The 1,049,967-nt window shown below is 40.5% G+C and overlaps 5 protein-coding genes and 3 long non-coding RNA genes across 38 annotated transcripts; 6 read left to right on the forward strand and 2 right to left on the reverse strand.

Annotated features, from left to right (window-relative positions):
• The first annotated feature begins 120,100 nt into the window (after window positions 1-120,100).
• LOC137446733 (uncharacterized) lies at window positions 120,101-129,105 on the forward strand. The gene is made up of 3 exons (XR_010988702.1): window positions 120,101-120,200; window positions 122,174-122,277; window positions 128,555-129,105. It is a non-coding gene; the product is annotated as an uncharacterized lncRNA (long non-coding RNA).
• A 1,085-nt stretch (window positions 129,106-130,190) lies between these two features.
• LOC137446734 (uncharacterized) lies at window positions 130,191-148,474 on the forward strand. Its single transcript, XR_010988703.1, has 5 exons — window positions 130,191-130,243; window positions 130,989-131,111; window positions 136,174-136,298; window positions 144,209-144,277; window positions 145,340-148,474. It is a non-coding gene; the product is annotated as an uncharacterized lncRNA (long non-coding RNA).
• A 16,981-nt stretch (window positions 148,475-165,455) lies between these two features.
• Window positions 165,456-359,970, forward strand: SLIT2 (slit guidance ligand 2). 12 transcript variants are annotated; one of them, XM_068149272.1, is made up of 41 exons: window positions 165,456-167,075; window positions 168,897-168,968; window positions 170,159-170,230; window positions 181,354-181,425; window positions 278,384-278,455; window positions 284,670-284,741; window positions 288,750-288,821; window positions 291,432-291,595; window positions 293,755-293,893; window positions 304,981-305,052; window positions 305,676-305,747; window positions 306,629-306,700; window positions 307,849-307,992; window positions 308,122-308,285; window positions 309,046-309,069; window positions 311,384-311,401; window positions 312,507-312,657; window positions 316,480-316,554; window positions 319,889-320,032; window positions 321,445-321,588; window positions 322,523-322,689; window positions 323,542-323,674; window positions 325,548-325,616; window positions 327,960-328,031; window positions 328,268-328,339; window positions 328,749-328,820; window positions 331,144-331,307; window positions 333,484-333,516; window positions 334,135-334,259; window positions 334,394-334,491; window positions 335,834-335,973; window positions 338,445-338,471; window positions 345,155-345,248; window positions 347,004-347,141; window positions 347,236-347,476; window positions 347,808-347,938; window positions 351,533-351,687; window positions 353,035-353,323; window positions 356,708-356,919; window positions 357,327-357,415; window positions 358,073-358,251. In XM_068149272.1, exons 1-41 carry the CDS (start codon window positions 166,900-166,902, stop codon window positions 358,163-358,165), a joined length of 4,605 nt encoding a protein of 1,534 aa, XP_068005373.1. In that variant the 5' UTR covers window positions 165,456-166,899; the 3' UTR covers window positions 358,166-358,251. The 12 variants fall into 12 exon arrangements, with proteins under 12 accessions (XP_068005373.1, XP_068005366.1, XP_068005368.1 ...); XM_068149265.1 differs by lacking the exon at window positions 357,327-357,415 and having other exon boundaries at window positions 358,073-359,970; XM_068149267.1 differs by lacking the exons at window positions 338,445-338,471; window positions 357,327-357,415 and having other exon boundaries at window positions 358,073-359,970.
• Window positions 359,971-365,919: 5,949 nt separating this feature from the next.
• On the forward strand, window positions 365,920-372,277 carry LOC137446735 (uncharacterized). The gene is made up of 3 exons (XR_010988704.1): window positions 365,920-366,090; window positions 370,946-371,093; window positions 372,182-372,277. It is a non-coding gene; the product is annotated as an uncharacterized lncRNA (long non-coding RNA).
• Window positions 372,278-377,369: 5,092 nt separating this feature from the next.
• On the forward strand, window positions 377,370-387,039 carry PACRGL (parkin coregulated like). Of its 9 annotated transcripts, none has more exons than XM_068149292.1 (9): window positions 377,506-377,594; window positions 378,594-378,657; window positions 379,163-379,362; window positions 380,175-380,242; window positions 381,743-381,833; window positions 383,027-383,161; window positions 383,727-383,834; window positions 384,843-384,923; window positions 385,468-387,039. In XM_068149292.1, the coding sequence occupies exons 3-9, from the start codon at window positions 379,222-379,224 to the stop codon at window positions 385,522-385,524; spliced, it is 681 nt and encodes a 226-aa protein (XP_068005393.1). In that variant the 5' UTR covers window positions 377,506-377,594; window positions 378,594-378,657; window positions 379,163-379,221; the 3' UTR covers window positions 385,525-387,039. The 9 variants fall into 9 exon arrangements, with proteins under 9 accessions (XP_068005398.1, XP_068005393.1, XP_068005397.1 ...); XM_068149296.1 differs by having other exon boundaries at window positions 379,199-379,362; XM_068149290.1 differs by having other exon boundaries at window positions 378,594-378,646.
• Window positions 387,040-387,117: 78 nt separating this feature from the next.
• KCNIP4 (potassium voltage-gated channel interacting protein 4) lies at window positions 387,118-674,811 on the reverse strand. Of its 10 annotated transcripts, none has more exons than XM_068149278.1 (9): window positions 661,083-661,236; window positions 418,671-418,772; window positions 413,801-413,925; window positions 394,062-394,131; window positions 392,315-392,385; window positions 390,216-390,323; window positions 388,881-388,985; window positions 388,487-388,549; window positions 387,118-388,377 (listed from the first exon to the last, which is right to left on the reverse strand). In XM_068149278.1, the coding sequence occupies exons 1-9, from the start codon at window positions 661,141-661,143 to the stop codon at window positions 388,330-388,332; spliced, it is 753 nt and encodes a 250-aa protein (XP_068005379.1). In that variant the 5' UTR covers window positions 661,144-661,236; the 3' UTR covers window positions 387,118-388,329. The 10 variants fall into 10 exon arrangements, with proteins under 10 accessions (XP_068005379.1, XP_068005380.1, XP_068005386.1 ...); XM_068149279.1 differs by lacking the exons at window positions 418,671-418,772; window positions 661,083-661,236 and adding exons at window positions 632,277-632,425; window positions 632,803-632,908; XM_068149285.1 differs by lacking the exons at window positions 418,671-418,772; window positions 661,083-661,236 and adding exons at window positions 453,402-453,491; window positions 467,036-467,096.
• A 37,959-nt stretch (window positions 674,812-712,770) lies between these two features.
• Window positions 712,771-757,541, reverse strand: ADGRA3 (adhesion G protein-coupled receptor A3). Of its 3 annotated transcripts, none has more exons than XM_068149299.1 (19): window positions 757,049-757,541; window positions 743,344-743,415; window positions 741,135-741,206; window positions 739,730-739,801; window positions 738,815-738,886; window positions 737,075-737,235; window positions 736,078-736,291; window positions 734,989-735,153; window positions 729,183-729,384; window positions 728,201-728,350; window positions 725,361-725,522; window positions 724,871-725,074; window positions 723,572-723,785; window positions 722,659-722,867; window positions 717,973-718,097; window positions 717,308-717,431; window positions 715,988-716,133; window positions 714,510-714,605; window positions 712,771-714,338 (listed from the first exon to the last, which is right to left on the reverse strand). In XM_068149299.1, exons 1-19 carry the CDS (start codon window positions 757,318-757,320, stop codon window positions 713,096-713,098), a joined length of 3,975 nt encoding a protein of 1,324 aa, XP_068005400.1. In that variant the 5' UTR covers window positions 757,321-757,541; the 3' UTR covers window positions 712,771-713,095. The 3 variants fall into 3 exon arrangements, with proteins under 3 accessions (XP_068005400.1, XP_068005401.1, XP_068005402.1); XM_068149300.1 differs by lacking the exon at window positions 757,049-757,541 and adding an exon at window positions 749,557-750,250; XM_068149301.1 differs by lacking the exon at window positions 757,049-757,541 and adding an exon at window positions 743,748-743,773.
• A 25,996-nt stretch (window positions 757,542-783,537) lies between these two features.
• LOC137446772 (cytosolic beta-glucosidase-like) lies at window positions 783,538-794,039 on the forward strand. Its single transcript, XM_068149730.1, is given in 7 exon segments — window positions 783,538-783,621; window positions 784,492-784,564; window positions 788,637-788,864; window positions 789,448-789,470; window positions 789,894-789,933; window positions 793,820-793,876; window positions 793,879-794,039. Coding segments are annotated over 7 exon segments (666 nt in total).
• Window positions 794,040-1,049,967: the final 255,928 nt, after the last annotated feature.

Raw genomic sequence — 1,049,967 nt, forward strand, 5'->3', positions numbered from 1 at the left:
CCCATGAGTGTCTGGGAAAATTTCTCCATGGTAATGTGTTTTCTCCTCAGCAACTCCAGGACCTTTAGCCTCTGTAGGCCATTGCCATGAACAAAGGAGAACAATAAGCTTTCTATTTGAATGATTCTAGTCTCAGAATTATTTCTACAAATAGCTCACCTCAAACATACTGAGCTACTTTACTGTATAACTAAGCTTGCTTTCTGGTTAGCTTTTCTTGTGTTCGCATCTTAAGTGGGGAATGCATCTTTTATGTTTAACTCAAGCTGATTCAGCTGACGTGTGGGAAAGGTACCTCAGCCTGATCTAGCATGTGTTTCCACCTCTGTGTAAAGCTGTTTCTAATGGGATGGTAAGAATATAACAGTACTGCATGAACACAGAGAAAGCTCTTCACTGACTCTTCATGGAAGACTAAACAATTTTTTTTCCTCTAGATGCACACTTTAGACATCATATTTGTTGGCAAGAGCTTAGATGTAGGGAGAAGGATTGCATGCACCACAGTGTTTAGTGGAAGAATACAGGCCTGTACTACTTACCTTTTCAGATTGCCATGTTTCATCTTTCTCTCCCCATCTTTTGCTTCTTCAGTATTAAATCTGCATATTGTGTTTCATCTTCACAGGTAATTGCTTCTGTGGAAGAAATAAATTCACTCAGAAGACGTGCAACCAGCAGCACCGGGATCACGTGCTCTGCTGAAGAGCCATATCAAATTAATCAGCTATACAAAATTGTGTCATTAGTCCAAAGATTGAAACTAACCCAGTGTGAGTAGACAGAATACATAAAATGTCTCTGCCCTTAGGATACAAGTCAAACTCATGAGCATCTTCAACCTCTTAGTCTAGATATTGCACAGAATTCTTCCAAGCAGACTAGGACAATAACATCTCAAACTGAAATACAGTTCAGGAATGAAGGGGGAGGGAGAGGGGCAGAGTGGGCTTTCAAATTGTTCTACTTTGGTTTAATGTCTATTAATATATACATTATTTTTATTTTCTGCCTCGCTGGCAATATGAACTTTAAGGTTTTAAAGCACCCATATGAATCTCAACTTAGCAGTGGTAAGATACACAGAAAAACATGCAACTCTTCTGTGAAGGCAAAAGCTGGATTTTCCCTTGCACACAGTACAGCACACTGTCAATATACACCACGCTTAGCAACACTACCAACACAGTAGCAACATGTCCTAGGTAGACAGAAGAGCTGTACTGTCTTTATTTGTAGTGGAGGAACTGGGGAAAAGTGTTTTCTTCAGAACTTAGTGAACTCTGTAGAAGTGAGAAACTGCATTTGTTCAATTGGTATCCAAAACCCTTGGCTGGGGACTAATCCCAAATCACAAGTCTCCACTTAGGACTACAGGTGAATGGTGAATCATGCACACATGACATAAACAAATGTTGCTCATTACAAAGGCTGTCAAGCATCATTTGCATCATAGACCCAATCTAGCACGCTGCAAAAGTTTGCAGGCTAAGACAGACAGTTTGCTGTTTATTCATTTTTCCTCATTTTAAAGATGTTATTTCTAAGATTGTGTGAGGAAAGCACAGCTATTGCCTCGTGAGTTCTTTTTTTCCCCCCTCATTTGTGGGTGTTGAATTACTCCAAAGTGTTTTGTCAGAATTCCAGATACTACATCACGCATTTGTGATAATGAAATGATATCGGTATGGAACTAGGCACTAACTTCCATGTGTCCTGTTGTTTTGACTGGTCTCTGCATGTTGTTCAGTTACACATCTCCTCTAGAGTACAGAAAATCTTAGACCTTTACACTGCTTCTTGGAACTTGCTACAAATGTTATGCTGTCTTGGAGTTTCTTCCCACTCTTGGCTGCAACCAAGATAAAAGACAGTCAGTTTCCAGCATTTAACCTGGAAAACAAGTCAAAATTCCTTTGTTTAGCCATCCACAAGGTTAAAAAACAATAAAAACCAGAGTCAGTGTTGAAAAAAAGGTGGCAAGCTGTCTCAACTTCTCTTTGGCTGCAGAAGGACTATGACAGCAGATGGATGTTGTCTGCATGTAATTCATTTTATATTTCCTTGCTTCCTAGCATTTGCTTACTTAAGTAGAAATTTCCTCTTGGATGGTCAGGCTTTCCAGCATTTAAAATGTGAGGGCTGTGGGGTTTGGTTTGATCTGTGCTGCAGCACCCTGTTGAGGCATTTCCCCAAAAGGGTAGATTCTTGTCTGCTAAGAATTGTTTCTTTTTGTGAGTGAAGCTAGGTAAAGCAGCAGCATTCTGACACAGTATGGAACACCTGGCTATGCCCTTATTAGCAGGGCCACCTTACAAAATGATGTTGCTAGACAGGCGAGTCACACGCCCATGAATAAGCTTTTCTCCTGAAAAACTTTATTTCCTCTGATGTTTTTCATCTGATGGAACTGCCTTACAACTGTCACTCCATAAACTGCTGCTAGATCATGCAGAGGAGCTTGCAGACAGGTTTACTGCAAATTTGGCTCAACAACTAGCCCTGTAAGAGTTTTTATGAAAAAGAGAGGATAAACCATGTTTTGTGCATGCTAATGATGTCAAACTGGAAAAGAAAAGAATGAGTTGTAGAAGACATGTCACAGAATGAGAGAGTTCAGAGTGCTGTACTACACTGAAACATTCATGCTGGATTCTTGTTTTGAAACTGACTCCAAGACTGAGAGCAGAGGGATTCTTCCTGCCTGTTTCAGTGGGTCTTGGTTTTGTCACAGTCAGGATCTTCATACGTACCTGGTCCTGTGTCTCAAATATCTTCTGGTCCTGTATCTCAAACACCTTCTGGTCCTGGTGCTTTTTGATGGTGTTGTCTTAAGCATTTTTCCTAACATGATTAATAGCAATTGAAACAGAAACATCAGGCCTCTCCTGGGGGGAAAAAAAACCTAACAACAAAACTCACATGAGAAAAACTATTAAAATGAAGATTGTAGTGACAGACATTTCAGTTAGAAATTGGCATACGTGCAAGAGTCACAAAGCATCACTGAGATTTTTGCAACTGGCTGAGAATATTATCACTAACCTTTGAAATTATAAGCACTGGCCTTGAGCTAGCCTGCTGCTGAATTCTTTGATGTTCATCATGGACTGTCATTCTCAAACCTGACCTGCTCCTGCCAACAGCCACTTGAGAAATGAAGGGAAGAACATCCCCAGTGCATTGCTGCCAGTTTTAGCTTATACATGGTTTTTTTCTTATTATATTTGACAATATTTTTCATTACTTGCAGGTGGAAAACGGTATGGCATTTGAAGATGAAGTACAGTTATTGAACAGCTTCCTGAGAATATTCTGTGAGGATTCACTTATACACTCACACACAGCATAAATTAATCCCAGACTAGATGAGGAGACTTGGATGAAGCAACAGCAAGACAAGGGATGCTTCTTCTGGCACCTCCAGAATCTTGCCTGTCAACACAGTTTACAAGCTGCTACTATTATTTATAGTCTTTTGGGCTTCTTAGTACTTTTCATAGAGACTTTCCTTGTTTCTCTGTAAACTGACTAATTGCACCTGGACTGACAGGCACTCTAAGTCTCCACAGCACAGACAGGACAAGCAAAGCAGGAATTTAAGTAGACACTGCTGATATTACAGGATGGGAGCCACCGAGTCTGTAACTATAACCTAAATATAACACAGAGAACTTCTGGATGGAGATTTTTGTTACTGGAGAGAAAACAGTACTAGAGTTACAATAAAAGGAGAAATTAATTGAAAGTTTTTGGCAAAATGGGATGAAAAAAACATTCTAATTTGATGTATGCGTGCTAAAGGAATAAGGACTCTCCTTGTGCTCCAGAGTCTGTACAGCTCTGCAAGACAGGAGGGATGCTTTGTTCTCCAGGCAGTGGATGTCTAGGGCTGTCGATATTCCTTCCCCAGCACTGGGGCACAGAGCAGTTCCAAATCGCGTTGCAAAGGGTAAAAGAGAGTGAAGCCTTGCTGGGTACCGCTCTGGTAGTCCTAACAAGCTTGACATAACATGTAAACTCCTATCTTCTTTGGCCAGTGCTTCATTGCCAGCAGGAAGGACAGTAAGGTACATCTTGTTCCAGGCATTCTACAAGTTTTTTAGTGTTTTTTTTTTTTTTCACATTCATTTTTTTCCAGCAAATTTGTTCCAGTCTAATGATTCATTTATGGTAGTTGCTCACCAGCAAAAGCAATATTCTGTCAAGAGAAGCCTTGCATGTGTCTTCCAAATATGTCAGGTGTTAAAATAATTGCATTGCTTTCACTCCAGTACTTGGCTTCCACCCATACACTGCAGGAAGTAACTATTCCAACTTTTCTTAAGCCTGTAATTCTTATTAATGACAGAACTAAGCTGTGCTGATTTCGTGTGCAGTCCAACACCCTTCACTTTGGTTTCTCAGAAGACACAGAAAACAGGCAAAGCTTATATACAGATCAAGATGAATAATGGATACAGTCAAAGTTAAACACACCCTGAGCGTGCTGGCCATACTCTGAATACAACATAAAGATGGTTTCTTTATGTGGAAACATCACAACTGCTGCTCTCAGATTTGGTATGCTGGTAGATCACTATCTGTGCAGCGACTTTTCTTTGAAAATAAGAAACAATATTGCAGAAAATAGTAGACCAAATCACAGAAGTGGCAGAAAGAGTTTCCTGCTCACAATACGGTGAGAGGAACTTACATCTTTCATCTTTTACCACAGAAGAAAGTCAGGACTGGAATTTAATGTTTGGCAATACAAAATCAGTGATTTCAAGGCATCTCTTATCTCTCCCAAGTGCCTTGCTTCTTTTCTTGATAGTAGGTGAATCTGGATTTTCTTGTTCTTGTATCAAAATCTGGGTAGAGCTCAAATGACCGTGTTACCTGATCCAGAATAACAAATACAGAGCCCAGTGGACTTCTGAGCATGTCCAGTGGAATAGTCACACTTATAATTTCCATCCAAATGTGTAACAGGTTAGTGATTGGGTACTACTTTCAAAAACTTCTTAGTATAGCTAGAAGGGAATAAGATTTTGTATTCAAAAGTAAAATGATGGAGCCTTACAAGTCTTACCTGGGTCACACTTGCTCTCTCTGGGTTTGAATCAGGCAAGAAATGTAAGATTCTATTATGCTTATGCCAGAAAAAGTGCAAATATAAATCTCCCTGCATCTACACAGTCAATGAAATCTACACTGGAGCCTTTCTTGCCTTCCCCGCCCCCCCCTAGTATTCTTAGTTCTCTAATAGGAAAATAGACCAAAGCTTTCCATTTCAGAAAATGTGTTTAGCTGCTAGAGGTAACAGTATTGCAACTGCCATTTTAGTCAGCCTAGAAGTTACTTTTGCTGCATACTCAAGGGCTGAGGGATATTTAATATAACAGACACAAGAAAAATGAGATTATTGATTGAAAATACGAGAACTGCATTGTAGCTTCCTTTTTCCCCCTTTGGTTCTTCTATACATTTTTATATCAGACTTGCTTAGGGAAAAAAAATTGTATGGTATTAGTGTCAAGTCATGATCAAGACCCTTACGTGATCCCTTTTCAAACAGAGAGAAAAGGAGACCACTGCTGTCACATCTACTAGTGTAGCTTCAAGTGGAAGCTTCCAAAGTCAAAACTTACTCCTCTCCACAGAAATGTAACTGATTCACACCTTAATAGGCACAAAGGGAGAATAAATTACCCATTGAGAGATTGTAAGCGTTTAAGTATAAAGGTTAAAGCTGACTTCAGTGAAATCAATAGTAAAATCCATTTACTTCAGGGTCAGTGGTGAACCACCACAAGTTTCCCATGCAATGACTCACTGTTCAAACTATTATTTGGAATAAGAGAGTAGAAAGTCTCTGATCCCACATAAAATAATAATAATAATAATAATAATAATAATAATAATAATAATAATAATAATAATAATAATAATAATAATAATAATAATACCAAATAAACAGCAAAACCACAAGCAAAAGCAAATTAAGCCCAAATCACTAGCCACAATGTCTCAGTTGCTCATGTAAAAAATACTAAGCATCCACTATATTCTGCACCTAAACATAGCCAGATTAAAATAGCAAAACTGAAACCCAGCAATGTCCAGATAAGTGAAAGTTTCAGTGTAAAATATGAAATGGAAGGGTAGGAGAGAAAGGCAAGGCAAGGTTGCAGTAAAAGCAATAGTGAGATACTTGCAGCTGCACTTAAAAAGAAGCCTAGTGAGCAGGCGCTCTGCCATCTTGCAACTGCAGAAAGATAGAAGTGGGAATTCCTGGTAAAAGAGTTATAGAGAGAGAAGGGTTAAGAAAGAGTTTGCAGATCTTTATACTGCTTTTCTCCCACCAAGAAGATGTACTTTACTATCTGCTTATCCTGTGTATTTTCTTTCCAAAATCTGTTTTCAGCTTTTGACAACCATTTATCCCCCCACATACTCTTCCGCTTCTGCTTCAACGTTTCCAGCATTAAGAACCCCATTTCTTCCGCAACATCCATACATCACTAAAGTTTGAGAGAGTATTCTGCCATTGGTGCTGAGACGCTGGAGCTCCTGTGTCATTTTCATGTCTCCATTAAGCTATTATTTTTTTTCTTTCAGATTCCACTGATATTTCATCTTTAAACATCAACAAAGCCTTCCTGTGTTTGGAAGTTGCAATCTACTCCATGCTGTTCCAAGATAATCAAATCTCTGATTATTAATGGGGAGGATGTTAGCCATATATGCCAGGCCTGTTTTTCCCCTTAGGCAGAGCATGCCCTTGATTTAGAGACAGGATAACTGTGAGCAATCAAAAGTCAAATTTAACAGGAGACTTTTACAGTTCTCTATAAAAATTGCTAGAACTGAAGTGTTCACCAAATGCTGTCTGTAAGCTGACAACAGCTGAACTATTGTTACGAACCTGTGCTTTTGCACCTCTTACCAGACCAGATCTCTACCTGCAAGCTGGTCACACAGACTGCCTCAGCCAAGAAAGTGTGAACAAACCACAAGGCTATGCCTGTGTGAGCCCATTTCTCCCTCTTCATTCCCCAGGTGAGTTTTAAAGACAGATTGTGTTTTATTATGTGCTTATGTAATGATTTGTTTTACTATATGCCCATTATATTATTATGTGTTCAAACAAGGGTGAGTTGATACGGTTAGGCTTCTTAGGAATCATTATTATAACTAGTATTCATTAGCCTTTATAATCATATATGTACAAGCACTTCCAATTAAGCACAGTACTTAGGGCTCTGCATCCCCATAAATGCAAAGACTTCTCTAGATGTGTCTCTGAATGGATGTAGCATGCTCAGGATGTATTATGCCTAACAGCATGTATCATGCTGTTGTCTGTGGTGCTGTAAATTACTGACATGTCATTAAAGCACTGCTGTCACTTCCTAAAGACACGGTCTTCAGGGCCTGTCTGACTATGTGTGTGTGTGTAAGAGCAGTGGCTAGCACGTTGTGGGTGTCACTGGAATACAAATGACTGTGATTCTATTGTGTGTTGCACTTCTTTTGCTCAGCAACTCAAAACGTTGCATTTATCATTATGATTAAGACTACAGATGTTCTCCATAGCTGGTATCATGTAGTGGGAAGCCATACTGAGAAAGTCTAGCAGCTATCTAACATCTTGTTGTCAGCTGATCGTAGAGGACTTTCCAGGGTTACAAATACCACAAGACTCAGAGTGCAGATGGGGAAATTGAGGCAAAGAAAGATGCAGAGTCTTGCTTGCTAGGCTAATGTTGAAAGCATCAGGAGAAAAAGAAAAACAGGAAGCTGATAAAGATTTGCTTTAATTTAAATGTTTTCAATGCCCGTATACATACTTCATCATCTGCTTTTATTAGGCCACCTCTACTAACAAGCTGCAATAAATGTGCTGCTTGTTTTGGGTGCAAATTATAGCCCTTTATAAAACATGTATTGTAAATGTATCTTCCTTAACTGACTTCTCAAACTGACCTCCTGCTCCTTGTGCAAACTTGCTTGCTGCTCACTTTAGAAAACAGACATCTCTTTATTCCCAAAGTCATATTAATTTGAAGGACTCTCAAGGGGCAGAACAGAACAAATGTGCTCTCATGCTAGCTCTCCTCAATGTACATTTTGCCTTTCTTTTCTTTTTCTGAAAGACTGTTCTGCCTGTGACAGCTATCCCTCTTGCTGCCCCTAGTTCAGCAAGGACATTGCATTCAAACCTATGCCTCAGTGACCATGGATACTTCAAATACATTCATTCCTAGCTTGAAGCATATGTGTGAGTGGGTTTATAGAATATACAATATTGCTGCTGTAGGGTTGGGGCTTATAGGCAGAGTAGCTTTCTGCCCTGGAAATAATCATCTCATCCCCACTTCCCACTTTCAAATTCTTCCTTTAAACATATTCCAGCAGTGAAACTATCAATTTTTACTATCCTTGCAGACTCAAGTTGTGTCTGTGAATACCTTTACAGTTTTTTTTCCTAAAGAATTACTGTGTCTAGAGTCTGCTGGCTTTCAGACATGTGGAATTTAAATTTGTGGTATCATAAAAGCTTGGCCATCTGATAGAAATTAAATTAGCAACATTTTCTTTCTACTTTTGCTATCCTCTATATGTTAATGCTCATTGTGCCATTTCCTATGCACTTTCCTTATATACATTTTAACTTTATCTTTTCTTCTGGACTGTTTTGTGCTTCTATGTTTTTTTCCTCCCCCTCACAAGTAATATTCTCATTAAATATTAATTTTAAGCCACCATCACAATGTCTTCTGCTTTACTCTTTCGAATGAAACAATCTACTTAATACAAAGCATTATCTTAAAGACTCCTGGTTGAACTTTCCATGATGAAGACATTGCACAAATGAGATTGGGTGATAGACTGTGGCAGGAGAACAGAATTTGTTGCTTATTTTGTCTTTTACTTTGGGAAAAAAACCCCACAACCTGGTGATTGTAATTGTCATATTTCTTACAGATATAAGTTATATTGATGGGGCTATCATTGATGACCTAATCCAAAGCCCATTAGAAACCTGTAGGAGTCTGTCCAGTAACTTTAATGGCTATTGATTAAACCTCGAATAGACTATTTTGCAGTCCTATTTCTGTCTGGTATTCTGAAAATATCTCTCTTATTACACTCCCCCCAGATTGTTTCTTTCTTGGGGAATAGCGTGTGATTGGCACATTCAAGATTGCAATTTGAATTACACTTTAGTGTGGTTAAAGGCTGCAGAGAAATGGGTAAGATTTTGACATGCAGGTTGCTCTGCTGCTGCATAATGTGGATATTCTTACACTAATTGCCATGAGCCACCACATCTCCTTTCACCTGCAAAATTCAGTGCAGAAAAAATGACCTTGAAGTAAACAGTAACTTCCAAGCTCTAAGTGAGCATCAAAAATGGTATCTGCATGCATGTGTGTAGGAACATGCACACACAAGTACATACCACGAGTTGGAGCCACATGAGCATCAGCATTTGAGCTTACAGACTTTGGAATAGTTAAATGGAGCTCTGCCAATCAGCATAGTGATTAAGAACTAAAGCATTAGATGAACTGGAAGCACATGTGATAGTATTCAATCAATTTATCATATACCTTTAACTAAATTAACTTTTCTGTGAGCACTACATCTGATAAGAATTTTAATATGCCAATTCCTTAACCATTGCTAAATACATTTCTAACAATTGACACTCCAAAGAAATTTTTCTTCCCTCTTTCTAAAGCCACAACTTTTACCACAGCATGACAGTTGCTGATGGCTTGAAGACAGCCATACACATACGTGTTCGTTTGGACACACAAAATCCTTGCTTCAGAGTTGAAAAGTGTGAAAGGTTGGCATGCTAGCAGGAAAAAAGAGAATTATTTCTGTGGGAAACACCAACTTAGAATATTTCTCTATGTGAACTAGGAGTCTATTTTACTTTCAAACAGGTCCAGGACATCATTGTTTTAGATGACAACATTAATAAGCTCAATAACTTTAGTTTGGGATAATTTAGGAGATCTTTCATGGCACAAAGCATGTTTACTCTTGTGCTGTTGGCCTCACTCAAATGAGAGGATGTGGCTTTGCAGGCAGAAGTGCACATTAAACAATTCCTATACTTTTCAAAGACTCTTTCAAACAGTCTAAGACAGCTTTTCTGAAGCATATGTAGCACATTCTGTAGCCTTACTGATGAGCTGTGAAATTAAAGTTGTGAGCAGAATGGGCTCTTTCTGAAATGCATTTTGAAACAGAAAGAAGTCCATCTTTGTGTTAGATGTCCTGTGCACCAAAGGTCATGTTGGCATTGGCATTAGCAAGGTACCACAAATGCCAAAGAGTTATGCCAGCTGTGCTTGACCTTGTCCATGAATCCTGCTCTGAAGGCCCCTGCCCTGCCCTCTTCCTTACAAAATGCAACTGCCCAGAGTCCCTTGCTGAGGACCAAATCCACAGATGAGGGCAAACACCTTGTTTCACATTTTTTGTGGTTTGGATTTTAGAGCATCATCTGTTTTCTCCTTACTAAGAATAGCATTATTTTTGCCAGCAGCATGACCACGATAGCTTTTACACTAATTCCTGTGTGAATCTCATTGCTGCTTAAGCACTTTGCTGCTGCTGCTAATAGTTGCAGACCCCTGCTTTCTGAAACGTGCCAGCAGTACAGTGGGCCATATCTCTAACTAAAATGCATGGAAAGGATTCTGCATGAGTTATGTGTACTACGTTGCTCTGTGTACCTTCCCAAATCCTTTTTATAGTATAGAACAATTCCATAAGGAAGCGTAGGTCTAAATCTCCATTATTATAGTTTAAATGAAAAGAAAACTCTTTCTGAGGACCAAACAGTCAGACAATTCCCATCCCAAAATAACTGACCCAGAAACAACTCCAAAACCACCAGTATAGCAGCATCTGGAGATCTGTGAAGAACCAGATGCTGCTGCAAAAATATCTTCCACAGTCTGACATTTGGTGCTGTGACTGAAGTCCAAAATACATTTGTAAATATAATGGTACATACCACCTCCCTACTGCTACTCCTTTTTTCAATAGAGAAAAACACTGTGTAACAGGATTTAAGACTTCCAAGTAGTTTGGGAGTGGGGAAATGACAAGGAAACAAACAAACAAAAGCAATAATATTAAAGTCTCTTGCTCTATATTTGAGTTCTGATTATTTTCACATAGCTGAACTCCCATAGTAACTCTCAATCTGACCCAAAGACCTTGAATTAATTCTCAGGTTTCCTCCAAAATATCTCATCTTAGGATTTCAAAATACGTTTGTCAAATGTCAGAATACCTTGGACAAAGGACATTGCTTATTTCTGTATGCTTTTTGGACCTGGAAGTTTACTTTTAGTGAAAGTCAATTATTAAAATAGATTTTTGTCTTACCTGAGAATATTTATCACTGGTAATAATTTTGAAGCCATTCAAGTATCCATTTTTGCCATGTTCTCTTGGAAATCCTGGCCTTCCCTAACCCAGCAGATCTCTTGATGAGGTATACTCTCTGATCTACCTCAGTTTCACCCATCCTGTATGCTTTCTTCATTTTATATGAGACTTTTCTTCTCTTTCTGCTGAGGACAGGCTGAAGGTCACTGAAACCATTCATCCAGCAGAGAAGAGAAAGAGACTGACCTTGGTCATACATTGCAAAGGGTGGTTTAGGTAGAAGAGGCTCAGAGTGAGATGAGAAAAAGCAGAATGGGATGAGTAGGATGAGATAAGTAAGTTATCAGATGATGTTTATCAGTTGAAAATAATGAGCATGTCTAAAAGGCATATGGACCCAACATTTGCTGAAATAATGTGAACTGAGTGTTCCAAATTCATTATTAATTTTCCATCTTCTAATTGTCCTGCATTAAGTAGCCTCAGAAGCCTGTGTGTTTATTCTCTCAGCCAACAACCACTATGAAGCAATTAACATTAATTTACCTCAGGAAACAGCAAAACATCACATTGTCATATTGTCCTACCTCCACTGCAGGCAGAAACAGGCAGGTCTGACGGCACGCTCAAAGTGCTGGCACCGGGCATGCCACAATCCACTGTGCAAGGGTGGAAGCACTCAGGGCAGCTTGTGTGTGCTTGTAGGGAGAGGGAAATGGAGATGGAGCCAGTCCTGAGCGTAGGCAGATCATGAAATCACACCAGCACATTCTTCACTTTCTATTAATCTCTGGTTTCTCTAAACCATTTCAGCCTTGAGCATGTGCTTCACTCATTCTGAGTAGTTTCCTGAATAGTTAGAGACCACTCTGGATTAGGAAGAGGAGCATGGCAATTTTCTCTGTTTCTATGTGGCAATGGCTGCTCCGTTGTGCTGAGACTGTACTTGACCACATCAGGCTTACTTGTCTTGCTGTTGCTTTGTATTTTCCCCATCTGTTAATAGCCACCTGCTATATCCCATGCTGATTCCTGATTAGGGCCTCTAGACACTGCTGCAATAAAAAATAAATAGCAGTCAGAATAATAGCACTGACTTTGTCAGGATGCAGTGAATAAGTGCATTGCTCCTGCAATCATTCTGTGAGAAAAAGCAAACCAAACCAAACCACAGATTTAAGAGAATCTGTGGGGTTTTTGCTTCAGTTTTTTCCCCCCACAGACCAACAAGTGTTGCCTGCCTTACATGTTGATTCCTCAGAGATAATTGCATTTGGTTAAAACAGAGCTAAGATCTTAAAAACTGGCTCATGGTTTTTGGTTTCCCAGTTGAAATCCTATAGCAAGAAGCAGACAAGCTCTGTAAAACAGGGGGAAAGGACTCTGCAGGAACTTGTGTCTGAATTCACTAGCCATCTTTGGATCAATCCTGGCCAAAGAAAACTCTCCAAGTAGCAATACAGCTGAAGTAAATGGTTTAGTGTTTAGCAAAGTCCAAATGTTTCCAGGGATGAAATGAAAAACATGATGTTCTCAGGCATTCCTGGGATGCAGAGATATGAGGGGAAAATGGAATTGACCTCATAAACCCAGCATATGTGGTTGCTTTAATCCAGGACTGAAGCTGAAGAAATGGCTCACCTCTGCACCCTCTACAGCATGCTGTGACTTAAATGCACAGATGATGTATGTTTCCCAACCAAGTTCTCAGAAAACAACACAAAGGTGCCAAGAACAACTCCCTGTCTCCTGTCTGAACCACAGAACCACACTGAAAGTTTTTTGTTTGTTTGTTTGCTTCTATTTTGGCATTTCCTTTCCTTTCCTTTTCTTTGTTCTTTTCTTTTGTTCTCTTCTTTTTTTTTTTTCTTTGTCAATAATTGGTTCAGATTTTGCCTATAAATTAGTTTATGCTTATTTTTTGTCATTTCCTTCAGACAGAAGGAAGCACACTAAAATACAACAGAACCACCACAAACGTTCTTATAAGCACAGCAAATGCACTCTGTGACTCTTTCCTGTCTGTAACTTGGAAACTTCCAAGTGGTGCTAAAGGAGGAGAGTGCCTGGGTTGAAGATGTGATGGGAATTGGATCACCTCAAGTTTACTTAGTACAATGGTCAGCGTGGCTAACTGGGAGGTGGAAACAGTGGTAACTGAGGCTGCTGTTACAGGAGCATCCAGGATGGTTCAAGACCTAAATAAAAAGGATTGTTTGGTGAGTGTGCTGCAGATGCAGCTTTAGAAATGGGCAGTGAAAAGCAGGAATCTTCTCTCTCAGCTGATGGTCACCAGCCAGCCAGTGAGGACAGGGCTCCACAGGTGCTCCATTGATTTGTCCCCACCTGGTAGCTTTCATAGCTCTTTGGATATTCCCTTTGCATACCCTTGTGCATACACTTCCCTGTAACCAGAATTTGCAAGTAAGGCCATCTGCCCTGACTCAGGGTGTGGTTTGGAAAAGAAATTCTTCTGGAAAATTGGAAGCATCAGTCATGGCAGATGATGACAAATATCTAGTCAAGACCTTCTCTCCCAATTGCACCGGAGGTTTTTGCTCATGTGGGCAGAAAGCAGAGTGTGTGCAAGGACCCACTGATTCCTTTCCAGTCTCTGCATTTACAAATTGAAATTTACTTTGGCAACAAATCTATTGCACCGAGCACCAAAACCCCTGTCATCCCAAGCACATCTTATGAAAGCAGCATGATTAAAGTCCTCATTCCATCTTAATATGGAGGAGAAAAAGCACATTGCCTTTGTTGCTGAGCATGGTGTCACAATGCTAATATGTTAGGGGAAAGCCAAGACTGTAGTTTATCATCCTGTCCCCTGTTGCCCATGTGTAGTTCATAAAGCATCATCATACTTACCATTTATTTATTCATGTATCTGCAAGAGAGCTGCAGGATGGAAGAGTTATTGTTCCCCTATATATTCCTGCCCAACTGTGGCATCCAAAGCATCTATCTCCATATCACTTTGCACAGCCAGGTTCAAATGGGTAAATAACCACCTATATCTCACATCATCCAGACTTGTCATGTCATCTTTTCTAGTCTCTTACTGTAACGAGAAACAAACTGCAATACTAGCTACACAGGGCAGTGGAATCTGAGAAATTCAGTCAGTGCTGCATCATTCATCAGACCCATTTGCAGATTAGAACAGTCACGCAAAATCTATTCGAACTTAGCCAAACCTATTTGGCTTGAAAAACAGACTGCCAGAACTGTGGAAACCAACGTATTTTGTGGTATTTCTGACACAGTCCCTGCCAAAACCTTGTAGTCCATGACAATTGACAAAAAATCCTGAACTTGAGGAAAGGTTCATTTCCCATTCTATCCAGATGGGATTACCACTCCTTAGTCACCAGCAGTGAAGAATAAAAGCGCAGGATAGCGAGATGAGTATAAATGAAGAGCTGTGTGTTTGGGGAGCCAGATTTTCAGTGCCTCATGGAGGATTAGCTGAGTTTCATAGAAAAAGATTGTAAAATTTGACCTTCCAATGAAGCTCTGAGTCCCTGTTAAGTAAGCTTGAGAGGATTTTCTTGGAAGTTAGACTGGGCTGTGAGGTCCTGTTTGCCCATCCCCAGGCAGACAATTTCTTGGAAGACGTTCCAATTACCTACGGGTTTGATTTCCAGTCTTTATATTTGCATGAACATGGTAGCTTAATTTCTGTGGTTTCAAAGGTTTGGAGGTTGAGTCCTCTCTAAGTTATTAAATCAGCCTTAATCTTATCATATGAAGAGACTTCTGCTTCACCATCATCATCCTGACTACTTGTTTTCATTCTGGAGGTATCTAACTTTTCTTACATTGTTGAACAAACCTGCTATTTGCACTGAGTGCCGACAGAACTCTCATTAGCCCCCACCTTCCCTTCCCTTCCCATAACTGATTGCTGGCAATGTCTCTGAGAAGGCCAGATAGTATTTTTTGTATCATTATTAGAAAGAACTGTGTGAGTTAAGTCTTCTATACCAGCATTAAAATGTGCAAAGCTAGAAGTAAAACAGTGCCAAACTCCAAGAGGAATGTAGGTACCCTTACCAGATAGCTCCACATTGAGCAAGAATTCCCTTAGTTTAATGCTGCAAGCCACTCTACTGTATGGAAAGCCTTGCTCTCACACATCTTTTGGTACTAATCCACTGCATTCTTGGACATTTTTATGCTGCATACTCTCTTTAGGGCATGAAATTTATAAATGAGTGACTTTGCTACTACAAGTGAACAGAACTATGATATAACAAATGATATTGGTGAAACGACACACAGTGAACTGTTGCAGCAAGCTGTCAGGACTCCTTAACAACCATCTGAAAGTCCTGAGCCTTGCTTTGCTCTCAAAATACTCTGACCATGTGCTGTCTGGAAAGGTGAAAATTTCACTTCATTGCACGAGCCTCTGAAAAATGGCACTAAGATGAATAACGTATTCACTGGCAAGTTTTGCTTCCTAATGAGGTACTTGCGAAGGAAAATTATTCTTTAGAAGAAAACTTAGAGACCACCAAGAGATCTATAAAACCTGCAAAAGGAAAGCTATTTCTTTCCAATGAGCTCTTCTGAGGAAATAAAAAATACAGTGAATAATTAGACTAAGTAGTTGCCATGTTTTCTCTTCTTTCTTCACTTGCTCTTGCTTCTTCTTTACCTGTTACTTTTTTTTTGTTCAGCTTATATTTTTTCCATTATTTCTTTTCCTTTCTTTTCCTTTTTCTCCTTTTCCTTTTTATATTTTGTCTGTTTTCTTTTTTCTTGTTTCAACTCTTTTCTTTTTAGCTGGGTTTTCAAACAGGAATTCATGTTTTACCATTATGCTGGGGTAATCCATCTCATTTTTTCTGCATTCTACTTTAGCTTTTTGCTATAAATACCTAAATCATTACCATGTCACTATGAATCAGTTGAAGTCCAGAAAGGCTGGACTGAAAATTGCTGCACCACTATACAAGATCATACACTTTCAGCATGGATAGCATGAGAAGGGTTAGATTATGGCTATATTAGATTATAGCTATATTATATGTGCTGTAGACTATCAAATAAGAATACAGACATGCATTTGCTTCATGTTCTAAGTTATGTAAATGACCTCATTGACCTTGAGGTCAAAATCTGGTTTACTCATTCATCATTCTCTAGTTTTATTTTCCTCATAAACAGAAATTTTGAGTTTTCATGAAGTTTGTTTGAAATGAATCATGAATTGTCTGTAAAATAAATTTGTTTTGAATGAGTCCCCACAGATGTGGCTTTCTGTACAGTCAGCTTCAGTTTGTGTTTTCTCTACAGCATGCCATAAATGAATGAAATGGCTACAGCATGACTTTGCCAGGCGTGGCTACGTAAACCTGTTAGCATAAGCATCCTTATTTTTAGTAGTTTCTGTATTGATAATTTCAATTACAAACCTGTGCATGACAGCCAAAGGTGCAACTGTGGCTTGTGTGGTTCTTGAGGTAGGAACTTTGGACAGGAATAACACAACCATCACCATTATGCCAGAAGAGAGCTGAGCAGAGTCAGCAAATCCCTGCAGGATGAATATAGAGCTTGATGAGTGTACTTTGTCCATTACTAATCAAACCAGGGGAAAGGTAATACAGAGATTGTACCTGAGTTTCAGAAACACCCATGCTGTGGACCACACAGATGTATCCTTAAAAAGAGGATAAAATGTTAATGCTGTCAGTGAGAATGGGTGCCTGCTCTGCAGAAGTTTTTCTAACTGCAGCACCTCTAATAGCCACTGAGGATTTAGTCCTTTATATCAGTGTTGCCAAATCTTCTGATTGTTGTTGCACATACAGGAAATTAAAAAGATAAACCCGAAGCTAATAATGAGAGCAATGTATGACCATCATCCATGAACAATATGTGCAGTACTGTTGTTCACTGGCCAGCAGTGGGTAAGTATTATTTTGATGAGATCTGGGCAGCAGGGATTGAAGATCTTCATTTCCAACTAAAATAAAATGCGTGGGAAAATGCTTTAAAACATCTCATTTGAGGATAGAACTGTCAGACCCTCACTGATCACAACTAGAGTCCTCTAAATCGGGATTAAAGCACATCTTAACACAATCTCTGGAAGTTTATTGTTTTGGGGTTCTTGTTTGGATTTTCCCACCAAGGGAGTCCAGACATACCGAGTCATACTGAGTCTGAACTGAGTAAGCCATGCAAAACACTGTAGGTGGATGTTGCCTGCTCTGTATGTTTTAGTTCTACTTAGCAAAGAGCATGTTCAGCAGGTTCACAAACTTCGTATCTATTATGGGAGATGAGAGTTTGTGCTAAACTTTGTTGCTAAAGTTCAGGCTCACCACAGACTGGTTGGTTGTGATTCCTGGGATGAAACTGCTCCTTTCTATTTCTAGCAGTATGAGTGCTAAGGGCTAGAACTGCTTCAAACTAGTCTCTGCAAAAGTGCTTACTAATATTTTCCCAGCATTTGTCAGAATAAACTAGGTTAGTCAGATATGTTTTTATTGTTGCTATTTTAGGTAGCTTTCACCCCCAGTTCAATTTCTCAGTGGCTGTTACTGCATAATTTATGTTTACAGCCGCAGGAATTAGGTAGCAACATTCCAAGAGCCTAGAAGAACAGATTCCTGTGAAGATGGTCCATAAACTTCAGATGTTGCTGGCTCAGAGTCTGAGCACAGGCTGATTTAGAGGAACAAGAGACTATTCACCACAAGAACAAGGAAACATTCCTGTGTTTGTCATTCCACCCTTGCTCTATTGTTTTGCCATAACTAAATGTAAGAGCAAACACTTGTTTTGCAGGCAAGCTAGTTGGGACAAAATCTGGGTTTCTAAATGTAAATTCTCCCGCATGGGTCAAGTCAAATGGATTTATTGCTCCACAATAATTAATTGCCCTAGATGTACAGGAAGAAAGCTAAGATTCAAGGCATGACTTTAAGACATAACATTACTAGTTTAATTATTATGAACACAAGCAGTAATACTCTATACAGTACAGACCATAATTTCTTCCTTAAGCTGCTGGGCTTACATCAGACCCTGTCACTACACAAGTGGACCTCCCAAACCTCCTGCTTGTTTCTCTAGTTCTTCCTCACCATTCCTGTGTGGCTTGAAGCCACAAGGAAAAGGGTTTTATTCTTATTCTATGCACCAGGAGCCCCAGGCTCACTCCCTCTATTATTTAGGAGCTGTTTTCAGCTGAGCAGATTGTCCAGGGAAAAGACATGCAGCAAGTACAGATTCCATACTTGTCACTTTCAAAACAGCAACTCTTGCAGCTGGATCCCCTGACAGTAACATCCTGCTCAGGTAGCTACAAAGAAGGCTGCCCAGTGCTGTGGGAAGATAGGCCCTTCCTCCTGCCAGGCAGGGGTGATCAGGGAAGTCCAGAAGATGCCCAAAGACCCTGTGGAATGGAGGAGCAGAGCGTGTGAAAGAGCATGAAGCTGGAAGGAGATGGCTCCTGCATGCTCCCTCCCAGGTAGGTGCATCTGTGGTTTACCATCTGCTTCCTGTTAGCCTGTTTCCATTTGGCTCCTCTATGCTGACTCCATTCAGAGAAATAAGTTTCCTTCTTTCTTTCTTTCTTTCTTTCTTTTCTTTCTTTCTTTCTTCCTTTCTTTCTTTTCTTTCTTTCTTTCTTTCTTTCTTTCTTTCTTTCTTTCTTTCTTTCTTTCTTTCTTTCTTTCTTTCTTTCTTTCTTTCTTTCTTTCTTTCTTTCTTTCTTTCTTTCTTTCTTTCTTTCTTTCTTTCTTTCTTTCTTTCTTTCTTTCTTTCTTTCTTTCTTTCTTTCTTTCTCTCTTTCTCTCTTTCTCTCTTTCTCTCTTTCTCTCTTTCTCTCTTTCTCTCTTTCTCTCTTTCTCTCTTTCTCTCTTTCTCTCTCTCTCTCTCTCTCTTTCTCTCTCTCTTTCTCTCTCTCTTTCTTTCTTTTCTTTCTTTTTTCACCTGAGTCTGTCAGTTTGTTTGCATAAGCAATATTTATTGGTGGAATTAGGACTCATCTCGATATCCTAAGAATCTATCAAATATACACTAACACTCCCAGGGGAGGATAATGAAAGTGTCTGCAGCCTTCAGTTATTCCAGATGAACAGATCACTTCATGCACTGTGCATGTGGCTTCCCGTTGTTCTCACAATTATTTTGAGATTTTTACATTTATGTCATAATTGCCATCAACAAGTTTTGGATGGAGTAATTACAGCAATTAAATTATAGACTACAGGCATTAGTGCCTTTGAAACTCAGGAAGCAACAAAACTATTATTCTGTAGAAGACACAAATGATTCTGTGCCTAAAGTTTGCTGATGTTATGAGGATCAGGATAGCGGTAGCTGAGGGAATGGGCTGTGGTTTAGGCAACATTCAGATGATTTAGATATCCCTCTCATCTTAAGCATTGTGAAACTCTGCTGCTGCCTAGACCTTTAAGGATAGATGTATTTTGATTTACAAGTCTAGGATACCTTTTCTGATGAGACTTTGGAACTGCCTGTTTGCAGTGGTGTCAGTCTTTCTCAGGCAATCTGCATTTACATTTTTGTTGAGCACCCCAGGCCGTGTTTGTTATTTAATGTGCCTAATGTCAGAAGGAAGCAGAGTTCTATGAAGCCATGTGGTGATGAATAACACTCCTAATGGAGTTATAAATTGAGACTAATTGGTTTGCGTGATTGTTATTAAGTCCCATTTCAGCTGGTTAATGGAATTTTGTTTGACAGAGGAACAGAGCTAATGTTATCAGATAATTTTCTTTTGGAAATGGCTTAAATTTCAGTCTTCCACATCCACAGGTTCTAAATAACTCAGGGCCATTCCCCTTAAAAAAACCCCAAGAAAAACCTCACAAAGTAGCAGCAGAGGAAAATGATGATGTTATCACTAAAGTGGCTTTAATGTTTCGGTGCATTTTCACACCTTATCACCGTGTCTTATGTTGCCTCCAAAAATGGCCAAAATATTCCAATCAGTGAAACATTTCAGCGGAGACTTTAATCCCATCTCACAATTGCTTGAATGGTTTCAAATGTCACATAATGAACAAATAAATTGACTTTCATGAAAACCAGATCTGGCAGGAATGCATGAGTGCCTAGTTAAATAAGCAAGCTGGGACTTAGGCTACTTCTACACAATTTGTTGTTTTTCAAGTGTAATAGTTCCTAAATTAGTCTCAAAACATGAACTGGTTTGAAACTTGAAATCAATATCCTCACGTGATTGGAAAGCTGATGGCTTGCCTCATGATATCAAGGTTCTGAGTATTTTGTTTGTTTGTAATTGTCAGTACAATCCAATGATGCAAAAATACATTGCCAAGTATAATATCCATACAGCAATTTGTCTGCATCAGTTGCTGCTGCTTCCTTTGACCCTTGTTGGTAAGACAAAGAACACCACGTTCAGGATTATGTAGAGCACAAGGTTCACAGAATCACAGTATCACCACTCAAAGATCTTCAAGTCCAAGCTGTCACCACAGACCTCATGACTAAACCATGGCACCAATGCCATGTCCAATCCCCTCTTGAACACCTCCAGGGACGGTGTATCCACCACCTCACTGGGCAGCACATGCTAATGGTGAACGACTCTCTCCATGAAGAACTTTCTCCTCACCTCCAGCCTAAACTTCCCCTGGCACAGCTTGAGCCTGTGTCCTCTTGTTCTGGTGCTGGTTGCTTGAGAAGAGACCAACTCCCTCCCGGCTACAACCACCCTTCAGGTAGTTGTAGAGAGCAATGAGGTCTCCCCTGAGCCTCCTCTTCTCCAGGCTAAGCAACCCCAGCTCCCTCAGCCTCTCCTCACAGGGCTGTGCTCAAGGCCTCTCAGCAGCCTCATTGCCCTTCTCTGGACACCTTCAAGTGTCTCAATGTCCTTCTTAAACTGAGAGGCCCAGAACTGGACACAGTACTCAAGGTGTGGACTAACCAGTGCAGAGTACAGGAGCACAATGACTTCCCTGCTGGCCACACTATTCTTGATGTTCATGGAGACTGACACTACTAACCTAAGTTTCCCTATCTATAAGCCTTATTAAATTTATACTTCAGCATAGTATAATGCCAACACCACTGTGGGCATAGTTTAAGAATCACAGATATTTTCTTTGTAGGATAGAATCATAAATAAATGCATAAGATTAAATTATTCTTAAGAGCACAAGCAAGAATTAGAACTTGCAGTACTAAAATTGGGTACTTGCAGAAATAAAGCTTTCCCCAAATCATCTGGGCAGGCAGTGGTTAGGGAACCTAGAATGGTTTGGGTCAGAAGGACCTCTAAAGGTCATCTGATCCAACCCCTCCTGCAGTAACACCATTATGGTTGTACCTGTATAAAAAGGAAGTGTTTCAACATATGTGTGGTTCCTGCTAAAGGACACTGCGTGCAACTATGTCCACAAAGAGAGGCACCTGTCCTTAATTGTGACAGCAGTGCAATGGGAGAGTGAAGGTTTTCAGTCACTACATACTCAAACCAAGAAGCTATTTATAGACAATGGAAACATCTTGAAAGTGAATCTGGAGCCAGTGAAGTTTAATATTCTCTCTATAGCTATCATCACCAAGCAACCTGGCCTCTGCATAGCACACCAGCTGTAGCTTCTGAGCAGCCTTAAACTGTAATCCCTCGTTGAACGAATTACAGTAACAGAATCTGGAGGTTACAAAGACAAAGATAACTTTGGAAGAGTGTGCACTAGAAAGCTAATTATATCCACCACAACAAATGCAAATGCAGGATGGTGATTTTACCCACAATGGCATCAGGGAAGGATAGGAGGAAGGAGGGCTCAAAGGGGAATACTAGAAAGATGACAGGTACTGGCAAACCTGATGAATGCCACTGGCCTTGGAAGAAGCTCTAATTTCTCTCACTTTGATATGATGAAAATTTCAGCATCAATTCAGAATAACCTTAAGCAACATATTAACAGCAGAGCCAAACACTTTTTTGATTGCATTTGTCTCTTTTTCAAAGCCTGTTTGTCAGTAAGTGAGCCTTTATCCATGTAACAGGGATTCCTCTAGTCACCCTTTGTAAGTGCGTAAGGACCAAGCACAACTTCTCAGCGCTCAGGATAACATCAAAACTCCTATCAGGAAAACCCACGGAGGATATGCACGAGGCAAAGAGAAAAAGAGATGAGTCAGAAAACAAACACAGCTCACAAAGGAGGGAGATTCTTTTAAAAGTAGTCACTTATTTGGAAGAGGGAGGAGACAGGAAAGGAAGAGCAAACCAATAATTTCCACTGAGTCTTTAGGAAGTCTTCTTGGACTTTCTCCCTGATGTCTCTTTTACAAAAATATGAAAGAAAACAAAACAAACCCAAACAAAACCCAACCCCAAAACTGAGGAGGACTTTGACAGTGTCTTGTAGTACCTCTTGGCTTTCATAGGTAGACTTTTGTACTAACAAGTCCCAGGCAACTTTAGGGCACCTGTTAAGATCCTAATCATTCCTGGAAGTTCAGCTGCCACAGCTCTTTCGTCAGAAGCTGTCCATTTGCATTGAGAGGGTTGCACCTCATTTTTTAATAGACAATGTGTGTCTTGGACACTCTGTAACTAGCTTGTAATATGTTTTACATGCCATGGCTTCTTGATGTCATTTGAAAGCTGCAAGTTGTATTTCCCATCATCTCTACTGAGCAAATTCACCTGCTCTGCTCATGTTTCCAGTTACAGTTTAGAGTGATGATTTTAAATTTCACAGACACAGTGCTTCTACAACCTGCTTGTGTTGGGGATTGTGTTTCTTTTTACAGGCTTCTGCACTCCTGTTGGAGGAGGCCAGAAGAGGAAATTCCTTTTGATGTCCTTTTCCTGGTTTGAATTAGAAAAGGACTAATTCTGTCTGGTAAACAGGAGATCCTGGGTTCAAGTCCCAGCATAAGGTATCCCATTCCATATCTGTCATGTCCAGTTTAAAGAGAAATTTATTGTTGCCTACTATTTGTCCTCCCTTCCTTGAATCCTGTGCTGAAGGATATTTTGTATTTCATGTCTGTGCTTCTGGACTTGTATTGTTTTTGCAGTAAGGATGTTGTCATCGACTCATTTGTCATTTATCCACACTAAAACTGTGAATCTAGATGAGAAAAAGTCCTGTTGGATTACCACATTAAAATAAATAATGCTTTACGTCCTGCATTTCTTTCCGTTTATAAGATGGAGTAAGACAAAGGCAAAGTAAGCATGAGTTAGCAAGTGGGAGTCCTTATCTCCTGGGTTTTCTTTTCATTTCCATTTATTGTGTGCAATGTTTTGGAAGAACAACCTCTCATTGCTTGGAATTCAGCCACCATCCGTTGCCATTTCTTCTTTCTTTGGTTATCTCAGACAGCTCTGATTCCCTTATGGTCTCCTCCTTGTACTCCACCCAGGAGTGAGTGCTCAGCTTTCAGCTGTGATCTGAGGTTGACAGTGGCACATGCTTCCTCTCCAGTGCAGGGCTGCTGCCTGCCAAAGGCTTTCTCGTTGCATTCTTTGGTGGTGGTTGAAAAGTCTCCAAACAGCCAACTATGAAGTTGCATCAAAAGATTTCAGCTATGGTGCAGGTGAATATGGAGCAGAGAGGTGGGTGAAAGTCAGTGCTTCCTGGCAAAGAAAATATCCTTATCTGAAACTATGTTGTCTATGTGATTATTTCAAGTAAGTCCATCACCACAGGATGTGGGAGCTGTCTAAAATATTAGTTGAAGGCACAGCTAACTCATAAACACCGCAGCACTGCTGCGATTGTCTTGTTTTAATTGTTCCTGCTATTGTTTCTACAGAGAATTCTGTATTGAAACAAAATTAGTGAAACAGAATGCTTTCTCCTCTTGCTCCACATTGTTGTGCCAGATTGGTGGGAGTGCCTGAGTTCTGGCTAGGAAGTGCTCTGAACTGCCTGGTAAGAAACCATACAGCTACAGCAGTTGTACTGCTCAAACAGATCACATCTTTAATCTGCCTTGCATGGGCACCTTGCTGTTACCAGTGCTTGCCCCTAAGTGGAACCAAGTAGCAACACTTTGACCCTACGTATGTTGACTCCTTCTACATCAGATATAATTCTGGCATGGTACTATGAGGCAGTAATATCAAACAGATTAGGAGTGCATGTTTAGGAAAAGCTGGGTCAGGCTGACTCAGCACTGAAAAGCTCAGGCTCCGTTTGGGTATTTAGGAATGTGTGGGAAATAGGATGAATTCTGGAACAAAGTAGGAAACTTTGTGGAGTGACCAACATGTCAGCAGCAGAAACACTGCCAGTAAGCCACATCCATGTCTGTTTTAAGGTATTTAAAATACTCTGAAACTTCTCTTTTCTTTAACCTCAACAAGAATAGCCAAAACAGGGTTTCTGCAGTCTTTATAATGCTGAAGGGCAAGAACATTCTCTAGTAAGTTCACTGCATCTTACCAACACCATCAGCCTCGAGAAAGTGAAAGGTTGGGGGGTAGTTAATGGATCAGACAGTCCATGATCCCAACTGACAAGTGCAACTTAAAGTTTAAAATATGAAGACCAAACAAACCCAGACTAAGCACAGTGGTGACTTGCCTGTTCCCATACTCCCCTGCTGTTGTGGTTTTACATGTTACACCATGGCAGCCATGCAAATCAATTACAACTGGAAATGACGACTCCTCCAGTAATGCGTGTCACCATTGTTTGAATGATGCAAAGAGTATTCCTCAAGTAACAGGAAATCTCTTGCTTCATCACTGCAGTCTCCACAGATAAAGTAAAAACAAAAGGCATTTCTACTATGCACATGATTAAACCCATGAGAACCAAACCTGAGCGCTCATGGTACAGCATTTCAAAACGTTAACCATACTGCATGAGTCACATGGCAGTTTGTATGGTACACAGAGAAACAACATGGAAGAGCAGAGCAGTGGGAGGTGTAACCTCTTGTTAATAGGAGACATGAAATGCTCATTTTAATGTGGAATAGAATCCTTTCCAGCTGGGGAGGGAATAAATGCAGTTGCAAGTATAAATCTCATCCTAATCATAAGGCTGCATACAAGGCTCAGCTGTACATATGTGGAATGAAGGCTTTTGTAGAGAATCAATAGGTGATTGCTTTCCTTTTGGAATGTATAAAATGAACCACTAGGAGTAGTCTACTTCTTGTTCATGCTCTACTTCATGTCTGGTTTTCAGATCTCTTACACATAAGGCAATGGTAAAGCTGCACAGTATTTTCTTTACGAAGTTTGTCTTGCAAGGTGCACCACGCGATGCTCTTTGATTGGAAAGCTTGCTGAAGGTTATTACAGAGTTATTACTGTAGCATTAGGTATGTTGGGGAAGTTTCAGTCACCAAGGGGTTTTTGCCCCAGAACAGGGATTAGATTTGCTCAAAATTAATCTTGTTGAATCTGTATTCTCAAGAAATTAGAGGGCTGGTTTTGATCGACCTGCTGCATCACATAGGGAATATGTCAGGATAAACCCCAAAACCTCAAATTAAACAATTTTGGATTTCATGTCTATATTTTCTACGTTCCAGTTCTTACTTCCTCTTTCTAAGAAATGTTGCCTAATCATTTTCCCCTGGCCACTATAAGTGAAAGGATAGCAGGCTATGTGGATCTTTGATGTGACCTAATATAATACTTCTTTTACCCTCAAATCAGGGAGTTTATAGAACCTTCCTGTGATGGTAGATGACATGACACACTGCTGTCCTCAAAGAAGGCCTTGTCTACATTGTTTCCCCGTTCTAAAGCCAGAGAGCTGAAAGGGTTGCAGTTTTTCAGAGTGACAAGGTCAGTATATATAACTTACAATTTGCCTTTCCACTCCCACGGAAGAATCTCATGCCTGCCATGAACCCCTGGCATATATACATATTTTAAACAAATATGCTTCCCTCCATTTGGCATTTCTTCAAGCTTTGGTTCCCAGCCCAGCTATCCAGTATAAGCCATCATGTTTGAATAAATACATTGTGCTTCGCCACTGGTTTTCACCATGTGCTCTCAGAGGCACTTTCTGCTTATGATGACTGTTTATCAAACTCTCAGATCCAGAATCCAAAAGGTCAAGTACTCAAAACTATACTCCTCCATCTGCACAATAAACAGGAGGATTTCATCTGCTGACACTTCAGGTACCCCACAGCTCTATTTCTTTACCTACCCCAAAACAATAACTTCTTCTTCTTCTTGTGTGAAGTATCTGTGCCTGAGAATAAACAAACAAAAGTTTGCTCTGTCTGTTCCCCAAAACATAGCTGCAAAAAGGCTGAGGGTTACAAATCTGACTTCCTGTGTTTCACAGACTGTTACATTTCCCTTGCTTACCTCTATGTAGGGTGAGATTTTGGGTACACAAAAGCTATTTTAGGTCCTTGAAAGATTAGAAAAGTGTATTTCTCAGGCAAAACCAGGGTAGACCGATGTGCCATTAACTGCCATGGTAGTTCTCGTGCTAGGGGATTGATTAGGTGAGAGATGCCTGCTAGGATCATCTGGACAAGCCACTTTCAAGGCAGTAGAAGAAGGTTAACAATTCCAGCCTTGGAAAAAAAAGTTTTTATCAAAGTGAGCTTCACAGAAACAATCTCACAATCCTCATTAAGTGAGCACACGTAGAATGCTTCCTGTGTAGTGTTAAAGGACAGGCCTTCCTCTAAGTCAGTGATTCTCATATAAAGTCTTTGGTGCAGCTCCAAGTTACCATCTATTTATTTTCTGCTGTCCTACATGATGTTTTATAATATTTCATCATTTGTTTCCTGGGGTGGCTCTGTGATAAACAGAGACTGGATTTCAAGAGCAAATGGTCTGAAGGTTTTTTCCAAGCAAATACCTGTACAGAAGTTAGTTTTCTCCTAACTAGTCAATTTAATGACCATTCCTTCCTAGTCCTTCAGATTAGTTCCTGAAGAGTGTACCAAACAAGGTACCTGGCTAGCTTAAAAACATCAACCTTAGTTTCCAGAAGCAGTCTCCATGGCAGCCAAACACTGTAAGCTAGCTTTCCCACTCTCTTGTTCTTATTTTTCATCCCTTCTGAGTTTTCTGTTATTCATCTTTTAATAACAAAATAACTCCTGATTTTATAGCAGCGTTCCAGACAAGAGGCTTTCAGGTAGGAAACATGTCCCGTTCGCTCTACATGGTGGGAACAAAAAAAAGCCCTTACATTTTTATTCCAAGTCTGCTCTTGGGTTTAAGGAGCAAAATCCCTTTATTCAGCCAGTATTTTGTGAAGAACCTAAATCCCAAAGCATGAGATTAGCCAATATTTCTTGTAAAGCCATTAATATCCAAAGATCCTTTTTCTTTTCAAAATATTTGTGAGAACTGGGTAATTTCCACAGTAAATTATGCAAATGTGCTGTACAAGCTCTCCAGCACAGTTCAGCCAGTGCAAATCCTGACCTTCCAACACTCCTGCTGTTCCTGCCCTGAGCTTCTCCTCATCAGGCTGCCAATCATATGTTACAATGCCAAGTTTTGCAGGGTGGATAAGCGTCCACCAGAAACCAAGATAATATCAATGAGCTTATTTACACAAGAGGACTAAACACAGAGCCAAAGGCTCATATGCAGAAAGAAAAAGCTTCTGGACTGAATTAATCCAAAAGGAGCTGAAACTGGATTGCTAGATAAAAGCTGCAGTCGTGTTACACAAAATGTTAGACTGGGCAGCCCGTTGGGTAAGAAGAGACCATTGCAAATGATGAGCTGTATTAACTTCCTCAGCTCCTTATCACCTAGGACAACTAAGACAGAACCAAACCAACACAAACATTAAATTTTCACTTCAGCTACCACTAACACATCTGCAGAGGTTGTACCCAATACTGTAGTAGCTGAGATCAAGCTATCCATTAGATACAAAATATACATCTTCAGAATTAAAAGTATGTCTGGGTGGATCTGTGCTCCCCCGGGCAGACAACCAGAGGTGTTGCAATAGTTCAGTAAAAACAATAGCAGCTGCAGTAACAGCTGTCCTTCTGAGTAACACAGAGAAAGGAAGACATAGTAGCCAGAACCAAGGTAGTTTGCCCTGGAAATCTTTGTCAGCTCTACCATTCTGATGGGAATAATGAGAAGTCATGTCAGTTTCACCTGGCCAGATGACAGACAGACAGCAACTTTTTACAGTGCTGAGTTGAAATTTTCTAAAGAGCAATGTGTGAAACCCCTCCAAGATTAGAGCTATTGCTCTTTTTTCCCCATAAGAGGCCAGAGAAGGAGTCAGTGAAAACCTAGCAAAGAGTTTTCCATTCTATGTAAGGAAATTCTCTTCCCTTTTTAAAAGATTGTGCAGAAAAATACTTTGTCTCTTTACTTATTTATTGCTGAATTTACCTGACCCTAGTAGAAGTTAATCTGATGACTTTTTTTTCCTGGCTTCAGAGAGATCTTTGGAGTAGGATTCTTTTGCTATGACAGAAAGTGTGTTCTGCTGTCTACATGTGCAGATCACTGAGAGCAATGGAATTCACACTCTTCAACATCTTCTAACATAGGAACCTGCACAAAGAAACCTCTGTGCACCATGAGGCTATTTTACTTTAGGATACTGTAGCATATCAAGTAAAAGATATCTGAAAGGCTATTTGAGCCTTGGAGTGGTAATTGAATCTACTGTAGGGCTCTTTCCACAGTGCATGTGGAGATTTAATCAGTTCAGGAAAACAATCTAAAATATCAAGAAAGCAGGAGGGAAAGCTGCTGTTAAGCAATAGAGAAACACTGAGGAGTCAGGTGTATCTTAGATCTAATTCTCTATGGGATGTAGACGATGTGCTCAGGACTGTAGGAAAATACTTTTGTGCTCTAAACTCCTATCCAGTAATATTGCCTGCTCCACTACACAAGTATGATATTCCCAATGAAGGTGTCCACCAAATGGGCTCAAAGTGACTAGAGAAGAAAAATGTAACGGAGTAAGTGAAATTCAATGACCCCTGAAATGCTTTTCTACCTCTACTGATTGTGGAAATTTCCCCAGTGACTCCCAACTTCACCCAACTGTCCTCACATCGCAGATAAAGTGTCTGTATAGATTCGCTGGCGTTCTGTGGCTGGTGCAACACTGGATGCTGAAGCAGAGCAGTAAGACTGAAAGAAGTTACGATCCCTGGGTTGACACAACCATTTGTGCTTGCTTTCTAGAGCAGCTTACTCTAGGTGAATCCTATTGAACTTACTGAACTTCTCAAAAGAGGAAAATGAAGGAGGAATCAGAATCAGACCAGAACAATTAGGCAGTAAGATAAAGAGTGAGCTGCTTGCCTCTGACAAGACTGAGGAGCTTGGGAACTTTAACGCTGTAAAAAGAAAAACATAGAAGTCTACAGTTCCTGACTAAGATACTCAACTTCAGTGCAAGTCTGATTTTAGCCACTTGCCTTTTTTTAGACCTTTAAAAGCCCTAGACCTCATCAGAAAATCTTTCTTCTGTTGTAATGTGCTTTGATCATTACGTGCTTCTCAGAAGCAAAGAACTTATGTTAAGAAGGAAGAAAATAATCCATTTAATCACATCTTCTTTGTGTCTTTCATCTGACATGTTACAACATGCCAAGGACTCATTTCATTACTAAAAAAACCCCTCCAGAGATAGTAATCACTTTACTCACCTACTTTTCCGAACTGGCTATTTAAAGTGGCAGCATCTGCAGAGCACAACACAGAACTGGGAACAGCTCTCACCAGCTCAGTCTGTACCTTGGTATAAATCATCAGCTATGTGTTGGGTTTGTCTGCTTTGAGGCACAGTGCTTGCAAAAGGGAAGCAGGTTACCTTCCCATCACTTTCACAAACAGTAGTTTCATATCAAGTGAATTAGTAGTTTGCTCTTCAGTAGATTCTATTTTGAGTAATGTAATGTCTCGAAGAGGAAACTAAAAAGCAAGTGCAAGAGGCTTCCATTACTACTATGTAAAACAAATGAATTGTTTTAATTGTAACATGGAAAGGATATTTTTGTCTGTTTTAACTATAGGGAAAATACAGATGGTGATTGCTTCCACTCAGTTATCTTTCAGATTGTGCTTCCAAAACACTGGATTTAGCAAGCAATTGGAAGAATACTTTTCATTATATGCTTCAGCTAGACAGATAAACAGCTCCAGAGTTCAAAACTACCAAGAATGTTCAGAAAGCAGCACACTTTGTAACTGAACAGCTGTTCTGTGTGTTAGTGCTGCTGAAATTGTAAAAGGCAATAGCTCCCCTTAAAAAATGCCATGCCGTTTGTAGGAATGATAACTGTTCTGCTTGGGTCTTCTTTGCTTATGTTTGACATTTTGGAGCAGTTATAATTGGCATTATAACTGACTACCTGTCAAAATCAAATTGCATTTGGCGTTATTGATAGTATTCTCCATCACTGACTAACATTAACCTATGTTAATACCTGGTTGTATTGCCTTACGAGATCTGCCAAGCCCCAGGCACTGCTGTGCCACCATGATTTTACAGGTGGCTTCACACAAGGTTTTGGGAGCCATAATCCATATTCTGGTTTATCAGGCAATAAAAGATATGGATTACAGTAATCTCTGCATGAGAGCAAGCTGGAGTAAAATGCATTTTGCTACATTAAAACATTTTATATCAGCAATCTCTATGTTCTTTTTCCCTCCCCCCCTCTTTTTCCCCTCTGGGGCCAGGAATAACTGGCCAGGTCGTTAAGTTCAGCTTGACTTAAGGTTACAAAGTGAAGAGGTGAAGTTATTCCCTGAAGGGACAATATCTAAGGATTGCTAGAGCAGAGCCAAACTCATCCATTCATAAAAAGCATTTTCTAGCAGTCCCAGCATGTTTCCAGTGGTTTAGAGAACAAGTCGAGGGAAGCGAGAGCAAATCAGAGCAATGCTCAGGCTGCCACTTCAGCTGTGTTCTAGCCAACCTCTACAGCAACAACAAAGCAAAACCTAGCCTAGTTTTCTGGGAAGAAAAAAAAAGATTTCTTTGTGTAGTCTTCTCAGTTGAATTAAAGAATGTCATTCAACAGACTCTCATGAAAGGGCAGTAACCTCATAAAATAATTGGTCGGGGTTTTTTTACCTCTGTAGTATAAGGAGTAACACCAAAGTGGGGAGAGGAGTGATTTGTGGTTCTTAGCTGCCAGCTGAGTTAAACCATAACGTTCAAGAAGATAATCAGCAAGGAATTAAAGACTCCATTGGAAGTTAATGAAGACTTGAAGGACAAAATATACCAGTTCCTTTTTTGTTTTGTCTTTTTTTTTAGTCAATTCATTTAGTCATTTACTCCTCAATGTGCCATCCCTGGAACTGTTTTGATTATTCCAAATTAGATTATTTGCTGCATTTATGATGGAAATTGCCTGGAAAAATTTGCTGGGTTTTCTCTCTGCCCAGAAGACACACTGATTCTGGAGTACCAGTAAGATTTATCAACAGTGCAGAAACTACTGCAAATATGCTCCCAGTTGCCCACACTGATTATGAGAGCATCACAAAAGTCCTGACCTCACATCACTAGATACGACTGGACTTCCAGAACATCACAAGAGGAATACTTCAGAAAGGCATCTTCAACCTATAGGAAGCAACTAAATCCTGTGAGTTCATGAACTGCCTTAAAGAAACTTAAATAATTTTGAACTGTTAAATTTGAAGTAGCAAAAAATATCTGAAAAGACAAAGGAAAGTCCTCCAATGGAAACTTTTGCTGGAGGGATAGACAAAGACTGCGGGGGAAGCTGTCGCTACATGTCATCAGGCTACTGCTTGATGGACTACTGTGACCCAGGCATCACAGAAATAGTGAGGGGGAGGGAGGAAGAAAGAAAGACTGTAGTAGTTGGTGAAAAGATGCATGATATTCCCCTTTCTCCTTCCCACCCCTTTACTTTTCATCCCACTTCCCCATAAAGCCTGTTTTGCAAAATATTTTTAGTCTTCTTCCACTGCAGAGAGCCCAGAGTCTTTTTACAGCGCCAAGACTCATCTCACTTTTGGCCCAAATTCTCCTACACTCAGATTCTTCTTTGCCCAGGAGATTTTCTCTCCTCAGACTCTGACTTGTTGCAGCTATTAAAACTTTCTTCACCAGAGTATCTCTTCCTGATTTATCATCCACAGAAAAATACAGTTAAATTTGTATTAAAAGCATGAATGAAATGCTACATTGCTGGGCAGCTAGCATCCATGCAGATACTCTCACATGCTGTTACTGTTCCTTCCAATGTCTCTACATCACATTGCAGTCTGCCAGAGTAGACAATCCCTGAGTTTGATTAGAAATGGCTGACTCTGCAATTAATTTGCCCAGATGTTCCATTCTTTAGCTGCCTCTCTGCTTCTGCTGGAGCCGAGATATCTAGCTGTAGCTTGAAGATAAACTTCAGCTAGTTTAAAAACGCTTGAGTATCAACAGTAGTGTAGAGAGCAACGTCAGCTGAGCGTCGCAGGAAGCATGAGAATTAGATAGGGCTCTCAAAGCCAACAGTTCAGAGATGCCTGTCTGGGCTACAGGCTACCCTGACTAGGGTGATCAGCAGAACAGGTATATTCTTTGAAAGACTGAAATTCTTTTGGGCAGAGGTGATTTTTAGTCCAGGTGATAGCATACGCTCTCACAGAATTCAGCAGGTTTTCACCTTCTTCCCATTCCTCATTTCATTGTGGGAAGGAGCAGGCTACCTGTCTGATCAGCACCCTCCTGATTGTCTCGGATTATCTCCTTTTTGCGATGGAAGTTTGTCCAAAGTACAGTTGAAGAAAACCTGAAGAGCCTGCTGGGGTTTAATTTGTTGTTTTCTGGGCTCTTGCAGACACGCAAGAGTGCCAGGGGATGCATCTCAGCAGTGCTCAGTAAGTCTGGCTGAGTGGCTGAGAGGTTTGTACTAGAGTGGCAGGACACATTTTGTTTCTTTTTCTTAAGATACTTTAATTCTGTTGGAATTAAAATCCAATCTCCTTCAACTGCAGGGTTGTAGTGAAATCCATTACACTGAAAATCAAGACATTTAACTGCTGAGAATAGGTCTTTATGAGGCAGACATTTACTTACAAAGGTGTAGATTGTGATAACGTTGTAGCAGACAGCAAATAAAAAATGCTTAATGGATAAACTTGTTTCAAAATATATTGCAAATTATTGATTTCTTCCAAGTAGCAGGAAAGCAAACATGAAAGGAGAGCGAGTAATCATACACACCATGGCAAATGTACCCTCACTGGCAGCAGATATTTTACTTTAACATTTTCTATTAAAGGTGCATATTGTGGTGGTGCAGGGAGAGATCTGTACTGATTTATGTCCTTAATAAGCTATTGGCTTTTCCTGACACAAAAAGGGATAGTTGAAAAAATTATGTACTTTATTGATCAGTATTGATTCACATATTTAGAGCACATGGTGAAAGTATTCTTTCTTTCTTTCTTTTTGTTTTTTCTGCCTGGTGTTTTTGACATGTGTTAATTAAAAGTGTTTAACAAACCAGTTTTGTAAACATATTGGAGATGCATTGCTGGCACCAGCGAGTTAAGTCAGTGATTGAAGTGAATTTGTTTTTTATAATACTAGATGGTTGGCACACAGTCATTCCTTTTTTCCTCTTCTTTTTAATCACTGTTCTTTAGAGAAGAAAACACTGAAACACATCTCAGCTTTATGCACACGGCTAAGCCTGTCCCTTATTCTCCATTAGAACAGATTTAACACATCTTCTACCCACACTAAGTGTACAAACATACCATGTAGGACCTTGAACTTTACAAATGTCTTCTTAACTGCAAGCCTAAGACTATCATGCCATCACCACTTTTGTTAACCAGACTTCACTTACATCGGTTGTGAGCACTGGCGAGGAACCGAGCGAGAGCAAACAGATCCAGAATTCATTTATCAGTGCAGCACCTTGGCTGTTGCATCTCTTACAACTACTGTCATTAGGTATCCTACAGGACACCATTAGAAGGACTGAATTCCCCATCCCTTTAAGTACTCTTAAAGCACTTGTGCTGCAGATGGATAAAGAACACACATTTAACCTTTGAATCACAGGAAAATGTTATTGTCCCAAGCTTAGAAACTTCTCCTTATACCTTGATTATATTATCATAGGAGACACAGAGACAGCTGATAACAGAGTGTCTTGGGCTTGTAGAGTAATTATCTCAGTTTGTACAGATGTCAGGTAACTAATGTAATACCTCTTTGATTTGGGAAATCTGTAGCCTCTTGAGGAAATAATTCATGAGGAGTAACTCCTTGAATGCTTTCTTTGCACAAGAATACGTCTAGAAGAGGGAACAAAGCATTTCAGTGAAGTCTGAAACTTTAGGCAGTGAGATACCACTGAAAATCAGGCCCTGAGTCAGGAAAACAGGGGCAGGCTGTGGGACTGCTTTATCTTCATAATAAGCAGAAAAAAATCTTGAAGTGTTATGTTTTTCATGACATACATTGGGGGTTTACTTTTCTTTTTTTATAACACCAGTGCTTAAATCAATAACAACGTGAAGCAGTCCTTTGTCCCAGAGACGTGAGGTGACCCTTAAAACCTTGCAGATATAAATTATAAAGCTGAAATCATGCAAAATTAATTTTGTTCTTCTAAAAAGGGCTGAGAAGAGAATAACCTGTACACATCAAATACTCTCATGCCAGTGCTGTTCTGGTTACTGCCATTGGCTTCCTCATGTGTCATGCAGTTGGAAAAAGAAGGTGAATTGTTGATGGGATAGCTGATAAAATTCCTTTCACAGCATCAACATTAACCAACAATTTAAATGCATTACATCAAGAAGAAGTTAAAAGGTGTCTGTGAGATTATGTGCTACCTGAGATGCAGTGATAATAATGGAACATTATTTTCTGAGCTCTCAATTTCCAGCCATCTGCTGGAACTTTATACTTGTTAAATTTGTATGTATTTTAGACTTTTCACTTTCTGTCATAAGAAAGGGAGGAAGATCCCGAAAGTTAACAGCCATTGCCCAATGAAAGAACACTAAAGAGCTTGCTGGCTTCGTGAAGAGCTTTCAGCACAAAAGGAAGGTTGAAGTAAAGAGATTTTTTCAGTTTTGTTTAAAAAACACTTCAACAAAAAAAAAAAATAGAGAAAATATAAGTTCAGAGTTGCCAAATAAGAAAAGAAAATAATTGATATCTATTTATTGTATATATCCACTTCCTCCAGTGAGATTCCAGCATTGGATTTGTACTACCTGTACAAATCTTGAAAATACTAAAAAACCCCAAGTGTAATGCTATGCAAAGTGAGATAATTACTGGTAGATTTAGTTGAGCTGTGGAATTGTTAACCTACTCTTTAACTCAGTAGCAGGCCATGTGTCATGACATGATAGAATCATGATTAGAAGTAGTGGCCGTCGCTGGATTCCATCCACTGATTCTTTTTTCCTGCCATTTGGGATCCTGTATCTGTTTTGTATATCAAAAAGACAGCAGTATACAGTGAAATCCCTTAACAGATTTAAAAGGGTGAACATATGAAGGTCTTTAAAAGGACTGGTTCATGGTATTTGCTCTTCTGAAAGCACAGGCATCACTTAAGACGTTATGTGAGTAAGAATGACTCCATCCTGCTTTTCAAGGAACTGTTATCCTAAAACTACTGTTACAATTGGACTATAATCGTGGTTCAGGCACTCGAGTGCTAGTGAAGAAGTACTAGTAAGGAAGAATCACACTGAAGTTCTGTTTCATATGTTTGGCTGTCATTTTTCCTTGCACTCATTTAATTGTTCCTGGAGAAGATTTTATTTCATACTTTCAAAATCGTTTGTGTCCTCACAGCTGATCTGTATAATTAACTGAAGAATTGCTACGTAGTGCACCCAATGGAGGCACAAGCAAATGTAAAAGACTTTTGTTGAGGACATTTTTGCAGGTAGTAGAATGATCATAACCTACAGTATAACACTATGCTAGGAATGCTGAGCCAGAGGACCAGGGCAGAGAGATCTAAAGAACTGCAATTTATAAGCCCTTATCAGCAGACACACAATATGTGCGATATGGCAGTGTACCCCACTGCTTGATGAAAATAATGGGCCTCAACTGAAATGTAAAGTTCCTGGTGTTACAAGCAAGCTGTAACATTCAAAGGATCTCATGCAAGAAATGAATCTGTGGCAGCAGAAAATTATAGCTATCACAGATCCCATTTCACAGTAGAGAAATGTGTGGAAATTTATGGCATTCAGCAGTGAGGTATGTGAGCTCTAAAAACAATTTTACTGGGAAATGAGTACCATGAAGCTCCTCAGATTTGTGTTTTGTTTGGTTGGTTTTGTAAGATCTGTTAACACTGACTGATAATTCCAAGTTAACTCCTTCCAAAATAGAATAAAGAAGAAATTGGGCCCTCAGGCTCACAATGAGGGAGCCTGCAAAGGAGCCTATCTGCAGCTCCTGGAGAGTACAGAGTTTTTTACAGTCCTCTCTCCTACATGCACAGAACCTGGCTTCCAAGTTTTCTGAGTCTCTGTTTTGCACACTCTCATAGCGCTGAGATATACTGGGATGCATTCTGCTCAAACATGCACACACTTGGCCTTGCTGGGAAACTAGGAGTGCAGCATCATCACTATATTTACTACAGTGCAAATTTGACTATGCAAATATGAAGTCTCATTCGATCTGCAGGAAGAACTCCATGGCAATGAGTGGGCAAATGTCAGCACGTTCAGCCCATGTTGCAAAGAGCAGACAGCGTGCTTGATTGTTACCTACACAGCACACTCAGCAATGCTAAGGGCAGCAGCCTCTAAGAGCTACTCCAGCCCTCCTGCAACCGTCTCATGGAGAACTGGGATAGCAGAAGAGTTTTTTATTAGGCTATATAGGAGGTTATTTACATGTGTTTGCTATTGCTTTGCTTCAGCTGTTTGTACTGTAGATAAATGGAGTAAAGTAGAAAATAGTAAAAACAACTGTCTGGAGACATTTCCAAATCAAAACCGTGTCAGTGCAAGGGGCCAAACCCTTTTGTGGCAGGATATAGAGTATACCAAATCCTGGGATGTCTTTCAGAACATGTATGTATTGCAGCGTAGACTAAGCAGTCCTTAGGAAGATGAGATCTTTTCACTGAGTCTTCATCTTAGTATGTAATCATGGACTGGAAACAAAAAAATGTTATCCTTTGGAAGTAATATTATTGACAGGGTAATAATGGACATCACATTTACTGTTATCCTCTGCTTTGAGCTGTTTTTCTTTTTAATGTGTTCAGTTGAAATCTCCTTAGAAACGCCAACAGTGCTGTCTGCACTGATGTCAGTGGAGTTACACTGCTGTAAATGAGATCAGAATTAGGCTGTGACAGAGCAGCACTGCAGCAGAGCTCTCTGGCTGAGCAGTCATACAAAGTTTGAACTACATAGACTTTTCCTACAATCATGTGATCTGTGAGACAGTTCCAAACTGTGGCTTTTGATGATAATGGTTTTTCCCAAATAGGGATTAGGAAGAATGAATTAATTCCTATAACTTTTGATCCTATGGACTTAGGTCAGTGGTGTTTCTAAAGAGGGAACTCCAAAGCAATAAAAATCATTTTTTGAGTATATAGTACAGCTCATCACATTTTAACAACAACAAAGCTGCTAACTAGCTCTTATGAAGAAAAAATCTTGAGTTTTAACACCTAACAAGCACACAACAGAATGCTGAATATCCAGGATTTTTGCGATGAGACTACTCAGAGGCTTAAAATTAAGCAAGTGCTAAGAGCTTTACTGGACCATAGCCAAAATGCTCAGAAACCATGACTTTAAACAATTTTGAGAGATTTCCTATTATACTATCTTTCTCTGATGATTTTTCAGGGTACCAAAACCATTGTACTTAATACAAGAGCATGAGATTTTCCTCTATTGACTGTTTTCCATTCTGGAGAGTATTAATGTATTCTTAGTCTGCAGACTTGATTCTCCTCTTCATTTATCAGTTTTCTCCAAAGGAATTAAACTTAACAACTTTCTATTCCAAAGGATTGTGCACAAGGCTTTCTGGAAATCAAAATAAATGATGTTGACTTTAGCTTAGAGCCTCTGATCACTACTTTTAAGTATGGTTTTATCCCCATAGCAAATATATTGCCAACTATTTACTTGGTTGGTAAACAATCCTTGCTGTAAACTCTGTAATGCTGACATGCTCTGTGAGCAGTTAAAACTGTCTAAGTACAAGAACTAAAGCTAGGAAAAAAATAAACAACCAACAAAACAACCCAACCCCCCCCACCAAAACCTCAACTCCCACCTTCTCCCAAAACTGAAGTTAAAGTGGTAGCAGAGTAGGAATAGGTTAAAGCAAAATCAACATGTTTGATCATTAAAACTATCTGAGTAACTAGAAGTAACCAGGGCATCAAATTAGTAGCTTGATGCCAATTTGTCTTATCTTCAACAACAAAACAAAACAAAACCACCTACAGTCTTTAGTTTCTCATTTATAGTGGATGCCTGTGCTAGTGCCATTGCAATTATCCAACAACAGCCAAGAATAAAAAATGTTAGCTTTTTTTTCCCCCTTGGTAACCCTTAGCTTAGCAATTCAGAGCAATGTGCTCAGTCCAGTAAATATGAGAGTGACTGTTCTGATACTTATTATAAAAAGAAAAAAGTGTCTCTTTCTCACAAGGAAATGAACTACCAGGTGGAATTGTCATTTCTACCTTGTGTATGAAAAGAGTTGCAAAAGCTTTCAAAAGCTCAGTTTAAAAAGGACATTGAGACACTTGAAAGTGTCCAGAGAAGGGCAACAAGGCTGGGGAGAGGCCTTGAGCACAGCCCTGTGAGGAGAGGCTGAGGGAGCTGGGATTGCTTAGCCGGGAGAAGAGGAGGCTCAGGGGAGACCTCATTGCTCTCTACAGCTACCTGAAGGGAGGTTGTAGCCAGGAGGGAGTTGGTCTCTTCTCTCAGGCAACCAGCACCAGAACAAGAGGACACAGTCTCAAGCTGCACCAGGGGAAGTTTAGGCTGGAGGTGAGGAGAAAGTTCTTCACTGAGAGAGTCACTTGCCATTGGCATGTGCTGCCCAGGGAGGTGGTGGAGTCACCATCCCTGGAGGTGTTCAAGAGGGGATTGGATGTGGCACTTGGTGCCATGGTCTAGTCATGAGGCCTGTGGTAACAGGCTGGACTCGATGATCTTTGAGGTCTTCTCCAACCTTGGTGATACTGTGATGTAAACTGTCATAAGGAAATCTCTCAGAATGCAGCCAGACTTATTGGATCTGGATATCTGAAGCAGAATCTCAAGAGCTTGGGCTGTCTTTGGCGATTCTCCATATAGTGCTTGCCTTACAAAATTTGAGTTCCCATATTTGGAAGCAGGACATCACCAGCACAAAAAAAAAAATCCACACAAAATTCCATTGTTCAGGAGCCCAATGTGGAAAGAAAAAGTCAAAAGACAGATTGAAAGAGATTTGGGAATGTGTGTGGAAAAACTGAAAGTCTTGACAAAAAGATTCATATTGCCCAGCTGAGGAAGACTTGCTGACAATTTGCCTGAAGAGGTGGTGGTGATAAGTCCTCAAATGCATAGAAAATTAATTGATTTGAACATTTTAATGTAACTTAAAGATATAAAAAATTGGACAAACCTGTAGCCAAAGGGGAAATCAGGGAAAAGAGTATGGCTGGAGAGCAAAAAGATTGTTCACTGGGGATTATCCTGCAAGAGAAAATATCTGAGTAACAGTTTCAGTGTCTGATCTACAATCCCCTGAAGTCAGTGTGAATGCTTTAAAGAGATTTAAGGTCTGGGAGAACAAATAAAAAGCACAAGCCTGAAAGCAGAGGGTACTAGGGTCAAAGGGAGGCCCTTTGAGAAAGGTGGACAAGCAAGTGGCCCCCAAACGATGGGTACAAAACATGCAGGTGGATTTTCTCCAAGTTCTCCTGTACATGTTCGTGCAGAGGGACACAGGACTCCTCAGAAACCAGCCTCTCTGGTATTGCATCACAAGTGCTGGCTGCTCTGCAGAGATCTGCCGGTACTACATGGCAACTGTGACAGCTGCTGTCCCAGTTGTCATACAGGGGACCGGAACAGGAGCTCCAGCACTCGGAGCAAAACCTGCTGAAGCCTGCAATCAGGCTGTCTGGTACAGATTAGTACAGTCACATCCTGTGGAGAGCAAGCACAGATGGAGACCTGTAATACATGTTCACCAGTGAGTTACACAGACATGGACAGGATGTGGCTGACCTTATGCTCTTGAATTTGTCAAGAGCCACTAAAATTATTATCAGTGAGTTTGTGCATTGGAGTTGTGCCCTAAGACAGAGAATACCTCTGCTCTTCAATCACTAATTCACTATCACAAAGCCTATTCTTTAGTCCCATGAGAATTAATAGCCTGTGGGTTATTAACTATGTCCCTTAAGAGTTTGTGGGAATGGAATCTTCATAAATTTATCATCAGAGCAAAGTAACCTGTTCTGACAAGAACAAAACCAAAACATCCATAGTCACTTAAACACACAAAAGCATGACCGAAATTCAGTGCTGATAGCAGCACTGAAAGTGGCAACAAGCCTTATTGGTAACAAAACTGGATTTCCTGAGAAGTAGGAGATAGAAACTGACCAGAGAAAAGGCTAGAAATGAAAACTGGCAAATCAGTAGGACTCCTTCCCTCAGAATAAAACCTTGCATAACTGAATTTTGTCTGAAAGAAGCTCTAGCTTTCTAGCTAATTTCCACAGGAAGCATTTCTTGTACCACATTTTTTCTTCCTCGTGCTTAGCCTTGGAGTGGAAGTGTTGGCAAGGACAGTTTAATGCAGTGCTCTGCTAGGTGCATACTTCTAATTGCAATGTATTTTAATGCAATATATTTTAACATCTGCATACTTTAAACAGCAGTAAGGTAGCACTTATTTCATCCCAGGAAGGATGCTCTGAAAATCTAGTAATATTTGAATGTGTTGATATGAATGAGAAGAAAGCCATTATCTTGTTTACAACTGATGTGATACATATGTGAGAAAACTTGTTTAACTGATTTATTTAGCAACATGTAAACACACATAAAACCAGCCAAACATGAACAGGCTTGTGATTTTCCTGAGCACAGGAACCACACTGATGTGAGCAAGCTTGTAATTTTCCCAGGCAGTTCTGACTAGTGACACAGTTCACTAGTTTAATGTTGACCTGGTGTATACTGATGAGAGAAGAGTTGGCCTCCTGGAAGTAGGAGATCATCATATATTTGCAGTGCAGCAGCACAGACGGGCAGCTGCTGGTGGAAGCCAGGGGCTGTGCTGCACCTGACACCTCAGACAGTACTAAGATGCCCCTGTTCAAGCCTTCTTTGCATTTCAAGCAGCTGGACATCTCACACCTTGGAAAGGTCACAGCTAGGTGGTGGGTCGAGCTTATCTTCCTTCTGATAACGGTGGAAAACACCAGCCCTGGGCTGTGAAGAGGGCAGGTTTTATGTTCACTGGTAATAAGCTGACTTTCAGAAAAGTCTGCCCAGAATTTCCAAGCTAATTCTCACTGGGCACAGATATATATCACTATCTTGTTCCCATTTTTTCCTTCTGCTTCTAAAGCAAAACTTTTACGCAGCTTCAGTGCAGCTATAGCAGCATACATACCTATATATAAAGGATTATATATACATCTAATCCTTCCCTCTCCAAATTCAAACAGAATATCCTTTAAAGGAAACAGTGACAGGCCATTTATTAGTGAGATATTATTTAAAAAATGAGGTGTATTTCCACTTTTTGATGATCCTGAAAGATAGGGTGTCGCAAGGAACTATGTCTGCCTGACTAGCTGGAGTTTTGCCTGGCTGGTCACAAGAAAGAATTGCATGAGCTCATGTGTCCAAGACACAGGAAAGCATAAATGTCTCAGCTTCCCAAAACTCTGCCTACAAACATGAGACATTTCCAACTTTTAACTGATACATACATGTCTCATTTAAGACACACATATTTAGTTCAGATTTATTAACACAATTTGAACAGCTTAATCATGTTCAAAGCAGAAATGTTGCCTGCGGGAGTCGCATGCTTTCTGTGCTGAGCCAAACCTGACCTGTGTGTGTTCCAGATACCATAGGCTCACTGCTTTCTGGTGGGAATTCTTTGCAACATGCAGCTTCTATTAAGATTAGGAGTCATTGGATCAGATGTTGATGTAAATTCCCATCTTAAAAAAAATAATTAAGTATGCTATTTCTTTCAAAAACCCCCAAACCATTTCTGTTCCTGGAAACAGTTGTTTCTTATTTGAGCTGGTTTTGCTTTCACAGTGTTCTGCCTTCTGAAGTTTATTTTTTCAGTATTGATCATTGCAGCTTCCATTTTGAATTTTGTCTCTGGATTGCGTTGAGAATAACCTGCAATATCTTTGTTTTTATCAAAGTTATGGAATGTGAGAGAGCTTTCTAAAATCCATCAGCAGTGGCCTGTGTGGTTGAGGGACGCTGCATTTAATGTGCTTATCTCATAGGTGTTGAAAACCCTTGCAGTTTCCACCAGCATATCTTGGAATAAAAATTGAATCTCGGGGGTAATTCTTCTTACAATGGAGCTAAAAAGCAGATCTGGATTTGTCCAAAGCATTTAGATCTGACAGTTTGAGTCAAACTCATCTCTATTTAATGCTGAACTGCAATGTATTTCATATGACTTTCTTTTTGCCTTTCAAGCCTGGCAAAGTCCATGGAATCGAAATCATTACAAACAAACAAACTGAAACTGGAGACTTTGAAAATGAGTTACTTTCCAGATCCCACACAAGATGGTTCCAAAAGGCCATGTAGGTGAGGAGTGTTTCTCAATCAGTAGAATATGGGAGTAGGTGAAATCCAGAAAATACAGGTTACAAAAACTTATAAAATTCCATAAATACCACTGGAGTGACCACCAAAAGCATCAGCCACAAAGATGCTTTGGCAGAAGAAAATGCTCAGGCAGTTTATAAAAGTCATACGAAAACACTCATTAATACTTTCTGGACCCTCTGTCAAACTACAGGATCCCTGTGCTCCTATCAGCACAGATCTTCTCGTCTGCCACACAAAAAGCAAGCAGTGGAGTATGGTTTTTATCTCAGAGGAAAGACTACAGGTGAATGATGAGGCCTTACTCTCTTATTTATACAACACATTTTTCTTTTTGTAAGAATGATGGTGTTGATTTAAAAGTGTGGAGAGAAGGAGAAGTAGAAAACAGGAAAAGGGAAGTGGAGAATTTTTATCTTCTGCTCCCCCCAAAAAGGTAAGCTTGCTGTTCTCTTGTCATCTTTCAGGGAAAGTTGGAAAAGCACAGTTTGAACATTTACAGAACTTATGACTGGTACAGCAGGCAATATTTTGACTTTTTCCTAGCCTTCAGGCATGCAACCATCAAGATCTGCTATGCTATGCCTATAGTGGGATCTTTCTGAGCTCCTTATCCCTGCTGCTATAGACATGCTGTAGCTCAAGCGTGATAATTCCTAACCTCTACTTGTCCACGAGTGATCAGATTACAAAACACTTTGGTTCACACATCTTCCCAGCATACACTTCCAGTGTTCTGCAAGGAGACACTACTCCCCTTGGGCAATGGCTGGGCTTGGGTAAGGCAGTTTTTGAAATAAGCCCAAAGTGTGTTTCCTGAGTACTGGCTGAGTGTGGTTATGAGACAAAGCCAGAGCCTGCATCTATCTTGGATGTCCAGAGCAGGCATGTCTATCCAGGGAAGCATCTGAATAACAGTCTTAAAGCAAGCCACACATGATTGCTTTGCACTCAGAGAAAATATCGTAGTTACTCTCAGATTACCTAGCTTCTCTTTCACAGACTGTTAGAATGAAGGCCACAAGAATTTTGGCTACTTCAGAGCAGGTGCCCCCTCTGTCCAGTACTTTATTCTCCACTAACTAGAATCATTGAGCATTCAGCTTTGCAGTGCTGAAGCCATAGAAACCTCAGGAACACTTTCAGCTAAGAACCAGAAAGAAAGATCAAGGGAAAACTCATAGATAGACCTTCCTATAAAAAGAAAACTTTAAAGGAATAATATTATTTTATAGGCACTCTATTTTGATTATTGCTGCATACACTTTCCTTAAAAAACAATCCAATTGTAATTTATTAGGAAGTAAAAGCTGGGGAATAGTCAGAAATGATATAAAATCATACATTTCCCCTGAAATAACTTGTACCTACTCAGGTTCTAAGCAATCTAAGTATCTGCTGAATTCCATAGAGACCTGTGTAGTATCTGAGATACCTACAGCCTCCATTCCATAAAGTCAAGTCTCTGCACAGCTATATAACTCCATCTGCCAAACTTCTTCCTTAACAGGTTTCTGAGCACAGCTACTCTGCTTGAATGCATAGGTGGATATCCAACATGGCTCATTTACAAAACATTGACATTTATGTTAAATATGGTGTATTTTGGTTTAAGAAAACATCTGAGAAACATTTTTCTAGAGGAATCCACTCTCCTATCAAGAATCAAATACTCTAGAGATGTCCTACCAAAACTCACTATGTTGCTAAAACTGCATACTGTACTACTGTGATCGGTTCATTTGGAGACTGCAGCTCCAGCATGGAGAGAATAATTCTGAGATCCTGTTTCCACTTTTCTCTGTCCAAACTCTTGGGAAATATGCTTCGTTTGCAACTTTCAACCAACCTTTCATAGATGCCAGGAACCACAGCAGGATGTTTTTAGGGTGCATGTGAGGAAGGGCTGGTTGAATGTGAGGTCATGATATGAAATATGTAATCAACTCCTTTCCAACTCGAACTCTATCCATTTAAAACATAAAACCTGTGGTTCTTTCTATTGCTTTATTTTTTCTGTTATTTTAAATGCATCCTTTGCAGCAAAGCCAAGCTGGCTCTGTCTCCTACTAAAATACTCCCCCAGAACAAATGAGCTTTTTTGTTAAAGCATGTGGATAGTGGAAGAATTATGATTCTGTTGGATAAAATCTTTTTGGTTTAAATAGTTACCATTTTTTCCATGGAGAAATCAGACACCTTCTTGGTGTTTTCTTATAGTAAACATAAGGTCACTGAAAGGAAACAGGCTAGATGGAAGATCACTGTGGTATTAAATTGCTTCCATCTGCAGCACTGTAAATCGTGTAGACATAAAAAGAGAAGTTATGATAAGAACTCTGAAGTGTTGTGTATCTGGACTTTCCAATGTTCTTATGCTAAGGACTTTATTCTAGTGCCAAGAGTAAGAAACACGAAGTCATGACTCAGGAGCCGGGCCCTGCAAAGACATTCTGCTCTAGAAAAATACAATTGTCTCTTACATTTTCCTTCCCATTCTCTGTAAGAAAGATGACCGTAGACTATAGACTGTCCATTATGATTTCTTTGTACACATGTTCTTCATTCCTGGCTTGATGCTAGTTCAATGAAAGGCTGAAGCTGGGGAAAAGAATAGAAAAGTACAAGCTTATGCTTATTTTCTTTTTAGATTTGCTAATTGTTCCCAAGCAGACAGCAGATTTTCTTGTTTCTAATTCAAATGTGTCTCAGGCCATGGATTCAAACAAACTCTTTTCTATACACACAGTTCTGCAAGTGCTAAGTAATTGTACATGCAACTTTAAACACCTAAATCACTTTCTCCTTATACTGCTTACGTTAGAATCTTTGTTGTGGAGTTTCATCATAGCTCTTTTGATCACTCCTTTCACAATTTCTTGGTGGTCATATGACTTCTAAAACTATCTAAACCTTCAGAATTGTCCTGTAAAGACTTCTAATGGATCATCTCAGGCAAGTATGTGTTAGTCATGTCTCTCTCAAAAATTACATGACATACAAAAGTGTCATGGACATACAAACAGTTCGAAAACTGAATTCTTTTAGGTATTTCTGGTAACAGTGATACACAGATGAATAAACACATTTAGTCTCCATGTTTTGAGCATTGCCTTCTTTCCCTGTTGTAAAGAAAAATTCTTATCTCGGTTTGTTTGGTTTTTCCCCTTCTTTTTCTTCCTTTAGGAAAATTTCCTTGCAACTCTTGAAAGATGCATTTTTCTACAGCAGGATTAATGTGGTTTGTGCCTTTCTGTCAGCTTAGAACAGCGTGTTTGTTGTAGGTTGTTGCATGCACTGGGAAAAGTCGACATGTGAACTTAAGCTTTTTCTCAAGGAGGTCTTGCTTGCTTGCCTAACAAAATACACTTACAAATATAACAAAACCATATATGCTCAGACCACAGATATAAACATTTTACAAGGGTAACTCCTATTCCCCTCTGTCTTCTCCTTGTGTATCAAACAAATTACTGCAGTGTAACAAAGGAAAGGCTGTTCCTTGAGTTGCTTTTCAATTAGAGCCTTCTCTTTATCTGTGCACATAGAGAAAAAAATGTTTATTTATACATGTGGCTTTTTAGAATTGCTACTCAAAAAGTGCTGCATACAAACATCCAGGCTTTCTCCAGCAGAAGGAACAGAAATGCACACATTGAAGATAATGACTATAGGTGAAAGTTCCATTTGGCAGTGGTCCACACAGCCTGAAGATATTAACAAGGGGACTTTAGAGAAAGATGCCAGATTTCTCTTCAGCACTACCCAAAGCATTGTTACAGAGATGTTTGGCTCCAGGTTCAAGAATTTCTTTCCAGCTAAAAAGAACTCCAGGAGTTTTCTTTGATTCTGCCTTTGATGGGCCCCCAGTAGCCCTCCCAAGGAGATGATGATAAAGGACAGTGATGAAGAAAGTTAGAACTTTTTTATGGACAATCACCCTCTCCAAAGACCTTCAGTGTTGAGGACTAGGATAATAAAAGAGCAAACAAAAATGTAGACCGATGGGTCCCTGAAACTGGTGCTTCTGACTCTTCTGGAAGAGTGTCAGAATTGCACAGTAGGAACAGAACCATTCTTTTCTCTCAGACTCTTTCTCATTCAAATTCTGGCTACCTCTGGAAATATTTTAGCAACACAGAAAGTATCTCCTCTTTTCAGCTCAAACCATTTGACTCTAGCAAATTTTTCCCTACTTTGGTCCTCCCCATGGTTGATTGGCTAATAGTGAAAAAAAAAAAGATTTACAGAAGGGGATCATTGAATCTCAAGATTTCTGTGACATTCTAAATAACCAGAAACAAAGAAAGTTTGATTTACCCAGAATGGCCATCTGCTTAAGAGTGAGCCAATCCTTAACCTAGCACAGTCCAGCCCACTACCAAACCATGTCCCTAAGCACCAAGTCTATATGTCTTTTAAATACCTCCAGGGATAGTGAGACAACAACTCAGCTGGGCAGTCCATTCCAGTGCTTGACAACCCTTTCAGTGAAGAAAATTCCTAATGCCCACTCTAAACCTCCCCTGGTGCAGCTTGAGGCCATTTCCTCAAGTCTTATTGTTTATTCCTTGGAAGAAGAGACCAACTCCCATCTCTCTACAACATCCTATCAGGGAATCACAGAAAGCAATAAGGTCTCCCCCTCAGCACTGCCATCAGTACACTTGAGTGCATCCCATTGACTCCCATAAACTTTTATGCATCTAAATGATATATTAGGTTACTGAATATTTTGTCTTGGGTCATGAGGGTTTCATTTTGCTCCCTATCCCTGTTGTCTAGCTAACTAGAGAACAACTGGTGTTACTGTTAAAGATTGAGGCAAAGAAGGCATTCACTGCATCAGCTTTTCCCTGCCCCTCATGTCCAATAAAAATGGAGATTCTACTTAGTCCTCCTTCTGTTGCTAATGTATTTACAGAAACAATTCTTATTGCCTTTTATGGAGATAGCCAGATTAAGTTCTACTTGGGCTTTGGTGTCATAAATTTTCTCCCTGCATAACCTGATGAAATCCTTGTAGTCATTGGGAGTTGCCTGCCCCTTCTGCCAAAAGTCATAAACTCTTCTATCCAGAGCTTTCAGTAAAGTAACCTAAGAGTTAATAATTATTAAAGGAATCAGTTAATAACAAGTTATCAGCACCTTACAGAAACAATTCAGTATTTTATTTCTCCCTTACTCTCTTAGGTCCATGAATTCCATAGGGAAGGCATAGAAAGGCAATAAGAGTTTATTATTAATATATGCGGGTTAAAGGGGATTAGAAAGAAAAGGAATCAGAGACATGAAGTGTTTTCATTGTGCCTGCTCCAAGTCACTGCAGAATCTAATGTTCTGTCTTATTTATTAAGGAAAAGACAAATTACCTTGATGTCAAGGAAATACAGCAGGGAGAAAAATGAAACAAGCGGCCAGTGTCATGTTGTTCCCCTGCAGATATAGTTTTCTTTCAAGCTTTTCTTTCACATTTATTTAAAAATCAAAGAAAAAAAAAAAGGAAGAAAAAAAAAAAGGAAGAAAAAAAAAAAGAGTGGGGGGAAGCAGACTTTGTGGAGGTATTTTAGCAATTAAAATTCCTCTTTTTCCTGTCAGCTTTAACAATCAATGTTTTCAACAGCACTGACAGTTCAGACATATCACCCTTTCGGCAGCTTGTCCTTCCTGGTGTCAGAGAACTGCTGTAAGAGAGTGGATCATATTCTATTTCCCTCTTTTTTTGCCCATAGGTTCGCAGAGATTAGCACTGGTAGTCATGAAAAGATATCTTGTCAGACCTGCTTTGTATCATAAGCTACTTACATTTCACACAGTAACTTAGTTTTGAACCTTCTGGCTTCTCTGTACCTGCAGTTTAAGAGTGTGTTCATAAAGCATCTCACCCAGAAACCCGTCATGCCTTGATCTGAAGACAGTGAAGAAGTTCAGTCCAGAACCCTCTGTTTTCTTTTGATTATGGATTTTTCAGAAGGGCACTGAGGCCTGGGTTTGGCCTGGTTGGGCCAAAGGTTTTGGAAGGTTTTGGACTAGTGAGGATTTGGGGGAAAATCCCAGGTGGAGAACTGGGCCAAGGCCGAATATGAATTTGTGTGTTTGTGTCCGTTTGCATACATTTGTGAATAGTATTTCCATTTAAATGTCCAGTTCTGTGAGGGTGGGTTTAGTTTGCACTGTGGTGTGGGTGTGTATGAAAGATAATTCTGTCTGCTCAAACCAAGATTCCTGCTGTGACCTCAAGTGTACTCAGAATGAATACTCCTTAAGCCTTCAGGCAGGACTGCATCCTCATTCTTTGTTGGTTTTGTGTGTAGAACCCAAATGGTCCTTTGGTCCTTTTTCTTTATCATAGGTTTAGCGTTTTCATTCATCTGGTGTGAGCACACAGGTTCTGTCACACACTTCCACAGATCTCCTTTTCTGGACCATGTTCATGAGCATGCTTTTGTGCAACCATTCCAGCATCCAACCATCCAAACCTATTACAACCTGTTACATCCTAACCTATTACATCCAAACATATTACACAGAGAATGACACTTGTCTTTCAGCGGCCCCTGTCAGAACCAAGTGAAAACAGCTCTGATTTTCCTTTCCTGTCATGAAACAAGAAATGTTGCCAGCAACAATTTTTCTCTGCCAAAACATATTTTGTCTTTTCTGGAATGGCTGAACTGAAATAATCTCCCTGTATGACTAGGATGATGTTCCTTACATTTTCAAATCATATTTGGACTTCTTCCATAAAGATGTGATCTGATTTATGGCAGTACCTACTGTGATGTCTGTCAGGCACTGGCTTCCCACCTGACCATCACCAACAGCTGCAGAGGAGTAAGAAAACTGGCAGCCTAATTCCAGTGAGTGGGAGGTCAATGCAACATCTGTCTTACTTATCTTCTGCTTATTTGCACATGACTGGACTTTTTTCTCTTTTGCTGGTCAAAGAGACCCTCAAGTATTTCAGTAATGCTTGCTCCACTGCATGTTTTGTTAGGTTGTCAGATTTCTGTAACTCATTTGGAGCTTGGTTTATTTCAAACAGTGGGTAAAGTGGATGCAGATTTTTCAGCTTATGCATTTCCAGTGTATCTCCTGGAGTTTAGATTATGATAATCAGATTGGTAGGAAGAAGGTTTATGCAATTTATGAGTATGGAAAACAAAAGAAAAAGTAAATGTAGTTGAACCCTCTTCAGAGACAGGCCCTGGAAACTATGTCCAATACAAGAGCAACACTAAGAAGAGTATAGAAGTGTTCAGCTTCATTGGTACCTGTCTGGTATATCTTTTTCCCTAAAGCCTTATACTCTGTCAGTGCTATAAACTAATAAATTTATAATACTAATAAATTCAGAAAGAAACCATGAAATCAGAGGAAACTGAATAAGACCGTTCACATCTCACCATTAAATATAGAAGGAAGCCTAAGCACCCAGTGTCAGAGTAGGCAAAATCCTTCAGAGATGGATTCTCTGTGTTCATTGAAAATAAATTTGAAATTGCTGAAGTTTAAATAGTAACAACTTTAATTACCAGTGTAGGTGCTTTAAGGTGCAAAATACTCCTTCCTTTCTCTGCCTCTGTATTGGCTGCAAAGAGCAGCTGCAAGGATGTGGTTAGTGGCAGACTTGCCTCTCTATCTATGAAGCATTTGATGTCACTGCTTCCAGGCTGCTCCTCAGTGCAGACTGAGATATCGATACATTGGTGTACCACCCATCACATTCACAAGGCAGTTCAGAAGGCAGAATCAGGGGATGAGGTAAAGGACTTGCTCCTTTCAACAGAAAAACACCCTGTGCAACAGTCTGCATGAGAGAGGAAATGAAGGTGCAAACAATTCTTCCATTATTCACCGAAGCTGTAGAGCACAGACCAAGCACACTTTGGTCATCACATTTTTTTTCTCAAAGTCTGCATAAGACTGAGAGAAGTGAATGATGTGAATTTCTCTGTAATCTGCCCCCCAGAAACGTCAATGTTGAATTCTGTCGAAACCACATCCAACAAAGACTTGTGGAAACTAATCAACTGTGAGGAGAAGGTTGTAAGATTTTACCGAGATGTCAGGATAGAGCTTTGATTAATAGGATATTAAATAACACTCAGTAATTTGACTGGTCATGAATTAATCTCTTTTCTTCCTGTTGATAGATCTCATACCTCACTTATCACTATGTCAGACATTTGATATAAGGTATAAATCATTCTGAACATTTTTTAGATTACTCATTTATAAATCTTGTGACTGTTTTATCTCATACCATTTGTTTGATGACAGCACATTACATTCGAAAGTCTGGAGGAATCTAATGACGCAGTTCTAAGAATGTGGCAGTTAGCAGTAATTAGCATCAGCACCTGGCTGCAAAGGACAGAAAAACAGTCTCTTAGAGAAATGCCTCCATTACAGAATACCAGGTTTTGTTTCTGGTCAAGAAAGGGAAGTACAAACCCAGAGAGAGCGCTGAAAAAGGTGGAGAGCTCCGTTAGAAGAGAGATCGTATTTTATCCTGTAGAGCTTTCTTATGCTAAATCACAAATAGAAATGATAAAATGACAAAATATGTGTCCATGGAATTGCCAGAATGTGCCAGAGTGGATACATTTCCATTCGAGGACAAGCTCCACATAAAGGTGTTTGATGGAGAAGGGAAAAGTGCAGTGAACAAGCTGTTTTGCAAATAAAGCATACATTCATATTAGACAGGTTATGTATGTCAGTGGATACATCAATTTTTGAAGTGAGTAGGAAATTTTCAGCTGCATTAAGGTCCAAATAACTTCTATTCAGTTTGTGCGTGATTTTCTCAAGCACAGGTTAGAAATGCAGCCTCTAATCTTGCATTTTAATTGCCTTAAACTGACTAGTTTACCCTGATAGATCACCACTGAAATCAGCTAAGTCTGAAAATAATTCCGTAGAGTGAACTGAAGGACTGTGGCTTCTCTGCCCCAAGATGGAAGGCAGGACAGGGGGAAGAGAGGAGAACTGTGATAGGTCCTCATTACTTCTATGACACTGCACTGTTTCTGCAATCTAGTACTGCTCTCAGAAAGAGCAATCAGAGACCAGGACACCCACACTCATCCAGTTTTCCTGTGGGCCCAGGATCAAGATGTCATGGCAGTAATTGCCAGTAAAGAGAACAAAAATATGTAAGCATATAATTAAGTAGGGAAAGAAAAACTGTACTAGAAAATCTATAATAATAATAATAATGACTAAAGCAATTGACATCTGGCAGCGCTTTACACTTGTGTAGAGTAATTGAGCTGACTAATAGAACTGGTGTTTTTAATTCCCATAACAAGGCCTAGTATCTAAAGTTTAAGCAAAGGAGATTTTCTGAGAAGATGAAAATATCCAGAATTTATATTAGAATTTCCAGGTAGCACGGGAATGACTCTTGACCTTGGGAGCTTAATGCTCTCAAAACACATCATTCGACTAGACAGACAGCAAAATTCCAGGCCAAAACCATCCTTGATTTGATCTCTTTTACCATGCAAACTCACAAACTTCATTTAATTGTTTTCTCCTTTTTGCTCTCATGGGGCTGATTTTACTCAGTGCAAGTAAAACCAAAGGAAGGATCTCGGCCTGAGAAAATATTACCTTAGAGCACAGTCACCAAATTTTCTTTTCTTAAACAATGTCAACATAGAACTATGTTGTACTGTTTCAGAGGCAGGGTCTGATCTTGAGCTCTTGATGTCCAGCTGTTCTCCATTTCCTCTAGAGGAAAGTGGCAGTCCACTTTGAAATCATTCAACTCAACCACCACCACTATTATGATAATCAGAATCTGGAATTCCATGTTTAAAGTGTTAGGTTAGAAAAGGAGAAAATATTTTAATAGTGTATCACAAACACAGTGTTAAGCCAAGCCAAAGAGGAAATATACTGCAAACACCATTGTCAAAATTCAGCAGGCAGTGACTGACTCCATTCTGAGAAACCCAGAGCTAGTAACTCACACAGATATCTTCCTGAAGTATCTTCCATATATACAGCTTCATCTCTTGTAAGATAACTAGGTCAGCCTAGTAACTTTTATGATAAAACATTTATCTCCACATAAATAATGCTAAAAATACATCTACACAAGACCTGAGGCTCTTTAACATACAGTTAGCAATATAAAAAACACCCAGCAGCACTCAAACAAGGATTCAAAGAGATTCCACTCACCAGCCACCTGAAAACAAACAAATACAGTTCACTGCTCCCTGCAGACTTAATGGAAAAGTCCCTCTCCATTTCCAAGCTCACAGACAACACACATATTTTGTGCTATCCCCAGAAGAGTCCTTTAGTTGCAAGTTTAGTATCAAGTGGTTAAAACAAAGAGCAATAGAACAAAGTGTTTGGCAGGGTGGTAATCGTGAAGGGGGAGAATCATCTAAATGCCATGTGTTTCTTCCTGTTCCTCTCTTAGTGCTAGGAATCAGGGACCAAAACCTTGGCTTTATTATACAAGAATGAGAACAAGTAAACAAGATAAAAGGGGAAAAGGAAAGCAGAGAACTGCAAAGAATCTTGTTGGCATTGCAGTGAATGATATTAGAGTTTTATGACCCAGTCACGTTTGTTATTAATAAAGCACAGTTTTAAAGGATTATTTTAGATCTAAACACATCTGTTGCCTTAACAATGGATATCAGCTTTGACTTCTAGTTCACTCCACAAGAAACTTTCCTTAACTTCAGGGAAAGTATATTATGTCTACTCCTTCCTATACAAAGGTGAAGTTTACAATGAGTGTATTAATGCCATCTGTTTATAGTGTATTCTACTTAGTACTGCCAGCAGTTGGTTTATACTCGCAGCAGAATACTAAATACCGATAGAACTGTGGGCTTAACAGCTGTGCTTAATGGTGGTTATACCTTTTAATGTACTTGACTTTGCTATAGGTTATTAGGAAATGTTCTGTCACCTGGAAGGCATGGAACAGGTGAATCTTTGTGAACTACTAATACAATACAACAGATCAAATGTGGCTGCTATGAGACTGCCTGCAGCTGTGAAGGAACTGGGTTTGATACTGTGATGTAGCCTTCCATTTTCTGTTCCTCTCTTCATTATTCTGGTACACTAATATATATGAGACAGATTTACTGAAGTCTAATTCTGAGAGAACAAAGTAATTAATTTGTTGATGGAGAGCAGTACCTTTCCTGTTCAAGCCAATATAAATGAAAAATTAATTCAGTTAATCAGTTAAGTAAATATCATTTGGGGAATATGATCACATAACTTGCTTCATATTGTTTCTTCTGGTTCCATTTTTAAAAGTTGTCTGGTAGAACTCAACCATGAATTTATTGTTAGGGCCAGATTCCATCACACACTTTCCCAGAGCTGAAATATCCACAGAGGAGACAACTCCTTTCTACACAACAGCTACAACTACCTCCTAAGGTCCTTCTGACTACTAAATTCACTAGGAGGCACACTGATAGTGTTGTCTTAATTCACAGAGGGATTTTCACTGCTAAAAAATGTAACAGCATAAATTACTTCCTTGTCCTACTCCTACTGAATAGAATAGAATAAGCCAGGTTGGAAGAAACCTTCAAGATCATCATGTCCAATCTATCATCCAACACCACCTAATCAACTAAACTATGCAGCCAAGCACCCTATCAAGTCTCCTCCTGGACACCTCCAGTGATGGTGACTCCACCACCTCCCTGGGCAGCACATTCCAATGGCCAATCACTCGCTCTGTGTAGAACTTCTTCCTAGCATCCAACCTAAACCTCCCCAAATGAGCTCAATGGTTACAATAGGAGTGGATTTTCATTTGAAGATCATTCTATTGTTTATGGCTTTGACACTCATATGTTTTGACCTCTACTAAGCTGTTTTTTTTTTTGTTGTTGAATGGCTGTATCTATTTAAAAATAATATTACTATTAATATAGTTCTTCATTTAGTAAAGTAGCTTACTGTGGCTTATTTCAAAACTCTACTAGTTAAGCAACTTTTGGTTATTATTTGTTCACTTTATACAGGGCAATATTCTTTCTACACCCTGGAATTCAGCTTTGAGGTTCTTATTCCTCCCAAAGCTTTGATTTTACAACATCTCCTATGGTGAGTCTACTGAGTCTAATGCTTTACAGAAGACGAGCAAAGAAAGTATGCTTTGTCAACACAGAACAACATTAGCTTCATATTTTCCTTTGCTAATAATAATGCACATGTTTGAAAGGCTCCATGTAGAATAAATAGGCACAGGCATCATTCTAGACCTCCCAGGAATGCACCCAAGCTTGGTCAAAATTATTAGGCTAAATTCTGTGATACTTATTGTTTAGCATTGGCATATTTATTGGTTTATTGATTTGTTTAAACTGCATGGATGTAAAGTTTCTAAATAATCTCAGAATTTATCAGATTTTTATTAAAGCATTTTTAAAACGTCATAGTGTTTCTCCTTTTGGTGAATTTCATGTGTTTGGTTGGGAAGTTAATGGTGTAACATATGCTTCTGTCAGTGAGGTATCAACAGCCTGTATTTATACTGCGTAGTATGTTCTCCTACCCACCGCAGCTGAGGTCTGACTATGACTCTAGCCTCAAGTGACTGTAAACCAAACAATTATTTTGGAGACTAATGTGTACGCTTCCTAATGATTCACAGCATTAAACTTTCACTTGGCAAGACACTAAAAACTCTTTTTTTTGTTGTTTCTTTCTTTCTTTTTCTCTAGGCAAAAATTCCTGCAAAATATATATATATATTTAATGGGTGGGTGAGCAAAATGTGAGTTAAAACTTCAATGAGAGTTGCTGAGGGTTGCCTGCTTACTTGTAATTGTTTCCAGAATGTTTGTTTGGAAATTTGTTAGATTATGTATCACATGCAATAACTCCAGATGCCAAATTCACTGCTGCAATCCTTGGCACTGCAGTTGGTTATGCTTATTTCAGCACCACTTAATAGACCTGGTTCTCTACGTAAGCAAGAACAAAGTGATTTCAGCCTGTGGGTCCTTTTCCCCCATGCAATAGCATTAAATGCATTACAGGAGGACTTATTTCTGTCTGTATGGTTTGCAACTTGTTGTGGTCAGTTCTTCTCCTTGAGAAAAACCCTACAGCTCTTTCTCTTAGATTTTGCCTTCCTTTCTTGTTTTGTTTCTTTTTTCTTTCTTTATCACATAAGGTATTGACTATAAACAAGTTCTCATCCTTTATTGCCAGTTACACTGGTGCAAACTGTTTGCTTTTCAAAAACTGCCTACAAACAGAGCTCCATACATCCATAGATGATATTTATAGATGAATTGGTGCCTTCCTGTAAAAGCCTTCCCAGCTGACGATACTCACTTCTAATCTTGTATACAATTCAAAACACCAAATATACAAATTGAATAGAAATGACTTTGAATGCCTCCAAATAGGTTTAAATGTGATGCACCATTACAATTTTAATATATTTCTGCCTGAGCAGAGGGAAATAGAAACATATTTCAAATCTCGTGGTAGCTCCAGATGCTGCTTATCACTTGCTACGTTGTGTTTTCCAATGAGCTTGCACTTGCAGTTTTCTTTACAATGATTAGGTTCATTTCTCACTGAATATATGACCAAGCTTACAATTTTTGCTCTTGACTGTAAGTTCTGTATCTGAACTCTAGCTACTTCAAGGTGAATCAGCTATCAGGCAAATCATACTTTTCTTCAGAATAATGAAGAAATGCATTTGTACAATCCACCACACGACTATCAGTAACTGCATAACAAGCAATCAGTTCAAATGGTCAGCTTCTGAGGCTGTTGACACAAGATGTATGGATGTAAAATGCGAATATAGACTAGACTAGACTAGACTAGACTAGACTAGACTAGACTAGACTAGACTAGAATAGAATAGAATAGAATAGAATAGAATAGAATAGAATAGAATAGAATAGAATAGACCAGGTTGGAAGAGACCTTCAAGATCATTGCATCCAACCTATCACCCAACACCACCTAATCAACTAACCCATGGCACCAAGCACCCTGTCAAGTCTCCTCCTGAACACCTCCAGTGACGGCGACTCCACCACCTCCCCGGGCAGCCCATTCCAATGGGCAATCACTCTCTCTGTGTAAAACTTCCTCCTGACCTCCAGCCTGAACTTCCCCTGGCGCAGCCTGAGACTGTGTCCTCTTGTTCTGGTGCTGGCTGCCTGGGAGAAGAGACCAACCTCTGCCTGTTTACAACCCCCCTTCAGGTAGTTGTAGAGAGCAATAAGGTCACCCCTGAGCCTCCTCTTCTCCAGGCTAAGCAGCCCCAGCTCCCTCAGCCTCTCCTCACAGGGCTGTGCTCCAGACCCCTCCCCAGCTTTGTTGCCCATCTCTGGACTCGTTCCAGCAAGTCAACATATATACTCTATATATACTCTATGAGGAAGCTCTCTGTCACCCTGAGAAAAGCTTGAGAACTTTGAGAGTTACTTTAATACTTTTATTTCTTTAGATTTTTATGTGTGTGTATATATATATATACAGCTTCCAGTATATCAAAATACAAATATATGATGTGTGCTTTGTTTCATCAGCTGATTTGGGTGCTCTTTACCTGACCACACAGGAAACAGGTTTTGATTTAATACCGTTTTCTCTAAAGTAACACCTTCAATGTCTCTGGAATGGTGGCTTGCCTCTCCTCATTTGAGCTTTGGTTCCCATATCTCAATTTTCTTCTTTCCTAGCACAATATTAATAATTTGGAGGTGAGCCAGGAGTTTTGTCCTTGGTTTAATGAAGTAATCAGAATATTAAAAGCACCACACTGGAATAACAAGATGATCTGTGTGAATTATTCTAGTTCAGTTGTGCTTGGTTGCAAGAGGAAGGTATTTCAGTACAGGACATCAATCTTTTCCTGACCAGGAGAGTGAAAATCTTCAGAAAATTTTTAATCTCTCCATGTGATCAGTTCCTTGTGGGCTTCTGGTCTTAGAAAAATATTAGCACAAATCTTGGGAACAGTCTATTATCCCAAACTCAGGGAGCTCTGCACTTCTGCTAATTTCTTTTCTGCCTTTGGCTTCTTAATCTTTTTAGCCACCAAAAAAAATGTCCATATCCTGGCCTAAATTCAAAACTTCTGGTCAAGTTTACAAGTCCTTATATTCACCTGTGTCTCATTGAAAAGTCTTACTTGTGTAATGCTTCCTAAAGCTACCCCGCAGGGCAGGAGGAGTAGTGGGATGGAAAAGAAAACCATCAACAAAAGAAAGGAAGAGAGAAAGAAAATAGGCAAATTGTAATGCAAACAGCAGACAAAGCACAACTTTTTCTTTTCACTGAATGTTCTAATCAACGTGATAGTGATTGGTCTGAGGGCTCAGCACTGAGGAATCAGATTCAAACTCAGCCATAAAGTTTGAATCCCAAGCCCGTCTCTATCCCAAATGGAGACTTCAGTGGCCCTCCTGAGCTGAGAGCCACCACAGATCATCCCACGGAGTGCAAAAGCAAATTTTACTTTTCAGACCTGAGAAGCCTGCCAAAACCAGTGCAACGAATTACAGGGTAAACAGCTGTTGTGCTCCTAACCATGGCAAGCAGGAATGACATGCCTGCTGCCTTCCCCAAGGCACACTGCCACTCTGAATGATAAGTACTGGAAGCAGGGGGAGGAGGACTGCTCCAGCATGTCAGCAGGCTTTGCCCACTCAGCCCAACACAATATAAGCCACATCAGGGGAGTGAGACAACTCTGGTCTGTAAAACACATCTGTGTCTTTAATTACTAACTTGGAAGCAACAACAGTGACCATATTAGCATGCTGGCTGTGGAGACATAAATGTTCATTATAAGATGTTCAAATGTAATAGGAAAGAAGAAGAAATGGTTTGTGGTTAAAAGGCTTCCTCCAGGCTATTGAAAGCAAAGCGTAATAATTTACCTTGGTGAGATTAATTACTTTGTTCTCTCCCTTTACTGAAATGTTACTTATTAATTTATCAATTATTAATTTATTAATTTTAGGGTAATGGATGTTTAATGACTTTCCAAACAGTTCAGCGAGACCTAAACAGGATTTTGGTTTGCATTTCTGTTGTTTTCTCCACTAAGATCCTGAAACATGCTTTTGCAATTTTATTGTTATCATCAGCACTATTGTTTGTCGAGTGAATAATGACTCTAGCCCTGTCTGTTTGAAACAATGAATGTCTATAGCAAAAAATACAGACTTTGCCTCCAGAAGTTGTGTGGAATGAAAACAGAAATCAGAGAATCACAGAATTTTCAGGGCTGGAAGGAACCTCAAGGATCATCCAGTTTCAAACCCCCTGCCATGGGCAGGGACACCTCACACTAGATCAGGTTGCCCAGAGCCCCATCCAGCCTGGCCTTAAAAGCATTGAGAGATGAGGCTTCCACCACCTCCCTGGGCAACCTGTGCCAGTGTCTCACCACCCTCATGGTGAAGAACTTCTTCCAGTCTGAATCTACCCATTTCCAGTTTTGCTCCAAATGCTATCTTGCTGTATTGAAAGATAAGATAATTCCCTTCATCATGTCCCCATAATGCCTGTGCTATACAGCTAGGTGTAGGCATACATGTGTGTATACACAAGCACATACAGAAATATGTACATGCAAAAGTACATTTCACATCTCAGAAAACTCATGTTCCTCACCTCTAGTCCCTAGATAAGAGTTTGGGAGCCTTCTTTACTGTCAAGGCTGAGTACCTCTCATCTAGAATCATCACTGAACCCCAGTATGAGACAAAACCTCACTCACAGCATTTTATTACTCTACATAATTGTACCACATTATCTAAATCCTGTTATTATGGTTATGGATATTGGCATGTACATGTGTTAGCACACCTAGTGCCTTCTACCTTGGTGAGTGTACAACTGCCTGCTTCCTCTTCATAAGCACAATACACGTAGAAAAAATGCCTGTCTAATTTTACCATGGTGCCAGGAAAAGCTCATTGAAAACTGAAACACTGGCATGTTACTAATATTACCTGAAAGTTTCATTCATTCAGAGGAAAAAAGGGGAATCAATCCAGATGATTTTCCTATTTAAAATTGTTAAGGGGCAAAAGATTTAATTCAGTTTGGGCTTTATCTTGATCTGTAAATACATAAGTGAGAAAAAAAATCTAGTTCATGAGGTGCTCCAGGAAAGTCATATTGGCTTGTGTTTTAGCTGTCCAATTCACTGCCTGACCATGAACCTGTGCTTCCTTAAGATCAAGTTGTAGAGCATGTGATTTTGTTTCCAGTAATGGTGTACCACTTGCCAGCACCAAAGGAGAAGTTGTGCACAAAGCAGAAGAAGAGAAAAAAAGACCAAAGCTGAATCCTTGAGGTCCTTTTTTTTTTGAAGCTCTGTACTAAACCAGGAGTAATCCAGTGGAACAAGCCAATCTGCTTCCTCTTCATGGATACTTTAGCAATCAATTATTGATGTTCTTTTGCTCATCACTTTAGGAGTTTTAGGCAAGTGAAGGGTATGATCTACCTTGTCACATGCCATAGCCAGGTAAAACAGCAATATTGCAGTGTGTCCCACTGAGGGTGCTCCCAGAGACAAAATGAGAAATTAATATGTCTGCAATATATGCCAAGGTAGCATTTGCAGCAGTTAATAGAGGGAAGATTAAACTACAAAGAGCTGGAAAGACACCAGCTTTCACAGGTCCTGTTAATAATTCTTGCTTCATGTCACAACATTATTGCTCTGCAAGAATTCCAAGACATGACTGCACTAAGGTCTTCATCTTCCTGAAAGTATGGATTACACACAAAAACTTTTTCCACTCTATCTCTTTTTAACTAGCCCTAACTTGTACCAGCCTTATAAATATTGAAGGGACACTATTAAGCTTCAAATTAAATCTACCAACTTCATCTGGTTTGGAAGCGTGACACATTGCCCCTCTGCTCCCTCTATTTTGTTTCTGTGAGCATTGTGAATTGCAATCACTCCTCTTTTGAAACTCAGTGTCATGTCAACGTGGGTGCCAGCGTGATCTGCATATCTGAGGAACTTTAAAGGAAAACAGAGTGGACAAAGTGTCTTTTAGTCTTAATTTGGTACCATTTTCATCAGTCTGCTTTGGCTTTCCATCTTTGTCTTTTCTCTCAATCAGCACAACTTATTTACGAGGGGAAAACCTGTTGGGGGAATTCTTTTGTTTTGGAGGTTCTTTTGTTTGGGAGAGGAGTGGGACATAAGAGAGAAAACCATGTGGGCACCAAGGACTTGTCTTAGATGCCAAGGTCAACAGTACACCATGCAAATAATGGTGTTTATATCAGCAGCAATAAGTCTTCATTCTCACAAGGCATCCATGCCTCCTTTTCACCACCACTCTATAACATAAAACCCAAGGGACATCAGTTGCCCACTCTCCACAGATCCCTAGCAAACTCTACAATTTTGCTAACTCAGCATAGATACCTTACCCATTGATTTGTTTGGAAGGTATTGTTTGTTTATTTTAACAGAGCCACTATTAACCAACTTTGATGTGTGACTGACTTGTCCCCTTGACCTAAACAGTATGACTGGGATTTTGATGGGCATTAATACAGAAAGAGGCAATTCTGCGTGTGCATGCTACCAATTAATTGAATGACACGATCTTCTGTAATACCCCCCCCCCCCCCCCCCCCCCCCCCCCAGCCAAACAGTCCTTTTGTCAGGATTCCAGCTCTCTTCCTATGGTTTGGAAGGTGAAATCAAATAGCACACACACAGACAAAAAAAATCTGTTTCTGAAAGAAGAAGCTGCAGCTGTTTTATGGGAATCTTTAACCATAAACCACCTACTGAGCCCTGTAATTTACTTACACTGCTTACTGGGAAGATGGTATCCTAGGGAATTTAACCTGGCATCCCAAAGATTCCATGGCCTCTTAATTATTTCCAGAATATTGTCAAAAATACATGGGGAAGCAAATTGAACAGGAATGACAGATTGCCCCCCAAAAACATTAGTTTGCCAGAAGGACAAAGTCTGACTTTTTCTTCTTTCTCTTTTTTCTTTCATTCACTGCTTTACTCAATATGAATACAATCTATTGTCATAGAGTCATACAATCTACTTTCATTGGTTTCCTTCTTTTTTTCCCTTTTTCTCTAGAATATGGATTCCAAAGTTAAAGAAGTTGTTGTATATGAGAGATTCAGCATTCTTAGTCTAGGGTTTTTCCTGGCTATAACAAGAAAGTAAATACAAAGACAGGGCAGTCACAGATTTCTTCACTCACTTGTGAGAGCAATTTCTCTTTCCTATGCTGCAGATGACTGTTTGTTTCTTCCAATCTTTTTATGTTCTACTCACAACAAATTATGTCTATCCTCCTTTCAGTCTGAAAGTTCCTATGTTTCATTTAAAAACTCTCAGTCTTACTAATATTTGTTTAAAATAAAAATCACAGCTCATTTCCTCTGCAAACTCTGGGAAGTCATCAGCGCTCATGCTGCTTTTCCCAGGTGGTGTCCTGTGACCAGCTGTCAAGGAGGAGAGCTTGGTGCCCAACTCTACAGAGGACAATTTGGCTAATTTGTGTAAACAGATATAAATATCATGCAATATTTAAAAACACTTATAATAACAGTGGAACTAGAGAGAGAGATTCAAAGTCAATTGAATTGCCCTCTGGAGATGCCTATCTCTTTCAAGGAGCCTTGGATAACTGGAAGCAGCTCCAGCTGCCTCAGTTAAATGCTTAAGAGTTGAGTGGGATGAATCCTGTCCACATACTAAGTTTCCTACTGAAAGGTGCATGTTTTCCAAGCAGTCTTCAAAGGCAGCTCTATGATAAAGCCTTCCTCCCTTGCTCTTTGCTGGACAAAACACCATTATCAGGTTGGATAACAGGTTAGGGCAGCTGATTGACAGGGCACAATGAAGTCCCAAGACATCAATGGAAAATTTACATAACTGAAGATTGGTCTTTTGCCATTAGATGCTTCCTGGATTGATATTTCTCAAGAAAAAGTACAATCTATTGTGAATGTTTTCCTATTGATTCCTTTTTAGGGATGTGTAAAAGAAAAAAACCAAAACAAACACATTTTTGAAAACAATAAGATAATTATCTCTGAAACTCCTTACAAATTAAATCCATATTGTGCTGTATCTGAATTGTTTTGAAGAATAATAGAATACTGATTTTAAATCTTCTGTGTCTGGCAATCCAGGTTTTGGGGTTTTTTTGCAACTGATTCTGATGCTTCTGTCAGTAATCTGTAAGAAAATTCATTCTGGAGAGGTTTCTTATACACAGAAACTACACTGCAGGCTTATTCTGCATTCTAGACAAGGCTGCATGAATCACCTTTTTGTAAGATTTATTTCTTGCATCCTCTCTTTTGCTCTGGCTCTTCAAAAAGGTCTGCTTCCCTCACAGATTCACAGCCTGGGGACTCACATTCTGTACAGTAGCTCTGTTTTGTTCTGTATTAACTTTCATTGCTTCGATTGCCTTTGCACAAAAGTTTAGCAATACATAGTTATTAAGAACATGCTGCATAAGAAGACATTAGTACTAATGCTTCATTCAGAGCATTTGCTTCACTTTCACAGGGATGACTAGCAACTGAGTTTACCATAGACTAATTTAAATACATACAAATTATATGTTAATAAAGCCTTTGTGAGTTTCAAAGATGAGAGATATCCCTCAGCTGCCCTACTAGCAATTCTAGAGTTAAATTTCAGGTGCAGATAACAAGATCATACAACATTATTTTAGTTCCCCAAAGCTATGAATTGTTGAAAGATAATTCACTGCCTCTGAGGTAGCTGCACTCCACATTAGGGATTGGGGTTTTCTGGGGGGGGGGGGGGGGACAGATGGATTTTGCTATTGCAATTGTCTTGAACTGTAGGCTAAGACAACCAGAAAGCTCAGTTTGTGTTCCCATTTAAACAGAGACACAGTGAGTCACACTGACTATAAATGTTACCTAAAATCCTATTCAAAGCAGGGTTTTTCTCAAGAGGTAACTAAATCTCAAGCCTGAATTTGACACTGTTCTTGAGCCTTAATTAAAATTGAGCAAAACAAACAAACAAACAATTTTAGTTTCTGGCTGAGAGTGAAATTTTAGTGAGGCCTTAGTGCCCTCTGAAAGAACTTTGTTTGTATCAGTGAGGATTTGGAAGGTGCCCATTAGTGGAAGGGTTTCAGTCACATCATCTGCCCCTCCTCTCCACACTGTGCTGTGTGAGACATTAATTCTGAACTGGGGAACTTTCTGTGAAGCTCTGCTCACCCCAGCAAGAACCCGCTCAGTGCAAGAATGTGTTCAGCACAGGGGTGAGGTGTGCCTAGAAGAAACTCTAGTGGAAATTATTCTAAGAAAAGGGTGTTATTAGACCCTGCATTAGTAGAATGCTTATCAAAATGCATCATAACTTCAGGATCTTACAGTGTCATGATAGTAGGCTGCATTGTCACTCTAATTTCAAAATGAAAAGTTACTCTCCGCTGTTCTCCTCCACTCCTTCTTGTCCTGGTTTGGATATTCTGTTGGTGTGTAAGATCTCAAATCACTCATGTCATATTGCTCAAGGGAGGGTAAAGATTTTTGAAAACCTATGTAAGGCCTGGTGATGGTAAACATCCTTTCAGACTAGAAAAGAGTTGAACACTGTGTTGGACTCAAAGTTGAAATAATTGCAACCAAGGCTGACATCAACATGATGTGATTTGCAGAGCTGCATGTGAGAATGCCAGCCTTCTTTGTTCTCTAGTGTAGTTTGGTGACAGTGACCTTATGCAGTCTAGCAGCAGTGTCATGAATATTCTCAGGAGTAGGTGGGTGGCACATTTGTTGAGAGATGTACAGTGGATTGCATGCAAACCCAACAATATTTTCTTAATAATGTTACTAAACCCATAATAAATCTGCCACCACTTTACATACTTTAAGCTCATTTGTCTCCATTTGAATTTTAGCTATGCTAACCTATTGTTTTAGCCAAGGCAGCATTGTTTTCTTATCCAGAATCTCTGAATTTGTGACAGAAATGTATTTTAGGTTAATATTTAACCTGAAATAACATCCTTACTATATGAACAAGTGAAACAGCCACAATGAAGCATGGTTGATCTTAAATGTATTTTTCAAAGTAAGTGTCCTTTGGGTCAGTTATCAAGCTTAAATGCAACATACACAGGAACTCTGTAAATGCAGATTCCTTCTAAGATGACATGAATGAGCTGGCCAGTCTGCCAATCTATATAAAAACACTTAGCAAAGCCCAAATGATCCAGTTCAGGCTGGCTCTGTAATTTAAGATATTATAACCAGAAATCACTACAGTAGTGGTTTGGCAGATAATCATAAGGAAGAGATTTGTGGTTGAAACATATACATAGAACATGGGAAAAGTGTTTTCTGTGCTCGGTCTGGGCACTAACTTCTTTGGTAGCCATGGATGATTTACAGCTCCTGGCAGGTGAGTGCCGAGGGATCCTGGTGACGTCAACTGGCACGTGGTCACTCACCACTTCTGGGAAACAACCCCTTGCCCTCTCTATAATTGGGTTTTCCTGTTTATGAAAACATGTTTAGAGATGGTCAGTTTGAGGATGAGAGGAAGCTGAGCTCACTATTTCATCTCTTTTTAATAGTCCTCCCAGTGCACAGAGTAGCACAAAAAAGATGGACGTGCACCATAAGTAAATAAATCATTCACTGCTAATACAAAATGTGTTGCCGGCTTCCTCCTAAAAACTTTGGTGTTTTTCAACCAAGAGACACGGTACTGTATTTATGCCCTTTCAGCATTATATTTCAGCAATCAAGCTCTTGTCCCTGCTCCTCAGAATAGGAATTGTGAAGTGGTGGTTTGTAGGGCATTAGGGTTACACTTCTCCTCTAGTGAACATCGTTCGTGTCTCCGTTCTCTGGAACTGCCTTTTTTAAGCTAATACAGCAAGTCTTTGAGTTTGCAGTTTGCTTTCTTTTCAGTTTTCAGTTAGCATCCCACATTCCCACATACATACACTCTCAACCACACACATGCACATGGTGTAGGTGCATTTGGAGCTATATACAGATATAAAAAGACCTAATTTCACCTAATAATGAAAATTGGGAGGCCTCCAGAACACCTACTCTGGCTTACTTATCAATTTTACTACAGATATGGCTATTTCTGTTTAATAGGCTAGAAATCTATTTACTTTGCCTAGTAGTAGACTTCTCACATAGTAACCTATGACAAAAGATGAGTACCTTGTCAGTACCCAGAAATCTTTCTGTCTGAAGTTCCTTCTTCGAGACTCTCACCTGTATTTTCAGGTGCAAAGGTAAGATTATAAATGTAGAATATTTGGTCAGTTTTGAGATTTTAAAGCTTCCACATCACCCTCTCAAAGACTGTCACAGCTGTAGTTACCTTTACTAACAAAACCCTTCACATCTGAACTCTGAAAAATTGTGAAGCATTTACTGCCTAAACATAGTCTAAATCACTTCAGTGGTTGATTTAAGCCTCCCGAGAGGAAAAACATTATTAATAAGTGTAATTAATTTGGTGAGGCAATGTATACAAAGATACACAGCAGTGAATTCATTAATTTCTCTTGCAATAATGATTTGCCAATATTCCTCTCCTTCCCCAAGACATGTTAATGAATTGGAAAAAATGTTTATGTTGTACAATTGGCTGAAAAATGGCTACTGGCTCCTGCCTTCTAATACAGTGCCCCCTTTTTCTGACCTCGAGTAGAAATGCTAATTCAATTGCCTCTGAGTTAAGGCAATCCTTTAAAAACAGATAATTTACTACCTGGAATCTGAAGCTTTGAGTCAGCTTAAATCAGTAATAAATTTACATAGCAGTTATCAAATAGCTTAGAGTAGAAAAGAACACCTGTTAGAAAAATGTCATTTTAAAGTAGTAGCCTCATAGGTAAGGCTGCCCACAGCTAGTGCTCCAAAGGGTTAAACACTGAATTAAGGTTCAGTTTGTAATGTCTGCGATATATTGGTGTTCATTTCACAGAGGAAATCTTGTTGACTTGATAGGATCTGAAAAATACTTTTTTCCCCTGTAAAGTACAATGTAAATCTTGCATTGTTTCCATGGCTTTGCAGCTCAGGCTGTTTTCTGAGGACCTTTTACCTCTGTTCTCTAGAATTATCCTAAACGACTCTGTGAGTAGCATGCAATAGTTGAGAAAGGGTTCTCTTGACTGATGCTTCCTCTCAGAAGGTATCAAACTGCTGACTCCACAGAGAATTTCTGCGCAGATTGAAAATCTCAGCACTCTCAAATGTTGAGACCAACATTTCAAAAGCACATGAGTGTCTGTCTTTCCTGCATTTTTGCCTTCATGTTGCCACTCTTCTGGCATTTGCCCATATTAACCCATATTAATGGGTCTGATCAAGAGTCAGTTCAGCTGCCCAAATGCAGACATCTCAAGACATTTTTGCCCTCTGTGGTATCCAGCATATCTGCAAGGAGCTGGCAGGGCATGGCCCCCTCAGGATACCCGTGCCTTTCTGGGATGCCTAATGGAGGTCTGAGGACATCGCCTTAGAGGAAAATCCTAAACTAAGGAAGAAATACCACCCACGATTGCTTCCTCACAACATCTATTTTTGACTCTCCTACTGAAAATACACAGTGCCACAATGATGCTGGCTTGTTTGGGTTGGGTTTTGTTGTTGGGTCTTTTTGTTGGTGGTGTTCTGTTTTACAACATGTAATTGCATTTTTAAGGATCCTTGCTGATTCTTCAGATTTTAACCTTATTTAAGGAAATGCAACCCCTTTGGAAGTACCCAGACCACATTTAATGCTGATGTCAGCGATGACATGGACGCTAATGTGTGCAATAAAACTCGCAGGGAATTGCACTATAAAATGGATCCTTCCTAGTCTCTTCACAATCTTTCACCCTAACATTTTTCAGCATGATGAGATCATATAATCAGACAGTTCTATAGTCACAGAAATATTTATATTAGTGGAAAGAAAACAAGACACAAGAGAATTTGCAGATAGAGTATCACAAAGTCACTTGTCCATCAAGGCACTCAGTGACAGCGATAGAAGGTGGAAAACAAGAGGTCAGGGCATAATGAAAGTAAGCCACATTATTTTCCTTGAGTGTCAACACACGTGCTGTAAGTTTTATGAATTTTAAGCATTAATGGAATTCTGTGCTTGCCTAATTGGGGCTTCAGGTTGGCTATGAGCCAGTCAGGACTGTGGGGATTCAAAAGGCTAACACTACAGACCTGTCTGTATTCCGCAGTGCTCACTGTCCAGTTTCAGAAAACAATCAGAAAATTTGGTACAGCTATGGCCTGTTGAAATTTCCTCTTGACATTTGAACACAGATGCTATTTGTGACTTGGGATTGTGTCAATTAATTATTCCAATTCCAAAGCCTTTATTCTATGCACCAGAATTTGCAGTGGCCTTCAAACTTCCAAAAAGTCCTCTGAAAAAAATGTAGTGTTAGGCTGAAAACCCAAACCTGGCTTGAAGTTGGGAATAACTCTGAAAGTTGATAGAAGCTTTGACAGACATTTTGATATTGGGGTTTTAATAAAGATGATACATGAATCAAAACAAATACACACAGCTTCTTGGAGGTTGGTTGGTTTGTTTGTGTTGTGGGCTTTTTTTCCCCAAAAATAACAATAACTGAAGAACTACCAGAGTTAATAAATAGCAATATTGTGAGAATTTTAATTTGAATTGTCTTTGTCAGACCCTTGGATTTGCCTTAAGGCTGGTTTTGAGTGGAACAAATGAAATCCAGTTATCATCAAAATGGATACTCAGAATTAGCTGTCAAAAATACAGCTAGAAACAGTAAGCACTGCGATGAACTTTAACAGTTTGTAACGAGTGTTTCTGTGCACAGCAAAGCTAGCAAAGCCAAGCTTCCTGCGGCTTTCCATCGTGTGGATGGCTTATCTTTTGTCTCACAAGGTTTGAATGTTCACAGCAGTTTTCTCCCACACAGATTCTCTTGTGTCTGATAAACTGTTTGAATTCATTTGACACAGCATACTTTCATGAACTGAATCCTACAGACACATACACACAAACATGCGAGCAGCACAAATCTCATAACTGGCAATTCCTTAACAACTCAGTTTTGTTGCATACAATCAGACACATTTCTCCTCCAAATATCTGACTGATTTTAATTCATTGTACTGTTTTGTAATTATACCTTAATCTCTTTTGGGTCCTCCAAATCAGCCATGCAGCTGTATCTTGATTAGTAGTGTTCTTTAAAGAGCTAAAGCAATTCTGACTAATAGCAGGACTTTGTTCAGAGTTGAGATCATAGCAAGAAGTACTAAGAGAATGCAGGTTTTCTTTTTGGGTTTTTTCAGAAAAGCATATTCAAGTGAAAAATAAAATCCAAAAAAGTACAAATTGTGGAAAGAACCCCAGTGAAGGAGCAGCCAAGGCAATCTCCTGTGGCTCTCAGATGTACATTCAGTCCTGTGACTGAGGAACTTCATCTCATAAATCAGCAAGCAGTTCTTTCTTTTTCTAGCTGTGACTTATTTTGTCAGAAATGCTAATTGAGCTGTATTTTTGTAGTAACCTGGCTGGTTAGAGTAATGAATCATGGGCTACACACTCTGTATTGCAGAAGAGTTCAAATAGGAAAGCTAGAAGCCAAGAATAGTCCTGGAGGTAGAGCAAACAAGGAAGCATAACTATTACTTTATATATTAATGTAATTACACTGTGGATATTGTCTCTAATCCCCTTATCAAGGATATGGCTGTGTACCAGTAGGGGCAATGGTGATGAGTAAATCAGTATTACCACATATTCACTGCTGAGGCATTAATTTGGCATTAAGATACAGCAGGGGCAGGGTGAAGCACCATTTGGGAAATGATGCCTCAGCCAGCATACAATGACATTTTCAACCTTTCTGCCTGCTCCCTCCTGCCCTGAACTTCTCATTACACCACCCATTTAGCTCATTCAGATTGTATTACTGGTAATGCTAATATCTCCATATTTCCTCCAAAGCACATTTTAAAGCAATTATTAGAAATTAGCTTCCTATTTCACTTCTCCTATCAAAGTACAAAGTACATCATTTTAATATAATTAAAAAGCCCATTGGCAGTCAAGGCGTGCCGCAGATGGAACGCTAATCAGCTCATACTTTCCCGAGGAGAGCTGTGTTTCTGCTCAATTTTGACCCCAAGAAAGTAGAAAAATGGACAAAATAATTAACCCTCCCCTGCTTTCCATGAGGCTGGAAAGAAATGCAGTGACATAGGATGAACAGGAGTTAAGAGATGCAGACAGCACAATGGCTACTCTGTGCGTGGTGATGACAAAGAGCAAGATGACAGGATTAATTATATCCTCTCCACAGGAACTCATGAATCTTCTCACTCTGCAAACCTCAGGAATTGTAAATTTGATATCCAAATGTTCAGTGAATTTTTCTGGTCTTCCTGGTTTAGTTTGAAAAGGAAAGATAAATGGAAAATCCTTAAGCTATCACTGAAAGGTAGCACACAAAGTTGGTTAGGGTCTTCAAAAACAAAACAAACCGAAAAGTTTCTCTATATCTGTCTTGAAAAATCACTGTTGTTTTCATCTGTGGGAAAACAGGCAATCAGGGAGTAAGCAGTTAAACACTGAGTAAACTGATACCAGTAATAAATCTTGTGTATACAGAATGATTCTTAAGCCTAGGGTAAAACAGTAATACATTACCTGATCAGTTACAGAAACATTCAAGAAGGATGAAATGCAGGAAAGCAAATACTGGAAATACTAGGTGAAAAAGGTTATAAATTGAACCGTTTTCTTGAGTGTATTGGACCTCAGGACATCAGAGTTAGAGATGAAATGGATCAAGCTAAAGCATCCACCAGCACTGACATTCCTGCAGTCTCTGTGGGCAGATCAGGAAACTCAAAAGTGAGCCAAGCATAAAAAGAAAAAAGAACTATCTAGTCAATGTCATTAGCAATCAGGACTTCGCCAGGGGGGTCCCAGCTTCAGTCAGAAAGGTACAGGAAAATAAGCACACTTGAGGAGGAAAAAATGTCCTTTATTCTACTATTCATTCTCCCAACACAAATTCTACACGAGGGACAACTCTTGAATCGCTCCCTGAGCTACAACTCACAAGTGCAGTTTCCAGGAGAGGGCTCCACCGCAGCAGTAGTACTCCGGGGAAACTGCCCCGAACGTTGCTGTCCCACTCGAGGAACTAGTTAATATGTGATTGATTAAAGGGTTCCTGCCCTTCCAAACCGTACCTAAAAATTCAAGTATGTCTTACACTAAGAGAGAAAAACCAAGTCTATGAGCTAACATGGTGTGTAAGTGTAACTGAGGTGGAAACACTAAAAAGGAGAGAAAATGATAATAAATCCTTGGTAGGGTTGTTGGGGTTTCTTAGTGAAAAAAAAAAAAAACAGGAGAAAAGACAATGCATAACATGCATCCAAAAATAAGATAAATATTTAAACAATATAAATATATAAATGCTATTAATATTAATTGCTTACTACTGAGTAAGAAGACAATACCCCCATGTTTTCCTAAGCCTTACATTCCTGTGTAAACTGAAATTTAGCTCTTCCAGGGGAGCAGCAAACAGTTAGACTGAAGGCTACACTGCTCAACAACTGGAAAAAGGCTTTGAGGAGGAGCTCAGATATACACACAAGAGATCTGAAGAGTTTTTAACTAATGACCAAAGCAAAATAAAGGTTGAAGCAAACCTTTAAATGAGATACAGCTTTAACTGTGATTTACTTTCAAAGCCTTTAAAGTGCATCATCATTTCCCACTAATTCTACCACTAATAAGCTTGAGATTTGTTTCAGGGGTAGGGAGCGAATGGCATCAATTTATATTCAGAATATCCAGTTTCATCCAAACAAACAAGTTGTGAATTCAAATTTTCCTAAATGCTGAATGTTTTGATTCTTTGTTCCGTTTGGGCTCAACGTAAGATCAGAGTCGAGATGCACAAGGATTTAGGTTTGAGAGCAGGGTCTGGGGTTTGGCCCTGTCTCCAATTTATTGCGTAAAGCTAGTGCAGGGATTTTTAAAAGTCTCTGCTGAACACTGTGAAAGATGGATGAGGTGAAATTCTCAGGCACACAACAGAGAGAGGTGTAATATGTTACTGTATAATGTACTAAACTCAAAGACACAGCTTATTCCACTCAGACAGAGCCAAAAGAGCCACTGATGCCAAAAAACCATAAGGAAATATAAGGTTAGTTTTGAAATCTTTGGTCTGCTTCCAATTTTTTTCCATCTTCAGGCCCACAACTAGCCAAAGCCTATAAAAAGTGTGGAAACCTAAACATTCATCCTGCCATGCTGACCTCCCATTTCTAACACCCTGCATGCGATGGGAAAAGTTTCCTCATGCAGTCCCTGCAGCCTCTGGAGCTGCAGGGTCTGTCTGCTGGACTTCACATTGACTTCATTATGAGATTGTAGATAGCAGCTTGTAGAAGCAAGCCATGGGACCTGCTGTGAAAGCAAACTGGGACGCAGAGCATGCAGACCTGTCAGGCGTCGTCTGGGGCTGACTGCTCAGGGGTGCAAATTTACATCAGCTGATGCCTGCAGCAGGGAGAATGCAGAGTCTCTGACCTGGTCTCATGTCTTCAGGAACATTATTTCTCTCCCTCCCTGGAGACTGTTCTTGCCCACACACTTCTCTAATTTTGAGGAAAGTGCTATTTGGAGGCTTCATGACAGACTTTCAGGTGGCGTGTTTGGAGTGAGAGAATGCACTCTGATGCTTTGAAAATCCCTTGTAGTAACAACTACAACAGATGCTCTCCCAGACCTGCTGGTGAAGCATGTGCATCTTATTAATGCTTATCTCATGATTTACAATGCAATACAAAAAGCTGTGTTACTGGATGGGTGATCTACTAGTCAAAACACCAAATTCCAAAGAAAAGACACAGATGTTAGCATGACAAATCTGTATCTTTTGAAACCTGTTTCCCCGTTCTCAGGAATCCCAACCTCCACCACCATAGTCAAAGAAACCTAAAGCACATTTCTGGGCAAATGGCTATTTCTCTTCAGATACTTCCAGACTTAAAACCTGCCCCATTATAAAACAGTTTTGGACCATTCCAGTTTGTCTGGTGAACTGTCTAGAAGGGCTGAGTTAATCCATCTGAACCCTTTTGCTCATTCCAACTGCTGTTTACCATTTTGATCTGACAGTTTAATGCTGTTCCATCACAAAATATATGTTCCCACTGAAAACAAACATTTTTCATATTAGGAATAGAGACAACTTCAAGGGATGAGGTTATCATGAGGCAATTACACCCCAGAGGGATTACAGGCACTTATATCATGATAACCTTATCTTTAGTGTGCCTTATTAAATAATTACAAGACTGCCACAGCCAAGTATAAATACCCATAAGCTTCTCAACTCTGGGCTTATCACTAAATAAAGGTAAATGTTTATGTAAGCCTGGCAACCTCTACTGATTGTGCTGAGGCATTTTAACAAAACCCTGTTTTCCATTTAAACTATGACAAACAATTAATGTTGAACTAGTTTTGCTCAAGCAGGATGTTTGCCATTGGAGTGGAACTTGCACTGAAGAAAGAGCTCTTTCTCAAACTCTGTAGAACCTTTTAGACTGAGCGAGATCCCCGCAGGCTCGCTCACTGCACTGTGAATCCCTCTCAAAGTGCTCTGCAGCGCACAGGCTCGCACTGATAAAGTTTATATTAAGAATGGCTCTGACTCAGAAAATCATTGCTCAGAATTTTGTTTCCAGTGCTGTTTTCAGTATCTGCACTGTCAGATATTCACTCCAGTTTGGCAGAACTGTGCAATAGCTGCTCCTGGAAAAGTAGAAATCAGTACTTTCTATGCATATATACTCAGATTTGAAAGCCATTGAATTTGTCCATGGCCACAGACCCTTCCTCTTCCCTTCCCATTGAAGTGCTAGTGATGGAATTTACTGGCAAAAACAAATTTAAGCCTCAGAGATTCACCAAAAATGAATGAGCAATGAGATGTGGTAAATCCAGCCTGCACTGGTTGATTTTATGGCTGTGATTAAACAGGAAAATAAAACACTAAATCATCCTTAACACCGATTTGTTTTTAATGTGTCCAGCCATGTAGGTTTATTTCTCTCAGTTAAAAATGCTTCTTTCCTTATACTATACTAACAATACCAATAAGAGGTCATAGTAAGAAACTATAGTAAGAACAATGCCACTGGGTTACTCCAGTTCAGTTGTGAAATTCACATCCAACATATTTCCAAGCAGCTTACAGAAAGAGATAAATGTCATAAGCAAGTCACAAGAACTGGGAATAGTAAATCAATCTGAGAATAGCTGGCACCGAGAGCAGACAGTAAAGAGCTGTTTGTGGCAAAAGTTTCCCATGTTCCGTGATATACATAAACCAGCAGACTTTACAGACTGTACAATGAGAAGCAGATTAGAAGCAGAATTCCTTTAGTTATCCCACAGGCAGGAGCGGGGAGAAAGCTCTTCTCGTAAATGAAGAGCATGGAGAGGGAGAAATACTCCATATTCTCTTACAGAGCAGGAGAAAGGCAAAAGGCTCTGAAAGCAAGCATTTTCTTACACGGAGAAAGGCCTCAAAACTGTGTTTTCCTATCTTCAGTGATTTATAGTGTATCAGTAGATGTTAACACAACTAACAATGTGCCTCTGGTTAAAAAACGCATAGCAAGTGGTGGGAATTGCCCCAGTAAGCAATGAAAATTTAACCAAATTTAAATCAAGGTAAAGTATTTTGTCTCTTTTCGGTCCCTTATTGGTTTCCTGTTGACTGATCCCTGCCTTGTGGGCATGTGGGATGTATGAACTTTACAAGTGCTTGACCGTGTTGGTAGGCTTCTCACAACCAGCAGTCATTTCAGACCGAGTATAACCTGCTTCTCACCTTTGGACACAGATCCTACTTGTCAAAATGGCCACGAGTCTGAACCCACAATCCATTCTGCTTGCAAACAGAAGTGTTATTCCATTCTTAAGGGTAGAGCTGGTTAGGAGAGGGATATTTATGTACTGTATTTATTTTTCATAAATCCACAGTGCCCAGAGCTGATCAACATCCACTCTTCTAATTGCTTACAGACTGACAGCTACTGGGCTATTAATCACTCAGCTTGCTCACTACGACAATGCAATTTACAGGTTTGTGGTCCCCTGTGTCCTCTTGTTTTCCTTTCTGAAAATAACTCAGTGTAACAGCAATAATTTTATCTTCCCCCCCACCCCCCACCCCAAGTTCTTGACTAGACTACTGCAATGAAATCTCAGAAATAGTTGACTCCTTTGCCTGCACATTCAACATCACATAAAGTAATACAGCTTGAAAATCACAAGAGTTTCCTATTAACTCTTTTAAGCAATAATTCTGTTAAATTCCTAAACCTGGGTCAAACCTGAGAGCCTTCGTATCCTCTCTATGCATGCAGTAACTGTATTTCCCTATTCATACCATTCTGGAAAGCTAAATTAGACAGCTGAACTCCCTTGAGAGAGCAGGCAGAGAGTACACCTAGAACAGTCAAAATTCAATTTAACTTCAGCAGAGGAAAAGCAAAAATAGGAAGACTGGCAGAAATCTCTCTGGATCACAGAGAATGAAAAATGGGATTTGACTGTTCCTGATGTGTAAGTTACTCCAAGGGAGCATTTACTTTGTCCCATGCTCCAGGGACGTCTTCTCCCTTTTCAACTAGTTTTGCCCAGTTACAACAAAGACTTTGCTTTTGGGATAACCAGGGAGCATGAAATGAAAGTCAGCAGCATCATCAGCTTGACAAGCCCAGTCTGTATCATGATTCTTTTTTCCTCACCGTTACTACTTCCCCAGTGTCCTCTTGCTGGAACATTTTTCTTTACAGTCAGTTGCCCAGGGCTGGTCCCTGCACAACTGCACTGACAGCAGCGCTGGTACAAGGCAACAGAGGTGCACAGAAAAGAATAAGACTCCAGGAAGAGCACGTAGCCTTGCTGCAATGCATCAAGCCCCAGTAAACAGAACCCCAGACAAAGCCAGTCTGCAGAAACACTGTCAGAATTTCCTGGCAAGGCAAAGACATAGCACATGAGACTGCACTCGTGTTGAAAGTGTTTGAAAGAAGTGATATGGCATCCCATTATGGTCTCTAATGTGAACAGTGCAGCTTTTCAGGCGCTGGCCAGCCTGATCTAGTGTGGGGTGTCCCTGCCCATGGCAGGGGGGTTGGAACTAGATGATCCTTGTGGTCCCTTCCAACCCTGACTGATACTATGATACTATGAATCTGTTTTCCTCTGTACTATAGTTATTGTGGAAATAGAGTTGCCTGGGCCACTGATTCACCTTTCAAAGGGATGTCTATCTGGGGGCTATGGTATGCCCATGATGATTTTTGTACATTTTTTCTTGGACCATAGTTAACAACTTAGCAGGATGTTACCAGTCTTATAATGCCTATACTTACATTGAAATAATACTGAAACTGTGTTTCATAACTGAGTTAAAGTTTCAAATGGTAAAGTGGAGTTGGTAGGACTTAGGTATGCAATCCTCTAGGCACTATTGAATAATGTATTCCATGTTGTGGTGAGGAAATGATGAAGAGGAATGATGACTTCCTCGAGCCTTGAGATGTGTTGTAGGACAGGCAGCTTTTGCTGCTTTGCTACACTATAGACTGTGTGCCACAAGAGGCTCAGTGTTTTAACTTACATTCTCTGAACTGTATAAATACATGTCAAAAAATAGACAGAGAGAGCTATTGGTCAGTATTGATGTTGTCGGATAGTGACCAACAGGTTGGCTGCACAGGAAATTTAGGTAACAATTATAAAGCTGTTCTGTGTAATTTTACCAGCATGTCTTTGCATGAACTGTTCTACAGGTCAAACTGATCTAAACTCTCTTTTTTCCTCAATTCCTTTAGATTTCAGCTCTCTCCTCCTTTACCCTCAAGTACCATACATGTTCAGTAAACCCTGCACGCCCAGCTCACACTGAGTAGCTCATTTGTTATCTACACCTTTTTCCCTGAGTGCATGTTCAATAATGACATCAGTCATTCTATAAACAGTGTGCCCCACTACTCTGGAACTCCCCTCTTTCATACCAGGCTCTTGTCTTATTCTGCTTTCCATGTGGGAGAAAGGAGGCAGATCGCACCTCTTCTGAGATTGCTCAGGATTTTCACACCTTAAACAGTCGGTGGTCTCGAAGACTTACTTAGAAGACACCATTGGCAAAATAAGCATTGAGTTGCTTATTCCTCTGTGGAGTAGGTTCTGGCTAAAGCAAAAGAGCTGGTGGGACCAAACTCACTTCTTTTATTGACCTCAGCTTTTGTATTTTGTATTTCAAGAAATTTTCCCTCTGAGAGGGGCTGGCAAAGAATAATGACTCATAAGGCAGTTTTATGTTAAGTAAACTGTCTAGATAGGGGGAGAAAAAGTAAGGATAAGAGACAACAAAGTAATATTTTAAATTGTTAAGGATTTTATCTGATGGATCCTACCTCTATAATACTAGAAAACCATTCATTTACTCAATTTCTTTCCTACTGTCTAGATAATTTGCCCAGTTTCATCCCTTAAAGCACACACAATCAATAGAAATCAGCTCCAGCATCAGAGATTTGTGACGTTGCTCCCAAGTACAACAAAACAAAAGCTTATCTATCTGAATCTTTAATTCTGTGAAGAATTGTACCACATGGTTTGGGAGTCACAAATAAAGGCCTGACATCGAATTGTGTGGGGTAAGCATCTCAAACCACCGTGCCTGAAAGAGTTAGCAGGAAAGTTATTGCTCCATTTCATTACTTGGTTATCCCAGCAGGGGGTTCTGTTGACCAGTTGTCACTGATGTCAGGAAAGTACTGAGACCTTCAATCTTCTGGGCCATAACCTTTGCTGATCCAAACCTTCTATGTCTGCTGTATAATGTGGCAAAGAGTAATGGCTGCAAGTCTATGTATCTGGGGTAAAATCTGCAGGATTTGGCATCCTAGGGGGTCTAATATGGCTATTAATGGTTTGGATAAGCAGCACATGCACAAGTATGGCCCCATGATGTTATTTGTCAGTAAGAAACACTCTTTCTGCTTTCCATACAGGCACCAATAATTTTCTGATGGCTTTTAACAGTAATGTGTTCACCCCTTATGTTGGCTCAGCTAACTCTGGCTGGTTAAAGAAAGCCACAGTTCTGCCCAGCTATTTGACTGTCCACTCACCAGCTGTCTATCTGAGGGAAGAGTAGTGCCATCCACTTGCTTGGATGGGCTCTATGACTAATACTTCTAAACTCCTCAGGGTGCAAGGCAACTCAGATTGTATTCTTGCCCTATATATGCAGCCATTTTCTTCACAACAGCCTGCAGCAGTATTAGAAGGGCAATTAGCCTGGTTGGGGATTTCTTGGAGTACCTGTAGTGAAAAAACTCTCAAATAAATAGCAAGATGCAATTCAACCCACACACACATGAAAAAAAAGCAAATTGCATAGTTACCTAGCTGACAATGTCCATTTAATCACTAAACCTCCTAATGTATATTTTAAGAAACCAGCATTAAAGTAGGACAATTTATTTTGGAAGATGCATGATAAACACATTAAAGTTTCAGCAGAGTGCCTTTTACAATTCAGTCAAATATGGATTTTTCCCTGTGTTTGCTGCATATTTAGTTCTTTAAAGAGCATCCATTTTCAATGTGTTTCTGGTTTTGCGGTCACCAGGGACCTGTGTGAGGATCTGGAGTACATACATGAAACATTCAGAACCAAATGGACCAAAAAGATTACAGCACTAAGGAGGACACCTCAATTAAACATTTATTCAGCAATGATGTCATCTGGTACTTGTCAAACACACAAAAAGTTGATTCAGAAATAGAAAAGATGACATCCAGCCTCACAGACTCTCTTTGGAAATGAGGGCAGTGGAACAGTTTCAGGATAGTTATTAGCTAATAAGGTGTGCAGAGGCATCAGAAATTATTGCATGCATTTAGATATCTGTTTTGATTTCTGACACAGCTGCTTATGTTGGTAACTCTTCATCAGTGCGAATCAAACGTTTTCAACCTGCTTTTCAGATTCTGCTCATCACAGTCTGACAGCTAATGCAGTCACTCAAAAGGAGCTTTTGTGTGGAATTTATAACAAATCAGTGGTTTTGCAAACATCACCAGATGCTTGCCCCCAGTGCATATAGATGTGGGTTACCTGCAAGATAAATAACCCCTCTCGATTTCAGCAACGTGCAGCTCCAAGAGAGGTCACTTTGCAGTGTGGCTGAAGGGCAGATTAAAACATCTACAACAGACATAGTTGAGGGCAGATTTTTAGGATAACTGGTACCTAAAGTCATAAGCCTTTGCAAGAGCTAAACCGATTACCCGAGCTTTTAATGAGCACTGGGTCAGCTGAACTTTGAGCTTTGAAAGGGTGTGCTAAGAGTTTTTGATAATCAGGAAGCAGACCCAAGCAGCCTGGCTAATTTTGCACTTCCACACTGGAACAGTGCTGCCCAGGGTCCTGTGCCTGAGCTGAATCTATTGTCAATTTTTAAGACATTATTGATGTGATTTTAGCTTGTTTATTTGACTTCTCATGCTTCTTTACTTTAGGCCAGTAAAAGCTAGCTAAGATGGCAAACTTCTTTGCCAGGAACCCATCCTTAAGAACCTGGTTTTGTTGAATCATTTTCACTATGACAGGAAACCAAGTTTAGTGAAGAGCAGCAGCTTTCAAGGTTCAGTACGATGGATCCAAAGGATTCCAAACCACTTCACAGAGCTACAGTGACCTTTTCGGCCATTTTACAGATAGGTCTTAAACTAAAGGAAGCTAAAGATGGAGACTTGAATACCTACTTCAGCATCTACAGAGTGCACTACTCTGGAGGTAACCCCTTTAAGCAAGAAGTACAGAGAGAGGGAGAGAGAGAGATTCAGTTCCATTCTTTCAGAATACTGTCAGCCACTCCTGGATTCTGTACCACAGATTATATTGTCTTGTGGGGGGTTGTGTTTTTCCTTTGAATTTGCCAGAAATTTAGCCACTCTGCTAGGTGGTTGAGAAATACTTTTACAAAACAAGATGGCATTTATTAATCATTCAAAATATAGTATCTAAAATTAGACTAGAGAGAAGTAGAAAAGACTTTCCTGCATCTCCTGGAGGTGGAACAACCTATCTGCCCAAGGCTGAAACAGCAAGATTCTCATTCTGCTCACTGTGGGAACTTGCCAACATTTTCTGAGGTTTTGGTTCATACTGAACCTGGATACTTTAACACTTCACCCTTTAACTTTAAACCTTTGGGCAGAATTTGTTTAAGTATAATGTTTTATCATATCATCTGATAGCACAGATAGCAAGTGCTGTGATTAGTAAGTGATGGTTCACATTAGAGCAGTCATTGTTATCAATGTCAGTCTCTTCAGAAATAAAAGTAACACCTTTTGTATCTCAGTAGATTACCAGGTTTTTTTGAGAAAGGCACAGAGCTACTTTAGTCACATGTACTTCTCACAAACAAAACAAAGCAAAGCAAAACAACCCCCCCAAAACTCTCTGTGTACGGCCCGTGGCAGCCAGCAAAACCCACGCAGCTGTTTTGAATACCGAATCTGTGAGTGCAATCACCGGATCTCTCAGTACAAACACTACCACAAAAGACACCTCATTTATTTTCCCCTGCAAACTAAACCAGGGCTGTATCTGTACCCTCAAAAAGTAAACAGTAGATTAAAAATAGCCTTTATGTTTTTCATCTGCTTGTGGATCTTTTGCGTGTCGATGTGAAAGCAATGCATTGCAAACTCTGTTCTAGGAAGAAGAATCTGCCATTTAAATCCCATTTCTGTCATAAAAATAATGTTGAAGCAATTCCTTCATCTTCTACCGTTGGGTTAGCAACTTCACACTCATGCAATGTTGTTCAAGCCTTTTCATGCCTCACCTAGCAGTAGTAATTCAATTCAATGACTCTGTTGTACTCCACACTGCAGAATGTCAGAATGTGTTTCATGCAATGTCAGTCATGTGCTAATTTGACAAATTATTTCAGAATCAAATAGTGAGAATTCCTTTGAGTATATTTAAACCCAGAGCACAAAACACACATTTGCTTCCCAAAACTTGTGGTTTTTAACCCCAGAACTGGAATGAGCGATGCCAATTTCACTACAGATGTCAATCAAGTTATAAAGGGATTCTTGACCTCCCTTCCAGGAGGAAAATACACCCACAGCATATATACTGTATCCTAAAACACCAGGGGACAGTACTAGTTTTAGGACACTGGCAGATCTAAGCTTGGAAGGAATGCTGTCCCTTCATACTAAAATGTATGGTGTCTGAAAACACAGCCCTGAACTCCCTATAAAAGCTACCAGTAGGCAAGGATTTTAACTGAAGTCAAATATAGCACTTCTGCTTCTGAATGGAATGTGAATCATTTGACAATAAGGAAGAAGGGCTTTTTCTGTTACTCATTGCTGTGCTTGATTATGAAGGAATAAGTTTTTCATAGAATTGTTAGGGTTGAAAGGGACCTCAAGGATCACCCAGTTCCAATCCCCCTGCCATGGGCAGGGACACCTCACACTAGATCAGGTTGCCCAGAGCCCCATCCAGCCTGGCCTTAAAAACCTCCAGGGATGAGGCTTCCACCTCCTTCCTGGGCAACCTGTGCCAGTGTCTCACCACCCTCATGGGGAACAACTTCTTCCTCACAGCCAGCCTGAATCTACCCATTTCTATTTTCGTTTTTATTTTGCACATTGCATGGATCTAACTTATCTTCCACCAGTTACTGCCAGCTAAGAACAGCATCAATGTTTAAATACATCCAGAAAAAAAGCCTCAGACTTCCAAAAAATGTTAAACATCTCAAGCCACAGATGTTTTACCAAGGTAATGAAAACTTCCTATAATAATTTCCTTTCCTGGGGAAACAGAAGTATCTGAACCAGAGACAAACTGGATAGGAAATGGAACCTACTTGGCAACAGATAAAATAAAATCGAAAAATTGGTCAGTTTGTATTATAAGTAGGCTAAAAAAATCCCTTCAGGAGGCCAAAGCAGGAGGGTATATTCCAGTAACAGTACCTTTTATTCTTCCTTTCCCGTCCCTTGCCAGGCCCTTTATTCTTCCACAAGCCCTGTATTACATGACAGACACTGCTTTTCCTTGTGTAGCTGCTACAGAGCTCTCCCTCTCTCCCTTCCCCCTTTTTTTTTGTTGCCCTTCAGGTTTTCCTCATCTTGGGATGAAGCAGAAGGCTTATGCTGGATACACCTCGTCTACTGCTGTAGTGTTATAAACCTTTAGAGAGAAAAGTCTTGAGCTGAAAGGTTATAACTCTAACTCCTATTTCAAGAATGCAATCATTTATAAGAACTGCAGAAAGGTAATTTCCATAATAATAAATACATTTTAACATGCTTATAGCACCATGAATCACCTTTCAATCTTTGGCATTATGAGCAACAACTGTATAGCAAATAGCATTACCTCTTTCAGAGCCATTGATTCCATACACAGCATTTATATCATCCAACAGCCTGACCCTGAAACACGTGTCATGGGATTTATATCAGATGTTAACATGTAGGAAGTTTCACTGCATAATCAAAAATGGAGACCTGTAAAAGTAACCTTAAAGACCATTGACAGATCTGTTGTCTGTTGAGTTCACTCTCACCTCATGAAGCTAAGTACAATCACACATATTTAAAAAGGTCTTGTAAAGATGATAAACACCACATAAGTGTTAAAAGGCCCACTGGGGAGCCATCAATTTAAAGAAGGGAACTTAAGAGAAAGCACACATGTATATGTATAAAACAATCTCTGCTAGAGGGAGCATATGATATATATCTAGCATAATCTCCACAGATTTGGAAAAAAGCCTCACACATCACTCTGAAGGGAAGTTGGTTTTCTCTAGAAGACAGCACAGCTGGACATGCACAGTCTTAGAAGTTCTAACTCTCTGGCTGGAATGCATTCCATGATGGGAATTATTTGCTTGTCCATGATTTACATCTGATTAGATGTTAGCAATGACTCTGGGGGGAAGAAATCCTTTTCCTCCGTTTAAAGTTCATTTGCTAAAAAGCACTGTCTTCGAGGTTATTTCACAAGATAATGATGCAAAAAACTTTACTTTGAGAGAAGTTTTTGAAATGTCCTTTTCTGCTCATCACTATCCATCACATTTCTGAGGGTCATGTTGTGTCACATCTGACATAACGCAATGTGACATTACAGTTCACTCGGTACCACTGAGTGACACTGTCCAATGGGTGTTTGCTAGACCTATAGAGAGCAGTGCACAAAATAAGCGAGTTAGGTAATGAACAAAACCTTCAAAAGTCCTCATATGGTTGCTGCAATGTTCCCTGAGAGGACTTGGTTTTAATTTCTTGCCTGAAGAAAGAGGCAAAGAAAGGAGAAATTCAATATATTCAGAATCACAAAAGGGACAGATTGCCAGCCTCCATTCTGTCAGCAGTTGGGGTAACACTTTCCTAGCAGGGCATATGGCTTTTCTGATATGACTTTATTATTTGTGGAAGGCTTCAATGCAGTTTGGTCTTTTATGAAAAAGATTTGGTACTCTAAAGCCACAGATCATCCATGGCCTACCCCATGACCCTGCTGGCTTTTATGTGATTGATTAGCTGAAAAGATCCTACAAGACCCTGTCCAAGCCTTTGCACCTTCAGGACTTTCTTCAATAGAAGGACAGATTTCTACATGCAGTTAACTTGCACTGTGGCAAAGCAAAATGTCACTGAACCTACAGCACAGATGCCTGACGTGGTCCTGCTCTGTTACCTGGGTTTCCAGATTTGCACAGACTGCTGACAGGCAGCAGTGGGAAGAATGCAATACCGTGCTTGGATGATTCACCAGCCTAGACACAGAGACACTCATCCTTAAAATAAAAATTAACTTTTATAACATCTACAACAGGAGCAAAAGAAAACAAAATGATAGAATGCTCCAGTTAAACCTTAGGGAATAAGGAGGACTTAAGCAAACATTTCATTAACAGGGATTTCTGGTTCCCCACCTTTATTCTTTAGAGCAGTATCAAGCAAAAAATCCATGACATGAATGGCCAGAGTTATAGCTGGGCAGTGTTCATAGCTAAGTAGTATTTTTGAAGTACTGCAGCTGCAGTATCCAGTGGCTCCTTTTGCACCACCTAAAGCTACATGTCCCAAAGGTTATTTCAGTGTCTGCTGAGGCAGGCATTTCTGACCAGATAACCACTAATCTTGGTGTCTAATAGCTAACAAGGTATTTCTTAGTTTGCCTGGAGTCATACCAAGGCTGTCCCGTTGTAGGAACCTCAGTCATGTAGCATTTCTTTTGACAAAAAGCACTGCAGAAAAACATATTTTTTTTTTTCCTATGAGTTAAAAATGTTCAGTTCCTCAAGGCTGTGTATGCATATTTTGTTAAAGACAAAAAGCAAACAACCACCCTCCCCACAAAGCCAAACAAACAAAAAAAGCAAACCAGTTCTCTTGAAATGTCCTAGTCCAACCTCCCTGCTAAATCAGATTCAGCTACAGCAAGCTGCAGAGGAATACTTCCCATTGGGTTTGGAATATCACTGTTAAAGTAGCCCAAAAATACAACAACTGCAGTGAACCAGCAAACAACTCAGGAAAGAAATAGATCTCTTGCAGTCAAGCACGAGTGCATGCACACAAACCCCCAAAGGTTTGCATGGTGTCAGAGATTCACAGATTCATAGATTGTATTGGCTTGGGAGGGACCCTCCAAGGTCATCTGATCTGGCTCTGCTGTAGTCAGCAGGGACACCTCCAACTAGAGGTGTCACACAGCAGAGCTGTGCCCTGGCCTGCATTTAGGCTTGTGTCTACACCAGATGATTGCTAGTTTAAGAAAGGAATAATTCACCTACAATGACTACAGTCTAGTAGCCTAAAGGCAACTCAGAGCCAAGGGGCAGACCTTAAAAAGTCCATATCAAGATCCATGTATCCCATACAAGGTTTGCTTGGATCTGATATTAAGGCTGGGATCCATTTCCTCCCTCAACCTAGATACTAAACTGCTTTATTTGAGGTGAAGCAGACGTGAAGGCACGAGATCTCTTCCTTCAGACATACTGTGCTGTTGTATGGCTGAGCTGTTAAATTTTCATATGAAATGCAAACAGCATTGTGCTCCAGTCATAGCCTCCATGGGGAAAAGCACTACAACTGGATTCCTTTGCTAGCATTTGTTCCCTTTGAGGGGTTGGATTAAAATAAGGAAACAGGTAGGTGTCAAGTTTTCCCACATAAAATTCCCTAGACTGCGAGATTTAACAAGAAATACAGTGTAAGATGCTTCCCTTGCTGCCACTGGGTTAGGGATGTGTTGGAATGCTCAGAAAAAAGAAGAAAAAAGACAGTTTCTGTCTGCATGGCCATTTAAACACACTCTCCACGTTTTGACTGACCTTGCTTAAAACAGCTGGTGAAATCCCATGTGCCCAAGGGTCAGCAATGCCTGGTGAGATAATACAAATGTTCCCTATAGCTCCTCATAAACAAATTGTAAATTAAGAGAGGGAAAACAAGGAAATTAGTGGTGAGGGATGGATTTCTGGACTTGTTGCACAAAGTGAATTCTGCCCCGGATTGCAGTGCTTACAATTTCACACAACTAATTTTCACCAAAATAAGGTGCAATACATCACACTGCATACGAGTGGAGAAAGCAAACTTCAGTTGCTAGAAGTTTTGCTCCTCGTTTGTGCAGAAAGTAACCATTTTCCACAAAGAGCTCTGAAACCTCCGGTTACCTGTGGAGAAAGTGGGTGCAGCTTCCCTCTTTTATGGCATCCTGAGGGCGCTAGTTTGTATAATTCTTTATTATATGCAAACAATCACATGAAGAAGGAAGTAAAATGAAGGTTCTTACCCTTTTATACTAGAGAACAAGTCTTTTAAAGTCAAAGGTGGCATACCAGTGCTAAAATACCACAAGGAAATCTAGAATCAGTGATGTATTCTAATGAGGGGGGGTTAGGGGGAATAAGCACACAAGGCATTATGAGGATTAGGGCCATGAAGAAAGAGCATTCCAAGCAGATGTAGGATCATTAGGTTGAATATCACCATCCACACAGCACTGCTTTGGCAGCCTAAATCATGTAGGAATTTCTGGCTTTAAATCAAATTCTTTAAATGTAGGGAAAGTATCTATTAAAAACTTACATGTATGTATGCTCCTTCTCCTCCTCGATCTCTGCAGTTACACATCACTTCTGACAGTGCCCTCATTTCTGAAGTGCTTGCAGCTCCTGTTAAATTCAATCAAAACTGTCATTACTCAACTTGGTAGTTGATGATATTCAAACACATTTCTGTGCCAAAGAAAATTCAGCCAAAGAGAGTTTTGAATAAACAAACAAATAGCATATACATGGAGAAGGACAAGGGGCAGGTTCTACACTCTACCATGACTGACTCAAACCACAGTCTGACTGCTATACATCCAGCATCACATCTGACCTGCAGCGTTTTTAATCAGATGGCTATCTCCATAAAAGAGATGTGCAGAAGGCAGAGTGCTCAAACTTACAATAGAGTAAAACATTAGCATAAAGCACAAATCCAGAAACTCTCTTTCATGTAAAAGGTGACATCTATTTCCACCTTTAATTCAACTAAAACTTGTTAAGAATAAGAAATAATGCTTCAAATTATCTAAATTTTACTGTATGGCATCAGCAGGAACTAAAATTTATATCTGTTACAACTGCAACATGCAAACAGCTTTCTAGCATTTGCTAAGGAGGTAATTTGTGAGTATGAAGCTGAAACTGTGATCACAGAGGATGCATATTTTCTGTTTGAGTTTACTGGAACAGATTAATGGTTCCATCATTCCCATGTCTCAAGAATGTCATTTGTTGTACCTATGTAGTTTCTTTGCTACTGATAAGCAAACATTCAAATGCCATGGAACTTTTACATTGAAAAATCATCAAAGTTGTACACTGAAACTGAAAGTTACTCTTCTGAGCTTGGTATGAGCAGCAGCTTTTTACAGTCATTCATCATGCACCCCTTCACTGCAGACCTATTGATCAGGCAGATGTGTAAGAGAATAAAGAGAAGTGTAAGCCATTTCCAGTTGCAGGTAAATGGATTCATTAAATCTGTCAGAGTATTCAAAGGCATGACAAGGCTCTGCAGACACCTTTCAGCCCAGAATGGAGTGTTATTTATATTACATATTGTGCCAATTCAATTTGCTAAACTGTTTATTTGGCATTAAGACATAATGTAAGGAAGATTAAAAAGGCCAAATTCTGACATCCTTGCTCAGAATGAATAACGAGTTTTCTGGAGGCAGTGAGACAATCTACAGCACAGAATTAATAGGCATAGGAAAGCTGAGAAATACATTAAGGCAAAGCATGATAACAAACTGCAAATATTTTACATTTGTAATCACTGCAGAGTAAAAGAAATTATTAACTTTGATAAAATAGTGTGAGTGTATTCTGTAACCAAAAAGCATATAATTAGAGATAATGACAATAAATTAGAACATACCACAAAGAAACTGCTGACAATCATATTAATTATCTTAGAGGAAATTCTTCACACTGATTACTTATTACAGAACAATTTCAATCTAGATTGGGTAACACAAAAATAACAGCAGTAAACCTACAGTTCTGGTACTGGCAGTGAATTGGAGTCAATAATTGAATGTATTTTCTCCCATCCTTTCAGTAAAGGACATTTAAGGGAGGAATGAGGCATCAAAAGAGTTACCGTATTGAATTATCTTTTCATCGTGTTGCTCACTGAATAATTTATCATCTAAATGTATTGGGGGAAAAAGAGCAAACAACCAAAGACAAAACCACAAAACAACCAAAAACCAACATAACTTAGAAACTTCCTCTGCTGCTAAACCAAGCTGAATTCTTTAGCTGTGTCTTTCATGTGATTGTGTCAATAAAACTTAACAGCCTGAGAAAGACTTACAAATGAGACAGGATGGGAGAATAAAACATGGGAGTGGAAGAAATTGCTTTTGCTTACTTTTTACTGTCCTTATAGTGCAAAACAATTGAAAAGCAATCTGAGTTATGAATATGGATCAAATTTTCACTTCATAGGGGGCACGGGATGCACTGAAATAGAATCCTTTATTCAGCCACAGAACTAATATTACATGCTGTAAGATCAGACAACCCATAAAGGATAGAGGGACAGCATGGCTTTCTGGCTTTACAGGACTAGCCTGAAATTTCCTTGTGGTAGAATTCTATACCAACAATATTTACTGTGTAGAAAACTTATTCACCTGAATTATATGGCCAACAGGGGTCGGTAATACAGAGGATGCAAGGAAATCTGTAGTCAAAATAGTCACTGGATCTTGTGCCCTCAGGTTCCCTCCTGCTGCTAGCAGGGTCACTTCAACTTCCCTACAGTGGAGTTACTCCTTTCAAGTACTTCATAAGATGAAGAAAATCTGCAGGTGGTTATTTTCTTCTCTCTTCTGATACTTCTCTTGCTTTCACGGGAAAATCTAACAGATATCATGAAAAGCATGAAAAGGTCTGAATTCAAATCAGTCTGACTTCATCATCTCGAGAGCGTTTTGTGAAAGCTAGAGCTGCATTGGTTTGTATTCCAAAACACAGGTTTATGGCTGGCCAGGACCGAAGAGTAGGTGTAGCCGTGACTGCAGCTGAAAACCACACTCCCAGTGAGACAGCTGAACTCCTCCTCTGAGCAAATAGACGTTCAAGATGTGCAAGCCGGTGAAGCATAAACTGGTCCTTTGGGGCTTTGGATAGAAGGTTTAGATAAAAGTACATGCACATGTTACGTCTGTGCTTGCTGGCTGTGATGCAGGGATGGAGCCAGGCCATCTTCAAATTAGCCATCTGATACCAGAAGCTGGTTTGCTGAGGTAACACGGACTTCAAAACCAGATTCCCAGCCCACATGAGAAGCAGAATGAATTAGCCCACACTGAGTTCTTTGCTGTTTTGGCTAAACTGTTTCTTGTATCTTTCAGCTACTTTACAATCTGCTGAGCAGACACATCCACAAGCAAAACACGAATGACTCAATATTAAACCTTAAAGGTTAGAGGCAGAACTCTGTCTGAGAACAGGGGGAGGATGGTATTAGAGATAAATACACTCATGATATCTAATGGCCAATGGACAGGTGGACAACAGAAGATTCTTTTCTTCAGGCCTTCAGCTTTAGCCTGGAGAACTGAGCCAAATATATTCAGTTCTGCACTATAGTTTTGAAAATTAAATAATTGCTCACCTATATATCTCATAAACGTTTGAGGGAATTGTTGCAACATGTTAATGTCACAACAAACCCAAAATATGTCTGGAGGAGGAGACTGGTGAGGGCGGTGCAGGCAAGAGAGAAGGAGCATGAGAAGGTCCCAGACCTTTTCCCCAGTGAAAGACAAACCCAAGGTAGATGACAAAGAATTTTCTTCCATGAAATTTCAGATCACTTTAATGATTTCATTTGATACCTCCCTAGCTCTTGTAATGTAGGCCACAAGGAGCGATTCTTCCCTGCTCATTTCCTCCATGCCACTGATTATCAGCCAACACACTCCAATCAAGTTCTTGCAAACCAACCTGTGTACATGAATACCTTCAGCACTTCTCCAAGAGATAGAGACTCTCTTCCTTCCTTTCACCTTTCTAAACTATGTATTACATTTGGGTGAATCTTAATTTACTTTGTCATGAGTGAATCTCTGTTCAAAGGATGACTAAAGATGATATTCTTGCCTTGATTTGCCTTGCCTCACCTCTTTCACTCATGAACAGCTATGAAAAGTCCTGCTTGGTTATGAAAACATGGAGAGAAATGGCTGCTTTGAATAGAATGTCAAGAATAAATCTTACGTTATCAAGGGCAGCTGTCTCTTGTTTGTCTGTGAAAGTAATCTTCCTTCATATCCTGATATCTCAGACATAAGGAAATGATTCACCTTTGACAAGAGAAAAATGTGTTTGGTTCTGAGGCTGCATTTTTTTAATCCTGGGATGTAGGAGTGAATTGTAAGCACTGGTATTCACATAGCCATATGGGTCAAATAATAAAAGTAATTTTGTAGATTAACATAGCAAATATTTATCTAGCTCATTGCTTTTGTGAGTTACACAAGCACATATTCTGGTTTATTTCAAATTCCCCCTCTGCCAGGATCTAAAATAAAACAACAATCAAATATTTTCATAATAAAACTTGTCAGAGAAGTGGACTGAGATGTGGTTTCTGAAAAATAATACTGCTTAAAAAATGAATCAAAGCAGAGCTCTCTGGCAGCCCAATGGCAGTGTGCTGTCTTTGATACTATCCACTCCCATAATCACACTAAGACAGTCAGCTGAGTTTGATCTCTAAGTCAATAAGCTTTTGCGTTTGAGACATGAAAACGGAAAGAAAATTCATGTTGTAAATTGGTCTGTACAATAGTTCAGTTTTCTGTGCTCTTGCTATCAATTAATTTAGATAGAGAGAGATTTAGATATTACTTTAATGCCACTTCAGGGAGCATCCAAGATTGATGTGAAAAAGAATCCAATAATCAATGATTTTAAGGCAAACATTAAAAAATACATTTGTGGAGTGACTTGCAATAAAGAGAGAGGAACGTAAATTAAGCATCTGGAGTAAAGCCGGCTTTGTGTTCCAGACCAATCCCAGAATGCTTGATAAGTTGAAAAGAGCATCAAATGCAAACATCAGAGTTGATTCAATCAGTTATTCATCTTCTGTTCCATGTGAAGAATGTCTCGGGCTTACAGTGTCCACTTTAGCCAAAGAGTCCAGCGTGCTCTTCAGTGACATTTTTGGCTGGAGAAAGAATGCATTTAACTGAATGATAATGACATTTTAGTGACATTTCATAAGCATTAACCATAAGTCACCAATTAGATCAGAGAGAAAAGTAAATAATGAGAGAGGCAGAAAAATATTAACCCCAGGGACATTTTAATGAGGAGTGTGTATTAATAGTGTCATATAGCCAGTCATGGTACAGCAAGAAGCTTCTGGCTGCTGAGGATTTGCAGCCACATTTTGGCTACAGTCATGATGGGAGATTATTTTTTTGTCTCAGACAGGAGAAAGAAAGTGAGCATTTCACCAGCTTCCAAATTTAGGGTCATTGTCTGGGTTCCCAGCTGATGCTCCTGAACTGTTCATCCATAAAGAAGGATATTTGCACTTCCCATGTTGCTCTGCATTTCCATTAAAACTGGTAGGACTCGTACATTCGAGGTGTGAGGTTTTCTCTTTTGCCTGGCTTCACAAATCTGGATCTAGCTTTCGACAAGCAGAATGCCACCTTGTCTGAAACAATTGCTGATTAGGAAATGGTGTTCTTTCCCCTTTCTTCATCTCTGTAAATGAAGACCTGCATGAACAGAAACACAGTATCTGCGGATTTAATTATGATGGTCCTAATTAGTCACACTCCATCAGTGATTGCACTGCTATCAGTTGTATTCACACAGATACAACTCAGTGTTTCACCGCTGATGACAATGGCACTGCCAATGGCAGGTGAGGCCAGGAGAGGGAAAGAAAAAGAAGGGGAGGGAAGGGGCATCTTTACAGAATCATTAGAATCAAAAATACGTTGGGTCCCTAAGAAATGTGAAATCTGCTCCTTTGTAATCACTGTTACTTAACTGAGCTGATGGCCTTTCCACCAATCATGAATTGTTTCATAGAGTTTATTTCAAAAGATTTATATAGACATGTCATCATTCCTGATGATAATCAGATCACAGAATCACCTAATCATAGACTTAAACACACAAAAACCGTTGCCCTTAATCAGAACTCTGCCAAACCTTGTATTTATTTTCATTAAGCACTTTTGGAATACAATATTCAGCACAGGGACAGGCCAGAGATTCTGTGATTTCTTTTTGCTAAAATCAGACATTATTTAGAGAAGTCATTAATCTGGATAAATGATTAAAAAAAATAGATGAGGACAATAGCATTTATTGGATGTAGCCATCATAAAGCTTAGAGAATGGAAATTATATAGTTTGGTTTAGCTTTTTATTGTTGCCATAGTGCAGAATAGGCTGGAAAAAGAGAATTATTTTCCATGCCAAACAAGTCTCTCCACACTAAACTGTTATTTAGGTTTTGGGAGACATTTTGCCTCCAGTCACACTATTATTTGAATGACTTCACCCTCTCCATAGATGATTAGAGACTGGAACAAATTAACATCCAGCCAGCTTCATATTGTTCCTTGTCAGAATATTCAGCCTCTCTGGCCATCTTTCAGTCAAAGAGCTCACAGAGCTCAAAACTATACAATGATACAAGCATGTGTAAGATACCCTATATTCCCTAGCATGATATTAACTAATGATCATAGTGCTCCCTTTTAATGCCCATCTGGAGGGTCTCCTGGAGTCATTGGGTTGTATACTTTCCAAAAGGAATAAAGCTGAAGTGTTCATGCCCTAATTTATTACAGAATCCAGTCAATCTATCTCAGTTTCCACATTCCAAACAATAGCGCAGATTTCTTTGTTAATGAATACTTTCCAACTACAAGCACATCTTTTGTTGTTATTCTTTATGCCTTAACTTTTTAAGATCATGACCTTTAGAAGCAGAGGGATGCCACAGCTCCTTGCCTTCCAGCCATCACATCATTCCGTCTTTCAGAGCAGCCCACATTTCCCAGCAACTCACATACCAGCTCATATCAGTATCCCAATCTTCATTCATCTTTGCCTCAGCTTTTCAGCACCATCAGCCTAGATATGCCCTACCACTAGCAGGGAAAGGGAGAAAAAGAGGAAAAGCCAACATACGCATACCATGAGACCAGAATTTTTGTAGTGAAAGAAATGACTGTTCATATAAAGTGAATCTTGTTGCCACAGCATTTTATGGATTCCAGAAGAAGAAAAAGGATACAAGAGCAATTACAGAATTCCATTGAGATATGACATACTCAGAGTCTATCTGGTAAGCACAAAGTTAGTAGTTCCCCAGCTCTAACAGACACAGGTTGCCACAGCTTACACTGAAAGAAACACTGTACATTTTCTTTACACTATTCACCCTGCTCTTTAACTGTTTCTCTAAGTGTCTCCAACTAGCCATGATCTGAGATAGCATGTCACCCAGACACATAGGATAAATCCTTTTCTGTGGCTACTGAGGCCTCAAATAATGGAAATAAACCCATGTTTTTGATAGCTATTTATTGTAGGACTATTGAACACAATATTATCAGCTTGATTACTTAATAAAAACAATGCAATGGTACTGGGGATATACAAAAGTAAAAAAAAAAAACACTTAGAATGCATCATATAGGAGAATATGCTATAGCTGTATCATCACTTGAACTGAAGACTGAGAAAAACAGTTTGCTTCTCTTTGCTACCAATGCCAGAAAGTTTCAGAATTATATTGCTTTTTGTCAGGCTTGCATGGAAATGTTGAGAAATGTCTCTGTAACCCACAGATGAAAGGAGCCTAAAAACCTTTTCCAGCTATTAGAATTATTTTCTCAACTGCAGCTTTGGATTCTTTATGCATGACAAAAATGGAGATCCTACAGAAATACTTCCAAGGTGTAGTATTTAATGAGTAATCTTTGTAGGAATTTAAAACCAAGATCAAACACTGAAACGCTGAGTGCACTGAAATGTGTGTGGTAACTCTGTCATAGAAGGAAAACGTGACCAAAAACTATAGATGGTATTAGTAATTAGTATTTGGTATTAGTAGTTAGTGCAACTAACTACTAAAGCAAGGATATGTAATATCAAGGGAGCAAAATGTAAGCAGTTTCCATTCAGTATTGCGTATTATCATCCAAATAGCTCACTTCAAAGAGGGAAGAAAAGGAACAGTCCTGGTATCAAACAAAACTCTATGATAATTTCACCTCTCTCTCAACTGCACCTATCATTATATTATTAATTAGGGATGTGCTTGATCCCTGGGGGAAGTTAATGGAGACAGAACCTTTTAACATACAAATTGGAGTAGTTGATGTGTCTGAGAGGATTTAAAATTTTGTAGAAAGCAACAACCACCAAACAAACCAAATCGAACAACAATCATTGCTCAGACCATCAGATGTGCAGTTCCACTAGGTCTCCTAGTACACTCTTCACATACAAAGTCTGTGGCAATTGGTAACTAGAACAGTAACAGTGCTGCTTGGGGCTAAGTAGGATCTCTTCAATTAAATACATTCCCCATAAAGAGACCAGTCAATTAAACAAATCATAAAGATAACTTTTCCTCACAACTTTGCTCACAGAAGGTTTGTGGTATCTGTGGCAGAGTCTCTCATCAAAACCAGTTGCAAACAAACTACTGGTCAGTTCCTCCCACGTTTCCTGAGGAATAGGGATGTACCCTAGTGCTGCCTTCTCGAGCCATCCAGTAATCTCATGTGCTTGGAAAATCCAAGTGGTGCAAAAGGATATACTGAAAAAATATGTCATAATAGCTAAATCCAGAGTAGCTGGAATATATTCCTCCTCTATTTCCCCTACCATACACTTCCTCTGCACCCCAGCATAAAGCCTTACTGTAGATTTTATCAAGGTCAGAATTCAGACTGGCACAACTCCAACAAACAAATCTGTTAATCTGACACGAGTGAAGTGTCATTAATGATAACACATTCAAGATGCTCAAAAGTACTCTCCATGTTAAACCTTCCTTTGTGTTCCTCTTTTCTTCCTCCCTTAGCCACAGTCCCACTGTGTAAAAGTTCAAAGTGCAAACTCAGACTTGCATGCACTCAGTCTATTCTTCCAAAGAGCTTATGCTGTGCAGTTACCATTTCTCTACCAGTACAGTATTTGTGTGCACTTGCAATGCCTACCAATAGAGAGTGTGAAGAAAAACCCAAGCAGAGCTTCCTAGCTTTCCAACTTTGTTTTTTCACATTGGAAAAGTAGCAAAGGTCTTCTCTGCCCAGACAAAATCCTCTGAGTCATCAGTCTCAGGGAACAGAGATGAGTTCTGTATCATTCCTGTCTGTGTGAGCTGAGGAAAGTGTGCCCATTTTAAACCACCAGGAAAAAAAGGAGGAGAGGATATAAGCAAGGAGCGTGTCCTTAGAAAATCTGCAATGGATAGTGGAAAACAAAACCCATAACAGACAGAATATTTTACTACCATCCTGCTAAAATTCCCTCACTTGCAGTACAGCCTAAGATATTTCAATGCCTTGGTTTAGTTTCAAATAAAAATATAAAGACATAATAATGTTGTAAAATTTATTTTTACAAGAATTCTTGATTCCAGGGCAAAGTAGGAAGTTCACATCCCATGGGGATGATATCACTTTCTTATATAAATTCATTTTTATACATGCACCAGAGACAGTCCTTCCCCTGATTCACTGACCATATTTATTTAATAAAACACTTACATTTCATGAGAGATGGAGAAATGATTTCTTTCTGATAAAGAATGTAATACAACATGAGGAATCTCCCAAGCATTAGACTTGCACTCTGGGGTTTTTTGTTTAATTCCCTACAAAACTGGGGCTGAACAGGAAGGCAGCTGACTGGGAAAACACAGCAGCAGTAGTACCAGTCAGGATAAGATCTGAGAAAAGGAGAGAAAGAGAAGCTATTTATGAGGAAGACAAGAATAAGCACCAGATTCATGTCACAATGTGCAAGTGTCTAGCCTGGAGCCCGTGACACAGACATATAAGATATAAGGACCAAAATCAAAGATAATGAGCTAATTTGCATATGACCATTTGTTTAAGGTTATGATCAATACTCTCTCCAGCAGAACCACAACATTAGCAATAATTAAAGTGCATGCCCAACCATGCAAGGTCAATGGCAAAGTCAGTAGCTTGTGTCACATCAGGGAACTGTTTGAGTGAGAGACCAGGCAACATAAGGATGCTGAGGAGCAGATCACCTCACTATGAGTAGGTAAGGACTTGGAAATATACAGCAGGAAGCTACTAAAAGAGACTACTCATAAAAAGTGTGAGGCTCCTGTTGAAAGGGAAATGACATTACAGCAGCTAGGCTTGAGCCTGGTGCTTGGGCTAGTTGTTATCAGGGCAGAGGAAATGAAACATGAGGGAATGACAGAAACCTTCATCTTGTGCTGCTTCTGCTGTCCCTTAAGCCAGGCACAGCCATAACTTGGCTGCTCAAGTGTGCCACGAGCAGACATGTAAAGCAGAAGGAAACGGAGCCTGAGTTTCTGGATGCAAAAGAGAAGTGATTTAATAAGGCAACTGGAATGGTGATATAAAAGGGAAGAACTTGTCCTGCAAAGACAAGGGGAGAAAAAAGGGAGAGACAGGAACATGGCAGTAAATATGTATTCTCTCTTAAGAGCATGTTGCCTCTTAAGTGCAAAGAAAAACATGGGCAAAGGGGAAGGAATTGCATTGCCATAACGGCACACGTTCACCCCATATTATCAGAGCCAGAGGTGAATGAGTAGTTTTATTAGCCGCAGCAGAAGTCATCCAAAACATCAGGTTAAAAAATAAGCAGCCCACCAAACTGTGAAAAGGAAAATTGCAAAGACAGTGACTCACTGATAACTCATAGGCAGCAGCAAGGACTTTTAAATACAAGAATTGGAAACACCTATGAGGAGGAAGGGCCTCAAAAGGCAAGGAGTGGATAAAAACATCTAAATAGAAGACATTTTGGAGAGAGTGAAATGATCCTTGCTAAAAGAATGAGAAACTATAACAAACCAAAAATAAGGCATTTTTAGAAAGTAGACTTCAGCAACTTCATAGAACTTGTAAATGAGTAACCCTAGGAGAGAGAAAAGAAAGCAAAATGTCAGCTCTGTAAAGAAACAACATTAAGGTCACGAGTGCAAAGCATGCCATTACAGAGGGTAGATTAAAGGCGCAGTAAGTGATGGGCTTGTAGAAATCATGGGCTCTTTGAGAATTCCAGAGGAAAAGAACATGGGAACCAGGTCTGGTTACCAATGCCAAATATAAAAAGTAGAATGAGTGCAGAAGGGGAGAGTGAGGAGAAGAAGGTGCAACACAAACCTAAAAGTCATTAACTGGGAAGCCAAATTATAGCAAGAAATCTTTCCGTAAGAGGAAAGAATTGTTTGACTACATGTAGCAGGAGGCTTTTGTAGCCAGATCCAGGGAAAGCGAGCAGCTCAGTACTGTTTTACACATTATTACTGAAAATGTCATAGGGCTGTCATAATTAACACAAGTCACAGAGGGCAAGACTTCCTTCTCCAACAAGGAAGGAACAGGTCAAACAATAGCCAAATGTTAGGTATTCTCAAAACATTTGAAATGGTTGGTCTTCACTGCAGTGTAATTAAAAAGCTGGCTGATGAAATTGCAGTATTGTTAGCTGCTATCTCTGAGAAACTAGGAGGAACGGGGAGATAGGTAAATGTAGAGTTTGAAGAAAGAGGAGTGGGAAAAGGAGAAAATAACAAGCTAGCTTAGCATCCACTTCTAGAAAAATACTGGAAGAGCTATTAAAATTGTTTTTAAAAGCCTAGAAAGAAAGAGAAAAATGAGTAACAGCTGGCATGTTATCTACAAGAAACAATGCCAAATTGGTATAATTCCTCTCTCCCACAGGATAGCAAACTGCATGGATAGAGGAGAAACAGCTGATACATAGCTTGATTTCATCAGGTTATCAGCACTGCTAGCAAAATCTTCAGGAGAAAAACATGTCCTCAATGAAAATACCAGAAGATACAAAGCTAGTTGTGTCACATTCTGCAAGCAGTTGTAATGAGTCCCGTGTCAAAACAAAAGTAAGTCATTAGTGAAATTCTGCTGGAGCCTGGGCTCTGATTCTGTGTTCTCATTAGTTAGGTGCTATAGGTTTATGAAGTGTGTAGGTAGGATGGGTGGATGGGCAGACTGCCAGTATAGCTGAGGATACACTTAGAACTCAAAACAATCAAGAGAAATCGGAGGTGACGTCTGAAATAAAACCAAGGTGTGCAATAATGGCAAGTAAAAGGTATTAATTCAAGAGGGAAACACCAGCTAGGCAGGAACGGTAATTAGCTGTTTGTGGCCATTTGCAAATGTACAGAAGTTTGATGTAGGGTGCAGTAGGGTTGGCAGTATTCTGTGTTCACTTCAAATAGAAAAGGAGTTAATAAAAAAGGAGATTTAGACAGCTATGAATAGTAAAGTACTGAAACCGAACTTCTCTGAGAACTTTATATGTTCATATCAGCAACAACATCTTTAATCTTGACAAACGTCTGTGCTCACTGACCTGTACAATTTGGCCTTGGACAAAACTGTGGGCTGGATGATTTCTTAGCCTTGCTTTCCTACAATTCCATGATTCTGTATCTACTGAGATGCACCACCTTCAGCAGCTAAAAGGCAAATGCATACTACTTTCCTATGTGAGAATCCAGCTGAGATGCAGGAATGCATGAGAGGATCACCATATGCTCTGCTCTCTCACAGTAGTATTGACAACAGTTCCTTCCTGCCAGCTCTAAAGTATACTTCATCCCTTCTGTATAAACCATATGCACAGGGAGAGTGCTGATAAGGAGGCACCCTACAGCTAGTGCCAATAGTTTTCAGCAGACGATGCCTGGAGTATTGTGGACTTACCTTTGGAATTCTCTACCATATCTGCAAGTATCAAATGCAGGAGCCTGGCCAGGTAAGTTCACATAGGCACAAGGGTCCAGGCAAAAATTGAGGACAGAAGATTATAGCGACAAAAGAAAGAGCAAGTCTGATGCAAATGCAGAGCTCTTTCAATCAATCCACATACAGACAGAATGTTCCAATAGGCACAGCATGCATTCTCCTTGGCATTTCTGTATTCTTCAAAACACCTTTTAAAGTTATTAGAAGATTTGTAGCTATTAGCATCTGCAGTAACATGAGCGGGCACAAAAAAAGGAATGTATTTGCATTTCTTGTAAAAAACAGATTTGTATGCCAAATCTAACAGCAAAGACTCACTACTGCAAGAGACAGATCCTTCAAGAAGCATTCAAATAACTAAAAACTTATTTTCAAGACTTTTCTTTTTTTTCATAGCTCTCTTGTAGGCTACCATTTAGTGTGGGTACACTTCTAAGATCAAGTAATTAACAAGCCCTAGTATGCCTTTTTCTTACATCCCTCTGATATCTGAAAATTAATAACAGCCAGTCTTAATTTCCTGTGTGAAGAAAATAAACCTCTCTTTCCAAAGGTACTCTGATTTTGAGCTTTAATCTGTTGAAGAACATCTGAGCCCTTTTAAATGAAGAAACCTGAAAAACAACACTCAGTCTAGATAGCATCTCTCTACACGTGTTGTGATAATGGTAACTCATCCAGTGGAATATAAATTCACTGCCTGTGACTTTGTCGCAGATATAAAGATCTCCTGGAGAAGGTAGTACATCAAGCCTAAGAATATATGACATTTCTTCACCTCTGCAGGAATCAGTTCATCAGATAATCTGTTTAAGGAAATTCCAGCACTGTAATTTGCCATTTTACTTATAAGCAACAATGCAATAATGCAGAAGCCACGTTCAACGATTCAGGATGATTTAGTTTGCAGGAAGCCCATTAATTTAGCCATATTTTCCCATACTTTTCAGCACCATGTCCTGTCATCTGGAAATAATAGAAGCCCTAGTAGTAAATTGTGAAAGCTAAGAAAAAACAGGCAAGTGGAGTTCACGTGGTATTTGCTGGTATGTTAATGTTAGCCTAGCCTAACCAAAATTAGGGTTCCTTGGTAAACCTGGATTAGCTTTCTAGTGAAAAGGATACTGAAGTGACAATCAAAAGCAAATGTGTTGTAGTTCTATATTTATTTATATGACAGCATGACCATAAGCCATCCATCTTGAGTCAAAAGCACATAGTAACTGGGCCTTTTCTTTTTGCTGCAAAGATATGTAATATTAACTCTGAGTGCAGAATGGAAGTAAGAAGAAAGAAAAAAGGGAATTATATTTCAAGTATGACTGAATTTTCTTTAGCTCCAACTCCTAAAATTTGTTGCTCAGAGTTCTTTTAAATACATGTAATTGTGACATTTTTATTGTAAATTTGTCTTTTCTGTATTCTGAAAGGAAAATACTCCATAAAGTAGTTGGATCTGTCACTTGACTCTCAGCAAATTTAGTCTCCTCACAGCATCCTTCTGTCAGAGTATCAGCCTAAAATGAAGCAAGACACAGAACAAAGCTCACATGTTGGTTTCCACAGCTTAGTTAAAAGCAGTAAATATAGTTTTAGGTTTTGACCATGGGAATGTGTTTCAGATGGACTTAATGTTCTCTAAAGAAAATAAGAGAAAATCTTTGCAAACTTCATGTGCTTCCATTAGAAATCTTTGCAAACTTCCTGGGACAGTGCTGATGCCCTTCATTTAAGTGCAAATTAAGTGGCCTCTAGCATTCTCTGTATCTCTGCAAAAGTACATATATATACATTCACACACAGATTTTTGTCTGAGAATAGAAGCAGACAGACAGACAGATTATGTGGGTACCAGAGCCAGACACTCTGACAGCTCTGTTTTGAATAGAATATGCAACAAAGCCTAGGACAGGACATCTCAGAGGTGTCATAAAGGCCTGCATGCACCTTCCTTACTCATAGTCGATAAACCTTAATGGCCACTTTGGTCACAGAAGCGAATCATTAATATGCACTGGAAATTAATTACATTAGATCAGTCACAAGGTAGCTACATCATGAACTTGATCCTTATTTTGCTTTGAAGTAACAGGCTGGAAGGTTTTCCAGAGATACTCTGTCACGGAATGGGAAGACACAGTCAAATTAGAAACGGGGTCATGGCTTTTAAAACCAATTCTTTTCATTTTGCTCACCTGAAGTATGAAAGTGAGGACATTACAGGAATGTCTGCTGTGAATTACTTTGGTGTTTAGAATATAATTTTGCCAAATATCAACACCAATAATGGTTCTCTAGCAGGGAAAAATAATTTCTCATAATTATTAGCAGTCACCCACCTACATTTCACTCTCCCCCTCCCTTCACAAATAACAAGAAACTGAACTGTTCCCTAAGATCCACAAAATATTTGGTACCCAGTTCAAAGATGTAAGATGACAATGAGAATACCTGTGGTAGATGCAGAACTGCAGACTAACTGTGGTTTCTTTAACACTGCGCTTAAAGAAATGCTTTGCTTTTAAGAGGATAATCTAAAATGAAGCCTACCGAAACCAGAGGCATCAGATAAAATTTAACTGAAGTATATTTATTTGTGATCCATTATTTTAGAGAATTTTGATGCAAGATAAGAATTTGACTGCAGATATTTGTCTAAAAATGAGAGGAAAACGTGTTTTCCAAACAAATAGCGAGTTACGGTGTCTAAAGAATGTCGTAGATTAGTTTGAACAAAATCTAGTCTGGAAGGGAAAGAAGAGACTCTGGTCCTAGCCTTCATATGCCAAATATTTAAATTACATTTATATCTTTATTTCCTGTTCAGCAACAGGAACTTAGCTAAAGAATTGTTTTTAATCCTCACAGTCATCATGTGTCAGTCTGAGACTCCGAGACACTGGGATCATAGGATTACGTTCAGCTTCAGAGCTAATTACCAGGACTTTGAGCTGGAAGTACAGAAGCAGGCACTATGTGGTGCTTGTTGATTCACGTATGTACAAGATCTGCAGCTGTATTCCTGGGCAGCTCTCAGTAGCTACAATTCCCTATTTTCTTCCCCCCCTGAAGAACAGCTCTAACCAGCAAAGATATCAGAAAAGACACTTCTGTATGCAGAATGCAAAAGCATAGGCAAGCTCAGCAACTTACAGTAAAACCTGCAAATACTCCAAACAGCCTCTGAAGGCAGACGGCCACATGCAAATCCTTTGTCATATACAGTCTGTCATTAAATTTCATCCAGAATTTCTATATGTGCACTAGTATGCCTGGAATGTATCTCAGTCCTGATGCACAAAAGTGTTGTATCAGAAAACCTTTTGATCAAATCTTAGAAAACAGAGAGCAGGGAAGACAGGGGCCAGGTACGTTAAAGAGTTGCCTTGACACTTTGGCAGACTTCCTTTTAGCAGTCTGCATTTCCCCAGTGGATTTCTGTGTGGCCCAAGGAGGGGAACTACGCCCTGCATCAAGCAGTCCATGAGTGTGAGTGAATCCTCCAACCACACTTGCTTAACTGAGTGATTAAGATGTGCAGCTGATTATAGGTTTCAGCTTCTAACAGAATTTGCCTTCTTTCTATATCATCAGTAATTTCATTAGCTCGTATTGTTCAAACCTCTCATTATAAATGGCACTCTTATTAGCTAGGAATTTCTGCACTGCCTATTAGAAAAGACAATTTTGAAGGTATTGGATACAGGCCCCTCCCAGGACCAACATTCTGAAATGCAGAGCTCTGTAACTGTATTGTGACAAGAGAGCTGGTACCAGGGAAAAGGAGACTTTTCTCCCTCACAGGTTCACAGGGAAAAGTAGAAGGGATTGCATAGCTTGCTAGAGGAAGAATTTCTTACAGCATTTTGCAATGTTTACCAAACCAGCTGGCCTCCTTGAAACTCCAGAAAATAAGATGACTTCTGCCTGGACCCAGATCACAGGTTGATATAAAATAAGTGCTGCTGATCAGTATTACACATTACCACTGAAATACTATAAGTTTCTTTCAGGATAGGTTTAGCTCTTTAAAAGAGATACATGTGTGATTTCTAGAGAGGCATAGGGACCTTTTCATTCTTCTTGTGACCAGAATGAAGGCAAAAAGGCTTTTAGAAGGAGTATCAGCCCCAAAGCATATGGCACTGCACATTATATTTCAAATTAATCAGCCTGGCTAATATGATAATGCCTTCACTCTGTGTGTCAGACTGTCAAGGACAGGATTGTTTTCTGCTTACAGTCAATCTGATTTTCCCAGAGTCAAGAATGGTCACAATTCATCTGCAGGCAACTCAGGCCATCACTCTTTCACCCGTCTTTTCCGAGCTGTGATCGAGCTTTTATCTGGCAGCAACAAAGAGGAATCATTACAGGGATAATCAGCAGCAAAACGATGCACAATCAGTCTAATGAGAATGCTGGCAAGTACACATGAATCTGAAACACACATAACACTTCCCTGCCATAGTTGGAGTCAAGAGGTACAGAAATCTAAAGTGTAAGGGAAGAGCAGAGATCTAACCTGGGTAGCTTTAAGGGAATAACACTGGCAGAAAATGAGGTGAGAACTGACAATAAAATTAATATTTGATGCAGAAAATTTAATGAACACACTACAAAGGCTTCATAAGTGCCATGGCCTTGCAAATATAATTCCATTATTTTTTATGTGCGGCAATAAAGATTTTGACAGCTAGACAGAGTCACTGAAAAATATGTATTCAACCCTGAGGTAATTTATATTATTAGGGCACCGCTTCTGATAGACATTGAAGAGGTACGATGGGAGTCGCACGATTCAAGGTAAAATATTGCATCATTGCTGGGCTGTAATTGTGGAAAAACAACTTGAAGAGCTTCAAATAAAGGAAGCTCTGAAGTGCCTGTGATTACATGTATGTGTTATTATCATGTTCAGAAAATCTCATGATTGCTCTTCACCATTGCCATATGTCCCATCTCCCTATCTGTATACCAAGATACTGCTGATGTGTCTAGCAAAACACTTAGAAACCTATTATTACAGACAGCTGTTAATCTGGTTTGTGTTTTCAATTTAATTTAACTTCAAACTGAGGGCAAAAACACAGATTGTAGTCTTCCTGTTGAAAGATATGTTATCATTTTAATTAACAGAAGTAGTATAAATATACAACAAATATACATGAAATAGTATATTTATGCACCAATAATATCAGTGTAGTCCTTAAGAAGAGAAGGGGTCTATTTTGTTTTCTTGTACTTATCCTGGGACCTAACAGAAAGAGGGGTTCTGGTTAAGAATCATTTAACATAGGGAATATGAAAGGCTCATTGAAGTTCAATGAAATGGGAAAACCCAGGATTCAGTGAACAAGAAGAAAGCTATGTACTGGAGTAGGGCCTCAGGGGAGCAGAGGGTCAGAGCGGAACTCAGGTCCTAATGAACGGCTGCTCTTCTTCCAGCTTGGAACAGAGAGGGAGTCTGGATCCAGTTGGATCTTGCTTGCACAGGGATAATACGCAATGTTTTGATCAACTCAGTGAAAAAACCAGCATGATTTTTACTCAGAATATGCAACTGAATTTTATCACATATAACATGATGCCTCCTACCAGCTGCCTGGCCTACAGCAGAGGATGGCTTTGGTCTCGGGTAAAAATTTACATGGTATGACTTGTCTGCTTTCCAAAAATATCTATTCTATTTTCCAGATATATGCTCCTTCTCTGGAAAATGGCATATAATTGATGTAGTATTTTCCCTGACCCTTGGGTGTTCCAGCTGGATGCACTTGACAAGCTCCAGGAGTACAATCTATTTGCATGACCTTAGAACTTGATATGTCGAGTGTCTGAACTTCCCCATGATACCGACAATCATGTTTTGATGGATAGGACTAATGAAACATAATTCTGTAGTTATGAAGCCCCCTTGTGCTAATAGTTGGGTTAAATCTCTTTGAAGCTGGTAGGCATAATAGCTCCTCCTTAGAATAAATGTAAAGAGATACTGAGCCCTTTAATGGAAACAAATAGCTGAAACAATATGAGCCATGACCAAAACACGGCTAAAAGAGAAGACTGCCGTGGAAGCTTAACTGTCTGTCAAATGGTCAATAGATTGGGGAGATGGCTGGATGGAAAGAAATATAAGTTTGCCCAAGGACACTAGCAGAGAAGAACCCTTGAAACTATTCTGATTCTCAGGAAAAAACCTATTGCAGCCTTGTAAGTTAAGCCCTAACTTCAAAGAAAACCTTAAACACTGAGGAGAAGAGCACAGAATGATGAGCACAGAAAAGTTTCCTGCGGTTTTGTTCTTGAAAAAAGACACATAAGCAAGGTATTCCAATGGGGCTGATTCTATCTAATGGTCAGCTCAAATGAAAAAAACCATGACATCATAGCATTTCATACTTTTCACCTAGAACTACTCATAACTAAAAATGACCTCCAAAATAATTTCTGCATCACCGAATGAGATGAAAAACAAAAGTTACAAATGTTCAGCTATAAATAGCACCAACCCAACTGATCTGCTGCGATGCCAGCTGAGCTCAAAAGCTTGATTCCAGAGCAAAAAGAGAGAGAGAAAGAGATCACTGTTTATTTTACTTTCAATCCTCTCTTTATAGTTCGGTAACCTTCCAAGACTTCTCCTTTTAAACAAGCAGTAGGTAGCAAAAGATTTACTTCAGCTTACAGTTGCTTCACAAAATATTTGCTAAGGGTTTTTTTTTATTCTAATTTACCTAACCTGTTAAGCTTCAGTTATTGAGTTGCTATTCTGAATAAAAATGACACAGATTATTTCCTCTGCAGTTGTCTTTGAAATTCTTAAAAGATGAAAACAGCAAAGTCCACATTCATCCCTGCCACACAAGAATAGCTTAGCCAGAACAAGGCACCACCTACCTCAAGGTCACTTTATGTTTTGGGATTCTCTTTGCAAGGGTGTGGGGATAGATGTCTGCCATGAGTAAAGGGAGAACAAGAAATATTCTTGAAGAGTTCTCTGTTGCAGTTACAGGGAGTGGCACAGAATGGCTACAGTTCAGCGCTTTAAGTTTCTTTTGTCTTTGCTGGTAGTACATCCACTGGCAGTATTGATGGTTTTGCCCTTAGAGAGCTGAATTTAAATGCAGCATTTTGCTCATGTTTATTTTTCTTGTCATTCATTTCAAGTGCTAAATAAAATAGAAGCATAAGCTGAGCACTAGGCAATCAGCCCTGCTGAGGAAATGTCCAACATACTTGTTTCATTAAAAGCAGAGACTTGAATGTGTCCTTAGCATTTCCTGTAGTGATAAAACAAAAATCCCACAACTCACTTCACTTTGCATTGAATTTGTCCACAATAGTTTATTGTTGTGTTGGGTTTTCCCCTTGAGAATCTTGACTGATTCAAAACTAATTACAGTATCTTTTTCTGTCATGATTTTTGCAGTGCAGTGAACATGCCCCAACACAGAAGTGAGTTAGCATTCTGACCCAACTCTGATTTAAATACATGCATTAACTCACTAGGCTCTGAAGCCTAGATTTTGTGAAAGGAGTCACTGATATTAAGAAAAGTTTAAACTAAATTTAAAAAAAAATCATGATTAAGAATGTTGGATTAGCATCTCTGAATTTATGGCTGCTTCTGTTGAACTAAGAGCTCAGCTGGGACAGGAGTATATTGTAGGGACAGATGTGCATCTTGGTATGCTAAGCTCTGATCTAGCCTAGACAAAGTGGCCAAGAGGAGGTGGGTGCATTGTATCATCCTCACAGGAAGCTGAGATGTATGCAGCTATCACAAGCTGAGAAGAGCTTTTTGATCCCTCACTTTAGATACAAACTTAGTTTAATGATTAAAATGGTTATATAAAATGGAAGGGTCCATCACAGTTGAAAATACAAGAGAGGAAGTGTTCCACTCTGTGACAATGGGTCTTAAGTTCTTTTACCATAACCATGTAAAAGTTGAACAGGTCTGATCAGACAATGAGTAAAAGAAACCAAAGGGTTTATTTTTCTTTGGCAAGAGAAACTGAAGCACTGTGTTGAAATGGAGTAAAGGGAACAAATTTGAACTGTCCAATTGTGCAACACTTCTGAGCTGCAGTTTGTGAAGCCTGCAGTAATTTAACACATGTCATGGAGCACTTAGAAATGTAATAAAAATCCTGTTTATTACCAGTGCAGTTCTGGACCAAAGCATTCATGTGAGACTCATATGATACTTATAGTTGATGACCTTAGAATCTATCCCCATCAGGAAGAAGAAGATTTATTCTTCTAGGGATTTTTATACCCTGCAATACTTTCACAGGCAGATTTTATATAAATATGATTGTTTAGTAAAGCTTAGACTGCTCTGTGTGTCTCAAAATAGCCCTCTGGAGATCTAATATTCTTTTAGAAAAATAAGATTCCACTGCAAGCACAATTTCCCCCTCCTTTTTCCAGATGGTTACCCTCCTCCTGAGGAGCAGAGACAAAGAATGGATAGGGTTGGATGCTTTCATTCACAGATTTCAGCATAGAAAATTCAGCTGTCAGGTAGCACATCTCTTCCCCTTTGTTCTGAATCTCCTCTTAATTTGTCTTCACAAGAGGAAGATATCTAGCCAGTGCAACATGACTGAATACAAGGGAAAAGCCAGGCAAATAGAACGGCAGGGACCTCAGCATAAAGGACTCACAGACGAACACGCATTGAAGGATTTGCCATCTCTCCAGACTCCTTTGACTATAAGAGCTCCTATGTGGAGATAGAGAATTCTGATGCAGAATGTACCTGGAACCCTTATTTCAGCTTCCCATCCATTGCAGCACTCTGATCATGAGCTGTCCTGCCACATAATTCAGCGTCACAGTTCTGTCACTGTGGAGTTTAGCTCCTCATGCTTGTTTCCATGCTGCATGTGCTCATGGGCATACATTCAAACAGCTTCACCTTTCTGTTAAGCGTAACCCCAAATATAGCCTAGTACACCACTGAAGGCTGTTTCAGCATCTCTAGGGTAGCATTTTGTCTTAACATGCTATTTGGTTTCTTTGGTACTTCTTTCCTCCTGCCGATGGCTGTGGTCAGTGTGGCGCAGTAGCACCACAGCCGGACTGGCGCTTCAGCTGAGCCCCCGGGACAAGGCCTGCTGAGACCAGTTGGTGCTAGAGCTATTCAGCAGGGGGAAAAGATAAGGCCAAAGAAACAAACCTATAACTATGGAATTTATTGACCCTGAAATGATCTCTAGTAGTGGAACTGATGATTTTTAAAATCAGAAAACTCTTTTTTGGCCTCCTTGCCTGCCTAGCTTTAATGTAGGACCAGAGTCTGAAAGCTTTACCTCAGGGCTCTTCACAGAAGTTGCAGTGAGATCAAACTTCAAGCACACCACTTCCGAATTCCGCCATAGACCTCCTTGTGGGGAAGTTTCTGGAGCCCCTAAGGCACATTTTGCTCTACCTTGTGTCTTCTCTATTGTGCTTCCCAGGATAATTTCCCAAGAGAGCTGAAGATGGTGGCTGCAGCGCCCTCGTCACACCGGCACAGCTCTGGAAGCACGCCCGCAGGTGTTCCTGATTCTCCTGATTTTCCTCAGCTGCTGCAAGGGGAGCTCTGCACCAGGTGCATGGTGTTGGGGCAGTTATGATCAGCAAGGTGGTTCACCATGTTAGCTGATACAAGGATGTGTGAACACGTTGAGCTGTCACTCAAAGCTACCAGACAACGATGTTTTGTTACCTCCATGGGATGTGCCCTGTGCAACACAAAGGCGGATTTTGACCGGAGCAGCTGATGAGCATACAGTTAAACCTGACACACTCTGCAGAAAGCCTTGTGATCTATTAGGGATGAGAGAAGACTGAACTGGGACAGAAGAAAAGAATGGCAGAATATTTCAATCTTTATGACCAAAATGGGTAGAGAATAATCACTCTTTAAAGTCACAAAAATGTATGGCTTTACTTCTCTAACGAAATGCATTGTGTTGTTTAAAGAGAAGCTAGTATCATCAGCTTTTCTTGACAGACATAAGCCAGTTTTCTAGCAGCAGTGAAGGACAATCTCAGCTGAGAGAAATACGTCTTCAAAATCAGAAAACAATTAGCAGAATTTCACCTTGAAAGGTTATTATAGTGGCCTACATGTTCTAACACAGACTACTGTGTTCCTACGCAGAACACAGATAAAAATGAGATGAGTCTCATTCTACAAAGGCCCAAATAATACACCCCCCCCCCCCCCCCCCCAAGTTTCATGGTTTTAATAAGAGTGTACAAGTGCAAATACTAAAAGTTTTGAAATGAATCAGGTCAAACATCTAGCAATCTTATATCGCTTTCAAGAATTCATCTTTGAATCTGCTTTCATTCGTTCTTAGGTTTATAAACACATACAAACCCAAGGTCAAAATGACAGCTGAAAGATAATTTTCTTGAGAAGAAAAAGGAAATGGAGTCGCTGGTATACTGAGGAATGGATGGCAGTGATGAGGAGATAAAACAGCGCTTGGGCACTGTACCTGGGGTGTTTGTACTTGTACACTGACCTGCATCTTTCAGTCTCTCCTTGTGTTCTCCTTGCAGCCTTCTTTTATTTAGGTATGCCTCACTGGCTGAAGGAAATAAACTCTTAACCTTTTGAGTGAGGCAGAGGAGACTGTTCTGTAAGTTAATCACATACTTGTATTTCTATAGTGAAGCTGCAGAATTAAAGGAACACTTTGAAAAAGACAGAGCTGCACACTCCCTTAAAACAGTCTATTTTAGGAAAAGAACAACTTTCTTAAGGGATACCTACACCTCTTCAACCTATACTTGTTTGTTAACCTACAGTTTAACTCTTTTTTGTTCTTTCTTTCTTTCAGGAAATATCAAGCCTTGGCTCTGTCAGAATTCTAGTTGCACTCTATATCTAGAGAGAAAAAAGGATCCCTTCCTACACCTTCTCTATTCAACTGGTGAGGGGTTTTTTTCAAGCTATATGTTTAACATTTCTATATTAGGTTGTTCCTCTTCCTAAACCTGTATTTTTCAAACCTTAAGTACAGTACTTCTGCAAATGTCTATTTAAACTTTCAAGTTAATTGGTTTCTGTTGAGCTTTGCATATTGTTTTCAGGGAAGCATCTTAGGTATTGAATTTTGGAGTGTTTCTCTAAAGCTAACATTCAGTTCCTAATCTCTCTTGATTGTTAAATATTAATTTATTGACAGACCACACTCAGTGTGTCATAATACATCTGATATTTCCTGTGCCCAGAGGACTAGCAGAAACTCAGGTCTAGGAAGTAATGCATGCTGAGCCCTGCAGCTACTCTTTTTTTCTATATATGTGTGTGTGTTTATATAACTATTGTGCCTAGCCAGGTCAGGACCAATTACATTAAGTGCTATATAAATATTAGCATCCACTTCATCCTTCACAAGGTTCTTGACCACAAAGAAAGGTGTGAAAGATCATAAAAAGGGTAGATTAATTGAGGACCTTGAAGTGATGTCATCGTGGTGGCATGCACAATCTACAGACTAAGGGCAGCACAATGTATATATGGATAGGATCTAGTCTAAGGGGTGTCCAACTCTATTTCTCTCTCCTTTTTTTCGTTTGTTTAACCATTGTCCCTCATATCAACACTCATCTACATCAAGTGCTATAGCATCATGCTAAGTCATTTGTTTCTTTCTGCTGGGAATATTTTATTAGCTTCTACCATGAATTTGATTCACTTATTGCAATAAACTGTTTTTTTCCACCATCCAATTAAAACCAGCTCTAGTCTGAAAATAACAGTGTTCTTGCCAGGCAAAGCATATCTAAGCCTTTGCTATGTCTTCCAGATTTACAGGAATTCATAATGCTTAATTAAACTTGAGACACAAACATGAAGTGAACTAAAAAAAAAAGGCAAGGAAAAGTGAAGAGCCCAAATTGCTTTTTAATCTGAAAACTGAGGTAAATGCAAAAATTGTTACTTGTGCACTGTTTATTCTTATTATCTCACATTCCAACTATCCTATGTATTAACTGAAAGGTCACGTAGTTTCACTGCAGCTTTGAAAGTATGACTGCACTCTGCTGAAACTTCCTATAACAACACTCCTCAGTGAATGACAGCATTTTGCTCAGCTGCAGTAACCCAGGGAGACCACTTTCTGACTTTTCTTCAGACAGTGGAACAACATTTTCCTAAACAGCTGACTGAAGAAGAAAGCTACTTCTGACTGGAAACCACTGAAATTAATTACGCCTTGCACAGTGCTTTGAAAACTCCAGGCTGGGCAGTTTCCAGAACAGGTAGGTCTCTTCAGTAAAATTCAGGGGCAAAGGAGTCATTCTTAGGAGCCCGACCTTTATTTTTATTAACTCTCTTCTTTTCCTTTTCTCTTTCATTTTTTTTTAGTTTCAAAATGAATGAAGGTTCCTCAGCTTGCAGTGAAAATCACTGAATACATCAGTACATATAACATGCAGTATTTGAAGAAAGCAAAACGTGCTTTATTCAATGGCCAGAAGATTCCAACTTGAAAAAATGAAGGTTGTAAAGCATAAATGAACATATTCAAATCTCTTGTGAACTGGCTTAACCTTTAATCTTGACTTTGATGAAATTTAGTGCTCTCTCAATGAAGTGTTGCTAAAAGATCCCATTGTAAACCATCACTTTATTTTACCAGAGGAAATTTCCAGATTTTTTGCCAGTTTGATATATTCACATGACTGTTCATTGGGTAAAATAATGGATCTTCAGGTAAGTCTTAATAATCACTTTGTAGTGCTCCTTTTTCTGCTAGGCTGCTGCAGTGCCAACTGGAAGATACCACAGAAGGGGAGATCTGCTGGGCTACTCTTTTCCAGCCATATGGGCTTTTCAAAAGCCATTTGCCTCTACAAGCTGGCCTTCTCCTTGCACAAAAAGAGTGACTCTGTTACAGTGCTAGGATCCAAACCACACAGAACCACACCAAAAGATTTTTTCAACAGCATCTGCATGAAGACTATAGAGAAGTGCTGGTAGGATTACTAAGGGTGCCCTTCTTAATAATCCTCCTCGTCCACAAAAAGTAATATTACTAATATTTCTAGTAATGATGGATGGGAATGGTTGCTATGAAGCATTCTTCAACAAATCATGTATGGGGCAGAGCTGGTGTTGATTTCTGAGCGAGCTACTTATTCTGCTTGCTTGACTGGTTGCTATGGTTCAGAGAAAACAGCAGCTGTTCAAGAAATAGGAGGAGGAACCTCTAACAAAAGGACACAAAACCATTAGTCTAAAAAAAATTGATTAACTGTTAGCGTAGTGGTATCCTGGGTATATTCCCCTGGCAAAGTTGAGAGAAAACAGAAAAGATGGGGGGGAAATAAAGGGCAGAAGCATTTCATTCCATTCTGATACTAAAACTTCCATTAATGATATTATCTCTCTCTGAAGCTTATACGAATGATCAGGATGTGACAGTAGAGCAGTTTGTCTTTCTATGTCCATATTGCTGATAGGAGCTAAAAGTATTCCAGACAAAATTGCCAATTCCTGTTATAGCACTAAGAAAGATGTATGGCATTTTAGATGCTGCTGCATGGTCGCTGTAAGGAAATGCCATTTGCTTCACAGGAAAATATATCTCTTGTAAAGAAACTTATCCCTTCCCTTCCCCTTCCCCTTCCCCCTCCCCCTCCCCTTCCCCTTCCCCTTCCCCTTCCCCTTCCCCTTCCCCTTCCCCTTCCCCTTCCCCTTCCCCTTCATTCATACTTTTATCATAAAACAAGATCACTTTTTTTCTAAGTAACATCTCATTTACCTGAATTTTATTCAAACTGAATGAACTAAAATTTGTCTTACCCAAAGTATTGCTAAGATATTAGAAATATAAACAATAACTGTCAGTTCCAATATTGTAGAGACAATATTGTTCAGTTTTACCTCTCGGTCTTTCAAAATAATTTGTGATCTTTGATGGTCAACTTAAGACAGCTTCGATCACCTCAACTTCACAAAGAAGTCTGAATATTCATATCCTACCTACTTTGGAAGTAGCTTGAGTATATCAAAAGTCAGATGTCTAAATGTCTTTATTTTGGAAATCAAAAACTAACAAAAAAGTTGCAGTTCTTAAAGCACTGAGGAAAGTCAACTTGGCATTTTTCATTATTGTTTGTCCTTAACAAATATTTCACCAGATGATGTAGTTGTCAGAGTGGAGCAGCCAGCCGGCACTGCCCAGCACAAAGCTCGGCACTTTCAAAGTATTTCTTACAAACAAGCCTGGGATTGTCATCCTGTGCATCATGTTCATTCCCCCAAATAACATGATGTAACAGAAGTCGAAGATGATTTGCAGGCTGGCATACTTGCAACAAAATTAATTAGCAGCTTAATAATATCTTCTGTAGAAAAGGAATAAAGCACAGAAAATTAAGGCCTAGAGTTGTGTTTCTTCCCCTTTTGATTACCCACTCTTTTTTTTTTTCTTGTAATGATAATTTTCTTAATATATTTATTCAATTTTACAGTTATTCTTGCTGCATTATCTATCCATGCACATAGATGTTCTATCTACTCTTTCTTCTGGGATTCTGACACACATGCATCAGCTGGTAGAAAAGGTCTGAACATGTTTGAGGAAGATATTTTTCCTGAATTGTCTGTCAGAGAGTGGAGGGGAAGGGGAGAGAGATGGGGGAGGCTTGTTCCCTTCCACATATAGATCTGAACAAATGGGTCCAGCTGCAGCTGTAACATTTGCAAAGTATCATGAAAATTAGCAAATCCTTTGTCATTTTTCCAAGGACTCTCTGTGTGCTGTTCTTATTTCAGTGAAGATCAGCTTTCAGTAATCATTTTTCACCAGTTCTAATGGCACTGGCCAATGAAGCTATTTGACTAGATTATCATGACCTCATCCATCCTTGTAAAACCTTTGGCTATTTACAATTAAAATATTATTTGAGATATTTTACTTTATCTTAAGACCTCTATATTATGTGAAGAAAAAAAAAAAAGGAGTTCACATAACTTGATAGAAGAAGAAAATATTCATGTGTCCTTGCCCCACAACTTCCAATAAGCCTTCAGATTAGCTTGAATACTTTTGGGTATTGATCAGATGAGATGAAATCTGGGGGTTTTTAGGGGAGAAGCCCCTTGGGGTTGACAGTGAAGATGCTATTGAGCTTAATGATAATAAAATCAGTTCTTATAAATTCTTACGTTCTGGAAAAGAGAAACGAGATTTGAAGGAGTCTGACCACACTGTGAGGAAATCCTTTTTTCCACTGCTACTGCTCAGTTATCACTTTTCATTTCTGTGAGGACAGTTATCTAAAATGTCAAACCAATTGTGGAGGAGCTTTAGGTAATGGAAATTAGCATGCAGAAGGTAACAGCTGAATGGGAAAGATGTAGAAGATAAATATTTGGTTTGCCTTCTAAATTAAATGATTTATCAGGAAATATTTTTCTGAGCCATGTAATGCTTCAAATTGTTTTGACATTAACCTAAAGCATCTCATGAGAGGAGAAAACAATATTAAAGTATCTGGAGATATTAGAAATGTTATACTAAGATAAATATCTTGAATCTTCCCCTTTCTTCATAACAAGTGTACAGTACAGTGTTGCTGAGATATGATAGCTACCATGACACTATGGAAAAGGTTTGTGCAGAAATGGACCCTGAGAGGAAAAGAAGGCAAGGAATGCAGCTAAAAGTTGGGTGTTTCAGCAAAGCTTGGTAATTCACAGCTTCAGAAATGCTGAAGTTACTCTTCAGCTGCTACAGAATGGAAACTCCAGAAGGACCAGCAGCGTGCTCAGCAAGAGTGGTGAAAATGGACAAGCAAGTTTCAGCGTCTTTGAGAATCTGTCCAAACCAGAGCCATGAATCTAACTTTGAAGCATGCCCTGGTTTTAGTCAAAGAGAAAGGTTTGAACACTTTTATTTTTCCTTCCATTTTTTTTTAACCAGTTGTAGTGAAAACTGAGACTGCAGCAAGAGCATTTACCATTGCCCCTGGTTAAGAGATGAGAACCTTCTTTTTAACACCAGTAAAGACTGCCAAAATGACTTAGGACATATAAAAAGGAAATCAAAGATTGTTAAAGTCGAGTGGAGGCTCTGACTTGTGTGCTTGTAATTAGGCTCTGGGTTTGAAGCCTGCAGAAACTGTGTTTATAGAATTGCAGTCTCACAGAATGCTTTTGTTTGCTTTGTGACTCCACATGCTGCAACTGTGCAACCAGTTTCTGCAGATCTTGCCAGGGGTTTACATGGAACGAGGAAAGGACAAAAAGTTTCTGCCACTACACAATGATATTAACACAGAGAAGTTGGAGGAATGAGAGGTTGTGAAATGTGAAAAAAATAATCAAAAGGAAATACCACTTAACTGTTAAGGAAGATGATTGTCTGATGCATTAGCATTAGAACGATACCACTGTCACAGGAAACCAAACTGGTTATTAACTGCTGTTTTGTTCAAACACTGCTGCAGACACAGAAGTTCCTTAATCCCTTTAGAATGTCTCCTGTGCATTTTTTCACTCTTCAGCACAAGTATTTCAGCAAAGACAAACTCATCATTGCAGACAGTGATTTATCTCTAGACTTAAGTTGAAACTGCTTTCTCATATACAGTGAAAGTAGGGATTTTGAATCACTATTAAATGAACACACATTTTAAAATATCCTGTACAAATGCCAAATCAGTCCTTAATCATCTTTCTATCTGCTTACCACATTTAATACTGTGGCTGCCAAAAGATGTGCCAAAAAATGAGCCTTAGGGAGATTGGCACACTTGAGAGCTACATAAATTTAAATAAGCTCTTTATATCCCAAAATAAGTGGAAGTGGTATTCAGACCATTCAAGTGCAACTACAGTGAGCAAAGAAATTGGAGTGAACTGTGAGGGAGTCCCACATCAGGAAGGATTATTTTGATTAATCTGGCCTAGATAACTTTAAAATTCTGCAAAGCCATTTTATTAAATTCCAAATAATCTGGGAGAGAGAGGAGTTCTGCATGCCAGAGAGGAGTTCTGCATGCCGGCCCATGTTTAGTACAGCTTTTCAGTTTTCTAGCAAATTCAAAGAGGCAAGCTTAAACCTTGTGGCCTGAACCTAATCTGCATTTAATTAAAGTGGAACAAATATTTTTAAAGCATTAGAAAGCCTAAGCAACTATGGTTTTGATTTTTCTCTCCTGCCAAAGGCATCCACGTAGACTTCCTGCACTAAACAAACAGTCACTAGCTGAGGTGTTCAAGAATGAAAAACAAAAACAATAACAATAATAAAAACTCCTGCCAAGTTAATTGCAAACATCTGCAGTCTGATTTGTATTTCAACTCTTCAATAAGCTTTGACAAGAAAAAATACCCAGGGAACCAACACTTTGGGGCATCCTTTTGTTGCTGAAATTTGCATCTATGTAAGAGTCACAACAATTTCAAATATTATTTTCAAATTTTAAGCAAAATAAAACATTGAGAAGACCTGCAGCAATGTCAAAGTAGATCTTTTCACAATGTGACACTTTCTGAAGAGGCAAGGACATTCAGGCATTACAGACTTCGTGTCTTGCAAATACAAGATGGAGTAAAACCAGAGCGATGGACAGCGGACTCCACTCAGTGTAGCAGGCTGGAATCCACTCATCTTTCCATCCAGTGGAGTACTCTAATGAATACATTATACCATATCACTCTTATTCTTTTCCTGAATTAATATTTAGTTACATGAAGTAGACCCTCTTCCAAAGGAGACTGATATTTACTCATTCCAGAGTATCCTGAAAGCCAAGAGTTATCATACTCTCTTGAGATGTGGAAGAGCCAAGCTCAAATCTCTGCTCTAAATCAAGTGTAAAGAGTTTTGGTCCCAGCACTTCAACACAGCAGATAAGTGCTCCAGCAGCTTTACAGGCTGTGGGTGGAAGCAGTCACTGCCTCCTCCAACTTTTTTTATGAATGATAGTGAAACCTGCTGCCTCTTCCCATATTTCTTGGTATAAAATTGCTTATGAAGCACTATAGTTCACTTCATTCCACTAAGATCTTGATTCACTGGGAAAAGAATTGGACATCACCATAAAAGAGTTTTAAAACATACTGGCTCTGCTTATCGTTACACAGTTACACAGAACCATGAGTAAGTACTAACACTTGTAAGGAATTGTATGGACTGCCGGGTGAATGGTGCGTGAGTGAGGAGTGGCTGTTCCTGAATAATGCTACAGCTCAAGATCATCACCACAAGTTTAGCAGGTATAATACACTGTTAAATAAGCTGAATTTCTAACTATAATCAAGACAAGGTTTAGAGAAATTCAGTTAGCCTATCTTTTATTTTGAGTGAATTAAGCAGACATCTAAATTTGCTCATAAACACAGTAAACACTTTACAGATTGTTTTTCCTTCAGTTCTTTGAGAGAGGTGGGGTTGGGGTTGGACTAGATGATCTTTTGAAGTCCCCTCCAGCCCCTAACATTCTGTGATAATAAACAAACCACCCTAGCAATGAAGCGAGATTTCACTCGTTCTTGACCACTGCTCAGAGCTGTTTGAGAGCATGAGAAATGTTTGGCCTTTCAATTGTTAAGATTGTGTTTCTTTTTACTGCCAAGAGATCATGAATAACTATATGGAAAAAGAAAAACTTTTCACTGAAGAAGAAAGATTAGATGAGGCTTTAAAACAAAATAAACCAAAGCATTTAACAATGTTAGCACAGATTATATAGTTTGAGATGTTGGCTTTCTTGGTAACAGTTGCTATGCAAGGTAATCTGATTGGATGCCATCAACTATAATGAGTGAATATTTCAGGATTATTGCACTACATTAAAATCAAAGAACAACACAGAGACTCTAAACAAGTAAGTAGAATGAATTCCAAGGTTCATATGGGAAGAAATACAATGGTGAGTTCAAATTGCAGAAAGAGAAGCAAAAGAAAGATGGGTGAAAAAGCAAAGATATTATGCACTGATTGCACTTTGGGATGTATTTCAGCAAATTAGACTTCTAAACCATTATGAAATGATTGATACCAAACATAAGAAACAAAGCATGATTCTGTCTTCAAGTATTATTCCATTAACACACACACACACACAAAATTCACTGATCCTTTACTCACAGATTTCTTCTACAACATTTCATTGTTCATTAGCCCGTGGATATTAGACTAATGTTCTCTGCATGCAAGTTCATTAATAGTCTTTCAGTTCTCCAGCAGCCCTTTATGAATGTTCACCAGATACTGGCTTGATTTTTACAGCTTGCCTTCATTCATACTTACTGGTCTACCATTTCTATAGAGAACTGAAATGTAGTTACTTGTGATAAGGAGGCCATGATTCACCTGTGATTTTTGTCAGCTTTAAAATCAGCTTTTAACAATCTGTGTACATAGTGGAGAGAGGACATAGAAGACTCTCAGAACTGGTTGTCAGCCTTATTCACACCCAATATTACAACATTATAGATGAGCAATCTCTCATGAGCAAGCTTTCTTACAGGTCTGCGTCCATACCTTGGCTGTAATGTATAAAAAAGACACTACTTCAGACTGTCATTGGATTCTGCAGCTGATGATCCAGTGTTCCAGTCATGCAAAGATGTGAAACTAAAATATTGACTGAAAGAAAGGGGGGGGGGGGGGGGGGGGAAGAAAAAGGGGGGGGAAAGAAAGAAAGAAAGGGAAAAAAAAAGAGAGCTAAGCACATGCTCTGTATTTTTTCAGCTTGCTGCTGATACTCCTTGCCAGCTTGCTTTTTGAACCATGTCATTCACCTCTATGTGTTTTGTCAAATTACAATCTTTAAAGCATCTTACAAATTCTCAATACTTCAAATATTTGATTTTCTCGAGGAACCTTTTAGGATATCTCAAGTCTAATATTTCATCACCGTTGACCATTCACATACCAATAACTTATCTATATGACTCCTTTCTTTGAAGTAAACAAATAGAGCAGCGGTTCTCCCTGCCTGTTCAAGCAGTATGTGTTACAGTGACTCTCAAATTAGCCCCTTTCATGAACACTTTGTGGCCTTCATATTTTGAAATGTCAGAGTAATGGAGAGCCTTTGTTATGGGCATCATAGTCCTTGTACCTTGTGCTTTAGATTGTCATTCAGACCTACAAAGTCTTCAGAAGTTTCCTATAATTATTTTTTTGGCATTTCCATCTTTCATTTCAGTCCAAATGGCTTATGTTGGCAGGAAATTTGCAAATGTCATTCCTTCCTTCTTGTATTCTCCTTTTATATATATTATACCACATGCTCCAGTCCTCCTGAACCTCCCTTTTTAATAGGCTTTATACCTTTATATTTTAGGTATTTTTTTCTAAGCCAAAAGTAATTTCTATGTGATTCATCGTGTCTTGTTTATTAAAACAGAGGGAAAAAGAAAATCCCTTCATAGCCGTAGCTCAGCTCCTGTGTTCTCATGATACCTTCTTGTATCTGGAAAAAAAACCCAATATTTCAAAATGCTTTGGCTCCTTTTCTTTAGGAAACCAGCGTGATTTTCTTTCTTCTTGTTACTTTTTCCTCCTTACACAGTTCTGCTTCAACACCACTTACCTGCCATCAATTTCCTTCTGTCTCTTACTTCCTCATTCAGGTGCAGCTCCTACTCAATAGCTCTCAGCCTCTCCCTGTTACTGGCAGGAAAGCTCAAAGTACAGCCCTGCACCTTCTTCCCCACAGACTCAAGAGGAGATGTCTGAACCACACTTTCAAAAGCTTGAATCTCCACTCTTTGTCATTTATACCCACATATACATTAGCTGCTTTCCCTTGCCATCTAAATTATCTTATCACTGAGCTGTCTAGGACTCTCTTTAGTGTAACAATTTCATTTCACAGCGAGTACTGCACTTTCCCTGTCAGCTCTTTAATTACAATGTCAGGAAAATTGGTGGAGGTTGAGGAGGAAACTACTATTTCTCTTTTGCTTTGAGGGTGGAGGTTGTGTGTTGGGGGGTGGGGGGGAGTGGAATATAAAGGCACTGAATGTTAAAAAAATAAAAAATAAATAAAGCCTGTCTTCCATATATAGCTACAGAAAGGAGAAAACTTCTCTTTCCTAACAGGACAGCCTCAACAAGAGTCATTTGTGCTCTTCCCTGGACTTTGCAACTCTCAAACCCAGAAAAAAAGTCTGTCTCCAAAGCCATCCAGAGCATTGTTGACTACCCAGGTATTACCTGCTTTTTTCTTGATGCTTTTTAACTTGTCCTTGCAAAAACAAAAACAAGAAAAAAAACCAAACCCAAAACACTATAAATGGAAAAAAGAAAAGTGAAAAAAACCCCAAACTAACAAACAGCTTCTGGCTAATGTTAATAGCTCTTGAAAATCATTCAGTCTGGTCTTCCTTCTATCACACCTTTGATAAAATATTTCTAGATATCAATACTTCATTAATGTTTATGCCTAGAGATGCTTTTAATCTTTCCTCTGTTTTGCTTTCTTCAGATTATAGAAGGGACATAAAATAGACTATTTTGGAAGCCTAAGTTATAGACAGAGTGGATTTATGTACATCTAATTATATATCAACTAAGTATACTGAGTATAGAGTATATTGGTATATGCTGACCTGGTATCCTGAGGTCCAGCCACTTGAAGGTCTGCAGTTTGCCTATTCAATAAAGTCTGTCAGCAGCATATCAGACTATATTGGCAAGAATGCAGCCAGGGTGAAGGGGAGAGTGATTCCTCCTCCTCCATTTGGCACCCATGAGAAAGGACCTGAAGTCCTTTGTCCAGTTCCCCAGTACCAGTTGAACCATGCCATACTGTACCTCACAAGCAGGTGATGGCACTGGCACACCATGTACCAGGAGAGGCTAGGAGCACTTCATGCTCATAACAGAGCACATAGGGAAGGCAAAACCAGTCTCTCCTCAGAGATGTGCATTGGCAGGACATGAGGCAGCAGTTACAGGTTGCAAGATAGGGATTCTGGTTACATGTAGGTACACTGTGAGTGCAATCCAGTTTTGGGGAAAATTGTCCACAGAGGCTATGGAGACTGGAAATACTGAAATCTTGAACAGCCTTGGCCCTGTTGAGAACAGAAGCAATCTGATCTGTGCAGGCCCTGGTCGGGGCAGGAGGCTGGACTATGTGCCCTCTGGAGGGTGCTTTTCACTTTTTCTGTGGCTGGTTAAATCAATAGAGCAAGGGTTGAATCTGAGAGAAGGAAGAGCTCCTTCCTGATAGCACTAAGCTGTTTGCTTCAAGAAAGGAGAAAATTATTAAGCTTGTTCAAAGATTTATGCACTGTCTCAACAGCATACTAGGAAGTGAGATCATCAGCTGTCATTTAGTCCATAAAAGAGCTAGTATTTCCTTGGTTTACAGAGCAGTGTCCCATTCTGCTGGGGATAGATCCTCTAGATCTACTAGCCTCATACTAACTCATTCTAATAAATATATAAGTCTTAACAGGTTGTGAAAAATTGTTGAGCTCTACCATTAGCCAATTCTAGGGTCTTGTGGTAAGAATGTTTCTAAACTATAGCACTGCCTTAAAGGAATGGTTTAACACTCTTCCTCCCCTGCAGTTTTTTACCATTTTTCTAGAAAATAAAATATTTTACACCTCCAGTCTGATTCTTCAAGACTTTTCTGTCAGAAAACTAGAGAGTCTTACCCTTTCTAGTTGCAGGAAGTCCCTGCTGGCATCTATGTGTGGTTTTAAATATCATACTGTGTTGTGTCCTTCATGCTGTTTTCTCTAGTGTAGTACAGTTGACACAGAGTTTCCTTTGGTAAAGAAGTCCTCTCAAATATGCATGCTATTTAAAATCCTGAAAACAGCCCTGCTGGTGGAAGACCAAGATCAAATTGCATGGAAAAAGATCTCTCTGGTCAACCTCAGTACAATGCTTGGGGAAGAGAGAAAGCAATATTAATAGGCTGGTTATTGTTTTCATTACAATTCATATTATTGATTCCAGTAGCTTTCTTTAGCATCACAGCAAGCAATGCAATCTAAACAAAGAAAATCTTTGAAAACAAAAAGCATTGCTAATGCATATATAAGAAAATAACTGCCACAGGGATGTTTTCTTCCCATCCATGTTCATTGGATTCATAACACATCTACTTGATTTATAATTCATTCCTAACGGAGTTTATGCTGTCTTTTCTCACATTCCTCAGTTTTGGGAATCTCAGCTTGGAATACAACTGTAACTGACCAGAGCAGGCAGGCTGAGTGCACTGATGTCTGGATGCTGACACTTAGGTGATGGAATAGATGTTGGGTGAGTGCATGTGGAAATTTGATTTAAAATGTAAACCACTGCCACTGTATGCATGAATACCTGATGCTGGTTTGGGGGTTGGTTGGTTGGTTTGGGTTTTTGTGGTTTGTTTGGAGGGTGGTTTTTTTGGGGGGGTGGGGGGTTTGTTTGTTTTGGGGGTTTTATGTAAAAAAAATATTACTTAGGAATAAAAAAATAAGCTAAAATAATGTCAGAAAGAACATTGCATAAGAATAGCAACTGTGGTTGCCTTAAGGCTCTAGTTATCCCATCCCCCAAAGGGAATGACTGGAGTTGAGGCAACTATGCCAACAGGTAGCCATCTTCCACTTTGTTGGAGTTATTCCATGCTATCCTGAAAAATGCACTGCATCACTCAGAGTGGAATCTGTGAGTTAACTTAATGTGAGAATTACCACTACCTGTGAGGCAGCTGAGCTGTGAGCTGCAGAGAGACTTGCTGCACTCTGCAGCACCATCCAGACAGAAAATCCTCTGCCTGTGAATACGTCATTTTCTTCACTTAGTGCTGAATTGGTTTTGTCTCTTGTGGACTGAAACAAGAAGATGGCACGACATGCTTCTCTGACATATGTATGCATCACTAACTTCCTGCAGGAACAAGTACACTCCATGTCTGCACATGGGCAATGGATGGTTCTTAAAATGCACATACATATTTTATAGTCTCATTATAGCAGACTGGCTTTATATTTATCTTTTAAAGTCCTCTATTTTTAGTAGGGCATTGTCCCATTGTGACAGTCAATCTGACAAAATTATGATAACTGGATTTATCAACATATCATTTGTTGCCCACAGGGTGAAATTCACATGCTCTCTAATGAACTGATGAGATCTGAATGGATCACATATTTCTTACATGTGACAGACTCAAGTATTTTCCAGTGGCATAAGTATATACAGTGATAATTATTATACATTATTTTATCTGAAATGGGGGAAGAGTTCAAGCAGAGAAAGAAAATAACTCCATGTACCGCTACATTCTGAAATATGTAATTACAGCCTGAGAAAACCAGACTTAGTAAGCTGTGGCAACCTGAAGAGTGGAATTTATGAGTGGAGCACAGGATCAAAAAGGCTTTCTGGAAGATTTGTATCTGAATGTGCTGTCATAACATTGGCACTGCCATAGGTGCCTTAAATCATATGCCAAATGTAGAGCTTATAGATTCATAGAATAGTTTAGGTTGGAAGGTACCTTAAAGATCATTTAGTTCCAATAGGAATTACAAGAATGAGCTCACAAGAACTAGCTTGCTGCATTAAGGGACAGACTTCTGTGCTTTAACTGAGGTAATTTCATCCAAGCTGTGTCTGTCATAACTGATAAACAATGATGAAAGAAGAGGGTTAAAAATTGATTACCTCGTTGGTGATTTACAACACCTCTTCTAATTGATAAGGCAGTGAACATGATATGGTCCTCTAATGTGCTTTCTAAGTATAGATTTTTCAAGTATATCTTTAGACTTTTATCACAAGGCAAGCCAGAAGAAGATGTCAGGGAAAGAGAGGGGAAAGAAATGCTGATATGAAAAATGACATGGAAGTGGTAAGCCCTTTGTCCACATCAGATATTCCTTAATCAGAAGCAACTAACTGAGACTAACTGCACCCATTTTTAACCATGAAGTAAGTAATGAAACTGGTACAACTACTCAATATATTTGAGTGGTGTAGTTCCATTTTAATGACAAAAAGATAAAGCAATGTTTCTATCTTAAAACTGTTTCTTTGTGTTTCTCTGACACAGATAGCTTTGCTTGCAGATGTTCCCATCTGCAGGTATCATGAAATGCTTCATTTGTTCGGACTCTGAAGCTTGCCTTGTTTTTTTAGTAGTCTGGCTAACTGAATCCTATAGGGCATTAGGACTTAGAATTTTAGATTTTTAAGGTTTGTTTCTGTGTGGTAAATTCTTGATTATTGTACTGCATGCTTTCTTTAAACAAATTTTGTATCTTATTGCTCTTGCAGATTTGTTTTAAGCTAACTAATTTTGAACAGATTGAGTCCTTTGAGCAGGTTCTTTAAAACTTTGCTTGTCTAACTCAGGGTCCACAAAATTAGATTTCTTTCTCACAGTACTCCAAAATTCTGTCAGAGTTTCATTTCTGTGCATCTGACCATAATGGTCAAAAATGCCCTCCCTGAAAAAGTTGATGGCAGGGCTGGATACTAATGGCAAGATAGCTGCGCAGCTGCAAGCAGCCACATAAGGACTTAAGGATGACTGGTGTGATAAATCACAGCTATTGCCCCAGAGCTGTCATTCTAACTGCATTAAAGGAGCAGACAAGCACGCACTTCCTGCTGGAGCTGAGCTGACAAGCCTTATAAAGTGCCCCCTGTAAATAACTACGATACCTGACATTCCCTTACACTTGCTTTTAGAAAGAATAACAGAGCCTTTCATGAGAAGCTACTTCCCATTGTTGTTCTAATATCACAACACTTAAAAAGCGACCCTGAGTGTGGCTGTCCGGGATAAATTCTGCCCCTGGATAGGAGAATCCAATTGAGACTCAGGTCAGCATCTTCTGAGTTTTAAAAGCGATGACAAAGGAGTGTCTTATGAACCCTGAATTGAATCATCTCATAAAAAATGGATTATCAAAATCAGCATTTAGGAACACTAAAATCTTCTCTCGAGGAGTACTGGGACAAGCAATAGTCCAGCTTGCCAGCAAGTAATTGTTCAGGAAAGCTTGGTCGTTTAGTTTATTTCATTTCGGCATATAACTATCAGATGAACATTTGCCAAAAGGAAGTGCCAATGCATGGTATGAAAAAACCATTGCCTGGAGTACATTGGTTTGTATTTTAATAAGATGGGACACACAATGCAGTGCTGCTCAGTCTTAAAATACTCTAAGCATTAAAAATTCATCTAAAATCCAAAATCCTTATTCACTCCTCAAGAATAAAATCCTACTCCTGTGAAAACTTGATCTTCAACTGCTTCACTGGAAGAACAATGGGGAGTTGTTTTTTTTTCCTGGTTAATCTATACAGGGCAGACAAAACTTCAGCTTTAAAAACCTTGTTTTCATTAATATAAAAAAAAAAGAAAACACCAAACCCAACAAAAATAAAACAACCAAACTTTTGTTCAAAGCAAATCGGCAGCACAAGTCATGAGGCACTTTTCTCCTGCCCAAGTCTCTCTCACAGGTGAAGCTGCATGTGCATGGGTTAATGCATTCTAGTATTTTGAGCCTTTAGCTTAGTGCTGTGTATAAGTCAAGGGATGGATACAGGAGGGAGGCATTCTTATCTCTGTGATCCTTTCCATGTTGCAAGGAGTTTCTGATATATCCAAATGAAAGCTTTTTATTAAATGAGGCATTCTTAGTTATTTTTTGTAGAAATGTGGCAAGTGTTTCCATATCTTGGTAAGTTTATTTGTTTAAACTGCTCCCCTGCACAGATGAATGATTTGAAAGGAAATAGGAATGCTTGCTTGCATGATGGGATATGGTTGCTGAGTGATGTCTGTGGGGACTGCTTAGTGTTGATAAATAACTAAGGAATTTCTCTATCAATATTTTGCATAAATGCCAGTCACAGAACTTGTGGTTGAGTTGAGGCAGCCCTGAATGACAATGTATTTCTCACTTATGTGCGAGCATTAAAGGAGAACAGGGAAACAGAAAACTTATCTCAGAGCAGCATATGTTTTTTTTAAATGCAGGTGTCCTCCAAGCAGAGTATTCTCTAACTGCACTCTGTGAGAATTTGCAGAATCCAAATAAAACTCAAATGAACTTAGGCCTTTGTCAGGCTAGCAAAGTAATATGAATGTGTTTCACCCCCAAGATATTACATTTCAGAGAGTTCTTTACATTAAATCTGATATCAGATTTGTCAAGTCTGTTTGCTCTCAAAAAGGAGTCTGTGGTTTCAGAGAAATCTAGACAGAAAACACACTAACAGCCTTTTCTCAGTTTTACACTCACACAGGCAATTAGCAAGATGTAAGAATCCAAAATTCCCAGATACATCCACAGAGCTGAAACAGTAGCAAGAAATAAATGCTGTAGGGATGGAACAGATATTTTGACAGACTATATTTCCCCTCGTTTATCTATATGTGTATTAGAGGACTCTGAATCAACTCACCTAAAAAGCTCAGAGTGTAGCTCTGTTATGCTCCCAGTCCACCAAGCCCACTTTGGCTTAGCTCTGCCTCCAAAGCAGCTAGGAACAGGCATATGATGTTCACAAACAGGCCACAGTGAGTTGATAAAGCACAGCATGATATCATTTCAGATTAGGAGGGCCTAGAGAATTTCTTTAGTATTCATCTTCTCCCTAGTTAGTCAATTTAAAATAGCTTGGGATTGGTATGCCTAATAGCTTCATAGCACCCAACAATCTCTTTGCTTTTAAGATCCCTGGTCAGTGATACATATGGGCTTATCTCTTCTCTCTTTGAAAACGCTGTAAAGCAGGGATAACTGGAGGTCACTTCTTGGTTTACACAAATACAAGCAAGAACAGAACCAGGACCAAAGGTCTTGCAAGTATTGCCTGCCAGACTGCAAAGCAACAAAATGCAACATCACAGAAACTAGACCCTGCTGGGCCTGAGAAGCTTCAGGAAAGTGGGCTATGAATTCCTTCTTTCTTTTAAACTCTAAATGTCTCAGGACTCCTCTTCTCTAGGTGAGCCCTGGCACTGACAAATCGTCAGAAAATTAGCTATCTGTGACAGTTTGGTTCTAATACTCTGGATAAAACTGCACAACCTGCAAAAAGAGATGAGGACGACTTTTGTCAGCTTAGATTTTACTTTGGTTGTATTTATATATCCTAAAATCCCAATACAAATAAAGTTAAAGCTGTATCATGTGTTAAATAGGATGGAGGATAATAGCAGAGACGGTGACTCCAGGAAAACTAAATCCTGAAGGGACAGCAGTGATCTTATACCACAGGGCATCTTCCCTGTTGAGGCAATGGCTACTTAGCTCCCTGTTTGATCGTTGTAGGATGAGCTGGGCTTTACTGACTTCCCTGGAACTTCAGGGAACTCTGACAAAGGCAGGGTATTTATGGGGGAGGAATCCTGAAAAATTGCAATTAAAGCATTTCATACTAGTATATGGCAGATGTCATCAAAAAATGCTCTTCAGCTTCTACAAAACTTCAAACTGCAATGAAGAATCATATTTTATGAAATGTAGAGCTACAGTGGGATTGATAGAGACAATAGTACTCACAATACAGACTCAGATGCACCAACTCAATGCAGAGAACAAAATGATGCCTGTTTGCTTTTCCCTGAACTTCTGCAAGTGCTTTATTTTTATTATGTATCCCAACTTCAGTAGTTTTCAGCATCTCTGAACCACTTTGCTTCACTGGTTGTGATGGAACTATTGAATTGGATAGAACAATGAGACCTACAGAAAGCTTTCACTTTCATATGCATTATCTGAAGAACACCTTGGATAAGGCAGTGTTCAGTAGCAGTAATGACTCCTTGTACCCCAGAGTCAAACAGCTGCAAAAGGTAAACGTGTGCACAAACATGTACACTTGGATTTGGTATGCACATCTTAGGCTGTGGAAATTGTTTGTGGAGTAATCTGAAGCTTTTGGGAGCAAAGCAAAAATACAAAATTAATTACAATGGAAAGAATTGTTCCTTAGGCTCAGATGCGAAAACTTAAATAAATCAGAACCACAAGCACCCTGTTTTCTCTGGCTTCAGTACCGTGCAAAATAAGACAATAGCTTCAGGAGCTGCGTGTAGAACTAAGCACTTACTGAGACTGAGATTACTACTGATGCATCTTTCAAGAATAAGCAACAATGCCTTCTTATGTATATTTTAATATCTCTAGTAGAGAGATAAGCCCTGAGCCTGAAAATACTGAAAACACTTCGGTTACTCTGCTCCCTACTTAACACTGTTAGCATACTTAGTACTTTTCTATATTCCTGTCTCTCCTGAAACTCAAACAACATCAAAGATGAAACAGGAAACCTGTGGAAAAGAGCCTTACACCTCTTCTTGACAAAGTTTATGTTCAAGTTTGTAGCTTTTACAATACTGAGTCTTTCAGCTACAGCCAAAAACCCTCCTAAGGAAATGAGAAATCATATCTGTGGAATATAAATTACGATATTAGAATAGTTGAACTTAAAAGAATTCCCTGATACTTGTGACAGATTAACTGTACATGTGTATATATTATGCTATTTCATGTCACATATGCTTTCTCCCTTCTCCACTCTGTAGGTATATATCCCTACAAGGTTGAATCGAGATGACTTCTCCACTCTTATCAGATTAAGAATTCACATCATCTCAGTGGAAAATTGGCCAGGGAAGGAATTGTAATTTTCTTAAAACATTCCATCAATGATTAAACATGTCAGCTAAAACACTTCATCATAAATAGACTGCTATTTCAATTACATTTGCTTACCCTCAGTTATTTAATAATAATAATAATAAATAAATAAATAAACCAGGTTGGAAGAGACCTTCAAGATCATTGTGTCCAACCTATCACCCAACACCACCTAATCAACTAACCCATGGCACCAAGCACCCTGTCAAGTCTCCTCCTTAAAAAAATAATAAGTATTTTCTCCTTTTTCTTCAATATTCTTCCCTAGACACTGTGCATTGTTCATGTTTGTATTCCCTCTAGTTTTTATCCACTTTAGGTTTATGGAAAAAAGCCATTCTAAACTAAGAAAAATATATCTCTTCTGATCTGAAACTGCACAACATTGCTATTCCAGTTGCCATGTTCAATATCCAGAACCACGAAGCCAATGGAATGTAACTGGTGAGAGCCAGCTAACAAACACAACTCTCTTCAATTATTACATTTAGAGAGCTCTTATTGTATTACTTAACCTCGCAGTGAACTAGAAAATGAGTGTGGTCATTCCAAACTGGTTAAACCAGAAAGTATGTTTCATACAGATGTGTGTAATGCAGTTTTCTGACAGAGGAATGGGTAAAATTCTTAGCAATTATACAAACACAATTTTAAAATAGAGCACTGCTTTTAAATCTGTTCTTTTTTTCTGGCCTTTTTTTCCCCCCCATTTTTAGGCGATACTTATCATCTTTTTGTTTGTTTCCTTCTTTCTCTCCAAAGTCTTATTCTAGTATTAAAAAAAAAAAAAGGTATTTTGTTGAGAATTGGAGAATTTTTTTTCAATCTTTGTACTGATTCATTATGAATTTTTTTTCCATAAAGCCCCATGTGCTAAGTATTTTCTTCATTTTCCCATTGAAATCAGAGAGAAAATGCCTTTGATTTCCACATGACAATAGCCAGCACTGGAGCTATGTCTGCCTGCTCCCTCAGAAGTTATCCCTGTGAAGTGTCCCAGGCTGAACCAGCACAGCTGTGTGCCCATATCAAAACCTCAGAGCACCACTGGAGCCCTGTGGTTGCGTTCATCATTCAGAAGAAATGAGGTTTCCTTGTGGAGACAGCTAACCCACAATCTTCACATCAATTTTCACCTGGTATGGCCTTCAGCATGGGCTTTGTGTGGGGCTTGTCTGCAGCACACACTGCTCTTGACCCTGCATAAGGTCAGTGAGGAGAGGATGTGCTGTGAGGTGCAGCTGGGCTCCCCTGCATGCCTCCACAGCACTACTACAGCAGTATCCTGAGCAAAAATGTGTGGCCATTCATTATCATTATTGAAAATTGTCCATTAATATATCACCCTTAAACCTTCCCTGACGTGATCCTCTGTCTCTGGTGAAGCAGCACTGTATTTCAGATTTGTCATGTGGGGTCCTCCATGGCAGTGGTGAGGTGTTGGCACCCATAGCCTCTGTGACAAGAGACCTGCCCCATAGCCAGCACAGGCAGTGCCACCCAGCAAAAATCACCAGAGAGAGGAAGAAAGAGAAACAACAGCACAACCCCCCAAGATGATAGGAGGCTAGAAGGTACTATTGATACTATTTTGATGATACTATATTGATGATACCATTGTACATCATCCCATTGACAATGTAGACTGGGCAACAGTGATCTTAGAGCACCACCCTTGTCACTGAGGCTAGATTATCCTCTAATCAGGTGGAGTACTTCCAGGTACTTCCTAATTTAGCTTTCGTTACTCAAGATGGCTGGAAAGTACTGAACCAGCACAGTCTGGATACACATTATGCTGTCCTGGCAGTTTAGATGTTGCTGACAGAGGACTCACATAAAGAGACATGGTGCTTTGGGGGATCCTGTTTCCTGAAAAGGAACAAGCAATAGCCCTGATGGTTGTATTTAAATGACTTCAAGAGTGGGAGTGCTCGTTAGCTCAGTCACAGACCTCTTATTTGTCTGCCTACAGACTCCTGCCAAATTACACGTTTTATGAACATGAAGTGGAAAGGAGGCCTTTATGACTTCCTTTTATCATCTACTCTGCTGGCACCTTGGAATCTCACCTGCCCCAGTCCTGCCCTGCAGACAATTTTCCCATGAATTTATTACATTAGTTTCCTTTTTGAAAATAGATTGAATTTTCTGATGTATTTTTGTTGCTGTTGCCTACAGTATTCAGCCCTTGAATTCATGCTGAACTCAATCCTCAAGACTCTAGGAAAGAGAGTGAAAGCACTTGTAACTGTTTCTTATTTCAATTATCTTTTTGCTATATCAATTATATTTTGGTGCATTTTCATTGCTTTTCAGGTGCTGCAGCATCAGTCTACCTATTTACATATGAGGAGTATTCTATACTGGCTGATAACAGTGTGCCCTTAGGATATATCTGGATATCAAAGTCAATACCAGAGGCATGCTTGCTTGCTTGTGGTGAGCACTGATTTTTAAATATTATTATATTATTTAATTTAAATTCACTGATAGATGAGAGTGTGTTAGGATCAATACAGGCATGCTTTGATCTTAATCATTGATCCATTTTTCATAAATATGCAGATTTTTCAGCTGCCTGGTGCAAATGATAATGGGAAAGTGCAGGAATTTTTTTCCTATGGAAAAGGGGAATAAAATTATCCCACGTGTCTTCAAAGCATGATAAAACTGGCAGAGGTTTTATAGTTGCATCCCAAAAAATACATTAATGTATTCTTGAAAAAAATAATAAATATATGGTTCTAGCTGTTATTTGCTGTGAAGATGTCTATAGTGCCCCAAATGGTTCTAGCTGTTATTTGCCATGAAGATGTCTATAGTGCCCCAAATGGTTCTAGCTGTTATTTGCCATGAAGATGTCTATAGTGCCCCAAATGGTTCTAGCTGTTATTTGCCATGAAGATGTCTATAGTACCCCAAATGGTTCTAGCTGTTATTTGCTGTGAAGATGTCTATAGTGCCCCAAATGGTTCTAGCTGTTATTTGCCATGAAGATGTCTATAGTGCCCCAAATGGTTCTAGCTGTTATTTGCCATGAAGATGTCTATAGTGCCCCAAATGGTTCTAGCTGTTATTTGCCATGAAGATGTCTATAGTGCCCCAAATGGTTCTAGCTGTTATTTGCTATGAAGATGTCTATAGTGCCCCAAATGGTTCTAGCTGTTATTTGCCATGAAGATGTCTATAGTGCCCCAAATGGTTCTAGCTGTTATTTGCCATGAAGATGTCTATAGTGCCCCAAATGGTTCTAGCTGTTATTTGCCATGAAGATGTCTATAGTGCCCCAAATGGTTCTAGCTGTTATTTGCCATGAAGATGTCTATAGTGCCCCAAATCCTAGAGCAATACATTATTTAGGAATTAGTTTGTTTCCATAAGTAAGAAACCACATCAAAGACCTTGATGATGCTGTAAAGGAGATGAACTCCATTACAGGTAATGCAGTTTTACAGTGAAATATTTAGGCCCAGCTGAATGTTTTAGATCAAAGGAATCTGCCTACAGGTACAAAACAAGCACTGAAGTTAGTTAGAAAACAAATTTCTATGAGGTTTTATCTTGGAGACTTGGATGGAAATACCTGCAGTGGTGACAGGAGAGATCTGGTGGTAAAAAGCAGAGGAAATAACAAGGAACAAGCCTTGGATTTCACAGAGAGATGTGTTCAGCCAGGCTGTGAAGTTACCAGCAAAGTTTACTCCAGTGATGACTAACCCCTGAACTGCAATAATCTCCTATGGCTTTAAAATGAGATGTGTAACAGGGGTCCATGTGCAAGAAAATTTTCCTTGAAGAAAACTGAGGCAGTATCAAATTCTGAAAATAGTCACAGAATGAAACAGCAAAAAAGCAATCCTGAAACTATCAGACATGGAAACTACCAGATCTTGCTACCTACAGAGAAAAGCAGGAACCAGGCAGCACCTGTAATCCCTCAATCTCATCAAGTAGATTCAAGATCTGGGATTTTTTCCCAACTACTTGACATTTTCTCCTAATCTCTGTTTCCACTAGTGACTAGTCTCCTGTTGTCAGAGGCCTTCTCCCTCTTCTTAGTTTCTCATGCCATTCACAACCCTTTCCTTGCTCTCTGTCTTTTCCCCTCTCACTTCAATTCCAATAATTTCTTCGATGTTCTTTGCCCACTCTGAACACTCTAACCAAAACATTCAGTTTATAGTTTCACATCATAGATGCCATTAGCTCCCCAAAGTGTCAGTGGCTTTGATGGCTTCATTCATTTGGTTCTGTGGGGTTTATCCTGTGTTCTGGTCTTACTCTTCACACATCTTTTCTTTTCTTTATTAGCTATAATGCTATTTTTGTTACTTTTAAAAATATTTTAAATAACATTTCACATGAAACATTAATTAATTTATTCATTAATAATAAATAAAATATCCAAACCATTTAGATTAAAAATAAAACTAGTAGTACATTTATTTTTTTCTCAGTCCTGTAGTTTGGAGCAGAACAAACAGTGGAGGGTTTGCTGCAAGGAAAGGCAGTGTTCACAGTTTCTCACAGATTCCAAGGCTTGAGAAAACTTTGTTACGAGCCAGTCTGACATCATCCATGAATGTTTGACAAGAGCTGGAAGATTTTTTCTTTAATTAATTGATATTTCAACTGTATGCTTATTAGAGGGAAAAGCTTCAATCTGCTTTTCTGAATGTGTGGCTTGAATGCACACACATAAGATGTTCTAATTCTTAATTACTCTCAGTGCTATAAAAAAACCCGTGGTGGTGCTTTTTTCTAGACTGAACCTATCTATTTTAAACTATTAGAGATGGGGTTTTTTTAAGCATTTATCTGAGAAAGAACACTCTAATCAAATCCCTGTTAAGTATTTTTACACTGCTATCAGCTCACCTTGTCAACTTCTCTTTGATAAACCTCAGCTCCTGTACCATTCTTCTGTAAAGAAAAGATTCTCCTGTGCCCTTCCCTCCTAACTTTTTCCTTGCAAACCACTCAATTTTTCCATGGTCTAGATGATTGGATAGGGCTGGGTGATAGGTTGGACTGGATGATCTTGGAGGTCTCTTCCAACCTGGCTGATTCTAAGATTCTATGATTCCCTCAGTGTTTTTTCTACCCCTATTAGCATTTAAGCTCTTAAATAAATTAGTTGAATTTTCAATATCTTTGAGAGGTCAGTACAAGGTATGGAGACTTGGTTCTTTTCCAGATCAGGCCAGTTATTGTCACTAAGTTTGGCCCCAAAAATTTTGGAGAGAGAAGTTGTAGCTGTGTGTTGCACCTGCAGAAAGCCACGTTCTCTGCTGATTTCACCTGATTTGCATGGGGTTAATTAAGATTTTTCTTTTTTAAAGCAAAATCTAGCCATTGATCTAATCTCATTATAATGTCAATATTTGATTCACACAGGCTCTTATCTTCTCTCTTTCACTGTTCTTTCTGCATTGCTTTCATTTTCTCTAATGAGGAAACAACAGGTCCTGAATTACTTCCACAAAGTAGGAGAGAAATTGATATTAAAACTTTTTTCCCCCTAGGGTTGCTATTTTACCTCTAATTCACACGAAATGCAACATTCCAGTTCTAATCCTAGTGATGTCCTCTGGTCCTGCTTTCTTGAATCGGTTACTTCATTGACCAAAGCAAAACGCATAACTCTCCAGCACTAAATGCATAGGATTAGAACAAGTTTACTTTGTTTTGGTGTCAACTTGTATTTAGAAGCCAATCCTTGTGTCATCAAAGAAAAAAAATAAAGACAAAATATTTCATAACTCCTCTCAGTTAGCCTGGACAACTCCCAAACTTTCTCATTAATATGCTATATTGAAATTCTTTCTACTCAGATCTATAAGAGTTGGTATTATCTAATCTGTTATCTATGCAAGTCTCAAAATCTTATTCTACAGATCAACAAAATTGTGGGCATAATTAAAGCTAGAGAGAAACAAAAATGAGATACAGACATAGCAACCAAATCAAGAACTAATTAGAGCATAATTGCAACAGCTCAGCAATGGATTAGGGAGGAATGAATGCTAATCATCTCTTATGTATCACTGCAATTGTTTTCATGGAGTACTTCTCATCAAGTAGCTTACCAATATATTCAGGGCAAATGCCCAAGCAAATATCATTTTTCTGTACATATATATGGAGTCCCCATCCCTGGAGGTGTTCAAGAGGGGATTGGACATGGCACTTGGTGCCATGGTTTAGCCATGAGGTCTGTGGTGACAGGTTGGACTTGATGATCTTTGAGGTCCCTTCCAACCTTGGTGATTCTGTGATTCCATGATATCCAGTGGAGGATTGGCTGGATATAAGATACTGTGGTTGGATTGGTTTGTTACACTGACACAAGATCACAAAACAGTGACATTAAAACTTGACATAAATTGAAGTAGTTTCCAGGCTGTCCTGGTTCCAGGGCCTCTGGAATCAGGAATGCAAAAGTGACTTACAAGCACTTCTGGCCCTGATCCTCAAGTTCTGCATCGAGGGAGACTGATATGACTGAGAGCTGGTAACCTTGCCCTGAAGGCACCAAGCTCATGGGATGACTATTCACATCTGCATGCAGCTGGAGATTCATACACTGAGTGTTCTACAAGAGAACCACCAGTTCAGAAATACCTTTGTATCTTTTCTTTGTTGTGTGAGCTCTCCTCTCACACTGAAATCCGCAGATATTTCTCTTTCTTTTAATGATCTGAGCTATGAAATCCTTTTCTAAAATTCCTTCAACATAAAAGGAGAAAGAAAAACATTCTGGACGGCAAGCAGTCTTCACTCACTTCTTCACACCTTGTGTAGCTTTTATAGTTGTTTGCTTCTGAGGCCATTGGCTCTGTTCTACTGTTAATGTTCTTTTATCCAATATTTAGAGGAATCATCTGCAGATAGATAGAAAGTTCCTCTGACACATTACAGTGCCAGCATAAGGTCACCTCAGTAATGAACAGCATAAGCAATTTCTGACTCTTGTTGGGGTTGAAGTGAGGGGAGGAAAGTAATCAATCTGTACATTGTACACTGTTACTGACTAATATTTCTTAATTTTGGTTTCTTTCTGTGAATATTTCTAGAAATAAGAGAGCAAGGCAAACATCATGAAAATATCTGATAAAACTGTAAGGATGTGAGATTATTGTGCATTGCAATGGCAATCTGGCCAGCACTGACCACATCTACTCTGTGTTCTGGAGCCTTCCCCCTGTGTGCCAGAGTTCCCAATTTCCTTTTTACTAAACCCTTGGCTCTTTTGCCCACTCCTTCTAGAAGCTTATTTTACTCTGTGTTTCCCTCTGCCAGTTTCCATCTGTCACTTTCTCCCTCACATGCCTGTTCCAATAATGGAATCATACAAATCATCAAATCATACATAGATCTTTCCACATAAACCTTACAGATGTCCATACTTACAGTTATCCACATCTGGATTCCCTGCAGTCCTCTCTTTTTACTATTCCTTGCTTTCCTTTGACATCTTCCTCTCACTGTTTTCTCCTAGAAATAAATAATGTGGAGACTGCTGATCTGTGAAGTGTACAGGATAATGAATTGCAATAGCACATGCAATGCTGTTAAGCAACTGGACATTTACAATTAACAATTGATTAGCTGACAATTATGCAGGTAAGTGAAACAGATGGCTGTGCTAATCATGTGCAAGAGCTGAATACATTCTTCTTTTCCTTTTCATTTCTGTTTATACCAAAATTGACTCAATTTTCCCCCCACTGTCTAGAACATCCCCTGCAGCTTTAAAATTGATTAGCTAGTTTACAAAAGGCACCGCCCTACCTCAAGAGAAAAAACAAAGAAGTGGAGCTGAGCTTCATCTCATTTTGCCCTATCAGACAGGAAGGGTGAAAAGTCACATGTAAATGATTTGATTACATTTTGCCCTACACCTTGAGAAGAGGCAGCTCCTTCATCTGACATCAATGAGCATTGCATCTGTCCTTATGAAACATTAAATTAATGTATGTACCTCCCTAGCATGTGTCCCTGCTCCTGCAGAAGTTGGTAAAGAAACTTCTGCCAAGTTCAGGGGAAACAGTCTCAAGCCCTTGATATTATCCATTACAGTCATTGTTATTCCTGGTTCTGTATTGATTAACCTGTCTTTAAAAGGGAAAGAGAAAACAAAGTACAATGAGAACTGTTGCAAATGGAAAGTTACTGGTTCTAGACTCAGAAACGTGCCTGTGCTGTTGACCAAATCCTGACAAGAGCTAAGTAGCTGCAATGAAGTAAAATTCCCAGCATTAATACTTTCTTGGGGTTTGTTTGTCTGTTTAAGAACACAGTTGATTTAATTACAATACCTCAGAAACTAGCTGTCTGACCACTGTTCCTATATTAACACTATTCAAAACTATTCAAATAGTTGTTAGTCTGAGAAAGTGGTCTCTTAAGTTCTGCTTTTGTCATAATGTCGATGTGCTGGTTGGCAGAGTCAAGGCAAGCTCTTTCCCCTGAGCCAAGGGGTAACCTGGTCACACCGAGCGACAGGTCGGATTGACTTCTGTAATTCTTTTCTATTTTTTCTGTTGTACAACTAGGGAGGGAGGCAGGTGAGGAAAAAATGCCTTTGAAGAATAAAAAGGATAATGTGAGGAGAAAATTACTATGTTAGATTACTCAGTTCCAGATCTTTTTTTTTTTTTTCCTTTTCTTTTCTTTTTTGTCAAAATAATTTCTTGCAACAAAGGCTCCTCGTGCTGGCTGCGAAACAGCAGCATTCAACCTCCACTTTCCTTTCTAGCTCAACTCCATGGAAAAAACAAATATTCAATAAACCAAATTTCCTTTATGTTTATTTAATGACATATAACTCAAAAAGTTGTTGAAACTATTATGATGAAAACTTTGCTCAGGAAGATTTCCTTTCAGACATGCAGAAGCTACATTTTAGATCTGAATTTCCCCTGTACCTTGAAAACCTCCGTTTTGAATGGGAGTGATTACATAACTCTATTTTTCTGGTGAACACAATAGGGAGATGTCTCTCTGGAATGAAGAAAACAACAGCAGCACAAAAATTACTTCCACAGTGCCCTAGCATTTAAATGTTAGTATCTCAAGTAATGATTCCATTCAGATACTAGCCAAAAGTAAAAAATCTTCTTTTTTCCCCTGCAATAAATATTGAGTTTTCATAAGCTGCTTAAAATTGTTCTAAACTGTTTATATCTGTGATTTCTGTGCTTTAGAGAGGATAGCCTTGGATCACCTTGAACAAAAAGCCTGTGTTCTAGTATTCTCTTGTGCAGGCTGTACTCTCAGACAAGTGACCTGCACCTCCACCCAGGTCTTCTTCAAATAAATATAAACTTTCTTCTTGGATTTCATTTGCTGACAGATCAGATATTTGGAAGGCAGTTGTAATTTATGGATCAATGCAAGTTTATGCCAGTTGAACAACTGACCCTAATCCTCCATTCCTCAGTTTATCTGAAAGTAAAAGGCTTCTTTTCACACACCAGTTACGTCTGCTAAGTGTGACAACAGTCTATTTATCTAGCACATCATTTACAAAACCCAAGTGCTTAAGATTGAGGAAATGAAATGTTAAGGATGTCATAAATCTTAGTGTTTACAAGCAGTCTGAACCAACTTTTACTGAAGTCCTCATGAGTCTTTCCACTTATTTCAGTCAGAGCTGGCCTGGGTCCATAATAAACTGGTATTTTGTCATATGTAAGGTCAGGTACGCTACGAAGGGATGCTGATCTGTGCATATGAATGGCCTACCATGTGTGAAACAGTAGCAAAATGGTGGTGTGCTCTAGACATTTGTTGCAAATCCAGACTTTATGGAGAGCTCAGGAAAAATTGGTGTAGCCAAAAAGCACCAGTTCCCAAAGGCACCTATCAGCTATCTTTTCCTTCCATTCACAGTTTTACCCCAGTCACTTGGAGTAAAAAGTCTGAAACACAAGGGGGAAAGGCTGGCATTTGTTTCTTTTCATTCACCTCGAATCTTTATTATCAGAGGCATGAATGCTCTGTCACTTTTGACTACTTGTGTAATCTGTGCACTTCAAGGAAATAAGAACCTTTTTCACAGATTTGGGCTGATGCAGAAGCTTTTGTACACACAAAAATTGTACGTACAGAAGTAGTTCATCTTTTATTAAGTACTCAATTCACAGAACCATAGCATTCCTGTAAGAGCTTTCAAATTCATTCAAAACCATTCCAATTTAGCAATAATGAAGCATACATACTCTCTACACAGCTCACTAGCACACACACGAGCTTTGAGCTCTTACAGTAACTAGCCTGAACATTTTAAACATTGGCAGAAGCCTTTCATCTTTACTCATTCTGTTGCATGACAAACCCCCATCCACAACATGATTAAGGAAAAAAGATTTAAAGGACCCTGAGCTTACCTCTTCTAGAGGAGAATTACTCCACTCTCTTTTTTTCCTTTTTTTTTCCCCCCTCCAGGATTCTTTTTAAGATATCATTGACCTTTCTAAATTCAAACAACGAAGATGTGATTAAAACAAAGTACAAATGGTGAGTTAGGACTCAGATTCAGTTTGTTCTGTACATGGAGACTGCATTACCAGGGACACTCTTGAATGAAAACAAGAAATGGAAGTAGCACCTCTACAAACATCGTTAAAATGCAGCTGGTCTATACCTGTGGACCTGTCCAAAAGTAGATCAAAGAAACTTTCAGCAGCCATTGTTGTGGTGGAGTCTTCTTTGGAGGCATTAAAAACCATCCTGGGTGCAATCCTGGGCAATCTGCTCTTAATGAGCCTGCTTTAGGTAGCAGGTTGGACTAGATGATCCCCAGAGGTCCCATCCAACCCCTACCATTCAGTGATTTACAAAATTAGTCCACCATAACTCAAATTGCACAGACCTAAAGGCCCTGTTTTTCTACTGTCATTGTTCACAATATCACGGTCTGTTTCAAACTCATGTGGCTTCTTCTATGGAAACTGCTAAGAGGTTCAGTAGACTCAGTTTTCATGATTTCTCTTGGAGGAAAAGCTAATATTTAGGAAGGAAAATTACTGAATAAAATATTCTCCAGAAGTGTAGTAACAGTAATAATAGTATTGAATGATAGCAGAACTGATATTTTCAGTAGCACTCCAAGTGGTTATATTTATCCAGAGAAGCGGGGATGGCTTAAGGCTATGATCTTCAGCACTGAAGTAGCTGTATGCAGTAGAATAGCATTTCCTGTCACAATACACTGAAGAATTCTTATTTTTCTCATGCAAATGATAGAGATGTCAGACACAGCTTATAGCACAGGAAATCCAGGCATTTTCTTAAGAAATGAAACAAATTCGGTCACTGGAACTGCTTATAATCTGATTATAGTTTTGATGCAACTAGAGACAAGAAGAGAAGGTGGTGCAACACACACGCTCATTATACTCCCAGTTTACTTACCTCCCACCCATTTCCTGGCTTTATATATTCAGCATATTAACTCTGGCTCAGTACTAGACCTTTTCAAAGTACAGCTGGCTCCTTAAATCCCTGCACAATGTATACTATATTGTACATTTTGGTTGAATCAGAAAAACACTAGTTTTTTATCTGCTTGAACCCAAAGAATAATCTTGAAGCACTTGTTGGACATAAAGGCAGACCTTGGTGCATTGGCTTGGCTGGCTTTTGTCATGCATGTTAATGGTGAGAACATTGCATCTGTTCCTAACTGCCTTTCAGCTGTTAGTCTCTGCTGCATAGCTGATACCAGAAACAGATGGAGGAGAGTTCCTCTTTTTGTAATCAGGTATTGAACTCAGCTGGGACACCAGTTTGTGGAATTAATGGCAATGCTTCAGTATGCTTGACCTCAATCCCAAACTCAGCATCCCATAAAGAGTATCAGAGATGGCTCTGGTTGTCTGCACAGTTCTGTACTTGAGCTAATAAGCCTCAGTGGAGGTGGCATCGGTTTGCATAGTCAGTCCTTTTGTAGCAAATTCTGTACATATGGAGCAATTAATCTGCAATCCTGATACATTATCCATACTGACATGTGTGCATACCTGTGAGGGTCTAGATAACCTCATTTGCATGAGCACCAATACACAGCAGGCAAGATTGTTAGTATTGTTTATACTCAAGTTTTCTCAGTTTTTACTGGATCTGATTTGATTTTTCAGGTATTGTGATGAATGACACTCATTCTGCTTGTGCAGTCAGTTTTGTTCAGAGAGAGCACCTGGGAAGCAAAGAGGAGAGTTGTCTGTTGAATTTTTTTTAGTGTTGTACTTTATAACACTCTGGAGGATAGAACCCCCTGAAAGGAAGAGAAGGATTAGTCCTCTGCTGAGAGTAAAAGAGCACAGAAAATTACTTCTGGTAAAGAAATTTGCAAAGCTTAGTGTCATACAAGCTGGCAAAAGAAAAGATTGGGGATTACATAGTCACAACCTGAATATACAAACTTTTTCTAGGAGCCTAGAGAGGACTCTGTTTTGTTTTGCTTTGCTTTTTGAATTTTTATAGCCTAGATACCAGGGAAAAGGTTTCTGGAATGGTAGTGTGTCTTCTAGAAAGGCCATAGTAAGTAAACAAAGCCTTGGGTCTTCATTCTCAGGTTTATATTTTGTCTTCCAATTTTCTCTAAGTTCATTGTGCAGCCTATGCTCACACTACACCTAGCTTTAAAGTCCATTGCATAGTTTTTGTAAGAGAAAAGCTTATGCATCCTCTTCTAAAAGCACTGCTTGATAACACTTCCCTATTTTCAAATCACTAATGTAGCTCCATTGCTCTTCTGGTGCTGTGCTAGTCTCTAAATAAAAGTTATGCTAGTATCTGATCTGAATTTCTAAGGTTCAGTAACTGAGTTTTGCCCTTTTTTATATCAAAACTTTGCACATGTTCAGAGCTTGACTACCTCATTTTAGTAACAGCCCTTTAAGTAGTTCTAGGGCAGTCACTAGGCCACCATTACTTCTCTTGTAAGCAAGCCAAGCTTCCACAACCTCTCCTTTTAGCCCATGTGGTCTGAGACCCTAATGTCTTTGCAGGCATCTGCTGGACCCGCTCCAGTTTCCAGAAAACCTATGGAGCAGGGGCCTGGAGGGAAAACAGGCACATATTCCAGATGGAACTTCACCATTGCCAAATCAAATGTGGCCATAACTTTCTTCAATCTGCTGTCCACATGCCTTCCAATACAGCCCAGTATGGGACAGGCCTCACTTTCAACGGGAGTGTATCCTTGCCTTATGATACTCGGCCTGAAGGCCACTTTGTCCTCCAGGCCCTTTCCACTAAACCCTTTTTCAGCCATTCAGCTCTCAAACATGCACAGATGTGTGGGATTTCTTCTGCTCTAGTCGCCTGCAGCTTGTTAAACTTCAGGAGATTTCTGTAGGATGAGACCTCAGAGAGCTCAGAAGAGCTCTGGACTGAGGCTCTTGTAATTGACATGTTAAATTAAGATACTTCATAGGATGCATCTCTATGATCATCCAGGTAATTGATGAAAATGCTGGAAAACCCCAGTGTCAATCCTAAAGTAGCTGGCTGATAGTCCACCTGTGTTCATATTACTTCACTTGCCATAGGATTTATATATGATAACATTGTAAGTATCTTGTTTTTGGAGGATGTCAATTACATTTTTGTAGACATATGATTAGTAGTTCATGGATTTTGATTTGGTTTGCCTTTTAATGAATTTATTTCTTATTAGCCAAAGATGTTTTATTGCCAAAAATATGTTTTGTCTTCTCTTTCAGCCTGAAAGAGATTTCCTCTTCTATTGCAATTCTTCTTTGTACAAGCTTTACTCACTCCCTGACCTAAGCAGTGTCTTTGTGACTGGTCTTTAGGGCTTGGATAGCCTTGGGAAGAACAGACTCAGTGTCTGTGTTACTCTTACTCTCGTTCTGTTTAAACTATGTCTCTCAGAAGAACAGTTGGGCCATTTGCTCTGAGGGCTCCTTTCACAAGAGGACTTAAAGGGATTTATTAATGAACTTAAAACCAGCATTGTAAAGTTCAGTATTTATGTGAGCTTGCAGCTTCTTTACAACATAACTTACATTTTCATTAAAACCAAGAATTTCCCTTAGCTGCTACCTCAGGGCAAATCACGACAGGCTGAAAAGTCAGTCTGGTTTCTTTGCTTTTCATCCATTACTATTACCTGTGAAAACTTTGACACTTAGACAAGACCTCCTTCAGAGTGGATGCTCATTTGCAACTCTGTGGATTGAACAATCACATTATTATGCTGTTTATCCATTTCCTAGTAGCATGGGCTCTGATGCCCTAAAAACTGCTTACACTAAAGTTTGCACAGTGTATGCACATATTGGGAATTATCAACTGATTTCTCAACATCTTTGTAGGAAGTACAATGCCATTTCAATGTATGTCTGAATTTGTCCTGTGGCATACTCCTAAAAATAAACCTTTGGATTAACATCAGTCTGCTCTCCTCCAAATGGTGAGCTGTATTGGCCTTGGTTTAAAGAGTTTGTGTTTGAGTGGGATGTTATGTAAGTGATTATCAAGTACTTTGGGAATTTCTAGATGGGAATTACTGCTTGCTAGCTCTACTTTTGGATAATTGGTCATGTTATCCTTTACTGGCCTTTCCTGCAAGTTCACAATGTAATAGCTTCTGATGTATTTGCCTGACTGTTTTATACAACATTTGTAAGACTTGGCTTAGCCTGGTGGTTTGCCTAGACATGGAATAGATTTTGGTGGCTTTACCTGTGTCACGTTGATACACATGTGATTTATGTATGCTGTGAAAGTAGTGCAGTCCCTTCAGACTGTCACTTGTCATTCTGGTTCTTTCCATGCAGCAGCATTCAGGTTTGATTTAGGTAAACCACCCAAACCATTTCCCCCATTTTGTACAGTGCTTCACCCAGAAATTTTGTGTGAGCTTAGCAAGAGAGCACTTAGTCTAGAGCATGGCTCTTAGGTATAGTGAAAAAGAACAGAGTTTTCTGTGGGTTAGTGCATTAGCCTCAGGAAAATAATTGTGAAAATAATTTGAATCAGTTTTTATTTGATTGCCTACTACATTCTCTTTCCATTTCTAAGCTACTTCTTTATTTCAAGTCTCGAGAGGTTTGAAGGAGCAAACACTCTTTTTGCTACCTTACTTGGTAAACCTTCCCCTTCTGACAGAATTATGATGTTCTTTGGCTAGTGCAGCTGTTTGCCTAACAAAAGAATTCTCCTCCTTTCACCTGGCATCTGTTTACTGAGTGGCAAATTCTTTCTTTGGTAATAAGTTCCAATTTGTAATGAAGTCCCCTGGAGCTAAACCTGTAAAAGTGCATGGGACTGTGCACAGGTCAGCTGTATTTTTTAAGACTCTATTTTTTTTAAGACAGTTGCATGAAGAAACACAATGAAATATTCTCCAGAAAGAGCCTTTAGGTTCCCCTCCTTGAGCTAAGCTTTAAAAACAAGAATTCCTGAAAAACTTATTATTGCTGCCTTCTATTTGTACTACAGAGAAAATCAATGAATGTTTTTTAAACTCTGGTGGAACATGACATTGACTTTTGCAGGAAGGTTTGTGTCTGAAGAACACGAGGTCTTTCTTGAGTGTACAACAGAACTGCTGGATTAAAATGGAGGTATGTGATTTTATGTTGAATTGAAAAGTCATTTTTAGATCCTTTAACTCCTCTGCCTATGAGAAAGGAAGGAAAAAGGAACCCCAAACCCTCACGTGCTGTATCTGAGTGAGATTATGTTCTTGAGGCTTTTGGAATACAAAAGAAAATGAGGTCTGTGTGTCAGACAGTAGCTCAATGCTGTCAGTGCTTTGCAATTCGCTGCATTTCAAGGTCCTCCAAGGACCGGTAGTCCACTCTCAGGAGCACATCAGAAGAAAATCATAACTAGTGTCAAAATAAGACTCTACTCAGTGGAATGGTTATGCCCTGTACTTGGATAGACACAGCTGCTGATTACATGGCTTTTAAAGAAGGAATTTAAGATTGTTTGGATATTATCTAGCTTTCTCCCCCTTACTATTCACACTTCTATGGCTCTGGAGGGGTCAAAAATATGCAATGGTAATAAAATTGCAGAGGCATTTAAAATTCTAAGGTGGTTTGGGGAGAGAAACTACTTGTTACTAGGAACCTAATTTATAGGGTTTGCTCCATACATGCAATCTCCAACTCCTTTACTTCAGTTTTTAAATCATAAAATGAATATAGTCCTACAGTAGTAGTATTAGAATAACACAGTGCTTTGACAGAGATGAGCATCAGCAGCACAGGTAACAGAAGCTGTGCCTGTCTTTTCCAGTGATAATTCTGGCCTGTGAGCTTATGCAGGAGGATGTTGGTGGCTGATTATTTTTAATGAGCTTTGCTATTTGATTGACTGTATCTTCTGTGAGACTCCTGCCCCATCTGCAGGATGTGTCACTACAGAAAAAGTCAGTGTCCTGGTAGCAGAGGAGGGGCTGAGATCTTTGTCCAACTGAGTATAAGGGTCAGCTGTGCCTGAGCCAGGCAGCAGTGCCAGGAAGTCCAGTAAGAGATTCACAGTTGGGATGGGTGGAGTTGTCTGTCTGCCAACCTGACCCATTGTCTAGAGAGGTTTGCTGCTTGCTGGTGCCTCATATCTGAGATGTGGTGGACAGACTGTCAACACTGGTCTTAGCCCTCTATTACTCTTTGCAGTTCTTCAGCTTGGACACCATCAACATGTGAAGGGGAATGGCTCAAAGAGGACTGGCTAGATCGGTAACTGGTTATTGTTGCACAACTGGTGTCAGCAGCATGGATTTAGTTTTACCACATCTGAGGATCAAGAAGCAAATGCCCCTCAGTGGCAGCCAGTGAATGGAGAAGAGGCCAGGAGCACAAAAGCATAAAAAATTCCATTTCAAGGAAGAAAATGGGGTTTTTGAATTGTGAGGGGGACCAAAGACTGGAACATGCTGCCTGGAGGTGTTGTGGAGTATCTATCCTTTGAGCTATTCAAAACTTGACTGGACACCTTCCCAGGCTAACTGCTGTAAATGTCCCTGCTAGATCAGAGAACCTAGGCAATGTCCAGAAGTGTCTTTGACCATCTGCCACTTGGTGGCTTTGTGAGACCAATCTTTTGCAGAAAATGGCAAAATATGTCTTGACTTTCAGTTTATTTTACAAGCCCACGATCTGAAATAAATTTGCTGAAGATTATATTTGCTTCTCCAGAAAAACGCAGAAACACAAGCCAAAAGCCCAGCAAACTGGTTCAAATTAAAATCATGAAATGGAATATGAAATCTTTATTGGAAAAGCTGTGAATTCATAAAGCAAAATACAAAGTGTCAATTGCAGCTACGCAACAAATGTTAGCAGGCTTTAGTCTGTTTTCACCAAAGCATTATGTGGGTTACCATGAATGACTTCAGGCTGTGTCTCAAGATATAAATAAAGCAAGGATCTAGCTTTGTTTCACAACCAAAACATTTCTCATTCCTAGGAGACTGTGTGCAGGGATTAAGCACCTGCATAATTTAAAGGAGAAGTAGTTACATTCACTCATGTTGGTCTACTTAATTAAATTCATATTATGAATGTTCATAAACTAAAACTTCTTCAGAATCACAAGCATACCATCTTCACTTTCCACCTTGCTGCACACGATGACTGTATCTTTTCCCCCTGTCAGAACAGTATCTTGCTGATAATCATTCAAAAAGTCAACTCTAGATACTTGTTTTTAATAAATCATTCCACCCAGCACGTCTTCAAATATGCACCCCAATTTGAAACAAAATAAATCTGGATTCAAAATGTAGGCTTTCAGTGAAAACCCTGCCTCACTTAAGATTTACTTGGCATAGCTGATTATTTACCTTGTCTCCTTCTCCTCCATGTGTCATGTGCTCCACAATAAAATACTCTGTAGAGTTTCTAGCTCTATAGAATAGTAGAGCTCAAAATTACAGTAAGGAGGGTCCTGCTTTATGTTGAGAAGCAAATCACACACTAGTGGTGCAGACTCATACAATCACAATATGCTCTGTTGCTGACAAAATGGTTTTGCCCTATAAGCCAAGCTAAATTTCTACAAGCACCATATGTATTTTTCTAGATCTTTTTTCAGTGATGTCTAGCACCTAATTAAGCCTAGCAGCTAATCTTATGTAGTAGACTGTAAGGTATTAATAAGACCCTAAAAAGTATAACTAAACCAGAGAAAATATAGAAAAGTAGGAATAAAATAAGAATTACAAAACCCAAACAAACCAAAAGGACAGCAAACAAAAACCACCAAACAAGAAGTCTAAGCTAGCTTGCTCTGGATGAATAAAAACTAAAGACGCAATACATTGGATGGAAAATACTATGGGTGACACATTTCTGTACTGGTTTTTGTCACTCAAGCAGTGGTGAGCCTCACACGTCTGTATGTGTACGTTTGTATGTGCATGCATTTGCTTTAAACCAGTCAAAACAGCTTTGTCTGAAGAAGGGTGGGAGAACAGCTCCCCTTTCTGTGTTTCTCTTGCTCCAAAGTCACAGTTATGCAGAATGGCTCTCCTGAAAGCTCCTTGAGACCAGCTCTGGCACTAAATCTCTGACCTGAACTGACTAACTCTACACTTCCCAAGCACTGACCACTTGTGGTTAGTGGCTTTCAAGGTGAAATGTAGGCATTCTGAGTGCAAAGGCTTAGACAGTAACATGGATCTAATTTCACTGCCAGGTATGAGTTTTGTCACATCTGTGGTTCGCTGTTCTTTAGTTCAGATCTTTAAAAAGTGCATATTGAGTGGCCTGTCCTGTTTACTGATGCTTTCCTTGCAGCCAGCAGTTGTGCAACCCTGCTTTGCTCTTTGCGGCGACCCCTGCCAGAAATGTGAAGCCTGTGACCATGCCAGGAGAGTGGATTTTTGGAGCAGATGAACTGAAAAATCTCTCTCTCTGTTAAAAAGGAAATAATTGCAAATGATGAATTCTAAGGTTTTAAAACTGCTATAATGAGATCATTACTAGGATCAAGCAGCCTGGTTTTCTAAACCAATTAAGTGCAGGAAGTCTTTGTAAATCAAACCTTTTTGATAAAGAAAAACAAGTGGAACATTCATTTTAAGTCACCTCTTTTGTTTCCAAATCCTTGTGCAGGAGGCTGCTGGGATAAAAAGAAAGAGGTGGGGTTCCCAACCACTGAAGCCCACTTCCCTACAAAGATTCTTGGGTGACAACAGGTTGCTCAAGAGGAAAGGTATAAGGATAGTTTGCTTTGCACCAGGCAGTGTTGAACCAACAAGCATTGAACCCTATGTGCTTCTACCATCCTTGTTGAGCTAGACGAGATTCCTAGAAACCTTATGTCTAGCAGTAGGCATGACCATATGGCTCAGAGTGAGGTGCAAGAACTCAGTAATGCAGTGATGGAATAACCTGCTCGTATGAGACTCTTCCTCAGAGCATTTACAGGAGGATGTTCTTGGTACCAGTTCCTAGGTATTCTGTTAAATAATTTACCTTAGTGACATCATCTGGAAAAGGCTTCACAGATTACATGAAGTGGAAAAAAATCTGAGAACAAAAATCCTTTACAGAAAAGTATTACATCATGAGTGCAGCAAGAAACAAGAGAGGTTTCCTGAAAGGCCAAATGATGCTTTTATGTGTAAGAGGAAATGGGGGGAAAGAAAAAACACAAACAAAGTTGTGTAAAAGCAATAAACAATAAAGTCAGGAAGTATTCTTTTGTTTGTGGTTGGTCTCAGACAAACATAGCATAGTGCCTCTGTCATCATTCTACATGTGACTATTAAAATATTTATATAACCTATAATTAGATATGAGCATGTTTCTAAAGAAAGAAATGCAGTTTCACTTGGGGCATCTGAATCAAGCTGCAGTTAGTTTGTTCTAATGAGCATTCCTGTAGGAAGACCTCAAGAAGACAATTAGCTGATGGTTTAACTCATTGCTCTCTTAAAAGCCTCTTACTTGACCTGGCTGTTCTGACACGGTTCTCTGAATTTTATCAGACCTGTTATCCTTAACATTTTGGGAACCAAAGATGAAAACATTTTTGAGTAATGACATTTTCTGCATGGAATTAAAAAATAGCCTTTCACAACGAATCTTTTTCATTCAACTCTGCTCCAGTTCTTCAGTTAGCAAATTACTATAACCACGAGAACAACAGGAGGGGAAAAAAATCAACTCATTTGCTGGATCAGCCAGGGAACTTGGAAATGGCTTGTTTCACCATTGCACCCTGAGCCACTGCTACAACATTTGTGACTTTAGCTACTCAGCCTCAGTTTGAATGGCAAATGAGAGGATTGATTGGTTACAGTTACAAACTGCCTTGGAAAATTCACAACAATGAGGGAAAGTAAAATTAATTCTGTCATATATTCTTGTTCTCCTTTTGAACTAAAGCTCAGAAAAGATTGCAGTGTGGAACTCACTGTAACCTGGAGTACAGGTTACAGGCACTCCAGCAAAGCATTCAGGTTGCTGTCAAATGTCACATAAACCTTAATTAATCTCACATAACCCTAAGCATTTAAATCAAACACCTGAGATAAGAGACGATTCCAGCGTAGGAGTACTCCACTCCTACACTTCCTCTGTAGTCAATGAAGGGAGAAAGACATCACTGAAGCATGACTCAGGTATCAGATAGAGCCTCTCCCTCTGAAGAGAGGCCTCCAACTTTTTATTAACTGTTTAGAAACACCAGGCTTGTAAATTCTCTGTCTAAATTCAGATGAGAGAAATATCTTACTTAGAAATCTAGTCAGTCAGTGAAAAGAGCTGAGCATCTCCACAGGGTGATTCCTCCTACCCTAAGAGAGCTTTCTAAAATATGTTACAGAGAGATTTCTCTCTCTGCAGTAGTGAAATGAAAATATAGATGACTAGCTCAGGCTCTAGTAATACCATACTTTGAATAGGTAAAGTTAGTCTTTTCCTTTGGCTAATTTCTTACATATTTAGGAACATGTTCTTTACCATGAGGGTAGTGGACCACTGGAACAGTTTGCCTAGGGAGGTGGTTAGGGCCCCATTCCTGGAGATACTCAAGGTGAGGCTCAACAGGGCTCTGAGCAACCTGATCTAGTTGAGGATGCCCCTGCTTACTGCAGAGGGGGTTGGACTGCATGACCTTTGGAGGTCCCTTCCAACCCAAACCATTCTATGATCCTATGATTCTGTTTCACTGAAAAAGCTAAAGCTAAGGAGCATGAACCTCAAATACAATACCTGTGCTAGAGTGGAATTACTTGATTGGAATAGGTTTGTGTCTTAGTCTAAGATGTTTTTTCACAGCAACTGCTGATTTTCTGGGGGTCATGCATAGCCTTGCATTTTACTGAGTATTCAAATATGTCTGTGATGCTCACCAGAAAAATGAGAGGCTAAAAGCTGGACTGTTGAAAGTGTTCAGGCCTCTAAAAAAGATATCCTTGGTCACCTCTCTGCTGCCTTAAAAGCTTTACTACCTTTTAAGAAATGGTTCCACGTGGCCAGCTGATACCCTTGTACTTTTTCCTCTACTAACCACTTCCATTTTCTAACTTTTGAGCTGTAGCTGAGTTTCACTGACATGAATAAGCAGGTAGTTGAGAAAGAAAATCTCCTTTGTACAAAATCATAAAGTATCTTTTACTTGTTTCCTTACTGAAGGCAACATTCTCTCCCCTTCTCAGCAAAACAGAGTACATAACCTCCTAACACAGCACTGTGACAGGTGTAGGGCTTCTCTGTTGTCACTTGTAATCCTTCATATGTCACACCTTCAGTCACGCAATGGGCCATGCATTTTAAAGAGAAGTCTGTTTTCTAGTCTGTGGCAACAGAGTGCCAGGACATACACTGTACAACCATATGGGTGCCTCTTTGCAGGACATATGTTGTACATCCTTAGGCACTAAAGCAATTAACAAGCAACTGTAAAGTAAATGTGATCTCCTCTGCAAAGCTCCAGAGCAGCTTTCAGTTTTTAAAATCATATTGCTAATTTATGCCATGAAAGGATTCAAAATGTCAGAGGCAGGTACAGTATCACCAATAAAAGCAACATTAAGAAGTAGCTAGAGGTTTCTTTTCAGAAGCAATCACAGCACTTTTCACGCTACTAGAGCATTATGAAACTACAGGTGTTATAAAAAGTAGTAACATCCAAAGCACAATTAAGCAAAAGTAGCCAGAAAAGACAGCAGAAGCAGGATGCAATCAAGAGCAACATCATGTTTGACTTGTCAGGCAGTATCTATACAGAACACCATGGCAGAAAGCTAGTTTTATTTTGGATTTTCTACTGCCTTTGTGAGATCTACTGTTGAATCTGTGAGCAGCCTCTACGTCCCACGGCTCAGCAGAAGCAAGGCTGCACCGCTGCTTGTGCCCAGCTCCTGTCAGTAATGGGCTGCTTTGCATGTGCTTCACAAACACACAGATGGAAATGGGTCTTCCCATGGTAGCTGATTTAGACCTGAGACCTTACAGATAGACAGTCCCAAGACAGTTTCTCCAGTATCTGGCTTGGACCTCCTATTTCCTCCAGTAGCCCACTGTCAAACCTCTTCAGTATCCAGCTCAGTCTTGAGGCCACTCCAATACCAGGCTCTCAAGCTTCTTACCCTATTCCCTGCTGAGTCCAGCTCAGTATTCACCAGCCATTGCACATTGAGATACACACACAATGCACACACACTCCACTTTCTCTGCTTTTGCAGTCCCCAGTCCAGCTGCTGACACTTAGGCTTACACACACACACACATGCAGAAGGGATAAGCAGATCTTCCCCCAGAAAAACAGAGTTTAGAAAGAGGACAGGATGGCCAGCAGCCATCAGGCACAGAGCACACTGACCGGCAACCTGTTTGCACAGATGAAATAAGAGCATCATTTTGCCCCTAGGAAAAGCATGGTCTAGAAACCAGATCATCTGAAAGATGACAGATATGATCCAGTAGCTGGTATTGCTGCTTGGTGATAAAATTAATATTACTAACTGGCTTGCTCCACATGTTGCATGCTTAGAAAATGCTAGTTTTCAAGGCTGTGAGGAAAGAGAGATGCCTTTCATGCCCCAAATGTGCAGGAAGGACGTGTGAAATAGGCGCTGTCCTTTCATGTGTTTGAAGCTAACAAGATGGGAAGAGGCCATGACTAGCTTTTCTTGTTCTGATGATGAATTTCATTTCTGAATATTAACTTTTTTCTCCAGGACTTCTAATTTGTTCTACTCAACCACAGAGCATATGCAAAGCTCTGAAAGTTGATCCTAATGTTTGCTACAGCTGCAGCAGGAGAGATAGATGAGGAACAGTTTTCAAATGAAATAACTGCTCTTCTAAAGATGCTTGAGTAGTTTGAGAGAGCCCTGCTTTGCTTGCAGTGACTCCCCTGCCAACAGAGTGCCAATACATCTTCACTTTTTATTGGCTGTGGCTTTATAATTACGGAATCTGAAGGTCCACAGTCAGCAGGTTCACAACTCCCAGTGTTCAAACAAACAATGATCAGATTAATGGTTCCTGGAAAACTAAACCTTCCACATGAAGAGATTTCTGAGGCCTCACTTTCTAAGCCTCACTTGCTGAAACATCTATTTTTCTAAACTTTTCACATGTAACTTTGATTTTATCTAAGTGTAATTCATTTTTAATTGCTCAACCAAAATGCCTCACTTCCTCCCTATTTTGAGCTGTCTTATGCTGTTAAGAAAAGACTCCTGTATGTGAGAAAAAAAATATTTACTCAGAAATTAAAAGCATGTTTCCACATGGGTGTTCCAGGGGTCCTGAGGTCTGCCAGTTTTGACTGGGAATTATGCTGTGGCCTTCATGAGGTGCTGAAATTATGAAGATGGTTTTGTATTTAGTTTTAATTTAATTAATTTAATTTTGCTGGTGAAAAATTTACTACTAGAGAATTGTTTTATGGGAGAATTCTGTACTAGTGAAATGTTTCACATATACATGGATATGAACAACAGCTAGACATTAAGCTCTCTGATGAAATCCTATTCTCATGAAAGACACAGGAGTTTTACCACTGGCTTAAGTGAGGCCAGGAACTGAGCTTACATCCTTCTGTGTTACAACCTTTAAACATTCCTGCTATGCCAAGCAGATAAGAACTACATTTGATCATGAGAAACAAATATATTGTATAGTATTTACATGATGTTGTATAACAAAAGCTAAGAGTGGACTTGAGCACTTGCTGACACGGTTTTATGACTGGTTTGGTTGAAACCAGCAGGATGAAGTGTAACAGGCCAAAAGAGAGGTAATGGACATGAGCAGTCTGCTCAGGACACCTCCTGTAACTGCACAGCACTTGGTTCAGCTCTTTTCTCACCTCGTGCCAGCCAGCTCCTCAGATGAGCAGTCAGTTCCTATGATTTTTTTTCTCCTGGAAAGCCTGATTGGAAAAAAAATACAAACCACAATTGCCTGTCTTCTCTTCCAGCTACCTCCTGAGTCTCTTCCTTATCTTCCAGTTATTTAATTCTTATTTTTATTCTTCTGTCCTTCAAACATCATCCCCTGCTTATCAATCATGACAGCTGAGGACTTAATGTCATTGTTTTTGAAGCTACATCGAAAATGGATGATTTATGAGCAAAAGCCATTATGTGGTTTACACTATAGATCTTCTTTCACCTGACGTCTACTTACTTCTGTTCAGCAACTTGATGTGCTTATGCCCTTTCAGCTGTACCCAGTCCTCTGCCAGGACAGCTTGTAAAAGGAAAACAGGAGTGGATGAAGAGAGAAAGATGTAGATCACTTCTCCATAGGAATGAGATTTAGATGAGTACCAGAAACAGCATGTTGAAGTTTCTGGGAAAGAAGAAGAGCTGCCTTTATAAGGAGAAGTGAGCACTGACTTTATTTTTATATTACAAGTAGGGCTAGTGGTACCATCCATCATCACAAGGTCTTCTTTAGACTGCCTTATAAACTTTGCCAGATTCCAGCCATGAGACAAACTCTATGGGACCATTTTACACTGCATTTTCAGAGTAGTTTCAAAGTGATTCAGGACTTCAGGATTTGGAGTTATGGCTTTTTATTTGATGAAGGTGGCAGTAAGACTTGATCTCTTTTGAAAGGCTTTATCATTCCTGATTTCAAGAGTCTTGAATTTCAGTCTTGGTGGGAGTACGCTTTGTCAGAGGCATGCCAAGAATATATGTTCTCTTCTGTCTGAATCTGGATGGGAATCAGACATGATAAATCATGGAAAATATCTCTGAGACAGCATTGGATTGCTGCAAACCTTGCCCACTGAGACTCTGAATGTCTAAATGGAAAGAAGGGCTAATGCCTTGTGTGGGACTGCAACCAAGTACAGACAAGGTGGAGCACAAGTGTACAATACTAACAATTATAGTTATAGTTACATTCAGGGTTGGAAGGGACCACAAGGATCATCTAGTTCCAACCCCCCTGCCATGGGCAGGGACACCCCACACTAGATCAGGCTGGCCAGAGCCTCATCCAGCCTGCTCTTAAACACCCCCAGGGACGGGGCCTCGACCACCTCCCTGGAGGTGGAGGATTCAGGTCATAGGCATCTCAAGTTGGGTACCCAAGATTTAGTGAAGACTGCAGACCTTCATTTCTTTGTGCATATAGAATTGTGATTAAATACCAGCTTTTCATATAGTTGTAAGTATTTACTGAGTACATCAGATGTTAGAGCAGCCAGTGCAGCGCAAAAACTCAGGGAGAAATTCACCATTTTTTTTTCAGGATAAGATATGATTTGTGTACACACAAAACCAACAGAAGGGCTAAGAAAGATCCCTGACCACATGACAAACAATGTGGGAAAAGCAAAACACTGTTTAGCAACTTATTTGGTGTGCTGAATGAAGTGGAGCCCCGTGGAGAATGTGTTTGCTTTTATTATCACAACACATATAGCTCAAGGACTGAAGCAACAGAGGCACTGGAGATTCTGCCTATGCTTTGGCAAAAAAACAAAACCAAAGAAGTGATGATTCAGATACTACTGATTGCAAGTAGGTATTTTTTCCAGCTGTTAACCTCTGTACTGGTGATCTATAATTCATGGGTCCCACTGAGCTTTCCTGGGCTAGATAGAATATCAGAGTATTGCATTCAAATGGACTACAAAGTGCAGAATATTTTGTCTGTCTTCTGCTGGCTACTGACAGTGAATTTGTGTGTTCAGAAAGGCTTCTCTTTAAATCAACGCTCTTGTACAATAATATTGCCCCAATGAGGGACTTCAATAATACAAGAAACCAGCACGTTTAAATACATAAACCCCACAGTAGGCTGGAGAAACCACAACAACCCAGCAGGTCCCTGCAAGAGCAGCAGTTACTGTATTGAAAGGAGGATCAAGGTGAAGGCTGCCATATAAATTCAGCCTTTATTAGCTTGAGGAAATTATTTAGTATGGCTGAGGTTGCAAAATGAGAGTGAGAGAGGTGGTAAAGTGGAGTTTCCAAGCTGAAATAATACAGGACTCTTAGCAGTTTGAAAATAATTTCTTAAGTCTGTGCCACTCTTGTTCTAATAAGTGAAGTCCTGATCAAAGGAATTGGTTTTTTCAGATGTTGAAAGACTGGTTCTGGGGAAGGCAGCTTCCAGAGAAATGGTTAAAAATGGTAGTAGGGGGACCAAATACTTTGCAGTGTTCAATCCTTTTGTTTACACAGAGTAAAAGGTGTCTTGTGTTTCATACCATTTTCTTCCTGTTTCAAATGTAGCTGTGAAGTTCTTTTCATTCCTCATCATTGTGTTAATAGAGACATTTCTGTGATGTGGTTAAGAAGTATACTGCACTGATGCCACGGACAACGTGAATTTCTTTGCCAATAAACTGTGTGGTTAAGCTGCGCTTGCTTTTGACTGTACAATCTGTATGCACTGATCAAAATAAGCCTGGAGTATCTCTTTCCAAGTTGTTAAACTCCTCCTTTGTACTTTATGTTATGTTCATATTTGTTAGAAGGACAATTACAGAATATTTATGATTCTGTAGATGTTAGCAGGGGAGGCAGAAGCGAAGCCTCTTACTCTGTAATGGAGTGGAAGTGATCTGTTTCAGATGAGGCGCATTGTTTTGCATAACTGAATAGTACCTGTGGTGAATAGCACCCATGCCATCAGGACACTGTACAGTTTCAAATGCTGAGGAGAATTATTCAGTGAACTCTAATTCTAGGTGCCAGGAATCAGATCTCTCTTTTCAGAAACAAAATAAATCCTGCAGCTTTCAACAGAGAGATTGGCATGTGTGGAGGGAGCTGTGGAAGTACCTCACTCTTTGAATCGATGAGTAAAGCCTGTTTCAACCACCCCTTCTCACCTAAACCCCAGTAATAGAATGTTGCAGTTTCGAGTGAATGCAATAATCTTTGTTGTCTTCTCACAAGTTGCCAAAACTACTTGTAATCCACTTTGGCAAAATGTCAGTGTTCTTCAGGCACACCTGCAAGTTATGGCCAGAAGTAAGTTAGCATACAGAAATAGGCTGAGAATTTTGTTCAGCCAAGGAGCACAACATTGTTTTTTTTGTTCAAATGACCTTTTAAAATGCACCTTTGAATCTTACCTGCTTTTTTACCTTCACAGTGAATTGTGGTTCCATAACCATTCTGGTTCTTTTTCTAGCAGCCCATATTCTTATGTGTACCTAAATGTCTGGTTTCATCTCTTTGTTAACCTTTTCCCTCCGATCAAGCTTGTGCAAGCAGACACTGTGATCTTTTCCCGGCTGCATCTAGAATATATTCAGTTTCATTTTAGCCTCAGTGGAACACTAGCATCTTCTCTGTTCTTCATTTTTATTTGTATCAATATTTGGCTCTTAGTTGAGAATTAGAAAACATATTGAATTCTGACATCTTTGCTTTCATCTCAGTTTTATTTTCAGATGCTTGTTCATAAGTTTGGAACTGAAATCATTGTCCTTGCTCAGTTTTGCATCCTTGGAATACAGACCAAAATGAAGCTGTTGACTTAAAGCAATATCAAGCCTTTTAAAGGACTTAGAGTTCCTAGAACTCAAGCAGCTTCATGAACTAGTTTGCTGAATATATCAAATAATCATCTGCAATTGCTTTTGTTTCTCTTCATCTGGATTTAAAAGAATCAAGCACTCAGTCTGGTGTTACAGTCTATGACTATTTTTTTCCCTAGAAATATTTCATAAAACAGCAACGAAATCTAAGTCTAATCACTGCTCAGTGGTCCAGAAACTCTTAGATGATGAAATCTGCTGTCTGTCGCACTTGGGAATGTCTGGTTCTTCCCTGGTGGAAAACATTACTAGAATCACACAATTCTCAGTAGCAATCCTTCTTGTAATGCTGAATAGCTTTATCCACTTCTGACTTTCACCCTAGGTGACTGTAAACATGCTCTCCACATGAACTCAATGAAAACTTCTGTCTTTACATACTTACCCTAGGCATTACCCAAAGGTTCTGCTTCGGGAAGCCTCAGGAAACTCAGTTTGTTAACTTTAAATTCAGTAATTACACCAAAAGTGGAGGAGACATTTCACATGCAAATTTAGGTTAGTGTGAGGATTTTGCTTTCTGAGCCTTTTTTTATTAAATAATGATAATAATCATCAAAAATCCCCAGTCAGCCAATCATCATTTCAAATGAAAAATCAAAACATTTAGGTCTAGGCATGTCAAACTCAAATAAAGCATCACTTGTGATTTCAGTCAGCACTGCTTATAAAATCATCTTGAATTCCCAGGTATCATTTGTTGATCAGAAACGGCATTTTTCATCAAGTGAACTGTTCATCTGAAAAAAATTCCTTGTCTCTTTTCATCTTCACACTGCTCTGTTCCTTAAAATTAGTTTCACAATGCTTGCTACATCTGTGGAAAAAAATGTTGATAAGCAATATAGACAGACTAAATATCTTCCAACATGTATTGTTCTAAAGGTCTGCCGTGAAATTTGTGCTCCACATCCTTAACACATGCTGGAGATTTGGGTAGTGAAAAATGTTACAGTTCAGAAAGCAGTCTTTCTACCTTTCCCTGGGGAAAGAAAGGTATACATTTTGCCTTCTCCTCTGCAGACTTTGTTTTGTAGTGTCTTCACTTCTATATGGCAGGGAAAATAGAGGGGGAAAAGTAGGGAAGACAAACCCAACAGTCTTTGATCCTTTCTCTTACTTGCACATCATTATTTTTTTTTCAGACAAGATGAATGCCCGATTGGCAGATCCTCTTCTTGAGCATCTTACTGCTTACTGTCCTGCATCCTTTGCAGGGCATTTGAGTCTGCTTCATTCCATTTGAACACAACCTGTTCACTAATGCAAGTGTTAAAGGGCATGCATCCTAAGTATTACCTGGGTTTAAATAAATATGGGCAAGTCAACCTCCTGCTCTTTTTAGAGGATCCTTTCCTTTCCAGAACCCTTTGCTAATGGAACTGCTTCTGCAATGAAGTTTTCCCCATTGCTTGTGTGTTGTGTTCCCAAACAGAGCAGTGTCAGGTACACAAAAGCAATGGAAGGGTGAGAGAGAAAAATATTTTAGTGAAAACACTGAGTCACCAACATGACTTGGAGGAATGTATTTCATACTCCTGTTAAGCCATTGTTCTTCAAAGGTGGTAGCTAATGAGCCAAAATTTGTTTATGAATAGAATATACCCAGCAGAAACTACCTACCAGCCTTTACAGCTAAATGTTGTTTCTCTAGAAAATGTCTTCTCAGTTATCTATGAAAGAAACTATTTCCTTGCAGAAAAAAAGTGCTTTCAGATACTCATTTTGAAGCAGCAGTGGGAAAACAAGTATTCAGTAATGTTCTCTCTAGGACTGATACAGTTTCAATCTTAATGAGATACAATTGAAATGCATTATCCCACCCTATGCGGTGATAAAGAGACCAAAATAAGGAATGTATGCATAATGAAAATATCAGGTGCTAGAAAGTTTCTGCATGCTTAGACTGACATGGATTATAACACTTCTAAGAAAAACTGCCAGAAAAGTTTGAGACATCTCAGCGCTCTAAGTATCCTTATCAACTCAGATTTTTACACTCTCTCCTTCCTTTCTCCCCAAAACACCCAAACCCAACCTTCTTCTCATCTCTCACATGATCATGATATATATCACAGTATCACAGTATCACTTAGGTTGGAAAGGACCTCGAGGATCATCGAGTCCAACCTGACACCGCAGACCCCATGCTTAGACCATGGCACCAAGTGCCACGTCCAATCTCCCCTTGAATGCCTCCAGGGTCGATGACTCAACCACCTCCCTGGGCAACCCATTCCAATGCCGAATGACTCGCTCGGTGAAGAACTTCCTCCTCACCTCGAGTCTGAACCTCCCCTGGCGCAGCTTGAGACTGTGTCCCCTTGTTCTGGTGCTGGTTGCCTGGGAGAAGAGGCCAACTCCCTCCTGGCTACAACCACCCTTCAGGTAGTTGTAGAGGGCAATAAGGTCACCCCTGAGCCTCCTCTTCTCCAGGCTGAACAATCCCAGCTCCCTCAGCCTCTCCTCATAGGGCTTGTGTTCAAGGCCTCTCCCCAGCCTTGTTGCCCTTCTCTGGACACGCTCAAGTGTCTCAATGTCCTTCTTAAACTGAGGAGCCCAGAACACAATCCTCAAACAAATACAGAAATGGTCAGTGTGTATTAGTTTCTAGCAAGGCCAGTGGGCAGAATTATTTCAACTGCAGGATTTCAAACTAGGCTAATTATTATTATTATTAATTTATTTAATTAGAGTTTTCAGAGATATGACAGAAAGCAGTGCAGCTCTGGCTTGCTTGATAGAGAAGAGCTCACAGCGAACGGATTTTCTGTCACAGAGAGGCACAGAAGAACGACACAGACTGCCCATGTCACTCCATAATCCTTCCCCCTTTTTTATTTTAAAGAGAAACAGCCATCCCAATGTAAGATTGCAGAAAAAGTGCCCTTTGTACTAAAATCAAATTCATCCATTTGATATGCACCCTGAAAGGCAAGGAAAAACTACATGAAATCTAAACCCTGTATTTATAAGTCGTCAGTGATGTTAACAACCATGAGGTGAACCTGGGGAAATCGTTCCAATTACCTTGGGACAGATGTTTCTACAAAAGCCTGAAGAGAAGCTAAGACAGACTTGGAAGGTCATTAAGAAAAGATTAAAAAAAAAATCAGTTGTGGCTTATTCCCTCGTGCCAGGAGTAATTGTTCTACCTCTGCTGCTAGATGACAGCGAAAACAAGTTGTGAGCTGCATTGACGGAATAGGTAACAGTTAATCTCAAGAAGTAATGACATTTTATCCTCAGATTCAGTTACAACAGAGGAAGCCTGACAAATTGAAAGTTGCAAGGAAGTATATGTCCTCTATTTATAACTACATCAGGGTGGCAATCCCCAGGGAAGGAAAACAGCAATTTAACTTAAAGGCCAGACATTAACACTGAAACAAATGTAGCATGACTACACTTGCTGTGAAATTTAGGCTTGTGTGTGCAAACAGCCAAAATGAAACCCAAACCAAATTATTTAAAGATTGAGTTTTCCTTCTTCCTTTTGATAGTAAGAGACTAGGTCCCCCACCCTGCAAGGACGTGATTATCTCAGCACAAATGATCAGCCTTCACGCAGAAATATCAGCTTCGGCGGTCTGTCTCATGCAAAATGTCAGACTTGATAATTTGGATAATCCTTTTTACACTGAAGTGTAATGAATTCCTAAGAATTCACACACACTACATTGGGAGTCAGCATACTCAAATACAAATTACCAAAGTGGGGGTTTTATTTGAAATGAGAAAGTTCTTAAACTGCATGAGGCTGGGTGAGGTCCCTTGTGCCACCCCATGCCAGATAATGGAGTGGGTTCATTAATCTGTGTCACAGGAGTATTGAACAGCCAACAGCTATCAGATTTTCTGCATTTGATGGCACCTGAGATGTCATGGGTAAGGGTCAGAGACTGTTCTAGCACAAATTATGAGATTTTACTGGGAGATGAAGACAGACCACAATAAATACCGGCTCTAAACCACTTAAATCTGGGTTTCAGGAAAGCACTGAAATGAATTGATTTGCCTTTTGTGTGAGGACTTGGGGAAAGGATTGGCAATGTTAGAATAGTTTACCTTCTGTCAGTTTTCTCTGCTGAAGCACTTCTTGCATTCTCCCTTTAACTTTTAGTACATTGGCTACCTTGAGTTAATCCCATGCTGCCACATGAATTCCTAGTGTTAAGTGAACAAATAGAGCCTGAATAAAGTAGTGTGCATAGTCTGGATTGGGTGATATGTGTTTATCCAGCTGTGATGCTTCCTTTTCCTTCCTCCCCATATTTTCCTAGACCTAGCCACGAAGTATTGCAACTATTTTTCATAAAGGGGAAAATTCTAACGAGAATCTTGCAATACAGCAGACATGCATGGTGCACTTGAAGTTCTGCTTGTTGGATGAACTTGAATGAATCCACTCTATTCCATGGTAATGATAATGGAGTGATTCAAGGTTTTCTTTTTCAGCTCCTAAAAACCAGGGAATTTTTCAAGTAAATTTCCAAACACACATTATGGTAAAGCATTGGGAGACTCTAGACAGCTCCACAGGAGCCTAAGGGTTTGACATGTGTGAAATCTGTGACCCTAAAAATTTGATAGTGCTCCTTTGATATTGGATAAACCTCAGGGCACTCAGCTTTAGATTTAAGGATACATTTCTGAAATATTTACTACCAGCTGTAATGTTTATTATGGGTGCTGTTTCAGAGAAGTCAAGAAGTTTGATCCTTGGCTCCCTTGGAGAAGTTGTACAAACACAGACATAGTCCTATACCCCCTTCCTGCCAGCTCGAGTTTGCTTTAATGTTGCATTTTATATGGAGGCACTTCAGACCTGTTCTAAGCTTGTCCAGCTACCAAGTAGAGAGGATAGCCAGCAACTAAGTAAAACCTTCTCTGAGCTAAAATATCACGTAGACACACTTATGATTTCCAAGTTGATCTTTAGGCTGCAGCCCACTGTGAAATACCAACAAAACACAAGCTCTGATTCATCCAGTAACACTGTCACAAGCAGTAAATGTTCAGGAGGATTAAAAGCAGACTACTGTTTAAGTTACCACAGCTTTCAGTGGGTTGCATCTATTCCTTTGTCCCCCTCCATGATCCTCGAGGTCCTTTCCAACCTAAAGTATACTGTGATACTATGATACTGTTGCAATAGGTGCTTACAGAAAAGGGCTGACGGGTTTGTTTGGTTGGGTTGTTGCTTTTACCCCAGATAAATGCACTTTTTGCAAACTTTTTTTCATAGTTCATGTTTGTTACAACTTATATCCTTAGTTTTATCCCCTGGAGCCTCTCTGTTTTATTTACAGCATATTTGAGGAACGGCGTCCAAAGCTGAACTATTTATCTCACCCATAAAAGCTGATAAAAGCATTTATGAAGCCTTAGGAATTGGTAAGCATTGAAGAATGCTTACCTCCCTTATGTAATATATACCTCATCAGAATGATGTTTGCCTTTTTGTAATGGAATCTCCTTTATCATAAATTTAAGATGACGTGTTTTCATCTCCACATCATTCTCTGGGTTGCTGCTGCCCAGCTAGTCATTTTGCATTTATACATTTGAGTATCTTTTCTGAGTGTAATGATATGTTCACATATTTCTTATTATTTACTAATTCCATGTGGTTTCTCCAACTTAGCAACATAATTTTTAACTTTTGTTGTGGCTTTCAAACTCCTTACATCCCTTTCTATTCTGGTATCATCTGTTGCTAGTCATGCTTAATTTTCAGTCATTAATGGACTCTTTTGGTGGCATAATTGTCTTAACAGCTTTTTAAAAGTGTCTAGTTTCTTTACACTGCCAGACTGACCAGCAGCCATACTCTGAACACAGAGTTTGAGGGTTTTTAGTCAGTTAAGTGCCCGCATTCCCACAATTAGATTATGACTATATTTAACTAGATTGCTTAGAAGAATGGTAACGTGCATGGTGGCAAATGACCTGCTAATATTGCCATCTGTCGTACTTTCCCCTTAACTAAAAGCGAGCTACCTTGGCAAAGAAAGAAACTAGATTAGTTTATATTGTGGTGTTTTTTTTTCTTGATATACCTCTATTGATCATTTTTCTACCACCTCATTGGCCTTCAATTATTTACAAGTTGATGAGTCATTGGGTTCAGTATCTTTCAGGCATACTACCCTTATAAAGCTATAGTGAAGCCCACAGAGCTCTTGATGTTCACCAGGCTCACTCAGATGTGTCTACACAGCACTTAGCTTTGCACTTGGTTGTCGTCGTTGTTACCAGTCTCAGCTACAAGTAGCAGCTTTTTGCATTTTGATGTTCTGGATCCCGTTCTGAAGATGTTACCAATTTGATTTCCTTATACTCCTAGTTCTGATCTTCTTAGCTTTAACTCTCCAAAGGGTAGAAGGGCGTACAATGAAATCTGGGGAGTGGGAAACTGCTTTTAGCTGCTGTCAGTGTTTTCTGAAATGGCTGCAGCACACTCTTTGATCCTCCACTGATGAATGTTTCTAACTGCTTTGAACATATCTTATTGTTATAACTGTCCCCAGCTTCTTCCTCTACAGGACTATTTTCCCTGATAACTTTGGAAACGCCTTAGAATTAATTCTGCGGGCAAATGTAGCATCCACAGGGTACTCTGGCAGGGCAAGGTTCACACCCCAGCAGTGATACTATACTGTGTCTGACAGAAGGCCTCATCCTCAGCCAGCTTCAGACACAGAGAGCTCTCCCATTGAAGAGTTCAGATCACAAAGAGAGAGTTTCAATGTGCTGGCAGGCAAGACACCTCAGGAAAATCAATCTGAATGAATGAAAGGTATGCTTCAAAGGTGGGCATGTTAAAAATCAATGAGCCCCCCAAATAGGAATAAAAATTGATCTTGCTTCTACTTAGTATACTTCTCTTGGAAAAAAAAAACCAAACCAACAACAACAAAACACAAACCAAAACAAAAGTACATTAAGACCAGTTTAGATTTTGAATCAGCACATCAGAGAGTAGCTTTGCAGTGTTTAACACTTTCAGAATTGAATTATTTTTGAGAATCACTATATTACAAGCAATTATTCTATCTTCTCATTGTGTCTTCTGCAGCACATTGCCGATGCTTGAAACCAACAATGAGAAATATGGAATGGTTAACATTTGTATTTTCTGGTTTCTGTGTGCCTGGAGTCATAAGATAAAGGATTTTAGAAGACACATGAAAGCAGTATGTTAGATTAAGTTCTGTATTTTCTTTTCTCTTGCTTGTTAGAAACTTTCAAAATCCTTTCCAAATCCTTTTAAAAAACCTAAAACAATCAAATGAGAGAAAAGAGTGAAAAGTCTTTATACAAGGAAGCTTATGCACTCCTCTTACAATCACTGAATTCTCCTTGCTGCATCAACCTAAAAACCTGGAGTACCTCTATTTCTCCGTAAGACACAGGATGCCATTATCAGCATCTGAAAACAGTGCACCAATCATCCTCACAGACTAATCACTCCAAAAAGACAAGATTGTTGTAGGTCTGTGCATTTAAACATTTTTCATTTTGGCTCACATTCTGCATTACTAGAAGTCAGAAGTAACTTTGCTGGCTTCCATTTCCCCCAGCTAACTCAGGTCTAGAACAGTGTTTCTCCAAAGAGAATTTGTCCTCTTGGTAGGGGGCAAAAAGAGACAGCAAGCCTCTTGCAGGGACTGTGCAGCAGACACCCCAAGGGATGGAAAGACTCAGCTGGACTCAGCCATATGGAAGAAGATGGTTTCCCTTGAGCATTTCCAAACTACACCTTGCTGAAGGCTTAGTCATCGCTGCTGGGGGGTGTCATCTATGAAAGACAAATCACTTTCACCTATTCCTAAGGTCTCAAGAATTGTCGTAAATTGCATGAAACTGACTTTACAAGTGAGGAAACCCAAAATCAGTTAAAATTTAGTTAAGAACCCATTTAGTATTTTCCTAAGAATGATGAAGACACACTGACAATAAACACCAGGAAATCTATCCAGGCACGTTGTGTGTATTTAGAATGCAGTTTTTTGAAAGGGGAAGTGTTTCTGAAACGAGTGCACTAGCGCTCACGTTGCTACTCTACGTACTCTAACACAAAAATTACCACTTGCCCATTGTGTTTTATTTTCGAAAACAGCTTATGAGAGACTCTAGTGTATTTCATACTAACATTGCATCCAACGAAAATCCAAAGAAAATCCTCTTATTCCCTCTGTAGCGACTGCTGCACAGACCAGAAGAGCCCCTCGGAAAGATGTTTATATGTGCAGCAGGCGATGCTGCAGTCCCCTTCCTCTCCGGGCCGAGCACGGCAGAAGACCCCGGCCTTGCTCCCCCCTTTCATCCCTTTCTCGCGGGGCGCTTGACAACTCGCGGGTCGCAGCTGCGTGAGAAACTCCGCGCAACAACTCCGGGCTCCGTGAGGCGGAAGGATGGAGAGCGCAGTTCTGCCGCGCTCCCCGGGGGCGAGGAGGGAGCGACAAGAACCTGCCTCCCCAGCCGCCACCACGCTCCCCCAACTTTCATTCATTGTCGGCGTCGCCGCACAGCCCCCGCGCTGCCTCCCCGCCTCCTTCTCCCCACGCTGGCCGGGCCGGGGCCGGGCGGGGCGGGCTGCGGCGCAGCCAGTGAGCGCGGCGCGGGGCGCTGCGGGCGGGGGCCGGGGAGGCGCGGTCCCGCCGTCCCTATATAGAGCGGCGCGTGGGGCGCTCCCGGCTCCGTAGGAGCGGGGCGAAGCGGTCGCGTGTGCCGGGCTCTGCAGGTGTCGGTGAGGTGCCGGTTCGGCTGGCGGCCGCTTCTCGGGAAGCACTTTCCGCGGGCGACGGCAAGACACCTTGCAGCGGGGAGGAGAGCAGAGCCGGCCTGCGTGCGGCAGTACTATCCTATTGTTCAAGCGGAGAGACTTGGGGTGCGAGGGAAGGAGTCGGCCTGTCGCCTCCCTTCGCTCTCTTCTCCGCCCGCCCCCTTCACCTCCCCCTCTTCCCCCCCCACACTATTCCCCTTCTCAGACGTTTGCTCCAGCGCCGGAGGAGTGTCACCGCCGCCGGGGAGCCGAGGGCCGGGCTGTTCGGCACCAGCACCGACCGCCCAGGTGCACCGGCGGGACTGGGGAAAGGGGAGCAAGCCCTCCCCGAGGTGCTGTGCTTTCGCCAGCTCCGGGAAAGGAATAAAGTTGCTCCCTTTACTGCTGCAATCCCAGGAGCTGCTGAAGTGGCTTCACCTGGAAGGACTGAGCAGTTCCTACCTTTCTATCAGGTGCCTTTGCCGCAGCAAAGCCACGGTATCCGGGAGACCACGGGGAGTAGAATAAGGCACCCCCCACCCCTCACGCTTTTGCCGCACATCGCTCGTTATCTGGTCTGTTTCACCGTGCTCCCGGGATCACAGGAGGATCTATAGCTGTGATCTGTCACCGAGCAGAAGGAGGTCGTGGATGAACTCCCTTCCAGCAGGGCAACGAATCACTTCTCGACTGCTTATTATTATCGTGCTCTAGGACCAGCCCTTTCCTGCTAAACTTGGCTTGGGAGCTTACAGCAGGAGGGGGCGCGGGGGGTGGAAAGCCAAGCCCAACATCATCTCGTGTGTTTGACTTTTTTTTTTCTCTTCCCCTCCCTCCTCCTTCCGTGAGACAGTTTGATGAATGCCTGCGAGAGGGGTATGATTTGCTGAGGCGCCTCTGGCAGGGCGGTGTGTGCGCGGTGTCAGCCCCGCCGCCGCCCCCCGTGGGGCTGTGAGCGGCCCACGGCGGGGGACGCGCGTGGGAGCGGCTGCTGCGCTGCGCGGCCCGCCGCGGAGAAAGCGCGCTGGTTGGGCGGACGGGGCTCGCCCGTGAGTCACAGCTTTGAAAGGGGCGAGGAGGAAGATAAGGAGCTAGTCCAATTCTGCCACACTCTGAGAGACCGTGGGTTTGCTTCGCTTTCGCAGGGAGCACGACCCGAGTGCCGCTTCTCTCCTCCATCCGACGGGCTAGCGAAGGAGGGCCCGGGCCGGCCCCTCTCAGCGAAGTTGCCTTCAGCCGCAGATCGGTGCCATCCACCTCACTTTGCCGGGGTTGTTTTCTTGATTCGGCTTTGGATAGAGAGGACTCTGCTTTCTCCGCACCCTGAAAGTTGCCCGAACGTTCCCCGCGGCCAGGAGGAGGGCGGCGCGCCCCGCGCCTCCTCGGGGCCGAGGCCGGCGGGCCCCGGCCGGGCGGCAGCGGGCGGTGATGATGTGCGGCTGGGGGAAGTTCACCCTGTCCCTGGGGCTGTTGCTGGCGATGGCGGGCGAGGTGGCGCCGCAGCCGTGCCCAGCACAGTGCTCCTGCTCGGGGAGCACCGTGGACTGTCACGGGCTGGCGCTGCGCGGCGTCCCGAGGAACATCCCCCGCAACACCGAGAGGCTGTAAGTAACCCGGCCAGGGCGGTGGTGACCGCCCTGCGGCTTCCCCCAGGGCTCCCGCCGGCTGGCGTGGCAGAGGTGGTCTGCGGAGCCAGCCCGATTTGGGATCCCGACGCCCTTTGGGAGGGGGGGTTTCCCGTTTCCTCCCCTGCCGCCGGCGGTGCCCGTTCTACGGCGGTGCGCGGAGACCCCGGAGAGGTGGACGCAGCTCCCAGCCGCTGCCTTTCATCCTGGAGCGCCGCGGTGAAGAGCGCGGTTCCCGCCGCCGCGGGGAGCGGGGGCGGCGAGGTTGGCAGCACCGCGGCCCCGGGGGCACCCGGAGGCGGCAGCGGAGGGGCCTCTCCCCCAGCTGGTTCCAGTTTCCCGGCAAACTTCGTTATTACGGCTTGCTTTCCCCGAGCCGCCGGGGAAGAAGAGCAGGGCCGCGGCGCCCCGCCGCGTTCCGCGAGAGCAGGCAGGCCCCGGGGTGAGTGGTGGAGCTCCGCGGCCGCGCAGCGCTCATTTCTGCCCTGCCGGTTGCGGGTACCGCAGAGGCTCCGCTCCGGGTGGTGGGCGAGAACGCGCCACTGCCAGGGAATGAGGCTGGCGCCCGGCGGGGCTCTGCGGCTGTCGCTGGGAGAGGGCACGCTTGGGTCTTGTAGCCCTTTTCCCACTCCCACGGCTCTAAGTTATGCCTTAACCGATCCCTCCCCCCCATTCGCTTCCCGAGACCATTTAGGTGCCCTCCGGCCAGGGGGTTTTCTAGCCTTGAGAGAGCATGTAGTGGGGTATTTATCATACCAGTCTGCCTTTCAGCGGGGTCTAAGGAGTGAAAGAGGTTAGCGCATTATTTCTTTCTCTCTAATAAGTCATTTAAATACTGGTTTATGAACACACGCCTCGACTGGTCAGTTTCACCCAAGAAGACTCTCAGGGACACTTTTGTGAGGAGAGTAGTGCACTTTCCTTCGGGTGATATCTGGGCTGCATGGGATATAAGAACCAAACACATTACACACACACCCCCCAGCTACGTTGGGAATGAGCTGTAATTGGTAGGGTAGTTTCCATGTAATACCACTTCCTAATGGCTTACCTCAGGAATCGCCAATCTGGTTTTATTTGTGGTGATTGGACTTGAGGGAGAAACCTTTTAAGAAAAAAAGAACGTATAACTCCAGAAGAGAAACTAGTGCTGAAGTTTGAATTGAGATGTTAGGGCCTAAGTGGAGTGTGCTGTTGCTTCTGAGCGCGCTTTTTGTTCTGCAATGAGTATAGTTTCATGTGCAGCAAGTGAAAAGTTTAATTTTCATAAATTCGCATTTCCCATCACTTACCCTCCAAGAATCTTATCTTTGTTTGATTTGAAAGCTAGTGTTTGCTGTAGGAGGTTAAGCCCTATTCTGCCTCTGTAGCAATACAAAAAAGCTGGAAGTTGCTTAAAAATAGTGAAAAGTATCTTGATTTCAGTCACATAGGTTTGTGTGTGTGTCCGACAAACACTGTAGCATACATAGCAGTTTGAATGGTTTCCTAAATGCAGCTATAACCCCGTTCAGACAGGTTTTGACTCTTCTCTACTGATAAAGATAAATACAAGCTTTATAATGGTAGGCAGAACTGACTCTGTCTCTTCACACAAAGTTCGAAGCTACCACTTTCAAGATAAACTTTCATTCACTCACTTGGAAATCGGGAACTGACACAATGTTAGTTGTAGGAATGGTTTACTGGGTTCATTTGCATCTCCTAATTCCTGAAAATGATGTGCCCATGAATACAAAAGCATTTAAAGTAACTTCTCAATGTTATAACTTTACTGCTTATTAAATTTATTCTTCTTAGGGATCTTAATGGAAATAACATCACAAGAATCACCAAGACCGACTTTGCTGGTCTGAGGCACCTTCGAGTTCTGTAAGTTTCTTTCTGTCACTGATAGCTTTGAGAATTGATGCTCCAGTTTGTTTAAAACCGTTAGACTAGTTATCTATTACTCGATAAGATGGCTGGGTTATCACTTTTTAACTATTGTGCTACTGCACCTGAATTTGCACTCACTTCCCCATGTCTTATACACTCATATGAGTCACTTAACAGTTACCTTCATTTTGTTGGGTTTTTTTTTCCTTTTAAATTTCTTCTTAAGGTTCTGAGAACTTGGGGCTTTAATTTGGCATGTAGTTTACATGTGAGAGTCCTTGTCATAAGTTGAATAACTCTTAGAGTGATTTCATTTTAAGCTTAAAAATTTTACAACTTGCCCTGACAATGGGTGCTCTCAGCCTGAGGTATAAAGGAATTAATTCAGAAAAAAAGAGAGGTTATTCCTTTACTGAATTTAAAAGCCAGTCTCAGGTGGTGGTTATTGATTTTCTACAGCTTATGGTCAAAAAGAAACACTTTAACAGTCAGTTTGAGGAAGGAATTGTTTGTTTTGGTTTTGTTTGTTTGTTTTTAAATGCTTTTTTTTTCCCAAGCATTATAAAACTTTAAAAATTCTGTAGGGTTTTGCTTTTTTTGGGGAAAAAAATGTAACATGAAGTTTAAAATCATGTGGAATTTACTTATTTGTTAATGCCTTTTAATTTGATCAAGTAGCAATATAAAATACATTTCCATTTCTCTCTGAAACAGATTACTGTGGTGTAGTAATTTGCAGTTTATTACAAAACAAAACTACTGTTAGTTACAATCCCTGTTCCATCTTTCACCATTTGCTTTTTGCCAACACCACAGTCAGCATTTTTGTTGCTCTCATGTGAGACCAATGTGGCTTTCACACCGAACTGCAGTCTTACAACTTGCCGAGGAGCAAGGATGTATGTGTGCACACAGCATGTATGCATGTGTGTAACTTTCTAACTTGGGACTCTTAAAGTCAGTGAGCAAATGTAATCTTTATTCCTCTTTCTTTTACCAAGGATTATTTGTTACTTTTTGGCTACATGAGCCCATATAAAGTGTTGATGACAGGGATCCAGAAGGTTAAAGTGGATGTCACTCCAAACTAACTGTTGCACTGTGTTTGCCTGTAAATGACTACTGCTAATGCAACAAGTTCTCAGAGCTATTGAAATTTACATGTACAAATTTCTGTATTTCAGTCAGCTCATGGAGAACAAGATTAGTACTATTGAGAGAGGAGCATTCCAAGATTTAAAAGAACTGGAGAGGCTGTAAGTATTTTTAGCTCTAAATATATGAGAACTTTTTGTATCAGGTCAGCTGTGTGTTAAGGAACTCAAATCTGATTTCTAAATTTTCTTTCTTTTTTCTTTTTTTTTTTTTTTTAACTGTTATTTGCTAAACTTGAGCTATCCATCCCTGTTGTGACACAAGAGCAGTAGGAAATTCTCGAGCAGTATGTATGGGAGTTGGGGTGGGGGGGAGCTTCCATCAGCAGTCCAGGTTTGAAATGTAAACTGCAATTGTCCTGTAGAAAATAGGTTGAATACTATGAAATATTTTGCCCTTGAATACAAAAGGGCTTTCTCAAACATCAGTATACTTAATTAAAAAAAGAATCCAAACCCTGTTTTCTGAGCTAGTGCTGGATGTCAGTCTTGGAGATGCTGGACGTTTTATACAAGGTCTTCTTGGAAGTTCCTGCTAGTTGCCAAGTGTCTTGTTATGTAGTATGAAAGCAGTAATTGAATTCTGCTCTTGGTTTCATGGTTAAAGCTTTGGAAAAAATATGCACTGTTAACTTTCAAAAGTTAATGTGGTTTGGACTTGGAAAAAGAAAAAGAACACTGTGTGGCTTAGAGGATCTTCTCTGTTGAAGGGCAAACACCTGCTTGGTTACAGCAGGACATAGAAAATAAGTCATTCCCAAACTGTTTTAGCTCTGTATAATAGTTGCTTAGTTTCCTATGTGTACCTTCTTATTTTGTTGCTTTTCCTCAAATGAAAATATTCTTTTTAATGTACAAGTTAGGACATTAACACATTGAGGTCAAGATGCTGATTGTTGGCTATAGTTTGTCTGAAGCTAGGCAAGTCTAAGAATGTCATTGCATTATTGCATGTGCATAGAAAACTTGAGCGGTGTCTTCACTATTGGGCATCTTAGCTGCTGCATTGCCATTGTATCATTTAAGCATGCCTCTGAGGTCTTGTTTTGTTTCTCATTTGCTGCTGCTTTAAGCTTCAGAAAGTTTTTTCTGCTTCCCTTTACTGAAAAGCAATGCTGACCTCTTTGTCTTACTGTACTCTTTGTCTTACTGTAGTTGTACTCTGTATCCACAGCTGCTGTGTGTTTAAACAAACAAACAAAATTCCCAGCAAGCCACAAACCGTTATGTTTTGGCTGGTCCTATGGACAGTTATTCAAGAGACTTAGCAAATATAATTACACTGGGGGTTACTATCATGGTGGAAATATCAGAGACTTGAGATAATTACCACCTTTAAAAAAAAAAACCCAAAGCAACTTTCTGACCTAAAACCTGAAAGTGTTATTTTATAGTGCAACCTTTTTGGAATCAATTACTGAGGTTGATTTCTCTTAGCAATACTAACCTTAGGGGGTTTGGTTTCTCAGTGACGTTAGAGCTCTTAATGCCATACCTCTTTACTGTATGTTTTAAACTTGGTACAAAGTATAGGGGTTGAGTGCAGCCTGTCCTGCTGAGGGAGAGGTTTGGGTAATACGTACAGCTTTGTAAATTTGGTGTTCACAGGCCAGCTAATAATATTAAACAGTATTTTGTGGTGCCCAAGTATGTCCATGCACATGAAACATTAACAGACATTAAAGGATCCATGTTTCTAGTGTGAATGTGGTTTGACGCTGAGATACCAAATACTGAGTTTTGGTATATCATCATGTCATCAACTTTATTGCTGCATTGTCTTGAAGCAAAAATGTGCTGTCATGTATTTAACAATATTAAAATAAGCAGAATCACGTTTTGTGTCTTTTCCAAGACATTTAATGGGAAGATCTCTGAAGTACAGAACTGCAATGCTATAAAAAAACCAACCCAAACTTCTCTCTCTTCACGTTTCGCCATTACATTTTCTGGTTTGGTTTTTTTCCCCTCTCTTTTTTTTTTTTTTTCCTTTACTTGTTTCTCTCGTGATAAATCTGTAAAATATTTGGAAAACAATAGATGTTATTATTATTCCAGTTGATAAGATACTAGTTCTAAAGAGACATTCTGATATTTGTGGTTAGTTTTGTGGGGTTTGTTCACCCTTCATCAGGCAGACACGACATTTGAAAGTTTAGCTGTTTAAACATCCAAAGTTTGTTTTGTCTTCAGACTTATTTTGCATCTTAAGTACTTGTGAGTTTCTTTAATTTGCTGGAATTCAGTCAGTGTTAGGTGTGTGGGCGACTTGTAATTTGAATATATATGCAGGCTGTCTTTATCACCTCCCAGCTGTTGGCTAAGAGCAAATATTTCATATTTGTGAGGAAAAGCTGAGAAAATTCCTCTTGTTTACAATTGCCCAGTCCATCTGATGAAGGCACTTTGTTATCTGACAGCCAATTCATCTCCTTGGCTTTCTGAAATTCAAACAGATTTCTCAGGAAACTTTTGAATACTTCCTTCAAGTATTTTCTCCTAAGCATTCGATAGTAAGCACTTGAGAGTTTATTGTTTTTATTTCTTCAATGTGCACATGTGGGATGTTACATTTCCACTCTGAGTGTGATGTGCTGAGCTGCTGGTGAAGTATACCAATGCACTGCTTTTAGCATGCCAGGGGAGGCCATCAGCAGACCTTACTACAACTGAAATGAGCTCTGGTTTATAAGATTGTTTCCATCTCATGCTCCTTGTGTTGGAATATCTTGTGCTGCTGTATGCAGGCTGAATTTTACAATGTTTGTCTTTATTCAGTACTGTCTGTAATGTGAAGAACAGACGCTCACAGTAGTTTCCCTTTGGGAAATAAATCCATCTCTTTAGGTTAAGTGGTGCTTTAGGGTTTGGGTTTTGAACTGGAATTTTAGTTGCAAAGTCATTTCTTTGGAAATCAGAGTAACTGGTGTACAAGGAGCTGTGGTTGATCATTGGGTTATTTGTTGTGAGTACTCATTTATAGTTCTGATGATGCAAAATGCTGAATATCCTCAGCTCCCTCTAAGGGAAGTGAAGTCCTGAAGCACCTTGCAAAATGAATCTGAGAGAAGAAGCTCTCAACCTTACCTTCAGAAGAGCACTGCTTAAGATATAATTTGATTAAATTTGTATGTACCTCTGCCAGGTGCATAGAAATGGTTCTCCTATACTTTAGTAATGCAGCAACAAATCCCTAGTACAGTAGATAAATTTGGTAGTATGTACGTGAAACTATTTAGGTCTCCATAGCAGGAATTTGTCACACTGCTGCAGTTGTAGGAGTGCAATGGAATGAATACTGCTATGAAGAAGTGATTGTTACTAGAGTAGCCCTGCTGTGATTTTAAAGTAAAAATGTTTAATAACCAATAAATGCTGGTCTAGTAGTGTCTACTGTGTAAGAATTGAGAGGGGAAGCAAGCTGGAAGCTAGTAACTTACCTAATTAAGTTTTAGGTTTGTGGACACTAGTTGCTGGAGAGATGCTGGTGAAGCTGAAGGTGATTTTGATGTAAGCCTTGAAGTTGGATACTTCTCTGACTTTTCAGTGAAATAGATATGCTTATGCTGCAGTGTTCACCTAGTTATGAGTCCCAGTAGTTTTGTCTGAGGACTCAGCTGGTAAGGGCATAGTGGCTCTGGTCTAAACCAATTTGGGACAGCACAGCCTGATCTAGTAAGTCTGCCATGGCTAGAGCTTTCTTCACAGCCTCTTGAGCAGCTGAATCTCGTGGTCTGTTGTGTTGTGTATGTGCTCTTCCTTTGAGCAACAGTACATGTAGCCTATTTTTCAATCTATAGGATACCTCATACTTTTGTGTGCGTTGTGAAGCAGTGTCATAACCTCTTGGGCTAAGTATGATCCTGCCTGTCCTGCATTTAATGTCTGCAAGACTTTCTATATTGACTACTTAGCTGTATCATGAGCCCATGCTCCTATGAATAGAGCCTTTAACGGGTAGATGGCAGTTCAGTACATGGCAGGTCCCATAAAGAACTGGGATGTGAGCTATTACATTGCCTGAACCTCTCTTACATAGACCACAGTCCTGTATCAGGAGTGGGTCTCGGTATGCTTCATGACAGGAAGACACATTCCAGAGACCACTGCTTATTATGGGAGGCAAAACCTTTTGAAACTATTCCTTGGCAGAATATGGAATTAAGGACTCTTTTCATTTTAAAAGAAAAAAAATTATCTTAGGTGTGGTGTTTATAATGGTTTGACATAATCTCTTAGAAAAACAAGATGAGCTGAAAAGCTCCATTTCCTGAAGCTAACACTGTGGTTAGACACAGCTTTAAAAATTAACTTCTAAAACTGAGGTCAACTGTTATACCCAAGACCACCTCCTTCTGTGGTCTTGCAGTTACTGCTCAAAGCATCCCATCTGGAGGGAAATAAAAAATTGGTGGAAGACAGCTGCTATAGGGCTGTTGAATTTGTTCTGTTAGAAACTAAAGTCTAAAATTTCCTTCTAACTCTATCTATTCCAGAGATACAATGCAGTCAGGTTTTGAGTTCCTAAATGTGACCTTCGGTTGTTTATGTAGCAGAGCAGGTTAAAAGTCTTTTTTGTCTGATAGGAACATTGCTTTCATAATTTATCCTAATAATGTTTCTATGCCTAGTAGTTGAGATGCCAACAATGCTCATTCTAAAACTATGCTAAACATCCAAAAGATGTTAGGATAGGAAGAGTTTACAGTGGTCATTTGAAAACTACCCACACTTTTCTTCCTGCACTTGTGAATAATCCATTGAGGCAGCCTCAGCATGCCCCTAAAATGCTAATTTGGTGTCTGATTCTGCAGACATTTGCCATGTGAATCACTTGGTTTGCATGAGTAGTCCCACTGATTACAGTTGTGAGAAAAGTTGCTTGGGTAATTTGGCCAAAAATGTTTCCAGGCCAAACCCCTCCGCTTTTGATTCATGAATTAATAGAGATTTCCCAAAATGTCTCTTTATCTTAACAGTTCTGAAGAACTATCAGTGTGGATAAAAAAACCCCAAACAATCATCAAACAAAACACACCAACAAAACCACTGCAAACAGAACCCTCCCCAAATTATTTCTGCTCAAAACTAGTGTGAAGGCTCCAGTACAAGTGCAACTTCAGAGTTAGTATCTGACCTAAACATTTACCCATCCCCATGATGCCCCCAAAACAGTCCCCCTGAGCTACATGGTGCAAGTGAGCTGAACTCCTGAGTTCAAGAAAAGAATGCTCTAAGGCTTGAGCATCAAGTTGATACTTGAAATGGCTTTTAAACTGAAAGCTCTCTGTTGTATTTTTCACGCTGCTTACAGTCTATTACTGAATGATGGAGGAAGAAATATTAAACAAAAATCAAATGTTTTGTTAGAGTTCATGCATTCTTCTGAATTTTTACAGCACAACTCTAAAATAGCAAGCTGAGGAATTGTCTGTACTTGCATTTATTTGGCCTCCATCTCCACAAGTCGATGAAAACTTGAGGTGAAGAGAGCATTTACACAGGAGTGTACTCAGGAGTGTTTGAGTGGTACTGAAGATTGTTAAAGTTTTGGTCACATTGTGGATGAAGAAACCTCCAGATGTGTCACAGCACAGGAGGAGAAAGTCTATTTCAGCTATGTAGTTTCAAGGCAAAGTTTCTTTTAACTTAGTGAGCAAACTGAAGTGCTATTCTGATTCTTTTTCTGGATGTGAAACTTATGTTTGCAGCTTCTGCAACAAGGGCTGAATTACAACCTCAATTCATAGGAGTTAATCTTGTCAAAGATATTACATGGGCTTCTGTATAATAGCATGCTTTTGAGCTGCATTTCATATGTTGCAGGGTTAGAGTTATCCATTTGGGCTCTAACCTAGCCTGATAAATGTGGTAAACTATTAAGCTGTCTCAACAGGTCTTGAAATTACAAACCCAAACCCCCATGGTCTCTGAATGCATGGTGTTTTACAGAGCATCCCATCCTACAAAGGCATGGACTGAGAAAGAAAATAGTCTACCTAGGATAAAAACAAATACAGCTTGTTTTAGGCAGTATTACCTACAAAGCCTAGGAAACTCAGAGAACTAACAGTGATTTCAAAGTACATTAAGGTAAACTAGTAGTGTTCTTCCTGATTAGTGTAGGAAAGAGCCGCACTGTATTATGTGTATGTTCTTCCTTAGGGTGCAAACTTACTGTATAGCAGACAAAGTAAAACAAGCTTTCCAGAGACTGAAATAAACCTATAGGTTAACTTTTGGATGTGTGTCATGAGATTTCAGTTTTATTCCACTTATTTGAGTAGTTCTCTCCATAAAATGCACATTCAAAGTAGTAAAATGGTAACTTTTAAAAGCAAGAGTAAAGATTTTCTATGATTCTTTAGATGTGAGCTGTGTCAATAAATTAATCCTAGAATAATTAGTTTGGATCTGAACTTTTCCTTTCTGAGCTTTGAGTCTCTGATTGACTATAGCCCTTTCAGTTGCAGAGAAGAAATGTTAAGACCCCCAGATTTCACTTTTACAAAGTTACACGGTCAAAGTTTAGGAGCAGGGAGTTCTGGAAAAAATACCAAATGTTGTCTGTTCTTATGATGCAATTTTACAGTGGAATCTGATTTATTTTATTATTTCCCTCCCCTGTCCCCCCAGTTTAAAGAGCTGTACATGTGATGTCTAAAGGCTAATGTGGAATTTTAGGACCCCTGGTGAAAAAACGCTGCGTTAGCAGTGGGCTCACTCCTGCTGTTCAGGAATCATTTGTATCACTCTGGTAGAAAAAGAGCAGCCAATAAACAAGTGGTGTTTCGTCTCCTTGTGCTTGGCTAGATGGACTCTCAATGGAAGCAGCTTTTGGGAAGCTGTACTGAGTTCTCAGAATGAGTTCTTAACTCTTTAGCTAGATGTTAATCTCCCATTTCTTTTTTCTCACTGAATCCTGGTCATCTTGGTCTCCAAGTTCATTTATTGAAGCATGAGAATTATTTTTTTCATTCCAGGTACATTCTGAACAGTTTCTGACTGTTCTAGTCAGGAAGGTTTGAGTTGGAACTGCCTACAACCTGAGGTGCTAATGCATGTGCTTGTTGTGTAAAGCTGAGTGATGTTTTGGTTTTCCTCCCCTTAAACATTGATACTTAATTACTTGTTTGGCTTTAATCTGAATATACAAGCATTTGAAGGGTTAATACTTTCAGGTGTGTGATGAGTAGAAGAAGAAGAATGAGTTCAGGTAGAGAGTATATTTTTAAACAGCCCTGAAGGGGATGAACAGTTACTCCTTGTTAATCACGGATGTGAAAAATCCTTCTCTTAGCTAATCCTACATAGTTTAAGGGCAATGCATAGCTCATTCCTCATCTTAGAACAAGGAGGAAACCATGAAGCCTGCAATGCTAATCACTTACTGAAAGAATGTGAGCCCATCTTACATGTTTTGTGCTGGGACACCTGTATTTATAGTTTCATTACTGTAGCTTGTTAGTTTTGTGGTTGTGGGGTTCTTTGCTTCTGTTTAAAACTTGTGTTAGCACACTTTTGTCAAGTGTCTTCTCTGAAAATGTCTGTTGAAGCAGAAATAAGACAAAGGCTGCCTTTGAAGACAGCATTTACAAAGAAGTATTCTCATGGAGTCTTAAAAAAAATCAGATTATAGCTACATTTAGATTGAATAATACTACAAACTGCCTGATAAACCTGTAAGTCCCAGAGTGAGGTAGTTCTGTTAAAAGCCTTGTAAATGCTCGCTATTACTTTTAGGATATTTTATTCATCTGAGTGTCTTTTCTCATGGGACTCCTTTTATAGGTCTAGAAGTCAAATTGCAGTGAGAAGTCCTGTTTGCTCTTTGCAGACCTTTTTACGAATTCCAGGGCAGGAAGGCTGTTTATTTTTCCCACATCTGTTTTGTGCTCATCCTTTGTGACAGTGTTTGCTGGATGCTCTTCTTTCTTGCCTCCTCTGGAATGGGTACTTTGCACTGTTGCAAAATGTTGAAACCCAAACTGATTCTACAGAACTGTTTTCAAAGTTTTTGTTTCAAGTACTGTTTGGGAAGTTGTTCTAAATTGATGCTGTAGAGCACTGATATTAGACTTCAAGCTATTGATTTTAATTTTGCTCTGTAAAAATCATACTTACCTGTTGCAGAGCTAGTTATGTGTTGTGTTTTGTTTTCCAAAGGCAGATTCAGAGTTAGATATCCGTAGGTGAAAATGGAGCTGTCATTCCACTTACTAGATGCTCTTTGAAATGAGCTATAAGATGCTCTTTCTTCAAGCTGCAGAAGTCACAGTTCTATCTGGAATTTTGCATTTAAATTCCAAAATGTATGTATGAGGGATCTTGGCTGCATGGCTGCCACTTTGGTGACTCATGCTCTTATATTACCTCATTTACTCTGGGAAGAATCTGGTTGAACATTCTTCTGCAGCAGTGGTTTTCCTTTATAGTACACAGTGCATTATGCTGGCTTGTATTTAAGACGAGGCCAGACCAATAATCAAATGCAGCATGGCAAAGTCTCCCTCCCTTCACCTTGTCAGGACACACTAGCCTTTCTGACTTTAGTTTGGCAGGATTCCTCTATAAGTGCTACAGAAAAATGCTTGAGTGAAGACTTACTGTGGTAACTTGGTGCCAGAAAGATAGTTCAAGCCTATCTAGACTATCTGCAGGCCCTTCTTGCCCCTCTAACCTTTGATTAGGTCTCAAGTTATCTTTGAGGACTTCTGTTATATCTTGTGTCTGGAATTCCATCTACTGGATCTAAAATCCACTGGAAGATGATTTGTTGGGGGGAAAATAGCAGCATTTCAGTGCCTGGGGGGTGGGTATCAGAAAGCTCAATCCATGCTTGTTGCTGTGGTGAAACAAGCATAAATTGAAATGAGAGGTTATGACTAGACATAATGGGAAAACTTCCTCAGCATGAGGACAGTCAAGCCCTGGAAGGACTCAGCTGCCCAGAAAGGCTGTGCAGTCTCACACAGCTCCTCTGGCTGCATGGCATCAGAAGCATGTTACACTGAAACCTGCAACAACTCTGTGAAACAAATATAGTCCTGCTTGGGAGTTAAAATAGTTGCAGGTAATTATACTGCAAACAATGTTAAGTAAGATTATGGTTGTTTCTTTCCTCCCTTCCTCCTCAGTGCATGATTTGTATGGCTCATGCTTATTGTGGCTTGAAAACTCGAGAGAGACATTAGAGTGGCTCGGTGGCATGGCCAGGCTGCAGTGGGTTAGGGAACGTGTCACCCTGGGCGTAATGTGCTCTCCCTGCAGTTTACCTTTAACTCTGTCACCTGCTTATTTTCTGGCTGTGTGCAGGAGAAAAAACCCAGGTAGGCACCCATTGCTGCAGAGGTAACTGGTTCTCTAGACCCAGAAACTCAAAGCCAACTTTTTTGTTACTTCACAGTATAAGCTGTTACTTGTGCATCTACTTTTTATCTGCCTAATGGTACTGAGCTTCCTTTAAGGACTTTTTTCACCTGCCCATCTGTCAAAGATTTTCCTTCTTTGTCTTCAGGTCCTTCCATGAGTTCATTTTGCAGATGCTTTTCATGGCTCTGCTGTGTTTAGAAGATTGAGCTCTGGGAGCTCTAAGCTGAAGTATTTAGGATACTTTGTGTGCTTCAGGTAGCATGTGGGCTTTGCTTGAATTTGTCATGAAGAGCTCAAAATTCTTTATGTACCAGTCTCTCAGTTTTCCCAATCTCTTCTTAAATTGTGTTCAGTAACAGAAGAAAAGTTACGTACTTTACTTTCAAATGTGCTTCACTCTTGTTAAAGAATGACATGATGCTAGACCCCCAACCATTTATTTCTAGCCACTACCAAGGGACATTAAGGGCCAAAGTACTACCATGCTGGAAGAGATTCTGCATAACATTTTTGGTTGCTTTTGTCACTAACACTTCATCTCTTTTAAGCCCTCTGCCTGTGCTTGAGCAATGCAAATTTTCTAGGTCAGTTGGGAAGCTAAACAGTAGCAGTGTGGGCTATCTCACCACTGCTTCTTCAGTGCTTCACCTTGAACTTCTGCCACTTCTGGGAGAGCAGTTCAGTTGATGCAACTGAAATCTCACTTCTCACATTGTCCTAGGGGAAACTCTGCCTGCTAGCTAGCTGCAGTGAGGTCTGTGCCAACACACACTGAGAGGAAAAGTGCTGGAATGTTTCTGGTTGTGTTTACTTAGCAGTAACTGTAGTTCTTTGCAATCGACAGTTGCGAATTCTGTGATCCATCTGTGCTTACCTCACTACAGCTCCAGGGAGAAAGGGGATCATGCCTGTCTCACTCTTGTTCCATTATGTCTGTGTGTTCTGGATAGGTATTGCTATTTCAGACAGAATTAGGCATGACATCACCTGAAAAGTGGAAATATTGGAGAATCACATACGTTATTGAGCTGTTTTAAAATAGGAATGTGTTTTCTGGACTCCTTGTGAGGCTCTGTCTCAAAGATTGAAAACTCTGCATAGTGACTGTTGAACTGGAATCTGTCCCCTGCCGTGAGCCTAGTCTGTGTGTTCGAGGCTTGCCCTGCATCCTTTTTGTTCATATTCACTTGTGTCTGAATTCAGAGTCTTTAAAAATGGACCATCTCTTGCAGCCTTGAAAAATTTGTTTCAGTCAACTCCAGTTCATAAAAATCTCCTTGTAGGAAACTTCACAGCAAATGGAACCCTATGAAAGCATCTGTTACAACTTGTTAGACGGGAAGGGTAGCTGAAGACTCCTCCTAAAATACGACAAAGGACATCTTTCTAATCTTGCTAATTCTCCTAATGTTGATAGGAATAGGTGAGAAGGGAGGCTCAGATTTGGGGTAGAGAAATCTCAGTTCTATGAGAAACTTCAGTGAGTGAGATGAAATTATTCCAAGTAGGAGCTGCAAAATACAGGATTCATTAGAGATAAGTAATGTTTCTCACTTGTGTATTCCCTCAATTAGTGCTTGCTGAAAGAACAACTGTCTGGGATTGATTCACACTACAGAGACTCAGAATCTTTCATAAAAATAGGTAATGGGGTCTAGTGGGGCAACCAGAAAATGCAATTAGCCCATGGTAAATTTACTGCTGGACCATGTCTCCGCTAATGGACCAGCATTGCACAGCCTTTCTGGTCTTCCAAATCAGCTTGTTACAGCTCTGGGATGCCTGCTCAAAGGTTGCATTGCGTTGCTGTAGCACTTGTAACTTAACACAGCTTTGTCTTTTTCTTTCTAAAGGCGCTTGAACAGAAATAACCTCCAGTTGCTTTCTGAGCTGCTCTTCCTGGGGACGCCGAAGTTGTACAGGCTGTAAGTAGGCACCACCCACTAATTATTATGGAAAGTTTGGAACTGGTCTGACATTTCGGCTTGCAGTGGATTTTTATTTTCTATTTACCTTTTGCATCCAACAGGGCTAAAAAGGAAGTTTCATTTAAGCTGAGTATGCTCTTGGACAGCTTCTGAAAGACCTTGTGTTTTTTAAACCTAGATTAGATACTGATAGTTGTAGGAGACAAGATACTGCTTCATTCATTCCCACGTGGTGATGAAGTTTCACTGAAAGAATCCTCTGGCTTTCATTTTTCTCCTGTGGTTTTCTGTTTCTGCTTGTTGGGTTTTTTGATTGTTTTCTTTTGGGTTTGGTTTTTTATTTGGTTAGTTGATTTGGGCTTTTTTTGGTGGTTGGTTTTCTTCATTGATTGGTTTGGTGGGGGGTGGTGTCTTGTGAGTGTGTGGTTTGTTTGTTTGGTGGGTTGTTGTTGTTGTTTTAGTTTCCATGTCAACTAAAAAAATGCCTGTGGCGATCCTGACCCAGAGATGTGGCACTGTAGAAGTAGTTTGCTTTTGTGATGTTCTGTTTTTGTGGCTGTACACACTTGACAGAAAAATCAGTGTTGGCAAATGGCTGGTCTGTGGGGAATTCCCTCCTGTGTCCCCTCACAAAACCCTCAAAGATAGTACCTTAAGCTCTAGGATGAAAAAAATAAGGGATGTCTTACCTTAGATAGAAACAATACCAAATTGAGAAAGGAGCTTGTGGGTTGATTGTATTTGGTTTGATTATCTTTTACTGTTGGCAATATTTTAAAATTAATTGTCCCTTGTAAGCACTGCAAAAGAAATGAGTGGATAAAACCCCAGAATGAATTTCAGCTACTGACTTCTGCAGTCATCTACGTGGGCAGTTATTGTAATGAAAGTCGTTTAAAGATACCTTTAAGTTACAGTGTGTGGTATGGAAGGGACACAACAGCATGTGCTTAAGTAGGCTTTGGGAAGGTTGTACAAATTCAGCCCTGCTTTATCTAAAGTATATGACACATCTCTTCAGTCTTCAGGTGAGATTTCTGTGGTTGGAATTGATGATTTTATTGAGTTTTACCCCTTGTGTCTTTGGAAGAATTGAAGGTGGAGGCAGGTGAGGTTTCTTCAGTTCATTTCCACTTTAGTGTATGGAAATGTCCTTGAGAACAAAGGGTATTATGAAGCTTTTATTTTTAGGAGTTAATTTCTGTTTTAATATTGTAAAACAATAGCTCTTTTTGCCCCCTCTTACAGTGGTATGGGATGGTAGACTGGAAATGACTCTGTTACTAATGTAAATATCTAGTTGTGTGTAGTTTTGCTTCTTTCCTGTGCTTCAGATGTATGCTTTGTTTCCAGAACTACCCTGTAGATGCAGTGAGTTGTTAAATTACTAGACCAGAAAGCTCCTGAAGGCCTTTGTTCTGACAAATAAAAATGTTTTACTCTGCCATAATATTATAATATATTCATATGTGGTTTTATACATTAACAATTGAGTCTCCTGTAATTTCCATCATTCATGATAAAGATACTGCTTCCATCAGGAAGGAAAATGAGAGGGATTTGAGGCATTTTATTATTTGGCCTATAGTGTAATGGTTGTTATCTAAATTCATATAAGATAGAAATGAACTGTAATTCCCAGGCAAAAAATGGATTCACACTTCAGGCAAAATCATACTTGAATATTTGATAGATGCTAGTTTAAATGTAAAATGTCCTTTGACATAAAGCACACAACTGCTCATAGCATATACAATGGAAAGTAAGAGATCACTGGCTTCACAGTATTAAATTTCCTCTGCCTAAGGGTTATTGTTGATCAGACCATGAAAGTGAATGTCTGGTTATAATGTATGCATGTTTAAAAGAAAATATGAGGAATACTGAAGATCTGCAGTCACTTAACACTAAGTTTGCACTTAGACAATGTCAGCCAACAAAGGGATTGGTGCTGGTTAAATGCTCGTGGTCAGTTTTCAGCTTGTATGTAGCTTGATCACTACAGAGACTATGAAATGATTTGGGTTTTTAGATGCAGCACTGTATATGCTTACATGTAAATACCTCCAAATAAATATATTTCTAAGGAGAATGCTCAACAAAATGTATAACGTGCTTTGCTTGTAGTATTTGTTTGGCGTTTAGCAGCTAATCAAACAGTGTGTGTGCTGCGAGTTTCCAACATACTATTGAGCTTCTGTGAATAATAATTACCATTTGACCCTTGGCTGTAAATGAGATGCCAGGTGAAGAAGCACATATGCTTGTTGTGTAGCCTAAATGCAATATAAAAGAAAGAGGGTACACTCTATATGAATTATGATTAGACACAGTTGGTTGCCGCCAGCGGCTGGCTATGCTTTCCCTTTGCTGTCTGCTCCAATTTCTCTTTGGACGGGTTGAGAGAGCACTGCGTGTTCAGGTCAAGATGTTTGCCTAGAAATAGTAGTACAGTTGCAGCTGTGTTTGCTGGAGCAGGAGACTAGTTTAAATAGCATTACCATTTATCCAGTCCATTAACAGAACTCTGTAAAATAATACCAACTCTGCATAAACTACAGGACAGTGTAATAAAATTACAAGCACTTGTTGACAGATGGGAAGTGTAAGTAAAGGAAAGCGATAGGTTGAGAGTTTAAAAGAGACAGCGCATTACTTTCTGTGTCTAAAGACACTTGATTTTCAAAGGTAACTAAATTAATTACTTTTCAGGTTGCTTGCTTTCTAATTCAGCAGCCTTCCAAGAAATCTCATGGAAGTAGTTAAAAAGGATAATTATTGTCAAAGCAGAAACAGATTTTCCCATTAAGAGTTATCTGCAAAGGTGTTTTGACATAAATATTTCAGTTGGAAGTAGTTAATGCTAAAAATAGTACGAACAGCGCTGCAGGGTATATTAATCTTACCTTTGCAAGGTATCTTTCAAAGCACAGTGTACAGGAACCTCTGTTTTGATCCAGTACTGTTAAAATGAAGGTGCTGCTTTAAATCCGCTGGGGGATTGTAAATCCTTGTTCAACAAGTACTTTGCCTGCGAGGACTGGATGCGTTGTTTTCAGTGACCCATGCGCACTCCTGCTAACTTGCCCAGCACTGGTGATGGTACTGTAGTGTGGAGAACTCCTGCAGCCCAGGGAGTGCTTATCTGAGGCAAATAGATTTTGACTGCTTACTTTGGCTGCTTAGATCACAGTTCATTGATTGCTACTTGCTGCAGGACACCAAGTGCTGGGCCCAAAGCTGTTTGAAAATTCACTTTTAAAAGATACCTTTACAGTGGCATGTAAAGGTTATTGAATTCCATGCCCAAGGCTTGTCCCTTTTGATTTACATTTCTTGTGCTTGGAACGAGGTTAAGTTTCCTTACAGACCAATGTTTGCTATATAGGTTAGGCAATGTTGGCTTTGAAGAAAGAAAATAGTTCTAGTGGATGTGGTGTGATGTTAGATATTTTTTCTTCTAATCTATGCACGTGGAGGGGTGTACACTGGGAATAACAGGTTTGTTCCTCTAAAGGAAAACAAAACCTCAACGTAGTCTGAATAATGAACAGTTCTGAGATGTCTGTTAACAATTTGAAAAGATCTTAATGGTTAAATTAGAGGAGAAAAAAGACATTAAAAAATCCCCAACCAACCAACAATGAAAACCCCCCACACCACCTTAATCTTAGGCTTGAACAACAGCAGAAGCAACAACAACAAAATATGCTGCATGGGGGGCCCATGCAGAAATTCCTCCTGAATTAATTTCTGCCAGCTATGATTAAAGTGTGTGATACTAGATGTGTCAGACACCATAGTTCTCTGCTTCATTTTACTCTTGGCCTCTTTGGCCCCTGCCACAATAAATCCCACAATGGTTAGGCAGGAATTGCAGGTTACAGTTGCCAGGGTTACCGTTGTCCAGTCGGACCAACATCATTACTCATCCAGCCGCTCCCCTGAGCGCCGCTGCCTGCACCCAGCTCAGAGAAGGCTGCAGGCATCTGCTGCGGCAAAGGAACAGGCAGAAAGTTCTCTGGGCAGCTCTTGGGTTGAGATTTCAAGTCGCTGCAGGAGAATCTGTGATTTGCATCATTTGCTGTGCATTGTTTTTCACCTTTGCCAAGAGGGCAAAACAAACACACACAAAAAGACCCAAACAAAACACCCCATAGCCCAACATCAGACAGGGATAAAGAAAAAAGGTCGGGTATGGAAAACGCTAAACCAGTGGCTTCAGAAGTGTCGGTCACATTGTTAAGAGAGCTGCTTATGAGGCTTAATGTGTGGTTTTGTCACATCCCTTTTAACAGTAGTCATGTCAGCCATCATTTGTGTAGATATTTATCTTCATTTTGAATCCATTTTAACAACTCAATGGAGAAACAGCTCATTAGAAAATATGCTTATTTTCCCAAAGCCTCTGAAATCTTACTCCAGCTGCAAACAGGTGGCTCTGGATGCTAAACCCAATGAGGAGCAAGAGTGAGTTTCCCCTTTTCAAAAGGCAGTATCAATGAATCTCTCCTTTCGTGTGTGGACTGCCAAAGGAGCTGCTCTTGGATAAGTGTAATGGGTAGGTTTCCACTGTTAGGTGCTGCAGTAACCATTACAGTGTGCTCCACCTTACTGCAGTAGAGTGCTGGATGAGCAGCAATCAAACCGTTTTATTGGAACAGGAATTATGAAGCCACCTTGTTGCTACTTTCTTCCCAGGAAAGTATGTTGAGCTTTTTTAGTCATTTGTTTCAGTCTTGATGGCTTGTTATGGGGCATTCTAGCAGCCTGCATGTCGGGAAACTTTTGAGTCTTACCCTTTTATAAATGGAAACAGATAAGTCCTCCATACACTGTGTTCATCCTGCTAGTATTTTGACTTGGGTTCTTTTTAATGCAGTGGTTTCGCTCAGACAAGAATGTTCAAATTGCTTTATCTAAACAATTAACAGGGTTGTGAAGAGTAAAGCTGGTAAGAACATACCAGTTTCCATACTAGCTACTTTTTAAATGCAAGCATTGTTGTATTAGCATCACATTTGAACATTGACTGTAGTTCATAGAAAATAACTCTCTTTCAAACTTATTTAATTGAGAGACACTGTACATAGTGTAGGTATAAAAGGAGTAAACAGTTTGGGCTTTGTGGTATTTTAAGCCACTAGCTAAAATAAATATCTAGTTTAATGTACAATTAATTACTACTCTTGCAGTGTCAAAGCATCATCATCATAGGTTTGCTATGTTGGTGCACTGTGGCTAATTCGAGGTTTTATTGCCCCAGTCTGGGGAAAATAGGACTTATTTTTATGGTCAACTTTGGTCCACTACCAGTTACAGTTCTGAGTGTTTTATTTTTTTGCTAGAACTGCAATCTGTAGGTGCACATGACTGTAAAAATAAAAGAATCAATAGGTGTTTAAAACATGCTTATTAAAGTTCATTACCAGTAAGAAGAAACTGAAGTACCTGAACGATGTTGCTCCTGTGCTGGTGTTACAGTATCTCTTCTCTGGGATTCATTTCTGGTATGGAGGATCTAGGAGATGAACTTTTTGTAAGACTGATTGTTACTTCTGTCACCTGTTGGTTTTTGATGTACAGGCAAAAGGGAATTAGGACCTCAAATGCATTATGCAGCTTGGCTTGCATGTGGATCTTGTCTCTAGTCCTTCTGTCAGCTGATTCTGTGATTCTGCCTTCAGTTCCCATTCCCTGCTGCAATGTTTCAAAATTGAAAACTCTGTCATCCTTTACAACTTAGTCAGCAGAACAAAACTAACCACTGTAGCTTTGTTTCAGACAGAATCCTTATTTATGTAGGGGTAGAGATTTTGGAAATGCTGACAAAAAACTTGTACAATTCATCAGGTGATTTCCCCCTCCCCCCCGCCCGTGAGCACAGAGACAGGAATTATGTACATGTGTTTGGTGTACGACTTGAAGTAGTTATATCCTAGCAACAGCAAGCATTCAGCCTTAGATTTAGTTGAGTGCTAGTGTTGGTGGAACCAGAATGAACTTGTGAAGTGTACTAAGGAGAAAAAAAAAAGTATATTATCTCTGTGTAATTATTAGACTTCAAACTTCATTACTCTTCCTGCCCTTTGTTTTAGAATCACTTGGATCTGTAGGCTTTTCCTGAGCTATGGTTTCTTTTCTAGTTTCACAGCACCTGCCATGATGCTGTACAGGAAAAAAATGGTGTGACAAATACACAAAACTAAAATGAAATGCTGTTACCTGAAGTAGTACTGTGGGATTTTTCAAAGGGGAAAGAAGCTCTTTGTCTTGTGAAATGGGGCTCAAGTTGCATGTCGATGTGTTTCATTTTGAAGGTCGTTGGGGGGCATCTTTAAATCACAGGTAAATCTGCCTTTGTCTTTGATTATAACAACAATTTCAGGCATTTATTTACAAGCAATTATTACCTTTGCTATGGGATTAAAAGGCAAAATGGATGGACTTCTGGAGCTGTAAACTAATTCTGCTACTGGGCAGATCACTAATTCTGCATTACAAAGTGATATAGTTGACTAATTTCAGGGAACAGCGTCTGTGGGGTACTTATAACTATCGATTTTTCATTACAGTGAACACTCCAAAAGTGTCTATAGTTGCTTTTAACCCTAATTAGAAAGTCATGTTAAACACCAAGAAAACAAAAACATGGCTTAAGGCACTTCTTTTGCACCAACATAAATATCTGTGGTATTCAGAGTTTCTCACGTTGTTAGCTGTTGATGGTGCCTAATGCAGAAACATGACTCATATTAACAGTTACTGAAGCCATAGCTCTCTTGAAATAATGTAGTGGTATTCAGAGTAATTGAGAGGTCTACGTTAGCTATTATGGCTTTGTTACCTTGACCTATCTGCCCCCAGGCATAAATAATTATCTTCTGCATTTCTGTCGACATGATAGAGGTCAAAGCAGAGAACTAAGATAATTGCCTTTTAATATAAAAATTAAAGTAGTAGATTTTGGGTCACGTGTAACTATGTATTCATGTCCAGTCTGCAGCGGTCTCTGCTTGTTCCTGGAGGGTGAACCTTGAAAGCTTTGGTAAACTGTGACATAGGAAACCTTTTAGACAGGAGTTAAGTAGGAAACTGAATCTCAGTGAAGGAAGTAATGAAAAGTAAAAAGGCATGTCAGAGGAAATGCCGTTATTATGTGGTGCAGAAATATGGTGTGAAATGTTATAAGGAGGACATCTGCTTGCAAAGGGTGGACATTTAAGTGCAGCCATGCTATCTTGATTAAAAAAAAAACCCAAAACAACAAAGACCAGAGAAGAGGAATAAATAAGGCCAAGGGAAAATGTGCAAGTATAGAGGCTTGTCCTTATGATGGTAGGTTTCTTCTGCAAGTGGAAGATTAAAGCCTGAAGTAACTGAATAGCTGAGAAGTCCAAAGAAAGGTTGATTGCTTCCCCTTCAGCAGTTCCAATTGATTGAAAAAAAGCCTAATTTAAAGTTCTGTTTGTTCTATGTCTTAAACCATCAGAATTTTCTTTTAGAATGGAGGGAATGCTCTGGAAGAGAAAGAATCCGAGGATAAAAAGTCATTGCGGGCCAACAATTGTTCCTAATCCTCACAAAATGCTGGAGAAATTAAATTTATTCTTTATTGCTCCAAGTGTTACCTAGGTCACTGGGCGATGGGAAAATTGAACTGGAAGTCGAGTAGGCACAATCTTTGTTTTGTGTCTAGATGCTTAACCTTAGACACGACAAGGCATCTTAGTGTGTTGTGGGAACTTGGTTCAGAGTATTAGCACCAGGACGTTTATTACCCTGGATTTATAATAGGCTATGCTGTCAGTAGATGAAAATGTTGTGTTTACATTTCAGTGTTAAATGATCATTTAATTAACACCTAAGGAAAAAAAAAAACCCTACCACAACCAACTTGTGAAATTCTTAGCAGCTTTTATTGTTGGTTTCCTTGGAGGTTTTAATACCCAAGTTACGCTGCAGTTGTTTCTATAAGTACAACTGAAAAAAGACATTTATGAATGTAGTCGAGAAGGACTGACAGTTTAGCCCCTGTTGACCTTTCATCCTGAATGTTGATTTATATAGCATTTTAAATGCACTGAATGTGTTTGAAAGCTTCTCTGGAGTTACTCATACAGCATTCAAACACATGTATTTTTTTTTCCCTTTTAAAAATATTTCCCAACGTGCACACTCTGCAAAAGCAGAGCTTTTGCTGTTGGTGGTGTTGGCTTTTTCCTTACAGGATTGCTAATATATATATCTAGAACAAAAATTGTACTCTAGGTAGAAAAAAATAAAACTAAGACTGTTTTGCCTGTGTGTGTTCTTGATAAGAATATACAAGCTTTTATGAAGGGGAAAAAAACAAGTGGGCTTGAAACAGACAACATATCGTGCAGGGAGTGTAGGAGCTACTGTCTGAATGCTTCAAAAGGAATAGGAAATTGGCAAGGGAAACAACATTACTGCAAAAATGCATATCCACTTTAGCCAGCACAGATCTACTTTCACGTGTTTTGTTGTATCAAAGACAGTCAAGGCTGTCTAAAAGCTTTAATTTGCTCTCCATCCTTTGTAATGCTTTTTGTTGTAATGTTGATCTAAAATGCTTTTTGCAATCATGTTGCCCTACAAAGCATGCCTGAATATTTGGGTTTTTTTACATCTTAAAGCCAAAGTTGGATGAAGTGCTTTTTGTTAGAGAGCAGCTGCTCTTCACATGATGCATTTATGAACAGAAATTACAGCTAGGTTTAGAGATTCTGGAGATTATTTCTTTTGGTTGGCTTTTTTGGGTGTGTTTGTTTTGGTTGGAGTTTTTAGTAGTTGTTTGGGTTTTTTTTCTTGTTTGTTTATTTTAGGAGCATGTTTTTCCATCAGTCTCTGCTTAGGGGATAAAACTTCCAATGTTAAAGCATGTTGATAGATTAACATATCTATTAATATGTTAATAGATTAACACAAAAACCCCCTTCCCAGCTCAACTCATTTATTGATGACCCGCATATTTTTTGGTATACTTCTTGTTCTCCCTTATGATCATATCCTTTACACATGTCAATAACTGAGCTGGAAAACTTAGGAATCTGCTGATACAGTAAAAGTTTCTTTTCTCCACACAAGTGACATAAACCATCCAATACTTGATGAAATAGTACAGCTGCAGTGAGAGTTCTATCTACCAGTGGGATCTCAATATTTTTCTAGCTTCTCTGAATATATTTATTAAGGTGAAATTTAATATTCAGATAGAGACTTGTCAGAGGTATTTCCATTTGCTTTTGCCTGAAATATTTGGCTGTTCCCAGTTAAGGCACTGTATCACCATTTGAGTGCATTCATCAGTGGGTTTAACAGGAAAAAAATATCTGCATTATGCATTTCTTGAACCAACATGTCAGAGGAAGGCGGACTTAGGATATGCTTAGGACAGATAAAACTGGCTTACCCTGTACCACGCTTCATAACCTCTTTGCAATCCTGGCAGAGATTGTAGGTTTGCTGAACTGGTGAGAGAATAAGAGTGGTAGTGTTGAGGAAGGCATAGGCTAAACCTCCTACATGCAAACCGACAGACCTAGCTGAAACTGTGTTGACCTTTGTGGGACTCTGAGTTCTGGTGGGCAGTTCACATCAGTTCTCTAAGTACCAATTAAAGGGGCTCTCATTACAGTAAGCAGAAGTGCCAATACACAGAGTGGAATATTTGGTCTCAGAAGAACTGAGGCAAGGGCTGCAGCGATGAACTCAGACTGTTGTCCTGATCCTTGTAGCTCTTGTAAGGATGCTGGAGCTGGCAGTTTTATTTGGGAAAGGCTGCTTATGAATACCGAGCAGAGTTTATTCTCTCCCTCAGACACTTGAGGGGCCTGCTCTGCTAATGGCTGTTCAGATCCACCTCTTGGGGAATAAAGCTGGGACTTGCTGAACTCTTTTCATCTTTACAGCCAAGCCCAGGTGCAGGCCCTTCCCAGCTCAAGGGAATTTAAAGGACCATGTTCTGAAGGCTTCTTTCCATGGCCCTTAGTCTTTGGAGGAATGAAAAAAGGGGTTGAAATGGGGGGTGGGGGTGGTAAATCTTCTGGTCAAGTACTCCTTGAGGATCTGTGGGGTAATACGTACAAGAGACACAATCCTTGCCTCTTTCTTTTTGTTTCCCCTTCTGTTCAGACAGTTCAGTGGCATTTTTATTTTTGTTGTGAATGTGTAATCCACATAGTTGTAAGGAAAGGCACTTTATAGGGTAGCAAGTGCAAGGAGGGGCTTGAAGGTGGATGTTCAGTGCTTTTAGTAGTTCAATACAGGGGAAATAGAAGAAACATTAACCTTTCTCTTTTTCCCCTGTTCTGTAGTTTTCTTGTGGGAGTGGTGGAGAGCTAGAAGGGAACTGGCCAGTTGATTGACCTTGAAACTGATAAGGTTTCATCTCAAGTTTGATAAGGCCCACAGGGAAAGGTTGCAAAGATAGGATAACAGTTAATGTAATGAAGGGATAGTTGCAGTGGATGCTTCTCAGAGTATAAAGATGTGGAAGGAAAGCTAAATGGAGAGAAAAGTGTAAATGTGTCTTAATGTGGGAGGAGAAATTATCTGAAAAGCTTAGCAGAACTAGAGAGAGAGTTAGTTAGGTGAAGTGAAGAAAGACACGAACACAGGCCTGTGCTGCAGGAAAGCAGTAACAATTTCTGACACCAGAGAAAACTCCTGTTTGGTCCTTACTACTGCTGCATTAGTGTTAAATCTAGTCCATGACTGACTCTGTTGCATTCTGTTTTTTTGAGTTGAGCATTCCTTGTAAAAGGCAAGTGACTGACTTCCCGCCTTGATTTTAGTAATGTTTGTGTAAATTCGACAAATAACTGTGTGTAACTCTTCTATGCTGTAACTTACCAGCATTTTTGTCACTACAACATAAGAACACAGTCAAAGTACTACTCAGATTCTGAAAATGATGAAAACAGAAGTCCTACAAAGTGGAGAGTGTACTGAATCTTCAGAGGAGTGCCTTGCTGGTTGACCTCCAGTATGGCATTCATGTCAGAGGTGCAGAAGCCCAAACTTCCTATTGACACAGAGACAGTCATGACTGAGTTTTGGGCTTGTATGTAGGTTTGCCAGATGTCAAATTTAAATACCTAGGGGGAAAAAAAAAATATACCCTAACCCTAGTGTTGTTTTCCCTTTGGCTCACCAATGAGGGTAGCTAGACACATCCATGTTTGAGGATCTGACTGCCATAGCAGGTCACATTCATTGTTCCTGCTGACAACAGTGGCCTTTATCTGTGCAAAAGAGACTCTTTCACCATCTTATAAGACTCTTGGGCAATGAATAATCAGGAAATTGTACAAGTGGACCTAAAAAAAAAAGATTACTCTGAGTAAAACATGTACCATGCTGTGTTGAGAGGAAAGTTTTACAACATGTAATGTAGTGTCACGTGTGCTTGGAAATTTCACATGCAAAATCAGGTTTCAAGCCATTGGTGCCACATACTGTTGAAGATTTAGATAAGGCACTGGGGTGAATTATTTATGATTGGGTCCATTGCTTTGTAGTCTGTTCTTTACTGATGTAAACTGCAAAAAGGAAACAATACTGAGGTGTTTATTTAAACAACGTATGCCGGAATTGTTTGTCCTGTGGCTATGGTCTGGAGAATGTGCGAAATGCAAAACACCGACGGCAACTTGAAGATTGTGATCGCTGGGGAAAAACTATGGCCAGAGATTTAATGATAATAGCAGCCATAAATGTACAGTGCAGCATGGAACAATGGATCATGGAGTTTAATGTGTCCATATCAAATACGATGCAGGAAACGGGGAAGAGAATATTTTTACTTAGGCTGGGTAGCTTTGCAAAACCAAGGACAAGCAGGGCTCTTGTTGAGCTGATGCTGTGGGCCGGTCACTTCAAGTGCACTTTCTCCATTTTACTGTGACATGAAAACATTTCATTAATGTTTTGGCTAAAAAGGAATTTTTATTTTGTTTTTCTGTTCTTGTAATCAGGTTAAAAAAACCTCTTGTGGTTGACTCTTACTTTTTTGGGGGTGGGGGTGGTATTTTGTTGATGTTTGTTTTGTTTTTCCTTGATGGAATGCTGAACTGAATTTGAGTTGTAGGGAAGGCTTTAAAATAATTATGTGCTGTTAGGTTAGTTACATTAAGTCTGGAATAGTGAGAGAATGGCAGCATTGTGTGCATATATGTGGGGGAACAAAGAGCAAAACAGGGAGAAATGTAATTGAATTAGGAGGTTGATTGGTCAAGAAAAGATTTCTGTAGCAAGTTGCAGGTCTTTGAGATGGGTGACCTAAGAATGATCATTTGGCTTATATTCAGTACTCTAGTTAAAATAATAGCAATCCTTTCAGATATATGAATTCCTCTTAAAGAAATGCAACTCGATAGTCTGCTGGAATTGCAGATTCACAAGATTAGGAGTAATAGTGGATGTTGGGTTTCACTGTAGTAGCAGAAAAGCAAAGCTTTTTCTGTCACTTACTCACTGCTGGTCTCCTAACCACTCTGTTACAAGCTGTCTTTGTAGCAATTTTTATCCACACGGATGCCAAGTCTGTTGAACAGCCTAATTCCATTTTGCAGTGTGACAGCTTGCACTACTGTCTTTCATGTAATAGATTTGACTAAGATGGTGACTTGGAGTCAGACAAAGCAAGCATTGATGACAAGCGGTAGTTCTCATACCTAGCTAGGCCCTAGACAGTGACTTGGTAAGAGGGACAATACTCCGAAACATGAAAAAGGTAGCACTTAGCTGAACCTGCCAAGTACTGCATTAGGAATCTGCTGATTGCTGATTTATCTTATTGTCCAGAGAAGACTATTTGTCTTGCAAGAGCTGCAGATCACCATGATAGTTTATAATGTAAAATTCAGCTTAGAATGCCTTTCAGCACTGGCAGAAAAGTGTTGAAGTGTTGTCAACATATTTTTTCAGGTGCTTACTCTAAAGAAATTTAGATTAAGGTACGCAAGAATTGTTGCACACATTAGTAAACAGAAGTAGAAACTATTTTGTACTGAAAAAAATCATATCATTATGTGATTGCTGCTGTAAAAGACTTCAAAGTTTGTTTCCTGAAGTAAAGCAGTTTTGCTGAACCACTTAATTTTGCATGTTCCCCATAATAGGAATGGGAGTGTCGTAACTGTCATTCACTGAGCAAGGCCTGAGTGTGTGATACGTGAGCATGCAGATGCGTTAGCACTGGTAATTCTTTGGGCCTTCATTAGTGCTGTTCAAGATGTTAACATATTAAAACAAACAAAACTTATCAGAAAAGCACTCCCCCTCCCCCCAAATAAACACACAAACACTACAAAATCAATAAAAGCTCTGATCTTTCAGAAATAGTCAAAGGGAAAATGCATTAAAGGGGGAAATGCCTATCTTTGTCCAATATTAAGGAATTAAGGAAAAATGGCTGTTAAATGTTGCATTGTTATTTAACTAATTAGAGGAAAGGATTTGGAAGTTAATATCTCTAGGGTTCTAATTTCTATGGTTGCTTAGAAATGCATACCTATTTGACTGCTCTGAAAATGGAGTGATGCTGAAGCTAGACTCCTGTAACGGTGGTCAGTGCCTCTCGTTTTTGCAAGATCTAGCTATGGGTGGGATTGGTTTGTAAGAAGCTCTGCTGTTACTAATCTCTTTGTTCCCCTTACTTGCATCTCTCAGTTCTGGTTGTGTGACTGTATTTGGCCACTGTGTGTGATTTTGGGTTCTGAACTAGGGATGAGTTTTCAATTTGCTGCACGTGATTGCTGCAGAAAGTTGGGTGTTTTAATGGTGTAACCTCTCATTCTGCACAGTGATAGTGCATCTCCCATGTGGATTTGGCAATTGTATCGAGAAAAAGGGAGAGCAATTTTGCTATGCCCAAAGGAAGGTACAGACAGAAGATAATCAATGTGTCCCTACTGCAGAAATGTTTGCTCATCATCATTATCGTGCACCATCGTTAATGAATTTGCCTGGATCTGCTAGGAATCTCATTCATTTTAAATCAAAATATGGAAGACTCTGGGTGTATTTTCTGTGAATATAGATAGGACAAGAAACAGTGAAGAAACAAAAAGCTCTGAACAGTAATTAAAACACCAAGCTAACAACAACCCCAAAAGCACTCTGAAAATGTTCAGTTTAAGCTGGGTGGTCCAGAAGAATTGAGAAGATCCTCTGAATTTGGTTTAAGTTCCTCACCAGAGGAAAAATGTTACATAACCAGAAATCACATTTTAGTTGCTGCCTTCTTTGGCTTTATCCTTAATTACAATATCCTGCTGGGTGTAGTTTTATCAGCAGTGCTTCTCAGATGGGGCAATGTTTAGAGAGGACTAGGCTGGGTAACATTTTCCAAACATTTTTTTTCTTTAAAAAAAAAAGAGGAAATGTGGTGTGAATTAATGGGAGTTTTGAGAAGGAACTGGTGAGGATGGTGGGGTTTTTGACATGTATGATGAATGGGTTTTGTTCTGTGTTATGGTTGATTTATTTTTTCTTGGATGTCACTGTGGAGATGCGGATCTGCAGAAACCGCTCCAGAAGGCATAAACTGCAAAGGGATGTTAAAGGAAATGCCTAATTGTGCTGAAGTTTTACATAGCAGTGGTCCTCTGAAATAAACCTATGTGTTTGAACACATGGGAATTTCTTAAAATAAACACAGCCATGAAGGGAAAATGTGATAATGACTTGATGATGATGAGTGCCTGCTGTTACGGGTCCAGTGAGATGCAAGTGCCAACACCCCAGCTCTACACCATGATCCAAATTGTAATGAAGGTATTTGGCAGCTCTGATGCCTTTATGTGAATGTATTACCGTGGCTGTGAAGACAAATAGTTCCAAGTGGAAATTCTAACAAATAGTCATTTCCAAGCAGCTCAGAAGTGAAACTAGGCACGCAACGGGAGCCCAGCTCAATGGGAAATACATTGTCTGTGTGTATTCCATTCCTGTGTTCCTGGGCTGCTTTATCCTTCTAAAAATTACTGTTTAGACAGACTATATGTATTCTCTTTGTAAAGATCACATCCCCATTTCTTTCTGCTTCCTGTTCTCCCTCCCCTGTGACTTTTCTTTTACACAAACATCAGTCCTGATTAAAGCCTAAAACTTGCTGAGAATTCTCTGTGCTGAATGGTAGAGTGGTGGGCTGGCCGGTACCCATGAACTAACTGGAAGCCAAGAGTTCTGCTTTATCCTCAAGGGCAGGCTCCCTCTTGTGGGTGCTCAGTCACTTCCCAGCCTTTCGTCAGCTTCCTTGCACTGCACTGACTTACGCTATTTTCCACCCTGTTTATTTTGTTATTGTACTTTGTATCTATATATAATTCTGAGGTGTAACGGAACACAAAGGTCTTCACTTGTAGCTGTTCGTATTTTTGTTGCAAATCAGTCTGCTGCCTCTGGGTATAAACAATTCCCATACAAACTTGATATGTTTGCTTTTTCTAAACCTATTGCTTAGCCTCCCTGCTAAATAGGTTCGTGTCCTGTAGTGGATGTCTGCCATATGGTACTGATACCTGCGGTGAGTATCAGCCCCGGCAACTGGCAGATTATTTCTCCAGGTTCCCCTGCCAAAGGCTGAGGGCTGCTTTGCTTGGGTGGAATGAGGTGTCAGTTGTTTGCTTGATGCTGCAGACTTTTGCAGTGGAATCTGGGCCGTGGCAGGCATTAGCGTGTCAGAATTTCAAGGTGAGAATGTCAAACTGTGCTAAAGGTTTCTGTACTCCTCATTTGGCTGACTTTTCCTTGCAAGGTATTTAATGCAGCTCACTGAGTTGACTTATTTACTCGGGCTTATGAGGCTTTTCTCTCTGCTCGCTAGCCCAAGCTGAATGACTCATATGAGATCAAGCTGTTGACAGAGGAGATGCTTTTGGAGCTGCAGATGGCACTGCCAGCATCTTAATGAAATCTGGTGCCAAGGGAAGCATATGAAAAACGTAGGAAACAATACTGTAAATTACATGTGAATCTTGAAAAATAGTGGTGTGCCTGTAGATGAAAAATGACGTGCATTTTTCATGGTGATGAGCACATCCATCTTCCCCACTTTGCCACTTCCATCCGTGCCAGGTCTAGCCCTGAAGATTTCTTTATGGCTTTGCAATTAATTGGTCTGATGAATCAATCAGTGCAATATCCTAATATTTGGACATCGCCTCTGGAGTGAGTGACAGTCTGGTTGCAATGTGCTTGCTTGTTGAAATTCAGACTTCTTCTGGTTCTTCCAGATGATTTTTTTTGCCATCCCAGTACTAGCCAGTACTGTTGGAATGTGCATACTTGGGATCCTGGCTGGGGGAGCTAATTGTCTTCAGACTGGTCTCATCACCTAGGTCATTTTCATGCATTTCTCAATGTGAAACAGGTAAGATGACTCTGTAAGAAGGAAGCAGGAGACTGAACCGCCAAAGAGTACATTCTGAATTGCGAGCCAGCACCGAGAAACCTGGCAAACTATGTAACTCTCCTTGTTGTAAGTGATCACTTGGAAATGCAGATTATAGCTCTGGGGACTGTTGTTTAGATAACAGTCTGTAAAACATTCCCGAGATGAAGAATGCACCTTGCATGTTGGGATTATGAGAGGTCTTGCTTAAAGTCATCATCAGATTTCTATTTGGAGAAAACTGCAATGGTTTCTCCTGCTTTCATGGCCAGGTATTTTGTTTGGCCAGCTGTTAGAGTTGCAGGGGCAGGGGAATATTTCAGTACAGAAATTTGTATTTCCTCACCAGTACAAACCATGTGTTGCAATCCAACCCCTAATTTGAGAGTTTGCTGGGCAGTCTGGAATCCACTCATCAAATCATCAGTCAAATCCACTTCTAAATGCCATGGATTGATGAAAGGAAAAAATGTGTGCAAAGAAATGGAGGATCATTTAATGGGTAAGATAGCAGCAGTCATTTCCAATCACACTTGTTCTTCTTGTGCAACTTGCCCGAGCTCAGGGGGTATCATGTTTAGTCATACTTCTTCCATTTTTCAGTTATCAGCTTCATCAAATTCTTGGGCACAATGAAAGCTTTTTGTTTTCTCAGGTTCTTCAGCATAGTCTTTCTCATCCTGTCCTGAACCTTGGTGTGACCTCACTTGGTGACTTTCACTGTGAGCTCAGCTGATAGATGTTGTACTGTCTAGATTTGTCTTTTCTGGAGAAGATTCCCCCCCCACCAAAAATTCTAATCTAAATCCTTAGTGGTTACTCGACTTTTCTTTACCATGAACATTTCCAAGATGCTTTGGTTACAAATCGTATTTTCTTATTTATTGATGTTAAGTATGCAGTGGAGCAAACCCAATCACCTACTGACTGTGAAGGCACACATACTTCTGAATAGAACTTTCTTCTTCTTCTTCTTCTTCTTTTCTTTTAAACAAATGAAAATACTACCTGAAAAACAAATGTGTGCTTTAAATGAATAACTGTGGAAGGTTTTTACATGTAACTTTCCTAACTGCAGAAAGGTAACCATGACATTGCTTTTTGTTCCTTGTGCATTGCTTTTTGTTCCTTGTGCATGTTAGTGGATTTAATTTAGCTGATTTGCTAAATGTGTCTATCATTGTGTTAAAAATGTTAATTACTGGGGTTTGTGAAACTGCTTCCAAATACAAGGGGTATTTGTAGAAAGCTGGGTAGACTGACAGGTGATTGACAGGGTAAACAGTCCCACTGTGTTCTGATATCCCATGCTGCGGTGCAATGCTGCAGATACTCCATAAACCTCAGGAAGTAGCTGCAATCCAATTGTTATTAAATTCTCCCTGCCAGTGTGTCTCTGCACCGTTGCATGCAGGGCTGTTGCCTTTCTCTTGCTTGCTTTAGAAAGCTTACTGTTGTGTTGCCTTCTTATAGCACTGGTATGACATAACTGAATAGTGAGATGTTATCTGTATTAATAAAAGCAGGGCTGGCAAGAGGTGGTTCAGACATTTCTCTCTCCTATTTGTTTCTGATAATTTCATTCTCCTCTTATTATAATGTGAAAAATAAATCACGAAAGCCTTGCTTATTGTAGTAAGTGTAGAGTAACTCCTCTTGCACTAATCTGACTCCAAAACAAGGACTGTCTAGAACAGGACTGTCAACTCTTCCTAACTCTCAACTTTTCTGAACTGAGGCAGGCACAGTTTAGCCTTCATCTTGCCCTTTCCTCCCTTCCTTCCCTTCTCTGCCGTACATAAGAGAATGAAAAAGCCAGCATAAAAACCTGTCTGGCAACACATAGGTTCAGCTTTGAATGTCTTCACTTTGCAATATGAAAATGGAATTGGTAAGCTATAGGATCCAAGGATCATTGTGATATGCTTTGGTTTGCAGCCCAAGATGATTGTTGCCATTTGAGCAAAGAAAGGTAACCTGCATGTTTTGAAGGCTTTTCAGCTTTAATTTAGAACTTATATTAGTTCTAATGGGAGTGAGTTTGGGGGCAATGATGCAACTTAATCTTGCAGTGCCACATGTGGATCAGACAGACCTTTATCACATCAGTCACATCTGCAGTTAAGGGGGCAGCTGATGTTACCTTTCTCTATGTATTTGTGAGGTCTGACCTTCTTTGTTCTCGTGGATTCAGATGAAAAGGGCAAGGCTGGAAAGGTCATCATAAAAGCTTCTTTCTGAGTCTTTAATAGGTTTTAAGGAGATGGAAGGAGAGACAAATGGACTATCCCCTCCAGTGCATTACTTTCACTAAGCTGTCTTTGCCATCATCTATCTTTATTTTTAATGTTTAAATTTATTTTTAAAGTTAGTTTTGCAACTCAAACACTCAGTGAGTTTGGTAGCTGTGTGCTGCCAGCATTTGTGTATGTACACCTCTGCTTGCAGCTCACAATAGTGCAGTCAGGATGAGAATAAGGCTGCTGAGGACCTGTGTTGCTTCAATCACATGTGCAATAGTTGCAGATGGTAAAACACTTTTTTCCCCTCTGTTTAGTTTCATCCTGCTAAGCCATAAACTAGGCTGTAGAAAAACCCAATTTATTTATCCTATTGTGACTCCATTCCTCTTGCACTTGTTAATAATGTGAAAGAATGACAAAACTGTATTTCCTGATTGTTCAAGGGTCTTAACCAACCTTTTTCCCTCTCAGTGGAACTCTTTTCTTTGATCTGCATATAAGTTACAGCATCACTACATTAATTGCTCTGATGCATTTCAAGTATGCTATTGAATACATGAACTACTATTCTCTTCTAATTGACTTGGCAGGTGGAATATTTCTTTCATTGAATATAAATATGAAAAGCTATAGAATGGCTTTTGACTAAGTTAAAGGTTCCAGCAGCAATAGTGAAGTTAGGTGGCCTTACAAACCATTCATCAAGCTCCTGCTTTTGAAAGAGAAAGCATCCTTAAAGCAAATGGCATTTCTTCAGAGTGGTGTGGAAATGCAGACTTTCTACAGCACTTTAACAGTGGGTGAGTACTTCAAAAGAGGGGAAAAGTGGGAAAAAAGGCTTCACTATTAAAAAAAATTGCTGCCAATTTCTCCTGAAATTCCTCAGCTATTCCTTGAGTATGAGTGCAAGTGTCTGAATGTTAGGTGGTCTGGTACATAAATGCCCCTATCATATGGATTTTAAATGTGTGAAGGGCTAGGTTGCAGCTGAGCAGGAAATTTGAGACTATCAGTGACATCTGAGTATTTGGACCTGGAACTAATTCTGTGGATTTAGCTCTTGGTGTTTCTTATTAATTGATATTATTCCTTAAAGCCCAGCACCTGCAGGCTTTTTGTACCTGGGTATCTTCATTATTAGCATTAAAAGCTTTTGCAGTTGGTCATGTTTAAGCTTTAAATGGTTAACCTGTCTTAATGTATTCTAGCTGTAAGATACCCAGATTCCTGTCCTGTTCATGTCTGTTTATTGTGATGGAGTGGCATGGGTCTCTGTGGAGTTCATGACATGAAAGTGTTATCGTGTGTTCATCAGGTCTTGGAAGAAGAGATTTTAAAAGAAAAAAATGATCTAACAATTTAGTGCCAGATTTATTGTGCAGGAGAAAGGTTGCTCCCCCCTATTTAATAAGAGCTTTTCTCAAAGAAAACATCACATTTATTTGTAATAACATTTCACTCTCTTTCTATGCCACTAATAAAATGCTGGCATTTGACAGAGAGCTTTCAGGTGCTAGATTTATTAAGAGCCTTTTTTTTTCTCCTTTTTTGAAGGCCAGTTTTGGAAGAAGGCCATCCTGAATTTTATGAGGAGAAATTTGTTACAGTCAAGCCAAGATGTAATAGCTGTGGTGCAGTGTTAGTAACAGAGCCACTAGATAAAGTGTCTCACTGTGCTTTTCAGCAATAGAAGGGTTTGGGGTGTTTTTTCAAAACACATATTAGAAGTAACTGTAAGTATCTGTGATTTTGTGTGAAATTAAGTGTCTGAAGTTTTTTACAATGTCTGAGGACTTGCAGAAGAGCCTTCCCTAAGTTTCCTTCCCTTCATCCCCCACCTCGCAATGTTTTAGTACTTTTAAAATACCGTCAGTAAAAAAACCACAGGGACCAGTCCTGACACTTGGCTTGTGCATTTCACAGGTAGCCTAATCTGGAGGGGCTTCAGAAGCAGGCAGCAGCTCCCATACTCAGCACCAACTGTTCTCTCAGTATAGCTCTCCATTAAGGCTTGTGTCTAAGTTGCAGTTCCTTCTGCTTATGTGAGTGAGTTGGTCCCTATGAGTCTACCTTCATCTATAACAGCGCTCTCTATTAATCTAAGCAGTCCTACCCAATGCTGTATCAATCTACTTTTCCTTCCAAAATTGGAAATACCATTCTTATGACAAAGGATAATGTTTCTGAATGTAAGTGCTGTATCGTGTCTGGAATGTTTATGGCAGTGTGGGATGACTGCAGAGCCAGTTAATCCAGAAATGGGTTGACACTCACACGTTTCAAAGCAAATGATAGCTTTTATAGTGAACAGTTAATTATGCTACTACTGCTTTGGACTATGCTGTGCCTTTCATCCCAGGATTTTCAAGCATAGATGCAACATTAGCCTCACAGCATCCACGTCATTGATGTAGGTAACAGTAATAAATCACTCTGAGGCTCAGTTTACTCTTCTTGTAAAGTACAGAAATGTAACTGTCTGATCAAGAACTGCATACACTCCTGATTATTAGCTTCCACCTGTATAACTTCATGAAATACATCTTCTCAGAGAAAGATTTTTGGCACTTTCAGAGGCTGAGTTTATCTTCTTTTGTGCTTTCAAACTTTGGGTTATCTCTGCTTTTCAAGTGCTGAAGGTACAGCTTCTGGCACTTCAGCTTCCAGCAGTGGGAAAGCTGTGCTAGACTACGCCCAGGTGCATTGATTTTATCTACTTTTTTGTTACTGGAAGCATTTGTTAAAACCAGTAACCAATTTAAGTAAGCCAGTTGACAACTTGCCTGCTTAGACCACCAGAGTTGCCATTGTTAACAAGCAGTCCCAGTGGGTTCGTGCCTGGAAAATGGATACATCTCTTAGCAGGACTTGACAAATGGTGGCTTGTCATAATATTGATTCCCTGGACTGGTCTCACTAAAAAAGAGGCTTCCTGTGAATTTAGTGCTTGGTGGTTAGCACCACACCTGAAAATTCAGAAGTCATGTCTTTAGGTGATTTATTCAGGTTTCTAAGTTAGATTGTAGTGATTTGCAGTGTGCTGATCCAGATGCTCCTGGATATATTGCATTGGCTTGAACTGAATGTATTTTGTTATCTTAACAAGAATTATGAAGTGTTATGTAAATAATGTGGATCCTGCTCTTCTGCAGGCTGCAACAACTCCAACTGTCTCAGCCTGTCTTCATAGGAGAGGTCTTCCATCCCTCTTACCATTTTTGTCATCCTCCTCTGGACCTGGTCAGGCCCCAGAGATGAACACAGTACTCCAGGTGAGGTGTGAGCAGAGCAGAGGGGCACAGTTGCCTCCCTTGAGCTGCTGGTCACACTTCAAGTGGCCTAGGATATGGTTTGCTTCTGGGCTGCAAGTGCTGCCTCCTGTTCTGCTTTCTGCTAGTACCCCCAAGTCTATCTCTGTAGGGCTGCTCTCAGTCTCTTCATCCCCCAGCCTATACTGACATTGTGGATCGTCCCAGCTGAGGTGCAAGAGCTTGCACTGTGAGCAGAGCAGACTTGTATCCTGTGCACAAGCAGGTGCACTGGAAGATTGAGAGATGTGTAGTAATTACTGTGACTTTGAGATAAGGATCTTTCTCCTGGCCTGTGTGGCCAGCAGCCAGGTAATGTGTAGACTCAATTGTAATGCATAATTACTTGGAAGAGTCAGATGATTTTTCTTGCTAAGTTGAGAATTTAAGAGGAAATTACAGCCTCCACTGTATGACTAAAATCACTGTTGTAACCAAAATAATGCCTTCACAATTGTCTGGAGGGGTGTGTGTGTATCCACACCAGATTCACTAGATTCTGGGAAGCACACCATGTGTTTGTACAGGCCTCTCTCACACTAGAATCAGCTAATGTGTGGACAAAATTTTCAAGAGCACTAATGAATATATTGCCATAAGTAAATTTGTTTCCAGGTAGTATAGCGTAGAACTGGAGGAAACATACAAATAGGAAGGAGAGAGGTTATGCTGATGTGCTTCAAATTCAGAGGCTAAGCAGCTCAAAACAAATCAGAGGAAAAAAAAAAAGGATAAGAAGAAAAGGGGGGAGGGGGAAAGGTTAATTCTACTATGTGAATATGAAAAAAAAAAATCACAAATTTAATGCTCACATCAGCCTTATTATTCAGATATTCTAAGGAGTGCTGTAGAGACACTACTACATGAAGGAAGTCTGGTCTTTTAAGCAGATGAACAGAGGCATTTTCAGCAGATGCCTCCCACGTGAAGTCCAGAGGGTCTTTGATATGAAGTAGTAGGTGCCCAGGTAGAATGGTTTAGAGTTGGAGGAGTTTCAGCGTAAGCACAGAGGGATCTTTAAGATGTTAAGCTATTCATTTTACTTTGTGTGATGTCTTGAAGCAGTACATGGTGAAGATGCAACAAATGGACTCAATCCTAGCACAGAACAATGAAATGGACATCACTGAAAACAAAATGTGTGCAACTGCATGGACATTATTTGTGGAGCAATGATTCTCTTTATTGTTTTTGCATTACAAGATAAGCAATCTTGCTTTGTGATTAACTCATGTGCTTTAATTAAATGTTTGCATTCTTATCAAGCTAAACCACACTTCATTTGTGGCTTATCCAATGCTGTTATAAAGTGTGTTTGTAATAAATTTGCTTTATGAAGGAGAGTAACTGTTTCTTCGCCATCACTGTGTCGTGCTCTGAGTATCATTAGTTATTCAGACAAGGGCCTTATTTTAGCAATAATACTTTTGACCATTTTACTTGATACTTTGAGAAACTTCATATGCTGCTTAAAGATAAAAGAGCAAGACTGTGCAGTTATATTGAAGAGGAACAGTATAAAGGGGAACACCAATGAGGCGGGCAGTACTTGCACCCTCTGTCTCCTGCCATCAGTTCTAACTCATTCAGCTCATAGGGACAGGGTAGCAAAAGCCCAGGGATGGCTGAAGATCAGTTCACAAGCATCGTAAGTTAACTGGAGATGGGGGCTGGGGGGGAAATTATAGCAATTGCTGCTTGTTAATATGTTAGCTCTGCTAAACACAAATTAATTGTATTCTCTTATCTGTGAGGCATGCTTGTGTCTAAGTGTCCCTGAAAACCAAGTCCAGGTATTACTGATTTAGAGCCATGCTGCATTTCTGCTTCTCAGCTCCTGCTTACTGGAACACAGGCATCTTATAATTGTGTTTCCTTGTTACACTTCCGAGCTGCTTCCTTGCAAAAACTGCTGTGCAGCTCTGCAAGGACGAGAGGGTCTGTAATCAGAAAAATGAGGGTGTTAGGTCAATGCCAGTGACATATCTTGGCCTATTTGTGTGTACTGTGTATCAGATGTCAAAGTGGTCCACAGGGCAAAGAATTGATTACATGTCAGAAAAAATGCTTTTGGCTACTGCAACCAATTTGCTCTATACTCATCATCTTTTTTAGAAACCATAGTAAGAGTGAAAGGAAAAGAATACAATGCAGACCAAGCGTTTCATAGTGTTTGTCAAAACCCTACTGGCTCTTAAGAAATGGCACTTTTTTTTTCTTCAAAAACCAAATATTTTTAATGCCTTCCACATTCATGTTCCATGTTACCTAATTTTCAGTTGAAGTGCTAGAAAAAAGACTAATTTCTAGCCCATGAAATCCAAGCCAGGGATGGGAAGCCAAAAAAGATGGGGGAGGGAGGAAGAAAAATAGGTAATACTCAAATTTTACAATTCTTCTCACAGTGACTGCTTATCTCATCAGCAGGCAGCCAAACATGCAGTTTGTTTGGCCCATGTGGATGCAGTTTTAAGGAAATTTAGCTGCATGTGATCTTTCTGTGCAGTTTTGTTGCATTTTTTTCCTGGCTGATGAATTTTCAAAATCAGGGAACAGCTGAAGTATTTTGAGAAAGCATTGGAATATCACTACGGAATCCTTTTCACTGCCTTAAGGAAGTAAAACAAAACAAACAACAAACCCAAACAAAGACCCCCAAAGAAACAGACAAACAAAACCCCAGGTGGACAAAGGGGAAACTTTGTTATACACTTTGAAAGCACTGAGATAAAGGCCAGCTTTTGGACTGAGGGTGGGAGAAGATGACACCCTGTCAGACATGGGGAAGCTTTAGAAGCTTGTCTCTATTCTGACTTGCTGGAGTATATCAGTAGGGCGGGAGACAATGTGGGAAGATTAACTTCTTGTGCTTCCTCCTGTCTATTCTTCAGAGCATATAAAGTCTGAGATGCAAAATGTTACAGGAGGTACTAAGATCATCCTAATTTAAACTGTTTGGGAGCCGAAGTTGGCATAACGATCTCCTACCCCTGTTGAAATAAATTGCTCAATTTGCTGAACCGCTGTGAGTTCTCAGTAGTCAGTCGTGCAAAACCAACCTCTGCAAACTAACCAAATTCACTGAATTCATTAATTTAGTTTTTTTCTGTGCTAGGAAAATTGCTATTCCATGTGTGAACTTCATCACTGCCGCAGTCATAAAAAGCGTCATTTAAATAATGATACTCTTCTTAAAGTAAACACAGAAGACAAATGTCTTGAAGCCTGTTCTTGTTAACAGTTTAAAAACACTTCAGACAAACAGAACTTGTCTGCAGTAGTCTGCTTCAGCTATGATTGATGCAAACTCTTAGACTTGCACAAATTTTCAGTAGCTGATCCAATTTCAATTCAGCAAGAGAGAATTAAAACAAAAGCAAGTTATATTTAGAAACCTAAATTGTGGAAGTGTTGAATGATGCTTTCCTGTCTAGTTGGATCTTAGAGAAGCTTAGTGTGGTGCTTAAAATAAGCTGGCTAGTAATAGAAAATGATCTTCGCTGCTGGGGAAGGTTAGAATGTTTTCTGTGATTCAGCTAGTGTGTGCAATGATTGGCTTTGTGTTCAACCTAATACCAACTTATATTCCTTTCATTTCACAACAGCAGAACTCTCCACTGTGCCAAGTCCCTTGTCAGGAAAGTCAAACTCTTGTATTTGCAACTGGAAACGGTAATAAGCATTTCCATCCCTGCAAGAGTGCTTGGGAAGCTGAGCCAGGCTTTGTTATTTTCTGGTTTTGCACAAGACCACAAATTTGGTGGTGGAATCAGGGAGCATAGGAAGTGCTGAAGCAACCCAAAAGGATTCTGTTAATATTCTTAAACTTGAATTAATGAAGTTTGAGTCCTGAGCGGCCAGATAATTGGATATGTGTTGAGAAACCTCATATTCCACTGCCTTAAATAGGGAATTGCAGCATTTAGTGCCATTGAATATCAAGCACCGCAGGATGTAAAACCCCAGCTTGTTACAAGCATGTTTGATTCATCCAATCTTCCTTCCTAACTTCCAGATAATTAAAGTGGTTGTGCCTAGAATAAAAGAGAAGACAAGACTTCCTTTATACCATCTGATCACTTACAGTTGTCTGTTTAGTCCTTTTCTCCAGGTTTGCTGATCCTGTTAGGAGTTCATGATGAACTTTTTGGGGACGCTATTTGTTCATTTTCCTGTGTTCTGCATGGCTCTGAAAATGTGAGTCTGCATGAAAAGCATGTAGTGTTTGCCTTTTCTTACATCAGAAGCATTTTTTCTTTTGTCCATTTTATGCTTGTTTCCAAAGGCTTAAAATGCAAGCTTTGTTTCTACAATAATGGCTTAGTGTAGGCTTACATTGTTGATCCCCTCAGTAGATGCAATGTAATCCACTTTGGAAATGTGAATTTTTAAACAATCATCAGCCTTCCCTATTAACCCTTCTATACTAATGGTAATACCCTAGAGGAACTACAAAGGAATTTGGTGCTCGAGCTTAACACAAGACTTGAAGGACACTTAGTGGCATTTACATTCCTGAGTCTAGTCACAATGAATTGCAGAACTGATGTTGAACTTGATCGGTCCTGGTTCAGGATTAAATAGTTGATTGTGAGGTTGCTGCTGAAATAGAACTTTGCAGGGGATTTCTTCGGGAAAATATGAAAAATTCTTTGAAAGAGCCTCTGCATTTAAAGACTCCTTGAGGACTCCTCTGTCCCTTCGTTTTGTTTGCTAACTAGGTCCGAGACTACTTCTCCCAGAATTCTGTTTTTCCTTTCGACTAGACACAAGCACCTGCAGAAGAAGGATGTGCAAGAAGTACTCAGCCATGCTTTTGTCAAGCTACTTGGGCAATTTTTGTATAAAATAGGACAAATGCTTAAGGCAGGCTTCTTTCTTTTTATTAGTCCTGCTAGATCATGGTAGCAGATAAAAAACATTTCCTGGTGCCTAATCACTTTTTTAGTGCCCTTTCTCTCTCTCTTTCTCTCTCTTTTCTTTTAATTTTATTCTTACCTATTGACTCTTCTCCCTACCTGTCTCTCTTCTTGATTGAGAAAGCTGATTAACCAAGTAAAAACTGACTTGATTACAGGGTGCATGACATTTATTTTGGAAAGCACATGGATGATTGGATTTTGTGTAATAGCAATCAGAATGACTGCCCTGGGTATCAATAGTCCCCCTGCAAAGACCTATCAAAGTTAATCTGTGCTTACTGTTTCCCCTTGGGTGTATTTTGGGTGTCTCCTGTGATGCAGTAAAATGAAGAGCTCTCTTCTGTTTCAGTGCACTGTGCAAAAAACTTGCTGTCTGTTGAGACCTAGGTTTTATGAGGAACCACTGAAGGACTATTAACAGCGTCAGTAACTTAGCCAGCATCCTCGCTGCAACATCGGGAGCTCAGTTTTGTCACCTGAGCTGTCTCTGTCCTTGGAAATATTCACTACCTCACTAGACCCAGTCATAAGCAATCTGCTCTAGTTGATCCTGTTTTAGGTGAGTTGACTGAGATGATTTCCAGAGGTTACTTCTAACTTTAGCCTCAATCCTGTGCTCATAAACACAAATATGCCTTGTTCAATTGCCTTGTTAATTCCTAGACATGTTACTCTGCTAATTTGTCACCCCACACTACCAAAAGATTACCTAATAGTGATGATCTGGGGTTGCAAAATGGCAAAAACTATAGGAAGTTTTAAAAGAAAGGGATGATTGCTGTCTTAGAAGAGACCAGAGACCAAATCCAGGTGTAGAAGGTACTAAGTTTTGAACTGAACTCACATATGGAAGGGGTAAAGTAAGAAATAGAAACTGCTGTACTTTGGGAAATTAATCTCAGAGCATTAAGCAGAGAGTGAGATTTGATAGGAGTCTGAGAACCACAAAATTGCTCTGCTGCTTGATAAAGACCTCTCTTTCTTCTTCTGCCTGTGATTCTTCAGGAGACAAATTTATGTACAAAATGAACTCATTAAATTGAAACTATCAATAATGTTTGCAAATGGGGGAAAAGTACTGTGAAGAAATGCATTCCATAAAAAATGCTCTGTTTAAGAGTAAAATGTCAAATACACTTAGAATAAGCGATAATGGTGTATGCAGCAACAGTATCCAGGGTATTAGTGCACATTGAGCCAGGATGTTATTCACAAGTGCCACGCTTTTTGGGTTTTTTCTGTAAATTGCTTTTTAAGACTACAGTGTACAGTATGTGTGTTTCAGACACAGCCTGGACACAGGTGCCTGTTTATTCTGGCCAGGCTGATACTTGAGGGCTGTCAGTCAGAGTGCTGTAACCAGTTTCAGTGCATGTCTTGCAGAAAGATGTGGGTGAATTAAAAGACAACAAAATATTTGGAGGTTTAGTGAAAGCAGTGAACAAGATACATGTGAAAGAATTACTTCAGAGAAGAGAAGCTTCAATACAGCAGCTTTCAAGCAAGAAGTCTTGAGGGAAAACTGGTACTTTGATTCTGAGATGAAGTAGGAAGGGTATTTGAATTAAATATATGAGCAAATGCAGCTGATTGCTCAAATAAGCTGCTTATGAGGAGTGCCTGCTCAAGACTACTGAAGGTGGACTCCTCAGTAGAGCTGAGCTTAGAAGAGAAGGTAGGAAAACAGGAGTTCTCTGGAAAGGGTAAGATTTACCAGGATGCATTTGAGTGCTTTCCAACTCCTTTATTTGCATAGTTTTTCTTACTGTAACTTAAGAGTCATAAAGCAGCATGCTGTTAGAGTAATGATTTTGTGTTATGAATTGTAATTATATGAATACATATTATGTGCCTGTGTAGGAAAGAATGAATTTTAAAGATATTACACAGAGAGAATATAAAAGTTTGTAGAGAAAATTGGAAAGAGGCCCTCTTAGCTACCCCTGAAGAAGAATTATGGTATTAGAAACATTTGCAAAGCTCTCTGCTACAGAACATATGGATTCAACAGGCCTGGTGTTTTTCTGTCGGGGAGCTTGGCATGCTTGTTTTGAACTGTTCCTTCCCAAACGATCCAGAGGACCACAGATTGGTTGGAAGTGACTGCTGGTCTGTGGTGCCCTTTTTTACTAGATGAAGCGCTAGGAACAAGCACTCCAAGAAATGCTGTCACCTTGAGTTTAAAAGACTCTGAACCCCCATGATGTTGAATCTATTTGAGGGAATAGGAGTCATCAGGACAAGTAATAGGTTGGATGTTTCAGCCTTAGATTTTAGGACTTCCTCATTTATTTCCTCTTAAGCAGTTTGTTCTTTTTAGCTTTTTAATCTTTCTTCTCATTCTATTTTTGCTTCCATCTGACTACCATGAGATCCTATCTACTATTCCTCTGCTTCTTTTCAGCTTTCACTGGGGAGTACAGATGCTGCAAGTTTAGTTAAACGCTGTGTGTTCTCTAGTGCTCCTCTGTTCATTAAATGGGTATAGATTTTTTTCCTTCACAGGCTTTACAGATCAATGTTCCAGTAGAAAGGGTAGAGAACTGTAGTGTTCAAAATAGGTGCCCATCACAGAATGCCATTGATAGGAATTTAGCTTGCTTGAAAGTATTGATGTGCCACTGGTATTGCATAGTATAGCCACCCTCTTCATCTAAGTAACAAATGGACCAGATAAGATTGCATTAGTTTAAAAACCCCTAAGTATAAGTAACCCACATAGCTTACTCAATAAGGTGTTCTGTGCCAGAAGCTGGCAAGTTGCTGTTTTGCTTCACTTGCCATTCTTTATCTTGGGGTAGGTACAAGTGGCATGGAACAAATGTGAGGGGGACTTGTTAATTTTTGTTTAGGCATTATAGGGAGCAACTTCTGCTTCTGGTCATCCTTAGTCTAGGTTGGAGCAAGTGTCACTGCATTGAAAAGTGTCAGCTTCTCTGTGTGCTTGGCTTTTTTTTAATATATACATCATACAGACAAAGCTTAAAACAATATTTTTTCCCCTGTGTATTTCCTGTGCTAAAGTGCTGTGTGTTAGCAATATTAACACACTGAAACATGATAAATGTAATTGAGTTGGTAAAAAGAACTTCCTATACTTGTAAACCAGAAGCTTGTTAGGAAGGATAATCATCACTTCAGTTCATATTTTCTGAGTGAGAATCATCACAGCAAACTTCTGGTAAAGTTGAAAAGGTCTTTTTTTGTGACAGTGTGATAGAGTAGTACCTTCAGGAGGTATAAACCAAACACAGGAATATGGCATCATACTGATTTGTATTTTAATGCATTAAATTACTACCCTTACTTCTGGGTCAGTATGATTGCTTCCAGGAATGCCATGTGCATTCTCGTTTATTGGAAATGGAACAATTTTGGATGAGTCCCAGTTTGCCTGGTATTCATTTTGCATCCAACAGGAACAGTTTTTGATCACTTCTCTAATCTCTGTTCAAACCAAACCGGCTAATCTGAGAGAGAGAATCAGTGCAGCTGATGAAGCAGTGATCTAACACAGCAGAAACATAGAGTGATGAATGACCTTATCAGCACTTGTTATTCAGTGGATGAACACAGAAAAGAGAGTTAAGTCTTCACTAAGAAATACACCACTGTGATAAATTCTGTGTCAGGTTATGCACATTTATGATTTTCCTTAAAGAAGCAATAAATCCTACAAAATAGCAGTTTCTGCAGTTTCTCTTAGCATTCCCTGCTAATTAATCATTTTCATGTCAGATGTGTCAAGCACATTTTCTGGGCACACAAATGAGGAGAAGCCTTATCAGATGGGTGGCATATGCACCCAATACACAGCGAAGAGACTGGCACGAGCATCGCAGGCTTGTGGAGCTGACTTCCACGTTAATGTTTTTAAACAGAAATTTAACTCTGACTACCAAAGATGTTCCAGAAAAGCAGGGGATTAATCTCTTCAATGTGCACGAGTTCCTGTAGCTGCCCAGAGTGAGAGTTCATTTACAGGAGTAATTGTATTTGTGGGTCTGAAAAGGAATCATTATTTACCTAGGACATTTTGCTTGTTCATAAATCTCAAAGAACACTGATGATACATTGTGACTGGTTATTAGACAGCATAGACCCATAAGACAATAACTTATTTAGTGTGCTTTGTTCCTCTGATGCAGTGCTCTGCTCTGTTCATCACTACATAAATATGGGGTGATAGAAGTGCTTGATGTCAGGTTTTCATAATATACTTTCAGAACAATGCTGTGATAATTTAAACAATTTGCTGGGAAGGCAATACATATTTATATGATATGTGGAAGAATGTAAGCTATGAATTGCTGGACAGTGTGTATAATCTTTACTTTTAGATTCTACCTCAAAAAGTAGGAGTAAAACTGTAAAGCTAGTGACTTTTCACGCTAGCCAGCAAACTTCCCAAAGCAAGAGATTCATCTGTGACACCACAACTCTAATAGCTGGATGAGTTGGACACTGCCCAAAAATGTTGCTGTCTTAGTGACATACCAGAAGAGACTATGTGTTGGTGACTTGTATTTGCATGAGTGCTGCTTTGTCAGATGTAATTTAGCTGAAGATACTGGGAATAACTCTCCCTCCCATTGCAAGAATGCAACCCCTTTTTTTGCCCCCCCTCTTCTAAGCACAAGTCATTGCTATATCATTTGTATTATACCAGAGATACCAGGGAGTTTTCAGGGAAATCCACTTTTCTGAGCACTTGGCAACCCTACAGCGAGACAGCCCATGAGCTCAAGAGCATGCATTGATAACATGGGAAGTAAGAGCCCAGGGAAAGACGTTGATTTGTTCAGTGTCATGCTCATCCATGCCGGTCAGCAGTTCTTACGTTCTTCACAGTTTACTAGCCTGACAGGCTACTGTGTTGTCAGATTCTCTGACTGGAAAGAATTTATCTGAACTTAAATAATGCAGCTCTGTCTAACATGATGAAACTTAGGGGTCTGGGGAAGAAAGAAAGGGGGAGTGGCCCAGGGAATGGAAACAGTATCTGTGCATTTTTAATGTGTACACTTGGGAATGCTAAAGGACTGTATTCTCTTCAAGGAGAAGGTGCTGTGGAGGTGGGAATTCATCGTTTTTCAAGACACCTGGATGGTGTTGATCCAGTAGTTGAAACGATCTTCTAAGTTCTTGTTTCTACTCTCCATAAAGGCTAAAATGTTTTCTAAGGTTTTGGGGGGGTTGGTTGTTTTCTTTTGGTTATCATTTTAATCTTTCTTTGGAAAGGCAGCTTGGAATATCACTGTGTTTTGAGATTTTGGTCTCTATCCTTTGTGTTTCGATTTCTGTGAACCAATGGTGGCAGCCACATCTGCTGGAAGTGGTCTTTCTTGCACCTTGAAGAAAAGGCATTGACTTGTAGTGGGTTGGCCAAGTTGAGCTGATGTTTGTTAAAAACATCTTCAGGACCATGGCTCCAGGTAACGGTAATTAGAGTCTGGGGCTAGTGAGTCTGTAGGCTAAGGAAAAATAAGTAAAGGCAACCAATCAAACCCACCCAGCTCAGTGGGATTTTCTAGATGTTTGGCATGTTTGAGATCATTGCCTTCTAATCACATAATTTTACAGGAGCCTGATTTTAGGCTCCCACAGCTGATAAAATCTCAATGGCTGAGTTTGTGGAATGCGGATATTGTTAACATTAAGTAGTCTTAATGGATTTACTTTACTTTGTGATCACAGGGGGGCTTTTTATCCTAGCTGTACAGGTTGGGGACGTGCCTCCAAATCCTCAGCTCCATTAGTAGTTGTAATTTTTTTTATTCTGATTCACTGATATCTCTTTTTTGTCTTGTCTTTTTTTTTTTTTTTTCCTTTTCCTGTCTTTTATTTTATGATACATATTGGCCACCTACTCCTCCTTCTCTCTTTATTAGTGGTGATCTACTTCTCTCCTTCTTCTCTCTTTGTTAGTGGCCACCTACTCCTCCTTCTCTCTTTGTTAGTGCCCCTTTACTGGTATGGAGGAAAGGCACTACAGTTTTCTGTCTTCTTGCTGATTACCTTCTTGGTTCTATCTCCTTGCAAATTCATTCAGGAAATAATTTAACCTAATCTAATCTTCCACAAATGAAAAAATCTGCAGGATCTTCTGAGGAGCTCAGGAGCAGACCTGATTATACCAGCAGTCTTGTCAATGCAAGATAGAAAAAGCTAATCGAAAGCATCACTGGTTATTAGAATTACTGTAACACAGTGTGGCACTGAAGCAGTCATACTTTCCTGTCTGTCACTGAATGCATGTTAGCCTTTAATAACCAATTAAGGCTAATGTTCACATTGGCTATTACAGCAACCAAATGAACTTTCAATAAGCTTTTAGTGCTGTGGGTGGACTATATTACTGCCTTAGATTTGTTTTTATAGGTCTTGGGTATGTCAAAATTCCCTCAAGTTAAAATCAGTGAAGCAACCACCAGGGCACACAAAAAAAGAAGCAAGCTTGTGTAAAACTATGCTTTGGTTCTTAGAGCTGTAAGCATTTCAGCTGGGACAACTGAAAATGGTTTTGCACTAGTGTTTAATAATTTGATAACTCTGAAAGTGAAGACCTATCCTGAGTGTCTGTCTGTCCATCTCAAAAGACGATTTCTGAACCTTTCCACATACTACTCAGATGAAGGCTGCTGGCTACAGCTGAGCTTGGTGTCGAATTTTGAATGAAAGTGTTTGTGTATTCAGGTAATAGTTCTTCTAGCATATCCTCTTTCTTGGGGAAACATTCTTGAACTGTGTACCTCTTGGCAAGGCTTTTGTGTTTCGGGCATTTGTGGTAAGGTTTCATGAAAACAAATGGTTATAATCAGACTTTATTACCAGAAGGGAAAAGATGCTGGGAAAAAAGTGAAGGCATGCTTAGCAAGCAAACTTCAGTTGAAAGGCACTGCGTGGTGGAATTCACCCCCTTTCAAATCATCAGATTGAAGAAAATGTATAACTACCTTTTATAGTCATCTCTGTAATCAACAGTGTTCTGCTTAACAGCCATCTGAATGGTGAGGGATGCAAAATGTCTAGGAGGTGACAGTAACAGCAAGTGTGTCTCAGGACCCAAATTTAGTTAATTTTTTATTGAGCTACCCTCTGAAAGTTAATATCCAGAGACAGATTAAAAAAAAACTAGCACTGCTGTTTAAATTAGGGAAGTGCTAATAGTGATATTAGTGCTTTCTGGTTGCTCTTCTTTAAGGAGAAACAAATCAAACTATAAATATTTTGTCTTGTGAATGGACAGTAAGTGGCCAGAATGACCCTGCCAATGCTGTCTCCCTGCAGAACTACAGGGATTTGGAGACTCCCAGTAGCAGGTGTTAAATTTATAACTTTCCCTTTCTCACTCCTAGCCAAACTGTCAATTTTGTACCCAGCTGTTTTTACTTGTTTTGTTTTAACAACCTTCATTTGCACTCTTGGTTTATAAAATCACCTAGCTTGAAAGAAGGCTGAGGTTCCACCAGTGAAGTTAATATTGCTCTTGATTTGGTCTGAACTGCATTAGCTTTTCCTTTTTGATCAAATGTTCCTCATTGCTTCATGGGGTAGAACAGCTCTAAGGAAAAAAAGCTATGCTTGAATGTTTGGCTGATTAATCAGGGGTATTTTGCCTGTTCTCTTTTTGTTTGTTTTGTTTCAACCAAAGCATATTCTGGCTTGGAGCCCTGTATGGCAAATCAGAGGTGGTGGTGTGCAAGTCTTCTTGGTGTTGGCTGTGGGGCAAGGAATTAAATAAGGCACTCAGTCTGTTGGAATGCTGGTGTCTGTTTTCATGTTCCTCATCTTCATAGTCTATTGCTTGCAGAAGATGATGTGGAAAATGGACAAAACTATTATCTTACATGGCTGAGCCAGTAGTCTCTTGCATTGATCACTTACTCATCCTTTCAAACATTCATCAGCTTCTGGCAGTTCTACCTAGTAGCTCAACTTAGAGGACATCAGAGCTTTTTCTACAGGAAGAGCTTCCTGGGAATTTGCATGGCTTCTTGGTTCCAATGCATTTTCACCTTATGAAGATGACCTATGCCATTAAAATACAATTGCATCATAAAGGTGTAAAACTGTAATAAATAAACTATATGACTGTTGAGTGCTTGTCGTGATTCGGCAGCGTACAGGGGATGAACATAGCTGCCTTCTCCATCTCCCCCTGTTACTCTGAACGGTGTTGACTGCTTGCTTTCAGAAGTTCCTATTTCTGAAACTTTGGTTCAAACATTTTATGGATACCTTTTGAAAGGCTATCACCAACCAACTTATTTGACTTTTATAATGTTGTACTGCTGTGTTTTGGGTTTTTTTAACGTAGATGGACTTCAGTGCTGTATTTCATAGAACGTATGAAAAATGCATGCAGTGAAAGCTTCCTCTGTCAACGGTTTGTACTTGCATAGCAGGCATTTAAGGTTTGAGAAGAGTTGTACTTTAATACTAGCTCCTGTAGAGAAGTAGAGCACAAAGTAGATACCTACTGTCATTCTAGTTTGCCAAGTATAAATAAATATAAATGTTACCTATCTGTACCAGTATTTGGAAAGCATACATCCCTCTGAACTGTTCTTACCATCTCCCTGCAAATAACATTATATTTAAATGAATGTTATATTACATTTAATGCCATATTTGTAGTTGATACTTGTAAAGCAACACGTTAAAAATCTGGTTAATAAATGTCTCTGTGTTACAGTCCATGATCTTGCATCTTTTTGCCTACTTCCAAGTCTTCAACTCAGCCCTGCCCCCATCGATACCTTACCAGTTCAAATTCATTATTTACCTCCAGATTTAATACCGTGAACTCCTATCCAATTGATCACCTTGCTTTGTTTGGATTTCTTTGTATTTTAATATACTTCTTTGCATGAGCTGGGAGAGTAGGAAGCAGCCTCAGTATTTGTCATTCTTTGTTTAGCCAAGAATTAACTTCAGTGGAATAGCAAGTGGATAAAACGAGCTGTTTTCATCCAGCCGAAAGTTTAATCTAGCGGAACACTACTGATTGTATTAACTTGACAGGGTTAGTAATTACGCTTTGGGAAGGCATAGTCTTTCTTTCTGCCCTGCTGCCAGAAAGGGAAGTTTTGTTGATTATTGTTGCAAAAATTGGACTCTCTTGGTATTGTAATATTCTAAAAATAAAAGAGATTGCCCCAGTGGGATCTGATACTCTCTGGGCAGCTGTGACGGTCTCGAGCAGCTGATGTCACCCAGGTTGCTGAAATGATGTCCGTCTGTCCAGCCCCACAACTTCCAGACTCTCCCTTTTAATCAAAACCGACTGTGTCATTATTCTGTTCTCCCTCCCTCTTCCAGCCAATAGTTGGTTTCTCTTGCATGATTTATGAGTACCTGTTGTAATCTTTTTGTGTGGATAATGTTTATCCATCTGGGCCGTCTTAATTTTAGCCTAGCATAATGTGTCCTTTGGCTGGTTCTCTCTGAGCTGTCGGTCTCTGTTTCCTGAAATCAAAATGCACTAGGAATTTAGCACCTGTGAAGTGATTCCAGAAGGGAGTCACATCAGTGAATCCATTACTTACTTTTGTTGTTGTTGCAATAAAGTAATGCTTAAGATCATGAAAAAGCCCAGACCCAAGGATTTAGCAGTCAGTAGGAGTAATTTAAAAGAATCAGGATTCACATCTTGTTTAACATACCTGAAGAAACAAAGCCCTTTTCTTCTCGTGAAGTTGAAAACCTTTTCTCTGCACATTTTTGTATTTCCCTTTCTGTAGTCTGTGAGGAAGGATATTTACAGTGAAGGGTGTTTTTCTGTTCTGTGAAAGTTCTGCCTATTTCACTAGAAAATAGAAGACATTTATAAAAAGATGGAATGCACTCTAGATTACAAAAGAAGCTTTTCACACTGGGATGTGAATGCAGTGACACAAATTGCATTTAGAAGAAAATAGATTTATCTGTATCCCTTAATTTGCAAACTTGTCACGGGCTCAAAAATCATCAAGATGAAGCAGTCCTCGTTGTCTTTGAGTGCCATTGTGCCTCAGAAACAATCACTGACGATCTGGTGAAATGGTGGTGGCTAAATACCATCTGCAACTGCTTGCCAGAGCAGTGACAACTGCCTTTCCTCAGGGTCAGTATTGGGACTGGTGCTGTTTAACATCATTGGCAACATGGGCACTGAAACTGAGTGCACCTTCAGCAGTCTTGATGAAGACATCAAGCTGTGAGTTGGTCTAGGCAAACCTCTTGTTTCCTTTGTAATGAAAACTCATGTATCTGAGGGGAAAAAAACAACAACAAAGAAAAAAGTGCTTTCTGCCCTACCCAGAGTGTAAGGAATGCTCATCGAGTGTCAGAAGTGAATTTCAAGTAGTGCATACCACTTTGGAAGCAAAAGCAGATATGGAATGGGCAAGACTTAGTTGTTGTCTCTGAAATGAGAGCTATTTTTTTTTTCTCTGACTTTTACTGTGACTCTTACAAGCTTACAGATGTAAAGACTGGAGATGGAGGATTCCAGTTAAGGGAATAAAAGCTTAGATGACTATGTTAACATATTCTAAATAGGTATACAAGTTGGATGAAATTTTGCTAAATAGGTTGTCCTGGTTTTAACTCAGATGGCAGCTGAGCCCTGGCAGCCCACTTTCAACAGAGGGCTTTTCTGCTTTCCCCTGAGCCCCCTTCCCTCTGTGTGGGCAAGGAGGAAAGGAGACAGAGGCCCAGATGTTAGCTGAGATAAGGGTAATTTACTACTGTGTTGCAGGGATATCAGATTACACAAAGGGAAAACAAACCAAAACAGGAGAAAAGGTACCAGTGTACACAGCAGATGAAATAGTTGAAGGCCCTGCCACCAGGAGCCAACCAAAATTGAACAAAAGGAATAAACCCCAGCCCAGAAACCTGTGAAAACCTGAAAAAAAAACCAAACAGGAAACTTTCAAGCTGTAGAATGCATTGCAAGTCCCATAAACCCTGGCCCAACCCCTCTGCTGTCATGCAGTGAGTATGATGGTGTAGAATGCATGATCCAGCTTGCTCTGTGCCACTGTGGGGGTGGGTTAGCCCCATCCCCTGCCCCTTATCCCTCCTAGCTTAAACCAATGCATTGATGAATTAATCAGAAATAAGGATGCTGCACTGTCATTACAGGTAATCCATTGACACCTTGAGTCATCAACCCTTACATTTAACTAATCAGTTGGAACAATACAATGGTATCTAAATGAACAACCATGGAAATTAACTTGTTTTTCTTTCTTTGTATGTTTTTTTTAATGGAAGACTAGCACTAAACACAGGTAAACACTTCCAAGTGGTACACACAGCTGCAGATGCTGTTCAAGAGTGGGATGCAGCTGGTTTCCTGGTCTTGTCTGTGCTAGATAAGAAAGTGGTTTTCCTTGGAGAAGAGGCCTGGGGATGTATCTTCTAAAACAGAAGGGAAAACTAGATCCAGATTTCTTTCATATAGACAAAAAGAGCTTGCACTGGGTGTACAAAGAAAACCCCTCACTGCTCTGAAGTAAAAGCTATGAGCAAAGCTGTAATGCCATGTACTTTTATTCTTTGCCAGATTTCTGCTTGCTGATAAAAGCTGTGGTAAAGTTGCCATTATATTATTGTAGTTTTATTAAGACAATATGAGCTCTCTGTTACTTTAACATATATTTCTCTATGTCCCTTTGTCACAGTGATTTTATGAGTATGTCTGTGTTACAAAAGAATAAAAAGTTCAGAGTAAAGAATCTCTAATTTCTTCCAAACATGGCATGTAAGTTTAGAGTATCTGACAAAGGACACAATGCAATAGGTCTCTAGTGCAAAGAAGATGTTTATCCGTTGTAAAAACAATCCCAGGCATGTAGGATGAGTTTTCATTGGAGGATCCTCATTTGATTGCATGATCTCTTCCTCTGGGCCTGTGACAACAAATACACACTTATACAGCTAATAAATGTTAGTAGCTAGGTAGTTAGTAGTTAGGTTCCAACTTTGTTCCCAGTTTTGTACCTGATATGAAAAGTACTGTTGTGGGTGGGTTTTGGTGTTTGAGGAGGAAGGGAGAAAATGTTTAGCATTTTGCTTTCTATTGTGGTTTTTTTTCTATTTTCTTTTTTTCCTTTTCCTCTCCTTACAAATTTGTGGTCAGTGGATCCCAGCAAGGAGTCTCCTTTTCCTCCAGATGGTTGTGACATTTGAGTAAACCTTGGGGGATTAAAGGCACTCTAGTGAGCACTCACTGTAAACTCCTGACGTAACATGACAGTTCTAATCTGAGTTCTGGGCTGATTAGATGGTAAGAGCTCAAAGGGGGGAAAAATAATCCAACTGTCCAATAAGCATTTATGCTGATGGAAGACACTAAAACCTCCCCCCATATCTGAAGTGCAGACTAAAGATTCAATGTGTGCACTGATTTTTGCACGCTAAGTTTTTAAGTGCAATAACTTATAACTGCCTGAAGAATTACTTGAGGTTGTGTAAAGCTTTCCTGTGTGCCTGAATGAGCACAGCTTGGTGCAAATGTCTTTTCTGTATATTAAAGACAGTTTGCCAACAACCTAAATGGTTAAATGAAGGTAGAAAACACAGAAATTGATCTGAATGAGACTCTTAAATCTGATTATGCATCATCACCATCTGCTGTAATAGGATCATAGGAAGGCAAAGACGTTCTACATATAATATATGGTTTACGTTTGTTTTGCATGAAGAGCTTGTTTCATAACGAAAATCTCATCAGAAATTATTCTGTTTATTGCTCAATGTAGTTCTAAAGAGCTAAGACACAAATATTCAAGAAGTTATTTTGATTTGAGTAAAAATCACTTGATCCCCCCCCCCCCCCAAAATTTTGGAAGTAGTATATTGAGCTTTCAAAACCTTCTGTGGCAACAGGTGTAATTATGTAATATTACATGTCTTAATCTATTTGTTTTGGCTGAATGAATGTTAAACTGTAGTGCTCAACACCTCTCCTGCTGCAAGAACAGTGCTTCAACCATGGCTTGTAAATTGGTCTCACCTATCTGTAGATTACATTTACTGTGCAGCAGCTGAGTAATTTGTTCCTTTATGCTTTTATTGAGCTCTATCAGAGCATGACAGAGAGTCCACTATCCTATTTTCAAAGGAGAATCAGTGATATTTTTAGTTTTGAAGTCTCTACCTTCCCCAACTACTTTACCTGCTGAAAACAGGAAATGTAATTCATTATTTACTCTTGCAAATGTGCCTCCATTGACTTTGTAGGGAATAGACTACACTGCCTAATGCCAAATATGAACCTAAGAGTAGCACCAAACATGCTGTGAGTTTTCAGTCCCTTGTTTGGCACTAGAAGGTTCTGTGTTTCTGCAAAGCTCAGAAAATCCTTAATTATGGTTGGATATTTGCTGAAAAGGAAGCCACTTTCCTGGTCAGGTTAATTTATTTAATGAAATCTTCTAAATTATCTTTCTAGATGCCAAATTTCCTTTTCAAACATTTTGATGAAAGCATCAGGCTGCTTTCTAAAAACAAAGAAACAAGCTTTAAGGTTTGTGCAAATTGATCATAAACACTAAGGGTGGAAAATGGTAGGGTTTCACATCAGGTGGTCCTACATAACACAAATAACCTGGATGCAGTGTTTAAAAGGAAATGGTTTTTAGCAGTTTCATTAAATATGGCTGTAAGAAATAATAATAATAATGGGGGCAAAACCCAATAATCATCTATTCTGAGTTCCTCAACCTGTCTAAAAGCATTGAGCAGCTGTCTGGCATCCAAGCTGCATCTCTTCAGAACCACTTCCAAATCACTCAGAATGGGCTGGGTTTTGTAGATTTTGGGTAATCATCTGTAAAGATGAGAGAATAATGTGAAAAAGACCAAGGCCTATCTTAATGTCACAGCGAGGCTCTAAATTATAGCTGTAAGGGGCTGAACTAGTAATGCACTGTGAGACTGGCAATTTCACACCTAGTTATGTTTGCTGGATGTCAGGACTGTGCTTAGGCCAAATCTTCCAATGTGTTAGAAATATTACAGGACAAAGTTTGGTGCTTTAAGCAACATTTTAAATCTTTTCACTGTGTTCTGCAAGAGCTGGAGTTAAAACAATGCCAAAAATTGGTGGGTCTGCACAGCCCTCTGCTCAACCCATTCCCAGGTTTGTTCTTCTTTTATTTCTTATCCTGTTTAGCGTAGCTTGTATTTATAGCTGCTGCTGGTGGGAATACAATGGTGTTGCTGCAGGCTTCCCTTTAATGGATCCTTGCCAAAGATAGGCATTGTTCCCATTGCTTGAGGCTGCTCAACTGTGCAAGGTTGCTTGGAAACCCTCTACTGAGCAAAACCTTCCAGTCACTTTCCTTTACCTCCCAAGTCATAATAGTGGAGTGCTTAGGGATTCAGATGAGGATCACAGTCAGTGTGGTTGCTTTTTGTGACCTTTTTCATGCTAAACCAATGACCTCTTAAATGCAGCAGTGTAGCTGCATATTGTAGTGTGCAGGACTACCTAGCTAAAAAACAAACACTTGCACCAGCCAGCAGGTACCGTCATTGGGTACCCGCAAAGGCAGTGAGCTGATGATTTTAGAAGTCCTGGAAGATGGAAAAAGCCTAACCTAGAAGGTTCTGGCTTAGGTGGTACCTATGAGAAAAGCATCACTTTAAGTTGTGCTGTGGTGGTTTGTCTTTCACAGTAATTAATACCAAAGCAACATAGGCTGGTATAGTATTAGGATATATCCAGGTTTTCCCTAACATGCACTGCCTTTTATCATGCAGTTTCCCTTTCTCCTGCACACAGCATTATCTTGTGGAAGCTGGTCAACAGGACAAATCCAATCTTGTGCTGACTTACAATATTTAATGTGACCCAGCTTTCTAAATAAGTGATACTGTGATAATCTCACTTGCTCTTTGTCTGTTACATTAAACCAATGACTGCATTCTAGTATGCTAAATATTTTCAGTTGGTTTACAGCATGTTATTTATGTATGTGATAAATGCTGGGTCACACAGTCTGAGCATGGATGGCTTCTTGGTAGTAGATATGCCCTAAATACAAAGAATTCAAGCAGTCATTGCTATTATTATTGTTGTTGTTGGCTGAGACTGTATTTTCTTGCTGGGGAATTGAATGTTGCTGTCACTGCTCCCCAAAGCAGTATGAGCTAAAGATCTGTGGGAAAAAAAGATTGCTATTCCTACATGACAATTTAATCTGTTTTGTGTTCTAATGGTTTTCAGTTGTTTCTCTGATGCTGTTTTGAGTTAGTGATTTAGGTATTCAGTTACAAATATATGTTGTGTTGTGTATCAGGATGTCGCTGCTCACTTCGCTTCATAAGACTCCAGGATTTACTTCATGGACCTTGGGACATTTTGGCTTCTTCAGAATGTATTTGCCCTGTGCCTTTCTCTTCTTCTGGCACCAAACAATCTCCTTTCCTCTTAAAGCTAAACTTTTGCTGATCTAACTGGCAAATATGTATTTATTATGCATCCCTAGTCTTAATATTTTAGGAACACTTCAGGATGCTGTGCATTGAGTTGTGAAATTATAAAAAGATAAGTGACTAAGGCTTGAAGGATTGGAACTAAAGGATAAATAACACATATTGCCTCTACTCATCTGCACCCAAACTTTTTAATTAGTTCAAAGAAGCAAAGGGGTTGGGTGTTTTCTCAAAAGAAATTAAGTCTGGTTGTAAACATAAGATAGCAAGTTGGACTGAAATAGCAAAACTTCTCCAGGGTATAAAAGAAGAAAGAGCGGAGTGACTCAGCATAAAATGAAAGAAGTAACGAGACTTAGCGTATGCCTCTGTCTTTGTCAGCCCTAATAGAATAATGGGTGTGACTTGGGGTTACTGGCCCCTGAGTTTCCATCGTCACACTTGAAGTCTAGTCATATGTAAGCCAATAACTATATACCAGAGAAAATACGTTTTGAATATAATAATAGGAGCATAGCCAACTGTCACACTGCTAGAGCTCTGGCCACTTCATCCTGCAGCTCCTCATTGATGCGATGTAAGGAGATACAGGGGGGCCATAAGTGGAGCAAATTCAGTCTCGCTACGGAATGAGATGCACAGTTGTTGTATCAAATACCACTAGCTTCCCAAATCAAAAAGCTGTCTTATAAGAACATCTTTTGTGTCAGGAAGAATCCCAGAGTGATTTTGCTATCTACTGCCTGGGAGCTTGCCTGGAGCATAGCTGCAGGTTATGAGGATAACCAGCAGTTCCTGTAAATGTGTATGGATAAAATGCCACTTTTGTTTTTCTCTTCTTAATACTTTTTTTTTTAACAGTGTAGTGTAGTGCTATTAGTCCTTGTGTAGTAGAAGCTTAGTATTCTGTTTTGCTGTAGATAAAACTTAGAAAATGTTTATTCCGGTCCTTGAAGAACAGTTGTTCTTTCAGGCACTGTGAAAATAATAACTTACCCTTGCAGTGTAACAGACAACTTTATGAATAGAGCAGGTTGTGCCCAGCTGGGGAAAAAACCACAACTATGACACTGTAAAACTGGCATCTCTTTGCTCTTAAGGGGTGCAAGTTAGAGTCTAACAGGTCATCTATTTCTCTCTGCTTCTTTTCTGTATTTATAGGATGTAACCATGTTTATTTCAGTATCTGAATTAATTATAGGACCCAGAAACTGTTGTGGAGAAGCCAGCTAAATGGGCAAAAATCCACTCTTGTTACTTGCCTCATTTGGAATTTTGAGGGGTGGGGGGGAAAGGGAACTACACATGGAATGCAGACCCAATAGGGCTTAATAGGGGTGGAAAATAGGGGCTACAGGCATCTCGTGGAAGCTTCATTTGAGGTACATCTTATGCTGCTTTGTCTCTGCAGAGAAGAACTGTTGTGTCATTTTTTTTGTCACTCACTGTCAGGGTTCACTATTTATCTATATTTCTATTAGTTACCAAAAGGGTGTCTGAGAGCACTTGATAATGTAAGCAGCTCTGTCTTAATAAGTTTAGTACATGTCATGTTCATCCATAAGAGGGACAGAATGATGCACTGAAACCGAGGTCCAACTGAGAGAGGAACGGTGCAGGAGGACAGCTAACAATGTTTTCGTATATGAGGGTCTAGGAGAGCACAAGGAGAGAAATTTGGAACTCAGAAAGAATGGCAGTATGTGTAAGAGGGAGGATATTCATGAACTAGGGATTAGAAAAACGAGGTAACATAGCTGACCCCACAAGTGCCAGGGAGAGCAGTACTGTGTTGTGCTGGGACTTGAGTCACTCATGGCTTTCCAAAAAGGAAACTATGGTTTCCAGTGCCCAGGTTCACACTTTGAACATCAAACATTATTTGTCTTTATTGCTTTGTCTGCATATGTGTAAACACATAAGAATGAAAGCTGCATATCTGTGTAGAAGTGCGGGAGAATCTGTCTTCTTGCCCCACAGTGCGGCACAGGAATCAAGCCCTGGTTAGAAGATAAAGCAGTAGTTCAAGGTAGCCTTTTACAGTCATAACTTAGTCCTTACCCTAAAGTTATCTTGGTGTTGGGTGGTTGCTTTTAGTTATGATCTCATACACCCCAGGCCTTTTATTTTAAATACTTGCTTCAATAGTTCTCACAGTAATGTGTAATGTATTATATGATCATATAGATGTGTGTTCTGAGTTTCCATAAGAATTTCCTGTCATAAAGGTTCTTTAGCTCTCTGGTATGAGGTCTTAAATGACATACAGTCCCTAGATGAAGTTACTTTTATTGTCAAGTGCAACCTGTGAGCAGTACTGTGTGTATTTATACAAGCCAACTTCGTTTCTGATCATCTATCGAGACATAGTAGGAAAGGTTTAACGATGTGTGAGGAGGCCTCAATCACACTTTATTAACACTTGTGACATTCTCACGTGGGATGTGCTTCATGGTATCCACAGACAGGCTTGGAATCTAGCAGGAACAGGCACGTAATGCTTTTCAGTTAAAGTACAAGTCAAAATGAGTGGATTTCAGTCCTTAACTTCAGCAGACTGGAATGAGCATCAGGGTCATTGCCCTGAGCACAGACAGGTCTGCCAGTAGGAGTCTAACTTCTCAGTAAATGCCCTGTTGCACTGATGTTGCAAAAGGTCTTAGTCCATTGATTCCAATAGGATTACCTGAGCATGCCAAGGAATCACCAGAACAATAAAAAGCAGAATCTGGCAAGAGTGAAGACAGCAATATTTTGACCAAAACATTAATTCCTTCATTTCTTATGTAGAGGAAAACATCTACTGAAAAACAAGTTCAAGAAATGGAAGTGAAATCACTGATAGCTCTTTCTTTCTTTCTTTGGGGTGTTTTGTTGTTGTTTGAGGGGTTGTTTTGTTTGTTTGTGGGTTATTCTTTGTGGGGGAGGGGCTGTGTGTGTTTGCTTTTTTCAAGAAAAAAAAAAAGAGGCCCCTCATCTTTTGTGGGTTAAGAAGGAAAAGCTGGAATCTTGTAGCACTCAGAGAGAACTGTAGTTGATGCTGCTTTTTTTCGTTGCTGCTGTTCTTTCCCATCCACACATGTCCTTGGAAATACTTAACTGACAAGGAAAGGAGACTACCTCTGGTTTTTTTGCTCTTGAATTTGCTATTAAGCTTGACCTGCACAACTAGCTGGAATTCTAGATTGCATCTTACATCCTAGCAAGACAGAATGAGATCAGTATGAACCTGTGTGGGAAGAAATAACATAGAGAATCACCAAAGTATCACAAACAATCAATAAACAAATAATGTATGGATTTCATTACAGGGGGAAAAAAAAAACCAACCAAGTAGTCTAAACTGTAGGTTGTTCACTGAGTTTGAAATTTTAGTGTGAAAGAAATTAGTCACTGCACCTAAACCCAGAGTTTCTGGACTCTTAGAGTAGTTCAAAGCAAGGCAGTAATAACTCTCTATTGTTATGAATGAAGTTATGTTAAGGTCTGCTTTAAAATACGGGTGTAGTTATGTGCCAAATGAAAAGGTTAATTTTAAAGTGGAATGATTGATGTCAAAGGCCAGATCAAAGAATTGTTTTTACATGTAACTGTATGCAGAGACTAGCTTTTCATTAAGTGATTCCTGCATTAAACTGTATTTTGTACCCAGATAAAGCAGTAGAAATGGGCTAAGATAAGAGCTTTCAATTAGCCTCCTTGTCTTTTTGTCCAAAGGAAGAGAAAAGCCAGTGTGTGCTTTTAGGGCTGGGAAGTGGTAGTTAAATGTGCACCACCCCTTGAAACGATTTCTGCTCTCTAAGCCTCCATTGTCTGAAACAGTGGGAAGCAAGATTCTCAGCAGTGGAAAGATATAAGTGGGGGAAAAAATCTACAGTAATATGGATTCTAAGTAGCAGTGAATAAAAACTGAGCCATGGATTTTGCTCCTGGATTTAGCCTCCATTAGCTGGAACCCATTTGAATTTTTTAAATCTCATACTTGTGGTTTTATTGCCAGCTTTGGTACAGTAAGGAAGCTTTCTGATGGAGATTAATACAAGCAGTGCAGACTTGCTGGAAAGTATTTCTCTGAACGTGTGTGAATGTAAAGCAACGAGCAAATGGATAATGTGAGCACTGAAGTGAAAGTGTGGGTACCTGTTGCTCAGATGTCTTACATGAGTATGAAATGTTCCACTTAAAAAATAAAAGGAAATCTTTAGGATTAAGTTTTTTATTAAGTGAAAGAGAAATACTGGAGAACTATTAGCTGTACAGACTAAACAACCACCATACTATAAACCAGAATCCAATATGTGTGGTAATTTTTTTCTAATGTAAACCACTTGCATAATGTACAGCACACTCTGTAGGCCAGAAAAGAAAAAGTGTGTAATCAGCCAGTTTGCACAGCAAAACAAGGACAGGATTGGGGTGGTCATTGCTGTAGAGGGTATGATAGCAAAGAAAATAAACTTGGATCCACTTTTCTTAATTTTGTTTTGTTTTTCCCTTGAGTTTTAGTTGTGTCCCAGAATGATGAGTCAAATTGGGGCCACCTGTTTTCCACTGGGCCCTTTTTAGTTTCTGTAAGTTTGTAATGCAACATACAAGTGTTCCTATCGGTTCTTTGGGAAAGCTGTTGTGAGTTAGTACACGTTACGTCCATGAAATAACCACTATTCTTCCTAGGTGGCAAGGAAAACCCTTCCACAATGAGTGCCTGTTGGTGCCTCAGACATAAATGTGATTAGTGGCATACAGATGATTCAGGATGGTTTTCAAGTTGTATCAAATGATACTGTTTTACTGACCTGGGTTCTTTTGCTCTGATGTTGCCAAGGGTGTGATGTGAAGCTTACAATTTGCTTTACTTTCAGATGTGGCTTTGCATTTCTATTTCACAAAAGCTTCAGTTATGGTCAACATTTTAAAGATCTGGGGTTTATTGGTTCTTATGGTCACAGCCAGATTTGCTGACCATTTTAGTTCCAGTTTTACCTGCTTTCCTTTAATTGGACAGAAAGAGGTTTTGTTTCTATTTTTCCTTGAGGAGAAGAATTGGTCAACTAATGTTTTATTTGACAGAGTGATCTGTGGACTGCAAGAACTCTGGATAGCCTCGGTGAAGAGGGATTTCTAGTTTAGCTGCTCGCTACAGATGTGTCTGTGTAAGGCTGGTCACTAGGAATTCTTGAGTTTCTCCATGAAATACGGGCAGTTCCCAGAATTTTCCTCCTGTATTTCCTGGTAAATGGACAGAGGGTTTTAAGAGGGTGAAATCCAGTTTCCTGTGCTGTGCTATACTTAGACAATAAATTTGCAGTTAGGCAGTAAGTAATTATTTGTACTGAATTTTGTGCATGACAGGGGCTGTTGTACCTCCTGTAAAGGTATGCAGGGAAGTATCAGTTATATTGATAGATATTTATATCAACTGGAGTTGACTTTAAGCAAGAAATTATGTAGGACTATCTTCCTCTACTCCTGAAATCATCCAGCATTTTATGCTTAGATATTTGTGGCTTGGGTTTTCTTCAAATTGGAGACAAAAGCAAATACCTCTTGGGAGAGTTTTAGGACAACAGAACTCAAGCTCACAAAGTTAGTGGTCTTCAAGTGTGGTTCTACAAAGATGCATAATGCCAAAGTTCTGTTGAAATCAAATAAAAGTTCCATAACTGTTTCTGTACTTTGCAACTGAATTTAATTGCTGGATTGGGAGGGCAAGCTCCTGTGAAGCCTGTGGAATGGAGTTGTCCTCTGCAATAAGGACATGTGATTGAGAGCTATTCATTTATGCTCCGTTTAAGACAGGTAGGAGTAAAAGGAATCAGAGGTGTACATGAATGATGGACATAGTTTTTCTGATACTAAGAAAATGTGGAATTGTTTTATCATTTGCATCCTACAAATTTCACTTGCTCTCTGACTGCAAGGGAAACAGAGATTAATCACCTGGTAGAAGTCCATACTATGTATGCTGAAAGCACAGAGAAACACCTTTGCTCTCCCTTGTTTTCATGACTACACACCTGATTGAACTTAGATGTATTATTTCCCTCTGAAAATATTGGGTTTGTTTTTTGTTTGTTTGGGGGTTTTTGTTTGTTTGTTTTCGTATAAACTTGAATGTGTTTGTGATAAGCTTTTCTCTTTGGAATGCCTAGTGTGTGGACACTCAATAGTTCCGTGCTTTGCTTACTGAAGAGAATAAAAAACTCTGTTTGGGGGGAAAAAAAAAAGAAAAAGAAGGTTTTCAGATTAATCTGTATTGAGTGCTGAAAATTAGAGTCTGCCTGGGAAGGGAAAAAGAGGGATGATATGGAGTTGTTGATGTCATGGTAAAAATACCATCTAGTGTAGCACACACAAAGAGTTCACTGGAGCATTCAGGTATGAAGAACGAGTCTGAATGCCTGTTAGAGGACTAAGTACTGCTGCCTCTGGGATATTTAATACATGCCTTGCATTTTCTCATTTCAGCAGTTCATATGAGCTATATCTAACCCCTAGGGTTTAAAGAGAGGAGGTTCATTCTAACTATCAAGTTTGAAGATTAACAGCCTTTTGAATTAGTGGATATCCCAAATGCCTTTGCCTTTATACGAGGTGTTTTTATTGCTCTGTAGTTAAAGTTCCACTTGGTTGCATAAGTGATTAATTTACTTAATCAGCTCTTAGTTCTGTGCTCTATACATTGTGCCAACAAAATCGAGTTTTCTTTAACCCCAGTGTTGTTTCTGTTCCATTTCATGGCTGTTGTATGTTAAATTTCTTACTGGTATTTTCAGAAACTGTTTTGGTTTGGTTTTGTGTCCAAGGGATTCACACCTATTACCCAGCAAGCCCCTCTGCCAGCAGTTCTGGGTAGGGGGGAAGGTTTGGAAGTGATGACTGACTTTTTGTTACATCTTCCCCTAGTTATAATCAACCTACTCAACAGTGAGTAAGTCAGTGTGGATGACAAAGAGTTTACAGAGACTAGACACATTCATTCATGCTTTTGGTGCTTCTTAGCTCTGTATTGTGGCCATAAGTCTATTTCACGGGAGCTGGCTGTGCAAGGTTTTTTGGCTGCTTCTGCTTTTGAAGACTGATGTGCCTCCATCCTAGCTCCTTGAGAAGTCATCTTTCTGTCCTGGCACAACTTAACGCTCATGATTCATAGAGACCCAGAATAGAGTCAGCAAAAGAGAGAACAAGTGGCCTTCTAAATCTAAAATAACATGGAGTGTTTACAAGTCACATAGTTCAGAAATACATAGTCTTAAAAGTGTCATAATCTGTGCTTTAAACAGTTACAGGTCTTACTCAGTGGTTGCTACTACCTACCAAACCCTGACTGAGAACACCTTATGTTGTTCATTAAACACTCAAATATCAGTGATGATCACAACCTGGTTTTCCTTTCAGTGATAGCAGGAGGGTGGTAAACTACAGCTGCTAAAAACATGTATTTTTAATCTGCAAGCACAGATTACTTGCATCTAAGATTTTCAGTACTTGGCTAAGGAGCTCATGCAGTAGGTAAGCTAGTTTTCATAAGGATAAGTGGACTTGCACCTATAATCGAGATTATAAGTGGCATTTGTCCTTAGGATTGTGAAATTTGCAAGCAAATCCTGAGGATGGCGATGGAAAGGAGTGAGGGATGTGAGCTTTATACTCTGTGAGGCTGTGCTTCAGGGTCATAGAAAGAACACAGACAACTTGGGCTTTTTCAATAAAAGGCACTTAAACTAATTATGAACAGGAAAACTAGAAAGGATCTGATACCTGAAACTAACCTGCTAATAATTTGTGGATCTTTGTCCTATAGTCATCTCAAAGTCAATTTTAGTTAATTTATTTGGTAGTATTTCAAGGAATGCTTAATTGCCTGCGAGTTGTCTGGTCTTCACCTCTGTGTAAATCTGGCAGCCTTACAAAAGATTATAACAATGTGATGAAAAGTTCAGCGGAATAGATAAACTCTACCCCAAAAGTATAATTTGGAGTTAAAACCAATTTTGTGTCTGAAAGCCCTTTCACCACAGGAGGGGGGAAAAGAAAACGGCAAAAAAAGGCAAAGGAAAAACCTCCGCTCATTAGATTGACGTAGCTGCAGCAAAGTCTGAGATGAAGACAAATCTTCCCATAGGACCTGAGCTTCTTGACTGACCTGAGGAAAAAACCAAACACATTTTCAGCAGTGGAAATTTCATTATTTGCAATTCTCCTAGAGCAGCATCAGTTAAATTGTTTAAAACTAAATACAGATCCTTTCATCAAGCATCCTACTGCCTTTATGTTATCAGCAAACGGTATTGACAAAACATCCTCAAATCTAATAATGTGCAGAAGACTTCAGATAGCCAAGAGGCCTCTTCAGCCTCACAGTAACATGAGATGCAATTTGTTTTTTTCCTGCTGCATGTCATGTTTTAGCTCTTCTCAGATCTTAAACAGATCATTTATGTATTCCCAAATGCTGTGGAGCACTCTGAAACACCCATTAGCTCCTTCCTAAGTGGGCAGGGGAGATCTTAAGAAGAAATGAAGGGAAAAGTACCACAGTATTTTCTGTCACACTCCTTCATTACACCACTTCGACTTCTATGACAATTTTCAAACCTGTGGCATCATAATTTCAGTAAAGAGGGCAGAAGAAAAACAGAAGTGCTGAATCAAAAGACCTTGCACATTTATAATTCATGATGGGGGATATTTCTTATCTTCTGAAGGCATCACATGTGGTGTGCAGTCTGTCCTTCCTGGAGGTTCTTGAACTTCTACTAAGCGCTCCCTGCTAATGGCACTTTTCTCTCCAAGAATATAATCTCCGTTTGGTCTCCACAGAGAGCTCCTTTAGGTGCTGTCATTCGTGAGTCAGTCAGTAGGAGTCCCAGGCACTTAAGAGGCAGTTCCCAGTTTACACATAATTTATCTACATCCTTTACCAGGAGAAATTGCAAAAGGGAAGCATTTTGGGTTAGAAAATGGAAAATGTTATGAAAATGCTTGCTTCTAAATAGCATAATGCAACTTAATAGGGAAATGATTTCTAAACCAGATTTTATGTATCTTCTAGTTATTTATTTCTTGGAGCACTTAATTCTTGCTGCTGACAGAGGAATTTGCTGGTGCAATTGGAAAAACCCCCCAGGCCGCCTTTATGTAGGCAACTATAAATGTACTGATGGACATGTAAAATATCTTTTACTGCTATAACCTACATTTCCATATTAATAAAGGTAAAAGGTTAAGATAGTAAACCAGATTTTTGTGTGGCTTTTGAATTTGAGTCAGACAGCCAGTGTAATCATGGCTAAGACAAGTGAAGCATCACTAATTTATGGTAATGCATATAAACAAAACCCAGATTGTAATTATTAGACACTTTTGCCTAGTCACAGGAAGATTAATTCTTTTTGGTTTTGACATTTTTACCCCAAGTAGGTCATTTCATTACTGGCATCTTATTCCTCCTGTCACATCTTTGGCATTCATTGCACACACCCCCCACAACTCAGAGTCAGGTAGCATATAGGAAACCATTTATGTTTGCTGGTATCTCATTTTGACTGTCTCTAAGTGTAGTATAAACTCATTTGCATGGTTGTTTAATACCCCACCCCTGGGCATTTAATATAAGAAGGCCTCAGACTGCTGACTTCGCATGTTCTTTGTTGGGATCTCGCATTTTCAGAGTACCAGCTTGTAGAGAAAAGAGTCTTTGGGAGCAGAATCAATTGCCTGTTTTTTCCATTCAATATTTTGATTAAAAAAGCAGGCCCACGGAGCTTCTGCACATGCCAGTGTGTCACCAAGTCGCTCAGAGGATGCAGAAGGCAGAATTCTACGCTGTAAGCTGCTGGTCTCCAACATACTAATAGTTAAGTACAAATTGCTCTGAAGCTGCTGTTGACAGTGATGGAACTTGTTTGTTAGTTCAGCAGTGATCTCTTAAATTGGATGGAGATCTTACAACTATCTTTTGATTTACATTTCAAAAAACACTGGAAATGCAAAGGCTAGTAAATCCACTGGGCATATCTACCTTTTTTTTGCTCTAGCTTTCAAGTGGAGACTTGAAAAGACCATTTCCACTCGGATTAAATAAATAAAGAAATACAAATTATTTGTGGAGTGCACTATATTCCTGTTCCCTGGAGACTGAGCATTTGAACTCAGCCACCATTGTTATGATAGCTGTGTCCCTCATCTGATTTCCAAAGGTTAGTTTGTGTTATCTTTATCTCTGCGGAGATTTCCTAGGAAGGATCATGACATGGTTCAATGATCACAGTGGGGTTTTTCCTTCTACAATTTGTAATATTAAAAAATACCAGAAGATTACTGTATAGGCTTTATCTATGGCCTTTAGTATGTACAAAGAATAAGGCAATTGTGGTTGTGCATTGGTGTGCAGCGATATGAAACATGAGCGGGATTTGAAAAGGTAGCACTGCCACAAGGAATCTAAGAAAAAAATGGTGCCTGTGCATCAGATATAGACCTCTGGTAATGTCCTGTGGCACTAGTTTGCATCTGTGAATACAATGATTAATTAACAAATAACTGTGAAAAACTCCGTTAATAATTTAATTTTGCTTGTTCATTGTGCTAGGAACTCAACTCATTGGAATACAGTTTGTTAAATCCTTACTGAGGGAGGGTTGCATCTGAGGTCTGGATATTTCCATTGTACCTGCTGGGGAGTTTAGGTCTTTAAATGGCAAAAATTGCTAATGCTTGTTTCAACGTGTGGCCAAAAGCAGAGGAGTGAGTCTTGTGGCTCTTCCTAGCTCCCTTGTCTTTTGTGGTTGCTGTGTGCATTGAAAGCTTAGCTCTGGAGAAACTAAAGTACACACGGGCTGCAACGTCTCCTTGCTGTGGGGTTATTTTAGAGCTGGGGCTTCTTGACTAATTTATGATGTGTGTTTAAATGCTGCGGAACAGGAGCTTGCAATCCATGAGGCCTCCAGATTTTAAACATTTCTCAGGAAGATTGTAATTCTGTGTCTACAGAAAGTTTATTGATCTTTTTAAAGACTTCTGAAGAGGAGTACAGCTTGAACAGCAGATATGTTTGCACAGAAAATGTCCCTGAAAAAGTCATTAATGTGGAGAGGAGGGCTTCTGGGATTAGCGGGCACCAGCTTTTCGCTTCAAGCAAAGCAGCTGAGTTCTGATCTGGGTCAATGGTGACAGAAACACTTACTGGGATCTCACCCTGAGCCCATTAAAATCAATGTTGCTGTGTCACAATTTAATTGGTGTAAGGATGAGGCCTCTGATGCAGCACTCCCGTGCCTGGGTGGTGTTAGGTTCTGACAGCTCATCACGGTTTTCCTTTTTTCAGCTCTGCAAGAGCAGAACAGACTGCGCTTGCTGCAATACCTGTTATCAAGCCTAGCAGTTTTCTTATTTCAGTGAGATCCTCTCTGTATTTAGAAGTTTTTAATAACTGTTACCAGCCTTGTGTATTTCTGTATTCAAAATAGTTTGATAAGCCTTCATCTGGTATTGTGGATCTGTGTAGTGCGCTCTTGACATGAGTAGTTTCCCGAGTGCTCTGCGGTTGAGAGGCAGGGCAGTAGCAGCACGGACTTTGTGCTCATGTGTGCACTTTGTCAGGGCTCTGGGTGTGGACAGGGGTTAGAGCTGGGAGCAGCTCCCTTGAGAATAAGATGGTGTGCAAGAGAGAAAGTTTAAGAATTCCTGTGCAGTTTCTTAAGAGCAGTGGAAGTTGTTCTGCTCTTAGGGACCCTTGCCTGTGCCGCCTGCCTGCGTTAGAAATAGGACATGCTGGTTGTCTCTTCATCAGACCAGGCTGGGAGCCCATGATATTGCAGGTCACTGGATACCTGCTTGCTATTTGTTTGGTCTGGTTTTGATTATTTTGAACAGCTATGCACGTTCTGTGGCTACCTGATGGGGAGGGCTTGTTGTGACACCTCAGCTAGGTATGAAATATTAGACTGTGGATTTGTTTTCTACTCCACTGTTGAGAGGAACTGGTTTGGGTCATCTTTTCCACTTCAGTTTTTCCCTTTTTTGTTATTGCCATGGTTTTAAAAATCTCTGTGTGCCCTCTGTTTTCTCCTCTGGAGCAGATGCTTTGCTGTCTTTTGCTCTGTTATTGATTATTCCATAAAGTCCTTCCCATGAGTATACTGGCTTCAATCCAGACACTCAAGGGTCAAAGATAATGTGATTTAAATTCCACCCTCCCTAGCTTATTGATATTAACAGCTCACAGTCTACTTTCTAGGTACTGATGCAAAAAAACCACCTCAACTAAATTCTGTTAGAGCTTCTGACAGTAAGGCATAAGCAGGGTGAAAGCTGGATCAAGTTAGGCACTCCCAAGAGAATTAGGTCTGCTAGCATTGCCTGAATAATGTGCCTTACAGCTGATTTCAGAAAGGAAAGGATGGAAGTCTGTGTGGTCCTGAAGCACAGTGGATGATGTTGTTCTAATGCTTGGTTCTAGGAATAGCATTTCAGGGATAACATCACCAGCACATTAGGTGTTAGCACATCATTGTAGTTGATCCTGTTTGTGTGATTTACTAAACCATATTCCTGTGACCAGATGTTGGTATGCTGTTTGGTTCAGTTTTGCTGGGGATATAATTTCCCGTGGTGCTGGATCCTAAATAAAGGCATTTTGCTTCTAAAAGGTGCTGCCCCTCTCACTGCACAAGCACAGGACGTGGCAGGCACTGAGCTGGAGCCACAGACAGTCCAAAAGAAACCAAGAGTAGCTATTGTCTGGGTCAGCAGTCCGATCAGACTGACTGCATATTTGCTCCATCTGATGCAAGGAAGGTGGCTGTGTGTACCTGGGTGAAGGCTGCAGGGAGCAGCCCACAGTGAGACTGGATGAAGATAGCATCAAACTTTTCACTCTGGTATTAGACAAAAGCTGCAAACAACTAGATCCCAGTGTAACCACTGCTGTCTCTTAGCATTCTGTGTAGATGCAGGTGAGCTCTTTTTGCCATGCATGTGTCTGCTTCTGCAGTTTTGCATTGCTGATAGGAAACTTGAACTGATGGTGATTGTGGCTACCCACATGCACAACTGTACATATAGGCTGCATTCATCTTTGTATATATTCCTAACAGCTTGGGGTGAGAGTGGGACTTCAAGATTGATACTTAAAAGAATTGCATAGCTGTGACATTCTTCCAGTGCACAGGGCTCGAATAAGCCTGGCTTTTGAAGGACATAGATTCTGCTAGAGAAATAAGACTGAAATGGATCTTGGGGTCTTTTGTGCTCCCTGAACAGAGGCTGGTGTAATTCTGTCAGTACTATTTTGCATACTCCTGTTTTTATTGTAGATGTATGTGTACTTCTACAATATTTTGTGGTGTAATAGTGAAACACATAAATATTGAAAGGTTGTTTTCCAACAACTTGGTGGTTGTTTTACTGAGAATGTCTAATGTGCCTCTGATTTTTCAGACTGCCTAAAACACAAGGTCAGGGATGTTAGGCATTTGAAAGATGGTCCTAAGCCACTTTGAAATGGCTCTGAAATGTATCTTAGTGCTTTGTGTTTATAGGTATTCAGTTGATTTATTAGCAACAAAGGGCAAGTGGGATACATAGTTTTCTGCCTCCAGTTCTGCAGCATGTGTTTGAAGCCTGCACATGTGTGCTGCTTTTTGTGGGATCGGGGTGTTTTCTATTTGTTGTGGGTTGATTCCAGAGCATTTGTGGCACTGTGCACTGTAATGCTTAGACTAAATGGTTCCTTCTGGAAATGCTCATCAGGATTGGTGCTAAGCTGTAAGGTGGACAGGCTGCTAAAAATGAAGGAAAAAACAACCCTGTTCCTCTCCCTTTATGAATTGAAATTAATCACTAAAACTTCTGACTTAGTCCTACTGGGGTTTTTGTTAGTGTGGTTTGGTTGGTTGGTGTTTGGTTTGGTTTGGTTTGGTTGATGTTTTTTATCCTTTCTTTCCCCTAGACTAATGTATTTTCATACCTTAAGTTACTTAACTGTCCAGACTTGAATACAACTTTCAGTTTTGCATTTCTGCCTACACTTCCCTATCAGCCCAGGGAGTACTTTCTGCTCACCATGGTTAGATTCACTTTTTCTCCAGAAGAATTGCATTAGTCATGGTTTGCATTAGTTTTTTCCATTTTTCTGGGCCATGATGCTTTGTAAACCACAATGGTTGCACACAGATAAGATCACTGGGAGGAGGCTTAGTGGGGATTGTTTTTTGGTTATAATTACTCAGCCTGCTTCTGGAGCACACCCTCAAGGGCCTGAAATTATTATCTATCAAGAAATCATTGCTCTTACAATGACTATGGCCTCTAAACTGCCTTCTGGCTTTGCAGCTCTTGAGACCTGACTGCAGGAAAGAAAAATGTTGGTAGTGGAAAGTGGATTTGTGTCTGTGGTCGAAGTGGAGATTTCCCATATGTCAGCCATATAGGCTTGCACCAGCCCTCAGCCACTTTTCATGAAGCCTTTGTCACTAGTCTGAAATGACAACTTGTCTTCCAGTAGTAGAAGAAAACATTAATGAAGTTTGGCAAGAGGTAGAACTCACGTGGGCAATCGCCCAAAAGAACAGAAGGCATGGCTGGCAGGTGAATAGGATGGAGTGGCATTATTTGCAGTTATAGGTGGAGGCTTTATTCTCTGATGTGTAGGTTTTGTCTGTCTCCCTTGAAACTGCTTGATAGCAGTAGTTAAAACCTGTTGATGTGACATGTACTATTCATTTCAATCTGTACAGTTGTATGCCGTTCACCAAATGTGGTCCATTCATTCTGCACACATTAAGTAATAGATACAGCCAAATGTATTTGATTAAATTTCATTTCTATTAAAATGCAGAAAACTAGCTTTTAAAATTCCTGTGTATTAATGAGGAACTTCATACTGGCTCTACAAGGGAAAAGAAAAGTGACAATTAACACTTAAGAAGAAGTTTTATTCACAGTGATTTGGTGACTGAATACTTGTCCTGTCAGCTTTTAAAGCTAGTAACAGCTATCCTCTGGAATCTCCTATGTATGTAGCTTTGGCAGCACTTTCCAGTTGTTCAGCTTTAGCTGAGCTGATCATTGGAATAAATTACTTGAATGAATGGGACCTGCAAAGACATTTAGCACATAAGTGATAGCTGGATGCTGCAGCACCTTTGGATCCCAGGTGCTTACCCATAGTGCTCAACATTTACAATTGCAAGGGCAGACACACAGATGTTACAGTGTAGCTTCACTGAGAGCTGTTCCCTAAGAAATCCCAGGAGAAAATCTTTTCAGAAGCTGCCTGGCCTAGGTGCTGCTGCTTGCAGAGGTGCTCTCTTCTGTACCACAGGTTACAGCATTACCAAATGTACCCAGGCTTTCAGTTTCTTGAATCTCCAGAGGGCAAGCCACAAGAAGCTTTACAACCTGCGCTGTGGCATCATGGAGCTCTCCCCCACCCCCATTCTTGTCCAGATTGCAATCAAAGGGAGTGAGGTATCTGTGGTGTGAGATTTGATTGTTGGCTGTAACTGAATACTACAACCTATTACAAGTAGGTTGTAATAATTACTTTCTGTAACTTGACCAGTATCCAGTGACAGAGCATAGAGACCAAGGTTCCCTTTAATGTTTTAATGTCTGTAAATACATTTATTGGAAGCTCAGGTAACTACAAGAACTGAAGAATAAAACATTGATCCTTTTCTTGTAATTAAATAGGGATACACTTAAGCCTTAGTTAATAGTAACATTGTTCTTTCTTTATCTCTGTTGTAGCCTGTTTAGAGTAAGTACAAACTTTGTGCTTGGATTTGCCTGAAACTTCTTTTGGAGAATTCTCCCTAAGCACAGATTCTCCCTTTTCTTCCTTACATCTCAGGGCATCAGTTCAGAGGAAGCTCTAATTTGGCACTTGTACTGCTCCTCTCGTATGGTATGTAATGACCACAGGATTCAAATGACCAACAAGATTTCTTCTTTTAAAGCAAGGGCACTCAATTGCCATTTACTATGAAGACTACATAAGGTACAGGGAAGAAAATACCAAACTTTTTTTTCTCTTTAAGAAAAACAAACTGGAGAGCAGAGATAATCTTCCAGCTACTCATGGAAAAGCAAGTCAGGATTTTTCCTCTTTCTTTTTTCCATTTCTTGATAGGAAGAAAAGCCAACTAGAGTTAGAGAATCTCCTGTAATTGTATACACAAATACTCATGTCTGCTGGCACTTTTCTCAATATATTACATACCTGAAGTAATACTTAACTTAGTCAACCCCCCCACGGTGTGGAAGTACAAACCTGAAACAATTGTTCTAGCTGCAGGCACCAATTGTTTTAGAGTTAAAGCCAACTTCAAGGCCCTTTTGGAAAAAACATTATCATCAGACCAATAGGACCTGAGAAGCCTGCTTTTCAAACCCTTCTGATGAATGTAGTTATCTTTTGCCTATAAAGCTTCAGTTGGTGTGCACTGCTTGGTACATAAGCATAGTAAACCGCTGCACCCTTTCATTTGCAGTGCCACGAGCTGTGGGCTATGAATAAAGCAGCACCCAGACATAGGCACGCAAATGCAGACAGACCGAGCACACGGGAGGAATATTAGGATGCATGCAACGTGTTCTTTGATAACTGCTGGCACAGGGCTTCAGCACATCAATTTGAGTTCCTACAACCACCTGGTAGGTTGTGTTTAAAACCTTTTGAAAGATACATCAAAAAGTTGCTATGGCACTGCAGGGGATACTTAGGCATAGAATGAAAGAGCCAGGGGATGTTCTGTTCAGCAATCCTTCACCCACAAACGTTTCAGAGTATTTTGACACTTCTGTGCTAAAACACTACTCAGTATTAGTGCTTAGCATTTTGTCTAATTCTTTTAAGGTAAAATCAAAGTCAAACACTGGTAGGTTTCCTCCTTTGTGTTTCTGTGTCTTTAAAAATACCTTGTTAAACAATAAAAAGTTTTGGATAAGTGCACAGTTCCTTTCCTGAAAGGCAGTGTGGGTGCCTCTGCAAAGCAGTAATCTCCTGCATTCCTTTAATAGAATTCTGACTATATTGTAGGGAACAGGAAAAAGTACAAGTACATATAGGGAATCTAGGGAGAAGGGAGCTTTTATCAATGCCATATGCCAAAGCTGTCTAAAGATTGCACGGGACCTAATTACAGAGCTGTGTGTTTCTATCATTGGCTGCAGGTAGACTGTGTAAGTCCAATTTGAGATGAGGGTGAGACCTGTGACACCTGCCTGGGGCATATCCAGTGGCCCAGGTTATTTACACTGAAATCCTACAAATGGCATCAGTTGTTCCTCTGCCTTATTGACAGCTTCAGAAAGTATAGATGATGTTGAGATTTTGTACTGGGTTTTTGCATCTTCTCTGCTTCCGCTCTGACATGTGATTTTGTGGAGGTACTTTTGGCTAAATTTTTACTTCTGGCTCCCTTGCTGAAATTTCTTTTGTAAATGGAAATATAATGAACATCATCTAACAAAGGCAGGTACTTTCTGGATCGTGTTATGTTATGAAATCATATGTGTATCCCAAGCTGCTGTTTGTGTCCATATTTCAGTCTTCTCTGAAATTAAATGGGTACAGTGTTCATCCCAGAACCATCACAACATTGTTGATACAGGAAGTGGCTTGTGTGAGCAGTAGGAACGCTGTGTGATCTTGACATGCAGCAGACAGGAAAAAAGAGAAGGGCTAAGACCACCAAATGAAATCCTGCTAACCTCATTGCTCCCAAATTGAATGAGCATGGCAAATAATACATTTTGGCATAATGCTTCTATTTCTTTGAAGAAGTGGGTTCTGCTTTTCATTGTATGCCCACTGCTGTTATTTTTCTGTGCATGGCAGTTTTACTGGACATTTTAGATAAGGAGCATAAATGCTCATAATCAGCTAGCAGAATGTTCTTAAGTGGCTAAGTGGTTCTCAGCATGTTTTCGAAAGGGATGTTAAAACGAGAATTCTCTGAAAAGCGAAGCTGTGTTCCCGTAAAGGCTTTATGAAAAGCTGCTTTTACCCCACCAGGTTTTGCAATTTCTTGCTTTCTGTGGGCTCTCTATCTTCAGATTTGAAGTACAGGATCATCTTCTATTTTTTTCATATTTTTTGTTTAATAGTGTCAGTGTTCAATTAACCTTCAAAACGTCGGAGTGCTCAGTTTGAACATCAGAAGTATTGTCATGACAGAGCTGGTGGCTTTCTAGAGCTTGCTTCATTCTCTCTTCTCCATTTCTTTTTCAGCACAGTGTTTAAAAATGTTGGAGCCAGAAATAATGTATTTGCAGAAGAGTTTCTTTTATGCTCCAGGTCAAAGTGATATCACTGCCTGCGTTACACAGTTTACAGAAGTCTCTTGTGTTAATGCTGTTGTCTTTGTCAACTGATCTGACGAGTCTATCGGACCCAGAGAAGTCCATTGATTGGAAGCATTCACCATGTTTGCATTCTTTAGATGCAATTTCTCTGTACATTTTACTGAATTTGAAGTCCACAGTCAGGTGAAATTATGGTCATTGTTGAACAGTAGAGAATCCAGGACCTAAAGCTTTTTCTAATTAAGTAGCCAACATCCTATGATTATCTCATTATTTAGAGCAACTGTTGCTCAGTTTAACTGTCATTTAAAGTGATGCCAAATGCAATGGAATGATGCTCTGAAATGTGAGAGATGTTTTCAAACTATTGTTTGAGTAGTTCTCACACCAAGCTTTTGAGTGTGGAATCTATTGTAGATAGGAATGAAGCTATCATCTGACGTCCAGTGAGCTAATAATTGTTAATGGGCACACAAATGTGAGGACTGTAGGGCAATAATTAGTGCCCCAGCAGCTGTCATATGGAAGCATCATCAGTCTTAAAGGGCACTTGCGTGTTCTTACATAGTTTCTGGTGTCTCTCCTTCTCCATCATGTAAGAAAATTTAAGAGAATTAATAGTAAAGAAAACGTGTGGGTTTGTGTACTGAACTCTTTCGCTTGAAGAGAGGAACTGGTTCTATCAGGCTGAGCGTAATAGACATCAGCTTACTACAGTGTATGAAAAAAGATCAGCTGTCAGTATTTGTACTTGCAAACCAAGCCATCAGCTGATGTCAATTATCAGTATAACAAGCTATTAGCAAGAGCTTTCACACAAATTGCTTGTGTGTGGCACAAGTGGTATTCTCTCTGCTGCTTTGGTGGTGTCTGGAAAACTTTGGGACTGGGATTGCGAAATACATACAAGTATATTTGTATTACTCTCTGTTAATCCGTGGGAGACACTCTAGGTTTATGTTGTCAGTCCCACCTGGCAGGCTCACAGCTGACAGCTGAGCATGGTGTCTAGGAACATAAAAGAAATGGTTACAGCATGTAAGTTTAGCAGCTAAACTTGTAGTCTTCTGACCTGCTCATCATCTTGTGTGCAGTGTCACACCAGTCCTCCTTCTAGAGCATCCTACAAGGGGATTGAAGTCAGCATTTTTTTCTTCTTTGAAAGGTAGGTGTTCTAAACAGCTCTTCACAGAGACCAGGCTTTAATGGAACTGATCATTAGTGGGTTTTCCCATTGGGTTATCTTATTTTCTACTTCAGTTTTGTATCTGATAATGCTCTGATATCTTCTATAAGATGGTTTTACCATCAACAGTATTGCCATTAATACTCTTAAGTGCTGGTGCTGAGATTAAGGTGCACTATCTTCTTGTGATTGTTTGGACATTCACATATATTTGCTCTGTAGAAATGCTCTGATTATTTCAATATGCCACAAGTAAATAATAGCTATTAAAATGGTAATAAGCTAGTTAAGTAACCCAGAAACTCTAAAACAGGACTGATAAGCATAAACTCTACAGGACTGATAAACAGTGTTGCTTCTAGAGAGACAGTGCAAACTCTTCACTTAAACACTTCAGTGCAGGCTATAAATTTAAATTAAACCTATCCTTTAAGTCATAAATTTAAATGTAATAGTATTGAAGCAAGTTTTCTGTGACTAGAAATCCTAGCTTTAATCATTCTTTCAAAGGAAACAAGAATGCATTGTCTCATAACTAGACTGTATTACTGCTCTTGTTTCAATCCACGGGCCCAGAGAGTGCACGATCAGAGTTTCATGAAAAGGTAAAGCTTAAATTTTCTTCCTTCTCTCTCTTTTTAATGCTCCATGGGATTGAATCCATTAGGAGCCAAACAAAGCACATCTGTGTTGTTGTCCCTCTTGACTGTCAGCATACAGTACATTCAAATATTGCAGCCAGAAGGCATTTTACAAAACAGCTTTCAAGATGTGCTCTTGAAATGTGTTTGTCTGCTCATTATGCAGCGTGATCTTTTGTCAGTGGGGAGTTCTGTAAATAAAGCATCAAGGTCTAATATTGCAGTAGCTGATGGCAAGAAAGTAAACTAGGACTGAATGATCCTCCTTACGCAACTTCCTCGTTTACAACTCTGTGAAGAAGAACTCTACAAAATTAATTTTTGGTGGTTATTTCTGCAAAACCTTGGACTATCCAAAGTGTTTCTGCAGGAGGAAATGCAGTAGTTGGTTATAAACTTAACAGGATTGACAACAGTCTGCTACTCTACTACCTCCTGTTTGACCTGTTGGAGTGAAACAACTATTTTGCATTAATATATGCAGATGGCAGGAGTACAGCTGCCTGGAATTTATAGTCTTTTCTGTTCCCAAACTCAGAAGAATTGTTAGCTCCAGAGTCCTGCTGTGAGGTTGGTAAAAATGAGTTCTGTAATTCAGATTCTGTAGGTTAAGAGAACAAAATGGGTGCTTGAACATTTTGGGGATGTTCATCAGATAATAGGTGAATGTTTGGGGTTTAAACAGTCTGGGAGACCCTTTTGTTATTTTGAAGCATATTCTTCTGACAAAAGTAGTGCAATTTGTAACACTGGCACTGAGGTACGAAATTACATTCAAAATATAAAGGTCCTCTAAGTGCTGCTTTAAAAATGACTTTTCAATTCTGTCTGTTAGACGCCAGCGTGGTTGGGTGGCATTGGAAGACAAACCCACTCTTAATTATTTTTGCCACGTATTTGTAAAACAAAGCTCTGCAATAAGCACAGAATATGAACTGATACCAAGGCTTCAGAATGACAAAGTGGTTTACAACTTAAAAACCCAGCAGGTGCAGCACTGCACTGTGACTTTTCAGGGAAATGCTTGCTTAAAGGTACTTAATTCTTCAATAACTAATTTAAGAAGGAAACATTTTGATGAGATGAACTTCTTTTGTGTGTGGAGCGTTCATTAGGAATCTTACAAAGGTGGACTGCTTCTGCTGCATTCACATGAATGAGTCTAGCAATACAGGAATATCCCCCTGGCTTTTCAGTGCTGCTGCCCTACTTTTATCCCTGGTAAATGTGCTTTTGCTGAACCTAACAATAATATCTACTGGAGACTGCCTTACAACTGGGCATTGAACTTCACTTATTCAAAGCTTTGTTGGTGGGACACTGGTTTCTGGATTGCTATTCTGTTAACATGATGAACTAATTGACCTAGCAGGACTCCCTGTGGAATTGCAGCTTCTGCTTAGATCATCAGGAGTACAATTTGTTGTTTCATTTCCTTTTTGAGTCCCATCAGGGAAATTGAATTGTGAAAAGACTACCTACTGGGAGCATTCAGCCCTCATGACTGAATAAGTAACTTTATTTTTTTGGTACTGTCTTAATTAACAACAAAAAAGAGACTTTGTTACGAGGGAGTCTGCTGTGATTCTGATACAGATGACTAACTCCAGTTATAGGAGCACTTGATCCACATGGCCTCCTGGAGCCTGGGGGCCCTGTGCAGGTGCAAAGTTAACACAAAGCTTCAACAAGCTCTAAGTGCTGTATTCAGGATAATGTGTCAAGTGGTAGTGGACCAGCACCGAGACTGAAATCTTGCAGGTATTAACTGGCAAAAATACTCCAGGGTGAGAACTTTGGCTTGTCTAGACTTTTAATTAGTAACATTAATTAGTGTTAATTGCTTGGAGTGTTTGTGCTTGTCTGTGAAAAGATACAGCCCTTAGAGGTCTCTGTGCTCTGACATCATAAGACAGTGATGTGGTCAAGTTCACCTTTGTATACGAGTGGGAAAGAGTGATTCTTGTTCAGCCAAACAAAAAATTCCACCTCATGAAACAGGTGAATAAATTCTCCTATTTGACCAAGTCCCAGAGTAAAAGGATAGGAACAGTAATACTAAGAATGCTGTCCTGGTGTGGAGGCAGTTTCTTCAGCATATATGCTCTCTATTGTCAGTTGTGAAAATCAGCATTTGGAAGTAATAATAACTCTGAGGTAGAGAGAGCTGTAGAGCTCATGTGGGAAGCTGAAGGCTGAGGAAAGATGGTTCTTCCCTTCCATAAGTTTTGCTATTAACTTCTTTATGTTTGACTGGAAGTTACATCCAAAAAATGACATTTCTTTCACTTCCATGTGAGGAATAGGTGTTGCAGAAATTATGCATGTAGAAAATGATACAAATAAGTGCAATCCAGTGGGTTGCTTGTAGGGGGAAATTCACTTCAGTTTTGTAAAGAGTAGCAGGACTTTTCACTCTTGTAAATGGGTACCTTGTTACCATCTCCCCCCCATGCAGCTTCCAGACCCAGCTGGGCCCCTATTTGATTGACTCACTGAATGGCCTTTAAGATTTTAGTTTCAGGAAAGTTGAGCAAATATGGCTAGAAATGTATTAGATCTATCCTAGGCTGAGAATGCAATTAAACCAGAGAATTTCCCTTTTTTCATTTGGGCAATGTTGGCAATCTTCTCTTCCCAGGAAAATGTATGTGTGTGTGCATCCACATGCAGCTCAATGCACACAAACACATGTACAAACTAGACTTTTTGCCTGTGCCATGGTATTTGTCAGTTTCATAGAAACACTTCACTCTGTACGTTTTCTGTTGCCAGATGAAATGTTTCCAGGCAAGTAGATCAGCAATCCAAAATACCCCTTTGAGAGCTACAGATCCTCAGGCTCAGTCAGTGGCATCCATACATATTTCAAGGAGGAATGATGTCTTTAAAACATATTTAGGTGTCCTCATGATGGATGCTCAGAGGCGTGACTGGTCTTGGTAAAAGCTAGGGAAGTCGCTGTGTTCCTCAGCATTCTGTTGGCTGTGCTGCTGTCCCAAGCAGTCGTATTCCTAATACATCTGTCTCTGCGTGCTGGGAAGTCTTGAATGAGGCTGAGAACCTGGCTAGCCGTGCTGTGCTGATTCTTGCTGATCCACAGAGATGTTTTCCTTGTCAATAGTTAATTCAGACTGCATGCTGCATTCACTTCACAAACCAAACCCAAACTCCAGGAAACCTCCTTGTGTGGAGTTTTGAGAAGTATTAATATTCTTTGCATATATGATGGAATTTTCCAAATGCTCTCTTGCTGCTGCTGCTGTTGTTTTTTTGTGTTTCCTGGTTTGGTAGAAATCCACAGTTGAAATTTTGATGTACTTGTGCTTTAATTTATGCCAGTAATTAATTTTCAGGTGCCAGGATAAGAGGCTCTTAAAAAGTTACAGAGGAAAACTGAAGGCAAATGCTTGCTATTGTTTAAGAACAGACCCCACTGTAAATAGTGCTGTTGAGAAATCCAGAATGTTTATGCACACAGGAGCTGTTGCCAAAGAATTTCATATTCACTTCTCATTTTCTTTTTCACTTAAATCAGATACTTTGATCAAAGCAGGTGGCTTGCCAGATAGCTTTTTATCTTATAACACGGGGGGGAAGTAAAATATGAAGTAATTAGATTTGAAGCACCTCATAATGAGGTGAAAAACTGCATTCAAGAGGTGCTGCAAAGTGAATTAATTATTCCTGTTCATGGGATAATTGAATTGCCTTCTGTGGCAAATATTTGTGGTCCTGTGAGGTCAGTGTCTGTAATAGTAAAAGTTACTAGCTCTTCTTTTCTTCCAGATGCTTAATGTTTTCCTTCTCTATAACTGTGTTGTTGAGAGTTAAAAATGCTGCTGGTTTGAAAGAGAAGTCAAATGAGAGAGGATCCTCTAGAATGTGTATTAAAATGGCAGCTTCCTTCCTTATAAAATCTTTTAAATGTAATTTTGCCTTCCTCCCCGACTCATCTGCTCAGCAGGATTGCATGCCTGCAAAAAGAGAGCTATGTAACTTAAGAAAACCAAACAAATTCAAATGGTGTGAGTGGTAGCTTGTCTGAGAGGACTTTGAAGATGCTACATAAACATCTGTGCAGCGTAGCTTGTCAGGACTGGGCTCTGGGTTTTACACATCTCTGGAGGATGTTCTCTATTTGCATAGAGAACATTAATGGTAGCTCGCATCCTAATGCTGGAGATGATCCTAATGCTGAGGTGAGTCATCTGTATGCAGACCTAGCAGGGTTCATGTAATTGTTTCTTAGTGTATTTGATACAGCAGACAGGAGAATCTTTCAGACCAGGCAGATTCCCATAACATTGCCTTTCCCTTATTAATTACAAGTTATTTCCCTGATCAGAATTTCCTGCCCCCCTTTCACCTCATTCTTGTCTGTTTCTGTTTTCCCTGAACCTTCCCTCATGCCTTGCTGGCAAAAGAACATTAGCAACATTGTAATTAATTTATATATGATAAAGCAATTGGGTTTTGAAGTTGCAATGCCCACGAGAGTCATGAAGTCTTTTTACACTGGGCAGAACAGATGCACCACAGTCATGTTGTCCCCATTCACACAGAGTCCTTCTGGAGTGTGGCACAGTTATTTTCTTGAGCTGTTATCACTGATTCTGCTCAGAAAAACTTTGGACCCGTAGAAGCAGCCCCACACATAATCTGTGTTTTGTGCTTCTCTCATGTGTCAAACTGAGTGGCCACTTTTGAACCTCTCAGATGCCAATTTCTATTCCCTTTGGATCTGTTAATTTTTGTTCACTTCTATGAATATTTTAAGTATTTAGTCAAACCTTACATACTAAACCCCACAGTATTGTATTGCTTTGTATTAGTGATTAGATGCTTAAGGTATAGAAAATTTGGCTAAGCTTTCATAGTCAGATTAAACCAAAGAACCTAAATGTCATTACTGATGTAAAGAAAATGACAAAAGAGTTTCTTAGAGTCATTACTTTTACATATTTATCTGCTTATTTATTTATATTGATTTGACTTTTGGCAGGGTTGAAAAAGAATAGGTTTAGAAGAGGAGGAGAGAGGTACAAAAGCAGAGGGAGCTTCAATCCAAGCTTTGCTAAATTAGCAGCAGCTGTTGGTTTAAGTTGCATTGTTTGCAGTGGAAATAGAGAGTACAACTGGTATTAGTTGGAGTTTGTGGTACATGAGAAGGCATAGTGCTTAAGCAGGAAATACTCCTGAGTTCATGCAGACTTGCATGGAGAGGTGAAACTCCTGAAATGTCTTTAAACTTGTGACTTGGTGTGTGCACGTTCTCTTGTTTGAGACCTTTTTGGTTGTGATTTCCTTACATGTTTTTGCTTGAACTGAACATGTTTCTTTGCAGTCTTCCTTCAGCCTCCCTTAAACAACTCCCTTTTTCCTTTCGTGTCACAGCTATTCAGTGCTGAGAAGATCCTCCTTAGTTGATCTGATGTATTACATGTCATGTGCAGTATCCCCTGTAGCAAGATCAAGTTTCTGCAGATACATGCATCATTCATACTGAAATAGGTGGTGCCCACAGGTTGTTCTCTTTTCTGTACTTCTGGCAGGTTGTTCTGTGCTTCTAGAACAGTGCTATTACTTATTTCATTGATTAACTGATGCTTCAAGCTGATTGAGTAAGTCACTTAGATAAGCATTTTAACAAGATTTAATTTAAACTCCAAATTACATTTTCATACACCATTAAGTGCCTGTTGCTTTGTGAAATAATTCTATGCTGGAGATTAATTTGTTTTAAGAATGCATTTGAGGGAAGTATTACATGTGTAATGCAGTGAAGTATATCTGACATAGTGTGCTCCTCTTTCTGGAGTGTTACAATTTGGTTAGTTCCTCTGCATCTCCAGGTACAGCTTTGACACAAGACAATTGCATTTTGAACTTTGACTCTGTGGAGAGAGTCATCCTAGGTTGAAAGGAAAATTTTTGTACGTGGTGCTTCATGGGAGAGGCATGCACAAGGGCTGAGGGTCAAAGCTGTCTGCTAAGCAGTGGTAGCAGCATAAAAAATAGGGTTGAGTTCGTGACCATCTCTGAGACTTCTGGCACAAACAAGTTCAGTTTGCTTTGCTATTGTTTCCACTTTATCCCCCCCGCCCCCAATCTACCTGAACCACTTCATCACTATGCCTTCATTAAGTGCCTCCAGGCAGATCTGCCTTCCTTTCAGTTGTGACCTCCAGATACTGCTGAATTCAGGTGAAAAAATAGCATGTTGTTTACAAGTAGGAATACTTAGCTAAGTAGAAGCCAGCTACCTAAGAGCTACATTTGAAATACACAGTCTATACGTAGGTACATGAGGAATCAAGACCACCTGGTACAGCAGTTTTCAAATGGTACTGACTATCACTGGACCTCATTCAACTAAGGGAGGAGGAGTGTTAAGGCAGGGCAAAGGATTAGCAGGATACCAGTGCAGCCGAAGATGCATATTTGTTAAGTTGTAATTCAGTAGCCAAACTTGGTTTCTATCCATCCAGCCTCCCCTAACAGCAGAGGACTATAAACCATTAGCTCATATTTGTATTAATCCAATTCCAGGTGCACGCTGCATATTTTTGTAGCAATAAATATTAAATAGTATATATTTTAAAGAGCAGTGTGTGTCTTAGCATTCTTGGTAGGAAAAAGGAACTCATAAATTGTGGTCCCGGCATTGATGTTGATTCACAGCATTGCTATGGGCAAGTCACTTCACTTCTGTCTGTGTTTCTTTAGCCATAAAATAGAAATAACAGGAATCAAATGAAATTTTAACATTGGTGTAACTTTGCAGAGAATGTTAATTTAATGTCCATTTCAGCTTTTAGCTGTGTCCAAGATAAATGTAGCCAATGTGGGGCTTTTTTAGAGCTATTATTTACAGCATGCTTTTACAAATCTATTCTGTTTGATATCTGACACAAGTTACAGTCTTTTCATGGTAATGGAACGTGTTGCTTCCTGGTAAATAAATAAATAAATAAATAGAAGCTAATTAACTCAAGGGGAAAATGAACATATTCATATTCTATGACTTTTTTAATTAACAATTCCGGTTTTTGATGTGTTGCCTCTACTCCTGTAAATGATGGTTGTGTGATTTCTGAAGATGATGACCATACAGAGCATTATGTGTAGAAGAGAGAGCAACTACCCGTGCATTCAAGGAACTTCTTGTGAGTTGCTAATCTGACAATGGGTGAGAATGACATTCCTATTACTCATGCAGCTTTCCAAAGCATTGTGCAATGCTCACTTCTTTCCTAAAATATGTATTAATCATAAAGAGATTAATTCCACCTGGAGATGGAGAAAGGATCATGAGGAAGATTCTGGAAAGTTTGTGTGGGTTTTGGCACATGTGAATAGAGGAGCAGTTTGGGATCCACATATATACATAGAGGGGAAAGGAAAGTATCAGTAAGATGCCACAGATGGGGTTGGATTAGTAGAGTGACAAATTTGGCCCTAGAAATTATATTGGACAGGATGAGAGCTGCAAATGAAGTAACATGACAGGGTATGTTGAGCAAGCAAAGTTGTATCTTGAGTAGGAAGCCCTAAGTGTGACACCAGATGAGATTACCACAAATGTTGGCCTGAGAATAGCCTACCTGTGGTAAAATTAATAGCTTTATAATGGAAATAATACCTAGAGTCTGTACTGTGCAAGTCAGAACGTTCAGCAGTGCTGCCCACTGACAGGTAGGTGTAAGCATAAATTTAGTGAGGTGGTGTACAACAAATTAAAGTTAGTTTTTAGTTCTGCATGCTACTAAAATTTGAGCATGTGAGAATAAGAAGATGTGGATCTAGTAGCTGAGCACTGGCATTCCAAGGAATTGGCTATGAGAATAGTAACATTATAAGCTTATAAGATTTCAGGAAATACATTTTTTTGCAAATCATAAAGCATGAACTGAACAGCAGTCCCTGGAAAGACTGGAAATCACCTTTGTAAAAGAAATGCTTGCATTAAAAAGTTTACTAAGCTGAGCACGCTAGCAGATAGAGTTCTGCAAAGCAGTGGGTTCATCCTGGGGGAAGACAAAAGGTGGGGGGGAGAGAGGTAGTCAACATGAGTTGATGAAGAGAGCTCAGTTTCCCAGAAAGACAATTTATTCCATTAGAAAACGAAGCAGGGTGGGGGACAAGGAAGGGTATTGTGTGCTTATGTTTTGATTTTGTTTTTAGACCAGTTTCTTAGGACAGAAGGATTAGAAAATTTAAGTTAGGTTTCAACAAAGATGTAAACTTTCTTCTCTCAGCCTCTCCTGTAGTAGAGATTTGGTAAGTCCTGTCCCGTTGCACCTACACAAATCCAGTCACACGAGTGTGGCTGAAAACAATTTATTTCTGTGACTGGAACGAAAACTGCAACAAAATAAGGAAGCAAGGAAGGGGCTGCTTTCCCCCCCTCTCATTCTGTTGGAAGTTTGTAGAAGAACTTGCACTAACAGTACTAATGAGTATATTGTTCTTGCAAAGTTATATGAGTGGGCCTAAAATTAGCTGCTGTGATTAATCCAGTGTAGCTGCTGTGAATCAGAGGATGAAATCTTGATTCTATTGAATTCAGTAATAGAAGTCCTGTTGAGTGCATACAATTAACTACCTCCAGGGCTAGGACACTCAGAAAGTATTTAGAACATGTGTACATCTATCTGTAAGGTTTCATTTGATGACACACTTGCAGGATGTTAGAATTAGCCTGTATTTGAAAGTTTTACTGTACCAGGGTTTGCTTCATCTGCTGTAGCTTATTTTTGGCACAGCTAAGGCATTTAACCACTTTCTATAGCTCTGAGAGTTTCATGTGGAACTCACTGGCTTACTGGAGAAGGATACAGGATGATGGGGGTGAGTAAGAGCAAAAGAACAAACACTGTTGCTTAAAAAAAGGGGGTGGTTGGGCAAACAATGCTATAAATCAAATTGTGTGTGTCTGTCATCTAGCAAGCCTTTTTAAATGGTAGCAAGAAAAAACTGAGCTGACTTTCAGAGCACTAAGCACACACTGTGAACTCCTCCTGACTTCACAGAAAGCTGCAGGGCTCAGACTCTTGGTGAGTGGTTGACTGGGCAGCTGTATGTCCATAAACCTTGGTAACAGGTTGTATGTCCGTAAGCCTTCTTTACCATAAACCTTGGTAACAAAATCTAAATACAGATAAAAGTTTCTTTTTTTCACAGCACATTTATGTTTTTTTCCCACCCAGAAAAGAGACAAAGTCCTTTTAAACTGCTGAAGGTACTGGAGCTAAAACACTGCGCTCTCATGAACAAATAATTTCATATAGAACATCTGAAGTACTTAATTTCAATCCTAACTGGTGCCTGGACATTAGTGCTGAAACAATTCTGTTAAGAGAGGCTTTCTTCATTTGCCAAACTTAAATGCAAATGCATCTAAGTATCCCATGTTAAAACTGTCACTTTTCAGACTGGCCTGGCAGCAAGTAAGCAGATCAGGCCACCTCACCACTCTCTTCACCAGACTCACTGGAAATGCCTGGTTCTTCTCTTCCGCTCTTAAAACAATTTGTGTACTTTATAGTGCTGCACACAGGAAACATTTTCATCCAGTGCCAATCACCACTGAAGGTGGAAGGAGATAAATGTTTCTAATTTATCCTTGTCTGGCCTAACTGAAGTTGTGCAAAACGTTAATGTCGTTGAAAGTTAAATCCTGGTCACGGTCCAGGTGCGTGGGAGAAGTGCAGGATTGGGGGTGAGAGGCATCTGAAAATCTGCAAAATTTGCCAATTGTTGCTGAAAGTTCTTGGTGAAGTTCACAGCAAGTAATGGTGTCACAGATCAGTGGAAATAGACTGAAAGTCCTTGTGGGTCCCACCTGACTTCAGTTTTCCCTTGTTTCACAATGCTATGCGGCTCTGAGAAGTTAGTTCCATTCCAGTTTAACCATGATGAGTAACACTTAGAGGAAACAGTTTAAAAGCAAATCCCAAACCATACAAATCATGAGGCTTGAGCATTGCTGGCTGCTTCTTTTAATGAGATGATAGTAATTTCCAATTGGTAATAAGTAATTTGTAATTAAATAAGTTTAATTTATTTTCTGTTAATGTGTAAGCTGACTTCTGAGGAAGAGAAAGCTCACGTGTTGCTTTCACTGGTCACTTTAAAGTCAGTTCATCATAGTCATGAAATGGGACATAGCAAGAAAGTAAAAGAAAGGGGAAAGAGAGGAGGGAAATTCAAAATAGAGCTTATTCTGCAGCTTTTGTTTGTGGTCAAAATAAGCTGTATCAAGGCAAGTTTTGCATGTCCCAGGATTAAAGATTGTCTCTTAAGCCTGAGGTGAGAGAAAGGTGCATAGAAATGCTCTATCAGTCCTTTTCAGCTAACCTTTATAGTCTATCAGTGTGAATACTGTAAAATCAAACAAAAAATTAAACTCTATTTAAAGAGCATATTTTTTTTTCATTCTCATAAAAGAAAAAAGGAGAACAATTGCTCATAGATCTGTGATGAAATTTGGTTGTTCATGGTTACAGTACCACATATAAAAGACCCATGCAGAACATAATTTAAACTTGATTTTTATGGATGCAGGAAATTGGCCTTTGAAGTGATCTCCATAGAGATCCCGTTTGGCATTCATAATATCTTGGGGAATGGTTTCCTTAATGTCTTACTTATCTAGTGCCTAAAAGATGTGTAATTTGGATTTATTGAAATTCTGCTGGTGCCTTACCATCCATAGCCTTGTTTGAAACATTCTGCTTTATGACCATCCATAAAAGTTTATTAAAAATGAGTAATCAGTATTTTACTTTTCTTTAGATCAGTTTTTAAACTTTAAATTATTTAATTATGGAAGTAAAATCTGAGTGATGATGCAGATTTCCAGCCCTTTTGGAGGGTACTCACGCTGCCGTGCTTCTAGGGAATATTTTAAAGCTGTGCTTCAGTCAGCAGTCTTTTCAAATGTGTATTTCTGAATCCAAAAGCTGTGATGAGTTTAGGTCCCTTGTTAGAAAAAGACCACACCAGGGGGAACTGAATCTCCTTAGCTGAGAGAAGAGCAGGTGAAGGGAGACTTACTGCTATCTTCAACAACCTGATCAGAGAGTGCAGAGAGGATGGAGGTGCACAATGGTAGAACAAGAGTCAGTAGAGAAGTTGGATCTATGCAATTCTGATGCACATTGGGGGGCAAAAATTCCCTAAAAAGGATGGCTAAACACTGGAACAGATGCCCAGGCTGGTTGTGGTCAATCTGTGATAATAGAAGTGTAGCCTCCAAGCTTGCAGCAATGCTGTTTCCTACATGAGCTGACACTCATTATGTATTCAGTGCCTCAGCAAGGAGCAGTCTTTGGAATCTCTTTGAATGACCATGGTTTGAGAAGTGCAGTGCTTCAGTTTGTATCTTAGAAACTGATGAAGCTTGTAGCAAAAGGAACATAATCTGGTTAAAATCTGTCAAAATATGTACTGCTGGAATTGATATAATGAGGCTATAGCGTAGGAAATGAGAAGGAAATTTTGAAGCCAAAAGCAGTTTCTTTTATTCAATGCAGTAATTGGTATGGAAGCACAAAGACAATACACAGCCCAGGCATTAGAAAGTATTAAGAATTCTCTCTGTAGAAGTTGTTTACCTAATCTTTAACTAATCTTTTAGATGGATATGCTATTTCTAACTTCCAGTAAATGCTCACGTGGCCACTTGCAAAGCTAAATAACTTAATGAGCACGGCTGCAGTTATTCACATATGTGGATCGGTGATGTAAGTTTGCCGAGCCAGAGAAATAACTGCTGTAGCTTCCAGGGATTGGCAATGAAACACTTGCTTTGAATACTTGGCATAATACTATTTCCTGTTCTTTGAAGGCATAGCAATACTCATGGTAACTGTGGTAATGCAAACCTATTCTAATCTGAGGATTCTCAGCCTTCTAGTTTTTGGCACCCGTATTTGGATGATGAGCTCTCTGACTCTGAAGTGAAGGATGAAGGCTTCTGTTACAAAGCCTGACCAGAGCTACTGCTCAACCAAAGCCTTCCAAGTGCTTCATGAAATCATTTATGTCCAGTTTCCAAGAAGTGCAACGAATGCCAGATATAAGATAACCTCCTGGAGACAGACGTTTTTGGGGGATGATAGGTGTTTATTTCTTTTGGCATGTGCATTAGCAGAGATAAAGATGGGAACAAATTATAGCAGGCAACTTTAAATACTAAATTAAATAAAATCATCTGTCCTTTTTCTCAGGTGGCTGAAGGACTGAGGTCTTTAAAGCTACTTGGAAACCTTTTTTTATAAGTAATACATAAAATGTTTCACTAGGATTATCTAATGAGATGTAAATTCTGTCTTAACTCTTAGAAAAGGTATACAAATAGCATCTTAAAATCAAATTCCCACTTAGATCTCAAAAGATGTAAGTCATTGATGGCAAAGCTCCTTTGTGAGCTCACCGGTGTAATCATTCTGAGGCAGAGTTTTCTTCAGTCTTAAGAGGAGCATGAATCCTACCTCAGTTGGTATTTTAACTCCTGACAGTTCACATTTTTAAAAGATGTTATTATCTGTTCATCAAGTCAACATTTTCCAGTGGCTCCTACTCCTGTACATGTCCTATGAGGAGCAATGTGAATTTGAAATGTACTAATCATTTATAGAAAAGCCTTATTTATATGCTGGGGAAACTGTCATGCTTTTAATATTTAACCCCCTTTTCTAATCTATAGAACACTCATATAAATAGGCCATATATAATTAAACAATTTATGTAATCCCAAAGCATCTTCTCTGTCAAAAAGGGGGGGAGTTTATCATCCTGTTCAAGGTCTCCTTTGTTAGTCAGCCACTTGGTCCAAGTTCAGTGCCTTTCACACATAACATCTTTGTAAGAGGGGCAGAAGAGAACTTGCCCGTGTCTTCATAGCTGTAATTATAAATACCACTAACCTGCAGCTTTATAATCACATTGATTTGTCTTCCTCCTTTTGCCTTCTCTTTTGCTTTAAATTCAGCTAGAAATTCTCTGAAACAGCGGTCCTGTTCTTTTGCGTGGTAGTTGTTGTACAGTGTAACATAGCAGTAGCAGCTCTGGTGAGGGTAAGGACGGGTAAGAATGTGGTAAAGCTGTACAGTAGCTGTGGCATGGAAGTGCTTTCTGGCTGCATGCACAGTGCAGACATTTCAGTCTTCCATGGTGATTGTTGTGAATTTGCTAATGATGTTTTTTCTGCGTGATATTGATAGGGACTGTCTAGACAGCTACAATGCAGGAGTATGTGCCCAGAGAGCTCACATGAGGGAAAGAAAATCAACAGGAAAAATATTTCTAATGTAGTAGAGCTGCTGTGATGATAAATCATTAATGTTTTAAACACATTTGAGGATTATCAGATAAGGGTCACGATGTAAGTGTGAAGTAATGACATATGTATGTATATTCATAATGTGAAATACATTAGTGCAGTTCTGTTTCCATTAACTATCTTGTGTATGTTAAGCATTTTCCATGGGGAAATTAATCTTCATTTCCATTCTGCACTGGCATGAAATTTTTCAGTTTTATTTAAGTCAAGGCAGGATCTGATGAGTATTCTCTTCCTGAATGTAAAACTTTGCTTTTAAATAGTAAAGTAAAACCATGTGGTATATTATTTTTGGAGAATAACTGTGAAAATAGTTCATAATGGCCAGGATAGGACTTTAAAGGTCTTGCAGTTATTTTTAGGGTCAACTCTTTGTAATAGGGAAAATAATACTGAAAATGTTGTGTAATTTGGTATGGAAATTTATAGTTGGAGTCAGTAGGAATTTGTTATAGATTTCCTTGCTACCTGCTTTCATTCCCACTTTGATATACGAGAAGGCATTCTGACAGCTTGGAGACCGACCCTGACAGCTACACTTACATGATTTCCATGGAAAGGTTTGCAAGGGGATGCATGTGCTTTCCCCCATTTTCCTCTCCTTCCCATTTCAGCCTGGGGTAAGGGAGAAGGGAAATCTCAACAGCACAGTGAAATCCAGAATTGTGAAATTCTGGCTTGGGTTAGGGAATAATGTGACCTTTGCAAGGCTTCTTTCACTTAGAAGCTCCTCGGCCTTTTGAAGAGAGTGCTGAGGCCTTGTAGTTATCCTCCAAAGAGCTGTTACTTTTGGGGACCTGCTGTCCATGATCCTGCTGTTTTACATCTCTTGCCCAAGGTGTTCCTTGGAAGCTTAAAACCACAGTCCTGCTCAAAGACTCCTTTTTCTCTGTGTTTTGTGGTCCACAGCAGCCCTCCCAGGAAAAGTCTGTGCCTCTTTCTCCCTTGGACACGTTTTGTTTGTGATTTTTTCCCACGTGCTTCCCTTTTAGGTTCCTTTAAACAAATACAGGGAACATGAATTTACCTTTAGTCAATTCCTTGCAGTCAGGTACTTCCTGGAGATGTAATCTAGGCTTCAAGGAGAAAATACTGAAATATGTCATGCTTGCCCCTTCCTAGCAATGTTTGGGCTCTGGAGACAATGCCAATGGGTCCTGAATACTCTGCTGCAATGGCATTTTGATGGATGGCCTTGATTACCTCCTCATGAAAATAATGGAGTTGCATTGTTCCCTGAATGTTGGGATGCTAGTAGTCATCTAATGGTTTGATGCTTTGGGTAATTCCTACATATGTGTTGTTTGTGTTTCCCTGACAACTTCGGAATGATGACCTCTAAAAATTATGTTGAAATAAGAGAAATAACACTGTGGACATACATGCCAGAATTAGACCTTTTTTATTATGAAGCAGAATATTCCTGACAGTTGTTGAAGTTGTTAGCATGACTGTTGCTTTCTTCCCTCCCCCCCCGCCTTCTCTTTCCTATATAGTCAATCAACATGCCTCAGTATGGGGTTATGAAAGCAAGGTTCAAGGAATAAGATGTGTACACACAGTTGCCAGCCTCTGGGGATAGAGCTCTGGTCACAAGGCAGAGCTCAGTTTAAACCATCTTGTAGCTTCTGATACTGCATTTGAAATGTAAGGGCAATTAGTTTAACATTGTGCAGATACAAGGGATAATTATGCCTTGCAGTACTGCTGAAGTCTCCAAAGCGCTTTCATGCCAGCATCCCTGAAAAGTTGATTGCTAACATGTAATAAGTACCAAAACAATTATACATAGGAAAACAATAATTATTGGAAAAGCTTCCCTAAATTTTCTTAATGATATTTACTCATCACCTCTCTGTGAAATAACTTCCTCTTGCTGGTTGGAACAGGAAATTGGGCTGCCTTTGCTCTAAAAGGCTCTTGGTTACCCAGAAAGTATATTCACATGATTGTTGTAATATCTGTGGCATGAAACATAATCCTTGTGCAAGTGAGCATGAAGGCATGATTGGTGGAGAGCAGATTCTCAATCTTTGCTTAGGCACTTGTGTGACACTGTATGATTCTATCGACATGTGGATAAATAGGCTGAGCCTGCCTGCTGGTGAGCTGCATGAGGGGGAATTAGCATCCCCCCAATGGAGCTACCTGCTTCTAGTTGCCCTGATTTAAGTCTAAACCCAGGAAACAACACAGAGGGATAATGCATTAAAGAAGGTCTGTTCTTCCAGCTGTGTTTTCTCCTCTCATTCCAGGTTTGCTCATATTGGTAAATGATGGTGAATCATGTATGAATTCAAGAATTAGAGCATTTTTCATAGGTTCAGTAGGAATTATATTGGCACATTGGGAAAACAATGGAAATGTAGAATTTTAAGGAAACTGCCCAATGTTGACAGTCCTGTTGGTTTGTGGACATTTTGTTCATTATCTTTTTATTGAGCTTAATGCAGACTCTGCTTTCAAGGAGCCCTCTATGAGAGTGAGTAGATACAGCCAAAATAACTTAATAAAATGTAACACACTTGCTTTTGTGAAACAAAAAAACCAACCCATGTTTCAAAGTTTGTAAAATTAATTACATTTGTAATAACTCATCACCTTAGCATCATATGCAGGAAATATGTCATATCTGGCCTTGCATTACAAAGATCTGCTTTCCAAAGAAGGTATTTTCTTATTGCATCCTACATGTGACCTATGGTGTAATTGTGAAATGCTCTATTTCATTCCTTCAAGTGTGTTTACGACCTGGAATCCCTTTATCTTTGAGACTTCCCTTACAAAGTGAAAGTCTACATTTGGTTGAAAGATGGTATTTTGCTCGTCTGTGGCTCTCCCACTCTCATTACCAGTGGCAAAATGCTTTGAATTTTAAGTCAAGAGTTGTGGCCCATTTTTTCCAAGCTTAATTAAAATCCTTGTGTTATTTTTACAGAAGAAATTGTAATGGACTTGCCTGAAATACTGACAACTTTTCAGTCTAGAACGTCCTGCATTCTGAAGAATGGGCATCTCTCCCTTCAGGGGTGCCTGTGTGATAAAGCTGGGTAACCATGGAAGGCATGGGTTAAGAATTAGTCCAAAAACCATAATAGAAACAAACAGGAAAAAATACCCAAACAGGCAAGCCCAGGAAACCAACCAGATGCACCCCCTCGTATTTTGGTGACATTTCATCAGAAGAAAATGTTTCCTTAAGGCAACAGCTGTTGCAGTGCAAGGTAAATGATAGGTAACAGGTTCTCTTTATGAAGAAGCCTTTTTGGTCACCTTCATGTGAAAGTCTACATGGACAGTTAACAGCATTGTAATTTCTGAGTATTAGCAATTTCTCATGCAGGTAGAATTCATTTGCAGCCAAGGGAATGGTGTGGAGCCTGAAGTGGCAAGCAGCAGAAAGTGTTGCTTTATGTGTAAATTGATTTGTGTTCTTAAAGTGAAAGGGGTTTCTGCCTTTTTTTGTGTGTGTGTGTGAGAGGCTTTACATTGTAGGTTAAAAAAGCTGAAAGCATATGGTAGCAATTTTTTAACCTCTCTACATGAGGTGCTTGTCAACGGAGGTCCATACGTCCAAAGCTAGTTAATAACAGCTGCAGGCCAAAGTTCCTTTAAGAGCTATTGCCGTGTTCCAAGATTCTCAAAGACTTTGAACAAGTGAAGTTGGCCACAAGGGAAAGCAGCAGGTCTGCATTCTGCTTGTTAAGTGAACCCTGTTTGAACAGAAAAAAACTGTGGCAGAAAGTCAGAATTTTCATGCTATAAAACTTGACCATAAAATATCAGCTAGGATTGGCCGGTAGGCTGCTGCAGTTTAGCATAAACGAACCATTTGCTTTAGTCTAAACCTCTGTTCTGCTGATTGCTTCAGTGAACATATTAAAGATTTTTGCTGAAGAAAATTTGGAAGACTGATTATACCAAGTACTTCTTTAAAAAGGATTCAGAGAATCCTGAAGCATAAGAATATGGTGCTGTTTGTGTTTATGTGTTGGGTGTATAAAATATGAAGTAGAAAGGAAAGAATGCATGTGAAGAAATCAAAATTGAAATTCTCTTGACCTTGTGCTGCTGTCAGTCTTAGATTAATTTCCATTTTTGCCATGTTCTTTTCAAACCTATATTGAATTATAATTAAGAGAATTCCCTTCAGACAGCTTTCCATGCAGTTTGTAGTTGCTTCACAGTTTGGAAGAGGTCCAGAGTTAAAATGTGAAATCTCTCTCTGGGCAGATAGGGTCTATGTATTTTTGCCCATTGGTTGAAAACCTTCACGGTGTATTAAAGCCTTTATCAGGAAAAGCTCTTTAGAAGCATTTAGAAGGAACAATGCTGGCTGGTTGGTTATCTGCCAGTAATAAAGTATCAATAAACAATCCTCATCATTGTTGTTCAAGCAGAATACAAGGCAGGATGCTTGACAGAGAATATGTTTTGTGCTCTACACCAGAATGGTGCAGGATCGAAACTGGAGGTTTGTGATACATTTCTAGGACGCTGAGTGCCCCTAGGTGGTCACAACTAAAAGTACAGCAGGAACAGATTTCCCTTGGTGATGGACAGCTAACCTCTGCTGGGCGCTGGGCACTGCTCTCAGCCTCTGGGGCACAGTTTTGGGAGCTGTTATTATTGAAGGAGCACTTCTCTTCCTTTGATAGGTCTCTGCTTTACAGCAGAACATTTGCATGGGGTTAATTTCAGTCTGTAAATTGCTGACATACTGAAGTGGCAGTCTATCAGTACTCCCACTTAGGGCTCCAGTTCAGCCCTCGGCATTGCAGTTGTCTGTCACAGTTGGGGGTTAGATGGGTTTATGGCACTCGGAGTGGATGGTCAGTGGATCAGTACCACTTTTAATTCTTTTTATTATCAAGCCCTTTGATGTAGTTTTATTACTGTTTTTTATTTACATAAAATGTTTTGGGGATGAATTGCTTCTGGAAATGGTTTGGAGTTCTCTGCATTCCCTTTCTCTATTTGAAACAGTACCACTTCCAAAATACACATTTCTGAAGTCAGAGTCAGTTTTGAACGTGCTCATTTATAATGCATCGATCTTCAGAAAACATATGCAGTGTAAGACTTAGCCTTCCAACTTCTCCACAAATGTGTCATTCATTTGCCATTGTAAGAGAAGCAAATGTTGTACAAATAATGGAAATGTGATTTCCAAACATTGTAGAGCCAGTTTGAAATGCTAGGGTTTATAAACCGACTAATGGAATGCTAGGTAATACCGCAGTCTATTTGAATCTCCATCTGATGAACCACCTCTCAAATCTCTAAGGGCAGTATGTGAGAAAACAAACTTTGCTTGTTAGGTTAGGTTTTTCACTGACATGTTTCTGCAGGGAAGGAGAGGAGAGAAAGAGTGGGGGGAAAAAAAAAGGTAACTCTTTCTCTTGCTCTCTGAGAATTCTCATGAATTTGCTTCTATGGTAACCAATTAGCCAGAGCTTATTACTCATGTAAAACAGGAACTGTTTGCATTTTTAAAACCTTCATTTGCAAAACAGCATGTCTAAATGATAAAGTTAAATTTCTTTCCCAAGACCACAAGTTGTCTTTGTGGGTGGAAACAACTAAGTTTGCAGTTGAAAAAGAAAGGGGAAAGGGGCTCCTAGGCAGCAGCATCCATCCACGCTCTAAGCAAATATTTGTTTTTGGAGGAGAGAATGGCTGTCCCCGGAGCAGCCGGCTGAGCAAAAGCAGGAATGGAAGGGCAGAGCTCATCTTTTATGGAAGTCAGATAAATTTCATGCTCTTTAACATCAACTGTGACTGCAGGCTTTTTGCTGAAGCCTGGCTCCTTCCCCAGAGTGAACAAAATAGGGAAAGTGATTAAAGTTCACTCAGTACTGGACAGCAGGAGGCAACCGCTTCGGTGTCTTCAGCTGAGGGAGAGGGCGAGAGGGCTCTTTAATAAGACTTGTGAGGTTTCTTTGAAGAAAAGAAATAGGACTCGTAGGGCCTATAGATGCCTATGCTAACATCCATTCATTTCCTGCACTTCATATGGCTTCTTTGACACATTGTAATATTGTCATCCCCTTCATCAAAATGTTCATTATGAAAGGGCAAAGAGAGAAAATGTAACTCCTAACTGGAGTCAAGGGTCAGCAAGTTCTGCTGTGAGCAAAGGGCCCTGAGCTGCCTCAGATAATAGTGGCAGCTCTGGGGCAAATGTGACAGACAGACAGAAAGGAAATACAGACCTTACAAATTGTCCCGTTTAGTGTCCCATCCTATGATGGATGGGAGTCTTGAGTGTCCTGACAAGTCCCAAAAGTCTGAAGTGGTGAGCAGATCCTCCTGGATCCTGCCTTTTGGCTTTTCCCCTCTGTCTCTGTCTCTTTTTCTGTTTCTCCCTTTTTTAAGTTGTGCAATCAGTATTCACACATTCTTATAACTAATAGGATTAGAGGCGTTACAAAGGGATTTGAACAAGATAATTAGTTTACTGCTTAGCCCACAATATAACAGGCAAAACCCCTCTAAGAAAAGGCAGACAAAATGGGTCAGAAAATATGTGGGAAATGAGGTAAGGCCTCTTAAGCAGGGCCTCAATCAGCTATACCATTATGAAAGGGTCCTGGAGTATTCATTCATTACTGCAGACTGTTGACTTTTTTGGCTTGGCCACCAGTGGTGTCAAAGAAAGAGGCTGAGCCATACAGTGGGAGGTGTTGCTGGACACCAAGGAGTCCGCTTCAAGTGCTGAAATGCAGTTGCACGTTCCTTGCCACCACACCACATAGGGCAGTGCTGGAAAATTGAAACCCTCAAGCACTTCACAAGGCTGAGGCTGGCAAAGCAAAGCTTCTTGTAAACCTTGGGCTGCATCACATGCTTAGAGAGAGCCAGGCAACTGAAGCATTGAATCAGGAGACTTGTTTTATGTTTAATGTTATGTTCAAACTTCTAGCAGAGTTATTTAAAACATAAATTCCCTAGCAGTGGATTGAAGTGTTCCATTTAAATGTATATATATGTTTGTTTAAGATGTGTCATGCAGAAAAAGCCCCCAGATCCAGTCCCCCAACAATGATACCAGTATGGTAGGTGAACTACAAAGAGATGGGACTTGGTTTCCAAAAGAGCAGCAGGAAATACTTCAGAGCTCCTGCCCTTTGTTGTTTTGCCTGTGAATCTTCTATGAACCACTAGCTTGATCAAAGCTGCCAGAAGTTGTTAGGAGATGTGTCAGCCTGTGTATGGTAACTTAGATGTGCCTCCTCTTCAGTGGAAGGAACAGCAGGAGCTGCTCTAATGAACTGTCCAGCAGCTCCATCTTGCAGTGTGTATACAGCCAGAGGTGGGAAGAGGTTAATCCAAAGGGAAACTGGTTAAGAGAGCCAAGTGGAAAATACCAGGAAGTTGTATGACAAAAACTCAACTTGAAGTCAAAGATGGTTGCTGACATTTCCTATTTACTTTAATGAACCTCTCAATCTCTTGCTTTTTGTGTCAGCTTTTAAGTTTTTAATACTTCACCTGCTGTGCAGGAGCATGCCTCACCTACAATACAGAATGTCAGCTTACCTTCAGCAAGTTGACCTCCTCTTCACTTTAAATACCTGCACCTTTTCTCTGACGGGGATTAGATTCCTAATTTTAAGATTAGGCTCAATTGTATTTCCTCCTAGGGATTTATTACTGTAATCTTTAGCTGCTCATAAACATAAAGAAGACAAAGACACTCACCATTAGACATGTACTTGCCTGATAGTGATATGAAATCCTCATCATGTAATCCTAGCTGTTGTGATTTTCATCACTGAGTGCCTTTACCACAGTTTCATTGAAAAAAGTGAAAATCTGTCATTTTCCCTTTGCTATTTAAATGCTTTTCTTGCAGTTCCCTTTCCAACTGGCTCAGCTTGGGATCTCTGCTTTTTAAAGGCTCATTACTGTGTGTATGAGAAAGGCAATCATGAACACTGAAAATACTGTGGACAACAGACCCTGTGAGATATTTGGTGGTTCTTCAGGTCAGGCATTGTACCACCCATACCTTCACATACACCAACGGTCATTTTCCCCTGGAAGTGAAGTGTGTCTCTAATTACTAAAAGAGCAACAAAAAAGAACACACCCCACACACCCCCAGGCAGCAGTGGGCCTAGGTGTGCAGGAGCAGCCTGTGTAACACCCTTCTTCCTGTTCTGTATGAAACCAGATGTTAATCAGTGTTGTAACTAGCTTGTATATATTGTAAATTCTGCCTAGTATCTTTTCAGGGCTGTATTTCTGTATGATTGTTTATGTTTGCTTAAACTGTTTAATTAGTGCAACTCATCAAAACATTCCTGGGTATATTTTCCCTTCAGATATTTGTGCAATACATTATATCAGTGAGGAAAATTTGGCTTATTTTCATTATTTATAGACATGGATGGGGAGATGGTTAACAGAGGGCAAAAGAGATATGGGGAAAAAATATATTCTACAGCTCTGGGGCTTAATTAGATATTCTGTATCCCTGCTGAACGCTGAGCGCGATCGCTGCATTTCCACAGATTGCGGGACTTTCATGCTCACCCACGGTCTAGTTTAAACAGAGATACTAAAGGAAAATATTTGAGTGTTGTTATATCCTTATTTGGAGCAAATATTTGTAGACATATTCTCATGACTCCTTGGTTCCTGTAGTGGTTTTGGTGTATTTTCAGTTTGCTCATCTAAAGCGCTCAGTAGCGCTGCAGTCCAGCGCTCCGACGTGCTCAGTTTTAAGTCCGGGGTGAATCTTTCTGCAATTACTTCAATTTTTTTGGCGTACATTTTAACTATCTTTGATTCTTCCCAGAAGACCTACCACCTACCATACCTTGATAGCACAGTTTCTGTCTTATTCTGCAGAGGTGCAGCACTGACTCACAATTTTGAAGTACAGTATTGTATTGAGTTATCAGTCCTGCTGACATAGAATAGAATTAACCAGGTTGGAAGAGATCTTTGAGATCATCAAGTCCAGCCTACCACCCAACACCATCTAATCAACTAAACCATGGCACCAAGCACCTCATCCAGGCTCTTCCTAAACACCTCCAGTGATGGTGACTCCACCACTTCCCTGGGCAGCACATTGCAATGGCCAAGCTCTCTTTCTGGAAAGAATTTCTTTGTAACATCCAGTGTAAACCTCCCCTGGTGCAGCTTGAGACTGTGTCCTCTTGTTCTGTTGGTGGTTACCTGGGAGAGAACCCCCCACCTGGCTATAACCTCCCTTCAGGTAGTTGTAGACAGGAATAAGACCTTCTGCCCCAAAGCTTTCCTCTACCTGGCCAGGAGCTGGAGATTGCAATCTCTGCAAAAAATCCTTTAAACATTGTCACAAGGAGTGCCAGGGTGAAGCTTGTGAGGACTTTGTAACTTCAAAATGAAAAGCCTGGGTTTTTTTTCACAGGGAACAGAACTTGGCAAGATCCATCCCCACTCCCCAAAGAAAACCCAAAAAGCAGCAGCACCAAACTCCCAAGTTTTGTTAAATATAAAAGGTCATTCTGTTGAGGATTCATCCATAGTCCAGTCGTGTTCCTGTGCAGCCCAGTCTAGGAGAACCTGCTTTAGCTGGGGGTTGGACTAGAGGATTGCCAGAGGTCCATTCCCACCCCTACCACTCTGTGATTCTTTGATTTAAATACTGATAGTTTTTTTTGGTCACAATGATAGTTCATCATGGGGTGAGATCAAAATTCATAGTGTGATTATGGAAAACTATCTCCTGACATCTTATTCAGTGTCTCCACCTGAGGCAGATTTTATCTTTGTTTATCTATGCTTACATTAGGGAAAGCTATAATTAAAATGTATTCACTGCTGCCTTTCAGTAAGTAGTTTGTGCTTCAAAGATGGATCTGACCACATGTAACACTAAGCATGTGAGCAGTTACAATGAATTCAACAGGACTTAAGCATATACTTTAACTTGTACATGCTTCAGTGCTTTCCTGAATTGGGATGAGATTATTTGTATGTTTGCTGTTTAATCAGAGCTGTGTTTAGCTGAGGTAGTCTGATTTTCCATCTCTGAAGGTGCTGTACCATAACCTATATGCTTCAAGTTGTTGCAGTCCATCTTACAAGAGTGTAATACTTTTAGCTGATAATTAAGAGCTTTGAATAGTAATAAACTTCCTTTCAGAACTGGTGGGGATGAAGAGCATGCACTTATATATACTGCATCCCTACCAAAATTAAGGTGAAAAGAAAATCTAGAAATGATCATTAGGGTGCTTGGGTTTGGGTTTGGGTGGTTTTGCTTTGGGTTTGTTGGACGTCTCTGGGTAAAGGATTGGCTCAGGCACGTCTGAGGGTAGGGGAGATGATGTGCAATGAGTGGTTTTGCTCACACTTTTGGAACATGCATTCATTAAGAGCAGGTACTTGCTCTCTAAGGGGTGTAGCAGAAACTGCACACAAAATTTCCTGCCTGTTTTTAAGACAGGCACTTCCTATCTTGAAAAAGCTTCTCCAAAGGAGGCATAAATATTGGTAAATAGTAGATGGTATATAGCAGCTACTTCTCCTGTCCATCTCTATTCCAAATCACCATAAACATGTAGAACAGATAATTCAGCCAAAGTTGTGGCCTGAATTTACTATAAACATTGGGGTTTAAATCAGAAGAATGAAGTGGTGTACTTCTGTTGCTCTGGTTAAGAATTAAAGCAAGAAATCATGCTGACAAGTGAAGTGAATAGGAACAGGATACAGAGTTACTCTGTGATTTAATACATTGTCCTAAGTATGTCAGATGTATAACTCTACAGAAATGTTAGCTCTTTGCTGCCATAAAGCCATGACTTTCTCACATGATATATCTCCAATAATTCTGCAGTATTTTGATTCATAAAAGTTGAGTAGATTGGAAGGGGTTTAAAAAATGCATTTTAGCAGGCCTTTTGACAGATGTGATTTAAAAGCTTAGAGAAAGCCATGCACCTGTCACTTTTAATTGCAGAAAGCTTTCCATCTATTAAGTTTATTTTGCCAGAGTCTTCTAATGAAAAAGTTCCAGGATCTAATTTAATTTAATTTTCTTTGGGTTTGCCAGAAAAGCAATTAATTTTGAAAACTTCCAACTCTGAAGTTGTGCTTCAGAAAGCAGTCTCTCTCTCTCTCTTATATGCCATTAAGTTTTATCATATGCTTGTCATACCTTAGGAACATCTTGATATCCTTGAAGAATTGTGGCAGTGCAGTGTAGACATATTGTCTGTAGCAGTAGGTAGGGTTTACAAATACAAATGTTCTTATGATTGGGTTATTCCTATCCATCATTAGATCGCATCTCTCTGGAGCTGTAAGTACATCTGTGCCTGGCGGGCTTGTGTTATCACCAGTGCATATGGGGACCATGTGTCAGTCTCCCAACAAAGATATATAGCCTTGTGTAGAAGCAGGATTGGTTATGCTTGTATTTTAACCTCTAAATCAATTTCTGAGACCTTTGCTACAGATGTTGGAAGCCGCAGGTCTGTAAAGCGGTGCACTGTAATATGAACTGCAGCAGAAGAAAAAGCGTGAGAGGGAATGAACCATATGGCAGGAGATAGCAAGTGCAGTGGAGCCTGCATGGAGGCAAATCCTCACACCTTCTCAGCTATCTGTGTAAATATCCTTTGAATTCAATCACCTCAGAGCTCTGAGCTCGTCCTGTTCTCAGAGGAGATCTGTTCTTACTCAGCTAAAAGAGTGAGTGCAGATACATGTGCTTGCTGCTGTAAAGATGCATGTCCCAGGATCTTCTGAGCTGGCAAAGCTCTTACTGAATTCCTTACAAGTAGGAATGGATTTATACTGACTGCTTTGGCGGGAAGGTGGGTGGTGTAGTGCTGGGGTGTTCACTGGAACAGCTATTATTGATAGGAGTGCAATGTCATGTGTTCTTAAAGCCAGCCTCATTTCTTACATCCTGGGGTGCGGTTTTTGGTTTGTGTGTCTTTGTTTTTTTAAGGTATGCTTCAAACCAAATGCAACTGTTATAAGTCTTTAGATGTTTCATAGTATACTTCAGAATTAGTCCTTAAGCAATAGGGAAGCTTAACCATTGTCTGTTAAGCTTTTTAAGTGTTTTTAACAGCTCTCTCTTGCCATTATCATAACTGTCCTCAGTCACTTCATGGTTACTTAGACATCTCTGCCCTGCAGTCATCTGTTTACTCACACAGGAGTGGTGGAGTTTCTTGTGAAAGGGAGACATCAGTGTCACCCATATTAATCCTACGTATCCTGCACTCCCATTTGATTGCAATTACTTAACTGATGTCCATGCCATCTAACTGCCTTCCTACCCTCAGATAACAAAACAAAGCAATCCCCCTCTTACATTAAAAAGCCCTCATTCCACAGGAAGATCCCCTCACACCACACACACACAATCACTTTTTATCCTGATTATGGCAGCCTCTCAGTACACTTTTCTGAATGTTTACTTGAGCAGGAGCTCCACCAGCTACTTAGAAGAGTCTGGAAAATGATTGAAGGGAAAGAATTTTGCAAGGAAGTAATTTGGAAAAAAACCTTGAAAACCTACAGATGGGGGAGGGGGGGGGCAGAATCTGAAGGAAGGAGGAGAGATGAGGTTTTAAACTGCAATTATAAGCAGCTACTCTTTGATGGTGTCAGTGGAAAAGTGCAGTCCTGGAACAGAAAATCTGAGCTTTGTGGACTTAGAGGTTAAAAAATGTCTGAAAGAAAATTATTACTAGTACAAGCAGCTGAGGGGAAAAGAGAGAGAAATATGGCAGAAGTAGAAACACAGTGTAAGCTTTTCTTTGTATAATATTCAGCTTTGCGTGGACTACTTAATAGGTGAGTCTTCCTAGAACATACAAGTGTGATTTGTATACTGGTATTGCTGCAACAGCATGCAGCCAGGGCTGTATCATGCAATGGGATTTTCCATACTCTTACACTCTGATCCTGGGCTGTTCCTTTTAGATTGCTGTTAATGCAAAATTTGGTTGTGATCAGCTCATTCTGGAGTTACCAGTTTCCTTTTCATTGCTTATGTGTGTTTTTACCACGGTTTTGCATTCTAAATGGACCCTGTGTTCAGCTAGGGTACACTGTTCTTGTTTTATAGACCAACTGTAGTGTCTCAGCTCCTTTTACGACAGGAAGCCATCTCTTGAAATCCAGATTTTTTTTTGCATGGCATTGAGCAGAAAAATCAACACAGTGTAAAGTGAACCAAAGTGTTTCTGTGAAAAATATTGCAGTATGAGAAATGACAGATGGTTGTAAGCAGATGGGTGAAGCCCAGGAAAACAATGATATAATATTGGTCATCTTGATAAGTAGTAATTAGGATGGTAGCTTAGCTGTTGTCAGGTTTTTTTTTAATCATCCATGGTAATCCTTTTATAATTTGCTTTGGTTTCTTTTGCTGTTCTTAGCACACTTTTTGGCACTGAGAGGCAACAGCCTCAAAGCCTGAAGCATCAGTGCTTCGCATGTGTTATGTGACTATGCACACATTGTATGAGGCTAAGACTGTACCATAAACCTGTCTTGTTAGGCAGCCAGCCTGTCTCAAGGGACAGTCCCCAAATTACATCATTCTACTCAAGTGAAGGAAGAGTGAGCACAGTGCCATTCAACAGTAATCATCTGCACCATTATTTCTGGTTTACTCTCTAAGTTTTGGCTGTCCCTTGATGGGCTGTTCAGGGTTGGTTTTACTGTTAGGAAACACTTAGCATACTCAGTTTATCATTAAACTAAGGGTTTGGGCCTGTGCATGGTGAAAACTGTCTGTATCCAGAGGTAAAATTACTACTTGCCTGTACTGGAACAGCAGCTATGCAGAATGGGGTTGGATCAGGAATCCACTCTTCTCTGTTTTGAACAAGAGAAATTGCCATGGTTCGCTGAGTGGCATTTCAGAAGAGAGTATAGAGGGCTGGAGACTGTGAGTCAAACTAGACAACACACCAGACAACCTTTCAGTCAGTTCCTAAAAGGCCTTACAGTTTCAATTCTGAAGGAGGGGAAACAATATTACATGCTAAGGACACGTCGACAGCTGCAAAATCCTGTTAGAAAAGAAGTTTTGTTCCTGGGAGAAGTAGAGCAGGATTGTGTCATCTCCTCTTGAAGAGGTCTTTTGGAAAGTTAAGTATGCCATCTCATCTATTCTTAATGTGAGCAGATCCCCAAGCCAAATGGGTGTTTCAGCCATGCATATGCTGAGTGTCTAACGGACCAGAAGAAGTGAAAGTTACCTAGCAGCATCTTGCTTTATCCTTTTTTAAGTCCCTAACTGGTAGTGCCTTCCAAGTCTATCAGGTGTAACAGTTGATGAAGAATGAATTGCCAAATCAGCTGTCAGAGACTGCTGGAGTTAAAATAGCAGAATCCGCACTCTTTCCTTATAAAGGAATGGTATTTTATGACCTTGTGTGAAATAATGACATAAGCTGTTTTCCATTTTGCCTTCAATTCCAACCTGGCTAAATAAAAGGGATGGAAAAATGCAAGAACAGAAACCATATATGCTTTACAAGTTATTGGCTGGGCTAGATGATCACTTTTAGAAACAGTGCATGCAAGATGTACAGCCAGTAGCTAAAGTCTTCTCCCACTCTGCAGACACTAAGCAGGGCTGTAGGTCAGCAATACCCTCACACTTCACAGCTGTGCTGCTGCCTCAGGCACTGTTAGTGGTGCAGTACTGCCACAGAAATGCATGACAAGCAGCAGTCAATAACTCTCATTCCATCCCTTCCTTTGGCTTGGCCAATTTAAGACTCTGTGAGGATAAAGAACTGGTGGCTTTTCCTTTGGGGTGGGCAGAGGTATTCTAAAGAGCTGCAAGTTATTCTTTCAAGGATCCTTTTCTACCAAAGCCAAATTTGAAGCAGTATGGCAGTTCTCTCTCTTGGTGGGTGGTCCTCTCCTCTTCAGGAGCTACAGTGTGCAATTGTTTCTGGTATTTTGGTAGTCTCAAACAAAAGAGAATTACATATTCGTTTAGTGGAACAGACAAATAAAGGCTGCTTTCCTTTTCAAAAGTAATTTGTATGACTCCAGTAAAATGAATGTGTGGTCCTAATGCTCCTATTTTATTTCACAATTAACCTTTGCCACACTAGGACACGCTGGCACAATAGGGAATAAATGGCGAGTCTCCTTCAGCACTTAGTTTTCAAATGGTACCAGACTACATAAATTAAGTGCACTTCTGAAGACATCATAGAGTGGAATTGATTTTGGGGCCCATAGGTGGATTTTCATGCCAAGACTGAGACTGGAGGTTTTGGCTTACTGAGACACAAAATATGACCATATTAAAGCATAAGAAGGCCTGTGCTTGAACTCTGTGCAGTTCTCATTCTGCAGAAATTAACAATTGCTATTACTCAAAATGATAAGCAGGTCAATAGCATGTTATAATGGAGAAATACTGTAATGGAGAAATGGGAGGAAGCAGCCTGTTCCTCAGATTAAAAATAAAATCACTGATTTCCATCATCTAAATTTTTGATGATTTATCCTAAATGTCAGGGCTGAAGGTATTGGTAAACTCGGAGATTACCAAGATACCAGTGCTCCTATTGTGTGATGTGTCAGTTTTCCTGGGTTTGCTCTGTGTGTTCTATACTGTATGCTTAAATGATCTCCATCTATGCTTTAAGAAATAGATGAAATGGATAAAAATGTCTGCTGCTTAAATAATACAAATAATAATTGCCAAAAGCTGTAACCAGAGGTACATTGAATTCAATTACAGATTTATAACTGGATAATGTTTAGCAAACCTGAGGCATTAAGAATGAAAGAAACTTCCTTGGTACCATTAAAAGTGGTATCATTAAAAGGGGGGAAAAGTGAGCAGGGAGATAAAGTCTGAATCTTTTTAGATGAATGGAAGATTCATTCCTTACCAAAGGAATTGCTGTGCCTCCCAGAATTCTGTCCACGTCACAGTGATGGTTGTCCTGTATTGTGAACATAAAATTGTCACTAGGGTAATGTAGCACACCATGGCATAGGGAACAATTCTACCTTAGCATGAGACTAAATTATGTCTGCTAACCACAGCATCTGAATCTCTGGGGACTCAGCAGAGCAAATGGAAGTTAGTGATGCAGAGAATCTGTGTTTCTCTGATCTAAATTTTTCTCATCTTCTTTGTGCTCCTCAGCATGATACTGATACGTGCTATCACTGATATATGCTGGCTCGCTTCCTCCATCTGCTAAAAGAGGTTAAAAGTACTTTTCTTAGGCATGAAATTTTATCCCTGTGAAGATGTTGGAAAGATGATACAACCAATGATAATGATTTACAGAACTTAACCATTCATGTTTTAGGTCTTCACAAGGAGAAAATATATGTCTAGAGATGAATCAGCTGATAGTATTGGACTCCCTTTGTGTCTTTATTATGAAGAGGAATCACTGCATTGTGTGTTTTACTGAAGCACAGGGAAAAAAAGTCGTCAAAACTAATAGGAGGCTAAATTATTTGAGAGATCCATCAAAATGCAGCAAACCCTTCCTATGCCATTTCGTGCTGTCCCCTTTGTATTGGAAAGCCCACTGCTGCAGCAGCTTTGGCAAACAGAGGCGGCTGCCAGTTTGAATGATAACATGAAATAATCGCTTTCCATCCTTCTCTGGAGATGTATCAAGACAGTTGAAACTTGAAACCATGGCTCCCTTCTCTTATGCCATCATACCGCTGCGTGTTCTCGCCTTCTGGGAGCTTAGGTTTTACTGCTGGTGTCTTCAACGCCTCCCACTGAGGCAGAGTACTTCATTTTTCATAACGTCAAAGCCAGGGGCATAAATAACAGCTCTTGCAAAGCAGGGTCTTGCTCTGAGTTGGCTTCAAGGTTTTAGATGCCATGCCTCATTAAGGTGACGGTGGCTGGAGAAGTGTCTCAGGCCATGCAAGACCTCCTTGACATCTTAATGAAGTCCAGAATCCGGTGAGTAGCCTGTGCTGGAGCAAATTCCCAGGTTATGACTGCAGTGAGAAGCAGTGTCTGTCTTCTCCCTGCCACTTACATTTCTGGACTTTTTGAGGTATACTCAGATATATTGCAGGAACACTGAACAGTAGCGAGGAAAAAGCATTCAATGAATCCTGTGTGAATAAGAAGGAGCCGTTACATGTTCCCCTGGCATCATAGGGCCCTTCCAATTGGACTATCCTATCCTCTTCTAAACCAAGCTTATTTATTTATTTAACCACCTTTGTGTTCCAAGTGAAAAATCTCAGTATCCAGATTCATATGTTTGGTTTTTAAGTCAAACAATTTAAACAGATTCTCATTCTGGGTTGTTTTTTCTGAGTTAGTTTGTTTCCTCTGAGTATCTCATTATCTACAATAGTTTGCCACCTTGTATGGTCGTGGGAGATTTCAGGTATAGTATACTTAGCTAATGTCAAAGCTATTGATTTTTAGTAAGAGAGGACTCCTATGCAAGGCTTCTTTTATTCATGTCAGATATATTTAAATAATTATTAAGGGTGCTGATCATGGAATAGCCACCTGAGCCTTTTTTATGAACTAGCATAAATGAAGTGATAGGTATTCAATACGTAGTCTGGCCCAATAATTCTGCCTTTCCCTTTAAAAATCAGGGCACATTATTCATTCCCAGTACTCAGTGTTTTACAAACTTGAGAATGGCAGTATAGATTTATGATGTTGCTGGTCAGACACAGAGGGAGGTTAAACCATAGAGGAAAATAAAATTACAAGTAATTAAATTTACAAGCAGGTTTGCCATCTTCACAAGATTTATCGTTCCAGAACGAACAATGGTTTTAAGCCCCACAAGAAAGCTGTAATACAGCCTTAACAGGATATAATGTAGATATTATACATGGTGTCTCAATTTATAGAATTAAAAATTAAGCACTCCTTTTAAGGATAAATGGGATAGTCAACTGGGAACCATACATGGTGAGTAATAAAATAGCTGCAATGCAGTACTGTCTGCATTTTTTTAAGAGCTGAAGCACACTGTCAGGCTTATTAATATCAGGCTGTCTGAGGGCTTTATCAGATACAAAAAATCATATGGTTTTCTGTGGGAATAGGTTGTTGTATTCTGTTGGTCTTAATTTCATGTGTTAGCAGGATTCAGGGTATTTTTCCTGGTATACTTCTGTCTACTCCCCAGTAAATTTGATCAACAGAAATGTAGCATTTCCCTTCTGTTCGTAGGAGTGATTCAGTAGTAGCAAGGTTTTGGCAAGGTCTTTCTGCTATTTCCATAATGCATTGTGATTAATAATGTATGCTGAAGGAAAAATAAAGGAAACAAAAAATTACCTGGATACTTTAAATGAATGTGATTTGGGGAGAGAGAGTGTGGTGAGATTTGATTTGATTTGTCTTTTCTTTTGGCTGTTGTTATGAATATTTTTTTCCCTAGTTAATTGGTTTGTGAAATGCAGAAATCTAGATTCTTGCAGGCATAATCTAACTCTAGCTGGTTTTAATCAATTCTGCTGTTTGGAGGTATGCTGGATTTTGATGTAAAGTCTTGGGCTGCAATAGTAATGGAGAGTTATTTGTTCCAGTTAAAATGTTTCAGTAAGATTGTTGGTTTCAAATGTGAGAACAGGTTGCTTCCAGTAATAAAGATTTGGGGTTTAATAAGTGGGATGTTCTCTTGTTTAGTGGCTTAAATCGTACTGAAATGCTTAAGGTCTCTTTCCTTGTAGGGGTACCAAGTGCCATCACAAATTATACTCAGTGTTCGAATGCTGCCTCTTTTTGAAATGGGAGGTGAAGTTCACATAGTTATCAGTGCAGGAAAACAGTGACCATCAGGCTGTAAAGGAGGCTTGTACCTTTCCTCACTGCAGGATATAAGCTGCACAGTCAAACTGATGTAACATACTGGCCTGTAAAATTTCCTGGGTTTATCTACAAGATAGATTTTTTTTTTTGCCCCATTTGCTCACAAAGTTTCAGTGCACCCTGTGCCACTTGTGACAGGGATTTCTTGAGGAGTTAAAGAATTGCAGTGGAACAAGTTAAAGCATGATAAGAGAGGCCACACAGTAACTTCTTACTGAGTTCTAGGTCTGCAGCATGAAACTTAGGCGTAAATTATGCACAAAGTCAAATGTTTGTCTAAGCCCCTCAAGGTTTTTCTATGGAAACCTTTTCAGAACAAGCAGATGAAAACTTGAAGCAATCAATAAATAATGACTGAAAAGTTTCCTGCTATAAGTAGGCCTAATTTGTGTGTTGAAAGTCGATTGATTTTTTTTCTATGAGGTAGAATTTTGGAGTGCAGAAAGACTAAATAACTCAGACTTTTGTTCCATAAACAGTTCCAAGAAAGTTTTGCAAACCAGAAAAAAATAAATAACCAAAAAATCTCTTGGAAAATGACATTTGCCAGCCCTACTTGGCTCTCCATCTTTAGAGGGATGCCTTAAACTGTGCCTTGCACAGCAAGGTTGGGACACCTTTGCAATCAAATAGTTTACATTTCAAATGTGCTAAAAATAGCAGGGAACATTGTACTACACTCCACCTGAGCCTGTGCTACCTGGAAATGGTGTTGACTGTGTGGACCCAGCAGTAAATCTAGCAAGCAGTTAGTCTGCTCTGTTTTGCACACATGTACACACAGAGGTGCATATGCAAACTCAAGAGTGTTGCTTATGGTGGAACCTGACTCAATAGCTGATACTTGCAAGTCTTTGCACTTGTGCTAAGATTTGCCTTTGGTCAAGGGAAGAAAGATTTTGACCATTCAGATTTTTTTTATCAGATTTGGAAAAAATAATAATTTAGGGTATTGTCTCAATCTTTCCCATCTTCTGCTTTTAAAAATGACACAAAATGATGAATGGTGATACTCTGCTAACTGTCATGAGAAGCCTCATGCCCCATTACCTCCTGCAGTCTGTATTTACGAGGACAGCAGTGCTTTACATAGAAATGTAAATATATCTTTGTTCCAAACTGATCACAATACAAATCACTAGTGCTAACCTAACCACTTCACACACAGCTTTTAGATAGGCAAAATGTATTAGTCAATTAAACAGAAATGTAAATACAGCTATTTCCTGTTTAGACTTATAATGGAGGGTTTTTTTCCTAAAGGAAGCAGGCTGTTAAATCATATTACCATAACAAATGCTGAAGGCTGCTTTTTCATTCACTGCCATTGAATTTATTGTCAGAGCAGCGCAGTCATATCCCATTTCAAGATTACTTAGATGGCTTGAAAATTAAATCACAGTTCACAGATTCATTCTCTTTTTTCCCCCACCCACGGTTAACAGCAGTGAAATTCGGTCTGGTTTTGAGTATCCATCACAAGATACTGCAGTGCTGTAAGATGCACAAACTGTGAGAGATGTAGGAAATGGGAAGTGATGTGGGTGGAGCAAAGCATTGTCAATGGATGTAGGATTCTGATCAAAAAAGATGATGTAAATTTTGTAGAAGTTGGGAACTGTGAGGTTTAATAAAATCCTCAAATTGTTTTATTAAAGTTCATAAATCTGAAAGAGAGCTTCAGGAGCGATTACTAATGGCTGAGAATATGAGTTCATGCTAGATTACATTGTAGGGCAAGAGTATGTCGAATGCCTGACTGTTGGTGTCTAAAATACTAAATGATCCTTGCTTATTCGCATCATCTTGGACTAAACCTTTTATTTCCATGCATCATTTTGGAATGTTGCTCCTAAAAGCCCTTTCTGAAACGTCACTTAGATGTCTCTAAGAAACAAGATAGTTGTTTGCCATAGCCTCTTACTTTTCTTTTTGCAGGATTTCAGTCTGGCTGGCATAAAGCTGTCACAGGTTTGGATTGGGCTGAAAAATGAAATTGCTCAGTTAAAAAATCAATCAGTTTGTCTTTCATTGTTAAATTACTTAATGGTCCTGGTTTTTCTGTGGCATATGTATTGTTTGTAAAGGAGCTACTTAGTGCAACACTGATAAACTCCTTTGACTATTATTGCTGATTCTTCTTCAATTACAAATCAGTTAAGGTAATAAAATGAGCTTCATTGGGAACATTGACTGAAACATAATGACTGAAATTATTTTCTTGTGTGTTCTTTTTGTCATGCACAGAAAGAAATATAAGTGGCAGACTTTAAGTTCCATTTAATCTCTTTTTTCTTAGTGATCTTAGTGAAAATCAGATTCAAGCAATACCAAGGAAGGCATTCCGAGGAGCAGTAGACATAAAAAATCTGTAAGTATTTTTCTTGTGTTTTTTTCTGATTGTAATGCCTTGTCGCTACACTGTCCTTTTGTTGGATCAGGTATCATTCTCCTAAGGACTTCTATAGCTGCCTAAGGAAACTGTGTATAAATCCAACCCAATTTGTTTTGGCAATATATTTTAGCGTGTCTTGAGCATTCTAAAATTACCATAGATGAGATATAAAACAATAAATGGAGCCAAATACAGCAAGACATTATAACTATTTGGTTATGGTAACCTGAGTTTAATATCTGGAAGTTAGACTATTTTAAACATTTCACTGTTTCACACTGGGGGGGGGGGGGGGGGGGGGGGGGAAATGTTGTTTCTAAGAGTTTTCCTTTTATTTACTTATATAAAAGAAAGCAAGAAGAAAAATGCTGTTTTCTAGTTTTGCTAGCACAACTTGTGTGAGTGCTTTTCTCACATAGTTTTATTCTGTGGTAAAAGAAGTCTTTTCTAAAAGACTCACTTTCCTCTGGATAGTGACCCTGAAGTTCATGGACAGGTTTTGAATTCTCAGCACTTATAAACGTGGCAATGTGTGAGTTGCCAGACAAAGGGAAGCAGTCACTTTGTGACTTTCTGTTTCGAGTGGTAGATCAGTTTAGAGGACTGAAGGACCTGAAGATTGTGAGGATCTTGTATGGTAGGAAACGTAAGGTCATGCACTCAAAGGCTAAAAACCCTGCTGGAATCTGAAGACTCATCACTTAAAAGCAATCAGCAAATACAGGGGATCTCCATTAGTAGGTTCAGGAAAGACTATGGAGATGTCAGTGTGATGCAGCTGTGAAAACATAATTATGATCTTATGTGGCATCAATAAAATTAGGGAAGTGTGAGGACATTATATGCGATGAACTTTCCAGTTGTACTGCTTCAAAACCAGCGTGCTCTGTGATTACTACGGCGGCAATGTGTTGCTGCATCCTCAGTAGGAGGGAGCTGGACAGGAAACTTTTCATGTTTCTGTCTTCCTGTGATGGACTTCACTCTGCTGCTCGTAGCACTGCACACTAATTGATTAGGAGGATGGGGTTTTATTTCAAAGATGTGAAAGAATGCCCAAGAATTTGGCCTACTTGATCAGATATTTAGAGCTTCAGGAGGTTTTTCTATTTAACCATGTTTGTGATATGGCTCTTCCCTGCAGTGCAATCCTACCACATCCAATTGGAAAAACTCTTGTGTTCAGATTTATTTTGTTCCAAAACATGCAAGCCCTTCTCAAAGTGGCTTTGTTACTTTGCATAATAGATGTTTTATAAGTTTCTATTTGGAATTGGTGCCATCGTTATTCTAAGAGACTTGGCTACAAGGAGATGCCTGCATTTTTCTGCATGATATTTTACATTTGGAAATTGGCAAACAGCTACAGAAAGAAATGCTGCTGGTAGAAATAATAGCATCATTGATTGCATCCATTTCAATACAAATTACAGAGATGCTTCTTTTAAATGCAGTGATTGATAACCCTTCCATACCATAGCTCTCTTAAGATGTTTCCAAGCCAGGTAACAAATCTCACAGAACGTCTTCTGATTACATATTTATGTTCCTAAATGGAGACTCTCTGTTCTCTCACTCACCTGAAGTACTTCTCCATCTGCATCAGGAGTTGGGATAATTTGTAAGGCATCTTTTTGTATGTTCTTCTAGTCTTTGCAGAGAAAAGGGAGTTAGATAACTCAGATTATCTGAAGGAACTTGTTTCCTCCCTGGTTGATGATATCAATACAACCTTTTGATTGCTCAGAGGAAGCTGCCTAGCTTCCATTAAATGTGGACTTCATATTTCTCTTCAGGACATCTTCTTAATAACATTCACAGTATAGATTCTGTAGAAGAAACAAAGGCAAATTGGACATTGGTCATTTTGAGAGCTGACAATATGAGCAAGCTGCCACACCCTCAGAGTTAAAAGAATAATCATCAGGCCTCACGATCCTACTACCTCCTCCTTTTCCTGGCATTCTTGTGTTTCATTTTAACTTTTATTTCTGTGTTGCTCCTTGAAGAGCCAAGCAGAGTGATAGCCAATTTTGAGAGGATGGAGCAATTGAATGATAAATCTGTTCTCTCTTTCTCCTGGTTTATTCGGCCAGTATGCTTTACTTGGGAGTATTGCAATCTTTTTACTTTGGGGATAAAAGAAAAAGGTTAATAATTTGCTACATTATGTAAATTAGGAAAAAAGTATTAATTGAAATGTAGCAAAGAACAGAATGAAGTACATCAGCAAAATAAGCAGCAAGTGGAATAAAAGAACTTACAAATGAAAGAGTAATCACAATAAATAGTAATGGTCATGGGAAAAAAGCAGTTCCCTCAAGTTTGACAAAAAATTGTTACATCTTCCTGTTACATCTTCCTCAGCTAATGCCTCTAAAATTATTGATTCCTCTTGAAACTGAAATTGAGAAGGGAATTGCAAAATAGGAAACATAATTCAGTTATGTTGTAAAAAATATGAGGCATTAAAGGCAGTGCCTGTTTCCAAACATTGTGTTGCTGTGATGAATGTCAGGCACTCTGTTCTTTTCCCATGGAGAAGCTGTAATGGTATGAAATCCAGCTTACAATGTGCTAAAACCAGAAACGCTTTCTAAGTAGTTTGTGGAGGAGGAATTGCTGCAGGGATCTAGAAAGGCTTCTGACTTTTTCTGATGACTTAAACGATGTTTGCCGTTGAGTTGATACATGAAGAGAATGTAATTGTTTCTGAACAAAGAGGAGTATGTTGCATGGTGCCTCTCTTGCATGGGACCACAAAGTGTCCTCAAGCCATGAAGCACAGGAGGGTAAAGCAGACAAATTGATTGAAATTGTCCCAACTTTCAACACAGCCTCTAGGAATGAGTAATCAAGGTGTTTTTTTTTCTGTTGGAGTGAGATAACAGGTTTGGGGTTTTTTATTTATGAGGGTAGTAGCTTTCAAATGTATGAAACATCTTCTGGTAGTCATTAAATGCTCTTCTTGTGGTATAACAAGGCTTATTTTTAGATATTTATTTATCATTATCTGGTAGACAACATATGCTATAAGGGAAGAACATATAAATACAGTGTAAGCTGTATCAGCAACAGCAATAAAGAAAAGTTTACTGCAGACAGATTCTTATGAGTTGAACAGTTTTTATTTAGCTTTTACTGGCTCTTGTAAACTGAGCTGACATAAACACTAACATTTTAAAAAGCAGTAGATTAGTCATTATATGAAATACCTAGGCAATGCTGCAGATATGGGTGCAGAACTTAATTCTCTGTGACAGTGCAAAGATTTTGAATGTGGCAGCTGTTGTTTGGTGTTCTGTGAGCTTCACAGAAACAGCAGTGCCAAAGGCAATGAGCCGCTCTGTGGAAGCAGGGACGGAAATGAATAGTGACTTTCTAAAGGGATGGAAAGACCCAACGTGGAGATGGGGCAGGAGGAAAGATGGTGAAGAGGGAGACTCAGGAGAGAAAGGATGAGAATGGGACAGAGTTGCTGGTCCGATCAGCTTCTGTGGTTAGGGTGTTTTAATACTTTGAAAAGGAACTCTGGGGAAGCAGGAAAAAAACACCTTTGTATAGTGCAGTTAGATTTGTTGGTGTATGCCCCAGAATTTGTTGGTGTGAAAAGTCTCTATTGCAGACTTCTATGTGTGGCTTTGAAACTCATTACACTAAAGCAAAAATATAAATATGGCTTAGAGAAGTATGTTGTGGAGTGGGGGGGGTTGGTTGGTTGTTGGTTTTCCCTCTGGCATTCTTGCTGATGTCTTAAACCTTAGCTCTCACACAACTTTCTATCAGAAACTGGTCTTATCCAAAAAAATACAGGCTGCTTCAGTATATCTGTTAGAGACACATCTTAATTTGATGATATACTGGCTGCAAAATATTGCCTAGTTTTCTGTTTGGATTATATATGCAGTTGATGTCTTTATCTTAACACAAGCCCCACAAATTGCTATTCAAGCCAGGCACACAGGCTTCAAAGTCATGCTTACAAAAATATAAAACATGCCAATTGTTATTCATGGCTGTGTCTGATCGTTTTATATCATGGTCAGAACTGAAGGAAGATCATCTAAAACATAAGGACAGCAGAATCTTTTAAAGACAAGAATTTATAAGCGTAGGAAGTATTTTTCCTCTCACACCTGCAAAGTTCCCTTCCCCCAGACTGAGACCAATTAATTAGTTCAACGCAAAGTAAGTAATCTTTCTGGTAAGAAGATATGAATGAAAAGAACTCACCCTTCACTAAGGTAGTGGTCATGGTGACTCATTAAAGGAAGAAGTCCAAAAGTTTTCGGGTGCGCCACAACTGCTGCCAGTCTAGCGGAAGAAATCCGCCTTTCAGTTTGTGTAGGACAAGATTTGCTCAAGCACTTTCTCTACTGTTAAAAGATTTCCCTTTGTGTATAATATGGATGATTTAGTAGAAGCTGTGTCAGCACTGATTTATACATTGTCAGCTAAGGATAATAAGATATGGGCAAACATACAGCTCACCCTTTTACAGATTAACCTGCAGACTGCATTAGGCAAATTTGATGGCATTAAAAGATTTTTCCAATTTGTCTGGAAACAATTTCTCTTTTGTGTTGTGTCAAGGGTAACATTTCATGCCATTGTACTAATTTAAATAGCTTTGATGAATTGTTGGAGAGGTTAGAGAATTGTACTGTGTATATATTTTACCTCTTTAAAATAAAAAGGCTATTAACTTAATTGTTAAGTGAAATTCATTAGTAAAAATTGAAGGAGCCTGAGAAAGAAGGCTTAAACATTCCAAACACTGCAGAACTGGTGCTGTAACATTGCACCAAAGTAACTAAAGATCATACTCAGGAAATGATAGTTTGCATTTAGCTTCCATTTGGTACACCGAAAACAGACACTCTTGCAGTCATGACAGTATTTTATTCCAATGTAGTAGTAATTCAGACAAAGAAAACTAAAAACTTCACAGAAGTTGGTGCATTGCATTCAACAGTAGGTGTGATGATTTATTAATAAAGTCAAACATTGTCAGAAACTCAGAAGAATCACAGCAGATGCTTTGGTAAAAGTCTCATTAGCCCTCCTAGCTAATATATAATTGAAGGCAGAAGGGCAGAGTTCATTTATAGTTTGTTAATTTTCTTTGTATTGTTCAGACACATGTACTCAGGTATGTTATGACAAGGTACCAGCTTGGAGAAGAATCTTCTGCTTATTTAAAGAGAGGTTGTATCATCTTTGCTTTGCAAGTTGTGTCCTGAAATGTGGAGGCTGTGTTGCAGTATTTATAGCAAAAGCTTTTATCAGCAAAGAATCTGGGATTTTACATTTGCAGGGTTGGTAATTTGAGCAGACTTCTTTTAATTGAGCAGAATGTGCTGTATCAATGTTTTGAATTGAAAAGGTAATATTCTTCAGAGAAATGAATGTAAATTTTTCATAACTTCAAGATTAATAATGTATGGGAGGGATTGCCGAGTTTTATGTCGAGAATTCAAGTGCTCCATTCCAACATCCTATCTGCATATAGTTGCACCAAGTAGATAGAGAGCAGCACAGTGAAGGTTAGAGCAGAAGTACCGGTTTCCTTTGGAGCAGTATTAAAGGAGATAAGTAACCGAGTCTGAAAACCTTGGACATTATTCTGTCTACCTACAGAAATGCTCTTAAAGGTAATTATTCTAAATCCTGCCCCCCTCACCCCTGCACCTCCCACCTGGTCGAGGCACACAGAGAGACCCTGAAAAGGGGTGCCTCCGGCCGGTCCCCGCTGCGGCGGCTGGAATTAACATGCAGCTGGGCTGCTCTGATAAATGGATTCTGTTAGGTCACCGAGGGGATGCGTGTGACATTAAGTGATTTACCGTCCTTTACCTTAATGAAATTGTTTCAGCAAGATGATGCTGAGAGCTTTTAATGGATAGCTTTTCTTGATGTAATGAAATTGCATTCCTTTGGCATTTAATATAAGGTGCAGTTATTATTTACTGGAGCTTTCCCAGCGCCGCTGTTTTGCGCAGACAGTTGAGAACAGGACGGGATTTCTGTGGCAGCACCCAGGCCGGCGTGCTGTGTGACAGCCTCACACGTACCAGAGCGTTTCAGTGAGCATGGCCTAGCTCAGGCAGCCCCTCAGCAAGGCTTTCTCTGCACCTAACACTGCCAGCGCTCATCTCCCTTACAAATACCTTCCTAATCTGTTTAACAGGCAACTGGATTACAACCAGATCAGCTGCATTGAAGATGGGGCATTTAGGGCTCTGCGCGACCTGGAAGTGCTGTAAGTATCCCTTGTATCTCTTACTTGTAGCGAGAGCTCAGAGTCTGGGGAGTACTAATGTAAAAGCTTATCTGTGAGCTGCAGCCTGGTGTCAGGATGGTCTAGTGAAAAGATGTCTTAAAATAACCTGCTGCCATGTGCTGGGAAATGGTAAAAAGATGTGGAGAGGCAGAGATATTCCTTTAGTCTGTCAGACAGCCATTAAGCACAAGTGTAAAGGGGGAAAAAAGAATAAAAGCAGCAGATGGGACGTACTGTAAGAAAAGAATGTATTTCCCTTTAAAATGGGGAGGGAGGGCAGTATTACTGAATCCAATTAATTGTGTAAATTATCCTTCACTGTTGGAGTGCTGAACATCTTTAGCATTGCCTTTGTTGTGTCCTCTGACATCAATTTGATCTTTCAGACTCTGCCTAAGAAACAATATTCAATATCTGTTTGACTACCTGGAGGTTTTCTAACAGGCACTTTTCTGTCAAGCACCACTGGTTGTCTGTTAAGATGTTTAGTGTTTCCACAAGGGTTTGTCCTTAACGTTTTTAACATTTTTAACATTCACCATTCTGAGTTTTGTGTGTAAATATACCTATGTAGAAAAATGTCTTTGTCACTGAAGGCTGACCTTCCAATACTCTTTCACATACTTCTTCTCACTGTCTCAAAGTGGTCATCAGTGAGGCTAAAGGGAACAAAATTATAATCAGTGACCCCTGACCTCAGAAAAGATACTGTGATGAGCCAAGTGCCTCAGTTCCCAAAGAACCTGAGGCACAGGGCTTGTTCCTGAAATACTTGTTCTGCCAGTCAAAGTGTCACCTTTTTTCCTGGGCTTTCTCCATTAAGGGAAGTGAATGACTTTGTGTATCAGTGAGTTACTTCGTGTTAGGTTGAGTCACACTCAGTGAATGACAGCAACCTGAAGAAGAGGAGGAAGGGTTTGGTTTTTGGTTTTTTTTTTGCTGTGTTTTGTTTATCTTTTTTAAGATTCTGAAGTTCCTCTGGCAATAGGTAGTGTCTATATATCCAAGAAGCTAAAGAATATCTGAGCTGCTCGTGGGAAGGCTTTTTATTATTAAGCAATAGTTGGTCTTACTTATGAGTAAATGAATCTGACAGGTACCTTTGATTTTTGTACCTTGTAATCGTTGAATAACAAGCCTATTGTTAACTTTATGGCATGGAGCCATGTAAATTGTACTGTAGCTTCAAGATTGCATCTGATTGTGAAGTTGATGGATTGTTGATTGTCTGTCAGCAAACCTGATGCTCTGTGAGATTTTTATCATTGGAGCTCACACCTAGGAGAGAATAACTTTCCCAGTGATGGCTTAGTCTGGTGATTACCTTTTTTACGGCAAGCCTTTCTTTACAAGTGAAAGTGTTAAATGTCTATTTAAAATCGAAACTAGTGTTTTCTGTAGCTTTTAATGCTGGCCTTTCTTTTATGTTCCAAAAAATTCATCCTTGCCAGATGAAGTTGTAAAATTTTCACACTGGTTTCAATGAATGAGGAAAAAAAAAAGGGGGGGGGGGGAAGAAAACCTGTTAAAATACTACTCTGCTGAAAAAGTTGGTGGTTAGAATCTTGTAGTAGCATTATTCAGATACACAACTAAATGTTCGCTATCTTATGTGATTATGTGATAAGTAATGATGTGAAGATTAAGTTTTTAACAATTGAGGTGGGTGTTTCAAACAGTACTGAAGATTTTGTATCTAATACAGCTTCCTTTCCAGTACGGTTTAAAGATTGTAGATCAGGCCATGCTGAATGTGCACTGAGTAACAAAGAAGTCTACTTATTGTGTTTTCATTTGGCGTTAATAATTCAACCTCAGCACAGAGCGTGTGTATGCCTTCACGACTGCAAGTGGAACTTCAAGCTTCTAAATCAATTGTAATCATCTTCAGTGACTATTTGAAATGTTTGCCACTGTGATAGGTCTTAGATATTGGTTGAAGAGTTGCAGAATCTTAGTGGCTGTTGATGTTAAGATAGAAAATTACCCTGAATTCTGGACAATTCTGAAGTGCAAAAGCACATAATGTGAATAGCTAGGAAATTCAAATTTGCCTTTTTCTTTTCCTTTAATTTTTTTTTTAAGAGAAAACCTGCTGTAGTAGGGAGACAGACTATGGGGAAATATTTACTGCTGTCATATTTTAACAAGTATCTAAGAAAGTAAATAATTAGTCTTTCAGCCATCATAGTCCTTGTGGTAGTTCATAGCGCTCATATAAAAGTATTGAGTCAATTTTTTTACTTGTTTCTAATTCCATCCCTGTAATGAAATCAAACATTTGCATCTTTAGATAGAAATAGTTTTGGAAATTATTTAATTCCTTATGTATCCCTTATGTCTACTCCTGATACTTTTCAGTATCCTTTCAAAAATAAGTTCATAGCTCTTGCAAGGCAAGCACCAAAACTCTGAAATTGAAAACAAACCCAGTTGTGGGTACAGCTTTTTTAAACAGCTAAGGCCTGTGGGAATATGCACTGATTTCCAGCCACTTCACTGAAAAGATGCTATTTTAAAACCTTTTAAGAAGTTAAAAAGGAAGAACTAAGGTAAGTGTCATTTACCATGTGGACATGGTACAAAAATCCTGCCAAGATGTACTCACAGTCATTTATTCATTAGCACACCTTCTGTGGATAATTTCATTTGGCCGTTGTCTGTTGCTTCATTTTTATTGTGTTTTGGAACAGGCAGCGATTCCCTCTTTTTCTGTGGGTAATTTCCCTTTTTGTTTATGCAGCCCTAAGTGCACACAGGGAAGATCCTCTATGCATAGTGGAAAAAACGTTTAGGACGTGGAATGAGTAAGCACAGAAAGGAAAAATGCAGCACATTGCACCAGTTAATTAATTGCTTGGTTAATGTGGAGGTGTATAGCCTGATCCTACCCAGGGTGCTGTGAATTTACCTTCCTGTGTTTCGTGATCAGAGAGTACTTAAAAAATGTGTTCAAGATGAGCATAAATTAAACTTTGTGGATGTTTTCTGTTTGGTTGGTTGGGGTTTTTTTAAAGGAAAAAATAAGGAACAAATAAACCACTTCTTGTTTAAAAACAGAGAAATGGTTTGGTCAGTGGCATTTATTGTTTATTAGTGCCATAGTTATGTGTTTAAAACCCCACAGTATAGTCCCCATTCCACTAGAATTAATAACCTCTATGTCAAAACTGTACATTTAATCACTTGTTTGCTTGTTCTGGAGTCAAGCTTGTTTGCATTTTATTTACAGCCTAAGGACAATATTAAACTGCAGAATTGTTCATAAAGTTTCATTCTGATTGCAAACTCCACTTACTGAGTAGGGCAGGTCTGTGCTAGCCAGCAATTAGCAAAGATTTGTTCCTAGTTCTTATCTGGAGTTCCAGTTTCCTGCTTTGGCAGGGGGGTTGGACTAGATGGTCTTGTGAGGTCCCTTCTAGCCCCTGAAATTCTGTGATTCTGGAAACTATTACAATTCCTGACTTCTTCCATTGTATAGCACACAGCTCTGGATCATCTATAGCAACTCTGTTCCATGTAAAACCTAATTGCAGCCCAGAGTTAATATTTTTCTAACATTTTTTTTTGGGGGGAAAAAAAGAGGCAGATCTTGTACTTGTTTCCTCTGTCAAAAAATATGGCCTATCAGAAGCCAGAAAGAGAAACTGGAGTCCTAGAATCAAGGCATTTTCTTCAAGAATTCTTTTTTTTACATCAAGATAACCAGCTTATCTTGAAAACCTTGTATATTCTTAACATTAGTGGGAGCTTTGTTTGAGTGAGTAGGTTACTGGGACCTCAGATGATTTGGGGTTATTAATGGAATGGTCAAAACATTCAGGTTTGAACAGGGGAGACAAAATATATCTAAAAGCATGGGTTAATTTCCTTATACCCATCCTTAAAACAAGTACACTGTGTTCTTCGTTAGCTATGCCTTTTTTAGAAGTGTAGTAAATGTGGCATAACTCTGACATGTTAACGTGCCTCTTCTTGACTTTGCAGCACTCTCAACAACAACAACATCACACGACTCTCCGTGGCAAGTTTCAACCATATGCCCAAACTCAGAACATTGTAAGTAGTCCCACTGCAATGAGCTGCCATTTTATTGAGTCCAGCATGTCATTTATACCTCACTGTTCTATAAATACACAAGCAAAGAAAACATAAGCTCAATTTAAACCTATATTGAGGTGTGACCCCAAAACTGATACTTGGAGCTCAGGAGATAAAGGATCAGTTGCATCCTGCTCCATCAGATTTTATGGGATGTAGAATGAATCAGTCAATAATAATGGTTTCATGGCCTTTTTCCAACTGTGTTTTCCTTAGCACTCTGTTCAGCTGCAGGAAAGCCTCACCTTCTAACGAAAAAGATGAGGACAGGGGAGATTCTCCTTCATATGTTACAGCTGTAAAGAGAAAGAAATTGATGTTTGCTGAAAGTCAAAAATCTGTTTTACTTGGAGCTATTGAATGGGTCACGTTTAATTTAGGAACAAGGAAGAATCTTTGACTGGCTGTCAGATGTGATGAATGGGAAATCTGTATGCTTTTATTACTGTACTGCTAGCAGACCTAATTAAACTAAACTGGCTCTCCAGTGTTCTTTGTAACATAAAATTATAGCATCATCCGGTAGTGCTATTATAATTAAGATTGTGTCAGCATTTGCAGTGAGGTCCCCATTTTTAGAGGTTATGACTTTCACAGAACACTTAAGGCTTCTAAACCAAAATATTTTGGGCTTATTTCTTGGTATGCTCTGAACTATGAATAAACATATATATATGGTGTTGAGGGGCAAAACCAGAATATACCAAAGTTTAGTTCTGAGAGCCAAATTTTTCAGTGATGTTTGGGAATCAAAATGAATGGGATGTTTCTCTCAGAGTTCAAGAGTAGCCCTTTCTGTTAAAGAACTTTACAAAGAGCCTGTCTATTTTATTTCCCAAACACTGGGGTTGCACAGCTGTTTTGAAAGCAGCAGGGCTGTTGACCTGGGTTAGCATACCATTGGTAACTGCAGAAATTTCATGCAGGTGAGTAGTTCTGTTGATTTCATAATGGAATTGTAACTATTCTGCTGCAGACAAATACTGGAGTACTCCAATAATGCTGACCATGGGCTTTGGGTGGCCTCAGTTATATTTTGAGGATGGAATTTAATTCTGTTCTTTCAGGTCTATGACTTGAAGACATGGATGTCTGTACCTCTTGCAAACCTTCAAGTACAGTTCATATTCTGCACCACAAATTGCAGCGAATCAAATTAGCAACATTTGCACTTTTTTTGGACAAGGCATTTAATCTTTGGAAAGTTTATATTGGAACCAAACCAAAATGGGGGCATGGAGCCCTAGATTATAGCTGTAACATCCTTTTTGCAGTTGGAATATGCTTGTATAACCGTATTGATTTTGGTGGCATTAGTTCTGATTTGTGGTGGGGTTCTTGCCCTCAGCTGGCCACAGCCTATACTGAATGAGTGTGCTCTATTGTGAGCTATATTTGCAAAGCACCCAGTCATTTATGGGGGTGGAAAGTGAGTTAGTAAAAACCTTTTGTTTCTGTTAGTCCCACATTTCATGTTGCTCTACAGATTATTTTTTTCACACACTTAATCAAAATTGTCTGAATTCTGATTTTCTTGCACTTCCTTTCCGGTTAGTCAGTATTGAGTGCATCAGCTAAAAAGGACCCAAATGACATTACTCTGTTATGGATGATCCTGAGTAAGGATTTGATTAATAGCTGTGGACATCCTTTTCTGTAGTTTCAGAAAATGGAAGAGCCAGAGAAAAGTAATTTACCTAATTTAGCGAATACATTTGTCTGGAATTTTATCAATGGCAAAGTGCTTTTTGCCATTTGGCAAGGAGCCACGGTCTTGTGTCAGACCCTGCCAACAAAGAGGCAACTTATTCAATTCCATCGCTTGCTGCCATTTGGGCTTTTTAATTTCAGGCATTACTTAGAAAGTAGGTCCCTAGGAGCCAAAAGCAGTTAATCCCCCTTTCTGTGATTAAACAAAAAGAGAGGAAATCAGAAAGGGGATGTGAAAGAAGGTGTTTTATATTGAGTTATTACTCTATCTTGTTCAGCAGAAATGAATTTGACCTGTTAAAGGGATTTTGCAGGCTGTTTCTATAGAGACTAATAATGGCCAGACTTACAGATATATCTAATTGGAAATGAAATCTTCTGTTAACTCTATTTGATTTTAGTTTATTTTTCCCTCTTACAATATATTATCACTTTAGAGCAATTGACTTGAGACGTTTTTCTCTTATTCACTATTTGTGCAGCTCTGGAGTAGAGAGTCCTGCAGCAGCTTTCAAGCTGTTATTTATTTACTTCTTTCTTTTAGACAAGATAAGAGAAACAACAGATAGGTTACTTTATTAGGAAGTTTCCACTTTTTGTACCAATTAATTAGGCCACAAATACAAAGTAATTTTGCTGCTTGTGTAGCTTTATATATTAGCATTTAAATGCCAGACTTTCAAAGAAAGATAGGCAAAATTGATTCCTTAACAAATTATATGACACATTTCTATTATAACAAATCCTTGCATCAGTTTGTATAATGGCTTGCTGGAAGGGGGGCTGGGCAAATCGGTTGGTTGTTCTTCGGTTTGTTCGCCCTGATTTCAAGGTATTGATGTGTTTCCTTCCACGCAGTCGTCTTCACTCCAACAACCTCTACTGTGACTGCCACCTGGCCTGGCTCTCTGACTGGCTGCGGCAGCGGCCAAGGGTTGGCCTCTACACCCAGTGCATGGGGCCGGCTCACCTCCGGGGACACAACGTAGCTGAGGTCCAAAAACGAGAGTTCGTTTGCAGCGGTAAGGGAACTAGACTCACTCACCGAGTCCTGGTCCGAAACCTTTTTCCTAATCCAAGCATTCTGTTACAGCTTTAGCTTTTATCTGTATTTGTATGCCGTGAGGGAGTGCTTGACTAAACCTGTGCAAACCCTGCATTCACACAGGTCATATAGCATTCTAAAAGAGTATTTGAGGGGGGGAGGTGTAGAAAATGAAGTAAAAGATGCACTGATGGAGAACATAAGGCCTTTAGTCAAAAGGAATTACTCTCTCTGACATTTACAAGTTGTTGCTTTCTCTTGTTGTTATTTTCCACAATTTAAATAGTATTCTGATTAACCAAGTAACTTTCTGCATGTGACTGGTCTGCCTTAGCGCATCAGGTTATTTTCTAATGTGAAATAATGAAATGCCTAACAGTTTGTTACTAATCTCATTTTCTCTATTCGTTTTTCCCCCTTTATTCATATCTTCTAGATGAGGAAGAAGGCAAGTTTACCTTTCTTATTTAAATATTTTTAGACTCAGACTGAAAATTTTCTGTAAACTTGGTCTGCTGTTTCACAAGTTTCCTTGAAACCATTAAAAAACCCTAGCTGGAATATAGCTGTCTGTCTTTTCAGTGGTTCAGGAGGGTTGTTTCCACTGGATGATTTCCTATGGTTCTTCAGAAATCCATTGCAAAATATGTGAACAATTTGCAAAGTTCTATGGCTCTGAAAAAGAGCACAGTGTTTTGTCCCTATTAAATAGCCTCTGACATGGAAGTGCAGGGCACTGCCATCTTTGCATGGCAAATGCCAACAGTGTTCTTAACATGAATTCTGCCTTTATGTAGGCTTAAAAGGGCTCCTCATAAGATGGCTTCATATATCTTGGTTGCAAGTGATAAGGCTGCACAGCCTGTATCAACAAGAGTTTTCTAATTTGATTTTGAGGCAGGGGGATAAGCATGTTTTCTCCCTGAATTGCTGTATTTTGGATTAATTAGGGCAAGTGAAATATGCAAGCCTGTTAGTGTAAAAAGAATAGTATGTGGTATTAGTTTTGGCAGCTGTTTGTACTTCTGTAACACATACATAAACATGAAATAGAATCCTTAGATTGTAAACTGCTATCTCAAAAAGCCAAGCTTTTTGGTGATTTAAAACTGGAGCTGTTGTTATTTGAAGTTGCAAGTAGGAGCAGCAGTGGCTGCAATTACGCTGTCGATATAACTTTCCTATGTTAGCACATGGCATTAAATACAGTGAGAGAGATATTAGATTAAGTTGTGGTTTCATAACCCAGAATTTTTTGTTTCCCCTGGCAATTTCAAAATAGTCTCTAGCTCTTCTAGGAACAAAAAAAGGGCTTCCTGCCTTCCTCATCCCTTTGTGCCTTTCTGTATCGCTACAAAACAGCAATTCTCTGTCATTAAAACGATTGCACTAATATAATAAAGATGTGCAATCTGTCTGTTTGCAAAAAAGAAGTAAGCTGTTTATTTTCTAAGACATAAGTGATTATGTTTAAATGCAATTATAAATGCCAACTTCAACATACAGCACGAAAACCTGGGGGAAGGAGTTGTGTAAATCTGTCACATGAGTTTGTAAGACTGGTAGATTGTGGGAGGAAGAAGTCTGCTGACTAGCACAGGGAATGAGATATGAGCTGTGAAGTCAAAGCTTTTATTTAGATGTGTTACTGAACTAAAGTGTCGTAACTCCAAAACTGCATGTAAACAATACAGAACTGATAGTTATGTTCTGATCTGCAGATACTTATGTGAGTATCTAACAGGACACTTTCAGTTCATTCATCTCTGTTGGTATTTTAAGTGCCATGAAAAAACTCTGAAAGCTAAATAAATCAGTAATTACCTTTTAAAACCCTAGAATAAATAAAATACACTTATAAAGGGATCACTTGCACAAAAAAGTTTTTAAATGGGAGTTACTAAAGAAATTGAACGGTTAGGTGATGCTGGCACAGTAGCTGAGCATTTGTCTTTCATCTCTCAGCACTCTATCAACATGGTGTTGGGTATTTCAGTTAATGCTGCAATGTTTGTCTTAGAAGTTTTGCCTTAAATTTTTCAAGGAAGTGTAAAATGTGCTGGTTTACTGTTGAGGTAGACTGGCCCTACTGGTGGACAGTACCATGTAATCGTAGGAGAACCTTTTCCCTTACAGGTCACCAGTCCTTCATGGCCCCCTCCTGCAGCGTCCTGCACTGCCCCACGGCATGCACCTGTAGCAACAACATTGTGGACTGTCGCGGGAAAGGCCTTACTGAGATTCCAACCAACCTTCCAGAAACCATTACTGAAATGTGAGTAATCTTTTTTCCCAATTAACTTCCAGAAAACAGGTTTTTTTTCCCCTTTGTATTCATTTTTGGTATTCCCATAAATTCACACTCAGATATCAAATGAATATGCAGCTATATGAAAGACCTTTATGTTCTGAGTTAGTTTTGGAGGCACTACTCACAGTCCATAGATACAACAATGAGTTGGTTTGAAAGAGTTTGGGAATATTGGCTTTTCTTCAAGGGTGTGACTTTTCACTGCAGGCTATAAACCCAGCTGCCTTCAGGGTTGCTGGTTTTGGCTGGGATAAACATTTTCTTCACAGTAGCTGGTATCTATGCTTTGGATTGACTTTGTTTCAGTCTTCTCTGCTTTTGACTAACTTAGCAGAAAGATTGCAATGTTCCTATATTGTTATCATATAATAATTGGAAAGTGTTTTAGAGCTTCATTTTTTAAAGTGTGTTGCAACTGTTGCTTATAGCAACCCCTCGAGATTAGATTAGAAGGAATGAGTGTATTCCATAAAATAATTGGTTTTTCACTTATTGTTTGTGTGATAATGTTGTCAGCGTGCCAGGATGGTAGTTGACAGTAAACATTTGTAGAGATGAGACCATGCTGGCACAGCAGCATTGAGAATGCTGAGGAGCTGCTGAATGCAAGGCAGAAGGGTACAGTGAGCACTGTATTTCCACCACCATTATACAGTTCCCACACACATGGCTTTATTATCTTAATCACCATTTTGAGCACATGGTTTGGCAGGAGCTTCCCAGTTCCCAGGGAGAAAGGGAAAGAGAAATGAGCTGGTTCCCTGTTGCTTTCCGAAGGACATGCAGGCTTTGACAAATTATTATTACTTCACTGATTTTTATAATACCACCATCACCAGATCCTTGCATATGCCACAAGAAAATGGGCATTGTACTTCTATTTCACGTGTACTGGATGTTGTCCAGGATTTTCAGTACTTTTTTCTTTTCCCCCCAGGGAGCTGATAAATTAACCTGTGTCTAAATAGTGTCCTTTAAATGGAATATGGAATTTCTTGAGTGTTAAACATTGGCAGTTTCAGTGGAGTAAAATTTTATATGTTGAAACTCTGAGATAGCTCTTCTGGGAAAAATAAGAGGCTTTCTGTTTAGAAGCTAATACTGATGTCGTGATTTTGCATTGTCTTAATAGTTCTACTGGACAACTGTTTTGGGATGACATTTTAAGGCAGTAAGAGCTGTCTTTTCTGCAGATGGCCACTGCTTCTGTAGCAGAGCTTGCAGGGAGAATGTTTGCAGTGCACTGCTGCCTCACTGTCTCTGAGCTAGATGCAATAACCTAGACCACTGAGGAAATGATTTTGCACTGGAAGATGAAGTGGTTGAAGAATGGGCATGCATTTTGTGGTGGTGGGAGCAAGAGGAGGCAGAGGCAGTTGCTGCAATGCTATTTCATTCCAGTGCCGTTGGATTTACCAGCGAACATTAGGGTGTTGCTGTGAGGGTTTTATCATACAGCTCTGACTTCTCATTTGGTACAGAAGTCAGTTGGCTAAAGCCAGCAATTCCCGACGTGCGAATTCAATGCATTGTCTGCCAAGTGCCTCTTGGGAAGATGCCTTCACTAACAGGACTGCTTATCTCCAAGTAGCTGCCAGTGAAAATGGAAGGAGAATAAAGCCTGTGGTGTCCTCTCTTTTTCTCCTCTGGTGTGATAAAGCTCAGTGCAAAATTAAGTATTCAGCATCTCAGTCAATGTAATTCTTAATCTTTGTGGACTTAGTACAATTGTATCTCTACCAGTTACACTCTTAATGCAAAATTAATTCTCCTCTATTATCTAAATAAACTCTCACACAGATAAATAAGAATGTCTAAGCTTTACTTCTCAGAGTTTGTCCAATCAAAATGCTATTATTGGAGAAAGAAGTACTTCATATTCCATACATATTTTAACAACAGAATAATTGTTTGAGCACCAGGACTCCCCCAGTTTTAGTGCACCTAGTAATTCTGCAGGAAGCACAAGATTAAAAAGAAGCACAGGTACGCCTTTGCCTCTGGGACAAATGAAAACTTTTCATACCAAGAGTTACCTGGGAACTTAAAAACATTTCCCACAATCCTACTATTGTAACATCTGTATTGTAATTGTTGTGAGGCAAAATACATTGCCCCTAAGTGTTACGTGTTAGTAGTCTTCAAACTTCTGTTAGTGTGCCTTGCTTTAGCTTCTCTCTTGACATAAGCAAAGCATGATATATTCTTAGTTCATTGGAAACATCATCATTTGAGTTGGTTTAGATTTGTTGTTTAAACCTCTCGCCTTTTCCAGAGTGTTTTTATGGGATGCTCATTTGTTAGCACGTTCAGTCTATTGAGCTTCACCATCTCCAGTAGTCTAATGGACCCAATGCTTTCCTCTTTTGTCATACCGCTCATATATTAAAGGCATTAAAGGTCATTCTTAAGGTTCAAAACCATTACTTTAATTGGGTTTGGAAAGTATAGCCTTTCTAATGGCAATAGCATTTATCAACCTCTAGTCTGCCGCGTTTCAGTTTCTCAGCACCGTTAATCTCTTTTCACTTTGCTGCATTTTAGAATTCCCCTTCTGCGTGAAAATTCTTTCAATGATCAGCAGAAATAACTCTGATTCCCTTCAAGTAGAGACTTCTTGGCACGTGTTCAAACACGCCAGCAGAACCCTTACAAATAGCGACCCAGCCGCAATTCTATGAACTGTAGCAGTGCCTTCGCTCAGAGTGGTGTGAGTAAGTGACAGGCTTATTTCAAAAGAAGAGGTCAAAAAGCCATTAATGAGCTAGACTGCCTTCTGAAAATGCTGCTCTTACACTAGTCTAATTTTCTCTTCTGTGCCTTGAACTGCCAGTCAAAGTGCCTCTCAAAGCCCTTTCCTTACTGTAGCATTATGAATACAAGAAAATAAATACAATTGCCGTAAGCATCTCTAAGGATGGGAGGAATTACCTGCTCTGCTGCTCACAGCTTTGTTTAAGTGATTACTCAAGCAAAGAAACAAAATGATTTTTTTCTTAATTTTTGTTGATGTTGAAATGATTTAAGTAATCAAAAGACTCTATTAAATTCACTTCTTTTTTTTAGGACAGCAGTTGCTGCAGTGTTTTTTTGTGGGGAAAGAGGAAGGTTTGCTGGAGGGGAAGGCGGCAGAAGGGTTGCCACTGTTAACTAAGCAACAGTTGTGTAAACAATTCTAGTCTTTGTAAAGGCAGGAAAGACCCTTAACCACATAGTATTTGAAATGACAAAAATGTATCGGAGTCAGGAATTTTAACAGCTCACCTTCCTAATCCAGCATCGTGAAAAGTCACTGTCTCCCTAAATTGCTCTGGCCTTCAAGACAAGTTGTTCTTCCTTGTGAGTGGAGCTTTCTACTGTTTGCCCAAAATAGAAGCGCTAGGGTTGTTTCATGATAACTGTATTTACATTTCCCAGGAGTTTCCTAATTTGTCCCCTCAGTCTCGTCTCGTCTTACCTTCCTGATTCCTACTATTTTTCTTCAGGTTTTCATCTTCCTCCATCTCATGCTTCCTTCTGCTTTGTTTTCATAAGTCTGTTGATTAATGATGTTGTATTATGCTGAGCACTCAACTACATCTTTGTGAGCCATGTGATATTAAGCAGAATTCAAAGCTCCTGAGATTGCTTTTCACAGTAGCACTCAAATTATATTAAAGGAGAAGGGGAAAAAAAATGAGAGAAGGGGTCAAAAGAAGAAAGAAAAGAGGGGAGAGGAAATGAGATCTGACAGAACCAAATGTGACAGATAGACCTAACCAAGACAGAGTGACAAGTGACCTGATCACACTGGGGAAGTACTTTGTGTAAGTGTGGGACTTTATTTGATACAGCTGGGGGCTCCATCTATGTACCTTTGCCAGGCTAAGCTTGGAAAAGTTTCACCGTTTCTGTCTTTTAAAATTCATGCTTAGCTGAAAGTCTGAAGTACATCCTTAAATAAATAGCTGCAGAAGAGGTAGACTCTTACAATGAGATACAAGGGTGCTTTCAAGGATGACCCTTTACAGAGAATAATCACTTGGGAAAGGCTTAGGCACATTCATTGAAGACAGGTCAAAGACTGGTGTATCAGGAAAACTCTGAAACGTCAGAGATAAGGCAGGTTGCTCTATTTTTAGCAGCTCAAAGTGTGATTCAGCCATCTACAGTAGCCTGACAGAAATGAGAGCAAACCCTGCACCTTCACATCTTGAAAGGAATGTGTCCAAATGCTGAGGAGAGGATGTAATAACTTACAAGACATTAAATTGTTGTGGGTTGGGGTTTTATGTGTTGGTTTTTTTTCCCCCCAGTGTCTTTGTTTCTGCTTTCTAGTTTAAATTAAAACATTGCTCTTTTTAGGACTTACACAGAGTGTTAGTTCATCAATATAATTTACCTCTTAAATGGGTAAGCTGCCAACCAGCAGTCTTGCACATCCAGGGAAGTTCTGGAGTGGTTTTGCCAAGCTGATTTCTATATATATACATCAGTATATGTAGTCATTGGTCCTGTTTCCCTATGCAGTGATAAAATTTTTGCTAGGCTGCAAGAATCCTCTATAACCATATCTACTTCCAGAAAATGTTAACCTTCTCGTGCTACTCTAAATAGATAGATCCCTTTGGTCTCACTATAAAAGGTCTTGCAGCCATTAATCATTCTTATGGCTCTTTGGGAAGCTTTCCCAATAGATCGAATCTTTTCTTGATTCCTGACATAACCAATGTATAGAATTCTGCCAGTGTGTGCAGGTGCCAAGTGAAAAGATGATGCCTGCTTATGTGGAAAAAACCCAACCTAATTAAATAGTTAATATAGTGTCCAATCTCTTATGAATCCTGATACAGACTTGGAACAGTCAGAAGCCAAAAACCAAATGTTCTGGTTTTGTGAATTTTCAGCAGTCGCTGGGTTGAAATAATTACAGGAATAGATACAGAAGTAAGTAGCTTGTGGAGATGTTACCCTCTGCTAAATGCCCCTTGGACAAATTCATATGGTTTGACTAATATTTTCCCAGCTCTTAATCCAAAATTCCAAGCTTTTAACGAACTTTGTGTAGTTGCCTTGGTTTTAAAGTTAGCTTTTCTCATCTCTGTGTCTTTCTCTTCAGCTGTACTTCACTTGCACTTTTCAAATCTCCTCTGACATTCTTCTGTTTCCAAAGGTTTTTAAGATCAACATTTTTAAGAAAATTCCTGACCAATGTCTTGGACTTGCTATTCAATGTCTTGGACTTGCTATTCAATGTCTTGGACTTGCTATTCAATGTCTTGGACTTGCTATTCAATGTCTTTTACCAGTGGCACGGAGGGGAATTTGGATTTTTCAGTGAGATATAGAGCTTTGGCTCTCTTTGGCTTGACTTGCCACTGCCTGCCAGAAGGGACACTCAGTTTAGGCTGTTCATCAGCGGTGCAAATGCAGTTCTGTTCTTCGATAGTTCATTATGATAATAATTGATTATTATTTATTGGCAAAACAAATATGTCCAGTGCAGCCTAAACTAAAATGGTTTGTTTGATTTAGCAAAGATGCAGAAATTTGCAAACAGCTTAACCTCTTTCCTAAGAGGTGTGCATCTAAACACACAACAATTGCACGTGAATAATGAAGAATGCATTATCCTTGAAGCAATGTATTGAATAAATGTGAGCCAAATTAACATGGGTAAGGGAATCTCTTGAGGTATTAGCTTCTTTAACTAAATCTATTTAATTTACTGATGCAGATTTCACTAAGTCACATTTAGTTTATCTTTGGGATTCCTACTTCAATAGTTCTCAGGCTGACCAGGAAATATATTCCATTTGTCTGCCTCAAAAAGGGATGGTTTTATCAATTCAATAGCTAATCCTGTCTGCTTAACACAAAGAGAAATGATTTGTCATGCTCTTACTGAAGTATCTTCCTAACCTGAAGATTACTGGTAAATCAGCTGGGATTACGTGTTGGGGGTTTTTATTACTTTTATTAGCTTTCTGACTTTAGTCATCACACATTCTCAGAGGTACAATTGTTCATCTGCTCTTTATTAGCATGTGTTCTATTCTTCCATTGTTCACGTCATGAGCTTTCTTCATGCCCTTTTGTCCTATCCTAAAGCCTAATTACATTCAGAGGACAGTCAAGAGGATGTAGAGACACAGAACACCAGAAGAAACATGTGAAATCAGTGCTTATTTCCAGAGACAATGGTAAAGAAGTAGTGGCCACAAGGAACACTGTTCTGCCTGTGTGGGGCTCCTGCAAGTATCTGGTGCAGGTATCTGAAGGAGAAGAGGAACCTTGAGGGACCTCTATGTCTGCCAAGGGAAACAAAAATATCTCAAGCATGGGATAAATGAATATTTTATACAGCATGAGGAGAAGCTGGAGGAGGCCCATCTAGCTCTGCCAGAAAAACCCTCATAGAGCTGACAGCTGTGCCTCGCACCGAAGGTGGTGTTACTCAGATTTTATTTTCGTACGTGGCTCTTTACTACTGGGAAGTTTTCCTCCACGATGATGTGAGTGAAGTTACTGTCAAAGCAGCCAAGGATACTGACTTTTCACTGTTTTGTGTTTCATCATCAGTGGAATGCCTTCTTCTATTCACATGCTGCTAAATACATGATGCAGTCAGCAGCACCCACTCAGGAAAAGTATCCTCCATTACAAAACTTTGTTGAGGTTTTTGTGGCAGATTTCTGGTACAAGGCCCTGCATTGTTTAACAGGTAGTAAGGACTTCTGCCTCACGGTTGATCTCACACAAAGGTAGGATTCTCTCAAGTTGGTATTTCTGCTCAATGAAAACAGGTGACAAGTCACTGCTTGTGATGAGCCAAGAGCATGGCAGGACTCCATTTCTGTTTTGTGAACACAACACAGTTACTGTGTGCTGCTCAAGTAGGTTTTGTGGTATAACAACCCTCATCAAAAATAGGCTAATTAGGGAGGCTTTAACTTGACTCTAGGTTACTCAGGCTAATTGTGCTGGAGCCACACTGACAGATGCAAAAGTACTAAGCAAATAAGTCTTTAAGAAGTGGTGCATTTTGCCTGCAACCTGAATCTGTAACAATTAAGGAATGTAAAGCCTACCATCATTAATGGTCCTGTAGGGTTCAGAGCACAAGATGGCCCTTTCTGTGATGAAAAATTAAACAGATGCAGATTTGGGACTCGCTTTGGAGTAAAGGCAATAAATTGTTTAATAGCTTCAGAATGACAATTCTTGTTACTTTTTTTGATGTAATGCAGACTAAGGAGTCATCTGTCATTTACAGTTAGTCCCCTGAGGAAATACTTGATAGAACAATTAGACTTGATGTTAACAGTTTGGCAAGCTTTAGGGCAGCATTGACAGTGATTCTCTATATGCAAATATTTAGGAAAATGTCAACCAGATTTATTAATGCACAGAATAGGAGCCTCAAATTCTAAAGTGCAAGTAATGTAGGCATTCAAAATCCATCTCATGTTTTGTTAGGCATGGATGATATCACAGATTTCAACAGAATTCCTTTGCTGCTAATGTTAAAAGTGACACTTAGTAGGTATAAGCACTCTGGAGGTGCAGTTGTTGGGAAAGGGAATAAGGTACTTTTTTAATAGCCTCAAGGATTCCTGTAGGAATCCTTCCTGCAGGAAGATCATTAATGTTTCCTTATTTTAAAAACAAGCAAACAAAACACGCACACACACCCCAGCCCTGGCAGATGTTGTATGTGATGAGATATGAGTTGGCTCTGTAGTGCAGTTCTTCAGATTCAGGAGCTGCACTGAATCCCATCACTGAAGTCTATTTTCTGACAGCTGTTTTTGCCATTTACTTTCAAAGCAGATGGGGAAAATGCAAAGAAGAGCTGTCAATTTTATTACCATGTATAATCAGCATCTGTGCAATACATCAGACTCATTGCACAGCTTACACTTTCTTCTCTGCGGTAAAAATTCTTTTGGGATTTCTTGACAAGCTTCTTGCAGCATTTTTTTAAATGAGTAGATGCTGAAATTAAAAGTACAGATTAATTAACTGCTAAAGCCACTACTCACGAGCTTTGTTTTTTGAGATGCCATGTTCAGATTGTTTCATTATAAAGTATAGAGCTAATTTGCTGCTTCACATTGAAATTTGTGCTTTCTTAATATTATTCTGCTTTGCTGTTACTTTTTAAAGGGTATATCCTGATCCCTTAAATGGATTTGGGTGCAGCACATCTCTGTGTAGCATTTTTTATGTCTCACTCCTGAGAAGGCTTAGTACATTGTACCCCATCTGCAGGATGTAAAACAAAAATGAGTCTGAAGAGAAAATTGTGTTCTTCAGTTCCAGCCTGCCCTCTTTTCTGGTGCAGAAGTCTTTCATAGAAATTACTTTGTGTAGAGGGAAAATAAGCTAGTTTAAAAGTGTCAGTATAAATAAGCATGTTGTCTGTCTCTGTAAGTGTGGAAGTAGTAATCAGTAATGGTGTGCCGCAGGCTCATAGTAGAGAACAGCATCCTTCTGGAGAGTGTCAAGTGATTTACATGTCACAGGGCTCTCTGGGGACTGGGTAGGAGGAATCTCTCTGCTGGCTGGGGACTTACTTTAGTTTGATTTCATTAGGCTGGAAGTCACAACTGCAGAAGCACCTTTGTTTCTGAGAAGAGTAGGTGATTGTACATTACTGTGTCTGCAGTGATAAGCAGTGGGGAAACATTTAGAAAAAGAAATGTTCACAGTACATTGCCTAGATGGGAGAGGTTAGGGAATAGTCTTCAAAAAAGGTTTCAACCAGTTTGACAGTGTTAACAGACAGTGAAACACTTATGTCTTGATGCAGGACTTCTTTGAAGTGAAGCACTGAAAGGAGCAGGAGACTTAATACTAGGAGCATTAATTAGTGTTTATGTGGTGATGGGCAGAGGACTTCTTACACATGAGGCAGTGCAAGCTTTGATGAAGCATGTACTTAACTGTCTTCCTCCATTATCATATCTTATTAAATGTGCTACTGAAATTGACTGTGGCTTTTGAAAAAGAAACCACCAAGGCACTGTTTATGATACACAGATCATCATTTATATCAAAAAAGAATGACTTCTGGGATGACTTTGAGAGGAGATGTGCACAACCTGTCATGCAAGTTCCAGGGAAAAATACTGCCCTTAGCTTTTTGTTCTTTTGTGACGCAGTGGTGCTTCTGGCCATGCCATTTGTGAGCACTTAATAGCTGGCTTTTTTCAGTCATAGGTAACTGCAACCTATCCTGTGCCAGAATGAAAAAATGTTTCATTTAATAAGAGGAATTATTATAAAGGGGTTTTTAATTGCTATGGAGGTTCATCAGTAGAATGCAAATTTATTTTAGTTATTAGTTTATCTGTGCATTGTGGCCCCCAGAATATATCCAATTAGAGTTTCTCTGGAATAGTGAATGCAAATTTGTGCTCTGAAATTCAGCTGATTTTAGGAAGATACAGCAGAAGATTAGAGGATAACAAAGCTTGGAAATGTGAATTTGATTTACTTTCTTTACAGACAATGTGTATTTATGTAGTCTTATGTTTCTGTTCTTACACTGATCTCACTTTCTAAAATCTGATGTCTTTTAGCACGTGTACTTTGGCATGAGTTAAGAAAAGACATACTTGGATGATCCTACTATAACCAATCCTTTATCCAGAAAAGCTTGTAAATTTATCCCAATATGCAGTCTGTCTATTAGATTATAGATTCCTCACTAAAGGGAAATGTTAGGTGAAGTTGACATGGAGTTCATTTTTACATAGCCACCAGTGAATTGGTAGTTCACTCCATTAGACCTGCTAGAAAATTGGCTTTTAGAAATACACTGTAATAGGACTTCAGTAGGTTTGGGGCCCATATCATTTGTAGACAAATTGGACAGTGGTAAATCAAATCTGCTAGTCCATCTTCTAATAAAAAAGGGCATATATGTATCCTGTTAGGTACTTCACTTGATAAATCTAATGTATTTTTAAAGAGTAAACTGGAAAGTGCTTTCTCACTTTCATGCAATAAGTAGACACATGCCATGTCTAGTTAAGACTATTATATCTTTAAATATAGGTGAACATGACTGGAGCCCCCACAGCACGACATTACAAATCTCTACATCATGGGTTGATAAGAAGCATTTATAAACAAGGCTTGTGACAGCCTCATGTGGGAGCATTGCTACTGCAGTATCTGTCTTTTCCATATACACAGAGGGATTTTTCCCCAGTGTCTCCCTCTCCAGCAATTCAAGTCCTCATCTGTAATGTGGCCTATTCCCTCCCTGTCCTATTTACCCTCCCTCCACTTTCCAGCCCTCTGCATATGCCCTGCACATTTCCCTGTGCAAGATACTCTTTGGCTGGTTTTCAAAGCTAGACATCTGATAAATGTCTGGTCAGGCTGTCCCTGGTGACTAGGCACTTGGTTGCTGCCAAATAGAGTGTGTAACAGGACTGGATGGATGGCTGCCATTCCCTTCATGGCTGGGTTAATTTGGTTTCTCAACTTTTTCCCATTGCTAAAACAAGGAAATTTTTAGGCATTTATTATCTGAAGGTTTTACCTCTCTTTGACCTAGCCAGCTGAGTAGGAAGCTCTCTTAGATGATGGTTATACATAATCTTTATTTTATGGAGAAGCTAATCTAAAAATGTAGTGCAAGCAAATACTTGAGTTTGGTGTAACTTGGTGCTGACCTTTAACTTTATCAGGTTTTTTTACTTACTCAGATTATTTGCCTTCTGCATGCACTCAAGTACTCTGGAGAAGAGTGACCTTGCTCCTTTATAGCTTAGTCAGTACTGGAGGTCTGATGCATGTGTTTCATGGGTCCAAAAGGCTCAGGCAAGGTGAAAAAAGTCTATGAAAGACTATTGCATTTATGGAAAAAGTGAAGAGTCTTGTGCCATGGGATTCCCTGCAGTCTTCAAAATATACCTGAAAGTTGTAGCAAGATGCCAACAGTTTCCTAGTTAATGACTTTAAAACATGAACCCTACCTCTGCTGGTTTGTTATGGCTTTAGATTGCTGCTGGGCTTGGAGTTGTAAATTTTATATCATTGCTGTTCCTTTGCAGACGGTTAGAACAAAACTCAATCAAGGTCATACCTCCTGGAGCTTTCTCACCATACAAAAAACTTCGAAGAATGTATGTACCAAATAATTTGTATGAAGTTTTTCTTTTCAGATACGCATGCACACATAGAACTGGATAGCAAAAATAAGCCAAGGTCATACCAAAGAGCTGCAGCCAGTGTGTGAGCATTTGAGAATGTTTGACTGCTGCAAGATTAACTGATATGGCAACTGGATAATTAAGACATATGGCAACTTTGTCACATTAATAACTGATTTTTATGAGTGTTGAAATTAGGTAATATGCTTCTGCATAGCAGCTATATGTATCTGTAGTGAAGATTCTATAGAAAAAGAATATATTAGTGGGACAAGCCACTGTTGTTTTGTGATACCTTTGAGGCTGCCTAGTCCTATGGCCATAACAAGCACAAAATTCTTCATAATTAGGAAAAGCAAATCTGTTTGCCACTTTATTTTTTCCAGCATTTGAAAGGTCTAATTTGAAGGAAGTTATCATTTTGTTCCAGGGGACTGGCAATTTTCATTATTTTTTCCTTCATTTTTTGGCGGTGTCTCATACAAATGTTTTAATTCCTCTTTCCCTTCCATGCCTCATTCTAATTACATACTGTTGTAACATTTACTACTTTGGAAAGAGCTTGAATTAACTGAATCAAATTTCATGTATTTCAGTGACCTGAGCAATAACCAGATCTCTGAAGCAGCTCCAGATGCATTCCAGGGTTTACGTTCACTCAATTCACTGTAGGTATCTGCTTGAACTGTAAAACAAAAGAAGCTAATTTCTCATATTCTTACAGTGAATTTTCATACAAATCTGATCAATTCTGAAAGCTGTACAAATAATTTCAGAATATTAGAATGATAATTTAGTATTGTGTCACAGCTGGCCACAAAAACCCATTAAAATGTATGGGTATTTTTATAAGGGCATTCATGGCAGGGACTTGAACAAAATCAAACTATAGCTATTTAGCCTGGAGAAAAGGAGGCAGGAGGCTGAGGGGAGACATCATCACTCTACAATTGCCTGAAAGGAGATGGTAGTTAGACAGGTGTTAGTTTCATCTCCCAAGTAACAAGCAATAGGACAAGAGGAAATGGCATCAATTTGCACCAGGGAAAGTTTAGATTGGATATTAGGAGAAATTTCTTCCCCCAAAGGGCTGTCAAGCCCTGAAAGAGGCTGCACGGGGAACTGGTCAAGTCCCCATCCCTGGAGGTATTTATAAGACATGTAGCTGTGATGCTGAGGGACATGGTTTAGTGGTGGACTTGGTAGTGCTAGGTTTACAGCTGGACTCAATGATCTTAAAGATCTTTTCCAACCTGAACGATTCTATTTCCTTTGTTCCTCAGTTAGTCATTCTTGCAAACAGCAAATCTGCTTACCAAGGCCCCTTGGTAAGGATGTAAACAGTGAGGTGCTGATTCTGCTCAGAGCTGTTTGAGCAACATGTTCAATCCTGTTACCTCACAGGACCAGAAGCATCTTGTAACTATCAAATTGTTGCTGTCAAATACCCTCCAAGAAAATGAAGCATTCCGTGTTTTGGAAGTCAAAATCGCATTGTTTATGCCCTTCATGATGGCAGCTTCATTTGCTTTATTATTTCTTGATACAGTGTCCTCTATGGCAATAAAATTACAGAACTTCCAAAAGGCCTGTTTGAAGGACTCTTTTCTCTGCAATTGCTGTGAGTATGTTCTTAATATTTGTTTTATTTTGGGCTAGCTCAGAAGGGTAAACATGATGAGAGATTCATGCCTGGAGAAGGACTGGCAGGAAATCCTGTAGGTAAGGTCAGACCATAAGAAAACCAAATTAATGCTAAAGCTGAAGGAGGCAAGACAGTTGTAGGCCAGCTTGCCATTCATTCACAAATTTTGTCATATCTCAATTAATGGCTCAGCCTAAAATGATTAAAATTGAACTGTTCTCTTGTGTGGAATGTAAAAGAAAACTAGAGACCACTCTGAGTTTCTGTTTACTCTAGATTAAAAAGTAAAATATCTGCAGCATGATATATTTTGCATGGATAATACATTTCAGTCTAAGAAATGTTTACTTGTATAGTGAAACTTTTTATCAGAACATTAGTTTTCAAATCCACCCTTCCATTCTGTGTCTCTCTGGAAATCGTGAAGGCAAAAAAGAGAGAAAATTTGGTTACGAAAATGCATCCAGCTGAATGACATTTTGTTGTTTTGTTCTCTTCAAAAGCATGGAGGAGTTGATTTAGATTGGCTTGTTTGCTTCAACTTTAGAAGTCTGGGAGGTGCAGGGAAGAAAAGGTTCCCTTTCAAGATGGAAAGGAAAAAGGATCCAAGACAGATTTGGATGTATTCCATGCCACCGGTTTTTACTACAACTCTGTTAATGCGGCAGCATGCTGATTAGTAACATATAATTAAAAGTGCCACTGCACATCTCTTCCAGCTAATGAACACAGTGTTCAGTTCCTTTTTTGTTTGTTTATTTATCTGGCAAGAGGAACTAGTTTTCCTTGCAGATACTTTGATTTTTTATTTTAATGTGTAAAGCTTGTTTCTTTGCAGAGACAAATACCATGCACACGTCCTACCAGCCCTTGTAGGAAATGGGATTGCATCTAATTAAACTCACACATTTCAACTCCAACATTGCAAATACTTAGGAATGATTTCCAAACACCTAAGGTATTTCAATTCACTGAAATGCCTTGTGTCACTGCCAGTTAATATTTGTTACTGCATCTCTTCTTCTGGTTGCAAATGTACACAAAGGATTATCTGTGAAAACTGCTGAAGCTGCAGCAACACCAAACAGATTCTGTCAATTTTATCATTGTCTTCCATTGAACAGATTATTGAATGCCAACAAGATCAACTGCCTGCGAGTTGATGCTTTTCAAGATCTGCACAACCTGAATCTTCTTTCTCTGTATGACAACAAGCTCCAGACAATTGCAAAAGGCACCTTCTCACCCCTGCGTGCCATCCAGACCTTGTATGTATGCTCTTGTTTATGGGTGTCTGTAGTGTGATTTCTTATTCTGCAGTCTACTAAAAATAACAGGAACTGCTGAGACCAGAGGGAAATAATGTGTGAAATTATCATTCTTTTTCCTCATGAAAGGCATTTGGCTCAGAACCCGTTTATCTGTGACTGCCATCTGAAGTGGCTGGCGGATTATCTTCATACAAACCCCATTGAGACCAGCGGTGCCCGCTGCACCAGCCCCCGCCGTCTGGCAAACAAAAGGATTGGCCAGATCAAAAGCAAGAAATTCCGCTGCTCAGGTAATTTTCTTAGTTCAGCAGCTACCTTTCTTTTGTGGGCAAAACCAGTGGTTGTAGAAGTTCAAATGAAGGCAGCTGGCTTTCTGTGGAATTATTGAACATTGCAGAATCTTTTTGAGTTCTTTGACTGAAGAGGGGGAAGTCCTGGAAGTCATAGACTGTTGGATCAGGGAATATTACTATAGTTAAAACCTTTGGCTCTATTTTTGGATAGCATAACAAAAGAAATGCAATATATAATACTTCAGAATGAAATGCTTAAGTTACTCACTATGAGTATCACCCACATTAATTATTTTGTAATATTTCCACAAGGCTCTGGAGTACTTGAAAGACCTAAAAATTTCTAGCTCAATATAGAGACATGACACATTCATTTTACACAGGGACCTTACCTCATACTCAAATTTACTGGTTTCTTTTTGGTTTTTCCTAATCTTACTCCATTTCCTACTTACATTTCTCTAAATCCTAACTTCTGTCATATGGTATCCAGCTGTTCCAGGTGCATTTCACATTCTACAGTATATTCAGTCTCCAGTGCAAATACCAGATGAGAGCCGTTTGTAGCCCGTGTTCCGGATGCATTTATGACTACTCGTGCAGTTGTTTATCAGCTCTTGTTGTGAATACACATTTTTCCACTTAATTATCTGTAGTTAACTGTAGTCCATACTTAATCTAATAAAACTCATTCTTTGCTTGCTGACATTCAGGTGCATCTTCTATTTTTTTTCCCCCCCTTTTTCTCTTCATTTAGCTAAAGAACAGTATTTCATTCCAGGTAGGTTTGGCTCTGCAGTAAGACTGACTAACTGCATATACTCTCTCCTTTTCCCCTGAAAAGCAAAGTTTGTTATAGCTTCTAGGAACCCAATGCATGTACATTAACACTAGTCAATTTCTGTAGCTAGACATAGTTTTCCCTTGTAGATTACTAGTTCTGTTTTCTGAATATAAGAGCTTAGCATGCGGCTCCATTTCCTTTTTGTTTCACAAATTTGCACACAGCCTATGAGAATTATACCTCTTGAATTCTACCCTAAATTATTTAGAAGGTTGCACCTGCCAGTTCTTGTTTCAGTTGACACCTTTACTTACCTTGCACCTTGCCCTTCTGCTGCTACTGTTTTTAAAAGGTAGCTCCTGAGCTGCTTTTAAACACAGGAAACCACACTAACATCAAAGAGCTAGTAAAACTTTAACAAATGTTTTACAAATGAGTATTTTCTTGCCTTGCTTTCATGCTCTGTGCTAGCTGCTGCTGCTGCTTGCTGACCCTTCTTTGTGTTTACAAAATCACAGTGCAATGCTCGGAAAAGAAAGCTGATATTCTTCATTAAAGGCATTCACGGTCACATGCACACAATGACTCAGAAATGGTTTCCATGAAAGAAAACATGGCTTTAGAGTTGAGTGGGAAACAGCAGTTTATACACTGCTTTAAGCTACAAGAAGTCTGTGTTGTTTTCACCAAAGATTTGCTGGTGTTGGCCCTAGCTCTTTGAAATCTGTTTGTTTCTTTTATTATGCCTTGCTTGTCAAGTGTGTGCACTGATTTCTTAATAGACAAAAAAACCCATGATGCACTAATATTATCTTCCTAACAGATCATAAATGATTGATTGATTGGCAAAATAAACAGGAGAATGATGAATCTCTTGATGTATTGCAGTATGTAATTTGCAAACAGGGATTTCTACCATAGTTTAAGATGTAGAGAAACATCTACAGTAATTGTTTATGGCCCCGTGCACTTGTCCTCTCAAGTACTACAGGTATATTTTCACTCTGCAGTTGTCTTTTTCTTTTGTTTAACAGCTCTTTCAATGCTGGGTGATGTATCACTTAAATTTGCAGCAATCAGGAAATTCTTCATTCCCTCACACTGATATGTTGCTTTGAATATGAAGAAAAGACAAAACCAAATACAAAACAAGGCAGCAATTTATCAGCATTGGCAGCCACAAAAGTGCTTTTTAAAGCAGCATAAAACAGAGGGGGATTCAATTTCTCAAACCTGTAGTACCACTCGATTGCTTAATGAGTAGAACAGCTGTATTCCTGCCACAGAGTGACTTCTACTCAACCTTGCCAGCACAACTTTTGTCTCTTGGGTTAGAAATGTTTTTTTGCCAGCAAATATCTTCACAGCCTCTTTATAATATGGCCACACAGGCAGTTGGAAGTTTGTTTCTGTGCCCTTTAATAATGCTAGTCTGGAGGGGAAAAAAAGCAAAAAGGAAGGAAAAAAAGAAAACTAATTTAATCAAAAAGTGATACAGCCTTGCTTCCTGAAATACAGCTTCTGTGCTTGCTTTTTCTATCAGATTAGCAGGGAGATGCTGCATAAAGTTATTTTAATTGTTGTAGACCTTGTCCCTGAATATTTTAGTTGTTCAGAAAGCTAACAGGAAGAAGGGAAAAACAAATTATGCATAGCTCTCCTTATTGATGATTTCCTAGTTCTAAACCCACTTTTTAACAGCTCAGTAGATACAGTACAGTTATTAGCATTTCTTTAAAGTACAAAAATGTGTCTGAAGACACTAGGAATTCTTAGTAGAATATCAATGACTCCATTTGGGAGACTGAAGTTGTACAAGTACTAAATCATTCATTTGAAAAGATATGGTTTGTCTGCTAGATCACAGAAATAATCCATGTAGCTCTATCACCTGTATGACTTAACCATTTGCCAACGCTCGGTAACAACAGTATGTGACGACTGGTGGGATTTTAGTGTCCTCCCCAGAGGAATTTGCTATTCCTATTTCTTTTGTTTATTGAAGTTTTAAGTGGCATAACATATCTGTATGTTCAAAGGAGCAGCTTTGAAAGAATACATTCAAAATAGTGAAGAATAATGCATAGGAGGATTTCTCATCCTGTTTGAAATCTGTAATTAACCCAAATATTTTCTCACTTCAATGCCACTTAAAAAAATTCTTCATTCTCTCTGCTGAAGTTGGTACTCCTTAGCAATATCTTCTAATCAGACTAAAGTTGAGTAGAGAACATGAGAGCTTAGTTCATGTTTTGTCTTAATTGGGATTACTCTGTCTTTCTTTCCTTCTTGGCTATCTTTACTTTTGCAGGAGTTCACCATTTTGGCTGTAAGTAAAGTTCAGTGTCTGAGCTAAATCACAATGTACCTCCCAGCCCTGATGCACCTTCTGCTAGTCTCAGTCTTTTCACCTTTGTCCAAGAAGAACCCACCAGGTCCTTTCAGCTTCTCTTTGTTTTCTTTGTCACCCACCCCCAGTTCCTTACTGGATGTTTTCTCCTGATATGTTTAGGACGTTTTCTTTGACTGACTCTGGGAAATGGTGGAGGAAACTTTCAATGTGGTTCTTTTGTTTGGTTTTGTTTTGTTTTGCTTTTTATTTAATCTGTGACAGTAATACTGTTACTGTGACACTGGACATTCAGTAACAAGAATGCCATGTCATGTAAGCAAGTATTAAACTTCAGATGCTTTTGTAAGTTACACTACTCCTTCCTCTTTTCCCTTGCTCTTATCCTTGGCCTAGTGGATGCAGTTTTGATAACGTAGCGAGATTTTCTGTTGTGCTTGATCTAACCATGTGGTTGTGAGGTATGAGTAAAACATGGTTCTGTCAAGCACCATGGAACGTCACGCAGCTTTCTACAGCATGGCAAGCTGCTGAGGCTTAAGTCAGGATCACACAGATTTGAAATTCAAGCTGAAATCAGGGCTTTCAATCTTGTGTTTCAGATGATGTGGAGTATCAGGACTATTTAAAAAAAAAAAAAGCACAAAAAATCACAGAGGGGAATGAAGTCCAGTCAACAGTGCAAATTGTCAGCAAGAGAAAGGGTGGCTTTCAGGATCTGTTTATTCGTGATACAGAGAAAGAAAATAAATTTTCAAAGAATCAGTGGCACTTGTGTGATTAGCTGAAAACAAGGCTAGCTTGGCTGACAGCACAATCAGCAGAAAGTACAGCTGTGAAAAGCTCAAGTTAATGTATCCTGTTATGTGAAGTTGGTCACAGTTTCTTTTTCCAGCACATCTTAAGCCCCTATATTTAACCCTCTCTTGAAGCCCTTGTGTCTGTTCAGTATCACAAAGTTTATCATACATTACCCAAGTTGCCCACCCGTTATCTGCATTGCAGACATCTTTTCCACCTTCTCCCAAGAAGCTGATCTTATACTTTGACTCAGTATCTGCATTTTGACTTCACTCTTCCATAGGCACTGAAGATTACAGATCCAAATTAAGTGGAGACTGCTTTGCAGATTTGGCTTGCCCTGAGAAATGTCGCTGTGAAGGGACCACAGTGGACTGCTCCAATCAGAAACTCAACAAAATTCCTGATCACATCCCGCAGTACACAGCAGAGCTGTAAGTTGAACCCCATCATAACTCACTCTTTGCTTATGGAAAAGCTGATCAACATTTTCAAATGCAAAACCATAGCATTACTCTTTTGAACAATGAAATGTAAATTTCTGTCCTGCACTTCAAAGGACTGGGTATTGATGGAGATTAATTATGAATCGTGTCAGTATCGTGATGACTGAAATACTTATGCTAAACAGATAAAGGTTTTAGTTCTCCAGGACAGGGGCTACCCACTTTGATTGTTGTTTTTTTTTTTAAGACTGGGGTTTATTTTGCTTTTTATTTTACCCTCCAAAGCAAGCATGACATCCCATAACCAGAGGTCTGTCCCAGGAAGTGCTACCTACATGTATAGTAAAACAGAACTGATGCTTCTCAATGCAAAGCACGCATTATCTGTGTCAGGCAGGAGACCAGAGGAAGATAAAGCAGACAAACTAGACAGACTTGGCTTAAAAAGAGATAATAATATAATGAACAGAGATGAGCAGAAAAGAAGTCACAGATGATTACTTGCTTAATAAGTGCCATATGGGAATGATTTGTAGGCATTACAACTGAAGTGGTCTTCAAGGAGAGACTGAAAGATAAAATTCAGATGGCTTTACAAGGTTTTCCCATGTGCAAAGTATGGTATGAAAGGGAATGCAGAGATGCTTGAAGGATCAGCAAAAGGCAGGAGATAAAAGTGGCTGTCATGGATGGAGCAAAGGAAGGAGAGAACAGCTTTTTTTCCTAGGAGATTCAGTTTAAAGAACAAGGCAGAATGTTGAGGGACAAAAAAGAGGGACTTTGATTTGATGTAGTGAAGTAGGAACAGAGATGTGGAGACAAGAGTACTGTGATCAAGTTGTGACCCACAAAGGTGAGATGAGCAGAAGCAGGGCACATCTCTTAGAAGGTAATGGGTCTGCAGCTGGCATCAAAGCAACAGTGCAGCAGTGAAGGTCTGAAATTATGAGACCATGCTGAAGTGTTTTGAGTATGTGGACAAGAAAAGGAGCCTGAAACTGAAATACTGTGTAAATATGTCTGCCTCTGAGTTGTGTGAAGGAGTTGAACTTAGTGATGGTCAAATTACAGATATAAGTGGTAATTCCAGTTGAGCCCAGAATGATTCCTAGCAGGATTCATGTTTAATTCTGCCTGCTCCAAAGAAATAATAATGTAGTATTTAATTGTTGTATTTAATATTCATTTATTTACATGTGGAAGATAAACTGTCAAGTGCTTTCTTTGCCTAATTATGATTCATAGATATTAAATTCAGAAGAAACAATTAAATCATCAAGACTCATCTGCTGTGTATCCTAAACTCTGAAATTTCAGTCAGCAAAAAAAATTCTTTGATAAAGCCATAATTCCTGTTGGGCTATAGTACTTCTTTCTGAAAACCTCAGTCTTATTTTCAGGTATGAGTGGATTAAAAATCCACTGTTTCACCCAGAGTGTTACAGAAGTTAATCAGCCCCCTTTGCTTCTACAGAAATCTTTTACAATGTGATCTCCTGCTCCCAGATGGAATCTAGCTCTCTTCAACTTCCATCATTGCTTCTTTTATATTTTTAGTCATGAAAACCCCTTTTCTATCCAGCACTTTATCCAAGTAAGATGGTCTTTAACTGTAGCAAAGTCACTATTCAACCTTCTTCTTGATAAGAGGTACAGATTGTTCTTCAAGTCAACACCTTTGCAAGTATTCTAGAGGGCATAAAGGAACCATTTTTTTAATGTCCTCTAAAAATAGAATGTGTCTAGATAAACACACTCTTCTGGTGCTTGCCTCACTGCTGCACAAGTTACAGCTCTTTCTTTTGTTTCCTTCAGTTGTTCTCAGTCTTTGATGCACTTCCTTTGTTGCTCCTCTTGAGACTTTCCAGTCTAGTTCTAGGACCAGTCTGAATTCCAGTGCACAACACTTATTGACATATGCTGGAAGAACATCTAGTTAGCTTTCCTTTTCATCCAGCAAATCTGAGATGAAGGTACTTGTTAGAGTCGAATGACTCTGATGTTTTTATAACAGCTATGAGGCAGACTGGATTATTTTGTGCAGGGTGTCGTGTGGAGCTGATACACAGCTTTGAAAAGAGCATCCATTGTGTAGATTGCACCAGTAATAATATCCCACAAAAACACTGTTCCTTCAGAGTAGCTGTTTTTAAAAGTACTTAATTGTAAGAGGTGGAAAATTTCATGAATGAGCCAAGTGTTGTTCTGTTTCTGTTTTGGCACTTGCTCATAGCCTTCCACAGAACCAGTGAAAGATTTGTCTAATTTGCGATGGAGTTATTTGAGATCAAGTACAAGCTTGTAAATGCACACCAGAAAAAAATAACCAGGTAGCTTTCTAATACACAGAAAATTCAAGAAGCCATTTGATAAATCACTCAAATGATGAAAACTTTTATAATGATTTTGCAAGAGCTGATATGATACCAGCTCCTAACAAGGCAGTTTTACTGTGGTACTAGAGTGAAAGCTGCTTGGCCAAATATTGAGCAATTCTAAGATCAGTAATCCTCAGCCACAGAAATGCCAGTGATCCATTTGGTCATTCCTTTGGCCACAACCCGTGTACTGATGGATATATCCTTGGTGATAATGCAAGGTTTGTGATGTTCCTTGTTCTTAGTGTGGCGTGTACTTTGATGCTCCACGTGTATCAAAAAACCTCCTTCTGTCTTCTCTTAGTTTGGTTCCATGCTGAAACTATTGCATTGCAGTACTTTCAGATTTACAACCTTCATTTCCCTCCGGGCTGTCATTGAGAAAGAGCAGGAAGGAGAGATGAATGAGCAGCTTTCTTGAAGTTTCTAGGTTTTGTGGTGTTTTTCTTTTCTAATCTTGTTTTGCAGTACTGCAATTCTGAAAAGCATTCTGTGTTTGTTATGCCAAATTTCATTTCACAGTGATCTTGTCAAAGGTCTCTTTTCCTTCCAATTTAAGATCTCTAACTAAAAGTTGGGCAGATTCACTTCCATAATAAAATGACTTCATTAAACTATACAAAGAATCTAATATTAATGAGAGGAAATATGCAATACTGGACCAGTGGAGGGATTTTTTGAGTTCTAGACAGTCCCCTAACCTAGCAGTTCCTAAAGACATACTATGCTGGAGCAGCCTTGATACCTGAGGCAGGAAAGACCAGTATCCAGCTAATATTTGTTGCTCATTGTGTACCTTCTTGTAGTGTTGCAAGGCAGAATTTAATGCTTCCTTACACAATATATGTATTAGGAGTAGTGGGCTGAAGATAAACCATGGTCACAGAAGTGTTTTTAAATCCTTGGGAAGACCTCTGCAGTGTGTTTCTGTCCTATTCAGAAGGAGGAGGGTGCATAAAGCAATTATTTTATTCTTGTAAATCGTGTTGTGTGAGCACCTCCAGATGTCTGGCAGACCCCACCTGATAGCCTTTAAACAACAGGAAACTAATCTTCAGTGATTTATATGCATTTCTTAAGGATTTTTATGTTGAAGTTACCATGGAATCCTTCCTTAGTTATTTTACTGTTTTTCTTCCCTCCCCCCCAAAAAACCCAAACAAAAAGTCCTCTTTTTCTCTGCAGTTATAGTTGTGTGATGTTTTGTGATCTGCTTTTGAATCTGTACATCTTAGTTATGCACAAGTTTAATGAGAATGTTCGTCCTCAGGAGCTACCAGAATTAGAAATGTCACCATGTGTGAATTGTTCTGCAGCTGACAGTTAAACACCAGCTATGGAGTTAAACCAGTCTGAGCAGCTCACTGAGTGTGGAACTTTCTGTACCAAAGCCTGACTATTTTTTGTCTGCAATCGATGTCGTTTCTTGTAGGCGACTAAACAACAACGAGTTTTCAGTCCTGGAAGCTACTGGAATCTTCAAGAAACTTCCTCAGCTGCGTAAAATGTAAGTGCAGCTTCGGTGACCTTGTCTCTTCAGGTAGCACATTAACTACACCTTTCTTACTTCTTACCTATCAATGTTTCAGTATATTAATAGAAAAAAAATCAAGAATGGTTTTAAATCAATAACTGAGGTAGGTCAGAGCTGGCAGTTCTTCTCTTTGGACTGGGCACTGCCAGAAACAACTTCTCATGGAGTACAGCTTGGGCACCTTCACTGCTGTGTACGACCAGCTGGTTTGTTACGCAGCCACCACGGGGAGCTCACAGTATAAGCTGCTCAAAAAAAGGTTCCAGCAATCTTTTGCAACTTCCTGCACTACTCCCATACCAGACAATTTTGCCTCTTTCAGCACATTTGAGACATGACTTTGGTTTTGTGCTTCATTAAGCTGTCATTAGATGTGGGGAACATCAAAATTAAATGACTGAGAAAAAAATGGTTTGATAGCTTGATAGCTCATCCATGTAAGCCCATGTTCACAGTTCATGTTCTAGGAGGAGTTTATAGTCGTACCAGCTGCAGTTGTTACCAAAAATAAATCTATTAAAAACTTCTTTTCTTTCTCATGTAAAAGGCATATTTAAGGGTAGATCATTTAGTTAGACTTAGTGACTCTGTGCTGAATCTTTTGAGGATTAAATCCAAACATAGATGAAGTGAAGGAAAATGCAAGTAAAAATAGATAAGATTAATGAAAACGTTGCACTGCTTTGTAGTCACCAAGTTCCTACGATTTGTAAAGGATCAGTCTACAGTACCAATGAGCCAAACCTCAAGGGGAGAAGGAGTGTTGCTAAAACTATTGTTAGCCTTGCTCAGATCCTTGCTGGCAGCTGTCATGATCATAATTAGTTAAATAATTATCACTGATTTCTCCCCCCCTTTTTGTTAGTAAGCAAAGATTTAAAAACAAACCAAAAAGCAGCTTTGCTTTTGACCTGTCTACTTGAGTACACCTTGCCAGTTCTAACTGGGCTGAGATACTTCAAAACAGAAAGTAGGAGTTTCCTACACAACTGGGTTCTGGTGCTGTACAGTAGAGTTTTCTTTGTTCTTGAAGGATCTCAGCTTAGGTCTTCTGACATCTACAAGGTACTTTTGAAATAAATCAGATACTCCATGTGCCATCCTTCCACATGAACACACATATATCAGTTGTTCACATTTAAGGAAAGGAGAATATAATGTCAGTAATTGCATATTTTCAGGTTATAAAGACAGCTTAATAAACATTTCATGTCGTCCAAAGCTACTTTGCTGCTTTTCAGTTCAGAAGGTGTTCAAGACCAAAGAGAGGAAAAATATTAATCAGTCTCAGTGTAGCTGTCTGCTGGGACTCCCAAGAGCTTAGAAATCTGCATAATTGAGGAAAGGCAGAATTGAGAAAACATTAATGAAAAGCTAACATTTCTAATAATACTGCTCAGTAACTTCCTAATATAGTTATCAGTTATTACAACGTTTTTCAACTCAGAGAGTCAGAGTGACTGGAAAGCAGTGAGGCAGTGATGTTAGAGACACCAATACAAATGAATTCTATACTTTCTTGGAGCTCATAAATCTTCTGGAGGTTGAAATGGATGTTAAGGTATTTCTGCACAGATGACATTGAAAAACTGGAGCCTAAACGTTTAACTGATGTGATAGCTCATCAGTAAGAAAGCACATGTATGTGCTGTGTCATTGATTAGCCATGCAACATTAATCCTTAAAATGTTCCTGTGAAGTGGGTGAAGTAGTATCCATGTTACATGAGGAACAAATAATATTTTAGGAAACAAAGTATTTGACACACATAAGCCATCTGAGATGAAAAATAATAAGTTTCTTGTTTCCAGTCTTGTGCAACCCTTTACAGGAGACAGAGCAGCTCCTGTGAAACTAAATGGACATGATGATTGTGGATGTTCTCTGCCTAGACTGTAATAAAGCCTTGGATACTATTTCACACAGCATTCTCCTGGAGAAACTGGCTGCTCATTGCTTAAACTGGCAGAAGTTTTGCTGGGGTAAAAAATGACTGGATGGCCAGGCCCAAAGAGTGGTGGGGAAAGAAATTAAACCCAGTTGGCAGCCAGTGACAAGTGGCATTCCCCAGGGCTCCGTACTGGTGCCTGTTCTGTTTAGTATCTCTATCAGTGATCTGGACAACAGTATTAAAGGCACTTTCAGTACATCTGCAGACAACATCAATTTAGGCAGAAGTCTTGATCTGCTGGAGGCTAGTGAGCCTCTACAGAGGGATTCAAACAGGCTGGATCAATGTGCCAATGCCGCTGGGATGAGGTTCAAAAAGGCCAAATGTTGAGTCCTGCACTTGGGTCACAACAACTACTTGTTTTCTGTGTCTTGGATAATGACACCCATTCAATCTAGGAAGTGTATGAATTTTTGTTCTACAGATGATATCTTTTTTGATCTGACAATTTGAAATGCTGCTCTGAAAAATGCATCAAATAATGTTTGATTTTTCTTCCCAACACCATTACTTTCATCAAATAAAAAAAAAACCATTAGCTTTACTTCATTTAACATTGGCTCAGAGCACTAAGACCTTAAAAATCACTTGTGTATTGCAACGAGCTTTAATGTGTAGATGTGTACTTCTGTAATATGGTAAGCAGTTAGATGAAACAAAGGAAAAGAGGGCAAGAATCATGCTAAAAATCTTTAAGGAAATATTGAGTAGGGGTGCTTTGGGATATAGAGTACAGACACTACCCATTTGGGAGGTAATTTCCATATTTCCACTTAAAACCATAAATATTTCTGCAATATTTTAGGGCCTTTTCCCACATTGTGATTTACTTTGCATGCAAATTGCAGATAAATGAGCAATCTTGCTTATAAATCCCCCTTTTTAACTAATGTCACAAACTACTACATGTCATATAGTGTTTGTATTCACACATTGCCTTTACATATGGTGCTGTTCATGCTGTTTTCTTACATTTGTGTCTACCAAGATGAAATTGGAGTGGTTAGTTTTGCTGTTACTCATACTGTACCATTTCATTATATTAATTCAACTAATAATGGAGGCATGAAAAAAAATGTAGTTACTGACAAAGTTCAAAGTTGTGAAATGATGTTCCTGAGTGGTGGCAGCATGGACTGTGTAAATTCACAAACATCTTGCAAAGATTGCTTTAAAAATGTCTGCTTAGCAGGGCATTGGATTTGTTTTTTACTGGCTTGAAGTCGCACAATGCATTCTTTGCTGCTTTTACGCAACAGCTCAGTACCTTGAAATCTGTGTAGTCTGCAGCATTTGTTTAGGGTATTTAAAACAGAAAATGTTGTTTTTTTCCCTGTTTCTGTAAATGTGTAATAGAAACCTGAGCAATAATAAGATTACAGATATTGAGGAAGGCGCATTCGACGGAGCCTCTGGTGTAAATGAACTCTTGCTCACGAGCAACCGCTTGGAAAGTGTTCGACACAAAATGTTCAAAGGACTAGAAAGTCTCAAAACGCTGTAAGTGTCACGATTGGGATACTTTTATTCCTGGTTTCTGCCAGTTAACTTTTTTTAAGTAATATTCTATCTGTCCTAAAAAACAAATAAATAATATTTGGAAGGATTTGCTATGGATTATTCAAGGATATCTTAGTGTTTCTTCCTATGCACAAAAATGTTATCGTTCGTTACATGAATTCATTCATTACCAATTACAGACATAATGTAGCTGAAATTTTTGCTTGTGGTTACATAAATGATGAGTCTTATAAAACGATGAAGAAATTGAGAGTGGATAAACATCTCCTTCAGAAGTGGAAATGAGAATAATCATCTGCTTCAAAGTAACAGAATTTTGCATGGGAATTACAAATTTTACGTAATGGAGTTTGGTTCAATTCAGCTCAACAATTACTGGAAATATTGCCCAAGGAGAAAAAAAGTATTCTGGTGGATATTGAGATGTGGGAAATGATTCTCTCCTAAATAATGTTAATGTCATTTCAACAGTGAAGAGAGAAGTAAAAGCACTAAAGCTTCATTCTTTCCATGAAGCTCTTTCCACTGAAAAAAAAAAAAGGTTTATACAATCCACAGCTGCTTGGCATCTTTCAGTCAGTCTGTCCTGATCAGCAAAGCAGAGACAAGACTGAAGGGGGTTTAGGGCTTCGCCTATCCATACCACTAGGTATTTTTAATAAATCAGGCCAACCATTTCTAACTTTGCATTCAAAACTGCTAAAATTGTCAGAAACAGCTACCCTTAGACCAAGAGCATGGGGGGAACAAGTATTCATTTATTGATGGACAAGTTGAAGAACAGCAAACTTCAAAACTTGTATACAGAAATATGAGAGATTTTCCTGCTTAGTATTCTGAAAGTTACACTCAGTCTTAGAGTCCTGCTGAGCAGGAGGCAGGGTAGCCTGATTTCATTTAATTGAAATGCTTGAGAAGGTAGTAGAGGTGGTTTCTAGAAATTATCCAAAGCCAGTCTGAGTTGAAGGGGCCTCAGGAGGAGGTCAGCTGGTAGAACTTTCTGCTCTGTGGAAGCAGCAGTTCTGGAATCATTAAGCTATGCAACATGAAGCGGGGATTGCTGTGTATCTCTGGTTTGGAGAATTTCGCTCAGTGTTATTTATTGCCAGTTAACAAACTCAGAATTACTGATTCTGGTATTGAAAGGAAAAAAATATATGCTTAGGGGAAACATTTCTTCACTCTGTAAAAGCCACCTGCCCACCTTGCTGTGTCCTCGCCACACACACTGCACCCAGTGCCTTCAGTGAGGTGCCAGGCAATGCAGGATTCACTGTGCTCATGGTTCCTCCACTGGAGGAACTCCTCTTCAGAGTCACACTGCTTGGCCCCACTTCTGCTCTGGCCTCTGCTCAGGCAAAGCTACGAAATGCTGCTGCTTCCTTTCTCAGGATGCTGAGGAGCAACCGTGTGAGTTGTGTGGGGAACGACAGCTTCACAGGGCTGAGCTCAGTCCGCTTGCTCTCGCTGTACGACAATCAGATCACCACTGTGGCGCCTGGCTCCTTCGATACGCTGCATTCACTCTCTACCTTGTAAGTTTTGTTCATGTTTTACCTTACCCAAGAAAATTTATGTGCTGGATCATCTTGGACACATGAGGAGGATGTTTTCAGGGTGCCCTCTGATGGAGCCTTAGACTGGTTTCCAGAAGAGCCTGAGAAATTATTGACATCTGGTAGAATCATCATGTTGTCTGTCTTTGTGTCCAATTATTACCTTACATTTCTCCAGCCTACTGAGGATCCAGGCATGGTTTATAATGAAGATGCAGTCTCATTTTCTATTAAAAAAAAAAAAAAAGCTTCTTTTTTGTTTAAAGGTGATGTCATTTAAGGGAGGGGAAATTGGTGAGCACAGCTGCCAGTCAATTTACTGAAAAAATGCTTTTTTGTAGGTAGCATTATTCAGGAAAGTACTTAATCCCCTTTTTATTTAAAAAGTGACACTTTGCACCAGGTGACTAATTTGTGCATATTAAGGGTGACATGTTTATAAATAATGGGAATGTCAATAGGTTTGTGCTGAAGTAAGGAGATGCCAAAAGTACTGAGGCTTCTAGAAGTAAATTCATTTTTATAACTGGCATGTAATCAACTCAGCTGTCACTTTAGATAGGAAACTTATTCTCTGGAGCAAATAAAAGATGGAAATCTTGAGATGACAAATTAATGGAATGGCTGTTGTCAGGTTAAAGCTAATAATGTAAAGTAATCAGCCTTCATCTCTATATGAAATTATAGCATTATCAGTACAAAGTGGCTTGACAACAAGTCAGGACTTTGGCAGTTTTAAATTATTTCTAAATGAGCTGTATCAAGATTCACCACCCAGAGCCTAAATGACAGCTTTCACCTATAGTTTGTAGATAGCATTCTTTAAAAAAATTATATTTAAGCCTAGCTTTTTGAACATAGAGTGCCTAGGATGGAAAAAAATGGTGTCATCCAAAGTCAAATTTCTTCTCAGAAACCTCTTGGCCAATCCCTTCAACTGCAACTGCCATCTTGCATGGCTTGGAGACTGGCTAAGGAAGAAACGCATTGTGACAGGGAACCCTCGCTGCCAAAAGCCCTACTTCCTCAAAGAGATCCCCATCCAGGATGTGGCAATTCAGGATTTTACATGTGATGATGGTAAGAAAGTTAAATTCTGAACTTCTGATCATTTCTATTTTCTTGTGTATAGCTATGTGATTCCCACAGATCCCAAAGTGTTACACTTTAAATGACTCCATCTGCACTTCATAATCGGTTTCTACATCAGTTTAAAAATCCCCCACCCTCTTTTGGATGATCAGCAAGCACACAGCTATTGTGGATCTACTTTCTAAAGTTTGTCTTGCCTCTGTTCAGAATCTGTAAATCATAATTTAGAGAGACTATAAAAATTAAATTGATCACCTTGTAGTTCCAGTGATAAGCATCAGCATTTGAAAATATTAAATCAAGCACTTTTTGAAGTCCCTTGAACAAATGACAAGCCTTTCTGCTTAGGTTATCCCTTCCTCAACACTTAATAAAAATTAAGACTGCTATCCTGCATCTCTCACATGTGCTTCCATATCTTTTGTTATTAATTTGTCAGTGTTTCAAGGCTGGAACTTTCCTTTATGGTGTTTATTTTTACTAGTTTGTTAATTTTGGCAAACAGCACATATTTTGCTTTTGTACCCTTCATTTTAAGTTTTATTCTTTCATTAATAATAATACTTTTTTCCATATAATATTGCAGTAGTTTAACTCAACCTATGACAAATATGGGAATAATATCATTTTTACATAGAAAACCTGCACTGTGCTAAATGAAATGTCACCTGGAATATAAATTCCTGGAGCAGCGCTTTGCAGAGATGACAATATTTTCCCTACCTAGAGATATCATAACGCAGAACTATCATGTTTGCTTAGAGGAATTCCAGGTGGGATATTACTGATAACACTGTGCTGACATCTGTATAGCAGAATCTATTTGTTTGTATTAACCAGGAAATGATGACAATAGCTGCTCTCCACTGTCCCGCTGCCCTGCAGAATGTACTTGTCTAGACACCGTCGTTCGCTGCAGCAACAAAGGTCTAAAAGCTTTGCCTAAAGGCATCCCAAAAGATGTAACTGAACTGTAAGTAGCATGCTTCTCTCCCTTCTGTGAAGGCCATTGTCAGGTTTTAACTGTCGGGTTCAAGAATGAGCAGAGAAGAAAATGAAGAACGAGACTGAGACCACCAGATGAAATGTGTTCATGTACTGCTTTAGAAAGACTTGCAGAGCGTCTTGGGAAGTTTGAGGTTGAATTTAAATTAGCAATGCTCTGTAAATCTCAAAATGAACCGTGTCACTGGCAAGCTTTGAAAATATATATGTATAAAAATTGTAATCACTCTCAGAATTTACATCCCCAACATTGGACCACCATATACTGAACCTGGATATCGAGTTACAATGGGCTCAGATTCTGGGCAACAGTGAATCTGATCAGTCTGTGTCCAACTGTTTAAAGTACATAAAAAGGCAAAAAGAAAACAATACATTAATGTGTTCACAGACCTTCATAGTACACACAGGTTTGTCATTTCACAAAGAAGGACTTTAATGGAAAGAATTACTTGTCATATAGCCAATATTAGACAGTCTGCAAAATTTTATTAGTCTCATACATTTTTATAAGAGAAAAATGATCAAGATTTCATTTTATGAAAAGATGTCATTCTGATATGCAGATGGACAGTAGGAGCGTGCTACATTATATGTTGTTTGAAGGTGACTGAATAAGATACTCCTAAGATTAGATGGCCCAATGTTACTCATTTTTTAAGAGAAAAATATAAACTCAAAAACTGGGTTATTCATCTGTTCTGAATCTTGATCAGGTAAGTCAGAAGGTTGAAAGACACTGAAATTATTGACAAGAAAAACAGGGGTTTGTTACACATGGCAAGCACTCATGACTAAGGTTTCATAACAACTGCTTAATGTCATGCATTTCCAGAAGACATCCTAACTCTGCACTGTAAGGGACAAGCAGTTTTACTATTTTACCAGTTGGTATTATATAGAAGACATGTGTGCCGCTGGTTTAGTGCCTAATAGCAGCCAAAAGGCTTCAGGCATTAATGAAGAGCGATTATTAGGAACTTAAATTGGCACACAGCTATATAAACCTATAACTTCATTAGGTTGTGGTGGTGTTGTTTACTGTTTTGTTTTTTCCTTCTGTAGAAGATGACTTAATTAAATGTAGCTTGGTTTTATAAATGCAATGCAATAATGTAAGGGCATCAATACAATGTAAAACTATGCAGCTAAAGAGAGATACTTCTGGAATTGCAAGTGGAACCCTGACTGTGACTGAAGACTCATTTGTGTACAATTTTGTATGCTTTAATTAGTCTCTAAGCATGCAATTTAGCATATTTTTCAAAAGGATAATGGAGGTGGTTCCTGTTAGCAGTCGCATACTGAGTGATGCTTCTTGTTCATTAGCATGCATAACCCTTCCAAGATGTACTCTTCATGTGTTTTATAAAATATCTTAATAGTTGCTTCATTTGAACAAGGAGGGCTTTTTATCAGCCAAGTGGATACTTGTGTGCTTCAGTACTAATGAAGCTAAAGAATTTTCTCAGCATACTTACTCCTTCACAAAGTTTCAGTGTTGTTGGTTTCTTTTTAAATAGTTTATGAGCCCATGGTTCAGTCACCAGCATTTATGTAACGCCGTTAACACGGTGTATGTGTCTCAGTAAGTTTGATGCTTACGTTGGATTTGGCAAGCAGCCTTAAAGGAGGCATGCCTCATGGGGGAAAAAAAACCCATAATATAACCAAACAGAAGAACAAAGAAGTCAACATTTGTAAGCGAGGTTTCTTACAAAATGGGGATGGTATGTAGTATTTGTTACTAATTTTGACTGTTGGATTGGAAGATTAGTGGATGAAGATGCTACTGCTTTAAGGAAAAACTTAATGCTCTGTGTTTTAATTTTCTGTTTTAGTTATTTGGATGGAAATCAGTTTACCCTTGTTCCAAAGGAGCTTTCCAACTACAAGCATTTAACACTCATGTAAGTAGTCTTAGAGCAATTTTCTGTACTGGAATGAAAAACCAACCAACACAAACCAAAACACCCTACTCAGTTATACTTGGGTTTAGTTACAAGTTAGTTATATGAAAATAAACATAAAATCTATATTTTAGTAAGTATATCACCCAGCCACATTTTACAGTGAAGGATATTTTATTCTACTTAACACATCCTACACACAGTTTTTCGTAAGAGGTATTTCATTCCAGTGCTTACACAAAGTAAATAAGCAGAAATTATACTTAACCTGAGAAGAGATGGAACATCTTACAGAGTTAGGGTAATTGGGGCAAGGTGTTAGTGTAATACAGCATTTTGTTGTGCAGCTCCATAAAGGCACTAGAATTACTTCATTTACATAGGAAACTTTCTGTGACATGCTTCACTCCTTGGTATGTTTCACTTGCAGCTGTTGGAACGCTTGAATGTAACCCCTTCTGTTTCTCCCACAATATATATTGCTTAGTGACCCAGGAAGAGAGCTTGTCAGGAATACCTCACTCTCCACTTTATTGCTGACTCTCTCTGTGAGTTCAGGCAGATCACTAGCTGCTCTAAAATTTGTTACCTCTATTTCATGAATTATTTGATATGATTTCTGTATCTTGTAATAGTACAGTGAGAGAAACAGGAAGACTGTCCCCGTAAAGAGCTGTGATTGCATGGCCTTTGTTAGGACTATAAAAATTTATACCAGCTGAGGCTGAACTGTGCAACATTCTGAAAGCAGTTTGTGGTTTTGTTATAATCAGAGTAAACAGTGGAGAGGAATAATGAAATCCTCTACATTTCTTTTTGACTGAGTTTAGAGCTTCACTGCATAAATTGAAAATGGTTTGGCATTCGAAACCAAGCTCCTGATATCCTTTATTTTCCTCACTTGTTTAACACTAAAGTGGTCAAGATCACAAATTCTGGGGGGGGGTGTATTTTGCAAACAACATCTCAGAGGTATCCAGGGTAGAACATCTAGGAGAACTTTGTGGCTTGTTTACAGGAGTTTTACAAGATCTGACTTGCACCACAGAAGAGAGGAACTGTGGAGGCTCAGTACAAGAAGCAAATGTAAAGATTGGGCTGTGAGGTAGCACTATTAGGGCAGACTGCATCTGTGTCTAGAGATGAGTTTAATTAGAGGCACACTGGCAAGGCTTCCATCACAGAGACTAGATCATGGTTTATTTTTGACAGATACAGCCAGAAATCAGGTAACTTTATCTCCTAATCAGAAAATGCACAAAACCAAGTTAGCATACAAATAGACTACAACAAATTATAGATTAACAGTAAATAAAATGCCAATAAAATTAGCATTAACAGTCAGACCTGTGGGGCAAGTTGTTATAATCTCATCTGAATGTGTCCTCCTGCTGCTGTTGTGAAGTTGAGAATGTTCCGCAGCTGCATTTGGGAAACCAAACCACCATGTATAGTTCTTCTCTAACCAAACAAGGAATTACATACAAGTTTCCTGAGTTCCAGATTAACAAAGAAAGTTGTTTATTTTTAGCTTTTTCTCTCTCTTCTGACTAGATCACCCTGTTTACTATTATGAGTCAGTTGTCCTGAACACTTTCAGGGAAGTTGAAGCAGCATAGCTGTTCAACAGCACTCTGGTTAAAATCTCAAGGTCCTGTCAGAACCAAATGCTGTATTTCACCACAAAATATAGCAAACAATAGTGGGATAGTCATAAAGTGAAAGCTAAAGCACAATGGGAAAATAAAGCAAAAGCAGTATTGACATGTAATGCAGTTTCTTCAAAGCTGCTTTGAAGCTACCAGCATCCCACTCCAGCTTCCATCATACTTATGCTCAGATTTTATTAGAATATTGAACAAGAAGAAGGATGTTAAGGCTTTCTCTATAAATCTTGGATAGTGTTCTTTATAATAATAGCTCTGGGCTTTGATGTCTTCAGCATATAAGTGTTAAGTAGAGTATTATGATTTTGCTCAGGTGTCATTAGGGATGTGACTAGAAAGATTTCCAATTTAAAACATCACTTTCATTTCTGTACTTGGGCTCCTGTAGCACTGCGTTATTAACTCAGTAGCATGATGGACATTGCTGTTGTGCAAGAATGCATTGCGCTGCTTTTTCATCTGTGTTGAAATGAAAATGCTTTTCATTGATCAAGCTAAATGTCTGCTGGGCTTGTATATGGCATGTGAAAATAAAGGTATGTGCTGCTCTCCCTACCGATGCCCGTGATGGTAATGCTGCCACTAATGAAATAATGTGTCTGTCAGCTTAACTTGCAGCGTTGTAGCACTGGGGCAGTCACTTTGTGGTCTGAATTTCTACATTTATTTTTTATAGAGATTTAAGTAACAACAGAATCAGCACTCTTTCTAATCAGAGCTTCAGCAACATGACTCAGCTGCTCACCTTGTAAGTTCAAACATGTAATGGTGACTCTTTGGAAGCTTTATGGTGTGTTTTGGGGTTTGTTTTTTGGTCTTGGACACAAAGGCCATTTAGTTTACATTAAAGCTTGCTTGTTTTGGAGGCTGTAAAATAACTTGTTTGCTAACTAGCTATGTGGGCACAAGCTGGCTGTGGTCATGCTCTATGTTGGTCCTGAATGGCTGATGTACTTGCTGACTGTGTTCCATGTGTCTTTCCAGAATTCTTAGTTACAACCGCCTGAGGTGTATTCCTGCACGGACTTTTGATGGCTTGAAGTCACTTAGGCTGTTGTAAGTATTATTGTTTGAGCATTACTGTTTTCCAGGATTTTTCTTTCTGTACTGCAGATAGCAAATTGGTTACTAGATTTTTAAAACCTCTGACATACTGAAGTGATAATTACATAGCCCTAAAAATCTAAGCTGCTTCATTCTGGGGAAGTATACTCTGGAAACACTTCACAAGAAGTTATGTGACCCTGATGAACGTTGTATAAAAATGCATCAAATTATGAGTACACTTCCAGTTGCACCTTGAAAAAAAAGCCAACACCAAAAACACCCAAGCCCAGCTGGGAACGCTGAGCAACTGGAAGGGGAAAAGTAGGAAAAGCTGAAAACTTTGTACAGAAGATGAAATTTGCAAACCCTCCTTGCTGATTTGTATGCACTTGTGTTATTCTGTTCATTTGCTTTGAAGGTCTTTGCACGGCAATGATATTTCTGTTGTTCCTGAAGGAGCTTTTAATGATCTTTCAGCATTATCACACCTGTGAGTATTCAGATGGTAACTGTATTTTTTGTGTTACGTTTAGCTGAGCAAAGACAAAACGTAAAGGTGAGCTGAACATGTCTGCTGTGTGCCCTTTGGGCAATGAAGATGCTCTGGGCTGAGTTGGAAAGCGTGCAGCTAGGTGACTGAGGTTTCTTCCTTCTGCCTGACCCTGCTAAGGCCACATCTGGCACATTTGTTCAGTTTCTACAGTACAGAGCAGACATGTATGAACTAGAGCAAATCTAGGGTAGGGGCAAGCAAGATGGGGAGGTAGATGGATCATATGAGCTGTGGAAGAGAGGCTAAAGGAGGTGGACTTACCTAGTCTGGAGAAGAAGATGCCATGGAGGGACCTAATAGTCTTTAGGTCTCTAAGGGATTGCAACAATGATGCAGACAGTATTTTCTCAGATGTGCACAGTGAAGAGTAAGAGTCAGCAGTCACAAGCTGCCATAAGGGAAGTTTGAACATAATGAAAAATTCTTCGCTGTGAGGCTGTTCAGCTTTGGAAGAAGTTTTCCAAAGAAGGGAAGAATCTCCGTCCCTGGAGATTTTCAGTGCTTAGCTGGACACAACCCTGAGCAACCCTGCTCTGAATTTAAGCCCTGTTTTGTGCAGGAGGGTGAGACTAGATAACCTCCAAGAGTGCCCTAGATTATTCTGTGTTTCTGTGTCACTCTCTGGCAAGTTGACATTAAATAAAAGGCATCTGATGTCAAAATGTGAATTTTTTTTCAGTGGGATCAAGGTTTCTATCTGTAAAACTGATTGTGTCCATGCATAGTTGCTAGTTCTTTGTTTGCAGTTGAGCAGTGGGTTGCCTAGTGCCTTTAGATACATCTGAGGTTTATGTTTCTGAACAGCTGCAGTTAAAATTTCACTGTTTCTAGTTCAGTTTATATAATTTACCTTTAATTTGCCATCTCTTATAGAATTGATGGTACTGATTAAGCTTTAAGTCCTTGATAATTTATTCAAATGCCACTATTTAACTAGCTTATCTGCACGAAACATCTGTGAAACTTGCAGAGATTTGATTATTGCTGTTATTTTTTCCTTAATGACCAGTTATCCTTGCTAACATTCTGATTTTAGCATACCTCAGTTTAGGCTAATATTCAGTCCTGCAAATCCAGAGTGGACAAATTCTAGGTGTTTCTCCTTGCATGGGAAGTTCCTCATCACTATGTCTGATTTCTGTTATGGCTCTGCCTTAAGCTAGACTGAACAATATTTTCTTGTGTTTGGCTGCATGTAGCAATAATTAAGAGAAGGCTTCCTGGTCAATGTGGCAGAAAAGAACATTTCAGCAGTGGTGATTTCTACTGCTTCTGCTTGCTTGCCAAAGATTTCATTGTGTCTCTAGAAGATCCCCTGAGCCAAAGCTGTGGAACAACCTGAAAAAAAAAGTACTGAAACATCTGGTGAAGGAGGATGTTCTAATACTGCCATTTGATAGAGTGTGCACGTCAAGATTATCTGCTGAGGGGTTTCTGACGATTGTATTTCTTAAAAGGAATATGAGTACATCTTCATAGAATAGCACAATGCTGCTGTCTTCCACATTAACCACACAATATATCATTGTTCTCATGGTTTTAAGAGTATTTATAGTATCTAGTGCAGAAAATAGAAGCTTGAGCAGCCTTTACAGAACTCACTTCTGAAAATGTCTAGCTAGATTATTTTTTAATAGTTTTTATTCTTTTTATTTCAAGAAATAGTTTTGCTTTCAGAACAAGACAATTCTTATGTAACTACCACAAAGCCAGGATAATGTAGCTTTATTTACTTAGGCACGGGAGACCTCTTAAAGAATTCTGCACATAGCTGTGAGTTCAGTGGGAGAGCTCCAAGGAGGAAATAATTAAATCAAATTTGGAAGCTTAGAAACAGATGGTTTGTACCAGCCTGGGAGCCATAAACTGAAAAGGAAAAATATCAGGGTGGAACCTGCTGAGGTTGCCTTGGCTGCTTGGGAACAAACACTTTATTCTCACTAACTTAATTTCCCAGTATCGGTTTCACTCTGCTGGTGCAGCGAATTGGCCACTCCATACCAACAGCCAAACAGGCCTACTTAGTATTACCTCTCCAAAGTTCACACATAATGCAGCTAAGAATAGATACATTTCTGGACCAAGTTTGCTGCTAAAACTGTCACTTCAAGCTTTAGAACCCAATCCTGACACTTCATGCTCTTACAGTCAATTTGGTGGAGTTTGTGGTTTAGAATTTTGAACAAGCTGTTTTCTGGTTTCTCTTTCTAAAAGCAACCTCTCTTGACTTTATTCACTGTGTGTTCTCTATTTTCCACAGGGCTATCGGAGCAAATCCTCTTTATTGTGACTGTAACATGCAGTGGCTATCTGACTGGGTAAAATCAGAGTACAAAGAACCTGGTATTGCACGTTGTGCTGGTCCTGGAGAAATGGCAGATAAGCTGCTGCTCACAACTCCTTCTAAAAAATTTACTTGCCAAGGTACTGGTTTTGATTTCTCTCTTTGAAGTGTCAGGTTCTAATTTTTAGAGAGTTGAACTGTGAAATAAGAATCCCGTGTGCTCTAAATACATTTATAATTAGAGCATCTTCACTCAGCCTTGTCATCATTCCTCCATATACTTAGGGATGGACTCATTGGTTCCATTCAGGAACTAGCTTTATTTTAAAGACTTCAACACCTACTTCTTTGCAAACAGATGGAGGAAAAAGGCCTTTGAACTTGCAGTACAGTGTTCCTCAGTACACAGATGTACATAGATGCTTGTCACTGTCTCAGTCTTGAAATACAGCTTAAGCCTCTACATGTTTCCTTCAGACAGCTTGCAGTAAAACCCTAAATACATCCCTAATCCTTGCAGTCCACAATAAAATGCATCAATGCTTCCTCTGATTTTTCAGAAGAAAGTATGAAACTAAACAAAACCCCCAAACATGTAGATAAAGGGATGTGATTTCCTCTAGAGGGCTCATTCTAAAATGCTTCTCAGGTCTTGGACCAAGAGTATTTGTCTCCACGTTGGTACCAACGTTGCTGGCACTTACATCACAATTTGTATTATTGTCCATTCATTCCTAGGTCTATTTGCTGAACCTGGCTTTTTTTTGGTTAGAAAAGTATCTTTTTTACTCAAATGTAGAGAGAACTTGGTTTGTTTTACTGTTTAATCTTTCTCTACTCCATCCATTTCCTCCTTATAAAATATTTTGAAAGCACAGAAAGCTTCTGCTCTACCTTCATTTCTCATGGTTCTGATGTATAATCATTGAAAACCCCAAGTGAAAAAGAAGAAACCATCCATCTTTGTGTGTGCTTCTATTTGTAAGCCATTTCTAATCTTATGGTTTACCTGAGACATCAGATGAAGCTGATCTTACATTGAAGTTACTCATTCTCACAGTCTAGGCAATCTTTGATTTGACTTCATCTGTTAATGAGTCTTCAAAGGTGAGGTTCATCCCTTTGTAATTTCTTCCTTAAAAGAGCAATGGGACTTTGTCAGAGTTTCTCAGCTGAAGTTCTTCTTTACTTACTTACTTTATCCTATTTAGTCTTCTTTCCTGAAGCTTTCAGTCAAAAACTGCAATCCATTTTGTTGCTTGTGATGCCAGTGGCTTGTCCCTCCCTTTAAAAATCCTCCTTGCAATTTGTCAACAGCACATCTCCGAGGTCAGGCCACTGTTCGTTGCATATGGCACCATGTGTTGCAAAGTCTCCTAGTCTGCTTTCAGACAGGACATTTGTTGGCCAGTCTGATCATCTTCTCTGCAAGCTTCCACTGAACTTTATTGCAGATATCTTCTTAGGGCATACTGTTGTAGGGATATAAGTGGAAGAATATTTGCATGAACCTGTTTGATTACTTTCCAGTTCTGTCAGTTTGAAAACTGCATCACCCCTGCATTACCTCTTTGTTATGTTTCTATCAGACAATCCAGAAAGCATATCTTACTCCCTCTTACCCATCAGAAAACATATCCTTTATATTATCATGCAGGGTAAGAACTGTATTTGTTTCACTTCCAAGAGTGGAGATCTGGTATTATGGATACCTTTGAGAGAAAATTATTTCCCTGCCACTGTCCTAGGAAGATGCTCATAATTACAGACTGCAAATCAGCAGCTTTTCAGTAACATGATGGCCCTGTTAGACATTATGTGTCTGTTACTAAAAGATAAGTAATTTTATCTTTTGCTTAAAAAAGGACTGCTGAATAGAAATTAGGAGGATGCTACATTCCTATTAGGACCCAAATGTTAGGCTCTGATGAGTGAGAAGGCTGTATGCAGAGCAGCTTTTGAAGTTCTGCTACTGTATGTATTTACAGGAAGAGAGTAATGTGTAATTCCCTCTTACCGGTGCCTCTGGATTTGGCTGAAAGCAAAATGGATGCTTGAATTTTACTTACATAATGAACAGTTACCAGTGGAAAAGAGCATTTGAAAATGCAGTCTCATCTCAGTTGTAAACCCCCATAAAATCACTGTACTTTATGAATTTTTTCTTAATCCAAGAATCATTCCTTAGTATGTTTTGCTTTCAGTTCTCTTCCTACACTTATGGGTGGGTTGTTTTCTTTTTTTTTTCAATGTGGCCTCTAACAGATTCTCAATCTTTTACTTTTAACCCCTTTACCATCCATGCCCTGCTTCTAGAGATTCCAGGGCCTTGTGGTTTTCTGATACCAGGTAAGGTTATAAATGAATCTGGAACAGGTGATGTGATTAAGAATGGACCTTCTGACCTTCCTTTTGTGTCCCTCAAGCAAACTTTTCTCCTACGTCATGCATGTTTGCTGCTTGTTTTACCTTGTGGTGAATTTACAGCTCACTCTTCATTATATATCATTTGACAAATTGTATGGGTTGTGAGGTCTGCAAATTATCTAACTGGATGTGTTTAAAGGTTGTTTGGATGTGGTGCTTGGGGATATGGTTTAGGGGTGAACTTTGTAGAGTAGGGTTCTGGGTTGGACTTGGTGATTCTGAGGCTCTTTTCCAACCTGAATGTTTCTGTGATTCTGTAAAAGTGCCCTGTTATCTTGGATCAAAATCATACAGGTTTCAGATAATGTGATGTGGGAAGCACTTCAGGATCAGCTGTTTAGTGATAACTAAACCAAAAATCCAACCCCAAATTTATTTGGTCATGTCAGAAGAATTAAGGACAGTGAAGCATTCTGTTAATACAGAAAAACCATAGAGACTAAAATACAATTTTCATTTTCAAATTTAAAGCAGTAGGGCAGATACAGCCTGTCAAATATAAATGAAGGTGTTTCTGACTATCCAATTTGTGTTTTTAAGGCCCTGTGGATGTTAATATTCTTGCTAAGTGTAACCCCTGTTTATCAAATCCGTGTAAAAATGATGGCACCTGCAACAATGATCCCGTTGACTTCTACAGATGTACTTGCCCATATGGTTTCAAGGTAGGTACTAAAAATAGAGAGGAAAAAGCTTACTGAAATGTAAGCTTCTGTTTAAAAACTGTGAAGTTTCAGTTGGTTTTCTTCCAGTCGTGTTCCATTCTCTTCTGAAACTGCAATTGTTGTTCCCTGCGTAGGGTCAGGACTGCGATGTCCCCATTCACGCTTGCATTAGTAACCCGTGCCACAATGGCGGAACCTGTCACTTGAAAGAAGGAGAAAGAGATGGGTTCTGGTAGGTTGCTTTCAACTGTAATAAGAGGATGGAAAACTCTTTAGTTTTATATGCTGAAATAGTTTTGTTGTTAGTCTTTGGTGTCTCCGTGTTCGCTGGTGAATGCACCACAAAGGCAGATTGTCAGCGCTTCAGAAGTTTTCAGAACAAGCTGCTGTCCTTGGAAAGCTTTTAGCGCTTTGGAACTGTTAAAAACAATAATAAATGGCTGTGATTAGTTGAGGCATATCAGGTCAAGACAACATAGTATTGACTCCATTATGGTAATTAATAGCCAGCTAGATCCCTGCTGAAAAAAATCTCACAATTCATCTGTTGTCGTGTGTATTACTTCCACAGACAGCATGTAAATGATAAAATGTAAATCCCAGTGAAACAGAAAATTAATGATTCATTTGAAACTCACTATGGCAGCAGATAAACATGCTGTGAGCATTTTTAATCTTGAGTTATTTAATCACACAGTACAATTACTCCAGATGTACTTCATGAATTATGAAATAAAGTTCTTTAGCGTTCTTATGAGAAATTATTAGTCATTTAATAATCTACACCTCGAGCTTGTTAGAAATGACACTTCAGAAAGATACAATTCATTATCCTGCAATTCATTATGACATTATTCTCATTTTTTTTAATCCAAATTCTGCCCAGAGATTCAACAGTTTTCTATTAAAAATTAAGCACATACATCTTAATACTGTGCTGCGAGGATTTCAGGTGACAGAGTCATGTCTCAGAATGTGACACTGCTCATTTATTTGCTTAAACACTAGGTATTTTGAAAATCAAAGCAATCTCATAATGAAAGCTGCAGAAATTATAGCTGGTGCATGTTCCATGAGAATGTATGTGCAGTCAGGCTTGAGTGATCTTGTACCTTTACTCTCTGTTTTGATGTTAGTGTCTCGTACAAACAAAAGCAAAAGGAACTCCTGCTTTGAGGAGTTTATGCAGGCTTTGCTTTTATCTACCAGTGCAGGTATAGTGCAGGGAATGTCAGACAGAGCTTCACATTGGTGCATTTCACTGAATCATAAAGAAAAGGATCTTTTTCCTTAAGAAATCTACACTAATCTTACAAAGGTAGCACCCTTTTCAAAAGGCATGCTCAGCAATTTCCTTTGAGAAGATCCTTAAACTGAAGATGAAGGCACACATTTAAAACTGTTTGGAAGAGTATTTTGATAATGTTTATTATATATTTTTTCTTCCTACCTAATATAAATGTTTCTTTGTGGTATAGTCACTATAAATTATTGTACCTAATGGTTACAGAACTCTTTGTCTGGTCTCCCCAGCCAAAATGCCCGGGTGGTTAGTTTTCTTTTCTGTATTACAGGTGCGCTTGTGCAGATGGATTTGAAGGTGAAAACTGTGAAGTAAATGTTGATGACTGTGAAGACAATGACTGTGAAAATAATTCTACATGTGTGGATGGAATTAATAACTATACTTGCCTTTGTCCACCTGAATATACAGGTAGGAGTATAAGAGAAAGTGCAGGTAATTCAAGAAGTCCTAGCAAAACAGTAATATTTTCCAGTTGGTAGGTCAATGAGGAGTTACTTTACAATGCCCTTGTTGCTGCATTTTGATATTTACAGACTCATTCAAAATGTGTCCCTCCCTACTGTTGATCTTACAAAGACACCCCAGTGAAGAAGCTCTTTAGCTGCAGAAATTAGGAAATTATCCTACTTCAATCCTGTGTATTCCTCATGTTAATAACAGGGGCAGACGAGGATTTGTCTGTGCCGGTAGGAAACTGAAATGGGTGCCCCTGAATTCTGTCCTGCCCTTCATTATTAATCCAGAAATGAAGAGTGTGATGCTTTCTGTTCTAGCACACACACACAAACACACACACAAATCATTAGAGAGTATCTAATTATTGGTTTCTGTTAGCTGGCAGCCAGGCCAAAGCATTCCTCTCTCTTTGAGACAGAGGGTCTCTTGCTTGCTGTCATCACCTCTATGGAAATAGAGGATGGATAGAACAGCACCACAGAGAGAAAGTAAGATCTATTGTTTACATTGATCTTTTTATAGTTTTTCTAACTAGACAGAACTGTTTTTTTCCACCAGTTGACCACTAAGAGAATACAGATCTTAAATTCACAAACCCATTATTTCAAGTGTGTGAAAAGGAAATGTAAAATCCATCATAACATGGGAATTAACTCTACCCAGTCATCCCTTATCTTTACTTTAAGCAGTCAGCCAGATCTGAGCTCTGGAAAACTGAGAGGAATAATTAACTCCAGTGTTAATTTCATTTACTGAAAACACAGCTAACTTCTTTTTAATTCAAGGTAATTTGATCATTAGTTCTACAACCTGTGGAATTGCATGAGTGTTTTATACTATTCAGATTTAAAGTCAGTATCTAAACCTTGGAAGCCCTCACTGAGCAAGCATGAGGGAACACAAGTACAGGAAATACAGCTCCATAAATCTAATCTCTGTATCCATCAGGTACTTATGCTGGGCAAATGTTTGGTAGAAATTTCCCATACAGAATAAGCTACAATACCTACAGCAATACAGATTTACAGTAGCCATAATAAGGCATTTGACATAAGTGGATGATCCACATCTGGCAGAAGAGACCTATCTTTTGCTAAGTACTGGTACCTTCATGCCTGAGTGCAACTGACATTTCAGGCCTTAGAAACCAGTAACAGGTGACAGCATCAATAAATAGAGACGGGTGTTTGGTATTTCTCCTCTATCTCAGGTGGATGTGAGTCAAGTTTCAGCTCACCTGGCTATCTCCTGGCTATCTCCTGGCTGCTATCTCCTTTAAAAGTGGGATCAGATACTCGACTGTGTAGGCTGGAAGAAAGCAAACCACTCACATCAGTCCAATACTCCTGTCAGTGGCTTCATGCTAAGAGTTTCCATACATCTGTTAGACAGCAGACAATCCATTTGCAAGTGCATTCCTCCTCTGCAGCTTTGCAGGAGTTTCTACCTGTGTCATTCATTTTGATGCTGCTCTAGGTGCACTTCACTGCTAGAGTCAATAACTTGCTGTATTCACAGTTTGCCATGGGAAGGACTGCTTATAGACTTGTTCATATGTGCTTAAGCCCAAAACTTTGATTAAGTCTGCCTGCTGTATTTTATATCTGCAGCTGAAACAGCAGTTGTAGCATTTCTTTATACATCCACATTGTAAAGCAAAAAGGAGATCATTATTGGTAATTTGTGTAATACTACCAAAAACAAACAAACAAAGTCATAAAGAATATTGCAGTGCAAAACCAGTCACTTCTTGACTTCTCCAATAATGCCTTGAACAACCTCACCTCTCAAGCATGCAGTGTCGATTTAACAACACACCCAAAAAAGCTTGTTTTGTTGTTGCTTCAGAATTGGGAATCCAGACCCTTTGCCTGCTTTATAATTACCTCCACAGTTACAGGTGGAAAACCAAAGGATGGTAGTTGCACTATGCTATGAGCTTTCTTAAGACCACAGACTGTACCTGTGAAACAGCCGTCAGCAAACGGAGTCAGCAGACACTCAAGTGTCTGATGAAACCTTGAGAAATAAAACACTTTAAATACTTCACTATGTCCTGCACTCTTTAACCTTGCTATTCTCTTAACATTATCATTTCCTTTATTTTAATCTCAGTCTAGTAAACTTCAATCATTTTATGTGCATTCTATAGATTACAGATGATCATTTCTCTTGCTCATTATCATCAGTCATTAGATCACAGATCTAACTGATCCAGAAGTAAAACCTTTCTTATGCCATCAGTGGCATGTACTTTTTACCTTCTCTGTTTGTTTTGCTCTGCTGTAGGTGAGACTCTGAAGCTTGCTTCATTTTGCTATACCAACCTCTCTGCTGCTATAGTTGTGCATTAGCTTAATGTGCTATGCTGTTGTATTACAATGTAAAAAGTCTCTTGTCTCTTCTGTCTTTGTCACTGCAAGCTGCTAATCTGAATGAAGTGGAAAAAGGTCAGTTGTCTTTTAAGCCTATTTTCACTTACTTTAGTTTCTCACTTTCCTTTCCTTAAAGGTGCATGGATTTCAGTTCTTACAAATGATCAAATAAATTGTCGATAGATATAATTTAGAAAGCTCACTGCAAATCCTCACATTAGGCACGTGGCTCTTGCTGTGAATACATGTCAAAAGAATGTTGTTGAAGATGCAGACTAGCATGCAGGAATGCTTTAAATACTACCTTTACTGTCTTTTTTTTCCAGATGTATTAAAAACTTCTGCAGCCACTGATAGGTTTAACAAAAAAAAGTTTACATGGTCATCTTCTGAGGTCTTCAGTCTCACCACCTGAAAGCCATAGCTCGGTTCTCTTCTAATGTATTCTCTGGTTTATAGCAGTGTTTTTCTTTATTTTCTTTGTGAGATTACGGTACTGAAAAATATGATGGAGTATAAAATGGCAATCTTCTTGCTCATCATTTCTGTGGCTTTATTTGCTGTCAATGTCGAAAGAAACTGAAATGAACACATTAAGCCGAGGCTCTGGTACAAGAAAGGTAGTAGGGAAGGGATTTAAGACACTAACAGGCTGCTCTTGATTTTTACATTGGCTTTTAAGTTTCTGCCTGTCACCTTTCTCACTGAGAGAGAAACCACTTTCTGTGCAATCTGATCATCCATGCATTATGAGAGCTAAGATAAGCAGTGAGGACACATTTATGAAGGCACATATTTAGTTTTAACAGCAAATGAATCACCTCATAGCGTATTTGCCATTGATTTGATACAAATGTTGTGCAGTGTATAAAGCAGTATGATAGTACTTAGTAATAAAAATATATTCATTATCCATTAAATAACATGCTGAGCAAAGCTGCAATTATACCATTGATGCTGATTAATTTAGACATTTGCTGAATAATTCTTACAAATTCAACTCAGAGCACTGACATTTTCCAACAGTTCCTGCATTCTGTTGGGTATTTGAGTCAAAATTAATTAAACAGAGACCTCCAGTTAAAGACTCAGATAACAATACCTAACTGATAGACCACAAATGCTGCAGAAGTTGACTCACAGTGTATAGCAACCAAACTCAGGTGGTGGAATGGACATACAGGTACAAAGACACAGTCCTGCTGTTCCAGCCATTACCAGGAAGTCTATAATGTATTATTTTAGCGTTGGAACAGCAAATAAGTCTTCCAGCAAAACCCTCTTTTTGAGAATTAAAACTGATCATAATTTCTTTTGCATTCTATCTCTAGGTTTTATTCTAATTTCATAATAAACTTTGCTGTGATTTTGAGCCTGTTTCCTTAGTAAGCTTTCCTGGAACTGTGGATGTGCTATTATATTCAGAAGCCCACGTCCATTTCTATTCGAGCTCTTCTCTTCATTCAGAAGTATAGTGGCTGACATTGCTTTAGTTGACTGTATTTTGGATTTACTGCCCAATTATTCAAAATCAGAATCATGTAAAACCTTTTTCACCTCATTGCATTGTTCCTCATTATTTGTTGCACTACATGTCTCTTTATTATGGCAAATAAGAAGTTAAGAGTCTGTTCAGCCTTGAGAAAAGAAAGTTTAGGAGGTGACCTTATCGTCATGTTCCAATATTTAGAGGGTGGCTACAAAGGCTCCCTTTTTCACAAGGAGGTGACAGTGAATAATGAGTACAAGTTACTCCTGTGGAGATTCTGATTGGACACAAGAGGAAAAAATTTCATGAGGACCATCAGCCATTGGAATAATCTTCCAAGGGCAGTGGATTCCCCACCGGACATCTTTTAAGATTCAGCTGCTCAGGGTGCTGGGCCATCTTGTCTAGACTGTGCTTTTGCCAAGGGCAGTTGGACAAGGTCATCCTTTAGGTCACTTTCAGCCTGGGATTCTCACATAAGAGTGAGTTAACACACAGAAGAAATATAAACTGCTTGTGAAAGTAGCAAACATAACTTTGGTTAGCTACTCAAGGATTACACCCAGCTGGTCATCAGTACTTGATAGCAATTTCTTGCTGTTTAACTCTGAGTCACCCTCGATTGGCTGGCTGCAAAATCTCAGTAAGTATTCTGGTCTTGACCTTGGAGGATTGTGTTCATTTGAACTCTGTCGACCATGCAAAGTTCCACTGGTTGCAGTGTTACTCCATACCCGAGTCTAGACTCCCTGGATTAATTAAGCAAGATGTCTAACAAAGAGTTACTGCTGATTCTAATTAAACTTTGGAAGCTTTTCATAGGATTTCTGACACTTTATCCACTGCTTATTTTTAAACAACCTAGTCTGTTACTTATTTTCCTGCATACAGAAATGTTCCCTTTTTTTCAGAAACATAATTGCAGAACCAAGCTCTTACAAAAGCCTCAGCTACAATATTCTTAGATGAATAGGGGAATGCACACACACATTGGTGTCAGACTTCCTTCAATTGAGACATTTGTTCCACAATCATTTTCATTAGTTTGAAGTGGTTTTTTTTCCAAAGCATTACATTGTGCTATGCAGATCAGGGAAAGCCAAGGAGCCTAACTTGGTAAATCTGGTATTTCCTTCACCGAGTCTTTCACTTCCATCACTATAATTTCCTTTTAACAAAACTGCTTTCTCCCCTTCACCTTGACTCAGGTAATGCTGAATAGCACATTGGTTGTTCATTGCACTAAAAGAAGTGTTGCTTTGTCAGGAGACTATCCTTCAGTGGTTCAGACTCCATATTTTTACTTATCTTTTGTATTAATTTTTTTGCAGAGTTCTCTTTTTGTTATTGTAACCATCTATTCAGAATACAAACCTGTTAGCAGTACCACTGAGCACCTCCTACTTGGGATGTTCTGCCTTCCCCCCCCCCCCCCCGGTATTTATAGTTTCGTTCGGAAATTCAGTTTCTGAGGTACATATTTTGGATTCCATGTTTTGGATTTGTCTGGGTTTGCTTTTGCTGCTCCTGTGTGCCAGTCTATCATGAATGCTACTCCTTCTTTATAATGAAAGCTTGCACATTACATAAACCTGACATGTTTACATTGATACTTCACATCCATGGGCTGTCATGTTCACCATGTCCTTCCTGGATTCCCGCTTCTTTCCCCAGACTAGCTGCTCACACTCTTAAACTGCACTCCAGTGATATGGTTCTGACTTAACTTCCCAGTGCACACAGTCTGCAGATGCCAGGGGAAGCTTCCCTCGCTTTTATGCTGTTACAGCACAGAGCCCTGGCTTTTAAAGACAAGTTGGGTTCTTGAATCATTTCTCTTCTTTTTCAGTCTACACTTTTGTACTGAGTATTCAGATCAAAGTCCAGTCATAATCTCAAAAACCTGACGCTGGTTGCAAGCCTCTTGGCTGCAGCAGTTGGCCAGGCAGTCTAACAAGATTGGAAATGAACATTTTTCAGAATTGTAAGCTTGTTTTAAACTTAAGCTTCTGGTTTGAGGTTCAGCCCCTATGGGGCATTCACAGCTGTGACTTGGGAGTTAAGACTTTTCAAGTGCCCCTGTGATGATTTGCCTTTCAGCCTAGTTCAGAAGGTATCAGGGCCATCAAGCAATGGCCACTAAGATGCGGTGTACTCTAAGGCATCCTGTGTTTTATAAGTACCTGCAGGGAGGTATGTGTGGGGGATAATTAAAAACTAGACAGGCTGAGACACTCCTCAATAAATCCACCACACCAGAGATTTCAGAGGTGTGTGCCAATAATAATCTAAGCCATGGCCCAATTACTCTCCTGTAGCAAAATCAATACCAGTTCAGTAAAGTTGACAGCAGTGATGAGATTTACTTATTCCTATTATTCCAGTTCTAATTTGCCTTTTTCTAGGTATTTTGGAGGCTCTCCACTGAATCTTTGCTATCTAGAGACAGCAAACCTTTGGCCCTGCCCGCCCCGCCTGAATGATAGGCTCAATATGTCACCTTCAGAAAGTCTCTGGTATACTGTTAGAATTCATAATCCTGGGAGTGTTTAGAGGTGCTTTTGTCCAAGCCCTGGAAGTACTGATCAGCTATATTTTTAGTAGTTGTCATTGGGGTGCCATGTATTTTTCAGTTCAGCGTGTCATTTAATGTACAATCTGTGCTGCAGTAAGATATTTGTAGGTGTGTGTACATGTTTATGCATGCATGCACATGTATGTAGGCCCAGATATGCATTTCTAAACCATAAGAATGTTTGCAAACTAGGTTTAAAAACTGATTTTTGCTTATTCACTGTACATTCATGAAAACCTGAATTCTTTGTTCCCATATTTATATCTCACTCTTAAATTTTGCTGGCCTTCAAACTGATTTCAGCTATTACAACAAGTTCTGCAAATTGACTGGATGCTATGTGAGGAATGACTTCCTCTTGTATATATGTATTTGCTTTAACAAAGTCCTTTGAGGAGAGAGAAGGATCTGGCTTTTGTTTGATAAACCCTGGGATGCAAAGAATTCCTGGTATTTCAAGATTCTTTGTGCACTGACCTAGTCATAACAGTTACACATTTCCAGACTAGTAAGTCCATTGAGACTTTGCGGAGGCTTTGAGGATAGAATTAAAATCCTTTGTATTAGTCATCTTCAGTGGCCTGCATTTGATCTTCATTCAGTTTCCTACATATGTTAAGTAAGTCACATTGTTATTGGCAGTTTTCCTGAGGACTGTTAAGTAGCCTCTGCTTGAAGGCCATTTTTTTTGTGTTCACTCAAGGATTTACTTGATTTTGTAGGGAAAATGCATTACTTGCAGATTGGTAATGTACTATTAATCTACTTTTTATTTACCTTTGTGTAGAACCATTCTGGATCTTTTGGATGGCTGCAAAGTACTTGCCTAGATGGTTTTTGCCTTTTTCTTTTATTTTTGAAGACTTAGAGGTCCCATGTATTACCACATTTAGCATGCAAGTTTCAGGTGTGGTTTTGTCCAGCATAACCATTTTTTGGCTGTGGTTCAGCTTTGCCTCTTTCTCTGCCCTTGCTTCAACGTAGACTGTTTCTCAACTCTTAAAATTTTTCAGTTTTGATTAGGGGTTTTCTTGTTGGTGGTTTTTTGCTTGGGTTTTTATTGTTGTTCAGGTTTTTGGTTGGTTGGTTTTGGTGGTTTTGTTTGGTTGGGTTTGTTCCTTATGTGAAATAAGATCCTGTGGAGGATCTATTGAACCTGTTGGAAAAAATAACAAGAGCAAATTGACCTTGAACTGACCTGTTGTTTTTAATTTGTTGTGATGTGCACTGCTGTAATTCTTCAGAGAAGCCCAAGTAAGCAAGAAGATAGCTTGTGTGTGGTGCTAGGTGCTTGGCAAGGAGCAGTGAGAGATGTCCAAAACCTTAGTGCTTAATGACAGTAGTAGCTGAGGAACTGATACACACACATGTGTATGTAACGTGGAAGATATCTTCATTCATAGTCTGCCTCCAAAATCTCCATTACGATGTTGTTATCCTAATCTTTCTCACCTCTTCCAATGTCCCTGTTTGTGCTTGTGTCCCTTCTTTTCCATTACCATATTCACAGGGTGCTGCCCTCATCATCAGTACTGTGTTAACAGTTACAGGAAAGAGGTTGAAGTCATTTAATCTCAGGCTGCCCTCCAGCAGATACTTATTCTTCAGCTCACTACTCTGCAGGCCACTCAGATGAGTAATACTGAGGGCTGCCAAACACTGTGCTGCTTTGAAGGAAAGGCCAGCTTGAGTGGTGAAAGGATCTGCTAACCAGCCCACTGCTAACTTGTCCTCATTCCTTCCTGATCTTAGTGTGCAGCTCAGCAGCTCACATTCTGTTACTTAACAAATGTCAAGGGGTAACCCTACTCCTTCCACGGTCCTAGGGCCTGATAGACCTGTAAGTCTCTGAATTCATCAGGCACAGGCTTTATACCTGTTGATTATAAACAGATTCTTCATATGGATGCTGGATAGCAGATCTCTCTTACGTACCAGTGACAACCCTGCAAGTGCATTATCCGTGGGTCTTCTGATAGTCAGGGAACAAGACATTGTTGATCTTTTTGTACACCTGTGTTTCCTTGTCAGTGAATTGCAAATAAAATCATATTTTGGCCATATTGAAATACTCTATAGATTGTACAGCCCATTAGAGCACCAGAGCCAAACCCTCTAGCAGCCAGGAAGGGTAAACATTTGGCACAGGTATTTTTCTTTGTGAAACACACATTACAGATAACTGTGTAACGTTAACAAATGCAAGAAATTGGAGAGTCCTATTTGAAAAAAAAAAAGTAGAAAGTAAGTTTTTTCATTTGGAACTATATTGACATGCAGTGATATTAACATTTATTTTCAGGTAATAGATTGTTTACAGTGAACATCTGGATATTTCTGTGTGTAATGTGCTTAGAAATAAGTAAGAGAAAATCATATTGATGGCCTGTTTGCTGTAGTGAGAAGAGATTCAATCAGTGTTCTGCTACACAGCAAATGTGGAGTAAATGGTACAAATTATTTTAACAGACTCGTCACTTGTGTCCACGGACAGATGATTGACACTGAACTGTAGCTTTTCTAAAGGAGCTATGGGAGAGATTATTATTTATTGTTGTTACTTAGCAGTATGTGCTGTGAAAGTGTTGAGTATTAAGAAGTATGCAGTTTTCAGTGATGACAACAAAAAGTTGTAACAGCTGTTTTCAGCTCCCTGATCTGCTCACCCAATTGACAGCACACATTACATTGCAGGTGAGCTCTGTGAGGAGAAACTAGATTTCTGTGCTCAAAACCTGAATCCTTGCCAGCATGACTCAAAGTGTATCTTGACCCCTAAAGGATACAAGTAAGTCTAAAATGTTGTCAAAATCTAAATTTTTCTTCTTTTTGTTTGTGTGTCCTACTTCTTTTTGTTCCAGGGGAAGCAAGCTCTGGTCTGCAAATAACAACTTCAGTTGTTTTCAAGCCTTAGAGCAGAAGAGGCCATTCTTTTCATGTAGATCAACATTATAATATTCAATATCGTTTACTGAATTTTGCTGATCCTTTATAGTTCTAATCCAAATCAGATTCTAAATAGGAGCACAGGGTAGAGCAGTTGGTCTGTGTGACAAAACCCTTGCAGGAGCTTGGACAGTAGGAAAATAATTGCATTTAATTGAAGTGGAATAATTATACTGCTTTCTGAGAGGTAATTGTGAAAGAGATTATTAAGAAGGCACACTGGAAGGTATAAAATAAAGAAATCCATCCCCAGGAAACTAATCTTTAATTACACCATGTCTTTATCATAATTAATTAGTATGCACAATTTAAAGTGTTTTTAATAGGCTTTAGGTTAATAAAAACAGGAAACCTGCAGCTTTCAGTTGTTGTCCTGAGCACCTGTTTCATGCACAGTATGCTCTTGTGTTCAAATCAGATTATTTATCATTCCCACCACTCACAAACTGACATTTTATTTAAAACACAGAAAAATATTCCAATAGTTAAATATTCAAATTGACATGAAACTGAAGTGATTATTTCTTCATTGTGTCTTGCCTTTATTTTCTTCATGCCACTCTGGTAAACCTCGTTTGGCATCTCCTGCTTAGCTGCCTAGTCTGTTAATCTTCCATGTTACCTTCTGAGATTTTAAACCAGGAAATGGCATATGCAGGAGCTTCCAGGATGTATCTCCCTGTCAGCTGTTTAATAGCATGCTTTTCTCCCCCCATTCATGTGCATAGTTTTTTGCATAAAAATGGAGACATGCCTGATTGAAGAACTTAATTTAGAGTTACACAAGCAGCTATTTAAAAATCACCCTGACCCCTTCAGAGCGAAGTTTAGATACTAAAAGAAAAAAAACACCAAGTAGAGAACCACAGTCTCTGAAGAAGAGTCAGTAGCATTAACAATGAGAATTGCATGGGGGGGGGAAACCAACAAAACAAACAAAAAGCATTACATGCTGTCTTGAGGATGTGCTGTTTCTAGTTCAGTGGGGCCTGGCAGCAGGCAGAGGATGTATTGTCAGACCGCTTTTAGTTCACTCTCCATAGAGCTATTTATAGTAAATCAGCCTGGTGGAACTTCAAGGGGAAAAAAAAATCTGTATAGCCTCCAAACTGTATAAATGGATCATTGCTCTATTCATAGCTGTTCAGAAGACAAAGAAAATATCCATCAGTATAATACAAGCCTTGGATTATTCGTCTCAGTTTCAGCAACTAAGCATATTGATTTTGTTTTAATTGTTTAAATTGTTTCTTAGTGTTCACTGCCACTTACAACATCCTGCATCAGTCTGCATTACTCATAAATCCCAAGAACTGTCAGAATGATTCATGAGGGGTCTCTAGATTGAAACCACAATTCTTCAGTCTAATGGCAGATGAATAAGCATGTGTAACTAGCCAACCTGCACTCCTCACATATGTAGATTGCCCATAAAATAACATGATTAAGCTACATAACCTTTACATGCCGTGTCACAGTAAGGAACAGGGGGTTTTTTCCTTAATGTTTGAACAATTCAGTAGTTCCTTCACTTTGTCATAAGCACACTGTCTTGTTAAAGACACTGTGCTGTGCCACATGCTCTTCTGTTTCACAGATGTGACTGCACACCTGGATATGTAGGTGAGCACTGTGATATTGACTTTGATGATTGCCAGGACAACAAATGTAAAAACGGAGCCCAGTGCACTGATGCAGTGAATGGATATACATGTATCTGCCCAGAAGGATACAGGTGAGAAGTCTGCACAGAGTACCAGCATGTGTGTGTTCTACCAAAGTTGCTTTTATTCCAAAACACTCATTTGCTTGTTGTTCTGTGTTTTTAGTGGCTTGTTTTGTGAGTTTTCACCACCAATGGTTCTGCCTCGCACCAGCCCTTGTGATAATTATGAATGTCAAAATGGAGCCCAGTGTATCATAAAAGAAAATGAACCAATCTGTCAGTGCTTATCAGGCTACCAGGGTGAGAAATGTGAAAAGCTGATCAGTATAAACTTTGTCAACAAAGAATCCTACCTACAAATCCCTTCAGCTAAGATACGTCCCCAGACTAATATCACTTTACAGGTAAGATTGCTCGTGTAGTAGGTTTAGATTCGTATCTGGAAAAGGGTGTAAATTACTTCCATGGAGTGGAAAATTAGTCAAAGTTGTCATTGGTTCACTTCAAGAACTTCTCACAGCTTGAACTGAAAATCTAGCCACTGGAGTAACTCTATATTCGTATTGAAGTAGGTGGGCTTGCTTACAGGGAGAGAAAGAAATTTGTCAGGTAGTCTTCAAGGAAGAATTTTATAGTGAATGGACTGTGGCAGTAAATTCAGAGATCCACTCAATATGGTGTTTTGATTTAATATTTGGTTTTAGTTCTTTCTAAATGTTTCTTTCTTTTAACCAGATCGCCACCGATGAAGACAGTGGGATCCTGCTCTACAAAGGCGATAAAGACCACATAGCAGTAGAGCTGTACCGGGGTAGAGTGAGGGTCAGTTATGACACCGGATCTTACCCAGCCTCTGCTATTTACAGGTGAGCCCAGATTAAACACATTTCCAAATGAAGCAAAACATACATGAATTCCTTATATCAGAGCCAGAGCTTTTTAGTAGATGGTTAAAAGAACAGTACACAAGTGAACGGTTTTGATCGCAGGTTAAAAACCTATTGCCAAAGGACATGATTTGGCCTGGAAAAGAGCTGCAGTGCAGATATCTGACAGATAATATGTTATTGGATCCTTTAAAACTGAATAAGAATTAACTTGCAGCAGAATATACATTTGTGTGAAGCTCACATGTGGAAAAGGAGATTTTTTTTTCATGAGGATACTGCCAAATAATTTCCTAGAGTGCAGGGTAAAGTGCAGAACTACGTTGCCTGAGCAGTAATGAAATAGAAGTTTCTCTTCTCTTTTGTGTTAGGCAGTCATATAATGTGAGACTTTTCCCTGGCAAGTGAATAGAAAGCTGAAAACTTGATTTTGAAGAAGGCACTACCCTTCAAAAAGAAATAGTTTTGCTTCTGAAGTCATTAGGGGACAGACCCCACATCTGCTTCTGGAGCATAACTTTGCAGCTTCTCTTTTAAGGAAAACTTGTGTCCTGAAAATTATCACCTGAGTTTCCAGGGAACCTTTCTGTAACTGATCAAGAATTTACAGACAGACATTGCAAAAATGAGCAAAAAGACAACCTGCATCATTCCTTGGCTTTCCTTGCCCTATTGTTGCTACAAATCAAGTTAGAAGCAAAGGGGAAATGTTGAATTACTTCACCCGAAATCTTCTTTTTGGTCAGCTTACACATGATATGTTGTAAAATTACATCTAGTTTATATTTATTTGCTGGAGTTTGTAGAGCTGGCAGTGTTCTGCATTCTATTATGGACAGTTCATTGAAAAGAAATAATCTTTAGAAATGATTGCACTCAAAGGGCAGTATAAAATCAAAAGGTGATATAGTGGGGAAACAATGCTAAACTTTGTTAGGTAATAACAGCAAAGGAATTGGGATTTTAGTGGAGTAGTAAAAGCATTCCATAGGAAAAAAAATCCTATAAAATACAAGAGAAAGTTGTTTAGTAAAAACTTAGCTTTTTCCAGTAAGCATTCTTAAGTTGCTTTTATTTTCTGGTGCAGTATGTATTTCATGAGGTTTCTTTAAAGTGCCATGAAATGGTTTGACATGTGGGAATAGAATGTGTATTTTAATTGCCTACACTTTCATGTGTTAAAAATAGCATTTGATTATACAGGACACTGAAGTATTTAGTACACATTTCAAATTGCACGAAACATTCACTTTCCTCAATGACTGCAACTCCAAATATGAGGAAGACAAAAGAGCATTTAAATTCACAATACTGGAGAACAAGGTGGTTTAAGAATGATTTGCTAACAGGGTAAATAGCTTGCAAACTGAGATGGGAAGTTGCTTACAGTGAGAAGGGCAGAAAGACAACTAGAAAACTGAGGAGTTTGTCATTAAGGAAGTGAAGATTCATGACTAGTATAGGAAAAAGAATAAGAGAAGCCATACTCCACTGAACAATGATGAGATGCCTGAAACATGCCAAAAAACAGCCCACAGAGAGATTCAGTTGGAAGTTCTGTAACACAAATGGCAGTCAAGAAACAGTGCATTGAAAAGGAGTCAAATGGGAGCTGTAAAGACTACAGAGGTGCTTGCAGTAGCAGCAAAACAGAGCTACAAACAGATGAACTAATCATGATAAATATGGGGAATCAGCAATAACTGCAGTCTGGCTGTGCAGAGTGAATGAGAACTGCTTTAGCAATGGGAATTGACTGCAGAAAGAGCCATCATCCCAAAAGCACTCATCAGTCAATCTGAGTAACAAGATGAGATGATGGCAACGCCAAGATCAATGAGGAAAATTAATTCATTGGACCTGGGTTTTGGGCAGAGTTGATCCACCTGGGTTTTGTTCTGACTGGACATCCATTTTTAAGTGTTAAATGTCTTTTACAGAAAAACCACAACAACCTTTACCTTCTGTAAGCTAGTTTTCATCATATATTTATTGGAAATATGGGGATTTTCTTCCAAAATCATTATTCCTCTACAGAGTTCCAGAAGCTTTACATCAGTTTTTTCTTACAGCTTTTCATTAGGATCTATGTATTCAGCTCTCATTTCTCCAGTGGGAAATAGGATAGAAGCATTGGCAGGAAATATTGCACAGATAAGCTTTGTGTTTATTTCTTCTTTAATTTAAACCACCCTTACCTAGGAGGGCTCCTCTTTCTGCCATAAATCTTTACCAGTAAAGCAGTTTAAACTAGAAGCTTTTAATAATCATTCTTAACAGAGACACATTACCTTTACACACTGTATTTTACATATCCCTGGAATGACCTTTTGCTATAAAAATGTGTGTTCCCTGTACTCTCATCCTGTTAAATGCTATTGTATGAAAGGTTGATAAGCTCTACAGTAATATCTGTTTCCTTGGAACAAGAACATTTCAGGAGGGTTTCATGTTTACTGAAGTCAAGAAGTCATATGCATTTTGATTTCTCAAGACAAATTTTTTTCCTGGATTCATTGAAATGTGTTAAATTAATCCTGGCACTTTTCTTACCGCTTTGATCACAGCAAACAAACCTCTTAATACCTTGAATAGACTTTATTCTTTAGGAATTATGAACCCTGACCTTTTCCTTCCCCCCCTAGAACTTTGCAGTCCCCCCCCTCCTGCCACTCCTGAAAAGTGTTTATTCTGCCAGTGTCTGCTCTGTTGCATGTTTGCACTTTCACATAGAGCTGAGTTTGTGTAAAGTGTGCATGCTACCGTGCTGAGCTTTCATCCGTATTGAACTGAGCCTGGCTGCATAGCTGGAGCTGGGAGTAAATAGCTAAGAAGCTATTTAATATGTCACAGCTGTAAATGACCATGTGAGTGCTTCTGACCTGGTCCAGGACAAAAGCTGTTAGGTTAATTAAAACATTGCTAAGGATGTTATAAGGTAGTTTGCTTGATTTTTGCCTTGAGATTTAGGAAGCGAATCCCTCTCAGCTACCCTACATTCCTAATGAGAAGAGCTAACTGCCTGTATGACTGCTCAGTCCATCTCAGGCTGCCATAGAATTGGTTTGTTTAAATAACTTTTTGCAAAGGCTTAAGCTTACTTATTTGATGGTTCTCTGAAGCAAATAAAGGCTCTCATGGGAATGCTTATAGTGTCTGGTCTCTGGACTACAGCTCATTGTCATAACTTCCATGTAGACATATATTCAGCTCTTCATTCTCAAATGCAAAATGGGCTAGAAGTAATATATGTACAAAGATATATTCAGTCCAAGAATTGAGTAATAATACTTTTCTTCTCTGATTTACTTTGTGTTTGAGTACACAAAGTGCACTTAAACATTTGCTCTGCAGGTATTGAGGATGGTAAGCATAGGCAGATGTTTCTTGTATTAGCCCTTAAGCATACATGCATGTCCTTGCTGAAAATCTAGTTTTCAGGAGACCATTCTTGAAGAAGTTCTGTTCTGAAGCTGTATTAACTCTTAAAGAAAAACAAACTAACAAACAAACCCACCACCACCACCATTCTAATATACCCTCAACTGTTTAATATTAATGTTTATTTTTCAGTGTGGAAACTATTAATGATGGCAATTTCCACATTGTGGAGCTGCTAGCTGTGGATCAGATTCTATCTTTATCTATTGATGGAGGAAGCCCCAAGATCATTACCAATTTGTCCAAGCAATCCACTCTGAATTTTGATTCCCCGCTGTATGTAGGAGGTAAGAGGATCTTGCTGCTTCTTACTAAGGGTATTGTAGATAATTTGCTGTGGTGGCATGCCTTTCAAAAGCACATGGAAAGAGACTCACTCATTCAGAGGAAACTTCAGCAGTTAGTCTCCACAGTTTCAGTTTCACCAAATAGCATGTCCTCAAGTTGCACCTGTGGCTTTTATATCATAACAAGGTATTTGATGCCTACTGTAAGATTCTGTAACTTTCTACTGTTATACAGCTTTTTATTGTCCTGGAGAAACATATTTATAGCTTTTTATTGTACTTAAGAAGTGTGGCTAATGTAGTTTAGCTACCTGAAGATTCAGTAATACCTCTTCTGAAGTGTAGAATGGTTGCATTCTGTTCAGTCATGTCCCACATTTATTTTTCACTGGACAGGTACCTGCAGTTCCTTCTGTTTGTGTTCTTCCCATCCAGGCTCCAAGCAGACAAATATTTCCACTCTCACAGAAAACACTGACCCAAAACAGAATGAAAACTGTTGTTAGAAGTACATTATTACAAAATAAAGATAAAAGGCCCCAAACCATTGAGTTGCTGCTCATTTCTTATGCTTTTTATCTGTGTTTGTCTATTTATGAACTGTAAAATGCTTGAGACTGTTAGCTTTCACTCTTGTAACTTTTTATTGCCCATCTTTTGGAGATTCATTCATATTATTTTTTTCTTATCCAACTGTATCTAGAATTTTTAAAGAATTTGATCACACATTTCCATCAGTTAAGGACTCAAATTCTCACTAGGATTTTATGCAGTGTTTTGCCAAAGCCTTAGTTTGACACGTATATCATCATGTAGCTTTCACTTACTCTTATCACCTTTCTGCTCAAATGGCATTTCTGGTAAGAATCACCTCAGCTGGCAGGATGAAATCCAGACTTGACAGCAAGCCTCTCTCTCTTTCTCTCTCATTCTCTCTCTTTCTCTCTCATTCTCTCTCTCCTCCTCACTTTTGATATATTTTTTTTTCCCCAAACAAAGTTATTTTTGGATCACAATATTTGGGTTGGTTTGGAAGGGGTAATTGCACTAGGTCAGAACCAAGCCTGTCTCTGAACCTTTGCAGAGTTATGAGTTTCCTGCATGAAGTCCTATGGACACCTTTTTGTTTGAACCTAGAGACATACAGACTTGGAGCCAGTTGACATGCATGCTTGACAGTCAGGGCAATTGCCAAATAGGAGATCATTGCTCCTAGTTGTAAGGTGAATATCTAAGAATAATTAATTAGCAAGAAATATTTACAAAAATAAAATGAAAAATAGATAAAACAGTACAGAAACATATACCAAAGATTACTCTGATTATTTGCTGTTCCTAACTTTCTAGGCATGCCTGTGAAAAACAACATAGCAGCTTTGCGGCAGTCTCCGGGACAGAACGGCACCAGCTTCCACGGCTGCATCCGTAATCTCTATATCAACAGTGAGCTCCAGGACTTCAGAAATGTGCCACTGCAAGTGGGAATTCTGCCAGGCTGTGAGCCTTGTCATAAGAAAGTCTGTGTGCATGGAACATGCCATGCTACCAGCCAGTCTGGCTTTTCCTGTGAGTGCGAAGGAGGATGGACCGGACCCCTCTGTGATCAACAAACTAATGACCCGTGTCTTGGAAATAAGTATGTCCTGCCTCCAGACACACCAGTGCTATAGTGTGCTCATGTCTCTTGTCATGTTTTGTGCTGGTTTGGTGTGGGGGGTTTCCATAAAAGTTCACACTTTGTTCAGCAAGAAACAAAATATCCTGGGTGTGTAAAACGGGGTGCACATTACAAACTTCCCACAAATTGAACGAGAAGTGTCCCCAGTTTAGGGGAGCACACGTCTCAGTCAAGCTCTGCCTAAAGCATGGGAAGTGCTTAGGTACTTCTGCATGGGCTGCTTCTGTAAAGAGTTACACTGAGGCAAGTGTTGTTGAGACACTTGGCACAAAAGCCATTTGTGAAGGAGTTGCAAATGGAGGGAGACAAAACAATCCATTTGCTTATTTATGATTTTCTACAACGAGGAAATACTATCATCAGTCCCTAATGTGTCTTTAAAATTTGATACAATAGTTCAATCTACTACTGTTCTATTTTCACAGTACCCCAGGTTTGAGGAGAAAAATACTTTCCTACCTTCATGGTAAAATTCTGTTTAGGCCTTTGTGTGCTGATTTGACTAGAACCTTTAGGTTGGCTGTTTTATGTGTGCTTATAGACATGGTCATGTACATGTGTGCTAGAGGAGCATGGAAGATGTGTCTGTGTGTGTCCATGAGAGTACTGCTCTCTGCACATTCATAGTTTCAGTTTACTACAGAGATAGATTCACATTTTTCAGTATGGTCTCCCAGCACAAGAAGATCAGAAACTTCAGCAGTTCAGAGCTTATTGGCTGTGGGCAACCAGATCTCATTCTGCATGCCCTTACCACTGTCCAGCCTACAGTTTGGCATTTTCTTTTTTGGCATGGTGTTGTAAAGAAATCCTCTACCTCTTGACAGTAGTGGGCTTGTTTCAGCAGTATACAGTGCTGTGAGCTTTCAACAGCAAAAAAGCAAACCTTTTGTTTTTTCACTTGGAGTAAATGAAGGTTTTGTTGTTCTTTAGCTCTTGAGGATTTTAATTCTGTATTTCTTAATTCATCTCAAAGCCCTGTCCATGGAATTCTATCTATCTAATGCAGTATGAGTTCCCACTTAATCTGAGAAATGGGCTTGTCACTGTCATCTCTGTATACAATAATGTAGGGACCATTCAGGGCTCCCTACACGTCATAAAAAGGCTTAATGCTTAGATAGATTTTACCTAAATCTAGGTGCTTGACTAGGAACATAGTGACTCAAGTGTGCTCTGTACAGTCAGTAAAGCAACAAATTATTTCTAGGGAGTAAACTAGACTTCAAGTGGTCTAACTGAGCTTATGGCAATTACACATCAAACTGCAGTGCCTGACATGGGTACCTAAAATTAGATAAAATGAAACTGTGCCCAAGAGTTTGCACTTAGCTTGATGTTCCTTTCAGTACCATCTAAAGATGAAATTTAGGGCTTCAAAGAACAGGTGGAAGCCAAAGTATGAGAGTTGGCATTAGCTAAAATTGAATCATCTTTTAAGTCAAACAGAACTTTAGCAAAGATCCTGACATGGCTTTGATATCTAAACCAGCCTGCACAGAATGTGTCATGATGTCAGAGTCACCTGAGTAATTTCATAGATCAGATGTCCTAAAAGTGGTAGTTTTGTGAATGGTGAACAGATCAAACACTGAACATAATGAAAACTAAACAAAAGCTATTTGCCTTATGATAGTGCCTAAGCCTTCAATTTTCAGTTCCTTGATCTAAGAGTCTTGGTAGATCAGACTTGAGCCACAGGAACAATTTGGAATTTCTAGGGAACATAGCTGCTGCAAAAGTACAGACTCTTGTATCACAAGGAAGTTAAAGGTGCTTAAGCTGTTAGTAAAGTTTTATATTTGCAGTTTTTAATCCCAAAGTGGATATGTGAATGGAGGCTCTGTGCCTTCCATTTAAGTACCCTGTGAAGAGAATGGCTTCCCGTACTCTTTGTTCTATAAGTTACACCATATTGACATTAAGAGTACAGATGGAGAATTGTAATGCAGATTTCATTTATGAGTGGAGCGGTTTGAGGTTTATAAACTGAGACCCTGTAAAGTAGTTCCTGCAGGTTTGTCAAAGTTAAAAAGCATTATGCCTTCTTTTAGATTCTACCACATTTCTTACTTTACTGAAGGAGTAGGGTAGAAGGCAAAAGCTTCCCAGAAATACAGATTATTACCTAAAAATTTTCAGATTGAGATGTTGTTAATAATAGAATTCTTTCTGTAGGTGGCTGCCACAACCTGCCAAGGAGGTTGTGGGCTCAGGGATCTTGCAATACAGCAAGGAGAAACATTAGGGAGGGTGATGGTGACCCTAGACATCAAGATCACATTCCTCCTTGCAGAGGAATTTTCTCCCTGGGAATCGATATGTAGGTAAAAAACTTCTGTCTCAAGGCAAAAGTTAAGGAAAATCACGTAATTCTAGGAAGAAAGTTATTCACCCTGTGCTTCCAAATGAACAAAAGGGAAGTGATCTTACTCCAAATCACTGGTGACCTTTTTAGATGGTGAATCTTCCTAATCCTCAGCTTTTTACCTAGGAAGAAGTAATTAAACATCCTCCTGTTGGGAGACACCACCTCTCTCCCAAGAGGTGTAAAGTCAGCTATGTGTTCCATGACTGTACATCAGAACTTAGCAGTTGCAACTTAACGTGCAGCTGGTTTTGTCCAGCAACAAGATTTGAGCCTGCCACAAAGGTTTTACCAAAGCTCAACTGAGAGGGTGTAGCTAGTTTAATCACTTGGGTGAGACTTGATAATATACAACCTCAGCCAGTGTGAGTTTCTGTGTGAGTGCTAGATGAGTGCTGTTGGCTTTCAGCAAAGACCTGCCTGGTTCATTTTATTGCCACACGGCTGGCAGTGCAGACTACTATATTTGCATTCAGCTTTGTAATTGCCACTGCTTGGGTCAGAACATTTTCAGCTGGGAAGTGCCTGACCCGTCTCTGTGCTGGGAGCCCCATACTTCATGAGTGATATTGTGGTTGTCTTTAACTGATAGCAGGACCAGAATTTCAGGTGAGTAGCCTTTTTCTCTACTTATGTTCTAGTGGATGCCATTCGGGTTTGGTTTTGCTGTGTTCTTCTCACACTGAACATTTAGACAGATAGGAAGTGTTGGTGTTGGTAAATGTGGGCTGTGAAAGTCTTCCATAACACATCTACAGTGGCTCTTTTCTGGCGAGATAGAGTTCTGTACTGCAGCTGGCTTTGTGTAAACCTGCATACCAATTATAAACCACTTCACTGCATCTCACTGAAAAAGTCCATCAGAAACAAAAGCAATTTCTGACTACAGCCCAAAGTATTTGTAGTTAATGTTGCTTAGCCTGAACTTTGATGAATAATTTATTTTTATTCTCTTGGGCTTGTTTCCCCTGTAGATGTGTGCATGGTACCTGCTTGCCAATCAATGCGTTTTCATACAGTTGTAAATGCCTGCAGGGACATGGGGGAGTCCTCTGTGATGAAGAGGAAATGCTGTTTAACCCCTGCCAGTCCATCAGGTGTAAACATGGCAAATGCAGGCTTTCAGGACTGGGGAAAGCATATTGCGAGTGCAGCAGCGGATACACGGGGGACAGCTGTGATAAAGGTAAAAGCCAAACCAGGTTACAAATCATACCTTGTTGTCTTGCTCTTAGAAAAGAGGGGGTTTTGTTAAAACATGAACAGCCAAAAGCATTACCAACTTTTTTTTTTCCCCCACAATACACACATTCGTTGGTTTTTGGTGGTTTTTTTGTTTGGTGGTTGTTTGGTTTTTGGTTTTGTTTTTTTTTTTTTTAACCATAAAAGTTTATCTCAGTGAGAGGAAAAATCAAACTTTTCACATGAATTTATTTACATTTTGAGGATTTTTTTTTTTCATCAAATGTTTTGCTGTGAAAACATTTCTCTTTTTTTGCCTTTCTTCAGAAACACATTTTTAATATATTTAACTATTACCTTCTACCTGCTGTATCTTTCTGTATTGTTTCTCTGCCTTCTGCAACTGAGAAGCCAAATCCAATGATTCTGCTCCTAGTTTTATCACAAACTCTACTTTTGACCTCTCAGCTTCAACTGATTTATCACAGCGAATTATGCAGGTGAGATGGATGAAAACAGGATGACTTTCCCCCCTACCTTTTTCTTTTTCCTTTGTCTATCAAAGCTCTCCCTCTCCCCCTCTTTCCCTGAACCCAGATGGCATTTATTTTGCATTGTGCGTAGAAGTGAGTAGAATAAAAGACTACGGTTGTAGAACTTTTAACAGATGTCTCATTTTTAGCTGCTTTTATACCTCAGTAATTTATGAAGTTAGTGGAATGTAACCTGTATTAAATAACAGTTTGAATAATATTAAACTCCAGGTCTAATAAATTAAATTGCATGCTCTCTGAAACATTTCCCTATGGTAAATAGAACCAGCTGCAGGCAATGCAGGAACAGAAGATGTGTATTTCTGTGAAAGAGGAAAAGGTTTAAGCTTCCAATTTTCTTGTCATCCTAATAGCTCCCTATTTATGGTTTACATACACATAATGTAAGCTTAGCTGAAAATAGAAGATGTAGGAAACAAAACTCAAAATTAATGAGATTATCTTTGGCAGAACTGCCAGTTTCCAGTGCACGAGCTAAGTCAAACTTTAGATTATCGACACCCACCGCCATTAGAAAACGCAGCGCCTTCCCTAGCCGTGCCGGGCATTTCTGGCCCCCTGTCTCAACAGCCTGTGTCTTATCTCACCTGTTGCTTTCTACAGAAATCTCTTGTCGAGGGGAACGAATCCGAGATTACTACCAAAAGCAGCAAGGGTACGCTGCGTGTCAGACGACCAAGAAGGTATCGAGACTAGAATGTAAAGGAGGATGCTCAGCCGGGCAGTGCTGTGGGCCACTGAGGAGCAAGAGGCGGAAATACTCTTTCGAATGCACTGACGGGTCGTCGTTTGTGGACGAGGTGGAGAAAGTGGTGAAGTGTGGCTGTACAAATTGTCCCTCCTAAGCGTCCCTGTCACGCTTGTCTGTTGAAAATGTTGTATACTTATTGACCGTGTCGGACTAATTAATGCTTCATAGTGGAAATATTTGAAATATATTGTAAAATACAGAACAGACTTATTTTTATTATGGGAATAAAGACTTTTTCTTCATTTGAGAGAAAAAACAAAACAAAAAAAAAGATTCAAGTGCTTGAACTGAGACTTCTCATATCCAGGAGGAGCTTGGAAGAGAAAAACAAAGAAACAAAAGACCTGGTAACATTACAACAGAGATGGGAAACTTTAACTGCTTTTAACATGGATTCTTCTTTATAACATGCTGAGGATACACTGACACCACACACATGTGACTTCCAACCTGTAGCAGCTCAGAGCCGAAACCCTGACCAGAGCGGGAGGCTTTGCTTTTTCACTTTGCGTATTTTGTTATCTTGACAGACCGTACCAATCGCTTGCCTGTGGATGAGGAAGCAATTATGAGTGAGGAGAAAAGAATCAGGTTATGCAGAAATAACAATTGTATGGAATACATTCTGTCTTTTGGAATCATTAAGCATCTTGGAGAAGATGGGGTCCCATGAAATGGATGGGAAATGGGAGATATGAGAATATACTATAATGCTGAGAATCTCCTGGTGATGTATACTTTTATGTCAGCATGTTAGCAAAAGAAGCATAAAAAAAACCCACAAGTGTTTATCTGCCCTTTTTCAGTATTAATTTTTTTTGTAATATAAATGTTTGGGGGATGATAAAAATAGATTATTGATGGGTAAATTAGTAATAATATGGATTCCTGTTTCTATGAGGTCTAAACAACTCTATACAGTATTCGGTTCCATTGAGAAATATTTATTGTATCGAAGTACATTGTACTTTTAACTCTTTTAGGCCATCCCTTTGACTGTTTTTCAATGCTTTAATATATATTAATTTATATTTGTCCCAGTATTTTTGTATTTGTTTTTTTAAGGACTTAAAAAAAAAATCAGGATCTTTTGCAATAGAACTAACGTAGCATGTCGTCTTGGGGGTAAATGTTTGCAGTCTGTTTTCTCCCTCTCCTGCCCCTTCCCTCTTTCTTTTCCTTAGAATCTGACCACTTGGTGTCACTGAATCTGAAAGTGATGACAATCTGCAGTTCTCACGTGCAGCAGATATTCAGGACACCTCCCGAGAGCCTGTAATGTACGACAGAAATTGTCTTTACGCTAGGTAGAAATCGTACAGAAGTTGATTTTTCCCTGTATCCAGTACTTACCGAAAATAAGATGGCGTGTAGGAAACGGCGTTAGGAGGTAGATCTTTATAAATTAATATTCCCATGGAGCTCTTTTCCCCCCCAAAAAAACCCCAGAGGCTGTCCTGTCAGGAACTGTCACCTTCCCCAAATAATAAAACTACTTTGCTGCCCTGATGTTCCCCATGTTAACATGTTGCTGCTAAATTATAACGTAGAATTGGTAATCGATAGTGGGTTGTGTTCTTTCAGTCAAACCCAGGGTGCCCTGTAAAAATGCAGATGGTCTTCAATTTTATTTTATTATTTTTTTTACAGAAAAGTTAGATGTACATGTGTAATGCAGTGTGCTTTGTCTGATTTGGACTGATATCAGTAATGCTACTGATGTTTGTAAATTAAACAGATATTTACTTCATTAACAGCTTTTATTTGTGTTCTTCTGAGGAGTTTAAATTGTCTAACAGCCTTTAATTAAACATCTGGAGTTGCAAAGAATAGCTGGTAAAAAAAAAACCCAACGACACAAAACCACAGAGTAAAATCCAACCCCAGATCTAGTGCATTCATTGCTGAAAACCTGAGGAATGAATTAATCTGGGATTACCACTCCTGCAGGCAGTGACATCCCAAAGTGTCTCTTCATTATCAACACAGCTGAACTCATAGCAAAACCAACCACAGTCATGAATAAAGTGCACTGCATCAAAAGGGAAATCCAGGCTACCCTAATATCTCAATGGCCATACAGATGGCAATTTGACAGCTGTTTCAGCAGGCAATTTGATTCTTCAGGGGGATTCATTTTCAGTAGTCTTGGACTAAGTATTTTAAATTCAAGCAATTGGATGGGTTGGTCCTTGAAGCAGGGTTCTCTTCTGTGATGTGACTTCTGTCTCATAAATAGAGGATCTACTCAGCCTGCTTTAGAATTTGCCTAAATACCTTTGGCCTGAGGTCTTCCTTGCAGTTTCTATGACTTCTAAATAACCTGTAAATAGGAGTAGCTTCGAGGACAAAAAAAACCCATTCAAATATTTATGTAGCATTCTTGGAGAAACAAATGTGTATAGACCAAAATCTCTGTACCAGGTGCCTGGAGTTGGACTGCATTCTCTCCTCATACTGAGAGAGAACTTTGCACTGGTATTCAAGCAGTGCTAGCAGCTACTGGTGATCCTGAGGCCATCAACACAGAGACTTTTTTTCTGGTCTCTAAGCAGAACCAAACAAAAACTTGTGAATGAAACAAAGCAAACAAAACAACCAGCCCCTCTGGACTGAATATAAGGCACCTACATCAACAATTGACTCAGCTGACCTTAGTTAGCTGAGCAGCCCTGTATTCTCACCACTGAAAATCCTTAAGCATCAACAAGGTGTGCCACTGTGCAGGACAAAAGATAATTTTCTCAGCAGGATGAATCACCTTGACAGCTTCCTCATGTCTAAATCAAGTTTCTTGTAATGCTGCCGCAACAGACTGCCTTGGACCTGTATTCTCCAAAACGGAAATGAGGATCTGAGGCAACCACAGCTTTTAGGCACAGCTAATCCAGTGGAGAATTCAGTTCAGTGCAGAACACTCCAGACACACAGGGCTTCATCCAAACCATAAATTATGCAGCTTTTAAGACAGTGCTCAGGGATTAGTTTCCCCTCCTAGGGTCTGCTGCCTGCTATAGGAACCACTCTCATGCAGTCTGTTTTTAATGTATTGAATAAAATGCATAAGCAGCTCTGTATGAAGGATGTGACTCAGTACAAATGACCAAGTTCCTCAGTTTGAGTTAACACTGAGCACAATTCAAATTATTGTTTGGGTTTTTTTTCACTAGAAATGAAGAAAACTGAAACTTGCAGATTCCATCGTTTTCTGCCAGCATTCTTTTAAGCCTTAAAAGAGAAAGCGCATGAATACTGCTTAATTTGTACTGGCTTATGCACAGCTCCTACTGTCACCACACAGAGGAAAAAGATGTGAAAGAGCATGGAAAAGAAAAACAGGACCATTCTTCTGGCATGAAACAGTATCAGAAGTCATTGCTTTTTTGTTTAGCATGAAAGTCAGTTCAGAACTTAGAACCAGACTCTGCAGCCTGGATTAAAGTTTCCAGGAGAGATGGATATGTGAGTGATAGAAATACTGATTTAAGCAAACCAACAATGGGCTCTGAATAAGCTTTGGGAGACTCTTTCTTTTCTAAGCTCTACTGAAATAGCAACTTTGTCTTGTATCCAGAATACATTGATTGCCATAAGGGAGTACCATGAAACTCAGTGTTACAAGAATTGCTGCAATGTGACGACACTGTAAGTGCCAAGGTCAGTCTAATGTTTATGGGATGTTACAAAGGTGGGTGTCTGGAAACCCCAAAGTGCAGAGTTCTTGTTGAGAGCCACAAATCTGGCAGACCTGATGATCCACAGTGTGCTTTCAGGGACCAGCAGCAAGGCAACAGAGAAAAAAGTGGATGTCACCATGTTAGTTTTGGTGAGATAAGTAATGATAAAGAGATGAGGGGGAAGAGTGGTATGCTTTGGAAAGGAGCTGGCTGTTGAGAAGAAAATGCCCAGAAGTTTTGGAAAAGTGTCAAGAATGTTGGAGGCTGTTTGCATTGAAGCTCTGGATTTTGAGAGCTTTATCTGCAGTTGCCTGAATCCTGTGTATTTGAAAGAAACCTCCACAGTTCTGAAAAATGCACACTTGATCTTTCTCTCTTGAGTTAACTCTGTTGTTTGAGGGAAGGTTTATCTTTTCAAAGCGATTAAAATCCTGTTTTTTGGTTCCTTTTCTTCTCCTGTAGAAATGAGTGTTATTCCCACAGTAGCTCATTAGGCATGCAAGTGTCTGTGCTTCAGCTACCCCACCTTACAGAGATGGAGAGCCTGGCACAGGATTTCAGTTCCCACAAAGTGCAATTCCCCAGCTGAGCCATTCAGGATTCTTGGCTTTTAGAAGAAATATTTACACACTGAGCTGGTATCTTCAATCTATTTCAGATTCCTGGAGTGGGAATCAGAAAATCGTTGGTAGTTGTGGCTATCTAGGGGCTGTCAGGAGTACAGTAAAACTGGAGTGTTTTGCTGTGTGCCTGGAGCGCCTGGCTCATCCTGGAGCGCCTCCTGTTTCACTGTGTTCTTTATGAATTGTGTTCCTGGGAGAGCGGGAAGTTGTCGTGCTCATCCTTTCAGAAATGTCTGAGAGCAGAGGGATTTTGTGTCCTTTTGCAAATAAATTGTCTAGGCTGGAAATCATAGGCCTCCCTGGCCTTCAGCCAGGTTAAACTGTGTATGTATACCTTAACATCAACCATCATCTTGGACACCAACAGCTCTTGATGCTAAAGAAGCGAATAAATCTTGATCTCGGTTTAATAAAACACAGATGGGAAAAGCAAACCAAGCAGAGAGTTAACAGCTCTATTCACTAGTCTCCTGGGCTCCATGTGATTAAATCAGAGTTGGAGGGTATGTTCCTGCTGCTGCTGTTCTGGCCAGTGTCCGTAGGGGTGATGGCCAGCAAAGGAGAAGTATTCTGTCAGTGCTGCATGTCATCTGTCGAGCTGAGAAAAACCAGTCAGCCCACCGAACAGCAAGTGTTCTGGCTAGCCACAGCACCAGCAAACATGCTCCAGCCCTGCAGCATGACACCCATCTTGCAGGAATTTCGCTCAGCCATGGGAACAGACTTTAAAACTGCCTCCCAGATCACAGCTTAATTTCAGAACGTTGATCTCGGTAATGCTTCCTGGTCTTTACAACTCCGTCCTTTTATTTCATTCCAGTTCAGAGGTAAACTCCTTTAGTTCTAAACACCAAGCCGCAGGAATCTCAAGCGCTGCCCTCCACTACATACAGGAGATTAAGTCTTGCTTTTTGTTCCTTTTTTAGGTACTTGCTAACGTTTGCAGAGGGATCAGAAGACCTGCCCTAAAGAAGTGAAGAAGAGGCCGGTTCCACATCCAGCTACAGAGATCAGACTTTTTCATGTCCTTTATAATATGGAAAATATTACTTTGCCTCCTGCGGAACAGTCTGACGTCTATAGATCAATGTGAACGTACATATTGTAGAGGTTTATAGACTGCTACCTGGGTTTGTGTACTAGAATTACCTCCCCCCCCTTTTCATCCCTTTTAGGACACTTTCCATATGACAAGAGACAAGTAAAGACAGAATTCATGTGCCTGGGTTGCTTACTCTGTCATTAAAGTTCCTTAAAAAGATTCAGTAGCCTTGTTTCAGGAGGCTTTTTTTCTATCTCATAGTTGTTCACATTCTAGTTTCCAGTCTGTTGTTTCTGCATGAAACTTTGTCCACTTGATTTAATTTCCAGGGCAGATAGAATCCTTCTGAAGAGAGGGAAAGGATATATTTTTTTTTAACCCTGCAGCTGTGCCTAAAATCTCTGACAGCACATCTTTAGAAGCCTGTTTTCTTTCAAACTCCTCTGAGAACAGGTTAACTTGAGCTGTTTTTTTCTCCCAACTTGGTTTTTTGCTTCTGATTAGCTTTATTTATTTAATCACATTTCTGTGTTTCTGCTATGGTAGCAGCAATAAGAGTGGTACCAGCTGACCTGTGCTTTAGAAGGTGCTTGCTGTTGTGAAATAGCAAGTTTAAAGAGTTTGAAATTTGCCTGTTCTTTTTCCTGGGGGGGAACTGGATCTCCTTTCCATCCCTTCCCTGTCAGGTAACAGCTGTAAATAAGAATGACCAGAGAAGACACACAGACCTGCAAAACAAAGAAACAAACAAAAACCCACAAAGAATTGCTTCTAAACTCTCAGCAAAATCAGAAATGATTATTCCTTAGTTTTTACTCTTTTTTGTTGTTGTTGTTGAACAAACTGTTACATGATTAATGAAAAAAGCTATTAAGCAGCCTCCAAGTACCCCCCTAGAAATAATTAATGCAGTGTGTCCAGGAGGAGGAAAAAGGGACCTTATAGCTAATGCGAGTACACCTTGTGTGGAGAGGAAGGTTAAGGCATTTTTCTGTGTCTTGGTATCCACAGTGAGACCATATGGCACTGCATAGGCTCCACTGCAGAAGAAGATTAACCATTACCCTAAACGAAAAAAAAAAGAAAATAAGAAAAAGTTAAACCTTGCAAAGCAGATAAATATTCGAAACAAACTGTTTGTTCAGTCCCACTGGATCCAAACAGTGTGCAGCGTCCATTATCGCAAACCACAGACCAGCCTTTGGCATTCACCCCTTCCCTCCAGCTCCAGACACTCCAGATACTGCTTGCATCCCCCACTGCTTCCCCCCCACTGCTCCAGACCTGACCAGGCCTGCTATTCCCACAGCCCTCCCACAAGAGACACGTCTTCCTTCCCTTTGCTGTCACAGTAATCACCTTCCTGTGCATGCATTCATGAAGATAACTGGAGGCAGCTGGTGGGGACAAAACACCATGCTGGTGATGGAAAGAACACTCTCCACCTAATTAACAGTTGAGCAATTAAAAATCAAGTATTACTTATTAAACTGTTACAGTTGCTTGCACCAGTCAGCAGGAATGATGGCTGACAAAATGTTTATGTGATAAAACTCCCATTCTGTATGATACATAGTTTCATAGTTTCATTCAGGGTTGGAAGGGACCACAAGGATCATCTAGTTCCAACCCCCCTGCAAGTCTTCATTCTCACTCTGAATGTGTGCATCACTTCAGGTTAATTGGAAGGAAGGATAAAGAGAGCTAGTGCTAGGTGAAAATTCAAGAGCTGCAAAGAAAGATGCTCCGGCTTGGGTTGGTTGGTTTGTTTTTACTAAAAGAACAAACAGTCAAATAGGTGCCTGAGAAATAAGAATGCCCAAAAGGCACCAGTTCTGGCTCCAGCACGGTGCTGGGCAGTGAACAGACAAGGGAATTAACTGTTGCAATTGCTCTTGGGCAACAAATACAGCCACTCATTTTCCAAATGTTTAGAAAGGACACTCCGAGCACAGATAGTAGTGACAAGTCACACAGTAACCCTACTTCATGGTGACATGAAGAATCATTTGGTTAGACCCTCTCCTAGCAGAAGTGATCACAGTTCATTTGAATTTCACATGGCAATGAATAGGCTTGTAAAACACAGCAACCCAACAGTATTAGACCAGAATTACAGATTTAAGACATCCAGGGCTGTATTTACTCTAGGCTCAAGCTGCTTCATGCTGTTTCAGTGATACAAAGCAGACATAAACCCAACTTAGCTGACCTGGAGTGACTACTATCTGTTATAAAAAGGTGTTACTGGCTGCAGTGCATCAAACCTGGGTTTGGAAGTGGGGTCCATCCTCCAGTGTGTTGATTAAAGCAGGCATTGCTTGTGTTACTTTGGAAAACCCTTTGTGTCCCTCTCACTTAGCTCTGTTCCTCTTCCCCAGGTAAGCAAGGATCTGTGGGAAAGGAGCTCACTTGTCACCGCTGCTCTCTGGACTCCAGAGGAGCCAAGAGATTTGGCAATTCTTCTGCAGCAACAGCAGCCAAAACTGAAAGATGGGAGGCCTTCAACCAAAAACACCCAAAATGAAGTGAGTACTGTTGTAGTAAAATTGCTTCTAGTGAAGTCGTTTCTTGAACAGTCACTTTTAAAGACTCACTTAATTTTGGCTCCTTATGAAGAGCATTATGAGAAACAGATCCTTTCTCTAGTGTATGTGCACACATATACATACAGAAGTAGAAAGTATGTTTGGTTATTTTATCTTTCAGAATGTGAACTTCTTTATGCCTTTTGATTCCCCTAAGCAGCTCTGAACAGCAGCAGGTACAAGTAAGAATTCAAGGTAGCTGGTAGTGAGGAAGTTTGACCTAATCTATCTTGACTTTGCTCTGTGTGCATTTAAATGCAGCAGGACTGAGTAGCACACACTGCAGTCACTGGGGTACAGCATATCTCTCTTAGTCACATGGACACTGAAATAGCTGTGTGCACATGGAGATCACTTCTCTTTTTGTGTTTGCTTTTAGCCAAATTAGGGCATCAAAGCCACGTAAAACCTTTTGTAATGAAACTTGAAGCCACATGTAATGAAACCAGATAAGTTTTCCCTTTCTGATCTAAAGTCTTTCCTGTTTTCAGGCATTACTATAAACCTACATCTTGGTCCAGCCGCTAACTTGGTCCAGCTTGGATTAGCGTTGCAAACAGTTTGATGAATCTGGGATGATTTATAGTTTGAGGTAGAAAGAAAACAAACAACTGACTTTAAAGTTTGGCCTGCTTTAGGCTCAAAATCAAGCGTAACCTCCTACTGGCTCCTTTGGGATTTTTGTCTGAGTCCTAAATCCAGCATGAGTAAGATCCTGCAGTGGTAAATGTAAAAGTGAGTGTAACAAATAGTCTTTCCTTTTCTGGGAAATTTCCATTCAGACTTAAATGAAGAAATTGTACAGAGGAAGATGAGGGAAAATATTCCTTGCTTAGTAACAAAAGCTGAATGTACTGATCTTGTTCAGCAGACAAGAAGTGTATCCATCCAAGAGCACTTTATTCATGCCATCCACAAACTTGTTCATTCTCTTTTAATTCAGCTTAAAGAGAAGATAACAAACATCAGCAGGGAGCTGTTTAGCTAAAGGAAGTGTAACATCCAAAAAAATCAATACAGATTTGCAAAGAACATGGTTTAAACTCAGCATGAAAATAATGTGAGTTAGAGCTATTTCCTAGCTACTTTTAGTTATAGTGAATCTAGATACAAGATACATCCTCAGAGTGTAAGTGGATGTCTGTGAAAAACATCCTACACCTTCGTTTCACAAAGTGGATTCTTTAAAATAAATCTTTACTGGTTTAAAAGGAATCCATGGGGCCAAGTTTTAGTTCAGAAATCATGCTGGCTGGTGGTATTTGTGCCTGCTACAAATGCACATGCAGCAGGTGACCCTCTTATCTGGGCCAGGCCATCCTTGCTCAGAGCATCAGCAAGCAGAGGAGAAGAAACAATCCCACAAGAAACAGCTGTGCAAAATAGGCCTCAAGCAAAATCTGAGCGAGCAGATGCTTCGCTCCGTGGGACTGGTGTCGGTGGCATTCTGCCCCACTTAAGAGAGAAGCTCTAACAAGGAGCTGGCTCAAACTGTGTAGCCTAGCATTTGACCCGAAGGAGTACAGATTTCAGGACACCATAATTTCCACATAACTAGAAAATATTAGTATCAACAATTGCAGATCTCTGAGAACTTAATCCTGAAAGTATCTCTGATTCTTCTGATGAAACAGAAACACCACCACCACCAAAAAATGTTCTGTGCACACAAATAAGATTGTAGAAGTGTGTCCCTACAGGCCTGAAACCACAACTCTTTCCATTAGCAAAATTAAGTTCCTGGCCTAAAAGGATGTCAATCTGTATCACATTTCAATATATTCAGTATTTAATTTCTCTTTTTTATTTAAAGGCACCCTAAACAAGAGATCAGTGCTTGTGTTCCAACAGGTCATGTTTCCTGTTGTTATCAAAAGTGGGTCCTCTCAGAGGACAGATGCACAGCTGAAGCTCAGCAACCTACCCATGAAATCTATCCACACCTTCTGTAAGGTCAACCAGGCACAAACCCATTTAGCCACCCTTTAAAATGAACTCCTCTTCTTCTTTCTTTCTTTTTAACTCAATCTAGATCAAAATGCTGTTTTCCTCCATCTGAGGCATGAAAACGTATCTAACAGATTCAGAAAAATCCCACATAATTATCCTGCTTGGATGTGAAGTTTCCTTCAATCTTTGATCTATAATGTAGTAATGTGTCAGCTCAACCAAAGTAGTTTTATGTGCAGGAAATAAGACAAGCTGAGTAGCTTCATGGTTAATTGATTAAAAGGTTCTCAAGAAGGTGCAAGATCAAAGAGCAACTTAATGGTTTTATGTTACTCTAGAGAACTGTTGGTCCACTTGTCTGACAAGACTGACCTTGGGCAATGGAGTAACAGGCAATTAAAAAGAAATGGTAAAACTAAAACACAGATCATATTTATCTAGTTCAGCATCCTTATTCCCTTTAGCAGGTAATAGGTGGCACACCCTAGTGATATGAGTTGCCCTTTATTAGCTTTTTACTCCACACAGTCTAAATATTGAGTACACAAAATTGGCTGCTGATGCTTGCTTGCTTGCACTGAAAAGAAGTGGGGGGTTGGGGGGGGAGAAATAGGGTTCAGAAACTCAGAATCAGAGGGTGCCATGCAACTAGTTAAAAACCTATCAAAGTAAACAAATGACAAGCTCTCACTGAAGGTTAGTTTCCTGTAGAGTCCTTGGTCTTTGGAATCACTGCCCTCCCTCAGCCATCCTCACTGGCATTAGGAACTGAGGACATCTTGTAGCTTACATGACCAGCTCATCTTGGGCAGTATATTAGGAAATGGGAGCTGCTTTGAAGTAACACACAATAAACACACATTGATTCTTAAATAAAAACTTAATAAGGCCATTGTCTAAATGCCACTTTAAACCACCAATACTTTCTGGCTAGGCTGTCATCATGAGGCTGCTGAAGACTCTCATGAGCACAGTTTGCTTTATGGCTTCTGAATTTGAGCACTATACTTATACAGAGATAAAAGAGAAGTACTGGAAATATTAGGGAAAGGAAGGCAAGGACCTCACACAATACAATTTCCACAAGCTTCACCATGACTCAATGACATTTTTTTCTGAGTCCTGATCCACTGCGATATTTTGTGCCCACAAGTTCATAACATTTTGTTTTACCTGAACAATTTGGACCATGAGTTAAGGCACCAACATTAATAAGACTGGAGTGGGATTCAGCCTGGCACTTGATTCTACCAATAACTGAGTCTTCAGAGCTTGAGTTCCTGGAAAATGCCATTCCAGAGGCTTACAAGTGAGATTCAGTCTCCCCTTCATGCAGCAATGGCTTCAAAAGAAGCAGAGTTACTTTTTTCCTGTTCTGCATTAATCCTCACCAAACCCAAGGTCCTGTTATTGTTTTCCCTATGTGTTTTCTATGCTTTTATAGAGGCTCTTACCCCTCGCCAGTAAATTCTCACCTCATTACTGTGAAATAAGGTCCCTTCCTCAAGCAGTGCTGCCACTCTTTCCACCTTAGCAAACAAAAGAACTCTTTCTCTAAGCATTTATCTCCTTCCAATATCATCAGGGAGCCTTGACCATGTGACAAAAGATACCAAAAGTTGCTCATCACTTAGAGCAAAAATAAGAAAGCATTACAGTCTGGAAGCCTCTTCCCCTGAAGTAAAGATACTCTGTTAGTGGCATCTAGCAAATGACTTGAGCAGTCTGAGCTACTGCAAATAGAGCTAGATGGTCACAAAAAGCATCACAAGCCACGGCAGCTTGGGCAGACTCCCTACATCTATTGATTATAAATTAATTAACACATCTGACCAGTGTGTTAATGACACTGTAGTGTGCTCTACCATTAACGTCTTCTATTTACACCAACATGACTGTCAGGTCAAGGATGTAAAAGTTCCCTGTTGTTCTGTTTACCTAAAACAAACAAACCAAGCCCTACTCCTGCTCCTGCTGGCCTGCCTCCCTTCACGCAGAGCAGCCCGCTTGGGCTGACCAGCTGACAGCTCTGCCGAGTGCCTGATAAGCTGAGTGCCTGAGTCACTGCGGAGTGGGAACTTCTCAGCTGTGTAATGGGATTAGCTTTCCCACACCATTCCCGGAGAGCCCATTGTGGAAGAGGAATAGTTTTATTCATGGCAACAAGTCAAACACAAACCCTTGGCAAGTTAAACTGACCAAAAATAAACAAACAAACCGAGTTTTGGCAGAATCTGGGATTTGCCCTATTGGATATTTCTTTGTAAACTGATGGAGAAGTTGACTGATCTAGAATGGACCACTACATTTACAATGGAGCTAAAGAGTAACTCCTTAAAGGCTCCTCTTTTGTTTTGATAAAAGATCTTTCATTACCTCAAAGCCCTCAAAAAAACCCAGGAAAAAAAAACAAACCCCAATGGGTCCCACCCCAGCAGCACATCTTTGGGATGAGGAGGAACAAAAATACTTTTTGACGTTCTGAGGTGGAGTCTTGAATCAGCCATGTTATAGTTTCACAAGTCCAAAAGCCAGAGAGCTGTTGTGATTCAAGGATATAATCATTTTCATTGTGCAAATTCCCTTTATTGGAGCATAAATGGTGCCTCGAGGGCACATAAAAGCACTGAACTAGGCCTGGTAGAATTGGTTTTATTGTATTCTACTGTGCAGAAACAATTACTGTAGCACAAACTGTCATATGCCATTTTTCAGCCCGATCAAGTTCAGTCATGATTGTAAATTACTTTGTAGTCGAGAGGTATATCCAAACATCTGTGGTGAATGCTGTCTGGAACCTTTCTTTTCATAACCTAAAGGTTTTCTCCTGTTTGTTTTGTTCTAGCCATGGACACTTCTGTTCCCATGTAAAGTTTTACAGTCATACTTGCAGGCCGAGAATTTCTCACACGTCTTTGCTAACTCTCAATCCCATTCTCCAACTGCTTCTGCTTCAGTGCTTTACAGGACTTCAAAGACACCCACTGGAACTGGTACTTCTTTTTATGTTTTTTTTCCTAAATCTTTGTTGGATCTGGTGTTTCCAGTCTGCTATCAAGAGATTGTCACTGAGGATTTAATTGCCACCTCTGCTTTTTGGTGCTTCTGTTTTTCACAATGAACTTGTAGCCCCACATATAATTAACATACGTGTGCACGTGCAGCTGGACCTTAGGCTTCTCCAGCCTGCTGAACATCTCACAATTCAATCAGCAGATATGGTGTCTTCATTTAGCATCCTTTTATTTATTTATGCATCAATCAGGCACCTTGGGAAACAGTCAGAGTCTCACAAACTTCCATAAACTAAGCCCAACTGAGAGGTGGGGTGAATTGTGCTGGGACAGAGTCACATTAATGCAGATATAGTGCTGTAGGGATTAGCACAAAGCTCTCTGAAAGGAGCAGGTTATGCTGTGTAGATGTATTAGCTCAGCTGGAACTAATTTGGAAAACCCTCATCACTACACAGTGTGATTTTAACTCTGAAATATCTCAGGGTCTTGCAAAAATAAGGTTTTTCTCTTATTAAAATACCTATTGAGCTTTCAGATTGCAGAGAGGATTTCTCATGCCTGCAACCACTACACCAGGAACTGAAGAAATGTGGTGCTGAGCTGGAGTTAATAAACCCAGTCAGACCTTTATGAGAGCTAACACAATCCTTTTGGCTTCTCGCTGACTGTGGTGCCATGCAGTTTTCTTGCCATTCTTTTCCTTATCATTTTAGGTCCAGGGGTGCAGAGTTGCTGGCATGAGTGCATCAGCCTATTAACACCACAGCCCTTGCTCTGTGTGGCACAGGACACTGCTGCTGGACCCACACTGGCACTGGAGGCAGTACTACATACATTTGTACTTGCTCTGCGCCTACTTCCACAGGCTCCCAGGCACAGCTAATTAACGCTCCAGCTCCCAAGATTTGCTCTGTTTAGTGGTCAGGAAACTGCATTTGTACCTGTAAATCTGAAAGGAATAATAGAAGTACACACATCTAAAGCAGAATACCTAGATATGTTTGGATCTAACTACTGGATTCAGCTAAAGAGATCTGTCCCACCAATAAATATTCTGCTTACAGTCCCAAGCCTTGGAGCTCCATCTATTGCTGGAATCTGCTCGGCCCATGAGATTCACCACCCACCCAGAACCTGGGGAACTACTGATGCTGGCACCCCACAACAGCAGAGCAGCCTGCAGCTGGGTGCTGCAGTGAGGTACTCATTCCCCACCCTTACTCTCCTCCTCCTTTCCTTTTCCTTCCTCAAAAATTCATGTGCTTATAGTCTAGTATTTTGAATAAATAACACAGAAGTGTACTATCATGAGGAAGAGAGAAAAAGCTTCTCTTGTCTCACTCTTTCTGATTCATCATGTAGTTCTTCCTTCAAATCTTCCCCATACTCTAGTTTCTCTTTCCAGGTCTCATATCAGAAAGTAGAACTGGAAAAGCAGAACTATTATCCCTGAATAGAGAAAGTTTGAAAGTCATTGACTTGAAGTTTCTGCTGTGCTCTCTTTGCAGTTCCTCTCAGATACCCTAATTTTTAAACACACACACACCCCTGCACCCATTCATGCATCCTTCCTTACTGCTTTCACTTGGAATCCCAGTGCACCTCCTTTCTCCTCCCCTCCTATCAACTGTACTGGAAAGAGTTGGGTTTTTTTCCCTTTTTATTTCTGTAGAAATCCAGTAGAGCAAGTGACAGCTGGGCAGCCTTACTGCCCCAGCTGCTCCTCCTGTGTGGGCAGGGACTGAGGGGCTGTTGGCTGTTGCTACACCACTTTCTGAAAAGAGAAAAGATGAAGGAAAGTTATTACTACCAGCACCACCATCTTTGATTCTATCTATATCACTTAATCAGGACTATTACCACAGCTCCCATCCTCCCCACTATGACTACAGTAGCTCTCAGCCACCAATTTCAATTGAGTCCTAGGAAGCTTAAGTTTGTGCTTCAAACCTTCTCTGTATTATAAACAAAGAAATTGTTCCTACCAGGCCTGGACTTGTTATCTCAAGTGCCAGCTGTGCTCGGTGTGTGGAAGACATTAAATGCTTTTGTGAAGCAGTACCTCCGAGATGTGTGTGCCTTAGAGGACAGCCTGATGCTCTTACTGCAGCCCTCCCTTATGTCTGATCCAGTAAAGGGAACTCATGGACTCTGGAAAAATGCTGGAAGGTCTGGTTTCTGTTATGAAAGACATCGTTGTACCCAGCCATTGGGTTTGCTTAGCAGAGCAACACCACCTCTGCCCCAGCATGTTCACTGTAAACCAGGAAGGATGTATTCCTGTTGTTGTAAAGGAAAAAAAAAAACAAAAGACCCAACAAAAAAGGAAAACAAGGTGGGGGGAAAGGGAAAGTACAAATACTCTCCCCATGCCTTGTGAATCTGTGGACTTTCTTCCTGTTTATTATTATTTCCCTTGTTCTGTGCAAAGCTATAAAGTCCAAGGAACTTGCTCTTAATCACTATCTTTCTAAATCATCACTGATCTGTGCCCTACAGCGGGAAATTAATAATAAAAATAAAAATAATAATAACAATAATAATAAAAAAAAAAAATAATAATAATAATAATAATAATAATAGTAGTAGTAGTAGTAGTTTCCTAACAAAGAACCCGTCTCTGACAACTGAAATATGAAATACTTCCATTTCCATTTAAAATAAATAAAATCGTCATCTATTTTACTACCTTTGATATTTGAAGTAACAGAAAACTTTGTGTTTTTCCCTAGTTCCTTTCCCCAGGCCGAGACGCAGCAGCTCCTGGGAGAGGGCAGGAGTGGCTGCCCAGGCAGTGAGTGACTGCCACCAAGTGGGCAAACGCAGAACTGCAGCAGCTGCCGCTGATTTGGTTCTTGCCCTCTGCAACCCAGCTAGGAAAAACGTCCACTCGGTTCCCAGCGCAGCTGCGCTGAACTAATCATCTGATGCATCACTTGTCAATTACAGCACCAGGAGCACCTAAATCTTTGCAGAGGAACCTGCGGTCTGTTTTGTAGCTCTTTTATTGCCAAATCCTGTGAAATAACTTCTCTTTTACACAGCACTGTTTATAAAGCATGTAGAGTGGTTAAGGCAGGATGAAAGCTATGGGGAATGGTGTTTGATGACTATCTAAGAAAAATACTCCTGGAGATTTCAGTTTTACATGTGTACTTTTTGATAGACCAGGGAGAATTCCTAGCTCTTCAGAGAAACTGGAGAAATAAAAAGGATTACCAAGTATGTTGAGTTAAGGGAACGTGTTTTGCTCTTTTACTGTTCTTACTAATTGTAAGAGTTGCAAGCCCTCAGTTGGAGTCACAATTGTATTGGGGTTAGAAACCTCTAAAATAATAAAGGAAAAGATATTGGTTTGTATATTATTAGATGAATATTAAAGAATAAAATAAGATGTAAAAGGAATAAATGTTTCAGTCTGTGGCAATCGGTTTCTTGTGTTTAGCAAAATGTAGCAAACAAATCAGTATAAACCACCTACTGTCTGGCAAAAAGGCTGCTACAAAGAGAGGGGGAAGTGTTGACAATGACAATTAATGAAAGGAGGAGAGAAATTCAGATACCACCTCCTTTCCTTCCATATTCGAAAGTCTGCACTTGTGAAGAAATATTCTCCCCACCACTTCACAGCTGGCACTGGCACAGCCCAAGCCTAAACCACATCAAACGAATTAGAGTAGCAAAAGTATAAATATGCTCAGACAAGAAGATCTAACACGTGGCTGGTTTATGTGATGTTCTTTTAATTAGCCATATCCCAATAAGCCTCAGATTTAATTTCATAAGCTTCAGAATCCATTTCACTTTGGTGAACTCTCCTCCCTCTCAGTATTTAACTGTGACTAATTAAAAAAAAATCAAATTGCATATTGGATTTATCAGCAGTGATAATTAATTAATCATTGGCTCTATTTAAATTGGTTGAGCATTGCTATTTTGAAAATGGAAGTGATCAGTGCAGAGTAAGCTCTCAGTTTCAAATTCCTATATGCTCACCTAGCACACTCCTATGAGTGATGACATTTCTTTCAGGATGCAGGTAGTGATGTCTTGCATGGAGTGCCCCGGCATGGGGAAGGATGTGCTGGTGCTGCACCATGATGCAGAACCTCACGGCTCAAAGGTAATTCCTTGCACAAAGGTAATTCCTTCAGAGCCAGGTGCAGCAATTTCACCCAGTTCAGGAGATGAAACGCCCCAAGACATCAAGGGACACATATCTATCAGGCAATCACAATGCAGCAGGTATCTCTTAGACTGATTTCACGTACCCCATCTCACTGCACGGCGAGCAGTGCTGCCCGTGCACTCCCCATGCGAAGCGCAGCAGGACTGCCTGTCACACCACACACAGCACCACCCTGCAGCATTCTTTTATTGTGCATTTTTCAGGAAACTGACTGAACCCTGAACGAAGTCCTGCTCCTGCACAGGGACTGGAGTCTTGCTGGTCGTTTATAACCCAGTCATTTCTGTGCCTCGGGGAGCTCAGTGGGAGTGTGGAGCGCTGACTCCACAGATCTGCTGAGTGGTATTTTGTCTCATGCAACACAGCGATTCATACCCCCCACTGACTTAGGAATTGTGCTACTACTTTCTTCCATGTCTGAATGTAGCCGTGGCCTTCTCTGCACTCACAATGCAACCATAGCAGATCTATGTACAAAGTGATACTAAAACACCCATCTAAAAAGAAACTTTGCTCAGAAAAGAAGTTCTTTTGTTTTGGTTTGTGTTTTTTACCTTATTAAGGAGATGATCACGCTCTTTGCCTTTTGTGGTGTGATTTTCAAAGACCTGCATGGTCTGCTTTACAAATACTGGATTTTTCCCCACATCATTTACCAGCTTTTCAAATGTCTGGGTAAAAAGACATCCATTCCTCCACTGCCTTCAGAGATTTTGTGAAAGCACTGTAATGTCTGGCTTTGTTAAAAACACTCAGAAATAAAACAGGTATCTTCCCTTCTGCTTTAGCACATGGCTTGGACTAGATCATCTCAGGAGGACCCTTCCAACCCCTACCATTCTGGGATTATTTGTACTTTTATTCCCCTTCTGTGTTTCCAAAAAGTGTCTTCCACATCTAATGCATTTCAAAGGCATCCTGTTACTCAGCCCTGTATTTTAACACGTCAAATGGCCTCACCACTGCCCATCATGGGCAGATACAAACTGTTTATGTTAGATAAAACTAGTTATGAAATGCCAGCTTTAGCCCAAAACCTATGGCAAAAGGTAGTTTTCAAAGAGCTGACAACGACTTTTCAGCACCAGCAGTGCTTTGCTTTGGTTTGCTTTGGTTTTGTGGGTTTCTTTGTGGGTTTTGTCGTTGTTTGCTTGTTTTTGTGGGAAAATCAGCAGTACAGCTTCTCTTAGTAAATTGGGAAATGGTGGGAATGAATGCAGCAGTAGGAAGCTTGTATCCCACACAACGTAAGCAAACCATGACAACATCTTGCTTGGAGGTCTGTTGTTGATTGCATGAAGGAGTAAACATCTACCTTGAAGAAAGCACTCTCAGGATCAACAGGGTCCACAGAGGGAAAAAACCCCACAGCCTTTTGACACAAGGTCCTTTAGCATGTTCAGGTGTGATGGTGTTTGCATGCATGCTGTGACGGAGATGTCAGCATTGTACGAGTGGATCAGCTGGGGGGAAGGAAAAAAAATAGGATGGGGTGGCGCTAAAATTTAATTTCCCGTCATTTTATTCTGAACAAAAATAATTAGAAATAGGAATGTGGCCGTGGCCCTGCCCCTGAAAGCCAAACTTCCATCGCATAGACATAAAAGTATTCCCCAAACCCTGTCTCCCCTGGGAAGAAAAGTGCATAAACATGGGCGCCAGCGCCCCGGCCCCGTTACAACTATCTCATGTTTTTAGCCTTTAATCGTATTTTAGATCGTTCTTCAGCAAGCACTGAGCTCTGACTAGTTAAGTCCGTGCCTCAGCCCCTCGGCAGTTCCCAGCCTTGCTCGGCCGCCCCGGCGCCACAGCTGGCAGCACGACACAGCGATGCCCACCAGCCCCACGGCTCCGCTGCCCGGCGCCACAAGCTCACGCTGCCCGCAGCGCGCCTGGGACACTGAGGGACGCTGCCGCTCCGCCCACCTCCGCCGCCCCTCCCGGGGCTCGGCGTGCTGAGGAAGATTGGCCTCTCGGCGGCCCGTAGTTTCCCTGGTAACCGGCAGGAAGCGTCTCCGGGGCGCCGCTCGCCCGCTGGCGGGTGCGTTGTGGCCGGCCGGTAGCGCGGGGCCGGGCCCTGCATGTCGCCGCCGGGTCCCCTCCTGCATTCCTGCAGGGAGCCCCAGGGGCACTGAGCGGTCTCACCTCCCGACAGGCCTGGCGTCCACCGGCCTGGCGCTTCCCCCTGGCCACCTGCGTCTGGGCTTGCCCTGGAGCTGTGGGGAGGGAGAGGGCACTGAGGCGTGTCCCAGCTGCTCACCTCGCAGCGTCTCACGGGGTTCATGGAGGTAAGGCCGGTGGCTTTTTGGCAGCTTGCTAGAGCTTTGCAGTTTGAGCCTCTTGGCAGCTACGGTGCTTGGCGGCCCTAATCTGCACGCTGAGAGTTGAGGCGGGAAAGTCAACCTCGCCTTGAAAACAACGCCCTGAAAATCCTGCGTCTTTGATCCACCTTTCTTCAGCTTCTCCTGGGCCCCAAACTCCAGGCCATAGCTTTGCAAGATATCTTCTAGATGTCTTTTCTATTTCTGTTTAAGGAATCCTGGCCTTTGCTTGAAGTGTTTATCCTGTCAGCAGGATGGTTAACTTCTGTGTCAAACCTTGTAAGTCACTTGTTCGATTCACAACGACAGTTCTGCTCTCTGATCTCCCCACAAACCCGTGTGACTTTCCCAGCTCATGACTACACAAGAGCTTTCATCTTGCTTTGACGACTAAGACCTCCCCATGAAAACTCACTTCTCCACTCTGCTGCCTCCTCCTCCTCTGCCAATGCACTGCCATGTTATCTCATTTGTTCTCTCTCTCCTTTACTATCTTTACTTTTGCTGCAAAGGGCTAACTGTTTCCTGCCTGTGCTCACACCTTTTGTTGCTTCCATTCTTGGATGGGTACAACCAATGAGTTTTCAAATGCCTCTGGATGTTGTCATTAGTGAAAACCATAGCAAAGTCCTTGGCAGGTGCCTTGTTTACTCCTTGGAAAAGAATTTGAATGCCTCTAGATTACTTTTGAATACTTTTCTCAGAGAAGTACTTCCTGTTAGCAAGATGACTGCTCCCATTATGAGCAATTGTGCATTTCAGAGGTTGATGCTGATAGCACTGTTTTGTGCTATATAATGCCAATGTTAAAATCATAGCTGGTGGGGTTTCATTTTAGTATAAGTCTATTTTGATTCTCATTTTCCTGATAGTTAAGAATGTACTTTCTAACTCTGATGTGATTGCAGTGGCACTTACAAAATCAGTAGGTTTTCTTTGTATGTGTTTTTACTTTTTGTCTTTTAGGACTTCAAATGATTTCTGCTTTTGATTTGCATTTTACAAACAGAAGAGTTTGTGTAAGTGTCATGTAAGTTTTTGTCTGTTCTGAAGAGACAGAATTGTCTGTTTGGCTTTTTAAATGACTCACTGAAGATGGGCTGTATTCTGAAAGTTGTAGGGAAGGGTGGGGATGAACTGCTTTGAATCACTGCTTCTGATTAAATCATCAGTCTGGAAGTATTGATTTAAACATTCCATTTTAATTTTGCTTTGCACTTGTGTTGTAGCTAATTTGAGAGTGGTTATTATGTGTTTCTCAGCATTCAGTGAAACTGAGACACCACATTTCATTCTTTCTCTGAGTCATAATGACATGCCATATCTGCAGAAGTTTTGGGACCTTGTCACTTCTTACTAGAAGCAGAAATATTTATCCAGAACTAACATTTTCACACTTTCTAATTTTTAACATTTGAAAACCTGCCTTTTCTGAGGAATAAGGGTTTCTTTTCGAGTACGCTCATCCAGGTTTTCTTGATTGAATGTTCATCTCAGTCTTTGGGGATTCTAAGCCTTGCTATTCTCTCTTGCAGGAATGAAAATCACTTTAAGCTTATAATCTTCTTCAGTTGTAGGAAGAAATGTTCTAATAATGTCATCAGGCATCCAAATGAAACCAAAGGCTGCAGTGCAGAAAAGTAAGACGTCTTCTCCTTTAGCACATTCTCCAGAATCTGCAGTTAAACCACAGCCAAAGCCTAGTGACAAGCTGAATCCTAAAACTATTGATCCGGTATGTACTGGTGGGGAGTTTTCAGTCTGTTTGTTCCAAACAGATCTCTTGTTGGAAGGGATTTCCTTCCATTTCCATTTCCACATGCAGGATGTGCTTCTTTGGTCCTGTGTTGTAAATTTGAACTTCTGTTTTTAATGACACAGCCCCTAACTTCTAAACTCAAATGCCTGAGGTGTAATATGTTTATTACTTTATGAAAAGAGGAGCTTTGGTACAGTTATGGTTTGAATGGGAACTTTTATATTCCCTAGGTACTTAAAAAAACCCAAACACCTCTGTTCAGGCCTTCCTCTCATGAAGCTCTTAGTTTTCTAGATTCTCACACAGAATGAGCCTCCCTGCTGATTTACAGTACCCTTATATCATCTTCCCACCTTGTACTTCTGTCCTACTCAGTTCAAGACAGAACTGGAGTAAATCTGGTTTCTGTATGTTCCCATATGACAACAATATGAGCATCAGGAAAACAATAGGGCCTTAATCAGGTAAGGAGATAACTCCTATCTGGGTTTAGATTTACAAGAGAAAATAGAAAACTAAAGGCATTCCATCAGCAGAGCACTGGCTGTGCATTAGTTATTCATTGTCATGGCTTCCTAGCCAGATGGGTCTGAAAAGCAGCTGTCTGATAAAAAGAACTGCAGCTCTAGGGTGAAGAAGAGGTATGTGGTACACTTATCTGCTTAAGTTTAGAATCAATATGGCTAAGTTCATTTTTTGGCAAACTGCAGGTTTAACATGTTCCTATTAGTTATCCAGCATGCCTGCTCTCAATAAGTAATGCTCTTTGTTCCCTTCTGTCCTCACAGTTTGGTGGTTCTTCTCAACGCCGGTCTGCATTTGCTGCTGTATATGCCACAGGTGGCATCCCCTGCAGGTGTGTTGCCTTGGTTGCTTTTTTATGTAAATATATATCATGATTAGGTAGAATTAAACAGATGGAAATGTATTTATTCATGTTTCATTTTTCCATTAGGCTGTTTGTTTCCACTAATTGCTGAAAAGGTTTCTTATACTGAACTCTATTCAAAGCAGAGAGCAATTTTCCGTGCTTTTTCTTATCTTTAAAATAGTCTCCTGTTTTTTGGTTCCTTTTTTTTAATGCTGTGCTAATACTGAAGCCTCACTTTCAAACAATAGTTAGGTATTTGCAGATTTGATTTGCTAAACCTCCATCATGAAAGAAATTGATTTCCTGAGGTAATGGTGTTTACTTCTCCCTACTAACAAAGATAATGAAATTAGCATTTTGTTAAGTAGGCCTCTTGCAGTCTTTTTGTCTGAATGACAACGGTTTCTGGAGTATTTGAATCCTATAGCTGTCAGCAATATCAGATAGTAACAAATCTACTTGTCAGTAGATAATAATCCATGGTGTTTTAAGTTACTTTGTTCTGTTATGTACTTGCCTAGACAATAAGCACTTTAGTGTTGTGGCAAGTGGGTGCAGAGATACTTAACAAAAAATTATGTAATCATGAGGGCGATTTATGTAACCAGAAGGGCAGCGAGTCTTGTGAAGGGCCAGGAGCACATGACCTGTGAGGAGCACCTGAGTGAGCTGAGCTTCTTCAGACTGGAGAGGAGGCTGAGGAGAGGCCTCATCACCCTCTATGAATACCTGAGGGGAGGATGGAGCAAGGAGGGGGCAGCCTCTTCTTCTTGGTGACAAGCAACAGGACTAGAGGAAATGGTTTCAAGCTGTGCCAGTAGAGGTTTAGGCTGGGTATTGAGAAATACTTCTTCACTGAAGGGTTCTCAGACACTGGAATGGTCTGCCCAGGGCAGTGATGGAGTTGCTGTCTCTGGGGGTGTTCAAGTGGCATGTGGATCTGGTGCTTAGGGACGTGGTTTTGTGTTGACCCTGCAGTGCTGGGTCAAGGGTTGGGCTGGGTGAGCTTTGAGGTCTCTTCCAACCATACATATTGTGTGATTAATACATATATATAGACACATGTATAAAATGATCATTAATATGTAGCTTTTATCTGTGTCATAGTAGTAACTTAGGAATTCAGTATGATTTCCTTTCAGTTTTGACGGGTTTCGTTACCAGTTGTCATTTGAGGGAAATGTTTCTTGATACTTATCACAATAAGACACTTTGCAAAGGGAGCATCTTCTGTGTCAGTATGAGAGCCAGCTGTAATTTTAATAACTGTTGTTGCTGATTTCTGTGTGGTTTGGCTTTTGAAAACTGCTGTATTTGGGATTTATGATCATTGCACTGTTAAATAGCATTATGCACTTCACTAAGAGCAGTGTGCCTTGAAATGGTGTGTATGATGTTACAGTACTATTGCATAGCAAATGGTGATCTGAAGTGAAAATTATTCACAACAAATATTAATTTGCTAAAACTTTTTTCTTTGTGTAGGTTAGTGCATGGCTCAGTAAAGCACAAACTGCAGTGGGAATGCCTCCCTGAAACTCTTCCCTTTGATCCTCTTCTGCTAACACTGGCAGAGGTAAACCAAATTTTCTTGCCAAGTTAAGGACCCAGGACTTCTGAGTTGCAAATGGCATTTTCTAACAAGCTAAGCTACCTAACTTAGCCCTGCTAGGGAATTATACTCACACATTTGTTCTTTTCATCTTGTGTGAATGAAGATGGACAAGACCATTGCCATTTGGGATTGTTTGGTTAGAGCATTCTGAAAGTGCTAAGTAGAGCCATTTAATCTGTGAGTTACTGACCAAAGGCATGGCTTCATCTCGGATTCCCAGCTGTTGAATGCAGTACTTCAATCTATTTGTGGCCTTGCAGGTTCTTTTGTAAAGAAAGTTGTTTTTATTCTTTTGGAACATAAAGCCTGCCTACTGAAGTAAGAGTGCTCTCATGATAGATTGAACTCATACAGGAGAAATAGGGGCCTGTAAATAATGCATGCTATTGCTCGTCCACTGATGTTCAGGATTCTTTTTCTCAACATCATCTGTGACATTTATCACCAAACATGTTCCAGGAGTCTAAATAAATGTTGAACCTAGTGTGATAGATAGGATGAAGTAATGGGGGTTGGGGCATTTTTCTGGCTGCTTGTGCTGGCGGTGCTTGTTCAGGATTTATTTTTTTGGGTGAGATTAAACAAAGCTGTCAGTGCCTAAAGTAATTTGGAGCTCTTGTCATGGAAAGAAGAGAGACTTCAGACACAGGGCTTTAAGTCTTCAATCTCTTCTAGTCACTTCTTCATGAGAAGTGCTCGTTTGTACCATTTACAAGTTGTTAGTCTTGCAGGTGGTGGTGGGGGGGGGTGTCTTCTTCCACAGTGCACCTGCTTTGCTTTGCTTTTTTTTGCCTTCAAGGTGGAAAAACATTTACCAACAGCCTCTTCTTGTTCATGGTCTACTTGAAAAAATGACCTTGGGTAGTTAGATTAAAGGTCATGATGTCCAAATATTGATTGAATTGGCAGTATTCATAATGTGAGTTTTAACAGTCGCTGTTCCAAAAGCAAGATGAGTGTTGTGTGAGCAGAGTTGTGCTCACTGGCTCCACATGGGGGAGTTAGTGCATTTTATGTGTTGAACTGATGGGACAAAATCTGAGCATGATCCTGCTGCTGTGTGGCTCGTCTAAAATGCTTTGTGGTTTTATGTTGGTTGGTTGCTTGTTTCAAAGAAGGCTCACTCTTAAGCAAATGTTTTACACTTGCAACAGGGTCTACGAGAGACAAAACATCCCTACACATTTGTTTCAAAGGAGGGCTTTAAAGATTTACTTATGGTTGAAGGTGCTTGTGAAAAAGCAATTCCCTTGCTGCCTCGTCTAGTGCCAGTATTAAAGGCTGCACTGGTATGTCTTCTATGGCTTACTCTGCATGCAGAGATTTGAATGGGTTTTACTTGTATTTGGTTTGGTTTGGTTTTTTTCCCTTTTGTTCTGAGGGGGACTACATGCAAAATATTAACATGGTAAATCTGCTGCATGGGCTTTGGGTTTGCATTCCACAGGGATCACCCTGGATTCATTACACTTGTAACAAAAATGTTGTCTCTTATTTCAGTATACCTTCAGTTAGAAAGTTCTTTCTGATATGCTGGGAAGCAGTGAAATCATTGCTCCAGGAAACTCAGGTTCATCAATAACAGATTATTAGTTTCCTGGTCTCAGAAGAAATGCAAGTTGGTGGATACTTTTGTTTTCTACTTTAAAAGTATAGTTTGGTTTTTAAACGTTCCCTTCAGCTGCTAATACCCAGTCGTTCTGTAGCTGTATTTCTAAACCTGTACCAGTGTACAAAATAGCAGTAGCACAGGGGGTTTAATCTTAATGAACCATAATGCAGTGATTGCAGCTTGAAGAACCTGTGCTTTTGTACAAGTATTTATGACAGGGTTTTCTTTTTGCTCCTCTAAAGGCCCATTCAGATGATGAAGTATTCGGGAGGGGATTGGATGCTTTAGTTCAGCTGAGTGCTGTTGTTGGCCCATCCCTTAACGATCACCTTAAGCATCCTCTCTCAAATGTAAGTTTTAATGCTGTAGTAACAAATCATCTGGGGTTTTATGGTACTTTTGTTGAGGTATCTATAATAATCTCTGCACCAATTTAAGTGGAGAGCTCAGCAGTTCCACAAAAGCACTGCTTCCTATCTTCCTCTGTGTAAGTCTATCAATCTTCAGTAAAATGGTGACTTACAGGTTCTAGCAAGGCCCAAAACCTGTTGGCAACATAAATTGGAGAATAAGGGAAGTGCTGTCTCTGCTATTGAGAAAAATGCCAGATTCAAGCCTGAGGTGAACTAGATGCTATGTTTTGAACAGAAGTTTATGATTCTTGCCGAATGAAGGTTTGCATTTTACATGTGACTCTTTTAGAGCCTGTGTGAGAGTTTCAATAAATTAGCATAAGCAAATATTCCAACTTCCTTCAGGTGAGAATTCTGCACAAAGGTTTTGTTGATTAAACAGAGAGTGGGGTTATGGGAAGTATTTTTTTAATGCTTAGTCCTCCTGCAGTCATCCTTCCTCTGTCAGACAGGCTTCTTGTGGTTTTGTTTAGCCTGCTTCCAAAGTGCACTTTCACAGCAAAACAAGAGGACCTCTTCGCTATCTACAGCAGAGGAGACAGGTTGGGGCTGTGTGGGGATTTTCAAGTATTTCAATTACAATCAGTAGGTTTTGGTTCATGTGAAAAATGTATTCACTTTTCACATGGCCAGTGCTGTGAAGATAACTGGGTTCTTAGAGCTGATACCTCTCCACAGGTTTTTGCTAAAAGAAAAAAACATTAAATCAAGCAGTTTATTTTCTGTTTGCCTAACAGTTAGGCTTTCTCTGAACTCAAGTTTCTCATCAGTGGATAGCTTATTTTCTTTAGGTTGACTTTGACATCAGTTACAAGCTCTAAAGTGATGCCTTTTTGGCTTTAAGTTTCCCAACATAAAATGAAATAAGGCAGTAGAGTTATGTTAGCCTCTTTGCATATATTGTGCTATATCTTGCCACAAACTTTCATTCTACTTTTCCAATAGCTTTCAAGGAGATTAATGGACAAGAAATTTAAAGAAAAAATTACTACTGCTTTACAGAAGTTGGAGCAGTGTGGTGGAAAGGTGAGTCTGAATAATCTGCACATGTGAATGCAACTTTGCCAGAACAACTTCCATCTCTTGGAAGTTGCTTGGAACATTTTATTGTCCTCCTTGGGAGGCTTATGCAGACTTAGTGGTTAAATGAGAGTCTTCTTTCTTGACAATTCTCCATTTGTCTAAGGGCTCTAAACTTTTTTCTAGGGTTCAGACTGGTGTAACAAACAGGTTAGTTGCATGAAGCAAGATCCAGGATGCCTAATATAAATTCTTACTCCCATGTTAGGCATTGCAGCATTTAGAAACTAGATGCTTATGCTAAGTGAAGCATGTGAGCTTCTTGTACAGACCAGAGGGTAAGGTTGATGCCTGTGAAAAGTGAGTCAAGAATTCACCAAACGTCAACTAGTAAATAGCTTCTGGAGCATTGACACCTGACTCAATCTTGCCTCAATATGCCTAGGATACAGGCTTCATCTTCCTTTTTCTGAGCCTAAATACCTTTCTGTCTCTCTTGCAGTGCCAGTTCTCCTTGTTATGTTTAAATCTGTTATATTTTCACCACCAGGCAACTGTGGCTATCATCAAATCTAAAATTCCAACCTATTGTTCTGTCGCCTCTTGAAGAAGACAGCTGTAGTGATTCCTACTGCAAGGTGAAGTTTGGGAAGAAACTGCCTGTGAACGTCACTGACAGTTGGAGTGTGATAGAGCCTCTTAACATAATCACAGTTCTTTAGTACGATGGAAGGTGGGAAAAGCCCTAACAGTTTGTGACTATGTCATTGAGGGACAGTAATTCTGTCTGTAGTGGCTGCTGGTTGTGCATGCATTGCACTCACACTGACACGGACAAACTGGCTATTGCTTTGAAAGCACAGTAAATAGTCATTCTATTTGTTGTAAATTAGTGTTTCCTTTAATGTATTTGCAGCACTTCATCTGCTTTGTACATTTGTGTGATGCAAACTAGCCTGGCTGTAATTGTTTACATAGTAACTAGGGGTTAATTTGCATAGGTATGCCCACTTCTGAAACATAACTTACTTTGTGCCATGGGCACAGATGGATGCAGTTTGGGTTCATCAGCACTTACTGGATTACATGTAGAGCTGTGAGAACTCACCTAGACTTCCTGAGGGTCAGCCTTTAAAGGTGTGAAGCTGAACATACTGAACAGGTAGCATATGGTACAAAAGGAATTAATTTGCACAGTGCTTTCTCAGCACATTGTTTTGAGAAGCTGGACAGGCTCTGGAGAATGCAGTGCAGTGGCATCAGGTTCCTGCATAAAGCCTCATCCTAGGTTTTGATCAACTGATTAGTCCTCCTTAGTGAATTCAAGTCAGATGTAGAAGGCAACTTTGCAGTATTTGTATTGTGCTGCCACACATATTCTTGGGACTAGCTTATGAATTCTCAGCAGGACACCTGTGAAAAAAATACCAGTTGAAGACAATACAAAGATTGCAGAAGGAGCTTACCTGTCCCTCGAGCCGTGGAGGGTGCAGCATTTGTCTGTGACTGTGTTTGAACTTAATTGCAATATAATTTCTAACGGGTCTTGTAATAAATGTTGTTCAGGGTCCCTGTTGTTGGCATCTGAGCTACTCTGAGAGAACTGATTGAAGCAACAAAATTTACCACAGGATTTGTTTCCCCTGAGGAAAGTTGTTGGAAGGGTTGGGGTTTTGGTTGTCATCTGAAGATGCTGTTGCAGAGGATATTTGAAGAGTGTCATGTGACAGAAAGTTCACAGTGTTCAGGAAATGAAGCTTACTCCTGACTGTGCTAAGATTTCTGCTGGGATCAGAGCTGTGCTATGTCAAGATCTATGCACTTAAGCTTTAAAAACAACAAACCACACCATATTTGTTGCCAAATATGTATCTTCTATTTCTTCAGATGAACCAGCTCAGGAGAATGCAGCACACTGCTTGGTGTTCATCAGGTTTATTTTCATTTTTTTTACAAAATGTGCACATTTAGTTTACACAAACACACTACAGCAGATTTCAGGTGTACATGTATTGTACTACTCTTATCCTACACTGGTGATAGCAGAGCAGCCTTCAACATGCCTCTAACTTCCCATCTCTACACCAGAATAGATACCTGATAGTTTTTTTTCGACTCTCTTCCTGCTTCATGAATCCCCCGTCACGCTTTCTGCAGCACTCTCACACTGAAGATTGCCTATCTCTGGTAGCATTTCAGATGTTTTGGAGTATTGGCATCGACTCTGTGGACAATGGATCTTAGAAATTCCATGGGCACGTGGGAGGGGCCAGTGTTAGATTTTAGGTACATTCTCTTTTGTCTTTAGGAAAACCTCTCTAGGTTCAGAATTCAGGTAGCTCCAATCTTAATGAAGAAATGCTCCTAACAAATGAAATGCATTTATCACACATAGATGGCATTAGATAGCTGAAGTTTCCCATTATTTTTTTTCTGACTCTGTCTCATCATTAAAGATACTACAAAAAGCTGCAAGAGATGTTAGCCTGCCTAGCAGTCAGTATTAGTAGGTGTTACTACGTACTAGAGTCTCTCTGAGCACGGGAGTGGAATGGAAGCTTCCAAAGTTCATGCCTTTTTCTTCATCAAAGGCAGAAAGTGTTAGGATCCAGACAAGGTTTCTTCATGAAAAACTCAGAAGATCCTTAACTTTGCAGACACCTCCAGGAAGAATTAGAAACACAGGATGTAGGACTCCTGGTGTTCAAGTCACAATAATTGAAATGCAGACTTACTAGGTAAGTGTGGTCGATAGAAGCTTGCTCATATTTGCTAGGGAGCAAACCTACCCATAAGCAATTTCTTTTTTCTGTTCTATACATTCTTCCTTTCCAGTTGTCTATTTAAGTTAGGTTTGGGGGTTTCTTTTAAGAGAAGAGCAACGGTAAAAGGCAATTGCAGCAAGATGTGCATTGCACATTGATTAGAGCACTTTAACTCGAAGTATCATTCAAAAAACGAGGACTGCAACATGAAAAGAAAATATTTGGTAATGCCTCTGTAGAAATTAGAAGCTAAGATTTAAGAAACAAACACCTGGAGCTTAATCCAGTACCAATGAGTAGCAAAACATAAGAGTATTTATTTAATCTCCTTGTGAAATTATCTGTTTGATCTAGAAGTCGGAATGATAATACAGCTGCATAATGTCAGGGTTTATTTTGAGTCTGGAGTAAAAACCTCTCTTCAGAACAATCTTGGTAGCTAAGTAACCACTGTTGAAGTGCTGAATTGCATCATTTAGAAAGGGGGTTCTGTTGGGAAGAGTTTAGAATAAAAAATCTCTTTGCATAATACATGTCTCAGTGTAAAGCTGAGTAATTTTATTTATGATAAAGGGGGAAATCCATCTCTTAGATAATGTTGCAGAAGAGCTCATATTTGTCCATTAGTTGTAGACCTAATGCCTTCATTAAATCACATTTTCAAAGAGCTGCATGGATCTCATTATGTTCTCATCCTGCAAAAAAAGTAAAAACAAACCTCAAAATCATGCAGCATCAGATGTGTGGCTGGCCAATAGCATCAGCCAAGACACACAGCTCCAGTACTTATCACTGAGTGCTTACTTTCTGGCAGCTCTCAATGAATTCATCTATGGTGACTACTCCATCTTTGTTTTTGTCCATTTTCTGTTCAGGAAGAAGAAGAATGTATGTTTATCCTCCTATGTACAACAAGTCCTGTCATGTACACCAAGTTCATTTCAATTATATATCAGCCTACAAACACCGAGGCCAAAATGCTGTAAAGGCGTAGCAAGTGATACAACAGCACAAGCTTGAGAAGCTTACTGCTGAAACAGGAAGGTGTAATGATTAGATCTGAGAAAATTAGGATAGAACCACACAGAAGAAAAAGGATTACAAAATTGGTAGGATATGCAAAACTGTTACAAGAATGAAAACGTTTCCATACCTCCTAAGAGAGTGATTTTCTTGGCTCCTATGTTACCCAACCCACCTGGAAAAATGTTTCCACATGTTGTCGAGGTGCATCCTCCTTGAGAACAGGATAGGTGCATTTCCCCATCATATCATATATTGCTTTCATGATATCAAGCATTTCCTGAGGAGAAAAAAAGCCACATCTCTGTGATGTAGAGTGTGCTGTAGGCATTGCTTTAATTTGGGGCACAGGAGTGAGGATTAGGATTTACATTCTAGAATAGTATTTTGAGATCATGTCTGCTACACTGTGAGTGGACAGCTTCAAGAAGGTTCTGTGCTTCCAGAAATTCCAGCAGGGGAGCTCAGCTTTGCAGACAAAGCTGTTGAATAGAAGCATATGAATGATTTGAATTTTAAATGACTGAATATGTGCAAATTGGTGGATGGGGCTTTGAGTCTAGTGGAAGGTGTCCCTGTCTCTAGCAGGGATGTTGGAGCTAGATGATCTTTAGGGGCTTTGAATTTTGTTAATAGAGCAAAAACTGTAAGAATAGTTAACAAATAAATAATCAGATTCTATATCTATCACCCTCCTGTAATGATTGTGAAGTCTTTTTCTAACAGTGCAAAGTTCTAAGTGTAATATAGAACTACTTACATAAAGACCCAGCTTTGGAAAACACATCTGCTTTTAAGAAAACACTCATGTGGTCCCCTTGTCACTAAAGTAGGTGTTGGAATCTTTGCAGACTGAAACACACAGGAAGCTTTTTATACAAATTCTGTTTCAAGTAAAACTTTTTACAAGTGGATTCATAAACTGAGTAACAATGGTGGCCCACATACTCACTCCTTTTTCTCTCCAAATATCCTACTGAACTACTGCACTTTAGTGACTGCATGTGCAAATACACAGGCCTGTGGCTAAGGCAAACATTTCTGAGCCTGAGGAATTCTGACCTTTTACCATTTCTGTGAAGATTTCCCCTTTTCACTTTTTACATATGCCTTTAAAATGAGAAAATTACACAGAATCACACAGGGTCACAGGCTGTTAGGGACCTCTGGAGATCTGTGAGTCCAACCCCCCTGCCAGAGCAGGACCACAGAATCTAGAGCGGGTCACACAGGAACACATCCAGACAGGGCTGCATAGGCTCCAGAGAAGGAGACTCCACAACACCTCTGGGGAGTCTGTTCCAGTGCTCTGTGACCTTTACAGTGAAGTTTTCCTCATGTTGAGGTGGAAATTCCTGTACTGCACTTTACTTTTAGCATGTCTTGTTTTGTAACATGTGCTTTTGTGTTAAAATATCTAATATGGCAATGAAGCCTTTCTTTGAAAGTGGATCTTAGCTGCACAACACTTAGCTTTGATCCTGGGGTTACTGTAAAAAGCAGAGCTTACCTCTTTAGTTATATATCCATCCTTATTTATATCATACAAATTGAAAGCCCAGTTCAGTTTCTCCTGCACTGTCCCTCGCAGTAAGATGGAGAGCCCCATAACAAAATCCTGAATGGACAGAAGGTCTTGGTCAGTTTGGAAGCGAGCAGTTTTTTCACAAACACCCAGAAATCCAGAGTAATGGATTCATCAGAAGCAGGGAAGTCTGGAATGATGTGCTATTTCCAAGTCTTTTGCTTCAGAGTAAGTGATAAAGATGGTTAATTATTTAAATAAACAGCAATTTAGGCACTGTTTGCTACACTCATAATTAATAAGTAAATGGAGCAATTTTCTGTAAAATAAGCCATAATTTTCAGTTACTGGATTTATTCTCTGAAATGCCTCACATAAGCAGTTTCTGTTGAACTTAATAGCAGGCAAAAGCAATCCCCATGGGTTAATGGTCCAAAGGAAAGAAAAAAAAGCTTAAGTGGGAGTTAGATTAATCCAAGCACAGGAGACCAATTTCAGGAGAACATTCTACTAAGGAACATTAATTTCTTGTTAATTCGGTACCTTGTTGGAAGTGGTATATGTGTGGCTCTCAGACCTCTGAGATCTATCTGCTGCAGTCAACATTTGAAACTGCATGCTACACTACGCCTCAGTACTTAAACCTTTTATTGGAAATATGATGGGGAATAATACTTCTGCCTAAGGCATGTGGGACCCACCAATTCCCTGTTGCTGCAGAGCTGCTCCACTAGCATAAATCAGAAGACTTTTGAGATTATTTATACCTAGTATTTGATTACAGGTATTTGTTTCAAAAGTAATAAATACATCTTTCCAGATTGGAGATAATATCCAGTGGGATGTGTTATCACCTGGCTCCTTAGCAAGTTAACTTTGTTTAAATAATGGCTTTTCCTAACTGCCTCCCCATTCCATGTCATTTTTCTATTTGATAAGCAAGCAAACCCATAAATCTGTGAAATTATCTCCACAATAGGCTGAGCAGAATGTAGCTAAAGCTTATATTTAAATGTGCATTTCTACATCATTGACAAAGATGTACAGGGAAGCTTAGAGTAACATTAAAGCAGAGACAATGAAAGCTGAAAAATGTCTTAGCAGCAGCAGCAAAGTACATGCATTCCCTTAAAACAGGAACGCAGGGAGAGGCTGAACTGAGGTTAGACACAAATTACAAAGGTCTGATACGCCACAGCACCCCCAGCAGAGCGAGGCATGCACAGATTCATGGCCTCAGATGGTCTAAATAAGCACAGACCTCTCTTTTGACAGCTTCAGTATTTTTAGCCTCTCAAATGGCACGCTCTGGGTTTTCTTACTCTGTTACCAGTCTCTGTCTTATTAGTGTATGTGCCCTTTGAGGCATGTGCATACATGAATCTTGAAAAGGCTTTGCTCAACTTGTCTTGTCTACATCTCAGTGACTAATTGAAGGTCACAGGGTTACATCTCCAAGCAGCTCTTTAACAATGTACTGTTAAGTATTAAAATGTTCAAGAAATTTGGAACAGATTTGATCACATTACAGCATTAGCAATTAACCTTTTTCATTCAGAACCATGTCTCCCAATCTTCAGTGTGTTGTTTTACACCCTTGATGTAGCTTTTCCTGAAGCCCTCTGCAAAGGTCTCCAATAGCTTTTATTATATTTCAGAACTCTGCATTTATTTTCACAGTTTGGCAGCAGCATCATTTCAAACTCTCGTGCCTTTAAATACAATTGCTTTAAAGCCTTTTATTTGCAGAGCCTTCTGAAACTAACAGAGTGTGTGAGCAATCCTGTTTTGGCTGAGTCATCCCCATAACACTTTGCAGAGGCAGGGAGGAAAATAAGGATGGGTTTATGTAACTTGCACATGGATTGGATTGCCTTTTTAATGAACAGATTTATGAAGATACTGCCTAGCACGATGTGAGTCAGCATCTGGGGACACTCAACTCTAAAGCAGTGATAACGACTTCTGTTGACATCTTTAAACAGCTTGGAAAACTGCAGTCACATAAGCTAACTGGACTTAATTACAAGGAATGGCAAAATACTCAGTTGCAGAGAAAACAAAAAAGCAACAGCATCACTTACCTCAAAACTTACAGATCCATTGTGATCAGTGTCAAATGCATTGAACAGAAAATGTGCATAAGTTGTGGAATCTGCAGTTTAAAACAGCAAAAACAGTTCACAGTGAGCACGTCGTACTTCATGAAAAAACAGGTCCAAAAATATGCTTTGATAACAAAATTTGATAGCAAGCCTAAATTTTCAGTTCAGCTGCAACTTCTGTTTGTGGCAGGCAGGAGGGCTCGACTGTGAGTGCAGGGATGTGGGTAGTCACACTGTTAGAAACAGAAAACATGAAATTCTGGTCTAGAGATCTTCACTCATTTTCATTCCCATTTCTGCTAGTCACTGACGTGTGAATGAATAGCAGAGAAGTCATGGCATTGTAATCTGAAACAATCTGTGCTAATGGAATTGCTACTTTATCAGCTAAATGACTGTGACAGGGCATCCATTTCATATGTTAAAGAAGAAAAATGTGTTCATTCATTCCCTTTAAATGGGGGAAGCAGACACCACCATCTGTGCATCTGGACTACCCTGCCTCCTCTGAAGCCAGGCCTGTTATCCAGGTTGAAGTTGAGCTCCTGCTGCACTCAGCTCATGCTTACCCACAGGTGAGGTCAAATTCTGAAAGCTGGCTTGCTGCTTATTTCATAGCATCACATGATGTGCTTAAAAACCTTGGGAGAACTGGCCATGACTAACTGAAGTGGTCAATAAGGTGTGCTCTCTCTTCACCCATACACAGTTCAGAGTGTAACAAGAGGAAAGATGTAGCAAATCACATAGGGAGAATTATTTTCACTAGCCAAAAAAATATAATATCTGAAACTGCTTTAAAAGTTTAGATACAGAAATAATCAGTAGGCAGGTCAGCTCTTGTAGCTTTGTGTCCTGCCCCGTTGGGTGTGCCTGCTTGTTAAGGGTTTCAGCAGTGGTAATCCACACTGAATGCTGCTCTTTACCTTCTAGGCCTTTATTCAAAATAAAACTAATTGAGAGACATTTTGTTCCTATCAATTATTTGTGGGGTTTTGTTTGTTGTGGGTTTATTGGGTTTGGTTTGGTTTGGTTTTAACAGAAGTGAAAAGAAAAGGCTATGAACAGTCCCAAGGAAACGCGCAGATCTCAAGAGCTGTGGGAGAAGATGAAGAGGCAGGATTGAAGAGTTGTAGGCAAATATGAAGAGGGAGGACTGAACGGTAAAAGCAAGAGGGAGGAAAAAAAGAGGAAAACAATTCAGATCAAACTAAAATCTGAGGTTCAAGGCAAAAAAAAGGTCATACATTTGTGTGTTACATTCATTGCACTAAAAGCTAATGAAGATAAAGAAATTAATAAAACCCCTGGAAACTCATTAATTGAACTTAAGGTTAACAACAAATTCCCTCTAAGTAGAGAAAGCCCTACAGAAATCAAGGGAGCTTTGCCTGTAGTGCCTCCTACAGTTTTCATTCCTGCTGTGAAAGGTTTTGTGGAATAAAACAGAATGGGGAAAACTATGCAGACAGTTTAAAAAGAAACAACCTACTCAGAGAAACCTGGCTTTCAAAGGTGCCCAAACACAGCTAATAACTCCATAATACAAGACTGACTTCTGGTAGCTATCACTGCATTTCATTCAGAGCTAGATACTTTAAAATGAGCCCAGCCATGGAGGAAGTACACCATGAGTTCAGGCAGAGCTTGAGACTGCAATCTTGTAATTTGACCTGGGAAGTAAGGAACATAACTGCAGTACTAGGTATATCTGCCAGGTACTCACCTCCCTGGGGAAAGAACTGAGAGTAAATCTCTTTGAAGGTTTCTTCATTGACAACACCACTGGGACATTCCTGAAAAGAAGACAAGAAATTAAACCCATCCCATCTGACCCAGGCAGCTCATATGTTCAAGCGGCCATAAAGAGCATGTCTGTGATTCTGAGGGGTTAATATGTCTGAATTTGCACTTTCAACCAAATATTAATGCATGAAGCATCAGCTCTAAGTGTCTTCCCAAAGAGTTCCCATGGGACAAAACATTCTTTTGTGCCACAAATTTCAATTTCAACTTTGAGACCCGAGTGCCAGACATAAGCAGCAACCACGCTGCTGCAGTGTATGGAGCTGTCAGTGCTCCTGCAGGCCACGGGTGGTGAGTCCCGCAGCTGAAAGCAGTATTTGCATGCTATGGAAACCAACATGGTTGTAGAAGATCTTATTCAAAACCTGCAGATCCTTCTGGCTCTTTACATCTCTTTCACACAAACTGAAATATGCAAGAAAGAATAAGCAGAAAGTGTGAGAGCAGAGTGATTACAAAGAAAATGAAAGGAAGTGAGGGAGAGGAAAAAAGAGGATTAGAATGGTGACTTTACAAAAACCACTTCTGTGAAGAGGTAGGGCAAGCAGCAGGGGTACTGCATTGCTTACTAACTCCCACACAAACGTCAAAGATCTGACAGCTGACCTCTTGTCCTGAATTTGCCACACTTAGCAGCTACCTTTGGACAGTGAACTGAGTTCATTCTTGTCTTAATTCCTCCTTTAACAGAGAGAGTAAAAAAACCCTGGCAAGCTCTGTAGAAGGAAAATATTTCTAGAAACAAAGCTAAATAAGAGAAGACAAATGAAGAGTTAAAGTTCATACATATATTTTTGTCTATTGCTATGCTATTTGGACTGATGGCTCAAACTCACATGCTCCTAATCATAACTTGGGGAAAGAAAATAGCTTCAAATGAAGATAAAGAACAGTGTAACATCTTTTATCAGTATAGTAACAGCTTTGCCTGTGAGAATAAATGCTACTAGATCAAATAAGCAACTCTGAGATATTCATAGTTCTGACAGCTTCAGCCAAGAAACAAATACTGCAATCTTGCTAATTGAGAGATGAATGTACCACCTGTGAAACTCATGTCAGAACTCTACACCTAGGGCTATTTTGATTTATGTCACTTATCCTCAGCCAAAATGAGCTCCTCACCATCACTAAGCATGTGCAAACACATAGTACAAAACAATTCTGTTTGGCCAGAACAGACAAACAGAGGTCACAGAGACAGAAGTAAAAAATGACTTGTTCCTGGTCACAGAGGCTGTTGCCGATGAGGAGACAGAATTAGAGCACAGGTCTCTGTGAGACAAGATCTATGCTGACTGCTGGGTCATCCTGCCTTGCAAACCACAGCCTTTGGGGAATGGGAAGAACGGTGAAATGAATCCAGCATCCCTAAATGTATGTGTAGTCAACAGCATTTACCTCCAAGAGTGTTCTTTTCTTGCCTCATGAATCTGGCTGTCGTGTGTTTATCAGGAGAGTTCTCTAGTTCAGTGGAAGAGATTTAACATTGTCATTGTTAAGTATGCCTCGTGGCTTTATATCAAGTTACTGCTGACTTCTTCCATTGTACCAACTATAATTAATACTATAATTAAAAAAGTCTTTCTAACCTTTACTTAAACTTTTATAAAAGAGAGGAAAAGAATTAAATAGTTTGAAAGAAAAAAGTGAGCTTTATTTAAACCTTTTCCTGTATTCTTTTTCCTCCAGCTGGGTATCATTTATTTTGTTACAGAAAATTTCTGTTTGACAGGCTTTTAAAATTGCATTAATGGTGTATTCTATTTTCCTTCTGGAGAATAAAAAGGAGCAAAAATTGATTTAGAACTTTTTTTTTTCCTGAGTCCAGTGCTCCCTCCTTTAAAGAGAAAAAGAATACAAACCAACAGAAAGGAGAGACAGGGAATAAAAATTAGGTTTCTGCCTTTTGATGATCTCTTGTGCTCCCAGCTTTCCTTCTGGGAAATCACCCTTCCAGTACATGGTCATATGAACCACTCCAAAGCCTGTAAATTATTTACAAGCTTCAGCTGTCTCTTCTCATTTCTCAGAATGCTGCAACAGGTGGGTTTCTCTTTACTACCTAATCAACACTCCTTTTGGACAAGAGGCAAACTCCAAAAGGGCACACACACAAAAATAGGAGAAATGGTGAAATGTAAGAAAGGGAATGCAGGAGACAAACTCAGAGCTCACTTTTGTCTGCATAACAAGGAATGTTGTATGATGGATAAAACTGTCTTAGGAGCTTTGACAGTTTAAAATGTATTTTAATTAGAGGCTTTAGCATTATAGGTTCTATTCCTTGCTTTATCTGCTGGCAGGTTTTCTTCATTTTAGGTACATGTTCATGTCCACTAACTTAGTTGTTTCTACCTGATAATATTGTCTCTTCTAGCATTCACCTCTATTCTGCCTGAAGTTCAGATTTTCCATACACACAAAGCTTCATGGAAGAACATGCATTTCATTTTGAAACAGCATGCATATACCTTAAAACTAATACTACCCAAAAATCCCCAACTTAAACCCCCACTCCAGCTCCTGCTATCAGTAAGCTGCTGGGCCATTACAAACATATAATCTCTCATGTTTAGATGACAGAATTGGCTGAGAAGGAGTGGTAAAAATTATATTGCAGGAAGTTTAAAGTTGCAAAACAAAAACAAAACCTGGAAGTGGCAAAAAAGCCGAAGAGCAATGATGCCATGGCAAAGGCAGTTTCAGTGTCAAGGTTTCTGAGGCTTATAACTTTCCTTCCCACAGCTACAAATCCACAGCAGCTCACATCAAATGTCTCCTTTGAGTGCCTGCTGCTTAACATAATATCCCCAGCTGGCATCAACACACAGCAGCCCTGGGTCTTCTGCTCAGACTTCCCAATCCATTGGGTTTCTCCAGAGCTGTTTGGTCCTGCCAAAGGAGGAATTTTGTTCCTGGTCCTTTCTGCATTGCACTACAGTCTGCAGAAAGAGCTCTTCCCAGAGCCTATTCTCAGTGCCTCTATCTGCTGCCTTACTCCTGTTCCTTTTCTCTTCACCTTTGCAATAGGCTAATAAGGTAACTACTATTTCATGTAGTCTGTCTCATAGCTCTTGAAAGAACAGGTCTGTCACCCCCTTGCTTTGAATCCTCACATCTAAAAATCTTTTCCAGATCTTAATCTTTTCTTCCCTTTCTGAAGCTCTTTCACAGCTAAGTTTTAATCACGCTCTCACCAAATATTACCTCATTTGTCAGACATAGCAGTCTAAGATCAAACCAAAAAGACATCAGATAGATGCAAATTTCCAGTCAGACTGATCTGAAATCCCAGCTCACTTTTAAGCAATGGTAAATACTGTGAAAACCATGAAATAAGCTATTACTTAATATCCTTCTGCATTCTCACTTTGTGCCAGATTTTGCCCATGTTGTTTCTGTGGCATAAACCAGAAAAAGGATGTAGGGAGAGAATCCTTTCCTGGAAAAAGAGTAGGTACAGTTCAGGATTGCCAGCTTGAGTGAGGTGTTACTAACAGCATCATGTTACATTGATATGGTAAATTCTCCTGGCAAAGAGAAAAACCCAGTGCTCCTTCAGCAACTGCAGTGCTTGTGGACCACGAGAAAGCAGTGATCTTAATTTGGCAGGCAGAAGCAATACTGAAAAATGACCTACTTGGACATTAAAGAAAACCATTCGCAGATGATGTACAGCAAGTACTTGTGCCATTGACGAAAAGAAGCTCTAGATTAACTAGGGGTTTTATTTCATTACAAAGAGTGGACAATGTCCTGATGGGGACTTGCACATTAGGAGAAGTTCATACACCAAACTTGTCTGAAATCTCAGCATGCAGACATAGAAAGAAGAGAATTCAAAGACTGCTGCACCTTATTCCTCTAGAGCAGGAATTGACTTCTTACAGTTTTCCTATGCCTTATAGCTTTGAAATTCAAATAATATCCAGCTGACACATTATAAAATGATTTAGTCATGTCTGCAGACCACTGAATGTACTTCCAGCAGAGCAGAAAACAAACCCACAAGTTAATACACTTCTAAACTTGTTTATATTTTATTTATACCTAATAAAACTGTTTATCTTTTATAAGCATACTGCTTGTGGCCATGTGCTGGATTTCATTAGGTTGTGTGGCAAGAGCTTGTCTGCACACCCCCAGAGCAGCACAGAGAGATTGGAGGCTGAGGAGCCCAATACTCAAATGCTCCCAGGGCATCCCAGAAGCCCGAAGCCCATCAAAGGCTTAGCTCCACTAGCCCAGGGGAGCACAGAGGCATCAAGGTAAGCAGGAACCTAGGGAGGAAGGGACACACTGAGTGTGGGTCTCAAAGGCCACTGGGGACAAAGGGAGTCCTGGACAGCTTTGTGTGTGTGCACGAAATGGAAGGTACCAGCAACTGCCGTGGTCTTATGCCTGGGTGCCCACAGGCACCACTAGCTGCTAAGTTCAAGTCTGACCAACCTTTGAGCTCTATGCTGAGAATAAATGCTTGCAATTTACTGCAAGTTAGACAAATCAATTTTCTACCTTGTAACTCATTTCTCTGTAGTAAATATAAATCCAGCCATCCTTCATAAATTGCTCAGAAATAGAGTTCATTGCCTATTTATTTTGAAGCTGAGTGAGCACTAGTGTGATTACCTTTGTGTGCTGAAAGTACTCTTAGAATAGAGGGTTCACTTGTGGTATTGTTTGGGTTTTGTTGTTTTGGGTTTTTTCCCAGTTAAAAAAAGGGGGGGGGGGGGGGCCAAAAAAAAAGCAGAGCACATATCAGGAGGGATCTGTGTGAAAAGGGGCTGGATGGCATTGCTGGAGTCCAGATCACATTATTGGCCAAAGTAGGAGAAACACTAAAAGCAGAGGGGGAAAAAACCTGCAGCAGCAAATAAAAGTGAAATAATTTTAGCCAGACTTCAAAGTAGATGATCCAAACAAAATGAGGTTTCTGGGGGAAAGAAGGTTTTGATGTCATGAAAGGAAAATAAAATGCAGTCTGAAAAATATCTCAAAAGAGATGCTTAAAAGAGATGCCGTGCACTAGCCTGTGAAGCAGCCTCAAAAAGCTAATTCAGAGAAACCCTCTCTCTTGAAATGTTTGAAACAGGGCTGAACAAAGCACGTGAAAATGAGAGCAGGGAAGCTAACCTGGGAATAGTTGGAGACCTCAAAAGATCTTGTTCCTTAATCATTAATATAGGGTTTTTTTAAATCACAGTAAAAAAATGTACTTATGCTCTTTTATTTCTTTTGTTCTAAACAATGGTAGAAGAAGAAATAACAGAAGACCCGGGGAGAGGAGAGCTCATGATTTCCTGGCATGGTTAGATCCCTCCAAGAGGGCAATGAAATCGCAGCGATTGAGCTATAAGCAAGGCATTGTCCATCAGATGTTGGGAAAATTTCATGGGGTTGCTTCTCCTACAAAATAAAAGAGAAGACCCCATGCCTGTAATCTGTTAGAGACTTTCATCTCTCTGACCAGCTTCTTTGAACTGGCCTCTCACGGACTGCTGCATTGTCAGCATTTGGGCTCCTGCTCTTAACACCTCTTTTTGAAACTAGACGAATGACAGAAGCATTTAATTCCCTTTGTATAGATTTCTCCTTGAACAGCCCAACATGTCAGCTGGGAGCTTTGAGGAAGTTTTCAGGAAATCAGTGCATATATGAGAGAGTTGCAATGAGTACAGAAGAGATACCTGCTTTGGCTCTTTTGATCAGGCAATTATATTATTTTCCTGTCTGTGTCCCTCAAGCTTTGCTGTTTGACTACTATAAAAGGCAGTTTTTCAATGGACTGGGAGGATGACTGGCAAGTCAGTGTCTCAAACTGCTCACAAAGAATGAAAATTGGGTTTATTCTATCTTTACACTATCACTTTGAGGTCTGGCCAGGCTTATATAATAGAATGTGTCCAGATCTTACCTGTCTTCCACTGCAAAGCTGCTGAAGGAGCTGCTGGTAACTACCAAGAGATGTGTCAAGATGGGAGGATGAGCAGAGACAGGCTGAAGTGCAAGTGATGGGCAAGAGAAAGTTTAGAACACACAAGCATTGGATGCCTGATCATCAGCAGTGGCCACCAAACTGGCTCAGAGGAAGAGTTTGCTCTGGGGATGATTTGTACAGATGAAACCATAAAAGCAAGGCTTTGTAGCATCTCTGAACAAAGACATGCTCAGCAGAAATAAGGAGGTGCCACTGCCTTCCTTCTGCTAGACAGGGGAGCCCTCTTCAGTCTTACAACCTTCTATACTGGTTTAGCAGCTGGGTTACCAGCTAATGTTACAGGGTTGGCTTCTTCTACATGCCACTTACTCGTCAAGAGAATAGCAGTTAATTTTCTCAAACACCTCAGCAACATAAGCTTTACTCAGATCAGTTTTCATGTTCCCTTAAGTAACTTAAATACTTAGCTAACTCTTCCAACATTTTACAATGACATCCTGCATTTATTTAGTTAAATAATGAATGATTAATGTTGTACTGGTGAACACAAAACTTTCCAGCTAATATGGATCTAGGCATACCAGCAACATCAGCAGTGGACTAAGTCAGGGAACTTTTTGCTGTTGTTTGAGCATAATTCATGCTCCATAGTTATGCTATGTCTATTTAAAGTAGAACACACAAAGGGTATAGGACAAAGTGTACTTAACATGCAGTTAAAGCTGGAAGAATTTAATACCATTTTTTTTTCCCTTCTAAAACAGCTTCCTGGAGTAAAATGAAGATTAATTAGTGCATTAGTGAAGCCTTCCCTACTTTGTAGGAGAGCTGAGAGTCCCGGCACATTAACACGTGTAGGACACATGAAGATAATCAGTAAGTAGGAATTGTAAGAGCTCAGAGTGCAAGGTGCTGGGGAGCTTTTGCATTTTTATTTATTACACTGCTTGAAATGACTCTGGTGAAAGTTTTAATTTTAAGGACAATATTAATATTCTTTACCCCCGTGGGATGCTAACCCCACTATGTACAACAACACACATTACAGATAAGAATGTTTATAACGACCTATTTGGAGCTTGATGGATTTTCAGTCATTTTCTCTAATGGATGACCTGTGCTCAGTTCAATTACATTGAAAACTGCTGGGGGGAGGTTAATTTATTTATTTATTTTTTATTTCAACTACCACTTCTACTTTTTGTGTTCTCAGAGAAGGGACAGCTTCTAATTTGACTTCCTACCTGAATTAGTTCTTGGGGTTTTTTGTTTTCTCAGCAGTGGACTACAAAAAAGGGTTTTTAAGGCTTTTCCCTATGGAAACAGCCATTGCTTTGCATTAAAAAGAATAACCTCCCTGCTACCCTATAACCAAACAGTGCTGAATGATGAAATATGTTGACCAAAGTTATGTCTTAGATTAGTTTTATTCAAGAACTTGAAGAGGGACAGATTGTTTTCCTGAAAGAGCCTGCTACTGCTTTCAGTGAATGTAGATCAGAACACAAAAGAGCACGTTCCAGTCAGGTGTGCTTGAGTATGCTTGTGAGCTTTGAGGGCTACTAACAGAGGTGAAGAAACGCTTTTCTTAGTTATGGCAGAAGCTGCATGGGATGAAAGACATACAGAGGAATAAGTTTTTAAAGCAGGACGTAGAACACAGAAGGCATCCCCAAACAGAGTGCACTAATTACTGGGTCTAAAGGGACATCCTTCCTTTCTATCTGTCCTCCCTGATCCAGTACAATAAAATGACGTCAGCTGAAGGCCCGCAGAGGCAACACCTCATGTTGCATTACCACTGCTGTCACAGAAGCTGTAGCCTCATTTTCTAGCTCAGTACTGACAGTACACACTTCTAAGAACACTGTGGAAACCAGTGGACTTGATAGAGTCACTCTCCATTGCCCTCCGTTGGTGAAATGCATCTGAAAGCTCATTTAAGCCTTGTCTCATCAGGTAAAACACAAAACTTCTTGCTTCCATTTAGCCTTCTGCAGAAGAGCTATGATAATGCTCCCCAATGGCACAGTGAAGATGTACAAGATGCTGAGCCTCCTGCTAATGAGCAAAAGCCTATTCCCACCCCCTTCATGCTGTAGTGGTTTCAGAGGCAAACAAGCAGAAGTAACAGAACTGGCTCACATCCAGCATGTGTGGCTTCACACAGTAAATAACAATCAACACTTTGGCTGCTTCCACTGTGCAGCAGGCAAGGTGCCAGAAACACTTCTAATCAGCACTGTTCTTTGTTTAGCTATGCCCACAGACCAGTGTAATTTTTAGTTTCCTCTTATTAGCACTGGTAGTAAAACAACAGTAAACAACAGAACTAAAGCTCCAAACTTAAAAGCTCAGCCCAAAGCCTGACATACCAAACTTATGGAAGAGTCCCTGGCATCTGAAAGGTGCTTGCTGTTCGTGCCCTTGTTTGCCACTACAGGAGGGCATTTTACAATCCTGACTTCACAAAGAGGCAGGAGCTACAATTAAACTTAAAGTAACAGAACCCATGCCTCAGGTACCCAGAAAGGCAGGCAATAGTAAACACTCCAGTAAAGACCAGCTTCTCAGCCTCCCGGGAGAAGATGTACTTAGGAGAGCACTGCTGCTGTGACCTACCTCTCACACACTCCTGGGTGACTCTTTTTCATCAAGCCCCTTTAATTTGACTGAAGTTCTGGGTGAGAGGAGGGGGAATAGCTCCTTGCTGGCAAGTGCTGGTCACTCAGGTGCACTCCATTTGACCTGCTCAAGTGATTCACACCACCAGAATGAAGGACATCACCACTCCTAACAACAATTGTTGACTATAGGTCAAGTCTCTGCTTTAAAACCACAGAGGCCTTTATTTTGTTTTTCTTACTTGAGAGAGTCAGAATTTAGAAGCTTGGAGGGTGCTCTGGTTTTCCCTAGAAGCTACTTGTACCCTTAAGGAGAGGAAACTGTACTAATGACCTTCTGCTAACATTTAGCAGATCATTATGACTACTAAGGTTTTATAGCCATATCTGAAAATAAGAAAGCCTGAATTTAGCAAAAGGTACTTAAGAAGCAACCTCAGTGTGTCAGGGGTGAGGAAAAGGGAGAAAAAAAAAAGGCAAGCTATATTCTGGCTAAAAGGCTGATCTGATTTGCTGTGTATTTTTCAGCCAACAGGATGTTGACACTAAGTACTGACACCTAATCAAAGCCTCACTGTCACATCTGTGCTCATCCAACTTTCTAGCACACCACACCTGTATGTACCTTATTCTGCTGTCCAAAGGGCTCCCAGAGCATGGGTCCAAGATATGGAGAAGATGCCTGGCCACTTGAGCTCTACTATTTTTGGTGATCATGGAAGGGCCAGAATGACCCTCATTCTTTGGACCATGTATCTAAATGCTTCTTTTAAAGAGGAGTAAACAGTTGCATATGACAGGGAAGGATGTACTGTTGCTACTTACAAATGAGACATTGCTTCTAGAGTTCACTAAAAGGCATGACAAAAGCATCAGAGTGGAATTTGAAGTTTAGTCAGGAATATGAACTGATAACTTTCTTTAGCACAACAAACAAAATCAAAGTCAACAATACAAATATCACCTAGAAAGCTCTGAGGCTTTCCTTGTCTCATCTGTGGACACTCAACACAAGGCTTTTGGCAGCATATTTAAAGTTTGTAGCATAAGTCAAACGTTGGAGCTGAATAGTGGAATGAAGCTAAATAAATAATGATTTATATCTGCTATCATATTTCTGTGAAAATATGAACAGCAAGAAAAAAAAGAAACAAAACAGCAGCAGAAGGCAGCTCCCAGGGAGAGCAGAGAAGGAAGGAAGAAGATAACTAGAGAATCAGACACAGCTGAAAAAGAGTTCTCTCTCATACAGGGTAGGCCAAAGCAAGAGGTTTCATTTCTCACAGTTGTATCATTCTTTATGGAGATTCACTGAGGGCCAAATGGCTGAGCATAAAAACTTCTTGCAAGATCTGCTTAATTTTATGACACATAAAATTTGTCTCTGTTCCATAACTTCTGAGAAGAGAATAAGAGAATAAGGCTGCCACAGCTCGGGCTGCATTACAGGGGAGGGCACTGCATCTCTTGCTCAGTGAAGCAGATGCTGCTTGACTTATTTATTCTCAACACTCCTGCAAGTGCAGGGGATTGATTTTTGTTTAAACTAGATTCATTGTGGTTATTTGATGGAGTCTGAGGAATGGTGAGAGACCCAAATCTGGAGAATTGTACTACTTAAGAGATAAGAAAGAGAAAAAAAACCCAATTAATTCCTTTGCATAAGCTTCTAGGCTGTTAATAGAGTGTTTAGTGTTGAGGCAGTCACATTACTTGTGAAGGGATGGGCTTCAATCTTAGGATAATGATTAGTTCTTCATTGAGAAATGAAGCAGGAAACTTCTTTGAGTACCCTGAGATTTCTCAAAAGATTCTGCTCCCAAGAACTCTAAATGCAGAAAGCAAGGATTACATGAAGAAAGGAATAGAATAGAATAGAATAGAATAGAATAGAATAGAATAGAATAGACCAGACCAGACCAGATTGGAAAAGACCTTCAAGATCATCGCATCCAACCCATCAACCAATCCAACACCACCTAAACAACTAAGCCATGGCACCAAGCACCCCATCAAGTGTCCTCCTGAACACCTCCAATGATGGTGAGTCCACCACCTCCCCAGGCAGCCCATTCCAATGGGCAATCACTTTCTCTTATAGAACTTCTTCCTAACATCCAGCCTAAACCTCCCCTGGCACAGCTTGAGACTGTGTCCTCTTGTTCTGGTGCTGGCTGCCTGGGAGAAGAGCCCAACATCCATCTGTCTACAACCTCCCTTCAGGTAGTTGTAGAGAGCAATAAGGTCTCCCCTGAGCCTCCTTCTCTCCAGGCTAAACAACCCCAGCTCCCTCAGCCTCTCCTTATAGGGCTTGTTTCTCCTTGGCAGACCAAAATCTGCAACCTCCAGTTTCAGGTCCCTTGCTGAACTGAGAACTCCAAACCTCCCTGGCACGTTGCAGCTGAATGGCAGGAATACCTTGGCCCAGAGGCACACTTTTCATGGCTTATCAATATAACAGAAACATTTTATAAGTACTAAAATTCTGAAGCAATCAAAAAAAGGGATCAGGTTCTTGCAGCACAGGGCAACAGGGGCAAGCAGCAGCTTACCTACCAGCAACAAAATTGTAATTAGAGTACATTTTGGTATTGCCTCATGGGAATATCTTCCTCTGGGACTGGACTGGAAGTTTGTAGGGCCAGTTACCAGTAAATGACAGTTGTCTGACAGACTGAAAGAAGAGGATGTTCTTTTCACCACAGTTGATGTGGTGGGGGATGAACCAGCCCAACAAAATACAATTGTTAAGTTTCTATCTAGAGCTTTGGAAGCCTTAAGCAGGCATCCTTATAGAGAAGAACACATGAAGAGGGTCAAAAAATCTTCATGACATTTGGGCTTGTTCCATTAAAATCAATAACATTTTGGGATTGACTTGAAGAGAGGCAGGATTTTTAGCCTATGAATTCAAGAGCTAAAAGTTATAAGCATCTAGAGTGGGTGAATCTAAGAGATAGTTAAAAACTGATAACCAAACTTCCCATTACTTGCTGGTGTCAACTTGAATCTGACTTTGCATCTTCTCAGTTGGTTTATGTTGTGTCACTCTTCTCTCTCATCCCTCCTTGGAGGAAGGAAACAAACATTACCTGCTTTAAAGTTTTTCTAACGGTAACAAATCACGCACTGTGCTCTGATTTTTACATGGACTCAGTATTTAGGACATGGAGAGAACTGACAAAAAGTTTATGACCTAAAAACTGAGGAAAGAGGTGAAAAAAAGAGTGTGAGAAGAACTAGGTTATTCAGCAAGACAATACAGAAGCTGTTGAACCCAGATTTCTGGCCTGTTGATCCAGCTTTACTAGCCTGTGCAATACCCTTCCCGTGCACCCACACCCAGTGCTTAGTGCTGGCAATCACAAGCACAATCTTGGGTCTGCTGCTCTGCTACCTATGATGGTGCATGCCAGACAGTGTGCCAGAGGCAAGCACTGCCATGCCCAGCTACCAGGGGGTTACTTGTGAAAATATTCTTCACATTTCTTTTGGTGAGCCCATGGTGAGGTGGGTCACAGTGTCAGAGGTGCATAGATGGAACAGATAAATAATTGCTAGACATACCATACAGAGTGGTTCCCAGACCAGGGCTATTTTCAGGCATAGGGTTACTCTTATTTCCACTTGATGGATATGGAGCTTGGCCTTGGGGGGTAACAGTCTCACTCAAACATACTGCTCACAGAACACACATCTCGCTCTTAATGCTGAGGAATTCAGTGTTCATTTTTCTCTCCTGCAAGGATGAACTTTGCTATCTCCAGTTCCTGGGAAAGTTCAGTTTCCCACAACTACCAGCCCCCCTACTGGTGCTCCCCACTTTGTTCCCAGGGAGCATTTGAGGAGGCTTTGATCAAAGGCTGAGAAGCAATCTCTCAGATAGCCAAGGACACTCTAAAAGGTTTTGGTTGTCAGACCAGAGACATTAAATTAGGCAGTTGTCAATGCAGAGCCCATGCAGGCATTGGAGCACTAGTATAATGGTCTCTTGCAACCCAGAAGGCTTTTTAGTGTGATAGTTAAGGCTTTTAAAGGTGTGTGGCAGTTAATAAGCCAGCCTTAGAGCCAAAAGGCTAGAGTCTTTAGACTTCTAGTTTCATGCTGTGTTTACTGAATCATGCTGTCTTCTAAGTTATTTGCTTCTATTTCTTCTGCTATACTCACCATACCTAAGGTCCTTGAAGTATATTTCACACTGGAATTGATTGGGTTGAATAAATTCCCTGACTTGGAAGTTAACATGAGAATCATTCTCATAATGGGAGTTAAGAGCAGCTGTGCAAATGTCCAGCTGATCTAAAGAATATGGGCTCTGCTAGACACTGGATTTTATACTTTTCACTCAAAGGTAAACGCAGGTTGGCTCAAGCCTTGTAGTACATTTCCCTGACACTGAAATATCTGACCTGGAATCTTTGTCACTTGTGCTTTGCTGCTTTACTTAGAGATTTACAAGTGTTTATATTTTAGCACAGATACAAGGCTAAAGGCATTTCTCATTAGAAATTAATTCTATTGAAACCAAGAAAAGATTTTTGATGGTTTCACTGCTTTGTGATGAAACCTACAGGTCGCTGATTTTGGTTAAATTGATCAGGAATTAAAAACACAGTAATAAATTATACAGATCCAAAACTACTTGGAAATTCCTGGGCTCCAGAACATATCCCTGAGTCCAGCACAAAGAAGATTTTGTCTATAAAGTTTTGAAGTAGTCAGGACCCAAGCTGTCAAACTGCACTTTCCAGAAGTATCCCCAGAAGATAAAGAAAAAAGATGAAGAAAAGGGGACCAGTGAGAGAAAAGAAAGTGTCTAATCACTAGGGTTTTAAATAACATCACTGGTGGTGCATTGCACCAAACTTTACTTCTCTAATGTTTATGATTACCCAAGAAACCAAAATCCAGCAACTGCACAAAACTCAAGTGCCAAGCTTTGTAATTCTTAGTCAAGATGCAGCCAAAACCAAGTAACTGCCCTGAGCCGTGGCCAAAGAAGGTATTCTGCCGCTCATATTCCAGTTCATAAACATTTATATTCCTCAGATATTACATAATGATGCACATGAAAGCTCTGTGGTAGAAAACAGCTCCACCAGCAGAGTAGAGAGAGCAGCTGGAGAGCAGAGCAGAAGGTACACACTGTGCATCAAGTGTCAGCCTGGCATGACTGATGGCACATCTCACAACATCCCTGCTGGGACCATACCAGAGCACAGGCCAGAGCACTGGCAGTGCTAAACAGGATGGACTGGTAAACACACAGAGCAATACAATGCCACCAAAATATAACACTGATGTTTTTAGAGCAAAGAATTTTAGAGGTATTTGGTATTTTGCACCACTATTGATAATTGGTGCTTACAATCTCACTCTTCCTGCATGCCTCTTAATTAGTGATTTGGCATCTCCATTTCCCAGAGACAATTCAAAAGTAAGCAATCACTAATACAAAACCAGTCCTTGGCATGCTAGATGACAGTTTTTCCCTAGTGAACACAACATGAACTATCTCCACGAACAGCAGTAAGTCATGAGATGAATAGAAGTGTGGGGACTGAGTTCATTATTAACTCTCAAAAAGCAGATTTCAATCTGTGCTAGCAACTGCGAGACTAATTGAAATGAGAACCTCCACTGAATGCATTAAGGTCTGTAAATTAGTGAGGACTGACAACTATATGCTGAGCCTGTCAAACTGTACTGCCAGACCATTTTTACTCTCCTATCTGAAAAGTTTCAAGTTTCTCAACTAACTCCTGAATGAAAATCGGAATGGCTCTGTGAGCACTACTTATGGCTCAGTTTGTTGAAAGGTTTTAGCATAGCCTTGTTTGAAATATGGAGAAGCCCCTTCTAAGCCCAGGGCTTTTGAAAGAACTGCTGCCTTGCTGAGGTTTGGTGGGATTATTATTTGTTTTCAAAGGTTTTCTCCAGTCTTTGAAAGCTGAGAGAACAACAGACCTGAAGCACAACTTGTGAACAGTAACTCAGGTTTTAAAGCCAGAGGCTTGAGCTAAGTGCATTATGTATGTCTTCAGCAGCTCTCTCTAGACAGAAACAAGATGATTTGCAGAAGTCTCTCTACTGACAGCAGACATGGGATCCAGCTTCTAGGTTTGCTTGCTTGGAGAGTGTCATTATGCTGCTATTTGTTACCTTATGAAAGCTAACCAAGTCACAGGAGTTTTCTAAAATGAGATATACTCATTTTCAGTTTCATTTATTTATTATCTGATTTTCTAGTAAAATTCAGAACTTTTTATTTATCCCCCCCCCCTTTCCTATTGTGTTGGCACTTCAATGATACAAATTTAGCAGGTTTATAAGCACAAGGCACAGTCTGTTCAGATGCCATCACTGCAGCTGTTTGAAAAGAGGAGTTGTTGGTGCTTCATTGTGTAAGACATCCTCTTCATGCCCACAGCACTGCACAGAGCAGTCAGCACCTCTGTGAGATCTTTCAGCACAAGGGGGCATGTCCTGGAGATTAAATTACTTCTCTAATCTGAAAGTGGGCAGTTCACTCAGGGAACTGTTCACCAAAAGAGAGCTCTGGAGGCCACCCAGTCCAACTTATCAAAAGTATATTTTTACAGTTGGGTATGCAGATAGATCTCAGATAAATGCACATAACATGAGCCATATGTTTTTATTTCCTAGCCATTAGACTGGAAATATAATTAAATGGATAAAACAAGCACTTTCTCCTCATTATTATTTTTTCTGTGTGAGGCTAACAGCAGAATGAACAGAAGGGAAGGAATTTTCCAGAAAAGGACAGTAAGAATGGTTGTATTTTATTGTACAAACCTCAGATGCTCTAGACAACCAATAAATGAGCTTTATAACCTATAAAATGAGTTTTCATTAAACTCTGTGAGGCTTAGAAATGCAGCATACAGGAACACAATGCTTCCATCAAACCATAATTGAAATGGGGGGGAAAAAAAAATATCTTTGAATAAATTAGCCTGTTTTGAGTTATGCAGAAACATAGCCTTACACAGATGGGCAGTGTGATGGGGCAGCCTAGCTCTGAGCTGTACCATTATCACAGTTATTGTCTTACTGTCATGGCTTGCCTCATTTGCTTTAGGGAATAAATAATGGGGAAGAAATGTATCTTACAAATGTTGTTTTCCCATTGAAGGCTACTAGGAGAGTGATGCCTATCTGAAGCTACAGTAGGTATCCAGGGACTTTTTAATGTCTGCATGACTTCAATTTACACTTGCCCTGAGAAAAATCACTTTTGGTTAAAATCACTTTTCCAGGCAAGTCTAATAGTTTCCCAACAGAGAGATGGGCAGAATTTTTGATGAGAAACAAACAAACAAACTCAACCAAAATTAAAAGATCATTAACATTTAAGTTTAGCACAGGAGCATCTTTTGAGCAGCAGCAGCATTATCTAAGCATATTTCAAATGGAAATGTGCTGTAGCTCAGGGACATTTTTAAAACTGTGAGAAACCTATCAATGGACAAAAGAGAAAGACAGACCACATGTTGAGTGCATGCTTGATAGTCCTTGCAATTTATTGTGAAGTACCACTTGTACCAGGCCTGCCACAGAGCCATTGGTTTGAAAGGTTAATGACTGCAGCAATCACAATTTCAATTTACAAGAAATGGGATGACAGGAAGCCAAATACGAAATGGAGAGGTCCCACCGCGATGGCAGCTGAGCAACAATTCATCAACAAGAGTGCAGGATCACTGTAAAACCAGTGTGCTAGGCACACGCTTTTGAGCCTGGGCAGGCTGAGAAGGATAGTAAAGAAGCTTTAAAATGGCTAAACTACTGAATACAGGCATAAGCTCTCCCTCAGTGCTTTGCCTTCTAATAGTTGTTAGGTCATCTGAAGGCACTTATCCCACTTCCTTCTGTCTGCTCCAGCATGTCTCCTCTTGTATTTTAAATGTTGGCTTTGACCACTACCAAAATAGCCCTTACCAAGAAGGGCACTTCAATGCTCTCTGGGCCTTTCCTGCACTTAACCTCTACTTCTTGCTTCCTAAAGCATCAGTTGTACTACTACACTGTGATCTGAAGTTTGCAGGTGTGTACATACACACAGAGATGCTAAGATTCTATGATCCTTCTGCTTGAATTACTGTTTTCTGGATTTGGGGTATAATTTCCCAACACTGGAAAAATCAAACTGAAGAAAATGCATTTGGAAGTTTACCTTTTAAATTTTGTATGAGTGAAAACCAGATAATAAACCAAACCAACAATACAGAAATACAGGAGTGTTTGCTGCTTTCTCATCTCAAGTCAGTCAGAACTGTATGTAAGCAATTTAAAGTCACAAACAATAAAGAACTGGATGTAAGCTGTGAGAAGGTCTGGTCATGCCTGTCTCAGAACAGACATTCTTGTACTAGCCAGGATTCAGTGAAATCTTTGGGCTGGAGTGAGAATATATAGGCAAAATCTTTTCAGTTAGGACAAGAGACTAGGAAATGTGCATGTAAAACAGAATCTCTTGGAGAAGTAATGGTATTAGTTATTCATTTTCTCACAGTAGATATACTATAAATAACTGATTAAAATAAAAGGCAGCAGGATTGACACAGAAATGAATTCTTCTTCACAGAAGACATAATAATGTATGGAGCTAATTTCCCACAGGATGCTGTAGATGTCAAAAACACCCTGGTAGGTTCAAAAAGTAATTATCACAGTTTATGGAAGAAACTTTGGTTAAAGTATGGAAAATACAAAGATGCAGTTAAAACTTTCATTGGGGGAAGTACTCCAGAAGCAGAATGCAAGGTGAGAGAGAAGTATGTTAGGGGAATTATTATTCTAAATTCCCCTTATTCTTTTTTTTTTTTCCCTCCTGTATCTGGCCACTCTTCAAAACAGGCTACTGAGTGCATTTGGTTTGTGTGGCAAGGTTTTGATAATGGGATCACTAGAATCACCCCTTGTGTCCAACACAGCCAATGTCAGCCAGCTTCAAGGTGGGCCCACTGCTGGCCACAGCTGAGCTAATCAGCAACAGTGGTAGCACCTCTGGGATAATGTATTTAAGAAGAGGAAAAAGTTGTTGCTCAAGAGCAATGGCAGCTGGAGAGATGAGTTTCTGAAGTCTGATGCTTGGGCTAAAGACTACTGCTTTATCCTGATTTATTTTTCTGACCTTCACTAGCCCTAGGCACACCTGACAGTATTTTTGAAAGTACTTGATAATTTTGCACTTATGTTAAACACAAAACCTCAGAAGTTCATGCTCATTAGACCTAAGTAGTCACGATACATCTGCATGCATGTCCTGAATTATCATGTACTGATAAGGAAATGAAACACCTGAATAAAGATGTAGTACTATACATTGCCTCCAAAACTCCTTTGATGTAAGTAGGCCTTACAGCTTGGAACACAAAAGCAGAGGAAGAGCTGGAATTCCTCCTTTCAAAAAACCAGTAAAATGGTAATACCTCCTCAGAACCCAGTCTCTTTTCCATCCCTCATTTTACCCAGAGGATAATCGAGGTCTTTCATTTCTGAGACTCTAAAAATAATAATTCTTAGAGAAACAGACAGAAGGCTTATTATATCCACTATACTTTTTACCTTTTTGCCTTGGATAATTAGGGACATTAGTTCATGATTTGCAGTGCCTAGGGAATACTGCCATTAGCAGGGGAATGTTCTCTGGTACCCTGAGGAAATGAAAAGCTTTTAAGAGCAATCACTGTTAATCACTACTATGCCAACATTATATACCATCTGGAACTGAGGATGATATATAGACAGGACACTGTAAGTGACTGTATTCTACTTGCACTGTAAGCCCTCAATAAGAATGTACTTTAAAACATCTCTTTTTGTTCTGAATGCACGGCATCTAAGAATTCTGCAGGATTTATACCTCTTCTTGTACAAGCTTCTGAAGAGATTCTCTTTGATTCCATAGCTGAGCTTGCTTCAGTGTGGTCTCAGCATTATTATACTTCATTACCTAATTTCATTTGAGTAGCAAATGCCAAGGGCAGGAAGAAGGCCCTTCTGTAAGGGTGAAAGAAAAACCGAATCGAAAGGTGATAAATGCAATTAAATTTATCTTTACATTCAGCTCAGCAGGAGACTTAGCACCTCAGCAGTCACAGACTCACAGCTGTGTGTATAGAATAAAATTACACAGTGGTGATTTGCAAGCAATTGTTATTATTGATTATTTTTTTTTACACCAAGTAAGTTCTCTCCACTGTTAATTGCCTGTAATAACCTACAGTTTGTGGCTGATATAAAAGCAGAATAAAACAGGGAGAAAAGGACTATTCTATAAAGAAAATTGCTTTTAAAAAAATGGTATTAATAAAACCAAGGGAAGCTCTTGCTTTTGGTGTAGAGTCGGAATTTAATACCTGCTAAAATCTTACTGTATCTTATTTCTCTGCTGTACTAACCACAGACACCAACATCAAGGCCAGCACCACAGGACAGCAAGAACACACTGAAAAAGGAGGCAAACTGCACCCATATAGCAGGGTCCTCAGTGGTTAACTTTACCAACTTAAAGTATTGGGCCTGCCAACAGAGCACAAATATCAGCAAAACCCCCACAACTAATGACACCTAATGAAGGGATCTAACAAGTTTATAGATTTGTAGAACTAGAAAGAACTGAAGAAACCATCTGCTGCTGTTCAACAAACAAACACCCCAACACAACCCAAACCTTCTAGTGCAATTTATGGCAGTTACTTCTTGTGACAGCTGCTGTGAACACACACATCAAAATCTTTCCTCTTACTGACCAAATTATTTAGGACTTATGTTCTTCTCCCATTAGTATATCTTTAGATAAACAGCCTCAACATAATTTTCAATCTGTTCTTGAACAAAGTGCTGCTATATTGTTATCATTATTGCTTTCTGGATACTTTCTAATTTGTCTGCATTTTTGGTCATTAAACAGCCCAATTCTTGCAGAGTGATGTCTCCTCATCTTACCAGACATGCAGTATTTAGCTACTGAGTCCCTTGATCTCCTCTGCTGCTCATTCTTACACTGCTGGGACTGCACTGGCTCATCCTATAAAGGGATGGTAAAATAAAAAAGGAAGAGCTTACATTCTTGAAACCTCTGTATAAGATCTGAAGTTCCTTCTTTGTGAATTTACTCTGTGCTTCCAGCAGTTCAAGAGCTTCAGGTCTATGTCGTACTGTGGCCATTTCCATTTCATCTTCTACAGTGTCTGCAGAATACAAGAGACAGAGAAGCAAAGCTCAACAAGAAATGCAGGATGCAGAAATACCCAACCCTTGCAGAACAGCAGAGGAAAAAAAAGTTAAATGACATTCCTTAAAGAACAGCTCTTGCAGCTTTCAAGACAAATGACATTTTCATCTTGAACTCAGAGAGAAAGGGCATCTCTCTGCTTCTGTGGCTGGACAGAGCAGGGGACAGCAATGGTGATCCAGTGCTCTGGGTATTACCACATCAATACAAATAGCAATAAACCAGAAAGGCAACACTCAGCAAGGACATGGATGACACTCAGTATGACACTCAGTATGACTGTTCTGCATCTATGACCTTCTGATCAATGCAAAGAATTTTATTAAGCTTTACTGACTCCAGAATGCTGAAATTTTCCCCTCGGTTAATTAGTGGATGTTAATTCACTGTATCAGACAGGGATTTTCAATGTGAAATGGTGTCATGGAAACTGTGTGGGACTGATGTTACACATTCAACAGCAGACTGTACACCTTTGGTGTAACAAACTCTTCAGGGCAAATATGATTACCAATGGTGAGCAGCCTAAGGGAGGAACATGATGGTTTTAGTGACCTCATCATCAGCTGAAGAAGAATGTGGATATACACATTCAAGGCTTACAGCTGAGTGCAGCCCTAAAACAAGGAAAGACAGCAATTCTATCCCAGATAGAGTTTTAAATGTGAAAGTTCAATAAAATAGCTAAAGAAACATATGATTTGTAATTTTTATATAGGGTGCCAGCCACATACCTGATCAAAAATACGAATGTGTACATCCATTTTAAGTACTCCCAGCATTAAACATAGTTTAAGTAGTACTTGAGGCTGATTCAATCAAATCACTGCCTTATTGTGGTTTAAGAATTACATCAGCTATAGAAATGTGTAGAACACTTCCACAAAGCCAAAGATGTGTATTTTTCATTTCATCAGAGTGTGGGACTCTGCCTGTTTAAAATAAGCCCAATTCCCTTTTCATTACAGAGCAATAGTAGGTTACTCCATTAACACATTATTATGCTTATACCTTCACATATATTCTTTTTTTCTGCTGCAATGCAGTAAAAATAACCTTCAGCTACTTGGAAGAAATCTGGTATCAGGAGATACAGTTCAGCTAAACAAAATGTGAACACCCTTTAAATCCCTACAATCAGAATATAGAAACTGCTTGCAGAAATCTTCACAAACTTGTAGGACCTTGTCTTTTCTTCTGCCAAAGAGACACTGCCATGAGAACTCATCTCAGGAAGGTGGTCTCAGTGTCACCCAGTCTTAGAATGTCCACTGTCTCTTGGCTTATGGACAAACTATAATACATTTCTCTTTCATTTTTCTTTGTAGATAACTTCATATGACTTGTGGACCCCAAGCATCTTCATGAAAGCTCCCAAACTCAGCACTATTGACAAAACACCTGACACAACTTCATGCTAACCTGTGTTTGATAACAATTTTAAAGGGCTAGTGTCTGAACTCACAAGACAATAAAATTTCAAGTGGTCTCTTCCAAAAGACACGAAGAGGTGCCAAGAGGAAGTCCTGACAAACCTGCCTTTAGAGATGAAATGGAAATAAAGTAGTTCCAGAGTTAAGGAGCTGTCTTCTTAATCTATGGGAGGTGCAGCAAAGTTCCACTTTAATAGTAAGCACGTCCATGGTTTATTTTGCACAGTTTCTAAAGCCATCGTGTTCTGAGGGATTAATTTTTAATGTTCTCTTTACTGCCACTAGTGTCTCTCTAACGCTGTCATGCTGCGGATATGGGGCCAAACTTTTTGTTTTACCAACTGCAAGCCAGCTCTAGGTGCTTACACTAAATTGGCAACAGAATCAACCTGAGAACAAATATTGTTGAAAAGTCAGTTGCAGTTTATATTCCAAGAGTTCCATGGGATGTAAATAGACTGTTACTTAGACAGAAAGGAACTGGAAATGAGCTCTCTAAGCACCCATTTGTGAAACAGCTGGCTACCTAGAGACACATCTACAAGCTTTTCTAGGAGCTAAATGAATACACACAATAAATGTGAGGCTAGAGATAAAGCCCTGAGAATGTGATGCTGCGTGCAATGTTTGGTATATCCTTAGTGATAAACATTTTTATGGCCTTTTAATGATTCAGTAAAAATGCAGAAGACTGTAATGTGGTGATGATTGTGTTTGGCTGTTAAGGACGAGGTTCAGTTTAAACTATTCACACTCTACTTCCTTTGTCTCATACAGATCTAAAACAAGGAATAAGATCACAGTAAACTTCCTTATGAAGTGCCAACTAGTTTGATTAAAATACTAGAGCATTCCTGAGTCACTTGCAGGTCTGTATTTTGTTTCTTCACATTTATGGCTGCTGTTACCCAGGCTGGAAAAAAATAATCTGTATTTTAAAATATGCAGGCAAAGTGGGTGAGAACACATTTCTTTCCAGGCATTACTGATTTCTAGGGCATTAATGAAAAAAATAGCTATTTAAATTCTCTACTTTCCTCAGCCTAAGAAAATTAAAGTTTTGTGTTTTTTTTTTTTCACTAGAAGCTAACCCATCAAGTGAAAAACAGAAATAAGTTCATATTCACTCATGACTATATTAAATGAAATATTCTTAGTGGTTTTATTTACAAGGAGCTTTCTTCTAGCTATATAGCCAAGGTAGTTTTTTGTGTGTTTGCATAACAGCCATGCTTTCAACCTTGCATTCCTCATCAAAACCCCAAATGGTGAAAGCAATGCACCAGGCAGAGATACCCTTCAACAATGGCAGTTGCAGACTCATGTCCACAGCTAGGGCTCAGTTCATACCTGTGACAATTGAGCACTTACACCTTTCCAAAACCTTTCTCCACTCTAGTCCTATCTCTAGTACCTGCATGTAGATAAGGATGATGGATTCCAGTCTAAGCCTAGTAGGCTAAAGCACACAAATAGGAAAAAAGTATTCTTTGCCCTACTGTGCTCAGTGGGAATACTGACATAGGATTATATTTATTGTCAGGTAACATTTGTCTGCACAGAGTGCTAGAAGCTAAGTGCAGATGTGCAAATTCAGGCTAGGCATCTTGCAAAAAATCACTTGTTATCAAAATATTTCCCCTTACTATTTCCAGGGAATTCACATTACTATTGTAGGTAGTGCTGCCTTCATTCCTAGTACATGATAATGTTGCTTCTTTCATGCTACCTGAAATCAGACAGCCCATTCTATCAAACCTGGAAAACAACAGTGTGGCTACGCTGGTATGATGATTTAATACAATATTTTCATTTAATGTTAACATAGCATTTCATTAGTGATGAAAGCACAGAGAAAAATGCTCAATGCATCATTCTTTACTGCTTGGTTGTCAAATAGGAAGTATTTGAATTCTCTTCTGGTTTAGAAAAGACCTTCATCAAGAAAATGTAAGCTTTGTGTATTCAAAGTTATTGACATTGACTTCAAATGTTTTTGTGTTACTTGTGCAGACAAAAAGCTTGCAGAAAAACATGCAAGGAATAAGGATGTGTTGCTCTCCAACCAGCTTCAAACAAACAGATCAAATCTTCTATCTCTTCTATTTCCACTTTCTACTCTACACCCTGTCACTGGAAGGGTTGAAGGCCAGTTTGGATGGGGCTTTGAGGAACCTGATCTATTAAAAGATGTCTCTACCCATGGCAGAGGGGGTGGAGCTTGGTGGTTTTAAAGCTCTCCTCCAACCCAAGCTATTCTGTGGTTCCTTGTGTATTCTAAGGCTATGTTACTCAGGCCACACAGCTGAAAGCAGCTTCTACAGATTTAATTACTATCAGGTGTCACAACATTAACTAACCTGTTTAAGCCATCCTATTTTCAAGCACAACACATCAGCTGAAGCCACCCTGAAAAAAAACCATTGTGCATCTACATCTTCAGTCTTTTTCATCTTTGAGACATCAAGTGTTTAGAAAGGAACCCAAGTACTACAGCGATCTCGACAGAAAAGCATATGAAAAGCAGTGAAGTCTGACAGCAAAAAGAAAGCCTAGATTTGTGCTGCTGAAGTCTGGGTGCTTATTAGGGGCCTGTGTCTCGGTGTATATGTGTGTGTGTAGGGATGGACCTCTGGCTCTCTCTCCCCCTTTTAAAATCCTGTTAGCTACCCTGGAATGATTTTCTGTCCTCACAGCCCATCAAGACATTAAATGTAACGTCAGTGTGCTTTTCCTTTATCGTCACATTCACAGGTTTGATTTTGCTGTCTGTTTGTTTTGAATCTCATTATTGCTTTTTCTCTCAGACACAAACTTTAAGTTCTGTTGCCTATAATACTTTGATGCTTTCTAGTCAAAACCTGCAGGGCCAAGCCATTGCTCCCAGGCCAGTACTGCTGATACTATTCTGTGTGTTGGATAGCAAGCACACACAGGCATGTACATGAAAAGATACCACTTTTCAAACATATTCAGAGCAGGTATTTAAGCAGAGAATCACTTCCCAGCCAGCTTTCAGAGCAGAAGTGCCAACCCAGCAGTTCCTATGTGGCAGATCCTGGCACTGCTACCTTACCATCCTGCTCTCATGGACCAGTCTGCTACCAGCCCCCAAATCTGTTCGTCACTTGATTTTAAACCTCAGCAGAGCATATGATTACTCCAGCAGATATCTCGTTTCTCCAAGGAGCAGTTAATGAAAGTACAACTTTTGATGCATGCAATCCTAAGGGAAAAAAAAAAAAATCAAATGAGAAATAAAACTTGCTTTGAGTAACAGGAGAGGTCGTTTTGGCAGCCGAGCAGGGCAAGAGCTTCATAAGGCGCTCTTTAATGCTGCGTTTGGTACTGTTCTGAGCGTAGAGGAAACCTAAAAAATATATTATCAGGACTGTTAACATAGGCTTGAGAACAAATGCTGTACATGCTGCAGAGTTCATCATTAGAGCAGAAGCCTGATGGGAAAAGGCCAAGCAGATGGCAGCCAGCCCGAGCTGCAAAGGGCAACCAGAATTTCTGAAGAGGACAACAAAACTGGTTTGGCTTTGTATTTTTTTTCTCCAATAACAGGGATTTTTTTTGCATGTGTGTCTCTCTTGTAAAGTTCTTATAGCCCACTTAAGTTCTCATCACTCACTGTTAACATCTAACAGAGCAGTATCAGATTATGTATTTGAAACAACTCAAGGTAAGAGAGTTCATAAAAATTTTTATTCTAACATATTTGAAAGACTTTGAAGTGCCTTTGGCTTTGAAGTTTCACATGGAAAGCAAAACTAAATCAAACCCAGATAAGATCTCAGAGATCTCTTTTGTTGTCCTTTCTGGCAGTCTTCTAGTTCCACGGCTGAGTTTTCCCATGTAGTTCATTCAGCAGCTGTGATAACCAGTCTGGTACTTTTGCCTTTTCTGAATACTGAGGTATCAACCACGACGTGTAACCAGTCTCCCTTTTCTGTAACATTTGGCATTCTATATATGTGTATAAAAAATAAGTATCACTTATTTTAATCTTTAACTACTGACATGGGTGAATAGTTAATGTTCACGTGCCATAAAGCAGGTGAACAGCAGGACCCTTGTTTACTGTGAAGGAAACTGTCAGAGTAACTGCCTGAGAGGTCTAACTACCCATTTTATCCAAAGTGGGTGATATGAGCAAGCATCTCCTGGATGGATTTGGCTGAAAATGATAGACTCAACAGCTGCAAAATAGTTGAGTAAATAATTCATGTTCCTGAGGAAGGTAAAGCTCATTTTGGACACTATGCAACTCCTGCATTTTTCATCTCATCTGGACGTGCTCACACACAAACACTGCTCAGCAGCGGCTCTCACTGCAGCAGCAAGAATGCCAAACTGATGGGTCAAGAAATGAAAACACAACTGACAGTTCCTGTGCTAGTGACACAGTCACCAGCATAATCCTCAGACATCCCTAGCACTGCACTTGTGCTGAATACTGCTGTTAGTGACACGACGTAGAACAGCTTCCTCTCTGCCACCAGCCATCTCGAGGAAGTATGTACTTATAGTTGGGAACAGAAGGAGGGAGCAAGAAGGCTTTAAATATTTTAATCTGTGTAAATAAAAGAAAAATAATCCTTAGCCTGTATAAGAGGAAAACATTGAAGGAACTGGAATTAAAGAAATGGGGAAACTAGGAAGGACTGAACCACAGCCTTAGAAAATCAGCCATTACCAGGCAAATTCTGCCTCTGTGCAGCTTTGGTGAGTGCTCAAAACACTCCAGTTTCAGCACAAGGTCAGATGGACCTAAATGACCATCTCCAGAAATGTCAAAGCCATGCAATACAAATAATGAGGAATGCACTTCTTATCTGAAGGTCTTTGCTCACAGCTCAAGCCCAAAATCCTGCAGATAAATGCATAATCTAAAAGACAATCTATGATCCAATGGGCATCTCAAAGTCCATATTTTTAGTTTCAACACAAAACCTGAGCCTTTAAATGGATACCTTGTGGTCTCACTGGCAGTGTCTGCAGTATCACACTAATGCTTGCACTGCAGATATCTGAACACAAAGCAAATTTGTTTATTTAAAGACTTTTTTTTTGCCTTACTAGGAATTCTTCTAACACAGACACGATCCAGGAATATCTATTTCTGACTTGCTAATTTCAGTTAAGGTTTGTGATGTCCATGTATTACTTCAATAATTACACAGGCCCACAACCTGTGTTAATACTGAAGACGCATACAGTGCTTTGCAAAACCAAAGGAGATGTCCAAAGGGTTTGATACTCAAAGCCTTAAGCAAGCAAACTATTTGTCTGCTTTTATGCTTGCACAAAAGACCATGGAATTCAATGTGAACCATATGGCTTTGCAGTAGCATAGTCAAACTGAAAAATAAAGAGGGGGGAAGAGGGGAATGGATGGAGAAAGGAATACCAGAGGAGTAATTTAGGAGGTCAGTATAACTTCTGTCCTCGCTTTGGCAGCTCATGGCAGGGCAGAGGTGAGGGCATTTGTTTATCTTCTTACAGCATAAGGAAGCAGCACAGAAGCATTTTGCTCCCAGTGGCTACAGTTTGCTCTGCAGCAACAATTCACTGTCATGACCTCCTCATCAGTACAACAGCTTTCAATGTGATTTTTGATGTGTAAAGGACTGCTAATAGAACAAGTTGCACCTGAGTCTGTGCTGAGTCACTTTAACACATACTGAAACACTAAAGTGTTAATTAAGATGAAATAATGCAAAATTTCTCTGAATTCTGTAGCCATTTGCCCAGTTTGAAACAGGTTGAGGAAAAAGCTGTGACTATTAAGAAGTTAATTAACTTAAGAGATTAACATTTATTAAATAGGCAGAGATTCTCATCAAATTACTGATCTTCTGAAATGGTTGTTCATGAAAAGCTGAGGAGCCATGAAAACCAACAAACTGATAGTGAAGGACTGATACTGCTTCCTTCAAACTTCTCAACCAGAGTAAGAGCAACTCAGCCTGCAAAGAGATGTTCAGAAGAAGCTGAGTCTCCCAAACTCTTCTCGATTCTTTTCTTAGCAACTGGTTGAGTAGATATTGCATAGCTTATTATCCTTAACCTAATCACTCACAAACTTCTCTGGACTAAGTGTGAAGGTTCTTCAAATTTAGGTTAGTTAACTGGTGCCACTTCCTCTTGGGTTTGATAATCTGCTTCTCTGCAATGAAAATTAAAACTCTGAGACACACTTTCCCCCACAATTCACTGTGGGAGTGTCCTAGAACTCGTCTCCATATGACATCACCAGGAACTGTAGGCATTTGTCCCAAGGGGTGTGCACACTTCCCAAAACGCTCTGTAACTGGGGCATGGCTTATATATTCTCATTCCTAGGCAGGGCTGTACTGAGGTATGTGCAGCATACAGATAGTGGGCATACCATACCAGTGGGCATCCTTTAGGAGGGAGTGTCATTTAGTGTGATTTGTATCTGTAGGTGCAACTGGTAATGGCTTGAATCTTTCCTTCAGGAAGAGGGATAGTACAACGCTGAAAGCAAAGCTGAACAGATCATTTCCTAAATTCACAGGTTTTGGTAAGAATTTACAAAGATTCTAAAACCCAAAAGCATTTTAAAAAAATTAAAGAAGAAAAGCATGAAGTGTTTCTTGGCATAATGGTTTATGCTCAGTTTCAGCTCTATGATGGAATTCCTCCCAGGGCTTCAGGGTTGGCAGCCCCACTAAACTGTTAATGGTTCAGCACAGATGGAGAAGCAAGGGAAACAAAATGAAGTGCAGATTTCATATTCACAGTTCAGGACTTCTGGAAGTGAGCCAAATCACAGCAGTGCTCCTTCTATGTAGTGAGCCTGGCAATGAAATAAAATGATCTACAAGATAAATATTTATAACTCCCAGCCTCAGCTCTTTGGAAACACCTGCCAAGGAACCGTGCAACTCTTCAGTAGGCTACTCAACAGATCATCAGCATTTTTGCCAACCTAAGAAAACATTCTTGCTGATCTTATTTGTCTGCACATATGTGGGTTTAGTTAGTTTTCCTCTGCTGCCCCTAACTTTCTACTTTTCAAACAAATATACCTGTCAGACATAGGTACACTTTCAGTAAAATATCCCTATCAGTTTCATGGACTACTAAAGCTCCATAAACCACATCAGATCTGCTACAAGGAGAAGCCATGAAGGTATTGAGCTGAAAAAAATGATGACAGCATTTTAGGGACTACCTTGAAACACTCATTCAAGAGTTGGATTGCTCTCCTTCACATTAAATTCCCTTGTACACACCATCTTAAATCAGGCTCCCAATGGCAGACATAAATTAGGAGCTGGTAGCCACACTTCCCTACCAATAAATTTGAGGTTAGAGTCAGTTGGAAATTCTGGAGGCCAATAGTACTTGAAGATGGATTGAAAATCAAGGGCAAAGAACAAGTGATCTTGTCAGGACCAGTCACTAAAGTTAGGTATTTGCTGGGACGGGCAGATGGAAAAGCATGAAAGGAAAACTCCAGCATCAAGGGAGAGAAGAAATATACTGTGAGAGTATAACCACAAGAAATGGCCCTGCTTTTGTCCACATGCTCCTCATTAGATTTCCCAAATACAGCTTCATTATTCAGAGGATGACTTCCCCTGAAATCCATGCAGCTTTTCCACCTGAAAAACTGCTTACCTTATGAGCAGCTTCTATGCAAATGCTTAATGCAAACATTATCTAAAACTGTTAACAAACATCTCCAGGAGCACAAACACTGAAAACTGCAGAGTTTCCTCAGTGCAAAGCTTGAGAATGTATTTGTTTTTCAGCACCACTTCATTAATTTAATGTGACTTAACACACCTGCACACGCATTCCCATAGCATGTGGAACACTAGGCTGCTGCCCTGTGACAAAACAATGTATTCATACCACTTGTGTCTGCAGGAACGTGTCACACGCCGTGGGCCCTGTGAGCACGTGAGAGAATGCACTATGAACCGGATTTCTTGGGTTGCTTCTCTGAACTGTGCAGCTCCCTTCATCTTTTTCCCTTTCTGTTGTTTATATGAGGAGTATAGAAGTCCTGAAACCCAGCTGCTGGGGGGTGGAGTGTGATGTGAGTGGCTCAGCACTGGCAGCTGGAGTGGGGCCACAGGTTACAGCCCACGATGTGTCTGGTGCTGGCTGCTTTGGGGTGATGGTCTGTGACTTCCCCAAGTCTTGTGTGTGGGATGTGCAATAACTTTCCTTAATAAGCATGTCTGCATTTTGTAGAGAAAAGTCTTTTCATACTTGGAAGAGTTAGAGAAGCCCAGAAAAAGACACTTCTAATGAATAATTTGTGGAACATACATTCAAAGTGTTCACACTATTATCCAATTACTCTGAGTGGAAATAATTGACCTACAGTGCCCTAGGCTGCCACTGCAATGTGTTTTTAAATGCTTTATATGAATTTAGTTCTTAGGAGAGATGTCTCAGAGAGCTTTTGCAAAGTGGTGAAATGAAACCAGTTCACACTTTTCAATTCTGCTGAACTAGCCCCAGGTGAGTCAGTCCTGGCCTAGGTCATTCAGGAGTAGGTCACTTCCAAGCTTGCTGTCAAAGTCAACAGCAAATTTTTCACCTAGGGCAGTAGGATTGGCTGAAGCTTATATTTCATATGTCATGCTTGGATTGCTAACATTTTAGTGCAAATTTTGGTGATCTGAATAAAGCTGATTTTGATTTGGGGTGACAGGAACCTCCTATCACCCTTGTATAGAAAGCATCAAGCCTTTCTTAGACACTAATAGTTGTCAGTGCTCTGTGTTCCCTTGATGGGCTCTATCCTGCTTCCATAAAAATAACTTTTTTTGAACCCTAAGGACCAGTGTGTAATTTGTTACACAAACATGTGCAGAACACCTACTCAGTTTTCTAGTCCATCTTGAATACAGTTGCATTCTGAGACTATAATTACTCTCAGACTTCAGAATTAATGATCCAGAGAGCAGTGTTCAAATACTGTCCATTTCTCACTAGTGCTCTGAAAGTTATAATTAAAGAAGCTACTTTGAAGCAAGAAATTCTGCTTACAGTGGTGAATGTAAAACTATACTGATGAGAGTTCCATGTATTGTTTAGAGTCTTATTCAAATCAAGGAGTCACACATTTGCAAATACATGAAGCACTAGGATGCATTTGCACCGTGTTGAAATCATGTTCAAATAATTGACAAAGTACAAAAACTACAAAATTGCTTCTCCTTAGTAAAGCTAAGTCTGGGATTCGCTCCCAGAGCTAAGGATCCCTAACTAGTCCTCTCTTCCCTGACACTGGTTCCCATCACAGCATCACACTTCTGCAGGACAGGCCTTTCCTGTGCACACCTGGTTCTATTTCCTGAGGCAGCTGACAGCACCTCCCTGCAAATAAGCTTGTCTGCACGCCAGGGGCAGCGATGGGTTTTGGTGGGAGGAGAATGAATAGTTCACCTGGGAAAGTGGGAGTGATGCTGCTGCCAAAATTCACATAGTGCTGCACCATGATTTGATTTTTCTGCATCACAGACCTGGGAGAAAGGTGCAGAGCGTTAATCGGTATTGAGGGAAGACAAAGAATATTTCCCTGCTGCTCCTTGCAAAAGAGAAAAAGAAAACAAGTTGAGACTTTCCAAGTTGCTTTCTGAGATTAGAGATTGCCTTTACTGTCAGCTTTGCTCACGAGTGTCTTGAAAGGCATCTATTCTATTTCAGCTGAAGGATATCTTGTAATTGTTACTGTGAGATTATTAACTAACAGCAGCCTGGAAAATGTCAGATGATTATACACTGTCACAACAATGAGATTTATCTAACACATGCAATAGGTATGTGGGGGGGAGGAGGGGAGGAAACATCCCAAATCTATTCCTGTTAGGTTTTTTTCTATGAGTTACAGAATCTAAAAGGCTGGCTAATTTGCAGAGCATTGTGAGGACAATTGGAATAAAGTCCTCCTGCTTTCACCAGCCAAAAATCCTATTAAAATTAATTGCTTGACCAAGGAGATAAGAAATCTGCCTTACAAATAAGCTTTGAAAGCTTTGCACAAAAACCTCAGGAAAAAAATTCTACTCATCCCTGGCTTTCCAGACTGATGCTTTGCTAACAGCTGCAAAGGACTTAAGGAAGGAATACCATTGAAAGATAAAAGGTCACTTACTGAGTAAGCATTTTTAGATCTTCAGGAACTGTGTCTTTTTATCTAATATACTGCAGGGCTCATTATAGCTTCATAAAGGAAATTCCAACAACTGCTTAGTTAAAATTGCTGTTGTTGGAAAGTGTGTTTTAAAAGGCTCCATTCTTAAAGGACTTCTTTAAGAGAAGGTTCAAAGTGATAGTGCCCCAAAGCAATGCCAATGTACTCGAAACAACGATGTGAAAGAAAATAATCTGTCCAAGCTTAGCCTAGAGATCAGGATTATTCCTCTTGGGTGACATGTTTGAGACTTGTTACAGCAGAGACTTCTTAAACCAATCTTCTGAAATATAATGTTAAGAGTGTATGCTGCAATCTCATTAGGCTGCTAGAGCTGCTATTCCTTCCCAGCTTGCAGATTCAGGGTCAGATTTTTTGAGATATCTGGAAGGTTATCCTCCTCCCCCTCCTTTATTGATAGCTACTTGGAATACAAACTGTGTTGTGATGACAGAGACATTTCCTGTCTAGCCTCTTCCCTATGAAAGCTGCAGTCCAACACTCAAAACAGCCTGCAGCTGTGTTTTGTTCATAACCTACTGTTCAAAAAACCCATGGCAAGAAAACATTTTACTTTGGGTTTTTTTTCCCCCCTACTGTACTAAGTGCTACAGTCAAAAGCAAGAGAACAAAGCCCTGTATGCTATATGTGTGTATTTGAAGCACTGGACTGCCTAAATCTCAAAAGGCATGAACTCTTGGAAGATCTTCCATGACTACTTAAAACACAGCTTCTTTTTTTCCAGACAAGATATCAAATTAGCCTAAATTATTTCATTAGAAATGTCAGAGTGGGACTCTAATAGACTTTGAACCCTTGATAAACATTTTTACCTTTCAGACAGCTATGGGCTATTTTCCATTCAATTTCTTTCTGCACTCCAATAAGAGCCACACTAATGATCTGAAATAAAAATGTGCCCCAGGGAGCATTTGATTAAAATGTACAATATTGGGGAACAACGATTCATTGGTAATTATCAATTTATAATATTGATGGCAGATGAAATGGTTTCATTTTTCAGCAAGCAGCAGGCTCTTCAAGAACAAATGGATCTGAAGTCATTTGAAGTCATTCACTATCAGTGAAGTATCTAGACAGAAACTGTATGGAAGTGACCTTTAGTCTGCCCATCACATCCTATTATGCATATATGTTCATGGAAGCTAAGATTTCTTCACTGACTTAACAGATCAGCATTGCCTGGGTATGGTAACAGCATGCCACTGCTTGTGTAACACAAACAAGTGGAATCACTCATAGCAATTAGAAGATGCATACAAAAAAAATGTGAGATGAAGACAGAGGTTTATGTAATGGATTTTCAAGGACACACACCTGTAGAAGTGAGTTCCCAGCTGAGCATCAGGAATTAATAACACTCTAACACACACACACAGAGACAAAACCCCCAAACCAACAACTAGAAAAGCAAGGCTTTTGGACTAAGAAGGACAAGACTGGGAGGAAACAATACTGCACTTTTCACTCTGAGTAAGGCTGTCACAAAAGGGAAAAGAATCTTCTAATGTTTGTTGGGTAACAGGCAGTGAGGAATAAGCTCAAGTTTCAGAAAATATTTATACTGTTACTTGAGGGTTTGTTTCTTCAATAATCCTGATATAATCAGCCAGATTTTCTAGGCATGGTGTGGGCTTAACTCTGCTTTAGTTGTTTCAAAACAGTTGACAGAAATCACTGAAACCTTCAATTTAGGTGACAAATTAAATAGCCACCTGACAACCTTGGTAGCTTGGGGTTAATATTGCTATGAAAACTGACAAAGTCCTAAGGAGAACAAGTGACCTCTCATGAATTATAAACCTCTAAGTGCAGCCTGTTGAGGAGCTTCAGCCGTGACTTTGGGTTGTTAAACCTTTGGGGCAGGGATTGTGCAGCTACCTTCATCTGTGATATGTTGGCATAGCTGTTGATGGAAACTAAACAAATTGTACCAGTGCCCCTGGTTCTGAGGAGTGTGGTACGGTGCTGTGAGTGAGCTCCCAGCAAAACATGCACACAGGTTCCTGGGGAAGGCCTTCTGCCATCTTCTGCCCCTCTAGGTACCTGGCTAATGGGTGATCCTGACTCTCTAGTACTTTGGTGCATTAGTCATTAGTAAATGACTCCAAAAAAAAACCCCAACAAACAAAAGATGAATGTTGGTAGATAGATTTTTGTTTGGAAATCTGTATACTGTTTTCTCCAGTATATATTTCAGTGCCTCTGTGAAGAATAACCACTTAGGAACCAGAATTGTCTTTAAGTCTAATGAAACAAAAGCTCTGTACACGAGATCAAGAGCACATTCTCAATTATGAAAACAACATTCCTTCTGTAGGAAGCAACATTAGTGCTGCCTCCTCAGGGTAAGGGATGGAGCAAGCAGTTATTTACTGGTGCTTGAGTTCTGTAACGTTTCTCTTCAGCACTTAGAAAATCTAATTTCCTGTGAACGGGGCTCGAGTTATCATCCATCACAACCCTTTTGTGCTGGCTTCCCACTAATATTGCTCCTAGCAGCTTGGACTGATAAGATGACTGTGATCCTTTCCAACTACAGATGCTTGGATCCAAATCAAAACAGATAACTGGTCAAACAGTATCTGTTAGGGCAGTACCAGCAACACGCAGCCAGCTTGCTCTCCTCAGTTCTTCTCTATCTTCTTTATCTAATTCGTAGTGTTCCCAGAGTATAACCCTACTGCTGTCACCAGATTGTATTATTAGTAATTCAACAGCACTGAAAGCTGAATGAAAGCAGCTGTCAAGCAAATTCTAAAATTACAGCTATTTGATATTTTTGGTGCCATACAGTGGGAAGCCTACACCAGCAATTTTGTGTGTATAGTAGGCAGAGCCATTAGTTTCTCACATCTTTCTGTACATCTCTTGCAACTCAGAACCATCTATTTTAATACTGAGATCTGCCTTGAATGATTAGAAGCACACAGGCAAGACTTACAGAACATCTAACTATAAAATGTGTGCAAACCCAGCCCATTCTGAAAGATCAGCAGCAAGATAACTGCATCAGAAAGGTGTGCAAACAAACTTTCAGTACCAGTGTTCTTTCCTTATGAGTTGGCAGAACAATACACTGCTTCCAAAGATATGCAATTCTGCTTTTGCTTTGAGTCTTTGCTGTTGAGTTTTGTTGGGGGTTTTTCCCCCCCCAAAAAAAATTATTGAAGTTACAAAAAGGCTTTTTAAAACTGGTCAGATACAAAATGCATATTGTATCAGTAAAGAATTACTGATGGGAAATTTCAGCAAGAGTGGTTGGAAAATGAACAACTACCAGTTGTTGGCCAGAGGAAGTCTTTCAGGATCCTGGAATAAGATCTTCACACAGACAAGAGCCTTAAATCACAACTGAGACTGATTGTTTTGCTGAGTTGGTGTTTAGCTAGGGTCAGCAAGCTGAGCTCATCATGAGCTTACACAGTCCCTACTTTCAACACGACTAAGACAGAAAAAATTGTGGCAAGAGAGATACTTGTGGCTGGATAACCTGATGGGATCCTTGGTGTGTCAAGCTCACAGTCAGATCAGATGCAGCATTTTGTGAAGTGACACCCTAATGAACCTTTTAAGGACCTTAATGACCATATAGTACTAATGACAAAGTTATAAGCTGTGTTAAGCGTGAATGGCATGCTTTTATTCACATTCTAGTGGTATCTACACTAAATCAAGCCTCATTTTTTACCTTATTCTGCAGGAGAGATTATTCCCAACAATAAGTATCTGAGAATTAACAGAAGAAAGGTATCTGAGCTAACACCATCAGAAGTCACCCATCAAGATGAACATTTTCACAATGAGATAATCACTCTCTTAATAAACTCTTCCTAGTCAGTATAAGTGATAAATTTCTTGAATCAACATGTTCCTGCAAAACTTCAAGCTCTTCAGAGCCCTGAGATGATCACAACTCTCACTTCCTTTGGAAGGAACATTATTCCTCAAGAAAAGGAAAAAAACCCAACAAACCAATTTCACCCACAGCGTGGCCCTTGTGATCTAAGAAATGGTAAATCATCTGGCCAGCAATAATGTGGAAACCAAGCAAAACAAAATAAAGCAAAATACTGCAAACCAGCCTCTGTGTGAGCTACATGATGTGCATTCAAAGTTTACAATCAGTAATGACTCTTGGTGTGTTACACAAAATGGACACCCAAAGAAGTTAAGGCACTCAGAATTGAAGAGCACTAAAACCATCCACCTCGAAGCCTCTCCCTTCCTGCTTGCAAAGCAAATTACTAAGCAAGCTAAAAAAGCACAAGGTGTGAGCTATTTTCAGGCAGGGGTTATGTAAATTATTGTCATCCTCACTTTACAGTTTTGAGAACTAAACAATAGGAACTGTAAATCTGAGTTTTAAAGGAAAATGTAACTGAATGGGGAAAAAACCAAACAACAAAAACAACAGAAGAACAAAACACACAAAAAACACCAGAACAACCAAACCAACCTTGCATATTTCATGAGTTTCATACTATATCCAGTCCATGACCTCTCACAAGCTTTAAACAGCAGACAGACATTGTCCAGGCATAACCAGGTGCACTGAGATTTAGGTGGCAGCCCATGCATGCACTTCAAATACCAAATCAATTGCATGTTGTTTTTCCAGCAGGCTAGACAACAGGAATAACTTCAGTGCTAATGAAATAGCTACAGGTGCACAGATTTGATCAGCTAACAGGCCTAAGAAGTTCTTGCAGAAAACCACCTGCGGCAGGTTCATTAATGGCTGTTGCCATGGAGACACAAAAAAGACAAGGGAGCAAATTTGGGGGATGGAAAAGAAAGGATGAAAGCAGTATATGTGACTATCACTCTGTTGATCCTCTGGGTAGTTTGCAGTCAAGTTTACAACAACAACATGCCAGAGTATTTCTGAGATCTACAAGTGGAAGCAGCCCTCTCTTTCCTTGTTATTAAGGTTTCCCTTCCTGCCAGGCAGGAAAGATGAGCAGATGGGTTTTGCTGGAGCCTAGAAAGGTCATTCATGAAGAGAGCAGCTCAGTATGAGGCACTTGGCTTTTTCCTTCATTTTCTTTTTTTTATTTAATGTTATTATTGGCCATGTTAAGACACTTAACTAGTGAAAAAATCCTTCTGTACAGTGTATTTCCCTATAGTGCATTCGTCCAACACCTAGCTTACTCAGCCCTTTATGTTTCTGCAACTTTCTTCATACCTGGCAACTATCACAGCTTAACAGACAGAGCTATCAGAGATGTTGAGTTCTAGTTATTTCTTCTCTTCTCTCCTCATCAATAATTTTTTACTACAGTGATCATTTGACCTCTTTGAGCGGTCAAGTTTACCTGTTTCACAGATACTCACATCAGAACAGAATATTGGCACTAGTGCAAAGTAGAAAATGTTGTACCAAATGTTAAAAAAATAAGAAGTTCAGGCTTCCATTAAAGATTTTGGCACAACAAGCCAGGAGTGGGGTAAATGTTTTAGTAGTGGTAAAGGTGAACAAAGGATCTCCTCATTTGGAAATGGTAGATAAAGACCTGCGTGCATTATTTGGTCCTAAGTGGCCATCGACTACCAATCCAAAGTGGCCATGACAGAAGATGCCTAAAATGCTTCTAAAGGAATGTTTTCCATTACTGCCAGGAAGAATTGAGCCTTTAGCATGAGAAAGACACACTCAGTGAAGCCACTGAAAGGTCTGCTCAGTCACATCTGTGAAAGATGAACTGATGTTGGAAAAGATGAAGACAAAATTTCCCTGGATAATTTGGAGCTTGTTTAGCTTAGCGAATGCAATGCCAAGAAAAGAAATGGCTCTCGTGTGCAAACCAAAAATGCAAAGTGGAGAACTGCAATAATGCTGTTTTATCCAAAGAACAATATTGACACAAATGGGGAGGAAATTACTGCAAATACTGTTAAGCTGGACAATAATAGAAGATTTTCAGCTACCATGAACCTGGAGTCCTTCAACAGCACTAGGAGGGTCAAGAAATTACCTAGCTTAAAAGTGAGAGTTTGATTAAACAGCAGGAGAGATTATATGAATGTTATCTTTGAGTCTGTGGGATTCAGTGACAAAGAACATACCCATGTTTTTATTTCGCCTTCTATTTGGCTCAAGCAGCAAGGCTTTGGTAGTGGCAGGGGTGCTGCAGGCCCACCTCTGCAGTGTCGAGGGCCCCACACCAGAGCAGAAGGATGTTTCCTGAAGGAAACTGCAGCCTGCAGAAAAGACCAGGTTGGACCTGCAGATCATGGGGAGCACCCAAAATGGAGCAGAGGAAAAGTGTGAGAAGGAAGGAGGGACAAAAAGGACCTGTTCTGGACTGACTGCAATCATCCTGACGCAGACACAGCTACAGCTTTTTATCCTCAGCGTGAGTTCAGAAGATATACATAGGCATATTCCCTAAATCACCCTGCTAATTATTGTGACCTAGAACAAGTACCTTCATTTAAAAGTAATTTTAATTAAGAACACTGGTGAATTGTAGAGGTTTGAAAGAGAAACTGGAGCAGAGACTTGCCGTATCTCAGGTGGAATGCAGGTGCTCCTGAAGAGTTCTGGAAAAGAAGGTTCTGTGAGGATGTGTCATGACTGAAGTCCTCAGCAATTTAGCAGAGTATTAGAATTTAGATAAGCCCTCTGGATCTTTGCTCTTACAGTAGAAGGAAAAAATCCCTCCCCCCCAATAAATAAATAAATAAATCTCCCTATTATCTAAAGCCAGCAAAAAGCTAGAATGTTGCTAATCTGAGAGTAGACAGCAATGTTGGGATGAAGAAGGGAAATTGGAAATGACAACTCCTATTAGACCAAGACAGAACAAAAGTGAAGTGCATCACACATACAAAACAAAATGACTGTGATAATTTAAAGCAAGAGTCCAGACTTTTATGAAGAAATTAAAATACAGCTATTGAAGGTTTCTCAGCTGCCACAGATAAAGTCCTCATTAATACAACAACATGTGAGAAGGCTGTGAACCTGTAAAATTCTCCTCCACAAATACCAGAGGTCAAAGAAAGGACCAGTGGATTGAGTGATGTCAAGAAGACATTGGCACCTTCAAGTTGAAAAGAGATGACCTGAAGGAAGAATGAAGCCTTAGAAAAATACAGCATGAACATTTCATTACATTCTTTAACAGAAGGTATCATCTATGAGTTGGGCATCATTTCAGAACCAAGAATAGTATAATACCAACACACAATAATGCCATGGCCTAACTTGATTTTTACTGTGGCAGAGCAACTCTGACTCTTCATATCAACATCTTTTTAATGTGGTTTGTTGCAGACCCATAAATTCCCACAGCAATCCAGCCATTACCTCATCTCCAGCACAGCCAAGAGCTCAGAGGTCTGCAGGATTTATGTTTTTCAGCTCAGCAAGAGAATGCATGGTTTGCAGAGCAAAGGCTTCTGTGCATCCATGACAGAGCTGCAGGATTGATGTATCACTCAGTGATAACTGTTGGGAAAGGTTGACTTTATAGTGATGACTAATGCACATTTCTGGGTACACTGGGAGTAACACCAGACCTAGTTTAAATAAGAGGGGGGTTTAATCAATGTCTTGCAATCTTCCCCATTTCCCAGTTCCACAATGCAGTGACACCACGTGCTGAAGACTAGTACTCTGAGCTGTTGATTTTCACTAGTACTCACTTCGTGCCTGCCATCTCTATCACTGAGAGTTTTCAGGATAAACCCAAGACACAGCCTCTGCTCACTTGTGCCCTGTGATAGGACAAGAGGCAATGGAGGGAAACTACAACACAGTGATTTCCACCCCAACATGAGGAAGAACTTGAGTGTAAGGGTCATGGAGCACTGGAGCAGGCTCCCCAGAGAGGTTGTGGAGTCTCCTTCTCTGGAGACTTTCCAGCCCTGTCTGGATGTGTTCCTGTGTGACCTGGTCCTGCTCTTGGACTATGGTGCTAAGTAACCTGAAACTCTGCAAGGCTGAAAGTATTGGTGTCAGCCTCTAGGTTCCATCAGGAAGAGGCTAGCAAAACCAATTATCTTTGCTGAGCTATTTCTCTCTGCTAGCCCATGCCCAAGGAGAGATTAAAGGTTGCAGAAGAAGCCATGGGGTGAACTTACTACCAATGAATTGTCCAGAAAGGTAGATTTCTTCACAGCTATTGAACACTCAGTCACCGTGACACAGCAGTTTGCTTAAACCAAGGATGTCCTTCAGTTATTATATGGGTGTTAGTAAAAAAAAAAAAAACCAAAACAAGTTGAAAAACAAAACCTAAACCAAATGGCACTTAATATTTTACAGCAATTCATCTTCAGAATGCAATTTTGTGAATGGATCAATTTGTGCATCACCTGAAAAGGAGACTGAAAAGCCTTTGACATTTATGTTTATTTTTTTCTGCTCCTCACAAAGAAGCTGTTCATTATTAATAGGTCTTATTAAACTGACAGTAGCAAGCAGACAACTTCACTCTGTAAAAACCAGACAGGTAGAAGCTGACCTTTCTGCCTTTTGGAAAACAGTAATTTATTCATGCTATCTGAAGATTATCCTTTTGCTGATAACAATATGAAGAACTCATTCTGCATTTCTTATGCATTCAAAACTCCTGGTGGCTTGAACAATGAAAATTATCATCCAGAATTCTTCAAGGAGACATGGGAACTGTCAGAAAAAGCAGGACAGGCCCCAAGCAGCTATGCATTATGAATGCATATTGTGGACTACCACAACTGTGTTTTCTTGTTCAAAATAGGTCTTACACGAAATAGGTGTTCAGAAAAATAGCCAGTGTATGGTTCATTGCCTTCATTTGACTGAGATAAGTGAAACACCTCAGAGTGTATTAACCTAATCTAAAATACTCTTGCACAAGGAACCCAAATTTGTTTGGCTTGTACCAAGAACACTATTCCTAACAGTCTGCTCTCTGAAATTTGCTTAGGTGCTGAAGTGCTACCTGGCATTGCAAAAGAGGAGTCATCTGTCTCCAAAGCAATATATCACACACCCACCACTGGCATGGCTGTACTCTCACCTCACTGTTAGTGGCCTGGCCTCCTATCTGTCATGTGGAACCAATATTGCAATAAAGATTAATGTGTGGTCAGATGTAGCTTTAAATGGGGACAAAGAGGTCCTGTAGATGCAGCCAAGAAGATAGGCAGCAGAACTCTGTAGTACCCAATGCTTAAATAAATTAAATAAATAAATACAAATCTAATGCAATAAATATTGACAGAAGTTGTACCTTTTCAGTCAGCTTTGGCAGCGACCTTAGGTTGGCCTTGAATGTGTTTTACATAGAGGACAAGAAATAAACTATCACTAAGCTACTCAGAAGTTGTTCCCATCCTCCTTGCATTTGTGATTGACAAACGTCACTTCTGAGAAGCACAGGATTGCAGCTGCACTGATTGAAGGAAGATAGAACCTAAGCCTTTGCCTCTAATTTAAAGCAGCACTTTTAGAGAGGCTTTCTATCTTCCATCTAGTTGTTGTTGTCGAATGACAAATATCTGCTTGGTGTCAAACGTGAAGAACTAACAGATATTAAATGGCATTTAGTTACTGAGCATTTTGTGTCAGCTGATCTTCCTCAAAAGCTGAAGCAACTGATTGCTGGCTGAAGCTATCACCACAAACTAGCATTTTGGCAGGGGGTAGGAGGAATTCACAATTAAAATACAAAAATTATCTGTAGCAATAGTTATTTTCTCACAAATTCCAAACATCTGTTGCAAGAACATAAAGCTAGAACTATGGAAAGCAAACATGCAGTACCTCTGCATTCTTCACTAGTCATAGAATATGCTCCCCTTAGTTTTAACAAACTGCCACGTAGCATGATTAATTTCAAGTACCTGATGGATATTTACACATGTAAAGGCATGGTAATTCAAGGCAGAGTAATGATTTTGCCAAAGCATACAGTCAGGAGCTCATGCTAATTGTCACAAAATTACTTTACACACAAATTACTCAGGCTGCTCCCTGTTCTCATCATCAAGTGATGTCTCAGCAAAGGTAAGTTTATTTATTGGAGAAAAAAGCATGTGAGATGAGCCATACCCACACAGGGTTGTGACAAACCAGGGCACAGTCCAGGATTTCAGAAAAGAATGTGAAGTTCGGGTACTACAGATATCCACTTAAGGATTTGCTCTGTCTTAAACAGTTCTCTGGGGCTTAACTTCTGCACAAGCTTAGTATCATTATTTTCAAAGAGCTTTCCACCCTGCTACTATATGAAGGTAGAGAGGCATGGGTGAAAACTTCAGGAGAGGTGAGTTCTCACATAAATGATCTGTTAGGAACTGCCCACTATTGAGTTCTTCTGGAACCCAGCTCAAAGAGAGTTTAGTGCTTCTGTCTGCTTTTGAATCTTCCACAGTCTCATCTTGAAGAGTGCAGTTTAGGGTGTCTGGAGAATAAAATTAAATCAAAAGGAATACATTTGGGATAGGAACCTAGAGATTTGAAGTTAATTCCTTTAATTTCCTGCTTTTTTTCCCCCTTTTTCTGCTACTCTTGCAAGTTTTAGGAATTAAAAATATGACTTAAGTGTAAAATATTAACCAAATGTTAGACCAGATATTAAATAAGATAATCAGAAAATATGAGATCCGGTGAAACTTTACCATATCTTGTCAATTTACATTCCTACCACCCTCATGGAATTCTTGAGGGTTAGTTCTGTGAAAACTTTGCATTAACATAACCTTCCATCCTCCTCTTCATAATGAGCAAGAAAGACTTGCAGGAAAAATCCTCTGTATCACAGAATTCCAGCATGCTGGGGTGGGAAGGGACCTCTGGAGATCATCTAGCCCAACTCCCCTGCTAAGGCAAGGTCACCTAGAGCAGCCTGCAGGAACCAAGGTTTCAGCTCAAATAAATGCTTTTCAAGAAGACAACAACTGCAAACAAAGCAATAAAAGATATTAAATGAATCACTTCTCTTTAAGAATATCTAAGTAGGGATAACACAGCTTGCTTCGTTGTTTGGTTTTCCCCCACTAGTTTTCAGAACTAAACTCATACCCATTCTTGACTACATTCCAAAGCAGAAGCAATGCTCTAATTTATTAATGCAGTTATAGTAGGATTAAAGTAATAAAACTATTATTAAAGTTCATTTTTTTCACAGAAATGTGCAACTGTGTAGTACAGTAGTCATGCATTGTGAATCACTTGGTGTTAAATAACGCCTCTTGCTGCCTGCAGGGTGAGGCAAGTCTCTACTGAAATAAGCATGATGGAGATTATTCAAGAAACAAGTGAAGAAAAAGTGGTTTTCAGTGGGAAGTTGTTTAATGTGCTTTCCAGGCAGCTTCCTGGCCATCTGAGTCTGCTAAACTCCACACAACCCCCCCACAAAATCTGGATAAATTAAGTATCAGGGCTTGCTTTAGACTTGCCAGGATTCATCTCCCTGAAGAGATACATCATACAAATTAAAAGTCCCAAAACCCATCAAATAAGAAAAAAAAGGAAAAGGTTTTCCCCTGAGGATAAATAGCATACGAAGAACCACCAGTGCTTAAAGCCCATTTTCAGACAGTTGTCTAAAGTGGGTCACAAAGATCAATACCTAGGAATTGGAAGCAATGTGGCCTGATTCTCAGAAAAAAATCTCATAGTTCAACACTTAAAATCCCCCCAGAACATCTTTGTTCCTGTTCCTGCATTGCCAACCACAGGCTCCTTTGTTTGAAAACAGTTGGTTTTCAAATAGTCCCTCGTCATCCAGAGCAATAAATAACAATCTCTACACTTCTCTGGCAAAATGGCAACAACAGAAAATCCTACAGAGCTTAATTTATTTGGTGTTGCTCCCCCTGCTGCTGCCCTGTCATGCTCCTTCTGGTTTTTGTCTGTATGGCCACACATGTGTATGTGCATATACATATATTTACACACACACACACCTTTAGTAGAAGAGCAAAAATGAACAAGAGCTATAGCTTGCTTGCCCTGATCCTCCTCTTAATTGTCCTTCAATCCTATCTACTCTTAGAAAACCTTAACAAGTCTTTAGGAACTCCTGCTATGATTCCTTCCTTGCAGTTCCTTAGGTGTTTAACTCTCTTGATGAATTTACCCCCATGGGTTCTAAGCTCTCCTTAAAAACTGCATTCATAATGCACTTCCATTGCAATTCTTCTGGACCTGGTTGTGACATGTCACAGCTTAGCACACACTAAATCTCCACTTGTCTGTGTTGTTGCATGAAACAGTAGGAGGACATTTGCCAACTCCTAAACTCTGGAGAAGCAATGAAGACCTTCTCTGTCTTGCTTTCTATTCATGTAATCATTGCACCTCCTCTCTCCCACCCATGAGATGTTCCTAGTTAGGATGAATGCAGAGAGAAGAAAAGGTGAACTGCCACATGTGGCTATTTGTTGCTTCCCACCAATGGAGAACTAGGCATGAGATTGCTGCTGGCTGTCACCAGCCTTCTTCCCTCCTCTCTGGCTGTCTCCAAAGCAGTACAGAGTTGTGTACTTCTGCCTCCGAAGTGTGAAGCCTTTGGGCAGCAACTCATTCATTTTTTAAATAAGAACCAATCAGGCAGAAGCTGGCTCTGGCTGCAGCAATAAATATAACACTGCACAACTTAGCAAAATTCATAAAAGCAAGGATTTTCTACTAAGGATTTGACTGAATTATGACTTTCCAGACACCTCCATTCAAGCGTTCATCCATGAGAGACATGTTTAACCTGGCATGGCCGAAGGAGATCTGAATGAAAGCTTTTGATAATGCTATTTGCAGCAATTCTGTCTCCATTTGGAAAAAAAAGCTAGGAGCACAAATTCATGGTAATAGATGGCTACACAGAGAAGCATCCATTTATTGGCAGTACTCTGGGCTCCTCTACTTTTATCTAAACAGCCTCTACCTTTACGCTGATTGCTGCATTTGGAGTGTGCTATTTTGTGCACAGGATTCTGCTGAGGGAATGAAGTGATGCACACACATAGCCTCTGCTACTTGGGTAACCTCTGTCTACAGTACAAAGCATTGGACTTGCTCACCTGAGAATAGCAAGTACAAAAGTTCCAGTTTTCTGCTGCGCTTGAGGATCAGGGACTGAATCCAGTCCCAAAATGATTATTGCAAGTTAATTGATTGGAATCTATTTAATGACAGCACTAATGAGGATGAAAAATTGCCAGGAGGGAGACAGAACTGGAAACAAATTTAGTTTTTTTTCCCACCAATGTAAATCATCTTACTTCTGATTGAAACATAATAAAGAAATATCTCTTTTCAGTGCATTGCTATTGAAGTACAAGAAGAAAGAACAGGCTGCCCAGTGGGGTTGTGGAGTCTCCCTCTCCCCTAATTTCACTCTCTCACTGCAGTTTTACCTGCAAAGGAGGAAACCACATTTGGAAGCATCCTGAAAGAGTCACTGAGTTGTTGCACTGCATTTTGGTTTGAGCAATTTCAGTGCAATTTGATAAATCTCCCTCCTCCTAACTTTAGAAAGCCCTGCTCTCGGCACGATTATTTGTTTTGACATAACTCATCCTTTCCTAAGTGATTTCTGGAAGGCTGAAAATGGAGATAAAGTATGGGCTAGTTACTGGGTAGACACATTCAAGGTTTGTTCATCTATATACACATCCAAAATAAAATCAGGCCAACGGAATTATGAGATCCATCCATCTACTGACAAGCAATCAGTAACTAACTGATCTGCACGAGAGCCTTCAATTGGAATACAGAAATACAGACTACTCCTCAGTAACATTTTCATACACAAATAAGGAATTGCTCAGTAATGGCAATTCATTTTTTCTAGTATTTAAAGTGACTTAGATGCATCTATGTCAGACCTTCCTTTTAACAGTTGTTCCCTTGGCATACCTGCCCATTAAAAGTCAGCGTTGAAATTTGGTACCACAAAGTCCTAATTCGAGATTTTTTCCCCTCTCTTTAACAAATGCACATGCAGGGACTCAATCTGTTCCCAGGGTACTTCCAAAAGTTCATAGCCCACAGACCTTGGAAGGATATATTACATTTCTATAAATAGAACAGTCTGAATTGTGCTTCCTTGTACTGCTACAGGCACACGTAGCAGCTGCACAGCATGAAGTGTTCAGAGGAGACTACAGAAGCAGCTTTATGGCAGCTTTGGCCATTGTCTTCAGAAGTAACACCTCAAAAAAAGTTTATTATGAGCTAAAATGAATATTTGATAACAAAAACACAGTGTTTAAATAATGTTATTATGCTTGCATTAATACATGGAGGAGATTCAACTGCTTTGTAGCTTTTGATGTTATGCAAGCCTGCATGTAATCAGATACAGAAATCCCTCCAAAATTCACTGAATATCTCCAACTTCTCATTAAAATCAAAGGTCAAAGAATTCTGTTCAAAACCTGTGTCAAACGTGGAACAAATAATTGAAGAAGAGTTCAAAGGTGACTGCATTATTTCTACAGTGCACTATTATGGATTTTTTTTTTTCCACTCAGACATTCCCTCATTGTGCATATTTAATCTCCTTCTGTGAAGCCACTTTGGGCATTGACTATTTATGTCTTTGCACATATCACATTCTAACAGAAAAGCCTTCTAGATTCTCATCCCTCAAGTACATTAGTGATTAGGCAATGCTTTTCTCTCCTCACCTACACACAGCTGACCAAGTTTAGTTATTTTTTCAGAAGAGAACTTTGTCATACTGAATCTCTGTCATCTCTAAATGAATTATGTTTCATGGAGCTACATTTTGAAAGCAGCCTCAACTTTGAAGCACTGGCAGAGTGCAGAGGGGAAGTGCTCAAGCAGGAGCTCTGTAGGAAGCTCCTAGAATCCATGCTCTGGGGTGCCCACTGATTAGATGCAACCTTTACTAAAGGTATCAGAAATACCCTACCTATCTTTCTTTTGAGTGTTTTTAATCTCTATTCTGGGAGAAAGTGCCTCATTCTCTTTCAAAAAGAGATGTGATTTTGGTCAGCAGTGTCTGCTACGATTCAATACTGGATGCTTTCCGTGGGATCTTTCTTTCGTCTTCTTATTTCCTTTGTTGATAAAGAATTGATTTGCTTTAGTATTCTGTCATAGTCAGATGGAGAGTCAGCCATGGTCCATACATGGTGTGCATCCTGACAAAAATCTAGTCCTCTGCTTTCCTTCTCTAAGTGCTAATTCCAATATATGTTACACCTATTGCTTCCCAAATGTGTTTGCACTCACCAGGTATTCAGAATGTACTTGAAGAATGACAGCTCCTGAGAAAGGGCCATCTGAGCCAGTATGGAGGCAAAGTGGTAAAACCCCAGACATCTTTGGGTGAATGATGGGTGATGACAAGCACTCAATGTGTCTTGGAAGAGAGCTGCAACAATACCCCAAATTAACTACATCTGCAAAGATGACTAGAGGCAGAAGCTGCCCTACCTGCTTGCAAGCAGTCAACCCCTCAAGCTAAAATGACTATCACTAAGCATGTTTTCTTGAAAAAAAAATGAAATAAAATCAAGACTAGGAAGATAAAAACCCAAGTGAAGGATCCAGTGATTGAGGGGAAAGGTCCTCACAGAGCAGTGTGGTATTGGGCTGTCAGCAGACATGAACAGAAGTTTTTGAGGCAGGTGATACTGACTTTGAATAAAATAGTTCCCTCAATCCTACAAGCCTCTCTGGAGAAATATAAAAGACAAACAGGGACTGGACAATTCTGAGCAGCTTCTGAGAGCAGATCCTAATCAGGTGTTATAAGCAGCTGCTGAGAACAGACAAGGAGACATGCACTGATGGGTGATATCTTGCTGCTTATTGTGGAGTTATGCTATATTGCATTTCATTTGGCTGAGGGAGGTGATAGAGCACCAAGCACCAAGCTGGACCTGCAGCACAGCCACCAGTGCACAGGCAGAACATCCAAATTTGGATAATTTTCATCAGCCACGTTGTGGCAAGGAGAAAATTCCCTTGCTTTTTGGGGTTCTTTTTCTTAGAAAAGCAGGAAGCAATAAAGAATTTGCCAGCAGTATGCCTTCCCCTGTCATTCATTTCCTAAGTGGGAGACATACTGCACTTGAGGCAGTACTTTAAACCTTACTGGCTTTGCTAAGCTGTAAGAGTAACTAACAGCATGCTAACAAAGATGGTTGTAGACAGACCTAACCTTGTCCTCTCTGTGCTTAAGTATCTAAGCTACCAAAAAAGGCCACATTTTAGCATGTTAGCGTGACAGAAGAAATCAACTCAAATGCACTGACATGACTTCTCGCCAGGGAGGCAGCTTCTGACTTTCCACAGAACAGATAAGACAGATAACTACCTCTATTTAAAGGAAATAGCCCCTTTTCCAAATTCCAAATTCTTACTGAAGTAATAAATTATTTATTCTCCAGGCTGACTTTACAGTAAAATGTGTTTATTGACATCCGTAAGTGAACTGCTTCTTGCTTTGCGTCACGGTCAGAGAAACTGAGGGTCAAATATTGAAAGCTATGTAAGGAAGAGTGGTTCCTACTTGTGGGACACTCGTATATCAAACATGAAATTTATATCTGAGTAAGCATTTGAGAGAAAAGAACAGGTTCTGAAATTTGTTAGAAATTTGGGGAAGGAAAAGAAGAGCAATAGCAGGGTCTAGAGGGGATTCTAACACTGGATGATTACACTCACCAGCAAAAGATAAACAATTCTGTATGAGGTGGTGTACACCAATGCATGATGAAGGAAGAGACACAAAGTTTGTCCTTTTAAACACTTGGATTTATGCAGTATCCTGATGTTAATAAAGTCACTCACACGTGTTTGCATAATGTTACCATTTGGCATGTTCTGGACACACAAATCAAAATGTACTTGCCAGTCTCTCCCTTCCAGACTTCTGGTGGATGAATCTGCTCTATCCACTTGGTACTGCCACTTTACTGCTTCAGCTCTGATCGAACTCCTCTCCTTCCCTTCCAGCTGAGTAACAAAACAAAAGCTTTGGAGAGGAGCTGCCTAGCAGCAAAAGTTTCAGAGAAGGAAACTGGAGGGAAGGTATTGATCAGCATCAAACTGCTTTCAAAGTAATGAAAGAAATGAGAAAGGTTTTTTTCTCTTCTGCTAAAAGTGGTATTGATTCAATTCTGCCCTTATAACTGAAGCCAGTGAAGCCAGCTGTCTCCTTATTCTGGTCTTTCTTTCCTGCACATTGGAAAGTAGAGGATGGGCAGAGCAGAATTATATAGAATAACATAGTTCCTAGTCTGGAACATGTGATCAGATCAGATTCCCTGTCCTGGTGCATTTGTGGACCGCTTCAGTTCTGCTCCCATTTCTGCTGCTGAGTCTGAGTGTGGGCTTAGACAAGCTGCTCCGCTGGTAGGAACTGTCATAGCACATCAACACAAGCTCACTTAAATCAGTGGAGTTGTAACAAGTTTGCAGCCAAACATTTGTCATTTAGCTGTATTCTCTGTCCTGCACAGGCACGCATTGACACAAAAATACTGGCAGGAATGATTTGTTTCAGGGCTCATGCCCTTCCTCCACAAGGTAGAGGGTGAGGGCTCATTCTAATTTCATGATCAACACTGGGCATTCAGATGCAGTCCTCTCTATAGTAACAGAAAATTCGCCCTTGCATTCAGGAAAGAAGAAAACCAAACCACTAGTTCTGGATACCGTAAAAATATTCTTTCATCACTGGGGGCAGATTTCTTGTGTAACAGTGACAGCAGTACCCAAACATGGAAGGGATAAATAGCACAGGTGAATCTAAAGGTAACTGGAAATCCCCCAAAGCCGCTGGAGCCAGCAACCTTACAGGTGTTAGAAATATACACACTGCTGTACTTCATACTGTTTAACCTCTTTCCATTTAGAGATCAGTTTGTTGTTGCTGGGTACTTTTGAGTGAAGCTATTACATTAGCATTTTAGGAGATGCCAGGCAATAATGGGTGCTTCAGAACAAAAAGTTGCACATCATCTTGAACTTATTATTTGTATTTAAATTTCTACAAGGGGATTTATTTTTTTTTCCAAAATGTGAATTAATATAGTTGAAATTCCATGAAACATTTTCCCTCCCTCAGACTAATGGCAGTATCACACTGTGAGAAATCAAGAAAGGGATGTGACTGTAGCTCTGCTGAAAAAAACAACAATACTGCACTTTAATGCTTTCCCCCTCCAGTCTGTTCCCATGTGTTATAACACTGAAGCTAAAACATATCCAGTAAGAGTATTTTTCGGATGCTAAAAATGCTACACATCCAGAGCATAAAAAACTCCCAGTGAGCACTGCTAGGAGAGGAAAAAAAATCATTTGTTTGGAATTCAAAAAGTACTCTTCTAATTCCACACCCAAGACATTACATAGTAACAGAGCAGATATGATGCATTTCTACCACACACAGTTTTAAGGCTGATTTATTGCCATGGTTCAGTAGCTGTAAAAGCGCTGTGTTAAACATCTCACATTGTATCAGCTGGACAATTTTACGAGGTGACGATGTGAATCTACATCCATCAAAGATCCTATTCCCCCAAGAAAAGTTAATCTTTCAGAAAACTAGAGCTCTCTCCTTGGCTGTGTGATTCTGACTACAGGCAAAAAAGGCTAGTTTGGGGTACACACGTATGAACACACTGACAAAAGCAGTATTTTTTGAGCAAGGGCTTCAGTGAGTGAATAGCTTTTGTTTTCTACAGCAGCCCGCAGCGCAAGAGCTCATTAATACCTGAACTGTAATAGCCTACTTCTGTGAAATGGGGGAAAAAGCCCTCACTTTGCATAGAAATAAAAATTCTATGAAAAATAACAAGAAGTCCTCTTTGAGAGTAATCAAACCAGTATGACCCATATAGTGGAGAGCGAGCAAACAGGAATTCAAAAGCATATACTCATTATAGAGATTTTAAATACCCACATTTAATGCTGGCATCTCTGCCTTTTCCTTTTTGAGACGTGTCAAGTGAGCTCCATCCTAAAGCTTATCCTGCAACAACAGTGGTTTGCATTTATCTGTGAAATGGATTCTTAACACACAAGTACTGATACAGAACAAAACTCCAATTGCATCATAAATCAGAAGTGCAAAGCGTGTTATAAAGGTGAACTGAACTCAGATCCACAGAATCTATCAACTTCTGTAGCAGTGAGCCGCTCTCAAAGGCAACCGACACAGGCATTATGTTCCCTGCTTTCAGTCTTCCTAATAAACATCCACTCAGGGACACTTGGCAATTCATCACCAAATACAAACCTTACACTAGCATCTACTGCTGTTTTACACTAGCAAAGTAAACCCAGCAGAAGCGAACCAGGCTTTCTTTAGTTTGAATGGTATTTTAACTTCGGCAGCCTTTTCATTTCTCAGCTTTTATACCTGATGCTCTCTACGTCCAGATCAGACACCACACCTACAAACAGCACAAACTGCGAGTGATCACTTTACCTTCTGAAAAATCAATCAGTCCCAGCAAATGAAGCAGCTTCAGAGATGCAAATATAATCACAACAATACCCACTGTCTGCAGTCCCTCTGACTCCCACTCGAGAGTCAACATTCTTCCAACAGGTAAATCATTCCAGTCTTCACACCAGTTCTTAATCAGAGGGAAATTAGAGGATTTTACCAGGAATTTGCTTTGAAGAAAGTTGCAGTGGAGTGAAGCAGCACTGTGCTGAGCTGTGGCAATTCACCAGCCACTCCAGCTGAGACAAAATATCAGATAAAGCCCTGCATCTCATGCTTCTCTAAGCATTTGATTTCCTCAGTAGCGAGTCCTCTTAGAAGGCTGAGGTGGACCAGGAACCCCTGGGTATGACATTGTATCCAGCAAGCAGCCTTACTTCAGAGCTGCTGGAGGAACATCTGTGTCAGAGCTGGAGACTTAGCTGTGTCAGAGCTAAGAAGAAATGCTCCCTGGAAACTTGCACTAGGGAGCATGCTGCTATCAGCACTCTGCACTCCGGTGCCTCCAGACCCAGGCTTTGTGATTCTCCCCCAGCTTCACAGCCCTTCCCCAGCTTCTCTGAGCACAATTTTGTGAAGTTTGACAAACGACAGTTTGCAAATGACAGAGAGCAGTTTCCAGGTGTGCTAAATGCTGCACGTCAGAAAACTGCTGCCCTCTGCATTAGAAGTAATAACGCTCAGGGAAACACTGTCCGCTTCTCTTCCTAAGCATCACCAGAATCTAATTAGAATCTTCAGTGGAAATGAGAATGGCAATTAAAGAAATACACATCAGCACGGCCAGCGCCTCCAGCTAGCACAATACAGTGCTGTCAAGGAGACATGCACTGCCCAAACCCCCATTCTGCAGCCAGGAATATGTTATTTACTGATTGAGGAAAAAACCCCACAACCACCCCCCACAGCGCTTTTTCTGTCTAAGGACATGAACCTACAGCTGCTGAACCCCTAACTCTGATACATAGGAAGAGGAATGAGGACTTTTCCACAGCTCCTGCTAAGACCTTGCCCAGGCTATGCAGCAGGGGAAAAAGAGAAGAGGTTTATGATCCCAGCTGATTTATTGGATAGTCTGTATGAAACTAATTGTCCTGTGTTTATTAATGTGATTATCAAGAGGATATCCAGAGTGAAGAATAGGCTCTGAAGACGATTCGTGCAGTGCATGCACAAATATTATAAGGTTAAAACTATGTATTATAAAGTTCAGCTGAAATGCTTATTCATGTGTCCATGCTAATAATTTAACTAAATCCTCTCCACTGGTATACAAGGCACTAGAGAAACAGGAAGGGAAGTCTCAGATGAAATAATTTGAGACACCATTACTACTGAAAAAGTACATGTGAGCTAACAACAAATCTCATCAACTATGCCCAGCATCAAGCACTCATCTCAGGTTTGTTGACATTAGAAATAACTTTCACTAACTTCTGAGAAGCTCAGAAGCTTTTATTTTTGTTCAGAAACCCATTATCATTTGCAATCAGCATAAGAAGTTAATTGCCTGGTATGCATGGACTATCAGGTAGAGAAAGAAAAATATAATCTCCAATTTGCTATCAGCTTTTTTGTTTTGTTTTCTTGGAAGGCTGTTTCTGTTAGGCTGCAGTAACGAATCAGAGGCAGAGACTTTGCTGTCTGGGCAGGACTCTCCAGTCGGCATGCTTTGGAGCATTCGAAAAATCAGGTGTGTGCAAGCAGCAGCAAACACTCGTTACACATGGGATGCTATGAATGGAATCATTAAGGAATAAACTGCTTGGAAATCCTAAAAATAGCTAGCTAATATTTCTGTGATTACAGTATTAGGGTATAAACTTTCCCTGTAATTTGAGCTGATTACGCAGTGCTTCCGAAGTGATCTGAGATTATCATACTTGTTTTATATACACCGGTAATCTGTTTAACTATAACCTGTCACTGTAACCAGCACAGTAAAATTAAGTGGTGGGGATTTTGTTTTCCCTTGCTTTAGTCTTAATAAAGAAATACTTCAATTCAAGATTTCACCATAATTTATAAACCCTCCCTCTTTTCAATTTCTTAGTGCATGAGAGTAGTACAGTAGGAGCCTACCTGATCCCAAATGCATTGAAGCGTCTTATGGGCTTTTTTCCCACTGTATTTTTAACATCTGCTTGTAAAAAGTTTTCTCAGGCTTTTCTCAGAAAGAAATCTCTTCATACTTGTAATGATTTTAATTTCTCTTCTATATAGACATTATGGATTTGCTGTTGTCTAATGCAGAATGGGGCTGATCAAAGTTGAACAGCTTTCAAGGCAAGGATCTATTATTATTCATTAATTGACTTGAATTATACTGCTTTCCTAAGTGATGAAATCTGCCCAGTGTTGTAACTAATCTATAAGGGGAGGAAAAAAAGGTCTTAATTGGCTAGCAGTAATAGTTCATTAGACTCTATTTGATATTTTCCCCCACCGTGGCTGAAAACGGAAACTGCTGATGAGTTAGAAATAGAAAGAAATTTTGGAAGTATTAATTAGCTGTCCTTCTTTCTGTGCTCTCTTTTCCAGAGGGAAATGTCTGTCAGCCAAAAGAGAAATTGTCAAACACAGAAAGGGTACCTAGGTACAGGTCAGACGAACTGCTAATCTTCAGCTTCTCGCTCACGCCAGATCTGAGCTTATTAGGAAAGTCATCTAACAGATCATGAAATTCATCCTCCTACTACTAGTCAGCCAGTAAGAAACCTCTTCATAAGCAATAATCTGCAGTTTTCTACACAGAGAAGTTTCTGTCTTAGACCTGCAGAAGAAAACCCTGTCCACTAAAAAGCATTTGGAGAACCAGAATTAATTTACACATATCCTGCAGATCATCATCCTCAGGAATATTTTCTTTTGAACTCACCCCCTCCTGCACAGGCTGCTATGGCCAACCACAGAACACCCAGTTCTTATGAAATGCTTAGAAAAATGAAGAGACTGATGCATGGAATCACTTTGGTCATTACATCGGTGCCTGCAACTATCGAAGACCACAGCACTGCACTAGCAGATTACTAATCCAAAACTGCAGGGAAATTTTGTTTGAAGAGTTAGGTAGAGTGTAATTACCCAAGATTAAACTTGTCAGGCTTCACATATAATCTTTAATATTTACAGTAAGTGCTCTCAATCTTTAATTAATGTAAGTGAATATAGGCTAAGAAAGAGAGAAAAAATAAATCAACACCTGTACAGGCAAGATAAGATTCACTGCTAACATTTGCAATCAAGGGAGAAAACATAACTGAGCTTCTGAAGGCTTGGTCTCAGAAGTAAATTACACTAAAACACTATTGCAGGTCTAGCTTTATAATGCTGAAAAGTCAATTTCCTTATTTCTGTTTTCTGGTTCTGAGCATGGTGTGGGATTTCATTACTTTTTTTTCCCCCTCTTCATTTTCACCTTCTGACTCTCACTTGCTCCTAAGAAGCTTTTGTTCTTGCTTTGATCTAAATCAAAGGACAGCTGGCAATACTGATCTGAAAGCAAGAATTTAAAAGAATCCCACAAGACAACCATTACCAACACCCCCCCATGCCATAACAGCTACAGGTGGATTCATTTGTCTATCAAATTAATTGTTATATCATGCTAGACAATTATGCTGGAAATAGCTATGTGCAAGTGGGTTGTAAATTAAATGGCGTGGCCATGGGAGAGACAGTAGCATTTTCATTTATTAAGCTTTAGCAAAACATTACAAAGAGGCTATTGCTTTCCTAAACAAGGTTAAATTACAGTAGTAATAGTAACTAATCAAATTCTGGTTTGCTTTACTGCAAAGCCCACTGGCTGGTTTGAGAAATGAAATTATCTCTTATGTGACTAGGTCTTCAGCCTACAGATCTGGTTTTCTTCTTATATTAAATTATACTTGATCTCCCAGCAGCAGGATTTGCCACTCTCAAGCTTGCAAGCACAAATGTAGGTCTGTATAGGAGACATGCAGTATGATGGGACTTCTGGGGACCAGTCAAACCCAACTACTTTGTTAGCTGTAGTACAGCTGTGGTATCTTAACCAAACCAACAGAGAATCACCAGTAAAAGTAAACTTGGTCCCCAAAAAGCTTGCTGAAGCTTGGCTCTAAAATTAATTGATTGATGTTTCTCTGGCTATTGAACTACTTTGAATGGGAGTTCAAAGAGAATTTTTAAGAAAGCTCAAGCCCAAGGCATGCCTCACCTGTACAGCTCGAATTCCCATCCCTTCTGCTGAAGTATTGTCTGTGTGAATCTTTGACCTCCCTTCCTCTGACTGCACATCAGACACACTTCTGCTTATCACAAACCACCTTTTTTCCTGCACCATCACCCTCCTCTTCAGCCTTTTCACATTTGGAAAGAGCACAGCAACAGCAGTGCCTGACCTGCCAGTTTTCCTCTTTCACTGTTACTGCCCTAATTATATATTGAAGCAGTAAAACACCAACCATTATCAATCATTTTACTCATGCAAACAAGAAACTCCTGGGAGGGCTAGAGAACAAGCTGGCAGAAATGAAAGGACAGAATACTCCATATTCAGTCTTTTTCTGCTGGCCAAATTATTAATATATCCATTTACACTTGTCCATACATCTAGGAAGCCCTGGTTCTATAGGCTGTACAGTTCAATAACCTCAGATGAGCTGCTACAAGAAAGGGTCAGCTGTTTTCTGCTGTGATAAACAAGAAAACAAATGACTCGTGTGTGCTAATAATAAAAGCTAACATTCTAGTAACTAAGAGGAATATTCACCATCTAAAGCCCTGAACCAACCATCCATCAATTTGCAATTCTCAACCTATCCTGTGCAACACTTCTCTTTAAAAGCTGTTGTGCCTGCCTTTGTGTAGCCAATGTAAGGTCTGCAACTAAAGGGGGGGGGGGGGGGGGGGGGGAGGACTAATAAACATGCTCATAAGAACTCGTGACACACCTGCCTTTTCCTGATATAAAATAACCCAAGTACATTAAATGTTCTATTCTCTCCTTAGTTTTCAGAAAGAATAGAATTAACCAGGCTGGAAAAGCATTGTATTTTTCCATAGCAACAGGAAAGTATTATAAATGATGTCTGAAGTGGCTGACACATTAGTACATTTGCAGTACTAGTTAAAAGATGAGTGTGTCAGACCTATAAAGATGAGGTGCAATAAATTAGCCCATATTACATGGCTGCAGCACACTCAAGAAAAGTAACTAAAACCCCTCTGTAATCATGAACCTTTCCCTTAGGTGTATAGCACAGTATTTGGACTGTCTATGGAGAGAGACTGAGAGAGTAGGGGCTGTTCAGTCTGGAGAAGAGAAGGGTCCAAGAAGACCTTCTTATGGCCTTCCCGTTATCTTAAGGGGGCTACAGGAAAGCTGGTGAGGGACTTTTCAGGGCGTCAGGTAGTGATAGGACTGTGGGGAATGGAACAAAACTGGCAGTGGGTAGATTTGGGTTGGGTGTTAGGAAGAAGTTCCAGGCTGGGGAGTCTCCTTCCTTGGAGATATTCAAAAGCACGGACATGGCAAAGGACATTAAAATATCTCTCTGGACACAGTGCTGGGAAACTAGCTCTAGGCAGCCCTGCTTGAGCAGGGATGTGGGACCAGATGTTCTCCAGAAGTCACTCCCACCTCAATCATTCTACATTGCTGTGACTTATATCCCTCTGAATGACACTTTTTGAACATCCTTTCCTAGGTAGAAGGTTTTTCAGGAGATAAAGTTTTTCATATTGTAAAACTTGATTAATTCATATTGGCAATAATTTTAGAGGTAAATAGGATTCCAAGTACACTTGAAAATAAACCTTTCAGGACCTCATCTCTTCTTGTTTCTGGACACTGAAACAGTATTTTTCCAATGTAGGGCCTGAAATTCACCCAGAGTGAAAGGTTTACCACTGAGAAATGGCAGGAGTAGCAACAAAGGACAATGAACAAGGTTACAGCAATATAAATGTATATAGTCCCTGCACTGAAAGGAAAAAGAACTTCCCCCCCTCCCTTACCCATTCAGAGTTTTCACTCCGTTGGTAAACTCAGAGGCTTCTAAAGCCTTCTAATTCCCCCATCAAAAACATGTTAGGCAGAGTACTAAGAGTTCAGGAAATTTAAAGGTTTTGTGAGCTAGACTCTCACTTTCCCAGGAGAATAAAAGCAGTGGTGAAGGGGTTGGGAGTAACAGCATAACCTGATGTTTTTCAGCTCCTAATGGAGCTTTTTATTGGCTTACAGCCCTGTCCTGCTGGAGGAACCTACACTGATATTTGAGGATCCATGCAACACAATGAAAAATTTTCTGCTCCAGGAACTCTGCTGTTCTGGTACTTGTGCAAAACAACTGTATAAAACTGAGCTCTGAAGGGAGCAATAAGCTTACAATGCCTTATCACTAAGTAAGTAAAAGGAAGGTTATGGCTCTTCCCTGAGGAAGCATTAAACCATCCAACTAAGAGCAGCATCACGAGGTTCTTGCAGCTGCTGAAATGAGGGAAGTAACAAACTAGAGAAGCTTGCTATCTTGAACATTCAACAAAACTTTAGACACAACTTTTGATTGTCTTAGGCTACTGCAGGGATCAAATCTTCACCTTCAGCAGCTTCACAGGGTTTACCACAGCCTCTCTACTCTCTGTGCTTACAGCTTAGATAAAGCAGATATTCCATTATGCACATGTGGTTTGTGGTCATGAGAGATACATTTCCATGTGCCTCTTGACATGCAGAACACCATACCCAAATTCTGTGAGTGAGATACTTAGATACTTGCACATTTTCCTCCCATCAAACCAACATGATTCTGAGCTGGCTGGACTTTTAAGCCACTTTAAATCCATCTTCAGCCATTTTTAAGACTATTTTTGCTGCCATTAATACTTCAGGAATCATTTCCACCCAATAATCATCAGTGCACCAGGCTATGAATTTTAATTGCTCTGATGTTCTCAGCAGCCATTTCCCTAGCTTTCCAATCATGCTGCTCTTTTCTGAACTCACTTTAATTAGGCAGAACAGTTATATGGAGGAAAAAAAAACCAAACAACCAAAACCCCACAACAAACAGCTTAGTTTTTGGGTAGAGTTCAAATAGTCACAGGCAAGATTGTATGATGAGACTGCCAGCCGTAGCCTAAGCATTTCACTAACATCCTCCTCTCATTAAAATAGAGTTGAATATTTAATAGCAGTTTGTCTTGTTTATCCCTCAGAAGCAAATAAACTTCCCCCCAGCATTAAATGTCCACATATGCCCTTAGCTATCAGGAACTTGTGTTTCAGTTAAGGAATCCCAAGAGTGTGGCAAGACTTCAGCCCGTTCCCTCGCTGCGACTGATGTGCGTTTTGGCAATGCTTCTTTTCAGACTTAAAGACCTTTCTTTGCTAACAGTGACAGTAACACATGCAGGCTTTCACTGAAGCAACTTTGTGCTACACCAGAGAATAATTAGTCTGTTCCAAGGCTGCCTGAACAGGTCTGACAGTTGGTTGCTGTCCCTAGCATGTTATCCCTTCTGCACTTGCTTTGCCGCTTGTCTGATGCTGTGTGAGGTTTCACAGATTAAGTCAGACCTCCCCACCACACACCCAAGAAAAAATACAAACTTGACAAAACACAACAAAAAAAGCACAAAATAAAATACTGGAGCCTTTGTCCTCAAAATACTTCTCAGACATTGCTCATTTCACTTCTAGGTACCGATCTCATGGTTGTAGTCCAAGACAAGCAATGCTGTGAAGGTTCAGGAGGAGGAAAGAGCAGGCAAACAAAGCAACAAACCCTTGGTGGGGTTTAACTGACACAGCCAGCACAGAGATGCTGCAAGCCAAAGCCAAAATTCGCTGTCATACCAGGTATACACAAGGCAAAGCAGTAGGCAAGCAACCACAGCAATCCTTACTGTGTGGGATTCAACAAGATACACACAGCCCATATGCTCACAAGAAAACACAGCTCTGTCCAATTTAGTCTTTTTTAAGAGGTGTTTTATGATTGATCTCAATTTATACTACTTAACATAAGCATACAGGGTATGTTTACAGAGCCAGCACTTCTGAAAGGTTTTCCTTACATCTTCTGCAGGCTGCAGAACTAAGTTGAGTTTAGATCGTACAGTGCTCAGCCAGCTGGGAAATTCTCTTGGTGAACTGAAGTTTAGTACATTTTGTTTCCTTACACATTCCACCACTGCCTAGCATAACAGGAAAGAGAGATGTGATACCTGCTCTGAGTCACAAGCTCACAGAACACAGCCACGGCCTCACTCTCACACTCCCTCACTGGCAGAAGGTTGTTTCCCTTCACTTTTAATTGTTTTGGGGGAAAGGGAATGCAACTGCAGGAAAAGCCAAGCAATACTTGCTTGCTTATTTGTTGAACTCAGGCTCCCATTTAGCAGAGTGAGAGGATCTCTCATTCCCAAAGAGGTTTATCAGTGGTATTAACCATAAAGCTGAAGGGGAAAGAAGATAAAGGCAGAAATAAATTATTTGACCAAATACAATAATTTCTTTGCATTCCAAACCCCAGTACATATTAGATTGTTTGGAAAGCCACAGTCTAGGGATCACTAAGTTTAAGAAACATGCAACTATTGCTTAAAAGCTTCATTTCCAAAAAGGAAAAAAATATCCAAGATGTTGTCTCTCTCTCAAGATACTGCTTAAGCAGGAGGTCTCTGAGGAAGGTTAGGAGGAAAATGACAAGCTGACACAAAACTCAGGTGGGTTTATATTCTGTGGGAACACATCTCAGCAAAAGGCAAGTCTACAAAAAGCATGAGACAAGCAAAAGGGAAGGAATAGTGCCAACTGCTTCATCCTTCCTACATCTTTGAATGTCCAGTGACAATAAAATGAACATACTCCAGGTGTGGAGGAATGATATTCAGCTTACTTTAGCATTTCTGAGCCTTCTACTGGTTAAATCAGTGTGACCTGTGCCGACAGCAGTAAGTATCTGATTGGAAGGGCAATTTTAGCCCACTTGTGAGAAGAGGTAGAGGATGGTGATGGACACCCTCCGGTAGCCAGCTGCAGCCCTATCCACTGTATTAAAGATTGGTTCAGCTAGCTGTGCAACACAGCTTTCCTGAAGCAAAAAGAAGCAGGCACCACTCTGCACTACAGGGAATAAATGTCCAATGCTTTAAGGGAATCTGCAAGGTTTTGAAATACATCAAGAGCTGTTCTGCAAAGAATAGACCGAAAAAGGAATAGCTGCATGTTGCTCTGTGAAGCAATTGCTGGCCAGTGACCCCAGTGACTGGGTACAGTCTACTCTTTTTTAGTTCAAAACTGACTCACACATTGAATGAGTCTAAGCTTTCACCTTGTATCATTACTTTAATTTTGTGCACTGACCCCATCAACTGCCCAGCAGTAAAAGAAATGTTGAAAATAATTTCTCAGCCAGAGCCATGACCTGATGAACACAAAGACACACAGCACTAAGAGAACCATCAATGCTAAGAAAAGCTTTTCAAGTTCATGTGCTGGTGGATTTGGGTTGGGGTTTGGGGTTTTTTTTTGGTGACATTCTAAAAAGCCTTCCCTTCTGTCTAGTCCAGAACTCCTGGGTGACTGGGATACACTGTCTGAGCCCACTGAGTGTTCAGTGTGACTCATCCACTCCAGGTAGCACCAGCTGCACGATGTGGGAACCTTCCCTTTAAACACCCAGTTCAACACTGGCAATCAGGGTGTCAGAAAGAGCTGTGATTCACTACCAATTACTTCCAAGGCAACTCAAAGTCCTTTGTATGCTGCCAGTATCTCTCTCAGTGGAGTGTAGGAGGCTTCCAATCCTCTGTATTCTCAATTCCAAGATCCTAGTGGTTGACCTCAGGACTCCCCTTGTATCCTTTGTCAGGGGCTCCAGCTAGAGCCATTTGCCCAGCTGCAGTGTGAAGCACATTTTTCACACCTTGACCTGCCCAAACTGACCCAAGAGCCACTCCATGAACAATCTCTTGCCCGATTTGTTCAAAGGCCTGTTGCAGCTGAAGGCCCCATTAAAAATGGTTCTTTTTCTGAGTCACTCCATACTGAGTGCTCACAATTTAACTGTAGTCTGGGGTATGCATTCACCAGAAAACATGTCACAGTATCTACCCCACCCCAGGAGCTCAGATGCCTGTGCTCAAGGCCAGCTCCCAGGGAAGCAGGAGCTGCTGTAGGAGCTCCAAGTGGCCACAAAGCTGTTGGAGAAAGAGCTGGCAGAATCACCATTTCACTTGAGAGCTGCATTTGCCTGGAGGCTGTTGCTCTTACTTCCAAGGCTACATTACAGTCATAAGTTAAAAAACAATCAATCATCTACATCAGCAGAGTTTACACCTGGACTACTGATCAATTTATTAGGATGGTCAAGGAAAAGACTTTCCACTTCAATGATACGCTTAAATGTACAAGTAAATATGCCATGATGTTTGAGAAGAGAGATCTAAGGCTTATTAACCAACAACTATGCTTATGGGGTGAACACAAAACACTTCTGCATCACTGGCCATCTGTTTGTACCACTGCTGCAGACAGAAGCTAATCTATTTTTCATTTTTGGAATGCTAGCCAATTGCAGAATAAAAACCAAAGAAGATTTATATTGTTATTGCACTGAAATATCTCAGGAACTTAGGTCCGTGAAATATTGCACCACTTCCATCAATCTGACATCTTTTAGCTGTTGTTTTCATTTTCCTTGAGAACTAAGAGCAGCCTTTCTCACACAGCTGTAATCATTCTAGCTGTGCCTCCAGCACAGCATAAAAAAAGTGGCTATCTACATCTGTTAAATCTCTTTATTTCCACCCTCAAGTTCCATACCAATTTGTAATGAATAGCAAGTACCAATCTGCTCCTAAATGTAATGGAAGAGGTATCTTCATTGTACTTGCTGATCAGCTGCTTCTTCCTTCCGCCACCACTGTGTTTTTATCTGTTGGCAGATCATGATCCCCCCAATTAAAGCCTTTGTCTGCTAACAGATAAAACCACGTTAGTTTCCAAGTCTGCACTGCTGTGGACTCGTCAGACTCACTAGATACCACTGCTGACACACCAACAGTTCTGCTTGTGCTTTAATTCTGTGGTTCAGTTAGTTGCTTAGCAAAGACAAACCAATTATGCTTTGCAAAAGTGGACTGAAGGCAAAAACCAAACAACCAACCACAGAAGAAATGAGTTAGAAAAGCAGATTCAAGTAGTTAAGCTGCATCACTTTCTGGAGGATTAGCTTGAACAAAGACCATGCAACTTTACCACATTTGGTGAGCCTACCTTTATTTTTACAAAGGTTGGTGGTGCTCACCCTTCTGGAATTATGAGGTCTGACTGAAGCATACCCCTCCCTTTCCAATTGCCACTGCTCCTTCCTCAGTAGCTGCAGTGATGGAGAGTTGATTCAAATATTAAAGAAAAAAATATATATATAAAAAAAAGATAGTCCTTGCTTCTAAGTTACCAGAGTCACTAAATTCCTGCTCCAGAGAACAAGCCCTCCAAGCCCCCAAGTCTAATACTTAATCAGTCTAAATAAACTCCAGGTGTGACCCTATAGAGAGTTAACAGCTAGTCAACAAAGTTTGCTAGCAGTACAAATGAAGGGGCAAAGAAGCCCTTAGCGCAATTCAGTATCCCCCACAGCCTTTCCCTTGTAACATGCTACTCCTTTTGCCAGTGAGGACAAGTACTGACCCTCCTAGAACATTAAGGCTGTTTTTTTCGGTGTGTTTGCAACAAGGAAGAATCAATCTGCCTAAAAAGGTAGATAAAAGTTAGCTTCACAGCCATGTTTTATCTGTTGGTGTTTTGGTTTGTGTCCACACATCTGTACAGAAGGGACAGGAATACAGAGCCTGAACTATTCCTATATGAAATAGAAGACAGTAAGGCTTTTTCTTTGCTGAGAAGCTAGAATGTCTTTAATGAAGTAACAGAATTCTAAGCAGCTTTACCCTAATGTAGTTTATTTTGAATTAATAAAGCAAAGAGAGACTGAAGTGTGGTTTTACATCTTACTCTAAACATGTTAATTTGCACTATGGTAGCTGCAGTGCAGTAATGTCACAGTATTATGCCATTTCCATTTCATAGATGCTGCTAGGTAAGTACTCTAACTGCACATTAGTTTTGATCAGCATTGCCACCTGCTAATAAGGAAAGATACTTTTGTATGCAGCAAGCTGTTGTGCTGAATGCTAGTGCTGAGAATGGTATTCCTGCTAATGATCACCAAGATAACTGATAGGAAAAAGAACTACTATTTTTTCCCCCCTCTTTTATTCTTGCATCCAAAACAGCATAATGAGGATGTAGGCAATGGATCCTTTGAGGCTATGCTGTTTCAGCTGTTAAATAAAAATTAGCAAATACTAGCTTCAGGTTTACAATTGCATTGCTAATATTTGGGGAGAGTGAAGCAGGCAGGCAGGAAAAGATGACTGAAGACAGGTAGTCAAAAACACAAACAGATAACAGAAAAGGAAAAATGAGGTCAGAGGAAGGAAAAAGGATAACAGCAGCAGTAGGAGAAATCATCTGGTGTGACTTGGGCATTGCAAACTTTTGTTTAAATAGCATAAATAGAAGATAGAATCATAGAATTGTTAGGGGTTTTGTAAGGGTTGGAAGGGACCTCAAGGATCATCCCATTCCAAACCCCCTGCCATGGGCAGGGACACCTCACACCTGATCAGGTTGCTCAGAGCCCAAACCAGCCTGGTCTTTAAGACCTTCAGGGATGAGGCTTCCACCACCTCCCTGGGCAACCTGTGCCAGTGTCTCACCACCCTCATGGGGAAGAACTTTTTCCTAACATCTAATCTGAATCTACCCATTTCTAGTTTTGTTCCATTCCCCTTAGTCCTATCACTCCCTGACACCCTAAAAATGTCCCTCCCCAGCTTTCTTGTAGATCCCCTTAAGATACTGGAAGGCCACAGTTGGGTCTCCTCAGAGCCTTCTCTTCTCCAGACTGAACAGCCCCAACTCCCTCAGTCTGTCCTCATAGGAGTGGTGCTCCAGCCCTCTAATTGTACAAAAGTTCATTGTTTCTCATTCAGCATAGCAATTGAAGTATACCCTCTAAGTAAAACCAATAAACAATGCTATATGAATGAGCCAAGAGCAATGCACAGTTGAGGAAGAGAAGAGCAGATAGCATGTTCACAACGAGAGAACTTTTGCAGCACTCCTGGATGTAAAGAATGGCACCAAGTGATGTGCGAAGTCAAATGCATGCTGCTGTAACTGAAATCCAGACTCACACTCCGGTCATCATCCAGAAAGATGAGCAAGTATTTTGGAACAGGTACCTCCTAATGATCTAGCCAACCTATTCTCTCAGAGGCTGTGGGTTTGGGTTTTGGTGATACATTGCAATGTTAGAATATTTTCAGATCTAAAATACAAAAGCAATAGATTATTATTGATCCCCTTTGGACAATTCAGTTTGTCCAGGTCATTCACTGTTCTACTGAAGCAGAAATTGCTTTTCCCTTTAACAGAAGCACTGGGAAATGAAGGATCTGGCCATGGGCAGTTTTACCCTCCCATCAATTGCCTTTCTGATGGGACACTGATTTCTTACTGGCTTTCCTAGTAGGAAAAAAAAATACTTCAATTCGGCGAGTTATTTCTGATTGCATTACTTGTTAATACTGATATTGTTTCTGCCTTTGATTCAAGTGAAGTTGGATTCAACTTTATGCTAATGAAAGGTCCCTGACTTCCAACCACCATTCTTGCAGAAGTCTGGGCACAGCTGCTGATAGATACAAAAGCACATTCAAGAGACAATTGTCTAATCAGCTGGAATTTTGAGCCATTAAGATTTAATTTCCAAGCACATTCAGTGTGCATCCTGGTATGTTTTATTAGGCTATGATTTCTTTTCTCTAATGTAGTTATTTAAGCACAGATTCCAGCATGATCAATATAGTGAGAAAGACTACTTGCCGTAATGAATTGGAGGCTTTCTTTCTAACTCATCCATGCATTCCAGCAAGCATAGTGTGAAACTGCCTTACATTTCGACAGGCACTTAACTGAACAAATACAGAATGGAAACTCGATCACAGTGTTGTGGAGAAAAATCCTGCCCTGGCCACCCACTGTACAAATGCTGAACTGACTTGGAACTGTACAAAGTTTCAGATATCCTTTTCCATTCCTCTAGATCCTTACTGTCATGATTACAGTGCACATTCAAACATTATTAATTCACATATAGTAGAGTGCAGTAACCCCAGCTGTTTTAGCAGCAGCATCTCCTTTCACACACGGTTGCAGGCTTCCCTGCTGCTGCATTATAGTTATGATTTTCCTAAATAATAACACACCTTAAAAAAACTTTCTCCCCTGTTTTGTACAGTAGAAAAAGCAGCTTAAGAAATATTAACAAGTATGTTTTTAATAATGTATTAGTTCTAACCATTCCCATTGTAACTTCCTATAGCAAACCCAGTTAGCAGTGAGTGAAACATCCCTGAGAATAGGTAACATGTGCTCAGGTGAAAAATGACAGGCATTAACAAATTCTGTTGGAAAACTTTTTGCAGCTGCTTAGCTCCATTTTATCATTAAATTCCTTTCTTACAAGAGAGTTGATTATATCTTACAGTAAACTGATGTTCACCTTCATAAACCTTTCTGTTTCCATCACAGACATATCCTGCCTGTGTGGATCATCCGTCTTGTGTTAAGCTTCATGCTGGGTAACAGAGGCAGAGAAGCAAGCTCTCTGTTCTTGCTGCTGTTTTGGAAGAAAGTAGTGCATGTTTCACACGCTGTTCTTTAGAACAATCAAAGTTTTCAAATGTGCCTTTTTGTTCAAAGGCTGTTCCAGTGTTCCCATCATGAACATCTCACTCAGCGCCTCATGACTCATCTGCTCAGCTTCCTCAAAACTGCAGAGGGCACTAAGATATGGTTGGGATGATAAAAATTTCATTAAAGGAGACAAGACAGAAAAGAGCAAAAAGTTATTTTAACTTAAAGTGTAAAACTACAGGAGCAATCCAGTCCTGAGAACATTAGTTTCCTCATTGCATTTTTCAGTGTATCTCAAAGAAAATCTTCAACATGGATGAATTCCTGGCTACAGAGACATCAGTGATAACTTTGCTGTTGTTTCAACTACATTCCTATTTCCAGCTGCTCCAATGACTCTGCCCACCAACACAATCTGTTTTAAGAACAAACCAACCAGTACTTTATTGCATTGCATGCTTATATGGGCTGTGTAAATTGGCTTTTGATTATCAGTGGATGTCTAATTCATCTAAATACTATGAATTTGTAATCCAGTTTGTAGCTCCAGACACAGACAAACCTGCAGTAAGTGACACTTATAGTATCATCTAAATTAAAACCTTCCAACAAGGTGTCAATGATTTAAATGACAATGCAGAAGTGCATCAGCTGACTCTGAAAAGAACAATTTTTAGCTATTACAGTGTGGATCACTTGCTAATGCTCCATTTAAAGAATACAAAGTGTACTATCATTAATCAGCCACATTATTTGTTTGTCCTATTTCATAACTGAACCTTATTGTCACTGTGCAGTTTTTGTTGTCCACGCTGTGGCATGCATCTTAAAATCCAGGTTTTCACATTAGATCAGCTTAGATTCCTCCTGCTGTACTGCATAATTTATATGGTTTGTAAAACCAGTTGTAAACAGAAATTATTTGTCCGACCAGAGAACATCTACAAGAGATGTGGTGAAATCTTAGTGGGAAGGAATACAATATTTATGAAGCAGCCAGAACTGGTAGAGAGAGCTGTCAGATTTGTAAAGAACTCAAAACTGTATTTTTCCCCCCCTGGAAGAAGAGAAACACCACATGCAAGTATCCCTGTGCTGCTCTCCATAACTGGACTCTAATCAGCTCAGCTGCAGCGTTTCCTGATGGTGCATCTTGGGTTAATGTTGCACAACGGCCAGGATCAGTGAGCCATCACTTAAACCAGCACCTGTCAGCTAGAGCAAAAAGACAAACTTTTGCTTTTTCCAAAGCAAATATTTCTGAAATGCTGTCAAGAATCTCCTGCAATCCAGTAGCACTTTCCCAGGGTTATCTCAGCCAACATGCATTTAATTTTTTGCCAGTCTCTTGCTGATGGATGATTGGAAAAGACAGCTTGCTGCTGGGGAGGGCTGCAGGCAGAGCACCGCAGCTTTGTCACACAGGTTGGCAACAGAAACCAACAACATGGTGGTCAGTGAGAGAGAAAGGTGCAAAGAAATCTCAAGGGATTACTACACGGGGGATCAGGCTAAATCCAGAATGGAAACAATGTTAAGGAATCGCAAATGCTGGGCTAGTTTTGTCACAGCTGACTTGATACTGTGTGAAAAGAGACAGCTTCAGGGGCTGCCTTCTGGCAATAGGGTCCTGTAATTGATGTGAAAGAATCACCTCAGCTTTAGCATGACAAGGTGTTAATGATGACAACAAATCTCTCTTGATCTTTATGATGTACCAGGAGACTCACAAATCCATGTCAAAACCCTAGACTGTCTTGTCAGTGAACCTCAGGAACAAGTCAGGCACTAAAAAAATGATAATAAAGTAATCCTCATAAATCCACTTCTGAGATTCTCTGTGATAAAAAGGCAGTCAGGAACCAATTACTTCTATTATATTAGCAGAATAATTAGGAAGTCAATTCTGAGAACTCTCTGGCAGGAAGCTGCCATGCACTGGATAAGAATTATGCAGACTCAAGCAAAAGTTAAAGGATTGCTTCCATAACTTAAAACATGGGGAGCTGCCTTTGGTAAGTATATTACAGTAAGACTTCAAAGGACAATGCCTGGCTATACCAAATACACTTTTCTCTCCAATACTCATTTCAAGGAAACATGGTCTCAAGGAAGTAACAAGCAACAGTGGCTGCCAACCTTTCCTGTGGTGCAGCTCTGTCTTTCCATCATTGTTAGATTAACTTTTTATTTCAAACTAAGGCTATAACATGCACAAAGAAACAAGTGGCTCATTTAAGCCAGGTGGCTTTTCTTTAGTTCCACTAATTATCACATTTGTATAACGCAGACAACCACTTAAGGTCAGCTTCATCTAAAATCATTAACTGTTACTGCATATCCTCTCCACTCTGGAAAGCCTGCCTAAAGCAGGAGAGCTAGAAGATTAAATGGATCATTTCAAAATATTTGGGAAAGTATTTCTTCTAAGAGGCAAGTGAGCAAAAGAAAATGAAGAGATCATCAGAACAGGACTCCTGGGTTCTCCACCAGGAAGGCTTTCTCAGGGAGATAAATACCACTTTTACACCGTGAAATCCCCCCGTGTCAAAAGATTCAAAGCTACTTACACAAAGATTGACTTTAACTTTCTCAGAAATACTGCACTGAGTGTAAGCACTGTTCACTCAACAACCTTTTTAAGGGACTGATGAAACAACTCCTTTAAACTTTGGAAATGTTTTTTCCCCCTCTTCCTGCTCTTATTGGAAAACTCTTGGAGCCCCATCAGTTTGCAGCATGAGCTGACTCACAGTTTAACCTACTACTTGGCCAGTTCAATAATTTATCATAGATACATTTTTAACTCCCTCTTGACCATATCTCATTCCTGCTTTCTGTTTTGCTGTGCTAAATGACTCAGCTTCCTTCATCTTCTTCCCCTAGGTTGTCTGAGTACATTCATTACACCTCTGCCACTCAAACTCTAACCTGATAAGCAGTGTCATAAACTAAAGAGAGCTGTCACAGGCTCTGATCCCTGGACATAACAGGCCAAATTGCCTGACAGTCATAGCTCTAGATCTCAAGGAGCAGGAGTTCTGTCCAACAGTCTTACCAAGTCCACAGGAATAGCAATCCTTCAGAGCCTTTCTCACCCCTTTACTCATCTTTGCAAAAGCTCAGCCTCTGAGGGCATGAGGCATGGGACTTGCATGGCCCAGGCATGAAAGAGAAGCTGCAGTACCACACACAAGCCCACATGCTGGGGCACACATTGGGTTCAGGGTAGCAGAGAGGAGCAGACACACTCCACATGCCAGCACTTGCTGCTGTGTGGCCAGCCGCATCATGGCTACATGGCTGTGCCACCACACACTTCTGTCAGATTTACCTCAATTTGAGCACTGTGTAAAACCAAACAAAAATAATTCATTTAACACATGTAAGTGCCCAATAATGCTGGATTTCTCAATCTAGGGTGAATCCATCTCTCATGTCTCTGTTACTGCAGCTTAAGATACTCATCAGACAGGGAGAGACCTCCAGTCACACCCTGCCTGTACTCAAGGCAAAGCAAGGATCATCTTTTTAGATGAGCTCCCAAACCGACATGAATGTTTGAGATGACTGGTTGGTGTTTATTTTCCTTTCTGGGCTTAAAAAAAATCAATTGAAATTCAATGTAAACAATCTCCCTCAACATTTACTGGGCCAGAGAAAAACAACACGAGTATGAATCCATGGCACGGAGTTGCTAAAATACCGTATGTTGTTCTGGACTGGATGTGAAACTGGCTCCTGTCCTGGGATGTGAACAATGCTAATTTGCAGGGAAAAAACCCATGTTTTGGAGACTCTTGAAGACAAGTAAAATAATTTTGAGATGCCTGACTGTCAGACACTAACATAAAGTCTGGCAAATACAGCAGGAAATTAGGTAGAACCAAAATGGTTTTGCCTCTTCAATATTTCAGGTTTTTTGAGCATGAGTGCAGTAGGTGGGATGCATCTGCTCACTATCATCCGCAGTATTTCCTATGCATGGTGAGAACAGATGGAGCCTCAGTAATCCTCAGCAGATCTTATTGAACTATGTTTTGGAATAACATCAAAACTGGAATACACAGTATTTCATTGATGGAAAAATCCCTCAGTTACTGGCAAAAACAAAAGGACAAGCCACAAAAGAAACCAGTGTTAAAAGAAATTCATATTCCTCTGTAGCAATTTATCCCACTGAGGTGTAGTATTTGAATTGGGTGTTTTGCTCCTTGGATGCTTTGTGTTGCAACAGTAAAACACCAGGGCAAGCAACCAACCACATTTAGAGAATATTACTCTTTTAAAAGTGCTGGTTAACCAAAGTAGAGGATAATCACCTCTGGTGTTTGTAGGTTTATGCATTTTGGTTTGTCAACTACCAGCAACAACAGCAAATAATTGTTGCTTCTTTTCAAGCAGCTTAGATGTAACACACACACAGGTATCCTATTCAGAGAGCAGCTCAGGGAATAAAATGCTTGCCAGTCTACCTGACCTCTTCTATCTCTTTTCTTGTGCTTAGCACAAGAAAGTTTGGAGTAAGGCATGACTGTACACATCTGACTTTCTGTAAATCACCTACTCCCAGCAGTTTTATCTCCCATATAAAGCAGCAATTTAATGAGCTATGCAATAGAAGAAACCACTTCTGCCCTCAAGTCCTCTGTATGGGTGCACCAGGTTGCCAGTTAACCATCTGGTCCAATGCAACTTCTTTGTTTTCCAGGCAAGAAAAACATACAGCCCACATGTGGCATTTAGAGACAGAGTGTAGCTAAATAAATGAGCATTCTGTCAATGCATAACAACAAACCTTCAAGCACAGCTTATTGACTGTGCCTGATTAGATGTTCCTAAGAGCCTTGTTACAGTCAATAAAAGGCACGTGAAGAATGATGACAGTGTTCAGAGAAGAACACATTTCCACAGAGAGAAATTTATAAGCTGGGGTCACTAACATTTCAAGGTAGAACTTACAGCACTCTTTAAATACACACAGTCACAAATCTGAAGGTTAGCACTTGTTCTAGACGAAGCATTTAAACAAATCCTACTTCTTTTGTAGTTTCCTCTTTTGTAAACCTCCATATGTTAAAGAGCAAAAGGGTAATTAGAAGAAAAGCTGTCATATCTGGCCGTGGCTCTACAACTATTCCTGGTGCAGCAGATTAAACAGTTTGCCTACAAAAACAGCTCTCAGAAGTAACAAGTCCCTTAAAAGGGAAAAAAAAGAAAAAGCCTAAGAAGCAGAGTCTTGAAGGGAGACACCGCTAGATAAACACGAGGTCTGCAAACATGCTGCATGTTAATTAATAAACCCTGTGGGTGCTTATCCACACCTATCTGGTCTGTACCTAAGGCAGCACACAGAGACCACAAATAACATCTGCTTAGCTGCTGAGTTTTACACAGATTAACCAACCTGTTTGTGCCCAGGGCTCTTGCTGAATTCGTTAACACTGAGCTTTCCCCACCCACCCCTGCAGTTACAGTTATGTCAGACACTCTAGATAGCACATCATGCAGGTGCAATTTCATAATGCCACAAAAATACCTAAAAGGACTGCTAGGAAGGTCATTTAAATCTTTTGTAACAGAGTGTGAGATTAGAGAACACAAGTTTAAGAGAAAAGAAGTTTAAGGACTCTGGATGGAAAGCCAATTGCCCTCCCAGTCTTCACTTTACAACTGGAAAAAGCCTATTTTTCCACAGTTTTGGCTACATGCATCAAATGAGTTATGTGATGCTGGAGCTCTCCTGCCTTCCATTTCTTAATATTCTTCCTCTCTCCAGCTGGCTTTAGCATTCTCTGTAGTAGCCAGCATCTTCTTTTGGTAGCTATACATTCCAACTGGAAATACATAGTTCTAAACAAAGTCATATTAAATGGCTTTTGCAAAATTAGGTTCCTTGAGGCACACATCCAAGTAAATGGGAGTAAGTCCAATAATTCAGTGCTCCTCAAACCAAGAGAGAATCAACTTCTTCATAAACTGAAGCTATTACAGACCTTCCTGGGTCTTAATGCAAGGATAGAACATTCAATTTCAGTCATTTGCAGGTGTTGCAAGTGTATACTATCTCTTAACTACTACAGGATGAATGAGATCCATTTAATCTTCATTGTTACAATCAGAAGTCATTAACCTAAACTAGGAAGGTGTGAAATTAATGTTGCAAGAGCCTCCAATTTCAGTATATTTGCTGGGGGATTATTCTTGTTTTTCACTTTCTTTTTTTAAGCAGCAGAGCATAGGTTAATTGCTTCAAGAGACTTGAAGACTATATTGTCCAGATTACTTAACCTTTGAATGTAGTGCTTTTAAACAAGGGGGTGATTTCATCCGCTTGTTCAACTTCGGCCAGCGATTTCAGTTTAGCACAACATTTGCAATTTAATCAAATATTAATAAAATATATCACTCATATCACCTGCAGACCAGGGTGTGGGTGGCTCAATTACCTCAGCATTCACAGTTCACTGAGTTGTGAAGGGCAAATGGAAACTTTCTGACATTACTAAAAAGCAGTTGGGAGATAGCTAGTGCTGAAGGAAGGTACGATACTGCAGTATCTATACCAACCTGATCAGTAGATGGTAAGTGCACATATTGGACTGTACATCTATGATGTTTTACAACAGAGGCACATGAGAATGAATGAAAAGGAATGGGTGACAAAGACCAAAGTCAAACCCAATGGAGGGTGATGCTTCCTACTCAGGAGCTAGTTCCAAGAAGTAAACACATCAATCCAGAGCAACTGCAATGTTAGGAACAATGGATGGTGAGGAGCTGCTTTCATTTTTTGTGTCCCCATCAGTATAAATCATGGTTCAGACAAACTCTGAGTAAAAAAAATTTGTAAAACAAATTACTCCTCAGTGCTTATTCTGACTGCATCATTTCAAAAAGCTTAGACCACCAACACCACCACATGAGCTTGACAGTGACTCAGGAGGTGCTCACACGCATGCTTTCATTAGTCAGTCAAGCTTACTGCCAGGGAGAAAACAGTAAGTTCAGATAGAAACTACAGGATGAGAAAGACAAGGCAGAGCAGAAAGCCTTATGGATATGTACCCAAACATTTGCACAAAGACCAGGTAATTACCTACACATACACACGAAAAAGGGTGGGGGGAGGCAGACAGAAAGAAAAAAGAAATCAGAAACTAGAAAAAAAAAGAAGCAAAAGGAATCTTTAAGCTTATAAAAATGAATACAAGGAGAAATCTTTTACCTTGAGGTGTTCTTACTGTGGTCAAGTCAATAAGCCTGAAGACAAAGCATGCAAGACATGTAAGGGAATTTGTTTTGGACTGTGCTGTGTAGAAGTGGGAAGACATAGCAATCTCTGAACGAGGTCAGACCAGGATATTGCTCTGACGTAAAAAATTATGCCCTGCTAATCTCTTGAACCCTTCAGATGAGTCAATAAAACAGTGGCACAGGGACAGCAAAGAGGCAGTGAAACTGAATCACAGCCTTAGAAAGTCTTTAATGTCTCAGATTAATCAGATGACAATCAACTAATTAAATAATTGAGAAGAATTAGCTATCAGTTTTGGGGTTTCCACACATAGCATTACAGAATATATGTCCAGAAGTATATCTGATGCTACTACAGCCTTAACATCAGTTAAGCTGAAGTGTCCTGTTTAGAAGTGAAAAAGTGGCTAAAATGAGGGTTTGGGGCTTCTTCCTTGTTAAAATATCCAGGCATGAAGCTTTTCCTTTCTATTAATGGTTGAGATTTTTCAAGTTGCTGACCTGCCTTGCAACCAGCAATAAAAAATCAGTTTTGTCCTAATGAATTTTCTAAAACTGAGAGCAAGCAAATATCAACATTTGAAGAACTACTATAAATAATCAAAATGTAATAATCAAAGCCACACTAGGAGGATTACTTGAGACATCAGCGGATGGTGTTATTACTCAACATCCCAAGTTAACACAATACATTAAAGATCAGTCTTGGGGTCAACAGGAGTATGAATTGCATAATGTTAATTCAGCATCAGAAAATTGAAGCATTGTTTTTCAATGCTTTAATCTAAAATCCCAGATGGTAATCTAGCCAGAGCAGTAATCCTGGCCTCAGCAGTAAAGGACACAAAGAGTGCCCATTTCTATTTTTTCCTTCTTCCTTGAGAGAGCTTTCCCAGAACAAGCACTGAGAACAACTTAGCTGATATTAAGCACCAAATACAGCTATTCCAGCTCAACACTTCAGCATTTGCTCCTCAAATGTTTCTCCAGGAGCAAGAATTCTCTTTTGGCTTCCCCTTTACACTGCAGCACTAAACATGTACAAAGACCCCACCTGGGATTACAAGTAAACTACACTTGTAGTCTAATATGCCAGATTCCACCCTGCTTTAACTTTGCTGGCAATTAATGATTTTCAGATGTCACTTGAGAGGTTTCAGAGAGGCATTCATGGTGCAACATAAATTGTGTACCTGTATTTCTATAGTTGGTTGTAACATGGGAGATGCTCTCTCCTAGTAAAACCACTCCAAACCACAAATGAACCAGGGAATATCCTAATGGACCCCTGCCCAGACACGTGTGAGTTCTGAAGCAATCTCAAAGAGCACTGTATTTCTCCTCAGTAGCTCCAGGAATGTTGTAACAAATACATGCAGTGACTATCGAGAGCTGCCTTGGTCTTGTACAAAAGTACAAGTAAGTGTAGGGAAATAGCCAGAGGCTATCACATGTATTTAAGTCTGTTGCCACATAAGGTGTGTTCTTCTGAGTAAGGATCTACTACTTCTACCATCCATTGTTGGTAAAAGCAGTATTTCAGCAAACTGTATTGTAACATGCTCCTTCCTTTGGATCATGCTCTCAGCCTTTTCAGTAAGGATTCCTTGGCCTCGTGAGCATTAGTGACAATGGCAGACAGCTCATAGGTTTGCAGGGACTACTGAAAGGGAAAAAAAGTACCTGTTTTGGTACAAAGAGGAAGGAGTAAGGTGGGCATGATTTCTGGTACACAGAGCTTACAGTTTAGATGTTCTACCTGATACACCCAAACCATTTCTGTCACACAGCTGTATGATGCACAGCACAGACAACAACTGCTAATCCAGCCCCAGCAGTACATCTGCAGGGCTTCAGTTCTGCTAGAGCAGGCAGTCCCAGTCACAGGTCACTTCCCAAGTGAAACTGCACAAATCCCATTTTTTCTACTACAGCTGCTTGTGTGGTAATGACTTTTGTCAGCAGAGCTGTGCAGGTCAAGCTCACCTACCTCTGACTTTGACACACAAGAATTTGTAAAATTCAGTCATGGTGAGAAATGAAAGCAGACTGAAAAAATTGTAGAAAACAAAAGGAAACAATGAAGGGATTATAAAAACAAAATAATGCAGCAGAGGACACACGTGAGGCTTGCTACTCAGTCACTCAAATGTTACGCAGTCATGGCACCACAGGTGAGCCTCCCTTCCTAAAGAACATCTCTGAAGACGTTTCTGCAGAGAACCTTCAAAGCAGAAGTTAGAGTATTCAGTAAAAAGAGAAATACAGGGAATCAATTCCTAGGCATTTTAGTTCCTTTCCCAAGAAAAGTTACAGTAGATGGTGTTGGTTTAGCTACACTGTGCTTGCACAGTCTGTAATGCTAATGGCTTTGCAAGAAAACAAACAAAAACCATTGCAGACGTTCCCCCAGAACATGAAAAAGATTCAATTCTTTCTGATCTAAAACACATCTAAGCTATGGAAAATGTGTGGAGACTCAACAGGCAGTATTTGAACCTGTTAGCTTTCCCTTAAAACCTTGTTTGGATCTTAAAAAAAATAAAGAAAGAAAGAGTTGTCAGAGCAAAGACTTCTAAAGCAGTTTTAAAGGAATAACATCTTTGGCAGTTTGCAACCCCCTGGAGAGCAAGCTTAGTTTTCAGTGTTGTTAACAGATTGTTCATACAGCCTTCAAAGGAGTCATGTATGCCTAAAAGTTTGATTTCATCATGGTGATTAGAATACTTGTCAGAGCTAAGAACCATTTAGAGTCGAGTTTTGAACATAAATCAACAGCGGACTCACAGTCCTGGAGTTGTAGAGGGAGCATTTTGTTTTAAAGTACTTATTAGCATAAGTTTGAAGTGCAGTGCTTCTGGGTGCTTTGCAAAGGAACACCTTCCCCACTGCAAAACAGGCTTGGTTGCAAACTTCAGATTCACTGGCAGAAATATTTAGAATCCTGCAATTGTTTTGGCTGGGAAAGACTGAGTCAAGCCACCAACCCAACTCCACCATGGCCATTAAACCATGTCCTGTTTTTTTAACACCTTCAGGGATGGTGACTCCAGCCCAGCGCCACCATGGCCACTAAACCATGTCCCAAAGTTCAATCTTCTACACATTAAAAACAAATGAAAAATTCCAGTGCCAAATTTGATGTGGAACTTTGACAATTAAGTACCTGCAAATTCTGTGGTTTTTTCTGTTGCTAGTAAGGAATCATTCAAAAAGCAACTTCAGTGACACTTGCAAGTCTGATTTCGAGAAGCAGAAGAGACACATTTTAGTTACCTGAGAATCTCCCACTTGTGGAAAAAGGCAGTGAACCTTTGCAGTTAGGTAATGTTCATAATCTCAGTCTAACCTTTTCAACTACTTCCTTGTGCTTCCCACCACATTTGCATATTTTCAGACAACCTGTTCAGCAGTTCCATGTTTCTTACAGAGCAGAACAGTGGGAAAATGGCCAGCTTCCACTTGGTGTCCGACTTCACCTCTAATGTGATCCTCTCCCTTCCCACTGCCTTTTCAAAATGCATGCTGAAGGGTTAAGCAATTTTCAAACTAGAAAAGCCTGGCTCCTTACTCAGGGGAATAGATGTGCCAAGTCAAAAATAAGATTGAATGAAAATGCACTTGTGATCTATCGGCTAGTGTTAAGGCTGCCTAGCTTAGTTGTCATGACAAATTTGACATCTAAATTCAAGACACTAATTAGGTCTCTACACTGCAAAAGAGCTGATTAAGTGCTTCACTGCTGGAAAAAGAGTAATGCCAACCCTCCCTTTCTTCTCGGTGTGTGACCCTGTCTGCTCTCTGATACCAGCTCTGGCACCTGCCTGATTGCACACTAAACTTATTTAACCATCAACATGAAGGGAGGAAGGGGGGAAAAGGTAGTTTTCTGCAGGTTGCTGAACTGAATTGACTCAGCTTATGAACAATAAGGATTATAACTAACACAGAGCAAGTGATAGCATTACATGGGCAGTAAGAGAGTGTACAGGAGGAACTGGAGAGTGGTGAGCTGACAGATCAGGATCTTGTCCACCCAACCTGGCTATCCTAGCTACACTCCACACAAACAAAAAGAGCCAGTTTTTGGTGATATTTAAGTCACTCTATGCATTTCACATAGGCAGTGTAATACAGGTGGCAGATTCCTGCCTCTGACAAAGGAATCTATCTATCTATCTATCTATCTAAGATCTGCATTAAAGACTCTAGAGGATATATTTTAGAGCCATTTGAGCAGTTAGTTCAGTGGAAAGGGCAAGTTCTACACAGTTGTTCGAGTTCAGATTGGAAGACTCAGATTGTGTGACACAGAGAGAAGAGTTTTGGTATATAGAGCACAAGGACTCAGTTTAGTCACTGAGAATATCTAAATAACTCTTAAAATAAGTGCAGCAAACCCCACAAGTGAGAGGATGACACAGCTTTGTGCTTGGCTGCTTGCAAAGGCATGTAAGAGAATCAGGACCAAAATGAGACAGAAATAAAACCTAACCATGACGTTATTTAACCTCCTGGATTTATTGCTCTTTGGAATCATCTTTCCTCAGTATGTTTTTAGTATTGGTAATGTAATATTGACTCTTCAGTCTTGTATCCTGCTTTTGTTTTTTACTTTCATATGTATTTTAAAAAATGGAATTTTTTAATAGTGTCTTGGAAAGTTCCATAGTTTAGAAACAAAATATATTCTTTTAAGTATCTCTGACCTCCCTATCATTAGCATTTCACCTGAAGATCTCCTACGAGGCAGTAAAAACTGTAAAGGAGATCACACCTCAAAAAAAAAAACAACAGAACAAACAAAAAGCAAAGTAAAAAGACTGGGAAGTAAATGATCAATACTGCAGAGGAAGTTCCAACAACTAGGCTGTACCACACACTGTACAAACTCTCCCTGCCCTGTTGACAGCAATGAGCTGCAGGGGAATCCTCCCCTGGAATACTCTGACAAGTTTTAGTCAGATAAAGACACACAGAAAATTAGAACAAGCTGAGAGTATGACAAGAAAATTAATGAGCTTAGAAACTGTGGTCTGCGAGGAAGGGCTGGGCTTAGGGAGAGAACAGGGAGAAGACATGGCAACAGTATTCAAGCTTTTGAAATTACATTGCAAAACAAATGAACAGTTAGGAGGTTTCCACACCTAAAGCTTGGCTTTTAATGAAGATTTGGGTTAGGTGCTGGGACCCCACCCAGTGCAGCATCAGGAAAACACATAAAGCAGGGGAAATGGTGAACTGGGAGCAGGGAAGGTCCTGAAAAAACCCAGACATCATCCTTGGTACTGTATGCAATATTACATGCAAGTATTGCCCACAAGCCTTGAAAATAGAGTCCTGTGTACCCCTCCTTGACACTGCAGCCATGTGCATTGTATTTTCTAATGCCAAAGCATGGTTCATACTTGAGAGCTACTGAAAGAAAGTTGGAAAAATCTGAGGGGAGGCAGAGGGTGTGTGGGGGTGGGGAGGGAAATCCCAGCTGTTTCATACAGAAAAGAGAGAAGTATGGATTGTTCTCTACATTACACAAATTGAATTCCTAGCTGTGTAGTAAAGGAGAAAGTCTAGATTCTTCTAGTCTAACCTGGGAATGCAAGCTCTGTCTCCCAGACAAACATATTGCAATATATATTTTCCAATACATATTGGGTTTGCTCCTTTCAGAATCAATGACCCATTACCATTTTTATTTATTCTTTATCATGCTGCTCTTCACAGAGGCTGCTTCTCTTCAATCTCAGTGGCAAAGCAGACTTCAAGTTAAATTTGATTGATGGAAAAACCCGTCACATATGAACTCTAGCTTAAAACAGAGTACCAGTTTTAATAGCATCCAATAAGCAGCAGTTGTTTTCTCCAGAGGTACATACACTCCTCACCCTGGGAGTAAATAAGGAGTCAAAATAAGTCAGTTCTTCCAGCATAGCCACAGCCTTTGCATTTGGCAATGAAGCACAGATGTAATAACAATTATTAGGCTAAAAGTTGGTCAACAAAGAAATCATGGAGGTAAAAACCCAAATGCTTATTTCCACATCCTTAAAGGTCAAAATGCTGCATTGCTCCTGCAGGCATTTTTTTAGCCCTTTGATCTAATCAGTCTCCAGGCAAAACAAGTTTTAACTCTTCATTAGACACAAGGTATAAGACGTGCAAGAACTTGTTCCTTGTGTAAATCCAGTTCTAGACATAGGGCAGGGAAAAAAATGAATTATGTCAATGCCAGCAGGAGAGAAATTCTAAAACTGCAGTATACAATGACTTCTGCCAGCTGCCCAGGGACATGGAGCACTCATGGAACTGATAATAGAGTGAAATGTATTTTAGAAGCTTCTGAAACCTCATCTTTAATTAATATACTTTTCCCTTGGTGATGAAGAATAGCAGGAGGATACACAGATAACATCAGCTGAAAATGACAATTTAAAAACAGGTAATCTGTTTATAGCTTGAGTATAAATTCACATGCTAACCAAAGCAATGCAGCCAGCTTAAGCAGATAGTACAATGTCTGTGGAGGGCTTGCTCTACTCTAATTAAATCCCTTTTAAGCAGATTTGAATTTAATTAGAGCAGCCTGAGCATGTAAACAACTTTTCTGACACTTTAACACACTGAAGTAGCACATCCATGTTTGCATCTGCCATTAAAGAGATTTGAGTCTTCGCCTCCAGAACTAGTGAAGAGTACAATAACGTCAACGCAAAAGTCAGGTGAAGTTACAAATTCTGGAGTATTTCTACCTCGTACCTACACAGCTGCAGCACCATAAATTATTTCTCCTCCCTCCCACAGTTCCATCATCAATACACTACACAGCCTTGCTTCTTAACTGCTAGCTTTGCTTCCTTTTTCACCAAACGTTTTCTCTGCCATAATAATATAACTGACTTCCCTAGATTAAATGTTTTCAAAGCCTGAGACCTGAAACCCCTGTTCCTTTTGTATTCACCACTGGCTGCACTCTGAAAACGGGGGAGGGTTTCAAAACACTTATGAGGTAAGTTCAGTTGCCTTTGGTTCACCAAGATCCCTCCGAGTGTATCCACCAGCACACCTCACACAAAGGTAGAGCACTGAACATTTCAATAGGCTCACTAAACCGAGTTGAGCTTTACCTGAACAGCCCAACAACAGAGATTGAAGTAAATCACGGTGGTTTGCTCATTCTTTTGTGTCATGAATCGCTGCAAGGAGCAACAAAAACATAGGAAGAAAACAAGCAGCCAAAGTCAATTGATGAAGGTAAATCAAGAGAAAATATGAGCATTAGAAAGTTACAAGCTATTCAAGAGGAAAATAGTGAGAATATTTGCCTGCACCCTATGTTAAGCTTCCATTTTTGAGGTCTCCTTTCTACAATTTGCCCTTAGTACTTGTAACCACTGTAATCTCCTCAAGTCCAGGACTATACCTCATTCTGTCAGTGTATCACGCCTTGCAAAGTAAGAATCTAGTATTGATTCAGTCCAAATACTGCTGTGACAATAATTATCCCAATGACAGTTGGCAATATCTTTAGATTTAATAAAATTCTAAGATCAATGAAAAACTGATTCATGAAATGGTTCTTGTAATTTCTAAATTACCCTCTAAATAATTACATCCAAGTAAATAATTAAAGGGTGAGAATTGTAACTTAATCAAAATTAAACCTGTTCCATTCCTAATGTGAGTGTGCTGCAGTAAAGCAATTTGTTAGAAGAATATCATTCTGGCTGCAGAATCACACATTCATGTGATGAAATGCCAGAACTAAACCTCCCATAGAGCTCTAAGCCAGGTGCTTTGGGCATGTGAATACTGATATGATCTTTAATTACATGATTTGATTCTTTTACTTCAAGACCTTCTTTCATTACATTTACAGAAAGACAGTACTCAGCTAATGAAGAGCTATTTAATCTTTTTCCCCCCTGTTTATCCTGTCTGTGGTCTCACAACTCATTTGTTGCACACTGTTCAAGACCTGTTCTGAAGGGAGAGAGAGCAATATTTTCCTCATATCTTTTTTTCTCCTTTTTTCCAGAGCTCATCAGGACAGGATCTCAATAATTTATAAACATGCCCAGGTTTACTTCCACAAAAATCTCTGTGACACAACTGCTCTTAGTTTGCAATAGAAACACTGAAGGGAACTAAATGCAAGTTATGCTAACACCCAACAAGGGGGAGAGGTAGTGCAACTCACATGGGAACGTCTCAGTATTGTAAATCCAAAGATTGCTCTCCAACATAGCTCAAGCCTAATGGAACCTGAATTCATAAAGCTTTTCTAGTCTGGACCTCAGAATTTTTTGCACACCAGTATTCAGACAACAGAAGCAGCAGCTCAGTGTAAGCAGATAAATGCTAGCTGCCACCCTGGCTTTTTAGAACTATGAAAGCATGAAGCAGCCTGAATTGACTTATCCAGGGGGGCCTTGGTGCGGTGCAGCATGGGTGGATCTGAACAGCAGAACACTTGGTGCCAAGGCTCCTACAACCACTTATATGTTCTATGAGGTTTTCACTTCAACTTACATGCAGTATGTCCCAGAACCAAATATTCATCAGTGGTTGGAACATATTTTCTAGTTATATATCCTCTGAAAGTAATACTGCTCTGAAAGTAAGACTGTCCCATGTGGTAGTAGGAACAGAAGATTCATTCCTGAACTTGATTTGAACCAATATATACTCAACATGTAGATGATACAGGGTCAGCCAACAGTAAACTCACTTTCTGTCCAAAAGCGATAGCACAATGGCATTGTTAATGCTGCTTCTGTCCTAATCTGCAAACTAGTCCCACTAGGGCCTGGAAAATCAATCTTCAGGACTGAAAATATTGAGAATAAAGAATGGCTGTGATGATTCTAGAGTAGCACTACACAACAAAGCATGCAAGAGCCACATTACAGAACAGGGAATATAAATCTCTAGCAGCATTGTTAAGACACTCTAAGAAGAGGAAAATCTGAGGTTCTTCTATTTCTTATGCAGTGCTTGTAAAACTGCACAAGTATCCTCATGGCCAGAGAGCAGGGCAACAACCAAAACAAAATAAGCACTTCTAGAATATTTTTAACCCCATGTTATTAATCTCTTTATAATGAACTATTAATATGTATGTCACAAGAATGGTGAGATCCTGACTTCATCTAAGTCAGTGGATAAAACATTTATTGACCTTTGTGTAACGGAATTTGTATGGGAAGAACTGAAATATAGACACTGTCGACAAAAGCAGAGAAACTCCACAGGAGGCTTTCAGATTAATGTGAACACAAGCACTTACTACTACTAAGGATGACTTCAACATAGTGCAGGCTATAAATATTTTTAAGTTTCATAAAGACAAACAAGAAATTAAGCAGAAAGTGTTTCAAGTTAAAAAGTCCTGAAACAAATGCAGTTGAAAGGGGACATATTTTGCCTGTTGTTGATGTCATTTTAACACCACAAATACATACTCATGATAGTCATACATAGTATTACCTACTCCTCAAGCCAGTTTACAACTGCAGCAAGATTTTGCAGGGCAGACTCACAGTAAGGTCGTTATAAAATATATCATTGCTGCTCTCTGCTGGCCAAAGGAATTATTTCTCTATTTAAAACAGGAAATTCAGGAAGCAAGGTAAACATCCCATGAAGAGGAAGACTTTTTTATGACATTCATATCACCATTTCAGCCGTCACAATGACTTGCTTTCATTGCTATGTCTGTATTCTTGAGACCATAAAAATCAGTAATAAATACTGGAATTATGAAAACAAAACTCCACTTTTTCTGAAATCTTGTGTTTGGATCAACTACATAACTATTAAGGAGGACAGACAAAAAAAGGAAGCTACAAGTATAAGTCAGAGCAAACCCTCCAATTCTATGGACTGTCTGCAAAAGAGGCAGTTTTTGACACAGACATTAAGGAGCAAGAACAAATGCTGGTTCCACTTAGGTTTTCTAACACCACATTAAAAGTTCTAATTAGCTTTGAGCTGTGTGTTAGCAGTATTCTGACAACTGGTCAGAACAAACCTTAACAGATCTCATGGATAATATTCTAATGTTAGCATTCAGATCTTCAGAAATATGAATTACCTGGCAAAAGCAGCCTATGAAGCAGAAGGATGGCTTATGTGTGAGCCACCTTCTTCCTCAACATGCATATGTCTACTGGTTACTCTTGGAAGCTCATGCTCATTTAACAGAATACATTACTCAGCATATACCTAAGGCAAGAGCAAGTGTCTGAGCAGCATTACCTTGCCAAAACCTGCTTTGATTCTCTGGCTCAGCTGAAATAGCAAAGAATTTTGTCAACTAAGAACCAACCAATATGTTTTCTACCATTTCTAGTTTCAAGCATCTTTTAAGGTCTTACTGGAAGGCTTAATTTGAACTCTCATATAAATAGAGGTCTCACTTTCGGAGCTCTGAGCCAGGTAGTCCTTCATTAAGTGGTCCCGCTGGGAAACTATTGCTCAGTATGAATCGAGGTTTCAAAGGCAGCTCCAAAATAAAAACCACCAAATTACCATAGTGTGAAAATAATGTTCTCTTTTCATAAAGAAGCATTTTATGGTAGCTAAGATAATTTTAAAAACTGCTTAACTAGGAGATGAAAATTATACCCACTCAGTATGTGAAAAGGAAAGACTCTTTCCACAAATCATACCAAATAATGTAATATCTGTACCCAGCACGAAACACAACTCAATTTGTTTGCTTAATCAAACAATTTATTTAGCAAAGTATAGAAATATGAATAATGTATTTGTTTTGATTGCAAACTCTTGTTTTTCTCAGTCAAATATCTCAGCACTTGGTACAGCAACACATTTAGCCACGGCCTGGGATTACACACCGCTAAAAGAAACCAATAGTTAAAGAACATATTCCCAAATGGCTGAGAGAGCTTTCCTCGAGGTCAGGTACTTCACTTTATGGCAACCTAAGTAAGATGCAGGAAAAAAAAAACACCTTGTGATTTCTGTTATTGTTTTCTACACACCTGCTTCAGAACAAGTGGTTTTAAAAGCATGCTGAAGCAACTGCCCAATATATTGCTACAGAAAGAAACCTCTGGGCCTCTTTTGGTAAAAATGTGTGCATAATAGATAAACTTAATTTATTCCCAAAACATCCTTAATGCTAAAAGTATGGCTTGATTAGAACACACATACCATTACATTTGACTTGCCTTATTCCCTGCATTTTCCTGTTTCTGTTGTCACTGCAAGTTGAGGCACTGATTTCAAATTGTTTATTTTTTTAACTGCAATATTAAAATTCACCCAAACACTCATTAGTGTCAGCTGTGAGATTTCAAACTCTAAGCCTCGTGCCTAAACTTTCTTAGTGCAAAGAGCTAAGACCTGAAATCCAAATGTGAAAACACACAAGATCATTCATTGCCTTTACCAAGCCCACAGAGATCTGTCCTACCCATCTTGAGTAAGCAAGAATGCTTTTTGAAATGGTTCCCATAACATATCAGACAATTTTCTCTTGGCCCATGTAAAGTATCCAATAAACCTTTTTCACATGGACTGAGGAAAAAAGGTGCTTCTAAACCAAGAGAAAATGTGAAGTTTAGTTGCCCCTCAAGCCCTGTGTCTCCCTTCTCCAAGCACAAACTTGTCACAACACCACAAGTTTTTTGTGGTTTTGTGGTGAGTGACTGAGGGCTTGTGTCTGGGATCCTTCACCTCTCTGCCACTGTCTGAATTAAGTATGGATTTCAGTGGCTCAGCCTAGTAGAAATTCTCAGCAACTAATTTAGGCTGTTACATGAGATTCAGAGAATGCATCTCTTTCCTGGATTCCCAAAACACAGCAGCAGCAAGTCTGCCAACTCTGCTTCTGCATCACTGTGGTCAAAGAGATTGCATCTCCTCCCTCCAGGATGATTTCTTTGTCATTATGTGCTCACTTAGAGCAACAGCCCAAGGGCAGGCATCTGAATGTGGCAGAAGTGGTACACTATGGTATACTAAAAGAAATGTAGCACACATCTTGCAATTTACTTGTCACTTGTTCACCAGCAGGCAGTGATGGAATCAAGATTTCCTAGCAATGTCTCAAGAGATATAAGCAATCTGAGACCCATGTCCAAAGAGACAGAATCCCACTCTATAACCTCACAGAAGAAAACAACCAGAGAGAGGTTAATTCAGATACCTCTCTTATCATCCAGCTTAACATCCAACTAATAAACATGACATAATATTGCCTATACCAATCTTTACTCCTCACAACATTTATCATTCTACCTTTCACCTCAAGCTGATAAACCACTTTGTGTTACTGAAGTCTGAGCTCAGTGTGAAATGGGAAGAGTCATGAATTACACTGTACTCTTGCTCAGACTCAGTGGTTTTAAATGACTACCCCAGGAGACACAATGAAAACCTCAAATGCTTTTGCCATTATCATTTTCTGTAATGTTTTTTGTCATGACTGATTAGCTCCATCTTATTAAGAGATATGGTAACTATTTCAAATTTCTGTGTGAAGACACTGAAAGTATTTGGAGACCAGAGAAAAGTAACCACAGGAAACTGAAAACAACTCAAACAAAACAAAAGGGGAAGCCTGCTGTCACGCTGTTGTTATTTATCATATGTGCTTCAGGTGTTTGGGGGACAACAACCTAAGTTTCAGAGTGGAAGTTAAAGTTCTACAAACATTACAAAAAAATAAACCTTGCTGGAAGTCTGGGCAAAAACAGTGAGGTGCTGAGGCCCCAGGAGGGATCCTAGACACATCTATGAACCTGCTTGCTCCTTCACACTTAGGACATTGCTCAAAGGGAAAGTAAAGCTGACTGAGGATGGACTCTCCTCAGGCATTTCTATGAGCCAAGCGCTTGCCCAGAGTAATTCATCCACTGGCAGATATTATGGATGCAAACTGTCTCTTACAACCTCTAAAAATACGAACATGAGCCACTCCATATCACTTGACCTCACTTCTGAGGCCATCAAGATGGTCTAGACACAGCCTAAAACTTCTGAATTGTTTTGTAGTATACTGCTATTACTGGCAGGATGTTCTGCCTTGACTAACTTAAGAGCCTAACAATTTGGTAAGCTAAATGTCAAGTGTTCTGCCTAAAGAAACTGAAGAGGATAAAGTAGAAAAGCTCACAATGCATAATGTGAGTCTTATAATAGGGTGGCAGATAAAAAGCATCATATCACACAAGATGAGTTCCCACAGAGGAAAGTTTTATCTTATGTGCTGGCACTATAAAGAAAAGAAAAATAAAAATGCCATTTTATTCATGTCTTCATTTGTTTCTGGCTTCTTATCTGAAAGATAACAAACAGAACTCTGCAACCACTGCAGGCCTGGGCTGAAAAGCCTGGAAGTGTTCCAATGCCTTACAACTCCACAGCAACTTTTCTTTAACAGGTGTTATCAAAAATGAAGGAGCTACAGGCTGCACATTTGCTCTATACCTCTGCCCTCTCTACAGTGCAGGCATTAAGTTTTCTCTGACATTCCCCATCTCTCACCAGCAGCTGGATTTAACACTTTAGAGAATTTTAACTAGGGAACATCTTGAGCTAGGAGTGGGAGCTCTTCTCTAGTTTGTCTTTGAAGACAAACCAAGCAGGGTTCTTTGCTTAATATCCTGGAAAACATGGACTTCACCATTCCAACTAAGAAAAACCATTTGTAAAGAGTGGCTTTTTCTCCCCCTGTATTATTCACGCTGAGAAAGTAAATTACACATCATCTCTTCCATTAAGAAAAAAAAGCCTTTGACAGGGACCTGTAACAGCAGTTCTTCATTCTGCTGGGGATGAATCACAGGCTGGAAGGCACCTTTAAGATCATCATGTCAAGAATAAAGCACCAGAGAAGAACATAAGGAGGTTTCTTGCTAGTCTTACATGTACCTCCATTTTTTACCTCCGTTTTACCTCTCTGAAATTAAAGAAACAGAGAAACAAGAGAAAACAAGAGATATCTGACATAAAGAACTTCTAGAAAGTTCTAGTACTACTGGCAGAGGTTAGGGGTTGATGCATTTTGGATGTGATGGGATGAAGCTGTGTATTTGCACAATATTATATGATATAGGCCCCAGCTGGTGTTAATGGAAGAACTAAAGCTGCCTTATCCTTTTCTGGCTCAATAAATCAGTGTCTGAGTTAGACTAATAAAGGAAAAAGCTATTTTCCAGGCAGCAGGCACGGTCACACAGCAGGTTTGCCAAGTCTTTGAGTCTAAAAGGCATAAACAATAAGAAACTCTTCCCAAAGAGTATTTGTTTAATCCTTTTTATCTGTTTGTGTAGCAATACAGTACTTAAACCACATTTATTCTGGTTCTTCTCTTCCTTAGCATTCACATCAGTGCACACACTTGTAAACTGAGCAAGCTGTGTGTTAAATTGTGCAGAAATCAATACTATGTCAGGTTCTCAATATTCTCCTTAAAAAAAAAAGGTATGAAAACATGGATGATCACTTCCACACCAGGCTCCAGTGCTCCACATGGCTTGAAATAAAAAGAATACCTGATGCCCCATCCAGCTATAAACAGGCCTGCTTTTACAGAATCTTGTTTGAAAGCATGCTTTCAGTTCTGATTGGGTTTTGCCTCTTTTAACTTTTCAAGCAACATTTTTAGTAGTTTTCCTGAGCTTAGGAGCTGTAAAAGTGAACACCTGAAACAAATATGACTCTCAAAATACTGAAGTTGCTACCTCAGAAACAGGGTCCTAAGTTTATTTCACAGGAAAGGTAAACATTAAGCTATTTCCTCACACAATGGTCTACAAAGAGCAGAGTAAGTGTGGTCAGATTTCATTCCCATCCAGTTCTTGGCTCACGTGCTGAAGATGACAACCAGCACCAGAACAAGAGGACAGTCTCAAGCTATGCCAGTGGAAGTTCAGGCTTTAGGTGAGGAGAAAGTTCTTCACAGAAAGAGTAATTGGCCATTGGAACGTGCTGCCCAGGGAGGTGGTAGAGTCCCCATCCCTGGGGATGTTCAAAAAAGGATTGGATGTGGCACTTGGAGCCATGGTTTAATTAGTCATGAGGTGTCGGGTAATAGGCTGGACTTGATGATCTCTGAGGTCTTTTCCAACCTTATTGATTCTATGATTTCTGTTTATGGACAGGTGGCCATTGAACATTGGACTAGTGATGCCAACTACTTTCACGCAGTGAATTGCAAGTATTTCATGTATTTTCATTCAAACACTTTTAAAACAAAGAATTACAACTAACAGCTCCACTACCAATCCTTTCAGTCTTTTACTGAAGCACTATACTCTTGGGTGATACTCTATACTGTTAGCACTATAATCTTGGGTGATTTGAGAGCCTCTGAGGCAGACAAACCTGACTTGGTGCCTACCCAGCCTCCCCCATGTGTGGGACACAAACCAGGCTACAGGACAGCCCAGGACCCATGCCCATTGGCCAAGCTCAATCAATCATCTCTCTCTAGACTTATGAGATGGGAAGCATCCCTTTAAGTGAAAGCAATGATGTTGTTTTATGCAAATCCCTTGCATTGCATTCACCTGAGAAAAGCAAGAGCAGAACCAGATCCACTTGCACAGCTGTAAACCAGTTTCAGAGAGAAGTGGTTCTCTCCCTCAAGCTAGGTGAAGAGCTCATCTTCATTTACATCTCTGTTATGGTGCCTTAATTGTTCTTAAACTAACTCTGAAGGTCAGTAGAAAATGTGTACTATCATAACTAGATAGAAAATCTTCTCAAAATGAGCACCTACCATCCTACATATTGTTAAGTATAGCACTTTCTGTCATGTTCCTTGGCTCCATATGTTTAGCTTAGGGCAATATGAACATTTTCTTATGCTTCAGCTTCCTCTCTGCAAGATGGCAAACAGTAACTCATTTATTTTGCTAAAGCTCCAAGGGACAGCTCTGCCAAGACCAATAAAAAGCATACTTACAGTTCATATGCTTGTTTCTACACTCTATACAAATGTTGTCTATTTTGCAGCATTTGCAGTGCCATAAATTCTTGATTCTATACTGAAATCATGTTCTGCCAGATCTTGAAAGTTTCCTTTTAACTAGAAGAGTGACAAACTCCTAAACCCTCTGACTGAACACATGGTTATAAAGAGAAAATAAAAGCAATACCTGCTAGCTAACCTTTTTCTTTTTTCCCCTAAAAACAAAGAATTAAAAATCTCATGTGACAAAATTGCCATGGTTACAAAGTCTTCACCCTACTGGAGAGTGATATGAGTTAATATATAGCCTAAAGAATAACTGCTCTAATTGCACAGAAATGAGCAAGATTCATTTTAAAACGTGCCCTGGGGTTCCTGCAAGTCCTGGCCTCATAAAAATCAGCGTTAAGCACATACCCAGGAATTTCAGAAACATTTTGCTCTCCATCGAAACACTGAAGTTGTATGAACAGAGATGACAATTATTACCATCCAGTGCATTCAAATTCAAGTCAGCTCCAGGAAAGAAATACACTACAGAAAAGTTAGAGTACAAAATCCCTGGAGAACTTGAGAGGCTATGAAGCTTTTTAATTGTTACAGAAAACTTAACCCTAATCCCAGGCCATTGACCTGCAGGTGAGCTTTAACTGAATTGTATCCCTGCCATGTAATTAGAGATGAACTCTCTGATGTTTCTTTGCCATGAACTATTTCTTAGAGGAGTTACAAAAGTGATTACTTTATTCAGATTACCTGTAAGAACACTTCACATATTTATTACTCTACTGTTCAGCAGCAGGGCTGAAGAGAGACTGAGCAGGGTGTGGAAATGCAGCTATCGTTCTAGTATCATAGGAAAAGATGTTGCCTCCAGGAGAGATAAACCAAATAATTTCCTTTTGAATCTTCATTAAGGGTGAATTTGGTACTTAACTACACGAACAGTTTTTAACATTCAAAGACATTCTCACATTCTTTTTGTTTGGCAACACAAGGCAGGCCCTCACAGGGGAGTCTAAAAATAAAACATAGGAAGTAGATTTCTTTTAATAAAGCATAGCTAAGCCTTACAAAACCAGCAGCTCAATGGCTTAGAGCAAGGAAGACACTGATACTCTTTGCCATCCACACTAATTCTGTGCAAATTAAAAAGGTAATTATAGGGGTACTTTTCCCCTACTAAATTAAGTTTCATTTGAAATTCTTTATATAAATCTGTGAATGGAAAAAAGAAATATACTTGGAAAGACACAGTTGAGGTTTTCTCACCAGAAACACTACTCCAGACAGAAAAAAAAGGTTAAATATTGGTGTGTAAGTGAATTGTGGTTTATGAATGTAACAAAATATAGTCATTCAATCTTCCAAGACTGGCCATGTAAGTTCTCCCTGCATGTATTCCTTCCTTTGTCATTTAGTGCACCCAGAAGCAAAATACTCCACAGGAAACATTATAAAACTAGTGGAAAGGCTTAATGTAAAGAGAAATTCATGACACAGAACGCTCAGAGGGGAGCATAGCACTGATGAGTTACTTGCTCTTCAGCTTAATTTTAGGAGTTTGTGTAACTGTGGCTTCAATTCCACCTGCCTGTTTAAGGCAGCTGGGTTGGTGCTGTTTTGGTTTGTTTTTAATCTATTTTGGACATTCTGAAGTGACAAACTTTCTATTTACTCAAGCCCCTCAATTCTTCAGCTTCAGCATGGATCGTGAGCAAATGTATGACAGAAAAAGTCCTCCTGTTAAAGATGGAGGTGCTTAGGATTAGATGTTTAGGATGACTGAAACATTTCACATGTGTGCAAGCGCCAGAGCAGTCAGAATCATGGTCTGAGTGAACTTGTTTCCCTGGTAAATATCTTAACTTCCTTGTCAGATATCATTCAAGAAATGGCAGGTCACTGATGAGGAGCTTGGTATTGTTTGATTTCAAGCACAGAAGTTTGTGAACATCAGAAAGACAGCTCTTGATATCGGGAAGATTCAATTGCCACACATGACTTCACAAGAAACATCTGCTTCAAACAGAAGAATGGAAATGTGGATCTCATGCTGCAGGCATGGAAAGTATTCATAGTTACCATTGCATTCTCGTTTTTGACACAGCAAGAGGGGTGGAACACTTCTCCTATGAGGGTGGTGAGCCACTGGTCCAAGTTGTCCAGAGCGGTGGTAGATGCCCCATGGCTGGAAATATTCCAGATCAGATTGGACAGGGTTCTGAACAACCTGATCTAGTTGAAGATGTCCCTGCTCACTGCAAGGGGGCTGGACTAGATAACCTTTAAGGGCCCTTTGAAGCCCAAAACGTTCTGTGATTTTCAGCTTTCCCTCTATCTCCTAATGTAACTTGTTTTGTTACCTCATATTTAATGGTACAATTGCAACTGGGGCCCCAGTTGTATTAAGCTAGTTATTAAGGAAATTATGGAATGATGAACTACTGCAATTAAATTATTTTATAAATCTATTTGCTGAGTGCTTGTTATTAGTGTTAAAGATCATACGTTTCCTCCCCCTTCTCCCCTTTCTCTTCTTGTCTTTTTTTTTTCTCTCTCTTTTTATTTTTATTCCTCTGGTGCAGTACATCTGGAATCATAAGCCAAGGAAGATTGCTCTGAAATTCCAAAACAACATCATATGAGGCATCTAATGACCTTGTCAGCAGCATGATTTGAATGGTGTTTTCTCTAAGTAATATTTATATGCATCTGGATAGAGCTACTGAAGAAGTCACAGCAGCCATCAATCCTTGTAGATGCTTACATTTTGACAGGTGTAATCATTCAGCACTGGCTGTTCTCCTCTCAGGCTAAGCTAATTACCACTGCACAGTTTCCCTACGACCAGAATGCTGCAAACAGCCCTGCACAACAATGTCCTGAGCACTGCAGGTATACCTGCTTGTTCAAAAGCTGGTCAGACACTGAGACAGGCTGCCAGGAAGGTCTAGAGCTATTCAGACCTCAACTGAACAAGCCCTGACAACCCTGTTTAAGAAGATGTCCCAGTCCTGAGCAGCAAAGTTTGAGTTTGGGCAAAATTATTTCCAGAGGCTCCTCCAAACCAGAACTGTTCTGTGATTCTTGAGTTTATGTGAGATAGCAGCCTAGCTAAAGCTCCATTTTTCTAGGGCAGAGGTTTACCGAATAATTCAAGGGTTTTTTTCTGTGATATATTGGTTTCAGCTGAGTAACAGTTGTGCCTTCTGTGTTAAAAATCATATGCAAATTGCAGTTTGTGAAGCTCTTAATTAATCTGGGAGAGAGCTTCTGTTTCAAAGCTGTAGGTCAGGAAGATCTGCTCCTAAAGCACTGCACATTTGGTCAGCTGTTGCAATAGTCAAATAAATAGAATCACTTTCAGTATGTTTTTATTACTCACACTGCCTTTACTCAGACTGTACATATACAAATAAATAGAAGCATCCAAGGTCAGGTAGGGGCAAGCAAAACAGCCAATGAAAACAAGAAACAGTCAATAAATAAAATCTAAAAGGGCAAGCAGTTGAAATGCACTTACTCATAATGTGAAGAGGAAAAAAACAGAGCAGATCTAATTGAAACCTTTGGATGGTTCAGTTGGCAGCTGAAGTGGGCCCTTACATCTTAAGGACTAAGAGAAGGTGCATGCCAATATTGTACCTAAAGAGCACTGACATGGTATCAGGCCAATATAGTACTGAAAGACTAAAAACCAATCAAACAGAATCCATCAATCTCCAAAACTATGGACTTTTGATGGCATTACCTTTCTTTCAGACACTATAGTAATGGAAGAAGTGAGTACAATTGTAAACGTGAGACTACAGAATGGGTGTGGGGCCCTGTTCCTTGAGGCTTTCAGTGATGCAGTTTCTGTCTTAAAAGTGCAATACTGAGGTTGTCATGAATTACTCATAACTGTCTTGTGTTGGGGATGAGCAGACAGTAAAACGTTCTAAATTAACAGCTCATATGAGCCATTCACTTCCAGAGAAGCATCAGAAACTAAAACATATGGGTCCCAACTCTTTGAAACACCTTCCCCCCCAAACTGATGCAATTATCAGTTTATAATCTCCACACTGATTTCTTGATTTGTTTATTCAATATGCCTAACTGATATACTGAAAAACTACAGTGACCTCAAGAGTACTTTAAAGGGCTTATGATTTTTATTTCCATCCCATAGAATGTTAAGCTACTTCATTCGTGGGATCTCCAGATTACCTGGGATTAAATTTAGTTTTTGAATGTCATCCTGACTTCTCTCGTACATGTTGGTGTTTGACTCTTCAGCTTTACTTGCTGTACACTATAAGGGGCACACAGTGTAAACATCAGCTGCTATGAGTGTGGTTTTTTAACAACAAACAAACAAAAAGAGATAGGAAAAAAGGGAGAAAAAATACTGGTACAATACTGTACTGAAACCCTGAGCCAAAGCCCTCGTATTTCAAAATCAGAGGTGAAGTACAAGTCACGATCATGTGCATTTTTCCTCTTCTTCCAGGCAGTTAATAAGTACACTTCAAATATCTATTTTAAACCAGCAGTCACATGTTCATAAAGGACTTTGCACTTTGCTTGTTTTCTTCCTTTACTCATATGAGCTTCTTCAGCTGTTGCCCATGGAAACACAGGCTGCACAGCTGACCACTAGCTCAGTGCATGTGGCAGATCAGCAGCTGGGAAGGCAACATTATCAACTAATATATTCCCTAATATCAACATTGTTTTGAAACTGAGCGACACTAGCTTAAAATTAAAGCTTAGGAGTCCTAATTGCACTTCCAAAGGCAGATCAACTCTCCAATATTTTCATTAGACCAAGTAGGCAGAGCAAGTCCTGACAGGCAAATTTTCTTGAGCTTTGATAAAGTCTGGCTCACACGGAAGCTGAATGACTTGATGCCTTACAAGACATAGTGCACTGAAATAAATTGTTCACAGAGATGCAGTTATCAAGTACACAGCAACAGAGACTGATTATGTCAGGTGCATGGGTTTTCTGTAGAGACTTTCTGGCTAGTAGATCAGCCTAACCCCTGCCAAATATGCTATGGGTCAAGGACACAGCTGGAAAAACTTCATAGACTAGAACCATATGGATTCATCTACTGATTCATTCTAGGTCAGTAACATTTTGTTAATAGATTTAAAAATTCCCTACAAAATCAGCATAACCACAGGATGTGACAAAGAGATTTAAACAGATGGTTAACAATGAATTGCTGGTCACCAAATGCAAGAGCTCGACAGATGACGGATCGTGCGTGCCCTGCCAATTTGGCTGTTACCTGCACCGCTGCCGAAACTCTCCGTGGCTCAGAACTTAGTTTTCTTTTCCTTTCTCCTTTTTTTTTTTTTTTTTTTTTCAGTTGGAAGCCAACTGAAATTCCTGATGTAGACCAAACAGAAGCACAAGCAAAACAGCTAAACAGCATAACTTGAGTGCAAAGTCATTACACTGTCAACGGTACTCTACCATTTCCAAGAAATTTAGTAATCCCCAAGGCTTTTTAGAGAAAACACCTCAGGAGGAAAACTTCAACGGTCACACAGACAGTTTGGCTTTAAGGAGCAGATGACAAGAGAGTTACCAGTGCCTTAAGATACTGATTTCTAAAAATCAAGAGAGTTTTCTCCTTTTTTTGATTCTTGTTGACTATTTTCAAACGATTGATTGATGTCAGGAGCAGCAGGAAGCATTACTTCACTCTCATCTCCCACATAATGTATTGTCTTGCACAGTTCTCAATTTGCTGTTCACCTGAGAAAGGTTTAGACTGTTTCAGATACCCTGGTACAAAATATGCTTTTCCCAGTTATACATCGTTTGAATTTTGTTAGTGAACACCAATACAGTGATAATTATCACCAAAGTGAAAGGAAAATTTGTCAGCCTATCAGTTTCAAGGGAAATTGAGTGAGAGAGATTCAGTTTACAAAGAAGCAAAAGGGAATCCTATTCATCCACCCACACTGTGACAGATTTACAAAGTAATCAGTCTGTCCATCACATTATTGTCTATTAGGTTACATTTTTCCCAGTCTCACAGTAGACACTTTAGAGATTGTTATGAGTAGGGGAAAGGGAACAGAAAAATTAAACCTAGCTACTTGTTACCAGCTGCAAAACAATGCTGTTGAAATAGCACAATTTTAATCCTGCACAAGTAAAAATATCTTTCCAGCTCAGCTTTCTAGCCACTCATCCCTGCAATTTAATTCTGCCTTAGTGTTGACAGTCTCTGAATCTAAAAATAGCCCTTTTCATGTACCCTGTGATACTCAGGTTCAGGTTTATTTGAGCTGATTAACAGGTAATCAACGTTTGGCACAAATGCTTGATTAAAACTCCCAACCAAAGCTGGATGTGCAGAGCTGAATGCTCACTCCTGTCATTAGATTCTAGACACCACAAACCAAATGCCAAGGATTATAAATAATGCAGATATCCATTTGATATTGTCGCTGTAAAGTGAGCTCAGCATTCAAATGGGAGAGACTAGTGTAATAATCTTTAATGGAATATTGTGCATCACAAACTGATACATCAGAGGAAAAAATCAAACACCACAACAAAACAAACCTAAATGAGCTCTGTGGAATATGCCTTATCTATTGATAAGCTTTTCTAAAGCTTTCAAGAAATTCTCTCTCCCTCATGCATGCACTTTTCAATAAGGAACAGGGAGGGGGGAAAGCAAAACATCCATTTGATTTAGGAAACTGAGTTGTAATTTGTAGTTATTTTAAAGCCTTCATTATTAACCTACGCAGGACACTGAGCAGCATGTTTGTCCTTCAGTAGCTCACTGCTTTTTTCTTCAGTCTCTCTTTGGTTTTAATTACCTGCCCCATCATAAAATAGCACATGGCTTCACCACCAAGATACAAACCTTCTATTCCATACTTAAAGAACCAAAACCAAACCAAACCAACACACACACACCAAAACCACACAAACAAAACCCACACAAGAGACAAAGGTAATGACAAATAACTATGCATTCTGTTACTGCACTTTATTGTAGATTCCATAGTTGGGTGGCTGGACCTAGATGATATTTATAGTAAAATTATCAAGCATTGACCCTTGGCAAGCTGCCTCTCATTTCTCTTTTCTCCAAATTAATCAAAATTGGGAAAAAAAGCCCTCAGAAAACATAGTAAATCTCCCATTCTTGTGCAACATTTCATGTTCTCAAAGTATTCTTGACAAGAGCTCAGTAAGGGTTGTGTCTGTCAGGACCATCAGTGTATGTGTTGCTAGAGAGCTCCCTGCTAAACTACCAAAAACCAGCAAAGCAGATAAGCTGTCACCAAGGCCTTGACTCTTGCTCACTTTCAACATTTTATAGCTTTTGAATTGAAATGGACACAATGAACACTGTATTCCTGTAGTCACCTTTTCCTTTCCTCCCTTTCCCTCCATGTGTTGAAGCTCCTTTCCAAAGCAGCAATTTCATTCAAATGAAAAAGCATCTTCCATTTCTTTTCACACTTCCAATTTTCAGCACCAATTTCCTTCAGCTTTATTCAAACCCAGATGAAAAAATACACTGAATGAAGCCTTAAGCTGCACTTTCTGAATTATATCTGGAGCAGATTTTATATTCAATATCCCACATAAAGAAGACCCACAGAGAACTACATAACAGCAATTAAAGATACAGGTTTTTCTCTACATGACTCAACAGCCCCTAGGACTTTTGTATAGTTTCTGCTTCAGACTATAGCTCCAAAATAATAACCTGCATTATTTCTGTAATAAATCACAAAATGTCAAACTGACATAAACTGTAATCATGCTTTAGTCTCTCTTTTAATGAAATATATTTCATGTAGCAAATCAAGACGCTGTGGTAGTAAAGACATAAATATATTAGAACTCAATGGTGTATGGAAGATCTTAATTTGACAAGTATTGTGTTGAACAGCTTTAACACCCAGGAATATGTATCTCCTACCAGATAACTGTTCAATTATCTACAATATTAGGAACATCCTTTTTCTCCTCATTGAATATTGATAAAGCTTTCTTCTGTTTTGACAGCAGAGGTACAAACACTCATGACTTTCCTTAGTATGCAATTTGCCATGCCAGTATGTCATGGTCTCACGTTGAATGAAATGCTTTTCTCCATTCAGATTACATCTGAAAATGCTTATAGTCCTTTTTTTTTTCTTTTTTTTAACCTGGAGTAACTATTAAACCACAGTGGGGGAAAATATTAATAATAATAATTAAAAAAACCCCAATCACACGATATACAGAATATCAGACACAGAGCTGTTGGAGCAGGTCCAGAGGAGAGCCACAAAGATGATCCAAGGACTGGAACATCTCTGCTACGAGAATAGGCAGAAGGAGCTGGGGTGGTTCAGCCTAGAGAAGACTCCAGGGGAACCTTAGAGCTGCCTTCCAATACTTGAAGGGGTCCTACAGGAAGGCTGGAGAGGGACTTTTCATAAGGGTGTCTAGGGACAGGACAAGGGCAAATGGTTTGAAGCTGAGGGAGAGTAGGTTTAGATGGGATTTTAGGAAGAAGTTCTTCAGTACAAGGGTGGTGAGACTCTGGAATAGGTTGCACAGGGAAGCTGTGGCTGCCTCCTCCCTGGGGATGTTCAAGGCCAAGTTGGAAGAGGCCTTGAGTAGCTCAGTCTAGTTGAGAGGCATCCCTAAGAGGAGGAGATTGGGAGGCAGGGAGATTGAAGTAGATGAGATCCAAGGTCCCTCCCAGCCTAAGCCATTCTATGAAATTTACCAAAGGATTTTCCCCTGACTGCTTTTTAGTTTATAAAACACACTTTTAGTCACAGAAAATTCAAGACAGGGAAATGTCTACTCTTCTGCCTCCCAGTTACTTCCTTTCCTCTCTCCATCCTATCTTCTCAAAATATGCAAAGTACTTCCACATTGATAAGAACAAATACAGAAGGAATTTCCAGTACCAGAATGATGCTGTCACAGCTGCAAAGCAACACAGCAACTTCTCCTGCAGCCTAGAATATAAACACTTCAGAAAAAAAGAAAACTCACTGTGCTTGATTTAATTGCATACAATAAGGCCAAAACACAGATTTTATCTGAAGATACTAATCTATTATTTAGAACCCAAATTGTGCTGCACTTTAGGAATCACTTTTGAAAAGGTCTCATCTGCATGATACATGCAACTGAAGAAATGTGCCAGGAAGCCAGAGATGTCTTCTTGGAGTGAAAATGACCACAGAAATAAGAGACAGATTACAACCTGCACAAGCTTGCTGCATCTTCATGAAATTGTATAAAAGAGAAAACCACAGACTTATCAGTTACACTCAACTGCTCAAAAAATTAGAAGTGCTTTAAAGTAGAAAACAACAAAAAAAAAATGGGATGATGATGAGATGAAAAAGAAATATAACGGTTTACCAAGAGAAGACAGAAGAAAATTAGCAATTAAAACCCAAATGTGATTGTTGGGTAACAGAGGAGGACCTGCAATTGCATTTCAATTTCTGTAATGGGTAATTACATGTTAGACTCTAATGTGGAAGAGATTCCTTTATAAAGCAATTCCTTTGTCATGCATTATACATCACTTGCGAGGCATACCAGGAAAAAATTCTCTTTTCTCTCGCAAACACTGAGCAATTACTTCTGCATAGGTGTGCCTGTTACATGCACCAGACCCTGCTGCAGGGCAGGAAGTTAAAAACTGTTGGGAGATCACATCAGAATTTTCTGATACAGATTCCTTAGGGAACAAACCTGCCATTATTTACTCCTGTCAACAGAAAACGCTTCCTATCCAAAACCACTGACTCCTGCAGATGTTTCAGTCCCAGTGTCCCAGGTAATCTACTAAGGACTCCAAAAAGCCCCTACCAGAACTGCAAATATTGACACTAGAAGAGTGGGGGCTTTGGAGAATAGTTCTGAGCTGCTCCAGCAAAAATTAATCACAAATAATAAATACTGGAAAAAAACCAAACACTTCTGCTGCTGTTGTAAAATACTGTTGCAAAATAACAAGAAGGTCCAAAGCAGAACTGGGAGTAAAAGATACTTGCAACCATTTGAATGTGGTATTGGAGCACTGTTGACTGACAGTGAAGGGCATTTGTGAGAAGTGGAAAGCAAAGACCTCATGTCATGGTGTTCATTGAAAGCACAACTGAGTTTGAAGTCTAACCTTCCTAATCCTTGCTTAGGGTAGCATGAAAGTTATGTTTAGTCCAATCACTTCTCATAAACAGTCAGTGGGAAAGAAACCTGCTCAGCATATGCACTTCATTGGCAGCTTGCATTCTACTCATGTTTGCTCCCAGATTATCAACTGTGGGCTAAATTCCTGTCATTAAGCAATTCTTACCAAATCATTTGAGATTATTGCCAAAAGGCCACAAAACAAACACTATGGGTAAACTTAAGGTGAATTAACCAAGAAAAGCTACAACATTCAGACTACAGCAAACACAGAACTAGGATCTCATAGGAAAGCATATGAAAACCATCAATATCCATAAATTTAAACAAAACAACTGGAAATTGCAGTAGATAAGCCCAAAAAAGAGAGGCTCAGTGGAGAGTGGATTTTGCAAAGGCATCTTCCAACTCTAAGTTACTTAGTTACCCTAAGCAGTAAGTGCACAAAGCCTCTATACCAAATACAACTATTTTGGATGTAGATAAAAGCATTCCCAAATGCATTATGGATGTCATTACCTATATACTTTGCCACATCAAGCAGACAGCCATAGGCTAATGGATTAATACTGGACAGTGATTTAGCAAGCTGTCTTCCTAAATCCATCTGCTTGTTACACTTTGGAAGATTTCTACCTGAACCTCAATTATACCTTCAGATGTCTGAGGAAAAAAACAAAATGTTTTACTTGCTTATTTCTACCTTCCAATTGCTGCTAAATAACCTTCCCTTCTCTTTGAAGTGATTGTCAGGACACAAACTCACTACAGGGTTACTGCTATCATTGTTCCACCACATTCACTAGACTGTGCAATCTAGGAGCAGGTAGGGTGTGAATTCCTTAAGGAAACTGTGTAATAGCCTTGCCAAGAGCTACTCAGTAAACAGCAACATCTTCAAGTCCACAGCGTTTGGTGAAAGCATGGCTGCAAGACCAGATGGTTTCTAAAGAGCATCAGGAATCTCTGAAGCTGCCTGGAGTGCACTAGGATCAGATCTTGTGGTTCTTCCTTATCACTATTATAGCAGATTCCAACATAATCTTCTGTTCTGTGTGAAAATCTTTTAAACAGGTTCAACAGCTAGCCTTTTGATGGTTAAAGCTACAATCAAGACTACTGACCAGAAGATAAGAAAACAATATGGCTTACCTGGATATGCACTTTTGCTTAATGTCCCTGCTGTGCAGAAGATACTTGACTGAATCACTGTGCTTGAAAATCACTGTGCTGAAGTGTGTGAGACTCCTCACAGCTCTGCTGTGGCAATGTGGTATCCCTCCATGAACTAATTCTGCCAGCACAGGTCCCTGCTGTGGGCAGTCCTCCCAGCTACAGACTGTTCCAGCTTGGGCGCCTTCTTCAGACACCCCTGCTTCAGCTCAGGGTCCTCCATGGGCTGCAGGTGAGATTCCACTGCTCCTCTGTGTCTCAGACACTCCTTCCTCACTGACCCTGGACTCTGCATGGCTGTCTGTCTCCTCTTCCACTCTCCAAACAAAATATTCAAACCCAAAGAAACCTAGCTCAAGAGGCTTCTGTTCTCTCAAACATCTTACTACAGATGTGCTGATTGGCTTAGCCTTGGCCAATTTGGGTCCCATTTGCAGGTGGGGGAGCTTCTCCAAGCTTCTTACAGGAGCCACACCCACAGAGCTAGTTAAACCACTGCAGCTGGGATACCACTGGATGTTTTAGGATCTTTCAGCATTTGAAATTTGTCCCAGGACAGATAGGATCCAGCTGTAGAAAAGTTCATGAAGCAATCTTACTACTACCAATAATGAAGCAATTTTACTAGCAATAGTGTACTAATAATAGTGTAGAGATGTCCCATTACTTTGAGCTCTTTTCAGCCTTTGCCAGCGAAGTATCAGCTGTTTCCACCTGACTCATACTACTTGGACACTGGTGAAGGTGCTGGGAGATGCAGAAAACTCAAATGATAAGGCACATCATAGCCTTAGGATGCTTCCTAATCTTTATTGAATATGAGAAAAGAACTCATAACAAACTCAGTTATTTCCTCAAGCAATGGATTTGTCTCTGCCAGTACCTTCACCTCTGGCTCAAATTTTAAAAGAAAATATTTCTCCTCTTTAGGCCCAAGGTAGATCCTGTTTGGCACCTAAAAGTGTCTGCTGTAAATGTCTTCCCTCCTGAAGTGAGAGAAGATTTGTGTCCCAGAACTGGAATATTAACTACTTCCTGCTTGTAGAAACATCCCTGTAGAGAGCTAGGGCAAGTGGTGAAGAAGAAACAATAATCACATCACAGTGCATTAGAGGTTGCAAGGGTCCTCCAGAGATCATTGGGTCAAACCCCCCTGCCAAAGCAGGATCACTTGGGATAGTCTGCACAGGAATGCATCCAGGTGGGTTTGAAAGTCTCCAGAGAAGGAGACTTACATGCAAAGGCATAGATGTTCTCTTTCCTGGAGTGTGACATTATTTCTATGCTTCTGTACAGAGACATGAAAGCAGTTGCCAAAAGGTGAGAGCATCCAATCTTTCTAATTTGCAGGTGCTTCAATTTCCCAAAGAAACAGACCTTTAACAGAAAACCAAACCAAAACAACAACAGAACCCCACAGACAAGCAAACAAAACCAAACAGAGCCAGTGGGTTGGTTTGTTGGATGCTATCCACACATCCCTTTTCTGCCCTCGACACCAGCCAGTGTCTGTACAGATGCAGCAAAAGTGAAATTCAGAGGACTTGATTCCTCAAGGCAACCACAACTGCATTTTCTTTCCGAAACTCAAATGAAAATTAGCAGTGGATGCAGAGCAGCTCTCAAGTCATTAGGGGTGCTCAAGATGCCATGAGAGTGGGGGGGGTAAAAACCCACCTTACCAGAGAGAGGTTTGATTTTTTGAGTGTTAATGTGAAGGGGGCGAGAGTAGAAGGCAGGACCAAATGATCTTTGCATTACCAATGTTAAGTGGTATCAGCTGGCACAAGCTTTATGAAGGCCTTTTTCAATTAGGGGAGCACTCTCACTGCTTTTCTTCAGTGAGGAAAATTCCAGTTTCTATAAATGCTGAAGAAGTTTGTGGGTATAACAAGGATTTAACTCCCAATGGTTCATGGCATGAACAAACAAATACCAAAGCCTAAACTTCTATACCTGTGGCACTATTGCACACCCTTCCCTTGCTCTTAAAGCAAGATGTCACAGGACTAGAAGAGAAGTATGTTTCTTCCATGAGCACAAGGATTCAATAAGAATTATCTGTCCTTAAGATCATTGTACTATAAAACTCAGTAGCAAACCAGATTGATTGACCACCTGTTGAATCTTGCCACTTGCAGATATGTTCACTGGCAAAAAAATATCTCGGAGTCCAAACCAGGTCAGGCTGAACCTGCAGTTGACTCAGTGAGAGGTAATTATTCCTTAAGTGACTACTGGAGAAAAGACCTTATTCTGACAAGCTGTCTGATGAGTGGGGGTGTTTTTCACCTTGTACCTCCCTGGCAATGCCAGTGCTCAAGGTCATGAATTACTCTCCAATTACATCTCCCTTCCAAGAAACAGGCTGAGACAGTAATCAGCTTCAACTAGATCCAAGCAACCATTTAGCTGGTTACCAAGACCACCTCTGACACAAGAACACATAGGATTAAAATGATTTAGCACATTTAACTCACCTCATCAGGCAACTGAATCAAACCCAGGAAAATTCAACTCTATGGGTGAGAACACAAGAAAGCAAAATAACTGGAAAGAAGGTACACTGAATGGGATTATTCTGATGGTGATCCACATGGGTGGATACCTGAATTGAACATACCTGAATTGAATCACAGAATCTTACAGTGGAGTGCAGAAGATAGCATGTTGGTCAGAGATTAGCCAAAGCAATTAGCAGACTGAGTTAATCATAATGCAAAGCTCATAGTCATGACAATGCAAGGACATACCAAAGCCTAATGAAGGTTATCACAGGGATCCTATCAAACTACAGAATGCAATGATATATGTCCTCTGGCATGTTAGGGAGACAGCAGCTTGAAAGCACAGAGAAAATAAAATAAATCCTGGATTGGGAGCTACCATTTCCCAGTAGGAGACATTGAATTAAATATTTGAGTTACATGTTAAATATCCCTTAAAGCAGAAAGACAAGGCCAAAGCTGAGCATCTCTTTGCACTGTACGAGACTAAATTGAATGTTGTCTGAATTGAGTGAGTGTATCTAAGAGATCTAAATCTGTGTACCCTTGGTGTGTCAAAAAACTCAAATTGCTGAAGCTGAGGCAACTGATGGGAAAAATCACACAGGATAAATATACTACAGATTGGTAATTCTATAGGAAGGTGCATCCAGATAGCCAAAATGCTGCAATCCTGCAGTAGAGAGAGCAGCTTGGGTTAAAAATTCATTTTCCTTCTGTGGTATGGAAGCTGTATTAGATATATATGAGAGAGAACTAGTGAACACGTAGGTAAAAGGGAAATAACAACCTCAATAAATTATGATGTACAGAAAACTTCAAGAGCAGGTTAAAGGCAAAGGAGAAAAACCTATTACTGAATATTCAAACTTCTAGAGTTTGCATTTCGTTTGGTTATTTCTAAAAGTGCCTTGGGAACAAGAGGAAGAACATTAACAATGACAACACCAGAGAGAGACTATAGCAAGTGCAGCTGATCTGCCTGATTTCTGAGACATACATCAAATGACTGACACAGAGCTAACAGACAGAAAATACATACTGCCTGCTTAAGACAGAGTGAATCTAGAAGTGATGCAAAGGAAAACAAACAAAATCATTACTCAATAGGTGAAGGTAGGAGGGGGAAAATAGAATCAGAGACTGCTTTTCAACAATAGCAAAACCAAAGACATTGTGAAATGATTACTCCTTCCCTTGTCCTCTTTAGAACATGTCAAGGTTTTGCACTCACCTCATCTAACTTTAGAAAGGCTGAAACTCTCACTGTGTGAGAATATCACTGACCTTAACAGATATATTCCAAGTAAAAAGATGACTTGTCCTCACTTGGTCTTTCCTTTCATCAAACACATTTCATGGTTTAGCCAAAACATGCTATGGGGTTCATTTAGAAAGCCAGTGGATTAAAGTTTTTGCCCTGTGGCATACAGGGCTTTAGAGCATATGATGTGACAACTCCTTTTTACTCTGTGTATCACCTTGGGAAATTTACTACTCTCTGGTTTAGTTTCCCTGCTATATTTCCATACATCAGGAAATAGTTCTATTTGCTGTTGTAAAGCATTTTGATTTTCACACTAATATATTCCTCAACAGGTACACCTGATTTCACTGCTCAGGTTACACTCTCCTGCCTGCCAAATCCAGTATGCCATTTTCCCCCTAATCACTGTCAGAACTGTGCTTGTAGAAAATGTTTGCTCTTCTACTCAGTAGGCCATGAAACTAATTAGCTGTAAATATCTAGCTTGAAAAAAATCCATGAGATCAATTTAAGTTTTATTGGGTTTGGCTCATTTTTGGATGCAAATTTATAGTTTCGCTCCTTCAGCCCTAAGTCCTGAAAAGCAATTAATGTTCTCAAAACTCTGTAGAAACTGGGCACATTTTGATTTATACCACCCACACCTACAGCTTCACAGACAGTGAAAGAGAGAAGTCAACAAATACAAGTAGAGGGCATTTATAGATTTTCACTAAAATGGAATACAGCCCTTGTGAGCAGCATGGAAAAAAAACAGAGGGGGAAGAGTTTTCCTCTTGTTCCTTCAGCCAAGCAGTGGCCTGCTGACCACTGATGCAGGATGCGTGGCTCGGTCAGGTGCTCAGGTGTGCACAGCTCCAAGTCACCTACAATACCTGCCACTGCCTACAAAGGACTTGCCAGGGCTGTCTGAGCAGAAATGCTTTATTGGGGAAGCTTCTCTGGAGTTCTATATTAAAGACTTACATCTACTGCTCACTTGCCCATGTATGAGCAGTTGTTTCAACAGCTGGTTTGATTCAATTTATCTTGTTATATATGAAGACTTAATTGAACAAATCACTTTAAAGGAATGCCTGAAATTGCTAGTATTAAAATTTCTATCATCTCTTTATCTTTTGCACACTGTCAGCTCTGGCTAATCATTTCACATATTGGCCCATGATTACTTTCATATTTCATAATTCTGTGCATAACTCTCTCTGACATCAAGACTGATCTGAAGGAAAATGGCAGGAAAGCCTCCATGTTTATTATAAGCTATTTCTAGTATGAGGTACCAGTCATTATGAATCCTCTGAAATTAATATTCCTCCATTTCCATCCAGGACCACTGTCATGGGGGACATCACTAAGGAAATGTTGACATTCCCAGCAGATCCTAGCCTGGATGACAAACAGCTTCAGTGGCTGCTAATTTCAGAGCAACCACGAGTAACTTTCATAGCATTTCCAGTCGCATCTAGTCCTTGTCCAAAAGAGCTGTAAATATCAAAGCAACTCCCTACATGTCTGTGGTTCTGCTCTGTTTTCCAGCCGATGAATGGGGAGTTGTCAATAGCCAGGACTATTAAAATGAGATTAGAAGTTGCTTTGACATTTTAGAGGAATCAAGTGTTTCAGTCATTTCACTCAATTGTTACCATTTGAGCTGTAAAGTTCTGCTACTGCCACTCGTGGTGCTCCTAAACAAGGAGAGAAGATGGATATAAGAAATACAGAAACATGGGATCCACATTTGACAGCAATATATGATTACTTCCACAGCTTTTTGTTTCCCTGTGAGAGGTTCTAGCAGCCATATGAGTATTTCCTAACAAACAGGGTACTCCCATGGAAAAGTTTTTGATCATTCATATCCTTCACATTTCTACTCTTAAATCCTTAACAGTATAGGTCTCAATACTCACATTGATGAGAAGAGGTCTCTTTGCTTTGTATGTAATTAGGAAGTGCTGTAGCTTTTGAAAATCAGTCAGGTTTCCCGGGAAACATTTGGCCCAAAATGTTTCAACTTAGGAAAGTGCTGATCTCATGATGCTTCAGCCACTCTGTCTCCAGCAACTCACCCAAAATAACTAACATGTGAGGAAGATATTGGTGTAGAAAACCTCTCCCCCATCTTCATCAAGTTCACATGACCCTTGTATACAAAGACCACAGTTCCTTCAGAAAAGTAACAGAACTATACTGAAATCATAGAAACTGATATCTTGAATATGGCACAACCTTAAGATGCTAACATACCATATATTCAATTTGCTCAGGACTACCTCGCTTTAATTGTGAGTGACTTTTGGGAAAGTTGCTATACACAGACAAATACAATTAACTTTAAATTTATATCCAGGTGTATCTAGGTGAAAAACTTCCTGGTTAGGTATCAATATATTACTCCTTGCAGCTAACATAAAAATAATAATAAAACAAATACAGTGAAGTTTATGAAGAGGCATACAACCTACTTCACAAAGAGTTAAAGATTTAAGCTAAAGTCTATCTAGTCCACAGCTCATGAGAGTGCACAAATCTATTCTGCTGCTTATCACTTTAAGAGCTGTCACACAATAATAGAAACATCTATTTGAAAATACTTTTGTAACAACAGCAAAACCACTCAGCAGTTAAAGGCAACCAGGAAAAACCACAGCGAGCATACTGTGATCTATGGGAGTACAATACATCATAAAACAATATTTAACCTAGAGATAAAGCCTCTGCAGCCCACAGCCTACAGAAGTGTATAAATCTGTTCTGCTACTTATCACTTTAAGAGCTGTCATACAATATTAAAAACATCTATTTGAAAATGCTCCTTCTAAAACAACAACAGAATCACTCAGCAGTTGAAGGCAACTGGGCAAAACCACAGGAAGCATACTGTTACACCAGAAAATAAGTATATACGTGTTTTGACTTGGAAAATAACTGCATAATATCATTATACAAATGATTTGTATTGAAGAGTCTGAAGAAAGCAGAATATTATTAACACCTACACTGAAAAGAGGCAGAAGGGGTTTTGCTGTTGATTTACATGCATTGTGCCTGATTCTTCTGAATTAATGTGGAAGTAGTTCACAAAGTTCAGAATCATGACAGCCCAGCTAAGGAAGGAAGGTAACTTAGCCTCAAGCTTTTGTCACCATGATAAGGACTAATCCTGAACACTAGATCTCTACCAAAGCTTCACTATGATTTAGAGAGTGGAGATTTAGAATCCTGCAGTACATGCACTATGTTACAGATTATTGCTGGCTCTATGGACGATTTCCAGACAGACACAGGATGTTTCATATGCCATAAACTCTTCCTTTGTATGAAACACACACACACACACACAAAAGGTTTCACTGGGATACATTAACCTTTGAGAAAAAGCAAAGGAGAGAGGGTATAACCTATTAGCAAATGTCCCCGTTACAGGCAACATCTTCAGAAACCTGTGATCAACTTCTCCCCTGCTCTCTGGAAAAGCACACAGATAGTCTGAGTACACATGGAAAATTAACTTTTTTCTTAACATTCTGCTGAAAACCGTCCCTCCTATGTGCACAGTTTTATGATGCATGCACTTTCCATTCATGGATGGAAGCAAATAGCCTTGCTGCTTGTTAGAATCATGACAGGTTTATTTCAACCCCCTAGACAAAATGTGCAGTTGGTTTGTTTTATCTGTTGTAATCAGTTCTGACCTGTAATTGTTAGGTTTATAGGAAAAACCTTCACTGCTCCTTGACTATAAGAAAATAAATGAATATATTTGCAACTTAGCTAAGCCCCATTTTCATAGACTGATTAGATCTATTTCTCGATCTCCCTGCAACATGCCTCTCATCTCATTCACAGCAGTTGAACACCACAGAGGAATGAGACATGTATGTCTTCCTGCGGTCACACCTAGCTGGTATGCTAGAAACCTTTCTTACACTTAGTAAGAAGAAACTTTTAAGATCCCATGCAGACTGCGAGGTTTTTTGGCCAGTGAGGCACACAAAACAGGCAGCAGCATGAGGAACTTACTTCTCACAGAAATCTTGCAATCACTTACAGGCAGCTTCATTATATTTCTAATCATCTTTCCATGATCACCTTCCTCATCCATAAAACCAAGCACAGGCAACAATCTAGTGACACATTTTGCCAAGAAACTTGACCAGATGTGTCCATCAGACACACAAACCCTCCAATCAGCATAAATGGAAACATGGCTTTTTTCCCCCCTAATCTCTACAGCCTCTAATGTTGGAGATAACTTCTATCAAGTCATTTATGACTGAACACAAACCAAAAAGAAAGGCACAAGTTTGTACAAACCAAAGGAAGCTCTTTGCTGTCATTAAAAGTAAATATAATGCACTCTGAGGGATACTTAAATTCTTTCCTTAAAAGCATTTGATAACACATTTTTGAGATCCTGCATAGCTTTCTGATTTTGTAATCAACAGTAATAAGTCAACACAAGAGACAGCAACAGGGAAACATCTGAGTGAACTGCCTTACCTAAAATCAGTTGAAGAGAAGCCTGCATTTCCTGAAAGGGTTACATAAACAGGATTACTGTAGACCTTTTCATAGGAGCAAGTTTTGCTTATACTCTTATGTGTTAACACATAAACCCACAATCTCTCAGTCAACAAAGTTCCCCTTTTCCTAGGCATACATACAGACACTGTACTCAAATGATAGCTAACAGGATGGTCTGAGAACACAATCTCTCTTCAATATTTGAGAAACTGACAATTTCAGTCGGGAACCTAAGAAAACCCTGGGATGCAATCAATATCATTATGGTATTAACCACGCCGCAATTAGTGGGGTTTTTTTAGACTAAGTCTTTATATGGCAAGAAACCAGGCAAAACTAATCAGTATTCCACTAGTTTTTATGTATAGAAAGCACATTTAAAATAAAGTAAGCTTCTTATTTTTCATTTTCACTGCTTTATACAGAAACAATATTCCCAAGAAGGATGTGAGCTAAGATAAACAAAGCATCAAGCAATAAAACTTGCACTTGATTGCCCTCAGTGAATGCTCAAGTTGCTTCCTTTGAATCTAAGTATTGTAGTTCTTGTTTCTCAAGCACATATTAAAAGGTTAACTGCAAATTAAATATTCAACAGGTTATGAAATACTATAAAATATATATCTTGATGTTATAATGATCCCAGTGCAGATAATGTTAACATGTCCAGATTACAAAACAACTTTGAATATATAACAAGACAATTTTAAGGCAATATAACTGTACTTGCATGTTAACATCCTGAAATCTGCTTTGATCTCTTACTACTTTAAATTCACAGATTTAAGACAGGAAAAAGAGACCCATAGCTTTAGAGGTTGAGCTCTGTCTAAGTTTGTACGTGCAGTATTCAGGCTACCAGTTTATTTCTCCTGTGAAAGAAAATCACCACAACTTGAACACAAACAGCACACCGCACTGATGAGCAGGTCGCTCTGGAGGTGACTCGGGTAGTGTCTTACACCCAGTTCACAGGTTCCCCTTGCCTTGCTGCAAGAACCAGAACAGAAAAATGACAAGCCACTGAAAAGCGCTCCCTTACCTTCTAAACCTGCTTCAATCAGCCCAAACTGTTCCAACACTTTAACAAAAAGCACAATCACGATCAACACTGCTATCATTTCAAGCCCTTCCAAGTTCATGATGAGTTAGGTCATGGTCTGACCACCGCCACTGAGAAAAGTGCTCCTCTGCCTGGCTTTCTTAGCCAAGCCATTAAACTAGGCGCAGAAGGCTCCTGCGAGGGAAGGGGGCGAGCGGGAGGGGAGCGGCAGGAAATCCATCCTGCTGCCCGAGCTGCGCCCGGGAGCGGCGGGGACTCAGCCCCGGCCCGCTGGCCCCACCCGGCTCCGGCACAGCCAGGCAGCCATGCGGGCAGCCCCCCGAGGTCTCCCGGGAAATGCCCCCGAGAAAAGCGCCGTACCGGGAGCGCCGGCGGCACATCTGGGCGGGAGCCGCAGCCGCTCCCCTGGCCGGCGGCAGGGGCAGCGTCGGTGCGTGGAGCTCGTTGCCGCGGTAACGCGGGGAGCGCATTCGGGGGCCAGGCAGCGGCGGCCTGAGGGCTACGGGAGGGAGGGGGCGAGTAGCGGGGGCAGGGTGCGGGGTGAGCCGCGGCCGGAGAGGAGCCGCACCTAGAGCAGGGAGCCGCGGCAGGTGGTGCTGAGAGGATGCGACAGGTGCGAGTTGCCAACTTCCCGGTTACTTCCTGCCTCAGTACTGTGAGATGCAGGCTGTTGCATGTGGCGAGTAATACACAGCGTTTTGTACAGGACAGGGCATTAGCCATCCTTTTTAAGCGGGGGGGCGGGGGGGAAGACGTCTTAAATTCTTTAATTTTTATTATGTATGTGGGCTTCTTTGGAAAAAACACAGAATCACACACTGCTAGGGATTTGAAGGGACCTGCAGAGATCATCTAGTCCAAGCCCTCTGCTAGGGCAGGTGTGCCTAGATCAGGTTGTACAGGATCATGTCCAGGAGGGTTTTGAAAGTCTCCAGAAAAGGAGACTCCACAACCTCTCTGGGCAGCCTGTTCCAGGGCTCTAGCTCCCTCACAACAAAGAAGTTTCTCCTCCAGTTCAAGTGAAAACATCCTGTGTTTTAGTCTGTACCTGTTGCCCTTGACCTACCACTGAGTACCACTGAAAAGAGTCCAGCCTCGTCCTCCACCTATTAGGTATTTGTATGCATTGAAAAGATTCCCCTCAGTCAAGAACAAAAATAGGAAAACTGAGTAGATTTGGAAGTAGAATGAGCAAACTCCTTTTTTTTTGAGGGGTTTTCACTTGAGTTTTTGTTTGTTTGGATTTTTTAAGTACTATTCACCGAAAATGTCAGCAGTTAACTCCATTACTAATAGCCACAGGACTGGCCAGGTTTCTTTACACTGTGGCTGATCTACAAGTTTGCAGTACAGGCATTGTCACATGCAGTGCACAAAACTACTCATGGGTAAGGATTTACTCTTCAAATCTCTTAATAATTTAGCATCTAAGTAGGAATTTACATTAGAAAAATTGCATCTCTATTGCAGCAAAAATGAGCAGAGGAACAACTGCAATTAATTTAATCCTGTCTGGTAGAGTACAGACCTCCACACAGTTGGAATCAATTCCTCCCAAGGGCTCAGTTTTCTTTCTTTCCTTGGATAACGCATAAAAAGATCATTGTGTCATGAGAGAACTGGCAGCAACTTCTAAGTCCCTCAGGTATACTTACATTATGATGGGTGTTATCATTACTGAAAGCAGCAGAATGAAGTGAGAGTAAAGGGGCTAAGAGAGATAATATAGGTACCATTTTTACTGCAGTGGATAGATAAATCCATACAGTGTAATGTTCACATATCACTATTCTGTGCTTTGTTGCTCAGGACTGAACTCCCTGAAGCTGCTTAGAAGGCTTCTGTCGGAAAATCTAAGGTTTAATGCTCCATCCTAGATATTACATTTGTTTCATTTCCACCGGCCGCTTCTCCTTGGGTATCTTTCCCTTTATTTGCTGCAAACTTCCTCCTTTCATTCTTCTTCTTTCATTTAATCTTTGCTCCAAACAAGGCTAAATATCTTTCACCTCTAAGCCATCTTACCAATGACTTTAAGGACAGCAGGTCCAGCTCTCCTTCAGTGCAGGACTAAAATGGGCTAATTTATCATCATCAGCAACATAACATCTGCAATCCCTATGCCCTCACCCAAAAGGTTGATACAAGTTGTGTTTGAGTGCGTGCAACACTGTCACCTCAACTGCCATATTAATTTTCATCAAGAGCTTTTATTAATAAAGGTCTGCTGGAAAATGGTAAAATGAAAACACTTCTTTTAAAAGACCAAATAGTTATAATTTGTGACACTTGCACATACTCAGACCAAGAGCAAAAAACCAGAAAGCAGAGCTGATGGTGGTGGCTTTGCAAAGAAGGTGGATGCCACTGTCCCACAAACCTAGACCCTACAGCTGGCAGTGACTAGACAAATATGCACACTGGGATCTGCCTCCCCATGTACAGTCAAAGAAGAGAGGCTTCCCAGAGGTCTAACTGCACCTCTAGATAATTCTGACTCTTCTTCCAAGGCACAGTGGAGAAGTACAGAAGAAAGGAAGGCATTAGTTTTGCTCACGTTTTACGTACGGATTACAAAGAACAGTAAGAATAATAAGCTGTCATTCAGCCATGAAAATCTCCTCTTTTGGTCTTTCCCCTTCTTTTGAATTACATAAGTAACCTAATATGCAGTTTCCCTTATTAGGTCACTGAATTTTAGCCAAACTTAACATATCCATGCATACCTTACCACACCATAAAGGTGTTCCATACACAACAGCACATAGTTGTGTTTTTCTTACGTACAACAGCAGATAGAAAGTTTCAGCCCATAAAGTGTTAGAGATGCTCTTTCCTCATACAAGCCTTTTTCAGGTTCTTGGTTTTATCATGAGACTAAATACACTAAACTGAAATCACTGGCTGTATTTTGAGCTAGGAACATGTCTAAATGGTCACTTCTTATCCTGTGGTGGAGCTCTAAAGCACAGTGCAGTGACTCCATTTACACTGCTGTGACTAAGATCCTTGGTAATATTAATCTTACTGCTATTGCTTACTGCTCTGTATCATGAATTGTTAATGTTAAAAAAAGACTCAGTCAGTTTAGACTGAAAAGTGATGACTGAGTCTACTGATGGGAGTCCCAGGTTGTATTTCTTCCTCACACTGCCTTTTTATATGCATTCACATTCATCTGGATGCCACTAAGCCACTCAGGTTTTCATCATGGCTTCTGTGAAGATGATTACCATCCTCTGATATTCCTTACCACCTAATGAAATAGTTTATGGGAGCCTGGCCTGCATAAGTCCAAAGCAGTTGGATTTGCTTCAGAAGTTCAGATTAGCGATCTTAGCCAATCTTGATGACTTTGCATAAAGAAAATGCGCACTTGCATTGCTTCACTAACAGCTTTGGGGGAAGGCTATCACTGGCAGGGGTGTAGATAGTGGTGGAGCTAGGTGCAGGCAGGACATCTATGCACAGCAAGAGAAAGCTGAAATGGAATAGCACCAATGGAATCCCATGTCTAGTATAAAGGCTGAGAATAGAACCTCGAACAGAATCAGCAATTTCTTGATTTTCACTGAGAACAAGCTAAACCTGCACATGATGAGGATAAAAATCATCCTGCAAAGCTTTAGAAGTGAGGTATGTCCTGGTAACTTACTACTAAGACAACTAATGTTTTCTCCAATCCTTAATAAGCACAGCTTTGAATAAATATTCCAACCTCCAATAAAATTATTCAAATACTTATTGTGTGTAGCTATTTCAAAGTTGTGGGGGTTTTAATCTTAAAAGAGGGAATAGACTCTTTTGTTCTAAAGGAGAAAATAAGCTAGAAAATCTTGATGTATCATAAATGCAAATACTTTACCACCTCAGCAGCTGTTATTACCCTGCAGTCTCCTCTTTTCTCCCTCAAATTTACTAAGAAATTAAAAGAATAAAATAAAACATTAATGTATTTTTGTATGAGTATATAAAATCTAGTAAATCTTCTCTCTCATCAAGTCACTGAGCAAAACCAGCAAAACAAGAGAGAAACTTTTCTCATTTAGCTTTAATGTAGACCCCTTTCTTAGTGAATATTTAATGAATTCAAATAAAAGACACAAAATGCTGTGATGCATTCAGCCATGCTGAATGTTAAAAATTGTAATGACCTACACCTTACAACTTTCATCATGGAATGGAGCCAATGGGGCTTGACTTCCATAGGATCACTCCTGGAATAAGCACTGGTAAAATAAATAAATAAACAAAGGCACTGACATCACAGTGCCTTATCTCTGCCTTTTCACAGCACAAGTTTACATCCTGATCTGTCCAGTGTTTTCCACATGTCACAACTCAAGGGGCTGCCACAATTCACACATAATGATGACTGTATCATGTCAGAGGAAGACTGCTTCCCAGCCCCTCCCAAGAAGCCATACTGCTGATCTACATAATTGCTCTCTAAAAAGCCATTTCAACCCCATGCCAGCAGGCACCAATAATTTTACTGGCTGCATCTCAGCCAAATAGTCTCTGGTAGTTGAAGGAGGGCAAGATGTAGTCATGAAGCCAGAGTTCTAACTCTTCACACTTGGTGTATACTTAGACAGAAATGTATAAATCCTGTGCTTTCACAGAACTAATTAAAAGAGAAGCTATGCACTACAACATTCACAAGCAGGCTTTTCAAGGACTCTGATGTAGAACATCCTCACCAGCAAACTGAGACCCAGTCCCAGTTTAAAATCATACCTGAAGACCTGAATAATACCATAACATTGCTCTTCAGAACTTCTGGGTTGCTACACATGTCAGAAGCAGCACCAAACCTGTCAATATGTCAATTATTGTAAATCATGCTCTGATTAAGCTGGGGATGTTCTGGAGCCCTTAAAATGGAATGGTACTTCATGCTTATCCATTCAGTGAAAATATGGCTCCCTACATCCTGTAGTGTATGCTCCTGGAAACTGATGCAGATATCATACTAACTGTGACCATGAACTACAAGTCCTTAGAAGACAGGCATTTTCTCTTCACATGGGAGAACACCATTCCAATAACTTCATTTTAACTGAAGGGCCTTAAATCTCATTAAAAAGAAAGGGGGGAAAAAATTGCTCATTGCCTTAAAAATGCCCAACAACTGTATTTTAAAACTGTCTATGGAAACTGAAGCTGAAAACTACTTGGCTGTTGTAATTTCACAAATGAAGCTCCACTGTTCTCATGGTTTATTTATGGTACCTATTTATTAACAAGGATTTTTTCTCCCAAGACACTTAATGATTTTTTGAGTGTTTGCACTCCAAGAACATATTGATCATTTTGAAAATACAGAGAAAGTCCTGTCACATAAAATTACCAGAGAGTTATTAACTGTCACTTGCAAAACTCCTCTGTATCTTCAGCAAGGAAGAACTGATGCAAATCACTGGGAATTTTGCGATAGCCACGTCGAGGGATGGTGTTTCATTACATTTGATTTAGACTACAAAGATGATCAGGGGACTAGAACATTTCTAGTATGAAGAAAGAATGAGGAACTTGGGGCATTTTTATCCTAGAGAAGACTGAGGATAGGTTTTATCAATGCTTATAAATACTTCAAGGGTGTATGTCAGGAGGATGGGGCCAAATTTTTTTCCTTGGTGGCCAGTGACAAGAGGTAAGGAGCACAAACTGGAATATAGGAAGTTCCATCTAAACATGAGGAGGACCATCACTCTTGCTTACCATTCCAACTATCCCAGCTTTCCCTTTAGATTTCTTATGGATCCACTTCATCATATGCAAAATATTTGCCATCAGCTTCAAGCCTAGTCCTGACATACTACTGCCGTCCTTACCACCGACTTTTAGAGAATATTGTGCTGTTAGCCCACTCAAGCACTAATGATAGCCTTACTTATTCATACCTCAGACTTTATCCATAGTAAATGCAGCTGGATCTAATACAGCCCCTTAATATTCTGAAATAGCTGCTCTATCCTGTGCTAACAAGTTCTTGTGATACACAGCATGCCAATGCTGCTGACATTTTTTAACCCTTAGATATGGACAGAGTTTGAGAATTTTATGGCACAAAGTGGTAAAATTTTCATCCAGATATCAAAGGGAGAAGAGACATCATTAATAATTATAAAGGTCATTAGTAATTAGAAATATATTCTGCTATTTGCTAGATTTTTTGTGTACATATTTTTGGCAAACCATCAAGATTCCTGCAGGCTTCATCTGTAAACACTGTATTAAGTTAACCTGATTGTAAATATGATGGGAGACTTAGCTACAGCCTCAAAATAGAAGACTGACAGAATTGCTCCTCTGGTTCAGCTGATGCAACATGTGGATGTTTGCCAGACTTTTCCTTCTAATCCCTTGTTGTCTGGAGTGAGCTCCTAATGAACCAACAAGAGACTGTTATGCCAATCAACACTAAAAAGTCACAGGAAAGCTTAGCCTATACACCTATAGAAAACAGCTGGAGAGATTGGAGTGAGCATCTTCCATAGTTGTGCTTAAAAAGCCTCAACCAAGCACAAAACAAAACAGAAGCAAGAAGCTAGGGAAATCTGAAGCCAGCGTCTGCTGAACCTTACAGCCCGACTTAAGCACCAGCATGCTGTTAGGGTGTGCTTCTAGTCCACAGGGTGAGCTTCTGCTTTGCTCAGAAGTTTTAGACAAATGACAGAACAAGAGATTGACAAGTTCAGGGCTTGGGTTTTGTTGTTTTGGGGTTGGTTTTTTTTTTTGTTTGTTTGTTTTTGGTGTTTTGTTTGTTTGGTTTTGTGTTTTTTTCTCCTTCCCAGATTGCTGATAGAAAGTTAACCAACATATATAAAGGAATTAAAGCAAGCTGACAGATCTACTCAGTTTCCAACTGTGACCAATTAACCTACTTGGAGAACAAGTTTCTTCAAAATAATTTGACAGCATCTCTTAATTTCTTTCCTGTAAACCTCCACCATGCATGACCCTGAATACAAGCAGATCCATGTGCCTAAGCAAGGACTGGTGTGGGTTCAAACAGCAGAATCTTAGTTTCGCTAGGAGGTTTGCTTTGGTAGGAGGGAGACGCTAAGTCATCCTCCCACAGAAACTCAACTGAAGAGTGCATTAGGGTGCCTGGAGAATCAAGGGGAGTTGTACCATTTTTCTCATAGTGAAAAACACCTCACAAGTTACTGTTGAATATATAGTTTGTGTAAGTCATGTTTATCTCATTAATAACCAGTGACAAAGACAGATGGTCCTTGTATGTCAACAGCCATACAGAAACAAACACTTGGGTGAGCAGCCTCAGCAGACAGCCCTAACTAGTTCAGCTGCACAGAAGTTTCAAAAATGGGATCCTTGAAGCTGAATGAACTCTTAGAGCATAAGCATAAGTTTGAAGAACATTACTGAGCTGAGCACCAATACTCGCAGACTTTCAGTACTGTTAAACTCAACAGTCACTCTTCAGTTAATAGGCAGGAAATTCTTACCATTTAAATTCTCTCCCTTTGTGCAATCTAAATGCCAACATTACCACTTCCATTCTCTGTTACCATGCTCTATGGTATCTGGTGAATGTTTTTCTGTATAAACTGGTCGTCTGCTTATCAAAATATGACTTCGTTTTCAACAGATTAGTAATTCTGTTGGTTCTTTAGTCCTCATCACTCGATGCTACTGGAAAGCTATTTTTATTTCAATTCAGATTTACTGCAAAGATCAGGTCTTGACTTCCACTTTCTCCATTGGGTCTGAAAGGTGAACATGTTTCTGTGTGAGTCAGTACCCTTCCAAAATGGCATGGAAATTTCAGAGCGAGGACAAACTCGGTGGAGACACAAAGAACAAACGAGACACTGCCATTTGTTTACATATTAATCAAGTGTCAAAAGTCTGCTGCTCTTTCATTTTAATATCTCATAAGAATTTCTATGAGAGGCCAGATAGTATTTGCTTTGCTTTTATAGTCACTGGTAATGCATGATGAAGAGAGTTCTGAATGTTCCTGGGAGTTCAGAAATGTAAAACAATATGAAATGTGACATTTAAGGAACCTCACTTGCTGAAACAAACAAAAAAACACAGCCCACAGGAACGTGGCAAGATGAGTTTGCTTCTGTTTCCTGATATCCACCTTCTCCACAATGCAGTCTCCACTGCTTCCTGAGTGAAAGATCCTGCAGAGCTGAGCTGTGGTACACATCCATTCAACCCCTACACAGGATGCTCACAGTATCCCACTGCGTGTCTTCCACCTCCCAGCAACAGAAGCAAGCTCAAGATTTTCCCCATGGTTTAGAAACCCTACCTAAACCTAAAATGGTGACTTTTTGATGCAGTCTTCCTGCCATGGCCTATGGGCCTGACTATTGCCATGCTGACGGTTTTGCATGACTTTGAAGCAATATTTTTATCTCATTGCTTGCAGCACTTTTCATTTCAGTATAATTTTTCTTCATCCTCTCTGTCTGCTTTGTGTCTTTGCAGTGTTTCCTGCTGACACCGCCAATCACTAACAGCACACTTCGATCTGTAGCTCCCTTTTCTGGACAAAGTTCTCATTGTTCTGCTTTGTCCCTGGAACTAATCATTTGAAATATGAACATCAAATTACAAGGAGAAACTTGGCCTCTGCTTTTTCCAGGTTTTATTCCGGACTGTTATTGCAGCAGAGACTGCCTTGCAGTTGAGGAGCACAACATGCTCCTAAGCTGAATATTTATACTGTAACTTTAACAACGTAAAGTTTGCAATGTTAGAATAATGCTGATCCTTCTTCTGAGTTGTTAATTAACCAGCTTAGTAGTTGCTTAGTAATAGTGGCTTTATCAGGCATCAGTATTAGGCATTTCACAGCTTCTTATGAAAAACTGAAATCACGAAAACCAAACATACAATCAAGAGGACAGCAAAAACTGCAAACATTTGACGTATTACAACCTGATACTTGGTAAGAGAGCTTTTGAGACATTCCTTCAATCAAAGTTCTGCAGGCAGGGAAGGTTAGCAAACTGTCTGGGTTTGGTTTGTTTTGTTTTCTCTCATTGGGGGACAATTTTCAATGATCCAGAATAAATTCAGAGACAACTCGCAGGAAGTCACCCCTCACTCTGATGACTTACATCAGTGAAATTTGTTCTTCTGCATGAAGCTTTGAAGTCTGTCCTACTCCCAAACCGCTACTTCATATCATTGCAAAAGCAGAAGCAGTGTCAAGTAAAGAGTTTTTAATATCATTATCTGAAACCACAGAAATATTTTAGGGATCACTATGAGAGATGCAGCTAGCTCTGCTGAGAGTGAAATACATAGAGACCTTGAATTTCAAGTTCCAAAAATGGGATCCTTGAAGCTGAACGAACTCTTAGAAAACACGGCCTGTGTAAGGCAACAATAACAACCCAAAAAGTATTCCACTGGGAAAGAAGATTGAAAATCAGGCTGGGGGAAAAAAAAAGTAGTTCTGAGAGACTCATCAGCTGAAAATATTTTTCCAAGAATTCTCAGACTTAGAAAGCTGTTAAATTTGAAGGGCTCTCAGGAATCTACCTAGTCTAGTCTCTTGCACTGTGCTTTACTGACAGACCTGTGTAAAAACCCTAAAAAGAATTAGAGCCCAATTCATCTCCCCCAGAACTCTAATACTTTGTCACTCTTTAGAAGCTGACCCTAACCCTGACCCCTACCCAATGTTCTCCCCAACATCTTTTGCTGCTATTTGAGCCCATTTATTCTTGTCTTACTCACAAACCTCTGTAGTTCTGTGCATCACAGAAGCAGATCTCATCTAAAAAACCTAAACTCAAGCTACTAGAATTCTTTGAAGCAGTTCCTTCATTTTCATATGTCCTTTCATGTATATCCTACTTAGGATGCTCTGCTGCATTTCTTTTTAATCAGAAAACTGAATACCTAAAATGTTCCTGCTATTTTTAACACAGTTTAAAAAAAAAAAGGGGGGGTGAGGGGTTGGGGTGGTTGTATCAAACCAAACCCAAACCCATGGCAGGAAATGCATTTTTCTTAACAAATGTGGAAATTTCATAATCATCCAGAATAAATTCTAAATTATTCCACAGCTGTGGAAAACATCACTCTCATTAAAACTGACTACTGAGGAGTAATCTTGCACTCTTTATTTTTTCCTCATTTTGGTTAAAAGCTTCCCTAGGCATTGACTGTGGTGTTGTATACATTCAGAAGCTCATCCCAGATGTATCGTCATCTAAATGATAGATTTAGTAAAATGAGGCAAAGATTCTAAGCTGCCTACTTAAGTGGAAGATGACTGAACTGAATTGTCTGGTAGGAATACACTTTCTATTTCATCTGGAAAGTACTGAGCACCACTCAAACACAGACCAGATGCAGCCAGCAAAAATATCTGAGGCATAGTGCATCCAACACAGATGAACACACACCATGACCATGTTCACTGAAAAAAAACCTGGAAAACAGATCCTGCCAGAAATCCACAAATAATCTCCATGCACAATGATTTTGCACTTTGAGCCCTGCATTAATTGAACAAGAATAAATTGGGGCAGTCACAGAGTTTCTGACTTGCTAAAGCAATTCTGTGTCTTGTATACACCATCTATAAAAGAAAAGTCAGTGCTTGCTGTATGAAATAAATTTAGCATCGATATGGTAGTTTTGGCTGGAGAGACCACGTCACCTGTAGTATGTGTTTTAACCAGGACCCAGTTCAGGCAATTTTGATCAGAGAAACTGCTTTGTGATGAAGGAGCTGCTGCCGAGTGTTCAACATACAAATTACTTTACTCCTCAACGTGTTCTTTTGGCAGAGATGAGCCCTAATTAACTGTCTCATTGCATGTTAACAGTTTCTGTGGCTGGCTTTCAATTCCATGCTATTTACTGAACACTAGAGAGCTTTATTACAAGGTTCAGGATAAATTTAATGAAAATCGAGTGCAAATGAAGTATGGGTCATCCATGAGCAGAATTCAGAGATGCTGGAAAGCAGAATAGCATCTGTTACAGCATCCAGAAAGACAGATGGATTTCCAGTACATCTGCTTTCAGAAAACAAAATGGTTTGGCTGGGGTTGAACTGTGCCTTGTTAGAGAAGTAAGATACTGCAAGAAATCAGGCTCAGAATCATCTGGACACATTTTCGCCACTGCTTATAGATTCAGTTCCATTTTGAGTGCAGAGAAAGAATAGCATGAGATTTTACAGAGATCAGGGGAATAATTTTGTCTCCCACTTGAAGGATCTCAACTAAAAAGAGACAAACAAGAAAAACTGCTAGTGAATCTGTTACACAATCTGGGAGCAACAATTGCCTACAGAAACCAGTGGCCCCAACAGTACTGGACTTAATTTGCTATTGGTTTGTAATATACTCTCCAAAAGTACCAAACCAGTGCAAAATGTTACCAGCTGAAAGTGAAAAATATCATTTATTTAGAACTGAAGTACTGAACGGCATGCTGGCATGCTTGTATTTAGTATTTGAGTGTGCCAGCATGAGAAAGGTGGTGACCAGTGTCAGCTGAAAACTGCAGAGCAAGCAAGACTCTTCTCTTTCAGAAGCTGATGCTTAAGTTATAGCCTCATGCTTTGTGTTTGACATTACTAACTGAAAATAAAAGGGAAAAGACAGAATGAGGCAGTCTGTACTTTTTCTCTCCAGCTGTGCCTGGCCTTGCAGCTTGTTGGCTGTGCTTTCTGAGAACATGTGGTCACAAGAAACTTTACCCTGTGGTGCACCCTGGTACTGCTGGAACCTGAAGCTGAGGGCCTGGTTAGTCTTGTTACAACTACTATATATTGCTGTACAACTAGTTATTAACTTACACAAGGAACAGCTAGCAATTGGTTAACTTATGTCTACTTACCAAAGGTGAACAGCTGTGACTTGGAGCCTTCTCTCCTAGCCAGGGCACTGTCACTATAGCTGCCAAGAAGAACAGAGCTGTATGCAAACAAGCCTGGTCTGTCACCACACCAGAGAACTAGCAGGGAGGGTAGCTCTGCTCCCCCATGGACAGAACTCCTGGGCACCCCAGCTGTGGCTCATGGGTGTAGACGAGAGTAGATTTACTACAGCTGCATCACCTTGTAATCAACATAATCATTCACACTTGCATCAAATGCAAGTAAAACAATGCTTGTCAGAATTCTCTGCTCACTTTGGCAGACGCTGACATTAATTTGGAGACCTGGACACAGCTGCTGATACCTGCATGGGGCAGTACAAACCCTAAGGGAAGGTCTGTTTGCCATAACTCTTTCTTTCTGCAGAAACAGATAAGCAAGGAGCTGGGGCCTTTAGTTACGTTGAAAACAGGCACCTTGACTTTTGAATAGCTGTTGTCAGATAAGAAGTTTATCTGATTATAATATGATTCAGCTCTTTATAAAATAGTCACACTGCCAGCACCCTCCCCAAAACCCAACTTTGATTGAAAGCCAGTGCCTTATACAGGCTGGAACTTTTCCATGTGGCAGATTGTACCAAGGAAAGGATATTCACAAACAACACTGGGGTCTGCATTCTGCTTGCTCCAACAGAGGCTGATGGAGTGCCTTAGAGTGCCACTACACTTTTAAAAATAGAAGGTACATGAATAGGCATGCACCTCAGTTTTTAAGAGAAATGAGTCACAGCTCTCCAATTATATTCTTTTTTATTTTTTTTTGTTCCATTAAATTTAAGAAAAGACCTTATTTGTGCATTCAATTGCATCCTTATCAAAATCCTGTGAACACAGTGAATCCCACTTCATGTGATTGGGATAATAGCAATAATACCAGTGTGAAAAGCAATACACCTTATTGTTAATGTGGTTTATTGAAGCAGATAATGAGCTCTGGCATTTTACCTTCAGAGGAGTATTGACAAGCAGCACTCCACTCAGTAAATAGTCTTGTCTGTGAGTTGGATTTTATGCAAAGGAAAATTAAATTTCTACTATGAATGCAACTTCACCAATGTCTCCTTAGTGGATTCTGGAAACTGCTTCATGTCTGTCTATATATGTGTGTGTTCTTCCCACATTGTGACCAACAGTACACAGCACCTGCCACCTTCCCCAAAATCTCCAAGTATTTATCAAGAGCGTTTTGCAGGAGTGTTTGTTGCTCACCTTTAGAATGAGAAGCAAACTAAGGTAATGATTTGCTTTTCCACTACGCAGTTACAGAGCCCAAAGTAGAAACTCTGTATCCTGCTGTCCAGCCAGGTGTTCAGTCGGCCTGCTGTAATAAAGCTTGAAATACCTGCAGCACCACTCATTTTGTTGTTGCAAGTTCTGTAATGGCTTTAAGTGTGTTACTCTGCTGTGAAAGACTGAAAAAACAGAAGGCAGAGCACAGCTCTTTCTGTGGAAAAAAAACCAACCATGCATTTTGGAAAAGGTAGAAGCAGACTTCTGCTGGCTATGGGGTTAAGATTAAAGTGTCTCCAAAATGCTCTGAAATCTGTAATCTTAAAGATGAAGATAAGGAGTTGCAACCGTGATGGCTTAATGAACTGCTGAAGCTCACAACCTCTTTAAAATCAAACTGCTGGCTCAAACAGCATAGGATCATACATGGAAATTCTGCAACTAAAAGTAATCAGGAATGTAAGAACTCAGCTTAGCACTGCTTTTGTTTCAACCTCATCCCAAATGAAGAGCAAATCTTGCAGTGATACTGAGCATTGAGAGGAACAAGTGGAAGACATGCCAAAATGAGGGAGCTGAATCCACTGTCTGATTGTTATTAACCACCTGTCCTCATTCTGCACTGCATTAGTCAGATAAATCCAATGCATCAGATAAGGCACTGGAGTTGGCAAACTCTGGACTTTTATATCCTGGGAATGAAAAGTTAATAACATGATTTCTGATCTCAGAGTAACAGCAGAATCCAAACCTCTTTGCTCATAGCTCTCTACTGATGTTGAATGTTGAGAAAGCAAAGCCTGGAAGCCCTTAGAAGTAACAGGCTGATAAACCTCTGAACTCATGGGCACAGTCTATAGCTATGATGAGCTTTGGTTTGAATCATATATGCTGTTGGATCACCTGTTGGCAAATGCGTTCTATAAACTCATAAAATGTGCACAACTAATATAAACCTGGATTTGCCATCCCCTAAAACTGACCCATCACTACTTATATGGTAAGACCAGTAAGCTGGGTCATGTCCTACCTGCCAGGGCTGTACTGCTGTTGACCTGCAGAGGTGCAGTAATTTCCATGGCAAGGAGAAATCCTTGAGCCTTTGCACAGGACTGCCCACAGCACATTCACGCAGGGACTAGTGATGTCCAGCTGCCAAAAACTGTCCAGAGCATGGGTGGTGGCCATACAGCCAGATGTAAGTTAGACTGCAACTACACCTTTAAATTAGGAGCCTAGTGTTTAGGAGATCCCAGTCAATAGCTGTACCCCATTCTAAAACTTCAGATTATTCATGGCACTCTGTGAGCGCTCAACAAATCCCAGATTGGTGAAGTTGTATTCAGACAAAGACATACCCCTTAAGTCATGGATAAGTATACCTTGTGCCAATGCCTTCATCTCAGAGAAAGAGAAGGTTATTCGAACTGGATCTGGTTGCCATATTTTAGTTAAGCTCATGGCACTCTTGCCATGAGGAGCGGTGACAACCGCTGCACATGCAAACCGTTCAAACAGAATACATACTCGTTTTGCAGGGTCAAATCAAGTGGGGCAGATATTCCTGAGACTGAAGCTAGTGAAAAATTAAGGAGATTTCCTTTTCCCACACCAGGCATTTATTTGAAAACCTCTGGTTTGTGTGTGAGAAAGCAAGATGCTGATACACAGCAGAAGAAAATTCTAAAGCAGAGAGAGACTGGGATGGATACATCTGTGTACTGTCAGAGAGGTCGAAGGGAATCTGACTGAAAGTTTCACCTCTCTTAATTGGAGTTCCAGTTAGCAGATGTGAAGAGAGAAAAGGAACATTCATTTGGGCCTCAAGTACTGAGAAAAGGAGGAAAATTATTTATTCCAGAAATGAGGCACTCTGAATACTGCCATTTACATCCCCTCTGGGTATCAACAGGTGGGAAAGTGCAATATTTGAAGTCTTAATAGTTGTTATTTCTTCCACATGCACCCTGTGAAGAGGAAAAGATGGAATACAATGTTTGCATGTGGAAGAAACCGAGCAGTGGTTTGTGGAAGAATCGGTGGGATGCATAAGTTAAATAAAGGAGAAGTTTAAATTAAATATTTTATGTAGCCAAAAGAGAAAAATATATTGAAATGACAGAAAAGAAAGAAAAAAGAGCTCAGAGTGATAAGGATAATATGAGGATGGGTTGAAATGAAAGGAGGTTGAGGAACAGAATGCTCCCAGACTACAAAGAAACCAGCTGCAGACATCCGAGTAAGAGACTTCACTTTTCCTTATTTTTTTCCCTTTACTTTTTCCTTCCTCACTGGGCACCTTTTTCTTAGATTCTCCCTCTGCAAATATATTTCCATTTACACACCTAAACATGCAGTTGCACTTCAGCTCTGCATCCCTGCTGCCTTTTTTTTTTCCCTCTTTTTTATTTTCTGCAGAGACCTTGGCAGAAGTGTCTCCATCCTCCTCTGAGAATTTACAGAATACACATAGCTGCCTAAATCAAGCCTGACAGCTTCAGTGAATGTAGGCAGGTAGATTTTATACTATGAAATACATTTCATCCATAACAATCAAAATGCACTGCACAAGTTCTGTGAGCAAGGGAGACCAAGGCGGTGTAAAGAGTTAAAGCTTCCATGGTAACCTCGGCAGTGAGGATGCAATTGGCTCACCCGGTCCCTTCTGTCATGTCTTGATTCCATGCCAACAAATCATGAACTGTCCATCATTTCACACATCTATTTTTAGAGCATCCTCAGCTGCTTCCAACAAAATGATAAATGATACATGTTCACAGAGAGCTAATACTGGTCATAGAAAGGGCTGCTTCCATCTGAAATGCAAGCTGGAGCTCTGGAGCAAAACAATGTGACAAAGGTAGTGACCTTCAGTAAAAGCAGATTAGAGGTTTTGGTCAAAGTGCCCTTTGCTTTTCTTAGCAGGAACCTTTTCCTAACTAAAGGCAAACAAAATCTATGCCAAATATGACCAAATATGCTTGCAGCTATTACGGGAACTGTTCCATAAAGGGCTGGAATATCTGCAGGATCACTCTCAGGTGAAAGCCATCCAGGTATTGCCTCACCCATATTGGAGGAGCTCTTGTGCTTTAGAGAGGAAGACATGCTAACCACATTTAAATAATGGTATATGACTACTGCAAACACAGAATCTTTAATAATGCATTTCTCTGGGAGACATCTCCATTCATGCAGGATTCCCAGTGAATATAGCCAAGCAATGAACAGAAATTGATCACATTGTACCAGCAATTCGTTGTAGTGTCTGAACAACAACAAAGGAAAATTATATATAGATAACCATGGGAGAGGCACTCTGTGGAAGAAGAAACATGAAAATAAAGACCTTGAGTGGTCAGATCTACACCAGCAGAAGTCATATCATAACATGCCACAAAAACTCAACACAAAACTTTCACCTAAAGTGGCCTCAGTCCTCCAGGACTCCCAGGTCCTTGTCTGCAGAGCTGCTTTCCAACAGGTCACCCCTCACCTGCACTGGTGCAGGGGACTATGATTTTATAACATAAACTTTGTTACAGAGCTAATTAAAAGCATTTTCAAGTGCAGCCTTCTGTTAGCTCATAAATGAGCAGAGTTATGTCAGACTACTTTTCTCTCAGTCATTCCACGTACTGTTTTGGCACCAGTAAGAATTAATTTCCAAAGCTCATTAAAAAGTGTATTTGTTCAGCACTGCCAAGCCACTCAGGCCCTTAGTATCAGGCTGACATAAGGGCATAACAAAATAGGCATCCTGCTCATCACTAAGATCAACAAGGACAGGGCTGCCTTCATCATACCTATAAACACAAGCTTTATACATTTGAGAGACACTTCCACTGGGAAACTGCAGACCTCAGATAGGCATAAAAGGGCCATCTCCTGGGAAATGCCATGGCATGAGGCAGAAAAATATACGTGCTGTAACTCCTCCTTAGTGTATGATGAATTACAGGGAGTGGAGGCTCTGATGGCATGACATCTTCCTTCACAAAATTTTAGTTAGCTGCCCTCACTGTCACTGCCACAGCTATAAAGGGAAACAAGCAAGGAAGGAGGAAAAACAGAGCCTTGTCTGCTGTTCATGGGTCAAGGAACAGCCACCCAAGACCTGCTCAGCTCTGTCTGCTCTTTCCTACCCTCTGCTCAAGTACTTCCTTCTGTAGAAGGAGTGGGAAAGGGACTTCTGACCACTTTACAGTTCTTCATGGGTCATCAGTAAATGCAGACACAGCTAAAGGGAAGCTACCACTCAGTCCTTAGAAAATAGATATCTCATTATTTTTTTTCTACTGTTTCCTCTGATGATCCTTTCTCAGTCAGTGCCAACAAAAGCACTTGTGATGTTTAAAAGGGAAGGTAACTGCTCAGCTGCATGCTGGCCATACCATCAGCTTCTTTGCCACTCCAGAGTACTTTCTGAAAAGAGTGATGTACACCTGATGGGAGCCTTCATTTATGCACTACTGATGCAGAAGTTATGTATAAATTAAACCCACAGGTAGCAATTCTTTGCTCCTCAAAACTGCTAGACTTATTAACAGAAAAAGTTCCTGCTCGGTGTAAACAGCAGAGGTAAAATGAGGCTTCTGGAAAAAAATCTCTTCTTGAGAAAAATGGACCAACATGACCCTACTGATACCACTGTTAATAAACTGGGATATTTGCATAAATGTGGGCACAGATGGATGGCTTTAAACAACGGTCACTAATTAAGAGGCTTAAAGAAACAAGGGACTAATAACGCCACAAACACCAGGACAGGCATATTAGCATACTGTATCTCACATCATTGTGGTAACGTCAGAAAGACAAATAATCTTGATTATACCTGAAGCAATACTATAACTAATGCAATCAGTCTCAGCAAGGGACTTTTGTTCGCTGCTTGTTTCTCACATAAGCTCTGGTTTTTAAATTAGGCCTGTTGCTTGAAATATATGTATGAAAATTAATCCAATTTGTGGCAATAATGCGCAGGCTGAAGGATCTCCCTGCAACTGACTTATTACTGGCCATTTCCTAATCATTACACAGACTTCACTCCAAGTCATATTGCTGGAGGAAAGGGGCAGATCATTAGAAAAGTCTGCTTTTCCCATCTCTTGCCAGGAAAACTCTTTGCTGTTTACATGACAACAAAATCTTCCCTGACTTCTGGACATTTGTGAGAATTTTTTGAAATGAGCCAAAAGCTAAGAAACTACTCCCAAAGAGGCAAGAGAAAGTCATTTCACATCAGTTAGCACTGCTTGGTATTAATTAACGGGTTGCAACTGTTTTGAGCTATGTGCTTTGGGCCACGTGCTGTATCCAGAGAAGCAGCAGAGAGGAACAGGTGATGTCTGAGTATTCTGATAATTTTGCTTTGGAAGAACCTCTGGAAAGCAGTGGAGTCACATTTCAAGGACTTCAGAAAACAAAGGCTCTGCATCCTTGTACATGACAAGAGTCACTTGGCAGTTACTGGGGACTGAGGAATTATTACCAGATTCTCGACAGGGGATGAGACCTGTGAGGTGATGGATGTACTCTTACTCATAACCTAACCCTGAATTTAGTGAATAGCTCTGACACCACATTTCTCATGCACAAATGGAAGGACAGTCCACCACTGAATAATGTCAGCTACTGTTCTGAGTTGATCTCTTGTAGTACTTAACGGATTCATTAATTTTGTCTCCCAATAAAGTACAAGCTTTAACATTACAACTCCTACACTTAAATGTGGGGGGAAATGGAGTTGGGGGTGGTGGTGGCAGAATGAGATCAGCATTCAAAAGTCTTTTCTTTCTGGATGGATCTCTCAGTTTTCCAGTGGCCATTCAGGATACATTGCCAGTTTCTCTGTACATTCATATTTGTCCTGGGAACTTGGCCAGGCACTGGAAAGCACTGGGGCTTTGAGTCCTATGGACATCCAGTAAAACCAAACAGCAGTACGTACATTCATTGCTGTTGCTTCCTGCTTAATCTAGAAGGATGAAGCATCAAATTTCCTGGCTTTTTAGACTGTGCTTTGACCAGACTCCTTGACCTGTCTCTTGACAGCACTGCTTTTGCCCTCATTGAGGAGAACGTGCTGGCAGGGATTTTTTTAGCAAGGTGGTGGTGTGGTAATCAGAAATTGTTCCTTGTCTTTTAGTTACAGGGAAGCCATAGAGACAAGTACAGCTCTTCAAGTAAATTCCACTTAGAAACCTGGGGAAAACATGTCAGCAAAGTGACAATAGCACAGGAAGCCTTCAAGGACACTTTTTATTGTATCTTGGAGAATCTCAATACTGAAATGTAAAGCTACTCTTCAAACCATTTTCTAGCAAGCAAATTTGATCTGGGCTGCATATTTAAGTCTGTAGGTAAATCCCAGCAACAGCAGAAACCCACTTCTTGGTTTCTCTGTACTATTATCTGTGGTTAGAAAGATTATTTTATTTGTATTTTGTAATGAAATTTTTTACAGTAGGTTAAGCACTGAGGCATGCTAAGGATCAAATATGGGAAAGGAACTTATTTATTTGACTAAGTAATGACTTAATTTTTCACTATAGAGGAAAAATGTTAGTTTAAGTTGAACCATGAGTGACAGAGTCAAGTTTCAAATTCACTTGTTCCGTTTTAGGAGCCTCCTAGAACCACCACATTCAATGAGAAGCCCTTGGAAAGCAACACAGTGCAGCACTGAGAAAAAAAAGAATAGAAAACAGAAGAGGTGATGCAGAGAGAGCATGAAAAGCTACTGTTTGGAAGCCCCAGAAATGTGGTCTTAGAATCATAGAATAATTTTGGTTACATAAGACCTCTAAGATCATGGGGTCCAACAATTGACCTAATACCCCATGGCCATTGAAGCATGCCCAGAGTGCCATGGCTGCATGTTTTTTGAACACCTCCAGGAATGGTGACTCTACCACCTCCCTGGGCAGCCTGTGCTTCTGAAAGCCAGAGATTACACAGCTATTAAAGGGCTCAGCAAAGAACTGGAGATAGGAGTTGAAGTCAATACATCTCTACTGTTTCTTCACACTGACACTGGCTAGGACAAAATGCAATGCATGTGACAGCTCCATCCTGTATCTGACAGTAGAGACTAGCAGTGGCATTTGGTACATCCACAGTTGTTCTGAGACGTATCAGCTCTCACTGAATATGCTTAGAGAAAGGAACAGCCAATTTGACTTTAATTCAAAGGAATTCTTGGCTATCTGATACACTCACAAAACAGAGTTACCTCTGAAATACCCAAACTCATACGGAGGATGATCACAACCAAGAAGAAATCACCACACACCCCCACCCCCCCCAGGTATTTCTGTTCACTCTTCACTTCAGCACAGCACCGTGCAATTACCCATGCTGCTGGTACTCCTGGGGCTCTCCCCATGCTTGTTAGCACCACACATTTGGAAATGCAGGGAGCCGAAGGAAAAGAGGATCCTTTCCTCACTCTTAGATTAAAGAGCTGAATGAAATTAGGAACAGAATGCTCTGCTTCCTCACCACTTTTTCTAGAGATGTAGTTACCACTGCCTGACAGGAAAAATTTTGTGGTGCTGTGTCTCCTGCTGCTCTCTATTGCTGTCTGAATCGAAGGAAGCAGAGAGCCCTTCAGTTCAGCATCCTGTTTCCTTACATCTATGTGGCTTGTGCTGTGCTGGGCAAAGAAAGGCTGTTACTCTGTTCTCTTCTATTACTTAGTTAGCAATTCCTTTAGAAAAAAAAAGTGCAGTAGAGAATAAAGTGTCCTGCTTCTAATATGGTCTTCTTTCTCAAAAATGTAATTATAAACCCCTCTTTTCCATGTGCAGTGAGTGAAGTTAAAAAGATGGCAAAGCCTTAGGTCTCATCCTCTGCATTGGAATCAGTTTAAACAAGAAAAAAAATATCTGTGCCTGCTGTTTTCAGAGTTGGTAGGAAAGCTCCTTTGAGAAAAGTCATGATAATGAATCCATCCCTGCTTCAAATAAGTTTTCTTCTTCAGCCCTCAGTCATTTCTGCCTCTGTTTCATCTTTGCTCTTTCTTCAGTTATTGGCACTCTTCCCTTTCCCCATTCCCAGGCCACATCAAAAATCTAGGAACCATTGGGAAGCTAAAAGTTTATTGGTTTAATAAACATCACTTGACAAACTCTAGTGTGGGCAACTGTCTTATGAGTATTATCAGTATTCAATACTGATCTGATGCTTTGCTTTGGACTCCCCTTAGAAAATTTTCTACTGTAAGCTGAGAAACATTGTACAGAACAAAGAGCAAAAAAAAATGATAACCAGAGTTGTATAGCACTGCACTCAACCTCTTCTCCATTTGTGTTTCAGCTAACTTTGTCCATAAACCACAGATAACTCTTCTTTTCCTTTCAGGATCTCTCAGAATTTTAGCCATGATTTTCTTTTCTCTGAAGTGCTCTTCTCACTCAAAATCTCTTTCATTTTCCTTCTACACTGACAGAGACTGTTTTAAAGCAGGAAATTCAACAGAGACCACTGCAAGCAACCTTTTAACTATCCATCAGGGGTTAATGAAAAACTGAAATGGGAGAGAGAATGTCACAGCCATCTCCCAACTTACATGTTAAGGATAGAAATAGCCTTCTTGGTTAGATGTATTTCATAAAGAGCAGTCCCTTAAATACTAGTCTTCAGGACAGACTTTCCACTGGAGGGTAGAAAATGTTGAAGCCACACCTAAGATAGTTAAGGCACTGATGTACTCCTGCAGACCTGGTAATTTATTTGTGTTTTCTGACTCTTTCAAATTGATTGTCAGAAGCTGCACTATGTTGTGTCAGACTTTTGTGGATTAATTACTTCTGATTTTCTCCTAAGTACTTAGCATTTAAGTTTTGACTGATGCCTACAACATGTATTAATGAATTAGTAATGCAGGTGAGATGCATCCAGCTATTTTTTGCTTGCAAGTTGAATCTTAAGGTTGACATCCATGGACGAATAAATCCCTTCAGGAATGTTCCCAACCTATGTCATCTGTAGCATATGCACAATTAAGCACATGCACAGAGATAATACAAAAGTCAAAATCTACAGACTAAAATGATAGCAAGCACCATGAGCACCACAGTAAGAGAAGTGCCTGAGTAGCAAGCTCCCTTTGGGACAAAACTCTGTTTTCAATTTACCTGCATAGGATTCTTAGCTGGGGACAGCTGAGGGAGCTAAGTTGATGGAGCTATGAGGCCCTGCCAAATTTTTCATGCTGATCAATTAATACTCTACAAGGATTCTCAAGACATTCTAAGTTTGCTTCCAGTGATATTTCTGAAGAGGAAAGGTTCAGGAGCTATGACAGTATACTTCCATTAGAGAAAGAACTGTATAGGTAACACTTCTGTGAAAAAAACAGTGGAAGAAGAACTAATAGAAGTACAGAACTACAGAATATGCAAAGAGAGTAACCCCCAAATAAGTACAAATAGCATGGAATGAGAAGCTACCCAGGTATCATATAAAAGCACACATCTCTGGCCAAGAAAAGCTAACTTGAGCTGGCTCAGAACAAGTGAAAAGAAGACTTCACTCTTCCATGAAGAGAGAGACATTGCAGCCTTCCCCCTTTAGGGGGCTGGATTAGGCAACCTTTGGAGGTCCCTTCCGACCCATGCTATGATTGTATGACTTCTGGAGGTCAGGAAAGGTTGGCCTGCTGGTTAGAGCAAAGCAATGGGTAAAGACAGTAACTCTGGCAGTAGCTGGATGAAACAGATATACACGAGAGAGAAAGCTACTTGAACTGGAGGAAGCATCATTGGTTGGACTTGATGGTCTCAACAGTCTTTTCCCAAACAAAACAATTCTGTGATCCTACCAGTGATTGAAATGCCCAGGAATTAGTTTTGACAGGAAATCAGAAAATTTTCTCCAAGTTCCTGAAGATTCACTCTTAGACATACTGTGGGTTTTGTTTTCCTTTGTTTCCCCCCTTGAGTAGAATTGAGCCTGAACTGCAGTCCCTCTTGCAAGCTTCCTGCCTTTGATTGATAGCTATTGAATTAGGCTTTATCCATTTGGTTCTGTCCAGATTAAATACATTTCTAGCACAGCATGACACAATGAGACAAAGGAACAAATGGCAATTACTTTTTTGTCTCCTGTGTGGTTACTCATCATTTAAACACTGAAAAGGGAGTAAAGAGATCTCTGTGAGTTTGGGAAAAAGCAAACTGAGAGAACAGGAGCAGGCAAACTGTTCCTGTTTAATCTACAATGACTTGCAAATAAACACTTTTCTTTTTCCTAATTCTCAGGAATGGCTTTTCAGTGACTATCTAAAGAAAGATGTACTGAACAAGATCTTGCCAAACTAAACTGTATAAAGACCAAAAGATTAACAAAGAGGACGAAACCAGCTTGCTGTATATGACTTGCAGAATGTTTTCTATTTCAAGCACAGGAGTTTAATAGAAATATCAACTCACAGTTCCTTCATGTGGTAACAGAAGAGTGGATAAACCATACTAATGGTTTGAATATCATTTCCATTGCCATGCTGCTGTAAAGCATACAAATCTCTTTTCTCCTCATTAGTAATGGCAACCCTTGTTGGCAGATACCCATAGGACATACGAGGACCATGAGCCTCTTTCAGGCAGAAGTCATTTGGGGAGCTAGCCACTTCCCACTGCAGTAGATGTTTTCAGGAGCTTGCATAGAGGTTTTAATTAATGCACTTGGCAGATGACTGAAGGGGCATATGGAAAGACAAAGGAATGTACATCTGTTTCCAGAGGTAAGACTTAAAACTGGACAGCAGCCTCTTGTTCACATCCATTCTGACAGAGTTATGACACACATGCAATTGAACCACAGAGAGATACAGAGACTTTGAAAGTCTGGCAGTACAACTGCATGCTACTTTGTGGCATTTGCTATAAAACTGATCAGATAGATGGAAGACTCAGCTTTTCTATTCTCAGACAGCAGAAGGATGGGGTTTTATATATACACACACACACACATATATATGGGCAAAAATGGTTATCTGAAGTGATGATGGGAAATAAAAAGTACAACCACCTTGTAATCTCATTCCTCCCCTTGCTCTTTCAAAAGCCATTTAAAATGTAAAGGTTCCATATTCATTGTTAGATCTAGACTTGCTTGCATGGCAGTGCTTCTAAGGATCTAGGTCTTCTTGTTAGCTAAGGTTTTGACACAGGCATCAACAGGATATTCCTGTTCCACAATAAATCTGGGATGATTTTAGGTATTTGGTGTTGATGAGTCAGAATTGCTGTTATTTTCAAACCTAAAGACAATGTTCACCTGACAGAAAAATCAAAGGGCAAGGCAAATTTTGATAGAGAGCCTGTTGTGAGCTGCTGTGGACAGTGTGTCACAAACACATTTCTGCTCCATAATTTTTCAGTTTGTTATTTTCCCACTAGCTCACAAGTAAGGCAGTAACTGAATAGCTGAGACCCTACCAGGGTGTGCACTGAATCACAGCAGGGTGCTCAAGCAAATTGGATATATATCTGTTTGCTGAAAGTGGGAATCATCTCTTGTAAGATGAGGTCTGCCATGCATTATTATGAAAGGAACTATCGTAAGAGTGTGCAATTCCTATCTCAGTGGGCAAAGGGGGTGATTTAATCAAAGAAACAAGGTGGGGTTTTTCACTTAGCTGGGAGTTTCAGCAGTCTTCCTCCTGCCAGCTGAAATCATAGGTTGTTTGCTGAGGCTACCCACCAGCCAATTTCACCCAAAAGAGAGGAGAAGTATTTACCCTGCACAGTGGTCATAGAATCAAAGAATGGTTTGGGTTAGGAGGGGTCTTAAAGCTCATGTAGTTCCAGCCCCCCCTGCCATGGGCAGGGACACCTGCCCATGACTGCACAAGACCCAGCCCAGCCTGGCCTTGGCCTGGTGTCAGTGCCAGTGTCCACCACTTCTGTCTCTGTCAGCTCCATGTATTAGAGGGTGTGACAAGTTGCCCAGAAACCATACCTATGCTCAGCTCCATCTATTTTATAGCAGATTTTTAATTGTTTTGTGGTTGAAACCCTTCAGTAACAAGTTGGGAGTGTGCATCCTCTGCAGGAGCTTTTAACTCCTTTAGCCCTTTCTGTTATGACTGAGCACTGAATCCCCACTGATGCTACAGAAGCAGGAGGAGGAAGGACCAGAGGTTTACTCTCCAAATCTGAAAGTCACATTTTCAGCATGCCAAGTGTACAGATATTGTAAGACCACTTCACCTGTGCCTAACAGCAGTCAGCACATAACACATTTGGTATAAAAGGCCAAAATAAAGACTCTCTGGCCCTTTTTTAAAGCTGCTTTTGAACTGACTTCTAACCCAAAATGAAGAAATGGGTAGTGCACCACTTCCCTTTTTTCACTTCCCAAATTATTCCTACATTATTGCTTTGAATGGCAATAGTTGTGGTAGCTCACATGCAGGAGGAAAAAGCAGGTGCCAGTAAGTCAGATTTTCAGCTGACATAAATAAGGACTCTAGCAGGTTGACTATTAAACAAGAGTCAAGTTCCCCTGCATTGCCCTCACTCAAAACACAGCAGTTCAGAACTTGAGCTTCTTCTCATTTTCCTTCAGGTATATTTAGACAGATACATGAATCAACACATTAATGCTGAAACAATTTTGGAGTATCAAAAGCTGCTAATTGATAGTTAAATGTGAGCTTATTTTTCATGTGAAACTGCTGCACTGTATTCATTGTTGAAATAATGGTAATCGTTTTCTTTGTGACGTTCTCCTGAGGAATTTTAAACAAAGCCTTCAGTAATTGCTTGGTTATTTCAGACCTGCCTGGTAATTTTCCACTCTATTAAAAGACATTTGTTACTGAGAGTGATGGAAAAAACCTACCTGTCTGCTGGATGGAGCTTTTACTTATTTTCAGTCAACATAATTACCTTTTATTAGCACAGCTGGTATCTGAACAATAGCTTTTTATTTATTTGACTAATACTTTCCTAGGTTTGTATCATTAGGCTATCCATGCCCTCCAAATTGTCATGAATAAACACTACTGGTTATGTGGGAAAGACTATGCTTTGAGGTTTTGAAAATAAACAATAACAACAACAGCAACACAACTTTACACACAATAAAACAATTCAGGTTCTATGTAGTTTTAGGGGAAAAGCTAACCCAATAAAGTGAACTTTCAAGCAACTCTCAGAAGAACAAAAATAACAGTATTAATGCTAGGAAAGCAATTTTTATTGCATGTGTATTATACTCTGGTGGCTTTGCAAGGTAAACAGTATTCTGAAAGGTATTTACTATTCAGATATTGGAGTATTAAACAACAGGTATTATCCACCTAAAGGTCACCCAAATCGCTAAACACTCTGTGATCTCATTTGTTCTGTTTATCAAACTGATTTTGTTACTAGATGAAAAATAACACCCCTCCCATACTGCCCATGTAGGAATTACAGTGAGGTCGGACAAGAGACCCTCAGAGCAGCAGCTGTGACTCCAACAGCTATTTGTGAACAGCTTTCAAGAGCCGCTGCCAGCTTTTCACTGATGGAAGATGCCCTTGAGCACCACATCTTCCTCCCTTCTGCCTCCAACACAGACCCAGACCCACACTCAGGAGAACACACTGTAGTGGTTTCTGCTTTTCATCTGCTTTTGTGCAATGAGATAAGCTTCATCTGCAGACAACCCGGGATCTACTCTAAGGCACTAAATCCATAGCAGGAGGTTTCCCCAGCTGGGAGAAGTGGGTAAAGCTGCCAGACTGGTATGTGTGGGTCTGCAAACATCTCTTTCTACAAGGTTTTAGGTATGATAAGTATGAATGGTATTGTCACATAGCCTTAGGTAGAAGCATATATTCCCATTCTAGCAGCCTGGCTCCAGCTGTTTCAACCTTATCACTGCTCTCTACAAGATTCTTCAGCATCTTGCCATGGTCTGGCCTAAAGAAACAAACTTATCTCCCTCAGTCAGCAGATATGCTCTCCTAGCAGGAGCAATGCAGGGAGCAGAATGCCATTTAATCACATTTATTGAACACTCAAACACTGTTCCCTTGACAAATTACTTGTTTAGGAATATTATAGCACATTTTAAAGTGAATTATTTAGGAATATTACAATCCATTTTCGAACAGCAAACAGTACTATTAGAGCAGGTACATAACAAAATAAATTCAAGTTAATGTCAGACAATTGCTTTTGCTTGGTAATTTAATCCAAAAATTGCAATCATTGTATTCTCATTTTGCTGCGACCTACAGAGGCTCGTTTATAATTTTCCTCATAAGTTCAGTGTCAGAGATAACTTTCTTTTTGATGTTACTTCCAAAACAGATGACAACAACAAAAAAGACCTAAATGAACAATGAACAAAGAGAATTTTGCAGTCAGTATGACCAGCAGCAATTATTTACCACTACAAGAGATCTGTGACATGTCTCCTCTTCAGCACCTCATTAATGCTATATGCATATTTTTTTGGAGATTTCAGATTACTTCTCAGCATTAAGCATCTTTTGTTCTCCTCCTGTGCATTCAAATTTTAGAATTCACCTGCTTTTACACATTCTACATGAAAAAAATGAATTTATGGTTGTAGAACAGAAGTTAGTGGACTAAGTTCTACTCTATTCTATTCTTTGTGCCAGTGACTCTCTAGCATCTAGTTCCTACTGCTATTTAATATGAGCAAAAGTTTCCAGAAGCTGCAGTGAAAAGCAAGATCCATTTTACTGCACAGCTGTTCTAAAGATCTAGCATCAGACAATTCATGGTATATGGACAGCATCAGAAGGGAAAGCAGAGATGAAAGTGACACCAAGCTTTCTAGTGATGCCTGAAGTAGCAAACAGTTTAACAGTTTGCTGTATCATGGGTTCAGTTGAATCCCATGATGATACTCAATACCATGCTGCCATCATGCCAGCCTCAAAATGAAAGTGCTGGCTGGAGGAAAGTATCATGGGGCTTGAAGTTCAGATTGGAACATGAAAGGCTTCCTGTTCTGGTTGCTGCTTCCAGCTTCAAGATGTAGGGTGCTGCGCTCATCCACTGGGCTGGCTGGGCTCCCACTGTGCTTGGGTTTGGGGAGGTCACTGGCTTCTGCTGCTGCTGCCTCTACATTTTGCTGCAGTTTTCTGCAAATGGGCTGAAGTATGGGACCCTCACCCAGCACTGCTCATGTGCCTGCTGAATTGGAGCACAATTTAGGACAGCAGGAGCCACATGCTCCAAGAGTAACAGGGTCAGGAAGAGCACAGCACATCTCCAGGGATTGTGGGCTTGGGGGGGTCAGGACTCTCTTCACAGTATTACTTCTACATTTTACTTAACAAGCCTTCAGAGATGCTGCAAGCCCTATTATTTTTCATTCAGCATGACTATGTGGCAAACAGTATTATCTGACTGTATTCCAGTAATCCTATTAGTAGCAATATAAATATGCAGCAGGAAGATAAGTCTGGCTGGAGAAAAACACATTTTCAGGCATGTTCTATCAATTAGCTTCACAATCATTATTTCTCAGTCACTTTATAGTTTCAATCTTTCCCACTGACAATGGTTCTTCCTTTATATTTCTTTCCTAATAAAAACATTTTGGCTTCTAGGAGCTTCTTTGCTGCCCTCTTAAGCACTTTGCCAGAACAGCAGGGCTGAAGGAAAAAAATCCTGCTGTGTTTAGCACCAAGGTGTTTAAGATGCTGTCTGCCTTGACTCTAATTACCTCTAATACCATATTTTCTGCTTGTATAAATAAAATACCAAACGATCAGAGCCTTAGCTTTTCAACCCCTATTGTAAATCAGTATTTTATTACAGATCAGTACAGTACAGATCTTTCTAATATTAACCATTGTAAAGCACAGTGGAGTTAGAAAATAAGGAGATTAGTCACGTGGACATAAAGACAATGTTGGAGGGGCCTGTTCTGCTATTTTTGTAATACTCTCTTCAGATTTATACCATCATTGTGTGCCAGCTTTAATCTTTGCCCTTCTTAACTTTGTTCCACAGACTTCTTTACTGCAGTACAGCAGATTCAAGTAACTTTAACATTCCCAGGACAGACAGTCTGAGAAGACTTCAAAATTCAATTTCAAACCCCTAAAAGCCTCTTGTCAGCAGTGCATTTTTATTGACACTAACTTCCTGCTGGGTGGGATGGGTACTACAGGATACTAGGTAGCCATGCCGTGAGTCTGTAGGATGATTATGAATTCTACTTTTATGTTTTGCTTGAATGGCTTTGAATTACCTATTGCCTGTTGTATTGGCCAGAGGAAATGCACTTTTCATTATGGAAGGTGTCTTTTGAAAAGTTAAACTGCGGCATGTTAAAAAGTTACAGAAACAGGAGATGGTAAAAGATGGACCTTACTGCCACGGCAGGAAGTCCCTTACCACGGTATAAACAGACGTCAATCTGTTGCAAGATAAGAAACACTAAGTTCTTCACCGTGAGGGTGGTGAGACACTGGAAAAGGTTGCCCAGGGAGATGGTGGAAGCCTCATCCCTGGAGGTTTTTAAGGCCAGGCTGGATGCAGCTCTGGGCAACCTGATCTAGTGGAAAGTGTCCCTCTGCATGGGAGAGGGGTTGGAAGTAGATGATCCTTGAGGTCCCTTCCAACCTCCAATAAGTTCTGTGGTCTCCTCTGGGAAGAGAAGCAACTATTAAATAAACTGGAAAATAATAAACATAAATTGATTATATCTTTAATGCCATGTAATGGATTAAATCCAGTGTTTAAAAATCACATTAGAGAGGATGTGAAAGTTATGTTCCCTCTTCCAGACTTCAACATCACTCATTTAAACACTTCTATTAAAATGCAAATTCATCTATAGAGCAGATGTAAAGACAAAAGCTTTGGTGAATATGGAATATCTGAGAAATCATTAGTCAACATCATAGCACATTAGATTGCTGCTGCTGAATTGGAAATCTAATGTTCACTGTGATGAAAAGATTATAAATTAAATCAGACTGCTGTACCACCTAGTGCTTTAATTTCCGCAAACCTCACTCTGAAACACTTTCTTCTCTGAATAATAACTTTCATCATCATCAAAGGACTATTAAATCCTTAGCTGAAAACACTGACTCCTCTCTGTATGATTTTTCACCAAGAGTCATGTCATGCTCTGTCAGCTGGCAAGCAGTGTAATGTGATGCAGTTGATGTGTCATATATGTATGCACACTTATATAGCTGAATTAACTACATCATTTACTAGTTTGTAGCCGTAAGAGGTCTGAAAATCAAACCCGTGCATGATAATTCCATAGAGATGTGCAGAGAGATCATCACCCATTGCTGCCCAGAGCTGCTGGAGCATTCATAGCTCTGTTGATGCTACTCAGACCACACACTCCCAAGGAGGTGTTGAGATGCTTACACGGGCTGGCACCTCACCACATTGCTTTGTTTTCTCCTCTCAATTTGCACTTTAAATGTTAGTTAAATACAAATATTCCTTCCTTTTCTCCATATTTGTGAAGACAAAGTAACTAGGTGCCATGGCTGGGCTTCCACTGCTGTCATCTAAGTGACATCTTCCATTCTCCAACACACCTGTACCTGACCATCACCACACCACTCTCATTTATGCAAGCACAACTGCTTAGGAGCTGAAGTCAACCAAGCTGTGACCTGACCTGGCCTAAAACATAAACTTCTGCTCAGGGAAAAGTGAGGGGAGAATCCAAATAGGAAGTCCAGGTTTGTTTGCCAAAGCATGAGAACCTGGTTAATAGTTCTCCCCACAAAGAGGTACACAGCCCACTACTCGCCCTCCAGTCTGTGGAGCACCCCCTGCTACTCACTGTGAAGCTCCACACAGTACCAAGTGCAGCTGGTACTGTCCAGGTTATCTGCAAAGCTTACACGCCTTACTTTGGAAGTTGATTTTAATGCAGTCTCAAAACCTGTAATGACATTGCTAAATATATGCCCATGAGCACAGGCATGACTTTTTAGTGCTCGGGTCATGCTCAGTGTTGACTTCTTTCAGTTCCTATTATCAAGCTCCTGAGTGCTCAGTAATTCACAGCATACTTTAGAGCTTAGAAGCGCAGTGTAACACATGGTCTGGTGCAGGAAAACACAGCCACATGTTGCATTCCACATATGGGATGTGTAATTTAAGTGTAAATGCCAAGATCCCTCGGGTTTCCTCTCACCAGTGAGCACGGCAATCTCCACTAACCCTACAGTGTTTATGTAGAAAGTTACCTCGATTTCTGAGGGCAGCATAGGATGTGAGACACTCTCTTCAAATCCAGACAACTGCAGTACAAATTCCCATATATTATCTTTTCCAGACTTAAAAGTAATAGATGAAAATACATCTTAAGGGAGTGGTCTTAGTTTTCACAGCCCACTCTGTCCCTGCTGACAAGGGCAGAGCATGGCATCGCTTGTGACAATCCTCGCTGTAAGATTTCAAAGGGTTCTCTTTAGTCATATTCTACACAGCTAGTGCCTAATAAAATATTTGATACACTACTGACATCAGCTGGATGGAAGGAGACTTTATGCTTAGAATTTATTTTAGAGTGAAATTAATTCCTTAATTCATCAGCCTAGGCTATTGTCCCCAGTCTAATCTGACCACAGCTCTCACCCCTGCCGTGTCCCCCCATACCCCCCAAAACAATGTGACTTATCATAGAGCAACTCCCAAAGCTGTGCTGGTGTAAGCACCTTTTGAGTCCCTTCCTGTCCTGAATCTCTTCCCAGACTCCTTGTCCACACTGCTGGCACAACAGTGCTTGTAGCTAGACTGCTCAGGGATGATATAGCTGAAAAACAACTTTTACTTTTCCTTTCCTTCTTCTTCTTTCCTTGTTTTCCAGAAGCATCAGTGGTCTGCTCTTGACCACCACGTGTGCTGCACTAACACCACTTTGCATGTGGTGGTGTGACAGAGCATGAGTGCAGAACATCTGGGGCCTCACTGTTGTTGAAGAAATTGAAAAGCCTAATCTGAACTTTCCTTAGCTATCTGCATTTCACCCCTTTGTGTCTGAAGCAGGCTGGGCTCCTGGGTACAGAGCACCCTCACACAAGGTATGCTCAGAACATGACAAATGCAAATTTCAAATTCATCTACTCCTCTTCCCTCCCCCCCCCCCCCCCCCCCCCAATTTGAAGCAAGTTAAAAATTCCCTCTGTGAGAGTACTAAGGAATCCAGGACACCAGGACATCTCTCTTCATTTGCACACACTCCCTGCAAACTTTTCTGAATTATTGTGCCTTGCAAACTTACTGTTTGTCTTTAAACTGACGAGCACAGGATGGAAAGCATATTGATGTCCCATCTGGCTGGAAAGCTCCTAAGCAAGCTTGCTCCCAGAATTGGTGTGTTGTGATGCTTTTAGGGCTATGAAAGTCTTTTAAGTCTGCCAGTTTTCTATACCATTATTACAATCCCAAAGCAGTGTTTATCACTGGAGGACACCACCTGGTTCCAGGATCCTGGACGCTATTCTTCCACATTTCCCTCCATGGATCACCTGCCAATGAATCACTAAGGCAACTCACTACCAAAAGCACAAATTAGCCTGAATGGTGCAGCTGAGTGCCAGCAGATAGTGTTACTCGCTGGACCACTCAAGCACGTTATTTCTTCAACTGCTGCCCTCCTGTCATGTTGAACAGCTGTGCCACACTCCTCCTCATTCTGTTATTTAAGTTTCATCTCATCTGACTCACTGGTGAGGGTAGGATGTCTGAGCTGCTGTCACAAAGTCTTTGCAAGGCTATTTTAACAGCTATAGGCGACAAAATGTGCTTCTCCTTTTCATTTGTCATTCATATTGAAGAATTTGCTTGTTCATTAGCTCAGCTTAGGCACATTGTGTTCTGGATGGATGAAGAAGAAGCCGAATCCTTCTTTCCCACTGTTTAATGTTTACCTTCAGTTCACATCAGGCTGTGATTTTCCTGTTTCCATGCTGCCAGAAGACTCAGGGACAGCTACACATAAAACACAAAGTTCATAAGTCATCTAGACCTCACCCTAAGGTTTAAGCTGCAACTTGAATGCTTCACACCCTTTCCAAAGTGCCTGCCAACACCAGGTAAATATTGTCAGTGACACCACGAAGACTCCCATAATAGAACTTTAAACCCTTGGGTCAACTTCTGCTTCTCCCACCTACTCTCTACAAACTCCGCTTTTCAGTCCCTGTGTTTTGGACACCCACGTGGATTTTCCCAAGGACTGTGCTGGGACTGCAGCAGCAGCTTAGGTGTCCTGGCCAGCTATCTGCACTCTCTCCCTGTGGCTCATTTCTTTTTATCAAACTTGAGGAATGAGGAACACCTTATTTGATCCTGGATACCTACGCACAGACTTAAGGCAGAGGCTTCTTCTCATTAAAGGTGCTGTGCCCATTAGCCAGCGTTCCCTTACCACAGCCCACAGTTCAGCACTTCAGAGGTGACCCCACCAGGTATTTTAAACCACCAAACGTCATTGCTCCTTAAATTTACTGAGTACAGAGTCCTCCACAGACAGCTTGGTTACCTTTCACCCTGGTGAAGCTCTGGATGGTGCTATGAATGTTTTTCCTGCTGAAATAAATCTATGATATTAGTGTAATAGTTTAATACTGGTTACAGTCTCAAGATACCAAGTCTAATTTAAAGACAGTTCATTTTGTTATTACAGCTACCTCTCTGGTCAGCCCCAAAGCAACCACTACTTTTTATTTCTAAAACCTCTCACTCAGCTATGAATGGTACTTGTTATTTTTCAGGTCTTGCCTCTCTCCACTTCTACAGTTATGTAGGGCAATTTACTACATCTTTGCTTAATGATGCCAACTTTATCCTTTTTTTCCTCCCCTCAAAATCCAGCAGTTGTGGACACTGACAGAAACAATTTAAATGAGGATAAAACTGGAGTGGAAAATGGACTCTAAAATAGCTCAGGGATACTTTTGACTAACCTAAGATATTCACTGACCTGAAAAGCATGGCAGAGTTTGGGAGATAAAAATATTTAATCTATTGATAGATTAAAAACTTAGATTAACGTTATCACCTAACCAAACACCACAGGTTTTTAATACTTGCGAGGAAGTGAAGGCTGATTTTAGATTGTGATGACATTAAAGATAGCAGGATTCCCATTTGGGGGGAGCGTCGCATGCCAACGGACGTCTTACAAGACACAGAGATGCTGATTGAAGTCATGTCACAGTGCCATCATTTCAAAATGTCATCATTTTAATCAGAGACTGTCCCTGAGGAATACTTTAATTCAGGACAAAATTAAATAGCTGTCTGCTATTCTTCCTATTACTGACAGTAAAGCTACCTAAGAAGTGCATTTACCTCTGCTGTGAATCAGGCATCACAATAACAATGTGTAAGGCTTAGATTCTTCCTCAGTACAAGACATTGTTGCAAATTTACTGCTTCCAGATAAATATAGAAGGGAGAAAACACTTGGGCTTACTCTTTGGTCAGGCACTGAGTTTAAGAGATTGGGAACAACAGTCTGCAGGACCAAAATCTTAAGATTGCTTAGGGCATCCTGGTCCATAAAGGATATAATAGAGTCTTACTAAAGCAAATGGCCACACTTATACCAACTTTTCTGTAACCACAGAGCTCATAAAATACTGTGCCCACACATGCAGCCCCACTAATTTCTGTAGGTCTGTTTAGAGGTTTAAAACTTGACTCAGCTCTGGGGTTAACAGAAATAATAACAGCAGCAAGTAGCAGCAGCAAAACTGAGCAGGCCACAGCAGCAGCGTTTTGAGAGCAGCATCCTCACAGCACTGAAACTTTCAAATTGCACATGAGAGGAGTAACTATTGACCCATGTCCAATAAACAGACTTCTGACCTGCTTCAAAATGCTTGTTTGGAACTAAGTCTAAAGCTTTGATTATAGGGCTGGGAAGATTGTGTATGAGAGGCTCTACATTGGAGGAGTTCAGGAAAAAACTTGGCTAGTTCTGAAGTATCACAAATTACTTCAAAGACAATGAGTGCTGAGCAGAAGCAGCATTATCCTTTAATCTCTGCCATAATTTTTTTTAACCCCTCTCTTAGGGGAGAAAAAGATCTTTTCCCTTCTTTTTTCTTTTCCTTAGTGATCTACTTTCCCTCCTTATGGGTGCTTCAATGTCTTTGCACTGACTTGGCTAAAAATCACAGAATGAACCAGGTTGGGAAAGACCTCTGAGTTCATCAAGTCCAACCCATTACCTAACACCATCCTATCTGATAAACCATGGCACTAAGTGCCTCAATCAGTCTGTTTTTAAACACTTCCAGGGAAGGTGACTCCACCACCTCCCTGGGCAGCCCATACCAATGGCCAATCTCTCTTTCTGGGAAGAATTTCTTCATCATTAAGCCTAAACCTCCCCTGCTGCAGCTTGAGACTCTGTCCTCTCCTCTGGTTACTTGATGCCTGGAGAAGAGGCCGACCCCCACCTGGCCACAACCTCCTTTCAGGTAGTTGTCAAGAGCAACAAGGGCTCCCCTGAGCCTCCTAAATGCCAGCAGATTGAGTTTGCACTGGCAGCTGTAACCTTGGATCAGATACCCACATCACACTAAGATTTCACCACCACTCCTACTCTGTGTTGTCATGTAGCATAAAGGCGACTGAGAAAACAGTACCAGTCTAAGTCCCTCTGGCTAAACTGACTCAATATGATCAAGAACCCAAGCCTGCTCAAGACCAACCTGACAATGCTGATAATGTTATCATAAAACCATGCTGAGCTTAGATGTCACTGAAGATTTTAAAATATAACATCCAAGAGCCTTTGGAAGTTATATTTGATGCTGTAGTCACATGCAAAGTTGATTTTTTAATACCAAGCTCGCATTGTTATATATTATCAAGGAGGAGAGTGCTCCTTCCTTACCCTTTCCCTCCTTGCTTTTGCTTTCAGCCATGCATTTACAAGATGTGGTATTTACAGAGAATTGAATGTCAACTATTTTGGGACTCACCCTTCAGCGCCTTCACTATTCAGTGAGCATGCTCTCCTGTATTTCAATTATTTAAGCCAAAGCTACCTGTATTTAATTATAATTAAAAAAGCTAACTTAGACTCCTACTAATTTTTATGTGATTTATGTCACTGTGACAGCTTTCTGCTAACAAGGCATCAGTGATTATTTCTGAAACACCAAGGTCTAAATGGCAGCAATGCTGCTTAGACACAAGAAGAGAACATTCTGACAGGTTGTCTTTCATTTAACCTAAATTCTCCAGAAAATACTGAAACCTGATTTATCACACCACCACCTTTTCACCTCTTTATGTAAGAAATTCCCCAAAAGCTTTAGTAGTTGTTTAATTCACTTAGCTGCAACAGTAGAAAAGATTTTAAATGTGAAAGCAACTGTTAGAAGAAACGATGCTGGGCTAAAAGTACTAAAAAGGACAGAAACCTTGAAAGTCTTCCTGTTTTGTTACAGACTCTGAGAGCAAGGGAAAGACAATCCCCGCTCTCAGCTAGTGCTACAAGGCACTACAGGCGCCCAAGCACCCTCTTCCACAGACAGGACGCTACTGACAGTGTCCTTAATGCAGCTGCAGTGGCACATCTTCTGAGAAATAAGCTTTTACAGATTTTTTTATTGTTTCAAAAGAAATAATCAACGTCTTTGGGGAAGCTGGGGCTTTGGGGGGAAGTCCTAAAGCACACCAGAATCTTTCCTGCTACACACAGTAATTATTTTCTCATGGTGTGATAGCTACCGAGCTGCTATAAATCAGAAAACACTCCAGATACTCTCCTCCCACCTTCCAGAGTTCTCCTCAAACCATCCTCTCTTCAGCTGCATGTGTTTATGCACATGTGGATACGCATTTGCATAGCTCTCTGTAAAACAGACTTGGAAACATTTCAGTGCCTTGCCTGGAAAAGTCTCTCATGAGTGGCTTCATTGTAAGGTTTTCTCTTCTTCTCTGCTTTACCTCGTGGAGTTTTTTTAAATGAAATGTTGGCCACCTTTCTGTGATATTGCAGTGACATCGACTGCTGCTGGCATGACAAATAGTCCAACCTGCTGGTCATCAAGCACAGAATGTGACAAGGACATCGGATTGCCTGCAAGCAGAGAGCCGGCAGCTATCACTTTGTAACACCCTGCGAGAATGTCCTTGCTGAAGTCTGCTTTGCTGTTGTTTCCTATTAACCATGCCTTTTACAAATGACAAAATGAAACCTGAAGAAATCATTTTGCTCAATTAGAGACCCTAAAGCCACAATCACAGCTTCCTAAAAGTATGAGCAAAATCTCAAGAGCATCATGGAGTCCATTTTCACTACATATAATGTATATAATCTGCCAACTTACACAGTGCTTATATGCTGACATATTTGAAACACAAATGGCTCAGCACTTCCACTACATCTCCCTTAATTTATAAATAGGTAAAAGTCATGATCAGAATATCTTTTTTCACCTTCTGCCCTGTATCTCTCTTTCTCAGCAGTGATTTGCCACAGTAGGGATCCTCTATGGCGGTGCATGGAAAACGAGCTGGGATTGTTACAGAAGTAACAAGTGTTACCACCTGCCTCCTAATGAGCACACATCTCTTTACCAGCTAAGTATTAAGATGCTCAACTCTCCAGATTTTATCTCTTGACAGGCATAGTCAGAAATCATAGACACAGTGGGAGAGCTTGAACATGACACCATAGAGCATCCTCAGCAGCTGTATTCATTCACCTTCCCACTGCTGCTGCACCATTACAGTAATTACTTGCACACCTCTTCAAATACAAGCTCAAGTGTTGTCGAGATATAAATAGAAAGAGTTGTTTATATTGTGCTAGCCTGAGCAGAGTGCAGCATGTGGTAAAATCAAATAAATAAGACTGGATGTAGTTGTGATGTTGTTCTGAACAGATAAATGCAGATAAATATAGTCTGAGTCCCCTCTTGCTAAAACTTTCCAGGACAAAGATTCTCTCAAAAGCAGGATTTTCTAACCAGTACTCAGAATTTTTTCTCAATGCCATCTGGGCCCACAGAGGCTGCTATGTCACCCAGCTACCATCACCACACCTTTCTCCTGATGCTTCCTACAGCTGAAATCCAGCAACCATCAGGTTCCTTTGCCTGTAACCTCAGTGGGACTGAGAACTCAGAATTCCCAGGAAAGCTAAGCAGTAAACCCATTAAAACTAATAAAACTTGAACAAATATTTAATAAAAGGATTCAGCAAATGCAAACTCCACAGATCCTCTCACCATAGCAGAAAGAAATAGCCTTATCTCCAAGCAGCTGAATTTGCTGAAATGCTGTGGTGTGTTGGGGGTTATTTCAGGTACAAACATGACAACAGAAGAACTAAAAGAAAAAAAACCACAAGTCAGAAATTGTCCTCCTCAGGATCCTGTTTTCAAATACAGCAGTATAAGGATGTCTAGGCATTTCTGTCTTTAATCTTAATAGTATTGCACTGTAATGCTCCTAATGATTATAATTACTCTGCAACGAAATATTTTCACCCTCAGCTCACAGAGCAGAAAAACCTGACAATTTCTGACTGTGTTAGAGCATCACAGAAACCCAGATAGCTTTAAAACAAAACTAATGATACTCCATGACTTTGTAGCTGCATCTTTACCCTGCTTCCACTGCTTTCAATGCTCCTGATTCAGAGACAGAGTTCAACATAACCGCTCCACAGAACCTGTGTGTGACTAGTTCCTGTATAACTCTTTGTTCTGCTAAAGGAACTTCAATGTGAGGCTGGCCATGGCTTGCAAGTAAATGAAATGCAAACAGAGGCACGGAGAAACAGCTGTTTTCCCAGTATAGCAAATTCTTTCAGGAAATTCATGCAGAAGGAAGCAATAAATGCATCAGCAGCCACTGCCACTGATAATTACTGCAAAGCAAAAGAACATCTGCATGCAAGGAGGAGTAAAAACAATACTACAGCTAATGAAAAGAAAAAAGAAATGAAAGAAAAAACCCCAGCAACCCTGTGATGAGGGATGGAAGACAAACATCCTCTTTCCTGAAGAGATCACTAGCATGTTACTCAAGAATTCCATTCTGACATGTGTTTGTTGTTTGGTACCTTGTGCTCTGTTTGTTTTTTTGACTGAAAGTAACAGAATCACTACTCCTTCAAAACAAACCCTAACCAGAACCTAAGAAACCCAGCTGTGGTATGAAGTGGACTTTTTACTGCCCAGTATCCATTCTTGGGCAAGCCCACAGCAAGGTTAATTGACTTTGCACTTTACTTAGGTCAAATGAGCATTTGAGATTCTGAGGCAGGACATGAAAACATTATGCAGAAGAGCAAGCCAAGGTATACTCCCATGGCATATTACCTGCCTGGATAACCTTGCCAAAGCTCCCAGGAGAAAGCAAAGCAGTATGTTAAAGTCCATCTTGGAAGGTTTGGATAAACCAACTACTTGGAAATCTTGCCACAATTTTCCCAGAAAAATAATTTAAAATTCCAGTTATAGGTAGCTTAGGGGAAAAATGCCTCACTGACTTCCCTGATCTGCTTCTGTTTTGTCTTGCCCAAAGGAAACAGAGCCGAGGGATACAAAAGGGATTGCTCTGGGTGTCAGTTTCTGCTGTGGTAACTCCCTGGTTTATAAGAATTTACAACTGATGTTATCCACTCAATGCAGCCCAAAATAGTTTTTCTTCAGTTTTCTAAGCTATTTCTACCATATGTTGTGGGGTTGGCTTTTTAGCTTTTTCCCTATAGAACCCCCCCCAAAGTCCATACAAATAATTAAGTACTCTTGGAGGGGAGGGTTCAAAATCACCACCACTAATTCATTCACATTTTCACACTAGCTTTACTTTGGCACTGTGAACTTTGCAGAATCAGACAGTGACTTGAACTCACTCTACATCTACCTTGGGCTTTTGAGGATTCTATCCCCTGAATATTTACCACCACCACCACTTTTAAAAGACATCTAACATCAAAAATGTTATAGTGGAGACATTTATGTTTATGATTCCACAGAGGTCTCTTCCATCCTTTGATGATTCTGGTTCCAAGACTTGAAAGTGGTCACAAGATCAGCCTGAGCAAGGCAGTTATTTATTTGGTTGATTTGGGATTACTTCATTCCTTTCTGTATTTCACAGTCTCACAGTATCGCTAAGGTTGGAAGAGACCTTGAGGATTATCGAGTCCAACCTGTCACCACAGACCTCATGACTAAACTAAGCATTTTCCATTACAGCAAGTGTACACTGGGGAATGGCGAAGAACAACATTGCCATTGTTCTCATACTGGGCATTAATACCCCAGACTGATTGACTACAATGCTTCTGAAGGGTTTGGAAATCCTCTTGTAGCCCCACAGTACAGCATACACATGGCTAATTCTGGAATGAATTGCTAAGACAATTAAAGTACCAAACCAATACAGTGTGTTCCAACTGAAACCTTTAATTTCTCCAAGCATGTATTATTATTTTAATGATTGTAGTGATGATTGTAATGATTGTAGCTGAGGAACTGAGAATTTTTCCTTCTGCATTATTGGAAGGAATATCTGAATCCATGGAAGGAGATTTTGTTGTCCCAGAAAATCCTACCAGATTTGTAGTTGTTTTCTTCCCTGTAAAATTTGTCGTGCTTCCAAAACTAACACTACCCATGTCTGCAGGTAAGCCAATCTGTTACTCTGCACCTTACAACTGTGATTATCATAGAAAGTAGTCATGAGGTAGAGAAGCAGAAAAATCTCATCAAAACACCAGCTGATTAACTGACAAATACCTTCTGTTGCAAAGCTCTTTCCAACAAAATTTAACCTTGGAGGATGTATGCAGAGAGCGCACTTATGCTTTCTCAGGTCTCACACACACTCAGAGCAAAACAAGATTAATGTTATTTTTCACTTTAACTAAGGAGAAATGAGCTGGATCCCTTTGGCAACTCAATTAAGACCTTTTATCTTTTTTTTGCTATTTATTTTTAATGAGCATGAGTACTTGAGACACACAAATTACCACTCTGGATGCCTTCCCCAGCTTTTGCCTTGCTCTTCCAAAAAATCTGCACTTAAAAGTTTTCCTCATGAACTTTTTGTGTATCCCTTAACATGATCACTAAACATTATACTCGCCAGCAAGTAGATTTTGTGTTTGGTGATACAGTGAATAATGGCTCAGTGCAACACATTTTTCTTCAGTTCACTTCCATAAAAAGGTAGTTAAACATCTTCTATTTCTAGCCATGGACACCAGGGAGCGTTGGGAAAATTCTAGTTAAAAAAACCCCACCCAACAAACAACAAAAAGAAGAAAAACAGGAAGGAGGAGGCGGCAAGATGGGCATTTTTCAAGTACAGTTTTCATTAGCTGTGAGATTTTTGTTATCCAAGTGGTTAAATCTGATTCTAACAGATTCAATTTTAGAAACAGTTTACATCATTATCCACCTGTATGCAGTCTCAGTTATTTCAATTCTGTGGTGCCCTGTTTCTGTCCTGAGGCGTTTACAACGTGCCTAGGTTTGGCAAGTTTGAGAATCTAAGATATTTATGTCTCTTCCCCCCCCCACCCCATAATCCCAAAGCACATTCTGGCTTTGTGTCATTTCCCTGTGTTTTCACGTTAATGCCTTAAGAACTCCTAGGACAACAGAGACACCAACATCCTGAAAGTGTTACAAAATATTACAATTCAACTGTGTCATCTTCAGATTCTCTTTCACCTGTTTACTGTGGCACAGCCTATGATTAATGGAGCCAAACCCTGCTTGAAGCCAGAAAGCTACTCTTTATTAATTTCCACTTTCATGCTATGCACTGAAGAACATCACATAGCCTGGAGTGTATTCCTCCTCTCCTCTTTAGCTTAGCCAGAAAGTTCAATTTAAAATGTAACCACAAAAGAAACTAGGAGAAGGATTGAAAATAAAATAATATCTGTAGAAAGCAAAGAAATAACTATGTGTGAAATGAAAGATGTGCTATGGGTAACAAGGGAAATGGATTGACTACAATCTTTTTTCCTAAGTTAAAGTCTGTCTAGAAGCTCTTCGTGGCAGGGTTGCTGCATCGCCCGAGTTCTGTCACAACTTAGCTTCACTAGCATCCCAGGGAAGATGCAAATGGCATTTTTAAGTTTGGACCACAAAGAACATCTTCAGCTAGCCTGGTAACCACAGTTAGCACTTCCATCCCAGCTCCCAGGTGTAGGTGTGCTAACAGGAGGACGTCCCCATGGAGAAAGTAACGATCTCCCTGCTGGGTGACCTGAGCACGGCGCAGGGCTGTGCCACCCTGCCCACAGCCCTGCCCACAGCACAAACCCCACCAACGACTCACACCCAGGCAGCCTGCAGGCAACTCCCATTTAGCACCATCAGTTAATGCCACCTGTGTGTGCTTCATAGAACCACAGAATTATTTTGGTTGGAAAAGGCCTACAAGATCATGAAGTCAAACTGTCAACCAACACCACCATGGCACTAACAGCATGTCCCAAAGTGCCATGGCCACACATTTTTTGAGCATTTCCAAGGACAGTGACTCCACCACCTCCCTGGGCAGCCCATTCCAATGCTTGACCACTCTCTCAGTAGAGGAATTTTTCCTGAACATCTTTATCTTGATGACAAGCAGCCCATCCTCATATAAGTATTTGCTTGGGATTAGAAAGGGTGCACAGAATTTCTCACTGCTAGGAAAATCCTGCACAAGCACTACAGGTGGGATCTGAACAGGGCCTTTTGCACATTGGCCCATGGTGAATTCCTGACTTTTGGACATGCCTTGTCTTGCTCATATAAAAATCACTGTCTTGGCTCATTGAAAGCAGAAATAAATCTAGACTGGAAATAAACCCCACAAAATATAAATTCAAGAGTCATATCTTAGCATTTCTTTTTGGACTACCTTTAGAAACATGAAATTATTTCTAGTTTCTTCTTCACATCTTCACTGGCAGTGCCTTTGGATATCTCTTCTATATAATTGCTTTCCTAGATCTGTCACTTGTAAACCACAGGAGCCCTTCAATTGATTTCTAGCAGTCCTTTATTAAAATCATGTTCCTCATACTGCTGCCATTGTTTTCCTTTGGGTATACAACCAAGGTCAAAATTGACACTGAAAATGGTTATCTTTCTCAGCACTGTGTTTCCAGTTTACAGTTCTCTGGCTGTCTTTTTGAGGGGTAGGGTGGATGCTGAGGAGAGACAGGAATGGAGCTTGTGTGTTAGTTATAAAAGCAGTTTAAATGGAATAGATTTTTTTTTCCACAGTGTGGCAGCAAAGTCTTTTGAGAGGAAAACCAGATTTGTCTCACCACTTTTTGCTAAGCCAGCTGAAAATTATGAATAAGTCGAGTCAGAGTTGAATCCTTATCCCCAGTGAATTGGATTCTGTTTGAAGACTACTAATGATCTGCTCTATAATTCTATACCACTGCAGGGTCCTTTTTTCTTGCTTTACCACAGTTATTTATTTTTTAACACTGGTTGTTCTGTTTTTTTTTTTTTCCCCATACTACAAAACTCTTGAGAAACCAAACAGTTCACAAAACAGTGATTGCTGTTTTGCTGTGTTACACAAACACACTGCAGACCTAAAGCAAAAAATGTAAGAAACCTTATGTAATGCCTGAGAGGAAGAACTTGGAATGTGCAAGCAGGCAGGTGCCCAGCAGCTCAGCAAGTGGATCAAACACAGAAATGGCACAAAGCATTCCCAGGCAAATGATGCTGGTTTTTCACTGCACAGATTCATAGAATGGTTTAAGTTGGAAGGGAGTTTAAAGATCACCTAGCTCCAACCCACAGGTCTTGAACACCTTCAGGGAGGAACATTCACAACATCGCTGGGCAACCTGTTCCAGCATCTCACCACCCTCACTGTCAAGAAAATAATCAAAGATTTCATTGCGGCTATAGAAATTAAGTAAAATTAAAACTGATGCTTGATTTACCTTCTAGAAGTAACATCTGATGTGAAACAGACTTAAAACACAGTGTTTGCATTATTATCAGTTAATGACAAGTACTGTTTGAGATGTGGATTGTCTTATGAGGCATGCAGGAACATAAATTCTTCAGACATCTGACTAAATGTATGTTTCTGGTCTAACTGAATGATGACATTGCTGGAGGATCTCTCTTAAAAGTCGTGTGCTCAATCTGAACACACACGGCTGCACTTTTACATGCATCAGCTGGTCTTTCTTTGGATCTAAATCTTATCATGCTACATTTGGATTTGGAGAAATTTAGACAAGCCAAAATGGATATGATGTGTGACATGCGAGAGGTGCATTTCTCACCTGGCACTTGCTGACTCATGATTCAAATATACAGTGATAAATTACTTCAGGGAAGGAGTCTAATGGTGTGTATCAAAGAGAAGAAGCTATTAAATGATAATACTTACAACTTTGGGAAGAAATAAATACTAGGCTGCACTCAAAACAATCCTGAAGAAATAGGGAAGGGGTTTTTTATTATTATAAAAAATGAAAAGTTGAAGTCAATTTCTCTCTCAGCAATGCATGTGAAAAGTGAGTGACCCACAACAGGAACCTTCTCTACACTACACTATTGGTATTGTCAGCTTCTGGTGAATCAATACTGACTTCATTTTGTCACCCTCCTTTATCTTTCCTAATGGCACAAGGTTGTTTTGTTGTATAAACCAGGTTTATCCATGCTTTGCTAGGGATGCCTTTAGGTCCATTTACTATGCAGCTACTGTTAGAAGGTCACCTGTAATCAGGTCTTAACTTCAATATATTACAAAGCATTTCAAATTAATTTCAGAAATGTTTAATGAAAGTGGTTAAAGGAACAGAGAGTGCAGCAGCTGCCTGTGTGCTGCCTGCAGCTATGACACAACCTATTGATTTTACAGCAAGGTGTTACCTGAGTTCAAAGGCTCTTATTGAATGACAGGAGCTCAGAGTCATTTGTTGTAATTTGGAATAGCCATTATTAGCCAACACTTTATAGGCAGGTTAAATGCTAGATAGCTACATATATTTTACAAACACAGTCTGGGTTGCCTGATTGTTTCCTGAGCCTACTAAATGCTGCTTCATTTTCCTGAATTAATTGAGACTGTAATCTTTTATTGACCACTGGAGGCACCAGGTGTGCTCCTAGAAGTAGGAAAAAGGAAATTTAGAAGAAAAAAAAGATGTATCACTGCAGTGCCAAAGTTCTCTACACAGGAGTCCATTCCACTGCAAAAGAAAGGAAGAAAAGAAAAAGTGGATTCACTACTTCAGTAGGATTAACTAGCTTGGTCACTTGCCTGATTATCAAGTAGTCACCACATATGGCCACTAAAATAGGAACTGCTTGAACTTAAGGAGAACTCAGAACAGGCTTGAGTCAAAATTGGACTTCTCTTTGGCTTTAGAGGATTAACAGCTCTTGTCCTTAAAATTACCCTCTCTTTGTTCTGCAAAAGTTCATAGCTAACCTGTATTTACTTCCTTCCTCATAACTTCTGACACTCAAGAGCAGAAGACCATTTGTCACAGGCTCCTGAAAGTGCAGACCCCGTGGCACTGCCTTTGTTTAAGGCAAGGATTGCAGAGCACTCCATTGCTTTACGGTGTCGTTATCTAGCGCTGATCAGAGCGGTGTCAAAACAGTGCCTTATTTATAGCAGGCTGCTGAGTCGGTCTGAAATGATTTGTATCTCAGAAGTTATTCTCCATGACTGGCTTTGTTACAGGACAACACATCCGCACAATTGAGAGCAGAATCCAGCAAGGTGCTAACAACTATCAATTTCTGGTGTCAAAAAGCAGCTGAGGCTGAAAGGTGCTGCTTAATATAGTGGCAAGAATATCTGATACATGTACAAGGTTGTCTGAGATCCTACTGTTTGGAACCAGTTTGACACATTTTTCTTTCTTTTTAACGTGGAATAAGAAACCATCTACATTACACACTGGACTTCCCTCCCAAGTTTCAGAATCTGATTCTAACTCTGTGTATTGGAAGGGAAGATACAGGACTTACAAATGAAGAGCATTTCTCAGGCACAGGACATCGTTAGGAATACAATTCCATATTATGATTGGTAGAGGAAATTAGAATAAAACCAGCTGTTGCTTTGCTCCAAAGAGTGTTTGAATACAGGGTGTTTCAAACAGCCTTTCACATACTGAATGCTTCTTAGCAGTCAGTGTTTCAGGTTCAGGGACTAGTGTCCTCACTGGAAACAACTTTCTCCAGAGAATTTGAGTCCAGGGGGATGGATGATCTCGAAGGGGCTAACAGAATATAGAAGAGAATTTTTTTTCCACTTCATTGGTTCTGCAAATATCTGTATAGCTTGGGAGCACAGCTCATTCCTTCTCTTCTGTTTCTCCCTCTTTGCCTCCCTTCTGAACTTTGCTTTTGCTTCTCTCTGCCAATGATTGTTAAGGCTATCGGTGAGGATGCTGGCTGGGACAAGAGGGAGATAACAGCTGGCACACAGCCCCCTGGGGTACACAGCCCTTTGTCCAGGGGGGTGTGGGGCTCCCCCTGTGTACAAGGGGGTTCTGTACAGGGCAGGGAGGAGGTTTAGCTGGGCTATTTTCTAGTTTTATATGAAAAGATGTTTTTCTATATCTTTATTACCTTTTATGGTTTTATATTTGGTTTGGGGGCTTTTTATGTAAATAACAATTTCATTTTCCTTCCAAATTCCATGTAGTGTGGTAATTTACTCCTTGAGGCAACCTACACATTCCATGTGGTGTAGACCCACCCCAGTAAGGATTAACTAGTCACTTCATCTTTTGCTGCAAAGATACAGGAAGCTTCCTTTTTGAATTATTAAATGCTGTTTGAATGCAGCTAGGGTTCACAGACCTGACAGCCTGGTGAACCTCATGAGTATGCTGCATTCCAGGAGACTAAAGCTCCTTGGCAGCTTGGTAAAAACCAAATTGCTCTGTCTACCAAGCAGAAGGACAAAACCTGGCAAAAATGAGATAAATGACTATTTGTTAGTGCTCCCATTTTTTCCCACGTGGATTTATATCCTTCTGCAGCAATTAGCCATCTCTAAAATCTATGCTCTTTGGATTAGGAGTTAAAGCTAACCTACAATTAATGACTGTAAATGATCTCTGAAGTCATACAACAGAAAAGCATGTGATTAAAAGGCCTGGTTCCTTAATTCCAACTATTTAAAAATATATTTAGGCAGTTAATAGCAGAGAAAATTCTGTGACAATTTTTAGTGAGATAATTACTGCTCTTCCCCAAGTAACTGCAATTTATATTAGAGGAAGTACTGCAAATGTAGCTTCCATACTGCAGACAGACTCATCACTATGGCCACATAGCGCTCAAAACATTCTGATGTGGAACTGCCTTGGAATGTCTTGTCTCTCCAGTTTAGTTGGCTCAAGGGAATTCTGACACAGGTGCTGTGACTGCAGGCCTTTCCAGGATTCTGGAGAAGCATCCAACTGACTGCTTACTCTTGCCACCTACAGCAGAAGGGGTTCTCTTCAGGGTTTCTTTTCTGCTCTGAGATGGAGAAGAGCTTCTGATTCCTCTGCCCCTCCATGCATGATTGCAGCTCCTTTTCACTTCATTTTTAATTTGCCTTCCCCCCCCTAGAATGTTCATTCCTTGTTCATTTAGCTCATCCCTGACAGGAAAAAGTTACTTATCAAAAATAAGGGTTCTTCGAGGGACAATGTTCTAGAGAGTGATGAATTGATCAGCAGCCCAGAAATATAAAGGCACTTGCTAATTTTAAATTGGATGAGGGGACAAAAGCCAGGATGGTATAAGAGTAAAGAAAAAAATAAGATTTAAAATATGTGGAGTTTTTTAAAAGTACAATTAAATACAAGAAAAATAAAAGCAAGAAAACTAATTGTTTGAAATGCAGAGCTTCCTGCCCAGGTTTTCTTTCTGTTGAGCATTGCACACCATCATATCAATAATGTGACAGGGATTAATGTCATTAGTATAATACTACATTTGTGTTCTTAGCAAAGGAAAGGAGGAAGCAGCTGAATTGTAGATGCTTCACAGCTTTGGGAGGAGTCTATAAGAAGTGCTCAGGGCTGAAGCACCTTACCATTTCACAGCTGACAGTCCTAGAAACATTGCTGCTGCCCCGAGGGAACACCAAAATAACTTGAGAATAAACATGTGGAGGTGTGCCTCCAGCCTGTGCAGGAGGGTTACATTAAATGCACAAACTGACACAAGGCGAGGAAAGATTAGGCCATTGCGCTTGGAAATCTTCTCCTTCCAGAAGTAATCACACAAAAAGATGGAAAGCAAGTTTAATAAAGGCTAGAGACAAAAGCATATACTGCAGAAAAAGATTATTTATAACAGGAGCTTCAATTTGCAAGAGGCAAAAGGAGCAGAAAGAAGAATTTTAACATACTCACCAAATAAATCATGATCATTAAAGCAAACACAACCAGGCCAATGGTAACAGAAGAGAAAAGAATGAGGGGAAAAGTGAAACTTAGTTATCGAATACTTCACTCACTGCAGCCTTCACAAAATGGCAAATCCTGGCAAGACATTCAAGGCCACTTAAAGGAAAAAAAAAGTGCTGCAAGCAGAAGTATGCAAGGAATACTCTAATGAATATTTAGATAAGATAGATGTGTTCAGATTGGTTGGGCCTTATTAAATTCACCTTAGAGAAACTACACAGCCGTTTCTGAACCATTAACAATCATTTTTATGAGCTTCTGGAGGAGAACAGAGGTCCCAGAGGACTGGAGAAGGGCAAATATAGCATTTGTCTCTTCAGGAGGAGGAAAGGGAGGACTGGTGGAATGATAGACCAGCCAGGATAATTTTGCTTTCTGGAAAGATCCTGCCATGAACTGCTGGATTAACCCTTGGCAGTGGCCACATATTTTTAGGGCAGATCTCTCTTATTGCAAATTGTAATCCTAAAAGGAAAAATAACTAACTAAATCTACACAAATGAAAAATAACCAAAAGATTATTTTTTTTGTCAAAACTGTACCAAAAGAGATTTTTGATAGGGTAGAAGACAAGAGTCTGGCACTTCACAAAAAGACAAGTCAAACATTTATGTCTGCCATTTATATGCCAAGAGAGAAAACAGAGAATATGTCCAGAAGCATACAGAGATAATTTAGGGGAAGCCACTTTACAAACTACCCCAGAATTACTGTAACTGCCAAGGAGAGGCAGAACTTCCAGAGCAATGGGGCTTTCCCCAGCAAGAAACAGAGTTCTGTAAGCTGATTTCAGGTCCAAGAGTTGCATAACCTCTGCAGGCCATATAGAGCTAGGTGACATCGGCTCCTGCACTCACACAGTTGGGAAGTTTGGACCAAAACCTCTGGAAATGAGCTGGTCCAGCCTCCTGCTGCAAGCAGGGCCCATTTCAAGGATGGATCTGTTTTCAAAGGCTGCTCAAGGTTGGTCCAGCCAAGTTCTGAAGATCACCCAGGATGGAGATTTCAGTCTCTCTGGGCAACCTGCTCCACCATTTGATCACCATAAGGTTTTCTTATGTGCTGCAGTTTGGATGCTTGCACAAGTCTTGATCCATCTTCTCTGTAAGCAGCCCTTAGGTAAGGCAAGTTCCCCCTTAGCTTTCTCTTGTTCAGACTCTGAAAGGTCAGCTCTTTCACCAGCTCCTCAATATCATACAATCCAACCTCTTAAACATCTGGTTGACCTCAGACTTTTTCAGTTTGCCAACCTCCCTGTTGCACTGCAAAATCAAAGCTGGCCACAGTTGTCTGCAGCATTTGTCCTCTTCTCTCACACAGCAGAGGGGGAGAAGCTCTGCTTCAGAACAAGGAACCTCAAATACAGAAAAGTTAAGTCTCTCTCTCATCTTATTAAACAGGACTGCAGAAGCTCGAGGGATAATCTTGTTTCCTACCCCATATTCACAGATAGGCTACAAGGTAGGAAATCATTCCCAGTTTTACTGAAGTTCCCTTGAGAGGAATTATAGCTACAATACCAACACCACAAATGTTTAGCAATTCAACATGTATTTTTAATGGGGAAGGAAAGCAACATGAGTTTGAATCACGTTATCACCCCACATGTCTCTGTACACTAGTATAGGAGAAGCCACTTGAGGGAGAGTGCTGAGTCTATTTTTCCTCTCTTTTTCAAGTTTGGAAAAAAATAACACAAAATAAAAATAGCTTCTCTCTTGTACTGCCTCAAACACCCCTCAGACAACACAGTGCAGAAAAAGTCCCCATGTCATTGCAGAGAAGTCAAGCAAGGCGAGCTCCGTTTTTGAAGCTTCTCCCACAGCAGGTCTTTTGAGAGGCAGTGAGCCTTCAGTTGCCAAAGCACTGAAGTCACAGTAAACTTCATAGATAAATGGTTAAAGTATTAAAGCTCACAGTGCATGGCTAAAGGAAAGCCGACTAGTCCCTATATTCAGACTCAGAGGTTCTGCCTCTACTCTTCCATCTCCATTTTAAACTTCTCTGGCTCTAAAATGCATGATTTTTAGCAGAGAAACAAGGCAAGGTGAAAGCATTTCTGAACATTAGCCAGGTGTGCTCCTTCCTAAGTCATGATCCATGTAAGCACTCCTAACGCTGCACGAGCCATGCACACAAGCTACTTGCAGTCCTTTTGTTAAAACCAAGACCAAAACAAATCTAGAGCAGCTGCAGAGATTGGGAACCAGGTTGTCAGATCAAAGATGCAGGCAGTGGAAACAGCTCTGCCTGGTCTCTAAACCAGTTTCAAGCTGGGGCATTCAGTGCAATGGTATTTGATAGAGGAATAGAAAATTCATTCAATTCTTTGTGCTCACCTCCTAGCACAGACATTTGGGTTTATGTCCAAAGCTCCTCTACTCCCAGGAGTACAGGCCAACTCCATAACTCAAGGACATTTCATCCTGGGGCAGGGCAAACACACCTCCGCCTTAGTATCCTGTCTCTACTAGAAGCCGGAGGTAGATGCGTGGATGAGACTAGCAGAAGTGATGTTCCATTCAAGACACCTTGGATGCTTTCAGGCAGGGCATACCAAGCCAGAGGTGAATTTCCTGCAGAGTGGCCTCGCTGTCTTTCTCTTCCATGAATTTATAAACCTGCTTTTTTGAATCCTTTTAACCTTTAGGCAAACTCAATACAATTTCTGAGCTGATGCCATGCCCCATGCCAGCTATGTCACTGCTATGTTCTGAAGCTGCCACATGACAATTTCACTCCTCATACCTTAATTATGAGAAACAATGAACCTCTTTATGTTCCTTCATGCCACTCACTTTATAACCTCCTATCTTATCTTCCACCTTCCTCCTCATCAGTATGTTGTTTTTTCAAGGCCCTGATCTGCTCAGACATGTCCTTGTACTAAACCCATCCCATACCTTTGATCATCCATGCTCCCTTTTTCTGTACCCTTTCTAGCTTTGTTTTGTCCTTTTTGAGGCACCAGAACAGCACACAGGATTCAAGATAAAGGCAACACATTCATGCAGTGATAGAATCATACTTGCTTTTGTTCTCTTTTCCTTTCCTAATAATTCTTAATGTCATATTTGCTTTTTGGACAGCTACTCAGCACTCAGGTGACATTTTCAGAGCACAACCTATTATAATTCACAGATCTCTTTCTTGAGCAATAAACCCAAGAACGCAGCACAGCACTGCAAATGTAATGGGAGGGCAGTTTTAAACTGTACATTACTTTGCATTAATGACTACTGACACTTTATCACCCATTCATTCAACATTCTTCTCCAATTCTTCAGTTTTGGCCTTTTGCCCAACCCTAAGAGGAACTTCTCCCTCCTCTCCTGTCCCCTTTTGTCAGGACTCTGATAGCAGCAATGAGGATGAGATTCAGATTTAAGGAGGCCACTGCATTGCAATCAAAGGTTATAATCTTTATGTGTCAAGCATAGAACCTACTTCAGTTTTTCTGGTTATGTGAGCTATGTCTCATCACTTGCAATTGTGAATCAAAGGATTAAAAACCTGTATTCTTTTTAGAGTAAAGGCAAAAATAAACCTCTGAAAAGATAAACAGGGTGACAGAGACATCCTTAAGGATGACTACAGCAATAGTATTACACAGGCTTTTCCTTTGGAGAGTCAGTGCTGTGTGAATTGTCTTCTGCTCTCATGGAATACTTTAATCAATCTTTAAGTCACACTGGGCAGCAAAGCACTTTAAAGATCATTTGATCCATTAGTTCAACTTTGAGGTGCTCCCCTCTGCCTGTCCCTCCTGTGAGCCCCGCCTTGCCCTTCTCTCTCCCCTAACAGTTTCTCCTGCCTGTCAGGCTTTATTGCTGCTGATACAGGTTGACCAATCTTTATGAGAATGCTTTATGCCTTTAGCAAGTTATCTTGACAATATTCCAGTAAAATACTGAATGTTTTCATAGTTAAGCACAGCATGTTGATTTGCCTAGTTCCCATTCTTAGAACTCCTCAGTATCGATTTCCTGGTTAGCAATTTCTTCGACCCTGCTCTTTCATCATACCTTTTATTTCCCCACTAAACTCCATTTTGATGTGGTAGTGTGGAGTTTTATTGAGCCTCTAATTTGATATCTTTAAATTAAAATCATCCCCATTACATCTGAGTGTACATTACCCTTGTGAATGGTCCTTTCAATTTGCTTTCAATGAACTCCTCATTGGAACATAGATCTTCTTTTTAAGTTAGGCACTAGTATAATGAATTCTGCTGTTCTTGTCAGAATATTGACTCTAATTACATTAGAGTGACCTGAAGTGTTGGAGCGTAGCTCTTTTGACATGAACATTTTGAACTGGATCCTGTGTACTTTTTCAGATCAACTAAAAAATTCCTTTTGTTATCTTGTGGTTCCCTGAGTATCTCTTACATGGGACAGCCACTTGTGAGCTTTAAAACTTTGCATTTGGAATCCCATTTAACCTGTCTTCAGGATGGGATAATGGGATTTTTCCCTTCATAATTACACTTTTAAGTGCCATGTTCTAAGGTATGCTTCACTGAGTAAGTTTCATAGCTTCAGAAACTAAATACTTACATTTAGACCTGAATACCCAGAACAAAAACATTACCCTCAATTACTGCCCAAAGTGTTTTTTCAATATGGAACATATCCCTCCAAAGTGGACAGAAGGGGGAAAAAAGCATAATGAAATTTAGCTTAAAGTACTGTTTGCGTGCTTCAAGACACCAAATCTCACAAACTGGCACAGAAACATGAAACTGTTGACTCCTGATTTTCTCATGTTCTCCTTTAAATTATATAGGGCTCTGAACAAAGGGTTAGGTTTACTAATCACTGGGACTGAATAATATATCCAGGGATAAGAGAAGCAGAGGATCAGATCTGTTACTCTCCCAGAATTTCAGCCCATGCCTTTGTGGGGCAAGTTGCTTCCACTTTCAGTTAAACAGGGCTTACAAAACTGATGCCTGTGCTTTGCACTGAAACCTCCTTTGCAGCTAAAAGCAGTGAATGCACGTTCCTCATTCTGCAGTATCCTTTCTCCTCATTCTGCAGTATCCTTTCTCCTCATTCTGCAGTATGGCTTATCCCCATTCTGCAATACAATTTGATCGCTATTGGGGGAAAAAATGACACACACACACACACCCCACCCCCAGCAGCAGCAACTCATTCTCTAAAGGGCTTGTGAATTTAGGCCAGAGGTTCTTCATGAATGTATAAGAGAAGCCTTGCTATTTGAAGACACATATTCATTCCTTGAGAAGTCTAAAACATTTAGACCTTGAAATGTCTAAAACATTTAGACCTTTTTTGCTTGATTTGATTCAGTTGCTGACCAAACTAAAAATATCCTGTAAAGAGACACTATTTATACCCCCAAAGCCTTTTATCAGAGCAGTGGAGACAGGATATGCAGCTCCAAATGACGTGATGGATTTATATAACCTTAGGAACCTATTCTGTCAATGCTCACCTGTTATATCCATGACCGATGCCTTAAAAGAACGAAGCAGAGTGCTTCATTACACTTCAGAAAGCCATGAAGCCACACATCTATGTGACCCCACGGGAAGAAAGAAGATAAAAATCAACAAATACTATTTTGGGTCAATAAAAATGTTAAAATGTTCAGTTTCATGAAAAAATTGCAAAACTTTGTCTGTGGCCTTATGAGCATACCCTCCAAAGGTATGCAAATAACCTTTATGGCAACCAGAGACTACAGGAAACATCATGGATTAGTCCACAGAGGATAATACATCTCAATTTATTTGTGCCAGAGAATCATAGAATCAATAAGGTTGGAAAAGACCTCAAAGATCAAGTCCAGCCTGTCACCCAACACCTCATGACTACTAAACCATGGCTCCAACTGCCACGTCCAATCCCCTCTTGAACACCTCCAGGGACAGTGACTGCACCACCTCCCTGGGCAGCACATTCCAATGGCTAACAACTCTCTCTGGGAAGAACTTTCTTGTCACCTCCAGCCTAAACTTCCCCTGGCACAGCTTGAGACTGTGTCCTCTTGTTCTGGTGCTGGTTGCCTGGGAGAAGAGACCAACCCCCTCCTGGCTACAACCTCCCTTCAGACCCCTTACATGTGATAAAAAGTCTGAACTTCTGTGCCATCTCTCAACATGTCTCTGAACACCTGAAAAGGTTAAATAGCCTAAGGTCATTCAAAATAAATAGATCAGGTAGCTCAAATGCTCTCAAGGGATAAGGCATTTGATAACCTCATTGATGAGCCAAGTAATAACTGTAAAATAAGTCAAATTATGAACAGGACTTACTCTATAACCTCAATAATAACAACTGAAGAAAGAGGAAAGCTTTCTGAAGACACCTGCTCTACAGCACTCCTTTTTCTTGCAAGCATTTTACAAGTATAGAAGGATGATTTCAAGTTCCAACAGCCATTGCTCTTTTATAAGGGAACTGAGTTTGAGAAATGCAAAAACAGCTGCAATTTTTTCACAAGATGTTCCTAAGTTGCAGATATTGAGAAACAAACTCTAAAAAAACCACCAAGACAAACCATTTGTTCTGTTTTAATTTATAGCAGAAATATAAGAGGGAGAGTGAAAAGCAAGGAGCATGATCAAAGATCAGGAACTGACTTCAGTAGGAGACGTGACCAAAAAGCACAGGGAAGAGTTGCTCAGTAGTTCCTCCAGCTGAAAAACTAGAGGGCATCCAATGAAACTAGCAGGTGGAGAAATACCTTCAGGCACTGCACAGTTAAGACACAAAGTTATTTTTTCACAGAATGCTGCAGATTCTGAAGAAAGAGATTAAATAAAAAACACACACACAAAAAAACCCCACAACCCAGCTTCAAAAATTCAAGGATGAAAAATATGTCAAGAGCTATTAAATACAATGACATTATCTCAGGAAGTCCTTGAGTTGGAAACTGATGGGAATCAGAGCGCTCCTAGGACATCTCAATCTATGCTTTTCTTATTCTTCACTTTATCTAAACATCTTGACCCATGACAAAGATAAGATCCAGAGCTAAATGAACTTCAGTCTGACCTACAGGAGATTTTTATGTTCTGTGCTGTCATTTTTATGCCAAACTGGAATCTTATATGCCTGTAAACCCTCATGAACTCTTCAGTGTGTAATAATTCTCACAGCAGATAAAGCAGCTATATAAAACTCTACTGCCTAACAAAATTAATAATACTTGACAGGAAAAGTTTGGCACCCAGTCTAGCCTCCTTTAGGGTGAAGTTCTACATGTGTATTATCTTTTACAGCCTGCACTATGTCAACACCATGCAAGACTACACAAACATAGGCTGCAAGTACCTCTATACCATGTAATGTATTATGGACTGTAAATATCTCACAGCACTCACACACTGTTGGTATCTCTGTTAATATGACACAGGTTGACATGAGACTGGAAGAGGGCCTTACTACGTCTGGAGGCATTTCCTATCAGCAGCCAAGCAGGCAGCAGAAATTAATCCTCTCACCTTCTTAGAGCTGCTGAAATGAAATGTTTATTTGACTAGTAAGTCAGGGTGTAGACTGTGAAGCCCAACAAACAAGTAAATTTAACACAGCTTGCCAGAGAAGTAGGTCACCTCATTTTCAAGGCAGTAAATGTAAATAAACAGAGGAACCATCTAAGACACAGAAAAATATCCTTGCAATCTTTGTAAGATTAGAGTCTGAAAGACTATGGATAACTTCTCTTCATCCTACACTGAAAAAATATCTTGCATCATTTACCATTGGATTGCTCTTGGTTGCTTGCAAAAAGAGTTTATGCATTCCTTAGTATTGAATACAAAATTGTGATGTGATTATCAATCTTATTTCTTTGTCTACTGCTAGCAAAGATGCCCATCTTGCAGTCTATGCCAGCTCAGTCAGAGGTAGTTACTTCATCACTGCCTCAGAGAGCTGATTCTCAACCTCTTCCTCAGTATTGCTGGATTTTTTAGGAGAAGCCCATTAAAAGCATTAGAAAACTCCCTAACACGGTATTCCAAGCTTATCATTGCAAATCACTCATAAAATCCCCCTGAAATAATTTCCTACATGTGAATCTTCATTTAATCTGTACCAAAGACAAAGCCTGGATACTGATGTCTCTTGGATTTAGGTTTTCACCTGTACTATGTGCATCCTCCAGCTGATCACAGCTGACTCCTTTTCTGGTGACTTTTCCCCTCCATTGAGCAGCAGATTAAGCCTTTCATGGGATTTAGTCTTAACATGCAGATCAACTTTTTGTTAGTAGTAAACCTACTGTGAGGTTTGCAGAGTTACCATCACTAATGATGAAACAGCATTGCAAGAAAATATTTGAGAAATGACAATGTGCAGCCAGGAGTCCTGCAGCTCCTCTCTCAGTTGTTATTTTTTGTCCAGCAGTTCACACAGGAACATGCAGGCTAAAATAATAATTAAAGCACTTAAATTTATTATTCACATACTGAGCACAGAGGGGAATGGTTGTTCACAGTGATTTACTTACAGCAGTCAGTTATCAGAAGCATCACCGCAGTGATTGGCAGTGGTGAAAAAGCCAACTACATGAGGAATTGTTAGGAAGGGACATGAAAACAGAATATCGTCATTGTGGCTCTACATACTGCACTCAGCTCTTGAATATTATGCAGAGTGTTGATTTTCCAGGCATTGAATATAGAGAAGCAAGAAACTTTCAGAGGAAAGGACAGCTAGAACTGTCAGGTATAGAGAGTGATATCTCTGTAACAACCAATTAACCTGGAAAAGAGCTGAAAAAATGGAAAGACCATTGTACACTCCATGAAAATGACAAGCAGTAGCTTTAAAACAGGGAACAGAGTCCTTCTCCTACCTAACACAGGAGGTTGTGAGGTCAAAATCTGTTCTGGGAAAAAAAAAACCAGCAACCAAACAACCAAGAGGACATCATCATTAAAATGAAAACTGCTAAAGAAGTTAGTCGAAACAATGTCACATTCACTGTGATATTCACTGTTGTAAAGGGGGGAATCTACAGCTCAGAAAGTTCCTAAATGTTCACTTGCTGAATCCTGAAAAGCCAATGAAGGACCACATCAAATTTCCTCCATAGTTCTCCTACACTTTCCATGATTGCTCGGTGTGTGAACTTCATTGAATGCTTGGTCTGACACAAAACAGAAACACAGAATCAACAAGGTTGGAAAAGACCTCAAATATCATCAAGTCCAACCTGTCACCCAAGACCTCATGACTACTAAACCATGGCTTGAGGTTTTTTGTTTCATTTTTAAATCTTTTCATCCTTAACTCCATTACCACATGCTGGTATTTGTTCTGAAAGTTTGGCTGATGTCTTTAGTTTCCTCCCTTCTTGGTTAAACAGATTTTCCTGATTTAAAAAAGCAAAAATCCCTAAAAAAACCACAGGAGCACTAATCAGTATTTCTGAATCCCTGTTCTGACCTTCATCCCACTCACTGCAAGTCCTCCACTCACACTTCATACTTTCCTCTGAGAACTCCTCTTTGCTTGCAAATCATTGATCCACAAAATTCAAGTGACAGCTAACCTCCATTAGGAGATTAATTCTGCTCAGCAATGATTCTTTGCTAAGCAGTGCCATTTCAAACCAGGAGGAGATGCTTGGATTAACACTGCAGAATTTAGAAACACGATTATTGCATTATCATTTAATGATTTTTCACTTTACAGCTAACTTTTTTTGTAAGAAAGCCATTTCTGCATTTTACACTCACACTGTGCCTTCTGACTTAGAACTACACAGCTAACTACTGTGGAACAAAAATAGCTTAAAAAAAGGAGTGCTCAGAAAGAGAAATTACCATATTCATGACTTTCTACATCAGCTTTTCAGAAAGCAATAGAAGATAGAATTTGAAGCAGAAAAAGTTATTGTCAATGTTCCTGATTGAACAGGCAGCTCCTTAAAATAGCAAAACTTGTTAAAAGCTGTAAAGGAACACTTGTTTAAAAGCAATAGAAATGTGTTACAGATCCAGCAGGTCTAAAATCCACATGCAACAGTGATAGATGATAGACAGGTGTGTTTTATATGTGCAAATCCAGCTCATTACAGCCCATAAGGAAGAAGTAAAAGATAAATATGTACATTAGAATATTAGTTTGTTTAAACACAAATCTGTGGAAGTAATAGGGTGTAAAGCAAGCAACTGAAGACTATTTGGCTTTTTGAAGTGCCACCTCATTGCCCTCCTTTATGTATCTTTGGAAGTGTCTCTATTATGACACCTAAAGAAAAAAGTACCCTAGGGCTATGTCACAAAAGGCTGAGAAATTTAAATATGCTTTATTTAAACAGCTTTTTAGAATCTGAGCTACTAAGTTGCTGTACAAGGAGATAATTGCCAGGACATCTTTGTGCATTCAGATTGCATCTTCTAAAATTGCTTTGTCAATATCCCTAAAAAAAAGGCTGAATGAGGAAGCTTGCCCTCTTTTAGTCTGAAACCTTCCTCATAATGTAAAGAATCCCAGAAGCAAAACCTCAGAATAATCCTCTACCAACAATTGCAGCAGAGACTTTAACACTCGTTCATCAAATTCCTTTTATTTTAGCAGCCTGAGTTTCTCCATGCAAATCTGCAGATTTGTTTAGCCAACTATGAATAAGAAACAGACTAAAAAGAAAATCTGTTCTCCTTGGACTACAACCACTGTAACCTCTAGGAAACAAAACAGGCTTGAAGAGTGAGTGGCAAAGGAAAGGTCTGCACCAGAGTACTGCTAGCGCAGCACAGGTTCACATCTGTGAGTACAAGAGCCTCATGTGCTCACAACAAACATCTGATGTTTGGGTTCATTTATTCCTGCCAAGCAGGAAACTCAATGGTGTTTCTAAATATCTTAAAAGCTCAAAACACTTCAGTGTTAAGATCCTTTTCTTTAAGCTTCTTGACCTTTCTTAATTCCCAGTTCATGCCTGCAGTCCGACAAGTGAAAAAAAGGGCACTTAGACTTTGAAAATGGAACAGCATTTTTGAACAGAGACTCTTATGCCATCCCTTAGTATCTAATGGACCACAACTTGCTTGGCAGGGAAAGCAAAAAAGAATATGATCATCCATATGGAGTAAGATCAATTGAAACAGCACCAGGCAGACAGACAGCTACGGAATAAAGCCTATTTCTGTGGAGCCTGTGCTTATCCTTACCCCCTTATGCAGGAGTTTGATGGATGTGAGCAGCAGCCCCTCATTACTTCAGTAGAGAAATGTCAGGGATGCTGCTTTACTCATTCCACACTAGACTTGCTCTTTTTGCTACTGAGCACAGCAATGTCCAATGAACAGGGAAGTGAACTGCAACACAGCACTGTCTCAATTTTGTTATTTTAGAGAAACTGAAACTGATAAACCACCTTCTTAAAGGGTGCCAGTCAGCTCAGGGCATGACTCAATTCACTGAACAAGGTTATTAGTTTAACAACTAAAGCTGACATTCTCCCAAGTTGAATTTATGTACTCTGTCTGCAGTACACTCTCAATTTATTTTTTTATCTAACACATTACACTCTCTCACCATACTTGCAGACATAAAATATAAACCTATAGAGTGAATCAAGTTTTATAAGTATCTTTTGCCAAGCCAGGATTTCCCAAGCCAGGGGAAACTGAAGCCTTTAAATAAAATGTAGAATTCTGTTGTTGTTATTTTTTGGCAGAAACTTCCCATTAGAATCTGTTTCCTAAACCAACATAGTTCCCTCAGATTCCCGGAATGTACAATGACATAGCCTGTCAGGATACTTCCCTGCAACGAGGTGATAACTGCTCTACTGGGCTTATGGCTGTTGTCCTCACAGTAGCATGGCTGAACCTGAAGACTGATAAATACCTTCATTACCTTCCTACTGGCAATGTTTACTTTCCTCAGCAAACTCAGTAACTTGTGAAGCACACCTCTAAGCTGAAGGCAAAGTAAATAGCAGAACAGCAAAGTGATTTTACCAGCACAGGACTGTTACTGAGACACTGATGAGCTGCTGACAGAATCCAAATCCCCCTCCTTCAGCATTTTTTAGCCATATGTCCCAGATATCTTAATTCCTTCCTGTGCAGCCACTTGTGCAGCAGTCTGGTGCCATGAGGTATAAAAGTACTCAGATCTTACCATTAAATCCTCACCTGGGAACAGAGGCATCACCTGTCAAAAGTATGGTGTGCAACATCAAAGATCTCCTGACCTGAGTGCATTAGCATCCTTCGACTGAGGAAGGTGGATTGCCAGACTTAGGTAGAAAGACTCAGACAGCTACCCTATGGGAAATTGTTCTGGGGTGTTCATGGGGTACCCAAATGGGGCATTCACTTTCTCTTCACTCTGGCTCTAGAAACCTGTAGTCACCCAAAGAATAGACTTGAAACCTTCATATGCCCTTTGAAAGTTTTGGCCAGATGTTAACCACTAGCAGGAAGACTAATTTTCCCTATGTGGGCATTTACTCTGAACTGCACTTCCTATTCAGGAGTGATCTTAGGCATCTATAAATGATCATGCTGGCATTAAAAAGCAATAAATACAACAAGCTTAGAGTAGAAAATGTCCACAGCCTTAACTAATTCTATGCATCTTCCATGATATAATACTTCTGGCTCTTGCATTTGCCTGGTTAAAGCCTGGGGAGGGAAGTGCAGGAAACAATTACAATTCCTAGTGAAATAAGGTGACTTTTACCTTCCTCTGAAACAGCCTTCTAATTAAGAAAGGCCAGACTGTCTTCCATTATAGAGCACACAGGGGTTTCAGGGTGAAAAATAAAGCAAGCCTACACAGCTGACAGTGGAAAGCAGCTATAACAGCTGAAGTACTCCCCTAACAGAGGAATGAAAATTCACAGGTCTGAAATAGAATTACACCTTGTCTTGAGAGAAACAGCAAGTCATATGAACAAGGGCAGCAGATACCTTGCTCACTGCAGCTGTAGTGCAATTTAAGCATAGATCTTCTGCTATACTCATTTGTAACTGCTGTCTGGCCATGCTTTACTGTCAGCTGAAATAGCTCACTGTGGGCTTAACAAACTCTCCCTCTGTCTCTAAGTTGGATCCCGTGGCACAAATGCCTGCAAATACTTTGCTCCCAGTATGTGCTGTGCAGTGGCTGAAACGCTGTTAGAGGGGGGTTTCACATGAGCAGCAGGCCAGGCAGGAAACCATACGGTAGGAGTAGGGCAGGTAGGAGCATCAGGTTACTTTTGGGGGGTGCTGCCATGTGGTAACATTTCCAGGCATGCCTACAAATACCACCACTGTAAAGAAAATACCAGCAGTGTTTGTTAAGAATAAAAGATACTTAGGTGCTGAGACATATTTTCTTAAACCATTATGCTGTGAATACAAATTAAAAACCCTACTTAATGACTGAGATGCAGCACCAGGCAAATGTTTACATGACCAGAATGTGAAAGACAGCTAAAAGCCTGCAGGTTGGCTACCTCTGCATTCCTCTAAGCTGTCAGGACACGTTTCCTTGGCGCACTGCATTGGAAACTAAGAATTAGGCTAAGTGTAGCCTAAGCTGCCTCATTTAACCAATGTGTAAACAGCAATGATGACTTGTTTGCACAGCAAGGTGATGGAAACCTCTTGGGTTATAACACAAAGTTAAATTTGCCATTACAGTTTTAAAGAAATGCATTTAGTGGCTAGTGAGCAGATCTTAATAGAACTTGCATGCACTCACTGATTTATCCTGCCTCATTTAGTACTGGCTCCATCCAAGAGGGATCCTCTTCCTTCCTCAGTAAGACTTACCCACGTGTTATACATTTTTAAATACTTTATGAACACTTAAGACTGATTTCCTTCATAAAAGCCCCAGAGAGGGAGAAAATGAGCTGTTCTTTCTGGTGTTTCAACTACATTTCAACATTTGCAAAGACAATCATGCTAAACAAACAAACAAACAGAAGGCCACACAGAACTAGAGGAGCTGCAGTGACAAACTGGTAACTGCAGATTGTTTAGTTTTATATTATGAACCTTACACTGATCTGAGCTTTAAAAAGGAGACTTTTTCTGGTGTACACATACAGAAGATTTGTAGGCTTTTCTCAATGTGCACTGCACTTCACACACTCACTGGAGAGAGAAGAGTAAACCACAGTTGACAGATGTTAGTCAAATCACCCAATGCACCAGCAGCAGGCAGGTAATGTAGTGTAGGCATAAGCACCATAAAACACCCTCTGTATGCTAAAATATCGTGTTCATTCACTTCTAAATATGAAGCTGGGTCACTTTTAAGTAATTATATACATTAACGATCTCCCTGATAGAATACATTAGTTCTCCCCTGTTTCTATTCCCTCTCTACCACACCACAGGAATCAGAAGTTGTTCACTTATGCTACTAAACTGCAGGGCACCTGGGAACCTCCCCAAGTACTGACTTGCTGACACGGAACAACTCATGGCTCTTCTAGCAAACTCTTATCCTCAAAGTTAGCATAGTTGTGTGCAAACTGCCATTTGGGAATGATCTCTGAGAAGATTTAACTCCTCAATGATGACTAGGAATTGCTAGGGAGAAAATGAGTTAGCACACACCAGAAGCTTTCCAAGGACCACGATACTGTTACAGATGATTAAGCCTCAGTGTCTGGGATGCTCCTGGGTAATGTTTAATATATTAATACAGCAGCAGGGAAGTAACAAAGGGAAAGTTTTGTACTTTGAAATAGTATTTTTATTTCATTGTGTCACAGTGCCTTCGGGTTCTACTTGGGCTATGTCCACGCACCAAACCAGAGCCTCCAGGATCCAAGTGCCCTTCACCCAGCAGCAATGTCTAATTGCTGGGAGCCAACTGAGAATCATTTCAGTGACAACCTTACAAAGCCGTGAGAGATGCAGCAAAGACCTAAAATATAACCAGCCTGAGACAAAAAAGCTGCAAGAATATTGGCTATTGTCACTAATGGCAACAGAGTGCCTGAGGTTGTGCATGCCACTCTTTACTGCATATAATAGTGGAACAACAGTGAACACTTCTGTTTGGATTAATATTCATAAATCTAGGGGAGCAAACAACCTTTAGCCAGGATGTGAGCAAGGACAAGTGAAACATGGTTGATTTATGTCAAACATGCCAGAATCTCCCTACTAAAAGCAACAGGACCAGTGGAGATTGACACTTAACAGCTGCAATTCATTGAGTACTGATCCAATTAAAGCAGCACTGTGACACTTTATTGGTGTCCCACTAATGCCAAACTCAAAACAAGTAATTTAGTTTAAGCAAGAGATCATGCAAACAATCACTGCAGTAATTCAGTCACAAACCTGCAACTTTTACAGCACTTTGGCATAAAAGGATGCTTTTATTGATATTATTCTTAACATCCTTTTTGGTATTCTGAGTTCTTTATTTGAGCTTGGAGTTCCCAAGTAAAAAGTTTCTCAGAGTCTCCTGTAAATCAAAGCAATTGCCACACTCTGAGTTTCTCTTTGTCCTACCAGTGATACCTTGAAAATATTAGACATGCTTACCAGTAATCATGACTAGCTCTAAACCAGCACCAGTAATAGCAACATAAAACTGTTGTGATTTTAGGTAGGTGATGGACACCATCTGACTGCTGATTGGTGGTATCAGTCCAATTACTCATTAAGGACAGGAAAATCAACACAGTCCTTGTCCCTTTGACACTGTGTCTATCAGGCAACCAGGGATTAAAAAAGTGTGATGTGATTAATCCAGCTACTTAGTGCATGTGGGATTGAAATAATGCCAGCAGTCATCCCAGTTTTCAACTCAATGGTCCCAAATCTGTAGCATATTATAGACTTGTACCAGCCTTTTGTATACTGATTTCCTCCCCCCACTCCCCACAAATGTCATGTTTCTTTCTGGTACTGATCTTCACTTGCAGTTGATAAACTGACCAATCCAGATGCCTCTGAGGTCTCAGGACAACCAGGATCTCAATTCATCTTATTGCATTCACCTAAATGAAACTATTCCACCCCTCTCACTCCCTTTTACAAGCTGCAGCATTCTTTGGGTGCTCATAGGACATCAACACGACCAAACTGCTAAACTTCCATGCAAACATTTTGGACTTGATCTAATTTCACCTTAGCCAGTAGAGCTACACAGAATGTTACCTTGCCTGCAAAACGTAAGGGCATGTCAAACCCATAAATGCTTGTTTCTAAAACCACCAGCAGCGGTGTAAGAAGGTGGTCATGCTGCAGTTACTAACACCTGGCTCCTTTTCTGCATTGTAGATGAGATTCAACATCAGCCTGTGTCTTGCAAATCCTCTTTGGTTCAATATATTTCAAAGTGCAAATAAAACAATGTCATCCTAAAACCATGCTCAGGTTCTTCCTAAAAATAGGCAAGAGCTGGAGGTCACTGTGCAGTGAAGGCAACACACAGAAGAGAGTCGTCTCAAAGGTTACTGGGAGCATAGTTTTAACACTACATTTGCTTCACTTTAGTGATTTCCATCTGCTTCTTTGCAACTGCCCTTTAAAGCTTTCCACAGTGTATTCAGGAAAGTAAGTCTGTTGATCAAATAAGTCAAAACATTTTTCTGAGGGGGAGAAGAATTATTAGTGGTGTTAAATGATTTTTACAGAGCAAAACTAGCACCAGCATTATGCCATACACATTGCTGCACAAATCTTCAAGTAGATGCAGTGAGGAAAGTGGTACACTGCATACAGCATTAGACTAAGAGAAAATCAATTATAGAGGCTTTATTGTTTCGCTTCCATATATATATACACACACACTTCATTAGAAGTGGTGGAGGTTCCAGAGGAGGAAAAAAAAGTTAAGGAGGATTAATGGTGTCCAGACACCTACTGCCCAACACTCACACACACATTTTTCTCTCTGTAGAGAGGTTACATTCAAGGCCAGATCCAAACCCCTAGCCAGTTTTGTCACTGGGTTCTTTACCATTGATTTAAATTTCAGACCTTAATTGCATTTTATTCCTCCTCTTCAGTAACTGCTATTATCTAATACACTTGGTCTAAATAGATTTTGGAAGTTGAAAATGCCAGTAAGAATCACAGAACATTGGGCATGTTGGAAAACAGTGAAAACTGCAACATGTAAATAGCAAAGAGCAGGCTGGTGGCCAAATACAAAGCAAAGCAGGCTTATAGTCATGACACAGGCTTTTGGTCCTGAGAGGATGGAGCTCCTCTCCATGCAAGATGTTTGAGATCCCTGAAGGACACTGCCCTCTGGTTTACTGCCATCTGTTTTGTTCAGGTGAATGAACCTCTGGGGAAGCCATTCACCTGCATCCACATTTGGGGTGGTTTGATGTTCTGATAGCACCCAACTTAGAAAAGCCGATAGAAACTGCTATGGCATGACAAAACATGTCCTGGGGCAGGTAACATCCTCAAAAATGAAGCCAAAACTAGGTCTCATTGTAAGATTGTATCTCTTTTGTTCTGTTTGTAAATCATTACTTCTAACAACACATTATCAGTTTGCTAAAGTTGAGTAACTTCACATGTTTAGCTCCTTTTTCCTTTGCCTCAAAGAAAATTATGACTCTCCATGAGAAGAGAAAAAAATAAAGAAACCCAAATACAGAAAAAACCCAACCTTTTCTCTTCACTTTACTTCCAAACTGTTAAGAGACTAAGCTGGATTTAGAAACAGAAATTGTTGCAAGGAGGTTGGACAGAAAAGAGTCTCAGGGGGAAAAGAATGCAGAAAATGAAATTACTCTAGTGGCAGCTAAAACAAAACCTGCAAAGTACAGAAGGTCCTAACTCTCCACCCACACATGGCATGATGCCAGGGCTCTAAAATACCACAAGTACTACAAATAAAACTGTCAAGGTCCTGTGAAATGCACCCTAAAGGGGAAAAATAATGGAACTGGGAAACTAGAGCATGCGATCAGGAGATGGTAACACTGTGAACGGGGAGTCTGAACAGGCAGGATGCTTTCCCTTGATCTGGGGGGAGGTACTAGATTGCTCCTGGTCTCTTTACCTCCTGTGAGTGAGTGCTGACTGCACACTCTTAGTAAGCCATTTAGAGTCTCTCCACATTTCAACTGTCTTCTGCCATAAGACATTCAGCCAGTTCCACTGGCCACAGCACCTAAACCTGAGTCCTTCACTTGCTGTAAGAGCAATGAATTAATTCCAGAACATTGCTAGATTCACTTTTTCATCCAGACATCTTCATAAGCACTTTCAAGAGGCAAGGTCATATTGTCATTTCTATTTAGCATGATTTGCCTTGCAAATTAATTACTGATCTCGTTTTAAAGTGGCAAATATTTAAATAAGTCCTCAAAACTGTCCTCTTAGAGTCATGCTGAAGTCATTGCTCACTAGTTCAGTTCATTTAAGCTTCATTGAGGAAGTTATTTCTTATGGTAGAAAGTTATTGCTTGGAGAACATGATTTCTTATGTCAGTGATAAGCAGACAATTACTAAAATGCAGCTATCAGACTAAGTGCAAAGGATGGAATTTATGGCTGTATTCATGGAGTCCCTCATACAGACAAAGCGATGTACGTTAAGTTAAAAATAGACTTGGAAGTCACAAATGAAAGCCTACATTTTCCCTCCATAACAAAGACATGATTGGACTGTGCTGTGCAAGAGTTAAACCCACAGGAAAAAAAATTCCAGTGTTCCCCCAAAGAAAGACTATGAAGAACATAAACAGTAGCCATGTAAATTCATGTAGCACTACAAATCCCACCAGATCAAAAGTACAGAAAATCAGAATGATCCAACAAAATGTACTGTTCCCATTACTGCTCCTGAAGATGCTAGCATGAAATATCCTTTTTTTTTTTTTCATCATATATAAAAGATGAGACATCTCCCTGCACCATTCCTATTGGCAGAAAGCATCAATTTTCTTTTCTTAAATAGGGCAATATACTGACATGTCCTACATCAATGAGCTTAATTTACCATAGTGAAAGAAGGCTGAACCAGATACATTAAAAATGTAGCAGGAAAAAAACCCTGACAGATGAATTATTTCTAAATCTTGGTTGCAGATTATTTCACTGCCACAACTCTGAATGTGATCAAAACTTTCCCATCAAGGGAGAAAAAGAAGAGGCATTGGTATGTGGTGCACCTAGCAATGCAATGTTCTACCTACCTACATTCACGAGGTGCATCTCTGTGAGGAAACCAATCCTGAAGTGAGATTCTGAATCTCAGATAGCTTGAAAATGTGCACCAGCAGGCACTGCTGTGTGATGAAACAGTTTATCAGTAGGAGACACTATTTTTATCTCTAATCAAGCAGGTACAAGTGTATGTAATCTAGTATTTCAACTCTCACTCCCCCAAAAAACCCCATCCAGAGCACATTACCATAATTGCAGAAGTCTTTTTCAACTTCACAGCAGAAGGAAAAAAACTATACAAGAGCTTTTTCAATGTGTCCTACATCTAGCTCCTAAGACTTGAAAGAAAAAGGCTCATTTTTATGCTTAAAAAAACCCATGAAACTGGATTAATCTCAACAGGCAGTTGTCTCCCATGGATTATTAAGGCTCTCAAGAAAGCTTATGTAACCCACATAGGTCTTATGATTAGCTTGAAGACCCGAGGAGACACATTATTATCCTCTCAAAAGTAAAGGGCCATATTTACAAGAGTGATTTGAAGATAAAAGTTTTTCCAAGTTCTTCTGATTTCAGCATTGCTTTTTACTTCAAAAACTCTTTTCGCTTTTAAGTCCAGCGTGCACAGAAAGCACACCCTGCTGTATAGATAGAAGAGGCTGCTGCAACTCTGCAGGAACTTTGGCTGTGATAAGGCTTTGCAGAAAAGTGAAAGCCTGTGAACACTTCAATTCATGAGGTCGGGTGAGTAACCAAATAACAACTGATCTCATCACCTGTTCTGCTTATTACAAGAGGTGCAACTGTTCATAAACCCTCTCAGGTATCTCCAGCCTCCTAAATAGCACTCATAAATTTCATCCTTTCTGTAAGTAACATGATTAAGTGGAGTGATTAAGGATGACACAGCTCTGAAATCCTGAGGGAAGTACCAGGCCCATAATGAAAAGCCAGATGCAAAGTGAAACATTTGTGAAAATCAATTCTCTTGTCAGAGGTGGAAGTTTGGCCACAGTGAAAACAGCAAAATTGCCTCATTTCTGTAGATGTAGCCATTAATATAACTCAGAAGCATGCATCACAAAGCCTATGAAATGTTAAATGCCCTGAAAAGTGATTGAAATTATCAGAGGATTTAGAAATGTGATCATTAACACTATTATCTTGGACGTGCTAGGCTTGGATAATCCTCAGTGACACTTGCAAATTCCATAAACAAAAAATACCCTTCCAGTTGGGGAACTAAGGCCATTCATGCAAAACTGATCTACATTCCCCAATCAAAACTGGCTTGAGGGGGTTCTGCTGTTTCCATCTCTTGCAAGTGCTCATCCAGCAGATGCTGTCATTTTAACTCCTGTGAAGTGAGTCTTATCTTAACTTGGGTATTACACATTGTTTCTGTTCCTCTTAAGAGAGCTTTCTGGGAGCTCTAGCCAGGAGAAATCAGTGCTGCTGCCAAAGTAGCTGTTCAATGTAAGAAAGCAATTCAAGAATTCCTTCCACACCATATTTTCAGGATATTACAGCTTCTGTGCTGTATTATCTTACCAGTAAGTTGTACAGATGTAAGATGCCTAAGTGCAGCAAACCTGAGAGTCAGAAATAATACTAACTAAAGAGTAAATAATATATAACTTTTTATACTGTCAGACAAGAACGAAGTGCTTTTGAATACTGACTGCTGAGGGTGCAGGTAAGTTTCACAGTATCACAAAGGTTGGAAGAGACCTCAAAGATCATCAAGTCCAACCTGCCACCACAGACCTCATGACTAGACCATGGCACCAAGTGCCACGTCCAATCTCCTCTTGAACACCTCCAGGGACAGTGACTCCACCACCTCCCTGGGCAGCACATTCCAATGACTAATGACTCTCTCAGTGAAGACCTTTCTCCTCACCTTGAGCCTAAACTTCCCCTGGCACAGCTTGAGACTGTGTCCCCTTGTTCTGGTGCTGCTTGCCTGGGAGAAGAGACCAACCCCTTCCTGGCTACAACCACCTTCCAGGTAGTTGTAGAGAGCAATGAGGTCAGCCCTGAGCCTCCTCCAGGCTAAACAATCCCAGCTCCCTCAGCCTCTCCTTATAGGGCTTGCGCTTGAGGCCTCTCCCCAGCCCTGTTGCACTTCTCTGGACACGTTCAAGTTTGAAGCAGTTGAGTTGAAGAGGAGAGCAAACCCTTCAAATAATTCACTCTAAAAGAAATTGCTGGACAATATAAACATAAACAGCCATAAACTGGGTTTTAACTTAGCTTCTTTAGGGATAAACAAGAGGAAGTTACTTGGGTGTACGCTGCCGTATACTGCTAGAGGGCTATATAAGGTCAAAGAAAACAGATAACTGAGCTGCTACTCTCTGTCATCACTCCAGTTCACCAGCTGAAAGAGTAAAACCAGAATCCTTAAAAGGGGAAGAAATGAAAAAAAAAAGAAATCAAATCTCATTATAAAAACTTTGCACACATAAGCCAGAGCTATGCAGAAATAGTCCAGGTGCAGATAAACGAGGTCTGAATTGTAGCAGTTTCTGTAACCCCACTTCACACAGCTTTGCACACCTATGATTTTTATGATTTTGATAGCAAGGGTTGGTGGTTGCTGTTGTTGTTTGGTTTGTTTTTTTTCCCCTAAAAGGTTAACTTTGAGTTGCTTTGACAGGTTTATCTTCATGATTTATGGTCCTCCTGCCCTATTTTGCATAGTACAAATCAGACTAGAGAGGAAAATTTAAATGAGCAATAATAGTATTAGCCCATATTACTGAGCCTGCATTCTAAACTAAAGGCTCTGCAGACAAGAATGTAGCCACTTAAGTAGTAAACTTAATTTTCCATTAAAGATTAACTAAGAGAAAATCAGCTGGAGCCAAAAGTGAAAGACTGTATTTATATCTACGCACTCAGAAAGAGCAAACCATCCTCTAGGGCATGCCTCAACAGAGCAACAATGGGTAGCGATTAAGGAAAGGAAAACTTTGCATGTAAAGTAACGCTTGTAACAGTTTTCTTTCAAGTTTCCTTCCCTAGCACCCAAAGAGCGCAGGTTTTTAACCCAGCTGAACTAGCACTGAGGAGATGGACCAATAGCAGCAAGCACCTCCCTGTACTTTCTGACTTCTCTTCTGAACAATACTTTTCTTCAGATAAGATTCACTTATATAACTTCAGGGCAGGAACAAAATTTTCTGGTTTCCTTAATCTTAATAAATCCTTGTTCTGCTAGATGTTCCTTCAGTGCAGTCTAATGAAAATTCATAGGATATCTGCTCATTCATAACCAGAACAATCTTACCTTCAGATTTTCTTTCTGCTTAAAAAATAGTGCAACAAGCCCAGGAACTGTAGAGATTCTCCCAGGGATTCTACTCAGTCATGCACTTGCCTGTGCTTTCTGATAGCAGACTTTATTAGCCTCATTGCTTCCCACGCTTCTGAAAATCTGCTGTCCTTCTCTGTCTCTCCAAAACAAGTCATAGATTCTTCTTTGATAGAATACAAGGTTGGGAGGATCCTCAAGGATCTTTCACAAATCCCTGAGGTTTTTCAGGTCAACATGAAGAGCTCTCTGTATTCCTAGCCTGTAATTCCTACTTTTCCAGTTTAGAAGTAATACTACTTGCTTACAAGCCTTGAGCTTCAGGACCCTCTTGATATTCTTCCTTTTTTGGGGATGCCATCATCTTCTCTGTCAGACCTACTTGCATTAGTCTTGCATTTGCAGCTGTGTTTGAAATTATTCATGATGCATTTTGTAATGAATGCTAAAAATTATTGTTTAGTACACCTGAAAGTCTATTTTCCAAAGAAAGTTTTTTTTTGCTTTTCTTAAAATATAAGAAATTGTATTTTCTGGCTAGTAGCTAAATGCTTTGAGAGCTTTCCCTGCAATTCCTGCTCTCGCTTTCTCAATCTCAAGTGAGAAATAAGTCAACATCACTGGAAAGATTTGTGAAGCAAAAACAACCTCATGGGAGTAAACAGCAAAGTATTAAAAATCATCATAATTCATAGAGTCATAGAACAGTTTAGGTTGGAAAGGACCTTAAAGATCATCTGCTTCCAACCCACCCTGCCATGGGCAGAGACACCTTCCTCTAGATCAACCCACTCAAGGCCCCATCCAAACCAGCCTTGAACAACTCCAGGGAGGGGATATTCATAACCTCCCTGGGCAGAGGGGCAGAATCAGCTCCTTTGTCCTGCTGGTCACACTTCATTTAATGCATCCCAGGACATGATTTGCTTTCTGGGCTGCAAGTGCACATAGCTGACTCATGTTGAGTTTTTCCATCAACTGATACTCCCAAGTCCTTCTCCTTGAGACTACTCTCAAGCCACTCCTCACCCAATATCCCTTATCATGCAGCTACACATTCTTCAGAAAAACGGGAGAGTGACAGTTCTAAGACATAAAATAATACAGGAGAATGTATTTTTTTCCTCTACTAGGTAAATATGAAGTTACACTTGAATGGAGTATGACAAGCTGTCTCAAATGTTTATCCTATGCTTGTTTCCACATACCTGTGTTCTGATGGCTCAGACAGAAAAACTTAATCCTGTGCCAATCTGATCAAATGTGTGCTACATGGTAGCATCAAGCACAAGCCTTACAGGAACGATGGCCAAAGTTCGAGTTATTTGTAATACTGGACATCCAAACCCAATGTCATCAGTTACACAATGAAGCTGCTGCGCAGCTCTGGTGATTGTTGTCTATATTAACTTGGAAGGGTAAGGAGCCAAACAGCATTGGTCTAGATGGTGTAAAGAAAGCAAATATTTGGGGGAGGGGGGAAGTATATAAGTGAACCAAAAGTCTGAAGAAGCAACAGTAACCTCAAAGTGAAAGGATGTGCTAATTCAGATTGTTCTTATAAGTGAAACAGCTGTGCAGCTCCCCACACAGAAATGACCACAACATCTACTCAATTAATTGGACGCCTCTGATGGTGCCCTCATTAACCACAATATCCTCTGTGGACTTCATGGAGTGTGGAAGGCACATTGACAAATTAAAGTGTCTGGGTTATAAAACATGTAAATTTGGATTAAAGCAAATAGCATTAGAACTACTTAGAGTTCTAATTCAACAGAGACTGTGGGGGAAAAAAAATATCGAGACTTATTCTGGATTTTGCCAAGAATTTCCTGCCACCAGGTTTCTCTGCTCAAACCCCAGGCAAACAGAAACTACGGAGTTCACATTTTTATCATTTCAAATTGTTTGTTCATTTCGATTGCAAATGTGGGAGAAGAAAATTCCATGCAAAAATTAGTATCTTAGTAGCAAAATATTAGCTAAGCACTGAGGTAATTAGGTAAATAACACCAGGAGACAGCAATAACCATTGGCACTTTTCCTGGGGATTTACATTGCTCTGCCTTGTTACAGAAAATTGCTTGAAAATTTTCTGTTCTCAGTTTTAGGGGTTCCCCCCCCCCCCGCCCCCCCCCCCCCCCTTAAATCCCACATGATTGCAGCAATTCCTGTTGCTGAGTCCCACATCCAATTTTACATGGCAATCGTTTCCTCAGTGTTATTCTGCATAGGGTTAGCCAGCCTTGCAAGAAGGAATTTTCCTGAGAAATTCACTGTATTAGTACTGGGGACCTTACACCACTAAGACTTTAAGACAGCAGAATCAGCTTTCTTGTTGCTGAACTGAGCCTCACACAACAATTTATTGACACAGGCAGGAATAACTCTCATATTTTATCACATTCAGGAGAAAAGCTGACACCTTCCCTGTGATGCTGTTAAATGGAATAGAGTTTCTTTATTCCTAGGAGTCTGTAGAAAGCCCCAGCCTCTGAAGCCAGAAGTGAACTTTGCTTTCTACAACAGAGGGTAGGCAGCATTTATTCTCTGGAATTTTCAAACAGAAATATGATGCAAAAAGAAACTCCCAATTCAGGTGGCAGCAGGAGCCAGACTTTGTATTCTGTTTTAAGTAAATCTACTTCAAATCTTCAGAGCTATTTCCCACCCAGCATGCTTTATTTTCTTCCACCTTAACACCTTTCATGTAGATTTCCTTCCACACTTTGCATGACAGGACAGAGCATTTCTTTCGACCTTTCTGCTTTGCAAGCTGCTAGAAGCCCTAATGCATTCTCTCTATCTGGCTTTTTATCAACCAGCTCCTTTACCCAAAACTCAGAGGAGTAATTGGCCTCAATTAAGAACTGGCAAAAAGCCCAATCCTGTTGACTTTCAAAGCATTCAGCCAAAGACCAGTTATTTACATTAAGCTTTTTGGAAAGGTTAATGAGGGTGGGTGGTAATTCAGGGACAGAAGAAAGCAGGGCAACCAGCCTCTGAGCAATGTGACATAAGCACCTGGAAGCAGCTTCGTAGCACAACCTGTCATCTTCATGGCACTCTGTAGATTGACAGAGGGGAAAAAGTACAACAGAAGCCAAGGCCATAACCATACTTCCCTAAGAATCCCAAGGAGCAAACAAAAAGGGGAGCCTGTGGCCTCTGTGGTTAAAACATTCCATGGAATTTTTTCCTACTGCATTTCTGTACTGCATACCTGTAGGAAGGGAAACATCAACCCCCCTGTCTTGAGTTGTGGCCCTCAGACTTCTCATTTTACCCTCTACCTGTACTGCTAAAGCATCTTTGCCTTCTGCAATCCCAGTCTGCAATGTAACAGCTACTGCAACATGAAGGACATCGGTGACCAAGAGAAAAGCAAAAGAGCACTCACAAGGCATCACTGCGAGAGGCTGGTGTCCTCTTGGCAGCAGCACTGTAAAAACAAATAACTAAAAACCCCAAAACAACCAAAAAACAGCCCCAGTTTACCATCTCTTCTCCAGCTGACTAGTTAAAAGTCTTAAGAGAGGCTCAGAATCCTTCATTTTTCTTGCAAGTCATTTTTCACCTTGAGATGCAGTACAATGGAATTGTTCAAAACACCATTGAAAAAGAAAAAAAACCCCAATAAAAGTTAATTCCTAAAACCAGTGACTTCAGTGCAAGTTTGGTTTCTAAACTCACTTCTAGGATGCACGATTCCTTTTTCCTTCCCCACCCCCACCCCATATTACAGAGTGAAACAAATTACCTTTTATAAACATCCATCTGGGATTTGGAATGTTTGATTGCATTTGTACAACAGAGTGAAATTAAAATGAGAAATGAGTAGTTTACTTTAGCAGTTGGTACAGATCTGGGCCTGGAAATTTATCATAGTTTGCCACGTAATTCCAGCACTCCATCTCCAACACCTACTGCTCTCAGCCTGGGCAGGAAGCAAGAAGGGAAAAAAACAACCCATCGACAACAAATTACCCATGATGAATTTTTAGTAGCCTCTTTGTGTCACTAGGAGACAGGACACTGTGGAGCAGACTGCCTGGGAGAAGAGAAGGTTAACAAAGTGTGTAGCAAAAAGAAGAGTCTGTGTGGAAGGTGACCTTCTCAGAAGAGGTATTCTAGCCTCTGGCTGGGATGAGGAAAGGTTGTGACCACTACAGAATTATCTTAAAACTAGCTTATCATTCACTTCTGAAAGAGTTATCCTAGCAACTTTGCTTTGTGTGGGAGTCATGTGCTGTTGCACTCGTGCATTTGTATGCCTTTGACGCATTTTCCTGATGGGACTTTTCAGGAATCCAGTGCTGGGATGCTAAGTCTTTAATCCTACATCATAAGACAGATACCAAGCTACTTAATTTTACCAGAATGACTTCTGCCCCATGATTGTAAAGGATCAAAGCACAGGCAGCAGTTGTATCAGTTTCCTTGGACTTCAGCAGAATGTAGGCACCAAACTGCCAATGCAGTTACACATGGGCTGAAATGACTTGTCCTTGTCAGGAAATTGCTGGTGGAACAAAAAGCTCAGATCATGGGTTTGCTTTCTAGCTAGCCAAACGTGCCTTGGTTTAGAATGGCAGCTCCTAGTGATTGCCAGTAGCATCTGTGGAAGAATCTTTACAAGACATTACAATATCTCCCAAAATATTAGATCCAGAGATCCTTATAATGTTTAGAAGAAATTGACAGTGGCTGGTGTATATTCCACCAGTCCACCACTTTTCACATGTCCTCTAGACACAATCACACATGTCTGATGGCTTTTTCCTTCCAATTCAGGCTAAAGCCTTGGCATCACAGCTCCCAGATACACACACTCACCCTGATCTGCACTTCACCTTTCTGACTCACAGTGGTGCAACCATTTCTGTCTCTCATCCTGTAAGACTTTGAAGTTGGCCAACGCACCTCCAGGCAAAATGCTAGTTACAGTGTCCCAGACTCATTCTAAGTATGGAATGCCTCATGTCCATGTGTACACTTAGGTAACGTTTTTAAGCAGTTGTGTTGCAATACTACTTTGATAGTAGCACTGCAGAGCTGGTATTTGATGCAGATTATTTAAATGGGAAAAAAAAAAAAAAGGAAAGAAAAAGGTAATACAGAATGGAAGGCCAAAGATTCTGTTGATTTGAATGGGTGGGGGGGTAAAAAAGCCCTCCAGAACACATTTCATTTTTTGTTGGGAATCTCACATATAAAATAAGACAGTACCTGTTTATCTGACAGGTAATGTGCAGTAGAAAAAAGACAAACCTAAATTACCTCAAATCTAAAGTTGCTCACTTCAGTCAGTAGCAGGACAGCTAAAATCAAATGCCTAAATACAGGAATTTCAAGAACTGTCCTTATATTGAAGTAAACAGCCAATATAAAAGCACTGGAAGTTTTAGATACCCTATTCTCTGGTACCACATGGTAGTTTCCTTCTCCCTTTCCTGATGAACTCAGCTGATAGGGCAGGAGAGAAATTGTTTTTCACAGTCTTTAAATAAAAATTGCTTATTTAGAGTTTTAAAATGAATCTTAGGGATAATTCTATGACTTTTTGAAGGGTGGTTTTATCCCTTATGGTGACAAACATCTCTTTCTGTATGGTATCACTTGATTGAGAAAAACATTTCAGCAGACCAGCTGTGAAAAAACTGGCCTTATTCCTACCCTGTCTCAGCAGGATGAGATTTCCATTACTAACACAGGATGATAGGGTACAGACAACAGGTAAGTAATTTAATAGATCAGTCCAGAACTTCCTGTAAGCAATACATACAATTCAATTAGTTTCTTACAATGGACTACAGCAGTTATTTGAGGAGCTTTGAGCACTTCATCTGGTAAGTCTGCACAGGGGCAGGAATGCCCTGCTGTTTCCATTCACATCTGTCACTCAGCATTAAAGTTTCAGAGAGCTGTGAACGTGGGCTATGTGGTGGCACTTGCATTCACCTGTGTGTGGCAAGAAGGAGAGGGCCTGAATTGCAATGAAATGTCCAAAACCAGCAACCAGGGCAGCAGCTGCACCTAATGGAAGGAGAGCAGTGCCTGTCAGCCACCACCAGCATTTCAGTCTTTGGCTGTACTTTCAAAAGTTAACAACTGGTTAAAGAAAAGTCTATTTGTCCTCACTAAAAAACCTTGTCACCTTCTCAAGGATCTGGAGGAGCTATGCACACAAGCTACTCAGCAAAGTTAAATATTAATTAATCAGTAAGGTGGAATAGTTAAATTAATTCAGCCTCTGTTGAGACACTCATTCAGAATTAAAATAGGCTTTGTTTGGTTTCATTTCCTTGAGAAATTAATTATGCTAAATTAAAATAAGGTCACTTCAGTTCTGATTCCTCTGAAACACAGCAGTTTTACTTAATTTGAATTAAATCTGCATACAAAGACAGTTTCTGAGACTTCTCTTATGTTGCAATTCATTTTCTGAACTGATAATGGCAGAAGTTTGTAAGAGTTGGGTTAGGCTACAATAGAGCAGTTGAAGAGGGAGGCCACAAGGATGATCCAAGGGCTGGATGACCACTGCCATGAGGATAGGCTGAGGGAGCTGGGGTTGTTCATCCTGGAGAACAGAAGACTCTGGGAAGACTGTAGAGCCACCTTTCAGTACCTGAAGAGATTCTACAGGAAAGCTGGAGGGGGACTTTTCATAAGGGTGTCTAGCAACAGGACTACAGAGAATGGTTTTAAGCTGAGGGAGAGTAGCTTTAGACTTGATCTTAGGAAGAAGTTCTTCAGTATGAGGGAGGTGAGACTCTGGAATACATTGCCCAGAGTGATTGTGGATGCCTCCTCCCTTTAGGTGTTTAAGCCCAAACTGGATGAAGCCTTGGGCAACCAATTCTAGTTGAGAGGCATCCCTGCCCATGGTAGGGGAATTGGAGGAGGTATCGCTGAGGTCTCTTAGTCTGAAGAGTCTACTGATAAACCTTTGAGGAGTAAGTAACACCTCATTAGCTACATGAAACCTGAAATAAAGCCTAATTCCCATATTCAGAGTGCTGGCCTTTGCAGATATTACCATCAATCACATCCAAATGATCAGCTGCCACCTATTTTTCCTGAAATTAACTGAAGCTTACCACGGCTGTGCACAGAAACGCCGGCACCTCACAAATGCTAAATGTTGTTCCAGTTTAATCTGACACTTCATAAAAGGGATTAAAAAAAACAACAATAATAATTAACAAACCTGCCAATAAAATCAGACTGAGGAAGAAACAAAATGTAGTGCCTCAGTTCAGATTGCATCCGTTCCTAAGTAATGAGGCATGGGTGCTGCTGGAGAAAACAGGCTGCTTCTTCCCTCTATCCCAGACACTTTCGATTTATATTTACATTTAATTACACTGGCTAGATGGGCACTCCATAAAAAGCTCAAAAGGGTAAATCAAATTACCACCAGCTGAAGAGCCTGTGTGACCCCCCTCCCCTCCTCCTCACCCCCCCAGGAACACTGTATATGCTTATTTGCAGATGATGCCTTCTGAAGACAGCAATGACAAAACTTAATCTGTAAAATTATGGTCTCAGTATTAGTTGGAATAGAATTTCAAATGCCAAATTAATGACACATTGAGAGTTTAATGCTGAAGGATAGTAACAGGAACACAGGGTTCTTTAAGAGTAACTGCTGTAGCTTTAAACAGATAGTTGGAAAATAAAGTCTTCTTTCATCTCTTGCACTGTTTTGGTGGAGTGATCTCCATGTAAAGCTCAAATTGTACAGGACTGCATCAGACTTCAAAATAAAGGAGTAAATTAGCACTGAAAAGAGTGAAAGGGGGCATCGTAGTCCGTGCTTAGGGAACCAGCTGATGTAATTTGGACAGCTCCTTGCCCTGGAGAGTTCAGTTCAACTTCAGAGAACAGTTGGTTTGTTTGTTGTGGTTCTGTTTGGGTTTGAGGTGTTTGGGGTTTTTAATTCCTTCCAAAGAAGTACTTCAGTTTTGAAGCTGAAAGATGTATTAAAGTGAATTGTGTTGCCTTCCCTGACAGGTTATCATTATGAAAAGGCAACAGGAAAATTCAGAGTGTGGTGCCACAGCGTGTTCCTCCGTTTAGTCAAGACCTAAACAAATTCAGGGACACACAAAAATCACTGGATTGGGTTATGCATAGAAGTGATAACTGTTACAAATGCATGTAGGCTAGAAGCACTTTAGTGCAAGTTAAGGCCACCACATTGCACTGGGAAAGAGAACAGTGGTGTGTGATGGCTGGTGTCACTGGATTACTGCACATAAAGAGGTGACTGCTGGTGTCATAGGGCACAAGCTTGGCTTTTGCCATGGCCACAAACAGGTGCTGAGTTTTATCAGTTCTGTCATTCCTGCTTGGTTGTTTCAGAGCTGGTCACATAGAATACACAGTTCTAATAGCCAGTTAAAGACAGAAGTGCTGTTAGCACATAGTTCAGTTTCCATCTACTTCCAAGGGTGCCCTTTTCCATATCACTCTATATGCAAACATGGTACTGAATTGGGCATAATCTATCTCTAACATTCTTGAAGAACTCAAAAATTAAACCATTAAATGGGAAAAATACTTTTGGTTAATGCAGGTTCACATTCAAGGTAGGCCTTGCAGACCATGGACACGTGGCTGTCCCAGGTTTTGAGAGAGTGCAATTCATAAAGTTAGAAGTTAAATTATGTCCTGTTACTGCAGTCATCTGAAATCATGTGCATATATTGTCAGGTCTGGGTGAACAAGGTTGTCAGGGTTTCTCATTTTTCATTCCTAGTGTGTGCCTTTCATGTAACAGCCACAAATAAAACTATGAAGCACATCCATAAATAGAGAGGGTTTAATTATGTATGTTTTAATATCTTCACTTGAATGATCGTCTATTGGCTCTGCTACTGATAGGATGAGTCCATCTTCCCTTGTTCTCCCTGCTTTGGCTCTTCCATACTCATGTTTTCCTCCATCTGTAAGTTTCCAATCCCTTTTCAGGACAGTAAAGAGTACAATTGCCTGAGGGGGAAGGAAAGCATTTAGACTTAAGGCTAGTCTTGTGGATTTGCATTAAATCTTCAAACATAATCATTCATATTCATAGCCAACACTATGACAGCAGAGCAAGAGCATTATTTTCACTCTGGGGGAAAAAAGAACCAAGCCCATAGAAATATGTATAGATATAAAAGGTCCTAGAACTTATTCTAAGGCTGTGATGCCTAACAAACTCAGGACACTAAAGTACTAATAATTTAAAAGCAATAATAAATCACATGCAATGATTATTACAAGTAGGTTGTGCAATGCTGTATGTTCCAAATGACCTCCTATTTGGTCTATACCTCCATGCAAACTACCAGTTCAAAACCTCTGGTTGTTGGAGGAAGGAGCTCAGGAGAGATCAAGTCAAGAACCCTTTTTAGGAAGGGGCAGAGCTTACTATTAAACTGTGATACTCTACCACCCTTTGAAGCAAGGATATTATCCTAACTGCAGAGAAGTTTATTTCAACTTAAAAAGGTGCTTGCATTGGATCAGACTAAAGATCTATCTAGCACAACATCCTGCCTTCAGTAGCAGCTATTACTGTATGCCCAGAGAAGCAGGACAAGCATATTCAATATTTTCCTCCAACACTTTCCTAGTCACAGTTTATTTTCATCTCAGGGGATTTCTTGTGCATACTACACTTAACCAAGTCAGTGACTCCCAACAGATTTTTTTTTCCAAGTCCTTGCCCATCTTGTGCCTCTGAACTCATGCAGAACTTTTTGCACTTCGAACACCCTTTACTAAGGGGTGTCACAGGTTTCTCAGCCCTGGGGTTTCACTCCTGACTGGTAATGGTAAGCTTGCCACCTCTGCACTTAGACAGAAAGCTCATTTTGCACAGCATGCACCAGTTCACATTAATCTACATGGAATTTTATCTGCCATTTAACCATCCCTGCGAATCACTGCACGAAATCCGTCTACAATGGAGTCCCTATAAAATGAACAACAGCTCAACAACCAAAACCCAACCTAAGGTACTTTTGCATTCAAAGTTTTACTGTTAATTAGACTCTACTCCCTGCTGCTCCTGGACTCAGAGTTACTCTGTAATGGCTCAAGGAAAAGTACACAGACATTTAAGAACTGCATGATATCATCACACAAGGCTGGGGTGGTCTCAATGCTGCTGTTTACTGATATTTTGTGTGCATAAGTCAGTAACTTTCTCAGAGTTCCTTTGAGAGTATTTTTAAACATAATGTCAGGTGCTGTGTCCTACATAGAGCTGAAGTTTTAACATCTTTGTAAATTGTGTCAGTAGTTTGGACTCTTACAAGAAAGTTAAAGGCCACAGGACTTTCAAAGGGACATCATTAAGGGTGGTTATGGGATGCTTTTCAATGTGTCATTTGTAAGAGAAGCTGAGCCCTGTCTTTCAGTATAATTAAGATTCAGATTTGCAGTGAAAGAATAAAACTCAATCTTTTCAAAACAAATGGTATGCAGAGTGGTAACTGTCTGTCCTTTTCTCATTAACAAACCTTAAGGCCTCAAAGGAGGACTCCTTTGGAAGGGCTGAGGGAAAAAACCTGTTTGAAATACATTATATGACGGACTTGATCTCTTAAAAACAGGGGAAGGCCTGAGCAAAGCACTTAAACATATTCAGCAGAATGTTTAAAGATTAGGGTATTGCTTTTAAATCCCCTACTTCAAGATATCCTTCTACCCACACAAATTTTTCACTACTGCTTCAGTCTCCTGTGATGTTCAGCCAATCTGCCACATGCAGGATTACAAAACTTGAAGCTGAAATATTTTGCACAACGCTGAGTTCTGCAGATACTGCTTAAAGGGAGAGAGGTATGCAAATGGGAGGAAGCAAAGGAAGTCTATCCAGACCCTTTTCTGAAGAGAGGAAAGTTTATAATTTGTGAGTGATTAGCAGTGGTTTATCATCATGTATTTCCTAATTAATTACATTACTTAAAATCTGAATGCTCTTCCACAAAACTGTTAGAAGTTCTCAGCGTGTCTGCAGCTGCAGCCTGTGGAAAGTACACAGCTAGGCTTGATTTTTTGGGTCAACAAAAGAAATATTTATAACCTGCTCCAGCTTGAATCAGAAAGCAGCATAAGTGCACTGAGTTACAGCATTCTCAGCATTTCCCAGAGTTTCTTTCACACTACCCTCTGCTTAGTTCAGTACATCTTGGGTTTCTGTCTCAGAGCACTGCCTATGCTACACTCTGCTCCTAAACAAACAGCCTGTAGGAGAGGTCCTGCTTCATCAGGATAACACAATAAGAAATTCCTCAGTCAGTTTTGCTCTCCTCTTCCTTCTTCCTGTCTTGGAAAAACTAGCCTCCTTTATGACATCTAATTTGTCATAGCAGGCATTTAATATAAACATCCTTTTAAAGGATATACTTGTGAAAATTTACCACTTGAGTCAATGATTAGAGTTTCATTCCTCTTATCTCTTTAATCTCCACACTCCATGAGTTGTGACAGTCAGGAAGAACTTCCTAGCCATTGCTCTGAAATGATGCCTTCTTCATTCCAAGATAATTTGTGATCTATTTCTTCACCTTGCAATGATTTCTCTTATTGCCTATTATATACAAGTTCACACTGCATCCAAAAACTGAAATATTCTCAACAGCAGCACTAAGTTCTTCATGACAATACCCATTGGTATGGCATTTGAAAAACCTGGTCTTCCAATATTTGAGGGAGTCTCTTTCACCTGTGGAAACACACCAACTTCATACAGAGCAGAAGTTAGAGGGAAAGTAAAACTTTGTTGGAAATGTTATTTCTTTTCCTTACACTTCTCTGCTTTTGTCTGTCATAGGAACTTGCTGTAAAAGAAGAAAAAATAATGGAAGAGATCTGGATGTATTCAGTCTGAAATTGCCTCTTAAAACCCATTGTAAAGATTTATGCAGCTTTTACTTTCAAGCAAGGGGATAGTTTCATTAATAGTGGGTAATACTCAGCCGGGTTGTAACCATAAGTCCATGTTTACATACTATCAGAGACAGCTATAGGAGTGAAAATTTACTTTGGATATTTCAATTCTGTGTGTAGTAAATGGTTATGAAACACAAGCAGCAAACCCAGGAATCAGCACTGACTTCTTGGCTGGGCCTGTAGCCAGTACACCCAGTCTCTGTCCTAGCTCACTTTCTCATCCTCTGTTCAGTGCAATCACACCAACTGCAGCAGAGCTCGTAGCAGTCCCTATGGATGTGGATTAAGTATATATTCAGCATGCTCTAATGATGCTTTGAGCAACCTGTGCTAGTGGGAGGTGTCCCTGCCCCATGGCAGGGGTTTGAGACTACAGGATCTTTAAGGTCCTTTCCAACTGAAGCCATTCTATGATTCTATGCTTAACCCTACAGAAACAAGGAATGGTTTAGATTTGCTCCATATGCTTTCAACAATGTCTAGTTCCAGTCTACTCATTTAAATATTAAAAAGCACTTGAAAAAGAAGCCAGGGGCCAAATCAAGTCAATAAGGAACTTAAATTGTGTTCACCACTGTGCTGCTTAGTAAACATCTACATTTTGAAAAGAATTAGTCATCAAGTGAGCAGATTGCCTGCTTGTAAAAGCTAAATAAGCACACTTGTTTTGTTTCTGACAGCTAGCCTACATTTTTTGGATGCTCAAGATGGAAACAGCAGTATTTTTAATATACAAATTAAAGCATAACTTTCTAACACTTTCAACTGGGCTTCTTCATTCATCTTCATTAATTATCAACTAATTATCAACATAATGAATTATGCATTATATTTTGCAGAAGGAACAGTAACTGGTATTGCAACAGTTGAGGTTAATTAGAAGACTGGGCTAGGTAACAACTGGAGCTTTACCTCTCTTAGCAGTTCAGTTATTATCACATTATATTGATCTCATTTGCTGCATAATTTGAACATGATGCAGTCTATTAAGATAGGAGCAGTAGTAAGACACTGTTGCCCGTAGTAAAACTGAGCTGAACATTTCCTAGGAAGGTATCTCAGTCCTTAGGAGTTCCTAACAGTGGAGGGTTTTGGCTGGCTTGTTTCTTTTCAGGAAACATCTTCCATACCACTCTAGTTGGCTTTCCAGTAATTTGGCATTGAAAACATACTTAATTACAAATAAAAGAACTTATTGTAGTAGTGACATTAAAATGAGTATCCATGCCAGCTCTTGAAAGTGGTTTTGAATTGTGACCTTAGAAAGCTGGCAGTACAAACATCACTAAAAATTAGTGTGCATCAATTGCTACATAGGAAAAGCTTGGATGACTTTGGGGGAAGGGGGAAGAGCACTGGTGTTCATTTCTAACATAGCTTTCTTCTTCCATCATATCACATTATTTCCATAGCAACCCATAGGAGGAAGAAGCCAGCATTTTTGGAGAAATCTGGATTGAGACAATTCACAAAAGAGAAACCACAATAGACTAGGAACAGTACAGGAAATAAAGTCAGGGGGATTCTGCTACAAGACACTTAAAGTTACTGCAAAGCTGTATCACATTTCCCCAAGTTCCAAAGGCCATATGACATATACAGTACTGGTGTTTATACCACAACCTTTACAGCATCACAGCCCCAAATCTGCTAAACTGCATGTATTGATACTTTTCACCAGTACTGGAGTCAATTCTGCTCCCTAATCTATCAGTATCAGTTTTCCCTCAAACTGGGGCACAAAACAAAAAAAAAACCCAAGAAAATCAGCCAAAACTTCCAGAATACTTGCAGTAAAATGAATGGCTTTCAGTTCTCAATAATCATGATTGTTACCTCCTAATTACTGGCACCTCTGCTTGATGTTTTACCCAAAGGATGCAAGTAAATACAGCAAGTATGAAGTCCAAAAAGATGCACAACTCTATTTTATAACTACAGAATGACATCATGTAAGCTACTGGGAACTGCCACAGAAAACACTCAGTAGTGAGAAGAGTATCTTTTCTAAAGTGCCAAGAAGAAAACTATACTCTTTGTTCAGTCTAGCCTTGAACTGTTTTCTGGTACTGCACAATTTGTCCAAGGTTACAGACAAAAACAAAAGAATAGACACATAAACAAATAAAGCTGACAGCCATTTATGTTTCAGATTCTTTAAGGGCAAAAAGAAGCACAATTGCTAGTTAAAGTTTGCACCAAGATGCTGTAGCATCACATTGATGGTTTGCAGTTGATTTAAACCTTAAGCAAAAGCAAGCCTCTGAGGAAAAATAAATAAATGAATGGAGTCTAGTTGTCAAAGTTAATCAGTTCAAGGAAGAGTGAACATAGAAAGCATAAGAGTCATCCTTTACGGTCACAACGTGAATACTCCACATTACCTTCCACGTACACAGGTGGCCAGGTGAAAGCACGTACACTCGCATCCCAGCTTGGATTCAGGTGTGTAAATGCTTAGAGAACGTTACACTGCCTAAACGCTGCAACATCAGACCATGTATTCTGGGTTTATGATACTCAGCCACAAAGTAGTTCTCAGATTTCTTCTTTTTCTTTCTTTTTTTTTTTTAAGATTAAAGGAATCAGAGTACAAAACAATGCCACGGCTGTATTAACCTTAGGCAGTCTCCCTGTTCCCATGCTGCAGAGCTCGACTAGAAAGCAAAACAGTCATTACCTGTGTGAAGAGAACCTGTGATTAGCCTGAGGAGGTACTGGGCAAATTTCAGTATTTCACGCTTACAGCGCTTCCTACAGCCACTCATCTTAAGCCAGGGGTATTCCTCAGAGCAGAGCGGGGCCGGGCAGGCGAGCCGCTCCTGCCGGCAAACTTCTAGGGCACTTCGCAGCCTCGCAACTCCCTTCCTCGCCTCCCGCAGCCGCGCACGCTGCCGCCGCCTTCCCTCCGGCGCCCGCAAGCAGCAGTCCCGGCGGCAGAGAGCGGCAGCCGCAGCAGGGCGCAGCCACCGCCGCCGCGGCCGGACACGCCGGCAGGCGCTGCCCGCGCGCCGCTCCGCAGCCGCGCAGCCCCCGGCGGTCGGGCAGGGGAGAGGCGGGGCTGTGCCCGCCCGCCCTGCGCAGGCACACACCGGCAGGCGGTGGGCTGCCCTCCGCCCCGAGCGGCGGGGAGCCAGCCGAGCGCAGTTTTCCTCGGGTGCCGCCTTGCAGGGGGGAGGAAGAAAGCCCAGCGGCAAACCTAGGACCTGCTGGAGAGCATCTCGGTGTCAGGTGCAGCATCGCTCCGCTCAAGGTCAGAGCCGAGGACTGCCATGCCCCTGCCTCGCCTGCAGGAATGAAAGCTAGGGATGGGGGCGATTCCCGACTGCCTGAACTTGGCACGTTGGCCACACAGTACCTGTAGCCTGTTGACAGAAGGTCATGGGAGCCCCTGGCCACTGCACAACTGCACAGAAGGAACCGAGAGGCCCCCAAGTGGTACCTGTGTGCAGGGAGCTCTCCCTGCTCTCCAGCTTCCTGACCTGGGACAGGTGGGAAGCTGGATGTTGCACAGCTAACATGTGCCTAGGATCTCTCCAAGGAAGTATTTTTTAGGAAGCTGTGTGCATTCCTTACTACTCCTCTATAAATTCGTTATTCTCCATCTTATGTGAGAAGTGTTTCTTATTAATAAAAACTACCTGCTGAAGTCTTTATCCATGACCAAAGAACATGTTTTCATTTCCCTTGGAGTACTTACCTCCCTGTACTACATAAACAGAGAGCAGCTCTATTGCATTAGATGGTGATGCAATATCTAATGCCTAATACAGTTAAAAGAAGACAAAGAACCCATTAAGGAAGAGCTTAACAGAAGAAAATCACTGTCTGATCTAATTTTATTGACAGCATCAACCATAAAGCATTCTGGTGAATGCCCCTAAAAAAATGACTTTAAGAAAGGCACATCTTGAAGCTATTCTTTATATCAGGAGCTGAGCAGAGATAAATACATTATAGACACAATACATCAAAGCATTATCAAAGTTGCAGTTAGATGACATAGTTTCTGTATCTGTTATCTAAACACAAGCATGCTGTCTTATGCTTCCAGTGAGGCTACACAGTTGATGGAAAGAACCAAAATCAAATAGCTCCCACAAGGCCCTAGGGTTACCCCAGAGGAAGGCTTAGCCTGAGAAGGAGCTGGGCAAATTTCAGTATTTCATGTTTACGTACTTCCTACAGTCTTTCATCTTGAACAGTAACTGTTTTCTGTGTCTTTGCAGAAAATCTTTGCCAAGAAGAATTTGATTAAAAAAGAAGCCTGCAAGAAGATCTCGAATTCTGAGGCACCAGAGACTGCAGTGTGCCTTGCAAGTTTCTACACTCTTCTGGTCTCTGAAAAGGAAAATCTTTAATTAGCTGGTAGAGGTAAAGAGATATGAAAACTGAATTGTGTCTCTCCTCTTTAGAAGGGGACAGAAGAAGCCAATGCAAATGGCTTTTAGCTTCAGTCCTTGACCTTCTTAATCCTTTGGCATTCTTGATTGCTGTATAGAACTTTCACTAGCAGTGTTGCTTCAAAATAAAGAACTAAAATGCTGGACCTCTAAAGCCTTACATAAGTATGTCATACCAACACCATGTTTTGCTGGCCGTTCCCCCCTTCTTTCCCTCCCCATCCCAGCCAAAATAAAAACCAACATCAGTTCTGATACTTTTTCCTAATCCTTTTAAATTTCAACACAGCAGTAATAGTAATTGCTACCTATGAAAGAGTTCCCTGAAGGTGAACTCTTCACTGAGAGGCTTGTAACAAACAGTGCAGTATGCAGATACGGATCTGAATCTCGCTCCCCAACAGCAATCCTGTTTAAATGCAAAGTGGAAAAGTTCCCCTGAATGTACAAAGTGTACAGCAGAGCTGTTGAGACAAGTTAACTGATGGTAATAAAATACTCTCTTCCTTTGAGGATTTCTAAACAACGCTCAAGAACAATCTTTAACATCTCTGTCACCGTGGCATGAAAAGCAACAGCAAGAAGAAGGCACAAAATCATCAGTTTATGAAATTCAGTCCCATTCAATCCATAGATGCAGCTCTATCTGTATTTTCAGAGCTTCACTTAAGAGTCTCAGTATCACTGGTCTAAACCCCAGGCACATGTGTTGGCTACCAAAGTGCATCCCAACCCTATTCAGCTTTAGTTTCACACCACAAATAACAAAACTGTGCAGGTCCTGTAGCTCAGAGCATGTCAGCATTTCTTTTCTCATTCCTCTGTAGAAGTGTCATTTCACTATAAACCAAAGCAAGGAAAAGCCAAAGCAGAAATCATTTCATAGCAATACAAAAACATTCTTGAAGATAAGTGAGGAAAAAACCCCGCCCTGATTTTTTAGATTGCATAGGTTGTTGGAACAATCTGATCTTTTTGAGACAGAGTTACTAAACATAGATTATTTATGTAACAAATTAAAGCAAAACCATCCCTTAAAATACTCAAGAAGAAATTAAATTTGGTGGTGTTGCCATATGAAGACTCAGCTTGCAAAGAGTACTGGGCAATGGTTTAAGGAGCATCACAAATACTTGTTGAAAAGAAGAAACCACTGCAAGAAGGATGATGGTGCACACCAGATAAAAATTTGCTAGTCTGGTGGCAAAGCAGCAGCAGCACAAGTTGGAGTGACACACACAGAGCACAAGTTGATTGGCTTCTTGGAGCCTGTTTGCCTTCTAGAACTCTCATTTGCACATCATTTAAACTTGCTTCCAACTTCAAAGGGAAACATTTCCTCCTGAGCTAGCCCGTGCTATTGACCACAAGCAAATTGAAATCTTACAATAATTACAAAATCAATTCAATTAGATGCTTTAACCTCATCAGAAAGGGTGACTGCAGGAAGGCAACCTGGAGCACTGGAAACCTGTACACATAGTTTCCTTACTGCTGACTCCAGAGGCTCGCAAGGGCTTTTGTTCTCAATTCAGATGTTGAATTCCACAACTGAACATTTTTATCAGAGGATTTCTAACCTCCTTGTTTCAAATCAGAGATAATATTTACAACGGAAGTACATGGTAAGAAACAGCAGATGGTAGAAATAAACAGATGGGTGAACACAAGGTAGCAGTGAGATGTTTCTGATCAGCATAATAAACAGCTGCCACAAGTAGATGACCATCATTAGATCTCCTTATCAGTTGCTTCTTGTCTCTTATAAAAGCAAGGGTCCTCCTAAATCACAATTCCTAATGTATTTATTTCAGTAGCTCTCTTCTGGGCTGCTTCTCAATTTGTCAGTATTGTGTGCCAAGGTGTGCAGAGTTGGCCTATACGGGATGTGGGCATGATCTTGTTCCATCTTGTGTGTGGTTAGCAACTTCCCCAGAGCCCAGGACAGACAGCGAAGGGACTGGCAAAGTCTTTACGAAAATTGCTTCATTTTTTTAAAGCCTTTCACGGCAAAATTTCTTATCCAAACTGCATGCAATGTTTCTTAAAGTGGAAAACAAAATAACAAGAAATCTTTATCCTGGCCTACACCGCTGAAAATTAATACAGTCTTCCTGCTTTTGTCTATAATTTTTAGCTTCTCCTGAAAGCTTGCTAAGAATAATATCCTCAAAATCAAACACCTCTATTGCTGTCCTTAAAATAGGACCTGAGTGAAATGATTGCTACCTCATGCTGTTTGCATAATATCAACAAATTATACATGTGCTCCATTCTAATAGCTGATACCTGCATTAAATAAATTACTTTCATTGCTGCTACAGTTCCAGATTCTAGAGGTTCAAACTTAATTCTCTGTTGCATGTATAGAGCTTAATAAAAAATGGTGCCTTGGCCCGCTGGAACATAAAACCTTTGATCAGTGTAACAAAACCACTTAAAACATTTGTCTCTATTATTTTTAACTTCCCTGAAACTAGCTGCTCTGTCAGAATCCTTTTTTTACCTGCTCAGTGTCCTTGAAGCTTACCCCAAGGATTCATTTTCACACAACACTCTAAGATGATACTGCAGACAGTCAACTAGGAGCTACGACTGCCTCAACCTCCCACACGGTCCTCACTTGCCTGATTAAATATTCATCACCCCAGAATGTTGTAGTGTCAAACACAAGCAGCTTCCCAGCCTGACCTTCCACAACCAACCTGCAGCTTGTGGTGGGGAATAAACAAGATGGGGACTTATCTGCTGAAACATAAAATGGCATAATGCAGTTTTCATGTTGCACATTAAGTTCTGTTCATGCACTGTAAAATCCTCCCTGCAGAAGCTAGTGTACTATCTTTTAATGTTCAATATAAATTGCATATCTGTATGAGAAGCTAACTATAAAAGCTCCATGGGCAGTGGTATCAATAATCACTCTGCAGAACACTAAAATCTCTTCTTCCTTATTATACAGATCCCTTTTGGCATGCACAGTCATATCTTCCAATTAACAAACCAAACCAACAACAAACCAAAGCTGATTATTCTCAAACAAACAGAAAAGATAGAGGCATGCTGCTATCAACAAGTATGTGAGATCATTTTTTTTGGTGGCTTTGGACACTACCTTTGCTTCATGTATAAGAAATTTGCATTTTGCTAGCAAGACAAGCAAAATGAATCCCAAATCTCTCTCCTCTGGGGGAAGAGTATCTGGAGTTCTCATCACTCTGATCATTTTACTTGCACTGGATTCTTCACAGATTTCTTATTTTCATTACAGGCAGATTCCAAACACATTCCAATAATTATTTTATGATCATCTCTGGCCAAGTGGAAATTTATCTAGGTTTCATGCTGTGGATCAAGCCTGAAGAAGCTACCCACTGCATGCTTCAGATGGGAAACAGAACCAAGGAAATAAATCAGAGTAACATAGCCATTTACCATTGCTGGCCCAGTAAAGAAAACAGCTGACTCTGTGTTATGGTCTTGTCGTCATACTGCATACAGCTGGTAGATTTTGATGGCTTCTTTCAACACCTGGGCAGCGTCATTTGTCTTCCTACCTCCTATCACACATTCTTTTGCAACCATATATATATATAAAAGAAGCATGGCCAAAATTACTTGTGCCTTCAGGCAAGCCTTCCTCATCTGTCCTTCTGATAGTGCTTTCAATCTGTCTCCAGGGAACAGAGACAGAAGGGAGAAGAATCAATGTAAATCTTGGAGATCAAAGCAAGAGAACAGAGCAACCAGGACATTCAGTCTCACGTGTGGCTCAGGAGTATTAGTGAAAGACAGAATTTTTGCTTCCCAGCTAGGAACACTCAGTGTCAGGGTGTGTACTTGGGACCACATGCTTGAGACCTCAAGAAACTATAGCAACTGAGTATGGAATCACTGCAATCTCTTCAGTGACAGCAGAGCCTAAGATCTGATCAAATAAAGGCCTTAAGCATAAATCCAAATGATTTCCCAACTCTACAGCCCGAGGAAGTGGTTTCTCTAATGAAGTCAGCCCTTACAAAGTGCTAAGTCAATGATCATAACCTGTGTATGATCTAGGCAAGCAAAAGAAAATTTCATTAGCTGGTTGTAAATAAATTTCCAACCTTGAGGCCTAGAACATGAAACCAATTGCAAGGCTGGTACTGAGCATTTCTCCCACCTTTATAGATCAGTAGAAAGAACAGTAAGTTTTTGTAATATACATATATATTTATATATTATACAATGAGCACTGATGCTCAGGAACACAAAGATACAGAGGAATACCACTGCTTATTTCTCTCATTGTGAGAAGCATTATATTGCTAGGGGAAAACAGCTCCTAGACACTAGAAGAATGACAGTAAACGTTCAAGGTCCTATACTATATGGAGTGCACATCAATATTATTTCTATTTAAGCCATGCAGAAACTTCTTAGCTCGTGCCAGCTGCTCTCTCTGCCTCGATGCAGAACTGGAGTCACCAAGCAGAAATCAGATTTTGTATTACCCAAATGGTGTTTTCAAACTCTTTCCCATCAGAACGGGGCAGCTACTCTGCTGCAGAAAGTATTACAAATGGAAAAGATAAGCTCTTCAGTTAAAAAAAAAATTCTATTAAAGTTATCTTATGACCGAAAAATTAGATCAGAAAAGAAAAAATCCCCAACCTCTATAATTTCCAGTACACAGGTAACTTGTCAGGTGCAAGCATCTTAATTGCAAAGATGCCCTTACCAGTTTTGGTCAATAAAGAATTCCTGGCGTGTCGTGCAGTCTCATTCTTGCCTCTTGATTAAACCAGGTAATGCCACCCTCCAAGGCTTCAAGTTTTATTCAGTCAGCACATTTTATCCTACTCTATTTTATATTGTCATTAGCCAGACTCCCTCGTATGATGTCTTCAGAGGCAATTCAGGTTGGTCACATTTTAATAGCTTGCCTCTTTTGTTTTCCACCCAAGGAAAGATAAAAAAGAAACAGAAGGTGGAGATAAACGGGTAATAGATGGTTTAACCAGCTGGATTGCTCTGAAGGTAAAACATTTATTTGAAAATGCAGAATAATCTTAGGCTAGCCACGGGCTGCAGGACAGCTGCCCTGAGCTGGCTACATGTATCCCACACCATGAGCATCACACTCACTACAAAGTGGGAGCTTTGCTGAGGATAGGGAGCTTCCTGCTTGGGCTGCTGCTTCTCATCCTGCTTCTCCCAGCTCCTGGAAGTGCTTCCTTGCTGCCATGCTCCCAAGGACTGTCATCCTGCTTGTGATTGCTGCACATCCACCTGGCTGAGTTTAAATTTGCATACTTTATATTGGAATTGGTTTGGCTGTTTCATTAAATCCATTTGCATTTCAAACCCACCAGCGTCCTTTCATCTCCCAATCTACCTTCTATGCTGGGGAGCAGCCATCAGATGATGGAACAACTGCTATAGCTGAGCTCCAGATACAGACTAAAAACATTCACCTCTTTAAAATTGATGTTTCTTGGCTTCCCTAGGAACATTCCATCTTTCAAGACACAAACCACGGTGAGGGAATCACCAAAACCCACGAGAGTGGTTAGTGTGGCTGTGCCTTTTAAACTATTTATAGAACAGTACCATTAGGAGGACAACTTATTTCAAAACACCCTATGGTTTCAGGGGAAATTCTGACACTATCTCGGCAAGGGTGATACCCAAGCAAAATTACTCCTGAAGGTCTCTAGTTATAGATCCTGCTGCACTATGAGATCTCACATCAACATGAACTGTTGATGTTGCAATTGGAACGGCAACCTTTTTTGCCTTCTTTGTACTATTAATAGTTTTAACAAGGTAAAAATACACTTGTGGCTCTGTTAATGAGGTATGGGGTAGCAATATATGTCATGTTCCTTCTCTTGTCCATAACAAGATTCACTGTGTGGCACATTCTTTTACCTCAAGAATCTGTCAGCAGCTTGCTTTCCTTCCAGCGGTCACACCACTTCCATCCTTTAGGGCCAATGCCAATTTCTGAACTTGCTCAGCAGTACAAAAACAATTCCTCAGAATGGCACTCGCTCTGAACTCGCAGTTCCCAAGGGTCACCAGGGCACTCATACTTGCTCACACACAACAAACACTGCAAGGAGTAAATATTTTTTTAACTTTAAATCATAGAAGGCATTCCTAAGTCTGAAGTAATTAAGGTACCTGAATGAGGGAAAACACAGTTTCTACATCACTCTTTAATTCTTTAAGGTAAATCATTAGGCTATGCCTCATCCTGAGCCTTCTGAGCTGGTTTCTCATCCATAACTTGGGCTTTCAGAACCATTCCCACCCTTTAGAACACAGAGGTAGTTTACTTCTGTTGGCAGGTCTAGCCTTCATTCAATTCTCTGAAGAGGGGAGTTAAAGGAAGAAAGTATCTTATAGTTATTACCATCTGATACTTAAACAACAAGCATGATAATAACAAAACCTGTGTTTTGCCCAGAGCAGTTGCTTTCCCTTTTCAGCAGTGCTTTATTTAAACAGAAAGTGATCAAATTTTAATGACCCTCTTTTGTTAACTTAGACCAAGTGTAAAAACGCCTCCTGTCACTTCCCTTGGGTTTGAAGGGTATCAGCAGTGTTATCTATTTTAAATGGCACAAAGTTTTGGTGGTGAAGGTTTAGGTATCTTACTTTTTAAAGCGATGCTAAAGCTTGCAATACCAATGCAACAGAAAACAGAAGTGTAAGTAACCGATTAAAGCCAAGACATTTTTCCAACAAAAAAGTTAAGGAGCCTTTGGAAAGCAACACTGAACCCTCAGTGGTTTCCTAGAGATCTTAGTTTCTTCTACACCTGAAAAAGTTGCTCCAATCTGCATTCAAGGCTGGGAAGGAAGGTCAAAGCCTAACCACAATTATATGTTCTTGTAAACTTGCAGAACCTAGGAACTCTAATTCTAACAGCAAATATTTCAGTGAATTCCAGGACTGCATGAATAATCCACATTGCATGAAGTGTGCTTTTTAAAATGTCTGGGACTGTGTGTCTGAGGCTGGTGAAGAGCCAGCCTTGGAACAGTTTGCCTAGATATGGAAGCATGCAGCCTTGGCTATCAAAAAGTACACATCAGGAAAATGATTTAAAAATTCCATGAAACAAGAGGCGATGCCCTTTGCATTAAAAATAGACAAACAACCAAATAAATAAATAATGAGAACTCTTTGCTGCATCTCAGAAACAAAAGTTGCCAAAGATGCCCGGTAACATTTTTGCTTTCCAAAAATTCCTTGGCTCAGACTCCCTGGCAAAACCAACTTTTGTTGTTGCTTCTTCCAATTTGAAAGGCGATTCAACACTACACAACTAAAATGCAGGACTTTTCTGTTCTGCATAGAGTATCCACATTGCCCTTCCCATTCAGTGGTTTCAATAGCTTCCTATCTTTGAAAATTACAATAGCCTTAAAAAGGTGCAACAGGAGTGCTGCTCTTATGGATTCTTTGAGAACTGGCTCCTTCTATAACTTTGAAGAAGAGACTATAAATTACCTCCTGCCTGGTGGTTGTTTTCCTTTCTTTGATAACTCAGTGAGGGGGTTTAATGGTAGAACATATGCAAAAGGTGATCATGAAAAAAAAGTTCCTGTAGAGCTGCAAACAGGAGTGAAATATGAAATTAAAAACACCTAACAAGTTTTTGGTCGTGTTTAGGCTTTTTTTTCCTCCTGCCCTTTGCCTGATGTGTAATTACATTCCAGCCCATGAAGAACACAAGGGAGAAAACCAAGGAGTAGGCAGATGATGACAAGTGAGGGCATATCAAACACAGACTCCTGAGGTAAGTTTCTAAATGCCTTGCTGATGAGAAGAGATAAGGATTTGTGCACCAACTAACTTAACTTTGCAAGCCCAAGACTTTTTCCCTGATCATTTTAATCTAGAATCCCATTTCAGATTTATTTTAAATGGATCACAATTTATATTAGCTCAAATAGATCATTCTGGTCCCTCAGGATCCTATTCCTACTGAGAACAACAGATGCCCTCAGTGTTCAGCCTTGCTCTTTTATGTTTGTCTCTCACAGTGCAAACATTCCCATGTTTTAGGGGAAGTATATAAACCCAGAAAATTAAATTATGCCTCAAGAGACATTCTGAGTATGCAGAGTTTGAGTAGGGAATTACCTATGCAGTTAATTCTGAATTAGAGTGGAACATTCAATAGCTAAAGATTCAGGGACTACTACTTTGTCCTTGATTTTCCTGTCCCCAAGAGCTTCTGTAGCACGTGAAAAACCTTAGTACTGATAACTATCAAAGTATTTATCTTTTGGCCACTGTAAGTAAAAATCAGTATCAATAGGTTCTTAAAAAAAATACTTTAACAAATGACAGTATTCTGATGATCCCCTCTACAGCTTCCATGTCTTCTTAGCCAGGCACTTAGTTGTTGCTCATCATTCCCCAGGTCTGATATTTCTTTTTACCTCTGCAACATAACAGGAAATAAATTTATTGTGAGAGACATCTGGCAATCTGATTCACCCTGTCTGCTCACCCAGATTTCTACTTCTCACCACTTTAATTCAGCAGTCCAGCCCTCCTTCAGCACTGCAGACCTTCTTCAGCTTCTCTGACCTCTCTCCAACATATCAAATCTCTCTGGTTTTCATCTAACTACACCACTGCCTCTCCCCAGGCAATATTCAAAGCCTTCCCATAACATTTTATTCATGATAACCTGATGCAGTCTGTCATTTTTGGATACATGCAGAGGCCTTTTTGGTAGTCACCAAAAATATGTTGGCAATTTGCTAATCTGCTTTGACTAATTTGTGTAAAACACTAAAGAATACACTCAATTTCTGCAGTAGCTAAAACAATGTCCCGGGCACAACTGACAGAATGCTCCCCTTGTATATGTCTCCATCTGTGTAGATCCCTTAGGCACAGGAATGGAGAAAGCAGAAAGGTTTGTTTGTACACTTCACTGGGACAGATTATGACCAGAAAAACCCAGGTTCATGCAAACCTGAGTCTGTGATTAGACTCAAGATAGGGATGGAAAGGGAAATGGAGTTTCAGTTCCTTCATAGCCATACAGAAGTTCATTAGCACAAGGAGAAATCAGGTAACCTAAATCAGACATATCATTCCACAAACCTCAACATGCCTTGGATCTTAAGGACAGTTCCTGAAACAGCATGGACAGCTGTGCATTGTGAGTACTCTTTGCAAGCTTCCTTCCCTCTGAGGAATTTCCTGGTAGACATGTTAAATTCAGAGATAATTTTTACCTCCATCCTTCCTTTGACATTTACAACACTTTAAGGAATGCATTTGCTCTTCAAGGATATTTTCATCTATTAAAGAATATTTATGAGTGCTGCTTCAAAGAAAACTACTGGAATGAGAAGTCTGGAGAAAGAGTGAAGATTTGCATTTGCAGCTATTTATAGGTTAACTCCTAGCAAGACCTAAAATGTATTTAAATCTTGGGTCAAAAGCAAATACATTTATTAAAATACCGGTGCACCAATGATATTCTTTTATCTGTTCAGCAGTTCAACATTTGAGACCTAGAGAGCACATTAAAAGCTTAAGATGTAACTACAAATTAACTAAGAGGAAATTAAGTCACAAATTGATTAAACTGAAGGCAACTAAAAAGAGTGAAAAAGAAAAGAGTTAAAAGCTAAAAAGCTTAGGTTTGTTCTGAAATGCAGCATTGCCCTAGGTAAGCCTGTGAAGCAAAGATGATTTCACAAAAGCCTCAGAACTGAGAGGGTTTACAAATGTTGCCATTCTTATGGACCACAAGCATACACCCCCAGAGTATAAATGCCCTTTAAAATGCCATGTTCAAGGAAGGGTTCATACCCTGCAAGTCAGGGCATCAGCTGAAGTGTTGATGCAGGCAGGGCTGCACAGCTGTATGCAGACTCTGAAGCCATGGAAACCAGATGGATCATCTGATGATAGCATCCAAAAATTCTGCTTCATTCCCTCCAATTCTTGTCATGTAAGTGTATCAAAATCCTGACACAGTTGAGAGACTCGAACTGGAGCTCCTGTGTACATTTTGGTCCCAGTAAGGACTAATGGGAGAGGTTATGTTTTCAAGGAAGGGAAATTGCTCCTATTTAAACTCCAGAACCCAATCTTACAACTGTTAGCAGTACCACACTGCATGGACTTATTCCCAAAACAAACCAAACAAAACCACAGAAACATCTGCAGAAACCCCAGAGCTACTTACTATGCAGGAGTGCCCTTGTTAGAAGCTTGGGCAGACAAAAATCAGGCTCCTAAAGGCACCATCTCTGTGTATATGCACACATCTCCTTCCAAAACAATCAGAAATTACAAATGTCATTTTTTGTTTGGTTTTGGTGGTTGGGTTTTTTTTTGGGGGGGAAGTGTGTTGAAAGGGAGGGGAAATCATCCATATGCTTTCCATGCAGTGATAGATCTTTATGTAAGGGTTTAAGAGCTAAATACAAAGCACTCATTTTGAAAGCTCTGATGAAGAATATCCTAGAGAGTAACAAAATAAATACATGACTGGCTAAAATAGGAGTCACATTTATCTGACTGTTCCTGGTGAAGCTTAGAAGCCGGTGGGGACAAAAAGAGCATATTTGGCTTACTTAATTGACTTGGAAGATGGCAATATTTGTATCATGAAACCCAGCAGCTTTCTGAACAGTTGGTGCTCTGACATTTTAATGCCAACCTTAAGAATACTGTTTCCAGCTATGACATTTCTAGGGAAATTGTCACAACTTCACACAGAGGCTGGTACAATCAATCAGTTGTTCTTCTAGTACAGAATTAACTTATTGACATGAATTGAAAGAATTGGGGGGGGGGGGGGGGGGGAGTATTATAAAAGCCTTTGTCAAAAGACTCTAAAAAAACTATTCTTTATAGCAGTCTTTACTACAGCTCAGAAGGCAACACTGCTTTCAATCAACCTGGCTTTTGACATCACCTAATTAAAAAAGGATAGATGAGGAACAAAAACCAATTAGATCTCAGAGTGTTGTCACTGTCTCAATTCACACAGAGAAAGGAGATAACCTGGAAAGTATTTTGAGGAATGTTTCAGTAGATTAGAGTTTCATGCCTCTGAAAACTTGTGTCTGTAAGAGTTTAAAAGATTTCATCCCAATACCAGTAATTTATGATAAGCAAAAAACCCCCAAGAGTTCAGACAGTGTGGATGACACAGGAGAGGGTTTGGCTTCTTTGGGTGACATATCTTCTTTAAATGCAAGACACAGGTATGACCAGGCTATTTGGAAGGTCCAATTCTGAATTCTTCTAACTGTAGCAGTTGGAGAGTATCATGGAAAGTAATTTCATCAAAGAAATGAATTAGTTCCAAATTGTATTTCCTCTCCATTTGTATGTTCCTCTATTACACAATACTTACCAAAGACCAAACCTCAAATGTTTAGGTCAGCAAAACTCACTGTAGCCAGAAGTGATTTTGGTCCCAGGTAAGTTTCAGACAACGTAAGCATAGCTATAGAAGTTGCACAGTTCTCACACAATCCAGGATCAACTTCCCTCATGTCAGTAAAGTTAAATTACTGACAATTAAATTAATTGATCTCTCAGTATATAAAGATTAAGAAAGCAATTTTCTGAAGGCAACCTTAGATTCTGAGAACATTTTGAGGAGAATGAGTTCTATGTAAAATGCACTATTAACCAAAAGAGAAAAAACCCAACAAAACACCAACAACAAAACCACAACCAGTTTGATTTTATCACTGGAGAGTTCACTGAAAGTGGAAACTATCATTTTAGACACAACCTGAGCAAAGCCACAGCATTTAAGGAAATATGACTTGAGTAATAAGTGTCATCCACTATCAGAGGCAGCGACTGTGACAAGCTCCAGGAAAGGGCACTGCTAAAGGCTTTTATTACTTTCTATGTAGCATCACCCAACTGTTGTTAAGGAAATTAAATTATCAGTTGAAGGGTCATTTATCCAAATTATTCAGTGCTACGAAGGAAATCTGACATGCAAACAATTTAGATAAGGAATCCTAGTGATCTAGTGCCCAAAATTGTCTTCAATTTCTCAGTTGGATTCTACTTTACAAGGTAAGCCTTCATTGCCCTTAGGAGAAATAATTCTATTAAATGCCCACTGACAACTACAGTTGGTGGTGGAAGATAGACAGGTCAGGTTTTATATGCCTTATAGTACCTGCCAGAATGTTTCTCCATTATAAGCAAAGTTGAAAGGTGAATACTGTACCTTTCACTAATACTGTATATTGGGGATTCCCTCATACTTTGATCAATAACTTTTCCACTGCAACTATGTACAGTTGTACACACAGTTCTCTCTCACTCTCTCTCTCTATATATAAGCATATACAAAAATACAAGAAGTAGGGTTTTTTAATAACTGTGCCTTGTTATTGAGGCATTGCTAGTCTGCCCACAGCAAATACATACACTGCACGCACAGAAGCAGTTTCAATTCACCTTTGAGTTCTCAAGATCCCATCCTTAATAAAAAACAAGCAGCAAATGAGGGGCATGATGTCTGTTTATGCATACCTGACACCACAGCCCAGCTGGACAGCAAACCAATGCAGACAGCAGCACAAATCCTAGGCAGAGCTGAGAAACCAGTCTGCCAAAACACCAGTTCCATAATGGTTCTCCTGTGCTGTCTAAGGATGCATTAGCAGTGCATTGCACAACAAAACCAGACCACAAGATAATAACATTCTAAGAACAACAATTTCCTCATATATTTAAAAGGCGCAGAATACAGACCTTTACATACCCAGGTTTGCTCATTGTCTCACAAAAGGAGGAGGATGACACAGGGGAGCAGGAACTGGAATGATCTTGAGGATATCCAAGAGTGCTATTGATTCGCTTTTCTATTCCAGTGCATGCTCAGTGGGAAAATTAGATTAAATCAGCCAGCTAAATATATTCTTGGAACTGAGTTGATGGTTTTAACTATTAAAGTAATGGGAAGGGAAACAAAACACAAAAGCCAAGCTGCATTTTAAAACATCAGCCTTATTTCAGACAGTGCATAAGAGCTAATTTTTACTTTAGAAGTTTTGCAGTGAGCTTCTGTTGGTCTCACCTACTATTACTGTGATAGCAGAGGATTGCCAGTTTTGGCTAATTGACTAAAAACAAAACAAAGCAAAGCATCACCAAGCAACAAAAAGATAAAATATTCTTAAACAGGCAACAAGGGAAAACTGAATTTGCCAAGGTAACTACAGAACTTTCTAGAAAGTCATCACTGATTAATTGCTGAAATTACCTGTGTGAAGGAGTACTCTCTGCTCAGTTCATACACAAATAGACGAATACGTTCCAGAAAGCAAACAGAGAAAGATAAAAAGCTGCCTGGTTATCAGTGGTGATTGACATCACAAATCCCATGTAAGTGGCCACTCTTCTAGCCAGAACCTCTCTCCTAAATGAAAAAGAGCAACGAACAAAAAAAGGTAAACAACCCCCAAATCCTCCCCAATCTGCCTAGGCCTACAGATCCCAACACACCTGCAAATCAGACTCATGCCTGTCCAGAATTTGGTGGATTACTTCTTTGGAAACCCTGAGTACTTCTGAATAGGTCTAACAGCCCAGCTGATGCTCATAGATCATGTTTTGTTTACTCTCTAATGAAAAGCAAAACAAACAATCCCAAGAACCTTCTATGGGAGAATTTTTAGCTAGAATTCAAGGTGAAGTCCTTCTGATCATCTAGGAAAGTCATGGAACTGAAACTTTTTGTATGCATCTTAAATTTATCTTGCATGCTTGTTCAGGTCCCAGAGGACTCAATTCAAGTATGGTTCCAGTAAATTAGTAACAACACTTTTTAAAACCTTTTTTTCTCTCTCCATTTTTTTCCCAAACTGAGGAACTTTGTTTGGTTTTTTCCCAGACTGAGAAGACCAACTTGTTCAAACTCAGCCAGCTTGTGGAAAATACACTCCTTTAGATGAAAATCTCTGGATTAAACTGCTTGTTTCACCAGCTCTCCAGGAGGTCACCCTGCAGACTTCTGTGGCCTTTCTAGGGCTGTGTTTCCAAGAAGTGTGCAAGTTTCCCACAAACAGCTCTACCCCTTCCTGGACTCATGGGGTACCAGGATTCACTACAGTTCCCCCAGCCACCCAGAGCTGACAGGGTGCAAGATTCTGGCTTCTATTGGCACTGTGCACAGATGAGTCATCCAGACCCACCGCACATTTAGGGTGAAATCTTTCACAGACTCCCATCGCAGTATGTAACAGTGACAATAGAACAGGATTCACTGCTGCCACATGGCTGCTTTGGACCCTTGCAGATCTGGGTTTTCAGGATGATGCTGCAGAGGGAAGAGCACTGGGAAGCACAAGCTGGCACACTTTCATCTCCATGCAAATGAAACATAATTTCTCAGTACCTTGCCAAGAGTTTTGTCAAGTTTAATTTTAAGCCTTGCAAATAACCTGGCTTTTATCATTTCCTTTGGGAAATGAGTCAACAGCCCATTCCATTTCACTGACAGCCACCCGCCGTGAGGGCAGGACACTATCAAATCCCAGGAATCAGCACAGAGAAGATGAAACTCAATGACTTTCCTGAGTAATTTCCATGCAACAGATCCACGGCTTCCTCACCTCTCAAAGAAGCTGCAGAGTTGAGCTGTTTGCTCACCCTCTCCACACACACCCCCCAGTTGTGTGCAATCCTTCTGTGTGTCTATAGCTTGTATAGGAGACCTGCTTCCAGACATCATTTGCCAGGCAACTTAACCTCAAGGATACAGCAGCAGTCAAAAAAAGCTGGGTCATTACAAGCTTTCTATGTAGAAAAGAGCATTTCATCTACAGGAAAGATTTGTACTTTGCTACCACCTGTTTGGGGATGGGCAAGGATCCAAGTGAGCTGCACGTCCCAATTCAGGGGAACTGAGTTTCTCTCTGCTCCACCTCACTGGTCAGGGACACAGTGAAAAAAGGCTTCTGCAGAGAAGAAAGAGCAATCCTCCCTCCGTGCATGGAGCCATAAAGCAGTTCACGTAACTGCAGAGTCGTAAATTAATTTAATGCTGTTTGGCCCAGATTTAAGGCTCGTGGTAGCACAGATTTACAAGCCGTGCCATTAGGAACAGACACTTAAATTCACAAACAACAGATGAGCATTAAACATATTTATAATACTATATACAATGTCTTCTGCAGGACAAAGCTGGAAAACTGCTGTAACTCAGCTCCACATTGGTGCATCTCACAGAATACATCTATATATGGATGCAATTACATTGCCCTATTGCTAACATAAGCCAACTGTTTGGTTTGGGGAGGGAGGGGGAGAAAATCCAGGTAAGGAAACTGGAGGTGTCACTGAAACATAAAAGTATTCCAGTGATATTCTGAACAAATACAAGGTGCATTTTCACTTTTTTTTTTGTTGGTGGGGTGTTTTGCTGGGCTTGGGGTTGTTTTTTTTAAGTGTTAGACTTTGAAGCTCTAGAATCTGCATTAAATCCCCTTTATTATTAGGTAGCATTATTAAGCCTTTTGTTTTGTTTTGTTATTTCATGGTGGGATTATTCAACTGGATTGGCACCTTGCCAGATTTGTAGACTTCTACTTGAAGCTGCAAGGAAATGCAAAAATGAAATAAGAGAGTGTGTGTGAAATCTGCAGTTTGTGAGACAATGGAACCGACTCTCAGGCAGCAGTTATGTTTATGATTGTTTCTGTACTGCACTGTTATGAGCCTTGTGCATTGCAATGTCAAGTTAAAGTATTCATTATTTTCAAAAGAGGTGGCACATCATTTATCTGCCTGGACTACATTTTGAGCCCTCACATTGTTCCTTGGGAATACAGAGGAGAGTTTCTAACAAAGATGATGAGAGTTAAGCTTCAAAAAGACTTTTTTTAACATGTGAATGGCTATTTTAAGGAAAGATTTAATGTTGGCTGACATAAAACATTAAAATACTGGTATGGAATGGCATAGTGACCATTTGTTGTATTTCCTAGGGTGCAGTTTCAGAGCATCCTCTTTACTGGCAATTTCAAGCAGACTGTGCCAGTCCGCAACAGTGGGCACTTAAAAATTCACTAAACTGTGTTAGCGTTTCTGAATGGTCTCTGGGAGAGCAGCCAAGGCCTTTAGAAGAAGAGGTCAACTTCTGGATCTGGCCAGCAAAAGCTGGCAGTGTGTTTCAAACAGCCAACAAAACACCCCTTAATTGAATGGTACTTATTTAGCTGAAAAGGTTCCATGGGCTATACCACTGTTTTTTAGAGGGTAGTGTCTGATGTGACCAGAAACACTTTAGAAATTCAGCCCTGTGCTTGGGCATTCTTGCCTCTAGGGAAAGCTGCTTGAAGCACCTAAGAGGTCTACAGCCTGGGCAGGTTATTGACTTGGGGAACTGCACTGGTGGTGCACACACTCTCTGGAGCCAGCATTCTTCATGCCCCACTGCAGTGATGAGACCACAGCAAGCTTTCACGACTGGTACGCTCCTTAACACCTCTATTGCCCTCACCCCATAAACCTGGGTATAAACATCAACTGCTGGCACCCCAGTTATCCCCAGCTTTTAGCAACAGCTGTTATTTCTGCTGCAGAAGCTGACAGACTGGGAAGGAGAGTGCTGTTCTGGCATCTGGACAGTGATTGTCCTTCTCCCTGAACTCTGGCATTTGACATTGAAGCACGATGCACAGCAACAGAGTCATGATGTTGTTAGGACACATGAAACTGCATTGCATGACCTATGCTAGGGTAATTTTTCTAATGCAAGAAGTTAAAATGCATCATTTATACCTAGTTGAGCAGATTTGCACTGCAATGTGACATCTGAAAAACTGAAGTTACTCCTTGAATGCATAAGCAGGGAGGAATGGAGTGCAGTGTATTGCAAATAGCTCTGTAAGAAGCTGTGCTAGCAGAGAGTCCAGATAAGAAATACTGAGTGTAGAAGCATAACCTGAATTTAACTTGAACGTGTCAATCTGTTTGCCAATGTAAGAACTCAATAAACTGGTTAAATTATAATTATACAAGGAACAAATGATAAAAATGCCCTTAATTTACCAAGACTTGTAAGTGCACAGAGCTCTAGTCTAGCTCCTCCTCTTAGATCTTTTGTTCCCAGATGGAATTTTGTCCTCTGCCCCTGTCTGCCTGTCTTTCTGCTTCTCTCATCCTTTCTAAAATGGTGAATGTAAAGCAAGAGATAAAAAGGGAAGATGAAGTTTAAGATGGAACAGGAGAGGGTGAGCAGAGCAATCTGCCCAGATAACAGCTCTGGTTTGAATACCTGCTTACTGGCTAAATTCCAGAGTTGCCAATACCATGCAATAAAATGTTATGAATCAGACCCTAGAAGAAGGATTACAAGACATTTCTATATGCCTTTGTATGCTTGAGCCCTTAAGGATTCCTGGTGTGTTTTTAGTTTAGAGATCTTTTAGCAATTTAAAATAACAAAATAGACAACAAACTATAGACAATCCCAAATCTGCCAGAATTCAGTGGTTAATTTTAAACTCATAGCCTTACAGGCTATGACAGGATCTTCTTTTACTTTACCTCTTTTACTTTACCTAACTTAAGTCAGCTAGCAGAAGTTGAGGCCAAGCTCAGTCTGCCAAGCAAGCTTCTAGTTTATAAAGGTGCAAATTAAAATTCCACACAAGGGCCAAAAGGAGCTGAAAGTTTAGGTGATGCTGAGCAGCTCTGGTTTTCTGCCCATCCCATTCTCCTTTGAGCACTTGCTTCCTGTTTTCAGTATTACGACAGGCAGCAGTTAGGGAACATTTAACAGAGAATGATAGTTCTGAGTGGTTTGAATACTAAACTATATGAAAGCTCTGAGAAATCAATAAATCTGACAGCTTCTCTCCTGTGCTCAAGGAAAGAGTAGAGAGAGGGATTTATACCAATTTTATTTTGGATTACCTTTCCCAGCATCATTCAATTTAACATAAAGTGAGCAACCTGGGTAGTCTCATTTTATCATGTCACCTTCAAGTAGCATTTAGCTATATTTTTCTGATTCATAAAACCACATGGTTTGTCACAGAGCTGCTTTGGTGTGAATGCATTCAGTGCACTTAGTGTCATTTCCCATAGTCCAATTATGGAAAGCCAGATAAGCAATTCAAGTGGGGGTGAACTTTTCTGCTTTTCTGTAGCTTTTAAACACAGTGAAGTACTTCATAAATGACTATCTCCATAGATATGGTTCCTGCCTCAGTTTCCCAGGCCTAATAGGGAGCAGCTGATTTGCCTATTTTACATTGAGCTATGACAAGCTAAGCACAGAAAACTTTCACATACTTGGTTGTGAAAAGCACAAAGAATTTTATCCCTAGTGGATACACCTGTGAAGAAGATTATGAAATGGAGGATAGCCTTCAGTTATAACCTTAATAAAATGAAGGAAGAAAAGCTAACAGCCCAAGGACAGCACAAGTAGCCCCTGGTTCTGCTTTGCTACTGCCACGGAAAATCTAGGGGTTATCCTGACTGCCCTTCAGAAAGACAGATGGGAGAAGTACAATCAAGATGAGAGTTGCTGCCTTCAAAGGCAGATGTCAGTACTCCGGCAGGGCTAGGAAGGAGGATTTTATGGCCACCACAGGGTGATACATTGGACACACAGTCATCAAAACTCACAAGCTAACGTTTGGAAACTAGCTGCTGTACCAGCTGCCTCTGTGTCTTCTTTCAATAAGCATGGCACATCAATGCCAGTTACCAAAAATACACCATTTCTTACACTCCATACAGTTACTTCACAAATGGCTTTTCAAACTCCTTCTCCTAGTACCAGTTCTTGAAGAATCCAGTTCCCCAGCAGCTGCTTGAATAAAATAATCACCCAGCCCCACACTTCTTAGCATCTTGAGCAAACGCTAAATAGGAGTGATCAAAATCCCCCCCAAAAAGCAAACAAAGAAAATGTTCCTCTATGATCTGTGAAAGGTGTGCAGCCTGAGTAAGCAAGAAACCTTTGGCAAGACCTCTGGAAACTTTACCAAAGGCTGAATGAACCAAGCCCACTGTTTCAAAGCTGTCCCCACAGAGCCCTACTGGATTTTTCACAAATAGTAAATCAGTTGCAGCCTGCCCAAATCTGCCACGATTCATCCTCTGTTAAGTTAGATGATTACATGCAAGTTTAGGCAGCTGCATGCAAAAATTAAGCATAATCTTCAAACCTGGAAATTAAACAGTCAAGTAATGGCAAAAAAAAAAATCAAAGTTTTTTCAAGGCCTTTTAAAAAGTGATAAAAAATTTACCCTGTGTGGATCTAGGGAGAGAAGCTGTTAAAGATGGCTTTAACCCTGGCTCTCCCAGGACCCCACCTAAGGGCATTCCAAACATTCTGCTGTTCTGAGCAGCCAAAATTATGTTGCATGCTATCAGACCTAATGTTCCCAAAGACTAAAGCCCTCAAATTCAGGTATTAGTGCTCCTCTCTGGAAACAGCAGATGATTAGGTGCATCATCCTGCAGTCAGCTAAACAGAGCAGGCAAAGGGCTATACAATGAGAAACTGCTAGCCCTGCAGATACACTTCAGAGTAGCTGCCTAATTTTTCCCTCTTTTTTTTTGGTGGTGGTGGTGTGTGGTTTATTTTGTTTATTCCTATTCAGATAGCTAATGTTTCTTTCCTTCATAAATTCCCATAAGCATTTTAAGAGCTCTGGGGAAATAAATAAATATATCACTAAAGCCTGTGGGATGCACTGGGTTCATTTAGCACTACCCACAATGAGCCAGTATTCATGGCTTATTTCATGGACAGGCTAAGGCTGGGGAGTAATCTGCTCTCCCTAATGGATTTCAAGGGAACTGCAATCGTGTATCAGCTGAAGGTCAGTGAAAAGCCAGCTTGTACATATGCATCTGTAACAAAATGCATGTTCTCTTCAAAGTCTTTATAATCAAGGAATTAACATTATTTTCAAGGTACATGCAATAAAATGTCATTGTAAATAACAGGTATAAGCTGGCATAGTTAATTTGAGAGTGGCAATAAAGAATTCCTTCTTCATATTGCAGTTCATATTCCACTTTTTGGTTGCAGTAGAGCCCGAGAAGCCAGGCACTGCATTAACAAACAAACAAACATGTGTCATCTCCTGGCTATCATTTGAAAACATAAAGGCCTTCTGTAGATCTTACATCTTAAACCACTGAAGTCTTATGATAATAGAAGTCACACCAGCAGGGTAAGGAGGGGAAAGAGGAGAAAGAGGAGGAGAGACTGGGGGCATGGCTCTGGGCTGGGGCTCTGCTCCCACAGGTGATCCCACCTGCTGGTTGCATTAAAAAGAGATTAAAGACAAATATTGGAACTCATCTCCTTCCTAGCAAGCTATAGTCACACCCCTATTTATTGTATTGCCCCATAAAATGATCCGAATCAAAACTTCCACATGGTAGCCATGATACTCAGGTGGACTCATATCATCCATTACCAAAAGCCTCACTGTTCCCTTGCAGTTTGCTCATCAGAAAATGAATGGTAGGCTTTTAATCTACGCAATTTATGAAATACCTTGGCATTCAAAGGTCTATATATTCTGCCCTGCAGACTACTATGCTTTGTGGTGCTTGCTGGAGTTTTGCTTGTTGGTCAGGGTTATACATCAGAACTACGTAGCTATAAGGGCACATGATGGCAACTCCCACGTGTTCAATTATTTAGTTAATTACCCCAACTCTGGATGGAATGCAGTCAAAAGAGCCTACAAAAAGGATGTTTCTGTACATTCCTGGTTCAGACCTTTTCCCAGCACCACTTTGTTTTTTGAAGCAAGCTGTCACTGGCCCAAAACACCTCAGCAATCTCTCCATTAGAAACAGTTCAAGCTGTAAGACATTTCAGCTTTCTTTCCAGGAAAATTTGACACTTGACAAACAGATGTATTAAAATAATTAGCTCCTTGAGGAGCAGAACTCCAGAATGTTGAAAGCATCAAGAGCTCCAGGATAAGCCTTCTTCATGGTCACCAATGCAGAACATTTTGGGCTGAGTAGAATACCATCTGCTTTGTCCCAAAAGACGCTGAGAATGCTTCTTTCTCACTTCTAATGCTTAACTTTTTCAAGGAATACTCGTCCCTTCTAGCAGCTGCACAAGTACTACTCTCAGACTCTGCTGGCCTCAGAAAACCTTGTCCCTAACTAAGCAAGGGAGGAGAGGGTTTATAAATCAATAAAATAAAACAAAACTGCAGGAATAATTTCTCATGGACAGGGTCTTAAAAGTGCCAAACATCTTTCAATAACAAGGCAATGTCCAGACAAAAATCAGATCAGGCTTGGGTTCAATAGATAACAACAAAAACCACCTCAACTTGATAAGCCCTGTTCTGTCAATAGACCTGAAGTATTTTCATGCTATAGAAGCCATTAAAATAGACAAATCAAGTCTAGGTTTTAACTGCTTTACACTCAGTTGAAATAGTCTGACACAGGGGGCTATTCCTCCCCAGGTGCAGGACCCTACACATGACCCTGGTTGAACTTTGTGAGGTTCCTCTCTGCCCAACTCTCCAGCCTGTGCCCATCTCACTGAATGGCAGCACAGCCTGAAGGTGTCAGCCCCCCCTCCCAGGTTTGTATCATCAGAACACTTGCTGAGGGTTCACACTGTTCCTTCATCCAGGTCACTGATGACTAAGTTGAACAAGATTGGATCCAGTGCTGACCCCTGACGAACACTGCTAGCTACAGACCTCCAGCTTGAATCTGCACTGCTGACCAGAACCCTCTGTGCTCTGTCATTCAGCCTGTTCTCAGTCCCCCGCAGTCATCATCCTTCTTACTTTGTCACTAGTTAGGTGTCCATTTCAGACACTGCTCTCTTTAATGGTTAGAAACCTGATTTGTTGACAGCTAGATTATTCTGGAGTAACTTTGCTCTTCATCTCAATAGCTTTTTCCACATTATCCTTAAAAGGTATTCAGAGGTAGCATCCCATTATCTCTCCCCCACATCTTGTCTCAAGCAAGAAAGAATGATAATGACAGTTTTAGATAGAATTAATGAAGACAACTATTCACAATAAAGGACTTAAGCCAGTAGTTGGCTTAAGGAAGGTGAAAGCCACAATCTCCATCCCAGCTGCCTTGGGGTGGGGGAAAAATACCTATATGGATCACTTGAGAAGGTACAGCAACTGATGTAAGCTAAATACACACATTCAACAGGCTGTCAAAATGAGAGTACTCCATCACCAGCCTGCCTCTCCTCATGAGCCAGGGCATTGCTTACTGCCTACGTTTATTTAAAGAGAGAAAGTGTTTTTATTAACAGTGTATGAAATAGATATATAAAGAAAAGGGGGAAAAACAACAACACAAACAACAGAACCAAAAACATTCAAACATGCCAGTACAGAGCAGGTATCAACCGGAGCTAGTTGCATTGAAAACTTTCAGTTACTTGAAGTTCCTCAGTTCCTCTTGCTCCTATATAGATGTACTCCACATCACCCTACCAGAGCACACTAGCAAACAAAAAGCACTTGAAAGAACCTGCCACGGTTTCGGTATTTGTCTGTGCCTGTTTTACCACTAGGTGGTGGCAACTCTACACAGTTCTGCTTCTAGTCGAGTAGAATCGGTGCCAGCTGCAAGGGGCCAGCTCAGTTTGACAGAAAATTTCAGAGCGCTCTCTGTGCACGAAGAAGAGGAACAATTAATCCTTTTAACGGTAGCAACTGCTGTAGCGAAGACTTACCTGTGTCAGTTGCATCCTTGGTGCATCTGCATTGATTAAGATTGCATCTCTGTTGTCATCTGTTTAAAACACTCATAGATGCCTTGAAAAAAGATTTTCCCAGAGCATTCCCTCCAAACAGCCTCTCACCTTGCTTCTGGCTGAGTCACACAGCTCTCGTGTACTCTGTAGCCTTGGAGCAGATGCTTCTGAAAAATTGTGGCAGCTCTATCTTTAGATTGTCTTTCCAGAGCATTAGTTGCAAGGCTGCTTCCACAAGCCTGTTAAAGCCCTCAGAGGTGAGGCTGCCACTTTTTATTTGCCTCAAACTCTTGTCTAGATTCCCAGGGCAATTGAAATGAATTGCTATTAAATAATGTCCACACCACTCCACCTTTTTCTTTTTTTTTTTCCAGAATAAACCTTCAAGTCAAAACCTTCCCCTAAAGTCATTCACCCACAAAACCTAATCAGGAGTCCCACAACCCACAGCAAGCTAAGCCAGGGTCAGGCTGGGTCACTTCTATTGCAACAAATTGCATGGTAAGGGTAGAGTTAAAAAACCAAATTGATGAAGATAGATGATAGGGGAAAGGAAAAACAAGGGTGAAGTGAGTTTGTATTCCTGTATTACATCAACCTTTGCTGGAATGTCTGCATATAAGTTATTTGTTTATGTGTTCTACAGAAGACTTGTCTCTCCTTAACTCACACCCAATTGCTGCCCTGTAGTTTGCAGTTCAGTGCACATAAACAGTTTGGAATGAGATGACTAAGCATAATTTATGTCAAGGACATGAAGAATAAGGGTATAACACGATATACCAATACAGGCTGGGGGATGAAATGAGAGAAAGCAGCCCTGCAAAAAAGACTTGGGAGTCCTGGTGGATGAGAAGCTGGACATGAACCAACAATGTACAACTGCAGCCCAGAAGGTCAATCACATCCTGGGCTTCATCAAAAGCAGTGTGGCCAGCAGATGGAGAAAGGTGATCTCCCACTCTGCTCTGCTGAGACCACACCTGGAGTACTGCATCCAGCTCTGGAGCCCTCAACACAGGAAAGACATGGACCAGATGGAGAGGGTCCAGAGAAGGGCCACTAAAATGATCAGAGGGCTGGAGCAGCTCCTAGCAGTGAGGACAGGCTGAGGGAGCTGGGTGTGTTCAGCCTGGAGAAGAGGCAGCTTGCATTAAGAAAAAAGGGCACAATGGTAAATCTGGCTTTTTCTACTGCTTAATCTGTTTCCTTCCAATTCATAGATCTTCTTCCTGGCCTTGCATTGATCTTAAAACCACTTAAGTTAATGGAACAATTATCACTGGTGGCAAAGTCAAACTCTCGAAGGAAGGAGTAATTAGAAAGATTCAACACAGGACTGTATCTTTCAGCACTTTGGTCCAGTCTCTAGGACCTCCTGAGTAATCCTCAGTTGTAGAACAGCTCAGTTGAGTCAGGAATCCCAGGCAAGGTTTCCACACAGCTCACCCTTCTCACTAGACAAATTTCTGTTGCATTTTCACAAGAACCATGTTTCAGGGAGGAAGTTTATATTGCTATCTCTTTTTGTTACCACCTGCCACGTTCCCTCACTTCATTTCCCAAAGAAAATAGGGGCCAAGACTCATTCCTTCAGGCTGGAATACCACCTGCTTTCCTGGGTTGGTGTGATACAGACTTTCTTCTGCTGAATTAAGCTCACAGTACTGTCACTTAGTGTGAATGAAGAGGCAAAAGGGCATTTCAAAGCATTCCAAGCACAAAATACAATAAAATGAATGTTTGAATAATCTCAAATGCTGAGATACATATATATAAACAAAGAGGGAAAATAATAACCACCTCAGGCACTGTCCTCAGTGAAATACAAAGTAGAAATAGCTCAGCTTGAAAGCAGAACAAAAGTTGGTTTGTGCTACCATGCAGCTGAGCCAAAAATAAAGCTTCTTTGGAGTCCCATAATTCTTGCAAATCTTAATACCTTAATCTTTTCCTTTAACCTTTCTCCAGCTAGATAAAAGGAATTAAAATAAAGCTTGTGATTCTGAGGGTCACAATGCTTAGTTGTCCATTGTTGATAAACAGAGCACTACAAAGCCTTTGACCGCTGCTTGACCCATCCCATTATACCAATCTAAAGGCAGCATTTTTGTAGGCATTGCATGATTTCAGTTCTAAAGTAGGAAAGTTCTCTAAAAGAAATTTACCTTGGGTTATTTTCCCACAATAATTCATATATATATATATATATATATAAAAAAAGACAAAGCTATGACATAAAATAGACACTTGAGTCATTTATCTTGAATTTCAGTTGCTAACCAAGACATGCTTAGACCACTCAAGTCTGAAGACAATTCCAACTAGAAAGAGGCAAAGAAAATAAAATGATTTTCACTGTATTATGACCAACACCCATTATAACAACTAAATCTTTTCCATGACAGGAAGACCACAAAAAGGCACAACAGAAACCCAACTCCGAGCAGTCATCCAGCTCCTCTTTCATGTGATAAAACTAGAATTACATGAGATATTTAGATTACCTTTCATTGGATACCAGGAATGGGGACTCCTTTTACCTTAAAGAATATCTTTGGTCTTTACATCCATTAGCCACACCTACTATGGTCTTTATCCTTCTCTGAAACTAGACAGTAGAAGACTCTCACTATTGTGATGATACAGGGTGCCTATGATAAAGAATCTGATGTCTCAGAGTAAGATTTTGTTAGTCCATGAAGTGCTTTGGAAAGGCACAACCTGGTGGAACATGTGATTGATTCAAATCCTTCACTTCATGAACAATGCAAGGTAGAATTTATTACCAAAAGCAAAGAAAGGTGGAAGAGGACTGTCTGGTAGAAAGTCTGTATACTCATTCCTCATCCAGAAAATGCACAATGACTCAGCTTCCAACAGTGAGAAGATGTTCCTGAAGGGCAGTATTTCAGAGGCAATTCTTACTCTACCTTCAGAGTGAAAATGACACTCCTTTACCACACAGGCAAGCAGTCCATGCTTGCTCTGAACTAGCACATGCAGGATTTCCACAGTCTCCCCTATTTGTCATCCTAGAGCAATTGGGAGGAGATAAACAGAATGTTTTCTGTGGGAGATGATGACATTGGAGCCATGGAGGACACCACTTACTGACATGACCCAAGATAGAGAGGGAGCCTGACCCAAAAGACACGGAGATCCTCTGAGATGATGTGACCTCCTGTCATGACTTCAGAGCTGCTGCAGGCCCAAAGGCTCTACCAGAATACTTCTTGTTGCATTTTTAGTTTTCAGGATGGCTTTTTCCCCAAGTGAATAACCTTTTCCTTGTATATTGCATACATTGTTGCTGACTGATTTGATGGTGCTTTGAATATATTCACTTGTGGTGGGGTGCCGTAGAAAGGAAAGCAGAGTAAATAAGTTATTAATCATAATTTGTTTCCATTAATTTATTCACAAAGTCTTTGACCAACTGGAAATCATGCCAGGTCTTCTGTAAAGATGATAAATGAGCTACAACTAAGTGGAAAAAAAAAAGGTATGGAAAAAGCATTATGTATCTAATCCATTAAGGGAGGCATTAACATCATGATACAAAGCAGAAATATTTTTAATGATATCTTCTGAGCATGACTTACCCTGAATAGCTGCAGTTTTGGTACTCCCTCCACCTACTCATTACAACTGCTTCTAAGAACATTTTTCTCTGTTAGAGACAAATAATGATTTGGTTCAACTGAAAGATTTTGTGGCTGTGTGTTGATATCCGTGAACTTTTCTTACTGCAAAGAAGCAAAGCCAAATTACTTTATTTAAAGCTCTTTTCAACTCACATTTTGTACCAAACATCAGTTTTGCTAGCACTTCAAACCTGAAAATACAAACCAACATCATTCTCTCTTTAGGGTGCATTAAGCAGCTCTCTCAATCTCAGCCTCTGCTTTTCCAGCACTTTTGGAACAACCGCCAAAACTAATAGCTGGCTGTTTGCAGATGTCTACTCACAGGTTCGAGTAAAGTTGCTACTAATGTCTCAGTAATGCGAATTATATGAAGAAATGTTTGTTTCCTTGGACAGTTGTGGCATTTTCCTTCCAAAGCTGTAGGGAGCAACCTAAGTTTAGAGATGAGAGGAAAGAAAATAGCTTGCTTATACTGACTGAGGCAAGCGGCAGCTGGATGTGCTGGGGAAGCAGAGCTCAGCAGTGATGAGCCTGACACTTATATCCCTCCAGGAGACCCAGCCCATAGGTGAAAGGAGCTCAACGTCATTTATCTCTCTTGTAAGTCTTCCTGTTGTTGGAAGCAGCCTTCTTTCATCCTTGCTCCAGGGGGGAGCTGGATGCAGACAGCCAGCTCTGAATAAAAAGGGGTGAGGAGTTCACAGTTTCCAAAAATAGGATTGTGCATAGGCAGTAGCTGTGTCTCAGAAGCTGCACAGCTCTGCTTGTGTGGCACAATGCCTGCTATAGATAGCACTGCTGAGTCAGCTCGTTAGCCCACTGAGGGGCCTGCACTACCACTTGCATGTGATTTGCCACTGCAGAGTTTGCTCAGCTGAGGTATCTCTACATAGTACAGCACTGTCCAGAAAAACAGCTGGATTCCTGGTGTGTCTGTACGGTGATGATCAAGCAGATCAGTCACTAACACACATGGCTCTCTCCGGTCTGACCCACATGTCTCTTAAAAAAGAAACAGGATAAAAATGCTACTCCTAAACTGACTGAGTGGAAGAGATTCTCTCATTATAGATTGCATGTCTCAGGGTTAAGAATGTTCAGTGAGTGCTCAGCTTACATACATCAGAACATATACTCCTACATAAAACCCCACTAATGAGGTATTACTGATTTAGAAATGCAAATTGCTGCTGCCTGCCAGGTTAAACCATGGCACTACCTTATATGCAATAATTACACATAAAGGCACTTGCAGACTCATGCAGTATCTTTATTGCAATCATTTTACCTGCAAGAAGAAAATCTAAAACAATAAGAGAAACTGACTAAAATGACAGCACTTGTTCATCTAGTGAAAAATAAAGATAGTCACCTTCAGACATGAACTTGAGAACAGTGAGGATGAAACTAAGACAACTAAAACATTACTTGAAAGTGCCGAGGATGCCATAAAGCATCACTAGATGTTTAGAACAGCTGGAGGGTTCAGAGTCTATGAAATGCAGAGGATCCATTGCTTACAGCCTCATCCTCAGTGAAGTAATTTCTTTCTGGCATAAGTAGGCCTGGAAGCATTACTTCTATTCAGCAGACTTATTACTCAATTTCCAAAGTGCATCTTACCAAAAGACAACAACAAAGTGAGCTCTAGCTGTGCTGCACTGCAATAAGAGGCAAGAACAAAGGTATCTGCGTTCCTCCAGGAAAGGTTAAGAATATTTCTATAACTGACATTGAGGAAGAATAATAAATCATCTCCTGTGCACCTCTCCAAGAGCCTAATGCAGTGAAAAGCAGCAAACAATCAGCCCTCCTGCTCTGACAACTGATTCTACATTCAATAGTTAACTTCAAGTCATTTTATGAGCTACTGAAACACTGATATATATGTCCTTGTTATACTAAAAGTCAGTACATGTCCAATTTTATTTCTAGCTCAGTTTGAGTTGAGGAAGATCAAACCTAAAAGCTGAGACAGTAGAATGTAAAAAGTAAGTCTGGACTCTAGCCTGAAAATTGATACCTGTCTGTCCATCCGTCTACCCATCCATCCACCCATCCATCTATAATCCCATAAGTATCTTGCACTTAGAAACAGGGCTACAGTACCCTTCTGGTTACTGCAATTAGAATGGCAACACCTCAAGTTTGAGATCTCATGCAGAAGATCACTCCTTCAACAACTGCATAATAAATCTCTGTGTGGACAACTGGCTCAGAGAACAAAGCCTGGAATCAATGTTACCTGGAGTTCCCAGATCTTGAGAATCATCAATCCTGATGTAAAATTAACTGTAGGTTATGCCATCAAAACCCGGCAGCAGAGGGAAAATGACCTGGAACCCAAGAATTTAACTGTGGTTTAAAAACCAACCTCTGTCTGAATTGTAATTGTGAAGGAGGTTCGTACAAGATGAAATCATTTATGTAACACAGTTGACAAGATCAGGAGGTTTATGATAATTCATTCTGAGACATTTAATAAGCTGATGACTATTATTATCATAATAATTATTGCTAAAAAAAATGACAATACTGGAGTCTAAACCAGCTGGCATTTCAAAGGTTTGATCCAAAATGGATCAATGTGGTTTATGATATTGAAAGAAGGCTCTTCTGAGCTCTTTTCAAAAAGGAGATCATAATCTGTTGTTTCTGAGCAGAGAAAGAAAATAGACTAAAAATAGTAGAAAGACTAATAAAAGGTTCAGGTTCATCTTCTGTTTGCTATGAATGAAATGGAGAAATTTTACCAACTTTGAATCTACAGCTCCCCAGTGAAAATGGGGATCAGATGTGGCTCAGTTGGTAGTGCATAAGACCCTTAATGGGAAGGTCATGAGTTCAAGCCTGCAGTGGGCAGTAGTGTCTTCCCTACTCTAGTCATGAGGTCTGTGGTGACAGGTTGGACTCGATGATCTTTGAGGTCTCTTCCAACCTTAGTGATACTGATACTGATACTGAAAAGACAAGTGGCAAAACAATCGTGTTATCTTTACTCTCACCCAAACTCCTTCATGCCTGCAAACGACACTGTTGACTTATTTCTTCATACATTAAACATAACCCTATTTTTAATAGCATAAAAGCCATGGGAATCATTTCAAGAAGGCAAGAACTTCAAACTCCAGCAAAGGTTTCTTTCTGAAACAAGTGCCAGCATAGTTTTGGCCTGGCAGAGCACTTCAGTCCCTAAACAGACAGCAGAGGCAGAAACACAGGCTTTTAGAAATGCAGCCTGTGTAGGTGGACCCACTGGATAGTGGTGGTTTAATAGGTAGTTCCCATTAAACTTTGTCACTGCCAGCATCCTTACAACTGTGCAAAAAGGCTTTGTTTCCCAATGTAAATGTAAATGTAACTTGTTAGCTGACAATTTCCAAGAGGAATAAACACATTTCTGAAATACAAATGCAGGTAGGGTTTGATCCCTCCCATGACACACAGAACAACAACAGCAGCTCTTGCAACTTAATATTTAATCATATTTCCTTCCATTATATGCTTGAATATTGGGGGTGGGGGAAGGAGCAGACAATCTGAGCTACATGACAGGAACAGTATTTTCAATGAAGATTTGATATCCTGAAGTTTTGGGAACCATCATTTACATTTCCTAAGCATACTAGAAATCTGGAGGCCTGTTGTACAATACACATGCTCCACTGCCTTCTGTAGGGCATACTTACTTATTTCTCCTAAGCCATTTGCTTTCTGTGATTTATTAGCTCATTTATTGGATTCTGTCAACTTCCAGATAAAGAACTGATGGTTTGTCATTCCCAGTAGGCATAATGTCCTCTGTCTAATGTTCAAGGGTTTGCTTCAGTGCATAAACTCAAAGATGTCTATGCCAGGATCCAGGATAGAGTTTAGTTATTGTTTTTATATACACTTACATCCAATGATAAAAGCACAATGGCATTAACAAGAACAGCAGCCTGTCCTATCTCCTTGATACTTCTGCAAGGACTCCTGTGACTACTGTAGCCTTAAAGGACACAGAACCTCTAATTACAGGTGGAATAGACACACAGAGAGAAAATAAAATGCATCACTCTAAGGGGGGGAAAAAAGAAGCAAGAAAATTCTCCTTTTCCACTGCAACTTGACAAGCTTGTGAGAAGTGCATGCTTTGGTTACACCTCCAGCCATAACCATTCAGAGGAATGTTGAAGCTCCTGATCAGAAAACCAGCAGGGGCTGCCCTGTCCTGAGGTGCTGCCTTCCTTCACAAACTTTCCCCTAGGGCATTAAGCTATACAGCTTATTTTCTGGGCTGGGGACTGAATGTAGTGTCTTGTTATACCGACCAAACTGTTGGGGTTAGCTTTGTTTTGTCGTGTCCTAGCCACACCAGGCTCACAAACTGAGAGAAATTAACTCCAAATTAAGGTTTCCATCACTGAAGACGTCCCAACACCTTCAGCCATATTTCTGTGTAACCCAGAAATAGTTGTAAATACTGGAGCAATGAGTCTTTGGGTATAATATGCCATTGGATAGTGCTTAGCCATCTAGGTGTGCCAAACAAAAGCTCAGATTCTTTTGGAGGGCTTGTCTAACCTGAAGGAGCTACAACAACCCATTTCTAATGAATACAGCACTTGAATATCAAATACAGAACCTGAAAGTAGTTGGCTAGGTCTTCAGCAAAGTGCCCACTGGCAACCTGTGTCAGTGGCAGATGGGTTTATTTCAGGCACCAGGGGAAAACCTACTTGGGAATGTCTTGCCAAGCACCACGTGAGAGCACCATGGCAGAACTCCAGTCTGCAGGATGCACTGTAAATAGTTCATCTCTCTTGTGCAATGTACACAAGACAGTGCAGAGACAAAAGGAAGTTCTGAATGGGGTACATGTAAAACTCTTTTGAATACCACACGACTTTATAGGCTAAGAAAAGAAACCAAGTCTAGCAAAAGCCACACTGTTCAGTGAGGTCCCTCCACTGCAGTCCAGAAATATCCATCCACACTGCAGATCTTCAAAGAAAACAGTTAAGAATTACTTCCTCATCACTTATCAGCAAGACTCTTAATTACCAACATTACTATCATATTTTGGCCATATCTACCCCCATGTCAAAGCTCCCAAGAACAAAACCTTTCTGAGGGATTCAGCTGTTTCCACACATTTCACAATTGATCCCCTTTAAAAATGTCAGGTGGGCACCTTAAATCAGATCTTCCTTTTTAACCCCCAACATCAAATGAGTTGTTGCCAACTATGGCATATGGGATTTTTGAGAGCAAAGTAGGGTAATGCTAGTGTCATGGACTGCAGAGTATTGATCTTAGTGTTTAGCCAGATTTGTGGAATACAAATTTATCAATGGTGTATCAATTGGAGTGACACTGATCAGAGAGTTTATAAGGGGAAAGAAAAATCACATGTTCATATACTCAACTCTCTTTGTGCCAACACATTATCTTTATCCCATTAAAGTGCCTTATGCCATCTGTACCATCTGTGACACCAGCTGGTATATTGGTCCAAAAATATCTCTTCATTATAGTATACTGATTAGTTTTTAGTATAGAATCAATTGTAGTTTAACTGAATTATAAAAATAAATAGGTTTTATGGGTTTCTTTGGGGGTTTCCTCCCCTCATTTCCGTGATTGCATTTGGTAATGAAAATTCAACACCTTCCTGTTCTTTTCCTAAGATTTGGAGATTTCAGAACTTCCTTCACATAACATGGGGTAGATGAAGAGTTAAAGTGGGAATAGCAGTTAAATAGATTAAGTATTAGGATCACTGTCAAACTGAGACACTAACCATCTCTAGCAAAAGTCAAAGCAGTATCTCTTTTGCCCCAAAATTCTCCTTCTAAACAAACATGGCATACATCAAACTGACTTTACACAGCCAATAGACAGGTGATATTCTGCTTCCCCACATGAAGATTTATCAGTATAGAGCTATTTTTATACAGAAATGTGAATTAAATTCCTGCTACGGTGAAACTTGCAGCAAGATTCAACTGTGCTCAACCAGATGAAGGTTTGCAGCCATCTGTACCACTCACACCTTTCACACTTTGTGTCTTAGGGCCTTGTCCTTTCATCAGTCACACCACCCCTAGATTTAAGCAGAACTGCAAGCCAGGATCTTGACTTTTGTGTTACAAGTACTTCACACTCAGAAATTTTACTATTTATATATCAACTACATAGGAAGTATACATCAAAAGGACTGCACTGTGACCATAAATGCTAACAACATTAGTTCAGCCCCTTTCTACATATGCATTATGGTGCAGCCTTTTAATGACATGATCACATGCTGTAGTTTGAACAGGAATGTCTTTGGATAATTAATTTCATTCACTAATATAAACTATTAACCAAATTCAAATCTTCACTCTTTGCACATTTTGCATCCCCCCAATTTACTCCCCACACATTACCGAAAGTGTGAGCTGAAAAGACAATTTCCTATGATGTTTATCAGTAGAGCATCTGAATGCTTCATAAACATTACTGCATTTATATTCACAACATCCCCACGAGATGACAGAGTACTATTATACCTACTTTGTGCAGAACAGTGGGATTAAGATCAAAGGTACTGACTAATTTGGGCACTTAGCAGGAAACTCATGGAAGCTCATTTTCACAATGCCTTTCATATATGTTCAAAGCCAAGTTAGTAATGCTTCAAGTATTCAATATTCTCCAAATCAATCCCCCAAGGATTCACTCAGAAAACAAGAAACAGTGTCAATCCCTTAAGTTTGTCTTAATTGACTCCTCCAACATCAAATAGGAATTCTGTCAGAAGAAACCAGTAGAAGGAATTGTATGGACCTCTTTTCCTGCTTTGTTCACTACTTTCTAAATTGTCCATTCAACAACCAAGGAACTTCACTGTTGTCTTCTTTACAAACATTTGTATCAAATTTTTATCACCTCAGAGTTTCCACTGTTAACTGAAAAATAGAGGGGTTTGGTTTTAGGCAAAATTGACACTGAGAAACTGATAGCTGCAGCAGGTTCTTGTGTCACAATATACTGGAAAAATAGAGGAAGATGAAATCATTTCTGTGCTTACAGATCTTTTCTCACAAAACAGAGAAGGGTGATTCAGAAACACAAAGATCAATGTTAAGTTATTGCTAGGACATGCTGTGATGTTTCCTCTCCTCCATCTAAGTCTGAATTTTCTCATTGGTCATTTTTCATCTCAGTTGCATCAGAAATGGTATGAACTAGGAGACTTAGTTAAATCAAACTATCAGGGCTTGGGAAAGTCAGCTGAAGGATCTTAAACTAAAAAGAATTTTTCTTAACATCAGGTGTAACAACAAAGAGGAAGTGATGCTACTGATATTCAGAGGAATTTGGTCATGTGAATTGAGAGAGATTTATATTAGGTATCCTTGCTGTTAGCCACTCCTGCTATTGCATTCAAGACAGCCTTAACCTATGCATCTGCTGAGGCAAGAGGTAGGAAATTAAACCACCCCTAGACTTTGAGTTATGATCTTGTCACAAATAGGTTTTCCCTACTCTTTGGAATGATGACCCCAACTCGCTTAAGCATCTTGCTTTTACACTCACAGGGCCAAAAATGTCACAAATTAAATGATGTGTTATGAAAGGAATTTTGGCATTATAGGTATTAAACTTGTTCCTTTTTCAGTTTCTGCACTTACTATAATTTTCCAAGGCTGTGTAACAAAGTAATCAGGTTGGCTCAAAGGTGAAGGCTTATGGAGAATGGCACCTAAAGTGCTTAGGTGGCTCAATATTTCCAGCAGCATTTTCTTGTGACATATGTGAAATCAAGCATGCCTTCTGCTTTGCCACACAGTACAGGTTTGTTGGCATTTGGTTGAGGTGCTCTGCAAAATTCATCTGCAGTGTTGCCACATATGACTAATAGAGCCACTCTACTTGCTAAACATTTAGATGGCTCGGTGAAGAACTCCAGTTCCTTGTGGACTTTTTCTTACTATCTGGCACACAGAAAGGATGAATAAGAAAATTAAAGAACAACTGAGAACACATGTCCTTGCCAAGAAGATAGTGCTCCTTGAAGGGACAGCAGGGAGGTCCCAGCAGGATGGCATTATTGTAGCCATGAGCAGCATCGAGTCCTCTCACTTACCCCTTTTGGGCTGAAAAGAGGGCAAATCCATTCTCCTAGAACTGTCATCATACTTCTGCTTCTGACAGCTTATTTGATCTGCAGTAGAAGTGCTCCTTCTAGATAGAGGAGTTTTTCCAGGGAGAGATAACTGCACACACAGTTGTGCTACACTGCACTAATATTCAGTAGACTTTGGTAAATAAAACGCAGATACTGTTAACCACCACAACAAATTCAGTTCTTTATGGACCAGACCATTTATAAAATCACATTCAGAGCTTCCATTTAATCTGGAATGCTCTCAATATATTTAGCCATTTAAATTGCTGGACTAATGCCCAGATGTAAAGTGGCAAGATATTTAAAAATTGATTCCTTTTTCTAGGCATGCCATGAATATAAAAATCCTTCCACTTAATCTAATCTACTTCTTTGGCCTATTAGTTTTTGATTGATAGGGTATTTTAGAAATAAAAAAAGAAGTTGGCAGACAGAGGTGAAAACAAAGTTACTGTGAGTACAGAAACCATATAGAAGTACATGTTAGAACAGAGTAGAGTAGAGTAGAGTAGAGTAGAGTAGAGTAGAGTAGAGTAGAGTAGAGTAGAGTAGAGTAGAGTAGAGTATAGTAGACCAGACCAGACCAGACCAGACCAGGTTGGAAGAGACCTTCAAGATCATCGCGTCCAACCTATCATCCAACACCACCTAATCAACTAACCCATGCAAGCAAGCACCCTGTCAAGTCTCCTCCTGTTGGTTCCACGAGGGATATATCTGAGCTCTCCAAAAGTGTGATCCTCTACATTTATTATATTCCAAACCTTTGATTGTCAGAACTTGATTTGTAAGTAATAGATTTCCTACAAATTAGCAACCTGAAGGGAAATCTGGAGAAACAGAATGAGGCATGAAGTTTTCAAATGCAGCATTGAGAAATTTCTAGCCTGCTGCCATGTCTAAGGTGTAACAGTTCCTATACTGAATTGCAATGGATAGTTTCTACATTTCTGCATGATAGTCAAGCAGTAACTCCAATTCTACAAGAGAAACAAGGACAGTCAGAGGTACAATTCTATTTCTGATGTTAACTAGCTGATTAAAGAGCGGTGAATCAGCAATTCCTTTTCTTGGTCACAACTCAAGAAGCAGCTAGGATTGTTTTTCCTAATAGTTCAAACTGATTGAAGCACAAGATTTCATCATGCAGAACCCAGAATGACATCCCTGGAAATGTTCCAGTTAGTGCAATGGTTCATCATGCTTTTGATATAGAAACACACATTCAATGCAATTAATCAAAAAGTAAACAGCTAACAAAAAGGATCTGTTCAAAGCTCTTAATTACAGAGAGTTTGAAAGTGTGCTCTGGCTCGTAGGAAGCTTGTGCAAACTGCTTGGTGCTAACACCGTTCAAGAGGGAAAGCAAGCAGCAAAGAGCAAAAAAAGCTTGGGAGTTTTCATGCCCTTCCACAAATGCAGAGCCTTTAGACAGTGATCTGCCATGAGATAATGCTTCAGCTTCCAATATCAAGTGCTTTCTAGTAACTGCATCACCAGGATTACAAAGGTGGCAAGTGCAGGGGACTACAAAAATCCATCCTGACACGAAGAAAATAAACCTCCAAGAGAAAAGGAGAAGCACACCTCATTGTGCAGTATTTATATAACCAGGGAAGCATAAAGCATCACTCCATGAAGTGAAACACTCACATTTTTCTGAGACATATTTCTCAGGGGCTAACCATTGACCATATATAATGCTTAGCATGTCAAACCCCAAGGAAATCTAATTCCTATGAAACATCCTTCTCCTTAGGAGCACATTCACTCCAAGGAGAACTGACTTCATAATTTGCACTTTTCAACTTGCTATCTTTGTATTAAGCACATTTAAAACCCAGTTATGGATGATACTTATTTTTATAGGCACTAATAACTGCCTTCAAGGGCTCTGAAGAGACATGCATGAATTGCCCCCAAACTGTAAGCTAGAGGATATTGCAAGATGTGTGCCAGTTGATTTTTAAATTTGGAAAGGTTTGAAACCCCTCACACACACAGGGTAAAGCAGCAAGGTCTTTTGTCATGACCATGGCCTCAAAGTTGTATTTTTAAAGTGTTAAGGAATATTAAAGGCTTCAGATACACACTCATGGCTTTTTTTCCTAAGAGAAATACAAGGCAGCGCTTGTTACACATTCTCGAGCCCAAAATGATGCTGCATAATGTTATACATGCTGTAAAAAGTGTGTGTCAGAGCCTCCCATTCTCATTAGCTCCCTGCACTGCTCAGTTCACCAGCCTGTGCACAAATACCCAGTAAAAGCCATTTTCAAGCCATTAATCATTCTGGAATGATTCTAAGTTGTGAGAAGGAGCGTTTTTCCAATTCCTCTTTTAATGACCCGAGAGATAACAAACACTCCTGAATAACACACTTTCCTGTTAAGTTATGCCATTAGCTACTACTGCCACCCTGAAGAGAGTATTAGAAGCCTTACTGAGATTAGATCGCTCTGTGCTACAAGTTTCAAAGAAAATTACATTTGCTGAGGAGAGCCTCTAATTGTATTGCCATGATACATCTTTCAGAGCCAGCATTTGACAAGAAGGGAACAAACTGCAAGGTTCCCCTCTTTGACAAGCCTCTTCATACAAATTCCTTTGTCTGAGACTGTCATAGGAGAATAGGCCTTGATGGGAAGCAAAACAAATAGGTTAAAAATAGATTAATTTCCCTTCCTTTTTTCCCCTTCTCTTTCCACCATATTTTATTTTTTTGAACAGTCTTTTTATATCTACTGAATGTGTACAACTGCATCTTTATTCTGATCTGGAGAACTATTTAGCCAGGAATAGAATCCTACATTGGTTTCAGGGAAAATCTCTGGAATGAATAAAAAGGCTCAGTACTTGCAACATTTTTACAAATGAACAGAAAACATCAACATTTTCCACCCTGGGAGCAGGGAGTGAGTTCAGGAGTATGTGCTACTCCTGGTAATGGATCTCTCACTTCTTGCTATTTTCTGCAATTCTTATCTATGCCATTTATTTCATAGATTCGTAGAATGGTCAGGGCTGGAAGGGACCTTAAAGATCATCCAGCTCCAACCCCCTGCCATGGGCAAGGGCACCTTCCACTAGCCCAGGTTGCTCAAGGCCTCATAGCTGTCATTGAACACCTCCAGGGAGAGGGCATCCATGACCTCCCTGAGCAACCAGTATCTCATCACCTTCACTGTAAAGAATTCCTTCCTAATGCCTAATCCAAATCTACTCTCCTCAATCTTAAAGCTGTTCCCTCTCATCTGAGAGTATATTAAATACCCAAGGGAGAGCAGAATGTTTAACTAGGTCTCTAATTATTTGAGCTATTTTTCATCCTTAAATGTTTTGTCAAATGTACTATTTGACAAGGAAAAACACACACGTTGATTGACAGCTTGGAATTATTCCTATTTTTAACTCATAAACACGTGGCTTGAGGAAATGCAAACAACATAAACCCCAACATTTATAAATAACAGTTGTAAATTTAGCAGTTTGTGATGTAGAGTCAGCAGTACAATTCCAGATTTATCTGTGACAGACAACTTGTTGTCATCTCGGTGTCTCTCATTTGCATTTCATGAAATCTGCAGCAGAATGCATATTCATGGCATGGAATGATCAGGAACGACTCCTAACTGCCCTGGGTTAACTGACTTGGTTGTATTTCAGGGCTGCTCATTTTGGAAAGTGAAGCCCTCCCGTCTTCCAGCACAAGCTTTTAAACTCGTGCCCAGAGCTTACTGCAGCATGGAGCTCCCACTGATGTATACCTTGCCATAGACAGGGTCTGTTCTTTCAGCCTTAGGTACAAGATTCCTTTCTTTCAAACTATGGGAGGGAATTAGCCAAATTACTGAGCCTTGAGCATCTCCAGTGTGGAATTGTTTTCCATCAACAACTGCTTTAGTCTGTTTACTTTTCTTTGAAATACCAAAATGTTTTATTAAACTCTTTTGCTCATCCTTTGGAGCAATCACTACTGCATTAAATTCATGCCCTCTAAATACTGCATAGAAAAGGGTTGTGTGTAATTATCTTTCCGGTATTTATGCTACAATATTTTTCTCATTCCTACGAGAGATGTTGAAGTGAGAGCAGGAAGACATCCCCAGTGGCAGGACATTCTAAGGTTTTATCCTAAGAATGAAGATTATTCGTTCTGAGCATAAAGTTAAACCATCTGAACATTGCAATAAATCAAATATTTATTTGCCTGCTCCAAATTCATGAATGGAAATTGTCCCTGAAAGTATAATTAATTCTACAAAGTCAAAACCATGTGTTGACAAACTTAGTTTCAAGATCATACATAATAAACTAAGTATGAGAAACAATTTGTAGAGAAATAATCTTTGTTTAAAAAGAAGAATCAAATAAGCATCACTGTACAGTACTTCCAGCTACAAACTGGTATAATGGCAGCAAATTCCCAAATAATTCTTTATTTACAGGTTCCAAGATTTTCTTGAAATAGGAACAACATTTTCCCATTCTTAAATCACTATTTTAATGACTGTTTTTATACTGCTTTACTAGTGTAAGGTAGCTTAAGACAACCAATGGAGAATCTGATTTGTGTAAGTGACTAATTAAGTGAGAATGAGCCACCACAATATCCTTTTCAAGCCCACCTGCACTGACCAAGCACCCCAGCAGCCAAGTTCTCTCTAGCTACCACAGCACAGTCATGGGTACCAAGAGTAAGGTTAAATTGCAGCAGATTTCTTGCTGGCTGAACATATTCCAGAGAATGGACAAGCATCTCCATGCTCGAGCCCAAGAGGTTTCAGAAATGCCCCACTTGTTTGTGTGTATGAAATGTTACCTAGCTGTAGCTCAGGAATGCAGGGGGATATGCCAGGTACAACTTGCTTAACTGATGTCAGTAAACTCTAATGTTGAAGTCCAAGAAAAACTTTGGACAATGAGGTCACTTTGGAAAACAGACCAGTGATGAAGAAAGTACCTCAGGACAGCAGTCGTCTTGATCCTGATGCATATTCAAAGGTTATTTTGGTGGTATCCCTATGGGAACAGGCTTTCTATCATTTGGCATTAGAGGATGCAAAACTGAGAGCTTCGTTGTGAGTTAGCTATGTGTCAGATTCTGATTTTGTCTCTGTTGGAGAAAGCCAGAGGAACTTAACCAAGTCTGTTTTTATGGCGAGTCATATATCTGCTAATTCACTGCACCAGGGCAAAAGAAATCCTTCATTCTACCACGACTTATCAAGTGCTTTAAGACTTTTTCCAGGGCGCAAATTATGGGCCAGGTCAAAGGTACTGAAGAGCCAGACCCATTAATTGCAGTGCAAGTTGCTTTGGATTCACACACCATTTCTAGAGAGATGATTCCTCAGGCTGATAAATAAGTCAGTGAAAAAAGCTCTGAACAGAAGGCTGAATGTTTTGAAAGGGTTACAGCAAAATCATTTCTGCTGCACTAGCAAACAATAAAATAAATAATTACAGATACAAACTGATACAGTAACCAGAAATCAAACATGGATTTAGCAAATCATCCTCCCCGTGGGGATTAAAGTAGTGGTTTGTTGGAAATATTACCCTACAGCTTTAAAAATGAGGGGCCAAGAATAGCTGAATGATTATGCTTAGATTAAAAGGCATATCAAACACTTGTTCCCTGGGATGAGACAGGGATAAGGGCAGTTTAAAAACAGAGATTGGTTTTATTTAACCAGCTCATAGTTTCTAAATGCTGAAAACTAAGCTACTAGAGTATACCCTCGACAGTAAATGTGTAAAATATCACTCAGGGCACGGTGACTTGAATCGACACGCCAAAGCGATGCCATGCATCTTTTTCAGTCTGTTTAACACAAGTTCAATATCCTGAGGATGTGGGTTTTTTTCCTTCATCATAAACTGTATGCAAGGAGATGAAAAATGCTGCCAAAACACCAAGGAGTTGTTTGGGGCAGGTTGTTTTGTTTTCACATCATGTTGCAAAGTACAAATACGAAGGAGAATCAGTGCCTAAAATCAAATCCTTAACTGTGTATGTTCCTGAGGAAAGCTGTGGGAAACACATTAACCATCACTTCAGGCTGGCTGCTCTTTAATTTATTACTCAGGAAAGAGTTAGACTTTCACTGGGTCTGATCCTGCACAGCCAACTTCTCGTTTAAAAAGCAGCATTTCTTACAGCATTTATTAATAACACCAGCACATGGCATCATTATGTACAAAAGTGACAGGATGTTACCTTTCTCCAAAGACAAAGGGATTGATGGCGTAATTTCCATGTAAAAATACTCTCTCAGTGATCAAAGGAGGTTTTACTAATCAAAACAGATTTTTTGGGGGTTGGGCCCTGATAAATTGATACATTTCATTGCTGGGATTTTACATTTAATCCTCAGCTGAAGGATTCTTGGGGTTTTTTCTGCAGACCATATATTCTCATGTGCTGCAAAACGAATGCTCAAGCAGTACAATTATTTATATCACATTATGATAAAGCACCTTCAATCAAAGCTGTACCATTTTTAATCTCTTTGCACAATAGACCCAAGACAGCAGAGACTTTTTGTACCTGTAACTTGACTGATTCAGTAACACCAGTCTATCAAAAATTCTTGGAAAGACAATTTCTCCTACACTAAAAATTTCACTAAAAATAGGAGAGGTACCTTTAGAGCTCAAACTTTTCCAGGCAAAAATTCGCTTTATCAAGCAGCAGTTCCTAAGTAATTTCTTGCAGTTTGCAGGCTTCTGATGATACTGTTGCAGATCTTCATTCTCTTCCTGTGTTTTCTTCTGAGGGGCTAACACTTCCATCCTAAACAAAAACTTAACCTTTAGTTTTCCTGAAGCATATAAACACAATTTAAACCCATAGCCTGGGGGGTAGGGGAGGTGGGGGGAGGAGGGAGGAGATGGACTGAGGATAAAGGGAAAAGCTTTAGGATCTCATTAACCATCATTCTCAGCTCATACATTCTTGGTATTAATTAACTTTAATAGAATTATTGTATTCATATACTTTTGGTTTGAATTATTTATCAGGAACATGAATGGATGCAGAAAATGCAGTCAGGGGAAAACAACCAGATTTTATCTACTATTAAAGATACAGCAACAACAACTTAGAAAATGTACTTAAATTGCATATATTATGTAACATCTTCAGATGGTAAAGAAATATTTACCTCTTACCTTAGTCAGTTGTTTAGGTAATTGAAATAATGTAATCCTCTAGGCATGAACCTCTTATCCTTCCTTTCTTAGCCTGCCTCACATCAGTGTCATAGAGGAGAGCTGCAATCCTCCAGCCGTTATTGAAAGACAGCTGCTCTACCCAGAAAAGATGAATAGTTGGGTTTCAGTGCTGCCTTAATGCCAGTGTCACTCAAATTCAGAAAAGCAGCTGAGCCACTTAAAGCCAGTTGTACACTTGGGGACCATTCCTCTGCACCACCTTCTGATCGCACAAGGCAGACCAATAAATTTCTGTATGACTTTATTTCTCTGGATAGACTGCTGGGGGCCATTAGCAACAACCAACACTGACTAGGACCTAACCAAAGCCCTACTCAGGGGCCATTAACCCGAGCAAAGGCACCTACCCAGTGCTCCAGGACTTTTATGCTACTCCAAGGTCACAGAAGAGTCGTGAGCGGCATTCCCGTTTGCTCTTCAGCCAGCTCCAGCCTGAGATGCTGAGGAGATGCCTTCTGCTGAGGACAGAACCAAACTGCAAGCTGTGGCAGCCCTTTGACAACCAGCCACAGACTGCACCAGGGGAGCTACTCTAATTACAAGCAATAAGTGCACCCCGCCAGGAGCAGGACACCAACAGCGCCTCTATTGCACTCCCCTCATTTCCTCTTGGGCTGCGCTCTCACCCACAATCCAAATCGAACAACATTAAATGCAGCTTAAGTTCTCAACCCAAACTATAGGGAAAAGTCAAAGATAGAGAAAATTGGCATGGCTCACAGTACACACCAGAGTTTGAGAAACAAAGATGGCTTTTCAATTGTGAACTCATTGCTTCCTTAAAACAAGTATGCATGATGTCACACACGACCTCACTGCATGCACTTGTGCCAGGAGTTGCTATCCATTACACAAAACAACCAAGAAGTTTCCACTTCCTGAACTTTATTCTTTAAGAGATACTAGAGCTCCAAGATTTTTTCTTTGACCAGTCAGTTTGCCTTCTAACCAAACTAGTCTTAGTGTTGATTGCATAATCTGCAAGTTGCACATATGTAACGTTTCCTGCCTTAACTGTTTTGCTTTGTGCAGAGTGACACACAGCCCACCCCCCACACCTTCCTTTTACCACTGGAGATGTCAGATCTATTAGCACAGGCTAGGATGGAGTTTTTCAAGCACACACATTCCACCTCTGCAAACAGCCTATTAATCAGCAGTGAATTCTGCTCTTAAGGCAGAGAAGCATGAGCCTTAGCAAATGATATTTAGGCAGCCAAAGCAAAGGGGAACGCTTCCATTCAGATTCATACCTTGGGATGTATTTCAGACCCACTGCTATTTAGAACTGAATGAGACTTGAATTTGCACTGTTGGAACAGTACTTGCTTGTATCAGGTCCTTTGAGTCCCTTGCCATGACACAGCATTCCAGACATGGCTGTATTCCCATCACAAGCCACTACCCAAGTGAGCTGAATTTCAATCTGATAAGAGAGTTTTTGAAACTGCTGATACTTCAGCAAAGAAACTTCTTCTAGTTCAAGGATATTTCAGAGCTCTTTCACATCTTCCACAGGTGCCATTCTGAGAATAATTTTACATCAGCTTCTATTGTACTAAAAAGTACAAAAGTCTGGGTCTGGATTTCAAGATGACTCTGGAACAGAATTTTGAGCTGCAAGTACAACTGGAGTGCCTCTGGTCTGAGCCCTTACACATTACTGCAGAAGTAGCAAGGGACCTACACTCATCTTGACCATGTGCTTCACATCAGGAAAGGCAGACTGCTGAAGCAGTAACAGTGCATGGGGATGGGACTGCCTAAAGAAAGCAGGATTTTGCTGTGTCATGTTATTGCATCCCTTCTGTAACCAGTTATGATCAAAAATAAAGCTGGGTTCCTGTCCAAAATGGCGTTCATCTCCTGTTGATGGTTTAAAATCTGGGTTTGTGGGGGATCTAGATGATGGCAGTTAAAAACTGCAGAGTCACAAGCTGATGAATTATGTGAGTGCTATGTGATGCCATACAGTTATAGACCTTTTGAAGCAATACTGATTGGAACTCTGTGGGAATGTCCTGTATCTGGGTGTACATGAACACGGCTGCAATGACAGCATGCATGCAAGCTGTCCCTTCATATTGCTTGGTCAGATTTGACCTTTGGGAACCTCCTTTGGACTTATGGAAAAATACACGATTTTTCAATTTGTGATGAAATATTTGTTAGAAAGTCCAGAGACATCATTCTAGAGTGAGGAATGGCTCAGGAGTATTCCAGATGAAACAGTCAAAGCTGACATGACATCTATCTGGGGGCTCGGGGGGAGCACTTACAGAACTGATTAGTTGTGTCAGTTGATTCCTCTAGCATAACTTTTTCAAGACCCTTCAATGATGACTCTGTGGTCTCACAAGAGTCTTGAAGGAAAGAATTGTTTCATGTCCCAGATGAAGCCAGTTGAAACCAGTCATGTCTGCTGGAAACTTTGGGCCACTAGAGATTGCAGCTGTAAGTTAAGAAATGAATACTGAAAAATAGGGCAAGCCTACAGAATCCAGTCCTGGGTGACTGTGTGGGTGACTGCTGACATATTAAGGAATATCACAGTAAGATGCTTCAGAGAGAAAGCAGGGCTTGGTTTTGTTTTGCTCTTCTCAGTAGAAACAATTTTTATTAGTATTGCCTGATGCCAAATTTTGTCAGATGAAGGAAGGGATTTGTGAGTGGAAAGGAAAATTTCATTCTTCCTGTAAAATGAAAAAACAGAACAGAAAAGAGATTGGAAGCAAAAATGTATCAGTTATTTATTTACCCCCCAGTGTATAGTGCTCTCTGAGGTCTTGGTACTGCCTTAACTATAGCTCAGTGTATTTGCTTGTCTATTTATAGGCCAAAAAAATGGTATTTGGATAAATATCAGGAACCAAAGTCAACATCTAGTAGGTTAATACTCCCCCCACTGATCACCTGGACCAACCATACTGTTTCAAATGCTTACTTTATAAAGTTTAAGTGTTTTTTGTGACTGAGTGTCACAGCAATGGGGACAGAAATCTAGCACAAGCCCTTTACAGGAGCAATACCTTTAATATTCCACTGGCACAGCTACATCTAGTGGGGGCTTGTCTTCCAAATTCTTGGCTATCATGGGTTGAGTTGAATCTGCTGATGACACTCATGCTGCCATCATGCCAGCTTCAAAACAAAGTGCTGTCTGGAGCAAAGTATCACCAGGCTCGAAGCTCAGATTGCAACATGAGAGGCTTTCCTCCTTGGTCTAATTGGGGAGACTCACAGGGCAAAGTTGAGGGCTCTTTCCTGAATGCAGTTTCCCAGTGAAAACAAATAGATAATACACAAAATGGGTTACCAAGGAGGTCTGCCATTAAAAGAGAGAGAATTCCTCTGCAATTAGCACAGAGAGTATCAGAAACTAAAGACGAACCCTTTACAGCCGTGTCGTAGCTATTGATTTTCTATAATACCCTAATAATCATTCTGCAGTACTGTAACTGTGGGTAGAAGAGTGCCACAGGAGCTGGGAGCTGCTTATCTCAGATTCAAACACAGGCAAGAAGAATGATTTTGAAACTGAAGTAGGAGAACACTGTCTTATACACTTACATAAGCGTACCCCAATGCACTTACATAAGTGCTCTTATAGACTTGCATAAGGCTGCATTCTCATACTCTGTCCATCTAAAAATTCCCTCTAGAAATGCTGTAACCCAAGCATACAGCACAGGCTTTCCTACATTTGCCAGCACTTCCCATAACTGGCACACCTGGGAGCCTTCCTCAAAATATTAAAACACAACTTCTCATTACAGAGAGAAGTTTATCAGCATTGCCTTAACCCAGTGATATATTTACAGGAGAGCATGTCAGGGAAAAGCTGATTACTTATGGGGGGGGGGGGGGAAACAGCCTTTTTAAGTGGTTTACCAGGCCAGCACTATCTACAAATCACAGTTTGTGGATATTCAATTGTGGGTTTATATTTGATTATGCACTGTCAGCATATGTTAAATACCTGTTCAGGCAGAGCGGAGCAAAGGCATGTATAATGTCACTGTAAAACCCTCAAAGGGAGCAGGGGGGACACAGGGTACTCACAAAATACAGACACAGATTCCATCAACAGTATGCCTCACTCTAGCACTTCACAAAGGCAGCAGACACTCTGCAAGCATCTAGCTGCTCCACTGCTACCTTACAGGAAACTGAAGTGGTCTCATCCAAGTAAAGTAGTGAGCTCTCAGAAACCTCCACATTGTGCTGCTGCTACACAACAGTGCAGGAAAGAAACAGAAAAGCTGCAACTTAGTAGTAGCACACTTCTGCAGTCCAGCAGATTTTACATGTGGAATATGAACTTGAGAGGTGAACTCTTGAGGGAAATCCCAGAGCTTCTAACAATGCTTCTAACACCACCCAAATTTGAGCAAATTACTTCAAGAGCAATCAGTTTTCCAGGATTAAATTCATTTGTCTGCGTTTGCCAATGTTGTCCTTCAGCAGTGTCAAAGCTTTATATGAATCTGTCTTTAATCAGATTATCATCATTGAGCACTGTGTTAAATGCCCAAGTGATTAGAACACCTGAATAATAGAAGGGATTCTTCATGGAATAATTGCAATAATGTTCTTTAGTATCTCCCCTATTTTCAGAGCCTTAGGCAATATCAAGTAGTTCAAATTAATAAACCAGCTCGTAGATCAGATGGCTTTCCAGCACCTACAGTTCAGTACTTCAAGCTATTGGTTAGGCAGGCAGCCATAAACACTGCAAATAATGATGAGATTTTTGACCTTCCAGTGTCATGCAAATTGATGTGTACCTGACACAGGCAGACTTGGCTGCTAAACTTAAAAGCCGTCAGGTTTGTCATTGTCCTCGTCTTCCAGTTGGATGTGTTAACTGTAAAGGAGACTAAGATGGAAGAGCAAAACTAAGGAAGATAATTTGGAATCAAATTAATATTCCTTTTCTAAACTGCACATGTTTCTGGTAACAATGCACATATGTCTAGTACTCCCTGTAAAAGAAAAAGTACAGTGATTTCTCAGTTAAATATTTTATAGCAAAGTAGTTTGTATATGACATCCTGGCTAGTAATGGATTGATAAAGTTTATTCTCAAGTACCTAGCACTTCAGATTGTAGAAGTCAAGTGCAATTAATGAGAAATAGGCATTCATAGCACTTCTTTGACTTGTTTTCCCATCATTTGTTTCTGATGTGCTGACTTCCTTTCTTACTTTTTCTTTCTGACTTCTATCAATTTTTAATTCACTTCCTAGTTCTAAGTAACTGGGGTCCAGCAGCTGCAGAGCTGTGATTCTCACACTTTGGTACAGACACTGTGGAGTAGTCAAGCAAAACAATTCTATTGTATCTTTTGCAGTAACAACTGATCACTTTTAATGCAGGGTTCGCTGAGCAAGACAGAGTCAATGAAGTGATAATCAACATCTGTACACACTAAACAATAACACAAAAAATAGTTCCATAGACCTAAAGAAACTTCCAACTGCGATTCTTTAACAAAAGGACAGGAGGACAGGAGACGGAGAATGAAGGAGAAAAGAGAAGAAATGTTGATGCAATTAGGATTCTCCCTACTGTACCTTTCTTTTTTAATTGAAAATTCAATTTGTGATGCAAAATAAAACCTAAGAATGAGAGCTAAAGATTGAGGACATGTGGCATTATCAAATTTCTTTTTCAATTTCCCCATATTAAAATATTCATGAGGGGAAACACTACCAGCTCTGGTAATTAACACAGAAGTTGTCCCACAGCTCCTCGAAGGCTTCTGCTATTGCTGCTTGCCTGAGAAGTGAAACACTAGGAGTTCAGCACACAGACTGTTAGGTTTTGCAGAAGGATGAGGAGGTGATTTAACACTCAGGTGCTTCTACCAGCCCTAATTCTGTACCATGTTAGTGTAGCGAAGGAGCCTCTGGGGCTCTGCTAGCTTAGAGTAGTTAAGTACCTTGGCATTTCCTATAATGGCTGGGTCATTACCGTAAACAAATTCTAATTTAGGCAGCAGGAATTTGCTTTCCTGTATTTCTTCCACAATTCAGGGAAACTATGTTGTAGCACTACAAGGGTTTCTTTCCATGTAAACATCACACATTCAAGGGGGCAGTTATTGAACAGCTGCACAACGATCCCAGAAAGCAAGACTTTGTGATGTACTATCTTTTGGTACAAGGATGAAACCCATGATAACTCAGTCCCTCTTCATGAAGCACCATGTCATTTTTCACCTTACCACACTGATGCATACAACTCTCTACTAATTTTAAATGGTCAAATTAATCTAAAAAGTGAAATGCTTGCACTGCTGAGTAGTATCTAGCCTTGCTAAATGTCTGTCAAAATACTTCACATTCACATTCCCGTTTTAAATGATGTATTTACAATATGGGTGTACACAGATTTTGCACCATAACAAATTGCTTCTTTCAAAAAAACCCAGTAAAACATAAAATTCACTGTGTTAGCAGCTCTGTGTTGAAGGATTAAGTCAGAAGATGCTCAGAGTGTGGTTCCAGGTTCAAACTGTGAAGCTAAAAACATCACCACATCCCCCCACTCACCTGCAGGCACTCATCAATTGCACAGTTTTTCATAGTGGTTTGAAAAGAAGTTTTATGCTGGAAAGCAATATCTACTTGACTAAGATAAAAAGTCCAAGTATTGCTGTGTTGGAGAGGAGTGAAAAGGAGAGGAGCCATCTGACTTTTAGCACATAACTTTCCTCCATAAACTGAGAAGGTTAATTCCCTCAATCCAATCTATAGTCCTGCAGAGAGGTGCCCCACCAGAGAGGGTGATGCTGAATTCCTGCATGTTCTGCCCTGAACTGTCCTCTTAAGGCTATGTTTCTGACCTGATCAAGTGCCTTAATTTAAGTAGTGTGAATGTATTTTGTTATGTCCACTCAATTTCTGTCAAGTCCAAGCACTCATAGGCACTGTGGGATCATGAAATGCAAAAGAGCCATAAAAGTGAAAGTTCTATTACTAGCAATACAATGGAAGCCATTAAAAAGCCATTATCTATTGATAGCTGATGTATGTTAGTTATTTATAATGCCCTGCTATAAAGCTGTTTGAGAGTGGAGAGGGTCAGCAGGACGGGGGAGCTCAAGCAATAATACCTCAGGGTGGCAAGGGCTGACAGTACTCATTCTTCATACGGCAAGCACAGCATGGTAACCAAACAGTAAAATGAATAATCTGCCAAAAAGATGAGGAGAAAGTTCTACTCTGGTTTTGGACTGGTTGCAGTAGATTGCAAATCCATTTTGTAGAAGGCACAATAAAAATGCTCCTGCCTGGAGGCTGCCATTCCTTATTGCATTATGGAAGTACCTCATGCCTTTAGTCTATTAGGTGCTACACAAACACATTAAGATGCATTTCTTTGCCCTCTAAGCCACCATACAAACAGGTAAGATGGAGGCCAGGTAAAAGGATGCAACCACCGTCTCCATTTGACAGATGGGGAAGGGAAGGCCAGCGAGACCGAGTGACTTGCCTAAGGCAGTGTGCAGCAGAGCCAGGAATCTGACCTAGACAGCTTGAGTTCCAGACCAGTGCCTTCTCTCATTAATACCTGCTTCTTTTATGCCTTTCTTTGCCATAATTTAGCAAGCAAGGGAGTGCTGTTTTGTCCCAGGTTTAGTAGGATGACAGTCTTGAAATGATATACCGGAGCTGATAACTTCAAAAATCAGACAATAGATTTTAGGCCGCATCGATTTTAGCTGCTTCTCTCAGCTCCTGTGTTCTTTAAACCATCTCCTGTAATTTGATTCAAGCTTTGGAAAGAAGCCCTTTGAGAGCACATGAAACAGTATTTCAGTTAAACTCCTAATGTGATTTTTCATCAATCAAATAATAAATACTTGAAGAGAAAATAAACTTGAACTATGAGAAATGTTTCTGACAGCAGTTCAAAAGATGCACATCTGTGCAGTTCTGCAAATAGGCAATAGATTCACCTTTGTGTCAGGGTACTGAGTGATTAGGTTTCCTGTCTCACACATTCATCTTCCAAAGTGTGAGAAATGAAAACAACTGTAAATATGGATAAAGCAAAAGGGCTGTCTCAGATAAGATAGCTGCAGACAGTATTTATACAAGAGATTTTTGCCAGGCAAAAAACACATATGTAAACAGCAACGGTCAAGTTCCAAAGAGTTCAAAGAATCATTACTTTCCTAAGCTCTACACCTATACAATGCAATGAGTTCCACATCTGGGAGCTTTGTTTGATAGAGATTTGAAAAAATAAGAAAATAAAAATAATTCAATGTGCCAAATGTTCAGCTGACAGCAATCAGCAGAGGGAGTAAACAGAACTCCCTACATGAGCACCAGACTGGTTCATGACTTAACAGCATGTAAAGATTTACAAGAAATTAATGTACTAAAATGAGACCAAGCTGGGTGTTCTCTTAAGAGTGATATTGTTCCTCTTTGTCTTTGGAAATGCACAGTACACTGAAGCCCTACCTCTGCTATAACTGCAAAATGTTATCCTCCATCTAGAAAACAAAAAGAGTAATGATAGAAGCAGCAGGGCAAATGAGGCTGCAGAAATAGAGAGGTTGCACAATCACCTAGGTGCCTATTGGTTTTCATGAGCAAGTCCTCCAAATGTGATCCTATTTACTGCAAGTTAATTATCTACATCACTCAGCATACAGAAAGACAAATCATTACCATTGCAAAAGGAATCAAGACCCTTTGAAAAGATTCTAATAAATGCAGGTTCTGCACATGCACTGCAAATGATGAGCAAATATGTACTGGAAATAAGAGATGGGAGAGAAAGCAATCTGACAATAAATCCTCCGAAATATGAGGAAGAAGTAATAATCTCCTGCCCTCTAATTTTATCACAGCCAAAAAAAAGGCCTTGTGGCAAAAAATGTCAATCCCAAAGCCATAGCTCTGTCACTCTGACACTCCTTAGGAAAACTAAACATGCATTTGGAGGCTAATTCATGCAATGGACTGGGCTGCTCGATGGAGTCTGACTGGAAAGAAATACCCAACACAATAACTGGTTGCAAGTAGTATTTGTCAGACCTTTTGGACAATTTGAAGAGAATAATTACCCATAAATAAAGGCACCTCCTGCCTAAGCAGCTCAAAAATAGGAAAATAATTGCCTCCAGAATATTATTCACTGGTATGTTGGGAATTCACTGGTTGGTTGGGATTCTTTTTCTTCTAACAGTGAATGCATTAAGTACAATGCAACATCCCATGGATGTGGAGCAAACATATTCCCATCTCCTGAATCACTTATTGTTGTCAGGGGTCAGTACTGGGACCAGTACTATTCAATCTTCTGCATCCTCTGGATCTTACAGCTGTTTGTTTCCCCTAAGCTTCGTGGGGAATCCTTCCAGGTCATGATGGCTTTGATTCAACAAAATATCTGCATGTAGAAGTCCCCCTTGACTCCAGGATTTAGCAAATATTTAATCTCCATAGACTACAGCTTAACAGAAGCACTTCTTTAATTGCCACCCCAGGTAAAATGAAATGGAGAGTGAACACTTGCTTCATGGCTCTTCAACATGTGCTAATAAAATGGCTTTATTTGAAAATGGATTGGGTTTATGCACTGGAATGCTCGAGGAACTGCTTCTTCAGGCACCTAGCAAACCTGCAAAGATGGGAACCAACCAAGAGGACACTTTTGGCTTTCTGTAGAATCAGTTTTGAGCATGGAAAATTTCTGACCCGTCATTAGTCCTCAGTTAACTTTGTGCCAGCCGCATGGTGCCGCACAGAACAATCTCTCCTTTTAAGTAACTGATGCATGGGAAGAGGTAAGTTTAATACTGCAGAGCATTAGAATACTTACAAAATGAAGCAAGTGCAGTTCAAAGAAAAATCATTTGTACAAGCTCCAGCAGGGCACATTATTAAAAGTTATTCATATAGTGTGCACTGGATGGCTACTGAATGCTCTTGCTTAATTTGCACTCAGATTACCACAGCAATGAGCCTCCAAACAAGAAGATGGAAGATATAGAACCATCCATTGCTTTAAACCAATCGACTGCACTGATACAGCCAGATGGCAATAAGAAATGTGAGAACCAAGCAGCAAACTGAGACGCAGCAGTCTCTTCATTTGTGCTCTGAAGTGCCTTTCCTGGTCTCCCAGAAGCCACCTCCAGCAGTTCTTCATTGTCTTTAAATAGTTCACAAAACTATAATCTTTGATTCTAAGGAAGCTCTGGAAGCTGAAATCTTTCCTTTCAGAATGCAAAAGAATTATTTCTTGTTTTGCAATGCATGACACTAGACAGCTCTTCCATCTTTTCTAACAAAAGCAGCATCTTTTCATCATCATCCAGATGGTATTTTTACCTTTCCCACACACTTGCATTAAAAACAAACAACCACAAAAAGATCAGGGCTATTTTCTTCTACCTACATTGCAGGTACATTTCTGTGGTAGTAAATGGTAGTAAATTCTACAGAGTTTGGATTGTACTTGCACAGAAAATAAAACCACATTTCTTTATCCCCAGTACCCATTCAAATACCTGTGCATTCAACAGTACTTTTTTCAATATTGGGAAACAATTGCAATAACACTGAAAGACTATTCAATCTTTGCAGATTTGCTCTGCCTCTTCTGTAGAATGCTAACCATCTATAAACTGGATACATTTCTGAATGCAAGTACTTGCTCCATTTAAAAAGATACCTTTCCAGTGTCTGAAGGGGGCCTGCAAGAAAAGACCTTTTAGGCTGCTGGGTAGTGATAGGACTGGGGGGAATGGATCCAAGCTAGAGGTTGAATAAGAAACTTCACTTGAAATCAGCATTTTTGCTTCCTTGAGGCATCTGACAGCAGCTAGAACAGGCAGGCACTAATGATAACAATGTCGTCACCTTTATGAAGAATAGGAAGATCAGAACTGTTATCAGAGCTTCCAGCAATATGAAACTGAGTGTTTTTAAATGCTCTTGGTCACCTGAGAAGGATCCAAAGTGCAGTACAGATGCTTTGCAGTAGTCTCCTCTGTAATCTCTATGAGGCTCAGGAATGGGCAGAGGAGTGCAAGAAGGAGGTGACCACACATAGCGTCAGGATGAATGGCAAAGCCATTGTCCTCCAAATCACTGGGGCCCTTTAAGTGCCCACAGCAGCTGGAATGAAATGACTGCAGGTACAGCTGAATACCTGCTAAAGCTTTCAGTCCCCTGGGCTGAAGCTTCTAGCTTCCTCCCACAGGTTCTCAACCCTATATTTTATGCAAACTTTAAAGTGTCTGATTGACTGAAAAAAAAAGGTTCAGATGAATTCTGCTGTGAACTGTGAATTTCTTATTAGTATAGTTAACACCACTTCAAAAGACCTCACGTTGTCAAGGCTCAGTTAACACATTTACAGTTCTGTTAAATGGTGTTTCCCAGTGAACTGTGTGAACTAGTCAGAATAGTTCTGATTTGTTGTGTCCAAAAAGCATCCAACCCAGAGGGAAAACATTATTTTAGCGTTTGAGCTGTCCTGCTTTGAGCTGGAATGAAACCGCTTCTGCTCAGTGATTTTGCTTCTCAGCTCAGTCTCTTCTCAGTGACTGCACTTTCTGAAGTTAACTGTGTTTCTGCAGTGTCTGCTTCTGGCAGTGAGAACACTTGATGTGTATAGTAACTACTAAGGACTGGTGTGCAGAAAGGCTCTTGCTTATACCTGCTCCTGTAGAACCCAAAGACACTGCTAAATCTTGTGTGCTGCACTGGGGTGCTGTAAAGCAACACACTTGCAGGGATGAGTGGACAGAACAGATGGCCCCAAACTGAGCAACAAGGATTCCATTCCATATACATAATATTCAGTATAATGCTGAAGGATCAAAAGGATCAAGCTCTCTTACATTGCTGGCATGCAGGAGGACGCTGTCCATTCTGCCCCCGGTGCCGACTCATGTGTTCCTGAACCCGGTTCCAGGATTTGAAATTCATCTTACAAAGTAGCTAATAATCTCAGAATTTAATCTCACTCTTCTTTTTATGGAAAGGAAACTCACAGGAGATTTTTTAGGACCCTGTGGTGCACTTTGAACAGTACAATTTTATTTTAGCACAACTGCTACTCTCTGCAGAACTCTTGAACTTTTATGTCAGCGAAAAAGAGTCATTACACTTGAAGATTTCCACAGAGAGAATCAAAGGATTCAGAATATGATTCTCCCTACCAATACCCTGAGATTTTTCTTTTCCTTTTTCATTTTGCTGTTGAAGTAAACTACTGACATTATGAATAGGAAGAAAAATGTCTCTAAAAATGGAATTAATCATCAAGGGATGTTAAGTGCCATAATGCCATTGAAAGTGACTCAACCTTACCTAACTTATCTCAACATGAGGTTGCTGAACTGCATCCAGCTCTAGAAAGCTCGAGTTTGCACATCCTCAAGGGTGCAGAACCCTTACAGGAATCCGTAAGAGCTCTATGAATAGAGAATTGGTAAGGGGAGGACCTAACATCAATATTTGATTGGTTTTGTTGAACATTGAATTATAGTTAAACAGAACATCTGGGTTGTTCCCACATGTTGCACAGCAGTGCTTATTAGTTATATGGTGCCCTAAATTTTAGCAGCCTAGAGAGAGCAAGATTGTACAGCAACTGAGCAGAAGAATGAACCAGGCAGCCGGGGAACTTGGCAACTTAGTTTAAATACCTCATTACATACAGACTGTACAGCATCAGACTTAGTCTCTTAGTGCTTTTGTTTCTCCTTCCCTGTTAAAGGGAGTTACATGTACAGCACAAATAAACTGCTGGATCAACCTTTTAAAGGCTAAGTTTGATCATTGTAACCACGTAAGAAAGTACTCATGATCAAAAAGCAGTGGCAAAGACAGGAAGCTAGACAGGCTCTCTGCCTCTTTGTCTTCTCCACTATTCCATTTTATTTTTTTCCCCCTTTTAAATATGCATCTAGTACAGCCTGATCCAGTGCATCTTCATATCAGACATTTAAGTGCACAGCAAGGGAAAGGAAAGTCATGGAAATTATTCCTTGCTTCAAAAGTTTGAAATACCAAATGTATTTTAGGCAAGTGTTTATGGCACTCCAAAGACAGAAGAGCTATTATAAAATAATCATGTAAAACCACAAGAAGTGGCTCTTCAGCAAAACCAATTTAAAACAGAAGTGCTTCCCCTGTTACTAGATATCAGAATCCTTTCCTAGCTGAACTCCGAATTACTCACAAGATAGTATCCAAGCCTGCTATCATCCACATTAAAGTAATTACTGGCTCATTAGGAAAAAAAACAAACCCCAGAAAACAACCTCCCAAAACCCACCTTTGATTCTAATGAATATTACCTATAAAAAAAGAAGAAAAGTATGCTACCGACTTTCAGTACAAATTATGTCCCAGCCCGGAAAGCTAAACCTGGTTGCAAAACAGAAGAAACAATATGAAAAGAATAAAATACTTCAGCAGTTGTCTGCTCAAAATCTCTTCCAGTTCACTACTTCCAGAGCTTTATAACTGCATTTAAGTTGGTTTAGCTCCTAAAGGTGGTGCATACATATAGCACTTAGCGCTAGCTTTAATGAGGTTTTCATGTAGCCCCTGATTGCCTCGAGCAGGTATTAACAGCCATCTTATTTAATGAATGCAGAAACCATGGCCTCAAACAGACTCAACATTAATTTGCTAAAAGGTAGCAAACTAATAGAAGCAGTCTTTGCTGAATGTTCACTCTCTTGCAGTCTAGAGAAGGGATTTCTGTCTTCAGTACTGATGATCGTGCCTTGGAGCTTGAAGAAGCTGAGCAAGGTGCAAGCTCCCTCCTGATCAAAAGTACCTCTAATTTCTAACCATTTTCAAACATAGATTCACTCAGATTTTACAATTTCTCTCTTCTGTGGATGATTCTGTATCTTCAAAGGAAGATGTTAACAGCAAAGGAGATCCAAAGGTCGCTATCTCTGTCAGTCAGTAGGGTTTTCCAGAAAGTAATGATTACAGGCCACTTGGGTGTCTGTGCAGTTATGATTCCCTGACTTTGAATGAGACCTTCTCTTCCAGGCAACTGTATTATTTGTTGCTGAATCCTGGCAGCACTTCTTCCATCCCTGGCCATACACTTAAGTTAACTGAATATGGGAGACAAGTAATAAAGCCTTCATGTACTGAGGATTTTAAAACATTTTCCATAGTAGGCTGAGATGAGTCTTACATGAGCTAAGAATAAACCTGGTAGCTGCGTCATCTCTGAAATAATTGGATTTAGAAACAATTTAGCAGTGTTTAGAAGAACTATAATCATTCTGAACACAGACAGAAAGACATTGCAAGGTGTAGTTTCTGAGCTTGAAAATATGACCAAGACAAAACTGAGTTAGTTAATTTGGCTTTGTGGCCATTTCTGTAGCAAGGAGCAATAACAGAGTTCACAGGCATGGTGTGCAAGGAAAATCCTACCCAGCTGCTATGATCAAACACTAAATCACTGATAAACATTCTTGGAGTAGCCAGCAAGCTGTGCTTTGGCACACTGCTTTAAGAGCTCCAATTCCAGTGCTGTAATGAACTAATGGCAGTTATAAAATTAGGCAGCCTTCACACCTATTGATACTCTTTGCAGGGCTACTGACTTAATTTTGTCTGTGGGTTTTCACTGACTGTGTATATTCTCTCTGGACAAGTATTTGCATCCTGAAACACAGGAATTACACAAAGTTACCAGGGTGAGTCTGCACTGTGCTGCAGGACCAGCTCTGTGATTCAGCCAGGCTACAATGGTTTATTTGCTAAGGCCAGCACTGAAATTCTAGCACACAGCTATTCTACTTTGAAACCTTGCAATGCTTATTTTGGACACAGATATGTATTTTCCTTTTCAAGAAGGTGTTTAGCTGATGGGGAATTCTGCAATATGTTCTGCATGTGTTGCAAATAAGTGAGCTGCCTGAACACACACAATGAGAATTAATTGCAAATTATCAGTCAGGCAAGTGAGAGCAGCTATGAAAGAGAAACAGCTTCTGCTCCACGATGCTGAAGTTTGGTGAATTTGGCTCTAACAAGACACAATTTTAGTGAATATTAATATAGAAAATCCTAAAATACTCAGCCTAATCTTTAGCAAACATCCTGAAAATATTAGGACAGTTTCTAAGCATGCTTCCATAAATTCCCTGAGCTAGGAAGAAGCAGAATTGAGATCTGAAAGAGATGAAACCGTAACTCAACAAACTCACCCAAATTCTGGGCCCCTGGAGAACAGTAAAGCTCCCACAGTGCTCACATGTGGACATATTAGCATTTCCATTCAGATCTGGAATATGCTTTCAGAAGAAATCACTTAATAGTCCCCCAGTCACTGTGTTTTGGTTCACATCATGGAATGCACAAATTGGATTCTTTCAAATGAAACTAAAAGGAAAGATGTGCTTCCAGAAGCTCACTTAATGCACTCCAACTATTAGTAGGCATTTAGTCAATCGAAGCAGGCTAGAGCTAGTCTGAAGTAAAACCCTGTAAAAATTCTTATTCACTATTACTCAATCACCTCATCTCACACTGCAAGCCTCAGCTACAATTCCCCAAATTCAGACCTTATACCAACCTCCTGGTACCTAAACAGGGCCTGTAAGGAAGCTGGGGAGAGACATCCCACAAGGGCATGCAGTGATAGAACAAGGGGTAATTGCTTTGTACTGAAAGAGGGTAGATTTAGATTAGGTGTAAGGAATAATTTCTTCATCATAAGAGTGGTGAGGCACTGGAACAGGTTTCCTAGATGGGCTGTGGATGCCCATCCTTGGAAGTATTCAAGGCCGGGTTGGATGGGGCTTTGTGCAACCTGGTCTAGTGGACGTTGTACCCACCTATAACAATGGATTTGCAACCAAAAGATCTTTAAAGTCCCTTCCAACTCAAACCATCCTATGAACTTGGACAAGACAGGCAATAAGTTCCCTGTGGTCACTTGTATGCAAGTGCCATGCTAATGAAGGTTTTCAGGTACTGGACAGAAGTTAACAACTTTTGTGTATACACCAAAAATTACAACTAGAAAGGCTTAAAGTGGTACAGAAGTCAACTATATGACATCTTTCTTGATTAAAGACTCCTAGATACATCAGCCTCGAATAATGAGCACACCCTATTTTATTATTATGATAACACTTGGTAAAGACACTCACATAAAGCAGAGGCACATCTTTTCAAGTGTGAGATGGAAGAGCACTGATAAAAATAATCTGAGTAAGAAATGTTTGAAACTTCAAAAGCTTCTCTGTTGCCTCTGACATTGACTTTTCATGTTAAAAAAACTGTTTAAAGTAACTGTCTTCAGTTTTTATTTATGGAAGAGGGAACTAAGATGTTCATGAGACACAGAAAATGTTAATCCTTAGGAAAGATACAGTTCATAAAAAGGTCACTGACAAAGATTTCTTTCTGATCCTAATCCAATAGCTGGAAAGCTGTGCAAGTTGAAGCTGCACTTAGCTATTTTATTTGGAATATCTGTTCAGATTATAAAAGAGTAGCTCTGGAGGCCCTTGAGGATCCCTGCAGTCTTTTAGTAAGCTTCCCACAGAAACGAGGCAAAGCTGATCGCTCTTACTTCTACTACCTCATACCAAATTCTTGAGAGCTGCTTCATACAAAGGTAAAAGATTTGCTGCACTGCCAAGATATAACTTACTCTACAGCAAATGCTCCTCAGACCCAGCAGGAACTGGGAGCTGCTGATCTCATCTCCATGGAAGCAGTAACTCCTACAAGAGCTCTTGTAGGATGGGAAGAATCACCATCAACAGGGGCAAGCTGGAATCTCTCTCCTCTGGGCAAGGTACAAGCTCCTGATGCCAAACTGAAATCTGTACCTTACTTTGATTTTCCTGATTTCAAGCACTGTATTCAGTAACCTTCCAACAGGTTTGGAATTTAAGTACATTTTACAAGACCTGTCTAAACTACCCTATAAATACTTCATCCCATCTTTGGCCATCAGGATAAATAAGACGACTTCTAAAGTTATCTTCCAGACTATTTCTCTGTGATTCCATTCACTTTATCCTCAAACAGGAAACCCATAACTTTGGTAGTGGTGGTGGTGTGTTTTTTTCCTAATAATACAAGCCTCTCAAATCATGGTAATAAAATAAATGAAAATCTCAGCATTCTTTGAAGAAGTTTTGCTTTCCAGAAAGCAAATAATTAACTAACTCTTAAAAAGTTGTAGTTTTGGTGGTTCGAATTGGAAATACTCTCCAGTATTATGAGCAGGGAAACAGACTCTCTTTAGATATCTCCTTGGTTCTCATATTCTTTCACATTAAATTAGCATTACAAGATTACATTAGAATTACAAGGTCTAGTGTCAACACAGTTGGGTATGCTTTAAAGCCACAGCCTGTATCTTTGCCTTGTGAAATAGCAGACTGTGCAGGAAGAGAGAAAAAGAAGGGAAGAAATAAAGCTTCTAAGTTGTTTCAGAATCTGGACTAAAGTGACCTGTTCAAACACTTATGACTACATATGTTTCTTAAGTGTAACAGGATGCTGCTCAGTTGTAAACACTGCACTGCAGTGCGTTGCTGTCAGATCAGGCCTTGTATTCATAACGGAACAGGCACTGACAGATCAAGATCCACAGTAATTGCTTCAGTACAAGGTGTGCTGAATCAATATAAACTCTTCTTGGAACACAAACCATCGTTTTAGTTTTACTGCAACAACAAGGCAGGACCAGTTTTTCCAATTAACCTCATGATTGCTATTGAATACACATTTCTGTTACCACTGCACCTGCAAAGTGGACAATGCACTACCTACACACTCCACACTGCAAGCTGTCACTTATCCAACAGCAGTTTGAGGATGCTATTGACTCTTCCTTGCTTGCTTTCGGTGAGGAATTAGTCTCTTAACTGACAGCAATTCTGCAGGTATTCTTTGTGATGCAGTATATGTTAACACACACCACTAATGTTTTGGCTTTTTGGAAGTAATGCCACACACACACAAAAGCCTTTCTTCTGAGCTCTCGAATTGAAAATGTCTTCAGAGACTGTCAGTCCAGTAGTAGTTTAAAGTGCTGTTGATAAAACACTGCTTAATACAATGTCAGAAATGTACTGGCACCTCTCAGACTTACAGTCCATTCTGAACAGGTCAAAACGTTCTTGCTTTTGCATTTCTAAGTATAGGTAGTCAATTGCTAACCCAGATAAAGTAAAACCTGAAGTTAAATTGTGAGTCAAGTTGGGGTTTGTTTTAATACAATATGAAGTTTTAGCTGACCACCCCCCATATCTTTCAAGAAAAAGTTACTGATTCTCAAGCAGTCTGTGTTGACTTTAGAAGCAAGAAGTGATCTTTGTGAATCTACAGTGAAATACAGAATCAATGTATTCTATTTTAGTGTCAGAAAATTAGCTGACTCCATCAAATGTGCAACTGAAGCAAAGATTTTCATGACTCTAAATAATGATTAAATGCTGTACAACCCTGCAAGTTAAGTAGACAAGTATGAATCTGCAAAATTTTCAAGTCCTGCTAGCTCATATGTTTAAAGAAGAGTTAAAATACTGGGAGAAACTTGGCAGGTGCTGTGCCATGTAGAGTTATGCTGCTGTAGACCCTGGGTTACATCTGCTTCTTAAATTCCAACATCCTGAGGTTTTTTCCCCTCTGGTCTACTAGAATTCAGTTTTATAAAATACTCATTAGAGATTCACCAGTTCCACTTGAGGCAACATATGCTCTCCTTTCACTGACAATCAACCAACCACTCTGAGATAGAAGATTATGCAATGAAAGTGAGAACGTGTTCAATTAGCTGAGTGGTTCCTGTTCACCTCTCAAGTAGCTAGCTGTAGTGGTTTGAGGCAGAAGCAGAGAGCCAGTGCTTGAAAGAGTTGGAGGCTTCAATCTCCTTCTGCAAAGATCATCTTCATCACCACATAATGGAAGGCTGAAAGGCCAAAACCTATCACAAATATCTACTTTTATTTGACTTCCTATTTCCCTTATTTCCCATGTAGAGAAAAAAATATATAGCACTGCAGAGAGGGACTGAAAGTACTGACTTTGAAGCAAACAATGAAACAGGTTGATAGATCCCAAACAAATATATAGTGCTACAGAGAAGGACTGAGAGCAATGGATTTGAAGCAAACAATGACATGGGTTGATAGGTCCCAGTCACAGAGGCAGCTCTCTCCTTTGCAAAGCTGGACAGCAGGCTGGGAAGATGCTTGCACAGTGTAGCATATTCCAAAACAAACAAACAGAAACCAGAACAGGAAAACACCACCTCCCCATCAGCACAAAGACTGAAGAATGGCACAGTGTATAAAGTAGACCTAGTTACTGAAACAGTAGTATTACATTCTCTGCACTTTAGTCACACTGCACACTCACAATTTGCAGGCACATCTACTTTGGTTCATTTATATATATACATAAAACTATTTTTTCCCCCTAGATTTGGTAGCTTGAAGATGCTGGCTGTGCAGAAATCAGGGCAGTACCTAAAGTCTCTGTGTGTGTGTGCATATTCAACTACAGCACCATTCTAAAAAGAAGAATGAAGTTTATTGTTTACTTGTTTCTGTTTCCAGCAGATGGATGCTGTCAGCACACAATACTCTGGAGAAACAGGCAAGATTTATCGCTCTCCACAGACAGCACCACAACTTGTAATACTTTTTTGTAATGCTGCATCTCAGAACACAACAAAATAACTTCACATATCCATAAATCAACATGGAAATGCATACATTCATGCTTGAGAAGAGTAAATCATTGGGTATGCAGGGTACCATTCGCTTACTTGAGTTATGGAATGTAAGTCAATAGTGAGAATGATTAAGGACATCTGAGTAGCCCTTGGTTAAAACCATCTACATTGTCAAAACTCAAGACCAAGGGTGGTCTGAGGAACTACCTATCATACTGTTACCAGCTCACAAGGAAGCAAAATGTGATTCTGTGGATGAACCTCCTTGATATACATCTTTGATATTGGTTGCCTCAAAAGAGTACTCTTTAAGGATGTTTCTAGAATTATTTTAAGATAAACAGGATTCATTCATCTCCAGCCAGTGGCAACTGAAGAGTAGATCCTAGATTCTGTTTGTTAGGATATGCATGAAAACATTTCTTGATCTTTTTCCTCTCTCAACTGCTCAGGCAGGGACTGCAATGCCACAGCCTGTCATTCTCCCAACACCCATCCACACTGGGAAACCAAATGCACATACACAGCACGTCAGTCTGTGCACTGGTGCTAACCCTTGGGGTGTGTGCAGGGGCTTTCCCTGGTCCATCTCAGTGCCTGGACAGGGAGAGGGCACCTGCTGCTGCAAAACACCCAGGAATGGTTGGTACAACACACTTTGGCATGGATCAAACTGAAGTCAGTCCTTTTTAGGGCGTTCTTTGAAACTACAAGCAGCAACATTCATGTCCAAAAGGCATTACAGGAGCCCTGATTCTGGCATTTTGAAAATGTGAGCAGATTAATTTATGGCACTTAGCATGTAGAGAGACACCTCTACATAGGATAAAATTCATAATCTCTGTGTTCAGCTGCCATAATGCTTGCATTTGACAGATGTTGTACAGAGTGTGACTTTCAGAAGGTCATCATTTCAAATTGCTTCAGATATGTATGTTAACATCTAAAGAAAAACCCCAAACTTACAGCTTACTGTATCCATTTACAAGGTCTACATTCTCCACTCAGGAGAATTCTTTCCATTCCACCGTGTTTATCTTTTGTTTGACACAAAGTTGTCTTTCAGTATGTTTTTATTACAACACATGCTGGAACAGCATTCAAAATTCTAAGTAAAATAACCATATTTCGTTTTAAAAGCTAGAATTGCATCCATTTTGCCAAACTTTCACCCAGGTTCTTTGACACTGCTTAAACCACACTCTGTGGAGAAATGCTTGTGAAGGAGCATGCAATGTAAGTTCTTTTTATAGATGGTGTTTCCTTAAGTTAAAACACGAAGCAAAACACAATGGCAGTAATACAAGCAAAGAAGAGAACATATGCAGTCACTCTTAAGTAATTAAAGACTGCTTTGGAGCACAACCAACAACATAAATACATTTCAGAAAAATCAATATTATTGCCTTCTATAGAGGAACAGGGATGTTTGTCAATATTGCAGGCTCCCTGTCTGCAGTGACTCGATTTCAACTCAATCATATTGTTTCTCCTCTATTTAATAAAACTGTTCAAGGATTTGGAAATCCATTGCTGCAGACTACCAGAAATACTTGCATGAGAGTGCACAAAAAGCAGCATTTCTTACCAGAAACCCTTGTCAGGGATTTGTTCCAAGGAGTCCTCAACTAGCAGAGTACCAGCACAACTAGCATCAGCATTTTCCACTGCAGTTCTCACACGGCAAGGAAAGCCAGCCAGAGGATGGCACATTGCTGCAATGCCTAGAAAGCAAGTGCACCTTTGGCAGCACTTGCCAGATGGCACCAGTTAGGGAAAACTCCCAGTTATTGTATCCTGCAGATATTAAAAGACTGGAGAAGAGGTGCCTAGATGTGCTGCTCACCCCTCTGTCAAGCATGCAGATGAGTGATTCAACAAAAGGTTTTGATCATTCAGCTTTATTTCAATATATACCAGAGTTATAACACTTTCAATTCCTGCTAAGAATTTCCAGCACAGTGGTTTCCTTCCTTTATATGGAATCACATACATTTGATCTGTGCTTCAGTTCTAGGTTTTTTGTTCTCCTGACTTTCACATATATTAGAGCCAAAAATCCTTTTTCATTGCAATTACTTCCACAGAACCAAAGGGCTTTACAGGAATGGTCACAAGAGTCAGATGATGTACTGTGATGAAGTGCTGTTCTGGTTGTTTCCACCTGGGCCAAAGATATTTCTGTTCACATCCACACTGTGAAGAATCCCCACATTTTAGGAGCACTGCTTACCTCTCCAATAAATCCCAAATATTTCTTCTGGATTATTAGGAGAAGAAAACTCTGATTCAAAAATATTGATTGTACTAAAACCTATAGTGACAGTCATAAAACCCATCACTGCTGGAAAGGCAACTGAAACTTCATTAAAATAGCAAACCCTTTCTTAGTTCACTGCAGGAAAGAGCAACCCCCTTGCAGTCCACCTATCCAAAGCTTTTAATTTTGTGTAACCATTTCTATGCTGTCACCCCTTACTCATTTTGTGGCGTGCTGATGCACTGTGCTGCGCAGTGCCAGGTATTTCACTGTGCTCAGGGAAGCTTCTGGGTTTACACTTGATGTGGTGAAAATCTCTGGCACAGAAGTACAGACGTTTTCTCCTCTCACAATAAAACCCAAATGATTAAGTGTAAATCATTGTCCTTAACAGGGCAAAATGTTCAGAGTTAAACCTTCCCTGTTACCATGCTTTCCACCTCTAGTTCACTTTTCCAGTGGGCACAGGAGCACCTACAACTTTTGTACCACTGTTTCTGTCACTTCAGCTTAAATGATAAACACACAGCAGAGGATCACAAATACAAACTGTACCTCCAAGTAAATGTGTTTTATGGGTGAAAAATAATATAAAAGAGCAAGCCTGTATTTATTTCCAGAGTTCTGTCAGAAAGCTCCTTTTTAATACCATATTAACTCTCTGCAAAGCTGCCAGAAATAAAACACAGTATGTGTTCAGATCTACAGCCTTTATTCTGTTTGAGTTTATTCTTAGAGGTGAATGGATTCAATATACTTTCAACCCAACCACACATTTGAAACTGCTGCCAGTTTATAGTCATCTACAGAGCTCCCAAATTCATAGCAGCTAGTCTAGAGCCCAGCCTTCTCTCCTGCTGCAAGAATGAAGGTGATAACAGAAATTATCTCTCCTGTAGAGTGTGAGAATGGAAAACAAAGAAAAAACCAAACCATGATCCATGCAATCCCAAGACTTCTGTAATACAACTAGAAAATAATGATAAAGAATATCACAAAACAATTGAATTTCATGCTTTCCATGGTTGTATAGACTCAGAAAAAAAACCATGCATTTTGACTTCTCTTCGACATTCCACCTTATGTACTCTATGGGAAATCTAGGTCAAATGCTGCCTAGCCAGCAATGCAATAGCACTCAAAGACCTTACCAAGGAAAATAGGATCCTGAAAGGACAGCTACTATCAGAGAACTAACACCTGTGTCAACCTTTTGTCCACCTACCTTTGACACAACCAGACATTACAGTGCAGGTCAAACATTATGAGGACAAAGTAGCCATTAACATTGCTACTGGCTATCTCCAGCTGTACTGCCATGCTGTGCTCCAGAGGGGTGTGCAGTCTCTCTCTCTGCACTCCTCATACCCTAGAATAGGCCCAAGCCTATTGACTACAACTACAGAAAAAACAACTTGGCTCCTGACCCAGTCCACAACCTTGCACCACTGTTTATTCTCTCATCTCAAGCAGAAGTAGCAGCCTCTAGCAAGAGACACTAAATGGCCAGTGTCCCTTTGGCAGGCAGCAGCTCAAATACTCTCTACTTAGGTGCTTGAAAGACAGACAGGACAAGCAGAATTGTGGAGGGAAGGATAGTAGGACAGCCTGGCAAGAACACACATGTCTATGAAACTGTGAAGCAATCAGGCATTGCTGTATTTTTAGATACTTTCTTTTTCAAGTGCCAAAGATTCTGAATGAATCACAATGGCAATCTGAGTGGCTGAGATGGGATAGATTGCAGATGAACGCTGCGCAGATCAAACGTTCAGCTCCAACCCCAAGAGTCCCAAGTGCGTATCTGCTACATTGTGAAAGCTTTCTGTGACACAAACTAGGGATACACTGACTCCTAGGTACCCTATCTGCTTCTATATACTTCAGAACATTTAGAAACACCTGGAAAGAGTCAGTTCCTCAAATTTGCCCAAACGTTCAGCATTAGTAACCTTGAAACACGAAATAAGGAAAAAAGGATGAGTTTTGTGCAAATTGATATTTATATTGACATAAAATTGATAATAATGGGAAGCCATGATCTTTTCAGCAAATATATCAAATAGGAGTCTCTGCACTAGAATTTTGCATGGAGTTTTCCTCACAGGCTCACTGAACTCAGGAATTGGCGATGGAGGCAGAACCCAAATTTTACACCGAGGCTCAAGTCAGTTCTCTCAAGATATCAGTTGTCTTTATGCAGGATTATTATTATGCAGGAGCAGGATGCACATTTTACACTTAAAATGCTTGCATCTATTTGCATGTGCTTTGCAAACATACCTTCATTATTAGCTCATGAGTTTATTTTACACAGAATCATAGAAACATGGGATGGTTTGGGCTGGAAGGGACCTGTCAGGGTCACCTAGTCCAATCTCCTCTCAAGTAAACAGCAGCATCCTCAACCAGATCAGGCTGCCCAGAGCCCTGTCAAGCCTCACATGTTCCTTCCCTTGTATATTTGCAGCTTTCACAGAGACATGGCATTTGGAAGCAGCATTTCTAGCTGTCTATGGCTCCTCAACAAAAAGATATGCGTGTTAAACAAGGCTTAGTGCAGGGTTGGATAGACCCACTGGGATACAGGTGTGCAAGGTAAAATGGCCAGAAGGTCTCCTGCATCTAAAAGGGCGTGAAGAATGTTTAGGGACAACAGATCAATAATGCAAAAAGTGACACTGACTCCTGACTGATAGCACATCCTAAGGATGGAGCTCCTAGACAAACCAAAGCTTTTATGCTGATAGGAGCATTAGTGGAAATCACTTGGAGAATCACTGCCTGCTTTATGTCAGATGAATCCCATTAAAAGAATTGATCCAATACCTACCACCAATACTTAACAGGATTCCAGCATCCCTCAATAGACACACTTTTGTTTCATATCAGTTGATTCTCAAGGTCTGCTTCTTCATTTTCCTCCTCCCATCTCTTATCTTTTCCTGCAGTTGTTTTCCAGTGTGTTTTTCCCCACTTTTCCTAAGTTCCTATGTTCAGTTTTTCTCATACATAGTTCCTTGTGCTTCTAGCACTGCTTCCTTTGTCTTCGAAGAATGCCTGAAGCAACAACAGGAAACTGCTCATCAAAAGCAAAAGTGAACTGTTGCACAAGGATCTCTCAAAGGTATGGCAGAGAATATCAAACTCTAAGGAAGCTTGAGAAACACTTCTTAATAGTGCTGCTTGGTCCATCTTCTACACCTGCTGTAGAAATCACAGCCAGTTCCCTGACACTCAGAATTTGTGACTGCCGTGTCTAGTCAGAGAAAACCTTCAAAGCTTGTCATAAATGACTCCATGGCTCTTGTAAATATTTCTTGTGTTTAGATAAGGAAGAGACATCCAGGCCAGCACAATCCCCATCCTGAATCCATGACAGCCTAAAGCAAAGCAGCCAGTTTCTGTGCTAGTATCTTATTCACATTAGCATTCCCTACAGCTTGTTTGTCGTAAACACTGAACCCACAGGACACCTTGTGGTTAAATTTATTCTTATACACACAAACTTTTTTCTGATAACCTCCTTCTGCCCTTCTCATTTTGCCAAGACCTATTAAGCCTTTGCCCAGTAGCAGATGAATTCTGGCTCTCCCTAACAGCTGCTTCATGGAGCAGAAGGATGAAACATTTATCTTTACAATGTCTCAATGTTTAAGAGAGGAGCAATTGTGGTAATTCAATAACTCTCAGTGGTACTCCAGTTGACGTTGACTTGAACGTATAAGATGTTCTGCAAGTTGCAATGCAGTAGATGTAAGGGGATGAGGGAATCATTAATTCTTAAAAGGTACAAAATGTTTTCTTTGTCACTAATAATTTTTATAATTTAAACTGCTTGCCTGTTTTTGGACTCTATTTCACTTGGAAAAATGAACTGGAGGGACAGTCACACTTCTGTTGCTTCATTTTCTGACTCTTCTGCACTATTACCAAGTCCCAGTGATGACTCTACTGCAGGCAGTATCCTTTAAAAATAACTAACATTTCCAGCATTGTTTCTATTTGAAGAGAAATAATGAGAAAAAAGTCCACTGAATGCTTCCTCATTAAGTAACCAACCAACAGGCACATTCAGAGATGCTCATGGCACTGAAAAGTAGTTGAAATTCAAAAAGCCTGAAGGGAGGCAGCTAGCAAAGGGTGGAAAGGGAAGTTTCAAAAAAAAAGAGCCAACATTTAGGAAGATGAACATACATGTTCTCTCCCATGTAAGGAGGAAGCCCAGAGCAAGCGAAACTAGACACTTGTTAGCTTCATGGCACATCCAGCTAGTGATGAGACACAAGCTGATTGATGATCTAACATGTTACTCTCTGAAAGAAAGGAGGTATTTTCTTTTAGCTACGTCATTTTTATCTTCCCATGTTCTATTTCTAGCAGAAGAACTTAATTTTGAGAATTTTTTTCCCCTACAGTAACTTGTTTCAGGTAGATTTTGCTTTTTATTCTATAACAGCACACAAGTGTGCCTTACTGCCTCTCACCATTGCAAGCTTAAAGTTAATGTTGTTGTTAGTTTCTAACAGCTATAAGGCATGCAGATCAAGAGAATCGAAATGGAGAAACGCATCTAATACATGATTCAGCTGACAACACTGTCTGCAAAAACATCATTTCGATATTTCATGTTATTTTTATGGCACAGGTCATTTTCCCCCAGTTTCTGTAGACACTTTCCTGTTACTGCTAACTCTACCTGTAAGATACAACACTGAGCTGCAAACTCTCTTTATGCTTCAACACTTACAAGAGTGATCCAGAAACCAAATTATTCCTCAGCAGCAGCTGTGCAAATCCACTGTGTCCTAATGATCACCTTAGTTTTGTTTAACCTGAAGAGTCCTGCATGGTAGTTGCACAGGTGTACCTAAGAGCCTACGCAGTGTTTGTCATTGGTGATGTATGTGTTATGAAAAAACAGTCTGACTTTCAGTCACAAACAGACCAGAGCTCTAAGGCTGACAGAGGTATATGGAGGAAAAAGGCTTAATTATATCTTGGAGTGGTGAGTGAATTGGAAAAGCAGGGAGAAGTACCACATCACTTAGGTGACTGAGTGCCTTGTTGGATAACCATGGCTTAAGTACGCTTTTTCTTTTGTTTCTTTTTTGTTCTGAAGCTTTAAAGAAATGCAAAGATGGTTTAACAATTGAGCTGATAGCCTAGAACTAATTGCATAGTCAATTTCAAAGGTTCGCTGTCCCCAAAGCAAACAATCTACTTTCCTAACCAAAGGGCTACAAGCCCTAACGCGTGAGTGAGGCTAGGACACTGAGGGAAAAGAAAACCCAAGTAAAATCCAGCAGAGGACAAGTGGCTTCTAGCAAGCAAAAAACTACTCGGGAGAATCAAGCACACGGTGGGAACTTCACTGTGTCTTTAAAGCAACTTGATGGTAAAGCTGCTATTCCACACCGGTGTCACACAGCTTGTGAGAAATCCAGCAACACAGCAGGAAACATTAAATAGTTTTCTTAGAAAACAAGTTTTCCCTGAGTCTCTTGCAAAAGTTTTTCATTAACTGTTCAACCATCCTCCGTTTAACCAGCTGCACTGAACTGGACGCCTTCCTCGGCAACATCGTGTTACACACATCACAGCCAATCTGCTTCATTTCGAAATAACTCTTGTCTTCTACCCCTGCTGGGAGCAAACTCGGACACTCCAGGAGTCAGAATCACTGTGGGGGAGAGGAAGGCAGGCTTCCCCCTCCCTAAAGTGCAAGGAATTTTGTAACCTTCCTCAGGTGCGCATGCAGCTGCAACGTGCCATAGAGAAGAGAAAGGCATCAGATAGCCTTTGACTTGACAGAAGCAGCTGGTTTCCTTCAGGTAGTTGTTACTTAGGCACCGGGAAGGTACAAAGGGGACCAAAGCAGAGAAGTGTGAGAGTGCTCAGGATCACCTCCTAGGAGTTGGTAACTAGAGGATGTGCCCGGGAGGTTCATACCCAGCCCCAGTCATTTCAGCGAAGGCAAAAGTACCAGTTAGGTCACAGCAGGCATCTCACCGCGGGCTTCGCAAAGCCTTGCACGTTTCCTAGCCCGAGATCCCAGGTATTCAGCGTTCACTCCTGTCCCCGCAGACACGCACGTTTGTCCAAGACGCCTTTACCCCACGCAGCTCCCCCCGACCCACCCCAAGTTGCGAGACTCGCTGCTTACAGACGAGGCTCCAGCCCCCCGAAGAACTAAGCAGGCACCCCTCGCGCCCCCGCGCTGCTCGCGTCCTACCGCCTGTGGAGCTGGCCTCCTCCAGCTGCGCCGAGATGCTCTCCACCCGCCTCACAGTCATCCTGCCAGGCGAGAGGCGTCCGCAGCCCTGGCCAGCCGGGACGGGGCGAGGGAGCGCGGCAGCACCGCCGCGCCGGGGCCGCGGGAGCCGGAGCGGGGCTGCGGCTGAGCGGAGCGGGGCCGGGCGCAGCGCGGTAGAGCGGAGCGCGGCCGGGCCCCGCCTCGGAGGCAGCAGCGGCACCTCCCCCGCCACCCGCCGCGGGGCGGGCCGCGGGACTCCGGGGCGCCCCCCGGCAGAGGGACCGCCTCAGCCCCTTCCCCGCCGCGAGAAGGAAGGGGCTCAGCCCCGGCTCCCTGCCCGCCGGACTGGCCTCGAGCAGCGGGAGGCTGCGGGCCTCGCCCCTCGGGATGCTCGCCTGTCCGTCTCCGCGGGATGGAGTCCGCACCCGCGTCCCGGGCCGCCGCGGCAGCAGGCACAGCCGTGAGGAAAGCCGCGAGCGAGAAGCCGGCAGGGCGCGGCCGTGCGCCCCGCTCCGCTCGCCGCTGCACACAGGTGGTTCCGCATCACCTGTTAGCCAGCGGGCTGCTCGGGACGCAGACCCAGCCCTGTGGGCAGGCAATCCCCTCCCAGCTGAGCCCCAAACGCGCCTGGAGCGGGGGAGCACTGCCTGGGGAGCTGGAGCGGCCCAGAGCCTGGGGGTGCTGCCAAGAGCTGCCCACCGTCGCTGCCAACACCAGCGCAGCCATCAGCTCAGATCTGAAAGAACAAGCCCATAGTGTATCAAACCTGTTCCGATTTTTTTTAACAAAACACAGTATTTCATTAAACTATGGGAAATTTGATACCACAGGCTTCTGTTCAGGATTTGATAACCCAGGAAGCCACGTGTGCAGCAGAGAACTAATACCAGACAAATTACGTAGTCAGGTGCTTTGGACAGACACCATTCCACTGAAATTGACGAGGTTCTGCCCTGTGACAGCAGGACGGATTTGGCCGTGGTGCTTAAAGAAAAAGAGAAAGGGCACTTTAAGATACCTCCATAATTTATGAAGACCTACAGTGACATAACATTAGAAAATGGTTCCATTATGGCAGTTCAGTTTTATAGAGAGAGGTAGTTCAGTTTTATACAGGTAACTTTGTCATTTTCTTTACTATTTCTCTTATTCCTACATGAGCAATGACTTCTTTCAGAAATCCCACCTATTCTTCTCTTTGTGTACATTCCCCAAGAGTGACTGTAATTATTTCTCAAGGCACACAAAGGTTGTAGGCTTAGTTACCTAAAACCTTAAATTTTGTTTGTGATGTCTCACTTCACATTATTTCTTAAAGTATTGTAAAGATTCTTATGAGCTGAAAGATAAAGAAGCATCTCCTACAGCTCACTGCCAAGTAATGCTTTTGGAAAGTATTTGTCTTCTAGTCCATGAGACAAACTTGTGTCTGTTTCCATTCAAAACGATAGAATGCTTGAAGACTTGAGTTGTAACACAACACTGGCCAAAACCGACTCAGTGTTGAGTACCTTCTGCCAAGAGTTTTTTGTGATACATTCACTGAGGGAGGTTTAGGAAACACTGTAAAGAGGCAGGATTCAGAGTACTGTATTTGCTCTATGCCCTTGGAAGATTTCCCTTCTGTAAAGTGAATCCTCACATAGCCAGGACATGGCTCTTCCTCATCAGAGAAATTAGAAGTAGTCAGAAGAGCAATCAGGATTTTGTTTCATTATCAGGAGCTGAGATTACTTATCTAAACCCCAAGCTTACAGAAAATGGTAATTTATCACAATTTTGCAGGAGTCCTTGTTGTCACACATACATGCTTTTCAGAGTGAGGTAATTCTGATTTATGGCTGCATCTCTTTGCTCACTTGGCTCTACCCCAACAATGTATCAGAACTCCAGTGAGTTATGAAAACACTCATATATACGTGAACAGCTGGTCATAACAGAGTGAACTAAGGAAAGAATGGTAGCAATACATCAAAGATACCTTTGCAGTTGCCAGTTAAACTAGGCATTCATCTTGTGTCTTAGAATTTACAGGTGTGCAGCCCAGCACAGATCATACTCTCCAAAAGTGCCAGCCAAGTTTGTACACATAGCATGTGTCACCTCTGTGATCAATTGTATCTGAGGCAAAGGAAAAAGGAAGTGACCCTCATTGAACTATGTCCATAAAAAATGCCTGTTCCTCTCAAGCTTCTCTATTTTCTGGCTGTTCTCTTTGTTTCCATACAGCTGTTCTTCACCTCCTGTTGTTGCTGGGCCTTGCTTCAAATGGTTTGACCAATTCTCTCTGCATACTCTTTTTTCTTACTCTTTTGGAATTCAAATACTTGTCTTGAAAGAAGGCATAGTGGTTCACAAACTTCCCTTTGAGCTTTTCCATTCCTAGCTATTTCTACCTATTGGTTTTGTCCTACCACGGAGATGCCCACAATCCTTTTCCATACCCATTGGCAGAGAGATCTAAACGTTAGTATATTATTTACCATTTACAAATTAGTGGTGCAATATATAAAATGAAAGCCTATTTAAAAATCACAGAACAGTCCTCAGTTAATAGAGATGTGTATAATTTTCTGACTTCATAAGCACTGTAGCAGTAATAGAAACGTGCACATTTTCAGCCATTGAGATTCTGGCTTGATTTTATCTAACTCTAGCTTATGACAATTATTTGCAGTAATTGACAGACACAAAGACTAACTCTGTGTCCTTTTGATGCTCTGTGTATGACAAAATATATGGCAGAATGTGGGGGTTTTCCAAATTTGGTTTAAAGGGCAAATGCTTTATTGTTTACCAAACCTGATTCACTTTCCTCCCATTAGGATGTCAAGCCCATGTATCTGCTCTATATAATAGTCAGTAAGCATTGACATCAACTGTGATTTCATCCCTTCTATATAATTACATTTCCAATGTATAATTATATCTCTGTGAATATAGAGTTTTGTTCTAGTTTGTGCTTTTCAAAATATAAAACTCCTTCCTTTCTTCCTCATTTATTTCAGGGCTCAATACTAATAATGCCTTGAGTGTATATTGAAGATACCTGTATGGCTTCCAATCACCTGAGGTAAAAATTTAACTTCTTCTTCCTGAAATAGCTGATGAAGTTTCCATCTGATTTCTTTAATTAGCAGCCACATCAGTATACCTCTCTTAACCTCGGATGTAAACTAACTGTTACAATTTAACACCGTTATGATTCCGGGTAGCCAAATCAAGCTCAGATTTCCACAGCCGTTAAACACATATAATAAACAAAATTGTTACATTGAGAAGCTAGACTAATGATCAAGGAGGAATTTGTATCCAAGGGAGGAAAACAAATCATCTTTGGTGATTAAAAAGCATTCATCTTGATTTCTGGTGCTTGCTCCTTCGTATCAGGGAGGACCTCACTTTCTCCCTTACTTATTTGTGTGGATGAGAAAAGGCTCAGACCCAGGGAGTGCGTAGCTACACTTGAAGATTTGGTCCTTTCAGTCTCTTTTGCTCCCCTGCTGGTCTTGGGACATCTGCAAAGGGCTAACACAGTGGTTCAGATACCCAAATTGTATTTGGTCTAAGAAAGTGAATAATTTGTAATTAAGCAGTTGAATAGAACAAATATACACCAAAAAGATTCAGCACATCCATGCTGCTTCCTAAGGCCTCCAGTGAAGACATTTATTCTGCTGGAGAAGAGCCCTCCAGGTGGGAATTTTCTTGGTTCCCAGAATTTGCCATCAGGCTCATACTGCATGTCACTTACAGTATTTTTCACAAGGAAAAAAAAAACCAGCTGAATCAGTCTGACACTCTACTTCCAGGACAAATGTTCCCCCCCTCCAAAAAGTAATAGAATTCCCTTTTGCTCTTTTTTATTTAGGCAGAGAAAGAAGCTGTTCTTCATGCTACGATGCATTTCTAAGAGTGTTTTGTTCTCAGAAGGGTGTTTTATTTATTTTCAAGTCTTGATGTGTAAGAATGCATCCTACAAAAACATTTTATGTGCACTCTAAATCACAAAACACTAACTGCAGTTTGGTCCTACTCAAATATTTAGCATCTGTGATAGAAGTACTTGATCTAAACGAGACGTTTCCTCCACCTCTGAGGGTGCTCTGGCACCCTGTTGTAGGGCCTCCACTGGGTGTCAGAGACAAGATGCTTTTAGTGGGAGGCTGCATGATGACCTTTGTGAAGAAATGTTGTGGTTTTCCTGTGCCAGACAGTTGGTCCCAGACAACCCTGCAACAGAACCACCACTGGGCACGGCTGAGCCCATCAGCCAACTTGGTGGCACCTCAGAGAAAACATATTTGAGGAAAGGTCCAAAATGCTGAGGAGAGGAGAATGAAAGAGGGAATACTAAGGTCAGAGAAGGGGATGGTGCTCCATGGCAGAGCATGTACGCTCCCAAAGGGGCTGAGGCCACATGCTGCAAGACTTACATCATGACAGGATTGTGGCCCATGGATGCCAGAATGGAGGAGAGAAATAATAATGAAGGAGCAGCTTTAGAGAGAGAAACAAAGTGTGGTAGAGGGTAACCACTGGGCACTGACCCCAACTGTCTGCAGTGCCCATCACCTCACTGAGTGCAACCTGCAGTGTGGACAAGGAGGGGAAAGAAGCGTCTGGAGTGAATTTGAGCCTGGAAAAAGGGGAGGAAATGTGCTTTCCTTAAGTGCTTAAATGTTTTTCTTCTTTATTTCCCAATACCCAAGTCAGTAATGAAATATTTATGTTGATTCTCTGTAAATTAAATTAAACTCTCCAAGTCTGTTTTACCCCTGACAGTAACTGCTGAGTGATTTCTCTATTTTGACCTCCAGATCTTCACCCTCTTGGTCTTCCCATTTTGTCCCCTGCCAAACTGGGGGCAGGGGTAAGCAAGCAAATGTGCAGGTCCTTGTCTGCCAGCTGGTGCTGACCACAGGGTGGATATGGGAGAATTCAAAATACCAAGTGAGACTGAAGGTACAGGAAAGCTATCACAGACTGCAATGAAACTTAACATCTACCTGAAACAGTGGATTTCCTCTTAGTGCACAAAGAGAGTTTTAGTGCTTGCAAAAGGAGTCATCTTGAATATTCTGAGTTTTATGCCTATTAAATCTTAACCAGGGTGCTTCTTCAAACAAACATTGTGAACTGTGTATCCCTATCATTGCACAGCAATAAATAGCAACAAACAATTAAAGCCAGCCCTGGAACCTGGCAAAAATTTGCTGTTAGTATTGTCATACCTTGTTACTAAAAAGGTGAGGGAGAAGTGAGAGGCTACTTTTCTTGAAACTCAATGTGGGTTTTTTTTTTAATTAGCATTTTGTAATAAGTTCCCTAGGGGTCAGAAGCAATTTGACTCACCATAAATGAGTAAGCAAGTCAGAATTTTTATGTGGTGACTAAAAAGAGAAAACACTTATTTAACAACCTCCCAGTTTAGATGTGGTCTTCAGATTTAAATCAGCCAGGGGTTTTTAAAACAAAACTCAGGGAAGCAGGGACCCATCCTTCACTCAGCATTAAGGGGAAATAAGTACTCAGTTCCTTCAGGCCTAAAACCAAGCTATTTTTTCTCTGCTGTTGTGTCTGTGTTTGTTGGCCTCCCTTCCATGTGCTGCAGGTGACTGGAGTGGCTTGATTGTTGAGTGACAGTATTTAGACATTTGAGTTTTGATTTGTGAGAGGCTTGTGGGTTTCTATCTCATTTTAACTGTGATTCATGATTTATAATAGCCACACTGTAGCTGTTGCAGAAGAAAGTCATTAAAAACCAGCACAAGTTGATGTTTTAAAAAACCCACATGTAGTATTCAACACAATTTTGATGTGCTGCTTAGAGACTTCCTTGGTGTAATCTGTATCACTTAATCTAAATTGCCGTTGAATTGTTTGTTGTCACTATTAGACTGTCACTGAAGTAATTTCATTATCAAACCTGAGTCAATATATGCTTTCATATTTACAAAAAGCCTCATGTAAAACAACAGCACTGCAGTTTTTAAGCACCTCATTCCTAGCCTGGCAATCACAAAGCAGTTTAAAAACAAAAGCATGCTGGGAGCAAATTCATCTGCTGATGAAAGGTGGCTGATTCCAGAGCACACACAGCTGAAAAAAGCTGTGCATTAGACAGGTGTAGGTTGAAGAAAAATATTGGCTAATGATCCTAACCTATGTACCTGGGGAAAAAATCTATAGTTTTTCATACAAAATAGATCCTAAGCTTTAAGATCTTGTGTGAAATTCCTACTTGTAGTGGTCTGCACTATGCTCAGAAGAGACAGAACAAAAGAGAAACCTAAATAAAAAACAACAAAACATCTCCCTGAGCTGACCCTGGTGTAGGACAGTGCCCAGGCTGAGCCAGTTTATGGCAGCATAATTTCTCAACACTTTTTTCTGGCAGTTTTACACTCAGCTGTATGTTGGCTTCCCATTGCTTTTTGTCCTCCATTCTCATCAGGTAATTCTGCACCCTGCTTCGGTAAAACATTCTCCCATTCTGCTTCTCCATCTCCCTTCCATTTCCTTTTCCCTTTCCTATTTACCTCACATGCAATTTCTCATGAAAAACTGAGCACCAGCAGAAAGGAGAGTTGCTTTTATCTTCAGCTAGTGGAGATCAGGGAGAGGGAGTGCTCTGTACAGACAACGACAGGATGTAACTGAGTGCAGTGCTTCATATTTTCCATCTTTGAATCCACATCCACAGAGTTGCCAGATGATAGTGTTTTAAGGAGTGAAAATCTAGGGAGCCCTAGCTAACTCAAAAGGCAGTTCATAGAATATCAAACAATCATTAATAATACAAAGTTAAATTTCAGAATGTTTGAAAGCATTTTGGTTCTTGCAATATTTCCTCCAGAGAAAAAGATTCCTAGATTCATGGCACTAGTGATTCATTTATGGAAATATGGAAGGACAGTAATCTCATGTTCTGTTAGTACAGCTGAATACAGAGATGTGAGGCCAAATTCTCTTTTTGATGGCAACAAAACTCCCTTTTGAATGAGCCCAATCTGTATGGGGACACTACAAGAGCTTGTTCTTCCTCACATAAAAATGTCCAAGAGGGGATATGGTTGCTGTGTAAATACATCAGACAGTTAAAAAATAGCAAGAGAAAAAAAACCCCACTATTTCAGATGAAGGTAAGTGCTGGCACCAGAACAAATAGTATCATCTATAAGCTATACATTTAGGTTGCATTTTAAACAGAAGTTGCTAAGCATTAAAGAATTCAAGGACTGAAATGCCCTTCCAAAATGAATGAGAGGAAAGGCAAAATAAATGTTTTAAGGCAGAGCTTGATAACTCTCTGAATTATCTGATGAGATGTCTATCATAACAGAGAGGTCTATGAACATAAATCATATATGAATAATACAGCAGGGGTCATAGGAAAAGGGATACAGTACTTACTGCAGAGATTACATGCAATAGTAGAGATAATAACAAGAGCCTCTGCAATGAACATTAATCCCTTTGTGTAATATCCTGAAAACTTACAGGAAAAGGTATCAGTCTTTCACATTTAAATGGTTGCTCCAAGGAGAACAGGATTCAATTGTTCTCCAAGGCTGACAACAGTGTCACAGGAGAAAGGGACCCAGGTTGCAGCACACAAGCAGTTAAAATCTAGGGGGAAATTTCCAACTCATAAGGTAGTCAAATAGTAGAAGAGTTTTATGCAGAGCTTAGTGGAATCTCTATTGTTAAAGAGTTTGTTTTAACTGCTGTATAGATGACCTGCTTAAGACAAACCTAGACCTTTTGACCCTGTCTCAGCACATCATTACTATAAATCTTGAGGTATCTACTGTCCACATATATCCTTATGGCTGTATGATTAAAAGAATAGTACTGATTTAAATGAGAAAGGAATCTGACAAGTAATGGCCCTACTTCCTCAGCTCTCTTTGCCCATTTCTACTACAGAACTAGTGCTCCTCAACTACTTCAGGTTTCAGTCTATAAAACAGAGGTGATGATTTTTTTAAGATGCTTGCTTTCTTAATTTGCACACCTGAGAATTCTGCTGCCATGGAAATCTGTGAAGCCCAGCTGTCCTGCTCCAACTCTCTTTCAGACTTTATGAATCAATTACTTTAATTCATACATTTTCCACATACAGTCTTGACATATCTAAGTGGCCGAAACCTCACCAGAATGTTACCCTGTCCATCTGTAATAGAGCTTCACTTCAAACATCTGTACTAAGTCAGGTGCAGTGCCATTGGTTGGCTAAAAGTTGATTCATGCTGAGTTCATGATACAGTCAATGAAGGTTCTACATCAAAAAGAACTAATCTTACTCTCTGGGCATCAGACAAAAGGTGCACTTGCAGCTTAGTGTTCAAGAAGCTGTTAAAGTCAGCCTTACAACCAATGACCTAAGTCAGCTAAGGGCAAATGTACATCCTGGATGAAAGATGCAGGAATATATCTACCTTACTGTCTAGTTGTTTCAGCAGTTAGCTGACCCAATGTCATCTTGATTTTCAGCCAAATTGCATTTATTCGTGCCACAGCTCCTGCAGAACACGAACAACTTAATCTTTCATCAGGAGTTGGAAACAGATATAACCCTGTGTGCTATCAGCATGCTGGAGCAGAACCTGCTTGCTTATTTTTCTCCACAGCCTCCCATATGTGCATATGACTTGATTAATTAATGACTGGAGTAGAGTATAAAAGTAGTGTCACTGATAATATTTTTGTTTATGATTAAATCTATAAGGCTGCCTTTGGTCCCTTAACTGCTGTCATAAGCTATAAGGCTGGCTTTGGTCCCTTAACTGCTGTCATAAGCTTTCTCATCCACTTGATTTGATCCACTAGACTAAGCTAATAGCCAGAACTCTCTCTCCTAATTACCTTGTTTCTTTGCTGTAGAATTCTAGGTCAAGTCAGTCCAATGAATGGTAGTACATAATTATTTTTGCTTTCATAACAACATTTTTAAAAGCACAGTGAAATTTGACTTAAGATTGTGGGTCTCTGTGTTCTAAAATGGGAGTTACTATCATGACACCATAGTGTAATGAATAAGTATAAATTAATGTATTTATGTTGTTCTACTTCTTATTTTTCCAGTTTTAAACATTTTATTCTTTCATTGTAGATATATAACTTACAGGTTCACATCAGTTTGCTTACCCTATTGCATCAAATTCTTAGCCCAATAATCCTTTCTGGCTTTTGAAGTCTGTGTGTGTGTTTTATTTTTACATCTTTCAGAAGTGCATTGGGACCTTAAGAATGAAAAGATCACTTCTGAAATGTGCCATTCTTGCCCCACTGCTCTCATTTATAAACTAATGCTGAATGCCAGGTAACTAACAATATGGATTAAGAGCTTAGTACTGAGTGTTGACACTATGACCATCCAAAACCACGAGGTTAATTCCCTCTTCCCATCAACAATGCACAGCCTCATCTGATATACTGCAAGCCTGAAATTCATTTTAGGGTACACACAAGTTGTATTCTCATGGTTTTGTGCTCTTCTCCACAAATGTAAGGGATAGAAACTTCCATTTTAAATGAAGACAAAAATTGTCTGAAACTCAGATCTATTCCTGTGAGAAGAAAAAGTATCACAACCTGTATGATACATTTTGTGAGACTACTAAATGTGGCACTGCTTGCTGCTTTTGAGATTGGAGAGGTGCAGTGTTTTAGCACCTGTGAATGCTTATGTTTCTAAAAGTGGTGGAAAAGAAGAGCAGTTACCAGGTCACAGGCTAGATGACTATGCAAGGGCATCCTGGTTATTCTTCACACAGCATTGAGCTCACTGAATTGCATGGAGAAGGGACAGACATAGGTGGTGCTGAAGTGAAGGGATTTATTGCCAAGAGTTAGCTTGGAAGATTCAATAAAGGTAGACATCTCTCATTGCTTCTCATTTGGAGATGTCAATAGAAAGAAGCTCTGCAGGCTCCATTCTCTGTCATTTAGATGATTTAGATCAGCTCCTCCAACTCCAGAATCACTGCTCTTTTGACATAAGAATCGATCATAAATTGCCACTTTTAACTCTTAGGCTTTCTTTGCTCCTGTAAATACCAGGGCTTGATTATCCAAGATTTATGCCTCTTCATACGAGGTCTCTCCTTACAACAGTCCAGCAAAATAAGTGCATCTTTATTTTCCTACATGAGAATATTGGAGCTGGCAGGGGTGGGGGGTGGAGGGTGCGTGTGTGCAGACTGCACAGCAATGGGTTTGCTTTTGTTGATTTTATTTGCTCATTTGCTTACCTCTTCTATTTTCCTTCCCTTTCTGCAATACTATTTCTATTTAATCATTTTAGAGCTTGAGTTGTACAGTAAATGATTCACTCAATCAGTTGAGTGATTGGGCTGGTTCCAGCAGGAAAAGGGGCACATATAAACTCAAGAAATGCAAAGGATCCATGACAGCAATTCCCAGCTGTAACACAGATCCTGGCAGCAGCAAGGGGCAGGAAGCCTGGAAGCCACAGGAGAACTTGGGAAACCAGAACTTGGAGGGGACTACAGGAATTTTCCTCCTCTTAAAGGCATTTTGTTCTTGAAAGGTTCAATAGATTATATGAACAGTATAATTGAACAATAATCATTCAAGAAGAATTAATTCTTCTCCACTATGAGCAGGTAGCACATAAGCAGACAGCTGTAGCTACTTACAATCTTCCAGCATTCCTGCACCACACTATTCCAGCTTTAAGGGGATGGAGAATCATGGAAAGGGAATCTCTAACAGAAGGAGAATCCCTACTTTCACCTTCAGTCTCGCTTTGAGGTATGTCAGCCACAGAGGTGGACCACAAAGATAATTCAGTTCTGCTGCACTCCCCTTCCACTAAGGTTAAAACACTTTGGAAACTATTTCAGGGCTTTAGCATTCTTTATGTTCAGAGGAACCAGCAGAAAACCCAGAGAGTGTGGCTCAAGAAGCAGTATGTATATCCTTCTCCCAGCTTATACAAAGTGGCCCTAAGTAGGACTGAATCATGCAGGCAGGGATACTGTAGGGTGCAGTGACAATATTACCTAGCATTAGCATAAAAGTTAACATTATTAACTTCCATGTTATTCCTTTTCCAGATGAGCCTGAAGGCACTTGATGAGTCACCGCATCGCCCTGTCACATCAGGTACCTCAGTTCTGTCACAGAAGTAACAACCAGTCTCTAGGAAAAGCAATTATTTCTCCACAAGGTAGACTTTGGGGCTTGTTCTGAATACCACCTGGCAAAACCCTTGTTAGAAATGACAATTATGCCAAGAATATAACTGCCACTCACTCATTAGGGATGACCTAACCTCAACTAACTACTGCACAGACATTTCTTTTCTTTTTAGTGGAGAGAGGTTATCACTGAACTGTTGAATCAGAAAGGAAATTACAGGTTTGTGTTCTTTAAAATCTGTTAAATCATTTAATCTTCTCAATCTTACTTTAACAGGAGAAACAGAAGGACGCTTTGCAGAATGAATTGTTTTTAAAATGGCATATGCACACATTTAATACTATTAAAGGCACAAACTGACAGACAAAATGGAATCCAAATGGAGATAGGAAGTTGCTACCAAGGCCAGGGCAAGGAAGGTCAGGAAATGGGGAAGAAATTGATACCACAAAATCAAAGGTCTATGCAGCAAATATTGCCAGGAACTGTGCCAAAGTCTAGAAAAGCAAAGATTAGATGAGGAGATCAGAACAAGTACCAGGCTACAGAACTGGACAAATAGGACATAAATTTAGCTAGGGAACAAGTTTAATAAACAAAAAGTAACCTGTGTAATAGCTGTGAAAATCTGGCAAGTTTGTGGTAAACAGCAATAAGGCAGAGAAGCCAAGCTTCACCTGCCAGGATTTAGCAAGCTTTCATTCTCTTGTGGCACTGACTACATGGCAAAGGCCTCTTCTGGTTAGACTTTTCTTGTGCTGATGACAACAGAGGAAACACAGAGCATTGACTGCCATAGGTCTCTCATTAGACTAAAGTCACCAGACTTGAAAATCACAGGGAAAATAGTCTAGACTAGACACTGTTAAAAATGCAAGAGTTGAAAAGAAGTGTTAGTTGCTAATATCATTCCCTGAAGATCAAACAGCAGTAAAGAAGTGAGTATAAAGTCCAAGCCTTTTTTCACCTGGGCAGCAAATAATGCATAGATTTTCTTGCTCAGGAAACTTCTCCCAGTTGTTCAGTTGCTTCCGACCAGTTGATGATGCTTGTCTGCTAATTAACCTTCTTCCAACACCCAGCTTTCACCAAACACTTCATAATTCAGCTGTATCTGAGGCAGCAGATGGTGGCTGTATTTCACTAATCACTAAGAAATATAGTGATAACATATTCCTTGAAGAGAAGTGATGACACACTAGTAACTATCCAAAAATAACCTTCTGGAGCAAGCTAGCCAACATCAGGTCAGGTAGATGGATTCACGACCTTCTGAAACAGCGTAAAAAATTCAGAGGTAACTCTATCTCAGACTAATTCCATCTCTAAAAGACTGCCAACACTTCAAAAATGTATGAGACAGACAACAGATCTTAAGGAACAGGATGAAATTTGTTATTTGTTATTTAGCAAGATCATCAAACATGAAAGCACAGATGTCAGAATACTGCTTGAGGGGGAAGTTTTGATGTCACCTCCTGAAGGGAAGACCTAATAGTGTCCATCAATTACTGAGGCAGCGATCTATGCTTCACTTTCTAGTCAGCTCAGAGGAGGCAACAGGAACTCTTTGAAAACTTATTTCATGCTAAGAGCATATTCAGCATTTGTTTCTTTAAGATACGCCTCTGTGCCACGGAAGCACACAACATAAGCACGGACATACAGCCAGCAAGAACGACCTTCATTACCATCATTTCTGATTGCCTTCCTTCTGAGAGTTAATGCAATAATTTGGAAGTAAGCCATAAACTCAATATGAATGGAGAAATTTCCTTTAAGTAGCACCTTGCCATGGGGATGAATTCTCTAGCAATTAATAGAGCCAACAAAAATACAGGCATGTTGGGTTCATAGCATGAAAGACATTCAGTGACACTTGTGGTTTTCATACTAACCCTACAGGCCCCAAGAGTAACTCCACCTCCTTAAAAACAAATAGAATCGTTTAAGAAAAAGGCATGTAGATAATTTTTCAGCTTGAAGTTGTACAGGACTGTCACTGAAAAGGGAGCTAAACCCCCACCTTGGTATCAGTGCTTAAATGCTGGTTTAGGGATTTTACACAGTAATAAGAAAAGGAAGCATAGAAATTAATCTCAAGTCTGCTTCAGTGACAGGCAGTTTGTTGCCAGAAGGGCCTGCAACATGCTGATTCAAACAGAGAGTGCCATTAGAATTGTGCATTATCATGTATTTTGGCAGAAATTGAATTCTGGAATAGGTGTAAAAGTTTAACAGCCCATGAAGACACATCTACAGTAACACACAACAGAGGATGCAGTAAAATCTCTGTTTATGTCAGATGTAGCAGTAATAGGTTTTGGAAGGAGAAGTAATTTTTTGGTTTAAATGCATTAGGAAATGACATCTTCAGAACAGTAGCACTCAACTCACCAGAAGTTTTGCTTTTTCGCCCCTTCTAAACATTACTTTTCACCTGGACTACTCAGCATCAAAGGAGTTTTTATTGATGTATGAGAAGTAAACAGATACCTTACTTGATCTTTGCCTACCTTAATGCTTAAGTCCTCTAAGCTGCTGAAGGATCATTTAGCAGTGTACACTTCCAATCAGGGCTCATTTGCCACTTTGTTTAGGGAATGCTGACAAACAAACAATAAAAGATAGTGTTTTAATGGTTTTAGGTATGCAATACACACATAGAGAACTTGGCCATTTCATGAATGATCAAATCTGGACTGTTGTTTGGAAGGGAATTTTATGCAGAAAGCCTCCTTGGCTGGAGGAAATCCTGTCTCACTCTTACCTATGTGACTGCATATCTGCATTCTGAGGTGTCCTCTGCTATAGCTCATTGGACAGCTGTCCAGTCTGGTGTTTCAGGTGCAGCCATGCCATCACTTTCACTGTAAATACTAGCAAATCTTAACTACTTACTGACACAAAGGCAAGTTGAGGAACAGTAAGGAGAAGAGTCCTGTGTTGATCTGTTTGATATTTACGATTAAGACATAAAAGCAAAGTCCAGTCTAATATAAAACCAGAAGTGAGAGAGTGGCACAGAATATTTCAGTGTATTCATTTTTATCTGAGCAAGTGGTGGAGTTGACAGAGACAGATCTTGTTAATGTTTAAATGGGCCTGTGTAAATGCCTGTACATAGGCACAGAGTCAGGCAAGGCACTCAGAACGAGATTACATGAAACAAAAAAAATGCCAAATAAATTAACTGATGGCAAAGCAACTCTCACAGGGTAATACTAAAGGCAAACATATCACAGCATTTAGTTTGCTGAAGCTTTCAAAATATGAAAATAGTTTTAATTGTAGCAGAAGTAATAAAGCCCTGAACTTCTGCAGTGCTTTGCATCTGCACAGAAAACAGAATTTAAAGACTCTTCTTACGGGACCACTAAAATTGCTTTTCTCCTTTTACTAATCTGTGTTCAGATTATGCTTCCAGAACCATCTCAGTTCAGCTTGGTCTCGGCTCTAGCCTCTAGGTCTGACCTGTGCAGTGAATGAGGTTTCCCCAGAAGTGTATTGATGTAGAGAATGACACTGCTGCAGAGAAAATAACGATTTACATCCGGTGTAAGCAATGATTTTGACATAGGTAATAGGTAAAAGGACTTTATCAAACTCTAATGTTCTATGTCTGGCTACTTCTGACAGTACTGTGGACTACCCAGATACCTGTTTATAAAATCTTCATCTTAGGAATATTGTCTGAAATAGCAGGATCCTAAGTCAGCTCCCTCTCACTTCTGAAAATGGCAGACAGCTCTTTATGTAAATATCACACTGACCTCAAGGAGGTTTCCAAAGCAGGCATGTAACTCCTCTAGACTCTCTCAAATACTTCCAGTATCTGCTTGGAAACTCAATTTCAGACCTGTCCTACACTTAAGAAAAGAATACATCAAACTTGACTTTGTTTCTCTTGCAAAACTACTTTCATTTGTTGCTAACCGTTTGCCCCAGTAAAAAAAAGACCCAAAGAACAGTTCAGTGGTGGGAAACAATCCCTGTTACCATATTCTGTGCATGAGGAAGAGTTACTTTAAGGGAAATTAGAATAACTTTAGAAAGTAACATGAGGGTTTCTGGAAGCTCTGCAGCAACTACAATGTGTTTACAGGCCTGTTACTAGCTGTTCGAAGCAAGCATTGTTTATTCATGGGAAGGACAGAACAGAACAGATTAAGAGATTTTTGTCTCTTATTTTCAGTAAGACATTTGAATTCTTCACTGTGCTGCAAACATTCCTGGGAGTGGACTGATGTACTTGTTATGAAAGTGCTTCCTCTTTCTTTTAATGTCAGCTATTTTTAGGTAATGTACTTCAGTCACTCACCTTTGAAAAGCAGGTTTTATGTCTAGAATCTCCTAAGAATGGGGTGGGGGGAAATAAATGTTCAACCCTTCAGTCTCTCCCCAGCCCCTATTCCCATTCTGTCTCAGTGTTGTCTGTGGAACAAAGGGCTGCATTCTGATAGCCAATGTAGCGGCATTAATAAAAGTGGCATGGGGGTGTAGCGCTGGCACTCTCTGACAGCTGGAAGTTATAATCTTCTTTTCATCCTTGTACCAGTCTTTTTTGCATGGCTTTAAGCGAGAGGACAGAAAAGAAAAACAAACCTGAGATGAAGCACATATAGTTCACCTTTGGCTGAGTCACAAAAGGGTGAGGCTGCTCTGCAGCTCAGATGAAAAGCCCAGCATGCACACAGTGCCTTAGCAGCAGCCTGGGAGAGACCAGGAGGCAGATTTAGATGCTTGTGTCAGGCAGCTGGAAGGATGAGCCCACAGGTGTGCTTCACAGCAAGCATAACACTAGTTCTTAATTAATTTTTTTAATGGAACATTGAGGGGAAGCAGTTTCTAAATCATAAGTTGAGTCCTCCAAAAGGAAAAGGGGAAGCACTGTGGAAGAGGAGGCACAGTCCTTTTACACATACATACTCAGGCATGGATTGCAGCTCTGAGGCTATGCCAACAGATGAAACACTGCAACAAACAAACCAACCCCACCAACACGGGGGAAAATTAAGATACCATTTTATGGCTAAACTTCCATTCCACCCTGCTTGGAAATCTGGTGATCATCACCTCATAGAAATTAGGTTGTAACCTTGCTGTAAGTTTGTTTCTGCTGTTTCTTGAAGCGATCCCTACATTACTCACATCAATTTGAATTAATTTTTATCTGTGGAGAACAAGGTAACAAAGTGTTAATCAGTAAGAAGTTTGAGCCCTTTCTAAATTCAGGTTAGCCAGAAAACTGTGCAAGCAGTAATGGAATTAGAGTAGCTGACAAAGCTGTCAGGAAATTCAAGTGCAGTGCAGCCAAGACAGTTCGTCTGATATGCAAAAATATTAGAATAAACTTTATTAGAATAAACCAAACCAGGTTGGAAGAGACCTTCAAGATCATCGTGTCCAACCCATCAACCAATCCAACCCACCCAAACAGCTAACCCATGGCACCAAGCACCCCATCAAGTCTCCTCCTGAACACCTTCAATGACGGCAACTCCACCACCTCCCCGGGCAGCCCATTCCAATGGGCAATCACTCTTTCTGTATAGAACTTCTTCCTAACATCCAACCTGAACCTCCCCTGGCGCAGCTTGAGACTGTGTCCTCTTGTTCTGGTACTGGGTGCCTGGGAGAAGAGACCATCATCATTTGAAAGGTAGGAAGAGAGACAAGTTGGTCACTACAGTGGAAACCAAAGAACATTGGAAGAAAATAATTTTCATTGAATTACACAATGTTAAGTAGAAAAGAATAAAAACTTGAGAGCCCTAAGTCATGAAAGGAAATCTTCAGGAAAGCACAATCCCTGTGTTCAGTGACATGAAAGGGGCAAACCCATTGATTCAACAGCAAAGCAATGAAACAGTTCCTTGACAGAGTATAGCTCTCCTTGAAATAGATGGGGACACTCTTTTTTGAGTAAAGAGAGCAAAGAGTTAAAACCATCTCAGTATGTATATCAGTTGTCTAATGTAGTTTATTTTCTTGTCACTTTTACATTCGTGTTCCTTCTTTCCAGCTCATTACAGCTAGTTTCCAGCTTGCCATCACTTCAGCTCTGATCACGATGCTGTTTCTGCAAAGACAGCACTTCTATATTCATTCTGTTGGTTTCACCAGATTTATCACTGAGAGCAAAGTGTTCACTTGTAGCATTAGGACTGTAGTTTGCAGAGTCTTTTCCTCTCCTACTATGCAGTAACTAAATAAAGGCATAAGTCTTGTTTTCAGCAGCAGTTTCTTGACAATGCAATGAATAAGAGCACTACCATTAATTACTGATCAGCTTAGGAGGAACACAAATCAAAACTCAACAGACATGTCAATTTACATATTGGGTGAAAATGCATTTCCTCATTAGATGTTTTATAAGGCATTATTAATTCCTTACCTGAGTTTTATGTTAGCTCTCTTGTTCCCTGTACTCTTCCCAGAGACAAGTGTCAGGTTAGGGTCATGCCTTATATATGTAAGCAAGTTAAACTTAAACTTGCCTAATTTCCTGTTTCACTTAACATCTCCCCAGCTGTTACTGGTTACAGACTCCCTACCACCTAAACCAAGGTGACATTAAAAGCCATTTGCATCTGAAATGTCTAGTTTTATCTGGAAGTTAAAGGAGCTAGATAGCACAAGGAAATTACCTTCCTTTTGGCTACCTTACCTGAGGGCAATATGGTTTCACTGCTAGCACAGTCCACAATAAACATTCCATAATAAATGTTTACAAATAAACCTCACATCCCAGCCATAAATATTTTATAGACAAATTTATTTTACAGTTCTCTTTCAATAAACCTTGAGAAAACAAATAAAGAGTTATTTTGCTTTAAGCACTGCATGATTAGAAGAGCCTAGACTTCCACAGTGCCTCTCACACGAGCTGTTATATATGCACTTAGTGCTGCTGAGGGAATGCTAAGTTGTTCTGCTATGACAGAAGGTTTAACTGCTATTCCATGTCCTACCCAGAATTCCCAAAGCCCATATAGAAAAAAGTCTTTTTCTCATTTTTTCAAACTTAGAATGCCTACAGCTTTTGCTGTGCTGCTTCTGTTTCCCTCCTCCTCTCTTCTAATTGCTCAGAGAGATTAGCAAACCTGGCCCAGAACCCATCCTGCAACATTTCAGAGTGCTCTCTGGTCTTAGTCATGTAGCCAAATTGATTTTACCAATAGTGCCTACTTTCACATGTTCTGATCCTATAGAGCCTCCAAATTTATGATTCAATTTGGCTCTCATTCTTAAAAGGATCATAAATTTTCCATTCATCTTCAATCGTATTCCATCTGCTCTCAAGGTGACTTCTGTTGCTTCAGTACATACCATGGAGCTGCCTGCCCAGCAGTCTTTCTGCTGCAAGGCTGTATGTTTTTCCAGGGATATTTGCATCAGAGTATTTCATTCTTGTTTTATAAGCTGATTATCAGCAGCCTTGAATCATAACATTCAATTTGTCTGAAGCATTGTATTTCTGCTTTGGGAAGCACCTTAAATTTCCCATTTTCTTTTAGACTGACTGGGCCCAGCATCCAAAATTACTGTCACTGAAGTAACCATAATTGTTCCCCAATGCAGTGGTTGAAGCTTGGCTTCTAGTTAGGGTAAGGTAAGAACATGTATATTGCATGGTGCATATGAAACCAATGACAAAGCTTCTGGCACAGGAGACCTCTGAAAGTATCCTGTGAAAAGTACACTTGCCCTTCTCATATTCTGTGTCTTAGCATTTTGTTGGCCAGCATCATTAACAGGAAACTAGATGAGCAGACTGTGGGTTTAACCTTGCACAGACTTTGCCTGAGTTCCTGTTAGTTACTCCACTGCCTCTGCCTGTGCTCATTTTCACACCCCAGAGAGCAAGCTGAGATGTGAGACCTTCAGTGAGACCATCCTCCTGCAGCTACAGTCCAAGCTCCAGCAGTGGCATTCCACTCAGGCAGGCACCACAGTACCAAGAACAGAGGGAAAAAGCCCTGACACTGAGGGGTAATGGTTTCTGATTTGCTATAAGAGAGCAAAATGGAATCCAGCAGTTAGTAAGTAGGCTTTTCCAGACCCTTGACACTAAAGACTTTATTCTTCAATATGAGCTCTCAGAGCTTTCCAGGATGCTGATAGTTGTCTAAAAACTGAAGCTAATGTTCCTATAGCAGCTGGCAGGAAGAATTTCTCTGATGTTTTTGAAAGTATGGATTTAATTCAATACATTGGTCTGGAAGCCACCTCAATGCCTAAATCTATACCTGCTGTAAACAAGGTAAACAAGACACTGAGAGAAAGCTTCTCCTAAAACAGTTTTAGAGTCACCACTGAATTTATCAGAACAGATTCTATTAGCCTAACTTGCTGAAGCTTTTATGTGGAAAGAAAACTTTGGCATCAGCTACAGCCTGAACTCCAGCTTTCTAGACAGGCAAGATTTCCAGAACTTCTGTGCACTGAGGAAATAAATAGCTCATATGACTCAGCTTTGTCCACCCTTTACCTCTTTGAGCTTGGCAGGTTTATAAGAGTTACTACATGGACCACATCTTCTCTAAACAAAACACTGAAGCTATTACTGGGCTCATCCATAGCAAAAGTTCTCTGAACACTCTGAAAACTGAGAATAAACTTTTTCTTTTGTTGTTATGCTTTAACAAATCATTATTCATATGCCTGGCCTACTTAAACTTCTATCACAATCACAGCTCCTATTCTCTAGGACTTTAACTCCAACTATAATCCTAAATAATAGCTTCCAGATGGATAGGAAACCCAGGACTAGTAGAAAATTAATGGGATGTGAGTCACAGCTGCAGGTAGCATCTCTCAGATTATATCTTCTGGCCCTTCTGAATACATTAAATTCACTTTAGCAGCTACATTAGCTCTGAAGAAGCAATTCTCTATAACCATATTCCAGACATAGCCTCATTCCTCAAAAGGAGAAAGATACCTTCGACTCCTTGACATTTCAGAAGCAGCTGTTCACAATAACTGGTAATAACCCCTCTTTAACCACTGTGCCCACATGTGGCTTTGCAGCCCCTTTCTGAAATTCTTGATTGCATTTCAGCAAGATGCTCTACACGTCAGAGAGATTGCAGAAAGCAAAAAAGTGGTTAACCTACTGCTGGTTTCTGGCATTATGGCTATTTAACAGCTGCAGTGGCTTTCTACTACATACCTAGCCTTTTGGAGAGGCATCTTAATCAGGAATGGCTGAAAACTTAGGAAAAGTGAATTCCTAGAGACTAACAGCAGCTGTGGGTGGTAGTAATTGAATGGGGTCAGAATGGAACAGACTCAAATTTCTGCCTTTTACTTAACCACAGAGTATTATCTGGGCTCAGAAATGCTGGAGGCTGCTACCAGCTCCTCTCCTAATTCTCAGTTTCAGGGCCTGAATTCATCCACTAGACTCTGATCTCTTCCCCACCAGAGGCTCAGGCATCTGTGTTCAAGTTGGGTTAGGAAAACTAACCACCACAGCAGAGCTGTGTGCTCAGTCTGACATGTCCTGCTCCTCGAAGATGGGCTTTCTCCACAAACCAAACAGCTAATCCAGCTATCCATTGGCTGTGCCCTCAATGGCAGTTTTAAGTGAGGTGCCACAGTCTTTGATGGCTGTGTTTAGAACATTAGTTCCAAAGGGCAGTACCTCCTACCAAATGATGGCATGCACTTCTGTTGGGCAGGGCATATCGAAGGGGAGAAGTGGCAGTATTTGAACCCAGGACCAGCTGGATTCCCTGATGTGGTTTCCCACCCACATGTTAACCCAGTCTCCATCTATTGAACTGTGCACCAAACTCTTGCTGTGACATTATCTTTATGTACTTGAAGACACTAGCTATGCATAAATCCTCCTGGAAAGGTGTATGCAATGTAAATGTTTGTTATGTTAAGCTACGGAAATGAAGATGCAAATCCCTTGCTGATTAAAATGTATGATTCTTTCTGAACAGAAAGTAGTTGTAAACACATTTGCCTATTTTCTTTTTATAGTTGAGGTCTATGCCTTACCCACAGATACAATGCAAGTGGTTTCCTTGGCAACCATCAGATTCTGGAGGAAAACATAAATTCAACATTTCTAAGTAACAATAACAAAGAGAACCAATTAATTGCAGAATATTAATTTCCATCTATCCTAAAATAATTAGCAACTGCTCCAAGCTGAAATGCAGTATGCATTATTACCCTTCAGAGATTAAATCTCTCCAAACTAGTTTAGACAATTTTACAAATTGTCTGGGAAAGTTAAATGGAAACAATTTGCATACAGGTGGTAGCAAACAGCCTTCCACTTTCCATCCACCTATTGCAGCACTGCAAATTTCAGTTGGCATTTTAAAGATGTTAATGAGAGCTAAGGAACTTGTGTGTTGGTAAAACAGCACTTACCACTGTTTTATTCATAGTGCAGTCAAGCAGGCAACAACTTGGTTTATAATCTCAGTTTGCCTTCGCTGGATCCACTGAGTTGAAGTCATAAAAATTCGAAGTAACTCTGCTGGCTCCCATCTATGTGAAGATAAACTTTCAAAGGGAACTGAATGGATCCTTTGTGGGATGGAAGGATTGTCCATGAAGCCTGTTGTACAAGCACTCAACTCAACTGTTACGAGTGTAATAGTACAGAAAAGTTCAGGGTTTGTGCAAGAAAAGCCTTCCCTACCTTTACATTCAATTGTATGTGGCCCCTAAATTCAGCTTCCATTTGAAAGCTCATTTGTGTAAGAAGCAGGAAGGATTCATAAGCCCGCATAAGAATTATTCTGCAGTGACCTTCTCTGAATTTTAAGACCAATTTGCATGGCCTAGCAACTCAACATGAGATCATACTTCACACATTCAAGTAAAGGCCAATGGGTTAGACAGACAAAGCTATTTCAGACAAGCACAGCTGTTGGAAAACTACCATCCACTGCCTGTGCAGCAGATTATGTCTTAGCAACAGAACTATTGGGAGCATCAGAGTTAAAGCAGCCATCATTTTTGCAAGTATAGAAGCAGCCTTGTCTCAGTGTAGATGCTTAACAGTTTATGTAATGTAATCACTATTTTTTTTCAAACATTGCAGAAGACTTCTCTCTGACAATCACAGAGCACATAGTGGGCAAAGTGTAATTTCTATTAGTAGTTTCTATTCTCATAACAAAAAGAAGATACTGGGGAAAAGAAAGAAGTAGGTTACTCTTCATAATGGTGCAGTAAAATGTGATGATATGGCATGTGCTAACTGGTTCAGAATCAGGCAAAATGGTTAGTGACTATTTTTACTGTACCTGGCTCCACACATAGTTCACAAAACCTGATTAGATTACTGACATTAATAAAGGCATGCAACATGTAGAGATAATTTGTGGAAAACAGGGGACTGAGCTGTTCACAGTCATAGGTGAGATATTTCAGTAGGGCTGTACTTTTTCCCCAAGATACCAGGACTCTATGAATGACCCAACACAATCCTAAGCCATTTGAAGATGAACAGAACAGGGAATAGAGTTGCATGTAGCAGCAAACCGAAGTGCAGAGCTAATTTCTTCTTCCCTGTGAAACTTAAGTACATATAAGCAGCAACTTAGTTTCAATGATACCCATACACTAAAGCAGCAGTGAATACCGTGGCTCCATGCTCCAAATGGCTTTGGTTTATTAGCTTGTGTTTATAAATATTTATCAGACATGTAACATGACTGACTTGACAGGAACAAAACAGATGGAGCATGCCGAGTTATGAACAGCGAGATGCTGAAATCACTGAGCTCGGCAGCACTTTGCCATTGAATTCAGGCTGAAGTGAGGACAAGGATCAGACTTCAAACCATGGCAGCAGCAGAACTGCATATGTTTTTATAGTAGTCCTCAACTGTTTTAGACTGCACCATATCAAGGTGCAGAAAACAGAACAGTTCCGCTGGCAGTTGCTCGGATGCCATGATGCTGACAGAGCTACACTAAGTGCCTTCTTACCAGCCTGACACACAGTCCTTCCTCTCTGAGAGGCTCCCTCCACCATTACATTATTGCCAAGATTTACTGAAAGGAATCTTTTCTGTCTTTTCAAACGGATAGGAATAGACTGGATTTGGAAGGGAGTTAATTCTCTTCATGGCAGTGGTGTGCTGCTATGCCCTGGATTTGGAGCTAAAGTATCCATTGCCATTCCACAGCATCAAAACATCTGGAAAGATGGCTAAGAAGGATCCCCCTCTGACAGACAGCCACAGCTAATACACAAACTGTTGGCTTCATTGCAGAGGTATTAAAATAAAACTGTGATGACTATGTGATACAGAAGACATCTACCTGGCCTTAAAATCTGTGAGTGTGTGGCTACGAGGCAGGACAGCAAAAGCATGTGTACATCCACTTCATAAAGGCAAACATCTCTTTAGGAAACAACTATCAGAATGTCCTATTCATCCTATTCACAGCCACCTTTACAACCTTCTGATTTTAACATTCCTACTCTCCGTGTTTTCTGCACTAACCTGACTGTGTCTTTAATTCCATTAAAATCCTTCGCTCCAGGTCCTGCATAAAATATCAATACTATTGATTCATCCTTTTTCCACTCCTTGGGGCACAGTTTAAATTCACATCAATTTGTATAATGATAAAAAGAGTGAATGTGCCAGAAATGAATGCTAAGAAAAAAAAATGCTAAAAATCAATTAAACCCCCTTAGCAGCTACCAAGTCACATCCTTTCACTAATGAAGGGAGACATACTGCACCACCAAAAATCAGAGCCAATGTGATACCTGTCTCCACTAGCAGATTATGTACTTCAGTTGACCACAGTGGTTTTATGCTGATGTATTAGAATGTAACTGTATCTACTATCAGCACTCATTTTGTGGAAGATTAAGTAGACAGTTAAGCCTAATGGAATTCAATTATCAAATTAAGTAATAAGAAATATTTTTATCCCTTTATATTGTTAGATATCTATTTTTCTTCCATCAGCAAAAGCCCCAGTTGTACAGTATGGCTTCTACTCCCAGCCAGGACACTCAAATATAAAAGAAGGTGCATGTACCTTAGATTCTTGGGAAGTCCATTTTGCCAGCAGAAGACACCTTTGTGTCAGAATGGAATCCTGTGCTTGGTTAATCACTGAAAGACTCACCACTGAATTCAGTAGTGACAGGATTTTATCCCATCAAATATCAATAAGAATACATTCATCTCGTAGAGCACTAGAGGTGGTGGCTACAAGAAACTGCTAGCCTAACTTCCCCTATGAAGTAGGGCCAGTTTTTTAGCCAAGATAGACTTGAAAACTTCCAAGGTTGATGTTTTTACAGTTACCCTGGGTAGCTGTTAGACTGCAGCTGGATGGAATTCATTGAATCATAGAATCAATAAGGTTGGAAGAGATCTCAAAGATCATCAAGTCCAACCTGTCACCCAAGACCTCATGACTGCTAAACCATGGCACCAAGTGCCATGCCCAATCCCCTCTTGAACACCTCTAGGGATGGTGACTCCATCACCTCCCTGGGCAGCACATTCCAATGGCTAACAACTATCTCTGGGAAGAACTTTCTCCTCACCTCGAGCCTAAACTTCCCCCAGTGCAGCTTGAGACTGTGTCCCCTTGTTCTGGTGCTGGTTGCCTGGGAGAGGAGACCAACTCCCACCTGGCTACAACCACCTTTCAGGTAGTTGTAGACAGCAATAAGGTCTCCCCTGAGCCTCCTCTTCTTGAAACACTTAACACTGAGAACTTAAGAGCATTGAGTTCTTAGCTCTTCTCAAAACCAGACCATTGTTGTTCTCAAAGGGCCGAGTTCCACATCTATCCGTTGCAGTCTGTTCCTTTAACACATGTTTTACTGTTGGTTTTGCACGTATTTTGTCATCATGAAGGTCATGCCAACCTCCCCAGTAACATGGCTAACTCCAGGACCCATCACATTGCTAGACACCAGACCATCAGTGTAGCCCAGTATCCTCCTCTGCTCATCAGAAAATAGATAAATCAATCTCTAAATGCAGCTTCCTCAGCAGGTATGTGCTTACAGTCAGCCGAAATCTCTGTAAGATTCCCATCTTCTGCATGGTGTCTCTTACACTGCAGAGAAATAGATCTACCCAGGCGAGATCCAGATGCTGTAACCTGAAAGTCTGTTAGCTCACTTTCTTTGGAAAAGCAAAGACTGTTGATTTGTGCTGTAAGTTAATACAGGAAGCACATATCAAGGAAGTAGGAAGCTTATGTTTCCATCCTCTGCCAGAGGAGACTGAAAACCATGTCTCCTGTGTGCTGGGAGAGCACCCAGACTCTCAAACTATAGAGCTCTCATCTGTGCTTTTTGCTGAAACCATGCCAGAGGCAGGAAAACAAAAGAGCCATTAAGCACAGATGAGAGCCTTCTCATATCGTTAAGCTGCATCATTTTTCACCTTGAAGAGCAGATGCCCTCGTTCTGGTTTCTGAATGAAAACCAACTTGTGTAATTTAAAGCAAGCAGCTCTAACCACCACACTGTTAAATAGAGGGCATCTTGAGGAGTGGCTGGCAGGTCAGGGTGTTTATCTAAGACTTCAGGACTGAATTAAGCAAAGAACAAAGTCTCCCTGCTTGTCTTTCTGACAGGTGTGGCCACAAGCAGATCCCTTTGAGGGTCTGTCATAACACAACTCAACAAAATGGCTAGCAGGTCAGAGGTGGTCCTTGTACTGTCTGATGCCACAGCAGTCTTAGCATGTAAGAAGAGACAGAATCACAGAATACATCCTGGTGGCAGAGCCCTCAAAGATGATGATCCACAACTCAACCCAGCACTGAAGGGAGCAAGTTCCTGAGCAGATATAAATTAATTTGAATGTGAATTAATGGTTGTCTTATGTGATAGTGTTGTCATGCAGACTTCAGAGATGGCACTGTTTCCCAGCATCTCTACTGGATGTGCCTAGACTTGGTATCCCTTCAAAACATACCAGCAGTCTCTTGAACAAGATAATTAACTAGCTGGGGGAAGAAAAAAAAGTGCTTAATGCATGGTAGCTGCTGCAGAAACTGTTCCATCCCCTGCTACTCACAGCTCACATCTTAGAAGCCCTGTGACACGTCTGTAAATCAATGAGCTGCTTTCATTTGTTTACCTGTCGGTAAGCTGGGGAAACTTTGAATGTATTTATAAATGCTCACATCTCCTGTATTGAGAACAGCAAGTTCAGGGCAAAGCACACCTGAGCCCACTGGTTTGTGTCAGATATTTATGTCATCTCATTATACATCTTTTCAGAGTACTTCACCTCAGCTTCAGTTCCTTAATGAAAACCAGTCACTTCTGCTGCTGATTTGATTTAGTATCTTACAGAATTTCCCACTTGTTTGTGTGAGATAAATTCCCTGCTCTGTTACATTTCCCCTCTAGAGGATTATTGTCAAGAATTGTTATGCCACTGTAACTGTCCATGCAGGTGAATATTTTAATGCATGGTGGACCTGGACTGGGACAGTGAGTGGATGCTTCCTTATATTTTACATACATGGAGATACAGTGCAAGTTTAGATCAAAACTATCCAAAATTAAACACAAACGTGCATAGTCATTATCCTTTCCCTTAGACATATGTGTAAGAGTCAAAACTGTCAGTCTGGGGAATCAGCATAATTCATGTTCTAAGCTCATCATCAAGAAGGCAGTTGGTGTATAGGGACAATTTTATCCAAGCATCCTCCTTACCATCAAGTTGTTCATTTTGGGAAAGATTTAAGCCTGGGAGAATGACTTGAACTAGACAACAGCTTGCCCTTGGCATAGCCCAAACTATTTTGAGGTACTCAGTATAGCAAGACAGAGAGGGGAGTTGGACCTTTCTGTGGTACAGAGGCTTCTTGACAATTTCCTGTGTTCTTTGGGGAAAGCTTGGTACAGGGTAAAGACAGTTTGGAAGCAGGGCCTCTCCAAATCTGCTGCCAAAACTGCAGCAGATCTAACTACAAAGGCTTGTAGGAGAGCAATTTCATTTCTTGATCTGGGTTAAGTCACTGCCCAAAGCATTATTTTTGCTGCTTCTTTAAAAGCCTGGGCTAGCCCCAAGACCTGTGTCCCACAAGCTTTGAGGCTTTCCTCTGTCTTATCTCAACTTCTATGAAAAGGGACTCTGCCAGCATCCAGCATGTTGTAGGCAGTTTTCAACTCCTCCTTCCACAGGGTTCCTGCAGCTCACAGCTTCTCTACATCCTTCTCTGAACTCTGTTCCAGCCAGCCCACACTGCACCCAGCAGGTTATAATCTGTTGCAGCAGTCCTCCTGTTTCTCTGCTGTAAAACTTCAACTTTTCTGCTGACAGTTTGCCCTTGCTCTGATTCCTGCCTTCTCAGAGTACAGTGTCACAGCCTTGCCAGACATGGTGTGCCAAGAAAGGAGAAGACATCTGCTTGTACATCCTGGCTAGGTCAGCAGAAAGAGAATTGATTTACTAACATTTATTTTTTGGAGAGTCTTCTTTTCCTTCATCCAAGATAATCAAATAAATAGTTAAATGATTCCTGAACTGACTATATTTTTTGCTTCCTGTGCTAGCACTCCCTCTCAGTTCTTCCTGGTATATGTTCAGGTCACACTAACAAAAACAGAAAATCAAAACATAAAATTAATTCAATTCCAAAATGCCTTAAGTCTAAATGCTTAACAAAATATGGTTGGATTTTCAAGAGCTAGGTTGGATCTTCAGTTAGGGGCAAGACTTAGCTGTTTTATGGTCAGGAGCAAGGCTCAACATTTGGAATGGGAGATTTCACTCAAGAAGGCCAACAGGTAGGGCAGGTCCTAATGCTCTAGAAAACATCACCCTTTGCTTTTGTGAAGTGTTAGAGACTTGGAGCTTGTATCAGCCAAATAAGAGGCAGCTGGGGTATGCATGGTAATAAGAGTTTGAATTCATTGCCAGGGGTGGGGAAATGAACACAATAAATTATGAAGCCAAACACAATTGTCAAGATGCATTTCTGAAAGCTGAAAGAGTTTTCAAGGAGGTTTGCTGTACCTTTCACCCTGATTAGAAGTGACTAAACAACTGGCAGAAAATGGAAGTGCTAACTGTGAGCGTCTGGGCAGCTACACAAATTAACTAAGAAATTTATGTTCACTGAATAGGAAAGAAACACAAACCCCATCCTGATGGGAGAATGAAGTCACTCTGCACAGTACAAAGCTGCAGGGTAGGGAGCAGGTTCCAAGAGTTAGAGGGGAAAGCTTGCTTGAGCACCAGTAGAACAGCACCCCAGAAAGGCATTGGCCAAAGTTATGTTTGAGCATCATACTTCAGCTGGGTTTTATTTTGATCACTTCCTAATTTTTAGGCACTATCTACAGTGATGCAAAAGTGATCACTTTGTGGAGAGAACTTTTATAGCCTCTCCAGGCTTTTTCAAGTTATGCCACGGAGTCAGCTGATGCACAGCACTGCTAGCAATCTGTTTCTCCTGCACCTGTGCTTCTGCAGCTTCTCCCTGAAGTTGGTGACTCCAGTTCTAGATGTTTTCAGCCCCAGAGGCCTCCAAGGTGAGTTGAGCAGAGAATATCCAAGAAATCGGTACCTGGGTACACAAAAAATGCTGATTCAAAGGCCACATTCCCTTCTTTCCCTACACTGCCTGCATGGCAGGATTAAATTGCTTCTGCTGAAGCATCTGACATGGCTTTGTGTGCAGCAGCATCACAGAATTTAACCTGAACACTATCTGACAGCACAGAAGTTCATCTGATACAGTGCAAAGATTTGTGCCTTCTCTGTTTTGTAAGTTAATGACTACTGTGTCTTAATTCACCTGATACCAAATACCTTGACCACTGAGAGCAGGAAGATGGAAGGCATCTCTTGAAATAATGGCTCCAAGGTAGTGAGGAATCATTGAAGATTTCTTAGGGATTGTTTTCCACTCAGCTGTCACAGGAGGCTCTAAGCCAACTTCTAACTAATGAGAACTTTGCAGCAGTTCTTATGAGGGTTCCTAGTTACTGACTTCTGAGCATGTGACACTCAATCATGTGGCCTTGCTGCATCTGTTCCCATTGACTATGTGACTGATCCCTCAGCAAAGAAACTTTTCAGAGGCAGAAGCTTGATACTGAAACTGCTTACATGGAGTAACACTGCTCAGAGAACATGTATGAGGATGAAGTTTGGAGTGCATCCACTCCTTTGGACAACAGGCTTCTGCCAGTAAGTTTTAAGATGGCTTTACAGTGGCCTCCAAGCAAGCAAACCGATTGTTGAAGTGGGTGGGCTATAGTATGCATGGAAGTGCAATGTTTAACAGATGACCTGTGCTTAAGGTGGTTACTCTAGAGGCCACAGAGAGATGCTCTTAACACTCGTGGATGCATGTGTTTCATTGCTGGTCCATATCTATATCTGAGAATCAATAAAATAGCCCTTTGTGAGTAAGACAAGGGCAAGGATCATAGGGAAATTCATAAAACACAGACCAAATTTATTCTAGTTATTTCTAGGAACTTAAATAGGTTTCTTACGCTCAGATCCTGATTGACTCTCTGCCTTTTAGTCAATTGAAGCCACCTGATAGAGATTTGTCCCACAGAAGGACCAAGTTAACTTCAGTGGAGGTCTCTTGCCCTGTCAATAGAAGTTTGAAGCAACTAGGCTCCCAGGAACTTCAATTACATCCCTAAAATTTGTCAGAGGAAAATGGCCCCAGGAAACTGGTTCTGAAAACTCCAGATGTACCAGGCTCTGTTGTAACTCAGTTAACAGACTTTCAAATTAGTCAGAAAATGTGATCAAAGCATCACATTAAGGCACTATTAAGAGGAATACACTTTGATCATGACTAATGAGGTGCAAAAGCAGGAAAAAAGGACAAAACTTCAGCAGAGTAAAAATATAATTAAGTGTAAGAACTAATCTGCCTCCACACTGCCTTGGTGACAGGACAGAGGTTAATATTAGTGCATAGTTAGATATTATCTAATTCTCTCACCATTTCTTTTCATAAGAGCTGAAGGTATTCATCCTGAGAGTCAAAAATATCTAAAATACAAATGGATGGCTCAAATGTTAATATTTTTTCCCCATACCATTTCAGGACTGAGCTATCAGCTCTAAACTCCAGGCTTTGGGAAAGTTGGCGAGGCCTTACTGACTCTAGGAAGTGCGTCCCTGGATTAAGCTTTGTACCGCTGGGAGAGGTGAAATGAGCACCCCATTTATGGGCAGACACCCAGAGAACTATGGGTTAAGTGGATTTTCTTAGTAAAAGAAACACTAATCCTATTTTTCCTTTTTCAATCATTTGCTTACCAGATAACAGAGTGCTGCTGGTTTATTGATAAGGAATCTGATATTGGTGTGTACTGCAAAGGAATCTGCTGCTGGGCATGAAGGATGAAGCCACTGTGCTCTGGTGTGTGATAATAAAGCTAATTTTAAAGGGAATTTAAGAGCTGTTAATTTCTCACCATTTCTCTTCAGCTTTTATCGAGCTGAGAAAGGCTGCACTACCAAAAAACCCCAGATGTCCTTTAAATGGTGCTGAACCAACAGCTCCAAAGCATTGCCACGACTGTTGGTAGTAGGAACAGCAAAAAGAAAACAACACCCAAATAATACTCCAGGCCTTAGGTGAGATTTCAATCCAGCAGAACTTCACCAGCAGCAGCTGGTGGTGATACAGGTCTTTGTAAGCTGTGTAACACACTAGACTCTGTTTCCTTACCATCTGCTACGTCTAGCAGCAATAACGATGATGAAATAATATATTGTATAAGATGTTATTATATAATAATAAACATATTATTATAATACCTATATTTACAGATTATCTGTTATAATAATAAATATTATGCATACTATTCAATATTTTTCTATTATGACCTTCAGAAGCAACATCTCTAAGTTGTAGGTAAAAGTGTATGACTGTTTCTATCTGGATACCTTGACTATGCATTCTTCTCCGAGTATGAGAAAAACAAGTGAATCCCTTCACAGACAGAAAGTGTTGGGAAAGCATGAGTGGTGTTGATGGACAGATAAATGAGCTCTGGAATGCTACCTGTTCTGTGGACCTGAGCCCTGTGTTAGTCTGATACAAATACTTTAATACCTGGAAAATTTAAGAGCGTTATGTTGCAAGCTACTCTAGGCTGTGATTAAATATTGATGTTTTGTACGTACTGGGGCCTCCTGGAGTAAATTACAGGGCTGGCTATTATTCTTTATACCACGGAAATGACAGTTTGCAAGCTAAAAAAAGGCAGCTTTGGCTGGGGCTGGGAGATACTTTATTAAGCTGCATTTTATTGTCAAGGTTTAAGCACAAAGTAACAACAATCTGACTATGAGGAGATGATACTGGCAGATTTGATAGCTAGATGCTCCTGCAGGAAACTCTATGGAACTATTAGCTTGCTTCTAAGTATTAAGAATTGAGAGGGGCCAAACACACCTTCCACTTCTCTCTTCTCCTGCATCTCAGAAAGAAAAGGTGACATACCCAGTCTTGTGTGATTATACCCACTCTTGTGATGTTTTCTGTCTTTGCTGGCAAACAGGCTCTTCTTTTGATCTATATGATAGGAGTTGTATGAACTTCTTTTCATTCCCCAGAGTTCCTACTGGTTACCCACAGGTAGGAAGCTGTTCTCAGCCTTTCCTATGGCCTCCAGCAGGTTTCAGAGTTCCTAAACATTCAGCTTCAGTCCTGTGCTTTAAGCTGCTTTAATTGTTAAGTGGAAAACAATGATCATTTCTTGAAATGCTGAGCTTTTTGGTAAGGCAAGCAACAAAACATCAGAATGACTGAATGAATTAACCTGAGCAGGAGCTTTTTCCTATGCCAAATGATCAATGAATTTCTTTACTGAAATGTGTTGTGGAGCAGATCTTTTTAACAAGGCAAGCAAGCACAAAGCAGTGAATATTTGTTTATGATGCTGATCAACATCTCTAAAGCCCTTCCTTGGCATTTCCCTGAGCAACTGTGGGTTTCAGTATTTCTAAACTTATGATTGCTCTTTGGCCACAGAGTTGATGATTGACAGATGGTGGCTGTACAGTGGAGTTTGGAACAGGAGCAGCTGACAGGCTGTAAGTGGGTAGTACATATAGCTGGCCAGTCCCAGTGTTCTCTCCACCTGTGAGCAGAGCAGTGTAGAGGGTAAATGTGTTTGTTTCTTAGCACTGAAAATAAATTAAGCACTCTGAGTTTGAGTGCAGAATTGTTAATTTTTTTTAAAGGACTTCAGTTGGAGCAAACTGATCAAGCATGGAGCCAACAGAAACACGCTGAGGTGGAGCAGCTGAGCCTGTGACCAGTAGTGCATATATGAGGAGTCACAGAAAGATGTGAAGAACTTCCCTTGCAGTTTGTAGAGCTTTAGCATTTTGTCTTCTCCACACAGAATGGCAAAAAAACTTTGCTATGTTCTACTGGTTTTGTAGATCAGCTAGCAAAATGGCTTCTTGGTCTCTGACTAGACTCAGAGGATGCTCTCCTAGTATGAATAAATAAACTGTGTTTTATTGCAAGAGCACAAGCATGCCATCAGAAAGGTAAAATGCTGTGCAGCACTGAAAGCTTTTTTGGAGTGGAAAAGAAGGGACATAGAGGTGTTTGAATATGAAAGGTAGGAAAAGCTTACTGATAGAATCTTAGAGCAAACTTTGCCTGAGGAGTTGCTCCAGATGGCCTGGTTTTCATAAGCACTGCACATCAGAACCTGCAGTTGGTGTTGGATGCATACATTTAGTAGCAGATAGGTCTGTTTAATGAGGCTATGAGACAGAACTTTTCTCCTGCAACAAAAGTGGAGCTTAAAATGGCTCTGATGATTTTATTGCTCAGAGCACCCAAAGGGTTGCCCCTGAGAGAAACCTTTTTTTGGAACTCCTCTGTTCTCTGAAAGGTCAAATGTAAATCTTTCAAGATTTTAAAAACTTGGTGTCACATTTATTTCCAGGATGGTGACATTTCATCTTATTAAGGGAATTGCTTGGAAAAAAAGGGAATTCATTCTGACAGAGCCCCATGAAGAAAGCTGTGGTGCCTCTAGCACTCCTCAAAATAATCAGGGCAAGAAGGAGCTTCTGACTACCTGCACAGAGCAAGCACTTAAAATATTGACACTGTTGCTTGGGGAAACATGAACTTAACCAGCTCAAACCACAGCTACTCAAACTAATCAACTATGTCTCTGTCAGAACAGCAAAAGGAGGTCTGCTACCAAACTCTCTTTTATGATCAGAGTAGGCTTAACTTGATTACTGCTCATGGCCACCTTGATTTATACAAAGTTGATTCCTTAGATACAAACACCAGAAATGTCCTTATTCTCTGGTAATTCTCATCCCAATCAAAGTACAATCTACCTGTCTGCAGCAGGGCTGTCTGCCCCTTAAGGGCTCTAGATTAATCAGCCCTGCTCAGCTGCTGCATCTAACCAGTGCATGGTTCAAGAGGAAGAACATTGTCTGATCCTAAACAAAAACAGGTGAAATAAGGGCTGGCAGACTATGATTTGAAGATGGAACTGAGCCAGCTGTGTTGAATACAATGATCAAATGAGGTGTAAATTATTGAAGATGGTTTTGGTCTTGACTTCTTACAATGGGTTTGGGGTTTTGGATGCTGAGAAGTCAGGGAAAGGTAGCAGCTATAAAGAGAAACTTTGTCAATAGGCATTTAAGAAGCAGAAGAAGAAGTGCTGTTTGGACACTGCAAGCAGGAAATGGTTGTGAAAGGGAATGTGGTCACCAAGATACCACACAAGAAAATGCAGCAGATTGCTAAGAATAAGGACAAGGCAGGAAACTTGGAGAAGTCTCAGAGCTGTTTGTAACATCAGAATCTTTCATGCAGGGCAGGGTAAGAAGTGCAGCTGGGAAAATGTCTGAGCACTTCTAAATCAGGATGTAGAGAAAACACAGCAAGGATGGAAGAGAAGGGCAGCAAACTTTCTCTACATCTAGGAAGTTCATTTTGAAAGCAGACTATTGTGCAGTGTGGCAAAAAAATGCTTGAGAGCAAAGGAGGAAATACAGAAAATTTGAAGTCAGGAATTGGCAGGCTCTGAATTCTTAAAGATACCAAGTGCCAACTCATTTAACTACAGAAAGAACTTGAGAGGTGTGTTCTGTAATTAACAGGCAAGAGCTGGAACTGGCTGCTTCTAGATGACAGCTGAAGGCAGAAACACAAACAAGGTGCTGCCTGTGCCAGATGAGTACAGAGACAGGTGACTCCTCCTGGTTAGCTGCTGTGCAAGATGAACTCAGAGACAGAGGCCACATGAGGGAGCAGCTGAGGAGGCTGAAAACCATCTGGTGAAGAATGAAGGAAGAAATGTTTTGTGTTACAGGACTTGGCCTGCTTTTGAAAGATTTGAGGAGGGCGGTGTGTAACAGCTAGCTAGACTCTCTGTGGGTTGGGAGGTCTCAAGACTAGCTGTTCAGCTCATTGTGCTACTCCACTATACTGCTGAACTTAGACAGAGGAAACCAGGCAGTAAATGGCTTGTGGGTGGTTGGAGGAAGATGATGAAAGCCCCTGGATACATTGTGCATACAATCTCTTTGGAACTCCTCATATTCCATGAGACTCTGAGGTGTTCTGGGAGACATGGCTGCCCTGAACAATGAAAAAAATTGTAAACCAATTCCATTTGAAGTCATTTGTAGTGAACAACGTCTGAGAGCGTGTCTGTATAACCTGCAGCACAATCTAACAGCGGTAGGTGATGTCTGTGCTATTTACCATGATGAAGATTAATGCCAACATTTTATCCTTTCCTCTGATAATTCATTCCAGATAAAAACTTGTGATTCATTTCTCCTCTGGTACAAATAGATCAAGGCTATCATGTAATTGGCTGAGTTCATCAAGTTCACCACTTACATAAAACAAACTGGCAGGATTTTCCCCTTTTTTCTGTCAGACAGAAAATGTCCAAGAAATCTGGCTGAAAGCAATTGCATTAATGACAAACTGGATTTCATGATTGCTTGGTTGTTCTAATTTTGACCATAATTCAATTCTTTTTTTTTAAGAAAAAGCACTGAAGTTTTAAAAGATTAAACAATCTCTGGCAAATCTCTCTTCCCTTTTGGCTTTATTGCCTGCAGTGACCCCTGCGCTGGAAGGAACCTTTGTGATGCAGCAGAAAGATATCATGATTGATCTTTTCCTTTGGAGATGTATTGAATAGAAACTTAAACCTAGAGAACGAGCAGGACACATCTTGGGTTTGTTCTGAGCTTAAAAGTGGCATTACCATGGCAGTTCTCTGGGCTATGGTGTAGAGAGTACATTTGCAGGTATGTGAGCTTAGGTGGTTCTTGAGATGCCTCTGCGGAGGCAACTGTGGATGTAGCTGTGCCAGTGAATTATCTTATGCAAATACTAAGTATTTACAGAAGGAGCCTATTTAGTCTCCACTTAGGATACTCTTAGTAAGAGGATACTGAATGAAAAGGCTGTCAGTCTTTGCCTGGAAGTTGATAAAACCAGAAAGGGGAGAAAAGTCAGTGCTTTGCTGTCACATGCATAGATGACAAGAGGGAATGAAAACCAGAGGAGAGAGAAGCTACCTGTGGAAGGATGGGGAGGTGGAAATCAGAAGGATGAGGTTGGGATTAATTACAAGCTCAGTCATTAAGTTATTTAAGCACAAATGGGGAGGGAAGCACAACTGCAGAACAGTAAACAGCAATGTTGCGACTGTGCCTGATGGTAAGGAGATTGTGTCTGATCAGAACAACTCAGGTGGAGTTTTTTTCCTGAAAGGAAAGTTATTCAAAGAAAGACAACAATGACATTTCTTTTAACAATGTGTTTGGGAAGAGCTTAATAGATGATAGGAATTGTTTGTGTGACTTTTGTTAATAACATGCTTCACGCTGAGGAAGGGAATGAAGCATGCAAGGGAGTTATTAAAGCTCACTTTCATGCTAATGGAGAGAGACTAAAAATCTGTATCTGAAATTAATGGCTTTCCAGAGCCAGACCTCTAGCAGAGATCTAGACATGAAAGCAAAAGGCTAGCTTTGCACTGAAACACAGAGGATGAGCACTGGCATTTGAAGAGTGGTAATTATCTTGAATCCTGCTGGATGAAGTAGCTGTGGAACATACCTCTGCTAATGAGTTAAGTTACACGTTTGAACTGAGTACTTCTTTTATCCAAGTGTATGCCTTGTTTAGGTGCCTGCCCCATCCCTGTTACACCTCTCTGTAGCTAATATTGAATTTGTAGTGCTCTACCTCAGAGTCATCAGTGCTGTGAGTGAGCAAACAGCATTTGATGGAAGGTAATTTATTTTGAGCAAATGGCTTGTGTGAGCTCCACGAATCCCTGCTCAGGAGCTCCATGAATCCCAGCCCACATTTTAGAGGTAAGCTGCTCTGTAACCACCAATCTACAGACTTCACCTGGGATGTGGCAACTGTACTGTGACTTTCTCTTCCCCTCCCCTCTTCCTTCTCAGCTAGCACAAAGAGTCTGCAGGGCAAAGTGAGCTTATGAATATCTATGCCTGAGGAGAACTTGGAAAATGTATCTGAAAAGTGTTTCAACAGAATTGATCACTATGAGAGAACTTGCCCTCAACTTGCACTTTCTTGGCTCTAATGGTTTCAATGGGAAAAAAATAGGTGTTTAAAATGTCAAAGCAGCTTATTGACTACACAAAAGGAAGAGGTTTGTTTGGTTCAGAGTCTGACTTTCCAAAGTTCCATTCAAACTTAAGCTGAATACTAAGAGATACAAGGAAGATTCTATAGCAGAGAGGAACCTGACACTTTAAATTGCTTGCATATTAATGAGCTACACATTAGAATATTTCCTTTGCACTAGGAAACAAGGAGCTGTGCAGCTGAGAGAGGGAACAGCTGGCATGGGAATCAGGTACTTTTTAATCTCCATTTACAAATGTATGAAATAAGCATTTGACTGGAGTTCAGCTCCTCTTGCAGCTCAGCTGCCTTTTACAGGTGCTAGAAAAAACATCCTATTGGCATACCTAGCAAGAGCCCAAATCTTTCCTGTGCTTTACTCCTCCCTGCTCGTGAAGATCTTTCTCAGGCTGTGGGTGAGCACAGATCCTCAGCTCTACACTTGACCCTAGACAATGCAAAGGCTAATTACTGCTGAGAAGTACCCCCGGGGCCTTGTACAGTGATCAAACAGGAATGCTGTGTGACTACTGTACATGGAGCAAAGGCCTCCTGAGTCCAAGTCTTAACTGCAAGATTTTTTCCTGTTGATGCAGGGAACTTTCTGCCCTTGAATATAAAACTGATGGCTTTATGACATTTTTCACTTAATCAAACCCCATCTGTCACTGGTGGTTCTTTAAGCATAAAGGTCAAAAGCTTCTCATATGCCTTCTATCATTATTGCAGGCTCTAAGAGTGAATGTGTTATTGAATATGTGTAGCTTACAGGATGAAATATGCACCAGAAATAACACTTGACTAAATGTCTATTTCTCCATAAAACAACAAATCCTAGATCTGTTGTGGGAGGAGCACAAGAGAACACAAGCCATAACATTTCCAGAGAGAGACAAATTAAACAGAGAGAAAGAAGGGAGTGAGGAGTGCCCTGGAAATACACTCTGGCCCCATTGTTAAAATGTTTGCATGTCGTCACAGGATGCACTGCAGATGCAGTTTCAGACCTCATCAGCCAATGTCTAAGGCAGGTACTTAAAGTATTTCAAATGAGACATGGGGCACTGTTCTCCCTACCTTGTACTGTTTGAGTGTGTGGACATGAGGTCTAAATGACAGTCTCTCTTTAGGGATGGCTTCATTTGAAACGCCGTGTGAGCTTATAAATTGCAAAGTGTAGTCATTTAATTCACCTGTATCTCTCTTTGCTTGTTACTCTGCTCTTATTTCCTGTCTGCATTTAAATCCATCTTGTGTAGCTGCTCTGGCTTGGTATCTGTGCAAACAAGAAGCTAAGCTGCCCGTTCAGAGATATGCTGAAGATGGGATCTAATAGGTCACACCCCTGAAACGTTATCTTTCATTGCCAGTGAATCACAACACAAGCTTCCATACAGTGACAGTAAATTAATGGTTTGTGTATTAAAGCACAAGCTCTGTAAGTTATCAGGAATGAAGACGACATACCTCTTAGTTTTGTACATCCAAAATAGGGCTGAGGGTCCAGTGAAAGATGTTCCTCTTCTCTCTGCACAAGCTTGCACAAGCAAGCTGATTAGAATGCATTATGTAGAGTTTCAGAAAAGCTTAATTAGCTTTGGGAACACTGAGAAATGCCTCCCCATACCACCCACTCCGGTGCTGCTTACCACTGCAGGTTGCTTCTCACATACTGACAGTTTAGTTACTCAGAGCAGTGTCTGTTCACTGCTCAAGAGGAGGGAATAGCTGCACCTCCATTTTCAGCTGATTTACCAAGAAGTGAAAGACACAGAAATTACTGTGGTACTCTAAACACAACAGGGTGGGAGTTGCTGGATGACTAGAGTCAGGGCTGCTTTGGGTATTGAAGCTGCAAATGGAATTTGAGTGAGAAGGCACAGGTTGGAAGAGGCACCAGCATGCTTTGGAAACATCTCCAGAGCTAGCTGCAGTGTTTCTGCTTAGAGTCCTTTCAACGAAGAGCAGCATGCGCAGCCTCCTTTCATGTAGTAACAGATGGCAAATCAAAGACCTGGATGATGGAGCAGATGGAGTTCTGAAGAGAAAAGGAGAGTCCCACAGCACAAGAGATGCAGGAATGAGCTGGGAGAAACAAGGCAATCAGGCAGGGTCCTTACTGTTAATGGGACTCCAGCTTTCAGAGCAGAGTGAAATAGTCCATTTGGTGTACTCAGCTGACTTTATGTGCTGGGAGATATGATTTCTTGCAGGCACAAATAGAAAACTGCTTTGGCAAATCTGACTGATTACTGAGAACCTCTCAACTCTCATTGTGAGAACTATGTGCCCTGGCTTGTGTTTCCAAACCCTGTTTTTACCTCTGGCTACCTTGATGTACTACACCTCCACAGATGTCTAATTGAGGGGGTGGAGCGATAGGAAGGGAATTAAAAGTTTGCTGGGGTGCTTCATGCTTTTATCAAGCAAAACATAACTTGGTCCTTTGGCAAGTGATTCTGCTGCAGAATTGCAGATACATACCAGATGGGTGCTTACTTTTTTGGCTCACATTTTCTGTTTGGAAATGTGTTAAAACATTTTTCTGGGAAGGACATGATGCCATCCAGAGTTTCTGTCAGCCTTGCCTCATTGATCTGACTGGATACTTGCCTAGCTGAACATACTTCAGTTAGCTATAGACTTACTCAGCACAATTTGGGGGTTTAAGAATGATTTTATTTTCAATGATTTTTGGATTGTTTTCCTTTTTCCACTGGGGAAGTAAATCAAGAAGAATTGTCACCTGTTTAATGATCCAGGAAGGGCAATGGAAGTTAAGTAAATTCTGTTTCACAAAATGGAAGATGGAGTTCTGCTTCTTGCCCTTGATTCCAACACTTTTCTGAAGGGTAATAAATATGGAAATATGGAAAATTGATAGGTGAGACTACTGTCTGAGGCTGCAAGTGTCCCTCGTGGCTGTGGGTACCTGGGTTAATTTGGGAATTAATTTTTGGGAATTAATTTTATGCTACTTCATTACTACCAGAAGTTGTCTGAACCATTCCTGTTGTGGCTTGTTACAGGAAGTTTGATCAAGTATATGATATTCCTCCTATATTATACCACAGATGCTCAGATTATGCTTCTTCCTGACTATCTAAATGTTAAATTGACACATACAATGAAAACACATGGGTAAGAGCACCCCAGTTCAGGCAAACTTAATGATCCAGAAGGGATGACTTCTGACATGATGTAACTCGTGTGAGAACAGACAGCTGAAGTGCAAAGTCCTTCTCAGTGGGCCTTTCTCAAAGGTGTGATAGCTGCTGCTTCTCTCCTGTATCACTGCTGACTGTAAATCTTCTTCTGGCTGAGAAGTTTGGAAAATCAGTAGTTTTGTATCAGTTTTTTTGTATTAAATTATAGGGATTAAAGCAAATGTCAGCATCACAGCAAGGGAAATTGGCTTCCCCCCCCCCCCCCCCCCTTCTGTTTCTGCTACTTCATGCAAAAGAGAACTTGTGCACAGAGAAGAATGATAAATCCTGTTGCAAAATTTGCCTACATGATTTTACCCCCATACACCCTCTAATCTAGCCCATTCTCTTCTGGAAGCACCAATCTGACAAATTAATGGGAAACAGCTAGTGTCAAAACCAGCTTAGGTTGTGTGTCTGCCCTCTGAACCTTTTGTCTCTACCCTTATTGGCTCTAATTAATGACTTTTCTCAAATGACAGTCATTATTAATGACAATTTTCCTCATCTGCAATGTATGTGTTGAGCTAATTGCCTTCTAAAGAGGGGAAAATTCTTCTCCATTTCACAATAGCTAAAATAAGCAATTGTCATCTCAGACTAAGCTGTGTGGAGAGAGCTTAGTGTGAGCTCCACTGAGGGGGGGCAAAAGGGATACTCAAGAATAGTGGTCTTCAGGTATGGAACTGTTAGTGACAGGTACCACAGGAGGCAATTGAAAAAGCAGGGCTGGATAAAGTGCTGATTGCAATGTCTGAGTGAAGAAATGAAGCATTCCTCAAGGGGTTTGCACGGAGGGCAAGTCTGAGCTTTCTACCTGCTCAGAAAGCATCTGGGAATGAAGATATAATGTGAGTAAATAAAAGATATAATGTAAGTAAATAAAATGAGCAAGAGAAACCCCAGATCCTTATCAGACTAATCTAGCTGATGTAAATAACCTGGTGGGGAGCTATCTGTTAGCTTTTAAGGGCTGAAAGGAACAAGCTCTGTCTTTGCCTAGATGGCAAAAGTCACAGGCTTGCAAAGACAGAACCAAACTGTATTGTAAGGCAGAAACTGCTTTACACAGAGTAAATGTACCTAATTGCAAACATTCTCTTTGGGTGTTTGGATATTTAAGCCCCAAGAACCCCACCCAGACACTTCCTCATACTGAAAAGAATCTACTGTAATCAAGGCTTTCATTGTCATACCTTAAACACCGGTCTCGCAGCATACAGCTCTGAGCTGACTCCATGCTCTGCAAGAACTGGAAAACATGATTTGAGGACAAGCTTTAGAGCAACCTACATGTAAAGCAAAAAAACCCTCAGCATGCAGAACAACTATTGCTAATAAGAACAGCAATCAGGGGTCTCATTTGGTCTGCTGACTCAGAAACTGAAAGCTAGGGTACATTTTCCACTCTAGCCATGAGAGATCCCTGTTGCTCTGAGCCAGGGCCTGGGGGGTTTTTTACCTTTTCTTTTTGGATTTTTTAACCTTTTTAATTCAGTTTTGCTTTTCAAAGTTTAATAGCTTCAGCAGAGGGGAGCTGAAGCACCTGTGCAACAGGGAGCCATGAGTGTGTATCTGCTTTGATATGGACGTGAGGGAATGCAAAAGTTTTGGCACATCTCAAGTGCTTTATACAATCACTCACTGCACAAGAGAATTGTGTCCAAGGTCACTTTTTAAATGGAATGAGCAGAATCTTGTGGGATTTGTTCCAGTATGGTAGATTCATATCTGGGGAGTCCTGTAGGATGAGGTGGCTAAGATTATGTGGGAAAATGTCTCATCTGTGTGGATCCCAACAAGGCATTGGGAAAGGTATAGGAGCTTTGGGTTTGTGCTGCATGCAGTACTACAGTGGTTGCAGAAACTGAAACTGCATTACTCATAGATTAGTTGGTAGAAGCAGTCAAAGTTTGTTAGTTACCTCCAGGGAACTAAGTTTATTTGTGGAACTATATTACCAACTACTGCTCCTATAGAAGTGCTGAGAGACATGTTCAGCAGCAGGCAGGACTAGTACTCATTTCTGCATTGACTTCATCCATTTATAGCCAGCTTACTTTAAATAACATTTCCTGCTCTAGTGTATTCTGCTGCCACAGCCACTATAAATTGCAAATAGAGGAGGAATAATGTAGCTTATGCTATCTTTAATAAACTTTAATGGCTTACAAAAGATAATGTCATAAAACAATCTCATCACTTTCTAACTGAAACTGATTTTCCCATCTGCGATCTCTAAATAGTATTTGAAATCCATAAAAATGATAAAATGTTTAATCAGGTTCCAGTACAGAAATCTCTTGACTCTCCTCTGAGACTTCTTTAAATTACAGCATGTGCTCTGTTAATCAAGCTCCTTGTTGCTGAGAACAGAAATCATTGTCCTCTCAGTAATGGATTCCTGTGCCCGTTTAACGCCGGCAGTGACAACGTACACTAATCTCACTGCACTGGTAGGGAGCATGGGACTGACTTAATGCTTTCACTGTCTAGAATTCAAATTTTCCAGAAGAAATTGCCTGTGTTATTCAGGCTCATGGAATTTCTGTGCAAGGAATGCAACCACACCTATGAATCAACTCAGTGGATGTCAAAAGCTCCAAAGGATACCTCAAAACTATTCTCTCTTTCAGCCATGGTGAGAGTTTCTTCTCTCATGCCAAGCTCATTACAGGTCACTGACAACACCTCTCAAAGAACAGCAACAGTGAGTGATATCTAAAACCACTGAAGCAACAGATATAGAGAGTTCTGCAACAGAGTGTTCAGGTTTCCTTCTGGTATTCCAGAAAGTGTATTAAACATTTCCTAAGCAGGTTAGGACTGACAGAGGATCTCATAGACCCTAAAGCTGCTGTCACTTAATTACACCAGCTGAAACACCTTTAGAACATAGCTCCTCAGATCTTTTTTCCTTCCCCATTACCTCCTCAAAATCCTATGCCTGGACACCATCCCATTGGATTTGTGTGCTAATTGTTTTCTATATCCAGCTGGGAAATGCTAACTAGGAATAATGAGGGAAATATTGCTTTTAATCGAGATGGAACAATCAATATAATTTAAACTGTAACAGGAGAAACAATTACTGAATACAGGGTGTCTAAAATTATTATAGCACATTATTAATGATTGCTCATTCCTCTTGCAGGAATACAGAAGAGTGGTGAGCAAGTGATACTTTGAAATAAAGAGGAAGTCCCATTGCTGTCTCACAGCAAAATGATGTTTCACTTCAGAACAGGTGACTGAAAATTGGTGAATTGTATCTATGCTCCACCCTTACTGTATCAGCCATAAACACCACACCCCCACACTGCATACATTTCATCCTGTGGGAATAGAATGCCACATTTCAACAGCAAACCTGAAGTCATGATGCCTGGGCTCAGAGTTAGGGTAACAGTATGTGTCAGCCAGTGGCAGAGAGAGCTTTAATAAGTTCTGAAACTAAAACTGAAGCATACAGTATAAATGCAACATTCCATTCAGGAAAACATTAACGTTTTATAGGTCCTTGGTCTTGTTCTCCATTTTCTCAATTTAGGCTCCAGGCAGTTCAGGATGTTCAATTTATACCAATTACATGTGATTGTCTTGTGCACTTCGTAATGCCTGGAACAATCAGGGGACATAATCACCTCTGCTTCTGAAGCAGTAATGGGTTTAGTTTCAAATGTGTTCGTTATACAGCATGTACTTCAACAGCTACATCAATCTGATGACTTCTTTTGTTTGCATTCAACTTACACGCTAGGACATACCTGGCCTGTGGATGCTCTGGTTGTGGAGTCCTTGCAAAGTGAAAATGAAAGGAAAGTAAATCTCTGGCTGGTTTTTGTTTGTTTTCCTTTTTAGAGCAGGAGGGTATAAGCCAGTCAAGGAAATATTTCATTTATCTGGGAGTGAAGAGTGTTCAGCTAACAAAATTCCAACACTAATAGCTCTGTGAGATTGGGCTGCACACCAGAACTCTGCTCAATGCCTTTTCCCATGTTCCTAGTCACCAGCAGAGGCCAATACTCTCTAGACAAGATCTGCCTTTAGTTTTGGTTTTCTTACTACAAAGTAAGGATTTTTACTTGTGCTTCTAACACCAAATCTGCTCTCAACTAGTGCTTCCTGAGACTGACTTCTTCTGCTCAGAGATAGGGAAAACAGCAGGTGGATTTTGAGCCAAATTAGGGAGATCAAACTGCTGCTGCTGGTATCTGTACTGGTCTCAGAGCTACACCAGCTCATAATCCCTAAAGTATTTCCACTTCTTCAAACTCCCTGGCCAAGCACACATTTCACCTCACTGCCTTCATAAAAAAACAGAAGTAGAAAACACCTCATTCCCCTCAGTTCCCACAAACCTGTTCAATTTTATTTGATGCAAATAATTACTACAGTTTTACCTTAGCAATAAACAAGATTCCCAAAGACTAAGTTATCCTGGCTGAAAATATTACAAGCAAGAGCAGCCAAAAATCAAGGCCCCAAGTGTTGGTGACTGTCACCAACTTTCTCACAGTGCAGACTGCAAGGGCCTGCTCCTTTTCTCTGCCTTTCCTTGGTATCAGCTTCGGGCTTGTGTTTGTTTTTTCACTTGATTTCCTTGGTCTCTGCCTTTCCTTGGTATCAGCTTCGGGCTTGTGTTTGTTTTTTCACTTGATTTCCACTGGCCAATCTCTGCACTGACTGCACTGCAGGGACTGACAGTGGAAGATCCTCTCCATACCTCCTGCATGATTCATGTGTGGTGGACAAACAGTGCACTGCCACTGTTTCAGAGGTCTAATTGTGAATGAAGCTGAGCTGATCTTCTCTGACTCTTCTGTTAATCCCATCATAACTAAAGCAGCTAGAAACTTGCAGTGCTAAAACACATGGCAGGAGCTTTCAGTCTCTTCAGTTAGAGATTATGAGGCAGCTCTTAAAGGCTACTGAATGACATATGCTAAAGATGACTTCTTCACACGTACCAAGAATTTATTGTGTAGGAGGCTTGTGAAAGTAATGAACAGAACAAGCACTCATTTCAGTTCTTTTTTCCTGTGTTTCTGACATATTTTCTGCGTTTCTTTTCTGAAATTAACAGCTGCAGACTGCACATTGTGGTGGGTTGAAGTTTCCCCCAGCATTAACTTTAGCCATTACTCAGAGGTTCATCATCATGACAAGTGTCTGAATTCAGCAAAACCGGCTTTAAGAAGGTCTGAAGTTGAATTGTGCAACAGAATTTGACTTGGAAGTCTGTCTACCTAAAGCTTAAAGTGTGAGAAAGAGATTTCAATATTGAAATGTTGGGGGGGGCTGTGTGTCTGAAAGTGCATCCTGAAAGTTTGAACTTTGAGAACTCTGCACATTGAAATGGAGATGAGGAAAAGACAGAGGAAAAAAACAGCACTGAAGAGGGGAACAGAGTGTTTTATGTCACTATATCTACAGAAATGCAATTGAAATCACTGCAGAGAATGATTGAAAACCAGCTTCCACAGGAACCAACCTGAATGCTTATGATCTGTTTCAGAGGCTCAGCAGAATAAGAGGACTTACCTGGTTCTGTAGCTGCTCTCTCTAGCTTCACACCTGCCAGCCCAGGGAAACAGAGGCTTTGACATTTCTCACCCCAACTGCTTTGCCCAAAGTGGCAAGTCTGTGACTCCTTTCTCCCTCTCTCCACTATATGCTAATGCATTAGCTGTGGTCATCTTTTTATCTTGACTCTGATTTCACACACATTGAAATGAGAGTCTGAGTCAGCCAGGACAGGTGAACCTCAGCTGGCTGATTGTGTATCCCAGGCCAGGAGCATCACATTCAGTATGAAGGAGAAAGTTTGCTGAAGAGGGGTGAGTCTCCTGTAAGAGCTCTCTTCTCTCTTCTGCTCCTGAGGACTGCTTTCCTGGATATTGTGGCTGCTGCACTTTTGCTGTGCTGAGTACAGCTTTGTATAGACTTTGATATCATTTGGTCATTTCATTGAATCTGTTTTCATTTCAGCCTGTTGGTCTTCTCATTTCCTGATTCCCACTCTCTGCTGGTTATCAGGTGATAACCCCACATGGGGGTTAAACATAGACAGCTATTTATTTGTCTATGTAAATGGCTGTGGAAAAAAACCAAGCATGCAAAAAACTAGTGTCATTAAATTGAATGCCCTGGCCTCCCACTTGTCTGTGTAAGTGTGATGCAAAAGGAAGAGCTGCTCAGGTGGATCATATAATGGAGCAGAGTGCACAGAGGAGATAATTGGTGCAACCTGAGGGAGTCATTGTCTGGTATAAAGGTGTGGGTGTTTTGAATACAAACTTGCCTGAGTGCAAGATGAACTTGTCTAGCAAGCACTTGTGTGTGAAAAACTGAAATTACCAGGGTAAGGCAGGAGTGTTCCATACAGACTGAGACAGGTGAAGGCAGATATTTATCTGCAAGTAATGTGTCCCAAATTGATCTTTTTAAACGTCTGCTTTTCTAAAAAGAAGGGAGGTTTATGATACAGAAAATGATGAGAGCAGTTTAACAGCCAGAAAGGATGAAGACAGACTTTCTTTACTTCTTTCAAAGGAGAAATTGCTTTGGAAGCTTGCAGGCAATCTCTGTGGTAATTGGCTTACAGAATCTCCACAGGTCGTCTCCAGCAAACTCCCTTCTCTCTTCCAGAAAGGGATAGTGCTTTGCTTGATGCTACCTGCTTGTTGCAGGCATTATGCTTCGTTAAAAGGATCTTCTTTGGACTTTTTGGGCACTTCTCAGCAGCAAAGGGAGGAAGACAGAGATGCCTTACCATATCCCCAAGTTTGATTGTTCCCCTGGCTGTGAATACATCTTTGTGCTTGCTGTGACCCAGTAACCCCTCTGAACATACTACAGCTGATCCCTTCTCATGGGACATTTTGAAATGCTTTATTAATTTGAGATGGCTCAGAAACCCATGTCAAATTCTTAGAGCTGGTTTCAAAAGTCATTCACTCACTCTTTAATGGGAGTTACTCTTGAAAAGTGCCTGCCTATCTCAGGTCATTGAAGTAAAAGAGTGAAGTACTGAATGTGATCCTCCTGCAGGGTAGGACACTGGTGGGCATGGCAGAACAGTGCTCTGGGGGTGCTACTTGGTTTTACTTGGAGGAAGGACTCAGACAACTCAAGCCCAGAATCATGCTGGTAAAGCCCTGCTGTGCTGAAGTCCCCAGAGAGCTCCTCTAAACAGTGCTGCCCACCTCTCATTACATGGATATGCCATGGTGGCTGGAACTACCTTGGAATTCTGAACACTACATTCCATTTCGTGGCAGGGATGTGCCCCATGAGAGGAACTCCTTGTCTTTCTTTAGAATGCTCCCCCTTGAAGCTGCTGTTCTTTGAGTCAAATTCTAGTTGGCACGACTTCGTTCAAATGTTTACTGGGAACTTAAGATCCACTTAGCATTTGGTTAATTCCTTACTGTTACTCAGGGTGAGCAATAATGGTTGGCAGGTAGCTCTGCCTGCTAAGGCTGGACCTGTCCATGGCTGGTGTGTGAGCATCCCTTCCCTGAAATTCTACATCCATGGAAGCAAGGAGCCAAAGCCTCTTTATCACAAGGCACATGGTACCAGCAGCTCCCTTCCAAAACTCCTGCCTGACAGCACCCCAAATATGATTTCCTCTGTACAGAACATGCCATGGAAGTGGCCATGCACAGGGGGTGACATATGAGCATTAAGAGGTACCCACTACAGCTTTGTGATGCCTATTCTGTAAGAAATCAAACAATTTACCCTAATGTGAAAACTACAGGGCAGCAGTAGCTTGGATCTCTTCAGCAGGCACAATTTGAGAAGAATAATTTCCCTTAAGGAGGTTTGTATGTGTCTTTTTTAATAGAGCTATATTAAGCAGCCTTTATGAAGTTACCTATGCTGCCAAGTAGGCACACATTTAGAACCTGTCCTGTGCTTTCAGAAATCAAAGGGCTGGGCCTTTTATTTTCCTAAGTGCTCTCATGTGCAATCCACTCGCTGATTTGGTGTTCTCTTGAAGACAAGGCAAAGGTGATACTTGTTGAAAAGCAGAAACCCCAAGGAAATTCACAGGGACAACACAGCAGCTCTTAGAAGCATCCCCAGGCATTCTTTCACATTCTGATCCAGACTGATGGTGAGAGAATCAGAGAATTGTCAGGGTGGGAAGGGACCTCAAGGATCATCCAGTGCCATGGGCAGGGACACCTCACACTGCAGCAGGCTGCTCACAGCCACATCCAGCCTGGCCTTGAAAGCCTCCAGTGGTGAGGCTTCCACCACCTCCCTGGGCAACCTGTGCCAGTCTCTCACCACCTTTCTGTGACCACAGAGCTCATTTTCTTTACATAGGTGAAGAGTTGTTGCCTCCCAGAAGTTCCATGGCCTTGCAGAAATTTATCTTCTCTGCCTGAATTTTAATATTAAATTAACCTTAAAAATAATAATTAGTTTCCCAGTCCAATTCAAGACCCCTGCAGCAGGAGCCTCCAGTCCTGAGGGAAAGGAAGGGCAGGGGACTTGGGAGGAGCTGTTTGTTTGTTTTTCCATTGCAGTACACCTCTTTGGGAAAAGCATTTTATGAAACAAGAAAATGAGCTGGATCTTGTTAGGAGAAGAGAGATGTTTGGCATATGTGTCTGACAAGCTGAGCTAGCAACTTGCTGAGTTAACAGCTGGTACCTGCTAACTTCATGGGGGGGGGGGGGGAACTCAGACAGGTGCCTCTAAGTTGAGTGTTAGCTGGTTGACAGCAGGAAAGGAGCAATTTTACTCCAGTCCTAGGACTGTGATAATCACAGTGCTGAGGGAACACAGGTGAGCACTCAGATAGCTTTGGCCATTAATTGCTGGGGTATTTCTAGCACATAACCTCACCCCCAGTGACTATTTTCCTGACACTCTTGGGTCTGCCTGCCTTTTTCAGACAACAGCTTTGGAAACAGGCTGGTAAGGGCTGAATCAGTAATTAAACTCCAGCATTATCGCTGTGTCTAGACACTGGGCACTCTATGGGCATCTCAGTGCAAGGAGCAGCTTCATCTTTGCCACACTGCAAACATTTTAACCTATTAAGCTGCATTAAAATCTTGCTCTTGTTCCTTCGGGGCTCTCTATCAGAAATGTTTGGCTGTGTTGTCTGGGAAGGCTTCTTGGTGGTTTGCCAGTTTCCATTTGGATTTTGTGTTGGGTTTTGTTTGTTTGTTTGGGGGGTGGTTTGCTGGGGTTTGTGGTTGGAGTTTGTTTGGAGGCTGTGTTTATTTGTTTTTGGCAAGCATTGGATGGAAACTCTTACCCTCTCCTTTTTCAGAAGTACAAACTCTCCCCTGATTCCTTAAGCTTTCCTTACATAGAGAGATCACTCAGGAGTTCATTAAAAAGGAACTAATCAAGACATCAGCTGTCAGCCTTTCCTATTTTGGAATCCAGAAGACTAAATCTAAGGTGGCAAATACACCACAGCAGGAGAAATCAGCCTGGTTGAGCTGCTACCTTTAATAAGTGAAAAGTGCAGGTGGCTCAGTGTTAAAACATTTGATGAAAAAGCAGCTTACATGAAGGAAGGTGACAGGCAAGCTCCCAAGCCCTCTACTGGAGGAGAAAACAGCTGTCACTACTTACTCTATGTGCATCGTGGAGCTGACTTCCTGTCAGATGGGAAGATGAAACTGCTCTAACTCCCTATGAGGAATTTTAAAGCCCATTTGCACTGTCCACAAGGTTCAGAGAAAACTTCAGTTATGGGATAACCAGATGGCCTTTCTACACAGGAGAGTATAATGCAAGTCATCACCAGGGATGTGTTGATATACTGGTGCTGGCTCCCCCACCCACACACTCCTTCAGTGGAGAGGTACTGATTAACTCTGTATATCACTCCAGCACAGTGGCATCTCAGAGCAATCTGCTGGGCTGTTCATTATCCACAGAAGGCAGGAAGAAGCTACTGGTGACTTGTTTATCAAGTCTTGAGACTAATGGCTTGAGAACAGGCAGCTTTACATATACAACTGCTTTTAATAAAGATGATCTTTCAAGTAGATTCTATGGTCCTGCTCTGGCAAGGGGGCTGGACTCAACAATCTCCAGAGGTCCCTTCCAACCCCTAACATCCTGTGATCTATTCATTTCACATCAAACTCTTCCCCCCTGCAAACACTAACTGCCTTGTAGCTGTCAAGCTATCATTAAATTCAAGTACAGTTTTACTTGAAAACTTGTAAGAGTAGTACATCTCCAGCTCATCAGACCTAAAGATTAAACCTGGTTAAGTGTTGTGTGCCAAGAGAATTGATGAGTTCAAGCATTACAGCTCCTCTGAGAGCCTGCAGAAGTTGCATGTCCAGCATCTTCCAAGCTAAGCCTGCTAATGACTCGATGCCTGTTATGTCCAAGTATTTATTCTCATTTTAAATATCTTGCTCAGCAGCTCTGGATGTCACCAGGGATGCCTCCTTCCCTAAGGAGGAAACTTGTCCTTCAAGTCTCTCTTTCACCAGTTGCATTCAATATAAACATCCTCAGCTAACACTGTGCTTACCAACACATTTTAACTTGTGTTCCCACCTCAGTTCCTGCTCTGGGTATCACCACCACAGCTGTTTTAGCCACAAACCAGGGAGTGCTTATAGACATTTCCCTCCCAACTCTCAGCTTCTCAAAGCCTGCTTTTGTCACTATTGTGACTGGACAAGCTTACTGACTTTCAGCAGTGTAGTGACCAGCATTAACTACTGCTGTTTCTAGTCTGTCAGAGGGCTGGGTGTCAAGGAGAGGACAGGCTCTGCTCAGTTGCACTCTGTGATAGGAGGAGGGGCAACAGATATGAACTACAGCACAGGAGGCTCCACCTCAGCATGAGGAGGAACTTCTTCATGTGAGGATCATTCATGTTTTAGCTATTTCTACTGCAGGAATTCACATGCTTTCAAAAATCACTAACCTTGTTATTAACATTGCTCTACTGAAGCTTGTTTTTAGACAGGGGCTGGGTATTACTGGAGAAGATTCCTCTGCAAATTGTCACAGGAGAGTAAAAGTAAACCTGCAACTCAAAGTGCTTTCCCAAGATTGTTTGTACGGTGACACTGAACCTGAAGACCCTGATTTTGCACATTCATCTTAACAGATCATCCCACTACTACATACCATAACACCTGCGTGTGTTCTGCCACACTGACAGGTACTGATGACCTCCCTGAATTAGCACCTACTGTCTGTGAGCATTCACAATGTTCAATTACAAATTATTACAACTAATTAGGAAAACCCATCCCAGTCACATAATTAGAGGGCAAAACTAAGAGCATTGTCCAAACCCATTACCAGATACACTAAAACTGTGTTTGAGTGCATTAAAACAAGCCATGGCTGTCTGAAAAGGTAGCAAATCATGCATCAAGCACAAGACAATGATTTTGGAGTGTTGCCTAGACACTAAAAACTTGTTCTAAACATAGCTTCTTTGTTTCAAACAAATGTTAGACAAAGCAAATAGCTCCATTAATTGCATAAGGCCTTTTTCAGACACTAAATATTTCCTTTAGTAACTGAAACTCTTCAACTTTCAGCTATTTAAGCAGTAAAACCAAAGTGATGCTCAGTGCAACAACCATTCTAAACCCCACCAAACAAGTGCAACACTGGGCTGCTGGGGAAAATACTATTTATTATACAATTAAATACAAATTTGAAATGTGCTGTGGACACATCTGCAGGGTAACAGGTAAAAAATACAAATGTACAAAGTAGGGTAGGGTTGGCATCCCTCAAGACTGACACTTCAAAAGAAAACAGGAAAATTCACAAAACCCCAAGCTTTCAAAGGTAATAATGCATACAAATCGTTTGCTTGGCAGATTAGCTGTGCTCCCTCCCTGCACAAAGTACCTAGAGTTTGTAAACAGTCTTTAGAAGTGTTCCTAGCTTTAAGGGAATATGTAATCACAGTTCAGAGGGATTCATCCCACCACGCTACACAGTAGTCTCGTGTTTCCATAACCCAGTTCTAATGTTACCAGTACTGTCTGCAGTAAGCAAGGGTCCATCCTGTCCACTGCTTTTAAGTGGTCCATTCTGAATGGCTAAATTTAAGCCATAGGATTTCTGTTGGTTTTCAAGTTCAACAGCTATTGGTTTCCTCAGAATCTCTTTTTTGTTGTTGGCAGCTACCGTTTTCTCGGTATTCCTGCTGCTCTTTGGGAGCGTGCTGCAGGCGTCGCTGCTGTCCTGCTGGGACTGGTTGTACTGGCGCTCCCGGTAGGCCAGGTAGGCTCTGCGGCTCCTCGAATGCCCTTCGCTGTTGCTCTGGCGGCTTTTGGGCAAGCCGTTCTGCACGCTGCCCTCCACGCTGGTGGGAACGTCGTAGGCGTACTCCCTCAGCACCGCCAGCCTGCTGGCACGGTGTCCCTTGCTTCTGTTCTTATGGTGCCGACTCGGGTGGCCGTTGGAGCGGAACTGCACCTCGAGGGGGGCGACGTGCATTTTGATGTCGTTGTCCACCGAGTGTTCAGTGAGACTGTTATCGAGCTGGGGGCCTGTGTTCAGGGGCAGAGAAGTAGGGTGGCACTGAGCTGCTGCCGCTTGCAGGTTGGTTAGTTTGCAACCTTGAGAAGAGTTTTTGAGGCTGGATGCGCTTTTGTTGGTGCAGGAAGACTCCGCGCTGCTGTTGGTGCACTTGGGGGCCTCTCCGTTGGTCCCCCCGGAGCTGGAGGGCTGAACGTTGACTTGCACTGAGTAGGTGCTCCTGCCGGGGCAGCAGGTTGTTATCCATGCGTGCCTGACGTCTTCCCGGTTGATGCAGTGGTGCACCATGAGAAAGGCACTGAGGCTTAAACACGTTGCCCCAAAAAAGCAGCTGAAGATCAAGTCCAGAGGATAATAGAGGGAAACCGACAGGGCTCCAAAGATCCACAGAGCGACGTACAGAAGCAGAGTAAGGCCCACTCCCAGCAGCTGTGCCTGAAAGCTGTGTTCGTTCTCCAAGGCAGAGGTGGAAACCAGTGACACCGACAATGAGTCCTGATGAGCCAGCTCCCCGTGCTCGCTGGTGGCCAGGCGCTGCTGCTCCTCCACAGGCTCCTTAAGCTCATACTTGCGCTCAGGGTGACGTTTCAGCTGTATGAATATGCTGAGGAAATACATACAGTTTATGAAAATGATGAAGCTGGCTGGTCCATAAAAGGCTCCCAAACTGGGCTCCCAAGTCATCCAGCAACTGGAAAAGAAACAAAGCAGCAGAATAAGTGATTTGTAAGAAGACACTCTTTAACAGAACTTCAAAATGAAGTTTTTCTGGAGGAATCAGAATTAGTTACAAGAAGTGCTTGCAAAAGCAAGCCCAGTGCAATCCCAGGGCAGAGCTCTCTCTCAGCTGCACTGTACTTACTAAGGAGCGTTGGGTCTGCTACCATAGTTGCGGATGTTTGCTGCTGCTGTTATTCCACAGACGATGACAGGGATCCCTCCACCGATAAGGTAGAACCTAAAGGAGAAAAACAAAGCCAGGTGATCAGTGTCTGCTTAACAACAACGGATTTTATTCAGTCAGCATGAAGGAAAACAGAGCTTTCCAGGATTCAGGAAACAGGCAGTTTCTTTCAGAATATAAACAGGGTGAATCAGGTTTGGACTCTGACAATAACCACTTTTTTGTCTCAATCTTCCTCACTGCAATTTTTTTCCTGCTGCTGTAAACCACCTCCCTCACAGGCACTGAATGCAGGCACACACTGTTGGAAGGAAGAAGCAAGAGCTGGCAGCTGGAACTTGTAAATTGCTGGAAGAGAATATGGAAACTTTGAAGGAAAACAGAGGTAGGTCAGGTTGTTTGAAGAAAAAGCCAATCTGTTGTATTCATTGTAGGCTACCATGGCCATCACCAACCATGTGTCTTCCAGCAGGACACTGAGTAGCTGTTTCAACATCCACTGTGGTCTTTTGTGTCTTCTTATTTTTCATGCAGTTCTGGCTTTGTAGAATGTTACAGTAAAACTATCAGCCTCAAGCTCAGCTCTACATAGACACAAACACATCAGCACTTCTGTGGAATGAGTATAAATCTCTTAATTGATCAATTCAATGTTTACATATGCTTGGATACAGTACTGCAGGTTGCAGCTGATGAGAATCGGATGAGCATCTCCAAGCTGCTGCAGGCTGTGTACCTTATAAAGATCAAGCTAACTATTTGCCTATAACTAATCAAAGGTAATCAACTTCTGCCACCTTGTGGAAGATTCCGGCTTAACAGTCTCTAATTAACACCCAGAGGCTGAGTAAGCTACATGCACAAAATACCTTCATGTTTTCCGGTTAAAACTATCTCACACAGGGTGAATTTCACAGGTAAGTACTCTGCCTGATTTCAGAAACAAAAGTTCTAGGAAGACTGCTTCACAAAGAACACTATTTTCATTTGATAACAAGTGATAGCTATTTTTCAAGTTGTTTGCAATCTTTGGAAAGCATATTAAACTATTGAAATGGCAGGGTTTGATGATTGTGTGATAACACAGCTCTCCACATTCCTGCTTCTATGATAACTTAGTGAGAAGCATTGCTGCCTAAAGTTCTAACACCCAAGCCCAGTGGTGGTGCTGGAATACTGCTGATTTCTTCATTTACAAATCTGGAACACAGCACTGCAACAGTGATATGCTAAAACCCACTGTCCTTCAGCTCATCCTCCTTAACATAATGCTGAGCAACAGAAAAATCTGGAAGGGACTTAACAGACTTGAAAAGGAAATCTTCTATGAAAGGCACTTGGAAAAAAAACAGTAGTGACCTGTTAGGTTTTGTGGTCAGGCTGTGAGTGCAGCAAGCTGGGAAATGAGGAGTTGCAGAATCAAACCAAAGGCTCACCTCAACATTGGTCTGGGTGGAGGAGGTGGCTCATCAGGGTCTTGGCATCTTTTTGCTTTTTTGGTTACTTGCTTGTAAATGTTCCGAGAGGTCACTCCCAGCCACAGCACTGTTGCAAGAGTGGAATAATGAAGAATTATCCCAACCTTCAAAAAACAGAAACAAAACAAAGCTAAAGAGGAACCTCCAAACATTTCCTTCCTGCCAAGTTAAGAAACTGATCATCTAACATATGACTTGCATAAAGGCTGACTTTTCAAAAGCTCCATTCAGGAGAAGAAAGATCCCCAATTCCTCTGATTTTATTATGACTGTTCTAAATGTCAAGTCAGTGCAGCTTCCAAAAAGGTAAAGTAAGTTCTGCAAACTCCTCTTCCTATCAGGTGAGCCTGGAGAATTGACATAGCTGCAGATGCCTCCAGTAGAAGAAACACACAGCTGGCCAGCACTGTTATGATTACCTATCAATCACACTTCAGGACATTTTGTATTTTCAGAAGCAAACTTCCCAAAGTCTTGTACTAAACAAATGAGAGAACAGCAAGCTACTGATACTCTGGCAACTATGTACCAGGTGGCAAAAATATTTGCAGGTAACGCTCAGCAGCAAGGTGAACTACTGCAAGAAAAGAAAAGAGAGTCATACTTCAAATATTGAACCATTCCAAGCATGTTTCATGTAAACATGAGGAAGAGATCTTTCCTTGTGAGTGTGACAGAACACTGGAACAGGCTGTCCAGGGGCACTGGGGAGTCTCCCTCTTGGGAGATACTTCAAAACCCACCTGGATGCATTCCTGTGTGATCTGGAACAATTTCATACTGAGTGAGTCTCAAGAGTAAGAGTAACAAGTACAACTTGTTTTGTGATAGCATTTTTGGGGAGGGAAAAAAAAATACAAGTCTCCTGCACTTATGAAATCCTTTTCCAGTTCCCAAGTAATTAGACATTGGAATGGACTGTCCAGGGAAGGGACTGCCCAGGGAGGTGGTGGAGTTTCCATCCCTGGAGGCATTTAAGGATGTGGTGACATGGTCTGGTCGATGTGGTGGTGCTAGGTCATAGGCTGGACTTGATCTCAGAGGTCTATTCCAGCCTCAATAATTCTGTGGATTAAAGTGTTCTTTTCATGCATGGATGAAAATGCAAGAGAAATCTTTCAAGGTGAAAAAGCACAAACCATGTTTGTCTAGATGTTGCATTCTGCTGACAATGTCTGTAGAGTGCTTCTGTGGGAGGCAAGGGGGAATACAGGCACAGGAGTATGAAACTGGTAACTGATTTTTTCAAGTGTTTGCATGTTCTGCTTGCTTACTTACTGCTTGGCAAATGCTGGCGTTCCTGGTCTGAGTTATGCCTCCAACAAACATCACACATGTCAGGAAAATGTGAAAGCTCAGGTTAACCAGCATATGCCAGCTTTTCACACTGATCCTGATCACACTGTTAAAAGGAACAAATTGGACAACATAAAACACAGCTGCATTACTGCCTTTCAGAAACCAACAAAATATACTTGTGATAAATGAGACACAATTACTGTTAATGATTGTTTGACTACCACATGCTTTGTAATCAAATGTAATCTCTGGTCTTCATCACAAAAACTTAAAACACCCTCCCTATTAGCTAGCTTTATACAACTATTTGAGGCCTGATTGAAAAATGGTGGGCTTCAAGCTTTCTCATCCACAGAAACGTAAAAGGCTGAATAGTTTGCTAAATTCTACCACCATTCTTAGAGTGGTCTCTTCTTTAATTCTTCCCTTTTGCTTCATGATGCTTAGAGGCATGGTTATGAAAGCTGAATGGTCATCCTCAAGAACAGATCACATGGGTACTTGCTTAACTGTTAGCTTGCAGTAATGAATTTCACAGGAGAAAAAAAAATGCAGATTACCATCTTGTGTTTTTAATAGAAAAGAAGTAGCAGTCCTGAGCACTACAAAAGTAACTTTTTTAGTCTAGTAATTCTGATTCCTACCTGTGGTGGTATATGTAACTGACTATGATCATCAGCAGGCACATCAGCAAAACCATGGCAGTGGCATAAATTACTGGATGCAAAAGATCAGCTGGCTGTGTATACAATTCAGCTCCTGTCAAGTCCTGGCAACAAAACCAAAACTAACATTAGTCCACCTTTTCTCTTCATTTTGGAGGGGTTGGGGGAATGGGGAAACAAAGAATTAAGTAGTAACAGGAACCTTCTAAGAAATCCTTTCCCTTCTGATACAGCCTCAACCCTCCAGTTATTTATTATTTGATGTTCCTGGCTTTCTTTCAGTTACCTGCTCTCCTGGCTGACCACACATCTCACAGAACACTTACACCTCATACATGCTTGAACGTACAGACAAGTCACCAGCTTACAGACACGCACCACTTTCTTCTTATTAGACTTACATATAGCATTTAGCACAGCTATGTATTTCAGTTATGACAATTATTTTCTGCAACAGCCCAAAGAACATTACAGAAAGTGACCTCAGCAAGTCTGCAGATGATGTTATAGACTGGGGAGACTGATCAATAATAGATTGGAGGCTATTCAGAGGGATGTTATTAAGCCAGAGCAATGGGTTGATAAAACACCATGAAAGTTAGCAAAGAAAATGTGAGAAGATCTGCATCTGGGATGGAATAACCTCATGCATGCAACAACACAGGCTGAGCACTGGGCTGAAATGGCAATAACCATAAAACACTTTAAGAACAATGGTAGACAAAAAATGTTTACAGCACTGTAGCCTGCAGCCCAAGGTCACAGTTTGCTTTATCAGCAAAGCCACAGCAAGCAGGTGAACTGATTATTCCCTTCTGTTCAGCACTGTGAGAACACCTCTGCAGAACTGTCTTCAATCTGAGGCTCCCTATACAAGAAAGGCATTGACATAGTGGATGCAGCAAGTCTAACAAATCAGAGGCACAAATAGGAGGCTGAAGCACACAATGACTGAGGCTGGAGAAGCAAGGACTGGTCATCTTGCAGGAAAAAAAGGAAGATGAGAGAAATCTCTTTACTATATTGAACTACCTACTGGGATGGTATAAGGAAGACCAAGTCAAACTCTTCTTGGAGATGAACCATGCAATGATGAGAGGCAAAAGCCACTATCATCAATACAGAAAATTCTGATTAGATAATATAGGAAAAACATTCTGAAGAAAGTCATCTACAGCCCAAAGACACGGTGTAACAGCTGTCCCTGGAGACACTCAAAGCTTGACTGAATACCAGCTGGACCAATTATCATCTGACTTTAAAGCTGATCAAACTTAAAGCAAGTAATTGGACCAAATGACACCCAGATGTGCCAGAACCAGACTGTGGTTCTAGGATTACTGCTTGACCAGAACAGATAGCTGGTAAGTCAAACAGCATTCAATAGCTCTTTAGCATCATTTCAGTTTTCTGAACCCACTATTCAAGGTGCAAGCATGAAATGGAATCCTGGGCTGTTAAAGCATATCAGTACTTCAAATAACATCTAAAGAGTGACATTTTCATTTACTACTAAGAACAGCAGGAAGAAATTATTCCATTTGGATGCTGTTACAATTTATCAGGGTTCCATTTCCATCAGGTAATGAACACAGAAGATGGGGGAAAAAAACCCACAAAACCACCCCCACAAACCCCCCCCCAAAACAAACAAACCAACCCACCCCAAACCAGAAAACAAGAAAAATCACTTCAGTCCCAGTAAAACCAACCAACCAACCACATTTCTGTAACTAAAGTTAGTAGGGGAAAAAAAAATTAGCAAATTTTCAGGAGAGACAGAAAATTCTCCACCTAGAATTCAGAGTAACAGCCACTCTTAACCTCCTAGAGTTGGCAATGTTCAACAGTGTACAGAGGGAAAGGATAACAAATTTGGCATTCACAAAGAACAGTAGGACATTAGGAAGAAGCTGGAGTTTGTTTTGAGAAAATTCACAGTGATAGGAAATTTGTTTGTAAGGTTAAGACAGGTAATCTGATTTCATGGGCAGGAGAAGAGTTTCTGAATTCAGGCTTACAATTAAATTAGACTCAGAAGTCTCTTCACTCCTCCCTCAGCTGTTCTTTCATCTGAACATAAATTTGTTATTCCTAACTAACTCACCAAGCTCATTCTGAACTAATTTAATCAGATTGCAGCTAGATATTCATCTATTTCATGTTCCTTGGCACCTGGAAAAAACACTCTGAGAAAGATCCTGAAATACTATGCCTCAGGCAGCCGGTGTCATCTGATTTCAACACTACCCATGGTCTTGTTGATATCCAGCTGGAGATCCCTAGGAACTCACTGCTGTTACAAGCTTGAGTGAATGTGTTGTCACACATAGCCAGTGAGTATCAGAGAAGAGAAACTGCAGGGGAATTCCTTTTGCTGCTTCTAGAGTGGTGACAGCTAACAAGATGTCATGCATGTATTGGTGTGAACCTAGAGAAGAAGAGCTACAAAAATCCTGGTATTTACAATAATCTCCTAAAAGAGCTGAGCAAACTCTGTATGCAAAGGCCTCCATCTGATAGCCACTACATCAATGGAATTCTTATCTATTATTACACTGGTATTTTTAACAGACTTAACAAAAGGAGTGAGGTGAGCCAATAATCTTATTTCTGAGCTGAACTCGTTCTAAACAATAATACAAAAGACAGTCAGCTTAAAGTAACAGTGACATTAAGACAGAACATTGGGGTGTTTATAGCCAACTAGCAGAACTTTGCTTCTCAACAACAGTTTCTGGTAATTGTCTTTGTCTATATGCTTGTAATAATGAGACTTCAGTTGAGCCTCCTGCTTATTTTCTATTATCGAACAGTGCTTAAAATGATTTCCAAAAAAAAGCTAAGTTTTATAACTGTGTCTTCCTCAAACAAGGCACTCAGGGGTTTCTTTCTCAGAGAGAACTTCACATTGTATCTGAAACACACCAAGACAAGTCGGCACAATACAACCTGCTTTCTTCTACACACATCTGTACTAAAATAAAGCAGAATAAAAAGAGGAGGGAAATAACTCTGGTGAAGTCATTTGCAATCCAGCCAGGATGATGCACTAGTGCATTCAGGTCCCTCCTGTCACTACTGTTCATGTATTTAAGGTTAATGACAACTGCTGAATTGAAAGCCAAGCTTCTCAAATCGCACACAAAAGAATTTCCTGTGAGCCTGGGAGCAGAAGCCAGACTTTCACAACACTGAGACTTTACAAAGGGAACAGGCTGTATGGCTTTTTTCATTTATACATGGATAGGCTACTTAGACATAGAGAGCTTTTGGCAGTGAATGAGCTAACAGATTAGTATTACTCTGTCCTCCTCCACCTAACCTCTCCTCTCCAGCCTAACATTTCCGGGAAGCAGCCAAGCATTTAAGGAATACCAGTTTTGGGCAAGCACAGAATGGCAGAAAGCTGCCCTTTGCTCTAGCTTTTTGATCCCTGATTATGAATGGTTCTCTATGTAACTCACAGTCAGATATTGACATAATCTTACCATTTATTAATGTAGAAATAATCATTTACAGCAGCAGACTGAATATGCTCTTCATTCTTCTTCCTCCAGATGGCAGAAATGTGACCAGTTTAGAGCACACTCTCTCCTCTTACATGCATACTATGCATACAAATGAAGCTTAATGCCATTTTTGAAAGAGCTGTTATGTTTTCAGAAAGGATTTTGCATTTTGAAAATATCAAAGAAGGGAACTATAGGATTATAACAGTCTGGAGTAATTTATAACTCCTTTCAGAGGTAAAGTGAAAAGTTGCTGTCTTTGAGCTCATTTAAAAAGCTTGGCATGTATATCTTAATGTTATTTGTGTTTGGCTTACTGATACTCAGTTCTCTAGGAAGATTTTTGACAATGTGAGTTGCAGCAGCCACCATCTATAAAACAGGAAGCTGCCCAGGCCAGATTCTGAAGAGCTCTGGGAACAGACAAAGAAGAAATCCTACTTCATACTTGTAGAGCACTAGAAGAAGGTGGTGAGCTCCCTACTCCAACTATGACTACAATTTAGAACTGGCTGGCCATTTATTGATGTCAATATGCTAAGACTGGAATACAGATACTACTTAAGCTATAACTCAAAAATGTTTTGGATATTACATGCTCTGATTTGGTTGGTGGGTTTATTTTTAAGCTTTTTAACTGATGCCTTCTGGTAGCAGACCTACATGCTGGTGACTGAAGAGCCAGCTTGCAAAGAAATAGCTATCTCTGGTTATGAATCACATTTAAAAACCAAAACACCTAGGAAAACACTTCTGTCAGGCACAGCTAAGAAGTATAATCTAACAGAGCAGACAGGTTTTTTCCCCAACTGTTACCTTTATTTTAAGCTGTCATTATCAGACTCAACTTCACAAAGGTCCACTTGATTAAGTAGTTCATTAAAATGGCTTCCTGTGATATAGTACTTTGCATATGGAAATTCTTGTGTGCCTAGTATATTCAGTGGGACAGAGTTCCACTTAAACCTCAGCTTAAATAAGCCTTTATATTGACACAGGCAAAAAGTGGAGGACTTTTTAGGTCCAATTCTAGGTCAAGTGCAACGTGGGAACACTCATTTGCTGTAATGTCTGAAAAAACACCCAAAACCTAGAACTGTATTTTGACTATTTTAAAGTTCCAGAAAGAGACATATAATTCCAAGTGTCATACCATTAAAACAGCATAGTTGCTGAGGGAGTAGCACTGGATGGTGGTAATATTTTCATCGGAGAGCAGAATGCGACAGCCATCAGACTTCCACCCCCCCTGTCCGTTCAGGAGATCAAAGTCCCACTGAGCTGCCACAGCATCTGCTCCGTGCGCAATGCGCCGCAGTGTCACATTGATAGGGACGTGGTGACTGGCTAGGTTTAAACCATCTGTTACAAAAGAAAGGTGTTTGAACATCAGTTTCTCAACGTGTAACACATAGGTGCTAAAACCTTTTTATTACTGTCATGGAGGCACTCACAAAACAGACAGCAGCCGCCTGAAAGCTGGGGATTTATTGCAATTAATCTGCTCTCCCTCTGACACAATCAAATTACAGACTTGGGTGGCACTTGGGAATAGCCTGCTGCACGACCACTTAAGCTGTCTAGGGAGACATGAACCAAAATGGGCACTCACTCTGAAAAGGAAAGTCTCCCCATGGGTACCCAAAGTATATATACACTCACCAAGGGAGGGGGAGGAAAAGACACTACACAGGGGACTCCTTAGATGAGGTCCTTGTCTAAGAGGAGATGATCTGACTGCCCAGTTGCTTGCTGTGTGGAGAGCCCCAACTCTCCATAGCAGGATTTCCTTTATACCCTGTCGCAGTTGTGTACTGCTGGTCAATTTCTTCATTAGTGGAGGGTCAGGTCCTCCAAGCAACAAAGAATTTCGGGCCTGGAGGCACCAGCTAATGTCTGGAGGCTCAAGCTGATCTTCATCAGCTTCTAGCAAGCCTCAGCCTTTTGTGCTTTTTTTTTGGGGGAGGGAGGCAGTTCTACCTACCGCAATTAAGGATACACTAGTAGAAACAACTAAGTCAAAAATGTTTCTCAAACATCTTAAAAAGTAACAATAAGAGACCAACCTATCTTAGCCAGAATAACTGGTGTCACAACCGTACGACGCTTCCCATCATCAGCCAGGTGTGTGGAATTTCCCGTTGCTGGAAAAAGCTTTCCATTGCGAAATGCAATAAGCTGAAGTTTGTAGACAGATTCATCTGCTGGTCTGATTTCTCTTTTTTGCTTTTGGGTGAAAAGGGTTGCTGGCAACTGGATAGAAGCCTCTATAATTGTGTTCTAGAAATAAGTAGATTTTTAAAGTTTTAAAGGGAAGATGAAATTATTTAGAGATCTAATCAGCAACTCCTTCAGCTGAACAGTGTCAGAGATTAATGCATTTAGCAGACTACGTATTGTGGCAAACCTGCTTGACAATGTTTCTAAGTAACCTATGATAAAATAGTTGAATCAAGTTACTAAAGTCTGTCTTTAAGTGTTAAAAGTTCTCATTCTAGAATTACCTGACTTGTCACAGGGAGCCAGGTTGAAGTTGGTACCAATAAACTGTTAGAAGGGTTTTCCAGATTAGACTGTTGGCCACCAGAAGCAGGAGCCAGGACAAGCAGTCAAAGAAACGCTGCAGTTGTGTGTTCACACCATTTGAAATTAAATGCTGCATGCAACCAGGTTTTTGTAACTTGTATATAAATTCTACTTGGGTAAGGAAGCCTGCATGCAACTTCATGGAATGACACAAATATGATTTCAAATGTAAACTCTGCTTTGGCATTCAAGGATATTAAGCAATAAAATTAAACTGGCGTTGGGGAACTTAACTTACAAAATACTTTTACAGAATAGGAGGAAGTTTTTCCCTTCTGTACAAACCCACATAGCTGTGTGTATATATAGCTATGTGTGCCTGTGGATATCCACACTCAACATTAACTGTTCAGGTCCATTTTTCCACTCCTTGCTTAATTACAGTACCACTTTGAGCAGAACATTTCAGATATTTAAGGAGACTGCTAATATCCAATTTATTATGTAATGAAGGTGAAAACACAGCAACATAAAGCCAAATAATATTATGAACTAGGGAGCATTTCAATTTCCATACTTATGAAAAGGTCTGAAAGCATCTTTCCAGTGAAGATATTTTAATATAGGAAACCACACCTACTCATTAACAATTGTGTCCATTAAACATCATTCTACAATCAAACTCTATTACTATTTGCCACTTTTAATTATCTTTTGTCACAGTCATTCTGGATCACATTAAAATGCTACTTTAATGTTAATAATGTAAGCCTGCTTTCAAAATGGTTCCTATTTAAGGTATTGTTATCAAGTCAGTAGGGAAATGACAAGTATCCAACCTTTAAAGCCAGACTCGACAGTGTATTTGAAACGTTGCACTTAAAGCTTAGTTGTTTATCTAGATTTCCATCTGGATCTCTTCTCCCATAATCACTGAGTCCTGTACGGTCTGCTGCAGCCACCTTCTGAAATACGGTGCAGGTCATCCCAGTGAAACCAGCAACCTTTATTACATAAGCCTCAAGAGCAATATTTGGAGAATACTGTGACAAGAACAACAACAACAACAACATTATCAACATTAAATAATTTTACACTCTACAGGAAGAATAATAAATAACCTTACAGGGATTCCCTGCCAAAACAGGAAAACACACCCAGAAAACTGTTTGTTTATCTGGCAGGGATAAATCTGTTCAGAGTATTTCTCTTCTCCCTACAGAAATAGTAGGCATTTCAGATAATGCCAACATCTATTAAGAAAAGTAAAAAGCTATTGAAACTCAAGAGCCAGCAAAGTGTCCTCTAAATAAATAAATTTATACTTACAGTAGAATAAACTTGAGCTCCATTTGCGAGCCGGTACATAGCAATTTTCTGTAGGCACTGGACAATTCTCGTGCAGGCCTTGGCTTCCCTTTGTGCCATCCACAGAACACGTTCATCAGCCAACATAATGTTACTTGCTATATCCACCATCACGTCACCAAGCTAAGGGGGGAGAAAAAATAAGACATTTTATGTCTTTGAAAGCCTTCATCAAGTAGGTTTATCAGAAAATACAAAGAACCTTGCCAGCACAAAAAGCAAAAGGGAATTGGTTGCTCCTATTTCAATCACCACTTGTCACGTTGAGATACTGAAATACTTTGACTCAGACGTTTACCTCCATCCAAGAAAGCTGTCAAGCCATTACACTTTATCTGTTTACATTGTGCTTGGAAAACAAAACCACAAGAAATAGAGGTATTTCAGTACAGCAGTGTGTAATACTCCACATTCCACTGCACTGATCGTTTAAAAGGACTACTTATAATCAACGTCAGATTTAAAATAAGCTATAAGTCAACAATGCTACAGTATGAGAGTGGAAAAGAAGGAAACAGTAATAGAAGCAAAAATTAGCAGAGTCCTCCTGCTTCTCTTCTTTTTGCAATGTCTGCCTTTTCTTTGATTCTTTGCTTGCTTTCAATTCTGCATCAACTGTTTTAAGCTGCAGGTTATGCATGAGAAAGCACAGCAAATACCCACAGGTACCAGAGCTGCTTTCAAACCAACATTTACACCATTTTAAGTTCATGCTCACACTCTCCACCTTGCATTCCATACAACAAACTACACAGGGGATTCCTTATTTAGGCCAGAACTCTGACATAATTACTGAGCATCCACATTAACAACATTGACCTACACCAGATATCCACAACATGTAAGCAGCACCACTACTGGCCCAGAAGTGAAGTTGCATGGCTTTTGTAGTTGAATTGGCTAAAAGGCAATTTGGTGCCTACATTTAGCAACTGGCATTTTCTGTGTAGAGAGAGACGAAGTGGAGAAGACATGCCCTTTACCACCCAGGCTTCCCAATTTCTTTGCAGAATGTTACTAGTAAGGAGAGAACACAGTAGTTTGTTCTTTTTTTCACATCTTTAAAAATAAAGGGAAGAACTGGAATAAAGCATTTAGTGTTTGAAGAACTCTCTCTTTCGGGGATGGATGCTCCAGTCAGTAAACATTCCCACAGCTAACACAGACCCTCAAGTACCATGTGCAGGCTCTAGCCCTTTCCATTAAAATCTCAAGAATAAATCAAGGTTAAATTAATTGAAGGCCCTTACTATGACCTACTACTACTTAAAAACTGGTAACAGGTACAACAAACCAACTGATAATTTCACAACAAATTAACATTATTAAGATCTTGATGTCACAGGGCTCAAGTTGTTTCACACTTAAAAATACTATACATTATCTTGTCCTCTACTTATCAAAGTTCTACCAACTGCATTGTAACTTCAAAGACTCAGAGAAGAACTTTCTGAACATTTGCCTTCCATTTGTTTCTTCTGACATGAAAAAGCTATTAAATGAAGCTTTTTGTAATGCATAGTGTTTACCTTTCAGAATAGCCACTGTAACAAAACACAGAGCTGACAATAAGTGAATACAGTGTCAAGAAAAGGTTTAGAGTAATACCATAACAAGAAGTAATGAAGTCTTATTAACAGCTACTAGAAATTATTACATACACCTGCAGACATGTTCCTTGAATATACTGGCAAATCAAAGGTTAGCTTCCTATTAAAAAGGTTTAAGATAAAGAGTAAGATACACTAAGATCAAAACTATCTATGCATTTAACTTCAGGTTTTTTTTCATATCATCTACTACCTTCAAACATGGCAAAGTAAGGCCAGAATCTGTCACTCTATAGAAAATAAATCACAGCTGAGAAAATAATATCCTTGAAATATAACAAATTATGCAGCAATCTAAAACCTGTTTCTGTTTTCAGCTGGCTATAAAACCACTCATTTAATGGACTGCTTGTGTATTTCCAAAATACACACACACACAAAAATCCAAGCTATGGTTGTAAAAAGAAGATTTAGCCTGAAAATTCTCCAAGGAGTTCTGCAAAGAATTTACAACCAGCATTTATGGTTTGCTGAGGGTGGATGGGGAAATTTGGCTTTTTTTCTTTTTTTTCCTTTTTTTTTTTTTGCCAAGTTTAAAATTGAGGCATTGTGGTCTCCAACTTCCCAACATGCACTGTACAGTGAGATCAATATAACCTCTGTTCAGCAGTGAAACAGAGAGTTCCTACCCACTGGTGGGACTATTCAACTGCTCACATTTTTCTCCCCAGCAATGAGCGTTCTCTAAGATTTTATTTTAATGTCTTGTCTTACATCCTGCAAGAGAGAGGAATACTGAAAACCTTAGAGATACAGCTCAACATTGAATAAAGACAGCCTAACATGGTGGGAGGGGAGAAGGTAAGTCTTGTTTTATTCATTATTGAGAGGATCTCTGAGGCTTTCATTATTTGTCTTTTCAGGTAAGAGCAGACCAATGAAAACCTGCGTGACCCACTCCATATTAAATAAAAAAAGACTTACTGTACCTATCTCCCTGCTCCAGTGCTGACCAGAGGTGTTACTCACATTACAGGTCCAGTGAATGCTGGATCATCTCAGCGCGAATGCAAAGTCTGTGACCATGGGTCAGCAACTTCAGGGACCTACTAAACAAACAAAAACACGGAATAGAATCTGATAATCCACTAGCTCAGGGCTGCATCTAACGTTGAGAAGGTTTCACTGCTCAGAACACTTAAGGACAAACACTTGGATTACATTGCAAGTCATGGCAAATTATCCAGTTACCTCTTTGTACTTTTCAGCAAATCTTCCAAATTTCTCTATCATTTCAGCCACGAAAATAACATCCATCTTATCAGAAAAGTTTGCTGCTTCAACAGTGTAAGCCAAGAGCTGTCTTGCTGTTGCCACTGCATTAGTAAGGTTGAGCGGCATCTACACAGAGAAGAAACACAAGCGTTCTGAGGAAGAGAGATTACGTGCAGGAGAGAGGAAACACTTCAGCAATTAACAACAGAAGCATTTTCCCTGAGAGGACAGCAATCCCCACATGGATCATAGTAGTTTAATACCACCTTATGTGTTAGCAAAAACATTTTCTACAAGCCAGAGAAGCTGCATTTTTACCTGCAGCCAGACACCAGGGTGTTGTCTTGTTGTCTTAGATGGGAAGAGGCGTCACGCCAACACAATATACTGTCTATGCATACAGGGTTGGGTACATCACTGCAGAACGGTTTGGGGAACTGTGCCTTAACTAGGTAAGCCTCAAAAGAAGGCTGGAACTCAAACCAAAATGTGTAATAGATACATTGAAAATGTGGAATACTCCTTTGTATCCTGGGGAGTACTACCAGATTAGAGAAGCCTAGTTAATTCTCACTGCTTTCATCAGCCACACTGAGTCCATGTTCACAGCAACAGAGGCAGAGCAGAGTCTGACTGCTCACTCTCATAATGAAAAGAGCTGTTTTCCATTCCAGCTTCAGCCTGCCTTCTTTCTTCACAGCACATGGGCAGGACAGGGTATCCAGTTAACAAAAAACAGTGACAGCAACTTTCCTTGCCCTTTCAGTCTGAGGGGCATCTCAAAATCAACCAAACTCTTAACACAAATGTACAAGTTCCAGGGTTGTACCGAGGCACGTGCACGTCATGGTTCACCTGCACCACCAGCATTTGCAATTAAAGAAACTAGATGGAGAAACAGACTTTTGAGTTTTCCTTTCCATTAAAGCACTTGCTTTTGCAGAAATGCAGAGATTACCTGATTGAACATATAAAGAACTCGAGTCACATCATTTGCATATTGGCACCTGGAGTAGTCCTCTTCCGCCCAGTACCCTCCCCTGTCACATCTGCGCCAGGCTCTTCTCTCATCTTGTGAGTTGCCAGGATATATCCCACTGCCAGCAGAGTAACGTGTACACAGCAGGTATGCTGTGATGCCTGCCAATGTTCTAGGCCACCTGGGGAGTCAAAAGCCAGAAGAAAAAAAAAAAACCAAGAGCCAAATTTACATGACAAGTAAATAAAAGGATTAAGCACTACAACATGAAATAAAGAGACACTCAAAACTAAGCAGCTCTAAACTATTTAAAGGGCCACCTTGGCTTGCCTTCAGTATTTTCAAGCTGTTCATATTTGTGTACTATTAACAAAATGAGTTCTACAGCTAGCATGCTGCCTTTTTTTTCCCCATGAGGTTGCAGGTGGGGAGAATAAGGTGCTCATGAAAACCACTAAAATCAGTTTACAATGTTTTAATAAACATCTTGCTTACCTGATGAAAAAAGACTCCTATTAACACCATAAAACCATCTAAAGGCACAGCAGCAAGCCCTGCCAGCCTTCTCTTTGTCCTGTTCACATGCATCAACCTAACGTTACCACCACTGCATTCGTATCAAAGCTAAACTGCAGATATGAACACAGGGCTGCAGGAACTAGGCAACAGCAGCAGCAGGGACAGTTTGACCAATTCTGCAACCAAGCACAATAGCAAACAAAATAATGGGGGAAAGAAAGCGTTCATCATTTCATAAAGCACAAAAGAATTCCTTGTACTTGGGACGTGTGGAAACAAGCACTTCTTAAGAAAACTTCTGATATTCCCTCAACTTTCTCCTAACTTTACTGCATATTTTATATGTATAAATATACATATACAGATAAAAATGAGATAAAGAATAACTACACAGAGGCAAATAAACTGCAATACACCTTTAGCACACTCTGGGCATTCACGAGGTCGGAACTGACTCCATGCAACAAAGAATAGAAGGAAACCACGCCTGCATTAAACTGCAAGGCTGAGAAGAGGGGACAGGGACAAGGAATGTCAACCACTCTGCCTGCCCCTGCTTCTAGAAATGACAGCAGCCTTTGTGAATTGCTGCAGTCCCAGCATGACCTTAGTGCAACATTACACTCACTCTAGCAAGCTAACAAAACCGCCACTTTGGATCATGCCGGGCCAGTTCTGATCACGGGCAGAGCAAGCTACGGATCTGCTGGGTAGGGAGGAAGGGGATACTGTACATGTAAGCTGATCTAAGCCCTGGAAGTTTCTGTATGGGCAAATGAAAGTCCAATCAGAGCACAGAGATGAGCTACTGCTGTGCTCCCCCTTCTCATGGGTACATAAGAAGCCTTCTGCCATGAAGCCAAAAAGAAAACACGCAGCCGAGGACAACTAATAAATCAGCTGGCACAGCTGCTAGAAGACATGCAGGCCCACAAATACCTTGCATGATACACCCAAACCTCAGCTTCCAGAAGGCAGTCAGGTTTCCAGAAACACTGGCAGTGGAGTGCCAAAATGTTGTTTCCAAACCAATTCCACCTACACAGAATTTTTATTCTAAGTTTCCACATCAAAGATGCCCCTTTGAAAGGGGTCTCTGTCTCGGCCTTGACAGAGAGTTTGCCAAAACTTGATTTTTTCCACAGCATTTTAAGTTAAAATGTGTTTGGCTCTATTTTGACTGCAGGTATCACCTTACAGGACAATTTGAATTCTGTGGTCCTGACAGATGTTGCATGACACAACCTCCAAGACAAATATTTTCCCTGAAAAATAGCATGTGCCATTCTCTCCCTCACTCTTCACACCTAGTGCTAACCAATTAGAAACAGAAAAAGCAGAGCAAAACACCAGGGCTCAAGGGAAAACCAAGTTTTTCAGGAGACCTTTAATCACTATATATTGTAAGCAGGTATAATTTCTAAGCTGTATAGATCTTCTGGAATTTCTGTAGCTGTCAAATGGGAAAAAAAGTGAGGCTTTCAGTGTTTAACACTGCTTGAAAGGACATTAGATTATCACAAGATTATTTGCCCTGTCTCCCTATTCACTTCCCCTGTATTTTATCCCCTGCTGTCCCTTCTGTTATTGTCCCTTTATTCCTAATGCATTTAGTTCTCACTCACCTTCCTACACAGCATTGCAGTATCTTCTACCACAATCTACTCAAAAGACTACCAGCAATGCCAGACAGTCACAGAGCCTGTACTACCTTTGTAACCAATTTAGAGATCTACAGAAACATTTTGCTAATATACTATTCAGTTAATGATTTAGGAAGCTTTCCACTAAACCAGACATAAAAGGCAGACAATGTAAACCCAACAGCTTTCTGCCATAACTTCACATACACAAAGCCAACACAAATGTGCAGTGTCACTGAAAGAAGCATTTCATGGGGATCAGGGACTCTTTCCTCTCCTGTTCACAACAGCCCTCGTGCAAGCACAGGTTTCTTTGCAGCCCAGAGGCAAGTGAGATGCAGGAACTGATTCCAGCTGTCACTACACTTCCCTTAGTCCTTGGTTTCATGAAGTAAGTGAATGTTAACCCAGACTATTCTCAGCCAGGAACTGTTTCCTCCCAATACCTGTATGAGATGAGCTCACGAGGCACTCTCCACTCTCCATGATGCCAGCGAGGACATCACTCCAGCAGGCCCAAAAGGTGACTAATGACATGAAATTCTCATCATGCAGACAAAGGCTACACAAGTTTAGCTGCATTTTTCATTTCTTGTCAGCCTAAGCTTGAATCTTTCTCAGTTTTTCCAACTGTGAGCAGAAATTTGGACTCTATTAACACTCTTACTTCATCACTGTTTATAATTAGGTGCTCAAAATTTATCACATATACATAAGAGTAGACAGCTGTGGAGGAAAAGATGGTTCATTTATATTTAAGCACTGTAATTTCATTTCAGGGGGAAAAAAAAAGACAGACCATGAGATTATAAAAGAATCCTTTCCTTCATGCATATTAATTCTGTTTTGAAAGCATTCATTTCTTTAAACCAACAAGAACTTTTCAGCTGCAATGAGTTTTTGTAGCATAGTTTCATTAGATTACAGGTAGCCTAATATTTTTTCTTATTCTATCTTGGTAATTCTCTGAAGTCAGCATGACAATCACAGCTTTAAGATTAATTACACCCAAGGAGTAGCAGTTTTCACAAGGACAATTCTTACATTTAAGAAAGAATTTAATTGGCTACCAGCACAAAATGATTCTGACCAGTTAAAGGATTTGCTGAAGCAGAAGCGTCAGGCTGCCTTTCCAAATGCAAACTGTATTTGCCATTTCATCAGGGATATCATCTGAATAAGCCTTAAAGGAATATGTATTTTGTTAAAAGGATAGATTCCAGGATGAGGCCACTTTTTGCCTCCTCTTTATGACCTCATGCTAAACTACTATTCCTGAGCCAAAGACACTGAAGACAGACATCCACTCTCACTACATTTTGCTATCCCATCTCTGAAGGGATAAAAATCGAGATGCCAGTTTCGAAACAGCTTCCAAACTAAAATGACTAACCAGTTCCAACTAAAAAACTATAAACTCAAATTCACCTAGGATCATTTACAGCCATCTGCTCAGAACCATTTTCTCACTAGTCAAAGCCTTATTTCCATATGGTCTCAAAGGTGAAAAATTACTCTTTATTATTACTCCACCTAAACTACAAATGGAAGTCTGTTATAGTAAACCCAGAGACAGTGAACTTTTTGATAAGCTGAACATTTCCTGAAATCTTATTTCTTTCTGCTGAATTCCAGAGGGGGTAAATCCTATTACACTGAACAGTCACTGAACAGCACAGGTTAATTTAATGGAAAACACTTTGAAATAAGCCTTTACCATCTGTTTTCACCTCTAATGGCAAATCAAAGAAGAACGATTCACACTTGTATCATTAAAAAAACGCCTAAGTGATTTAAATAGATGTGTTCTTTGATGAATACAGCATGCATCTGTTTGACTTTCTTCACCTTTTATCTTAAGCAGAAAGTTCTCATTTTCTAATGTACTGCTCATTCCTGCAGCTGAAACCACCACAGTAAAACCAGGATATGCACAAGCCTTCCTTATATAAATCATTCCTCACAACGGGAAAGCAAAGCTTTTTGGTAGCTCCAAATTGCCTTTGTGCAGCAAGGGATCTTGACACCTACACCCTTAGCTAATAGTTCCCCACACTCAGACACCAGCTATGCTTCACAGAATGCATCCAGTTGGAAGGGACCTCAAAGATCATTCAGTCCAGCCCTCAACCCAGTACTGAAGGGTGAACACTAAACCATTTCCCTGAGCAGCAGACCAACACACTGCTTGAACACCCCCAGGGATGGCAACTCCACTACTGCCCTGGGCAGACCGTTCCAGTGTTTGAGAACCATTTCAGTGAAGAAGTATTTCCTAATACTCAGCCTAAACCTCTGCTGGTGCAGCTTGAAACCATTTCCTCTAGTCCTGTCACTTGACACCAGGGAGAAGAGGCTGCCCCCTCCTTGCTCCAGCCTCCCTTCATGTAGCTGTAGAGACTGATGGGGTCTCCCCTCAGCCTCCCCTTCTCCAGATGACCATAAAGATGAATCCATAGCAAATGGTCTCAGCTAGGACTAAATCTGAATTTTTGATAGGACTGCAGGTGGCCTTCTGCACTTAAAAGCTTGTGCTCTCTCCCCCTAAAAACCAAATCCCAGCAACATGCTTTACCTTTTATCTTCTTAAAATAAAGAAAAACTTATGGCCTTAGACTATCTGTACAGAAAGACAACAACTGTATAAAGAACTCTGACAGAGGGAAAGGAAGAGAAGTTCATAAGTGTAAACAAATGACCAAGCAGAAGATCAACAGAGCCAAGCAGCATAAGAACGGAAAATCAATGAGTGGGTAAAAGCAGTTACTACAACAGGAAGAAACTCTGCAAACAGCAGTGAAAGATGTGCCATGACATACACTAATTCTCAGTAGGAGCTACTGCAGGGAGGTACAACATAGAGTAGTTATAAAGGGAATTACCTTACATACAGAGAATCTATACAGAAGCTATCTGTTACAGCTGGCACCTCCAGGAGTAACGTGTTGTTAGAGTGCCCAGCAGCAGAAAGATCAGAAAAGGGAAAACAGGTGAAGAGGTGAGAACAAAAGATAAAATACTCTGCAATACCCAACACAATGGAATATTACAGCTACCACTACAGTCCCAGCAGCCATTAGAAGGAAGCATCATTCATATTATTCATTCTAACACTCACACAGGCAAAATAAACCCAAACCCTGTATTACATGTTTCTTATCTAGTGATTTTTGTCACATGGGAGTAGGAAGGTTTAAAGACAGAATGATAATCTGTGGAAAAACTTCTGGCAACACGTGGTCCAGCTAGCTCACATCATCCATAAAGTGGTGCTGCATCCTAATAATTTCAGTTCTATGTTCCAAATATCATAGTTTACTTTCCATCTCTAGCAAAGATGCCAGTTACCAGGCTTGAAGTTTAACATTTCTTGCTACTGTTGTGTGCACTTCTTTCAACACATACTAATGTAGAACAGGTAAAAATCCATTAGGTAGCATTTACAAACAGCCACATAGGAGCCTTTAAAACATAACACTTTAGTTGAAAAAAAAAAATCAAATGGACTTTTATCTGGATTAACAAAACAAAAGACCCCAAACCAACAAAACAGAACCAAAACAAACAAAAAATAAACAAAAAACCCCCAAACAACGAAAACCAAGCAAAGGGAGGTCACCAACCTGAAATCTCCTTTGTTGTTCACAACCCTCTCTGGAGGGCAGTACTGCGCAGAACTTTCTAACACCACAATGTCTACCGTCCTTGTGTTATTCCCACGCCTTGTTTGCACATGGCAACCCCAGTTTCCTGTAGAGCCAGCCTGAATGTTTGAGATTGTCAGGGCACTGGGAAGATAAAATACACAAATAAAATCCAACAGCCATGCAATAAAATTTATAGAAGCTTTAACCAAAAGAACAAAGTACAGAAAGGCAACAAAAGAATTACATACAAGTGACCTTACCAATCCAGAGCTATCAATGGTTTCTAATTAGCAGAAGAATAACTGACTATTCTAGCTCTCAGTTTTGCCAAGGTAAAAGGAAAAGAACAGCCATGGGAAACAGTTCTTTCACTACAGAAAGAAGAGATGAGAAGTCCAAATCCCCCAAGTGTTACCATTGCTTTTCAACACAAAATGTTCAGTTGTTCCAGCATGGCAAAACTAAAATAACTTCCCAAATGCACAAGTTGTGATTAAGTTAGAAGCCCTAATTTACTAATACAATTCCAGGATATGCAACCATGCTGTAGATGCTGAATGAGTCAAAAATCTGCTGCAGGCAGAATGAACTACACTTATAGATCTCTGCTGGAGAACTTCAATATCACCAACTGCAGTGTGCTCAAAAGGGAGAGGAAAGAATTAACAAGCAGTTTACTTAAATGCCTTGTTTTCATAATTTTAATGTTCCAAGAGAATAAACATATCCTACTACAAACATTTCACATGAACTGCATTGAGTAATCCTTGGAGATAATTAAAACCCAACTGCAACAGTTCTGGGCAACCTGCTCTAGCTAACTCTGTTTTACACAGGTAAGTGATTGAATCCCCAGACCTCCTCTCCTCAAGTTTTGTGACCAGACCCAGGTAATTTAATAGATATGTGAAGACAGATTATTTCCCTGCATGGAATGCTTCTGTCCATGTAGAGTCAGTCAGCATGGATATTGAAAGGGCCTCACTGGTGGTTATGTCAAAAGTCCCTAAGTCAGAGCAGAAAACAAGGAGCAGGAAATACATTTTGGCTTTAGGGATTATTCACCTTGCAATCAGTGAGCAGTTATGGATCATGTTTTTTTCAACAAAAATACCCTGTGACTCATTAGTTTCCACTATCTTTCCATCCTGATACCACAGGACTTGCATGTCTTGATCAATATAGGAAGCCATACATTGGAAGGGCAGACTATCTCCTTCAAACACAACCTGCCGGTGAGACGGAGTCATGTAGAATGAGGGCAACTCCAGTGGAGGCTCTAGAACACAAGAGAGAAACCCACAATTAACAACATCAGCCTGCTTTTTATATGCAGTTTTCAAAAGAGCTTAAAAACACACTGAGTATCAATTATTGATCCCACTCCTTGCAAGCTGCAGCTGGCAAGATTTATACCAATTTTCATGGAGAACTATCAATTCTCATCCTATTATCAAAATGTGCATCCTTAATGTCATGATAAATAGAAACTGAGATGAAAATGGTGATGTATTTTATTTCTTAAGAATAACTCACTAATAAGGTTTCAAAATGACAAATACATGAGATTTATTATTTAGAGGAGGAAAGGAGTGGAAGAAACAACATGTGACTGCAACCCTCATTCCCCATCTCTCTGTGATGAGGGAGTGGGGAAGAGGTACAGCAAGCTAGGGGCAAAGTTAAGCTTGGAAGGAAGGGAGAGGTGGGGCAAGGGATTTTGTAAGGATTTTTTTACATTCCTCATTATCCTACTCTTTGACTGGCAACAAACTCATTTCCTCAAACTGAGCCTGTTTTACTTGTGACCATAAGTGGTGAGTGATCCCTCTGCCCTTACTGTGACCCACAAGCCTTCTGTTGTATTTTCTCTTCCCTGTCCAGTTGCAAAGTGGGAGTGACAGAATAGCTTGGTGGGCACCTGACAGCCAGGGTCAACTCACCACACCACTATCATGGAAGTGCTGAGTTTTGGGGAAGCAAAACAAAGCAAGGAAACTCTGTTGGCTAATATCAACAGATTATGGAATATGCTACAAACCCAGCTGTCAGGAGTGCTTACCACAGGTTAGAAGCTCCTGCTTAACACCAGTCACTGTCTGTGACTGCAGTGACTTGGGATACACACACTTAGTTTCACGTACAGTTATATTTCTTTCTTTTAACCACTGATGCATCCACAGTATGTTGCAGTCACAAAGAAGATAATCAGTCTGAAATTCTCTGCAACACAAAATAGGTATTCAGAGTGACAAAACACAATGCTGACAGGTCTGAAAGCTCTGCAATGCCTCTCCTCATCACAAACAGACAAGCAGACAACCCTCACAATAAAGTGGAGTTGCCTATGACTCCCTATTGGAAGATACCCTCCTAAATCCTCTGCATGTTGTGGTCTGAGATCAGAAGTACACCCTCCCCAAGAAAAGGAATCCTCTCCATGACTGAGGAACATCTAATACTTATGCATGAAAAATATTTCTAGTCATTCCTTTCATGGAGGGAGTTCCCATTATTTAAGTGAGCAATAACAAGGAACTGCTTTAATACATATCACCAGAACAGAAGAATGCACTTCATTGCTTCATGTTAGCCATCAATGCTCTCACAGTAAAAACAACAGAAAGATAAAAATAGCCTCTCACCTACTTCTCTTTTCAGAGTCAGTACTCACACAATTTCAATGAGTATTATTCTGTTCTATGTGAAAATCACATAAAGCAGGCTTTTTTCCCTTTGATTTATAAAGTCTTCTCTGTACAATTCCTTTCTACTAGAAAGCCATACTACCCCCCACCCCCCAGAAGTCTGTTGTAGTCAGCTAAATGAAAAGGAACATAAATATTGTATCTGTTTAGAAACAGTTAAAAATGTATCAAAACCGTACCACGGTGTCTACACTGGTTTTACCTCCAGTGGGAACAACGTTTCTTTCTGTTTGCAAATGTCTAGAGGATAGCACAACATCACAGGCAGAACACTTCAAACACTAAATCAACATTCCTGTGAAACTTCATTTGGTCTTTGTTCACAGGAATTCCTCCAGACACACACATTTTTAATAGCAACACTTATATCCAGGTTCTCTTGTCAGACCTGTGATGTTTTTGGACAGCAACCTTTATGTACACAATTAAAATACCAGGAATAACAACTCAGGAACAATTAAAAGAAGCCAGAGGAGGGAAAGAAACATTTTCCTTTATAAACAAGAAATTAAATTGGTGTCAAAGACAGGAGTCAGAGATTTTGAGAAAGTCCCAGTACAGTGAGCCAGCTGTCATGACTACCAGGACGAAATGCAGGGTAATCATCTGCACTGATAATTCTTTTAATTTACTTTCTTCCTTGCACACAATTACAACTCTCATGAGATTAAGGGAGAAAAAAAAAGGAGGTTGAGCTGCACTCATTGCTATGGGTTAACTATATTGTTCTACAAGCACTAAGATCTTCCTTAAAACTATTTGTTACCTTTGTTAAAAAGGAGCAAAATGTTATTTATTTAATATGAAGACAAAACTGATGCACACAGAATGAACCCTTCATAAGCCCAGATGCTGGTATAGCTTTGGTGTCTCAGAACCATGCAAGAAACAGCAAGCAGCTTTTGAAGGCAGTTGTACAAACACAGCAATATCTGTACACAGCTTTCCCATGTCCTTGTTCAGATAAAGAAAGCACTGTTACAAAATTCAGAAGTAAACCCACCAAGCTGTAATACAAGAAGTGTAGATAAGATGTCTTCTGTTAAGACTATAAATGATCATGCAAATTAAGATTAGATGCACTAAGTACTTACAGAGACTTTAGTGAACCAAGGTGATCAAATGTTCCCTGTGTCAGTGTAGAAAACAGATTCCCAGAGAGATTCCTAGGAAGTGAAAAATATGATCTGAACTCATGGTCAAGCTTTGAAATAAACCTACAAGACACCATGGGGACACTGTGTCACCTCACAAGACTCTGAGAATGATACTCAGGTCTGATAGCTCTTTTTAAATCCCCAAATAAACTCTTTCAAATAAATGTTTTAGCAGAAGTTGTTTAAAATTTGCAACAAGGACTGACAGCAAACACTTTAATGTAGAGCAGTAACTAGCACATACTAAGTATGTATGTTTCAAGACGTTTAAGATTCACTTTGTTGTTCACAGGGAATTGATGTGTTGCCATGAGCAAACTCTAAGAAGCCTGTTTGATCCAGCAGAATATTCTAAGGAGAGCACATCCCATTTTCTCTGTATCAGTGAAAACACTGTGAAAGAAGCTAACAAGAAGGGCAAAGGAAAAACCCTCCATAAACTTACATGTTATTTCCTTAACTGAATGAATGTGCAACAAAGCCAGCAAAGCACAGACACTACCAGATTCCATAATCCTGCAGTATTATTCTAGGGAATATATTTCATACAGTCTGCTACTCCCCCACCCACACTCTGGAAAATGGTTGCAAAGCAGACAGAGCACTGAGCAGTATGGGTTTGGCTGCCCCTGATGCCCTTCTTGCTTTTTGTTGCGGGGTTGTTTTCATTGGTTTGTTGATTTTTTGGAGGGTGGTTTTTTGTGCTGCTGAGTAACAAACCACAATGGCAGCCACACTGCAAGGCTTTCAAGTGGACACTGAAAACAAACTGCTGCCACTGAAACAAGGAATGTTAACGTGCATAAGGCTAAAACTTAAGAAGTGAAACAATACACAATGAATTATACTTACAATCTAATAAGATTTGCAAGTCCTCTAAATATATCTGCATTCAGGCAGCCTATTCTGTTATTGGTTAGGTCTCTACAAATAGGAAAAAGAAAAAGCAGTAACTGGAATAAACTGCTTTAATTGCCAGTGACAAACAGCCTGCAAACAAAAGTGTTTCAACTAAAATTAGAGTGACACACTGTATCATACATCTATTTAGTCTTCTTCAGCAAAATCCAAAAGGTTTAGGGTTTTGGTGTACATCTGTGAACACAAGAGTCCTCATTCCATTTCCAAAATACTAATGGTTTGCCTCCATGCAGCCAAATGAGCCAATCCTTACCAGTAAATGCCCTTAGAGCAGGCTTGGCTTACATCACCACGAGAGAAATGTGGGTATTTGTACAGTATATTCATCACATGCACTACATGCCTTAACTTCCTGATGTGCCAGAGACACCTCTACTAGCACATTTACATAAATAAGACAATTTCTATGTCTTTAGTTACATAAGTATTTAAACATTACATATTTGCCAATGTAGGTCTTGAATCAAATTGTCAAACATGTCTTAAAGAATAAAAATTGCAAGTAGCAACAGTCCAGAATTTTCTTCAGCTTTACTTTTATGGTCTTTAATTACCAAAAAAAGTCTTCTTTTAAGTGAGCCAGGTCATATGAGCAGTGAGAAATGAACTTAGATGCTACAAAACTTTAAGGCAAGCTGTATGCTGACTAAAGAAGGAAGGGAAAGGCAGCAAAATCACTGAGACTTAAAAGCTGTCCTAGATACTCTGAAATTTGAAGACTATATAAAAAGAAAGAAAAAGGGAAAAAAAAAAAAAGATGAAGAAAGGCCATCATGCTGAGGTTTGTTTTTCAAGTTTCATCTGGGACAGAATTTTTCCAGCCAAGGCATAAATCCCAAAAAATGTGTTAATGGGAATGCTGGCACGACCTTCAGTAGAGCAGCATTAACAGCCCTGTAACTTCAGTGTAGCATTAACAGCAAGGGACTCTCTGTTCCACTATGACCTTTGGAAAAAAATATTAAGTTTTAAACTCCTCATGAGTTTTTAACAAAGCAAGATTTGATGGCATCAAAGCTCTGAATGAACTTTCACTGAGTGATGCTTCAAGTCACCAAAATACAAAAAGAGGGGGGGAGGAAGAATACAAAAGACTGTCTGTAGGAACAAGTGAGACTGCCAGTTACACGCAGTGGATACTCTTCAGTCCTAAGACTGAAAGCAGACTTTGTTTTGTACATACATATAACTGTGTGTGTACAAACTCAGATAGCATACACATATTCAACTTTTAATATACAATAGCTTTGCTGTCCAAACTTCCAGAACCTAAGCCTGACTCTACTCTCAATGAGTTTTTGTCTGTTTAAACTGACTAGCTGGATATACTACTTACAGTCTCTTCAGAGATGAAAGCCCCAGAAAAGCTCCTGGATCTATGGTACTAATGAGGTTGTTCTTAAGGTCCCTGGGGAGAAAAATTAAGACATTTACCACAAACTACACTTTTAAAACAGAGAGGTGTGCATTAAGAGACACTTAATTTGCCCCAGCTCGTTTGAAAACTGTGCTAGAGCACCGCACCACACATTTCTACTTGCTCTAACTTTGCAAATCTGTATTTGAACTAGGAAGCAGAATAGAAACATTCTATCAGTTCCTATCACATGAAAGGATGGTAAGTCAAAGATACTTTGAATAGATTACACTTGCTCATTACACAGCACAAGACTGTTTAGCGCAGTGCTATCTTCTTCAGCCTGCCCAAGTTTCAGTACGTCAGTAGTGCCCAATCTCTACCAAAAGAAACAAAAGAAGATCCTATAAATACACCAAAGTCACAACATTGCAAGTTTCCACCAAGGTTACTGGCACAAAAGCAAAGGAATCCAAATAAAGTGGGTGGAAAAAAAAAAACCTTGGAGCACTGATTCTTAAATCTTAAGTTTCCAGAAGAGGAGAGTGTAAGAAATGCAAAGCAGCTACGTCCTTAAACTGCTGAATTAATTGTACAAGTGATGGAGGAGTTTCAACACCTAACTGGAGATATTTTGCTGATACAGCTTAATTCAAAAGGTCACAGAAAGCATCTGCCAGCATCTCCACAGTTTTAAACAAACTTTCTCAACGCATGAATGCTACAATTATTTCCACCTCCTTATTCACCCGAGATTTTTGCTACTCTGCTGCTATCCTGGGGCTGGACTAGATCTTCAGAGGGCCCTCCCAGGCCCTGCCATTCTGTGATTAAGGAATAGAATGTTAAACTGTTGAATACAATGGTCATGTTTAAAATGGTTACTGTGGCTTTTTTCCTTTTTCTCCACTGGCTATTCCTTTAAGTTTGAGAAATTATTAATTACAAGAGGAATTCCTCTGCAAACTTGCAAGAACATACAAAGCAGGAAAATGCATGCACCTTTAAATGGCTTCTGGTAGTTTTTTCAGTTCTTTAGAGAAAATTGGATTTGGATTCATAGAGCAAATGTAAATTACATCTCAAACTAATTAGAGTTTCAAGTATTTCCTGTCTGAAATTGTAGCAAGTTACAGCAAATCTGTCAGCAGATGCCTTTATTACCTAAGCAAGGATGTCAAAATAACCTGCAAAGATCTAGAATGCCATCACTGCTGATAACCTTGCTTCTCTGGCACGATGCCTTCTTTCCACAATAAAGCTCATCTGCCAGGACAGAAGACAAATCTTTCTTCTGGCATGTGGGGGATTGAATGGTGGAAGTGTTTCAATTTATTTAGGCCAGGTGATCTGGATTGCAGCCTTCAAGTTTTAGAGGAAGAATAAAATACTTTTAATCCCTTGAAGCCAAAAGATGTTTGGAATTCTTCCTAGATGTTGTGAGATGATTATGAAACTGGCTACCTTCCCAGTCAAATGGCCTAGAAAAATCCTTATCTCTGAAGTTTCTGCTTGCTCCCAGGTAGATCAACCTGCCAATCCCGACCTTCTACCAGCTGGAAAAAAGCTGACTGTAAGAGAAGCTGCAATGCTTCTGATCCCATAGGTGATGTATCATTTGAGAGGGAAAGTGGATACAGGAAGCAAAACGTGTCCAGGAATTACTCCCTCAGACGCACTCCCATTTCCTCCCCCCCTCTCCTTCAACATACACCAAAGTTGTTAAGTAAGCTGCAAAACTGTTAAAATAAACATCAACAAACTTACAATGAATCTGGTCTCTTTCAGAGGCTCCGATTCATCTGCTTCCCCTACAAACACACTCTACACTTGTTTGACAAAGACTTTGACAATTCATAGGAAATTAGAGAAATAATTTTCTTTACAACTTAACTTTTCTAATCATGAAACCAAGAGTAACAAAGCAAACCCAGTCATCACAGCATTCGAGTGAGCTCCCCCCTGAAACTGCCCTAATTTCACCTGCAGGTGAGATTATCCCTTGATGCTGTTACATGACACTCATATTCAGGAAAAGATGCTTAACTATGTTAACTCCTCAATCACAAAAGAATACAACAAATTAAAGAACACCTCTTTTAAACCAGGCAGTCAGTTCTCAGAATTATTAATGAAACAAACAGTGTATCACTTAGTTTCTAAAGTAAGAAGTGAAAGAAGTGCTTACAATCTCTCCAGAAGGTGCAATCCAGTGAAAGAACCATTCTTCAGCTCTGTTATTTTATTGTTACTCAGAATTCTGTAAACAGAGACAAGAACAGCATATTGTAAGTTGGTAACAAACTGCAGCCTGCTCATCTGGTATAAATCCTTTTGTCTAGCAACCTTTTCATCAAAGTACAATGCCGAGTCCAAAGGTCATTGTCCAGCACCGCTTAAATATTATGTTACGTGCCATAAATGGCAAGCAAGCTTGCTTAATTATAGTCTGAAAGAAAGTACACCCATAGAGGGTCATCACAAAGACCAACATTGGAATAACAGACAACAAGCATTAAGCAACTCAGCCACAAATTCAGCATTTTGTGCTTCCATACCCATTGTGGTTTTTGGAACCATGCAGTGCCTCACCTGCTTCCCATTTCCTCTGCTGCCACCCTCTGCCCCTAGCACACACTTTTTCCATGTGGTGCCACCTTTCCCAGCCATCCCTCACACATTCATCCTTCTCCTCAATGCAATCTTAAAATATCTACAAACAAAGTCAGCAAGCATTCCTTTATTTCTGTCTATCCTTTGTTCTCTCCAAGGACCACACAACTGCAAATGCCTTCTTCCACATGACTAACTGGATCAGGCCCATCTAGACCAGTACCCTATTCGCCCATCACAGCCATCTGCAGATGCAAATTAACCTCAGGTAAGGAAATCCCTTGTACAGCTAGGTGCTTCCTCTCTCAGGACTTGCTTTCTACACAGCTACCTATTTCTCTGTCACAAAAAGCCAATTTTTCCCTTTGAACCACTTAAAATTTTGGCATCTGCACTACTCCTCATGAAAGGTTTCACAATACAAATCTCCGTTCCAGGAAGAACCCCTCATCTCATTCCTTCTGAACACAGCTCCAGCCAGCTTCATCTGATGCTCCCCACTTCTTACACTGACACAAGCAGTAATTACTCCCCACCCACCTTCTTTACCTCATGTAATTATGTAGAAACCTAGATAGTCCCTTGCCAGGCAGGAGTTTCAGATTTTACTTACTCTTCACACGCAAGTAATCTTGTTTAGTCTTCATTTCTCAGCTCTTCCCAGCTTCACTACACTAAAATAATCTGAGACAAGACCACCAGAATGGCAATAGTACTCAACACACAGACAAACCTACAGAGTGGGAAAATGTTGGTTTGTTTGCTGCCATTTTCCAAGCACTTTCTAATGTCTGAGTTGCCTTTACCACTTGTACTAAGAACTAAAGATTTCTGGCCAGCTCAGTGCCCATCACTTTAAATACAAAGACAGAATTATCATCATCCCCAATACAGTTTTCATGTTTCTACTGTTCTGCTTCTGTTATTCTACTGCCCAGTTGTTAGTTCATAAACTTCTTCCCAAATTCTGGACTTTACCCTCATGAAGCAGCTCGCCAAACTCTGCCAACTCCCTACTCATGCTGTTTTACAGGTCATTAGGAGATAGGCAGTACATCACAGGTCTCTAAGAGTCCACTCAGCTGAGAGGGCTAGCTACTTCCACACTCACTTCTTATCCTTTGACCAGTTCACACAATGATTTTTTCATTTTAGGATGCTCCATTATTTTCATCAAGGGACTCAGATATGTCTTTTGACAAAGTATCTTGTTCTATCAGCAGGATCATGCCTTGAAATGTTTTGCTTATTCAGAGTAACTCCTCAGGTTTGTGAGGAAGCACTTCTCATTACAGGAGTTTTACATTTTCCAGAGTACTTCCCTCTCTCTCTCTCTCCAGGTATTCAATACATTTAATATTAATTCTACTGCTCCATTCAACACAAACACCACATGTAGCTCCCTTCAACTCCTGATGCCCCTATAAAAATCAGCATTCCCATCCCCTCCAGTCCTCAAAAATCAAGTTAACTTTAAGCAAGACTTTAGACATTCATCATTTGACTTTTTCATGCCCAAGTTCTAGAAGCTCTCCAGCGCACACCATCTTATCCTGGAAATTTACTCAGTCTGTCAGTTTGTTCCACAACTTCTGCTATAGTCACTTCAATTTCAGACAGGTCCTCTATCAAATGCATTCTGCAGATGCAACACGTCTCTGCTCCTTCATTTACACCAATGCCATCTGAGGGTTGGATAACTGCTGCTACACTTAAAATTGCCACTAAAAGATTTCTTTGCAGTCTACTACATCTTTCAGATATCCTTTACAATAGCCATAAACCACACACACCACACACCCCTCGTTGCTCTGATGTGTAAAATTTATTATCTAATGACAAGGATTACTGTTCCAAAATATATCATGGATCAGATAAAGCTAAAGTACAAATACTGCCCTTCTGACACAATCATATAGACTGGAAGTAGTTTTTTTCCCTCCAGGTTGCTCAGATTGCCTCAGGCCCTCAATGGTTTAGACAAACACAGGGCAAGCAGTTTTTTGTCTCAAAACTCTGAGTCACTCTCTCTCTCTCAATCTCACATGCAGAGAATCAAGACAGATGAACAAACTGTTTGAATCTTTTCATTTCCAGTCTGATAGATGGAAAGTTTCAAAGCTTTTGAAGTTAGGATTAAATCATTCTACCAAAGTAATAGTTCTGATACTAAAAGGAGGTGAACTCATTCCTTCCCCTTACCCTTTACAGTCACAGCAGCTCATCTCAAACCACCCCTGGTGCCCAATGGGCAGCTAAGATTAGACTACAAATTTACTCAATACATCTTCCAAGAGATTAATTTATATCACATGCAAAAGCATAATCAACATATTATGCTGCAGCATCAGCTAATCCCAGGTGAAAACTGATCAGAGGAATAGTGGAAAAGATGAGCAAAAGAAAATCTAGAAATATCCTGAGAATGTGCTGTTGTATGCACCTATGATGCCTGTAATAGCCAGCAGAGTGTCAGCTAAGAAATCTGCTCTTGTCAAGATACAGCTCTGGAGTCAAATACATTAAGCTACCTTACAGGAATGAAAGAAGGAAAACTGCCCTTTGGCTGCAGCTGTGATAACCTAGAGGACCAAGTAAATGAAAGGCAGAGGGTGGTTTTTAGAAACTGATGTACAAATCAAAACTAGCAAAATGGAAGCCTTTGAAACGACTTTCATTTCTACTCACAGAGAAAGAAGTTCCAGCCTAAACAGCAAGTGTTATTTGTAGAAGTGGCAAGTACAGAATTCATTCTTCAAATCTACCCAGAGCAAAGGACACCTTGATTTCTATGTCCTCCCTGGTTTCAGACATGTATGCAAGAAGACAGAATAATCAAACACAGCAATGAATGAAAGACCTTATAAAGAGCCTCCTTAATAGTTAATGCAAAATGAACTTCTATAAAGCCCAGCAGCTGCAGCAAGAAAAAACACAGATCAATTTCAGACTTAGGGATAAAATAAGAAAACAAACCAAACCACAACAAAACCCCAAATCCATGAGGTTCACAAAACATCCAAGCCAATCTTAGGAGTTATTGATTTTATCTGCACTTTTTCCAGAGAAAGGAGCTATTCAAGATGGAGCAGAAACCACTTCAAAAGTAGCTATAAGTGACTCAACTATCTTTAAACTAAATAAAAATTACTGTTCTGTTAAAAAGAAAAAAAAAAATTAGTTTTCTGACACTGCCTGTAAAATAATAAGCCTAAAGTAGAAGCCTTGGAATATGTGTGCACTAGGTAAATTTCTCTCTAGAGTGTGATGTACAAATTATAGTCAGGCTGATTTAGTATTTGCTCTGCAGAGGCTGTTAGTTGCTCAACCATAAAGGTTTAGTACAATAAATGATAGATTTTACAACACTCCATATAATCTAAGACATTTCCTCACACTTCAAACTGTTGTAAGTGTAATCTTCTTAAAAATGCAGTTTAAAACTTGCTATTAATATATTTAGTCTATACATTATTTGAAGTGTGAAGGGATGTGGCGTAAGACGACCAAAGCACGATAAAGCATTCACCTCAAAGTAGACATTTTATAGTCACTTCCACAATTTCTGTGCATTAATGTACAGTGAAATGATGGACTATTATGTACCACTTAGTCACAGAAAGTTATTTGTGATCAATAATAATTCTAAGCTACCAGTTTAAGATCATAATTTTTCCTAAGAGGCAAGTAATTCTGGAAATACACAAACTTCTCCATCATTAAGAAGTTGAACGGGAAAGTGGTAGAGAGCTACTCAGCCCCATCTTGTTCAACTTTTCTTTGACAAGTGCCTTTGCAACGTAAACAATGCACCCAGAGGTTTCATCAAGAGGTTTCCACAGCCCTGTATCTTCAAGCTCCAGATCAGATTTTTTTTCCTTTCCTTTTAAACAGTATCTGCTTGGAGCAAATCAATTTTGTGTCCAGCTCTTGCAGAACAGAAAATAAAATGTGGAACTAGCACATGGAAACAGGAATTAACACAAAAGACTTGGAAGAAAAGGCAACTTAAAAGTAGGTTCTAGAAAGCATTATGGACAGTCTTTCAAGGCACCTTAGAGCAACACATTTCCCTCTCCTTTGAGCAGAATGGCTGCAGAGAGAAAGAGGAGATCCGAAATAATGTGCATTGAAAAAAATCAAACAAACTACAATACCACCACAAAACCCCCACACCAAACCCATGCCAAGAACTTGCTAAAATGTCCCTTTAATGAGTATGGCTTGGATCTGAAAGCCCAGTTTCCATTTTTCTCCATAAAGTGGTGGGGAAATTTGGCAAAGCTCTGCACAGAAACTCAAGTCTTGCTGTAACTTCCTGGCGAGGCCTTTAGCTGTAGAAGCCCACTCGCTAGCCCCCACAACATAGCTATGCAGTCAAACCCAAAGGCTGTCCTGTGGAGCACTAAAAGCTTTAGCAATAGATAGTAAAGGTCTAGTAATCAGCCTTTTCCCTCCCCCCTAGCTCTGTCAAAAATGAAAAGGCTTTATTTGTTTATAGCCTGAGAACAAGGTGAGAAGGACTAAGTGGAAAAAAATAATTGTTCTACGAAAACATTTGGTTTTGTCAGCTATAAACCAACCATCAGTGAGACAGCAGCCAACTCAACAGGAATTTAGAATGCACCTCCAAACTTCACAAATGGATTAGCTCATAGGATACTATAAAAATACACACACACATCCTTTAACACTATGGCAAAACAGTCAAAATGGCCTCCAAGAAGCCTCCATGAAGACTGGGAGAGTGTAACCTCCAGCTGAACGCTCCAGTGGCTTCCAGAGCACGTTTCAGGAGACTCAAACAGAGCCAGGAAATAGAAAATAAATCAGATCATTTCATGATGATGGCTGTATACTCTGAGGACTGGGAAAGCAGCCACCAGCAAAAATTGGACTAAAATAACCATCTGTACAACCAAGAAAAATGCTCTCTGCTGAAAGCTGTGAACTTGCAAAAAGAAAGGCATTCTCTGAAGTTTATCTTGTAGAAGCTGGGATTTAACAAGGATATAAACACAGTATTTTTCAACAGTATTTTCCCTTCTAGTGAGTTACTACTGTCAAAGAAAAAGTAGTGGACAGAGCAGAACGTGAAGAGTATTTGCTTAAAAGTAACCCTGAAATGGAAACACTCCCGAAGCTGGATACAAAGAAGCCTATAGGAGCCTTTCCAACGCCTGTAACAAAAGGAGACAGCGTTTTCCAACTTAACAAATCCCTTAGAAATGAGGAATCTCCACAAGGAAACACTAGAAAATAGAGGTCTGCAACACACCAAGATTTCCTGTGTTATTTCATTATTATGCACGTTAAACAATATTAAGATTGTAAACCAACCCCCTGAGAAGTAATGAAATGACACAATTAGAAACGTGTCTATTTATATCATTCCATTTTTAACTGGGAATGTGCTGACTTTATATGATGGATTCATTCTGCCCACACACACAATGCCTGCATCACTCTGGCAATGATGCTCACTTTGTGCACTGCTACTAAAGATATCTGTTCTCTTACTATCCAGTATGTGGCCACATGCTTTATCTACTGCCTTTGAAGCCAAAGCATTCTTTAAGGAATATCTAGTGGAATACAACAGCAGTCACTGGAGTACCTCAGTGAATTTTCTATGGAAAAGTACTAAATACAAATCAGCTTGGGGAAAGGAGAGAATTGAGGGGCCAAAGAATGCAAGAATGAGGAGCAATGGGGCTGAAAATAGTGTTATGAAAAGAAATACTCTTGTAAAATTCTACACTTGACAACCAAACTTCCTAATACTTACCCCAGGTTGCAAAGCTTGCCAAAGAGAAACTGAAGAGGACAAAGCAACATTAGCCGTCCTCCAACACTCGCACTCACTTGTCATTCCCCAAGCTAACCAAAAGCCCTGGGAACCTAACCTGCCTGACCGTTGCCTTCTGGGAAGCTTCCTCCGAGTCCTTTCTCCTCCTCTCTTCTCACCTGCAGCTTCTTGCACTTGTTTAAGAGATGATTGACTTTTTTCTGCAGTAACATTCCTGTCCTACTCCCTCCTCTTCTGCTCCCGCCTGAGTTTCCCACTTCTTACCCACCAGATGTACCCTTCTTAGGATTCTCACTGACTTGCAGCGTAGTGGAAGCTTACTCCCCCCTTCCAACTTCCATACACACATACATGCAAGAGAGTAACTCACTTCACAGGGAATACTGCTCGCACAGATGCCTAGCCGGGCTCTCCCGAGCTGTTACAGCCAGCCCATTCTGTGTCACAGCATTAATTACAGCACATGCTGTCACACCCAGTCTCAAATGTATTTACATTTCCCACCGGGTGTATGTGCTCTCTAGAAAGTGCTTTGTCTAGACACGTTAGCAAGCACTTCCTCTCGACTGCTGGCACACGAGGATACATTCTCACCAAACTTTATATCCTAATCCCACAGAAGGCAGTAGTTTGCAGATAGTTTAGCTCCCTGAACCGACTAGGCACAGAGCCAGACAACTGCTAGTACAGCAGCAGCAGAGGCAAAAGAAAATAACCACACACCCAGATAGTGAGAGACTGGGAGGTGAAGCTACAAACACACCAGGCTCCAGCTCAGGCTACAGTTCTACAGGCAGCTGGATGTGGATACAACTTCCCACACTAAGAGGAGAAGATTGCCTTTCCCCTGCCCTGACCATCCCTCCATCAGAAGCAGGAAAAAAAGGTAGAAGGGGACCTTTCTTCTCCATCACAGAGATGTAAGGTTAGCCCATGCAAGCCACAGAAACATTAGTGAGCTTATCAACACATCATTTCATTAATTAACTTAAATTTCTGTTGGTGTCTGAAGCTGTTGTCCTAAAACAACAGTTTGAAGTATTACTATTTCTAGAACTACCCGAAAAGAGGTTGTAGTAAGGTGGGTGTTGGTCTTTTCTCTCAAGTAACTGGTGAGAGGAGAAGAGGAAATGGTCTCAACCTGCCCCAGGGGAGGTTTAGACTGGATATTAGGAAGAAGTCTTTACTGCAAGAGTGGTCAGGCATTGGAACAGGCTGCCCAGGGAGGTGGTGCAGTCACCATCCTAGGGATGTTCAGCTGTTTTTCATCACCATGGATTAACCACTGGCACAAAGAAAGCATTTAAACTGTACAGATTCAAAAATGATGAAGGTATCATGGTAAAGGTGAGGACTAAATAAAGCAGTAGTAACAAATCCATGAACCTGCAACACATCCTGCCCAGGCAAAGCACATATGGGAACCATTACATTCTGAGAATCAGAATGCAGCTCTGTACTTGTTTTACATTACATAAATAGCCTTCAAAACATGAACAAACTGCAAGCAAACAGGACTTAGGTGGTTGTCCATTCTTCATCTCTGCAGCACAAATGCTAGTTCTATTTAACTCTCAGCATTAACTTTTAATGGCAAGAGTTAAACATCCTGCAGTTCTGCCAAGCTGAAACAAAAGCAGCACTACCAATCAATACAAAAAGTATTACTCCTGAAAATGAAAATCTTCCTGAGGCCATATACAGCATAACACATTGAATATTTAATACTCACTGAAGGGCTACTGAACACCAAGGCCACAGTTTGGCTGGCTATCTTCATGGGAATAAAGGCACTGGGCAATTCTATATTAAGTCTGTGGCTCAGAAAAGTTAAAAAATAAAAAGTTGGGTTCATCACAAAAACTTTAATTTGCTCTCCAGAATGTTGCAGAATTTGTCTCTGCACTCCACCCTCATTTTCAACTCAGGAGTAATCAATCCATAGCTCTCATTCAAAATCTGAGCTTGCAACAACTGCCCCCTGTTTAATACATCACACAGATACCATATTTCTAATGACCTCACACTTAACCCAAAGCATGACAATTTCACTGTGAAAGGTACCTCAAGCAGTTTCAAAGTGCTTATGCAGAAGAAAACTATTTTATTACAAATAAATCAGTATGCATTATCATCACTGCATGAAGACTATTCCAACTATTACAAGCCACATCATGTATCCTAAAGCTGTTCTTGCAAGGCTAACCAAAGAGAACACCTCTCAATCTTGCCAGGCTGTCCCAGTGGAACCCCAGCAACAGTAACTCTACATCCTCCCAAGTGGAGTGATTACATCGGAAAAATACTGCAATTCAGAAGGAACCCTTCAAATTGCAACATGGGAATGTTCTTGCAATACCCAAAGGTACACAAAAGTGTGCAAAATCAGAGAGGAACCCTGCACGCCTTCACTACCCTACAGTCACCACACTGCCAAGTCTTCACAAGTAAAATGGCTTTTGCATAGGCCATGAGTGAAGAAAGTGTTAAGATACATTTTAACAGGAGCCATTTGTAGCTTCAGAAAATGTTATCATTGTCCAAGCTACTAGTACTGAGTGCTTATGAGAGTCTAAAAGAAGACTTATTTTAGCAAAAATAAAGTCATCACCTGTCAAGAACACCTTCAAGTTAAAGATGGAAATGTACTTTGCAAGAGGCAAACTGCCACAGAAGAGACTTACTATGCCTCTACTTTCTGCCTGTCAGCATTGTGGTAAAGGACACTTTTCCCCAAACATGGAATAGAGAAAGGCAAAACAAAGTAAAATGAAGGAGATGAAAAGAGTCTAGCAAAGCAGCAGAGCACACCCCAAAAAGAAAGGAAAAGAACATTAAACCTCCTAACTATTAGTCAGCAGACAACAGCTATTAGGACTCTGAAGGGTCCTTTTTCTGTAAGGAGGAAATTACTGGCATAACTACACAATTTCTATAATTACAAGGGAATCACACGTTGTGACTCCTTGCCATGTGAGTGACCTTTTGCTCTGAAGTTTTTCAGAGTTTAGCAATTTGTGTTACAAACAGAAAGGCCAAACAAATATGCCTTTTGGCTGCTTAATGGATGTAGTTTGACATGATCATATTTAGGTACTGGATAAAAACTACGACATTTTAAAGTGCTCCCCTACAGCAACCCAATTAAGCATATCTTTGAACAGTTCTGAACACAAATCCAGGCTTATACTCTGGCTTGTAAACTCTAACACTTGCAAGTGCAAACACTATTACCCAAATGTTCCTATAGAGATAGCTAAGTAAAAGTAGTTGCAGACCAGGCAGGCTCTCAATTCAGAAACAATGTGTCCAGAAGCACACCACCAAATAAACACACATGCTTTTCCTCTGTTTATTTAGATTCCTATGGGATATGTGTAACAGGTAACTAAAATTCTCAACAAATAACAAGGATTCCAGCTTCACAGGCTTGTCCTCAAGTTGAAGAATAGAATAGAATTAACCAGGTTGGAAAAGGCCTTTGAAATCATCAGGTCCAACCTATCACTCAACACCATCTGATCAACTAAACCATGGCACCAAGTGCCTCATCCAGTCTCCTCTTAAACACCTCCAGTGACGGTGCCTACACCACCTCCCTGGGCAGCCCACTCCAATGGCTAATCTCTCTCTCTCTCTCTCTCTGTGAAGAACTTCTTAACATTCAGCCTAAACCTCCCCTGGTGCAGCTTGAGACTGTGTCCTCTTGTTCTGTTGGTGGTTGCTAATACCTAAGAAGTTATGACATCATCATTTCAGCTTGCATCAAGAAGCACAACAGCAATGGACATCTTACTCTATTACAAGAGTGCAGTGCATTCCTTACTGAAATCTGAATTATGGCAATGCCTAGAGTATCTACTGAGGTACAGAGCATGTCAGACAAAGCAACAAGTTACATTCATCCAGTTACCTGCACAGCAAAAGCATCTCATCTGGCTGGTTACACTGCAAGCCATCTATGGTGTTCATATAGATACACCCTTCATTTGCATCCAAATCAGTCTTTGTTGCATAAGGCTACATAAAGGTCCCTTCCTTAGCTATAACTAAACTTAATTTCAGCGTGGAATTTGACCCAATGGCTCAGTAAAGTAGAAGCTAATTCTATCTGGATTCTAAAGGAATCTCAGTGTACAATACTGCCAGAAATCCTACACATTACTTATTCTCCCACAGACACCTCTCTATATTTTAATACTCTTCTTCAGGCATTTACCTTCCTTTTTCAGTCATAAACAAACTTAGTCTCATTGCAATCAAAACCAAGTTTTGGGGTTTTCTTCTGAATTGCAATTAAAGATTCTGTATTATGACACTTGAATTACTACAGCAATAAGATGTTTTGCAGCAAACAAAGGCCAAGGCGTTTGGAGAATTACATCACCTTGCCCAGCTCACCAAAATCATTGCTAACCACTAACTACAACAGTGTGCAAGAATGAAAGAACCTGGCCAGCATCCTCAAACGCTACTCATTTGTCTTAATCCCCACTATTTCTCTCATGTCCTCACTTTTTTAGAGACTTGTGTTATCAAAAATGTTTCATTGGGGAAACAAAAACCCAACCTGTAAATGCTAAATGCACAGCAGCAACTCTACTGAAAGTGTGAGTGGTGATAAGGATGGACCCAGGGTTTCCAAAATAATACAATCACTTCATCAGGGTTATTTCTAGTTCCCTTAAAACCCAAAATGTTATATGAAACTCCACAGGTCCTCATATTTAAAATCAGCTTGTGCAAAATAAGGGAGAACATAAAAGAAACTTTACTGAATTAAGATGCAGCTCATCTACACAACAGTGATCTATTTTCAGCTACTTATCTCTGCAGTGATCCACTAATCCAGAAAGACAGAGTAGAACCAGTACTTATCTTAATAGAAGAATCCCACAAAAATCAAGATTCAAGATATCTCAGGGTGGTTTGAGACTAATCAAACAACCTTCCACTACCCACCAAGTACTGCAACTCAGCTTGGAAAAAACTAAAGGCAATTTTTGGCAAAAGATTAGATAACAGTTAATCAAGCCACTAATAATCAATGTGTTAGTGGAATGGCACCTGGCATCACACTCCATAAATCACCAAAGCTTTCTAACCAGGTAAACCAGTTAAAAAGACCCAACCTCTCTCACATGTACAGAGAGTCGTGTCTCAACAGTCAACAAACATAAAAGATCCTGAACCACAACAGTTATTGCACACACTGTCTTGGAAATAGCAGAAGCATTGCTTTAATAATCGTTGGCTCACACTTGAATAACATTTTGAAGTGTTCTCATTGCTTGTATCAACAGATATGAGACTACAAATAACAAAAACATACCCAGAGTGTGCAGATATGCTCTAGATACACTCTAGATGATGAAAAACACACAGAATGTTACGGATTGGAAGGGACCCTGAAAGATCATCTAGTCCAACCTCCCTGCCAGATCTAGGATCATCTAGAGCAGGTCACACAGGAACACATCCAGCTGGGTTTTGAATGGCTCCAGCAAAGGAGACTCCACAACCTGTCTGGGCAGCTTGTTCCAGTGCTCTGTTACCCTCACAGTGAAAAAGTTTTTCTTTATGGTCACATGGAACCTCCTATGCTCCAGCTTGCACCCACTGCCCCTTGTCTATCTTTGGACATCATTAAGCAAACCCTGGCTCTGTCTTCCCAGTGCTCACTCTTCACATATTCTATAAACACGAATGAGTACACCCCTCAGTCTCCTCCAAGCTGAAGAGCCACAGCTCCCTCAGCCTTTCCTCATAAGGGAGATGTTCCACTCCCTTAATCATCTTTGTGGCTCTGCACTGGACTCTTTCAAGCAGTTCCCTGAAGGTAAGGGCCATTCACAGCTGGTTTTGATATCTTCTTGTCTTTCACAGCCATCAGAGCTGTGACTCCAAGTTTTTGGAATCAAAAGTCATCCACAGTTAACTTCAGCCTATTAACCATTCTAACATCTACTTTTATCACAGTTTTAACGGATGCCACTATGTTTTTAACAATTGCCTGCAAAGCATTTGAGGCTAACAAAGACTAAAATGGATTTGTTGGCCAAACAGCCATCCTGTTCTACTTCCAGGGCTGGTTTTTTTTCTACTTCAGAAACTTCACCTGAATATTCTGGTCACTTTCCACAGGAAAGGTAGAAATACTCTTGCTGATTGCCAGGTTCAAACCCCTTCCCTTTTCTCATAGGGCCACATCCATGCATCTGCCACTGACTGGGTCCACACCTCACTAAGACTTCCTGGAGGAAGCCCTTTCTTAGTGTTTGAGCTGTCAAAGTGCACAAAAGCAGCAGACTGGTTATTCTCATGGCAGAACTGTGCTTATTAAATTTGGACTAGTGGCAGATCTTTCAAACTCGTAATTTCCAATTAAGTAGATAAGTATCATAAACTGGACCCCATAGGTCAGTTTCTTTTCATCCATTTTCTTGTGTACTACTTGGTTGCACTTGAGTCTTACCACAGTAGCACTTTAAGGCTCGGTAAGGATGGGACAGGGTTACACTTTAAGGACTACTCACCAAGGAAGCCTAGTGCTGCTGATGTCTTTAAAGCTCCCTTCCAACCTAAACCATTCTGTAATGCTAGGAGCTTCTTTGCTAGAGTGACTAGTTAATGTCTCATGAAGAAAAACAACTTGCAAATCCTTCCTTAACATGTGCACACTCCTGTCTAAGTATATAGCAATACATTTCTGACTTTGGAAAAAGCTGCACATCCTGTTTGAAACTTGTTATTCAAATGGATGAGCTAGGATTGCCCCCACATAAAAGAGCACGCCTACTGCTACATGGAAGTAAACTGACCTTTTTTCTTCCGAAGAGGAACCAAAATAAATCCCTTCAGCTGGTTTATCGGGAGCTGTACTAAAGAAGTCGTTGTTTGCTACCAGAAACTTCAGGCCCACCCAGCAGCCCACAGGGTGAGCCTGAAAGCAGCTCTGGCTCTCTGCTAGAGCTCAGTTGTTAGAACTGCTGCAAAGAACGAAGCTGAGTTTCTCCTGACATCAAAAAAATAATAAACTTTGGGAAGCTTTCAAAATTAAACTGTAGAACTCCTGTTAATAAAGGCACACTTAAGCTTTCCGACCAGCCTGAACCTTTTGACGGGGAGCGATCCAGAGAGAAGAAAGGGCAAGGCCGGGGGTGATGCCTGGGGGTGATGCCTGGGGATGCTGCTCCGCGGGAGCTCCTCGGGGCGGTCCCGACCCGACGGTGAGTAACGGGACGGTTCCTTTCCCCCACCTAAGATCACCATCCCGGGAAACTACGGGAAAGCACGAAAAGCAAAACCAAAATATCCGCTCCCTGGACTTTCCCCGGCATCAGAGGAGGTCAACCACGATTTCCCCCCTCCAGCCCACGTCTGACCCCATCCTACCTCAGGCCGGCGCTCTCCCCTACCCCATCCCCGTCGCACCAAGGCCACCCACCCCTCGCCCGGGGACGGTACTCACAGGGTGACCGTCCGGTTAGGCAGCGCCTCAGAAGGCAGGACCTGAGCGAGCTCCAGGTTGCTGCAAACTACCTTCACCTCCACCGGGCCGCCGGCCGCCGCCGCTTTGCCGGCGCTCTTGGGGCGACCGTCGTACTTACAGCCGGGGGGCAGCGCGGCACCCCCGCCACCCCCTAGCGCCGTCAGGAGCAGGAGCGCGGGCAGCAGCCCTGCCGGGCGACGACGGCGGCAGCGCGGTGGGCGGCAGAGCGCACGGCGACCCGGGGGCAGCATGGCGGGGCTGTGCAGGGCCCCGCTCCGCTCCTCCCGCGGCCGGCGGGGACAAATGGGGGCGGCCGGGCCAGGCGAGAGAGGAGCGAGCAGGAGGGGAACCGAGGTTCGCCCTGGCCTAACTCCGCGGGGGCGGCGCCAGGCGCGGCCGCGGCGCTGCCGCCATGTGGTGCCGCGGGGGTGTGGGGGAGCTGCGGGCACGCCGCAGCCGTGGCCGCCACAGTCGCCTTCGTCTTTGTGTCGGGACCGGGCGCGCTACGCGCGGTGGCAGCAGCGCCGCCTTCCGCCGGTGCCGGAGCCCCGCGGCGGCGAGCGCGCCCGCAGGGCCTCGGGCCCACTGCGCAAGCGCCGCACTGGCAGTGGTCGCTCCCGCGCCTGCGCGTCGCCGGCCGGGGGGCTGCGCCGGGGAAGCTGAGTGTGGCGAGCGTGTTGGAGGGCTAGAACAGCCCGAGGTGCGCTCCAACGCCGCGCCCTTGGCAGAGTCACCTGCGGCGCATGGCCTGACCTTGGTGCTGCCGCTTCCCTCAGCAGTGACCCCGCGAGCTGTCGGGGCTTTTCTCCTCCGGCATTCTCCAGTGGGAGCTCTTGGCCTAGGCTCTTGTCCGTTTCCCGATAGCCGGTCTGTTTGGGTCTCCCCAGCATGCTGTAGACCCAAAGGCAGCCCTTGGCACTTTCATGGGCTATGCGCCTCCCACAGGAGTGCTTTCCCTCTCCGCTGGTTCCGTGCCTTGCTGCTTCTTTCCAGTTCCAAATCCTTGGCCTTGCAGGCTGGACTGTTGCCCTTCGTGCAGCATGGAGAGAGGATAATCGCCTGCCAAAGTGCTGAATGCCTTTCAGTACTCTTAACACCGAGTACCTTGTGCTTCTGTGGCATTTGTCCTCAAGTCATCCCTGTAAAGTGAGGTAACTGTGGTATTCCTACTTGACAACCAAGAGGCAAAGGATGGTAAAAAGTTACTTGAATATCATCAGTCTCAAATGTTAAGATAATAGGAACCCCACCAGCCTACAAAGTGTCTTTTCATTGCAGGCTTGGGACTGCTTTGCTGGGCATAGCTAGGTCATGTTCTCACATTTCTCTGCAGTCAGGACAGCCAGGCACAAGTGCCTTTGTGCCAATGACAGCTGAAATCCTCAATACGTTCTTTGTCACTGGTAGGTGTGAGAATAATAAAGTAGCTGTTACCTACTTGCAATCAAGTTACAAGAACTGGCAGCATGTCCTGAAAAAATGTAAGAGAGGCTTTAGAGAACCCATAGGAAGTTCTGGTCCCTAACCAAGAACTCACAATGCCCACTCTTACAGAAGGGCACTGGCAAATAGCATCCTACAAAATACCTGCCTCTACATGGCAGTGCCATTTTGGGCATTGGCAATAACAGATGCCAAAATGAGTCTTACAAAGTCTTTAACCTAAGATGTCCTTGAGTAATGTTCAACACTCGGGTGTGACCCAGTTTTTAGTGTAACCTAATGAAGGGTACAGGCAAACAAGGAATTGTGGATTAGGGCAAGTGGAACAAGGTTGCAGTAATAGCATTACAATTACCTGGGCATCTTGTAGATACCCTTTACCCACCATGGTGTTTTCTCTCCTCATTTGTATGGCCTCTTACAAATGAAGATGGAATCTGTCCTGCATGTTGAAATTGTTGACCAGAATGCCAAGCTGACACAGGTCCCTGAACTTTAATATTAGGTTTGTGTGCCCCTGAGTCACTCGGCAGGACCAACCTGATCTGGATGAGATGCAAGGCCACTTATTACACTTGAACTAAATTAGGTCAGGATACAAAATGCAAAGTTGACAATGTCTTTGTCCTTTTATGCTGCTGTTGTGCCAACTGTAAGAGAGGAGAGATCTTATTAGCATAAAACTCATCAGTGTAAAGTTAATTCTTCTGGTTTGGGCTTTGTTTTAAATAAATTCAAACTGCAGAGTAAGTTTGTATTAGATCAGTGCTTTGCATTGTGGAGCCCCAGCATTTCTGATCTGACACCAGGAGATGTAAAGCTTGTTTGACTACATCAAGCCACAGCCCAAGACTTTTTCTAATCCAGAAGTAGTGCTGGGTTAAACAGTTCTTTTCTTTTGCTACCTTCTTCCTACAACCTTCAGCTACATCAATAACGTGATCCAGTTCACTGCACAGCTACATAAAATGTTTGTGCTGCCTTAAGGATTAACATGGAGATGGAGCATACAGCTGCCTCGTCTGGCAGCAGAGCCAGTTTGTGCCAGTTGAAACCATTGATCCCAGCAGAATTTTGGCTTGGCATCACCACAGGTTCAGCATAGCTAATCAAGATTGCACTTCAATGCTACTGAGGGGAATATTCCCATGTTTTTCTGGCGCCACTTGCTCCTCTCCTTTGTCTTGTATTTGTGGGAATGGGGTGTGTTTTGACCCCATCAGTCTCTAGTATTGTTGAGAGTTCCATATGGTCACATAATCTAAAGATGAGGTTTGAGGTAGTGAACTGTTTGGTTTGGTGATTCTGATTATAGACTGTCATAGCTCTCTATTTTCCCCCATTTTCTGCATTGAATCTCATTCCAGGGACTACTGTTCCTTACCTGTTTTCAAACAGGTTATTAGTTGAATCAGTTAAGGGAAAGGTTAAAAGAGTGCCAGAGTTGGAGGAAGGTGAGAAGGAAGGTGGAACCTCCCACCAAGGCAGCAAAGTACTCTGTGATCCTATGTAACTTCAAGAAAGACAAAGTCTGTAAGGGGAGGCAGTGTCTTCTATTACAGCAGCTGGTATAGCTGGGAAAAGGAAAGCAAGCTGTTCCCAAAACTTACTGACTATAGCTGGGGTAGCAGCTACTTTGAAATATTACCTTTTTCTGCAATTTATGCTTCTTTTTGTGTACTGAGGAAACCCAGACTTACTTTCCTTCAACCTCTTTGTCTCCATCATTGCTGGTAATCTCGGTGGTGCTGGTAGGCATTTACTTGAGATGAGACGTGCAACTTGAATTTTTTTGACTGTGCTTTGCTTACAGATTGCAAACAAATATCTTTTGTCCCTTTCTGTTGTTTCCCTTAGCAAAATTTGCCATTAGTACATTCAATTTGAAAATTAATGCTTTCTCTTTTCTTTCTAGTCTCCTGATTTCTAACTTCTTGCATCCAAGATATTCAGAAACATGTGGCAAAGAGGGGAAGGCAGAGAAATTCTTATGAGTGTTTATGTGTAAACAAAGGTAGCTTTGGCAGCACTTCAAATCCTTCATTTGTCCTCAGGTCAGAGAGACAAAAAAGGAACTTTTAAGCAGTTTTTATTCTGTCTTTCATTCTGATTCTTTTCTTTGCTTACTCCTGTCCTTTCCTTTTATCAGTTCAGGTTACATATCCCTGCACATTTTTCTGGGCTATCATCACCTTCACTGAAATGATTGCTCCCTAATTCTCCACTCAAGGGACTCCCATGCTGCCACTACCTTCATATCTTCTCTGTCTTTTTTCTCACTACCATGGAGTATTCTACCTACCACATTTCATCCCTTCCCTTAATGGTCTGAGACATCATCAGTTATGTTTTCTTTTCCACAGCAATTGTCAGGGAAGAGGAAGCATTTGTTTGCCCTCAGCTATGTCTGCATTACTGTGGTTATTTGCTATTCCAAGTACAGGGAGGTGATGATAAGTGCTGGCACATGCTGGCTTGCTGTTGGTAACCACTAAATCCAGGCAGGCACAGAGTCACCTTCCTACAGCAACTACTTCATACACGGATGCAGGTTGTAGTATATCCCTGCCTCTGTCAGACAGTTCACTGAGTTTCCCCAGCCTCTGCTGTTGCTTGTGACAAACACTGGTATTCCCAAATGCTTAGCTGATGTTTGTCATGCTGGACATCCTCCATTCATCCTTGGAGATGTTTGCTCTGACCCCCTCTCCCCAGTCTACTGCAGTCAAGGGTCAGAGATCTTCAGTGTCAGTAGTACAACCCGGGAAAATAGTTTTCAGACATAGTTGGGAGTCTGAGGAGAAACACTGTTTCCCTTTACCTGGTTGTTCCTTTAGGTAGACATATTTCAAGGATGCTGTGGCAGAATACCAAACATTTATTGGCTTTGTATACTTCTTATGGAAAACCTTGTGGAAATGCTTAGAAAGGGAATGCTCTTGAGGCTGTTTATTTAGATGTCTCTGGGTTTGGACAACAAATCCCAAACCAAGCCAGAATTGGACAATGAAATTTTGGATATTAAGACTTAAATATCACTAGATGCACTTGTGCAGAAAGAACAGGCAGGCTCCAAAGATTCTCATGCTTCATTTTCGTTACTTACTTTGCCCTGAGTGAAGGAAAAAACCCAACAACATACTGTGTGGGTTCAACAGACTCATGGGCACCTCGCTCCATTTCTGCTGTCCCAGTCTGTAACTGCAGATGAAACACTGACTCTGAGATGCAGTCCCACTGGCAGATATTTAGAGAGCAATGTGCACAGCTCAAAAACATCTAAGACCTATTGTGCAAGGTTTCTTTTTGACAGGCAGTTCCATGACCACTTTTTCAGAGTTTGGCCTCCAAATTATTGTTTCACTTAATTTTGAAACCTCTTGGGTTTTTTATACATCAGACGTGAATTTTCTGTAAAATAAAACTATAGAAATCCATATTTGCATGGAAGAGGAAGAGATGAGTATCATTTATGTACAAGCTTGCAGAAAGTTTCACTGAAATGTGTAACTGTCATTTCATCCTCTTTTAAAAAGCTTCTCATCATTTAGGCACATTACTCAGCATTTAGAAGCTACCAAGCAATAATCTACTGAGAGAAATGGAAATAAAATCGTTTTCCTTCTAATCCTCATTATACTTCTTTAAATATGTTGTAATGTGAATGGGATCCAAACACACAGACTTGTGGGGGGAAATTAGTTGGGAAAACAAAAGCTGAACTATTTCATCACCAAGACATCAGAGCTTATGGCTGGAAGGAAGGGGAGAGTATTCTGAGCTGGTGGTGATGATGTCTGGCTAGATAGATGGGGATTTGCACTGTTGTGTGAACAATGCATATGAAAGAAAAGCTGTCTGATGCTTAAGCAATTCAAATGGTACAGAAGTTAAACTTCCTTAACGTGAACATTTTGAAGAATTTCCTTCACTCCCAAATCTTATCACCTTAGATTTTACAGAACATTAACTCTAGAAAAGTCCCAATTTTATTGTCTGCATAATGGTGCCTGCAGCAAGAGATTCTCTCTCTCTGCCCTGCACAGTGCCTCAAACTTAGGCAGAAAATTCAGAAGGCAAAACTGGAGAGAAAAGGCTAATGTGATAGTTAAAGCAAATAAAAAAGGCAACACTGATCAGAGGCAAGCAGAACCTGAATCCCATGCCGACGTGGGACTGCGTGGCTCAGACAATGTCTTACAGGACTGTGCTGAGCCTGGACCACAGCTGTAATGAAAAAATCAAAAGGGGAGGATGAGCTGAAGCACATCTGTGCTAGGGGTGTAACCGAAGCTGATGGAGCAGGAGTACCAGACACAGTTACTTACTGATGACAGTAAGTTACGTGTTGTCCTTGAGACAGAGGCTGTAGTCCTTGCTGTCATGTAAGCAAGAAGCATCTACACCCCATACGGCATCAGGACACATGGCACAGCCAGTACTGTGCAGAGACGCAAAAGAAAAGCAGGGAGTGGATAGGTAGGAGAAGCAAAGTGTCTTACTGTGGTACTCCTGAACTCAAGCCCATACCTTTCAGCAGGTGGAGCCACAGCAGTAGGTTATAGCATGTCTGGCTGGCTGCAGAGCTAGGGCTCCTGTTATCGGAGAAGTGAGCTTTGTGGCGCCCTCGATTACTAAATAAAAGCACGGTCCGAATGATCTGCAGTAAGACTCATACCGGTCTTTTCTCCCAGTGCATTTTATCCATAGGATTACTTTTAGTCCTGGTAAGCAACCACAAGACTTAAAAACCCGAAGCAATAGGAAGCATAATAATAAACAGCAATTAATACATCATTATAGGTTTGCTTCTCAAGGCAGAAGGGAGTGGGAAAAACAATGCATTTTGATGTCAACATCAGCGAAATTTCTGGATCCTGCTTTTCTGGGCACTTAATCATCCTGCCATCCAGGCAGTGTCATGAGAGTTACAGCAGTGAAACTATCCAGGGAAAACTTTTTGTTCAGGCAGGCCCTGCAGACTACTGCCTTTTTGTTGTTGTTTCCAAAACAGCATGATCTCATCTTGCTGATCACAGCACGGTAAACATATCCACATCGTGGTTTGCACTTCCCAGGCAACTTTTAATTTTTGATTTAAGTGTTTAATTTAGACTTCATTAAACAGTTATTGTATATTAAACAATTAACAACTACACACTAAACCATATTTGCAGAGCATTATGGCTAGGCAAAAGGTCCATATCAATTTCACAGTTATGAATCTATTACGTAACTTTTGATCCTCGGTGAATGTTTAATAATCAGTATTCAAATAACATACATTAACTGTCCTATTAAATCTAAATTAATTGTGGCTCAGGGAACATTAATTTGAAAGGTTACCTATTCTCCCAGCAGATCTGATCTTTGTTTCATATTTTTCCATTAAAATTAGTGTTAAAGACGGAGTAAATTTGTTTCATTTAGAAAACACTAGGTGCTCTGAATGCTTGTGAATCACATTCTGCCAAGCTTCTCTGTTAAAAGTTAGATTAAAGGTTCACTCCTATTTTCTTCCAGTTTAATTAGCATTTCCTAGAGATAATAATATATCACATATTTGTTTAGGAAAGCTGCTCCCTGGTGACTGAAGGAACTGACATTCAGCAGCTCATTAGAATCTGTCTGTGGGATTTGCATGTTTTGAGGTTGCAAAATGACCAGTGCTCAGGAAGGGATGTAGGGCTGCAAATTTTGGACATGGTTTTCTTCTCTAAATGAATCAGAGTCACCGCAGAACTAATCTAAATGTGACTGTCTCTCTGCCAGCATAAAGGCATTAATCAGCACCCTGTATCTAATTCTCAGGGTTGTATCCACATGCCATATCACCCTCTCTGTCCTTTTAAAGCCAAGCAATCTCTGTCATACAGAAGTATTCCCAGCCTTTCTGAAGGTCTTGTCTTTACTCTCTACACCCCTAAAAAAAGCAGTTGCCAAAACAGTCTGTTTTGTAGATCTACCTTGAGTTCTTTGTCCTATCTCGGTACTGTGCCTGGATGTATTTGTGCTATACCAAGATGCATGTAAATGATTAAGTACAAATCATACAGTAGGCTACAGCATCCATTGCATGCTAGTTTTGTGTGAAAGACCTCATGTTTCTGGAATCAAACTTGATGTTCTACTGATAGACCTATTAACTTGATGCTATAATAACATCTAACATCCAAACCACAAGCACAGCAGCACAGCATTCTGGCTCTTTTTCCCCAAACCATTCCCACTGAAACCTGCAATTTTCAAATTAGAATCATAGTATAATTTAGATTGGAAGGGACCTCTTTGCATCATCTGGTTCAGCTCCAGCTCTGAGCAGGGCCAGCTTCTCTGTATCAGATCAGGTTGCTCTGGGCCTTACATAGTTCTGTACGATTTCTTATCCAAGTTCTGTGCAAGTTGCCATGCTCCAGTCCTAAGCAATCAGTATTGTTACCCCCTACATATTATCACTGTCATGCAACAATAGTTATTTCCAGAACTGAAAAGAAAATGTTCAATAGCACCAGAACTGAGCCTCTCATGAGACAGAATAGAAACAGAATAGAAACATCTCAGTGTAAGGAGTATTTAAATGTATTTTTCATTGAAGGCTTGACCTGAAGAACACGTGTCTTGTTGTTAGCATACGGCACCAACTTCTTTTTATCCCAAATGCCCTTTGGTATGATCTTACAGCACTCAGAGAAATCATTATCTATGAAGTCACCTCAGTCATTCAAACTTTGTGTCCATGGAGAATGACCTCTAATAAAAGGTGTACTTAAAAAACGATCAGATATTACTTTCTAATTGTTCCCCGTTGATCAGCTCAGGCCTGTGTTGCCTTTGGCGTGCTTTCCCAGATTTAAAGTTCACACAGGTCATTGTGCTTTGAACATTAACACAATAGTACTGCTGCTTCTGTTCTCTGTAATTCATTCAGCTTTACAAGACATATTACAGTGAACATTTCTGAGTAAGATGCTTAGCAGACATTCCTTGGAGTCAGCCACAAGCTAATTGAGCACTGTAAAAAAGCCCAGAAGAGTAGTATCCTTTCTGGGCTTTGTATGACATACTCCATGCCTACAGCAAGGAGACAAGATGTGGTTTTTTTACTACACAAAAAAACTTCCAAATATGAATTGTCTTGTTTTCAAGTACATTTTCTTCACTCCTGTGCAGACCTGTTAAATTTGTTTTGTAGCTCCTGTTTTGTGGTGTCTTGCAGCTGGCAAGCTCCTATTTTATGAAGTCTTGCAGCTGGGCTCTGTTCTCTTCAGTTTGCATTGCCATGTTGTAGTTTTTCTCCCAGTCTATAGAACTACACACCAGATGTGCCAACTGCCTACCTCTTCCTGGCAGGCAAAATCACAGAAGAGGGTGAAGTCTGGAATGATATGCTGCATCAGGTGTGCAGTCAAAGGCCTGCTGTTAAAAAGCACATCCCTGAGATGCAGGCTTGCATCGAGCTTCTCTGGCTAGCTCTATTTTTGATGCATAGCACTGTGTTAGCTATTTGAATCTGTATTTGCTGCAGAGGTAAAACAGTGCTGGTGAGGACTTTTCCATAGCTCCTTCTAGGGTCTTGAGCATTGAATTGTCTCTCTTCCATGAAGGCTGAATATTGAGGGAGCTGATGACAGTCACTGCCGTGAAAGAAGGCAACCTTGTAATCTAGTGCAGTGTAAGAAAATAGGGACTGTAAAAAAAGTTAAATTGTGGTAGCTAAATAAATAATATAGATAGAATTATCAGCTTTGCATTTTTGAGCTGTTTGTGGTTGACCATTGAGTTTAAGGCCAAGATCCAAAAAAAGTGATGAGATTTAAGTAATAAAAGTTTTTGTGGGTTAGTTCTCAGCTACTTAACCAAATATTTTATGTTTCTCTGTGCTTTTCAAGTGGTGCCCGTTTCCTTGTCCTGACAGGACTCAATTTTTGTTCCTCCTATAAAGCCAGAGATTACATCACTTCTGGCTCTTGCAATCTATTTCTCACTGTACTGCCTAAACACTGATGTTGTAGTCCTAGCTCTAGTTTGGCTGGAGCAATGATCCTTACTCTGAGCTGATTCATGATCCAAAAATACTAAAGAAACAATAGAGCCAACATTTTACTTTATTGTCCCTCTCACCCTGAAGAAACACACCCAGACAACAAGAAGCATAAGCAAAGAGAGCCAAAGATTAAAGCCACTTCTCCAGTCCAGTTTAAGTACAGCTTTGCACACTAAAGTAAGTTGTTAATTGAACCAGATTTTATTAGTCAAGTGTTACTGTTTACTGCTTAGTTTGATATCCATCTCAATTTCTTTGCTTCTGGAAACCAAAGGGATGCTAAAATTATATTACAGCTTAAAAAAAGAATAAGTGAGGGCTGAGGAGAGATTAATTGTAGGATACTAAATTTAACTTCAATACCTGACAACTAGAGCAATTAGTAAAGCAATAGCAATCAGTATGTAAACAGCTTGAAGTAAATGCAGTCATAAATTGATGATGCATTTGTAAAAAAGCACAAATTGACTGAAACCAAACTAATTGATTTCTTTGATGAAAGAATGAATGTGCAGAGCAAAAGTAGTAAACAGAATTTCTTAGTATTGGTAAGACACTGCTACTGGTTGCAAATGGCATTCTCAGAAGCTAAATAAATTTGGATTAAATGGAAGCAGCATGAAATGAACACACAGGTAAGTAAATCAAACTAGTAGATTTTGAGCAGGTAGCTGGGAGGAGATCAAAAGCACTTAGGATGATCAAGCATCTAACATGGCTTAATTTAGATGTGAAGGGGGTTTGTTTGCCTTTTTTTTAAAGGCCAAAAAACCCCTGCAAACCAGCAGCTAGCATAAGAAAGGCCTAAATAAAGAAACTGAGCAGACCAGCAAAAATGACAGCCATTCTGGTTCTCTGCCAGCACCAGAATAGCTTACATCAGCATCATTTTCCTGCTACACAGCTGAGTTTCTTTATTTAGATGTATTAAATACTCCAAAGCATATCTAAATAGAGCTTTGATTACTGCAGGATTATCTCAAATTTATTTATTGACATTGCTTATGTTGACTGATATTTCTGCCCATTCATCTAAAAATCACACAATTCCTGACATGTTTATGCTTTTTTTGTTGTGACTGAGCAAAGCTGTCTGGTGGTATCACATGGCTCTGGGAGCTTTTGCTCTGCTGTCTTTACAAAAAGCTAACAGAGATTAATATCATTAGCTATTTGTTTGCACTGCAGCAGATAGGTGTGCCAGTGGCACTTAAGGCCACCTCTGTGTTTTGCCACTTAAGAGAATATTTTGGGTTTTCAGAGCACAGAACAAAAAACTTATTCTTGTCCCAAAAGCTGATGTGAGAAGAGACAGTGATAGAGATGTGAAAGCCCAAGAGATCTGTAAGAGGTTTTGTGCAAGAGCTATCGACAGCGATTGCAGTAAGGACATTAACTGCCTCATCATTGGCAAGATATTTTATAGCTATTAGGGGAAAGGAACATATTTTGGGAAGCCTTAAAAGATTGTCATGTTGCTTCTGCAGATTCTTACAAGACAACCTTCCCAAATAAAAAGGGCAACACACTCCTGAAGAGAGAGCGAGCTAATGAAATCTGACAAAAAAGCACAGCAAATGTTTAGTAGATATTGGAATCAAAATACATCACTGAAAGAAGACAGCAGTTGTGGAAAAAGATTGAACTGCAGAGCACAGCAAATAAGGTGCAATTAACAAAGTGTTTTACACAAGAAAAAGCGAATAGCATTAATTGTTAGACAGTTGATTGCCTGTACAGACTGCAGTAGTGTTTATTTTCAAGGAGAATGAATAGAGCCAGTAAGATACAGGCAACAAATAAGATCATAGTCAGTAAAACTTCTGCCACAGTCATTTCTGCACCCTTAATATAGACCAGATTGCATTAAAGTTGAAATAAATGTGAAATTGCTTCTGACTTCCCAAGGAATGGCTTTGCACTCCTAAGCAGCGTGCCTTCTAATTTCAGCCAAGTACCACATGACTTGAATAGTTAATTTTAAAAAGGGCAAGGATAAAATATCATTAGGTAGATTTGGGTTACAAAATTGGGAGCTTATATTTAAAATAATAGAAAAATACTACATTGAGGGGTTTTCAGAGGAAGTATCACATGTCAAGATACAAAGAATAAAGTGACTGTGTGCTCCTCCATAATGAATGCTACCTCAAACGTGCCAGCGAGTACTAAGTAAATTTAAGAGTGCAAAACATATGACAAAAATGAATGAGTTGATTCAGTTTGTTCCTTTGCAACTCAGTTTCTAGGTAGGCATGTTCATAGAAAAGAATGACAGCAACATTTAATAGCCTGCAAATGTGTATTGCAAATGGTGCTTGTTGAGAACAAAATAAAGGATACAGGCAAATGACAAAGGGGAAGTTTTGTTTACCATGAGTGGACTGGACAATAAACAGGAGTGGCTGTGGAGCAGCTGTTGTTGGAGACTCACGTGGCTAGGGTTGATGCTGTAGTGTCAAAACAGAAGAAATGATACATTAAATTAGTCTCACCAGGCAAAGAAGAGCACCACAAAATCTCAACTTCTAGTTCAGCAGCTGCTACTACAGTTTTTGAATGCTCTGCCACTGAGGATGCCCACAGTCACCAGTACCCCTTTCTGGGGAAGTAATGTGCCAGGCACTTTGTACAAGAGTTGCTGGAAACAGTGCACCCTATCTAATGTCCCAGTTTTACATTCCAGCTAATTGTCAGCCTCTTTTAGACCCTGATGTTTCAAAGCAACACAGTGAAGGGCTCTCAAGTTTACCATTCCTGCCTGTAAGTTATAGTGGATTTAAACACTTCAGTTTCTCCCCTAGAATTAACAGCTTATGTTATAGCATACCTAAACACATTCACTAAGGAGTAACAATATTTCAATTTCTAAAAAGCATGACACCTGATTTAGAGAGGTCTGGTCAGAGCTTACAGCACAAAATGCACTTCTAGGAGCCTCTCCTAGAAGATACCAAAGGATGCTTTTTTCTTTTTCAGTTGAGAAGCTGTAGCAGAAACATGTATGTACAAACACCCACAGAGAAAGAGCTCTCAAAGAGTTTTGAAGCATGTTTCAAATTTACCCTGTAGAAATGCATTTCCCCACAAAACCAGAAGTATGACTATAAATTAAAGTCAAAATAGTTATACAAATATCCTTTCTGAATGCCTTCAGCAGAATGAAGCACTGGGAGGTGTTGGATACCCTGCAGGTGAAGGAAGGGTACTGTGATACTGTGATACTGTGAATTTGTCTTACAGCTGGATAGGAAATTTCAGGCTCAAACACTTATTGCTCATAATTATTACTCTCCAAGTGCCAGTCTACAATGAGCAACAGAACAGCCAGAACTTGGGGGATTTTGAAGTGAAGTATCAGCACACTTTATTTTCCAACTAATCTCTACCAACATTGTTTTTTTTCCAAAATAGCTTCTTCTGAGGTGTAGCAAAGAGTCCTGTGCAGTGGCCTACTGCACAATGGTCTAAGCCAAGAATCAAAGAAGGTATCTGGGTAAGGCTAGGCACAGGAAGATTTTAAACAGGCAGAATTGTATTAGTCCATTACATTTAGCCCGGGGCAATAATACAATATGTGTTATGTCAATTTCATTTAGTGTAGTCAATCTAATTGCCATTTGCAATCTGGAAGCATTTCTAACGTAGTCACGATTCAGTCCTCATGTGGGACATACATCCAAGCCATGCAAGGCTAGCGAGGCATCTCTACTGCACTCAGAACAAAACCCTGGAAAACTAGCTCTTGCAGATACTAGCTGTAGCAGGGGCAACCGGTAACACAGCTGTGGATAACCATATGGCCATGGCAGTACCACGATCAGTGCGTCCGGATATTGCTGGGAATCTGCAGTAGATTGCTAAGCGCAACGACAGTGCTAACAGCACTTCAGCTAGTTAGCTGAATCTCTAACCTCTGTAAGTGCACAGAGCTAATCACAACCTTCATTAAAGCATAAATTTACTGCTGGAAGGAAGAGCATCACTCCTGACTTGCAGTTGAGATTGCCTGTTTCCGTGAAGAGGCTTTTTGTTCGGTTACTGACTTTGTCTAATTTTACGTAGAGTGAGCAGGCTTAATTATATGCAATTGTCAGCTTTTGTCCACAGGGCCTAAGCCTTTCCCAACCATTAGTTTAGGCTGAGAGAAAGTTAATTCGCTCACTGGGGGCTCATGTGTGTCCTTCTGAAGCGTCTTGTGCTGATCACTGCCACACAGAATGCTCACATAGGTGGATTCACTGAGTCCAATCCAGTATATCACCACTTGTGATCCTAACTGATAAATAAGTTCCACTGAAAAAGTGCTGCTAGTGAAAATGCAGAGAAATGGGAAGTTGGGGTAGAATGGGGTATCAGGCCATGATAACAGGCAGGGGGAGGCAAAGCTGCATGAATTACAGCTAATGTATTCATGACAGAGGAAAAAATGGTATGGAAGGTGCCTAAAAAAATGATGACCACGGCTCTTAATTTTTGCAATACAAAGAGTAGCTCCTCCCACAACATTTTCATAATCTTGTGAAAGGCAAGTTCACCAAGTGTCCACCCCCTTACTTTTCCCACATCTTACCCCACCAGACTGAGATGTAGGCAGATTTTATCTGACTCTCACCAGTCAGGAAACATAATGTTCATCTAATTTTGTTTTAACTAAGAGCATAACCGTATCTAATCCACTTCATGTTGAATGATCTAATCCCTCATGATTCTGTGGTTCTGTGAAAGAGCTGTAAGTATTAGCAAGTTTATATTTCTGTCTTAAAGTGCCTGGGGTGCTTGAGCTGCCACTCTGTACATCTGCCTTGCTTAGGTAGCGTTTGTCAGTGAAAGACCTTCATCCTCAGCACTTGTACCCGGGTACTCTGGCAAATCACTGTATTCATATCTTCAGAGTATGTTCCCATTTTCCTAAGCTCCTTTCTGAATGGAGTATGTACCATCAGGAGAACAATCCTTTCTTCATAAACAATGCCCACGGTGATGACTGTATTGTTTGCAAAACTCACCTGGTTTACAGTCAAGCAGTATATTATATAAATGTGAAACTAAGATGCTTATTTTAGGGTCTTAAAGATGCACAGCTGAAGACTTCCTTCCTCTCCTAAATGCAAATGCTATTAAAATCACTTTTTCAGCAATTAAAGAGCATTAGGTAGACTCTCAGTTAAGATAAATTCACCTCAAAAATGTATTCATCACTCTCTTCAAAAGTAAAGCCCCCAAGCAAAATGCACATAGTTGCCAGCAGCTTTAGTTAAAGCTAAAATTAGCCATGCTGATTAAGTGGATTTTGCATAACCTCAACCATTAATCCTTCATATTGGTCTTCTTTTCTTTGAAAAAAATCATGAAGTACCAATAACCTAAAGGTTTATAGAGTCACTTTTTAATACTCCTTGGTTAAGATTTAATCCTTTGTATAATACTTAACATTGGCACCATCTTTTAATAGCCCAAGATTTCTAACATGCACTTGCTGAACAAAACAGACATTTTCAATTTCAGGGAAATAATGGCAACATGCTTAGAGCAGAGGAACTTTGATTTAAAGAATTTGGAAATGTACTTACAAGAGATAAAATGGAACTAACAGTAAATTAATCTCTCAGTTTTCCCTCTTTCTTTAAATACTGTTCTTTTCATGTTTAATTCTCTCCCCTTCTATTTTCTTTAACTCAGGCCCTTATTTTCTAACAGCGAGATTGCTTCCCATCTTACCTGGCTAAGCAAGGCATAAATTACATTTTCCAGTGAGACCAATGTGGAATTTGACTCCAAGTCTCTTTTTGAAAGCAGCCCCTGTTTAAAGATACTTCCATTGAAAGGGCAAGATAGTATTGAGTCTTGGGTTGTTCTGTTGCTGTCAGTGGGAAATTAAATTTATGCCTTTAAAAGCTGAAATTGTTCCTGTTCTCAGGACAGGACAAGGAGGAATGAGGTAGGTTACTTTTTGTGCATCCTTTCGAGCTTGGCTTTTGTTTAGGGCTGATCCTGCTAACAGAGGGTGCTGTCCCTGAAGATTTATCTAGCACATTTTGCTTCAGATTTGCTTGAGGCTAAGAGTGCAAATATTGTTAGTTACTCAAGCCGAGTCGACACCTGGAAGCTCATTAGTTTACCGTAATTCCTTTGTGTGCCCCAGCCCTGCCTCAGCATTTCACAGCATTTGCTCATCTGCCTTTTTTAACAAAAAGTAATCAACCTTCACATTTTGTAATAATTGGCATTTTCTGATATTTATTTTTTTAGCACCAATAATTCAAAGAGAGTTTTATGGCCTCAGTGTTCCTCTAGAAATAATTAACAGAAAACAAACAAACAAAAAGAGCTATTATAGGTGGCTGGTAATTATAGTTCACACCTCTGATCTGCCAGTTAAACAATTTAAAAAATCAATTATAAGGCAAATTATTAATTAATTGAGCACTAAATATTTTTACCTTATTAGTTAGGCTTTTTTTCCTCAGTGATCAAACATTAATTCATTAATTGTTTTAAACATCACTTCATCAGCAGTAAACTCAGAGCAGCTGACAGTTGTGTTTTGTTTATATATTTGATCAATACAACCAGCTGAAAACTTTCAGATCATTGATCATGTCATGTTCTGCTGAGTAATTGGCCAGCAGAACTGGATATTTGGAAACTGATGACTTAGTGGTTCAAGGGTCAGGTCCAGTAAGAGACAGAAGCTGGCTAGAACAGACTTTCTTTTCCTCTTTGTCTCTTTCTTCAGCAGGCGGTCTTCTAGATGATCCACGATCTCCTTTCCAGTGTTCCTGATGTTCTTCCTCTTTATTAATGACAGATCATTATTCCATAGATCACCTTACTCTGCTGTCTGTGCTGCACTGTAAAAGTAGTAGCAATTGTATTCCAGTTGGACATGACAGTGACATTTATAGTTTTCTTCTTGTTTTCTTTCCATCCTTTCCAATGATTTAGGACTTTGTCAAACTTTCACTTTCATAGTTGAAATTTCTCAGATATGATCATTGATCAAAGGTCAATTTGATCCTAGATTGTCTATTAATTTCTATTAAACCCTCCACATTTCTTCCAATTTTGTGGTCTTAAATCATGTAACAGTTTGCTTTCTCTTATAGGCAGTGTAGATTTTGTTCTTGCGCAGCTTTAAGCAACACTCATATTTGAAGACTTAAAAATAGCTCAGAAAACACTTTCACAGATATGTTGTTTTCAGTGCTTCATTGCTGCTCTATCCCTGGTTGGTAGAGTTCTGCAGATTGTCCAAGCTATGTTTCTGTTTTCAATGGTATGAGTCATCTATGGAAAGAAACAGGACTAAAACTAATGAAATTACAAGATTGCCAATGTTTGAAAACTTGACTTATTTCCTCTCCTCTTGCTGAGGTTCCTGTGCACACAAAGACTTGCCTCACTTGCGTGGGAAACTAGCACCTGAAGAGGCTCCACAATGGTCAAAGAATCATGAGGAGACGTAGTGCCTGGAGAAGTGAGCACACTGTGAATTCACTGGAGATTACAGGTATCAGATGCTGTGAGTGGGATAATGGCATTCCCTGGATTAGGCTCAAATAGCCAAACACATTTAGTTTTTTGGCTATTTGCAACTTTCCAAAAGCTTGCTTTCCTATGTCATAGTGATGAGTATCAACACAATAGATATATATACAAACATGGTTTGAGAAGAGCGTGTGTTCAAGCTTTAATGATTGTTAAGATGATCAATTTTAGAGTGCTAGGTGGGCAACGGTGGAGATAAACACAATGGAAAGGCATAGCAGTCTTTTGATGCTGCCCAGTGAAAAAGCTATTGTTTGCAGATAGATTTGCCACATCTGTTAAAATTCTACTCCTACAGTCAAATACTTATCCAACCTCTTAGAAGATTGTGATCACAACTCGCTTCAAAAGCAGTTATAATTATGGCTTTTATAAAATCACCTCATTCCCTTACAGATTCACAGGAGAAATTTGAATGATAAAAAAGTAATCTCTGATGTCATTACAGTGTTTGTGTTTGAATTGGTTGTATATTGAACACAGGCCTTTCAGATTTCCTTCTCCTCAGGAGCAGAGATTTGGCAGTATTGACTTTAATAGGCCATCATTCAAGTTTTAAACTTTTAAAATACGAAGAAAATTTGATACAGGAAACTTTCTATTGTGAAGTTAGGGATGAACAGATATATCCCAGCATCCACTGAGCTGTGCATAGAGCTTACTGCATACAAAATATGCAGAAGGATGGAGCTGGGATACATGATTTTGAGTCTCTGATCTTCTTCCTGATGTTTTAATGTTTGTGTTGTAAAAGCCTGCTAATGTCAGTTTATGAAGGAATATATTAAGTTTCATATTCTTTTGCGCATTTTTACAGCCATGGTTTCCAGGACAAAGCACCACTGTAAACTTGCTTTCAGTATGAGCATACATATGAAAGACAATTAAAGGTAACAAAAAACTTCTAGCTTTCCATCCTTACAATTGTGTATTGCAAAGCAAAGCTTCTGTCTGGATGTTTTCCTAACTCCTCACTCCCAGGGAATTCTGAACTGGATGTGAGAAGTTAGGTATTGGTTCCTAAAAAGAACATTTTCCTGGTGAAAGATGGAAATGTTTTCCCAGTGCCAATATTTGTCTTTTGAATGGCTTGTGAGACATAATTTCCCTTTTTCTTAGGAACTCTGTTTTCCTCTATAGTCTCTTTTCAGGGACAGAGGAAGATCTGCAATATTATTATTTCTAGTTTTGCAGTGGAATGCTTACTGTGTTGTGGCAGGAAGCAACTGCTGTCACTTTGGCTATTGCCTGGTATTTCTTGCTTGTGTTCTGGTTTCGTTGTTCCGTCTGTAAACTCTTCTCATTTTCACACTCAACAAATTCTAGTGGGAAAAAAAAAAAGAAGTTTAACTAATTTTTACCAGCTTTTTTTTGTTTTTTTACTAGGGGAGAGAATATGCCAGTGCCCAGAGAAATTGATGGCCAGAAAGTAGTTTATGCAAATAATCAGCGTATTGCCAGAACCAGAAGTTCTGCTAATCACAAGATCTCTTCAGAAAATGCTCCCAGCTTGCTTTGTCATACTGAGAGTCTCATCAAACTTTCCTAGGAGAACTTTCCTAGGTTCTGATTTCTTTAAACCTTCTCCTTGAATGGCAAAGGTATGCATAAGGCACTGATCCAGCTGTATAACAATTGCAAGCTTTATAACCAATAGCACATGACAGAGCATGCTGAGAGATACACATCTTGGGTCTGTTCTAGGCATCAGTCCAAGACTCTGTGCTGTAATTGGAAGAGAAATACAGAACCTGCAGTCTTTAGAAAATCCTTAGAAATCTTAAATGTAGAGTATGTTAATGAGGAGTTGGCTAATCTTGACTGGGAGAGGGAGAGTGGGGGAAAAAAATCCCAATCCCTTTGCAATTCCCATTTAATATCCCACTGCCATCCTGGCAGTTTAGCCATGCTGACAGGAGTTGGAGAAAATAACTTATAAAATACCGGTTACATTATATGAAAAGAGAGATTTTGTTGAAGGGAAAAGAAAATTGGATACCACTCCTGTGTAATATTTTCCTCTCCTTTTATTCAAGTTGATTAAATGGTTTAGTCTGGTGAAAGCTAAAACCTGATGCAGCTTCCAATGACTTTAATGGAAAGCTTGTGTAGCTTTTGTTTGCAGAGGCAGTGTCCATATGGAGTCCAAAATGGGAATCTTTTTGTATTCTACTTGTTGCAAGTGCATTTTTTTCTCTATATTCCAAAGAATTCCGCACCAATATGTTTAAAAGGAAGAAAGCCATGAATGTGGAGAGATGGGGTTTAAAAAGCAGAGATAAATACTTTTTAAATGATTATTTTTTTTTTTACTGTTGAAACCTCATAGATCTGTTAGCAGATCTGTTAGATATTTTGTCATAATGCAGATTTTTGATACACTTTTAATCAATAGCTCCTGAATGCCAGCAAAAGGAGAGGCCTTTATATGTTCAGTGCTGCCGAGGCTTGGAAGAAATACACTTCACATATGTTCGGTGAAGAACTTGATAGAGTTTGGTTCTGTGATCTGCCAAACGTTCAGTCCACCTTGAGAATGTTTAGGCTCCTCACAGCTTCTTTGCATTAAGCAGCCTGAGCTGCTCCTCCTGAGACTGAGCAGGCCTTGTACCAGAGTTCAGAGGCCATAGAAAACTTTCCCTGCCATTTTCCTACTGCTGCCGAAGGTTGCTTTTAAAAAACCCCAGATGCTAAGATCAGGAATGCAGGCCAGAAGCAGAGTTATAAAAATAATTGGTAATCAGTAGAGCACATTCTGCTGCAGAACTTGGAGCTCAGCATATGGAACTCAGCATACAGTTACTCGGTCTTTGCAAAGGAAGCAAATAGGTGAAACCACTGACTAGCCGTAGTAATAGTCCTCATAAACGGTAACAGCTCTCTCTTGCTACAACTTCTTGCCCTGGCTCATACTGAGAGGGAGCTGGTGTGGGCAGCAGCACCACCAGTGAAGAGTTTTTAAATGCATTTAATAAACTACTATATGTGTTCTGCTAAACCAGTGGTAATTTACAAAACTGTTTTCCAAAGGCTCAAAAGAGAAGGGTTGCCTTTCTGTCCCAGCCCCACCCCCAGGCTCTATCAGTCACCACAATGTAGTCTTTTCATTACATAAACACCCTCTATTTTTCTACTGGCTTCCATGGAAATGTAAGGAACCAGACCATTTCTAAGAGCTTGGTGTGTGTATTCACCCAAGCTTCACATCCTCACAGCTCTAACTATTGCCTCCTGCTGGCTATTGATCAATCGGCATCATTCAGCACCAGTCCCTCTAATACAACAACAATTACTAGGTTTATTCACCAGTTCAGTTTGAAAGAGGCTGTTAGGAGAGAGAGGTAAAAAGGAGCTGGATCTGAAAACAGACTTGCTTACCCATAACTTCCTTTTTTGCTTTTTGGCTGTGTGGTTATAAAATTCTTTAACATTTCATCAGAAGGGGGGAAAATGTCTATGATTTCATCTGAGGTGTGTGACTGCTCAGTTTTCACCGTGCCAAGCTAAAAGAGGAGGGAAGATCTAAAGACCTCAAATTGAATGAGATACTGTATTCATGTGTGTGACTTCTTTGTTAAATAGGCAACCTCTGTGATGATAAAAAGGTCAGTGCTGCACCGTTGTACCTGCCAGATCCTTTAATCTTTTTGTATTATTTTTTTATGTATGTGTTTAAATCAAGCAAGAGAGAGCTATGGTAAGCAGGTGCATTGATTTTTTTCCCCCCTTTTGATTCTATTAGTTTAGCTTCAGGGTCAGGTACATGTTTTGTAATGTTCTCAGAATAACATAATCCTGAGACACCACTGCACAGCTGTAGTACTGTTTGGAAGAGCAAATGTATATATATGTATACACATATATGAAGCACAGGTTCTTTGAAAAATAACCTAGATTTACTGAATTCCAAATAGGTGTTTGGATTATTTTGTTGAATTAAAGTACTGCTGTACTACTTATCTCCCTTTCCAGGTGCAAGCAGTAGTGTTCACTACTATTTTGGAGGATAAAAGCGAAGAGTACGACTCGTAGTATTTCTTGCAGTAGGAAAAAATATTTACAGCATAATGGTGCAGCACAAATCTTCCCCAAAGTAGTATCAACTACTGTCTCTCCTAGCATGCTGCTGCTCAGTAGTAGATAGTTCCATACTGCTGATAGAGGGAAGTGTATTTTATGTAAATGCACTAATATAATGGGATTTCTTAATCCTGACTGGTGGAAGAAGCTTTTCAAGCCTGTTTGCTGAAGTCATAGTCAATGTCATTAGTCATAGTCAGTGACATTAGAAACAGCAGCTCTGTAAGAAAAGAAAATGAAAGATATTGTTCCACTGCTATAAAAACTAGTCACAGTATTTCTAGCCAATTCTGAAAGCAAAATGTGGGACTTCACAAGACTTAATACATATCATAAATATTGAAATAATTTGGTTTAGTCAATATATCCCCAGTATAAAATTGGCCTGAGCAGAAGTTCTCCCTGGTTTGCTCTATGTAGGTGTTAAATAATAATCTAAAAAATGAAAGAAAAAAAAAAAGAAAAAGAAGTGCTTCTATGGTTATTCAGCTTTAAAGCCAGGTTTATCTGAGGGGGTTGATTTGTGGCCTTTTTGTAATCAACATCTGCAAGGTGTCTCCTCTGAGCACCTGGGTCTCTGGTACCTAATATTACAGTGGCAGCTACTTTTCAGGCTTCCCAGCAGTTGCAGCACCAGTGTCAGCCTATACATTTGCTCAGCCAGATATTCTCCCAAATGCTGCTTTTCTGTCAAATTGGTTGGCTCTGACTGCTGATTTCCACTGATATCAGTGAAAGGTTGATGGACTGTGAGGACAAAGCTTCTCTGTCCCTATAAGCGTTCAGACCTGTCAGCAGCAGTTCACCCACCCTGTGATGTGACGTGAGCACACACCTCTGCTCCAGGAGTGCAGTGGCAGCAGCAAGGGTTGTGAATGGATCTGTGCATAGGGTGGGGACCAGCATCTCTGCCAACTCTGCCATTTTTTTCCTTCTTCTTCTTGATGGCATGTGTGCTCAGAAGCAAGTAAAAAAATCAGCACAGTGATAATAAATAGATTAGTTGTTCAGTGCTAGAGTAGGAGAATAATATGGACATCATTTACATAATCTTCCAGCAATAAAACTCAATTATATGAGAGGTCTCTAAGGGTAGATGTGATGTAGCAGCTCTTAACAAGGCAGAAGTTTCATAAGCATCAAACCAGCCAGATACTGGACCCTTACTTTCAAAGAGTCAACTTTGACCTGTAGATGCACAGTCACTGAAATGGTGTTCCAGAGTGAGGTAACCCTTGGATAAAGTGCTGGGATTTTTGAAGTGTTCATACTGTACAACAATGGGGCATACTGGCTGTGAAGCAGAACTTGCTTATGTGCAGTGAAGGCTGGATGTAGGTGACTTGAACATTCAGCAGTGTAGTGAAATAGCCTACAGATTTATGACATAAGTAGGGAAACAATCTTTCACATGTGTAAGACTTCTTTGCCTTCTATTGAATGAATTTTAACAGGTTTAGTTTGAAATCATTCATATGTGTCATTCTAACTTGTTGCAGCCAATTTGATTAGCTACAGCAGGTCTTTCCCTTGCAAAATCATATCAAGCAAGTTTGCCAGTAGGTAGCTCTACAAATGCTTTGGAAACTCTGTTTCTGGAAAGTATATCTCTCTCTCTCTCTCTCTCACTATATATCTCCTCCTTTTTTTTCTCCTCCCCTGACATCTTTGCGTGATGGCTCATTGTAGGTGAACAATCCAGAGTGTGAAATGGCAGGACATGCTGAGACATAAATGAACGGAGCATGGGTTTCCATGAGAGGGCTTTTAGCCTGTATTCACTGGAGTGTGCAAATGTAAAGCTGTGGGTTAACACCCTGCTTTCTGCACACTCAGTGCTGGATCACAACATAGTGACAGTGACAAACTTCTGAGTGGCCAAGCCCACTTACAAATACTGTGTGGAGGCACTCATCAATAAAGGACAGTGCTTTCAAGAGCCAAGAGCCACCAAGGACTTTTGAAGACTGATGACCAACGTACAGAGTATCACTTTACATACGTACTGTGCATTCTAATGCTGTGCTGTGCAGTTGCCAAAACTGCCTCTGGAACAGGGAGTGATGTAACACTAGTTTGGCACTCTGTTATAGCTTGTGTAGAGTTATTCCCAGCAAGATGAATTTGTGTAAGCTCCTCAGCAGGAATTATCTTGCTCACAACCAGCTTTAGCTCTCCGAGATATTGTGCACATATATCTGATATTGCAAAGCTCATAGCAGCTGGCATTACATCTGCAGTTTCCTCAGCAATATCAAAAAATTCAAGCTGCATGATGCAATTACCAGAAGCAGTGGGAGAATATTTTATTTCTTCAGTCTCATACTCTTTTATGGTCTTTTAGCCAGTGGCTCACTCTTATGTCGCTCACTTCCTGAAGGACAACACTCTGTTTGTTAAATGGATGGCTTGCTTTTAAGATTTCTTCCAGGAAGAATTTCCATAGCTGCAAAGTCTCTAACCATATGACTGATGGTGTGTCTTTCCAGTGCCCAGGCTAAATGCAGAAGAGAGCTCATGGCTGTAGAGCTGCTTTAAGATGACTCATTACTTCTTTGCGTGCTCTTTAATAGTTTTTGCCCAAATGTCACTATTTTTCTGTGCTGCTGCTACAGATTCTTGCCTAGTTTTCCTGGTGCTCTTAATTTTATATCTCTTCTAGATTGTTACCTGTTACCATCTGTTGATTTTTTTACCTAAATATTATTCTTCTGTTTTCTAAACTGAACCTCCTTGCGATATTCCGCCGGTGTTTCTAATCTTCCCGTGACCCCTTGTATTATTTCTCCATTTTCAGCACTGTGCTCAGCTCCTCCTAGCTTAATAGATCTGCAGAGTTCATTAATGCACCGTTTACTCCCTCTTCTAGCTCATTATTGAAGCTATTAAATGAGATCAGAAGCAATACTAATCTTTGTGTACTGCACTAAATGCCTCCCTTCAAAGTTATTGTTTATCATTACCCTTCATTGTTTGTCACCACCTTTCATTTCAGTCAACATGGTAATTCATTCCCAATTTGATTTAAGTTTGGGACCTGAATTTTGACACATTGGGGATGGGAGAAGAAAGGCTAATCAACAGTCCAGCAGAGGCTTCTAATTAAGACTCAGTTTAGAGGATCAAAGTTAGGAGTCCTCTACTGCAGCCCCAGTGTAAGGTAGAAACTGTCTCCATAACTTACTGCAGAACACCTTAAGCTCAGTGCTAAAACAGCCTAAAGAAAACAATATATGCTGTAACTCAGCCTCATGCCAGTATAGCTTTTGCTCTCTGTTCATTAATTTTGTATTGCTATTAAAAAATCAAGTTTGTCTGGCAGACTTCAAAGTGTTTCAGTAAATTTGTTTTCTCCGTAGATGTTCCATTATGCTGCCAGGGAGAGAAGTTAAATTTATGAGTAACAATTACAAGACCAACTCCAAGAATATGTGAGCTTCTATCTTTGGCTGTTTCCGAGAGGTTCAGCCTTGCTTCCAGAGCAGCCATATCCTCCTTCTGTTCCTGCACAGGCTCAAATTTCAGGAAAGAAAGTTTAATTTTCACAACCCCTTCAAAGTTTAATTTCTAAATGCTGTAGTAAACACTAATAAACACTTTTCTAGTATGTCATTGGGAAACATTGATTCAGTCAGGAAAAACTCACTTTGACAAGATACAATTCCTTTGTTGATAATTAGTCCCACATGACTTAGGGGCCCAACACCAAAGCCTGTTTATCCTTCATTTTAATATAATATCCAGCATTTTATGGGGTTGGGTGGGCAACTCTTAGCATCAAGGTCTTTATTGACTTGCACCAAAAAAATCTTTGTCCAAATACACTTTGATATCTAAGAACTGCTTGATTTTTCCTAGTAGTAGCTGATGTGAGCTCATTTAGTTGCATAGAGTCTTTGTCACTGCAAATGTAAAAACCCTAACCCTAGTCTGGAAAAACTCCGCCTCTAGTTAGAACTGAGGTCTTCTATAGTTTTGTGCTTAGATACATTGAACAAAACAGGGGGGAAGTGCAATACTGAAATTCAGGTTGGAGTGAAGTTCTTTGTTAGATGTAGAGAAAATTATCAGAGTAAGAAGGTGGCTGAATCCTAGGGGCCAGGGCATGCAGTGGATCTAATGGACATATAATCACAGGTCTTGGTACTGCAACAAGCAGTGGGTTCACGAGTCCAGAAATACAACCAGAAGTGGGGTCACAAATCTAGAAATTGGGTTGCCAGTAGAGTTTGAGATTAGCTGCTATAAACTCAGCTTCTCTGAGTTTGAAGCTGTGCATCTTTCACTATCTCCCTACTTATCTGGCATAGCCTGCTATCTCATTACTGCGAATCTGCCTTAACCTCTGAGGCAAATTTTGTTCGCTCTTCCCCAGACTGCTTGTGGAATATTTTCCTCCCACTCAATCTCTCCTGAAGCCCATCTCTGTCTCTGTTGATTCCTGCCAGGGAATCAGCAGTGACACTTTTTAGCCTTGTTTTTATGGTTAAGCATTTTTATAAAACTTTTTATTGGGTTTTTATTGCTGCCATCTCCTGTCTGCCCCTCTCCCCCTATTATTGAGTCACCTATTTATTATATCTCTTGTGAAATTGAATTCTATGATTTTCCAGGAAGAGATTGAACGTCACTTACATTTTCAAAGGTACCTACAAATAACATTTAATGATCTAAAAATTATGCATTATTATTCTGGTTCATTAATACCTATTAAATATGATTTAAGTTGTCCCTGGTGAGTTTTACTGTTAACTGTCCATTGCTTATCTTCTTGTAAATGAAAGCCTCAGAAGTCTGCTTCAATCAGAGAACATTAACCAGCTCATTGCATCAATATTCTGTCACCTGTATAAAACATGTAAAGGATATGTATGTTTGCTTAGACCGTGTGTCAGCATGTGTTTTGGGAATAAGTTGGTGTGTTGTGCCTCATTTCCCCCTTTGTTCCTTTATACTCAAGGGGTTTTACCTTTCCTTTGCAAAACACTTGAGGAAATGCATGCCTGCTGTGAGAGCCTGATTTATTTTGCATTGCATCTGCACTGTCTGGTTCTGCAACGTGCACTTTGGAGTTAAACCAGCTTCTCTGCATCTCTACCAAAAAAAAATATTGGGTTTTTTTTCCCTAAGAAGTTGACTTTCATTGTTTGCATTTCTGGCAAAAGTATGTGCCCTGACTGTATGAGTGGCTGTCGTATGCATGGTCTGGTTTATTTTCATTGTCAAAGAAAACATCACTTTGGTGTGTAATACTTTGCATGAATAGGGCTTCCCCCAGACAGATTTCAAAATCAAAAAGATGCAAGAAAAGTAAAGAAAAAGGAAAACAAATATCTGTGCTCATAGGTGAATGCCTAGCAGTCCCATACGTGCAGATACCGACCTTGGCAGAAGCAGGGTGGAGATAGTGTTGAGTAAACGGGGAAAAAAACCTGTAAGTCAAAAAAAGGAAACCTCTCCGCAGCGCCATCTAGCGGGGCAGGGTCTGCTGCTTGCTGGGAAGGGAGCGCAGGCTGCTTTCAGCCCATCCCACTGGTTAACAGGACTCTGCCTGCTGACGGAAGAGCAGAACCAGCACTGGTGGAAGGCAGAGGAGATCCGAGGGGTCGTGTTGCAGATGCCGATCCTGGCACACATGCCATAAGTTTATCATTGCTGCTCTAGGAAAACTAAGCTTCGATAGGATTTTAAAGGAGGAGCAAGATAGCTGTTCTGTCTGTACTCCCATACATATCTTCTACTCTTTGGCTTCCACTGCTAAACACATAGTGGCTAAAATATCCTTTGTCACCTACTGCAGGCAGGTTGCTTTGGTATTGAGAGAGAGAAATAGAAACCTGATGCCAGAAAAGAAGAGGTGCTGCTAGTTTTTGAAGCTTCCTGAAAGGGATGGAAGACCAGATTTTATCTGATGGCTAAGGAATTTACGTTGAGTACAGTGTCCACAAAGTCCTTTAGCTGGGAGGTGGAGATGAGAGAGAAGTGAAGGGAAACATGGATCTGTTCTGCGTACTAATGCTTTGTACGAGGTGGAGCTCTTTTACCATGACCACCCCAGACTTTTCCACTGCTGCCTTTTCCACTTTCAGTTAGCTGACTGAACCTCTCTGCTTTAATCCTGAGATATGCAAAGTGTACAGCCTGCCCTTCAGTGTGTGAAGCTGCACAGGGTTTATTTTTGTCTTCAGTACAGAATCCGCTTGTAACAAGTGGAAGAGTGATCGAGCCAGAAACTGTTGTCTGCAAATGAAACCCACATCTCCATAGCATCACATAGTGCTGTGTGTTTGCCTGTCCTCTGCAGCGGGTGCCAGAGGATATTGCTTTTCCAGTTGGATTTGCTTGGGGTGCAGCTACAGCAGCATATCGGATTGCAGGTGTCAATTTTTAGCTGCCAAAGCATGAAGGAAGTTTTAAGTGAACAAAAAGTCTGGATCCAGATTTGCTACATGTAAATCCATGGAGCACTTCTGTTTAAACACTTCTGGCTTAAGCAGTAAGAAGAGGGTAGAAGGTGTTCCAAATCTCAGAAATATGGCTAGGTAATGGAAATGGAGGAGGATCCTTCCACTAGCTGCAGGGGGGAGATCAAGTATAAGTGATTTTCCAACTCATTGTTGAGTATTTTCTTTCTCTAGAGATAATTTAAGTAGGTTACTATTGGCTGTTCCCAAAGTGCACGTGAGAAGCACCTCATCAGGCATTGGTACTCACAAGGGGTCCTCAGTTAGGAATTCAAAGAATATGAAAAACTGTGAATTGAGAGGTTAACAACTGGACTTGTGGAGGTATGTATCATGTTCCCAGCTGAATGGTGGTGCTGGTCAAATGATTTGTCCAGCATGGTACCAAAATAAGTGGTAGATTATGTAATGTAAGCCCATAGGTTCCAGCAATACGTACAGCCATAGCCCCTCTGCACTTCCAACTTTATCCCTCCATAAATGTGGTTTTAGAGATCTTTAAAATACATATAGATCTGATTTTCTCATATTATACCCTGCAGCATACAGGCACTTAACTCCCATTGATTTCAGTACTTAAATGGGAGTTGTAGATCTAAAATTGTCTTTGAGGATGTAGCCTTTAGTTCTCAGTTATCGCTGAAAGCGAGAGTACTTGCCCATGCCTGGGACCTTCTAACGAGCTCGGTTAGCTTCACCTAATGTACTGAGCAGCTCACTGTTCCCAGGGAATCAATATTCTGGGCCAGATTCTAACTCGAGTCCTGCAATGCTCATAGCTCTACTAACTAATTTTTAAAATGTGAATTGTGTGTGCATATAGAATGACATTATAATTTCCTGCCTTTTGAGTGGCTAGATGTGCAACTTTAATGTTCTCTTAATGTATTTTTGATGAGCTTTCCTAAGGCTTCTGAGTGGGAGGAACATAAAAAAAATCCATGATGTGGTCTAGACACTACTCAAATGACCCTTTTCCCGCAGAAGTAAGAAACTCAACAGGGAATTCCTCCTCCTGAAAGCTTTGGAAGCTGTGCAGCATCCAACTTAGAGGCAGCATGATTGAAGCAATAGTTCTCGTGGAGTCCAAACTCAGCTGCTGCACATATCACACGAAACACAGTGGATGAGGCAGGGGCTGACAGGCTATTTTATTTTTCACTGTCAGCTATGTATTTATGCACAGCACAACCTTCTTCACTCTGTATATTTCAAAGTGCTAAAAAATCATACCAATTGTACTCTGCATGCTCAAAGTGCAGATTTCAAAGGTTCATGACTCAGTCAAATCAAAATCAATTTGCACCAGAACACTCAAAAGCACTTCTTTTTACTGAGGACCATTTCTATGCTAAATTTCAACTCTCTTCTTGATTTTTATTTTTTTCCCAGAGAGAAAGAAAAGTTGCCAAAAATTCTTGTAATTATAAAAGTGGTTTTCTTCTCTCCTTTCATATGCCAAATAGTTGAACTGCATTATTTCAAACAAAATTTCACTTCTCGGGCAGGGACCAGGCCAAGAAAATTTCACTCCGAAAGGTGAGAGCACTACTGAAGGAGAAGAAAAACCAACCTGGAAAAGTACATGAAAACTTAAATACTCTGATCAGAAATATTCCTGCTTCACTAGCTTCACTTACATGGGGAGCTCTTCTTTCTTATTCTGTTGTAATAATTGCAGAGAATAGGGAACATGCATCACGTTTCACAATAGCTTATATTAATCATTTGATGACATGTTATGTGGGGATATGGTAGCTAAGTCTCACCTTTGTGTTTGAAATGTAAAATTAGTTCCTCTTCACTGTTCCTTCCTAGCCCCAAGGCTCACTAAAGCTCAGGATGTGTCTCCACTATGAAGTGCTGCATAGTGTGGAGGTTTCTGAGCAAGCTTAGAGGTGCAGGCTCGGTTCATTGAAGCAGAGCAGAGCTCTGTGCAGGCTAATTGTGGCTCAGCAGGATACGTTAGTGTGTGTGGAGCTTTCTGTTGCCTTGGCTAGATTGCTTCCTACACTTTATTTAGCTAGCTCAGATACTCTACACTATAGAGACTCTTGGAACAGCATGAGGAAAGCCTGAAAGTGAGTCTGTTTGCTGTAGCCCCAGCCAGGGCTTCATAGTGGCCAATGACCGCTGGAGTAGTACTGTCATACTCTGCTGAAAATCAAATGCTTCTGCTCCTCCCTCCCACCTCCGCTGCTGGAGGAAGGCAGACAACAAATAAAAAAAAAAAGAAAAGAAATGGCTCAGCATCTGCAGAAGCTGCTGATTCTTGCATGAAGGTGTTAGCTGCCCATTCTGGCAACTTTTGCCTTGCCTTCACTCCCACTGCAGTGCAAAGAGAGCTTTGTCATATCAACATGGAGTGGGAAACCTGCTCTTAAGGGTTTCTAAATTCTAGGTACCACCAAAGAATTACTGCCATTTGTTGTTTCCTGCACTCCTCTGAAATTACTATTTATTTCAGCAGGCATACTTGAAATCAGAAGCAGGAGGACACAGAAAACATTTAATACTGTCTTTTTCCAAGGAGCACACAAACAGAGCACAAAGTCAGTGGTAAAGTTTAAGAGTAAATCAAGCTGTCTGGGTTGAAGATGGGGCCTACTTAGAAGGTCATCTTGTGTAAGAGTTTCATTTACTGACCAACCAAATGTAGATGTGCTGCAATAAAATTCTGTGAAGAACATGAAATGTGACAATGATCTTTGAAAAGCTAGGTTACAGAAATGATATTACAGATTTTAGTAATGCTTTAAATTAAGTGTCTTCAATATGCTTAACCTTGCATTAAACCTAGATTTAATAAGACAGATGTGTATTAAGTACTGAATGTACTTAAGGGAGCAATCTTGCGTTGGCAGGGGATGGACTCAATGACCTCCTAATAGTTCTCCTCCATCTCTAATTTCTATGGTACTAATTGATTATTAAAACACTTTTATTGAGGATTGATATGTAGCTATTATATAGTTATTAATCTTACAACCCAGCTGATATTTAATTTATACGTGATTTTAACATGCAATGTCATTTGGGTTTTTAAAGAGTAACCCTGGAGCAGAGCATGCATTGGAGCTCTGAACAAGCTTGCTGGTAAATGGGGTTATTTTGAATTTTGTGACCCAATCACCCTTTGCAGGGCTGTAAGTTTACAGAGCTCTCTCCATTAAAAATGGAATGTTTGCCTCAGCTGCAGCATTGCCCTGGAAAGACGAGCTTGTCGTGAAGAAAGGTGCATTGGTGTGGTTTAAATACTGTATGATGTTAGCACTGTGTAATCTCAAACAACAGCTAAATTTTGAATATTTTAAAGGTAATCTGTCTATCTCAGTTTTGGAATTTCACAAAACTATGAAAGTGATGAAAATGGTGCAGGGGTTTTGAGCATTCAAAATTCATTTCTGTGAATGTTTGGCTAAGCGAAAAGCAGAAGTTCTGCAGAGCTGTGTTATTAATTCAGCTTGTATATGCCTAGGGCCATGGCTCATAATGGCATTCCTTTCTTTTTAACAGACTGTCAGGATTTTCAAAGGACATCCAGAAAGCCGTAAGTGCCTATTTGTTGGATGTATTTCTCATACCCTAAAGGCTTTCTTTGATATGGACTGATCTTTTACATTTATGGATGGGAGTCGCATTAGCAAATGCCCTTTGTGGAAACCTGTAATATCTCGAGAGTTGCAAACATCTGATTGTTGGCTAAGTAAGTATGAAGAGTGTCAGAACTGAATCCTCTTTACAATGGGCTTTTCAGATAATTGGCAGCGAGGGGAAAATATGAATAAGTGCAAAAGCTACTGCTTGAAACCAGTGCTTGGAAGTTCCCAGGTACTTCACATGTCACAAGGAGCAGGGAGGGACTGCTGCTCATTTCATTCACGGGCTTTTGAGGGCTATGTGCCTCTTTTGTGATAAACATCTACATTCAACATATGTCTTTTGATGTCAAAAGTGTAACGACCGAGTTTTGTTTTTCAAGCAGAAGGCTGGAATGCAGATGGAAAGGGCCCTAATGTCTGGGACACATTCACCCATCAGGGAGGAGATCGAGTTTTCAGGAACCAGACTGGTGATGTAGCTTGTGGCAGCTACACTCTGTGGGAGGAAGATTTGAAATGTATCAAACAGCTTGGATTGACTCATTATCGCTTTTCTCTTTCCTGGTCACGTCTGTTACCTGATGGGACGACAGGTTTCATCAACCAGAAAGGCAATTGTTTCTTAAAAATAGAAGGTTGCAGCTTTAATTCAAGGTTATTGCTGCAGTCTGGCATAATTAATCCAGTATGCTCTTCTGCAGCGTTGCTTGGAAATGGCAACTTTTTTTCCAAGTAATTATGGGATGATTTTTTATAGGTTTGCAACCACTTGCTAATTAATATTCTAGATCCCCTTGGATAGCAGACTCTACTGGGATAGGATTAGTGGTATGTTTCCTGTGTAGCTTTTTGCTTACTCCATTTTTTTTTAAATTGTAACTCTAAATCATTTTGCATCATCAGAATGTTCCTGCTTCCAGGGATCCTGGCCGTGAGCATGGCTTTGGATGGCACACTATAAACAAGTGTCTTCTTTGGCAAATGCATTTGGAGAGGTTATCAGGATACTCTGATGGACTGAACTTCACATCAACTATCTCCCACTAAGAGGGACATACTTTTCCCAGGTATTTTCTTTAGCAAATTGGAGAGGATTCTTCAGACTCAGCTAGCAACTGCAGCCCTGTGACAAAGACAAGACAGTTCCTGCTCTGAAGGGAAAAGCTTTCATAGTCACAGCAGACATTGTAAAAGCAATAGAGCACATAAACAAGCTGGTCAGATTGCTAGATATAAAATGTGTTACTTATTTTAATTCCATTGGTATAGACTGGGAGTAAGATTAAAGTCGTTCCCTAGGAAAAGATAGGAAATAGTGGCTTTGCCTGCAAAACATAGGGAGTGGGAGAAAGAAGAAATTAAGAGGATTGTGAAGAAAAAAAGCAACTGAAGCTGAACCAGAAGGGATGGGAGAATAAAAGTAGTTGGCTGAGATCTCTTCTATACTGGGAGGATAATATTCTAAGAAGGAAAAGCAGAGTAGATTTGGATGAACCTCTGAATCTCAGCTCTGCCTCCTACTCTTCTGAATCTCAGTTCTACCAAGGAGATACATATCTTTATACTTCTGGGGCAGTATTTGCCTTGACAATTCTTTTCTTCCCATGGTTTGAAGAGTGCAAAGATGGAAGGCTAAAAAGAGAAAGGATTTCTTAGAAAATGCTCTTCGGGTTATCCTGATCTGTACTAGGAAGATACCAGCAGAAGCAATATTTTGCTGCAGAATTTGGTCATGTAGGCTTTGGCTGTTCAATAGGCAGCAGTCTGTCATTTGCTTCCAGCAGATTAAGGCTTTTACTAGAGAGTGGAGGAGCCTTTGTTTCAAGAATTCAGGAAGGGGAGCTGGTGAATCTGCAGCAAACAGACCAACCAGCCATTTTTCCCTGCAGAGCATGACTGCAAAAACGGTGCCAGCATCCTGGAGAGGCTTGAATGGAAGCCTTTCCTTTGCCACCAAAATTTACAATATGTGGCCCACTTTCACTGGCACAGCTTGCCCTTCCCTAGGAACACTTTCTGTGGTGTGTTGAATTTAAATTTGGCTGAGTCCTTGTGGTTTCTTTCCTGGGCTGATATTCTTTCAGCTGGGGCTGCAGGCACCGTGCAGCCCCACAGAGCTACCTGCCGAATGGGCTTTATTACTCAGACATGAGAGCGGGAGACAGCGAGCAGACATTCTGAATGCACTTGGTGAGGAAAGCTAACATTTGACAAAACTCAGCTGTAATTTCAGGAAATGTTCACTTGATCCCCAGCATAAGCAGTTGTCTGATTAATATTATGAACTTTACATTTAACGAAAGGGCATTGGAGGAACTCCAAGTAGGCCAGCTTTCATTAGGCAGGAGTTCACTTCTCTTGTGCAGTGATCTGTTGAAGCAATTGTAACTGCATAGCATGGAAAGGCCATCATCTTCTTTATAAACATTGTTACAAAGAGCATGTGAAGAATTAGAAAGCTTAGAGCAATGTCCTTTCAGATAAAATCACTCACACCAACTGATTCACTACCAATTTCACACCTAAGATATAGGACATTTGAAAACCTTTAAAACCATTCTGTTTCTAACTCAGAGAGGGTAGGGGTCTTTTAAAGCAGAACTTACACTGAGTTTGTTTCCAAAATATTTTTTCCAATTACTTTTCCCTCAGCAGGTGCCCTGAGCAGAGCAAGTTAACTCTTAAACACTAGAGGTCATTGTGGCGGGAGACAGCAGTAGTGTAGGGGGGGTATCAAGTCTGGGGGGGGTTGATGCTATGCCTCACTTCTACATGAAGGTGGAAAAAATCAGGATGAGGAGAGATGACAGAGAGCAGACAAGAAAAATCCTTCACTTCCCAGTGACAAAATGCTCCCTGATGTCTGTAATGGCAAATTTTTGAGATGTCTCCACAAAGCTCTTTTCTGCACACTTCCTCAGAAGAAAGTTTTCTTCTGTCTTTCTGCTTCAAGCTGACCCACAGATACAGCCACAGAAACTAAATCAGGCTGCTCTGGAATGTATGAGACAATCTGGAAATTTGACTTGGCATTTACATTTTTCAGGGACAGAGTTCTATTCCTCTCCATTTCCTAACACAAAGCATAAATCTTTTCCAGTATTGGTGTTTAATTGAGATGTAAAAAATGAATGGTAAGTGGTTGTACCTAAATGTTATAAATTGTACTAAGTAATTTATAATCTGAAAATCAGAATGAGAAATGCTAGTGTCTTCTAGGCAAGCAACACTCTCAACGTGCTAGAGCAGGATCCTGTACCAGCAAATGATTTCTTTTCCCCCCCTAGTTTAAACTTATGTAGCGAACCTTGTAATCCCACCAGCAAACAGTGAAACCAGCTCACCCCACTCAAGTCAAATAGGTTCCTGTCCAAAAGTAACAGGCACAAACCATATTTGCTCCTAATTCTCTTGCAAATTGTAAACATTTGCTTTCCAACATTTAGAATTCTGCCATATTTCTTCCTCTTTTACATGGGGATGTTCTCAGACACAGAAATGCATGTCCCCAGATTTTGATGTTTTCTGCTGCCACGACTGGAAGGCAAAGCAAACTGCTGGTGAGATTTATTGTGAATTACTTTGTAAACTTATCGAGCCTTGCTGTGCTGAAGGATGTGCCTGCACCTGTTTGGTTAGGAGAAGGCTCTCTCTAAATCTGGGATTTGTAATTGATTACTGCAGTAAATGTTGTCTTTAAAAGGCCATTTCATGGGAGTCCCTATGATGAGTCATCAGAAGTCAGGGCAATTTGAAGTCTAATACTGTCCTTTTAAGAAGGAGGTAGTATGGGGCTGTGTGTTGGCATTTTAAAATATCAATACACAGTAAGCTGAACCTGAAAATAGCAGGGAATATATAGTGCAATATAGTACAGCCATATCTCCTGATGAACATTTCTTTTTGCTTTGGATTAAACCAAATCTCTGGTTCAGAAACTGTTAAGAATAATAATCTAAATGGTATGTAACCTCCTAAGCATGCATTTCATTAACTGGTAGTCTTCTTCCTCCTCCTTTTTACTGTGTTCTCCTGCTTTTTAAACCTTTCTCAGTTCTGCATCTGAATACAGCAAGGCCTTGAGACAGACATGTCATAAACTATGTCTTATTAGGATATGTGGTACTTCAAGACTCAAGAAATGATGGTGACTTTTAGGCTTTTAAGGTCTAAGCCATGTTGGTCTATTTAGGCCAAGTTTCTGAAACAAAGTCTGACTGATTTCATCATTCCAACAGCATGATGAAGACCTATTGCTGTCTGGAGCCTCTTAGCTTAACAAATAATCATTCAAGGCTGTTGTTGGCCTTTTCCAATTACCATACTAAACCAGACAGTTCAAGTAAAAGAGCAAGCTAATTGATACTCTTTGAACCAGAGCTTATGATGTAATTTGCAATATCTACTGTTTTCAGAAGGCTTAAAGGCAACATAGTTGTCTTTGGATGTACATAAAATTAAAAATGCCTACATGAGGGCTGAAACTATCCTGATATTTAAACTTACAGTGACCTCTCAGCAGCATAAAAATAGTCCTTTAGGAAACATATTCATGTCAGCCACTGCTAAATCTGAGCAGAAGGTGAATTCTTTTTAAGCCTCTGGAAATACATCCCCAGTACTGGCCAGCTCTAACAACACATCCAGGAAATTAAAGTTGATCTCTGCCTTATTGAAGCAGGTCAGGAAGGTTGGAAGTCATTAGGTTTTAGAGAGGTGAACTAATTTCTTGCACTTAGGTGGACTGAGCAGTCGGCAGCAGTGGCAGTGTGAAGGCAGGAGTGTTGGTTTCTTGGAGAAGCTATTGCCAAGCCATGTTGGTTGCTGAAGAGACCAGTGCTCTAAACTCCATTTAACATTCAGTAGAGCCCAATGAAAAGCCTTAAGTGTCATCTCTATTTCATGAGAATACTGTTGAATTCACACCACTATACTAAATACATTGACACTATCTTCTTTGTTACGATGCTGGTGCAGGCAGTGGTGAAGAATGGAACGGCCTAGAGGAAACAGCTCGCTCAGCTAAGTTAAAATCATAAAAGATCAGCTTAGTTACCTGGATGAGTGTAGCACTAAACTTTTCCAAAGACACAGTTCTCAAGGAAACAAATGCTTTCATTAGAATAAATCTACCTGTCAGGCTTTCAAGTGTCAGGATATTTCAACACACTTGCATCTTGTACATGAAGCCAGACTGCCATTCAGGCATTGAAATGAAAGGATTAGATTGCCATGTGACCAGCACCCATCAGAATTATATTTCTCCTGGAGAGCTGCTGTCCACTGATCTATTTTGAAAATTTGCATCCTCATTTCTTTTTATGTGCCTGGCTGGAAGATTTTGTGTCTTGAGCATTTTTGCCAACTCTGGGGACTTGTAACAGTAGTCAGCAGGCAGTTGAGAGGAAATATTTGCATCTCGTAACAGAGGGAATGTGCAGTGAGGTTTCTTCATGTTTTAAAATGTAATAAAATTGTTAAGCTAACCCTTTTTTGTTTCTTTTAATATTTCTAGTACTCTAATTAGTACAGAAAAATCATTAATAACATGGGAAATGGTATCCTGCTCTGTATCACTTCGGCTTACCTCACTTCATAGAAGATGAACTTGTCTGGAGATTTGAAAGATCATTGAGGTCTTTGATATTCATGCAAAGTATTGCTTCAGAACATTTGGAGACTGAGTGATCACTACTAGTGTGCCTTCTGTTGTTGCTATAGGTGGCTGTGAAAAAGATATAGCCCCAGCTTTGGTACCAGAGCTTAAAAGGCATCTTGTAATGTGAACAAAGCTCATGCCTGGCACAGCTGCAGTAAGATAATTGGAGAAAACAATGTGGGCTTGCATCTATAGCTATGAACTCAGACTGGTAGAAGCTCTATGAATTCTGTAGCAGACCAAAAAGTGACTAAAAGACACCTGTGCTTTACCTTTGATGGGCTTGTCCTCAGGACAGTACATACTGATGTGAATAGCCAGCCACCATGAAGTCCAGGGGTTTTGCCACACATTCAAAAGCAGCTTAGCTTACTTATCATTCAGGAATTCACTAAAGAGGGAAAAATGATTATGGGTACTGCTGACTACTTTGCTCTAAACTGGTAAGCTTAAGATCAAGAAATGCACACAAGAGGCTGTGTTTCAGTGGACTGTGAAGCTGAACAAATAATGGATCCTTCTTGGCCTGTTTGCAACTGGGAGTTTATGGCTGGCTGTAGTACCATGGGATTTGCTCTGATTTCTGCGTTATATCAAGGAATGACCTAAGGCTCACAGGACCATTTTACCACTATTAGCTGGCCAATGAGGGAATCTGTGAATCCAATGAGTAATAAGTGGTGATTTGGGCTTGGGTTTTTTTTGAGAAGCCCATCTGGATGGCATAAGACATTGTACAAGACATAAATAAACAAGTCACCTTGGGATTCTTAAACACAATCTTTGCATGCTGGCTAGAAAGAGTAGAAACCTTAGTGTTTTCCTGTTGCCTTTCTACTTGATAGCTATTTTACAGTTTGAAATGATACTCTGGTGTTACATTATGTTTTGAAGTCCAGCAATGATCTTTCTGATGCCAGCAGTAAGGCTTTCCTGGCATACATCTACTCCTGGCAGTGGGACGTGTAGTGTCTGCCAGTACCAAGGGGTTAAGGAGCAGTGACAATAAGCAGATGCTAATGCAGGAAAGATATTTTAGTCTTCTCATTAAAATAAGTCATTTCACTGTCTTCATGGGTATTTGCACAGTTTTGCTTTTCCATTGTTAGTCATAAAAGGTCAGCTCATGGAAAATTAAGTTAATAGGGTCAGTGCAATTTGATGAAAACTAGTTTTAGTTTGTAGCTTAGAAAAGATAGAGGGTAATGCATCTGATTTTATGGGCTTTCTTACATCTGTTCTGAATAAAACTTCTGCTCTCTTGTTCTAGATTTATATAATAACCCTGTAATTTACATCACTGAGAGCAGGTTTTCCCAAAGTGACCCTGCATGGCTTGATGACAGTCAACGGTGGGAGAATTCAGGCTGCTTTTACAGGAACTTTTAGAAGGTGCCATTTACAATTACGAAAGATCAGTTCTACAAGCTTGATATCGTTGTAGTTTGTGCCTATTTTTGTGCAGCAGTGACCAATGTTTCTTGAAGCTAAACTTTCTGTAGATTGGGGTAAAATGATGTGATTAGGGAAAAAAAATGTTTCACTGAAAGGAAAGCAAATTGTTTGAGTCCTGCTTGCTCATCTAGTGGAGGAAACAGATGACAAGGTCCTCCATATACACACCATTTCTAAACTCATTTTTTTAGGGCCATGTTTTGTTCTGTTTTGTCAGAGAAACTGCATGGATCTTCAAAAGTGCTATCTGTCATACTTCTCCCTGTGAAGGATATAAAGCTGAAGGCAGCCGAAAACCTGACCACTGCATCTCATAATATTCCTTACAGAGCACAATCTCTCAGATACGTTGTGGTCTGTGTAATAATTAGCTCCTGTACAAGGCCATCAAGTCATTATAGCTCAGCTTCTGTCTTTATGCCAGGTTGGCCAAAGGTGGTGAAGCTCTTTTCCTCTTAAACTTCCTTTGCTATTAGTTTTAATGGAAAGAAAGTTGTTGCAATCTTCAATATTGTGGAAATTCCTCCCTTACCTGCCTTCTATTGGTAATATTCTCAGAGGCAGTTTGCAGGGAGTAGATCTCCTCACCATGTATCAAGCAAATTGTATTTCAAGATGCAAGTTCATTTAGGTCACAACTAGTCTCCCTGTTACACTTGTCCAGAGTTATCACAATCAGGAATGTCATGCTGTAGTCCAGTAGCTCTTTTGCAGCCATTTTCCCATCTTCAAGTTTCTTTTTTTCCTTCACTCTTGACATTCTCTATGTTATCCTTACTCTCATTAAAGTGCTCATTTTAAAATTACCTTTCTATGGTCTACATTTTCATTTAATTTTTCAATTTATGCCCATTCACTTTTTTTCTTCAGCTAAGCAGAAGATACAAATGGCCATTTTCTGGCTCTGAAAATGACTGGCAGGGTCTGCTTCTATCTGAAGCAGGCAGACCATCTTCTAGCTGCCTCTGGAGAGCACTTCTTGGGCTGTGCTACAGCTAGCCCCAAGCCATGTCTGGAGAGTAGTAGGTGGCATTGGACAGGAGTTTTGTCAACGAGTTTTGTTTGCTTACAAGGGTGTACATAGATTATCTGGTGGATTTGACTTTCTCTGAAGATGTAGAGAAATGAATGAACATTTGATTCTCACTGTTGGATGAAATGGGATTCATTTACCAATCTAGTTGTTCTACAATGTGCAATGACTAATCCTAAAGTAAACATTCAGGGTAGGTCTTGATGAATCACACCTCAGTGTCATTTGTTGACACAGTTCTTTCCATGCACAATAAAGAAATGAAGGTGGGTGAGGGAGATGCTGATGTGGGAGACATCAAGAACTGGGTAAAACAAACCTTCTCCACTTATTGGGTCCAAGAATTCTTTTCAGCATGTATGTGGTCTGACTGTAACCAGTGCAACCTTACACAGGTTTAGTTATATGTGCAGTTTGACATTAAGTTGGAGGGATGTTTATGATTTTGTCCAGTAACAAGCATGGTGAAACACAGGCTGAAAGAGGTCTTTGTATGCAAAGATAATATAAATATGAAATCCCTCAGCTGTAAGGGACTCTGTGAAGAAGTGCCAGTAACATCACCCCATGTAAATCCTCTCCTGCTACTCTGAGTAAACAGTTTGTTAAGGCCACTTCAGGTCTACTGACCCACAAATGAGTAACCCATTTCAAGTTTTCAGCTCAGATATCCTGCAAAGCAAGATACTTGAAGATGTTGACTCTATTCAGTGCTTAAATTTATTAAGCGTTAGGTGAAGCAGAACAGTTTAATTGCTCTGCGCACGGTGACTACTCCGCGATAATTCCTTGGCTTTTGAGCTAACTTTTGAAATTATTACTACAGGCTCATCCATGCAATGAGCTCTGGGTCATGACAGGGGCCTGTGTGGATTCTGCTGTGGGATTTGGGCATGCCTACTTACTTTTTCATCTCCCCAGTAAATAAATAACTACACTTGACTACAAAGGAGAGTGTATCTGCAGCCTGCTATTGCACTGGGTAATAGGAAACATTCAACACCTTTTAATTGGATTAATAGTCTTCTCATTTCATCTTTTGGCATGAAACCCCCTCCCAGCTTTCAGAATACACAATTTCACCAATAATGCTAATTTTGTCAGCCAAAGTATTCAAACTAATAAGGAACTTCCCTCTTTAAGACCTTGCCTTTTAGCAAGAGCTGTGCTCTATTGTTCTGGGAATCAGCTCCTACAGTGCCTCTCAAGCTAGGTAGCAAGAATGCTGATGCTCAAAAATTCCTAAGTTTTTCACTACCATCAGGATTATTTAAATGACAAGATTTTGGTAAGCAGGAGCAGTCCTGAGCTGCTACAGCAAACCTCCCCTGCTAAAGACTGTGATCACACAGTATGGGTAAGTAATCAAACCACTGTGTGCTACCTCTGTGCTTTATTTGCAGAAAAAGAAATTTGGTGCTGTCACAGAAATGGAGGTTTTTATTTTTTGGGGGGCAGTGTAAGCTAATAAGACCAGAAAGAAGAATGTAAATATGAACTAGGAACTAGAGAGCAAATAGCATGCAGCTGCTATAAACATATCACATTATGGCTATTATATATTGAAAACAGTTTTAAAGTGGGTGCCACTGCTGCCATGTTGCTTCTGCACTATACGAACAGATAAAAGCATCAATATTTTAATAAACGTGGATATACATATTTAGCATCTCTACAGAGCCATAAGCATGTGTGGTGCTTTACAGATAAATTAAAATGATGTCTTCTTACCCCAAGGAGCTGAAAATCTAATTTAGATACAATGCATGAAGAGATGAAGAACAGAAAGCTGGGTGAGAGGTAAAAAAAGAACACAGATCAGAGCAGTGTAATGCTTTTTACTACCATTACTCTTCCCTAATTTTATGTAATGTATGTTAAGGATGACATCTAGACCAAAGATCAAGGCTGCCAATAAAAAGGTAATTGAAACTACTTAATTTTGAAAAGTGGAACCTTCTAAAAGAGATAATAGGGTTTCATAAAGTCTGCGGAGGAGAGCAGTGCAAATAGTGGGTAAACTATTGCCAAGAGGCAGCTGATGGAAAAGAGCAATGAAGTTATTTTGTCATCTGGCTGGTAGAAGGGTATTAATAATGCTGATGGGGAACAAAGAATGAATTAAATGACTTTTAGGTTGCAGAGGGCTGCAAGAAGTAACAACTGGAGAGAGCTGAAATTAGGAGGAATAGAAAGTAAAGAAGTTGAGGATGATGTGATGTGATATGGGCAGAGGCAAATAAGAGGGAGATGAGCAAGAATAAATGTGAACAAGCAGGGCTAGATTTGGGAGTAAATAGAAGACATATGAACATTTAATTTGGAGTCAGCTAGGAGGTCAACAGGAAACAGTGCAGGGCAAATAGAAGAAATTATTGCGAGGGAAAAAGGGATGGTTAAGATTCAGATGGTGATAATTTTCTCCTTAAATATGCTTGAATGAAGCAGAAGAGAAAATAAGATACAAAGAATGCTGAGTGCAATGGGAAGTGCAGAGCAGAACTGAAACTGACAGTAAGCAAGGTGGTTCAGTTAAGAGGATTGTTTTAAATGCACCTTAAGTTAAATGCAGTCCCTCTGGATAGCTTTTTTTGTCATTTTCCCCCTCAGACTTCTAAGAGTTGTTATAAACCCTTTCATATACTGTTGTCACTATACACTTTGACCTTGTTCTTATGAACTAACAGTTTAATCCTTGTTGTAGATACCTACAGCTGGTTGCTGCATTCCCATGCACATAAAGCAGTGAGGTTGCAATGCAATACTGTAGTCCATGAAAATATGATTTATTGCTAAATTAAATATGGATGTCATAATGTGAGCCCCTCAGGTCAACTATAAGCTTGAATGTTATTGAAAGAGCTGCTGCAGCAGCTCTGTTTCTTCATTGCCACTGACAAAAATGCCTCTACAAATAGAATACAACAATGCAGGCACATTAAGGAGTCTCTGAGATGTGCTGTCCCTGGCATAACATTGCCATGTGACATTTTCAAGAACTATAAATACATTGACTGCATTATAGTGTAAAAGTTAAGAAGCTTTGCAGTAGTCACTGCAGAAGCATTAATATAAAGCTGAATTTGTGGTGAATATTATGAGTGATTCAAAGCTTTAAAATAACTCCAGCATAAACAAAAAAACCCAGAACTCTAAAAACCCCATAAAAGATATAGCTACTCTAGGACAATACCTTTATCAGATTTTAAATATCATTTTCAAAGGTCCAGAATACCTAAGTATGATTCCTTAAAGTCCCACTTGAAAGCCTGTTTTAAAACTTCACATTATGCCAAGAACAGGCACACATCATTTCTTAGGAACGTTGCCTGAGACCACCTCTAGACAGCTGAAATAACCACTTTGTAGCAGTATTTTCCTGATACTAAAAGTTTATACCTCATTTTCCCCCAATAATCCTGTGGTCTGAATGTTTTAAGCCACAAAGGTGAGTGCATTTTTTCTTTCTTCAGCTTCTAACTAGCAATTTGCCAATGCAGTGTTATGAAGGAACATTTTATTTCTCAAACTTGCTCTGTAATCTGCCTTCCAAATTTCTTCAGTGCAGGTAACAAGACCTGGTTGTATCCTTGGGGAAATTTCTGCTGGGACTGCATTAATAGTAGCCTGGTCACTACACCAACAGAAGAGGAACAAAGACATGTGAGTGGATTTGTTGCTTGATCAGGGTCTTTAGCTTGATTGAAAAGATTCAGTTAAAAGCAAAATTCTGCAATAGCTGCTAGATTTATGGGCTGATCAGGAGGTCCCTAGGGAAAGGGCTGCAGAAGACATGGGAACCTCTTGTGCAGTGTTCAGTTTGAATGGTGCAGCAGATATTCAAGTGGTTGTGAATCTGGATATAAGCAGCATTTCACATTCTCCTGAGGTGTGCTTTGATTCAAAAAAACCCAACCAAGCTAGTCCCCAGCCCACAGTGAGCTCTGAGTTTTCCAGAGTGTTAGTGACTGCAGCACAGGAATAGCTGCTGCTCTGTAGAGGAGAGATACTGTGTGAGGGGTGTGGTGGTTACTGGTTACCTCAGAGACAACCTGTTTAGGCGCTGTGGATGTTGTAGTGCTGCTGGAGAGCTCATCATCAAGTCCCTGCTAGAACTCCCTTCAGGGTACGGCTTTTGTTAGAGGATTTGCTTTGCTTAGACAGAAGTACTTCTGCAATGAGGAAGCAAAATTCTGGGGATGACAACTTTGCCTCAGTTGTGCAAGCAAAGAAAGACTGGAGATCTCAACAGCAACCAGTCTGTAGGCTCCAAATCATATATATGTGGCCAGAAAGTTAGCAGCAACTCACCTGCACGTTGGAGATTTCCCTTGGGAAATGATTTGTACATCTACAACATAATCTCCACATCAGAAGTAGCTACTGTAGGGTTTTGATTCTGCTTTTTTAGTGTATGAGATGAAAGAGAATAGCAACTCCACTGAAAAAAAAACAAACCAACAACAACCAACCAAACAAAGCCCTCTCAAATAAAAAGGATGGATTTTGGCCTTTCTGATGAACAAACAAGCTTTTATGAAAATGGTGAGTTTAAACTCCTCAGATGTAGATTGTACACAACATCATTTGGTTTGATAGCAGTTCTAAGCCACATGCTTCATTTGGAGTTACCTTTCAGGAGAAAATGTACTGAAGCCACAGAGGCACATCATAAAAAAATACTGTGCTGGTGTGGTGTCTCTGAGACAGCTTTAAATTTAAATCTCCCCTTTTTCCCAAGATAATTCAGTTTTAAATAACTCAGGCCCATTATGTGTGTTCCAAATGCCTTTCCTACAGAATTGTTCATGGCAGAAAGTAAGTTAATATGTGATGCAGTTTGGCTAAGCTTGCCCATATAGGCATACATCTTTCCTGGAGTTGGGAGATAAGTCCAGTTTATTAGAATAAACATCTTCATTTAGAGATCTATCACTTCTTAGTCACAGATTTCTATTCCAGAAAATGAGATTGTGCATTTTAATAAGCTAAAGTTGCTGAGGGAGGGGAAACCTTAATCCATCCCACTCCCTCCAGTTTGATGCCAGTGCCGGCAATAGATGACCAAAGCCTGGAGAGGGACCACAGGTCAGCAGGGGAGCACCTGAAGAGCAGCAAAAGCAATTCCAGCCTCTCCAACCGGTAAGTCATCTTCACCAGGAACGAATGCCTCTAAGCAAACACATGTGGCATGGAGAATAAACAAAAGGAGTTAGAGATGTGCTCGTGCCTGAGGAGATGTGATCTTATTGACATCACGGAGATGGGATGGGATGGCTCTTAGGACTGGAGGGTGGAAATGGAAGGACACAGGTTATTTAGAAAGGACAGGTAGCACAGATGGGCAGAGGTGTTGTCCTCTATGCCATTGGTCACCTGGAGGGCATGGAATTCTGTCTGGGGTTGGATGAGGAGGCAACCAAGAACTGATGGGTCAGGATTAAACAAAGGGCAGGGACAGGGGACATTATATTAGGGGTCTGAAATAGGGTAGATTTAGATCAGATGTGAAGAAGAACTTCTTCAGTACATGGGTGTTGAGACACTGGAACTGGCTGCCCAGAGTAATTGCAGATGCCCCAGCCCTGAAAATGTGCAAGGCCAAGCTGGTTGCCGCTTTAGCACCTGGTGGAAGATGTCCCTGCCCATGACAAGGGGGTTAGAACTAGGTTATTTTTAAGGTCCCTTCCAATCCAAGCCATTCTGGGATTCTATGATTCTATGAAAATACAACAGGAGACATATTACTCCTTGGAGTAGAGCTCATTACCAAAATGCTATGAGAAACAGCTCAAAAGGTATTAGAAAATTAGTGAGAAAGCTGTTCAATGTAGTAGTGCTGCTACAACTTCTATCTCAAGAGATGTGTGAATGATGATTTCTGAGTGTTTTCCAAGGGAAGTATTTGTGCCCTGCTTCTCATCTTTCTGTCTAAATATTTGCTGTTGAGCATTTAAGTAGGTGGATCTGTGATGCGATTGTCCTTATGTTCACTTGACTGTTACTGAGGAATGGATGTTTCCCAAGGCACCTTTTGCTGGTTTTTGGTTTGTTTGCTTGCTTGTTTGTTTCTTTAGAAGTGCAGATAAGAGAATGAATGAGGCAGAGAACCTTACCTAGGGTCTGCTCTTTTAAAAAAATAATCAATCCATGTTTTGAAGTGCTTGGATAGCTAATATAGTGCTACCCAGCTTCCAAACTAGCTACATTTCATGATGTTTCTGTGATACTAATAGCTCATCATTTGATTTCATGGGAGTTATTGTCATTCTAAGGGGCTAAAAATGATGTAAATGCAGCTGTACAGGGAATATTACAATGTCAAATGAAGCAGTGTCATTGCAGTTCTATGTCTATGCTGCTACAATGTCAATATGAATGGAAAGAAACCATATTGATCAACAGAGCAGAGTATCAGAAGTGATTGGATAAAATGCAAACAATGCATTATCTGTTAGAAAGTCTTATTAAATGAAAATGCAACTTTCAGGCTATAACAATGCATTGAATTTGAACTCACAGATGTCTGGGTGCTTAGAGCCACTGCAGTTTTTCCTGAGCAAGTATATGATCCTTCAATGCATTAATACATACGTTCAATATGACCTACTTTATAATTGCTGTGGGAGTTTGCCTTTGCATTTTTTGATAGCTCTCTGTTCAGACTCTCAACCATAACATTGCATTAGTTTATTTGCATTGAATCAATTTTGCTAAGGGTTCTCCCATCTTTATATAAAGAAATGCTTAGCTTCATTACACAGGGAGTGAAGTATCTTGATCTCAATTTTAAACTAGGGAAATTGAGGTAGCACAAGTTCAGTGTAATTTAGCTAAGGTCAAAAAGCAGATGGGGCAATGATAGGAACAGTAGCTGGGTTTTTCTGCTCTCCTCTTCTGACTCTGTGTGTGCAATGTCACATTCCCGCTGCCAACAAACACACTTTGAAATAAACATTCATATCAGAGCATATGAAGATGTACCTGAGTGCATGGCATGCATCTCTCCCAAACACTAATGGCAAAGTCATCTACTGAGCTTGCATGGTAGCTGGAAGTGAAGTACAAAATGTTGCTGCTTCAACTATGTTAAAGGTGTAATCCTTAGTGAGGTAAGTCTGCTGTTTATATAGAAGATTTTTGAGGAGTTAATAATGCTATTACAAAGTGGAATGATTTGCCTAGGGAAAAAAAACTGAAGAAGAAGGTGGATGATTGTATATCAGGGAAATGACAAATCAAACCATCAAACAGTAAAATAAGTACGAAGGATTATTCCTCTAGCAGAATGCTGCATTTGTCTGGATACAATACAGTTCAGAGTAAATAAATGGGGGGAAAAAAACCCAGATGGCTTTTACTTCTTCATGGTACAGTAACAAAAGCCCAATTACATCAAGTTTTCTATGTTTCCCTGAGAATTTATCTGCAGACAGAAGTAAATGTGAGAAAACGTAGTTGTCGGATGAAAAATTAATTTTATCCTGTTCATGAATGCTTGAAAGGAATTTACTTTTACATTTCATTTCTTACAACAATGCTATAGCTACATCCATTCCCCTCGTTATTCCCTGAGAAGAAGAACCTTCTTTTAGTGTCACTGTTTTATTCTGGAAAAGCAACACCTGAAAGGGAAGACCTCCCTAATATTTATAGCAATTCTGTGTCCTACTCTCACATTTGCTCAGTGTGAAAGTGACTTGGAAGCATCAGAATGTAGGGCTTTTAAACTCTGAGACAGAAAATCAGGAGTGAACTGCGTTTGCAGGGCAAGTATTTGCTAGGGCTTGGCTGAAGGGGTTAATTGCCATTCAAAGGAAAGAAGGAAATGCCACTGCAATGGCTGTTCGCAAATACAGGGAACGATCTACAAATCGCCGTCTGGACAGGTTCCTTCTCCTGCATCCCACGTCGTTTCCCCTCTGTGTTTCAGTTATTAAGAAACCTTTAAGATGTTAGTCTCCCTTTCTTTGTATTCCCTTGGTAAAATCAACGGGTTAGGCATAGGAAAGGCTTTTAAATGTCTAGAAAGACTGCTTGCCTCCTCAGCTGAAGTGTCATTTCTGCACTTGAGGGTCTCCATGTTGCCTATTTTATTGGCATTCAGGCAATGCTGGTAGGGAGTTTATATGGACATTAGCGGGGACTATGAGAGCTTTAGTAAGAGGCTTATGCAACAAAGAAAAGCTTTGATTTTTCAGCAAGGATGACCTGTAGTCCATATGTGCCTCAGGTATCTGATTGTTTAAAAAAACAAATCAGAAGTGAGGAGGTCAAAGCCCAACGACAGTGCACTTTGCACTTTTCTTTCCTGGAACTGCAAGAAATGGTATCACGCCTAAGTCTGCTCAGAGTGATTTTAAATGTTGTGTATCTTCTATAATAAATTCTTATTGATTACTTGTATGACTGGAAAAAAATAAAAATGAAGGCAAACCCCTGCTAGTGCTACTGTGAATACAGGGTCAGCACTTAACAGTGAAGAGCTCATGCAGTATATTTTCTGCCTGGGCTAATGCTGTCACAGTAGTAAGTAGGCTCCTGCTGTAACAACTGAAGCTGCCATGCACTTTTCAAGTTTATTCCTCAGTCGTAGTGCATTGTAGAAATCCAATCTAAAGATCATAAAGGAATGAATAAGCATGGCTGAATGCAGAGCCAGAGACAAATGCTTTAGTCCTTGCAGAAGGGGGGGAAGAGAGTGCTTTTGGCTTCTGCAGCTTCTGAAAGTCATTTGAAAGCTCTCTTGGACTTGCATGCCTCTTATATCTGCGACTCAGACTGTCGCCTCTGATCTCAGCAACCAGCCTTATGCTTGTCTGGCAGTCTTTTTCTCATGAGCTACCCCAGCAGTTATGATCAGCTGGGTGCATAAGTAAACAGTTCCCAGGTTCTACATCCTGCCCTTTACTCAACATCTTTATGAGATTCTAAGAAAGGTCTTTCACTCAGAAGTGCAGTTTGCAGAACCAGTGTGGAGCAAAATCATCAGTATCCGCTGCCGGATGCTGGTTCTGCAGGGCGGGCACTGGCTTGAATAATGGAGCAGCATCCTGAGACTTCTGTAATCCAGTGCTCTTTTAATAAAGGTTACAACATCAGTTAGGGTCACGAAATTCCCTTCCCATTTGTATTCTTTCAGCTGTTGTGGCGTTTTTCTGTTCTTATTTGACTATCATGGCATTTCTCTTCTCTTTTTCTTCCCTGCTTGCCTTACCCCTCTTAGTCCTGTGTTTTCCAGAAAGCAGATGCTGATTCTCCTCATCCATGTGTAATCCCAATGAAATTTTCATTTTCCATATTTTATAGTCTGCTGCTATTCATCTTTCTAAACATAGGCAATAGGAGTCCAAGGGAGAAGAATTCACTAACCTCCTGGGGAAACTAAAAATGATCATAGTCTAGCAAGTCAGTCTTTAAATGTCCTTTGCCCATTCCACCCTCCCCTCTGCTACTCTTTAAGTATTTAAATCTGCCCCCTACCAGTCAGACTTCCTCACCAGATGGTGCCTTCTGACTAGTCCTGCCTTTCTTCAGAGGATTAATAAGTACAGCAAAGAGCATAAGGAACTGGGGACACGGCTACTGGAATATTTCATCAGTGCTAGTGTCCACTTTTTTAAAAGGATGGTGAAAAATGGAAGAGAGTTCAGGAAGGAGCTGCAAAAATGATTTGAGGGCTGGGGAAAATGTCTTACTGTGGGACTCTAAAAGAGCTCAATCTGTCTAGCTTATCAAAAAGAAGATTGAGAGGTGACTTGATTACAGTGTACAGGTACCTTCATGGGGAAAATACAGTAGGTACTAAAGGGCTCTTTAGTCTGGTGGAGAAAAGCATAGAAAGAGCCACTGACTGGATGCCAGAGAAATTCAAATGAGAAATCAGATGCTTTTCTTTAACAGTGGAAGCTATTAAATGTTGGCACAAATTATCAAAAGGACTGGATTCTATACCTCTTGTCTTCACACCAGTGCTGAGTGTAGTCTGGAAGATGAGCTTTAGCAAAACACAAGTTTCAGATACATTCCAGAGCAAATACTGACCTTTAAGAGCCTGTGATTCACTGGGGCTAAAACTGGAGGATCTGGTGAGCTCTCAGTTTTATTGCTGTAAATTTACATGCTGACTACAATGACTGTCCACACATCATGAACAGCAAGCCAGTGGGAGGGGTGCCTCTGGAATATTAGACCGGTTTTGTGGAAGTAGCTCCTGTGTAATCATTATTTTATGAGTTATTGGCCTAAAGAATGCAGTGGTGTGGAGTATGCAGTTTGAATATTATTTTACATTGTTAAGAGTTTTAAAAATATTATTCATTTGTTATTATTTTTGAACTCAGGACACTTTGAAGTGATAAACCTCCTTTTGTAAAGGCAGCTCAAGCTGTTTCTTCAGGAAGAGTTTTTATGTGAATATTTATGCTTTCCCCCAATCATTTCACATTGCTTTTTTTTTCTGGATGGAAGGATTCTACCCTTCTCACCCCATCATTGCATTTGCAGTATGTTCATTTCTAATGAGAAAGCTAACCAAGATTTGCCCAGAAAAACAGGCAAACATGTTCCATACTAACGCTCCTTGGTTGGTCTCATTTGCTTTCCTCTTTGAGAGTCATTGTCATTCATGCAGGCAGTGCTAGCTCTTCAAATGATGTAATCATATATAGGTGTGAAACGGTAATGGCTTTATCTGTAAAGATAAAGATTTTTGTAAAAGGTTAATTATATTCCACAAATTGTTTTAAGAGTAGAACATTAGTGTTATTGTAAGACTCAGACTTGGAAAGCAGCTCCACTCTCATTTAATCCCAATATGCTTTCTTCTTTTCTTCCCATTATTGCTACCATTTCCAAGTGCTGTGCCAGATCATTTCTCTTTCCGTTGTGTCTATTGCTACAACTGTTGGTAACCATGTCTCCTCTCCTCCAGCTGTAGACAGCACTTAGCCAGGCCATGCATATTTATCTTTTCTCTTGGTCTTAACTCACACTTTTTTCCCATCTCTTGACCGTTTTTTTGTTTTCTTTCATCTTCATTCAACTTTTCACTGTCTCTCCGAGCAAATCACACCCAAAGGGTGAGGCTGAGCAAATAGCAAGTGATAGACAGTTGTAATTGCTGATCTGCCAGGCAACATGTTTTTCAAGTAAACTCCAGTGCCATTTCAGCCAAGGGAAAGACAAGGAGCATTTGCAGGTCTAAGGCTGGGGAAGGGACAGAGGTAAAAATATTGGTCCAGTGTGGAAAGCAGGGTTGTATGTAGCATGGCTTAGCGTCTGAAGCAGGAAAAGAAAGCTCTCAGGAGTGTGCGCAAGGCAGGTTAGGTGAAAGGAGAGTTACGGAGGAAAGTGTGGCAGCAATGAACCTTGGCTACATAAAGGCTGGAAACTCTGCTTTAGCCATAGTGAAATATTAAGTAGATTTGTGAGATTTTAGCCACTTGGATCTCAGAAGATAAATTCTTACACTTCTCCATGTGTGGTACTGGTGTTATCTCTTCTCTTTTCACCAGCCAGATAGTGGTAGCGGCAGCCACAGTCATCTTTATCTCACCAGTTACAACTCTGCCCTCCTTGTATTACATGCCAAGGAAACATGCATTGTGTATCGGAGAACACTTCTCTCTTCACCTCAGTAACATACCCTCACAGCAGAGCAGTCCTTCAGTCTGAACCACACCTCTATTCTCTGTTGGGCACAGGACATTCTCTACCTCTGTGCCTTTCCCCATGTTGTGAGCTATACCCCAGAACTGTGGAAGTATTCATGTAGTTCATCCTGGACTAGACAGAAAGCATGTATGGCAAAATGGGAAAGTAGATTCTCTTTCTGTGTACTGAAGGTAAGCTGAGTGGAGAAGGCACTGCAGTTAGAGTCCTTAATTGAACGGTCCCAAGTCAAAAGGCTTTTGCTAAGGTGGCAACATGCAGTACCTGGGGAGCAATGGGTTATTTGTTTCTGTGGTATCAGGTTTTGTTACAATTTTTTCTGAAGTCAGCTGTGATCAGAGGCTCAGATGTGTATGTGGCTCTTCACGGGCAGCCAGTCTCAGCCTGCTGCCAGAGCTCCTGCCTGCTTCTCATTTAGTCTGAGTAAGTGTCTGAAGAATATACAGACAGTATATTCTGTGCATGAGCTGTAACTGGAGGTGGCAGTGTTCTGCTACATCCTTTTCATAGCCGGTTTCAGTCATGGAAAGTCCATTTTAATTCTCTCAGTCTTAATCTATTGCTTTTAAATAAGCAAAGCGTGTTGCACCTGTTTGAAAGTTGTAGTAGAGGAGATTAATATGATATGAAAAATGTCTTTACTTAAATGAAAAGGCTTTCCAGAACCTTAGTTTTATTAATTTATAAGCAATGTTTATAAATTGCATACAAAACATACTGTGGGATAGCATCAGTTCAGTGTGCAACAAAAGGCAAACCATGTTCCAACACAGGAGACGTTCCTCACTGTCGCGGGTAGCTGCAAGTATGAATATGCTGCATGGTTGCTGCAGTTATGCAAAAGATTTCAGGAAAAAGGAAAACAAAAAATAGAAAAGAAAAGAAAAAGTGCTAGATGTTGTGAACCCAAATCCCTGGTTTAGCCTCCTACTAACAGTAACCACAGCCCTGCTCCAGAGGTGACCCTTTTTTGTTTCCTGGGGTGAGCAGCAGTGCACTTTGTGGAGCAGTGAACTTTTTTGTGCTGGTGCTGCAGAATTTGACAAATCATGGGAGATTTGAGAGGAGCGAAGGACTGGCTGGAGTTGAGCTGAAGGAGATTCTGCTACAGCATCCTGCTCCCTTGCACTGGTCCCAGCTGCAAAAATGACACTATATCTGTGTATTGATTTTTTTCACCAGCCAAACCACTGTGTGTACCTGAATCTGTAAAACAACAGAATATTGATCTATTAAAGAAAATGATCTATTTAAAGCATCTATTCTCTTTACTGGTCCAGGGTGTAGGGAGACATCTATTTGCTGGTGTAGCCTGGCATATCTGCACTGCAGTCACCAGTTTGCATGATCTGGGTGTAAATTCATCCCACACTTCCTCTTTAAAAAAATACCTAAGTGCTGGTTAAATCTTCCACTCTCAGTTCCCAGATATGCCAACTGGGTTGCACGGAGCCATTTGAAACAGGAGAGCTATTAACAGGCGGAGTTGGGTTTTTCTCCCAACTGGCAATTTGTTTAACAGGTTTCCACTGCAGCTCCTAAATGATTTCACTTAAAAGGACACTGTGAATGTTAATTAAAAACATTCATTAGGGTTTTAATAATTCCTTAGAGGTTTTAAACACAAATCTGTTTCTGTACCAAAAATGCTTTTGTTCTTTTCTTCATCCATCGGTTTTGGGGAAACAAGTGCATGCTGTTAGACTGCTAACAAACCAGTACAAACTTGATTGGTGATGAGGAAAAGGCACACAGAATTGTATTTCTTTTTCTTTTGCAATGAGAAATGGGAAGTTGGAACTGAAATGCAGCCTTAATGTCAGTTCAGATGGATTTGCTTAGTCTGTGGATTGTGTAATGTCAGGTATGCGAGCATGAGACGGTAAATCTGGACTGTTGCACCGATACCACCTTGAAGTCTCCATCAGGATGGTATCAATATAGCTGGTTCAACACTCTGTCTGTCTCTAGTGCTTTTACAGTTTATGCTGTTGAAATCTAAGCCTCAGTCTAATTTTCATTCCATTGTTCAGGTCAATTTTTTTCCCCTTTGTGTTTCTGTCACATTTGCTAACTCTAGGCACAAGGCATCGTAATGCAGGTGCTATTAAATGAATGTTCTTTTTTATTATCTTGATTCTTAAATATCTATTTAAATCCATATATTTCATTTGCCTGTACATTGCATTTGGATGATTGAATGCTTTTTGGTAATGAGACAGATTCTGTATACTGAAATATGCCAGTTGCAGAACTTTTCAGAGGCGTGTATTTCATAGTTTTCACTTTGTGGTCTATGGGGAATCTTATTTTTTGAATAAGTATTGATTGCCTAGTACAAATGTACAAGCATTCCCTTTATTCAGAGAGAATGAGTTTGCTTGATGATGAACAAAAGCATTCATGGCAATTCAAGAGGAAAAAAAAAATCCTTGACACCTCCAACTTAGTAGTTGTAGTCACTGTAAAATTAGTATGTGCAAACGTTGATGTGCAACAGCTTCTGCAAAATCAGTGTGAAACCCAAGATTTGACATTCTCATTTGAAGCATGGGACACTGTCTGTGGGTTCCTTATTCTCCCAGATTTGGGTGAAACAATCTGATATTGCCACCTGTATTGGTAAGAATAGCCAATCTCTCCTTAAAAAAGGAGCCCAAAGGGACAGGGACTGATTAGCAATGAGGGAGTACTCTCATAGCAGTTACAACGTACTGGTGGTTTTGTTACTATACTAAAGGCAGAATAAGCAAGGGAGACCCAACCATCTCTCATTTTTGGCAGTGCTACAAGTATTCATTGTGTCATAAGAGCAACAAAGTTGGTGAGGGGTTTGGAACACAAGCCCTATGAGGAGAGGCTGAGGGAGCTGGGGTTGCTCAGCCTGGAGAAGAGGAGACTCAGGGGTGACCTTATCACTCTCTACAACTACCTGAAGGGAGGTTGTAGACAGGCTGATGATGGTCTCTTCTCCCAGGCACCCAGTACCAGAACAAGAGGACACAGTCTCAGGCTGTGCCAGGGGAGGTTCAGGTTGGATGTTAGGAAGAAGTTCTATACAGAAAGAGTGATTGCACTATGGAATGGGCTGCCCGGGGAGGTGGTGGAGTCGCCGTCATTGAAGGTGTTCAGGAGGAGACTTGCTGGGGTGCTTGGTGCCATGGGTTAGCTGTTTGGGTGGGTTGGATTGGTTGATGGGTTGGACACGATGATCTTGAAGGTCTCTTCCAACCTGGTTTGGTTTATTCTAATAAAGTTTATTCTAATAGGTTTTGACCATAATGGTTGCAAGCCAGAAGATATCCTGAACAAATAAACTCTTCTACATTTTTTCAGGTTTTATTTCAAAAGGCCTTAGCATTCACACATGCTATGTTTGCTGATTTTGAAAGGAGGTAGGGAACAGCCTTGATGAACAAGTTTTTATAGCAAATAGAACAGGAGACAATGCCAAAGGACAATAAAGGTCAGAGAAAGTTCAATTTGGTCCACTGAAAAAGAGCTTAGATAAAATTTACACAGAGGAAATTAAAGAACAGTGATAATGGGAAACAGTATTTTAGAAGGAAGTAATTGCAAGGAGATAGAACTGAAAGAGTGGTCAAAATAACCATGAGGCATGTGCATAAGCTGTTGTGGGTAAGGCTGCATGTTCATCTTTATGCTTGCATAAAGCCATGGGTAGTCCAGCAAGGAGCAAGGCTGGACAGGCAGAAAGAGCAAATTTAAGTCCTGGCTGGGAAATAAGTGAGTGTAGGATAGCTGGCCAAGACAGCCAGGAAGTGACTGGCAAGAAGGAAAAGGGAATGATGGCAGAGCCTTGAGAGTGCCAGCAGAGGTGGGGGAGAAACACAGGATCCATCTGCACTAACTCTCTAATGCTGTCAGCCAGATGAAGAAGCAGTAAGCTGGTGTCACATAAACCTAAGGGTGGGAGTTCCTTGTGGAGTAGGAAGCGGCTTGTGGTGTCAAAGGTAAGAGAGCTATCAAAGAAGAATGAGCAGAGAGAAATGACCCTACAAGAAATAGGCACTTAATGTGAAGGATGACAAGACAAATTAGATATTTGGCAGCATACCTAAAGCAACTCCTTCAGCTACTGCGACCACCTACGTTGGCAGAGTAATTAGGTCTTCCAAACACTGTGATAAATGACGTGATAGGGGCAGGGAGATCTATGCCTATTTATAAAGTGCCTGTCATCATGGTATCCAGATAGCACAGCAACCAGTTAAAGAGAGACAGTCACTATCCAGTAGTGGAACATTTTCTTCAATTATGGTCAGATGTGTTTGGTTATAAAAAGATCTCCCAAATAAGCAAAATTTTGTCAAGCATGACAAAGCAGGCAGGGCCTCTTCACAGCAATGTGCAGTGTACGTCTTCAGGAATAGAAAGTACTCATGCTTTGAAGCTGAAATAAGAGCATCTTTTATAGGACTTTGTAATGGTGACCCTCTTCTTGAAGAAAAAAAAATAGAAATGGAATAAAGGGAAAAGAGTCCTGAGTAGCCTGTGCAGAGGAGAGCTGCTGCACAATTTAACTAGCAGTGTTAGAAATCGTGCTTAGGGCTTAGAAATAATGAGCTCCTAATGTGTTTTTCTAATCAAAGTATCAGCATGAAATTCACTGTATTTGGAGACCATCCTATTACCAAGGCAGCAGTGTATCAAAAGTTCACTGTGGATATTATTTTTATGTCTCATCTTTGAATTAGAATTGCTTTTGCCCCTCCCCTTTAATAGCTTTAAGTCAAAAGTGGTAGAAACAAGAGAAAAGCAGTGCTTATCACATCTGTTCCAGCTTCCTTGGACCAACAGACATCTCTGTCAGTCTCAGTTATCTTTCCATGCAACGCTGTTTCGAACAGAGGTTTGAAACACAAAAGTTTTCTCCCTCAAGGTTCAAGCACATCATAAATCAAACAGACAACATGATGGGAGTTCTTTCCCTCTTTAGCCTATTGCACACAGACAGGAGTGTACTCTGGCTTCCCCAGTGCCTTAGTTTCTAGCAAAGCCATCATGTCCGCTTCTTACAGCAGACGTTCTTTGAGTTTACCTAGGCAATATTTTCCTGTCAAAACACCAGAGCCACTCCACGACTTAATCCACCTAATTGTAGCAGCTGTGAGCCCAGTGGCATTTTTAAGAGCGGATTTTTCCAGTTTCTCCCTTTGCCTCACAGTAGCAACATCCTGCAGTCTGGAGGTTGATTTTCTCTGATACATTTTGGTGAAAGACCGTGCACAGGTACAGTTAGTGACATGCATGATTGTGTTTCTAGGAATAGGGAAGAAAGAAACAGATTAGGCTTGTTTTATCTTCTTAGCTAAACCCATCAAAGAATCCAGGTTTTCTTCACCTCATCTTTGCCAGGTTACATAAACATTGCAAAGTTTCATGTGGTTTCTCTTGGTACTTTTTCCCAAGAAGGCCTCCAGACAGCTATTGAGGCATTGAGGCAATGGTTATTTGATCATTTGGTTAGCCTTGTCTCACACCCAACCCTGGTGTTAATGGAGACAGACAAAAATATGGCCAGACCTCTGACACACACAGTGCAGGGGAGTGCAACACAGTCTGGTATTAATGAAAGACCAAAGATCTAGAGAGCTGCTGGAAGCTCTTTAAACCCTGCCTTAATTAATCTTACAAAATCTGCTCCAAAGCACAGAGAAGTCAAGCAATAATGTGGTCGTGTGGATTCGCTTCATGGCTTATGTCTATCACTTGTTTGATAGAGGCTCTATGGAGGCTCAATCATGGATGCTGCTTGTCTTCTTGCTGTAGAAGATAACTAGGAATTGGTGTGTAACCTCGTCCTTCATGCACACATAGGGCACTTCAGACAGGGATCCCATCAAAGCTGCTGTTTGGAGGGGAAGTTGCAAAAAGTTGTGTTTAAATAAGGAATTTTACTCAACTTGAATTTCACAGCACTAAGCCATCACCTGAGTTGGACTTCCAGAGCAATTCTCCCTTAGAAAAATAAAAATATAGCTGGGAAAAGGAGGAAACATTATCTTGTACTTACTAGCTAACAGGACAAAAGCAGGAGAATGCCATATAGATTGGTTTTAGTAGACAAAGGTGAAGCAAAGGAAAAGAAGCTTAATGCCCTACTACAGTCTTCCAGCCCACTCTACACCAAAGTATGTGGAAATGTAGAGAAGGGGAGATAAAGAGCCTCCATGGGTGAAACAATGTGATGTGCAGGACTACCAGCCTTACTGCCAATTCTTTTTGAGCAGCAGGGAAAGACTAATCCTCTGGATTACATTCTCAGAAAGACAGGCTTTAGGTAGTGAATGTTGCATGTGGGGGCACTGCCTCATCTCAAGCTGGAATATAAAACACGAACACATATAGCCTCTGTATTTGTAATGATGTCTTGTATTTTCATTCCAAAGATTTCTTTTGATGTTGTCCAACCTAAAGTATGTTTTGTTTCTAAAGTATGTTTTGTTTGATCCCTCTGATAGCTTTGGTAACATTCTTCCCTTTCCCCAGAGAGATTCTGTGAGAAAGAGCAGGGAAAACTGGAACAAAACCCCACCAGTGCAGTGCTGATGTGGGGTCTCACAGCGCCAGCAGCAAGACACTGCCCTGGCTCACACTTTCTTTGAAGAGAAGGGTAGAAACAAGGGAAATCTCTCTCAGATGAGTATCTCATGAGCATTTAATTCCATGGAGCACCATCATACCTTAGGGCTAGTCCAAATTAACCCCAATTTAGAAAGGCAAAATCTAAGCTGGAGTAGGCAAAAAGTTTTCAGGCAGAAGCAATGCAGAAAAGTTGATGTTCCATCCCTGTAAAATACATTAATGTAGATTACAATTTTCTGTTAGTGACTCTCGGCTTTATCACACTCTTATGTTAAGAGGTTCATTTCAATGGCTAAGAAGCTGACCAAAAAAAGCTGAGAAAAAAGTAGAACCTCTTCTTAATGAAAAGAATTTACAACAAGAAAAAGCAATGTGAAAAGACTGTAACTTCCTAAAAAAACCCAAACAGCAGCAACAAAACACCCAACCCAAACCTAAATCACACAGCTCTGATGTTTAGATTAGAACTAAGTTGTTTTACCCTTATACACAAAGCTTGCAATCTGCAGCTGTTCACAAAAGACCAGACGACTTAATTCACAAGCAAGGAAGGTTGTTGGCTTTGTTCTCTTCTTTTCTTGTAAAGGACACATGTACTTTACCTGTTCAAGGGTTACATCAAGGTGCTGTTCTTGAATCAAGACTTTTCTTTTTCTCCTTTTGGCATTTGGGAGGGCGGGGAAAAGGAAAAAGTTAAAATAGATCTTTTTACTTTGCTAGGAATCTTTCATGCTTCATAATTAAAGCGTTCTTCTGAGACTCTGAGTTCTAACTATCCCTCGCTGTGCAGATGGGGGAAGAACCAAATAAAAAATAAGTGGTTTATATTCAGATATTACACTGATGGCTAGTCTTATAATTGCTTTTCCTTTCCCAGTAGCTGGCATGTCACCTCTGTGAAGTTCACTTTCTCAGGATCTAGGACTCAAGCGAGCTACAAGATGCAACAGTATTTCAGTATTTGGCCAGCCTTAGTCATAGAGCTTCCTGGCCTTTGATATGACTGATAGCAGAGTTCATTTTAGCACCTACAGCTTGAGGTTCCTTAGCAATAATTGTATTAGTGTGGTGCTGGGATCCTGGGATCAAGATTAGACTACAAAACTGTGGCTTCTCTCGTTGTAAAAGATTCTCTTTCCCCCCCTACATTTTTATCTTGTTTGTTTGCTTCCCCACCTCCCACATGCCTTTTTGACACACACTTCTTCCACAAATGTTATCAACACTACACCTCTTTCTGTTTACTTTTATGCCATTTTTTGTTTGACTCTGTTGATGATTTCAGTAGCCCATACTGGCTGTGGTACTGCCTCTGCATACAGGAGACTGTGCTAAAGGCAGGATCCCTGTTAATATGGAGATACACAGTATCACTGATGCGCAGCTATTTCAGGTGACCATCATCTTGCACTTCAGAGAAGCTCCACTACATTATTTCTGGGTATTGTAGCTTCAGCCATGGAACCAGGTCATAAGCTTGTAGCCAGAATCAGACTTTCACTGTAGCTATTTACACACAAGCTTGTCTGGAACAAAGCTGGACAGGAGATGACCCTAAGAAATACCCTTCTTCACAGGAAGATCTGTCTTTTGTATTATCTTTGGCATTGTCCTACTGCTTAAGCAATGAAATACAAATAGAGACCTAAAAATCTACTTTATTTTTCAAAAGCTGCCAGGTTTATAAGTAGTTTCACATCCAGAGCCCTAGGTGTATTATGTTCTCTAACTACAGGTCTCCCCATCTTTTCTGCTTATGATGGGTGACATCATGGGCAGGAAGACAAACACAGCAATTATTTCTCCTGGTGGCAATTAGGGTGCAACGTGGTCGAGTAAGAGGAGTATTTGCATTTCTGGCAGGTCAGAGCTTCAACAGCAACCCCTGTATATCATACACAAACCCTCAGGAGCTGACTACACTTAAAGCCCCTTACTGTAATTATCTACTTTCACGTCACCTCTCATCTTACTCTTTCAAAAAATAACTTTCTCACCCTCCCATTATTATATGTAGCATAACAGCAGGTACTCCGCTTGCACAGCTGGTGGCTTCCCCAGCCAATGCAGACTGATGTATTTCCATTCCCCTCTTACTAAAAAGCTAAAAGTTCTGATCAGATTTCCAGACTCCACAAGAGTAATGCATGCAAGCGACATGAAAAATCAGCCTACATGACTGTAGAGGGAGCCAAATGTACTTCCACATGGACATGCTCTTTGGAAGTGCTTCCAAGGAGAACTGTGATTCTTACTTGTGTAGGGGATGGTGTGATCAGTAAAGACTCTCAACCCTGCTCCTAAGTTGAAGTCACCTTGAGCCTTTGGTAATTTTCTGACAAAGAAACAAGTGTGAGGCTCTTGATATACAGAGTAAAGATGGTCATACCAACACCTTTAGCTGGATCTTCTGGGAAATTCGGTTAAGGTAAATGGTTGCCTTTTTCTTTAACTCTCACTTGGTCATTTTTAACCTTCTGGTTTGTTCTTTCCATTTTTTTATTGCACAGCAGAAAGCTTTCAGTTATGCTTGTTTAAATGCTATGTGTTATATGTTTTTATTGGTGTCTCACAAGCTGTCTTCTTCAGTTTTATAACATATTGTCCATTTACCTTTCCCTCCCGCATTTCACATGGGGCCATTATACTCTTTCTTCTAATTAGGACAACTGGGCAGAATATCATCTATCCTATACAGGACATTTGCATGTTTTAGAACAGGAAAAATGGGCAATGCATTTTTCTTTGCAGAAATTAATATTCTTCATTGTAAACAATACAATCCATCATGTTTGGTCTGTGTGGTGAAATGAATACCCTAACAGTTAGCAGGAAAGCTTACTGAAAGTACAGTGACCATCTGCATCTCTCTGTTGGGCTTTAGAGGCCAGTTCTCCCTTCTAAAGATTTATAATACAAAGGGCAATTCCCTAATTAGTACTGTAAATTAGTGTTGCCATGAGGTTAAAAAAAAAACCACCCACAAAAAAAAAACCCAACAGCCCCTGCAGTATTTCAATTAATGTTATTTTTAATTGCTTGTATTAGCATTTGAGAACAAGATTGATTAGCTTTTGACTGTCAAAGAAACAGAACTTGAAGCTCTTAAGCACCAAAATGGAAGTTGTTAATTATACTTAAAAATCCATAGATACTGAGCATGGAAATCTGGAAGGTCATCTGAGTACTAAAGAGGGTCTGTTCCAATTCTGGTCTGTTTAAATAAAACCCAGAAATGTTTGCACAGAGCTACATGTATTTCTCATGCTCCTTCCTAATTGATCACGCAAATTAGCATCTCCAAAATCACTCTAAAAACAAAACAGCTTTAATAGTGCATCTGTTTATAGAAAGTAATTTTAGAAGTTGTTTAAAGTGATTAGTTAATTCTCAATTTGTGATTAAAGTGGCAAGACCTGAAATTCCTTCTGAAGCCGACTTGAGTTTTCCTCTGTAGACCCCAATTCAACAAATAGCAGCTGCTCGTTAGGACTCAAAGTCTAGCTCCAAGACAGGACGTGTGCTCCTTCATCTCCAAGTTAAAGGCCCTACCTGAGGTAGATTTAGAGACACCAGAATGGGACACAGGAAAGCCAGCAAGCACAGCAGAGATCTTCCTGCAGCAAGTTTATGAGGATCCTGAGGCTGGCTGTGGTGTGTAGCATCTTACAAAGCTGCCTGTGTCCAACAAGGTAGCCACAGGCTGATAATACTTATGGAATACATCTGGGGTACTTCTTTGTAAAGAAACAACCAGTACCCCTGCTTTTTCCAGAGCAGGGATGGAGGAAAAGACAGAAAGTTTTTCTTTTAACCAGGTCACCTTGGCTCTTTTGCAACAAAATGTGAGTGATCCCCTACATGTAACTGGTTTAGGACTAAATTGTTCTGTAAATTCTGAGACCTGACTGGAAGATATTTTCAAAGTATATCATTTTTTGCTGTAACCTTTGAGCACTGTCTTCCTCTGCATCTAACAGGGTGGAGTCTCAGCTGAGGTACATTAGCTCTGCTTCCAGTGCATGCAGAGGTCTGCTTTCTTGACGACTCTTGGGTGTGTGCTTAAGTGCTTTGCTGAACTGGAGCCTTCAGCCCACATCACAAGCAGAGTGGAACCTGAAATTCCAGATCTGTTTTGGCAGCAGCTGGGCTGATCAAAGCAGGTGCTCTGTCCTCAGTGCCTTGTCCCCCCCACTCACTTGACTTCTCAGGCACATACTTTGTTGAATAGGACTGTGGAACTAATGTGTCTAAGAAAACTTTTTTCCCCCCATGCGCAATTATTTTTTCAGCCAGATTATCAGGTCTAGAGGATGGTATCCATCAAACTATGGATAAAATAGGCATACTACTTCAACTTCTGCTTTGAAAGGCAGTGAACCTTGGTCCCTTTGCTGCAGCAAGGCTCTGAGCCAAGTTTTCTGGAAGAGCACGTTACTGTAGGTTCTTGCTGGCCTTAAGCAGAGAACTGAAGCACACTGGGGTACACAACAAAGTAGAGCTGTCAATGCATGAATAGAATAGAATAGAATAGAATAGAATAGAATAGAATAGAATAGAATAGAATAGAATAGACCAGGTTGGAAGAGACCTTCAAGATCATTGCGTCCAACCTATTATCCAACCCACCTAATCAACTAACCCATGCAACCAAGCACCCTATCAAGTCTTCTCCTAAACACCTCCAATGATGGTGACTCCATGAGTATACAAAACTATGGCACTTAGAAATTCATGTCTTTAGCTTAGGTAGCAGCCAGGGAGCAAACTTGGAGGCCGGATGTTACTTCAGATCTTTCCAAGTCCCTTTTTAATATATCTTTAACACAAAGAGGACCTTGCTTCTATCACTACAGAGCCAAGAATGTGGATATTACCTTAGTAGCAAAGACCACAGTACAAACATGATTTCCATGTTCTCCCTCTCTCTCTTGCCACTTGATTCACATCCCCTTACCTACCTCACTCTTCATCTCATACACTTACAGGAAAAATTTACTGCAGGTCGTAAGCAATCATATAGCAGCTATTTTACAGTAATTGTGATGTGAGGGAACTGCTGCCTAGGTTCTTACTGCTTTACATCTTCCAACTAGATAATAGTAAAAAGTGAGGGATGCTAAAGAAAGGACATCAAGATAAATGAAAATGAAATTTAAACAGGAGATAAGATAAATAAAAATGAAATCTGATATTTTTTCACTGTTAGGAAAGCAAAACAAAACCACATTTGAGCTGAACGTGTTCCTGTTGGAAAATGTTGGGGTTTTTTTTTTTTCAGCTAAAAAAGCTTTCATGCAAAAAAAAGTTTCAACTACGTGTGTCAAAAGTGTATGTCAACTCATCAGAGGGCCAGGATTTTTTTTAGAGGCAATTAGAAGGTGTATTTTAGAGCTAATTTGACTATCTAATGAGAATATCGCAAATGAAGTGATTCAAGATAGCTCAAGTACTAGTGATCAGAGTTTGTCAAGGTCACAAGTTTCAGCTATTAATATTTATATATATATTTATATGTATACAGGCAAATAGTTTATTCACAGTTAATGCTTCTTGAGAAGTGTGCAGTGTAGTGACCAACAAGGAATTATCCCAAGCTCTTCTAACAGGCTGTTGAATTCCTGGCTGCAGTACACATGTCAAATTGAACACTATATTTAATTCCTGAAGAAGCAGATGATAAATCAAGCTAAATAGAATTAATAGTGCCTAATTACTAGTTATTTGCTTCACCTGGAGTATCATATTCAGTAGTGATCACCGTACTCTAGGATATAATTGCCCTTCGTGGCTTATAATACAGAGCCTGAAGTACAATAAACCTCAGAGAAAAACACTAAAAAGAGAGAGAGAATAAAAACAGTGTTTCATTTCTAATATTGGGGTAAAGATCTTGAGATCCAAGGAAATCATCAGAAGTGGCTTTTTTAGTGAGTCATAAGGCAAGAAATTTTGTGACAGGTGCAAACACATACTGCTGATCTATGGAAAGCAAAAAGAGCCTTAAAATGTTTTAATTTCTTTTCCCCTACAGGGCTAGGACTTGCCAGGAATAAGGTACTAGGTTTGTGTGAGGAATTAGGGGGTTTTGGGGAACAAACAAACAACTTCACACTGTGGCATCTTTAACTTGACTTATCTCTGTGGTAGTGGAGTTGTGACGTGATATTCTGGCTGAGAAAGAAGTACAGAAGCTTCCTTTCATACAACCCTGCCCTGTTTCTTGTTTCCTCATCATCTGTCACACAAATCAGCTTAGAACAACCTAATGTGGAGGAGTTCTGCAGGATTGCAAATGGACGTCACCAAATGCTGGATCATTTGTAGATTGAACTTCAAGTCTTAAAGTAGAGCTGGAGACGCCAGGCTCCTGAGGACTTCACCAAATGCCTGTTACTTGCTTTTAAATACTTTTGCTCAACGAGTGCCTCTTGAGGGTTTGATAAGTTGTTTCATATTTTGTGTGTGTGTGTGTCAGGGAGGAGAGTCAGTTAACATCTGTTTCTTATTTCATCTATTTGTGTGGATAAAATGCTTGCCTACTTAGATGTGTAATCAAGATCTATTTCTCTATGGCCTTCACTTAATACTTAAGTACCAACTTATTGTTTTACAAGTGGACAAAATGAGAAAGAGGACATTAGTTATAATGCTAAACATTCTTTTGCTTTCTCTTCATTAAAATTGAGGATATAAAAATACTTCCTCAGGCTAGACTTAAAGATTAATTTCTAAAGGGCTTCTAAAAGCATTGCTGTGTTAGGGAGAGATGGCTCAGCAGTTAAGGGTGTTATTAGCTTCCTGATCACCGGGAGTTTTATATGTATGCAGCCTTAATTTTTTGCAGACATCTACTACTTTCTGGCTAGTGAGAAAGAAACTATCTTCTTTATTGACTGCCCCACTAAATACAGTGAACCCAAGACAGTGGTGTGTCTTCTTTTAGCTTCAGAAAGAGTTACAGCCACACAAAGGACAGGAGACTTGCCTTATTCCCTGTGAAACTAGGGAAGGGAGGTGACGACGCAGAAGTCAGACCGTCCTCGTAGGGTAGTTTTGCTGCTGTTTCTTCTCCAGCACTGTTTGCACAGCATGGCATTTCCCTGCTGAGAAGATGCCACTTCTAGATTTTTTTCCTTGCCATCTGGGAAAATGCTGTTCTAAAGAATGACCATCTCACAGGGCCCACTGTGCACATAGACACGAGCAAGATCTCTGCTGAATACTACTGCTGGCAGGGTTAGGATCCAGGAGCTCATTGGAGGAATCCAGCCTCGGGTCTTTTCATGCAGCAGGTTTTACATGCCTTTGTATATTAAGCTAGTGTCAGACAGAACTGAAAATATGAGGGTTTAGCACTATTCTAGAAATAAATGGGTCTGTGATGGGAACTCTTTTATTATATTTCCAGTTTTCTTGTAAGTGAATTTTTACAATATACAGTTCTTATTACTTTAATGGAATGTGAATGGATTTGCTTGCACTATAGAAAGAGTGGGAGTACAGCTCTGAGAATGACATGTTTCTTGCTATTTCATTTTTTACAATACAATGGGTTGCTGAAACACTCCAAAATCATCTAGGTTTTGACAAACCATTCTCCCATAATCCTTCCTAGTATTCCCAGTCTTTAAGTTATTGTCCATAAATTACATTTAACCCTGCCAGGACTCTTTGTTGAAAGACAAAGGTGCACTTATCTGAAGACACTGAAAGCCTTCACACATGAAGATACCACACACAGAAAAATATGAATCCATTTTAAGAGTTTTTCACACAAGAAGTTTGCTATATTATCATGCTGTGCAGAACTTGGTTGGCAGCATTGGTTTGCTCTGCACAAAGGAGTCTTGTTTCACCCTAAGCATGTTCTGTACTACTGTCCTGGTTTTGCTGGGACAGAATTCCAGGCCACTCGTGGGCTGCAGGCCATTAGCAGTTCTGAATCAATCAGGACAACTGACCTGAGCTGGCTGCAGGTGTATCCCAGACAATGAGCATCACACTCATTATAAAGGAGGAATTTTGCTGAGAAGGGGGAGTCTTCTGCTGCAGCCTCTTACTTTGGCTTCTCCACACCTTCCTCCTCATCTTTTTCCTGCTCTTAAAGGCTGCCTTCCTGGATGTGATGGATGCTGTGCCATTGCTGAGCTGAGTATAACTTTATCTATCTTGTATTGACATTGGTATTAATTTGGCTATTTCCTTAACTCTGATTTTATTTCAACTTATGAGTCTTCTCTCCTTGTCCTTCTTCCCCTTCTCTGCTGTGGAAGGGTCATTGGGTGATAGAGCAACTGTTGGAGTTTAGCCCCAGATACGTGCTAAATGTCAGCAGTGGTGTAGGATGAGGCTTGGAAGGTCCAACAAGAACTTATCCATGAGCCAGTTTACCAGAAATGTGTGATTCTGTTAGATCTAATGCACACATTAAAATAGTATGGCCACAAGAAAAATGCCTGTCTGGAAGATTTTATGGCAAGAATGTATGATAAAGGCTTATCTGAGCAACAAAAGATACAGGAATCTTTCACTGAACTCACAGTATCCTTAGTAAACTTTTGTCCTAGCAGTAGATTCTGGTTTGGATACTAATTTGATGCATTAGAAAACTATGCCAAGGTGCACTTTTGTTCTTGACATGAAGGCATGGAGGGCAGGGTCAACAAATCACTGCTGTGGCACCTTGACATCCAACAAGATTTATGCTGCTTGGAAAACCCTATTCTTGCTCAATGGAAGTTTAGTGTAATTTACTTGGGACTTTGCTGCTACAAATAATGCTAATATCTCTGGTGTGATATGACATGAAATTGTTTAATGTGGTACCTCCTTTTGAAATAGATTCATTAAAAGTGTTGAACAGTGAGAAAAATAAAACCTGTCAGCACAAATGGCGTTGGCTTTCAATGTGACAGGATTCACGAGTCCCAGGAAAGAGAGCAGTTGAATAGATACTGTCACATATCATAGCATTATTCAGATGGTGTGAGATTCTTATTGATTGGACAGCAGTTGCAAATTTAGAGCTTATGCTACATTTCACTAATGCCATGACAATGAAGAAGATGAGCAATGGTCTGTCAAACGTGTGAAAATTGTGCCACACAAGTAAATAAAGACACAGTTTATAATTCTCTGAGAGGGAGAGGGTAGCATTTGTTCTGGAATTAAGCAATAATGAAACAGAGGCTCTGCTTTGTGCTTTTAAACATGAAATGGGGTTATAATGGAAGAGCAATTCTTTCATTACTGATATTAGAAAATAGCTGGGATGGTTAGCTTCCCTGTAGCGCAAAGAGGCCACTTCTCAAGCAGACAAACAGAGACAACTCCATTGAAAGCGCAGTTTGCAATCTCGGGATCATTATCAGCCTTTAAGATAGCAGGCAGTTTTTCCTGGCCTTACCTTGTAAATAATACTGGAAGCTTTTTGTAAACAGAGTTCTCTCCTACTAAATAAATTCAAACTTGGACCTTGTTCAATGTGCTCATGGTAGCTTGAGTGCAAAGGGCCAAACCTGCAGTTTGACTAGAATTCCTGAGCTGTCATCAGACTGTCTTGGATGTCCCGAGAGGTGGAACAATTAAATGTGTAATATCTCATATCATAGCATTGTGTGGATGGTGTGAGTGTTGATGTGTCAAGCAACATAACCAGAATCTGTTGCTTATGTTTGTATTCCATCCCTCCTACTAAAAGGGGCAGAGGAGGGAGCAACTCAGATATATGTGAATACAGATGCTCAGTGGCATTTGAAATGCTGTAGGGTATCCTGCCAGGCCTTCATCTGTCACTCCAAAAAGGCATAGGTCTTTCACAGATCCTCTAATGTTTGCCAGCACCATGGAGATGTCCAGAACAGTCTAGATCATGTCAGAGGCACTGTGTTAAGGTTGTTGAATCTCCCTGGGAGTAGTTTGTCTTTCAGCCAGAGAGGCAGCGATCTGGCACTTGTCTTACATTATGCCCTGTTACTGGGGAAGCATCTGGGTGTCCTGAGAGAGACAGGTCCTTGAATTGTTGTGTTTGGGGCATACAGGATTCAACACAGTCCTTGTGCAAGTGTTCAGTTTAATTTGCAAAGGTAAAGCTTGAAAGAGGAGACAGAACAGTAGGGGCCCATGTCTCTTGGGTTCCCAGGAGCAGAGTGAGAGCTATGTCTTTGGCCACCTCAAGGCTGTATTTTAAGAGCAGTTTCAGAGTCACTGTTTACCCTCTGGAGGGCACTCTGGAACAAAATTAGAGCGAACCTATTGATAGAGCTCACCTCAAGAAGAGGATGGAGAGTTGCTTTGAAGTGGATGTGCTTTCAGTTTAGGTCGTGTAACCACCTGCTTACTGGGTGTTTCACCTGGGCTGGCCCTCCCCTTGTATTTCTTCACCCTTGTGGAGATGCTGCTTGACCAGCATGGGCTACATAGAAGATCTGAACGGCAAAGATGAGCCTTAAATGGGTTTTGATGTTGCCTTCCACAGAAACAATATTTCCAGCCTACAGGCTGTGAAAACATCCATGTGAGTAGTGAAATCTGAGAAGAACCAGCACACTCAGCTACATGTAGGCTTAAATATTCTTCTAGTCTAGTGCCCTTACCCACACTAGCCTGGAACTACATTGTTTGGGACACTGAGTTTGTCTGTTTTCACTTGCTGATTATTTGCTGAACTGATTTTTTTCCCAGCAAGCTGACAGACATAGGCATCTTGTCCTAGCAGGACTGTGCTCAACAGATACCTCCTGCTTGGTCAGCTATGGTGGATGTGGCTGCCATCATCAGCACAGCATCTTCATTGGAATCTCCATCTATCACCCAGGTTTCCATTTCTTTTTGGTATCCTGCTAGTCTCTTATCCATAATTTTATTTATTGCTATGCACTTTGAAAAGGTGGGAAGAGAGGTGCCAAAATGGATTGATTTCTTCCAAAGGTCAGCTTGAGGAAAGGGTAGGCCTATAGGCCTGATTCCAGTCACAGTGACAAATGTCAGGTATAGCTCTAGACCTTTCAGCCTGGCAGGCTATGTAGCCTGGTTTCAGCCCCAGGGCACACCATGTCCTGGAATGTTCCCTATCACTCACACTGCTGTTTGCAAACATGTCCTGTGAACACTTTATCTGCTTCAAAGTGCTGTGCAGTAAAGCCAGGCACTCCTGGCCTTACTTGTGATGAATCTCTAGCTCCCAGGAAGCACTGAATTCCCACAAATGATGATGGATTTATCATCACAGTGCACTTATCCACCCAGCCTCTGCAGGCACAGCATCACAGAGTGGTCACAGGATCCCCCACCCCAAGGTGTCTTTTGACTAGGCTGAACAGTCCAGCTCTCTCAGCATCTTATCACAGGACAGATGCTCCTGTGCTTCATTGTCTTCATCTCCAGCATGTCCATGTGTCTGCTAGTTTGAGAAAACAGCAATGTCCACTGCTGTCTCCTCATATACCACATCAAATGGATAAGGCATAATGGATGAGATGCTCCTGAACAAATTTCTGTTGATGAAAGACAATGCCTGCACAACAGTGAGTTGCCTACGAGAGGGAGGAACTGTGGGTGAGACAGCTAGGCCTGAGAGAACAACTGTGGTCTATGGACCCCAGCTGCAGTGATGAAAAATACATTGTTAATGAACAGGTAGGATGAAGTTTCATCAGAACCAGTCCTTTATTCTCCCTAAAACTTTAAATCTCTCTCATTCATTCAAGAAGAAGAAATAAAACTTAAAAAGTTGTATACATGTGTATGCAACCTAAGTGGCTCAGTTGGCAGCACACGAGACCCTTAATGGGAAGGTCATGAGTTCAAGCCTGCAGTGGGCAGTAGTGTCCTCCCTACTCCAGTCATGAGGTCTGTGGTGACAGGTTGGACTTGATGATCTTTGAGGTCTCTTTCAACCTTAGTAATACTGAATACTGAATATATAGACACACAATCTCAGGAAGTGCTTCCTTCTGGAATGACACACTGCTGCACAAGGAAAACAGATGAAATTCTATGAAAAAGTTGTGATTTGCAGGAAGCCAAACTAAGCAATTGGAATCAATTAAGTATGCCCTACAAGTCATTCTGTCTCATGTTTTACAAGTGACATTCTCTGTCTGCTGACAGAGCCTATATATTCTGCTAGAATTGTTCAAACAGGTTATGACTTGCTTTTTGAAAACAGTAACATAGGATTCCCTCAGTCTCTGGCACCAGCCTAGTGCTTCTGCTGCTGTCTGCCACCCCATGTAATGTGTCCTTAGTGTCAGCAGTGCACCAGTGGTGCTGAGCAGTAGCTTCACAAGAAGATGACTCCAAGCCTCAGCAAAACCATTCAGCTGTGTGCGCCTTGGAGTCACAGCTGTGCATGTCTGGAAAGCAGCAAAACATTGCAATTCCTCTATGGGATATCAAGGCATCCTTTATCTTGCTACAACCATTCATAGGTCCCTATCACTTTCAGATGATGGCAGAAAATCATTGGCACTAAAGTCCCTACTGTCCAGCAATGACAAAGAAAACATCAGTGTGTATCAATTGTCTTGTAGCGATTGTCACCGAGCGCTGACAGCATGCAAAGTGCACTGCCATTCCAATTATTAAAAGGTCTTTTAGCCCAACCTGCTTTTCCCAAAGGTAATTGATACCAATTTATTTATCTAGTTTTTCCCTAATTACAAGAAGAAGGAACAAACTGGCTTGGTGAGATGCATTGGCATTTCATAGTGTTTTCAGGGAGGGGGAAAAAAAAATCCCCCAGCAAAGCAGACAAGATGTGTTTCTGCAGGAGAATGTTATAAGTCATCCTCTATTGATTTAAAAGCTTTGCATGAGGAAAGTTTTGCAGGGTTTAAAATGAGATTGAGAAGTGAATGCATTGGAGTTTTTTTTTACTTTATTTTGTTTTATCTGTATCATCAAAGTCTGGGGTTGGGTTTGATTTAGGGTTTTTTTTTTTTTCCCCCCTGATGAAATGTTTCATGTTGTAATGTAATAGAATTAATAAGATCTGATACACTGACTTCTAATGAAATTTCATTTTTCAAAAATAGGCACATAAAAATGTCTCCATAATAAACTTAATTAGAGAAAATAGAAGATTGTATTATTTCATCATTAATACAAAGAGATGGATAATTAGGAGGCTGTGGGATGCATACTGAGTGAAATCAACCCTCCCGCAGGAGGCTGGAGTGGTGCGAGCCCTATGTCAGAAGTTATTTCAGCCAAGGAATGAGACTCCCTAGAAGGCTTGCTGAGGATGGAGCACTCAGCACTCTGCAGAAGCACTTTTGAAAGTCAGTGTTCTGCTACCTCTCTTTTGCATTGGTTTTTGTTTCTCTGCCATTTCTTTCTATCAGCCATTTTGTTCCAGTTCCTACCCCCCAAAGAGCTGCACTTTCCATAGTGGTTAAGTTTCTTTTCCTATCCCTTAGCCTTTTGCTAAAGCTGTGCTTTCTTGTTTTCACTCATTTTCCTGACATTTTTCTTCATTTTCTCCTCTACCAGTATATCTTCATGTACCTCCACAATGCTATTGTCAAGGTCTCACTTCCTTGTGTAACTCCTCCTTACGTCAGTTGATACACTGTGCATGTCAATAGTTTTATTAACCAGATTTCACCAAGGAAACCCTGCAAGTCTTCTACTGAGCCTGAAAGCAGATTATTTGTGAATGTGGCATAAACTGTGTTGTTCGAAAGGCTGTGCTGATGACTGAATGAGTTTCAGTTTTGCTCAAGCATGGAGCGAATTAATTTTCTGATGGGATCAGAATGAAAGGTACTTTTTCAACTGGTGAGGGTGAAATTCACTCCTGTTCACAGGCTCTGTACAAGGACCTCGTTCAAGTTTAGCTGATGCATGAGACCTTGTATAGGTGCTCTACACTGACAGAAATTTATAGACCTGATTTGCTCAGCCTATTATATTAGTACTGTTCTGAATAGGCTTAAAGCTCATTGGGAGATTTCCTGCTGTAATTCCGTTCCTTTATACCCCGCTACCAATTTTATGGTCAGTATTAAATTAGTCTTGTTAAGGATGGTAGCTTTCCAACATCACTAAAATATTGCTAACTTGGTTTCAAAAAAAGAAAAAATGCAGCCAATATATTTAAAAATGAATGCTCTCCATGCTGCTTACATTGAAAAGGAAGATTCTCAGCAGCCAACATTGACAAGAAACTATATAACAAAGTGATACAACAGGATTTGGGGAAGGGGGAAAGTAGCTAATAAAACATTTACGTTCCAAGCTTACCATGATCTTGTAAGCAATATCAGTCACTGTTCTTCCAAATTAAGGTGACTAAGGTGACTTCTAAAGTTACTTGTAGTCAGTTTTTTGAATGGATGCAGAATGGTTTGGTCTTTCACCTGGAAATAAGTCTGTTGTGCAGTGGGATTTTTGGTGTGTGCGTGTTTTGGGTGAGGTGGTGTTTCTTTTGCTTTTAAACAATACTTTCCACTCCAGGTAGCTGCAATACAGCAGCATGCTGCACCCCTTCTTACACCGCTTATGCTGAGTGCTGTTTTTCAAGGAAGCCAGAGAAAACAGAGCTAACTTCAAATGTCAGTGAAGCATAGTCCTGACTGTGTGTTCCCAGAGCTAGGATTTTAAACACAGGCATCTCTTCCATCCCACCAGTCACGTCTCCTGTAGATGTGTCTGTGCCCTTACTCCCCAAGCCACTTGCAACAGTGCAGCTCTACCAGTTGTCCTCCATGGGATGTGTCAAAAACACATCAGTGTTTTAAATTAAAATTCTCATTTCCTCACTTAAGATGTTGACACTGTGAAAAGGGCGTCTTTCCAACTGAAGACTGCTGCTGTGAGTTGTGCCTTCTTCCCTCTAGCAAATTTATTTTGTCATTGTTTCTCCTCAGATACATCATGGCAGTGGGTCTGGTGTCACATGAAGACTACTCATATCTGACTAGCAGCCTTGATGGTTAAATGGTTGTAAGGAAAATTCTGCCAGGAACATGTCCACTCCTTAGCCTCCCTCCCAAGATGACATCACCTCTTTGCAGATCCCCCTCTTTCCATGGATGCTGTTCAAGGTAAGCCAGGCATCTTGCTCTGGGCTGCAAATGCCACTGCAGAGGCCAGACATCAGGAAAACAGTCATCTGGACAAATATTTGGACCTCCCAAGTGTAGGCACTTTAATTACCAGCTGCCTCTTCAGCCACTGTGAATGGCTAGTCTCCTGTAGAAGAAGCAGCAGACCTGAGATAGCTCCTGGGCTGCATCGGCTAAGCTGCTCTAACCACTTTCAGCAGCATGGGTGAGCTGCCTGAGGTAGAGGCCTCAGCTGCAGTGCTAGCAAGACCTCTTCTTAACTTCACAGCATGCCCGTTGTTTCTCAAATGTGGTCGCTGGTTCCTGTACTAATGTGGTGCTTGGTTTCTACCTCAACATTAATAGCAGCCTGCAGACTGTACCCATCCCAAGACAGAAATGAGAGATGGAAAGGATAAATAGTACTTTGGAAGTGTCCCAAGATCTCTCCTTTAACCTTAGAGGGAAGTCTAGCTGAATAGCTTTGATTAGATGTCTGATTTTAGATGATGAGATTTAGATGAGTCACACACTAAGAAAAGACAACATTTTCTCTCTCCATGTGTGGTAGTTTTCTCCACAGCTTCTAGAGTGGGTCTCACATAATTTCCCACCCTGAACTTGATCTAGTTCCCCATCTCTTTTAGAGAACCACTTGTAGCTCCCTTGCACCCAAAGTCAATAAATGGGCCCCAACTGCCACCAATAAAGCAGCCATTAACCACTTAGTTAATGCAGGTTTTGAACTCCTGGGGCTGGACCAGGCAATGGAGGCTACCACTCCAGGCCAAGATGCCTTGGCTTTTTTTAGCATTCAGAAGCATCAAGCTGCCCTGGCGGGCTACAATGCATAATTCAATTAGAATGATCCCTTATGCTTGTCTGCTGTTATCCAAACTTATTCCCTGTTTACTCCTGTGATCCCCTTTCTAGATGCATTTCCTATTGGCATCATTCTCTATCTTTTTATGTCATTTTACCTCTCTGCTGGAAGCCACATAATTCTTATCAGCTCACATAGTGCATCATCCAATCCTCCTTTACTTTACATTATATGTTGCTATCAATATTCCATTCTTACATATATATTTTTAATCTCAGACAAGAATATTGTATCATCTTTACTTTGCTCTGATAAAAGAAATGTAATATTTTGGTATGGAGACTACTCTGTAATCCACATGAATATACAAGAGATTTTGTTTCCCCGTATTGAAAAGAGGTCTTTTTTTATACTATCTTTAAATCAGAAAAGACATTACCTTTTTCTTTTTAAAAAACATGTTTGCTCCTTAAAGGATGAATTTAGTGCTCATGAAAGCTGCCACATTGACAGCTCTGAGAAAAGAAGTCTATATAATTGGTCATGGAAAAGATAAGTAGCAGCAGTATAAGCTTCCTAGACTGCTTATGCATCCACCTGGAAAAATCTATGGTCCTGCTCCCATTCAAGTCAATGGTAAAACTCCCTCAGACCTGGCACTCCATTTGGCTTCTGAGCCTGCCCATGGAAATAATCCTTATGCAATGGTAGATGTGCTGTGTTGTTAAAACTCTTTTCCAGATGGAGACACTGTGAATTTGTTTCAAGAGCTGAATGTCTTTGGCACAGCCACATCATCTTTGGCTGCCATTGGTCTACACCACGTCGGTGACATAGAGAAGAGGGAGGGTATAGCTCTTCACTGCTCTCTCAAGCACCCCTCATGGTACTAAAATTGTGATGCTGTTAAGTGTCCATGATGTACTACAGATCACCTTGAAAGTCACATTTTAGCTCTAAAAGGAGTGAGAGGCTTTATCAATAAATAGGTGCTGTGGTGTATAACACTCTGGTTCGTAAATGTTATGCCCAGGAGAAATTTTGTTTTATAAACAGATGGATCCTTTTTACTTGATTCACTAATGCCTTGCAATTAACCAATTAACAGGTTTATTGCCAAAATTAGCAATAAAAAGTGTTCAGGAGTTTTGACCAAAGCAGTCTTTGGCAATTACATAGATACAAAACAATCTGTGTGATAGTTTGAGGCTAAACGTTCCTCAGATCAGAATTTAACCTGCTGTTTTCAAATAAAAGTTGACAAATAGGAAACCAAACCCTGCAGATTTTCTCAACCATTTCATATTTGAAAGGCTCAGCCTTAATTAGTATTAATTACAGGTAACACAACAAAAGTTTGAAGGGCTGATTGTGCATTTTCTAGGCAAACACAGCAGTTTAATGTCCTGCACTTTGACGGACTAGCTTCTTCCAGGCTCCTCTAATGATACAGTTCTGGGTCAGGAATCACTGTGCTTTTTGTGCTATAAATAACATTTCATTTTAAAGGGCACCAGATCACATAGAAATGTACAGCACAAAGGACACTGAAAATCTAATTACTTAATATTACTACAGGTCAGGAAGAGTAAGAGGAATTCTCATAAAAATAGACTACTTACTTTCAAGTAATCAGCTGCACAGTTCCTGTGTGTGAATCTGTCCCTTTCAGCTTGACACCACAAAAATGGAAATGAGGCCAACCTGTGTGATCAGAGCTTAAACAAACATCGCTCATTTGGTAAATTTGGCTCTAGAACTGATGAATAGATGGGGACCAGTGATACACTCACTCCTGATCATGGAGGTTTCGAAGCAAAACATGCACACAAATACAAGATACAGTCGAGTCAGGAAAAGAGCAGTATGCAAGTGCACTGGGTTGGGGGGGTGTGCCCATCCATACACAGCAGCTCAGCATCCTTTGTGACCCATTCAGCTTTCTGGTGGATTTGGGGTCTCGCCAGCTCTTTATATTTTCCTTTTTGAACAAGGTCTGTCAGCTGCAGGTAGCACTTAAACTGACACTGGTTTGCAGAGCACCCATTTTGTAGCAGAATGGACAGAGCATGAAATGCACAGCTCTATTACCAAGACAGGAAGGTTTAAAATTCCATTTTCTAAAGACCTACAAAAACTATGTATTATTATTCTCTCCCAGTTTCTAACTAAGGTTTGCTGAACTGTTTAAAGTGCTGATAGGAGAAACTCTCCTATAAGTGACCAGCAGAATCAAACATTAATTTGGGGGTAGAATAATGATCTAAAGCCTTTATAACATGGATTTCATAAGGCATGATGGGTTATTTATTGATCACTACTGGGAAGTTTGTTTGGAGTGGGAAGATTGTTAAACTTAGCTATTGTCTTAAATGAAAGTTAAGGTCATTTTTTTTTCCTGATGGCTGCATTTTATTTCATTGTTATGCTAATTCTTTATTCATTTCAGAAGGACTGCTTCTCTTCTGACTCATAGTTATGTGCATGAAATATAGACACGTGTTCAGATGGGGTTTGCAGATAGTCCTTTATTTTGTATTTAACAGTGCTAATATATTTGTTTATCTTGCTGTGTGTGGTAGATTGCACTTTTTAAGGAGTGCATTGTATTATGGATTCAATTAATGAACTGAAGCATATTTGCAGTAATTTATTCACAATGGGCCTCTTGTGTTTGTGTGTATTTGGGAAGGACTCTGCATGAGAGGTCATAAAGATTAGGGAAGTTTGGAATTGCTTTAGATTGCTAGAAATTTGCTTCTTTAATATTCCTGGCGTATAAGCTCTCCAGAATATTTTATGAAGACCATATGTACTAAAAGGCAAAATTTCAATTTATATCAGTTTTCTCTTAACTGGTTGATGTTATCATTCCCTCAGAAAGGAGTGTGATGATAATAGAAACACTTGCACAGTTAAATACAGCAGAGCTCGTGGACAGTGCTATAATACACAATTTATCCTGTTTGATGTTTGTTAACAAGTACAGTGATCCATGAAGAAGACTCTTCTTTGAGGGTTTGTGTCTGACTTTAGATTAATGATTTGGGATTAGAGTCTATTACTCTGTGCTGTGTAACCAGCAACTGCTTAAATTCAACGCAAACTAGACAATGCCTGGGTTCTCAGGGTGCCTAGCTATGGTTGTGAGGGGCAACCAACCATTTCGGTCTCATTTTCATTACAGTGTGTCATCAGAAACACAAGTTTGTAAGATGCTTCTTGGGTTTACTGTATGTTTGATTTCATATCCTCAGCAGTGGGGGGTGGGACTTAGCAATATTACTACCTTGTTGAAATGTGAAGTGAGTACCTACATTACTTTTCAATCTCTCTGACCTTTAAGGATTAGCAAAAGAGAAACAGACATCAGCAAACAGCAACTGATCCTTTAGGGCAGTTGATGTAATCATGTGCTGGCATGGTCTACACAGCAGTGTAGTGATGCCCAAGAATAGTAGAGAGACTACATCAGTGAAATAGAAATCAAAGGCTGCTGATCTGAGTATCGGCAAGAAGGGAGGTTTTGACCTTGAAGAGGTTTAAGAATGTGTTCTGAAAAGCTACCTCGGATGTAATTAAAGGCATTTTAGCATGCTGAGCCCTGAAGATCTCAAACCCTCATCTGTGCAGACTGAAGAGTCGAGCTGTGGAGCTTATGGTCAGAAGTGATATGAAATATTAGGAATGTGACAGTTTGATAACAATTTTATACCCATTGTAATAATTTCCCTTTGCAGGGTTTTGCCAGTGATTGAATCTCTGGAATGGCACTGAGTGTTTGTCTCCTCAGCTTACCCTGTCATATTGCAGAGCCCCTGTGATCTTTGTTTTCTCACACAACTGTGTGTGCACAAGTTGCAAGCAACAGGCATTACAGTGATGTCTGTGGTTCAAGCTAACCAATGCACAAGGAACAAGAGTTCTCACAGACATTTTGTTAACTTCCTGTGTGAAGAATCCACTCCCAGCTCTCCTGAAGTCTTATAAAAATGCAAGTGTGGTATCTCAAGCAAGAAAATAAATAAGACTTGTTGACTTCTGCAAACTAATTATTGCCAGAAGATGAGAAGATGAAAAGCAAATATGTAGATGAGAAAACTCAGTACATTTTCTTTCTTCTTCTTCGAACTCTGAAGCAGTCTAATCAATATCCCCTGGACCACATAGAGGGCACAGTGTAATTTAGCTCTTCTGTAAAACACAGGATGGACTATGTAATCCACCCTGTGGGTTCATCACAATGAAATTGAAAACCAGTGATACATTGCATGTGAATTTATCTTCTCCTGAGAAGTGTGTATGGTTCCAGAGCAAAGAAAAAGCCATGTAGTTGAAATGGAGGTAAGTGCTTTATTGTTATGAGGGAAGTGCCATAATTTACCTGCCTGCTTATGACTGATCGCTTTGGCTCTTCGAGTGACTCCCTGAGTGCCCCTCTTGCTTGAGTTGGGGAATTATTTGTCACCAGGTACAGTACTAACTTATTTCTGTATTGAAATCTTGTGAATCAGCCTGATAGCTGGTTGTAGGGATAACCTTTAGGCAAAGCGCTGTGGACTATTGCAATGAAAGGATCTGCATTGCCTCCTTAGTTGCTTCTACCTAAGCTTGTCAGAAAATTCACTCTCCATGCTCAAAGTAGCTCTCCATCTCACAGTGATTCCCATTATTTGTCTTAATAATCATCATAGCACATCTAATCTAGATCTCTTCCTCAGTGAGGCTTGTCTGGTGAGGGGAATTGCATTGAGGAATGTCACATACTTTTCATTTTGGAACATAGATGGTAAAAGTGTCCTAAAGTCTGCCCACAGCACAAATACAGGCATTGTTCTCACCATCACTGGGCTCACACATTATTAAGGGGTTTAACTGAAACTTTTAGGGACATCAGTTCTGGGCTAAGAGTAAACAGGGCAAAGTTTCTTATGGAGATGCATAAACTTTGAAGGTGATGGGGCTGAACTCCATCTGAGGTGCATAGTGGGGTCCCTGTGATTGGGTCTGTGCAGTTGGAGCCGTGTAGACAGATTGAAGTACACAGATATTTCTAATCCTTCCCTCCCCCAAATATGCAATTCAACCTTCTTATGCTTTTATTGTTTGTTTGTTTATCAAAGTCATATTGGAGATTTATACACTGCTGCTGTCAAATATTTGTGCAAGCCTCACAACTGCATCACACCATTCAGATGTTTACTGCAGGCAGGCTTTTCTAAAATGAAAGGCACTGCCTGTACTTTCACCGACCAGGAATCTCCAAATTGAGTCACTTCCCCAAAAGGTATAATGGGTTCCTGAGATGCTAAAGTAATCTGAAAGATACTGTAGAGCCTTGCATACAGATAAACTGCAATAAGTGTAATGTAACAACTATAGCAGTCCCTCTGAGATGAGAAAGATACTTCCCTTCATCAGTTTTTTATTGTTCTCTGCTGATAAGGCCTTTTACTCCCCTTAGGGTACTTCTATTTAACCAAAAAATGAAGAAAGCTATTTTTATCACTGAACAATATTCAGTTCTGTATGAAAATCTTTCATTTTTTGACATGTTTGTAATGCTTTGAGCTTAATGCCTCCCTGAAAGACCGGCTGTTCTCTGTGTATCTGCTCGTGGCACTCAGCAGAAACTTTTTGATTTCCTCAGTTTATTAATCTTTACATCTATTCCCCGCTTTGTACTGCGTGTGTAGCAGCATTCAGAGCTCTTATTTATGTCTGTGTCAGCCTCGATGCTGATATACATTGCTAATTAAAGATGTACAGCGGTTATTTGATGCCATGAAAGACGCACTGACAGTTCCCTGCCTTGTAAAGGGAAAGGCTAGAAAACATTTAATCACATTAAGGGTGACAGTAAAGAGTTTGCCTCCTTCACATGGGTTTCCAGTAGCCACACAGAGACAGGAGGGGGGAAGCTCAGTATTTATGCTCTGCATAAATATTCTTCAGATTTTAAACTTCATTCAGAGTGAGAAATTTTCAAAGGGGCAACAATAGCCTTCAAGTAACAGTGTTGGTTTATGATTTCAATTCACTCACCCCCTTCAAAAAAAGGCTAACAGTTTCAGACTGCCTACTGACACTATTAAACAGAATTAAATAAATATTAGTTCAAACGCTGAGCAGCCAAAGAGGAACAGTAGATTTTGTCTGCAGAGCGCTGCTTACATAAGCACAATGCTAACTAACTCGCAGGCATTGATTTGCATGGTATCTGTGTAAGATGCTCCAGACACAGACAGATTAATGAGCTCCTCTGCATTTAACCACCTTCCCCATTAATTCCGAGGCTCAGAGAAAAGGAGAGGAGAGGTATCCTCTTATACATAGCTACGTATTCTCTCAACTCTCTCAAAACTTCAGGCTTCTAGATTAGCATCCTAATGTACCAATGGTAAGCAGGCATGAAAAGAGAGTTGGTATGATCAGTAAGATAATGACTTAAAACCAGCATGCAAGGGTATTGCTTAGAATCATAATCAAGGTTTTAAGAAGCATCTCAGATTAAGAGTGGAAAGGACTTCCTTCCTCTGAAATGAAACGGGGAAGAAATTTGCCTTCTATTCCACAGAGAAGACAGAAAGTGAAATAAAATATCATCCTTTACTCTTAAATTGCAGTACAAGACTGGAATACTGTTCTTGATGTTTCACTCTGCTCAATGAACCTTCTGGGCAGCATTTGTTATGCTTAATAATGCCAAGGAACAAGGAAATTTTAGCTGTAGTAACCATAATAATGTCTTATGTTCCTTCAAGAATAGTCTTTTGGCTTGAGGCTTGAAACCCTCCTGCTGTCTGCATCTGTCTGATCTGAACTTTTTGGGCCAAATTATTCTAAATAGAGCTTTTTGACAAATGGAATTAACCTGATATTCCTGCTGTCATGGATAACTGAGGGGAGTGGGAAGGCTGCATGACTGCAGCCATCACACCACGTCTGAAAGGAGAAAAGAAGACAACAGAGACTGAGTTAAGCAAATTAAGGACTTGGATATGATTGAATTCCTCAAACTGCAGATCAGTGTTGAGCTGAATTGGTATTATTCAATTGCCTTTTAACTCATGCCTTTGATTATTTGCTGCTAAGTTGATGGCCTGGAAGGAGAGGAGAGGAAGTCTTTGACTTTGAATGTTCTCCTAAATGTGCAACTCTGGCAAATAGTTGTGGCAGCTACAAAGGTTGAGCGCAACACATCTAGTTGCAAGAAAATAACAGGAGGCCTCCCTCCTTTCTATGCCATGTTCCTATTTAAGATCTGGGAACATGAAATAACTGCCCTTGCACCCTTACCCCTTGTTTCCCATCCATAGTGACTCTCTCATTCTTCTTGCTGTGTCCAAGCTAGCTGTAAGAGCTACCTTCCTCCGGAGATCCCTTCACCTGAAAGGTGCAGTGCTTTCCTCCTGCCTAGCTCCCAACAGAACTGCATCTTTTTTATCATCTATTTGCACTTAAAATCTGCATAAACCCCCCCAAAAATGTGAATGATCCTGAACAAGCTGCTTTTGCCCTGCAAGCCTGTGCCTGACCCTCTGTAAAAGAAGGTTCAGTAGGATCAGTCCTTCTCAGTCCTCTGATCCTCTAGCAGTGTGGTGAACTAGTGTGGTAATGTGGAGACATAAAAATACAGGGAACTGAGATGCTACAGGAGAGAGGATGCAAAAACAGCGAGGTAAAAAGGAAAGCTGACAGATTGTGAGGCCTTTTGGACTCGCTGTGTGTCTGTGCAGTGTGTAATAACATTGGGGCACTCAGGATATGAACAATAATCATGAGAGATTAGTTGATGAGTTGCAAAATGGTTAGCTGAAGCAGTACCTTTATTGATTCTTCAAACTATTTAATTCTTTCTTTCTGGCTTACTCAGATATCTATTTAGTTGGCATCTGTCTTAACTTCATATATCATTGTAACTGTTTTCTTCCCAGACTGACTGCTACTTAAGGGATAATAGGAGGGATGCTCTGTTTTACTAGACAATAATATGGTTCCTGCTTGAATCAATTACAAGGCTGAAGGGAACCTGATTATTGCCAGAGAAAATGGGGCATCCCTCCTATCGTGCTTAATATACTTGAAGTGAACCAATAAAGTTGATTTTTGGATGCAAAGTTAATTACATTGAAAAATCAGCTGTAATCCAGCTGATGAATACTGCTTTTAAACACCCAGAAGTATACTCATTTAGGCCTATTATTTCCTGGTTTTAGGAATTAGGGTCTCTATAAAGTTAGCCGATCAATTTCATTTTAATTGTTCCCTTATTATGGAAAGAAGTATGGAATGAAGATAATACTCATAGACCTACCTCTTAAGGGTGTCCTGAGAATTAACCAGTTAATGCTTTTGCAGAACTTTTAACATTTACAAGGAAATACAAATGCTGTGCATTATTAAGTAATAATCAGTATTAAGCAGGAACACCTAAAGAGAGTCTACAGATTCCTTTCTCGTGTCCTTTCCAATCCCTACTACTTATTAGAAGGAATTGCACCTAGGGTGCAGAGAATGAGCTGCCTTAGGAAGATAATTTACATCTGCCTCTATTTGTTTCAGTAAATCAAGCCTTCTGGTTCTCCCTTTTTCCACTCACAAGTGAGAGGGACAGGTTTACGGGCAATGCAAAATTGTACCTTTAAGCAAGGATGTGTGTAGGAAAAACATATGCCTGGAAGCCACTGGAGGAGATGGAACACATCAGAAAATAGGCCAGATGGCTGTTCATTTTATCTTTATGGTCTTTCTCCCTCCCAGAATTGGGCCTTTGATAATGTTAGGATTTTCTGTGATAGCCCCAACCAATGAGAGAGGACAGAATGACAACTGGTCTGAGAAACTGCCTGGGATGGGAAGGACACACTGCAGTACCTGACTTAGCTCTCAGGTCCTTCCTGTAATGTCAAGGAAAGGCATCTAAGAAAAAATAATTGGGTGTGCTGCAGATGTTTGCATGTTTATAAACTTGCACCTCTAAGCAGTGGTAAGGCTCCTGCAATGCAGCCAGGACTGTGAAGGTGTCAGTCCTGCTGCCACCACCCAGAGGAGTTTTCATGGGAGGATAAAAATGGGCTCACAGGAATTTCTCTGCCAGTACTCAGGCTTTCAAACAGCACACATGTGGAACAGGGAGGTGGTAGGGTGCTAGGCATTAACAGAAAGCAAGCCACAAGGGCACTATCATGTCATTTTACCCCCAGAAGTCCTCGCTTTCAGTGAGACTCTGTGACAGCAGCTCTCTGCTGTTGTCTCTGGCTGATAGTCTGCATTTGTACCATAACTTTGTGTAGTCTTCCTACCAGTTCAAAGGAAGATAACAGCAGACTCTTATGCACTGCTGCCACATTTATTTATATCACAGGAACAAGTCACTTAAGCTTTCAATTTGGAGCTAATAAACTCTGTAAGCTAGCAGATAAGGCAGAAAATGTCATCCACAGAAAAGACTCACTGTCCCCTTCCAGGGAAGAGTTGGCCTGTCTCAAGGCTTCTTGTGAACTGACATGTAGGTTTACATTACTCAGTGTGCTAAGGGCCAAATCCCACCCCTAATGAATAGTGAGCAGATTGCTCTTGCTACGTCTGTGGAGGAAGGACAGACCTTTCCAAGCTACGAAACATCCCTGCTTTGCTCACTGCTGAGACCTCTCTGTTATTAGGACAGACCTTATCAGAGTTGTTCTGCATAGAGGTGGAAGAGTTCAGGGCTGCTGTGCTGCATAGCCAAGCCCTACTTGGCCGTTTGAGTGGCAGAGGAAAGAGATGATGCTTTCATGCAGGTTATTTTTAACACGATCTGGTTTCCCACCAAAAAAAAAAGAGAGAGAAAGCACTCTTGTATGCTTAGCTGTGGGTTAATTATATCTCCAGGTTTAACCAGGGTTTATCCCATGCATGTTGTATTTCTGTAACATATTTTTTAATGAGTTTTCAATCCTGCCACATCAAGTGCTACTTTAATGCAATTCTTCTGCTAGTCAGAAATATTAGTAATTAAATTCTCTCAAATACGCCGGTGTAAAGCAGAGGGAGAACATCCCAATTCTATCAGCACTGGTGTTAATTATTTTAGGCAAGCTGTCATTTATGTTTTCTAAAGTGGATTTTGTTCTTGCAGTCAGGAACATTGCTTAGTGCAGAATTAATTAATCATTATAAATATAAAACCTGCAGTATCAGCTTCTGCGCTCAGTAAGGTTTCAAGAGGCAAGGTTGAAGGAGTCAATAGGCTGCTGTGGGGAATCATGGTGTGTTTTTTTCATCTGATACAAGGACAATTAAATTATACACTTAATCTTTACAGGAATATGCATTTAAAGCCTCATTGCAAAATAATAGAAAAGAAAATATTGCAATTTATTGTGGCTGGCAGCTTTCACTAAGGCAGTATTGCTCTGAAAAATGCTGCAGAGAACAAGATTAGTGAGGAGGAAAGTGGGAAGCTCAGTTTAATGTAACTCTGAAGAGTTGTTCTTAAAGGTCTCTTCCTAATTCTACCTTTTTGGAAAACAATTGGGGTCATGAAGTTGCCCACCACAGTGCCAACACCAGCACAGAGCTCTACAAGCCCACAAGAGTAAGCAGACAGCAGAACAAACTTGCCATGAGCATGCAGTTAGAGAACTGAGTGCCAGCACCTGAGACTGGGGGAGGTGGCTTTACTAGAAAAGGCCAAGCAAGGCTGACAGCTCAGGAAAGCTGGAATTAGTGACAAAATAAACAAACCAAACTCATCTTGCTTTTTGGCATAAGTGATGCTGGCTTTTTAGTCTCTTTTTACCTACACCTTTATTTTCCTGTTAAAATACATATATATATATATAATGAAATTGGGTTCATCCCCAATGTAAAGGGGCACAATTTCATAGGCTAAGACATGCCCTGACTTCACAGCAGCATCAAAACAGATGATGATTTTCTCTTCCAGGAACCAAAAACGTGGAGGGTGGCCACCAGCTGCTTTGCCGCTGTGGCTGCCACCATCGTGTTGCAAGTCTCCTCGTTTTGCAGCATAGCTTTGCTGGCCTTCAATCTCCAACGGCAAGATCGTGGGCTTTGAAGCGGGTGTGGCAGGTGCAAACCATCCACCCTCGGGCACAGACCTCGAGCCAGGCTCGCTGACGGCCCCAGGTGTCGGGACTTGCCCTTCCCCTTGATTAAGAAATTGCCCGCAGCTGAGACTCCCAGGGGTATAAAAGGAGCTGTGCGGCAGAGCGGGGCTTGGTTACGTGCTGGTGGTGCTTGTTTTTCGCTCTGGCCACGCAAAAGCAGCTTGGCAGCCTGGACGAGCTCCTTTGGTGAGTACCTCCTGGGTGTCTATAGACTTTTTGTTTTCCTCTTTCCTTGTGAGAGTTTGCAGAGTTTGAGTTGTCTCTCCAAACTGTTCTAATTGTTTTCCCAGCCAACATTTGAGCTTGTGACTTTGTGGTGGTGATGCACTCAGTTTTTGCCTTTGTGACAGAGGGGAAGGAGGTTGAAGCTTTTCTATGCTCTGTGCGTTGACTCCCTGTTGAAACTGTAGCCTCTACTTTTTAAAAGGCTGTCTCCTGACGTCTGTGTTGTATGGGGTTGAAAAGGATAGGCCCGTCAGTGCAATAGGCTGTATTAATTATGTAAGCTTCCTCGGTTTCAGAGGTGATTGTGCAATACACACTTTGTACCACTTCAGTTATGTTTCTAGTGCTATTTTAATTGATTTTTGAATCTAGTTTAAAAAATACCCCAGAACTATTTTTAAAGCACACCTGAGTTGCTGTCACTTTGAACCTGTGCCAAGGTGGCAGACTCTTAACTCACTGTGTTATCACTTAAGTGTCTTGCTGCAGTGCTAGTTGTAGGCATTCAGAAGTGAGCTGCATTTAATAAAGTCTCTTACAGCGGTTTCAGAACTCAGGGCTGCTGAAGTCTTCAGTAAGCACACTGCTGACATTTGGTAGGCATCTGGTAGGGTTGTGTTGTTTTGGTTATTCTTGACAATTGTTGAGCTGACAATCTTTTAGAGATGTTTTTATTAAGTAGCATAGTTACATCCCAATAGATGCTTAAGAGTTTGGTCTCACTCCAAAGTGTTATTTGCCCACACAAACCCAGGATTTGGTAGGCATGCCATTAAACAAATGTAACTCCCAAACAACTTTATTTATCTGGGACATAGGTGGCATCCACAAACATCCACAGGGTTTGAAGTGAGTGGACCATCACTTCTTGATTTGGACTCCTTGTTGTCACTCTGTATCTCTCTCATGTAGCAACTTCCCACCCCTTTTATACTCAAGTTGCTTGAAAACACATAGGATTTGATCTGAGCCTCTCTTAGTTATCAGTTATGAGATAAACAGTGGTGATTTTATACATGCAGAAACCTTTCTTAGTAGTTGAGATAACTTCACACAAGCTCATTGACTATAAATAGGGCATGCTGCTGCCCTTAGGCTGAAGCAAGAGCCATTGAAGACAGTGGTTCATCTACTCACATCATGAATATTCTGCTGTTGCTGATGATGATCTCAGTTCATGTTTCACTCTGTGGAGCTTTCCAGTGCAAGCTTTCCATTAACCCAGAAGATTCTAAAAGGTTAATTAATCACTGATGGGGTCTGAGGGAAATTGCAGTAAACTATTGCCCAAAGGTATTAAAAAGTCCCTTTTGATTGGCTTTAGGCAATATTACCTAGTCCTAGGAATGGCTTTAGCCCTCAAGCAGTAGTTCATCGTGGTTGGCATCAAGTGCAATCAATAATCTGTATTTGCTATTAGGGCTCTGCTGGAAATTGAACTTTGGTTTAGTGAAAGAGCCAGGAACTTTGAAGAACAATTAAAAAAAACCAAACAACAAAACAACCAAAAGCAAACCCCACAGCTCTCTTCTTTCTAGGCTCTGTACGAGATCTCTCCTGACAGCGTTCTTGGTAAGTGTGAAAAACATGAATTTCGACTCAGAAGGGAGCATTACCTAGCTCTGCTTCTGAAAACAAGAGTCCAACCTGCACTGCTCTCCCTTTCTAGAGGAGTGCTCTGACCACCAGGCTTTGCTTTCCCCTTTTGAACTTGTTCCCCATTCTATAAAATGGTCAGATACTAATTAATAGAGAAGCTGGTGCCCACCTACCAGGACACACTTTTCAGAGCTGTGTGCATGTCTGTGTTAGTGAAGGAAGAGGATTTCAAGCCAGCTAATGAGTCAGCTCCAGGACTGGTATGGTTGTGTCAGTGCAAGGCTGTGCTCAGGGTAATTATCTCATTTGCACAGAAGAGCTAATTAACGCTGGAAGAGCGGCGATCGGCTGCTTCATGTATGCAGTTACTACTCCTGCTGCACACCTCTGCATTGTGTGTAGGCCTCTGGGTGTAGCATTCCTCAGTGCAGCCCTTCCCTGTGCTCTGAAAACAGATATGGCTAGGCTTAACTCAAGCCACCTCACTGATGGTTCTTCCCTTGTAGTTTAGCTCTTCCTTTGTTCATCATGCTTAGCGTACCTCTGAAAACTGTTCAGCAGCATAGTTTCTTGCTGTAAAAGAAACAAACCCATGCCAGAAACAGGTAAGGGAAGCCAGATAGCTGTGCAGGCAAGCACAATTTCTAGTGGTCCTCTTTTGAATCGATGGGTTTAGGAAATGCTTAGTTGGCATACCTCAACTATATGGCCAGGGAGAGAGGCATGTGAGGAACCAGAGCTGTGACTTTTCCAGCAGATGCTGCTTAAAATTTCCCATTTCTAATTTGTCCTTCTGTTTTCAAACAGCAGCACTAGTATGAAAGATGCAATTCTATTACCCTGCAGCTTCATCTTTTTCTATACAAACTCTGAATACAAGCTAATACATCTCCTCTCCCCTTGCTATACTCCAGTGTAACCCACGGAATAAAGAATAGCTCCCCATGCATCTGAGTGTTATATTATAACGAAGAGACTTAGTTATCAGCTTATTAATATTTCCAAATGAAACAATCATTCTGAAACAAGAAAAATAAAGAGCTATTTCTTTCTACTCTGTGTCTGAATTAGGGTGCTTGCAGTGCCATTATTGTAAATTAGTTCAACAGAGCTGGCACAAAGTAGTTTTCCATAATAAAAAGTTGCATTGTTCCAGATGTGAAGTTTCTGGGTACCATTGTTGGGCATAACTCAACTGAAAGGCAAGTGAGACATTTAAACACCTGATGGCAATCTTTCATTAAATTTGATTAAATATGGTTTGTGCTGCTTTCTATATGGGAATGCCTCAGGCAGAACAATGCCATTTAGTCTTGTATAGCACTTTGGGCAGAAAAATCCCGTGAATTGTCTTACAATGAGGGGCAGAGGGGAGTGATAATGCTGCTTAGCTGTGGGTTCAGTGTTTATCAGGAAGGCAGCATAGGAAGAAAACGACATGGGCTGAAGAAGCTGGGGCGATGGGAGGGTGGAAGCAGGCATTTTAAAGCAGCAGAACGACAACAGAAGCGTTTTTGCAGCCAGATAGTGAGAAGACACTGGAAGAAAGTAGCAATAGAAGGAAGGAAAAGGTGAGTGAAGTTTATGTTGTGTTAAATGATGCAACATAACCTAATGCCATGCATGGATTGTGTTACTTCAGAGACTTAAACAGATGCTGCTCACTTTTTCTCAGGGCTGACTGGCCAGCTAGCCAAGCTTTCTTATTGCTGCACCGTGTACGATAAACTTATCTTCACCAAATGAATGTGATCATCTGTGACAAACTCTACCCTTCCTCCCTGTCTGTAGTCATCTTAAATGTACTCAACTTTGCAGCAGCTCCATACCTGAAGCTGAGAGGAAGGTATTCTCATGGGAATAGGCCTTCAAATCCATCTGGTAGCTGATATAATAAATAGCAGCCCCGGTGTTTGGCAGTCTGTCTGTACCAATAACCGTGGAATACAGTTCTTAGCTGGACAGGAACCCAAAAGAAGGAATCAGTTGCCAGAATCCTTTAGCTCCTGATAGCTTTGTGGGAGCTGAGGAGGGGCCAGGGTTTGCACTATATATAGCTTTTCTATCTGCATCTGGGGAGCCTTTCTACTCTTTCCATGCACAGGGTCCCTTTGAGGGCTAGCTGAATAGTGCATCCATCTTCCTTCTGTCTCCCAGAGAAGCCAAACACAATTACCTGCATTGGTCATACTGAAGAAATACTTTCTGTGCATCCAGGTCTTCTATGCCTGCCTGCCTGAGGGACTCAAACACAGCTGGTGAGTAGAGACAGATGGAGGACAGGTAGATCCTGGTTCACAGCCATGGTTGACTCACCAGACAGTGGTTTCACCTTGGTGATTGCCCAACTGTGGAAGCATATTGTGTGTGCCAGGGGCTCTGGTCACTGAGTCAGAGCCTTTGATTAGTTTTCAGGAGGTAGAACAAGAACCTGGCACTCTTTTCTTCCTGAACATACAGTGCTGTCCTAGAAACAGCTTAAAGGAGAGTTCAGCTTAGCATTAGATGTAAGCCCAAATGGGTGTTTGATCCTGGACAAAGCTTAGAGTATCTCATTTATACTAAAGGAATCTCTCTAGTGTGACACTTGATATGTAAGAGATTCAGGCAAAAGTGTTACTTTCTTGGGGTAAAAAAAAGCTGCTTGGATTGAATTCTGGCAACCTTAAACACACTGACAGGTAGAGGCAAAGGCATGTTCCAGCAGTTGGTATTGTCTTTGTGATATACAAATCTACACTGAAATGAAAAAAGCAGCTCTCTGTCTTTTCCTACAGGTCCCTGAGGGGAGGCAATGACAGTCTATTTCAAACCAAAGTAAATTCTACCCTTGGTTCCCAGTTCACTCTGCATTATGCCACTGTGCAGATGGAAGGAGACACCTGGTCATTTGGGCAGTGGGGGATATGAGGTGCCACCTTCTCTTCAGTGGTGGAAGATGGTGATTCCTGACAACTGGTCAAGGCTCAGGCAGACAGCCTTGTTTGAATCTTCCTTGTGTTTCTCTCTCCAATGTATGTACATCAATCTTGGATTTCCAAGATCTCTTTCTTAGCAGCACAGAATTTCTTCATGAAATAGGAATTTTGTTTTCTAGGAGATGAATGAACTGTGGTGAGAGACAAGCAAACAAATCAGTGTTTTGCTTTGCCTCAGAAAAGGGCTTCCTGTAGTCATGGTTTAAAAATATGTTCATTTCACATTAGTGGCTCTGCAGTCACATTTTGTTTAGCTCTAGAAAATTCAGGAGGCCATACTAACATAATTTAATGAGTTAATTGAAATGGAACTTTCTGCTTCTAGAGGAGGGTTACTTGAGCTGTGGCTGCACTGTGATCTGAGGATAACAGATGGAATCTAGAAATTTAACCCTTAGGAGAGCTCATTTTAAAATGTTAGGTCTTACCTAATGTTTCACAAGCATTACCTTGAACTCCCATTTAGAAGTGATAGACATAAAACAAAACCATGAGTGTCCCTGTAAGCAGTACTTCCCCTCACAAGGAATGAGTGTATTATCCCTGCACCCCTGTCCTCCAGAAGGTTCTAATCAGACCTTACCCCAAATCTGAAAAAATCACAATGAGAGATGATGCAGCTCATGTTTGGGAGAGCAGTAAGAATGAGTAGGTGATCACCCCATGCATATCTGAATGTCCCAACCCAAGGTGTTTTGGAAATAGACATCTAACAAACCTTTATTGCATCAGCCTGTTTCCCACTCACCTGCTTGTGAGATTCACCAGCTCTCGGTCAGTCACTTCTCTTGGAAGCATGTCAGCTGCAGCTGCTTTACCACAGCAAAAGAAACATCTCTTTTACTGAACTCTAACTTCAAACTTTTCAAACATCAGGGAATGCCAGCAAGGCCTGGCCTAGACAGGCTTCTTTCTTCTTCATGAGTGATTCCCCATTTCATTTTGGTACTGTCTGAAAACTTCCTTGCCTTTCGTTTATCTGGAGTTTTAAAGCAGCTCAGGACCAGCCTTCTCCCTCAACACCAGGTGTCAACAGGGAACACCTTCTTTTCACCACCACAAGCCACAGGGATTAGATAAGCTACAAAGAGAGTCATTAGAAGCATTATGTAATTGCATATAGCAGTTATGGGTCTATGGATGAATGCCTATTATATTAAAACACTCTTGGCAGGCAGCCTGAGCGGACATATGCAGTGAGGGCTGTAGCAGAGATCTCATTTCATTTGCCTTTTTTTAAACCTTCCTTTGCTTTTGTTTTTATTTTGGTTTGTTGCTGTTTTCATCCCAACAGATTTAGTTTGTATGAAGCTGAAAAGCTGTTACAAAGATTTGGAAATCCAAACTGTCCCTTCCAGGTGAATTTATCTTCTTGCAGAGGTTTGAAGGCTGGGACAAGTGAGTTGCCATTTCTGTGATGTTTGACAGGGATTTGAAACCTGGGCTGAAGTGACCTGTATAAAAAGAAAGAAAATAAGGACATTGCTTCTCTGCTAGGGAAAACTGGGACATCTGGTCACCTCATTTGTTACCAAAAGAACACCTTCAGAGCATGATATCTATAGATATAGGGCACTTCATCTCTTTGCAATGTGTGGGAAACAGATTCTGCTAGTTAAAAGTTGATCTCATTTCTTCTTGCAGTTATGAATTTTGAGTTTTTAAACCAAAAATGATTTTTATTTCTTAGATTTGTGGTTATTAGAGGTTCCTATGCCTGAGGCTGTAAGCATGTTCATATAATTAACACCATAATAAATACAGTTACACTGAGTCTCTCCAACATCCCTGGGATCTAACTCTTCACCTTCTTTAAACTTACTCATAAACCTCCATAAAAGGCAGAAATGTTAATGATGAGAACATGAAACATAACCTCCTAAATTCTGAGGGGGAATGTCATTGCAGCCAAATACACCAGTGGGCAAGATTCACAGTTGCTACAGATGCTTGAAAGGTGAAGCTGGAATCTGAACTCTTCCTGCGCCTCAGTGTAGGAGAGGTTAGCCTGCATTCTAACCACTGGAAAACTTTGGAACATTTTATATTTAGAGAAAGCAATTTGCCATTAAAACCATGTTGTTTTGAGCCAGCTTTATGAATGTTGGGTAAGATTTCAAATTTAGGTGGTGTTAAAGCATTTTCATCGAGATCAGAATGTAATCCTTTTCCCTGCCTCATTGAACACTGGACTGCTAAGGGGATGCTCCACCTAACACTGTTGCAGCTTCACTGCTACATGGCACAAATGCTTAACCAGCCCCATGATGTCGGCTCTGAGGCCCTTCTGAAGCTCTGTTTTAGTGAGGCTGCCTGAGATTGTCAACTGTAAATGTTACTAAACCTCTTGAACAGCCAGCCTTATGATTCCTTCATTGGGTTTGTTGCTCCAGGGAGACCAACACTGTTTTGCAACTTTCCAGTGGAGCAGCAATAGTTTCCATGTACCTTACCTCCTCTGCCACCTTCCACATCCATTGTGGTACTGCAGCAAATGCACTCAGACTCCCAAAGGACCTTCCTTTATCATCTCAGTAGTACCTAGCAGCATTCTGCTCTTTCCTCCAGCCCTTTCACAGTATAGAAACCAGCACCCAGCTTCACAATCTCCAACCCTTTCTGTGTTATCCTTTGTAAGGTAGAATGCAAGGGCTCCCTAGCTGCAGAGGACTTTGAAGGGCATCCTCAGCAGTGTGCTATCTGTAAGCCTGGAGGTCTCAGTGAGGATTTGAATTCAGTTGATCTGTAATTAGGCTTTCCTGTGCAGTCAAGACAGCAATGGTATCAGGTAATACTTGCTCCAATCTTTGATCAGCTGTGATAGATCTGTCCCACAGTCTTGCTAACTGGCTTGCTAAGCTGCTTTTCTGGTTGTGTTTTGCTTTGTTTTCAGATGCCTCTTAAGGGCTCTGCTAATACAAGACAAATGATTAGTTTGTATGTGTTCTCATTCCTATTCATAACGATTGTGTCACTAATATTGTGGACCGCGGGGATGAAAGTCAGCAACTGAAGTTAACAAAGTTGTCTTTAGAAGGAAGACTTAATTTTATTAGCTCAGGAGGTGTAAGGAATTTGAGCCATGCTGAGACAACATCACAAGGTAGGTCACACCCAAGGGCTGACATTATCTCTCAGGAACACACACTCCTGGGGTGTCTTATTAATTATATTTAATTGCATGAAAATTAATGATCTTTTTCGGTGACTCCTGGGCTACTCTACAGCTGCAAGACAAACTATATTAACTTTGATTTTTATGTTTCTTGGTCTTTGAGTAGCTAGATGCTTTCACTTTCCTGCTGTATAACTAATTTAATGGGTTTTATTGTTCACCAACACCATTGCTTTGTGCTTTCAATAAGAAATTTCTGTGTCTGTGTTTATCATCTGTGCCTAAGATAGCAAATTCACCTTATTTAAGATTGGGAGAGATTTTAAAGCCACTTGTTAATATCTAAGGAACAGAGTCTATAATTCTGTTAGTTTCTGGTTCATCTTAGATTTAGACACTATCAAGACAACCAAGATGTCTACAATCAAAACCAGCCTAACAATGCTGCTAGAAAGCAAACCTCAGAAGAGATGTTAAACAGATACATTAAAAATCTAAGGTGGTAATGTTCTAGGACATAAGCCACTGAAATGCCAGAACTGAAAAACTCCAGGAACCACCTGTATTCCTCAAAGAGTTTCCCAGCTCCAAGACAGATATTTTGGGTTTCCATTTGCCTTGACAAATCTTAGTCCCTGTTGGATATTTCTACACTCTCTAAGCTCATGCACTCCATATTCATAGACCTGTGATACTTACTAAACAAACTTAACATTCAAGACACTTCTATTTTTGATAACTGTTTTGTTGAATATAGAGTGTGGCTGACTTTTTTTTATGGAGTAACTGTAAAAAGCTGGAAGAAATGATGAATGAATTGAGAGCAACTTGCTCTGAACGAATAAGGATGATGCTGTGCTATCACTGCTGAGTGGTATTCATTATACACTACAAGCACTGCTGCAGAATAATTAGTGATGAGCACTTAACCAAGCTCAGTGTATCTTAAGAGCCCAAAAGAATTAATTTGGGACTTAAATAACGTTCTGTTAATTTTTAGGGCATGTTAGACATCTTTCCACTGACAGTCAAGCTTCTCACAAAACCCAACCTTTTCTCAAACCTTCTAAATATTCCCAACATCATAACGAGCCCTACTCTTGAAGTCATTATTGCTTCATGGCAAACACAATACTGAGCACTTGAAAGATCCAATGCAGCCTCTACCTATAAAACTTTTTGTGCTAATGTGGTCTTAAAGTTCTGACTCATAAGAGCATCATTTTATTGAAAGTATAAAAATGAGTTCTAAATGAGTGTAGAAAAATGAATTTAAGGCATCAACTGCTTATTCTTTGCTGTATAGCATTTGATATGCTGTTTAAAACCAGTTACAGCCTCAATAAGAAAACACACTCAATAGAGGAGGTTATGACCAATTTCAGGTCACTTTTGTGGTGCTGTTGGTGATTCTATCTGCAGCTGTATTGATGACATACTTTACTTCTCCAGTTTGAAACAACATAAAAATACCAAGTGCAAAAATTTGTGTGAAACTGTTTATTACTCCTTCACTTCAAAACAGCTGTTTTAAACTCACCTCTTCACTTGTTGAAGAGGTAACTTAATCAAGGGCCTACACCTAGCTGGCCTATTTGACTCTTATGCCTTTTTCTGCTAGGTTAAAGCACTGTCTGCTGTCAAATGGTTGGAAGATGAATTTTTTTGGGGGGGAAATGAGAATAATTAACCACTACAACTCTGGAAAAGATGTACTATGTTCTCCACCCTAGAGGTCCTTAAAGCAGTATGGGAGATAGTTGTTTTAAAGGACTCCTGTAGTCATAAAACTTTCTGACTAAATGTAGGAATTTTGATGCACTTTAGTCTGTTTCTTACAAGTTCAGACTAGATTATTGTAGTAGCCCCTCCTAGGTTTAGAATACAGTTTCTGTTCACATCTACTCCTCAGCAGCACAATTTTTTTCAGCCCTCTTGGCTGATACATTCTCTCTGGTTATGTCTTTATGATCTCCTATATGTCTTTAAGCTTCTATGTGTTCTTTATGTGCTCTACCATAGCTTTCCCTCAGCTGTTGAAGAAAGATCAATTGTTTTCTTTTCTGACACAAAAACTCTCTTGAAGGTTATGAATCTGAATGTTCTCATTGTGTCCAAGGATCTTTCCTACTGTCTTGCACAATTTAGCTTTTCTTGCAGTGTTAGCTCAGAAAAGTAATGCTCTGCTTGTGTCTGCAGAGAAGGTGAGCTGCTCACCACAAAACTTTCACATCCTAGATCCAAATTCATTCTATTTTGTCAGATTTCAGAGTCCCAGGTGAAGCTCTGCCACCTTAAGTATGCTCCAGAAAGCTGTGGTGTACTTCTGAAGTTCAGCTTTTTGAATGAAAGGCTTTAATTCTCCCTTCTCATTCCACTCCCAACCTTAGGGCAAAAGGCACAGTATTTATTTCATCCCTTCTTTGATCAGTGTGAATCCTGTTTCAGAGTTACTGAAGTACCATGTCATGTGCCACTCCAAAAGGATGATACCTTACACATCACATGAGCTGTGTGGATCTCTTTCCACAGGCAAAATTTGACTAATTTACACTTAGAACACTTAGAACTTCTAAAACTTGACAGCTCAGTACAGATGAACTCAAGAATGATGATACTTAGCCATATGCTTTCTACCAGGCCCCCAATTGGGGCATCTCAGATATGTCCTCATTGCCAGGGTGTGGTGGACAGTGCTAACATTGGTGAAAGATTTCCTGCTGGGGAAAAACTGGTTCTTCTCTGAATAACCTGGAGTATTGCAGTTGCTGCCATCTGTGATCAAATCAGCTCTCTACCCTCAGTGTCTTGCGGAACTCTTGCAGTGTTTTGAATGCCCTTATGCCAAGTCAGCCACAGAACCTGGTCAAAGGTGTTTTATTTCCTCCTTTTCACTCTCATTATGGAATATTATAATGCTAAACATTATGGTCCTGTTTTGTAACAGACAAACAATCTCTCATACCCTGTGCCAGAGGGGGCATCTTCAGTGCAGGATGCAATATGTATTTTGACTTAATACTGGAGCAAAGTACCCAGCATTCCATCCCTAAGAAGAGATTCATTAGGTTGGTTATTTTGGCAAATCCATCAGTTAAGTGCAAATGTCCATGGACATGAAAAGAACCTTCAAGATATTTGCCTGGCTGCAGGACTTCTAGATTGAGAGAGAATTGAAAAACAAATATATTTTTAGATACCAGGAAAGATAAATCCTAAAATAATTCTTCACAAGTCATTGCATGATAAAAAGACTACTTTAGGGAGAAGTAGCTCTTACTGGAGCTGGTATTTCTAACAGCCTGTTGACAACATAGAGTTCTATAATGGCAGTGCTAGAACTGGCTTTTACTTCCCTAAACCATGGTTGTATTGAACCATGTAACCAGAAAATCACAGCACAGTGATCTTTCTGCATGTTAATCCTTCTATGAGAGCTTAATGACTTGTCTGCTCACCTTGGAGATAATAACCTCCACAATGCAAACAATAGCTGTCTTGGTGACTTGGCATAAATCATTGTTTGTGAAAGTGAAGGAAAACCTATATGCAGAAGGTAAGCTATGAGATTGCTCGTGTTTCTGGTATTAACTCTGATAATCAGCTTTAGAGCATCTATGACACAGTGAATAAGTAGATAAAGGAGAAAAAAAACAACAGTAAATATTTCCTGCATAGTAAAATCAATTAATGTCTCAGAATGATTGACCTTTCACAAGCAAAACTATGCTATGTGCTTGTAAATACCAGCATCTCATCCAAGGACCTGAGAGAAGGCAATACAGAATCACAGAAATATTCAGGTTGGAAAAGACCCTCAGGATCACCAAGTCTGGTTGATAACCCTACTCTATTAGGTTCTCCCCTAAACCATAGACCCAAGTACCACATCCAAACCACTTTTAAACACACCATGGGCTGGCACCTCAACCCTCTCCCTGGGCAGCACATTCCAATGCCTGACTGTTTTTGCCCTGCAAAAACATTTCCTGATGTCCAGCTGGAGGCTGTTCCCTCTTGTTCTGTCACTAATTACCTGGGAGAAGAGACCAGCACCAACCCCTTGACAATGTCCTTTCATGGAAGAAATGGAGTTTAGCAGTTCAATAACTGAAGTCTGAGGTGCTTGTTAAACTTAGTTTTACAGGAAAACATGAAGGATCTGAGCCTTTTTGAGAAGGAGCATTGAACAACGTGGGTTATGGGTTTGTGATTTACAAACTGTCTGCAGCAAATGGTTCTTATACCTCCCAGAGAAAACACATCTGTAATTAACTGAACAAATGCAGCAGAAAGAGCACCTACTCTGTCTGTTAGTAAGAAAGCACAGCCTGGAGAGGAAATTACTCTGGCATGTATAAGTTGTGACTCCTTGAACTTCCATTCAGGCTGAATTTGAACAGCAGTATAAATAAAACTTGTCTGTAACTGTCTCCAAACCCAAGAATGGGCAGGAGAGAGGGAAAGATTCTGTTCCCTTTCATGACAGTGTATACTCTGACATGAAGACCCAGCATTTACCTTCGTATGTAACTGCTGCAGAGGGAGTGCTGTAAGTTTACTGGCAGAAGGGAAGGGCCTTACTGATAGGGAGTCTCACCTGAATTTGGAAATAATTAATAAACAGGCTTTCTTTTTCCTCTCAACTACCTGCATAGTTCCAGTTTCTGTTAGCATGCTTTACACAGGGACTGAGTGAATGGAGTGCTCGGAGCAGTTGCACTTCTTGTCAGTAATGAGTTGCAATGCATTCCAGGAGGATTTTTGGAGAGCACACTGAAGATGATGCACATCACACTGGACATTCTCTATTTCCCTAGAAATTATTAAAGGCTATTTTACACTGAACAATAGTATAAAAATTAACTAGTTGCTCTGTGCAGTGAATAACTTAATGGTTAAATGCTTTTTGTGGGTACTGACACCACACTTCCTCTGGCATCCACTTTAGTTTCACGTGTTTGTAATATCCAAAGACAAAATTTATACCTGAAGAACTTGGTTTCCTAAAATGCCTTTGATTTATATTCCTCATTTATATTGCCATAGCAGTTGAAGCCAGGCTGTTATCAAAGTGCTATGGAGGAAATATCCTCTCTATAAAAAGCACAATCAACAGCATCTATCCTGCAAGCTGCTCTTCATGGGACTATCTTTGTCCCTGAGTGGAGCTCTTCAGAAACACAACCCAGGCATAAGGAACCATCTCTACAGGACCTGGGGGGGGTGGTGGTGGGGTGTTTATTGTTTTTTATAAGAGACTGGGGAAGCAGAGAGCACAAGTAAGAATTTTGTAATTCAGTGTTCTTCTCCAATTCCTCACTACTCTGTGAAACATGGCAGATAAATATCTGCAAATACTTGATACATGAATAAAAATACAAGCACCTAATTTTAATTACCACAGAAAGCCTGTATGTTAGAAGTTATCTCCAGTGCAAAATGAAGCAGGCAGACAATGCCAGACATGAAATAATCCCTTTGCTCTTAATTCTGCTCACCTCTGTGTTCACAGGGCAGGAAGAGGCATCCTTAACCCTCCTAGGGCATGAGCTCTAAAAACAATACAGTCTTTTAGCAAAGGCTTTCTGTGTAACTGGAACAAGATTTAGAACACAAATGTCTTTAGGTACAGTTGCAGTTGGTACAGTGTCTTCATCATAGGTCCTTAGCCACTACAACACAGATTTGAAGTATAGTGGTGTTAAGTCATCAGGTTCCCTATGGAAAGCGAATTCTGGCACAAGGGTGTCAGATGAAGTGAGGGATCACTTAAAAAAATCCCAAAAGCCCAACTAGCCAAATTTCCACTCACCTTTCCTGAAAAGGTTTGCATTTAAGTTTCAGACATGCATTCCCACATCCTGAGGTACCGAGGTGTTACTCTGAAAACTGCAGCTCAAACCAGTTCTTTTTCATGTTTTGATTGCTGCGTTAATTTTTCCCTCTAACGCCAAAGAATCTCTGTGTATGCCCATCCAGAGACCTAACAGAGAAAGTTAGAGCAAGCCTGAATTAGGTCCACATTTTGCAAGATGAGCTTAAAACGTAAGATTAATGGTAGTACATATCTGTTAAATTGTTCTTTGCCTTTCTATGTAGATCTCATTATTCCTGGAAAAAACTATTCAGGATGCTTCAGTTTTTGTCAGAACCAAGACAACCTCTTATCTAGGAGCTGGGGTTCCCAGCTGTTGGGTAGAGGATGTGCTGTTCTTACTGCTTTCCTCTGGTACTAATGATAAGGAGGACAGCACCACTCCATTTTACACCTAGCTGTTGCCAAGAGAGGGTCCTGTTGTTGCACGGGGTGCTGTCAGTGGTTAATACTAATCTCTAAGAATCTAATAACCTAATGAAGCCATTTGCATCATGGCTGATTTTGTATGCTGTTGCTTGCAGTATGTCACCCGTGGCTTGAAAGGGCTTGTTTTTCACAGTTTGAGCAGCTTGTGGCATGGATGTGTTCAGCACAGCAAAGGGATTGCTTTAAACAATGAGAAATCCTGCATCTCCTGCAAATAAATTGATCCAAACAAAGAGAAGCACAGCACATCTTGAATGAGTCAATTTGCAAAGGGCTGCAACATTCTCAAGTGCTAACACTCTCATGTCTTGCAGTGTTTGCTTAGGAATGTCTAGATGATGAAGCAAGCCAACCTTCATGGCATCTTTTCCTTCTTTTCTCACCCTTTAATAAACACACAATGCTTATTCCTAACCTTACACTCAGATGATGAAAATCCAGCCCCTCATTTTCCAGGCTCTTTTGAAATGTGATGTTTGACAAACCAGCCACTCACAGAAATCTGTTCACCCTACTGCTGACTTGACTCTTGTCTTCTTCCATCAAGAGTCCATGTCACCTATCATCTGAACTTCCACATGAGGCAGGTGTGGCTATTTGCTGACCAGATGTGGTTAATACACAGCTCCACAGACTTGCACGGATGTGTCCTACTCTCTACATGTTGCTGCTGCAATCCATCCACCCCAGTCTTCCATTTCAAATCCTTCTATTCTATCTATACATTTTAAACTAGTTGTTTCATCACAACAAAATAAAACTAAGAAAGCATCAAGTAACTGATGAGAAGACATCAGACACTGAAATATCAATTTCTTCTCAGACATTGAGAGCAATAGATTCTCAGACCCAGTAATTAAAAATGGGTTTCTGGGGGGAAAATGGGTGGCTTCTGGAACCCCACTTCCCACTGTATGAAGCTTTTTGCAACTGTTAAGCACAGGATCATAGAATAGTTTGGGTTGGATGTCTAAAGGTTATCTAATCTAACCACCCTGCAGTGAGTAGGGACATCTTTAACTAAATCAGGTTGCTCAGAGCCCTGTCCAACCAGACCTTGAATGTGTTCAGGAGTGGGATATCTGCTTTCTCTCTGGAGAACCTGGGCCAGTGCCTCACCACCCTCGTAAAACTTCTTCCGTATATCTAGCCAGAATCTCCCCCCTTTTAGTTTAAAACCATAACCCCTTGTCCTGTTGCAACAGGCCTTATTAAAACATCCATCTCCATCTTTCTTACAAGCCCTCCTTAAGTGTTGAAAGGTCCCTACAAGGTCTCTCCAGAGCACAGTCATAGTTTTGCTGCTTCTATAGTCCAAGACCTTTAAAAATGTTATTGCTTCTTTCCATCACATCTCACTGCTTCTGAGTGGAAATGCAGCCTCTGTTGTACTCATCAATGAGCAAGTCCCCAGCAGCCACTTCAAGTGCAGGTCTCTGTTTCGGAAGATGTCTTATCTTACTCTTATCTGGTGGGGTAATATATGTCATGTGTAGTGCCTGGAAAAGAAAAAGGGGGTTTTCATCTCTCTCAAGAAACATAGATATCTTAAGGATTTGTGTAAAAGCGTGTATATGTGTAGATATACAATGTGTGAGTAAGTCTGGTAAGATGGATGAGCATTTAGAACTGGAAAGCCTAGAGTTTTCATTTCTTGCCAAGTGTCTCCAGGGATAAAGAGTCAGGACAACCCTTTCCAGTATCTGACCATCACAGTACAAGTTTTTAGGTTAAAATAGGATTTCCTGGATTCAGTTTATGCCCATTTCCCCTTGATTATTCACTGCACACCACTAAGAATCAATCTCTGTCTTCAGGTATTTTTAAATATTGACAAGACCTCCCTGAGCCACCTCGTCTCAAGGCTGAGCTGTTGAAGCCTTTGCAGTCTCTCCCCATATGCTCCCCCCCTTAGTTGTCTCTGTTACCCTTCTTAGGATTAGTTCCAGTAAGCCCCTGACTTTGCTGTAGGAGTGGACTGAGGCTCCCATTCATCTCTCACCGATGCTGAAGAGAGAGGACGGATCATTTCCCTCAACCTGCTGGCAAGACACTGCCTAAAGCAGCGCAGGAGGCTGCTGGCCGCCTTTGCTGCAAGGGCACACTGCTGGCTCAAGTTCCTTTCTCTCTCTCTCTGTTTTTTAATATACCCATGAAAGTGCTTGCAAAGCCTGGAACCTGGATGGGATAATAAAAACTTCATCTATAAAGACTGTTCACTGCACCAACTACTCTACAAAGGGAGCTGGAGGGCTTCAGGGCATATGTTCTCCTCTAGGGAGAGAGAAACTATCCCACTGATTGAACTGATGCAGTCAGACGTTCATGCTCAGTACTTACACTGTGAGCATTCCTCAGCTGTGCTGAAATGTCTGGGTGCAAGTAGTAGATTTCAAGAGCTATCCTCTCAGGTTCTCTTTTGGAGGTTACCATACTGGCTTAGCTCTTCAGCTGGGTCTCAGATCTTCTCTCCTCGAGAGCAGGATCAGGTGCTTTGCTTCTGTTGATGTTGATAGATAATTTGTAAATTGTGTTGTCAACACAACATTTAATCTGCTCCAAACAGCTCATAAACAAACCTTTGATTAATTCTTCTAGTCTGTGTCTTCTGGACAGGATTTACAACGTTCTACTTGTTTGGATGAAAAATAGAGAGAGACAAGCTGTCACCACTGAGAAAAAGAGTATTTTTCCCCTTCACTTTGTAGCTTAAGAATCGTTTTATCATGACTTTACTGTATGAAAATGGCAGAAGATTTGAATGTGTGACTGATGATGCAGAAGCTGTAAAACTCTGCGGACTCCAGTGTTCACACCAAACACTCAAGCTACACACCCTTTAGGCCAGGAACATCCAGTTCACAATGCAATAGAAAGTTGGAAGCATTATTCCATGATCAATGCATAGGATGATGTTAGCCAATGACATTTGAAAGAGCTGTTTATTTATAGCCTCAGCTGAACATTGCAGCACAGCTGGAGGAAAAAATGAGTAATTTCAAAGACAAATAATTCAGAAGGAGATCTGTTGGGGGTGGGGGCACTGAGTTTACTGTGTCCAGACCCTTGATAGCATTAAAACAAATAATTTGAAGCAGTAAGGCTTACTTTACTGACCTTGTCTTTTGTTATCACATTAAATTTAACTCACAGCTCAGAGGATCGCATTAGTTTGGCTTTGAAATATATTTCATTTATGTGTGCCTTTGAATCAGCACACTACTACCTCTGTTGATTTAGTCCAGTCAAGATGTATGTATAGTTCTGAAGCACTGTTTATGTAAGGTTCTTATATCACTCTCAGCACAGCTACCATCCAACAACTTGATCTTGAAAATTAGAAACCCAATGCCACTAGAATAAAATTCCATTCCTGCCTAAAGGATTCTGATCCAACTTATACAAGCAGTTTGTGGCTGATAGGAACAGATTAAAGCAAATAGCTGTCTATTAATTTCAGGACTATCAGAAATGTAAATAAGAACCTGACACACCAATTCCTTTCTCAAGTGCTAGCTACTTTCTGCCACCCAGCACTCTCTTGGATAAAATACAGTCTTGCAGTCTGCCTTTCTGAGTGTGCAGGTTTGCAGCTTGAAAGCCAACTTTCCTTTGTTTTCACTTTCTTTCTTTCTTTTTCTTCACACTGTACCTTCTCTGTTTATAAGAATCCAGCAACAGTTTCTCTTTGTTAATTCTTGTTTTGACACACGAGTTGGAGTTCACAAAGCTAAAGTGAAAAGTCTGCTCCTGAGGAAGGACAGCAATAGATTGATGTTTGTAGATAGTTTGTGTATAACACCCAGGGTAATACTAATCCAAATATAGAAAGTAATTACACTGACCTTGATATCTGTCATCATTATCTTGCTTATAGCACAAATGTTTTGCTAGGAATGTCATCAAAACCATCGTTTTAGATCTATTTCTAGAAAGAAACTCCTTCTAATCACTGCTGTACAAATGTTGTGATTCTAAGGGTACAAAAGTATCAGTGCATCTCATCACCATAATTGTTCCAATAGAGAATTAAGGTAAACCTCCGTCTCAGACTTCGTTCCAATGGCTTTCATGTACTTCTTGCACTGTCAAAGCATTTCAAAACACTGTTTAGCAGATTATCTTGTTCTCTGGGAAAAATAAAGGGCAAATGCAATGATTTTAGGGAGTTAAAGCACCTGAAGTGCACTTGATTCTTTCACAGGAAGAGATGTCAGAAACTGACAAAACACCCTAATGTCTCCAAGCGTGCAGGAAATGTTTCTGCTACACAAGGTACATACCGGCAGCATGGCTCAGTGCAGCGCCAGCCCCTGAGAAACTAGAGACATACATCCACACAAAGAGAATAACACACAGTGATTTTCAATCTTCTGAGAACAGCAGTGGACTATTGGGCTTATTTCACGACTATAAAAACCTCATAATCTATGATTGCTGCAAGCAGAAGTGATTTATTGGAGTACTCTCACATATATGAGATAAACCTATAACTTGCTGGCAGCTATTTTTTTTTTAAAGGAGGGTATTAAAGGAAAGGCCAACAGCTTGCTTACTTTATAGCCTCAGAAAGCAATGATTTGCAGCTCCAAAATATCAGTTTTGATGAATAGTTGTGGTGAAATTATAACCGCTGTTGTACAATGAGATAAACTTTCACCTCCACGAGGAAAATACAGATTACAAAAGCTGATTGTAAACAATCGATGCTTTATATTCCTCTTCCCTAACTGAGCAAGGCTTGAATTTATGCCAGTCCAACAAATGCATTAATAATGTTTAGCCACTAGGTATTTGTGAAAGAAATTGGAAATGGTTTTTAATTTGTTAGTCTGGCGAAGCGATAACACGCCGAGGCAAGGAGGAGGACGCAGCACTGGTATGTGCTTGCTATTTCCATATGTAAATACCCAAACACACATCCAGGTCTGTGTCCATTGCCATCCATGCATGCACACTCTCCCACAGAAAGGGGGACAAGTAGAGTAAACATAGAGGAGAAACTACCAGTTGCTAAACAAGGGAAGTAACCCCAAAGCAGGAACCTCCAATGAGTTATGAAGCTTGCTTCACAAGTGTCACAGTCATTCTAAACATTCAGTTCACTTTTCTTATGTAACTTACTACAAGGAGGAAATTCTTTAACTGTTGAGGGTGGTGAGGCACTGGAGGAGGTTGCCCAGAGAAGGTGTGGCTGACCCTCCCTGAAAGTGTTCAAGGCTGGGGTGCAAGGGGATTTGAGCAACTTGGTCTAGTAGAGAGTGTCCCTGTCCATGGCAGGGGGTTGGAACTAGGTGATCTTTAAGGTCCCTTCCAGCCCAAACTGTTCTGAGATTCTGATTCTGTGATTCTATTTTCAGCTTCTTCCAGCTGGTGCTGTTCCACTTGATATGACTGATTGATATTTTGTTGTGAAGGAAGGACCAGCTCTAGGTTTGAATGAGAAACACTAGGGCTGTGGCAAATCAGATCAGGAGAACTGGAGAATCACCTCACACTAAAATGTCCTCTGTGTGATCCTGTAGGTTATTTCTGGGCATCTTGGTCTTTGACATTTTGAAAAGCCTTTGAAATGTCTTTGTTTTGTCTCAAGGGGGAATGTGACTATTTCTAATTCTCTTTGGTTTGGGGGGAAAATACATCATCAGGCACACCTTAATTTAATGGTATACATGAAAATACCTATTCCTCACACAGGTACTAAAACCTGCAGCTTAGTAGAGTTCTGCCTAAACCAAAGAGGCAGACAGAGTTGGAATCCTAGATAATTTGAATAAAAGACGAAAGGTAGACAAGTTGAAATCATTGAAGGTCCACTTTGTAAATAAACCAAAAGAAAGTAACCCATTTTGCTGTCAGGGAAAGCAGTAAACAGAAAAACAAGGTGAAAGATGACTGAGAAGTGGAGAGTGACTGAATTGCAGGTGTTCTAAAGATGCCATCCAGTTTTGTCTTCAGCCTGGTTTGCTATTTGATGTCATTTACATTTTCAGTGACTTTGTCTCTCACTGTAATTTGCACTGTTGTCAAATTTCAAAGCTTTTTATGACTTCCAAATGAATTGTTTCGAAATAATTTCAATCACAAGCAAGTTAAACAAAACATTTGTCAGCCCTTTCTTGTTCTGTGTTCAAATTCTTTGGCTGGATTTTTATCAAAGCACAGGATCATGTGCTATGAATAGACTATCCCTCACAGCCATCCACTGCCCTTTTCCTTTGGTCACGAACCAAAAATAAGATTAATTATGTAATCTGCCAAAGAGAGATTTCCAGTTACACTTTAAACAAAATTCTCCCCTCTTAAAAGGGTTTAACTCAGACTTAATGAGAAAGTTATTGTATGCTAATTAAATACACGCTGATTACTATGAATATTTATCGAAGTGTAACAATAATTTGCATGAAGATAGACGCTGAACAACTGGATTTCGGTAAATATGTTCCTAATAATTATTTAACATTCACTAAATTATGCACCTAAATGATTTTTTTGGCAAATCTATTGAGCATTTATTCTAGATCATGGGCCCACCCGTATCGTTACCTGCACAGGCGCAATCCAGCTTAATTAAGGGGGAAGCTGCCGTGCAACTGAGGGCGAGATGCAATCATACATACCAGCTGATTGCTAAGCACAGTTAATGACATTGAACAGTGGTTCTGAGATCTGAAGATTCAAAAACTCATTGGAAACTAAGCTGAGTGATCCAGCCAGAGCCTTTTCTTAATGCTTCACCATGCACCCTTCATCCAGTTCAGTCCTAGGATCCTCACTGCCTGTGGAATGTTTTGCCTGCTCACATTTGTGTCCTGGGTTTGCTGGGCTTTTTTTGCCTGCTCACATTTGTGTCCTGGGTTTGCTGGGCTTTTTTTGCCTGCTCACATTTGTGTCCTGGGTTTGCTGGGCTTTTTTTGCCTGCTCACATTTGTGTCCTGGGTTTGCTGGGCTTTTTTTGCCTGCTCACATTTGTGTCCTGGGTTTGCTGGGCTTTTTTGCCTGCTCACATTTGTGTCCTGGGTTTGCTGGGCTTTTTTGCCTGCTCACATTTGTGTCCTGGGTTTGCTGGGCTTTTTTTGCCTGCTCACATTTGTGTCCTGGGTTTGCTGGGCTTTTTTGCCTGCTCACATTTGTGTCCTGGGTTTGCTGAGCTTTTTTGCCTGCTCACATTTGTGTCCTGGGTTTGCTGGGCTTTTTTTGCCTGCTCACATTTGTGTCCTGGGTTTGCTGGGCTTTCTTTGCCTGCTCACATTTGTGTCCTGGGTTTGCTGGGCTTTTTTTGCCTGCTCACATTTGTGTCCTGGGTTTGCTGGGCTTTTTTGCCTGCTCACATTTGTGTGCTGGCTTTCAAAGTTTTGACAGGCCATTTGGTTGCACAGGTATCCTAGGTGTACTGCAGCACCAGGACCCAATAAACAGTACAAGGGAAAAGTCATTCAAACTTGGTTCTTTCCGACTGCTGCTCCCTTATGAAGGAATCCTTGTGTCCAAATCTTATCTAATTTACCTGTGGAAATAAATATTATTTTGGGTGTTGCTGGACTTCTCCCTTCCAGATGCAGTATAGATTAGTAAAAATATTACATGTGGCATCCTTGGTTTTGCTTATTCTAACCTTTGGTATCCCACTGAGCTGGAGGAGTTTTGAGACAATTTCTCCATTTCCTTAGGAGAAAGCAACAATCTTGAGGCTCCTGTCAGGCCTGGCACTATCAGTGCCTCTTGTTAAGTCACTCTAGTCAATAATTCAGAAACTATGCATAGGGAAAGATTAAACGTAAGAGGCAACCTGTTCCTGTAGGTCAGCGATGACAATATTCATTTGGGACTGGAGAGCATCCTGCCCTCAATCTATTTTTGAAACTCTCTCTAGTGTCCCTTAAATGCTTATTCAGTCCTTGAATCAATTATCAGAACAGAGATTCTCCCTCCTTAGGCTTGCTTGCAAACAACAGAGAGAGGAAATGTCAGAGAGTTTGTTCTAGGAATAACTTAATTTAGAGCAATTTGGGAGGTTTCTGCGTAGCACTAATAGTAAAGATCTCGAAGAGAATCAAACTGGACAGAGAGAATAGAGCCTGCAGTTATGCCTTTTGCACTTATTTGTCAGTCCACTTCTATATTTACTTCTCATGCCACATCTTTTGAATCAGCACAATGTCACAGATTCTCTCCCTTACATATGACAGTGAAGCATTGGAATGGGTATTGGGATTTGCATGCTCACTGCACATCCAGTGCACTCCAGCAAGAGGTGGGAAGGATACTGAAAGGGAAGATGTACTTCTAAAGGAAAAATCTGTCAGTCATGGTGCAATGGTCGTCTATCTCTTTCCTCTCTATCTGTCAGTGCTACAAGATATGTGGAAATAGATTGTGTCTTTGAAATCTCAAGGTCTTTCTAAGAGCTATTGGAACACAAAAGGTTTCTATCCCTGGCTGGAAAGTCTGTCTGGAATTTTCTTCTGCATCCACTGCCTAATTCTTCACATTACTTATTCTCTTCAGAGTGAGGAATTCAATATGATCATGTAATCTTATTTTAGTGTTGATATATCTCACTGAATCACCTTACTTTGTGGCCTTAGTCTTGTTTTTAGAAAGCTAAAAATAGAAAATGTAGATTTAATATTATTTTCCTTTTGCTTAGTACATCACTGAGTTGTGGATGGGTATAAGAATGACCTGATAATTTAAAAGATCTAATGGCATTATTAGATGGATGGGAAGTAAAATAGAATTATGAAAAGGGTTGCATAAAATATTACCTATGTTTAATAAGCCTTCTAAAAGGTTAAGATTTAATTGTAATATTGCCAGTGTAGGGAACAAATTCTAATATCTGATGTATATTTAATGAGTGATTTTTGTAAGCAATCAAAACTATAAATCCTGAAGTTAACCTAATCTGAGTTAAGATTGTTAGGGTAAAATGAGTATCGAAAGGGAATAGGCACTGCATCCAGTCCTGGAGGCCCTATTGCAGGAAGGGTCTGGAGGTGCTGGGAGGTGTCCAGAGAAGGGCCACAAGGATGAGCAGAGGGCTAGAGCTGCTCTGCTATGAGGACAGAGTGAGAGAGTTGGGGCTGTTCAGGCTGGAGAAGAGGAGGCTCCAAGGAGACCTTATTGTGGCCTTCCAGTATTTGAAGGGGGCTACAAAAAAGCTGGAGAGGGACTTTATAGGGTGTCAGGGAGGGACAGGGCTGGAGGGAATGGAACAAACCTAGAAATGTGTAGGTTCAGACTGGATGTTAGGAAGAAGCTCTTCCCCATGAGGGTGGTGAGAGACTGGCACAGGTTGCCCAGGGAGGTGATGGAAGCCTCATCCCTGGAGGTTTATGAGGCCAGGCTGGATGTGGCTGTGAGCAACCTGCTGTGGTGTGAGGTGTCCCTGCCCATGGCAGGGGGGTTGGAACGGGATGATGCTTGAAGTCCTTCCCAGCCTTGACAGTTCTGTGATGCTGTGAACGAGAGACATCAAAACAAGTATACTTAAGAGTATTTCTTTGTGTGTCCTTCTTGGGTTTTGTTACCACCCCTGGGCTACTATATTCTTCTTGGTAGTAACAAAGGCATAAATAATATCTGAAGTATAAACACAGATAACAAGCTGGAGTAGGCTCTGTCTCCTGCTGTGCTTTGATGAAAGATTTTAATGCTACAGAATAGTAGTGGTAAGCTGATGTCAATGGCTGGCTGGTTTTTTTTCAATCAAATGGTTACAGATAAGCCTAGGAAAAGGAACTAGTTTTTCAGTGTAGATACTACTTGGTTGCTAAGTCAACAACTTTCATGAGAGCTATGCTGTGAATAAGTAACAAAAAACCTAGCAGCTCTGTCACACTCCTTGCTGCTACCACCTCGGCTGTATTTTCCACACACCATATCCCAAGTCTGGGCATCACTGACAGTCTCTCACTCTTCTGGTTTTACTTGAATCTTTGCACTTTTTTTGACAAAGCAAAACCTTTCAAGCAACCCCCTTGATTTTTTGCTTCCTAGCTCAGGAGATGAAAAGTGTAATTGTTTCCAGCCAAGAGTTACCAGAAGGGTTTCTAGCTCATGCCCATCTCTATTACAATGTCCAGCGCTCACTCCAAATCCTTCAGGTGTGAAACACCTTTCAAAGCAAGATTATGCAGCCTCCCTAGTCCTCATAAGAATATCCCTGTTCTTGGTGGACACCAGATAAGGTGTTTTCAGCTGTGCCTCATCCTAGCAATCACACAGGACAGGCTTCTCTTGTCGATGCTGTTTCAGGAGGTGTCCTGGGTTAAGTACTGTTGTCAGTGCTCCGGCAAGGCATTGCCTCCTGTAATGGGGATTTAGATGAAGTTGGGCCTTCAAGCAGAATTGCACCAAAGGGAGACACCCCTCCCTGATTTTCCTAGTTTGGGAGACACACAGCTTTCAATGTATTAATGGGTGTATTGCCTAGCTGCTGAGCAGCTGCAAATGCAACGATCTTCAATGGCATTGTATCATATTGTACAGTATTGACCTGGGATGGAGAACAGAGGGGTTAAGGACTTCCTAGGACCTCTTAGCAACACTTTTGCCACTCCAGTGGAACAGAAGCAAGGAAAGAACCACTGAAACTTACTGAAGTGTTGAATACAAAAGAAATTTCATCCTGTAGATCCTATTTCCTTCTTTGCACCCCTCTTTCTTTGCAGTCTTCTTGATTTATTAGAATGTGGACAGGGAATGGGGAGAATGTTTCTCTGTCAACATCAATTCTTCCTTCTGTTTTTGCTCAGGAGAGAGCACCAGGCTTTGAATCCCAGTGAGGGGAAGTCATTCTCTGTGGCTCTAAGCAAGGTTTTTGTGTCAAGAGCAGACTTTCCCCTGTGTACTGGAGCCTGCTGAAGAGGATCCAGGCACATAAATCCTTTTATGGATTTGACCATAACCTTGTCAAGTTCTGTATCTTGTTTTCTGTTAGCTCCCAGGCAAAGAGGATATGTTTAGATGTGTTTATTCTCTTAATATCTGAAGTTTTGTGTTCTAAATCAGACTGGTTTGGGGTTCATTGTTTTATGCTGTCATTTCCTAGAAGAGTCTGTGTGCTTACCTGACACCAGACTTGCTGAGTTGTCAAACTGAATAGAGAGATCTCAAGTACTTAGCAATTTTTGTCACTAGTCTGCAGAAAGGAGACCAGGGATGTCTAGGGCAAGAGTGCTAGTCCCAGAAGGTTGATGGCCAGGTGTCTAAGACTGATTGGAAAACCATTACTGCAGTCAAAAATGAGGCCAAAGGTGCAATTAACTCAGAAACTGCTGTAATTTGTATTTCATTATTAGTTGTAAATCAATACAAATAGTCTTGCCAGACACAGTCAATTGCTTTTTTAATAAAAGAAAATTAACAATGAAGGAGAATGCAGCATGTGTAGCAAATATATAGAAAACCTCTTTGCATTGTTTCTCATGAAACCACAGACTTACAGCTACAGAAAAAAGAAAAGCTCTCTCTTAGCTGTTCTACACTTAAATAGTATGGAGATCCCACACCAAGGAACTGAAGTGTGTACTGATTAGCATGGTTTAATTGTAACAAGATACTCTTGGTGTGCATCAGACTTCGCGAACATCTGGAGCAGAAAAGTGTCTGTACCGAAAACAGCAATTAACAAAAGACCCCAGAAGAGTCAGATCATTTCAGTGATCTCCCAACCTCATAAACTACACACTGAGAAAGAAGGAGAAAAAGGTAAGCATCTGGCAGGACTAATGCATTTAGACTCCGTTGGACTTCCTGGATCAGAACCTTAGCACCTGGGAATCAGGAAACACTCCTTCTTACGCCCCGTGATCAACCACCTTAGCCAAAAGGCAACTGGTAATCAACCAAGCAAACACTCATCACACTAGATTTTAAATGTCCATGTTGATGAAGCAGTGTCACACAAAATATTTCTCCTCATGAAACATTCTGGATTTTGATTCTTTTAAAATAGCCTTTTAAAACGTAAACAAACCAGAAAAGCATTTTAGATGCTTGCCACTTAAAGTCCTTTTGCCATCCACCTCCATTGCTGCCATAGTGCAGTGTTTCAAATGCTGCCCTGGCTCCTCCATAGCCCAAGGCAGGTAAGAGTGACCCTCTGCTGAAGTGCATGCACACAGGGTTTGTGTAATAAAGGGAGAATTCTCCCACTGGTAGGAACCTTGGTGTTAGTCCTGGGTAAGCTGTTGACTGTAGGTATTAGAAAGCTTTAGGACAGGGAGCATGTAAATACTATGGATGACAAAAGAAAGAATACTTTGGGGATGAGAGAGTGGAAGAGCCTGAGCAATAAAGCGCTTGAACATCTCCCCTGTGAGGAAAGACTGAGAGACCTGGGGCTGTTGAGTCTTGAGGGGAGAAGACTGAGAGGGGATCTGATCACTGTCTATAAATATCTGAGGGGTTGGTGTCAAGTGGAGGGGGCCAAGCTCTTTTCAGTGGTGCACAGTACTTGGACATACAAGATTTCACTTCAACCTGAGGAGAAACTTCTTTACACTGAGGGTGGCAGAGCACTGGAACAGGCTGCCCAGGGGGGTTTGGAGTCGTCTTCTCTGGAGACTTTCAAAACCCACCTGGATGCATTCGTGTGCAGACTACCCTGATTTTGGTAGGGGGCTTGGACTCGATCTCTAACATTCTGTGAAAGTAGGTTTGGGCTCTCTGGAAGGAGCCCAGGCAGTGCTAAAGCAATTCAGAACTCCTTTGTCTTCAAAAATTACAGATGACATTTTGAGTTCTTTTATCCCTTGAGGTCTCCATGCATAAAAGTAATTAAAAACCACATTTACCTTCTCTTTATCCTCCTCTGCCTCAGTCATTCCAGGGGCTTTTTTTTCCCCCCCGCTTTTAGTGCTGAAGGGATACATTTCTGGGTTGTTGAAATAACTTTGTGAATACAGCGTTGATATTCATAAACATTGAAAAACCACCCAGAGTTTGTTACTGCCATTGTGAAAGATGTCTCACTCTACTATTATCTTAGCTTTATGATATCATGTTTTGTGTGGGATGAGACTTTGTGCATATATTACAGGAAACAAAGACAATAATTATTGAATCGGCAGACCAAAAGCAAGAGTAGTTCTTTAATCACACTCTATTCCATGAATACTGAGTGGAATACTACAGTAAAAAAAGCCCTGATATTTTGACTGAGACATAGCAGAGCTTTAGTGCTCATAATACTCTGCTTTTATGGGGTCATATTTCTGTCTGAGATGTATTAGTAGATTGTGCCAAGATTTAGGCTGCGCAGCTGCAGGAACTTGCAAAGTTGCCTCTAGTGTATCAGATACAAAACACGCAACATTAAATCTTGTGAACTGTAACAGTTAGCTGAGTGTGTGATGTCTCTTTAAGGGAAGAGATTCAAATCAGATTTCACATAGGGTCCATTGAAACAAATGTGAATTTTGCTTGTAAAACGTCCAGAGCTCCAGGTCTTTACCAGAAAAGCGACAAGTTAGATCATTCTGTAGCAGTTCCCAGCTGCTCCTTGGGAGGAAGGCAGTGCCACAGAAAAGCTGACCTCTGTCCAAAGGGAATTAACAAGGATAGGAAACCATTAAGGTTCTAGATATCAGCTGTTGATATCTCTTCCGTGGCATACAGTAGAAAGGATTATTAAGAAGGAGGGGGAAAGGATTATGTGGAGTTTTAATGGGATATTCTCCAAAGCTGATTTAATTCAACTTTGCATTTTGTAGTTTTATTCCCATGTCCTTTGATAGCTAATATGAGAGCCCAACAGGCAGAGATGTTCTATGATACAACATTTAAATGCCAATACATTTGGAGTGGTGGTTTGCTTATAAATTGAGATCCTGGAGTTTAGAAATGACCTGGGTTTTCCTGAGTGGGATTCCCAAGAAATCACTGGAGTCAGGAAATCCTGAAAGTTGGAGTGAAAAACCAGGACAAGATATAAAGCAGCTGATCATTTAATGAGATATGTTGAGGGAATAATAAATCATTTGAGCTAGATGAAACTCCATTCTCTGGAAAGTTTATGTTAAATTACTCAATGGAAGACACAGCGTGGAAAACAATGTCAGAGGTGAAAATTGCCTTCTTGTGCTGTTATTTGGATTGTAACTGAAACTGAAGAGTACAGAAGACACTATTTATTCAGGGCAAATTTAAAAAGCAGTTGAGTCAACATCCAGAGTGCAAATTTCATGCAAAACTAGAAGCTGAGTGAGGAAGATGGATGAAATTTTCAGTGGAGTAGATAAACACAGAGGAGAGGCAGAGTTTTCTTTTGTAGCTGATGACTGGCAGCACCTGGGTGCAGCTGTAGATGTCAGAAGAAAGCTCTGGAGACAGGAGTGCTGGGAGGCACAAAGCTTGAGGTGACCCTTCTGACAGGGTCCTGCTGGAAAGTGGTCTGGAGAATCCTGAGGAAGGAGCTGCCTCTGCTCCGTTCTTGCTGTCTTCAGGGAAAGCAGAGGGAATGTGTGTTGCTTGTGGATGACAGGATCAGTTTGGAAAAACTTGGATTTTTCAATCCAATTTAATTTCTTGTCCATACACCTTCAAATTTTTGGCTAACTGTTCTAGGCACAAGCAGATAAAATGGTTGAGAGCATACTACACAATTGCAGCATGCTCCAGAGAGCAGTGGTATCTCTGTGTGTTGTAAATAATGCAGAGAGAGCAAAAGATGAAGAAAGGAGGTAAATATTTTGTCTGAGATTGCCAAAGAAGCATGAGAGAATTAGAATCCTAAATCCTAATGAAATTCAACAGAAGTTGGAAACCTTAATTCCCTTAGGCTCCTTTGAAAATCCCACTGGTAATTTCATGCTAAGGTAGAACACTGGTTCTACATAGCCTCGGTTTCACTGAGAGGACACCACTCTATTTTCCACACTTCTCATTTCAAAAGGCTTGATTTTCAGCACTGTAAGCACGCCCAGCCCAGCTGGTCAGTGAGTCAAAATTAGGCTCCAAGTATGGGGCTCCTTTCTGTACTGATTTGTACTGTGAAGACTCTGGGTTTATTTTTTTGCTTTCATTAACTCAAAGCTATATGTTTTAGTATTTAGACTGCTCCCCTGATGTTTCCTACTCGAGCACTTCTATTATGAGATAAGGGCTTACTGTTTCCTGCTTTTCCAGGAATTGCTTCCCCTCTCAAGTAAGTTGGAGTTAAGCATATGTTGCGTTTTGTTTGGGGGTTTTGTGTGGTTGGTTGGGTTTTTTTTACTTCCTTTATTAATTCCTCGGGTTAGTGCATTTCAGTGCATAGGACAAACTAAAATGAAATAAGGCCAAACGAGCTGCACTGGTTGTCTGGGTTGTTTTGCTCAACCATGTGGACCAAGATGGGAGAGCAGTAGTTGAGACTTACTTGGCCCTAGCATACAAGTGCAGTGAGTGAGTTTCTGGAGAATTAAGCCCTCTGGCTCTTAGCTTCTGCCTATATGTTTTTACACATTGCTGCAAGGCAAACCCCAGTTCTATTAGACAATACTTTGGGGGATGCAGCTGCGTGCTAATTACCTTTCCAATTTACCAGCCGAAAAATGAAAGCAGTATGGTGTAGTCCATTAATGTTACAGACATCGGTGCAGGGCTTCAGCTGATGCAAGTGGACATAGCTGCAATGAGTTTATTGGGTGGATTTACTCCTGCTGGGCATAAGGCCTCCTTCACTGATTTTTTTTCAAAGCATGTCCAGATTTCAGGCCATGCTTTGCTGTACAGTTTGATTTCTCTTAGCCCATGCAGATCTTGCCCATCTTGTCTACTGTGCAGATTACACTCGTCCTGTAGTTTAAGGTTACTGTTGTGCGTTATTTACTGTGTTCTGTAAAGCTACTCACTGATTTTTACATCCATGGATCATTCTTATGCAGCATTACAAGTAGATTTACAGGATCTTAGCACAATAATTCCCTCCCCAAAATGAACTGCTGTCAGCTGCAAGCTTTTCAGTTTAATAGTAAAATAATTCTGTATTATTTGTGTTTCAAACACTACTGCACAACTTCAGGTTTTGTTCTGATGGAAGGCATCCTGTTCTTTTTCATGTCATTTTGGGGACTGCTGAGAATATTGAACGGTTATTGGACACATTCAAACCATTTCTTACTTCCCTTTCTCTTTCTCTTGGCTGTAACGAGCTAATCTACCTACACTAAGGGCTGAATACAAAGTATGAGGAGGAAATTCCAGGGAAAGAAAAGGACCAATATTCATTGTTGATGTTTATCAGTGTGGAGCTGAATGAAATCTGTAACTTGAAAGGACCTTTAAGAAATGTTAAATTGAATGAGCTCCTTAGGAGAAATCTGAAATAAAAAGGATCCTGGATCAGCAGAGATCCTGCCTTCTGGAAAAGTATTTGGTAGCCTGAGAAAGCTCTGTGGTGATACCCAAGGCAAAAGCGTCTCATTCTTGTGTTGCCGTGTGAGCACCTGAATTCAGTCTGACTTCAGAACACAGGGCTGGGGGAGTTGTACCTAGCCACATCAAGGATAGTCTAGAGAGGACTCTTCAGGCCTTGTCACCAGAAGGGGCAGTGGTTCAGCTGGAGGTGACACATGATGGCAGCCTGTACCCATGGCTGTCCATAAGCATTTTCTGCTCTGAAATGATGGTGATCCAAAAAAAAGGAGTATTCACTTTAAAGAATCACAAAAAATCATATGTGTTCTTCCAGACCCTTCCAAACTGACCCTAAAGGCATTTATTTTAGCAAGCAACATGGATAAGTGTCTCACTTGGCCTAAAGAGCAGCCTGGAAAGAAGGTGATGATGAAGGTGAAGATAGGTGGCTCCTGTCTGCCTTGATAAAGGAAGATAAGAACCACCAGAAGAAGTCTAAAGTAGCTGTAAATAATAATTATAAAATAACTCATGTTTCATATCCCAGGAAGGAGAGGATGGGAGAATCTATGCCTAGGAAAGCTGCTGCTGAGTTTGTACCTCTAAGTGCCATCAAAATGGCAAAACACATTTCTTAGCTTGCTCTTTCAAAAAATAAAGTGGAAAGATTCATTCAAGCAGATAAGATTCATCAAATACCCATGGAAATCCAAAACAAATGCATTGCCTGATCAAGATGAAAGAACAAAAGTACCTCTGATGTTTTCATCTGAAAAGTAAACAGTGCAGTATATTGATAGGGCTTAATTATGTCCTTTCTTACTTAAATGAATTCCTCTGTTAAAACTGTAAATGTTAAATTATGCTGAAGTAAAATATTCTTTATCATTATTTAACATTTCTTTTATACTTGTGAAACTTTCGTGAGGTTAGTCCACAAACCCACATCAAGCATCTTAATGCAAAGACTTAAACTCATCATCTGCTTAATCTACGCTCTTAGTTTATTGTCAGAAAGCATCAGTAACCTTGATGCACTTTATCTTAGTTTATGCTTTCATCTGATAGAGAACTAAATAATAAGTGGAATGCATCCCAAAAAAGATTCAGCAACATTTGGTAGCAAACATTATCTTCATGCAGCTACACGCTGGCAATATAGTTACACAGGAATCATCTACTGCATCTCAAACTAGGACTGTCGCTGTCCTACAGCACCACTAGGTCATATTTGATTCTCAGTCAGTACTATCATCCCAAGGCATCTTTCCTTGAAGATATCCTTTCCAGATTCCTCACTGACTCCTTGTGTATAGTGACTATGGGGCAGTCCTTGAGGTATTCCCAAGCACTTCAGTCAGATGAACTTGAGGGCAAAGTTTATATTGACAGCTGCCAAGTGAAGAATGAAAAAAAGAGGGCTTCCCTCCTGCCATGCTCTCAGCATTGAGAAACTAAACTCAAGAAGGCTGATGAACCAAATTTCAGAGTAGGAAGGAAGGTCAGGCCTTATGCTGGGCTGAAGGAAGCTAGATTAGTTTTTCTGTGAGAGTCAGATGTGATGGGGTTTTTGGAGTAAAATTAATTCCAAGACACAGAAATGTAGCATAGCCCTGCTGGGGGGTTTTTTGAGCCAGAAGTAGGCTTCTCAAGGCTTGTTTGGCAAAACTGCTTTTAGGGGAACCATGGAAGCTCCTGCTCATCTAAGCCAAAGTGGCTCATAGGTAATATAAATTCAAACTGCCATTAGATGGAGATAAATAATTAGATGCTTTAACAAGCCTTCTGCAAAGGCTGCTTGTGCTTTTCACAGGACAAAAGCCAAAGGAAGGCTTCAGCCAAAAAAATAAGCAGTAGATTTGAATGTACTCATCTGCAAGCCTTACAAAATCACAGCCAAGGGCTGGAAGAAACAAATGGAAACAACACAGGCTGAAATTTTGAATGCACACCTCTTTCAGGTTCAGGGTGGTTCTGGTTTGAAGTCAAACTCAAATGAGAAAGCTGATGATCTGCGGTGGAGGGAATTTTGTGGGCCCCCTCATGCTTCTGACACATAGTGCAGTCTCTGCCTTTCCAGTATCTTTTGTATTCTAGCACAGGGAGCTTGGTGGCTATGAGCAGATTATTAACTTTTCTCTTTTTTTGCCTTTCCTAGAAGAATAAAGTGAGCTCTTGGGTTTTGTTTGTTGATGAATGTGTTTTTTCCCCTCCACTTTATTATCTTTTTGCACTGAGAACATTTTCAGCGAAAATCTTGTTTAGGAACCACATGAAACTGACACAGAGCATCTGCATTCCCAGATTTATTTGTCTTTTTGCTAAGTGAGTTTCTATTACCACGTGTACCCTTTTAAAAGCTGCTGAGGTATAAAAGCTTTTACCATTTGGTGAGTAGCTATTTTGTATTACTACTTTATGGAGTCCCATCATAATCTGTCAAACTCCCCTTTATAATTATTAGTGGATCCTAAGTGACAGAGTTCAGTCCCTGACACCTTGCATGACAGTGAAAAATAAGATTTTTCCTGTAAGTTTCTTGCAATATAGACTCATTGGCATAGTAATTGACTTTTACTAAACTAAAATTTATTGTTTATTGCTTTTTGATTGTTAGCTGCCACTCATATTTTTTTTTTCCTCTACTAGGACACAGTAGATATTGGTTTGGCAAAGACAAATGTGCTTTAATTGTACTATACCAGTGAAATGTCTTGGGGTTTGTGTTTGAGAAACCTGTGTACTTAAGGTGATTGGTTTTTCCCCACAGGTTTTGGGGTATTTTCTCCAGTAGAGATCAAATTGTGTTTTATCCAGGTATGTGAGCAGCAGAGCATATTCTCATTATACAGGTAAAGAAATTAGTATAGACCAGATTTTACACATCCTGCTGAAAGTCCAGGCTAACCTGGACTAGCATTAGTCAGGAGTCAGGCGCCTTCACCTTCCAAGTATTTCAGGTCAGCTCATTGTATGTGTGCTAAGGTCATTTACCATCCTTTGGATCATACTTCTTAGGTTGGTTAGATACAATGAATATGAAAATGAGTTTAAGCAACAACAAGGATCTGGTCTAGGCCAAGAAACAGAAAACAAATCAAGTTTGGTACAATCCTTTGCAGACATGCATTGGAGAGAGAGAGACTTGATAGCATGGCTTAGAAACACCGTCCCAGGTTTACATCTGCAGTTCTACATTTTCTAATGCTCATGTCAATCACTGGCTCCATTTTCTTATAGTCAGCTTCATAGTTGTGATTCATGCATGTCCTGCATCAAGGGGTCTAGCAGAAGCTTTCAGAGTCCTACAAGAAGCAGCTGAGGTTTCTGCATGGCACATTAAATTTCAGGGAAGGCTACTGACCATTGCCTGGGCTCTATTCAGCTTTTTCATCAAGAAAGACATTCATTTCTTTGACACCATCAATAAAATTAGTCTATTTCATTTAAAGCATGTTTTATTCTGTAGTGTATATGAATATTACATCATCTTTATTTTTAAGCATCTCTTTTACAGTAATGTTATTACTCATAATAAGTTTCATACTGATAGTGCTGACAGCACTGAAAATTGTCCTCTCTTTATGCACAGAGGCAAGCAAAGTTAATTTTCTCACGCTGCAGTCCAATTTTAGTGCCATGTAGATAGGCACCATGATCCATATCACATTTATACATACATGTCTAGGGATCCCACACAGTAAATTACAGTGATTACCACTATCTGGTACAAGTAGCTCTCGTTCTATAGCTCTGCTGCATCTGCTCTTCAGCTTTGCATAGGAAGCTGCTTTGTCCTTACTATGGGCTGAGGAGATAGATACAGGTTCATTTGTCCTAAGGATTAACTGAGGAGCACAAACGACGTGCCAGAACTTGCACAGATGTGGCAGAGTTGGGAGAAGGACTTTAATTCTTCCACAAACAAATCTTCACCCCTTCTGGGGGACAACACTCTTTTTTCTTTTCCTTTTAGAAATAGTTTCATAGCTTGTAGAGTATTTAAGTGTGACTAAAGAAAATGTACCTGCAGCTTCACAGTGTGGCAAATACAAGAAACTTCTCTGTTTAGATTTCTGAGTATGAAATCCAGACATCTTCATTCCAACTTGAGGACATTTGGGTTGATTGCCTTGTTTTTGCTTAAGCACTGACATTCAAAGCCTACAAAATGGAAGGAGTCAATGCTCTGATGGGCAGGACATTTTTTAGAGGTGTTAAATGGACAGGCACTTCAAGAAGTGATTGACATTGACAAAGAGATTAGATGCTCAGAACTGGACATTTTATCTTCTCGTTAGAGCCTGGGAAAGCAGCAGGCAAAGACTGAGTCACAAAGGAAATTATGAAAAGTAGTTATGATAAGACTCCCAATAAAATTCCCCAAATTTACAGTGAAGGAAGGAACCAGAAGGAAGCTAAAGAACAAGCTGGAAGCTTGGCTGCAGTAGCTGCTGAGGTAGTACATATCTTTCAATGACACACAAAGTCTTTTGTAGTGTCACATTATGCACAATAAAAGATATAACTGGGGAAAACTACAGAAGTAGAACAAAGATCTGAGCAATTCATTCAGCAAAATGAATTCATAGCAAACACTGAGATTTGCAAAGGTTGTGCAGAACAGAAGACAGAAATATGTCTGGCAAGTGTCAAGAATCTGCCACAACAAACATGCCACCAGGCAGCTGGTGAAACAGGTATCAACTCACTAAATGAGTCAACCCACTGAACTATTCTGATAGGGAGGATGTGAGTGTAGTTTCTTGAGTAGTTCCATTGGGAAGAGGCATACACAGATATTATTGTTGCAGCAGTATTGTTAATAATTCCATTTAACTCCATCATTAAGTGTCCACACATATTAATTTCTGTATGGCACTCCAGATGTTTAAACAGCCTTACAAGCTTAAGAGGGATAGAGACCTCCTGTTGTGGTTGTGTTCAGCAGACTCTCTTTCAAGAATACTTTTACATTATAGCAAAGGGACTGGGATAAATCAACCTTTAAATCTGACTGATTAATCAATGAGTTGGGGGCACTTTTGAACCTGTGCAGACCAGAAGTATCAGAAGGATTAAAATGAAGCCAGAAGTGCTGAATAGTAGGATGGGAGTATAATCATGAGTGAAGCTGGTATTGATGATGATTTTCTAGGGCCAAGCAAAGACATTTGAACAGGGGAAAAAAAAGGAGGAGGGATGAGACAACAGAACTTGAGGCCAGAGGGGATGGAAATAGATAGAGACAATTCTGAAGGAATGAAAGTTGAAAGTACAGAATAGAGAAGTAATAACGTGTGAGGGACTTCTGATAGCAGAAATTTCAGGGGAAAGGAGTAAGGTATAAGGGAGTAAAGAGAGACATTGATAAGAATGATAGATCTTGTCTCTTCAGATATTGCAGACTACCCAAATGCTTCTCTTCTGTTCAAATAAATAGCAAATTATACCCTGGTTTCAGTGAGGAGATCAGTTCAGCCGATTCTCAGTGGGGTGGGGGCTGGCACAGAGATGGGATAGGTACTTGTCCAACAATTACAAACTGCAGACATATTCTAAGTTTAGTAAAGGCAATTCACTTGAGGATGGTGTGGGGAGGTGGGAGAATGGAGAGAGATTCCCCATTTGTTTGAGACCCTAACAAAATGAGAGACAGATCCTCATGAGACATTATTCCCTCCCAATTTAACACCTTAGTTACTCACTTAAACTGATTATTCCTCAGTCTTAGTTTGTCCATTTGCAGAAGCCTGTGTGAGGATTTAAAATTCACCTCTTTAAACTGCATTTTGGTTTAATGACATAGGTCTTGTTAATGTTAATTGAAGTTTGCTATCTGAGTCCTTGGAAAATCACTTCAGATTTTACTCTCAGCTTTCAGTCTGAATCCTGACTTCCCTTAAACTCACTGTGAAAGGTACTTCTGGCTGTCAGGCAAATACCACTTCTAATTAATTAAACTTTAAAAGTTCTCTTTCCTTATATAAGCAGAGGAATATTTAGTTAGTGTGATGCCTCTCTTTGTCTATAGGATATATGAATCATTGAGTATCAGCTGCAGAATAACTCCACTGTGAGACAACACTTATGACTGGTCTGTGTGTCAACTTTACCTTTATTAATCCTTCATTAACCTTTTAGCACACAGCTTCCAACTTCCAGTATCACAGAACAGACATCACCTATGGGGTGTAATCAATAGGTCCTCTTATCATGGGACACTAATTTAAACCAGAACTTTTTAGGGTGTCAGGTAAGGGTAGGACTAAGGGGAATGGAGCAAAACTAGAAATGGGTAGAGTCAGATTGGATGGTAGGAAGTTCTTCACCATGAGGGTGGTGAGACACTGGAACAAGTTGGATGTGGCTCTGAGAAAGCTGCTGTAGTGTGAGGTGGCTTTAAATTTGTTATTGCTGCATTTCTGTTTGCTCTCATTATCTTCAGGATTTTCACATTCTCTGTGTTGTGCTCCAGTCTCTGATGTGCTCTGTCTCATTTCTGGATCATCTACACCGGTCATAATATTTATGTTCACTGTTGTCCTAATCACTATCCTTTAAAAAGCCAATTACTTAGCTGGGCCAGCTGCTGCTGCAGAGGTGCCACACTTTTAGAGTGTACTAAATGACTCACCTGTAGGATGCCATGCTGTAGCACCACACTCTGAATGGCAGGCATTCACTCTGTAAATGCTGTTCTTGCTCTCAAAAATGTCATTTAACTGCCAGGCTAGCCATGGCAACACTTCAGTCATCTCAAAAATGTATCAGAGTTCTTACAGAGTCTCTAATTTTGCTGAAGATACTTATGAAACTGAACCAGTACAAATGTCTTCTAATTTGCACTGACTAAAAATGGTGATCCATGTGCCACAAGTACCTGCCTAGGCATTCTGTAATCTGCTCACATAAGGGAGGATGTAGAGCAAGCATTTCAAATACCTGGCATGCATAGTCCAAAAGCATAAGGCTGAAGAAAATAATAACACTATGATATCTAGCATAAAATGACTTTTTCATTGGTTCCATTATGTTATTAATCTTTCTAGCTGTTATTCATGGCATGGTTTTTCTTTCTTTATTGCCTTCTATGCATTTCTTTATAGCCCACCTTGATGATACTCAGTTTATATAATACCCAAAGTCTTGAATATGCCAGGTTCAAAATGCCTGCTCTTAGTTTTCAGGGTCCTGCCAACAAAATAATTTAACCTCCACGTTCATTTCACACTGCTGAGCCCTGGGCTTGCAGCTTCATTTGCAGTCACTCTTCTGTCTGAACAGATCTCCACAGCTCCTCCATTTCATCATTTCCTTCTCCCAGTCCCACTTCATTTGTGCTCATTTCATGAGGCGTAGCATTTCTTGTAATGCAGTACATATTCCTCTGCCCTGACTTGTTTTGTGGTAAGCATGTAAATGCACTGGGGGGTTGGTGAGCCTTCTTGATAGCTTTCCTGGAGCTATCACTGTAGTTCAAGTCCTACTCATTTTATACTTGCAGAAGAAGGTGAAGTGTTAAAGGAAACAAAACTTCTGCCTGTTATGTAATTTAATCAGAAATAGTCATTTGCCAGAAAAAGGCAGCTGGTGTGTATCCAGACTACCACAAACTCCCTTAAGTTGCAGTCATTTCTCACTGGGATATATTTTTAGTTGTGATTATTTTGACAGACAAAGGCTTTTCTAATGCCACAAGAGCATTTGCAGCAATGGGGCTGTTTTTACATGTTTATCACCTTACGTCTCTTTCAGTACCTTTGGGTAAAATGACCACATGCTTTTGTTGTTGTGGTAGCAAGGTGTGAGTCCCTTAAAATCCTGCTAGTGTGATTTAGACTCACAGAGGCTCAACTGGTAGCTGAGCTTACAATTGACTAAGGTATGAGAAGTGTTTCTCTCTCCCTTCAATGAATGTATGTATTGCCCCTATTTGTTCTAATAGCTTCATGTTTTAGCTTCCCTTCTGGGCCCAGCTGCGGCACACCACCCATCTTGCTTTCTGCCCAGATCCTGTTCCATTTTGCTGTCCCTTCCAAACTCTGTTTCAAGCAAACCTGTTACCAACTTTTCTAAGGGTTTGCTTGGCCCACAGCAATTTAGCTATCATTTTACTTTCTGTAATGCACATTGCATACCTTGCCACTTCAGTTCCATTATGCCCTGTCATTTCTATTATAATAAGTCATTCCCGAGTTAATCAACATTCCTCCTAACAATGCTTATTAATGTGACAGACTGTGGTGTTCCTTCTTCTGTGACCACTAAATTTCAAACCCAGCTCCTGTTGTACCTCTCCCTCTCTGAGAGTGGTTTTTGTATTTTACTCTTTATTTTCTCATTATTTTCCCCTCCCTCCATGTCATTTTAATTTCCTTTATCTCACATACCCTTGTCAAATGAGTTTAACATTGTGGTACTTGTTTCCTATTTTTCTTTCTCTCTCTCTCTCTCTCTCTTTTTTTTCTTTGTTTGGAAACAATGTTCTCAGATGCCTAAAAGATCATTTATTCTAATGGTACCAGTAATTATTTGTATGAAAGTAAAGCCCGTGGGACCCAGTCAAGTGAGCTGCTATTATCCTGAGTGCTGTACAAACAGTTGTTGCCAGAGGTCAGCAGGACACAAAGTTATGGTTTTGGTTGCACATTTAATTTGAGAATAGATGTAACAGAGCATCACAACCAAGAGGATAAGATGAGGGAAGGATATCACTACAGAGCAGTCAGTACACTCTGGCCTGAACTCATGTTAATTTTCCACACTTGCCTCAGACATCTCTTTGATCCTAATTGCCCCAAGTCTCTGCAGAGCCTGCAGAGAAAGTCAGCTGGAAGGAAGCACTGTGGGAGAGTTCACATTGGGCTTCTCCGGCCAAATTGACTTGACACTTTGCTTCAGTTGCTCAGGAGACTCAGGAATCTTGGGATCACTCATTTCTTGATGTCTCAGTATTGGTAAATACTTGCATTGAGCCAGTATTAGATTTCCTTCATGGAAGTATTGCCCAGTGCCTTTTGTAAAGCCTCTTTGTCCATGCAGATGAACAAATCAGGCATAAGGATAGGAAATGCCAGTTACTCACTGCTCCCATACTCTTGTCTGAGGTATGTGATGAGAAAGGTGGGGTTTGCCATGCTTTCCCTATCCCTACAACATACAGGTTCCACTTTTAAAGGCAGATGATGAGAGTTTTCATCATTTCTTGTGGAAGCTTGTTGTCAGGAATACTGCCTGATGCTGAGATGAAACATCTGCCCAAATTATCTTGTGAACAATTAAAACTATGGTGTCTACCACTCAAACTAAATCCACCCTTTTCTTCTAGTAATATTCTTCAAATATTGGCAGAGTATCAACACCTTTTCTCCACACTTTACTGCTCCATTTGTGTACACAAAAGATAGGCAGTGAACTTTGCAGTTTTAGTACTGGAAGCATTTTTACCTTCTTCCTGCAGAAGTGACCAAAAACAAATGTCTTTGTTTCAATTTCCATTCAATCCACCTCTTTCAAACTACACCAGCACATCAACTTCCAAATCCTTTACTACACCTACTTAATTCCTTCTTCACAGGCCAGCCCATCCAAGGTCAGCCCATCCAAGTTCCTGGTACGTTGTTACTTATCTCTCAAGTGGCAGCAACCTGATTACATCACTTTTGCAATGCAGTGTTTACAAATAAGTGCCATAATTCAGGGGTTATTGCATCAGAACCCAGCACACAAAGGCTGCAGCTGCATTTGCCTTGTCACTGGCTTATGCTGCAGGCTTGTACCTACAGGTCACATCCATAGTTAAAAGTTATATTGCTACAACTTGGATGATGAACTTCTTGTTTAAAATTAGTGTGCACCTTAAGGTGAAGATGTAAGTATAGATGTGCTTTAGATACAGACTGCTTAACTCCATTTCTCTGTGTGATATCTATGCCAACATTGATAACACCTTTATAATTGTGTGGTCATGAGCGCTCCAAGAAGATGATACAACTTCAAGTGCAATTCTGAGTGTCTTAGAGTGGGAGAACTTGCTGTTTGAGATGAGCTTCTGTGGTTTCTCTAATCACTCAGCCTTTTTCAACCCTAAAAACTTCCAGATTTTCCCTTCTAGTTAAATATTTGAGCTGCAGATCATTTTTTCCTGAGGTATATTAGCTTTCATTTTCCCTATGTTAAATCTCAGGAGTGGTTAGGCAGCTTCTTTATTACTCCTCCTATAATCTTTTAACCCTCTGTTTGCTTTCTGCTTTCCAAATCCTTTATGCTAGAACCAAAGTGAAGTCTGGAACATACAGACACACAGCCACATGCCTTTTAAATTGCTAAAGGCACTCTCTTTTCCTGAAGACTGAGAGCAGGTTTGCTTTCTTCATAGCTTAACACTGATGCAGTGTTGCTGGTTTCTACAACATTGCTTAATATGAGAGAAGAGTCAAGCAGCAGGGTCCTGGCTTGGAAGAAAAGAACTGTATTGACTTCATCAGGCTTAAGATTCAGCCATAAATCTGTAAACCCAAATGATGGGGTCAATGGTTTAGTACTCTATAAATTTTGTTTAATAAATGAATGCAAAATTTGATCCTAAATGTCTCCATAAATTTATTCCTCTCTTTTCTCATTCTTTAAATCAATATCGATGAAACACAAGGAATGTATCAGTGTCAAGCTATCAATAGTTCTGCCAGTGTTGTCTTTTGTTTTATATGCTTTTCCCTTTAAAGCTAGAAGTATAAATATCTCTACATCATTCAATTTTTATAACTATCTAAATTCGTATTCAGAATTCTTTCTCTGGCCTTATTTCAATTAGAGCTGAAAAAAAAAGAAGAGAAAAGAAAGAACAAGGAGAAAAGAGAAAGCAAATGCAGCATCACTCATTGAGAGCAAAAGAATTTGTCTGCAACATTTTAACCCCATGTGATATGTCTTATTGGAACAACTGTTTTAGAAACCCAGGGAAAGGAGGCTGTGTAGCAGCAGCGATGACAGCGTTAATGGTGCTACTGCATCATACAGAGCCTGCAGAGGGCACAGAGGCCTTCTTCAGAAAGATATGGAAGGACGTTGATGGATCTCATAAAGCTGACAGGTCATTGCTATCCATTGTCTTGCAGAACAGATTAATAGATTCATTGGTTCTTACTAGACAAAACTGTTCACAGCAGATAGAATTTATCCTGAAGAGTCGCTGCATTCTGCTTGCTGGTACAAAATCTGCTTCAGCTTTCCATCTTTCTGTCGTTGGCAGGTACTTATAGAAGAAACACAGAGAACTCGTTCACAGTTATGGGTCTCTGTCCTCACTCGTAATTATAGTTATTAGATAGATTTTTAAAAGCTCTTTTTGTCCAGAAGAGAACATTACACAGCCCCCAGGGGCACAATTAATCACCCTCCAGATATGTCAGCAGCATGATACAAGAGTTGGTAAATTTAATACTTCTTTTTTTTATGTTGGATGGAAATCAAAAAGAAAGTATTTGGCAATATGCCCCAGATCATTACAGAGTAGTCTACTGTGGCACTCCAACCTTGACAGTCACAGATCAGCTGTGGAGGGAACTTGCAGAGCCAAAGGGGACTTGTAAAATCAAACTGATCCGCATTCTGCTATCTTGAATATTTTCACTTGAGGCACTCTGATGCGTTCGTCATAATAAAGGAGGAGGGAAAAGGAGGGGGGAGATCCACTGCCTTTTACATCAGTGAAACACACAGAGCAGGAGCATGATGCTTGCTGATAGTGGTGAACAGTTAGAATTTGTGGGGATGTTCCCTTTGATGGGACGGAGTGATGGCTCCCCAAGGGCACGTGTAGGGCTCATAACCTGGTTCTGCACCATCTTGGAACTGTTTCCTCACACCCTTTGTGTCCACTACTTTTCAAACCATGTGTGAAAAGTGACAAAATCTGTAAAGCTGACAGGAAACATTCCCAGTTTACACCCTGCTGGTATAATCCCAATGTCAGGAGATATGTGGTCCCCCCAAGTTAATGCTTCTTATAGCTATGATTTTGTACTGTATCACTCATTCCAGAAGAGTGGGAAATGCTGTGCAATAACTCTCACACAGTATTACCAGTCTCATAGTGTTACTTGAGAAAATGTCTCAAGTAGGCTTGATCACTGTGGTTACTTCTTGTTCTCTTCTTTGTACTGTATCTCCATCTTCTTTCGTTTATCTTAAGAGTGGTTGCAAGATAAAACCAGAAACTGCTTTGCTGTGTAAGGTTTTTGATCCTTGACTAACAGGGGCACTAGTGTTGGCTTAAATCTCCTCTTCTCAAGCCCATAGTGGAATCCTGCTGAGTCATGGAAACGGTGATTCCTGGGTCAAAGGAAACCAAGGCAATGTCAGCCATACTTCATTGTCTTCCCCAAGGTGGAGGAGAAACAAGCACATAATTGTAAAAGCATAATAGTAATCTGGGTGCTGAACTATCTTGCTGGCACAAATGTCATCCATGAACACCATCGGGGGAAGCCAGATCTTGTATAGATCACAGCAAATGGAAAGGTTTTGTGTCAAAAGTGTGGCTTCAAAAACTGTTACATTTACAGACTTCAAAAAAAGAGCATTCCTCTTAAATCCTCCTAAGGCAGTTATTGGCAGGTGACTAGCCAAGGGGATGTAAACCAGAGGGGAAAATAACTCCTGTGGAGGTGGAAGGTACTTTTGATGTGCTTTGTCGCTCTTGAACAGTTCCATTTTAATGCTTGAGGGTGAAATAGTCATTTTCAAACACTGTTTGTGTTTTGGTGAGAGGTCATGGTTCAACTAAGGCTATACACTAATAATTTGGTACATCAATGAATTGGAATGTAGACTACTAAGTTTATATAGGGAGAAAATCTTCAGACTGCCTTTTGCCTTTAATTCTTCTGGGTGGTGAGTGTGAAAGATGTCCTCATTTGTGAGGGGTTGGATGGAATTGGGAGTACCCAATTGGGTAGCTGCATGTCTTCTGTGTTGTGTTATATATACCTACAAATCCTCTGATATGTATCTGTATTCCAGGCTGAAATGCCCTAGATAGGGACTAAATTAATGGTAATAAGGGGTGTGTGGGCTGGAATTTCTTGCTGAGGCATTTTGATGCTAATGTAAAATTTAGATCAGGCAAGCTCCAGTAAACATATACTCACTCTCCAATCTGCAAGTTCTGACCAGTGTGTTCTTGCCCTATCAAAATACACCACACCATGGCTAAAGAGCTTCTGGGGGTGACCTTAGGCTCTGCTGCTATTTTTTACTTCCAGTGCTGCATCTTGCTCTCTGCCTTTAGGAGAAGCAAATATATGATAATCAGTTTGCTGTTTCAGAATTACAAGAGAAGAAGAGGAGGGATGACTATTACTTGGGGCTTCTCTAGTTCTTTCTCCTACCCAGAAACACTTCCATCTTTTAAAACAAAAACAAAATTTCTGAGTTTCTAATCACTGAGGGCAACAGCTCTCAAAACAGGTTGTGCTACAGGAAAACAAATATATATATATATGTAAAACAAAAACTTCCTTCTTCCTGTAGTCTAGCCTTCAAATTACAGCACAATAGCAGCCTGGAGGAGCCTGTCCATCGGGGGGGCAGCCTACCTCAACCTCAGTAAATCCAGGTTCAGGGAATGCAGATTAACTTACTTTTCAGTCTGTTCCTAATAGTATCTCTAAGAGGTATAGGCAGAGGCATGCTCTGTAAAATATCTTCTAGGGGAAGGCTTTTAGTGATCCCAGCTTGTCCATTATAACTCTTCTGCCAGAAAGTATTCCCCCTGCATCCCACTGCTTATGGCATTCTCCCTCAACCATTTCAGTTGCAGCAAGTCAGATGAGCGAGCTCTGTGATTTAAGCAGGGTGAGCCAACCTCACAGAAACATGTTAGGGAGTGACTGTGAGAGCAGTGGAGTCAGGAGACACAAGGCTGTGTTAGATGGGAGGGAGGAGAAGGACTAATGCCTAGGAGAAGGGCAGTAGAGTGCAGCTGTGAACAGGGTGGGGAAGGGAATCAGTTGCACTGGCAGAGCTGGAGCTAGACAGCAGGAACCATCCAGTGCTCAGATGTCATTGTGCTGGAGACTGAGGCATAAGATGTAGAATAGTTTGCAGGGGGTACAAAACTCTTAACATGCTCTGTTTTGATGCCAGGTAATGCAGGAATGGTCCTGTGGTGTCTCAACGCGGCTGGTAAGACCACGCTGCAACAGCAGGTGGTGCCTGCTGTGGAACAAGGCGTGTTTAGCTGTACTCCTCACCTCTTTCCTCGGTTGTGCTCCATCAGAAAGCCCACTCCACTCATAGTTCAGGGAGGGAGGGCAGTTCATGCATATTACTTTGTGTCCCCTACACAACCCCCCCCCCCAAAATAGAAAGCAAGCCAGCAAATCCAACTGGTGACTTTGCACTGAAGCCCTGAGGAACGCTCACACAGCCACATCCGCTCTCTCTGCTGTAGGGCTTCTCTTCTCCTGTGGATAGGTAATAACAGGAGGTGACATTTTAAATGCCCTGGCTGGAGGATTTTTTTTCCCAGCAAGCAGCTGACTAAAGCTTGACCCATTTATTTCTAAACTGCTTCTCTGCCATTGAGGCAATTACAAAGAGATCAGCTCCATGGTGCAGACAGAACCCAAACTGATCTTTAGGGCTTTTACTGCTGCGCTTCAAAGTAGTCTATTTCTAGAAAGAGCTGGAAGGAAGCTGGGCTGCTGGCAGATTTGGCACCATCGTGCAAAGTGTGCTTTTGCAGAAGGTGATGTGGAATGAAAACATTTATTCAGAGCAGCTGTATTTCAGTTTTCTGTGTTTCCTAGTGCCAAAAGGTGAGCAAGCATATTGCAGGTCTTTGTCTGTGTCTAATCCTGGGCAGGTGGAGGCTGTGGGATGATTCTCCGGTTGAGTCACAAAATTCTTGCATCATGAGCAAGGTATTGCAGTGCCAGGAGGTTGGCTACATGGTGCCAATATTTAAGATTTCATTTAAAGGAAAGCTCTTTCATTTTCTCTGTGTCTCTCACCTCTTGCTCTGAGGAATAGAAATATACAGAGGCCTTGCAATGTCACAGTATTAAAATATTTGCCTTTTAACATCATTTTCCTCAAAATTTCCCTTTGCCATATCTCTGTTGTCACCTTAGTGTCTCCTTTAATTCCTAGTCTTGTTTCATAAGGCCTTCTTGAGCTCTTTTGTTCCTCTCTTCTTTGCTTGTCTCTGACATATAACCTTTCTATCTTCCCTTTCCTTGCAATTTATGAAACTCTAGTTTTCCATGGGATTTCTCCTATTACAGGAGCACTGTCTAAATGCAAATGTTTAAGGAAAAACACAGGAAGATAAAGTGAAGCACTTCATCACTGAAGCATGTATTCAGCAGGCTTCAACACTAAGACAGTAGCAGCTAAAGAAAACCCAAAACCACCTGATAGCAATCCTTAGTAAAACTGTCTAAAAATTACTGAATTTGGATCAGAAAGAAAGTTTTTCTTTGTATATCTCCTCACTTTTTTCTTATTGTTTATGGGAACATACTTTAAATTAATATTATATGCATCCAATAATCTAACAGCAAAATACAAACCAGGCATCTGTGAAGCCTCACATTTAGAGTGCCAAAACTACCATTGTCTGTTCCTCCACACAGCCTTCTGTTCAGGAATTTATTCATATCACCTGTTTATGAAATGCATTCAAACCAAACCCATCATAATTAGGCCTTTATGCCAGAATTGCAAGAGAATTAATTCAACCCTTCCCTATAATTCTAAGCTGTCTAAAATCAGAGGTCACTGCAGAGCTGGAGGAGCTTTATTTTGCTCCTAGGATCTGATTTAGATGAACTTTTGATAATATCATCTGAGATGAGTTGATATAAAGAGGTTTCCAATGCAGGACTGGTAGTGACAGTGATAGGCACCTGGAATTACCTATGACAGATGGACACATAGCTAGAACAAGCAGTTTTAAATCAGTTTTTCTAGGAAATGAGATCTCCCACACCTAAGATCTTCAGAGCACTTTAGTTTCCATTGGGCAACTCATCTATAGCAGCACCCTGAACTCCACGAGCTGTGTTTCAGGCAGTCAATATTATCACAGGGCGACTCTCCTACCACTTGGGTTTGCAGACTCCCTCTGACAAGCCAGCTCAGCTGCCTTTGGCTCTCTGACACTTCATGCCCATCCCAGGAGCCACAACCCCTGAGGCTCAGCAGCTCCTGCTGCCCATGGCACCCTCCCACCTTGCTGCCAGATCTGATCGCTGTGTGAGGTTACCTTCAGGCAGTCACCCCCTATGGATATTGGCAGGTGGTGCTGAGCAGCTTCCCAGGCTGTGGCAAGACCACGGGAGTGTCTGTGCCAATGGTCCCTTGGCCACAGGCTGGATGAGAGACTGGTTGTCCTTTCCCCCGAGGACAGATGGCATGTATCCATAGTGACCAGCCAATGACCCTGTGCATCCTTTTGGTCCCAAGTGGCACCCCTAATGCAGACATATTTTTGTGTGTGTTTTACACTTGAAAGTGCCCAAATCTGAGAACTGTCACAGCTCCCTGGAGTGATGTTTCTGTCATGGATCCAAGGATTCCATTTTCAGGTGAAACACAGAAGTTTGAATTGGCCTTGGGTTTGTTGTCTCGGATGCTTTACACCGATACACAGACAGATGAACCAAACGTGGTAGTCCTCTCTGCCCTGCCTGCAGTGAACTGACACTTGAGGGAAGCTCCCCCACATTTCACCCAAATTAAATCCTGAAGAGCAAATTGAATTAGTCCCAAAGAGTAATCCAAGGGCAAAATAACACACACACACAGAGTGTTGATGATCAGTGGACCAGGACCTTCTATTGAACTGGAAAGCCAGGTTATTTGAGAGTGGAGCTGCACTGCAGGTATTAAGACACTTTATTTCTATCATTCTCAATGGAGGTCTAAATCCACACAAGGATATTGGTCTAACTTGTCTGAAGCAGTAGACAAGCCAACCTACTCTCAGTCTGCAAAATCCAACTTAAAGTCACTAGCTAGCTGAAAATCAGTTTTATGCTTGTACTCTGTTTCATTCCAAATACTAAATCGAAGCTTAGGATCAGAGTCCTGGTGTTTCACAAGATGCCTTGCAATCCTAAAGCTAGCTGGAGCTTGAGGCCTGAGCCAGAATGTCACCTGAGCACACTATGCACATGAAGGACTGAAAATGACAGTCTTACTTCTGCATGTTTTGGAGAAGTGTTTGTAGGGAGCATACTCTTTGCCTTTCCTCCTTTTCTCTCCTTATTCTGTCAGAAGGGGAGACAGACCAGGACAAAAGGAGTCATGTTAACACCAGGATACTGCCTACCGCCTTCCTAGTCTGAAATACTACTGGAGGAAGATTGTCTTGGACCTTCCTCTTGTGATGCTTAGTCCTACACCAAGACAGGCTTTAGGTTCATTCTTGAAAATAAATATTCTCAAAGGCATTTTTCTTCAGTTGAAATAGGGAGTCTGCTATGGAGTTAAGCATTTGCCCTGTGTGCCCTGAGCTACCATTACAGCTGCTGATTTTAAAGGGCAGTGAAGGGAAAAACAAATTTCCAGTCTAGTCTTACTTTGCCAGTTAGTCACCCTAATACATCAACACACATGCTTGAATTATGGTCACAAAGTGTTGTACTGTTTTACCCAGCTGTGGGCAGGTTGGAAGCTAACAAATCTGTATTTTAAGCATATCCTAAATCAATAAAAAGTGCCAGAAAAAGTACATGCATAAGTGAAAAACCAAACATAAGTGGGCTGGCCTCAGGATATCATTATTTATTGAAACAGATTTTTCTTTTCCTTCTGGTTTTAGAAACAAATGGCAGGTGCAAACAAAGAATAAAATTAGTCATAATTAGTTCTGCAGACTATTTTGAATCACACAGCTGAGATCTGGATAAATGATTCAGACTTTGCTCAGTAATTCTAAACCCAAAATCCATTTATAAATGGAAACTGTTTATTAATCTGCAGCTCTCAGGTTGCCAGTTTGTGTCAATAACCCAAGCAGTCTTGTATTGCAGTTAATCATATGTCATAGCTCTGCTCTGTAGTACAACAGTTTGGGTAAGAATTCACAATTTCTCTGTTTCAAGGTGGTCAGCTTCTTTGTTAGAGTATTTGTGAAGATGAGAATCTAGGGGCTGAGCAGAGAAGTTTCTTTTTAAGGTTCTGGTGAGAAGTAGTTCTGGGTGTTTAGAGGAATAACAAGCCCAGAAGCCTTATGGGTGAAGGTAATTAGCTGAAATAATAATTTAAAACAAAGCAGCAAAACGCTTGGGAGATGGTGGCAAAATAGGGGCCAATCAGCATGGTTCCTGCAGAGGGAAATATTGTTGTGTTAATCTCCCAGAACTCCTTGAATATGTTAATAAAGAGGAGCAGCCAGCGTAATTTATTCTAACCTCTCTGGGCCACTGACAGAATTCTTTGCAAGAAGCTACGAAGGAAGCTAAGCAGTGATGGATCAAGAAGTGGTGGAGGGAAAGGAGGTGAAGGGCAGGATTAAATGGTCAATTTCATCATGTCAAAGGATAACAGCGGTGAGCCCCAAGGTTCCTGCTCATCTACTTATTTATTAATCATCTAGGAAATGAGAATTGCTGCGAGGCAGCAAAATTTGCAAGGGATGGAAAAAAAAAAATAGTTCAGGCTAAGTTCAGAGATGATTGTGTGCAACTTGGGAAACAAACAAAACCGTGTGACCTGCTCGCTCTGACAAACGAATTACCAGCAGAAGTGAGGCAAGGTACACCGGGTGGAAAAAATACGAATCACTCAACACCTCACAGAGCTCTAAATTAGCGTTCCAGCTTCAGAAAGGGACCTAGCTATCCTTGGAAATTACTTCAGTAAAGACTTCTGCCTAATGTGCAGCTGTACCAGATAAGCAAACATATTAAGATGCATAAAGAATGGGAACTAATAGAGGAAGGATTAAACTGCCAGTGCTACAGTCTGATCTGAGCTGCGGAGTGCAGTACCAGTGACTCCATCTTATAAAAAATAATGCTGATTTAGAGAGGGTTCAGTGAAGGACAATGGAATGATCAAGAGCATTAAAAACTTCTCTTGCAAAAAAAAAAGGTCAAAGACACTGGGGCTGCTAACCATGGAAAAAAGGGATGTCAAATGTACAGGCTGTAAGAAAGGCTAAAGTGAAGGTATGTCTTGTAATGCACACACACAAAGGCGGAGGCAAAGCAATTAGAAAGAATAAAATGGAAGATGACATTCTTCTTCATGTTATTTGCAGTTAGATTCTGAAACTGAGGAAAATTTTGGGGTGGAAAATTGAAGAGGATTAACAAAGAGACCGCTCGGCAGGCAGAGGTGCCCAGAATTTTCAGGGGTAACAGCTGGTTGAAACGGCTCTTGCCTGAGCCAAGTGGAGTTCAGGAGGGCTGCTGTGTCACATCCCACATCCCACATGCCTGCCTTTAGGTTTCTCTGAGTACCTTCTTCTGAATCATCCTAGGTGATATAGAAGACAAAGTATTAAGTAAGACTGATTTGAGACGATTCCTACAGTTCCTGTGACTCTTAAAAATGCTTTCTTGTTATGTTGGATTCCATTTGTAATTCCTTGTTGTGCCTTTGTTCCTTAGCAGATTTTGAAGCTATTTCATTCTTTATTCATTTATTTCACACTGGTCTGCACTGACTCTGTACAGTTCTATGCCTTAAAAGCGCAATGTAACATAGAAGTGGTAAAATTAATCACAGAAATCTAAGTACATTGTGTCAACACCTTATCACCGAGTCTTAGATGATCTCATGGAAAAGAGTGGTGACAAATACTCCTGATAAGAGCTATTTTCCATAAAGCCCTATTGTCTGGCATTATTTATGCTAAAAATCTTCTTTTTTTTACTGAGTGTGTCCCACACAAGCCCTTCCACAGTTTTAAGAGAGGCTGCTAGCAGACTGAGTAGCCTGTAGCTCCTCATACCTCATTTCCCTCTTTTTAAAACAGTAACTCTCTTTACTGGTTGTCTGGAACTTTTTTATTCCCCCCCTCCCCAAATCAAGATTTGTTCAAAATCAACATTAATATTCAGAGAGCTCCTAAGCCAATTCTTTAATATTATTGGGTGTACATTATAGGGCACAGTAGATTCTAAAATGCTTAATGTTTTTTGTTTCACATTCTTCCCAGTTACTAATGGAATAGAAAGTATTTAATTAATCACTGTAAGAGACGAATACATCATGCTAATGATGAATGCTTCTGTTTTTCCTGCATAGTGATTGACAATTTTGCAATCCTGGTCAAGTTCTGGATCTGTGCCATTTGAAGGATTTCATTTGTTTCTGATTTAGTTAAAACATTCCTTCTCAACACCATCAGTCAGAAATTCTTTCTTACATGCCTTTTAGCTTTCCTTGTTAATTGCCTGCTTTTCCTGACTGCTGGCTTGGGCTCACTGTCAGAAGTTTCCCTGTGTGCCCCTTCTTCTGTGCGTTACTGCTCTGGTGGCAGCTGCTTTCACCTTTCCTGTAATGAAATGCTTTCCTTCATTACATTCACAAAGAGTTTCATAGTCTTCTGGCTGTGTCAAGGGGAACAGGTAGAGTGATGCAACTAGAGCAGACCTATGAAAAGAAATGACAGGCATTGGGTATCTGGCATTCACATCATACTCCGCAGGGGTGTCTCCTTAGGACCAGCCAGGGATCCTGGACTCAGCAGGACCAGTGAATAGGGACCAGCACAAGATTCACTCCAGGAGCAGGTTACCTGTAATGAGCCTTAGCTCCTACACTAATGTAGATGCACCTTGTAATAAAGAAAATCCTGTCTGGATGTTTAGAACATCTGCCAATCTCATTTACCAAATAACCATTAAAATATTTATATATATATATACACGTACATACATACATATATATATATATATAAGAATTTCCTGAATTCCATGTGGGGTGAAGATATTTTTTTTCCCAAGACTCATGTTGATTCTTGCAGAAGGAACCATGACTTTTTCTACTGCATCCAGCAGAAAACAAAAGAATCTGCTAAAATAAGGGGACAAGAATGTGGCCAAAGACAATGTGCAGGGAGAATCCAATATTCGTTCAAAATTGTAGATTTGGGTTCTTTGTTTCATTTTTTTTCAGTCAAGGAGGCTGAGAATTATCAAATGGATCTGAGTACAGAAAAAAAAGGTCTGAAAAGGTTGTAATAAGCAGCTTTTTAGTCAGATGTAGCACAACATTGAATAAGTAGATTTCCAATCAGGGTAATTCTTAAATGACCTCTAAATCAAAAATAGTTTGATTATACACTGTTTGAAGAAAATTAATTATCCTTCTTTTCCCTTCAAAGAATGGAAATTTTTAGGCCAAACCAATTTCCAAGCCAAAGTTAAAGAAGGGCAAAAATAGGACTTTTAAAAGCTAGTTGCAACCTTAACAATAGGGAGAATGCTGCTTTTCCACAATAAAGAGAAGGTGGACGTGACAAAACTGCCTGAGAGGTCTACAGATTTGATTGTGAGAGGAGATGAACCAAAACTTCAAAACAATTGAGCACCTGCAGAGTTGAGCTGAAACTTCCTTCACCTGTGGTGCTGCACAGTTTCTGAAATGGGGGCTAGCATGGGGAGGTGCTTCTGGGATGTGCTGCTTCTGCAAAAGAAAACCGCAATGCACAAGTGTTTGCTGGGCAAATGGACACCCCAAAATGCAGCACTGCAGCTCTCCCTCTCTGAGACATATTCTGTGCTCTTACAAACACTGCAGTGCAAAGCTTATTTCACACATGGAGCCATTGCTTCTCAGCCCAGCATCTTAACTTCTTCTGTCAGTTGGTGGTGGACCTGCTGGATAAAGATAAGATGATGAAGATTTGGCCAAGGTGAAATAGCATGTTACAGCTTAACTCAAGTTTCCCTGATACCATCAGAGCTGAACTTGGCTGTTGGTTGCACTTTACTTTCTGGATGTAGTGATGAAATGCAGTCATTGAATTACCTTGAGTCACCCATTTGCTGGGCAGTTCAGGTTTCTCAAACCCTTGCTTATATAGCTAAAGTACTGGTGACAGTCTTATCTCGGCAGCAGAGCTGGATGAGTGAGAATTCATTTGTGATGAGGAACCTTTGGCTTCATTTTCTATTTGTCATTTCTGCATGCACTTGTTTGATTTTGTTGTTGCTGTTAGTGAATAATGTCTATAAATATTTTTCATATGCAGGTTGTTGGAAGGCAATTTAATTAAAGTATCTGATATTAGAAATTCCAAAGGGTCTCCTTTGATTGGACATAGCAGCCACATGGGTTGCTCCTAACAGGCTGAAGATATCTCTCAGAATCTGCCTGTTAGTAAAAATAATAATAATTACAAATGCAAAGTTATTGCTGCATTGATCATTCCTGCCAATAAACTGATAGGCTGGAATATTTGTGGCAAGCAAACACTAAAAGGATGTGAATAGTTAATTACAACTCATTCATTTGAGCAACTATTTGCAAAACCAAAACAAAACATGCTTGTGAATGTTCCACCATACAGTAATCACTGTTATCCTCTTCCCTCTCCTGTCTTTGAGCCTCTTTGTCTGCTGAGGGCCAGATGCTGGCATTCAGTTGGGTTTTTCTCAAGACCTGTCAGAAAGCCATACCCAAAATGAAACCTCAGGTGGTAATACTTAAAGAGAATTTTTTTTAGTTTAGGATTCCCTGAATGATTTACATTGCCAAAAAAAAAATTCAATATTTTAAAGGAATGTAAAATATCTCTTACAAGCTATAGATATTTAACTCTGGATGGATTTTCCCTGGTGAGTCCTTGTGCACATTACAAACACTGAAGTGTGATTCACAGCAACCGTCTCGTAGTTTGGAATCCCCAGCAGAAGGCATCTATCCATTCCATTTCAATGCACAGAAACATGTCTCCTCTGATCCTTTTTACAGATGACTTCCAGTTAGCACATGGCCTAATTCAGAGAGTTATTCACTCTGCTTCAGTCATTAAAGTAGAACTAGAAGAAAAACTACTTGATCTCCATCCATACCCAAATGCTTCTGCCTCGCCAGCAAGAATTCACTGATTCCTTCTGGATAACTGTATTATAGACCTGACTACACTGGGCATCAAAAAAGCTGGAGATACAATCTGCATAAAATTTACATATATTTGCATGCATATGCCTGGCCAGAAAATATAGCCATTCACATTTCCACATCATAAGAGGGCTAATGGAAGCATTCTCTGTTCCTTTGGTGTGCCTTTCACTTCTTTTTAATGTTTTTTTAGGCATCTGTTTTGCTCACAAACTTCCCAAGTTGTCCCTGTGTCCCAGCTCTGCTTAAGCCAGTTCAGAGATGACACTTTTTAGTTTTTGTCCTTATTCAGACTCTACTCAATTTGCACAGCAGGATTCTTTAACAAGATCTTACTTTGCCATTATTCATCTCTTTGAGGAATTTCTGCTGCTAGCTTGTGGTAGTCCCCCAACTTTGTCCTTTACCACCCTAGATCACCGCTCCAGTTCTTCCTCCACAGCTCCCCATGTGTTTTACCACCACTGTGGAAGCAGAATAGAAGATGAGGAGAATGGTGATGCACTTTCTGGGCTTAGATTTGTTGCCATTTAGGTAATTTAAGCAGCTTCTCCATTTTCTGTTGGGTTAACACAGCTATCACACGTGCTCAATGGCATTCAGCTACCCTCCCAGGTTTATTGGACTGAGCATGAAAGCTGCAGAACCCATCAGATGGATGGTGAAGAATGGAGATGGTGCTTTCAAGTCTGTGCAGTCAAATGCACTTGGTGTAATTTTCACTTCTTACATTTCCTAGTTAATCTCTGGTCAGACAAAGAGATTGTTTCAAGAGAAGCAAACACAAAACTAGCGTACTAAAGGGGGGGAAATACACAAAATTTCCTTCTTAAAAATAACCTCAGAAATAAAGATAAAGATCTAGATACCACTGAAGTCTACCTCATGTGAAGGCTGTGCTAAAATAAGGATGAAGTTGTTAATAGGTGACTGTTGTTAGTGTAACCTTCACAGGGACCCAAAGGGAAAAAATAACCTCTGGGTCTTGGACTCAGAATTACACTGTGAAAGATTCAATGATTTCTGTAAGGACATCCATACCAGAGTTAGAGGTGTGCTCTGAGTTAGGCCAACAGCAGCAACATTCTTTAAGGGAATCTATTTTCTTATTCAGACTTTCAGCTGGGCCTAACTGCCAGAGCTAATCATGTTGTTTTTCCCCTAGAGCCCTGATTCAGTCAATTCGGGGGCAAAGATTTTGTATAGAATTTCTTCCCCAATTAGAGATTTCCACAGACCAGTTTCAAGTGGCTAATGAGAACGTACAGGGATTATAAACACACTTTCTTCTGGGTATTTTGGGTATGATTAATCCTGTTTCCTGATTTCAGAACACTAATATGTATATAATGAAATCTTTCTACTGTTGTCCTCATTTTCTTTGGATTTCAGGTATGCAAAAAGGGGTGAAAAGAGAAGTTGATTAGAACTGCTTCTGGCATTAAACAGCTGGGTTGGAGTTAGGAAAATGCTTTTGAAGGGATTTTTCTGTCACTGTTCACAAACTGCTTGAACTTACAAAATAGCCAATGAAGGCTTAAGAACCTTGTGGCCAATTCTCTGCTAAAAGTAGGTTTATGTACTTCACTTCTCACGCTGTCCCCAGGAGCGAGTGTGTGTATCCTTACTTTAACAGTTTAAAGGTAGATTGAAGCACAGTTGCAGGAGAAGCACTTATCAAAGCTGTGGCTAAATAGCTCATTGCTTCTAGCTGTGCAAAAGAGTTTGTGCACAGTGTTTGAACTGGGTTTATTTTTAAAGTATTCCTTAATGAATTTAGAATATGGATTGTCCTGAGGAATTCTAACAAAAGAATCCTGCCCATAACCTTGATACAAATGTCAAACCTTGTAAACTTATTCCTGTTACTAGGGCAGAACCTCTGAGGAGAAAGTTACTGTGAGTCAGAATCATATAATGATAGAATGATCTGGTTTGGAAGAGACCTTAAAGATCATCTAGTTCCAACTCCCTGTCATGGGCAGGGACACTGTCCACTAGACCAAGCTGCTCAAAGCCCCATCCAACCTGACCTTATACATCCACACCACCTCTGGGCAATCTGTTCCAGTGTCTTACCACCCTCACAGTTACGAATTTCTCCCTTGTATCTAATCTAAATCTACCTATTTTCAGTTAAAAGCCTGTCTAGGAGAACATTTTAAAAGCTATTCTAAGTGCCTGTAGACAGGAATTTTCTTCTTCAGGGTGTTTGGCTTCCTTAAGGATCATGTAGGGGGAAGTGTGTCAGATGAAAAACAGATGCTTTCCTTTGAGGAAATGCACTGGGACACTTCCTTATATTCTTTTTGCTTTAAGAACAAAACAACAACAACAAAAAACCCCAAACATCTTTCTTTGGCTGCACGTTGAGCCAAAATAAGTGAAGTTTTTCATCACTTAGTATCTTCTCCCAGTCTGTAGTCAGGGCAGAGGAGGAAGTGGCTGCAAATTGCCTTACTAGCTATAGCTGTTAAATTTTGTTCAAAGCAACTGCTTTAGCAGATCTAAGCCTTCCAGAACAACTGTTCTGTTTCTGTGCACATATGCTTCTATTTTTCTCTGTATAGTCAGTGTCGCAGTTATGATCCTCAATTACTGTCACTTGCAGAAGTGAAACTGAATCCATGGATCTCCTCCAATTTTTACCAGTCTAAAATTATCATCCAGTGCTCACATTGTAAGCTCCACCTTGAAGGAGTGCCCTTTTATGAGTTCCATTACCCAGTGTTTCACATCCATCTTTAGAGAAAGAGAGGGAGAGAATGTAACTGATTGCTGGGGTTAATTTGGTCCATATACTTTGTCAATAGCAGGTCTGAGGAAAATTAGCACCAATAATTATAATACTGCTGTAAGTCATGAATCTTATTAGAGCGATTTCTAGCAATTTAAGGGCTAAAGGATCATGCATGTCAGGACTTCAGCAGTATTCTTGGCTTCTAATAAATGGCAAGCGTTAGAATTTAGGCTCCTTTTGCGTGCAAGATTAATCAGTAGCCAGGAACACAGGAGACACAATGCTCATTTTTAAACCAGCCTTACAAAATTAAGAGATCCAAGCCAACTTGGACATGGCTATTAGTAGACTGTATTTGCTTTAAAAGGCAAATACTGACTGATTCTCTCTCCTATCTCAACAAGAAACAATTCTCCTTTGTTTTACCTTTGAAGGACTGTGTACGTGTACTGAGCCTGGCTGAGGTGGAGTTAGTTATCCCTGTAGCAGCCCTCATGGTGCTCTCTTTTGTATTGGTAGATAGAAAGGTGTTAATAACACACAGTCTCTTCAACATTCCCTCCTTACCAGTAGACTGGGATGAGCAAGGTCTTGGGAGGGGACATAACCAGAACAGCTGACCCAAAATGACCTAAGGGAGACTCCATACCATATGATGTCAGCTCAACAGTAAAAGCTATGGGAAAAGAAGAGGAGGGAGGAGGTGCATTATTACAAAGCTTGTCCTCTGGAGTAACCACTGCTCCTACTGAAGCCCTACTTCCTGGGAAGTGGCTGGGCATCACCTGCTGATGGGAAGTATAGAATAAATCTTTTGTTCTCCTTTGCTTCTACATGACTGACCTTTACTTCTGTTTTATTAAACTGCCTTTATCTTGACACACAAGGATTTGCTCCATCTTTGCTCTATTTTCTCCCTTATGAATCCAGCTGATGAAGAGAGTGATAAAGTGGCTCGGGGGGCACCTGGCATGCAGCCAAAGTGAACCCAACACAATGTGCTGCTAAGGCACAGGAATTGCTGCTCCTCAGGCAGGCCCATAGCCAGAAGAGTTCTGGTTTATTATACCAGAGCATGCAAGTGGTAGGTGAGTGAAATACCTAAGTATCTACTGCAAGAATACTGTCAGAAGACAGCCTGTCCAGCAAGCCCACGAATGCACTGGTGAGGCGATTTTTGACATGGAAGAACAGGGAAATAATGAGAGGAATGAGCTTTTTGAAAATACCTCTAAGCAACAGAGAATTAAGAGATGAGCATTAGCACAGAATGGCAGGGTTTAAAATGCTTGGAGTGAGATACTTTAGGGCCAAAAAGGAGAAAAGCATGGGAACAAACTGAAATGTGCTTAAAAAGGGACATGTGGTGTAAGAAGGTAGAAATCTTTAAGTAGCATTCAAAGGCAAACAAACAAAACCCTTAGTGTGCCACTGAGCATAACAAAAAGCTACTTGCTGGAGATGCCAACACTGAACACAGACTTTCAGATTTCCTAGATGGATCTTTTGCTTATTTCCAGTGACCCAAATATTCACAGGATGTAGACAAGCTGGGCATTTTGAAGGGAATCTCAATAGCTTGTGGCTATATTTGTGTTATACTTCCACAGGGGTTTCTCCTTAGTCCAGTACCAGCCAATATTTCTATCATTAGTAACTGGAAGTCTAGGAAAAAAGTATTATTACATTTATATATAGCTGTGTGGGGAAGGACTTCCAGCGTGCTGAATACCTGATTGGTATCCAAACTGGACTATGCTAGACTAGAATAGAAATGTCCTCATATAAAATGTTCTAATAAATACAGTGTGCTCAATGTAAAACTTTTTATGGCACCAAGTTTCATAAAGTTGGGCTGCTGTTGTTGTTGTTGTTGCCAGCACTGTAAGTTCTCACAAACAGATGAGACTAACATCTGCCCAAAACAACAGAGAGGTACCTGGGCTGCTCCCATTCAGTGGGAAAAATAGACTTGTGAAGTCTTTTTCAGGCAGGTAATTTGTTTTGGCTTCAATCATATAGTTATGGACAGATGAAGGGAGTAAAGCTGCTGAGTTGTTCTTTGTGTGCCAGCATTATCCTTACAGACTTTGCAGAGTTCTGCTAAACATAATAAACAACTCAAACTTTTCCCAACGTCAGTCCTTCAGGCACAAATGGTTCATTAGTATAGCAGCATTTACCTTCATCAGACATCTATGAAGCCTGCCTTGGTCTCACAGCAGGGCCTTTGCATTTCTTCTACCCTGCCAGGATTTCAATCTGTTAGAGGCTAACAGAACTGATTTATTTTTATTCTGAGTTTCAGGCTTCTATCTCACAGGCTTCTCTAGCTTACTGTTCCAATTTATAGATGAATTTGCTGCTTGTAAGCAGTCAAAGAACACTATTGGAGAACTCTATGACTAAAATTAACAGCCACATCTGATGTCAAACATTGCTGTTGATTCGCCCACAACAGATGGATTTCCCAGTTTCCTTCTCACACAGAGGATTTACAGCAGTACCTTGCCCTGCCCATGGTTGCTGTATGCCTCCTCTGAGTCTGGTTTAGTGTTACAATTGACTGTCTGCCTTTTGGTTTTTGAAATACATCACCTGTTTGACTACACACTGAAGTGAAGTCTTTCTGCCTCACACTGTCTCATGTGTGGTTATGAGGTATAATACTTTTCTGCTATACAGAACCCCAAATTTTGGCTCTTGCCTTTGAATACCTCACGTGCTCTTTCAGTCTTACACAATTTGGGCTCATCCAATTTACACCTGCCCTTCAAGGATTTGGATTTCTTTTATGTCTGGATACAGATTTGATGTTATCTCTAATTTGATCTTGGGCTGATGTTGGATCTTTTCTCAGCAGCTGTAGAATTTGCAGTCATTACACTTCAGAGCTCTCTCTTCTAGATAAGACATTGAATTCTCTGTGTTTTGCCTGCACTCAGCAATGTTTCACTAACTACTAATATTAAGCTTCAGAGCGATTCCTTGAAACAAAAAGCATTCCTTCGAGAGGCAGTGCCTTTTGTGTGCTCAAAATCAGAACTCAATGGTGTTCAGCTATTAGGTGCAGTTGTGGGGATTATAGAAGCAGAAATGGAGACAATGAATCATCTTGCTGGAATCCCCAATGTAGCCAGTGTGAGACAAATATATTTTAAACCCTCTCTTTTTCTATTTATTTCTGTTTTTCTTCCAAATAATATGGTCTGCTCCAGTCTTAGAGATCTTCATTTAAAGGGTTCCCTATCAGAGGCCTGCAGCTTACTGGGAAGTCACCCTGCACTGAGATTTTGTGTATTAATGTTCTGGTTTGGCAGGTGTTACTGCAGGAACAAAAGTTATATTGGAATAGCTGCAGTCCTGGGTTTATGACTCAATGAAGAAGGTGAGAAGGAATGAAAGGCAAGGCAAGGAGAAAGACAGACATAAAGACATGATCCTCTGACAGTACAGGGCTGCTGTTCAGTAGTACCCTGCCAGTGACACTGCCATTTAGATTTCCCAAGATACTTGTTAACATCTCATACCATGACATCTTAAAAGGTATCATTACAGTTTATCATGTTGTGATTTGTAGATAAATAGTGTGTGATGGACATTTTTAGGGAGATCATAATGACCTTGGTGTCAATGGAAAATCACAGACCTTTCATCTGTATATTCTCTGACATAAACAAGACTTAAGGACAAAACAAGATGGGGAAATGTAAATGGTTAAGTGGAATAAGATAAAAACCTACATGGAGATTTGATCTTTTAATAACACCCTTCTTGATAAAGGACTCTTTCACGTGTGTGTGTGTGTGTGCTCAAACATCTGGGACAGACACAGCAGAATAGATCACTAAAGGTGATCAATAGGTTGAACTTGTGCCATTCTCCAGTCAAGATGTTTACTTATTTGTTCATCAGACCATATCCTTCTCTCCATTCAAGTAACTTGGAATTTCTCTTTATTCTTATTTTACATCCATTGTCCTGCATGTCAAACTTTTTCTAAGGATACTTTGACAAGTAACTGGCTTTAGTGTTTCCTTTTCCACCTTTCATCCCTTGAGAAGGCTCCTGTGTAGAGCCTTCTATTACACATGCTGTTGCTCTTGAAGAGGTACTCTGGTAACATGCATCCTAACAGTACTGTAGGCATTTGAGATAAATAATGACTTAATTGATCATTTTATGTTTATAGAAGTCTATAAAGTTTAAGCATTCTATGGACCTCCAATGCTTCCAGCTTCACCATGTCCTACTCTGAGTTCAGTGGAGGGAAGCACAGAATTTGTTCACAAGCTGCACGTCACAAGGCTGAGACAGCCACTTTAATGAGCATTGACTGCCTTCATTTCGTGTTTTCTGGAGCACTAAACTGGCTTTAGCACCAACTCTTGGGGAACAATTTGTTACACCTAAGCTTTGTCATAAGAGCAGGTTCACTGCCCTCGTTGGACATATCACATAATCTTTAAAAATGTTAGTCTTAGAGAGCACCAATAGGACCAAAAAGCATGAGTGCCTGGTTGAGATGGGCTCTTCAGCCAGACTGAAAAAACCAAACAACTGCCCTGGAAAACTATGGATTCTTTTACTGGTCACTTAAAATGAGGCTTTGCACTTTGGAGAAGGATGTGTGTACCTGCGTTGATGCAAGTCTGACTGAGGGTGAGCAAAGTTATCTCCTCTTTTGTCTACCTTTCACCTCTTTAGGTAGTGCTGTTAGTGTCTCTTGCTTTATCAAATGCCAAAGAAGATGTTGCAAGAAGGCAGAATGAAAAACAAGAGGCAGCAGTTCAAACGCTGAGGGATGTGGACAAAGCCAGTGGTGACAGATAAACAAAGGAGGAGTTCCAGGAAGCAAATGAATGAAAGAGCCTTTTGAAACATAGGCAAGGGGGTGGGGGTGTGCTCTGCCCATGATTCCCACTTCCATGCTTCATTCTATTCAATTCCATTTCTACTGTGGAAAAGTACTCTGAACCCCTTGCCTCAGACAACAACCCCTGTAGAAACTGATTAAAAATTATCCCTTATTAGTTTTATATTCCATTAAATACTTTAAAGTCACTTCCCAGACATCAGCTATCTGAATCTAAACAATCTATGCGGTAAAATGCAAACAAGGGATTTTCAACCCACTGACTGCTTGTAAGGGACTCACAAAAGCTAACTGAAAAAGAAAGCAGGCTTGCTGCCAAGGGGTGCAAATTTGTCATCCAACAACCTGCACTGGAAAAATATTTAGAGCTCTGCATGCAGAGGGGAAAAAAAAAGAATGAAAGTCATAGCTGACCCCAGCAGAAGTAGCATTTGTCTTTTTACCCCGTTAGGGGCATATTCTTTTTACTTATTATTCCAGGTTCTTTGTGAAGTGCCAATAGCTGTACTTGACATTGTACAATATTCATACAGCCTCTAGAGAAAAGAACACGCATTTAAAAGGAGAGAGTTGCAAAATAGACACTGTGCCTGAGAAGCACAAAGGAAGCTATGAGTAGGAGGGCTGGCATTTGTCCCCTTTTTTAATCTCTTCTGGACATCATTAAAAAAAAAGGGGGCGGGATGGAGGCCTTGGTTTTGAAGCTTTATAATACCGTCTTTTAGAAAAGATGGCAAGCGAGTCTCTATGTCCTGGGTCTGGAGGAAACCTGTGCCTCGATTTGCATTGTTAATGGTGAGTAACCATGCAGACACCGTTGCAGTACCCGGCTGCGTCCACTAGAGGGGTCAGTTGTTCCTGCATGATAAATGCTTACCCAGAGGACTGCTAAGTGAGGAGCCTCGCAGTGCTACCTGCTAGGTGACACTTTCCCCCCCATCTCTAATAAAGAAGCAAGCAAGAAATTAGTTGCCTTAGTAGCAAATGAACAGACAGCTCCTGGACTTGCATACACTGCTTGTTTCACAAAGCCCACAGGAAGGTTCTGTGGCTGGTGGATTGTGCTGCTATTCAGAGTGGCAACTAGAGCTTGATTTCAGGATACACTCTAAGCTTAGAGCCTCTTCCTCCTATGGAGCTGAACTACTTATTAATGGGGTAAATTGGAAGATCTGCTGAATGAACTGTGATATTAAAGGCAGGACCTGGAGGATGCTACTTTAAAGGAGATTTACCTGGCTCCAGAAGCAGCCCTGCAGAAATCAAGGTGAATAAAGTAGGAGCAGTCTGGCTGAAAATCTGCACATGCAATAGCTCCCCAGGATGTCACAGCTGGAAAACAGTTCTGATCGTTTTTAACTTACAGGATTTTAAGTGATGTTGTTTGCCTTCAGAAGACTATCAAATAACCCTTAGCTTATAATTATAGCTTTGCTTTGAGACACACTAAGTTTTAAAGCAGCCTGCCAGACAGAGACATGATAAGAGTCCCTGCCTTTGTATTGGGGGGGAAAAAAAAGAAAAGAAACAAGTGGGATATGGGCCCAGATTTCCTCTGTCTGTTCCCTCGGCTTTTCCTAATCTGTTCTCAACTGGGCACCTGCTGTAGCAAATGAAAAAGCACTGGAGGAAGAGGAAATGGAAATGCTGCAGTACAAAGTATGGTTAATAATATTTATTAATGCATGCAGAGAACTATTAAATTAAAAAAATTAATGGAGGTCAAAAGCCAGCTTCTAATTCTCTTCAGGCAAAAGAAAGAATTTATTAAAGGCAGAAAAGGTATCCACAGAGAAACTTTCCCCATTTGCTTTATGTGCATGAGATATAGACATCATCTTGACATTCAGTTGATGAAAGAGAAGAAAAGAAACTAAAATTAACACTCAGGCAAGTTAACATTACCCACGTTACGGGAGGGGGGACAAAACCGCAGCACAGTGGGTTTGACAGAGGCTGTTCCAGAGATCTGTTAAAGTTTGCAATGAGCCCTTTCCTTAGAAATCCTTTTGCAGAACCTGCTTTCATCATACCATATCTTCAGCACAGATAATCTTGGCATGGCATGATTTTACACACTGCAGCTAGCTGAAAATCTGAAGAAAGGATACCCAGATCTTCTGGCTGTGTGGATCTGACACCAAAAATCGGAGCACAGAGGACGAGAGTCAGAAGCGTGCATCAGGCATGCCTTTTGTTACTGCAGGCACTCTCCTCTGCTGACAAAAATATTTGTTTAAATGTTCCCATCAGGGTGAGGTTCAGGTGCAGTTGATCAAATCACCTAAACTGATAACTACAATAAATTCCCAGAAAGCATCTCAAGTATTTTTTACTTTTCTGTGTGCTGGAAACATGAGGCTCAGCATGGTTCCCCTGCCCAATCTGCATGAGGGCAGAAACAGGAATATGATTTGAAGGAGTTGCTACATTCTATGGAGAGAGTTTGCAGGAGGAAACAAAAAATGGGAAGAAAAAAGAAGGAAAAGAGAAAATATCTTCTGGAAGTGTCACTGTTCTGCTGCCACTGAAGCCAATTGCAAACCTCCATAGTGTTCTCAGAGATGTGCATAAGGAAAACATAAAGGCTGGGCGCTGCTTGGATCTTGTCTAAGCTTCTGGAAGAAGGATGTGTAGAGGCTCTGGACAGGACACTCTGCAGAGAGGTGAATTTCACCCTGGCAACAAATCAGAACCCTAGTCTCAAACACAGAGTGGTTTGGGGTGTTTTTCCATGTAGCCTTCCTGGAATAAGCTGTTTGTGTCTCACCAGTCTTGTTAAAATCTGACATTATTTCCCCTGATATTAAGCCCCAATTTATCATTTACTCAAGACTGCAGAAGGTTTCATCCTGGGAGTAGGTTTTTTCCTTTATCCATTTCCTTAAAAAAAATAATTATCCTTTGATAGCAGTTTGCTGTGATCAGAGGTGTTCCTGGTTTCATGAATACAGAGGAAGACAAGGATCTTGCAGTCTAATTATAATTACAAACGATTAAATGTGAGACCTCAGACTAGGGGCAGACCTTTAATAGGCAAGAAACAATACTGGCACAAAACAGAAGGAACTGCAAGGAGTGCTCCAAGTTCAGTTGTATAAAATTCACATGACTGAAGAGCAGGTCTAGCATTTTAACTTCCTGGTTTGGCTTGTATTCTTTTACAAGTTATCTTTTATGTCCAGAAGGATAATATCTGCATTCATTACCTTGCAATTTCTTTAGCAGGACCTTTTGTCTCAAGCTCAGCACCTTGCTAGAACAGTTACACAGCTCCTGCCCTGGCACTTCAGAGGGTAGAAGGAATATTTCACCACATAAACATCTTGTATAGGTGTATGAACTCCCCCCCACCCCTTCAGCCTGCAATAACCTCACTCAAAAATACTGAACTGAAGCTATTATCTAGCTAATGAGCACACAAAGATTATCTGAAGAGGCATTCTTAACAGGTTCCCTGCAAATGTTGTAATCCAATCTGTTGTGAAAATATTACAGCTGGACTGAGAGGGAATGTGTGTATTGTACCTGAAGATAAAGCCAGAGTGTCAGCCTGGATGTACTGTGTAGTTCCATTCCTTCCTCAGCTGAAGCAGCTGCCCATAACATTTCTTTGGCAGTCCCTTCCAGCCCAGAGGGCAGGTTCCTCCTGTGGGTACATCCCAACTGTCCTTTATCAGGGGAGTGGTGACATCAAAAGTCTTCTTCAAGGTTTTAGCTACACACCTCTAAAACACCTCTGCACACTGGTCTCTTCCTGTTGACCTTTTATTATCTGTCTAGGCTGGCAGACTAGGAAGAGTTTCCCAGGTTAATAACCCCTTGCATTTGGTTTTTAATTCTCTCTCTCCTCTATAGTTTCTGAGCTGATGATACTTGTCTATATAGTTTTGCAATCCTATGTTCTTTAAAGTTAGGTTCACTATCTAATACACAGAAGGAACTCCAGCATTTAAAAATGATTTTCAAGTGTTTCATAGAATGGGTTAGGTTGGAAGGGACCTCCAAAGGTCATCAAGTCCAACTCCCCTGCAGCGAGCAGGGACATCCTCCACTAGACCAGGCTGCTCAGAGCCTTGTTGAACCTGACCTTGAATATGTCCAGGGATGGGGCCTCAACCACCATGCTGGGCAACCTATTCTAGTGTGCCACCACCCTGGCTTTCTCTGGGATAGTTTCATTGGGGTTCTAAGTTGCATTGACTGAATGAAGCCAAAAGTGAAGCCTTCCCACTTCTGAATGAATCCCATCTCTCTGAACTCCCTGTCCTCACACATGCACACAGAGACCCACCCTGGCTTTCGTGTCTGAAATTGCTGGCTGGTTTGTTTTGTGTTGGCTTTTTTCCCCATCAGCTACTGGTAAATGAGTGTTATTAATGTCAGATCAAATGCTTTCCTCTCTCTTACTAAATTGGATTGCCTGTGACAATAGGCTCGTGGAAATTTCATCTGTTTCATTTCTTTTTCATGGTAGAGTCCTTTATTGCATTAGCATTTCTCATACAGGGAATGAGTTACCAGGTTAATTAGATATTTTTGTTGTGACAGTTTAGTTGCCTTCATCTGAATTTTGGCATGGCCTAAATGCTACACATGTCCTCCTTTTGTTCTCCAGCATTAGACTTCTGTATTCCTCTCATGTGTCAATTAGCTCTTCCTGCACTTTGCAGGTAGGCAGCACCTGAGAAGGGCAAGTGCCCAGGAATAAAGTGAGTTTGTGATACTCTTTACCCCTCTTTGCAAAAATGGCTGCTTAGTGTTACTTGCAGCTCTGCACCCTGCTACTTACATAAATGGCCTAATTATAGAGCAGTGATGATTATTGTTGAATATCTAACATTTCCCACTAAATGGAATGAACTTAAAGTCTCAGATCAAACAGAATTATATACCAACTCCAAGGTAAATGCTAGACTCTATAGGTGAAGCTAAGCAGAAGCATCAGATATACCTATTAATTAACATCACTGTATTGAGTTCTGTTACTTTTACTTCATGTTAAATTCTGCTTAGTGCAGAGATTTAAATACTTACACCTCTGAAAATGATATCTTAATGTAAACCACCACAAAACAGCCCTCCCCAAGACATGCCCAACCATCCCAGGTGAATGGTAAGATCATGGAGCTTCAGCCTTTGTTTGTCTCTCCTTTGCAATGATTGGCAATTCACACTCAGCACATTAGGGTTTGCTAGGCAAAAGTGAAATTCTTTCCTTTCATAAGAAATCACAGAAATAATCAGGCATGCAACTGCTACAGTTTGAAGGGGGAACTTTAGCCTAGATCCTGACTGAGAAGACTGAAAGTAAAATAAATTTGCCATTGGATGCAAAAGGAAAATAAGGGTAAGGTCTATATAATCCATTGGATTGCTAATGGCATTTAGAGCAGAGGCATAAACAGTTCTCTCTCTCTATTTTCTTCTTCTTTCACTTCTGCTTGCAACTTTCCCCTCTCTCTTTCTCATGGCCTTGCCAGGGTATCTCTGGTTTGACTACTGTGTGAGGTAAGGGGAAGGAGGGAGGGAGTGGGGGAGGAGGCGAATGGGTTCCCTGGATGTATCCAGGGGGGTCTGAGGAGTTGCTGTGTTGTTTATAACTTGTGAAGAGAGAGAGAGTGTGTACATAGATTGTATATTCTGTACATATTCATTGCATTTCATATTTCTAGACTGTAGTTTGCTTGTAAATAGAGCTTCATTTGCTTCCCTCTTCCCTCTTTGCTTACCCCTTCCTTTGGGGGGTAAGCCTCTCATTAGTGTGTGTGGGGGGGGGGTAATTTCAACCTACCACAACAACCTTCCTGCTGCACCACAGCCAAAGAGGCAGACACATCAAGCTGAGCATACAAGCAATGGTGAAAAACAAACTGTAGGATGCTGTCTCTATGTACCTGTTTGATGAAACATTGGTTGAAATATGTTTATTTAGCCTGTTGGATTTGTTTATACACATATGTATATTTATATATTTTTTTCATAGAAAATGGCTGCAATTTCAGCAGGAAAAACCAGAACAGAGGTTTTAATAAATTGCATTGTTCAAATGTAATCTTACAGGCAAAGTCCTCTAAGGTATTTAATAAAGTAGGCCAGAGAACTCTCCTTTGTGGATAAAACTCTGTTGCAAGTTCCAAGCTGTTGGTGAGATAGATCTATTACATTATTAGCTCTGGGGTAAGGTTTCCCAGTGCTCCTAAAATATGCTCAATTTAAATTCTCTATTATATCACCCCGTCTGAATAATTTTATATCTATATTTTACTTTTAAATGCTTAGCTGACTCATGTGTTTTAAAGAATTATAAACATCTTTAAAAAAAAATATACAACTTTATGTTACCTTTCTTGGGTTTTATTGCATTTAACTGGAGAAAGAGGAGGAGCAAGGCCAAGGTTAAAACCGGAGGTTGCACTATATTTACATTTTGTTCAATACCAGCACTTAAGAACAGAGGCTAAGCATTTAAAAATAGGCTGAAGGGAATGAAGAGATTTAGAGGGGAATGCCTGGCTGTCTTAGAAACTACCAGGTGAGTCATAGCCCTGCCGATGCAATGAGCTCGGGGCAGGGCAATCGGTACAATTTAGCTCGGGGCAGGGAGACTGCAAAATACAGAGACAGAGCAGGGCTGCCTTTCGATTGTGTTAAGAAATCCTCCCCACCCTGAGAGGCATCTACAGAACCTCCCCAGACCTCTGTAGATCAATACAGGATGCTGGCACCGACAAGCAGATTTCTGTGGCAGCAGCAGGACTGTCAAGGGCAGAAGTGGTCAGTAGCTCAGGACACTGCCTCCAAGTCATCCATCTGCACCTCTTCTGTACCAGAGGGTATGGACAGGGCAGGCTGTTCTGCATGACCATGTTCCTATACTCCTGCAGAACATGTAACACTAGTATGTGCTCTCAGAAACCACTTAGTAAATGATTTATGTTGCTTGTCCCCCAAAAAAGCAAGAGAAGGCACACGTAGTTGTGCCAAACAGCCCCCAATCTAAGTCGGTCTCATAAATTTGTAGGCTTGGCTTCAGGAAATTTTTAAAAATGAAGTATTTTCCTTCCAATAAAGATGGATTTGATGCTGATGGAAGTGGCACTGGCTCTGACAGAGGAAGCTTTTCTCCTTCAGTACTTTCAATGTGAAGTATTCCCACAGAGACTATTTTTTTTCAGGTGAAACTCCGACCTGGGTAGAGTAAACTAAGGCAAGTGTGGTATTTGATGTTAGAAAGGGCTATAACTAAATTTAGCATCCTGGCCAAAGCTGAGCTCGGGTAAGAATGCTGCTTCCCTACCAAAGCTAACTCTCACTCTCAAAGACACTTCATCTATTGGTCTGCACTGAATTATTCCAGCTTAGTGCCCAAGGATGGCTACGTTTTTGCTTCAAATAAGCAAACAAAAGGCTAAGAGCTGAAACACATGTTCAGACTGGAAAGCAAAATGGCATTGGGAAAAAACCCAAACCCAACTTCCCCCCAAACCCACCCAAATCTTAGCATCTTGTTTAACAGCTGCCTACATCTAGGCTCTTGACTCCTGTTTAATGTGAGTTCCTTCAGGACTGCTTCCAACCTTCAAGTCCAAAATGACCCCTGCTTTCTAAGTCTTTATTGAATGGAATAAAGGGCATCAGATACTTGAGAAGAAATTATAAGTTCTCTCTGTGCCTTATACTTTATGTTGTTATCACATCATAATTTTTCATTTCCTGGGGCTGCTAGAGTTTAATTCCCTTTCTTTTCTCTTCCCCCCCCCCCCCCCCCCCTTTGTTTCAAGGGGCTCATTCCCCACAGGCAGTGCCAACATCGAGTCAAAGTGTCATTCCAGCCCACAGAGTCACACATTCTCAACTGGTAGGTGGGTCTGGTTGTCTCATTACCTTTTGACACTTACATTGTCTCCTTTGGCACCTAGGTACAATAAGTTGGGCATTTCAATATCTGCTTATCCTCAGTTTAGACCTGTTTCAAAAATACAAAAGAACCTTAAGTGATCTGTCCACAGCATTGAAATACCAACTTTAGTGGGCACTTTGAAAACTCAAAGGCTTTACAAGATGAATAGCAAACTGTGGATGACAGCTCCTGTGGAGCCATTATTGAGTAGCAGCAGTGATGACTGCATTGCTTTGGATTTAGATAAAAGACTCCATACAAGACAAATGGTAGGAGGACATCAAACAAGACTGTGTCCATGTGGTGACAGAAGCAATCCAATTGAAGAAGCTGTTGATTTCCCCAAGGCAACTTACTATTTCTTCCTGAGTAATTTATACTAAGGAACTAAAGATTGTATATTCATCTTCTATTTACACTTTCCCCTAAAAATGCTGCTGCCAGTTGTCAAGCACAAGACTTGCTTAAGCTGTCCTCTGGAAATGCCATGGCCAGAACTTGTTAATTATTTTGCATCTGTGTTTTCTTTAGCCACAATATCGCTGCGTGTAAAGGTTATAGACCGAGAGTTACAATCGATACTGATCAGATAAAGAGATTAGTCAGCAAATCAATAACATACATACCAACAGGAAGCACTGTGCACTCAGGACAGCAGTGAATACAAAGGGTACAGATAAACATCGTCACCTTTATTTAGATGAAAGCTGATTCTAGAGCACTTCCACTGTCTCATTAATAATGTACAAACCTTTTGGAGTCTTAGTTTGCTATACAAGCATAATGTAGATCTTCAGTATGCTTCAAGATGTGACATAAAATGGCTTTGTACAAAGCCATCAGATTTGGAGGTTACTGGCAGCTATACAAGCTGTACCATGGAAATGATACAGAATGTTTATTTAACCTCTTGAAGAGTCCTACAACAGCATTTGAGTCTTCCTGTCATTCCCACTTACTGTGCCTTACTGCTTTGCAACTTTCAGTAGACCTAGAGCTCTCAAACCAGCTTGGTTAGAAACAAGATAAAGAGGGAGGTGTATCCTATGGGCATGTCAGATGGTCCAGTTGGGAATGGCCATTTGGCCCAAAGGGCTGAACAACTTTTCCTGAGCAGAACTGCCTGAAGTGCAGAGAACGCTGCCAGTGGTGTGCCAGCACACACTGGTTCACTCCACAGATCCACTGTCATTTGTCTGACAGAACTCTAACAGAGGCAAAGTCTCTTAGAGAACAAGCACAGATGAAGGTTAGCATTTAGTTGACTGTAGCTTCTTGAAAGGGCACATTGTGAGCATTTTATGGATGGGAAGAGATTAAACATACAGGTGTGCATAGAAGCTCAGATGTTTTTTCTATCTTCCCTCCTTATACCCTGTTTCATACCACTTCACAACTTCCCATGCTTCCTTTCTATGTTGGATCAGATCTAGTTGCCATGCACCTATTTTCTGCTGTTCCCCAAAATGTTTCAGCATGGTTTTATCTCTGCCTGTCTTTCTCTCCTTGCTTACTAACACCTTTCCTTTACCAGGCCCATCTTGTTAAGCCAAGTGTAGGTTGAAGTGTGATTAAAACAAACAACACTCAAAGAATATGTCTGTAGAAGAATAGAATCAAAAAGGTTGGAAAAGACCTGAGAGATCATCAAGTCCAATCTATTCCCTAATACCCAACACCTCATGACTCACTAAACCATGGCTCCAAGTGTGACATCCAAACCTTTTTTGAACACCTCCAGGGACAGTGTCTCCTCCACCTCCCTGGGCAGCACATCCAATGGCCAATTACTCTTTCTGCGAAGAACTTTCTGCTCACCTTTAGCCTAAACTTCCCCTGGCACAGCTTGAGACTGTGTCCTCTTGTTCTGGTGCTGGTTGCCTGGGAGAAGAGACCAACCCCCCCACCTGTCCACAACTTCCTTTCAGGTGGTTGTAGAGAGCTGTGGAGTCCCTCTTTTCTTGACCCTTCTGCTTCTCCCTCTCACACAACCTGCCTGGCAGACTGGCCAGGGTCAGCTGTTGTGTGAAATTTTTCCTGGGGTGCCCCCTTGCCAGGAGGCACAGCCCAAAATCTCTCCTCACCCTGCTGCAGCATTTGCTGTTCTTGATGAAAATTTAATCTCAACGCCCAAGGATCTAATTCCCTAAACCCATACCCGGTTTCAAATAACATTAGCACAGAAGGAGCCTTTAGCCTGTCATCCTCTCACGATGAGAAAAAAGACTCTCAAATCTGAAGAGTTTTAGGAAAAAGCCCTGAGCAGCAAATTTTTTGCATAATCAAGAAACAGATCCCCTCCACCCCACCTTGAAATGCTTGACTAATTTAATGTGTGCCTGTGAGTCTCTGAACTCCTCGCAGTGACGGTGGTCCCGGGAGGAATTATCCGCATCTGCTCCTTCCCTTCCAGGATACTATGAGCAATATAGCAGAGGATCTAAAAGCTAAGTTTGTTGCGAGCAGATTCATTGAAAAAGAACAGGTTTCAATAAGCTAAACTTAAAAATAGCTTCAATAGTGTCTAATCTGTGATTCCTGCTTGGCACTGATAATTAGGACTAAAAAAACCCACCCGACTAACGTGATTGATCTTGGTGAAAAGAGTTTTGTTTTGTTCTCTTGAAGCCATCCTCAGAATTCTGCTTTGCATGATTACTCACAGCATTTTCCCCCTTTGTTTTTCCTTTTCAGAGCTGAGTTTGCCCAAGACTCATAACCAGCAAGTGCAATTGCCAGCCTAGGGATAAGGGCCAAATGAAATTATTCCTTCTTTTTCCCCCAGGTCCTAAGGAGAGCAAGGCTTCCTTTCTCATGGCAGAGTTTTTACTTTTAATGATCTCCTTCTGGCTGACATGGGCAATACTTTGCCTCCAGTCGGAGGGCAGGGCGTGCAGCACCTTCCCAGCTCTTCCCTTGGTGAGCCAGTTGGAGAATGAGGACCAGAAACACCTCCTGAAAATGTAGCATTAGTACATATGGCTCCCCCAGCCTCATCTGTACTTATGGCTGCTCAGCATCTCAAAAGAGCAGACCATGACAGCAACCTTCTATGCCTTGTAGTCAAACACTAGAGACCTTCAGACTCAAGCTGTTTCTCCCCTTGTAGGAAATTCCACATGCAGAACATCATCTGTGGGGAACAGTGTGGTTTTCCTTAGCAGCCACACGTGTACTCCTCCTTGAATACGAGGAACTGTAAAGTGAATGGAAACAGGAACCCTCTGAATCCTTGTTCAAGTAATCACTTGAAAAGCATCAGTATGTTTCATTGCCTACTGCAGAGGAATCCACGTCCTTGTCCTCCCCTTTTCATTACTCATCTTGTTGGCAAAATTATTTTTCTTCCTAGAGTAAATTTCTGAAGTGGAGTTTGTCTTTTGGATTCTTTCTTCCCACGGGCTCTTACCTGGTGAAGTTCTTCTGATGGGACTCTGAGGAACCTGATCTAGTTGGGGATGTCCCTGATTACTGCATCAGGGGTTGGGTGAGCTGAGCTCTAGAGGTCCCTTCCAAAGCAGTGCGTTCTGTGATTGCATGATGCAAAGCACTGAGCAGGAACTCCCTGGTAGTGACAGGCTGCAATTCCTCTGCAGCTTCCTCTAGGGAAAAACAAAAACAAACCAACCAAAACAAACAAAAACCAAATCAAACCAAGCCCAAATCCTACAAACAAAAACCCACCTCAAAGCCAGTGTCAAATACAGGTCTCAAAAGCAAGTGTTGATTCCACAGTACAAAGTCACTTTAAATCCTCTAGTCCCTCGTTTCCCCTCCCCGAGAGGAATCAAGCCAAACAGAGAATAGCTTACACTGTCAAGACCTGGGAGCTTGTTGTAAGAATAACTAGTTCTTGACATTTGAAATTACTCTGGTTCAAACATTTTTTGATCTGTCTTATTAGCCCCGTGTCTTGAGAAATAAAAATATGATAATCAGAAAGTACATAATTGGGTTCAGGGTATTCTGTGGTCACCCTCGTTGGCTCTGGAGATAAAGGCACTTTGAAAGATTACGCAGGGATATCTGGAATTTATTCTGCACTGCCTGTGAAACTGCAGATCTTTGTCCTTAATTATGCCAGCTATCAGTCTCACACCTATAGTTAACCATTCTGTCCTGAGGAGTCTCTTCTGATACGTTTTATTGTTCCACCGGCACGTGGATGCTGAGACATTGATTGCTGCTGACACAGAGGCTACTTCAAATCCCCTCGACTGCTGTTTTACAGCACCACGTCTCCATCGCCTCCGGGCTCGGAGGGGCCGGCCCCTGCAGGTGCAGCCACGCTTCCCCAAGCCTTATGAGCTGGGAGATGCAGTTTTGCAAGGGGGTTGGGCAGACATACCTGTGAGCTATCCAACCCGCACAACTTCTAATGAAGTGTTTTGGGGGGCAGCGCTGCACGGCCAGGCTAGCCCTGTGCAGCCCTGGAGCCTGCAAGCTGACAGCAGCGCCCACTCCCCACTGCCCAGCCCACCGCCTGCTCTTTAAACCTCCAGCAGGACCCTTGCTGCAGCAATGAATCACAAGCAGAGGGCTTTCCACAAGCTGAGTTTATTGAGCTGTATTATAGGAAAATATCGCTCAGGCAGCCCTACTGCAGCCAAAACAATCTGTCATTTTTAATTCTTTCTGTCACCTCATTAGGTATATAGCTAGGGTGACAGTAAAAAAAAAACCACACTAACAAACCAACCAAAAAAAAAACCAACCCACCAACAGCAAAACCCAGAAGACAGTTTCCACAACTCCTGCTCAGGCTTGAGCATAAATATCAGGGCACCATAAGATTCATTGTCCAAACATATGTGACTTGCTGCTGTATATAACAAAGTGACATGCAGAATGGTCTCAACAGGCATATAAAGCAATTAAAAATAACTGTGCTTCAAAGCATTGTACTACAGTGTAAAAGGTCATCCCTATAAACATGAAAAAGATGGCTGTGTTTTTTTTCCCCACAGACACACAAATACTCATCTAGAGGTTCCAGCCTCAAAAGATAAGCTTAGACAAAAACCCCTCTGAAAATATGCCATGTCCTGTGCCCCCTCCCTCAGACTTTATCTTTCCACCAACTCTATGTCAGAAGGCAGCATTGTACACAGTATTTCCCCCATGTGTACAGATGATAGTGAAGGAAATCCCAGCTAAGTTTCTGTGAAAATTAAACTATCTTTCCCCACCCCCCTTCCTCCCCAAGCTTCCTTGTTTTCCCATTCACACATTAAAGCTGCATTCATTGAAGCTGCACAGAGTATGTTTTGAGGGCCCTGATAATTTTTGCAGTAACACTCTTGAGTTTGTGATAATAATGTTTATGCACAGATGTAAAGAATGTGCTGACAGATTAAAGCAGAGCTGGCCAGTGTTTGCACAGTGTTCATTTTTGTTTAAAGGGAGGGGAAAAAAAAAGAGAAAGAAAGGGAAAGAAAGAAAAATGTTGTACGCCTGGCTACGAGCAAACACCTTTACAGAAGTGGAAGCAATTCGGTGTACTGCTGCTCCCTAAACCCACTCTGGATTAAAGCAAAAAGGCAGGTTATGGGCACATCAGAGATTCACAAGATGTTATTTTTACTGAAATTGGAGAGTTCATGTAAAAATACTCTCTGGTGAGGAGCAGAGTCTCACCCAGTCAGTGGGTGGAGGTCAGCTCAGGTGGGCTGAATTTCCCTTTGGAAAGTCAAGTCTTTCTCCATAGCCTGTAGAAGGAGCCCAGGGTAAACATACTCCTTAGCTCCTAGCTTAGCAAGTCTCCATGAAGTGGCTTAAGTTTCATCTCTGTTTATTTAGCTTCAAAGTTTAGCTTAAAGGAGTGTGTTAAAGCAGAAAAGTTAAGTGCTATGCTTGGCAGTGGGAGCTGCTCTAGAAAGAAAATCAAAGTCACCTCTAATAGAGATAAGTCTGCTTAGGGGAACATATGGGAGCTCTCCCATATATTCAAGACTCAACAATGGTAGTAGGTGCTGAATACCATTGAAAAACAAGCCATAAACCAACATGAAAATCTATTTTAATTGCTCCTGATACACATTTTAAAGATTGATATCTCCTAACTTATATTACAAAGAGGGCTTCTAAGGTGGTGCTGTTTGGGACATGCAAAGAATGAATTGTGTGATGCCAACAGAAAAGGTGCTGAGGTAGCTGGTAATTGACAGAGTTAATGAAGTATGTTAAGCAGGTACAATATAGATGAAGTTGTCCCCTGCAGGGTGATTGGCCACTGGGGAAATAATGTGACAGTTGTCTTTGTATTAGAATAATGTGGTACTCCTCCTTTGCCAGATCCTATCTGCAACCAGAGATGAAAGAGATACTGCAAGGATACCCAGGTCTTCCTCCAGCAAACACTGAGCTTGAAGCTGGCAGGTAAAGGACAAGATGAAGAGAGGGTAAGGAGGGTACTGGCTATCTGTAAAGAAGTTGGGCTATTTCCTGCACGAATTAGCCATTATTGAAAAGTAATAACTTGGCACTGTTTTCTGTAATCCACTCTGACACATTACAGTGAACTGTGGTGCTGCCTGGGGACGAATGAGAACAGAACTTGAACTGCCAATTTTTTCTGCAAGTTGATTCTTTTTAGATATTGTTTTAATAATTAACTAACCAGCTCCCAAGCAGTACAGTGGATTTTGAGAGTAAAGGATGTTTCTGAGAGTAACGTAGGTTTTCTGTTATTATCTCAGTCTATTGTGTGTGAATATTGCCATTGAAGCAGCAGGGGAAATGTCAAATGGAAATAGAGCTCAACCTCTCAATTATTCCAAGCTGTGTGGTCAGCACTGGTTCCAAAAGAGGCATGTAGGGTAATGAAAGATCATTGATAGCATCAGTTTGGTGTCTAAATAGTCTAATGTGCTATTCCAGCATTGTTTTTATTAAGAGTATCTCAGAGGAGTAGTTAGCCAATTAGTAGTTCCTTGGCCATCAGATCTCCACATATCCTGAAACTCTGACAGTATTCTCATGCCATAGACACTTGAAAATTGAAATTATTGAAGTTGTGGATGGTAATATTTCCTTGGGTGATCCTTATCTGCTCATAATGAAAGTGAGTTCGTTGTCATTGGAGCTTTGAGCTTTTCTGTGTGGTTTTAGCCTCATCTTATAAATCCAAGGCAAATAATAAAAGATTTGCCAACAAATATCCTCTAAAAGATGTCCTTCAAACAGAGGCACCAAAGAAGATTAACCAAGAGTTGTTCTAAGGGTTCTCAAGGGTAGTGATATTTAGAGAGAGATGTGACACTTAGCAAAAATCAAGGAAGAGAACCAAAGAAAATATTTCCAAGCACCACATGACAAACCATCTTCCAACCTTCAAAGTAAAATAATTGGGAAAGATTTAATGGAAACATTTGTTGATTGTAGGCTTTAGCCTTACAGGAATCACCATCTCTTTCCTCTCTCTCTCTGTTGCACTGGCAAGATCTGTACAGCTATTTGTTATTATGTTGTCAAGAACAACAGCCTGGACATGAGAACATTTTCAACTTACTGTGGGAGTTTTAAAATCACTCCCTTTCAATTTATTACAGACCACAGTTTTAAAAACATTTTTGTGTCCAAAGAATCTCAGGTGATGCCATTAAGACAGCATAAAATACCACAAAATACCAGGAGATCAAACCAACTAGCAATTACCTGACACATTTTTCTGGTATCTACCCAGATTTGCCTTTTGGGAGTGCTAACTCAGTAAATAATCACTGTACATAAACAAAGTATTGGCTATAACTCTCTAAAGAACTTAAAATCATCTTCAAAGTGTTTTGCTGTGTTTGACAAAATGCACTTTGGGGATGTACTAATGGACAAAGCTAAAGATCCAGCGAGGGGGAACTTGATCCATTTGAAAGAGAGCAGAAGGCTGAAGGAAGCAAATGTAAAAATATGCTGGTACTCACTCAAAAAGTGCTGACTTCCTCCTGCAGGTCATCTCACCAGACCACCTTGTACCACAAAATAGTGTAATTAAAAAGTGCTGATGCCCTGTGCTAGCAAGACTTCTCTCTTTTCAACCCTTGTTTAGGACTGACTGAGACAGAACACATTACACGTGGGGTAGTAAATTTGTATCTCAGAGACTGCCTTAAAAACAAAAGGCACCATCAAACTCCATAAAAGTCAGGTCCACCAGAGCACTCCTAATCTGTTAGTCATAATTAATACACTCTGAAATTACATTTTCTATCTCAGGGCTTTGTTACAAATACTCACAAACACAGCTGTAACTGACTGCAACTGACACAACTGAAAATGGCCTGTGCAGGCATGAGGCATCCAGCGTGCTCAGACTGACACTGTATCCTGTACAATGGAGAGAAAATTGCCCAGTATGATGAGCATTTCACAAAGTCCAGCCAGAAAGAGGATAGGCATCTCCCCTTCTTTTCATCTTCTTGGCAAATAGACTACCTTTTATAAATCTCTACAGTGGTATTTGAAGGGCAGCAAGTCTGGGCTGGTCATGAGGAATTAATTGAACATACAGGGGGATTGTGCTGTGTGCAACAACTCAATTAACTTACTTGTTAAATAGATAAGGGCACTTGAGTGTAAAGTTGTGTAGGAACCTGTTTGTTAAATGGGTATTGCTACTTATCTATAGGATACAGTCTAAGGCCTGGGTAAATAATGAGCATCTGAAGCATGCAGGAATCTGAGCCGTGTAACAGGGGAGACAGAGTGGCAAACGCCTGCTCTTCCTCCTGCTTCAGATGCTCTCATCTGTTTGACAGAATTTGAAAGAGAAGAAGATGTTTTCTCAGATTTGAAGCACTGCTGGCCACAGCTATGCAGAGGAGGAACCAACTGTGTTCTGATGAAAATCTCTGACTCTGTTATCCTATAAAATCTGGGAAGGGTTGGTCATGGCTTGAGATTTATTTGTTTGGGGGCTGTTATTTTGGTGTTCTTTTTCCTTCTCCTTCTCTTTCTCCAGTTAATAACCCTTCAGATCACTGCTGAGCCAAGAACTGAGCTATCAAATATATTTCTCAAAAGAACCAACAGCTTCATACCCTCCCAACAAGCTACATTTTGGCCTGTTCTTCCATTCTAGAAGTTTTCCTTACATCAGTTGCTTCCTTAACAACAGGGATAACTGAGCTTGAAAGGGTTTTGCTCTGAAATGTCAACATTGTTCACTTTCTTTGCTCTTCATTTCAGCATTTTGGCCTGGATTTCACATCTTGGTCTGTGAGAATCATAAATCATGGGGAATAGATACATAGAAAATGAAAGAGTGTGGTCCATCTACTTAGTTTTCAAGGAACTTTTTCTCTACAGCTCCCCAGCTGTCAGCTCCAAGCTTTTGCCCAATAATTTATTTTCATTTTTAAAGAAAGCTTAGACCAAGATACAAAAATATTGCCAAAACCCAGTTTAACAAATCACTGCACTCTCTGGTGTTCCCCACAGTTTGAAAAGGCCATGTTCTGATCTGGAGTTCTGCTTAGCAATGTCTCGTTTTAATTAAAAGCAAATGATTACAGAATGTAAAGTCTGCATGTTTCACTTTGGTTCTCCCTTGGTACCTACCATCTTATAAATACAGTGGCATCTCTCTGAACGTGAGACAGCCTCTAACCTCGTGCAGGATTCATAAAATCCTGCCCATATGTCATGTGGCTGCCACCTCTACCTCCTCATGGGACACAAAGTCCTGGCAACCACTTCAGAAAGCTTCTTTCTTTTTCTTGCTTTCTTTCTGTCCTTCTGTCTGTCTTTCTGTCTTTCTTAAAGGTTTATCACATAAAAGCAAAGCTTTACATTGTTTAAAGCATCATCTGAGATTCTTCTTAAAGGATAAAACCTTTCCTTAGTGCTTAGACCAGGCTTCTCAGATGAACGCTGAGACACAAAGTGCAAGAAAAGGAAGAAGGCTTCTCTCTGTAGATCGTAAGAAAGGCATTGCTCCCGCTTCAGAAATAACATTGGTTTATTGCCTTCTACACGCTATCTTCAAGTGAAAAAGGTCAGGGAAGTGTTGCAAAGTCATTGGGGCAGAATTTTCTTCATCTGGAGCTGGAAAATGCCTTTGCAGAGGATGGAGGATGCTTGTTGGGAGGCCCTTTCCAATAGGTGGTACAGTAGCAGGAGATCTCCATCCCACAATGTGAATTCTCCAGGGAGGGTGGTACAGATTTCACTGAAGCCATCAGAGCTGCCCCCAGCTCCCTTAGATCTGTTTGCAGGACTGATGGTTGCAGTTTGGCTGCTATTTTTGCAGTGGTCTGAGATACTTCCCTCTATGGGGCCACGGCCATCTTTTATGTTTCTGCATGTGCAAGCAAGGCAAGCGGAGTGGAAAAGGAAAGCTTCTCTGTCAAGTGGAAACAGAGGGAAACATTGCTAACAGTGCACTTCAATAAGCCATCCTTAAACATACAAGTTCATCAGCTAACCTTGGGCATGAAATTAGTAAGCAAATTACACTGTAAGTGTAACTGAATACTAAATCAGATGACCACATGCCAGCCTCCACCCCGCCTAGTGCTTTTTGTACTGCAGCTCCTACACAGTGATGTCTCTGCTCTTGTGTATCTCCTGCTGAACAGATGAAAGTACCAGATGGGTAAATGCCATCAGTCCCTTGCTTAAGCCACCAATTCTTCCAATTCTCTATTTGCAATTAGTTTGCCATTACCATAGCTGTGAGGGAAGCCCTGTTGTGATGTGTTGTCTCAGTAGATAGACAGAGACAGTCCTCAGCCCAAAATCTTGCTCTCAAAGCTTTGGAGACATGCTGCTGACTTTGTTCCACATACAAGAACCAAAGCTATGGATGAGTAAGAGGTGTACTGACTTATGCAAGTATTGAGGTACTTCATTCTCTCTTACACTGAGAGGCTTTGCAATAGCAGCCACCAATGACACCACCAAACTTGAGATGCTTTGTTTAAAGGCCACCTTGCTTGTAAGCTCACTGGATAGTGATGTACAGAGGGTCAGCTCCAGCAGGTGACTGTACAGAGAGCACTCTGAGCAGAGGGGTGCTTCACTTACCTTTCTGGTGTCAGCCTAAATTAGTCCTGCAAGTACTGTATTCAAGATCTGACAAATAGTTGGTATCAAAGAGAAGCCACTTCCCTCTTTCTCTTCCCCTCTAGCAGATCAGCTCCTTGTGTCATATGGCTTCTTTGTGTAACTTTACCTAGAGTTTTCTAACTGTGCTGATGCCATCAGCAGTGTGTAGGTATCAGTATTTGGATTACTGTTAATATGCATACATTTCAATAAAATTAATTTAGCCTAAGAATGAACACACCTTTTATACAAGATATAGCAATTTTTAGCAATGTATTGATTTAATGTACTTAGTTCAGTGAAAAATCTGTTGGTTTAAGCTATCTGCCATTAGTTTCAATTAAAATATATTGATCAGAGTAAATGTTGGTTAGATTAAGTGTTGCCTGACTGTGAAAAAAAAAATATTTGCTTAAGCAAAAATTGTATGAGTATTTAGCCATGTGTTTTAGACTGGGGACTCTTCCAGCTACAGCAGAGCTGTTTAGGTATCAATACATTTCTTTAAACATAAATGAAAATATCCTTCCTGAAATGAAAAGAAAAAAAAGCTGATTCCAGTAATATTGGGACTAGCATGCATATTAATTCAAGTAGCATTGTTTTTGAAAGAGTAAGCATTCAGGCAGGCATCATGTAGCTTGAAAACCCTGCAGACTCCAGCCCTTTGGGAGGGAAACCAGGTTTTCCCATGGAAAGATTTTCTTCTTCGCCACAAAGCTAAGGCTTCCTGGTGTCCTCTGAAATTAATTTTGTTAGTGATAAAATAATTTTGGTAGCCTTTGGTAGGAGGGCAGCACAGATGCAAGGCAGGCCATGCAGCTGTTTCGAAGTACCATGCATACCTTATTCATGGGATTCATTTCAGTTCAAGGCATAAAGATATATCTGTCTAAATAAACCAGCGTGCGAGCAACGAGGCTGGCACGCTGATCTTTTATTAGTTCCATAAAGACTGGAATCCCTTGGGACTCTGATCCACATGCAGCAGAGTGTCTTCACCTCATGATAAAAGACCACCTTGCCTGCCTGCCTCTGTCCTCAGGTACCTGCACTTGCACCCAGATGGCAGCTCCCTGGCATGGCCAGCCAGCTAGCAGGCTGGATCTATCCCACCGTGGTTTGTTTACAGCCATGCAACCACTCAGCTCTGGGATTCAGGTTAAGGAACTCCGGATATCTGGGGTGCTAGCTGTGCATCTATTCTCCAAAGACATCCCTGCTGTCCAGCTGCAGTTTACACTAAAGCTGATCATTTTAGACACGTGGTGTTTATTTTCATCTCCTGTATTCAGGTGAAAATAAAATCTGCAGCAGAACACCCCTAGAGGGTTCCTTAAAACATCCTTGATGGTTTGTCTAGAGGAAAGGTGCTGCTCAGCCTCCCTTTTTTGTTGGTGTGTGGATGCATAGGGAGAAAAAAATCTTGCATTCAGGGGTGTTTGTACTTGCCACCTGTCCTATACTACAATGGCACGTTTTGTCTGCTAGAACTGCATTGACTGTGACAGGGCATCTGGATACATACAGCATTCACAAGCACCAGGAGACTGACAAGTAAAAGCAGCAGCACAAGAGTCAAGCAGTGTCGATGGGTGGCAAGGGGAGCAGACAGTGCTTGTAGCAGCAGGGCAGAGTTTGGGGGGATCACAGGTCAGGCAGGCAGACCCCATGCAGTTCTGGGGAGCCCATGAGGAACAGACAGGCACACAAATAATATGTAAGGGCAAATTGTCAGTGCAGTGTGTGGGAAACATACAACCTCCACTAGCTCTAGAGGGGTTCACAAAGCCACATCCCCACGTCCTGTATGGCAAATCTCCCTCTGCCTGTCAAAAATGGACAGCAGTTGAATTATCAACAGATATTGACTTCTGAAGGAAAGAAGCAACAAGTAATGACTAAAATTACAAAGAGGTTCCCAGAGGAGCAAGGATTGTTAAACCCAAACTTTGAAACTCTTGAGGGGAAAAAATAATATCTATATAAAAAATATTTGGTAGTAGAAGCTGAGAATTCTGTGTTCCCAAGGTCTGTGACTATGAAAAAGGGCACTGAATCTTGAAGTCTCAGGATCAGTTTGTGAATACCAGGAGTGAAGTATCCAGCTATCCTGTTAATGACTCGGGCAGCTATCAAATTCTTATGTTTCACAGCAGATAATTCCCACTAGAGAAGAAATAGATGGAAGTGTTGGTTTGCCTTTTTGAGGATGATCCTAGGTGCAGAGAATCTGCAAAGCCCTTTTTCTGAGCACAGTAGATTTTAAGTAACCATGGGTAATTTATTTGATTATGGCTCTACTAACAGGACTTCACTGAGCAGCTCTTTCCTTTCAGCCATTACCTGCTTCAGGCTCCCATTTGGGCTACAGGTTACATGTAAATAGTCCCTGGGTTTATTGTTTCCTTTACTTAGAAAGACAAATATAGTCACTGTTCTCATTTTACCAATCTTTTGCTTGTTATTTAGGGATGTGGGGAAAAAAAGATCTCTTTAGCTGTGTGGGCAGTGATTCCTACAGTTTCAGCTAGCTGTTCCCAGTCAAATGTGATTTTAGACTTCCTTTAGGTGAAGAATGCCTGCTCTCTGTCTTTTACAAGGTTTTATTTAAATCCTGGGGTAAGTGTAGTTGAACTCCACTACCGTGCCCTTGCATAGCAGAATTAGAAACTCATGCCTGAAAATGTGATGTGTGTGAACTTTCACATCAGGACAGACCTCTCAGACTGTAGGTCACACAGCAATTACAACAGCCATTATCATCCAAAAGCAAAAACTATGCAAGTGTGAAAATGAGAGAAGAAATCCAGGTGCATTCCTACACAGCAATGTATGGATCAGTGAGCAAGTCTTGGGGCAAGACAGGGCATGAAAATCCACCACAGCACTGAGCAGTCAGCATCATACATGGAACTTGATTATCAGTTGCTAAGCCAAAGTAAGCTGTGAGCTTCATAAGCAAAGAAATGCACAGATAAAAGGCTGATCTGTGGCACCTAAAATCTGACACCTTTTCTAGGGCTGGGGTATTAATGCAACTCTTTGCTGCGTTCCTTCACCTCTAATTTAGAGGAATCAGCATGGAGTGAAGGAAGAATCAATTCTCTTCCTTGATGTTCATACTTGCTTTTATTTATTAATGATCTTACACATTGCCAGTCTTTCTAAACTGGCAGAGGGATTTGTAGCACCAGAACAAATCTCTGCTGGCTTTTTAACCCAAGAACATTAAGGGATTGCTTCCTTCCCATCCATAGTACTTATTTACCCAGAGTGAGTTAACACTGCATAACAGAAATCCACCAAACAGACATTTCTGATTTAAAACATACAGAGACCTTTCCCCTGACACCCCCCTCCATTCACCCCAGTTGGAGCTTCTGACAATAATTAAAGGCAAAGTTATCTTCAGAGGCTGAAGAATTAAGTCTGCTTTTGAAGCAATGAGATAATGGGTACCTGAGAACTCAGAGAACAAAGCTGCTTACAGCATGATCCCAGTCACTTAGGGGGTAGGTTTCAGAGACACAGAAGCTCCCTCAACCAAAGCCAGCCTGAGTAACCACAATCCCAGCAAAACAGAGATGATAGGGCAGAATACAGAAAAGCCACAATACTTACATTATAGGATTTACTTTAATCCATATAATAAACTAGGTCAGATGACTATCTAAGCAGGTAAGGATTAAATGAAGAACAATAAGTGCAACAAATAAGAAAGAAAGGAATCAGTAAAAGATAAGGTGAAAGAACAAGGCAAACAAAATATTGTACTAGGACTAGCAGCAAAACCTGCGCAGAGGGCTGCTGGAGCTGTAATGTGCACTGCTTTGTGTGTAGGCATAAACTAAAGGGGAGGATTCCAGAAGGTGCCAGACATTTTTGATGTGATGAATTTAATGTTTGGGGTTGTTTGGGGCTTTTTTTAACGTTCACTGTGACCTGCACTAGATTATGTGGTCCTGCTCTGGCAGGGGGGTTGGACTCCATCTCTGGAGGTCTCTTCCAACCCCTAGCATCCTGCAATACTTCAATGTTCACAGTAATAATACAAGTTTCAGACCAGGAACATCGTATTCTCTGACACCACACTGAGTGTTCTGCCCAGCAAGCAGAGGTGAGGCAGAGTAGCCTAATGTCACACATGCTGAGCCAAGGTTAGGGGCACAGGAAACCTGCAAGGTCAATCAGCTGTGGGATCATCCTGCCTGTGTTCATGAAAGATATGCATTTTAGCAGAAAGCCAGACTTTATTCATTTGTACACATTCTTCTATCTTCCCTAGAATTTCAAGTTCTAGGAGAGCTTTTCCAAAGATGAAGAGAGCAGAGAGTGGGCAAACATTCATGAGAAAGGAAAAAGAGTTCTTCACAGAGGAGCTGTGACTATTCTAATGAGTGCTTGACTTTTCTCCCCCACTTTCTGCAGAAAGATTCAGGCTTAGGAAATAAAGTGTCTAAATTAAGAAGCTTAATAATTTCTGTGTTTAAGCTAACTTGGTGGCTTGTGGGAGCGCTTAAGGTTTATGCTGGAAATTCCCTTGCATCCCAGGGATCAGAAGTGGAAGCTGATAAGATAACTTGAGGCACAGGATCAGTATGTCTCACTCCACTGGCTCTGCCTTCAGAGAACATTAGTAGCTGGCATGAGGCTGAGTCTAGCTCTTTTTCAAAAGCATAATAAAGCAAGGGCAGATAGTTACAGTATACTGCCTACACTTACTACCGCTCACTCTTCAATGCACTGGAACTCACGTCTGTTGCTCTAGTGGCCTGTTTCACCATGATAGGCTTGTTGTCAGGCAAAAAGAAAGGAAAAAGCCTTTTGCCTTGATTAGCATCTTTAGTCAAATAGCAACATACCTGTGATGGAATCATAGCCTCTACAAGGAGAGCTGAGACAGTCCTGAAGGCTTGCTAGAAGGGGCTATAAGTACACTTGGTCAGCCTGGTGTTCTCTGGTCACTCCCACCAGCCAGGTGGAAGTGATGAAGAGGCAGTAATTGATTTAAGGCAGTAGGGTCAGGCTTTTACAGTGCAAACTTCAGCCCCAACTAGGAACCAGGCCTACTGAAAAGATCTCTTCTGAGGACTAACTTCATCTCTTCTGTGATGCCTTGGTAAGATGCTCTTTAATTTACCTAGTCTGACCACATTGACTTGTCTTATTCTTGTCTCTTAGAACCTCTGCATCTTTTACAAAAAGGGAAACAAGCAGGAAACTCCCCCAACAGTTTCCCATTTCTTTTATGATTTTTGCTGAAGATGGGGAGAAGAAGAGGGGCAGGAGACTTCAGAAGCTGTTTTGGCTTGTTAGGCCACCCTGTGTAGCACCTGTGCAGCTGCTTTTCCCACAGGATTGTATGCAGTGTGCATTGGATTTCTCAGTTACTGAGATGTTGCATTTAACTAGAGACAGTCACAGCAGCTGAGGGCTAGCCAGTGTGGATGAATACTGCAAACTACTCTCTATGAACCTTTGTGTCAGTTCCTAGTTAAATTTGTCTGCAATCCTGTTCCTTCTGCCTATGCTTCTAACAATTCATTAGTTTTAGGGTAGGCCAGGAATATGTGCTGAAAATGGAGCTGTGGCAGGTACCTAATGGTCAGAGACTATCAGAGTGGTGCTGTCCCATGTACTCCACTGAGCTAGGAACATAGAATCATAGAATTGTTAGGGTTGGAATGAATCTCAAGGATCATCCAGTTCCTTGCCATGGGTAGGGTTGCCTCACACTAGATCAGGTTACTCAGAGTCACATCCAGCCTGGCCTTAAAAATCTCCAGGGATTTAGGAAACTGGTCCCAAAAGGTGTCTGTGGCCATCCAAGAGGTTCCAGATTGAAGGCAAAGGCTTTAAGTTCTAGAGTGAACCGCAGGAATGCCAAAAAGGAAGAACAGAAAGTATGTTTCCTTTTCTGTTTCCCAGCTGGGTGTCAGGGCACGCCCGTACATAAGCACATTTCCAGATAAAAGCAGCAGAGGCAGGCAAAAATTGTAATGTGGGGGAAAAGCATTGACCAAAATGGTTGAACAAATAAAATTAGGAGTGTGGTTTTGTGTTGGTATTCTTCATAAAATGTCTGGAAAGGAGCTCTGAGCCATGTTTCAGGGGGGTTTGTAACCCAAGTTTTCTTTAAGGCTGGGGAGGATGTGTAAAGAGGGAGAGATGGAGGAGGAGTGTGGCAGCAGCCCAAGGGTTAAGGCAGCTGGGGGGAAAAAACAGCCAGGAAGATGGTAACAAAGCAAATGCCTGCTCAGCAGAGTGTTTAATGCCAAAGATCAAGTTATGGCATGTAGCTGGTAATATTGCTGAGGTCAAGAGGCTGCAAACCCTTTTATGACGGTTATCTCTGTCTCTCAGCTTCCCATATTTTGACTTTACACTCCATTTTTCTTTCACCAGCCCTCATGGTAAGTGCCCAGTTGATGGCTATTTTGCTCAGCCTTTAAGAAAGAAGGGTAAGCCCCAGCCAGCATTACTGTGGTTTCTGTTTCCTGTGTCCACAAATAGCTCCGAGTTACAAATAACCTCAGGAAAATCAGGGTGTTTTCATGGACAATTTGCAAACTTAAGACACAAAAATCCAATTAATAACTGACTTGCTATGAATTCTCATCTCCCCCTCTTCCCCCTCAGCAGCTGTGTACAGCTAGTCAAGCTGACAGGCACCCTTAAAAACATGAGATGAATCACTTCTGACCTTGTTCTTCCTGTGACCTTAGAGCTCTGGCTTGCAGAAAGGTATACAGGTACCTTGGCATAACCTCTAGGGCGGTTCAGTAAGTAGTTCACAACTGCTGACCATCAGGCTGTTAGCTCTAGGAGGGATCTGTTAATGCTAGAACTAGCTCACCACCAAGCTGCAGCAGAAGCTGTGGGACAGAAGTGCATACTGGCCCTCTTTAAAACCCTGGTAGAGATCATTGCAATCGTTTTATCCCCCTGTGTGCTAAAGGAATGCCATGTGCTTTCTGGTACCGCCACGTGCAGAGGCACTGTCTAGGAAGGAGCTCCATGGTTTGATGGTACAATGATAAGCAGCCCTAAAGAGCTTTAAATCTCCATATTATGGTGGAAAAGACAAATTTCTGAGCATCCTATGGGTTCTTTGTGCCCTGTGAGGTGATCAAAAGCAACGGACTAGATAGAGATAGGTGCTGCTAACGCAGTGCCAAGCCTCAGTCAGAGGCACCATAAATTCTGTGAGGCTCTGTTCTGTAGGATGTTTTCACACTGCTCATGCTCAGCTTAAATCTGTTAGAACAAGTCTGCATCACCCAGCAGTTTACTGCATTGGCAGCATATACAATAAGCAAGGAACAAAGAGCAGGGATGGGGAAATGCATGAATGTGTACAGTTTATGAGTCAATTTATGCAATATCATGGGGGCTATACTTGGACATCTCTCCACACTTTTACTGCACTGGTGTCACAGCAGAAACAACCTGAGGGATTTGGCAGTGTCATCTTGCATGTCAGTTTAGCAAGGTCTTTTCATTCAGTGGGAGCAGCAAGAAGTAAAACCTATGGGAAGAATAAAAACCCCAACAACTTGCATTGTGTTGGAATTGTTATGAATTTTGCAAAACACTAAGTCAATTTGGCATCAGTGAGACATGGTAATAAATTCTGCATTTTCTCTTGAACCATGCTTTGAAAACTGTCTAAACACCCCTGCTTTGCCTCATAGAGTCATTTAAATGTGTTCAGAATGTGTATTGACTCTCAGGCCCAAGATTAAAATGCATTTTCTAAACGTTTTATTGTTTTTTTCCCACTGGGCTGATTGGTCTAACAAATTATTGCCTCAAAGTATTTTTCCCCTCTTATGCATGCTTTCAATGATCAGATCAGCCTGTGAAATTTAGGGGGTTGATCTGAACTGAACCCAGTGCAAAAACCTTTTGAGGTTTGCCCATCACTGCTTACAATGCTGTTTTGAAAAACAACCTCAAGGCTATTTAATTAATCGTTCATTCTTTTAGTCTCCCAACCCAGGTAGATTAATACCTACAGTGCCCACAGATCAATGAGTTCTGGAGTCTCCTACAGATTAGCACATCTGTAGTTTAAAGCTATTTTGCCTTAGAAGGAAAGAAAGAAGGAAAGAAAGAAAGAACAAGCATATTCCCAGGAGGAACTTCTCAGGGATCAATTCATAAGCAAAGGAAAACCTGCTATTCTCAGCAAGGAAACTCTGTATTTTTTTGTCTGCTGCAGTGATTAATAACATGCTCTAACCAGAGCCTATTTAAAGGGCTCCATCAATCCACGTAGACCAAAAGCTGACCCACTTTAAATTCCTAAAATATGGCTAGAATTGCTCCCAACGTTTATTTAATTATTTGTAGAAGCAAATGGAAGCTATAGAATCGTCACCAACAATTTCCTCCCCCAAGCAAAGGGGGTGTCAGTGTTAAGAGCCAGCAGAAGTGGTGGTAGTTTAGCAGTGGAGCACTGTGAATAAAGTCCTAGGACTCTGGAGAAACAAGCTTAAACATTTCCCAAACTCAGGGCAGACAGGAACTGCAAAGTATCATTCAGCCCAAATTGGAAAATCCCACAGGGAATTCTGCCGGTCTTCTGGCTTCAAGGGCCACAAATACCGTGTCCAGTTCTGGGCCCCTCAGTTTAGGAAGGAGGTTGACTTGCTGGAACGAGACCAGAGAAGGGCAACGAAGTTGGTGAGGGGTTTGGAACACAAGCCCTATGAGGAGAGGCTGAGGGAGCTGGGGTTGCTTAGCCTGGAGAGGAGGAGACTCAGGGGTGACCTTATTGCTCTCTACAACTACTTGAAGGGAGGTTGTAGACAGGCAGATGTTGGTCTCTTCTCCCAGGCAGCCAGTACCAGAACAAGAGGACACAGTCTCAGGCTGTGCCAGGGGAGGTTTAGGTTGAATGTTAGGAAGAAGTTCTATACAGAGAGAGTGATTGCCCATTGGAATGGGCTGCCCGGGGAGGTGGTGGAGTCATCATCATTGGAGGTGTTCAGGAGGAGACTTGATGGGGTGCTTGGTGCCATGGGTTAGTTGTTTAGGTGGGCTGGTTTGGTTGATGGGTTGGATGTGATGATCTTGAAGGTCTCTTCCAACCTGGTTTATTCTATGTTCTAAATGCACTCCAAAAAGCAGTTTTCTCTACCTGCTGCTCTCTAACGGAAGTGGTAACATGTTTTCTGGAAATAATGGGATAAGATTGATGTCTATAAACATTCAGGAGCTCAGAGATTTCATCTTAGGTTGCAGTCAGTAGAATCAACCCTCAGCCCTGAACATTGCCTCCTCCCCATTAGCTGGACCTCACCGGCTGTGACTTTGAAAAGGACCAAATCCTTGCAGGTGATGCTGAGTCAGTAGCCCAGACAGTGCTTGTAATCTTCAAGGATCAGACCTTTGAGCCCTCCTCTAGCAAAGCACACACAGAGCTGCTAAGAGGCTGAGTAATCTTGATGATGTTTGTAGGACTATGAATATACACAAAGCCTGCAGGATTTTAGTAGGCAGGGGACCTTCTGAAGAAATAAATTCATAAATCTTCACAGGGAAAAAAAAAAAAAGGCTGAAAAAATACTTTAAACCCCTCAGAATGTTCAGTCAAAATACATTAAAATCTTCTTTTCCTTATCTAGCCAAAAAGAGAGTACAGTTTATTGAAGACAAAACCTGAATTATTAATACACAGCCAATAGCCAAACATAAGATAGAGTGTATGCTAATTTCAGAGTTCAGATAGGCAGTTATGATCCTAAATTTAGCCTCCCATTAAAAAAAAATACCTTGACCATGCTGTTTGAAAAGCACATCAAACCCATTATGAGTGAAGCACAACAAGATAAGGCAGTGTCTTCAGCCTCAGACAGGTAGGCAGGAAAAAGGCCAGCAAGCAGCACCTCCACCCATTCCAGCGTGTGAGGAGCATGCAGCAGGGACAGCCAGCTGCCACCAGATGTTACTGAAAAAAAGTCCAGCTAACCAGTAGAGTTAGCAGGATTGATGAGAAAATAAAGCCCTCAATGTGATATAGAATGGATCAACAGAGACACAAATGTTGGGAGCCCAAAAGTGAAGAACTGTGTTTAAAATATCCTGCCATATAAAAAGCCATGAACTAATGGATGGGGAGGCGCACCCTGATTCTGCAGCCTGAGTGTGTACCCAGATTGTAGCACTTTCTATATTCAGGATGGTGGCACACAAGGGCTACTTCTTTCAGTGCTCCAGCATGCACCAGCCTGGTCCCTTTGATGCATGAGTGCCTCAGGTTTCTCTTTTTCACCATCTTGTGAAGAAAGATTTCATGCTCCCTTTGCTCTCTCTGTCATGGGAAACCCACGCAGTGCTGTGGGACTCTACCTGTCTTCAAACAATTCAGGACAGTTGGGAGCATCCCTGTATCAGCCCCACAGCACTTAAAAAACTGGGTTAGGTTTGCATCACCTCAAAAGGCTCCCCAGCTCTGGTCCTACCTTGGCAAAATGCACTGAGTTAACATTATCTGCTTGGAGTCCATAATGAAATTCATACTTGAATGGCAAGGACTCTCAGCTCTTTTTCATAGTATATCACCAATGCATTTCTTCACTCTGGTTACTTCTAAAACCTTCATTACAGAAGCAGTTAAAAAATAACTTTCTCCTTTTAAAATGTTGATTTGTTTTTGTTGCACAGAATGTGCTGGGAAGTGTCGAGGTAAGCATTAAGTTAGAAGGCCACTACACCATGCCAGCAGGAGCAATTTACTTCTTATGCATATATTCCCCAACATTATTTTGTTCCCTTTCTCTCTCTGAATGGGAACCACTTCCTTACAGCAGCTGAGTGCTTTCCTCCCCCTTCCCAGCCCTTTCTTCCCCTGCTCAACATCAGGGGCGTGCTGAAGGCTTGGGCAGTGGAGGTGCACACAGCATTTCTCTCTGCATTAACAGATAGAGTTGCTCCAAATAAATGCAGTCTGCGGACATCATTTGAGGCTGAAAACTCAACATTTTCTGCATCTTAACACTGTGTTAATCTGTTTAATTGTTTTGTGATTACCAGAACGCTTACCTTGTGAGGATATTAATTATCCAGGCATAAAGAGACCAAGTTTTTGTCTGTAAGGAGAGAGCTCCTCTTATTTATTTCTTTTTTTTTCTCTAAGTTATTCAAGTTTCTTTTACTCATTCCAGCTAAATAGATCTTGCCTGGGAAAGAGGGAAAAAATGGGTCTAAATGCAAATTAACATTACTGTTTAAATATCACAGACCATTTTCTCTGAGCCCAGTTACAATAACTAGTAATTATAAAAATTGCTTGCCTTGGGCTTCTGGCTAAGCCAGTGCTAAACTTGTCCTTTTATTAGATCTGTCAGACTGAGTTAATTATCTTTATGATAATAGATGTGCCTTACCTCAAACAAAACAAATACCCTTATAATTAGCTTTTTAGTTAGAATTTTAATTTATTTATAAAGAATGTTTGTTTTGTTTCTTTTTCCTGCTTTACAAAGAAGTTTGGGGTTTAACAGGTTACCGCTCAGCTTAGTCATATTTAAGAGAAAACAGACTCATTAGGTTGACCGAAAGGGTTTGTAGTTAACATTGTATCTCATCTAGCCGCTGCGAAATCTGCTGGGCTCTGGGAACGTGCTGCTGCATATTTGTGTGAAAGACAAGGCAGAAGGAGAGAAACAAGACATTTTCTTTTATTCCAGAAAGTTCTCTCTGAGCTGACTTTTGAAGCAGCACATTAACTGAATTTAATAGTGAAGTGTGCTAGCAAACACTAATCCTGGCTATATGTTTTCTTTTGAATTCTTTTTCTGAAGTCAGAGCTGAACTTTCCTTAGACTACTGAAAATAGAAAGCATAGTCTGGTTTAATATATTTCTGTCTCCACAAAATCCCTTTCAATCTCTCTCTCTTTCTCTTCTCTTTTTTTTTTTACCCCCCCCTTCTTATCTTCCTCACATTTTCTCTGAACCGATCCTGCAAGCCCTTCAAACAGAGCTCCTAGTAAGAATTGATGGACTGCAGAATGGGGTCTGTGCTTTATTCAGGATTTCAGATGTGTTTCTCCCACTAAATAAAAAATGTGACTTATGCATCAGGACCATCTCTTATTTTCCAAACAGGGGGAATAAAATAAAATAGTTTAAAATTTGATGTTGGTGGAAAATGCAATCTAGAGATTAAGGAATTAAAGAACATGGTTAGGAAATGAGTGCCTTATGTATTATTTTAGTTCTGTCTCAGTGATAGGATCCAGACTGGATTTGTCAGATGAAGCCTGTTTAAATGAGAGTCAGGGTGCAACTTCTCTAGATGTGAGTGTCCTCATGTGAGCAAAGCAGTCCTATCTGAAAGCATCTTCAGGGTCTCAGTTCATTAATATTTCTATCAGCAGCTGAGATCCAAGGATTAGATGAGGCTAACTAATACTGGTTTATCATCTTATTCCCTCTATCATATCTTATTCCCTCTTCCTGAAGTAGCTGAATAGCCTTGATATGCAACAAATGTAAGGGGAATGTGGAGGGGAAATGTGGTAGCAATTACAGTAGGAGGAGACATTACCAATATTTACAAGTTTTTCAATTAATAAAGTAATTTCAAAAGTAAACAGCTTTGCAACCACAGGAACACAAAGGCAGCTGTTTGGTAATGGGAAAAACACCCCATTGCTATGCACCTTGTGCGAGCAAGCCAAAGGGGGAAAGCACCCAGATGAAATCAGCACAGCCATTCCTTTTTTTACTCTCTAGACACACAGCTACTAAACCTCCCAGCTCCTCAGAAGCACAGGAAGTAATACTTAGCAATGACAATGTACCATTAAATAATAACCCGTGGTGATAGCTAACACTGACACCAACCTAATGCAGACACATGCCTGTTTGCAATTAAAAATGTCTTCATTCATTTTTCATAAGTTAAAGCTCTTTGGTGAAAACAAATATTTCTGTGGCAAATAATTAAAATGAATGTGATAGAAGGCTATATTTTCCTAGCTCTGTGCTGCCTATTTGACTGCTCCAAGTCACCATCAGAGGCTGGATGTTTGTTCTGCTTTTTGGGAGACTGCAGGAGAGACGGAAAGAGAGAGGGAATCAAACCAGAAATTAGTGTTTTAAATGTGATAAAGTGTGAGAGAACTATGACTCCCTTCCTTCTCCATTCCCCCTCTCAAGGAAGCTTTTGTTGTCAGCCATATTTACTTGCAGTTCTATAAATGGTGTAAAATCTTTCAATTAGGAAGACAAAGCTTTTCTAATTTGGGGTCCTTACATAGTCTAATAGGTCCCTTGTGATGAACAGGGCTGTAGTTCCACTTGATGCCAGGCAGAGGGGTAAGGTGAAACCCACGACGCAGGCAGCTTTTTGGTGAAGCCAGAGCTCCTGGCATTGGACCTGTGCCGAGTGCCCATGCCAGTGACAGCCCCATGGGCAGGCTTTTTACACAGAAGGTGATGGCTGATGCACTGATCCTCAGGAGAACCGAGGATGGCTCCTTTGCTAGCACAGGTATGGCAGCTAGAACCAGATATTTAGAACAACAGATTACCTCTACCCCCATCTCTTACCCATAGTGGAAAAGGAGTCTGATCTGGTGCCTCTCCTGGGGGCCCAGAAAACCCTTTGCTGCTGAAAACAGAAATCTGATCTCTGTTTTTCTCAAGTCAAGGTGCAATACCACATTAGCCAAGCTAGGCTGATGTTTGTTTAGTCACCCCCTCTCATTTGTAGCTCAGTTTCCTGGCCCTTTGCATCACCAGCCTTGGTGCCTGGCTGATCTGATTCAGGGAACTGAAATAGCAGAAACTTTCTTTGCTGGGTTAGTTTCCTGCTAGCATCACTCTCTGACCCACCTCACTGTGGTATCAGACGAATGCTGGTGCCAGTACAGGTGGGAATGTGAGGCCAGAGGCAAGCTTTTAATCACTTTTGCTCACAGGACTGCAACAGCCAGGCATTGCTGCTACACAGGTGCACACTAGCTTGGTGTTTTTCACTGATTGCTGGGATTCTTTTTACCCAAGCTGATATTTAACTTTCCTGGGTAGTTTCTCAAATAAAACATTTTGATCTATTTCCTTGTCAAGCAACATAAGAGAAAAAAATAACCCACAAAATAGTATAAATAGATTACAGCTCTCTGTAGCTTTTTATTTTCCCTTTCTTTTTTATTTTTTCCCCCTAGATGCCTTGGTTAGATGAGGAGAATGTAATGTATAAAGGTAAGGAAGCTGAGGTTAAATCACACTGTGGCCATTGTCATTTGGGTTTATATTAGAGTTAAATCTTGAATCTGCTGTGGTCATGTTTGTGCTTTCTTGTACAGAAGCATTCAGTAACAGCTCCTGCTCAAGGAAGTGACATTTTACTTGCAGATGCAGTACTTCAGCTAGTACCTAAGATGTAGGTATTCTATACACAGCCAATAATATTAATAGAGATTGCAATATGCAGTCTGGCTTAAATAATCCTAGGAGACTCCACATAACTAGAGAAGTATGCTATGAATGCTGTGGAAGTAAGCAATATCCTCTCCCTCTGCATGATATTCCAAAGTTCTCATCAGTCATGATCACACAGGAGATTCCAGTTGGACAACAAAAAGTGGTGTTCTCTACAAAATAATTTAGAAGCATCTATTCTATTCGTAAAAGCAGTAAGCTTCTCACCATTGAGAAGACATCCTCAGGAAAGGTCAAAGCTGTGCTTGACTGGCCTCCTCTGTTACATCTCCTACAGATCCTGTGCTCTCACACTGTCCTGCAAGGACACACAGACAAGGTAGTATTAGCCCTTTGAAAAGCTCCAGAGGGACACTTTCATATTTCACTCTTTTTAAATGAACTTCAGAATGGAATGTAGATATCTCTTGCATATTTGCACTGTAAATGATGAATGGATCCCTCCAGATATAGATGTTCACTAAACCAACAAGAAAAAAACATTCCTAAGGTTGGAAAGTCAGATCACCCAAAGCTAGGAAATGTCACAGTTAAGGCTGCAACTCCATCTCAGCCCTCTTGGGAATGTGACTTAATTGATTAGCTAGTGTTAGATGATAGGTTGGACTCGATCTCCAAGGTCTCTTCCAACCTGGACTGGTCTGGTCTGTTCTATGCATTAGGATAGAAGTTTTAATCTTTTTTCCCCCACAGGACTAGTGCTTTGCAGGATGGAAGCACAGTGTGCATCCCTGCTAGATGCCCATAAAACATAAGACTGAAAAGCATTGTTAGACAGGCTGAACATCCTTTCTGCAGCATCTCAGGGAAAGGTAGCTGGCGTGGACCCCTTCGCTGCATTTGTATGTGCTGTACATTGTTGTCAGAGCTACCCTTCTCATGAGATTAATGGTGTCAATTAGGCTGTCAAGGATGAGCGAGCCTGTCATCTGGGCTTTGACAGAATGCTTGGGTTGATTAGCTTCATGCAGATATCAAAGCTTAATATTTACATTTGAGCAACTAAGGTTTTACAAAACCTCTCTGAATTTTTTCCGCTTGCAGAGCTGCATTCATAAATATGATTTGTCTTGCAAAAAACATAATCATAGCCTACTGTAGATCACTTAAATATGTTCATTTACATAGGTTGCAGGCATAATAATCAAATCAAGATTAAAGCACCATTTTGCATTACTCTCTGAACGGGGTGGGGGGGTGGGGGTGGAAAAAGGCAGTTGATTGACTTTATTTGGGATTGTTGAGGACAAGGCCACATCTCTCATTCTTTCGTATGTCATTCCTAGGATTAGTCAAGAGTGAGTGATTTTTAGTGTGTGTGATGCTGGAGAAGGGAAAAATCTTCAACTTGTGGAGGAAAAAAGGCAGACAGTGTCCTCTTGGCTAGGCCACATATCGGACTCAGCGGTTGGTCTAACCCTAGCAAGCAAAGGAGTGAGCCACAAATGCATCTCCTGGACACCACATCCACTCTCTTCATCTATCTTTTTCCAGTGGACTTTCTTTTCTAAAAAGCAGCCTCCCAGCTTGGGAAGTGGACAGGAACTGCTCTTCCCCCTTCCTGCAACCGTAATGGAATGACATGAGTTTATGAGGAGGTCTCTTATTTACAGGAGTTCTGCAGTGCAAAGGCCGAGCAGAGGCTGGCAGGACCTGGAGTGTTCTTTTATGCAATTCTTTTACAAAGATCCCTTTTTTTTCCTCTTTCTCTAATGATTGTGCAAGGTGTCAAAGGCAGATTTCCTTCAGAATGTCATACATTGCTCTCAGCAGGGCTTTTAGTTTTCAGTGATTTCTGTTCTATATGCCATCTGCTTTCAGTTGTGCCCTGACCAAATCTCCTCTTGGATGCTATTTCAGGGCTGTATATCTTAGACAGTGCAAGGTCAGAATTCCAGGCAAGGTTCTATCACTGTGCCAATAGATAAACACCTTCTCAGTTTCTATTTGGTCTGTACTCAGATTAACCTCTCATTAACTTCAAGTTAGGATTCTGGAATTTGGCCCAAAATAATAGTTCTAACAAAAAGAATGAAAATCAACCCAAAAGTGGATTCACAAATAGAACCACAGGTCTGTGCAGTGCTTCAAAACATCAGATAAAAGATATCTTATCCCAAGTACCTCATCCATGGTGGCTAATGCAGATAAGGCTTTGTGTGATCTTTCTCCATTCTGTTTTGGTCATGAGTGTTCCCCAGTGCCACTGCAGAGAAGTTGGATGGAGACAGAGCACCTGACTGCCAGACCTTTATAATCTCAGTGTAAACTTTAATCATCTTTCCTTACTTACATCTGCCCATAGCATGAAGGAGAATGGCCAATGGACTAATCTCAATCAAGGAAGTAATAGCCATTCCCCCTCACGCTGTGACATTGAAAGGCATGTCATGGGCTCACTAAAATGAGGCAAGGAGAAGGCTAGTGGCTCCTATGTTGGCTTTTCACCACATCAAATCCTGCTGTGTCAGGGATACTAGATCACTATTGTGGGAATTAGTAACCATGTGGGGAAGGACAGGAAGGACTGTGCAGACAAGTGTATTTTAAAAGGATTGGAGGAAACACCAGGAGAGCAAATGAATAAAACATGACAGAGGCAATCAGAGAGGTAAAGGAGACAAAGGGAGCATTAAAGGGAAAATATTAAGTGAATGATAGGGAGGAAAAGATACATGGAAAGTAAAAATGGAGATATGGGATAGGGCAAGATTGTCAGGGACTTTGCATGTTCAGGTCAATAGCTTGAATTTCTTCCCTGTAGATTTGCCTTGCAGTCATGCCAGGAGCAGAGACAGTGAGCAGTAAGGTGGCATGCTACACAACATAGTGTTTGGAAGGGAAAGAAAGGGTAGACTTGGCTGGCACCTTTAGGGGGGAAAAAAAAGGTCAGGAGAGTACCTCTCTGATAAACTGTTCTTGAATATACTGCCAGAAACATAAACAGAGCAGAGATTGAGCTGAACTCCCCATTTTTCACACAAAACCTCTTTCCACATCTCAGCTATTAGGGTCACTAGAGAGATGGTGTGCAGGAGAACAAGAAAGGCTCACATTAATTACAGATTGACTATGTCAACTCCATTATAATACGGAAGATCAAGAGTCAGTGCTGTGAGACAAGTAGGAAGAATGCATATGAAAAGTGGAAAGGTTTGAGAAGGACCCCCACAGCTTCCACACCTTTTACTGCTCCCTTCTCAGAATAGCAGCCAGGGTAAAGCTCCAGTGAACTGGGGGCTGTAGCTGGGAATAGAAATTAGAAAACAGCATTTTATCTCTTCTTATTGCTTATTGTGAACCATACTAAAGCAGAAGGCAGTCAGAAGGGGATCACTGGAAAGAACCACAGCTACATTAAACTCGCTCCCTCTTCTCAGGTCTGGCAGTGTGTGCAACCTGATATGCATGCAAGGGACCCATCAGTGGAAGGTGTGTAAAGATATTACAACACACAATCTCCTTGATCAATTCCCAAGCTGAAGAATTGCCTACAATTCACCAATTAGCTCATCCTATCTTTACAGATCGAGGAAGTTTTCCAGGAAAAAAGGAGAAAAGAAGTCACTGGATTATAGTTATTACAAAGCCAGAGGGGGAAATTGCACAGCAGAGCAGTATATTTATATCTACAGAACCACAGAGAGCAAACAAAACAAAATAAAAATAAAATATCCCTAAGCAGTGGAAACTGCACTGCAAATAAAACTTTACATTAAGAGACACATTTGCATACCAGGAAGAATTATATGTGGCACTCGCAGTAACCACAGATCAAACCATTACAAGTAAAAAAAGCAGCCTGTGGAAATCTTGATGGAGTGATGATGACTGAGAAAATACTTGGGAAGGACCTCAAAATTTGACCTAATAATAGGATTTGCATGTCCAGTTTTGAAGTGAAACCCCCTGGAAGTCATTTCCTCTTGATACATACCCACACTGCAGTCTAACAGTAAAGGGAGGAACGTGAACGCTTTAAGGATAGAATATACCATGTAAGTATCCCAGAAAGACTTAACTGAGTTTAATTTAGATTAATAGGATACTATATAAATACTTCTTGCTTGTTAAGCACTTTTTATTAAGATATAACTACTGTCTAATACTTTTCCATCATTCACACAGTAAAAGCATAGAGAGAATAAAAATTTCAAAAGCAATGAAATTCCCTTTTCAGAAGCAACCAAGGCATTCAAAGCTGGGTTTATTTTCAAGAGCATGGAAGTGGCATTCATCTCCTAATTTTAGCTCTTCAGAGGACAGTTTAATCTTGTCACTTAATCTAGCCTTAACTAGAAGCCTAGGTTGATTCTACAGTCAGTGAATAAATGCCTCCAGCAAAAAATCCATTGTAAAAGAGGAGACCAGAGCAGGTTACCTGTGCCACTGGTGATGTTTACCAAACTCTCTTCAGTTGTCTTCTGTATGGATCTTGAAGCTGTACAGATGACAACCTTAGACCAGGCTCAAACCATCACATATATGAAATGAGCTCAGATGATTCTCAGTTCACAGTTTAGCTTTCAAAATCTCTATCTTGCAGGTTATTTCAATATTATAGGTACATCTGACCCCCTCTTTGGATGAGACATTAGTTATCTTAAACCACATAGTTGTAATTCCTACTGTCTAGAAAATCTAGTACATGAGCTTGAGGAGTGGGACATGTTTGGGAAGAGAAATGGGTTCTAATTTTTCATTGATTTATGTTAAAAGCAACATGGTACTGCACTCAGTGCCACCTGTTGCAGTGACCCAATATGTGATGTCAATATTGCTCTGCAGAAAGAGTACAGCCCAATTGTTCTGCCCTGAGCCATGAGAGGGACTGATCACTTTCCTTTGAAGGCAATGAAAGCTACACTTAGTAGGACTCTAATTTCAGATGCATTTTTCATGACTACTTGGGAAATATCTGCTATGAACTGGAGCAGGCAGGTGATGAAAGATAGAAGTCCAAACACAACTGTAAAAGCACAGAGAGAAGTGCAAAGGGCAGATAATTGCTACAGGCAAGAGAAATATTTGCATGTGTATACATTGCTTCCATAACAGCTAGATCTGAATGGGGTGTTTGCAAAAATAACAAATATATATCTGCACAGCAGAGATAAAGAACTATTATCTGGGTGGCAAAAACTGAGGTTCAGAGAGATTAAAGCCTTCAGTCAGAAAAACATTCATTAGTGTGCTAGACTTTGCTGTCAATGGGAACTGGAAGCTTAATACATGCTTGGAGCTTTGCTCGGTCCGGAGCATAATTCTCTTTTCAGTTCTTCAAAGCAGCCAGTAACGAAGATGGATATAAATTGCTATTTAATTGTGTACATTTTATAGCATTTCCATAGGACCTGATTTATTATGTATATAACCCTATTGATTGCATCTTCATTTAACTCCATTAGAATGGTATTGAGAATGAATGAATTCAAAGCCAGCTTAGCCTTACGTGTAAGGTCCACACCAAAGCAGAATATTGTTGAAGCTTTTAAAATGTGAGAGAGAGACTTAAAAATATGCTTTCTAGTAGACCCTGTTGTGCCTCTGGGCAGAAAAAGTAACTATACAAAAACTCATGACGACATTTCTGACCTAGTAAAATGTCAGGGAAGCTTCATGGAAGTCCTTTGCCAGATCCTCCACCCCTGAGACATGTTGAAACATCTTCCAGAGGATGGAAGCTTCCTGTGCAGGTGGGATAACAGTCTGGGTTTGTAACCTTGTTGAACATGTGTTTGTTTCTTTTGGGGTTTACCTATCTATAAGCAAAGTATCCACTAAAGTGCATAACAAGAGACCCTTAGTCCTGCTAGAGAAAAACATGGTCAGAACTGCTTGCAACCTCTGTGCCTCAGTAGCCAGCCAGCAAGTTTCACTCTTGCCTGCCCTAGACATTTTTAAAAGAGGCTCCACACATCTGCATGACTAAATAATTTGAAACTTCAGGCTTTATGGTATTCAACTATTGCTCATTTGTTGTGTTTCTATTTGCCCTGAGTTGGAAATTCTCAAGGCAGAACAGGAGCTTCCTAAGTATTAGGCTCACAGTAAGCAACTCATAAAAACAAAAAAAAGCTAGGAAAGAAACAGCCAAGACACTTTATCTGGGATAGGGAAATAAGGGGTGGGTCAAATCCTGATTTCAGAAAGGGAAATAGTGTTCATGAAGCCACTCGTGAGCCCAGTGTAATCAATGTGAACAGAAGGAAACCCTCATTGTGTTGCACAGTTCCAAACACTATGGCTCCTTGTGTTGTTTATATCTATTGACCTGTGTTTAGGCATAGCCCTGTTGCTAGCCCTTAAGAGCTGCTTTCATCTGATGAATTCTGGTGATGTCCTTCCACTCCAACAAATGTCAGTGACTGCAGCAAACAGAAGATGGTGAAAGCTGTTTGAATCCTTAGCAATCTTCAACATCAAAATAGCATGATCAGCATTTTTCCTAAGGCTTACTCTCCATTAATGGCATGTGCTTTAATCTTACCATTTTCAGTTTGTGACAGAGTTTAGCTAACCACAGTATCCTCAGTTCAACACCACCCACCGTTTCTATCCATTTTGTACTGTCAGAAGCACATCAAGCAGCCTCTGAGTGTAATCACATCAAAATCGATTTTCATGGCTGAGAGAAAAATAATGGAAATTTCTCTAATGTAGAAAATGTATGTGTTCCTTTTGGTTAACCAAAATAGACTATATATCAGCACTGTCAAAATTAAGTTTTCTTGATTCAGTGCTCTTCCCCAGACTTGTGTACAAATTACAAGCCCTCACTACAGAATGTCTTTAACATAATTTTCTGTTGCACTGCCTCGATGTGGTTCCCACAAAATGAACAGCCTTCCCAAGTGATAGACTACAGATCATTCCCCAGTTCAGATCCACAATTAAATTACTCCAAGGGTTATAAGCAGAATCCCTGAACCTACACTGAAATGGGCAGCCAAGACTTCACACTTGCTTGAAGCTTCATGACATTACTGGCTCCTGCAGAAAGCCTACTGCAGGGTACAGAGGCCACAGTGAGCTCATGGATCAGCTCTGTGTGTGTGCATGACCCCTCAAGAAAGGTGAGCTCTATGCAGTGTTGTACAAGCAAAGCTCAACAAAACTTTGAGGAAGAGTAATTTAAGAAGGGCTAGCTCTAAAGGGACAAAAGCTTCTTGAATATAAGCATTTGGTTTAAGTATTTGACAACATTGTTTGAGAAGCATATCCAGATCTTAATTTGCTGTTCTGATTATGCTGCTCAGCCACAACTGCTCTAATCAGTGCAATGCTATGGTCCAGGGCTGGACTTGCTTACCTTCTTCAAACAGGTTTGAAATGTGGAAGTCAATGTGTATGAGCTTATTTGTTGAGATTCTGGTAAGAGTCAGAGAAAAGGCTCAAGCAGTTGGTGTTATTTCCTGGGGTTATCTTGGAGTGAGGTGCCAGAGAAGACGGTGGCAGCATTATTAGCTAGACACGTGCATTTGGTATGAGCAAAGGCTTTTTCTGTGGAAATACACTGGAATCTTCTGAAGGTAATTATGGATGGCCATAAATATTTATTAAACTTTGAATATAGTAGTGACCTACATTCTTAAAACAGGGTTAGTTCAATAATCCTGAAAAGGGCTTTTTCTGGTGCATGTGGAAAGAGCAGCGAGTTTCCATTTAGAAAGGCTTTTGTTGTTGCTTTGCCGTGGAGATGTGGTTTGAATGAAACTGTGATGTCATGGGTGAAAACTTGGGTTAGGGAACGTTATTCAGAAGGTATTTATCAAGTGAGGTTTCTGTACCAGCCTGTTCTGGATTGTGCTGTAATCAGTGACTAACAATTTAGACAATGGAATAGAAAATGTGCTTATTAAATTTGCAGCTGATGTGAAGCTGTGAGACATTGCATACACACTTAGGGACAGAATTGGAAATCAAGATGGGTTTTAGAAATTGAAGAAATAGCCTGGAAAATGTTAGATGTTATTTAGTAAGTGTGAAGTATTAATGACAGCTAGGAATGAGCAGAAGCATAGTACAAGAATCAGAGCAGCTGATCAGTTGAGGAACTGTTCAAGAAGGCTTAGGGAGCTACAAGCTGAACATGAACAGCAATACCAAGCTGATATGAACAAGGATGCCTAAACAAAAACTTAACAGTAAGAGATGTGGAATGATTTCCCCCCCCAATCTGCTTACTCTTCGTTAGGCTTAGTAAAATAACACCTCATCCAGATTTGAGTGCTGAGCTTCATCAAGAAGTGAACCACTTGGAGAGACTTCCAGAGCAGGGAAACTAGAATGAGCAGAGCCCTAGAAGACACAATCTGACAGAAAAGATTAAAAGACTGAGTTACTAAACTAAAGAAAAACTGTCAGAAGGCCTGACAAAGCTATTGCACGGCAGAATGGAACACTAAATTCTCCAAGATATCTCACAAGCTGGGAAGAGATGATCTTAAATTACAACACTGAAGACTCCAGTTACAATTTAGGAATTATTTTCTAAATATAAGGCAGTGAGAAGATGATTGAGCTTCCAGTGTCAGGGATCTTTAAGAACAAGCTGAGCAAGAAAGACACAGATTTAGCAGGTCTCACCCATAACCAAGGAGCTGGACCAGAGGAAGCTCTTTCCGGCTCTATTTTTATATGAGCTGATGACTGTGCACTTAAGCGTCTGTGCACAGACACTTGGACAGGTCTAACCAATTAACTTGGTCATGATGGTGTGCAGCATCTCTTAGTGACAGAAGCACCTGAAAAAAGCCACAAACCATCAGGCAGTGTTGTCAGCTCCTGCAGTTTCGCATTGGCTCAGCTCCTGAACTCGTAGGCTGACAAGAAAACCTTTCACAGAGAGGGGGGGAAAGTAAATTTCTAATCTTGCCTTTGTGAAGAACTTGAAAACCTGTCTCCAAAAGGCTTTAAAAAATCAGACAAAGAAAAAAGGACAATGTTTCTACACCATTAAATCCTCAGAGTTTTGGGGGGTGGGGGGGCCTGACTCATGGTTTTTCAATGGAGTTGGCGTTAATGGTAATGGGCTAATTTGAATAGACAAATTTAGAAATTGATATTCCTGAACTTCCTATTACAGAGAAGGCAATACTGCCTGAACAGCAGGTCTATTTCAGGAAATTAAAACCTCCCCATATCCTTTCAGATGACTTGATCGTTTCTACATTTCAGTCAATGTTACACAGGGGACATTGCACAATGCTTACCATGGTGGCAGAAAAGTCACCTAGCAGAGAGCAGCGAAGGCACAGTGCTGCTGAAAGACTCTCCAGCTGGGAACAGACATAATGGGGGCACAAGGAATTCATTCTTGGGCAATCTCTGTTGGGAAGCTGTTGCCTCAAATTAACAGTACTTCTCCTCCAGAGGGGGTCTAGGTAGAAAGTGCAGGCAGAAGAGCAGCTCTCTTATGTACCAAGCAGGCCCAGACATCTGCATCCTTCAAAGACATTCAAAACTTACAACAGATGTCAAATGTAGGATTTGTTTAATGGAGTTTCTGTCTACAGAAACAAAGAGAGCAGAGGGCATTGTTTTCAAAAAGCAACCAACCAAACAAAAAAACACCAACTATCCTCCAAAAATCCTTTTCTCCTGTGTAGTTGTGGTCTTTAGTGCAATCTTATTTTCCTTCTCCCACCATATGTCCTTGCTGAATGTTCCTATTTCTCCTTTCCTGGAAATAGGCATCTTCTGCCATCCCTTCCCTCCTGCTTCTCAGGTGAGAAACACCCTGCTGCAGCAGATCACTTGTCAAAGGGTAGAAAAGGAAATCATAGGGGGGAAAAAAAACCTTTCTAAGTAGTCAATCTCTCGAAGCACTTCATTAAGAGCTGGAGTAAATGTCATACATGTTTTACAAAGCTCTGAGCAGTTAGTATCACAGTTGGGGCATTTCAAAGGGCTGCTTAGGTTCCACTGGATGTGGTCAGCTGATACCATTATTAAAGCCTTTCTATGAATCTCCTCTCTCCACTTTGACTAACTTCTGTCAGGCTGATAACATAGAGACAACACAGGCATGTCTTGGCTACTGACACCTTCTACCTCCTGAGACTTGTTCTTTTCCTGTACCTTTATCTCTGCTTTTAAAGGATGGCCTATCATATCATATCGTACCTCTTCCCCAGGCATTGCTAATCAATTTGTCCTTTGGCTCCTTCTTTGCTAAGATGAATAAAATGAGCACTGTAATTCTCGCTAAGTGGGCACTATTTTTCACACTCTGAAGCATTTTCTGTAGCAATCTTTCAGAATCCTCAGCCAATTTTCCCCATTCTTCAGAAACCCCAAACTTCTCAGAAGACTCCAGCTGAGACAGCCTTTCCATTTTGCTGCTCTTGCTCCAACTACTATCAATAAGGCCAGAAGCCACTGAAACTCCCCCATCAAGCAATAGCTTTCCTGCTGCTTCCACTGCAATTGCTTGTTTCTTGAACTTTTCAGTTCATCAAAGAAGAGCCAGAGGATCTCAGGAGCATGCAGGAATGTAAAGAAAGGGAAGGAGAGACGTTCTTCCTTTGATGGAGCGAAGAAACCATGACACCCACGCTGTCTGTTAGCTTAATATCTTCTCAGAAACAGCTGTGATCTGAATCCCTGAGAGAGTAGGTACAACAGTGGGAGGAATTTTCCCTGGAAATCCTTGGAGGGCAGCATTGTGCTCCCAGAGCTGGATTTAAACCACTGGATGCAAATATGCCCTCAAATTACACCTCAAAAGAAGGATCCCCCTTGCCAATGGTAAGCACAGTTATAACGAGCCATACATAAAGAGCAGGGAGGAAAATCTGTTATTGTTGCTGTGAGAGAATGTAGCAACTCAGGAGAGTTTTACTTTTATTATTCATGTTGCTATTAGGAGTTGCATTATTACTAGATCCTAGCTGGCACAGATGGCTTCTGTGCTTTGAGGTCTGCTTTAGTCATGTTTTTAGCTGCTTTTTTCTGCAGATTTTATAGGGTTTGGGCTGATTTTAGCTTCCTTCATTTGCTTGTTAATTGTTTTGTGGTTTGTTTTTTTTTGGGGGGGTTTAGTTTTTACTTAATTAGCTGGAATATGTTCATGTTTATTGTGTGCTTTATTCACTCCTTTTGAACTTGTGGTAACCAGAATCAGCAATGCAATTATACCTTCTGTTGTTTGTGTGGGACTGGCTCAGGCCAGATGCTTTGATGATGGTGGCAGTAGCTCTCCTAGAAGGTCAGTACCAATTTGCTGGCACTGCTGAGATTGTATTTCCCACCTGTTGAGAACTTTCCACCTTGCAAAGCATCATCTTCAACATTACTTCTGTTTGCTGCCAGAGAGAGGGGAAACCTCTCACCCAAATGTATCCCCTGAGACCCTCCACCAAATCCCAATGGTTAGGATTTCTGCTTCCTGGGCTCCTCCTCAGACACACTTACGTTCCTCTCAGCCATCCTCTGCACTGCTGCTGTGTTTTGCTCACCTAACAGGTTATCTGTGCACAGGATCTTCTTTTTCCTTGTGCCTTCCAGTCATTGCCTTGGTAACAATGACAAACACCAGGAGAGGGTTACTTGTGCCGCTGTACCTGGCCAGCTCTGGTCGCAGGTGTGACTGAGCAGAACCTACTAATAAATTTTTATGGTCTGTTAGGCAGAAATTCGTGCTCAGCCATAAACAACTGTGCCTGCACTGCAGTTTACTTTGGCTAAATCATCACAGAACATTGATAAGAGATCTGAGTGCAAGTTTCAGCTTTCCACTGAAAAGGAAGACATGAGACAGGCAGTGGGGTGTAGCATGCTGTCACATACCTCCTGGTCTGCAAGGTCAGTATGTGGCCCTCAAAGTCAGAAACAGACTGACTTCTCCTAGACCTGAAATACATTGTTCAGTCTTCATCAATGTCCATGCCTTGTTTTGGTCTTCAGTAATTTCTCACAGTCCTGTTCTTTGCCTGCCAAATGTGTGGCCATCTGGTTAGGAGGAGTCACAAAAAGCTTCGAGTACTGCCCGTGGTTGCACTACCTGTTTTCTCCTTTCCACTGAACTTCACCACCCCTATTTGATAGGTAAACCCAAGTTTTACAATAGAAAGTCTGTGAGAGAGAGAGCTTCATTTTACTGGAAAAACAAACAGAGCTTTTCAGGTGTCTGTGTTTAAAATGTAGTTTTGAAAACCTGTGCAACTTAGTTTTCCCATTGAAGAAGGCAAGTAATTAATTACCATTGTCTCAATGTCACAGGACAGTTTTCAGTGTTATGACCAAAGGGAAAATAGGATGCACTGACTTACAGTAATTGGCTCCTAATCTTCTACCATAAGATTCGAGTAACTGCCTTCAGAGTCCGTGGCTGTTGTTTTTATGCTGTGGCAGGGGACCAGGTCCCTTAACTTTTATCTGCTCCTCACATTAGCCTGAGTGAAAGTCTGTGAGGAAAACCTATAACTCCAGCTCCAGATGCCCCAGTAGTCTGGAGCTGGCTAAGAGTGTAGCAGCTCAGGCCCATCTCTAATTACAATAGACAAATTATTGGATAATTTCTTCTGCTTTATCTTTGCAATTCACTGGAGCAGTTAATTTCTCCAACAACAGGCACTTCCTTTCTCATTCCAAATTCCTTTTTGGCCTTTTTAATGTGAGTTCCTTACTATTAAACACATACACATGTACATGCACACAGACACACACACACACAAAAAGCCTTGCTGATAAGGGGTTATATAATTAGTACCTAAGACAATATTAGATCCTTCACAGAAACTTGTCTTTAGCTACTAGATAATTAGCCACTTTATGGAAGCAGCCACAGCTGACTTCTCTTTTTGTCTGTTTTTTTCTCATAACTACAGCTAAATTTTGAGTAGCAACAAAACAGTAGTCCATATGCTTCCATAGGACAGACCTGGTGGGCAGCAAGGAAGAGCTGGTAGAGGAAAGGACTAGTGGCAACTGATTTGAATGTCCACTTAGTGGTGTCATGGATCACCAATTTCTGGATTTTGAAGTTCCTACTTCCTGCCTGCCTGTGGTGGAAGTGAGGTGTTCAGCACTTGCTAACTCTGATATTCCTACTAGCTTTTCTTCCCTTTTTGCTTCTCTTTTTGTTCAGTACAGGTACATCCCCATACATTCTTTCTAACCCCCTAGCTGGAATTGATTTCAGTCATCCCTAAGGGTAGTACAGCCACTGAAGATACACAGATACTACAATCTGTTCAGACCAAACAGAAACAGGAGGAGGATCATTGCCCTAGATGGAAGTGTCAGCTGTGGCTCTATGGTCACCCAGAGGCATGGTCACATATGAAGCCCTGTACTCTTCATTCTTCTTGCTCTCTTTCCTCCCATCCATACCAAAAAAAAAGCTGGAAAAAAACCCCAAGCCAAAACAAAGCTTCTGCTTTCACAACATATCCCAGAGAAATCAACCTTAAATACCATTCTGCTCTGCCTGGGCATTGCCATGGAACCTCAGGGATTTCTGCTGAGACTTCCAGGGAGCTAACAATGGCACCTATACATTTTGAAGCTCTTGATAGTGAGATGATTGTTTTTTCCCCTGAGCTTTCTGCTAGTAAATTAGTATGGTTAGTTAGGAATTCCTGGCCTCTCGACTTAGCTGCAGCACTGCAGGCCTCTCACTTGCATATTTTGGCAATGCATGCTTCATTGAAGTGTCATTGATTTTCAACCAAAGTAAAAATGCCCTCGTTTAATGCTTTCTTAAGAGAATTACAGAGGAGGCTGGAGAGGGTTTGGACAAAGTCCTTATTAATTGTACATCACAAAATTGGGATTTATATAGTTTTAATGTAGGAATTCTTTGCAGCTCCTAAATCAAAATGCCCTTCTACAAGTATGTCTAGTTTTATAAATGGAAAGACCCTGTTTTGGTCAAGAGTTTTAAATTCCTTCACTTTGTTCAACAAAACCCCTGTACTTGCTGTGAGGGGATTGCTGATTGCTTTGTCAGCAAGACCAGTGATATTCAATCTTTGATTTCTGATTCATTTGCTTCTTCCTTGCCTTTGATGAACAGAATAAACGTTTAGCTTTTTTCCTCTCCTTTCAAGAACATTTCTCTCGCCTCTCACTTCCTTAGTACTGAGACTGTTTCATGTCAAACATTCTGCCTGTCTTTCAGACTCCCTCTTCACTGGGCTCAGAGCTGGGAAGCTGCTTTAGAGTCATGAATTAGAGCAAACAAATATATTTTTTCCCCCCTTCTGTCATCTCTGGTGGTGTGGCATCAGCTTCGTCGCTGACCATGATGCTGCCTGGCTTCCCTTTGGCTGCTTGCCTAGACCTTTGTATTGGCATTGCTCTCTGAATTGGCCACATCTACCCCTGTTCTGGTAGGAAATGGATAGAGAAGGCCAGGTTCTGAAACTGGTTGTATCTTTCAAGGTGCTGTGAGAACATGGAGGTAATCTTGAAGCAGAGCCTAGCAGATAGCACAGATTAGACTCAGCTGACCTTGGTATTGGCATGTGAGCTTCACCAAGCCCTAAAGGATAAGGCCATAGCTTAGCACAAGCACAGAGTTCCTGCACTGTAAGCAACTCACCAAACACTGTGAAAGCAGTGACAGCACATTCAAGAGGGCTACATGGTGAGCAAAAAGGACAGCAGCAATTTGAACAAAGCTGACCAAGAAAGGTGTTTTCGCTCTGATCTGAATGCCACAGGCAGAGAGCCAGGGGATGCCCCAGCTGGGACCTGGGAGCACACATCACATGGCCCCAGCCACCACGCTACCCCTCATGGCTTTCCTCCCAGACCATGTCAGTATCATCAAAATGATCAATGGGCTAGAGAACCTGTTTCATAAGCAAAGACTGAAGGTATTAGTTCCTTTCTTCCTGTAGAATACAAGGCTTATCACAGTATTCAAGCACTTCAAAGTCAATTAAAAAGAGAACAGAGGCTCTCTTTTCACAAGGAGCCACATGGAAAAGACAAGGAGTAAAGGTACAAACTGTGCCAGGGGAGGTTTTGTCTGGAGATGAGAAAGAAATCTTTTACAATAAGAAGAACTGGAACAATCTCCTCAGAATTCTGAGAGGTTCCCACAAAAGGGTGGGTCAGATGGTTTTCCAAGATCTGTTCCAACTTGAGCTGTTTTTATCATTCTGTGGCTCTCACAGAGAGCAGACAGGTCACCTAAGTAATTGTTTGCTTGTGTCTGTCATTGTTGTGTTTCAGTGTCTGGATTCATGTAGACTCCACACTGACATTTGGTCTTAAACTCTGACCAAGGCTCCTGAAGTTTTATCTTATTGACATCTCCAAAAGTCCCAGCAGCACCAGCATGCTCAGTGCCACACAAACATGTCAACAGGCAGCTCCTGTCTGCCTGAGTGTGAGTTAAAGCCAAACCAATACCAAATGGCAGAAATGCACTACCAGTGTCTGTGCTGAAAGGTGGAGCAGGGGGGGCTCTGTGCAATGAGTAAACTTACCAAAGGTTGGGCAGCATGTCTGAGGAAACAAGAGTTAAAGCTCAGCTGTGGCATTACAATCATCTTGCCACGATTCAATTGCTAAAATTTGTTATATTTGGCTAAAATCAGTTAAAAACAGAGTTCACCTCATCTGCCCAAGAATTATACTTTACTTAACATGAGCTATCAAATGCTAATGGTTTAGCTGATAAACATATCTTTGGCTCCTGAAGTCTTGACCACTGTGCCTGATCACCTTGAAAGTGCATGTGTGCTTCCTCTGAAAAGCTGAGTGCAGCTCTGTGCTACCCACCTCAGTAGCTACTGAGCTCAGCAGGACAAAACCATGGCTCATTTCAGTGGGAGTACCTTGACAGATTGGGGTTTGCACTGCCTCTGAACAGTGGAGAAGTGTGAAGGGCTCCTGTACCTCATGCGCTTCACTGGGCAACACACCAAGCCTTAGGAGCAATTCTTGCATCAGGACTCATTAGCTGTCCTAAAAACCTCTTTATTTGACTGGCTATACAGAAAAGTAAAGGAATATGTACTCAGAGGTGAGACTGAGATTGCAGGTGTGCCATAACTGTGGTATGAGCTTCATAAAAATCCCTGCAGTGTGAGAAGGTAAAATCAAAATATTGATTGCAAGGTTTGATCAGTTGCTCTTTTCAGAAGAAATTTCAATCTGATTTGTTGTGGTATTGATTTATTTTTCCCCCTGCTCTTTGAGTAATTATTTTCAGTTATTCTTGGCTGATTGCTTCACTTTGAACTAGTATCAGATATCAGATTGTGGGGGGGTATTTAAATGTGAGAAAATACTCAATTTAAGAGGGATTATAAAATCAGATCTGAAAGGGAAAGCTGCTAGGTGTTCTTCTGGGGGAAAAAAAAGGCAAACAGAAGCACTTTCTGCTTCCCTATATGGCAAGGAAGGCCATTCAACAGGGTGAGAAAAGTAGAACCTGTTTTATGATGTCCAAAGGTAGGAGATAACTTATCAAGTCATTAGTTCATCATGTGCTTTACACTGCTGTTTATCTAGATACCATTTCCAAATATATCCAGAACTCTTGTAAGTACGTAATGACCTATCTTTATGGCAAGAGCTGCTCTCCTGGGTGATTCAGCAGAGTACTGAGCAGTGAATTCAAAGTCTGCCTCTACACCAGTAACAGTTGGTAGATCTGGACAGGTGACATACTAAACTCTGTATTTCTCTTCTCCAAGAGGAGTGCATAAATCAGCTGAAATGTTTTGTGGTTAGAGTTCCACTAAAGATGTGATCCAAAATCTTCTGAGATCATTGAAAGTTGATGGATGTTTTGGATCAAGTTGTCTGTGTGTAGGTGATCGTGAACTGACTGAAAACACTTTGGAGGCAGTGAAATTCGATTTGGATCTGGTTCTTCTTTATCTCCCACTTCCTGTGACCTATTAATACATCCTCTGCTTTTGGCCAAAGCAAGAAAATCTCAGCCATGTCTTTTTTGCCACACTGGTACACATCCAATGCTTGTTGACTGATCTTCACATGCAGATCTTCCCAATACATAAGCATAAGAAAGCATGGAATAACATGGTTAGCTGCTTCTCTGACAGACTCTACAGCACAGGTTACTGTAGAGGGCACTCTGGTAGATGTTTTTTTCCTTTTCCTATGCCACCCAACCATTTTATTGAAAGAAGATAGAACCTATGGCTAGGCCTCCTCTTCACAAAACTGTTGTGTGTTGCATTTTATGGAATATCTGAGATCATAAAATAAAGCAGCATAGTTTTATGGCCTCTGGGCTGGCACGGGGAGGAGATACACTCAGCAAAGTACTTAGATACTCATAGCCAGTAGTTAAAGAGGAGATATAATCATTAAGGAATGAAAGCTCAGTCGCTCAGCAAAGAGATTTTAGATGGTGAGATGATAAATACTTCCAAATAGTTGCACTGCATTTAAGATTTTAGACTTTTTTTGACATTCATATGAAATTTGCAAGCTTCAAGGCAGAGATTGTCTGGATTTCCAATTATGGAATCAGGAAATCACAGAAGAACAGAGGCTGGAAGGGGCATCAGGAAGCTGTACAGCCCCAAAACCTGCTTGTAGGAGGTTCAGCTAGACGCAGTTGCTCATGCCCATGTTCAGTCTAGCCTTCAACATAAATGATGGAGAGTCTTCACTCTTTCTGGGCACTTTACTCCAGGAGAGGATGACCTGCATCTCAAAAGGAAATCTTTATATTTAATTGCAATTTACTTTGTTGAAACTTGTGGCTGTTGGCCTTGGTGCTACAGTTCAGCTACAAGAAAAGTCTGGCTACAGGTTGCTTCACCCTTCCCCTTCCCCCTCTCTTCTTAAGGCTCAGCAGTCCAGTTTCCCAGTGTTTGCATTAACAAAACTCAGCTCCTGGAATAATTTGACTTTAGAACTCTGCAGGGTTGTGAGGACAAAACATGATGAAGTATTATTTCAGGATGGCATGACTGGGATTTCTTAAATGATGTTACAGAAACTGATAAACATGACTGTATTAAGAGACTTGGGGGGAAAAAAAATCTTAGATTATGCTCTTCTGATTAATTACACAAGTGGAAAAAAACAGCAGTTTAAAAAAGATTTAAGATATTTGCTTGCACAAGCATTACTCAGAGCCAGCTTTATTTTTTAAGGATGCAATTTTTCTGTCAGTCTATAATGTGGTACTGTGACGGGGTAATATATCTTCAGGCTTTACAGACTCCTGGCATGACATACTCTTTGAGGCACTAGATCTTAATAGATCCTTCTGCATTAATCCTGACTAATGAGCAGATGAATAGCCAATTAAAACTGCTCCACACAGGCTGTGACACAGTAGACCATTGCAACTTCTCTGTGGTTCTTGCTTTCTAATAGATGAACAGAACTTGACTTGCATTTTTTCCATCAGATCATAATGGCTCCGAAAGCTCCATTACAGTTTACCAGATCACTGATCTATGAACTAAACAGCATTTAAATATTTCTTGATTTGATTTACTATGGTGTATGATCTCCTGTGCCTTCACTGAATCCATACAGTGAAAGAGCTATTATGTCATTTCTTTACTCACTGATCTAGCAGATCATTAAGAAGTTTTTCATTCTGGAGACATTAAGCTTCAAGGGCTTTTTTCCCTTTTTTTCCCCCCCTAGTGTTCTGACTGCTGGTGCTCTGCACAAGAGGAAGCCCATTGACACAGACAGTTCTTCAAGTGCCATAGGTACAGTATGAAACCCTAGGCGGCAGCCCATGTCAAGTTAAAATGAGGTCTTTGCTGTCTAAATAGAATCCTGGCCTTACCTCCTGAATTATGCATCCAACAGCTTCTGATGACACTGCACATTTAAAAAGTGCTGGCAGGTGTAAAAGGATGTAAAATGGCTTGAGTTTTGAGTCATAGCGAGAAAGAATGTAGCCCTCCGCTCCTTATTGAACCCTCACTAAGGTTCACTTGTGGGTAAATCTTCTGTTAATGACCCATGGAAAGCACGGAGAAAGCTCTAAATGGCAAGGGTGGTGTGACTGATCTCAAACAGCTACAGAATTCAGATTCAGTCAAATCAAGATCCCAGCAACTGGAAGATTAATCTTTTGCCTTTAAGATTTAGTTCTCAGTGGCAAAGGAATGGTAGTCTTCACAGAGGAACAGACCTGACTTTCTTTGCCGTTAGAGAACCCCACCCTGTTTTGGGAGTAGATGCTGCTGTGGTTAGCAGTGATCCCATCTTGCTTCATTTAGCCAAAAACACATTGTCCTTTCTCCAGCTAAGCAATTTTAGCCTTCTTCCTTGAAAGACAACATCTTTTATTGAAAGACTGTCTCTAACTCTCCACATTTCTGTGCCTAAATGCCACACACAAACAGTAAGTTTAAGTGAGGATGATTATTTTTGCACTAGAAAGAACCCACTTTGTTTTCAGATATACAAAATCAGTAAGCTAGAGTCTAGGTGCTCAAAGGAAACTGCAAGAAATCATGGGGAGGATACCTAGGGAAAAACATACCCATGCTAGAAAACACTCTATAAAGCATTGCTTCGTTCAGGTAAGTGCCAAAACTTACTTCCATTTGGTTTAAAAATATGTTCTATCTATCTAATGCAACGGTATTTTGTGGAATAGCTTTCTGTAGCTTGGATGCTCCTCAGAGGAGTTAAATGCACCAGTCAGACTCGATGAGAACTTCTTGAGAGGTATTTGCTTGATTGTGGAAAAATAACATTGTAGACACAATTACCAAACCAGCAGAAATTAGGAAGAAATGAGTCATGGTAATTAAGTTCCTTCAGCACTCTCATGTGTCAGAACCTAAATGTTACTCCTTGATAGATTTAGCTAAGGTATAATATTCTACCTACAGTTAATAGTAACAAATGCTCTATTAGTAAAGCAGAACATTTAGGAATATGATGAAGTTAATGCCTGAGAGAGCTGAATGACTGCTAGGATTAATTGTTGTACTACTTCGATATCCAAGTTTAAGGCTACCTGCAGATATGTTCCACTTTATTTTGTGACTCATTAAAGAAGAAAAAGACTCTCCTACAAGCAAGAGGTATTGTGTTCCTTCCACTAATAAAACAATGCTGCCCTGGCAAACTACAGGGACGCTGGCCAAAGAGCAATAAAGAGAGATCAGGAGAACTTCTGAAACATTAATGATGTCCTTCTGCCAAAGCTTGTAAAAATGTGCTAAAACTTTGACTATTCATGAACATGGCAGCTTGAGGTTTACCTCAGCTCATCAACTCCCTGGGCTTAGTTTTCACTTGCCCAATATTTTTCCCAGACGGGATCTCTGTAGGGTTATGAGAGATAAGAGGGGAAGACATACATTCTTTAGCCAAGAGATAATTAAACAGAGTCATCAAGGCCAGACCTCTGACTGGGTTGTGAAATCTACTGCCAGATGTTGCAGATACATCTGTCTAACAGTATCCTTCTCATCACAATATCGAAGCATTTCACAAATATTAATGGCTTTCTCTCTGGGAAGGGAATATTTTTCCATACTAATGGAGTACCAGGCAGAGATGGACAAATAACGGAGTTTGAATTCTGCAGTTTGGTTTCTATCTCCTTTTGTACATAAGAGGAGAAAACACTTTACACTCTCTGAAGCTTGGAAATCTGTAGACACCTAGCTGCTTCTGCAGGGAAGACTCTTGCCCCCATAGTTCCATAGCTACTGAACTCTACAGAACAAATGATGAACCATTTATTAATCATTTGCTTCAGTATATTTTTAGGTCTACAAGGCTTAGATAATGTCATGGTAGTAAAAAGGCCTAAACATTGAATAACTGAAAGCCCAGACCTCGGGGACCCTACATTCACAGGTATGTATGTATATGTATATTTACAAGTGCATGCATAGTGAAAATGCCTAATTATGATCTAAGATTGCACTGAGGGAATGTTGTAAGTGGGCTGCTGATGGTGCAAGATGCCCAGGTCACACTGGCTGTCACTGTAAAGAAAAGCTCTGTAATCCTGGGCTTACAGAGCAAACTTAGGCTGGTGTGTCTGAGGTGGAGTCTGCCTTTCTCCAACGACTACTGAGGGAACCGAAATGGCTGCATGGACAGGGCATAAGTTGTCTTTAGAGGCTAAAGAGGAAGGATAGGGCACCTCTCCTACTCCAGTCAACTCTAAATTATAAACCCTTAGAGAGAGAGTAAGGGCATCCTCTCTGTCCCCCTCAGGGAGCATGTGGAGCTGGTCCCAGGGTCTCCCTGCATGTGCTCCAGTCAGCTGTGTGATGGATGTGCTGACTTGAGGCATCTCCCTGCTGACAGCCCTGGCAGTTGTCAATCTCTGCCAGAGCTCACCCTCCACACTCTGTGCAGGGAAGGTCAGTTTATGGTATTTGAGGACCTAAGCTAAATTATATTAATCCATTATTCTTTATCCTAAGTGTTGTTTGCTAAATTCTGTGATGGCATCACATAAATCACATCCAGGCACCTGCCACTGACCCAGGTGGCATTTCTGCTGCTAGCTGAGGGTGGAAGCTATTTAATGATGTAACCCTTGCTCCATAAAGGCTTTTGCTCTGATAAAATTCCTACAGCTACATATAGTCTTAGGATAATTATTTTTTGGAGAAGATTCTAGATTAATTAAAGCTTATTATTAACCATTTGCCAGCTGCACACTGTATATAACTGCACACTTAATTATTCTATTCCTGATGAGCTCTCATTTTGCCACGTTTTGTCTATTGGTAAAATAATCCATTTACTCTCTTGATTTTGCCCCAAGGGTTGGGGTAGCTCCTGCTGGAACTTGAGAGATTATGGAAAGCTAGGGTTTTCTTTTTACATCTGAGCACAGATTTTTACCCTACATTGTGTCTTTAGGTTTTAAGTGCATTATTTTTAATTCACTTTAGAAGATGAATTAGGTTCTGGCCAGGAGATGTCTTTACAGTTGCTAAGCATTTCCCCAACAAGTGAAAAAAAGAAGTCTGGTTTGGATCCATTTAGCTGTCAGTAAATTTTGATGCTGTCACCAGAATAATATTGATGTGTTTGTGATATTGATACAGCTGAAAAAATACATGTTCTCTGGGCCTTGTGGCTCTTTAAAATACACTTCCCAAGATTAGTTAAGTGTTTCCTATGATGATGTATAATACAACTGATGCTGTAAAGTACTTTACCAAGTCCTTCAGGGACCTACAAGGACTTCTAGCACCTGACTACTGCCACTGTGCTCTCTACTCTTTTCAAGAGTAGAGGGGAAAGCAGCAGAGCTACACATGCTGGAAATTACATTACAGGCATGTTTGCTGTGCTCTTGAAGGCAGAGGTGGAAGTTTGTTTGGTGCTAGTTGCCAACTGCTTATTTAGAGCTTCTAATTTGTGCCAGAGAGCTTGAAAGCCTTGGCTGGTAGCATTTGCTCCAGCAAACATAAAGCAAAATAAGTATGATTCAAAGTATATTCAATGCCTTGAATAGAAAGTTTAATCCTGATCTTTGATTCCCAGAGCTGTCCAGTTTCAAGAGGAGAAGACTACTTCTATCTCAGGCTGGTACTTGTCCTTTAGGTAGTCAAATTGCTTCCTGATAAAGCCAAATTAATCCAAATATTTTAGGACCTACATTTTCAATGTTGGATCTGCTCCTGCACTGTGGTCCACTGGCTCTGATCTGTTAGAAACCAAATCTTCTCCATCCTTTGGCTGGAGCAATGCCCTGGAAGATTTGGAGTGGTAGCAAACATGGAGTTTCAAAACATAAATACATGCAGTACTTGTTCATTTCTTAACATCACCTTCATTGTTGTGCAGAGATGAGTCAGGGAGATGAGAGGTTTGCACTAATATTTGCTTCATCCAGAAAACTTCTAAACAGGATTAAAAAACCCACGGACATTCTATTATCTCAATTAGCCTTTCCCAGGGAGACATTGCTTACAGGTTATCCTTCTGCACAGTCACTGAGGGGACTTTTACTGTGTTCCCTGGGAAACCTTCTAAGAATTTAGGGAATTTTATCATTATCATGCTTGTTCTGCCTCTCCAGGTTACATTTTTCTCTGCCCAGCTGCAATCTGTTACTCTCAGTTGTATCCTCCTGCCTTTTACTAAACATTTTTCCTATCCTTTAAAAAAATACCTCAAAAATAATTTAGAGATCCCTTTAAAAGCAGTTTGAGGTTTTTTACAGACAACAGATGAGTCCCAAGCACTGAAATCTTTTGCATGTCTTAGCCATGTGTTTTCTTGACGTTTTCTGTATTGAACAGATCTGCTCCTTCCTGAACATACTCTGCTCTTTTGCAATTGTTCCTTGTTTGCAGGTAGAAGCAGCATGAATTTCATTTCTGAGCAGTCATCAATAGAAAGTCTTTATTCTTACAGAGTTCCTTGTAGCTCCGTGTCCTGGCTTTTATGACAAGCATTATACAACAAATTCCTTCTATGCCTCACTGGCCAAGGTGTGAAACACTTCACTTGTAACGCTGCAAAATGAAGCACTCCTTGGAACTGCAAGGTTCTACTTTGACTCAAAGTTGCCCAGTTGGAAAATCTTTTAAAATCAGGACACATGCTTTCCAAGTTAGATCCTTAGAAATGCAGGTCAGAGAAAAGGAATTGCCAAGCTGGTTTTATTAACCTGTTGTACTCCCACATACAAAACCAGGAAGGCCTCTGCTTATACTTTTAAGATACAGTTATAACCCACTGACTTCAAAAGGACACAAAGACATTTATGAAGTAAAAATCTCTTTCAGAGCAGAACCTTAATTACTGAATGCCTGGCTGCATAGATAGCATAGTATCAGTCAGGGTTGGAAGGGACCACAAGGATCATCTAGCTCCAACCCCCCTGCCATGGGCAGGGACACCCCACACTAGAGCAGGCTGGCCAGAGCCTCGTCCAGCCTGGGCTTAAACAGTACCTGGGCACATACTATACCCATTCACACGTTACTGCCACAGGAATCAAAGATTACTTGTTCACAGAAATGGGAGTATTGCTGCTTTGTTGATGCTGGATAGGATTTGAAAGGAGCTAGAAACAAGGGCCAGAAGTCTCATTAGAATTATTTTTTATTTCTTAGGGTAAGTGACCCAGAAGAGGGAAAGCAAGCATTCAGAATGAAGTGGTCAGGCTTTCAAGGCTAACTGGACCAGTCCTTGGTGAATGCCAAGCACAAGGTCTCCTCACTTGTAGATGATGAAAAAGATAAGTTAGCATTATCATTTGTCTCTTACATTAAGCCACCCTCCCTTGCCACTGTCATTAGCACCCCCTGATTATTATCTATCACTTACTTTTAAGTGATATCTCTTAAGTCACTCATTTGTGGTAGGGGTATGAGAAACTCTGGATGAATTATGCAAAGTTTTTATTAAGTCATTTACTTCTCCTGCAATAATTCAGTCTGAGAAACACCAGGGGGGGAAGGTGTTTAAGCCCAGGCTGGATGAGGCTCTGGCCAGCCTGATCCAGTGTGGGGGTTCCCTGCCCATGGCAGGGGCATTGGAACTAGATGATGCTTATGGTCCCTTCCAACCCTGACTGATACTATGATATCAAAACACAAAACCAACAACAATTCCCTTTCTGAGCTGTTCTGAGGAATTAAACCACCCGAACACAAAGCCCTGCTCTGCGCTCACAATTCCTACAATTCGTTCCCCATTCCCCCAGAGCTCTGTCTGGGAGCAGGCTGGAAAAAGCCTCCATGGCTGTGCAGTCACTGGGTCATGAGCTTTTATGTTGTATGGTTTTGAATTGTGGGCCAACCTTGAAAAGCCTTAGCTGCAGTGTGATGATGATCTGTTCTGAGAAGCAGAGGCATTTGTGCAAGAATCCAGGCTTTACAGCTGAGCTCAGATAAGAGCAGTTACACACAACCTTTACATCCAGAAGACACTAAAAGATGTATTTGCAGAAACTGTATAGATATGCTATCAGCTTCTGCAGAAATGAAAGAAGAAAGTGTTGAGATGTTCCCCAAAGAGCAGGCAGCATCTTGCACAGTAAACTATTTGATATCTAAAGATTATTTTTGTCCTATGGCTTTATCTGAGGCTGAATCCCGGCTGTATGAGTATTTAGTGTCTGCTGGGCTGCTCTGTGTAGGTACAGAGCAGACAGCACAGGCTGAAGTAGCATTTAAACATTATTTATATATTTTTAATTGAGTGAATTACAGCCCAGTAGATGGCTTACAGCCATAATGGCAATCCTGAGGGAACAGTCCTTCAACAAATCAAGATACAACCTGCTAGTTGTCTCATAAAGACAGGGCTACCTGCTCCTCCATTCATTTCATGCCTCTGCAGACATTATTAGAAAAACATTATTCCTTCTTTATTTTGTCCTGTAGCTGTGCACAGCAGACCTGAACCAGCTTTTAATTCCTAAGACAACAGAAACATACAACCAAGCAAAACCTCTTAACAGGTTGGTATCACAAAACCTTCAACTTGCAGGACAAGACAAGTAACAGGAACGGGGGATGTCATCTTCAGAAGGCAGACCAAAAAGGTTCTCTTTTGAACTTGTCTTTATACTCCCCAGTTCACTCACTTCACATCTTCATGTCCCTGAGCCATACCTGACCATGTGCTCCCATCTTACTGGTTGACTTCACTTCTGCATTAACATTGTTAAAATGATTGATTATTATTTTAATAGCTTAACCCTGCAGGTGTCTTCACAAAATGTCCAGCACCAAAACAACTCTGGGGCTCGGCTGCCTTACCCCCCACTGTAACAGACCACCTTATTTTTATAGTCCATTCCTTAATTAATTGTAAAATTGCCCTTTCTGGGTAAAACCCTCCATGTACTGTCTTACCCACAATTCATCCACTTCTGCCACATAGCAAAACTCCTAATTAACCAGACCTCTCAGGGGCCTGGTTAACTTCTACTTGCACAGCTATATTCATGAAAACTGTAATATGGACAACAGCTCTCTGAAAAGAAGAGGCTTTGCAGTTTCTGGAATGAGAGAAGAAATAGTTTTGCATGGATCAGTAAAGATAGCAATAATTGCCATAAGGCTTACTGTAATTTATGCTGAAGAAGTTTCTCAATTGCTCATAGTGGACTGTCAGATGTGAGACAGCATGCAAATGGAGCACATCATAAAAATAATTTCTAGTCTAGGTTCCAAGAGCAAAACTCCTGCAACCTTCCTCCAGTGCTAAGAAATGTAGAACTAGAGCAAGCACTGTGATTGCCAGAAAAGTAACAGACGTGCACGTTGTGTTACTCATCCTGTTACAAAGCTGCACCAAGCTACGTAACAGTTTTCTGAGATTTATGCACAGCTCTCTCTTGGTAAGACAAAAAGGTCATGAACTGCCAGCAGGATATTGGTCTTCCTTCAATTCAGGAACAATTGAAGTCTTGGTTGAAAAGGGACCTGTTTTCTGTGCCCACTGATGTCTTGAGCCAGAGAAATACAGGAAAGTTTCTTTTAGTTATCAGTTACCACACAGTTAAAAGGTAAATAAGCCATTCTGTGATTTATCTCTTTCAAGACAGTAATGAAAATGCATGAGGAGTAGTTAGAAAAGTCAAAATTATCCTGCAGTGGCATCATTTGACAGTTACAGTAGACCTTCTCCTGCATTTTTGCCAAGGAGGCTAGGCACTTGCTGACAGCTAACTGTCAAGCTCCTTTGCTGTGCATCTCAGCAGAGTATGGTGCATCTGGTATTGAATACAGCATTTCAAACACAGCCATTTTCTTGCACCTCCCCAGTGGCACCCAGCTTTACACGTCATAGTTCACTCAGGTTATGTTGAACACCTAGGAGCGCTGAAGCCTTTCCTCCCAAGATGGCTACCTCCTACTCCGCATGTGGGAGGATCTTAACGTGGTTTTTATCTGCTTGTCTTTACTTACATGCACTAAGACAGACTCACCTAAGTTCAGCAGTTTAAAATTGTATGCAGTCTAACCCAAACCAGCAGTCCAATGCACTCATTTTAGGAGAAAGAAAAGTGCCTTCAGTGAACAGTTCATCCCTTATGCTTCCCTAGTAGCTACCATGGGTCTAAAGTGGAAAGAGAAATACGGAGTAGATTGCACTGGTGTGATGTTCTAACATTTCCTGATACTGATCCATGATAGTTTTACAGCATCTCTAAACCTTTTCCTTAACCATGCTGTGGTCTTCTCAGAATCTCATTTTGCTCAAAGCAAGAGCATATTTCCTTTGCCCTTGCAGTACAGGCTGCATTCCCAAGTCTCTAAACTCAGTACCTTGCTTAAGGACCTGTGCTCTTGATACTTCAAACTAGAAAGGTGAGTTGTCTGAGCTATTCTGGATAGCCTAACTGTAGGGGGTTTAGACATCTGCCATGAGCAGCTCACGGAGGTATCTGAATGTGGTGGGGAAAGGCAGGTATCATCAGTCTGTCCCCCCCACACCTTTTTTGACTGTAAAAAGGTGGGAGAGGTCCACACTGTACACCTGCCCCTGATCTGCCTGCATTTTTTTTACCCTAAGTAACAGTAGACACCTTTCTTTTTCTAAGAGAAAAAGACATTGCCACTTCACCTGTTCCTCATCTTGTCTTACTTTACTTATCTTTAGGAATTATGTCTTGGAGGGATTTCCTGTGCTATTCAGATCTTGACTGCTGAAGATCAGTGGTTTTAACATTTGCCTGTCAATGGCAGATGGTTTTGTAATCCCATCTTCCATACTCAAGAGCGCTGGACGTTACAGCCTTGACATTTGGCCTAAGATTGAGGATTTGCTATTAGTATTTCCCCAGGAAACTGACAGCTGACGGACAGGCTACATAATCCATGCTTGAATACATTTCTTGGTGAATTGATCTCCATTTCAAATTGATGTGGGCACAGACACAACTGTAGCAGATCGCCATCTATTCCCCACCCACAGCGGACTTTAATGAAATGCAACCTGCGTCAGAGCCTAACTTACAAAGCACAGAAATCTGCGACACACACTTTGAAACCTGCTTACAGAATGCCATGGATGCCTTCCACATTCCCCTGGTGTTTATTTACTTATGCAGCAAGCCTAAAAAAAAAAAAAAAAAATTAAAAAGAATCTTGTGATCTATTGCATGCCATAATTGTTAGCATTACTCAAAATGTTTCGAAGGGATTTTAGTGAAAGTTAACCCACATCAATCATGACCTTGACATGAAAAATTACCTCCAATCTTTACATTAAAAAAAAATAGAAGGGAAAAAAAAAAAAAAAGAGAGAGAGGGAGGGAGCAAGAACTCTTACACTGCTGGCTGATGCTGCATTGTTGAAAACATTCAGTGTTATGCACATCCCCTGTCCACAGCGAAGCTATGTAAAAGGAAGCCAATCATTTAGTACTATGGCAAACATAATTAAAGATCTTTTATCTTTTCAACTTATAGGATCCCAGAATGTGTGCTTTCTATAGTGAGAATTATATTTAGTAACTATTGTATTAGTAACTATAGTAACTCTTTCTACTTTAGATTAACATAGATTCCAATGAATTCCCTGGGAGCTTTGCAAAGTTGGTAAAAACATGCATTCAGGCTGTGACTTTGTACCATACCTTGCTCCTTCCTCATTGTATTTCCCCGGCTGAACGTGCACCTGTTATCTAAACACATAGATGACAGAGTCTAAGCAGGGTTGACCTGCTTTTGGAGTACTCTCCTTACAAAGGAGCAACAAGGAACTACATGCCAAGACCTGGTTTTCTCACAGCATCTGAGTACAGAAAACTTTCTGTTTGGTAAGCACAAGCAGCATTGCCTCAAGCTCTGAGCCAAAACTCATCAGTGTGTCTGACAAAGATGGCATGCAGCATGTAATTTCCCTGAGAGAAGTCAACCTTATCAAAAGTCTGAGAGTTAGGTCATCATGTCAAACTCTCAACATCTATGGAGAGTTTTGGCCAGTCTGATGCCCTTGGGTGCAGAATTTAATATGATTCAAATGAGGAAATGCTTCTTTACTGTATCATGGAAACCTTCAGCCTTGAAATATTTCAGCTGTACCTTCCTCTGGACTGGATGCTTTATAAAACCTTGTTATTACAAATCCAGCTTATTTCAGAGCCTTGATCCTTAAAGCCTCTTTATATAGAGATTTCTGATATTTTTTTGCAACCCTTCTAAATCACATCATCTAATTTATTCAAAGTTCTGCCTGTGCTTCTCAGTCTCTTTCAGCATTTCAACAAGTTGTGCAAACTATGACATTTTATTAAGGATATGAAAACTGCTCCTCTTCTCCCTCTGACTTGTTATTCTACTCTTGCAATGGTTATATTCACCTATAAAAGTCTTCTCACTCTTAAATCTTGCAGTTCTGTATATCACAGGGAAACAGAGGAAGGTGATTTCCCTCTGCTTGTGGTGGTAGATTTTACCTGCTTAACTTGAACTCTTACTGTCACATGAAGTAGAAGCATTTTGACTGAGATAGTAAAAGACCTAGGCCAGTCTTCTGGAAAGAGCTGTTGCAGGACAGGAATCAATTCTGTTGTTAATTTAAGAAAAACCAGTTTCTAGAAATGATGAACAATGAGTGCAAATAAGAACACAGATTTAACTAAAAGCAGATGCAATTAATCAAGGAGTACTTTTCTGTGCTCCCTTCTTACTGCCTGAAACAGAAATGTAAACTGCGTATTTATCAGCTTTTGCTAATGAGAAGCCCAAGACTGAGTTTGCAACTATGAAACTTCAATACAAGTAGTCAATGGAAAAGGTTAAAGGAAAGAACCTTACGAGGGAGGAGATGAGACCTGTGTGTCCATGTGTGTCTGCCTTGTCTTCTTTCACACCAGCAGCTCTTGGTTCAGCATGGTAACAAAAACACTAACAGTTATCAATCACTCTTAGAGTTGATCTCCTTTGCTTTAAAGAACTCCAAAGCATCTCATGAGGTTTAGTTTTCTCATTTGTCTTCTTTTTTTTCAGAGGGTACTGAAAACCTCTCCTCTTCTCTTCTGACTCTCTTCATTAATTGTCTTCTAATGGCAAGGAGCACTTCAGGAAAGTCTATTGGCCATGTTAGATTATGTCTGACCACTAGAATGATGCTCTGAAGGCTTTAGCTCATGGGATCCTGTGCCATAATTTTTCTTCCACTTCATTTACAATATCCCTATTTTTAGCATCAACATGAGACAGACCCAATTATACCTGAAGTTCAGCAGCATATAATAAGTGTCTGAATTTGACTCTTGAGTTCTTCTAACCATAGTTTTCAGAGTTTAACATCATTTGCACAATGCTATTTGGTTTTAAACAAGCTGGGCTCAAAGTTATGTGCTTAAAATCATGGATTTTGAAGGAAAAAAGGAAAATTTACTAAGAAATGCACTATAGGCAATGACTTGTGGCACACTATGCTTAGCAAATACAGGGTAACATGAGATTATACTTTCAGCAGCTGTCCTCTCCATTGATTATTGTTTTCAGAGTGCTGGTAACAATAACCAGAGTGAATTAGTAACTCTTTCTAGCTGTGGTAATTTTAAAAGGCTGCTGTAAAATCTGAGTTTTTCTTTCCTACCTGTATTTGAAGTTACCTTTTATCTGTGCTTCATGGCATCTCCATTGGCTCTTGTCTTTCACCAGCCATTCTGAAGCCTTCTTGCAACTGGACCCCATTTGACAAAGTCCATGATCTTCCAGTTGTAAATAGATGAAGAGCTGGGATCCCATTTTTTCACCTGGCATGTCCCTTTGCATGACCTGTTAGCAACAAGCTTGAATCATTACAGCATTCTTCAACAAACCCTCAGCATCTGTCTGAAATTCAGTCACCTAAGTACAGGTCTACCAACCTTTGTTTGGGATTTCCTGGGGAGATGCATCACCATATACATCATGCAGTGTGTCAGGTGCCACTATAAGGTAGCTCTGATGTTTTGCAGACTGGTTGGATTTATTTTATTGCATTTGCATAAAGCAGCTGTGCAGTGCAAGAAGAGTTTAGTCCCTCAGAAGCCTCTCTGCTAATTTGCAGATAGCTGGTAACCCTCTAAGGTTGAATGCTACTGTGCATACACAGTGGAGTAAGGCAGGCTACTAGAGGGCAACAAATCCCCAACACTCACTGCAGATGAGCTGGTCAGGAGGAGTTAGAGGCAATCCACAGCCAGATCCATGTCACTGCATATGTTCAGTAGCAAATAAATTCACAATGTTATGATAGTATCAGGAGGAAAAAAATATTTGCTAAATATATGAAGAGTATCTCCTTATCCTTTGCACACAGGGTTGAGGAGATGTTCCAGTTGTGAGGTAATGCTGATTAAAGTGTTAGTCAATCAATTAGCAATAGCAAAAAAATCCCTACCCCATACCAAAGTACTGATACATTCAATCAACTTAAGCTAATCAAGACAACAGGAAACTGGGACAACCTGGAGCAGAGGAAATAGCTCCACCAAGTCATGCTTCATGAAAGACTTACAGACAGCACATCTTACAGCCATCTTAAAATTGCTTTTAGCATAGAGCATTTTAGACCCTTTTAGATAGGTGTAACCCTCAAGGACTTAAATGAAACTTACCTAGAGCCATATCTAAAGCATCCATCAAGAGACTAAGACACCACTGTTCCTTTCTAGTTCCTATGTGGAGGAGAAAACATCACTAATATCAGCCTCACACATATGTCTGTGTATGTACTGTATCCATCCACCCCGTTAATGACAGTAGCACCTCACAGCTGAGCTCTGCTGTGCATATCTGGGAGGATATTCTTGTTACTGGAGAAGATTTCAGAGTGTCTAAAAGGTTAAAAAAAATGATGAAATTGTTAGTGATGAGATTTGGTCATAGTCCCCAGAGCTCTATAATTAGTTGTAAACGTTCTAGTTACAGTCTTGCTGTGGATTTGCATGTGTAACTCCTGGTGATTAAAGCAGGACATGAAGAGCAAAACTAAGCTTTTGCTCTGTGTGGGAAGCAAGACATGAATTTGCACCCACTGAAATCACTGAGAATATTTCCTTTTCTTTGCTGGGTCAGGATTTTCTTCCATGTCTGGCTAAGTACTCAATATATTCATTTTCAGAGACTCTATTCCCTCTCCCTTTTCTCCTGGTTAGATAAGATAAAGTATTTTCAAGGGGAAAAAGAAAAAAAAGAGAGAGAGAGAGAGAACTAACCCAAATAAATGCATAATTTCTATATCCTACTTCTCCCTGGCATAAAAGGAGAAAAGAAAGGGTTTATGCTCCTACTGTATTTTTGAGTCTAAATCCAATGTAAATACAGAATGAAATGTAAATCCATTGGCTTTTTATGCTGTGAATTTTACAACATTTTTAATATTGATTCAGTTGTGTGTTAGGAAGTGTCTTCAGTTGAAAAATAAATCCATAAGAAGTTGAGGAAGGGGGCAAGATGGTATCTGCGTGCCTGCTAAAGTTTAAACCCCTCTCCTAGAAAGCCTGGTGAAATCCAGGAGCGGGCAAAGTGGCATAAGCCACGTCCCTCTCTGATCTCCAAGGGTTTGTGACATGCATGCCTTTACACTTGTAACTCTGTGGTTACATTTCAATTGAGTTCTCCCTCACTGTGTCACTGCCTTAAGTATTTTTCACTTTTCTAATGTCAATAGCTCTTCTGTGGAGAGGACTCAACAGGAAGTGGATGCAGGGAGTATGAGCTCTGATGAGATCCTTTAATCCACCCCTAATCCCACTCAATTAAAACTCCATTGATGACAGAAAAATCATTAAGTGCTGAAGAACAGGAAAATGAGTGAAAACAACCCTGCATGAGAAATTAGATGCACAGCTTTTACCAGGGGTGTCCTGCTCCTTCCCCAGCACACCTCCTTTCTGTGCCATGCCTGGCAAGCCAAGCTCTTAACTCTTTTTTACAGCTGGGCAGGTTAAAATGTATAATGTAGTTGGCAGCTTAAGCAAAGCAGCTCTCACTCTTCAAGGAGGGTTGGTTATGCACAGAATACCTAATATCACCCTTCCCACTGCTGGGGGAGCTGGAGGGATCTGGAGGCTTACGTGAAGGGTCCATTCAGTGACTGCTCTCGGCTTCTGTAAACACACAACATTAGTAAACTGTGCAGCCCTGTTCCACACAAACACTGCTGCTTACCTGTGTATTTCTGTTGTTATTTTCCAGAGAGACAGTCTGCAGACACAGAACAACTGCAAGTGAAAAGGAGAAAAAGAAAATACCCCATTAATTGATTCCTAACTAAGGTTTAACTGCATTCTTTGCTATTTTCTAACGTAAAGCACAGGTGGTGGTCACTGTTTGATACCTTTACATTTAGCATGTCCATTTTTCTACTTTAAATCTCTAGTGAGGTGGGGGGAAAATTAAGAAAGCAGTATTTGGTGTTACCTATTCACATTTTATGTCCTCCTTCTCTGATACCTTTGAGTCCTGATACCTTTTAGGTCCTAGAGAAATAGGAGGTGCCAGAGCTAAAGAGTAACAGGTTTGAAAGGTATTTTCCACTGGGAAACCTGGGAACCATATGCTGTAAGTGTTGAGTACAGTTAATGTGGCTTGAGTTAGCATTAAATCCATTTACACTGCATGAGCCTCCTCTTACCAGAGTGCACACATGGGTCATGGAGCCAAAAGCACTACAGCAACCAGCTGGACTTTGTTGATAGTTCTGGTGGAGGCTGGAGGGAAGCTGTTGGAAAAAGTGGGTTTGCTGAGAATCTGCAGCACTGCAGCCTTGATTCCTCATAGACTGACAGTCATTATTTTCTTCCTTTCCTGGCCTGAAAGAGCCCTGTTTAGAATCTCAGATAATCTCACAGACATAAGAGGTAATCTATAGAAACTCAAGCCCCAAACAATTGTAGATTTGGTGCTGGTGTAATTCTGCCCTGGAAGAGAGTATGTAGACTTCCATCTTTCTGTTCTACCAGGAATGGCCTGGTACTTTTCCAGGCAATCTGTGTGCACCTATAAACTGAAATGCAGCTCATAAACATTAACCATGTTGAAACAATACACTCACTGTTTGCAATCACACTATAAACAACTTGGAGCTAAGACACCATTTGTAGACATCTGTAATGTCCCTGCCCAGGGAAACCCAACCTCTGCAAATGAAGCACAGGGTAGTTACAGGTACATGTCTATTTTGCCTTGCCAATGTGTGCATCATCTATATGGCATTGCTTTTAATAAGTACTTCATCAAATAGTGCTGATGTTTAACCTCTGGTCACTTTTATACTCCTTTCATACCTCCTTATTTCTCTGGTACACACTCACTGCTTTCTACTTCAAACTGCAGATTGCCAGAGCTTCTTTGCCACATGCTTAAGTGCCTTGTTCAAAGCTTTGTATTCTAATTCCTGTTTAGTGCCCCTAGGCATTGCAGTAGAGAGAATAACTCATGGGTCCAGACCCCTTAGACACTTTCTAGTGCAAGTGATCCCCACGAAGGCTGGTAAGCACGTCCAAGAGCAGGCTGATGATTTGTGCAGCTGGCAAGCAGAGGCTCAAGAGATCTTGTAGAGGTTTCACTTGATGAACTGGAGAATGTTGCTGTGCTTGTATTTGCTGACATTTAATTTGATACAGCAAAAAGCTTTTCAAAGCTAGGCAATTTGTGAGGGCTGAAAAACCTTGCAACTAACTTACTTGTAGATCTGCCTCAGAGAGCTCAGGGTCGTCATCCTCAATGCTCAGCTACCAGAGCTGTGGTTGACTGCCAGGCATCAGCTTCAGCTGTAAATTTACAGGATCTGCAAATCTTCCCCAGCTCCTCCAAGATCTATTCATAGAAGTATACTGTGATCTATGCTTGGTGGGTTTGGTGCCAGTAACAATTGCAGAGGGGACTTGGCTGGTTTCTTCTGTGTCCTTCTTTTGCACTATTCTGATACAGGTAACATAAGGTCAGAGCCAAGACCTTGCAGAATGATTTCTCTATCATATTACACTGCAGACTTGTTTTCATCACTCACTAGAGTGAAGAATTTGTGTTATGAAATTTAACTTGGAGTGAAGAATTTAACTTGAGGAGAAAGCAGAAGCCTTGGAGAGAAGTTCAACTCAAAGTACTGGGAAGGGTCTTGTTTCTTCAGGTCTGCTTGATGGAAAAATAAATTCCATGGAAAACTTAAATGTTCCTTCTTAAATAGAAAGAAAAAAAATCATGGCTGCAGTTCAGGAGGCCAAATGTCACTAGTCCACCTAGAAACATCTAGAGTAGAGTTTCTTGCACTCTCAGATATTCCTTCATGCACATTCCCAGCTGAAAGCTTCGTAGACAAAATATTTCACTAAAAATACTTACTTCAAATTCCTGTAGGACATCAGTGCTTGGAAATCATTCCTTGTGTTTCGACTCGAAATACCAGAGTGTGGTGATGGCAAAACCAAACCCAGCAGTGGGCTTTGGCTGCTCTCTTTGTATGCTAAGTTGGAAAAGCCATTTTCTTTTTTCATTCCTTTTCTTTCTTTCTTTCTGGAATTCACACTCTTCTGAGGAAGAAGAATTCAAGTCAAAACTTTCTTGCCAAGAAAGAAACATTTTTTTTCCCCCCAAAGTAATCTCTTAGAAAATAGATTAAAAAACCAAAAAAAATCATTGTTTTTCTGGGAAAATAATTGTGTTTGCTTTCAATAGGCTTTTAATGATGTCCAGCCAGCAGGGAAAGAAATTACAAGCATCTTGCCAATATGTAGTCAGGTAGAAAGCATAATGTGTGTGTGTGTGGGGGAAACAAATCACAAATATATATATATATTAAAAAACCCCACATTTTTTAAACCCAGAATAAGTGCATTGTTTGTCCTTATGGATTTTTGCAGCTCTCCTCTTTATGAGCTGTTGACTGACAGCTTAATTTGCAAGTGGGAGAGCAAAGAGCATAATGTGATCATTTATCTCCAAATAAAGATAGAGCAATAGCATACACAAATGGAAGCAGCCCCCTGCACAGGCTGAGTTTTAAAAGGCTCCCAGTAAAAACTATTTCAGTATTTCTAAAACAAAATCATTCGTAGCTGGCTGGAATTAATTTCTCTTGTCCTCTTAACAGCCTTTTTCCATAGGAAACTAATGCATCACTTGCATCACTTGCCACTTGATAGGGCAGTGCATGTGTGTGTTTAAGTTTGAGAGGAGAAAGGGGTATTCTAATATGCAAGTGTAATGGTGCTGTTGGGTGTTTAAGGATCAGGATGATCTATATTGCTTCCTAAAGTGAGCCTGCCTGTAGTGCTGTTCAGAGACATCTTGTGTCTTGTTAAATTTTCCCAGTAATACAGAACAAAAAAACCACAATAGCTTCAGTAAATCAAACTAAAATGAGTGATTAAGTACCTCATTTAATACTGGGCATTAATTTTAGTTCAGATGGTCCTTGCTTTGTTGTATAATACAATTGCAGGCAAGACTAAATCATTTGCATGCCACGGTAAGGTGCATTATAAAAATAATCTTAAATTATCAGGACCTGAAAGGGAACAATTGTTAGGCTACAGTGTCCATATATCAAAGGCAGATAGTGAGGGTGCTCCTTGTTTCTTCCCTAGGAGGGTGTGCTTTGTGGCCTCAGCAGTTCTTCCTTTTTTCCCCCAAAATCCAAACACAGTGGCATCCCTTCAGCTTTCCAGAGGTTTAGCCATTACTGCTTCTCCTGCAAAGTGCCAGCAACCTCTTACTTAGCAAGTTTTAAATTCTCCTGCATCTATCTCAAAACTACAGGTGTACTGTATCACATCCCTCCAAAGGATTCAGAGCTAAAAGAAGAATTTCATTCCAAATTACTGCTTTAAACTACTGTAGATCTACCCCTCTCTCTTCAGGGTCTTGCTATCTCCATTCAAGCGATTATTCCACCTCTCCAGGCTTTTATCCTGGCTGCTGGATGGTCATTGCTCCATCTGAAATCTGCAGCTGCCTTGGGAAGGCAGGCATACAGCTCAGAGGTAAGTACACACTGTATTTGTTGTATTTGGTATGATTAAAACCAAAAGTGGCCGATTCAGAAGATAGCTGATGTGGGCTGAGAGCCATCCCATCACATGGTGCCTGTCTCCTGATCCTGCTGCTGCATGTGGCTAATGTGAGCAGGAAATAACAGCAAACACAGCAACTATCAACAAGAGTTTCAGCATTGTTGAAAGGAACTTGATCTGTGCTTTTTCTAAGCCATTTAAGGCCCTTTTACCCTGGATCACTTTTAAGCTGTATCATGCCTTTTCCCAGTACTGACAAAGCTGATGCATCAAAGCCCTTTTCATTGAGAGCCTGGAAGGGGCTCCCTCCTCCTGAAGCCTGAAAGTCCCTTCAGTGCCTTGAGGAACTTGTTGAGAACCACTGCCCTCCACTTACCACCTCAGCATCATCCTTGAGATCTTCCTCAAGATGCAACAGAAAGGCAAATACATTGGGTTGTTAAGCTGTGAAAGAGAAGAGCCTTACTGATCCGAGCAGAGTGCACAGGAAAGGAAGTTGGTACACACGTGCCCAACTCCTGCAGAAGAAAATGAGTGCCAGGGATAGGGCAGCTCACAATGCTACAAGCTGGAAATGCTGGACAATCATGGGGGGCAGTAGTACTGCAAAGAAATATATTGGGGGGTGGAGTGGTACAGGGGTATACTTTTTCATGGTTATTAGTCTCTTAACTGCTCAGTAAAAGAGAGTTTTGTTTAGAGACAAACTTACCCATCAGGAGCAAATCCATGGCCACCACAGTTCTTTTCTCTGCATATAGCCACCTCACTCTTTGTCCTCTTGAAAGATATATTCCAAAGTGCATCAAAGGACAGAGAACAATCTGCATTCAGAGAAGCAGGTGTTGGCACACACCAAGGGAGAGCACTGCTCTTCAGTGATCTGCTTCTTATAAATGCAACTTCCATGGCAATGATTCCACCTCTGTTTGGTTCCACACTGCTTAAAAGTGCTTCCTCTTCATCTGACCGAGTTTGCTGACATTGGTGATCACTTGGTGCTTGCCTGCTTACAAATCAGAGGAGGAAGGTCTCTAATTTGAAAGGGATCTCCAGATCCTACTGTGTTCAATTGGAGCTCTGGGGTGCTGGGCTTTTGTGTAAATCTGCCTCTAAGTGGAATGTCCACTGCTCAATAAAATATTAAAGAACTGTAATTAGTGCATAAATTGAAGGAAGTGCTACAATTCCCCCGGTCAAACAACATAAACTTTCCGAATTTATCCATAACTTTGCACAGCTAGACATCCTTAGATGTTCCTTGCACTCTCTGTTTACGTACCTATGCCTATGTAGTGACAATTACTGCAGAAATCATCTCTAGCAGTGGGTACTATGGAGCGTGTTTCATGGAATTAGCTACATCCCTGTAAAGAAATAGCCAATTTGGCTAATACAAAACTCTCATTAGCTTGCTTTCAGTTCTTTTTACTTGAGAGACTTCCTTTGTTCTCATCTCTGTAACTTTGAAATGAGACTAAAGGGAAAGAAGCTGGCTGGCACAAAAGCTTCCCTTGCACACTGCTCTGAGTCTTCACAGCAGAACTTGTAAAGACGACTGGCAGGCTGAGAAGTCACCAGTGCTGTTGAGTGGCTTCCTGTAGATGCCAGATATTCTCATGAAACTTATCCCATACGACTTTTGCCAAGTTAAACCTTATTTCAGAACTCTTTGACCTCCCAAGGTTCCATTATATAATCAGCTGCACTGGTAGCCATTGTGTCTCCCAGTTTAATGAAGCCTGTGAATTCAGTCAGCAGGCTACTTTTCTGCACCCACATCTCTAAGAAAAATACTGTATGAGTCTGTATCTGACAAGGATCCTCATATCATGCTCCTTGTAACCTTCCACACTCTTATCTTTCCTAATACCTCACCAAAAGGCTGCATGCTTGTCTCTATTGAGTACAGAAAACCAGATGGGAGATGCTTGTGAGTAAATAGCCTAACTGGCCTACATTAAGGGAGAGAAGGAACAAAAGAGCTAGAACTGGTTTGCCTCTTTTCCTGTCTGTTACAAGTAAGCCCATTCTTATTTATGTGCATTTTTCAGCCCTCATTTTCCTGTACTCAGTTTCCAGTAAACTCACTGGAGATCCTTTAGAGCCTTTGTTTCACTCATGTTTATATATTAATCATTTTATATGGCAATGGGAACTATCAGCAACAATAAAAGTAGATTGTAAATCAACTATAGTAAGCATAGAGGACCAAATTCTAATCCAGTTATATTAATGAGCTGTGTAGTCTTGTCCAGCAGGACTCCCTTTTAGCTTGATATAGGGCCTGGAGACTTAAGCAAGTAAACACTATGAAGTTTCCTCTCGTTTCATGTGAGCCTCTACAAGTATTACTGCAAGACACCTAGCAATAGAGAATAATGCCAGAGAGAGCTGGCAGCACCTCAAAAGTCTCATTTGAAGAGTGCCTGCTGAAGGCAGAGAACAGGCTCCATCTCCTGGGAATTGACTGGCCGGGCTGAAACTGCCCTCCTCCTTTGACAGTCTCCAAGGAAAAGTGAAGGTAACACGACCTGCCTCTCCAAGGACATACCAGTCCCTCTGGAGAGCCAGGAATCTGTCTAGTGGAAGAAAGTCATACCCCAGCAGGGGGATCTGCATCCTCTCTCCTAAAGTGTAAGTTAAAATCCATCAGTCATTTTAAATGTGTCATACACAGAGCTCTAGACTCCAGCATTTGAATAAACAGCATGATACCAGGTTTGTATTATTTTTTTTTCATCTACTGAATAGTCTCTCTTATGCACTCCAGTACTACAGTAATGGGCTCTGGATAATAACTTGAACTGAAAGAGTTAGTCTTTAACCATATTGCAGTGTTTGTCCTTACAACACTGCAGAGCTCCCTGGCATTATCCAGCAAAACACGAGGCCGGGGGGCGGGGGGGGGAAGTTATAATGAACAAATGTGTTTGCACCGTGTTGAGAAACAACAGGCTAAATGCCAATCTGCAAGCGCTTCTGAGTGATATCCTGTGTTTATACTATTAGCTCAACCAACATTACTCTGCTTCACAGTAAAATAATAACAAGAACAGAACCGTTTGTTCAGCCTGAGTGCTGGAAAGGGGAGATGACGTGGTGTGTGGAACGGCAGGAAATTGTGTTGACTGATAACAAACAGAATTATTGCCGAATTATTATGATTGTGGCACAATCATTCCAGGAATGCAAGAGATTTTTTTTCTCTTCTCCCCCCCCCCACTCTTTCCTTCCACCCCCCGCCAGCAGCACAACTCCTTATCTTCCCCCTTTGTTCTTACCTTCTGCAGCAGTTGCAAGGCTGGCGCTGTGCCCCAGCACATGAAAGCTGGAGTATTGTGGATTATCAGAGTTTTTGCCTGGAATAAGATGGATGCAGAAACACTCAGTTTAACAAAGGCCCCACTTTATCTTTGCCCAGTCTTCTCTCCCCTGCTCTTTGAAGCTTCAGTTGTGTCACAGGGTGGCATAAAGGATAGCTGCTTTATAAGAGGGTTTATGAGCTTCAGAAACACTTTGGTTTTAAGGAATAATATACCTCAAACAGAAAAATAAGTCAGATGCCAGGGTAAAATGGTTGGCAGTTCTGGGCTGGGGTGTTAGTTGGCAGGAAGAAAAGGTTCATAGAATGGATTCTAACAGGAACATGATTGGAGAAGGCCCCAGAATTGGTGAGATATTGAAGAAGATTACAGCTGATGAGGTATATTATAAAGTAACCGAAGAGAAAGGAAATGGATTGCGAAAATTAGACCTAGATCAGGAGAAAAGTACTGAAAAAAAAGGACTAAATTAGAATTGATTGACAACAGCCTGTTAAATAATATTGGAAAAGGTTACTTGAAATGGGGGAAAAGTTCAGCTGCTGAATTCTGGGTTTGCATGGATTAAAGCAAAGGAAACCATTTAGAAGAGAAGCTAGCACCACCTGGGACTATTTCAGCTGTGTCAGGGTTGGGGGCAACAAAAGTTGGCTGCTTCAGTTGTTAAACCCCACTGCCTTCAAACAAGCTTCTAGCAGCACCTGGGCCAGCTAGCACAACCTAGGAAATATCCAAAGGTGAAGAAGTATCCAAAAAAACATTGCTAAGCCTTTGGTACATTCATCTGCAATGACTAAGCAGCAACAGATAGGACAGGTTCACAGAGACTAATTGCAGAGCACGTCAAAGCAGAGCACTGACTTCTGCACAGGAAAGATCATTAGTCAGTAGCAGAGGCCAATGTCCCATGACATGACAGTTCTAGTGGTCCCCAGCCACCCTTTTGTTGGGCTATGAGCCATAGGAGCTGGAGGAGGGGAGGCAGATTTGTTTACCCGATGGCTGTGCTGCAGAAGGCTGGCAGCGAGCCGCTGGCACCGCGGGTCGGTCACTCGGAGCTGTGAAAAGTCTCTTTGAAAAAGGCAGTCATGACTGTCTGCCTCACACAATGTAACCAGTCACATCTCATCAGAGATGTCTAATGTCCTAATGATGTCTGCAGCTCCTACTGACTGCACACAAGTGAAAAGACTGTTTCAGACAGGAAGACTTTGTCCCAAGCACTAGCTCTGGGTTGAGCCTACTTAAACAGGGTTCAGACAAACTCAAGCTAATCACGGTGTAAGATGGCTGTTGTGAAGAGGGCTGTGTTCATCCCAGGCACTTGGGTGTCATGTGCCTGTCTTTTCTTTGACTGCTGGGAGCTGGAAGGCCTGGATTGTGGTGGCAGCTCCCAACAAGGCTTTTCAACTTGGTGAGTCTCTGGTTGAGCTAATCCTGCACAAGGAGGGCTTCAGACAAAGCCTGAGGCACAAGTCCAGCAGTGGCTCTTTGAGATCCTGTTCTCTGCAGAAAAATTACTCATTTCTGGATTTGCCTGGAATGCAAACTTGCTTTGTAGCCCAGAAGGGTATGTCCTACAAAACTCTTACCCTTCAGACTCACATGGAACCACACTCAGATCCTTCCCTTCATGCAGCACACAGACTAGTGGAATAGCACCAACATCTGTACGGCTGTATTATATGAGTCCATGGGGCTCTGACCAGGATTCACCTCCATTCCTCCATTTTTAATGTCTCAGCTGCAAGTGGCCTGGCCACCTCCTGCTTTTGCTATCTTCACAATGATGCACTGCCTTGATAGCAGAGTGAAGCCTACAGTATTGACCCAGATTTGCCCTGCTGCTTTGATCCCTTAGGGTACATTTTAGGATGTAAGTACCTTGCAGCACATGAGAAGAACATGGGAGTTCCAGTATGCATAAGCTATTAGAAGTTAAAGAACATGAAATATTCTGAAACAAGTACAGCCCTTTGCTTCAAAAAGTGATCCATTCAAACTATCTCAGCTGCAACCTGCCAGAGAAGAAATTATCACAGGGTCTTATACAGGGGAACTGCTTGTGAGCAACATTAAACTCCTCAAACAACAGTGTCTTAAAATAAAGAAAGTGGAAAAGAGGAAATCTCAGACATCCAAGATCTAGGAGGTGATCTTGGTAGATAAACTACTGTTACTAGCTACCTATTAAGCGTGCTAGTGTTTAATTTCACTAACCTAGAGTGAAGGCCTGTGTAAGAGGTACAATGAGACAGTAGATGCAAAGGAGGAGATAAGGAAGAATATAAAAAGATTATCAAGGAGAAAGGCTAGTAGGGGATTTTGTCTGCTAAAAAGGGAATTATGTTCTTAATGGGGAGAAGCAGACAAAAAAGAGAGCATACTAGAACACACCAAAGAGAAGAGATCTGAGCTTTACAAACTGTGCTATGCAAAATAAGTCATTAATATATATTTAAGTACAAATATATATACACATATATGCATTTTGAAGAGCTATGGAAAGCTTTATACCTCAAATCACATTCTAATCACACTTTCCCTTTCTGAAAGCTGCATGCTTTGATGTTAGCAATGAGATTACAGTGTTTGTGTTCTGCCTATTTATCTATACTGCATAAAACTGTGTTAGATATATATTATGTTACAGCCAAGGCTTTGATACACAGCAATATTTCCTCTTTTAAATTATTACCATTTCTTTTTACCCATCAGGAGCCTCATCACATCTACCTGCCTCTAAGAGAGGAGATTTATGCAAAACATCTTTATGCTTTATGTCCATGTCCCGGGCAATTCGGAAAGGCTAAAGTGGGACATCTGCCTGTGAGCACCTGCTGAGAGTTTGCTGAAAAGAGCAAAGATCATAAAAAAAAATATGTTCCAGAGTCCATCAAAAAAGCCAGCTAAGGAAATGGGGAGAGGCTGATCCAGGCTTCCTTTCTCATCTGTGAAACACACTGAGCAGGCAGCCAGGGCTGCAGTGCTGAGTGGTTACAAAAGCCCTGGGCTACCCTGGGAAGTTTTGATGGATCGGCCATCTCTAAAGCAGAACACGAGCTCAGCCAATTTCTAGGCTCTTTCCAGGAAGCCTAGAGTTAGTACTTCCTACTGCCTAGATACTTGTAAAAGCTTAAGGATTCCACTGGAAAACACTAGGTCTTTGGAGCTTACCGGAATTTACAGCATCTGAATGTGACCCTATCTGATCAATCCCTAACGTGCAGAAAGAGCACAAAAGGAAAGACATAAGACAGGGGACATTTCCTTTGGCCAGATTCCATCAGCCAGTGCTCAGGTGTTGAGATCAGAGAGTACAGGGATCAAAATCCAACCTTGGTGATTCTGTGAAAAAGGGCCAAAGGACCACTCCATTATGTTTCCATTTGTGCATGCTGACATTTGTGCAGCAGGCATCTGGGAGCGCCATGCAGACAGGTTGTAAGAAGCTACTTCTGTTATTATATTGCTGCACACAACCAGAGCCATATGTGCATATCAGGGCATTATAAATAATGCATTCTTTGAGTCTTGTTACCAAAACAAACAGGCCATTGTTAAAACACCCTGCCAGCATCTATCTCTTGTTTCCACTAAAAATATTCCTTGGACTTTCAAGTTGCAACTGTCAGCCTCATAAAGCAAAATGCAAAGATCTCAGACAACTTGTTAAGAACAAAACTTTAGTGGAAACTTCAGGGTGAAACAGGCTTTGAAGCCTCACCTGTTAAAATAATCCTTTTCTTGTGTCTTTCATTGTTTCCAGTGTGTTTTACTACTAGCCCACTGGCTAATAATAACTTCCCTTGTGCTTATTGGAAGATGGATGTCTTTTATTTGCCTGTTTAAATCCTAGAAATCTCCCCTATTCCAAGCACATATGAAGATAAAATATATTGGTTGGTGAGGTATGAACAGGTTGCAGTAAGGGCACAGTTTGCTGGGATGAGCCATTTATTCTTCCCATAAGGGGATACATCCAGCACTTTTCAAGTTTCCACAGGTGCTTATGTTGTAATGAAGACAGATATTTCAATTTCTCCCAGTTTTAAGAAGGGGAAAATAGAAGTATTATGGTTAAGGACCCTTTCTGGCATTTGTGTTTTAGTTTTGGACAAACCCCTTAAGTCTTTGCTTAGGGCTAAATCATCATTAATGGATATGCCTGTGGAGGGGGGAAAGAAAAGCTTATATAAATAGAAAACCCATCAAGAGAAGAAGGGCAGGGATGAAGGTAAAAAGACTAATCACCTTTCCTTCCCCTCAAGCACAATACATTGTGAAGCCTTGGGGGTGACCACCCAGGTTACTGCTCACAGCCTCCACTCCACTCTGGAGGGGAAATTGGGGGTGCTAGAGGAGTCTCTCTCTTTCTACTGGTTATACTGTAGTATAAATAGCAGTGACTCTTTGCCTAAGGTATTTATATGGTCTCTATTATTACTGCACCTGAGCTCCTCCCAGTCTGAAATACGTTTACTCTCACAGCAGCACTAGAGAGCAGTGCTACTGCCCCATCCTGGAGACAGGAGTCCAAGACATGGGACAGTTAAGGTCTGGATTAAGTCACACAAACATCTGACTTCCATTGATTCTAGTAACATTTAGACATCTAAACACCTTGGAAATCATCATCTCCTGGTAAGTGAAGGAGCTGGGAATTCATTCCAGCTATCACCACCCAGCAAGATGTCTTTCTTTTCTATGAGGAATGTTTCTGGTGAAACACAGAAGTCACACCACATAACAAAGATGCTAACTGCCCTGAGGGGTAAATATTGTAGTCCCTTACTGCTGTGTAGATGATTTTCAGAGATAAAAATGGAAGAACGCTGAAGTAATGTTAAAAAAGAAAAGAGGGGAGGGGGTGTGTGGGAAGAGTAATTGGGGAGCTGGAAGTTAATCACTTCTGCCCAGAGCCTCAGAATTGTCTTTCTAAAGTTACTCCTCCTAGAGGCAACTTCTGTCCTGGTGGGGATCCTGGTAGGAGAGACACATATGAGTGATGGAGTTTTCCTGCTGTGCTGTGGGTTTTCCTGCTCAGGCAGGACAGTCTGTGGTTCTGAATTTTTCTGCTTAGTGATTACAGGATTTGGTCTTTTAATTGGTTTCTGTATATTAATTGGATCTGAAAAGCCAAGGTATTTATCTTTGTAAAGCAGTTCTGAATGCTGAATAACCAACTATTTTTCACAAGGAGTTTTACTATCCAGCCTGAAAGGGAATGCAGATTTATACATAAATACAACTGCTCCAAAAGAGATGAGATTTATCTTAGCAACTGGCAAAGTCTCTGTAGGATTCATCCCCAGTCCCAGCCTATCAGTCAGTGTATCTCCCTTCCAAGGCTTAACTGCAATAAAGCAACCCTTTTATAAATTATAAAAGTTTTATTTTGTCAGAGACAGGAGGAATTCCTCCAAGTGTGAAGTTTTATCCTTTAATGGATCACATTAATAGCAGTAATATTAATTATTTACCTTATATCCTAATCAGGATTGCATCCAAAGTATTAGGCACGTCCTTGAGCGTAAGTGAGCAAGGGCAAGGGCAGTTTAGGGTGACACGGCTAGCATAACCTCTCGACCCGAAGAAAGAAACAAAAATCTTACCAAGAAACAGCAGAATCTTAACAATTGCCAAGCCAGCAGGACGGCTGGAATCCTCCCCAGTTCACCCTTTACGGCCCAGGAAAAAGACATTGTCAAGCAATTTTGTTGTTCCTACTAGCAGACCTTGAAGTGGAAATTAACGAGTGGTGGTATTCTCTCACACCCAATCCCCTGTATATTTGCATTCATTTGCATATGAATGCCCAGCTAATTGTTTTGAAGTAACAATTAAGAAAACAATAGAGGAAAGAAAAGGGACTCCAGGCAGCAACTGACACCTGGGAGTCTGTATTAAGAAAAGCTTTTACATATTTGAATTAAAAATAGACAAAGAAGCAGGCAGGCACAAAATTCATTACGGAAAGAAAGTAGCACACCGCACTGGTGCAGGCTATCTCGCTCCAGAAGATGTTTCCCACTCATCCAGCCAAGAGATGTACAATATCCTGGGTGGCAGAGAGGAGGTTTTTCCTTCTGGTGTGCGTGTCAGAATAAGGTTGCTTTCCCACATTGTCTCTGTGCCTAAACTTAGGAGTCTGAACTCCGAAGGAATGAAGTGTCTTGCCAGTTTGGTATCAGTTTCCAAGTGGATTTGCCCTTCCTGAGAAGTTCAGGTGTGAACAGGTGAGGGAGTGCCTTTAAACTGTATGCCTGTGGTTAGAATGGGGTCCATTGGATTATGATAACAGAGGTTTAATTTCTGTTACAACACCATCGGTGCCATCTGAAATGATTACTCAGGCTGCACTTCCAGTAGGGATCCAATTACCCGATTGCTCAGGCAATGTGTTTTGTTAGTCTCACCCCTCCCTCCTGGTAATGATGATGTAGCTCTTTATATCTGGAGCAATTGCTGCTGTTAACTGCATGACTGGCAAACGCTAAGCTCTGCTGTCCCCTCTTGCAAAGAGAATCATGGGGTTGGGAAGTAAGCTGGAAATGGAGCAAAGCAGTTTTGCTCAGTAATAAACCCTGCTACTAAAGAGGTTTATTGACTCTAAATTACTGATCACTAAAAACACTTTTGTACCCACTAGGAGCATCTGAGCCCTCCTGCAAAGAAAAATGCCAGCACACAGCAGAAGGGAAGGAAGCTTGAGGCCATGGGGAAGGCCACACGGACCAAAGCAGCACTGAGTGTTGGGGCTGAAGCCTGGAGAATGGCACAAAGCTCTGGGTGAGGAAGCTGTGACTGTGTGTTTGCTGGGGGAGATGAGCACAAGCAGCCTCCTGAGAATAGTTAGCAGCTCAGCCTAGAGGATGCTTTGATAGAACAGCGTTTTCTAGCCCAAAACTCTTTCAAAAATATTTTCTTTTACGGAGGAAAGAGGAGAGAGATTGCATACTGTGTACACTTCAGGAAATGTTTTTTGAAGGAAAAAAATAACGACACAAAAAAAGAAGATAAGCTCCCAAGGAAAACCCAGGCTCATGACCATCGATCCCTGATCCAGGTGGGACCATAATCTGCAAAAGATGCCTAGGAGATACTCTTAGTACAAGGATGAAAACTGTAATATGACCATAAATTACATTTCTTGAAATGCAAAATTCCTAGCCCTGGGATAGTTGTGAACTAGTTCATATGTTGCAGATAATAGCAGCTTGGTACTCTGCTGCTCGTGGGTGGCAAAATGCCCCAGAGTGCACCATTCCTTTTTAAGTGAAAGGTCGTCTTAGACAAAGCAATCAAAACTTACTCTCCTGCAATTAAATAGTTTCGTTTAAATGGAAAAGACATAGAATTACAGGAGCAGGCTCTCTTTTTTTTTCCCACCCTCCCTCCTTGAGTATCTGTAATTCCTGTTTTATTTTGATAAAAATGATTGTGGTGAAGGTGCACCATGCAGCTGTATATGTCACACCACAGCTAAGGCTGCTGAATGTAGAGCATTACATTTGAAGATGATCCTAATCATGAGATGAAATATTCATAACATATTCTTCAGTATTGTCATGTTCAAGTTGTCTGAATTGCTGGGAAAATAAATGTCATATCTATATAGAACTGCAATGGCTTTTCTCTTGCTTGATCACAGAGATAAGTAAGATAGACCCATGGAAAGACTGATAGACCTTCCACTAGAAAAGATTTGAAAACATGAACTAATCCATCTCTACATTATTTGCTGAAATGCTGTGTAGTAAGGCATTTCTGTCTCCTCCTGTTGTTTCGCTTTTCCTGTTTCTCCATTCTTTTCATGTACTCCTAATACATTAAATAGAATGTTATGGATTGAAAAATAAAGGTCTCTGTTATGGATGAATTATTTTTTTCCATCAAGTTGTCTGAAGGTTAGACAGTCAACACCTACAAATTACACAGATGTGTCATATTCCTAAATGAATTGTGTTATGCCAGCACACCTATGAATACTAAAAGAGATCTGCCACAAATCTGGTATAAAATGCACCCCTCTAATTCATCTGGGAGTATATGGAATGAAAGAACATTCTGCCACTCTCAAAAGAAACAACATCTTGTGGGTGATAGTCTTCAGCAGCTAGTTGCATTTGGTCTTGATTATTTAGCCCTTTGCTGCATTAACAGCTCTCTTTCCAAATATGCAAAGAAAGGAGTCAATATGCTTTGGTAGCACTACTATACCACTTTCTTATTAAAAGCCATCCCCATGTGTGCTCCACGAAGCAGAGAGTGGGGGAGGAACATGCTGGCAAGAGCAGGGAAGACTCCAGTGCCCAGCTTGTAGGCAACTGTTGCTTCAGAACGTAATGCTAGATGTATGCTTCTAAAAGGTCCCCTTAAAATATGATCCCCTATCAAGTTCTGTGAATGATGTGGTGGGAAGGAAAGAATTAGATGCCATTTTATAGCAGCAACAAATAATAACACACCGTGCAAAGGAATCGACTCTGGGAGTGTTGATTGAGGAGCCAAGGCATCTGGTGACATGTTGATCAGCCAAGACTGCAATGGAGACTTCTTTTGGCATTTTTGGAAGGTAAGATGAAGAATAGGTCAAAGAAAGATTTTTAAGGGTGTTTCCTGGGACAAGTGGGTAGCCTACATTTGGAAGCAGCAGAGTTTTAAGGGTGTTTAGAAGAGTTTTGGACATTGACTAAGCAGAGTAAGACCAGAGAAATGTAAATGCAGATAAAACTTATTATTTGATGTCTAGCATAGCTGGGCCCAAACCTTTAGGCACCACCATAATGCAAACTGTAAGTGATAACAACAGGTTACCATAGAACTCACCATACCATAAAATGATCATCTTAAACACACAATGCCATTATGCATGGGGGTTCTTTGCTGTACACACTCGTTTAATCATTTTATGTGATTTTCACTTGTTAATTTTGTATGTAGCACACTGCAAAGTGCCCCATAATTTCATAATCATTAGTGAAAACTAACCTATGGACTCACAAATTGTAATTTCATGGTGGACCCAGTGAAAAGCAGATTCTATTTTCAACATTAAGCTCCAATGGCAGTGCAGCAGTAAAATAATTAGAATGTACACATGAAAGCTGAAATGAAACGACGCCCAGCGGGCCAGTGCTAATGCATAGGGTAGTATAGTAGAAATACATGAAGAAAGATTATACACTAGATAGGCCAAAGAGATTCTAGTCAATCTACCATGAACAAGAACTGTAATTGCTGTAAACCATAGTAAAATGTGCACCTCGTCAGAGGTCACTTTGTAGCATGAAGAGGACAAAGATAATGAAGTGCGGTCAAACCCTAGAACCCACCCTGCAGGGCTTCGATCAGGGCACCTGCTAATTCTTTAATCTTTAATTGTGCATGTTTAAGGTGTATGCTCTGCCAAGACAATTCAAAGTTGCATTTTCTTCTGTGTGAATCAATATTAGTGATTGAGTAAGACAAGCTCATCTGTTCACTCTGCCTTGAAACACAACTTATGTGGTGAGACCACATCTAGTGGGAGGGCAACTGAAACACTCAGAGTCAAAAGAGTGAGAGCTTGCCAAACAAGTTTTCTGATCTGTAACAAAAGCATCTGGACAAGTCTTAGTGCTGAAACTGTCATTGAATTTGGGATCAAAGAGGTCTGCATTTACCATAGCTTCTGCTGTCCCATTTGCCCCAACTGAGTGGTTAAGTGAAGATCACCTGTGCTCACATGTCTCCTTGTTGTGGGGCCATGGAGGCAAGTTTTGTGATTTAAGAGAAAGACTTTAAGGTACCTGCCAGTTTCTGCTCACACATTTCAAGGAGAAAGGCAGCTGTAATGCAAGGCTTTAAGTTAGTGGGTTTGTGCCCAAAGTTTATGAAGCCAGTATTTCCTACTCTTCCTCAAACTGGCTTCTATTCAACAGTGTTTACTTCAGCACTCAATATTCTACAGACAAGTATGCAACCATGCAGAGCAAAGGCTCAGACAGCCTCTGGACTGATCATGTAACTGTTTCAGGTCCTCAGATTTGGAAGGAAAACACTTTCCTTTCCCTCTTGGCTGGTGGATGCTGCTTTCAATTTGCTTTGCTAAATCCAAGTTGTGCCCTGATTTACATAGAGAGAGCACAGAGGCATTCCCCCAAGACCAAAGAGAAGGAGGAGTCAGAATCTGAGAGTGTATGGCAAAAGAAGAATTACAAAAAGTCATTAGGTATGGAAGATTAAATGCTAACACAGTGTATGAAACTCTCAGTCATTTCATATTTGTTGACATAATTTGTCCATTCTATTTACACCTGTAAGGTCATCCACTTGAATCATGGCACATGGAAGAATCTGTCCTCTGAAGGCATGCTTGCTACTACTGATGCTGGGGTAGCTTCTTTTTTTACTCAGAAAAGAAGACATGACTGATGATTGTGAATTAAATGTAACCCAGTGAGCTGGCAGTGACAGATATGCATTACGTGCACTGGTACTAGTCCAGATGTCACTGCCACACTCTAGTATTTTCCCTTTAGCAGCTTACAGCCCATAGTTAAGGTTTAACTTTCTTTTTAACGCTTTCATATCCCAAAGACCCACACAGTAAAGTGACTGATTTGTACAACAGTCAGTTATTTGAGACAAAAGAGGATGCAGTGGCACGTGCTCGTAAGCATGCAGTAATTTGGGGGGGGGAAAACCCAACAAACTATTTCTTAATAAATGGAAACAGTAATTTTGATGAGCACAACAAAACAGGAGGAGAATACCACCTCCTAAGACGTGATAGATGGTCATTTGTTTTCTTTTCAAAATGTTTATGTGGAGCAAACATAAGAGTAATATATAGCCACGAGCACTACACCCTGGCTGCATCCACTTCTGCTCTAGCAGCTTCTTTTTTACCCAGTTCCTTGATTCTATAGTATTAACCCCTGTGTTTCTCAGAGTGCACACAGCATTTTAACAACATGACTCCCACTGACTTTAATGAATCTTGATGTTGGAGATTATGTAGTTGACTGATGGCTGTAGTCTACATGTACGGTATGCAGTCACAGATCATTACACCGCCTTGTCTCTCTCGTGAGCTATAAGCAGTAGCTATAGTCTCTAGGCAATCAACTTAATTTGCAATGGGCTTAACATAAAATATCATGAAACTGTAAAGGAAGCATTTTGCTTTCCCACCCCATGCTAAAAGGAGAAAGCTTGATTTGATATTATCTGATCAAAGTGAGACTACCTTCCCTCAAGAAAAAACAGTACTTCTTGTTTTCTTTTTATCTGAGAGCAAGCTGAACATTTTGGCAACTCAGCCCTGTAGGTCACCAGCAAATTCCTCTTTTGGGGAGTGCCTGTTCAGTTGAAAGTTTTCAGTTGCAGTCCACTCCACTATAGAACAGTGGCACCTTAAGAAAAAAATGCATCAGAGTTGCATGGGTCCCTGGACTTTCCTGTCAAAAATGGATAGCAAACTGATGTCAAATGCTTTGTCTGCCTGCCTCCACCACTGCCAGGGAGAAGAATGGAGTACATTTAGAAAACAACCTTGCATTCTCAGACAAAAAAAAAAAGCCTGGCAAGTGTGACTCTCCTGGGACTCCAGGAGAGTGCAAAAATGGTCATCCTTCATGTGATCTAATTTTTTCTACTATGGTCTTGAAAAGAAAGTCTGGCTGGCAGTAGCACTGTTCTCTTGTCATCTGTGTTCTCCCAGGAAACAGCTTCTGACAAGAAAGGCAAAGTTGCAAGAAATGAATGAGGGCTGCAGTCATTTGGGGTTGGTGCATTAAATGCATAGGATGAAGCCAGAACAAGCCTCCTGCTTGATCTTGACACTTCTACCTTGACATGGCTTAGTTGCTTCAGTAAAGCCCCTGAAGATTTGTGTGGTACTGCTAGAGCAGAATAAAGAATCTTTACTTTTTTTATTTGCCCTTCTTTTTGTCCAACTCCTCTCAAATAAATCATCATCCTTGGCAGAGATTGTACAGGAGATTGTAGTTGGGAATGAGCTTCACCAGCAGGAATGAAACCTGAAGTGTAATGAGAAGCATGGGGGGGGTGTGCAGCAATAGTAACAGTACATCTAATTTTTAAGTAAGCATTATAAAGAAATTAGCAAATCAGTGCTATTGCTTCTAACAAACAGTGTGCCAGAAGTAGATGTTTCTCATGTATGAAACAGAAAGATCTTTCATTGGGACATCTTCAGAAAGCACTGCAAGAAGGATGTAGCTTTGGTTTCAGCCAGTGGAATCCTCCCCAGATCCCCCAGAATACATTTAACATGAATGGATGTGTTAATACTGAACATTATACAGAGAGCTGCAAAAAAAAAAGGACTAATGAAGTAACAAAATTCTTAGCTGTTTGTAATGTAAGACAGCAAGTTGGTAGCAGATTCATATATATGCTCAGATCCTCAATGTTAATTCATCTGGTTTGTATATAAATGAGTAATGATTATAATAAGCTGCTAATGAAAATGTGATTAAACTTTGTTCGTGTAAATAGTATTATGTAGATAATTGGGTGCTATTTAATCATTAACATCTAGACAGTCACCACAAAAAGCCCTAAATAACTGCAGACATGTACAGCTATGGTGTATATGGGTCCATCCCTGTCCTATTTTAGAGCATTGTTCAGTCATTAGAGTGCCTCTGACAGCGCTGTGGGAGGTAGGTGCAGTTACACACACTTTAAAAACTGGGCACGAGGTGCAGTGTAAGGAACTGAAGTTCATACAAAGCCTGGGATGGAACTGAACTCATCTCTCTGAAGCTCCAGATTTCTGAAGAGCCTTTCAGTCAGGGAAAGGCCTAGAAATATTTGTGAAATTGTAACATTTACAAATCTATGAATTGAGCTTAGATCTCACACAGGGTGTAATTGTTTCTCACAGCTGTTCTAAATGTTACCATGTTTAGAACTCTTGAACAAACATAGGAAGAAGTCTTACCAATAAGGGCAAGACTTATCAATAAAGGTAAGTAACTGATCAGGGGATTGTAAAAATTGATTAGAAAAATGAGCAAGACTGATTTTTCCAGTACAGCATACAACTTCCCTGGATTGCTTTTAGGGAAAAAAATGGATAGCCAGACACCAACCTTGACTTTAGGATTATCTGGAACATCATTAAGTTGGTGTAAATGTGTGCTTGGGTCAATTGACCTGCCTCCTAGCTTTGCCTTTCCTGGGCATCCCTGCTTCTTCACCTTTTGCCTCTGGAGTCTCAGAGAAGTGCTCCGATCATGTGGCTGCCTTCAGCACTGCCTTTGTATGGTGTTTTGTTTTGCCTATACAGAAGTCTGCTTCATGCTCAGAAGAAACCTTCCACTACAGAAAGGGGAACCAGGACTTCCTTTTAAACCTGATGTCTGTCAGGGCTCAGTTACTGTGGGCTTTACATATAGAATAAACCAGGTTGGAAGAGACCTTCAAGATCATCGCATCCAACCCATCAACCAATCCAACCCACCTAAACAACTAACTTTGCCAAAGGCCATTTTACCTCCTCCTGAGGTATTATGTTGTAGCTCCAGCTTGTGTAAATCCCTTAGCACCTTAAAGCAGGTGCTTGCTTATCATTTTATTTATTCTTGCAAGTACTCATGTCAGGTTCTCCTGCAAGTCCCACCCTGCAGCGCTGTGGCCCGTCTTAAGGGTTCAGTGGTATCTGAAGGACATGTTCAAAATGTGAAAACCTACTGAAAATTCCTTCCTGTCTGCCAGCCTGGCAATTTTCTTCTAGTTTCACAGTTCCCACAGCCCTGAGAAAGAACATCAGAATGCACGTGGGAAAAGACAAACTCAGCTCTTCTCACCTTTGTTTCTAGTTTAATATTCTGTTGCTAGCTTTTGCTAAGAAGTTGCTTCAGTTTGACTTCATGGAGACAGACTGCATCAACAACCCCTTCTTCTATGACACTTATGTCATAACCTGTACTCTTTAGATCCAAAAGTCCATTTTCAGTCCATGTCAGGCTTAGCTTGGTGCCTGTATGCCCAAAACACCTGCCAATAGCTATGGCAAAGATTGTCAAGAAGCTGGATGGCTCACCAGCTTAACATGCCAGACTCTGCTCTTGACGTCGCAAGCAGTTTAACCTGGAATAAATCACAGCGGCATGTCTCCAGCAAGTGCCGATGGATACTGACTTCTTCCAAGCACTCTGCTCAGTGCTTTTGGCTCAGAGCAGATCCTTGGTTTACCTGAAGACTTTCTAACTACTTTTCGGCTGCTGATTCACTCCGTGCTAGTTCCAATGAGCATAATAATACCTCTCGTTTATAGCCTTGTCGGTTCTTCCTTCGGCAATCCCATCACATCTAGTGGTACTTTGCATTTCAGTAGTTCCCCCCGCTGCAGACAAGGATACATCTCTACTTTGGCTTTGCCCTCGGGGTGTCCAGCCCTTAGGTTTAAATTCTTTGCGGTGCCCAAGACAAATGCTCTGCTTTTCTCTAGATGATGTAAGTCTGTCCTGTGCTGAGCTCTGTGCCATGCGCTGCTTTGTTGGTCAGCAGCCACCGGTACCCCTTTACATCCACAGCTATAGGTTCCAAGCGGTAGTGCTGCTTTGTTTCAGCAGCTTTCTTGCTGACAGCCTGTGTGTGTCTAGTAGTCTTAGGAGGATTTTTCAGACTATCCTCAGTCCTTTGTCACATCTGATATTAGCACTTGCACGTGGTGCTGGAGCTGTCTTGCAGCTGGCTCCATAATGCAGCTGGACTATTGAACAGGAGGAGGCTGGCGGTTATTTAGTACCCAACATGGCAGCTTTCAGTCAGCAGCTCTCTCCTGCGCTGTGTTTATGTATTTGGATCAGCACATATCTTTGTCTTTGCAGACAGCCTTCTCTCTATTGGAAATCATTGTTCCCAGTCACTGCCTGTACTGCCATTTTCATTTTCTCTGGTAATGGTGAGATCAGGACAGAATCTTTTCTTTTTTCCCTGTTTTGATGCTGGGCACTTCGGCAGTCCATGCTCCTTTCAGAAAGTCCTCTTATTCTCCCACAGCTGTCTCCCAAGGACTCAGCCTGCAGCAGGAGAATCTAGTTTTTTTCTTTCAGAGACATGAGCATCTCTCAGCCACAGAGCTCGAGTTCCCAGCTCTGCTATACAAATGTTTGTCTTCCTTGAGGTCTCTCAGATTCAGGTGAAAAAAGAGCTTGCTCTACAATACCACTCCATATAGGAAATATATTATCTACTAAAATTTACCAAGGGCTCAGGTTTTGTGTATTTTTTGCAGTGAGAGAGTTCTTCCAGCATGCTGACCTCTGGGAAGAGCCTCAGTTCTTATTTCTGAAATGTTCATTCCCATGCAAAGGGTTTTGTAGAAGGCAGTGGTCTTGTGGGAGGACGTTTCTAGTGCTCTTTTCGTGCTGCCTCCTTGGTTTGCTCTTTAGCTGGTGTTTGCCTACAAAGCAGATAATCTCTCACTCAGGACAAGTCGTTAGCACTCAGGCCACTGAGCCTATGTCCTGCCTGCTGAGTTGAGACATGAGAGGCCTCCACCTTCTAAAGCTTTCCTGCCTCACCATGATAAATCAAGTACACAGAGATGCTGCAAACAACCAGCACTTCAGGATGGGTTTCTCTGTGACACCCTCACAATTCCTCACACCAACTGCCTTAAGTCTTTCCTCCCAGGACCATGACATTCACCACAAGCAGATGCTGGCAAGATTTTTCTGTAGTGCTACTCCAGATACAGTTATCTTAACTGGGAGCTGAGTAACAGGGAGCTAGTTGGCCAAAAAGAGTCAGTAGTATTCAAATGTAAGTACCAGAGTGAAGAGAGCAGAAGTTTCTTTTACAACTCTAACTTTGCTAAATTGAGAGGAAGAGAGATTTATTGTAGCTACACTCCCATGGAGGTCAGAGTGTGTGCACATTTGTGGCTATCAGGTTGTGTGTTTCTGCTAACAGCTTCTGACCTCGTTAGCTGATTTCAGCCAAATTTGACTGAAGGGTACCTTTACCCTTCACTCTCTACAATAATTGCATCTGCAATTTATTAATAATTAATATAATTAGGCTATAATTAATGAAATAAAGCTGTAAGTTCTATGACATTGTATAACCAAACCATGCAAGTGTTCCCCATATGAGAAGGAATAGCCATGTGAGTATGTATATGCTTTACATGCCCTAGACATTTATATGAGAAATCATTTATAAAGGCTTTTCTGTTTGTTTGTCCCAAGGAAGATACAAACTGCTGGGAAAAGAGGATTCTTTACTTCCAGGACTCCCATGAGTATTTAAATATTGTCCCCTTCATTTTAGTGCACTCTCCAGGTTTATCTACATGAGGGAGTTGCAGATTGCTTGGACAAGTTAACATGTTAGTGATAATACACAGCTGCTAATGATGTAGAAGAGACAAGTGCCACCATCAGAGCATGTAAAATCTAATTGCTGATACAGCTGGAGCGCTGCAGTACTATGTCCACAGACATCAGTCCAGCTCCGAGCATCTGAAAAGGCTTCGTGCTGTCTGGTTGCCTAACAGAGAGTAGATGGCAAATCTTTTCCAGTGCTCCCGTGCTCCTATTCCCACTGACTGTAACTAACTGACACAAAATCAAAGGTTTGCTTTTTTAATGCCAAACTCTTTTTGCCTGCTCGGGCTGTTAAACCATGCTTAACGTCGGTGTAACTTCACTCATCTTTTAACAAGGTGTTCCCTAGCAAAGGCCACTTTCCTCCTAGCATTTACAATGGATAATAACCCTCAGAACCACAGAATTAACCAGGTTGGAAAAGACCTTTGAGATCATCAAGTCCAACTATCACCCAACACCACCCAAACAACTAAACCACAGCACTAAGTGCCTCATCCAGTCTCTTTTTAAACACCTCCAGTGATGGTGACTCCACCACCTCCCTGGGCAGCACATTCCAGTGGCCAATCTCTCTTTCTGTGAAGATTTTCTTCTTCACATCCAGCCCAAAACTCTCCTGGCACAGCTTGAGACTGTCACTGGTTGCTTGGGAGAAGAGACCAGCCCCCACGTGGCTACAACCTCCCATCAGGTAGTTGTAGACAGCGATAAGGTCTCCTCTGAGCCTCCTCTTCTCCAGGCTAAACACCCCCAGCTCCCTCAGCCTCTCCTGATATAAAACCAGATGGTAAATAGAATATATTTAATACAAAACACCTCAAAGAATATTTGATGATGAGATACCTACTGTCTGTTTTGAAGGGTGAAACTTAGTCGAAACAGCTAAAAACACAGACCACGTTTCACACCTGCACAGCTGCTGAACTTGCCTTGATTTCCCATTCTTTGCCTCAGAATAGCAGACTGGAGTTTAACCTTCATCATATGATTATGTCTGTACTTCTCATGGTAATTAAGTGACCTTCCAGAACACTGAACAAAACTTTCAGGTTGAGAGATTAGTTCTGAGAGGTGTGAACTCTTCTGTTCATCCCAATCGATGTTAACTCTGAAGCCTTATAGATAGCTTACACTTCAGTCTCATTAACTATTTCACTGCTGATCACTTTGGATGAAAAAGCTCCCTTATGCAGTTATGATTCAAACCTAGCTTCTCCCAAAGGGCTGAGCATGCCAGACCCACCAGTCCCCTCTAGTTATCCACAGCATCTGTAACACAGCAGTTTGCTACCAGGATGGGAATTTCTAGCATACTGAAGATGAAGGCAAAAAATCATCCAACAAAACACGGGGAAACAGGTAATAAATTCTATTTCATAGTCAAACCAAGCAGAAGCCTCTGTCCTAACGTTATTATTCACATTAATTCAGGAAACACCTTTCCTAACTGTAAAGAAAGCTGCTGCAGGGTTTCCAAGCTGGCCACACAGCTATACTGTAGCATAACAAGCGTCTGGCTGGAAAAAAGCATATCTTGAGCTCTCATCTTAGCCAAGCAGATTAGCACCAAGATTGAGCTAAATGACTTTTACACCTAAGACCTATTTGCAGTTATTCTGAAAAAGAAAAAGGTGACTTTGTTCCTCATATTTCTGGTGCTGAGCCCTTCATAGCAGCAGCCTGTCTGTCACTTTTTATGCCTCCTGTATAAGGGCTTGTCTCCGCTTGTAAGTTGTGCAAGGATAAAGTCCAGAGGAATGTGAAGCATCTGGAATAGCTCCTCATATAACCCCTCTTACTCAGTGACACTTTTCCACTGCAGATTAAACAACCTCCACAGCTATTTCTCAGCAGTGCTGCAGTGCCCACCTCTCTTAGCCAGCTGAAGCACATGGATCAGACCCATTCTGAAGCGTTTGGAGGTGCTCAACCCTCCGTCACCCCAGGCAGGAATTCTGGGGGGAGGGGGGAGGGATGGGGGGGCGGGAGGGAGGGGGTGTTTGCAGACAAACGACCTGACACTAACCACACAAACATTCCTTCAGGGTTAAAGAAGAGTGTGGTGCTTCTGGCTGTGCTAAGGTCAGGTTTAGCCAGTTTTCAGGTGGAAAGAACTGGCTGGAAGGAGCTTGCTATTATCTAAGCCCCGGTTTATGAAATTGGTGCTGGCACTGCTGGAGCTAGTCAGCATTATACAGTTCCTGGATCACCAGGGACTTTACAATCTGTCTTAGTCTATTTGTGTGCTAACAATAATTCTAGCTGCTAGTTCCATGAGTTCTGTGAACTGTGCCTGAAAAATCAGTATGTAAAAATATATTGTAAGGGAAGGCAATAAAAGAGGCTCATACAAAAAACTAAGTGACAAAAGGCTGTGGGAGATTAATAAAACTTAACTGCTTTCCAAATAGGAAAAAAATAAAATTATTAAAAGAAAACTTAACTGAAATGAGTTTTTTAAACATTTTCATATTTCATATCTGTTGGAGGGTTGTATTTGATGACAAGGCTGTAGCTTGTTATTTTCATCTTATTTTCACACTTTTGGGTTTCCATCTCTTTACATCAGTCTGGTGAAAGCTTATTAAAGCTTTATTTGAATTTTTGTATCTCTTTCTACCTAAACCTTTACAGTGATTCACATAAAAGCAATGTTTTAAAATCCATATAGGGAAGGCAGTGCAGCAGCCCAGGTTTTAGGAATGCACTTTGATTTTATCAAGCCTTGCTAAGCAAATGATTAGGAAATAAAGTGCTACTTCTCCCTTGAATATTTACCTGAAGTGAGTACATTTGATGGCTTCTGTGGAAGAAACAAGGCTTCACTGACTCTCCAACCTGAGAAATCTGCTTTCATCTACACGTGTTGCAATGAGGAAGCCTGGTTTGTTTGCAGTAGTGAGACAAAAGGTGTCTTGGTTTTGTGTCCAGTTTTTTCCAACCACTGCACAGTTTAGTGCTTCACCTGCTAAATATGCCAAAATGCTTGGGTGGTGTTGAGATCAAGAGCCCTTGGAACTGTTTCTCTGTTGAAGAATAATTTGTTTCTTCAGCTTTCTTTACTTAGATCTTAACAATGTCAACAGTGATGAACTCAGACTTGACCGTTTGTCTAGGACACCACAAGGATGTGCTTTGGAAACACTCACATTCCCTGGCACGTTCTATGACTAACAAAAAGCCTTCCAAGTCCCATTGTCTAAAGCCAATCATTTGGGATGGTGAATTGGGTGAGATGACAATTACTTGGAGCGGTCACTGTGGAGGCTTCCAGCACCTCTTGATTTCTACGAGTCTAAAGGGTTTTCAGTGTTATCAAGATTTGTGGTTCATGGTGAGAAGCTCTGTCAAAGGTCTGTCTCTGCTTTTCTTCAGTCCTTTGGGAACTGTAGATTCACACTCACTTACCCCACCGACCCCCCCGCCCCCCTAGGGCTGCTATTCTAATAGGTTTCAAAACTGTTATTTGGCATGTTTGGCCACCATATCAAACAGCCTTTGCTCGTTCCATGATAGCTGCATAGCATTCCAGCTCTGGACAGGCTGAAAATATGACATGGCTACCTTTATGTGTGACATTATCTGGTGTCTTCAACAAATTAGTTACAGAGCTCTTCAGAGGCAAATGGGCTGTCCTTCCAAAAGGACATGCATGAGCATCTGGTTTTGTGAATTTCTTACAAGTTGTCTAATATTTCATCACAGGTTCTTTTTAGCCCCTGCCCTTAAACTGGCATAGAAGTAGCCTGGATGATGCTGGCTGTCACTTCTGAATTGCTACGAGGTCAAGATTCTTGTGTTCTCTGTTCTGTAAGGCTGTTCAGGATAGAAAAATCTACTAACCACATATTGATCATTTTCTCACAATATTCATCTTAAAATACAATACTGAAACTTCAACAGCAAGCACCAGAGAGATCTGAAAGGAAGGCACTGAGTATCTCAGCCTTCTCTCTGTCCCCTGTTATCAGGTCCCTTGCCCTACTCAGCAGAGTCTACGTATTCCCTCATGCTCCTTTTGCAGCTGGTAGACCTGTACAAACCTTTTTTGTTGCCTTTGCATAGCCCTTGCTGGATTCAGCTCTGAGTGGGCCTCTCCATTCAGTTCCCTCAAGGGATCTGCAGTGCATGGGCTACACATCTATTCTTCTCTGTGAGACTTAACCAGCCATTTTGAGACTGCTTTTCTTGATACACTCAACCCCTAAAACTGCCTTGACATACCACTTCCAATTACAGAGGCAGAATACCATGAATTCCTTTCAAAAAGATGAAAGCATATCTCTAAATGATTTGAGGGAGATGGCCACCAAACAAACAAACAACCCCAAAAAAAAAAAAACACCCAAAAAACCCCACCAAAGGTTAAGCCGTTGCTTGGAAGGCAAGGTGTCTTCCATAAAGGATCAGGGAACTGCACAATTTGGTATTAAAACTAGTGAGAGTATGCACAAGTGTATTTTCTTGGAAAATATGGCCACCTCGTTTGTCAGTGAGAATTGAAGGCTCTTGAAAACCCGAATTTATTGTGACTAAGATGCCCTTAAATTAAGAACTTTAACTGCCAACTTTAAGAGACTGGCAGCAAAGTGTGTTCCTTTCACTCTGTAAAGTATAGCCCTTGGACAAGCTGCACTATTAAGGGCTGTAACAAGAGCCTCTAACAGCATCTTCCCTCTGAGGTCACTTGTTCCTTTCATCTGAAGATGCCACCCTACAAGCTTGGGAAATCCTGTGTCACAAAATAGCTGTGGGTTGGCCAGAGCCTATAAATCATGGTTTGGAATTTGGGATGTTATCCAATATGAAGGAGACCATTCCCTTTCTATAAACAACCTGGTATTTTTTCCTGTCCATTATGGTGGTGCTAAATATAACCTACTAATGGGCTCTGTGGGCTTGCAGTGGATTTCCTCTTAAGGTTCAATATTTTTTTTGGTATCAATTTACTTTTTGTGTGCTCCCACTCCTGTTCCTAGCAGCACGGTGTGTATAGTCAGTCACAGAAGGAAAGAAAGAAGGGGGGGGGGGGAAAGGAAAGAGAAAGATTGGAAATGAGGATTTATCTTCTATTTGAGAAAAAAAAACCAACCCATCTGCAGAACAAAACGACCCTCTTGATGCCGGAATTGTCATCAGTGATGACTTTGACAAAATGAGCAATACATAATTTGCTGGCTCCCTTGCGAAGCTGGAACAGATTGTTGAATAAAACACTGGAGGAGATGCATATGGGGCGAGTAGACCAGCTTTGAATATGAACACATGCAGGTGGTGGTTTAGGAGTGGTTCTAAGAGGCAGGACATCCCTAATTTGGAGGGTCATTTGCATTTGGAAATGCTCACTGAGAAATAGCGATGTATTCCCTACAGTACAGCAGGGCTGCTGCTGCCAACACTCCAGCTATTTCTGTTCCAGGGTAACTCGAACAAACCAGACAGCCCAAGGCAAAGCAGAGAGTGGTTTACACTCCACCAGACCTGCCATTAGTGCTGGATTTGCAGAATACAGATTAGTAAGATAGGGAAAAGTGCCTTCTAAAAAACAGAAGAAAAGAGAAGTTGTTCTTCCCTCTCCGGAAAGGAATGATGGATCTCTCAGAGGGCAGGCGCCGCGGCTGGGTTGACTCAAATGCTGTGTAAAACAGGCAACCTTCAAAAATGTTTTATCACAACCTCCAATTTTGAGTACAGCCACTACTCTGAATTCTCAAACATGCTCTCTCCACTGTCAGTCACTTGACAGAAGCTGCAACACACAAATATATATGCTCCTGGAGCTTTCCTGCTACTCTTCTTGACTATGTGTCTGCACATACTGTGCAATCACAAAGCACACCATTAAAAACACATATACTTAAAGAAATTCTGCCCTTTTGTTGAAATTTATGCTGAGGGGAGGAAGAATGGCATGTGAGCATCTTGACTTACATTCCGTTCCATTCATGCTGCTTGCCTGTGTCTGCCAAATTAAAGTATTTCCTTAAGGAATTATTAATCTACCCATCAAGAAAGGCTTCTCTGAGATGCTGTTCCTGCTAAACCCTTTTCTTTGTGTGAATTTGAGGGACCTCATTAGATGTTCTGATTGCCTTCAACACCAGAGATTAAATGACATTGTGAGATTTTTTGGATCCTGGACATTCTTCCCGTTTGGACAGAGGATGGTATCAGAAGACCTTTCTTCTGACTAAGACATTCAGATATTAGTGTGCTATAAATAACTCATGATGATGTCAGCTTGAGGGCACTTAGCAACTTGTAAGAGCATGCTGCTCCTTCAGCAATAGTTCTGTAATCTCAGCCTTTCAGCATGTTACCTCTAGAAGAATCTAACTTCCTCTGGAAGCTTCATTTCCATTTAACCAGCCTTGTCCTTTTTTTGTATGTGCTCCCCTTGACACGTGTAAAGGAAATGTGATCCAATAGCCCAATGAAATCTTGCTCAGAATCGTTAATTACCTTTGATCAGCCTCATCCCTCCATACCTTGGTGAATAGCGTGGATTGGAAAAAATAACAGCCAGATCTGTTATCCCAGCAATTACTGAGAAACTAAAGTGACAATTTGCTTACTTGCCTGAAAGATCAAGCAGCAAAGCCCTGATTTCAGTCACTTGGCAGTGGACTATATGCATCGAATCTGGCAGGCACACTTCATGCAATGTCCAAGCAAAAATGACCTCAGGCTTTCATGGGCTAAAGCATGGTATCCTCAGAATCACTCTGCCTGCTGACTGCCTGCCCTTCGGAGGACTCCTCGTGTTAGCTTCCTTTCCCCCCCCCCCTTGGAGTCCATGATAATCATGTATACATATATTCAGAAGTTGAAAAAATGGAGAGTGACCTATTGAATATATCATGCATCAGACAAGTACAGCACAGTGTGCCTTGACACTGAGTGTTTAATAGCCCATCCTTAGAGACAATGGAAAACTACTGTAATTGAAGAAGGAAGAATATTTGACTGGAGTATGACTTTTTATGAACACTATATAGTTCATAGTACACCAGGGATCTTTTAAACACAGAACATTGGTGTACAGTAAGTTTACCTCTTTGACAAATGACTGTTTTACCACATACTCAGATTGCTCATCTGCAATAGTAAAAGTTGCCTAAGACAGAAAAGCCACAGAGAATTCTCATTCCTTTTTCTCCAGTGTTTCCTCCTTTATCAGATCCATTCTCCCATCCTGTCTTTCAGGTCAAAACAAAACCAAAACAAACCAAACACCACAAACCAAAAGCAAAAACACACACCGAAGAAAAGGGAAAACAAACACCCCCACACCCCAAAGCAAACAAACACCACCAAACCAAAGCAAGGTTTTGTAACTGGTGAGTCAATTCACTTGGCTAAGATCAGCACCATTAGCTATTCCTTAGTATAACAAAGTGATAGCTTTATGGGCACCTGCCTCTCCTCTACTGATCTGCACTCTGAAACCAAAGCATACACCACACAACAGGAAATTAACTAAAGAGTTAACTACAACTGACCTGTGGGAGAGTTTTTTAGTTCATTAAACCGTTTCTGACTCCCAAGGGCTGTGCACAGGTGTATACAGATAGGTAAAAGCTTTTCAAACACAAATCAGAAAGCTGTGTACATCACAGAGGTCCCCTGCAGAAAGTGAGCCATCAGTCCTGCTCCTCACAATGCAGTTTCTTTTAAAGCCAAGCGATTTACAAGGCTAGACCAACACAACTAAAAACAAGTTCTCTGAAGATTATCTCATATGGAAATCACAGCACACCTCATTAATTACCCTCTCTGAGGAAAAGAAGGGTGAAATTTGTTATAAACTCAGACCACAAGACAAAGTCCCATGCATCCATTATATAATTTACTCCTGACATAGCACATTAAAATGTGAGAAAGGAAGACCATTTTACTGTAAAGTCAGCAAAAAGCTGCAGAACTGAAACCTTGCTGCCTGCATACCACTAACCATAGCTACAGTGACTAACTACTCTAATGGTCACCCTGGTATTAATGCTCTGAGCATTTTACAGAGGTTTGTGCTTTTGCTTCAGCCTCACACAGGCACTTCTCTTGCTCCTGCAGACCTTTCAAACTTGGACACTTTGGTGAAGTATTAAACACTGTTAATACCTTTTCAGTCTGCAACCTAGTATGCCAAAGGCACACCTATGGAATGAACATGCCACCCCTTCCCCAATTTGTTTGTTGACCAGGGAGTCAAAAGCACACTGGGCAGGAGTTTCCAAGAGCTGTCTAGTGGTCAGGCTGTGGTGCCTGGCCTGGGCTGCCCCACCAGTGGCCTGGGGACCAGTGTGAATCCTGGCTTTTGGGGGAGAGTAATTCCTAAACCCCAGCACTGGCCACACTGCTTCAGCCAGCAAACAGAAGGATGAAACTAAAGTCTCATCCTGTCTCCTCTTACAGACAGAAAGGAAGAGTGAATGTGGCTTGCCCCCAAGCACACGTCAGGGAAATGTCAAATTCCATATTTGTCATTGATTTCCATGAGAAAGTAGTCACCATTTTGGTTACAATCCTTGGTGTCAAAGTCCTAATGCTAAAAGATGGAATCACAAGAGGTGAAGACCTGCCCTTTCTCCTTGCAGAGCCCAAATGAAGATGCAGCCCTGTGTCAGAAAAGGGAACACCATGTGGTTCACCCTGTGCAATTAATCCATGTCTGCAGTGGTGTCTGGTGAGCAGCAGTGGAATGGATTTAATGATCTCTGTCGTTTTTATAAACTGCCCAAGAATGTGCTGGGTGCTCTGGTCACCCCTTGAGTTTCTGGACTCACAGCCTTTGCTGTCCTAAGGCTGTATTTCCCCCCTCAGGAGCAGTTCAAGCAGACTGCATTCAGCTGAGTGTTTAATTAATTTACTTTTTCATACAATGCCTGAATTTAGTAAAATGATGAATAAATTCGATAACTGCCACACAGTTTGCCCACCAGGACAGCACACACATGTTCTCCTGCTGTTCCAAATTCAATGATCTCTTTCTGTGCTAAGGTTCACGCTGAGGCTTCAGTATCTGACAACTGCTCAGCTCAAAGTTCAAAGATCAGAATTTGGTCACTTGTGGGTCTGTTCTGAGAACAAATGCAGTACAGTAAGGGGGACAGCATGTCCTAAGACAAAGAGAATATTTGTTTTCAGTGTGCTGTTTGCTGAAGGAGTTTTTATCCCAACCCATTAAAGAGCACAGCTAACTGCTGTGGCTATGAGCACCTTCATTACATGTTAGCTCTAAGAAGCCTCAGCAGACTAAACAAGTGCAGGGATGAAAGGATCAGAGATCAATTTACAGGAAAAACAGACTCTCTGTACCACCTCCTTCTCAGAATCAGGTGATTAGCTGCTGGGTAAGGCACTTTGGGTGGGAAGCCAACTAACATCATCATCATGGTGCACACCCCACTCAGTGCATTCCACCGATTGTAATCTCAGAGACCAAAATGCACTATTGCACAGCAGCAGGTAAAGCTCCCCTTGCTTTTGAGTAGTACACTAGTGGTAAAACACACTTCTAATCCCACTGTTATTTGTTGTGGGTCAAGAAAAGGCATGACTGGCACGAACAAACCCCTTCCTACCTCAAGCAACTACCCAATAAACTCCCAAAGTCCACATTGGGCTTCATACATCTTACAGACTTCACTAAGTAAGTGGAAGAAAGTTCAGAGTAACACAGGAGCTGGATGGCTCAGAGCTGACCTTCTTGTTCCCACACAGAGGTTTAAGGTGTGTTCCTTTCTCACAAGTGTAGACAGTTCCCTGCTCCGCAGAGATTTCAGTTTCTCAATGTTTTTCAGCAGAGACTGTTTCTTTGTAGATGTTCTCCTTGCTGTCTACCTAAAAAAGTTGATCTGTTCTGCTTCTATAAGATATAATTTCTTGGTTTAGAATTAAAGAGTCTTCCTTGGCAATAAAGAAAAGGCAAGAGTCAGAGAAGAGAGAGGTGCCAAGTGCTAGTGAGCATCCAGCTGCAGCACTCTGCCAACAATAAAAGTATATTTTACTTAAGAGTTCTAGGAGAAAGTTATTTTTGAACTATCTTTTTACAGCGTGGCCTGCAATGAAAGCCTTCTGAATTTATCACCCCACATTTTTTTTTGCAGAGCTGTTTCTACCTGAAATTCTGAGTAACAAGGTATCAAGGTTGTTCTTGTTAACAGCATACATAAAAATTCTTCAGTGAATACTTGCAAGAGATGCATTCTGTTTAGCAGCTTATGTTCAGGGTGGAAAAGGAAAGCTCTGTGTTCTGAGCCAGAGCATTGCTCATGCCCTCTCCCCTCAACTGCTGCCTTCAGAAGAATACACCATGAAAGTGTAAGAAAAAAACCACACCTTGTGCTCAGAATAAATTTGTTCTTCCAATATGTCCTATTGTCCTTTGATTTCTGGAACTTGCCCCCCCGAAAAATAACCACATAATAACAGCTCCAAATGCATGACAAGATTCAAGGGAGTCCTAGCAAAACCAATTGAAGATGTTCACATGAGGCTTAAAAATCTTAGTGCTAGTCCCATTCATTCAAAAGTCTTGTAACACAGTTGTCTTTGCTGTGTACTGGAAATCAAAGCGAGCTTTGGGGCATCTCCCTCACCCAGTGAATGTGGACAGATTCACAAGAGCTGACAGGCTGAAGAAAAAGAAAATAACTCAGAGTTATTGGTGTATTCCATAGGCATGGCACACAGTGGTGATTGACCTACTTCAGTGCTCCTGTGAATATGAATGAAGCATTCTCAAACCCTTAAAATGCTGCCAAACATATCCATGACAGGGCACATCCCTTTCATTCTGTGCCAGGATGGCAACCTTGATCCTCAGGTCTCATAAATGAGCATCCAGGAATTTTCATGTGCAAGTTTGCCACATTCCATGAGTCAACATCATTTGGCCTCAACTATCTTGTTTTAGCAGCAATTTTTATTTACAACTAGTTAATGCCTGGAAATAACTGGTTTTGAGAGGCTACAAGCAATGGAGGACTATTAGACAGCTCGCAGTGTTTACCTCTGAGTTAATAGCCTCTAAGAAATGAATGTTAATGCTCTATAACATGGCCATTCTGAAACAATTGCTGCAAAAACCTCTTAAAATCAGCAGCTCTCTTACATCTATATCTTGGAGTTGCCCTTTGAGATAATTCCTCATGGGAAGCTATTATGCTGCAGAAACCTTCCCTGAAAGCTGCTCCCACACGAGAGCAAAAGCTTAACTACGTTGTGTAATACAAGAGTGCAATTACAACAGTGGAAAACAAACAGAGGCTCCGGCGCTCTCCTGTGTATCACAGCCCCAGTTGCTCTCTGCTCTGTGTCATGGTCAGTTACTTGTTGCTGGCATTTCCTGACCCCTTTCTGTTTCCAAGAGAAATACATTTGCAAAACCAACAAACAGCCCTACGCAGTGTAACCCCGCAGCGAGGGTCCACCACAGCTGCAGCAATGTGTTGTTCATAGGGAATGACCAGCAATCAGGGCCTCAGCTCTGCCCTTGAGCACATAACTTGATCCCAGAAGCAAAAGTACCCTTCAGAAGCCACCATCTTTGCCAGGTGTGTTTGAAAGCCTCTACACATAGCTTGTGAGACAGCAGGAATGAGGTCTCAATGTGGGGGGACTTTCCCCATCAGAATTTCTGCGCTGAAAGACACTCAAAGCTCTTTTCCCTAGTCAATGACTTCTACCCAACCTCATTTTGGTTTGTTGTCTGATGAAAATACAAAAAGTAGAAATATATATTTTTAGTCAAAAAAAAAAGGGGAACTAATTGGCTGCTTTAATGCATAATCAAACACCTTTTATAATTGCTTTATGTACACATAAAAGTTCCCTGCTGACTGTGCCAGTGAAGCCCGTGTTTTATCTGCATCATCTGCTGCTTTTGAGATCAGAGGATTTCTGACTCAAACCACATACCCTCTTTCTCAGTGTCTCTCTGTACGTATATTACTATTTCCTCTTTCATATAATCTAACAATCTTCTGAGGATGTTATAATTGTACCTTAAGCATCTACATTATCTGAGCAGAAAAAAAACCCTGTAAAAAAAAAATGGGGGGGAAGGTGGAAAGGATTTTATTTCAAAACCATGTTTTGCAAAGCTCAGTTAATTTGTGTCTCTGAAGGTTTCTTCTGTCTCTCCCTCATATATGGCCTGTTTATCCCTTCTGAAATAACACAGTGGGCTTCCATTATTGCAGCTTGTAAGCACTTAAGACTCCTTGTTTGCTCTTGAACGCCGTTAGGAGGAAAGGAAGCCTTATTATGTACAATGCATTACTATGATTAACATCTGGAAGGTGAACACTCTACGTTCTGCCAGTCTCATTCTGTATAATCCCAGCTCTAAATGTACTAGATGTACACCTTTGTGTTTCCAGCTTATCCCTCTTACAGCTGAAGAACTAAGCATCGTTTGACCCAAGCATCTGTGAAGAGCTGTTCTGATAAAAGATTCACAACTCAAGTAGAGAAAACAAACATTCCTTCAGTACAGTTGGCCTAGGAATCAATTATTTTCTAATTAGCCATGTCCTGTTTACCACAAGGAAAACAACAGTTTGGCTCCACCTCCTGGTTTCCAGGCTACCATAAGAGGTTAAAATTTGGCATTCTGTAGAGGCTGGTCACAAGGTGGCAGTGATCACAAGATGGCAGCAACTGGAATGCTTTGGAGGGTGACCAGAGAGGGCTAAAGCTGATCCTAGCAAATAGTATCAGGTGGAAAAGGAGTCTTGCAGTGCACAGCATCACATTTCAGTAGCTATACATGCCCTAGAATCCCTCTCACACGCAGGTGGGAATGGGCAAAATCAGTGAAGTATCAAGGCACTGCCCACGCCTGGGCAGATGCAGTTAGGAAAGTCAAAGTTCATCTGAAGTTGAAACTAGCAAGTGATCTGAAAGACAGGAAGAAAATCTTCTAGAGCATACTATCAGAAAAAGTAAAGCAAAGGCACATCATGGGGCTGAGGCCCCAGTGACAGCCCAAGGGATGAGATTCTCAGGGCTGTCGCTGCCTCAGCTTGCACCAATAAGGCCTCTGCCTACACTTCTTGGCTTTTGAAGCCTTGGGACATGTTACAGGAGTGAGAGCTTACATGACACAGAGAAAGACAGACTTAGTGACCATTTTATTATAGGATGAGAAGCTGTGGGAGCTGGCCAGCATTACTGTAAGGTCACCTAGCAGCTCTGGAGTTGCTGGGAAGCCTGGCAGCACCTGGTTGTTTTCCACTAGTCTTTGGAAACTTTTTCTTTATTTAGTGTCTGTGAAGTACTTTGATGGTTTCAGATTTTCATTCAAGTGGACACCTTGTATCTCTTCATTTCTTATCAGCCACCACTTTCCAAACCTGTTAGTGCAAATTTGTAAACTTTCATCTAAAATGCAGTCAGAGAAAGGTTTGGTTCAGACAGATCTTAAACAATTCCCAGCTCATGAAAGGAATTCACTCTATTGCCCAGAAGACAATCTGATGCTTTCCTGGCTCTCCAAATGATGGAGCAAGGCTGTTAATTTCAGGATTTTCATGTGTCCGTGCTCAAAATATTCCTGTAGAAGTTAGGGAATGATTTGCAATACTATCAATACTCTGAATGCAATAATACATTACAATCTTCCATTTCCAGATCTTCCTCCCTGCCTAGCATCCCACAGCAAATTACAATCAATACAAAGCTAAAGTTAGCACTGTTATGTCTGCCAAGTGATGGCCAGATACAGGGGCAGACCTATCCAATTTAGGGGCTCTACCAATCTAGCTGTACAGCTCTGTGTCTATTCATCCTTCGCATTACTGCAGGAGCAGTTCAGACCAGAGCCGGCAGCTGAGTCAGCCCTGCTCCTGCTGGATGGGAAGGAGAGTTTTGACACTGATTTCAGAGGGGACACACTTGAAGTTTAACACATGAGGAAAAATAATAATGAATCAAGGCTGGATTTTCTGAGGGGCAACAAAGAACACTCTACTTTCAACCCAGAATCATGATCTTGTTATATACTGGAAGTCCAAATCCACAAAAGCACACACAAACCACTTGCAGTCATTAGATGTATAGCCTCAGTTTCTCAGGAGATGAAAAATAGGTGGGATTGGCCATTCTCTGAAGGAATGCCTGTATTGGGAACCAATATGAATAATTTTGCTAGTGCCTAGACCTCAGAAAGCTATTTTTCAAGTGACTCACAACGCCCCCACCCCGCCTGTGCATGACTCAAAACCCAGGGAAATTTGCTCTTTCTTAATGGTTATGCCCTACAGGTCCTGTCTGTAAAATGAGCCAGTGTAAATCAGTATCATTATTTAAACCAATAATTCAAACCAGCTCAGGATTTGGGCTATGATGAGTAGCACCTGAAAGGTATCCATTTTTAAAATGCCAAACAAAGATTTAATCTTTTGAGTGACCAAAGTGGGTTTTCCATTCTTGCAGAAGAAATGGTAGAACAGGGAGCCAGTGACTGAAATCTCCATTGCCATATCCCTCACACGAGATCACAGCATCATTGTCTACCAGATGTGTCAGTGAAGGAGTTTGGGATCCATTCCCCTTGCAAAGCAGCCCATACCCAGCAGGATGCTCACACGACACGAAAGTGTGTTTAACTAATTGATTTGCTATACTCAAGGAACCAATACAATGCTTATAGAAAGGAGTCTTTGTATACTGAGCAAAGCTAGTGGAGGTAAGAAACATGACAGCAGCACTCACTCATGTCTCAAGGCACTGAAGGGCTTGATCAGTGACTGCAGATAACATAGTAAATAATTTCTGAAGATGTAAGCCATGCAGCTCTCTTTCCCATCTGGCTCATAGAATTGGTGAGTGCTGTCTCTCCACTGGTTTAAGAGCAATGGCATGGGGCCCTCCAGTCCTCACAAGCAAACTAAGAATAGATGTGAATTAAAAAGAAAAGAGGGTAAAGCCTCTCTGTGTAGAGGACTGTGCTCCAAGCCTACTGAAACTGCTGGAGGACTACCAAGCACCTGAGGTCCTGAAGGAGAGGCAGAGAGGAAAGCTTTATTCTCACTGTTTTTGGTGTTAAGCCTTGAAATTCTGTGGGGAAAAAATAATTAATTGGAAGTACTTTTTTCTATCCTGACCTCACATGTGCAATGCACTTATGCAATGAGGGGGGAAGAAGGAGGACAAAACGCCTATATGCTGTTAGTAGTACTTCAGAGAAGTTGTTGTGAGTAGAAGTAGTTTTACAGTGAAGTCCAAGGCAACAGCAGCAAACCACTAGAGTAGGACCATGATTTCTTTGTTGGAAAGTGCTGCTTGCCTCCCCATCAACAGATTCAGCACCTTGCAGTGTTCAGGTTCAGTGTTAACATGAATTGTGAATGAAAATATTGACTTAGCTCCAAAAAGTTTCCCATTTCACTGGAGAAGGATGTCTTCTAGCTGCCAGAATAAATCCTGGGAGAGCCAGAAAGCAGTTTTGATAAATTAGCAGAGTCAGTTTTCAGCATTTCTGTTTTAACTTGAAAAAGGTTTGCTGCCATACGCATTTGTACTTTGGCAATGCTTGCTGACAGAACAGAGGCTGTCTTGGCACATCACTTGTAGGAGCAAAATAGATTTGGCTGTCATTTCCATAATAAGCATAATTCATATTGCAGTGTCTAAAAACATATGGGAGAGGAGGATGTCAATATGAGAAGAATATGCCTTAAAAGAGCTTGTAGGAGCCTCCCAATTAGACAGGTACAGGCCAGATGAAGTTATAACACCAGCGTCACCTCCTCCTCCCATTGGAATGGCATTTGTTTTGTATTCAATTAATGAATGAGGTAACTAAGTACACTACTTTGAACATGCAGAGCCCAGGTTATCTGTTCACACAAACCTTGTACCTGTGTAATGCAATTAACCTCAGCAATTCATATCAGGGGAAGATCTCTGGAAGATGAATGGAGGAGGGTTTCTGCAGATAAGGCAGGACTTCTATTTGCTGCAAGTGTGTGCACCCAGTATTTTGCCTGGAACTGGACCATCTGGTTTCAGATGCTCTGTCCAGTAGCTATCTTTAGGAAGTCACCAAGTCCATACAGCTGACTACAGGTAGGAAGACAAATCTTCACGTGGCATAAATCACATCTGAGCTGCCGTCAGGTATTTCGGAGAGAGAACAAGTGATCAAAGTATGAAAGAGTTCTTAGGTGTCTACAAAGGACCACCTGAACAAGCTTCTGATAAATGTGTATGGTCCTGTTACATATTTTAGAGAGGCTTTGCAGATCTAAATCTCCTTTATATTTGTGTTATAAAAAAAGTGTTATGCTCATTATTGCACTGATATAAACAATTGCATTGGCAGAAAGAGCCTAAGACCATGATCTCCTCTCACTCCATGAGCAGCATGGAGCCAGGCTCATACAAGTTTAAAGTGAAGGAGAGCTTCTTACTAAATACAGTCGCACCTAGCTGAGAGCCATGTTTTGCTGCCAGTATAAACAGATCAGAGTGTGAATGAGAATCATCCCTGCATAGAGATACTTAATTTACAGTATCCTCATTGTCTTTTAACTGCTTCTAATCTTTAATCTAACCGGTTTTGCAATGGCAAGAATTTACAACATAGGAAAATAGGCGCAGATGACATTTCATAGCACTGAAGTCTGGTGCACTAAGGTGATGCATTTCAATAAAATGAAATAGCTGCTTTTCAAAAACCACAGGTAGATAAATAAAATGAGATCCCCATATCCCAAGCTCAAAGTGTTAGCAGTGCTGCTCAGATTTTACATGCAGTCTACAAATCAAACAAGTTGAACTTGGGCTATAAGTCTGCAGTAAATTCTTCCATTTTTAGGTTTATACATTGAGAATAGTCAAGTGTGAGGAACAGGTAGAAGGAAAGAAAATAATATCATGTTTTAAAAGTGAGTGCATTAGGAAACTTGGGCCTACTTTCAGGAGTGAATTAAGCTCTCGCACACAGACCTCCTACCTGCTGTGCAAGCCAATTATATCTTTAAATCTAGCATGAAGATCCTTAAAGGTGTTTTCATTGCTAAAGATACAGAGGGGTACTTCGAAGAATTTTTAAGATGCCTTGGCATCAAAAGCCTTTGACATTGTTGACATTTAAATCCCCTTAAAGACCTGACTCGTGTTGCCTAAGTCCCTGCAGAAGTTGTACAAGCTCCCAAATCATTCAGGGCTTTCTCTGTAACAAGTGTTGTAACCTCTAGGCTCCCTGTAAAACGTAAAGGAATAAATGTTACACTAGGCACCTCAGCACTGACAAGCTGTCCAAGCCAGTGTTTATATCAAGGAGAAAGCAAAACTTAAGGTCCAGCTGCGAGAGTATTTCAGTGTCTAATTCTGAGATCATGGGAGGTGATGATCTACGATTTCAACCCCCAGACCTAGGTCCTCCCTTACAATTAAGTGTCTAATTCCTCCCTGCAAATTTAGAGCATCCACTTCAGAACTCCACCAGTTGTGCAGAGAGGCAAACTCAGATTTCTTCATTTCCTTTCCCTCACTTAATTAGCACATTGCAAGTGAATGGCCATGTAATTACAACAGTTGCAAACAGAAACAAAGAACGTCAGGATAATTTAGCCAGGCAGAGATTAATAACATGAAAAGATTTTTCAAGACAACCTCACATGAGGAGGGGGGGTGGAAATGTATATTAATGTCAAACTCAAATTGTCAGCCTAAACTGGAACTAGAGCACTGCTCAATTCATTGATGTTTCTTTGCAGTACAAACTGAGTTCTGACCAAGTCTATTAAGACCTTGTTTTTATGGTCTGCCCTCCACAAGGGCAGTGCAAAGCATTGTGTAAAATTGATTGATAAAAGAAAAAAGCCACACTCTTCCTGCAACACCATAATGGCATTTGAAGGTTCCCATGCAAACTCTGGAACAGCCTAAGCCTCATTAATATGTAAAAACTTCTCAGGGATACATTGGTCTGTGATGGGGGGGAGGAAATAAATACATACATTAATTCTGTCAAATAAGAAGAATAGGTAACTTGCTGTAATGAAGTCATACAGAAATTACCTAAATATATATAAAATTCTGTAAATCTCTTAAAAATAGAAGAAACTAAATAGAAGCAAAGTTTTGAGGCTAATCCTTGGCAGTCAGACCAAATTAACTTTCACTTTGCATGAATATAGAATGCATTAGTTTTATACTTGACTTTACAACACTCGGCAGAGGGACTACTCATCCTGATCTTGACACAGAACAACAGTAGCAAGAAGAAAATGATAAAAACTACCTAAAAACTGCTGCAAGTGGGCATTTGCTTCATAAATGCCAGAGATATGAAAAACAGAAGTGCTTGGAGAACTTCCACACAGCCCTGAATCAAAAGCCACTGGGATGAGAATTGATGCTCTGTTTACACTTCTGCTTTTGTTTGTTTACGTTGTAAAGCGATGTGAACCACAGTCCTTGGTGTACATACTCCTCACTGAGTGGAGAGAGTATTAATATGAGGTAATGATACTACCAGTAGGAAGCTGCAAATTCACTGCTATCAGAATTTCAGCTTCACAAAAGACCTAACTCTCATGCCTGGGTGTGAAATTAAAATACATTTCCAGTTTTCGTAATTTGGAAACGTTGGTCGTCTTTGATAAATGCAAAATAAATCAGAATGACAGAAAATGTAACTCCAGCAGGCCTGACTGAATACCACAACCAGGGGTGTGAGAAAAAGCACTCTTCATAGTCAATGTGTCTGATGAATTGTGATCTCAGCAACGAGATATTGTTAGGCTCTATCTACTTGAGAGCCCGCAACAGCCACTTATCCACAACAACTCATCCAGTTCCTGGTGACCAGCAAGCGACTAAGCCCCAGGTACAAGGTCAGCTGTTTCAACTTTCAATCCATACAAGTTGACAGGCAAATATCCTCTAATATTTTCCAACACCTATGCCAAAATGCCCTGCCCCCAACACCAGGACATTCTACTCTTTTCCTCCTCGCCCCTCTTTTAGTGCAAGGACAGACCAACCCAGAAGGAGAGATGAGTTATCTGCAGACTGGTTCCTGTTAGACCTCCACATTGCAAATTAATTGTTTTGGTGCAGCCATACACTGTTAGACAGAAGAGGAGGGCAGCCTGAGGTCAGTCTCCAAATTGAGGTCAATTGGCCTCCTGTGGGGGAATCTGAGGTCAGTCTCCAAAATGACTTTAAAATATCCCTACTGGCTTACTCTTTGTACAAGCAAAATCCTTCTTTGTTGACAGTGCTGGGGTCTCTACCTCTGCCCATTTGGTTTATTTGCTGGCAGGAGGAAATCAGATCTTTGCTATTTCTTAGAATAAGTGACGTTTTTCTCACCACCATGAGCAACACTAATGCTGAGAAAATAAGTTAGATTAGACACAAGTCAATTACAGGAGAGAAAGTTTTAACATTGCAAGTCACAGCAGCCTTCTGGGGGTTTTCTCTAGTGAATTAAAAGTCTTCCCTTTTCATCTAGAACCATCTTATCACTCATTTCACTATCAGACAAACACTCTGAAGATAATAATGAGAGATTCCTTTAAAGGAAAAAATACATCTAGTTTAATTTCATCTCAGTTTTAGGAGGAGGAACTGTTCTCTTTTATTTGTTATTTGGGTTCCTGGTTTTTTGCAGCATGCACTGGTGATAACAGCCAAAGTTAGAGCAGGTGAGCTGCCAGAGAACTGATTTCACTTATTATGCAAAAAACAAAGACTGTCTTCTCTACAACTATGCTTCTTACATGGCTTGTGTTTTATCTGATGCTTACTTGTAAACTGGCAATCCACTCCTACCCTGCCTCCTGACTTCTTACTCCCAGGCTCTACACTTTCTTCAGGATTCAGCAACATTACTCATTTTGATTATGTCACTCATTTGTTCAGCAAGTAATTTATTACCTTCCTTTAAGGACCAGGATACCATTTCAGGTTTAACTTCCAACGTTTAAGGCACTTATAGTGCCAGGTCTAATTTACTTACAGCTACTGATTGATGTCTACTTTCTCTCTTGACTGGAAACTCAGCTCTGAATTACTCCTTGTCTCTTCCCACAACTCCCTGTGTGCAGTGTGGATGCACATTTCTTCAACGCAGTAGTATCCCCAAACAGAGCCCCAGCTTATACTGTATTTGTTTCAAACAGAGGAATTGAAAATGCTCCCCTCAGCCTCACCATCTCTAACTTATGTGGCTTTCATTTCTCAGATTCAGCTCATTTTCAAAGTATAACAAGGCATTGATTTTACAAGCCTGTTTTGTAGCAGTCCCAAGACACTGTAATCAGACGTTATTCTATCCTATAATCAGGGGAGAGGATATGACCTAATTCAACTTCTTTGCATTATGCATTATGCCACCTGACCACAAACCTGAGACTCTTGCCTTCTCCACAGCAAATAAGGCATCAGCTCCTGATCAGGAGCAACAAAGTTGGTGAGGGGCTTGGAACACAAGCCCTATGAGGAAAGACTGAGGGAGCTGGGGTTGCTCAGCCTGGAGAGGAGGAGACTCAGGGGTGACCTTATCACTCTCTACAACTACCTGAAGGGAGGTTGTAGACAGGCTGATGATGGTCTCTTCTCCCAGGCAGCCAGTACCAGAACAAGAGGACACAGTCTCAGGCTGCACCAGGGGAGGTTCAGGTTGGATGTTAGGAAGAAGTTCTATACAGAAAGAGTGATTGCGCTATGGAATGGGCTGCCCGGGGAGGTGGTGGAGTCACCATCATTGAAGGTGTTCAGGAGGAGACTTGATGGGGTACTTGGTGCCATGGGTCAGCTGTTTGGGTGGGTTGGATTGGTTGATGGGTTGGACACGATGATCTTGAAGGTCTCTTCCAACCTGGTTTGGTTTATTCTAATAAAGGATCCTGGCAGCCTGGTACTCTGACTCCAGTGGTGCCAGGCAAAGGTGTCATGCAGTGTGGGCACAGCCAGTCTCTCCCCCAGCAGTGTCTCAGCTCTGATGCTTTTCAGCCAGGAGCAATTGTGCACCCGCTGTAGTTTCTCTATTTTGTCACCCAGGACACATCTCTTTTCCAAGTGCTTCCCCAATTGCCGCTTGAAGCATCTTAGGCATACAACATTCTTCAATGAGAAGCTTTTCAGATCTGTTACTGATGATAGCATGCCATAAGCCCCGACTCCTGTACTGGAAAAGGCAGTGAGCAGTCAATGTCCATTTGCCCCTTTCCTAGAGCACTCATGATTTCAAAGACACTCAAAGTCCTCTCTTTTCCAGTCAGAAGAAACCTGCTCAGCTGCATCTTTCCTGGTACAGACACTGCCACTTGACTCCAGTTACTCCCAGTTTCCTTCCTCAGACCTTCCCCTATCACATCATGAACTTCAGGAACAAGGGGAGAAGGATAATTCACAGTATCCAGAGTGCAGTTAGGCAATAGCTGCAGAGCTGTAATACCTGTTTCCTGGTTTGCTTTCCATTCCTTTCCTAATCTCCTCCTAAAATCCATTTTTTTCCCTCATAGTTGCTGAGCACTCAGCTGATGTTTTTCTGGATCTCTCTGTCATAATAGCCAAGGTCTCCCTTTTGAGGCATAATAAGCGGGTCAGAGGGAATTCAGTGTGCAAACTTAAAATGATTTCCCATCTGCACCAGTTTGTATCAAATGGTTCCTGCTGTTTTATTTCCTCTTCTGACGATACCATTCTGCCCCAGCTCAGACAGTTTTGTCACCTTGCTGTTTGCTGCACTTTCTAGGTCACTTAGGGACATGTTGTGTAGCACAGGTTCTAGAAGAGCCCTGGAGCCCTCCTTTCATTTTGAAAATCAAACATGTAGCCTTAACTTCTGTTTGTATTTCTGTGCCCTTATTTATCCAAGCTAGGGCATTCCCTCTTGCACTATGGCAGCTTCATTTCCCTAAAATCCTGCGGTGAGTGACTTTGTCAGAAGTCCTCTGGAAATGCAGGGAGATTACAGCGAGAGGGTCATCCTTCAGGACTCACTCAAGAGACTTCCATTTTGTTTGAGGGCCAGGACTAGCCTTTACAGAAGCTGTGTTTTCTTTCCAGTAATTCATATTTATCCAGACTTTCAATAGTTCAATTTTATCCTGGCCTCTGCTAATTTATCAAGTGCAGACATCAAGCTCACAGGCTTGGAGATCTTCCCTACAAACCTCCTTAAAAATTTGTGCCACATTTACCACTTTCCTCTCACCGTGAAGGAGCGAAAACTCAAGAGAAAGGTTACACAGCACCATCAATAATTCAACCATTTCATCCTTTAATTCTCTTAAGACTCTTGGGTGGATATCATACAGTCTCTGTGTTTATTCTATCTCTTTATTTTATTACTTCTTCCACGGTTTCTTCTGTTTCAGACAACCTCCTGCTGAGTCCTCTCAAAGACTTTGGGCTCCCCCCAGTCTTCCTACAGCGAGCATCAGAACAAAACACTTACTTAGCATCTCCACCACAGCCTTGCCCTCACTGAGCTTTCCTTAAATAACCCCATCACCAGCTGACCTGCAGGGTTGGCCAGGTTTCCTTCTCTGCTGGGTGAAAGATTTAGACCTGCCTTGCTGGACAGTAGAACATGTTGCCTACAGGACCCATACTTCTTTGCTATGAGAAGTGGTTGCTTGGGCAAGGATTTCAGGAAGTTAAAACTGGGCTCAAGTTACGACAATGGCTCAATGGTCTGGACAACAGGGTTTGTGTCAGTGTCATGTGCACTGGGCAAGCGATTCAAGTCTTTGCACCATTTGTTCACTCCTGATTCTCTGAGTTACTCATTTGATACCTTTGGTACACAATTAATACAGTTCCATTTTTAATATATAAAGCAGACACCAAAAATTCAGACCTCATCACCTCAAGTCTGACATATTTGAGGGCTGGGAGCTTTTATTTCCAACTCTGTCTCAGCTCAGCATCTGCAACTGGAATACTACTAGTCCTCGCCTCAAAGGAGTTTCGTGCATATAAATTCATTAATGTTTGTAAAACGTTCAGGTACTATAGCAACAGGCACCACAGAAAAACCTGGAAGGGGCACAGTAATTATCTTCATAGCAGGGTTTGGATACTGTGCAGTAAATAAGGCATGGGGGACACATTGAGCAATGGGAAGAGAACTCAAATTGAATATTTGTGTTTGAGCTAAGCTCCTTCTGTCTGACTGAAGCACAAGTAGTTCAGAACACAATTCAAATGTGACCATGGAATTAGACAATGTCATAATGCTCACACCCACTGGGGCTCATTTAATGTCATACAAAGCAATTCTTAAGGTTTGGCAAAGATACCTGCAATTAAAAATAGGTTTTTACATCGGATAAAAGGTCAGGAAACTGTAATGAAAGGCAGGCCAATTCGCTTCTGCTATGCCACCCAACTGCAGTTTGAAAGGGTAATAAATATTGCATACCATTCTCAAAAGTACTTTAGAGATTTGAGAGCCTAAACTCTGTGAGTGTCATCACAACCTAAGCTGCTATTACTCCAGCTAGAGGAAACTCCTCTAGTTGCAGAAGTGGAAGCATTAGGATGATATTTCTGCATGGCAGCCCATGCAGAGAGAAAATACCATGAGAGGAAACACTAAACTGGCCTCAGTCGAGGTATTTGGGCTGGTATCATCACATACTGTGCCATCTGAATATACACAAGTAAGATGTTGAGGCAAATCTGATTAATGATTGCTTGACAGAATTTGATGCTTTTCCTAACTTTGCTCAAACTGATTAGCATCCTACTCCAAAAGCCCTCCTGCTGAAATCATTGGGGTTGCTAACAGTAGATGGGCTCAGTGTAAGGGGATCAGAACCCCTCCATTACAGGGAAAGGGAGCAAGCCCATCAAGGCATCACATCCTTTAATTGCACTTAATTATATGATACAAATCAATTCTTTTTTCCCCCAGACTGATTAACTGTGAGAACTTCAAATAACTTTTATTTCTCTGAATGGAAATTAAAATCTCATGTGAAAGATGCACTTTGAAGTATGGTGCTGTGGCTTACAGTAAAGCTTTCATCCATTAGTACCAAACCTAACTTTCCCCTATAAACAACTTAATCTACCTTGAAATTACAAAGGGCTCAGCTGATCCTGCCAGGATTTCATTCTGATGGCCAGGGGAGGAAGGTGTTTTAAGACTGTAGCATCCAGCGACTTTTGTGAGCAATCTGAGCCGCAGACACCACTTGCATTTAAGAAAACTGTCTATAAATAACACTTTTCTCTCTGTCAGAATTACCCCCATGACTTAATTGCTTTGTTACTGTGTTGTAAAGTATTTAATGTTTAAGACTTTAAAACTCCACAGCAAATACAAAATAATTGATCATCATCATAACTGTCATTCCAGGGATGGAATCCATGCACATATATATATGTTCTGTTTCTACAGGGCTGCATTTGTTCTACTAGCGTGCACATATAGCTGTTGGGTTTTTACGCTGGAATCCGATTTGGGCATTCATTATTGACACACACAATCAGATTTTAAGTGCAGTTAAGTACACCATCTGGCTTTTCTTTCCATCTCTGCCTGTGTAGCCATACAGAGTTATCTGCTATTCCAAGAGTGCCTGGCGTCTATTCGAGCCGCACCAGTTGCGCTACAATCAGCTGAGTAGGCATTTCCCTCATGAACTCTGATTTCCAGTGTTTAACAACTAATTCCAAATGGCATCAAGCTCCAGCGTGGCGTGCACATTTGCAGACCAGATGTGGGGCTGTTTAGCCTTTTATTTCTAAATGCCAAAAATGGCAGGGGTTTCAGAGTCCGTCCAGATGACATAACATTTATGATCAGCAAAGCAGACCTTCTCTTGGGCTGGGGGATACCATCACAGGATATTTCAAAGTGGGTCTTGCTCAGCCTTTTGGTCATCATTTGTATCTTTCTCCCCTTAGCTGACTAGCAGTAGTACAGAGAGTGTATTGCAAGCCACAGTTAATGGTGGGGCTTAAGCACATCTATGACAAACCACTAGCACTTGGCACATAGGGAAATGGTGCTGATTTACCCTACAGCCAGACAGGCTGGATTCTATTAATCCCAGTGTAGAAGTAAAAATAGTCTTTATATTTCTCTCTAAATCTGAGGAACCTAAGAAGTGAGAGAGAGGAGCCCTCCAGAGACAAATTCAGAGAAAGAGTTCAAATTCATAAGAGGACATAAAAAGGAAAGAGGAGGAGGAGGGAATGAATCCAAACCACTTTCATTCACATGCATTTTGTTAATTTTTTTGACCATCTGCACTTTATGTTAGCAAGATTCAGTAACACCTCCTCTAAGTTAGGGTTTCTAACCCACCAAAGGTCTATTGAAGGACCCAGAATTAACAGACATAGCCCTAAGTCATCCGCAAGTTCTCCAGGCGTTTGTTTTCCCAGACAGGCTTGCAAGTGCCTGTCCTGGGGCACTGAATGCTTATCTCCCAGCAAACACTCCAGCTCCACTACAATCCAAAGCGCCGGCTTTGCCCAGCTCTCTTGAGAAAGGCCTATTTGCAAAACAGGCTGCTAGTCAGAGCACTGAGTCATGGAGCAACAGCACCCGTGGGGCATGCAGCCCACACCACCTCTGCTAAGTGCTCTACAGCTCTTTCAGCCAAAGCCTGAAGTTCTCTAAGAGTTTCAAGAGGCTGCTTTGCACATTCCCCACTAATTAGAGAAACCTGTGTTTGAGCCATTTCACACTGTGGAAGGTACTGAGCCTAGGTGTCTCGCTTCCTCAGCAAGTGCTCTGATCTCTAACAGGAATTGTGGAAACCACCTCTCCCTGCCGGAATGTTAAAAGAGAGGAAAGAGCTGGGATCAGGCCTTTGAAGAAATTGTTACAGAAGGCTACCATCAGGAGAGGACTCCAGGTTTGTGATCTCCAGTGGAAGGAAGTACTTGGAGTGAAGCAGTGGGTACCAGAAGAAGAAAGAGATCACCTCTTACCCACTGCAGCTTGACACGTTTGAGAACAACAAGGAATTTAGAGCCTTGAGAGCTGGGCTTAAGTTTCGCTCACAAGTCAGGCAGTTCAATACTGCCTGCAGTCAGACTGCTAGCATCTGTAGATATTTATGCAATTGAAAATAAATCAAACATTAGGAATTCAACCAAGTATTATTTTCTGTAACACAGGGTTCTGTGTTACCACAGCACAGGCCAGACATTCAATATTTTAATGAAGGAGAACCACATCATTTTTGCCCGTTGAAAAGGCTAGCATTAAATACAACATGTACCTCTGCCTTGCCATATTTTTCCACTCTTTTGAAGCTCCTTGCCCCCCCAGCAGCTCTTCTAAGCAACCTTTCTTTTTGTTTTCCCTTCAGTTTCCTGCTATTTCCACCTTCACCCTTAGCTGTTCCCTGGCTCCAGAACATTCTGCTCCACTAGCAGCCAGGAGCTGCAGGGCCAGGGGCTGACATGGCTCCCACAAAGCAGGTCCTGTTTACACAGGCAAAAGATACTACAGGTCCCAGTTTTGAGGCAAAACAGTAGCATCAAGTGAAAAGTGTTCCAGTACAGAAGGAGTATTGATGTCTATTATCATGAGCTCTGTTCCTTCAGCCCATGTCTGACTCATGCACAACTAAGCCTTGCATTTTGTTAAGTAGCCAGAGCTCCTCTTAATTGCTTCCATTTGCACCTGACGATGCCTCCCCACAGGGAAGGGGACTCAGGCAAGGGAGCGAAGAGCCATAGGTTGAAACGAAAACAGAGTTCACGAAATTACCAAACTGGTACCAACATCAGCACAGCATATATCAAGTTCTACTCACCCAGCAGAAGTTCGGCAGCCACAATATCCAGGAACGCAGTCCTCAGGAGCAGGAAGAGAAGCAACCAGAACAGGAGGCTCTCCTCACCAAACTTCCCTCTTTATAGCGTGTGAGTGATTAATGATATTGGCTACAGCTGTTGCCAATATTGGCTACAGCTGTAGCCAATTCAGGTCACCTGGCCTGGCTGACTCAGGAGTGCTAACGGCCTGCAGCCCATGGCTGGCTGGGACTCTCCCAGCAAAACCACTGCAGAATACACAAAAAAAAGCACACCATAAAAATCAAACATGTGGCACAAGGCTCACAAACGTTGTAAAATGATTCTCATTGCTGGAAATGGTAGGACATTGCTTCTGTCCTATTTGACTGACTTTGCAGAAAGAATTCAACCCTGAGGTATATATACATAAAGATTTTCAGGGGCAAATGAGCAGACATTGAAGTTGTGGCACAGTCATCTTAGGAGCAACTTTGACCCTTTGTTTTGGATGAGCAGTGTAAAAGCTGACCAGCAGTGTGAAATCTGTGTCTGAAAAGGCTGCTTGTGGGCTCTTGGTCTCAGTCTGGTAAGTGAGCCAAAGATACATCCCAATTCCTCCTCCACCTATCGACCTTTCTGTTAGCTAATCTTCCAGAGTCTTTGCAATATCCAAAGCAGTAGGATAGCAGCTCCCATTTCTGGGCTGCACCAACATCTTCTCCTTGAAAATTGCATTACTTATTCATCTCTATCTTTTAAAAATAAACAAGAAAAAGGGTATATGGCCATAAAAATATACTTTAGAGAATGGAATTATTTGTTCCTGAGATGGAAACACTGTTTTCTTTTGAATTAGTTTGAGGGAAAAAATGGCAGCAACAGGACTACTTAGCATAGTAAAAACAACCTCCAACCTGTCTTTATTTTCTGTTGCAAAACACTTTATTTTTCACTTCTATGAACAGTTTAAAACTGTCGTAGACACATAGGTTAATGATTTAGGCAAATAAAGTATTCCTGTGGTGTACTCACCTACAAATCTCTCCTTATCAGCTTCTCTGATGCCCCACTTTCTGGCCATTTCTTTGCAGGATTAGACTGCAAAATGGACACTGTTCAAATATAGGAAGAGCATAAATGATCTCAGGGAATACAGTTCTTGCTGTGGCATAGTCTGCAATGCTTATCATACTCTCTATTTGGGGCCATTCAGTTTTACCACTTCTGTTTCATGGAACAGCACAACAGAACTGAGGAGGAATCAAGGTAATGATGGGGAAAAAGAGCAACAAGGTTTTGCAGAGGTAACTGACAGAGACAAACGAGCTGTTAATGCTCCTCCACACTGCCCCACACAAAAAGCTTCCTCAAACGCTGTTCATTTTGAGGAGTGACAGCAGTTGCTGGAGGTGGAGTCACTGTCTCCAGATTTCAGCGCTGCTCCCCGAAGAGAGCACTAGATGTGAAAGTGCATAAATGGACAAAAAACTCCAAACTCCAGTGTCTTTTAAAACCTGTGTGTGGTTACAAACCTGTGTATAAAATAAATAGGACCAAGATCCAGTTGTCCCAGGTCCTACACTCATTTAGCACTAAGCCTCCAAACCTGATTTGCTCCATTTAGGCACAAGCCTCCAAATCTGATTTACCTGAACTGAATTTCATATCTAATTCCTTACATAAATAAATAAGTAACTCTATCTTGGTTTAATTTCCAATATGTTTTCATTCAGGTGAGAACATGTACATTTTCTGTGAGCATTGGTTGGGATTTCATCCTGCTGGGTTTCACACGTGCAGGGTGTGCAGCTGAGCTGACATGGACACGGTAGCAGATAAGCTTAGCACCCAGATCAATGAGAGAAAATTCATATTGAGTATCACAGGACAGCCAAAGGAAGCAGCTGTCAGATTTGTTAATGTAACACTTTGTACCAGAAAGGTGGCTCAAAGGGTGCTATGTGTCCAGTCCAACCATCCCAGGAACACAACCAATTAGTAAAACCTCATTGCTCGCATGAATTGCTGTTCCACAATACACATGAGAACTGAGGCAGAGGCAGGGAAATGCTCCCAGAAATGCAGACAGCTCCTGGAAGTGCCTTTCTCATAAAAACCTGCAGTCCAGTTTTGAAGAGGAGCAAGAAATGTAAACGATGCTCTTGTGTGACTCCTGTGCAAATTAGCTCTATGGGAATCCAAAATAGAACAGATTTATGCTAACAACAGGCTGAGGGAGATTACTTGCAAACAACAAAGGCAGCCTGGCCAGCAGTTTAGGCCTTCTCTTGTTAAGAAAATTTTCCCATCTGTAACTAAATCAATTAGTTATACCAGTGCAAGCCCCTGATAGAGACATGCTGCACCAGCATGAATTGGGGCTTAAAGCCATTTAGGTTAATTCAATAAATCCTTGTCAGCATTGCTTTGAAGCAAAGGATACCATAAAAGCAAAAGTTTATTTGGGGTAAAGAGACTGACTGACATGTGGGTAGGTATCAAGCTGTCATTCTTCTGGCTGCAAGCATGTGCAGCTGCAAGAATATATGTGGCAGGTCTGATTTGGATCTCATCTCAAGCCTATGTAATGAAGAATGACGCTCTTCCCCTTGCAGCCCTTTCCATTCAATAACTGATCCTAAACTAATTTTCAGAAGCTTTAATCTTGAGATGTAACAAGACAATTACACATGCTGACCCTTAACACAGCACACCTCCTGGAATAACACCAGACTGGCATCTTCCTCTCCCTTTTCCCAGCTCTCCACTTTTCTGTGGCAGTGTGGCCAAGTCTGTCACTTTCTTCCTTGTCAGCAGGAGCACCAGGGTCCAAGGGAAGGCACAATGCAGTCCCCAGAACTGCTACACTGCTCATTACATTGCTCACACCGCTGATGCCAGGTCGGTTCTCCTGTGCTAATAACTGAGTCAGAAATGTGCTCTGAGGAGGTCCTACAAGGAGGAAGAGGAGGCTCAGGGGAGACCTTATTGCTGTCTACAACTACCTGAAGGGAAGGTGTAGCCAAGGTGGGTGTTGGCCTCTTCTTCTGGGCAGCCAGCACCAGAACAAGAGGACACAGTCTCAAGCTGCACCAAGGGAGGTTCAGGCTAGGTGTTAGGAAGAAATGTTTCATAGAAAGAGAGATTGGCCATTGGAATGTGCTGCCCAGGGAGGTGGTGGAGTCACCATCACTGGAGGTGTTTAAAAGAAGACTGGATGAGGCACTTGGGGCCATGGTTTAGTTGATCAGATGGTGTTGGATGATAAGTTGGACTTGATGATCTCAAAGGTCTTTTCCAACCTGGTTAATTCTATTCTATTCTAATATAGAAAATTATTGTGTCATTACTTACTTATGTCACCTACAGTCAGCCATATATGAAACATTTCAGCTGGTTCTCAAATTAATCAGTCCATGTTCCCTGGGTCTCATAAAACAACATCTGCAAAAGAAAGTGTGTTTGAAAACCAAAACCAGTTCTGAGCTTTTAAATGTTAAAGCACAACATCTCTTGCAGTACTTAATACAGGTCACTCTTCTGCATATTGCCTAAGTCAGAAGCTTTCTACTGCCCAGGAATCTAGGACTGAAGCCTCCTGGGACACAGTTCATGCCTGGGCTATCACAAGCTCCATATCAAATAACTCTTCATAACAAATCAATCTCCAGTCCAGCAGTAATAGATTTTTGTTCCACCAGGCAGATGGTTCTGGACCAGAGCTCCCCTGTTTACTGACCTGATAGTTAAGAGCTCAGTTTTGATGCACAGGCCAAAATATACCTGTGTTCAATAAATTCTACTTTAGATCTCTGTTGTCACAGTAACATTTTCCAATAGCTTAAACAGTTTTTCTCTCACTCGTGTCTTATGGTTTCTTGTCTGCCCACATACATTTGTGGGAGTCTTTCTAGAACTCTGTTTTGCCAGGAAAAACTAACCAGGAAGTTTTTGTGTCCTCTAGTAAAAGCTTTGTGTCCCAGAATATGCCTTGTAGTCTTCCTCTGCACCTCTTCCATGCTGCATTAATCTTTCTCGTGCTTGTCTGACCAGGGCTGTGCACAGCACTCTCCACAGCTTGGCCTCCATCTATGCACTGGACAGTTTGTAATTACTTCACCTGGAACAGCTTCCAACTTCTTTTTTTCCCCATTGTCTAGTTCCCAGAGTCATCCTGTGGTGCTGGCACCAGCGAGAAGGCAGCAGCAATCTGTGGCACAGGGACAGGTGTGTGTGCCTTGTGAGATGTGGGAAGAAAGGCACAGAAAATGGCTTTCACTGCCAAACCAAACACAGAAGGAATCACATTTTCCTACTCACCTACAACCAAAGAGTAGCCTCAAGTCTTTTCCTTCTTTTCAGGTGTTTCCAACAGATAGGCTACCAGTTCTTGGCAGAAATTCTTGCTGGGCTGTGACTACATGATGTTGAACTTTGTACCGTTAAATTTCATCCATTTCTTTTCACTTCTCTCCTGCTGCTCCTGCATGATATTTTGAGCCTCCTCTGCAAAGGCAACGCCACTCAGCTTTGTGTCACTAGTGTCATTTGCCAGTTCACTCCCGCTTTTGATCCTCAGGTTAGAAGTAAAAACACTCAACAAATACAGAGCCTTTTTTCAGTCACTGTAACATTCTAGAAGTATCTTCACTCCTGTCTGCCACACTCTCTTCAAAACTAACCAGGGATCATGCTCACTGTAGTCTACTTTTTACCCCTCTTAAGCAACTCACCTCTCTCTCTCTTAGTCTGACTATTAGTCAGTGAGAATGCAACAAAAAACTCCAACCAGCCAACGAGTTATCTAGCTACCAACACTGGTCTCAATAATGTACCATATTTTTGAGTGACTTTGGAAGTAAAAGACAGGTTGAGTCATCGACCCTGGAGGCGTTCAAGGGGAGATTGGACGTGGCACTTGGTGCCATGATCTAGTCATGGGGTCTGTGGTGTCAGGTTGGACTCGATGATCCTCGAGGTCCTTTCCAACCTAAGTGATACTGTGAATACTGTGAAAATATGAGGAAACAAATGTAGAGATTTACATCTTTGTAAAGGGATGAACTGCAGCTCTGCTGCCAGGTTGATCTGATGTTACTCCTCTGTAGAGAAGTATTTTGTTTCCCTCCTCCTGAAAAATAAAGAAAGGAAAACACCAACAAATAAAGATTAAAATACAAACAAACAATGAGTGTGATCCGCTGGGACTTCAGTAAAGGACGTCATACCGTGTGACACAGCTAGTAAGGGCTTGCTGGTGTTTGCATTTTAGGCAGGGAAAGGGAAGAGGGGGTTAGCATAACTTCATACCAGTTAAAAATAACTGTTGAGGCGGGGAGTGACTGCTTGGCTGGGTGATGCCATTTACCACAGCTTTAAATTACTGGGGAATTGTTTAAGCATTAGTTAACTGGCTGCCACGAATCCCATGATGGATCTCTTAAGTCAGAGTTAAGTAATGGTTTACCATAGCCTGGTTAATGGTTATACAAGCTGTTTATGTCTGATTAGGCTTTTTTCTTTCCATTAATATAATTGTGTGATAATTAACTTAATTCCTTTACTTCTGCTTTTTTGGGGGTGAAATGTACACATTTTGTGATTTTAGGATTATTTCCCCCCCTGTCCCCCGGGAAAAACTCTTCTATTCCAGAGCATTCTACCATGTCAATCAATTAGCTGTTCCTGCAGAGTTTATATTCTCAATTTTTCAACCCAAAATAATGGGTGCTTAAACTTTTCCACTGGTGGAAAGCACAACAACAGAGAGATGATGCTTGATTGATTGGAATTGCCAAGCAGCAGTGAACATGTACCACAATATAGCACTGGATGCTAACTTAAAAGAGAAGACCATAACTCCTTGAAAGAAAATCATATTTACTGAAACATGAAGCATTAAAAAAGTTTGTGTGACACAACTGGAAATATTGATAAACACAAAATAAACACTGCAGTGTAAAATGTAGGGCATTAAATATGCTGCTGATTCTGTTTGGGGTTTTGGTAACATTTTGCACTGTCAAGCACATAAACAACCAGGACCCTCAGTCACACCAAGTGTATTTCACCCTGCACTTGTTAATCAGTTGTCTCAGGAAGGGACAGAAGACGATACCCCCCCAGAGCAATGTGAACTCAGAGACACAACTGTGGGATCTGGGTGGAATAAACAAGCAGAAATCACAACCCATTGCAGAGCAATGTTTTTACTGCATAAACTCTGAGTTTCTCCTTTAGAAATTAAATGGGGAGGGGAGGATAGAAAAGTTGATGTTCATGCTGCTAAATATGTATCTGCATGAGCTGATGGTGAGATGCATTTCAGAACTACTGCCTGAAAACAGTTCCTATGACATAACCAAATGCTTTACCATTGTTTCCTAACTGCATTTGAACTGTAATTCCAGGAAATTTTCATCCAGAAAGGTAGGGGCATTTCTAGGCATCCACAGCCAGGAAAATGAACTCATATGACAACAGATGCAGAAAAGGGTCGTTGAGATCATCAAGGGAGTGGGACAAGACCAGAAGGGCTCATCCTCATCAGCCTACCAAAGGAAGGGGTTTATTTGTTTGAGGTAAAGCAACGGCATATAGAGAAAAATCACATGGAGTTATTAATTGAAAGTGTGAATTAAGATGTGGAAATAAATGATGCATTAACAAATGGCTGCACCAGTCCAACAAGAAAAGAGTTAAAGATTTTAGGCAGTCTCTTATCCCATGCAGAGCAGTTTCACCTCCTGTTAGCAGGAGTCAAATTTACTACCATGGGAAAGCATAAAGAGCAAGGCTGTGAACAGGGGCAAATATTCATATTCATTTGGGGATTTTTAGTGCAAAATTCAGATTAAAAATATGAATAAATGCAAATTTCATCTGGTGTGCATTTATCCAGGCATGAAATTTCATGCCTAAGCTGCCTCCTCCTCTGCCCACTGAAAAACTACAAAAAAATACAATACAATGAAGCATTAGTCTGGCAGATCTAATGTGCTCCTCCAGCTCCAGGATTTGAGCAGCCATTTGAGTTCTTCCTTATAACAAGCTGCCTACAAGTGATCATAGCATGTGATGCTAAGCTGTGCAGGTCCAGGAACAGCATCAGCTGTATCATCCAAGTTGCACAGCATGGTGATAATCCGACTGCCCCAGAGCTCCCCTGAGAGGCAGTTCCTACCAAGCACTTTCACAAGCAGTCTATGAACTCAAACTATGATGTGGAGCAAGAGAATATTTCAAACTCTCATTACAGAGAGATCACTGAACCTCAGTTCTGGACCAGTGTGCAGGGGAAATGCAAGAGTCACACTGTTGCTATATTGCATCTTGCACAGGGTGCAGCTCATTGGGACAGAGTGAGGCAATCTCTGCACTCACTGCCAGCAGAAAGGGGAGATCCTCTCTAAACACACACAACCTGTGCTTCTGGCTCTGTGTGCCCACCATCAGAGCTTGTCTGAACTGACTCAGCTCACTGGCTCAAGAAAATACTAAGTCAGCAGAAATGTAGTTACCTGCCTGTTTAGTTGGGGGATAAATCATCCCCCGGGAAAAGCCTAAACCGATCTGAACCAGTGCAAGGAAGAGGACAGAATGAACACAGACAGGTCCTGGACAGGAAAAGGAGACAGAGGACAGGAGAGTGCTCTGTGAGGGTACCAAGATGTAGGGCTCACATCCATGGGCATTACTGCAAGCTCAAATGATACTAATGATTTGCCTTAGACTATTAATTTCAGAACTGAGAGAAATGCCTCACTCCATGAAATTCCACCATAGTATAGGGTGCAATATTTTGGCCATTGGTTGAACTTTCAGGATTATTTTAAGAGACCCTGTGAGGTCTGCAAATGTCAAGACCTCTGGACTTCAAAACTCACCAGATCTGAAAGCTGGACAGCTGCAGTACAGTTCACTGCAGTATACTACCAAGGGAGAAACAAATCCTATTTTTAGTTCACCTTGTACAAGAAGTGAAATCATTACAAAGATGAAAGAATTGGTCTTTACTAAAAATAGTATGCAAATGAAGCCTTACTTTCAACAAGCTTATCTTTTCCCTTCACACCCACAGCCATGGTCAGGAGCAAAGACTTTTCCTGAAAATAGACACGATTCTCATTTGTGTTCTCTGCACTCCTGAGGAGGAACAGGAAAAGAAAAGAAAAGAACAAAACCCCAGACCCAAAGTGGTGTACAACGTAAAACACAAACCATATACAGAAGTTAAGTGGAAGGTATCATAAACCTGCAGCTACAAAGAGTCTCTTACTTTGTAGACCAAGGTCAAAATAAACATTCTGAAGACAAAGAACTCCTTCAACCATGACAAGGAGTTCCCAGGTCTCCAGTGTTTTGTATCAAAATACTAGAATTAAGTGCTTGCATGGTCTTATGGTCTCCCTTGTCTCATTCTGCCAGAGGAGGAGCAGCCAGCAGCATGGAGATTTGCAACCTCAACACTTTTTCAGCTTTTGATTGTCCATCTTGTAGAAGTGATTGAGAAAATAAAGGATACTTTTAGAGGAAATTAGTGTCAGGATGGAGAATAATTGCATTTAGCTTCATCTTGATTATACAAATTAGAATGGTCTTGTTGCAAACATCTACTAATAAACCAGGGTTTGGCATAGCAATATTGACACACACTTGTCTATAGTTCTGCTAGCAGCACCATTATAATCACAGACCAGGACACAATGCAAAAATGAAAAAGAACATTCAGCATAGAGAGATTCTGTTGTGTTGGTTGGCTGCTGAATAGCTGCCTCAGAGATTGGCAGAAGAAGATGGGGCTTTTAAACGGGACAAAGATTTAATTCAATAGAGAAGCAATACAATACCAAAAAAAATATGGAATTCTATTCATTTACATGCAAGCTATTAGGTGGGTGAAAATTTATTCTTTTTGCCTTTAATTTACAGCCTTACAGGCAAACTTTTATTTTGTAGTGTTTATGCAAGTTACTACCATGATCTATTTTTTCTCTGAGATCGAGAATTTTGCCTAATTCACTCAGAGAGCAAACAAACTGAGTGAAATGCTGATCTCTCTGTGCCCTTAGCCTTATCTGTGCCCTTCCATTACTCTTTCTGAACTCATTTGAGTCAAGAAATGAGTCATGGCTGTGTCATATGGCTCAGCTACCTCTGAAGACTTCTCTTGCCCAGAAACACAAACTACCCTTGACATTCATAGTGAAATACGGAGAAACACTTCATGCCACCAACATCTCACTGAGAACACTTCCTGAAACCCAAACTTCAGTCTTCTCAAGACTATTCTACTTCTCATGGGACTTGCTTTTAAATGTGTGTCCTGGTTGCTTGAACCATTTCCTCTGATAGCTTGACCATTCCCATTCTCTGTATTCTGACTTCAGTTATTCATAGCAGATTCTATGTGCTCATGAAATCATTGAATTTTGCCTCTGATGTCAACAGTGAAGGAGTCAAGCCTCTAGGGTAGCAGATCACTCTAAATTTACTTACTCAGATTGTCACCAGTGTTGATACACATAATGTTGAAGGGATTGAAATCAGAAGGGGGGGATATACAGGAAATTATGCATTTCTAGGACTGGGAAGCAGGCAATTTTCTTTCTCAGTGAGAGCATCATGAAGGGAATGGATGCTGTCCCTGGAATACAAGTAGCACATTGTCCCTTGCAGGGTTTCAGGTCTTTGTGAGACAGATCAGCATGATCAAATAGGGGACCTCAGTGATTTTCCAGGTATAAAGTTATGCCCTTCACACTTACATTCAAGTTTACATCAGTATCAAAAGAGATAAAGCATTAGCAAAGGAAACAAGATTAACCATGAAAGTCATTAGATTTTAAATTACTGAAGTAAATAAATGTCCTGCACGGTGACCCAGAATACCTTCACTTTTCTTTAAAAACCATTAAACCAGAAAGTTCATCACTCATTGGACTGCCTCCTTCCATCAGCCCCAGATGAAATACAAAGCACAACACCTTGATGCCTACTGCTCCTATTCAGAGACTCGGATCTGTGTGTGTACAGCTTTCTATTTATCTATCTGCAAGGATGTCACTGCATCATTGCATTCAGTCTGGGTGAGAAGACAACAAACAACCCATTCCAGGATATAAAAGGAGGAATAGCAGGTTGCCCCTTAATATGACAAAGCAGCAGTCCCTAAGCAGTGTGATCACAGGTGAACTTGCACCCTTGGACTTGTGCATTTCTCACCCTACCCCACCACCAATGCCTCGAGCTGTGACATGTCGCATGAGGACCCACACCCAGCACGCAGCTACCCACACACACACATTGTAGCATGTTACACCCAGCTCCTGTTTTTGCAGGGTCAGATGGGCAACCTTCTGTCCTGGCATTCAAGTTCAGAGGCGTAAGAAGCCATAGTGAGCTAGTTCAGCATTTTCCTACACGTCCAGCTAGCACATGCAGGTGCTCTCTGGTTTCTGATTTCAGATGAGTCAGGCTTTTTCTGCATGAACATTCCCTGAGCTCGGGAGCATAACATTCATTCTCTCACAGCCACTCCTATATTAGTAATACTACTGCATTTCCATTTTTATTTCTATCCCCTGTGGACTTCTCGTTCCCTGCAAGCATATGAAAACATTAAGAATAATAACGCTTAGTTCTTATATATCATTTTCCATGTTTAAGCATAGAAACTAATGATGCTCTAAGTCCCTACAACAGTGCCTTTTAGAGAGTAGTAAGGCAAGAACATCTTATTGGAGAACCAAGAAGGTGTGAAATGACATTTAGTTAAGAGACTGTATTGTAGATTAAAGAGACATAAAATGCTGGGTTTCAACTAAAAGCTGAACCTAAATGAAAATCCCAAGTTTGGGGGGAGAAAACAGCACTAATTTGATATAGATAAATGTAACTATAAAATCAATCTACTGGCTACTTACAGCAACTATGCAGTTAAGCAGGCAGTTAGGATATGGCAGAAGACACAAAAGACCTGACATTTATACTGTGAACTTGGTTAAGAAGAGAGTTCAAATGTTTTTTATGAAGCTCATCCACTCACCTCACCAGAGCCTACCAAGCTGCTGTGATGTACCTACAAAAGTTCATTCTCCGGACTCGTAAGACCTCCTCTTTGTTCCTGGGTTGCCTCCAGCCATCATTTCCAACTCATTCAGTATTCTTACTAAATACAACGTCATGTATTTCTTGCTTTGCTTCTAAATTAGAGACAGCCTCTTCCAAAAGAGGGCTCCTATAAAGCTTAAAAGCATCTGTTCTCCTACCTTCATTCTTGAGAGCAATTTTGCTGTTGGTCTGACATCTTCCAGCCACTTGAAGCAAACAGAGAAAGCTGACTACATGATCTTGATTTCACACAGAACAAGAGTAAAACATGCAACACCTCCATCTTCACCCTTTGCCTCAGACTCCCAAAGATCTTACTGACTTTCTGCATTCCAGGTCCCTCCTGCTGCACTGCATTACCCTTCTCAGAGAGAGTCCTTGAAATGCTGTTTTCTTTATTTTGCTTTTTCCAGGGGTCCTGCTAGCTTGGCAATCCTTAACTTCATTATAAAATCTGTTCCTGTGTGACTCCCTGCTTGTCAAGCATTTCTTTATTTAGCCCTGCCTTTACACATTCCTTGGTCTTTTTTGTGTGTTTCAAGGGCTTTCTGGGCCTCACAGCTCCAGGTGTTCACCCACAGACAGCTAGAGAAAACTTCTTCTCCTGTGATGAACTCACCACACGATTTTTGCTAGAGAAGAGCTAACTGTTTTTAATAACAGTTTTAATGCTCTTATTCAGACCCAGTATTCTGCCTCTCTGGGCCAAAGGAGTAGGCTGACAGAGTATCTTAAACAATGACATAAATATACAGTGAGATTACAGACCTGAGCAGAATTCATGAGTGGTGCACAGACAAATTCTCAAATGAAAGGAACATTATTAATCAGCGTGGTCATTCAGAAACCTGCACTGCTCTGTAGTCCTAGGCATTCAATTGCTTTCCCTCACTGGATTTTGGTTCATTGACAGCAATGATGATTAATGACAGCCTGGCCAATAGTGTATTTACACTGCAGAAGACAAAGTGCTACAACATTTAGCAAAAGAGAACAAAAGAGAACCAAACAAAAAACACAGACATATGGGTTGTTAAAATGGTGTTTTGCTCAACAATTCTGGAACTTTAACAAGAGGTACATCCTCTGATTGGAATGGAGAGTCAGATGGTTGAAACAATTCATCTGGGTTTCCTGTACCAAAATGAAAGGCTTTGGTGCAGCAGAAATCGTTAGGATTTAAAATAAGTAGAACCTTCTCTGTTCCAGGATTCAAAGGACGAAGGTGCTTTTCAAGCTGCTAAAATAGCATGGGTTGTTAATACCTCTAAAGACAGTCACCAGCCTTCCTTCCCACTGCTCTCTCAGCTCAAACATGCATTCACCATTTAGTTTAAGACAAAGTTTCATGAGTTTCTATTTTTCTGGGAACTTAGGGTAACTCTTCTCGAACTCAATTTAATTTTGACATCCTATTCATCTTCCTGCTTATTTCCCATCACTGACCCTGATCTTATTAAACAATCTCTGAGAATGTCAGCAGCTGAGGGGAGGGAGGGGTTTGACAAGTTACTCTGGAATGTGTTTAATGCCTTAAAATTGTCATTGATTGAAACTAGCAATTCTAAATGAGCAATTGGAAACTAATTTCCCTCTATTTTTTATTTCTGTTTCTCCTCAGCCATGTTTGGAGCTCCTGGGCTGACTTCGAGGCAGACAGATCCATGGCCCTTAGGAACACTTCTTTCTTTATCCTACTGCCTCATTTAGCTTCTTTCAGGGTATAAAAACCAATGGAGGATACTTCTATGCCAGAATGGACCAGCTAAGAAAACTGAGAAGTCTGAGCATTGCTCCTGTGCAATGGAATAAGACCATCACACAACCATGGAGCTGGTTCTAGCTCCTGTGTATGTGTGTGTCCTGTGTTCAATGTCTAACATAAAATCTAGTGAGGATTTCAGGACAGAGTGAGCTAGATGGAAATATCTGGACAGTGCTATTTTAATTGGTAAAGTCTTTCCCTCTTCTAGTGGTCTGCAGCTTGGACTTGTGAGTATCCTCAGCAAATTCAAGATGCTTTCTAGACCTTTTACACGTATCCCATGAATCACAGGCCCTAGAATTGTTCCCATTTTGCCACAAACTCACGTGGGAACTTCCCCAGTTTCTTATTTCTCTTTGTTTCCTCGGTCTATGTAAGGACATAAGGATGGTGTTAGGGAAGTCAAAGCTCTCCTGGAGATGATGCTTACAAGGTAAACCAGAGGCAATAAGAGTTCCTGCTGCTGCATTCATAGTTAAGATAATAAAAGGCTGAACAAGAAAAATGTGAATTTCCATTTTCAAAACATTCCCTCATGCTTGTCACTTTCTGCTGGGGTCTGCTCAAGCAATTTTTATTTCTTAACTACAGGTGAATCATAGCCACTGCTGCACTGGCTTATGGATAGCAGAAGTTTGAAATGTGTCTTCAGGTAGCAGAGAGCTGCTTTGCTCCTTTGGGACTCCTGGCTGTCTCTCCATTAAACAATCATTCATTACATCAAAAAACTTAACCTTGCTATCATATTGTGTCTGTGACACCTTAATGTACATCCTAATTTACTACTGAAGTATCCTACCATAATAGCCTCTTTGATCATGCTCTTTGTCACAATGAGGCATTATAACCCACCTGAATAGGTGGCTGATGTCAACAGGCAGTGCTGTCATTTCTCCATGTAGGTACAGGATTCCCATCTGTACCAAACCCATACTCTCTGTTGATGTGATTCAACTATTCATAACATTTAACTCTCCAAATGCTCTCACACCTTGCACCACTGCTTCCCTTCCAAGCAACACTTTACCTTTTCTGCAGACTTTGGTATAACATGGTCTAGAGCACAAGTCTTATGAGGAGCAGCTGAGGGAACTGGGGTTGTTTAGCCTGGAGAAAAAAAGAGGCTGAGGGGAGACTTTCTTCAACTACCTGAAAACAGGTAGTAGCAAGGTGGAGGTCGGTCTCTTCTTCCAAGTAATAAGTGATAGGACAAGAGGAAACAGCCTCAAGTTGCACCAGGGAAGGTTTAGACTGGATATTAGGGAAAATGTCATCACTGAAAGGGTTGTCAAGCACTGGAACAGGCTGCCCAGGGAAGTCATCGTTCCTGGAGCTATTTAAAAGATGTGCAGATGTGACACTTTGCAGCATGGTTTAGTGCTGGACTTGGCAGTGTTACATTTCTGGTTCAACTCGAGGGTTTTAAGAATCTTTTCCAACCTACATGATTCAATGATTCTGAATGACTGTCATTCATCCACCACATGCATGTCACATCCTTGTTTAAAGCCACATATACCTCTGCTCCTATCTTCTTAGGCTTCTAGAATTGTAAAGCAGTACCAGTCCTTAGTCCAATTTCCACTTTTCTGGGCTCTGTTTAAATAAGAGCTAGTTTGATAACTCTGCCCTTAGGATACCTTAAAAGGTGATAAAGTAGCTAATACTATCTTTGAGGACAGAGCATCTCTCCAATTTCAGCTGGAAGGACATCCAGAAGCCTATGATCCTCTACAGCTTGGGGGATTTTTTTAGACTTTATTCTTAAAACAGCCACTGTAATCTTTCTTATTTAAAACAACCACTTTTGTTTCTAATGAACTCATCACTGATTCCAAGATCCCAGTTGTTCAGTGGATCTGTGCAGAATGACAACGCTGCTTAAGAAAGGTGAGCCCACATGCTAACATGGTTCCCAATTAGGAAACAAACTTCAGAACCACAGCTGCAGAGAAGTAGCCCTGAGGTCTGCTTTTCCTCATTCAGAGAATCAGGTGCTGCCAAGAGAAGGCTGGGGAGAAGACACATTCAAAACGGTGCAGAGACACAGAAAGAATAAAAACCAGGCAATATTTACCGGTACACTGCATACAGATTCTTTGTAGCTTTTGTATAGTCAAAAACATCCAACCAGACTTTTCTCCTTAGAGAGCTCATGGATTTTTGGCAGGACAAGAGTTTCATCTGAAGTGCTGGGAGAAACGTGAGCTGTACCATTACTACAGCTTCATGGCTCTCTTGCCTTACAGACACCTGACCAAAAGAAAGAAATGTGTCTCAATCACTCCTGAACCTCAGTCAAGGCTGGATTCTATTTTGCTTCTTACAATGTGCAAGAAATGCTTTTGTCTGGACTGTTTTTTTTCTATCTCAGATATCCACCTTTGAAGAGAACATTTCAGATCTGTGTGAATTCCTATGTTCTCTTAATAATTTGTACAGGCTTTTCTCATGGTATTAGGTAGCAAAGGCAAAAGCATCAGAGAGAAGATCTTACAAGGAGCTAAACTTAATCCTTTGTAAAAGTTAACTGCAGATGTGTCTGTTATTTTGACAGATCCATGCACTATACCTCAAAGCCACTCTTACTTGAAAAACAGCAACACAAATCCACCTATCTGCATACTTCTCATATGAGTTACAGTGTAACACAACACCCAGGTGCATTCTGTGAAGCAGGTCCACTCTGTAGCTAAGGGTTGGTACTACAGACATACCACATTGATGCATCCTAGCCAGCTCTCATCTAGGGAAGCTTCAGCAGAGGATGTGTGTGCAGGGGTTTAAGGAAACAGACAATCTGAGGATATATTTTGGCAGTAGGATGGCACTGATGCAGCTGGATTGCTAGACAGGCTCTGCAGTTGAAGGTAGACTGGACAGGCCAGAGCTTAGTCTCTGTGAGGAGAAACCCTGAGAAATTAAAAACAACAATTAGGAGAAAGCAAGATTAAGTCAATGTGATGTTTCTTAATCTTTTTTTTCCCCTCTAGAGATGCATTGATTTTCAGAAACTCCTTGCTAACCACGTCTGCCAACAAGCAATGACAAGCATTATTTCTATGGACCAACAACTTAGGGAGCAGCAGTTAACTAGCAGTGTGCTAATGGTTTATTCTGAATCAGGAATTAGTTCAAGATATGGAGCTCCATCCTTGGTTGTTCTTCATGTTATCTCCTTCAAAGCTGTTAAAGGCAGCTCTTCCAGCTCTTATTTCCTCTTACTTCTTTCCCTTGCAATGAAAAGACTGGGGAGTGGATTTCTGTGTCCTTAAAGTGACTCATGAAATCAGAATCCTCCTCCTCAGGAATGCCACAACATGCCAAAAAGAATTCATGAAGGCAAGCACAACATATCACTAAATGGAGGAAAGGAGAGGTAGTGGAGGGACATGACGTGAAGTACATCAAGGACGTGTGCAAGTACATCATACCAATGAGTGTTAAGGAGAGAAAGAGAGGCTTCCTCACCTGTTGTGTACCATCCCCACAATCCAGTGTCTGAACCTTTACTTTAAACATTTGGTATATCCACAGCTCAGACTTTTGGTTGTTGTGGAGGCAAACCCTAGCAGCGTTGCAGCTACAAAAGTCACCTCACATGAAGATAGCTGAGGGCAAACTAGAACACATCTTGAAGTACTGGAAAGCTCAAAGGAGATAAAATGGAGTATTGCTTTTGGGTTTTTTTTCCATACACCCTTGGGGCCAAATGAATGGTATTTTACACACAAATTCTTTGTTGAGTCTCAACACACCACAATGCCTTAATAAAACTAAACCACATCTGAGGCTTCCCTGGCTTGGTATATACCACACTGTCACTTGAAATGTTAATATCAGGGACTTTAAAGGCAGATTGATGGCCAAGGCAGGGACCTCTCTAAAGATTAGTGACATTTCCCCCAAACTCTCCCTTACCCAAAATGACCTAGAGCACTGAAAAGAGCAGAACTCTGCTTTGTACAAGCAAATTCTGTGAATCAGATCTAAAGCAAGTCCTACAGCTTTTGGAAGTAGCTCTATAGCCAGTGTAACATGGCCAGCCCCAAGACTAAAATCCATGGGTGGGAAAGGGTGCTGTTGAGCAGCAAAATCCCTCAAAGGTCAGTTGAAATGCTGCTCTGCAAAGTGGCCTTGTGACAGAAGCTTGTTCCAATTCTGCTTGGGTGTTTTTTTTTCCCCTAAATATGAATATTTATCCCTAAAGGTTCTATTCTAAGCCCATGAGGTCTCCTAGGTCATAAGCCATGACTTTCCTTTTGGCAGGAGGGTGGAGAAGGGAGACAAAAAGTGCATGAAATACATTATAGGAACTTTTAAAAGGCGAGCTCTCATTAGTAATTATTACTCTGAGTGTTGGAAGTAAGCACTCCTGGAAATGCCACTGAACCCACCGTCACAAGATGCAGTCCTGGTCTGGCTTACACCTTTAAGCAGAATGAAGTTACTCTTACTTACACCAGAGCGAGTGTGCAACTACCCCTTTATTCTTCACACACTAATCCTCCCTGCAGGAACTGTTTCTGTTCTGAGACTTCCATAATAAAGCGAATTGCTCTGTCCATTTGCCTACGTACGGCGGGTGATCTGTTTATCAAGAAATGAAAGAACATTTCCTTCCCATTTCTGTTTTCCTTGTGATTGATATTAATTAGGTTTTCTGCAAAGCAGGGCTTATCTTGAACTGAACCCAAAGCAGATGAATATGTTACTGTGCGGTAAGATTTTCTTTTCTTGAAATGAAGAATGGGATGAAGATGCTTATCTGAGATCAAACAGGCTTCAGGTAGAGTTTACATCAGCAGCACTTTGAAATTCATTGTTAGAGTAGAGTTGGTATCAATAAAGAATGAGAACGGGACCCTGTATTGTGCCTGCATTTATTAACTTATTTCCAGCAGCTAAAAAGGCAGAGCCGCCGCGTACCTCCAGCCGCAGTCTTTTCTTCCCCAGATGAAAGCAGCAAGAATATTTCATAATGAAAATTAATGGAATCCCTGAGAACAGCTCAAAAAAAAACCAAACCATCAAGAAATCACTGTTAAAAATAAAAGCTTGTGAATTTCCTCCCAGGTCTAATGTTAGTACACACAGTTGAACAAAAGTTTGCTGACAGCTCTCTTTGCTACCTGCTGTGCCTCCCGCCTGCACGGTGTGGTGCGGTGCGGTGCTGCATGGGGCAGCCTCGAGCAGCCGGAGCTCAGCCCCGACCACACCAGCTCGGGTACCTAAAGCAGTATAACTATGGCTGTGCATCCCACTGCCGAGCTGCCATGACCTGCTTCTTGAAGCTGAGCACCACACTAGCAGGCTTCCAGCACTTGACAGAGCATGTTTATAACTCCTACTATAGTAGAGACTTATTCTGATCCCTGCATTTTAGGAAGGCTCTAGGTAGGGATGCTAAAACTCTCTTTTCTGTAGCACTAGCCAATATCCTTGGCTGGTGTATTGTGAAATAGATCCAGTGACTTAATTTAATTCTCTCTTTACACCACACTGATGTAGGCTCTTTTTTCCCCTATAATCCCCTGCTTAGTGGTTCTGCAGCTCCCTTCACCCCTCGCTGAGCTCTCTGCTGCTCACACAACCCATCCAGCTATCGCCCTCTCCTCCCCGTGCTACACTGCCAGCCTTGATATTCTCAAATCGCCTCTCTGCTAGAGCTCCACCACTCACACTGTTGGCAAAATAGTTTACACTACTGTGTTTTGTACAAGTGCAGCTTATCCCAGTAGCGACACGTTTAAATCCCAGGACAGCTAAACCCTTCAATGCTGTGGTCATGTACGACATGTAACTAGATAGATGTATTACCCAGCAAGCGTTTCTCCTGCTCCAGGATTCAGGGAGAAAAGCTTTTGCCAGCTTCCAGAATCATTACTTTTCTTCTTCATCATCCTTTTTTTCCCCCTTTTTTTTTTCCTCCCTTCTCTTTTTAGTGGCGTCCATTTGTTCCCTGTACCAGTTTTCTCACCACCACTCTGCCAGTTATGGTAGTTACTAGATTCTTAATAAAAGAGAATAGCTGCAAATTAGGGCTGCCATCTGGCTTTTATTAGAAGAGAATGAGAATAGGTTTTTCCTATCCCTTATTTTTCTTTGTACTAAAGAAACGCTGAAATAGAGAAACAATACAGTTTGAGTTTTTCTGTCATAGAGTCCCAGAAAGGGCCACCCCCACTTTACAGCTGAAAACAGTGATTTAGTCTCCATGCTAAATCAGTCTTCAACTTCTCCTAAGCAGAGACAGCCAATTGTGCCTAATTGTGTGTGGTAGTTCAACGATATGGACTACTGTTCATTGGGGATTGAGCTGCTCATTTTAGTTAGGACCACAAATTGAACTCAAACCAAGGTCCCAAAGAACAAAGCCTGGTGTTTTATACATTAAGTCATTCCTCCTTTCTTACTTGGCCCGTGAAATGAATCAGGGAAAGATTATTTTCTGGGTAAATTGGTAGTAAAGCCCTGATGCAGACAGTTCCACAATTTGATTGCAGTCTGACTTCCACTTATTGAATATCACATCAAGCAGTGGTTCAAGGGTTTCATATGACAGCTTTAAAACCCGCAAAGTTTTCAGAGGTACTTACTCCATTGTGATCAGGTCACAGATCTAAATGTCAGTATTGTATGCCTGATTTGCACATTTCAAAACGATTTGGTAATTTTTTCATTTTAGCTGCATGCATGAAGTGATTTGGAATACAGAAACAATTTGGAATCATATTTAGTTTGTAACAGTTCAATTAACTTTAGTGCTGAAACATGCTCCTTTCTTAGGAACTAGTTTAATTGGTTACTATTGCAAGAACAGGTTTTGAAAGAATGCCTAAAAGGCCAGGGGCAAACTAAAAGCCCACTCTAGAGAATCCATGCTCCTGCATAGGCATGTGTGAAAAAGAAATAGCAAATAGTCTTTGGGGTCACAGTGCAGCGTGTGATTGCCAGTGGGAAAAGGACACGTAGCCTGAGCAAGAAATGGACTGCACAGCAACTGCTTTTCTCTGACACAGTTACTCGTGTAACCTCCAGTTCCCTCTGGCTAATTTTATTACTGTTCAATAAGCAAGAACAGTGGAGCACAACAAGGTTAGAAAATCTTAATGGTTCTTTATATGGTAGATATAGATAGAGATATATATAAACCTTGGTGTGAGCAGTAAGTACAAAGATTAGGTGTAACAAACTTAGCAGCGCAATTGTTAACGTGTGCCAGCGGCAGGGAGTGTTCATGCAATTAATGTAAGGCAACATCTGCTTTTCTTTTGAAAGCCTGACTTTTATTTTGCTACAGCCAGAGATCTTTATTATTTTTTTTTTTCCCCCCCAATTTTATTTTCACTTTGAAGCTTTTTTGGCTAAGGTTTAAAAATGAAAAGGACACGTCTCCTCAGAGATAGTAAATCACCACACACATTAATTCTGTCAGAGATGAATAAGGAAAAAAACCTGTGTGGATTTTTGCACCTCTGGATGACTGCAGAGGAATGCCTGGGATCTGGGTGAGACTTGAGATTTTTAGTTAGCTTTCTCTCACAAATCTGCACCACAACCCAGTGCAGTGAAACTAAAGCCTATGCTGGATTCTGGCTGTGGAGTAGACTCGGGACTGTGTTTATCTATTTGAAACTCTTTCAGCCACGAGATTTGGTGCTGCAGTAGCCCAACTGCAGTTTGCTCAGAGCACTGCCTCTGTGCCTGGGCTGCAGAAAGCTGAAGGTGCTAGAAAGAAGCAATGTCATTCTGCTCTGAGGTGCTGGGAGAGAAATTTGAGGAGAAAGAGCAGTGCCTTCATGGAGACTCTGCTTGTCAAAACTAAGCTTCCTTTGCTTCTGTAAGAATGGGCAAGCTACTGAGTGCAATTTATTCAGCACATAGAGGGCTCATACATATTTCAGGTAGAGACAAGCACAGCTGCTGCTTGGGGCTGAGGTGTGGTGCGGTGTGGTACATCCCAAGAGCAGTTCACATTGCACCTGCTTCCATCCATCCAAATTTTAGCTCTCTAAATCAGTCTCTGTTTTCTACATAGTTAATGAAGATCAATCAGCACCTCAGGTGGTAACCATTCCCCCCTAACCACTGCACAAGTTGCATGGGCTATGAGGGGCAGGAAATGGCACAAGAAATCCACTGACTGGGGGCAGGTCTAGATTACCAACTGCCTAATCCTTTTCCAGCTAGGGCCAGGTGAAATGCAACCAGTGTGCAGTATACATTCAGTCCTTCAAATGAGAAAGCAAATGACCAATGTTGCTACCATAATCAAAGGTTCTGTATACCCTTGGCTTTCAGATAGTGTGATAATGGATGAAAATCATGTATGGTTGTAAAGATGTAATACATCATGCAAAGCAAACTCAGATTTCTAGAAAATAGCTTGGCAAAAAGCAGGATTATATTGTGTATATACATCCTTAATTCACTGCCAAGACAAATACATTTGATATTATGGGAATTACAGCTGCTTAATTCAAGAAATAGAATTAGGCAACTTCATTGTGAATAAGTATTAGCTGGAGGTTGCATTTTGATGAACTTAACTGAAACAGCAGTAATGAAATGTTACATATTGCTTGAAAGATGATTTCACTTTTCATTCATGAAAGAAAAATGTTTCATTGAGATGATCACTGATTTTTCTACTTGCTTCCTCCAGATTTCCAGTTCTGCCACACCAATTACTCAAAAACAGTGGAGGGAGAGAGCTTTCTTTTTCTTAAATTAAAGTTTCAAATGATTTTTTTCCTTCACTGAGAAGAGGCCAGTTCAGGAAATCAGTTGATGGTCTGACTGTAGCCATCTGTTTTGGTCATAAGTCAGTGAAAGGGGACTGGTGGTACTTGGAGCTGCAGAGCTGGGGAGGTGTGGAGCCATACAGGTCCATCAGCCTTGGTGAGGGCTTCTCTTGGGGAGACATCAGCACAGATGCACCCAAATGCACAAGCTCACAGTGGAAATTTGTGTCTATCAGTAGAATCATTTTAGTTCATGGCTTAAGGCACAAAATGAATCCAGGAGTCTGATCCAGGAGCAGTGACCTAAGTTGGACCAGATTGCGCAATCTGTCCATTCTTCAGAAGAAATAACCTCACCTGCTCCATCAGGGACTGTGCTACAAGAGGAGTCAAACCAGGAATATTAGGTGACTAAACAGACTCACTTTGTGGCTAAGTAGTCCTGTTTGTCCAATGCTGTAATGCCAGAAGCAATTCCTATCTATGAGACCATCCCTGAGGGTCAGCTGGGGTGGTTCCTGTGAAAGGTGTTCTGTAGCTCCTTCCGTAATTTGTTCTCTCTCGATGCTGGGGACATTCTCAGTGCACAGATGTATGCACACATGTGTTTATATACACATATGTGTATATCTCTAATATATGCCACATATGTGTATACATCTCTAATATATGCCACTAGCCACCATTCATTTTATTTTTAACTGCCTGGTTAATTGCCTCCATTTGCCTATCTGCATTCCATCTACATATTTTTGGAAAGGAACACTGCCTAGTAAGGAGAAGTACAAAGAGAGGCAAAGTAGCACAATGTAGGACTGCCAAAGGATGCCAAAAAATTAATCCACGAGAGATTTTCAATTTCAGATAAATCAGCTGACCAGCCTGGCCAGAGGCTCTGCTCTGCCCCATCACAGGATTGCTACAAAGTTCAGTGAGGAGACAGGAAAAACACTGTGTTACACATGTCCTAGGAAAAGAGGTTGAAAAAATATTCCATAAATTCTGTCTTTTCAAAGTAATATGATGAAAATGATACTGTAATTCTGAAGAGTTCTGATGAACATTTTATCCTCAAAGAGCACTTCATGCACAAAGGCACATCTCTCTAGCACAGCAACCCAAAGCGTGGAGGAACAATATGAGAATCTGCAAAGACTTTGTAGTATCACCAGAGAGGTCTAAATATGAAGACTGTAAGCATGAACATCTTTGGAACAAACTTGTCTCTGGGATCTCGGAGAAAGCACTTTCCCAGAGCCTGGTTTTCCAGTGATTTCATCAAGGAGGTGATTTGATCAAAAGCTAAAGGAAAGCTAGTGCAATGCTGCAGTGATAAAAACACAAGGAAGAGATTGTAAAGCCATTGAAGGGTGCATCAGGGGTATCTTCAAATCTTTAAATACTTTTTCCTTAATAATAGACATTCAGCAGAACAGAGCAATTATTTCCCTCTACAGATCTGAATGGAGAGGTTTCGTAAGTGGGAGTAGATAGATCTTGTTAAATAAATAGGATAGTGCCACATGTTGTAAATACAAAGACAGATAACATCAAAGGAAACATCATTTGCTACTTACCCCTGAAGAGCCATGGTAGCAGCGCTCAAAAGTGAAGTGGAATTGTTGAATGCTGAGCTTGTATGAGATGCAGTACAGACCTCAGAGTAACTGTCAGTGTAGGTACCCTGAGCACTCCTGCAGAAACCAACCTCCTCTCACCATTTTCTGCAAAGCTGTAGCAATTTGGGGTGATCTAGGAAAGCTGTGTTGAGAAGCCACCTGGTGCTGTTTGACTCTCATAACTACTTCAATTCAGAATGCTAGTGCAAAGTTCCAAAGTGTGCTGTGACAAACACACAAACAAACAAGTGTGTTCTTAAACACAGGAGCTGGAACAAAGCCTTAAAGTCATCACTGAGAACTGTTGCCTGCTTTATGACCAGGGATTGGAAATGGCATTTAAAATACTGCAGCCAGCTATGAATTTAATCATAGAACAAACCTTTGGAAAGGAAGAAAAAGAAATCATAGCCCTCTGCAGTTGCCAGGTATGGCCCTGTACTATAGGGAGAAGGGGCTGGTAGAAGTTTGTTAGCTACATGTCTCTAATCGCATACCTTGGACTGGCTGATGCACCACCCCAGATTTAAGGACATGACAATTTCCTTCAAGTTGAAGTGGTCCCTGATTGTATCTGAATGGTGCCAAGCCTGGAACATTTTGGATCCCCAGGCTGGTTTCCACCCCTGGGGAGGAGCCAGGGTGGTATGGAAACACTGTGGACCCTACAGCCTTGGGGACACAGGATACCTGCACAGCCCTTTCCGAAGATACTAATTTAGTGTGAATGAAAAACAGGTGCTGCTGCTTTCGATCTCTTAACTGTTTGAGGGCTTATTGGGTTAAACTTAGAGGGTCTGACTTTGCCTGTTACCAGCAACCTATAGAGCACACAAGCCTGTTTTGAGTAACAGTTTAAGGAGCAATTATTTCTTTTTTTAGGCAGCCCCAAATTCAGTTACCATGGCTGCAAAAATATAGAAAAGAGTTTTGTGAAGAATGATTAAGGAACACACAAATTACCAGGAGTTAAGCAGGTACTGCCTATCTCCTGACTGGTCCACAAGCATGCTGTGAATGATAGTGAGGGGTCATGCCCACAGAGCATTTGACTCCGTTCATGATGGTGATGGCAGGGAGGATGTCCCTGCAATAACATCGGCCAGGGTGCAAGAGGAGTCAGAGCTTCTTGCTGGCCTGTGAGAGAATTAATTCTTCCACAAGGCAGATGTAGATAAGGATGTAGATAAAGTCTGTAGCCTTGTTTGGGGACAAAACTATTATGGGAGTTTATGTTTTATTGCAACAGATGAGTTTCTTAGTGACAAAAGCCAAGTGAAGAGTCTCCCTGCACATACATATTGTAGATATACTGAGATGTATGTATGCATTTATACACACATGTAACCACGCTTCCTTGCTGTGCCTGTAGGTGTGTGCACACACTGGCTGAAGAACAGGCATGGCAGCAGGTTACTGGTGAGTAAATATACCTTAAAAGATTACATGTGAAACAAGTCCTCCAGCCCTACTAAAGGAACCAAAGATCAGTATGACTTTCAGTTTGACCAAAGGAACAGTTTCCTTGGTACGACCTGAACCTGCGTGGGTAAAATGGAACAGGGAAAGTAGTGCATAATGTTTCTCTCTGCACCAAATAGTTCTAAAGGCCAGATACTGCTCTTGGCTGTATAAAGCAATAAAGGCAGACAAAACCAGGGGAAAAAGAGAACATTTGCTATTCATCCAAGAAAAGCCACTCTAACAGGACTTGACAATCCATTTCCTCATATTCAGAGGTACTTGAATTGACAATATTAGTTCTGTGGCACAGGGCATAAACTCCAGGGCTGACCATATCCTTGCTTTAGTATGGTCTCATTATGATCGAGGGCTGTGACTAATTCTTCTAGAGACTCACCACTAGCCAGCATAAAACCAGAGAGATTTCCATGCCCTCTATTGCCATGGATTTTGCTGAGATCTTCAGATAATTGCCCTGTTCAGTTAAACCTCATTTTCTTTTTCTTTAGCATTTTGGAGTGCTGAACATCTTCGTTTGATGTCTTGTAGGACTGTCCCACACACACAGTGGCACAGAAAAACACAACTCTAAGTCTAAATAAGAATAATGAAATCCCATAATTAACATTTCTATGAGAGAGCGAGAATAGCATCTGTGTGTTGGGTGCAATAAACACAAATAAGTCAGAATCATCTCCAGTCTCATATTAAGACGTGAATCATCTATTTATTACTTTGAGTATAAATGTTCCATTGCTATTTGCACAGTGATGAAGAGTAGTTTTCAGAGAATAAATCTGTTTCTTAATAGTGCAAAGAATGAGAAGGATGGAGAATAAATGGGAGTTTAAGGGGATGCTAAAGTTCTCCCATGAGCTTGGATGAGATTTATGTGCAATGTGAATAAAAAATGTGTATGCCAGTGCAGGATTCACTTTGTTGTTAGTTCCTATTCCATTTGTCTAGCCTAACTGTATTCTTTGCCTCCCAGACATAGAGTGAGTCTGGCATTGTTGAGCAAGTGAGGGAATAAACTGCCAGTCAGCAGCTATTTGTGGAAGCTTAACCTCATCCGATCTCATCAGACCCAACATTGTAGAGCAAGACCAGTGCCATGAGATTCAGAGCAAAAGCATAAACAGCAACCTGCAAAGCTGCTTCTGCTAGGAGGAGGTATCCTAGGAGGCTTGCTGCAGAGCAGTCTTGTTATTGCCGTACCTTCTCCACTGTTAAATGAATACTTCAGTCCTTCAATTATCTATCAGCTTTCATACAATGTCAGCAGCTTAGCAGCACAGCACAAGTAAGAACTGGTGGGATTCTGATCTATGGCTGATAAGCCTCTCTGTACAGTTTCAGAACTATGAGGCTTCATGCTTGATGCTTCATGTCCATTCCCTGTCCACTCCCATTAAGGTTTCCACAAAATCCTCACTACAGTTGCTCAGCTGTAAATGTGCAAAGGCCCGAATCTGAAGCTTCTGACACCTTATTAGTTAGATGGACATCATCTGGGTGGCTAGGAAATAACACCAACACTACTGAGCCATCAAAATGGAGGATTCCACTTGGGTTACTTTCTCCTCATTTACTGAGGGAATGAGACTTGGGCACTTCTGCCTCCTGCCCAAGTTGTTTCTACCATGCTCCCATTGCCCACATGCTCCTTCTACCTCCTGGCTCCCATTCCCCAGTAACTTCTGATTCTGTTGGTCCATTTCAGCAAAATTTGGGGACAAGGCAGAAGGCTTCAGCACACGGTGAGCTAGCATAACACGTTTTATTTCGTGAGACCAGGGGGAGAAGTGGAGGCAGAGACACTGTCCTTTATCGCTGCGGCAGAGCTGCCACCGCAGTATTATTACAGATCAGAAAATCCACCCAGGAAAGTGCTGCAGTAAATCAGCCTGTGCATGATTTACAGCCCAAGGAACTATTTGTGAAAAAAAATAATTGCTATTTGTTAGCTGCAGAACTATGCCAGATGTTGGACTGGTGTACAGCAGCTGTTACACAAATGGTGTCCCCTCACGGTGCTACGACCACCCTCTCTCTGGGTGCCCGGGCTCCACTAGGCCCCTGGCACCCCACAGAGAGGCTTATGCTTGCCTTGTGTTTGCTGAAAGGGGACCCAGCACCCCCCAGAGAGTCTTATGGTTGCCTGAAAGGGCACACAGCAGCCCCTCATGGTTTGCATAACTGTCATGTGTATCATGTGTCAGAGGGCAAAGCAGTGGCTGAGTCCATGACATTGCTACCTGGCAAAGCTGGATCACACAACAGAGAACAATGTAGTGCAAAACTTGGGTACCCTGCTCACCCTTCCCAGGTCAGACAGGTATGAGCACATGCAGGTATGCTCACCCTATACTGCAAGTGAACTCCTTACCCTGAAGCGAGGAACTGCATCCCTGCTTCCCACCAAGAGTTCGGACAGGTTTCAGCAAAGCACTCTGCTCACATATCTGCCGCGTGGTGAGAGCCAAGTCCCGCCCAACCCATGCCAGCAGGCTGTCATGGGGCAATTCAGCAAAGCCATGGCTGGAGGTTCCTGGAGAAGCCATCACACTGTTTTCACACAAAATGTCAGCACTTCAGAAGGAGCAATGGCAGCACTGCAGCAAAGCAGGGAAGCTTTGTACCCTCTGGCAAATAAGATACGTAAATAAATGGCTTTCTATCGAAATTCTGTTGTGTACAGATTTGTACCAAAGAATTGTTGTGATGTGCATCATTATGTCTCATTATGTGATTGCAAGTAACCTTTTGTGTAGCAGCCACAATCCACGTAACATGCTGTGTGACCAGTTTACAAAACCAGGCTCCTTCAGAAGGGCAAGTAATTAATCATTATTCAGCAACAGCACTCACACTCCAGTCCTTGCTGGCACGAGTGTGTAACTCAGGGCATACCCAGCTCCCACAATGCATTATTCATGCAAGAGAAAACGACAGTCAGCCTGGGTATTGTTCCAACCAAGGGTTAAACAAGGAAAGCACTTGGTCGGGTTCTGAGCGTGTGGCTGATTTTTATTATTCGTTAATAAATTTACTGCCAAGACATTGCATGAATAAGCACAGGCCTGAATTGCAAGCGCAGTAGGGAAGAATTAGTATAAGGCACCAATGTGTGTTTTTCATAATGCCAAAGTCAATAATCCGAGGACAACGAGAAGATCTCTCGACTGCCTTGCCTTGAAGGTAAAGCGCAGAAACTTTATGGCTGCGATGATTTTATTACTTTATCAAGCGCTAATTTAATAGGGAACGGAATGCACGTTGCCAGAAATAAATTGTAGCAAATATTTTATTTGATTAGGAGCCCTAATAGCAATTTACATATCGTGCTCTTCAGGACATGGTTTTCTTCACACTTAGCTTTGGCTTTCCTTTACACCACGTCTGGCTGACGATCCGTCATGACGCAAAGAAGGCACATGAGGTTGTTTACATTTGATCACTGCCCACTATTTGCACAAGCCAGGGTTAATGCAAAAGGCTGATGAGGGCTGGAGTTGAGCCACTGACTCTGTACCTGTTTTCTGTTCAGCCACTTTTGTCACAGAGCAGCTCTGTTCCTTTACCAGCAAATATTGAAAGGAAATTGTCAGTATGCAAGACCTACTATCACCTTGTGCTGCACCGTGCACACATTCCCCCAAAAATGTACATTTCATCTCAGATCTCACCATTTACCACATCTCTTTGTACAACTTTTCCAGCTGGGGCTATTGGTGAATTTTATTGCCAATTGTTTTGCTTTATGTGGAATTTCCCCACACCCCACCCCCACCCCCAGTTCAATTTGAATTTGGAAAGAGCTTAACTCAACAGGTGCAGTCACATCATTAAGATCATAGATTATATGTTTATAAATCAGGATCAGAAATGTCTTTGCACAACTAAGACTTCAGAAGCACATTGAAGGAAGCTGCAATAATTCAAGGGAACCTCAAAAGCCAAGTGTGTTTCCAGCAGCAGAACAAATACTTCTAACTTCACCAAAATTTGTCACTGAAGAAAGAAACACCTTCCATTTTGCTCTGGGTTCAGAGACTGCTAAGCTTTTGGAGTGAGGCTGTTTGACTGAAAAAGTAGCAGTGGAGGAATGGACACTGATCGAGTGCAGTATTCATGACTTGTACACATCTTCCACCCAGCTGCAGTCTCCACAACTGCATTGCACAGACACTGGCCATTCAGCAGAGCAAGATGAACAAAGAGGAGCAGTGGTGTAAGGAGAGAACAGCGACAGAAGTGCAGAGGATATATTCACTTCCTCTCATGGAGGATTTCATTTTCCTCTGCTGAGACCAGTCTCCTTTGCCCTGAAGTGTTAACAAATACACCAGCTCCCAACGAAGACAGGTTGCCCTGTGTCTATCAATAGAATCTATATAGAATCTTTCCCCTTAGGGATTAATTCAACTTTTGATTCAATCTTTCTGAGCTTTAAATTATGATGTTACAAACCTCCAAGGAACTACTGTACTATTTGTGACCTTCTTTATTACTTTCTGCTGTTTGATAAAGTAGAGAAAAGTGATTTATAGTTTAGTTTGCTTGTGAACATGGAATATCAATGGTGCAAGCGTGGTTGGGAGGAAAGCAGGGGAAGCTGGCGTTAGTTAAAGTTTAATACAGCAGTTTATTAATTAATGGTGAGGGACAATGGAATAACTGCATGTTAATCTTGAATGAGAAGTGTAATGTGAAACGGCATCCATCAACCAGGGCAGCTTGCAGGGGCTGGATTGGAAGTTTTCAAGGCATTTTCTGCAAGGAAGAATTTTGTGCTTCACTTCCACTCCTCCTCCCTCAACCTCTGCCTCTTCCCCTTATGACTTGCTGGGTGGTTTTTGTGTTTTCTGTAAGCATTAAAGGTTAAAGGTGGTGAGCGAGGCCAAGGTTTTCCAAACAGGCCTAAAATTAGGCCTCGGTGTCTGTATTTGGATTCTTAGGCCCCAATCCAGGAGGCTATTTTTATTCTAAGCAGCCGAGCACTTGACTTCAATGGATCTAAACCCACTCGTGCTTAAGTGCACTGCTGAATCAGGCTGGACTTAAGCACAAATGTAAATGCTGTGCTGAATTGGAGTTCTAAATATGTGGCTTGATTTTCAAAGGGCCGAGAGCCTGCAGGTCTAATTGGAGTCAATGGGAGCCGGGAGGTGCTCAGCGCTTCCCCAAATCAGGCTGCTCGCTGAGGCGCCTGACCCTGATTTCAGGTGCTCAGCCTGCGCCGCTCACCCTGGAGAAAATGGCAGCCCAGGAGAACAAGTGATGGAAGGAGTGATTCCTTCATGAGCAAGATCCTGATTTGCAGCAATAAACCACAGTAACACAAAAACAAGGGGATGGCAAGGCAGAGAGCATTTTTTGCTGGAAATCTAATAGAGTGCTTGGTTATGAGCATCAAAGTGCTATGCAAAAATGCTACATGAATAAATCCCATTAAAAAGCCTGATAGCTGGAGAAATACTGGGCTAAATTCAGCCCTTCTGGAACGGCAGCCACCGATGAAGTACGTCAGGGACAGGTTTGTCCCAATACATTTTGAGTGTTAATTTGATCAGAAGCAGCAAGTCAA

The sequence above is a fragment of the Melanerpes formicivorus genome, unplaced genomic scaffold, assembly GCF_026170545.1.
Source record: "Melanerpes formicivorus ecotype bairdi unplaced genomic scaffold, bMelFor1.0.p_v2 SCAF_18, whole genome shotgun sequence".
Lineage (NCBI taxonomy): Eukaryota > Metazoa > Chordata > Aves > Piciformes > Picidae > Melanerpes > Melanerpes formicivorus.

Bases quoted from the DNA above. Each gene is read 5' to 3' on its own strand.
- ADGRA3 (XM_068149299.1), bottom strand. From the start codon at position 757,320: ATGCTGCCCCCGGGTCGCCGTGCGCTCTGCCGCCCACCGCGCTGCCGC. The intron at 741,207-743,343 runs GTAAGCACTTCT...TTTTCTCCCCAG, and splicing joins TTGCACCTTCTGGAGAGATT to GGACCTTAAGAACAACCTCA. The intron at 714,606-715,987 runs GTGAGCCTTTGG...TTTCTCCTTTAG, and splicing joins CCACCCAGACCAATGTTGAG to GTTCTACCTTATCGGTGGAG.
- SLIT2 (XM_068149265.1), top strand. From the start codon at position 166,900: ATGATGTGCGGCTGGGGGAAGTTCACCCTGTCCCTGGGGCTGTTGCTG. The intron at 334,260-334,393 runs GTAGGTACTAAA...TTCCCTGCGTAG, and splicing joins CTTGCCCATATGGTTTCAAG to GGTCAGGACTGCGATGTCCC. The intron at 347,939-351,532 runs GTGAGCCCAGAT...TTTATTTTTCAG, and splicing joins CCAGCCTCTGCTATTTACAG to TGTGGAAACTATTAATGATG.
- KCNIP4 (XM_068149287.1), bottom strand. From the start codon at position 445,137: ATGTTGACTCTCGAGTGGGAGTCAGAGGGACTGCAGACAGTGGGTATT. The intron at 413,926-418,670 runs GCAAGTTTTATT...TGTATTCTGCAG, and splicing joins GACCTCTCCTGTTACTCAAA to ACACTGTAGAAGATGAAATG. The intron at 394,132-413,800 runs GTAAGCTCTTCC...TCTTCTTTTCAG, and splicing joins TATACAGAGGTTTCAAGAAT to GAATGTCCCAGTGGTGTTGT.
- PACRGL (XM_068149289.1), top strand. From the start codon at position 377,882: ATGGTTAACTTCTGTGTCAAACCTT. The intron at 383,835-384,842 runs GTAAGTTTTAAT...CTTTTCCAATAG, and splicing joins TTAAGCATCCTCTCTCAAAT to CTTTCAAGGAGATTAATGGA. The intron at 384,924-385,467 runs GTGAGTCTGAAT...TTTCACCACCAG, and splicing joins TGGAGCAGTGTGGTGGAAAG to GCAACTGTGGCTATCATCAA.